The sequence below is a fragment of the Mobula birostris genome, chromosome 27 (genome assembly GCF_030028105.1).
Source record: "Mobula birostris isolate sMobBir1 chromosome 27, sMobBir1.hap1, whole genome shotgun sequence".
Taxonomy (NCBI): Eukaryota; Metazoa; Chordata; class Chondrichthyes; order Myliobatiformes; family Myliobatidae; genus Mobula; species Mobula birostris.
In genome coordinates, this window is record NC_092396.1 from 12,508,542 (window position 1) to 13,377,209 (window position 868,668).

Below are 868,668 nucleotides of genomic sequence, written 5' to 3' on the forward strand. Positions count from 1 at the left end.
CCACGGCGCTCCACCCTCAACATTCCCAACACCCTTTGCTCCCACTAGGTTTACAAACTTGTCCTCTGCTCCACATTGACAAATACAGTACCGTGCAAAAGTCCTTCGGTACTCTAGATATATATACAGTTGAAGTCAGAAGTTTACGTACACCTCAGCCAAATACATTTAAACTCAGTTTTTCACAATCCCTGACATTTAATCCTAGAAAACATTTCCTGTCTTAAGTCAGTTAGGATCACTACTTTATTTTAAGAATGTGAAATGTCAGAATAATAGTAGAGAGTATGATTTATTTCAGCTTTTATTTCTTTCATCACTTTCCTGGTGGGTCAGAGATTTACATATACTTTGTTAGTATTTGGTAGCATTGCCTTTAAATTGTTTAACTTGGGTCAAACGTTTTGGGTAGCCTTCCACAAACTTCCCACAGTAAGTTGCTGCAATTTTGTTCCATTCCTCCAGACAGAACTGGTGTAACTGAGTCAGGTTTGTAGGCCTCCTTGCTCGCACACACTTCTTCGGTTCTGCCCACAAATTTTCTATCGGATTGAGGTCAGGGCTTTGTGATGGCCAATCCAATACCTTGACTTTGTCGTCCTTAAGCAATTTTGCCACAACTTTGGAGGTATGCTTTGGGTCATTGTCCATTTGGAAGACCCATTTGCAACCGAGCTTTAACTTCCTGGCTGATGTCTTGAGATGTTGCTTCAATATATCCACATAATTTTCTTTCCTCATGATGCCATCTATTTTGTGAAGTGTACCAGTCCCTCCTGCAGCAAAGCACCCCCACAACATGATGCTGCCACTCTCCAGCTTCATGGTTGGGATGGTGATCTTCCGCTTGCAAGCCTCACCCTTTTTCCTCCAAACATAACGACGGTCATTACGGTCAAACAGTTAAATTTTTGTTTCATCAGACCAGAGGGCGTTTCTCCAGAAAGTAAGATCTTTGTCCCCATGCGCACTTGCAAACTGTAGTCTGGCTTTTTTATGGCGGTTTTGGAACAGTAGCTTCTTCCTTTGCTGAGCAGCCTTTCAGGTTATGTCGACTTAGGACTTGTTTTACTGTGGATATAGATACTTGTCTACCTGTTTCCTCCAGTATCTTCACAAGGTTCTGGGATTGATTTGCACTTTTCGCGCCAAAGTACGTTCATCTCTAGGAGACAGAATGCATATCCTTCTTGAGCGGTATGACGGCTGCGTGGTCCCATGGTGTTTATACTTGCGTACTATTGTTTGTACAGATGAACATGGTACCTTAAGGTGTTTGGAAATTGCTCCCAAAGATAAACCAGACTTGACATCATTTTCTGACCTCAATCCGATAGAAAATTTGAGGGCAGAACTGAAAAAGAGTGTTAATAAATTTACTTTGAACTTTCTGTCTGGTGGGAGTAGGGAGGAGAAAGAATATTGGGGTGGGTGGGGTACTTGATTTGCTGTCTGCTTTACTGAGGCAGTAAGAAGTATAGACAGAGTCCAGGGTGGGGATAATTTTATGATGTTCATATTTGTATACATCTCTATAAGATCCTCTTTCAGCCTCTTGTGCTCCAACAAAAAGAGCCCAGCCTCTACAATCTCTCCTCATTAGTCAAGCCCCACAGCTCCAGTAGTCACCCTGTTAATCTTTTAACACAGTCCAACGAGGTGTTGTGGGTAGCCCGCAAGTCTTCTGGCGGCAACATAGCATGCCCACAACTTACTGACACATACGTCATTGGAATGTGGGAGGAAATCCAAGCGGTCACGGGGAGAGTGTCCAAACTCCTTGCAGACAGCAATGGGAGTTAAATCTTAATCGTTAGTGCTGTAAAGCATTATGCTAACCACTGCACAACAATGCCATAACTTTTGCCATCTGTCAGAGCTACATTGAATGGAAGTGTAAGGGTGCTTAATGAACTGTGTAGTCTGAATTCGATACATTTTTTTTCTCCAAAACATCGGTGTTCAGTTTTCAGACTGGCTACCCTCAAAAAAGAATACTACTTACAGCCCAACCCTAAAACACTAACGAAACATCTAATAATTACATTTGCTATAGAGGGAGGGATGTTTCTCCTCTTGTGGGTAGTAGGAGAGATCCAACATGGCAAGACTAGAGAAGTGAGTTCACTGACTCGGAGCAGAGACGATGAGATAGCAGGTTATGGACATGTGAGCCTGGAGCCTGGGGAGTAAAAATGACCTCAGCCAATTGACCTGCATATGGAATTTGTGAAATTATTCCTCGGGTAAATAGCACTGTGAACATCCTGAGCAGGACAGGAAGTAGGCAGTTGAAATGGTTTGGCACGGACTAGATGGGCCAAGGGGCCTGTTTCTGTGCTGTACTTTTGACAGACAAATGGAGCCTGACAATATGTGAGGAGAGAAAGCCGATTCTGTTGTTAGTGGCAGAGTTAGAGATGAAATGTTTCGGCTAAGATGAAATCCCAATGCCTGAGAGAGAGACGGTGATGGAGAAGAAACAAGAATTTGGCTGCCTGACTTGCAGAGTTCATTTGGCACTTTTGTGTAGGTTGCCCAAGATTTCCAGCATCTACAGTATCTCTTGTGTTTAAGAGTTTTCAAGCTGCTTTACTAATGAAGAGAGAAACTGATGAGTGCAAGGAAGCAAAAAAATAACCCAGGAAGTGTTAGAGGAACAATGAAAGTTTAGATTATTCCACACAAGATGATACTGGTTCATCTCAAGAAAAATTTCAAGGATGGCACAGATATTCCTGGCTCTTAACATTTGCTGAGCGTTTCATAATTTGATAATAAAATGGCAGCTTCATTGGAACACAACCAGGTACAGAAGTGGACAACAGGTCCATGGTTACCATATCCATACCTATATAGTAAATTCTGAGACAATGGAGGTTATATGTAAATATACACTGTACTGTGTGGGAAGAGAAGCAGATGTAGCCACAAGTTATGGGTGAGAATGGTCAGGAATGGAAACAGTATGGTAAACTCAGAACCGGAATTGAGTCTTCACTCTGAAGCCAAGGTGCAGAGGAATTTGGTGACAAAGACAGGAACAAGAGATAAAGTAATCATGACTTTCACATTATTTACCACAGATATCTAATCAATACAGTTCAGAACAACAAGTCCATGAGAAGTGTATCAAGTAAAGTTATGATTCAGCGATTCTATACATAATTTAGTCAATAGGAGATAAAGCCCTCAGCAACCAGCGAATAGGCGCTTTACAACCAAGGGTGTCACAATTTCTACAGCCACAGGAGAGCAGTACTGTTAATTTGTTTAAGGCATAATTCAAGATATACAGTACTGTGTAAATGTCTAGGCATATATTCTGTATGTGCCTAAGACTTTTGCACAGTAATGTAGTAATTTTAGGTATTGCATAGTACTGCTACCACAAAAAAAATTTTGTGACAATACACACAAAATGCTGGAGGAACTCTGCAGGTCAGGCAGCATCTATGGAAATGGGTACACAGTCAACATTTCAGGCCAAGACCCTTCTTCAGGACTGAGAGGGAGGGGATGGGGGGAGATGACCGCATTAAGAGTTGGGGGAAGGGGAAGGAGGCTAGCTGGAAGATGATAGGTGAAGCTATGCGGGTGGGAAAGGTCAAGGGCTGGAGAAGAAAGAATCTGACAGGAGAGGAGAGTGGACAATAGGAGAAAGGGAAGGAGGAGGGGACCCGGGGGAAGTAATAGGCAAGTGAGAAAAACTAAAAGTTCAGAGTAGGGAATATAGGAAGTGGAAGGTAATTTTGTTCACTGGAAGGAGAAATCAATATTCACACCATCAGGTTGGAGGGTAACCAGATGGAATATAAGGTGCTGCTCTCCAACCCTGAAGGTGGCTGCATCTTGATACAAGTGGAGGCCATGGATCAACACGTTAGAAAGGGAATGGGAATCATGACATATCTGAGTGATGATAAAACTGATTCGGATATGGGTCTCTATTGTGGACTTGGAGTGGGAGGGGAATCATGGTTGGAAAAAGGGAGAGAGAGAGGGGAGGGAGTGGGAAGCACCAGGGAGACATTCTGTAATAATCAGTAAACCAATTGTTTGGAATCAAATTATCTTGCCTGGTGTCTCAGGGCTGGGTATGTCTGCACCCACGTAAACCCCTCCCCCTCACCCACTGGCACTTCTTCTCTGCCACCTGTCCCACAACACTCCCTCGATGCTCCGCCCTCACCATTACCAACCTCCTTTGCTCCTGCCAGATGTACAAGCTCAGTCTCTGCTCCACAGTGACAAATACGGTACTTTGTAAAAGTCTTTGGCACCCTAGCTGTACAGTATATATGTGCCTAACATTTTACACTACTAGATGCCCCAAAAGGAGGAGCGATGGAATAATTCATGGCTAGCGATAGAAGAAAAAATGAGAAAAAATTGGAGAAGCAGACTTGAGGAAATGGATAGAAGAAAGGAAAGTCAGGAATTGGGAATAATATCATCAATACTATTTAGCTCATAATATTCAACAGTTGTAAATACATTGTATAGTGTATCTGTTGTAGTTAATTAATTATCATAACTATATCTGTTGTAGATAATTATTATGTTCTCGTGTTCATTTTCAGCTACAGAGAGTTCACATCAAAAATGGATTTTCTGAGCAAATAATAAAAAATTTACAATTATGGAGACAATTACGTTACTGCAACAATTACAGACCAAGAGGACAAATTTAACGTGTGTGAGATCTTTATGAAGAGATAATTTACTGGAATCTCTATATACTAAGGTACTACACAGATGTTAAGTCTACTTTGTAATAGGAAGTTTTGTATAAAGAACATTGAGAGACTGAATTATTTTATAAATATGTATCTGTAAAATAATTAGTTAATTGCACAATTTCATTATTGTGAATGGTTACTGGGTTCGAAGGGATAAATTTCTTGAGAAAACAGTGAAGCGTATTGTGAGTACTTTTAAGAACTGACTACACAACATGACAATAACTTCAGTACTATGTTGTAATTGTCACTGCTGCCCAGTATTGAGAAAGGCTGTCATTGATACAGGATGTTCTGCTGTTAACTCTACTTTAGTCTAAATGATAGCACTGGCAGGAAAAAACAATGAAATTCACATGCAGAACAAAATCTGTTGAGGTTGATCAAAGTTTCTGAATAGAATCATACAACAGGGAGACATGAATTGTGCTGTATTCTTCTCATATTTCTAAATTAAGTTCAGAATCAGGTTTACTATCACAGGCAAATGTTGTGAAATTAATTGTAATGCAGCAGCAGTACATTGCAATACATAATAAAAGAACTGTGAATTACAGTAAGTATGTATATTTAAAAAAGTCAGATTAAATAAATAGTGCAAAAAGAGAAAAAAGTAGTGAGGGAGTGTTCATGTGTTTGAAGTCCATTCAGAAATCGGATAGCGGAGGGGAAGAAGCTGTTCCTGAGTTAGTGAATGTGCGCCTTCAGGCTCCTGTACCTCCTCCTTAATGGTAGCAATGAGAAGAGGGCATTTCCTGGGTGGTGGGTGTCCTTAATGATGGATACCACCTTTTTGGGGCATTGCTCCTTGAAGATGTCCTGGATACTGGGGAGGCTAGTGCCCATGATGGAGCTAACTGAGTTCACAACTTTCTGCAGCTTATTTCAATCCAGTGCAGTGGACCCCTTTAACCAGACTGTGATGTGACCAGTTAGAATGTTCTCCATGGTACATCTGTAGAAAATTGCAAGTTTCTTTGGTGACATACCAAATCTCCTCAAACTCCTAATGAAATATACCCGCTGCCGTGCCTTCTTTATAACTGCATCAACTGGGTCCAGGATAAATCCTCAGAGATGTTGACACCCAAGAACTTGGAACTGCTCAAACGTTCCATTATGATCCCTCAATGAGGACTGGTCTGTGCCCTTATCTTTCCTTCTCTGAAGTCTGCAGTCAATTCTTTAGTCTTGCTGACATAAAGTGCAAGACTATTGTTGCTACACCACTCAACCAGCTGATATATTTCATTCCTTTAAGCCTTCTCTTCACCATTTGAAATTCTGCCAACAATAGCTGTGTCATCAGCAAATTTATAGACCATTTCCATCAATACACTCCAGATTCTGCCACTCACCTACACACTAGGGACAATTTCCAGCAGCCACTTAACTTACTAACCTGTGAGACTTTGAGATGTAGTAGGAAACCAGAGCTCTTAGGAAATAAAAACAAGCATTTACATGGAGGATGTGCAAACCGTGCTCAGATAGAGCCAGGGGTCAGAATTAACCCAAGTTGCTGAAGAGGTGAGACAGGAGCCCCACCAGCTATGCCATGTTGCCGTATTTTAAATAATTTTAAACCAATGGAAGACAAAATATCTTTTGATATTGGAGAGTGGTGGAGACTTTTTCTCTTTCTTTACTTAATAAGCCACCAAGAATTCACTCCCACTCAGTATTGGAAAACTGTAATAAAGACATCAGAACTCACTTTAAGCAGAGTTACATAATTATAATAGAGGTTCTTCTGGAGATGTTGTTCCAGTTTGAATGTGCTTTGAATTATATTGCCTTTGTGTCGTGTTTGATATGTTCCCGAGTGTCATTGTTTTATGTTTGGCCACTGCCAGTTGTTTTGTTGTGTTATTGGATGCTGTATTGTTTCTAGTTTTACTGGTGACCCCAAAATTCTTTCTGGAATTTCCTCTTGTCTGTGTCTTTAAAAGTTGACCCTTTTTTTTGAGATTAGTTCAGGCATTCCATGTCAGAGGAATCATCATCACAACATCTACCATGTCAAGTCTTGTATAAAATTCATACGACTCTGTGAGATCACCTCTCGTTCTTCTAAACTCAAGTGAGAATGAGTCTGGTTTCATGCTGGCTCTCAGTGTCTTAATTTCTGCTTTGTGCTTTGGCAATGGCCATATAATGTTGGTGTATTGAGCCTTTGCTCTATCTATTATCATAAGATCTTGCAGCCTTTGAGGTCGTTTGGATCATCATTCAATGGTGGTCCTTGGAAACAGCTACCCAATTAGTTTTCTTTTCTCATCTGCAAACACAATCTCTTTATGTAGTACATATCCAAATTCTTTTTAGAAATCGAGGCATCTGCTTCCATTACCCTTTCAGGCAATGCATCCCAAGTTAGAGCACACCAAGTTGTGCTGGCTATGACTAATGATTCTGAAGAGAATCTCTGACGCTGTACTGCACTGAATCGGATGAATATGGACCCACTGTAAAATTGGGAAATTCTGGAATGCTTCTCACCTGCTTTGCGCCCGAATCCACTTGGTATCCAGTGGGACAATTTGACTTGCTGGGTTTTCCCAGTATTATGGAATTGCTTGTTTGGAAATTAGGAGGAAAGGGGTAAGTTGTTTACTTATTTTTACCTACTTATCATTTCAGCTTTCAAGGCAGACAAAACTCTGCCTGTTAGTTTTAACCCCAGTCAAATGCTGTTGGGATATTTTATGGACACTATGCTTGACCAAACACCTCCCAGGCATGGAGAACCAGCTTAATTATTCCTCCACATTCAGTACAGGTAAGTATCAGTGGATGTGTCCCTCAGACAATGAATATAGGTACTAGACAGAATCTAGCTCAATTCAATCCAGTTAATCTCTGGATAAAAAAAAATATACAAAAAATATTACATGGGAATCATTAACCAAAGCACATCAAAATATCCAAGAACAGGCAGTCCTTGCATTATAGACATTCAGCTAATGGAAATTTTTCCTTACGGAATTTTCAAATCACTACCCAAACATTTTAGATATGGAATAAAATTCACTCTCATGGAGTTTATTTGAAAAAAAAAACAGAATTTTTTGTTAAACCCGCATTTGTTGATTGCAGATGGAGTGGATTAGCTTTAAGGAAAATCTCAATACTAACTGTTTTCCTTGGAATTCTCTCCCCTGAGCAGGGTTCCCAACCTTTGCTATGCCATGTACCAATATTATTCAGCAAAGGGTCCCGGCGATCCCAGGTTGGGAACCCCTGCCCCAGAGGGTTGTGGAGGTTCAGACACAGAGTATATTCACAACAGAGATAGATAGATCTTCAGATATTAACTGATTTAGGGTACCCAGTATTAGAGCAGGAAAGTGGTGCTAAGGGACAAACATGATTTTATTGATTGTTTGAACAGACACAAGGAGCTCTTGTTTCTGTTTCCTTTCATCTTCTGACAGTAAACACAACGTATTGCTAAATAATCAATAGGATTGGTTGTACATCACATAGCAACATACAAATATAGCACATTGCAACAAAAATATTCTGTAATATTTTCTGGCACTCATTTAGCTAATTACACTCATTTTTATATTAGTACAGAATAAAGCTACTACAGTATAATTTCTTTCAATAAAAATCTTATCACTCTTTCATGCACTGGGTTGTGCTTCCTGTTATAAAGTTCGGTCTTGTGTCATGAGATAAAACAGCTGGAACTTTATAAAGTACACCTGCGGCAATTAAAATACGCTTTATGTGGTCAATTCTGTCTTTTATCTCTTTCAAGAAAAGTACTTTTATTTCTTGAATGCAACTTTCTTTCCAGACACAAAGCCTTCTGCCACGTCTAATTTATCAACGTATTTAACTCTTCTGCTCCAGCACTTTGTGCGTTATATTTAAAGGGCTCCTGGGCACAGTAACGTTGAATCCTGGAGCTGTCATCTCGGCTCCAGAGTTGAGTCCTTAAATAATTTACGAGTCAGAAGTTGAGGGTCTAGCCCTTCCTTCATTTCATTTTTTCTCTCATTGAAGACACGGTTCACAGAGAGATCAGTTTGCAGCAACAATGCCAAACCTGATACTATGCCGGATAAACACTGAAAACATTGTGCACAATAGGATTGACCATAAGATATAGGGGCACTATTAAGCCATTCTACAAATTGAGTCTGCTCCTCTGTTCTCTCACAGCTGATTTTTCTCAGCCCCATTCTCCTGCCTTCTCCCCCTTAATTCCTTTAGCAATCAAGAGACTGTCAATCTCTGCCTTGTGTACTCAAAGACTTAGCCTCCATGGCTTTCTGTGGCAACAGATTCTATAGATCTCTCCCACAGCATCTGAGATGTGCTGTCTTCTCATTATTGCTGTCAGGGATGAAGTACAGGAGCCTGAAGGTCCATACTGTTTTAGGAACAGCTTCTTCCCCCAGACTTCCATCAGATTTTTGAATAGTCCACAAAAACTACCTCATTCTTTTTTTCTGCTACTTATTTATTTTTGACATAGGTTTTTATGTTTATGTTGTGTTGGGCACGTGGCCAAGTGGTTAAGGCGTTCGCCTAGTTATGTCAAGGTCGCTCGTTCGAGCCTCAGCTGTGGCAACGTGTTTGTGCCCTTGAGCAAGGCACTTAATCACGCATTGCTCTAGTGTCTGTGTGAGGAGTGACGCCCCACACAGACTTCCAATCTGCGCCTTGTAAGGCATGAAAATGCCCGATGCAGGCCTCTCATGATCTGAGTCGACGTTCCCCCCTTATGTTTTTGCACTGTACTACTGTTGCAGAACAAGAAATTTCATGATTTCATGTCATATGTCAGTGATAATAATCCTGATCCTAATCTCCATCAGCTCCACGTGGATAGGAACATAAGTGCATTGAACTTGGATTAAATTTCTTAATTTGCTCAAAATAGACAAAATCCATTCAAGCAGTGCACAAAAACATGTTAAACAATAGAATCTCCAGGTATTCACTCAACCAAACCAAATAGAATAATATTGTTCCAATGATTTGCATTGGATCATAATTCACTAGCACAACAAATTTAGCATTGTGGTTAGCACAACGCTTTACAATACCAGCAACCAGGGTTCAATTCCCGCCACTGCCTGTAAGAAGTTTGTACATTCTCCCTATGACTGTGTGGGTTTGCTTCCATTTCCTCCCACAGTCCAAGGGTGTATTGGTTAATTGTCCCCGATTAGGCTAGGGTTAAATTAGTAATGGAGGATTGCTGGATGGCATGGCTCAAAGGGCAGGAAAAACCTATTCCATGCTGAATCTCAATCGATAGAATAGACAGATGGATGAATGTATGTTCAAGTCTTCCAAGTCCTTCCCATATTTCCTTGTAGCCTATTCAACTTCTAAATTAGTTATTATTTTCTCCAATTCTATTCTTTCATTTGTTTCTCACTTTATCTCTTGTGACCTTATCAGCAACATTTTCAACCTTAATTCCACCTTAAGTATCTCAGCTTTTTCATCTCTCTCCACCTTTTAGCCCAACATTAAAACCCCTTGTGATAATATCTTCTCCTTTAACTAATTGTCAGTTTTTGGCCAAAGTGAAGTGCCTTTCTGATATTTTGATGATGTCAAAGCTGATGTTTATCCACATAATTTGCTCTTGCCTGTTATAAGTCATAATAGGAGAATTACAAAAGATAGATTGTAGCAACTTGAGAAGTGAGAAGGCAATTGGAATCAAAGGACCTACTGATCTATTTACCATCAAGAAACATTTACCTCCAACGTTAACAAAAAAAATTTCCATTGCTTTCATGACAGTATCATAATCAGCACCTGAAATTATTTGAGGAAGGTCATTTAACCTATTGTAATATGCTCATTCTGAAAGTCATTGCCAACCCGTCTATGCAGCAGCTAAATGATTCTAAAGGCTGATTTATACTTGTGTGTCAAATGTACGCTGTAGGTACCGCGTACCCTACACCGTAGGGTGACGTGCACTTCCCCAAATATGTAACTCACACAGACCACAACAACTGTGATTGGTCCGCTTGGTAGCATCACATTTTCTCATACGCATTTTTGGTTGGTTTTCTCCGCCATGTCTGTACACTGATGCGAAATAAATGGTTGGAGACGATGAACCAAATCGTCAAATCTACTGCCGACATCCGAAAATATTTGAAATGCATTTCCTCGTCCATGTCTCTCACAAAGAAACTCAACACAGTGGCATAGAAACCCCACCGCCAACTAGCGTTTTGGTGGTGAATTGCAGAGCGACGCAGACACAACTACGCATGCTCACTATGGCGTAGGGCTACGCAAAAGTATAAATCAGGCCTACGGCGTAGCCCGTACACACAAGTATAAATCAACCTTAAACTTTTGCCTCTGATTTTCAATCTAGGAAACTATTTTAAACTTTGATAATTCTCAGTATGAAGGGAAACTTTCCATACAGTATGTATCTTAACTTTAACTAGTTGGTGCATAATCCATCAAATTTGGTACGATTGCTAAGAAGGCATGTGGTGCATAGCTTTCGTTAGTTGGGGTATTGAGCTCAAAAGGTCCAAGGTATTGTTGTAGTTCTATAAAACTCTGGTTAGACCATACTTGGGCCATTGTGTTCAGTTCTGGTCACCTCACTATAGGAAGGATGTGGAAGCTTAAAGAGGATGCAGATGAGATTTACCAGGATGCTGCCTAGATTAGAGAGCATGTTTTTTGATGATAGGTTGAGGATGCTCAGGCTTTTCTCTTTGGAGTGAAGGAGGATGAGAGGTGTATAAGATGATTATGATGCATAGGTAGATTAATCAACCAATGACTTTGCTCAGGGTGGAAATGTCTAATATAAGAGGGCGTATCTTTATGGTGATTGGAGGAAAGCAAGTGGTGGGAGGGTGAAGTCAGATGTAGGTCTATTACTCATACTGTGGTTGGTGCCTATAATGTGGTGCCAGGGGCGGTGGTAGGGGAGGTACAAATGGGACATTTAAAAGACTCTTAGGCATGTGGATGAAAGGAAAATTGAGGGCAATGTATGAGGAATGATCTTGGAGTAAGTTGTAAGGTCTCTCACATTGTGGGCCAAATGATCTGTACTACGCTGTAATGTTCAGTGCTCTGGAATCCCTTATGTACAATTTATATTTTCCATGCCAGTTTCCATCTTACATTTCTCATTCTGGGTTGGAAATTCCAAAATACTAGAAACACTCATCAAATCGGGCAATATGTGTAACAACTGTTACAGTTAATATTTCAGGTCAAAAATCTTTTCTTCTGCTGAGGCTGTTGTTGAAACATAGGACTGTCTTACACGATCTGCCTTTTAACTATGATTTTTGATATACCCTGCTTGACATATCCTCCAAGTTACCACTTCCAATTCCTACAATAGTTATTACTCCACATGTCCTGTTTATGTACTTTCACTAAAATAATGCATCTCAAATGTGATGAATAGGTCGCTTGATCGCTTCAATACCACACTACTTTAATCAATTAAAGCTTTTACAATACTTTTCTCAGGTTTTATTTTTATTACCCAATTTGCTCCTTATCCTCAAATAATATCCCCTGCTCCTTATCATCAATCAGGGGAAACATTTTCACTGTACAGTACTGTGCAGAAAGTCTTGGGAACATATATATAGTTAGGGTGTCTAAGACCTCTGAGTGTCCTGTATTCGTCAATGTGGAACGGACAGCGAGTTTGTAAATCTGGTAGGAACAAAGTATGTTGGGACAAGCGTGGAGTGCCGTAGGAGGGGTATGCAACAGGTGGCAGAGAGGGAGTGCCAGGGCAAGGCATGGTACAGGCGCAGACTCACTCAGCCCTAAGACACCAGCCAAGGTAAGACTTTTGCACAGTGCTGTATCAGGCCTGTCGAATCCTTTCAGAATTTTCTAATTTCTTATGATCTCCTCTTATTCTCCTTAATTCTAAAGAATACAGACCTGATCTGCTCAATCTGCCCTCAAATGCACCAGCCCTGGAACCAGACCAGGGAAAACTCACCAGCTTAGGAAATCTTCTACAGCAAGTTCAAACTGAATCATAAAGCAAATACCAACAGAGTTTAATGGAAAGGGACAAAGTTATACACATTACAGTATACCAGCTATAGTCTCACCTAGACCTAGTGCAACTGCAATTACTCTTTTATTCAAATGTTATCATAATAAAAGCTAATATATCATCAAGAACATCCAGAGACACGAGATTCTGCAGATGCTGGAAATCCTGAACAGCACACAAGCAAAGTGCTGGCCAGTGGTGAATTGGGATCCGCACCGGACTTCGAGGTGAGTAGTTCCCAGCTCGAGTCTGGCCAGTTTCTTGCACACTTTCCATCCATCTTGGGTTGAGTGCCAAGCTAGCAACTCAGCCTCATTAAAAAAAAAACAGACAAAAGTGCTAAAGAAACGGCAAGTTTGCCGCCCAATGCGCCACGAGGCGGTGGAAAGGAACTCAGCAGGTCAGGCAGCATCCACGGAGGGAAATAGGCAGACAAAGCCTCAGGACTGGAAAGGAAGGGACCAGAAGTCAGAACAAGAAATGTGGAAGGGGGGATGGGGAGGAATACAAGCTGCAGATGATAGGTGAGATTAGGTAAAGTCCCCAGGTAAAAGTTTTAGCCTGAGTTGTCAACTATTGATCTCCTTGCATGCTCCCAGACCTGCTGAGTTCCTCCAGCGTCTTGTGTGTGTTGATCAGGCACAGAGAGCTCCATTTGGTCATCAAGCTTACACAATCTCTTAATCTCAGTTTTTCTGCTTTGTATGCCAAGATACTTGCACATTTTTCTGCCTTGTAGTCCATCTGACATGTTCATGCGCACTGATTCTGCTTGCCAACATCTCCTTAAAGTGTCTTTACATTAACCTCAGTTCTTAAAATCCTAACTACTTTCGTATCAATAACAGACTTGGAAATAGGATGTCTGGTCTCAGTCAAATCATTGATAGATTTGGTGAATAGCTGGGGCCCAAGCACTGATCTCCATAGAGTCCAACTAGCCCATGAGTACAACATCACCTTCTTCCAAATATGGAAAGGAGACTTTGAGAAAGAAATCTACAGGGTTGTGGTGAAGGAAAAGTAAAAAAGACTAATTAGATAGCTCTTTCAAAAAGTCAGGAAAGACATATCATGTTGATTAGCTTCCTTCTATGTTTTCTTAATTCTACGATTCTAAAAGTTAATAAAGAAAGAAAATCCTGTCTAGAAATCTTGCTTTCCAATATCACCATTTTTGATAGCATTAATTTAGTTACAGTTTTATTAAGTTACTGAGTACAGTAAATTTTCGGGTATTCACCTAAGTTTGTAATCACCAACCACAGAAAACCTTATTCTTAAGTGCCAACACCAAGAACAATTTTAGAGTTGAAGACTGCACTAGGACTTGCAAAGAACCTGTAACCAGCTGTGGTCTGTGGATAATTTATTCAAAATGTGGCTATGGTTATATTTATTGGAGACTGTTCTGTAGCATGGTTAACAGAAATATTGAGAGTGAAGTACTGAATGTGGTAATGTGGTGAAGAAATGCTCCTGTACCCTTTCTACCATTGAATTATGATCAACTCCATGCAATCAAGAATATACATTTTGTTTGACATTTCATATAAGAACTATACATATTTGTATAAGATCTATACTAATTTGTATTCTTCATTGAGTTAGAACATTGATACATTGCTTGTTGTGATAACATTTAAAAACTTCTTTGATATTCTGGAATGTTCTGTGGCAGCCACCAGCGACACAGCAGGCAGAGATTGATACTTTTGCTTGTTCACCTCAGACACTCTTGAGCCAGTAAATCAGCATTTTATTGTATAAAAATTCCTTTTAAGAAGTTGTGGTCTTGACATTTTCACTTGTCAAAGGAACTCCAGTCCTCTGGGAGTTAATTACATTCTCAAAACACAACCCGAACATTAGCAAAATAAAAAATTCCACCTGGGTTGTCACTCTGTAAATCTCTGATGGTAATTGTTTGCAGCTAATCTTCAATGTGCTGTGGTAAGCATTTTCCCTCATTTATTATTTAAAAGCTGAAAAGCATTGCTTGTAACCATGAGGGTCACTTGAATTTATGTATATTCCTTTCTTAAGGAGCATTCCATTGGACACATCTAAATCTTGAATTCAACGATGAAAAATTACTTTTGTTGAAATAACATTGAAAACAACAGCGTAAATCTAGCAGAGGTCAGCGACCTTTGAACAAAAATTTGAATTATCATAGAATGACTGAGGGCATTAGTGTTCTTTAAGCAATCCCAGGATTTCATTATGCATCTCCTCTAGTTTTTAAGAATATCCCCCAGACAGATTTACCAAATAGTACATTTATTTACGCCCATTAAAAGTTATGGCTCAGAAGAGCCTTTTTCAATCTTTTGCGCTTGAGACAGCTCTTGGAAGATCAGCCAGGTTTAAGCTGACACTCCTTCTTTATCTCAGCTATCCAAAGGTATCAGGAATATTGCTAGAATCACTCTTCTACTACATTTCCAGATCTTCGGTACTCAAGGTATTTTTCTGTTTACCGACCAGATATTTTGCCCATGAATGACCTTCTTTGGTCTCCCAGTTCTGATGAAGAGTTTTCAAACTGAAACATTAAATCCATTTCTCTTCTCACTGACGTTCGGTATTCCAAGCATTTTCTGTTTGCTCTACATTTTCAACATCTGATTTTTTTTTTGATTTTTTGTAACCTCTAGTCATTGCCCCATTCATCATAGGGAATTGCTTTTGTGTATCAACGTTATCAAAATTTATCATCTTGAAAGTTTGTACAGGTTTTATGAGCATTCTGTATTCCAAAAAATCAGTACTATTATTTACCGACTTCCTCCTCTGATAATGAGACACTTGTTTAATGGTAAACCTCTCCAAAAGCCCTTGCATCTTCCTTGAAGAGTAGTGTCAAATAATATGTACAATGCTTCAGTTCAGATACAGTGCTCAGCAGAATTCTAAGACAGATGTAGATAGTCATGGTGCCTAAGATTTTTGCATAATACTGTAATAATTTTATCTATTGCACTGTACTGCTGTCACAAAAAGAAACAAATTTCATGACATGTATGAGTTCTGATATGGGTCTCATTCTAATATTGTGGACTGAGTGTGGGAAGAGAGCAGGGAGAGGGGAATCGTGGTTGGGAAAAAGGGAAGGGAGAGGGGAGGGAGTGGGAAGCACCAGAGAGATATTTTGTAATGATAGATAAACCAGTTGTTTGGAATCAAATGACCTTGCCTGGTGTCTCAGGAATGGGTGTGTCTGCAGACGTGCCACCTCCCACACCCCGCCCCTGGCACTCCTTCTCTGCCACCTGTCCCACACCCCTCCCGGGCATTCCACCTTTGCCATTCCCAACATCCTTTGCTCCCACTAAACTTACTCATTCTCTGCTCCACATTGACAAACGCAGTACTGTGCAAAATTCCTTAGGCACCCTAGCTATATATATGTGCCTAAGGCTTTTGCACAGTATTGTCGATGTACACAATGACAAACTCTCGCAGCAGATCAGGCCCCATTGTGGAAAGAGAAACAGATTTGATGTTTCAGATCAAAGGCCCTGGAACAGAGTTAGGAAAGTGAGGAATCTTATGCTTTAAGTTGCAGATGAGGTGGGACAGGGATGGATAAGGAATAGGGAAATCATCTGAGGCCAGTGCCGCTGAGATGATGTTTGGTAGGTTAGTGTGGGTAGTTAGAAAGACATCCCGATGAAGCTGTTGTGGCTGAGATCTGAAACCAAAAACAGAATGTTGTAAATGCTCAGCAGATCCATGCTGTGGAGAGAGAAAAATAAAATATTTAATATTAAAGCTAAATAACCTTACAGAAGAACTGGCTATTTTTAATAAAAACAGAAACAAAAAGACTTATCTGTAATTAAATTTCACATTACATCCCAAGAGCTGCAAGGTGCTCAGGGAAAAGATTAGGTGCTGATCCTCAGTCTTAACTTGGGCATCATTGGAATATTGCAGGAAGCCAAGGAGATAGGTCAGAGTGAGAGTGAGATGGAGAGCTAAAATAATAAGCAACTGGAAGCCTGCAAACTGAACAAGGGTGTTCTGCAAACAGGATTTTCAGTATGCATATACTTTCCCCAGAGTTCAGGGATCACCCTTTATATCATCATCATCATGGCTCCGTCTAAGTAGACAATGGATGTGCCCATTCCGGGGAGCAGACCTGGTTGATAAATATGGAGGTCCTGGGCTGCCCAGACATCAAGATCCCCCTCTCGGCCTCGCGGATGTGGTCCAAAGGAGCTGCCGGGAGGTGATCCAACTGCCTTAGGGGCTCCACTCCGGATTTGTATAGGGATTATTCCTTAGCCTTCTCTTCTGCCGAAGATGCCCACGAGGCAGTGGGATCCATAGCCCTGGATAGGGGCCCATACCGGGTACTGTCAGCCGGAGCCAGATGAGCCTGGGACTCGTAATATAGTTCCTGTCACACCCCCTTGGAAGTTCTCACATTTTATTGTTTTACAACATTGAATCACAGTGAATATTTTGGCTTTATTGACTCTGATCAATGGAAAAAGACTCTTCCATATCAAAGTGAAAATAGATCTCTACAAAGTGATCTAAATTAATTACAAATGTAAACACAAATGTAAGTATTCACTCCGTTTAATATGATACACCAAATCATCAGTGGTGGAGCCAATTTGTTTTAGAAGTCTATTTCTATGAGGAGGGAGGAAAAGATGGCAGCGCAACGCAGCGCGCGCGGCCGTTCCAAATGAATATCGATATGTGTAACCAAGGGTGCCGTGTACAATCTGGATTTGATGGGGACAGCCGTGAGAAGCGCAGAGGAACATCTGGAGAAATTTCTGAAATGCCTGCTTTGCTGCCGCTGCTACTGTGCGATCGAGAATCTCCGGAGACGAAGGCCCCAAATCCTCAGCTTTGCGTATCGCCTGTTGCCGTGGCTGGGATTGAAACGCTCGGCAGAGATGGTGCTCGGTGCTCGGTGTCGAATAGGTGGTCGGAGGCTTGGAGTTTTTTGGATGGACTCGGAGTCGTACTGTGGTTGGATGCTTCCAGGATGCTGCATCGGCAAGTTGGCGGCGCTGGAGGTTCACCGTCTGCATGAGATGATGGGACTTTCGAGAGGCTCTGAGACTTTTACTGTGCCATGGTCTGTTCTTAACAAATTACGATATTGCTTTGCACTGTTGTAACTATACGTTATAATTATGTGGTTTTTGTTAGCTTTTAAGTCGGTTGTCATGTGTTTTCGTGATATCATTCTGGAAAAACATTTTTATCATTTCTTAATGCATGCATTACTAAATGACAATAGAAAGGGACTGCGTGTCCTCATAATCATAATCATAAGTCATGTATTTAGTTAAATGGAGATCTGTTTTTGGAGACCTGTGTGCAGTCAAGGTGTTTCAATTGATTGTAGTAAAAATACACCTGTATCTGGAAGGTCTAACTTCTGGTGAGTCAGTATCCTGGCAAAAACTACACCATGAAGGCAAAAGAACACTCTAAACAATTTTGTGAAAAGGTTATTGAAATGCACATCAGGAGATGGATACAAGAAAATTTCGAAGTCACTGAATATCCTTTGGAGTAGAGATGTCAATCATCAAAAAGTGGGAAGAATATGGCGCAGCTGTAAGTCTGCCTAGAGCAGGCCATGCTCAAGAACTGAGTGACTTTGCAAGAAGGGGTCTAGTCTGGGAGGCCACCAAGAGACCAATGACAACTCTAGAAGAGTTACGAGCTTTGGTGGCTGAGATGGGAGAGACTGCGCACACAGTGACGGTTGCCTGGGTGCTTCACCAGTTGCAGCTTTATGGGAGAGAGGCAATGAGAAAGTCCCTGTTGAAAGAAACTTATATGAAATCTCGGCTAGAGTTTGCCAGAAAGCATATGGACGATTCTGGAGTTATCTGGCACAAGATTCTATGGTCTGATGAAACCAAAATCGATCTTTTTGGCCATCATACTGAACGCTATGTTTGGCATAACCCAAACACCACACATCATCAAAAACATACCATCCTTACCACGAAGCATGGTGGTGACTGCATCATGCTGTGGGGATGGTTCACTGCAGCAGGCCCTGGAAGGCTTGTGAAGGTAGGGTATAAAATCAATGCAACAAAATACAGGAAAATCCTGGAGGAAAACCTGATAGAGTCTGCAAGAGAACTGTGACTTGAGAGAAGATCTGTTTTCCAGCAAGACAATGACTCCAAGCATCAAGCCAAAGCCACACAGGAATGGCTTAAAAACAACAAAGATAATGTCTTGGAGTGGCCAAGTCAGTGTCCAGACCTCAATCCAATTGAGAATTTGTGGCTGGACTTGAAAGGGCCTGATCACTCACGATCCCCATGCAAACTGATAGAGCTTGAGCAGTTTTGTAAAGAAGAATGGGGAAAAATTGCAGTGTCCAGATGTGAAAAGCTGATAGAGACCTATCCACACAGACTCAAGGCTGTAATTGCTGCCAAAGGTGCATCTACTAAATACTGACTTGAAGGGGGTGAATACTTATGCAATCAATTATTTTGTGTTTTATATTTGTAATTAGTTTAGATCACTATGTAGAGATCTGTTTTCACTTTGACATGAAGGAATCTTTTTCTGTTGATCAGAGTCAAAAAAAGCCAAATTAAATCCACTGTGATTCAATGTTGTAAAACGAGAAAGAACTGAAAACTTCCAAGGGTGGGATTGGTGAATACTTTTTATAGGAACTGTATACACACACACTACATTGGGATAAGTGTAAGTGAATTGCTGCTTCATCTGTAAAACTCATTGCATTCTTGGACAGGAAGTGATGTCATGTAGGTGTATCTCCTATAGTTGCATGGAAATGTATTGCAAGAAGTACAGTGTTTGGTTGAGAGGGAACCATGCCTGACTGCAGAGTTTTTGCACTGAATTGAATTGTCCACATGTTTGTGTTAATATTTTGTTTTATGTGCGGTGTGTGACATATGTTTTGTAATTGCACTGTGGTCTTGTTTCATTTGGTTATATGTATGTCAGTTGACAATAAACTTGAACTTAAAAAGTGAACCAGTATGTTATTAAGGTACTGGTTCCTGTAGAGTGCTTAAGTGAAGAGGAGAAGAAAACGTGATGATGGTGGCATCCTGTTGATGATTGGAGAATTGCAAACAATGATCTACTGAATATGCATGCAAGTGGCATGGAACATGAAGTGAACTTTATCATTGACGAGAGGGAAAAGGGTAAGAGCAGAGGTACAAGAAACAGTGAAAAAAAATTATAAATGGTTCCCTCAGCTGCGAAGAACCCACTATTAAGGATAAAGGCAGACATCCCAAAAATAACAGTATGGAAAGTGTTATTATATTATCAGCTGCTTTTTTTTTGATTTTCTTTCTGCTTGTGGTCTTCAAAACTCTGCCAATTTATTTTATACTGCTTTACCACAGTAGTCTTCTCAAAGTACATCACATCATGGTTCTTCTTGTTGAAGTCCTTCAGCTGTACGTTTGATATTTCATTATCCTGTGCAGAAGTCTGAAATCATCTTCAACACTACCTTTCACATTATTGAGTTTGCTGTCATTGTACAAACTTTATAATCATGCTCACTATTTTCAGGTTTAGTTTAAACATAGAATTTTTAATGAGTGGCAGTCCCTAACACAACAATCAGTACATTACAATATACAAAAACATATTTTGTGATGCAGGCAATTGCCTTATTCATATTTCTATTTTTCATAGGAACCATGTGGTATTAATCTAATATTGATTATTAATGCAGCAGGGTAGCAACACAATCTTTTAATGCCAGTCCCTAAATATGCCTCTAAAATTGATTGGAAGTATTTAACTTGGCAATTGTTTGTGCAGTTGAATGGTTTGCTTGCTGTTCCAAAGTCTATTGGTAAATGAGTTTCATGTTTACAGACTAATTGTTTTAATGGTTATATAACTTGATTGCACCAGAAATTACCAGTAAATTTACAACCAGCAGTTTACAAACTGCTGCAATGGAATCAGACTTAATAATTTCTGGGATGGTACTCAGAAATCTGGCATTATGGTTTGGCAAACCTATACAATTTCTAAGTAATGAAGTGTTGAAGGCTATAAAATCAGAAAGGGCATCATACTTGAGAGTGTAATCCTGATCTCAATGCCCAAATGTACAAAACATTATGGTAGGAACTATTGTTTTGTGATTAGAATTGCGAAAATTCTAAATTCTTTTTCGTTCTTAGCTCAGGAATACTGAGGCCAATAGCTGACTTTCAACTAGACATTCATGAATTTAGTTCTGGTTATAGATGTTCCAGGGACCAGATCAGAATGGTGTTGAATTAAAATAGATTATTTAGCCCTTCAAAGGTTTTATTATGCAACACCTTATGAGTAATTCTAAAATAAATGCAATGTATCTTACTCAGAATAAAATACCCTGAGCTGTAATCACCGAAGTTGTGTAAGCAAATGCAGCAACTAATTAACATTAAGCAAGGGTGGTTGGATGTGTAATAATTTTTAATTATAGTTGGCTAAGGTCCATTGAAAATCTTGGCCTGTACAGATGGCCAGTTTTAGTGGCATTGTTAATCTTCAAAATATAAATGGTACACACTAAATGACAACTAATGTTGTTCTATTATTACAACACTGTACAAAAGGGATCAGGCTGCATTTTATTGGAACTTTGTTCATTAGGTGCTTCCGATGGGATTAAAGAAAGAACCAAATATTTCTTCTAACCTTATCCAGAGTACGAATAGATATTGAGATGAAAATGTAATCATTGGTGGGTGATAGTCTTACAAAACAGAATACAAAGGAAAAGGGGTCAGTTTTATTTCACTTTTATGTCTTGCATTTAGCCTTTGAGGGCATGGCGAGGGATGGCTGAAGTTTTCTGGTAGGAACTGGCATCAAAATTCAAGAGCTAATAATGTAATCCTCCAAGAGGTCCACAACCTTGTCATTCGGTTTAGAGGATTGCGTGCCTCAATAACTTGAAGAGCTGTGTTGGTTGGTGTCAGAGCTTTATGCTTTGGCTCTTGGTAGAGCCACCCACGTCAAACAGGGCAAAGAGTAGAGGCCAGACTAAGAGTGGTCCAACAGTCCTCCAGGTTCAGGGGTGCAGCTCAGGGCTAACAATCCTGACTGGTAAAACAAAATTGTTACGGAAACAGCAATGAAGAATCCTTCTATATCTGAGCATGACGATATTCCCGAGTCTCTATCTGGGACCTGCATGACTGACAGTAGTGAAAACTGAGAGGAAGCTGCTGACATGATGAAGGAAGCCCTGAACAACATACGGGAGATGGAGTGACATAACAAGCAGTAAATAAGTAAGTATTTATGTAACAAGTGAATTGTCACATGGTATTATAATAATAATGTATAAATAACATGTGACATGAGTTGGTTCCTGAACAACTGAAAATACTATATTGGAATGTAAATTCTACACAAAATAATGCAGAATGTAATGTGAGCCGATTTTAGCTTTTACTGGAAACATCCAATTTTAGCAGAAGAGGCATGTAATAAAAATTGTTATTCCTTATATTATTTTCTCCTATTAATCTTACATTCTATTGTTTTCAGCTTCAATATTATTCTCTACATCAGTTGACATCAAGTAGGAATTTTAGGCAAAGGTGTCATGCAGGTTGGTAGGTTAATTGGTTATTGTAAATTGTCCCATGATTAGGCGAGGATTAAATTGGGGAATTGCAGGGCAGTGTGGCTCAAAGAACTGGAAAGGCTTATTCTGTGCTGTAGATCAATAAATAAGTAAATAAATAGATTTTAAAAATAAATAAATGACAGGATGAGCTGCATAATGGCTTCAGCCTGCAAATGGGAATAATGCCACCAATGGCAATTTAGAGATTGTTTTACATTGTAATACTGATTCATAAAATTGCAAAGGACTGGGTTGTGCAGAATATGAAGAAAAATTTGAATGACAGAAGGGTAACTTTCACTCTTAACCTATGACCTCTCAAAATAGTTTCATACAACGTCAGTAGAAAAAGCATGCTTGCATTTACCTTATCTATATCCCTCATAATATTGTGTATCTCTGTCAAATCCCCCCCTCATCCCCTATGCTCCAACGAATAAAGTCCTAACCTATTTGATCTTTCCTTATACCTCAGCTCCTTAAGTCCCAGTTGCATCCTTGTAAAATTTCCCTGTATTCTTTCAACCTTATTGATAGCTTTCTTTTGGGTAGGTGACTAGAACTACACATAATACCCCACATTTGGCCTCACAAACATCTTATACAATATCGTGCAAAAGGCGTAGATACATATATATAGCTCGGGTGCCTAAGACTTTTGCACAATACTGTAGCACTTTTATGTGTTGCACTCTATCGCTGCCGCAAAATAAAAATAAATTTCAAACCATGCAAGTAATGATAAACCTGATTCTGATATGGGTCTCTATTGTGGGAAAGTGGCAGGGAGAGGGGAATCACGATTGGAAAAAGGGGAAGGAGCTGGAAGCACCAGAAAGACATTCTGTAATGATCAATAAACCATTTGTTTGGGATCAAATGACCCTGCCCGGTGTCCCAGGGCTGGATGTGTTTGCACTCATGCCACCCCTCTCCCACCCCTGGCACTCCTTCCCTGCCACCTGCCCACAGCCCCTCCCCCACATGGCACTCCACCCTCACCATTCCCAACATTCTTTGCTCCCACCACCAACTGGGTATTGTCAATTGTTTTCAAGTAACTGATGTTGAATTTTTCCATAAATATTTTCATATCTTGCTTCCCATCACACAAAAACTGATCCCATGTACATGTCCAACATAGAACAGTACAGCACAGGAACGGGCCCACAATGTTATCCTAAACTAATTAAACTAGTAGTTAGCTGCCCTACTGAACTAATCCTTTATGCCTATATCAGGTTAATACTTTTCCATCCCAGCATATTCATGAGTCATAGACATTAGTCTCCACTATCACCCCTGACCAAGCATTCCAGGCACGCACCACCCTCCGTTAAAAAAACTTGCTCACGCATCCCTTTTGAGTTTACCCGCTCCCTCCTTAAATGTATGTCTCTAGCGGTTGCATGTTATCAAAATGTGAAGTAGCCCTGAACACATGTTCACAGGTGTTAACATACAGTGGTCAGACGAGAAACACCTGATTGCTTTGTAACACATATTTGCCAATAGGAACGAGTCAATCGCAATATTCATGTTGAATGAGCTAAAACATTTTTAAAAACTCAGCACTGTCTGCAAACTTTCTGGTTTTGTGTTAGTTCTGTTACAACTGTACTTCACCACTGGCATGGTGAACAATAACTTTCACAAGAGTGTAAGGCAGCATCGACTTGTTAAGCTCAGAGATCAAAACATTGATCTCTGACGGAGAAAGGTGGCTCTGTGAAAATAGAATTTATATCTATTTCAATTCTAACCAGAGAATAGAACTGGAAGTTATCTGTTTAAGTAGCATTTGTAACAGCTGAGTTAGGGAAAGGTGGGAGAGATGATGCTACTCAGCAATCGGCTTACTGGGAAAATAACTTTAGAAACATAGAAAATAGGTGCAGGAGTAGGCCATTCGGCCCTTCGAGCCTGCACTGCCATTCAGTATGATCGTGGCTGAACTCAGAACCCTGTACCAGCCTTCCCCCCATACCCCCTGATCCCTTTAGCCACAAGGAACAAATCTAACTCCCATATCTAACTTTATTTACTTTAAACGTCAGAATCAGAATTAGAATCTGTATCAGACTTAATTTCACTGGCATATTGTGAAATTTGTTAACTTTGTGGCAGCAATGTAATACAATACATAATAATAGAAAAGAAAAAAATGTGAGTTACGGTGAGTATATATTAAATAATTAAATTAAACAAGTAGTGCAGAAATAGAAATTTAAAAAAGTAGGGAGGTAGTGTTCATGGATTCTTTGTCCATTTAGAAATCAGATGGCAGAGGGGAAGAAGCTGTTCCAGAGTCATTTACTGTGCGCCTTCAGGCTTCTGTACCTCCTTGCTGATGAGAACAGAGCAGGTTCTGGGTCATGGGGGTCTTTAATTATGAATGCCACCGTTTTGAGGCATCACTCCTTGAAGATGTCCTGGATACTATGGAAGCTAGTGCCCTTTATGGACCTGAGTAAGCTTACAACACTCTGCATCTTACTGTGAAGGCACAGCAAAATTCAGCATTCCATTAAATCATAGTTCGTGCATTTTATTTGCGATTGAGCTGTCATGTTGACGTCATTGCTTCAATCAATATATCAAGAAAGATAGGTCAGTGCTGCAAAAGCTCAAAGCCACCTATATCCATTCAACAAAAATGTTGTTCTCCTCCAAGGAGGCCACAACCATGTCATTGGGTTTGGAGGCTTGAATGCCTCAGAGGCCCGGAGAGCTATGTTGGCTGGGGTCAGGGCCTTGTGCTTTGGCTCTTGGTAGGGTCAACAATGCCAAACAGGTGAAAGGGTGGAGGCCAGACTAAGAATGGTCCACCAGTCCTCCAGGTTTGGGGGGTTCAGCTCAGAGCTAATGACCCTGATTGGTCAAAAAAAAAATTGTTATGGAAATGGAGAATCCTTCTATATCTGTGTGCGATGGTATGGACAAATAGAGATGGAGGACCTTCATTGCTGCTCTAAATTCCAGCAGCATAACAGGCAGTAAGTAAGTAAAATGTTGTTCCGTAGCTCAAAAGTTCTTGTGTTGAAACTTTCAAATAACTCTATTAGCATAAGTGATAAATTCTACAAGGTGACAATTCTAAAATCTTATAAGAACTTGCCATGCAAAAGATGTGACACTGTAATTTACCCTTGTGTTCCGTTCTTGTCCTTTTGCTTATCTTCTACCCTAACTTCTCCCTTCCCACCCTCCCCACCAATACCTTACTTCCGGTCAGAGGATGAAACCCGATTTTATTTCACAGTACATCCGTTTCCTGCTGAACCTCAGGGAACTGACACTGCTTTGCTTTTCAATTTATTTTAAATATAGGTGCAAGAAAAATAGGGTGAGCGTAAAGATGGATAGAATGCCATTAAGAAAACTCATACATTCCCGATGGTTGATTTAAGTGCTAAGGTTTCAGCGAGGGATTCAGCTCTGAATTAAGCCCTTTGCATTCATCTCAGATAATCAGAATGATGATGTATATCCTGCTAAAAGCATGAGAGCTGCTGACATAGTGAACAATAACCTTCACAGCGGGTACAAGAAGCTTTCCCATCCAGGTGCGTTCAGAGCTTCTAAACAGTACAAATCATAAGCGTCCCTGCTATTGTTGGCTGTTGGTGTTCTTTTCAGGGATCTGCACAGAGATCAGACCGAAACTTTTTTTCTGCCCGTCAGGAATGTTGAAAACATATGACATTTGAGGAGGTTAAAAAGTGATTTGTTGAAAAAAAACTCTTTACCTACCACAGTGAGTGGGAGCTGTGACAATGGAAGAATACAGGATCTTGGCCATTAACAGAGAAGAGATGACCCTCGGGAGGCTGGCAGAATGGTCTTCAGGGAGGGAATGAACAGCTGTCAGTCACCAAGTGATTAAAAAAAGGAGAGACAGAGACAGAGCCCTGTGTTCTGGTTACTGAAATCAGCAGCCTTGCAGATCCTGATGGGAATATTGCTATTCAATCCTCACTGCATCAGAAGCAATAGATTTAAAGGCTTGGCTGCACTGAGGCAAAAGTCCCAGACTGTAACATGGCACAGCCTGTGTGGTCTTTCTCAAAGTAAGGTGAAACATGGACTATAATTCTAAGAAAACCAAGTTAAAAGAAGCTTTTGGAAATGGGACCGTTGAATTGAAATGACTGACGATTGTTCTTCCATTAATTCAGAGTTAATACAGAACAAATTGTTAGATGTATCAATGGCCAATATTTCAGTTAAAGCACAATATTGAAATAGCACAAAAGCTGCTTTAAGTAATGTACTGCTCTACACTTCTGTTTAGGGATCTAAGTGTCATTAAAAAGTTAATTGTAGCTTACAAGACAGTGGAATAAATTCTACCTTCGTGCCGTGATGTAAAATAGGTAAGAGCAAATTTGTGAACTATTCAATATCTCTGACCACTTTTGCTTCCTTTGACTTCAGTAAAAATAAAGATCAAGAAAATGGGGTAAATTATAAAGTGTAAAATATCGGGCTTGAGGTGCACAATCCAACCTGCCTGTTCTCCTGTGATTTAATGGTACTTAATAACTCCTTTCCTGTGACCATCCCCATGAAGTGAAGCAGACCAGAAAGACATAGGAGGCTAGGTTCTTGAATATATTCAAAATTTTAAGGGGATCATAGGCTGTTGGCATTAGTGGGAAAGTGGACTTGCTGAAAGTTGAATCAGCTCTGATCTCATGACTTGTAAAGTAGCTTTAAGAGGCCAAATTGACTGTTCCTGATTCTAAATTTTATGGTCTGCTGTTTTCATCTCTTACATTCTAACTGAGTAAACATGCTTGGTAAGTGCTAGAAATAGTTTTAAAATTTTTAAGATTAAGTAAAAAGAAACTTACCTGCTGCTACCTTTCCAATCAAAGTTGGTGGTTGCACTCAAGTTAAAGCTGAAGATATTACTGTGCTATCCCTAGAGTTATTACAGAGTCTTTCAGCAGAGTAGGAGCACAGATGCACCAGTACTTTACCTTCAGCTTGTTTTTGATTTGCATGTTGCAAAGTCCAGGAGCAGAAGTCAAGAATAATCTGACCCACACACTGAGGTTAGTCAGAATCAATAACTAATGATCAATAAGCCATAATACTTTTTACTGTTTATTTTAATACCCATTTTATACAGCTACACAAAGTCATGATTCTCTCAATCAGCGCCTGGGTGTAGGAGAAGTTTTTAATCGGAGTCCAATAATATCTTCCCCATCTTGAGAGATCATGTGAAATAACAAGATCACAATGATGTAAAGAATCGGCAAGAATCAATTTTAAGTTTGTCTTTTGCTAACTTTGTCTCATCGTCATAGATAAAGATAAGAATTAATAGCAAAAGTCCAGAGAGCCATCAAGCTTACTTCCACGTGCAGTATCGTGTCTGATTGTGTGTTGCAAGCCCACTTTTCCCCCTAAACCCTACGCCAGAAGACTGGAGGGCAACTAATATTGCACCTTGATTTAAGAGGGGACTGCAAAGACAAGCCAGTGAGCTCTAGGCTGGTGAGCCTATAGTATGGGAAAACATAAGAAGTAGGAAAAGTACTGGAGGGGATTGTGAAAGACAGGATCCAACTACATTTGGAAAGGCAACAACTGATTAAGGATAGCCAGCATAGTTGAATGTATGGGAAAACTATCACATGAATTTGATTGAGTTTTTGGAAGAGGTGCCCATGAAAGTTATTAAGGGCCGAGCAGTGAATATTGTCTGCATTGGCTTTAGCAAGATCTTGGACGAAGTCCTGTACGGTAGGCTAGTCCAGGAGGTTAGAACACATAAGATCCAGAGTGAGCCATTTCGATACAAAATAGGCTTTGTGGTAAGAGTCAGAGGGTGGTAGTGTATGGTTATTTTTAAGATTGTAAGTCTGTGACTATCGATGTGCCACAGGGATCAGTGCTGGGATCACTATTGGTTCTTTATCTATATCAACAGTTGGGCTGAAAATGTAGTTGGCATGGTTGGTCAATCTGGTGTATAATGGACAGTAAAGAAGGTTATTTAAGATTGAAATGGGATCTAGGTCAATTGGGAAAGTGGATTAAGGAATGAGATGGAACTTAACATGGCCAAGTGTAAAATGGTACATTTTGTTAAGTTAAACCAGTGTAGGAATTACACAGTAAATGGAAGAGACCTGTAAGGGTGTAGTAGAGCAGTAAGACATGGGGGTACAAGTACATAACTCCCTGTAAGTGATGGCACAGGCAAAGAGGGAGATAAAGAAAACCTTTGGCACAGTTGCCGTCATTGGGCAGAATATCGAGTACAAGAGCCAGGATATCATGTTATAACTGTACGGCACAGTGTATTTTGTACATTTCTGGTCACCTAGCTACAGGAAGGATGTTATTAAGCTGGAAAAAGGACACAAAAGGTTCAAGAAGATGTTGCTGGCACTGGAGGGCTTGAGTCCTAAGGAGAGACTGGATAGCCTGGGACATATTTCACTTGAGCAGATTTGACCTTCTGGAAGTATATAAAATCATGAAAGGCATAGAGTGGGTGAATGATCACAGTCTTTTTTTTCTCAGGGTGGTTGAATCTAAAATTCAATGGCATGGATGTTGCATGAGAGGAAAAAAATTGAACGGGGACATGAAGGACAACCTTTTCACACTGAGCGTAGTATGTGGACCAAACAGACAAAGGGAATAACAGGTGTGGGTACAAATATAAAAACAAGCATCACTAATCACTGCTGCCCGATATAAAGTAAGTTTTCAATCAGTTGTAAATACTTAATCAATTATTATGAGGTTATTATGTAAACATTGTATTTGCATTATGTCATTACTCTTCAGTGCTTTACAACATAAAATTGATTCACACTTAAATAAATTGTGCTTATGACCAATATTAGGTTGAATTGTGGATATCTCAACATGAGCAAATAACAAACTGCTGAAGGAACTCAGCTGGACGAGCAGCACCTTTGGAGGCAAAGGAGTAGCTGATATTTTGGATTGACGTTTGCTTTCACAGATGAGTTCCTGCAATAGTTTGTATTTTTTATCCCCCAGATCCCAGCACTTGCATTCTTCGGTGTCCCTATGTCCTATCATGACTTGCCTTCGCAGGAGTCACCTAGTATTGTGTCTAGGAACACAGAAGGTGATGCTCTCGGTGATCCTTTTAAAACATTGCAGGGAACTTGGGGCCATTGGCCCATATTGCCTTTTCTTGAGCATTCCAAAATGAACGGGTTTTAATCCTGCAACATTGAAAATTCAGCCATAAGAAAGTCAGGCAGAGCAATACAGGCAACCCTCACATTATGATGGTATACAGTGCTAGAATCTAGTCAATATTATGATATTCTGTGGTGTGAACTCCCTTGTCCTCTTAAATCCCACGTCATAAGCAGAGATGCATTCTCACAGGATCAGTGATGACAAAGTTATCCACTGCCATTATTTTAATAACTGAGGCCAACCTTAGACCCAGGAGGTGGACAAGGCTCCTGAAAACGGAACAACAAACTTTGTCAGATTGCATTTTTAGTTGCTCAGTACTGTGGGGAAAACAAGATTTGTAAATGAAGTCAATTGGATTAGTAGTCACAGCCGAGTCCCTCCTTTGCCATTCCAAAGTCTTCTCCATTCCAAAGATATGCAAACTTTCAGGAGTACAGGGACCATGGGTTACATGCACTTAAAAGAGAGTGGCAGGGCAGGTTGGGAAAGCAGTTTAAAAGATATACACAATTCTAGGATTCACAGGACCAAAATATAAAAGGAGGGACTTTGTGCTGAATCTTTTTCAATTCCGGTGCTCAGTTCTGACTACCACGTTATTGGAAGGGTGTAAAGGTGTTAGGGTCAAGAAAAAAATTATAAGGATGATTTGTTGGGGTTTTGATTCCTACTTTTATGAGTTCTGTATTGTCTCTAATGTGTATGGTTGTCCATCACTAGGTTAGTTTTAGGAAGTCCTTGGGCAATCTATAGGCCAGTCACAGGGAATGTACAAACGTATTAATGGGCTGAGTGAGTAAATTCTTATCCAATAGTTCCTTTTGTTTACTTTCTTGATTTTCAAAGACAAAAAAACACATGCTTGACAGTCAAACATAAATTAAACCATCCTCTAAATTGTACCTGGATCTCCTAAAAAAAAATAAAGCATTGATTGGAATACACTTCACATGCAAAGCAATATGTGGTCCATACGGAAGATTAAAAATCCTAGCTATCAAGAGATAATGTTATTTAAATATATAATCTATAATAGCGGAGGAAATGATTACTGTAGCTTTGAAATGTGGTTGAGTTAAGAAAATTGTCATTTTTCTTCATACCACTGACAAATTAACAGTTTTTTTTCTAACTACAAAGGTCATCCTGTCTCTCTTGCAACACAATCAAATAATGTTGTCACCAGGAACAGGCATTTCTGACCCATTGGTAGGCAGAGAGAAATGAGAATTTCTGCGATGTCCAGGTAGAAAATCACCTGCCATGTCCAACAGATAAGATGGAAGGAGCTTTGCTTTTACCTACTGACAATATTATTTTAAAACATACGATTTGTTTTCCTTGTCTGAGTGCTTTATTTCTCCCTGGTACAGTAAGAAGTGAAGAGTATAAAGATAATGTTACCCAGCAGTGAATGATAGAGATCTTAGCATCCCAAAAATGTTTCCCATTCTAGCTACTGTGCAATTCCTGTAAATATATATTTCTTGATAAAAATTCATTGATTAAGTTCTTTAAAGTCAATTCTATCATACTATAATGTATGATTGTGATAGATTTTTTTTTGGTTCCTCCCATTAGAGATATTAGTGCAAAGAAAAAACGACCTTAACACAGAAATATAGAATGATACTCCAAAGATTATCCTGGTTTAGCTTGTGGAAGCAGTTGACTCTAAGCCATAAAAATTAAAACCCAATTCAGGGGCATAACCTAAGGTGACAGGCCAGAGTAATAGAGATGTTGAACTGCATTGAATTCATTTTTGTGCTTTTATGGTTCTCTGTTAAACAATTGTTTGGTCTGTCCATTTTTAGCATACTTACTTAAATAACAAAGAGCTCCAGGTGATCTTTTTCCTTGCAAAGGACTATTGAAAATTGAATAACTAAATCAGTCATGATCTAGTGTGAAGAGCAGTTATATGATTGTATACATCAACAACAAAATAATTTCTGTCATTCTTGATAAATGAGTATTTTAGAGATATGTTAAGTCACTTATAAATTGCAAGACTTTTTGCCTCCTGTATCAAAAACTTAAAATCATATATCTGAAGTTTATGGCAGCCTACTAATAAAGTAACTTTATTCGTAATCCTCTCCATTATATTCTCCTTGAGTAACTTGCTCATAGGTTTCATTCACAGAAAATCTATGGAAATAATTTCTTTATAATTTGACCTTTAAACTACACCTAAGTCAATGGAAGCAGAACTCAATGGCCTGCTGAAACCAGAATCGACTGTCATACTGCTAATCTCTTATCCCTTTGCTGTCCATGGAAAAACTGACTGTTTAATTCAAATTAGAAGGACATTGCAAATCCAGACATTACTTTTCAGATGTTTTCAAACCTTATCTTGTTTTTTTGACACTAACAACTTAGATCACATTCAACATTAACAGCAAATAATGGAGCTTCAGAGAAACATTATCAAACAAAATTTCACACTGAAATACATAAGCCTAGAAATTCAGTCTCATAACAGGCACCTCAACACACAAATGCTGAAATTCTCCTTTTGTTGCCGCCATGATGCTGTAATGCCCCAAAGATCTTGACCCCAGAGGCCCCGATTATCCACAAATCACTGTAGGTTTTGTGTGCATTGCTCCAGATTTCAGGCATCTGCAACCTTTCTTGTGATCTCAGTTATCCAACCCTCCAGCCATGTACCCCATTCTTGAAATCTCTGATTACCTGAGACACTAAATATCTGATGGCCCTAGTTACCTGGTCTTGCAATGAGGCTCGCAATTCCATATCCCATGCGTGCTCAAATTGTTCCTCCCATCTTGCCTCAATTTTATGAACAGTTCCCACCAAGTTTACCCCTGTATCCTTTGATAAACTTCATTATTAACAATTCCACCAATTTTTGTACCATCTGCAAATTTACTAATCAGCACGTCTAGATTTCCATGTTAATGTTATCCCTGACTTCCCACATCATCCAAGGGGAAACACACCACTGCCTTAGTCCTACTGCACACCTCAGTTCCCTACCATTCGCCGTACAAGTCTTACCCTGGTTTGTCCTTCCAAGGTACAAAACCCATAATTGTCTGCATTAAATTCTATCTGCCAGTTTTCAGCCCATTTTCCCGGCTAGTCCAGATCATTTTGCAAACTTTAATAGCCTTCCGCACTTTCCACTACACTCCAAACTTAGTGTCATCCATAAATTTGCTGAGTCAGTGAGCCACATTATCATCCAGATCATTGATATAGATGACAAACAACAATGGACCCATCACTGATCACAGCAGCACACCATTTCCCTAACATGGTCATAAGAAGCCATGGCAGATGCATCGCTTACAGCTGTAGTCATCGGGGACACTGGACACCTTCCTGACTTCCCACATCATTGAAGAGGAACACACCACTTCCCACTGTTCTACCTGTAAATAATAAAGAAAGAATGAAAAAGAGTATCCTTTGTACTGACCAGTACGAAGACAAAACTCATCGATTGTGTTGGTGCTGCTTCCTGCACCTATGAGGAATTCATTAATTTTATCATCTTCTGCAACTTCTACATTGCTTTCATTCTCACATGGATCAATCTAAACACTTCTCTCCCTTTCCTGGATCTCTCTATCTTTGGAGACGAACTATCTACTGACATTTACTGTAAATCTATTGACTCCCATAGCTACCTAGATTATACTGTATTTCTTCCTGCCCTGTTTCTTCGAAGAATGCTGTTCCTTTCTCCAGGTTTTTCCATCTCAGGTGCATCTGTAGGCCATATCTCGGGTAATGATAAGTTTGAGTACAGAGAGGAAATTAAGAACCTGGTGGCATGTTGCGAACACAATAACCTATCCCTCAACATCAGCAAGGCGAAGAAATTGGCTGTTGACTTCAGAAGGAGTGGCGGACCGCACGACCCCATTTACATCGGTGCTGCACAAGTGGAACACGTCAAAAGCTTTAAGTTTCTCGGGGTCAATATCACAAATAACCTGACTTGGTCCAACCAAGCAGTATCCACTGCCAAGAAGGCCCACCAGTGCCTTTACTTCCTGAAAAAACTAAAGAAATTTGGCCTGTCCCCTAAAACCCTCACTAATTTTTATAGATGCACCGTAGAAAGCATTCTTCTAGGGCGCATCACAACCTGGTATGGAAGTTGTCCTGTCCAAGACCGGAAGAAGCTGCAGAAGTTCGTGAACACGGCGCAGCTCATCACACAAACGAATCTTCCATCCTTGGACTCACTTTACACCGCACGCTGTCGGTGCAGTGCTGCCAGGATAATCAAGGACACGACCCACCCAGCCAACACACTTTTCGTCCCTCTTCCCTCCGGGAGAAGGCTCAGGAGCTTGAAGACTTGTACAGCCAGATTTGGGAACAGCTTCTTTTCAACTGTGATAAGACTGCTGAACGGATCCTGACCCGGATCTGGGCCGTACCCTCCATATATCCGGACCTGCCTCTCGCTTTTTTTGCACTACCTTCCTTTCCCTTTTCTATTTTCTATTTATGACTTATAATTTAAATTTTTAATATGTACTATCGATTTGTACTCCAGGGAACGCGAAGTGCAGAATCAAATATCGCTGTGATGATCGTACGCTCTAGTATCAATTGTTGGTGACAATAAAGCTTAAAGTATAAGTATCTGTTCGTAAAGTGATGTTTTCCATTCCAGAACATCTGAAATGTCCTCTTTTTTCAGGAAAATTGACTTCCCTTCTGCTGTGGTTGTTGGAGTCCCCTCTCACACCTCCTTCATTTTCTGGACTTTTGTTTTTACTACCAACATTCCCGTTCAACCACTCCCTCCCACCTACAACCTTCACCCCCCAAACAGAAGAAATGGAATTCTCCCAGTCCTCATCCCTTCATCCTATTACCTTCTGCATCTTGCGTATCATTTTATTTGCTGTTTATTATTTAAGATTGTACGTCCAAAATAACTTCATCCTGGAAAAAGTAGACCTGCCCCTTTGTCAAGATATTCCTTTTACCTTATCAATTTCAAGTTTAATTGTCATTCAACCATACATCAATATCCATAAATACACCCATACTCTGGGGCCAAGGTGCAAAACACCGTACCAACAGTCCCACACAGCACAATGCACACCTATCACATATAGCAGGCACATATAAGATATCAGTAAAATACAGTAACACAAAAAAACCTCTTAGTTTATTATTGGAAATTTAAGTGAGAGATGAAGTCCCAAAGTGCAAGATACCAACATTAGAAGGAGTAGAAGACAGGATAAGAAAATCAAATATAGTAATTGGATGGTATCTGGAATCATATGGTGCTTTAAAAATAAGATGTTTCTGCAGAACAAGTTAGAATAGGAAATAACATCATGAGATTTTATTTCAATATGGTGAAAGAGTTAAGGAAGGGAACATTAAATGTAGAATAGTCCATTATGTGTCAAAGGATAACTCACTGAGCTTAATAGAGACTCAACAGAAACCTTGTGACAGAGAGGGTAAGTAGCATGAATACCTTTCCCAGATGTACATAGGCATGAGATGAGAGCTCTAATAATTATGGGCTGCATAAATGTAATATTTTCTAACTTACTTTCCCTTACTCTAGCATAGTATTTATTATACTGTATTTATTCAACATTTTGAAACATCTCACTTCAAGCATTATATTCAAAGATTTCCAAAGTTTATTTTTATGAAAGTCTGTCTTTTTATGCTGGCTTGTACCAATCTATGAATTCGCCTTAGTCATCTTATTTTTTTGAAATCTTTATATTGTTAAACAAACAGGCCCTCTTTAAACAACTGAAATTAAGCGAAAAAATAATTGTGTGCACTGGGTAGCATATTTCAATTTAAGTTACAATATATTGTGTAACTTAACATCCTTGACAATGTCACAGGTTGATTTATTTATTGAGCTACAGTGCAGAATAACCCCTTCTGGCCCTTTGAGCCGTACTGCCCAGCAATACCCTAAATTAACCCTAGCCTAATCACGGGACAATTTACAAAGACCGATTAACCTACCAACTGGTACGTCTTTGATGTGTGTGAGGAAACCAGAGCACCTGGAGGAAACACTCATGGCTACAGGGAGAATGTACAAACTCCTTACAGGCAGTGCCAGGTATTGAACCTAGACCACTGATACTGTAAAGCACTGTGCTAACTAGTACACTACCATGCCGCCCCTTGATACATGACTGGGAAAGGTATGCAATGGTGGATTGGGAGGGGTGGTGAGTGAAGGGTGGTCAGTAGATGTGTGGGGAGTGTGAAGAACCTGAGAAAGAGTAGAAAGAGTGGAGGTCGATGTTGCATGAAAGCGACTTTGGTGAAGATTCGTTACATCTGCTTATCAGCACCTTTTAACAATAGTTTACCCACTCTGGGAGTGTTGAAATGGGATTCACTGATTTGTTCAGCAAGATGGGGAATCATACAATTTTAAGACTGCAAGTTTGTTCACTTTTGTCGTGATCAACTTTGGTCTCACATGCTTGGCACATTGATGCTAAATGTTCCACGTAAACTCATACTACTTAAACGTTCAGGAAAAATTGTGACATTATTTACAACCAGTAAAGGAGGAAAACCTGGACTGAATTAGAATCCCTCTCTTCCAGAAGAAAACAGTACAATTATAAATAACTTGCTTTACATTTCTAATGGAAGTGGCATTTTTGGTGTGCATATTTATAATCTGTCATCTAATAATTACTGCTAGATTAAGGACACAATATGAAGTGAAACAGTATCTAGGAACAAGGTGAGTGTTTGAAGAATCCAGAATGAATCTGTCTAGAATGAAATGCAATCTACTTCGGTGGATTTCTCCACTGAGCACTAAGCTAATTTATTTAAATATACCTATCTATATGGGGCTCAGGAGTCCAATATCTATGTATTTCAATATATGTCTGAATAAGACCTAGTTTAGATGTGTTTCCCATGGGTTTTATTTTAATGGGACTCTGTACTGTTTCTGGTTGGATTAATTTCTGAATGGACTTTATTCAATAATATTTAAATTTATCCAGTGCAGAGTCTGTTCAAATTCAGGTGACCCACTAAGGCATATGTTGTTTCAAGACATTGAGAACAGATGCACTGCTTCTAACTGAGTGTTATAACTCCAAGGAACATTCAGAGAAAAAAAATCTAAAATCCCAGAAGAATAACCAAGGATTCTAGTATTTAAACTCAGAATTTTGTTTGCTTCCTTTACAAAAGTTATTAGCTTTTCACTTAAAACATCTCTGAGAACATCAGCCTCCCACCCCCATGACAACACCAGTTACTGAAACACTGAAACATAAACAATATTGGATACTCCCTACTTTCAGAGGGATCTTGTCCAATGAGCTAAATAACTAACTCTGGCAACAATTAGCATTAGCAGAAGAGTTCAAATTTCTATCACTCTTTAGATCAGGAGTTTCCAACTGTTTTTTACTCCATAGACCCTCTACCATTCAGCGAGGGGTTAATGGATCTCAGGTTGGGATCCCCCGCTTTAGATGTAGTGATGTCCCTTTACTTCTCTGCTTAGAGATCTGCTACAGTTTTCTAGCCTATCGCTGTGCTCCAAAACTCTTTCATTAATGCAAACAATTTCTTTTCATCTACCTACCTTAATATCATAAAAAACCTAACTTTTTACCTCCCAGGTAATTTTAGTCTCTGTAGTTTCTCCTTGCAATTTAACACTTTAATAAAGAATCTTATAAAAAGGTTTTAAATTATTTTTACTTTCAAAAATAATGCATGTTCACTGTTAAGGCATAATTGGGAAAGGCTTGGCTTTTTGGGAAAAGGATCTAGCAGAAGAAATGGATGGTTTCTGTCTAAGTAACCAATGTATCCATGAGTGAAATTCATTTATTGCTAGAGTATCAGTTTTTGGGACAGCAGGGCAATTGTCTCTCTTGTGTTTGTTCTTATCGCTTGAGATTATTAGCATCATTGCTGCCACTAATCTGGTCTTTGTCTTCATTCCCTTGGTCCAACCCCACTTGCCTTTACGACTCAGACTATATTAGAGCAACAGACACAAAATGCTGGGGGAGTTCAGCAGGCCAAGCAGCATCTATGTAAAAGAGTAAACAGTCGACGTTTCGGGCCAGGACCTTTCATCGGGACTGGAAAGGAAGATGAGCAGCCAGAGCAAGAAGGTGGGTGGAGAGGAGGGAGAAGTACAATGTGATAGGTGTTAGGTGAAACCTCACCTCCCCCCACCCCATACTTTCTTTCTCTGACTTCTCATCCTTTTTTTGCCGTCGATGCCGCCTGGCCTGCTGAGTTCCTCCAGCATTTTGTGTGTGTTGCTTGGATTTTCAGTATCTGCAGATTTTCTCATCTTTGGGGTTATATTGGAGTTTTAAATAACATATCAGTTTATTTACACGTTTGTAAAAGATGTTGTTATTTAGGGGGCCATCTTGGGAGAATAGGATCAGTTATGCTAAGATTAATGGCTCTACTTTTTTAATATTTGCCATTATTTACTTGAGTAATTTCTAGCACTCATGTAGTTAGTCATTGGAGGACAGATGAAGCATGTCAGAGACCTTAATGTAAAGGTTACCTGGATATAGATGCTTTGACCCAGAGCCTCTTGAAGATGAGTTGGGGGTTAGTGACTTCCATCACAGTTGTGAGAATGTGGGGGATAAGAAAGAGAGATTTAACCCAGGCAACCTGTTCATATTCTATGCCTTCACAGTATGGTCCAGGTCAATTTTGACCCGCCCCAAGAATCCCCTCATAACAAGTGTCTATACTAAATTTTGAACCACAGATCTATTTAGAATGTATAAATAGCCTATCTGACATTAATAAATGGGTGATTAATCCGTAATTAATGTTTCAGAGATCTAAAATCCATTTCAATAGATATGAGTCAAGTTTGACCCGTAACAGCCCCAATGTACATTAATCCTTAATTAATGTTTCAGGGATCTAAAATCCATTTCAATAGATACGAGTCAAATTTGACCCAGAATTTTGGATTATATTAAAGAAATGACTATGAAGTTGAGAGGGTTAGTTTTATGTTGGGACAGGAAGAACATCAGGTGAGGTTGAAGTGGTTAAGCAGATAGATAAAGCATCACAATATATGGTGACCTATTATTATCCAATGATATGCTGTCTTTCATTATTTATAACCCTTTCTGCACCCCCAATATATGTTTCGCACAGGCTTTTATCTAACACAGAAGAAAAGATTCTATGATTTGTCCTTTCCTTCTCAACATAAGTTAGAGAGGGTGCAGAAACAACTGTTCCTGGACTGGAAGGCTTGAGCTGTAATGAGATAATGGTTTGCCTGGCACTGTTTTCCCTGGAGGTAAATTACCAGGGGCATATATAAGACAGATAGCCACAGCCTTTTTCCCAGGATATGGGGAGCCTAATACCCAACGTTTAAGGTGAGAAGGGAAGAACTTAAAGAGAAGGCTAAAACTTCTACGGCAAAGCAGCAGTGGAACATTCAATAAATGACCTAAAATTTATCTTGGGCAAAGATGCATACAGGAAAATTATTAATTTGCTTGATTTTCTTTCTAGTCATAAAGTAATTTTCACAGAATCTTTCAGAATGTTAGCATACCCCTTTTTACATTTTACAATCAACAAAGTTCTTTTCAAATATCTGCACTGCTATACAGATTATAGAAGCCAATTTTCAGACAGCGAGATCTCAGAAAGGCCAGATACTATCTTTGATGAAAGATAATTACATGAATAGGTTACCCTGTTTCTCTTCAAAGATCTCCCAGTTTACCAAGATGCCTCCTAGCTGCCTGACCTGTTGAGTATTTCCAGCACATTCTAATTTTATTTTAGCATATTCACTTTAGCCAGCCACTTCTGTAGAAAAACTTGCAAAGAGCAATCATGGTCATACAGATGATCATCCACATCATATGACACGGCACTCAATAATGGTGATGACTCATGCTGAATGATGAACATATAGTCAAAGGTAAACACACACAATCTGCTGGAAAAACTCAACAAATCAGACAGCATCTATGAAAGGGAAGGAACAATTGACTTTGAAGCAGTGCATCCCTGTAGCTTGAAAAAGAATTTTGCAGCATTCTCAGTTCATTGTGTCAGAAATGATATATTATTTTGGATTCAATTCAAAATATCCGTGGATGAGAAAGTTTTTAAATGACATAGTTGGGAGAACAGAGTCTCAGTCCGAAACTCTGACCAAGAGTTTATTCCCTTCATAGATGCTACCTGATTTGCTGAGCTTCTGCAACATCTTGTATGTGTTGAGCAAAATTTCCAGCAAATCAGAGCATAAGAAATAGGAGCAGGCATTGACCATCTGACCTGTTGAGCCTACTCCACCACTCAATAAGATCATGGCTGATCAGGACATGGATTCATCTCCACCTACTTGCCTTTCCCCATAGCCCTTAATTCCCCTACTATGCAAAAATCTATCCAACCTTGTCTTAAATATATCTACTGAGGTAGCCTCCACTGCTTCACTGGGCAGAGAATTCTACAAATTCTCCACTCCTTGTGAAAGTAGTACCTCCTCATCTCCGTCCTAAATGTACTCCCCCAAATCTTGAGGCTATAACCCCTAGTTATGCAACTGCAGAATCTCTTGTGTTCCTTCAAAGGGAAGATCACATATACTCTTTGGGTAGAGATTTGGAATCTGTTTTTGCCATCTTATTGGCAGGAAGAAATGTCAGTACTCAAAGGTTCACACTTTGAACTGTGTAATATACACAATGTAGCTATAAATTCACCTTGCATTCTATGCTCACATTTTGAAATGAGGTTTGGATTTACAAAATTCTGATTCAGATTTAAGCATGTTACTGCTAAGTTAGGCCATCATAGGGTGATGAATTTTTGTAATTTATTATCACAGGCAGATGTGGCTGGGTCGTTGGGTGCATTTAAGGCAGAGCTTGATTGGTTCTTGATTGGGCACAGCATCACAGGTTACGGGGAGAAGGCTGGGGAGTGGTGTTGAGGAGGGGAAAAAAAGGATCAGCCATGATTGAATGGCAGAGCAGACTTGTAGGCCAAATGGCCAAGTTCTGCTGCTATGTTTTATGGTCTTACGATCATAACTTATTCAGTACAAATCTGGATTTTAATATAAAACCATTTTCAACCTTGATAATCAAAGCCTGTTTTTTGAACATAGCTCCCTCTTCAACTGCCAAAAATAAAATCCAGGCCTACAGTATCCAGCAGATTTTCAGTTGAATTATCTTCTACCTTGTCCAGAGTCAAAAATAATCTATGCAAAAGTAGGTGCCGATGAGTTAGAAAGATCAAGGGAAAACGATCTACACTCAGTGAGTACTTTATTAGGTGTTTCCTGTAACTAATAAAGAGGCCACTAGTGTATGTTTGTGGCTTTCTGTTGCTGTAGCCCATCCACTTCAATGTTTGACACGTAATAATTTCAGCGATGATCTTCTGCGCACCAGTGTTGAAAAGTGTGGTTATCTGAGTTACTGTCACCTTCCTGTCAATTTGAACCAGTCTATCCATTCTCTTCTAACCTCTCTCATTAACGAGGCATTTTCACCCACAGAACTGCCACTCACTGGACATCTTTATTTAGTTTTTCAAGCCATTCTCTGTAAACTCTAAAGACTGTTGTGGGTGAAAATCCCAGGAGGTCAGGAATTTCTGAAATACTCAAACCACCCCATCTGGCACCAAACATTATCCCACGGTCTAAGTCACTTAGATCACATTTCCTCCACATTCTGACGGTTGGTCTGAACAACAACTAAACCTCATGACCATGTCTGCATGTTCTTTACAGTGAGTCACTGCCATATGATTGGCTGATTAGATATTTGCATTAATGAACAGGTGTACAGGTGTGCCTAATAAAGTGGCTACCGAGTATAGATAATGAGAGCAAAGGATATTTAAAAATGGAAATTGTGAATACTTTATGATTTTGCTGGGTAAAGGATCAAATTGAAGGTTGTAGGTCTACAGAGGGAATTGTCACTCCTACAACGACTTGAAGCAGCGCATTCCTGTAGCTTTGTAAGGGATTTTGCCGTATTCTCATTTCATTGTGACAGACATGATTTATTACATTGGATTTAATTGAAAAATGCCATAGATGAGAAAGCTTTGAATTGGGATAGTTTGGAGAACAGAGTAATCTTGGCTGTGTCTCAAATCAAAGCGGGAAAAAGGCCCAGGGGACCAAGCTATTCCCACTGAACTGCAAAATAAATGCTCTAACATTTAGGTAAATAGGAAGACGTTTACACAGGGTTTTTTTATAGTCTTCCCCCCTCTCCTTTGTTTTCTAATGGTTACAGAATATGTCACTGACAGGACATCGGCTTTGGGGAGTGTTTGGTGTAGCATGTACAATATACAGAAGTTCTCTCCGAAGTCTTAAACTGAATTTAGTATGCAAGTTGTATGACCTTTCTGATATGGTGGTCCTTTGAACATCAAATAATAAGAAAAATTTACATTTGATTGCTAGGGATGGCCATGGACTTCTCTTACTACCAAGGTTACTTGGTCGCACTTTGATCTTTTCAATTATTTTTGAATGTCTGTTTTTCGATACAAAAATTAAGAATTGGCAAGTTTAAGGAATAAGAGATTTTACATTTTGAGTAGTCTTATTAGTATTTGTTCTGAAAACCAATGATCCATTCTCAGGAAGTTCTTTGGATCAAGGATAATTGATTCCACAATAGTTTAACGAGTTGATTGAAGTGACAAATGAAACTTATAACTGTAATGTCTAAAATTGCACTGCTATTCACCTGACTTGTCAGACAACAACTTGATAAATAGATACAAAATCATATCTTTCAGTCAGTCCAGACATACCTGTCACAAACCATGGGTATATCCTGTCCCACAATTATGACAACCGAGCAGAGCCTGTGACCTACTGGTGGACAGTTGGGTAGCTGTAGTCTTGGAAATTTTCAACATTGACTCTAGAGCCAAGTTCAAAAAGTTCAAATTAAATTTATTATCAAATTACAAAAATGTCACCATATACAAACATGAGATTCATTTTAATATGGGCATACTCAATAAATCCATAATTGAATAATAACAATAATAGAATCAATGCAAGACTGCACCAACTTGGGTGCAAAAGACAACAGACTGTGCAAATACATACTTTGCCTGCAGAATGTTGCCGTGGTTCACCAGAGCTGCTTTGGATGGCATCAAGTTAAACATAGACAAGAAAATTTCCTGCTGATTATAGTACTCACGCACATTGCAAAACTCTGGAAAGAAGTACCGAAAGTAGGAAGGTGCAAGAGGTTAAGGAGTCATTGGGTCATGATGGCGGGTGCTGTTGAACTTCATTATCAACCGGTTCACTACCAAGACTTTCTTTGCTACACCATCCTAGCTGAGTCTCAAAAACTGGGTAAGCAACAACTACTGAATGAACTAGAATTAAACCAGATGAGGGATTCAGCCGCATCTTTATCAATCTTTCTATTACAGATGTACTTCATTTTATTTATTTATTTATCTTGTGATATAGCATGGAGTAGGCCCTTCCGGCCCTTTGGGTTGTCACAGCAACCCAAACAAATCCTAATCACGAAATAATTTACAATTACTGTAGGAGGAAACTGGAGGACATGAAGAACACCCACACATTCAGACACATAATACAGACAAGTGTGAGGTATTGCACTTTGGAAGGACAAACCAAGGTAGAGCATACGGGGTAAATGGTAAGGCACCGAGGAGTGCAGTAGAACAGAGGGATCTGGGAATACAGATACAAAATTCCCTAAAAGTGGCGTCACAGGTAGATAGGTTTGTAAAGAGATCTCTTGGTACATTGGCCTTTATTAATCAAAGTATTGAGTATAAGAGCTGGAATGTTATGATGAGGTTGCATAAGGCATTGGTGAGGCCGAATCTGGAGTATTGTGTTCAGTTTTGGTCACCAAATTACAGCAAGGATATTAATGAGGTTGAAAAAGTGCAGAGAAGGTTTACAAGGATGTTGCCGGGACTTGAGAAACTCAGTTACAGGGAAAGGTTGAATAGGTTAGGACTTTATTCCCTGGAGCGTAGAAGAATGAGGGGAGATTTGATAGAGGTATATAAAATTATGATGGGTATAGATAGGATGAATGCAAGCAGGCTTTTTCCACTGAGGCAAGGGGAGAAAAAAACTAGAGGACTGGGTTAAGGATGAGGGGGGAAAAGTTTAAAGAGAACATTGGGGGGGGCTTCTTTGCACAGAGAGTGGTGGGAGTATGGAATGAGCTGCCAGACGAGGTGGTAAATGCGGGTTCTTTTTTAACATTTAAGAATAAATTGGACAGATACATGGGTAGGAGGTGTATGGAGGGATATGGTCCGTGTGCAGGTCAGTGAAACCAGGCAGAAAATAGTTCGGCACAGCCAAGAAGGGCCAAAAGGCCTGTTTCTGTGCTGTAGTTTTTCTATGGTTTCTACATTCCGCGGGGAGCACATACAGAGACTCCTTACAGAATAGCGCCAGAATTGAACTCCGGGCTCTGGAGCGGCCCAAACTGTAATAGCATCGTGCTAACCACTACACTACTGACGCGCCCAAACAGCTACTTGTGCCAAGAACCGAGATTGAACCATGGACCTGTAGATCTGCAGTCCAACAATCTCCCAGCTGGGCTATTTCAGCTATCTTTTATGAACTATTTTATCGTATTGGCAACTATATATTCACTGTGGAGCCAAAAGTGTTGCCTTGGCACAGGGACACCCTCAATCAACTTATGTAACATGGTCATCATGCTAAGCAGGACAAACTAAGTAGGAAGTTAGCAGCTCAAAATTAGGAATCCATGAGATCCTATTGATCAGAACTGGTAGTTGAACTTGACTTCAACAATATTCTACAATGATCTCCCCTCCCCATGTGATAAAAAGAAACAATCTAAGTTCAAAGTACATTTTATTATCAAAGTACTTACAGTATATGCCACCATACACGACCCTAAGATTCATTTTCTTGTCGACATACTGAACAAATCTATAGACTAATAACTATAATAGAGTCAATGAAACATCTCCCAACTAGGGTGTTCAACTAGAGTGCAGAAGACAACAAACTGTGTAAATGCAAAAAGAAGAAACAATAAATAAGCAATAAATATTGAGAGCATGAGATGAAGAGTCCTTGAAAGTGAGTCCATAGGTTGTTGGAACATTTCAATAATGAGACGTGAAGTTGAGTGAAGTTGTCCCCTTTAATTCAAGAGCCTAATGGTAGTAGCTGTTCCTGAACCTGGTGATGTGAGTCTTGAGGCTCTTGTACTTTCTTCCTGAAGGCAGCGCTGAGAAGAGAGCATGTCTTGGGTGGTGGGTGTCCTGATGATGGATGCTGCTTTCCCGTGACAGCCTTTCATGTAGATGTACTCAATAGTGGAGAGCGATTTATCTGTGATAGACTGGGCCATATCCATTACTTTTTCTAGGATTTTTGTTTCAAGTGTGTTTGGAAAGAATGGGTGGTGCAAAATCTATAGGATTGATCAATATCCAACCTGTTGTGCTAAAGACTTGTACATTTGAGCTAACCATGACTCTTGTCATGGTTTTCCAATGCATGTACAACACTAGCATCTAAAACAATTATTGGAATTAGAACGGCTTATTTTTCCAAGAGCATCAATGTTGTTTCCAAGACTATTTTGCACTTTATCACATGCCTTTGTATAGTCCACAATGCAACTTTAACAACATTCACCTGATCGACTTTCTGTGCTATATTATAAAGAATTCAATTGTTAGTAACACATAATTTACTGTCAACAAATCACTGGAGTGTTACTTTATTAGTCCAAGTGTTTATAAGTTTGATGTCCAAAATATAGCACTCTCAGAACTCAGACTATGCAGGACTTTGAATTTTTCTGAATCTAATGTATGGTTCGGCTCTTTGCATTAGGTCAAATTGATTTGGAGAGCAACAACTAGATTAGTAATTCACCATAAACCAAGTATAGGCAAGTACTGGAATATCCAGAAATGTCTGGTTTTAATAAAGTTCCATCTTTTTGACAACCAGAATTTGTATATCAGATCTATAGCAATTCAGTACTGGATTTAACTAGTTACCTGCTTTCTTACTAACAGGGTAACTTATTAGCTTCGCATTGCTTGGTTTTATTTTATATTGTTTCATGAAGACATAACATTTGCAAATCTCTATCCCTCTGGGACCTCTCATTTAGCATCAAGTAAGATTGGAAATTTATTGCCAGGATTTCACCAACCTGTTCAATTTCCTCAGCAATCTAGGATATATCCAATTTGGATCTGGTGACTGATCTTTTTGTTTTGTACCACCGTCCCTTCTAATCCCCTTTATAAATTGAGCGAGACAAATTCTTTACAAGCGTGATAACAAAGAAACAAGAATTTCTTTTTAACAGTATGGAGGTTTATATGGCAGAATAATTACTGATTCTAGCTTCACTGAAATAAAAAGAAATATGTTTCTACATATCAAGCAAAATCTAATTCTTCACAGTATAATTTCACACAATATACAAAGAAATAAGTGAACAAAAATGCAGGAAAATTAATTCTTAGCATTATGTCATCATCACTTTACATATTAAGTCAGTAAGATATAGGAGCAGAATCAGACCAGTTGGGCCCTCAATGCTGACTTATTTTCCCTCTCAACCCCATTCCCCTGCTTTCTCCCCATAACTTTTCACAGTGAACGAATTTCACAGATTCACCACCCTCTGGCAAAGAAATTCCTCCTCATCACTGTTCTAAATGGATGTCCCTCTGTTCTGAACTGATGATCTCAGGTCCTAGACTATACTATAACATGATCTACTGTATATAGACTGTACTATAGGAAACATTTTTTCCACAAGCCTTTCAACATTCAACATTCAATAGCTTTCAATGACAACCACCGCCCCCCCCCCCACTATTCTTCTAAATTCCATCAAACATTCCTCATATGATAACTCTTTCATTCCAGGAATCATTCTGTGAACCTCTGTTGAACCCTCTCCAATGTCATCACATCCTTTCTTAGATAAGGGGCCCAAAACTGCTCTCAATATTCCAAATGAGGCCTCACCAGTGCCTGATAAATACTCAGCATTACATCCTTGTTTTTATATTCTAGTTCTCTCAAATTAAATGCTAACATTGCATTTGCCTTCCTCACCAGCGACTCAGCTTGAAAGTTAACCTTGAGGAAATCCTGCAGGACTCCCAAGTCCCTTTGCACTTCTGATGTTTGAATTTTCTCCCAGCTTAAAAAATAGTCTACCCTTTTATTGCATGACGAAACAGTTCCCACTGTTTTGAAATATAACACCTTCAGTCCCGTATTTGTCAGCCGTTTTGATTTTGAACCCCTTTTACACTGCAACTCATCCCTCTGACTACAATTTTGCCTTATCATCTGCCTGTCCTTCTTGATAGTCTCACTATAAATTGCATCTGCTCACAGACCAATTGCCCCATTACTCAGATCCCCACCCCCTGTCAAATTAGTTTAAACCCTCTCCAGCAGCCTTTGCAAACATGCCCACAAGGCTATTGGTGCCCTCAGCCTCAGGGGGTAATCCATCCCTTTTGCACAGGCCATACCTTACCCACAAGAGATCCCAATGGTCCGCAAATATGAAGTCCTGCTGCTGCATCAGATCCTCAGCTATGCATTCATCTGCTAGATCATTCTACCCTTACCCTCAGTGGCACGTGGCCTCCTCCCTTTTCCTACCTATGTCATTGGTGCCAATACGTACTAAGACTTCCGGCTGCTCACCCTCCCCCTTTAGAATGCCATAGGCCCAATCCGAGACATCCCTGACCTTGGCATCTGGGAGGCAACATGCCATCTGGCTGTCTCTCTCATGTCTACAGAATATCATGTCTACTTCTCTAACTGTGGAATCCTCTATCACCACTGCAGTCCTCTTCTTCCTTCTTCTCTTCTGAGCCTCGGAGCCGGAGACTCAGTCGATTCAGCTCCACCCCTGGTAGGTCGTCCCCCTCAATAGTATCCAAAGCAGTATACGTATTATTGAGGGGACAGCCACAGACATACTTAGCATTGACTGCCCATTTCCTTTCGCGGTGACTACATCCCCATAGGCTCCTATCTATCACCTCCTTGTTTTCCTGTATGAGCCGAAAGTCATCGTATGTGGTTGGTCCAGTTCAGTTTCTGCTAAATGGTGACCCCAGAATATTAATGGAAGGAAAACACAGCAATGGCATTATTACTGAATATAAAGAGTAGGTGATTAGGCTTACCAGACTATGTCCGATTTTTTTTCTGTCTTTTAAGTGCAATGATGGACTACTTCACTTTAAGAGCTATTTCATCTGCTAAAGAATTGCAAAATGAATTCAGCATTGTGTAATCATCAGCACAAACAATCCTCCTTCTAGGAGGAAGGTCATTGGTGAAGTAGATGAAGATGGTTGGGCCTTGGATGCTACTTCCAGCGAACCGCTGTCTGACATGATTGACCAATAATGACCACAAGCAAATTTCTTTGAGTGCAGAATGATTCCAACCATTGGAATGTATTCTCTTTGATGCCCATTGATTTTATCAGACCAGCTTGGTGGCATACTTGGTAAAAGCTGCCTTGATATCAAGGACAGTCACTCATCTCAACTCTGGAATTTAGCTGTGTGTGGCCTCTGTTGATGACTTGAGCTGAATGATTCTGTCAAAACCCAACTGTGTACTGATGAGTAGGTTACAGCAGAGTAAGTGTCTTCTTGGTGATTCTCACAAAAGAATTGCATTTTTAAAATAGAGACATCCTGTATGGATTCAATAAATATATCCTTACTTATATAGTACTGTATAAAAGTCTTAGGCACAGATAAAACAAAATCTGTAAAGTGAAAATGCTTTCAGAAATTGAGAAGTTCATAAATATCAAAAGAACTATAAAGTGTAGTAAACAGTAAAAAATTAGGTCAAATCAATACTTTGTGTGACCACCATTTGCCTTTAAAACGGCATGAGTTCTCTTAGGTACATTGTTGTGCAATTTTATAAGAAAATCAGTTGGTGGGTTGTTTCAAACATCTTGGAGGACTTGCCACAGTTGCTGTCTCTTCAGCTAACCCCAGACAGCCTCATTGATGTTGAGATCAGGGCTCTGTGGAGGCCATACCATCTGAAACCATATTTTAAAAATCTGGTTGCCTAAGACTTTTGCACAGTACTGTATTTTGGGTCTCCGGCTGAGGTTCAATGCAGGAGTCAGTAGCATTGAGCCCTCTTAGTTATTTTGTAGAACCAAAACTGGAGAAACTTCTGTAAAAAGTTCAAAAGTACTTTTAAAAAGTTGTCAAGAATTATGTTCAAAGTGACTTTTATGGAAATGCTTGCTGTATCCAAAGATGCATATTTTTAAAAAGTTGCCAAGAAATGTTAGATTTCCTTCTCTCTCTAATAAATAAAGATAATCCAAAAACCCTAATCTGTTCTTACATTCACTTGTCAGCTATCATCTAATAACATGGGGCCAATATGGCATTTATATTTCAGTGATTTTCACAAATTGTAATAATTTTATCAACTTGCATTGATTTCCTCAACACTAAAACTGACACCAAATAAACACATGCTACCTTGACTTGAAAGTCAAAATATCTGGTTTAATCTTTAAAATTGCAAATGAAATAAAATGCAGATTTGTTTGACAGTCTGTTGACTTCTGGATTGTTAAATTTAATAAAGAAAATCTGCAAGTGCCCGGGAATGCACCTTTTGCACAATCCAGTAGAGGTCTTCATTTAGAATACATGCAGAGAAAACACTCCTCTACTAAACCTTTGAAGTTATTTCAAGCACTTAAAACTCATATGCTGCATTCCTCAACAGGTCATCATCTGTAACTGGAAGAATTGTATCAGGTTTTACTTTCACCCATTCCCTACCACCTAAATTGCTATTCTCCTTCAATAAAACTACTGTAGATTCTGATCATCATCCCTTGGTAGATGAGTTATGCCAGAAACTGGAGGATTAACGCTATGCCTGCTCAAGTATAGGAGAGATGAAATAGGGCTCTGTAGACCAGTTAACATGATGCACTGAACCCATTAGCAAGTCAGGATGTAATCTTAGCTGACAAATCATACTTAATAAATTTAATGGAGGCTTTTAAAATGAAATATCTGAGTAAATTGTTGAAGAAAGTGAAATGGATTATGCATATAGCAAATTAAAAGGGCAACTGATAAAGTATCTCATGTACTCAATTTAAAAATCAAGGCCTTATAATTGTGAGGTGATGCATTTTGGAAGGACAAACCAGAAGGCTGAGTACAGGGTTAATGGTCGGTTACTTAAGAGTGTGGATGAACAGAGGGACCTTGGGGTTCAAATCCATACATCCCTCAAGATCGCTGCACAGGTTGATAGGATAGTTAAGAAGGCCTATGGGATGCTAGGCTTCATTAATAGGGGGATTGAGTTCAAGAGTAGAGAGGTCATGTTACAACTCTCTGGTGAGACCACACTTAGAGTACTGTGTTCAGTTTTGGTCACCTCATTATAAGAAGGATGTGGAAGCTATGGAGAGGGTGCAGAGGAGATTTACCAGGATGTTGCCTGGATTGGAAAACAAGTCTTATGAGGCAAGGTTAGCAGAGCTGGGACTTTTCTCTTTGGAGCATAGAAGGATGAGAGGGGACTTGATAGAGGTCTACAAGATTATGAGAGGCATAAATAGGGTGGATAGCCAGTACCTGTTTCCCAGGGCACGAATAGCAAACACCAGAGGGCATATGTACAAAGTTAAGGGAGGGAAGTTTAGGGGAACACATCAGGGGTAAATTTTTTACACAGAGGGTTGTGGGTGCCTGTAATGACTTGCCAGGGATGGTGGTGGAGGCTAAAACATTAGGGGCATTTAAGAGCCTCTTGGTCAGGCACATGGATGAAAGAAAAATAGAGGATTACTGGGTAGTGTGGATTTAGTACGTTTTCTTTAAGGAATACATGGGTCGGCACAACATCGAGGGCCAAAGGAGCTGTGCTGTGCTGTAGTATTCTAGTGTCTAGTGTCTTCTAGTGTCTAAATATTATGGAAGCAAATTAGTATAGGTAGTTGACTAGGGAACAGAAAACAATAGGTTAATCATTAGAGTTTTGCTTGAGATGAAAAGCTGTTGTGTTTGACTAACTTCATTGTTAAACCAATTCCTGTCCATATTTTTCTCCTATCAAGATTTTACCATTTTTATGTACTTTCCACCAATATTCTTCCTTGAATGTATTCATGTTTGCAATAATGGATCTTTTTAAATAACATTTGTGTTTTATTTCATAATGTGTTATCTGTAAAATAACATGATTATGACAAGCTACTGCATGCATACAAAATGTTCACACACAATCCTCGTTCTACAGGTCAGTTAATCTCTAAGACCGAAGAATCCCACAAAGACTGCTAAAATCGCTAATGGTGTCACTATGAAATTATGAAAACTAGTTTCAAACTTTTTTCAACAGAGCAATGACAGCATAAATCTTTTACTCCAATGTTTCCTTACTAATCCTATTCAAAACTTTTTGCAAAATTTACTGCCTGTTACATTGGCTGCCATTTAGGTTAGCAATGAAGGTTTTCTATTGATGCAGAAAGTTCATGTAAAAATAGGTAATATCAGTTTAATAAGAACATTTAATCAACAATTAAATCAAATATATCATGGCAAAGTGGATCCAAGTTATCCTTTATTGAGCTGAGGAGAGTTTGTTTTTAATCTATGTCAATTCGGTTAACTTCCACTAAAGCCAAGTGTTTTGCCCTCTGACCTGGAGTTTTCTACCACCTCTCTACTATTTATTATTATTATTATTATTATTATTATTATTATTATTTTATTGTTGCCAAACAATTGATACTAAACAGTACAATCATCACAGCGATATTTCACTCTGCACTTCGTGCTCCCTGGCGTACAAATCGATAGTAAATATAATAAAAATTTAAATTATAAATCATAAATAGAAAATAGAAAAGGGAAAGTAAGGTAGTGCAAAAAAATCAAGAGGCAGGTCTGGATATTTGGAGGGTATGGCCCAGATCTGCATCAGGATCTGTTAAGAAAAATTTAAGCAAACTTGACACACATAACCTATACTCTGCACTCTGTGGCCACTTTAAAAGGTACCTGCTGTACCTAATCAAGTGGCCACTGAGTGTATGTTTGTGATCTTCTGCTGCTGTAGCCCATTACTTGAAGGCTTAAAGTGATGGTCTTCTGCACACCACTGTTGTAATGTGTGGTTATTTGAGTTACGGTCACCTTCCTGTCAGCTCCTCTGGCCCTTCTCATTTGACCTCTCTCATACAAGGTGTTTTTGCCCAAAGAACTGTATATACTTTTTGTTTTGTTTTTTGTACTACTTTGTAAACTCCAGAGACTGTAGTATATCTGAATATCCCGGGAGATCAGCAGTTTCTGATATACTCAAACCACCCCATCTGGTACCACCACTCATTTCATGGTCAAAATCATTTAGATCACATTTCTTCCACATGCTGATGTTTCGTCTGAACAACTGAACCTTCTATGTATATGCATAGAGTTGCTGCCACATGATTAGCTGGTTAGATAGTTGCATTAATGAGCAGGTATAGGGGTGTACCCAATAAAATGACCACTGAGTGTATCTTGAACGGTATCACATAACATACTGGTCTCAATTTACAATTGAAAAGTCCCAATTGCTCTTTTCAATGGATTCACTGGAACCCCAGTTGAATTTATCCTGTCTTGGTTTTAGACTGTAAAATATCTTTTTGGCATTAGTGTTGTTCTGATACACATTTTGGGAATTAATTCACCTCTGTCTTCAGTAATTCCCACTGCTGGAGATGACATAATTCTCCAATATCACATTTTTTTAATATTACACATTTAAAATTAACTCATGTTAACATACCTACATACATATGAATTAGAAGCAGAAGCCTATTTGTTTCTTTAAACCTGCTCTGCCAATTAAAAAGATTATATCTGATGTGATTGAAACCTTACAACCACATACAGAGCTACACAGATGTTTGACAAGCAAACGGACAAAAGATTTGATTAACCAAGATTCTGCTTCCACTGCTTTTTAAGGGAGGGAATACCAAAGCTCTCCAAGAGAAAACAAATATCCTATTTCTATTCTGAATGGCAACCCCTTATTTCTAAACAATGATCCCTAATTCTAGACTCCTCTGGAGAAGAAAACGTCCTCTCAATATTCACCTTCATAGTTAAAAGTTCAAAGTAACTTCATCATCAACATATATACCTCCACATTCAACCTTTCCTTGTGGGAATACTCAATGAATCTAATAATAGATCCACAACAGAATCAATGAAAGACTGCACCAACTAGATGTACAACTTGTGTCATCGTCATGGCTATCCCTGGAGGTTGAGGATGATGGTCTTTGTTCTGAAGAAGTGGCCCACAGAGCGAAGCCGCCTGTGCGTGTATTTGTTTAATGTGTACTTGATGTTGCACTCCAAGAAGCTCACGATACTTCACAAATCAACCAACTGATTCTGATGGCATGGAAACCATGACTATTAGAAATGATGGATTTGTTGCAGCCTTCATCCACCTTCACAGCTGTTGAGTTCGATGTAACCTTGTCCGCCTGTTCCACCGTTGAGGTCTTGCTTGGACTGTTCTTTGTCAGGGACCTCACCCTCAACCTTACGGCCATGGGTGATCCTACCAGGAGCACAGCTCCAGACGGCATTGCTCTTGGAATCACAGGACCACACAGACTTCTCCACCACGGCAAGGTGACAATCTACGGAGAAGCACTAGTGTGCAAAAGACAATAAACTGTACAAATATAAAATGAAAGAAAAAGTAAGATAGAAAGAAAGAAGGAAGAAAAAGAAGCAATAAATATCGAGAACATGAGATGAAGAATCCTTGAAAGTGAGTCCATAGCTTGTGGGAACATTTCAGTGATGGGGCAAATGAAATTAAGTGAAGCTATCCCTTTTGGTTCAAGGGCCTGATGGTGAAGGAGTAATTGTTCCTGAATCTGGTAGTGTGAGAACTGAGGCTCCTGTACCTTCTACCTGACAGCAGTAGTGAGAAGAGAGAAATGGCCTGGCTGGTTTGGGTCCGTGATGATGGACGCTGCTTTCTTGCAACAATAATCCATGTGGATGTGCTCAACAATGGAGAGGGCTTAGCCCATGATAGACTGGGCTGTATCCATGTAGATTGGGAGACCGCTTCGCTGAGCACCTACGCTCTGTCCGCCAGAAAAAGCAGGATCTCCCAGTGGCCACCCATTTTAATTCCACTTCCCATTCCTATTCTGGCATGTCAGTACATGGCCTCTTCTACTATTGTGATAAGGCCAGATTCAGGTTGGAAGAGCGACACCTTATATTCCATCTGGATAGCGTCCAACCTGATGTCACGAACCTCAATTTCTTGAACTTCCAGTAATGCCCCTCTCCTCTCCTTCACCATTCTCCATTCCCATTTCCCTCTCTCGCTTTACCTCCTTACCGGCCCATCACCACCCTCTACCCGTTTCTTTCTTCCATTGCTTTCCGTCCTCTCCTATCAGATTCTCCCTTCTCCAGCCCTGTACCTCTTTCACCAATCAACTTCCCAGCTCTTTACTTCACCCTCCCCCTTCCGGTTTCACCTATCACCTTGTGTTTTTCCCTCCCTTCCTCCCCCACGTCCTTACACTGACTCCCCATCTTTTTTCCTTCAGTCCTGATGAAGGGTTTCGGCCCAAAATGTCTACTGCACTCTTTTCCATAGATGCTGCCTGGCCTGCTGAGCTCCCCCAGCATTTTGTGTCTGTTGCTTGGATTTCCAGCATCGGCAGATTTTCTCTTGTTTATGATTGGTTCACTACTTTTTGTAGGATTTTCTGTTCAATGGCACTCACGTTTTCATACCAGGCGGTGATGCAGCCCATCAATATACCCCCCCCCCGCCACACATCTATAGAAATGTTTCAGTTTTAGATGTTCTGCCAAATTTTCACAAAATCCAAAAGAACCCTGTGAAGGTTCTCAGTACCTGATGTCTCAGTCAAAACATTTTTCACTTTTCCAAACTCCAGAGATATAAGCCAATTTTACCCAATCTTTCTTTGTAGAACAACCTTCCCATTCCAGGTGTTAATCTAGTAGACCCCCTTTAAACTATTCCAACACATCAACATCCTTTCTTAAATATGGAGACCAATATGTAACTCAATTCTCCAAATATGGTCTTGTTATATAATTGAAGCATAGCCTACCAACTTTCATACTCAATTAACCTATTTCACATTCTACTTGGGTAGCCTACAACTCAATAGTATGGACAATGAATCCATTTCATATAACTCATAACCCCTGTGTTCTTTTCCTATGTGTACCGGCCCACCTGGAATCTCAGTCTCCCTTTATTCACTTTTTTTCACACCTACCTCCCATCACTATTACCTAGGTTTCCCATTTTCCCTCACCTGTTTCCCTCGGCTCACCTATACATACCTATCCTTCTAGGTTTCTGCTCCCTTGGCCTACCTTCCCTATCCCCCACGAACCTGACACCCCCCCATTCCATCAGCCCATCATCCCATGCTTAATCTGGTTCTATTTATCACTATCCATCCTCAGCCTTCATCTGTTTAGTTATTTTCCTCTTTTTTTCCCACATAGTATGCATCAGCATCTGTTTCAAAACTTCCTACTCTCTCTTTGAGCTCTATCTATCCATCATGCTCTACCTCATCTGGTTCCAACTAACAGCCCATGTCTCACCATTCCCTCTCACCTCTTTATATTGGTTATCTTCTCTCTGCACTCTCAAACTTGATGCAAAGTCTTTTATTGGAACATCAACCATACATTTGCCTCCACATTGTTTGAATTTCTGAGTGCCTTTTATCCTGGCAATAAATGATAATACTGTTGCATTTCCTAATTAATTGCTGTACCTATATTAATCTTTCCAACTCTTGTGCTAGGACACCAAGATCCTTCTGCTTCTCAGAGCTCTGTAACCTTTCACCATTTAAATTTGCTGCCTCTTTTTAATTTTACATGCTGAAATAGGCAGTATTTTTTCACATTAAATTCCTATCTCTTTAACAATGTCTAGCCTCCTTTTGTCCTCTTCACAACCTATTGTGTCATCAGGAAATTTAACAATCATACCGTTGCTGAGTTCATCCAAGTTATTTACATAAATAATAAAATAAAACTGAAGCCCCTGTGGTACAGCATTCATTACATCTTGCCAACCAGAAAAAAAATATTTATTCCTACTCTCTGTTTTCTGTTAGCCAGTCACTCTTCATTGGATACTAATATGTTACATACTAAACCATGCACTTTTAATTTCTGCAATAATCTTTGACGAGATGTCTTATCAAATGTTTTCTGGAAATTTAAGCATTATACATCAACCAGTTTGCTTATACCCACAGCATGTTCTGCTTCTTTAACCACTTAACATAGTTAAATATGATTATCCTTCCACAAAACCATGTCAACTTTGTCTTATTAACTTGAATTTTTCTGAGTGCCCTGTAATAATGCCTTCAAAAGTTGTTAACATTTTCTCTGACAGATGTAACGTTAATTGGCCTGCAGTTTCCTGCTTTCTCTCTCCTCTTTTGAATATTTGTTATTTTCAAACCCAATGGAAATTTCCTTGATGACTTTTGGAAAATTAAAATCAATGTATCAACCATTTAACTAGCTTCTTTTAAATCCTTGGGATGAATTCCACCAGAAAATGGAAAACGCTCAGAGAAAAATTAATGCGTGTACTTTGCAAACTTCTTGTGTTATATTGTGAACACACACATTTTCTCTCAATGATTGATTGGCGTGATATTACTGATTGTAAATCAATTTGATATCCCCTGTTTTTGGGTCTCTACAATTGTGAAATACTTTCCTAATAATCCTTGAATGTACACATTGGAAAAGTAAGAATATAATTTCAATGCCTTAATAACCACACAACATAAACAGCTGCAAGATTATCATCTAAACCACTAAATTGGGATGTAGCATTCCGATCCTTCTTGTAACGCAACCCTCATTGCCCACTAGTGAACTGCATACACAACTGCATCTTTGTAACTTAATCGCATAATTACAAACTTGTAAATTGATTACCAAATTATATTCCTGTAAAATATTCACTGACACACTTGTTAAATGATATACTTGTAAAACACTTGTGAAGTTATCACCTCAAGTAGTGAAGTAACTACTTGCACACTTTGTCACAATTTAGTTCATTCACTTTTACCACAATTCCTTTATGTGATCGTCAAAGATCAATGGGACATAAGTGAAAACATTTTATTTTGCACGTTAGTGGAATAGTCTCAGCCTTCTATGCGCGTGAGCAATGACAGGAACACTTAGATAAACCATCTGTGCTTTCTCAAACCTTGGGTTCATTATTGCAGAACCGCTTCTCAGCCTAACAAATTGTTTCTCGCAGCAGGCAGCCTGCTTTTTATTTTACATATGTTTCCCATTTTCAAACACTTCGCTGGAACTCTTATATTGTATTGTAACATATACCAAAGGAAAAAAATAATTCTTTAATCAGGAAGTTGCGCAAAGGGGTGGTGAAGAGTCTGTCTTTATTAAGGTTTAAGCAAGATTGCAAAACATTGGCATAGCTACAAGAAAATCTCACAACTGCAAAAACTTGTTTCCTTTGAAGCTGTGATGAAATGCAAAAATTGATGTTCAGTCAAATTGAAGGGTAGAGTAAATCAGCTGGTCACATGGGTCATTACACTGATGAAGGATATAAATCTTCCCCAATAAATGACACAGCATGTTTCCTTGAGTAAACAAACAAGAAAAATGTAAGATATTATATATATGTATGTTTTTTGTTTGTTTGTTTTTAAAGCTCTCTTATTTACAGATATTTTTGGCTAACAACATCGACATTCCAACATTAATATCTATTGAGAAGACGGTAAGCTACATACCTTCTTGAACTACTCAAGTCTGTCAGAGGAATATACTGAATGAATAGTGTGGTGTAACACACACAAAATGCTGGAGGAACTCAGCAGGCCAGGCAGCATCTATGGAAAAGAGTAAGTAGTTGACGTTCCGGGCCAAGACCCTTCATCAGAACTGATTAAGTTCTAATGAAGGGTCTCAGGCCAAAATATCGTGTTGAGTTCCTCCAGCATTTTGTGTGTGACATTCGGATTTCCAGCATCTGCAGATTTTCTCTTGTTCGTGAATGGTGCTGAGTAGCAAGTTTCAGAAGTTAGACCCAATGATGTTGAATGAGTCCTGATACATTTCCAAATAAGGTTGGTGTTCAGGGTGTGATGGTGCCATATGTCGGCTATCTTATTTCTTCAAAATGATGGAGGTGTAGGTTTGTTGGGGCGGGGGTGTTGCTGTCAGAGTAATCCAGGTGATTAATCACTGCCTGGGATGGGGGCACTGAATACAAAGGATGGTAGATGCAATGCCAGTGAAGTGGGTTCTTTGTCCTGGTTAGTGTAAAGCTGAGAGTCATAGAACTATTCAGCATAGAAGCCACCTCTTCAGCCCAACTTGGTCATGCAAAACAAACTGTCTACTTGATCAAGTCCCATTTGCCTCCATTTGGTCCATATCCTTCTAACCTTTCCTACCCACGTAACTATCCAAGTAAGTGCCTTTTAAACATTGTCATCATACCTGCCTCCATCACTTCCTCTTGCAGTTTGTACTGTGTGGCAAACTTTTCCCTCTCACTTTAAACCTAAGTCCTCTCCCCTGCCTTGGGGAAAAGTAGAGACTCTCCACTCAATCGAACCCTCTCCTTGTATTGTAAACTTCTGTAATATCACCCGACATCATCCTCTGCTCCAGGGAAAATAGTCCTAGCCTATCCTGTCACTCATTATAACTCAAGCTCTCCAGTCCCAGCAAAATCTTTGTGAAACTTTACTGTATTCTCTATAACTTAATCACATCCTTCCTATAATTTGGTGATCAGAACTATACAATTCTCCAAGTAACTTGCTGTCCAGCCTGAAATCTCCAGGTTTTAAGAGGAGCACAGGACAATGATGTGGAGAACTACAAAGTATATAGAAAGCAAGAGACAAAGACCTGAAATGCTTAAATAAAGCTTCAGGCCATTGTTGCTACTGGATGAAAATGATAACTTAATAGCTTGCAGAGTAAATCTGCTCCCATTTGCTGAGAATGGAGCTCAGTAGAAGATTGCAACCTGTTGAGATTAAATTGCATCAGGAAGACAGATGAAGATTTTCCTGAGCTTTTCTCACTATTACCTCTCCTTTAGTTAGATGTCTCGATCAGCCTGGTGCTAAAATTAAAATGGTAGATAAATGTTGATGAATAGCATTTCTATGACAGAAATCTACCTACTATGCTGCACAGTCCAAGAACATCCAGGAATTAACGCTCAGAGCTGAAAGGTAGATGAATTTTTCCTCAGGAATGCTACTGACCTTCCAGAGATAAATTCCAGGAGAGTTGAATGCTTCCCAGGTTTACTGGTACTGGTTTATTATTGTCACATGCACCAAGATAGAGTGAAAAACTGGTCTTGCATGCTGTTCATACAGATCAAATCAGTACAAGGTGCATTGGAGGAGAACAAGGTAGAACGATAACAGTGCAGAATAAAGTGTAAAAACTACAGAGACCTTGCCGTTCAGGTAAACAATAAAACACGAAATCATAATTACGTGCAGTACTGTACCAACATCGTAGGGACATATATATATATATATAGCTTGGCTTTTGCACAGTACTGTATTGTCAACGTGGAGTGGAGAGCGAGTTTGTAAATCTGGTGGGAGCAAAAGATGTTGGGTATGGTGAGGGTGGAGCATTGCGAGAGGGGTGAGGGACAAGTGGCAGAAAAGGAATGCCAGTGGCAGGGTTGGGGAGGGGGGAGGGTGATGGCATGGGTGCAGACATACCCAGCCCTGAGACACCAGGCAAGGTCATTTAATTCCGAACAATTCGTTTATTGATCATTAAAGAATGTCTTTATGGTGCTTTCTGCTCCCTTCCCCTTTTCCCAACCATGATTCCCCTCTCATGCTCAGCCCACAACAGAGACCCATATCAGAATCAAGCTTATCATCACTCACATATGTTATGAAATTTTTTTTTGGAGCAGTACACTGCAATGCCTAAAATTACTACAGCACTGTGCAAAAGGCGTAGACACATATTGTGCCTAAGGCTTCTGCACAGTACTGTGGGTGTGGGGTCAAGGTATCTTATGCACTAGGGACCATTAAAAGTGAGGCGCAAGCTGTCCTTGAGCCTGGTGGTGAGTGCCTTCCAGCTTTGCTATCTTCTGCCCAAAGGAAGAGGTAAAAAGAGAAAATGTCCTGGTGCCTGAGGTCTTTGATTATGCTGGTTGTTCTACTGATGCAGCAAAAAAAAATCGACAGAGTCCATGGAGGGGAAGCTGGTTTCAGTGACGTGCTGAACTGAGCCCACAACTCTGCAGTTTCTTGCGGTCACATGTTGAGCTGGTGCCATACCAAGCCATTATACATCCAGAAGAATTCTCTCTATGATGCACTGATACAAATCGGTAAGAACTGACAGGAACATGCCAAATTTTTGTCGCCTGAGGAAGTGGAAGCATTGTTGAGACTTCTTAGGCCGGACGTCGAAAGGTTTGGAATGGGACAGTGATGTTATTTAGCAGAGTTAGCCTTTGCTATGAACAATACAGACATTATTCTGTACTAATAATAAAGAACAGAATAATAATATACACAATAATAATGTACCAATGTGCAATAATAAAGTGCAAAATAATAATGCAGAGACTATTGCACTGTGATGCTTGTTGTCCTGTCGCACAGAGATAAACTGTTGTATTTGGTAGGAAAGATTTTCTGTAATGATCCTTGTGACAGTAGAGCTGAATGAATCTTTTGGAAAAGGTGCTCCACTGCTTATTCTGTAGGACATAGAGAGGATGTGCCAGATTGACCATAATAGATAACAGTTTGTTTAGTGACCTCCTCTCCATCACTAACTCAAAAGAGTCTGGGTTGTAGCCAAGGATGGATCCAGCTTTTTTGGAAAGTTTATTTAGTCTTTTTGCATCACCGGCACCGACGCTGCTTCCCAACATAAAGCCATAAAGAAGACAGGACTTGCTACAACAGACTGGTAAAAGATCTCTAACATCCTGCTGTACACATTGAAGGATCTCAGCTCTCTTAGAAAATAGAGTCTGCTCATCTCCTTCTTGCAAATAGCCTTGTTGTTGGTTTTCCAGTCAAATTTGTTGTTGAGGTGAACACCCAAGTATTTGTACTCCTCCACCACCACAACCTCTTCTCCAAATGTATACAGGACTCGTCACATGCCATCCCAGAATGTACACAGGACTCATCACAGTCCTCTTCCTCCTAAAATCAATCACCATCTCCCTGGTTTTGGCCACATTCAGGAGCAGGTGATGCCTCCCGCAACACTTCACAAACTTGTCCACCAATCCTCTGTACTCTGACTACTGTCCATCTCTGATATACCCAACTACTGTAGAACTCTTCTGAGAACTCCTGCAAGTGGCAAGACTCAGAGTTGTACCGAGAGTCAGAGGTGTACAGTGTGACAAGAAATGGAGACAGGACAATCCCCTGTGGCCCTCCTGTGTCACTCACCACCACCTCAGACAGAGAACTACCCAGCCGTACAAACTGGGGTCTATCTGTCAGGTAGTCAGTAATCCAAGAGATAATGGATTTGTCTACACTCGTCCTTTCCGGCTTCTCGATCAGAAGAATTGTCTGGATTGTATTGAAGACACTGGAGAAATCAAAAACTGTGATTCTCACAATGCCACCAACATCATCCAGGTGAGAGTGAGCTCACCGCAACAGGTAGATGATGGCATCACCCACTCCCACGTGAGGTTGGTAGGCGAACAGTGGAGGGTCCAATGAAGATCTCACCTGCGGTCCAGGGTAAGTCAGGACCAGTCTCTCCAGCACCTTCATCACATAAGGTATGAGGGCAATTGGTCTGTAGTTATTAAGTTCAGGTGGAATTGTCTCCTTGGGTACAGGAACCGAGCAGGAAGTCTTCCATAGCACCAGTATCTTTTCCTGACTCAGGCTCAGATTGTAAGGGTGCTGCAAATTACCAGACAGCTGGCTCACACAGGCCTTCAGTACCCTGCGCCTTGATGTAGTCTCCCCAGCTGTCTCTTAACCTGACCTGCAGTCAAGCTGTCTCCTAACCTGACCGGTAGGGAAGGGTGGTCATCCCAATGGAGGCAGGATACTCCAAGGTTAGGGAGTTTGAAACACAAGCACTCACCAGACGGGAAGGAGGGGTGAGGAGAGAGAAGGCTTCGAGGACAAGGAGGGTGTGTGGTTTGCACAAGTGGCAGAGGGGACATCAGGAGGTCCCGTGCTGAACCTGTTGAAAAACAAGTTCAATTCTTTGGCCCTTCCCAGGCAGCTCTCGACCTTCCTTTCCTTAACTTAGAAGCCAATGATCTGCTCCGTGCCCATCTAGACATCCCTTATGCTATTCTGCTGGAGCTTGTACACCAGCTCCCTCTTGCAGGATTCTTTGCACTCCCTCGGTGTTATCCTCTGTTCACTCTGTACCTGCCTCAATACTTCTCTATCTCCAGACCCAAAGGCATTCTTCTTCATATTCAGAAGTTCTTTCAGGTTACTGGTGATCCAGGGCTTGTTGTTGGAGAAGAGGCGTACAGTCCTGGATGGCAAAATAACGTTCTCACAGAATATGATATGGTCTGTGATACAATCAGTCATTTTGTTAATGTCCTCCCTGTGTGGCTCACATAAGACATCCCGTCCTTCCTCTCAAAGAATTCCTGCAGTGCCTCATTAACATCTTGAGTCCACCTCCTGACAATCCCTGTTGACAGAGGCTGTCGCCGGACAAGAGGCACGGGCCTGGGTGTCAGCAGGACCAAGTTGTGATCAGATTTGCCAAGTGAGGGAAGGAGGATGGCACTATATGCATCCTTTACATTTACATACAGAAGGTCCAGATTTCTATTGTCCCGTGTAGGGCAGCTGACATATTGACAGAAAGTTGGTATTATTGCCTCGAGAGGAACATGGTTAAAATCCCTAGTAACAGCCACAAAGCATTGGGATATTGATAAAATTTGCTGGTGAACGCAACAGGCCAGGCAGCATCTCTAAGAAGAGGTACAGTCCACATTTTCGTCCCGAAACATCAACTGTACCTCTTCCTAGAGTTGCTGCTTGGCCTGCTGCATTCACCAGCAATTTTTATGTGTGTTGCTTGAAATTCCAGCATCTGCAGATTTCCTCGTGATTTGGATATTGAGTTTGTATTCTAGCGACATTCGAACGAATAGCATCGCACGATGCTACTGACATCATAGAAGTACATTAGTTATGAAGCACTTTGGCAACATCTGAAAGAGGCAGGAACAGGACAATACAAGTAGGATACAATGTAGGGCAATACCTGGCGTTGAACCACTGAGCATCAAAGGGAGACGACTGAATTTTCCGGCTGGTTAACTGGCCCTAACGAGGTTCAATGGAAGAAACGGTTGCATTGCCCCCAGCCGTGCCCTGCCAAGCTCTCGTGCTCATTCTCCTTTCAGAGCTGGAGCCTTTCCCGCTTGCTTCTTAGTCGTCTGAAAACTCTGCTGACGCCCCCTCGACTGCTCCTGCTCTGCCATCATAGGTAGGTCTTTGGGTAAAAGTCCGAGCATGGCAACAGAAAAATGGATAGCAAGCACCCAACTGTGTCTCCGCAATGCAAGGAACAAAATTGAGGGCTGAAGAGGAAACACGTGAAAGCGACAAAACTTTGAATGAAGCAGACTTAGACCACAAGACATAAGAGCAGAATGAGGTAATTTTGCCCATCGAGTCTCTTTTCCACCATTCCATCATGGCTGATCCCAGATCCCACTCAACTCCATACAACCTGCCTTCTCGCCATATCCTTTGATGCCCTGACTGATCAGGAAACTATCAGCTTCCGCCTTAGATATACCCACAGACTTGGCCTCTACTGCAGTCTGTGGCAGAGCATTCCACAGATTCACTACTCTCTGGCTAAAAAAAAAAAATCCTCCTTACCCCTGTTCTGGATAGGCCCACCATAGGAAACATCCCATCCTCCAGTGAGTACAGGCCCAAAGCTGCCAAATGCTTCTCATATGTTAACCACTTCATTCCTGGAATCATCTTTGTGAACCTCCTCTGGACTCTCTCCAATGACAACACATCCTTACACACCCTTTCTGAGATATGGGGACCAAAACTGTTGACAATATTCCAAGTACAGCCTGACTAGTGTCTTATAAAGCCTTAGTATTATCTCCTTGCTTTTATATTCTATTCTCCTTGAAGTAAATACCAACATTGCATTTTCCGACTTGAAGTTAGAATCAGGTTGAATTTCTATGGGAAATAAACCTCTAAGGCAGCTAATCATAAACACAAGAAAGTCTACAGATGCTGGAAGTCCAAAGCAACACACACACACACAGGTAGATTCTTGTAACATATGAAAGAGAAAAGTTTCTGGTTAATGGCATGGATTCTTAAAAACATTGATGTATAGTGGGTCCAGGTCATAGCTCCCTGAAAGGTACCCATGCATGTAGAAAGGGTAGCAAAGAAGGTGTACAGCTTGCTTGTCTTCATTGGTCAGGGCACTGACTACGAGATTAATGAAGTCATATTGCAGCCGTGTAAACTGTCTGCTAGGCTGCATTTGGAGTATTATGTGCAATTCTGGTCACTGCATTACAGGAAGAATGTGGATGCTTTAGAAGGGGTGCAAAAGAAATTTATATGGTTGGATTAGAAGGTCTTGATATTATTTGATATTATTTCAACAGTTTTGAATATAGACTTACAACGTCACCCAATTACTGCTATTTTTGGGTTACCAATGATAGAATCAAATCATTTAACCTCTTCAGCTCGTCGGATGATTGCATTTCTTATTTTAATGGCTAGAAGATCCATTTTGCTGAATTGGAAAGAGATTAATCCTCCTACCATATTTCATATGGTTTTCACAAACTATGTTGTGTTTAAATTTGGAAGAAATTAGAAGTGTTGTTTATGACCCTTCCATTAAATTCGAAAAGACTTGGAGGCCATTTATTCAGCATTTTCATATGATGCAATTTGACCATTTCCAAACTTATTTTACTTCTCTGTAGTGTTGGTTGAGAGGAACAGAGTCATCGACACTAAGGTTTTCTTTTCTCCCATTTTTTACGATGTTAAAACAGCCCAGGTCTTTTTTTATAGTTTAGTTGATTAATTCTGTTTAGATTATTTTTTTTGGTGGGGGGGTTATTATTTTTTCTTCCTTTTTCATGATTTTTGTTTAGATAGTTTTCTTTGTTTTATATTATTCATTGGTATCCTATATGATTGGGAGTTTTATCATTTAAGTATTATTTGGCTTTATAATCACTCATGTTAAGTATAACAATGTATTCCCAATAACTACCATGTCATGTTTATATCTTTATGAAACTAATAAAAAGATTGAAAAAGAAAGAAAGGATTAGACGGTATCAACTATAAGAAAAGATTGGGCAAACCTGAATTGTTTCTTCTGGGCCATTGGATGCTAAAGGGAGATCTGATCGAAGTTTATAAAATTATGGTGGGAATAGATAGGGTAGCCAGTCAGAATGTTTGCCAAGAGTAAAAATATCAAGTAATAGGGGGCATGTATATAAGGTGAGAGAGGCACGGTTTAAAGGACATGAGCAGGGCAAATTTTTACACAAAGAATGATGACTGTCTGGAAAAGGCTGCTAGGGATCATATTGGATCATATTCAGTGGTGGCATCATGGGTAAAGAGGCCTGCTTCTATGATATACGGTTAAATGTTCCATGCAGAAGTACAATTATCATCATTATCTGCCGCATTGTATCATGTAGGTGATCATGGTCAACGACTTTGAATGACCTTGTCAATTTTTTTCTACAGATGTGGTTTGCCATTGCCTTCTTCCGGGCAGTGGCTTTACAAAATGGGTAACCCCAGCCATTATCAACACTCTTCAGAGCTTGTCTTTCTGGCATCACTGGTTGCGTAACCAGAACTTGTAGTATGCACCAGCTGCTCATAGGACCATCCATCACTGCTCCCATGGCCTTGCATAACCCTGATTGGAGGGCTAGCAGAAGTATGGCATAGTGAAACACAATTTTTGAATAAAAAGTTAGTGAATGAAGTATTATAGTGTCATCCTCCTCTTTTCTAAAATAATTGAAACTTGACACACTTGTTTCAAATACTAATCCAATGGTTCAAGCTGAGAGATCAAGGAGAAACATTAAAAATATATATATATATACACTAAGTTATTTTGTTTTATCTGCTCCTGTTTAAATAACTTTTCATGTATGTGGCCCATATTAAGATATTGGATCAGGCAAATATTAAATTAGATACCTTTACTTCAGTCAGAGATTGTTAGTTATACTTGCATTCAAAACATCAGCATTTTTCATTGCTAGTAATTTTGTTCAGTTTCAGAAATATGTACACATTCTGGCTTTATATAATAAGAAAAGAAAAATTAATTGGAACAGAGGAGCAGGAGTAGGCCAAATTGACTTCTCAAGCCTGTAACACATTTTAATTAGATCATGACTGAACTAAATCTAAACATTCACCTGTATGTGTTTGCTTTGTAAAAGTTAAAGGCAGAATACTGCAAAAAATTACACACAGAGATAACCCATTGTAGCTATGAATGGAAATCAATGACATGCAAATTAATTACTGGAAAGAAAGGAAATGACTTACTGTGTCTGAATCTCTTTGAATCTACCTGTCTATACTGTTGACATTCCAGAATTTGTTTACTGCATTTATTGTTCCTAAAATGAACTTTATTTTCTCCCATTTTGGATTATGATATTTAAATTTTAATTAATGATTTCCTATTGTCTGAAAACATAATTCTGATGCACTAATAATTTTTGAGGACAAAAATAATTTGTGCCATATGAGAAGATCTGAGAATATTAAATTCTCATCCTAAATGATGCAGAATCATTCCTGCAACATGTATTAAAATATCTGTGTTGAGTCAGTACTTTATGAAATTTGTGAAACTTTATCAAATGAGTCAGCTCAATTGATTTTATTCTTCAGTGAAGATTTCCTTGGCCTTCTACACATTTATAGAACTAGAATAATATAATGTTCAGTATGGTAATGATGCTAATTACACATACATTGGCACCTAATTTTTTTGGGCATTATGTACACAGGATTTCATTCAGATTTTTTTCAGAATCAGAATCAAGTTTAATTTCTCCAACATATGTCATGAAATTTGTTGCCTTTGCTGCAGCGGTACAATACAATATGTAATAATAAAAAATATGAATTACAGTCAGAATTACAGTTAAATAAGTGGTGCGAAAATAGAAGTAAATAATGTAGTGAGGTAGCATTCATAGTTTCAATGTCCATTCTGAAATCCGATGGCATTGGGGAAGAAGCTATTTATGAATCGTTGAGTGTGTGCCTTCGGGCTTCTGTACCTCCTTCCTGATGGTAGCAATGAGAACAATGAGAGCAACTTCAGTGATGGGATCCTCAATGACGAGATATTGCTCCTTGAAGATGCCCTGGTTACCTCAGTAGCTAGTGCCCATGATGGACCTGACTAAGTTTACAACTCTGCAGTTTATTTCAATCCTGTGTGGTGGCACCACCCCCCCCCCCATACCATACCAGCTATTTATTGATTCATGTTCAGAAATTTGGAATTTCTTAACATTCTCCAATTGTCAGGAGTTTATAGAATTAAAAAAAATCTTATTGTTGAATGTACTGCATGTCAAGCTAATGTTCTTTTGTTCATTTTATATTATTTCTGTGTGGTTGTAGTTCTAGCTTGGTATGACTGTGAATTGTTTTCTTTCCATATAATGAAACAGAAACGGAGTGTGGGAAGTAAGATTTGTAATGTACCACTTGCCATTAGACCTGTTGCATTAGTTAGGCTGGGAGTGGATTGTCTCATTGTTTGTTAGCTGACGTAAGAAGTTGAGTTTAATGCCAATGGCACAGATTTACACTTGTACATTTCACTTTACCAGGATAACGATTGATCGAGGTGTAAACTGGTTCTGCTAGTTTTACACAGAGCTAAGCACCCTTACTCAAATGACTATCATTTGAGCATCAAGTTAGCTTCTAACAGCAGTATGATATTTATTGATGCTATAAAATATAACAATTTTATAAGGTCTTGCAAAGTGAGCAAGTTGAAACACACACCGGATGTTTCTTTATTTAAAAAGAATCCTGGGATTAACTGAAAGATGTACTGTTTGCTTTACAAGGACACAAAATAGGAACAGAAGTAGACAGATGACTTACCCCCAAAGCCGGCTCCATTATCACTGAAGTACGACATGGAATTTATTGTTTTGTGACACCCAGGAATCTATGAATTACTAAATTAAATAAATGATGCAAAAAAGGGAAGTATTGTTCTGAAATCTGACGGCAGAGGGGAAGAAGCTGGTCTTAAATTACTGAGTGGGGTCTTCAGGCTCCTTTACATTCTCCTTGATGGTAGTAATGGAAAGTAGGCATCAGCAGTTAGTGTGGTTCCTGAATGATTGATGCTGCCTTCTTGGAACACCACCCCTTGATGACGGGGAGAGTAGTGCCTATGATGGAGCTGGCTGTGTCTATAACCAGTCAAAATGCTTTCCACTTCTCTATCTATAGAAGTTTGCAGCAGCCTTTGATGAAATACCAAATCTCCTCGAATTCCTAATGAAGTAGAGTTGCTGCCTTGCCTTCTTCTAGACTGCACCATTGTGTTTGGAGCCCGGATAGATCCCCTGAGATGTTGACAACAAGGAACTTGAAACTGCTTACCCTTTTCACTGCTGGCCTCTCAATAAGGACTGACGTGTGTTTTCCTGACTTCCCCATCCTGAAGTTCACAATCAATCCCTTGGTCTTGCTGGTGCTGAGTGCAAGGTTATTGCTATGACACCAATCAGTCTCACTTCTTCATTGCAGTCTGACATTTTACCAACAGCAATGGTGTCATTGATAATTTTACAGATATGGTGTTTAGGTTTAAATTTCTATGTACCTCAGTTTTAAATGATAAGACCCTTATTTTAAAAACTATGTCCCCTTATTTGAGACCAAAGGGATGTGAGCGGTAAGTTTTTTACTCAGAGAGTGGTGGATGCCTGAAATGTGCTGCCTGGTATAGTGGTAGAGGAAAATACATTAGAGGCTTTGATAGGAAGTTGGAGGGAGATGGACATTGTGTTGGTAGGAGGGATTAGTTTTGGGGGTTTTTTCACTTACTTTTGAGTTGGTTCAGCACAGCACTGTGGACCAAAGGACCTGCTGCTATGCTTTTATGTTCTATGTATATCCTGTGTTCATTCGAGTTGTGAAAACACCTCAAAATCTACACTGTCTTGACTCCTTGGGACCTTAAGTGTTTCAGTAAGATCACCTTGAAGAACATACATCTAACCTATGTAGCTTCACTTGTGAAGATCATCCTTTCATCCCCAAGATTATCTTGATCAACTTTCCTTCCTTGGAGAGTCTCCAATGATGCCATAACTGTCCTTGAGTTAGAGGGTCGAAACTGTGTAGTACTCCAGATACGGCCTCAGTAACATATAATTGCAACAAGGCATTCTTAATTCTAGACTCACATTCGTTTTGCATTAAAAACCAATATGCCATTTTTTTTCTTTTTTAACAGCTTGCTGCACCTGCATGCTAACAGCAGCAGATTCTGGAAATCTAAGAAAAAATAAAAATCTTGGGAACACTCAGCAGGTCAGGCAGCTGTGGAAAGATAACCAGTTAATATTTCAGGCATGGTTTTTTTATTTTCATTAAACGTCGTTGATGATGAAACTTGTAGTGAAGATAGATCTATTATGGAAGCCATCTGATGTTGAGTTGAAAATTGACATACAAGGGACTGCATATATTGGGATCTGGAAAAAAGAAAAACACACTCAGAACTAAGCTAAGAAGCTAAAAAAAGAGTTTTAAAAAATCAGATTAAGAGCTCAGCAGGTCAGACAGCATCTGTGGAGGCAAGGGGATAGTTGAAGTTTTACGTTGAGACCTTGCTGAAGAACTGAGATTGTAAAGGTAGCCAGTATAAAGAGGTGAGGGGATGGTGGTGCGACAAGAACTAGCAAGTGATAGGTGGATCCAAATGAGGACAGATTGATGGGCAGATGGAGTCAGGTGTGGGAAGGGAAGGTGGGAGAAAGCAACAGAGGCAGGGAGCCGATAAATGAAGTCAACAAGGGGTCGCAAGTAGTGAAAATTGATCAGGTTCTACTGTATGAGTGCACTCATTGCAAGGTGTTAGTTTCTTATGCCAGAGTACATTTCTTGCCCTCTGAGAGGTTAAGGTATTGAGCGCTGAACCACAAACAGACTGGCCATTTATACTCAGACATTTTCTCCCAAGAACCCAGGTGGCTTTGCATTTTTTTTAATCATGGGGTGCACATGTTATCACTGATATCTGCTGGGGTCATTTATTGTGTCTGATTCTCCCGATACAGCCTTCTGTACATTGATAAGACTCATCACAAATCGGGGGTCAGCTTCATAGAGCACTCTTGCTCCATCTGCCAAAAGCAGAACTTCCTGACGGCCAAACATTTTAATTGTGATTCCCATTCCTGTTCCAACTAGTCAGTAAATGGCCTCCTCTGGTGCCAAGATTAGGCCACTCTCAGGGTGGAGGAATAACACCTTATATTCCATTTGGGTAGCCTTCAACCTCATGGCACGAATATTGATTTCTCCTTCTGCTAAAAAAAAATTCCCTCCCCCTCCCCCCTTCTTCTATTCCCCAATCTAGCCTTTTACCTCTTCTCACTTGCCTATCACCTCTCCCTGGGTCCCCTCCTCCTTCCCTTTCTCCCATGGTCCACTCTCCTTTCCTATCAGATTCCTTCCTCTCCAGCTCTTTCTCTTTCCTACTCACCTGGTTTCACCTATCACCTTCTAACTATCTTCCTGCCCCTCCCCTGTCTTTTTATTCTTCCCCCTTCTTTTCCAGTCATGAAGAAGGGTCTCGGCCTGAAAACGTTGACTTTTTATTCATTTCCATAGATGCTGCCTGGCTTGCTGAGTTCCTCCAGAATTTTGAGTGTGTTGCTTTGGATTTCAGGAACTGCAGAATTTCTCGTGTTTATGATTACTAGTATACGTTTGTACATTGTGAAATCCGTTGTTTTGCAGCTGATACCCCAGGTTGTTGGGCGCTGAACAGAAAATATTAAATCTTCACTGGTCTCAGGTGAGGAACTAAATTACAGGAGGATATCAAATGTGGTACATTTATTCAAGAAATGCAGCAGTCTTAAGACAGATAATTACAGGCTTGAGAGTCTGATACCAGAGTAGAGAAGTTACTGGGAAAAGAGCATAATTCATCTACACTTGGAAAAGCATGCATTAATTGAAAACTTTTTTTTGAAGAGGGAAAAAGTATGTTGATGTGGTTTGCATGGGTTTCAGCAAAGAGGGCTGGTCTAAAAAGTCAGAGTAGGTGGCAAATTATCAAAATGGACCCAAAACTAAGGCAGAGGATGATGTGGAGGGTTGTTTTGCAACTGGAAGCCATTGACCAGTGTACCAAAGTTTGGTGCTGGGACTCTTGCATGTTGTTATACTCATTAATAAATTGGGATGTGAATATAGGAGCTATGATTGGTATGTTTGCAGATGACACAAAAGTTGGTGATGCTGTTAGTAGTGAGGTGGATACAGGACAAACCTTTTCAGTTGGTAAGATGAACAGAGCAATGGCAAGTGGAATTCAATCCTGAAAAGCATGAGATTATGTATTTTGGAAGGATTAATAAGGGGCCTTTAGAGTATTAAGGATCAGATGGATCTCTATGTTCAAGCCCAAGGATCCCTGAAATTGACAGCAGATAAATAGGTGATTAAGTAGGCTTATGAGAGATTTGCCTTCATTATCTAGAACATAGTCGAGAAGTGCAAGGTTCTTATAGTAGCATTGGTTTGGCTACAGCTGAAATATTGCGCGCAGGTGCAGGTCACAGTAGGAAGGACATGGTTGTAGTAGGGAGAATGCCGAGGAGACTGGCCAAAATCTTGTTTGGGATGAAGGGTCTTGCTTGTGAGGAGATCAGGGAATCCTTGGAGCAGAGGAGGCTGAGGGAGTCTTGACTGAGATGTATACCATTATGAGGGAGATAGGGAGGACACATGGCATAGTTGTATAAGACCAGGGGGCAAATGTGTAAGGTAAAATGGTTTACAGAGGACCTGAGGAATTTTTTTTTTATCTATAGGGTGGGCTGTCTGCCAGGATAAGATGACAACATCCAAGTCAGATGTATTTGGGATTTTTCCTTGGTCTGTGTATTGATTTAACTATTTTCAGGCAGCAAGTACAACCCAAGTTTTCCAGGGCAGGAGCAGAAAATAGTAATTGGGGATTTTACCTCCGTAGTATTACCCAAGGATTCCTATTGAAGAACCACCATATAGGAATGTCAGATTTTAGCAATGATAATCTCCATGTTTGAATCAAAATGAGAATCAGATTTATAATCACTGACATATGGTGTGAAATTTGTTGTTCTGCGGCAACAGTAGGATGTAAAGACATACAAATCTATAAATTAAATAGTGCAGAAAAGGGATAATGAAGTAGTGTTCATGGACCACTCAGAAATCTGATAGCAGAAGGAAAACAACTGTTCCTAAATCATTGAGTGTAGCTCTTAGGGTTCCTGTATAAATGAGAAGAAGGGATGCCCCAGATGCTAAAGTCCTTAATGATAGATGCTGCCTTCTTGAGGCACTGCTTCTTGGAGGTGTTCTTGAAGATGTCCTCAGTGGTGAGGACAATTGTATCCATAGTGGACCTGACTGAGTCTATAACGTCTGCAGCTACTTGTGATCCTGTGCATTAGACGATCCATACCAGACAATGATGCAACCAATCAGGATGCTGTCCACTGTACATCTATAGAAGCTTGCAATGGTCCATGGTGACATACAAAATCTCCTGAAATTTCTAACAAAGCAGAGCCACGGGCTTGCCTTCTTCAAGATTGCATCAACGTGTTAGATGCAGGGTAGATCCTCTGTGAATCTATACCTCAGGAACTTGAAGCTGCTCACAACTTCTACTGTTGACCCCTCAATGAGGACGGGTGAGTTTTCTACTGACCTGGGCTTCCTGAAGTCCACAATCAGTCCCTTGGTCTTGCAGACACTGAGTTGTGAGGTTGTTGTTGCCATTCACAAATGGTAAACAGGTACTTTATAATGAGCTGTATCTACTTGTAGAACTGTAACTCTGTAAGGAACAGAGCATTCCTGATTGGGAAGTAATTGGGAAGGAATTACAGATTCTTTCTATAAGAGAAGGTCTGGGTTCAAGATCCAAGTTTCAAGATTATTTATCATGTGTATATCAAAACATACAGTGAAATCATCATTTGCGTAACCAGCCATCACGTCCAAGGATGCACTGGGGGCAGCCCGCAAGAGTCACCATGCGTTGTGGTGCCAACATAGCATGTCCACAATGCTCTGCAAATCAGCACAAAGCAGAAGAAAACAACAACAGCAGAACAAGCCTCAGTCCTCCTTCCTATCCACATATGCAACCCCCTAACCCCAATAACAGACCAGCTACGGCCTCCAGCAAACTCCGCCTCAGGTTTGCAGACGTAGGACTTTGGGGTCCGATCAATGGGCCTTGATTTCTGGACTTTCAATATGACCCTCAGGCCATGATCCTTGGCATCGATTCCAAGGACCTGCTAATCACCAAAGGCTAGACCTCAAACTCAAGTCTCACCAATTCACAAACTCAGGGGGGTCATTGGACCTTGTTCCTTCAGCCCATATGGAATTCCAATTCTGAAACCTGCTGACAACTCACTAACCCAGGGGAGGAGGATACCAGCCCTTATCCACTCTGGCCTGCTGACTCGGAGGCCCTCATCCAGCCAGACATCCTTGCCTGGTTGTCTGATGTCTCAAGTCTGTTGAACAGAGACTTAGACTCCGGTTTGAACTCTAATTCTCTCACATTCCCATCTCTAAACTCTAACCTGACCCTTAACTCCTCTCTCTGTCCCAAAAACCATCTCCATGGACCTGAATAAACAACTCAATCTGAGTCGTGATTCGATTGTGATCACAGCTCGGTGCCATCTTGGAAAGGAAATACCACCTTTCCGTACATAATGTTGATTCACTTTTGAAGGAATAAAATTCAAAGCAGAGAAATTATGTTTAAAAGACATGGGAGACTGCAGATTCTGGAATCTGGAGCGAAACAAAAATTGCTGGAGGAACTCAGCAGGTCAGGCAGCATCTATGGAGAGAAATAAACAGTAATCACTTCAAACTGAGACCCTTCATCTGGAATTATTTATGATTAACACATAGAATCCTGGAAAGGCCATATATAGATTAAATTATAACTATGATTATGTTAATATAGGTGTAATGTGTGGGTTGAATATGACACTGATTTAAAAACAGAACTTTTGTTTGGGTAAATTTCCAGGTTGCAGGCTTCCCTGATTTGTCTATTAGGGATTGTGCATGATTGTCATTAGTTTGAATTGGTACTTAATTGATATACTGTAGTTGATCCTGCACTATTAATTAATGGTGGTTACCAAACATTTTCTGTCACATTCTGAGTTGTTTTGTTCTTGTTTAATTTATTCACTCACCAAATTGATATTTGGTTTGAATACTTGGAGGGCAGGTATGCGTATAGGTAATGGAGTATTGGTAGATCATTACTATCACACTGGGATTTAATATTTGCTTCTCCTTAGTGACCAACTCATTGTTATTCTTGAAATCCACTCCAAACAGAATCACGTAGCAAGGATTGAAACTGAGTAAACAAGCCCTGCTGAATTTACCTTTGGGAATAATAGTCCATACTCCTGGTAATATAAAAATGACATGTGTTCGTCCGTTATTGACGTCGATGAAGACCTTGACACCATTATGATGGTGTGGAGACTGGCGTGTGATTTGGATTTAAGTGAGGGAGAGTTGCGCAACGTCAGCCTCACTCTCTCTTCCCAGTTTCCATCTGGATCCAGTGGCAAGAGAGAGTTGAGACAGCTGGAGATGGGACTAGGTGCAGTGGATGACCAGGACGTCTTCTGTGTCTTGTCCTGCTCTACACGTTCCACGATGCTTGCAGAGACTGCCTTCTTGACCATTGGACTTTCCATTGGTCTCGTCCGCTCAATCCGCCAGAGTCTGTCTTCACATGCTGAGATAGACAACTCCCTATCTCACCGAGGGTTTGAGGCCCATTGGCTACTCCCACCTGGTTTAGCCGGTTTGTTGAAGCCATTGCCCGGGGTGTGGCCGCTGTCGCATGCAAACAGCTATGAGGAGCCACAGATGGCAGCTGAGTGCCAGGTGGGGACCAAAGGTGGACTAACCGCCTTGAAAACAACGTGACATGTTCCCCCACCAGAGGCGCTACCCCTCCCTGACACCCCATACACCCTAAAATGACATACCGACATACTGAAAGGCCTAGATAGAGTGGATGTAGAGAGGATGTTTCCTATAGCGGGGGAGTCTAAAACCAGAAGGCACAACCTCAGAATAGAGCGACATCTATTTAGAACAGAGACAAGGAGGAATTTCTTTAGCCTGAAGGTGGAAAATCTGTGGAATTCATTGCCACAGATGACTGTGGAGGCCAGGTCATTGAGTGTATTTAAGGGGGAGGTTGATAGACCCTTGGTAAGTCTGGACCTGAAAGGTTACAGGATGAAGGCAGGAGACTGCGTCTGAGAGGGAAATGGACCAGCAATGATCAAATGGTGGAGAAAGCTCGATGGGCCCAATGGCCCAATTCTGCTCCAGTGTCTTCTGGTCTTACAGACATTCTGACCAAAAGACAATATGATTAGTGGAAAATTAAACCATGGTTGAATATGCCCAATGAGGTTTCTAGGAACTGCTAATACAGAGCGATGATCAATCAACAGTTCCAAATATAACAACTTAATGTTATTAACATGATTTGCTAAATGTTTTGGTATAAAATTAAGATTTATATTTTGTCAAAAGAGGAAGTAAAAGTAAATAAATAATAAATTGTCAGAATACTGTCACCAGTAGTCAATTCTTCTATAGAATGTGTGTGGAGGTTGATAATGAATTTAATTATTGCTGCTTGAACTGCAAAAATAATCTACTTTCGTTTTAGCAATCACAATGTTTCTGCAACTCCGTTTCCAAAACCCATTCGGAAAAGATGACCTAGAGCTTCACGTTCCTTTGTTACCACTTGTCTATTTCTTACATGTAGTTAATACGTATCTTTTTTTTTTGCTCTTGTTTCTCCGTGCTTATTCTATCAGTTGGCATTAACTTCTAGTTAGTATGTCTCCATTGTCATTCTTTAAAACCTGGTTTCTCTTCTCTCATTTTATCTCCTGGTGGTTAATCTTTTCTGTGCTGCGTACAACTCAATAGCTATGGCTATGAATTGTTGATTTGCGTCGCTTTTGCATCGGTCCTTGTCATCTTATGTAACAATGTGTTCACAAGACGGACTTGTTTTAGGACTCTTAGAGGCAGGACCCCTTATTGCCTCACAGAAGGGGAGAGTACACTTCTTGTGACCTCATCAAAAGAGAACTCTCAGAACTCACTCCAAGCTCCCCCGTATCCTAAACAGGCTCTCAAACTCAGCATGCATAACCCCGCTGTGATCATAGACAACGGTTCGGGTATCTGTAAAGCGGGGATAGCCGGGGACAATGCTCCAAGGTCAGTCATTACATCAATTGTGGGACGACCCAAAGCCAAGGCGACCATGCTCGGGGCCGGGCACAAGGAATACTACATAGGAGAAGAAGCTCAGGCCAAGAGAGGAGTTTTGAATTTGAAATACCCAATAAAACATGGCATAGTGACTTGCTGGGATGATATGGAGAAGGTCTGGCGACATGTTTACGATTGCGAGCTCCGTTTAAAGTCACACGAGAGACCAGCCTTATTAACTGAAGCCCCTCTGAATCCTTTACACAACCGAGAAACCATGACCGAGATTATGTTTGAAAGTTTCAAGGTGCCCGCCATGTACATAGCTGTCCAGGCAGTTCTAGCTCTGTACGCTTCCGGGCGAACGACCGGTCTGGTTGTGGACAGTGGAGATGGCGTGACTCACACAGTGCCCATTTACGAAGGTTACTGTCTCCCCCACGCTGTCTACAGGTTCGACTTGGCTGGCAGAGATATTACCCAATATTTCGTCAGGATCCTGATGGAAGTTGGACATTCCTTCATCTCCTCTGCTGAGAGGGAGATCGTGAAAGACATCAAGGAGAAGCTGTGCTACGTGGCTATTGACCCACAACTGGAAATGCGGAGGAGGCGTGAAGATGTCCAGAAGGAATACAAGTTGCCCGACGGAAACGTGATACAGATCCAAAGCCAGCGTTTCAGAGCGCCTGAGATACTCTTCTCTCCTGCTTGCGTGGGTTTCGAATGTCCAGGTGTGCACAGGCTGGTGTTCAAGAGTATCTCAAAATGTGACATCGACCTGCGGAAGTACCTGCATTCAAACGTGCTGCTGTCGGGGGGATCCACGCTCTTCCCAGGCCTGGATGAAAGGCTGCTGAAGGAGCTGCAGTTCCTCGCTCCTGCGGGAATACCGGTGAAAGTCATCGCCCCTCCAGAGAGGAAATACTCCGTCTGGATTGGGGCTTCGATCCTAACATGCTTGACTTCATTTCAGGAAATGTGGATTACGGCTACCGAGTACCTGGAGATGGGACCGTGTGTTGTTCACAGAAAATGCTTCTAGGAAACTCTTATCGCTAAAAATAGCAAATACTTTAATCGGTCCTATTATTGTTGCATGAATAATAAACACCTGGAATTACTATATCTGTGAGTAGCTTTGTAGTATTTTATATTCTAATGTTTGTAAAAAGACAAATACATGGCTTTAAAATAGAGACTTGGTAGAGTTTCAGAGAAGTACAGCACAGAAACAGGCCCTTCGGCCCATCTAGTCCATGCCAAAACCATTTAAACTGCCTACTCCCATTGACCTGCCTCATGTTCCCTTTAAACTTTTCACCTTTCACCCCTAACCCATGACCTCTGGCTGTAGTCCCACCCAACCTCAGTGGATAAACCTGCTTGCATTTACCCTTTCGATATCCCTCATAATCTTGTATACCTCTATCAAGTACTTTGATATCTTGTGTTCATTATTGGATCGGGCCTGCTTTCTAATACATGCATCATCTGAAAACTATGCTTAAATTTGACACATGTGCAAGTTAATGGAAGTTCAATTGGTAATGTGATTAATATAGAAATATGAACTCTATTTCCATGGAGGTCATACAAAATGGCTAAGGAGCACAGATTCAATTGTCAGAGACCGAATTTAGCACTGTTGGCTTTACACAAGTAGCTAACATGTATATTAGATTGTGAAGTCAAGTACCTTAGGTCAGAAAGCAGGATCGGAGTTCATAGAATTGACTAAACAATCACATTTATATAATGTCTTTCCACAACTTCAGTGTCTGAATTTTAAAGAACAGATTTATATGGCCCCAATATTAGACCAATTTGGAAAATGTGGATCATGTCTAGTGCAAATGCTAACCTTGCCTGCTGTAGACTGGAAAGATGTCAGTTGGCAAATATTACTTATAAATACAAGATTCAATTCCCACCAGAAACCAGGTAATGCTACTTTGTAGTTGGGCAAAAATAAGAACAGCAGGAGCTAACCTGTTTAAAAGGCCATGAGATATTTGAATCGGGGATGGATCATGTCAGAAACAAAAAAAAAGCTTACAGCGTTATACTTCTCTGACACTACCCACTGTAATCCACAGGTTTTCCTTAGTAAGGAATCACCAGTACTTATGCATACGTTTGAGGCTGCAATACAATTCAAGAGGGTGACGTAATTGGAGCAAAGACTTGAAGACTGTGGTTAAGTGTCATTCCCAGTTACAATTTAAAAGTGTAGATGACAAGATTTAAGCAGGGAAAGAGTTGATAGTTGCGGAAGACTGCTCGCAGTTATTTATCTCATTGAACATTAAATGCATTTCTAAAGAAGGAATAAAATTTCTCTTACCATATTGCTACTTGTTCATTAAAACATGGCAAGGCAGTTTAGAGCCAATGACATATTTTTGAAATGTAATGCAGAGCCACTATTTCAGGCAATCAACCTTTAGTGGTATTGGCTGAGGGACAAATTTTTTTAAATACTTTTCTAACGGCACATGGCAATTTTGCATGAACCTGAGTGCAGAAGGGCTCTTGGTTAAGGACATTTAAAGAACATTACATTGAACAAGACCTGACAATACTAGAAATGCTCTGCGGGCCAGTCAGCATTTGTGATGAGAGTATCATAATTAATGTTTTAGTCAATAACTTTTCTAGCATTTTCTGTTTTTATTTCAGATTTATATTTGGAGTAGTGCAGTAAAGTTCAGCCTAGTTTAGAATACGACAAAAAAGTGGGAAGGGAAGTTCTCTCTGAAGAGGGTTAGTCTAAAATGTATAACGTGTATAACATGTTATGCATGTATAACATTTTGGATGTGTCTGTGTAATGTGTGGACAATAACTTTCACCAATTATTTGTGAAAATGCTTGAAAATTTGAGTAATATCTTCTCAACCAATATACTGTGTCCTTCTTAATGATGAGCACCAAGTCAGCTTGTGCGTTTTTATGCAACATTCTGTTTTGCTTTCTTTATATTTATTTCATAATGAGTAAGTCCAGAAAGAATTGGTGTGTGAGGAATAAATTTTATCGTATCCCTAATCACAGATAGCTAAAAGTGTTTGATCGCCTGAGGTGATAGATTAAGCACAGAAATAATTCCTTTGGTCCACCAAATCCATACTGACCAGCAAGAACCAATTTACACAAATCCTACATTAATCTCATTTTATTCTCTCCACATTCAAATCAAGCCCCCTTAGGTTCTACCATTCACCTACACACAAGAATCGATATGAAGTAGTCAATACACCTACTTACTTTCTGTCCATTATGCCGCTGGCATTTAGAGCAGCAATGAAGGTCCTCCATCTCTACCTGCATAGAAGGATTCTTCATTACTGTTTCTATGACAATAGTTTTTTTGACATGTCAGGGTTGTTAGCCCTGAGCTGAACCCCTGAACCTGGAGGACTGGTAGACCACTCTTAGTCTGGCCTCTGTCCTTTGACCTGTTTGGCACAAGGATCTGACTCCAGCCAACACAGCTCTCCATGTCATTAAAGCACGCAAGCCTCCAAACCCTACAACAAGGTTGTGGTCCTCTTGGAAGGATTAACCTACCAACATACAGTACGTTTATACAGGATGTGGGAGGAAACTGGAGCACCCAAAGGAAGGAGAATGGGTAGACTACAAACAGACAAGACCAGAGGTTGGGTTAGACCCATATAACCAGAGATGTGAGGCAGCTGCTCTGCCAACTCTGCCACTTTGCCATGCTTAAAGCAGGATTTAGATCATTCAAATAAAAATAAAATCTGAAATGAGTTTTGGCTGCTGCATGCAAGGTCTCAGTGGGCAGCCATCTAAGAGAGAGTCAATTTCAAATGCGATTTTGATTCCATTGCACAGCACACGAGTTAACTTTGTTTCCTAAAATCTGAGTAGCCATTATACTTTGACTGTGTGTTAACAATTTTCAGGTCAAATTTTGCAAAGATGTAGAGAATGTGACTATTCTTTGTAATTTAAACTGAAGGGAATAGAGCTCTGAACAGAGTCGTGCAATTTATCCAATGTCATCAGATCACGATAGAGGACTAATAAATTTCAAAGCAAGTAATATTCAGCAGAATAAGTTTCGTCGTTGGTTTAAAAAGTGTTGCAGTAGATATCATCAGTGCCTGCAGAACTGGCCCTGCTCCCAAATCCATCTGATAAGCATGGACATTTCTGCCATCTCCTCTCATCTTCAGGCCTTCGAGGGCACTCTTCACATTAAGCTTTTATTTTCGATCCAGAGGCATTAATAGGCATATGTAAAAAAACTTTTTTTTAAGATTTCTATTGGGATCGATGCCTAATGAAACTGTTAAAACACTCCGCAGCATTTTGTACAGTCATTATTAACATTAAGTTAAAATTTGCTGCAGAGATGGTGGACTAGTTACTTTTTCCATTTCAGCAAGATTAATTTTTTTAATGCAAGGAAAAGTAATGAGTTACGTTCTAAAATGCAACTTACTGCACTTTTACATAGTCAATTTTATACTTGTAAGTAAATAAGTTTTAAAAATAGAGCCAATAAATTAAATATTGAGTACAATTTACAGCCAAATTAAGCCTAAAGACAGTGTACCCCAAATTCATAACTTTTCTTGCAATCCTTTTATTATATCTTTAGGTCAGATAGTTGCTAATGAATATGATGCCAATTTAAATTAAAATAATTTGTTTTTCTCTCAATAGTTTACATTTTTAATATGCACTTCTGGCAGGAATGGAAGTAATGCTGGAACTAAAGTCAAAAGTCTTTCTGGAATAATAGGATATTACTTCTTCCAAGAAGTAAAATTTACTGCCTTGATAAACAGCAATATCTCTTAGACCTGAGTGCAACAGTGCTCAGGTTCTTGATTACGCCATGTTTTCAGTGCATTTAGACTGTTCGATACAGTATTTGTTTATACAAAGCCAAATGAAAATTCGTTTTGACAACTTATTTTTAACGTCAAGTCTACCAATTACTATTGCTGTAATATCTAATGACCTAACAATGATTCAGTGTGTTTAGTTGATTTTAAAGTAATGATTTCTTACAGTTTATTCTAGCTCATTTCCCATCTCCCTCATCTGAAGTCTGACTTAGAGGAATACAGACTGCCAATTATCCTTTACATTCTAACTGAATTGATCTGCTTAGTGTTGGCAGTCCAATTTTGCAGAGGGGTTATAACACAGCTATAGTGCCACTCATTAATTTTTGCAACCAATTCAGTGCTTGCTTTAGGTAGCTAAAAATTCACTCAAGACATTATGATACTGCCATTTTTCCTGAAGTACATATAAGCCATATAACTTTGAAATTAGACCTATCTGTGCCCTATTGTTACATAGTCTACATTTAGAAACAGGCTATTTCATCCACTAGCATTTACCATAAATCCACCGACTCTCATAGCTACCCAGCTTATACCTCTTCCAACCCTTTCTCCAGTAAGAATGTCATTGCTTCTCCCAATTTCTCCTACTCCATCACCTCTGATCTCGAGATAAAGTCTGACACTCCTAGACATGTGAAATGTCCTCCCGCTTCAGCAAGGGTTGCTGCCCTTCTATGGTGATTGATAGAACTCTCCCTCATATTTCCTCTGTTTCTCAGACTTCTCTCATACCATTTCCCACCAAACAGAACCGAGATATAGTTCCCCTCATCCTTACTGCTCACCCAACCAGCCTCCAGGACCAGCACACGATCTTTCCTTCAGCTACAACAAAACTCCAGAACTGGCCACAACGTCTCCCACCCCTTTCTGCTTTATGGAGGGACCACTCCCTCTGGGACTTCCTAGTTCACTCATGCTTCTTCATTCACCCTTTCCTGACCATTGGTTCTTCATCTACAAACATTTGAGATGAACCACTTGTTCTTACATTACTTTGCAGGGGATCAGACGGTGCTTCCACATTAGACAGAGATTCATGTGCATCTCCTATAACCTGATCTACTGCATTTAGTGCTCTTGATGTGGCCTCCTCTACGTCAATGAAAGCTAGTGCAGATTAGATGACCAATTCACAAAACACTTGTGCTGTCCATAATGGCATTCCCAAGCTCCCAGTTGCATGTTATTTCATTTCCCCTTCCCCTTGCCAATCCAGCCTAGCCACCTTCAGGCTTTTCCACCGTCAGGATGAGGCCCAATGTAAACTAAAGAAACAACACCTCATTTTCTGTCTGGGCAGTTTACAATCCAAATAATACGAGCATTGACTTTACTTTCAATTTAATATAACTCTTACCTTCAGTTTCCTCCTGTCAGTGTATCACTTGTGTTGAACCGGCAACCCCTTCCAGTCCCTCACCACCTATTTTTACCCTCCTACTCCTCCTGGTTCCATCCACACATTTTACCCACTGGCTCAACCCCCACTCCCAACAAACTCCCTCGTCTGGATTCGACTCTGATTCCATCTGCCTTCTGCCTTTCTCTGCTCCTCCAGCAGTTCCAATTGTCACCTTCCTTGCTTATGAGATTCCAGTACATGTCGCCTTTGCACCCCTGTTTATCACCTTCCGACGACTTGTCTCCACCCTTACCTTCAGGGAACGTAGGAAGGAACAACAAGCAGAATGCAGGAAAAATTCAGTGGGCTGGGCAGCGACTGGGATGGAAATGGACCGTTGACGGTGTGAGATGACACCCTTCATCAGAAGGAGATGCTTATACTAGTTTTCATGGATTAATTTGCAGAGGAAGGTACACAGATTGAGGTTTTATTGTATCCTTTTCAAAGATCAAAGTAAATTTATTATTGAAGTACATGTACGGTATATACAACCCTGAGATTTATTTTCTTGCGAGCATTCACAGTAAATACATTAAACACAATAGAAGCAATGAAACAGCACACCCAACAGGGCGGACCATCAGCCAATGTGCAAAAGACAACAAACTGCGGAAATACAAAAAGAAAGACAAAAGAAATAATAATAATAAATAAATAAGTAATAAATATCAAGAATGTGTAATGAAGAGTCCTTGAGAGTGAATCTATAGATTGAGGGAACAGTTCAGTGATAGGGTGAGTGAATTTAAGTTAAGTTATCCCTTCTGAGCCAGATGGTTGAGGGGTAATAACTTTTTCCTGAACCTGGTGCTGGGTGCAAAGGCTCCTGTACCACCTTCCTGGTGGTAGCAGTGAAAAGAGAGCCTGGCCTGGATGGTGGGTGTCTTTGAGAATGAGTGCTGCTTTCCTGCAACAGCAATCTATGCAGCTCTGCTCAATGGTGCAGAGGGTTTTACCCATGTGAACTGGGCCGTATCCAATACTTTTTGTAGGTTTTTCCATTAGGGGGCATTGGTGATTCCATACCAGGCCATGATGCAACCAGGAATATACTCTCCACCACACATCTATAGAAGTTTGTCAAAGTTGTAGATGACATGCCAAATCTTCACAAACTCCTAAGAAAATAAAGGTGGTGCAGTAACAAACAAGAGTAACACACACAAAATGCTGGAGGAACTCAGCAGGCCAGGCAGCATCTAGGAAAAGAGTACAGTCAATGCTTCGGGCTGAAACCCTTTGGCAGTGGTTTTTTTTTCATAATGGCACTTACATGCTGGACCCAAGCCAGTTTGTCTGAAACTATAAACCGAGGATTTTAAAGGTGCTGGCCCTTTCCACCTCTGATCCCCTGGTGAGGAATAGCTCACAGGCTTCCTGTTTCGTCCTCCTGAAGTCAATAATCAGCTCCTTGTTCTTGCTGTCATTGACTGAGAGGTTGCTGTTTTGTGGCACCACTCAGCCAGATTTTCAATCTCTTGCCGACATGCTGATTTGGTCAATGACAGTGGTGTCATCAGCAAACTTAAATATGACATTGGAACTCTGCTTGGCCTCACAGTCATAAGTATAAAGTGAGCAGAGCAGGTGCTGAGCACAGAGCCTCGTGGTGCAGCTTGATGGTGCAGATTCTAAAGGAGATGTTATTGCTAATCCGAATTCACGAGGGTCTGCAAGTGAGGAAATCGAAGATCCAATTGCACAAGGAGATGTTGAGGTCTAGGTCTTGAAGCTTATTGATTTAGTTTCGAGGGGATGATAGTATTGAATGCCAAGCTATAGTCAATAAAGGGCATGCTAATGAATGTATCTTTGCTGCCCAGACGTTCTATGATTGAGTGAAGAGCCTATGGAATGGCATCTGCTGTTGTGATGATAGGCAAATTGAAGCAAATCCAAGTTGCTTCTCAGGCAGGAGATGATCTGTTTCATCACCAGCTCTCAAAACACTTTATCGTGGGGGATGTAAGTACTACTGGACTATCGTCACTGAGGCAGGTTACCACGCATCATAGTGGCAGAGAGCCAACTCGAGCTAATAATTTGTGAAAGATACTAATGGAGCGGTGCAAGCACTTTCCTGCTTAATTAGCAATTACTTACAGATTCAATACATGCACGAGTAAGCTTGTAATCACACCACCTCTTGTCTGCAAATGTGCGAACAAGCATGGAAGTCACAAAGCTGCTGGTTGCTCTTTACCAGTGATTTCCTAACTGCACCATGGCATTGAATTTCTAGAGTCTGTCGCAATTCCCCAGCACTTAAAATGGAAATCCGCTAACACAACCTATTTTGAAATTACTTGAGGTTACTTGAGTATTTTAATTATGCTAAAATGTAATTTTTGCCAGCCGGTGGTGTAGTGGCATCAGCACCGGGTTTGAACCTGGCCAGCTCCTTGCATGCTTTTCCACCCATGCTGGATGAGCATCAAGTTAGCAACTGGGTCTTATAAAAAAACAGACAAAACGCTAAAGACACGGCCACAAGGCGTAGAGAGGAATAACAACCACAACAAAATATAATTTTATTAAAAAACATTAATTTCTGTGTATTATAAGCAAATGTTTATTTTTTTTTTAAATTGCAAATATGTGGTGTATTTGTGATAGTTTTCTATATGACATTCAGAGATGTTATAATTTTGTAGTGGGGTATGCCAGTGGCATGGTTTAACTGACGACTAATGTTTTATTTTCAGCTGTTTATGGATACGGCTTGATCCAAAGTACCCCACTGATGCCTAATTTGTAATGTTCAGCACTTTCTTAAGCTTTTGCTGCTAAAGATGTTGATGCCTTTGACTTGCAAGCTCAAACTATCACATACAAATTAGCTAAGTGTATTCTTTGAACAGAAATCAATGACAAATACGGATGACTCAGAAATGACCTGTCAGTCTAGGCCAAAACCTTCAAGGAAAGCCTGACCAATGCTTGAACCAGTATCAATGTACATTCTATCTATCCTATATCGGTAGAAAAAGGAATCCCTGCTGGATTGTTATGAATTCACTGACTGGGAGGTGCTCAAAGCAGGAAGCAGCCTAGCGGAGGCAACTGACATGGTCACTGACTATATACTTTTCTGCGAAAACATGATCATGCCCAAAAAACCTGTCAAAGTATTTTTCAATAGCAAACCTTAGATCACAAAGAATCTGAAAAACATATCTAACTCAAAGAAAATAGCCTTAACTCTGGCAACAGGACTGAGGCTAAACAAATAAAACAAGCCAAAAGGGTCCATAAAGAGAAGGTGGAAAAGCTCTTCCAAGAATGCAAAGCTGGAGGTGCCTGGAAAGGTGTCAAAACAATGACCGGCTTCCGTAATCACCAGCCTCCATCCTACCTAAGTTGGGAGGAATGTGTACAGTTTGCAGAAGGACTGAACAGCTTTTACTGCAGGTTTGATGAGTACAACTTCACACTGGAGATGGAGAATCTCACCACCACTCTTCTATCAGATGCATTAAGCAGCACCAATATAGAGTTTCATCTGAGAGAGGTGGAGAGGGTACTCAGGAGAACAAACCCCAGTAAAGCACCAGGTCCTGACAACATTAGTGGATGGTTACTGAAACTCTGCTGTGGACAACTGTCAGAGGTTTTCTGTCATCTCTTCTACTGCTCTCTGCCTGATCATATGGAAAACTGCCATCATATGCCCAATTCCCAAGAACAGCAATCCCACCAACAATAATGGCCACCGTCCTGTAGCTCTACCATTGCTGGTAATGAAGCCCTCTGAAAGGCTCCTCCTACCACAGCTAGGGGTGATAGGAAGTGAGCTCACTGATGATGCAATACTAACGTCACTGCACCATACCTGCACACTCCTAGAGAGACCTGGATCAATTGTTAGGATATTGTTTGTGAACTTCTCCAGTGCATTTAACACCACGCAGCCTCATCTCATGGGACATAAACTCCAGAAAAGGAATGTAAACCCCGACCTCATACTCCTCACCTTCTCCTTCCTCACAGATGGACATCAAAAAGTGAAATATAATGGTTATATGAGCACCAATAGCCAAGTATCAACCGCAGCACTACACGGTTTGGTTATCTCACCAGTCTTGTTCACACTGTAGAAGCTCACACCCAGACAGGCAGTACACCAACTACTCTGATGACACAGTCATTACTGACGCTACTAACTCTGATGACTGCATCATTGAGGAAATCAATACGTTTGCTGGATAGTGCACAAACAGCTATATGGACCTGAACCCCAGTAAAACTAAAGAAATGAAATGGTGGTGGACTTTAGAAAACAACAGCACACTGCCCCAACCCTGGAAATAAATGGCCGGTCAATAGAGTATGCCGGAGAGTAGAAGTATCTCGGCACAACGAAAGGTAACAAAATTACCTTGAAGGCCAGTGGTGGGTTGATACTCTCCATGTGCCAACAACCGCTATTTTTCCTTAGGAAGATGCAGAAACTTCAAGTCCAGCCATCAATTCTCCAAACATTTTATAAATGCTTCATTGTATCAATATTAACCTACAACACCAAGGCATGGTTCAGAGCAATGAGTACTATCAACCTCAGCCCACTCCACAGAATTGTCAGAATAAGTAGTAAAATTATTGGCCAGGAACTATTTATAAATACATTGCTCCTTGAAGATCTGACTTATGGAAATTAGATTTTAGGCAAATTCTGCTGTGCATATTAAAGTATTTTTTTAAAGATTGTAATCATAATAATAAAAAGTCTAGTGGTGTTCATTAATGAATGGATACAATATATAATCTAATAGTTCAATTATGGGCAGTATTACAGTGATCATTCAATGAAATTGAGGAATATATTAAATGTATGTAGAGTGATACAATATGGATTACTAATAAATTTCTGACATTTCTGACCTGTGGAGGGATCAACTTATGGACAGTTCTCAGAAACTAAACCTTGACGTAACCTGGGGACTGGCTATACAACTCATAACACCTGTACAGGCAGGTGTTATGGACAGATATACACCTATATAAGTCCGATATTACAGAAACAAAAATCTAGACATGCTTTCAGTACTTCATTCATGTGGACAGTCTTCATGAATACTTTTTGATTATTAAAATCAGCAACCTAATCAGTTATGAGTTAAATCACAGCCAAGAGCAAAGAATCAAGCCTAAGATTTTCCTGTGTTCTGTGACTTATTGCACAGGAGCACAATGTGCATTGTTTAAACAACTGTTTTTTTACATATATCAGTACAAGCAAAAGAGGTCTGCATAGAAAAAGGATGCAAGAAAAAAGTACAACCATAGTCTTAGAATATACAAAATGGGAAGGGAAAATACAAGAGACTACGGATACTGGAATCCGGTGCAATGAGCAATCTTCTGGAAGCACCCAGAAGGTCAGACAGCATCTGTGTGTAGGGAAAGGAAATGTCAATGTTTCAGGTTCTGATGCAATATTCCGACACAAGCCATTGAGAATTCCTTCCCCCACCGCAAATGCTGCACAACCTCTGGGTTCCTCCTGCAGGTTACTTGTTGAAAAGACTTGCAAAGACTTGCAAAGTTGACCTGCTACTGAACAAAAACAGTTCAATCTCTGTCAGTAAGTGAAGTGATAATCATGGACCAATTGCAAGTGATTGGAGAAGATAATGTAGATTCTTAGCCGATGGTGCAGATTCAGATTAGTTTAATGTCATCTATACAACAGGGTGCCATGAAATTCTTTGCTCACACGAACATCACAGAATAAAAATATACATGATGATAATAAATATACATGAATTCAAATTGATGGAATGGTGCAGTATAGTGATAAAAGTTGAAGTAGTGCAAAAAGGAATGCTTGTGTGACCAGAATGGAAGAGATAGAATTAAGAGGTCAAAAACATGACAGCACCACTGTGAGTAACATGTGACAATGGAGAATGGTACAGACACTTGATAGCAGTGCAGAAGAAGCTGCTTTCGGGTCTAGTATCTAGTCTTTCAAGCTCGTGTATCTTCTCCCAGAAGTTCGAAGAGAGGAAAAGGAATTTCCAAGGTGGAAGATTTACTGATGTAACACACTCTGAAGATGGACTGAATGGAAGAAAGAAAGTGATGAACTTTTGATGAACTGGTATACCACTCTCTACAGGTTCTGTCAATCTTGAAGAGCAGTGGCCATACCAGGCTAAGATGAAACTTGTCTGGATACTTACAAAAGTACATTTGCAGAAGTTTGAGAGAACCTTCCTGGACAAGCTGAGTTTTCTTAGATACAGTGCTATAAAAAGTATTCACCCCCTTGGAAGTTTCCATGTTTTATTATTCTACAACATTGAATCACAGTGAATTTAATTTGGCTTTTTTGAGACCAATCAACAGAAAAAGACTCTTTCTTGTCAAAGTGAAAACAGATCTCCACAATGTGGTCTAAATGACATAAAACACAAATTAATTGATTGCATAAGTATTCACACCCCTTTAATACGACACACCAAGCCATCACTGGTGCAGCCAATTGTTTTTCGAAGTCACATAATTAGTTAAATGGAGATCAGCATGTGCAGTCAAAGTGTTTCAATTGCTTGTGGTAAAATTTACCTGTATCTGGAATGTCCAAATGCTGGTGAATAAGTATTCTGGCAATGAAGACAAAAGAGCACTCCAAGCAGCTCCACAAAAGGTTATTGAAAATCACAAGTCAGGAGATAGCCACAAGAAAATTTCCAAGTCACTGATTATCCCTTGGAGTGCAATTACGTCAATCATCAAGAAATGGAAAGAATATGGCACAGCTGTAAATCTGCTGAGAGCAGGTTGTCAACAAAAACTGAATGACTGTGTAAGAAGGGAATTCATGAGGGCTACCAAGACACCTATGACAACTCTGGAGAAGTTACAAACTTCCGTGGCTGAGGTGGGAGAGAATACACATACAACAACTGTTCCCTGAGTGCTTCACCAGTCGCAGCTTTATGGGAGAGTGGCAAAGTGAAAGCGACCATTGAAAGAAAACTCATATGAAAATCTCGGCTGGAATTTGCCAGAAGGCATGCGAGAGACTCTGAAGTCAGCTGGAATAAGGTTCTATGGTCTAATGAAACCAAAATTGAGCTTTTTGGCCATCAGACTAAACGCCATGCACACTATCAAAAACACAGCATCCCTACTGTGAAGCATGGTGGTGCTGCATCATGCTGTGGGGATGCTTCACTGCAGCAGCCCTGAAAGGCTTGTGCAGGTAGAGGGTAAAAGGAGTGCAACAAAATACAGGGAAATCCTGTCGGAAAACCTGATGCAGTCTGGAAGAGAACTGTGACTTGAGAGATGGTCTGTTTTCCTGCAAGACAGTGACCCCAAGCATAAAGCCAAAGCTACTTAGGAATAGCTTGAAAACAACAGTTAATGTAATGTCCTGGAGTGGCCAAGTCAGAGTCCAGACAGCAATCTAATTGAGAATTTGTGGCTGAACTTCAAAAGGCCTGTTCACTCACGATCCCCATGCAAACTGACAGAACCTGAGCAGTTTTGTAAAGAAGATTGGGGAAAACTCAAGGCTGTAATTGCTGCCAAAGGTGCATCCAGTAATACCGACTTGAAGGGTGTGAATACTTAGGCAATCAATTATTTTGTATTTTATATTTGTAATTAATTTAGATCACGTTATAGAGATCTATTTTCACATTATATGAAAGAGTCTTTTTCTGTTGATGAATGTCAAAAAAAGCCAAATTAAATCCATTGCGATTCAATGTGGTAAAACAATAAAACATGAAAACTTCTGGAGGTGGGGCGGTGGCAAATACTTTTTATAAGCACTGTATCAAAAGTAATACATAGACCGATATGCTTCCTTGAGAGATTGCTGGTAATACGGATGCCTCAGTAATTGGGGAATGAACGGTAAGCAACTGAAATAATAATCACTGCCTATGACTAGAGAAATGGGCACAACCAATTAATTAAGGAAGGGAACAGTGCCACTGTCAAAGGGGATGCTTAGATTGATAAACAGAATGTATTATTGGTATTGGTTTATTATTGTCATATGTACCAAGACACAGAGAAAAGCTTGTCTTACATACTGTTCATACAGATCAAATCTTTAGACAGTGCATTGAGGGGAGAAGAGAGATTGCCCAGGCTGAGTGAGGTCTTTGATTATGCTGGCTGCTTTACTGAGGCAGTGAGAAGTATAAGCAAAGTCCACAAATGGAAGGCTGGTTCTTGTGATGTGTTGAATTGTGTCCGCAACTCACAGAGTAGTTGCCATATCAAGCCAAGCAAGAATGCATTCAGGCAGAATGCTTTCTATGGTGCATTTGGTAAGAATCCATGAGGACATGCCAAATTAATTTAGCTGCATGAGCAAGTAAAGGGATTGGTGAGCTTTCTTGGTGGTGAGATCAGCGTGATTGGACTTATTGGTGATATTCATATGTAGGAGCCTAAAGCTCTCAACATTAACACCATTGATGTAGACAGGAGTATATTCAGTGCCCCCATTTCTGAACTCAGTGATAAGCTCACTTGTTGACATTGAGGGGAAGGTCATTGTCATGACACCATACCACTAAGCTCCCTATCCCCTTCTTCTACTCTGACTCGATATTATTTGAGATGCAGCCCACTACAGTGGGATCATCTTCAGACTTGTAGATGAAGTTAGAACAGAATCTTACCATGCAGTCATGAGCGAACAGGGTGTAGTGGGCTGAGAATGCAACCTTGTGGTGCCCCACTGTCTAGAATAATTGTGACGGACTTATTGCCGCCTATTCTTACTGGCTGCAGTCAATTGAACAGGAAGTCAGGGATCCATTTTGCAGCATCTGGAGTGTGGTGCTGGGTTTGCTTCAGATAATAGACAGTATGGTTGTCAATAAGCAATAGTCTGACATAAGTGCCTTTACTGTCCAGATGATCCAGAGAAGAATGTAGGGCCAGGGGGATGGCAGCCACTGTAGACCTGTTTTGATGTTAGACGGATTGCTGTGGGTTGAGATTGTCTGGAAAGCAGGAGATGATGTATGCCATGATCAGCATCTCAAAGCACTTCATGATTGTTGATGTTAGAGCTACTGGGTGGTAGTAATATTGTCTTATTGTTCTAGGATATCAGAATGGTAGTGGTCTTCTTGAAGCAGGATGAACTACAGCCTGAAACAGGTGAAAAGGATGGAAGAAAAACATGTACCACACAAAAGTAAGGTTTAGGGGAATCGAGGCATATTCTACTCCTTTGCCCATGACCATTGCAGGATATGAGCTTACCTTGAAAATTAGAATTGCGCATCTCATTCATGTTTAATTGTATGATGTCAGGCACCATTAGCATAGGATTTACTTAAAGAAACAGCATAATGTGTAAAGGGTATGAGGAAACTAAAGAGAGGCTATAAACTCGTTAAAAAAATATAGATTACATACAACTGTGAAGGCAATTAAGGATAACTATGGCGGATCTAGCGAGGAGCCAGGAAATGAACACCGGAGGGCTTCACACCCCAGTGGGTTAGACAGTCAAGTTCACAGTATCAAGCTATGTACACTCTGCAAAGGGCAAATAAAACTTTCCAGTCTTTCAGAGTGCAAATGACAGCCACAAACATAATTTTGTACATTTTTCATTTCACTGATTCAGCTTATGATTGTTTTAGCACTAAGAACATTTCCTCTACAGCTCTTGTGTATGAGAATTGACTGTATAATTTACTCTAGATTTATTAAACCCAACAGGATCATTCGCACTTCTGAAAACAAATCTGTCCAAAATAGAATATTGTTAAAAATAACTAAGACTAAACCCCAACCTATTAATTATTTGTTGGGGCATTGAGATATCATGTATAAATCTGAAATAATAAACTATTCCTTTTCTCTTGATCACATTTTTCAGAGGAAATAAAATCACAGTGTAAAAATGTAATGTATTATTTGATAGCTCACAAGTACACTGCTAATGGCGAATTATGCTGTGTTGAATATCAAAATCCTGCATTATACGGAATAGGTATAACACAACCAACCTTAATTACGACAGGTGCACCCAGAGAACCGACATTGGTTCTCTAGTTTTACATTGACTAGATAAAACGCACCCGGAGTAGAAATAAGAGATTGTAACTTGTGTTGGTGTATTGTCTTTTTAAAATCTAACCATACCAAAATAAAATCTAGTTTCACCTTTCAGGGTACATTAGTACGATTTCTAATGTAGTTCAAAATGAGATGCAAAACTTTTTTATGTTGGATTTTGAATTTTTAACTTAACCCCTCGCTTCTCCATTATAGTGTTTGAACCTTTATACCTTGACACTGGAGTTTAACGTAAATCTGATTTGATCTATTATTGAAGATGGAATCGGGTCGCTTTTTTCACAAATCTTTATGATATTTAAGTAATTTTGTTTCAAATATACTTTACAATCTCCAGGCATGTATATTCTACAAAACTTTGTTGTGCAAATGTTTTTAGTAAAGTGAAGTCTACTCGGAAAAGTTTAATCCTGTTTGCTGTTAGACTCGATCTGTTTTGGCAGAAGGAGAACCGTTAATCCTATTTACACTCCACGTTCCGCCACATACAGTATACGTACGCGTGTCTCACGTGCCTACTGCAGAAAAGATTTTTTTAAAAGTTGAATCCACGTTTGTAAACGAGTGTCAGTATTCACAGGCTATCAAATTCATGTTAGTCATGGGTCGATTTGTGTCGTTTCAACCCCTATTCAATTTCTCTCTTTTTTGCATAGTTCATTTCATTCAGAATCCGAGTGTTAAGGTGTAAATCTCTGAAAATTGATCAAAACAACTTGGAACTAAAGGAAATAATGCTGAAGGAATTCAGCAGTAAACCGGTAATGTTTTTAACTAGCAAAATATTAACCAGTAATGTGGTTCATGTCTGCTGGTCAATCCTACCCAAAAAAAAACAGAAAGGACGAAAGGTTTCGACGACCTGATCATTTGGGCAGAGAAAGAAAATCAAAGTAGATTTAGTATGGAGTAAAATAAAGGAATATAGTGCATATGGGATAATCTCGGAGTTTAACGTATCGGAAGGATCTTGGAATGAATGACCATGAATCATTAAAGAAAGCAGATGAAGTTAATAAGTTGAATTATGAAACGTATTGTTTATTTTCCTTTAATATAGAGTACAAGACCTGGGGAATTATTCTGGAGCACTAATTACACCATGTCTTGGTTACAGCATATGTGCCTGGTCACTGCAGTACAGGAAAATTTGAGATTGTACTGGAGTAATTTCAGAAGAGGTTTACAATACTTCCAAGACTAGAAAAACAAATCAGTTATAAAGGAAAATTGGATAAACTAGATTTTTTCCCTTGGAAAACAGGATGGTGAGGGAAGAATATGAAAACGTACAAAATAATGAAGGCCATATAGAAGTAAAGATTATGTGAAATGAGTAAAAACCTTCTCATCCAGAAGACGGTAGGAGTTGGAAAGAGGCAGAAATTCTGAATAGGACTTGGCTATATACTTGAATCGTGACCTGTAGGGCTAAGGACCAAAGGTTGGAATGGATAGAATTTTTTTTTAGCCAATGTAGACGGGATGGACTGTATGGCCTTTTGTGCCATCGGGTTTCTGTGAATCAGTGATTTCCTGCTACATTGATAGAAAATTAAACTCTATTTAAACGTGTATCTCAGAGCAAGAGTTGAGAGTTAAAGGGCAAACGTTTAGTGGTAACATGAGGGGGAACTTCTTTACTCAGAGAGTGGTAGCTGTGTGGAACGAGCTTCCAGCAGAAGTGACTCAGGCAGTTTCGATGTTGTCGTTTCAAGTTAAATTGGACAGATAAATGGACAGGAAGGGAATGGAGGGTTATGGGCTGAGTGCAGATCGATGGGACTAGGTGAGAGTAAGAGTTCGGCACGGACTAGAAGGGCCGAGATGGTATGTTTCCGTGCTGTAATTGTTATATGATTACATAATATAATTTGAAATAATGAAATATAATTGCACTTTATGGTCTAATTCTGTATTTGTTTTGAAATTGTCACCTTTGACTTTCTGTCTATTTCGTAAGTTCTATTCTTGGAATGTAAGTTCCACCCTCCATATTGCCCCTTTTCACAATTTCCTATTTTCCCAGTATTCCCTCTCTTTGCTCTCCCTCTTTTCATCTCAGATTGTAAATAATTTTAAAAGTTACCTCCTAGATGTCTAAATCACCATAATAACTTTTGAAACAAGGCGTCTCGAATTGAAATTAATTTGTTTTTATTTGACTTTGTATCGAACGATTAATCTTTAAATGTAGGGTTGCTTGGACAAGTATTGCACCAGCGATCTGATATGAATCTATTGCTACCAGTCATTTTTGACTTATTCTTTATTTTGTTCCCATTGATATGGCCAAACTGTATTTCAGACACATCACATTTATGGTTCATGTGAATCTTTGCCTCGCCAAACTTTAATTGTTACGTGAGAGATAAATCTGCTTAATGTAGAAAATAAAACAGAGGTTATTTTTACTTGTTACTGCCCAAAAACAAGCTGCAGAGAGTTGCAAGACTAGTCAGCTCTGTGCTGGGCACAAGCCTCCGTAAAATCCAGGTTATCTTCAAGGAGCGATGCCTCAGAAAGGCGGCATCATTCAGTAAAGACCTCCACCAGCCAGGACATGCTCTTTTCTCATTGCTACCATTAGGACGGAGATACAGAAGGCTGAAGCTCAGTGATTCAAGAACAGCTTCTTCCACTCTGCCATCAGATTTCTGAATAGACTTTGAAACCATGAAAACAACCTCGTTACTTTTTATTTACTATTTTTGCACTAATTTAACTATTATATATATACTTACTGTAATTTACGTTTTTTTCTTTTTTATCTCTATTAACACGTACTTCATTGTAATGCTGCCGCAAAATTAACAAATTTCACGACATACCCCGGTGATATTAAACCGGATTCTGATTCTGAAAATTGCATGCTGGTAGGAGAGTACCTTAACAACATATCCGCTGGATGTAAAAGAATGTCAGTGCCTATTGTTTGTTCAAAGTATCTCTATGAGTCTATGAATATCGCTTTGTGGAAGCATTTGAGTATAATGGTTGATCGGTAGGGAGGGTTTGCTTTGCTCAGTCGTTTGGCAGGCACGTTTTATCGTAGATTCATTCAGGTCCTTGTGCCCAAGTTTTCGCGTGTCAAATTAAATCTAGAACAGGAACCCCAACCTTTCTTATGCCATGGTTCTATTAAGCAAAGGTCCGTGGGTCCCAGGTTGGGAACCTCTGATCTAGAGTATCCTGTGTAACCATTAACTTTAAAGAAGCTACTAACTTTCTCAGTCGGTTTATACTTTCACGCGGCAAAACCGTTAAAAAAAAAGCACAGAAGTGTTAAAATATTTGGACAGATGAAGTTATATTCATACTACAAAAAAAAATATAATTAACAGGTCACAATCAACTACCTGGCATTTTCCACTCTTAGTCCCACAGAAATCATCCACATCTACCCTAAAATATAAGTGGGTCAAGTAGGGTTGGATTGTTCTACGGTTGATAGCTGTTGTACTAGACCTCGAAGCAGTAGAGTATGTACAATATTAAGTATGTACTATGTAATTATGTACAATATTTGTAAAATGATAGCTCCCTATAAGCCATTATTTTTTTCTATAGTGCTTTCTATTGTATTTCTGCAGTTTATGAATTTGCTAATTAAAAAGGCAATTTTACTAAGCTGCGAATGGGATATAATAAAACAGTTACCGCATCTGGCCTGAGAGCAAAGACAGATGTGACCAGCGGTCGATTTTAGCTAGCTGCAATCACCAACCAACAACTCCCCCCCACACACACCCAACCACCCCTAACCACCACCAGCACCACCACTCTCCGAGTACGAAACCAAGAAAGTTCGAAAACTTTGCATAAACATCTGAAAACGCCAGCAAATGTCGACAATGAGTTCGAATCAAACAATAATGTGGTGCGGTGGCTAACACGATCAGGACTCACTGCATCTAATGAGGAAGTGTAGTTTCTACACAAAAACGGCAGTCATAAATTATTAAAACGTCTAAGCGTTTCCAATTAACACTTAGCATGTTGTACATATCGATATGGTTGAGGTGGACATGAGATTCAATAACGCAGTGATAGTTTTACTATCCTAGACAGTTGAAAACGTAAACAAAAATAAATACGAGGATTCATGTTTACTGCAGAAAATTCGTTCATATAATTTACATAAATTCTGCTCGAGGTATCCTCCAGAATGATATGAAATTAGCTAGTTCATGATGAGTATTTTGTTAAACGAATTACAGTAGTTATTCTTATTATGTATAATTTTAAACAGGCTCCATTTAGAATTTTCAGGAGAAGCAGGCAACAATTTTCCACAGTTTATCTCAATGATCGTGACGTCTTTAGTAACTTTAATGGGTTTGAATTTTAATTAATTCTCCGTAGTTGGCCAGCGTAAAATGACAAAAAATAGTTTTTTTAAAGCAATGGTTAAGAAATATTAAACCACTAAATTGCCAGTTGTTTTCCCTTTTCCTCGTTAAATCAAATGACGCATACTGATATATACTGTATGCAAATTGTATGAACCTGCCCGTGCACTTGAGATCGTTGTACTGAAAACTGAGCCTCTGCGGGCGTGTGCAATTTTGCAATATATATTATGTCCATACCTACGTGCTTAATCATTTGCATGCATTTTACGCTTTTCATTGTATAATGTGATACATACGGAAATCTTTAAGTGTTTGCCCTAAGCCTGGTTGTGTGTTTTTGGTTTATGCCCGTATGAATGCAATGTATGTGCACCATTATAGACATCTGCCGCACAAAAGAAACCTCAAATTTAAATTAAATAGCATAGGTTTCTCAAAGTGTGAAATTATATCAAGCCAAGAACCCTCTAGGTTCTAGAAATGAGTAATCGTTTGTCTCGGCGATAAACATAACATTAATAACACACAATGTATTGGTTAAGTCAGATATTATATTAATATCTCTTAACCCTTTGAAAGCCGCCAAAATCGATCTGACTTTTAAAAAAAATAAAAAAGGAAGTTATACATGAGCATGAATCTCTACATGTGTGCCTACCGCCTTCTATGATTTTTAGGTAATATGCATAGCCCCGTTTTAAATCATATACGTGTTTAATTATTAAAAATAATTGACAGTAGAACTGTGGAACAGCTAACCATCGTCCATTCAGAGCCCTCTCTACATCCCAATTTTCTAATTATTCAGAATTTATAACCAATGTTGTATCAGCTAAAAACACACAATAACTTGAGAGCGTTTAGCTCCTCGAATGCGGGAGAGTTGTATTACTAGCATTGTATAAGCCAATAAAAATTTGAGGAGAGGATGTTATGTTTAGCCATGTGCATAGAATAAACCAATTGTTTATGGTTTTTAAGATGCTTAATTTCCTCGGTAATGCCCACCGACTCTAAACTGTGAATTTAAAATACGGCTTACATTACCACCAGTTCGGGTGTCTTTGGTTCTCTGATAAGCCTACTCTTTCATAACTTCAGTAAAAATAAATAATTCTGTACTTGTTTAGAAAGGAAAGGAACTTAGTTTTGGCAGAGATTGTCTGATTCTTTGAAAGCTGTACACCCAAGATCCCCATCAACTAGAACGTTGATTATATCTTCAGCCAAAGAGTTATGCATCACCGTGTATATATCAGGTTAACGTTGTCTCTTGGTACTTCTCAGATGATGGCTTTACTTCGCACATATTGGCACCGGCAGAAAACCACTATGAAATATACTAAGCATTCAATTATGATTAAATTAAAAAAGCTGGCTTTCATGGATATTTTAAAATAACAGCTGAAAAAATGTATATCCAAAGCTTCTCTCGCAGATAATATTCAGTTGTGTTCCAATAAAATAGTCCTGAGGGAGTTTTTGAGCCAGTTCATTGAGGATTTATCGGACGAAATTCAGCTTTCATTCAAACAACTGTTAATCCAACACTTCTTCGAGTATTGACAATTTATTTAAATCACTTAACTTAATTTATCAAATCTAATAAAATAATAATAAGTCAACATTGAAGGTAGTAAAAGATAATACGAATAATTATGTTAAAACATTATCAGACTGCCATTTATCTAACAGGATGCAGAATGGAAACACCGTGGAGCTTGCAAAGTTTCACAATGGGCTTTACACATTGCACTCATCGCCCTTAATATGGCATTGGACTCCGATCTCGGCCACCTTTTTCGGAAAGTATACTGATTGATGTCACCTTGGTTATTGAGTGATATTCCGCAGTCGTCTTTTTTTTTCTCTCTTTAAAACTTCTCTTTTTGTACTGTGTAAAATTGCCCTGCTTTCCAATGTGATATGATTGAATTATGTTGCAGTGAAGATCTGAATGAGGAGAGCAAACTGCCGATCTCATTCATCATATCACGAAAATGGATTAACAATTTAAGAACTAGAGGGAGCTGGAGATATCGTTCTGCATACAATCACCACCCCCCCCCCCCCACCCCGTATCATTCTTTTGACTCAGAGCAACTGCCAAAAAAAATAGATCGGAAGTAGCAGTGACAATCCTGTTGTGTCCGCAAAGGTTATTTTTACGTGTTATGCATTGTCTCAGGTAAAAAGGAATAAACTCCAAAAGAGTCTCTGACGTGCCTATAATAAACAATTAATTAGAAAGACGGTGCAGAACTTTACACAAGGCCAATATTGTAAAATTCTGTAAATATTTGAATTCATAAAATGTTGTTTAAAAATCTTAGTCATAATTGCACAGTGGAAGAATGGAGCGAATAGCTGGATGCGCGGTTGAACGTCGCCGAATCTTATTTAAATAAGAGGCCATAATGACTTTTTCGATCCCCATAAACTTGAGGTTCTAACTTTTAAAAAACCAGACCAATCTCCAATATCGTCCCCATCCTATGGCTTAAAAAAAAATGAATTTGATTTGATTTATTCAGTTCCCGTAAAGCAAAAGCATTGACCCGACCAGATCCTGACATTAACTTGCTACACCTACCTTGAGTCCCCTAAGGAAAGGGCTAAGAATTATTGTTATAGAGCATGTTGCGATTACAAGGCAATCCATCAGAAGACATTTTCCTCTTTAACCGAAACATTACAGACTCGTAATCTCAACAGTTTCCATTTGGACATTTGTTTAGAGAATATATGAATGCGAATCTGTTGGAATATTTAAAAGTAAAGCATTAGCTGTGATATCACATCAGTATTTTTGCAAAATATTGATAATACAATATTGTAATCTTGTCTTATAAATACCATTTCTGTACTTCTCAAAGCAACTATTTTTCTCCCTTTGAACTAGGCGCCACTTTGCATTTTAATTCTGGAATAAATTCGGCTCCTAAAACACCAGGAATGTTTTAAATAACACATTACATCACCATGGGCATATTAGAGTAAGTTAGATATTTGTCATTTCGCTTACAGTTTAGAGAAAAAGGAACACAGAGATGACCTAGCGTCCAGTATTCCTGTCTAAAGGACTCTATTCGCTCTGATATTGTTCTTTCATGAAAAGATTTATGCTTTAGCTCTGTGATATTCTCTATCTCCCCTGCCCGAGGTAACAACATTTTAAATGGGTAAAAAAGGGTGTTTATATATATTTATAAAAAGAATCACATGACTCTCTCATCTAGCCTCCCTTGAAAGATTAAGACTGTGATACGTGTCCCTACGGGTCGTTTGATTGATTACATCATCCTAAGGTCACTTCTACTTCTGGTAATTTTCTCTTTGCCCCGGGGCTCTGCATTCACGCATTTTTATTGCACACTTTGGAGACATGCAGCTTCGTTGTTTTAGTCGTATGGATTAATGACTTGAGGGCAATGAAGTGAAACAGAAATTGCAATGGCGAGCTGCCTATACAGTCAGGTCTTAAAGTGGCAGTAACCACCAACTTTCCTCCCTCTAGATCTAGACTATTTGTAACGAAGCAAATAGCCGTTTTCATACTAATCACTAACGTTTCGAAAACGTCCTTACGATTCTTTGTCCACTATCGACATTGAAGCATTAATGCCACCTTAAATATAATCAGTCTTTCAAAGATGTAACTAGAACCAAAAAGGCGCGCACAGCAACAGAACATTGAGTTTCAAAAACTAAAGCTTCTTAATGTACACAGCAACACGCCCAAATGGTGATGTATCATATTCATTTAAACAGACATCATTTAAAATTAGTTTACACAACATATCGCGAGATCTTATAACATGCCATGTGTATTTATATAGTTGGTTCATTTCTACGCTTCAGTGTTCCTGATCTCAGAACGTCAAGTGAAGGAAAACAAGAATACATCGTTAATGGTTTGGATATTTACCCAAAATAATACAATTACTAAGTCCCTAAATGTGTAATATCCTTGATCAGCCAGGACTGTGTCTAAGAAGATGCTGAGCCTGCACAAGATTCCAAAAAATAGGCATGCTTACATATGTTAGCACTGTAACGATAAAAAAAAACAAAGGATTGATAAATCCCCGAGGCATGTATAATATTCACTATATACACAGAATAAAAATGCTCGTAGATATGCACAATAACATCTACGACTTTATATGCAATGGCCTCATTATTGTAACGCTTGTACCATGGCCCCAGCAGCCAAAAAGAAAATCGCTGCAGGAGATGTGGCCGGATTAATATAAGTTGCTTGTAAACACCCACCAAAGGGGGCACTCTGTCTGGCAAATTTAAGATTTGAAGCTGACACAAAGATGATCGCGTCCATGTATGAACTCAACGTCCAATGCCTTTCCCTCAAAATATAACTGAAGAACGTCTACTCCAAATATAAAAGTTAATAAAGTTTTATTTCAGTAAAAAAACAACTAAAGATTACGGTTATTTATACATTCTAAAGTTCAGGCGATTCCAACAGGACTCATCTGTTCCAATGATACTGAGTATAGGTTCCAGGAACCCGTGATAACATTACGGTATACATTTACTGTATTGGAATCTGAGTAATACAGTAGTGGAAATCGCGATATTAAAATATCTCGTAACCATTGCCTGTTTGATTCTTGTGCACTTCAGTAAGTTACTGAGGAAGTATCAAAATATTTGACCTCTTAAGTTGACAGGAAGAAACGTATTTCAACTGAACGCAAAATAAATTTTCAGGGACGTTTTCTCTAAATTGAAATGACAGGAGGCCAGAGGAATTGTCAATATAGATGTTCAGAAAGCATACCAGGAGCTCCAAGCTCATAATTTCTGCTGAGCAGATTTGAATTTCCCAGAGTTTCAGACATGAAGGCTTTCTAATAGCAAATCCACCAAAACAGAGAGAGAGAAAAAAACATCTCGCTGGTTTGGCGGATAGGCATTTGCGCCTGCTTTACATGACTGCCTTCCCCCGAGTGCCTCTGCCATCTTTAAACATTTCTGATATTTGTCACATGTCTAACTTGCGCGTGTCCGGACTTTCTTCTTTCAGATCTCCTTCTCTCGACGCCATATTTAAAAAGAACCGATGCAGGATCGTCAAAATAATAGAATCGAGCAGACTAATCCCTGATTTGAATTCTGGTACGGTCCAAGGTAAACTGATGTTGGCAGCCACGATAAGGTTGATAAAAGTACTGGATGCCGAAGCACATTTCATTGAAAAAAAACTAGAGAAGTTTGTTGAAACACAAGACATCCCTTCAAGGCAGAAACTCAAACTCTTGGTAGGATCCTCTGCGTTTATGCACCGGGTTCTTGGATACAGTATAATTAATTTCTCTGGCAGTTTTACTTACACCCCTCTTTATTAGTTGAGAGTTGCAGGTGTAGCCCCGCACCGCAGTAACAGACGTGCATAATCTCAGATGGTGGAGTGAAAAACAATTGGATCCTTTAAGAGATTACTGGAAAAGGGGAGGTAGTGGTGATGAAACTGAGAAATTAGTGCATTGAATTACTGACAACATCAAGTTTTCCCTCAAAAATGTATGCTATGCTGTGAACCAATACATTTAGTATATTCTTTTTGCTTGGAGACATTTCTTTTTTAGTTATACCTTACGTCTAAGAAATAGAAGCAGATATAGGCTCCTCTGTTCAGTAAACTTGTACATGATCTTTGACCTCTACGCTACGTTCATATACTAACCCCATATTCTTTCGTTCCCTTAACATCCAAAATCTCTCTGTCTTCAATATGTCCAACGACTAATCCATGTCCTTCTTGAAAAGAGAATTCCGACCGTTTGCTAATCTCTGAGTGAAGAATATTTTCTCTTCTCAGTTCTGAATGGGTGACCACTTATCTTGAGACCGTGATCCGTGCTTCCACACCAGCCAGAGGAAACAGCTTGTTTTCTACTCTGTTAAGTACCGTAAGAATCTTGTACTTTTCAATGAGATCACCTTTCATTCTTCTGAGTCCTACAGAGTTTAGGCCCAATCTGTTTAATCTCTCATCCTAAAATAATTCATCTATTCCACCCCACCTCTGTCCCGCGTGCCAGGAATCTGTCTGGGGAACTTTCATGAAACTCCCTCCATCGCAAGTATATCCTTTCCTCGTTGGGGAGGGGGCACATTGTAGCAGATTTGCGGCCCTCTGTAACTTCAGTATGGCAGCATTACTCTTAAACTCAAATTCTTCTTCGGTAAAGGCCAACATATCATTTACTATGATTGTTATATCTAAAAATGAGTCCGTCTATTTTTATTATTTTACATTGAATTGAAATAGTGAACTAAATGCGTGTAAGCCATTTGATCATTATCAATAACTACATTGTTTAATTACTGCAGGAAATAACTAAACAGCTTCACTATTCTGCGAATAATTGCCCTTGCTGGTGATAGATAGTATTTGTTTGGTTTTCTGCTTATCTCGATGCTTTTAGTTTCGTTAAGTTTCACTGGAAGTTTCAAGACCAAGTGAGTAAGTATTTTAGGGGTGATTTTTCGCCCGAGTGAGAGCAGTAAGAAAATATCTCGGAAAGTTCTTTTTACGTTTGCAGAAATCCCAAAATGAAGTTTAGAAAACATAATTTGGGAAGAATTTGGTCCCGTTGTTGAGCTGTCATCTAATAAGTTATTCTTTAATAGTTTCATCGGGATCCCTTCGATGCGCACGATGCACCTAGTAGTGGGTTACTTTCTCGAGCGCAAACAACGAACTCCATGAATTGATGAAGTGAGTGTTAAGCATAGTGCCGTTGCATTCTACCTTGGATTTAGTAAATGGCAGTGAGCCAACATTACTGGGGCAGGCTCGCGTAAAGATATTTATGAAATAATTGGATAGTTTAAAAAGTACAACTGTAGATGGAACAAGTTAAAACTTTCTTTATATTTCAGCGAGGTTTTAAACCCTGACATCCTCATTCTTGAGTTGGGTTCTATATTGGTCTTTTGGATCATTCAGGATTAAGGGTAAATGGGGAAAACAGCCACTTCTCACACATGGGCGATTAGTGAATCTAAATAACAAACTTATTCATCAATATGTAATGTATTTTTAAAAGTCATTTAGTATTTTTTTGTAATTCATCACTAATGTTTATGGGAAATATATTAGGAGTTTCGCATGGGTCACCAGCACAAGCAAGTAACATGAATGCCGATTTACTCCCTCCTTTTCAAAAGTAATAACTGTTACTATGAACTGCAGTGCAAGAAAAAACTTAAACCGGGGCGTAGTATACGATAGCATAGTGGTTGAGATTTTGCTCTGCTATCTGGAGACCTAGACTGTTGATCTATAAAAACGAGATCAATGCTTAAATGCTGTAACATAAGACAGCTGATATCAAAAATGATACCCAAGAAACTGCCGAATTGTTGTTTTTTAAGAAAAACTTTTAATTCACGAATATCCTCGACCAAAAATTCTGTGAATTTTAGTCTAGTTAGCAGGCGATGCAACTCGTGAGGTACTGAAGCGAGTGACTACTCTCGCTTGAATAAGGTTCAGTTCAAATGAATGGATAACAATTTGTAGATAAACGGGAGTTGAGCTATATGAGTTTTGCGGAGTTTTACTCCCTATATCTTCTATGGAGATTACATAGTAATAATGACGTTCTCATACATGCGAGCCTTGTTCTCTTAAAGTACATGCCGATTGGGTTCTCTTTCCTCATGCCCCTTTGCCATGTTCTTCTAGTTTACGGCTTGATTTAGCTCAAAATCTATGCGCGTCGACCCCCTGGAGTTTTGCAGGCGGAGTCCAGTCTGTCCTGGTTTTCTCTAGCCCCCAGCTGTATATCCTGATTGGGATTAGCGGTCAAACTTCTCAATTACCACAACCACAAAGGTCTTGAACCCAATTAATGGCTAATAATTACAGTCCAAACTCTCCTACAATCCTTCCCTACATCATTAGTCGGAGTTCCGGAAATAAGAAAGATCCACCATGGTCAAGCTCTTAAATGGCTTGGTCCGTCCATAATCGTCATTAAGAAAGAAGAAAAAACTGGACACTTTTATTCATAGAGGTTCGATGTAGACATCACCAATGTGCTATTTGGGCCACTTTTAAACTCGGTGAGTCACGTGGATAGCTGAAATTCACGAGTGTAGTCTGAAAAATTACCTATCGATTTAATTATTACAGAAGAAAAACACCTAATGGCTCTATACGAAAAGGTGAACAGCCACTATTACATATGTTGGACTGATATCCTGAAAAAAGCTACTCACTGAAGACCAGAAAAATTCAGAATCAAAGTAAATCTTAGGTGCTTAAAGGCCCTTCTCAATGGATAGAAAATATTGGATGTGTCGTACGTTTGAGAAAAAATGCCGGTTTGACAGCCACCAGTTAATGAGGAAACGTGCTTAGCCTACTAACAAGAAAATATTAGCTATTGTCTTAAGCGACGGCTTTTACCTGTAATTGTCTACATCCTCGAAAGGCCGATGGTCCCTAAGCATGCAGTAAATAGATTCTGTGAATTTCACACATATAGTGTTACTGGTTTGAGAGAAGAGTGGAGCAGACTGGGAATATTTTTAATTGAAGTTAAAATATTGGGGCTTATCGTCGCAGTCTTATTTTCTGATATGACCATATTTAGGGTAGTTCGAATATTATTAGCCATAACCTGGAGCCTCTCGAGCTCTGATTACCAACAATCCCTGCTAGCCGTTTGCTTGGCTTTGATTTACCAATCCAATTTAAAACATCGACCATTTCCATCCTTCCATGGGTATATAAACACTCTGCGTGTCTGATTTCGGTATCATTCTTAACCAGACAGCCACTGACTACTGTTCTGTCCATCCGTAAGACCTGACACAATCCTGCCATTCTAATTTTATTAAAACTTCCCTGCTCTGATTAGCTCACCATTATTGGTTACACGTGAGCTTGTATATATTGACCATATCCCCCTTAGCAACATACAGAAGTACTGGCTTTACAGATTATCCAAATATCCCACTTCTACAAACGTTCTCATAATTAATTCTTATACAGAAATTCATAATTGATTATCTAGAAAACGACGTCGACTGACTACCTCACTTTCATTAACCATTTAGCAACCTTGCGTCTATTGACCATCCTTTCATTAATAATTATCTAGAAATCCTGCGTCTATTAATTATCTCACCGTTACTATTCGAGAACTTCAGTTATATGGATCAACTTTATAAACGGCAAACCAGAAACTCATCATGAATGGATATCTAAAAACAACTGCATTTTCTGACAAAAATCTTCATTTCTGGCCATTCATAAACTGCCGTTACTGCCGAATTTATCAATATTTAACCATTCAGGAACTACGCATTTATTGAGCATATGACCATTATTGGGCAAGTGCAAAAACATATCTACCGACCATCTCAGTATTAATTCAACTCCTCAATCACAACCATCGATGAAGGTACATATACTGGGCACGTTGCGGGTCGTTTATATACACTTTCAATTATTTTGCCTGCATATCTTAAATATATTGATATCATATTCATTTCCCTACCGCACTTATTTTTCCATTAAATATGACATCATCCTAACTATGAGAACTTCGCACTCTACAAGTTGAAAACTGGGAATGGTCTTCATCAAAAATAGTCCACCTGCTCACTCTAGCCACATTGGTAAATGATCTGCATAGACGCTGATTTGCAAGTGTAACATCTTGTATTGTCTCCGTGTATTTTGGATTAACAATATCAGCAGGTAGAAGAAATCACTCTGTAACATCCGAAGTGAAATGCATATAAATCATAAGGGGTAATAGTGAAAATTACCCTACAAGGAAGTGAGATAAAGTCTGCATAGTATTATTGAAATACTATGGTCCTTCGAAATGGAAATACGAGAAAAAGTTGTAAAGAAATATTGAAAGAACAAATGAGCAGGCAACAGTATTTCCATCATTAATATTCACTAAATGGCGAGGAATAAAGATCCTGCAGGAACCGGAAGGACCATGATACACTAAATGATAAGACAGCAAGCGTGGACATACACAGAATGAACACATACAAATTAATTTACAAAGGGTATTAGAATATTAGCCTTTATCTCAAGGGGCTGAAATCCAAAAGGCTGGATAACTTGGAATTGTACAATACAATTTAGCTAGAATAATTCCAGGCTTAAATGGTAAATTATGAGTATATGTGCATCGACAATACTTGTATTCCCTTGAGTATTGAAAATTACATGATCTAGTTGACGCATTTAACGTGATTAAGGGATTTGATAGGGAACTTAATTCCTCTGGTGGGAAGTACAGGCCATTCAATAAAGTGAGAAAGCACTTCTTGGTGTCTGGGCTAACTGAAATTTGGAATTCTCCCAATTAAAGAACAAGTAAAGTTTAGTTCAATTGAAAAACAAAAAAAAAAAACGTTTTATTTTTCTGTTAGGTAAGGAACCGGGAACATAGGAGCACTTTTGATGTGGAAGTGCAGACCAACAAACAGTGGGTGGGGATTTTGGGGAGGGCGTGGTGGTGAATGGGCTACTGTGCCCAAGTCTATTCTCTTATAAATTTATTAAATTAATATGGACGTCACCGACCATTTAATGACATTAATTGTTCGTCCCTAATTATCCCTGAATTGAGAAGGGAATTAAGAGTCAATTACACATCAAATATCAGAAAATACTGAAAATAATATTCAGCTGATCAAGTAGCATCTGTGGAGGGAGGAACGGAGTTACCATTTCAGCTCGTTGATTCTTCATAAAAATGTGATTATAAAACATTTGACAGATGTTAAAACGATTTAATTTGGGAGCGGAGGGTGGAGGTGGGAGTGGGTGTTTGGGGAGGGGGCGGGGGTGCACTCATTGACCACTACTTGTATCAGGCCTCTGATGTAACGTTAGGTTTCTGTCTGACCTCTGCTCTAACCCTCGGGAGACCTACATAGTATTACACGTGAAACCCGGCTGAAGATTAATATATTTTCAAAAAAATCCCCAGGATATTAGAACAGCATGTATTTAAGTTTAATTTTGCTGAACATGATGGCTTTCCTTTAAAGTTGGAGAGAGTAAAAGCAATTAATGGATAACATATAAATATGATGAAATGAACCGAATTTCATTGTCGAACTGTTAAAGCACTTTGTTCGACGATCATTGAGTACAAACGCTCTCATCCTCCTCGGCTCCCATGGATCAGTCAGTAATCCTAATATATAGGCTACTTAACTCTCTGATTCTGGAAAATGTATCTGTTTAAAAGGAGCATAAACAATATTCCCGTAAGATTTCAATTGGCAGTCCTTCATCGCAATTTAATTACTAATTAACACAGGGATTGCACGTTAGATTTCTAAATGTCACACTCGTTTTTCCAATTAGTAATCCTAACCCGATTATCAAATGTAACTAACCCTTGTTACAAAAGCATAATCTCAACCAGTGTTCTCTCATGTGTAATAATTTTTATTTTCGAATTGGGCTGTAAAAATTTATTTCCAAATGAAGGGCTGTATTATTTGAACGCGAAGCGCAGTTTGGTCTTAGATTCTGTTCTGACCATTTCGTGCTGTAGAGGACAATGCTCTTGGTGATCGATTCCCAACTGGGTTTTCATTCTGTGCGGATAAAGCAGAATGTGACAGATTGTAGGGAGGCGGTGAGATGGGGGGTAAATATAGGGTGGGAGTGGGAGTGGGCGATGGTGTGTGCAAGAAGGTGGTGGTTTTTCAGAACACTAATCATGCTGCAAATTCACCTGCACTGAGTTTTTAATATATAAAAAAGGAAACTGTTCCCCTTTTTATAACGTTTAACTAACCACACGCATGTCTGTGTATTCACAAACGCATGATAAATATTTACATAATATTACCAGTGGCGTCTGCAGGTAGAGTGTCATATTGCATTCTGATAGTTTTGCATAATTAAAACATAACTAGCTTAAAACAGGCTGTGTGGCTATATTAAACAGGAGACGACAACCAAGATGTTCAGTTAGGCGAGGGAGCAATGCACTATAAATATTTTATCTATTGATTATATACTGTCATATTTGTCTTTAAACTGAATGACTACATCCACACGTAGATTTTGTAACATATTTTCTTTGGGATTTTCGTGCACTAGAGTCCATTGCTTTTTACTTTTGTATGAAATTTATACGGGATATGTCGTTAAATTATATCCACCCGTATACACGTCAAGTATATTTTTGCGAAATGCAACGTTAATATTTCGCCTAAGTTCCTCACATATTATCTTTATCCAAAGTATTAATAACGAGTATTGAATGAAACAGAAGAAAAAGCGCGAGTTACACTGAGATCATAGTCTTCAAAAAAATCTTCGACTTGAATTATTCTCTTAAATCAATAATGTGATACATTATTGGTTAGTTTCTTACTGTTTATTTGTTCTCCATCTCGATTTCTTTTAAAATCTTGCTTATGTGAAGACATACTAAGTCCTAACTGCATTAATGCACGGCGTGACTTCCTTTAAAGTTATCTCACATACTGACATTGGAAATTGACATTTATTGTACTAAAAATAAACTAACAGGTGTTACCTGTTATATTGAGAATGAATCTATAGGTGTGTTCGTTCCTTTGCTTAACTCTGCAGCAGTGTAAAAGCTAGTTCGATTATATGTTACAGGCCTGAACACCGAGTCGCGGCGTCTCTTTTATCTTCTGGAGAGCGGTGTTTTGCTGTATACTTTTGAATATAAACTGCAATTCCGTCCTTAAGTCTAAAAGAGTGCGCTCAATCCAAGCGTTATACCCAGCTATGCAAATTCCTACGTAACATGTGCAGTATTACAGAATGTGTTTATCGGAAAGGGGAGGGGGCGCAGAGAATCAGATATTTCGAAATATTCTCGCAACTTTGGAAAGATTTTAAAATAAAACTGATTAACCTTTATCCTGCAGAAACGTGTTTTATAAGATTAATTCATCAATAACGCAGGCATTCCAGAATAAAAACTCGTAATTGTAAATATATGGGTTGTCCGAAAATGGTGTTCATTTAAAATTATCGATTGAAATTGTGTTTATCATTTTATCTATTAAAATCTGGTCGTTTCCCTCTCTCAGGATTTTCAGTCGAACACCATGCAGTATAATAAAGCGGAGGATTTCTATAACACTGTTTAGAATTGCATATTTGTAGCCTTCTAAACAAATGATCAGTATACAGTGAGGGTACATTTCATCAAGAGAAGTACGGATATTTTTATAAAGCATTTGAAATGCCTCCAGGACAGCTTTAAGAGCTCTGTCCTCGAACCATTAATTCACACGCGCATCTACAGCCCAACCTCGGCATTGTGCGTGCGTGCAATGTTATACCATATATATTTACCATTAATCAATAAATAAAGTATTTGCCGAAGTGCATCGGTTTCAACTAGCTAACGATTTTTGGAAACTAAATCTGAAATTAACTGGATTTTATTTGCACTAATTGCGTGTGATATTGAAGAGGTGTACACTGATAATGCAGCGACCATCCAAATAACCTGTACTGGTTGTGAGCATGAAACGTGGCGCCTGGAATGTGTCTCCCCCCTGAAGTTCAAAGAGAGTCTGACATGGATGGAACCATGATATTAAATAACTTAGTCCCTTTACATAAAAGCGCAATAATTATAAAATCGTAATTAAGTAAACTTAGTTTTTATTGCGTTTTTCAAGATCCAAATGATTTTTGATCATTTAACTATCTCAATTAAACTAAACATAACTGTGCTAACTACATTTCGAAATAACTCCTTGCGCCGCATATTTCATGTATTTTCCATTGATAGACGATGAATTAAAACAGGTCCTTCCTATCTAACCGGTAGTACTTTTTAAAGGCGTTAAAATTCGCCACCACAGTAAAATATCCTAATGAATTAGTTAAGAAGCTCACCGTACATAACATACGGGTAGGAATGTGAAGCACTTACTGTGTTCAAACATAGCTTCTCTCTCTCTCTCTCTCTCTCTCTCTCTCTCTCTCTCTCTCTCTCTCTCTCTCTTTCTCTCCCCCCATCTCTCTCTCACTTTCATTCTCACTCATTCTCTGTCTCTCTCCTCCCCCTCTCTCTCCTCCTCTCTCTCTCCATCTCTCTGTCTCTGTCTGCCTGTCTGTCTCTGTCTCCAGTTATAAGATCTATTCTTAGGAAAGAAGAATTAACAGGAATAACGGATTATTTTATTCCTTCATTAAAATAACTCATAACGTTAGGGAAGGAAGGGTTACTTGGGCTTCAGAATAAGAACAGAGAGAATATATGTCCGTTTAAATGCCCGGTTCTCAGCGCCAATTAGCTCCAATGACTGTGCAGTACCAAAACCGTGTTTATTATTCCATTGCTCTAGCACCTGGTGTTAAATCACTGTTGTTTTCCTGGACTATTCATTCGGCTGAAGCTATCGATAGCTTTAATTAATACTGTCATAACTGATGAGGGTTATTAGGGCGCGATATTGAATGAGGATAGCATGCCAATCTGCTTCCCTGCCACTATCAGTTGTGCTAAAAGTATGCACTATAAATCTGCCGACTGCTGTCAATTAGTTTAACACATTTTAACACAAGTTACGTGCACTGAAATAAATTACGTTTAGTTTAAATAAATAAATTTCCGCGACAAATCTTCTATTCATGAATTTTAAAATACTTATTTTTTTGAAAAGTTTTCTTTAAAGACAAACTCCTTTTTACCGTGCAAGCACTTCCCATGGCTTAGAAGCGCGATTCGAACAAGTGGGAGAGGAATAAAGTGTGAAGTGGCGTTAGGGCGCAGAGATAATTGGTCTGATGGAGTTGAGGACAGATCGCGGCCAAATGATGAATATATTCAAACTTTTCCCTGCGTGATGGTGTCAGATTGAAGGCTCTGTGCGCATGTGCGAAGGTGTCCAAACTGACAATGCCAGGGAGATAGCGTGTGCGATTCTCTGAAATCACGACCAACGCCGACAGACAACATGAGATCCAAGGCAAGGGCGAGAAAACTGGCCAAAAGTAGGTCCCTATTTTCTTCTCCTATCTCTCCGCACTTTGTTTTAGATCCTCTGTTTAAGCTTCCAAAAAGACCTTCCAAAAACAAGAACTGCTCCAGACGGTCGCTGTACACACATGGTCTTTGTGAAGAAGCGATCAGGAATGTATTTTCTCCTCCAGATGATGTCGGTGCGGCGGGGACGATTAGAATGATGTGTACCATGGGCTTGCAAAAAGGCTCGGGCGCAAGAACTTAAGAGTTGAACGCTCTGGCCACAAGAGCGACGCGGAGCTCTGTTTTCTGCACAAGTTTTCATACCTTGTTTATTTCTCTCATTCAAGAGAAACTTCCATCCCCCTGCGTCTCGACCCGAGAGGTTGAGAAGTTGGAGAGGAATAGCAAAAAAATAAAATTGAAGTTATTCTAGTTGACGAAAAGATATACAACTTTTAAAAAAACATATATCGAGTCATTGCAAAGTACGAACAGTTTTCCGGAATCTTAAATAGTGGGCGCTAGAGCACCGTTGAAGAGCTGGAAGTTGGTGGCCAACTGCTTGTCTCTGGTTGAAAGGGGGCAAAATATCTTAGGGGAGTCGGTTTAATAGACTGAGCTCTATTAGAAATCGAGCCTTACCCGGGTTTCTGAAAAATCAGGAGAGTAATGTTTTAGGGTTGCTTCGGGGAATTGTAAATTTAATGCGACAGCGAATCGCGCAAGATTTGTAGGGAACCATTTGGAATAACACAACTGACAACTTTAAACTTCAATTTAAACATGCCAGATCGTGAGACGGGGTTTTGAGGGAAGACACTCTCGGATCTTGGAAGGAGTTTAACAAAGTCTTATATGTCTTCAAGATATTTTAATTTATACTTTAGTTCGCATTGTGTCAAATGTTACAGTGGACATTAATATTTAACCATATAGCCCAAAGAAAAACATCAGTGTATGTTTTAAATGAAAATATATTCACATGTCTGGAGTATAGACGGTTCTCTGAAGCCGAACGCAAGTTAGATCTGTGCGAGCTTCCGTTATTTGATTACTTTCTTTAAATGAGTTAGGATATTCCTTATTCGTATTTCTGAAAGATTTACAATGAACCCACATTTTCTGTTTCCGTCTCTTACATGACCATGTTGGTCAGCGTGAGTGTGTATCGGCGCTGCTTCTAATTTCAATTTAAGAGTCTCTGCTCATCGGCTTACTTTCTGAAATTGTGGAGAATGCTGATCAGCTTAACTGCATAGAACCTTACTAAAAATAAGAGATGCAAGATATTTAAGTTTTAAGTTTGAAACATCGGCAATGTTAACAGTAACCTCCTTGTGCAGAAAAAGTTTGTAGCCGAATGTATCAGTGAATATCTAGGGATAGTAATATTTCTATTTTGATATGTTAATGCTATTTTTATTCTTGGTTTTTGATAAATCTACGCCACAATTAATTAATATGACGAGTAATTTGCAAAAATGATGGAGGCAATTCAAGTTTATGCTAGATGGACAGATTGCCATTTACTCTCTGTTATTCTCTGGAGAGGTTTCGTGTCCAATGGTCTGGTTTCAAAGCTCTAATGAGGAAAATATATTTACTGAGGCACTTTTAAAATAGCCTAATAACACAAGTGATTGTTTTTCTCAAAAACTATTTACATTAGAATATATGTGTACATGTATAGATACAAATATTATATAAGGGTTTTAAAATATTTAATGGTCGCTGTTAATTGCATTAATTAACATTGGGTAATGGACTTGACTATTTAACTACATTTTCAAGAAGTTGATTATAATTGTGGATCACGGTTTATTTGTATTGAAATAGCCTTTGTTGCTGGTAAGTAGGGAAATTGTTTGATGAATGGCCATGTCCCAGTATTTTTCTAAGTTGTTTTGTTTGTAAATAAGTTGTGTGTTTAGTCTGCGTGATTTGGTCCCCTCTGAGCTCGAATGACTGATTATTACCATTAAATATGATGTGTATTAAATGCCGCTTTCAAGCACGAAGAAAAATTTATTTAAATGAGTCGAGAGGTTTGATTACATTCATATGGGCTCGCAACAAGAAATGAATTGATAGTTATTTTGTTTTCCAAAGATAGTAGTTGTACATATCGGATGAGAGATGAGGAAAGGAACACTCCAGTCCGACCGAAGCGTTAAACTGGGACTTGGTGGCGTGTTTTTCGGTGGAAGAATGCGGTACAACACACGTGTAAAACATTACTTGCTCCCCAGATTAGACTTGGAAGTGATAAAATGTGCCTCCGCGCTACTAACTTCAACTGTTGTCCAATATGGTTTTCATGAGAGGGTTGCATTAGTGAGAGCAGGAGTGGTGCGTGGTGTGGCGGGAGGTGGGGGGGGGGGGAGGAAAACGTTGAACATAGCTGAAAATAAATAAATAAAATTACCAGACACTGCTGCAATAGCACTCAGCATGTGTAATTGTGTGTGGCCACACAGAAAGGCCGTATGTGTGCGTTGCATACATATTTATGAGTCCACATATAGAATTTTATAAAATATCTATGTGTAGACATGTATCTGAAATTGTTTCACCTTTGTTTATTTCTAACGAGTTTTAATATTCACGGTCACAAAAGATTAAGCTGCATTTTTAATGAAAGAATGCTTGAACAAGAAATAAGAAATTAACATGGAACCGAATGATATTGGTTGAAAGACAAGGGAAATTGTGGTATGCAATCGATAGTCGCCTATCATTTGAGAGATTCATTGATGTTTTATTTAAGCAGATATTTTAATACATAGCTGAACGAACAGCTGTAAACATTTCCATTCTGTAGCTCTGAGTTGAGGCACCTCAAGGAGAGATTAGTTATTTTTCATGCTTTAGTACCACGTATTTAAAGTACACGCACTCGAAACTTAGCGCACCTGGGAGATTTACAGGAGGATCTTTACAGTTTTAATGTGATTTTAAACATCGGCGTGTTTATTTAAAGTCACGCTAGCCTAATTCCAGCTATCGGCTTGAACATAAAGAACATGTTTGAGAGAGAGAGAGAGAAAAAAACCTCTTTGGATTCTTTTGTGGTTTCTGGATGATTTAAACCGAGATCACCTTTAGTTTAACAAATATATGAAGGTATTTGCCTAGCTTTATTTCTAAGAGTGAGGTGAAATAAATCAACAATATGGGACTTGCATTGCAGTATGTCACTGTTTTATAACAAATTATATCGTAAATCCCGAAAAATTGTGACTGTACTACAGCAAACAGGCTCTGGTAAATTTATATCGACGGTTCTTGCGTAGTTTTAAATACCAGATCAGCGTGCTAATTGCTTGAGTTTTATGATTAGATGTTTAGAAGGTAATAGATTGTTTGTTAAGACCAAGTAATTGAAACAGTAAACAAAAGTCGTGAAAGATGTTTAACTGCTGCACGGGGGAAAGTGGCTACGGTAATGGATTTCCAATAAAGCAATTACTGCACCCGGGGGCTGAGAGACTAGAATCAATGCGGACAGGATAAAATTCATATACAAGAGAGGAGGACCAGTGATTAGAATGCTCTTAACTTGAAATTGAGTTATTTGTCACAATAAGAGAATCTGACAAAATAGAAAAGGAGTGGAATATAGTTCTATGTAATTAAAGTAGATTGGAATAGAGCGCCGGATCAATGTGAAAATTGACCGTTTCAATATAAGTTATCGAAAAATTTGTATAGGTATTTTCAACTCTGTGATGTCACTATCCTAATAATTAAAAATGTTTTTTCTGTATATTTGCATACTTTAAGGGGATCTCAACACCTTCTGTAAGATAATACAACATTTTGACACATTTGCATTGTACATTTTTGGAAACTGAATGTTTAAGAATTGAATTTTCTCGGTAAATTCAAGCCCTATTTATATAATAGTTGTAATTTTAAAACATTACAAGTTAATGCTTAATTTTACAGAGGTACATTTTCAAAATTTAAAAAAAAGCTTTGTAAGCATGCTTTTGAGAATAGCAAAGGGGAAACACTTAAAGGGGTCTGGTTTGTGTAGGACGCTATCGGCAAAAAAAAACCGTTTGTTGTGTTCTAACTGTATTTTGACTCCTCCCTTGAAACCCCCTGTCCCCTCCCCCGTTTGATTTCCTTACAACAATCTGACTCAGCAATCAGACAATTTTCAGAATTACAAGCTGGGAAATATGCTGCTATGGCAATCGGGTCAGAGTGCAGGGGAAATAGGTTGAATTCAGAACACTTTCTCTCTCTCTCTCTCTCTCTCTCTCTCTCTCTCTCTCTCTCTCTCTCTCTCTCTCTCTCTTCCCTGACACACTCGCACTCACTCACACCATTTGTTTGCTCGCAACTTCCCCTTCATCTCGAACAGCTCCCGCTCGGTTTCCTTTAGTTTCCCCCCATTCTATTTCCCACTTCTCTCTCTCCCGCCCCCTAACCAGCTCTATTTTTCACGTGCGATCGACTTCCTCTTCCTCCTTTTATTCTTGGATTTCAGATTCCGATCAGATTTCAGATTTGTCACAAATACATCGAAACATACGGTGAAACGTGTCGCTTGCGTCAACATCCACTACAGTCCGAGGATGTGCTGGGGGTAGCCCAGTTAAGTGTCGTCATGCTTCCTGTGCTAATAAGCCCACCACAACTTACTAACCCTAACCCGTATGTCTTTGGAATGTGGGAATGTGGGAGGAAACGGGAGCACGCGGAGGAAACCCACGCGGTCACGGATAGAACGCACACGCTCCTGAAGGTACACTGTGTACATTCCGAAATGACGCTGTGCACAGACAGCAGTGGGAGCGGTAGCTAGTGTTGTAAAGCGTTACGCTAACCACTACACTACCGTGCCGCACATTCTCTTTCTCTGGAAAAATACCCCATTATTGACAGTATTTATCTTCATTCTCTAATACAAATAAATGATTCGCCGCCCGCGGTGCACACCTCAGCAGCAACTTCACAATGTCCATCCCTCGGTTTTATGTTGACTCTGGCAACATTTCATGTCTGACGTCGGGCCGTAATCTCTGTCAGTCACTTACGAATATGGCGCGATGAGCGCGAAATTTCAAGACCATGACTATTTCAGTTTGCTCTATTTTTTCTTCTTCGAGAAGGTTGCGAATGACGAAGATGCCATCAAGTGCAACCAGTATAATTTTGGTGCGATTTGTGTCACAGCCAAACCCAAGAAGTGCCATGTATTGGCATCCAAATAGAAGTCATCACTAGTCTATGCACGTACACTACCACGCTCACATATGCACGCTGTCACATGTCCCGCATAAACACACGTTTGCACGTTATTCACAGGGCCACACACGGGCACTCAGTCGCTGACATATCATACATGAACTGTCACATAACAATGTCTACGTACATGAAAGTTCTTTTATTCACTCTCACCATTCTTATTCACAATCGGAAAAATGTTATGGACTACACTCGCGCTTATATGCTAACACACTTTGAAATATCTTTAATTTAGTCTTTTTTGAGTTCTCAAAATCCATTGTGGTTCGATTTCTCGTGTGAACTTGGGAGCTACTTGCTGTTCTTATTCATACACCTAATACGTCTTCAACGTAAGTGTTGTTTGCACCGGCTCAACCTCGTAAAATACAACTTTGGTTCTTATTTTACGAAATAATCTTTGCATCCTAGGCGTTGGCCATGTGCATGAATATTTTGTGCATATTTTTAAGTGCTGGAAATGATCCTAACACTGATTGTATACATTTATAGCACGAATCTGGATAGAAAATAAAATGCTGGGGTTTGAGAAATACAAATTAAAATGTACACATTTTCAAGTTGTAGTTTCAGCGCTGCAGGTACGGCACCGTTTGATTTCGTCGCAGTGAAGTATCAGGAGCCTCCCTAGCGGAGTTGGAAAAATTTTCGACCACTTGTTAGATATCTTCTTAAAATATCAAATAAAGCTAAACCTCGTTAACTTTGTTGTATAAGCTGACCACCTCCACTTCTCCTCCATAGTTAATATTCATTTTATTATTTTCAATTCATAAATTGTTACTTACATTGTTTTTAACATGAACTCGTACATTTATCAATCCGATAAAACTCTACCGCAGGAAAGTTTGGTTTCTGTTGCACCTAATGGAAGCATAGAGTAATGCGGAATATTTAAGCAAACGTGCAATTCTGCTTAATTCATTGGCTGGTATGGAGAATGTGTTCTTCAGCCTGAAGGCACACACACACAGCGATTCAGGAATAGCTTCTTTCCCTCTGCCATCAGATTTCTGAACGGACATTAAACCTTACCTCACTACTTTTTTCTCTCTCTTTTTGCACTACTTATTTAATTTAACTTTTTAAATCTATATACACTTATTACCGTAATTTAGCTTTTTTTTATTATCATGTACTGCTGCCACATAACAATAAATTTTACGACATATGCCCGGTGATATTAAACCTGATTCTGATTATAGCTTTCGGTACACATGTTGGGAGTTTGTCAAGCGGAGCACTGAAGAGAATAAGCGTGTTTGTATGTACTGCAGATAACGGAGATAAACAAACTAGAAACTAATGTTTACGCCCCTTTCTTTAAAATAAAAATCCGCATTTAATATGTTGTGATTTTCCCTCCCAACCAACTGAACTCCAGATTTTTCACTCCTCAATGTGTTCCAGTGAATTTCGGTGGTGTAAAAACCAGCGCACTGGCCTCGATGTAGTTTGCGACAATCCCGTGAATGATATGGAAGTAACTTTTTAAACCTTTATATGGACAGATTATGTTTTTTACTCTAACTGTAGTTGACGTTTCACTGTGGAACACCAAGACAAATATAGTATTTGTGTTCTTGCTGTACGTAGGTATGTACACATCTCAGTACTTGTTTCAAAACTTCCAATGCAGAAACATATTTAAGTCCCACGTACATTACATCATCGAAGCCCTTTTACACTGAGCTTTTCATATCTTTCTTTTTCTCCACTAAACACCGGGGTTGTTGTCATTTACCTAGCCTTTGGTGTTTTTGCCCCGGTTCTTTTACCTTTGAGGTCAAGTGTGTAGCGATCAATTCATGATGCAACTGGGAGCTGGAAACTAAACAAGTTATTGGCTATAACGTCTTTTCTGTTAACATATCCGCTCAAAAATCACATTCATGTTACATTCTTATAATACTGATTGACTGCAGTATTTTGATTATTATCTCGATGTAAGGTAAAGCACAAACGCGCGCATTTTTTTTCGTTTGTGTGATTAGTGAAGATGCATCCTTATTCCTTTATTTTCTTTCTGGATTATTTGGTTCTTCTCATCACTAAAACCTCTGGGGCGCGCATTTCATGTTGTCTTGTGTGGTTTATTTGATTAAATAATTGAGCATTATTTCATTGCGACGAGCAACTGGGACTGTTCTCTCTCATCCTCTTCTGTTACTTGCTCGTCTTATTTGAGCTCAAAACATAATCGCAGAAATGGTCCGAAACCATTTGCGAAAAGTGTTTCTTCCACTAAATAATAGAAATCGAATTGATAGTTTAATTAATCTATGTTAATGTGTTCAAATATATAGAATTTAGTTATTCAGAGAGCGTTGTGTTTGTGTTTTTTTAAATCTAAGGGCTTGCACGCTCGTGTTCTTCTGTTTGTCTATTGTTCATTATTCCTGCAATGTCCCAATGTCAAGTGCGCCGGGTCATAAATTACCACCTTCTGCGAGAAGTTAATGCGCAGGCGTAAAAACTCCTGAAAGCAGGCTTGTTAAACCTATTTAACAAAAAAAGCTGTGCTGTTACTGCAACAGAACTGAGACAGAGGGTTGGTATTTGGGATACAAAACTTAACAACACATAACATTTCAAATATAAGAGAAAACTAAACTACTGCAGTTTCATGCGATAAAAGGAATAAACAAAAATAAGTATGATAAACCATATTGTAAACTTGGGAAAGCTATCACGTGAGTTGTCCGGTACTGTAAACTTACTTGTACTTGAACATCCTGCGGGTACTTGCTGTGCTAATTTACAATCTATCAGTTTCAGGCAGCATTTGTCAATTAAGTTGATTCTCCTGAGGAAATCTCCGTAGTGGGAGCTCGATAGTCAGCATTTAAAAATACTGTATTTTTAATAAAAATACTTTAGCTTAAATAGGGAAGGATTTCATCATCACAGTCTCTAAAATTTCCCAAGTAACTGTTCTTATTCTTTATACAGTTCCTAAAAAACAGACATTCTATAGTCGCACAGTATTAACAGGCATGCCAACATATTACATTACATATTGCTATAAAAGACTGTTGCAGATGACCAGCTAAGATCTTTAAAAGTAGGCAAGACACCTCTGGGATGCAGGCCCATCCAATCAATGGTTCAATTTAATATCAGATAAATGTCTACACCTCTTTTTTGAGTATTGTTGGATCCTAATGTAATTTGTATAATTCCCAGTTAGATGTTGGAATTGCAGATGTGCTGGTGATAGGAGACTGAAAGTTAGATATTTGCTTTGCTATGTTTAAATACTGCGCAGTGATTACCCAGGATCAATTGAAGCCTGGGAGACTGGTTAGAGGTATTTCTGGGTTAGTTATAGGGATTAACATTATTTATTTGTTATAATCCAATATATGTATTACAAATGCATGTCAAATTTTTATGAGGATGTGAGTTAGCAAGTTTGGGTATTCTTGTACACACATTTCAAATGTTCCTAAATGAATGAAGTATGACATAAAGAGCAGCAGCCCTAAACTGGCCCACCTGCTGGTTTTTGTCTGGTTTATGGAAAGGAATGAACTTGATGGTAATCTATAATGACGGCCTTCTATAGCAAAATTTATTGTAAAATGTTGTTGTGCTGCATTAATAAAGTGGGCACTACAGTGGACTGGTAGCATTTCTTGTTGGTATGCATGGCTGCCCTACCATATGGACTGCTTGAAACAAACTTTTACTAAAACAGCGCAAATTGGTATTGACTCTGGTTGTAAATCTTGGCTCAGTCAACAGCATCCATAATCTGTAAATGAATATGTTACAAAAATGTATGAATTAGTTAAAAATTTGGAACATATACATTTCTTTATTTTCAAGGTAACTTTTACATGCATACTACAAAGTTTTCTTATAAAGTTAGTTTATCTTGTTTGTATTACAAAATTAGATTTAAAGGTAACCGCCTAAGAGCCTAAAGATTTATTTTAAATCTATGATCAAAAATGAAATGCTTCACTTGGCATATTCTTCAAGTTCAAGTTTATTGTCACCTGACAGTACATATTCACAACGGAATGAAACAATATTCTTCTTGACCAGGATGCACCCACACAACATATATCACACAGAGCACATAAACCAAAATATTTTTATAAATAAGTTAATAAACTATAATTAGAAATGCATGTAGTGTGCTGCACAAATAAACAGTACAGTAAACAGCTCGCAGCCCTAATGACAAGACCTTAGCAGTGGCAGGGTATTTATTAGTCCTACAGCCTGAGGAAAGAAGCTGTTACCCAGACTGGCAGTTTTAGTCTTGATGATTCTGTACCTCCTTCCTGATGTTAGCAGGTCAGGGACTGTGGGATGGGTGATTAGGATCCTCAACAGTGCTTTGGGCCCTTCATCTGCAATGCTCCCAGTAAATATCACAATTAAGGAGGAGGGAGATCCAGATGATCCCCTTGGTGGTTTTCACTGTCCTCGTTAGGGACAAGTGGTCTGATGTCTTGCAGTTTCCAGACCACACAATGATGCAGCTATGCAGGACGCTTTCAATGGTGCTCCACAGAAAGTTGTTAGAATGGGTCTGGGGAGCCTTGCATGCTTCAATCTCCCCAGAAAGTGTAGATGCTGCTCTGTCTTCCTGACCAGTGAGGTGTTGTGGGTGCAGGATAGATAGTCTGTTATGTGAGCTTTGAGATCTTCACTTGTCCAAGGCAGAGCCATTGACGTGCGATGGAGAGCGGCCGACCTCTGCATTCCTGATGTCCAAAATCATCTCTTTTGTCTTATCCACATTGGGACTCAAGTCGTTGTTCTCACACCATTTGACAAACCTCCCTACCTCCACTCTGTACGCTAACTCATCATTGTTGCCTATGAGGCCAGCTACTGTAGTATCATTAGTGAACTAGATGTTGTGGTTTGACCTGAATCTGGCAGTGCAGTTGTGAGTCAGCAGTTAGGATTGTAGGCACATAGAATCTTGAGATCTTCAACTATCAAGAAGGATTTCATAGAGTTTCTTAATATTGTTATTATTATTCTGTTTCATGGTATGTTTTGGAACATTTCATTGTGGGTCTGGGCGAAAGACCAACACTAGTGCAGGAGACAGTTAAGTTAGGAAAAGAAAAATAACAAAAAAAAAGTAGTAAATGGTGTCAGATAATGGATTTTTAAAACTGGTGGAATGTAACCAGGAATTCTGTCGACAACATCAATTTTAAAAGTTGGGCAAAAGGTAACTATTGTTGAAATTATTTGTCCAAACCAAATGTTCGCCTAGCCAAGTGCAAGTCTGTTTCCAGGAGATGCTCTACTGGTAATGGAAACAAGAAATGTAATTCAGAATTGACAGAGAAGACTTACGGGAAAATTCAAGGGAACTTGGAGAGAGAGAAAAAATCTAAAACAGTATCCTGCAGCTCTTGAAGTATTTCAAGCAGAGTTAGCAACACTCATATTTGATAAGTGAGCTTGTAACATCTATAAGTCGAGAAAGCTCTTGGCTCATTTGTCTCTTTTAAAGAAGCTTCGAAAGTTTAAACTTAACATGCAATTTTCTTTTGCGTGTTAAAGGGTATCACAATCCAACTCTTTGCTTCATGTGATTTCTCATAGCATTTTAAAACATTCTCATTCTTTCACTGTGTCACATTTTAAAAATTAATGCTGCCAGAGGTGTGTGGAGGCTCTTCCATGTCTCTTCTCTGATCATCAGGGAGGAAAACCAGTTTCAATTTGAAGAACGCTCAGGGAATAGAGTCAAATAACCAGACTAATTTTACCCATACATATACATTTATATCAAGATAATTCACAATACTATCACTACGTAAAAAATTTATTTCTCTTGGATACGCTATTGGTCTTTATATGAAAAAAACATTACTTTCCACTTACACCATCAAGAAAAATAATTACCTGCCACATTATATATTGAAACAATTCAGCTGTTGGTGTATTCTTCCCAAAAATGTATTAACTGAGGCTGTGTACAGGGACAGTTTTAAAAAGATTTGGGATTGCATTGCTTTGTGGGCAATTCCATAATAGTATGAATTTCTATAATTAAGACTGTAATCAGCTGCTTTGTTTCAGCTCCTTCAATTTTAAAAAAATGACATGAGTGTTCATTTGCCAGGAAAAATTGAATGATGTTAAATAATGCCAGCAACTTAGCAGAAAGGTGAGAAAATCTTGTTAATGAAATAGTGTTTCATTGCTGCTGGTTAGCTGCACAGATTGCACAGGGCAACAGTCAGTGCATCTTCACCAAACCAATACAAGCCCTTCTGATCTGAACAGGGATATTCTATATTATATATGCATTTCAGGAAGGCTGTATATTATTATCCACCAATGTATAGTGAGTTTGTAGTCACTTTTCAACGGAGACATCCAATTTGGTTCTTAATGTTGATCTTGCCATTCACTAGAGGATCTTGAATGACATTTAACCAGAAAAAGTGTATTGTAAGATATTCCTCAATAAACGGTCCAATGGTCAATTTTGCAAATTAGGTATATCTAGGCAAAAATACCCAGATTTAATTCCTTATCTATATTTCTCATCTTCATGAGTTATCAGTAAGTATGGAGCAGGGAATTTTCTAAACTCTTGCCTTTATTTGTATCTGTTACCCGTTCCAGGAAGCGTCCATGCAAAGATGTTACTGACAACAGGATTAGCTCCACTTAAGTTTATGGGGGGCACTATATTGATGAAGCACCTTGAATGAAGTTGCATCCATTGTATGAATATTGCCAGGAAGAATTAACTCATTTAGGGGGAAAGAATAGAAGTATAGTATAATTAAGTGTACAGAAGAGGAGATATTCCGAGCGATAAGCAGCTCTATTTCAATATGAATGTTTTTTTTTATTCAAGGAAGGTTATTGAAGGAATAGCTGAACCACAACGACTAAGAAAATCCCAGGTTCAATTTGTAGTTCGTCGAGCTGATCTCTTGAATCAGCAAGGCTTAACAGCATGAACATTGGCTATGGTGTCCCATCTAAATAGAGTGGATCCCTCTAGAGCAGGCGTATAAAAATTCCCATGAAGTTTTCTTGAGGAAAATGTCTGAAAGTAATTAATTTGCTGAATTTCCAAGACAAATTATATTATTGCATGTCTTCTAATGCCATGTTTTTAACTAAATACCAGATAATTGTTTTGGTGCAGGTGCAGCCTGGATGTATGTCTGTAAACATTAATTCCTTTAACATATTCTTAATCATGAGCATTTTGAAGTTCAAAGTTCCAGGTAAATTTATTATCAAAATACATATGTGTCACGATACACAACCTTGAGGTTTGTTTTCTTGTGGGCAAACTCAGTAAATCCAATAACCATAGTAGAAATAATGAAAGACTGCACCCAACAGGTAGGAAGACCAGCATGCTAAAGAAAACAAACTGCAAATACAAAAAAGAAAAAAAATAATAAATAAATAAACAATAAATATTGAGAATAAGAGATGAAGAGTCCTTGAAAGTGAGTCCATAGGCTTTGGGAACAGTTCTGCGATGGGACAAGTGAAGTTGAGTTATGTTATCACCTATGATTTAAGGTCCTGATGGTTGAGGGGTAGTAACTGTTCCTGAACCTGGTGGTGTGAGTCCTGAGGCTTCTGTAGCTTCTTCCAGATGGCAGCAGTGAGAAGAGAGCATGGCCTGGATGGTGTAGGTCCCTGCTGCTGGACACTCTTTTTCTGCCACAGAGCTCCATGTAGATGTGCTCAGTGGTGGAGAGGGATTTGCCTGTGATGTACTGGGCCATATCCACTACTTTTTGTAGGAGTTTTCATTCAAGGACATTGATGTTTCCATACCAGGCAGTGATGCAGCCTGTCAATATACTCTCCACCACACATTTATACAAGTTTGACAAAGTTTTAGATGTCTTGGTGAACCTTTGCAAACTTCTGAGGAAGTAGAGGTGCTGCCTTGCTTTCTTCATTATTGCGCTTACATGCTGGCCCTAGGACAGATCCTTTGAAATTATAACACCAAAGAATTTAAAGTTGCTGACCCTCTCCATTTCTGATCTCCTGAAGATAATTAGCTTATGGACCTCTGGTTTCCTCCTCCTGAAGTCAATAATCAGCTCCTTGTTCTTGCTGATATTCAGTAACACGTTGTTGTGGCACCAGTCAGCCAGATTCTCAATTTCCCTCATATTTGCTGACTCATCACTGCCTTGATTCGACCAACGACAGTGGTGTCATCAGCAAACTTGACATTGGAGATGTGCTTAGCCACACAGTCATAAGTGTAAAGTGAGTAAGGCAGGGTGCTAAGCACACAACTTTGTGGTGCTCCTGTGCTTTTGGAGATTGTGGAGGAGATGTTGTCAATCTGAACTAACTGAGGTCTGCAAGTAAGGAAATCAAGGATCCAATTGCACAAGGAAGTATTGAGGCCAAGGACTTAAAGCTAGTTGATTCATTTAGAGGTGATGATAGCATTGAATACTGAGCTGTATTTGATAAAGAACATCTTGATGTATGCATCTTTTCTGTGTAGAAGTCTAACTTCTGTACAATAATTGCCAGAAATTCTAGATGCATCAGTTTTCATGCTTAAATTGAGCATAAAAATAAAATGTGCCTGTTTTACCGTTTAAACTAAATTCTGCGGAGCGTCTCCCCAATGGAAAATTGAACAAGATGCATTCTGTTATAATTTACTTCAATATTTTTTTATTTCTGTTGAACATGCCTCATGAGATATCATCATCAGGTTGCGTAGCTTGTTTTAAGTACTTAATTGGATCAATACATTGCAACTTCAACCTTTCATAATTTACTCACAACAAAACAAGGAAGTAATTTCCTGAAAATGAATTCTACATAATTTAAACGGACATGACTGGAATACTGTACTGCATTGCACTCTATAAGTTGTCTGCACTACTTTCTCTGTGAATATTATTTTATTGAAAATGGCTGACACTCATAGCACTGGACAGAATTCCAGGCACTTGTCCAACCCTTCTTCCCTTCCCACCCATCCATCCAACCAACCACTATAGCCATTCAGGCCGTTTGATGGCATAGGGCCTCATGTGCCATTAATTTCAGAGCTCCCTCATAGAACGCCAGGTAGTCCAATTCCCCTCACTGGATTTCCTCCTTCCCCACATTAACTTATCACCCTCTTACTGTTTCTCAACTCTTCCCCAACTGTTTCCTCTCCTTTCCATTTCAGTCTCAGGCTGCCATAGAGAGATCGCTTGAACAGTGCCACCAATTTTGCACTGGAACGCCATTGCTACTGCAGGCCTACTGTGGCTGGAATGTGCTGGTCAGGTTTGTAACATCCCTTGAAGGGTATAAGTTATGATAACTGTTTTTAAAGGATGTCCCAGTTTTCCAAATTTTAGTTGTGATTCTTTATTTGCTGTCCATGACGAATGACAACTGTGTGGTTTTACTGGGCCTTCTGAAATGGCATAGAATTGGTGATCATTCAGAGGACAATTTGGAAAGGACACTAAAAGTTGACCTTGCTAGTATTGTCCATGTGCGTGAACAAATAAAGAAAAAAAATCATATGTTCTAACTTCATCCCCACTGCTTTAATTTATGAACCAGCATCGTCCATCACAGTCATTTCCCATTGGTTCTGCCACATTCTCCTGGCATTGGTTTAGGAGCCAGCTTCCTCTGTCCCACTCACTTCCCATTGGTTCTGCCACATTCTCCTGGCATTGGTTTAGGAGCCAGCTTCCTCTGTCCCAGTCACTTCCCATTGGTTCTGCCACATTCTCCTGGCATTGGTTTATGAAACAGCTTCCTCTGTTACAACCACCTCCCATTGGTTATGCCACGTTGTCGTGGCATTGGTTTAGGAACCAGCTTCCTCTGTCACAGCCACTTCCTCTTACTTCTGCCACAGTTTTGTTGCATTAACTTTACCTCCCTCAGTTATTGTCACTTCAGTTTATTTTGTACTACCACCAATGCACCATTCTGCTGTTTTGGATTTGTTTTTGTATTTGTATTCATTGAGGCCATATTGCATCTATTCTGCTTGCTCTGCCAAGACCTTGTGAACAAGGGATTTAATTGCAATTGGGTATATATGACGACAATCTTGCCCTGTTTACTTCTGTAATTGATAAATTCTAAAACCCAGTAGATCAGCAAGTGATTTATCTTTGTCTTAACATTGTTTTATGATCCTTAAGTTTGTCAACATTTCTCAAACTTTACTTTAGGTTTCCATATAATTAATTAATTTTCGGACTCTGGATATATCTGCCAATCCCTAAAAACTCCTAAGAATATAGAAATGCGGCAATTTTGTGAACTGCTGCTGTCCTTCTGATGAAGGTATTTGCACACCACTCTTCGATAGGGAGTTCTAGGATCTAAATCTAAGTTCTAAGATTTAAGTGAAGGAACAATCATATATTTAGACCATAAGATATAGCAGGAAATTAAGCCATTTGGTCCATCAAGTCTGCTCCACCATTTTATCATGAAGAATATATATATGAAGAAAGCCCTTAACTCCGAGTGGAGTCATCGGGACGCCGTCATGATGGCGTTTTTTTAGCCAGGCTTTCTTATTTTTACGAGGCCGAGTTGCTAGCTTGACGCTCAACCCAGCACAGATGGGAAGCGTGCAAGGAAGCCGGCTGGATTCGAACTTGGGAGCCTTCGCTCCAAAGTCCGGCGCTGGTGCCACTACGCCACCAGCCGGCACCATCTTATCATGGCTGATCCATTTTCCCTCAAAGCCCCAGTCTCCTGCCTTCTCCCCATATCCCTTCATGCCCTGACCAATCAATAATCTATCAAACTCGGCATTTAAATGTATTTGGCTTCCACAGCCGCCTGTGGCAACAACTTCCACAGATTCTCCACTCTCTGGTTAAAGATTCACTAGCTGTGATGATGTACAACTTGCAGGTGGGTGTGTTCCCGTACATCTGCTCTCCTTGAACCCTTGGGGGTGGAAGTTGCAGGTTTGACAGGTTTCATCGGGGTAGCCTAGTTAAGTAATTGCAGTGTATTTTGTAATGATGCACACCACAGTCACTCTGTATTGCTGGTGGAGGAAGTGAATGGGTGATGGATGGTCCTGAAAGGTATTGAACGTCAAGCGTGTTGTTGGACTATATTCCAGAGTACTTCTGTCTTGTATCTTGGAAAAGGTGGAAAGGCTTTGGAGTGTCAAATGAGTTATTTGCCAACCTACTTCTGTAACCGTGTTATTAAAGTGTTTGGTTTGGTTGGAGTTTTGATCAATAGTAAGCTCCTACTCCATCCTCATCCCAACAAGGTGTTAATAATAAAGCACTTTACCCTGGTGATGCTACTAAATATCACGAGTAAGTAATGTTTTTAAGGATGTCTTCGCAAGGTAATCAAAGAAATAGCTGCACACACTCAGGCCTGAGGTTTATTCTAGACAATGTCATGGGAAGAAATTACAGAGCAAAAGATTCAAGGATGTGCTGAAGGCCTCTGCGAATACGTGCAACCTCCTCACTGACTGGGGAACTCCTGAACCATGACCATTCAAAATGGAGAAGGAAGATTCCAGATGCTATTGAGGAATTTGTGCCCATGCATCACAAAGAGGTCATGCATAACTAACGAAAGATTGCAACTCCAAAATTATCCACCCACCCCTCCTGTCAGTAGCTAGCTGTGAAAGAGTCTGCTGTTCTCACTTGGGCGACTGCATGTACCCTAGACCCCATAAAACTGGAGGAGGGACAAGTTATCCTTGATCCCAAGGCACTTTCTGAGCAGAAGATTCTTTCTCAGTGTCATTGTAGTAGTTATTATAAACAAAAATAGATTCTTCGGCCATTTAGAAGGACACTTGATTCAAGAGCATTTGTGGATTTGGAATGGGAGTTTCTTTGCTGATCCCTTTTCTCGTACACCTTTCCTGCCTGCAATGTTTTTCATTTTGGATGTTTTTTTTGTTCATTATGATGATTTGTTTGGTATTAAGTAAATTTTCATTTAACCCAATAATATATTTTTGAAATATATGACCAACCTCTGGCACTAAAGACTATTTCAGTTATTGTCTTAGTATATACTTGCTTACTTCCCATTTTGCTGGTGACATTTACAACAGCGATGAAATCCTCCATCTCTGGCGGTGCTCAGGGCTTCCTTCATCATGTCAGTAGCTTCCTCTCAGTTTTCACTACTGTCAGTCACGCAAGTCCCAGGTGGAGACTCAGGAATACCGTCACACACAGACGTAGAAGGATTCTTCATTGCTATTTCCTAACAATTTTGTTTTACTCGTCAGGGTTGATAGCCCTGAGCTGAACTCTCAAAGCTGGAGGGCAGGTGTACCACTCTTAGTTTGGCCTCTAACCTTTGACCTGTTTGGCATGGGTGACCCGACCAAGAACCAAGGTATAAAGACCCAACTCCAGCCAGCATAGCACTCCAGGTCATTGAGGAATGCAAGCCTCCAACAACAAGGTTGTAGTCCTCTTGGAGAACATTAGTACATGGCTGGTAGTTTTGCTTACAGTATGTACAGGTACACTATAGTGTTATATGTATTAGAATGCAGAATGAAGAGTTTTGCATTAGCCATTGATCTAAATATTCATTTATTTTCACAAAGTCAAACCATTGAAATTTCATTACCTTTCTTCTTTATCCTCTATTCATTCCAATGGTGCATTTGATTCAACCATTAGGCTCTGGAACCAAAGGAGTTCAGTTCACTTGCCCTATCATTGAAATGTTTTCACAACCAATGGGCTTAATTTCAAGGACTCTTCATATCCTGTTCTTGTTATTTATTGCTTATTTTTATTATTATTATTTTTTCTGTGCATTTATTTGCACAGTTTGTTGTTTTCTACACTTTGGTTGGATGCCTATGTGGGTGCAGTCTTCCATTGATTCTGTTATGGTTATTATTCTGCAGATTCATTAAGTATGCCCACAAGAAAATGAATCTCCGCGTTGTATATGGTGACATATATGTACTTTGATAATAAATTTACTTTGAACTTTTAATTTTGTGCAGTATATGTTAAAATATATTTAGATTAATTTTCTAAATGTTTTAAAGTGAGGCTAGTGATGATTCTTTATGATGTTAATATTTGGGTGAATCTTCCGGTATTTTCAATGAAGAATTAAAGTAAGAAATAATGCCCATCAATATTACTCTACAAACTTTTCCCATAGTGTGATCGTAAGCGAAGCTAGAAAATTATTTATCAGTGGTACATTTTTGTGTGCTTGCAAGGTTAATTTCAAAGTTGAGTTTAAATTGTGCCACGTGGTACCACCAAGTACTCTCAGAATCCACAAAATTGTACCAGATTGAGACATGGGCTTTATGCATATTGCGTCTGCAAGAATGCTGCCAATCATTTTATAAAGCTCATCTGGAATTATAGAGTTTCATTCCTAGCTGTACTTGTAACACATTTTTCTCTTTAGAATCAACTTTTCTCGTGGAATCAACTTTTCTCAGTGCTCCATTGACAGCAACAGTCCTATTTAAAGTGTCAACAAGCATTATTCACTTTTTGATACAGTGGGCTACTGTAGGCTACTATTGAAGGCTGATGGGTTCATAGGAGTGGAGTGCAAGCTGGTACAATGATTTTTGGTGAAAAGCAATGTTATTTCTCTACATATGACCTGGGGTTATCATGGGTACGTCAGTGTTGATACGACTAATGTTCTGCATGAGCAGGGGCTACAGGAACAGGTATCAGAGAAAGAGTAGACGTGCCCAGGATTAAGAAGAATGAATGGGAGAAGGACTTACAACAGCATTCTCAGCAGTATATAGGAAACAATTCTCTTCTTTCTACTCAAGGAAATAGAATTTCAGACTTTATTTTAGCAGTGCCCATTAATTACATCTGAATATGAAGATAGCCTTTTGCAATTCATGTTCTAGGACAGTCAGATACCTCTGCATTTCAGAACTCACCAATCCCTTAATATTTATTGAAATTTTCCTGCCAAAGTGGAGCATTTCACATGTTCCAACATTATACCTAATTTGCCTGGTCTTTGCCCTCTGACATGTATATCCCTTGGAGATAGCATTTAGATTTGTGAAAAAAGCGGGCTTCTCAAAATTCAGGGAGTGACAATTTGTACTTGTTTAGCACTTCCGATTTCATTTGCACTCAGATCTCTTCATGGATTGCAAGGGCAATCATCTTTGAATGTCTAATTAACCTGTGATGATGAGAAGAAACTTCATGGCATTTATTTCAACTCTGGATTACTTGGAACACTGGCTCTTGGGGGTGGGGGAGGTTATCTGTTTCTCTTTTTACTGTCTACTCCTGTTTTAGCTTGCTCATGCTTGCCAGAGAGTACTGTACAGGTACTTAGGATGAGATTCAGACATTTGGATTTCTGGATGGCTACCTTCTATTCTCTGCAGAGGTGGTTGGATAGTCTATGTCAGCTGCATTTTCAATAATCTATTCATACTAAGGGATCGGCCTAGGTATGTAACTCTGCAGGTTAGTCTGTTGTGCTCTGGTAACTCTGATAAATTGAGGGTAAATAGAGGGCTGTGCATGTCTACTAGTGAGAGTGTTACTCCTTAAGCTAAAATTTTATTTGAAATCCTGTGCAGCTACAGGGTGGAGGAGAATGCACAGGATTAGTTGCCTCTAAATCTTTGGTCAACTATTTTCATATGCTTGATAGAGTACATAAAATAATTTGCAATAAGAATGGAAAATGCTAAGATCCACATTCAACATCATCATTCAAAGGAAAAATGGAACATCAGATTATTACTTAAATGGTAAAGGATTGCAGCATGCTGCTGTGCAGAAGGAGTGATTGTCCATGAATCGCAAAAGGTTGGTTTGCAGATGCAGCAGGCTATCAAGAAGGCAAATGGGATGTTGGCCTTCATTGCTAGAAAGATTGAATTTAAGAGCAGGGAGGTTTTGCTGCAACTGTATAGGGTACTAGTGAGGCCTCATCTGGAGTACTGCATGCTGCTTTGGTCTCCTTACTTCAGGAAGGATATACTGGCCTTGGAGGTGGTGCAGAGGAGGTTCACAAGATTGATTCCAGAGATGAGAGGGTTAGACTATGAGGAGAGATTGAGTCACCTGGGACTGTACTCACTGGAATTCAGAAGAATGAGAGGAGAGCTTATAGAAACATCTAAAATTATGAAAGGGATAGAAAGACAGAGGCAGGAAAGCTGTTTCAACTGGAAAGGGAGACTAGAACTCGGGAACATAGCCTCAAGATTCGGGGGAGTAAACCTTAGGACGGAGATGAAGAAGAACTGCTTTTCCCAAAGAATGGTGAATCTGTAGAATACTCTGCCCAATGAAGCAATGGCCTCAGTAAATATATTTAAGACAAGGTTGGGCAGATTTTTGCATAATAAAGCAATTGAGGGTTGTGGGGAAAAGGCAGGTAGGAGGAGATGTGTCCATGGTCAGATCAGCCATGGTCTTATTAAATGGCAGAGCAGGCCCAACAGGCCAGATAGCCTACTCCTGCTCCTATTTCTTACGTTCTTATGTTCATTAAGTACCATGTTGTATAGATGTGGACGATCATGGTTTTTTCCATTACTATGATTGTTCTTGGCAAATTTGTCTACAGAAGTGATTTACCATTGCCTTCTTCTGGGCAGTGTCTTTATAAGATGGGCGACCTCAACCATTACCAATTCTCTTCAGAGATTGCCTACCTGGCGCTAATGGTCGCATAGCCAGGACTTGTGATGTCCACCAGCTGCTCATATGAACACCCACCACCTGTTCCCAGGGCTTCAAGTGATCCTGATCAGGGGTGCTAAGTAGATGCTACACCTTGCACAAGGGTGACCTGCAGGCTAGCAGAGGGAATGAGTGCATCACACCTCCTTTGCTAGAGATGTAGAGTATCTCCATCCCACCACCTTTATTTTATATTAAATATATTTAATGATTGTAATTGCAGTCAGTTTTGTAGTTTATATATAAAGCTGTCTAACTGAAACATTCATCTTCATTTATAAAAGTTGACAATTCCCTATGGTCATTCCATAGATTGTGTTTGACCTCACTGGCATAGACTGCAGGGATTTGTCCCTAATGTAATTATGCTCCACAGGCCTATTCCATGTGCATAGAAACATTTTTATTTTGTGCATTTTTCCTTTTCAGACCTGCATAAACTTCAGGAAATTGGTCTCATACTATTCAGAAGCTACTGGTCACAGTGCCTCAGTTAGGGAAGCTGTTGACTCACAGCATCAGAGACATGGGTCCAAATCCAACCATGGACACTGTCTGTACTGCATGTTCTCCCTGTGACAGGATGGGTTTCCTCCTACATCCTATGGACATACAGGTTGGCAGGGTGAATTGACCACTATAAATTGCCCCTAGTGGGCATGTGGCCAAGTGGTTAAGGCATTGGACTAGTGACCTGAAGGTCATGAGTTCAAGCCCCAGCTGAGGCAACGTGTTGTGTCCTTGAGCAAGGCACTTAATCACACATTGCTCTGCGACAACACTGGTGCCAAGCTGTATGGGTCCTAATGCCCTTCCCTTGGACAACATTGGTGTCATGGAGAGGGGAGACCTGCAGCATGGGCAACTGCTACAACCTTGCCCAGGCCTGCGCCCTGGAGAGTGAAGACTTTCCAGGCGCAGATCCATGGTCTCGCAAGACTAACGGATGCTTTTTAAAAAATTGCCCCTAGTATGTAGGTGAGCTGTAGAATAGGGGGTGGAGTGTTGAGTTAAAGAGATTGTGGGGAAATGCTTAGTGTAAAATGAATGGTTGATAGTCAATCTGGATCTGAAGGGCTGAGGAGCCTGTTTATGTGCTTTATTACTGATGCTATGACTCCATTCCAAAATATACTTTTCCGTAGTGTAATGAATCACGAACTCAGGAAATTTCCAGTTTTATCTACAAATCCATTCTCTCCCTGCTAATCTCAGTTGAGGCAGCTAATAGAGTTCTACTAGCACCTGGCTACTGAAAATTAAGTGTGAGAGATGAAGATAATTTGAGTTAATTGAACTGGTGCTGCAGGTTGTTTGTTGCCCATGAACCAACACCTTACTATGAATTAACATCCTAAGGAGTGGAAAACTAAGTTGTGGGATGAAATTTGAAATTTTCTGTTTTGCAGACAAGAATGAAGATTAACTTTTGTGGATATGATAAAATTATGTTTCCTAAGTTGAGAATATAAAGCCCTTTTCAATTGTCTGAAATCAATATTACAAATTTTTGTCTGCAAAGCATCAAGAAACTAGCTTCTGGTTTCTTCTGTACGCACAACTTCTGCTGAGTGATAATAACTAACTGTAGTTTTGACTGTTATAAATGTCAAAAAGAATTTATGGCCAGAATGTAGGACATAGAACAAAGCACAGTGTAGAAAAGGAACAGGTCCTTCGGCCCATGGTGGCTGTGCCGAACCTGATGCCAAATTAAACTAATCCCTTCCACCTGCACATGATCCATATCCTTCTGTCCCCTGTATGTTCATGTGCCTGTCTAAAATCCTTTTAAACACCACCATTATGTCCATTTCCACTACCTCTCTTAGCAGTGCATTCCAGGCAACTAATACTCCCTGTGTAAAAAAAAACTTGCTATACTGTATGTATATATATTATAAGACTTTTGCACAGCATTGTAATAATTTTATGTATTGCACTGTATTGCTGCCACAAAAAAATCATGACATATGTGAGTGATGATGAACCGAATTCTGATCTGGGTCTCTGTTGTGGACTGAGAGTGGGAAGGGGGCAGGGAGAGGGGAATCATGGTTGGGAAAAGGGGAAGGGAGAGGGGAGGAAGCAGGAAGCACCAGAGAGACATTCTGTAATGATCAATAAGCCAATTGTTTGGAATCAAATGACCTTGCCTGGTGTCTCAGGGCTGGGTGTCTGTACCCATGCCACCCTTTACCCCTGGCACTCCTTCTCTGCCACCTGTCCCACACCCCTCACATGGTGCTCCACCATCGCCACCCCCAACATCCGTTTCTCCTACCAGATTTACAGACTCGCTCTCTGCATTGACAAACACAGTACTGTGCAAAAACCTTAGGCACCCTTGCTGTATACATGAGGCAAAGACTTTTGCACAGTACACTAAGTTGCAGTTTAAAGTAATTAATGATACTGGTAGTCTGTGGTTAAATGAATTTTTGTGTGTGCTTCTATCACTGTCTGCCTGCTATTGTTGCAAAGTGCAATATTAGATGACTAGTGAGCTTTACTTGTGGAGATTAATGTTGTGTTGGGACGATATCTGTTGAGTAGTTGGAATGTTCAGAATGAGGAAAACTCTTGGTGGTGATTTTCTGTCCATTCTGTCCATTCACAGAAGTGTTACATTTTACTTCAACACTCCTAAGTAGACAAGCAATAATTATGTCTATTTCCATTATATCAATAGGCATCCGTTAGTCTCATGAGACCATGGATTTGCGCCTTGGAAAGTTTCCAGGGCGCAGGCCTGGGCAAGGTTGTATGGAAGACCAGCAGTTGCCCATGCTGCAAGTGTCCCCACTCCACACCACCGATGTTGTCCAAGGGAAGGGCACTAGGACCCATACAGCTTGGCACCGGTGTCGTCGCGCAGCAATGTGTGGTTAAGTGCCTTGCTCAAGGACACACACGCTGCCTCAGCCAAGGCTCAAACTAGCGACCTTCAAATCACTAGATGAACACCTTAACCACTCGGCCACACGCCAACACTCCATTATATTAAGCATAATAGTTTTTTTTTAACTGATGCATAAAATGAAAAATAGGCAATTCATTTGGAAGAGCTGTTGGTTTTTCTACAACCATGTTGTGACTTTAAGCCCCACTCTGAACTTGCAAGAGGAGATGCTGTGGACCACTGTTAGCTGAGAGGTTGATATGCACTCTAAGGGACATATTATAGAGTAGTTCAGCTCCATGCAATTGGTCACATTGACATGGCTTACCACTGCAGACATTGTCAGTTATTAATCCTAAGACCATTGATCACTATTGGACTGCTGTCACAGGCCTTACTTTGCAGACTGTGATTGACATATTGAAACACAACCATCTAATTCTGGAACAGGGTTGATCAGATAATTTAGGAGGGTTAATGTTATTGACGTTGTGTAGGCAGAAGAGATTAGTTTAGTTTAAAAAAGCAAACACGAGGAAATCTGCAGATGCTGGAAATTCAAGCAATACACACAAAATGCTGGTGGAACGCAGCAGGCCAGGCAGCATCTACAGGAAGAGGTACAGTCATCGTTTCGGGCCGAGACCCTTCGTCAGGACTAACTGAAAGAAGAGATAGTAAGAGATTTGAAAGATTAGTTTAGTTGCCATTTGATTACTAACTTATTTGGTTTGGCACAACTTTTTGGGATGAAGGGCCTGTTCCTGTGCTGTTTTATGTTTGTTACTCTTGTGATTCTTCTCTCTTGTCACCAAAAAACAGCATTCCATTTTTCTTCTTAAGTACTAGCAGTACCCACATATGAATGTTCAGATTTTTGAACAAGGATGCCTAATTTTCTCCTACTACCAAGACTTAACGGTGTATTTAAATAATACTCTGCATTTCTAATCTTCCTTCACACACACTTCCATATATTACACCTGTCTGCCATCTGTTTGCCCTCTCAGTAGACTCATCAGTCTCATTTCCTTTGTCTTTCTCACAAGTTACTTTCCCAATTAATTTTGTATCATTGGCAAACTTAGGTATATTACACTTAGTTAATTCATCAACAGCATATAGATTAAAAAATGGCTATCTATCCTTGTTACCAGATTGAAAGTGATTCAGATTCCTTGCCCTCACCATCTGCCCATCACCCTCACATTCCTCTGACTGGTTTCCCTCTCTGCCTTCCTTCCTTTATTTCATGCTCCAACTTACTTTCCTCCTCAGATTCCATCTCAACCCTTTGTTTCTTGCAGCTATCACCTCCTAGCTTCTGACATTACTCCCAGCACTTCCCTCCCCCACAAATCTGCCTACCACTACTTACTTGGATTCACCTTTCCCTGCCAACTCTTTCTCCACCCATTTCTTCCAGCTTTTTGTACTATCTCCCCTCTTTCTTCCAGTCCAGATGAAGCGTCTTGAGCCAAAATGTTGACCTACCCACTTTCCTCCATAGGTGCTGCCTGACCCATTGAGTTTTTCCAGTGTGGTTCGGTTTTCCTACCCATTGTCTTTTTACTAATTCTCTCTTTGTAGTAATATATTACCTCATGCAAAAACCACTTATGTGATGCCTTATCAACTACCTTTAGTTCTTTGGATTTTGCCTGTTACATCCTTAAAGAGGATCAACTTATCAATTTTGCTGGTTGCATCCTTAAAGGACAATATTCTCATGTCATAAAATTATGTTGACTCTATCCAATCATGTCATGCTTTTCTAAAATGCTCATTTATCACTTCATTAAAAATAAATTCCATCATTTTTTACAGGAACTTATGTTAGAGTAACTGGTTTGTAGTCACTTGTTTTCACTCCCGCTTTCAATTGAGCTGTAATGTTACATTATCAGACTTCTATTCTACTGGGACCTTTCTAGAATCAAGGAAGTTGTTGAAGGTGACAAACAATATATCCACTTTCTCCAAGAGTGTCAAGAAGCAAACTCTGAAATTCAGGGAATTTATTGTCCTTCAAAACTAATAGTTTGCTGTGTACCTCTTCTCAAATGATAATTGTTTCAAGTTCTCACTTTCTTTTGACCATTGGACACCTATCATTTTTGATGTGTTTTTTTTAATCTTCTGTTATAAAGATAAGTTCACTTTTTTGGTTCAATGTCTATAATTTCCTTATTTCTCTTATTAACTTCCCAGTCAGAACTTTTAAGGGACCAATAATTACTTTTGCTTTTCTCTTCCCCTTTACGCACTTGTGTAAAATCCGTTCTGATATTTCTCTCTAGCTTAGGCTTACCTTCTGTTTTCAAACATTTTCAATTAATCCAGACCCTACCTCATCTAAGCAGCATGGCTACCTGCTGAATTAAACTGCCTTTCTAATTCTTTCCATCCCTGATGAACCATAATGTCTGCTCTTCCAACTACAGCCTGCTAATCTTGAATCAAAATTCTTCTGGATGCAGAATTTAACTTCAGGTAAGATTTCTATAGATTTCACTGGTCTTTCACTTGTTCCAGTTATAACCAATCACCTGCTTCTCCCTCCTTATGAAAGCCTGATTTATATTTTTAATGAATCCAAGTTTCTATTAACCAGATACCTAGTTAGTTTTTAACTAATTACTTGACTTATAACAGTTATTTTTTTTTGCTTTTTATCTAACTTGGATTTTTATAAACTTCAAGTAGAACAACCTACCTTATAGAAGGCACTAGACTGATTTTAATTCTTTCTGATACAAACCCACAAATAATGCAGACATAAAATGCACTTCCTTCTCATTCTGCGCTGAAATCCAATCATCAGCAAATACTCTACTTCTACATGTTGTGTTCTGTTGCAGCTGCCCTTTTGTGACCACTTAGCTTCAGCAAACTTTAGCAAAGTACTTTGTGTGATAATTATAAGTGAGGTAATTTTGCATTGAAAATTACACATAGTGCTTTCTAAAATCCATCCTGTTTTGTCTGCTTCTTACATGCAGATCATAGAAGAGCCTTCTTGGATAAAATAACTGAACTTCTTCATTTTTAAAAATAAAACGCCATGGCTTAATATTTCCTTGCAGTGCAATACTCAGCCGTGAAAGGCTGTCGTCAGTATTGAATCTTCGCTGCTAATTGTAAGGGATGACTGTTCAGGGTCAGCCCTGTAGCACCACCTGGGCCCACTCTGTTAGCAGTCTTTGATAACGGATCACTCTCACCCTTCCTGAAGTCTTTCTTGGCTGGCGGTAGTTTTAAATTGCTTCCACCACTGCCACACTATCTTGATTCAAACAAACCAGAGGCTAAAGTGGGTATTACCAGTCCATTACCGACAGCCTGAGCCCTGAACACTCTGTGGGGAATTCCCTGTATCAGACAAAGTATTACATTGTGAGAGAAGGATTCCAGTGAAGGAATGCAGCCTCACTCCGTCTCTGATCCCCCACAATACTTGATTGTATACAATGTTAGTCTCTTCAGCTGTCAGAATGATAACACTTTTTCATATTTGAGGAACTTACTGAAATGTGATTCCTAGAAACTGTACCATTCCCTTCATATTTGCAGGCGCAATAATGCTAACTCTAAATATTAAATAATTAGTATCGGATTTAATATCACTGGCATAGGACATGAAATTAGTTGGTTTGCAGCAGCAGTGCATAGCATAAAATAATAAAAAAACTATAAGTTACAAGAAGGATATATAAAAAGGAAAATTAAATTAGATAAGTAGTGCAAAAAGAAACGAGAAAAGAAATACTGAGGTTGTGTTCATGGGTTCATTGTCCATTCTGAGTTCTGATGGCAGAAGGGAAGAAGCTGTTTCTGAAACATTGAGCGCATGCCTTCAGACTCCTGTAATCTCCTTAATGATAGCAATGATAAGAGGGTATGTGCTGGCTGATGGGGTTCCTGAATGATGGATGACACCTTTTTGAGGGGTTTTTGAAACGTCGACTGTACCTCTTCCTAGAGATGCTGCCTGGCCTGCTGCGTTCACCAGCAACTTTGATGTGTGTTACCTTTTTGAGGCGTCGCCTTTTGAAGGTGTCCTTAATGCTGGGGAGGCTGGTGCCCACGGTGGAGCTAACTGTGTTCACAATTTTCTGGAGCCTTTTCCGATTCTGTGCGGTGGCCGCTCCACACCAGACAGTGATGCAACCAGTTAGAACGTTCTCCATGGTACATCTGTAGAATTTTGACAATGTGGCTTTGGTAACATACCAATTCTCCTCAAACTCATAATGAAACATAGCCTCTGTTGTGCGTTCTTTGTAATTGTTTCAATCTGTTGGGCCCAGGATAGATCCTCAGAGATGTTGACATCCAGGAACTTGAAACAGCTCACCCTTTCGACTTCTGATCCCTCAATGAGGACAGGTGTGTTTTCCTTTGACTTCCCCTTCCTGAAGTCCACAATCAGCTCCTTGGTCGTACTGATGTTAGGTACAAGCTTGTTGCTGCAACACCACTCAACCAGCTCCACTATCTTGCTCCTGTATGCCTCCAAATCAGCATCTGAAATTTCTGCCACCAATAGTTGTGTCATCGGCAAATTCAGAGATGACATTTGAGCTGTGCCTAGCCACACAATCGTGGGTGTAGCGGGAGTAGAACTGTGGTATAAGCATGCATCTTTGAAGTATGCCAGTGTTGATTATCAGTGAGGAAGAGATGACGTTTTCAATCTGCACAGACTGTGTTCTCCTGGTGAGGAAGTCAAGGATCCAGAGCAGATGGAGATACAGACATCCAGGTTTTGGAGCTTATTGATTAGAACTGAGGATATAATGGTGTCGAGCGCTGAGTTGTAATCAATAAACAGCAGCCTGATGTAGGTATTGCTATCAGTCAGGTGATCCAAGTCCGAGTGGAGAGCCAGCAAGATTGCATCTGCTGTAGCCCTTTTGTGGTGATAGGCAAATTGCAGTGGGCCCAGGTCCTTGCTTGTAAAATGCTACTAAATGTTAAAATAACATTTACAATAAATTAAAGCCACAATAGTAAATCTCATACGAGCTTTCAATTGGTACATTTTTTCCGCCATACACTTACATGGGGTTCAGACGACCTGTCTTTGATAAATCTTACTGGCTTATCTATAAGCTCTTTGATTGATACTTCCACTCTCCAATCACTCTTCACTGCAATATCATGAAATCTTCCTGGAGGATCTCATTGGCCTCTGCTTCAAAATGGCTCACAATCCTGTCTGTGTTTCTTGTCCTTAAGTTAACCCATAGCCATTATTCTTTCTAAGGAAAAGAGTCAACTTTGGGTCTGTTAATTCGAGTAGCGTTCAAATATAAGATTCATGTGATTGAAACATTGCCAGTTGGGAAATGCAATGTGCTGGGCTTAATTTCCTATTTCATACAGAAATCCCAGTGAGCAGTTTGACATAGTGAGCTACAGATTTGTTCACACATTTTTGAAAAAAAAATCTTTTGCTGCTGAAAATCTGCCTAATCCAAGCAGAAGAATTCTGTATTCATTTCTGGGTGTCTGATCAATTGATAAATTTCTTTTCTCATTTTTGGCAGTCGTTTTGTTCACCTGTACAGGTTTTCCTGAAAAAGCTGTAGTTCAAGACACAAAATTCACCTATGGTGAAATTTTCAACCTCAAAGTTGTGAAAAGTAACAGCGCTTACTTATTCAGTGAGCAATTATCCTGAGCTAATATCTTTTATTGAAACTATTCTATTTAAGAATAAATCCCAAACAGCATTCTTTGTTCTCACTAAGATCTATGACCCCATACAGCCTCAAATGCATTTTTGACGACTTTTCACATGGAGGTCAGATCATGGTCACCGTTAGCTTCTTGGATTCAGGATCATTTCAGATTGCTGTTGATCTCTGCCACATCTCATTATTTGGCTGCAGTAGGGAGGTCATATAAACTTTATACTTAAGGGCAGGACATTTTCACATCTTTTCCTTTAGTCCCCCAGGGCAGACAGTTATGTGCTCTGGAGATTTTGCCTTTATTTTAGCATGCACAGAATGCTTTCAGGTCCTTACAGAGAACTCATTGGAACTTTTTTGCTAAGAATGTATCTTGCACCAACATTAGCCCTCTTGCAACCACTGTTGTTTACCAACCTCTCTAGTCCCTCTGACTTCTTGAAAAGCTCTCTGCAATCCATATCTCAGCCTTGTCGAACTCATTCACTCATAAGCAACAACCTTTTGTAACTGGAGGAATGTTACTTATTTGTGGTTGTTTTTTTAAGACTTGCATGGTTATGCACTGACAACTGCGAGAACTTGGAAAAAGGTAACATAGTGCTGAATCGGACGACATCAGTGTCATCTTGGCATTATGTAGAGAAAATCAACAGCACTGTTCTGTGAGCAACACACACAAAATGCTGCTAGAACTCCACAAGTCAGCCAGCATCTATAGAAGGGAATAAAGTGTCGATATTTTGGGCTGAGACCTTTCGTCAGGACTGTTCTGTGAACCTCACATTTGAAACTGTCACCCCATAGCTGTGGTTCCCAACTTTTTTTAAATGCCATGAAGCCTAACCATTAACCAAAGGGTCCGTGGACCACAGATTGGGAACCCCTGTTCTATAATGTGATATTCACAAATAACATTAGGATAACTTGTAGCACTATAAATTCCACAGCAAGGTAAAAAAAAAACAGCTGGAGCAATATTTAGGCCTATACACTTAATTTTATTTTCTTTCTGTATTTGAAATTGAACTCAAGAACAGAGGTCTTTGTTCTTCTCTCCATTAGAGATTTATTTTATTCTTTTTCCTTTCTCCTTTTTTGTCCACTTCACTTTATTACTTTCTCTCTTAATTTTTCCTCTGGTGGGTTATTCATTGAAGTTATTAATTCAAGTTCAGTTAAGAAGATTGAGAAAGAAATGCAGTTTTCCACAGGGGTGCAGTATGAGGCTGGAACAGAGATATATTACAGACTATCTCACACAGAAGTATTTGTTCTCACCTATGCCATGTCTGGCATATGAATGTTTGAGCCAGTGTTATTCTGGGAAAAAAACCTTGTTTAGCCTGACTTGGAAGTATGTAAAGGGATAGTGCAAAGGAGTTTTATTTTGCAACCAACCCTCTGTTAATCATTCAAGTGAACCCATGATGCCATTTTGTCAAATACACCCAGCAAATAAAACACTATTTATTGTTTGAACAGAAAATGACAGGAATCAAACCGTACCTTTTAACTTTTACCTTTTTCTCTTTTAAATATACAAGATACTTTGTTGAGAACTTTTGGAGATACAGTATCTTTGATAACCCCGGTCTTCCCCATTATCTAATCTTTTTATCCATCTCTCAAACATAGAATCATATACCTATAACTGTGTGGCTAAGCATAGTTCCAATGCCATCTGTAGCTGGCAGAATCATGGCTGGGGATGTGCATGTGTGGGCACGTAGCCAAGTGGTTAAGTCATTGGACTAGCGACTTGAAGGTCGTGAGTTCGAGCCCCAGCCGAGGCAACATGTGTTGTGTCCTTGAGCAAGGCACTTAATCACACATTGCTCTGCGATGACACTGGAGCCAAGCTGTATCGGCCCTTGCCCTTCCCTTGGACAACATCGGTGTCGTGGAGAGGGGAGTCTTGCAGCATGGGCAACTGCCGTTCTTCCGTACAACCTTGCCCAGGCCTGTGCCCCGGAGAGTGAAGACTTTCCAGGCGCAGATCCATGGTCTCGCGAGACTAACGGATGCCTTTACTTTACTTCTCCACAGCCATCATGTCCTTGTCCCGAACAGAAAAATCCTTAACACTACCATGGAGTATATTTTTCTCTCTGTCAACTTCCACTGATGTTGTTTTGTTTATTTTCTCATATAAGTTATGTATAATTTATGTTCGTTGACATTAAGTTAATTTGTATTTGTCATCTTTGTAATGTACTTTGCTGTTCTAATTTTCTAAAACGTCTAATTTTCATGGCATTTATACCTGGTGTGTGTATGCCAATGATAAAAGAATTGAACTTGAACTTGAAATAATTGTTATGAAATATGTCCATTTCATTGAGGATGTGTTAAATACATTTCAAGTATCCAGAAATGGGAAAAAGTTACACAATTTTGAGCATGAAATAGCATTAAAAACATTACCCTATTAATCATAGTACTGTAGTAGTTATGTAGGAGTCCCATTTATATTTCACCACTACAGTTATGAAACTAAATTCAATAACCTTAAATTTAATAAATTTAAATTCAATAAATGTATAATACATAGGCTTTTAGTTGGAAGAAAGAACTTCTTCATTCATGTTTTCCAAGTGTTGGAACTTGCCAGTCCTCTATGGTCTGATGATCATGTGACTCTTGTCTCAAACTGCTAGCCAAATGATTGGCAGTAAATGTTATTCTTGCTGGTGTCACCAACAAAGGTAATCCCCTGGCTAACTTCTGAGTATAAGAAGCATACACCATTATTGACAGCTGTTCCAAAGAAGGTGCCTAATTCTTCCAGCATGCCTTTTAAGCATATAATACGTTGACATTTTAGTGGAGTTGGATCAAAAATAGTTTTTGCTGCATCTTTTTAATAATTAATAATAATAGGCATCTGTTAGTCTCATGAGACCATGAATTTGCTCCTTGGAAAGTTTCCAGGGAGCAGGCCTGGGCAAGGTTGTATAAAAGACCAGCTGTTGCCCATACTGCAAGTCTCCCCTCTCCACGCTACCAATGTAGTCCAAGGGAAGGGCATTAGGACCCATACAGCTTGGCACCAGTGTCATCGCAGAGCAATGTGTGGTTAAGTGCCTTGCTCAAGGTCACACACGCCGCCTCAGCCAAGGCTTGAACTAGCGACCTTCAGATCACTAGGCAAATGCCGTAAACACTTGGCCATGTGCAAACAATCTTTTTAATTAGATTGATAATCTACAGGAGAGATCTGCTCAGTCCCTCAGCTCAAGAACCTTGATCAGGTGGAGCATTTTTAAAAATCTTTGCATGGTATCAGGAAAGGCCCCTGTTCCATCCGCCCCACTCACCGAGATCATTAACACCCCCCACTCCCCGAGAGCATTAACACCCACCCACTCCCCGACAGTGTTAACACCCCCCACTCCTCGAGAACATTAACACCCCCCCACTCCCCGAGAGCATTAACACCCCACACTCCCCAAGAACATTAACACCCCCCTCCACTCCCCGAGACTGTTAACACCCCGCACTCCCCGAGAGCATTAACACCCCCCTCCACTCCCCGAGACTGTTAACACCCCGCACTCCCCGAGAGCATTAACGTTCAGAGCAGAAGGACGTGAAGGACCAGAAGGCTGAAGGGAGAGGGTGGAGTGAAATGCTGATAATGATGACGATCCATCAGTATGTCAGGAAACCTTGTACCCCACAGCATCATTTCATGAGGAATGAACACATTTGGTTATAGAGACGTGTCACATGACAGAATCAGGCTGCAGTTTGGCTAGAGGCATACAAGAACTGGTGGAGATAGCTTACTGGGCTGAAAGGTACCGGTGAGGTTTTCTTAAATCTGTGCTTCCCCAGAGGATTCAGAGGAGGGCCAGAAGTAGGATACTTCCATGAGAAGGCTAATGTGGGTACACAGTTCGATGGTGAACACAGTTCGAATGCGTGAGAAGACAAGAAACATGGATAAGTTCATTTCTGAGATTTCAGAGGAGGCTGTGTGGGGCAAGGAAGCATCAATCTCAACTCTGGAGGTCATAGTCACATCTTTGCAACAACATCAGCACCCAACTAACTACGACAGGTCGCAGCTGCGATAGAGGCATAGGAAGAGATCGCAGTAAGCTTGTCTGCCTTATGCACCATTTCATTTTGATCCAGCTAGAATTCCGGTCAAAGGAACAGTGACTTCACAACTGAAAATAAATGGAAGAGAGATCTCAAGAAGTTATGAGCAGAGTATTATTTATATCAAACACTGGTATGTAATTCATGAAGGGAATGTGCCTTTCAGTGGATGTGGGAATGATTATTCCATGAGCAGAATTGTAATTCTCCAGAAGCAAAGAGGATACAGCACGTTAACACTTAGATGTTCTGCACAGAGAGTTGTAAGCCATCGACAAACAGCCTTTCTGCATAAGCAGTACAATGCCATTCATGATCAGATAAGAATGGAGATATGGTTTGGAGGAACTTGCATCTCTTCTGCAGGAGCAGAGACATGCATTCTCAAGATTCACATACACTTCTGTTAAGGCAGGGCTCTTCAGAGCTGGTTCAGAAAGCTGACTTTAAAGAGACTCATGAAGACAGCTAAACCGGACTCCGGTTATGTAAAGTCTGGCAATAGGTTTAGCTCCAGATCTGTCTGAGTACTAAAGGCATTGCACCATTTTCTACCCAATTTCCAGAGGGTTTGCCCTGATGTGCAGGTTCAGGGCATTCCTTTTAACTCCACCTCCCACCTGTAATACCCCCCCCCCACCCCCGGGGGCAGAAATTCATTTCCCATTATGGCCTCCAGGGCTGCATGCTCACCCATACTTCCTAGACATCTACTCTAGAGAGCTCCTTCAATTTAGTCTGGGCAGTAATCTGAGGTCAGCTCGTCAGGGGCAAAAGCCTCTCTTATGATATTAAGGACAACAATGCAAACTCAAAGGGATAGGTGCTAGTACTTGAGCAGTCAGGCTGTAGCCACAGAAGGGACAGTGCGGTGGAACAAGATCACGATATTTTGCTGAAAGGTATTATGATTTTCAATGGATTTACAATTTGTCCTGGTAATGTTACAAAATATTCTCAAAACTCCAGTGTTGATGAAATATGCACAATTTGGGCAGGTCATGATTAGATTAGATTCAACTTTATTGTCATTGTGCCGAGTACAGATACAAAGCCAATGAAATGCAGTTAGCACCTAACCAGAATAGTGTTATTTACAAGATAACTGCGAATGAAAAGTAAGTGCTAGAGCACACAAATATAGAAGTACTGAGACAGTACAATATGGGTGCAATACTGCTTGGCGCTGTGATGTGAGGTTCAGCAGGGTCACAGCCTCAGGGAAGAAGCTCTTCCTGTGCTTGCTGGTGCGGGAGCGGAGGCTCCTGTAGCATCAACCGGATGGGAGGAGAATAAAAAGTCCATGGTTAGGGTGAGGTGCATCCTTGATAATGCTTTTCGCCCTGCCCAGGCAGCGTTTATGGTAGATGTTCTCAATGGTGGGCAATTGGGTGCTGATAATCCACTGGGCAGTTTTCACCACACGCTGGAGTGCTTTGCGGTCCGATACGGGACAATTGCCATACCACACTGAGATGCAGTTAGTAAGTATGCTCTCAATGGTACAGCGGTAAAACTCAGTCAGTATCCTGGGACAGAGGTAAGCTTTCTTGATGCTCCGCAGGAAATAAAGGCGCTATTGCGCCTTTTTGATCAGGATGGAGGAGTTCAGGGACCAGGTGAGAGCCTCGGAAATATGGACACCAAGGAATTTGAAGCTTGATACATGCTCCACTACAGCTCCGTTGATGTAGATGGGGACGTGAGTGTGGCTCCTAGCATGCCTGAAGTCCACAATGATCTCCTTGGTCTTCTGGGTTTTAAGGGCCAGGTTGTTGTCGGCACACCATGCGACCAGGTGCTGGACCTCGCCCCTGTAGGCTGTCTTGTCATCTCCTCTGATCAGGCCAACCACCGTGGTGTCATCTGCGACTTGATTATGGAGTTAGAACCATGTACAGGAATCGCAGTCATAGGTGAAAGGGCAGTCTAGAAGAGGGCTCAGCATACAGCCTTGAGGCCTGCCGGTGCTTTGGGTGAGAGTGGAGGTGGAAAGGTTGTCTAACTTAACTGATTGGGGTCTGTTAGTCAGAAAGCCCAAGGTCCAATTGCAGAGGGATGAGCTGATACCAAGCTGGCCAAGTTTGGCGATCAGCAATTATGCAGAGAAGTCGACATTTCGGTCCGAGACCCTTCCTCAGGAACATCGGTTTTCTCCTATTTGTGATACACTAAATTAGTGCTATGCTTTCCCCACTCACTTACCCCATCATGTTCTCATTATTTATTGCTATTTACTTATATTTGCATTTGCACTGTTTGTTGTTTTCTGCACTCTGATCTTTCATTGATCCTGTTATAGTTACTATTCTATAGAACTGCTGAGATTGTCGAAAAGAAAATGAATCTCAGGGTTGTATGTGTCACATATGCGTACTTTGATAACAAAACTTACTTTGAACTTTTAACATTGAACTTTAAATTCCCTTTTGTGACATTGCCTACTTTGAATAGTCAGTGCAATAGCTTGAAACAGATTTCATTTCGAACTTAATGATGAATTCCGTGCAACAGCATAAAGCAGATTTCAGTTGGAACTTTATGAGGAATTCCACGCTATTGGATAATTGCGGCTCCATTGGCTTAAACTGTTTGGCCCTCAATATATTTCCTTACCCACTTTGTGTAATTAAATCATATATTACGTACATTGTGTCAGTTGCTGTGGCTGCAATGTTAACTAGGCAGCATCAGTCTTGAAGCAGAAGTCCAAAGGGTTCAGGAAGTTGACTAACATTTTGATCTGCAGAGCAGAACTGATCTAAGGATAAAATCTTTAAGATAATTTTTGTACTAGAATAAGGGTAGCAAGTTCCACGTGAAACAATAGTGGGCAAAACTTGATGGTTTGGTTTAGATATTCAGTAAGTCAAGGTGCCTTCCTTGGGACTCTACTACATGAACCAATGCTTTCAAAGGCAAATGCACAACTTTTTCCATAAATTAATGTACTTAAATTTGAATGACTATGGAATAAAAGAGTGAAAGCAGCTACAAAGTTTGACAGAGTACTAGAGAAGGCATATGACATGCTTGTCTTTATTTGTCAAGGGATTAAGTTCAAAAGTTGGGAGCAACCTTAAAAAAACTCTCTAGTTAGGCCCCAATCAGTTATGGTCAGCTCATTATAGGTAGGATGTCAAGGCTTTGGAAAGGTGATGAATAAGGTTTATCAAGATGCCTGGATTATAGGATATGTACAAGAAGGAGGGGCTAGATAAACTTGGGTTGTTTTCCCTGGAATAGTGGAGGTTGAGGGGAGAAATTTACAAGGGGTATAGATGGGATACAACCTGTATCTTTTTCCCAGGGTTGAAATGCCTAATACCAGAGGCATGCATTTAAGATGAGAGGGAGTCATTTCAAAGATGAGCATAGAAAGGTTTTTAGCTCGAGTGGTGGGTACTTGGAATGCACTGTCTGGGTGGTGTGGAGGCAAATAGAGGCATTCAAGGGGCCTTTAAATAGGCTCATAAATGTGCAGGAAAGGAAAGAATGAAGACATTGTATAGGCAGAGGGATTAGTTTAGTTGGCCATTTGACTACTAATGTAATTAGTTTGGCATAACATCGTGGGCCGAAGGGTCTGTTTCTGTGCTTTATTGTTCTGTGTTTTAAGATGGAGTGTACTAGTGGAAGGGTGTTATTCTGGCTGAAGGCCTATGAGCAATTATGTTCCGTAAGAACTGGTGCTGGGACCTCTTTTGCTTGTGATATGATGGATGAAAATATAGAAGGGTGGCTTAGTAAGTTTGCAGATAGCACAAAGATTGGTGGAGCTGTGGACAGTGTAGGGGGCTGTCAAAGGATACAGCTGAGTATAGATCAGTTACAGACATGTACAGAGAACTGGAAGATGGAACACAATCTGAACAAGTGTCTGGTGTGCACTTTGCAAGGCCTAATACAAGGCAAAAGTTTTAATTTAATGGCAGAACTCTTTACAGCATTAATATACAGAGGGTTGAAGTCTATAACTAGTGACTAGTTGGACTTTTATAATTAGTTCAATGTTGGCACGTCATAATGGCAATGAAGGCAGGGGAACAATGTTGTGGGCTGTAGGAGCTGTCCTATGCTGTACTCCTTACACCCAGAATAAAGGTATTCTGCCAGCGCAGAATGCGTGCTAACTTGCACAATTACAGTGATTGAGAGGTGACATTTCCCTTTTAGTAACATAATAATAATTCAAAAATTATTCAAAATCATTCTTTATTTTTGATTTTCGCTCCAACAAGGTTTCTCTTAAGTGCACAGGATTGAGGATAAAGTTCAATAAAGCAGACCTTTCTCTTAACAAAGAACTTGGAGGTGAAAAGTCTGCATAACTTGGGTTAATTTTGCTAAAGTAACTACAAATACTTATCTTCTATTAGTAGTGTGATCACTCGAGTTGAGTATGATATTCTCCTCAGGGATTTTTCCCGTAATGGAGAATGCTTGTACGTGACTTTGTTTAACATGGGGAGGATGATGTATGGCAGCCACCATATGGATTGGCAGATCAAGGTCAGAGTCCAAAGACGTGGCACCCAAGGTGACTGGGGACCTTTCACTGTTGCAGCCTTCCCCTGCCTTCATTGCTATTATGACGTGTCATCATCTTCCACCAGCTCATTGTGGTCTTGGTTGGATCTCTCTGGATCATTCCCCTTGAACTTACCATCATGGGAACCCCACCAAAAGGCAAGCTCCAGGCAGCATCACTGTCAGTATCTCAGGGACTCACAAGCCTCTCCACCACAACAAAGTGACAATCCATGGAGTATTATCTGGCAGCTATTTTCAACTTTGCAGGCAGCCTATAGTCAGTCTCATTTTCTCTTCTCCTTTTTCACTTATACTTCCCAATGCCTTGACTCATCATCACCCACTATCCACCAACCTCCCTCCTCATTATTTTCTGTGGGTTTCCTTCCTTAACCTGGTGGATAGGATAAAAATAGGCAAACTAGAAGCCTAAGTAGGCTATTTGGCCCTTTCAAAGTGATCATGGCTAATTATCCACTTCTTTATTCTGTATTCGTCTTCTCCCATGATCTCTTCAGCATTAAGAAGTATATTGACCTCATTCTTCATTATATTTAATGCCTTGGTGCAGTCCCTTCTATAGCAAAGAAATCCATAGGTTCTAGATCAAGATTGTTTAATGTCATTTCCAGTACAGATGTATAAATGAGAATTAAATAATTGATATTCCAGATCCAATACAACACAAAAAACACAATAAGATAAAGTACACAATAACAAAAAAATGCAATAAATATATTGTAAATACTTAAATAACTTACATATAGAGGTTTATTTTAAGTCCATAAAATAACGTTAGAGACAGGAGTGTCTGTACATAAGGTGACTTTGACAGGAAGTGATAAAGTAATGGTAGTTAGGGGTGTGGAGGGGTAGGTTGATGAGTGGAGTTGTGGATCGGACTTACCGCTGGGGGAATGTATCTGTTTTGAGTCTGGTATCCCTGGCATGGATACTATATTGCATCCTCCCGATGGGAGTGGAACGAACAGTCCATGAGCAGGGTAGGTGGGATCCTTCATGACGTTACAAGCCCTTTTCTGGCACATTTCTGTATGTATGGCACCTCATACAAGATGAGAATGGTGTCAAATGGACATACCCCATACCCTGGTTCTGGACTCTCCAGCCATCGAGGATATCCTCTCTCCATCTAGTCTGTCTGGCCCTCTTAGAACTTTATAGGTTTCTACATGGTCCCTTCTCATTCTTATAACTCTAAACCTCCTAATCAATCCAATGGCTCTTCATACGGAAGTTTTACCATGCCAGGAATCTGTCTTTTCAACTTCTGTTGCTCTTCCTCCATCCCAAGAAAGACTTTTCTCAGAGAAGGAATCCTAAATGCCAGGTGAAGTCTCTTCAAGGCCTTAAATAGCTGCAATAAGACATGCCAGCCCCTGCACTCAAGTTCTCTTTCAATGATGGCTGATATACTATTTGCCTTCCTAATTGTCTGGTGTACCTGAACTCTTGCTTTCAGTAACTGGTGGTATGAAGACACCCATGTCTAACTGCACTTTACTTTATTCCTATCTATCCTCATCTATATAATGTCCTTCTGACTTTAGATCCTCACACATAGCTGTATTAAATGGCATTCACCATGAATTTGCAATCTCACCCAACCTGCCTAAATCACATTCTGTCCTCTACATCCTCAAAACTCACATTGAGGAGGTAACTAAGAAAATGGATGAAGGCTGAGCAGTAGAAATGGCCTCAGTAGAGCTTTTTCACGTGGCAGGCTGGTCCAGAAGATCAAGGCACAAGGGATCCGAGGAGTACAACAATTTGAAGGAAATGGAATCCAAAATTGGCTTGTTGATGAGAGGCAGAGGATGGGAGTGGATGAGTGTTTCTCTGATTTGAAATTTAACAAGTGATGTGCCATGGGGATTAGTGTTAAAACATTTGTTGTTTATAATATGTGTAAATCACTTGAATGAGAATGTAAATGATTTGATTAGCAAATTTGCAGATGACGTGAGAATTATTGGCATTGTAGATTGTGAAGAAAGTTGTCCAAGGATGCTGGGCTATGTAAACCAGCTGTAAAATTTGGTGGGGAGGTGGCATATGGGATTTAAGTCACGCAGATGTGAACTATTGCACTTCAGGAAGTTTAATGCTGATAGGACATGCAGCGTAAATTGTAGGGACCATTAGAACATTGAAGTACAGAATGACCTTGGGGTGAAAGTCCATAATTCCCTGAAAGTCCTGACACGGGAGAATACAGCTGTGAAGGAAGTAATTGGTATGGTTGCATTTATATTCGGAGGCAAGAGTTGGGGATTCACTTTGCAGCCGTGCGAAGCATTTGTGTGACTGCACTCGAAGTATCGTGTATAGTTCACTACAATACAGGAAGCATCTGTTGACAATAGAGGGAGTTCAGAAGAGATTCACAAGGATGCTGCCTGGTGGGCTGTACTTATTTGGAGAGGCTGGATATGGATAGACTGCATTTTCTTTCACTGGAATGTATAAGGTTGAGGGGTGACCATATGGAGGTATATGGAACTGAGGGGCACAGGAAGGATTAGTTGTCAGAGAACTTTTCCTAGGGCAAGGAAGTCTAAAATTAGAGGGTACCAGTTTAAGGTGATTGGGAGAAATTTAAAGAGGATTTGAGAGGCAATATTTCATACAGACGGTGTTGCTACCAAAGAAGGTGGTAGAGGGAGAAAAAAATTGCCTTGTTTAAGAGGCCTTTGGATAGGTACTTAGATAGGGACACGTAAGTAGATATGGGCCTACTGTGGGAAATTGGGATTATTTCAGATAGACATCATGATCAATGTGGGCTGAAAAGAGCTGGTTCTGTGCTGTTTGACTCTTTGCTTCTATCACATCCATCATAATACATAAAATGCTGTTTGCTTTTACACACTAAATTATGATACATCCATACCTCTGACTTTCACACAGAGGTATTTAAATTCTTGAAAAATAAATGCACTGATACGCTGACTCAAAGGATAATCTTAGATTTGATTTAATCCAGAATTGGTACTTTTCATATAATTTCATTGGTAACTCTGACTGAGATACTATAATTGCCTTATGTTTCTGGTTTGGGAATTGGAATAATGCTGTTGATGGGTACTTTTACCCCTGTTTATCTAATCTGTGGTTTACATTTGTCACATTGATATGGACAGGAAGAAGGATAGACCAAAAGTAAAGAGGGAAGGTCAAAGAGCAGTTGAAAATATATATATATTTATGGAAGGCTTTGCTGGGCTTTGAAAAAGTAATGAAGGTAAAATAGCTTGGGAAGAGTTCCCAGCATCATCTCGCAGAATGGAGAATAAGTTAATAATTCTGACTCATTGCAACAGAAGTTCAAGGAGATCAGGAGGGAGAATGGAGTTTGAAAATCTTGTAAATGGTTTGCAAGAATTTAGGGAACAAGTGATTACTGAGTATTGGGGTTCTAGGTCTTGCAGACCTTATGTTGGAGGAGGATAATAGCTGTGAAATCTTGGATTGATTGTATTTGAAGAAGGCAGAACTGTTATCAGTATCCCTAAAATAATGTTGTTCTTCAGCATTATCTTTACACCATAACCAAGCTAGTTATAGGTTAGTTTGAAAATATTTGGTCTCAACTTATTTAATTTGTAATTTATCCTTAAAACTAAATAATTTTGATATTTGCCGGTGTAAACAAAAAACAGATTAACATTTCCCTTCCTGATCTGCTTCCTCATTTCCCAATTTCATTACTGGAAACTATTTTTAAGCCATTGGAATAGAATTTTCAACTGAGGCACTATCTATAAATTGCCAGTAAATATCTGTTCCTGCCAGTAAATATCTGTTCCTTTGGAAGTTTGTCTAAAAACTTGAAACATTTCAGTGTGACAAATGTGGTGAAACCAGAAATGTAGCACCTATGACAACACAAGACATGGGGTGGATGTAGCATGAGGTAGTTTCCAAGTACTCTATTGGTTATATGTTGAGCCACAACAATTGCTCGATCCATCTTAAACTAAATTCCCATCAAAGCCTTCAATACAGATTTAGGAATAATGGAGTATTTAGCATGGGTAATTGGGAAGCACATAAAGAATGACTTAGCCAGCCTATGGCAAAGCCAATGTGGTTGCTATGCAATAATTTTAGGCCTCTTTTAACAAGTGATTTATCAGTATTGTCTGCACACATTCCTTTTGAAAGAACAAATAAGAATGATAGGATATTTAATTTCCATCTAAAATATTTACTGAAATGTTTCTGCTGGCCTTTTTCTATAAATATTGATTACCAGCTTCCTCTAGCTTGGCAGTTGACTGTGGTTAATCTGTGAGGAACTCTGTTGACAGAAGTGGTTTAAGTGAAATAACCTGGAACCAATGCCTTGGTTCATGGGCACAGTTGATGCCTGTTCTCTAAATCAAATCTACAGTCAGATTGGTCCTGTTATAAACCATTTTGCTTGGTTCTAGTCTCTGCATATCTCTCAGAATTATTGATGGGGAAGTTCACTTCCATCTAACTGGCAAGAAAGCACTGAGATTTGAGGACCTGCTGTGAGGCCATAGGTAGTTGAAGAGGATCCTGCTAATAAATTTTCCTGTGACTAAAACCTTAATGAAGACCATTGCCAAACTTCCTTGCCTTACTCTGGTGTTAAACTAATTTATTAGACTAATGTGAAACTGGACTCTCACACTCCAGAACCAATGTCACCCCAACCTCAGCAATCCAGCCACAGATGGCACATATTGGGAGGCAATACACCAAGCCATCGTCAATACATTCAAGAATGCCAAGGTTTGGAAACCTTGAATGTTGATAGATGCCACGAATTTAGTCAATGAAATGAAAGCATACCTGAGGTTTAAGAAGCTAAAATCAGACAGGGCACTTAAGGAATTTCAAGGAAGCAGGAAATAACTTAAACAGGGCATCTGAGGAGCTGGAAAGGGCTATGAAATTCCCTTGGCAAATAGAAAGCATTGGTTATGAGGACAAACGGATTATTTTTTCTAGGGTATCAGAGGCTGAGTGGTGACCCAATAGAAGAGTTGTATATAAAATTATGAGTGGCAAACGAAGGGTAGACGGTCTGAGTCTTTTTCTGCAGCGTGGAACTTCTAAAGTGCATCCCATTAAGATGGGGGGGAGGGAGAAGAATTCAAAAGAGATTTACAAGACAGGCTTTCTTTACACAGAGAGTGGTAGGTGCCTGGAATGTGATGCCAGGGGAGGTGGCAGTAGCAGAAAAGACAGTAACATTAAATGGCATGTGGATAGGCACATGAACTGGCAGAGGATGGAGGCATATAGACCATGTACAGGCAGATGGGACAAGTTTAAATTGGCCTCATGGTCAGCACATATGTCATGGCCAAAGGGCCTGTTGCTGTGTGATGCTGTTTTGTGTTCAAACCCTTAATTTTGTAAAGAATTCCTGATTCCAATAGTTATATTTATAAAGAATTCACAAAGTAGGACAGTTTAATCTGAGAACATGCGGGATAAAGTGGAAGCAGGTTTCTTGCTCCTCACTTGCTGTTAGTTAGTCTGATTAATCCAGTCTAGTCAGATACGAATCTGTGTGCAGCGCTGTTTTGGTTATATGGTTGTTAAATGATTGTGCAAGATTGCACTGGGTTTTGATGTTTGCCCTCCTTTGGTAAATTAGTAAATTGTTCCATTATTGTCACGTGTACTGAGCTACAGCGAGAAACCTATCTTACATACGGATCAAATTGTGACAATATGAGAGACAACATCTCCTTCTTTACTTTGCTCGTCACCACAATAGGGGGCCCCAGTCAAAATCTGCACTTAAGTAACGTTTTACTTGTATTTCTTTTCATTTAGATTGGTATGGTTTATTCTACTATTTGTGGGAACTTAGTCACCTCACATAAATGTACGTAAGTGTAATCTAGAACTTTCAATCATCCATCACCCTAATTCTCCGTCCCACTCTCATTCTGATCCCTGTTGTTGGTCTGTAATACCGTTAAATGAAATACCACTTCATCTTCGGGAACAGCACCTCATCATCTGACAGGGTGTATCACGTCCTTCCAGCATCCACATTGAGTTCAATAATTTCAAACTTTTACAGAATATTTCACCCTGCCAGCATTCACAATGCTTTCTTCCTGTAATTTCGGATAATGACTCTACTTCTCCCATTTATACCTCCCAATGAAGAACATTTTGCTCCCATTGGCACTCTCTTTCATTGTGTCTTTTATTTAGCCTGTCCTGCCTTTCATCCATTCACTAATTTTGCCATACTATTCTTATTTCCTCTCCACCTGTTACATCCAACCTCAGTAACAGCAGCATTATGTCCAACAGGCAGGGTGTACCAAAGACTCTTTTGGTCATGAGCCTCTGTCAATTTCAATAGCCCCCAAGTCACTGTGTTCTCCTGAATTGGGCTTACACAAGACAATGCACTGCATCACATGTTGTGTTAGTGTAGAGTGCGTGAAGAAGATGAGGTAAATTTACAGCCATGGCTGGGTGTTGGGAATTACTGTGAAGAGAGACTGACGGATGGGGGGGCAGGGGGGGGTTGGAGGCAGGGGTTCTTGTGGAATTAACAGGGAGTATTTGGAGGGAGAGCTAGCAAAAAGCTATTACTTGCGGAAGGTGATGTAAGAAAATGGGTGACATCTTTCATCACCTAATGTGAGAGGGTGTAGGAGATGGTGGATGGCGGATTGACTATGGATTGGCCAATAGAGAGTTTGGGTGAGTTGTTGGATAGATGGTTTGTTAGTTGAGAGGAATGTTGAGTCCAGTGTGGGAGGTGCATGAGGATTAGTATTGTGGGAACTGGGGGAATGGTAAGCGGATACTACTTTATGAAATTAAAAAAAAATGTTTTTAATGACAGAAATTTCTGTCTTTACCCTGCTCTCAAAATAAATCTAGTGCTTTGATTGAAAACCTCAACTGGCAACTCCAGTGTTTTGCCAATGGGAACTCCCGGGATATTGACAGTGGGGGATTAAATAATGGAAGTGCCATTGAATGTCATCTTGTGGGGTTGGTGGTGGTGGCGCACGGCGCTGGTGAAACAAAGAAGAGCTGTGTTGACAGGTTGATTAGTGTGAGGTTAGAATATTGATTATCGGGATGTGGAGTTGGATGAGGCAAGCTGAAGAGTGATGGGATCACTGTTAAGTTCTATCTAAACTAGGTCCTGAGCTCTGTGGATTGGAACCTGCTCACTCATGTTTATGTGATGCTGAGTTATTCTTCAAATTACTGTGAAGGCCTCTTTCTTCATGAGGAGGACAACAGATGGTGTCAAATATACCAAAAGTAGTATTGCAGATGTCACTGGGCATGTTCAGTTTTGCTATAGCTGTAGGTTTCAGTACAAAAGCTTTCGTATAATAAATTGTTGGTGATCATTAATTAGTCATGGTGAAGTCTTGGCTACTTGATTTTGAAGTGCAGAGATTATGATGTATAGCACTGGGCCTTGAATTTCCTTTGTCTTCACTAAAATAGAGTGCTGGTCCTGCCGTCATGCATCATGGTAGGTAGAAAGTGGTGGTGAAATTTTCTATTGTGTATGCCCACAAGAAAACAAATTTTACTGCTGTGAGCTTGCGTCTGTTTTATCTACCACACGAGTTCAGCCACGACATATTGCTTGTTGTCTACATTCCACCTTCCTGACGCAGTCCTGGAGCTACGAGTGATGTCGTACACACTACCATCGTGAGACTCCAGACTCACCACCCCAAGGCGTTCACTGCAGTATCGGGAGACTTCAACCACGTTTCTCTCTCGACAACCCCAACAACCCTACCCACCTTCAATCAGTTTGTCAAGTGTCGGACAAGAGAAAATAAAACATTGGATCTGTTATATGTAAATGTTAAAGGTAGATACTGCTCCACAGCTCTCCCCACTCCTGGGAGATCAAATCATAACCTGGCTCACCTTATGCCTTGGTATAAGCCACAGCTAGCAACCACCGGCGACTTTAGATACCACACTGATTCATGCCATATGCAGAAATTCTCTGATGACTCAGAAATAGTTGGGTGTATAAAGGAAGGATGGGAGGATGAATACAGGGCCTGGTGGAGGACTTTGTCAAATGGTGAATCATCTGCAGTTCAACATCAGTAGTACAAAGGAGATGGTGATGGACTTTAGGAAGACTAAGCCTGCGTTGCTCCCTGTTACTATTGCTGGTGAGGATGTGGATACGGTGGGGACCTACAAGTACCTGGGTGTGCACCTGGATGGCAGACTTGAGTGGAGCACCAACACAGAGGCTGTGTACAAGAAGGGCCAGAGTCACCTTTACTTCCTGAGGAAACTGAGGTCCTTTGGAGTATGTAGGCTTCTCCTTCACATGTTCTACCAATCTGTTGTCACCAGTATAATCTTCTATGCAGTGTTGTGCTGGGGTAATGGCATCAACAGGGGTGATACCAACAGGCTCAATAAACTGATTCGAAAGGCTGGCTCTGTTATAGGAGTCACACTGGACACACTGGAGGCTGTGTTTTTTTTTTAAAAAGGACCTTACAGAAAATCCTGGCAATTCTGGACAATGTTTCTCACTCTCTGCATGCCACCTTGGCTGAACAGAGGAGCACTTTCAGTAATAGACTAAGACAACTGTGCTGCTCCAAAGAGCGCTGTATGAGGTCATTCTTACCCTCGGCCATTGGGCTCTATAATGAGTCAACCTATAGCTGGGGAAGTGATGATCCCCTCCTGCTAGACTGTTTGAGGTAACTTATTCTTTATTCTTTCTTAACTTCTCTTCTAATATTTGTATATCTGTGCACTTGTAATGCTACTGTGATACTGTAATTTCCTTTGGGATCAATAAAGTATCTATCTACCTGTTTCAGGGTTGTATGTGGCGACATATGTATACTTTGATGAAAATTTACTTGAACTTCAACTTAAAAGAGAAGTAATATTAGTTAATGCTAACTTATTTCACACAGTTCTAGTTTCAAGAAAGATAAATTATTTTTCACGGTGCATTGCATTGGAAGATATTTAATTAAAAAGTTTCTAGCTGAACATAATCATGTACTTATTGCCTGAATTATACTGCAACCACATTTGGACAGGTTGTCCATATGAATAATGTGATATGTGCAGTGACATTAAACACAATATTTTGATACCAGTTGTACAAAATATTCTTGCATGTCTGGCTCATGAACAGCACTTGTACTAAATCAGTTATTTACAAAATATACAGTAGGATATCTCCTTCTGACAACTGATAGGGGAGAAGCCTTGCCTTGCTTGTGGAGCCCAGTGCATAGATTCTTACTTCTAGTTTTTGATGACCTTAGTACCTTTCCATCTCAGACAGTGTCTGGATCACATCCTACGCCTCTACCTTCCCACCAGCTGATCACAATCCGGTTCCCTCTATAAGGTCAATAGCAACCTTCCCTCTAAAACCCAACACAATCCTTGTGGTCACAATGTCCTCCTGAAGCTCCAACTTCTCCTTCTCCTTCACCTGGCCTTCCGCACAGTCTGTGACCTATCTGAATGTATCTGCTAGCTGAGGACATGGTTTATGTATAATACGCCATATATAGTTCATAATATCTTGGGTTTTATGCAGCAGGGAACATTGCAGAGGGCACTTGAACGCAAAACATGTATTGGCTTTCCCACGATTGTCTTGGTTAATGTGTCTTTTAATGTGCAGAACAATTTCAAGGTCCTTGTATTTATATAACCTCAGAGCTTTCCAAAATAGTTTGGTATCATTAAGCAAGATTGACATTCAGTTGGAAAACATAACTAATTTGTGCAAAATAACCTTTGCATAACATAATAAGTAATAACTATTCAATTTTTAGTGATATTGAATGCTTACACAGAGCTTATTGGAATGCCAGTCCAAATTATACACAAGTTCCAGAGTGGGACTTGAAAAATACTCTCTTCTGAAAGCATTGAACCATACTTGATAGGATTTTCCCGGAGGTGACTGATGAGGAGAGGGTTTGCTCCACTCCCTCCGCCTTCTTACTCTGTCTTCTCGTCTTTTTTTTCCGGTCCTGATGACTGACCTCAAATGTCGACTTTTCCATAAATGCTGCCTGGCCTGCTGAATTCCTCCAGCATTTTGTGTGTGTTGATGAAGACAGAGCTGTGCATGCTGTCTACATGGATTTTATTAAGGCGCTTGGCGAGGTATCTCATGGGAGGCTCATCCAGAAAATTAACATTTATGGGATACATGGTAAATCATTTGGATGCTGAATTGGCTTGCCCATTGAAATCAGTGGATAGTGATTGATGAGACTTATTCTGGCTGGAGGTCTTTAACTCACGGTGTTCCACAAGGACCTGTACTGGGACTTCTGCAATTCCTGGATGAATATGTAGATGGGTGGGTTAGCAAGTATGCAGACGATATGAAGTTTTGTGGTGGTAAAATATAGAAGACTGGCAATGAATACCACAGAATATAGATCAGTTATGGCAGTGGACAGAGAAATGATAGATGGAGTCCAACCTGGCTAACTATGAAATATTGCGTTTTGGGAGATCTTTGTAAAGCAACAGCATCCCGTTAACAGTAAGACCTTTAATGTGTTAATGTGCAGAATGATCTTGGCATCCAAATCCATTGGTCCTGAAGGTTGATAGGGTGGAAAAGAAAGAAAGCTTGTGTAATACAGAGAGGTTGGACAAACTTGGGCTGTTTTCTCTGGAACAACAGAGACAGCGAGAAATATGAATTTGGTTTATAAAGTTTCAGAGGCATATTTGGAGTTTTTTTCCCAGTTTTGAAGTGACTAATAGCAGATGGCATGCATTTGAGGTGAGAAGGGGAAGTTGAAAGGAGATGGGCAGGGCAAATTTTTTTACACATATAGTGGTGGGTGCCTGGAATGTGCTGTGTGGGATGGTGGTAGAGACATATAGGATAGGGGCATTCAATATACTCTTTAATAGGCACAGGAAATGAAAAGATATGAACATTGTGTAGGCAGAGGGATTAGTAATTTAATTAGTTTGGCACAACATTGTGAGCTGAAGGGCCTTTTCCTGTGTTGTACTATTCTATGTTCTACTGAATGAGAGAGTGTCAGGAGGCAGAAGAGAGTGTTGTTGCTATTACTAAGAAGAGGGTGCTTGGCTCAGGTAGTCATTACTACATTGAAGATATCAAGGATATCTTGACAGACAAAGTAGGAACCATCTGTTTTTGCGTTCAATGCAAGACAGAGCAATTGGTTGCTGAGCAGCATTCTTAAAATGTAGGTATTCATAGATAAGTTCTTCATAACTTGCCATAAGAGCCCACTGTAAAAGAGTACACCATTCATAAGCTTGCGATGGGTATTGTGACTCTCGGAAAGACTTTGTACCCCCTATATATCTAGGCTACAGACCCTTTATGTTCTGTGTGTCTGATACACAATTAGAATTCTTGCATTAAGATGGACAGTGAATGTAAAAATCAGCAAGAGGAGCTATTAGGACCAATGTGGGGTTTGCAGCAAACATTACGTTGGCCAAGCTGGGAAAAAGCTATCCACAAGGATCCATGAACACCAACTGGCCGTGAAGCAGCACGACCAACTCTCTCCAGTCTCTACCCATGAAGATCGAGAGGGACACAAATTTAGATGGGCATCAGTGAAAGTCATGGTGCAAGCAAGCATGCGGCATGCAAGGGAATTCCTAAAAGCATGGCTTTCCATGAATAAACAAACACGTAGGCCTCGATTCCATTAGCCAAAATTCCAGACCACAATGCATGACAACCAATCCGCGACCAGGTTTCCTCCCCACATCACAATTGAGTTTCCAAAATAGCAACCAATTAGCTGATTGATAAGTATATAAAGGCCAAGCATTCAGAGGATACCCCACAATCAACAGGGCACTGACAATGTTTACTCATCTGGTGATGAAACGTTTGCAAGATCAGAGAACAACTCAACCCAACCACTTTGCACCCCTTCCTGTCATGTTAGTGTTCACTTATTCCTTGACACCACTTCACAGGAGCTGAAAGTATGCTTGTTGTCGTGTGTTGTGATCCTCTAAAACCTACTTCCAGAGCTGAAGGCTGTGAGGCAAAATTCATGTAATTCAACTCCAAATTCCTTCTGGTCCCCTCAAAAAAAAAGCGTTACATAATGGATCCTGTGTGTACTTCGCTGGAACCGGTGCTAACAAATTATGTTGTTTTTAAATGTTTTGGAATTTAACATGAGAGTTAGCTAATGCCATTTTCATATGAGAAAAACAAGGAATATATATCTAGGCCACAGTCCCTTTAATTTATGTGCATGTGATACATAACGAGAATTCTTGCATTAGGATGGGCAGTAAATGTAAGAACCAGAAACAGAGGCTGGATTTGCTGTAGTGCTCTTTTTCTTAAGAAGCCTAAAAGTCTGTTGATTTTTTTTCCAAAATAAAATTGGATTAAGTAATATTTATTTATATTATTCCATCATATTTCAGCTAATGAGGACATAAAGATGACCAGGTATACCATTTCATTTCCATCTCTTGTCTGATTTTGGATATAAAGTGAAACTATAAACAATATTTGAAAATTGCTGGATATTCCAATGAAATATTCGATATAGTAGATATTCCAAAGCTCCGGAATTGTGGGCTGGCAACTTTTGGACCCTGATGTTTACTCCAGCATGGTGCTACTCATTATCATCTGTTGGAAATCTGGCTTCCAAAAACTCAGCCTTGGAGTTGGCTCAATGCAGGCAGCTGGCTGCACTCACAGCTCTGACAGCTGATGAAGCACTGCCCTTATTCCCCTGTCTGTGAATTCTTTTAATATTCACACATGTTCAGCAACAAACGGGACCTGTTAACTATTAAAAATATAATTTAAGAACAGTAATGTACTGCTTTTGTACATAAAGGTAAACACACATATTGAGAACATTACAAAATAATCCAAAGTGAAGAGTAAAAGAAAGCTGTTTACTTTTCCTTTGGCACCTTGTGTCTTCCATTCACTCTGCTTGCAGAATTCTAACTTGGGAGCACAAAATCCTTCCAAGCATTGTGTTACTTTGTTGTTCATTTTGAGATTACTGCTCCAGCATTGGGGCATCTCGTAGCTGAGCTGCCAGAACAGCAGATGAATCCATTGTTTTAGTCCATCCCAGTGCCATGTTACTGCATCAATATCCCGGAAACTGTTAAGCCCAGGCCTTAATTCCAGTACAGAATTTTGTCAATTTGTTCAGTCAGATAATTATAGTCTACCACTTCCTTCTTTGACCACAGACATTTTGATCCCATTGTCAGAGAAGTCATTCAGAATTCTGAATCGGGTTTAATATCACTAGCATATGTCATGAAATCATGACATACCTGACAGTAGAAAAAAAAGAAAACTGTGAAATGCATTAAATATGTATTAAATAGCTTAATTAAGTAAGTAGTGATGCAGCCAGTTAGAATGCTCTCCACAATACATCTGTAGAAATTTGCAAATGCTGTTGGTGGCATAACAAATCTCCTCAAACTCCTAATGAAATATAGCTGCTACCATGCCTTCTTTATATGCTGGGCCCAGGTTATGTTCTCTTGAACTTGAAATTATGTCCTTCAATTCTCTTTGAGATTCCGGCAAAAATTCCTGCATAATTTTAGAGGTTTCTGACTTTGCAGGTCAACTTGATTAGATCAGTTATATAAGTTAGTTCTGATATCCTGTTTGTTATTTTTATTGAGGTAATTGACTAAGGAAGTAAATGTGCAGCAGCATTATTTAGAAAGTATGTACTAATTTTAGATCCAAGTTTGGTCATTTTAATTAATCAAAAGGACTAATGTGTATGGAGGAAAAGGAAATATATGTTAGTGAGTAGCCATAACTTGTCGAACTCACTGTACGGGGTAATCATCCAACCACTTGATGCATGATCTTATCTAACAGTATCAGTGATCATTTATAGCCAACCATGTCAGATATCGGGAAGTTTTCGGCAAACAGTATGAAAGGAGATTTTTTGAAACAATGCATAATAAGTAGGAAATCTGCTGTTTGTTGTTTATCAGTATATTTGCAGCAGGCAAGATTTCACTTTCCAGTGCCCATTTCCAACTGACGCACTGGCAACAGGAGTCATCCTCAAGAGCAAAAGTAATGATGTGTTCCGCATAATTTCTAATACCTCCATGGCAATTTTGTACATCTCCTTCTTACAGTCTTTCGAGACCTGAAAACTCCCAGATTATTTACTTTATATTCTTCTAATAATCTGAGGACTTTAAAAATCTAAACTTGATTTTATCTAATTTATGATATCTTGATTTATCTCATTTTCCCTCCCATTTTTATTGAATCTTGATGGAATCTTAGCTGGACTCTAAGACTCAACTGAATAAAGTATTACCACAGCATAAAAACACCTTAAGCAATAATTGCACCCTAACCTCTCCCAAAATGTACATAATTTTGTAATATTGATCAATGTTCAAATGTACTACAACAATTTTTGTAAAAGTGCCCCATAGAATTTAATTTTCTTTCATTGCACAAGTTCCATTATAATGCCATATGTAATTACTTTTACATTGGAATGACCACAATTAAGAGATTTGTGGAGGAATTCTCTGAGGCGTAATGGTTAGCAGAGTACTTTACAGTACAGTTGATCCAGGTTCAATTCCTGCCGCTGCCTATAAGGAGTTTGCATGTTCGCCTCGTGATCACATGGGTTTCCTCCGGGTGCTCTGCTTTCCTCCCATAGTCCAAAGACATAGCAGTTGGTGGGCTAATTGGTCTTTGTAAATTGTCCTTTGATTAGGCTAGGTTTAAATCGAGGGGATTACTGGGTAGTGGGGCTCAAAGGGCCTATTCCACACTGTATCTCATTAAAATAGAAACTATAATTAGTAACTCAGTGAACCATCAAAGAACTTAAACCATCATTCCTGTCACACTTCCTTCTCTCAACCTGTTTCTCCTCCTAAACTGGAGAAAAAATATGTTAACAAAAACAAACATCTGGTCATATTATGCTGTTAAGTAGATGAGCATTGACACTCAAAGCAATTCTTAACTGTCAGTGTTTTACAGCTAATTAATCAGGTTCACATATAAGGGCAGGGCTGATGTAGGTTAAAATGTCAACCACTATGTAGACTCCATTCTTTGCTGTTTGAGAAAATATGAACCGTATCTTAATGGCAGAGTTAAACCCCATCAGCGAATTTAGATTGACAATGATTGATGAGATGCTCCAAAAGGAAAATGCCTGTTGTATAAAATCCGTTTTTCAATCTAGGTGTAAGTCTGGACTAATTAAGTTGCTAGTATGGATCGAAACCAGCTGGGTAACGCTGTTTTCTCCTTCCTGTTAAGACAAGTTACCTTACCTTCTGATAGAGCCTGACTATACAGTAGAAAGTCCATTTGTTAATCTCCTGGGTTGTGACTGTGAAAGCTATAGGTACTTCTGCATTGCTGAAGATATACCTTCACTGCCATGGAGCTCTCACTCAGTTGTAGCAAATGTCTGTCTCTGTCGATTTTGCATAAAATGGATTTGTTCTGCGTTTAGGGGTTCATATCTTAATTTTAGGCCCAGTGAGTTTCACCGCTGAACAACCCACTGATTTAATCCCATGTCAATCTGCACTCCTTTGACAATCCTTCAGAATTCCTTCATAATCCTTATCCAGTTTTCTCTGCGGTTTGCCTTAAATGTTCACTTACTCTTGAAGATGTGGTTCTTAACAGCAAATGCTCAATTTTATCCTTCTCCACTGTGTACTTTTCAGCAAGAATCATCGATAAGGTAAAGAATAGTGGGAACATGAAAGAATTTCCTTATAATCATCACCTCCTATAATCCATCGACATTGAGAGTGATTGTGGCACACTAGTTAGTTGCTAGATTGTATATGGTACTTTTTTACAATACTATGCAAAAGTCTTGGGCACATGTATATAAATAGCTTGCTTAAGACTTTTGCACACTACTGTAGTAATTTTATGAATTGCACTGTACTGCTATTGCAAAAAAAAAAGCAGATTTCATGACAAAAGTGAGTGACGATAAAGCTAATTCTGATATGGGTCTCTTCTGTGGATTGAGAGTAGGAAGGGGGCAGGGAGAGGGGAATCTTGGTTGGATAAAGGGGATGGAGCAGAAAGCACCAGAGAGACATTCTGTAATGCTCAATAAACCAATTGTTCGGAATCAAATAGCCTTGCCTGTTGTCTCAGGGCTGGGTGCACCTGCACCTGTGCCACCCCCCACCTCTGGCACTCCTTCTCTGCCACCTGTCCCACACCCCTCCCATTGGCATTCCATCCTCACCATTCCCAACGTACCTTGCTCCGGCCAGATTTTAAAACTCACTCTCTGCTCCACATTGGCAAATACAGTAGTGTGCAAATGCCTTAGGCAGACTAGCTATAGGTATGTGCCTAAGACTTTTGCACAGTACTGCATCTTAGCACCTTGGTCGTGTGCATTCCACAGAACTTTTGATAGTAGCTGCACTGCTATGGGACAGCCACTTCCTTTTTAGGGATAAGACATACAAGAGACAAATATTTCACCTTGTATTTGTTTGTGTCTTCCCCGCAATCTGATGACTTCTATCATTGGATAATGAAAGTGATTAAATGAATTTGCAGCCTTGATGTATGTATGATACAAAGTACTGGAGGAAATCATGAAATTGTTAATATTTAAAATAAAGAGAGAAAAGGAGAATCTTAAAAATAGAGGAACTCTCTAAAGGTGACAGTGGTTAAGCTGCTTCTTGTGAATGTTCCTCTTATAAAAACAATCTCCTGCCCCATAAAAGACAGAGACCACATTGATCATGGAACTTCTGCTCCTTTGCAACATTTGTTCCTCTTTTTGTCCTGAGCTGATTCATTCTCTTTATTCTCTGTTTTGAACTGAAGAGCTGAGCATGTCAGGGGTGATTGGAAAATAAATCAGAACCCTCCCGAAGAGAGATTGAGACTGTCCTAGAAGTGGTGGTCTGTGTGATTTTGTGAACAGGTAAGATGTTGTCACCATTATCGATTATGGAAGTATCTGAGACTGGAATTTCCCGATATTCCAGCTTCGAAAAGATCGGGTAGGAATAATAGACCATATATTTGTAGAATTCCAAAATTTGAAATATTTACAAGAAGATTCTGTTGGGATACTTCAAGCACTTTTGTGATGTTTTGAGTGTTATAGATTGAAATTAAACTCAAATATCTTCTGAGGGTTCAATGTTAATTCAGGAAATCGAAAGGAAAGTGAAGTTACAAATATTTAGATCGATGCTTGATTAATTGAAGTATTGTTTGATACGCAGCGTGCAATCATACTGTACAGTTGTCATTGAGTTTAGGAAGGGCTCGCATCTAATACTTCTTAGTAGAAAATGCACCAAGACATTGTGGAGAACACAACTATGTTGACAGCATTGTTGACAAAGGTTAGGTAATTAACTGATGTTTACTGTATGTAGAAAGCTACTACTTCAAGTGAAAATGTATAATAGCATTAGTGTGCAATCCTCATAGGGAAGGCAGGTAAATTGGAAGAAGAAAATCATGTGGAGATTATTTCTGAATTTGCAAATGATTTATAGCAGGCCAGATGGGAAGCTCCATATTGTGTCACATTTGTCCATTACATTCTCAAATTAATATTTTATGACCATCAAATTTTAATGATATGTGTTAGTTTTGTTCATGCTTTTGAGTAATGTGTATGTGATATACTGGAATTTGGAAACTCTTTATAGTAACCGTGCATGGGTCTGTTTGTGATGTTAACACAAGATTTCAGTTAAATGTATCACTGAAATTCTATGAATTTACTAAATTCCACAAGAAGCTATTCAGACACTGTACTCTTTTCTCATGTATAATTTAATCCCAGAGTAAAACCATCCCTGTCACCTATTTTATTCTGACCAAGGAAGTGGGAAGCTAGACTGCGGAACCAACCCCCACCTATCCCAATAACCCCACCACTACTGCCGTATAAACTTCATAGCAATACGTCTGTCCCTTTGTGTTGATTGTTTGGCATAGTCCATATCAGCTTCATGGAGATGCTCCTATTGACCTTAATTCTGACTGCTGGGAAGAAAAGCGTACACCGTCTAGTGATCCAGCTTATAGGAACCAATGCTTGCCAGCAGTACAAATTCGTTCATTGGTGCTTTCTGAATGGAATTGCCATATTTAACAATTCTGCTCTATGCACTGATACACATTTGTTTTCATTTTAATATCACCTTTTTAGTGGCTATTGGGCTCTAAGAGGAAGATATACTGTAATTTTGAATTTACTGAACACTGCTATGCTTGGAGGTGACCTGACAGAGACTGTATGTCCATGTTCAGCATTGACATTCACTCAAGTGGTGAGAGGAAACAAAATAACTAAATTAAGTTATGCTAAACGAGTTTCTAATTTCCAATGTTGAGACACCGTAGATGCAGGAAATGTGGGGGAAATATAGAACAAGATGAAAATATTTAGCAAGTCAGGAGGCGTCTTTGAAGACTGTAACAAGCTGATGATCAGTTCCTTTTTCCAGGTCATCTCTGGTTTTTTTTGGTCCAATGAATTATTTTGTTAAAAATCTCCTTACTACTCAAAAGACCTCCTCCCCCACCTCCCCGCCCCAAACATTTTCCTGGCTAATGTACACTCACTGGAAAATGTAATTGGAGACCTCAGAGTAAGGCCTATGTACCAGAGGGACATCAGGGACTGTTGTGTACTCTGTTTCACAGAGACATGAATTACACCCAGCACTCCAGAAGCAATGCTTCAGCCTGAGGTCTTCACCGTCCACTGACCAGACAATGGCATCAGGTAAAAGGAGAGGCAATGGCATTTGCTTCATGATTAACCCAACTTGATGCACACACATGGCAGTTCTGCTGCCCTGACTTGGAACATCTGGCTGTCAAGTGTCCTCCAATCTATCTGCTCTCAAGGGCATTCTCTCCGCCATCACCCTAGCAGAAGTGCGTCTCCCTCCACTGGCAAACAAGTCAAGCTGCACAATAAGAGCCAAGAACTGTGATCAGCAGTTGTGAGACCGTGGTTTTGATGCCTTCCATTCATCACGGGGGACTTCAACCAGGCTAGCTTGAAGAAGTCTCTGACAAGCTACCACCAACATGTCAGAGCCAGTGGAGTGAACACGTTCAGTCAATGTTCCAACTATACCAAGAACACTTACCAAGCCATCCTGCACCCTCACTTTTGCAAGTCTGATCACCTCGCTGCACTTCTTCCCCTGATGTTGAAAACTGAGGACCACAGCATGAGTGATCCAGGGAGGCGAAGGAGCATTTACAGGCCTCCTTTCTATCAATGAACTGGACCACATTCAAGGATCCACCTTCAGATTTGTATGAATTTACCACGGCCGTCGCCGACTTCATCAGGACCTGCCTGGATGAGTTGTGCCTTTGAGATCACACCAGAACCCCTGGATGACCCAGGAGATTTGCATACTGCTGAGGACTGGATCTGTTGCATTCAAGAACGGTGACCCAGAACTCTACAAGAAATCCAGGTATGAACTTGGATGCATAGATTTGGATTAAGCTTGCCCACTAACCTCAGAGGCCGGTAGTAGATGGAACATATTCTACTTGGAAGTCAGTGACTAGTGATGTTCCACAGGGATCTGTTCTGAGACTTCTACTCTGTGATTTTTATAAATTATTTGGATGAGGAAATGGAAGAATGTGTTACTAAGTTCAAGATGACACAATGGTTGAAGGTGTTTTGGATAGTGGAGAAGTTTGCTGTAGGTTATAATAGGATATAGACGGAAGGCAGAGTTGGGTGGAGAAGTGCTAGATAGAGCTCAATCCAGAAAAGTGCAAAGTGATAGACTTTTGAAGATCGAACTTGAAGGCAGAGTATAACGTTAATGACGGGATTCTTAGCACTGTGGAAGAACAAGGGGATCTTGAGGTTGGAGTCCGTAGATCCCTCAAAATTGTCACCCAAGTTGATAAAGCACTTTAGAAGGCATATGGCATACTGGTCTTCATTAGTTAGAGATTGTGGTCAAGAGCTCTGTTGTAATGTTGCAGCTCTATAAAACTTTGGATAGACCACACTTAGAGCATTGTGTTCACTTCGGAAACCTCAATATAGGAAGATGTGGAAGTTTTAGGAAAATGCAGAGGAGTTTTACTAGGATACTGCCTGGATTGAAGAACATGTCTTATGAGGAAATATTGAGTGAGAAAGGGGTTTTCTTTTTGGAGTGAATGAGGGTGAAAGGCAACTTGATAGAGGTGTATCGATTATGAGAGGCATAGACAGAGTGGACAGCCAACACCTTTTTTCCCCAGGGTGGCCATGGGCAATGCTAGAAGGACATCCTTTTAAGATGAATGGAAGAAAGTTTAGGGGAGATTTCACAGGTAGGTTGTTTACACAGTGACCAATGGGTGCCTGTGGTGGTGGTAAAGGCTGATACAAAAGCAACATTTAGAAGACTCTTTTAGGTTGCCACAATATCATCAGCTGAAGGCGTACTTCTTTGTACTTCTCTGCGTTCTAACATCTCCTCCTTGCTGACAATTAACATAGGCACACCTGAAGATGCTTGCTTAGCCTACTTTTCTATTCTCTCTACAGTCATCTTTAAATTTGTCAATGACACCACTGTTGTTGGCAGAATCCAGATGGCGACGAAGATGCACATAGGAGGGAGATAGATTGGATGGTTGACTGGTGTCATCGCAATAACCTCACACTCAATGTCAGCAAGACCAAGGAAATGATTGTGGACTTCAGGAAAGGGAAGTCAGGAGATCAACACCAGTCCTCATTGAGGGGTTGGTGGTGGAAACGATGAGCAGCTGAAAGTTTTCTCCATTAACATCTCAGAGGATCTAACTTGAGCCCAATACGTTGTTGCAGCCATGAAAAAGACATGCCAGCAGCTTGAATTCATTAGGAACTTGAGATTTGGAAAGTCACCAAAGTCTCTTGAAAGTTTTTACAGATATACGGTGGAGAGCATTCTGAAAGTTTGCATCACTACTTGGTACGGAGACTCCGGCTGGCTAGTGGCGCAGTGAGATCAGCGCCAGACTCCGGAGCGAATGTTCCCGAGTTCGAATCCAGGTCGGGCCACTCCCAAGCATGCCTTCCATCCGTGCCGGGTGGAAGTGTGGAGCTAACCGCCCAGCCTCGTAAAAAATACAAGGGTTGAGTCAGGAACGTTCATAATGTGACCTGGTTAATCTTGAACAACAGAATTCTGCAGATGCTGGAAATTCAAGCAACACACATCAAAGTTGCTGGTGAATGCAGCAGGCCAGGCAGCATCTGTAGGAAGCGGTGCAGTCGACGTTTCAGGCCGAGACCGTTAGTCCTGACGAAGGATCTCGGCCTGAAACGTCGACTGCACCTCTTCCTACAGATGCTGCCTGGCCTGCTGCGTTCACCAGCAACTTTGATGTGTGTTGGTTAATCTTGACACCACGTGCCAGACAAGAATGACTGAATGTCTAATATGACACGCTTAAAAAAAAACAGAGACTCTAATGTGCAGGATCAAATGAATTGGCAGAGGGCTGTAGACTCAGCCATTTCCATCATGGACGCAAACCTCCCCACCATCAAGAACATCTTCTAGAGGTGATGCCTCAAAGAGCCCAGCATCCATCATAAAGGACCTCACCATCCAAGAGATGTCCTCTTCTTATTACTACCTTCAGGTAGGAGGTACAGACGCCCGACGACGCACACTTAATGTTTTAGGAACAGTTTCTTTCCTTCCAACATCTGATTTCTGAATGGTCCATGAATCCACGAACACAACTACCTTTGTCATTCCTCCCTCGTTCTATTTATTTATTAAATAAGTCAGAGTAATTTTTATGTTCTCAAGTGTACTTCTGCTCCCAAACAACAAAATTCATAACATATCAGTGATAATATATCTGACTCTGATTTAATTGACTGGAAAGTATATAGCTTGTATGTTTGTTATGTTAAATATTGTTGCATTGAAATGCTAGGTACTAATAAGGCAAAGAAAACTTTCCTCCACTCATAGAAACATAGAAACATAGAAAATAGGTGCAGGAGTAGGCCATTCGGCCCTTCGAGCCTGCACCGCCATTTATTATGATCATGGCTGATCATCCAACTCAGAACCCCGCCCCAGCCTTCCCTCCATACCCCCGACCCCCGTAGCCACAAGGGCCATATCTAACTCCCTCTTAAATATAGCCAATGAACTGGCCTCAACTGTTTCCTGTGGCAGAGAATTCCACAGATTCACCACTCTCTGTGTGAAGAAGTTTTTCCTAATCTCGGTCCTAAAGGCTTCCCCTCTATCCTCAAACCGTGACCCCTCGTTCTGGACTTCCCCAACATCGGGAACAATCTTCCTGCATCTAGCCTGTCCAATCCCTTTAGGATCTTATACATTTCAATCAGATCCCCCCTCAATCTTCTAAATTCCAACGAGTACAAGCCCAGTTCATCCAGTCTTTCTTCATATGAAAGTCCTGCCATCCCAGGAATCAATCTGGTGAACCTTCTTTGTACTCCCTCTATGGCAAGGATGTCTTTCCTCAGATTAGGGGACCAAAACTGCACACAATACTCCAGGTGTGGTCTCACCAAGGCCTTGTACAACTGCAGTAGTACCTCCCTGCTCCTGTACTCGAATCCTCTCGCTATAAATGCCAGCATACCATTCACCTTTTTCACCGCCTGCTGTACCTGCATGCCCACTTTCAACGACTGGTGCATAATGACACCCAGGTCTCGTTGCACCTCCCCTTTTCCTAATCGGCCACCATTCAGGTAATAATCTGTTTTCCTATTTTTGCCACCAAAGTGGATAACTTCACATTTATCCACATTAAATTGCATCTGCCATGAATTTGCCCACTCACCCAACCTATCCAAGTCACCCTGCATCCTCTTAGCATCCTCCTCACAGCTAACACTGCCACCCAGCTTCGTGTCATCCGCAAACTTGGAGATGCTGCATTTAATTCCCTCATCCAAGTCATTAATATATATTGTAAACAACTGGGGTCCCAGCACTGAGCCTTGCGGTACCCCACTAGTCACCGCCTGCCATTCTGAAAAGGTTCCGTTTATTCCCACCCTTTGCTTCCTGTCTGCTAACCAACTCTCCACCCACACCAATACTTTACCCCAATACCGTGTGCTTTAAGTTTGCACACTAATCTCCTGTGTGGGACCTTGTCAAAAGCCTTCTGAAAATCCAAATATACCACATCCACTGGTTCTCCCCTATCCACTCTACTAGTTATATCCTCAAAAAATTCTATGAGATTCGTCAGACATGATTTTCCTTTCACAAATCCATGCTGACTTTGTCCGATGATTTCACTGCTTTCCAAATGTGCTGTTATCACATCCTTGATAACTGACTCCAGCAGTTTCCCCACCACCGACGTTAGGCTAACCGGTCTATAATTCCCCGGTTTCTCTCTCCCTCCTTTTTTAAAAAGTGGAGTTACATTAGCCACCCTCCAATCCTCAGGAACTAGTCCAGAATCTAACGAGTTTTGAAAAATTATCACTAATGCATCCACTATTTCTTGGGCTACTTCCTTAAGCACCCTGGGATGCAGACCATCTGGCCCTGGGGATTTATATGCCTTCAATCCCTTCAATTTACCTAACACCACTTCCCTACTAACATGTATTTCGCTCAGTTCCTCCATCTCACTGGACCCTCTGTCCCCTACTATTTCTGGAAGATTATTTATGTCCTCCTTAGTGAAGACAGAACCAAAGTAATTATTCAATTGGTCTGCCATGTCCTTGCTCCCCATAATCAATTCACCTGTTTCTGTCTGCAGGGGACCTACATTTGTCTTTACCAGTCTTTTCCTTTTTACATATCTATAAAAGCTTTTACAGTCCATTTTTATGTTCCCTGCCAGTTTTCTCTCATAATCTTTTTTCCCCTTCCTAATTAAGCCCTTTGTCCTCCTCTGCTGAACTCTGAATTTCTCCCAGTCCTCAGGTGAGCCACTTTCTCTGGCTAATTTGTATGCTTCTTCTTTGGAATTGATACTATCCCTAATTTCTCTTGTCAGCCATGGGTGCACTACCTTCCTTGATTTATTCTTTTGCCAAACTGGGATGAACAATTGTTGTAGTTCATCCATGCAACCTTTAAATGCTTGCCATTGCATATCCACCGTCAATCCTTTAAGTGTCATTTGCCAGTCTATCTTAGCTAATTCACGTCTCATACCTTCAAAGTTACCCCTCTTTAAGTTCAGAACCTTTGTTTCTGAATTAACTATGTCACTCTCCATCTTAATGAAGAATTCCACCATATTATGGTCACTCTTACCCAAGGGGCCTCTCACGACAAGATTGCTAATTAACCCTTCCTCATTGCTCAAAACCCAGTCCAGAATAGCCTGCTCTCTAGTTGGTTTCTCGACATGTTGGTTCAAAAAACCATCCCGCATACATTCCAAGAAATCCTCTTCCTCAGCACCTTTACCAATTTGTTTCACCCAATCTACATGTAGATTGAAGTCACCCATTATAACTGCTGTTCCCTTATTGCACACATTTCTAATTTCCTGTTTAATACCATCTCCGACCTCACTACTACTGTTAGGTGGCCTGTACACAACTCCCACCAGCGTCTTCTGCCCCTTAGTGTTACGCAGCTCTACCCATATCGATTCCAGATCTTCCCGGCTTATGTCCTTCCTTTCTATTGCGTTAATCTCTTCTTTAACCAGCAACGCCACCCCACCTCCCCTTCCTTCATGTCTATCCCTCCTGAATATTGAATATCCCTGAACGTTGAGCTCCCATCCCTGGTCACCCTGGAGCCATGTCTCTGTGATCCCAACTATATCATAATCATTAATAACAATCTGCACTTTCAATTCATCCACCTTATTATGAATGCTCCTTGCATTGACACACAAAGCCTTCAGGTGCTCTTTTACAACTCTCTTAGCCCTTATACAATTATGCTGAAAAGTGCCCCTTTTTAATGCTTGCCCTGGATTTGTCGGCCTGCCACTTTCACTTTTCTCCATAGTACTTTTAGTTTCTACCCTCACTTTACACCCCTCTTTTTCTCTGCACTGGTTCCCATCCCCCTGTAGTGAACTAACCTCCTCACGCCTAGCCTCTTTCATCTTAAAAGGATGTCTTCTGCTGTTGCCTGTTGCTGCCCTGGGAAATAGGTGTTGGCTGTCCAATCTGTCTTTGCCTTTTGAAAAAAAAAGAGAAATTGTTCAAAACATGGTGGTGTGTTTTACATCCAGAAAGAAATGCTAGAACAAACTGAATGGTTCTCAGCAGGACAATGCATAGTTGTCAATCGGAGGTGAATGTGATATACGAACTCTGCAAAAATCTTGGGCACATATATTTAGCTAGGGTGCCTAAGATTATTGCAGAGTACTGTATTTGTCAACATGGAGCAAGTTTGTAAATCTGGCAGGATCAAAGGATGTTGAGAATGGTGAGGGTGGAGCATTGGGGGAGGGATGAGGGACAAGTGGCAGAGATGGACTACCAGGGGTGGGATTGGCACGGGTGCAGACACACCCAGCCATGAGACATCAGGGAAGATAATTTGATTCTAGACAATTGGTTTATTGATCATTATGGAATGTCTCTCTGGTGCTTCCCATTCCCTCCCCTCTCCTTTCCCCAACCATAATCCCCCTCTCCCTGTCCCCTTCCCACTCTCAGTCCACAATAGGGACCCATATCAGAATTAGGTTTCTCAGCAATGTTCCCTCAAAGGTGTGGGCATGTGTGTGCACACACACATCTTTAGCTACAGCGCACAAAGGAATTTAAACTGCGCACAAAAGGTTCTCTACCTCGTTAGCACGTTAAGTATATTTCACAACTGTACAAATCACACTTCCTTTTCCAGTTTCTGACATGGACAGTGCTGACAACGTGGAGCTTGCGATGATTTGTCTGCAGGTTTTAGAACTTGTTTATTTATATTGTTTTTATCGAAGAAATTATTCAGTGTGCACATGTTGTTGTTGCTGGGCAAAATATTGCATGGCACAAGATTTTTACGTACACTGGTTGTTACAAATTAGAGGGAACATTGCTTATCATCACTCACGTATGTCATGAAATTTGTTTTATTTTCACCGCTGCAGTACAGTGCAATACATAAAATTCCTACAGTACTGTGCAAAGGTCTTAGGCACCCTAGCTATATATACGTGCCAAAGACTTAGGCACAGTGCGGTAACTTGATTAATTCTACAGCTTCCGCATTATTCAGGAAATTAAGTATGCCTTCCACTAGCATTCCTAGCTCAGTGTTCTCCTTGACTTGATTTGCTATTACAATATACAATATATAATATATATAATTATAACCTCTGAGAAAGGAACTCCTATTGTAAGCTGAAAACAATGAGCAGGGTCTCACTGTGGGATAAAACACAAACCCTCATTTATGCATGATATTGAAAGTGACAGCAATAAATGAAATGATGATTGTCTGCACTGAATAATCTGACACGACAGAGAAATGTGCATTTTTGTGTGGAGGTCGTAGTTCTTTCACCGTTCATCAGGAAACCTTGGGGCCAACTATTCAAGTAACTGGATCAAGGATTATATAGGCATCCATTAGTCTCGTGAGACCATGGATTTGCGCCTTGGAAAGTTTCCAGTGCGCAGACCTGGGCAAGGTTATACGGAAGACCAGCAGTTGCCCATGCTGCAAGTCTCCCCTCTCCACGCCACCGATGTTGTCCAAGGGAGGAGCATTAGGACCCATACAGCTTGGTACCGGTGCCGTCACAGAGCAATGTGTGGTTAAGTGCCTTGCTCGAAGACACAGACGTTGCCTCAGCCAAGGCTCGAACTAACGACCTTCAAATCACTAGATGAATGCCTTAACCACTTGGCCACGCGCCAACACATCAAGGATTAATTCGTATGTTTATAGGTGACCCTATAAAAAGCAGCATGTGTGGGAATGTATGCCATTTGGACTCTCCCAGCTGTTCATTGGTGAACTGTGGAGAGGTCAATTACCAGAAATTGGAGAGGGTTTCTTGCTTTGCATGGGATGTGTACTTTTGCTGGATGTTAACATCCTGCTCTAAAAGAGCCCTTCTTGCCAATTTGGACAGTGTCTCCTCCCATTCAGCTGGGAGGTGGACTGATGTTGGGCAGGAACCTCCCAATGGCAGTCTTCTTCATTGTCCTGTTTGACTTGCTGGTTTTCTGTGTCTGCTTCACGGCCCTCAGACTCTGGATCTTCTTGCTGTTCTCCCTGGGGCACCAGGTTGCATCTTCTATAACCGTGCATGCAGAACATTATTTTGTTTCCTCACCTACAGGGCACATACTTACAGATAAACCTGGACTTACCATCAAGAGACCATTGGTTTCTCCACTATTATCCTCATCCTTGCAGAACACCCTCTCTTCTCAGCTGCTATGAGTAGGGACTAAACAAGTGTGAGCAATCACTGAATTAAATCATAGCCCATATTCTTCAGGATTTAACTCTCTCAGCAACCCTGTCTGGTCGTGTGAGAAATCCCTTCTGAGTAAAAGAATCAAATGAGCTGCAGGAGATCGTGATATCCATCATAAATTTCTAAGCATCATGTGTGACCAACTGGATATTTAATGAGAGAAAACTGCAATAGTTTGTCTGGTGGAATGTTGCTTATCTCGGTCTTTACAGTTTAAGAAACCTAAGCAAGCAAAGACCTTGCTCACAGGTCTGGTTCAAGTACAACACAGTGTCTTTGAGAGTCTGTGTGTAAGGAGTGTTCACTGATTTGTGTTTCCTTGCATCAAGATCCCAAACTGTCCTGTGTTGCACCTTTTTTGGAAATTGTTTATAATGTACTGACAGCGGTGATATCAGTGATGTATCCATTTAAAAAAAGCTCAGCAGTTAAATACTACTAAATTACTCTCTGGTCATTTTGGTTCACTTTAGGAAACTTTTGGAGTGTTTAAGCAATGTACAGTTAGTTCGGAAGCTGTAGTGCCAAGTGACCTCTATCAGTAGAGCATCCCTTTGAAACCCAAATGACGGAAACAACCTGGTTGTTTAATCACGCAAACACGAGGAAATCTGCAGATGCTGAAATTTCAGGCAACACACATAAAAATTGCTGGTGAACGCAGCAGGCCAGGCAGCATCTTTAGGAAGGGGTACGGTTGACATTTTGGGCCTAGACCCTTTGTCAGGATGAAGGGTCTCGGCCCGAAACGTCAACTGTACCTCTTCCTATAGATGCTGCCTGGCCTGCTGCATTCACCAACAATTATTAAGTGTGCTGGTCGCTTAATCAATGCGGTTTGTGGAATGGATTCTGTAGTTCACAGTACGATGTGTTTCTGGTTACTCCTTTCCATTTGTTACTATTTTGGGCCTACAGATAATGAACACTGAGGTGAACTGAAAATGCTTGGACTCTTTCAATTTTGTGTTCTGTATTCTGTGTTTTTTGCTTTTTTTTTATGCTGCTGTTTGTGTGATTTTTTTTTCTGCACAGTGGGTGGGTTTTATGATTTTCTTTCAACGGGTTCCATGGTTTTTCTTTGCTCCACAGCTGTGCGTGGGGAAAACAAATCTCAGGGTTGTACACTGCATACATACTTTGATAATAAATGTACTTTGAATCTTTGAACAAGAGCATTCCGTATTTTCTCTAGTTCTTCCTGGGCGATTCATTGCCGTCATTGTATGAGCAACTTTTGGTAATGTGTGCAGAAACTTGCATTACATGATGATTGACTCAGAATACTCCTGGACTATGTTTAAAATGCACCTTGCAATCCAGTTTCTAGGCTATTGTTAGGAAATGAGAACGCTAATACAATTTGTACTGATCTATTATTGATTACCTTTTATATCATAATTACCAATTTTGGTGAGGGTCAAATTAAAATAGTTTTAGTATTTAGCAGTAAGAAATATGAAAGTCCTTTCCACTATTAATACTGACTAATTAATTAATTGTACAGAGTAATATCAGCAAACATAGTATATTGTGATGTCCTACAAATGAGTAAACTGACTATTCAGTTTATCGGCTTTTTGGGCATGTTGGCTAGGAAGAAATATATCCAAAGCAGCAGAGAATACCTCTTTTGTGGCCACTTGCCCCAGAACATTATGTTTAAATCCTTGTAATCATCTTTTTTACCTGTCATATTTCTGAAATGACCTTTTATCAAAGTCAGTAAAGACATTCTTTATGATGATGTCAAACGGAACTCATCTATGCCCCGTCTGCAGTCTTTGACAGCTTTGACTGCAAAATTAATCTACAGTGTTCCTCCACCAACAATTGGCTGGCTGAGATTATCCTTGCCTTATTCCAATTTTATTTAAAAGTCACCAATACGAAACATTAACTGCTTTTGTCTGGAGAGATGACATCTAACAATGTGTTTGTACCATTTTTATTTTAATTCCAATCTCACCAACCCAGCTGAAGCTGGAGAATCACCCATGATATCTTTTTATCACTGCCCCTACTGTTACTTCTGATGTCCCTCTCACACTTCTCACCATTGGGGATCTGCTGATAAAGATAGTTGCCCACTGGTCATTGGTGCACACCACTGTGAAATGTCTGCAGCTTCATTCTATTGAGAGTTGCCCCAACATGAACCTTGCAGATTTAATTTCATACATCAGAAAACCCATAACTTTGTTTTAACTGTTAATCTGGCCAATTTCACAAGTTTTCATTGGTGCTGCTGTGAAAGGCAACAAAGGTGTAGTGTACCAAAAAAAGAAAAAGCTAATTTTTCGGCGACTGTCTACCGTCTTCGTCACAAACTTATGGTTTGAATTTCAGTTACATTTTGATTTTTATCTGGAGTGAGAAACAATCATTTCTGAGTTGTTCTTGCTCATTCCAAAAATTTTGGACTTCAGAAAACTTTGTAGTTCAGGCCTTGTGATTTGTGATATTACTTCTTATGTAACGCTCTTCAAACAAGGAGATGAAACTTGCATCATGTTATCCCAAAAGCAGATTTGGTTGCCTGCTAGTTAAGTCAGCATGCTTCTTTCATCTTTCTGGATTGCCCTGTCCTTGCACTACATTGTCCTCACAAATGTCAGGGTCCCTCTCACTGGTGAATACCGAAGCAAAATATTTTTAAGGACTGCCCACCTCCTCCAAATCCAGGCAGGTGTTCTTCTATCCCTGATCAGTCCTACCCTCACTCTAGTCATCTTCCTGTTCTTCACATATGTGTAGAATGCCTCAGGGGTTTTCCTAAATCCTATTCACCAGAGCCTTTTCATGCCCACTTCCAGCTCTCTTAAGGCCATTCTTAAAATCCTTTCTGGCAACTTGTAACTTTCTAGAGCCCTAACTGATTCAAGTCTTAAGTAAGCTTGTTTTTTTTTCCTTTTGACTAGATGTTTCACATCTCTTGTCAACCATGGTTTCTTCATCCACCCAACCTTTCCCTGTGCCAATGGGACAAAACTTTACAGAACCCCATGCAATGCTCTCTAAACCACCTCCACATTTTTGTTATGCATTTCCTTAAGTGCATCCCTTCCCAATTTAAATTCCCAAATTCCAGCCTAATAGCATCATTATTAAATACTTTTTCAAGGTGTCTTCCCCATCCCTCTCAGGTAGTTGTGGTCACTGTCGCCAAAAGGGTTCTGATCTAGAGATACTGTTTTGCCCACAGACTATTAACACATTTCTCCTCAACATATTATTCAGGCAACCACAGGCCTTTTTCATAATGCCCCCTCAAACTATGGGAGCATTATTTCCTCCCAGTCGCCATACTGACCTAATACAGGGCAAAGCCATACTGACCAGATACAGTATGTCACCATCCTAAACAAGACTAAGAAATAAATGTGGGCTTTACACTTGAGACTGTATATTGCCCTCTTCAGCCTCATGTTCCAGTGATCATTAGGAATACCTTTCTGTATTAGCTCAGCACAGATAAAATTATTCAGCATTGCTTTGAATCTTTCCTGACTTGTGCACACCAGAATAGTGCATTCTGGGAGGACAAGATATAAAGCAAACTGGTCTTGATTGATTTATGGGTCAAGGTCCACTGAACAACATAAATCATTAATTAGAATTGTATAAGGCTTGGGTATGGACATAAATTAGTTCCTGCTAACAGATACTGAGATCAAAGGGTGCGCTCTTCTCAGCCTGGTTTAGAAAAATTAAGCAGCTTCTCAGGGAGCAAGATATTCTGTAGTCATTTTGTCTTCGGTCTTACTTGTTCATCTCTGAAAAAAAAGGTAGGAAGAGGAAGATGAGGATCAGGGTCGGGGAGAAATAGAAAGCAATTGCTGAAACACTTGGCCGTAAGGCAGGAACCCAGTCACCTGCAATATACTCTGATCTTTGGCAATGATAAATTACGCATTGTTTCATTTGACAACCAAGTCAGCCAGGGCAAAATTTTAATAACTTTTGTACTGTCTGTCACACAGATTTGAAAAGGCCAAAATTTTGGAAATAAAACCTTTTTATTTTTAACCTCCCTTCCAGTTTTTGAAACATTTATTAACTGCCATGTTCCCGAAATGTCCTTTGCAAGAGAGTCTTTCTCTTGATGCCTGCTGATGCACAGTCATGTATGAGGTTAATAGGTTATTGACTGCTGGGGCTTTGAGACCAAGTGTTCATTGCAGGTTTAAGAATCTCTAGTTATCTGAAGTTTTAAGATGATGTGATACATGGCAAGTAGCCTAAAATCTTCTGCTCATTGTCAGTCCTCTCTACCATATTAATATTTAACATTTTTTTTCAGACCCAAAAGCCGTGGTAAAAGCATCATCACTTTTCCAAGTAGCTTCCCTAAGTCTTTCCTTTAAAATAAGATTTTCATCTATTCTGTAGTGCTGGACAATTTATCATAGTCATAGTCATGGTCATGGTCATACTTTATTGATCCTGGGGGAAACTGGTTTTCGTCACAGTTGCATCATAAATAATAAATAGTAATAAAACCATAAATAGTTAAATAGTAATATGTAAATTATGCCAGGAAATAAGTCCAGGACCAGCCTATTGGCTCAGGGTGTCTGACCCTCCAAGGGAGGAGTTGTAAAGTTTGATGGCCACAGGCAGGAATGACTTCCTATGACGCTCTGTGTTGCATCTCAGTGGAATGAGCCTCTGGCTAAATGTACTCCTGTGCCCAACCAGTACATTATGTAGTGGATGGGAGTCATTGTCCAAGATGGCATGCAACTTAGACAGCATCCTCTTTTCAGACACCAACGTCAGAGAGTCCAGTTCCATCCCCACAACATCACTGGCCTTACGAATGAGTTTGTTGATTCTGTTGGTGTCGGCTACCCTCAGCCTGCTGCCCCAGCACACAACAGCAAACATGATAGCACTGGCCACCACAGACTCGTAGAACATCCTCAGCCTCGTATGGCAGATGTTGAAGGACCTTAGTCTCCTCAGGAAATAGAGACGGCTCTATTTCCTGATCATACCTCATTATCAGACATTGAAAACGGCAGACTTAATCCAGGAGTAATCCAGGTTCTGTTTGCAAACTGTGGTTGCTTGGGTACAATTTACTGGAGGCTACACATTTTCATGGGCTTGTGATCATTGTGGAAGTGTGATGAATTGAGAGACTAGAAGTTTAGATGGTGAGTGGATATATTTCATCCCCCTGGTTAGACAAGCTCACCAGAGTTGGCAGCATCATGTGGTACAGGTGGGAAGGAGACTTCAACTTTGATTCCATTCCTTATGATGTCTCATGGTATCAGATAGAACATGGTCAAGTTCCTTCTGATTACCATCTACCATCTTCCCGCAACTGATGAATCAGTGCTCTTGCGTGTGGTTCAGCACTTGGGGGGAGATTGTGACGGTGATTCTGACTATCATGTGACATACATGTCTTTAGATTCTATAGAACAGTACGTCCCAAGAACAGCCTGTTTGGCCCACAATGTTGTGGCTCTGAACCAATTAAAATTAGTAATAAAATTAATCTCTTCTGCCTACACAATGTCCATATCCCTCCACTTTTCTCACATTCATGTGCCTATCTAAATGTCTCTTAGAAGTCTCCAATGTGCCTACTTCCACCTCAGGCAGCACATTGTAGGCACCCGCCACTCTCTCTGTTTAAAAAAAAACTTGCCTCTTTAATGTCCTTCATAATTATCCCCTCTCACCTTAAAGGCATGCCCTCTGGTATTAAACATTTCAACCCTAGGAAAAAGATACTCCCTGCCTACCCTATCTATGACACTCATTATCGTATAACCTCTATCAGATCTCCCCTCAGCCTCTGTGGCTCCAGAGAAAACAATACGTTTCTCCAATGTCTCATTATAGCACATGCCCTCTAATCCAGGCAGCACCCTGGTGAATCTCTTCTGCACTCTCTCCAAAGCTTTGACCTCCTTCCTATAATGGGCAACCAGAACTGTGTACAATACTGTAAATGCAGCCTAACTGGCATTCTATAAAGCTGCAACATCACTTTCTGGCTTTTGAACTCAATGCCTGGACTAAAGCAGGCATGTCATATGCCTTCTTATCCAGCCTATCAACCTGAAGAACCACATTCAGGGAACTATGAACTTGGACGTTGAGATCCCTCTGTTCATCAACATTGTTAAGGGTCTTGGCTCTTTACTTTTGACCTACCAAGTTGCAACACTTCACATTCGGCCGGGTTAAACATCATCTGCCATTTCTCACCCATATCTGCTGTACTCTTTCCCAGTCATCTAAGCTGTCCACAATACCACCAATCCTTGCGTCATCTTCAAACTCACTAAGCCACCCATCTACAATTTCATCCAGGTTATTTATATACATCACAAACAATAGAGGTGCCAGTACAGATCTTTGCCACTAATCACAGACCTCCAGCTGGAATGAGTCCCTTCAATCACCATGCTCTGTCTTCTGTGGGCAAGCCTGTTCTGAATCCGAATGGCCAATTCACCACTGATCCCATGACTCTTAATCTTCTGGATGAGATTCCTATGCAGGACCTTGTTAAGTGCCTTACTAAAGTCAATGCAGACTACACCTACAGCTCTACCTTCATCAATCACCCTCGTTAGCTTTTCCAAAAACTCAAATCAGGTTAGTAAGACACAACTTGCCCCGCACAAAGCCATGCTGGCTCTCTCTAATTAGGGCACGGTTTTCCAAATGCTCATAAATCCTCTCCCTAAGAATTCTCTCCAGTAACTTTCCTACCACTGATGTGAGACTCACTAGTCTATAAATTCCAGGATTATCCCAGGTCCCCTTTTTGAACAATGGGAGAGCATTAGTTACTCGCCAGTCCTCCAGGACCTCAGCTGTGGCAAGAGAGGACACAAAGATATTGGTCAAGTCCCCAGCAGTCTCTTCACTTGTCTCTCAATAACTTGGGGTATATCCCATCAGGCCCTAGGGACATATTAACCTTGATGCTCTCTGAGACCCAATACTACTTCCTCATTTACTTCCAAATGCCCTAGCACATTAATACTCAGCACTGATCTCCCTTTGCTCCATCTCCTTCTCCTCGGTAAATACTGATGTACTCACCCACAACCTTCACATCCAAGTAAATATTCCTCCCTTTATCCCAAAGTTATCCTTTCACAGCTGATGTATGTATGTATAGAATGCCTTCGATACTTTTTAATTCTACTTGCCAAAGACTTTTCATGGGCCCTCCTGCTTTTTCTAATTCCCTTCTTGAGTTAGCTCCTGGCTTCCTTATAACCTTCATTCATCAGGACTGATGAAGGGTCTCAGCCTGAAAAGTCGACTGTCTACTCTTTTCCATAGATGCTGCCTAGCCTGCTGAGATCTTCCAGCATTTTGTGCGTGTGTTGCTTTGAATTTCTAGCATGTTCAGATTTTCTGTTTATTCTTCTCCAAGTTGCACTTCTTCATGATTTGGAAATTATGCTGTCATTGGTTCATTAGAATTAAGGAACACATTTTAATGTGATTCCACAATCCTGCCTTCACTTGTTGCAAATGCTGCTCCTGGTGGCCGTGTGAGGCTGATAATTAGGCCAGATAGGAAACTACATTGGTCGCCTCTTTATGATTCAGCAACCAAAGATAAATTTGACTATCTTGCAGTATTGTCATTCAGTATGAATATTTGTGTAACTCCTAGCAATTTTCCCTCTCATGTCTTTAACCTATACCCTATTCTCCCTTTCTGCATTTAAACTGTTGAAATGAATCACCTCCTATTCCAACATATTGTTTCTTATCGGTTCTCAGTGTGATAATGGGATTCGTGGAAATAAATTGTATATTGCCTTGTTATATGACCTTTCGCCATCTGTAATTTTAACTTGGGAGTTTAACCTGTTTAGCATGGTAAAATAATGAGTACACTCCTTGATCATCCTCTAGATGATCTGTGTGAGCTATACCATCAGTTGTTTTTCCCTTCCTTCTGGAATCAACTAGCTCTTGAAATACAAGTTGGATATCACTTAGCAACACACACAAAACTCAGGTCAGGCAGCATCTGTGGAAATGAATGAACAGTCGACAATTTGGGCTGAGACCCTTCTTCAAGACTGGAAAGGAAAGTGGAAGACACCAGAATAAAAAGCTGGGGGTGGGGGGAGATAGGGGGAAGAGGATGGCTTGAAGGTGATAGATAAAGCCAGGCGGGTAGGAAAGGTAAAGGGCTGGAGAGAAACGAATCTGATAGGAGAGGAGAGTGGATCAGAGGAGAAATGGAAGGAGGAGGGGATCCCGGGGGAGGTGATAGGCAGGTGAGAAGAAGTAGAAGAAACATAGAAAATAGGTGCAGGAGTAGGCCATTCGGCCCTTCGAGCCTGGACCGCCATTCAGTATGATCATGGCTGATCATCCAACTCAGAACCCTGTACTGAAGAAGTAAGGGGCCAGAGTGGTAAATAGAAGAAGGGAGGGGGAGGGATTTTTTTTAAACTGGAAGGAGAAATCATTTGGCCATTATTTCTCTATTTACCTTATCATTTATTTTTAAATCTTATAGTTCTTTTCGTCTATACAATTCTAAATTTAACTTGATGGAAGCTCATTCACATTGTTTTGGTGAATTAGAGGTCATTGTTTAAAAGCTAGTCTTCCATATCCATCCTGTTTTCTTTACAGGTTATCCTTGATTATAGTTCTGAATCCAATCATGCATGCAACACAATTTAATTTTCAGATTCTCCATCTGTTCTTATTTCCAGCTCTGTGGTAACGGTAATGCAAACTGTACAAGAGACTCAAAAGTTGAAGGGCTGATACGTTATTAAGAACACAAGAAATATAAACAGGAATAGTCCTGAAGAAGGGTCTTGGCCCAAAACATTGACTGCTTATTCATTTCCATCGATGCTGCCTAAACTGTTTTTCCAGCATTTTGTGTGTGTTAATTTGGATTTCCAGCATCTGCAGAATTTTGCATGTTTAGGAATGGTACATGTACCTCCTCACTATGATTTTATTTTTATTTTTGCACTACTTATTTAATTTAACTATTTAAATACATACCTACTGTAATTTATGATATTATTTCTATTATTATGTATTGCATTGTACTGCCACAAAAACAACAAATTTCACAACATATGCTGGTGACATTAAACCTGATTCTGATGCAGCCACTGAGGTCTGTTATACACTCAATAAGTTCTTGTACCTCAAGTCTACATTCTCACTGATCACTCTCTAATTCAGCAGACAAAAATCTACCTATTTCAACCTAAGTGTGCTTAAGAAATAAGTATCCACATCAATCTACAATCTTCCAAAGCAAATAGTTTCTCTTCGTCTTGATTCTAAGTGGGCAACCGTATATTTTGTGACCAAGCCTCTATTTCTAGATTCTCTAGCTTAAAGGAATAGCCTCTCAGCATCTCCATCAGTCTCTTCAAAATCTTGTGTATCTAAATGAGATCACACTTCAATCTTCTGAACCAGTCCAGTCAATGTAGTCAATTTTTCTTATTCTCTACTCAAATAACACCCTGATATCTCAGAAATCAACCGAGTGGCTCTACATTGAGTCCAAAACTATTATATCTTTCTATGGGTGTGGTGAGCAAAATCACATGAAACAGCAGTCCAACTATGATCTCACCGAATTCCTATAAAATTTAAGACTTTAACCCTCGTATAATAAAAGTCACCTGATTGTGATGTCTGTTTATTTATTTATTTATTGGCATGTGCCTGCGTGCATGCAAGTCTGTGCGTGTGCGTCTGCGTGTGCGTATCTGTGCGTGTGCATCTGTTTGTCCGTGATGATGGATTTTTCATGGCTTTTTCCAAGGCGCAGAGCGAGAGAGAGCACTACTCCCCACACAGACATTTTCGCAGCATTTTCCTTTTGTTTTACGAGGTCGAGTTGCAGTCTCGACCCTCAACCCGGCACGGATGGAAAGCGTGCTCAGGGGCGGACCCAACTAGTTTCGAACCTGGGAACCTCTGCTCCCGGGTCCGGCGTCAATGTCGTTGCACCACCAGCCGGCCCTATTTTCTTTATTTCATGATCAATTACACAATGATGTCACTCCACACCAATTTTTCCATCATTAGAAGTTATTCAAACTTTCTACTCATCAGATCAAAATAAATAGCCTCAATTTTTTTTTAAAAACACATTTCAATCCACCTGCCACCATTTTATGTACTTACCTAACTTGTTGATATCACTAATGGCCTATACCACACTAACAGAATCTTCCAAACTTGCACCCACCACAAAGTAGAAAAAGTCATCATGTAAATGAGAATTGTTTTAGTTCTGAGCCATGCCATTTTTAAATAAGTTTTTAAGTAATCTGCTTTTTGGTAATTCAAAGTTGGATTAAACTTCCTCCTTCCTATTCTGTCTCCTCTCTGACTGGAGTAATAAAACTACGACAATATCAACCAAGAATCGAGTGTAGGGCCGACTTACTTATTGCTCATTACACCACTAGCATTGTACAATCTTCTCAGTATCTTGCTCCGTAACCTATCTTCACCCCAGAGCACTGATGCTTTTCCTGAGAAGTTGTTAACCCTAAACCGAACCCTCGAACCTGGAGGAGCAGTGGATGGACCACTTTAGTCTAACCTCTACCCTTTGACCTGTTTGGCATGGGTGACCCTACCAAGAGCCAAAGCATGAAGTCCTGATTCCAGCCGACATATTTTCTCTCTGGGCCATTGACGCATGCAAGCCTCCAAATCCAATGACAAGGTTGTGGTCCCCTTTGAGGTGAGAATAGGGTAGTCTTGATTAAGTCCAAATAATGGTTTGCATTCTATCCTCACACTGGGGGGAACCGGTTAGTTTTTCAAAACCAGTTTTGGCAGCAAAGATTATTTAAAGCAAATATATTCAGAACCAGTTATCAGATATCACTAACTGTATATAGTTTTCTTCTCAAAATGCATTGTTTAAGACATTAAAAATTGTTTACCTTTACAACATGGTAGCACAATAGTTAGCACAATGCTTTGCAGTACCAACGGCCTGGGTTCAATTCCCACCACTGCCTTGGAGGCAGTAGTGAGGTTTATATGTTCTCCCCATGACTACATGGGTTTCCTCCCACAGTCCATAGATGTACCGGCTGGTAGGCTAATTGGCCTTTCTGAATTGTCCCATATTTAGGCTAGGATTAAATCAGGGGATAGCTGAACATTGTGGCTTGAGGGGCCGATTCCTTGCTGTATCTCTAAAAAATATAAATAAAAATTCTATGTACTTGCAAAGGATATTGTGTACATTGAAGGCTAATGGTGGAAAAAAGTACTTGAACTTGCATAGAACAATGTGTGTGTGGGGTCCTTCCTGGTGTACCTGCAGGCTGCTGCTTTCTGAAATACATTTGATACAAAAACCATTAAGGAAACAAGGAGTCACTCTATAATAGCAGCAATGTCAGGCCATAGCTTAGGGCAAAGGCTATTGAAGGGCAACAGAAATCGCGTCTCTCTTATTCCGGCTAAGGCTATGCTGGAGTGTCCCTGAAATTTTCTGGCTGACTGGTCAGCTTGCCCACAGGCTTCCACTGAAAGGCTGTGAGTGACAGTTTAATTTCTGGAGGACCTGGTGTCAGGGCTCAGGTGATAACAATTGGAAAAAGCACAGGAGAGCTGATTAGGCACTGGATCAATGATGCTGAGGGACCAGGTGAAATCACTTCACCCTGTAAAGACTCTGGAGTCCAGTTAAATACAGGAGGTATCTTGTTATAAACATCTTGGGCTTGATCTGAATGCAATTTTACTTCTCTCAATGATTTATCTTTCATCCCTCCACCTCCAAACCTACAGACCAATGACCCGTCCCATTTATTACTGAAGCTTTGTGCCTGTTTGACATTTGTGTTATTTGCAAATGACAGCTGAGAGGTGTTTTTCTTCCATGTAGGCAGAGATCAAAGAGGGTAGATGTAGGAATGTAGGACCAGGCATAGTCGGAATTAGGTTTAATATCACTGGCATATGTCATGACATGTATTATTTTGTGGCAGCAGTACAGTGAAATACATAGTAATAAAACTATAAATTACAATAAGAAGTTCAAAAGTTAAATTAAATAAGTAGTTCAAAAAGAGAGGGAAAAATACTTCCGCCTGGGTCCTTTCCCTCTTCCCTTTCTCCTAAGGTCTACTCTCCATAAGATATAGGAGCAGAATTAACCATTTGGCCCATTGAGTCTGCTCTGCCATTTCATCATGGCTGATCTAATTTTCCAGTCATCCCCAGTCTCCTGCCTTCTCTCTGTATTCCTTCATGCCCTGACTAATCAAGTATCTGTCAACCTCTGCCTTAAATGTACATAAAGACCTGGCCTCCACAGCTGCCTGTGGCAAAGAATTTCACAGATTCACCATTCTCTGGCTAAAGAAATTCCTGCTCATCTCCATTCCAGAAGGACACCCCTCTATTCTGAGGCTGTGTCCTTGGGTCTTAGACTCTGCCACTATAGGACGCATCCTCTTCACATCCACTCTATCAAGGCCTTTCACCATTTGATAGGTTTCAATGAGGTTACCTCTCATGCTTCTGAATTCCAGTGAATACTGGCCCAGAGTCATCAACCATTCTTCATATGACAAGCCATTCAATCCTGGAATCATTTTATGTGAATGTCCTTTGAATCTTCTCTAGTTTCAGCACATCCTTTCTAAGATAAGGGACCCAAAACTTCTCACAATACTCTGTAAACCCTCACCGGCACTTGATAAAGTCGCAACATTACATTCTTGCTTTCATACTCTAGTCCGCTTGAAATGAATGCTAACATTGCATTTGCTTTCTTCACCATAGACTCAATCTGCGAATTAACCTTTAGGGAATTGTGCACAAAGACTCCCAAGTCCCTTTGCACCTTTTGTTTTTGTATTCCTCTCCATTTAGAAAGTTGTCAACCCTTAATACCATAAACTAATCAAAGCGTCCTGGTCTAGGTTAAAACTAACTTGGGCTGCACGTCACAGGCTGATCCTTTAGCCTGTGGGAGGAAACCAGAGGATCCAGAGAAAACCCGCACATTCCATGTGGAAGATATATAGACTCCTTATGGATGACGTTGCAATTGAACTCCAAATTCTGATGCCCCAAGCTGTAATAGTGTCACGCTAACTGCTATGTTACCATGGTGACCACGTATGGTCTTGCAGCAGCAACAGAGTGCAAAGGCAAAAAATTACTAAAGATTACAACATAAATTGATAGTGCAAAAAAGAGTAATTTGGGGGTTTCATCATTTAGAATTTAGAGAGGATAGATCTGTCGGAAATTCACCAGGATGAGAATGGAGAGAGATCGAGATAGGGTGGACCTGATGGCACCAGTGAAGCACGGCGATATTCTGTGGGCTGCGAACAATATTTCCTTCTGTTACAGTTATTATTCTATAGATTAATTGAGTATGCCCAAGAGAAAATAAATCTCAGTGTTGATATGGTGATATATGTGCACATTAATAATAAATTTACTTTGAACTTTGTTTTACCTGAAATAAAAGAGACTGAAGAACATATATAAGGTTTGCAAGATGATAAAATGCATAGATTGGGTAGGTAGCCAAAATCCTTTCCCCCATGGCAGGGTTATCAAAAACAAGAGGGTGTAGGCCTGAGGTTAGAGAGAGGAATTTTAGAAGAGATCTGAGGGGTAGTAATGTTTTACACAGAATTGTTGAGGTGGAAAGCACTAGGATAGGACGTTGGTAAAATCAGATCTTATTATTAGTTTAAGAGACACAAGATAGACAGGTAAATAGGCAAGGCATGGAAGGACGTAATTTAGGCAAATGGGATTAAACTAGTTTGCAATAAAGGCCAAGATGGGCACGAAGGGCCTAAAAACCTCTTACAGCACTGTGGAACTCTGGGATTTATTTATTTGTTGTGATGCAGTGCGGAATAGGCCATTACGGCCCTTCAAGCCACACCGCCCAGAAATCTCTCAATTTAACCCTAGACTAATGATGGGACAAATTACAACGACCAATTAACCTACCAACTGATACGTCTTTGGACTGTGGGAGGAAACCGAAGCACCCGGAGGAAACCCATGCGATCACAGGGAGAAAGTACAAACTTCTTACAGACAGTGGTGAGAATTGAACCTGCGTTGTCTGTACTGTAAAACACTGTGCTATCCATTACGCTACCACACTACCCCATTTATAAAGCAGGGAAATACACGTCATAAAAATAGTCATTGGTGATGCCATTTAGTTTTTGAAATGTGAAAATTCTCGAAGGGTGATGAAGAATTCCAGAGTCTTTAGGATGTCTATTTGCAATGAGTAATAATTTCACTTAATGACACAGGTTTGGAAAACAGTTCATATTGGGCAGAGACTTCAGAAGCAGCAAGGTGTGTACTAATACCAGTTTCATTCCCCATCAACACACATCTTTCACAGAACATGCTAACCATCAACTTTTCAGGCTAGCCTCATCTTTACAATCTATTTGACAGTTTGTCACACTTTCATAAGAATTATTCTGCTGTTTTATCGCTGGAGATAGGTATTCGTTTGGATGTGCTTAAAGTCTAAAGTGGAAAATGTCAGAACCAATCAGATCAATTAGAATCGAAATCAGTTGGAAGTTCTTAAAGATTTACAACAGAGGATTCCGGCTAATTTGGACACATCGGGACCAGTAAATTTTGACTCAATTAAATGGCTGCCCCAATCAGACAAAATTTCATGGAAACAGTTAAAAAGGGGGAAAAAAGATAAACTATTGTTTAACTGAGTAATAAATTATGGATTTAAATGAAATACAGAACAAATTAGAACACTATCAATACTTCTACAGTACTGTAAAACAATGTATTATTTCCTCACAGTTTTTGACCGAGTAATTCATTTGACTGACTGTAAATGAACAAAATCAGAGCAGGCACCTAATGCAGATAATGGACTGCCATCATACAATGCTTTAGATGATTGCAGCTTCCAAATCTTCATTATCATTGTAACATTCAGGATAATTGTTGATACCTTCTTAATTCCTAACTTGTTGAAGTAGTGAAATCATTTCATTTCCCCTTGCGGCTGTTTCGAGCGTCTCCAAGCCTGAATGCTTCAATCTGTGGTAAGTGAAACGGTTCTGAATTTGTCCTATTGCTTATTTCTTGCCAACAATTAGTGACAAAAATCACTGCTTTTCGAACACAAGCACATGAAACTGACACTATGCAAACACTGATCGCTCTAAGCACGGAAAGTGTCTATTGGCCATGCAAGTGCACACGACTGATTGTAATTAGAAGCTGTTCGGCAACAGTCTCCTGCCCCAATTAAGTGGCATAGTGTCCCAAATAAACGAATGGAATCCTGGCTATTTTCGCAATTTACTTTTTGTTCTTTGAGTTGTCCCAAGCAAACTGCTGGAAAAACCGATGGGCCAATTAACTGGAATCCACAGTATTTGTTTCCAATTAAGCTGTATGCAAAAAAATGCAGTTGCAATGTAGTTTTTTTTTCCTTAATGTAATTATTTAGGTTATAGTTTTTTAGAAAGATTAATTTTATTAAGCCGCTGAAACCTATTTCTAAAATAGTATATTTTCCAGCATGCTTGCACTACCTAATTATTTTTAAAGCAGCTGTACATGTTGCAAGAGCATCTTGTGAAGTGTATAGATTTCTGTACAGAGTACATGCTGTTGAGGAGAGAAGATGTTGACCCTCTATAAAACGCTGGTTGGATGGCAGCTCACCTATTCTGTCCAGCTCTGGAAAAGTATGGACATTCCTCAAAGCATTCACTTGAGTAATTCAAGAGGTTAGAAATGACTCATACAACAATCAGTTTAGGAAGCTAGTTTTATTTTTCTCCATGGGAGCACAAAGATTTGGAAGAGGTTGGTAAGACATATGCAAAATCATAATGGCATTAAATAGATAAACAGAGCAAAGCTGTTCCAACAAGCAAATAAGAATGACATGATGGCCAAATAGATTAGATTAGATTAGATCGTGAGGACACTCAGTCCTCGTTTATTGTCATTTAGAAGTGCATGCATTAAAAATGATACAATGTTCCTCCAGTATGATATCACAGAAATACAGGACCGACCAAGACTAAAATTGACAAAAACCACATAATCATAACATATAGTTACCTATTTTACAAATAGGTAAAAGATACAGAATTTACAGGGAGTGATGGTGATTTAAAACTTATGAAACAGAAACAAAATTAGTAATTTCAGATGAATTTGAGCAGACGCTTAAAAGAAAAGTAAATACAGGATAATGGAAAAAGTGGGAGTTTGGGATGGGAGGTACAAGTATGTAATTTGTTACTCAATAAGAGGCTTGCATGGATTCAGTGGGCTGAATGGCAACTTGCTTTGCCTAAATGAGACTATGATTCCACATATTTGGGATGAACATAAACATGGGTTGTACATGATCAAATCAAATTATAAGATTCCATATTGAGGATTTTACTGTTGTGCACGTTGTGATCTTTGCTTCTTTTGGAATGTGTCAATGTTATATTACCCGCTTAATGTGTAGGAGATCATTATTTTCGGTTTGTTTATGTACACAAAGTTGAGGCTCCTTTGCTTCATTGCACTAACCAAGAAAACAGCCTACCTTATAGAGAAATAATGACGGTGGAATTAATTATTAATAAGAATGTACTGGTCATTCCTAGTTTTAAGGCAGTCAGGAGAGCCTATGAGTGGGAAGGGAGAGGGAAGGCAGTGGAAGCACCAGAGAGACGTTCTGTAATGATCAATAAACTAAATGTTTGAAATCAAGTTACCTTGCCTGGCGTCTCAGGGCTGGGTGTGTCTGCACCCACATCACTGGGTGCTCCTGACACTCCTTCTCTGCCACGTGTCCCACACCACTCCCATGGCACTCCATCCTCACCATTCCCAACACCCCTTGCTCCCACAGATTTACAAACTCGCTCTCCACTCCACGTTGACAAATACAGTACGGTACAAAAGTCTTAAGCACCCTAGCTACATATATATGTGCCTAAGACTTTGACACTGTAATATCTTCTGGGGAATTAGGTAAATATAAATAGATTAGTTATAATTCCTGCTATTCAGAGATAGCAATCCTTTTGATGGATATGGTTGTGATAAATTTTTAAAGTCTAAAAATTAATTGGTATGGTATGCCTAAATAAAAGCAGATTTCGGCTATAGGAACAATTAATGAAACAAATTCACAAAGCTCCTTGATTCTTCTGTATTTAAAGATAAATCATAACTCAGAATATCTAGAAATCTGTTGATTAACAGATTTTTGCAAGTTAACTGTGATTTTGATCTAAACTCTTTATTGTCACTGGCATATTATGATCCATAAACACCTAATAAATCATTTGCCAGTGAGGTCAACCGAGTTGAAGAGGAATGTGGTTATTCGGATCTCCCTTTTTTTTAGATTTGAAAAGCATTGCACAAGGTTACTTACTTCCCATTACGCCACGGGTGTTTAGGGCAGCAATGAAGCTCCTCGATCTCCAGTGGTGTTCAGGGCTTCCTTTGTTGCACCAGCAGCTCCCTCTCGGCCTTCAGTACTGTCAGTCATGCAAGTCTCGGGTGGAGACTCAGGACTACTGTTGTACTCAGATGTAGGATTTTTCTTTGCTGTTTCTGAAACAATATTGTTTTACCATCCAGGGTTGTTAGCGCTGAGCTAAACCCTCGAACCTGGAGGACCAGTGGACCACTCTTAGTCTGGCCTCTCCCCTTTGACCTGTTTGTCATGGGTGACCCTACCGAGAGCCAAAGGATAAAGCCCTGACTGCAGCCAACGTAGCTTTCCGGGTCGTTGAGGCACGCAAGCCTCCAAACCGCAACAAGTTTATGGTCCTCTCAGAGGACTGCACAAGGTTAGGAAATACTAATTCTCTTTCAAATCTGTGCTGAGATTTTTGATCTATCACAATGGATGTGCTTTTTTTTAACACTTTATAGTCAAAATTGGGACTTACTTTCATTGACCTGACTTACTGCCTTGTCCCTATTCCAGCAACCCTTGCCCACCTGCACTTTTTCTTGGTTCAGAGGGCAGAGCAACCTGGCCCTTCGCAGTCCAAAGGTGTCCAGTAGGGCAGAGTAAGTTTGAATGGCAAGTAGGCCTCATGGAATCCTCTCTTCAGCAAATCACTGTTCCGCCAGTGGACACAACAGTGAGTCCAGTGGGAGAGTAGTCGCTCGTGCTGGCATCCGACCCTAAGCATGTCTCACAACTTCCATCCAGACTTGCCAGCTGTCAATAAACACGAATGGACTCATTAATATTGATTGACCACAGATGTGTAGCTGTTTGGATCAGATTAACTGTATTCCTTTAAATGCCTGTTGGCACTATAGTTCATGCTTTAATTATGAAGAACAGTCAATTCAGTGAAACCAAAGGGTATATGGTGTGAGAGAAATTCACCAATGGCATGAGTCAACATCTTGAGGAAGAGAAAGAAGAAAATCCAAGAGGGAACAAAAGGATGGCAACTCTATGAAAGCCACAGTGGAGTGGGCTTCAGTTTTCATTTGGTTTATAACATTAGATGAATAACAGGATTCATTGTGAAAAGGGGAATTATTATGTTTGGTTGGCTGAAGGTATTGCATCCAATAGTACTTCTATACATACTCATTCATGTTCTTAAACAGAGGTGAAACATGAGATATATTAATAGCAAGCACCTGTACTCCTTGAAGATGCCAAGACAAAAGACTGAATTTCAAGCTTTTTTTTTTGTTTCGCATGGAACTCTATAATTGAAGGAATTAGGCACAGTATTACATAATAATAATTAGTACACATATTTGTAGTAGAAGGAAATCTGATTAGTTTTCTGATTCCCTAACTAACATTTGCCCTAATTTAACTTATGTTTCAAAATTCCAAAGGCAAAACGAGCTGGTGTTTGCTTGTTAGAATTTGTCAGAATATGTCCTCCCGAGCACTGAAAATCATCACTGTGAATTATGTCCACTGCAGTGCAAACTGGACTTACTGTTGCTGCTGAGGTGGTGACTAAGATTATACAGGTTGGTTCAGGATTCAATGCTTGAAGGAAAGTAGCTGTTCTTGAACATGGCAAAGAGGGATTTCAGCCTTCTCTATCTCCTGCCCAATGGGTCGAGGACAAGAGCTGGACGGTGGGGATCTTTGGTAATAGATGTTGCCTTCTTGAAGCAGAAACTCATGTAGATACTTCCAACGGTAGGGAAGGGATGTGTATGTGATTTATTATGCTGAGTCCATTACTCTCTGCAACAGTCCCATGCATCTATATTGCTGTAGCAGACTATGATGCAGGATACTTTCTGTAGAAGATTGTTAGAGTTACAGGGGTAACATGCAAACACCACTCAAATGACATGGGAGGTCAGGACTGAGCGCACATTGCTGTTGCTATGAGGCAACAGCTGTACTAGTCAGGACACTTTGTTGCCCTAGCTTTAAACTGATTTATTGCATGAAGCAACTTGACAACTTGATGGCATACTTCTCTTATCATTAATGCTCACATTTCATGCTGACTCAGAGGAGATTGACCTCTCCTGGACTCTGCTTTGAAAGGAAACTTTGATATTAAACTGTTTATGACATTACAATATAATAAATAGATTGGTGTCTATTACTTTTAAGGTTTTACCATTATTAGATCTGGTCCGCAGCTTGTCAACACTCCATCAAAATTATCTAGTACAGGAACTCGGCACCAATTTCATATAAAACAAAACAGTATGATCTGCCAGGAAATATGTATCATCTTTTTAATTATCAGTGACAGCATGCATAATAAACTATTTCATAAAATGAGTTTGCCTTCTACTACTGCACTCCTCTATGCAGCAGTAAGAGCTGAGAGTGCATTGATACAATGTAGGGTGTATTTTTTGACTGCGGGACACTGTTCATTCTTGATATATAAATTATATTGCACAGAAATATTTTGAATGCTTCTGTTGAATTTCTAAAGGAAATAGAATTGGATACTTTGCCAGTCTTTACAGGATTTCCAGATATTGAAACATAGCCCACATTATGCATTATAGAAAGGCTATATAAATTGAAGTCAATATTACACTCAGTGGCCACTTTATTAGATACACCTGTACACCTGCTTGTTATGCAAATATCTAATCAGCCAATCATGTGGCAGAAACTCAATGCATAAAAGCACGAAGAAGTGGTCAAGATATTCAGTTGTTGTTCAGACCAAACATCAGATTGGAGAAGAAATGTGATCTAAGTGACTTTGACCTTGGAATAGTTGTTGGTGCCAGATGGGTTGGTTTGAGTATCTTAGAAACTGCTGATCTTCTAGGATTTTCATGCACAACAACCTCTAGAGTTTACAAAAATGGTGCAAAAAAAATCCAGTGAGTGGCAGTTCCATGGGTGAAAAATGCCTTGTTAATGAGAGAGGTCAGAGCAGAATGGCCAGACTGGTTGAAGCTGACAGTAACTCAGACAACCATGCATTATAACAGTGGTGTGTGGAAGAGTATCTCTGAAAGCACATCATGTTGAACCTTGAAGTGGATGGGCTACAGCAAACGTGCACTAAGTGGTCATTTTATTGTCCACTGTGCATATAAACTGTTATCAGATTACTAATAGGCATGCTATACTGGTTTTGATTTCACTTATGCAGATGAGGCCTGCATTGTTTGTGACCTCTTCATGCTGAAATAAGTCTTAGTCAGACAATTGAGATATGCCCTGTCCTGACCTTATTGTTTTCACTTTTTGATGAAATAACGTCATTCAGGTGTTGCCTGTAGTCTTTTCCATATGAGTAAAAAGGTGTTCTAAAATGCACGGAAATATTCACAGTAAATTATCAGTCTACTATGCAGTTATTCAATGATTCAGTAAATTACTGATCTGCAATTCTTTTCATCTCAGCAGATTTTCTCCATGAAATTCATTGGGATTCATTCAATAATTGCTTATTTATAAAATCCTTTCACTTGTCCATCAGCACTTGCAATTTTTCAGGAATGTCATGTCACATCATGTCAATGACATGTGAATACAGTGCTTGTCACTTGGCGATCTTATAATCAATACAGTAGTGACATATTTAAATAACACTTTTAACATGGAGAGACATATGTGGGCTGGTGATTGGTTTGATGTGAAGTTTTGAAGTTTTAAAGCAGGGGTCCGTAGTCCATGGAATAAGAAAGGTTGGGAACCCCTGTTTTGAAGCTAATCTTAGAGCCATTGAAAATGGAAACTAGGAACAGGAGCCAACCAATTAGGCATTTGATCCTGCTCTGCCATTCAATATGATCATAGCTGAGTTTCTGTCTCAATACCATATTCCTATGCTCCCCCCATGCTCCTTTATGTGGTTTGTGTCTAAAAATACACCTGTTTCTTAAATTTATTCCACAGGTTGGTTCCCATCATCTTCTGTTCTGCCACATGTTCTGAATGGATAATTTTGTCTTTATCTCAGTCCTAAATCATTCATTCATTTTGCCCGTTATGCCACTGGCTTTTAGGGCAGCAACGAATTTCCTCCTTTCTCTGTTCATACCGTCACACACAGATATACAGTAGAAGGATTCTTCATTGTTGTTTCCATAACAATATTTTTGACCAATCAGGATTGTTAGCCTTGAGATAAATCCCTGAACCTGAAGGACCAGTAAATCACTCTCAGTCTGTTCTGTACCCTTTGACTTGTTTGGTATAAGTGACCCTACCAAGAGCCAAAGCACAAGGCCCTAACCCTAGCCAACAGAGCACTCCAGGTTATTGAGGCACAGAAGCCTCCAAACCCTACGACAAGGTTGTGGTCCTCTTGGAGGTGAGTCCTAAATGTCCTATCTAATATCCTGAGATTGTAACCCCTTGATATAGACTCTCCGACAAGGAGGAGAGATGGACAAGATATCATTTATTTGGGATAGCATGATATTTCATACATGATTTTCATCCCCATGCTTGCATTATAATTTGCCAGATGGCTTTGTTATTTCTCTCCTCATTATTGTTTGGTATAATTCAGTGTGAATTCTATGCTGTCTCATATCTCTCTAAATTGGATGGCCTCTAAATTTGAACCTTCACCATGGAGATTGATGTACTATTGGACTGAAAAATAATTGCATTTAGAAACAATCTAATATTCACTTGGAATTCGTAAATTTCCTTTGGAATAAAATCTGAAGTCTACAATTCTTGGTGCAGCTGAGACAAGACGCATCAACATTACCACTTGCCTGTCGGATAGCAGCTGTCTCTAAGATGAAGACCCAGCACTTTGGTAAATGAAATTCAGTGAAACATTTCAGGGTGTATCTTGCAAGAATATGAAAGCTGACTCATGAAGTCAATGGAGATTCAACTGAAGAAGATTTCAGAGTAGTAAAGCATTTGATATAGATGAGATGGTAATAATGAGGTTCAAGGATGATTGGAGTCACACATTTAGAACTATCAGCAACTATTTTCTAGAGACACTTGTCTGCTCCCTCCAATTAAGGAATTTAGCATTACTGGCCTTGCATAGGTATGTGCTTAAGTCTTTGTATGAGTTTCCTGAAGAATCAATCAAGATGCATTACGCCTGCAAATGGGATGTCTATGCACAAAGCAGTGGGTGGATCAGTGGTGCACAGTCTTGACAGGTAGTTCCCCATATACCAGGGGTTCCCAATCTGGGTGCACAGATCCCCTGGTTAATGGTAAGGCTCCATGGCATTGCAAAGGGTAGGAACCCCTGCCTTATTCTATTAGTAATATGATTACAATGGGATATTTTCCCTCTCTTTTTATTCTTCTTCCTTATCTTTTGGCATCATTCAAACTGCTGTATATTACCTAGCCAAAAAGCACATTCTTCATCTGTAATCCAGCACACCAAAATACAATAAAAGCAGAAAATGCCGGAATAATTTTGCAAAGTTTTTCCAGGATTATCTAATTTTTATTTCATATTTGTAGCATCTGCAAATCATTTTATTTTTATTCAGAGGAAGAAGCAAGCAGTTATCATTAGGAAAAGTGGGGTCCATTGCCACAAGCCAGATTCAGGCCTTGATTATTGCTCACACACAAAAAATGCTGGTGAACGCAGCAGGCCAGGCAGCATCTATAGGAAGAGGTACAGTCGATGTTTTGGACCGAGACCCTTCATCATGACTAAATGAAGGAAGAGATAGTAAGAGATTTGAAAGTGGGAGGGGGAGGGGGAGATCCGAAATGATAGGAGAAGACTGGAAGCAGAAGATAGTCTTCTATCATTTTGGATTTCCTCCTCCCTCTCCTACTTGCAAATCTCTTACTATCTCTTCTTTCAGTTAGTCCTGACGAAGGGTCCCGGCCTGAAACATTGACTGTATCTCTTCCTATAGATGTTGCCTGGCCTTCTGTGTTCACCAGCAATTTTTGTGCGTGTTGCTTGAATTTCCAGCATCTGCAGATTTCCTCGTGTTTGCGTTGATTATTGCTCAATGTGCATACCTTAGCATAGGAGCAACCTCCTATCACAGAAATCATTCTGGCAAACCCTCTTAATATTTCCTGTTTCAGGAGGGGAAAACAGACCTGAACACAATAACCCAGGTCTGATCTCACCACGTTCTGCATACTTTCAGTAAGACATCTCGACTCTATCCAGGCTGTTCAAGTAGACACACAACGCCATCAGTTTAAGAAAATGTAGTAAATTGTCCAGAAATCACCTGCTAACAAAAAAAAAGTTCCTGTCCAGGCTTGCTAAATGATTAACCTAATTTAAATCTACAAAGCGATAGTGGATGTTGTTATCAGCCATGGTGGAGCAGGCACAATGGGCATATTGGCCTTATTCTGTTCCTATGTCATATGGTCTTATGATAACACCTGCCATCTTCCAGTTAATGAAACCTTCCTTGAAAATGTGAAATTGTGAAGATGGCAGCCAATGTTCTGATCAATGGGCCAAATGGCCTAATTCTGCTCTTATATCTTAAGGTTTATATCTCATGCTACCTGCTTCAAAACCTTGGGATAAATATTTTTTGATTCTGGGGAGTTCTTGGTTTTCCCTCACATTAATTTCTCCAATACTCTATTTCAACTCTTGCTAACATTTCTCAGTATTCCATTCACTCTCTTGTTCTCCACTATTTCCTTGGTGGCTTTTGGTGATTTCTTCCTTGAAGACCAAGAAAAAAAAAACCATTAAATTTCTCGTTTTTTTCTTTACTCCCAGTACAAGTTCTCCTGTCTTGACTGAAAGGGGCACACACTAAGTTTTAATCATCTTCTTCCCTTTTACACATCTATTGATGTTTTTGCTGTTGGTGTCTCTTATTAATGTAAAAATTGTGGTAGTTTAATAGGGGGGAGGTAACATAACCAATGTATTGAAAAAGAAGAACTATAAGGCTAATTTGACAGCTAAGATATTTAACCTACCATTTTCGTGACACGTACAAACTTCAGGGTGCTGCATGTCTCCTGGAGAACTTGTGTGCATGAAGTGCCTTCGCTGATCCTGCTCAAATTCAGAACTCCTAAGCTCGTGGAACAATTCGAATGACTGCTAGTGGTTTCCTGGACAGTACAACCCAAGAGTTATTTGCTCCATGGTAAAACAGAATTCAGATTATACAATAGTGACTTTTCAAAAAGTGTGAGTTGCAGGAACCTTTGGGGTGTGTGCCACTCTCACACTAGCACTCCCAAACAGTACAATGGGAAATAGCAAATGGTAGAGAATGGCTGTCAAGAGGTATTTTCATTGTCAGCGGGATATAGAGTATATGAATTGTATATGGCTTGCTGAGACCTTTCTGCTGAGATGGAAGTTGTTAAGATTGGATTCAGAGTATTTGTGGAGGGAGGATAGTGAAACAGAAGATGTAATATGCGTCAGTAGAAATGATGAAGAGAGGGTGGAAGTCAAAGTCCTATTTCTAAATACTCCGGAACTTGTAGGAAATTCATAACGGTAATCTGTGAATTATATACTTCCAGTGCTTCATATCAGCGAGAGTGGAAATTGGAAAATAAATCAGACTAACGTATGGGTAGGAGTTAGGGTCTAGGAATATTCACTAGCTTGTCTGAGGAGTGTTTAAATTAAATGAGCAGAGGGATGGACACCAGCATAAGACAGTAGATAAAAGGAGTAAATGTACGAAAAGGATTAAGTTCTTAGTGTCTAATAAAAGCTTCTGGAATGTCAGATCATAGCAAAGTAGGAAGTAGTAAATTTTGGATGAGAGATAAGCATGAAGAAGGACTAGAGTGTATCTATAATTGCATAAAATTATGAACAAGGTTGGTGAGTTGCAAGCATAAATACATAAACGGGAATATGATTTCAAACTTGGAAATATGGTTAACAGCGAGAATAGTAATAGATTGTGAACAAGTGGCTGATGAAATTTGTGAAATTATATCTTCTGGCAGATAGATGGAGGATTGTGAATATAGATATCTAAATGAAAATAAATTTCAGGGCTGTGGGAACTTGGACTCACTAAATTTCACTACAAAGAGTAGGCTTAGCCTTAGTGTGCCAAATGACCTCAACTGTGCAGTATTGATTCCATGATTCCATGAAATCCTGGAAGTATAAGAATGTAAGAAATAGAGAGACCGCTTCATAGAGCATAGAACATAAAATAGTACAGCACAGTACCGGCCCTTCGGCCCACAATGTTGTGCCAACCCTCAAACCCTGCCTCCCATATAACTCCCCACCTTAAATTCCTCCATATACCTGTCTAGTAGTCTCTTAAACTTCACTAGTGTATCTGCCTCCACCACTGACTCAGGCAGTGCATTCCAAGCACCAACCACTCTCTGAGAAAAAACCTTCCTTTAATATCCCCCTTGAACTTCCCACCCCTTACCTTAAAGCCATGTCCTCTTGTATTGAGCAGTGGTGCCCTGGGGAAGAGGCGCTGGCTATCCACTCTATCTATTCCTCTTAATATCTTGTACACCTCTATCATGTCTCCTCTCTATCATGTCTCCTCTCATCCTCCTTCTCTCCAAAGAGTAAAGCCCTATTAAACTATTCATTGAGCATCTCTGCTCCATTCTCCAAAAATGGAATTTCCTGGTGACCAAACATCTTAATTCTGATTTCCATTCCCTTTCCGACATGTCGGTCCATGGCCTCCTCTTGTGCCACAATGAGGCCACCCCATGGTGGAGGAGCAACACCTTATACTCCATCTGAGTGGCCAACAACCTGATGGCATGAATACTGATTTCTCCTTCCATTTAAAAAAAAACTCCCTCCTCTTCCCTCTTCTTTTCCCCATTCTGGCCTCTTACCACTTCTCACCCACCTAACACCTCTCCTTGGGTCCCCTCCTCTTTCCCTTTCTCCTAAGGTCCACTCTCCTCTCCCTTTACCTTTACCGTTCCTACCCACCTGGATTCACCTATCACCTTTAGCTCATTCTGCTTCCCCTAATCCGCCCCCCCCCCTTTTTATTCTGGTGTCTTCCCCCTTCTTCTCCAGTCCTGAGGAAGGATCTCAGACTAAAACCTTGACTGTTCATTCATTTCCAGAGATACTGGTGACCTGCTGAGTTCCGCCAACATTTTGTGTTCTGCAAGGAATAGTTCCAGAATCAGTCCATTCAACCACTTTGCGCCTCCTTCACCACTCAAAAGATCTGTACATACTGATTTTAGCTCTGTGCCAGGTCTTTGCTCTAACCCTTTATCCTTTGATTCCTTAATATCCAATAATCAACTTTGCTTTGAATATACTCAGCAGCTTATAACCCTTATGGGTAGAGAATTCCAAAGATTCACAACTCTCTGGATGAAGAAATAAATCTCATGTCCATCCTGAACAGTTGGCATCAATTTTTAGACTGTCAGCCTTGGTTCTAGAGCCCAAGCCAGGGAAAATTTAAATCTGTGTTAACCTTCTCATGCCGTCAAATAATTTGCATGTTTCAATAAGATCTCCTCTCATTCTTCTAACTGCAAGAGGACAGCAAAGTCTGCTTAATCTGTCCTTGGACCAATCTGTTGAACGTTCGCTGCACTTCCTTCATCACAGATATAGGTAGGAAGGCCAAAGCTTTACATAAATGTCCCAATGTGGTCTCACCAGAATTGACAGGAAAATCGTAAATGGTTACAGCACCAAGGAAGCCATTCTGATCATGGTTTCCATACTGACTATTTACCAGAGCAACTCACTAGTTCCACCTCCTGGCCCTTTCTCCACTCTATTGCAAAATTTTCCTCACCATATATTTATCCAATTCCTCTCAAAGGCCACAGAGAAATCTATGTCAACCGCATCTACAAGCAGTGCATTCCTGATTACAACCACATATTGTATGATTAAAAAAGACCTTCCTCATATTGCTATTAATTATTTTCCTCTTCTTTCTATACCAGTTCCAATAAGAACAGCCTCCCATATCCAATCTGTCCAGACATCTCATCATTTTATAGACTTCTGGCAGATTCCAAATTCTAATCAGTTCCTGAGCCTTCTGTCCTTGAAAATAAAAATCCCTGTAGCAGCTATCTAATCTTATAACTATCATCCCTCAGCCAGGCAACTAATTCTGTAAGTCAATCCTGGACATTTCTTATGCCTTCATATCCTTCCTTTTATAAGGTGACAAGAATTAAACACATCGTTTTGGTTGAAGCTTAATAAAGATTACCATTTATTCCTAGTTGTATATTCTATGGCTTTATTGATAAGGCCTTGAACTAAGGATGCCTTATTAACTGTTTTCTCAACCTGTCCTGCCATCCTCAATAACTTGTACACTGTTGTCTGACTTTTATTCTATTTTGTATCTTCTTATGTTTCCAACAAAATGCATCATGTCACCATTCCCTGCTTTGAACTTCACCTGCCATGTACCCACTTCATATTTCTTACATCCTTACTTCTCAGATTCCCACATTGGTAGCCTTTGTGTCTCAGATCATCACCTTCCAGATGCCACCCCCAACTTCAACTTCCCCTCCCCTATCTGGCTCCATTACTCTTTTCTCCTTGTCTATTTCCTCCTATCACCCATCTGCTTCTGTTTTTCAGTTCCACTCCTTTCTTCCCCCAGCCCCATTTGCCAACATTCTTCACGCCTCCTGGTCTACCTATCACCTTCTCACCATTGTTTTGCCCCTTCTTTTTTATATATATACTGACTATCTTCCCCTCCCTCTCAGTCTTGTTACAGGGTATCAATCTGAAATAGCCATATTTCCTTTCCCCACATATATTCTGCTCGACCGTCGGAGAGGGTTCTATGATTCTTGTCAGCTAAAGGCAGAGGAGGCTGCGGATACCAGCATCTGCAGTCTCTTAAATTGTCACCTGCAGTGTTTCTGCTCTTACCACTAACCTGCTCATATCCTGCTTCAATTTATCACTGTTTTCTTCAAAGGTCAAAAGACTACCAAGCAAGTGTCATCAACAAACCTAGAAATTGGGTCTTGGGCTCTGACTCCAGATCATTAATTGCCATTAATTAAAACAAGGGTCCTAAAACTTGTTACTGTAAGAATTCCCCATAAGCAAGTGCTCCTTGAAGATGTATTTAATGATTAATTAATGGTGAATACTCACAAGTTGTTCAGTTGATGACAGACAAGAAGCTCAGCATCCAAGGTAAAACAGTTCACACAGTAATTCTCACTCTATCCAAGACCTTGAAGATCTGTGCCCTCCATCACAATTACCACAATGATTCTAATATCTACCAGCTATTCAATATTGAACTCATCTAGGCTTATATCAGTAGTTCCCAAGCTGCAACCTTTACCATCTATTAGGTGTGCTTCCCTTCATAAATTCCATCAGCAGCAAGTTCCCCTCCATGGCAAACATCACTTTGATTTCTAAGTACATCACTGAACTTCAATGTGTCTGTCTCAAGGTTCTTTTTTTTTGCGACCAAGATGTAATATTTTTCATTTTTCCTACATGGAGTGCATTCCTTCAGCATGGATCACCATCACAGTATTAAGTGTAATTCAGAGTAGACAACATACTTCGGCTTTGTGAGAATCAAGAAGTTAGGTGCCCGAAGAATTAACCAGTAAAGATAATTCATTGTAAAATTGTCACTATTGCCAATATTCACACTGGTAAAGTTTAGGAACACGTAACAGTGGAGGTGTAATTTGCTTGCAGAAACAATAACCTTAATTCTAATCAATTATGGAACAAAGCTTTAAAGCATGTTTCTCATTGCATTAAAGAATTGTGAATATCAGGGTAAAATGAAAAATGTTTATGGAATCTATTCGATTTTATTAGGTTTAGAATTAGCTGTGTTAATAAGCCATTTAGCTAGAGAAATATACAATATACTGTATCTATAAGGATTATCATCTTCACACTGTAAGGAATCAATTTTGTGCCTTCAACAGACAGAATATCAGACAGATGACAATTTTGTCTGCAAACTTTGGATATTGTTTTTTTTTTGTAATATTATTTCCTGTCTAAATTTGTTTCTCTTCCATGCCTCCTTTTCCAAAAATAAAGAACTGCAGTTGCCATTTCCAAATTGGCATTACTTTCTCTTGATTATCAATGCACTTGGCCTAGACTTTTCCCTGCTGATCCTGTTAGTGCTCAAACACATTAAATGAGAGATAGTGGCCAGCATCCAGTCCAGCCATGCTAATCACTCTCCATCGTGGGAAAGCCACAAGATGGGGCCTAAAAAACAGGTCATTGTCTCTGTAAGATTAAAGCAGAAAAAGCGGTATTGTGTAGCAGAGGGATAAATCTTCCTGCTGTCACTCAACGTCTGAATTAAACTCTCCTTCATTTCTAAGGGGCTTATCTGTACTGAATAGGTTGTTGCACCACAAGTGTAAGGGAATGTATTTAGTGAGCTTCCACTCAGCCACCTTCTCACAGGGCACACAGAAGACGAAAAATCCAAGGCGAGAAACAAAAATGAAAACCTTCGGATTGTGAAAGAGGATGTTCATGCTGCTAGATTGTTATCATGTGAAGAGGCAAATGGTCTTGGCTTCATTGCCAATGTTCAGCATTGTCTGCCCCTAATTCCTCTACTTCCTCCTCCGTGCTGAGCACTGCTGTGTGACTGGTGACTGGTGTTTTCCAGGCGCTATCTGCTATTGAGGGAAGAAGAAAAGCAGAGTTGTGTCTGCGGGGGTGGGGGGGGTGGTGGAAAAAGGGGGTTGCTTGCCCCGTTGAGCTGCAGTGTTGTAAAAAGAAACTCTTACACCACTAGCAGAAAACTCAACTATCCCCGTTTATTGTGCCTGTAGGGTTACAATTTAACTTCAACCCTTTCAATTGCCTACTTTTGTTTGTTTCTCTAATTATTGGTTGTATTTACAAATGTACTCTCTTGCCCTCCCATTGACATCTTACAAGTTGCAGAACAGGTTAGTTCCACAATTGGATTTGCTGAGACACAAGGATGCCTAGTTTCTGGTGTCATGGTGACGCTTGGGTAGAATAAAGGTTAAGGAGTTCATTAGACTCACTGTCGTAGACAGCAATTAAAAGATTCATTGATAAGTCTCAGACTCAATTTTTCAGAATTTATTTATTTGAACAAATTTGAAGATTGCATCTATCTACCATGGCAAAAATGAGGGGAGAGAGAATGACAGATTAGGTTGCCTCTCAGTGAGCCAACAGATCAAGTTCATTCTTGCAATCTATTGCAAATAGATAGTCTTAAACAGGACTTACACGAAGAGGGGTATTCTTTATGTATAAAATATAGCATAGAAAAGGCCTTTCTGCCCAAAAAAATCCTTGCTGTCTGTGTCCCCAAGGGCAAATTTTCACAGGTTGTAATAAATGGGGTAAGCAACCAAGCCAGTGAAAACTCAACTTAGATGCCTGACAATCTAAACAGAACAATAAACCTTTTTTCTGAAATATATTGAAAGGCATTGTTCAAGAATATCCTAGGAAAGGTAATCTACCTTTCCTATAGTTAAGTATACTCTAATTAAATATGGTTCAAAAATAGTTATATATCACAAGTTATATTAATATGTCAATCATGTGAAAGTTAATCTCTCTAATATTAATTTCTTATGTAGATAGCAAAGACATCCTAATCTCTGATTGGATGTCACACTTTCGTTATGTGGAAGATAAATAACATGCCTTTGGCCTGAGTAACTTTTTATCTCTATATTGTAATGCTTGTGACCTCCAATATAAGAAATATCTTTCATTTGGCTAACTTCTCTGACACGTCACCCCTGAAGATTCCTGCTCCCACCAGCTCCTTCTAATAAATGTACTGCAGTAAGTTCCTTGTACATCTCAAAATAACTAGAAATATCTTTAGGGTTTCAGAATTATAAATTAAACTGGGCTCCCAGGCAAGCCACTATCAAATCGAGAATAGGCCAATATGCTTACTTACTATCTTTGTTCGTCCATCACAAACCCTTTTGATTTGAGAGCATTTATTTCTACCAACTGATATCCCACACTGCAGAATAGATAGGGAAAGCCAGGACCTGGAGCATCCTGGAACCTATATAATGAGTATTACTTCTATTGTAATTCTATTACTCATTGGTGGGAATGCACTGTACTGTTAGATGTTAGATTTTAGATGGAGTTTTCCCCTCAATTCCCTTCAATAATTTTAATGTATATTGAGCTGAAATAACCCAGCTGAGTTTATTTCAATCTTGCTGACTGTGGGTATAACTCTCCCAAGTAAAAGTATGTCCCTCAAGGGAGAAGTTCAAGGTCATTTATCTTTCCCATCAAAGAGAGGCAACATTGCTAAACTAGAAAGTCAATAAATTATACTTACAGTGGTCATTGGTAAATTTAATTGTTAATGGTTAAGGCAAAGAGATGGTGAAGTATGGAAATATTCATGACAAGTTAATTCTTGACAACAATGTGCTATGCTTGGTCTTCATCTTCCCCAATAAATAAATGCTGTTTTGAGAATAACAGACTTCATTAACAATCAGTCTTTTATTCTGGCATCCATTAGTCTTGCGAGACCATGGATCTGCACTTGGAAAGTCTTCACTCTCCAGGGCGCAGGCCTGGGCAAGGTTATATGGAAGACCAGCAGTTGCCCACGCTGCCAGTCTCCCCTCTCCATGACACCAATGTTGTCCAAGAGAAGGGCATTAGGACCCATACAGCTTGGCACCAGTGTCATCTCAGGGCAATGTGTGATTAAGTGCCCTGCTCAAGGACACAACACATTCCCTCGGCTGGGGCTCGAACTCATGACCTTCAGGTAGCTAGTCCAATGCCTTAACTATCTGACCACATGCCCACCAGTCTTCTATATCAGTTTGGTAACTTCAACAAGCATAGTAACTTTGTTACATTATCCTTCTTTAGATTGCCTTTATTTTATCCATGCTGAGGAATAAATTTTGGACCATCTCTCAGTGGATCTGGCTGCCTCCCCTCATTTTCATACGCTTTTAAAACCTGAACTTGTTCAGCTAATAAATGACTTTCTGGCTTCTGAGTTTTAGTAACATCCCACCCTGCATGGGCTTTGAACTTTCCTCAAGCTGCCTCCTGGTACCTGCACATGAATAGAGATCTTTATTTTCTTTTTTAAAAAATGTATTAAGATACAGTGTGGAATAGGCCCTTCCGGGACCTTGGGCATGGTGCCCAGCAATCCCCCGGTGTAATCAAGCCTAATCACGAGACGATTTACAATGACCAATTGACCTACCAATTGGTACATTTTTGGAGGAAACTCAAGCACAGGGAGAATGTGGTTACTGGGAGAACATAAAAATTCTTCAAAGGCAGCGGCAAGAATTGAACCTTGTTTGCCTGTACTGTAAAGCGTTGGGCTAACCTCTATGCTATTATATATTTCTTTTCAAAGTTCAAAGTAAATTTATTATCAAAGTACATATATGTCACCATATACAACCCTGAGATCTGTTTTCTTGCAGGCATTCACAGTAAATCCAAGCAACATAATAGAATCATTGAAAGAGCACATCCAATAGGGTGGACAAATGACTAGGGTGCAAAAGACAACGAACTGAGCAAATACAAAAAAAAAATAAATAAGTAATAAATATCAAGAACATGAGATGAAGGGTCCTTGAAAGTTAATCCATAGGTTGTGGGAACAGTTCAGTGATGGGTTGAATGAATTATCCCCTTTGGTTCAAGGGCCTGGTGGTTGAGGGGTAGTAATTGTTCCTGGACCTGGCTGTGTGGGTTCTGAGGCTCCTGTACCTTCTTGCTCATGGCAGCTGTGAGAAGAGAGTATAGCCTGAGATGCAACACAGAGCGTCATAGGAAGTCATTCCTGCCTGTGGCCATCAAACTTTACAACTCCTCCCTTGGAGGGTCAGACACCCTGAGCCAATAGGCTGGTCCTGGACTTATTTCCTGGCATAATTTACATATTACTATTTAATTATTTATGGTTTTATTACTATTTAATTATTTATGGTTTTATTACTATTTAATTATTTATGGTGCAACTGTAATGAAAACCAATTTCTCTCGGGATCAATAAAGTATGACTATGACTATGACTGTGACTATGAGTCTGTGCCAAGTAGATAAGGATAGAGTTTTGACGAGTTCTGATGGCCCCTTTCATCATATAATTTACCATAAGATCATATGGCACTGTCTCTTAGGAGATTTTACGTTCTTCCTGTGACCGCATGGCTTTCCTCTGGGTGCCTGATTTATTCCCACAATCCAAAGATGTACCAGTTGAAAGGCTAATTGGTCATTGAAAACTGTCCTGTGATTAGACTAGGGTTAAATTGAGGGTTGCTGAGTGACACATCTCAAAGAGCTGGAAGGGGCTATTCCGCACTGTATCTCAATAAATAAGTAAATGCATTGCATTTGATCCAAGCTTGATTGTTTCCCATGTTAAACTGAAGTTCTGCTTGAATTGCACTCATTTTTCAAAAAAAAAACAGGAAGTTCTTCTATATCCTGATCAATGTTGTTTCTTTGCCACTTAAGAGACCTGGTTATGAGACACTTACTGTGACTGGCTGCCACCTACGCCTAAGCAAAACAAATGGCTATATTTTTTAAAAAATAGTCAAACCTTTTGAAATGTGTTTCAATATCCGTAAAAATAAAAGTCTTTTTTTTCAGGATCCATAAAACCAGCTGAACAAGGTGCCAGAGCATGACTTCTCAGTGGAAATCTACAGCATCATGAGAAAACAGAGAGACAAAACTGAGCCTTTATTTTAAAGACATTGAGTTATGTCGAAGCAGCCCGTTCAACATCGTACAAAGAAACATTCAAACTAGCTCACTTCCGATTATAATCCGGTCACAGGTCTCAGCTTAGTCATGCACTCTGCTAGAGCCTTTACAAAGGATTGTCCCAAGTGAAGCTTGTTGTTATTTAGCAGGTTCTTAATCATCTGCTGTGTAAATTAGCAGTGGTAGGTTCTCCCTCCCTGTGCCTGATACAATCATTAAACAGAGTATCTTTCTCTTTTTACAGGATTACACTAATTAGTTTAGGGGAAGTAGAGAAACGAGTCAAGATCTTAAATAGGAGGTGTGTTCAGAGACTTATCTATCAAAGTTCAAAGTACTGTATATATATGTCACCATATACAATTTTGAGATTCTATTTTCCAGTGGGCAACTCATCAAATCTATCGAATAGTAGCTATAATAGAATCAAAGAAAGACCACCCAACTAGGGCGTTCAACCAGAATGCAGAAGACGACAAACTCTGCAAATGCAAACTGAAGAAACAATAATTATAAATAAACAATAAATATTAAGAACATGAGATGAGAATCCTTGAAGGTGAGTCCATTGGTTGTGGGAACATTCCAATGATGGGGCAAGTGAAGTTGAGTGAAGTTATCCCCTTTGGTTCAAGAGCTTGATGGCTGAAGGGTAGTAACTGTTCCTGAACCTGTTGGTGCAAGTCCTGAGAGTCTTGTACCTTCTTTCTGATGGCAGCAAAGAGAGCATGTTCTGGGGGGGTCCCTGATGATGGATGCGGCTTTCCTGCGACATTGTTTCATGCAGATGTGCTCAATGGTGGGGAGGGCTCATGATGGACTGGGCCATATCCACTAATTTCTGTAAGATTTTCTGTTCCAGAGTATTGGCGTTTCTATACCAAGCTGTGATGCAGCCAGTCAATATACTCTCCACTACAGATCTATAAAAGTTTGTCAGAGTTTTAAGTGTCATACTGAATCTCTGAAATCCCTTAAAGAAGTCATATAATTCCTCCTAAGTAAGTAATATTAGTTAAATTAACATCCATAATGGAAAGCAAATATGAAAACAAAGCACAACATATTAGGTTATTCAATTCGGCATAAGGAAAGTCTCACCAGATATTTCATCCTATGATATGATCATAGAGATACATAGAATTCTTTAGGGTAGAAGAAACATTAAGATTGGAATATTTCTTCAGTCAATACAATTCAGGAAAGCAGTTATGGGGCAATGGGATTAGATATACATGAATCCCGCTAAGGTTATGTTTAGGATGAACTGAATAGCCCTTCTCTGGCCTGTAAATATTTGTTTGCTTCGGTGCATCTTGTCAGAAGGCCACCTGCTCTTTTTTTCCAAATGCATTCCTGGATATCAGAAGGCATGAGACCAAGTAAAATGAATAGACTTTGTTTGTGTTACATTTCTACATTGATCTGAGGCATATTGAATTTATAAATAAACCAGTTTTGACTAGCAAAGTCAAATGTGCCATGTCAAACTAAGGCCCTTGAAACACTTCTGAAGAAAGTGGTGGCGCCTCTCGTAGATCATGAGTGATGTGGAGAGTAGCTTTGGAGCCCGAGAGTTTCTCAATAGCAAATCATGTATGAAAATGAGAAATGAAAATGTTTCTACTCGAGGAACTCATTGGGCCAGGCAGCATCTATAGAAAATGCGCATTCAACATTTCGGGCCAAGACCCTTCAGAAGTCTGATATTTCAAGAAAATTTAATTTTTATTTCATATTTACAGATCTGTATTACTTTGTCATCTTTTGTCTAAGGGCTGTGGAGTTTAGTTCATAATCCAAGCCAAAACCTGGGAGCAGTTTGAGTGCAAATTGTTGGGCGCTTCTTGCAATTGATTTACTGTTGACCTGTTGTAGAATCAATGTTTCCTGTGGCCTGTGTGCACTTGAGAAAATGGCTGTTTTTGGGTGTGCATCATCTTCGGGATGGAAGATTTTACCATTCAGGTCAATATAGGAATAAAAATTCCCTTGGGATCTTGCAGAGGAAACCAAAGAGTTTTTGTCATAACTGAGCCAACATTGCTTGAGCTGCTAAGATCAAAAATTATTTTTCATCTTCTCATTGGCAGCTGGATGAGGCCACTCCTTACTGGCTACTATATTTACTTGTGTTAACACCTTAAAACTAAAGTTTAAAGATAAGTTCACATAAAGAGCTCTGCTGGCATAGTCATGGGTCATTTACTCCCTCCTGTTCTGAACCATTCTATGATTCTATGACACGAGAACAATGGAACAGTATAAAAACCTACTGTTGAACTTTAGCTCATCTCTATTTAACTATTTGAATGTCATAGTGACAAGTTTGGTTTTTGCCTTCGTGAAAGGTATCAAGAGTTGCTGTCATAACATACTAATCCAAGCTGAAGCCAGAATTCCCTCATTTCAAAGCCACTGAACCATTTAACTTAGTTTATATGCTAGCATCTGTAAACCTAAAGGCTCACATGTGATATGACATTGAAACAAGATGGAAATGTGCCCAAAACCAAAATACCGCTGATGCTGGAAACGCAAACCAAAACAGAAAGTGCTCAACAGATCAAACAGCATTAATGGAGAGAGAATCAGTTAAGATTTCAGATCTTACTTCACAGCGAACATCTGTTTCTCTTTTCACAGATCCCACCTGGCTTGCCGAGTAGTTCCAATACTTATTTATTTACTTATTGAGATACTGCACAGAACAGGCCCTTCTGACCCTTCGAGACACACCACCCAGCAATCTTCTGATTCCACAATTTAGTCTTAGCCTAATCACAGAACAATTTACAATAACCAATCAACCTACCAACCAGTAAACCTTTGGACTGTGAGAGGAAACTGGAGCACTCGGAGGAAACCCGTGCGGTAATGGGGAGACCATACAAGCTCCTTACACACAGCAGAAGGAATTGAACCCAGGTCGCCTACCCTGTAAAGAATTGTGCAGACTACTATGCTACCATTCCGCCTTTTATAATGGAAATAAATGCAGTTGCCAACTAATTATAATGTAAGAATTATTTTTCTATTTGAGTAAGACTACTACCCAAGGCTAACTTTGTTCATTCAAAGATTATTTTTGTTAGATGAAGAACAATCCCTGCACTTCAAAAGACCAGAATATGAAGGGTTAATTCACGCATTTCAAATAGTGACTTCTAATTCAGTTCAATGCAACCTATGGGCTTCCTTCAATCCTTTCCTTATGATACTGATTAAGGCAAAAGGGGTGAATAGATTGAGCAATCATTCCTATGGCAACCTGCGAGACACATTCCTTTTGGAGACATGCTTACTCAAGCTAATTACATTCTTAACTTGTCCAAGAAACAGCATCCTAATTAGATGCTTTACCAACTTCATTACATTAGCTCCACTAGGTAGATAATTATGAATTTGTAATTAATTCAGAAAACTCCACATATTAGAGTGGTGGAGAGGAGCTGGGAATAAGGGTGTTAACCATTAAGCAGCATTTAATCTCATAATCATTTGTTTTACCCTAAATTTTGGTTAATTTTAGAACAAAAAGTTATTGTTTGAAGCCACCCAGCATTTTTTCTAGTAGAACTTATTAAACTAGCAGTTTTTTCCCCTCTTGACTTTTTTCTCTGTCTTTTTCTCCCCCACTGCTGTGTTCTGCAGTGAGCTTCTTGATATCTAACCAGATCAGGTGTGAATGCCTGTAAGCATTGCTCCTTTGAAGTAGACAGTCAGCAAATGCCTTTCAATGTCATTTCAATGCCACTGGATGAGTTATATGATTTCTTTAGAAGAAAGTGCTTTGATACCTGATTTTTTTTGCCATATTACAATCTCCAGTTCATCCTTGAATACATTACTGCAGTTAATAATAGACCTCCAGTTAGATCGTTTGTTATGCTCCCTGTCTTATGACATGGGCGATCATAGTCTTTCCACGACCATGATTTTTCGTGGCAAATCATTCTACAGAAATGGTTTCCCGTTGCCTTCCTCTGGGCAGTGTCAATACTCTTTAGAGATTGTCTGCCTGGCATCAGTGGTTGCATAACCACTGGCTGCTCATATGACTATCTACCACCCGCTCCCTTGGCTTCACATGACCTTAATTGGGGGGCTAAGCAGATGCTACACCTTCCCCAAAGGTGACCTACAGTCTAGCAGAGGAAAGGAGCACCTTACACCTCCTTTGGTAGAGACGTATCTCCACCCTGCCACCCGAGACCTGAAGCACCTTCAAGTTATTTATAAATAAACCTGATTGCATTGCTAGGCTATTTATTAATGGAAGTATTGCATCTCAAACTTAATGGGGTTTTCATAATATCCACACATACCCATCAGTGATCACTTGAGAACAGAAGAGGCTTTTTCTTTCATTTTTAACTTATGCCACCAATGACATCAAAGCCCGTTGTAAATATCTGCCAATTGAGATCAGCAGAGTCAACACAGACCAATGCTGAAATATTCTGATTTGTGTAGTTGGGTACTGCTGATCCATTGTACTAAGGAGGTAAATTACATGAAGGAAAGAATATGCACACACAGTTTGTCATTGGATTCTTTCGGGCATCCTGCACACACTGTTAATAAGTTTACTTCAAGTATAGTCATTGCTGGATAGGTAAATGTGGTAGTTAATTTGTATGGAGTGAGGTCATGCAACAATACAACAAATGAAATGTTTATTATTTGGTTTTATCTACTTAGACACTTTGGACAATTCCCTACTATGAAACAGTCAAGAATGTCTCATAGGCAAATGGAGTCTTGGTTTAATATCCTATATGTCAAATGGCACCATTGACAAAACAGCATTCCTCAAACTGTTTTGAGCTATCAGCTGAAGTTATATGCTTGATTTTTGACCTATAGTTATTACCACTGGAGGGTGTCAATAAGAGAACAGAAGAAAAGATATTTTCCCACCAGACTGTCAGCAAATTTGTACATTTCAGGTTTATAGAATGATATTAATATTAACTTGATGACGCCAGCTGCTCCTCAATGAATACTATTTATTTATTTATTTGTTTATTATTTATTGAGATACAGTGTGGAAAAGGCCCTTGCAGCCCTTTGAGCTGCATCACCAATCAAACCCCTGATTTAATCACAAGACAATTTACAATGACCAATTAACCTATCAACTGGAGAATCTTTGGACTGTGGGAGGAAACCAGGGCACTCAGAGGAAAGCCACGCGGTCACGGGGAGAACAGGCAAACTTCCTTCAGGCAGTGGCGGGAATTGAACCCGTGTCACCTCTACTGTAAAGTGTTGTGCTAACCGCTGTGCTACCATCCCACCTGTTGACAGTTGACATTGGATGCAAGATTAGTGTTTCAGAGATGAGATTAACATCAGTGATGGAATGAGTACTACATTCAGTAATCTTGAGTTCTTCCAGTTAATGTCAAATACCAATGATGCATGTGCATTATAACCATTCTCTTTTCAATTATTGTACAATACTGGCTTAATAATTTTGACATGTCTTCACACATTAAAGAGATATAACAAAGAATACTCACTTCTATTTAAAATAAATCTTTGAAGACTATGTTTTCTTCCAGACACATTAACTGAGTATTAGGTATATTAGAATCAGCAAATCATTCCTGCACAACTTTGTTTTCTGGCTTTTCTCCCCCATTAGAAGAACAAGATGGGATATTAAGAGGAAAAACTTGGAGGGGATGTTGAGATGATTAGAAAAGGGTAGCTCATTCAGGATTTGGGTCAGGAGGAGGAGAAGATTTAAGGTGGGGATGAAGGGGGAAATTGGGAGTCAAAGAGGAGGTCTAAGAAGTGCTGGGCAAAATGATCAGTTAAAGATTGGCTGAACTTTTGAGAGGCCGCTGAGGACACGGGAAAGGATCAGAAATCAGTTGCAGAGCCTTATGGAGATATTCAGTCAGGTGTGAAGAGGAAGCAAGAAATACATTGAGGAACACATGCAAAATGCTGGAGGAACTCAGCAGGCCAGGCAGCATCTATGGAAAAGAGTACAGTCGACGTTTCGGGCCAAGACTCTTCTCCTGTCCTGCTGAAGAGTTTGGCACGAAACGTCGACGGTACTCTTTTCCATAGATGCTGCCCGGCCTGCTGAGTTCCTCCAACATCTTGTGTTTGTGTTGCTTGAATTTCCAGAATCTGCACATTTTCTCTTGTTTGTGATTGAACTTACATTGAGGAAGTTCAATGTACCCTTTGAGATTCTTCACTTCTGAACTTCCTGACAGCAGCTCCGATAGAAATGGGCTGCTATGCAGGAGAAAATTTTGATACTTCTGCATTGGATGTCCATGCCCTGCATCAATTTTTTATGCACAATAAATATGAATAACACATTATATATTAATTGACATTGCATAGCTTGCCCAGCAACCTCCTTGCATTTGAGTTTTATAATCATGGAGCACTGCATTACAATTTGCAGATATAGTTAAGTGTGCAAAAAGTACAAGTCCATTTAGCAATTAGATTTTAGGTAACATTCTTAGTAATGCATTAAATATTGTTCCCTTCCTTTTCATGAATTGTCCATGCCTTCCTTTTCATGAATTGTCCATGAACCCATTCCTTTCCCTTTGGTCTATTTATTTTTAAAATTTATAGTAATTTTTTGTCTTTGCACTGTACTGCCACAAAACAACAAGTTCCAAATTGTATAATGACAATAAATCAGAATCTGATTCTTCAGTGGAGTTCCTAGAACATTCGAAAAAAGTATAATATAGGGGAGTATTGTTTCATAAGAAGGTAATAATGGAAACTATGATAGTGAATCTTGGTTTAATTATCTCAGCTTTGAGTTCTGAACTTGGTTCTAACCAGCACTTTATTCTATATTGAAATGCGATACCTTTATTCACCATTATAAGGAGAAAATTAAGAACATTGAGAAGAGAATTCAACAACTGCTCTAAACTGGTTAGATGGAACTGGAATTAACAGCATCTGTTTAGTCTCCCAGCACAGGTGTAGATGAAAATAATCATGAGGAACTTCCTACTCTCACACAAAGAAGTGATTGGCATATTCGTAAATCTAACAAAGAATAAAGGCCTCCAATCTTTACAGCTTCGAAAATGCTGAGCAAATGAATAGCCTGCATTCAAAACTTAACTCTATTCCTAGATCATTGTAAATCTAAAAATTTGCATTTCTGCCTCTGGATTGTTTAAAAGATGGACACGAAAATTTATTATTTCTTTATTCCTCCATTTTTTTAATGAAAAACTGGATTTTTCATAATTATTTAAATTATATTAGGTCTGATTTAGTAATTTGGGGCAGCATGATAGTATTTAATTCCCGCTACTGCCTGTAAGGATTTTGTACGTTCTCCCTGTGACCACATGGGTTTCCTCCAGGTGCTCTGGTTTCCTCCCACAGTCCAAAGATGTTCCTGTATATACGTTAATTGGTCATTAATTGCCCTGTGATTAGGTTTGGATTAAATCGGGTGATGTTGGACAGCATGGCTCAAAACACCAGAAGGGCCTATTCCACACTGTATCACAATAATTAAAAAATAAAAAAGTATTTGTCAGCAAAGCTCAGATTTTGTCATTAATATTGTAAATGCATGCTTCAACTAAAATGATACTTAAGTCTCTACCAGAGAAGCTTTAGAGTAGCTGGGTGTAACATTATATAATTTTATTCCCCCTCCTCTGACAAACAAATGGTCCTACTGGCATTGGCAGAGTTAAATCACCGTAGTTCGAGAGCAGATGCAGCTTGAAACTTTCCAGGCAGCGTTGATCCCTTCAGGTATTCCCACTATTGTCTGACGATATAACAGCCGCCTGTCAGCCCACTGTCAGGGGCCTAATCTTTTTTCTATGTGCTGTGAATGGTCCCAGTGCCATGTCAGGGCAACACGCCGACTGCCTATTCTTGCTCCCAACAGAATGCAATCATTCGACAACCTGATGATAATTCACTCACTGACCAGCTTTTACAAAAGGTGCTCGCTCAATGCTGTTAGCACAGCAAGATAAATCATGTACTTCAAATTAACTTCTATTGAAGAAAATAAAAGCAGTGGTCAGGCAAGGAATTAGAAGAAAGATGACTAGGGTTGATAAATGTCAATGCATATAATTTGGCTGTGATTAAGATCTTATCTTAGTAGGAACTAAATGGAAAGGATTTAATAAAATTCCAGCAAGTGGACCCTGCATATCGCAATGTCTAAAGTTGTTTTTTGTTTAGCAGGGAAAAAAAGAACAGAACAGCAAGAGCCAGGAAGGAACAAACTGGTATTCAGGGTGCCTGGCGAAGGGATTAGTGACCCCAGGTGAAACCAGCGCTCCCTTTTTCTTCCTTTTCAGTCAAGAAGATTGTTCACAAATAACATCAATGTTGGGGAGAAAGAGAGTCAGGAAAATGTGAGAACTACAGACAAAGACGGAGTGAAATTGATCAGCTGAGAAAGCTGACATATTCCCCCAAGGGCAAAATATACTTTTGGTTGTTGTGTGCCAGGACTGGGTGAGTGGATGAGTCAGCTCCCATTCCTGCTGATTAGATGTGGTTAAGAACAGGCTCTACTTCAGTTGTGATGCATTCAAAGTACAAAGAGTTAACTGGATGAAATATTGGAATTTTCATTGATTGAGTGCAACTGCACATCAGCCATAATCCGTATCTTCAGAAATTGAATGATAAAAAGATAGTGTCTGCTTGGGTAGAAAATAGCTGGTAGAATTAGCAATAAATTTATCAATGGGAATAGGAGTAAACAGGAAGAGAGAGCAGAAGATGTAACAACTTACATTTCCACAAATCTCCATATATCAGGTACTTAGTGGTCAGGTGGCCTTGATATTCTCATATCCTAGGAAACATTTATGATCTAGCTTTCATACACAGAAGTGCTTCGTTAGCATATGGTTAAAGCTTTACTAAAAAAGTAGAAGAAGAGATTGCCCTTCTTCCACTGGAAGAAAAACTCTCTCTTTACAGTGCATTTGGATCCAGCAAAGAGAGAGAGCTGGCAGTTCTGAAGAAGCTGATGAGCCCAATGTAGGAGTGGTGGTGCCTATCTTTTAATATGGAAGAACATGATAATGTTGGTTTGCTTATTCTTCAAATGGATTTAGAGGTTTTATGGAGATAGCTTTAGTAGCAGACTCTAGTGCTTTGGGAGCTTTTTGTAGGTTGTCCAACTTTCCAAAACATACGACACCAAGGGCTCTTATCCCTACCAATTAGAGCTTATTTTCAGCTTTGTGGTCTTGATTTTCAAGTATCTTAACAGTGTTCAGAAATAAACATTAAGTTTCATGGAAAGTCTGCTGATTTATGTGCAACATTAATACTGAATGAAAAGTATCAGCCGTATTTACAGTACTTCAAACTAACAATCAGTCTTACTTATATTTGCTGTGCTAGTAATTATAATAGCACTGCTTGCTTTCTGAAGTCTTTTAGTCTTAAAGGCATATTTATCACCTTTTAAGCAGGAGGTATATTATAAAAATTAAAGGAAATCCCACAAATATGGAGGCTAATATACCTGACTGCCAATTTGTTCACATTGTAGCTTTATTTAAGATTCCTGAACTGGAATGTTTCATCAAATGGAACTAAATACCGCAATACTGAAGGCACTAAGCATGTGCACTTGGAAGAACTAGTATTTTGGAGCAGATTTTTGCTTTTCTGATATCTTGTTTTGGCTAAGCTTGTTAAACCGAGAAACAGGGCATTGCAGTTGTTCTTACAATGATCTATATCTTTGTGTTAAATTCATGGCTTATGTAATTGTACCTACTGCTGACTCTCTGCCCCTCTCTCTCGCTCACACACATACACACAAATAAACTCAAACGTACGTGAAAGTGAGTGCGTTTGTGCCATGTGGGACCTGTGCAGGTGCCTACTAGTGTGTGAGCAGAAATATTCAGGGAATAGAGTTTAATCTCCAATTACCTTGGATCTCCTTCTGCTCGATCAAGGGTTTACTCCGTCAAGCCCATGTAGCAACTAATGTGCAATGGCTACCCACGTTAAAAGAAATCATCCAAAGCCAATTTCCGCTCCACAATGCAAAGATGAAGGCCTCAAATGTCAGCACCCTGATGGACAGCCCTGACAGCAACAAACATAAATGTTACTGTGTTATCATATCATGGGAACTAACGTACTTTGAGTGAGACACGACAAGTAAGAGGTGACCTGTGTGAAGTACAATGCAGTAGGTACACCTTCTGGAAAGACAAAGCAGAAGAGGAACACTTTCTTCACCCGTTGGATTTGGCATGAAGAATGAATGTATGATTACCACCCCCTCATTCTAGGTATCACCAGAATCATGGAACAGTTAACTTGCTTTACTCCATTGCAGAATTAAGATGATACAAGCATCTTATAACACTACAACCCTCAAGCTTTGCATGTGGCCAAGGAGGATTCCTACTTTGAACAAAAACCTGTTCTGCATCCCAGAAGGTGAGGGAGACTAACTGATCCTTCTGACCTCCTTCAAAGTGATAGTGGGAAAACAAAAATCTGACAAAGATTAAAACAACAGGAATTCTGCAGATGCTGGAAATTCAAGCAACACACATAAAAGTTGCTGGTGAACGCAGCAGGCCAGGCAGCATCTCTAGGAAGAGGTGCAGTCGACGTTTCAGGCCGAGACCCTTTGTCACGAAGGGTCTCGGCCTGAAACGTCGACTGCACCTCTTCCTAGAGATGCTGCATGGCCTGCTGCGTTCACCAGCAACTTTTATGTGTGTTATCTGACAAAGATTGATCAGCAAAGCGAGAAAATGTCAGGCTAACTCCAGTAAAGTTGTTCTGACTTGGAGCACGGTCTTGTCATAGCCAACAGCCGTACCATCAGAGAAAGAAACACAAAACTCTTCTGGCAACATCTGCAGACATTTAGCGGCTAATAATAATGCAAGAATGTCTGTATCACTGATCCATAAGAGGGACTAATGACTGTTGGACTGATCACTACCTAATCTACTCTGTTATCTTCCTCTCCTTGTTTACTAAGAGAATTCATCCCTCTGGTTCAGAAGACCTTAGACTAAGATTGCTGATTATGATTGGATTTTTTCTTGAAGATATGATCATGGATTTCTGAATATGTGACCCTAGACCAGGGGTTCCCAATCTTTTTTATGCCATGGACCCCTACCCTTAACCGAGGGTTCTATGGACCCCTGGTTGGGAACCCTGCCACAGAGTGTTAACACCATCAATTTTTTTAATTGAACTGTTGTAAGCTACATTCTTGGTGAATTATGATGACCCAGGAAAAAAAACCAGCACGGATTCGCTGACATTCAAGATGGGCGTTACCTCAGGAAATTTGGATTTGGTGGTGTGTGGCAGGAACTGAGGCTGTGAAAAGCCTATAAGTAAAAGTCATTTTCCTTTTTACAAATGAAGCAATGATAATTACTTTAACTTCTAGTGTGTAATTACAATATGAACCTAATTAAATATTTGGATTCTTCATTTTTCTCAGCAGAGCAATTTACAGAAATGACAAAAATTTCTATCAGTTTATTATTATTTCCTCATTAATTCAACATATAGCTGTTAATGTATAGGAGCAAAAAGTTTGAAGGAAACCTAAAAATCCTGTTATGAAACTAAAATGAGGGAAAACACAACAGAATAGTAAAAGATGAGGTTCAGCCAAAGTCATAAACATGTTGGGCCCAAGTGGGAAAGAGAAAGTGGGAAGAGTGCCCTGATAAAAGATCTTGGCCCAAGATGTCAACTGTTTATTTCCCTCCATCGATGCTATATGACCTACTAAGTTCCTCCACCATTTTGTTTGTGTTGCCCTGGGAAAGAGAAAGGATGTTGTGGAATTTTCACTATGAATCAAACAGCTTTAAAGGCAAGGGTGTATTCTCAGATTCTATTTTCTTGATACACTGGGCAACAAATTTTTTTTGGAAGTGTTGCTTCCTCAGAAATTGTTTTTGTTTATGATAGACTACTTGAAGCCGAACACAAATATAATTTCAGACTATTTGTATCACGTAGGAATTTGGAGAAACAAGAAATTAACTTTTATTGAATATAATATGTTTCATAGTGCTGATGCTTTGCAATGGTTCAACTAAAGTAAAAATGTTTTGTTGATGATTTTCATTTGTACTCAGTGTCTGAGACTTCTCACTTAAGTGTCCAACAATAATCAGCCAACGTTGATGGACTCCATTTGCCCTGATACTGTTTCTCCATGACCGCAATGTCCTCAGAAACCTTTTGCCATGCTTGACAGTGACAGCGCCAAGATTTGCAGGGAACAAGTTTAAATAAGAATTCAGAAAATGAATTTTCAGTGACATTTGCCCTTCATGGTTTTGTATGCTTGAAGTATGTTGTCAACCAGCTGCATATAGTTTGGTGCTCTGTAGTTGCCAAGAAATTTTCAACATCCTTGAATGTATTCCACATGATTTTCTCCAGTCCCAATAGAAATGTCATTGATGACCTGTCGATTTGTGGACCAACAAAAATGCCTTCCTTATTCGTGGCATCAGTTAACTGACTTGAATTATGAATTGAAATGACAAACATACACAATTTTTTAAATGGTGCATGATAGGAAAATTTCATGGTGATTTTCATGATCAGCAGCCCAAAATCCGTAAGATACACCCAAAAGCATCCAGGAAGCAAAATCTTTGTTGTCCAGTGATATTGGTTGGTAAATTCTGGACTGATTTTGCTTCCATCCTTTACCTGTCCTATTCTTTCATCTTCAAATTTTCACCCCAGCCTCAGCTTATCTTATATTTGACTTGTTTTCATTTATATAGCATCTTTCCCTTATCCCTCAAGATGCCTTGTCTTTGTTGATGTCTGCACAGTCAAGTACTATGCACCCTACTAGGTTTTAGTCAAGTACCTATTGTTCATATCTGAAGTCTGTAAAATTGTAACGGACTATTTCACATGGGTGATACTTCAATCAAACTCATTGTTTTCCTTGTCTAACATTTCAATTTAAGGAAAGATTTCTAGTTTATTTTCCCTTTCCCCTGCAAATCTCAGCTGTGCTGAGGTTAACTGCATAGCTCTGTTAGTCATTCTTGAAGCTATATGCCAATTCACCAGTAGCCAAGGAAAGACTAGGGGACCTTCAGTCATTCACTGAATGGTGTTACTCAGCAATCAGTCCTTTATCTGAAGTTGGCATAATGTATTTATGTTAGCTTGTTAAATCACTTCAATTGCTGAGGCTTATTTGTACAAGTATTAATAGCTTTTCTGAATCCCAATACAGCTCCCTCGTGACAACATGTGGAGTCTTCAGTGAGTAAATATTCTTCAGTTGCTCCTTTCATTGAGCCTTAGTTTAAATGTGGAACCACAAGCAAATTTTTACATTGTCAAAAATGACATAGACAAAAGCCCCAGGGGAAAATTGAATACATTATTTCATATGTTTAAATCTGGGATTAAGGGAATTATTACTTGATTAATACATGCGCATTACTTGCCTAGCCCCCCTTCCCTGTGGCTGTTGGCTGAGTAACCAATGAAATAGCTCAACAGAATTTAATTTAATTAGACTTCAAACAAGGAGACTTAATTCAATGGTCAGGTGTTAGATTGTTTTACCGAGTAGTTTCTGTATTTGATAAATCACAACCTAAATATTACTGCTTGATTCATTCCCTAAGGTAAAGGACTCAACTTAGTTGTTCTCAAGAACTCCATGAACATTAGCAACATGCTAATCATGAAGTTCCAGACAAAGATCCCTTTGTTCATTTCCCTTGCATTCTCTTCTCCTCATGTCACAGAGTCATAGAAGAATACAGCATAGAAAGAGGCCCTTCAGCCTATCTAGTTCATGCCAAACCATTTTAATTGCTTACTCCTATCAACCTGCTCCAGAACTATAGCCTTCCATGCATCTAGCATTCATGTACCTATCCAAACTTCTCTTAAACGTTGAAATTGAGCTTGCATGCACCACTTGCACTGACAGCTCGTTCCACACTCTCACCGCCCTCTTGGTGAAGTTTCCTCTCATGTTCCCCTTAAACTTTTCACCTTTCACCCTTATCCCATGGTCACTGGTTTTAGTCCCACCCAACTTCAATGGAAAAAGCCTGCTTGCATTTACCCTATCTATACCCCTCATAATTTTGTATACCTCTATCAAATCTCTTCTCAATCTCCTACGTTCCAAGGAATAAAATCTGAACCTATTCAATCTTCCTTATAACTCAGGTCCTCCAGACCCGGCAACCTCCCTGAGTCTGTGAATTAATTTTCTTTCCCATTTTTGAATAAGTAGTGGCTGTAGAAGAGTATGACATTTTAATACTTGTCCAAAGGACACTAGGTAATCAATTGAGATTCTCTAGGAAGAATTCAAATTGAACTTCTTTTTGAGCAAAATAAATGCATATGAAGCTAGGTGTACTGAATAGAGTGCTTGGATTTTATAACAGAACAGTTCAGTGACATGTTATCTCGATTTCTGCATGGCATATTGAGAGCATTCTTGGTGCTGATTCCTTCAGGAGATGAAAGGAAATTTAGACACGGAAATGAATGCAAATTTAAATATTTGAAGTTATTCCTTAGGCTGTACTGCAAAATACTTTCTGCACCTTTTCTATGGCCTTAAGATCCTTCCTACATCATGGTGACCATGATTGAAAGTAATTTTCATATTTTATGGAGATTCATCACTGTTTCCTTTTGTCTTCGCTCAATGTGTGGCAAACTCTTGGGATTCTTTACCCTATGCAACTATGGAAACTCAATTATTATTCATTCAGGATAATAGTTGCTAGATTTCTGTATGTTAAGGGAATCAAGAAATTCTTGGTGATAATTCTGGTGAGTGTTATTGAGGTAGATTAATCTTGATGAATGGTGGAGCAAGCTTGAAGGACCAAGTGATTTACTCCTCCTGTTTCTTATGTTAAATCTACTGTGGGTAAGCCAAGGAGACAGCCTCACAAGTTAAAACAATTTAGGAAAAATATCGTGAAGTTAATCATTTTAAAATATGTGAAGAGAAAATTCTGTTGAAACCAGTCTACCTTTTAGAATATAGGCATAGTTGTGGGCATTTTAATAATGTTATAGGTACCCTCTAATGATATCAATTAAAGTTCAAAGTAAATTTATTATCAATGTGTATATATGTCTGTCTTGTTGGCCAGTGGTGTAGTGGCATCCACATCGGACTTTGAGATGAGTGCTCATGGGTTCGAATCAGGCGGGCTCCTTGCATGCTTTCCATTGTGCTGGGTTAGGCATCGAGCTAGTAGCTCGGTCTCATGAAAAAGCATACAAAAATGCTAAAGAAACAGCAAAGTTGCCACCTGATGTGCCACAAGGAGCAGAAAGGAACAACAATACTAGCCTGAAATTCATTTACTCGGGAGCATACTCAACAATTCTATAGAATAATAACCATAACATAATCAATGACGGACCGCCCAACTTGGGCATTCAACCAGAGTGCAGGAGATGGCAAAGTGTGCAAGTGGAATAAGAAAGAAATAATAATAAATAAATAAACAATAAATATTGAGAACATGAGATGAAGAGTCCTTGAAAGTGAGTCCATTGGTTGATGGGGCAAGTGAAGTTGGGTGAAGTTATCCCCTTTGGCTCAAGAGCCTGATGGCTGAGGGGTAATAACTGTTCCTGATCTGGGTGTTATGAGTCCTGAGGCATTTGTACCTTCTTAGTGATGGCAGCAGTGAGAAGAGAGTATGTCCCAGGTGCTGAGGTCCCTGATGATGGAGGCTGCTTTCCTGCAACAGCATTTCATGTAGGTGAATTAGGGATATTTAGTAAGTCTTTCAGTAAAGCTGAAAATCTCAAATTTGTTTGGTATCTAATTTAGAAGACATAGTTTAAGAGACCATAGGATGGATAAGTTAAAATAGATATTTTTATTTACTAAATCCATGTGCTTGATATTTGTTCATTCTTAGTCAATCTGCTCAATACTACATAGATCCTCTTCCTTTGTACTGAGTACAGTTGAGTTACTATGCACAGCAACTTTTAACGTCCAAATCTTTCTGATCCTGATCTGCAAATCCTGCAATTCCAAATCTTGATCTGCAACTGAACAGTTACCACTGATTGCGTGTGTGTGCAGTGAACAAATTGGACTTCGCTTTGTTTTATTTCTCTCTTCCTCCAGCCTTCTGCTCACTTTTTGATAAGCGTTTATAAACAGGACGTAACTCACTCATTAAGCTGACAGTCTGAGAGAAAGACAATGCAAACTCCTGGTTGGTTGCAGATGGCTCAGTTTTCAATGTCTGTTTAAAATCTTGAAATTAAATAATTAGAGTATTCCCTATAGAGGAATTGCTGTGGGCAGGGATTAATCTGTCAATATTTATTAAAGAATACTTTACTAGCAGCACTGCCTCTGATTATGCTAAGCACAGAACATAAATTGTCTTCAACACTTCATAGACAGTATCTTCCTTGCATAACTTCCAGTGCCATTCTTGGAATAAAATGTTGATGAGCTGGAGAAAAAGAACTTGAGAGTTGTCTTTGCCCAGAATACTTTTTTAGATTATGAGAACACTCAGTCCTTGTTTATTGTCATTTAGAAATGCATGCATGCATTAAGAAATGATACAATGTTCCTCCAGAGTGATATCACAGAAAAACAGGACAAACCAAAGACTTAACACTGACAAAACCATATAATTATAACATATAGTTACAGTGGTGCAAAGCAATACCATAATTTGATAAAGAACAGATCATGGGCATGGTAAAAAAGAAGTCTCAAAGTCCCGAGTCGATCGACTCCCGAATCCCCTATAGCAGGCGGCAAAAGGGAGAAACTCCCTGCCATAAACCTCCAGGCATCAACAACTGCTGATGCATTGGAAGCAGCCGACCACAGCCGACACTGAGTCCGTCCATCCGAAAACTTCGAGCCTTCGACCAGCCCCTCCGATACAGCCTCCCGCACTGGTGCTGTACGTTCAGGTAGCCTCTTTTATAGAGGCATTTAGAGTTCTATTGCTTATATCTTCATTGAATGCACTATTTCATTTGAAAATGGAGTTGAGTCCTTCAGCATCTGCCAATGTATTTTGTTTCACCAAAGAAATAGCTTGTTAAAGCTTAAGCAAGCTTGTTTCATTTTTATATTCAGCAGATTTTGCTTTAAATGAATCCTCTCCAGTTTTCCAATAAGAACTGATTTGTATATTCTAGAAATATATAAACAATACAGAGGTCCAAGCTAGTCTGTTTGGATACCCCTTTCTTTGTTCTTTTGATACTACAAAGAATATTAAGGGGTGTTCTTCTCAGATTTTGCAGCTGATGATGGAATTGTAAATTTTGTTCTGATAATTGAGCATTGCCCTCATAAGTTGTGCTTTCAGAACTAATTTGCCTTTGTTCGGATTTGACCATATATTCATATACAATCATACTTGCTCAGTTAGGATAGGTGGCAACACCTCCACTGCTATTATTCTCAACATTGTTGCCCCACAGGGCTGTGCTCTCAGCACCCCACACTCCTCCCTGTACACTCGTGACTTCATTGCCAGATTCTGCTCTAAGTCCATCTACAATAGAAGTCCACAGACCCCTTAATGGTATTGGTCTATGGCATCTACAAGTCTGCAGATGGCACCACTGCAATGGAATGTATCTCAAATAACGATGAATTAGCGTACAGGAAAGAGATAGAGAGCCTAGTGACAGGGTGTCATGACTACAATCTTTCCCTCAATGACAGCAAAACGAAAGAGCTGATCGCTGACTTCATGGGGAGGGGGCAGGGTGGGATGATGTGCTGTACATGCTCCTGCTGACATTAATGGTGCTGAGTTCAAGAGGGTTGAGAGCTTCAAGATCTTTGGTGTAGACATCCAATAGCGTATCCTAGTCTAACCACATCGACACCATGGCCAAGGAAACTCACCAGCACGTGCATGCCTTCAGGAGCTAAGTAAATTCGGCATTTCCTCTCTGACCCTCACCAATCTTTGCTGATGAACTGTAGAAAGCATTCTATCTGGATGCTTCAAGACTTGGTATGCCAACTGTTCCGCCTGTGACCTCGAACAATTGCAGCAGCTGAGAACGTCACGGAAATCAGCTTCCCCTCCATGGACTCCGTCCGTACACTTCACTCCCTTGATCAAAGACCCTACACATAGAAGACATTTTCCTTCCTTCCTCCTCCAATCAGGCAGAAGGTACAAAAGTCTGAAAGCGTGTACCACCAGGCTCAAGGACAGCTTCTATTCTGCTGTTATAAGACTATTGAATGTTCCGCTCATACAATGAGAGTGGACTCTTGACCTCATAATCTACCTCATTATGACCTTGCACCTTATTATGGACCTGCACTGCACTTTCTCTGTAACACTTTGTTCTGCACTTTTCCATTGTTTCACATTGTACTAGAACCATAGAACATTACAGTACAAAAACAGGCCTTTTGGCCCTTCTTGGCTGTGCCGAACCATTTTCCTACTACCTCAGTACACTGTTGTACTAAACTGCGTGTATAAACAAGACAGTTTTTCCGGTCAGATATACTGCGCCCAGCACTCCCGATGTGGCCTCCTATATATTGGGGTGATATACTGCGTCTGGTGCTCCTGATGTGGCCTTCTATATATTGGCGAGACCCGACGCAGACTGGGAGATTGTTTCGCTGAACACCTATGCTCTGTCCGCCAGAGAAAGCAGGATCTCCCAGTGGCCACACATTTTAATTCCACGTCCCATTCCCATTCTGATATGTCTATCCATGGCCTCCTCTACTGTAAAGATAAAGCCACACTCAGGTTGGAGGAACAACACCTTATATTCCATCTGGGTAGCCTCCAACCTGATGGCATGAACATTGACTTCTCTAACTTCCGCTAATGCCCACCTCCCCCTTGTACCCCATCCGTTATTTATTTATATACACACATTCATTCTCTCTCTCTCCTTTTTCTCCCTCTGGCCCTCTCACTATACCCCTTGCCCATCCTCTGGGTTTCACCCCCCCTCCCCTTTTTCTTTCTCCCTGGGCCTCCTGTCCCATGATCCTCTCATATCCCTTTTGCCAATCAACTGCCCAGCTCTTAGCTCCATCCGTCCCCCTCCTGTCTTCTCCTATCATTTTTGATCTCCCCCTCACCCTCTCACTTTCAAATCTCTTACTAGCTCTTCTTTCAGTTAGTGCTGACGAAGGGTCTCGGCCTGAAAGGTCGACTGTACCTCTTTCTAGAGATGCTGCCTGACCTGCTGCATTCACCAGCAACTTTGATGTGTGTTGCTTGAATTTCCAGCATCTGCAGAATTCCTCGTGTTTGCATTTTCCTGGTCAGAGAAGTTTTTCACTGTAGCTCAGTACATGTGACAAAAATAAACTATTTACCTATATTCTAAGCCATTGAAAATTTGATGATTTTGCTAAAATTAGATTAGATTAGCTTAGATTATGAGGACACGCAGTCCTCTTTTATTGTCATTTAGTAATGCATGCATTAAGAAATGATACCATGTTCCTCCAGTGTGATATCACAGAAACACAAGACAGACCAAGACTGAAAAACTGACAAAAACCACATAATTATAACATATAGTTACAACAGTGCAAAGCAATACCATAATTTGATAGAAGAGCAGACCATGGGCACAGTAAAAAAAAGTCTCAAAGTCTCTCGAAAGCCCCAACATCTCATGCAGACAGTAGAAGGAAGAAAACTCTCCCTGCCATGAGCTTCCAGCGCCGCAAACTTGCCGATGCAGCATCCTGGAAGCACCCCACCACAGTCCAACTCTCAGTCCGTCCGAAAACTTCGAGCCTCTGACCAGCCCTCCGACACCGAGCATCGAGCACCATCTCTGCTGAGTGCTTTGACCCCAGCTCCGGCCGCCAGCAGCAGGCAAAGCCGAGGATTTGGGGCCTTCCCTCCGGAGGTCCTCAATTGCACAATAGCAGCGGCAGCGAACCGGGCATTTCAGAAGTTTCTCTAGATGTTCCTCCATGCTTCTCACGTCCATCTCCATCAAACCAGGATTGTGCACTATTTGACAAATACGATATCATTTCAGCGGAGAGGCCGCGCGCGCTGCCAGCTTCTCCTCCCTGAAGCCTTTAATGGCCAATTTGATGAGATGACAATATACCTCCTTTAACCAACAGCACCTTTCATCTCACTGACTTGCTTCTGGCAATTTCCTTTCTTCAAAAAGGCTCTCATTCTTACGTGACAACAGTGCCCATATTTTAAAATCAACTTTTTAACATTTATTTATTTATTGAAATGCAGCATGGAGTCCACCCCTCCAGCACTTTAAGTTGTGCAACCTGGCAATCCCCCAGTTTAATCCTAACCTAATCACAGGATAATTTATAAAGACAAATTGAGCAGTAGTCACCTGCACTGTAAACCATCGTGCTAACCTTTACGCTGCCCTACCACCCTAGATAACTTTGATGGAGGGTAAGTAGCTTCTTCAGTGCTGATGCTTCCAAAGGCAAAAAAAAAGGGAACAACTTTCACTTGTAATTAGCTCCACTGAACCATATTTATTGGTTCATTGGTCACTAACAACATCATTCCTTGAGCCACCTTCTGGTTTTAATGGTACCTTTATAATATATACTACATTGCTTCCCCTTTAAGATGGAAATAATCTCCTACAAACCACTATTTACACATATTAATTTATGTAAAAGCTTAAATATTTACATGTATACATACAGCATCAACTTAGCCAATTTATAGTAGAGCCAGTTCACTATCTTGTTAACCTCTGAGATCCCCTCAACCCCAAAGCAGCATTTGTCAAGCTTGACGTGTCCACTCTGAGCATCCTCATTTCTGGTGAATCGCCTTCTCCTGTCGGCTGTGTTTAAAGTCCTTTGTGGCTTCTGATCCACATCATTTCTAGCAATAGCAACAACTTAATGCCAATTCTGAAGCCTTTTTTTGGATAGTTCTCTATCCAGCCTTGTCAGATAGATGTTGCATTAGGATGTGTTAAGAGCGTAGTTCCATTTCAGCCAGATATTGTGATTATGTAAGCAGCTGAGTATCTCCCACTAGATCTTTCGGTGTTCCTGTTTGCTATGAGTGGCAATGAAGATTTAGGATTTAAGAACATGAAAGGCAGAAGCAGAACTAGCCTATTTGGCAAGCTCTGTCACTGAGTAAGATCATGGCTCAAATTTTGTCCTTGGGACATCTTTCTTTATAAACCATACAGTACTGTGCAAAATTCTTAGACAGCCTAGATTTTTTATACGGTTTCAGATGGTATGGCCTCCACGGAGTTCTGATTTCAACATTACTGAGATTGTTTAGAATTATCTGGAGCAACAGAAGCAAACGAGACAACCAAAGTCTGCTGTCCACACCAAGCATTGATTTAATTTCATTTGTTACAGTTTGTTCTTCTTTATAGTAGTTTTTTTGATATATAGAAAATTTTCATTTCATTATTTGTGAAAGCTTCTTCACTTTATGGAATTTTTTAATATGTGCCTAAGACTTTTGCAGGGTTTTCTTGTTATTTCCTTGTTATTATCTCCTTTTGATCTCAGTTTTGAATGTACTCAGCAACTGCAGTGCTTTTGGGTAGACAGTAATGAAGTTTTACTGCCCTTTTAAGTGAAGAAATGTCTTCTCAGTCTTTAATGGTCAAACTGTTATTTCAAAAAAAATGATCCCTGGTTCTTATCACTAAACTAGGGAACTAAAAGCACTGTAACCATCCTGGGAAGTCCGATGAGAATACTTTACAAAAATCTTTTCTCGTTCTTTTCATTGCAGACTGAAAATTTTCAGTGATGATTTAATCCTAAATAGTAGTTTGGTGAATATATACAATGTCTTGATTGAATTTATTGTCAAGTAACTACCTATATTCATTAGCATTGGCATGAGACCACTCCAGATAATTTATAAAGAATCTGCCAATTCTGCAAGTAAATCTTGTGAGCTGAGCAAGAAACGCTGTTGGTAGTCAAAGTTCTGTTAAGTAAGTTTATTGTTGCCACAGTTGTGGAGTTTTTCTGTCTGGCAGACTGCTGGCAATAGAATTTACCATTCACTGTGTTCAGCCACAGCCAACAGACTATGATGTGATCTGCTGAACAACAGAATACGGGGGTGTACATTATCAGTGAAGAGATAATACTACTGTTCTAAAATGACTTCTGCAGGCCCTCTGGTACCAACCAAGCCTACGGATTGTGGCATAGTTGAAGAACAATTCTCAAAGCCAGTCCTTCTGCAACTGTACCAACTGTCTGATTGATTGATTGATTCAGATCGCAATGGAAAATAAACACCTGCAGGTTTGTCTCCGTGTCCTGGTTTCAGACTGTGCAAGAAAGTTCCCTGAGAACCTATAGAACTCCCGAGAGCTTTCTGCAGCTTTCCAATGAAGTTACATTGAACAGAAGAACAGCAATTGTCATCCTTCAAATCTCTAGTACTTGTACTATGGTCAGTGAGGATACAAAGATCCTCATCAATGTCTCAGTTATCTCATCTTTCACTTCCCAAAGTAACCTGGGCTATATCCCGTCCAGCCCCAGGGCTTTATCTATCCTAATGATTTTCAAAAGCTCCAACATTGCATCTTTCTTAACCTGACATGCTTCAGCGCAATAGCCTGCTCGACGCTAACCACATTCATCAAGATCCCTCTCACTGGTTTCTACCTGCATTGCAGTGGATGTTGAAACCTTCTCAGGTTGTGCAAATGTTGTATTCACCAGTGTTGAAATCGATCTGTTCTACATGTCATTATGGAAAGAATGTGCAGCAGTCTCCACGCAAAGCTTTATGAAAAGTAGGAGTTGGATATCACCATCCTTGTTGATATTTCATGCAAACTTTTAGGTAGGTACAAAGTCCAAATATCAAGTTATGTCGATCATCCCATGTCAAATTCCTTGCCTGAGTCCTCTGGAACAGAACTAGGTAAGAGCCAGACCTCTAGTGAACTGGAATCTGGGTTTCCCTTAATCCTTTCTCTGGCTCTTCAAGTTCTATGACTCAATGTTTTAAGATCCTTCATCTAAGCATTCTTGCCACTTTGCAAAATGACATTACTTATAATGCTGATCGTGATTCAGATTGAGCAAAAGTACAGCTTTACTCTTTTAGAGTTCAGCAGCCACAAAGTGACTTACAACAAAATGTTGCAAGAAAATTCCAAAGGTTCCTCTTTCACCATCTTTCATAAGATAGAAATTATTAATTACACAAACATATCTGAAGAATTGGATGAACAAAGCAAGCAAACTGACTGTCCATAGGGTGCCCTTTCCTACACTACTTCTTAACCTACTGCTCATCAATTTTTAAAATAGTATGTTCCACAGTTGGTTGGTTGTATGCCAGTGTGCTTTCTCATTAACAATAACGTCCACCCTTCATTTAAATGACTCCATCCACCAATATTATCCCATGTTCATCTTCCTCCACCTGACTAAAAATTAGTTTGAGTCTTTACTGTGCCTCAGCTTACAAGTTAGAGCGCGGAGTCCATTTTCTTAGAGTTCCCTGGATCAATTGCAAAGCACTTGGAGAGATGCATTAGTGTGTAATGAAGTTATGTTTCTCCACTTAAACTATAATTTTGAGGGTTTCAAACTGTTTTCATTTTTTGTCAGATTTCAAAATCTAGATTATTAGCAGCAACCTGTCAGTTCGCTTTCCAGGTGAAATCACTAATTTTAAAAGAAACCAAACACCATGAATAATGGACAGGGCACCTTAACTCGCTAATGGTGGGAGACCATGTGATCCAGCATCAGCCTTCAATCTTCCACAACAGGCTATTAAGTAGAATCTTACTACGAAAGTACATAATCAGGGGACATTTCGAATTGTCATAAGCTGGGTTGCAGTACAGTCCAAGATTGTCAAGCAATAACGACCATGGCTTAGTTATGGGATAGTTCACAGCTGTTTTGTGTATGGCCAACAAAAGCTTCAAGTGCATTTGAATTTATTTATTGATTCTAGTGATGTGGTTGTCCCTTAAAAGATGAATGTATTTCCTATTGTTTGGTTGCTTTTTGGAAGGGGCGGTGGTGAAGCAGCAGCACTACCATTTAATGATATTTCTGGCTCTCTCAGTCAGTTGCCTGAAGCTGATGATGTCTTACAATCACTCCGTTTCTGTGGGTTCCAGGGTGGCTGATGAGGCCAATGTGAGAACTGCAAACTCTGCCAAACCTGCGGCATAAAGTACTCCTTGCACTATTTTGTTGGGCTTCCATATGTCTCATTGAAAATTTCAAAGGATCGTGGGCACATTTTCCTTAGTTTTGGTTGATTTGGTTGTTTAATTCCTGTAAGTTGGAATGTTACAATGTCTGTGTGTGTGTGTTTTTTTAACTTATACTTACCTTCTATAAACTTCCTTCATCTCATCTTAATCCCTTTGGTATCTGACCTATCCACCCTTGGAAAAAAACTCTACCCTATCTATGTCTCTCATATTTTATACTTCATACTTAATTTAGTTTCCTGGTTCAAAATACAAAAACAGCAAAATTACCTTATTGCATTCCTGGATACAGTCTTTATCTAGGGTCATCAACTGCAGTCCCTAATTTAATGTTTTACCTTTTTGTCTACTATCTATGTATAGGTGTTTGTGTTCACTTGCACAAATCAATAATTACCCTAATGTTTTTTTTCTGGCTGGCAAATGCTTTGATGTTTGACATTAATAGGCTAAAGCAATCACCCAAATATATTTAAGCAACTAAAAGTGATGACATTGGAGATCAATAATTTTATGCAGCAAAGAGGATGATATATTCTCATTTGCTGCAGATTTTAAGCAAGGCTGCTTGCTATGTAATCAGGCACAGAGTCTGAAGTCTGATCAGGCTAATACATAGAAGAGAATGGGTAGTTTACTTGTTTAAAGTTTCCTTACTGGAGTACTTTGTATTTTGTGGGTTGGTTTATTAAATTTTTAGAAAAAGATAAGACAGATTGGTAAGGTTACTTTTGTCTGAAGTTGCCAGGTTCGTATAAATGACTATCACATGACACTGTGAGTGAAATAATTTAAGACTGGAAGAAAGGAGGATGAAAGTATGATAAATAATCTATTTAGATTTCCATCAATGTGGACCCAGGGAACCCTGATCTTGTAATTTAAAGCAGAGTAAAGTAAGAATCCATCCATTTGTACCCAAGATGCCCTCCACTCCCAAAAGCTCAAAAAAGTCTGGACCTAAATCTCTGATTTAGCTGCCTAAGTTCAAAATGTTTAATACCATTCTGAACCTTTGCATCTTTAACTTGTACTTGTCATTAAAGACTTCCCCCTTTCATCAGTTGATTATTTATTATGGCTCTGTGACAGATCTTGTCTGATAATGTTCTTCTACAGCGCCTTTAAGATTTGATTTCATTGAGATGCTCTATTAACGAAAATATTGTTGCAGAGTAGAAAGTTTAATGTTGATCAGTTCTTAAACATCCAAAGAAACTTTCTCGTGTTTGTCTTTAGCTAGAGGGAAAATAATAATGAAATCAAAGTAAATCATTTTGAGAAATCAACTGTTGCCTCAGAACTACTCGTTATCTTCAAATATGCTGATGGATAAAAGCCTTTTCAAGTACGCAAGTATTTGGAAATACAACAGTTAAAACTGAAGTGAAAGCTCCGATTATTATTTCCTCCACCTTTACTTTCCAGTTTCTACTCAAATAAATTCCTTGAAGAGGTAGAAAAACATTCAGTAAACGTACAAACGAAATGTGCCCAATCTAGAGACCTCTCTGCTCCAAACTGCCTTGCCCATTAAACATGTGAATTAGAGCCTCAGAGAGGTGAAAGAAACAAGTGATTTACAAAGGTCAGGCTGTGAAAAATGAAAACTGTTTCTAATGTAGAAAAACAGATGTGGAATTCTACTTGAAGAAAGAAGGAAGACCATTATATGAAGGCAGAACTGAGAGTATACTCAGTTTGGATGATGTAAAGTCGCTGAGGTATGTTGCTTAGTAGCAGACATTATTGGCTCCAGTGCACTGTCTAATAACTTACAGAGCACACAACATAAAGTCATCTCAAGTATCTCAGATATAAAGGATTATTATGCACTAGAAGAAGGAGAAAAAAAAATAAAACTTTCTGACTGATAGCACCACAAAAAAATCCTTTCACCACTCATCCACATAAGGAACACATAAAATTTACTGTCAAATCATATTCAGGAACTGTTAATATTGTACAGATTTTGTTGGTGAGGGACAATTTAAATTTCTTTTTACTTTAAGCAGGTAGGCTTTGTGAATATAGCCACTATTTATTACTCTCGAAAATCTCCCAAAATTTGGCATCTGTACTATTTGTGTTGAGTGTATGTTCTCTCTATTTTAGAATGTTTACTTGCTATTTTCATGTTTTGCACTTTGGCCCCAGAGGAAAACTGTCTCGTTCAGCTGAATCTATGTATGGTTTAAATGACAATTAAACTTGATTTGATTTGAGTGAAATACAGTTTACACAAATTTGGACTTTGGATGCTGAGAGACCAAGATTTTCGTTGAAGGAAGTGTTAGAATCAACAATCAGGAGCAGGATTAGTACTCACATGAAAAAGTGTGGATTGGTTATAGAGAGCCTTCATGGATTTCATAAATGTGAAGCATACCTAAACTATTTGATGACGATTTTTGACGAAATAACAGAGGATCAATGAGGGGAATGCATCTAATGGGTTAAATATAAAGTTCCAAAAGCCATTTGATATGGTTCTGTATGTTAAAACAGAACACAGAACAGTACAGGCCCATCAGCCCATGATGTTGTGCCAGCCTTTTAACCTACTCTAGGATCAATCTAACCCTTTCCTCCTACATAACCCCCCATTTTTCAATCATCCATGTGCCAAGCTACGAGTTTCTTAAATGTCCGCAATGTATCTGCCTCTACCACCTCCCCTTGCAATGTGAGGAACTTGTCAAAACAATTACCGGGCGTGGATTTTAATCCAAACAAATGTGAGGGAATGCATTTCATGTGGTCAGGTACAAGAGTAAAGCATACAGGACCCTAAGATCCCTGTGTACAGAGGGATCTTGGGGTGCCATTCTATGGCTCCCTGAAAGAGGCAATCTAATTGGCTCGGGTGGCATAGAAGTCTTGTCTTCATCCATTGGGAAGTGAGTATAAAAACTAGCAAGTCATGTTGCAATTGTTTGATAATGCTGTTAGGTCATATTTGGAGTATTGTGCTCAGTTCTGGTTGCCACATGGATATGGAGGTTTTGGAATGGAAAGAAAGAAGAGATTCGCCAGGATGTCAGCTGGACTAGAGTATATTAGCTATAAGAAAAGGTTGGATAAACTCGGAGTGTTTTCTCTGGAGTGTCAGAGGCTAAGCATGACATTATAGAAGTATATAAAATAATGAGGCACTGATAGCATTGATAGTCAGAGGTCTTTTTCCCCAAGGTGGAAATATCAAATACTAGAGAGAATAAGTTAAAGGTAAGAAGGGACCAGTTTAAAGGAGATGTTCAAGTCAAGGTTTTTACAGAAAGTGGTAAGTACTTAGTCCAGAGTGTTCTTAAGTTAGGAGGACGAGCAGCCAAAGGTCATGGTCCATATCTGTACCAATGAAGGGTGACGAGGTCCCGCAAAGTGAGTTCAGGGAGTTAGGTGCTAAGTTAAAGGACAGGACCTCCAGGCTTGTAATCTCAGGATTGCTATCCAGGTCATGTGCTAATGAGGCCAGAAATAAGAAGATAGTACAGTTTAACACATGACTAAGAAGGTGGTGCAGGAAAGAGGTTTTCAGATTTTTGGTGCATTGGGCTCCCTTCCAGGACAGGTGAGACCTGTATAGACAGGATAGTTAGTACTTGAACTAGAAGGGGACTAATATCCTTGCGTGAAGATTTGCAAGTGTTGTTCCAGGAGGTTAAAACTGGAGTGGCAGGGGGATGGGACCCAAAATGCCAGGGCAGATAGTGGAGTGGGAAAGACGTGGTTAAGCCAACATACAGTCAAAAGATTGAACATGGTGGGTCTAATATTCTGAGTTCTGTATATTTCAATGCAAGCATTTTAAGAAAGGTGGAAGAGCTTAGTGCATGGTTCAGCACATAGAATTATGAAATTGTAGATGTTACAAAGACTTAGTTGTGGGAGCGGCAGGGCTGGCAGCTCAATGCTCCAGGGTTCCATTGTTTTAGACATGATAGAACAGGAGGGATTAAAGGGGGAAGGGTGATATTATCAAATCAGGAAAAATGTCACGGCAGTGCTCAAATAAGACAGATTGAAGAGCTTGTCTACTGAGGTGATATGGGTGGAGCTGAGGAATAAGAAAGGGATGACAATGTTGATGTGATTGTGTTAAAGACAACTCAATAGTCAGCAGGATTTAGAAGAGAAAATTTGTAGGGAGGTCATAGACATTTTCAAGAAACAAAGTTGTAACAGCGTTTTTAACTTTCCACATATTGACTGGGACCCCTGTAATGTAAAAAGACTGGATGGGATAGAGTTCGTCAAATGTATTCAGAAAAGTTTCCTTAATCAGTATATAGAGACTTAACTAGACGGAATGCGATACTGGATCTTCTGTTAGGGAATGAAATAGGGCAGATTACAGAAATGTGTGTAGGGAACACTTTGGATCTCATGATCATAATTCCATTAGTTTCAGGATAATTATGGAGAAGGATATTCTGGTTCTCAGATTGACATCCTAAATTGAAGCAAGGCCAATCTTGATGGTATAAGAAAGGATCAGGCAAGTGTGGGTTGAGATAGGTTGTTTTTGGGTAAAGGCATCCTTTGTAAGTGGGATGCCTTCAAAAGTGAAATTTTGAGAGTAGAGTTGTATGTTCCTGTCAGAATAAAATGAATACAAGATGTGACTAAACACATTGATGAAAGTAGAGTAGTAGATGTAGTGTATATGGATTTCAGTAAGGCATTTGATAAGGTACCCCATGCAAGGCTTATTAACAAAGTAAGGAGGTATGGGATCCAAAGAGACCTTGCTTTGTGGATCCAGAATTGGCCTGCCCACGGAGGGCAAGGAGTGGTCGTGGATGGGTTAAGTTCTGCGTTGGGGTCAGGGACCAGCGGTGTGCCTCTGGGATCCGTTCTGGGACCCCTTCTCTTAGTGATTTTTGTAGATGACCTGGATGAGGAGGTGGAGGGATGGGTTGGTGAGTTTGATGACGACACAAAGGTTGGGGATGTTGTGGATGGTGTGGGGGATGGTCAGGGGTTGCAGCGGGGCATCGATGAGATGTGGGGCTGGGCAAGGGAGAGGCAGATGGAGTTCAACCCAGATGGGTGTGGGGTGGTTCATTTTGGTGGGTCGAATATGATGACAGAATATAGTAATAATGGTAAGACTCTTGGAGGTGTGGGGGATCAGAGGAATCTTGGGGTCCGAGTCCATGGGACACTCAGGGCTGCTGTGCGGGTTGACTTTGTGGTTGAGAGGGCATACAGTGCATTGGCCTTCATCAACCATGGGATTGAGTTTAGGAGCCACTAGGTAATGTTGCAGCTGTATAGGACCCTGTTCAGGCCCCACTTGGAGTGCTGTGCTCAGTTCTGGTCGCCGTGCTGCGGGAGGGATGTGGGGACTGTGGGGTGGAGATTTACAAGGACATTGCCTGGGTTGGGGAGTGTGCCTTACGAGAATAGGTTGAGTGAACTTGGCCTTTTCTCCTTGGAGCGACAGAGGATGAGGGGTGTCTAAGATGGTGAGAACCACTGATTGTATGGCTAGTCAGGCACCTTTTCCCGGGGCTGAGATGGCTATCGCGGGAGGGCATGGTTTTGAGGTGCTTGAAGGTGGGTGCAGAGGAGATGTTGGGGGTGGGTTTTTGGCGCAGAGAATAGTGAGTGCATAGAGTGGGCTGCTGGCGATGGAGGTGGAGGCGGATACGATAGGGACTTTTAAGAGACTCCTGGAGTACCTGGAGCTTAGAAAAACAGAGTATCCCTGGGTAATTTCTAAATTAAGTACATGTTCAGCACAGCATTGTGGACTGAAGGGCCTGTATTGAGCTGTAGTGTTTCTGTGTACTTGGAACACCATGCTAAGGGAAGGCGGTAGAGACAAATATGATCGCAAATTTTCGGACCCATGGATGAATAGGAATAGAGGGAAACTGTTTCTGTGCAAAGCAGATGGGACTAGTTTGATTGGTCTCATAGTCAGAGCAAACTTGGTGGGAAGCAGTGCCTTACCTTATACTATATCTTTCTGTGTTCTATGGGATGAAAAGGCCTTGTTGCATGGATAAAATATTGGTTAAGTAACAGGAAACAGGAAAGCGTTTCAGGCTGGAGAGAAATACAATGATACAGGAGCAGGGCAGTTACTTTTTCTAAGTATAATAATTTGGACTTGGGTGTATACTACAAAATTTTCAAAACTCGAGTCACAGCAAACTGTGAGGATGATACATAGACAGGATGGTAAAATGGTCAGATGATAAGAAATGTGAAATATTACAATGTGGGAGGAAGAATAAAAAGAAGCAATACAAACTAGTGAGCAGAATTTCAAGAGGAGGGAGACAGAGGAATCTAGTGATATATGTGTGTTGTTCATTGAAAATGGTGGGGTAGTTGAAAAGATGAAAGAAAACATACAGGACGTGGGCTTTATAAATGGGAGCGTACAAGACCACTGAAGGTATACTGAATCTGAATGAAACTTTGCTTTTAGGTAGAACTGGAGTATTGCGTACAATTCTGTTTGTCACTCTTGAGGAAAGATGCAAAGGTTTACTAAGTTGATACCAGGAATGGGGAATTTTAGTTGTGTGGGTAGGGTTGAAAAACTGAGATTATTCTCCTTGGAAATGCTGTTATGAAGGGATCTACTAGAGATTTCAAATTATGAGTGTTGTAGATAGGGTAGACAGGAATTGTTTACTCTGGCAAATGGGTGAAAAGCCATGGGTGAACATTGAAAGAATCAAAACTGTTTTTTAACACAGTAAACGCTTAGAGTCTGAAATGCAGTGTCAGGCGTAACTCTGGAAGCAAATTTGTTTCTAGTTTGCAAAAGGAAGCTAGATAAGCATCTGAAAGGAAAATGTTTTTAGAGTTCAGAAGTAAAGGTGGGAGAGTGGACCCTGCTGGATTGCCCTTACATACAACCATTACATTCTTTATTTTAGTTTAGAGATATAGCACAAACAGGCCCTTCTGCTCCACTGAGCCACGCCACCCAGCAACCTACCGATTCACCCGTAGCCTAACCACAGGACAATTTACCATAACCAATTAACCTACTAACCGCTACATCTTTGGACTGTGGGAGAAAACTGGAGTGCTCAGAGGAAATCTAAATGCTCATCAGAGGAATATGCAAACTTTCTTACAGGGGATGTTGGAATTGAACTATGAACTCTGATGCCCCGAGCTGTAACAGTGTCCCGTTACTCGCTACACTACTGTGGCACCCTCTGATGGACTGAATGGCCTCTCTCTGTGCTGCCATCTTTCTGCGATTCTATAATAATACTTCGCAAGTCATTTTCTTTAACTGATCAAATGTCTTTCTGAGCATGAGAGAAAGCTTGAGACAGCTGGTTAAACTCTGCTGCAATCTGCATTTTCAAAATAATCGTGCATCATATGAGTCAGGTTCAAGTTATGCTCCTATTATCCTTCAGGGGAATATTACAAGTGACGCCCTCCTCAAATCTCCAAAATTTAAATTTTCTAATTGGAAAACAAGGGGGCATGCGAGGAGAGAAGCCAATTTATAAACCTTGAACTAACTCAGTCTTTCCTCTCAGCAACATCCACCTATTCACTGCTCAAATAGTGTATAAAATTGGAATTGTACCACTGGCCTTTAGAACCAGTAGGTTTATCACTGAGAGATGATTACCACAGGGAGATGAGCTATTGTGCATGATCAATGAGGTGGCAGAGATTTTCCAGCCACCGTCTACAGCTATAAATATAATTTGAGTGATCATAACAGGACAGGTCTACTTGCTTTGATCAACCAAAACATTTTTGTTAATTTTGATTGGTAATCATATCTTTAACTATGGAAAACGTCACAGCTGGTTTCACAAAATTCCCTTTCCTGCTGCAGTTACCTGATTAGGAATCTGCTTTGAGATCTGTAATACTCCTTGCAGTTTGTGAGCTGGTAGTATAGAAAAAAGCCATGAATAAAAGTTTATACAGCACATTCCAATTCCTGACATTACAACAGAAATTACACAACAACTTAGCTACATAATATAACAACAACATTCATGGGTACTTCACAGGAATGAAATCATATAAAAATTCTGACATAGAGCCATGTAAAGATACATTAGAATTGATTACTAAAAGCTTGTTCAAAGAGGTAAGATTTGTCGTAATACAGTGGATTCTGGTTAATTAGGACACATTGAAACCAATACATTTTGGCCCATTTAAGCGGCTGCCCCAATTAGCCAAAGTTTCATGGAAATAATTAAAAAGGTATAAAAAAGACGAACTAACATTTAACCGAGTAACAAATTATGTATTTAAATGAAATACAGAACAAACAAAAATTAGAACTCTACCAATAATAGCACAGTACTATAGAGCTACGTATTAGTTCCTAATAGTTATTGACATAGGAATTCGTCTAGAGTACACTGCCTGTTCCTTTGATTGACTGTGTTAACAGCACAGATACCTGGTGCAGATAATCGACTGCTTTCATACAATGCTTTCGACAATTGCATCTTCCAGATCTTCATTTTCATTGCAACATTCAAGATGATTGTCAATACCTTCAAATTCTTCATAGTGCCTAACTTGTTGAAGTAGTGAAATCATTTAATTTTCACTCCTGGCCGTTTATGGCATCTTCAAACCTGTTAGTTAGGAGACAGTTGATGAACAGTTTCTATCTCAATTAAGTGGCATAGTGTCCCAAATAAATGAAGGGAATCCTAGCTGTCTTCTCAATTCATTTTTGTTCTTTAAGAGTTGTACCAAGTAAGTGCCTGCCTTGCTTAACATTTCTTCGGCTGTCCATCGATTTCGACGTTGACTGAGGCCTGGGCAAGGTTGTATGGAAGACCAGCAGTTGCCCATGCTGCAAGTCTCCCCTCTCCACACCACCCATGCTGTCCAAGGGAAGAGCACTAGGACCCATACAGCTTGGCACCAGTATCATCGCAGAGCAATGTGTGGTTAAGTGCCTTGCTCAAGGATACAACACGTTGCCTCAGCTGGGGCTCGAACTAGCGACCTTCAGATCACTGGACCGACACCTTAACCATTTGGCCACGCACCAACACTGGGCCTGCTTAACAATGGCCCAGTGAGCTGGAATCCATTGTATATTAAAAATCAGACACGGAATTGTAAAGGCATAGAGGTTTAGTAAGATAAGTACAGAAAATAGAACTCGACAGTTAAAGGTATATATTCAATGTGTTCGGATTGAATAAGTCAAGATACCAAAAGGATTGTATGGTTGAATAAGTTTAGGGGATTGGATAGATCATCAAAACACATTAAAATGCTATAAAATAGTAAAAAAAAAGTCTCAACTTATTTATTATCTGAATTCTCCAGGCAGGAAGCCTCTATTCAAATGGATGGCGAGATGGGGGGAACGCATTCCCACATAAGGTCTTACTGGCATAAGATAGGGGAGGTGGATTCTTTAGCACAGTGGTGGGGAATACCAGCAAGAGAATGCCTGCTGTTATTACTACCTCAGCATCTGTGACTTAATTTTTCCAAATCTTTTTCTTAAATCTTTTTCCAAGATTTAAGGAGAACTTACTTGTGGGGAAGACGTGGCTGAACACCAATGCTTCCCTTTAGAATAGACAACCGGCTCAGTTTGACCTAATTTCTTAATGTCGAAGCCTGTTCCATTTCTTGGGGCTAACGTTCTTTTATCGGCCATTAGCACAAAAACATCTTCATCTTCTTCAGAAGATGAATGATTGCACAGATGTCCACAAGCCCCAGTCACCCAAATTCCACAAAAGCCAAGTTGACTCCAAGGTTTCTTTAAGTCTTTTGTATTGATGTTTAACTCTTCACTCTGAACAAAATATTATTACTCTATTATTTGACGGTTAGTTACAGAGGAGGAATACTACAATGAAGCAAAAAGATTAGTGCACTCAAAAAATTAAATCTGACGATTCTCGCCTTTGGGTTGATGTGACTGGAAAGAATGAGCAATGATGTCTTCTTAGTCATTGTCTATCATTCAGCAGCATGCTTCCAAAACTGGCAAGCCGTATTCTAACAAGCTAATCTGTCCACTGGACAGAAATACATTCAGCAAATCTCACACAGTATACGTCTGATAGCATTTATTTTTTAGAAGAAAAAGGCACAGAACAAAAGATTTGGAAGTGCAATCAACAGAGCTGAATGTTTCTTTGTGTGATAAACATTATTCGTCTGGTAATCTACGTGCATAAGTGAATTTTTTTTTTTCAAATGTGCGTCCAAATCTCACCATGGTGTTTGGAGAATAGGAATTCAAATTATTTTTTAATCTGAGTTTAGGAATTTCTTGGTACAACTTGTGCAATTCGGGAGTTTTTAAACTAATTTGGCAAGTGGATGTGACACAGTGTACAGTTGAGGGCTACATTTAATCAAATATAGAAGAAAATCTAGGTCACTCCCGTAGACAGAGCAAACCAAAGCATAAGATTCTAAAACTCTATAACTCCTGACTTAAAGGGAGCTATATAATTGCAAATTGACATAACACAGAAAAGAGCAGTTTTGCAAACATTTTTGACTATCTTAGCGCCATTTTGAAAATTGACATCAAAATGTTGTTTGCCTCAGCACCATTTTGTCCAATGTCAACTTTCCTCAAAGTGAAAGCATTCCTTGACTTAATACTCAAGTTATTCTAGGGAATACCTGGCAAACTCCCATCTGGAATTCATGGCTGTACTTTGATAGTGACCTTAGCCCATATGTACATAGAACATGACTCTACAGATATTGGTTTTCAATAGATCCAAACTTCATACCTCAATTCCGTTGTTTATAATAAATATCTACTTTGTCAATCCAAATATATTAACAATGACTGAAAATTACACCTAGGGCTCCTGTAAATTGTCATTTCTCCATAACAGTACTTTGAGGCCTATCTTTATTGTATGCAAGTACACGTTTCATTTTGAATCTTTACTGCTGTGACAAGGTAAACCTTTATCCCAATATTTTGAATTGACTTGAGAACAGATTCCAGGAATAAATACGCATTATGGATGAATAAACTCTCCTTGGGGTTCCAGCGGGGTACAAGTATCAATTTCAACTGACGTTTCTATAACAAGATCTGCCATCTTCATCAGGGATGATGCCTGGGCATGTATAGTCTGGTGGTATTTATACCCCCATTGTCCATCCCCGCTGATTGGTTAGTCCTCATCCAATCACGGTTCAGTGTCCCAGCTTGCTAATAATCGAATTCCAGTTCTTACTTAGAGCAAGACCTTCATCTTTTGTTAAAATTCTTTTCCTCTAGTTTTATTTCAATGGCTTCCTTCACCAGATGGTTCTAAGTGCCATTGGCACGGCACAGTAGTCTTGTGCTGTCAAAGTCAATCCCATGGCCATTGTGAATGCAATGTTCTGCTACTGTCAATTTCTCCAGGTTACCCAAATGGATACACCTCCTGTGCTCCTTCATGCTCCACCATGTGTCCCATATGGCTGATATATGCTGCTCCACATTCACAGAGAATCCTGTGAACCAGCCAACCTCAGTTCCAGGTCACCTTTGACCCGCATAAACTGTGATTGAGCTTCTTTGTGGGTTTTGGATTATATTAATTGCATTTGGCCATAAGATTGACTTCAACAGCATAAAACTACTGTGCCATGCCAATGGCTTTTGGGACTGATTGGTGAAGGAAGCCATTGAAATAAGAGGAAAAGAATTTTACCAAAGATGAAGGTCTCACTCTAAGTAAGAATTGGAATGTGTTTGTAAACAAGGTGGGACAGCAGACGTTGATTGGATGAGGTCTAACCAATCAGGAGGGACAGATGACAGGGGTATAAACGCCACCAGACTAGACATGCCCAGGCATCATTCCTGTTGAAGGTGGCAGAGTTTGTCATTGAAACTTTGGATATAATCGATATATGTACCTGGCTGGAAGCCTGAGAAGAGTTTATTTGTCATATACGCCGGGAAAGTGCTAGATCCTTTATCAGGTATTATGGATCATCCAATTTATCTGCAATCTATCAATCAATCTACAAGAATCTTAAAATTTGAGTTAGGTTTAAAATTGATATACAATAGCCGAACACACCTAATCAGTCCCGGCACAAAGTGGCTAGCTACTTAATAGTTTTTCTGAAGGCATGGATTAAATGCTTTATCACTGCTGTCATCTCTCACGCTAAATGTACTCTTTAAACGTCCAGCATTGATTGGACTAAATTGGGAAAAAAAAGAGACTGATTTGTTTGTTAATAGTGCACAGACTGGGAAGCAGCACTTGGGTACGCTGGGACAAGCAGCATCTGCTGTTTGCCCAGTGTATCACTGTTTGTCTCACACCACCAGACCTATTGATGTCAAGTGTGCTGTTCAACATAATGAAATTGTGTTTGAAACCCACGAGCAATTAACAGGGAGTAATTAGCCCTGAATTATAATTTAAGTGGTTGATCTTTGCTTAAACCCTTGTAAAAGCTGCTGCCATTATCTGACTATGCATTGATTGCGAAGGTTAACACTGTCCTAAGGTAATTTTCCCCTCACAGTAAACTTTGAATATACAATTATTTTAATATTCAGCGGCTGTCATTAAGCATGGTGAAGTTTCATCATCAGTAAGGCTATAACGATGCCACTAATGAGCTTTCTGTAAATTTTGCCCTGCAGCATGAAGACTGGGGCTCCTTGTGCTTTCAAATGTCTCAATAGAAGTGCAGCACTTTAAAAAGCTAGCTTCCTACAGGGTCATGTCTTGCCTTTCTGAAATCTTTAAAGGGGTATACATAATCTTGTGACACTACATGCCAAGGTTTTTGTGTTATTTTGATCAATTTAATTGTCTCAGATGCTAAAAAATGAGCTCAGACACTCCAATGTGCTTTCTGTGCTAGGAAATAAATTGACAAATAAGATTGAGGTACTTGAAAGAATATTCAATTAAAATAGCAACTGTTGATCTTGTTGCATTGATCATGAAGTTGATAAGTTCACTCAACTTCACTTTGTCCCATCATTGTGATGTTCCCACAACCAACAGACTCACTTTCAAGGACACTTCATCTCATTTTCTCTCTATTGTTTGCTTATTTATTTATTTATTAATTATTATTATTATTATCATTATTATGTCTTTCTTTTTGTATTCACTCCGTTTGCTGTCTTTACACTCTGGCTGAATACCCAAGTTGGTGCAGTTTCTCATTGACTCTGTTATGGTAATTATTCTATGGATTTATTATTTATTTATTTATCAGGAAATAGGCCCTTCCAGCCCTCAAGCCACGCCACACAGCAGTCCGACGATTTAACCCTGGCCTAATCACTGGACAATTTACAATGACCAATTAACCTACAAACCAATATGTCTTTGGACTGTGGGAGGAAACCAGAGCACCTGGAGCAAACCCACATGGTCACATAGAGAATGTACAAACTTACAGGCAGCATCAGGAATTGCCTGCAAGAAAATGAGTCTCAGTGTTGCACATATGTGTACTTTGATAATAAATTTACTTTGAACTTTGAACCTTTGAATTTTTTTAAAATCTGAAATGAAGCAAGATGGTAAATGTTCAATACTGCAGCCTTCTGGGCTCAGAATTTTTGAATTCTACAGCTTCATGTAACTTGAACTTTCTAGCTTTATCAGTCATCCATCTGATATATTGGCACAGCCTGTCTGTATTTTCTTTTCTTTTGCTTTCCCTTCCTTTAGAAATGAGGCCTGACCTGCTGGGCGTGTCTTCCTGCTTTTCATTTCATGACTTTTGTCTATAGTTTCACTCTGTAACTGTTTTCAATTCTCTCACCAGATAACCTTGTTTACAGCTTATCCCATGTCATCATGGTTTTACCCCATCATGGATGAACACCGTACTCCCTGCAGCTTAACAAGCTCCCTTTCTCTCTTTCCCAGTTCTGGCAAACATTCTTCAACCTGAATCACTAAGTCAGCCTGACCTACAGTGTACTTCCAGCATTTTCTGCTTTATTTTATATTTCCAGCATCTGCAGTTTCATTTGCAGCACACATAAAATGCTGGAGGAAATCAGCAGGTCAGGCAGCATCTATGGAAACGTATAAACAGTCGATGTTTTGGGTTGAGACCCTTCGTCAGGACTTTTTCTTTTCCAGGACAGTTTCTTTTTATGCAACACACGTAAAAGTTGCTGGTGAACGCAGCAGGCCAGGCAGCATCTAAAGGAAGAGGTACAGTCGATGTTTCAGGCCGAAACCCTTCGTCAGGACTAATTGAAAGAAGAGATAGTAAGAGATTTGAAAGTGGGAGGGGGAGGGGGAGATCTAAAATGATAGGAGAAGACAGGAGGGGGAGGGATGGAGCCAAGAGCTGGAAAGTTGATTAGCAAAAGGGATATGAGAGGATCATGGGATGGGAGGCCTAGGGAGAAAGAAAAGGGGAGGGAAGCCCAGAGGATGGGCAAGGAGTATAGTGAGAGGGACAGAGGGAGAAAAAAAGAGAGAAAAAAAATGTAATAATAATAAATAAATAACAGATGGGGTACGAAGGGGAGGTGGGGCATTAACGGAAGTTAGAGAAGTCAATGTTCATGCCATCAGGTTGGAGGCTACCCAGATGGAATATAAGGTGTTGTTCCTCCAACCTGAGTGTCGCTTCATCTTGACAATAGAGGAGGCCGTGGATAGACATGTCAGATTTCTTTTTATTTTAATTTTTATTATGGCTATCATTTTGCTTTTTTTTCTTCTGAGAGTAACATCTAGTTGAACTTGAGTTCCATGCATTTCAATCACTGCACTTCAGAAAATGATTGTTGATCATATTCAAACCCCTAAAAATCCATCAACTTTGTAAGGATGGCTATAAACTGGTAACAGTAGAAGACTTTGATTTCACTTTTTGTTGAAGTCAACTAGTCAGGAATATGATAGTGTTCATTTTAGCCACATTGTGAGTCAACTGAAGTGCAGTGAATTTTAGTCGCCTTATTTAAAGAAGGATATACTTACATGGGTGCAGCAAAGGTTCACTCATTTGATTCTTGAGATGAAGCAGTCACCCAAGAGAGAAAAGGAAATCAGCAACATATGTTTAAAAGAATTGAAAATTGATTACATTGAAAACCTGTAGATTCTGAAGGCATATATAAGGAATCCTGAGAGAAAATTTTCCCTGGTGAACAAGTCTAGAACCAACGGCATTATCTCAGGCTAAGGGGGTCAATAGTTTATCATAGGAATGTTACAGTTGAGAAGGACGACATATGACTTGTTGACTATCTGCTAGCTTCTGGTGCTGCCATTTTATCAATTCTGTCATGACCGCCACCCCCCCATCCTCGTGACCCCAAAAATTATTTTCTCTCAAAACCTATCCTGAGACATTTCACAGGTCCTTGATCAAACACAAATGTTCTTCATAAACTCTTTGTATTATGTGTTCTCCCTGCTCAATGAACCATTTACCAATGGGGACAGCTTCTCCCCATCTGATGCATCACAATAATCATGAAGGTATTCTACACATAGATGTAGAAAAAGAGAATGACTGGAGTATGAGTATGAGCACTCAGAACAAAGGTGTAAAGATGTGTCTGGAGTAGGGGGAGGCCCTTAATGAATACTTTGCTTCAGTGTTCACCAGCAGTCAGCTTGCTTGCTCTGTTCATCCAATTCCTCCGACATGTTTGAGTAATTAATAACTTCTATTTTAAGAAGGATGGTGGAAGAGAAACCACTGGAACTGTTGTGCAACAGTTTGTTGTAAGGTTGGTTTGTGGCTGCTGAACTCCAAAAGAGTAAAGCTGCCCTTTCGCTCAATCTGAATTGCAATCACCGGCTCAAATAATGGCATTCTGCAAAGTGCCAAAGAGTGCTTAGATAAAGAATCTGAAAATGTTGAATCTCTGGCATGAGGAGCCAGCAGTCAGAGGCAGCATTAAGGATAACCCAGATCTTGGCTCACTGAAGGGCTGGCTCCCACCCAGATTCTGTTCTAGATGACTCAAGTGAGGAATTTGTCATGGGAATAGACAGACACAACTTGATATTTGGGCTTTGGGCCGACCTAAAAATTTGCATGAAAGATCAATGGGGATGGTGTCATCCAACTCTTACTTTTCATGAAGCTTTGTATGAAATGTAGAATAGGTCCATGTTAACACTGGTGAACATAACATTTGCACAACCTGATAAGGTTTCAACTTCCACCGCAATGTAGACAGAACCCAGTGAGAGGGAATTTGATGAATGCAAAGTCAGCATAGAACAGACTACTGTGCTGAGCATGTCAAAGTTAAGAAAGATGCAGCTTTGGAGTTTTTGAAAAAAACATTAGCATAGAAACATAGAAACATAGAAAATAGGTGCAGGAGTAGGCCATTCGGCCTTTCGAGCCTGCACCGCCATTCAGTATGATCATGGCTGATCATCCAACTCAGAACCCTGTACCAGCTTTCCCCCCATACCCCCTGATCCCTTTAGCCACAAGGGCCATATCTAACTCCCTCTTAAATATAGCCAATGAACTGGCCTCACCTGTTTCCTGAGGCAGAGAATTCCACAGATTCACCACTCTCTGTGTGAAGAAGTTTTTCCTAATCTCGGTCCTAAAAGGCTTCCCCTTTATCCTCAAACTGTGACCCCTCGTTCTGGACTTCCCCAACATTGGGAACAATCTTCCTGCATTTAGCCTGTCCAATCCCTTTAGGATTTTATATGTTTCAATAAGATCCCCCCTCAATCTTCTAAATTCCAACGAGTATAAGCCTAGACGATCCAGTCTTTCATCATATGAAAGTCCTGCCATCCCAGGAATCAATCTGGTGAACCTTCTTTGTACTCCCTCTATGACAAGGATGTCTTTCCTCAGATTAGGGGACCAAAACTGCACACAATACTCCAGGTGTGATCTCACCAAGGTCTTGTACAACTGCAGTAGTACCTCCCTGCTCCTGTACTCGAATCCTCTTGCTATGAATGCCAGCATACTATTCGCCTTTTACACCGCCTGCTGTACCTGCATGCCCATTTTCAATGACTGGTGTATAATGACACCCAGGTTTCGTTGCACCTCCCCTTTTCCTAATTGGCCACGATTCAGGTAATAATCTGTTTTCCTGTTTTTGCCACCAAAGTGGATAACCTCACATTTATCCACATTAAATTGCATCTGCCATGAATTTGCCCACTCACCTAACCTATCCAAGTCACCCTGCATCTTCTTAGCATCCTCCTCACAGTTAACACTGCCGCCCAGCTTCGTGTCATCCGCAAACTTGGAGATGCTGCATTTAATTCCCTCATCTAAGTTATTAATATATATTGTAAACAACTGGGGTCCCAGCACTGGGCCTTGTGGTACCCCACTAGTCACTGCCTGCCATTCTGAAAAGGTCCCGTTTATTCCCACTCTTTGCTTCCTGTCTGCCAACCAATTCTCTATCCACATCAATACCTTACCCCCAATACCATGTGCTTTAAGTTTGCACACTAATCTCCTGTGTGCGACCTTGTCAAAAGCCTTTTGAAAATCCAAATATACCACATCCACTGGTTCTCCCCTATCCACTCTACTAGTTACATCCTCAAAAAATTCTATGAGATTCATCAGACATGATTTTCCTTTCACAAATCCATGCTGACTTTGTCCGATGATTTCACCGCTTTCCAAATGTGCTGTTATCACATCTTTGATAACTGACTCGAGCATTTTCCCCACCACCGATGTCAGGCTTACCAGTCTGTAATTCCCCGGTTTCTCTCTCCCTCCTTTTTTAAAAAGTGAGGTTACTTTAGCCACCCTCCAATCCTCAGGAACCAGTCCAGAATCTAAAGAGTTTTGAAAAATTATCACTAATGCATCCACTATTTCTTGGGCTACTTCCTTAAGCACTCTGGGATGCAGACCATCTGGCCCTGGGGATTTATCTGCCTTTAATCCCTTCAATTTACCTAACACCACTTCCCTACTAACATGTATTTCCCTCAGTTCCTCCATCTCACTGGACCCTCTGTCCCCTACTATTTCCAGAAGATTATTTATGTCCTCCTTAGTGAAGACAGAACCAAAGTAGTTATTCAATTGGTCTGCCATGTCCCCTACTATTTCCGGAAGATTATTTATGTCCTCCTTAGTGAAGACAGAACCAAAGTAGTTATTCAATTGATCTGCCATGTCCTTGTTCCCCATAATCAATTTACCTGTTTTTGTCTGTAGGAGACCTACATTTGTCTTAACCAATCTTTTACTTTTCACATATCTATAAAAGCTTTTACAGTCAGTTTTTATGTTCCCTGCCAGTTTTCTCTCATAATCTTTTTTCCCCTTCCTAATTAAGCCCTTTGTCCTCCTCTGCTGGACTCTGAATTTCTCCCAGTCCTGATGAGCCACTTTTTCTGGCTAATTTGTATGCTTCTTCTTTGGAATTGATACTATCCCTAATTTCCCTTGTCAGCCGCGGGTGCACTACCTTCCTTGAAGATAAGATAAGCATAGATAAGAGCCTGGGGCAGGTTGGGACATAGCCCAGGTTACCATGAGAAGTGAGGGATGAGATACTGGGGCATTGGTGAGAATCTTTGTGTCCTCACTGGCCATAGTACAAGTACCAGAGAATTGGAAGATGACAATTACTCTTCTTTTGTTCAAGAAAGGTAATAGTGACAATCCTGGGAATTATTAGAGTCTTATATCAAACTAGTGGAGAGGATTCTTAGATGCAAGGTTCACAAGCATTGTCTTATTAGGGATAGTCAGCATTGCTTTGTGAGCAGTATATTGTGCCTCACAAACCTGTTTGACTTTATGAGAAAGCGATAAAACAAATTGATGAAGATAGGAAGGTGGATGTGGACTTTGATAAGGCATTTGACAAGGTTCTCAAGATTCACAATATTTTATGAGAGAAATTCTTTCTTATCTTAGAGGATACTGCTAGTATTCTGATAGAAGCGACATGGAGGACTCATCCAGAAAGCGGTGAGACATGAGATCCATGGAAACTTGGCTGTGTGGATTCAGAAATGATAGCCCATAGAAGGCAAAGGGTGGTAGTAAATGGAGTGTCATCTGCCTTGAGGTTGGTGGCTATTGGAGTTCTGCTGGGAGCTGTTCTGTCACCCCTACTCCTTCTGATGTTTATAAATGACTGGGATAAGGAACTGAAAGAGTGGGTTAGTAGGTTTGCAGACAACACCCAGGTTGGTGTGTTGTGAATAATGTAGAAGGTTATCATCGGTTACGACGAGAGTGCACAACTCTGTAGTAATTTTATGTATTGCACTGCACTGCTGCCACAAAATAAAATTTCAAGACATATGACCCTGACTCTACACATATATATAAAAGACTTTTGCACATTACTGTAGAACTTCATTTGTGATCAGTAACAGATCAGAAACATAGAAACATAGAAATCTACAGCACATTACAAGCCCTTCAGCTCATAGTGTTGTGCTAACCATGTAATCCACTCTAGAAGCTGCCTAGAATTTCCCTACCGCATAGCCCTCCACTTTTCAAAACTCCATGTACCTTCCTAAGAGTCTTTTAAATGACCCTTAGATTATACAAGTTCATCATCCTTTACAGGCTTTCGTATTTTGCACCTGTTTGTAGAAACTTAGGCTCCCAAATGCTTTGCTGACTACTCTCATATAATACCCGTCATTTTTTAAAGATTCATGTACACATGCATATATACACAAATAAAATAGAAAAACAGGAAATAAAAGTAGCAGTCGACCACTTGACCCTTTGAATCCACTCTGCCATTCAATCTGTTCCTGGCTGATTCGCACTGTGTTCCAACATTTTGCCCATGCCCCTTGATCCCCCTAACCCTAGGAAAAATAACTAACAGTTTCTAGAATATTATATTTGAATGTTTATTTTTTTCTGATTTCTGTGGTGGTAGTGAATTACACGGATTAAGTAGTGTATGAAAAAAGAAACTTCTCATCTTCACATTAAGTGCCTTAGCACTTGCAGTCTGTTGTTCTCCAAGCTTTGTGTCCTTTGTAAATTTGGAGATTTTACCATGTGTAAGTGACCATTACAAATATGGGAAAGTAATGGTCTCTGCCCTTGACTGCCATCCTCAAAACTGAAAAACAAGCAGATCCTCTTTTATCCTTGTTATTTACAATTTAACTGAAGGTAATGAGATAATCTTCATATTGTTCATGAATTGCATTTCCCTCTCATCTCACAATGTCTTCTGTTGTATAAGATACTAATTGTTTATTTTCTTCAAGTTATTACCCATATTTCTATTAGCACTTTTAATTCCATGAACTTCATTTTGCTAACTTACTTTTAGCATAGGGTTCCACATAACCTTTTCAAAATTATTACTCACAATGCTCGCTGCATTTTCTTCATCAATTTTTTATAATATCTCTTCAAAGAATATAAATAGCTTGGTAAAACGTGATTTCTCTTTAGTAAAACATGTTGGCTGTTCTTTATCAACACAAGCTTGATTGCCTGATAATATTTTCCCTAATGAATTTTCATTAAGAACTTTGCCACAACCAAGGTTAAACTGACTTGACTGTATTTTCTTGGCATATCCTTTGTAAACCTTTTTTTAAACAGAAACCTTACATTTGCCTCTTGCCAGTCATCTGACATCTGCTCTATATCGAGGAAGGGTTGGAAGATTAGAACCTTCATTCCTAACTCTCTCATCATATTTGGACTGGATAATTTGTTTACTTTGAGCACAACCAGTCCTTCTAATATTTCACCCTTCCAGAACTTTCGATAAATATATTGCTATCGCTTCCATCAGAGATATTAGTGGTGCTGCTGGAGCTGACAGTCCCATGGGAAGATAAATTGGGAGAGGCCTTTGAAAGGAAGCTCTCCAAGTACACAGGACTGGTCAGCAACTGTCAGCAGGCTGGATGGAGAGCGAGGTGTCTCCCAGTGGAGGTTGGTTGTCGGGGATTCGTAGCCCGTTCTTTAGTTAGAGCCTTCAGCATTTTGGGCATCGAGGGAGAGAGGAAGAGGAGAGCCATCCGCAGTACCACCGATGCGGCAGAGAGGGCCTCAAGATGGCTGTGGCTCAAAAGAGGGGAGCCATGGAGTCATAAGTAGCTAGCCATCTGGACACAAGCTGGGGTCTGATCAGCCCCGGCTGGGTCACCTGGAGGAGGTTGTATGATGTTGAAAGACCTGAAACACCCGATGATTCCAGGAACATCACTGAAAATGTGTCCAGAAGCATCAATAGATGTATGTACACAGTAGTATCCTTTAAGATGAGGAAGAATTTCTCTCATAAAATATTTAGAATCTTGAGAATTTCCACTCCAAAGGGTTGTGAATGTTTAGTCATTCAAAACCAGGAGAATTTTTAGACAATAGTGAAAGGAAATAGAGAAAAAATTGGAACCAAGGCTAAACATAAAATTAACCATGATCTTAATGAACATCAGAGAAGACTCGAAGAGTGAATGGCTTTTTTCCCCCTTGTGTTTCATCTTGTCTCTTTTTGGTTGGGGGTGTTGTGTCTTTTTCTGACTCTGTTTGCCCAGTTGCAGAGTCTTAACTTTTTTGCACTCTGAAATTTAAAAAAGGCACAGAGGGGAAAGTGGCAGCTGAACAGGTGACATTTAATGCATCTTAAATGTCAAAAAGAAGGTTGTGAAATTAAGAGTGAGTGGAATGTGTGAAAGATGATATGGTTCTGCCATTTTCAGCATTAATGTTAATCGCTGACTTTCTACTGGGTCTCTGGCATTATGACAGCCCAGCCCATGATTTCTACCAGTAATTCAAGCTATCTGCACAGCAGAGGCTAACCATCCATCTGATACTCCAGGCTGAGATTGACAGTCATGATAAAAATTCTACAATCTCTTTTTTTTTTGCGATATGGTCAATTAAATGTTAATATTTTTATTTATATAAAGTCAAATAAATGTTAAATTAAAAGTCAATTCTCAATATAACGTCAATTAAAAGGCAGCTCAGCTGTCTTTACCCAGATCATACTATCGTGGCCTTTGAATTTCAGAGGCCAAGAAATATTACCTGCCTTGGACATTGCAATAAGACCATTAAAGGCTGAAGAAGACGCAGTGCCATTGTGTCTGACATTTAGTCAGATCTCAAATGAAGAGAAAGGAAGAAGTTAAAATCAATGCTTAACAATTTATGGGCTCAAAATGTTTGCCAGGATGGAATAGCTTGAAATGGGTATTAGGTGTGTAAATGGGTATGAATGTGTAAATCATAAGGTTGTGATTGTAATAGTGTTATTATTGGTGGACGAGGTTTATTGTTTTTAACATTGGGCTAAGTTCTCACTGGTATTGAAATAGGGCAAAACTTTGTGCATTTATTGACACAAGAGGTACTGCAGATGCTGGAAATCTTGAGCAATGCCCACAATGTGCTGAAGGAGCTCAGCAGGTCAGTCAGCATCTGTGGATGGAGATAAACAGTCCTGATGAAGGGTCTTGGCTCAAAACATCGACTGTTTATTCCCACCCATAGATGCTGCCTGATCTGCTGAGCTCCTCCAGCATATAGTGTGTACTGTTCTTGCATTTATTGCCCTGGGTACTTCTCTCACCATTATTTCATTGGTGGCTCCTTGGACCTCTGAGCTTGCAAGATATCTTGCTGGATGCTCAACACCTCAACCAGGACGTCCTGGTCAGCATGGGCGATATGGGGTAACCACCTCTGGTGTTTATGTTCCCAAACATCTTACCATTACCTCACAATGAGTGCATTCATGCACTGGATGGATTCAATGTACAAATTCCCTTAGAGATTCAGTCACGATTTGAATGATTGTAGTCTGCTGTTGAATTGTGCACAGGAATCCTAAAATTAAGTGCTAAGTATATAATAATAGGGAAAACATTGCACTTGGCACCTCTCAAGCAGTCAGCTTTTTGCCTGATGTGTGAACATTAAATCATATTTATACTACAAGGAGAACAGACCCAAGTCCCTTGCATTGTGCCATTTTAGCCCAGATCTGAATTAAAGAAACACAAATCAAAGTTGCTGGTGAACGTAGCAGGCCAGGCAGCATCTCTAGGAAGAGGTACAGTCGACATTCGAGGTACCTGAATTAAAGAGTTTGTACGATCTCCCCATGGTCATGTGGGTTTCCTCCAGGTGCTCCGGTTTCCTCCCACAGTCCAAAGACGTACCTACCAGTGGGTAGGTTAACTGCTCATTGTAAATTGTCTCCTGACGAGGCAAGGGTTGAATTTGGATTTGCTGAGTGGTGTGGCTCGAATGGCCCATTCTGCATTGTATCTTAATAAATAAATAACTTCTTTTGTGAGTGGTGTGTAACTCACCAATGTAATTTCAAGGAGTAATCTTTGTTGCAGTAAAATACAAGGTTTGGTGTTCAGACATCATGTTAACACAGGTTACTTGAACTGACCTAATGTGTGCAAGAATTGCATTTGTAAACTAGAAAACCCATTTACAGTTAAGGGTCGAATGATAGGGACATGGTGTTCTTATCGTCAGGATCTAGTGACAAGGAGCCTTATTTACCTTAGTGATTCCATGGGGGGGGTGTGGTTAATGGTCACAGGACACAAAGACTTCATTTTCACTCAACGGTATCATTCAAGCACCTGTTGTAATGATAAGGAAGCCAGTGATAATGAGCTGTTGCGAGTGTAATACAGAAGTTTCCTGGGTAGATCTGCCAGGCTGTATGAGCTACCTAGGCTTTGATTGAATGCACTATGGTCTGCAACATTACATGTAAAATCAAATTCACAAGCTGTTTGGAAGTTCAGTTTCTGTTCAGCTATTCTGCTCCTTTTCCCTACAGCCCCAATTCTTATCACAAAACATCACCACTTTTTCGAAACCAGGGTCTAGAAATTGCATTACCAGAGCTGAATGGTGCTGAAGCAGGTTATCTGAATGCTGCTTGTGAAAATTGCAAAATTTACATGAGAGTTATCCGGTTCCCCTGTGCTGAACTCAAACTGACTTAGTGATTTGATTACTCCATTGATCAAGTGCAAGTTCTTGCAACTGCTGATATTTAACCTCACTGGTGCAAACTGTGTTGCCTTCGCTTAGAGACACCACAATACAAATAACACTCTAACACCTACAAAGGTCTATGACTACTGAATGAATGCATGGCGCAGAGATGGGAGGAGAATGGGAAATTGATAACTAGCAGATCAAAGATATGGCAGAAGACAAGCTCCTTGTCCCTGATGCCCAAGAACACCCTCCAGGACTACAAAGTTCAAAGTTCAAAGAGTAGGGACTCCTGCCAAGATACCGCCTGGGAAATGCTGAAGGGTCTCGGCCCAAAACGTTGACTCTACTCTTTTCCATAGATACTGCCTGGCCTGCTGAGTTTCTCCACCATTTTGTGTGTGCTGCTTGGATTTCCAGCATCTGCAGATTTCTCTTGGTTGTCAATAATGCCTGTGTTTTGGAGAAGACTGCAATGCAGTTGATTATTTATGCCTGCGTCCGTGGGCAGCAAGTTAAATGGATGAAGTCTTTTCTCCGAGAGTATAGGTCTCCTAGGTGGCCTTCCTAGTGACACAGCAGGCTGCAAAATGTGAGATGTGGCAGAGGTCAGCAGTTTCATAGCCTAAAGCTATGAAGATTAAAAGTCACCGTGACCTTGACCTCTATAGGCAAAGCATTCCAGACATGAACATGAGGTTGGCCTCACAGGGTCACAAATCTCAGCATTGGTCCCATAACTAGTAAAGTTTCAATGTAAACAGGGTTAGCAAAACTATAGGTTAAGAAACTCATTAGAATCTTACTGGAAGTGACTTTCGTTTTTTGTACTATTGTTGACATAATTTTAGAGAGTTTAACATTTGTAAGGTAGTGATATAGCCAATGGGACCCCCACCAAGAAGTAAAAAGTCCAGGTTTCGACAGGGATAAATTAATGTGTTCCAAGTTAAACCAATTTTCAACTTCACATTACTAATTCTCTTTGGAGTTGTGTAAAGTCCAAGTAGTGGACGAAAGACTCTTTCTGGAGCCTGTTTCTGATTTCACTCATGGCATTGTCCACAGCTAACGAATAAGAATCAGCTGTATATTTTACCATGGGAAACACCACAATGACATTCTCATTAGCATCTGCTGTAAAAATTTCTAACTTAGTCCTCTGATTGTTCTTTTCCGCACCTCGGGGGAGGTTGACACGCACCTGAGTCTGATTAAACATCGTACACTGTCTTTTGCCTCTCTTTTGGCCAGATGCGCAGTCCTTCTTAGGTGGAGAGATGCTGCCCCACCCACTCATGCTTAATGGCTCAGAGACATTATGTCCTGCTTAAACCTTGAAAAGATTCATTATTCACTTCTTAATTCAGACATAAAGTTCTGAAAGGGTGTGGGGAGTTTTCTTGAATATTTTCATAATTCCTGCTTAGAGTAAAGGTCCATCCCTTTTTTTTCCTTCTGCATATAAATCCCTTACTTCCAGCTTCTTTCGGTTAAGATTTACTCTTTTTGATTTGTTAACATATTATAGCCTAGGTAGTAGGCAATATATCTTTTTTATAAATACAGCTCTGTGGAGATAAAAGTTCTGATTAACTTTTCTATGTATTGTAAGGTTGGCTTGGAGCTGGGTAATGGGAGGGTGGGGTGGTAACTAACGATATATGATTCTACCATGGGTGCTTTTTCTTTTGCTGTTATGAACTGTACATTCGATGCCTTTGTTTTGCACTGTACAAACTTCCTTCTTAACTGACCTTTTTTTCTTCATTGTAGAAACTAATTTAAAAATAAATAAATAAATAAATTTCTAACTGGAATCTTTGGGTAGAAGTTGGAAATAGAAACCCGTTACTGTTATTGTAGCCTTTTTCTACATGATGTTCAATTTTTACTTATCCTGTCAAACCAACTGTGTCATCACTTAACCTTTGCGCAAACACATTGCAAATCTGGGATCTCGCTATTCTTGACTCAGGTTTAGACCGAGGGAAGAAATAGGTCTAGTGCATGGGTTCCCAACCTCTTTTATGCCATGGACCCCTACCATTAACTGAGGGGTCCATGGTCCTCAGATTAGGAACCTTGGTCTAGGACCATCTGTAACGCTGATATTAATTCTTCTAAATTTAAGAATAGAATAGATTCATAATAATTTAAAAGGACACATTGTTATTTCCTTGGTTTGCAACACTTTATTGCACATAGACAGTGGGACATATTATGGGCATGGATACAAATAAAGATATTTCTTGATTATGCCTTGAAAGTGCTCGACAAGGTGGTGTTGTATGAGCTGCTTGGGGAAGTGATGGAACAATCAAAGCTCGTAAGATCAGAGGATCTTTTTATACTCGTAGATGTAATTGGGCATATTCTGAACGCCGCAACAGTGGAGAACACATAGGTTGTGAAGGCAGTAGAATATGCCAGTGCATTGAAGGCAGTAAAATTCTTGCACTCAAAAGAAATGTCAGAAAGAGCTAAAGGCATGGAGAGCAGTTGTTGCGAGCTAGTTCAGTAACTGTGTCAGGTATCTATTTATGTCTAGTAAGCAGTGCATACAGACCTATAGGGCCAGGTCTCAGAAATTATTATCATCCAGACAACCCATCTGATTATTGGTGCATCATACTGATGGTAACCATTAGATCATGGGGAAGGTCACTGAGTTTGCCTGTGGATAATTTTGATTTCACAGATTCATTATGAGAAGTGTTGCTCTGTTGGAAAGTCCCTTGTGATGGGCACAGCTATTGCCTGCCTCCTCCACTGAACTCAGAGTTGAGACTGTGAATGCTGAGCAGTAATGAACTGTTGTCCCTTTCTTCCTACTGTTCCTCTTCTGCCAGCTACGGTCCAGGATCTGTCTCATGACCCTTGGGCTATAATTCTTCTTGCTGCTCTTCCCCTAGTACTGATTGTAAGAATATGCGATTCTGTATTATAATAAAGTTTCCAGACCTGGTTAGTGCATACTGCAAAGAACAATTGAAATGATGCAGTCAATAAAATCTCATTTTTAGAAAATCAGTGTTTTCCCACACTGATTCTTGTACTTGTGTGGCTATCATTGAATCTGACTGTATGGTTGGAAAGCGCAATGATGCGACAAGTTAACAAAGTTGGAAGTAACACACATCAAAGTTGCTGGTGAACATAGGAGGCTAGGCAGCATCTCTAGGAAGAGGTACAGTCGACGTTTCAGGCGGAGACCCTTCGTCAGGACTAACTGAAGGAAGAGTTAGTAAGAAGTAGCCTTTTATCCCTATGGATCTATCCATTTGGGGATTGCTGGCTGCTGAAAATGCTTGAAAGTGCAGCCTTCCTCAGAATTAGATCATCAAAGAATAGAATAGAACTTTATTGTCATTGCTCAAGACAATGAGATTGTGATACTAGTGCAAAACAGATATTTACAATGAGTCTGTGCAAAACAGATATTTACAATGCACGCAGTACGGATTAAGTAAAAAAATCTGCATACATTGACGTTACATAACATACACATCACCTTGTGTATGTTCAGTGTCGGCACAGTTCCACCATCCGACGCTAAGACCCTCATCGCTTGTTCCTTATTGGTGTTTATTTTTCTGCATTTATTCCTTATTTCCTTATTTTCCTTAGTTGTTCTTCATTCCTTACTTCCTCAGAAATGTGTTATGAACCAAGTAGAACTTCTTCTTAGAGTCCAAATCTACCTGCACATTAAGGAAATGCAAAATTTTCCAGGTTAATACAAAGGTCAAGATTTTAACAGGGAGCCCACATTGGCATATGAATGCGGTCAATCGCTGTTGACAGTCATTGGAGTCCAAAAATACCGGTAAATCCCAGTGCCACCCATTCTTAACTGAAATCTAAGTAGATACAAACATTAACACAATAGATTCTGTAGATGCTAATAATTTTAAGAAATGCATACAAAGTGCTGGAGAAACCCTGCAAGGCAGGCAGCATATATGGAGGGAAATAAAATTATCTGTGTTTACAGTATTGGAATGAACTTTCTGCTGTAGGAATAAATTGCTATTCGGCTGAGGTCTGACACAAGCACTTGCAAAGATCTCCTAACAAGAAAGTTGAGTGTCAAAATGACCTTGAACTTCATAAAGAAACAATGAGCATGGCTGGTGGCCTTTTCATACAATGTCACATACTTCATTGTTGAAAGTACTGGAAAACCCAAGCGTTCAAATACATTATCCATCAGAGAGATCCGAGTGAAATCAGAGGGTTTGGAAGACTCTGTGGGAGTAGATACATCAGAGAGGGAGCATGTTTCTGCCTCCTCCTTTGGGTCCCCATATCAAGCTCAGCAGCCAGTCAGAGGCACCGTCAAGCTTTCTTTAATGGAGTGCTGCCAGCCATATCATCATGTCAGCCGTATAATACACCCAAAGTTACCTTTAGCACATTCCGTGGTCATTAGAAGGTGTTCCGAGGAGACTGCAATGATTTCTAAATCTGTCTGGCCCAGCCTTTCAATGTCAGCAGAATATCCCTTTCTACAGCATCTGTAGCAAAAAAATATTGAAATGTGCTTTTAGTTCCATTATGATTGATCTGCAAAGGTCATAGGTTACACCGTGTATTGGCAAGGGAGAAAATGGACATTGTGCAAATAGCAATAAGGTGTATGGCTGATTTCAGAAGAACCTTTCTAACCTTAATGCATGCTGTCTGATATTAAACGTTTCAACCCAGAGAAAAAAGATACTCTCTGCCTATTCTATGCCTCTGACAACCTCTATCAGATCTCCCCTCATTGAATTTGTCTTCCTCACCGCTGACTCAGTCTGCAAGTTACCCTTTTCTGAACCCTGCATGAGGACTCCCAAGTTCCTTTGCACCTCGGATTTTTGAATTTGAAGGAAATAATGCTGCTTTTGGCCTACTTTATCATGTACCACCAAGTACCCCAGAACCTCATCCTTAATAATAGATTTAAACATCTTTCCAACCTCTGAGGTCAAACTATCTGTTCTATAATTTTCTTCCTTCTGCCTCCCTTTCTTCTTGAAGAGTGGAGTGACACTTGCAATTTTCCAGTCCTCCAGAACCATGCCAGAACCTAGTGATTCTTTGTGAAAGGTCATTGTTAGTGCCTCCACGATCTTTTCAGCCACGTGTTTTAGAACCCTGAGGTGTAGTCCATCAGATCCAGGTGACTTATCTACCTTCAGACCTTTCACCTTCCCGGTACCCTCTCCCTAGTAGTAGCAACTGCACTCACTTCTGTCCTCTGACGCTATGACCTTCTGGCATACTGTTCTTGTCTTCTACAGTGAATACTGATGCAAAGTACTAATTTAGTTTGTCTTTAATTTCCTTGTCCCCAAATACAATCTCTTCAGCATCATTTTCCAATGAAACAATATCTACTCTTGCCTCTCTTTTACTCTTTATATATCTGAAAATACTTTTGGTATCCTCTTTGATATTATTAGCTTCATATTTCATCTTTTCCCTCCTTATGGCTTTTTAGTTGCCTTCTGTTGGCTCTTAAAAGCTTTCCAAACCTTTAACATCCCACTAATTTATGCTATATTATATGACCTCTCTTTTGCTTTAATGCTGTCTTTGACTTCCTTTGTCAGCCACAGTTACCTCATTCTCCCTTTAGAATACTTCTTCACCTTTAGGATGTATCTATCCTGCACCTTCCGATTTGCCCCAGAAATTTCAGCCATTAAATGGTGGAGCAGGCTCAATGAGCCAAATGGCCGATTTCTGCTCTTATGTCTTAATGTCATATGGTTTTAAATCAATACAGATGTATAAAATAAAAAGCATGGGAGTGCCACTGTGGTTCAGATATTGGCACTGTTGTGTTTCCTGAACATGCTCTGCTTCATTCTAAATATGCAATTAATGAAACTAGATTAACATAAAGTAACAATGGATATCAATTCTGGGAATGGAAGTGCATGCTCAGGTCAACAATAATAACAGTATAACACAAATTTTATAAGGCTATTGACAGGAAGGTATATTCATTGTAATTTACCAAACTGTTCTGAAAAAGGGTCTTGGCCCAAAACATCAACTGTTTATTTGTTTCCACTGATGCTGCCTGACCTGCTGAGTCCCTCAAGCATTTTGTGTGTGCTTTTGGAAATAGTGTGATGCTTCATATCATGGGATTGTCTGGCACTGCTAAGCTCAAAAATTCTGAGCAGATCTCTCTAGTTGTTTGTTGATGTTTGATTCAGCAAAATTTTCCCAAACTAATTTCACTCAACTTTTTGACAAATGGATATCAAGAGAGGATGGTTGAAAGTGAACTGATAATATAGTTAGATTTCCAAAATGCCTTTGGTAAAATTTCACATGAGAGGCTACTATTGAATCAAACCCAATGGGAACTCAAAGATGACTAGTTTAAGATAATTACTGAAGGAAGATGAGGGGGGCAAACATTTTATTTACAAATGGCTAACAGACACTCAACAGGAGTTAGCTGAGAATCATAATTTCAGCTCTGTAGCAATGGGATCAAATCCAAGGAGCTGCTTGAATATATTCCACAATGAGATGCATTAACTAGGTCAAATGATTTGTTTATATGAGCTCACAATAGAAAATAGCATTTTCTTTGCTTATAAAGGTGATACAAAAGATTTATGATGGAATATTGAGGTAAATTTCATAAGTTGTCATATTTACACCTTTATTACTTTGTGTTAATCTTCATCAAGTCCATAAGTACTCTGGGGTGTCAAGGATAGAAATGGTGGGGCAAATCAATCTGGTACAAGTAGCAGCAAGAATTTGAGCTGTCTGAAGCTGAGTTTCTCCTTTTTTATAGTTCTTCATTTGATTGTCTGACTGCTAGCTTTCCAGGCTTTTCCCAAAGCCAATAACTTTTTTCCATGGACCAGGAATATAAATTTGACTACTTATTGCTTATCATGATTGTTCTCAGCAAATTTTCTGCAGAAGTGGTTTGCCTTTGCCTTCTTCTGGGCAGTGTCTTTACAAGATGGGTGACCCCAGCCATTATCAATACTCTTCAGAGGTTGTCTGCCTGGCATCAGTGGTTGCACAACCGGGATTTGGTACATGCACCAGCTGCTCATGTGACCATCCACCACCTGCTTCCACCGCTTCACATGACCCAGTTCATGGGGGAGGGGGTCTAAGCGAATGCTAAACCTTGCCCAAGAATGACCTGCAGGCTAGCGGAGGGAAGAAGCAGCTTACACCACCTTTGCTGGAGATGTATCTCCATCCTGCCACCCCACCTTAATCATCATTGGGTCCCACTCCTGGAACTCTTCATTCAGCAGTACTGTGGACGTAACTTCACTGAAGAACTGCAGCAACTAAAGTACACAGGTCCCGACCGCCTTCTCAGGAGCAATAAGGAATAGGCAATAAAGGATATCCTAGCAACACCCAGATCCAAGGAAACTAATTCATGAAAGAACACTTGCCTGGATGAGTGCGGTTCTAACAATACTCAGTAACTCCAACATTATCCAGGACAAAATACCCACTTGATTAATACTACTCTGTCAATTTAAACAATGATTTCCTCCACCATTGGCATGCTGTGGCTGGGGTAATTACCATTTATAAAATGCACAGCAGGATCTTGAAATTTATTTCCTCCGCAAGTCCCATTCCACTGATGGCAGGCTTCCCAAAGTCGCACAACATCCTAGTTTGGAAGCATATCATCTTTGTAACTTCCAAATCAACAGCATCATGGGAATACTTTTCACATCAGGCTATTTGACACAGCCAACAGTCCACATTATTGCATTTTCCCATATCGCTTCAAATGTTTGGTGTGTTGTAACTTTGCAAACTACTGTTTACACGACACTTGGAATATTGCATGCACTATAGGAAGGATGTGGTTGCACTAGAGAGTGCAGAAAAAATCTGCCAGGATGTCACCTGAATTGGAGGATTTCAATTATGGGAGAGAATGGATGGACTTGGTTTGCTTTCTCTGAAATAAAGGCAACTAAGGAGTGACCTTATAGAGGTATATAAAATTATAGGAGGCATGGATATGGTAGAAAATCAGAACCTTTTTCCCATGGTTCAGGTATTAAAACTAAGTTTAAAGTGGGAGGATAGTGTTTTAAAGGGGATTTGAGAAGAAGTTGATATCTCAGAGAATGTGGTGGTGTCAGATACAACCAAGTTTAAGCAGCATTTTGACAGGTAGTTAAAAAAGAATTGCATTGAAGAATATGGACATAGGGTAAATGGCATTGTGTAAGATACACTAAAAGGTTTGCATGGATGTATTAGAATGAAGGGTCTGTTTCTGTGCTGTGCAACTCTATATGAACATATAATTTGAAAATAAACGTACTTTTAACTTTGAAGACCCTTCTATCCTGTATGTGTTGGAAAGGTCACCTCTATCTCTCTTTCACTCTACCAGATACAATTCTAACTTATCTCACTTTTCTCACTATACATCCTACTCAGGTATCAGTCTTTCCCTGAACTTCAAAAATCTTTCCTCAAATAAAGAGGGCAGTATTGTTCAGTTTTCCAGATGTGATCTCACCAATGTAATTGAAACATAACTCCCCTGCTGGGTTTCTTATTTTGTGGATGTCTATGAAGAGTAAGAATTTCAGGTTGTGTACTCTATGTATTCTCTGATATTAAATTGAACCATTTAAAACATTTTCTTAATTATCTGTTGTATCTGCATGCTTGTAGTGATGATCTGCACAACCTCTTGCACTATCCAACTTATGCAGGGAAATTTAATGTTTTTTAGACTTTAACCATTAACTCTGGAATTGAATTCTGTAGTTTCACATGGGGCATCTTCCAACCTCTAAAATAAATCTTTGTATTTAATTTTGTGTACTTGGACCTGAGTTCTCAACTCAAGATGTATTTTGTTGTCTTATGTCTTATCACCTTAAAAATTCCTGGACCTATATTTAGCAGGATTTGGATAAAATATAGTCAGCTCCCTCAAATTTTTCTTCACTAAATTTCTAATATAAATCCTTGGCTAATTTGATGGTTAAATTGCTGTAAACCTGGACTAAATGAATCCTTTCTCTTCTCTGGCCCATCCCTGTGCTTTATGGATACACAGTGTGCTAAACATTGGGGAAATTGAGCAGAAATCTACTTAAAAAAAAACTCACCAGTAGTGCTCCTGTTCATGGGAAAGCAGTACTGCATTGCTGTAAAAACAAGTTACATTTTCTAATCCCTGTGTTAATGCTCAATATTACTTGTTTTAGGACTGATGGTTTAGTCATGTTTTCAGTATCCTTCACGTATCGATCACATGCCTCGTCTCAATTTATTGTCGGCAAGCTTTGTTAAGTAACAAAAGGCAGATTGTTTGCCTGCCTTTATCTTGAAGAGGCTTAGAAGCATTTTTCTCATTTTTGAGCAGCTAAAATCTTGCAAAATTGTCTAATCTCTTTATTTAAAACTTGCTTTAGAAGCTTTATGTATTGGTGCTTATTGCTTTACAGGATTCCAGCTGGGCTTTTATTTTTCAGTTAGATAACCTGCTAACTTGAAAAAACATGCAAAAATTGTCAAGACACAGTGATAGCTTGAATATCCAATATGTACCAAGTTACCTGCACTGTTTGTCAAAGATGACAAGGAACTCATCATGGTCTGAAGTAATCTTGCTTTAAGGGGTGACGCGGGGTGAAAGTATGTCCAACAGGGCTTTCTGGATTCTTTGGTTGATTAAGAAAGTTAGGTCTTGTCATTGCTAAGTTCTTACCTTTGAAGACAAACTGTCTGGAAGGCTTCAGTAGCTACTGTGGAATGGATTTTCTCCATCATCGTGTTGCTTATTGTCTTCCTCATTGCCTTCTGTTGAATACATCAACAGTTATCTCTTCCATTTGGCTGTATTTAGTTATGTTGTTGATTCCAAATGAAATAAAATACACATAGAACCACAAGCCTAAGAGCAGAATTATGCCATTCAGCCCATCAAGTCTGCTCTGCCATTTCATCTTGGCTGATCCATTTCCCTCTCAGCCCCATTCTCCAACCTTCTGCCCTGACTAATCAAGAGCCTATCAACCTTCGCCTTAAATACATCCAATGAATTTCTTCCAGAAATCCCAGCCATCGCTGCTCTGCCTCCATCCCTCCTAGTGTATACCCTTCCAATCAACTTTGGCCAGCTCCTCTCTCATGCCTCTGGAATTCCTTTTACTGTGCTATAATACTGATACATCTAACTTCAGATGACATGATTAAGATAAGTAGTGGCAGTTAGTGAATTGGACTATTGACTATTAATGTCCACAGTCAATGAATTGTGACTTGGTTTCATTCATGTCAGCATAATTTTAAACTGTTTAACCGAATGGACTTGTTTGGTTTTCAGCGAATGTTAATGTGTGGATAACCTCAAAAGAACTACAGAGAATCTACCTTTCTGGCGATCTATGTTGTAGAACACTACTAGCACAGAAACAGGCCCTTAGCCCTTCTAGTCCATTCTGAATGATTATTCTGCCTCATTACATTGCCCTACACCCAGACCATAGCCCTCCACCCTCTTCCCATCCCCGTTGTACCTATGCAAACGTCTCTTAATTGTATTCATTTACTTCCAAGATCTTGATGTTATTACAAGGCCAGTATTTGTTAACTATCCAGAATTACTCTGAATGATCAGTTTGCTAGGCCATTTCCACGTGAACAAAATTGGTGGATGTGGCTTCATATACAAGTCAGTATGGATAAGGATGAAAGATTCAACTAGTGACAGTGATTAGCAAATGCCACAATGACTCACTTTTCATGTCAGATGAACACAAAATGAAGTCAATCTTCATGCAACTTTTTTTTAGAGCACCGTCAGCAGAAGGTGGGTACAAAACACCACTTTTTTTCGGGCATTCATGTCCCACTGAAGTTTACATAGTGCCGTTTGACAGTACAATGTAAAGGGCCATGCAGACGAAGAGCTGAAAACTCCGCAAACCCTTCACCTGTAAGGCTGACTACTCAGTCTGAAAACAGTCACTTCTGTGAGCTCACAACCGTTTCAACGCTTGGAATGTAGCGTGGCCATTAGGTCATGTGACCGCAAGGAAACGATGAACAATAGTCATGATTGGTTCAATTGTCACACAGAAAATAGTTAACAAGTAGCTTAATTCAAACGATACAACAGAGGCCCTTTCTCTGTGACAAGCAAAAGACAAGACTGTATTGACTATGAGCCATGAGGAAGGGTGGAGGGAAGGAGAAGTGATGACATTCTGAAGGACAACACAGCCACATTTCATTGCCAGAGTTTTCAGGGAGCCAGGCAATAAGGGGTATGGATCTACCATAATTCACAGAAACAACCCTACAGGATCTACCTCTAGATCAAGGGTTCCCAACCTGGGGTCCACAAAACCCTTGCTTAATGATATTGGTCTATGGCTTAAAAAAGGTTGGGAGCCCCTGCTTTACATCGAAACCAACAGTGAAATCTTGCATACGAGAAGTTCCTGCTGCTGGCTTATGGAGCCCACCTTAAAGATGTATCCTTTCAGGGATTACAAGATTGAATCTTGTTCAATTAGAGTCAGCGAGCTTAGCAATATTGAAATAAGCAAAGCTGTTTGATGCAGGGTTAGTCAATTATCAGCATACAAGGAGTCTGATAACACAGCAATGCCCAAGGTGGAAGAGAAAGCTTCAAGCAAGCTATTGGAGATTGCTTCTGTAAAAAAGATCGTTAGCTGCAATTTCACCTTACTCATCTTTAGGCATTGGACTAGCGACCTGAAGGTCGTGAGTTCGAGCCCCAGCCAAGGCAACATGTGTTGTGTCCTTGAGCAAGGCATTTAATCACACATTGCTCTGCGACGACACCGGTGCCAAGCTGAATGGGTCCTAGTGCCCTTCCCTTGGACAACATTGGTGTCGTGGAGAAAGGAGACTTGCAGCATGGGCAACTGCTGGTCTTCCATACAACCTTGCCCAGGCCTGCGCCCTGGAGAGTGAAGACTTCCCAGGCGCAGATGCATGGTCTGGCAAGACTAACGGAATATTTGCAAAACATTTAACTGATCATCACCACATTACTGATCCTGCAACAATCTAAAGTTCAAAGTAAATTTATTATCAAAGTACTGTACATATATTTCATCATATACAACCCTGAGGTTCAATTTCTAATGGACATACTAAATACATCCATAATAGAAAATTAACCATAATAGAATCAATCTGACCTATAAATTGGATTTCATACAGCTTGTTTTTCAGCTGATATGACTTTACTTAAGGTGATCATAGTAAAAAACATCTTGGTGAAAAATTGTACCGTTGTGAAATTAGACTAGACACCTCCATGCCCAAACCATATTAGAATTCTTTATCTGTTCCAAGTTTGACAGGTTTTCACCCAATGACATCATTCACATAATGTCCACTTTCCTCTGCACCATCATAAATTGGGACATAAAGCTCAAAGTTTGTCACTTGTGGGATGGTCTCTGCAGATCTAGAGAAACTCTGTAGTTTATTGGCATGACTGAATTATGATTATGGTCACGGATGGTGACTCAGGAATGGGTTGGGGTCATTGGGACAGAAAGGCCTGACATGTTTATTGGCAAAGAGCCTACCCCTAGAAACTATCAGAGAGTCTGCATTCTGCCTAGACCTTGCTGATCAGCAGTGGATTCACAGTCGAGGTACCAAAGACTTCTGTGTGTATATGGCTGTGTCTATCTCTCCCTGCCTCTCTCTCACTCTCTGTCTCTGTCTGTCTCTGTCTCTGTCTGTCTGTGTGCATTTGTGTGTCTCTCTCTCACTCACTCTTGCTCTCTCTCTCTTTCTCTCTCTCTGCCTCTGTGCTGTGTGTGTGTCTCTTTGTCTCTCTATTGCTCTCTCTTTCTCAGTCTCTACTTCTGTCTCTCTGTCTGTGGCTCCTTTTCCCCAGCAACTGCTGATGGTTTGATATTGAAGCAATTAACTGAATTAGGCTGAGTGAAGTCCAATTCAAGATGCTTTAAATTATGCTATGTTGGCATTGTGCAATGTGAGGAAAAAAAATGTTTTGAATTCCACCTTGCCTATAAGAGTGCGTAGAACCAGTTTTATTCACTTACACAGGACATCAATTTTACGTCACCCTCTAGTCATAGTCATAGTCATAGTCATACTTTATTGATCCCGGGGGAAATTGGTTTTCGTTACAGTTGCACCATAAATAATAAATAGTAATAAAACCATAAATAGTTAAATAGTAATATGTAAATTATGCCAGGAAATAAGTCCAGGACCAGCCTATTGGCTCAGGGTGTCTGACCCTCCAAGGGAGGGGTTGTAAAATTTGATGGCCACAGGCAGGAATGACCTCCTATGACGCTTTGTGTTGCATCTCGGTGGAATGAGTCTCTGGCTGAATGTACTCCTGTGCCTGCCCAGTACAGTATGTGTACTTGTACTAGCCAGCACAAGATTCATACTAATATGGTTAAAAGGAGCTTAAAATATAACAGAACACCGATCGAGTTAAAATTCTCTCCGAGTGTACAGCTGATAATCAGTGCAGTTACAAAAGCGTCTTGAATTGGATCACATCTCAGTGTATAGGTCTGAAATCAATATGTTTAAAGGATCTTGAATAGTCTGCAGTCAAAGGCTGGTAGGGTACATACTGAAAAAATGGATGGTGCCATCTCTCTAAGTTAAAAGGGCTGTGAGTTAGAACCAGTCCAATGGCTGGTACATCTCTGGTACCAGTAGAGTCAATTGTTAATATCATGCAGTATTATGAGTCACCGTGATACCACTTTGCTATTTTCATTCTGTGAGAATATCAGATTTAAATCAGTTTTATAAATGATATCACACTTACAAAAATAAACATTTTAAGAAAATGGCTCTTGGAAGTATTTCAAAAATGTTACCCAGGACCTTGGAGGGTGATGTGGGTTGAGAACTAAGCCAGCAATAGAAGATGAGAAGGAATGTTTTTGAACTAAGGTCAGAGCTACGTCTATGTTTCTTTTTTTCTGTTCTGTTTTTGGTCATTCTGCTGGCATAGAAATGTATTTTACTGGTCCCAGGTCTTCAGATGGTGGTTGGATTCCGAAATGCTGTAGACGCTGCACCAACCACACTTTGAATTTGGGGGAATAAGCTCATCTTGGACCTTTGAAGTCAACCAAGTGGTTGAACAAAAATATAAAGTTCCTAACATAGCATGAATTGTTACCAAATCCAGAAGTGTTGAAAATGTGCAGCAAATTGATAAGCAAATAGATGAGAAGAAATTCAGGTCTGCCTAAAATAGTAATGAAGTGTCAGACAAGTGGAAGGAGAACAATAACAACAGCTGTGGAGGTTAAGAGTTTAGTGACAGTTATTGTATTTCTGGAGATGTTCCATGTTATAAAAAGATCCCATCAGATGAGGGCTGGATAAGTTACTAAACAGGCACATGAACCTGTCCTCTCATTCAAAAAATTTGAGAAGTCTGCTGCATATTTCTAACATATGCAGTTTCTGTTTGAGTTCCCTCTGCTGGTCATTAGCCAGTCATCTGCTGTGGATGTCTGTGTACAAAATCATAGATCGGGTATGGCACTGAATGAGGTCTTTTGGTTCATTTGTATCTGTGCTACTCATGAAAGAGCTACTCAAATAATACTTAACGTCATTTGATAAGTAATCCTCCTAGCAGAACTCGTCCAGTGTACAGATGAATACTTTTCTGCACGCAAATACGGTTCTGTTTGTCTGCTTGTAAGTGAATCCCTTTACCTGCCCAATACTGCTATCAGTTCAACACTCCTGCAATGAACAGATCGGCACTGCACATGTGCCTTGCACCTCCATCTTCCTGTTGTAATTGTCCTGCTGTGTGGGCCAGAGTATATTTTGCTGCATGTACTCAAACTGGAATTTTCAAGTTTGCACTGGGCACTGATATCTTTGAATAAAATCTCTAAGCTGGTTGGGTTGAGTTGTTCTCCAATACATGCAAACGTGGTGTGCGCTCCAAGTGCTTGGACTTTATATACTATCCAATTAGCTGAATGAGAAGTTTAAAAAGGCCAAGCATTTGGAGGATATACCACAATCAACAGCACACTGACAATGTCTCCTTGCGTGGTGATGAAACGCTTGCTAGTAAGTTGCCACAATTGGAGAACAGCGCAACCCAGCCATCAACCACCTGAGCTACACATCTTCCAAATTATTTCCAATCTCTAAACTTCCTAAAACATAAATGAAGAAAAACAAACAAAGACATAGCCTCTAAAATCTCAGCTTTACAGTTCCAGTCTGTACTCCCAGTATCATTTTAGTACCACTCACCGCATGTGAAACTGGTCTGAAGTTAAAGTGGCAAAAGTGGCAATATCACAAATGACCTGACTTGGTCCAATCAAGCAGAGTCCACTGCGAAGAAGGCCCACCAGCACCTTTGCTTCCTGAGAAAACTAAAGAAATTTGGCCTGTCCCCTAAAACCCTCACTAATTTTTATGGATACACTGTAGAAAGCATTCTTCTAGGGTGCATCACAACCTGGTATGGAAGTTGTCCTGTCCAAGACCGGAAGAAGCTGCAGAAGATCGTGAACACGGCGCAGCACATCACACAAACCAATCTTCCATCCGTGGACTCACTTTACACCACACACTGTCGGAGCAGTGCTGCCAGGATAATCAAGGACACGACCCGCCCAGCCAACACACTTTTCCTCCCTCTTCCCTCCAGGAGAAGGCTCAGGAGCTTGACGACTCGTACGGTCAGACTTGGGAACAGCTCCTTTCCAACTGTGATAAGACTGCCGAATGGATCCTGACCCGGATCTGGGCCGTACCCTCCAAATATCCGGTTTTTTTTTGCACTACCTTACTTTCCATTTTTCTATTTTCTATTTATGATTTATAATTTAAATTTTTAATATTTACTATCGATTTGTAATCCAGGGAGCGAGAAGCGCAGAATCAAATATCGCCGTGATGATTGTACGTTCTAGTATCAATTGTTTGGCAACAATAAAGTATAAAGTATAAGAAATTTTTGGGACTTGACAAACTTCTTTATCTCTCACAAAAAGGTGAGTTGCTTGGCCTTTCTTTCCTCTCCATGCTTCTCCTGCCACTTTCAGAACTCTGTATATCTCAGACTAGCTTTGGAATGAAATGCTAACTGCTGTTCTTTCACTTTTGGCTCAAAGGCAATGAAACCATCATTGAAGTTTGCTGATGAATTGAGCTCCATTTACAAATGGAATTTTATTTTTGGAGGAATTCTTGCTGAAGCCAAATTGGAACAGGCATGTAGAACAAATATAAAGTTAGGTTTATTAAATTTCCCTCCTCTTTTCATAGCTGGTTGTTTCAGGATACTAGTAAAATGCAGCTCATAATAGGTCAATGCACCATCCCCTGACGATGAGTTGGAACTTTTACTTCAGTTTTAATGCTAATTATTCCCTGTTAACAGTACACAACTGTCTTTCCCATCCCAGGCATTGAGGTCATTACTTCTCTCTGTGCCAAAGAGCATATCATTGGCACCAGTCTCAGCAACATCCCATTTCAGATTTAACAAGTGCTTAAGACTGTCATGGGATACCAACTTAAAAAAATACTCACTTGTCAAACACCCTCCATATCTTTCTTAATATGATTATCAAGTAAAACTCAAATATAAGTAAATTGTGAGCACATTCTCATCTCTCTCCACTCTCCACCCCCTCCTTCAATCATCAACACCCACCAACTCTAATCAAAGTTTCTTTGTGACTTTTTGAATTTGGACCCTTTGACCTTTCCAAGTACATCAGCCAGACACTAGACATGTGAGAACTGTCATATGGAAAAGATTATGTAAACTCGTATCGTCCTATCAGAAGAATGTAGAGTTGCCGGATCCTCAGCAAAGCTGCATCATGTGTAAGAGATAAATGGGAGTGGGGTGCTGGAGGGGTTCCTGTCTGCTGCAATGTGACAATACTAACAGAGAGAGAGAGAGAGAGAGACAGATTCCTTTCTCATCTCCCTAAAGATTGCAGCAACTTGACCCAGGGAGCAACCTTGAATTCAACTCATCCTAAGTCACTTTTCAATTATCTTTATCCTATTAACACTTCCATTCTTTTATTTCGCAATCCCTGTAGCAGACAGAGAAAGCTTGTATGTGATCCATTTTTCCTAAGAACAAAATAATAAGAACACAGAAATCAAGGGTCACTCATCAAATTGGTCACTAATTCAATTAAACTGATTTCAAAGTCCTGATGATCTTGATGGATTCTGATTTTCTTAAAATGTTAATATATTACATTCTTAATTTCCATTCCACGATTACGCCAGTTCTGTTGTGCTTGAGAATAGCTTTTAAATAAATTAAAATTCTCAGGTTATTTGAAGGAAACTTTTACTGATTCTTGTTAATTCTTGTTGAAACATATTCTTGCTGAACTCAGAGCAAAGCATTCTGAGGCTTAGCATATGATTTATGTTAAATTTCCCAAATCCAATAAGGGTACCATAGTTGACCTTTACATCCTTAATCCAGAGAGGAGGGGGAATTGAAGATGATCAGAAATTGCTCATATCTGCATGTGCTTTTTAAATGGGAAATCAGGCTGTGTGAAGGTCGTCTCAGAATAAAAATGGTCTACTGAAAAGTATCAGAGATAAAAAGGGCCATTTGGACAATGATCTGAAACATTAATTCTGCTTCTCTCTCAGCAATTACTGCCTTGATTCGCGTTTCCAAGACATTTTGCTTTTATTTCTGATTTTGAAAATCTGCAGGATGCATTTGTTGGTGTCCATTAACCTTAATTGATTATAGAGATTCCAACCCTTTTTGTATTAAACGGGAGATCTCACTGCATTCGATGCATTAACACCAGGAATTTATTATTATCTATGAAAAGGAATAAAGAGTCGATGTTGTGTGCTGAGATCTTCATCAGTACTGACCTGATGAAGGGTCTTGGCCCAAAACAATGACAATTTCTTCATTTTCATAGATGCTGCCTGACCTGCCGAGCTCCTCCAGCATTTTGTGTGTGTTGCTCTGGATTTCCAGCATCTGCAGAATCTTTTGTATCTATTATTATCTTCTCTATAATTCAGAATACTGTCCACTTTTATCTATTTTCAAATTTAGAAATTGTGGCTTGCATCGAACTCAAGACTATTAATATAGGTTGAAGAAAAGCAATATCATCTATACCAATCCCCCTGAAATAACACTTTTACCATTATTGATGTTCCAGCCGTTTACCTTACTCACCCAATTTTGTATCCATGTTCTCGAGCTCCTTTGTATATCACCCACTTCACTTTTCCTGAGCAGCCTGTTTTGGAATGTTTTCTAGATGTCCACATTTACTACATCAACTCTAACTAATAGTCATCTAAAAGCTCTATCAAATTGGTTGAACATGATTTTCCCTTAACAAGGTTATGCTAGCTTGCCTGAATTAATCCGTTTTAAAATGGATCGTAATCTTGTCCCTGAGCAATGCTTTCTCATCAGGTTACATTAACAGGCCTGTAGTTCCTTACTGCCCAGTAGCTGCAGGTTGTTCAGATTAACCACTTTCATTTAAAAAATATTTGCATATGTATCTCAACCTTTGGAGTCCCCAAACTTTTAAGTGTTTTTTAAAAATTAAATTGCTACAGATTCGTAGGTAAACATGATAACCAAAACATGAATAGAGAGTTGCCATGGAAAGGAGATTATTGCATGACCGTGTAATTTGTATTTGATGTTTAATTCTGGGAAGAACTCTGGGGGAAAAAAAACTGAGGTTCTCATTAACTTGCCACCTTAATTCCCTATCATATTCCCACTTGGAATGATCATTCTTTGGACTCCTGTACAGCTACAGTGAGGCTCGAAGCAAGCTTGAGGAACATATCTTCCACATCTTCAGTCGGAGCACATTGCAGCTCTCTGGACTCGATATTGACTCTGCACTTAAGTTAACTTGTTTCCTCTGTCAGTATCTGTTGCCCGTTTGTGATTTTGGTTCAGATCGTTTCCTCCTTTGGAAGTATGACCTAACAGGCATGGCTTCCTGCTCTGCATTTCACGGCTCCTGCATTCTTTTGTCAATGTTCTCACTCTCTAAATGCTCCAATTGACTAAATAGTGAAACAGTTTAATCCCGATGATCATCCTGGTTTTACCCCATCATACATATGCCCCCTCCCCAAATCTTCCCTTCTGCATCATAAGCTTCTTTTCTCTTTCCCAGTTCTGATCCCCTACTCTTAATGCTATGTATAGATGTATTTATCTGTCTGTCTATCTATTGCAATACAGCTTAGAAAAGGCCCTTCTGGCCCTTCAAACCACGCTGTCCAGCAATCCCTCATTTAACCCTAGTCTAGTCATGGGACAATGTATAATGAGTAATTAACCTACTAACCGGTACATCTTTGGAACATAGGGCGAAACCAGAGCACCCGGAGGAAACCCACGTGGTCACGGGGAGGACGCACAAACTGCTTACACACAGAGGCAGGAATTGAACCTATGTCACTAGCACTGTAGAGCATTGTGCTAACCACTACACTACCGCCCCACCATGGTATAGGCCCATGGCATAAAAAATGCTGGGAACCCCTGTGATAAAGGGTCTTCAACTTGAAAAGTTGACTCAGTTTCTCCGCTCACATATGTGGCCTGACCTGCTGACAGGCATTCTCTGTTTTTAATTTCTTTACATGCCATTTCACAATGCTAAAATCAAGTTAAGATTAACTGCCATTGGCAATTTATATAAAAGACCTTACATTTATGTAACATCTCAGAACTTAATGCTGATAAATTTCTTCTTCAAGTGATTAACGATAGATTTGGCATTACTTTCTTGCAAGGCTTCACTGGAGCCTGATTTGCAGTGGAAATCCTAGATGATTTTTCCCTTGCTTAGGCCTTTGGTACTGAAGGCCTCACAGAGTCGAGACTCAGATTCAGAAATCCAAACTTCCTGGTTCAATTTCCCTGAAAGACGATAGCAGTGTGTCCTTAAAGGTCAGCTACATTGTCATTTCATGGTGCACAATGACCCTTTTAAATTATGGCCCCATTACTGTAAACTTCAGTGGCATCTGAGGCCCTACTGAATGTCTGCTGCCTTGTTTTTCTTCATGCAATGTGGAGGACAAGAAGGTGGATTCTTTGTCAAGGATTCTGTATCAACATCTGGGAGTCCAGGGTCAGAAGACAAGTACTTGAAGTTCCAGTTGTAATTGGGGAGTGGGGGTGGGGGTATGGAGTTTTGAGAAAGATGGATGGGTTATTATTTAAGCTGACTGCAGAGCTGTACTTTGATAGGAACTTGCGTGAAGGCTAGGGATTCTGTTGGGGAGATCTTGTGGTCAGGAAGTCGACAAACAGGGTTTGAAAGACTTTGGGGAATCGGTGATTGGAGACTTAGTGGAATTGGGGGCTGCGTGATAGGGGTTTAATCAGTACCATGGGAATAGTAAGACTTAGTGGGGTTCTAATCTAGCATGTTATTAATGAACCTAGTTGTCCCAAGAGTACCCAACAATGGAAACTCGTTGGGCTGAAACAACTGATTTACCTGACAATCAGTAAAAGTTGTTGAACAGGGAGATAAGTTTCTTGATGTGTGTCTGATACAGGAAATTGCATCAAAGTGCAGCCATGATTCACTCCATGAAGTGGTGGTTGAGTATCCAGAGTGTTCAAAACAATTTGGAAGTGTTGTTCGGGATAATATTGAATGCCAAGAGAATGTAACTAGAGTCTCTCATCACATAGCACATTTCAGGTATAATTGTTACTTGGCAATTAACAGCCTAAAAAAATGTTCGAATTTTCTTGTTACTGTCTTCAGCTATGAATGGCTGCAAGAACAGAACATTTAGCAACGCATACACTTCTATTCACAAACAACAATCCCTCCTTTGGTCTTATGATAATGAAGGAGGACATTGATGAAGCAACAGAAGATGATAAAGCCAATGAAGCTGCCAAAGTGATATCCTGGGTCTAAACCACTTGCCCTTTCTAAGTTGTATCGGCTTAAAGGTCAAACTAGTCCTTCCTTAAAAACTAAACGTTATCCAGGACTCCAGGGCTATACTGTACTTGCTCCTCAAATTATTCCATGGGATCAATTGCATCTAATGAAGCACAGAAACATTGTAGATAAAACCTTTTGAAGTTGAGTTTAAAACCTCATGCAAGGCCAGTGAAGTGTGTTGGTCTGTTCTGGAAGTGTCAGCTGAGATCGCATGTTCAAGTTCAAGGAACCTTCTGATGTGCTACCACCTGAGGCAGGCTGACAAAGTCATTATTAGGTTAACTGTCTATCACTAACAAAATGGATAGACTGCTGTCCTTGACTCAATCAGACTGCTGACTGAGTTAATCTGAAGGTGGAATTTATGTAGAAATGAAAGATCTTTATTCTCATATTGATACTTTTTATTTATTGATTGATTTATTGAGATATTGTATGGAAGAGGTCCTTCTGACCTTCCAGGCCACTCCACCCAGCAATCTCCGATTTTAACAATTTACAAAGGCAAATTAATCTACCAACTAGTACGTCCTTGGTCTGTGGGAAGGAACTGGAGCATCCACATGGTCACTGGGAGAAAATGTAAACTCCTTACAGGCAGCAGAGGGAATGTTTAATGCAGTGAGGCAACATCTAGTACCTGTACTAGTGACAGGCTAGAATTTCTTTTGGATTTGGTTAAATGGCAAAAAATACCACTTGGATTCTGTTCCATTATGAGAAAGATCAACTTTGCGAGAATTAGCCTCAAAGTCACCAGGTTTAGGTAGCTTTTAACATCCGGTGAATCAACTAGTATAACACCATTTTCCTTGGATCATCACCATCCAGTCAGCTATTAACAATATCTATTTGTCATCATTGATATTTGCAGAAAATACAATCTAAAATATCGCTAGTTCTGTCCCCTTGAACTAGAATATTCAGCGGAATGTATTCAATAAATATCAATGGGTTATTGTGGTGACGCAGATATTAGAAGAAAGTCAAGTCAACTGAAGTTTATTGTCATTTAACTATATACATGTATATCATCAAACGAGACAACGTTTCTCTGAACCAGGGTGGAAAGCATAATGGTACACCTAACACACATACAACACATAACAACATGGGAAAGTAAGAATTAAATTTACAAATGAATTACGAATGAATTATGCATAGATAAGCAAAGTTAAGAGCATAAATTAAATTTTGTCGGGTACAGTAGAAATTAGTTGGTGATGCTTCGAATGCGATGCAGCAGGGAGTTCAGAAGCCTAATGGCCTGAGGGAAGAAGCTGTTTCTCATTCTGATCATTCTTGTCTTTATGCATCGGAGTCTTCTGCCTGATGGTAGAAAGTGAAAGAGGATGCTGGACGGGTGGGGTCCTTGAAAATACTAAGGGCCCTGCGTATTCAACGCTCCTGATAAATGTCCCTGATGGATAGTTGGGAGACTCTTATGATCCTGTCGGCCATTCTCACAGTCCTTTGTAGGGACCTCTGGTCTGATACTGTGCTGCTCCCATACCAGATATGGATGCAACTTGTTAGGATGCTCTCAATGGGGTTACTATAAAATCCAGTTAAGACAGGGAGGGCGTGGGGGAGCCTTGCTTGCCTCAAGGTATCCGTGGAACAGATTGCTAGAGGATAGAAGAATGAGAGATCCCTCAGACAAAATAATCTTAACAGTAATCAGAATATTTCCCACTTCAAACATATCTATTTTAAGTTATTGTGTAATTGTAACAGAACACTCAAAACCAGTAGGGTAGAAAACAGAATAAATCAGTTTGAGTCAGAGGACATAAAGTGTTATAATGTGGAAACAGGCCCTTCAGACCATCATGTATATCCCAACCATCATGCCTATCTTTACTAATCTCACATGCCAGAATTAATTATATATCCCTCGAGGCCCTACTTATTTTTGTACCTATCATAATGCTTTTTAACTGTTGTTAGTGTTCCTGCCTCCACTACTCATCTATCAGCTGTTTCCAGATGCCAACTACTCTTTGTATTAAACAAATCTACTCCCAAAATTTCATTCAAACCTCCTCCCTCTCACCTTCTACCCATGGCATGTAGTTTAGGTTTTTAAAAGTTCTGCAAGAGAAGAGCTGAGGGAATTCAGGACTCAGTAGTGAACAGCCTTTTCAACAGACTAAGTTTGTCTTATGAAGTCATAGTCTGAACGTACGCATTCTTCTTTAAATATTACTTTATAAATGGAAAGGTGGTGGGGGAGGGGGTGCATGATGTGATGCTTTAGGAGTCTAGTTTCTTGGTAATCTTGTGAGCGACTGGTTAAGTTTGAAGTTCCATTGTTACAAAGAAAACACACCAGTTAATCTATTGATTTCTGCCCGCTCCAGTCAATCTTCAAAAGCTGAGATGAGCACTTTAAATTGCAGTGATCCAACTATTGATTAGAACTGAATTTCAGCTGGTTTTTGTGCTAAAACACGGTTATGTTTAACAACGCAAAAATGGGACACACAAAAAAAATGCAAAATTGATCAAAAGGATGGTTGAAACAGCGTGCGCTGAAATGGGACTAATGCAATTCCCGAAGGAACTACACTACATTTCACACATCCCCCTCAGGCTTTCTTGCACAACAATCAGAGGAGGCCATCATCCACACTACCAGACAACAGCAATATGTACTGCGTCTGTCATGGAGGTGACAAGCTACAGGAAAGAGGGAGGTCGCTTCCACATTCACTCCAAGTGGCAAGCAAGTTGTGTTCAATGAGTTGTATGCCAGGAGGAAGATCCCGTGCACCAAGTGCAGGAAAGGCAATTCAGTCCCGGGCCATTCTTTCACATTGTCTCCAGGTGCAGGCCATCTTCATGGTGTATCCTTCCTGTCCCAGGGACTAGAACTTCAGAGCTTCGGCTGACGTTTCTGCAGCTCTGGGTTTTTATGGGATAGGATTGCTAGCCTCAGGCCTTATCCTTTTACAGCTGGGTTACTGTCATGGCAGGGTTAAGTATGGATGTATATGTTGGTGGTAATGACTAGGTTATTAGAAAAAAGATCTATTGAACTGAATTAAGTTCTATGATTTTGTACATTTTTTGACGGTGACAAACAACACTTCCTCCCTGTTAAGCTGGGAGATGAGACTGAGAGTGTCATGCATGGCCATTCCTCTGATAGTCAGTTGTCTCCTGGCTTTCCTGATCTATCTGCTCTTCGGGTATTTCATCATTGCCCAATGGCTGCATATTTCCAAGTTGGCCTATCTCTTGTGCTGTCTGCTGCCTTCAGTGTGCAATATTGTGCAAGATGTAACATCCAGTGATGCAGTCTTCTCATCTGCAAGGTATGCTCCATAGCACATGTGCCCAGAGCAAATATTAAAAATTTAAATTGTTTAAGCATAGTGTTTTAATTAAAATTAGAATCAAATTATCCGGCAACACTTAAAACACTTTTACAAAGTTAAGCACATTAAATCAAGCACACATAATTAAGAGAAGGTAGGGTCATAGATTTATACTGCATGGAGACTGGCCTTTCGGGCCAACTTGACCATGCTAACCAAATTGATTACCTCAATGAGAGCCATTTGGCTAATGTTCCTCTAAACCTTCCCTGACCATGTACTTGTCTAAATCTTTTATTTTAACATTGTAAAATAAATTCACTTGCCTCTACCACAGCCTCTAGCAGCTTGTTCCACATCCCCAGCAGTATGAGAATCAGGTTTAATATCACTGGCATATGTTGTGAAATTTTAAAAATGAGAAATTCTGCAGATGCTGGAAATCCTAAGCAACACACACAAAGTGCTGGAGGAACTCAGCAGGTCAGGTAGTATCTATGGAAATGAATAAACACATGCCGTTTCAGGCCGAGACCCTTCTTCAGGATGTGTAATTTGTCACTTTGCAGCAGCTGTACACTGTAATACATTATAAAAATTATAAATTACAATAAGTACAATAAGACATGGTGGAGGATTACAAATACCTGGGGATACAAATTGACAATAAACTGGACTGGTCAAAGAACACTGAGGCTGTCTACAAGAAGGGTCAGAGCCGTCTCTATTTCCTGAGGAGACTGAGGTCCTTTAACATCTGCCGGACGATGCTGAGAATGTTCTACGAGTCTGTGGTGGTCAGTGCTGTCATGTTTGCTGTTGTGTGCTGGGGCAGCAGACACCAACAGAATCAACAAACTCATTCGTTAAGGCCAGTGATATTGTGGGGATGGAACTGGACTCTCTCACGGTGGTGTCTGAAAAGAGGGTGCTGTCCAAGTTGCATGCCATCTTGGACAATGTCTCCCATCCACTACATAATGTACTGGTTGGGCACAGGAGTACATTCAGCCAGAGACTCATTCCACCGAGATGCAGCACAGAGCGTCATAGGAAGTCATTCCTGCCTGTAGCCATCAAACTTTACAACTCCTTCCTTGGAGGGTCAGACACCCTGAGCCAATAGGCTGGTCCTGGACTTATTTCCTGGCATAATTTACATATTACTATTTAACTATTTATGGTTTTATTACTATTTATTATTTATGGTGCAACTGTAACGAAAACCAATTTCCCCCGGGATCAATAATGACTATGACTATGTATATATAAAGAAAATTAAATTAACTAAGTAGTGCAAAAAGAGAGGGGAAATAGTGAGTTAGTGTTCATGCGTTCATTGTTCATTTAGAAATCTGATTGCAAAGGGGAAGAAGCTGTTCCTGAAATGTTGAGTGTGTGTCTTCAGGCTTCTGTACCTCCTCCTTGCTGGTAGTAATGAGAAGAGGGCATGTTCTGGGAGATGAGGGTCCTTAATGATGGATACTGCCTTTTTGAAGGAGTCCCAATACATGGAAGTGGGACAAACACATTAGGCTCATCACTAGGAAAGCCCAGCAGAGATTGTTCTTCCCACGCCAGCTTAGGAAACTTAACACCTCAAGACATATCCTGACAAATTTTTACTCAGCTATTACCTTTTGGTTTCCCGCCACCTCCTCCCTCTCCAAGTCCAGGTTGCAGCCACTGGTCCACTCTGTGGAGAAGATCATTGGCCGTCAGCTACCAACGTGAAAGGAGTTGTTCATCACCAGAGTGAGGAAAAGAGCTGAAGAGATTACTGCTGGCCTCACCACCCTGGCAGTCACCTATTCACTAAATTGGCATCAGGGAGATACTACAAGTCCATCACCACCAGGACTGCATGTCATCCCTGAAGCTTCTTTCCTGCTCCAGCTCTCAACAAACTCACTCAGGCGTTAATGTACAACGTCCATTGAATGGTCTTTCTTTCTATTTTTCTATTCTTGTTCTGTTAATAATTATTGAGTCTGTTCATATATTCACATTAATTTAAGTTTGATTATTGACTTTCGTGCATGTGGCTGTTCTGCTAATTGTTGATTGCCCAAGGCTGTTTCCACTTTTGTCTTGTAAAGTGTTGATTGCTATTGTGTTGCCTGTTACGGTATCGTACTGTGTTTTACACTTGGCACCGAACCACCATCAATTCTGGTATGTCACACATACAGGCAATAAGGTGATTCCGATTCTGACTCTGATCCTGGTGAAGCTAGTGCCCATGATGGAGTTGGCTGAGGTTACACTTTTCTGCAGCTTTTTCTGAAACTGTGCAGTGCCCTCCCCCCACCACCATACCAAACACCACTGCAGCCAGTTAGAATTCTTTCCAGTTCCATTGTTGTGAAACTTTTATACACCCTTTCGAGTTTAATGACATCCTTACTCAATCTCCACAACCACTTTTACACATGGTACCCCAAATGTGATCTCACCAACATCTTGTACTGATAATTTACCTTCTCACATCTCATCTTTACAGCTAATATTTGTTATTGAAGTGAGTGGGTTTGGCACTGGATTTGAAAGTAGATTCCACAATGCAAGGACCAGTGAACCTCAGTAAGCTCAGTTCCTCCCTTGGACACGGTCTGAAATCCAGAACTGGAGCATCAGCAGGAAATTGTCAACGGGAAATACAAATCCCCAAAATGTCCAGATTACTAATTGTTGTATGTTTTTACATATTTTTCTTTTCTCTCTTCTCTAGTTTATTGTGAATTTTCACCTTCCATTTCTTATACGTTATCATTATGTATGATCCTGCCCTTCAGTCACTTTACTGACACTTAGTACTAAATGTTGGAATTGGATTAAAGCTCAATCTCATTCTCATTCAAGATTGACATGTGTAAAATGTTAATTTGTGATTGTTGGAATTCCACCTCTTTCCAACACACTAAATGCTAAGGTCAATTAGACTGCCCAGTTGATACCATAAGATATAGCAGCAGAATTAAGTCAATTGGCCCATCAAGATGAGTCCACCATTTCATTGTGGCTGATCCATTTCACCCTCAGCCTGATCTCCTGCCTTCTCCTAAATACACCCGATCGCTTGTTCTCCACAGTGACTTGCAGCAACAAATTTCACAGATTCACCACTCCCTGGCTGAAGAAATTCCTCCTCACCTCCATTCTAAATGGACGTCCCTCTGTTCTGTGTCCTCTGGTCTTAGACTACCCCACCATAGGAAACATCCTCTCCACATTCACTCTATTGATAACAGGCAATAAAGAACAGCCCATGTGTAAATATGGGTACTTGTTTTTTTTAACTATGGGTTAACTGAGATAATGGCAATGTATTCTATTTATCTTTTACATTTTCATTCAGAGCTATTTTATTCCATTACCTCCCTTCCCCTCTTTATCTCTTTCTGACACAGGTCTTTAATACTCCTCTCTGTCTTTCATCCTGCCCTTTATAATCTCTCAATCTTTACTGTTTTGCTGCATCTTCTATATCACTCACTCTCTCGCTGTCCAAGACTCTACACCTGCCTCTCACATTCTCTCCTTATACACAGTGGCCAAATCAGTGTGCTGGACAGACTTTGCAGCAGTGCCTTTTTGCTAATAGGTTCCCCAAGTATGACTGCTGTAAGAAAGTGCTTGGTAAATCTTTTTTTGAGACTTTTGCCAAATGACCCAGAATGGCTGTTATTCCCTTTCATGCAAAAAATCAATTAGCATTTACGTTACACTGATTAAAAAAACAGTATCACTTAGCTGAATTTCTGACATGGATTTCGTTCATTTTTCTATGCTTCTCTATCTGTCCGTCTCTCTCTCTCTCTTTCTCTGCCTTGCTCTCTCTTTCTGTCATAAATAAATTATAAATTGTTTATATAATAAAACAATATTATCTAGTTGAATTTCTGACATGGCTTTCATTCATTTTCCATGCTTCTCTCTCTCTCTCTCTCTCTTTCTCGCTCTCTCTCTCTCCCCTTACTCTCTAGCTCTCTTTCCCTTTCTCTCTCTATCTCTCACTGTCTCTTTCTCTGTCTTTCTCTCTCTCTCACTCACTCTCATTCTCTTTCTCTCTCTTTCTTTCTGTCTCTCTCATATAGCATGTACTCTTCTAATATGGTATCAGCTGGCCATGGTAGTTTGCATAACTCATGCCCTCTTCTAACGAGCATCATCACCGCTGCCTTCTGCTGCCCAATCCTTTAAGTATTTAGACTGATGAGCCCAATTCCGCATAGAGCTCTATGGCTGCAGTGATTAATGCAGGGATGGAACAATGTTAGCACGAGAGCTGCACCTGGCTGTCAGTGCAACATCAGCCACAGCTCGATCAGCCAATAATTGATGATGCTTGCATGTAATTTGCAAGTCAAATATGAGAAAGGCAAACCAGCGTATGGATTGGACTGCATTTTACTTACTTATTAAGTATCTCACGCTTTATAAAAACAAATGACAGTCACATCAAAGATATCATTTCTGAGACTTGATAAATATTTTATCAGGCATAATGGAAATTGTCAAATCAATCTAATTGTACAATATGTTATCAAAATATGAGACTCACAGTCTTTGGCTTAGACCTGTCATCTCTGGTATGCCTGGAATCTGCACTATGTGAAAAAGTGAGAAATGGAGCTGGGAAAAAAATTTTGTGAATTCTTAAAGGTAGCTTAATTCAGTCATTTTCTTTTAGATTTTCAGTCCTATCTTTCAACCTTGTTCTGCTGAAATGAAGATAGATCTGTTGCTAATATAAATGCATATATTGCAGACTTTTTTTTTGTCCCTGACTTCCTCTCTGCCTCAGGGTTTTCAAAGTATCTCCACCAGTTGCAGACAGTGAGGTAATAGATGTCACAACTCTGGTTGATAACCTAATTAGGAAAAAGTACAATATATCTTATGTATTTCCTTTTAGTTATCTCATTTGTCTGGTTCTAGCCAACAGTGACTCTCTCCAGAACACTAACGTAGTTATCTAGCTAGGAGTTGTCCACTTGCACACCCCTTCAGTATTTGTGACTCATTCAGATCCTAGCTGAAGATTACCACAAATTATGTAAAACATATAACTGCAAAAGAAATCGGTCACCTGCAGCAAAGTTTGCACATTATGCAATAGCTCAAGCACTTTAAATTATTTGTTAGAGTTAAATTGTAACATTCCTAGGAGTGAGGAATGAGATACGGCAATTTTTTTTCATGGTCTCCATGTGATGAGATGGCATACAGGAGTGAGATAGATCAGCTGGTTGAGTGATATCACAGCAACAACCTTGCACTCAGTGTCAGTAAGACCCAAGAATTGATTGCGGACTTCTGAAAGGGAAAGGTGAGGGAACACACAACAGTCCTCATCAAGGAATCAGAAGTAGAAAGAGTGAGCAATTTCAAGTTCCTGGGTGTTAACTTCTCTGAGGATCTATCCTGGTCCCAACCTGTCGACATAGTTACAAAGAAGGCCCGACAGTGGCTATATTTCATTCGGAGTTTGAGGAGATTTGGTATGTCACCAAAGACACTTACAAATTTCTACATATGTAGCATGGAGAGCATTCTAACTGACTGCGTCACCATCTGGTATGGGTGGGGTGGGTGGGGTTGGCCACTGCACAGGATTGAAATAAACTGCAGAAAGATGTAAACTCAGTCAGCTCCATCATGGGCACTAGCCTCCCCAGCATCCCAGATATCTTCAAGGAATGATGTCTCAAAAAGACAGCATCCATCATTAAGGATCCCCATAACCCAGGACATACCCTCTTCTCATTGCTACCATCAGGGAGGAGGTACAGGAGCCTGAAGACACACATGCAACAATTCAGGAACAGCTTCTTTCCTTTGCCGTCAGACTCCTGAATGGACATTGAACCCATGAAAACTACTTACTACTTTTTTGCGCAATTTGTTTTAATTTAACTTTTTAATATACATACTTTTACTGTAATTCGCAGTTTTTATTATTATGAATGACAATGTACTGCTGCTGCCTAACAACAAATTTCACAACACATGCCTTATGCCTGAATATTAACTATTAAAGAAATTGACAAGAACACCATGTAAATTTAACAAAAATGTTCATCTAGTTATAGTGTGAACAGATCCAGGTTACTGACATGAAATAATGTATATGGCCTTGTGTAGCATGGTTAGAAACTGCGGGCATCACAGAGTCATGGTTGAAAGGAGATCACGGCTGGAAGTTCAGTATCCACGATTACTCATTGTATTGAAAGGACAGGTATTTGGGTTAAGTGGGTGGGGTGGCTTTATAAGTCAAGAAATTATACCAAATGTTTAGAAAGAAATGACATAAGATCAGAAGATGTAAAATCCTTGTGGATAAAATTATGAAACTGCAAGCGTAAAAAGACCCCGATGGGAGTTATATACAGGCTTCCAAACAGTAACCAAGATGTGGGTTACAAATTACACAGGGAGGTAGAAAAGGCCTATGAAAAGGGCAATACTATGTCAGTCATTGGGGGATTTCAATTTGCAGGAAGATTGGGAAAATCAGGCTTGTGATGGATCCCAAGAGAGGGGATGTGTAGAATAGAGCAGTTTGTGGTTGAGCCCACTAAGTAAGGGCAGTTCCAGACTGGGTGTTGTGTAATGAGCCAGATTTGAATTGGGAGTTTAAGGTAAATGAACCAGTAGGAGGCAGTGATCATAATATGTTAGAATTCACCCTGCAATTTGAGAAGAGAGAAACTAAAATCAAATGTATCCATATTACAGAGGAATAAAGGGAGCTGCAGAGGCCAAAGTTGATTGGAAAGGGACACTAGCAGGGATGTTGGTAAAGTAGCATTGGCTGGAGCTTCTGGAAGTAATTCAAAAGATGCAGGATCAGTTTATCCCAACAAAGAAGAAACATTCTAAAGGGAGGATGAGGCAATTATGGCTGACAAGGGAAGTCCTGAACAGCATAAAAACAAAAAAGAGGACATAGAATAAAGCAAAAAATAGTGGGAGGCTAGAGAACTGGGAAGTTTTTAAAAATCAACAGAAGACAACAATAAAAACTAATGAGAGAAAAGATGAAATACAAAATAAGTTAGGCGATGAAATGAAAGAGAATACCAAATGCTTTTTCAGATATATAGAGAGTAAGAGAAGCAAGAGTGGACATCAAACCACTGGAAAATGATGTGGGGGTGATAGTAATGGAGATCAAAGTGGCGGACGAACTCAATAAGCATTTTGCATCAGTCTTCACTACAGAAGATACAAGTAGTATGCCAGACATTCGAGAGAGTCAGGGAGCACGAAGTGAGTGTAGTCGTTACTACTAAGAAGAAAGTGTTTGGGAAGCTAAAAGATGTGAAGGTAGATAAGTGACCTAGACTAGGTGGTTTACATCCTAAGGGTTCTGAAGGAAGTATCTGAAGAGATTGTGGAGGCATTAGAAATGGTCTTTCAAGAACCACTCGATTCTTAAACAGAAGTCTGGAAAATTACAAATGTCGCTCCACTCCTTAAGAAGGCAGAGAGGAAAAAGACAAGAAATTATAATCCAGTTAGCCTGACTTCCGTGATTAGAAAGATGTTGAGAGGCCATTATTAAGGATGAGACTTCAGGGTACTTGAAGGCACGCGATAAAATAGACTGAAGTCAGAAGGGTTTCCTTAAGGGGAAATCTTGTCTGACAACTCTATTAGAATTTTTTGAGGAAATAGCAGGCAGGATAGACAAGGGAGAATCAGTGGCTATTGTTTACTTGGATATTCAGAAGCCTTTGACAGTGTGCTGTACATGAAGCTGCAAAACAAGACAAGAGGCCATGGTATTACAGGAAAGATAATAGCATGGACAGAAGATTGTCTGACTGGCAGGAGGCAAGGAGTGGGAATAAAAGGGGCCTTTTCTGTTTGGCTTCCAGTGAATAGTGAATTTCTGCGGGAGTTGGCATTGGGTCCAATACTTTTTATAATATATGTTAATGATCTGGATGATTTAATGATCATTGATGGCACTGTGGCCAAGTTTGCTGATGATACAAAGACAGTTGGAGTAGCAGACAAAGTTGAGAAAGCTGGGGGACTGCAGAGTGATTTGGACAGAATAGGAAAATGGGCAAAGAAGTGGCAGATGGAATATAGTGTAGTGAAGTGTATGTTCTTGCACTTTTTTGTTACTCGCAAATCATGAGATAAGAACAACTGGACTTGCAGTTCCGCTGTCAGGATAAGGGAGTTAGATTGGAACCTGAGGACAGCAGGCAGCCAGTCAACCCTTTAACACTGCTCTTTATCCAATTAGATTATGATTGATCAATAACTTAGCTTAATTTACTCAACTTTGCTCCATTTCCCTTGATACATTTAACTAAAAAAAAATCATTCAAATTCAGCTTTGCAATCCCCAGCATCCATAACCATTTGGAGAATTCATTCCTTCAACCTCAGTTTATGTAGGAAAAATTGCTTAATGGTTTCCTTCTTGAATTGCCAAGATTGAATATTTAAGATGCTTGATTCATGCTTATACTGTCAGAGGAAATTGTTTTGTTTTAAATCTACTATATTGAATCGCTCATATTTTAAACACTGGGAACGGGCTCAAGAAGTTTGTCTTCCTGAATTGGTCAGAAATGTTAAAAATGTTCCCATCAGTATGTTTTCAGTATTGTGAGCATGGAACGGTGGTCTACCCATTTATTCTTTGTGCAACATCTCTCAGACATGGTTCCCAGATTATTTATAGAGCCTGTTGTTCCCACCAAACTCAAGAGCTGAAACAGAGCATTCAAGAGGCCCCAGTAAGTATAGGATGCGGTGATGAAACAAGCAAAGAACAATTAAATATGAAAGGGAGCAGAGTCCATCGCAGTTCTTGGATCAGCTAAATGTTTACATTTTTTCCCTGATTTTTCTTTCCTTCTCCTAATATATGTCATGCTCATGAACTTATTGGCAAACTTTGAGATGTGTGATTACCAAGTGATTAATGTTTTACAATGCAATAAATCATTTTCTTGGTTTGAATAGTGCAAGATAAGTTACATACAGGGTTTACTAATGTATTGGGCAACATCCTTGTGTATGTGTGTGATGTAAGCAGGAAAACTCATTATTTATGTCTATCTTCATCCTCATCTATATCTATATGCAGGCATGGTAATCTACAATCTGGGTTTGTAGGGATATCCTCAATTTGGCATGTGTACATGTAGTCCAGGCCTGTGTGACTGGGTTAACTTGAATCCGGTGCATGTACGTATAAAAATGTTTTTGTTTGTTGTGCTGCAATGGTGCAGATCATGTGATTACAAATAATAAATGAGTTTGTGTCCTGCCTCAATTTAACAATTAGCTAAAGCCGCACTCACAAAATGCTGAAGGAATTCACCAGGCCGGGTAGCATCTATGGAAAGTATCAATAGTTGACCTTCAGGCGGAGCCCCTTCATCAGGACTGGAAAGAAAGAGGAGATGTCAGAGTTAGAAGGTGGGGGAGTTCAAGGTGGTAGGTGATAGGTGAAACTGGGAGAGGGGGGAGGGGTGATGTAAAGAGCTGGGAAAATGATTGGTGAAAGAGATAAAGGGCTGGAAAAGGGAATATCTGATAGGAGAGGGCAGAAGACCATGGAAGAAAGGGAATGGGGAGGAGCACCAGAGGAAGGTGAGGGCAGGTAAGGAAGGTAAGGTGAGAAAGGGAAACAGGATTCTCTCGTGTTTTGGGGTTAACAGTAGGCTAAATTGATTAAGGCTGGAAAATGGGCCTAGATTACCTGTGCACAGGCCAAATTGAGTGTTGCTCAATTACCAAAATCTTGTTTGACCTAGGGCAGATCTCAGACGATATTTACAGTGTGCTGTGTCTTTGTTAATATGATTTCACCAACATCACACTCATAATTACAATCAAAGGAGTTGAAAATTTTGTGAGCAGTGTGCATAAGTTGACTTTTGCTTGCAATTCATCAAAGGAGATCTGCTTTGTGATTGCAATGGGTCGGAATATTTATTGCACAGGAATTTGCTTAATGCTAATCATAGGCTAGAGTACTGACTCCAATTTTTCAATATAGCACCGAATTACTTTGTAGAAACTTGTTAAATGGAGTAATGACTGTACATGAAGACCTCCAGGATAGAATGCCAAGTGGCATTGCAGGAAGATAGCTCATGAACTGAAAATAAGAAGTTGAGATCCAAAGACTTGGATGGAGTGTTACAAAAGATTTAATATTTATCATGGTCTTCAAGATCAACTAAAAATATATATACATCCTATTTTTCACCATTATGTTGCAACTCTCCCGTAACATACAGTCCCATCTTCTATCTTCCTTTATTTACTCCCTCAATCAGGAATGTAATGTCTCTCATACCTGCACTATTACCAGCTTTGTATCTATACATCACCATGGCAGGCACATTATTCATACAATACACACAAAATGCTGGAGGAACTAAACAGGTCAGGCAACATCTAGGAAATTAATAAACAGTTGACATTTCAGGCCAGCCCTTCTTCAGGACTGAGGACTTCTCATCTGCCCATCACTTCAACCTGGGTCCCCTCTTTCTCCTATGGTCCACACTCCTCTCCTATCAGATTCTGTCTCCTCCAGCCCTTGACCTTTCCCACCCACCTGGCTTCACCTATCACCTTCCAGTTAGCTTCCTCCTTTCTCCCACCTTTTTATTCTGGTTTCTTTTCCCTTCCTTCATACAGGTTTGCTCAGAAATTCAACTGTTCAATTTGTTTTTTTTTTATTGAAAATTGTTTTTCTTGGAATAAAATGCAATAGTGTCCAATATTGCATTTCATTTTGGATCACTGAAGAAAGTCAGCTGTGTAATTGGGATTGTGACACACCCTTGTGCAACTTCAGTGATAGACACTAGTGGTATGATGTCATTCACCATGGAGCCCTTCTTCAGGAGCATTACAGTCAAAATTAGGACAAGATGTAGAGCAACCAGTGTTTGGTGCTTTTGATATTAAAAAAAAGGCCTCCACAATCTAGAATTGTTTAATACACCATTAAGCTATGTCTCATCTTTGTCATTGATCCTTCAGGTCCTTGGCACATGAAGTAGCACTGAATCATCCACCAATTACTCTGATCTGGATCCTGAGGCCACTGATCTCACTCTCCAGGTTCCAGCTCCCAACTGCTCTTGCTCTCATCCTCCTGTTCCCAAGATCTTGTCTCTGATCCTTTGCCCAAATCTCATTCTGACCAAAACCCCGAAAACACTAATCTTGACTCTTTGATGTCACTCCCAACCCTCCAGTCTTACTCCTGATCCACACACACCCCTGCTGCTGTCTGATCTTCTGCAATCCAGGTCCCTGAATCTTCCTCCAACGTTCCCAGTCACTTACTCCCTTCAGGTGCCATGCAGAAAATTTAGGTCAAAGAAAATATGCAACACACTGTCAGTTAAGGCCAAGATCTAATGCTTGAAATTTGCAATGCCAGGCTTGCAAGTGCATTCCATTGCTGCAATGTTTAGATGATTGAAAAACCTTCACATGAGCATCCTAATCCTCTTTCACAGATTCTACATTGTCTCTTGTTTAATAATCTGTTCTCATTTACAAGCTTTAGATGGTTTTAGCAATTACATTAACTTGCATTCCCCTTGCCATTGCCCCCCACCCCGCAACCCACACTAAATATAACCTAATCATTAGCCTTTCTTGATAAACAGCAGCTAAGAAATTTTAGATGGTCAGAAGATACTTGCTCAGCAACAAGAGACTGATGAGTGTGGCATTTGAACTGACAGCTACCAGTTCAAAGCAGGCCAGGAGGAAAAGGTTAGCGAGAAGGAAAAGTTAGTCCGGATGCTTACTCCACAAAAGGAAATTTGCAGACAAGTTGTGCTCCCTCGGGTTATGATTTGACAACTTTTAGGTAAACACTGAAGGGCATTCATTAAGAAATACTAGGTAAATAGAAGCCCCACCTTAAGAACACGTGGAATATCAAAGATCATGGAGATTTCAAACTCCAGCCTTGCAAATATTTTTCTACAGTGCTTAAACCTATCTTTATAAATACACAAATTGTAGTCAGCTCCATTTAGAATAACAGTACCTCATTATTCCTATAATCCAATAGCAAGAACATTAAATATTCCCAATGAAAGTGACTCTTATTTTCTGTGTTTCTTCCCTCTGTCCTCCATAACTACCTCTGTCATATTGTTTTTCTTCTCTTTCCCATAGCCCCCGCCCCACCTCAAGACCCCATTGCCCATTTGCATTTCCCTCTTCCTTCCTGATTCAAATCACCTATTATCCACAAATTCCATCCACTGTGTCCCCTTATCCATCTGGTTCCGTCTGTTGTGCAGAGCAGTTGCCATAGCAAGCTGTGATGCAAAGTTCGAAGTAAATTTATTATCAAGGTACATATATGTCATCATATACAACGTTGAGATTCATTTTCTAGTGGCAATCTCAATAAATCCATACTAAAATAATAACCGTAATAGAATCAATGAAAGACCGCACCAACTTGGGCACTCAGCCAATAAGCAAAATGCAACAAGCTGTGCAAGTATAAAAGAAAGAAATAATAATAAACAAATAAGCAATAAATATCAAGAAGTTTAGATGAAAGTGTGTCCATAGGTTGTGAGAACAGTTCAAGGATGAGGCAAGTGAAGTTCAGTGAAGTTATCCCCACTGGTTCAAGAGCTTGATGGTTGAGAGGTAATAACTATTCCTGAACCTGGTAATGTGAGTCCTGAGGCTCCTGTACCTTTGTCTTGATGGCAGTAGTGAGAACAGAGTATGACTTGGGTGATGGGGGTCACTGATGATGGATACTGCTTTTCTGCGACATTGCTTCATGTAGATGTGCTCAATGGTGGGGTTGGCTTTAACTGAGATGCATCCAAGTGAAAAACTTTCTAAGGTGCATCTATAAAAATTTGTAAAGGTAATTCTCATAAATTTCTGAAGAAGTAGAAACCCTGGTATGCTTTCTTGGCCATAGTGTCTACGTGGTCAGAACATGACAAGCTATTGCTAAAAACTTGAACCTCATGCCCACCTCCACCTCAACACTATTGATACAGACAGTGACATGTATTCCACTCCACCTCCTAAACTCTATGACTAATTCTCCCATAGAGCATGGTGACACTTTGCAAGCTACTGTCAGCAGATCTGTTTATTAAATCTATTATAGTTGTTCTTTTCTTTTAAATCTAAATTCTACGACTTCGGAATTGACCAAAGGCAGCCTTGGCACATTGAATGCCATGTAGAATTTGAACAATAGCATTTGCCTTTCCTGAAGACAATTCCCAAGATGTGGGAAGTGGGCCATGTTTACTAGGGTATCACTGTGAGATGTTTTTGTTTTAGAGCGATGATAGCAGTTTGATCCACCAAATGGAGCTGCTACCAGAGAGGCAACAAAAGAGTATCCTGTTAGTAGTTCTCAGTGACCGTTATTGATTATTACAGCATCCACATGTTCAGTTGCAGCACTCCCTCTTAGCTGGAAGAGTGTGACTATTAATGAGATATGTCTAACAGTAAAGATGGAGCCTGTGAGGCTAAATGCCATTAGCTATGAGTACTTGCAATAGACTGATTCACAACAATATTATTTAGAAGTACCAAAACAAATTTGTTGTGTTAGTGTTGGCATGGCATTTGCCTATCAGTACTTTATCACATGCATTTGTTTAAAATTACGGGCAGAATACAAGGATGTTCTTTAGAACTGAGATGAGGGGTAACTTCTTTGGACAGAGGGTGGTGAATCTGTGGCTTTCATTGTTACAGACAGCTGTGGAGGCCAAGTCATTGGGTATAATTAAAGCAGAGGTTGATATTTCTCAATTGGCAAGGACATCAAAGGTTACCGAGTGAAGGTAGGAGAATGGGTTTGCGAGGGATAATAAATCAGATATGATGGAATGGTGGAGAAGATTCAATGGGCTGAATGGCCTAATTCTGCTCCTATGTCTTATGGTCTTAAACAAGATTCATACTAACATACTTTGCATTAAACCTCCAATGATACCTTGAGGAGTATATGATGAAAGTACTTTATTGTCACCAAACAATTGATACTAGAACGTACAATCATCACAGCGATATTTGATTCTGTGCTTCCTGCTCCCTGGATTACAAATCGATAGTAAATATTAAAAATTTAAATTATAAGTTATAAATTATTATGGTCCAATTTCTAAGCATATCACCTGATTCTCAGATCCTAGACATAACGCTCCTGATGTCCTCTCTTTGCACTGAATAGTGCTTTCAATTGAAAAAAAATCTGACATAAATAGAATGGCAATCTCACTAGACTAATAATATGGAGAATGTGAAATAACAACCCATTGACAATATGAATTTAATATGGTGATCCTGAGCTGTTAAATTGTTTTCACAGCTTATTTGGATCTGCAGGATTGTCCTTACCTGGTCTGGTTTCTCACTAATATGTTTAAATTACCTCCCAAAGTGACCTGAACAGTACTCAAATATTTTGAACTGCTTTATCATAATTAAGGAAGAAGTACCAGCACTGTTTTCTTAGGGTAACCAGCATGATTAATAAATTACAACATTGCCATAATTACATAAAGCGTTTTGTCAGAAACTTCTGTTTACAATTAGTTCAGAAATCAAGGATCAGCCAGAAGCTTGGACTATCATACCCCTATAACAGGGGTTCTCAATCCTTTTTATGCCATGCACCAATACTGTTAAACAAGGGGCTTGTGGAAGCCAGGCTGGGAACCTCTGCAACATCACCCTCTTCAGAGGAGAGCAAACAATTCAGTGGAAGAGGTGAGGAAGAGAAAGAATTGTAAATGTTTTAAATATTAAAATATTTAAATATCAAATGTATACAACTGCCAATTCTTACTTTTTAAAAAAATGGAAAAACAGCAGTCACAAGGAAGTTAAATCTCTCCTTTTGGACAGAAAAAGACGTTAGTGTTCCTGTTTAGGATGCAGGGAAGTTCCTCTTTGTCATCAGCTAAGGGCAGTGTCATGTCAGACTATTGATTATGCTTTAGCACCAATTACCTAACCCTTCTCCTGGATTTATAACTATTGGGATTTTTAATGTTTCAAATACTATCATCTTGCTTCATGTCATTTTTCATCAGCTGGTGACCCCTTTGCAGTTAGGGAGAATGTGGTTCGGAGAATGTGATGTAACATTCCCCAAAACCAGAAGAGCACAGCTGGGCCCTGACTCTTTACTCATGAAGTTAATCTGCTTCTATTAGCTGTTTATTATTGTAAAATGGACCTTTATCGTTCCAAACTTGTCACTGTGTCTCAGAATTAATTACCCTTCAATTGTTAGTATGCAATTGCACCATTCAATCAGAACCAGTGGTGACATCCTCGGTATCTATATTTGTATCTTAATAGATGCCTTCAAGCTAATTTTTTCACTGGATTTATCTCTCACTTTGCTTCTCTTATGCATGTGTGTTATTTTTCTTTATCATACGTGGGCAATAACATATGCACCCAACCTGTAAATGAGCTTAACAGAGAACATAAACCTAAGGAGATCTGCAGATGCTGCAAATCTAAAGGCTGATTTAGACTTGTGCGTCAACTCGACGCCGTAGGTACGGCATCACCGCGAACTCTACGCAGGGCCTACGCGGAACCCTACGGCGTAGCCTGACGCGCACCTTACCCAAAATGTAACTACGCGTCGCAGCAACGTAGACCGCAACAACTGTGATTGGTCCGCTTGGTAGCATCGCATTTGCTCCTACGCTGCAATAACTTCCCATTGGCCGACTGTAGGGCAGGGAAGGAACTCTGGCTGCAATGCTTTCCATAAAGCTTTGCAGACCTCCGAAATTATGGAGAACACATTTCGCAATTACGAAAAAAGGCGCTCGCTTTAAATTTGTTTACCCCGAGAAAGACTACCATGACCATGAAGCCTTGCACAGGCAGGTGTGTGCACATGCACGACGTGCGCGAATTGCAGAGCAACGCAGACACAACAACGCACAAGTATAAATGCTTACAATGCGTGTAGGTCACTTGTGTAGGTTACGGCGTCGAGTTGACACACAAGTATAAATCAGCCTTAAAGCAACACACGCAAAATGCTGGAGGAACTCAGCAGGTCAGGCAGCATCTATGGAAATGAATAAACAGTCGACATTTCAGGTCAAGACCCTTCTTCAGGACTGGAAAGGAAGAGGCCAGAAATTAAGACGCCAGAATAAAAAGGTGGGGGGCGGTGGGGAAGAAGGATAGCTAGAAGGTGATAAATGAAGAGAAAGAGAATGATACAGGTAACTAAAGAGTGTTAAAGGGGATGGGTAAAAAGAGTTTCATCAGGATGAAGGATCTTGGCCCAAAACGTTGACTGTTTATTCTTTTCCATAAGTGCTGCCTGAGCTGCTGAGTTCCTCCAGCATTTTGTGTGTGTTACTTTGGATTTTCAGCATTTGCATATTTTCACATGTTAGTGTTACTATCACGCTTGTCAGTTTAGATCAGCTGGCTAAACCCTTCCCTTTAAAGCGGGTTTTAACCTGGAATTAACATACGATGCTGAATTAGTAGTGTCGACTTGATAAGCAACCCTGTGACCTATTTACCTATTTGGACAGATCTTAAATATCTCGTAACACTGAAGAAGTGCAGTGGCATCCTGATCAATGCTTTCCTCTCAGGCAATAACAAACAGTCTAATCAATTACTTCACCATTTTGAACATTGTATTACTGGTGCAAAACACAGAACAATATTGACTGCACTTCAGCCATCCACTGTAAAATATCCCCATTGTAATAATTTCAATAAATGTTCATTGCAATTATATTTTTCATGATTGGTCATTGCCATCAGTTATCACAATTCATCATCATCATTATATGCCATATTGGATGATATGGGCGATCATGGTCTTTGGCCATGATTGTTCTTGGCAATTTTTTCTGCAAAAGTGGTTTGCCATTGCCACGCTCTGGGCAGTGTCTTTACAAAACAAGTGACCCCCCCCCCCCCCCAGCCATTATCAATACTCTTCAGAGATTGTCTGCCTGGCGTCAGTGGTCACATAACCAGGACTTGTGATTGCACCAGATGCTCGTGTGATCATCCACTACCTGTCCTGACGAAGGGTCTCGGCCCGAAATATCAACTCTACTCTTTTCCGCAGATGCTGCCTGGCCTGCTGGCTGAGTTCCTCCAGCATTCTCTGTGTGTTGCAATAGCACTGTTAACTGCTCGAAAACCAACACGTCAGAAGACCTTCATACCTCCAGCTACTTTGCCTCTCACTACTATGGGCTTCATTCCCTTAGTTGGGAGTTCTGTCATTCAGATCTCTACTCCATTGTTTGTTGTATCTTTTCAATGGAATTGTTCAAATCAAACCTTGCAGAGAGAAAAAAAATACTGAAATCCCCCCGAAGGGAGATTTTCTCTTGTTTGCAGCCAGTTCATCCAGGTCTGGCATTTTCATCATCATAATATCAATACCAAGATGGCATAATGAATTTGTTTAAATTAATAATGTGAAGTGGAGATTTACACAGTGAAGGAAAAACACTTTCAGATTTCATTCTTGCATTTACCACTTCACACCAATTCAGGTGAGAAAAGGGAAAACAGCCATGTAAGAGTTTATATAGTCATCAGCCGTTATACTGAGCTAACGAAGAGTGGATACAGATGAGCACTGTCAGTCATATTTCATCTACTATTATGGGATGGAAACAGGGTCCGTGTGGTGACTTTGGTCCAGTGGAGGGGGAGGAGCTGCTGGAGCTGTAACCCTTTATTTCTCAAATCTGAGCAAACCAATCCGATTTACAGCATAGCACTGCTGGTAACTACCAACTATTATCAGCCATTATGACCCTAGAGCTAGAATATATAGAAAGTAGGTCATGCTGGAGTTGTAGACAACCACAGGGTACCAGGAGGTCAACTTCATGAAATCGCATTAACACATTAAAAGGTACAGAAGATACTTCCAGGGAAGGAAGATTTCTGTTTCCTGGACACATATGGGTTTGGTTGGGTTTGGCTTCTCAGGAGCATAGGACACTAAGAGCTCTTAAAGATAGTGGAGTCAAGGGATATGGGGAGAAGGCAGGAAAAGGGTACTGGTTGTGGATGATCAGCCATGATCACAGTGAATGGCGGTGCTGGTTTGAAGGGCTGAATGGCCTACTCCTGCGCCTATTGTCTATTGTCTATTGTCTATTGAGAATTGATTAAGGGTATCCAAAACCACTGTCAGACCTATCAAGGGTGAACTATTTTGCTGAGTGGGAGAGGTCAATAATTAAAAGGATTTGATTTAAATAATTGGTAGAGAAATTGATGCAATTTTGTTTAGCTGGAGTTTGATTGGGGGTTCAGAATTCAATAAACATGAGGAAGCCTGCAAATGCTGGACATCCAAAACAACACACTCAAAATGCTGGAGGAACTCAGCAGGTCAGGCAGCACCTTTTGAAATGAATAAACAGTCAGCATTTCAGGCCGAGACGTTTCTTCAGGACTGGAAAGGAAAGGGGAAGATGCCAGAATAAAAAGGTTGGGGGGCGGGAGGAAGGAGGCTAGCTAAAGGTGATAGGTGAAGGACAGTGGGTGGGAAAGGTAAAGGTCTGAAGAAGTAGGAATCTGATGGGACAGGAGAGTGGGCCATAAAAGAAAGGGAAGGAGGGGGGGAGCCAGGGGGAAGTGATAGATAGATGAGAAGAAGTAAAAAGCCAAGAGTGGGGAATAGAAGAAGAGGGGAGGATAATTGGAGGCTATATATAAGGTGTTGCTCCTCCATCCGGAGAGTGGCCTTACTTTGGCATGAGAGGAGGCCATGGACTGAAATGTCGGAACGGGAATGGGAATCAGAATGCTTTGCCTGAAGTAGCACCCATCACATCCTAAAACTTAGTGTCATAACCCACAGGACTACGTGCCGAGAGCAAGTTGATTAAACCTGTTTTCTGGTTTGGAGACCACATATTAGAATGAAAACCTTCATTTTGCATCGTAAGTTCTTTTGAAGACCCTGACCTGGAGTTACATGCTGACTTTGGTTCTTTGCGGGGATGGGACCCACTCTCGGGGTTTCACAGCTGGCCGTTATGCGACATGCCAAGAGCTTAGCTCACCTTTGGAGGGCCGAGATTTCGTGGGTCTGGAGAAGGGTGGATCGAAGGTCAGTGTCCTGGCAGATTGGTGTATTGTGGGAGTTGGAAGATCTATGGCTCTGTGCCCAGAGACCTGAGATCTTTGGGCACAGAGCTTGGAAAAAGCGACGCAATGGACTTTAAACATCATAAGCCAGCGAATTGTTTCTTATGTCTCGCCTCTCGCTGTGAAATGGAGACATCTCTTTCTCCCTTCTTAGGGAGAGAGAGAGAGCCTGTGGTATGTTGAGTACCGGATGAACAAGTAGTCTTCGGGGTACTGCAAGTCTGTGCCTTCAGTGTTGCTTTGCTGCATGTTTGAGTGCTCAGTGGTGGGTGCCGATGCTTTTTTTTACTGGTCGGGGGACGGGGGATCGTTGCTTTGCTGCTGCTTATGTGAGGGAGGGAGGGGAGCTGGGGGGGACTTTGGGGTTCTAACATTTAACTGTCATTCATTCTTTCAGGGCACACCTCTGTTTTCATGGTTAGTTGTGAAGAAAAAGCATTTCAGGATGTTTATTGTATGCATTTCTTTGACATTAAATGTACCTTTGAAACCTTTGAAAGTCTGTATCATTCTATGCTGGCAATACCTGCCTGCTTAAGTGCTGAACAACTTAATTGTCAAGAAGCCAACAAGTCACCTTTGCAGAACACAAAATACTCTGCAGATGCTGGGGTCAAAGCAACACTCACAACACGCTGGAGGAACTCAGCAGGTCAGGCAGCATCCGTGGAAACGATCAGTCAACGTTTCGGGCCGTAACCCTCCGTCAAGACACCTTTCCACTTGTTGAAGCTCATGTAAGCTCCTAGCCTTTCAAGAGAAGTTGAATTTATTAGGTTTCAAATTGTGACTTCACCAATGGTAATTACACCGATTTTGTAAACACTAGTGATTGGAAAAACAGGCAGAAAATATTGTCAGGATAAAAGTCTCAGTTTTGCTATTAAGAGGACAGAATTTCCAAGTTAGGGAGGATTTTGTCTCCCAAGGCACTTTATAGCCAATGAAGTATTCTTGAAAATGGAGCCATAAACCTCCATAGATGCTACCTCACCTAATGTGTTCCTCCAGCATTTTGTGTGTTGAACTAAGTATTTATGAAAATTTGTTACTGATGCAAAGTTGAAAATGTAGAAATTCGTTACTGCACTGTAATGTCCTGCAACTAATAGTTTCACAATGATCAGATTACCTGTTTTAGATACGTTAACTACAGGGTGAATATTGATTCAGATATCAAGAACCATTGGTTTTCTTCAAATAGCGTCAAAGAATTTTTTGCATCTACCTCAAAGAACAAGTTTAACAGTTTATCCAACAGGCTGCAGGTACATCAGTTACACAGTCCCTAGATCTTGTGTTTAAATATGGAAGGGGTGAAAACCATGACCATCTCCATCATAGTTTTAGAATTCGAGTTAATCTGAGGAAAAAATATATTTATTTATTTTTGTTTTATTTATTGAGATAGAGTGCGGAACAGGCCTTTACAGCCCTTCAAAGCACGCCGTACAGCTGATTTAATCCCAGCCTAATCATGGGACAATTTACAATGACCAATTAACCTACCAACCGGTACGTCTTTGGACTGTGGGAGGAAACCGGTGCAGTCATGGGGAGAACATACAAACCTCTTACAGGCAGCAGCGGGATTAGACCTAGGTCGCCTGAACTGTAAAGCGTTGTGCTAACCGCTAAGTTATCGCGCCACCCCAAAGCATTGGCACACCAGCACCAAGCCAATGAATAGAGTATAAAGAATAAAATCTTTTTTAACCACAGCTGCTGCTGGACCTGGTGGGTATTTCCAACATTTCCTGTTTCTTACTTCAAAATATTCTGCTTTAAACTATGTGTTAATATAACTCCTGCACTCATTCTGTCTACCTCCTCAAGATGACTTTAACACAGATATAGTAGTCCAACTATCTCACTACTTTCCTGTGAATAATGTTCTGGTATTTTTAATATTCATCCGTTTCCTGGCTTGACCTTCTAGATTAGCCCCCATCTCCCAGCAATGCTGTGAATCTAATTTTTATTTTCTCTCTCACTATTTAATTGCCGCATTTCCTGACTAATCCTACACAATTAGACCAGTATTACCCCATCGTGTTTTGGAACACGAAGATATCAAGAACTTTTCCTTTCTTAGAAAGGGCTGTGCCAAACAAGTTGTTATTTTCCAAACCTGCTGTTATTAAAGGTGCTATCTACTTCTAAATACCCAAAATGTTAAAAGGAAAGTCTCACTCATCTTTAGCTCCTTAATATTAAAGATCCAGACTTGCACTTCAATATTAAATTTCTAGCCAGACTTCCATTTTTAAATAGTATAGATTCTTTGTTGTAGATCTTAAATGCTTAAAAAGATTGCCTGATATAGATCAGGAAGATCTCAAATCACAGGTTCAATTTATTAACCATGCTGTTAATTGAATTGACTTGGCCTCTGAACCCCTAAATTAAGGAGCAGAAGTCTTAGAAATGCCCTAGGAAGACTTTAGACTTGCAGAGGTTCCCAACCTGGTGTCTATAAACCCTTTGGTTAATGGTAAGGCTCCATGGCATAAAGAGCATTGAGGAACCCCTGTTTTAGAAGTTTCACTTGGAAAGTGGCCCATTTAAATGTAGGTTTAAAGAAAATTCTGCTGATCTTCTATGCCTTCGTAGAGAAATGTTTACAATCTTAGTTGTTGTGTAACACCTTGTGAATGAGCAAGTACCAGGGAAGAAGGTGGCAAATACAAAACCATTTCTCAGCAGTCTCAGGAAAGGAAAGAATTCGAGATGGGTAATAAAATCCATTTCATAGCGTCTTACACAGGTTTGCTTTACTAATTGTCAGTTGCAGTTGGACTGGTATTTGGGAGCACTTTGAAAAGTTTTTTTTTGTTTCATAAACTGTTGGTTATGTTTAATTTGTAATTTCTTCATATGGAATGTTTCTAACTTGAACACCAGGGGTAGAAAAACAGAGCATAACAAACTTTCAATACTGTGTACTCTCAACAAACCAATAATTGGATTTGGTGTGGCTGCAGAGTGATTCAACTGGGCGGGTGTTTAGAGACTTGCCTTTCCATCCTAAGGAGGGGTAGGTATGAGAATCGATAGCAAAGATTAGCTGGAAAATCAAAGCATTGATAAGCAATTGTTGCCTTAAGGAGGCCTTTTAAATATCCTCACCTTGCATATAATTAGAGGGTTATGTCAATAAAGAGTTGCAAATTAAGACAAAGCATTTTGTCATTAATACCCATTGGTAGTCAATGAAACGTATAAACGTGATGCATTTGAGAAACCTTCAGCTAGGAATGGAGGCCATTGTTCCAGAATGCAGTTTCAAAGCTTGAATCGTGATACCTTTCCTCTCGCACTCCTCCTTATCCAATTTTCCCTGCTAGCTCTGGGTTCATTTTCGGTGACTTTCTAATTTTCTTTATATTTCTGCCTGACCAGCAAATGCTCATTTCTCAGTGGCACGGTTCAGGCTTCTCCCTGTCCCCCAAGCCTGGTCAGGTCACAGAAACGTTAAGGCTTTTGTCAAGGTGATTAATAGCACTTTATATCATCTCTAATTCACTCACTAATGACTGAGAGTCACTAGTCTCAGAGTAATCGGGTGATATATGTGCCGAGCCTATACCTTATGGCAGAGGTGAAAATCATTTAGACAAGTCAAATATTGTTGCAGGGACAAATGGCTTTCTCTGTTAATAAAAATTAATGAATTTTTTCAGTGGTTTCCTAAATGAAGCTATAGACTGTGAGCATGGGAGACTGCAGACCTGATCTCTCAGCCACTAGGGAAAGTAAAACCTATGTATTCAGCGGTTAGTGAGACAGTCATGTTTGCTCTAGCGCAGCTCTTTATTACTCACCTGCATGGTTCCTTTGTTTCTCTAAATATCTTTTAAATGTGCTATTAGGTTCATTTTGTTCAGGCCTCTCGGCGTTACTCTATCAAAATGTTATAGTCAGGCTGCTCACAACAGCGTCAAGAAATACAGCTTGTTTTCATCTCTCCAAGCGGTCATTAAATATTTGTATGAAAATATCAGTGTAATTTCCAAATTTCTGTTTTCATTATAGAGTCAATGCTCATGTTAAAACACTACATCATCTATTCATATCAAGTTAGACAGTAGCTTACACTTTAATGTGGTGATGGGCAACATCTCAAAATGAGATAAATACTAATTTTATTTCTGGATGTTGGGTGAGGAAGATCTGGTGATTTAGGCTTTGGGGATCCTTCCTGAATGGTGCCATGTGAACTTGAGAACTACCTGACAGTACCACATCTTATTCATGTGAGTTATTTATTTATTGAGATACAGCACAGCGTAGGCCCTCCTGGCCTTTCGAGCCACGCTGCCCGGCAGCCCCCAACTTAATCCTAGCCTAATTACAATGACCAACTAACCTATCAACCGGAAACACAAAATACTCTGCAGATGCTGGGGTCAAAGCAACACTCACAACATGCTGGAGGAACTCAGCAGGTCGGGCAGCATCCGTGGAAACGATCAGTCGACGTTTTGGGCCGGAACCCTTCGTCAGGACTGAAGAGGGAAGGGGCAGAGGCCCTATAAAGAAGGTGAGGGGAGGGTGGGAAGGAGAGGCTGGTAGGTTTGAGGTGAAAAACCAGTAAGGGGAAAGATAAAGGGGTGGGGGAAGGGAGGCAGGGAGGTGATAGGCAGGAAAGGTGAAGAAAGAATAGGGGAAAGCACAATGGGTAGTAGAAAGAGGCGGAACCATGAGGGAGGTGATAGGCAGCTGGGGGAAGGATCAGAGTGAAATAGGGATAGGGGAAGGGAGGGGGAGGGAATTACCGGAAGTTGGAGAATTCTGTGTTCATACCAAGGGGCTGGAGACTACCCAGACGGTATATGAGGTGTTGCTCCTCCAACCTGGGTTTAGCCTCATCGTGGCAGTAGAGGAGGCCATGTATGGACATATCCAAATGGGAATGTGAAGCAAGAGTTGAAGTGGGTGGCAACCGGGAGATCCTGTCTGTTGTGGTGGACAGAGCAGAGGTGCTCGACGAAGCGGTCCCCCAATCTGCATCGGGTTTCACCGACATAGAGGAGGCCGCACCGGGAGCACCGGATGCAATAGATGACCCCAACAGACTCACAAGCGAAGTGTTGCCTCACCTGGAAGGACTGTTTGGGGCCCTGAATGGTGGCAAGAGAGGAGGTGTAGGGACAGGAGTAGCACTTACGCTTACAACCTATCAACCGGTACGTCTTTGGACTGTGGGAGGAAACCGGAGCACCCAGAGGAAACCCACACAGTCACGGAGAGAACATACGAACTCCTTATCAGCAGCGGCCCGAATTGAACCCAGGTACTGTAAAGCATTGTGCAAACCACTATGCTACTGCGCCACCTAAATCACAGCAAGACTGGTGTGATTAACTTTCTTAACAGCTGTACGTCCATATCCAAAAATAGTCATGAAACCATTGAAATATCCGTAAAACCTGTGTTGTATTAACAGCTGATATGAAGCTGCTTACTTTTGTTGAATGCATTGTCATCGCAATGAAAAAAGATGCATTGACCAAAATCAGCAAAGTGATCGGCATCTGACTATGTTATTTAGATTCGGAAGTATTGTGTACAAAATGAAGTTGATGACAAAGTGACATCAAATTATCTCACCAACTTGTTTTTACATTTCTTTGGGGGAAAACATTAAGGAAAACTGAAGAGAAAAGCCAGCTTATGTACTGGGACAGCAGAATGAAGGCCACTACAAAGTGTTTAAATAGGGAAGAATTTGTTAGGTGTATCCAGGAAGGATTCCTGACACAGTATGTGGACAGGCCAACCAGAGGAAAGGCCATACTGGATCTAGTACTATAAACAGCAGAGCTAGATTGAACTGAACTGAGCTGAACTGAATATGCCTGAATTGTTCGATGATTTGTGGCTTGATGTTTATATTTTGTGTTTTTCTCTTTTTTTTGCTGTTTGCCCAATTTGTAATTTTTTTGTGCATTTTGGGTTTGTTGTTTTGCTTGGAACAGTTTCCACGGTTTTTTCTTTCTCTATTTCATGGCTGTCTGTGGGAAGACGAATCTCAGGTTGTATACTGCTTACATATTTTGATAATAAATGTACATTGAATTTCAGTCTTTGACGTAATGAAACCAGTCAGGTGACAGATCTCTTGATAAGGGAACATATCAGAGATATGACCACACGTCCCTGATATTTAGCATAGCTATGGACAAGGATAGGCACAGGCAACAGAGGGAGTATTTAATTGAGTGAGGGCTAATTATGATGGTGTTGGCAGGAACCTGGGATCATCAGTTGGGAACAGAGAAATACACAAAGGAAATGTGGGGGTTGTTGAACTTTAGGAACTACTTGCATGAGGTTCTGAATAGGTTTGTCCCACTGAGACAGGGAAAGGATGGTAGGGTGATTGTCAAGAGAGGTGCAACATATAATCAGGAGGAGGAAAGAAGCATAATTAAGGTTTAAGAAACAAAAATTGAACATGGCTCTTGAGAAATTTGGGGAAGCCAAGAAGGAGCTCAAGAAGGGACTTAGGAGAGCTAGAAGGGGACATAAGAAGATCTTGGTGAATAGGATTTAGGAAAACCCCAAGGCATTTGACAGGTACATGAGGAACAGGAGGATGACCACAGTGACTGTAGTACTGTTCAAGGACAAAGCGGGGTAACATGTACCTGGAGGCAGAGGAAGTAAGGTAGTTCCTTTGTGAGTACTTAGCTTCAGTGTTCACCAGGGAGAGGGACTTTGACAAATGTGAGGTCAGCATAGAACTGGCTAATGTACTGGAGCATGTCATGATTAAGAAAGAGGCTGTGCTGGTGCTTTTGAAAAACATTAAGATCGATAAGTCCCCAGAGTCAGCTGGGATATATGCCAGGTTACTACAGGAAGTGAGGGAAGAGATTGTTTGGGCATTAACAATGATCTTCGGGTCCTCACTGGCCACAGGAATGGTACCAGAGGATTGGAAGATGACTAATGTTATTCTGCTGTACAAAAAAGGTAATAGGGTTAATCCTGGGAATTATAAACCAGTACGTCTTACATCAATGGTGGACAAACTAATGAAGTGGATTCTTAGGGATATGATTTATGAGCATTTAATTTTATTAGGGATAGTCAGCATGGATTTGAGCCTGATTCAGTTTCTTGAAGAAGCGCCAAAACAAACTGATGAAGATAGAGTGGTGGATATGATGTATATGTATTTTAGTAAGGCATTTGACAAGTTTCCCCATGGTAGGCTCATCCAGAAAGTGAAGGATCATATAATCTATGGAAACTTGGCTGCATGAATTCAGAATTAGCTTACCCACAGAAGGCAGAGGGTGGTAGTAGATGGAGTGTATTCTGCCTGGAGGTCGGTGACTCGTGGTGTTCCAGAAGGACCTGTTCTTTGTGAATTTTATAAATGACTTGGATGAGAAAATAGAAAGGTGGGTGAGTAAGTTTGCAGATGACACAAAGGTTGGTTGATATAGACAGTGTGGAAGATTGTTGTAGGTTACCACAGGACATGATAGGATGAAGATCTGGGCAGGCAGAGTTCAATGTGGAGAAGCTGGGGAAGGGGAGAGAGAAACACAAGGTGATAGGTGAAACCAGGGGGAGGAGGGATGAAGTAAAGAGCTGGGAAGTTGATTGATGAAAGAGGTACAGGGCTGGAGAATGGGGAATCTGATAGTAGGGGACAGAAGGCCATGGAAGAAAGAAAAGGGGGGAGCAGGAGCACTGGAGGGAGGAGATGCCGGGCAAGGACATAAGGTGAGAAAGGGAAAAAGGGGTGGGGAATGGTGAGGCGGGGGGCATTACCGGAAGTTCAAAAATCGATGTTCATGCCATCAGTTTGGAGACTACCTAGACAAAATATAAGGTGTTGTTCCTCTGACCTGAGTGTGGCCTCACTGCCTGAATAGAGCAAGAGCTTTTCTCTTTTGAGCAGCGGAGGATGAGAGGTGTAGAAGATTATGAGCGGCATAGACAGAGTGAAGAGCCAACGCCTCTTTCCCAGGATAGCAATGGCCATTGCCAGAAGAAATAAGTTTGAGAGGAGTGGAGGAAAATTTAGGGGAGATGTAAGAGGTAGATTACTTACACAGAGTGTTAAGTGCCTGAAATGCACTGCCTGCAGAGGCCAATACTTTAGGGACATTAAAGAGATTCTTAGATAGACACGTAGACGTCAAAAAACTGGAGGTTTATAGGCTGGAGTTGTAGGAGGGAAGGTTTAGATTGAGCATGGTAGAGTAGCTTTATGTAGGTCAGCACAGTATTTTGGGCCAAAGACCCATACTATGCGATACTGTTCTATGTTCTATGTTAAAACTGAGTGTACTGACAAGTTGATGACACTGTGCCAGACTCATAATATCATTGGCACTTTATAGGTTTTGTGCACGGATTATTTATCGTATCCCTGAAATTATTAATGAGCGCAATCTATGGAATACTAAATTGTGGGGAAATGGGGTGTATGAAGGGGGTGGGCATGTGCCACATTCCTCTTTTCTATCACAATGTATTCACATACATCTCTTAATAAGGAGTTTATGTTTCACAATACATTTCAAATGAAATAATGTTTTCTCTATCTTAGATCAACGCAAGATGCTCCTAGCCAGTGAAACAGTTCCAAAATGCTGTCACTGATAAATACATAGGAATGCAGCAGAAAAATTGTGTACATTTTCATAATATTAATGAGAAAAGGTCAGACAATTTATTTATAGTGTCATTGTTTGTGGACTAAATTTTGGTCAGTTTATTGGAAAAAAAAATCCCTTACTCTTTAAAATAATCATGTGGGTATTTAAATCTACAGAAAATTGAAGACATGACTTCAGGTTAGCATCTTATCCGAATGTTTGATATCAACATTCCATGGAACGAACAATCCAGAAAGTAAAGATTTACTGCCTGGTGTGGGACTTGAACCAAAGATCTTCTGACGAAGTTGCAAGCATGCTCCAGAAAAGCCACAGCTGACGCATAGCCAATTTTGAACTTATTAGGCATCTTCTACTGACAAACATATCAGTCCATGTAGACGTAAGGAGACAGCTCACAACTCAGCAGCTGCAGTCTCCCTATTCTACCGACTGAGGTTCAATCATGACCTCTGATGCAGTCAGGGTAGAGCTTGCACATTCTTCTCTGTGACTGTGCAAGTGTCTTCTTGTGTCCCAAAATACATACAGGTGATAGAGTGTTTAACTATTGCAAATGTGGGAAAAGAACTAAGGGGGAGTTGATGGGAATGTGGGAGAATAAAATGGGTTAGAGGTGGATTATCAGGTTATGATAGGCAGCACAGACTTGGTAGGCCAAAGAGACTACTTCTGCACTGTATCTCTCCAATTTGTAAATTCCGTATGTCATTCCAGAACTTCATTACTCTGTAACAATAAGATAAGCCTTATAATTTACCTGGCTGCAGTTTATAAGTGAAAGGACAATAGCATCCAGAGCTCTCAAGCTACCCCAGTTCTCAGGATGTTTCCTTCCTAAAGTCTGGGTGCACTTTAATGCTTTTTTTCAGTATGAATATGTGACTTTCTCTTCTTAAAACCCAACTCCTGTCCTAATATCCCAGTCCTGCTGGACAATCTTGGCTCGAGACATTGACTGTACTCTTTTCCTTAGACGTTGCCTGGCCTGCTGAGTTTCTCCTGTATTTGTGTTGCTAATATTAATTGTGTGTTCTGATGAATTTTAATGGTTCTCCATATTTAAGTCAGTGTGTCAAATGGAAAAGAAAAGATTTAAAATGTTCTACTACCCTGGCAGCTATCATTCATAGAAGTTAGCAATCCTGTTGACTTCCTCTCATCCCACAAGTCCAATAGAATTGACAGCACATCTGACAGTGGTTTAGACCTTGTGCCCAGAGGATTGCAACAACCTTATTTTGACAGGATTTGCAGATTTTTATGAAAAGGTGCAACTTTGCAGAAAATCTGCGTTGCAAGACAAATTTGTAATTGTACAACCCCAACAGTCAAATGTCGCACGTGCAATCTTTTTGAAAGATAAAGTTAATACGAAATCTAAATACTATATTCTACAAAATTGATTTATGTTTTTAAAAAATATTTATTAATTTTTATTCTTCTCTAATAGTTATACTCTGTTGGTATTTTCAAATTTCTACTTTCTGCACTTGATTTTATTCTCCTCTTGGATGTGTGATATTTTACCAATAGCCTAATGCCTGGATCCTAACTGTATACTATTGGTTGGGAATAAAAAGCAAGGATGTTTGCCGTTTATTTATCCTTGGACTTATTGCAGGGTCTGTCAGAGGTTAAGGATTTAAATTGCACTTCCTAAATCTGATCACTGGTACAGCAAGAAGGGAGTGCTCTTTGTCACTTTTCTTTTTGTGTGGATAAAGTGGTACTTGAGGGCAGCAGCCAGAGGTAGATGGACAAAAACCAATGGCTCCATTGAAACAAGAGAGTTTCCCTCAAATCTTAAGCTAGAAAAACTAACAGAGATAATCTTGTCTTTATCATGTTGTTGAAATCAGAGCTTGCTGTATAAAATGGAATCACTATGGAATCACAGGTTGATGATGGCGGCGCGACGCAGCGCGCAGCAGCCACTCTGGTGAATGATACCTGTCATCTGTCAAGTAGTGTGCCGTGCACAATCCTGATTTGATGGAGACAGATGTGAGAGCATGGAAGAACATCTTGAGAAACTTCTGAAATGTCTTCTTCGCTGCCGCTGCTACTGTGTGATTCAGAATCTCTGGAGGAGAAGGCCCCGAGTCCTTGGCTTTGCTTGTTGCTCAGCGGCTGGGGTTGGGTCAAAGCGTTGGGCAGAGGATGGTGCTCGGGAGGCTGTATTGGAGGGGCTGGTCGGAGGCTCGAAGTTTTCAGACGGACTCAGAGTCGGCTGTAGTCGGGTGCTTCCAATGCATCGGCAGTTGTCAGCGCCTGGAGGTTTATGGCAGGGAGAGTTTCTCCCTTTCGCCGCCTGCTATCGGGACTATCGGGAGTCGATCGGAAATTTGTGACTTTTTTTTCTACTGTGCCCATGGTCTGCTCTTTATCAAATTATGGTATTGCTTTGCACTGCTGTAACTATATGTTATAATGATGTGGTCTTGTCAGTGTTAGTCTTTGATTTGTCCTTTTTTTGTGATATCACTCTGGAGGAACATTGTATCCTTTCTTAATGCATGTATTTCTAACTGACAATAAACGAGGACTGAGAGTCCTCATAATCTAAAAAAAATTGTTTGCAATTATATATTACCATAATAACAATTCAAAAATGCTCTGACTGTAAAGATCTCTGGAACATCCTAGTCGAGGCTGTATCATCACAAGTCTTTCCTTTCTTTTCTTTATTCACTCTTCATTTCGTAGCTCCGGAAACACAAGACCAATTGTAACATTTCTATTTCCATCCTGACTGGGATCAGCCTACTCATAGAAGACAAGGGAATTGAACCAGGGACCTTCAAGAATTGAATGGCTACGTCCCACATGGCCAGTGTGTTTACCAACCGAGACTGCGAGCAGCAGACAGTAATTGCTGTTTGCAGTGAGAGTCAGATATGATTGTGGGAACAGCAGGGGTTGAGTTGCAGAGGAAGCAAAAATACCTTTCATAGCCCAAGGGGCAATGGCAGATATGTATTAACCACTGAATAAAGGAGAACAGGAGAAGTAAATCACATTTCTTTGAAACAAAGAGATTTTTTGAGAAAACAAGCCCTGATAAAAATTACAGTTGCACACTAGGTCATTTCACCAGTTTAGCCTGGAGCGACATTAAAAGCAGGAGGAGATGGGAAGGCACCAGCCTGTAAAACAAACATTGGAGCCCCTATACTTGGTTGCATAGCACCCTAAGGAGGGGGTTTTAATATAGATCAGGATGACTAGTCAGTAAACTGGAATATAGAAATTTATGACCATATAAAGTCCTAGCCTGTATTTGAATGTACTGGTTTGAAAGCTTTTCAAACCAGAGTTATTTACCTCAAGTAAATGAAAAAGTATCTTTGAGGCTATCGATCGATCATTTTAAGTCACAATACTTTGAGCACAGAGAATGTCTTGAGAATATTGTGTAGTTTTCTGCATTTATTCACTTATTAACCAATTCTTTCTTGTTATATAAAGTAAATACGTTTTCTGCAATCAGTATTTCTGGAAGATATGCCCAGAAATCTGTCAATATTTGGAAAAGGTCCTGGAAGTGCACTTGTATTACAACAAGGTATCAGGAATATGCTCTGGAATGGCTTTCCCCCAACAAAACCCCAGGATGTGCCAATGTTTGAGGAGGTTCTGTGGGGTGCTTTAGCATTTTCATAGGGTTCACATGAATGTGTGCGCATTTAAGAAGGTGTCTGTGAATGTGTCAGTGAAAGCACTTTGGAAATATCAATATTCAAAAGGGTCTACGTTGTTTAAAGTGTGGTTGCTGGAAATCTGAACTAACAACAGAAAATCGGTAGCGTAACAGTTAGTGTAACACTATTACAGCACCAGCGACCCAAATTCTATTCCAGCACTGTCTGTAAGGAGTTGGTATGCTCTGCCCATGACTGCGTGGGATTCCACATTCCAAAGACTTACAGGATAGTCAGTCAATTGGTCATATCAGTGTAATTGGGCAGTGGGCCTGTTACAATGCTGACATCATCATTATGTGCCATGTCACATGACATGGATGATCATGGTCTTGGCCATGGTTGTCCTCGGCAAATTTTTTCTACAGATGTGGTTGTTCATTGCCTTCTTCTGGGCAGTGTCTACAGTACCATGCTGTACATCGAAATAAAATAAATTTTTAGAATAGTGAAACATTTCAGCAAGTTAGGCAGTATCAATGGAAAGAGATACAGTTAACATTTCAGGTATGAAGCATTTTATCAGTAGTGAGTAAAAGAGAGAACAGGTTACTCTTGGTAGCAATGTGGGGATGGTGGTGGTTCATTTATGGACAAAATTGAAATAACGTGGCTGTTAAGGGGCATTTAAGTTCTTTTCTCAGGGTAATGTGTTGCTAATGTAGAAATTCTGTGTAATGTTGTATAGTCAGGTCCACTACAATTTGTCCAACAGGACAGAGTGTACAAATTTTTAAAAAGAAAGAGATTAATGTAAAGGACCATCGTAAACATTAGAGAAACCAGACTGAGATTGGGTGGTTGCTTTGCAGTCCACTCAGCTGGCAGGAGGGATGCTGAGCTCCTTCATGTCTGCTATTTAATGCTCATCTCATTCTTACTCTGACGTCTGTCTGTGCAAAGCACACAGAATGCTGGAGGAACTCAGCAGACCCTTGCTCTTGGCCTGAGCTGTCGACTATCTATTCACATCTGCACATGCTGCCTGAACTGCAGAGTTCCTCCGGCATTTTGTGTGTGTTGCTTTGGATTTGCAGCATCTACAGAATTTCTCGTGTTTATCTCTGCCAGTGCCCTTCTGCGCTTTTACAATTAAGCCCAATGCGAACTTGAGTTAAAACGTCTCATTTTCCATCTGGATGCATTGTACCTTCCAAAAGTTAACAACAAATTCCGCATTTGTAAGATAACTCATCCATTTTTCTGTTTGTATCAAATCTGGCTATTTTTGCCTGCCACCCCATTCCCTCCTTTTCTTTCCTTTGTATATGTTGGCTTTCTGGGTATATCCTGGTAGATCTGACTACATAAGATTACCAAGACGAAACAACATCAACAACACATTCCGCAGACAGAGGAGCTTAAATGACCCTTAAGGGCTACCTTATTTCACCCAGTCAGAGAAATACCACACCCACCTTCTCTGCTATCTATTCTAATTGGGTGACTGATTTGCTGAACACTTTCACTCCACCCTCAACAAGTGGAAGTTCCCGGTGGCCAACTACTTTAATTCCTATCCCCATTCCCATTCCGACATCTTTTGCCACAATGAGGCCACTGTCAGGGTGGAAGAGCAACACCTTATAATCTGCCCGGATGGCCTCCTCCAACCCAGTGGCATGAATATCGATTTCTCCTTCCGGTATTTCCTCCCACCCTATTTCCCTCTTCTTCTATTCCTCACTCTGGCCTCTTACCTCTTTTCCTCACCAGCCCATCGCCTCCCCTCAGTGCCCCTCCTCTTTCCCTTTTATCACATGGTCCACTCTTCTTTCCTGTCAGATTCTTTCTTCTCCAATATTTTGCTATTTCCACCTATCACCTCCCAGCTTCTTACTTCATCCCCTCCTTCCCCTCCCACCTTGCTTCACCTATCACCTTCCAGCTTGTTCTCCTTCCCCTACCACCACCTTTCTATTCTGGCATCTTCCCCCTTTCCTTGCCAATCCTAAAGAAGGGTCTCGGCCCGAAACGTTGACTGTTGATTCACTTCCATAGGGGCTACCTGACCTGCCGAGTCCCTCCAGCACTTTGTCTGTTTCGCTCATGTTTTCTCTCAGTTGATTTGGTTTGATAGATGAATATACTAATTGTGGAAGAAGAAATCAGTACACAACCCCTGGCCTTAATAGTCTCTCATACAAGCAGCAATTTTAAATGAGGCAACAATGAGAGGAAAATGCAGTTTAAATAGTGGCTTCTATATTAAAAACAAAATGGCCTATATTTTAGCATATAAAATTAGTATGAGGTAAATGAAAATAATATTGGGTTTCTGATGCATGAATCTAATAGCTGCTTTAAATATTTTATTACATAGAAATTAATCGCAGATAATATCACTAAATGGAATTTGTAATGAACCTCAGAAAAGATATTCAGAACAAGCCAATCTACCATTACCTGTCAGCTGAGGCTGTTGTCAGTTAAAGGTGATTTCCTTGGAATCGGTTTATTATTGTCACATGTACCAAGATACTGCAAAAAACAGAAAGAAATGGTTACTATCAAATTGTGTCCCACCAAAGCAGTGGCTTCAGGAGAGAGGGGCAACAGGGGAAAGAGGGTAGATGAGTGTACTGTGTACAATTTTTGCATCTTAATATTGAAAAGCATCAATAAACTGTTCAAGGCTGAAAGATGAATAATGAAAGTCATCTCAGGGGATTTAGAACTGAATTAATTTTTGTTGAGGGGGGACATGATCAAAGTTTTCAGTGAAGTGGTCGTAAGGCATGGGATTTGAAATTATGTTAGAAACATATTCTTGCCCTTTGGGTTTTCCTCAAGTTTCATGTACTTCATAGTTAATCAAAAATTCTGGTAGAAAATGCAACTGCAGTTTATTTTTAACTTCAAACCATGTAACATCGAGAAAGAACCTCCTGAGTAAATCATTTCATTATTTGTTTTTACGCACTACCCTGTCAGTTCAGAAAATAATTGCTATTTTGATACATTGTGATACTGTAAAAGCCTTTGTGGAGCAACATTCAACATTCAACATGGAAATAAGCTGGAGATCCCGCCCCCAGCCCACCACCCATCTGCTCGCTGACTATTCTAACCGTAAGATTCTGTGCACGGACATTAGGTGGTAGATAAGAAAAACATTGGCTCAAATATTTAAAGAAAATTATTGAAAGCAAATGCAATGTTCGCATTTATTTCAAGAGGACTAGAATATAAAAGCAAGGATGTAATGTTGAGGCTTTATAAAGTACTGGTGAGGCCTCACTTGGAGTATTGTGAGCAGTTTTGGGCCCCTTATCTGACACTGGAGAGTGTTCAAAGGACAGTCACAAAAATGATTCCAGAATTGAAAGGCTTATCATATGAAGATTATTTGATGGATCTGGGCCTGCACTCGCTGAAGTTCAGAAGAATGAGGGGTGATCTCATTGAAACCTATCAAATGTTGAAAGGCCTTGATAGAGTGGATGTAGAGAGGATGTTTCCTATGGTGGGGGAGTCCTAGACTAGACGGCAGAGCCTCAGAATAGAGGGGTGTCCTTTTAGTATGGAAATGAGGAGGAACTTCTTTAGCCAGAGAGTGGTGAATCTGTGGAATTTGTTGTCACAGGCCTCTGTGGAGGCCAAGTCATTGGGTATGTTTAAGACAGAGGTTGATAGGTTCTTGATTATTCAGGACATGAATGGATACGGGGAGAATGAAAGAGATTGGGGCTGAGAGGAAAATGGATCAGCCACGATGAAATGGCAGAGAAGACTCAATGGGCCAAATGGCCAAATTCTGTTCCTATATTTTATGATCTTAGGGTCTAAAATTCAGCTATTGATTTACCTTATCTTACATCTATGAGAACCATAAATGATTAGTAGTCTGTGCTTTAAGGGCTGGGATTAAAAAGAAAAATCCAGGAAGAAAATCAAAATGTATTTGTTCTCTCTCAACTATTCCTTGTTGTTCCCTCAGTGAGAAATGCTTCATTTTCTAAAAATAACTAAAAACAAAAACAGGATAGAACAATAATGCAAAAGTACTACACACATCTCAGAGGCCGAATAAATATTTTGCTTCCTCCTCAGTTTCCTGCTTGTGATCACAATTCACACATAAAAATCATGGAAAAGTCTATTGTTCTGCTACCAGGGAAATAGGGTCGACATTTTCCTTTATAATGTTCTAACACCCTTGTCCCTCGTCCCTTCTCCCTTACCTCTCCAGACAGCTGTGGATTCTGGAGAAAATTCACCCTTGGGTATTGTTTGCAGCTCAATTTAGCAAATGTAAGTTAATATTGATTATTATTAATATTTATCATGTTTGTGAAAATGTCTTTTCCCATAGCTATTAATCTGAGGTTTTAATAAACGTCAGTGACCTGCATGGGTCCAGAGGGAGTTATACCGAGTAGAATGACAATGAGAAGCAATAACAGCTACAACTGAATGCTGCAGCCTGGATTTACACAATATGTTAGAATATTTATTAACCAGAGAACAGTACATTTTATGTTATACTGTACCACAATTCATACTAAAGTAAAGCATAACATTTAAGTAGAACCTTTAAAGTAGAAAAATGCCCCATTGTACATCGCAGACACATAATCAGAATAACATGGACACTAAACTAAAGTAGGAGGTGTTAAGAGTGAATGTTGAGGACCATCTTAAAGAGAGGGAGTTTGAGGAGCAGACCTATTTAAGAAGTAAATTTAAAAGATCTAGTTCTATGACTGTTGAAGGCTTAGCTACTGATAATGTGGTGAGAATCATGATAGACCAGAGTAATGGGTGGTGGTGGAGATGATGTAGATACTTATAAGGAGTCTGTTGGTACATAGGATTATGTCAGAGGATACAAAGGCAGGATGTTCAAGATGGCTGTAGATTTGTTTTCTGGTCCATGATCAACATAAATTAGCAAGGGGGAATGATCAGCAGAACCAATCAGCCGAATGTCACGGAGGATTTAATTTTGATACAGCTAAATTTTATGGAAGTTAATTAAGAAGTGGTAGGAAAAGGTGGGTCAAGAGGCCATCAAAGAAACACAGCATGGAAACAAGCCCTCATTTCCATCAACAACCACCAATTAACTTACCACCCAGATATTGTAGGGAGGAAACCAGAGTACCCAGAGGAAACCCTCATTGTCACAGGCATAATATGTGAACTCCACATACAGTACCAGAGGTCTGAAGTGCTGGGGCTGTGAGTCAGCTGCACTACTAACTCTGCCAGTATGCTACAGCAGCAGATGGACTGAAGCACAAGGTGGAAGCTGGTATTTAAGTTGGCAAAAGACACACTTTAAAATGGAAAATAAATTGGAAGAATAGCTTAGCTCACTGTTAAAGACACTGGATGCAGAGGACGGATGGCTAAAATTCTAATAACAAAATTGATAAAATGATTGGAGACCTGTATCATAGGGATTGATGCTGATCCCTTGGTGTTTGTCAGATATATTAATGATTTATATGAGAGGGAAGGTGGCATAATTAGTAATTTGCAGATGATACCAATATTGACAGTGTAGTTTACAGTGCAGAAGGTAGTGTAATGTTAATTGATCCAATCAGCAGGTAAAGTAGACGAAAGTTAAAGGTAGTATCAAAGTACTTATATGTTACCAAATACTAACCTGAGATTTATTTTCTTGTGGGTATTCCCAGTAAATACAAAGAGACAAAATAGAATCAATGATAATCCACACACAACGAGACAGACAACCAATGTGCAAACACCTACAAACTGTGCAAATACAAACAGAACGAATAAATAAAGAAATAAATAAGCAATAAATATCATGAATATGAGATGAAGAGTTCTTGAAAGTTATGGCAACAGTTCAGTGTTGGGGTGGGAGCAATGGATATTGGGAATGACAAGGGTAGAGCACCGTCAGAGGGGTGTGGGGCTGATGGCACAGAAAGAGTGCCGGGGCAGGGAGGTGGCACGGGTGCCGACACGCCCATCCCTGAGACACCAGGCAAGGCCATTTGATCGCAAAAATTGGTTTATAGATCATTACAGAATGTCTCTCTGGTGCTTCCTCCTCCTGCCCTCTCCCTTCCTCTTTTCCCAACCATGGTTCCCCTCTCCCTGCCCCTTCCGACTCCCAACTGACAGCAGAGACCCATATCAGAATCAGGTTTATCACCACTCACATAGGTCATGAAATTTGCTATTTTTTTTGCCACAGCAGTACAGTGCAGTACATAAAATTACTACAATAACATGCAAAAGTCTTAGGCACCCTAGCTATATATGTGCCTAAAACTTTTGCACAGTACTGCATGATGAAGTGTGCTTCTTCAACAGGGTTGAATAATCAATAATCTAGCAGCGTTCTCTATCCCTCCATTATTCTCAGTATTCCTGACATTACCTGTAGTTAGATCAATTAATATGTGCATACGGACAGAGGTTACAATTTGGGGACAATGATGTAAAGAGTAACACTCACAACACGCTAGAGGAACTCAGCAGGTCGGGCAGCATCCGTGGAAAAGATCGGTTGACATTTCGGGCCGGGACCCTTCGTCAGGACTGTAGGGGGAAGAGGCAGAGGCCCTATAAAGAAGGTGGGGGGAGGGTAGGAAGGAGAAGGCTGGTAGGTTCCAGGTGAAAAACCAGTAAGGGGAAAGATAAAGGGGTAGGGGAAGGGAGGCAGGGAGGTAATAGGCAGGAAAGGTGAAGAAAGAATAGGGGAAAACACAATGGGTAGTAGAAGGAGGTGGAACCAAGAGGGAGGTGGTAGGCAGCTGGGGGAGGGGGCAGAGTGACATAGGGATAGGGGAAGGGAGGAGGAGGGAATTACCGGAAGTTGGAGAATTCTATGTTCATACCAAGGGGCTGGAGACTACCTAGACGGTATATGAGGTGTTGCTCCTCCAACCTGAGTTTAGCCTCATCATGGCAGTAGAGGAGGCCATGTATGGACATATCTGAATGGGGGTGGGAAGCAGAATTGAAGTGGGTGGCTACTGGGAGATCCTGTCTGTTTTGGCGGAAGAGCAGATCTCGCATGAGGTAAAAAGAGAAAACAGTTTTTGTGTAAAGCAAGACTTTATTGTCAGTTGACAGCTCTGGTGATCACATATGAGTATGAGGACCCCAGCAGTGCCTGCAGAGCGAGAGCCCGGTAGAATGATGACTAAGAGTATACTAACTAAATGAAGACTAAGAGTATACTAACTACACTTTGCAGGTGAAAGGCAACAACATGCATTGAGAGGCTCCTGAAAGACTAGTAGCCTGGGTGAAGATTGGCACCAATCTTGAAAAGAAGAGCAGGGCAAATATACTGCAGCCAACAGAGTAAATTCAGATGTGTGTACACTGGGATATGGAAACCCCACACAATTTCAGCAGCATTGGGGTTGCTTTAGGTGGGTCGATGCGGTTAGTTTAAGGAAGCTGAGGTTGTGGCAAGCGAACTAAACAGGCACTGTGAAGATGGGAAATTTTGAATCTAGTGTAACAGTATTAGGTTGGTAGGAATGGCATCGGAAGAACAAAGTACCTTCTTAGTAACAACCTAGCTACATTGGAAGCATTGGTGTGTGAGCCTTTCAGTTCATACATACTGTAGAACGCACAGAAATTTTATTTTAGGACAAATAACATTTTGAAATCAATGCTGTTGATGAGATGAGAATTTGCATGTGTAAAACAATCCCGTTAGGAGTACAAGAAAACTGGTCATCTAATTTGAATGTGTTCTGAACATATGTAGTGCATTAGCAACTCTTTTAATGCCACAACAAACAAAAGATGTTCTATTTCACAAATCGGAAATCAGCCAACACTGTCAGTGAACGGATCGCCTCAGCAGGGCCAGCTTTATTCTCGCATCTTTGACATTTCTTTGGACCATGCTCTGTGCAAGCAAGTTTGCCTAAGGTTTAATCAATAAGCAAATTAAATTGAAATTACTAATCTAACATAATCTTACACTTGATTTCCTATATGACGTCTATGGAGGGGAGGCAGTATTAAGGGATGCTAAATAATTTCCTACAACACAAGGTACAAAACTGATCCAGTTTAAACACAGAGATGTCAAAGCAGAATTTGAAGCACATGAGTGAGATTGGGGAAAATTGTGATCATAGATCTAGCTGAAGCTATCCATGTTTATCAATTCAAAGCAGTGAAATCTTCTAACGGAGAAAAGAGTTTATATTCTCCACATGCAAATGTGAAGCAAAGGTAGTTAATCAAACAACTCAAGAACGGAAGTAATTGCAGCCAAATGCCACTGAGAGGAAGTCTACACAGTATTGAAGTCAGTGAAAACAATGGGGAAATTAGTTTATATATACGGTGTTCATGACACTAGCAGCCATGATAGAAAGCAAAAAGACATACAGTAGGTTTGGTTAAATGGTTATTAAATTGACATGAGCACCATTATGGAAGTAAGTTCATCAATAATGGGAAAATCCTGTTAACCCAAATCAAGTCTACAGTAAAATTCAGGCTTTAATTGGAGACTTTAAGTAAGATGGAATAACTATTCATGAACAGCAGATGAAACTACCACTGATAGTGACGGATTTACAATCAGTTTTGGTTGGCTCAGTAAACTGAAGCTTGACTGGAAAACGGTGTTCTGTGTTGGCACTTCAAAGTAAGACTTTGTATAATATGCAAATATGTGTTTGGATTTCAATTCGTAATTTTCATATCTGTACCAATCCAGGTCCAAAACCAGTCTACTATATGTCTGAAATGCATTGAAAAACTAGGTAGAGGAAGCCAAAGTTTGTACCACACTAGATCTGTTAGTTGAATATGGACATAGAGAGTCCATAAGTCTAAATATTAGAAAAATAATACACAACTATCTTTATTTTTGTACAAAATAATCTTAAGTTTAAATGTCAAAGGTCTTTCAAGTTACAATGAAGAAATCATTACAAATGCAATTAAATGATAGTCTAGGAGTCAAAAGGAAGAAAGTCTTTGAATGCTCAGTGAAAAGGCAGCTACACAGCCACAATGTAAAGCTCAAAAGAAACATATATGCCTTTGGCCAAAATATTTTGTTTGGCTAATGGTACTGACAGTACTTCATCAGTTAGAACAGAAAGACAAAAAAATAAAACTGGGAAAAAGAACAAATGACTGATTTTGTCAGAATATGGGAATTGAGTCTTTGTTAATTCTCTGTAGATGATGAGGTATATGCTCAATTACAGTGTTGAAATTATGATGTGGGAAACGTGATAATCAAAGTTTAAGAGAAACCATCGTTTTGCATTAGTGAAAAGTGAGAACAATACTTACATTTAAAAAGAGCTGATAGAAATTCACTTTCAACTATATAAAAAAAATCATGTTCTGCTGGGCAGACTCTTTACCTTGGTCTCAAGCAAGGAGGCTTTCTTGGTCCATAGGTGACAAAATCAACATTGTCTGCATTGGGTGTACAAAGAAAGGTAATTTCCTTCTTTGAATATAGTTATATGAACCAGTACAAAAGTTCAAAACAAAATGTAATTGTAGCTGCATCATCAAGGTTCCCAAATTAGAATTAAGATTTAGGGAATGAAAACATGATCTCATAGTGAAAATGGTAGATGATGATATTCCAGTTACAGCATTGGAGATATTATTCTAAAATGAATCTATAAAACATTTTTGATGGATGGACTGACTCAAATGAATATCATGATAAAATACATTATTATACTATAATCAAATATATTACTCATTTATCCGTGTCTTGGCTTACAAGAACGGATCTTTGATTTAGGCCACACTTTGATCATTTCTGTCTGAGAAATTTTAAAATTGTTTTTATTTCATTTCATTATTTCATTGAAGAAGCAAGTATCATGAGCAATATGGCATCAATGAGCAAATACTGAACTACTAAACCATGAAATGTTTGTCAGTAAGGCTATGTGAGAGGAAAGAGTGAGATTGCTGAGTTATGAATACACACAAGACTCAGAACACAATTCAATTGAGTTCAGACAACTTTTGAGGGGATGCTGCAAGGGAAGAAGTTGAGATTGAAATGAAATTATGGCTCAAAGTATGTAAAAAACAAGCAATTTGAACAGTATGATAGAATCTATGTCTCAACAAATATGACATTCAGAACTGGGATGTTGGAGTGAGGGTTGAAGTATGCAAACTAAAGCGATATCTCGTGAAAATCTGTCATAATCAAAGGAGTACATATGAATCATCTTATCCCTGAAAAAGGTATACAAGAGAGTACTAAAGAATTACAGTATGTAATTATGAGTGTATTCTGGAAGCTGATCCACTGGAAATGATCCAAGGTTGAAAGAAAAATGGAGGGCGAGGTCAGAGGGGAGGGTTAGATTAATCTTGGAGTAGGTTATAGTTTGGCACAACATTGTGGGTTGAGCGGCGTGTATTGTTCTATGAAACTGGAAGAAAGGATGTAAGATTCTACCAAGTGAAGAATTGATCTTTTCTCAAATCAGGAACTCGATATGTTGCTAAAAACAGAAGATCAAAGTCGTTCGGAAAACCTGAGTATAGTTAAATCACTGGATAATTTGAATATGCAAATCAATCTTTCTTTTCAATAAAGGGAAAGCAGTGTGAAGTATGCACAAAATTATGATATATACTTGCATGCACAGTGGACTTAGAGACTTAAAAAAAAACATAATTCACACGTTCTGTCTCTACATGATTCTCAATACTTCCAGCACGACCCACATTTGGAACAAATAATATGAGCTCACACACATACATTGCAGTGCACTAAAATGAGAATTAATCTGGAAAACACAAGACATAATTGGCAGGAACGTTCAAGGACATCTTCAATCTCCCAGTGCTGCAGTCAGATGTTCCCACCTGCTTCAAAAGAGCAATAATCATACCAGTACCCAAGGAGAACAGGGTGTGCTGCCTCAGTGACTATTGCACTCATATCTACTGTGGTGAATTGCTTTGGAGGTTGGTCATGACCAGAAACAATGCTTGCCTAGGCAAGGACCTGAATCCACTGCAATTTGTCTGTCACCACTATAGGTCTACAGTGGATGCAATCTCAGTAGCTCACCACTCGGCCTTGGATTACCTGGACAATAGCAATACTGATGTCAGGCTTCTGTTCATTGATTATAGCTCAGTGTTCAATGGTTTCATACCCCCAGTACTAATCAAAAAGCTCCAAAACTTGAGTCTCAGTACCTCCCTCTGCAAACGGCTCTTCGACTTTCTCATTGGGAGACCACAGTCAGTGCAAATCAGAAATAACATCTCAACCTTGCTGACAGTCAACACCAGTGCCTGGCCCACTGCTCTACTCTCTCCTCACCCAAGACTATGTAGCTAGGCACAGCTCAAACAGAATCTATAAATATGTCGATGACACAACTATTGCTGGTGGAATTTCAGATGGTGACGAGGAGGCGTACAGGAGTGAGGTAAATCAGCTGGTTGAGTGGTGTAGCAACAACAACCTCGCACTCAACATCAGCAAGACCAAGGAATCGGTTGTGGACTTCAGAAAGTGGAAGTCGAGGGAACACACACCAGTCCTCATCGAGGGATCAGAAGTGGAAAGGGTGAAGAGTTTTGTGGGTGTCAATATCTCTGAGGAGCTATACTGGACCCAACATATTGATGCAGTTACAAAGAAGGTACAACAATGGCTATATTTTATTAATAGTTTGAGGAGATTTGGTATGTCACCAAAGATTCCAACAAATTTCTACAGAAGTAACATGGAGAGCATTCTAACTGGTAGCAGCACCATCTCATATTGAGGGAACACTGCGCAGGATTGGAAAAAGTTGCTGAAAGTTACAAACTCAGCCAGCTCCATTATGGGCATTGGCCTCCCCAGCATCGAGGACATCTTCAGACGGTGCCATCCATCATTAAGGACCCCCATCACCCAGGACACACCCTCCTCTCATTGCTACCATCAAGGAGGAGGTACAGAAGCATGAAGACACACACTCAGCATATTAAGAATAACTTCTTCCCTCTGCCATCAGGTCCATGATGGACAATGAACCCATGAACACTAACTACCTCACTATTTTCCCCCCCTCTCTTTATGCACAACTTATTTATTTTAATTTATACCGTATGTATGTATACATCCTCTGATTCTGAAGTATGGAGGGTTGTGAGTTCGCAGGAACAGTGTCGATGGTAGGATATTAGGAAATTATTTTGAGATATAATGAAGTCCTAACTAAGCAGTATCAAGTAAAATATCAGCTGAGAAGTGGGGTGGTCAGGACCATAGTCTAATTTACGAACAGGAGGTTGGTCTCTTGAGCAAAATATGGATGGACACAGCAAGTGAGAAACTAGGGTAAGACCACTATATAAATTATATTACAGTATATTTTACATCACCATCTTATTTTAGATCATTATACATTATGGTCGTTATGGTGTAGTTAAAAATATGTATTTATTCTGTTAAACAATATTGGAATAAAAGCAATGTATATGTCAATATTCTGCATCCCATATTTCCACTCTAAGCTGCGGAGAAGGCTAGAACTGCCTGATAGCAAAACCTGTGTCTACACAGGATATTAGAAATTCCCTTTGATGATTCTAAAATTGCTGAGCTGTTGAAGATAGGATTATCTTGATGTAGAACAATATTACACACACTTCAGGTTTCACGGTGTCAGCGAGAAATACAGCTCCTAATTCTCCAATGGGATTTTCATCCGCACAAGAAACTTATCCCTGGCATAAAACTCTTCCCAAATGATATCAACAATAGCACAATGCCCAGAGTTTGTATTCAGTGTGGTTTTCACCCTGACTTCTCTGAAGCCTCAGATAAAGGCAAGGTCTGAAAATCACTGTCAACTTTCCAACCTCAGGATCATTCAAGACTTCTGGCATTCATACATAAAACATCACAGTTTTCTGCTCAGTGTTATATTAATGATGTCACTCAAGTTCCAAATACCAACAGAGAAGTCTTGAAACTCTTTTCTCTTAGCTAGCAAGGGCATTGGAAGTGTGGATCTGCCTGCATTACAGGCTCTTGCAAAGTATAACAAGAGAGCTATGGATGGTGGTGAACCCAAAATGCAGAGTAAGGTCTACAGCAAACTCAGACTCAAAATAAATAAGACAACAGAAACAAAAATCAAAAGGCAAAATCACAAACCATAGTACAAGAATGGAACTCTTACAATTAAGCACTGAGTGCTCAGCACGAGGCCTTTAAGTACAGAGTTTCCATGAAGGAATATGGCAGGCAATAATTGGCAGTCTAAGTTTTAAATGGAGGGTGGCAGCTAAAGATACTCCAGGGAATTGAAGTGCTGAAACTTGGATGCCTGCCACTGTTCAGTCAGAACCGTGACAGAAAAGTACAGACATCCATAGAAGACAACATGTAATGGTCCTCCTTACAGGAACTTTCCGACAATTTAGATTAGATTTAGATTATGTGGACACGCAGTCCTCTTTTATTGTCATTTAGTAATGCATGCATTAAGAAATGATACAAAGTTTCTCCAGAATGATATCACAGAAACACAGGACAGACCAAGACTAAAACTGACAAAAACTACATAATTATAACACATAGTTACAACAGTTCAAAGCAATACTGTAGTTTGATAAAGAACAGACCATGGGCACAGTAAAAAGTCTCAAAGTCTCTCGGAAGTCCCATCATCTCACGCAGACGGTGAACCTCCAGCGCCGCAAACTTGCCGATGCAGCATCCTGGAAGCATCCCACCACAGTCCGACTCCGAGTCTGTCCGAGCACCGAGCACCATCTCTGCCAAGCGATTCGACCCCGGCCCCGGCAACAGGCAATAGGCAAAGCCGAGGATTTGGGGCCTTCCCTCCGGAGATTCTCAATCGCACAGTAGCAGTGGCAGAGAAGCAGGCATTTCAGAAGTTTCTCCAGGTGTTCCTCTGTGCTTCTCACGGCTGTCTCCATCAAATCAGGATTGTGCACGGCCCTTAGTTAACACATATGATATCATTCGGAACAGCCGCGCATGCTGCGTCGCGCCGCAATCTTCTCCTCCCTCCTTGCACAAAGAAATCTTCTGCATATACTGTTCTTTGCCACCCTATTTCGATCTTCTTTGCAGCTTATTCCCTACTTTCTCCATCTTTGCAGCAAACATGCTTGAAGCAGCAACCTCTGAATAGTGAGAGAGCTGCTTGTAATGTGTATACATCCTTTTAAGGGGCAGCTATAGAGGTCTCAGCTGCAAGACTAGGCAGCAGTAGCTATAAAATCTTGCAATAGATCAATAGAGGAACATGTGTTGAAACTGATACAATACGGCAAAATGAAGGGAAACTTAGGTTTTCTTACTTCAAAACATTAAACTTTTTCAAAAAAAGACATGGGTGTCCAAAATGTAACTCCAACTTTGTGTTTACTTTAAGTAAAGCGTGCATGTACCACATGGTAGCGTGATGACAGATGAAAGTCATGTATTTATACATATAACCCATAATGAATTACTTAAATAAACAAGAATGCTGAATCAAACAATTATGTATACACAAGATTATTCAGATATTACTGAAATATTAAATATACAAGAGGAACCATCACAGCATTCTTATGGAAACCTAACAGTCTTTATGGAAGTTTAAAAAAAACAGCATTAGGGTGATATACAGGTGCATATAGGGTGCAGTATGCCCATCCGTACTTTAAACATTAAAATACTTATACATTACTGCTAGTTCATTACATCTTTCCAGAGAAACCTAAAATTAAGTGAAAAAGAAGAAATGTTTTTATTATATGCAGTTAAGTGATTTTTATACTAAGCTCAGGGTGCATTTGCTGTTCACATCATCTTTATCTATGACCTTTAATAGGTCTGCTCTAAGTTTTCCAAGCCTGCAGCCACATTTTTCTATGCATGGAGTTTGGTATTATTCCCTTTCGCCTCAGGTGCCCCATGAGAAATGAAGGTAAAGATGGTTTCTGCAACATCTTTGTGAAAGGCATAGAGTAGGTGTTTGGCCTGATTTGGGATACCAGAAATCTTTTTTTCAATCCCCTTTGAGGCCAAGAAGGAGTTTCTTCAAGCACTGGCAGTCAGAAATAACTCTCAATATGCGCACTGATATTTAGTCCCCAAACTCAAACTGGATTGAAGATCTACCACTCAAAGTGGTGGTGCGGTATAAAAAGTGTATTGCATATAACAGCCCATACAGACTCCATTTACTCCCTAGACTAATCCCACATATTTTTTTCTTGATATGTTTTAAAGTGTTTACTTTAGTCTGTGGTATGCGCTTACTGCTGATCCTACACCGCAAATTAATTCCCATTCAATGCTCCCCCAGGTCCGATTCCGATTTCAAATAGGCTTCTTATCCAATTCTGACCCTGGAAGCATATGCTGTGAAATAAAACCATTCAGTTGCTCCCACAAGTAATATCATTTTCACAGCTGACATACTTAAACACTCGCCTAATTTTTTTTTAATTCCTAAATGAATAGAAGTGCAGCAAAAGTCTCACAAAAATCATCTGTTACATGCATTTGTGTTTTAAATTATTCTAAATTATTTTAATGCTGTTTATCTGGAGTTAAATGACACTTATTAACTAAGTCTATTCTCTTCTATTTTGTACTGAGCAGATCACTCTGCATTTGGCATTCTAAAGGATCTATATTAACTCTTTGACATTTGTATAATTGATAAGTTATACCTGTGTGCCTTGGTCCATTGGTAATAGTCTCATCTCTTAAACAGGAAGTTGTGAAGATACATTCCAAAGAATTAAACATATCATTTGGATTAATGAAAGTGCTGTCTTTTAGGTTTTTAGAGTCGTAGAAAAGTACAGCACAGAAACAGGCCCTTTGGCCCATTAGACAGTCGCTAGTCATTTTAACTGCCTGCTTCCATCGACCTGAACCAGAACCATAGCCCTCCATACCCCAACCATCCATGTACCTATCCAAAACCCCTCTGAAATGCTGAAGTCGAGGAAGTCGAGATTGCAAGTACCACTTGTGCTGACAGCTCGTTCCACACTCTCACGGTTCTCCGAATGAAGAAGTTTCCTCTTATGTTCCCCTTAGATTTTTTGCCATTCACCCTTAACCGATGACATCTAGTTGTAGTCCCGCCCAACCTCAGCAGAAAAAGTCTGCTTGCATTTACCCTATCTATACCCCTCATAATTTCGTATACCTCTGTCAAATCTCCTCTCAGTCTTCTATGTTCCAAGTGCGGAATGAGCTGACAGCACAAGTGGTGGTTGCAATTTTGATGTCAATAATTAAGAGAAGTTTAGATAGGTACATGGATGGGAGTGATACAGAGGGCTACTGTCCAGCTGCAGGTTGATGGGACTAGGCAATTTAAATGGTTCAGCATGGACTAGATTGTCGAAGGGCCTGGTTCTGTGCTCTAGTTTTCTGTGACTGTGAATCTAAATATATTATTTGTACAATTGAAGAACTTCATTTAATTACCACCTTTCTCAGTTTCAAGGTGTTGCTAAGTGCTTGAGAGCCGAGTAAGAGCTTTTGAAATCAGATTGTTTATAATGTCAGCCAAATTGCATGCAGCAAATTACCACAAAAAGCAACATTGTTATGCCTGAATGACTTAGTTTTATGGTTGAAAGATAACATATTCTTCTTCAATTAGTACTTTTTTGTATTATATTCACCTAAGGGAACAGATGTATCTTGGTTTTAATGTTGCATCCAATAAAACACACTTGCAACATGCTTTACAACACACTGTGTATTCCAATGGGAGTGTCAGCCTTGATCTTGGAAATAACTATCAATGGTAGCATAACTTATGCCATTCAGGCAAAGCTGAACATGAGCTCTTTCTCAACACACACAAAATGCTGGAGGAACTCAGGAGGTCAGGCAGAATCTATGGAAATTAATAAACAGTTGATGTTTCGGGCCAAAACATCAACTGCTTATTCATTTCCATGGATTGTGCCTGAGCTTCTGTGTTCCTCCAGCATTTTGTGTATTTTTTTTTGGATTTTCAGTATCTGCAGACTTTTTCATGTTTATTTATTCGTCCTGTACACCCAGTTTGCCCAAATAGAATTTACTATATAGGGGTGGCGCAGTAGCATAGTGGTTAGCATCTATGTACTGAAACCTCTCTTCAGTATTGAGAAGACAGGGGAAGATGCCTCGGCCTGAAACGTTGACTGGACTTTTCTCCATAAATGCTGCCTGGCCTGCTGAGTTCCTCCACTATTTTGTGTGTGTTGCTTGTCCTGAGTTTATCATTCATGTTTATTTAATATGAGAAGAATAAATATCTCTTTGAGTTTTTTTTGTGGCGGTCTCCTTTTCTAGAGAATGGAGGCACTCTTTTCAAGGATGGAAACTGGACCTTTTTTGAAGGATGCTTTACTTAATGTGGGTGGCAGGGTGGAGATACATCTCCACCAAAGGAGATGTAAGGCGCTCCATCCCTCTGCCAACCTGCAGGTCATCCTTGGGCAAGGTGTAGCACCTGCTTAGCACCCCAGTCAGAGTCACATGAAGCCACAGGAGCAGGAGGTGGATGGTCGTATGAGCAGCTGGTGCATATCACAAGTCCTGGTTATTCACCCACTGATGCCAGGCAGACAATCTGACGAGTATTGATAATGTCTGGGGTCACCTGTCTTGTAAAGACACTGTCCAGAAGAATGCAATGGCAAACCACTTCTGTAGAAACATTTGCCAAGAACAATCATGGTTATGAGAACATGATTGCCTATGTCATATGACACAGCACATAATGATGATGATGATGCTAAACTTAATGATTAACTTACATAGTAGGATTCCTTCAATGCATCTTTAGTCTCAAAGGTTTTTTTTGAGCCTCTTTTGTCTTAAAGAGACATTAGTACATTTGAGTTTACTACAGTGGAAACTGCTTCACAAAAGGTGGAAGTACAGGAGAAATGAAAATACTTTCAAAGGAAATTAGTAAATCTTGCTTTGATTTTTAAAGTAATACACACAAAATGCTGGGGAACTCAGCAGGCCAGGCAGCATCTATGGAAAAGAGTAAACAGTGGATGTTTCAGGCCAAGGTTACGTTGATTTCCAGCATCTGCAGATTTTACCTTGTTTGTGTTTTGATTTTTGAATCATTTTTGTGAAACAAGAGTTTGAAAAAGATAAACTGATCGATAATCCTTTGAAAGCTACTGAAACGTATGTGGAAGTGCTTGACAAATAGATGAACAACTAAAAGTCATTTCTGATAAAAACATCAAGAGAATCTTCTAATGTTTCTCATGTACCATATTGAGAAGGGCCTTAATTCACTGTTGAATTACTTAAACATTCACATTCTTCACTATACACTCTGGAACAACAGAAAAGAAAACAGCATCCTAAACACAATATTTAGATTCACATATTTTTCCTTTATTTATTTTCCCCATTGAAAGCACCGTGGGTGCTGACACTGTATCTTTTGCCCCAAATCTAGAAAACAGATTTTTTGGTGAGAGATTGAAACACCAAGTTCAGGTCTGAACTGACTCCCATTTCATTTCCAGACGAATGTACTCTCTGATTTCAGTCACATGATGCTGAGTGCAAAGCCAGATCAATTGTTAGTTTTGGCCTTCACAACCTGTTATGGTGTACTGTATGCCTATTTGCATACTAGTTATACTACATCTCCTCTTCAAACTTCACATCTCTCTGTATGGAAAGGCTTCCCCAGCTCTCACTTCCATTTTCATTTTATGACTTTTCATTCTAAATCCTCTGCTACTGGGCACAGTCTGCTTTTATCAACCCTTTTTCCCCCGATTATTTTAAACACATCTTAGAAATAGATTGCTCTAATGAAAAATTCTAACAATTATTTTATGATTTTTCCTCATATTTGTATTTCAGGGATTTAAACTGTTGGTGATGTGTGCAGCATACTCATAACAGACTTTTTTTCTACTTTGTAGGACAGGATCAGACTGGGTAAAGTAGTTATTTGACAGTCAAGGAAAGTGTCACTCAAGCCATTATCAGAAAATTATGCACTGTGGTCACAAACAGTAAATGTTAGCAGTACCAAACCAACCACAGTTTTATAATGGGAATAAATGTAGATGTTACCAAATAGTTGAGAAGAGAAACCAATCCTTCAGTCCTGTCTTCCTTGCTTCTATTCTATTTTTTCAAAAATGCATCCTGTACTTTGACACCAGCGGGATTATTCCACTCCGTGTTGACCTGAAATTCGACCATGAAGATCTGAGAAAGTGATCCAGACAGATCAGCATTCTCTCATATTCCAAGGGTCAATGTAGTGTAAAGGACATTTGTTTGCTCAATTAAAGGTGATTTGTTTGCTAATTCAGGTTTGTCATCCTGAGGTACGAATACCAAAATCCCCGGAAAAGAAAACAGATTTGCCTCATTGATTAGGTCTCCAGAGAACAAAGTACAAATTATTTCCATCCCTTTCTCCTTTACCTTTGATTAATATTGTGCTTGCTCTCCCTCTGGCACTAAATCAACAACTTCCACTTCTACAGAGCTTTCAATGTCCCAAGGCATAGGACAAGAGCATAAGCAGACAAAAATTGGTAGAGAGTAAGAAATGGAGACACTAAAGATAATGTCTGTGAGAGTAATTACGTAGCTGGAGTGCCTAGATAACTGAATGTACTCCCAGCAAGAATAGGGCAATGCTTGTGGGGGAGCAGAGCATTTGTGGATTGGTGTAGAGCTGAATAACTTTAAAATAATAGCGATGTCTACAGCATGAAGATACTTGACAATCTTGGAGATGCATGACAATCAGGCTTATTAAATCGCAGTATTGATGGTAGACCACTCTTAGTCTGGCATCTACCCTTTGACCTATTTGGCCTGGGTGACCCTTCCAAGAGCTAAAGCATAAAGCCCTGACTCCAGTTAACATAGCTCTCTGGATCATTGAGGCACGCAAGCAAGCGTTCAAATCACAACATGGATGTGGTCCTCTTGAAGGAGCCTATTGTAAAGTGAACTGGAAAATCTTCATGACCGCAGTGTCTCAGTAACTAGGATAGAATCTGCTGTGGAGCTGGTTCTGTAGATATACATGGTGATATAAGATTGTATTGTTTCAGAATCTCATAAATATTCTGGATTCTGGATCCTGGACTTCCTGTTAGATCGCCAGCAGGTGGTAAGAGTGGGTTCCCTCACCTCTGCCCCTCTGATGCTCAACACAAGTGCCCCTCAGGGCTGTGTACTAAGTCCCCTCCTTTACTCTCGGTATACCCATGATTCTGTCGCCACCCACAGTTCCAAGCTGCTAATTAAACTTGCTGACGACACTGCACTGATTGGCCTAATTTCAAATAATAATGAGGCATCCTACAGAGAAGTCACCACCCTGACACAGTGGAATCAAGAGAACAACCTCTCCCTCAATGTCACAACCACAAAGGAGCTGGTTGTGGACTACAGGAGGAATAGAGGGAGGCTAACCCCTATTGACATCAATGGATCAGTGGTTGAAAGGGTGCACAGCTGTAAGTTCCTTGGTATAAGCATCACTGAGGAACTCACGTGGTCTGTACAAACCATCTGTGTGTGTTGAAAAAGGCACAACAGCGCCTCTTTTACCTCAGACAGTTGAAGAAGTTTGGTGTGGACCCTCAAATCCTAAGAACTTTCTACAGGGGCACAATTGAGAGCATCCTGACTGGCTGCATCACTGCCTGGTATGGGAACTGTACCTCCCTCAATCGCAGGACTCTGCAGAAAATGGTGCAGACAGTCCAGCGCATCTGTAGATGTGAACTTCCCACTATTCAGGACATTTACAAAGACAGGTGTGTAAAAAGGGCCGGAAGGATCATTGGGGACCTGAGTCACACCAACCACAAACTGTTCCAGCTCCTATCAACCAGGAAACGGTACCCCAGCATAAAAGCCAGGACCAGCAGACTCCAGGACAGCTTCTTCCACCAGGCCAACAGACTGATTAACTCATGCTGACACAGCGGCATTTCTATGTTATATTAACTATCCTGGTGTACATACTATTTATTAAAAATTACTATAAATTGCACATTGCACATTTAGACAGAGATGTAACGTAAAGATTTTTACTCATATATACGAAGAATGTAAGTAATAAAGTCAATTCAATTCAACTACTCTAGCTGTCTAGCCTCTGATGCAACAGTTATAAGGGGGCCCATCAAATGATCAGTACATGGGTCAGATCCTCAAAGAAGTTTGTTTCAGGATTAATGCATTTGGAGAATGAGGGGCTTTGATATATGATTATAATGAGTTTATAAATAATAAAATAATTAATAATGCTCTTTTAGAGAAGGGAAATCAGCATAATGAACTGAACTTGTATATCATAAAAGAATCAGATAATAACAATCCATAAATTGAATCACTCCGGAGTCTTAATGTTAATATGGATTACGAGTAGCTCTCAGTTGTATTCAGGACCTATTAACCTTTGTGTTCATGCTTAGATACGTTGTTCATTGATCTTTCTAGTGTAGAAGCTCATTCCCCATTAGACCTATGTTGGCAAGTGTGCTAGAAGTGTGTATTTGCTGTTCATTTTTACCTACATATACTACTGGATGTTGCAAGGTTGCTCCAGTATCATAGATGGATGTCTGGATTAACTTTAATTACTTCCTTCTCACGTCTTTTTACTATCTTAATTTTATTTTCATCTCTTGAATTTCATCTCTTTCCTCTTATAAACACGAGAAATTCTACAGATGCTGGAAATCCAAAGCAACACACACAAAATGCCAAAGGAACTTAGCAAGTCAGGCAGCACCAATGGAAATGAATAAACAGTCGATGTTTTAGGCCGAGAACCTTCTTCAGGACTAAAAAGGAAGGGGGAAGATGACCTTCCTTTCCAGTTTATTCATAGGTGCTGCCATATCTGGTGAGTTTTTCCTCTCATTGCTGGTTCTACAACCTACCTACCTATTGCCCATTGTGCAGCTGGCGTTTAAGGCAGAAATGAAAGTCCACTACTCAGGTGGTGTTCAGCACTTCCTACATCATGTCAGTAGCTCGGTTTTCACTACTGTTGGCCGTGCAAGTTCCTGGGTGCAGACTCAGAATGCTGCCACTCACAGGTGTTGAAGGATTATTCATTGTTTTGTTTTACCAGTCAGGGTTGTTATCCCTGAGCTGAACCCCAACCAGTGAACCATTCTTAGTCTTGCCTCTGCCTTTGACCTGTTTGGCATGGGTGAATCTACCAAAAGCCAAAGCATAAAGCCCTGGCTCCAGCCAACATACCTCCCTGGTTTATTGAGGCATACAAGCCCCCAATCCCTACAGCAAGGTTGTGGTCCTCTTGGAGGTGATTCTACAACACTGGATCCATTCTCAGTTAGCCAAATACAGTGTCTAATATATCCTATCAACCTTTGTGTCCTCACCACAATGAAGTCCAGACCCATTACATTTCAGTCCACCCTCATATCCTCTTCTAATTAAGGGTCTTCATGAGGATAGCTAACCAAGCATGTGCCTTCAGACTTATCAAGTATACCTCTTTTGGTCTACTGGTTGACAAACTTCTACAGATGAGCAGTGGAAAGTGTAGTAAATGGCTGCATTATGGCCTGGTATGGGAACACCAATGTCTCTGAGTGGGAAATCCTACAAAAGATAGTGGATTCAGCCCTGTACATCACAGGTAAAGCCCTCCTAAATGTAGAGCACATCGAAGTGAAATGTTGCCATAGAAAAGCAGCATCCATCATCAAAGATCCTCACCACCCAGGCCATGCTCTTTTCTCGCTGCTGCCATCTGGTAGAAGGAACAGGTACCTCAGGACTTACACCATCAGGTTTAAGAGTAGTAACTACCACTCAACCATCAGGCTCTTGAACAAAAGAGGATAACTGCACTCATTCTACTTCTGGTGTTCCCACGACCGATGGTCTCACTTTAAGGACTCTTCAACTTGTTATTCCATGCTCTTGTTCTTTATTGCTATTTATTTATATTTACATTTGCACAGTTTGTTGTTCATTGATCCTGTTTACAGTTACTATTCTATAGGTTTGCTGAGTATGCCTGCAGGAAAAAAATCTCAGGGTTGTATGTGGTGACATGTATGTACTCTGATAATAAATTTTACTTTGAACCTTGGTTTGTCATTCACCTATCCGATTTACTTTTACTCTCAAATACCGCTTAACTCACTGAAATATTCCTCATTCAGGTCTCTATGATCTGTCAATCTTGAGCAGGGGTCCCCAAGCTTTTTTGCACCGCGGACCAGTTTAATATTGACAATATCCTTGTGGACTGGCCGACCAGTTGGTGGGGGGGTGGTTTTAATCACGACCGGAATGTAGGTGATAAGTCAACTAAGTCACTTATAAGTGGCTAATACACTCAATTTTGCTTCTGAAAGGGTTTATCTAACGAATTTAATATTAAACACACAGCGCATACTTTCCCCGTATGAACATATAAAATCATTGCAACACACCAATATCACTGAATCAGTGGGAGCCCTGGGCTTGTTTCCCTGCAACAAGACGGTCCCATCGAGGGGTGATGGGAGACAGCGACACTCGAAGAGGGTTCCTTGTGTCCAGTCTATTCCGCAATTTAGTTTTCATTGCATTCATTGCAGAAAAGCCCGCTTCGCAGAGATACGATGTCGGAAATGGAAGCAACGTTTTCAGTGCTTTCATGGCTATCTGAGGATATTCAGCCTTGACTTTGATCCAGAATGCCGGCAGAGATGTTATGTCAAACATACTTTTCAGCCCACCGTCATTTGCAGACTCGAGGAGTTGATCTTCTTCCCGCGCTGACATGGATGACGCGTGGGTAATGACCTCGTTTGCGTAATGACCTCGCATGCGTTCAAGTTCCAACAGTGGGCGTAACAGGGAATGAGGAAAGGTGCAGCTGACTGGTATCGTTTCATATCGCCAAATCATATTGTTTCCTCACGGCCAAGTAGCACATGTTTTGCGGCCCGGTGGTTGGGGACCACTGATCTTGAGGGATGCACTTTGCTTCCCAACTCTTGCTTCACTGATTCTGCTCTCCTGTTGTCCTGCCATTCCAGTCTATATCTTCTCTGGGCCTCTGACTCACTGACTCCCCTTTCTTGTCTATTCTTTTTCCAGCTCAGGGATTTGCTCTGATTAAGAGTATGTGAAGTGCCAAAGAGAGTTTTTCAGTGTTTAATGGCAGCACGATTTGGTGTGAGCATTCCCACCCTACAGTAATTTAAAATGTGGTTTTAATTTGGTGCAAATGTGTTTCTCCATTAACTGGAGAATTGTTCTTTGACTCATCTCTCTCCACAAGAAAGGTCTGAATTGAGCTTTGTTTGTCGTATTCAAGAACATGTACTCTCATCCTCAGAGAGCTGAGCAGATTCCAGAAAATCATTTGTTAAAAGTGAAAGTCAAAACTCAGTGGAATATTTGGAATTATATCATGTTATGATTCAGAAAAATAGTGACATTTGAGGATCATTATCAATGGTTTCATCCAGAAAGACATTTGGAATTTTAAAAAAAACTGTAGGTGGGGCAGGACAGAGAAGGCACAGACTTTACTCGGAAAAGCAAGAAGGACTTCTTTGCAAGATTTGGAGGAAAGGCAGGTATGGAATATATTAGTTTGAATGAGTAAGAAATGGAATGCAGAATCTGGAGAGTAGACACGAAGCAGCTCTTTCAGCAGGACAATGAACTCATGATGATCATTTCCACAGTATTTTTCACTGTCTTTTTACACAACTTAATTATATGTATATAATTGTAACTTATAGTTTTTATTATGATGTATTGGGGCAGCACTATAGTGTAGTAATTAGCATAATGCTTTCCAATACAAGCGACCTGGGTTCAATTCCCGCCGCTCCCTGTAAGGATTTTATACGTTCTCCCCATGACTGTGTGGGTTTCCTCTGGGAGCTTCAGTTTCCTCCCACAGTCCAATGACATACTAGTTGGTAGGCTAATTGGTTATTATTGATTGTCTCATGATTAGGCTAGCATTAAAACAATCTGGGGATTGCTGGGTGGCGTGGCTCAAAGGACCAGAAGGGCCTACTCCAAGTTGTATCTCAATGAATGTACTGCTGCCACAAAACGACATATTTCATGACATATTCCGGTGATCTTAAAGCTGATTCTGATTTAGCTGAGGATTAAGAAGGAGAATGTGGAAGAAGTCAGGATAGGAGAGGTCTGGATGAAGTTCCAGTGATTTGGATCCAGAGATATAAAGCACGTGAGGCAAAGAGATAAATAAGGCTTTATTAGACTGATAAGATGCAGAATGGTTCCAAAAAGATTATTATTAAAAATAAGTCATAGAAACAGGCCCTTCAGCCCAACCCCTCAGTACCAATTGTGTTGCCTAGTGAACTACTCCCATCTGCTGTGTTTGTTATTGAGGGAGAGTGCAGAGCACACCAGAATGCCAGGATGCAGGATACCCAACTGAATTTTATTGGTAACCCTGCTTGTACAGTATGTGAACTCTTCCCATGTGGGAATATCTAACTGAGCGGCATAGGAGGAACACTATTAACTACCACAACATCATCTGCCCACCTTTGGCCCATAGCCCACTGAACCACTCCATCCATGTACTTATTTTAGACGCCTTTTAACTGTAACGTGCCCACCTCAGCCGCTCCTTCTGGCAGTTCATTTCAAATATGCGCTACTACTTTGCATGAAGAAATTGCTCCTGATCTCACCCCGATCTTAAAATTATGCCCTTTTGTTTTTAGCACATCCTCCCTGCGGGAAAAATTACGTGCTTTCGCTTTCACCCTGTCCGTGCCACTCATGATCTTGTATACCTCTATCACATCACCCCTCAGTCTCCTACATTCTGGGGAATAAAGTGCATTGGAGAGGTTGCATAGGAGTATGGAATAAAATCAGATGGGGTTCGGGGCATTGTGGCTTGTAGAGGATTAACGGAGATCTCTAGAAAGATTTGCACCAAAGAACAAGATATCAAGAGATGATCAGCATTGAAGAGGAATTCCGGTAAGATAGAAAAAAATCCATTTTTTTAGCAGTTCTGAAACTTGTGTTATAAAAGGATAAAAATACAAATGATGCCTTTGGGATGAAAATAGTACCAGTCTGCATAATGGGAGCTCGGACAGGAAAAGGTAATCAAAACAGGGGGAAAACCACATTTCATCATGGACAAAAATGGCTTGTGCAAAGGGATCTCGATTAAAAGGCCAATTGAATGAATCCACTGCAGTCAGCAGACTTGGCACATTACAGAAACAGACTGATGAAACAGTGATTGCAGCCACAGATAATTGCTGCCTATTAGTGGATGATTGCAGTTTGTGTTTAGATTGAGGGCATACAAATTACATGACACTGGCTGACTCTGTGAGCTCCTTTTCCAGTGGTCTATTCTTTCCTAAAAGAAATGTTTCTGTGGCTTAACTTCAAATTAGCTTTCTTCAAATTTGCAGTGATACACCAGGCCGATCAGAGATCTCTAAATGTCTAAAAACTGAAACACCTTCTTTGCAGAGCTTGCAAAGGCACGCGTCAATTTTTGGCATATCTTGCACTCATCCCTTCTTCATTAATGGTACTAGAATGTTTGACAATGGGCCTTTAAATCTTTGCAACGTCCTGTATTTAACTCAAAAGGTGAGTGCATTATCTAGCATGCACTACAGATGTCCTAGAGGACCAATTCATCCACTCCCTGGTTTTCCTCAATGGTTTCAGCAGAGATGATCTGAAGAGTTCTTTCAATTGATCCAATGCCTTGGAACAGCAAATAAAAAGAAACCTGATTTCCAATTTCCTTTAGAGATTACAAAATCTAATCATTATTATGGAAGACTTGGGAAGCAGAAGATTAAAGAGGGTTGTTACAAGGCGAAAAGCATGACACTAAAGGGCTCACCAAGGCAAAGAAGTAATACATCATTTATCAGACCTGGCAAGATCATGAGACAGTGATGAGAGGGAGACTGGGCCAGAAACTTATAAACAGAAACAAGGTGTCAAGTTTCAGGAATGTTTATGGAAGAGAGTCGAGCAGAGTGAGAACAAGAATAGACTTCATTTTTAGTGACTTCCACAATCAATCCACTAGCTAGAGTTCTGTAAATAAAATCATTCAGATCGTCTATGGCTGTGGTGAATATCTTAGATGAATTCAAGCTGTTTATAGTAAATATAGTAGGTCAAGTATTATTTGCCCCGTACAATCCAATTCTCAAAAATCCTCAACGTGCCAGTTTTCCCACAGATCCCTATGTTTTGTGAAAGCTGAACCAAGTTAGAATTGATGGTATATTTTTAAATTTATTTTTTTTAAGATACTGCGCAAATAGGCCTTCTGGCCCTTTGAGCCACGCCACCTATCAATCCCCCAATTTAATCCTAACCTAATCACAGAACAATTTACAATAACATTTTTCTCATTGTTACCATCAGGCCGGAGGTACAGAAGCTTGAAGGCACACACTAAGTGATTCAGAAACAGCTTCTCCCCCTCTGCCATCTGATTCCTAAATGGACATCGAACCTATGAACAAAACCTCACTTTTAAAATATATATTATTTCTGTTTTTGCACAATTTTTAATCTACTCAATATACAGATACTGCAATTTATTTATTTTTCTTCTTCTATATTATATATTACATTGAACTGCTGCTGCTAAGTTAACAAATTTCACGACACATGCCAGTGATAATAAACCTGCTTCAGATTCTGACCTACCAACCCGCGCAGTCACAGGGAGAACGTACAACCTCCTTACAGTCAGTGACGGGAATTGAACCCCAGTTGCTAGTACTGTAAAGCATTCTGCTAACCACTACGGTACTGTACCACACTATAATAATGTGAAAATTCTAGTCTCATGGAATATTATACAGATCATATGGTAAAATGTACCAAGATGCTTCACAACCATGTTAAAAAATACTTGGAAACATTTCTAAAATCTTGGTCAAGGAGAGGTTGTTGGAATTATAGAGAAAAAGAAGTTTGGGAGGGAATATCAAATCATAGGCCTTGTAAAAGAAAGGCGTTGTCACATATAGTACAAAGGGAAAGAAGGATGAAGAAGAAAACAGTTTAGGGAAAATGCAGAGATCTTGGGGTCTGGGGCTCTTGGCAGTTGCAGAACCTGGAGGAAAGAGAACAGAAAGGATCTAAACTATCGTAGTTTTGTTGTAAAACTTGTATTGTAGCAAGTTGCTTCATTTTATTCTTTTGTTTCTTAACCTTCTGAATAGGTGACAGTGAAGTGGTTGATAATATGTATGAGACGGATCCAGAGCCACCGGCTGGAGAGAGTGGAGGAGACGAAACAGAAGACAGCATCATGTCCCCGATTCCCGTGGGTCCACCATCTCCACTTCCCACCAGCAATGAATTCACCCCTAAAGAAGGATCCCCATATGAAGCCCCTGTCTACATTCCTGAAGATATTCCAATCCCGCCTGACTTTGAGCTAAGGGAGTCTTCAATTCCTGGAGCTGGATTAGGGATATGGGCCAAGAAGAAGCACGAAGTGGGAGAGAAATTTGGTCCTTATGCTGGAGTTCAGAGGGTAACACTGAAGGATCCAAACTTTGGATGGGAGGTGAGTCACAAAATAATGCATTTATTATTGCTTCTGCTTAATTGGACTTTGCAGTATTATTCAGATTTATGATTATTTTACTCTGGCAATTTGCCACAAGCAGCATCATAGCCATTTTCTCACAGTGTTTAATATGTATAAAGTGAAGTTTATACCTCTGAAGGGGTATAGTCCTCAATTTTCTTTGTTTTATGACTCATGGAGACAAAATTTGGGCCAGAGATGCACAACAGGGAAAAAAAGGAAACAGGGAACGTATTGAGTATAAAGTGAGATTCCCTTGTTTCATTTAATAGATTCTCTTGGTAATATGGAAGATGGAAAAGCTTAGAATAAGCATTCACTTGAGCATAATCTTTTGCATCTTTCAAGCCAGAAGATGCATCATACATCTGTTCTGGTGCACTGGCCAAATAAGGCAGACAAAGGAGTCGAGGAAATGTATTTTATAAAGAGACCCATTCATCCGTCATAAAATATTCTTGGTGAATAGGTCTTCAGTGGACAAACATGATAGCATCCTTCTGTAAATTACGTGTCCTAGAATTTTTCACATGGTAACTTTTAAAACGTCTTAGATGTTTGAAGTTAATTGTAATATACCGTATAAGCAATTTTTCAAAAGTATTTCATGGTTTTCTGAATTTGTATTGCTGCAACTCTGAGAACTCAGACCACACTTGGGTCAATACTATGCTTTCGCTTTGATGTACTGATTGGCAATTGCGACTGGTTTGGAGTAAGGTCTGTCAATTAGGTTCCATTGCAGAGATGTTAACATGACTGGATATTAGTTCCATTTATACTGAATCCTGGACATTGTTCATTATAGTTCGAGAAACCACTGCTTTGTTACAAGTTTCATGCCTTGCTTTGAACAATCTTAATTTTGCTGGTGACGTACCACTCTGAAATGTAACGGAAATATTGCCTTAAGGAGAACCCAATGTATGTTTTGTTGATGATATTTTGCTATTCCCAGGAATTATCCAATGATTAAGAGAAACCTGGAGGAAATAAATAGTTAATTTGTGGAAGACATACCTAAGTGTAAACTTGGAAATCCCTTTGGCATTGCTCCTAGTGAGTTAAATGAACTTTTACTTTGTAACAAGGGGGCTTTCAGCAATGTGTGATATTGACAGTGTTACAGGTTATAAGCATGACATATGCTGACTGTATGCAAGATTCATCATACATTATGCACATATAATATATCCATGAACTTAGTCAACCACATAGAACAGACAAGGAATACCAGAATGGTGAAGCAGTTGTTTGATTTTAACGTGGTCCTTGATCTTATGTGGCACAACCTGCTTCATGACCTCAGTTCACTATTGATCTCATTGAACAGAAGGCATTTTCTAGATATACTCCTTGCTCAACCTGAAGGACAAAATTCTAAGATACTCACAAAAGTAGTCCTCTAATTTTGCAGAAGAGAACTGCAAGATATTTACCCAGTTCGAACTTAATTAGGATTTTGTGTCAACATCAGTATTCGGATCCAATCTATGGTTTTTAGCAGTTTCCTTGTTTCTGTCCATGATCTAGTCATAATGTCCGATACTTGTCAATATGATAGCATACTTACCCGTTTCAGAGAACAGCGATCGAAAAAGATTTTATAAAGTAATTGTGTACCCGTACTCTGTTACACAATGTTAAAATTGTTTTCAAATCAACAAGAAGAATGACAATTGCCAGACTATTCAATAGCAGTGATATAGCATGGCTGAAGATCGCGCACCATTGTCCTGTTCAGAGTTTGATCACATCTGATGGAAGATGAAAGCTGCCTGATTACTTGTGGGATGCTGCATTAATCCTCCTGTGCCAAAAGTGCATTTGTGACCCAATTACAATTGCAAACCAAATGCCAAATATCAGAAGGGATCAAGCTAAACTTGTGTAATAGCTGCCATTTTGATCAAGGAAGTGCAGAGCAAAACTATTTCTTGACGCTCTTCATACGGGACTACCCTAATGTCAGGGCTACCTCCGCAATCACCATTTTATTAGGAGAAAACTAATGTGCGTTTCACGTTTATATGAATGTTGCTGTGTGTCAGTCTTCGTTATTTGTTAGTCTATGTCCACTTCACTCTGGCCTTTCCATTCCTTTCTATAACCCACTCAGAGTTACTATTTTTTTGTTAACGATCATGGACATAAATTTCTTGACATCTGTTCTCTGAAGTTCACTTTATTCCTGACTGTTCCTTGGATGTGTAATATCTTTGATCTAGTGCGCTGCTGGAGAGACGTGACTGAGCCCCCCTTACAGTAGATCTTATGACCTGTGAGGGCAGGGTCCTCCAGGATTCTAATACCAACAGCACACTTTGAATGTAAAATTGCCATGGCACTAGGTCTAGAACCATAGAGGGGGATGGAAGCTCACGGCCTCCGGGAACAGGAAGCTCCAAGGATTAATTTAGACCCATTCTACCAAGACAGACAATTTAATCTATTGGATGAATAGCTCCAGGCCTTATCCATTCTCTGTCTATTTTTCACAGACATAAGTGTGTTATATCAGAAATTGTCTATTTAAAAGCCATTAAGTGGGTCTTATAAGCAACATAACATTACAATCATATTACTCAAGTGCCTAAATGAGACTGTCATTTGCTCTGTAAGTTCAAGTGAAGCTGCAGAATGTTGTCACCTCTGTAGTTAATAGATTGGATGTACGTTCATTTAAATTAAAAATTCTGACATCCATTCTCTTGTACATCTTAAAAGGGTTTTCAACAACAAATGGCTTTGTTTTACAATTCAAAATAAAGATCTATTTTGCACTAAGAGGTGTTACTTCCATTGGAAAAAGGGACTGAATTTCAGAAATCAAAATCAGGCTTAATATCACTGGCATAGGTTGTGAAATTTGTTGTTATACAGCAGCAGTACATTAGTTAAAAATAATAATAGTTTAAAAAACTGTAAATTACAGAAAGATGTGTATATATGTTTTAAAAGTTAAATTTTATAATTGAGGTAGTGTTCATGGGTTCAATGTCCACTCAGAAATCAGACGGCAGAGGGGAAAAAGCTGTTCTTGAATTATTGAGTGTGACCGTTCAGCCTCCCTTACCTCCTCCCTGATGGTAGCAATGAGAAGAGGGTGTGGTCCTGGTGATTGGGGGGGGGGGGGCCTTAATGATGGATGTTGCCTGTTTGAGGCATCGTTCTTTGAAGATGTCTTAGATGCTGGGGAGGTGAGTGCCCATAATGTTGCTGACTAAGTTTACAACTCTCTGCAGCTTATTTCGATCCTGTGCAGTGGCCCTCCCCGCCTCCATACCAGACAGTGATGCAGCCAGCTAGAATGTTCTCCACAGTACATCTGTAGAAATTTGCAAGTGTCTTTGGTGACATACCAGCGCAGAGTTTCTTCCTTTTCTCAGATGGCGGCATTGCTGGTGAGGCCCAATCTTTTTTGCCCATTCTTTTTTTTATCAAAGTCAGCAGCAGCCTCTGGAAAATCCATGTTCATCTCATCCAACTGAAAAAAAACTTTAAAGTTCTTATTATTGGATCAGGACAGTTTAATTCTGAAAAGGCATAACAATGGTTTAAAAAGTAAATGTTGTAGAATAGGGAATGGAAAGTGAACAGAAAAAGACATAAGAAATTTCACTGTGGAGCTTAATTGTTTCAACAAGTGCAAAATATATAATTGAACATCTTATGACATCAGGGTGTCAACTTAAATCAGGATTTACTGCATGTCAAGAAGTCTATTTAGGATCCTATATGCTTGTGCATATGGGCCTTCCCAGGCTCGGGAGGCCTGCTTTGCCACACCTGAAATATTATCATCTTACCAGATTCCCAATCTGTTTCATTTAGATGTTTTTGTTAAAAACATATCACCCAAATGGGTGCTGTCACTTGCACCCCCCCCCCCACACAACCCCAAGTGCAGTTGAATCCCAGTCCCCCATAACCCAACCCAAGAACAACTCTGGGCCCTCTCCTTCAAGAAGCCAATTGTAACTCCTTTTCGGACTGATCATCAGTGTCTTGGTATCCTTCTGATTGATGTTTTTAACCTATCCCAATCTTGCTCCCACCTCCTCCACACCTCTTCCTTCCCAACACAACCTTACACCCTCCACCTTTCCATGACAAACAATCTGGCCCACAACAGACCTGCTTCCCTCCATTTAGCACAGCAGGAGAAGGAAAGTCATTTTAACGTGTGTGCCTCAAGCCCACTGAGCAGAATTGGTCACCATAGAAAGCACATACTTGTAATTGTCCAATGATTGATCTCTTCTGGTTGCAGAAACACCTTCAAATGGCATCTAAACAAATTTCTCCTCAGGCTGTGGAAAGATTTCAAATTAATTAATTCAAAGTCTGTTGAAATATGTGTTGCCAAAATGAAAAGTGACTGAGGCAGAAACTATTGCATCTCTTCAGGGTTGTTTGTAAAAAATTATCAAATCGATGAAGAAGTTGAGTTATGGAATAGAGCTGACCAATGAAATTGGATTTGGATTGCTCTATCCAAGAGGCATTACCAATATGATTAATGCTTTCTTTATGCAAATATCAATTTTCCTGTGGCATCATTGCTGAATATCAGGATTACCATTGCTTTTTCTAGTTCTAACTGTGTAGTTGCCAAGGGTAGCTGGTGGGATCACTGCATAAGTTCTGGAATCTACCTTGTCTTAAGATAGATCTTTGACACTCTTCTAATTATCATTAATAACTTATATCTCCACAACAAAAGTTTTCAGGGACACTATTTTGGTGACTGATTTTCATTTTGGAACATTTTGGATAAAAATTTAGGTCTGAAGCTACAACTGTGCTGTTCTTGGATGGAGTGAATTGACCTGTTCTCACCAGAGCAAGACGAGGACAGAAATAATAGCTCCTTCTCATCCCTTCTTTCTCTTCCTCGGGTGTCTAACAGGACAAGACCAGGCCTCTAATGTAAAATAAGTTTTTTTTCTGCAACAGCTCCATTAGAAATGTCACAGTCTGTCAGGAAACTGATCCATTGTGATATAGGAAATGCATAAAAATTTATTTGCCTATCACTTTAAGTAATGATAAAGAATGATCAGCAGGTTACTATTTCAAGATGAGAACTAGAATCCTACAGAAGTTTCTGGTTTTTCCTTTCTGTAGATAGACGAGGCTTCAATCATGGTTGAATACTAAACCATAATGGTAATAGAAAGTAAAGACTAACCAAAGACCTATCCAAAACATATAAAACTCAAAAAGAGCTTTAAATCACGAACACAAGAAAAATCTGCAGATTCTGGAAATCCAAAGCAACACGCACAAAATGCTAGAAGAACTCAGCAGGCCAGGCAGCTAACTCTTTTCCATAGATGCTGCCTGATCTGCTGAGTTCCTCCAGCACTTTGTGTGTGTTGCCTCAAAAGGAGCTTGACAGGGTAAATGTAGAGATGGTGCTTCCATTGAAAGGGTACCTACATTCAGGGGTCTTGGCCTCGATATAAAAACGATAGCTATTCAGAAATTTGACCCAAAGATTTGTAATCGTTTCAAATCATTTAATTCTCCATCTAAGTAAGTTGTAGAAGGTCATTCATTGAGGGTATCAAGGCAGAGTTTGGGGTCAGTAGAAAAAAAGAGCAATGAGATAAAAATCAACCTTAATCTTTCTGAATGCAGATGAGGTAGAAGGAGTGGAATAGATTATTCTTGCTTATATTCCTTAAGTTCTTAAAGCAGAAAGGAATATAGTGCAGATGCTAGAAATCTGTAAAACCACAACTAAGTTCCAATGAAGGGATGAAAGGGTAAGAGAATTCGGAATTTTTACTTCACACAAGTGTGATCACTGCAGGAATAGAGACGATTTACATGAATGCTTTTGGCTCAAGGTCTTAGAACACAGAACAACACAGTGCAGTACAGGACCTTCAACCAACCTTCTGTCCTTGGATTCACTTTACACCGCATGCTGTCGGAGCAGTGCTACCAGGATAATCAAGGACACGACCCACCCAGCCAACACACTTTTCATCCCTCTTCCCTCCGGGAGAAGGCTCAGGAGCTTGAAGACTCGTACGGCCAGATTTGGGAACAGCTTCTTTCCAACTGTGATAAGACTGCTGAACGGATCCTGACCCGGATCTGGGCCGTACCCTCCAAATATCCAGACCTGCCTCTTGATTTTTTTGTACAACCTTACTTTCCATTTTTCTATTTTCTATTTTTGATTTATAATTTAATTTTTTAATATTTACTAATTTTTACTATTTTAAATATTTTTAATATTTAATATTTGTAATCCAGGGAGCAGAAAGCGCAGAATCAAATATCGCTGTGATGATTGTACGTTCTAGTATCAATTGTTTGGCAACATTAAAGTATAAAGTACCTAATCATTGTCTTTGCTGGCTGGAAGACTGAAGGTTGGCCAAGATCTCCTGCCTCTATGGAAATATAATATCTGGAATTATTTAGGTTAGTTGGATGGGCTGATGTTTTTACGCTTCAATGCACCAACTTGTGTAACTTAATCTATTTTATTTTTTGATATGAATAATAAGCCAGTGACTGCCTATATTCTACGAACAGCAAGTGTTCCCTCCTACATCCCCTTGAAGGTACTTCTGAACCAATATCATCGTCAGATCTACAACCAATCTCAAGAATTGATAGTAGAATGGAACTTGGTGCACTAACCTTTGTCCCAGTCTGAATTATTTATTTACTTATTGAGATACAGTGTGGAATATACCCTTCCAGCCCTTCAAGCTAGGCTGTCCAGCAATACCCCAATTTAATCCTAGCTTAACTACGGGACAATTTACATTGACCAATTAACTTACCAACCAGTAGGTCTTTGGACTGTGGAAGGAATCCGGAACACCCAGAGGAAACCCACGTGGTCACATGGAGAACGTACAAATGCCTTTCAGGCAGTGGCGGGAATTGAACTTGGGTCGACTAAACTGTAAAGTGTTGTGCTAACCATTGCATTACCGTGCCGCCCATCTTCTCCTAAACAATCCCTGCTCTTCGAGAAATCCAGAACGTGTGCAAGCTGAAATTTTGCTGTGGGGCGCAGTCAAAACAAATTTATTTGATTAAATGCACAACTTGAACTTGCTCCATTGCCCAGTGTAGAAATGACCAAAAAGCAAACAGAATTTGATTCATGAGCTACATTTGAAGTCTGCTGTTATAGCAGTAGAAATACCACAAGAAATGCCCTTAGTGCAGTGTGGTTGAGGAGAGAGGATATAAAGTCAGTCAGGGTATCTGTTCTTGCTTCCTTTTCTCTGATCATTAAAAAACATATCATTTATGGAATACATGTGATGCTGACAAAAACATTACTAATTGGCCATTGCCAGCTATCCTAGATGGCCGTAGCCCTTTTTGTTTGTAACACAAATTGATGAAATTAAACAGTTTGCTAGCCACTTCAGGAGACGGAGAAGGAACAACCTCTTTGATAAAGGATGTTTTTATTCTTTCCAGGATGTGGGCATCACTGTCAGAGGCAACATTTAATGCCCCTTTCCAGTTCCTCGAATAGGTGAGCCACATTCTTAAACTACCGCAACCCTGATGTGAAGTTAGAATAGATAAAATAGAACTTTGTCATTGCTCAAGACTACGAGAATCCAGTGCTACTTCAGTCCGTGCAAACCAGATATGTGCAATGCATGCAGTATGGCTTAATTAAACAAAACAATTCCCACTTTTATATGCAACTAGTGACTTTGATAGTCCTTGACACTCAAAGGCCATTGGCAAGCCACGATGTAGCATTATTCAGCTGCACAACAGCCCTCGAGAAGAAGCTGTTTTTCAGACTTACTGTCTTGGCTGAGATGTTTCTGTATCTCCTACCAATACTCTAATAGTGAGCAATAATTCCACAGACTGTGTGGTATATTAGCCCGTTTCACTTACATATTATTGAGGTTTCTTTTTTTAAAGGTCATTAATAAATCAATTGAATTTTAAAAACAATCCAGCAACCTCCGTCCTGACGAAGGGTTTCGGCCTGAAACGTCAACTGTACCTCTTCCTAGAGATGCTGCCTGGCCTGCTGCGTTCACCAGCAACTTTGATGTGTGTTGCTTGAATTTTCAGCATCTGCAGAATTCCTGTTGTCAGCAACCTTATGGATGTTTTTAGCGTAATAGGATTATGGAGGCATACAGCACAGAAACTGGCCCAATGGCCCAACACATCCATACTGACCAGGGTATTTTCCTGTGACAGTTCCATTTGTCTGCATTTACCATATATTCTTCTGAACATTTCCTAATTATATATCTGCCCAATGGCTTTTAAGCATTTAATTGTACCTGCCTCTACTGTTCCGTAAATTTCCTATCCTTCTTGTGGAAAAACTCTCCTCACAGATCCCCTTTAATTTTTCCTTTCATTTCACTTATACTTGTGCTTTTTTAGCCTCCCCTACCCTGGGAAAGAAACTATGACTATCTACCATATCTGTGGCCCTCGTGATTTTATAAATGTCCATCACGTCACTCACCAGCCATCCTTCCTTTATATCAGCCAGTCTCCACTTTAGGGCAAACTAATCAGTTCACATTTTCTCAAATTAAATTCCATCTGCCCTTTCTTGGCCCACTTATTTCAGTTGATTTAGAACCAATCATATTCTTGGACAACCTTCCTCACTGTCTGCCACATCACCAATTTTGGTGAGATCTCCTGTCGCTCCACCTAGAGATACGTATACTGATCCTTAAGAGGGCCTGTTCTTTCCCTAGTTATCCCTTTCTTCTTCTTCTACCCTTAGCTCCCAGTGAAACATAGGCTATTCATGATCTCTGTCGTCCAAAGTCGATGACGTGGTTAGAGTTCATTAGTGTTTCTGTAGTCCAGTGTATCCACTGTACAGGGATTGACCTCTACAGCTTCACCAGAGACCTGTTGGTCAGCCTTACCTGTTTCCACCTCTCACGTAGGGTTGGATTTTGAAAGGCAGTTATCCCTTTACTTTTAATATATTTACAGTATCTGCTAGGATTCTCCTTTACCTTTTCTATCCAGGATATCTCAGGTCCCCTTTTTGCCCTCTTAAGTTCCTTCTTACTTCTTTACTGGTGTTTTATTTTCTTTCCCACATGTCACCTGCCAAAGTCTGACTCAAATTCACATTTTCTGAGATGCTATCACATTGGGAATTATACTGAGGTACTGAGAGTTTAAGAGTGCTGTCAACAATTTTGATCAAAATATTGGGCTATAAAAATGCAGAGAATGTAATGAAATATAGAAAAAAATGCAGGTATAAATGTAGAGAAAATAAATTGAAAAATGTGGGGATTTAGGGAGCGAGCTCTGGAGAGAAAATTGGTTTGGAATGACAAAAATGGAAGAGCGTTGAAGACAGGAGAGAGAAAATGGATGCCAGGTTCATTTGCCAGGTTTCTTTCAGAGACCATTTTCCAAATGTAACTCTAGAAGGGTAAATATACACGAAGCAGCACTGAAATATGAGCTAGTGCCTTCTCATGAAAGGAAAGACAAAGTTGCAGAAAAGAAAAGTGCAAACAAAATCTTTTGGATGCACAGCCTCAGCGAGACTTCTTTCTGGTTTATATATTCTATCAGACACCATTGTTCACTGACAGCACTTTGAGAGGCAAGCTGATAAAAGTCTGGCTCTATCTTCAGACTTTCAGGACACCTCTGTGACATATAACATAATAAAAGATAATCTGCAAATTTAAATTGAAGGACACCTTGGAGTGAGGGAGCAAGGTCCAGATTCTCTATTGAAAAGGATCCTAATATTGATTTTCCTTTGCCTTTGATAGCTTTGTGTTGAAAGAGTTGGGCAGGATTAAACAGCCACACCTCAAAGCAAAATAACTATTCTGCTGGTTCCCATGACTAATCAATTGACCTTCACCGCCTTGCTAACACCAAGGTTTAACTCTAACCTGTTCTCAGTATATCTGGGGACCCTGTTATCGGATGATACCTGATTCAGAGGTTATCACAAGAAGATACAGGTGCTGTCTCATCGACAGGCAAGGCCAACAGAGAGACAGATACCTTTCCCAAAAGTAAGATATAAAAAGCAGCTCAAAGTGGGATTTATGTTAATGTAAAACCAATTTAAACCAGCGGATTTAACAAACACAGAGAGTTCCTCAGTTTGATTTATTAGTAAGCCCACAGCTCATTATGATACAGAGCCAAATAAACCAGAAAGACATCAGATTTGATTCCTAGTTTCTGTTTAGTTTGCTGATCTCAGTTGAGAGGGTCCAGGGATAGCACAACAATTTTTAAGTTTCTCTAAACAAGTGATTCCCCACCTAAGGTTCACGGACCCCTTGTTTAATGGCAATAGTCCATGGCATAAAATGGTTGGGTAGCCCCCCACACTAAACAAAAGAGAATAGAAAATAACTCAGACCAGGTTTTTGTTCCTGATTGCTGACCAATGCCCTCTGTTGCATAGTTCATCTTTGCAAACATCAGCCAATGGAAAGACAAGGTTTAGTCTTGACATTGGCTCTGCCTAGTGATCAGTCAATGTAATGCAGATCAAGGCAGCCATTTTTGTAGGTTGTTGGTCTGCAGAAGATAGTAAAGCAAAGACTAATCCTTTCTTCACTATAACTCTCACTTCAAAGTCACTGGATGAAGAAAGGAAGCCACAAGCCCATATGATATATCAGTTCGCTAAACCAGGGATAAATGCTGAAATCTGTTGTAAAAGGTTTAATTAAAAAGCAAACCAGAAGTATAAATTTTGGAAATCTGAAGTAAAAACAGGCAATGATGAAAATATTCAAAAGGGCAGACTGTATTTGAAATTGTGAGAAACTTTTCCACTTTTGATGAAAAGTCATTGAACTAAAATGTTAACTTTGTTTCTCCCTCAGTAGACGCTGACTTACCTGATAAATATTTTCAGTATTGAGTTGTTCTCCAAGCTTGGTAATTTACTTGCAAATGTTTTGTCACCATGTTGGGAGACATCATTAGTGCGCTGTCTTTACAATCATAGCGCACTGATGATATCTCCTCGTACAGCGACAAAACGTTTGCAAGTAAATTTCCAAGATCGGAGAAGAACTCATTGTAACCATCAACCACATGAGCTATATGACTTCTGAATTATTTCCAGTATTATCTGTTTTTTGTATGGAAACTTTTATGTTTCCTTATTTGAGATCTGAAAACAAAAGAAGGAAAATAATTTGGACAACTGGATTGAAAGACATCAGTAGATTTATGCATTGCATGTTCACACAGTCAATGATAACTGATCATGATAATGGTTAAGAAATTTGATGACGAACTCCCTGCTCTTCTTTGAATAGATCCACAGGATCTCGAACAATGTAGACCCTAGATTAATCATAGTTTCATTGGGAAGATAGCAAATCCGATGCTGAAATTAATGCCCATTTCAATTAAGCAAATGTTCATTTGTTCATTTTATGCTATGTCGTACGGTAAGGGTGATCACAGTCTTGACCATAATTGTTCTTGGCAAATTTTTCTACAGTAGTCATTTGCCATTATCTTCTTCTGGGCAGTGTTTTTACAAAACCGGTGACCCCAGCCATTACCAATACCCTTCGGAGATTGTCTGCCTGGTGTCAGTAGTCACGTAACCAGGACTTGTGATACGCACCAGCTGCTCATACGACCATCCACCACCTGCTTCCATGGTTTCACGTGACCCTGATCGGGGAGGCTAAGCAAGTGCTACACCTTGCCCAAGGGTGACCTGCAGGCAAGCGGAGGGAAAGAGCACCTTACACCTCCTTTGGTAGAGGCATATCTCAACTCCGCCACCCTAAAGTAAATGTAGTCCCACGTAAATATTTTATAAAATATGTTAAGAGAAGCATGTAGACCCTATCAGTTACTTCCCTTTCAATCATCCTGATTGTGTAGTGAGTTGCAATTTAAACCCAGCTTCTCTAAACCTTTATTTAAGAGTTTGCCAAGTTTCATCTGCACTGGTAATTTGTTTCAGTTGCTGCCTAGAAACCCACATTCAAAGACATGGATAAACACACAGGTGGCATATTTAATGTACTTGGATGTGTCTGACCATTCCTATTGATTCTTTGTGGGGTGTTTCCTCAGATCCTAGACACTGGAAAACCAATTATATGACTGGATAGTGAGTGTCATTAAATTGCACAGTAAGGGAAGAAAATGGAATGGTGTTTACCCTCCCTTGTGTCTACTTTCTTGTACGTATAGGTGATTACAAACAGGAAAGAAAAATGTGCATTGCTCTTCCTGTATCCAGGCTGAGAACAATTTGGAACAATCTAACTGACTGAGAATTAATTATCTTTAATTTTCTCAACTTATACCGGTGATATTAAACCTGATTCTGAATCTGATCACTCCCTTATACCGTCAGTTGCTAAGGCTCTAAGTAGTGAAATTTCTTCCTTCAACTTTTCCATCTTTCTTTCTTGCTTGACATCACTCCTTAAAAGAAACTCTTTGATCAAACATTTAGTTACTTTGGCGAATATTTCCTTACATGATGGTGTCAGTTTTGGGTTGGTATTATCATAAGAACTGCTTTAATTGTTTTTACTGCTTGGAAGGTGCCGTATAAATGAAGAACGTGTGGCTGAACTCGACTAAGCTGGGCAAGAAACTTTATCTGTGAGGCTCAGTCCTCTAACCCATCTGGGGTTTGAAGGGGGTGGAGGGGTATGACCTTGGAGGTGATTGGAGCTGGTTCTGGATTGATCATTTCCCTCATTGCATTATAAGCTGAATGGACAATGAGCCAAGCAAATCACTGAGATGTTAAACTTAATGAACATACATACTTCTCAATCATTGGACAAACTGGAGTTCACTGATTCTTTTTATCTACATTTAGCCATTTCTGATTATTTTTACCAACCTACATTGATTGAAAGACTAATAATGTTGACTTCTCAGTTACCAGTGAGTTAACAGCAGATGAGCTTTGACTGTGGCCATCAGTTTATTGAATTTCTCTCTTTGCATATCAAGCAGCCAGGGATAAGACCTCACTGAGGTGAGAAGAGCAAGAAGATTGACTGCTATGACGTCCTTAAAGTTTACAAAATTATCACAGCAAACTTTTACAGCAGAAACAGAACAACACTGGTGTAATTTCCCTCTTCCTGCTTGCTCTACAACCAATACCTAGAATGTCAGATACATGATAACATTATTTTTTCAATATTACGTCTAAAAATTTCAGATCAAATTTATGTTAATATCGATATACTGATTGGCAATTGTGACTGGTTTGAAAATCTGAGCAATACACACAAAATGCTGGAGGAACTCAGCAGGCCAGACAACATCTAGGAAAAGAGTACAGTCGACGTTTCAAACCGAAACGCTGTGTTTCAGCCCAAAACTTTGGCTGTACTCTTTTCCTAGATGCTGCCTGGCCTGCTGAGTTCCTCCAGCATTTTGTGTGTGTTGCTAGGAGTTTCAGAGCGTAGATTTTCTTCCTTAAAGTGAACTTGTGTTATTTTTAACAAAAATCCAGTGGTTTCCTGGTCACTATTCTTGATACCAAAGGCAAATTTAAAGTCTGTTGTGATCACTTAAGTTGCCCATGGATGAAATGCAGTAAAAGTTGTGATGAGCCAACGTTAGCTAAACTGCACCTTGATTCTCCAGTAATAGAGTTAAAGCTAGTATTTTAAAAAGTACTTAATGACACATCATACATGCTTATTATGATTCTGTGATTTTTATGGTATATTTACATAGGTGTGAATGACCAAAATTTCAATCTCATGATGATCCCATATTTCCATATACTGTATATTTCCTGTAGGTGCACTTGGCCCTGAAGTAGAGTAGCATTCTGGTTCTCAGTACTTAGAACTAACTGCCTCCACATGCAACATTTATTCTGTCACACCCTCTTTCTGGATTGCTATGCACGCTCACTCTTTTCAATCTCAATTTTATTGTTACTTATTGAAATATATTTATTTATGTGGAAAAGAAGTGACGCTTGAGTAGGGAAATGATTCCCAGATGTGCTCAGGAGCCATTAATAATACAGGTGATATAATTGCCTGCTAGCCTAGTTGATTATTAATAGAATTTTCAAATAATAATTGCTGAATTATTCCTGAAAATTTTACCTGAGGTTAAATCTTTTGTCAGAATGCCCGGGTCTCTATGCCAGCTATTTTTATTGTCTATGTACGTATTAACTATTTGTGGTAGTGCATTTTAAGACGGATTTTATATCTCCAAAACTTAGTAGCTGTTTAGTATTTTTCCATGTAGCAATGGCATGTGACTCAGGAACAGGGAGGATCATAACATTTAAAAACAAAAGGGCGTTAGAACCAAGTATCCCTGTGTCACAGTGTAAACCCAATGCTAGATATGCAGGAATTTATATTTGACTGCTTTGTGAGGTACATTTTAAAAGTGCACATAGTACACACATATCATAGATCAGACAACTTGATATGATTGGAGTTGTTGGACATTAAGTCCTTTGCACACCTTCTGATTTAGATAGCATTGGCATGTTAATTCTCTGCATTTTTCGCTTGCTTTGTGGTCACTAAGGGTGTCCATTGTATTATCAGAAGTGTGGTTAGCTTTTTAGAAACCTTCATTGCCTTCAATGTACTTTAACTAGTTTCCATTTAATACTTCAGAAACTTGTTTGATAGTATTATTTTAAACTCTTCCATTTTGTGCCTAGTGAATCCTTGGGGTGGAAAGGAGGGCTGAACAGTGTTGGGGCTGGAGCAGATGTCAATTCGCTTCTCAGGAGAAGGCTGATCAGTGAGTTGGTGCTAAAGACACATGAAGAATTGCAGATGCTTGAAATCTGGAACAATGCACAAAATGCTGGAGGAACTCAGTCTGTCAGGCAGCCTCTGTGGTTAAATCACGGGCACGGAACTGTTAAGGTACGGACACAGTAGAATGAAAGTAAGGCTTGAAAAGAAGAAAAGCATCATGAAATAGACTTTGCTTGAACCACTGAGTTCCTTCAGCATTTTGTGTGTTGGGAGTTCAAAGGGTTTGGTTGATTTGTGCATTGATCCCAGAATATCTACAAAGCTATGATGCCACTCTTAGAGTTCAGTTACTTTCTGTGACAAACTTTCAGCCTGCAACCTTATGGGTGAAAATTAGAGTCATTGAGTCTTTGAAAACTATAGCATGGACCGTCTAGTCCATGCCAAACTCCTTAAACTGCCTAACCCCATCGACCTGCCCCCGCACCAGAGCCCTCCATACCCCTCCCTTCTTTGTACCTATCCGAACTTCTCTTAAATGTTGAAATTGAAATTGCATCCTCCACTTGCATTGGCACTTACACCACCCTCAGAGTGAAGAAGTTTCCATCATGTTACCCTTGAGTATTTCATCTTTCACCCTAATTAGACGGGGCAAAGAGTGCTTTGTTAAGGTTTTTGTTCTTATCATGTCATTGTTTCGGGCATTGTAGAGTGGTCAACAATCCTGGTCTTCCAAGAGGCACTAGTCAAACGTTATGAATTATTGTCACAGAGGTTCTCACAATATGGATTTATACCCATATATAAGCAATAAGATTATATACCATACATAAGCCATAAGATTATATAGGAGCAGAATTGGGCCAATTGGTCCATTGTGTCTGCTCCGCTATTTCAATATGGCTGATCCATTTTCCCTCTCAGTCCCGATCTCCTGGCTTCTTCACATATCCATTCATGTCCTGACTAATCAAGAATCTATTAATCTCTGCCTTAAATATACCTGATGATCTGGCCTTACCCTCTTGCCAGAAGAAAGGTAAAACCCCAGGAATAAATTCGGAACAAAAAGAAGTCGAAGAAGATCATAAGAAATATGATGGTGAGAGAAAGAATGAGAACGTCTGCCTTCTGCTAAAATAAACATTCCAGCAGGGAAGATTACATAGCTTCAAGCACCAATGTGATAGGGCAGAATGGCTACATCCTTGAAGGAAAAGAGTACAGCCAGCATCCATTCCCTCACGGACAGTGGAGCCTTTCAGTGTCCCTCTCATCATGGGGTGTGATGAAAGTTACAAGCTGAGTATGTTAGAAAGTGTGAAAATGAAGAAAGAGCTCCTTGACCTTCATCTTTACCCCTTTCCTTTAATCCCAGCATTGGATAGATAGAAGCATCCGTTTTGTGGAGCTGCAGGGCCAGGTAGATCTTTGCAGGCTGCTGATTCAGGAAGTCTGACTCTTGACCAAGGTTCGAAGTACATTTATTATCAAAGTATGCATGCAGTATACAACCCTGAGATTTGCCTTACTGCGGACTAGCCATGAAACAAAGAAACGTCACGGAACCCTTTCAAAGAAAATATCAAACATCTAATGTGCAGAAAAGAAAGAACAAATCAAGCAAACAGCAAAAAACGAGCGAGAAACAGAATATCAAACATCAATCCACAGATGCATTGAAACAGTCCAGGAATGCATAAACTGTCTGAAGGCCATCGCCTTTCCAGCACATTCAGAAAAGATATCCTGTCCAGTTCTTCAATAAATGTAAATAATACTTTTAGGGTAAAGGCTAGCCGTTGGTACATCTAGGATCACAATCTCAATCCAATTGTCCTAATACATTAGTCATCTAAGCAATGCATGGCTTAGGTCATTAAAAGGATGCCACAGTGCCACTAGTACTGATAACATTACCCAATCGACCATCAGAAATGCTAGATAGGAAAGCTTCTTTGACGTTAGTTTGATATGTCTCAGCAATGCACATTGAACAGAACTTCACCAGAATCAGGTATATTAGATCTGACAGTATTCCGGGTTCTCAGTTTTGGATTAGTTTGTACTGGGTAAATTAGAACTTCTTTACTGGGGAATGTGGATTACATGCATTGATAGTGTTACTGTACTCAGGTAGGGATTGACAAATCCTTTGCTCGAGCATACATCTGCAAGATACTAATAGCTGTGTGTAAAACAAACTTGCTGAATTGCTCTCTTCCCTAGTACATTCCCGGGATAGCAATAAATACCCGTAAGACATTGGCAATTTCAGGAGTCAGGAGGGAACAAATTCTATACAGTTGTGGCATTGTCAAAGATAAGGCAAAGGAAATCAATGAAAAGTGGCTATCATTACTCACATTATATTATATTAAGAAAGCCGTGCTTCATTCCGGTATCTTTTTGTTAGTAAATCTGACAGGAGAAATAACAGCCACTGGTAAGGCCATAATTCTCTGCAGCGAGGGCTGGGTCTTTCAGAGCTTTCCAGTGCGAGATTCAGATTAAGAAAAAAAATGACATGCCTTATTTATTGTGATGCCTTTGAATTTATGTTGAGTCGTGCAGCACATTATTCCCCTGCCTGCTGATACAGAAAGCACCACTCATAGACCCCTTATAAATCATCAAGGGTTTTGCCTTTTTTGCCCCAAGGGTCAAAACAACAATGATTGTGGTCTTTCACTGAGTAAATAATAGCATTTATCATGCTTCAGTTTATCCTGCTAATTAAGCAATAACAGCACAGGGAAACCGCACGGGAAAGGGAAAGAAATCTACAGAAGTGAAAGAAACTGCCACTCTGTAAAACTAAATTATGTCTTTCGTCTTTACCAATATTTTGCCACTGGGCTCCCAATTATGTGAAGGATGCCAAGAGAGAGAAAAGGAAAGACTTGTAGTTACATTAGGGTTTTTTTTTAAACCAGCCTCTGAGTTTCCTAAAGTGTTTTATGACTACGAATTACTGTTGAAGTGAAGTCATTGCTGTAATGAGCTGAAGCACCAATGCCATTTATTGGTTCAACAGCCCCACTAACTACATTATGATAATGACTGTATAATGTTTGCATTTAGAGATGAGCCCTGCATTTGTAATGTGCCTGAAATTGCATGTTGAAGTGGTAAAGCTTGGGACCCCCACCAACCAGGACATGTTCTTTTCTTGCTGCTCCCATTAGGAAGAAGGTACAGGAACCTCAGGACTCACATCACCAAGTTCAGAAACAGTTACTACCCCTCAACCATCAGGCTCTAGAACTAAAGGGGAGAACGTCACTCAGCTTCACTCACCCCATCACTGAAATGCTCCCACAACCCATGGACTCAATTTCAAGGACTCTTTATCTCATATTCTTGATACTTATTGCTTATTTATGTATTATTATTATTATTTCTTCTTTTGCATTTGCATAGTTTGTTGTCTTCTGCACTCTGTTTGAATGCCCAAGTTGTGCAGTCTTTCATCAATTCTGTTGTAGTTATTATTCTATAGATTTATTGAGTATGCCCACAAGAAAATGAATCTCAGGGCTGTGTAAGGTGACATATATATACTTTGATGATAAATTTACTTTGAACTTTGAGACGTTTTGCAGTCTGGGGAATTCTTTTTAATTCTAAAATTAAATTTTATTAACAAAAGATATATAAAGAATGCAAACAGTACATGACTTTCTTTTCGTTCATAGTGTTGTTAAGACAATAGATTTGCAGTGCCATCAAATTGATGCATTATTTCTACAAGCCACTGGTGCCACTCCTAGTGCCCCTTTGAACAAGTGTTTGAGGGACTGATACACAGGAGCCAGTTGCTCGGTATCTGGTGGCAACAGGACTTTAGTTTGCATTTCTTTCCCACAAAGCTTACGTGTTGGCTGAACCAAACTTCACAGCGTCTTCAGCACATACTTCTGCAGCTTGGAATGTGTCAGGCAGTAGCATCCACCCATGGACATCTCATTGTACTGGGAGACCATGTTTTGGGCAGACCACATGTAGGCTTTCACCAGCTGATGATCTTCCCACCAAACGATATTTGTCTCAGTATGGGAATAGAAATTGGATCATGCAGTCCACTGTCATGTTCAGAATGTATCTTCACAAGGACTCTTATCTCCTTTTCCAGATCTGATTTGTAAATTAGACCAAAAGACCTTAAGACATAGGTTTAATTCTGCTCCTTTCGGCCCATGAAGTCTGCACCACTATTTGATCATGTCTGATTCATTTCCATCTCAATCCTATTCTTCTGACCTTTCCCCCCTAATCTTGTATGCCCTGACTTATCAAGAATCTGTCAACCTTTTCTGTAAATATACTCAATGACCTATCTTCTACAGCCATCAGTGGCAATGAATTTCAGATAATTAATTGTCTCATCCTCATCACTGCCTCTAGAGGGCAGTATTGAGAGTGTGACCCCCATTGATGGGCTGGGTCCCTCTCACTATTAACCAAGTAAGGACCTGGTGCTTGTCGGTGAATTCTGACGATGAGGCATCTGTCAAATGGTCTGTTCACGGAAGCTATCCCACAGGATCTATTATGCTCTAAAACCACAGGGCCTGCAGGATGTTTCATGCTAAAAACTGTCTGGTGGACACATGGTCTAAGTTGTTTCTAGGAAGGTCATGTAGTGCCAGCTAGAAGCATTGTGTGTTTTCAGCAGATCCAGAACCAACCAGTACCACAGTACCAAGTACAACGTGACTGATAATCCATCACTTCCAGCAGTTTTACTTGTTTCAAGGGAATGGAAGGAGCTTAGTAGCTCCTCCAGGGTCAGTGGCAGGTCTAAGCTCTCCACTTGTTGTTGTGTAAGACCTCCAGGAGTGGGGTCAGGAGGTTCTAGGAGGCTGTGCTTTCTGTGGCTTTTCTGTCATACACATCAGCATATAAGCTTTTGCAAAACCTCAATATGACTGCCTGCCAAGATGATACTGAACCACAGTCTTCCTTCAGGCTGCGGTGGGTGGAAGTATGAGTGATCACAGAGGGAAATACTTAAATAGAACCCATCCAGGCAGAAGGTCAGTCCTTCTTTTTGTAACGTCAAGGCAGGCCTCAAAGGTCTAGTGAAAGCCTGCCAGAATATGCTGTTAATTAGAATTATTTTGCACAAATAATGCCAAGACAAGCATTGGATGTTATTACTATGCATACTCAACAATCTCTGCATATGTATGGCATACGCATGGAAGATATGAACAAAAATTTGGAAGAGCAGCATTGTGCATGAACTGCTGATTATGTTAACAATTGGGTTTTTGTTAAAGTGTTGTCACATGGCACATGGAAATATTGTGCAGTCCAGAAAGATTTCTGGACCCCACGAAACTGATGTGTTCCACATCTTTGAATATGTTAAGGTTTAATTAACTGGAAACTAAATTATGTAACATTGCTTATAACACTGCTCAGGGCCTGTATTCACTGGAGTTAGAAGAATAAGGAAGGCGGGGGTGGGGGGGGGATGTCTTTGAAACCTACCAAATATTGAAAAGCCAAGACAATGTGGATGTGGAAAGGATGATTTCTATAGTGGTAGAGTCTAGGACCAAAGGGCACAGCCTCAGAATAAAAGGACATCCCTTTAGAAGAGAGATGAGGAAGGATTATTTTTAGTCAGAGGATGCTGAGTAAGTGGAATTCATTGCCAGAAATGACTATGGTGGCCAAGACATTGGATATTTTTAGAGTGGAGTTTGATAGGTTCCTGATTGGTCAGGGAATCAAAGGTGAAGGTAGCAAAATGGGGTTGAGAAGGGAAATAAATTAGCCATGATAGAATGTCAAAGCAGACTCGGTGAGCTGAGTGGCCTAATTATGCTCCAAAGTCTTGCATCTTATTTCAGCACTATAGAAATGAAAATTGACTTCACTATGGAGATACAAAACTGACATTTCCAGGTTGTATTGTGTTCCCCTGAAAGTGTGACCAGGTATTGTCCCACCATTTCCCTGTTGTACTGCTGCAGCAATTTTCACGTGCATTGTGCATTAGTTAATGCCATTCCCTCTTTTTGGAGCATTGCTACTGAAATTAGATCAACTTATCCAGGGAGCACAGCTGGACCCTCTTAGGTATTCACAGTGCATCACAGGACAGGAATCCTGCAAAGTTAGATAGGCCCTTAATAAAACCCAACAGTACTGAAAACACACAGCAGGTTACAATTAACATTTCAAGTCTAAGGTTCTTCATGAGAACTAACTGATAAAAACTGTTTTTCTTTCTGTAGAATCTGCCTGACTTGTAGAATGTTTTTAGCATTTTCTGTTTGTGTTTCAGATTTCCAGTATTTGCTTCTTTTTTAAGTTCCTATAATACCTTCCATCCTTCACACTGGACCTCTACCACATGTCTTTCCCTTGAAGGCCCTAGTTTCCCAAGTCCCAGAATAAAGCCCCCTAGTCATTATTGATCCAAAGAACTATAACTTGATTCCAATTCCAATTAGCCCAGTGACAATCCCTTCCTGTGATGGAATTCCCCTTTCCCTGGCCATTTTCCCTATCATCAATAATATCAATCACAGGCTCCTCTCCTCACTTCAGTTCCAGGCCACAAATTGTATCTCCAGTAATGAAGTTTGATGGAACAGGCCCATGGTTATTATTACAGTGGATTTCACTTAATATGAATATTAATAAGTGAACACAAAGTCTTGTGCCAGTAGTTTTGTCAGTGACATCTTGATCTGTCTGGTTACTGCAGAATGCTCAAACAGAACAATAAGCATTTAGGGGTGGTGTGCCCATTTTGAAGTCAAAATTAGGAAGGTACAAATGCCTTGTAAGAAATAGTGGCCTGCAAGCTGGGTGGGCTTCAGCATCACCCTCAACTGGGCAGTTCAAGTATCACTCCCAGATCATGTGTTACCCACTAAGATATATCCAGATAATTAGATTCTTCTCTTTGAAGATAAAGGAGAGGAAAGGCATGTCGCATCTGGAGTTTCTCTGGTTAGCGGACGATTTCCCTCCACGCCTCTCTGATGTAGTGGGGAACCGCGTACGAGGCAAGTTACAGCAGTGGTTTGCCATTGCCTTCTGCCGGGTGAGTTTCCAAAGAGATCACCAGCTCGTAACCCAGCACGGATGGAAAGCATGCAGGGGAGCCGGCTGGATCTGAACTCGGGACCTTTCGTAAGTTCACAATATTTTGCATGTTTGCCCAGACTCGATTACATTATAACAATTTTTTTTAAATTATGCAGACTTTTTTCTTTAGCTTATTTGAAGTCTTTGCTAAAATCAGATGGAAATAAATATATTCATAGGCTTTTAATTTTCTCCGAAGGGATTTTTTTGAGCCAGTGGTAGGTTCAATTGGAATTATTGACTTTGAGTTAATGACATGTAAGCCATTAATATAAAGTATTATAGGTTAACTCAGCACTGCCCCTAAATCCTTTAAGAAAATAATGAGCATTGCTCCATTTGTGTGTTTCTTTCTTCCCAGTATCCATTGTTGTTCCTGGATATGCAAAAATATGGATATCCATGAGTTTTCAACATCTAACTCATCATATGACATTGAATTGACAAAACACTTTACATGTCAAGTACAGATAGCATTTTAAGCCAGAAATCTACAAGAAAAATTTCATACAACTGAGAAGGAAACAGGTGAAATTAAGCCAGTGAATACATCTAAAATGTAGACAATACAGTCTGCACAATGGGGAGTGGGGGTCGGGGTTGGAGGCTGAGGTTAAACTGGGAGTGGTAATAATATGATGGTACTTGAAAGAAATTTGAGAGAATAGTCAAAGGCACTGTGCCAAGGTGTAAGAGACAGGCATTCTACGTGGGCAATCAATGCCAAAAGTTTCAAAAAGACCCAATTAGAAGATAGGCCTGCATGAGGTAAAAATTCCAGGAAAGTGAGTAAAATTGGAAAGGCAAGGAACCTCACCTTGCTCTGAGTTTTTATTTCAGCTGCTGCATTAAAGAAAGCTCTCTGACTTATCTTACCCCTTCACCCGGATACCAGAGAAAACCAAAGGTTCATTATTCCCATCAGAGAAGAGGGAAAACTGTTGACGGGTATGGGAATAACTGTCTTTCCTAAACTGGAACAGCCTTATTTGAAAGGGAAATGGAAACATCTCGTACATTTCTTTATACTGTTTTTAAAGATATGCATGAACTGATTTGTTTTCAACAAGTTTGGCTGATTTCATCAGAGCAATTTGAACAAAGACTGATTATAGGAATGAGGAACAATCTGTTTAACCCAGAGGCTGGGTTTTCTACTAAATTGCATAAAATGAGGCGTAAATTTCTCAGACATAATCATGTTTTTGTTTTAAGTCAGCAGGAAAGAAAAATGAGAGTGAGAATGACTTTTCCAAGGCCAAAGCATAATTGCAAGGGTGAATCTTAACACTTTAAGTGCCATATTTAGAAGAGAACACAAATGATTTTTTAACCACAAACAAACATCTGCAGATGCTGGAAATCCGAGCAACACACACAAAATGCTGGAGGAACTCAGCAGACCAGGCAGCATCTCGGAAAAGAGTACACTCGACGTTTCGGGCCAAAACCCTTGGAAACCCTAGATGCTGCCTGGCCTGCAGAGTTCCTCCAGTACTTTGTGTGTGTTGCACAAATTATTTTTAATTGTCCCTTCTTCTCCTTTTGTCTGTGCGAGTGGATTCATGGCGGGACACATTTGCACAGGTGCTTCATTCTTGTTTTACCTTATCGAATTGGCCTTTAATCAAGGGAGAGTTAGACACTGAAGCCTTAAAACCTTGTTTGTTTTGATCAATATTAAGTTAAACCAATCCGTATAAGTAAATGAGACGAGAAAACCTACAGATGCTGGAAATCTAAGCAATACACACAAAATGCTGGAGGAACTCAACAGGCCAGGCAGACTCTATTGAAAAGAGTAAACAGTCAACGTTTCGTGCTGAGACCCTTCATCAGGACTCAATGAGGGGTCTTGGCCCGAAACGCTGACTGTTTACTCTTTTCCATAGATACTGCCTGGCCTGCTGAGTTCCTCCAGCATTTTGAAAGTGTAAGTAACTGCCCTTGTTAAAATCACAACAGTTAGAAAATGTTGGGGAAAACTGAGGTCAGATGTTCAGATAAGAGTAACGTTGCAGTCAAGTGGCATTCTTACCTGTTCTGAGGGGTCTCGACCTGAGATGTTGACTATTTTACTTCCATGGATGCTGCCTGACCTGCTGAATCTGTTCAATATTGTCTTACCTGATGTTCACCTTACATGAGTGCTTATTAAATAGTGATGAGAAGCAGGATCTTTCTCTCCTTTCCCCCTCTCCCCTTTCCCTGCCATCTGTCTGCTTAGTCTCTAAGGTCAAGGGTCAATCATCATCGCAACCCTGACAGAGAATGAGTAATACATCGAAGACCAAAGCTTTATTACAAAACAATGCCTTCAGAAGAGCAGGGAAGTGTTTAAAAACTAAAATAGGATGATTAACTTGCTGAAGTAATTTGTAATAAAATGGCATCTTGAGATTGGAGGAGCTCATTGTGGAGTTTCTATAACGTGGTCACTTTTGTTGCTTTTTTATTTTTCTTTCTGTATGAATTGTTTTAACAGAGATTTTGAACTAGTTCCTGGAAATAATATGATATTTATAGTTGGCTCAAAGACAGCCTCAGTCTCTTTCCTCTTTACCTTTTCAGACCAATTTCCTGTCACTTTGACTTTTGACTTTGACGGACCTGTTCAATCAGGATTGAATGCCAATGCATCAGGTACGTTAAGATGTGCCCACATCGCTGAGTGTGCAGTCAAAGCGTAAATAGCTGAGAACTATAGAGCCAAAAAGAGCACTACGATCTTCTCAGTATCTTGCTCCGTAACCTATCTTCAGTCCAGAGCACTGATGCTTTCCCTGAGAAGTTGTACATCCACAGCTAAAACAGTGGCACCTGAGTAGCTGAACTGTACGGGGACAGAGATGAAGAATCAAGGGAGCAATACTTATGATTCTATGATTAGGAGACAGCCAGGTATTCCTGTGGCTGCTGATTTGTTTCTAGGACAGCGTGCTGCCTCTCAGCAGAACTTTGATAATGTGGCCATGGGAAGATCTAGAGGAGGAGAATGGACAGGGAGAAATGTCCATCCATGCTTCTATGTTTTTTAATAACCACAGAAGGATGGACATTTCAGTCTGTCAAGTTTATACCGGCTCAGAAACCAATCCCATTCCTCAGTAGTTAGCATTTAATCTATTTCCCTCACATTTTCATCATCTCCCCCAAATTCTACCACTCACCTACACACCAGGGGCAATTTACTATGTCCAGTTAACCCATCTGTCTTTCAAATGTGGAAGGAAATAACATAGGTAGAAAAATCATGTGCTCCTTACTGTAGATGCTAAAAGATTAGGAAAATGATTAAGAAGCAGTACTGTAAAAAAAACTTATAATCTTCAGATTATTCCTTGTGCCACACACCAGTGACTGAAGAGAAATGAGAGACAGAATCTGTCTGTTAATGAACAAAGCTCCAGTTGTACTACTGGGACTACTCTGGAGATTGCCCACGACTAGGAAGGATATTGAAGAGCAGATTTGCAGGGAGATTCCAGATTTATGCAATGGCCATTGAGTAGTAACAGTGGGGATTTCAATTATCCAAAACTAGATTGGGATAATGATAACATTAGGAACGAAGACAGGGAGAGTTCTGAAGTATGATCAGCAGAATTGTTGGAGGATGGTGCCAGAGCAAAGTTTAACGGATGTGGTTTGCAGATTGTGGACTCTAATTCCTGTTTATGATGTGTCCTAGTGTCTGGTTGCTTCATTTTTTGTTGCTATTTTTTGGGTGATTTTTGAATCGAGCAGCTTGCAGAGCTGAACTGAAATATGCTTTTTGATTTTGTGTTTTATATTCTGTGTTTTGACTTGTATTTTTTTGTTGCTATTTGTGTGACTTGCTTTTTTTCTGTCCATGGAGGAGTGGGGTGATAATTTTTTTTTCGAACGGGTTCTGTCGTTCTTCTTTGTTTTGTGACTGTCTGTGGGGAAGACAAGTCTCTGGTTGTATACTGCATAAACACTTTCATAATAAGTGTACTTTGAATCTTTTGAATCTTGAGGTTTCTAGCCCATTGAGGAAGGTGGACTTGCTGGAATTGAATCTGGGAAATGATCAAGGCTATGTAAAGCAAGGATCAATGATGGAACAACAAGATATTAGTGATGATAACATGAAAAGATTTAGTATAGTTATGGAAAAAAGCATAGAGCATTCCTATTGTCATTGAATATAGCCTGGTTTCCAAGAGATGAGATCTGATCTGGACAGGTAGGCAAAAAAAAAGCAAATGGACAATGGGAAGCATTTAAAGGGGTTGTGTTTCAGATACAGTCTACGTATTTTAATAACAGGGAGAATGGTGGGGAAAATTAAAGTCACAGTTCACTGAATGGCCAAATACGGCTGGGAGAAAAAGGCCTATGACTATGCCAGATTGTTAATATGTGGAATCGCAGCTGATTACTGAGGAGTTAGAGGGAAAAAATATTATTTATTTATTTAGGGATGCAGCACAGAATGGGCCCTGCCCGTGGAATATGTGGGTTTTCCCCCAGCTCCTCCAGCTCCCTCCCACCGTCCAAAGATGTATAGGATAGGTCATTGTAAATTGTCCCATGATTAGGTTAGGGTTAATTGGGTTTGCGGGGTTGATGTGGTTTAAAGGGCTGGAAGAGCCTGTTCCACACTGTATTGGTAAATAAATAAATAAAAGTGAACAACATGCCCAGTCTGACCTGGCAGGCATGACTTCCAGCTCTTCATTTTGCAACCCCTACATTCTTTCGCAAAAGATTATATTGCTGGAAGAACTCATAAATCAAGCAGCATCTACAGAAGCACAAAGGAAGTGTCAAAGTATAGAGCTGAGGCTCTGCATCTGCAGTCCCTTGTGTCTCCTGCGTTCTTCTGTCTATGTTCTCTCCCTCTCTCTTCCCTCTCCCCCAACCCCTTCATCACACTTCCCCTTCCCCCCTCTCTACAACTACTGCTCTTCATGCATTGGCCAGGTAACCTTGTTAGCTGTTCCGCCTTCTCCACACTCCCTTCAGGGAAACATCTTTCATTTTTGTCACTTTCCCAGTTCTGATGAAGGGTCTTCCACCTGTAACATTAGGTTTCTCTCACCACAGATGCAGCCTGACCCACTGACTATTTCTCACATTTTCTGCTTTGGTTTTAGATTTCCACCAACTGCAGTTTATTTTTATTTCCATGGGTGCCGTCTATGAGTTCTTGAGCTTTGTGGAAGCCTGCAATAACAGCACGCTCCTGTTCCTGGTCTTCCTGTTCCTATGGGCTGAGGGAGAGATTGATGAAGTGGATGCATGCCATTCTGTGCCTTCTCCTGGGTGACTGTGGTGCCTCGAGTGGGTGCACAGCCATGAACTCAGTGAAGGGTCCAACCTGCTGTATGCCAGCTTTGGTTGCAGAAATACGTGTGGAGATGATACAGATGAAGGCTAGGTCACAGAGAGGGGCGGTGCGTATTGGCACTGTGCACTCTCAGGTGTGGAGGAGAGGCAGACTCTGTCACAGTGAGCACTGGCAATGACTCCACTCGGGAGCAGAGGAAAGGCAGACAGCCCAAGAAGGGATGGAAACAGAAGATTTGACATAGGAACACCAACAGAGCATCAGAGGCATGATCAAGTGACACCGCAGGACAGATCATACTCCACAAACACACAAGGACTCCGAATCAATGCTAAACAAGAGTCCCCTTTAAGTAACCATAGAATGCAGGAAACCCATGCCAGTCACAATTAACTTGACAAGGTTAAACAGAAAGCAGGGTTTAACATAATTAGTACATACATGATTAATCAAGATGCCCAATGCTCTATGGCAAGATGCAGAGGCCAACAGAGCTGATGACAATGTAGACCAATGTGTGATTTCAGAGATAAGCAGCAGCAGGGCTATGAATACAGCTTCAGTGCATTTGGGCCTTTAAAAATGCTGTTTCTGAGCAATCAGTGTCAGCAAAAGCTGGTTGTTCTGTAAGAAAACAACAATTGTCATCCAGACCAGTCTGACTGAAAATTTTGCTTATGATGGATTTTTGGCCCTGCATTTTTTTTTTTTGACGTCATTTGAGATGTTTCACTCCAGGGGGAAAAAATAGAGCAAAGATGAAAATTTCTTCTTAGGACGAAGAAACGCTTCTGGACGTGGGCACTAAGACACGCGGACGTGGACGTAATTTGGGTAATGAGTAGTTGAGGTTGTTGATGGCTGGGTTGAGTTGTTTGCTGATCTTGGCATTTTACTTCCAAAAACATTTAGTTGTCAGATCACTGGTGATGTCTCCTTGAATGGTCATGAAACGTTTACAATTTAAATTGTCAAGATCGGAGAACAACTCAACCCAATGGCACCCAGAAATGTTTTCAAAGTTGCTTTTCTCCTTGTAAATGCTACTTTACATGATAATACAATGCCTCTTTACTTTGGATTTTGTAGCCCTTGATCATTTGACTATACATTTCAGCAATGCAGACCCAACACTAAATTTTACAAGAGACCCACAAGAGATTCTGCAGATACTCATCCTTTCCCCCTGTATTTTTTTCTAGCTTCTGCCCTCTTCCTTTTCAGTTCTGATTTAGGGTTATAGCACAAAATGTTTTCTTTTTTATTTATCTCTGCCTTCATAACCTGGTCATCACCTCCCTCTGATTTCCCACCTCCCCTTTATTCCATCATCTACTATCTTATTAGATTCCTTCTTCTTTGGCCCCTTGCCTCTTCCATCTATTACCTCCTAGCTTCTCACGTCATTCCCTCTTATCCACCTTCCTCCAGTCACCTATCTTCCTGGCACACACACAAAATGCTAGAGGAGTTCAGCAAGGCAGGTAGCATCGATAGAAATGAATGAACGGTCAGCATTTTGGGGCGAGATTCCTCTTCAGGACTGGAAAGGTGGGAGGGGCAGGGACTATCTTCCCTTTCTCTCATGGAGTCACCAAGTGCTTGCCAGCTTGTGCTCCTCCCCTTCCCGTTTCTTTTCAATCTGGTTTCTGTCCCCTTCCTTTCTGGTTCCTGATGAAGGGTCTCGGCCTTAAACTATTTTTTTATTTGTCAGCTTTTCATTTGCCTCCATAGTTACTGCCTGCCTGACCTGTTGCATTCTTCAGGTGTTTTTGTGTTTAACAATTCTTGTTACAGCTTTCTTGGGACTTCCTTTATTTCAGATTTCAACATCTACAATAATTCCTGTCTTATCGTTTGGTAATGATTTTGATTTTTCCTACAGACTTTTAAAAAAACATTTGATCTAATACCACCTTTTTGCCTTGTAGTTTCATTGTCTTTTATGTTTATTCTTTCTCGCCGTCTATCCTAGCGCCAACCCTCCAATTTGTTCTTTCTTCCCCCTACTTCTTTCTCAGCATTTTGAAACTTGTTAACTGATAGGTGTTGCAATTCTGATGAAAGTCACTGATCAAACATTAACTCCCCACAATCTTTGGTATGGGGTGGTGGGGCAGGGGGCTACTGCACAGGATCAAAATAAGCTGCAGAAAGCCGTAAATTCAGTCAGCTCCATCATGGCCACTGGCCTCTGTAGCATCCTACACATCGTGAAGGAGGAATGCCTCAAAAAGGTGGCATGAATCATTAAGGGCTCCTGTCACCCAGGACATGCTCCCTCCTCATTGCTACCATCAGGGAAGAGGTACAGGAGCCTTAAGGTATATATATATATTATATGGCCTACTGGTTAAGGCATAGGACTAACTACCTGAAGGTCATGAGTTCAAGCCCCAGCCAAGGGAACGTGTTGTGTCCTTGAGCAAGGCACTTAATCACACGTTGCTCTGCGACGACACCGGTGCCAAGCTGTATGGGTCCTAATGCCCTTCCCTTGGACAACATTGGTGTCGTGGAGAGGGGAGACTTGCTGCATGGGCAACTGCTGGTCTTCCATATAACCTTGCCCAGGCCTGCGCCCTGGAGAGTGAAGACTTTCCAGGTGCAGATCCATGGTCTCTCAAGACTAACGGATGCCTTTAATTTATATACAAACGTTTGTGTATATATATATATACACACTGTATAAATACTTACTGTTATTTACAACTTTTATCATTATGTATTGCAATGTTCTGTTGCTGCATAACAGCAAATTTCACAATATATGCCCCTGATATTGAACCTGATTCTGATTTTCTCTCCACAGATACTGCACAACCTGCTGAGTATTTCCAGTATTTTCTGTATTTATAAATAGAGTGATTTCACCTCTTTAATTTCATTCAGAAATCCAAATATGATGTCTCATGTGCTATAAACCCTGCAAAATTTGTATCTTTTACATTACGGCATAGATGAAATTTGTGAAAGTATTTTTCAAACTGAGTTTACGGAATGACCTGTACCATGCACATCTCTGGCAATAACTGTGAGATTGCTGAACATCAAAAATTATTGTTCCCCATGTCTCTGTTAGGTTTTAAACATGTGCAGATTTACTGGTCCAGAGGTATCAGACGTTCACTCCTTACCCTGCATGTACAAGACCAGAAAATAAAGGGATATCCCATCCAAAGACTTCATCGTCTACCCATGGATCAAAAAGGCCCATATGTAAAATTTCACATAAATGTACGCAGTATATGAATTATGAGCAGAATTCTGCTCCTCAAGCCCTAGATCAAGGATAATCTCCGGCTGTAACCTCAAACCTGCATTCCCATGGTAACTTGCTCGGACACATTAATTTCTTCCATAATGGCTCAACATATCTAATTATCTTCTATTCCAATGTGATCTTTCACAAGATCCAAGAACTTGCCTCTTCGTACTAGTCTAAAGCTTGAGTTTGGTATTACCTATTTGTCCCCAAGCAGACTGACTTTTGAGTGAAATACAAACAGAGTAGCTCCCCTAATGCCTTGATTGATTTCAATTTAGATAATGAATTGGCATAAACACACTTTACAAAGTGGTCAAAATGTAGGATAATTTTAAATATTATATTCTCCGTTTCTTTGTTGCCAAGAGGTACAAACAGCAAATACATGATCACAATGATGCAAGTCCCCACTGTCACCTGTAAACGTCACTCCCACCTACCCCCCCTCCATTTTCCAGCATTCTCGATTATTGGTTGAGGCCTCCATCGGTCAGTGTCAGCCGTGGATGCTGCGTCCTAGCTGTCTAGATACACAAGCCTGGGCAGTACAACTTGGAGGGCAAGCTGTTGCCCATGTAGCAAGCTCCCCCTCTCCACGCAGCTGATGAACCCATCGGAATGTCAAAGCATCAGAAACAGAATCGGGTTTAATAACACCGGAATATATTGTGAAATCTGTTGTCTTTGCAGCAGCAGTAGAATACAATACATGATAATAGAAAAGAAATGAATTACAGTCAATATATGTATATATAAGTTAAATAAGTAGTGCAAAAATAGATATAAAAGTAGTGAGATAGTGTTCATGTCCATTCAGAAACTGGATGGCAGAGGGGCTGTTTCTCGATCATTGAGTGTGTGCCTTCGGTCTTCTGTACCTCCTTCCTAGCAATGAGAACAAGACATGACCTGGGTGGTAGGGATTCTTACTGATGGACACCGCCTTTTTGAGGCATCACCCCTGGAAGGTGTCCTTGATACAACAGAGGTTAGCGCCCATAATGGAGCTGAATAAGTTGGCAACTCTCGGCAGCTTATTTCGATCCTGCGCAGTGGACCCCCACCTCCGCCTTCCTTTACTAGACAGTGAGACAGCCTGGCACCAACAGCATTGTAGGGTTTGCCGGTCAAACATTGAACTTAACACTGGAGCTCCAGCTCCGGATTTTTCCCTCAGGGTTTACTGCTGAAGCCTTCCCCATGAGTGGGTAGCCACCAGGCTGTGGAAGTTTGAGATCAGAGTTTCCCTTCTCCTAGGTGAGCTACCAACCATAGCTGATGAGCCCCATCTGCCTAAAGCAACTGGTTTTAAGACACCGGCAACCCATTTTTGCCCCTTCTTATGTCAGTAGGAATGGTTCTGTTGTTCTCCATTATTACTCAGCAGACAACTTGCTGCTTCCTGTTTTCATATAATTGTGGTTTTCATATAATTGGTTAATTTAATTAGGTTCTATTAGGTTTAGCTGTTTTCTGTAGGTGATAACCAGATCTAAAACCATAAGGACTTAGATGTGAGCCATAACTGTATTAAAATAAATTAAATTCAACACCTTCCAAATAGAGGAAGTCTGTTGTTGCACAGCCAGTGCTTAGTGAAGAAGTATTGCTTTCATCAAAACCTACCAAAGCTTCATCGAAATGAAAAACAACACAAAAGAAACTTTGGGAACTGTAAAAATGGAGCAGTTATTTGAAGAACTGGAACCATTAAAGGGGACACGGTAGCATAGTAGTTAGCCGAACGCTTTACAGTACAGGAGACCTGGGTTCAATTCCTGCCACTGCCTGTAAGCTCTTCCTGTGACCGCGTGAGTTTCTTCTAGGTGCTGCACTTTCCTCCCGTAGTCCAAGTACATACCATTGGGAGTTTAATTGGTCATTGTAAATTGTCCTGTGATTAGGCTAGGATTAAATTGGGGGATTGCTGGGCAGCATGGCTCGAAAGGCCGGGAGGGCTGGTTTTGCACTGTATCTCAATAAAAAAAACTTAAAAAGACAGTGTCTTTACAAAGGGAAGAAAAGTGAATTAACCTGATACTTAAGACTTTCTGTTTATCAATGGTTATCCCTCTTTCCTGAAAAACAATTCCAATGCTGTGTTATTCCCCGTTCCACGTTCACTATTTGGCGCCTAAAACTCAGCGAGAAGACAAGAAGTCATTATTTTACCCTCACCCCACATCACTCCTCCACAATTGTTCAGGAGGACCTGTCAGCATTTCTTCTGACATCCGTGACACAGGTATAACCAAATAAAATATAAAACACCAAAATATTGCGGATGTTGTAATATTAGTCAGCTCCTTCATGGATACCAGCCTCCTTAGTATCTAGGAAGTCTTCAAGGAATGATGTCTCAAAAAGGTAGCATCCATCATTAAGGAAACCCATCACCCAGGAAATTCCCTTTTCTCGTTGCTACTATCAGGAAGGAAGTACAGAAGCCTGAAGGCACACACTCAGCAATTCACGCGCAGCTTCGTCCCCTCTGCCATCCGATTTCTGAATTGACATTGAACCCATGAACACTACCTCACCACTTTTTAAATTCCTATTTTTTGCACTACTTAATTTTATATACTGTAATTCAGTTTTTTCTCTCTATTATCATGTATTGCATTCTGCTGCTGCCATAAAGTAAACTAATTTCACAACATATGCTGGTGATATTAATTCTGGTTCTGGTAAACCAAATAAACGATAAACTATAGGAAATTGGGTGGACTGTATATTTGAAATAATCAAGTCAATTGCAGAATAAAATAACGAAATCTCCACCTCCCTGTGTTATCTTCGCATTGGTTTTTTTCCTTCATGTTTGGTTAATAAAAAAAGAAATAACAAAATGAATGTCTTCCTTCCATGAACTCCATCAGTTAGGATCTGAGTAAAATCTATTATGCCTTATCTCTGCTGTAATTTAGTGAGCGAGGATCGGATTTCAACTGTTTAGATTCGCGGCTTTGTGTACCACAGCTGCAGTTGAGATAAATCCTCATCAGGAACAAAGTTTGAGTGACCTTTACAACTAGTCTTCGCTTGTTCACTCCAAACTAATTTATCTGCCTTCGTTTTGGCCCCGATTCCCAGAGAGGTCATGAAAGAACATTATTAAGAGTCTGAATGAAGGGAGGATTAAGAAGCTTGGCTAGTCTCTCTCACCGCAGACACCTAGTTATTTGGCTTTCACGAGAATATGAGGCAGAGAGATAATCTATACTATCCAGGAGTGCATCCGACAGACATAAGCAATGTCTGACTTTTTTACTTTTTTTTTGGGAAAATAAACTGGAAGCCTTTCTTTCTGTTCATATCCTGAACTGAAGCAGTTTTTGTTAAACTTCATGAGCCTTGTAAACCTCAAGTCACTAAAGGAAACTTGGGAAGCAAAGAGGAAAGGAGAGAGATAGCCTTCCAGTGCAGTTAATATTTGGTTCAATAGAATCTCTAGTTGTTGGATTAGATCTCTCTGCAAATAATTATCTTTTGTTTTAAATTCCATTTAGTTATATCTCTCTACAACAACCTCATTTTCCCTCGTCTTTCATGGCTGACTGAGGAGCCTCCTTTTTCTAGTTTATGTTAGCATCAGCAGTAAACACACAAAGGCACCTTAGACAGGTGACCATGTTTTACAACGTGCTTAACAGTAAATCTTGAGACATCATGGACACACCTAGCCCTGTCCACATCTAACTGTATCCTCAGATGGAGTGCAATCTGAGCAGAAAATCTAGTCAAAGCTACAATTGTAGCCCTCCAAAATACTGTTGTGGTACTGTTTACCTCAGCAAAGTTGAAGTCTCTGGCAACTGTGAATAATACACAAGAGAATTTAACTTAACTCATTGTCTGATTGATTGAGGATGCTCTTGATTTTGTTTTCACACAGTATGTTATTCTCTAAATCCAAAGGATTTTTGTGTCAGATGATAATTAAGTAAAACTTTTCCTCTAGGCCAGGGGTTCCCCACATTTTTTATGCCATGGACCCTTGTCATTAACCGAGGGGTCCGTGAAACCCAGGTTGGGAACTCCTTCCCTAGAATTTGAAACATGGTCTTCATGTGGAACTGTCATTTGGAATTGAGCAATTATACCTTGGAATAGACTATCCCAGCTGTTCATCTCGTACGTCCTCAATTTAACTGTTGTTTTTCTGGAAAAGTACCTTTGAAGGGCACTCATTGCCATTCTTTTGAAAGTTGCTTCATTAATCAGAAGCTTCCACATTCATTATTCTGGTGGTAGTGTGACCAACAAGAAAGCTAATCATTTGCCTGTCATGCAGAATTCATTGATATGCAGTTGAACTTAATTATAAGAGCAATCTGCAGAACGTTCACCTCGACCCCAACAAAATTGCATTTAAAGATCATATGAACTGATAATGTGATTCACAGCGAGACTATGTGAACAAACAGTAATATTCCAGATTCATAGGATGTCTGTAATCTGCAGGTTGGCTTCATGCAACCTTTTCCGCTCGCTTGTGTCATCAATTTTATTAGTTTGATGAATAGATTGAAACCTGACTGAGAACAAGAAACGTTCAAAACATAATGGTAAGGCTCTCTGGATTTCATCATGCTCAAAGTGGTTTTCCAAATAGAGTCCATATGAGGCACTGATAGTGTAGTAGATTCGAATCTTCCTATGCCAGTAATGCCATCGTCTGGAGCATATCATCATATCTTCTCCTCTATGCAAATTTGATAGAGTCATTTTTGAAATAACCGCTTTCTCGGAAGAAGCTCAGCTCTGGTTTATAAAGCTCAAATTCAATTTATAAATGTTCATTCAGCCATCTGCAAGAAATATTTTTCTTGTTTTCAAAGCAATATTTGACCCTTACCAAAATTGTCAGTGACCTCAGGCTCAGCACTGATGCAAACAGAGTTTTGGTTCTATTTCTTCTAGATCCAAGCGCTGTCTTTTACACAATTGACCACACAGATGGCCTTGGAGAACTGGGTTGGCCTCTCTGGTAATGCCCTTAAGTGGTTTCATTCATATATCTAAGAGAGAAAATGTTTTGTCTGTCTTGGACAATTTTTGTTCAATTTTCAAAGAGATATGATGTATCTTTTGGTGTTACTCGGATAAGCTCTCTTACTCCTCTCCTTTTACATGCTCCCCTTAAAGACATCATAAGACAGCATAAACCTGATTTCCACAGTTACGCAGATGACCCACAGTTGTATATCTCAGCTGAGCCTGATGATGATAACTCCCTCTCTTCTCCGACTTCTAGTATGGCTGCAATAAACAAATGGATGAGCAATAATTTCCTAGAACTAAATGAAGATAAAATCAAAATATTTTATAAAATCAATATATTTTCTAAAGCAAAAAAAGGTAAACTTCTTTATAAACTTCTCTCCTTGTAAAATCAGAAGTAACAATCCTGAGTGTTATCCTTGAATCAGTTTTGAATTTTAAATCCCACATCAGGAAAGTGGCCAGTGCAGCATTTCTTCACTTAAGAAATATTGCAGAGATACATCTGTTTCTGATGCTGAGAAACTAATTCACACCTTTATATCAAATAGACTAGATTACTGCAATACACTTTTAACTGGCCTTCAAAAGCAACCTATTGACAAAATTCAACTCATTCAGAATCCCACTGCTATACATTTAACCAAAACAGGATGAAGGAGCATATCACTCCCATTCTAGCTGCCCTGCACTGGCTTCCTGTATCTTTTAGAAGTGATTTTAAATTTCTCTTACTTGTTTTTAAAGCTGTCATGGTCTGGGATTGGAGTACATCAAAGAATAGCTTTTGTTTTGTAATCCTACTTGAGCTCTCAGGTCTTCTTCTGCCGACCTCTTACATTTGAACAGTCTACCTCAAAAGATGATTGGCAGGTCAGCTTTTTTGGACAGCACCCCCAAACTGTGGAATTCACTACCTATAACTGTAAGGGATGCAGACTCAGTTGACACTTTTAAAAGCCAACTCAGAGCCTAATTTTTTAACCTTGCTTTTAACTACCATCATTTTGTCTTTAATTTTCATGTTTGCATTTTATCCAATTGTAAAGCACTTTGAACTACATCATCTGGATGAAAAGGACTCTATATTATTATTATTATTATTATTTGTCTTAGACAATTATGTGTGCTTTGTGCTCAGCACCTTCCCTTGGTTTCATTTTAACATACCCTGATCAATGGATATAGTCTATATACTGTATCAGCAACCTTCAGCTAAATCATGGTCAGCAGCAGATAGAAACAAGGAAGACACGTACTTATACAATGCTTTTCACACCTTTTTCAGGTTTTGTGAATTATGAAGTCCTAATGTGTAGCTACTGTTGTAACATAAAAGTGCAGCAGCAAATTTGTGCAATGTACCTTCCATAAACAGCAAAACAATAATGATAAAATTGTCTGCTTTTTACTAATTTAATTGAAGAATTATTATTGCCCAGGGTCCTGAGGAGAACTACTGAAAAGAAGTCCATGGAGTATTTTGGAATGTCTCCACTGCAATCTTTGATTTGCCTCAGAGTTAATTAGTGCCGATGAGATCTACAAGAGAAGTTTGGGGCACTCTTGCTTACAAGTATGAAAGGAAGGAAAATTGGCAGGAAACAGTTCACTAATCTAATTTTTTGCTCCCCTCTATAGTCAAAATGACGTATTTTAATGAGAGAAATAAATTAATAATATCCATTAGTCCTCTACAATCACAATCTACATTAGAGATTCCCAGCCGTTTTTATGCCATGGACCAATTCCACTGACCAAGGGGTGTGTGGATCCCAGTTTGGGAACCCCTGATGTAAATGTCTTGCAATGAAAAGTGTTTCTATGCAGATACCAGTGAGAACAGGGTGCTTCCTCACAATCCATGCCCTGCCAACATTGGCTCTCTTAAACTGAATGCTGAATTTTAATGACTTCCACAAAGCAAAGGAGGAGAAAACATCTATAAGCACAGAAATTTTACTGTACAAAGCCAATATAACTGGGATTCTACAGAAAAAAAAATAATATTTTAACATGTGTTGACCTATTTTGCAAAGATTTCTTGAAGTTTATAGCAAACTCTGTTTGGTGCAAGATTTTTGTATACCTTGCACTGTTTTTCTGTTATCCAAGTCACCCAAGAAATTATTCTTAAAATTTAATTCTGGAAGAATTTTGCATTATAATATTCTTTAATAGTGAGTCCCATAGTTCAGTCCCAATAGAACCAGTGTTTAGTAATGTTCAAGGGTCAAGCTAAAAGTCAGAAACAAACTAGCAGTCAAAAGCAGACTTCTTCACAATTGTCTGCCAAACAAACTGAACCAAATAAGGACCCTATGTGTTGCAGCAGGTTTCTCATTAAAATAAAATGACCATAAGACCATAAGACGTAGGAACAGAAATAGGCCATTCAGTCCATTGAGTCTGTTCCACCATTCTATCGTGGCTGATTTATTATCCCTCTCAACCCCATTCGCCTGCCTTCTCCCCATAATATTTGACACCCTGATTAATTAAGAACCTATCAACCTCCACCATAAATATACCCAATGACTTGGTTTGACCTGCACAGCCATCTGTGGTAATGAATTCCACAGGTTCACCATCCTCTGGTTAAAGAAATTTTTCCTCATCTCTGTTCTAAATGGATGTCCCTCAATTCTGAGGCTGTGCCATCTAGTCCTAGATTCCACCATCACAGGATACGTCCTCTCCAGACCCTCCAGTTCTTTCAATATTCGATAGGTTGCAATTAGATTTCCCCTCATTCTTCTAAACTCCAGCGAGTACAGGCCCAGAGCTATCAAACGCTCCCCATATATTAACCCTTTCATTCCTGGAATCATTCTCGTGAACCTCCTCCAATGCCAGCACATCTCTTCTGCAATAAACACAAAATAATCTGCAGATGCTGGGGTCAAAGCAACACTCACAACACGCTGGAGGAACTCAGCAGGCCGGGCAGCATCCGTGGAAAAGATCGGTCGACGTTTCGGGCCGGAACCCTTCGTCAGGTACAGTGCGGCCCGAAACGTCAACCGATCTTTTCCACGGATGCTGCCCGGCCTGCTGAGTTCCTCCAGCATGTTGTGAGTCTTCTTCAATAAAAACTGCTCACATTACTTCAAGTGTGGTCTGACCAATGCCTTATAAAGCCTCAGCATTACATTCTTGCTTTTTTTATGTTCTAGCCCTCTCTAAATGAAAGCTAACATTGCGTTTGCCTTCCTTACCACCAATTCAATCTGCAAGCTAACCTTTAGAGAATCTTGCATAAGGACTCCCAATTCCCTCTCCACTTCTGATTTTTGAATTTTCTCCCCATTTAGAAAATAGTCCATGCCTGCACTTTGGCAGAAGGAATAAAAGCATGGATTATATTCCATCTGCCACTTCATTGCCATTCCCCCAATCTGTTAGAAGTCTTTCTGCAAACACATTTTCTTCTGCACTACCTGACCCTTTACCAGTCTTTGCATTGTCCACAAACTTAGCCATAAGTCCATCAACTGCTTCATCCAAATCATTAACATACAACGTGCAAAGAAGTGGTCCCAACACCTACCCAACTAGCCCCTGGCAGCCAACAAGAAAGGCCCCCTTTATTCCCACCTTTTGCCTCCTGCCAGTCAGTTAATCCATGCTAGTACCTTTCCTGTAATACCATGGACTCTTATCTTGTTAACCAGCCTCATGTTCTGTACCTAGTCAAAGGCCTTCTTAAAACCCAAATAAACAACACCCACTGACAATCCTTTGTCTATCCTGCCTGTAATTTCCTCAAAGAATTGTAACAGATTTGTCAGGCAAGATTTCCCATTTAGAAAACCTTGCTGACTTTGGCCTATTTTATTATGTGGCTCCAAGCATCCTGAAACCTCCCCTAATAATAGATTCCAACATCTTTCCAACCACTGAGGTCAGGCTAACTGGCCTTTAATTTCCTTTCTTCTGCTTCCCTCCCTTCTTAAAGAGTGGAGTGGCAGTTGGAATTCTCCTGTCCTCAGGAACTATTATAGAATCTAATGATTCTTGAAAGATCGTTACTGATGCCTCCACAATCTCATCAGCCACCTCTTTCAGAACCTTGGGATGTAGTCTGATGTTGTAGTGTGTGAAGGAAGAGAAGTGGGTGCAGTTACTATTACAAGAGAGCAGGTGCTCTAAAAGCTGAAAGGCCTATAGGTACATAAATCACCCAGACTAGATGAGCTGCACCCTAGGGCTCTGAAAGAGGTAACGTTAGAGATTGTGGTGGCATTAGAAATGATCTTTCTAAAATTATTGGACTCTGCCATGGTGTCAGAGGACTGGAAAATTGGAAATGTCACTCTACTCTTTATGAAAGGAGGAAGACACCAGAAAGGAAATTATAGACCAGTTAGCATGACTTCAGTGGTTGGGAAGATGTTAGAGTCAATTGTTAAGGATGAGGTGATGGAGTACTTGGTGACACAGAACAAGATAGTACAAAGTCAGCATGGTTTCCTTCAGGGAAAATCCTGCCTGACGAATTTGCTGGAATTCTTTGATGAGATTAGAAGTAGGATAGATAAAGGGGATGTAGTGGATGTCATATATTTGGACTTTCAGAAGCCCTTTGACAAGGTGCCACACATGAGGCTGCTTACCAAGTTAAGAGCCCAAGGTATTACAGGAAAGTTACTAACATGGTTAGAGCATTAGCTGATTGGCAGGAGGCAGTGAATGGGAATAAAGGGATACTTTTCTGGTTGGCTCCCAATGACTAGTGGTGTTCTGCAGGGGTCGATCTTGGGACCACTTCTTTTTATGCTATATACAAATGATTTAGATGATGGAGTAGATGGCTTTGTTGCCAAGTTCGCAGATGATACTAAGATTGGTGGAGGGGCAGGTAGTGTTGAGGAAACAGGTAGAATGCAGAAGGACTTAGACAGATTAGGAGAATGGGCAAGGAAGTGGCAAATGAAATACAATGTTGGAAAATGCATGGTCATGCACTTTGGTAGTAGAAATAAATGTGTGGACTATTTTCTAAATGGGGAGAAAATCCAAAAATCTAAGATGCAAAGGGACTTGGGAGTCCTTGTGAAGAATACGCTAAAGGTTAACTTGCAGGTAGAGTCAGTGGTGTGGAAGTCAAATGCCACATTAGCATTCATTTCAAGAGGTCTAGAACACAAGAGTAGGAATGTGATGCTGAGGCTTTATAAGGCACTGGTGAAGCCTCACCTTGAGTATTGTGAACAATTTTGGGCTCCTCATCTTAGAGGCATTGGAGATGGTCCAGAAGAGGTTCAAAAGGATGATTCCAAGAATGAAAGGGTTATCATATGAGGAACGTTTGATGGCTTTGGGTCTGTACTCGCTGGAATTCAGAAGGATGAGGGGGGATCTCATTCAACCCTTTCGAATGTTGAAAGTTCTATACAGAGTAGATGTGGAAAGGGTGTTTCCCATGGTGGGAGAATCTAGGACAAGAGGGCACAGCCTCAGGATAGAGGGGCCCCCTTTCAAAATAGAGATGCAGAGAAATTTCTTTAGCCAAAGGGTGGTGAATTTGTGAAATTTGTTGCCACGTGCTGCTGTGGAGGCCAGGTCGTTGGGTGCACTTAACACAGAAATTGACAGGTTCTTGATTGGACATGGCATCAAAGTTTACAGGGAGAAGGCCAGGAACTGGGGTAGAAGAGGAGATAGAAAGAAAAGGATCAGCCATGATTGAATGCTGGAGTGGCCTCGATGGGCCAGATGGCCTAATTCTGCTCCTATGTCTTATTGTCTTATAGTCCATCTGGTCCAGTGATTTCAGACTTTTCAGCTTCTCAAGTACCTTTTCCTTAGTAATAGCAACAGCACACACTTCTGCCCCTGACACTTCTGGCATTCTGCTAGTGTCTTCCATATTGAAGACTGAGGCAAAATTCTTATTAAGTTCATCCACTATTTTTTTGGATGGAAGATTTCCAATGGATGGAAATGCCAGAAGAAATCCTGAGATGTTCATGAGTTGAAAAATACCTAAAGAATTTAAGGCAGACATCAGATAAAAGCATTAGCACCAAATGCCCTTTTTAAGATAAGGAAGTGACTTCTGAATTCAGACGTGGAAGGGCTAATGGCTTCCGGAGGTCCAAGTGTTCCTAGAGGGCACTTATGTATATATTTACAGTAACCTCTCTGGCAACCTTCTGCCACAAATGCCCTTTATACAAATAAGCTCTCTGCTGCTCACACTTTTCTTCAAAAGTCTACAGTCCCCCCCCCCCACCCTAGGGAGGACACTGTGACTCCTTCCCATCATTCTGGAATGCAGCCTACCCTTGCCAACTTTCCCTAGTAGCTCAGACACTGCTGATTTTACATGGTATGACCATTAAAGAGCTACTTCCTGAGGTCAGAGCTGAGAGATGCTATTAATTAAGGGAATTTGACTCTTGAAACTGTAATATTGCACAAGGGAGCCTATTAATGCTGTGCTGGAACAAACAGTACAGAATTTAACTATTTTAGTTCAAGATTTAAGGAGGTTGCTGATGTTTTAATGCTGAAAGCTGGGGCAGATATATTACAAGGCTCGTGGTTTTGGTGTGCATTTGATGTTCATTGAGGCTTTCAGTGATTATTAGTATTATTTAAACTCACTAGTTGGCATTTCTGCACCACAGCGTTTAATTCTTGCTGAATGGGAATTGGTATCATTACTGTAAAAGGATATGGACTGCTGTGTGGAACAGGGTGGCAAGGACAACATGAGGGAGTTGATAGGAATCAGCTGCATTCAAAAGATGTGTAATACAACCCTTCAAAAATGTTGTAATGATAATGTGAGTTGACTTGATGCAGACAGGCTTCAGGGCAGAAATAATCACTCATTTCGATGGAGCCTGTTTGTAAGATGACCACCCATCAGCAGAGGCTTCTACTTATAGAATACCTTCACACATTTAATCAGCGTTTTACAGGACAACACAGTTACAGAGGAGAAAAGGGGCAAAGTTAACAAAAGTAATCTGAAGATGTACTGGACTGCCTTGGATGCAGTAGAATGACACTTATTTTAGTTATTGTATTAAAATGTCTGGCGTGGGCACGTGGCCAAGTGGTTAAGGCATTCGACTAGCGGCCTGAAGGTCATGAGTTTGAGCCCCAGCCGAGGCAGCATGTTGTGTCCTTGAGCAAGGCACTTAACCACACTGTGCTCTGCGACGACACTGGTGCCAAGCTGTATCGGCCCTTGCCCTTCCCTTGGACAACATCGGTGTCGTGGAGAGGGGAGACTTGCAGCATGGGCAACTGCCAGTCTTCCATACAACCTTGCCCAGGCCTGCGCCCTGGAGAGTGAAGACTTTCCAGGCGCAGATCCATGGTCTCGCAAGACTAACAGATGCCTTTTTAAAGTGTCTCTGGTGGATGAGGGGTGGAGAGAGCAAGTAGCTTCAGATTCCTGGGTGTTAACATCTTGGATGACTTGGTCCTGGCCCCAGTACATAGATGCAATAATGAAGAAGGCACATCAGTACTCGTCCTTTTTAAAAGCTTTAAAAGATTTGGCATGTCATCAGGTACCCTAATAAACTTCTGCAGATGCAGGGTGAAACGTATATCCTTGACTGACTTCATCAGGGTCTCTAGGGTAACTGATGCACAGGAATGCAAGAAACTTCAGAGATCAGTGGACACAGCGCACACCATCATGGGGACATCCCTCCCCATCTTTGACAGCATCTCCAGGAGGTGCCGTCTCATGGAAGTGGATCTATCAAGTATCTCTACCATCCATGTCATTGCCTCTTCTCACTGGTACAATCAGGCAGGAGATGAAGAGCCCCAAGGTCCCACACCGCACCATCAAGTTTAGGAACAGTTGCTTTCCTACAAACATAATCTTCTTGAACCAAACTGCACAACCCAAACTCTACCTCAGTAATGGAACAATGTCGACCACCTTTTGCACTACCATGGACTTGTTTCTGACTGAGTCTTTTATTTGCCCCAAAAATGGCTAGTTTTTGCATAGGCTCTTTCCCTGCCTTTCTTGTCCTTTATAATTTTGAGTAATTTATATCCTGTGTATCACCTGTATGTATATATTGTGTGATGCTGCTGCAAGGAAATTTTTCATTGTACCTGTTCCCACCCTATTTGTGCATAAGGCAATAGATTTCATCTTACTTGCACTTAGAAACAAATATTCAAAAATGCTTGGTCCTCCTCTCCCGGGTCCAAGCATAGGGGTTAGAAATACTGTAAGTCCAATGAAGCCCTTGGCAGAAGGGAGTCCGAGGATTGGTGATTTACTTGGCGGAAGTGGAACTATGTTAGTCTTCATGTGCAGACCTTATTCATGCCTGGACCAATAACATTAAGCAAGGGGTCTGTGGACACTAGGTTGGGTACATGTGATTGTAAGAGACTTTGGTGGTTAAAGATTGAGTCAGTAACTGTGAAGAAGAGAGGAGAAAAGGACTTTGACCAATATATAACATCATAGAACTTTAATTTGGAATGGAAATGTTCCATTATCTTTTTCTACGTTTCTAGACACATTCATCATGGCACCTACTGATTCACAATATATGATACCCCTGATTATAACTCGCCTATATTCGAAGCATGTGCACACTTATGTGAAGTTTTGATGCCAGATTGAGATTAAGTACCACATGCTGTTTACTTCTTTGACCAGTACTGTATAATCTAATCTAATCTAATTGCAAAGAAATGGGTCATGGTTCAAATCACCAGATATCACAAGTAATTGGTCCATATTAGGCAGAGCATTAACTAAGGTAGATTTAGCCATTTGGTAATACTGAGGAAGTGGTTGATTATTGAATACACTGACACACTCCTCTTTAGGTAGTCAGATTTGAATGCATTCCCATCCTTCAACATTAGGGGACGCTTTGTTGAGGTCAGTGAGAATCTGTGCTGAAGATATTAATGACGGGTTTAGCTATTGAATGAAACTTCTGCTCAGTAGGTATAAAATGTGGGGTAATACCAAATAAAATAGTTTGTTCCTCTTGATATAACAGAACACTAGAGCCTGTAGTACTACTTACTTTTGTATTTTTTCAATATTGATATACTTTTAGTATGTATTTGATTAGTACATAGAATCATTGACTCCTCACCCAGCAATGGTTACTTCTGCACTCTATCTCCAAGTACCTACTTTGAACTCTGAACTCTCCCTATCTCACTTTTAAAAGCCTCACATATGCCAGATGTTCCTTTCTTTGTTAACGGCCTTTCCCAATCAACTTCTGCAAGTTCTAATGCCATCAAAATCAGCCTTGCCCCAATTGAGGACTTTAACTTGAATAGTCCTATCTTACTCCATAACTAATTGAATTATAGCCCCTGGTTCAAACGTGCTCCCCGAATGGCATATCAACCACTGGCTCAGCCTCATTCCCCAAAAGCAGTTCAAGTATTGTCCCTCCTTTAAGCTATACATTGCTTGAGGAAACATTCCTGGAAATACTTAACAAATTCTGCCCCACCTAATCCCTTAGCACCATGGCAGCCCCAATCAATATTAAGGAAGTCAAAATCACCTGCTACTAAGCCCTATTATTCCTCTAGACAGCTGTGAGCTCTCTACATACTTGCTCTTTTAATTCCCACTGACTATTGGGGGAAAGGAGCCCTTCTTATCTCTAGAATCTCACTAGATATTTCCCCAGAAATATCTTAAGTAGACCGATCAGCAGTCAGTATTCCTATAGTATAACAATGACGGTATTTCAACAATATTGTGTGTGAAACGTTTTGTAATGTCCCAAAGTTGCAAAAGGCAACATCGGTATTTTTGCATCTAGTTCCATATGCTGTGTGGGCCTAGAAATTCAATTGCATACCTTTATTTCCAGGACTAGGTAATTAAAAGTGCACTTTCTCCAATGAAACTCAGCAATGACCGTTACCAATTTACTTATACCAATCTGAAAATTGATCAGGCACATTTCAGTGACCATAGCACATGTGTGTCTGATGCGACTTCTCCATGAATTATACTTATGGCTACTGTATGTGCTTATGATACAATTTTCATGTCGGACATAATCATGGGATCACCCATAAATGGGCACACCAGAGACAACTCTATTTTCATTGTATATTGCCAGAAAGTGGCACAATTAAACTAATTCCAATTTTTTTTCAGTCCATCAGGCCACAGCTCCATGTTAAATCACCCAAAATGAACCTTGAATTGGATTGTCAATGACCCCTACATATTTCCTCTCTTGAATCCTTGCTCCCAACCTATATCACCTTAATCCCGATCCCCAAATGCTCCTTCTCCTGCCCTGAACCTGACCCTGTATTTCTGAATGTTAGTGAGAAGAGGATTTGTAAGCCTGCTGAAATTTTGCATCAGACATGGGGAGTAACCAATTCTGCAAGCTCCCAGTTTCACACCCCTATCTGTGGACTTTAAACCAGTTTGACCTGCGAGTACTGGGGGAGATGAGGAAAGTGGGAATTTGTTTTAAACCTTGAAAACCAAGGAAGCTTGACAAAATGGATGGGAAGTTGGGGCGATACCAGAACAGCAGCATGTTCATTATTAGTTGATGAAGTGGAGAAGAAAGAGCACTCAGCTTTGTGAATGTTCTCAGGACAATGGGATAAAGAAATGGGAGCTGGAAGCACCAGCTAAATTATTGGTGAATTAGCTGAAGTCAGAAGCCCCTGAATGGTCTGAAGTAGGAATGGAAATGCTAGGCTTGTGCACAATTCAGACTGAATTAGGTAATCTATTCAGAGCAAATGAAAAGATTGTGAGTTCTCTTTCTTTAGGTAATTTGGGAGGAATTTCTTTTTTTTTTCGTTTGTTATTCTGAAGGGCTGGAGCTTTTCATATAGCTACCTGAGGCCCACGGGGCAGCAGAGTACAATGAAAAGGAAATGCTCAATAAAGCCACTGCAATGTACTGATAAACTGGTAATAAGTGAAGACTTTAGACTGAGCTTTGAGGACTTTGGCATGTGTGAAGGAAACAGGATGAGGGAGGGATGGAGAAGAGAATTATTCCTTTCTGACCTCAAGAATTAGCTGAGCCTGGCTTTAGAAAAATCAGTCTGTATAAAGGCAGGGTACACTGCCTGGTTTCCCCAGACCGTATAAAAGCTACAAAAAAGACAACACAAAATCAACATGAATAATAATTAATCTATTAATTTTGTTACTTCTCTGTCTTCCTTTTCTGAGGGGGGCTGTTTTAAAGAAAGGAAGAAATAATTTGCAATTTTCATGGCTCTAGAAAACAAAATATTATATTCCAGTAATCAACAAACTTATCTCTGAACTTGTAGTTTTTGACTGCTTGTGGAGTTGAATTTTTCTGTAGGGAATTGGAATAAGCTAACCAGGACTGAGAAGGCTGAGATCCAAAGACAAGGAAAGAGAGGAAATCAGAATGTCCTAAAATGCTTCACAAATTTTAGAATTACAATTCTTGATCACGCTTTCAAGGAAGTGTATTTTCTGTTGCAATTTAAGAACTGTGTAGTACTCGGTTTTCACATGTTAAGATGCCACAAATAGCAACGTGATGTGTTTAAAAAAAAAAGTTTCAATGAGGGGTACACCTGCCCTCCAGGGCTTTTAGCATTTCTAGAAGTTAAAAGCTTATCTGATGAATTTGGCTGCCAGCAACAGCAGAGAAAATTCCCAAACATGAAAAATTATGGCTTTTTTCATTTTAATAAAAATCATAAAATGATACTGCATACATAGAGGTTAAACAGAATTCTTGTATTTTGATTGGATTGTCTAATTAATTGCATTATCATCCTCTTTCCCATAGCACTACAATTTTTTTCCTTCTGTATTTATCCATTTCTCCTTTGAATTTCACTAATGTCTATTCCTTTCAGCTCCTTTCGCTGTCAAAGAAATGTTGGTTATTGTTATCTCTGTTACTCCTGTCAATCCTCTTATAATTTTCTTTACTGATCAATTTGTTTCCAGAAACTGTTTGTCCAATTCATCTGTTGTCACTATTTATGATTTTAATCACCTTTGTCAAACGCTCTTTTAACATTTTCTCCCCTAACAAAACAACACCAGCTTCTCTTGTAACTCTATATGATCAATATCCCTGATTAATTTAAATAAATCTCATTTACATTATTTCAATCACTTTCTAAAGTGTGGTATCCAGAACTGAACAATATTCAACTGTTGTTTAAACAGTGTTTTATATATAAAAAAAGACTTGTGTAATCTCTCCATTCTCTCTAAGTTATCAAGCTGCTTAATCAGTATATAATACAGAAAGAGCAAAACAATTTTAAACCAAATTTTGTAAAGTCGAATCTCTTATCTTCATCCTGTCAGAAATGATCTTCCTTAGCTAATTCCTCCATCTTTCTCCATTCCAAACATCTGAAACTGAACTAGGATATTAATAAAGTAAGATTCACACCTCATAGCCATATAATGTGCCAGGCACATAACCTCTTCCTCGATGTCAATGTGACAAAAAGAGATGTTTATCGACTTCAAGAGAACTTGCACCACTCACACCTTTCGTTACATCAGCAGCATAACAGTGGAAACTGTGAGCAGTTTCAAACTCCTGGAAGTGCACACTTCGCACGACCTCACATGATCCCAAAACACATTATGAACAATCAGGAAAGCTCACCAAAGCCTCTTCATTCGGAGGAACTTTGCTCAAAAGAGCTGGACTATGCATATCTATACTCGCATCATTCTGCAGATGCACAGGAGAGAGTATCCTAACACAGAAACAGCACTGCAGCAGACAGGAAAGCTCTACTACAGATAGTCAGAACTATCCAACCCATCACCGGCACCAGCCTACCCAACCATCAAGGGCAAATACACAGAAAGGTGTCAGAAAAGGGCCAGTAACATCATGAAGGGTCCCATCCATGCTGCTCATGGACTGTTTGTCTCACTCGCATTAGGGAGGAAGCTATGTAGCATCCCATCCACACCAGGACCAGACTTGGAAGCAGTTACTTTCCCCAAGCAGTTAAGCTGATCATTAACTAACTCACTCTCCACACCCTCAACTACCACAACGTATCATTTTCTGTCGGTCACCTTATGTGCATTCGCTCCTGTGCCTGGCTTCATTTTATGAATATACAATTCAAGATTACCTAACATTCAAGATTGTTTAATGTTATTTCCAGTAAACAAGTGTAGGGGAGAATGAAACAATTGTTACTCTGGATCTGATGCTGCACAAAAAAAAACACAATATGATAGAGAGCACAATAGTAATAAAACACACCAAATATAAATATTATTGTGCTACTCCCTCAGCCAATCAGAACCAAGGCAAGTGAACAGGGGCTTATATAAACACAAGCACTCCTAGAGAGAAACATCAACAACTGTGCACTGACGATTTCACTTTGACTGGTGATGAAACTTCTACAAGCTAATTGCCAACCTTGGCGAACACTGCAACATCAAATGCCAATTCTATCACAAGAGCATCGATGCAATTTACGGTAGCCGTCACTAAGGGAATTTCTTCCTAATTTCTTCTTGAAGGAACACTGTCACAGAAGTTTACTGTTGAACAAAGTTTTTCTTATTGAATGTTAAAGACTATGCAACATGATGTGCATTAATTTTTTTTTGATTTAATGGCACTCCTTTGCACCAGCTAGGTTTTCAACTGGTTGTAAGATGACCATGCTGCAGCAAACCCATGAGGCAAATTGATTCTTTGTGCTTTCAACACCCCTTCCTCCACAATTTCGAACAATACCCCTCTCCCACCCTCCAACCACCACCACCACACACACATAAACTCCTAAACTGGGATGTTTAACCTAAGACAGCCACCTTAATACAAAAAAAGGTCAAATTAGAATCTAGAACATCATAAGATAATGAGAAGGCTGATTACTTTTAATTCCAGTTTTCCTCTACAGTTCATCAACCACCCTTTCTTTGTTTTTGGATCTCAGCCTCCCCAGTCCTTGTTGGCTTATTTCAATTCCCTACAGGAAAATTCAACCCTACAAGGGGTCAAAAACTACAAGTTCAGAGATAGATACGTTTGCTGATTACTGCAATATAATATTTTCTTGTTTACTGGAGAATAATCATCATGCAATTTGACCTAAGCCTCTCAAAGCTGCAGTATGGAAACAATTATTTGCCTTAAACTGCGATACAGAAGAGATTTGGTTTGTTTAAATTTTGCAAGATATCGACTTGCCAGTGGCAAAACAATCCTTGTCGAAATGCAAGAGTTTTATTAAGAGAACATTAGTTTTTTTTTTCTGTCCAATTTTAATAGAACTGAAATTTTAGATTTTTCTGATAAAACTGGGATAAACTAAAATCATGGATTTATAGCATTATGCTTTTAACGATGAACCTTTACAATTTAAATTGCTTGGACGGAGTGAGAAGGAACACTAATGATTTTACCAGTCAATACACAAAAAATGCTGAAGGAACTCAGCAAGTCAGGCAGAATCTATGGAGGGAAATAAACAGTCGATGTTGCAAGCCAAGAACTTTCATCAGCACCTGTGTTTAAGATATACCCCATCAATCTCTTCATTTTTAGTTACAAAAGGGGTTCATTGCCAGAGATCACACCAGCTCCTATTTCCTATTCTAAGAATCTATGCTTGCAAAACTAAAAGAATTGAACTCTAATACCAATATTAATGGGAATGGTAGCATTGTGGTGAAATTACTGAGCAAGTAATCCAGTGACCTTATAAATAATGCAGAGAGAAGTATTTGAATCCCATCAAGGCGACTGGAAAAACTAAATTCAGTTGACTAAGTAAATCTAGTTTCAGTACCGTGAAACAGCCAGGTCATCACACACACACACAAAATATATTTGGATCAGTAACATGCTTTAGGGAAGAAAATTGGCATATTTACTTGGTCTGTTGACCTAAATGTGACTTCAGATTTGCTGAGCAAAATAGCCAAACAAACCACTTAGTTATATCAAATCATTATATCAAAATACGGAATGAATTAAACTAACATCCGGAATCAACCAAGACACCAGGTTTAACAAAGCCACACACATTCTAGTCAAATATGCAAAGTCCTTCTGATGAATATTTAGAACATTTGTCTAAGTTCTAACATAGAGCACTGAAGCCTAATTGTACTAAAAAAAATCTTTCAAAGTACAAGAGTATGGCAAAAGTTATCTCCCAGATACAAATATCAGTGATCCTCCTACCAAAGGATCAAATTTCTGCAGTCTTGCCATGTCCAGTCACAAATGGTGGTGAACAATTTAAGAAGCTGACTTGCAGAAGATTGCCTTTCTCAATGGTGGTGAATCTTAGAATATGAGTGCCAAAGAGAAAACAGAACTATTTGCAGACAGTTACCATCAGAAGTGTGAAGTGGTTGATATCTGTCAGCCTCCTCCTGCCACCATCACAAATTCACTCTCTGGGACATCACAAATGTCCTGCACTTAAATCTAAACTGCTCAAAAGAGCTATAATTCATTCATTCATTCATTCATTCATTCATTATGTGCTGTGTCATTTGATGTAGACAATCATCGTCCCATGACCATGATTGCACTTGGCAAATTCTTCTACAGAAGTAGTTTGCCATTGCCTTCTTCTGGGCAGTGCCTTTACAAGACGGATGACCCCAACCATTATTAATACTCTTCAGAGGTTGTCAGTGGTCACATTACCAGGATTGTGATATGCACCAGCTTCTTATACAACCATCCACCACCTGCTTCCCTGACTTCATGTGACCCCGATCAGGAGTTAAGCAGGTACCACACCTTACCCAAGGGTGACCTGCAGGCTAGCGGAGTGAAGGAACTCATTACACCTCCTTTAGTAGAGACGTATATCCGTCACCCTCACAGCTATAATTATGTGGAAAATTTCATAAATAACCGCACGGCAGAGAAAGCAGGACAAATCTTATCCATCCAGATAAGCATACAGCCTGTAGCGGGTTCTTTACTCAACCTTATCATAGATGACCTCTCCGGATTTTATCAACCACTTCTGGCTCTTCTCTCCAAATCATTCCATTGATCAGGTCATAAACATGAGCTGAATACCAGAGGATATGTGAGAGTGTCTATCCTTAATGTCAAGGCAGATTTAACAAAGTGTTACGTTGAGGAATCTTGATAAAATCAAAATCAATGAGAAAACAGGGAAAACTCCCAATGGATAGAGTTTTCCATGCACTTAGCACTGAAGAACATAGTGAAGACATTGGTGATCAATCATCTCAATATTGCGTCAAGGCAGTACCCTTTCCCCGGTTATCCCCACCTGCTTCGTAATAACTTCCTCTCGAAAATAAGCTGAGAAAGAGGCTTCACAAACACAAAATAAAAAACCTGCAGATGCCGGAAATCCAAAGCAATGCACACAAAATGCTAGAGGAACTCAGCAGCCCTGCTGAAGGGTCTCGGCCCAAAACATCGACTGTTTACTCTTTTCCATAGATGCTGCCTGGACCTGCTCAGTTCCTCCAGCAATTTGTCTGTGCTGCTGAGAAGGGGACTTCTTTGCCAAGAACAGTACAAAGTTTGGTTCCACTCACAGCTCCTCAGTGATGAAACAGTCCGTGCCACTGATGAAATTTCTGCCTGGCTCTGTACAGACCTGAAGACACTGAAAAACATCTCTGTACTTACCTCTATGAATGCAATCCTGGAGACATTAAACAATGCAGTACTTTATACAACACGAAGAGCCGGATACTCTGCCAAATCCATGAATCACCCTGAGCAATCATTGCAGTCCAACACTGAGGTAATGCCTGCTGTGTGTACCACTTGCCAACTGCATTAACAGAAGCTCAGGGAAGTTTCATCCCAAGTGGTTCGCTGGGTATTTTAATACCTGATTCAATCAGACAACGTCCTCAGTTAGACATATTAGTTGGTTTCTTTCCCAATCTCACTCATCTCAGATCAACCTAAATAAGCAGGGTCAGATATTGTTTCAGCAGTGTCATGGGTTAGGAAGCTGAAACCATCACAAAATGCTAACCTCACAGTGGCATCCACCACTCAGGATTGTTAACAAATAAAGAGACACCGAAATCCTGCCTTCTGTATGGTTCTCATGTAGACATCTCTGAGATGGGACAGCTTGGTAGTTTAGTGGTTAGCATATCGCTTTATAGTACCAGCGACCAAGGTTGACTTCCTGCTGCTGTCTGTAAGGAGTTCGGTATGTTCTTTCCATGACCTTGTGGGCTTCCTCTGGGTGCTCTAGTTTCCTCCCACATTCAATTGGCAGCTTAATTGGTGTTGTAAATTGTCCCATGATGAGGCTAGTGATAAATTGGGGGACTGCTGGGTGGTGTGGCTCAAAGCTTCGAAAGGTCCTGTTCTGCACTGTATCTCAATAAATAAATAAATGAAAGGCAGGACAGAGCAATTCAATGTGTCAAACATATCTATACTTCCAATCAATATCCAAACCATTCAATTATTATCTAATCACCCTGGGTCTTTGCTGGATTCTGGTCTTTCACACACCTTTGATTTAGTCCTTTCCTAGCTGTAGCCAAGCTGATGGATTGATAATCTTTTGGAGTGCAAGAGCGACATTGAAAAGAAATCACATGCAGCTATAAAACTACAACTCACTTTGGTGCTGCATTCTTCATCATAAATGGCAGCAATCTGAGCAAAGGAGGAAACTGTTGAAATAGCATGAATGGTATTATCCAGAAGCAGGATTCATTGACTCTCATAGATTCATAGATCCATTGAAAGATGCAAATAAGGTTTTGAGAGATGAAAATAAGGTTGAAAGAGTACGGAGAAAATTTACAAGGATGTTGCTGGGACTGGAGGACCAGAGTTATAAGGGAAGATTGAATAGGTTAGGACTTTGTTCTTGGAATGTGGGAGATTGAGGGGAGATTTGATAGAGGTATACAAAATTATGACGGGGCATTGATAGCATAAATGCAAGCAGGCTTTTTTTCATTAAGGGTGGGTGGGACTGCAACTAGAGGTCACGGGTTAAGGTGATAGGTGAAAAACTTAAGGGGAACATGAGAGGAAACTAATTCACTCAAAGGGTCGTGAGTGTGTGGGGTGAGCTGCTAGTGAACTCAATTTCAACTTTTAAAAGAAGTTTGGATAGGTACATGGATGGTAGGGGTATGGAGTGCTATGGTCCCGGTGCAGTTCAATAAGACTAAGGAGTTCAAATGGTTTGGAATGCCAGATGGGCTGAAGGGCCTGTTTCTGTGCTGTACTTTTCTATGACTCACTCAAGGGGAATCTATTAGGGAATACCTTTACAGTCACAAAACCCTCAGTAACAATGGAATCCAGGGCCATAATGACAGCAATGAGAGTTGACTGGACAGCAAACAATGCCTTCTAAAGTGGAAAGAGTGGATTCTTGGCAAACAGACAATATCTTTAAGCATTTTCAGCTGCTTCCTGATCAGCTTCAACAACAGACTCCTTTGTCTGAATCCTTCAGATCAGAATTAAAGGTAATTGGTACACAGTTACTTTTCCCTGTCCCGGCCGTGTGAAATTCACCTTGTGCCAATCCCACTGCAAGGTGTGCAGTGCCACGATATAATTTGGAGGATATAGGTGATAGTTTCAGTGAAGACATGCTATCTTCCTCGGAATTGTGAAGTACATCATTTGAGGCCTGGTCAGGCATAGAAAAGAAAAGTGAAACAATTGTTTAGGGAAGGGGATATCTTGAACCATTTGGCAATTATTAGGCAGAAGATTCTGATGAGGGAAGTTGGAATATGAGATTGGAAACAGGATTTCACTATTCCCCTCAATGATTTCCAATCCATCAGTGACTGTTGAGTGTGGATTGCCTCCAACCAAATCAGTCTTTGCTAGAAAAAAGGGGGATTCTCCAATTTTCTCTAAGTCACTTGGATCACATTTCTTCCCCATTCTGATGTTTGGTGTGAACAACAAGAGAACCTTTTGACCGTGTCTTTATGTATTGAGTTGCTGTCACATAATTAGCTGATTAGACATTTGCATAAGTGTGAAGGTGTGCAGGTGTACTAATAAAGTGGCCATTGAGTGTGTGAAGTGAGGGTGTTGTGGTGCACATATAAATGTGGACATGGATATAGAAGCTCCTTCAACTGAGCTGGAACACACAAAGTTATTAAACTTATTCTGGTCATTTTACCATTGAGTGAATGACATTAATCAGTCCTGGGTAGCTTATGCTAATGATGAAGATTCAAAAAAAATACTTATGCTTAACAATTGGACATTTTTAATGAGCTCATAAAAAAGTGTCATTGGTACTTCCCAATTGCGCATGTGGAAATCATTCACCAGTGGGACCAGGACAAATAGGTAAGCATCTCACCCATTCCAGCATTTTAATATATATTTTAAGAGGGAGGTGAAAAGTGATTTTGTGCTAAGCTACATTTAAAACTCAACCAGAGCACTAGTTGTGCCGAGGAGTCTGTTTTTGCGCTGTAAGCTTCTATGACTAAGGCATTTAGCTTTAAGCTCTAAATTAGTTTATTTTCCCTTTGACGCTGAAATATGGAGTGACAATACTTTATACTTTTATGCTTTTTGTCACCAAACAATTAATACTAGAATGTACAATTATCACAGCGATATTTGATTCTGTGCTTCTCTCTCCCTGGAGTACAAATCGATAGTAAATATTAAAAATTTAAATTATAAATCATAAATAGAAAATGGGAAGTAAGGTAGTGCAAAAAAACTGAGAGGCAGGTCCAGATATTTGGAGGGTACGGCCCAGATCCGGGTCAGGATCCTTTCAGCAGTCTTATCACAGTTGGAAAGAAGCTGTTCCCAGGTCTGGCCGTACAAGATGGGATGAATATATAACCTTCGTGATTCAAGAACCAAGATCCAATATTAATACCACACTAGTGCTGAAAAGAACCAGAAAGAAAATGTCACAAATTTAGAAGCAGTGGTGATACTGAGAATAAGAAACAGTGTAGGGAGGACAGAAGATAGACAGACATTCATTCTGGGGCCTGCTGGTAGAATAAAAAGGCAGATAATATAGTTCAGAATTTCTTGACATTGACTTTTCTGTATGGATAGGTACTTCCACAACACAAAAACATTGTCAATAATGTGAAGAGTTAGAAGAGAAGTAAAGGTGAAGCAAAAGATTGTAGTTAAAATGAAGCCAAGCTTTCATTTGAAAAGGCTGTAGACATATAGGAAGAAGGGAAGACAAAGGAATTATATCAATTGAGATCATTCCCTGTGAACCAAGAGGAAAGGTTAAAGTTTTTATACTCATCTTGTTAGAGCATAGACTGTTGGGCAGGGGATACAATACAACACTATATTTAAAATGATGAAGGAAGCTGATAAAAATTCTGATTAATTTCATAGTAAGAACAGGAGTGGAACGAGAGGAAACAATTAAGATTTGGAAAAAAGTTTCTTGAGGAGTTTTGGAAAATTGAAGTAAACGGCCAGCTGATGGAGGAACAATGGATTCATTTTGTAAAAAGAACTGGACCAGTTAACTTTACTGGATGAACTGGAAGACTGGAAGCCAAATGTTTGATAGAGTAACGCAAATGATGGAGAATGTGCAAAATAGGTGAAAAGAGTAAAGGTTATGGAAAGTTGAGTTGGGACTTGGGGTTTGGAGGGAGTTGAAAGATTGAATGTATTTTTTGTTTCATGAAAGACAGCCTCAATGTCTCCGGAGTTGGAAATCAGGGTTATAATTTTAAAAATATTCTATTATAAATTAGAGAAGACAAGATACAAATTTTAGGTATTAGTGGTTATGTATAATAAAGCTGGGATACATTGCCCTCCCTGAAGACTTCTTAAACAATGTCTGCTATGTTTAATTAAATGACCTGTAAATACAGCTATAAGAACTGGCTGCCATGCTTGATACCAACTTATGGAAAAAATACAACCTTTCATTGCATGAAAACCAAGGGTAAGTTTCAAGACCATGACAAGGATCTATGTGATAAACTGTAAGTGGATCATCTTGACCCACCTCTTAAAAAAACAGTGATGGAGTGCTGTATTGTCTGATGTTCTATACTGCAAAATGATATTCAACTATGGTCATGTCTGCCTACTCCCAGGGACTATTTGAAGAACAGCAAGGAATTTTTTAGATATTTTTATGATATTCTTCCCTTAACAAACGACACCCAAAACATTAATTATTGCTCTCAATGTTTCTTTTTTGAGGGACCTTGCGAAGCACAACATGGCTGCCTTTTTACCTACTAAGCAACAGACCGGCATTGAGTAAGAAGTCCTTGAGAGATCCAAGAAAGTATGTAGAATTGCAGGTTTTCTTTAATTGAAATTACTCTGTCTCTTCCATTGTTTTAATGTAGGTTATAGATCGTGGGAGCTTACCTATGTATGAGTACAGATAGTAAAAGCACTCAATGTTCAAAGTTCAAAGTAAATTTATTTTAGAAGTACATATACGTCACCATTTACAGCCCTGAGATTAATTTTCTTGTGGGCATAGTCAATAAATCTATAGAATACTAAACCTAACAGAATCAATAGAAGACCACCCAACTTGGAACACGACAAACTGTGCAAGAACAACAAGAAATAAATAATAATAACAAATAAGCAATAAATATTGAGAATATGAGATGTATCTACTAGGCAGATACGTTCTAATATAAGGTTCTGATGCTAAGTTTATCATCATCTGAATTTGAAAACTTATTTTATTTATGGAGGGAGTGTCACCAAAAAAGTATCGTCAGCAGTACACACTATAATGTGCTAAATGCCTGGAAGAGACGTTGATAACGCTGCAATAATTTCTCAACAATAATTCCTTGATTTATGAATGCTTAATTTATTTTTTTTGCCATAACAACATTGATTCTTTGGCGTACCCATCTTTTATTTACAAAGGCATTTGTCAGCAAAACATCCAGCCTTTTAATTTATGGAATTGCTCTTCATAAATTGTGTTGCAGGAATTGTCGGCAAATTACTGAACACTTAGAGTAAAACCCTACTCCAGACAATTCAGCATAGAATCTGACTGGCAGTCTATCTCAATACTGAGTCAATTGTTAAATGTTGGGCGGCTTTACAATTGCTTTTTGACATCAAAGTTGAGCAAACCTCCTCAGCTGAAGAAAGAGATTTTCTTTCTTATTTTGACAACCTCAACTAATGTCATTTATCATCATCATCATTATGTGTCGTGTTGTATGACATCATCTTTGTGTCGTGTTGTATGGCGTCGGCAAGTATGGTTCCATATATAACCATATAAAAATTACAGCACGGAAACAGGCCTTCTCGGCCCTTCTAGTCCATGCCGAACTCTTACACTCACCTAGTCCCACCGACCTGCATGAGCGGTTTGCTATTGCCACCTTCTAGGCAGTGTTTTTACAAGACTGGTGATTCCAGCCGTTATAAATACTCTTCAGAGATTGTCTGTCCGGCATCCGTGGTTGCTTAACCCATTCTGGTAATGTACACCAGCTGCTCATACAACCATCCACCACCTGCTTCCCTGGCCTCACGTGACCCTGATTGTGGGAGCTGAGCAGGTTTTACACCTTGCCCAAGTATGTACTGCAGACCAGCAGAGGGAAGGAGTTGCCTAACACCCCACCACCCTAATTATTAAAATAGCTTATTAATGCATTAATGCAACACTATTTGTTACGACCAGGATGTTCATGGATTGGTTGTTTCAATTCTTTATGTAGTTTGTAGCAAACGCTTAACAAGAATAAGGGCTACTAGATTCTATGATGGTATACCCAAAAGAAATTGTTATATTTGAGAAATGTAAAAAATAGTGTTGGTTCTCCCACTGCATTGATTTGCCAGCCAGTGCCACACATCCTGTGCCTTGTTCAGGTTAACCTCATATTCCCCAACATACAGCGCAAGGTATTTTTCTGTGTGTGCAGATGACCTCAACACCTCTGGAGGTGTCATAACCATCAGAGGAGAAGAAAAATATATATACTGAGAAGAAAATAATTGGCATTGTAATCTTTTACTTTTCCTTCATTGAAAGCTACATGTGAAAACATCTCCGTTCTATCACACCTCAGTAGCCTTGTTAAATTGTGACCCTAGGTGGAGAAGCCAGGATCTTCAATTCAACTATGATTGGTATTAAAGTAACATTGTATACAAAGCCCCAATGTATGACCATCTAATATTAGTGTTTAGCATTGGACTAATTTCAGGGAAGTTGAATCCTAAGACCAAGGACCTATATAATGAGAAAAGTTTGATCAGATTGGCTGTACACACAAGAATTTAGAATGTGTGGTGATCTGTTGAAATATAAGATTCTGATTGAAGCTGAAAGCTTAGATGTTGTCAAGATATTTTCTTCATGAGGAAGTCTAAATTGGGAGCCCAGTTTCTGGTTTAGAGGATACCCACTTAAGATAGGAATCTCTTCTCTCAGAAGGTTAATGACCTCTGGAATGATTTGCTTTAGTGAGCTGCAGAACTTGAATCATTTAATGTGAGTTGGACAGTAGGGGGTGTGAGGTGATGGGGAAGGAGAGAAAGGCTGAATTAAGATCAGATCAGCCATGATCTTATTGAAATGGTGGAGTAGGCTCAAAGGGACATATAATTATTCCAGCTGCTATCTCTATCAAGAGTCCTAATATTCTACTTCCTTGCCCCACTCCAGGAGAAACTAAAGCCAACTGTTACTCCAGGCTGATACGAGCTAACTCAGCACAGACCAGGGCCTTTGGTTGGCTTTTGGAAGTTTGTACAGGAAATGAGATAAAAAATATTAACTGAAAACCCAAATAAAAGGACTTCCATTGTGTAGCAAAGTAGGCTATAATAATGACAACCTACCATATGGATGTTTAACCTAAGCCTCCCAGGCTTGTGAATCCAGCTCTTAAAGGTGAAGGGCCACAGCCTAATTTGCTCACTTTTGTTTATTTTCACAGTTATTATTTGACTGGTAAGTTAGAACATTTTTTTTTAATGTGAGTGCCCCAAATCCTGCTTTATGAATAACTAGGGGTTGAAGATCTTTGGAAATTTGGATTTAGGTGAGTCATCAAATTCCAATGCACTTGTGATGATAAGGGCTGGAAAGTCTACCTCCAATCACTTTGATATGTGTTCGCACTAAACCTCAATCATGGCATTTGTGGATATAACTGACAGGAAAAGCTCCTCCCTCGAGCAGCAGGAGGGCTCATTCAGAGTGGGTGTCTTTCCTGTGAGCATGGCAGTGAAGTAAAATGAAGAATAATAAGTATAAATTAACTAGTGGCAAACATATGATGCTGGTGCGGTAGTAACGGGGAAACAAAGAAATGGCTGATGAACTTAATGAGTACTTTGCATGTGTCTTCGCTGTGGAAGACACTAACAGTGTGCCAGAGGTCCATGAGTGTCAGGGAGCAGGAGTGAGTGCCATTGCTGTTACAAAGGAAAAAGTACCAGGCAAACTCAAAAGTCTTAAGGTGGATAAGCCATCTAGATCAGATGGACTATATCCCAGAGACCTGAGAGAGGTTGCTGAAGAGATATTGGATGCATTGGTCATGATCTTTAAAAAATCACTTGATTCTGGTATGGTTCTGGAGGACTGGAAGATTGCAGACATCACTCCACTCCTTATGAAGAGAGGAAAGCAAAGGAAAGGAAATTATAGGCCAGTTAGCCTAACCTCAGTGGATGGGAAAGTGTTGAAGTTTATTTTTAAGGATGAGGTTTCAGGGCACTTGGAGACTATTGATAAAGTAAGTCAAAGTCAGCATAGTTTCTGTGAAGGGAAATCTTGCCTGACAAATTTGTTAGAGTTCTTTGAGGAAGTAACAAGTAGGGAGGACAAAGGAGAGGCAGTGGATGTCACTTACTTGGATTTTCAGAAGTCATTTGATAAGGGTGCCACATAGGATTTTATCTTGTTTATCTTAACAAGATAAAATCCTATGGCGTTACAGGAAAATTGCTGGCATGGATACAGAAATGGCTCACAGGCAGGAGCCAGCAATTGGGAATAAAAAGTGCCTTTTCTGGTTGGCTGCCAGTGACTAGTGGCATTCCTCAGGGATCATTATTGGGACTGCTACTTTTCACATTGTTTGTCAAAGATTTGGATAATGGAATTGATGGCTTTGTGGCAAAGTTTGTGGATGTTACAAGGATTGCTGAAGGGGTAGGTAGTGCTGATGAAGCAGTGCGATTGCAGCAGGACTTAAACAAATTGAAAGAATGGACAAAAAAGTTGCAGATGGAATACAGTGTGGAGAAATGTATGATAATGCATTTTGGTAAAAGGAACAACAGTGTGGACGATTATCTCAGTGGGGAGAAATTCAAACATCAGAGGTGCAGAGGGACTTAGGAGTCCTCGTGCAAGACTCCCAGAAGGTTAATTTACAGGTTGAGTCTGTGGTAATGTCGGCATTTATTTCAAGGGGAATAGAATATAAAAGCAAGGGGATAATGCTGAGCCTTTCTAAGACACAGGTTAGGCTGCACCTGGAGTATTGTCAACAGTTTTGAGCCCTGTATCTCAGAAAGGATGTGTTGTCATTGGAGAGAGTCCAGAGGAGGTTAACAAGGATGATTTCAGGAATGAAGGATTTAACATGGGAGGCGTATTTGGTAGCTTTGGGCCTGTATTCACTGAAATTCAGAAGAATGAGGGGGTATCTCATTAAAACCCACCACATGTTGAAAGGACTAGATAGGGTGGATGTGGGGAGGATATTTCCTATGGTGTGGGTATCCAAAACTAGAGGGCACAGCCTCAAAATTGAGGGGAAACCTTTTTAAAACAGAAGTAAGGAGAATTTTTTTTTCAGCCAGAGAGTAGTGAATCTGTGGACTGCTCTGCCACAGACTGAGGTGGAAGCCAAGTCATGGGTATATTTAAGGTGGAAGTTGATCGTTTCCTGATTGGTCAGGGCATCAAAGAATATGGCAAGAAGGCAAGTGCATAGGGTTGATTGGAATCCAGGATCGACCATGATGGAATGGTGGATCAGACTTGATGGGCTGAATGGCCTAATTCTGCTGCTATATCTTATGGTCTTATATCATCAGTCCACTAATAGAAGAGTTTGGAATGTCCTGAGAACCACAGAAAGATACCTTATGGAATGATTGCAGTTAAACACACTTCTCCATTTTCCCCTTCCACTTTTCCTAATTTGCCTATTATTTCATATCTTCCTATTTCTCTTTTTCCTCTACATAGTACTCCCTCAAATCCATTGCTACATCTGAACTCCAAAGCACCTTGTGCTATGAATGGCATTTTAAACTAACAATTATACATCATGATTTTTTAATGCTTTCTTGAAGCTTCGGAGGAAGTTTGTGTTCCATGACTTGGAAATGTAACTGCGTTTCTTATTTTACCTCATGTCTACTCTAAATAACTGCTTATTGTCTCTTACTTGTATGAAAACAAACTTTTTCAAGAGAATTGCAAGATAGAACATGAAACATAGAACAGTTCGGCACTGTAACAGACTCTTTGGCCCATAGTATCTGCACCAAACATAACGCCAAATTAAAATAACTCACTTCTGCTTGTTCACGTGAAAAACAAAATACAGGTATAACAATGTCAAACTCTCTATATGTTGTGCAGAAGGGGACGATTGTTACAACCTTTAAAATGCTCTATCCAAATATTTCTTTCTCACAGGGAAGGGCTTAAAAAAAAAACAAGTGCACAGTGGGCCGGTGCATATTCTCTGTATGAGTCCATTGCTATAGAAAGACCTTATGTGCCAATTAAGTGAATGGGGAGGTCATGTGTTACATTTTTCGGGGGGCGGGGGTGTGGAGAGTAGGTGGGCAGAGGCCTGAAGTAAATTGAATGGCCAGTCAGTCAGTCAGCTGAAGGGGCATTGGGCTTTGAAAGTTAGTTCGGGTCATTAGTGAGGAGATTGTTTGTGCTCAGCTTTGGTTTGCAGTTAGATAATGGCGGGTCAGGGTCAAGATCCTGTAAGGGTAAGGAATCAATGTCACTGTCAGGCTGTGGTACGGAGACGTGGAGATTCAAAAGAGACCCGCAAAGAGGGTTAAGAGCACAACTTGAAGGGGATCTCCTGTAAGAGTGTCCAATCGCCAAACTCTATGGCATAAACATGAATGACCTGCGGCATTTACGGTCAGCACATGTGAAGCAGACTACGGTTTATGTGATGCATGCTGCAGGAAATCGCTTGCATTCCAAATGCCTCTGTGCACAAGCATGCCACCTGCAAAGAGAGCCAGGAATAAGTCCATGTTAATGTCCAAAGGCACACTAAGTACAATAGCAAACATTTCTCTAAATAAGTTTTATAGAGCAGTGCACTTAATATGGCACCATAACGTAGTAGAATTTCTTGGCTCAAAGCTTTTACAATTTATTTTCATTTCCTTTTACACGTTTCTCTTTCACACTTCATGCTATTATCTTTTCTTTTCTCCCCTTTTATGAGCTGTCTTTCACATCTTTTTATCAATCTTTTCTCCGTTACTTAGCTTCATTCTTCCTCCTATCCTCCCCCCTTGCATTGAATTTTTATTTAGTGAGATACAGTAAAGAGCAGAATAGGCCCTTCCAGCCCTTCGAGCTGCATCACCCAACAATCCCACTCTAATCACACGACAACTTACAGTGGCCAAATACCCTGCTAACCGGTAAGCCTTTGGACTGTGGGAGGAAACCAGACCACCCAGAAAAAGCTCACGTGGTCATGGGGAGAATGTGCAAACTCCTTACAGGCAGTGGTGGGAATTGAACCTGGGTTGCTGGTACAGCAACACACATAAAAGTTGCTGGTGAACGCAGCATCTCTAGGAAGAGGTACAGTTGAGGTTTCAGGCCGAGACCCCTCGTCAGGACTAACTGAAAGAAGAGCTAGTAAGAGATTTGAAAGTGGAAGGGGTGGGGGGAGATCTGAAATGATAGGAGAAGACAGGAGGGGGAGGGATGGAGCCAGGAGCTGGACAGGTGATTGGCAAAAGGGGATACGAGAGGATCATGGGATGGGAGGCCTAGGGAGAAAGAAAGGGGGAGTGGGGGAAGCCCAGAGGATGGGCAAGAAGTATAGTGAGAGGGACAGAGGGACAAAAAGGAGAGGGAGGAAAAAAAGAATATATAAATAAATAACAGATGGCGTATGAGGGGGAGGTGGGGCATTAACGGAAGTTAGAGAAGTCAATGTTCATGTCATCAGGTTGGAGGCTACCCAGACAGACTATAAGGTGTTATTCCTCCAACCTCAGACTCGCTGGTACTGGGTTTAATTTAATTTTATTTCAATTCCAATTTTATTCTCTGTCAAGGTGTTCCTCTATCACTCGTATCATTACCCACCTGTTTACTTTATCTCTTCACATCCCTTTTATTTTCTGTGCATTCCCTTTGTGTTTCAATTCTTCTGTCCTTCCTTTCTCTTACCTTTTTCTCTATCCCACCTTCAGCCCCTACCTCAAATTCCACTCTCAAACTGCTCTGTCTTCCTTGTGGATCCATCACAATCTTGCTCTTCTACACTAACCCCCCCCCCTTTTTTAATCCTTGTAGCCTTTGAACTAATACAGATTCTCTTCTCTTTCATCTTCTGTTTTGTTTTGCCTCACTGCATTTTGCTCTCCCCTCTCTGTTTCTCACATGCTGTACAAATACTGGACTTGCTATGGGTCTCTATCATCCCCTAACTCCTCTCTTTCAGTTTCTCTCCCTTCGGTGCCCTCAGGTCCTTTAATTTTCCTGCGCTCTCACAAATTCTGTCCATGTCCTTACAGTCATTAATCAACGTCACTGTGCACAGTTTTATAACAAGAGCTGTATTCTTCACAGCCTCCTCAGCCTTCATATATCTCATTGTTCACTGCAAATTCAGATTGGAAGAAAATGGCTCTGCAACACATGAAAGAGATGAGACAAGAATTAAAGAGATCAGAAAGAGGCATTTTTCCCAATGCTTGAATAATACAGAGATGATGATTTAAATTATTCATGCAGCCTGAAAACAGTCATTCAAAACTGATGTGTATGATATCCTTTGTCTATTTACATTCTCTTGTTTGTGATTAACCTTAAATGAAACTTGGGTTGGCATTTCCTAAACAAAGCGTATTACAGAGAAGAAATTTCCATGGGAAAGAAGGGTTTATCATGTTCGGAAAAGCCACATAGTGAAAAGACAAAGTTGAAACATTTATTTTTGTTGATGAGGCAGTTTTTTAAAATGGCAGCTTTTTTTCTCATTTAAAACAAATTTGAGACATTTATTTGGCTTTCTGCTTTAACGCTTTAATGACCCGCCTTCCCTTATGTTTACTGGGAAGCTCCTATCAGGTGAAAGGGCTGTGGAAAAGCTACTGGCATTGATATTAACTTGCAAACTTAGTTGTTATCAGGAGGAAAGTGCGATGGAATTGTCGCCCAAAGGTTGTCTTGACTGTGGAACTGCCAGCTAAAATTTTGCCATTGTGCCACTTATTCTGTCTGGAAAAGCTGGTTTTGGATGAGTTTTTTCTCATCACATCTACTCTGTACCATCTCTTATGGAATAAACAACTCATAGTGAAATTGCAGTGTAACCAAATTTTAAAAAAAAGCTTTTAAGTATTATAAGAGCTGAAGGGGAGGTAGGGATAGTATAGTTCCCCTTGTGGATCTATGTGTAGAAGTACAGGAGATATGTAATAACTTAAATGAATACTTCTCCACCAAGTTTACCATAGCAAAGAACATGCAATCTATTGATTTCAGGAGCGGGAACAGTCATATCCTAGAGCATATCAACATTATAAAGAAGGAGATGTTGGAGATCTTGAAACACGTGAAAGTTGGTAAATCCACAGGGAATGAACAGCTATATCCTAAGACATGGGTTCCCAACCTTCTTTTATCCCATGGACCAACACCATTAAGTAACTGTGTCTATGGACCACAGGTTGGAAACCCCTGTCCTCTGATGTGGGAATTGTAGGGTATCACAGAGGTTTTTGTACCTTCATCAATCACAGGTCAGAGACAGGAAGACTGGAGGATAGCTAATGTTTGTGTCTTTCTTTAAGGTGGAGGTAGGAACATTATCAACATCTGAGAAACTTCTTGATACATCCCTGAATGAGCAGGTGTGGATATAAGAATCAATGCAGTCAAGAGCAGTCAGTGCCCTGTATCTACACTGTTTCTGTGAGTCACTAACTCTAAGTATTGAAGCTCACTTACCCCCAGCATAAGCGACAGATTATCATCAGGACCAATTTGTGAGCAAAAGCCCTTCTTTTGGCCACACTTCCTGTTTGACTAATTACTTCTGGAACTTCAAGACTGATTTTCTCACCAAAATCTTGCTCCATAAAAAGTGGATATCAATAACAAAAACGTATATTCAGATAATGCTCTAAACAAAATAAAATATCATGAACAGCTTCAGAGGAACATGATCAAGTAATATTTGACACCAAGGTACATACTTAACTATCAGAAAGCAATAAATAAACAATAATGGAAATAAAAATATGGAGAATGTTAAATTATGCAGAGGAGCTTTGAGACCTTTGGTTCTAATGATAGGTCATCGACTTGAAACATTAATTATGTTTCTCTTTCCACACTTTCTGTCTTAATGACTAGTTTGCAAATAGGATAGGAACCAGACAGCAGTTCCAGAAGGATGAGGCAAAATAATAAACAATAAGAAAGGTAGTTTAGCAAGCAAGACTGAAAAATGGAGGAATGAGTTTAGAATTTTAAAAACGCAAACAACAGGAATTCTGCAGATGCTGGAAATTCAAGCAACACACATCAAAGTTGCTGGTGAACGCAGCAGGCCAGGCAGCATCTCTAGGAAGAGGTACAGTCGATGTTTCAGGCTGAGACCCTTCATCAGGACTAACTGAAGGAAGAGTTAGTAAGAGATTTGAAAGTGGGAGGGGGAGGGGTGATCTGAAATGATAGGAGAAGACAGGAGGGGGAGGGATGGAGCCAAGAGCTGGACAGGTGATAGGCAAAGGGGATATGAGAGGATCATGGGACAGGAGGCCCAGGGAGAAAGACAAGGGGGGGGGGGGAGAACCCAGAGGATGGGCAAGGGATATAGTCAGAGGGACAGAGGGAGAAAAAGGAGAGAGAGAATTAGAAGGTTGGGGAAATAAAGGAGGGTCTCTGCCCAAAACATTGGCTATTTATTCATCTCCATAGATGCTGCCTGGTCTGTCGAGTTCCTCCAGCATTTTGTTTGCGTTGCTTTGGATTTCCAGCTTCTGCAGACTTTCTCATGTAGAGTAAATAAAAGATGGAAGAAAAGCAACAAATTTGGCAAAGCACAATTTTACAGTGAGTCTTAGAAATAAGGAGGTGAAACAAGTATACACCTTGTAATTCAGGCATCTCCCGCACCCCCCCACCCGCCTTCCCTTTCAGTCCAGAAGAAGAGTCATGACCCGAAACATCCACTGTTTACTCTTTTCCATAGATGCTGCCTGACCTGCTGAGTTCCTCCAGCATTCTGTGTGGGTTGTTTTACATACTAACACTGTAGGGATACGGCATTGCGGCCCTTACTGGAAAATTACGTAAAGTTGGGCAGAATGGCAATTTAGGTTACAGGTTTATCATATGATTTAGAAAGACACGTTTAAAAAAAAAAAAAAAAAAATCTAGTAACACTGATTAAAGAAACAATTTCAGCCAGGAGGGTACAGCAAGCCAGAAAGATCAACAAGTGAGTCCATGAGTTGAATTGAGGAAGAGAAAAGCGTTTGTCAAATTGTCTGAGTGTACTGCAGGCTCCAGCACATTCAAGGGCTTGTAGAAGAGCTCTAGCAGACAAGTCTCTGAGAAGTGCAATAAAAAGGCAGTAAACATTAACAGTGACAGCAGCAGAATAAACAATATACAAGTGCAATGTTCTTCAAATGCATTAAACTGAACTTTTTTTAAATCTGTGCATACCAAGCTGAACAAAATTGGATGGTACTGGACTTAGTGTCAGCAATGAGCCTGGACAAGTAGCGCCACTGGAAGTGTTTTAGGGGTAGCAACCATAATTCAGTTAGATGTTACATATTTACGAAAAAGGACAAAATCAGTCCAGGAATGAAAATTACAGTACTGTGCAAAAGTCTTAGACATATAAGTATAGCTTAGGTGCCTAAAACTTGTGCACAGTACTGTATATTGGTTAAAATAAAAAGGTGGTTGGGAAACAGAAATAAGAGGACTTAGCTTTGTATTAGCTCAGTAGTATTAAGTGTTATTTGGTAACTGGAAAGACATAATATACAGAACTGTGCGAAAGTCTTAGGCACCCTAGCCTAAGACTCTTGCACAGTATAGTACATTTAGTCATAAGGTAAGTTTTTCTTATTGTGTGAGCACGTGGCCAAGTGGTTAAGGCATTTGACTAGCCACCTGAAGGTCATGATTTCGAGCCCCAGCCGAGGCAGCGCGTTGTGTCCTTGAGCAAGGCACTTAACCACACAGTGCTCTGTGACGATACTGGTGCCAAGCTGTATTGACCCTTGCCCTTCCCTTGTACAACACTGGTGTTGTGGAGAGGGGAGACTTGCAGCATGGGCAGCTGCCGGTCTTCCATACAAACTTGCCCAGGCCTGCGCCCTGGAGAGTGAAGACTTTCCATCGCAGATCCATGGTCTTGCAAGACTAACGGATGCCTTATAAAGTTTTATCAAGCTGAGATTTTATTTTGCTAAACATTTCAGCATAAATAAGAGAAGAATGAAGACAATCTGCATGTGTTTGTTAAAAGAAGTTTGTATCTGCTCAATAGAAGTGGCTAATGTGGGGTGGAGATATGTCTCTACCACTCCTTCCCTCTGCTAGTTACTCTTGAGTAAGGTATAGCACCTATTCAACACCCCCCCCCCCCAATCAGGGTCATGTGAAGCTATAGGAACAGATCATGATGGTACATAACATAAGTCCTGGTTGCCAGGCAGACAATCTCTGAAGAGTATTGATAATGGCTGGAGTTATCCATCTCATAAATACACTGCCCAGAAGAAGGCAATAGCAAGCCACTGCTGTAGAAAACTTTGCCAAGAACAATCATGGTCATGATCGCCCACGTCTATACGACACAGTACATAATGATGATGATGATGAATGTGGATTTTAGCAAGGTGTAGCAAATGCCACAGTGCTGAATGAACATGAAAAACAAACAAGGAAAACATGGTGCCAGACACACTAAGCTAAGTCCTATACATTTTATTTTTGGATCCTCAATTTTTATTAACACTCTCACGTCGCCCATGCAACTGGAGATGGAAGATAATCTGGAGAAAGATGCAAGTTGAAAGTTAGAGCAAGGGAAACCTTTAGAAATTTGTCCCAAGCAACAGCACAGCAGAGCAACAGTGTTATCAAGCAGCACTTATTCACTAATAACATTTTGGTTTCAGCAGGACCTTATCCCAGCCTGCACCCAAACAGTTCTAGAGATAAGCTGAGAGTGGTTGCCCTTGACATCAATTTGACATTTGACCGATTATTTTTTTTATCGAGGGAACCTGAAAAAATTGAAGTTAATGAGCATCAAAGGGAAAGCATTACAATAGTTGGAATCATAGTAACTTTCCATCCTTATGGAAATTGTTTTTGTTGTTGGTTATTCATTCTGGTCATGAAGGTCATGTATATGCTTCGTCAATATTTTTTTCTTCATGAGGTCAGAAGTGGGAATGTCCACTGATGATTGCACAACGCTCAATTCCATTCATAGTTCTAGACCACACTGCATGCAACAAGACCTAAACAACATTTGGGTATAGGCAATAAAGTTTTAAATGAGATACAGCTTCTGAACGATGGAGAGTGAAGACTATTGAAGTACTCAGGTTTAATTCACAGGGATGCTAAATTGTCTGTGTGAATGTAATCAAAGGGGAGAAGTTTCTTCACCCAGGCCCTGCTCTTTTCTCACTGCTGCCATCAGATAGAAAGTACAAAAGCCTCAGGACTCGCACCACCAGGTTCAGGAACAGGCTCTTGAGTAAAAGGGGATAGCTCCACTCATTAGCCCATACATTGAGATGTTCCCACAATCAATCATCTCACGTTAGGGACTCTTCATCTTTTCATCTCATGTTCTTATTATTTATTGTTATTATTCATAATTTACCTTTACAGTTTTCTGCACTCTGGATGAACTTTCATTGATTTTGTTATAGTTAATATTCTACAGATTTACTGAGTATCGCTGCAGGAAAATTAATCTCAGGGTTGTATTTGGTGACATATATGCACTTTGATAATAAATTTACTTTGAACTTGAGAAGTTCTTTTGTCTCGTCCAATGTGCCATTTATTAAGATGGAGCATTTGGCTAAGCAGTCCTAGAAGAGCTTCAATTTTATTGTTTTTGGCTTACTTTTACAAAGTTCATTTTGAACGCACTTTATTTGGCTTCAGCGCTACTCAACCACAATGAGGATAAGTCAGCCAGGACACAAGATCCAGTTGTCCACACTGGAACATGAGTACATACAGATGTTGGATGAAAAGAAAGTTAGATGAGATTGTGAAGACCTCATATTCAAGCATCTTCCTGATGTCCATTCTTGTGCCAGGTTCAAAGGTTCATTTAGTGTCACTAACCCCCACCCCAAGCCTTCACACAAACATTCTGATACCCGTGACTCATTGCCTAGTGTCAATCAGCACCTTTAGAAGTTGAGGGATAAAACCAAGGAAAGATGAGTGTCCCCTTTTATAAGCAAAAGAATGACTGGATGTTTGCATTTTATTAAATTCAGCAACAGTCACAAATAAATAAATCTGGACATGGCTACAAAAACGAATGAATACTCACTTGTGTATTGATTCTGCCCTGAAGCAAAATACATTGTGTGGTGGACTGGATAATGGTCTGTTCAGCCAAGTCAATGATGTATCATTTATTCATTCATCAGCCCTGAAAACAACTACATAAATTGTTAAAAAGGGCTCATGAGCATAATATATGCATATTGCTATATCTCTGCAGTTTCTTTTGTTACCATTTTCTTTAGCTATTTTCAATAGATCAAGGTGAGTATCTCTTCATGCCAAAAAAGCTATTTCCTTTTAGTATTTGAATCAAACATTAGTCGGTTAGGTATTCGGCAGGAAAATACAGAGTAAAGGTCACAGAGTTGTGAAATTAGTCAGCTCCATCACGGGCTCTCGCCTCTGTAGTATCCAGGACATCTTCAAAGAGCGATGTCTCAAAAAGGCAGCGTCCATCATTAGGGACCCCTATCACCCAGGATATGCTCTCTTCTCACTGCTACCATCAGGAAGGAGGTACAGAAGCCTGAAGGCACACACTCAGCGATTCAGGAACAGCTTCTGCCCCTCCGACATCAGGAACAGCTTCTGCCCCTCCGACATCTGATTTCTAAATGGACATTGGCCTACCTCACTACTTTTAATTTCAATTTTCTTGTACTACTTAATTATTATACATATATATTACTGTAATTAACTGTTTTCTCCATTATTATGTATTGCAATGTACGGTTGCCAAAAAGACAACAAATTTCACAACATGTGCTGGAGATATTAAACCTGTTTCTGATTCTAATGTAAGCTTATGCATCAGACACTTCCAGTGCAGGAATTACACAGGGTAGAGATAGGGTCCATGACCCCTCTGTTAATGGTAAGGCTCATTGGCATAAAAAAAAGGTTGGGAACCCATGATATAAAGTTTTCTGAACATCACCCAAAAAATAGTCAAGAGAATGTACTGTACATATGGGTATTCAGAATAAATCTTCCTGTATGCTGTCCCATCAACTATTCCAAGTGGTGTCCTATATAGGTTAAATGCAATATAAAATCCCATCAGCATTTATACTGAGGCTGTTACCTGGGAGCAACTTAAAGTATGATGCAACTGGGATAACAAACATATATTAAAGTCGCCGTTTCATGAATGTGTTATCTAAAATTGGGGTGCCGTGGTGGCATAGTGGTTAGCACAACGCTTTACAGTACCAGTGACCTGGGTTCCTTTCCTGCCGTTGTCTGTAAGAAGTTTATACATTCTCCTCATGACCGCGTGGGTTTCCTCCGGGTGCTCTGGTTCCCTCCCACAGTCAAAAGACCTACTGGTTGGTAGGTTAGTTGGTCGTTGTAAATTGCCCCGTGATTAGGCTGGTGTTAAATCTGGGGTTGCAGGGCAGTGCGGCTCAAAGGGCCAGAAGGGCAAATTCCATACTGTATCTCAATCAATCAATAAATAGGTGAAGGAGAGAGAAAGACTGGGTTGTGAGGATATGGAACCAAAGCCAACTTTCTGATCACTGAGCAGTAACAGTACGCTGCTATCGTAACAAGAACAGAAAATGTTAGAAATATCAAAGAAGTGTCTGCAGAAAGGGAAACCAAGTTAACATTTCAGATAATGAGAACAATATGAGTAATGTTGATGTACTACACCTGTACCAGAGAGAGCTTCCAATATTAGTGCACAACAGTGGGGGCAGAAAAACAAGGTCCAGAATGTCACAGTGTACAAGAGTAAAAATGAAACGCTGCAGTTTTTTTTTATCTTTGCTGATTTTTTTTTTATTTCTACTGACTCCAGAGAGTAGATGTGGTGGACACATGCCATATTGATAGTATTTGAAACTGTAGAATGTTACACTAATTTCAAAATGGCTGTGTGTGTGTGAGTAATGCCAGGATGTCACTCTCGTATTGCAGTGAAACACTATCTGTCACACTTTGAAGTGGCGGAGTCTGTATGGTCAATATGTTTTATGAATACTTATGTGATAGGCTGGCCGGTGACATAGTGTCATTGGCGCCAAACTTTGAGACAAGTGGTCCTGCATTCGAATCGGGCCGGCTCCTTGCACACTCCCTATCTGCGCCGGGCTGAGTGTCAAGCAGGCAACTCAGCCTTGTAAAAAGACAGACAAAATGCTAAAGAAAAGGCAAAAGCTACAGCCCGATGCATCACAAGGCACAGAGAGGAATAACAATACATGTGATAGAATGTGCAGCAACAGAATGTCACACTTACAGTGTCAATGCTGTGTACTTGTAGCAGAGCGGAGGTCTATACAAAGTAGGTGCACCTCTTACTTCGTCTCAAATACATTTTCTTGCATTTCAATGGATGGCCTTTTGAAACTCGTGAATGGATAGAATTGAGCTTGAATTATGACAGTGAACAGTTGAATAGTTAGTATTTAAACTAATTTGGATCAAAACATGATCAATTTCCAGAAATTATTGCTGAAATCTTCATCGGTTACAGTATAAAAACAATAATGCAAAATTCCATCCCCACCCACAACAAAAATAGTGACATTGTGGAGCCATACACAGCAAAAGGGAGAGAGTTCAGTGCATGGGGTCAAGTTTATGGGAAGGCATGTGTGCTGGACACTCAAAGTACTCTAGCAATAATGTACAATGTCAGAGAGGGTAAAAGTCTAAAGAATTCAGCAATAAAAAATGAAGTGGTTAACTAAATGTAGTACAAAATGAGTAGTAAAGGAGGTCCCTGATGCATACATTTCAATACAAAATGAAATTGAATTACGATTTAGTCAATTCATTTTGGTTCAGCTGCATTTTTTGTTTGTCTTTCTCTAACTCTCTCTAATTCTCTCTCTTACTCTCTAACTCTCTCCCTCTCACTCTCTCTTGCTAACTCTCTTGCTCTCACCCCCTCCCTCTCCCTCATTTTCTACCACCCTCTCCCCCTCCCTCTCCCCCTCCGGAAGTTTTATTTTACATATTCCTTCCCTCCATCGTCCGTCCCCAACTAACCTTATAACCTCCCCCAGCTTTCCTTAGCACTCTGTTCTGCTTCCCATACTCTAATTTTCTTTTGTCCTCTATCCCTCACTTGCTATTGTGGGCATAAAATCAATATCAATAGTAGTTTTCTTCTCCTGATAAAAACATTTCAGAGGTTTTGAATTTCCACACCAGATAGCCAAATGAATTTGTTAAGCCTCAAAATCTTGAACCATCCCCCGTCAGCTCCTGCACCCCTGTTCACATCCCCTCCCCTTCCCACATACGCACACAAAAACAATCCTCTGCCATTACTGGAGCTGGGAAGATGGCCAAATGCCACCAAGGACATTGGGTAATAAATCATCCACTCCCAGCATCTGTAGGCTTAAACTTCCCCTGCCGAGGATGATTCTCTTTTCTGTCTTACCCTCACAAAACGTCTATTGTCGAGAATGGGGTGAAGAAGATTCCTTGTCACACAAAAGCCCTTCTGAAGCCCAGTTGTAGGCTGCAAATGAAAGAGTCTGTTTCTCCACAGGGAGGCCGGCCTCTCTCCTCCAGTTAATACACTCCACTCTTACCGGGGTCACCACCATCCTCTATTCATTCTGCACTTACTTTATTTTTCGATTCCCATATGAGACATTATAAAAGGGCCTCCTGGTTGAAATCGCCCTTTGCCGCAGCTTCAGGCTGAGTGCAGAGACAGGAGCCCACAGTGACCCCTTTGAAAGTTGCATCTTGCAACTGCCAAGTACATTCACACCAAGTCTGCTTGAACAATAGTGGAGTCCACTCCATTTTAAACTCCATCAGTCTTACAAGATACCACCTTATTCGTAATGATTCTTTTCCACTTTGCTGATAACCTCTCGGTGCTGTTGCTATGGTTTTTTCTGCCGCGTGTGCAGCAGATTTGGAGAGAGATTTACAGCCGAGCCTATAAGCAATAAATGGAATTATTTATAAAAAAAATTCCTCAGAAATGCTGTGCAAACTCAATAAAAATGAACTTCTGTCATTAAACAGCTGAATAATTGAAAGTCGGAGCCCTGCAAGGGAATTGTAGCATTGTGACAGGGTTAACCCTGTAGCTTCAGGAATTTCAAAAAGGCTGCACTTGATTCGCGTTTTAAAAGCAGGCAGTAGCTTGCTGCAACTGTGAGTGCAGAAGATTTAAATTTAACATGTACTTAACCACTTTGCTATTTTTACAAAAAGCAGCATTTTTATTTTCCTCAGTTTGGCAGGAGTGCTGCAGAATGGGTTAAGCTGTAGCTGAGCGCAGACATATCTCAAGAGAAATACTCATCGTTTTTTTTTGGCAGCACACTAGTTGCTATTTTCTTAATATTTTGACACCAGCATGTGGTCTCCCAGACACTGCTGATGGGTTGGAATGTGAGCCCAAGGGGACTGTCATTATGGCGGTGTTTTGTGGTGAAGGGGTGGCACAGGCGGGGGGGGGTGGTGCTGGGGGGGAGGAGATGCAGTGATTGGGGTAGGGAGAAGGGGGAGGGGAGGTGGGATGGGAAAGAGCAAGGATTGGGTAAACAGTCAGCAAAACATCTCAATCTGTACAATGTCAAGGAGTGAAAGAGAAATGTTTTGCATGGTGATACAGAGAAAGACTACTCTCGAGAGGGTCACATAGCCGAGGCCGGCACCAGATTGACTACCACGACGGTGAATTACTAACACAAGACACACATTGTCTGCAGTGCCAGGCACAGCACACTCTGGGGAATGCAGAGATTACCCAGACTGCCCAGGCACACAGAGGGGATGAATAAGGGCCTCTGGTTCTGTCTCTCTGTCTCTCTGTCTCTCTCTCATATTCCCATCAGGACCATGTAAACTGATAAACAGATTCCACTTGTGAAAGCCAAACACAGTGGGTACATGACATCCTTTGGTCCACTCACAAGTGTTTTAAAATAATTTCATTCCTCTTTGAATTAAACAGAGCTAAAACGAAAGCTATTTCCTCAGCATCCTAATATAGCTCTTATCTTGTCACAGCTGGCTAGTCTAGTAAGAATCCTTTCATTTTAACAGTGATAATCCCACGTCAGACAGTATATATTTTGATTTATTAAATTCAGTCACGGGTAAAGGATGCCACTTGCATGACCAGCCCAAATTGAAAAGTAGCATAAACTGCCTACTCGAACTGTAAATGTTTGTGCAATGAAACTGTTCCTTGGTGCTGCTATAAAATTCCAATATGACTTGGGGGAGAACTTGCAATGATCTTGTACACCTGGTGCCCTCAAACCTACTAGTCAACGAAAGACATGGGTCTTTGAAGTGATGAGTAGAAGCTCTGATTTTCTGTAAAGCAAATTGTACATGGTACAATCCAACACACAGGAGCCATCATGCACTGATGATGGAAGAGGCTGTTTTTTCATATATGCTTTTGAACTTTTAGTATGTGTTGTAGTATTCAGGCAACTCATGATTTTGAGATCAAGCTATCAACCTCCGACAATCTAACAATCATTGCAATCTCTATCTCTTTTGATGAATAATCTTCATTCTGAAACAGAATCTGAAGAAAATTCTTTCTTCTCCTGCCCTTGATTTTTCCTACCCACTTATCACCTTCCAGCTAGCCTCTTTACTCTCCCCCCACCTTTTTATTCTGGCATCTTCTCCCTTTCTTCTCAGTTCCTGAAGAACAGTCTTGGCCCAAAACATCGACAGTTTATTCTTTCCCATAGATGCTACCTGACCTGCTGAGCTCCCCCAGTGTTCTGTCTGTGTTAATCTGAAAATTTTGTCTTGTTTCTCTTTCCACAAATACTGCCTGTGTGCTGAAAGTATCCTGTTCTGTGATTTCTGATTTTATTTCAGACATCCAGCATCTGTGTTTTCGTTTTATTGTAGTGGAATTCCTATTCCTGCTGGTTTCAGGTTATTGGTCTCACATTCAACTCACTTCAGGAATTCTTCTCTTTGGAATAATTTTGAAATTTGGAAATAATTCTCATGCTGAATGTCCTGCTGGTGAGCAATTATTGCTGGTCAAGTGACATTTGATAGTATCGTGTCACATTGCATTCAGTGTTACTGACTGAACGTAGACTGATGGGGAGATCAGTAGATATAGAACATAGGACAGCCCAGCAATACCTGGGCAATTTTGGGCAGACGGCAGCAGGAATGCAGATGTACTGAAACAGCCTGGTTTCTGATAAGGCTAGCTCTGAGCACTATTGGGAATGTTCTGTAGACCCCTACAGTAGCAACAGAAGCACAGAGGAGCAGGTTGGCAGACAGATTTTGGAAAGGTGCAAAAATGGAAGTTGTTGTCATGGGTTACTTCAACTAGCCAAATACTGATTGGCACCTCCTCAGTGCAAAAGGTTTATGCAGGATTCCTGACATCATGTACGCACCATCCAGGTGGAGGAGAAGCCATACTGGATCTAGTAGCAAGAAGTGAACCTGGTCAGGTGACAGAACTCTGTGGGTGAAGATTTTGGAGACAGTGAGCACAACTCCCTGTCCAAGGTTATGGTAAAGATCAGGGATAGGACAAGATAGTGTGGGAGGTATTTAATTGGGCAGGGTGAATTATGAAGCAATTAGGCAAGAACTTCAGAAGATAAATTGGGAACAGAGGTACTCAGGAAAATGAACAATGGGAATATGGATGTTGTTTAGGGAGCATTTGGGGTTCTAGATAGTCCCTTTGAAGCAGGGAAAGTATGGTAGGGTGAAAGAACAATAGTTGGAGAGATGTCAACCATCTAGTCAAGTGAAGAAAGAAATTTACTTAAGGTTCAGGAAGCAAGGATCAGACAGGGCATTTGAAGATTACAAGGTAGACAGGAAATAGCTGAAGAAGGGACTTGAGAGAGCTAGAAGGAGACACAAGGAGGCCTTGGTGAGTAGGGGTAAGGAAAACCCTAAGGTATTCTACATACATTTACATGAAGAACAGGTGAATGACTAGAGTGAAGGTAGGATCAATCAGGGATAAAAGAGGAAATGTGCCTGAAAGGAGATATGGGAAGTTCTTAATGAATATCTTGCTTCAGTATTCACCAGTGAGAGGGACCTTGATGTTTGTGAGGTCAGCATAGGACAGACCATTATGTTGGAATATGTCAAGGTTAAAAAAAGAGGATGTGTTGGAACTTTTGGAAAAATATTAGGATAGAGAAGTCCCCTGGGATAGACAGGATGTATCCCAGATTGCTACGGGAAGAGCTGGAAAAGATTGATTGCCAATGATCTTTGCGTGCTCACCAGTCACAGAAATCAGAGGGTGGCAAATGTTATTCTTTTGTTCGAGATGGTAATAAAGAAGGTACTGGGAACTATAGACCATTAAGGTTTACATTAGTGGTGGGCAAACTATTGGAGAGGAATCTTAGACAGGATTTACGAGCATTTGGAGAAGCATAGTCTGATTAGGGATGGTCGGCATAGTTTTGTGAGGGGCAGGTTGTGCCTCAAGAACCTAATGGACTTCATTGAGGAAATGACAAAACAAATTTATTAATGTTGAACAGGGGATGTATTGTATATGGATTTTAGTAAGATGTTTAACATGGTTTTCCTGTGGTAGGCTCATCAAGAAAGACATGAGTCATGGGATCCATGAAAACTTGGCTGTATGACTTGCCCACAGAAAGCAGAGGGTAGTAGTAGATGGAATGTATTCTATCTTGAGATCAGTTATTGGTGGTGGTCTGTGGGGATCTGTTCTGGGACCCTCATTTCTTGTTATTTTTATAAATGACTTGGAGGAGGAAGTGGAAGGGTGGGTTAGTAAATTTGCAGATGATACAAAGTTTGGCGATGTTGTGGATAATGTAGAAGGTTGCCATAGTTTACAAAGTGACGTAGACAGGATGCAGAGTGGGGCAGAGAAGTAGAGGCTCAATGATTTTCATGGGAGTTTAATTTCAAAGGAGATTGTCATCATGCTGGAGGAAAAGGAAATTGTTGCATTGGGTTGAGCTTCACAAGAACTGGGCTGAGACCCATTTTCTGGTGAATCAAGTCACTAGGATGATAGATTGGGTCTCTAGCTATGTAGTGGCATTTAGATGGGTGGTAAGGCAGTTTCCAGAGGGGGAATGATCAGAAACTTGATGAGAAAGGGCAAGGCAGCAGTGCAGGACATGGAACTGGGTAACAGAGTTTGACAGGAAAGAAAAAAGCATACAAACTTAATAATAAATCTGCAAGGGCTATAACAACACACATAAGTGCTGGAGAAACTCAGCAGGTCAGTAGGCCTCTATGGAGATGACATTTCGGGCCAAGACCCATGACCAAGAGTTATATGAGTGCTCTCAGTCCAAAACACTGACTGTTTATTCCTCTTCATATATGCTGCCTGACCTGCTGAGTTCTTGCAGCCTTTTGTGTGTGTTAAACATCTCAGAATCGTGTTCTAGATCCAAACCTCCCATAGCATAAAAAAAGTCTTTCCTCTTGTTACTTGTGATCATATTGTGCGTCATCTTCATTTTAAGTCCTCTGGTTCTTGAATAAACTGCTACTGAGAAAAGTTTTATCTTCATTCCACTCTATCTAGAGCCATCATCTCTTTAAAGATCAAATTTTCTGCCAAACTTCTCTCCTCCATGGAGAGCAGCTCTAGTTTCTCCAGACGATCTATGCAACTGAAGTTCATCACTTCTAGAATAATTATAATAAATTTCTTCTCTGCTCTTTTAAAGTTTTGCATCTTTTTAAAAGCAATTGCAATACACTTGTGTGGCTGAATCTGCGTATTGTAAATCTTCATTCTGAGTTTCTTTTACAATGTATGATTTTCTGAAATGGTCACAATACTCTTGTGTGGCTGAATCTGCGTGTTATAAAACTGCACCCTGTGTTTCTTTCCTCTATTTACAAGATGTAGTACTTCATTAGGAAGAAAGAGAATAGGAAATATGAATGAGAGGATAAACTTCAGAATCAGAATCATGTTTAATATCATCGGCATATGTCGTGAAATTTGTTAACTTAGTGGTACTAGTACAATGCAAAACATGATAAATATAGGAAAAAAACTGAATTACAGTAAGTATAGATCTATATTAAATAGTTAAATAAGTAGTGCAAAACAAAAACAGAAATTAAGGAATAGTGAGGTACCGTTCATGGGTTCAATGTCCATTCAGAAATCGGATGGCAGAGGGAAAGAAGCTGTTCCTGAATCATTGAGTGTGTGTCTTCTTCCTGTATAACTGTTTCAGTCTCCAGCAATTAGCAAATAAGCAGAACTCCAGGGATGAAATAACAGATCGCAAAAAGCAATATGTAATCTATCTCTCATAACAAGAGGAAAGTGATTGATATATAACATTATTAAAAGATACTGATCTCTATTGATGTGAAAACCTAATATCCAAGCATAGTAACAGTGCAGTGTGGGTTCCCCTGCCTTTAAAACTGTCTGACATTTCTATCAATAGATTTTAATGATTTGTTTGTCAGCTATGAACTGCTTATGGCTAATCAATATCATTGATCCCATCAGTCACAATGTTTAGACGTTTATTGCCCCATGAAGTTTTGCCTTGTGACAATAAAATGATGATGAATGATGAATCAAGTATGGGTTGGGATTAGCAGCTATCATATCTTTATATGCTACTATCAATCTCCATACCCACCACAACCCCTCGTTACATTCAAATGGTAGGTTGCTTTTAAATAAAAAAAATTATCTACTTTGAGGTGATCCAAACCCCACCCCAAATGCACACATTTCCAAGTTTAGTACACCCAATATAATCAGGCTACCAGCAGTTCTCCAATATCTCATTTCATCCATTACCTGGGTGAATATCAGTAGATCCCCTAATTCTGGGTCAACACAGTCAAGCTCCCATCAATCCATGCATTTTTTTCTTCAATAAAATCAAAGCCTAGCTGGTTTCATCCCTTTCTGTTCAGTCACACCAGCAATTCCTTTGGTTGAAGTCTACCAATCCAGTACAAATAGTAGCCTAAGGCCTAATGGCTTATGTGGAGTCTTTTCTTACTAAGTAAATGCTATAATAAAATTTTAGATTGCACTTGTTTTGGCCACAACCAGTGCATTGTGTCCAATTCAGGGCATCAGACTTCAGGAAAGATGGAACGGCCATAAATAGTGGAGAAGAAATCCACAAGAATAAGTCTGGAGAGTAGAATTTGCTTCAGAACTGGATCAATATACTGGCTTTATTTGTTACCGATTGCATCTGTTCATTTATTCTCCCAGAATGTGACTCAACAAAGTCAGAGTGAAGCTAGGACTAAGGCAAGACTGAGGGGTTAGTAATTGGCCTTCACACTCCTGAGAAAAGGTGTAAAATAAGTCATAACCACCCCCCCCCCCACCATTTTACTAGATAACTCTTCCTGTAGCTGATGTGGATTTTACTTTGGCAGGGCTTTCTTTCCCAGCAAGCACTCTGTTCTAATGATCTAAAGGTCATTGTGTTACAGAGCTGTACATATGAAAAGGTCCAGATCATATTGGATGTTATCTTTGACTTGGTATTAATTTCTGAGCCAAAGTTTCAGCTTCTATTGCTGATGGAAAGGTGGAGGTGTCATGTTTCGGTAAAATGCCAAACCAAGGCCTTGTTGCCCTCTTACAGCGACGGAGAAGTCTAATGCAAACGTTATCAGATTTATCTCACAACAAACAACATCACCATGCATTAATTAGATATTGTGTATGATGTTGTTGTATTTATTATGCTCAGATTAACTGCCATATTTTTACAAAGCAGCAGGTCATTCTGTAAAATTATTCAAGTTAGCTATGGCTATGAAAAGTGCTATATGATCTTTGCCATTTTACAAAAAAAAACATTTTCTGGTAAATTAGTTTATACCAGGCAGAATGTCTACAACTGTAGATAAATAAATATGTTGTGTAACCCATTATTCTGTGATAAGAACGCCAGCAAGCATCTATGTATGCATGAAGCTTTGTTTTTCCTAAACACACGAAATTCTGTAGATGCTTCAAATCTACAGTAACACACACTCAATGTTGGAGGAACTCAGCACGTCATACAACATCTACTGAATGCAGAGGAATTGTTTCAGGATGAGACTCTTCTCTATGAAGGTTATGGAAAGGAAGTACCAAGGTGCCTTCTGTGAGGCAAATAATGGATCCAATATTTTATCCTCCATTTCAAGTTTTATTCTTTAAGTTACTGTACAGGTTTTTGACAACCCAGGATCAACGAGTCCTTATTAGACCATAAGATATAAGAACAGAATTAGGCCATTTGGCCCATCAAGACTGCTCCACCATTTTATCATGGCTGACCCATTTCCCTCTCAGCCCCAATCTCTTGCCTTCTCCCTGGCTAATCAAGAATGTATCAACCTCTGCCTTAAATATACCCAATGACTTAGCCTCCACTGCTGCCTGAGGCAATGAATTCCACAGATTCATCACTTTCTGACTAAAGAAATTCTTCTTCATCTCCATTCTACCAGGACCCCCCCCCCCCTTATTCTGAGGCTATGTCCTCTGGTCTTAGACTTCACCACCATCAGAAACATCCTCTCCACATCCACTATATCAAGGCCTTTCAATGTTCAATAGGTTTCATTGAAGTCACCCCTCACTTCACTGAGGCCTCTCCAGTACTTTATAAAGCCTCAACATCGCATCCTTGCTTTTATAGCCTCAACATTACGTCCTTGCTTTAACTAGGCAGCCAAGTGATCAGAAACAGCTCATTTTCCCCAAATTACAGATAAGAAAAATCACCCAAGTAAGTGTTGCACTCAGTTGCCATCCAATGAACCCTTTGGGAAAGGAGACAGAAGAAAGTCCTCATGACTGCCCAAGTTATCTTCTCCCTTTTTTTTTGGTAGTAACCCTTCTGTAAAGTGCTACTGTATGATCAACTGAGAGCAGAATTGTTACGGATGGTGATTCTCTCCATACATAGATCAGGCTATGCAAAGGGAACTTCAGCTGAGAATAGTACTTGGCCTAGCTCTTAAGGAATAGCTATGAAGTTGTCTGAGAGTGAGAGAAGAAAGAAAATGAGGTAAACAGTTTTAAACCCAGAAACTTCTGGGCAGTTAAAGCCAAAATAAAATAAATATAAATTAAATCTGATAACATTAAAACTAAATATAAGACAATTATGAATAGCTGCTATACAAGAATTTTCTAATTCTATGAAAAAATGAATACAAACATTTTTACATTAATAAAACAAGCTAATATGAATAATTTTGGAATCCTTGATTTATAGCTCATTATACCCCTCTAAATAAGAGCCTATGGCTAATAAGGTAAAGGTTTAGTGTGAGCGTTTCAGATTAATCAGGTCAGTCATCTATGTTTTGGATAGGGTCTCCAAGCTCACCAGTGCCCTAGGCATGTTTTTTTCCGGACTCCCTCGTTCAGAACAAATGTTCTTTCTGTTCAAACTGCAAGCACCTCGTTGAGTAGGATTTCCTCTGAAATGTTTGTTTACATCGAGGAAATCTTGCCTTCCTGAAGGGTAGCTACCTAATGAGAGGCTTTCAGAACCTTCATACAGTGCCTGTATTTCAGAGGGATAGGAAGTAGTGACTTTTTAAATGAATCTGCAACGTTCATAGCTCCTTGTGCTTCCATATCTTTGCCAATATACCTTCTCAAATGCTAGCCTTCTTTAAATCAAGGTTCTCAATGTGAAATTTCCATTCAATGGAAAGAAACTTATTTTCTGTACCATCTGACACTACCAGCATCAATTTGGCTCAATAAGTAACACTCTTCCCTTTGAGACTGAAGTCTGAAAGTTCAAGTAGTGCTCTAAACACTTGAATAGCAATCTAGGCTACTGATCCATTGCAATTTTTCAGGAATTCCTGCACTATTGAAGATCGTACAAATGAAGCCATGTATATTTTTTCAGGTATTCAGTCTCTTGAAAAGCAGCAGTTGTCTAACTGTCCTCTGTAATATATCGTCAACCTAAAAATTCATTAGTGCTTCTTGTGAGATTGTGTTATATACACATTAATCATGCTTCACAGAAGTGAATTGAATTCTTTATCTACAATATGATTTTGGACTAGAATATAAAATTGAAGCTGAAACTCTGAGGATTTATAATGCATTGGTCAGACTGCACTTGGAAACTGTGAGCAGTTTTGGGCCACTCATCCGGTTATTGGAGAGGGTCAAGAAGAGGTTCACAAGAATGATTCTGGGAACGAAAGGGTTAATGTATGAGGAGCATTTGATTGCTCTGGGCCTGCTGATTGGACTTTAGAAGAATGGTTTTGGGGGGGTGGTAGAAGCTCATTGAAGCCTGTCGAATATTGAAAGGCCTAGATCTAAGGTTCCCAATGCTTTTTATGTCATGGAATAATACCATTAAGCAAGGGGAACACAGGTTGGGAATAAGATAGAGTGGATGCTTTCGATAGTGAAGGAGTCTAGGACCAGACAGCACAGCTTCAGAACTGATAGACAACCACTTAGAATAGAGGTAAGGAGGAATTTCTTTAGCCAGACGGTGAATCTGTGGAATTCATTGGCACAGACAGTTATGAAAGCCACGTCATTCGGTATAGTTAAAGCAGAGGTTAATAGGTTCTTGATTAGTTAGGGCATCAAAAGTTACTTGGAGAAGGCAGGAGAATGAGATTGAAAGTGATAATAAATCAGCCATGATGGAATGGTGGAGCAGACTCAACAGGCTTTACAGCCTAATTCTTCTCCTATGTCTTATGGTCTTGTGTCACAAAGATTCAAAATGTTCCGTATTTCTCCAGACTTTAGAATAGCAAAACTAGATTTGTATATCTGTTAAATAACCCTGTCGTAGTAGTACTCAAATCAAGAGGAGTGCTGTTTAAGGTAGAGAAGCAAAGGGACATGAGTCAGGGGAACTCAAAGGAAAATTGTGAGGTCTAACATTTCAAGTTCATTTGCCAAACAGTGATGAACTTCATCTGAAATCAGGGTGGTCCAAGATCCCTGTCATTGGAGGGGAGAAGAAAAATGATTTAGTCACCATCTAGCTATAACAGGTCTACATGCTTAACAGATAAATACAAAGGGGATTGTTGAATGTGACTCTTCTAAATGACTGCCTACAATTATTGTATTGTAACAGTAAAGGCATCTGTTAGTCTTGCAAGACCATGGATCTGCACCTGGAAAGTCTTCACTCTCCACGACACCAATGTTGTCCAAGGGAAGGGCATTAGGACCCATACAGCTTGGCACCAGTGTCGTCACAGAGCAATGTGTGATTAAGTGCCTTGCTCAAGGACACAACACATGTTGCCTCGGCTGGGTCTCGAACTCACAACCTTCAGGTTGCTAGTCCATTGCTTTAACCACTTGGCCACGTGCCCACATGTACTTTACCATACTGTAATAAGTTATGCTTAAAACAGAGTCTGGGTGCATTTGCATTAGAGAAAAGCAGGAGAAAAAAACTAGGTTTGAATAAATGGTGTGACAGGTCTTTTAGTGCAAAATGTTATGGAAAATGGAGCTAGTATTCCAAATAGATATGTATTTTTCATTAAAAATTAAAAGGAAAAACTAGATTTGTAGGGCAAGACTTTCATTTCCATTTCACTGTTTTTCCAAATGCAGCAAAAGTTAAATTATGTGTATTTTGATATCAAATTTGAAAGAATCTCTGTGCAAATTGAAGATAGGAAGTGCTCTAGAATTCAGCTACAACATTTCCTGATATATCAACAGTGGGAGTTTGGAGCTGTTCTTGAGCTTATTTTGACTAATGCAGAAGGTTTCTGCCAGCATTGGAGAAATCATATCTTTGGAAATGACAAGGCCAATGTCAGGGAAGTGACAGAATGAGAAAAATGGCCCAATTAGGCAATGAAAGGAAAGTGACAGTCAGGTGCATTTGCTGACACTGCTTCAAGGCCATGGGAGCTCTCTCCTGTTGAGAAAACAGCAAACAAGCCACAGGAATTTACCCAGCACTCCCAATTAACAGGCCAGCACTATCTCTAGATCACCAAAACAAATTCCATTAATTTTTTTCAATTTATTTGTTTAAGTTTAACCTTCAACATCATTTTTCCGAAGGTGAGCGCAACTTGTGAGTGCTGATTAAAGCGATTGGTGGCCTGACACCATTGCTTGGGTCCTGGCAGGTTTCTTTATGGTAGATCAGCTGCTTTGTGACATTAACTGCTGAATACCTGCTGCACAAATTGGGAAAATCCCAGGTTCCATCCTTGACCTTTGCTACGTGGCTTGACTTCAGCCAACACAGTAAGAGGCACTGCTATAGTTACCCACACAAACTTTGAGTTAAGTAACCAGGATTCTCACCTCTCTGATCACTTGTAAGATGTATTCATTTGCAATGCCCTCCCAGGCTGTGAGGCAGCGCTCACAGGAAACCAAGAAAGTTCTGCAAAGGTCAAAATAAAGATCAAAAATAAAGGCAGGAATTTATTTTATAGCCATTTGAGGAACCTTGTTATTCAGATACTGCTGTGTTTCACTCCAATGCGGAAAAACATGAATAAGGAATATGTTCATTTCCATGAAAGGTTCAGTAACAACATAAGATATTCCTTCTTCCATTTTATAAGACCCAGCCCCCTGCCCCTCTCCAGTGCTCAATATACTCACTACTAGGTTCACATATCAAAAATGGCCCTCACGTATAAATGACTCAAGGAGATATCATTGTGGATGGTTGGACAGAGAAGAGAACAAACTAGATGCTGGAAATACACTCATAAAATGCTGGAGGTACTCAGCAGGCCAGGTAGCATCTATAGAAAAGGGCGAACAGTCGATGTTTTGGGCTGAGATCCTTCTTCAGCACTACTGTGAAGTCTCTTCAAGGGATGCCTACCCTGAAGAAGTTTAAATCTTCCCTTCAGTCCTGATGAAGGGTCTTTCTCTGAAAAATCGACTATTTACTCTTTTCCATGGCTGCTGCCCGAGTCCAGCATTTTGTGTGTGTTGCTTTGGATTTCCAGCATCTGTAGATTTGGTCGTGTTTATGGTAGATACTGGAGATGCCCAAAAATTCAATCTCCATCAGAAAGGGACAAATAATTTTATGTTTTGGGTTAGTTTCTGCCTTTATTTCAAATTTACACTTTTTTTCAGAACAGCTCCAGTCCACATTCTCTCATTTCTCCCCCTTCACCACAGGAACCCTCTCCCCCCAAATACTTCAAGTGACACTCTATCACAGAAAAGCACTCTAATCACTTACTATCATTACTTCTCTCCAATAAATAATTTATCAATAAACAGCCTATGAGAATACTCCATCTGTACCGTTCTGTCAATAGCAAGTTCACTGTTAACAATAAAAGAACAAGGGAGCCGAATGATATATGCAAGTACACTAAATAAAATCTGTCCTTTGCTGTAACTTTATAGCAGAGATAGAGCAGAATGTCAATTTCTAGTTATAGTTAATATAGTAAGTACAGAGCCAGGGGTCAAACAGCAGGTAGGGCCTTTCCAGACGGTAACCTTGGGTCATTCACAGCTCTCTAAGCTATGACTATCGATGGAGATAAATGTTTTTTTTTTTTTTTTTTGCAAAGAAGAATTTAAATTTATGTGACAGAAACATATTTTAGATTTTTAATCTCTGCATTACAAAATCAGCACAACAAAAACTGAAAGGATTCAGCAGATTCTGTCAAAATCTTGAAAGGAGAAAACGTTAATTTCAGGGGCAAAACTCTTTTTCAAAGGTGCCAAAAATATTTCACTTCTAATATTTAGCTTTGTTTAAGTGATTGTTCTTGAATGTTAACCCATCTTTCTCCTTTGCAAACTGATCTGCTGCACATTGCAAGCATTTTCTGATTTGTCTATCAAAATTTCCAGCACTTGGAACAGGGGTTCTAAACCTTTATTACATCATGGACCAATAACATTAAGCAAGCAGTCCGTCAACCCCAGGTTGGGAACCCCTGATTAGAATTTGCCGTTACCTTCCAACATAACTCCCTCACATTATAATGATAAAAATAAGAACAAGTGTTAAGCTAGTCTTTTCTGTTTCTAAACACTTTATACTATTTAATGAAGTATGTGTTTGTTCTCTCCTTTATTTTCATGCTCCAGCTCCCTCTCTTGTTTCACATTTGTTGAGCTCTCCCAGTTACACAATTACCAGCCTCTCTTGGTGTGCTGGTTTCCTGTATATTTTTCTCACATTCATAAGTCAATGTATTTTAATCCGCTGATAAGCACTTACTTTAATAGCAAGTGGAGCTGTATAAAGAGTGACGGGTGGAGATTACACCACCTATCACCAACCTTCAAATGTTTGAAGAGCAATGGCGACATTTATTATCAGTTAAATGTCTATATTTGAATTGGCATAAGTTGTAAGTCCTCAGCTTATTAAAGCAATTACTCAAATATGGATCATTGTCTCTTATCAAAAATATTTCAATCTTCTGAGGCCTACAACAGTAATCATAGTGTGTTTATTATGTAGACTAGCAGCAGACTTTCAGCTCTGTTGGTGATGGACTGCCACCTTAAGTTCTGTGTGTTTTCCAAGAGCTGAAAGATGCCGTAAACCTTCAATTCTCTTTCAGTTTTTCCTCTTCTGCATCTGCAACTATATTTAAGATGAATTTTATTGGTGTAAAGTCCTCTGACAAATTTTGAGACCAGCCTTCTTTCCTTTCTCATTAATTTATTTATTGAGATACAGCATGGAACAAGCACTTCTGGTCCTTTGAGCCGTGCCACCCGGCATTCCCCTGATTTACTCCAAAAGTATTTACTGGGCTATTTACAATGACCAATTAACCTACCAACTAGTGTGTCTTTGGACTGTGGGAGGAAACCAGAGCACCCAGAGGAAACCCACACAGTCATGGGGAGAACGCACAAACTCCTTACAGACAGCAGTGGGAATTGAACCCGGATCACCTGAAATATAAAGTGCTCTGCTAACCACTACACGACCAGGCATTTTCTTTCCCTTTTTCTTTTGAAATTTGCAGTTCCATGCATGATGAAAGCATCTCGTACCCGATCCCATAGGATAATCTCAGCAGAGTAAAAGAAACTCTACTTGGAATAGGCAGACTATTTCACAGGAGCGACCATCCCATTTGAGATCTACGTACAGGTACATTCCCGCAGGTCAGGAGTAGAAGGTCAAGCCTTTTCATTCTTATGCCACACCTAAAGTCATAGAGCCAAACACCACAGAAGCAAACTATAAAGCAAACATTTGACAAATTGCATTTTACTTCTTTCAAATTCATGTCAACCCCTTCGGATTAAACTGACTATAGTGAATACTTAGTTTATCAATCTACAAGTCTTCTAGATGTGGGAGGGTGCAAGAGCACTGGGCAGAAACCCACACAGTTACAGGGAAGCTGTTGAAACTCTACAGTGACTGCACTGGAGTCAGGATTAAACCCACATCACTGGACCCATGAGGCAGCATTTCCAATAGTTGTGCCACCTAGTTAGTAAATTTCCCAATGGCACAAACCCTTACTAACCAGACAATCAATGGTACAATTCATGGTTTTTAATAAATGAAGTACTGCTCTAGAAAAAAATCCCATGCACTAGAAGAGGTGTATTAAATCCACACTGTCTGGTGGCAGAGGTAGCTAATACATGTCCTCCACGTCCTTTCCACATGAGACCCTGTTTGCATATCTTCACACCACAAAACAGACACAAAGGCTGTTCTTCCTTTTGCTATGACTTGAGTTAAACTGCAGGAGTTCCCAACCTTTTTTATGCCGTGGGTCAATACCATCATGCAAGGGGTCCATAGACTCTGTGGTTAAGGAGGCATACAGTGCATTGGCCTTCATCAATCGCGGGATTGAGTTTAGGAACCGACAGGTAATGTTGCAGCTATATAGGACCCTGGTCAGACCCCACTTGGAGTACTGTGCTCAGTTCAGGTTGCCTCACTACAGGGAGGATGTGGAAACCATAGAAAGAGTGCAGAGGATATTTACAAGGATGTTGCCTGGATTGGGGAGCATGCCTTATGAGAATAGGTTGAGTAAACTCGGCCTTTTCTCCTTGGAGCGACAAAGGATGAGAGGTGACCTGATAGAGGTGTATAAGATGATGAGAGGTATTGATCATGTGGATAGTCAGAGGCTTTTTCCCAGAGCTGAAATGGCTAGCACGAGAGGGCACAGTTTTAAGGTGCTTCGAAGTAGGTACAGAGGAGATGTCGGGTAGGTTTTTCACTCAGAGTGGTGAGTGCGTGGAATGGGCTGCCAGTGACTGTGGTGGAGGCAGATATGATAGGGTCTTTTAAGAGATTCCTGGGTAGATACATGGAGCTTAGTAAAATAGAGCGCTATGTGTAACCCGAAGTAATTTCTAAGGTAAGGACATGTTCGGCACAGCTTTGTGGGCTGAAGGGCCTGTATTGTGCTGTAGGTTTTCTATGTTTCTATGACTCCAGGTTGGGAATCTCTGGGTTAGACAGGAAGAGAGAATGTCAGAGATTCAGTCAGGAGTCAGAGTGGGAGTTGGAACCTTGAGAATTGAGTTAGATATCAGGATTAGGTTGGGAAGGTGAGGATTGCAATCAGCTGTCAAGTGAAGGTCAGAGACACGATCGATGTCAGGGCTGGATGGAAGAATGTAATAAGAGCCAAATAGATTGGAGTTGATGGAGGTTGTATTGAAACACAAAATACATACTTTAGAGCGAACCTTCGCTTATATAGATCTAATGACTAATTTCTATAATCTTGTACCTTAGACAAGTTCTCTTTAAGTTTCCCTGAAGCAAGCTTCAAGTACATTGTGATGGCCTGCCTCTGACAACCAACTCACACACTTTATGGGCCATACACCCACAAGTGACAACCAACACGTGAATTGAATACCTTGGGTCACCACCACGTATTTCCGGACAATTCCTTACGTTTTTTGTGTCGTGCACGTAAAGAACCCAGAAATAATTTATTGACCTTCATAATCTGTAGGTTAAATACCCAAAAGTATTTAGTGATCTGGACTTCATATTCAGATTACTGATGTTTTCTAACACATAATTTGCAAACTCCTTATGCCATTGAAACCAGAGTGTGCTCACTGAGTTAATCATGGTTACCATGATGGTTGAGCCACTTTGTGCCAGTGGATTGGGGAAGGAGGGGACAACCGCTCTTTCTTGTCCTCCAAAGTGCTTCTGAGGGTAGTTAGACCTCAGCTGTGATTGAACAACTGGCTAGCATTCAGTAACTTAGCTGAGATGCTGGAACACTAACCTTGGCAGGTCCAGAAGTAATCAGAGAAGGTAAAACTGAAGGGGGGGGGGGGAAGAAAATCTTGTGGGAGCAAAATAAATTCACATTGAATGGAAAGCACTCACTCATCAACATATGGTGGTTTCTAAGGATAATGACACCTGTAGCATACTAACGAAGCAGAAAACAAAAGGACACCAGGTGAAGACTACGTGACAGTTAACAGTTTTCGTCCATTTCCTGGTGACCAGAGAATGAAGCAGATAAATACAGATCTACACACAACTACATAGACAGTAGCACTGAATGTTTCAGAGTGCCTCTTTGTCTCATTCAGTAGAGAGAGAGCTCTCCTTTATCATGTTGCTATGTACGTCAGACCCAAAGTAAAATTTATTATGCCCAGGATGAAGAGAAGAATACAGTTGAACACTATACATAAAGGCTCCTGTCATTATTCTATGTTGACTGCCAGCTTTTCATAGTAACTGCCAGTTTTCCTCTTTATTGATAGTGAATCTGCCCTGGTATACATGTGGCTCGCAAGAACTACATTGCCAAAATCCATCCTCAGTCTGAGTCAATTGTTGAAACCTATTTGATACTCCACAGTACTTCTGCGGAAAGACAACATGAGTTAGTTTTGCTCTTTAAGCTCAGACATAAACGAAGAATAAATCATACTCGTACGTGGGGACATTTTATTCAATTTCTACTGTAAAGCCCAACATCACAACTTCAGCACTAAGCTATGCTGTCTATAGGAAGTATGATTAATGGAGCAAAACTGTAACTTCAAAACAGAATTTTGTTTCAATACTTTCATTCTATGTAAACATACAGTTGTGAATTAGTGCAGAAGTTTAATGGAAAATACAAGTAAAATAAATATTTTCTGAATATATTATTTGCTTAACTTACATCCTTATTAGATTTTATCAAATCATTAACCTAGGTTTGCACTATTTCATTCAAGTAAACTCATGAATTGGATGGGACTAAAACAACTGGTTGCCACCAATTGATGTAGTGGCATCAGTATCTGGGTTCAAATCCAGCCAGCTCCTTGCATGCTTTCAATCCATGCAAGGTTGGCTGTCGAGCTAGCAACTTAGCCTCACAAAAAAAAAACCAGACCAGAAACGCTGACGAAGTGGTAAGGTTGCCACCCGATGCGCGGCAAGGTGCGGAGAGGAACAACAAACAAACAAGCGGTGGGGCTAATTTGAAGAATAGGCAATCCACATTGAGCAATGCAAATGAATTGAATTTTAATTGTTGGTTAAAATTCAGCAGTTTCTATTGTTCATTAAATCAGCAGATCACACTCCCATATCTCAGTAGCCTGAAGAATTTGGTTTAATTTGACTAACTTTGACTTTAACAGATAACTACCACCTGTACCACCTGAAATCTGTGGTTAGGTGACTTCCTGTGATATGAAAAACAGAGCTTTCTTTTGATGACACTTAGAATATAAGAATCTGCACATTAGGAAGTTCTAGGTAATCTTGACCAGCAGTTTTCAACAGACAAAGACAGAGTTTACTAAATCCTTCCAGCTTTGTGAGTTAGATCATAGGATTTGAAATAATATATAGTTTCACTGTGATCTTCCTTTCACAAAGCTTTTGTGTGTCACTTGCATTGCCAGGAAAAGCTCTAATTGACTGGGAGGTTTTCTTAATTAATTGTTGCTGTCTGGAAGAGCTGACACATCATATGTGTCTGGACTTTCAGCTGACTTTCTGTTTTTTTTACAATTTCTGTCATTTAATTTATTCTTGCAAATTTAGGATGCATTTCTTTCATTGCAGGGGATGCAAGTTCCTTCCTTACTTCCTGGAAAGAACATGTCTCATCCACCATGAAAGAAAAATGTCAGTCAAAGTATGTTTATTATCTAAGTATATAAATGAAAATAAATAAAGGCATCCGTTAGTCTTGCGAGACCATGGATCTGCGCCTGGAAAGTCTTCACTCTCCTGGGCACAGGCCTGGGCAAGGTTGTATGGAAGATCAGCAGTTGCCCATGCTGCAAGTCTTCCCTCTCCATGACACCAATGTTGTCCAAGGGAAGGGCATTAGGACCCATACAGCTTGGCACCAGTGTCGTCGCAGTATATATACTATATACAACATTGACATTCCTCTCCTTACAGGCAACCACAAAACAAAGAAACCCAATAGAACACATTTCTTAAAAAAAGAATATTTAGTAATGAAGTTTTATGTGAATAATGTCACTGTTCATTCTTCCAAACTCCAATGAGTATAAACCTAACCTGCTTGAATGTTGAGACTAAAGTCAGTAAGTATAGCCATGGCTAAAAGAAATAAATAGATTTTTGGACTATCAGGGAATCTAGGCAGTGGGGATCAAGGAAACAAGTAGTGCAGAGATGCATCCTAGGATGCGCTGGGTCACATCTTCAGTGACGTAACCTGTGGTCATTGGGTCTTTCGGGTTCTTCAGCATCAGACTCTTTCGCCCAGGTGACCTAGCCAGTGTTGATCAGGCCTTGGCTTGTATCCCAGCAGCATGGGTCCATGGGTCACACCTCTTAATCTATAGCTATCTGGAGATTTTCTCTGCAGCCTCTGTGATGGTCCTGATAGCTCCTTACTTTGCAGCCTCCATAATGCCAAGGAGGGAGTCAGTTCTGCACAGCGAGCAGCCAGCAAAGCCTCTACTCCCCACGTCTATAGGTTCACATTGTGTCCTCCACCCCTGTCGCTGGCACTGCTCTACCAGCTCCTGGTATTTGGTTTTCTTAAGTTCAAGTGTCTCCTCAGTCCAGTTTTCCTAAGGAACAGTCAGTTCTATGATAACCACCTGCTTTGAGGTTTCTGACAGAATAGCCATGTCAAGCCTCAGGGATGAAGATGCGATGAAGTTAGGGAATATTAATTGCTTGCCCAGATTGACTTTCAGTTGCCGTGGCAAGGCCTGCTGGCAGCTGAGATCAAAATCAGAACAACCATGATTTTATTAAATGTTGGAGCCAGCCGATGGAGTCTACTCATTCCATTTTGGTGTTGTTGTTCTTTCAGAGAATACAAAATATCACTGACAAAGTTGAAGTCGTTTATCCATCCTAACTTGCACCTCAGAAGGTGCTACTTGGTCCTCTACTAACTAATTCAATACAGTTAGACATTCAAGGAAATGATAAACAGAGTCAGCCCTGTTGGCATTCAAATCCAAAGCATATGGACCATTTTCAGGTTTCAATCAACCTGCACAAACAAGTGCTTGCCCATCTATTTGCTCATCAACCCACCCTCTCATTTAGATCCTTGATGCTGGCATTTGATCAGGATAATAGGAAAATGTATGAAATGAAAGAAAATAATTCTATTGTCAGAGATATGAAAGCAAAGATATATGCCTGATTTTCTATGTACTTCTATGTCCAAACTCTTTTACATCTATTTCTGGAGGTCTGACAAAGGTCAAGATAAAGACTAAAGTAATGAATAGTTTGTTTTATCTGTTTAGTTTGTCTTCTAAGAAAAGGAGTCAACATTAATCACCCCACTGTTTAAATAGTGTCATCTCGGCTCAAGTGAATAATGCAGTTTAACGTGAGATCTGAAACTGAAAACACAGGTGTAATTTGCTCTACAGACCTTACAAAGAACCGCAAACATAGGAAAGAAAGTTAACAATTAATAAAGAAATATATATTCTCGAACCCATGCAATTAGTAATGCTTTGTTCCTATCCCATCCAATTAATAAGGCACTCTACTCTCTAATCACATATCTAATCACGTAGGTAACATGAAATTAACCTCCTGCTTACATCACTAATAAAACAATGCCCTTTCTAAACTGCCCAGTTGATGTCACACAAGTCCCATCTACATTAATAATTACTCAACTCCATTTCATACTTTTAATACAAGACTGTACACTGATAATTACTTGTACAACCTAGAGTGGAACTGTGCCATACAATAACAACCTACTGATCTGTAGCTGAGCTGTGATGAATTATCTTTTGCAGAAATATTGCCGCAATGATCTTAAGTGAAGAAGAATAATCATTGGCTAGTGTCTTCTCTTCCTGACACCTGTTGGAAAGTGTGGATAGGGACATCACGTGAGGAAAAGATTGAATTTGGTTAGCGTGTCCGCTGTGGTTGAGTAGACCGATGACAATTATAGGTGAACTATGGTCACTCAGCCAAGGAGTGATCTCCATACTTCTGTGTCACCATAACTTAGCTGCTGTGAGAAGAGAGAAGGAATAGGAAATGGTGGAATAGGTTCAGCATGGAAATAGAAAGGGATGAATCCCCAGTTCGTTCACTTCATCCATTGCATGACTGACAATCAGCAAACAACAGAGCCAATGTCTGATTCATATACCAGAATTTATGGTGAATATTCTCTTCATCAGGATAAACCTGCAAATTCAATCTCCACGAACCTCACATCAGGAACTTGGCCCAAAAAAGAAGGTTTTTTATGTCCCGCTGATCTTGAAGATGAGATTCTATTTGTTTTCTAGATATAAAAATCCTCACTCTAGGGGAACTCATTCATAAAAACTGCCCAAAATGCTTTATCAGAATAAACATGTAACTGTAGTACATTGTAAGCTATTGCAACACTCACTATAGACCATCAACAAAAAGATGTGATATTGTCCTGTTAATAAGAAAATATATTTCCACTGAAGAAGGGACAGTATTTTAGTTCTTTTGAAGTAAGTTGAAACCAACTTGTGTCTTTTTTCCCATGCCCCGTCAGTGACCGCTAGATGCCCCAATCCCAGAATAAACCAGTAAAACGAGAAATGAACTTTTTACCTTCCCTGTTGCCATTTGTCACTTGCGGTGACACTAACCTCAGCAGTGGCTCAGCAGGCATCTTTTGTCTTGCGTTTAAGATGGGATGCTGGATGGCATCTCCACATTATCATCAGTCACACCAATATTACCTCACATTGTTACAACAAAGTTTTCAAAGTGGAGCGAGATTGCAGAGGAACTTCCTTTATTGAACTTGATTCAAGGGGGAGAAAAAGTAGCATCTTCACAATTATCCAAAATAGAGAGTAATTGAATTTGTTTGATTTTGTTTACCTTGCAAACAACTCCATATTTAATAGCCTTTGTCTTTCACCATCCAACTCACAGTCTGTCCTACAGGGATGAATATCTCATTGGGATAGGTTTTATAGGTGCTGAGGGAGAGTGAATATTAACTGTCCTGATTGAAAAGCACTTTTCTGAAGAAGGTCTGTGGATTCTTGCCTTCCATGATTCTTGACAAGGACACTTAGATTCCCTTCAATCTAAGAGTTTGAACATCTTTTATCATTTGGCTTTCATGCTTCATGTACTCTTTTCAACCCAAAGTACAGTTTCACAGGTGGCATGACTTACAACTGGGCATTGCATCCCTGAATCAGTACCACCTCAGTTCTTTGAGGCCTTCATGATTATGCATTTGAAACCATTCCAAAAGCCTCAGCCGTGCTAGGTCTCAAGCTGATGAGAAATAAATTGGTCCGGCTTGGTAGTGTAGGGAGGTGGCACGGTAACATAGAAGCTAGTACAACATTATCACAGTACCAGCAACCCCATTTCAATTCCCACTGCTGTCTGTAAGGAGTTTGTACGTTCTCCCCATGACCACATGGGTTTCCTCCGGGTGCTCCTCCTCCCACATTCCAAACGTGTACAGGTTAGTAGGTTAATTGGTCACATTGTTGTAATTGGATGATGCGAGCTCTCTGGACCAGAAGGGTGTGTTACTGAACTGTATCTCTAAGAATTGTGGGTATAGCTCCAAGAAGCATAAGAAAAGTTTATGCAATGCAACATTTACAGATTATTTTGAACATGGATCACAAAAGTAGCTGGCACTTACAATCATACCTGGGATTGTATATTACGATGGCATTGATTTGCAGAATGCATGAAGTTGCTTTTTCTTGCTTGGAGCAAAGCTCTGGGAATCCTGATAGATTCTGGCACCAGGTTCTTTGCTGATCTTTCACTTCATAGTCCATGGAAACTAAGATAAGTTGCAGCTGGCTTACTTAGAGCTTGGCTAAGTTTGCCAGCTCGGCAAAGAGTAGTTTTCAAATGTGATGGCTGTCTGGTTTGCACTGTTCAACCAGAGAATGAAACTATTCTGGCAAAGGATCTAGTGTGTTGTACAAAAGTATCAAATACCGTGGCATAACAGGCCATGTGCCTAGTATTTCCTGAAAGCCACGGACAAGAGCCAAACTTTCCTGATGTCAGAGTATGCACAAAAAAGTAGGTGACAAGATTCAGAGAATAAGCTACCCAAAACCATATTTTCATTCAGAGCTCTCTATTTCTTTCACATAATTTTGTTCAAGAGTTTTGAGAAAAATTAACAGAGCACCTCTCTAAAGTAGTATTAAATAAAGACTGCACAACAACTCTTATGTCCTGATGAAGAGTTAGGAGCAAGAGGAGGCCCAGGCAGAAGGAAAAGTGGGAGGGGGGGAAACCCAGAGGATGGGCAAGGTGTATAGTTAGAGAGACCGCCCCCTCCCTGGGCCTCCTGTCCCATGGTCCCCTCATATCCCTTTTGCCAATCACCCGTCTAGCTCTTGGCTCCATCCCTCCCCCTCCTGTCTTCTATCATTTTAGATCTCCCCCTCCCCCTCCCACTTTCAAATCTCTTACCAGCTCTTCCTTCAGTTAGTCCTGACGAAGGGTCTCGGCCTGAAACGTCGACTGTACCTCTTCCTAGAGATGCTGCCTGGCCTGCTGTGTTCACCAGCAACTTTGATGTATGTTGCTTGAATTTCCAGCATCTGCAGAATTCCTCGTGTTTGCCATTGCCGCCTTCTGGGCAGTGTCTTTACAAGACGGGTGATCCCAACCCTTATCAGTACTCTGTCAGAGATTGTCTGCCTGGCGTCAATGGTCATATAACCAGGGCTTGTGATCTGCACCAGCTGCTCATGTGACCATTCACCACCTGCTCCCATGGCTTCACATGACCCCGATCAGGAGGCCTAAGCAGGTGCTACACCTTGCCCAAGGGTGTCTTGCAGGCTAGCAGAGGGAAGGAGTGCCTTCCACCTCCTTTGGTAGCGACATCTCTCCACTCCGCCGCCCAATTTGTTTATACCAATTGTTAACAGGGAATAAGTGAATAAACTGAGCAGGATTACATCTGAGGAATGTCCTGCAAGCAGTAAGGTTGACATAGAGTATTTTGGAGGGTAATGGGAATTCTGCCGGAACAGTGCTGCCACTGATAATTCACTGCATGCTGTAGACGGCCCATGTTGAAATGGCTGGATTCTTGGAGTTTGTCCACTAAATGCTCACAGACAACCCAGTGTTCTAGAGTTGTTAAAAAGCAAACACCTTTCAGTGACCTTTGCATAACCTTAGGTTCCTAATAACTACATGAGTGTCAATGAATCTTTTTCATAAGGATCTGGCAATTAATTCTCCCAGTTCTGCTGCTTAACTTTGAGAATTTTGGTCTGCAGTATAAGTATGGTATTCATTTAATCATTACATAAACTTGAAGAAATGGAACAAAACAGTCATTAAGAAATTTGCATTATCTTTGGGCTGATTCCAATGCTATGTTCTTATGCAGTGCTTATAAGCCACTTCAAATTCATGACGTTATCCAACCTTTCGATTAGAATTCCCAGTTATCCATTAGAAATATCCAAACTCCACAGTTCAATTCCGACATGTATTTCAGCTCTGGAAGCCACTTTTGATGTTATGTAACTGAATTTTTGAAATGCAGTGTGAGAAAGCCAACAGTCCATGAAAGTGACTATATTACTAACTCAAACATTGTCAGTCTACCCCTTCTCAATTTTCTGAGTTCCTTGCATCTGAAAAATAGATATAGAGAGTCTAATCCAGGGGTTTCCATTTATACATTGGCCCTTACCACTAACCATTGCACCCCATGTTGCAACCCCTGGTCTAATCGGTAAAATGAGAATCTGGACTATGCTCTGGTGGTTGAATGCCAGTAACACTGGCACTGGGATGGCACGGTAGTGTAGTGGTTAGCAGTACCAGTGACCTGGGCCAATTCCCACTGCTCTCTGTAAGGAGTTTGCATATTTTCCCTGTGACCACGTGGGTTTCCTCCGGGTGCTCTGGTTTTCTCCCAAAGAGGGACCGGCTGGCAGGTTAATTGGCCGTTGTAAATCGTCCCATGATTAGGCCAGGGTTAAATCGGGGTTTGCTGGGCAGTGCGGCTCGAACAGCCAGAAGAGTGTACTCTGCACTCTATCTAAACAACTACAAAACACAATACTTTTTGAAATATAACAAAATAGGGAGACAGTTAATTCCACTCCCTTTGTTCTTTCTCGACATTAACAAAGTGTAGTTCCATAAGACACAGGAGCAGAATTAGGCCATTCGGCCCATCAAGTCTGCTCCACCATTCCGTCATGGCTGATTTATTATCTCTATCCCATTCTCCTGCCTTCTTGCTGTAACCTTTAATAACCTTATTAATCAAGAAACCATAAACCTTCACTTTAAATATACCCAATGACTGGGCCTCCACAGCCGTCTTTGACAATGAATTCCACAAATTCACTATCCTCTGGCTAAAGAAAATCCTCCTCCAGTTTTCTTTCCTCTTAGTGACCCTGATTTATCCTGGAAATGAATTACACAGAAATGAAAGATGGACATCAATATTCTGCTTAGCCTCACATCCTTGCAGCATTGATGATAACTTTGTTGATGATCACTGTTAGCTATTTTACAACGCTAATTTTTTTTTTAAAGTTTTTAAAAAAGCATTAGTAATGCAGAACAGGGACACACAAACTGTAGAGAGGCCAAGATTGATCATCATTCTATGCTGAGTTAGCTGATCTTTGCTTGTGTATTGATAAGACCACTTTAATTAGCCCCAATGATTAGTAGAATTGTACATTGGTAGTGAATGCTAAGTCACTGCCATTAACTACAGTACCAGATACCATGTGTTCGCTCTTGTACAGGAACTGACGCTGACTGGCAAATGGATCCCATCTGGATTCCCAGAGTCATGCCCAAGCAATAATTTAAAAAAAAACATCTCTCTGCATTCAGTAACTCAAGGCCACCATTATATACAATCCAAGATATGATTTCAGTGCCAGTTACTTTTGTGATCCATGTTCAGGATAATCTGTAAGTGCTGCATTGTATGAGCTTTTCTTATGCTTCTTGGAGCTATACCCACCAATCTATTTCTCAAATAGCCCAACACTTTGCTGGGCCAAAGTCTTTGGAATGTCTTGAACTGTGTAGCCATAAAGCCTTGAATATCTGACCATATTAAGGAAGGATATGCTGCTGTTGGGGAGGGTCCTTAGACATTTCATGAGAATGATCGAAGTGGTGGAAGCCTCAACATTTAAGGAGTGTTTGATAGCTCTGGGCCTGTACTCTATGGAGGGGAAAATCTCACTGAAAACCGGTGAATATTGAAAAGCCTGGATAGAGTGGATGAGGGAAAGATGCTTCCTATCATGGGAGAGTCTAGGACCAGAAGGCACAGATAAAAGAACATTGCTTTGAAACAGAAATGAGGAGGATTTTTTTTTTTAGCCAGAGTGTGGGGAATCTGTGACATTCATTGGGTGTAAAGCACAAGTCTTTCGATGTATTTAAAGCAGAAGCTCTTAATTATAAGGCTGTCAAAGGGTACAGGAAGAGCAGGAGAATGGGCTGAGAGGGCTTAATTAATCAACCATGATCAAATAGTGATGCAGTCTCAAGCCTTATTGCCTAAATCTGTTCCAATGTCATATGGTCTAATTGAGATGGTACCAACCTAGAGTTACAAACTCCAGTCGTAAGTCATGTCATCAGTGAAACTGTAGCTTGGATTGCAAAAAGTGCATGAAGCATGTTATCCAAATGGTGAGAGATAATCAAACTCTGAGATGCAGTCGAATCTAGGTGCCCTAGTAGTTGAATCATGAAAAGCTAGTGGGCAGGTTGAGCAAGTAATTATAATATTCAACCAATGCTGATGATGCATTGTGTTGGGAATTCAGTACAAAAGTAAAGAGATTGTGCTGCTGTTACGAAGAATATTGGTGAGCCTACATCTGGACTACCTTCATCAGAGGTTACTAATCTTTCTTATGCCATGGACGGCTACAATTAACCAAGGAGTCCATAGACCCCAGGTTGGGAAAACCTGATCTACACTATTAGTCTCCTTATTTAAGGATGAATGTTCTTGTGATGAAAGAAATCCATAGAAGGTTTATGAGACTAGAAACTGTAATGAAAACATAACATGCTGAAATAATCAGCAGATCGGGCAGCATTTATGGAAAGAAAAACTGTTAACATTTTAGATTGAGAACCTTTCATCAGTATTTGGCATTAAATCATAACATTGTTTCTTTTTCCATAAATTCTAACTGATCTAAGTGTTTCTCAAATTTTCTGTTCCTATTTTAGATTTCCACCTGAAATAAGGAGATCAGTAGTGTAGATCAGATTTTCCCAACCTGGGGTCTATAGACCCTCAGTTAATTGTAGTCGTCTATGGCATAAAAAAGATTGGGAGCCTCTGATGAAGGTGCCCCAGATGTGGGCTCACCAATATTTTTAAAATTATTTTCTGGTACTTGAAGTGGGTGAATGAATGTTGGAAAGTTGTTTTGTTTCTGCTAGAATTTATAAGAGTTGGGAAAGGGTATGATGGAGCCATATAAGATGTCAAGATGATGGGGTGGATGCAAAGAGGATGTTTCAATATTCAAAACAAGGGGTCACCTGTTTAAGACAGCTGAGGGAAGATATTTCCTCTCACATGGGTGAGTTTTTGGTATCCCATTTCTGAAATGGCAGAGTTAGCAGAGTCTTTGATTATTTTTAAAGTAGAGCTTGATAAACAAGACTGTGAACATTTACAGCCGGCATAGTAGAAGTCTAATTATCTGCCATTCAGAAATCCTGATAGTTTGGCAAATATCTCGCTCATTAATACGAGCCAGGAGTCCCAGGGTGCAAGCAGAGTGTGTAGCTGGCGCCAAGGTCCAGATTTTGGAACAGTTCTGCAGCTGGAGCTAAGCTCAGGATCAGGAATACCAGGGGCCAGGCATGTTGGCAGGTTTGTGGTTGAAACCAGGAGTGCTTGAATTTTTCCTACTCTCTTCAAACTCCCTGAGTTCACTGGAAATTTTGTTATACTACTGTGTGTCATGTAAATAAAGTGAAGTAAACTGTTCTTGACTATAAAAAGGGGGCAACATTTAATGCAGTCTGGACTAGCAAACTTTTTATGGCATTATCAAAGTTCCAAAGAATTCAGCTTATTGGAGTGTTACTGTTGGTAGGGATGTGAAGTTGACCGTACAATAAGATCAATCTTGAATTTATTAAATGGATTAGACTTGAGGAACCAAGTGGCTTACTCTGTCTTTTGATTCATATGTTTGTAAGTTTAATGAATCCTCCAGAAGAAACAATAAGATTCACCATTTGGTCCAGTGTCACCATGCCTAATGATTGACTGGTAGAGCCAATAGCAATAGGGTTTACCGAGCCAGTAAAAGAATAGAACATACCAGATGTGCAATATAACCTTACTGATAATACTCAAGTATATGGATAAGAAATATAAGTAATATTTACCCCTTTTATGATGATATTACCAAAATGGCATCAATGGATGAAATTTGGGTGGAAATACCCCTCCTCTCATGTTAAAGGTGGCCAATGTCAAGAAAATATAAAAGATGGGACACCAAAGGGTATCTAGCAAAACTAAACACAGGAGCAAGCGGCATGATTTACAGGAGATGAGTAGGGGAGCAAAAGTTGGCCTGAAGGGAGTGGGAAAGGTGAAGTGTTCAAGTTTGGTTCATATTGTGTGTTGATCATTATTTGTGTTCAAGTTCAATTTTATTGTCATCTGACAGAACATATAGTCATAGTCATACTTTATTAATTCTGGGGGAAATATACAACCAAACAAAATAACGTTCCTCCAGACCATGGTCCACTGACAAAACATGTATCTCAAATAGCACATGAAACTAGATCCAGCAAGCTGACATTTCATAACTGATTAAAGAATAGATTTGAAAAATATCAAAAAATTAAATAATCTCAGATGGTGGCATATAATTCTTTTAATAATTAAACTTGCATCTTTCATTCGATTGAATTGAAGAAGCAAATATAAGTCCAGTTTAAGGCTAGTTGAACAATTTCATGTACTTGAGGATCGAGGATGAATCATTGTTATGACTGATATCTGAGGGAGCAAGATTTAGACAGCACCACTGTGAATCTGTGATTAAAAAGCTTTGCAAAATTTACCTGAACATCCTGGCATATGAGCAGTGAACAAGCACCCAATAGATGTGCAATATTTATTTCAGCTTGCTCCAGCTACCTTTTTGCGCTAATGCCTAAAAAATGTACCTATATGCAACCATATTAAATGCATAATTGTGCATTAAAATATTCTGTGTGCACTGTTTTGAACTGCTCATATCCAGTTCCAATTAAAGTCCTGCCCATTCAGAAACTGGACCAAGTATTTCATCTTGTGATTTCTCCTAATAATGATGTAATTTTCTTGTTACGTTTGCACATGATTTCTCAACATCATATGTCACAGTTTTATGATTTTTTTTTTGGTGGCTTCCAATTTTCCATTAATGCTGCATGCGTTCAGTATTTTGCACATCGAATATGGAGAATCTAATTTCTAGGTATATGCCTACCCAGTTCTTGATCAGAACTGTGTTCTTTAAAAGTTGAATTAAAAAAAAATGTATGTACAGATTTAGGTCATCTTGCATATTCTCTGCACTTTGCGGTTGTTGAGATGAAATTCCACAATAACAGAATTCAAGTACATGTTAAAGTTTATTGAAGGTACGTATATCCATATATGCCGTACATATATAAATGAAACAATGTTCTTCTGGACCACAGTGCACCCACAAAACATGTACCACACACAGCACATAAAATACAATATTACCACAAATACATTGATAAAATATTTAATGAAAATAAAATAAGAATAATAAATGAGAAACTGATCTGATTACAGCCTCCATTTGCAGAAATGCATTGTAATTTTATTTAGTAATATTACTGATATTATGTGTTTCCTATATTTAAATGCTCTCCATTTGTTCAATTTCTTAAGTAAAAATTTATATTTTTTTAATGATTTTCATGACCTCTCTACCGAGCACTTTACAACTGACAAACCTTTTAAACTGAAGTCACTGTTGAAATTGGCGGTCAATTTATGCACAGCTATGTAAGGATCGTTGTAAAACTGACCAGAATGACGTGTGGTTTGGGATTAACATTGAACTGGAAAAGTGGAAGACTCTCTTGTTTTTCCACATCATGGTTTAAACCTTTTACCTCTGTCTAAGAGGAACAAATTTCACCTTAGTTTACTCTCCCATCCTTAAATATGTTGGCTTCTCACTGAATTGGAAAACCTGTTTAGTTTCCACAGTAAATGCCATTGCTCTTTTCAACCATGAGAAGATTACCAATTAGATTGATTATGTTTTCTTGCATGATGTACCTTGTAGATGACAGTTGACCAGACTAGAGGACAACCCCGGCAGATTTTTTTTTTCCCTTCCTGATTCCCAAGCCTGAGAGACTTGGCCCAATAACATGTTTGCCCTCCTTTGCCACCCTGGTTGTGAAATGAATAACACTATTGGTTACAGATCTTCCTAATTAGTTTTGATTATTTACATTCATGTAGGAGCAGACCGTTGAACTACATGTAACAGAAATGGAAAATGTCAGATCAATTTGATAAATCAGGGCATATTTTGTTAGGGATAGCATTCCTCTTTGAGTGTCATCAGCCCCTTTGTTGTCCTCATCAGTCAATCAATCTCGTTACTTGATCACTGCAACTAATCTGGATGTCAGAAGGGAACGCCAGAGCCAGTTGTGCATCAACCTTTATTTTGACTGACTCTTGCATTAATTTTAACTTTTAATAAGCACTAGATCCTTTTTCAAATCATTATTACTTTCAGGAAAGAGATCAAGTCATTTATTAATATATTTATTGAGATACAATGCAGAATAGGCCATTCCGGCCTTTAAACCACGCTGTCTAGCAATCCCCCGATTTAATCTGAGCCTAATCATGAGGCTACTTACAATAACCAATTAATCTACCAACTGGTATGTGTTTGGACTGTGGGAAGAAACTGAGGTACCTGGAGGAAACCCAAGAGGTCACGGGGAGAGCATACAAACTCTGTACAGGCAGCAGTGGGAATTGAACCCTGGTCACCTGTACTGTAAAGCGTCATGCTAACCACTACTCTACTGTGAAGAAACGAAAATAAAACAAAAATCTGTTCAAGTAGAATTCTTTGCCAATCAGACTCTCCCTTCCTGAATAGTACAAAAATTGTAAGGAGCACCAACACCTTTTACGGGGCATTTGTGGATGCTCATATTTTCCCTTCGCTCTTCCTTTGAGGCGTACAAGTTTATTGGTAACTTTCCTGATTAATTTACCATGTGCTGATGCCATCGTTGAAATACATGGAATGTGATTTGGCTTGAAACCTCGATTTGGCTTGAAACCTCAATTTGGCTTGGAGATTTGGCTTGGAGACCTCATAGAAACATTTTGAATGTTGAAGGGCATGGACAGAGTGGATGTGGCAAAGTTGTTTCCCATGATGGGGAAGTCTAGTACGAGAGGGCATGACTTAAGGATTGAAGGGTGTCCATTCAGAACAGAAATGCAAAGAATTTTTTTTAGCCAGAGGGTAGTGAATCTATGGAATTTGTTGCCACGGGCAGCAGTGGAGGCCAACTCTTTGGGTGTATTTAAGGCAGAGATTGATAGGTATCTGAGTAGCCAGGGCAGCAAAGGTGATGGTGAGAAGGTGGGGGAGTGGGACTAAAGAGGAGAATGGATCAGCTCATGATAAAATGGCGGAGCAGACTCGATGGGCTGAATGGCCGACTTCTGCTCCTTTGTCTTATGGTCTTATGGAAATGTACCATACTTTGAGTTTTCTTGACTTAATCTTCTGTCAGTTTTTTTTCTGCATTTCCAAAATTTATCAAGGTGAGAGGTACTTATGCATCACTTTCCATATGAAGTACTTCTGGATGGAGTGAAATGGTGAGTTAAAGTAAATCCCTTCACACTATGTGTTATAAGTTTTAAATATTCTTGTTCCTGGATTAGGTAGAATGGATGCAAGTCAAAATGAACTGTCCTGTCCACTGGCCATTCAAACATATTGAAAGTAACTCGTTACCACAGTTTTTCAAGGAGCTCCTGAGTTTGTGATAAACTGAAGTATTTCTCCCTTCCCAAAAGCAAGTAAGTCCTGTGTATTGAGCCCAATTAAAGTGGCATGGCAGCGTAGCCGTTAGCACAATTGCATTACGGCACCAGAGATTGGAGTTTGATTCCTGCTGCCTGTAAGGAGTTTGTATGGTCGCCCCATTATTGTGAGGGTTTCCCCCGGGTGCTCTGGTTTCCTCTCACTTTCAAAGACTTACGGTTAGAGTTAGTAAGTTGGCAGTGGAACTGTGTCGGCACTTGTGGGCTTCTCCCATCACAGTCCTCACTGGTTTGATTTGATGCAAAAGGAGACATTGATTGCACTGTAGGTTTGATGTACTGTACATGTAACAAGTAAATCTAATCTAATCTATTCTAAATCATAGTCATCAGCAACCTGACCACAAAAAAAACATCAAATCTTTGATGTTTCTAATCAGTGTGATTTAGAAAGAACATAGAATAGTACAGCAACAGTACAGGCCCTTCGGCCCACATTGTTGTGCTGACCCTCAAACCCTGCCTCCCATATAACTCCCCCACCTTAAATTCCTCCATATATCTGTCTAGTAGTCTCTTAAATTTCACTAGTGTATCTGCCTCCACCACTGACTCAGGCAGTGCATTCCACGCACCAACCATTCTCTGAGTAAAAAATCTTCCTCTAATTATCCCCTTGAACTTCCCACCCCTTACTTTAAAGCCATGTCCCCTTGTATTGAGCAGTGGTGCCCTGGGGAAGAGGCACTGGCTATCCACCCTATCTATTCCTCTTAATATCTTGTATACCTCTATCATGATTTAGATAACCTTTCTACGACTTTTGACTAAAGGAGCTAGTAGGGTAAAGGGAATAGAGTAGGGTGGAAGGTAATGGAAGAAGTGTGTGCAATGTAATACGTCTGTATTCATAATGGTCAGAGTGATCCTGTGTACTTAGCATGTCAGTGCCAAGTCTATGCAGCAGTCTGGCCTCCTGTTACCATTCACCTCCTTACCAAAGAACCAAGATCAAAGTCCAAAGACTTTCTCCCCTTGAAAGCAATCGTGCACAAGCAGCTTCTTCTATCCAGTGGAAACAAGCCGTCCTCTGTCCCAAGCGACTACCTTAGAAAAAGAAGTTGCAGTATTTTAATGAAAAGAATTCAAATGCTGGAAATCTAAAATATAAGCAGAAAATGCTCAAAATACTCAGCAGGTTAGCCAGCGTCTGTGAAGAGAGAAGCAATGTTTCTCTGTTTCTCTCTTCACAGAAGTTTCTTGACTTGTTGAATATTTGCAATACAGTATTGTTTAATTCAGTATCATGGTGTGACACTTACACACAGGCATTGTGGATTATTTAATAACCGTATTTACTATGTCAGTGATCACCACTGCAGACCCATTTTCCTGTTTCCTCTTTTGACCTGTCACGTGGATTGACTGATCCACAGCTTCTAATTGGGCACGGCAGAGAACCTGTTAGGCTAATAATGATCTGGGTCTTTATTAGGCTAAAGAGGGCCGGGATTCAATAATCCTTGGGCCACATTTACCTGTGTGCAAATCAGGTGTCTCACTGCTACTCCTGACCTGAAATACACTGACCTTGAAGTTCGATCTTACAAGCCACAGAGCCCAGATCCAGAAAGAATTGCCCGGGAGGAAGGTTTCTGCCATTTATTATAGAATGACAGAGAAATTTCATTCCTCAGATGCTGTAAATCTTTAGGAGGCACGGAGATCATTTTCTCTCCATTTGTAATCTGTGTTTTAGAAAGAATAAAAGTTCAAGTGACACCACTAAAGCTCAAATATACAAAGTAGGTAAACTATGTGGAATTTCTCAGGGTGCTACAGCTTTCTAACATAGACTAAAGACATGGTGTTAACAGATGACCACTGCAAATCTGATCAGTGGAGGCTTAATGCTGCAGTACACTGCTCCACCATGATCAGCAAGGGTTTCGTCGTCTGACACCAGTAGGCAGCGGTGAGATCTCCTGTGCTGTAATTCTGAGGGACAGCAGTATTATGCTTCATGAAGCTAGTTTCATTCTCTAAGATAACAAGACAACAATCCTTGTAGTCTGTTTGTCTACATGAAACACTGTCACAGGAAAGCAGGATCCCTATCACCCAGGACATGCTCCCTTCCTCACTGATGCCATCAGGAAGAAGGCACAGGAGCCTCAGGACTCACGCCACCAGGATCAAGAACAGTTACTAGCCATCAACCATCAGGCTCTTGAACCAAAGGAATAACTTCATTCAACTTCACTTGCCCCATCATTGAAATGTTCCCATAACCAATGGATTCACTTTCAAGGACGCTTCATCTCATGTTTTTGAAATTTATTGCTTATTACCTGTATTTATTTATTTTTGTATTTGCACAGTTCATTGTCTTCTGTACACTGGTTGAATGCCCTGGTTGGGCGGTCTTTCATTGATTCTTTTATGGTTAGAATGCCCACAAGAAAATGAATCTCAGGGTTGTATATGGTAATATATATGTACTTTGAGAATAAATTTACTTTGAATTTTGAATGTTGAATCCTGGATTGCTAGAATGTTGTTACTGCCTCAAAGAGCTTTTGCGTTCACAAGTATTGAAAATGATCTCACCCATTGAAATAGATGTGTCCAGACTCTACACATCGTCTCATGCAGGGTGGGTTCAGGGCTCTTCAATGCTTCCTACTTTTGCGTACACGCTTTTTGGCAGTCCTGCCAATCTGCTATATTCTGTTGTGTTTATATATCAGTTTTATCTTCGGGCTGCGCCATCAATGTCCTTTTGTAAGTCCTTTCATGCAGAACTTGTGCATAACTTCACTCTCCGTCCTGCCTCCAAGTTAATGTGGTAACATGTGAATTTTATTCATTTAGTTAGTTGAGATACAGCGCGGAATAGGCCTTTCTGGCCTTTCAAGCTGCATCATCCACTAACCACAACCCCACCCCTGCTACTTAACCCTAGCCTAATCATGGGACAATTCACAATGACCAATTAACCTACTAACCAGTACATCTTTGGACTGTGGGAGGAGACCAGAGCACCTAGGGGAAAACCCACACATTCCACAGGGAGGATGTGCAAACTCCTTACAGTAGACACCGGGATTGAACTCTGGACTCTGAAGCCCCGAGCTGTTAATAGTGTCATGCTAACCGTGATGCTTACATGTGAATATCAATCTGAGCGATGGGATGTTGTCATCTTCGCTCCCCTGCTGCTTAGCTTGGCAGGTGTTATGTGTTTGTAACTTCAAAACATTAAACTAATTCAAAGGAAGACACGGGTCTGAAAATGCGGATCTAACTTTGAGTTTACTCTAAGCATGGTAGCGTGATAACATATAGTGTGTGTGTGTATATGTGTGTGTGTGTGTGTGTGTGTATATATATATATATATATACATACACACACACGATTACTTAACTATTATTGAAATATCAAGTACACAACAGCTGGATTGAACTTTCTTGCTATCAAAGGGAGAAGGAGGAGAGTTATCCTGAGTAACAGGTGGATGGAACAGGATCATGGAGGGAAAATGAAAGACGGATACTTGTACCTTCTCTTGTTTAAAATCAAAAGAGTTTATTGAATGGAGAATCTAAGGGTCTCTGTCCTCTCTAATAATAGCTGGACTTTTCTGTGCCTGGTGGGGGCCAAGCAGAGGAGTAATTGTTAATACAAGAGTTGTTAAGTGACACCAGTCTCCAATGTTTTGTTATTATTGGCAGCCATAGTGAGAAAGTATCAGTAACTGTCTTGCAATGTGTCTAATTGATATGCCTTTAGTCGCTGGATCATTGGCAACTAAACAGTGTAGACGGAACGGCCTGGAATTCTGTTAAGTGTGCATGGAAGCACATATAAATTCTTGGTAGGTGAGAATGGAGGTGAGGTGTAATTTACAGTTTTGAGGCACTTTTCAGTGCAAGATGGTACCTGGAGAGATATTCACTCATGTCAGATCATTGAATTTCTAACAGCACTGGTTGTATGACCTTGAGAATGCATTCCTGCCTGTGATCTTGACAGCAGTCTTCTACTGTTAGTTCCTAACTTTTTTTATGCTATTAACTGGGGGGGGGGGCACAGACCCCCAGATTGGGAAACCCTGCTTTAAAGTGTGCTAAGTTGGGTGGGGGGAGGGTGTTGCACTTCAGGAAGGGCTTCCCTTTTGCCCTCCACTTCAGATCGCAAACAATGCCCTTTGTTTAAAGATCAGTTACCTGTTCCAGTAAACTGTAAATGACTTCCACCACCAGTTCCAGCCACAAAGCACTTCCCCTTTAAGAGCGTCGGGCAGACTTTAATGAACACCAGCAAGTTTCAACTAGTGCTAGCCATTCATGAGGCAAAAGGCAGGTGACGTAATCAGTCTCTTGTGTTTTTTCTCCTGGTGAATTTTGCCAGACTCTTGTAAATGATGGGAATCTAGCAAACTCTCAAGTAAATCAAGGATTTCTTTGTTCCATGCTCTTTGGCTCTAATTAAGTTTTCCCGCATAAGCTTTCCTGTGACTGAGAATTCAATAAGTGATCAAATAGTTTATAAAAATAACATAACTCTGCTGTTGACTTATCTGGGCACAATTATTTTGCTCTGAATATGACTGTGCCTCAACATAATATTTTCTGCTATAACCCTAAGACAATAGAGCAAAGGGAAATGGCAGTTCTTTTAGTATACAGAAACAGGACAACATTGTAAGACACCATTCTGTTCACTGGAACTGCTCTGATGTCAATGCTCCACTTGAGCGTCTGTCTTTCTTTATCTGTCTCATCATGCATCCATATAATTCATTTCTACTGATATGTTTGGAGTAAGAACTTCTGGGTGGCACGGTAGTGTAGTGGTTAGCATAACTCTTTACAGTACCAGTGACCCGGGTTCAATTCCTGCCACTGCCTGTAAGGAGTTTGTTTTCAGGTTTCCTCCGAGTGCTCCGGTTTCCTCCCACAGCCCAAAGACGTACCGGTTGGTAGGTTAACTGGTCATTGTAAATTATCCTGTAATTAGGCTACAGTTAAACGGGGGTTGCTGGGCAGTGTGGCTCAAAAGGCCGGAAGGATTTATGCCATGCTTCATCTCAATAAAGAAATAAATTAAATACAAGGATGTTTAACAGACCAGACAGCATCTGTGGAGGAAATTAATGTTTAAGGTCGATGACTTTTTCACCAAAAGTTAGAAAACTGGTTGCAGAGAAGGAGGATAGGTCAAGTGAACAAAGCTATGCCAATTATAGAGTGGAGAAAAATACTAAGTGTCATTAATGTAGTTCACTATGGAAGAAAGAACTGCACTCATCTGTGATGCCCGGTACATGACTTGTGTTTGTTGTATACGATCAAACAGAAAATCTCAGCCACTGTCAGTCACTTCAGCAGAGAAAGTAATTAGGTACAACAGCCCTACAGCTCTTACTGGTATAATTCCAATGGATGTTTGGCATACAATCCCTTCTCAAAGAAGAAATGTCTCTTTGGAATGCCCCATGATTGAAGTTCCTTTCTAGGTAATTTTGTGACATGGTTCGCATAGTCTTAATTTACATTGCATAACCAGCTTTACAATTTCATTCTAGTCAAGCTGTAGCCAAACAAGTTTTTTTTTATGATTTACAGAAAGCCATTGCTTTTGTAATTGTTTTTTAATCGATATTGTAGACTTGGGGATTTGCTACAAGTATGCACGCACTGCCCCAGTTGGAGCTCAACATGAAGAGTCTGAACGAATTACTTCTTCCAAGCTTTGTGGCAGTAGACCTCTGGGACTGTGAAGGCAGAACAATTTCCATTTAGTTTCTGATTACTCAAAGGAGATAACCCTGTTTTTTAAATTACCATCTCCTCCATTATTGGCTTACCTTTCCAAACTTTTTCTATAGTAATTACTATTATCATTGATGTATTTTTAGTTTTCTCAGCTCAAGCTGTTAAAACCTGAGGTACAACCATAGCCAAGCACAGTCATTTCTCTATTGCTGGGAACTTTTGGTCTTTTCTAGTGGTGTTTAGTATTGTGGATTTCTGGAGATTTACATAAATATTGCTATGTAGGCCTAATTGTTTAATGCTATTATGTAGTGAATTTCAGAAGATACCAGTTGTAAATGTTCCATAGACTTTCAATTTCCTCTTTTAATTCAGCATATTTCTGGTGATTTTCACTTATTGATCTCTAAGTTATGTGTCATTGGAATGGCTACATCTATTAAGTAAGTTGTTCTTGCTTGTTTATCCAGTATTATTACATCTGGATGATTATTATGGATTGTCCTATCTGTAATAATGGACCAGGCTCGTATTTATAGTAAGGTATGGTAGCTTCTTTTATGAGTTTGTATTTTAAAGCAAGGTTTTGGTGAATGACTTTGCGACTTGATTGTGCGTGTGTAAGAAATCAGATTAAGTTAAACTGCTGCAGGATCCCAGTATGTGCTGGATTGTTTCTGGTTTCTCTTGGCAATTTCTGGATTTATTGTCTTAAATTTGTTGGTCTTTTATCATGTATTTTCGATAATTTTTTTTTTGTGTTGACCGCCTGGTCCTATATTATCACAAGGAACCCCTCTGTTTCTAGGAAGAGGTCTCCAACTCTGAGCCAGGTGTTTGATTCTTCCTTGTCAACATCTAGTCTGTTCAGATTGTGGGGATGTCTTGTTATTATTATTATTATGGTTATTATTCTATTATGGATTTCTTGAGTATGCCCGCAAGAAAATGAATCATAGGGTATGTATATGTACACTCAGATAATAAATTCAGTTTGAACTTTGAACTCTACTGTGTCACTTTCGAGAAGAGGTGAAGAGACTTGCAATTATAAAAAAGATAAAAACAAGGTAATTTTAGATCAGAGGTTCCCAACTTGGGTTCCACAGATCCCTTGCTTAGTGTTATAGGTCCATGACATAAAAAAGGTTGGGAACCCCTGCTTTAAAGATGCTTAATGCAGCATTTGAGTACTGACCAAAGTTGGAAGATCAACACGAAAGTCCAAGTGGATTTCAGGGACAGTAGGTTTCGCTTGGTGACTTTGATCAGAGAACCTTCAGAATTGCGGAGTAGTCATACTCATTTAAGTATTATACTTTTTATTATGATTCAGACCTCCGAAGTGCATGATTATAGCTGTTCTGGAAGCATGGACAATATGTGAAAACTGCTTACTGGTTTAAGGACCATTGCTGCTTGCTGCCAGTACAGCTGACAGGCACAACCAAAGGTAAACTTGTAACATTCTCCCAGCAGCAGGGAAGACGTTCTGGCACCAGAACCATAGCGACTCTTTTATATTGTCCCCAGTACATCCTCAGACTACGTATACCACTGACACAAAAAAAACAACGTATTTCACCATATGTTTTGTTGTACATGTGACAAATAAAGGTCACCTCCCCTTTTAACATGATGCCACTGGTCTTGGTGAAACTGGGTCAGTAGAAGTGCCAGTGGAGGGGGGCCTCTGTATGAGGAGTCAATAGAACAAATGTACATAGGATTATTGTGTTCCACATTATAAAAGCTCCTTTCCTTTCTGACTGATTGCTTGACAATGTTTTTGTGCAGAGAGAATCCTGATGTTACATTACTTTTTGTGGACTATCCCAACAATCCAGTGATGGAGACTCTGTAGATTGTTACATGGATCCAGATATCTTATATTCCCAGTTGAATCCCTGCATGTATCCAAGTAAATGTCCTTACAATTTACGTTCTCAGTATTATTTTTATTTGCATAGTTTGTCTTATTTTGCCATTGGTGTTTGTCAGTCTTTGTCTGTTTATACATATAGTTTTTCATAAAAGTCTATTGTACTTGTCTTTGCCTCTGTAAATGGCTGTAAGTAAATGAAGCTCAAGTTTGTGTATGTGTGTGTGTGTGTATATGTGTGTGTGTATATGTGTGTGTGTGTGCGCGCGTGTGTATACACATACACACACCCACACCCACACTTTGCACACTTTGATAATAAATTTCCTTTCAACTTTGAACTTCTGCTGCAGTGGCGCAGTTTGAGAAGAACACTGTCTGATGGTGATCCTGAGACAGGTGAACCAATTTGTCCTCTGGTCCCAGTTCCAACATCTTTAGGCTTGATTGTGACTTACTGTAACCAGGACTGAAAGAGGAAATGTCATAAGTGAGCTTGGTAGTTCTTGGGGGCGGGGGGTGGGGGTGGCAGAATTGTTAACTTGATCTGCTTCTTCCCTTGGCAAGTCAGCAAGGTTCAGCTAACTGTGCTCCCTAATGCCAGTCAAATTGCTTTTGGTACACACTAGACAAAATTACTTGTGAAAAATGGTGAACTGAATGAGTTATGTACGGAAAATATTTGTGCAAATGAAACCAGAACCAGTTCAATTCTTAGTGGGCTATAATCATATTAAAAAAAAAATACATGAATGATATTAAGAATGAGAAATAAGTAACCAAGAATTTTAGTTTAGTGAAGTTAAATTATTTTTCATCAGCCCCAATACTACAAACTTACTATTGCTTAGTATCTTTTCCTTGGTCAAAAACTCAACCAAAGTGATAAAGCATTATAGGAAAATCACTTCCTCAAATTTATGATTTGTTTTGCACAGATATATACTGTGTACATATACACACACAAGTGGAAAGTGGAATGGAATATTCCAGACCATCAAAAGTGACTTACTAATTTATTGACTTAAAAGTTAATGTTTCAGGATTGATCAATAGAGAACCCTTTTGACAACAGGCATAGTTATCAGAATATTTTAACTATACTGCTCCCTGCTTTGCCAATTTTTCCATCATTCATGTGTTTGGAGATTGCTGTTGGTGATGTGCGGACGTGATAGTGGTTTGGGAGTCTTCACTGGGGTGAGGTGGGGAGTTGCCTTCAGGATAACTCAACATAGGGCTTGTGTTTAATGAACAAAGACTCAAAAGTATTGAAATGGGAGAAATAAATAAAGCAATAGAGATGTAGGAAGCAAAGGAGTTCTCAGCTGTAAATGGCCCCTTTGCAATTCACAGAGCCCCAGGCACAGCTGACCTTGGCAGCGTGGGCCAAGAAGTTGTACAAAGGTGATACATTAGTTTGAAGATTTTGATTCTGCTAACCAAAAAAAACTTTTTTTTTGGAAAACAATTATATTTTACTTTTCTCCTTACGTATACAAAAATGAATCACTGGCTTGGAATTCAGTCACACACTCTAAAAACATGGCGCAATGCATTTGCAAATCAGTAACTCTCAACATAGCAAATTTCTCGAGGTGTTCTTACTGCCTGTTACGCCACTGGCACGTGGGGCAGCAATGAAGGTCCTCCATCTCTGGCGGTGTTCAGGGCTTCCTTCGTTATGTTAGCAGCTTCCTGTCTTAATGCTTAGCAACCTTTTAAGAAATTTTTCTCCTCAGTTTCTGATTGGATATTTGTTTAATCTTAACACAATTTTCCGGTACTAAAACCCTGATATAATGTTAGCAGTACTGCAATATGCAAAATTCATCAGCAGTGAGACTTCCAACTTCAAAAGCAACAATTCTTATTTACTCACAGAACCATCAGCTTTTATCTACCCCATTTCCCCCTAAGCTGTGCTAAATGCACAAACGCACTTAAAAGCTGCCTTTGTCCTCATTGAGATCTTTGACCTCCTGCAATGTCAAATACAACCTCATGTGTGCCTTAACAGCTTTGTCTTTAAAGGTCTGGGTCACGGTCACTCTCAGATTCCTTGCTTTGGGATCTGAGCAGGCTACTACGACTAATCTGTGGCACCTCTCACAGTTTACTGAACACTGCACCATTAGGGAGGTCACCATATTCAAGCAAAAGAGAATTCTGGTTTTCTTTCAGCCTCAGAGTAGGCCAGCAAAGGCACAGCAATTTTCGGCATCACAAATTTCCTTCCCCAACATTGGAGGTGTTTAGACTGTACTCATGTCTTAATAGCAACTTGCATGACAGCCTCATGCCGGTAGTATCTGGCTGTAGGGCCTGCTCACTTTGCACAAAGGACATATTCCTGCAACATTGTTCTTCACCAGCCTTTCCTATCTACTCAAAGTTCAAAGTAAATGGTATTATCAAAGTACATATATGTCACCATAAGCAGCCCTGAGATTAATTTTGTTGTGGGCATAATCAATAAATCTATAGAATAATAACCATAACAGAATCAATGAAAGACTTCCCAACTAGAGTGTTCAGTCAGAGTGCAGAAAACAACAAACTGTGCAAATACAAACAGAAGAAATAATATTAATAAATAAATAAGCAATAAATATTAAGAACATGAGATGAAGAGTCCTGTGAAATGGAGACACCTCTTTTTCCCTTAGTAGGGAGGGAGAGAGAGAGCCTGTGGTATGTCAGATTACCAGGTGAATGAGTAGTCTTTAGGGTTCTGCAAGTCTGTGTCTTTATTGATGCTTTGAGTGCTCGGTGGAGGGTGCCAATGCTTTTTTTGCTAGTGGGGGAGGGGGGGATCGTTGCTTTGTTGCTGCTTATGCATAGAAGGGGGAAGCTGGGGGGGGGGGTGATTTTGGGGTTCTAACATTTAACTGTCATTCATTCTTTGGGACACTCCTCTGTTTTCGTGCAAAGAAAAAATATTTCATAATGTATATTTCATACATTTCTCTGACATTAAATGTGCCTTTGAAACCTTGATAGTCAGTCCATTGGTTGTGGGAACATTTTAATGATGTGGCAGATGAAGTTGAGTGAAGTTGTCCCCTTTGGTTCTAGAGCCTGACAGTTGAGGGGTGGTAATTGTTCCTGATCCTGGTAGTGTGAGTCCTGAGGCTCCTGGATGGCAGCATCAAGAAGGGAGCATGTCCTGGCCAGTGGAGTTTCCTGATGATGGATGGTTCTTTCCTGTGGCAGCGTTTTGTGTAGATGAGCTCAATGGTGAGGGGGTACTTTACCTGTAATGCACTGGGCCATATCCATTACTTTTTGTAGGATTTTCCATTTAAGGGCATTGGTGTTTCCATACCTAGCCGCTATGCCTGTTATTTGCCCTTCAACCCAACTTCCACCATTTCTTCACTCAATGGCACACTTCACACAATTTAAAGAGTGTCTCTTGTAGGTTGTTGCCTGGTACGACAGGACCTGAGGTGTTACATTATAACAACTGTAGAGTCCTTCAGTAAATCAGTAAAGAATCCCTCAGTAAATCAGTTTCATTCCTGCATTGTACAACAATACACTTAAGTCAACTTTATGCTTTAGTTCAACTCTCACAAGTAGCTTTAGGATGATGTACAAGGTTGTTGCACTACCGAAAGTTAAGTCTTAACTAATTTATAGACTGAAATGTATGAATAAATTGATGACCTGTCTATTTTAATCGTCTAACTGGTCATTTACAGGGATTTCACAATGTGCACAAAAGCATTATCTCTTGCTATGAACTTAGCCATTCCCCATGCTTCAGCCTCCATCCCCGTCCTCTAAGTCACTCCTTATTTCTCTAAAAAGCTGGATCTGTGTCCAGAGATGGGTCTATGATAATCACACTTCTCTGACACCTTCCACGAGGTCATATTGCATGGACATTTGCAAAGCTTTGCATCACACAAAGTTAATCACCCATGAGTTTCTTCAAAGTCAAGCTGTGAACTGAACTTAACTCCCACTAGTTAGTAGTATTTACATGCCTGGAGAATGGAAGTGGGATAACCTGTTTGTATCTTTCATTCTTGGTTGAACTGTCACCATTGTTGAGATCAGCTAACTGAACAGAATATATAAATCAGCTCGCCACTGTCACCTTCCACGTTCACCGTGCCATTGGGTACCCTGCTGCAAAGGCCAAGAGAATGGCAGTCAGCTAGAATCAGGAATGGAGAAAACAGGAAGGGAGGAGAGGATTATAATGTATTATCAGCAGTTAATAGCCGAGAGTGCAAAACGTATTTTCCTCGATACCTTTTGACCCAAAAAATTTTTTGGATGGTTTCTTTATTTATTTTGTGTCATTAATGAAGTGTGATATAGATCTAGGTTTGATGGCTGGCAAAGTTGGTGTAGTTCTGAAAAACCAGATCATCTGATTGATTTTTGTATAATTAAGTTCCAAATAGAGCGATCTCCTCATCTCAGGCAGAAATATAGACAGTTAGTCTTTTCCTAGTGCGAAGAGGCACTCTCTTCCCTCCCTGCCTCCTCTTTACTTTCACCAGCAGGGAAGTGATAAAAAGAGAGCAGGAGTCTATTATTTTAATGAATGCACACATCACAGGGAGGGTTGGCAACTGAGCACAATAACACAGGACAAGGCTGGGTCAGTTGAGGTTTCCCTGGATACTGAGAATCTGCAAAGAATCCCCATCCAAATATCTCAGTGAATGTAGTCAAATGAAAATGTAGATTCTGAGGGGGGGGGATGGGTGAATTGTGAGGCAAGTTGGCGAAGGAAAATGTAGATTTTGTTTACCTTCTTCAGTGTGAAAGCACGGGAAATTGAAAATGAGGAACAAATCCAAATCTCTAAAATTATATAAAACAGACAAATCAATATAGCAGATCTCTCCCAAATCAATATTCTCCCACTTTACTTACTTATTTATATCCTTTTCAACAGAACCTTCTATTCCTTAAAAGCACATTTACCTGGTATCCCCGCCAATGTACTGTGTACTTTAGTTACTTCATGTAGCAGAGATATTTATATTCAACCTATGTGTATGTGTGTGTGTGTGTGTGTGTGTGTGTATGTGTGTATATATATATAATGTGGATTTCGGTTAATTGGAGCAGCCGCTTATCTGGAACAACTCTTAAAGAACAAAAACTAATCAAAAATAGAGCCAGGATTCTCTTCGTTTATTCGGGACCCTATGCTGCTTAATTGGGACAGGAGACCGTCGCCAAAGAGTTTCTGATTAGCATCAGTCATGTGCCCTTGTGTGACTGCTAGACGCTGCACCATGCTTATAGTGAACAGTTTTAAATAGATACAGTTGCATGTGTTTCTGTTCAAAAAGCAGTGATTTTTGTCACTGATAGTTAGTGAGAAATAAGCAGTAAGACAATGCAGAACTGTTTATCTCACTGCGATTTCAAGCACTCAGGCTTGGTGAAGCCAAAAACGGCCGCGAGTGAAAATGAAACAATTTCACCACTTCAGTGAGTTGAGAACGATGAAGAATTTTAAGGTATTTAACAATCATTTTGAATGTTACAATGAAAATGAAGATTTGGAGGATGTAATCTTCGAAAGCATTATCTGAAGACAGGCCATTATCTGCACTAAGTGTCTGTGCTGATTTTGTTCATTTACAGTAATTCAAAAGAACAGGCAGCATACACTGGATACATTCCTCAGTCGATAACTATTAGGAGTTAATACACAGTTTTGTAGTACTGTAGTAGTATAGGTAGTGAATTTAAACACAAACAACAGGAATTCTGCAGATGCTGGAAATTCAAGCAACACACATCAAAGTTGCTGGTGAATGCAGCAGGCCAGGCAGCATCTCTAGGAAGAGGTACAGTCGACGTTTCAGGCCGAGACCCTTCGTCAGGGACTGATGAAGGGTCTCGGCCTGAAACTGACGAAGGGTCTCGGCCTGAAACGTCGACTGTACCTCTTCCTAGAGATGCTGCCTGGCCTGCTGCGTTCACCAGCAACTTTGATGTGTGTTGTTAGTATAGGTAGTGACCTGATTTGTTCCGCATTTTAGTTAAATACATAATTTTTTACTCAGTTAAATGATAGTTTGTCTTATTTTTTTTATACCTTTTTAACTATTTCCATGAAACTTAAGCTAATTGGGCAGCCACTTAATTGAGCCAAAATGTACTGGTCCCAATGTGGCCCAATTAAATGGAATCCATTGTATTTAGAAAGTAGAACATAAGAGTACAATACAGGCCATGCGCCCCCCCCCCCCCAATGTTGTGCTGAACTTTTCACCCCCTCCAAGATCAATCTAACACTTCCCTCTCACGCAGCCCCTCATTTTTTTAATCCACGTGCCTATTTAAGAGCCTCATAAATGTTCGTAAAGTGTCTGCCGCTAATGGTGAGTTCCATGCACTTACCACTCCTCGTGTTTAAAAAAAAACAAACCCACCTCTGACATCCCCCCCCCCCCCCCATACTCTCCTCCTATAACCTTAAAATTGTGCCTTGACGTATCAGCTATTTCCGCCCTGGGAAAAATTGCTGGCTGTCTACTCTATCCATGTCTGTTATAATCATATACACCTCTATCGTCACCTCTCATCCCCCTTCACTCCAAAGAGAAAAGCCCTAACTCACTCAATTTTTCCTCATGAGAGTCTGACCAATGCCTTCTAAAGCCTCAGTTTTACATCCTTGCTTCTGTGTTCCTGTCCTCTCGAATGCGAACATTGTATTTGTCTTCCTCGGTGTCAACTCAACCTGCAAGTTAACCCTTTGGGGAATCCTGCGCAAGAACTTCCAAGTGCCTTTACAGTTCTGATTTTTGAATTTTCTCCAAATTTGGAAAATGGACCATGCCTTTATTCCTTCTACCAAAGTGCATGACCATACATTCATTACACTATATTCCATCTGCCACTTCTTTTTCCATTCTCTCTGTCTGCCTAGGTTAGAGGTTCCCAGTTTGGGGTGTAAGGACCCCTTAGTTAATTGTAGGGTCCATGGCATAAAAAAGGTCTGGAACCCCTGGTCTCCAGTCCTTCTGCAGACTTCTTGCTTCATCAACATAACCGACCCCTTCACCTATCTTTGTATCATCTGCAAACTTGGCCACAAAGCCATGAATTCCATCATCCAAATCTTTGTCATATAATGTGAAAAGAAGCAGACCCAATACCAACCACTGCAGAACACCACTAATCACCAGCAGCCAACCAGAATAGTCCCTCTTTATTCCCACTCTTCGCCTCTTGCCAGTCAGCCAATCCATACTAGTAGCTTTACTGTAATACCATGGTCTCTTATTTTGTTAAGCAGCCTCATATGCGGCACCGTGTCAAAGGCCTTTTGAAAATCCAAGAACGATTAAGGAAACTGATAAATCTAGCTCAGTGGAAAGCAACGTCCTCTTTCAAAAAGAGCCTGCTCTGTGTATTTTGTATACTTGAAAGAAAAATCTGCAAGAATTGTGTTTCTTTCTATCATTTTACTGAAGTTTAGTTATCTGGAAATACCAGGAACTGAAGTAGGCCTTTCAAATCCACAGGCCTGTTCCAACATTCAGTTGGACCATAGCCGATGTATATTTCAACATCATTTACTTTCCCTCATCCCAAAATCCCTTACGAACAAATCTCAGGTTTCCATGCTCTAACTTTTAGGGAAAGAACAGCAAAGTTCTGCCAAACAGCATGAAAAATTATTTCCTGATCTCCTTCCTTCCTTTCAAGATCATACTTTTTTTTCCCCCATTCACAAGCAAAGAATATAGTTTTCCCCTGTTGTTCTGACTCAGTCGCACAACAATTAGAGTTGTTACATCACAAATCCAGCAACCTAGTTTCAGTTCTAATCTTGTAGAATTTACAAATTCTCTTAATATTTCTACAGTAAAAAATTCTTCAAAGCATATAGTACTGTGCAAAAGTCTTAGGCACATATATATAGCTCGGGTGCCTAAGACTTTAGCACAGTACTGTATTTGTCACTGCGCTGTGGAGAGCAAATTTTTAAATCTGGCGGGAGCAAAGGGTGCTGGGAATGGCAAGGGTGGAGCTCGGGGGAGGAGTGTGGGACAGGCGGTAGCGAAGGAGTGCCGGGGTGGGGGATGGTGCGGGTGCAGACACACCCAGCCCTGAGACACCAAGCAAGTTCATTCGATTCCGAACAATTGATTTATTGATCAATTACAGAATGTCTCTCTGATGCTCCCTGCTCCTTCACCCTTTCCCAACCATGATTCCTCTCTCCCTGTCCCCTTTTCACTCTCTGATATAGAAACCCATATCAGAATCAGGTTTATTATCACTCACATATGTTCTGATTTTTTTTTGTGGCAGTAGTACAGTTCAATGCATAAAATTACAGTACTGTGCAAAATTCTTGGGCACCCTGAAACTTTTACACAGTACTGTATACAGGAAGTACAAAACAGTGTGTCGCCTTTACATTCAGTGTCATCCATATACAATCATAGTATTGTCAATTCTATACCTGTGCACTTGTAGTGTCATCAAGTTAAATACAGTCTAAAAGGTTTGTGGCTCTGTTACACAGGATCCAATCCTACAGTTCCAGTGATGGCAGTACCTTAGATTGCAGTCCATCCCGACAAAGTTTTTCTATTAACTGCACCAAGTTTCAGTGCATTGCTGTGGCCGTACTCCATCTACAGCATGGAATGCAACAGGTGGCAGTAATCACTTTCTGATATTTTATTCTACTGGAAGGTCATCAAGTTTTGACAAACCAAAGTGTGTCTTGCAAAGCAACACACATAAAATACTGGAGGAACTCAGCAGGTCAGGCAGCGACTGTGGAAATGAATAAACAGTCGATGTCTCAGGTTGAGACCCTTCTTCAGGACTGGAAAGGAAGGGGGAAGATGCCCTAATAAGAAAGTAGAGGGAGGGGAAGGAGGATAGCTGGAAGGTGATCGGTGAAGCCAGGTGAGTAAGAAAGGTAAAGGGGCTGGAGAGGAAGGAACCTGGTAGGAGAAGAGTGTGGACAATGGAAGAAGGGAAGGACAACAGGACCCTGGGGGGGGGGGGAGCGGAGGTGATAGGTGAAAAGAAATAAGAAACAAGGGTTGGAAATAGAAGAAAAGGGGGAGAGGGATGGAACTTTTTTTTCTGGAAGGAGAAATCGATATTCATGCTATCAGCTTGGAAGCTACCCAGACAGAATATAAGGTGTTGCTCCTCCACCCTGAAGTTGGCCTCATGTTGCAAAAGAGGAGCCCAAGAACCGATATGTTGGAACGGGAATGGGAATCAGAATTAAAATGTTCAGTCACCAGGAAGTTCCACTTTTGGTGGATGGAGCAGAGGTTCTGAATGAAGCAGACCCCAAGTGTAGAGGAGGCTGCAGTGGGAGCACCGCACACAATAGACAACCCCAGCAAATTCGCAAGTGAAGTGTTGCCTCACCAGGAAGGATTGTATAGGGCCCTGAATGGAGGCGAGGGAGGAGGTGACCACTTTGGCCTCTTGCAGGGTTAAGTGCCGAGAGGCAGATTAGTGGGGAGGGATGAATGGTCAAGAGAATCAAAGATTCTATCCCTGCAGAAAGCGGAAGGGCTGGGGAAGTAAAGATACATTTGACAGTAGGATCCCTTTGGTGATGGTGGAAGTTGGGGAGAATGAGATGTTGAGTGCAGAGGCACAATGGTTGGTAAGTAAGGACAAGAAGAATTCTATCACTGTTTAGGCTGAGGGAAGATGCAATGAGCACAGATATTCAGGAAATGGAGAAGATGCAGGTGAGAGCAGTATCAATGGTGGAGGAAGGGAAACCCTGTTCTTTGAAAGAGGGGGCCCTGAAAGGACGGTTTCATCCTGGGAACAGATGCAGTGGAGACAAAGGAACTGAGTGAAGGGACTAACATTTTTACAGGTGCCAGTGTGGGACGATAACCATGCGAATCGGTTGGTTTATGAAAGATGTTGGTCGACAGCTTCTCTCCAGAGATGGAGACAGAGATTAGGAAAGGGAAGGAAGGTGTCAGAAATGGACCAAGTGAATTTAAGGGCAGGATGGAAGTTGGAGGCAAAGTCGATGAAATTGACAAGCTCAACATGGGTGCATGAAGCATCTCCAATGTAGTTAATGTAGCGGAGGAAGAGTTGGGGAGCACTACCAGGGAAGTTTTGGAATATGGACTGTTCAATGTAGTCAATGAAAAGGCAGGCACAGCTGGGGCCCATGTGGGTGCCCATGACCTTGAGTCTGGAGACAGTGGGAGGAGCCGAAGGAAAAATTGTTGAGGGTGAGGATCAATTCTGCCAGACGGATGAAGGTGGCAGTGCAGGCGAGCGGGTTGGTTCCTTTATTGAGAAAGCAATGGAAAGCTTAAGGACTTCTTGATGGGAGGTGGAAGAGAATCGGGATTGGGCATCTATGGTGAAAATGAAGTCAGAGCCAGATAATTGAAAGTTAGTGAGGAGGTTGAGAGCATGAGAAATGTCACGGACGTAGATGAGAAGGGATTGAACCAAGGGGGAGAGAATGGAGTCAAGGTATGTAGACATGAGTTGAGTGGGGCAGGGGCAGGCAGAGACAATGGGCCTACCTGGACAGTCAGGTTTAAAATCTCTCACTGCACTTGATGGTTGTCTTAGTATGTGTATATGGGATCAGCCTATAAATCTGGGAGTCCTCCGTTAGGCAGCTGCTTGGAATGAACCTTGCTAAGGTTCATTCCATGGATTAATTAGCATTTGTGGCTAGTTTCAAAGGCCAGAGATAACCACAGTTAGAGCAAGACCCCGCTCTTTGGCAACTGGCCCAACCAATTATTCATCAAGTCTGACTACCTGAGGTGCTGGGGATCACATCTGGAGAAGCTAGGCAGCAAGAAGCAAGAATTGTCTGGAATGGGAAGGTAAGATCCAACAAAAAAATTGAAATGTGGGCACAACACTTCCTCTCAATGGCAGGCAAAAATCTGGTCATTGGATATAAGGTGTTCTCGTGTTGCTGTGACCCATTTTTGACCCATCTTCTGTTTCATCTTGATATCCAAAAAGAAAAATGTTGGATAGATTGTGGTGCATGTGTATTCAGAGAACGAGGTAATAAATAGACCTATTATTGTCCTCATCCTAATGGTCTCCTTTGTATATAGCTGCATCAAGCTGTCCATAGAATGGAAGGAGGCAAATATCAAGTGTAACTCTATCCTAAAGTTCTACCGGCTCTAGTGAGGGAAAGGATGGGCCTGGCCTTGTTGCCACAATGTTCTATTCAGTTGGACTTTGCCATACTATCTGTCTTTTATAGAAATACTCCATCAGAAACTCAACTATGTCCATCAGACAATGGTCAGTACCTAGAGGAGAAGGGTGTAATGGATCCTGTGGGAAAAATTCCTCATTGACAGAACACACCAGCAAGTACTGGCTATGGGAGGGGCCCTCCCATCAGTTCCTTTTTGCATGGTCAGCGTCACACATGCTGCCCTCTGAACGACTGCAATGAGGCTGAGGTGGTTGCCCACCTCTTCATAGACTGTACATTTGCAAAGAAGATCTGGGTTTTCTCTAGGTGCCCTAGCTTCCACTCACATAAAAAGCATATGGGTTAGTCATTAAAATGGCTACCATAGAATGTAAGTGAGGGGTTGAATCTGGTGCTGGTGAGAGGGGAGTTGAAGGGGATAGGTGAGAAGATGTTTTCAAAAAATTAGCGTTAGTTTAGAATTGGTATAAATGGGAGGTTGATGGTCAATGCACATTTAGTGGTTGTAGAGCTTTCTTCGTTGCACTGTCTGTGATTCTATCCAATTCTTTTACTGTTTTTCAAACAGCTTGATCAGAACATCCTTAAATCTTCTCTATTCAAGGAAATTTAAAATCAGATTTGTTTGTATGTGGCACAGAAAAAGATTTCAAATTACTTCCAAAATTCCACTCTCCCCACCCCCAAAGACAACATAAAAGCTAAAGTTGAAGTGGAATCTCGAAGCTTTTGCTTTAATAATCATCTTGCCTAAGAAATCTTGATTACACTGAACTGAATGTTGTTGTGCCAGAGAAAGGTTAGATCTTTCAGTCGTGAAGGATGGCTTGAGTTTCTGAGAAACAGATGGTTTTTATCATATTTTTAAAATAATCTTTTGAGAGAATGAGTCTGAGACAGAGAGAAAGCAAATTACATGTAGAGTAAAAATAAATAATTAGCATTTGTCTTCATTTGAGGTTGGCACCAGAATAATGAGCCAATATTCTCATACAGTATGCCAGCAACATAGAACATGGTATCTGAAATGCCCCCTGTAGTTCAAGAGACCTGTTGGTATTTCTGATATATAAAAAAACACTGAACACTGACACTTTACAGTGTTTGGTGCCAAATGTACAAAAACGCAAAAGGTCCAGGAATTTCATGAAATTAAAATCATTTTGATGTATCTGGAACTCCCAACAGCACCATAGGATTACCTTTATCAGAAGGATTACAGCAGCTCAGCACTGCTTTTTTTATGTAGTGTCAAAGATGAGAAGTAAATGCTAGCCTTTCCAGCCTTGTACCCGGATAAATTAATAATTTAAAACTAAACTCAGATATTCAACGTGCTGAAAACAAGTCACATACAAAATATATCATGAAGGAAAATAGTTCTTCAAAAGGAAACAGTAAATCTTCAAGTTGCCAATAAGTTTGGATCATTCAATAACTTGAAGCAAGTGGAAGATTTATATAACCATATATTTAGTTCATCCAAATGCTGAAACTAGAAATCCTGTATTTCCTTAGATCCTGTCAAGCGCAATATTCAATTTATTGTTTTCATTTGGACAACCTGATGGTACTTCAGTAAGTAGGAGGAAGAAATCTCTTTCAAAATAAAAAAGCAGGTAATCACCTGCTATTACTCTGTTCTAGAATTACCGATCCACTGATTTGCTTTTTGAAAATATGGCTGTCTTTTATTTTACAAAATAAAATGTAGGAAATACCAAAGATTGGCCATTTTCTTTATCAAAAATGGGGATTCTCAGAATTCTGGGTTACTCTGCAGTTAAAAATGTATTTGTATGATCAAACACTACAAAACTGAAAACATCTAGACAATTCTCAGAGATCAAATTCTGCTGAATGAAGACGAACAATTGCGACGTCTTAGCAGTTCAAAGTTCAAAGTAAATTTACTTATTATTTATTATGAGCAAAAGTTAAATTTCTGCATACAACTGTAGGGAAAGTAGGGAAAGATTTCGCCAATAGAGTGACTCCACTATATTGTAAGCTGGGCGGATTGCGATTATAACTTTATTGGGCCTCAATGATATCATATTGAAAAACAAGCTTGTGAAGTGAGAGTTGAAATAGCCCATTTTTGTGGGAACTCTGCACAGGTTAAGGGGTTAAACAGAAATGCTGAGTGACTTTGAAATATTTTAGCTTGTGGGTGCAAAATACATGTTGTTTTAAGATTCAAAGTGTCACTTGAAAACATACTGCAGGGTCTGGGTGTATTGCAGGATCCTGCAGACTGAAAATGCCAGAATGCCCAGGAGATCAGCATTTTCAGAGTGCCAGCCAGGCCCTGTCAGCAACAAACCGTCCTGTCTAGGCTTCCAATTCAGCTGTAACAAGGTCATGTGAAAAATGGTCCCCGTCTGGAGAAAGCCCTTGACCCCCTGACCTTTGTGACCTTTTGATGACCCGAGGCTCATTCAGGAAGACAAAACATTGTAAAAATCAAGCAGGATAGTCTTGTGGCTTGTAACTGGGAGGCCTACAATTTCTCAACTGTCACAGCTACAGGACAACCAGACTTCATAAGTAAGTTGTTCACCAGAACAGTCTCTCATTGCTAAAACCTCGACGGGAGCAATAGCTGATAGAGCTGGGAGTGCATGAGTTTTAAATGTCTGAACAATTGTAAGAAGCAAGAGAGATGCAAATACTTTTTTTAAGTGTATGAATGTGTGCATATATACACATGTGTAAGAATGTGTGTCCATAGAACAGACCTAAATACAAAAATGCATCCCTATGCATACTAAATAATTTGGTCTCATCCAAATCAAAATGAAATAAGAATGAATTATCACTACCCTGAGTGAGTTCTGATATTATAGGCTGATACCATTATGCTGCAGCAAAAAGTTGGGTTTACGCTGACATGACTTTCCAGATGACATTAGAACAGGAGATGTTTGTTATTCTAAATCCTGACATGTACTGATGATCAGGAATTTGAGTAGACTAGTATTCAGACTGTCTAAATCTCATGAAATCTCACAGAGCTGTGGTCCCTCTGTGACTTATAAAACCTATAACTGTGCCAGCTTCTTAATAAGACCATAAGATACAGGAGCAGAATTAGGCCACTTGGCCTATCGAGTCTGCTCTGCTATCTCATCAAGGCTGATCCATTTTCTCTCTCCTAGCCCCCCCGCCCCCCAGTCAGGGTCACATGAAGCCATGGGAGCCGCTGGTGGATGGTCATATGAGCAGCTGGTGCATATCACAAGTCCTAGCTATGCGACCACTGACACCAGGCAGACAATCTCTGGAGAGTATTGATAATGACTGGCGTCACCTGTCTTGTAAAGATACTCCCCAAAAGAAGGCAATGGCAAACCATTTTCGTAGAAAAATTTGCCAAGAACGATCATGGTCAACACCATGATCACCCACGTCATACGACATGGCACAAATTGATGATAATGATGAGTTAAATGGAAGCATAACTCAGAGGTGGTACAAGGCTTATTCTGTCACTTGTATTTCTGTCTAGTAATGTTGGGTAGATGAATGTATTTAATTGGAGAATCCTCTGGAAGATAGTGTGACCCAAACAGAAAGAGGAAACCCCACTGCTGAAACTGAAATGGAAAGTTATAACTGAATCCATTACTCAGTTTCCTATTTACTATGTGCATCTACAGTTCAGGCTGGGTTTTAAATTTATCCAAAATTGAAGGGTAGCTTTCTTTCACAAGAAAGTAGGACTCTTCCACAATTATTCCTGTCTGTCTTTTGTCACCTGATACATGACGTAGTTCGGTAGTTAGTAGCTGCATTTAAGATAATATTCTACCATCAAATCACTATTTATCAATCTATCAACGAGATAATCGTTGATATTAAGCCAGTCGACCTGTCATCGCCAGTGCAATACTCATTCAGAGGGCAGGTGGGATGACAAGATGAGCGAGCTCAAGTTGCACAAATCATATGGACAGAGCTCATCTCGCATAGGTATATCAACTGTTCTTCAGATGTGACCTAGTTACTGTGTGGACTCTGAATTAGATTTAGTCCTTTGACTTAATTATGGGGCAGAATTTGGTGATAACACTGCCAATTCCGAAAGAAATTTGAAGAGAGAGTAAAGTTTGTGTTTGGGCTGTCTCAAAAATGTTCTGCAGAATCAGATTTAACATCACTGGCATATGTCATGAAATTTGTTGTCACGCAACAGTGGTACATTGCAATACATAATAATAAAAGCTGCAAATTACTGAGGGAAAAAAAGGGTAGTGAGGTAGTGGTCTTGGGTTCAATGTCCATTCAGAAACCCAACTGCAGAGGGGAAGAAGCTGTTCCTGAATCATTAAGTGTGTCTTCAGGCTCCTGTACCTCTTCCCTGAGTGTAGCAATGATAATCCTTAAACATGTAAGAATTCTAGATAAATCTCCATTATGAATCAGAATCAAATTCAGGTTTAATATCACCGTCATATGTCATGAAATTTGTTAACTTTGCAGTAGCAGTACAATGTAACACACGATAATAGAGAAAAAAATAAATTTCAGTAAGTATATATACTGTATTAAATAGTTAAATAAGTAGTGCAAAGAAATTTTAAAAGTAGTGAGGTAGTGTTCATGGATTCAATGTCCATTCAGAAATCAGATGGCAGAGGGAAAGAAGCTGTTACTAAATTTTTGAGTGTGGGCCTTTGGGCTTCTGTACCTCCTTCCTGATGGTAGCAATGAGAAGAGGGCATAACCTAGGTGATGAGGGTCCTGGGTGATGGACACTGCCTATTTTTCTCCTTGAGGATGTCCTACAGAGGCTGGTGCCCATGGTGGAGCTGGGACATTTGCAGCGCTCTGCAGCTTAATTCAGTCCTGTGCAGTAACCCCCAACCCCATAGCAGACCGTGATGCAGCCGGCTAGAATACTCTCCACAGTAGATCTGTAGAAATTTGCAAGTGTTCAGGTGACATATCAAACCTCCTCAAAGTCCTACTGAAATAAGCCACTATCGTGCCGCCTTTGTAGCTACATTGTTAAGTTGGATCCAGGTTAGGTCCTCAGAGAAATTCACAACCATGAACTTGAAGATGCTTACTCTTTCCACTTCTGATCTCTCTACGAGGACTGGTGTGTGTTCCTTCGTACTTTTTTGTACATTTTTGTACATTTTTGGTGGTCCTATATTTTTTTGAAGCAAAAGTCAAACTGCTGGAAGAACTTTGTGGCGAGCAGTATCTGTGTTGGGAAAGGAATTGTGGAGGATTCGGTTCAAAACCCCTCAGCAGATTCCAGCATCTGCTGTCTCTTCTGTCTTTGTGTTAATTGAGTTTTCTTTGAATTATTTGTTATAAAATTATTGAAGATTAGAAAAGGGATGTTTTAGTGACATTCATGAATCAGATAACAATTAGAATGATGAATTTTCAGTTGGTGTAATGAGATGGTGCACAATGAAGTGATATTTGTTGGGCAACCCTTCATGGAAAGATACCAAAACATACAGGGATGAGTATTTTATCTCAAATACTTAAGAAAAGTGCATTCTTGACAATTTTTTTCCACTTGCATGCTAGAAATATGAACAGAAGTTACTTGTGTTTATACATCTCTCCCTTTTAAACTAATTGAGGTACTAACACCACAGATGCTAGGGTGGAAAGGGAAGAGATGAAAGGATGGGTCCCATGACAACAGCCACTGCATGGGAAAATTTCACAGAAGGGAAGTGGTTGGGTGAGAGAAGAGCAGAGCAGTGAGTCACAAAGGGAGCAGTCTCCACTGAAGTCTGAAAAGGGAGAGAAGAGGAGGATGTGGTTGGCGGTAGAATCTTGTAGAAGGTGGCAGATTCCTTTGAATGTGCAGGCTTGAATGTGGAAGATGCGGACCTTGAATGAGGAAGAATTTCTTGAGCCCGAGGATGGTGAATCTCTGGAATTCATTGACACAGATGCCTGTGGCAGCTAAGTGATAGGGTATATTTAAAGTGGAGGTCAATAGGATCCTGATTAGTAAAGGTGTCAAAGGATACAGGGAGAATGCAGGAGAGTGGAGTTAAGAGGGATAAAAAAAAAATCAGCCATGATGGAATGGGGAAGGAGACTAAATGGGCCGAATGGCCTAATTTCCTCCTCTGTCGTGTGGTTTTATAAGATCAGGGAACTGTATCCTTCCTCTATATAGGAAGAGAAGGACAAGAACACAAGTGCAGAAAATAACTGAGATGTGGTCAAATGCTCTGTCAGCTTTGGTCGAAAGGAAACTTTGATTAAGCAAAGAAGGAAAATATCTCAGAGGCACTTGATTGGAAAGGCCAGTCAGTGGAAGAGATATGATTGAGACAGAGGGATTGGAAAAAAATGGAATGAAGATTCATAGGAAGAGTAGTCTAGGTATTGTAGCTCTTGGAATGATTTTGTTTGTGATGGATGTTAGTTGTCAACCCTGAGACAGAGACACCGAGATCTAGGAAGGAAAGGGAAGAAGAGTCAGTAGTGGATCATAGGAAGGGGAGAGTAGAGTAGAAATTGTCTACAAAATAATTAAATTTAAGTTTTGTATGACCGTAGGAAGCATCACAATGTAGTCTGTATTTGCAGAAAAAGGGAGGCAACTGATGACCCAAGTAAGAATTACACTAGAACTGTTCCAAGTATCTCACGAAGAGACATGCATTACTTTCCTTATTTCCGTTTAACAAAGAAGGAGGCAACTCGGCACAAGAATTCTATACTAGCTCACAAACCAATTCTACTCCAGCACTAATTTTCCCTTTCTGTCTCACACTCCTATCAACTGTTTCAAAACTGTCCACAGAACTTCTGAGAACTACACCTTTGATCTTGAGAGACTCTCTTGAGTGGAAGAAGTAGTTCAATGTGAAAATAAATTCTGTCAGGTGTTTTGGTGGAGGGGAACTAGTTAGGTTGCTGTTTCAGGAGCAAGCAGAGAGCGCTCAACATATCCTGGTGTGAGAAGCAGATGTAGAGGGACTGTATACCCATGGTAGAGATGAGCAGATTTGGAGTGGAAACTGTGGAAGTGGAGAAGGGCATCAAGAGATCTCAGAGAAGTGAGGGGGAAGGGACTGGACCGATGAAGAAGAGACAAAGTAGGAAGAAATTTATTTTGTTAGGCAAGAGCAAGCTGAAAGAATGAGTCATTCCTGACAGACAGGCTTATGGTCCTCACACAGATGGGCAGGTGAAGGATGTGTAGAGCTGCCAGATCATAAAGGCTGGGGCACAGCAGAAGGAGGATTATCTGGGGAAATAAGGTCTGTGGCTAAGGTTTGATAGACAATAGTCTGATATTCATGATTTAGAGCAGGAGTTCCCAATCTTTTTTTATGCCATGCATCCCAAATTGGGGGTCCCTGATCTAGTGGAAGCATTTGCCATTTGGCTTATGTTAAATAAAGGTAAATTCTCCAAAGCATAACAGCACCACCCTTGTCAGTAGGACTAAAGACAATACTGGAGTTGGTCCTTAACTATGGATGGAAAAATTAAGATTGTCAATGTCACATCAAGGCTTGGAAAGAGTAGGGGGCAGAAGGAGAGGCTCGGATAGACTGGGAAATGTGTCTATCTGAGCCTCTCCCTCTGCCCCCTACTCTTTCCAAGCCTTGATGTGACACTGACCATCTTAATTTTCCATCCATAGTTAAGGACCAGCTCCAGTATATTGAGTGAAGATATCTGTGCCAAGACGTAGCATGGAGCCAGAGGAGGAGATAAACTGCATAATGGGCTTGGAATTCATCAAGATAGAAATGTAGTGGGATGATGTTGAGGTGTCTGATGTGCAGATCATTCTGGATCACAGAGGGAAATATCAGAAGGAATGGTGAAAAACAGCAGAGGATGCAATTGGGGGCAAGGTGGAGTCAGAAGGAAGTAAAAAGGGAGAAATCTCCAGAGAGATACTAGAATTTAAAGCTGCTGGTGTTTGTGATTTTTGACATCTGCAAGGAGGGAAGTGTCTTCTGTTGCAGCATCAAATGTGACAAAGGATATAATGAATGTCTTTGAGATTGAGCCATGCTGTATTAGCACAAGAACAGACAGTATGTTTGCGGGTGCAAGGCATTAGCGAAGGTTACAGTGCCTCTAGAAATATTGGATAGTTTGTAAATGTCTGTGGTCCTGGGTGGATCAGAATTATCAGAATTGTGAAGGGTGCAGTTTCATTTGGGAGCCACAGATATTTTCTCAGGGGTAGGATGTGGCTGTGGAAGCAAGTTTTCATTAACACCTCATCAAAGACAAAAAGAGAGAAACAAACGAATGTGGCAGACCAAGACAAAAGAGACAAGCAGGTATCCTTTCCTGCTTAGCAGTGGTACTGAATTCTTCAGTAAATGAGCTTTTTAAGAAAACTGTAGGTACAGGTATTTCTGAAATGAAAAAAAAAGAAAATTTCAGAAACAATCAAAGTTAGCAGCATTAGTGGAAAGAAAATCAGAACTAGAATTTCAAATCAGAACTGAGAGAAAGGGGAAAGAAGTTTCTTTCAGGACTAGTGAAGGGTCGTGAGCTAAAATATCGACTGTTTATTCCTCTGCCTGACCGGCTCAATTTCGCCAGCATTGTGTGTGCGTATGTTGCAGCATTTACGTGGAACGGTCCATGTTCCAAGCCTTCCCTGGAAATGCTCCCCAAGTCTTCCTGCACTACATTGATGTCTGCATTGTGCTCCTTCATGCACCAATGCTGAGCTTGTCAATTTCATCAACTTTGCCTCCAACTTCCACCCTGCCTTTCAATTCACTTGGTCTATTTCAGACGCTACACTCCCCCCTCTGGATCTCTTTGGCTCCATCTCCGGAGACAAACTGCCTATCAACATTTTATATAAACCTATTGGTTCCCACAGTTATTTCAACTATACCTGTTCCCAGCCTGTCTCCTGTAAAAATACTAATCCCTTTCCTCAGTTCCTTTGTCTCTGCACATCTGTTCCCAGGATGTGGCTTTCCTTTCCAGGATATCAGAGATGTCCTACTTCAAAGAATGGGACTTCCCTTCTTCCACTGTTGATGCTGCCCTTACCTGCATCTCCTCCATTTCCCAGACATCTGCACTCACCTAATCTTCCTGCTGCCATAACAGAGATAGAGTTTCTCTTGTTCTCACTGACTACTGCATGAGCTTCCACATCCAACACATCATTCTCCACAGCTTCTGCCATCTTCAGTGGGACCCTACCACCAAACACATCTTTACCTTCCCCCTCACTCTCTGCTTTCCGCAAGGATCGTTCCCTCCATGATCCCATTCATCCGTCCCCATTAATCTCCCTCCTGCACAAATCCTGTAAGCAAGAAAAATGCTGCATCTACCTGCTCGTTCACCTCCTCCCTCACCTCCATTCAGGGCCCCAATTAGTCCTTCAAAGTGTGGCAACACTGCACCTGCAATTTTTTTGGACGTCTATTGCATCTGATGCTCCCAATGCAGCCTCCTCTACATTGGTGAGACCTGGCATAAATTGGGGGAATGCTCTGACGAGCATATCCATTCTATCTGCCAAAAGCGGTATTTCTAAGTGGCTAATCATTTTACTTCCTAGCACCATTTCCTATTCCAACATGTCGTTTCATGGTCTCCTCTTTTGTCACAATGAGGCCACTTGCATGGTGGAGGAACATCACGTCATATTTCTACAAGGTTTCCTCCAACCTGCTAGCATGAACATTGATTTCTCCTTCTGGTAATTTTTTCCCCTCCCTCTTCCCTCTCATTCTATTCCCCACTCTATCCTCTTCTCCTCCTCTGCCTATCACCTTGTGCCTCCTTGTGCCTCTCCTTCTCCTTTTCTCCCACTCTTCTCTCCTATCAGGTTCCTTCTTCTCCAGCTCATTACCTTTTCCACCCACATGGCTTCACCTTTCACATTCTGGCTTCCTTCCTCTCCCCCACCCCCCCATCTTTTTATTCTGGTGTCTCTCGCTTCCTTTTCAGTCCTGAAGAAGGGTTTCGGCCTGAAACTTCATTTGTTCATTCATTTCCATAAATGCTGCCTGACCTGCTGAGTTCCTCCAGCATTTTGTATGTTGCTTAACTTTTCCACTTGACTGGCACTCATGCGGAAATATTGCCTTGATCTTCACTAGAAGGACTACTGCAGTTCAAGAGAGCAGCAGGCAACTGCCTTTTCAAGGCCAATATGTGATATACAATCAATGCTGGTCTCACCGTTGATACCCAAGTTACAAAAACTATTAGAATAAAAATCTGCTCAGTTTTCTATGTGAATGTAGTTCCAAGTTGTCTGCTATATGACTAGATAGAGTAAAATTCTTTAACCTTTTTTGAGGCTCTCCCTCTCCCTCTCCCTCTCCCTCTCCCTCTCCCTCTCCCTCTCCCTCTCCCTCTCCCTCTCCCTCTCCCGGGGGGACTCGGACAAGCAATGCGGCAGATTGTAACATTGAAACAGAAATGTTGCAGGAGCAATATCTCTCTTTCTTGTTAGTGAGAGAGAGCCTGTCTGATATGTCAAAGTGTTGGGAGGGACAGTAGTTTTTGATGGACTCCAGATCATGGTCTCTGAGGGCTTCGCCATTGCTTGCATGGTGGGAGGTGAGGGGTATTGGTACTTTTGCATGAGAAGGGGAGGGTAGCTTTGGGGTTTGAATGCTTTCTGTCATTCATTTTTTGGGGGTTTGCCTCTGTGTTTTGTGGATGTCTGGGAAGAGCAAAGATTTCAGGTTGTATACTGTATACATTCCTCTGATATTAAATTGAACCATTGACAACAATCATATACATCATGACAGCTGATAACTTCCTGGTGTCTAAAACTGAACAGTTAATGAACAGAGTTATGTGTGAGGGCTTTTTGACAGTCTATCACAGTGGTAGTGGTTATTTGAAGCACAATAGATTTTTCCCCTCATGGAGCTGAATTCCTGAGCATGACTGATGGCTTAATCTTCATCAATAAGACTTCTTCATCAGGACCTCAGTGGTGGTGCCAGAACAACCCAGTTTGAGAGATGCAAGAAGTGACTGATCTAATGAATTGTTAGACATTGCCTTCACTCATAATCCTTTATATAACATCAGAAAAACAATGGGTTTTTGGAACACCCATTTATACCATGCCAATCAGGCTTAGTCAAGCTTCTACCATTAATTAAAATGTTTCAAACCTGCTCTCTATGAATGTTCTCAATAGTTATGATGAAAAGCAATAACAGTTGTACATCTGCTTGTTGGTTTCTACCAAACCTCACTTTCTCTCATCCAATCCTAAAGTATCATCTTTTTAACTGCAGTAAAAGTACATCTTTGCATTCAGTTCACTCCTCATGATTATTTTCCCGTTGGTTCTTCGGACTTTTCCATTCAAAATGAGATGGATAACATTCCAAGCTCTAACTGAAACTGAACCAATGTTGTCCCTTTGTAGCTTCTACCTGGAGTCAATGGAGAGCAGCCAGGGATAGAAGCCTTGACTGATATTTTCATTCTCTGTAACAGCATGTCATTGCATCAAAGAGACACAGCTCAGGAACAAGCCCTTCAGCTGTCAGGTCTGCATGGTCTGTCAAGCATCCTTTTTTCTTAAACCTGCTCCAACTCATCTCATACTCTCCACATTCCCATGATATTTCCCAGCTGCTGTCCAGATTCTACCACGCTGGGCCATTTTACAGTGCTCAATTAACCCAATAACACCCACACATTTTTGGGATGTGCGAGCACCCGGAGGAAATCCACATTCACAAGGAGAACAAACTCTGCCCCAGGGGTTGTGTTTGGAGCCAGGTCCCAGGAACCGAGAGTTTGCAGCTCCATTCACTGCAATCCTGTGAAGCCGTAATACACTAGTTCCAGGACTTTAGCAACAAAAACCCTGAGAGTAACTCGTCAAGTCTGCTCTTCCATTTGATTTATTTCAACAATATTTGTAAGATGAGCATTTATTGCCCATTTGTAATTGCCCTTGATAGCTTTTATTTCTTTCACACTTTTGTGAATATCAAGAATTCTGAGGATGGAATGGCTTGCAACTTAAATGTGATAATATTTCCACATCTCTGCTCAAAATACAAATTTAAATCACTTTTTTGTATTTCAATGGATTTTGAAGTTCCCACAACACCATTTAAAGTGTTATGGGATCTTTACTTCTGGTGTTAATGTCCAACCAATTTCACGCTTGCTCAACTAATACCACCTAATTCAGATTAATTATCATTACTGCGTGTAAGATCTTGTTGTGCTACAGTAATTTTCTTAAATACCAATTAGCTATATTTAAGATTTAATCCATTAGCTGTGATAACTTAAGACATTCTGAGAATATGAAAGGAGCTAAATAAATGCAAATGATTTCTTTCCCTGTTTCTCCCTTCATAGATGCTGCCAGACCTGAAAAATATTTCCAGCATTTTCTGTTTTTTATTTCATATTTCCAGTCACTAGAGTATTTGAATTTCTTTGTAATTGTTCTGATCAGCCACTGCAGCACTATTTCTTCACTGAATGGACCTGCCTTATACAGATAAAGTCAAAGGGGATTTTGAATTAAATTGAAAATTCCTAGGCTGTTTCAATGACTGTGTTTTATGTTCAGAGTGTGTTTTCACTCATTTTGCTGTTTGTGCAATTTGTTCATTTTTATTGCGCGTTGGGTGTTTGATGTTCTTATTCACTGGGTTCCATGGTGTTCCCTTGTTTCATGGCTGTGTGTGGGAAGAAGAATCTCAAGGTTATATACTGCATATATTCTTTGTTAATAAATGTATTTTGAACTTTGAATTGGATTCACACTTATTCTTGAAACATTTTTAAACAAATTAGACACCAGTAGTTGTTTCTCTATAAGCCTTGTTTAGAACCTCCACAACTTCTAAGTAGTAACTTGTCCTTTCCATAGCCTGTGGGAAGATGAATTTCAGGGTTGTACACTGCATACATACTTTGAGAATAAATATACTTTGAATCTTTAATCCCAATGCTGTACAGTTACTATTTCATTTTTTTTACTATTGCACTCACACAAAGAATCTGTAAAAAGGAAGAATATTTGTATCCAGAGAAAAAACTATTAGCTCTTTCCTCAGTTCTCCTCTGTATTCCTTAATTCAGCAACAAATTACTTCCTCTGCTTGCTGTCTCATTCGTTTATGAGGGCAGCATTGCTGAGAATATCAGAGTAATTAAGATAATTAAATAGGAAAGCTAATTGGATAAACAGGCCCTTGGCTTCTCCTCTTAAATTAACAGATTACGTGGAGAGACAACCACCAGGACACAGATAATTAACATGTACTTATTGAAAAAGCTGTGAATCAAGGGAATTATCCAGCTGTAAAACAATGATTTGAGCTGACAAGATCCTAAAGATGTAAGAGAGTGCTCTTAATGAAAGGTTTTATATCCATTGGTCCTAATGAGCTGAGAGTTATCGAGAAACATGATAGGATAGGTTGGCTTGCCTTAATTTTATTCTTAAGTAGTCCTAAAACTTTCAGAAAATCAATTTGCAGAAGTTTGTATTGATTTACATTCTCAGCAACTAACTTAATCCAGAATAACAAAATACACAGTTCTTCAATTCAATCACAACAAGCAGATAGAAGGCTTGTATCTCAATTTTAATATCATTCTGATTTAGAATGCTTATAATTCTTTTCCATTTATGTATTGTAGAATCACTTAAAAAGGAGAAATAATGTCTATTGATCCCAAATGTCGCAAAACTGCACTACATGGAAACAAGGTTTTCAACCCAACTCATTCATACTGACCAAAATGCCTATATTCCATATCTCTCTATTCCTTTCCTATCCATGTACCCATCCAAATGATTTTTAAATACTATATCTGTAACTGCCTTAACCACCTCTTATGCAGCTTGTTTCATATACCCATCACCCTCTGTGTGAAAAACTTGCCCCTCAGATCTCATTTAAGTATTCCCCCTCACTTTAATCTTATATCCTTAAATTTTAAATTACGATATGCTCGGAATAAAACTGTGAATATTTATCCTGTCTATGGTCCCTCAATCTTACAGACCTCTAAAACAGGGGTCCCCAATCGTTTTTTTAATGCCATAGAGCCTTACCATTAACCGAGGGGTTTGTGGACCCCAGGTTGGGAACCCCTGCTCTAAACCCCTGGATCTTGTAAATCCAATCAAAGCCTTCCATTCTGAGCAACATCTGCACTATTTCCATGGCTAATGCATCCTTTTTTAGTGTGGTGACTCAAACTGCATACTATATTCCAAGGGCAGCCTAAGTAATATCAATTATAGCTACATCATCATCTCCCAACTCTTTTAACCAATACCCCTGTCTATGAAGGCAAGCAAGCTTCATTTCATACTAACCTAACCATCTGCATTGTGATTTTTACAGAACTGTAAATTTACACTCCAACGTCCCTCTGTACATCAACACTTCTAAAGTCCCTACTGCTGACTTTATATGCCCTCTTCGTATTAGGTGGTTCCCACACTTCTGTATTCTGTTTATATTGAATATCAGATGAAAAAATATCTTTGTTAGGCATGTGAGAGTTTTGTACACACATTATCATCAGTACACCACTTTGGCATCCACTCCAAAACCTATGAGAATGTAAAAACTGTCTTCTATGCTCGAGTTAGCAGTATTTTCCCTGCATCCATTTTCTGATTTTTATATTTCCTATACATGCACTTCCCTCTGTATATGTTGTCCTGTGCATGCATCATCCTCTATTTGTGATAAGCTGGATGAAATGAAGAGAAGATTCAAAAATCTGAGCTACCAAGGGACTTGGGAACCCTCGTGAAGGATTCTGTAAAGGTTAATTTTCAGGTTGAGATGGTAGTAAGGAAGGGAAATGCAACGTTAGCATTCATTTCGAGAGGACTAGAATATAAAAGTGAAGATGTAATGCTGAGGCTTTATAAGGCAAAGGTGAGGCCTTACTTCGAGTATTGTGAGCAGTTTTGGGACCCTTATCAAAGAAAGGACGTGCTGACATTGGAGACGGTTAACAAAAATGATTCCAGGATTGAAAGGCTTATTTTATGACGAGCGTTTGTTGGCTCTGGGCCTGTAGTCACCGGAATTCAGAAGAATGAGAGGGAATTTCATTGAAACATTGAATGTTGAAAGGCCTCGATAGAATGGATGTGGAGAGGATGATTTGCTATGTTGGGGAAATCTAAAACTAAAGGACACAGCCTCAGAATAGAAGGATGTCCATTTCGAACTGAGATGAGGTGAAATTTCTTTAGCCAGAGAGTGGTGAATCTGTGGAATTCGTTGCCAGGGGCATCCATGGAGGCTAAGAAATTGGGTATATTTAATGCAGAGGTTGATAGAATCTTGATTAGTCAGGGCATAAGGGGCTAAGGGAAGAAAGCAGAATGTTGAGGCTGAGAGGGAAATGGATCAGTCATAATGAAATGAAGATGCAGAGTCAATGGGCCAAATGACCTATTCCACTCCAATGTCTTATGATCTTACTTCCATGACCTGGACACAACTAGGATCTCTATACAGACACACAGAAACCACATTGGAGGGAAAAGTTTTTGCAAAAGCAGCAGAATACTAATCTCTTAATCCACGATTTATTTAAATTTCAGTAATAAACAGTGGAATGTTTTCCGTTTCAATCTTCATTCGGACCAATTATTTGGAAATCTTAATTTCAACAACATTGGAAATAATCTGCAAAATCGTGCCCAACTACAGTTGTTGTAGAGATACATAGAACACTTGCTGTGGAATAAAATTTATTGCTGGTACGTTAAAGAAAAATATTTGTATTTCTGTCACACCTTTCCTAACTTTAAGAACTCCTAAAGCTTTTTGTAGCCAATAAACTCCTTTGGCACTATAATATAGCAGCCACTTTGCACTTTGGTGTCAGCAGAGATAATGTACTCAAATCCCAGAGGGACTAGAATTTATAAATCAAAGACTTCAGACATGGTAAGGGAAGGGAACAGACACCAGTCCTTATCGAGAGTTGGCAGAGGAAAGAATGAGCATGTCAAGTTCTTGGATGTCAGTATCTCTGAGGAGCTTTCCTGGGCCCAACATATCGATGCAGTTACAAAGGAGGCATGCCAGCAGCCTTTAGGAGTTTGAGCAGATTTGGTATGTCATCAAAGACACTCGCAAAATGTACCGTGGAGAGCATTCAAGTAATCTGTATCACCATCTGGTATGGGGGAGTGGGGGTGGGCCGCTGCACAGGATCACAGTAAACTCCGGAAAGTTGTGAACTTAGTCAGCTCCATCATGGGCACTAGCCTGCCCAGCATCCAGGACATCTTCAAGGAGCGATGCCCCAAAAAGGCAGCATCCATCATTAAGTACCCCCATCACCCAGGACATGTCCTCTTCTCCCTGCAGCCACCAGGAAGGAGGTACAGAAGTCTGAAGGCACACACTCAGTGATTCAGGAACAGCTTCTTCCCCTCCCCTACCATCCGATTTCTGAATGGACATTGAACCCATGAACACTATCTCACTTTTTTGTTTTTGACACTACTTATTTAACTCTTTAAATATATATACTGTATTTGATAGATTTATTATGTATTGCAATGTACTGCTGCTGCATAACAACACATTTCACGACATATGCTGGTGATTGATTCATTTATTGATTTATTGAGTTACAGCACAAAATAAGCTCTTCCAGTACTTCGAGCCACGCCACCCAGCAGTCCCCCAATTAAATCCTAGCCTAATCATGGGACACTTTCCATTGAGCAATTAACCCACCAACCAGTACGTCTTTGGACTGTGGGAGGCAACCAGAGCACCCGGAGGAAACCCACACGGTCACAGAGAGAACCACAAACTCCTTACAGGCAGTGGTGGGATTTGAACCGAGGTTGCCTGTACTGTAACGGTGATACTAAACCTGATTCTGATTGTGAAGATCTCATTCTGCAAGGAGTAAATGGCCTTTGGTAATTGATGACTTAGGAAGGACTTCCTAACTTAAATAGATTTAAAATTAGTGATGATCTGTGAAACTAACAAATGTTGTACAATCTGACCTGGTTCACACACATCCTTTGGGGAAAGAAATCTGTTGTCTTTACTCACTGTGGTCTATTTGTGACTTCAGATTCATGAAGTAATCTGGTCAACTACCTTTTGAAATAATCTACAATGTTTGTCGCTTCAAGGTCAAACACAGACACAATTAATTCAATCTTTTACGAGTGAAGTCCATACCCTGCAAATGAATAAAAACTGTGATCTTAAGGTCTAAACAAATAGATTGGCAATTTTAATCTTCTGAAACATAATAATTAATTCATCAAGCTGCAATATTTCAAAACCCAGTGAGCACATTACTTATGTTCTAAAATGATATTGTCAGTGCCTCAATGGGGCTTCCTTACTGTGGAGTTATTATCAGCTGCTAATCAAACAAGAGCTTGAGCTATTCTTTCATGCCGAGTTTCTTTATTACAAATATGTTACTTTATGAATTCTGGTTTGAGCAGAGCTAGAGGAACGTGCAGAGTTTGGGAAGGTGAATAGCACCTCCTCGGTGATTAGCTGCTTTCTAATGGAGGCTCCTGCTGCTTGGTTTAAGCCCCTTTTATTGCCAATTCATTTAAGGTGCTATTTCTGAGATGCCTTTATACAAAGACTCTGCCATGAAGTCATGTTTTAACAAGTAATTCTACCCAGTTTCCTTCATTAAATCTAGATAAAATTTATATTAAAATTTAGCCTGCCGTGAAAGGCCTTTAGTTGTTTTGTCTTAATCTATATGGGGAAAAATCTCATTTTGTTCAGCTAAAAGCAATCATCATCTTTTATAACAATACTTGGCCACTAAATATGACCCTTAAAGGAGCCACACTCCTGCTCATTGCCCGTATTCCAGATGGTGGTTTTTATTTGTAAATGATGGTTGTGTTCCTTGTTTCCTCTGCTTGGAGCTTCCAGCAATAATTCTTAAAATTGTATTATTTTATTATAGTTATCTAATTTAATTAGTTTAAGTTAAGTGCTGCCAGGAAGATTCTTATTTTCTGAGCATCTCCTTGCTATTGTTACGAGTTGAGTTTAGATCTATTCAATTCTTGGAATTGGAAAAGGGAATCTGGAATGAAAGGTTTATCTGGCTTCCAATCAAGTTCACAAGTAGCATTATATCAGAAACACAAGAGTTTCTGCAGATGCTGGAAAGCTTGAGCAACACACACACAAAGTGCTGGAGGAACTCAGAAAGTCAGACAACATCGATGAAGGGCAATAAACTGCTGATGTTTCAAGTGACAATACTTTCCAGTTCTCTCATTGCCACCATCAGGGAGGAGGTACAGGAGCCAGAAGGCATACACTCAACAATTCAGGAATTGCTTCTTCACCGATTTCTCAATGGACACTGCCTCCCTACTTTTTCTCTCTTTTTGCACTAATTATTTAATTTAACTTTTAAAATATCTATGTATTTCTCACTGTAATTTATGGTTTTAATATGTATTGCATTGTACTGCTGCTCCATAATAAATTTCACAACATCTGCCAGTGATTAAACCTGATTCTGATTCTACTTGCTCTTTTAAAATGCACTAACAGCCCACTCTTGTACTAACACTCAAAATTAGAAAACCTAATATAACTACTTCAGGAGAACTGAGATATCCAATGAATATTCGTAACTGTTTGCATATACCAATTTTACCAGATCTTGAAGTTTCAATTTAGGGTTTACTGACTGATGAGGCTGATTCTGAAGAATCAGAAAACAGTTGCTGCAGCCTCACATTTCAGAAGGGGCAAAGACACAGGTTCAGACCCTTAGTTTTACAGAACTGTCTCTTGGCAGAACAGTGGCTGATCCAGGCAACCCTATAAAGCAACCAGAGTATCATTTAACGATCAGAAGTTTGTGTTAGAATGCAGATTGTTGTTTAAAAAGGGGTTACAAAAATGTCACACTTTCACAAGTTCTCAATGACAGTAAGGAGCTTCTAAGCACCCATCAATAAACCTGTAGCCCAAGGCGACAGAAAGGTTTATCTCCTGTACACCTCGCTAGGAGTTAGGAATACTGGAATGATATCTCATTACTTTGTTTAAACAATGCACTCCCTCACTAACTCTGTTGCCAAACACAGCCCATCAGTCCAGAAGCAACGAGGTGAGGGGGTCCACTCTGTGAGCTACTACAGCCTGCACAGACACATGCTTGGCAAACTCCCTCGAATTACCACCACTTCGATACAATTAGTGATAACTGATAGAGGCTGTTTCCCTGAGGCATAGAGAGATAATGAGGTGCAAAAACAAACCAATTACTGGATGATAGGGCTGTGGCATTGTCACTATAGTTGAGCCCCTGGGCAATTAAAGATACAGCAGCTGTATATTGTGTCTTAAAGCATTTTTTGCTGCAGAGCCTGAGTTTTGAGCAAGCCAGTTAACTGTGTCTCTCTCCCACAATTTGTTGTGAACAGTGCAGGTGGCCTTCCTGTAAACAAATCGCCCCATGGGTCCCTCCATTCTCTCTCTGTTAGTCTGCATGTGATTAGGTCATTCCAGAATGAATCAGCAAGCATACTTTTACACAACCAGAAATCAATATCATAGAAATTTACAATGCAGCAGTATGGTATTTGGTCTGTTCTGTCTCTTTGAAAGGGCTTTGCAATTTGTCATCTTCACATCTTCCCCATTGTCTTCCAAAGGGTTTTATTTTCTCCAAGCTGTCACAGGAGGAGATTGCCATTCCCACAGGAGAGTGGGGGAAAAAAAAATCAAAGATCCCTTGAAAAAGAACAACATTCCCACAGACACTTGGGAAACTCAGGCCCATGACTGCTCGAAGTTGAGGGATATTTGGACTAGTATTGATAACTTTGACATTCGTCAGGAGTACACAGAATCTCCTGCCCTACCTGTGGATGTGTAGGTTGTGGTTTCCATAGCAATCAAATCCAAAACTGCAGATTTGGAGCATGTCATCCTCAATTCAAAGTCAAGTTTATTGTCAAATGCATGGGTATATGTGTGCACAGGTGCAATAAAAAAGCTTATATGCAGTAGCATTAGAGCCGCAAAGTATTATATAAGGATCAATCAACACCATTTAACTGGTCACCTAGGCTACCAGTTAAACATATGGCAAGTTTCTCTCACAAGTTATTGAGGAAACAATAATACTAAGCCCAGCTCTGTAATGTTCTGTGTTGCCGTTTGTTTGCCAAACACTCTCTCCTTTTGAAGGTGCTGATAACACAAGAAACTTCTTCCCAACTCTTAACTTAAGATGGTCATTCTTTTGTAAGTTGACACTTCGAGCAAATTCAAGCTACCTGGTGGTGGATGACTTCCCAGTTAAGCATCAGTCTGCATTTGTAAATGTAACAAAAATAAGTTACATTTGCTGATGGAAGAAGAATAAATATTCTTCTAACATTTGCCTGCTTCAATTGGAGGTGATTTCCCAGCTAGAAAAGTATTAAAGACTCAATTAATCTGCTAGAAGATTGAAACAAAATCTCTGATTCTGAACTCTTACGTTTCTCCTCAGGCTTTACTCCAACGTTTATTCAGCAATTTTCACAATTTAGGAGGCTCTAAGCTGTACATGGATATTCAGTCAGTTTTGCAGGTAGAAAGTTAAGGTCCCACAGAAACAGGAGGTGATAAATGATCACTCAGTTGAGCTTTATTATTAGAATATAGAGCAGGACCAGATCCACAATGTCTGTACCAACCATGGTGCCAATCCAAACTTATCTCATCAGCCTACACCATTCCCTTCCTCTTCACGTACCAGTCTAAATCCCTCTATATCTGTGTCCACCACTTGGCTGGTACCATCCACTCAGTGTGAAAAACTTACATCATAGATCATCCTTAAAATCTTTCCTCTTATCTTTAAAATTCCCATCACGAGAAAGACTCTGAGTATCTATCCTATCTGTACTCCTCAAAGCTTTTATGTGTCCGTCAGGCTCCTCCTCAACCTGGGACACTCCAAAGAAAACAATCTAACCAACCTCCCCTTATAGCTAATACCCTATAATGCAGGTAACATCCTGGTTAAGGTCCTAATGAAGGGTCTTAGCTCAAAACATCGAGGGCTTATTCATCTCCATAGATACTGCCTGACCTGCTGAGGTCTTCCAACATTGTGTGTTGTTTCCAAATAAAGTTCTCCCATGACCTCTCCAAAACCCCCACATCCTTCTGTGATGACCAGAACTGCACAAAAATCTCCAGATGTAGCCTTATCAATGTATTGTTGAGGGATATTTCATTTTCAATCAAATAGGAGACATTATTATATCTCTCTGTAGATCCCTTAGTTATATTAATGCTCATCACTTATATAGTCCCTCCATTTACCTCTGAATTTTTTCATTAGTCTTTCCACCTTTAAAATCTTTTTCTTCAATCTGACTTTTATTGAATTTGCAAATCCCTCTTCCAGACTCTTTGACATAATCCTCAATTTGTTCCATTTTTCCACTGCTGAATAGAGCTAGATCGTCTTTTGCAAGGGATTTTTTTTTTTCTTATACAGGTATATTTTCAATGAACAAATAATTTACCCTTGGCCATTCAACCTTTCCTCCTCGACATATTGTCCTTTAGTATCTATTAACAGCTCGGTAGCGTAGTAGCAGCTTTACTGTACCAGCAACCTGGGTTCAATTCCTGCCACTGCCTGTAAGGAGTTTGTACGCTCTCCCCATGACCGCGTGGGTTTCCTCCAGGGGCTTCAGTTTCCTTCCACAAGCTAAAGATGCACCAGTTGATAGGTAATTGGTCATTGTAAATTGTCCCATGATTAGGCTAGGATTAAATTGGGGGATTGGGGAAAGGGCTGGAAGGGCCTATTCCATACTGTATCTCAATAAATAATATTTTAAAAAATGTTCTAATTTGCAGCAACTTTTACTTATCCATCATCCCCACACTTACAGTACTTCATTGGTTCCCTCAGTGAGTTAAGTTTCAATTTCTTTATTGGTGTTTACCTCTGTAACTTCATACCTCTTTGTCACTAGCCACGTCCACAGCTGTAATGCCCATCAGAAACAAAGCAACACACATTTAAAATGCTGGAGGAACTCAGCAGGCCAGGCAGCATCTATGGAAAAGACTAAACAGTCAACGTTTCGGGCCGAGACCCTTCCTGAAACATCGACTGTTCATTCATTTCCACAGATGCTGCCTGGCTTTCTGAGTTCCTCCAGCATTTTAACTGTGTGTTATAATGCCTATCAGTCCCATTCTTCTAACTCTCATGCATTTCACCCCTTATTTCACCACTCATCTTCAGCTTCCCAGACACCATGCTCCTCAGTTCCTCTCTAAACCTCTCATCCTCTCCTCTTTAATGTAAGTTTGGTAATAGGAAGTCCCTTCATATAACCTGCTTCTATGAGCAAGCCTTGAGAGGTCTTAAAGTTATGAAATGCAAATTCTTTCTTTACAGTTGAAATTTTCTTGAGGTTCAATATAATTTATAGCATCTATTTACTAAATCATATCTTTATCAACTTCACACTGTCAGCACTGTCACCACAAGATTACCATTTATGAGGACAAGCAATGCACAAAACAGCTGCTTTGTTTGCCTACAAAGCAATATTTGAATTTCAAAAGTAATTCATTGTCCATAAACCGCATCCAAAGGACGTAAAAGTCACTGTGTGAAGTGTCAGTCTTGGCTCAATGTTAGCATTGTCAGCTCAGATCGTTGTGCACTTAAGTCCCACCCAGAGTCATGAGCACACCATCTCGGCTGAGACTTCAATATAGTACTGAGGCACTGTTCAAACTATCAGAACTGCCATCTTTCTGGAGATTCATTAAACCAAAGATCGCTCTCTATTTAAAGAAGAGTATGAGACTTATTTCTGTGTCCTGGCCCAATATTTATTGCTGAAACAATACCAACAAGGCAGAGTATCACAGCACTTATCTCAGTTGGAGTTGAAACTTTGCCCTGTGCTAATAACTTGCACACTTGCACACAAAGTAGCTGTAACTGCAATACAAAAGTAATTCATTGGTAGTGAATTACTTTTGGATGTTCATAGGATATGATTACACTAATTTAAATGTCAGTTTGTTCTGTCTTGCATGAAAATGAGCTATTTTGTTCTCCAACATGAGAAAGTACGTAGATGTTGGAAATCCAAAGCAGCACACATAAAATGCTGGAGGATCTTAGCAGGCCAGGCAGAATCTATGGAAATGAACGAACAGTTAATGTTTCAGGCTGAGACCCTTCATCAGGACCTGGTGAAGGGTCTCGGCCCAAAACGTCAAGGAAATTGAAATTGAAGTATTTGCCTTTCAATTTAAGTTAAAGTTTATGATGTAACCATTATCACAAACATAATTTTATCTTTAACTCTTGTGACAAACTCTTTGATTATTCTAGTGCAATTGTATTATCGCCATTTTTTTGGTTTGTACTATTGGTTTTTGTATTTGGTACTTGATCAGTTAAATTGATTACTGCGTCAGCACCAGTATTAGCTATCAGATGGTGTGGGAAAGCCTGAGATCCCTGAAGACAGCAACGCTATGACAGGCTGAGAAACTAGTCATTTATCAAATGGCTCCCTTGTGAATACTATGTTTGTAACTCCCATTCAAGCTGAGTTGGGCCCTGTGATTGCACTGTCTGTAAGAACGTTAGAACGTCATTACAAACTTCATGAGACACAAGGAGGAATGAGATTTAAAACACACCTGAGAGGGTCAAGTTCAAAGTTCAAAGTACATTTATTATCAAAGTTTGGATACATTATACAACTGTGAGATTTGTCTCCTTACAGGCAGCCACAAAGCAAGAAACCTAAAAGAACCTGTTAAAAAAAAAGACCAAAAACGCCCTATGTGCAGAGAGAGAGAATGAGAATGAAAACAAATTGTGCAAACAATAAAAGTAAGCAAAGAGCACTTAGAACGAAAGTGACACAAAGCCCGGAGCAGCGGGAGCAGGCCCATGGCCTGTCTCAGTGTAGCGAAGAGCAGGGTAAAATAGTTTCTGTCAACAAATGATTATTTCAACTTTTTTGAGTTATGTTTTTGACTTGAATTTCCAAGGATTTCTCTTAGACTTTGGAAAATGGATGAATTAAAAAAATCATTAGTAACCAAAGAAAAATATTTTCACACTTAGTTAATAAAATGTTATGTAAATGTCTTCAATGTTTACTCTGCATACATAAAGTTGGATTTTTATCTGCTGTTACTTGTTTTGGACCTGTTTTCCTGCTGGGATAAGGTGCAGCTTGGAGCAGTACTCTCGGAAGAAGCTGGTGTGGAACTAAGTCATCATTGCAATTCACTTGACTAAACAGTCCGTGTCTGGGCTCTTCACTCAGAATAATCCAAAGTAGTTCGACTCACTTGTACAAGATTCTCCTCTACAATATTTTAATGCCAATTTAAAAATATTGACAAGAGAGTTTAGCATGAGGAAATTAAGTATTCACATGTAATCAGTATGATTTTAATGTCTAGCTTACTGTATCTAGTTCTGTGATGGTCATATCTGATCACTTTCTCAATTGTTTTTTTTGCCTCTTCCCTGATTGGATGAACAATAACCAATCAGTATTTCGTTTCATGTGGTTAGGATATCCGGCAAAGAGGAAAGTGTTTCCCCAATTTCCTGTCATAACTTCACTTGTTTTTGCTTTTTCTTAGTGGTAGTTAAAGTCAGGAGATTGGGAAAAGATCAGAGTAATGACAGAGAGCAGTGAAATGGGAATGCAGCATTTAGCAGAGTGCAAAAGTCAGAAGTTTAGTGAATGAGAGGATGCAGCGGTTGTGGAAATTCTGTGCTGTTTTGTGAGCTAGGATGTTTTATTTAGTGCATGTAATAATAAACGGTAGATACAAAGAGTAAATAATAGTTTTAATACTTTTAAGAGATAAACTAATTAGTTCAAAACAAAAATGATATCAAGCAAATGGGAATTTGAACTACCCAAGTTCAACAATAACTATTTGATTAGTGTGGAAGAATTGATGATGTGCTGTAGTTACTATATCTGAGAGTTACAGGAAGCAGTGGGAATTGAACCCGGGTCACCTGTACTGTAAAACGCTGTGCTAATCACTACGCTACCGTGTTACGTTCCCCAAGGGCAGTCAGTTAGTGAGTGAACAAACAACACTAGGCTATAAAGTGATTGCTATGTTACGCAACATTGAACAATATGATTCATTGAATGAACAGTCCAAGAATGAGCAAATAAAAATCAATCCATTTAAAAGGATTTCCAAGTATCTAAAACTACCTCAACACTTCCCTCAGCTTCGAACTGATTTGGAAGGCTATCTAAATTTCACACAGCATAACAGAAGTCTATCGATATCAAGGTTCTACTGCACTGCCTTTGCTTCCTGTGGATTTATCAGAGTGCAGGAAAACTCAGTGGTTTAGAATTATACAAAGGAGCTGGTGACTTTGCATAACAGGTCCACCAGCATCCGACACCGGATTAGCTTCAACTGCATGTTAGCACCTTTCGTTGGTGTTGGTTCAAGATTTCTTTGAGAGGGCTGACCCATTCAGGATAGCCCCACAGCGCCTCTATGTGAGTGGCTGGTGCAGCTGCTGAGTTTAAACTGCTGATGTTAATCCATACAGGTCACTACCAATCTGATTTAAAGTCCATTAGCTGTTTCCCACTGCTGCACAAATAACACAGTAGAACATAAATTGCAGTTTCCTAAAAAAAAAATAAAATGTTTTGTGGAAAATCTTGCGACATCTTTCATTCAAGCATCACAAGTAATCAAAGTTCAGAGTGTATTTATTATCAAAGTATGTATACTGTACACAACCTTGAGATTCGTTTCCTTACAGGCAGCCACAAAACAAGGAAACCCAACAGAACCGATTAACAAAAAGGACTATCGTACACCCAATGTACAGAAAAGAAATAAATCATGCAAACAATAAAAATAAAGAAATAATGTTCAGAACTGGAATTCATGAATGTTCTATTTATTTCCTTATTGGGATACAGCACAGAATAGGCCCTTCCAGCCCTTTGAGCTGCGTCGCCTAGCAACCCCCCGATTTAACCCTACTCTAATCATGGGGCAATTTACACTGACAATTAACCTACTAACCAGCGCATCTTTGTAATGTGGGAGGAAACCGGATCATCCGGAGGAAACCCACGCAGTGTCACAGGGAGAACGTGCAAACTCATTACAGGCGGTGGCAGGAATTGAACCCAGTGTTAACCGTCATGCAGCAGTCCACACCACAAGGCCAGTCACAGCCAGTTCAATAGCCCGTTAGTTGTAAACCACAGCCTCAATTCAGTACAGAGACAAGTAAACCTCACGCAGTGGCGAGTTGAGGCGCCCCAATGGAAAAAAGATGCAAATGAATTCCATGGAGCTAATAAATATTCATGATATTAATTGCTCCATTGTTGAAAATTTGAACTTTCATTTATATAGCAGCACTCACAAGCTCTTGATGGCCGAAAACATATGGTTTAATATACTTAATAAACCACTAATGCTTGCAGCAGTCGCTGAATTAACATACCCTCCTAGGTTACAAGAGGTTGGCCAGCAGTGCTGCTGAAACCTATAATGAAAGTAAATGGGAATGCTTTTAGTTGTGCCAACTGGATGAATTATTGAATTCACTGATATTCAATTGTGGCAATTTTTTTAGTATCTTTCAATAAATGTTTTTATTGATTCTTTAATCAACATTTACTTGTGAGCCAGTGATTTGAAAGATTGTTATTCATTTATGTGACTTCTGTAATATTGGCAAGGCCAGCAGTTACTGCTTATTCCTAATTGCTCTTGAGAGAATGGTGTTGTGTGACTTCCTTAACTGTTTATTGTCAATGTGAACCTATGGATTAAAATTTTAAAAGGAAATGAGAGTGTAGTCTAGGCCAAATTTCAAAGTCTAGCATAAATTTATAGCATAGTGGTTAGCACAGTGCTTCATGTTGTATTTCAATAAATAAATAAAATTAAACATTCTCACAGTTTTTCAGATAGTCAGTGTCTCTGTACCTTAAATATGTGAGGAAGTGTGTGGTGTAAGCATATGAAAGCAGACAAAGAACAACACACACAAAATGCTGAAAGAACTCAGCAGATCAAACAGCATCTAGGGAAATGAATAAACAGTCGACATTTCAGGGTCTCAGCCCAAATCGTTGACTTTTTATTCATTTCTATAGATGCTGCCTGAGCTGCTGAGTTCTTTCAGCATTTTGTGTCTGTTGCTTTGGATTTCCAGCATCTGCAGACTTTCTCGTGTTCATAAAGATCAACAGAGTTTAAGTCACTGGAAGACTATAGGTGTTGTGTGAAGGCAAGGGATCGGTTATATGAAGCAATAACAGGAAAACTAGAATTTTATATCATGCCTTTGGTTGGTTCATAAATATTCTCTCACTAACTAATTCAACTTGCTATCTCAGGCTAATATGACTTTCTTCTCTCCCCCCTCAAAAAAAAACATGTAATTACTCACAAAGGCCAGGAGATGATCAGAAGAGCATGCAACAGTGCTTGAATGTGTCACTCATAAAAACAACACTTTCAGAAAGAAGGGAATAGACAAAGCAAGAAAAATCTTCACACTCCATCCTGTGTAGTAAAGTTGAGGCCGAAGTAGAATGTTAATTAAGTTTCATCGCATGACCTCTCCTAATAGTTATACCCAGTTGTTTTTCCTTCATCTCCAGTAGTCACAAGACCATCACTCTAAAAAGTCCAATGAACAAGGCAACAGATTATATCCCAATGTCTCTTCCCTGCGTTTCTCACAGCCATTTCCAGAAGAATATTCATGATCTTGATTCTTACTGCTTATTTATTAATTATTATTATTTCTCTCTTTTTGTATTTGCACAGTTTGTTTTCTTTTGCACACTGGTTGAACGGCCAAGTTCGTGCGTTCTTCCATTGATTCTATTATAGTTACTATTCTATTATGGATTTATTGACTATTCCCGTAAGAAGATAAATAGATACTTTATTGATCCCAAAGGAAATTACAGTGTCACAGTAGCATTACAAGTGCACAGATATACAAACATACAAATATTAGAAGAGAAGTAAGAAAAAATAAAAATAAGTTACCTCAAACAGTCGAACAGGAAGGGGCCATCACTTCCCTGGCTATAGGTTGACTTATTATAAAGCCCAACGGCCAAGGTTAAGAATGACCTCATATAGCACACCTTGGAGCCCCAGAGTTGTCTTAGTCAACCTGAGGGTTGTATATGGTGAGATATGTGTACCTTGACAATAAATTTACTTTGAACTTTGAATACTGTTAATTCCTGGAAACCCCAGGAGAATTCTTTCAGATGACAAGTTTGATCTTAATATTTCTGTCTGATGTAAATTTACTTTTCTTTGAGCTCTGTGACAAGTAGTGGCGAGAGAAGGCGAAATGACCAAGAAATGTTGGTGGCATTCTTTTGGAAGAGTGATTGTGTGTAGGGGAGAATAATTACAGCATCAACTCACTCAAGACCCATGAACAGAAACTATGACAATGCACTCCCATTGTTTTTATGTGTTGTGGTAATATAAATATGTGTTCCCTGTATCGGCATTGAAGTGTGAAGAAGCAGTCCCTCTACCTATCATGTGTGCTTCATTTGGTTTACCAGGGCTGGTTTCTTTGGCCACCAGGGTGAGATGCTGGTTTTGATGCTGTCGGATCATCTCTGAATCTTAGCAATTGATAAAGATCAGTGGCACATAAAATCCGCACCTTGCAGCAGGCAATCATGTTTCATAACAAGATATGAGGCCACTCAGCCCATCGAGTAAATGCTGGCATGCCGAAAAATTCCACCAATCCCTTACATCAGGGGTTCCCAACCTTTTTTATTCCATAGACCCCTACTATTAACCAAGGGGTCTGCAGACCCCAGGTTGGGAAACCCTATCTTACATCAATGTATTTCCCAATAACATACTCTCACACATGCCACTGAACTCCTATCACCTGAGTTTCCTGTCTTCTGTTTACATTAGGGGTAATTTATAGTTGCCAATTGATCAGCCAACCGGTATATCATTGGGTTGTAGGAGGAAACTGAAGCACTGAGGGAAATTCACATAGTCACAGAGGTCAGGATTGGGCTTGGCTCACTAATACTGTGGGACAGTAACTCCACCTGCATATACTTGTATTGTAGCCCATTCAAATGTGCTTCACATGTATCATTCATGGAATGAAGGGATTATTTTACGAGGAAAGGTTGAGCAGATTCAGCTGAAGTTTAGAAAATGTGAGGTAGTTTTATTGAAACATTTCAGATCCTGGGGAAGTTTGACAGGACAGGTATTGAGAGGATTTTAATCTCTTGAGGTAAACTGGAACTAGGAAGTACAGTTCAAGAATAAGGAAGCTATGAATTCAGGTGAAGATGTGGAAAAATTTCTTCTCTCAGAAGATTATCGTTCATTGGAATGTTCTGCACCAGAGATCTATAGTGTAGTGGTTAGTGCTAAGCTTTCCGGAACAAGCGACCCAGGTTCAATTCCCATTTGTACGTTCTCCCCGTGACTGCATGGGTTTCCTCCAGGTGCTTCAGTTTCCTTCCACAAGCTAAAGGGATGCACCAGTTGGTAGGATAATTGGTCATTGTAAATTTACCGTGATTAGGCTAGGATTAAACCAGGGGATTGCTGGGGGGGGGGGGGGGGGGAGGGGAGTATGCGCGAAGGGCCTATTCTGCACTGTATCACAGTAAATAAATAAATAAATATTCAATGCTGAGATGGCCAGATTATGGGTCTATAGAAAAGTCTAAAATGAAGGGGAACAGACTGGACAGTAAAGCTGGGCCCAAGGTCAGATCAGTCATGATTTTACTGAATGGTGAAACAGAGTGGAGGATTACTCTTGTTCCAATTTCCTACGTCCTCATGATGGTGAAGAAAGCTCCCTGGTCAAATTTTATGGAAAACTTTCTGCCTGAAGGGTTAGGTGAAGCCTTGGTTTAATAGCTTACATGAAAGAACAACAGTGCATTGTAGCTTAAATCTCAAATTCAGATTTTGAGCTGCTGTATGAACTATAATTTGAATTGACAAACTTTTGACACAGAAGCAAAGCCTTGTTTGGCAACTTGAAGAGAAAATAGAGAGGGAAAGTGGCTTGTAGTATTTGTGGAAATGTGAGCCATCCTCCTAGCATTCCTTTTTTTGGCAAGTATTGGATTTGCTCAGAGACTTGTTTTATCTCAAGCAAGCTCTTTTCAAGCAAAGGAGCCCTTTCCTTTGATCTAAGTATTCTTTTATTCAATGCTTTGCACTCCTGAGATTAGAACTGATGGAACATGCGTATGGAGCTCTGCGAAAGTTCATTCTGCAGTCCTGAGCAGTGACCTGAGACCTGCAGTTGTCTTTCTCCTTGTATCGTAAAAGGTTTGCGTTACCTCTTCTTATCCAGCAAGGACAGGAAGTCGGGCTTCTAAGGTTTTCATGTAATGGTTCCAAGTTGTGGGTGAACTTGCAGCAAGTACAGTATATCCCACAAGTGCCATTTTGCACTGATAAAATACTATAGATGGACTCCTTCTGTCATTGTACAATAATTACAAAAAACAGTGCAAATTAAAGGGCAAGTTGAAGGGTAATTAAAATATTAATCAATTCAAAATTAGAATACAGCATATTTGTAACAGTTATCAGACTGAATCCAATTAACACCAACAACTCATATTTAAATAACAACTTTTAAATAACTTATTTAACTTTTAAATAACAACAATACTCAAGAAAATTATAAAGCAACAAACAGCAAACACCACCAGAAGTAAGTTATCGAACGGGTGTGGCTATAGGTAGGAGTAGGTAATTCAACACTTTGACCCTGTTCAACATTTTTTTTAAATGTTGGCTGTTTTTTAACCCAATTCTATTGATACAGATGTTGGTCAAAGGCAACACAAAGAGAGACTGCCCGTGACCAGAGTATCTATGGCTGCTCTCCAAGGATCTTCCCTTCTCCCCATGTGCCTATCCTTCACATGGTTTGCATGGCTTTTAGTCTAAAATGCCTGCTCCTCTTTCAAAATAATCATGGATTATTCTTCTTTCAAGTTAGATGTGCCAGCCAAGAAAGCTGCTTTCACTCATTTTTGGTGCATTAAATGAACTTAGCTTGAGCATCCATTTTGTACATCTGCACGAATTTGGACACACACTCGCCTGACAGCATTTATTATGCTGCTTTGCACCCTCTTCTCCATGTTAGAATGCCATTTCTAATAGAGCAGTGTACAGAACCTGCAACTTCTGTGTCGTTCCCACACTGTTCTCTGAGATGCGAGTTACATGTTGAAGCTTTATAAGGCATGAGTGAGGGCTCCTATGGAGTATTGTGAGCAGTTTTGGGCACCTTATCTAAGAAAGGATGTGCTGACATTGAAGAGGGTTCTATAGAGGTTCACAAAGATGATTCTGGGATTGAAAGGCTTATGGTATGAGGAGCGTTTGATGGCTCTGGGCCTGTATTCACTGGAATTCAGAAGAATGGGGGGGGGATCCCATTGAAACCTATCAAATGTTGAAAGTCCTCAAAAGAGTGGATGTGGAGAGGACATTTCCTGTCATTGGGGGAGTCTAAGACCATAGGACACATCCTCAGAGTACAGGGACATCCTTTTTGAATGGAGATGAGGAGGAATTTCTTTAGCCAGAGAGTGGCGAATCTGTGGAATTCATTGCCACAAATGGCTGTGGAGGCCAAGTCATTGGGTATATTTAAGGCAAAGGTTGCTAGATTCTTGATTAGTCAGGGTATGAAGGGATACAGGGAGAGGGTAGGAGATTGGGGCTGAGAGAGAAATGGATCAGCCATGACGAAATGGCAGAGCAGATTCCATAGTTCAAATGGTTTAATTTTGATCCTATATCTTATGGTCTTGTTGCCTTAACATAAGCACTCTTTAGCAGCCTAAGTACAGTTGCAAAAGTTTGATAGGAAACTAAGTGAAAGTTGACCGGGGAAGAAGGCACCTTATGTCCTGAGTATCTAGCCACATCCAGTTCCCAAAAGCTAATTCACCTTGGCAATTGCCAGTATTACTTGATCCCCATTTCACTGTGAACATGATCTCATAATTCTCAAGAGACTGCAGAATGTGAATATTGGGTGATTATATTAATAAGGCACCATAAGCAGCAGTGTAGAGAGCTGAAAAAATTCTGCAGCCAATAGTGTTGCACGTGGTAATTCCTGTCTGCTTGATGATCCTTTGCTGGATTTGATCTTAGTTGGGTAAAGTGTGGGTCCCCTACAGAGAGGTGAAAATTTATAATTCTGGCTAAGGAAATGGCAGAGGAATCAAATTATTATTTTGCATCCGATTTCACAGAAAGCACACTAAACTTGATGGTGATATTACAGAATGAAGGGCCTAGCATGAATGTGATACAGAAAGAAATAGTTATTAGTTAGAAATTAGAACTAGAGTAGATGGTGAGTTTGAGAGCTGTTAAACCCAAAAGATCCAGTAATTTATAAACCAGAATTTTGAGTAAGATGGCTTTAAAAATACTGGATGCTCAGTTAATCAGCTTTGAAGGTGTTATAGATTCTGGAGGATATGAAATGTGACATCTGATTCGATGATTTGACTGAGACCTTCCAGATTTGTTGATGTTCTTTAATTACATAGGAATGTCAAAATTGGAGGAGTATGCAAAGAAGCTTAAAGGGGATATGGACGGACAGAGTGAATGGACGAGAACATAACTGATGGAATGTAATGTAGGAAAATGTGAGGTCATCCACTTTGGTGCACGCAACAGAAAAAAAAAATGAGTATTTGTTAAATGGTGAGAGACAGGCCAGTGCCAATGTTCAAAGAAACTTTGTAATTTCTGTGCACAAGTTTCTGAATGCCAAGATACAGAGCAAATGGTATGCTAGATGTAATTGTGAACGAATTTGAGTGAGAACGTTGCACTGTAATTGTATAGGGGCTGGGTGAGATCATGTCTGGGAGCATCAAATACAGTTCAAGTCTCCTTACTTGGGAAAGAATATACCTGCCACTGAGGGCGTACAGTGAAAATTCTTTTGGCTGGTTATGGTAATGGTAGTCTTTTATAAGGAGTTACTAACTAGACCAAGATAATGTTGCCTTCCCTGGTTGAGGACCCTTTACCAAGTGGCACAGTTTCAAAATAAGGGATAAGCTATTTAGGGTGTAGATAGGATGAAATGTCAATGCTCAGAGGATGGTAGAGCACTAGAGGGCTGTGCAGGATCAATCATCTGGTGTTCGTCCATCGTCGACATCGATGCGGACCTCGACATCATTATGATGGTGTCGAGACTAGTGGAGATTTGGATTTAAGTGAGGGAGAGTTGTGCAGCGTCAGCCTCACTTTCTCTTCCCAATTCCCATCTGGATCCAGTGGCAAGATAGAGTCGAGACGGCCAGAGATGGGACTAGGTGCAATGGATGACCAGGACGTCTTCTGTGTCTTGTCCTGCTCTACATGTTCCACGACGCTTGCAGAGACTGCCTTCTTGACTATCGGACCTTCCATTGGTCTCGTCCACTCAATCTGCTGGAGTCTGTCTTCACATGCTGGGATAGACAACTCCCTATCTCACCAAGGGTTTGAGTCCCGTCGGCTACCCTCGCCTGGTTTAGCCGGCTTGTCAAAGCCGTTGCCTGGGGTGTGGCCGCTGTCGCATGCAAACAGCTACGGGGAGCCACAGGTGAGAGCTGAGTGCCAGGTGGGGACCAAAGGTGGACTAACCACCTTAAAAAGGACTTGACATGTTCCCCCACCAGAGGCGCTACCCCTCCCTGACACCCCATACACCCCAATCAAGGTTCAATCATAGTGCTCAATCAAAACTCAGAATGAAGGATCTCTGGACAATAAGCTAATCAAAGGATATGAAGGTAGAGGGGTAATGATGCAAAATGGAGAGAAGATTGGCCAATGTTTTTAATGAATAGCTGAGCAGGCTCAAAGTGAGCAGATAGTCCACTTCTGTTTCCTGTTTCTTATGTTATTGTGAGTAAGAGTGAACTGCTTTTTAAGACTAGGAGGGTCTTGAAAATCATGTTGGAGATCAATGTGGGATATTGCAGTATTTCTGACGTCATTTGGGGTGGTTTTATGCTGGGTAAATATTTCTAGTTTTAACAAAAATCCATTGTGAAAATGAGGGATTAAATTTCCCCCAAGACGCTTTAAGGTCCAGAAATGGGTGCAGTATTGCTGTACTTCAGAATAAGTTTAGTTTCAACTGCATAATACTACATTTTTCCTCAAATATGTGTGAAGGAATTTCTAGTCTCTGTTTATAACTAAAGTTTCTCACTGGAATTGCATCATTTCTTTATCCCTGGTGTTGACTAGCTTTCCAAGCTAAAGAGCCCCAAAGCATCCACAGCTTTCAGATAGACAGTGGCACAACTTGGTGTTATCCTCAAAACCAGCTATTTCTCCCAAGAACTGTTCAATAATATACTACCTCAACTCAGAGATTGCTGAAACCCTATCCATGCCTTTATTACCACTGGAATTCACTATTCAACTGTTCACCTGGCTCTCCTCCCTTCCTAAACTCTCCATAAAGTTAAGCTTCCTTAAGATTTGTTACTTTTAACTTGTTTTGAATCCTGTTTGTCTGCCAGCATTGTATTTATTGTCTTAGTTTATTAGTCTTCCAACAACACTTACATTTTCAATTTCTTAGGTTCAGATCCCTCTATGACAGGGGTTCACAACCTCTTTTATCCCATGGACCCCTACCATTAACCGAGGGGAACCCCTGCTCTATGGTCTTGGTGGTCAGTATCTCCACAATCTTCTCAGTTTCCACTCATAACTCTTCAGTCTTTTAACACAGGCCTCTATGCACTGTATTTTTGATTGGGTTGAGTTGATCTCTGATCTTGGCAATTTACTTGAAAACCTTTCATCTCCATGCAAGGAAACATCGCCAGTACGCTGTTAATTATTATTATTATTATTATTATTATTATTATTCCAAATTATTTCCACCTCTTTTTTTGTTACTCTTTTAATAGTAGCTATCAGCATATGGTCTAAGACTTTAGAATTCCCTTCTTAAACCATTACATCTTTCATCCTCTTTCCATTAAACCTACTTGTTCAATCAAGTAACACACACAAAATGTTGGAGGAATTCAGCAGGCCAGGCAGCATCAATGGAAAAGAGTAAACAGTGAACATTTCAGCCCAAAACCTTTCCATCAGGACTGGAACATAAGAAGTCAGAGTAAGAAGGTAGGCGGAAGAGAGGAAGAAGTACAAGGTGGCAACTGATGGGTGAAACCGGAAGAGGGGAAGGGGTGAAATAAAGAGCTGGGAGGTTGAGTGGTGAAAGAGATAAAGGGCTGGAGAAGGGGGAATCTGATAGGAGAAGACATAAGACCATGGAAGAAAGGGAAAGGAGGGGGGGAGCACCAGAGGGAGGTGGTGAACAGGTAAGGAGAGAAAATGAAAGAGGGAAACAGGAATGGAGAATGGTAAAGAAGGCGGGCAGAGCACAATTACTAGAAGTTAAAAAAAAATCAATGTTCATGTCATCAGGTTGCAGGCTACCCAGACGGAATATAAGGTGTTGCTCCTCTGAGTTCCTCCAGCATTTTGTGTGTGTTCCTTTGAATTTCCAGCATCTGCAGATTTTCTCATGTTTATTCAGTCAAGTTTTTGATCACATGGTATAACTTCTCCTCATGTGGCTCAGGGTCAAGTTTTGCCTACTTAATACTACTTTGATCTATTTTGCTATGTTAAATTGCCCCATTAACTTGTTAAAAGTACGATTTTAAATTGTCTTAAGAAGGAATAACTTTCAATTTGTTAGAGACCAGTTCTTAGCTTAGTACAAATAGGTAGCAAATTTCATAAAATAAAACTTTACATTGATTTTAATGTATACAATATGTAGGTGCGCTGACAATAGTGGATTTGTAAGTACCTATAGACAGTCATCTTCAAAATCTCTGCCCAAGATAGTTAAACATTGTTATGTAGTTATTTTGCAGTTTTTACCAGAAATTCTAGATGTTAATTTAACTTTTGCATTTCAATTACATCATCTGCTTGGTCTCTAGTTGGCTGTAATTGCTTCTCAATTCCTTTAACCTCCAGAGCCTCTCCTACAAAGTCTGTAATCTCAGCTCGGATAAAGAGCCTTGTTATGACGCTCAGCCCTGAACAGTGAGACAGACAGTCCGGTCAGTGTTTCCACAGAGAGATCCCTGAGGTTGCAAAATCACACTATAGGATTGTTCGGGTTGCGTTGTACACTGTCACTGGCAGTTCATTTCAATCTTCAAACAGCTTGTTTATTTTCCGTAATTTAATAGATCATTCAGGGTTGCCTAGTTGGTGGGCTTGTGGTTGCCATTCCAGCTGCTGTAGGCCTGTACTTCTCCCTTGGCCTCTGAATGGTTTCAACAGGGTGATAGATACAGAGATCTTTAAAATTTTTATCTTTCATTTGCACACATACATTACACATGGTCAGGCACAAAGAACAATTGTTTTTATTTTTATTAGGGTCTAAAAAACAAACTTTACCCATTCCAATGCTGTGCGTGGACTCCAGGTGGAAAATATTGCAGGGTGTTCACTCACAGGCCAACTACCATAATCAGCTGCTATGTTAGATTATCTCGGAGCAAACCTGAGAAGTGAACTAGTTAGCTGAATCAATCTCTAATGTGAACAGCAATACTTATTTATTGAGATACAGCGCAGAATAGGCCCTTCCAGCCCTTTAAGCCATGCTGCCCACCTACCTCTGATTTAACCCTAGCCTAATCTCAGGGCAATTTAAAATGGCTAGTTACCCTACTAACCGGTATGTCTTCGAACTATAGTGGAAATCCATGTGGTCATGGGAGAACGTACAAACTCCTTACAGGCAATGGCGGGAATTGAACCTGGTTTGTTGGTGCTGTAAAGCATCGTAATAACCACTAAGCTACCGTGCCGGAGCTGATCCATGTTCACCTCCCAATGTTCAGAGCATTTTTTGACTTCTACATCGATGCAGTGGAATGCAGATGTCAGAAGTGCGCTAGCGGTCAGATGCCAGTGCGTGAGACCTCACAGCTGGTCACTGGGTCTGCCAGTGAATTTAACAGTGGCTTCAGATTGTACTTAGCTGAAGGCCAGCTGCACTTTGCACCTGACCCTAGAACTTTCACAAGCCACGGCCCAGTGGATATGTAGCAGCCACATCCATTTCAACAATCACTGGAAATGGAAGCTCAGGTTAAAACCTTTACTTCACATTTACAGTACTGTGCACTCCAAACCCACTGCCAACATCGAGAGTGCCAACTTACCACAGGGATTGAAACATCAAGTCCTAGTAGCTCTACAACTGCGCAGTCTTAGGCACATAAATATATAGCCAGAATGCCTATGCCTAAGACTTTTGCACAGTACTGCAGCAATTTTATGTTTTGCACAGTACTGTAGTAATTTTGTATTGCACTGTACTGCTGCAGCAAAAAAAAAACAAATTTCATTACATATTGTACGTGAGTGATGATAAAACTCATTCTGTTATGGGTCTCTATTGTGGACTGAGAGTGGGAAGGTGGCAGGGAGAGGAGAATCACTGTGGGGAAAGGGGAAGGGAGAGGGGAGGGCGCAGGAAGCACCAGAGAGACATTCTGTATTGATCAATAAACCAATTATTTGGAATCACATGACCCTGTTTGGTGTCTCAGGGCTGGGTGCGTCTGCACCTGCAACCATCACCCCACCACCAGCCCCCCCTCCCCCGCTCCTACCACTCCTTCTCTGCCACCTGTCCCACACCCCTCCCATGACACTCCATCTTCCTCAGTACCAACATTCTTTGCTCCACCAGCTTTACAACCTCACTTGCCACTCCATGTGGAGAAATACCGTACTGTGCAAAAGTCTTAGGCTCCCTAACTACATATACATGCCCAAGATTTTTGCACATACTGTATATACTTACTTTACAGTTCAATGCATTTTCAGATTTATTTGGACTATTTTTAATACATTCAAATAGATTTAAATGAATTCCAATTTGAAAACAATGAAGATTTTACCATGTCCTTCAAGAAAGGACTAAGAGTGGAGGTCTCCAAAACAATAGAACCCACAGGTGTTGAAGGATTAGTGTAGGAGCCAAGTGTGGGTGGTAAATCGTATCAAGGACAATGCAGCCATCTGTAATTAACTTTTGTCATGTCAGGGTATAAGGAATACTCTTGATGCACTGTTAGTTATAATATATCCAGCACCAAATTTTTTCACAGAAAAAAAGAAAAAGACCAGATAACCTCTAATAATAATGATCAAGGGATGAATGATGGTCAGTATACAAGGAATAAAATTCCTGTCCTCCTTCAAAATAACTCTCGGGAATCTTGCATTCAGCTGGAAGCTGTGACAGAACTTTGGTTTATGTGTCTCATCTAAAAGGTGATAGAGCAATATTCTTCTCTCTGATCTGAAGAATCAATCTAGATTTTTGTGGTCCAGTCTCTGAATTAGTGACGGATTAAATTTATGGAAAATCTTATGCCAAAGACAATATCAAGGTTATGAATAGTCAGGCTCAGTTTCTTGGGATGGGAATGTTGACTAGGAACTAAATTTGTGGTGATGACCAAAGACAATAGTTTCAGTTGCACCCATAAATCTTTGTAAGAAGTTTCTGCTGAATTTTTTTTCAATATCAGACAAGTCTGACAAATCTGAAAGTGCTATGTTCAAAGTCCTGAGTCTCATCAGTATCTGTGTAGAACTGTATTCGCGTTTTTGAATTTTATCACAGAGGTTGTATCGAATTGAGAAAAATAACTACCAAAGGGCAGATTAGTTGATGTCTCATTCTCAAAGTTCAAAGTAAATGTTATTATCAAAGTGCATATATGTCACCATATATAACCCTGAGATTCATTTTGTTGTAGATTGTGGGCTGGCTGCAACCTCAATGGTCAGATTATCATCAGAGAAGAGAGTATTTATGTAGAATTATTTCTTTGGTGTGGAACAGTCAACTGCGGCTGCCTACCCTTTTGTCAGCCTGTGTTACATAGCCACATTTAATAGAGCACTTTGAAAACCCCTGGTATTCCTAATAGGCTCCATTCCTTAAGGCACTGACTTGCTGAAGCAACATACAATAGACCTTTGTTACCTAGGCTAATTGGCCTCCGTCCACTTATGCTCCTCTGAAATGAGTGACATCAGCCTATTCAGTTAAGGAAGGCAGTAGAGCTAAAGCCGATCCTAATCTGACAATCACAAATGAGCACCTGTCCTCTGGGGACCGTAGAATCTATTGAGGAGCAAGAAGCCCTTACCTACCTTCAAGCAGCCCAATTGCTAGATTGACCAAATTGGCAAGGATCAAACCTGAAGCTCACTATGTACTGTTAGGCTGGTTTTTGCAATGAGAAACCCCTGAAGAAAATCTTCTCTGGTATTACTTATGCCAATAACTGGAATCATTGATGTTTTGAGGAGATAAATTCAAATAACTAAGAAAAGGATGAGAAACCTGTGGTAGTTAAGTGAGTAGATTTAGCAGAGGTATTTACAAAGGATACATCTCTATGTAGGAGGTGTGTGTGGGGCTCCTTCCCTCCTCTAGCCTGCAGGCCACCCCTGGGCGAGGTGTAGCCCCTGCTTAGCCCCCCGATCGGGATCACGTGAAGCCATGGGAGCAAGTGGTGGATGGTCGTATGAGCAGCCGGTGCACATCATAAGTCCTGGTTATGCGAACACTGACTCCAGACAGATTATCTCCGATAATGCCTGGGGTCACCCCTCTTGTAAAGACACTGCCCAGCAGGTGACATTGGCAAACCACTTCTGTAGAGGAATTCGGCAAGAACAATCACGGAAAGAACATGATCACCAACGTCATACAACATAGCACATAATGAACAAATGATATACATTTATTTATAGCCTTTCATGATATTGTGACATTCCAAAACCCTTCATGTGCAATTAGTTGGCTTTTAACTGCAATCGCTGTTGTAATACAAGCAAGTGTGTTCACAGTGAAGTCACATAAACAGATAAAGCAACCACTGAACGTATTTAAAAAGGATGTACATAATTTTCTGACAGTTCAGGGCACTGAAGACCTTGGGAAACTGCCTCAAAAGAGGAGTTGAGGCCTTGCAGAGATCAGTCATAATCAATCACATTGAAAGGTGGGGAGGGGCCGGATGGTCTACTTCCGCACACTTATTTCTTGCGTTCTTGTAAAAATGTTTCTCAGTAACTTGATTGTGGAGTAAGTTTTGGTCAGGAGATCGGGAGCAGCACATTTGCCTTTATAGCTTTTCGACTCCTCTAGGTCTTGAGGTGGATGAGGCTTCAGTTAAAGCTGGGGTTCCCAACTTGGGGTCCAGGGACCCCTTGGTTAATGGTAGGGATCCATGGCAAACAAAAGGTTGGGCGCCCTCTGAGGTAACGTATCACTTGTGTTACTGCAGTGCTGTAATCAATTCTCTGCAAAGCAGTCTTAAATCCAGACACAATGGGCCAAATTTCTATGTACTGTACTGTAATATATTGTGACCATTATGACTCAAAAACTATCACTAAGCCATAGTTGAGACTTTCTAAAGTTTTTTTTAAGTTTGGCACATTTTAACCAGAGCATTACTCACATCTTGTAAGTTTATTGGAGAAGGGCGAGTCACTTTTTGAGATTTTGGACAGCTAATGGTTGCTATGGAAGTGTAACCCTGCACAGGCCTTCACAGGAGCTAGGGAGAACTCTTTTTAAGCTCCACAGTAAACAAATTCCGAGGAAGACTTTTGCTTTTGGAGGCAAATGGCTGGAAACACCAATAGAAATTAAGCCCTCTGTGACATAGGAAATGAGAAAAGTACTTGCAGACACAGCCTAAGGTGTGCCACAGACTGCAATAGGGGCCTGGGTCACCATCACAAACACATGTGAAGAGCACGGTCATGGTATATAATATTGTGCAAGAGGTCATGACATGCACTAATTGCTGGTTGTCCCAGGACACGTACCATAAATTACAACATTCTTGTGTTGCTTTTCCACCTCTGGCCAAACCTAGGTTGTTTCATGTGTGTTATCTGCATTTTGAAACTTTAAATTAAGCCAGAGGCTGAACTTGAGTTTGGTCAATAGCATAATGTGCCGTATCAGACCAGCTGCCTGCTGAAATCAATGGAAATGAATACTGAGATGAATATAAAATGGGCCATAGATCCCATGTCACCTTATTTAAATGTTAACCAAAACTAAAGGTTGCAATAGAAGTTAACCTCATTTCCCTTCACAGGGTTTCTAGCCACATGATAAAACAATGGGACCGATATTGTATTGGTTTTCTTATTTTGTAAATGATTTTAAAGGGGAAGAATTAGAGGGTACTTCTAATTCTGACTTAAGAAAGGTAGAACCACATTTAGGTTTGTAAAGTATTCCTTTTTTTGCATTACTCCAATCTAGAAGACACAAGTATCTTTTAATTTGGCAGGAGCTGGGAGGTCTGAGGTAACTTAGAAAGCTATCATAAGAGGCAATGCAGGAAAGCCTTCCTCCTCAATAATACATTGGATAAGAAGCAGAAATTCTATACAACATTCTTTGACTTCTATAATCCCTCTGCTAGCCTGCAGGCCACCCTTGGGAAAGGTGTCACACCTGCTTCACTCCCTGATCAGGATCGTAAAGCCATGGGAGCTATTGGTGGATGGTCAGACGAGCAGCTGGTGCATTTCACAAGTCCTAGTTATGCGATCACTGACGCCAGGCAGACAATCTCTGAAGAGTGTTGATGGTGGCTGGGGTCACCCATCTTGTAAAGGCACTGCCCAGAAGAAGGCAATGGCAAACCGCTTCTGTAGAAATATTTTCCAAGAACAATCATGGTCATGGAAAGACCATGATTGCCCATGTCACACGTCATGACACATAATGAACAAACAAATCCCCAGTGCTGTGGTTTGCTATCAGGCCCATGTTTTGCTTTGCTTGCGATCACATCTGTGCCAACGTCTCCTTCCCCCAAATGAACACAAGTGAAGCTTCTTTTATTCATGCTAAGACTGAGTTAATATTTATGTAGTTCTATATTATACACTTCACACTTGCCCTGAAGTGCTTCGTGCACAATGAATTTCTTCAAAGTACGGTCACCACAGTTAGGTCAGCAAACATGGCTGCCAAATCCACCACAAGGTCTTCTAGATAGCAATGAGAAAAATGACATGCTATTCTGTGTTATTGGTTAAGGAAGATAGATTGGTCAAGACCCTGAGAAAACTGCCTGCTGTCGGTGGGATCTAAACCAGCATCTAAAAAAGACAGATGTGACCTTGACTGAAAGTCTCACCTAAACAACAGAAACAAGGCATAAGTATTCAGTGCTGCAGAAAGTATTTTTATTTGGTCTAAGCTTGCCATGACATGCAATTAATCTTAAGTACACTGCATATTGCTATCTAAGAAGCCAGAAGGTTGAGTTTTTGTTTCTCTGTGGAAAAACAAGATATCACATCACTTACACTTTGAGGAAATGTTGCTGATGGCTTAGAATTGATGAGAAGATGGGATGGTACAAGACGTCTGTTAAAGGGCACTCATCTAATCAGCAACAAAATCAGAAGCAATTCACGTTGGTGTCCTACCCCAGAGCAAAAGGGGCAGTATCTCTGATTCAAGGCGCCCTCTATTGTTCACATGGCAGAATAACTCCACCTTGATAGCATCCTCTTTTAAGGAGAAATGATGGCTTAAATTTCTCAGGTCATTTCATTGTGTTTTTCAACAGACAAAAGAGCTTACCCTGCACTCACTTTTGTCTTAGCATATAAATATTGATTAAAATGAATTGAATCATCTTCATTTAAGATACATTTTGAAAATAAAGAAGATATAATAAAACAATTTGGCCCATGATTTCTTGTAGCTTTTTGCAATTGGGTGTTGCAATTTCTCCAGAACTAGAATGCAATACTAACCATTTCTGGAATATTTTATCCACCCAAACATTTCTTATATTGGTTCACCCTTGCACACTTTATGCAATTTCTACAATTTTAGCAGCACTCTGATGCAATGCCCATTTCCAAGCAACCTAGGGGACAAAGATTAAGTTGTCCCAAAGGCCACTATCCTATTCAAATTCAGCTTCAGTCCCCAATGACATATTTTTAAAAGCAAAGTGTGCAATGCCGTTCAGTTGAAAACTACTGGGCACAAGAAAAATTGTAACAGGGATGCATGATCATAACTGTTTAGCAACACTGGAATTTCAAGGCCAATGATCCTTTGTTACTGAATTATCTATCATTTGATGGAAATGGTCCATCCACTTACTTACCATCTGTTACACCACTGGCATTTAGGGCAGCAATGAAAGTCCTCCATCTCCGTCTGTCCTTGGCCATCTTCTCTATTGTACCCCAGGTGTGGTTCAGGGGCTTCTGTACGGCGCCAAGTTGTCTTTGGTCTCCTGCATTTCCTCCCCCCTTCAGGGGTCCAATGATCTTCTGAAGTAGAAGATAGAGTCCACCTAATGCCTCTCTGCTTATCTGTCATCATTTGCCTCATAACCCAATCAACGGTCTTAACCAATTTTACCTTAATTGGACTTCCAATGTTCACGAATGAAGTACTTTGTCATATAATTCTGGGCAGCCCAAATGCTAGATTTTAGGAAGAAAATTTAATTGTAAATGTTATGGATGTGGATTCCAAGAATTATACTAAATAGGTCATTGTGGAGCTTTAATGTCTTAATTTCCAAAGTCTTTTTTAAGTCCTTGTAATGGCTGCAAAAATCACTTGTTTCTAATTTGGCCAAGTTTCAAAATGTAGACACAAAATTTCAAAGTTCAAAATAATTTTTTATATATCGAAGTGCATATCTGTCACCATATAGAACCCTGAGATTCATTTTCTTGCAGGCCTACTCAATCAATCTATAGAATAATAAGCAGATTAGAACAAACGAAAGACCACATCAACTTGGGCATTCAACTTGTGTGCAAAAGACAAGAAAATGTGCAAATACAAAAAGAAAGAAATAATAATAATAAATAAGTAAGCAATAAGTATCAAGAACAGGAGGTGAAGAGTCCTTGAAAGTGAGTCCGTAGGTTGTGGGAACATTTCATTGATGGGGCTAAGGATGTTGAGTGAAGTTGTCCTCTTTGGTTCAAGTACCTGAGAGTTGAGGGGCAGTGACTATTCCTGAACCGGTTAGTGTGATTCCTGAGGCTCCTGTACCTTGTTCCTTCGGGCAGCAGCATGAAGGGAGCGTGTCCTGAGTGGTCGGAGTCTGACTGACTGACTGCAGATTCTAAAATCTGGGAAAAAAGCAATTTGCTGGAGGAACTCAATGGGTATGATTAAGAGGACACGCAGTCCCCTTTTATTGTCATTTAGTAATGCATGCATTAAGAAATGATAAAATGTTTTTCCAGAATGATATCATGAAAACACATGACAAACTGACTTAAAGAACTAACAAAAACCACGTAATTATAACATATGGTTACAACATGCAAAGCAATATCATAATTTGATAAGAACAAACCATGGCACAGTAAAATAGATAGATAGGTAGATATACTTTATTAATCCCGAGGGAAATTTGGTTTTGTTACAGCTGCACCAACCAAGAATAGAGCGTAAATATAGCAATACAAAAACCACAACAATCACACACCAAAATGCAAACTATGCCAGATGGAAAGTAAGTCCAGGACCAGTCTATTGGCTCAGGGTGTCTGACCCTCCACGGGAGGAGCTGCACATTCGATAGCCACAGGCAGGAACGAACTCCCGTGCCGCCAAGTGTTGTATCATGGTGGCATGTGGCCGAAGTCCAACAGTAAAAAGTTCAATATCCAGTCTGCAAACACGTTCCTCGATCGTAATATGCCCCAGATTGCACCATCCGTTGTTAACCAGAACAGTAAGCACCCAACTCCTTTACGCTTACCGCTCTCAGTGCACTTCCGGTCAGCTGGAACAGTATTACCCACCGAACTCCTCTTCTCCAAAAGTCTCTGTTGTCTCGACCTGGTCCTCTTTCCTCAGCTTTGTGATCCCCCTCAAGTCTCAAAGTCTCAAAGTCTCTCGAACATCCCATCATCTCACACAGGTGGTAATCCTCCAGCGCCGCCAACTTGCCGGTGCAGCATTCTGAAAGCATCCAACCACAGTCCGACTCCGAGTCTGTCTGAAAAAATCCGAGCCACCGACCCACCTCTTCGGCACCGAGCACTATCTCTGCCGAGCGCTTCAACCCCGGCCTCGGCAACAAGTGATACGCAAAGCCAAGGATTTGGGGCCTTCGTCTCCGGAGATTCTCGATCGCACAGTAGCAGCGGCAGCGAAGGAGGCATTTCAGAAGTTACTCCAAATGTTCCTCTGCGCTTCTCACGGCTGTCTCCATCAAATCCGGCTTGTGCACAGCCCCTAGTTACACATAATCGATATTCATTCGGAACGGCCGCGCGTGCTGCGTCGTGCCGCCATCTTCTCCTCCCTCAGCGTTAATGGGGGGAAAGCAATTGCTGATGATTTGGGTCAAAATCTTGCATATGTTTCAAGATAGTTTTGCCCAAGCTCCAGTAAGTAGTGAAGGATGAGGAAGGCAAATTTTAGAGGAAGTGATAATTGTAGCTGCCTGTCTCGTCCCATTCAAATCACAATCTGGTCAATGTTGAGACTTCTCCAACTTCTGTTATTGGATAGAATGTTGAAACCAATCATCTTTAGAAGAAGAAATCAATTTTAATTGTTAAGTAAGAACTAAGGTTTGACTTCTTCTGGTTGTTTTAGATCAACGTGAATTGTAGTTTACTGGATGTTTCTTTGGGACTATGAAGTGACCTGCTTAGGGCCTAATACCAAAGCAGAAGTAGTTTGATGTTCTGAAAGCTTGTTTTTGCCATAACTCCCAATTGGCTGCTTGGGAGATGAGGATAAAGTAACCAAGTCAAAGTCATCATCCCCAATTCCATCACACAATGAAATCTGGAAAATACATATGTGATTAACAGGCAAATGTCAGCTGTGGTGTCTTCTATGGAAAAACAATTTGTAAATCCTAACTACACAGACTCACATAAATGGTTGCTGAAAAACTTGGGAACAAGATAAAATCGTTCAGCCTTTCCAGTCAAATTTCAAAGTAAGTTTAGTATCAAAGTACAAATACGTCACCATATACAATCCTGAGATCCATTTTCTTGTGGGCATACTCAAAAAATTTATAATAGAATCAATACAAGACCATACCAACCTGGGCATTCAACCAGTGTGCAAAAGACAGCAAACTGTGCAAATACAAAAAGAAAATAAGTAATAATAACAAATAAATAAGAATAATTATTGATAACATGAGATGGAGAGTCCTTGAAAGTGATTCCATAGGTTTTGAGAACAAGTCAATGATGGGACAGGTGAATTTATCCCTTACGGTTCAAGAGCCTTATGCTTGAGGAGTAACAACTGTTCTGAACCAATTAGATATTTGCTGGTCTGTACTTCTATACTCTCAATTAATAATAAAAAGTAGCAAGTTCCAATTGTACAAGCATTCAAATGGAAAGCAATTTAGTTGAAATAGTATTAGATGCCCTTGATTCTGCACATCACTAGGATCAAACCTCTTCAAGAGGTTTGATGTGAAAAACCAAAAGAGGAAAGCTGAACCATTTTGTTGGGTTCTCTTTGCGGCTTGCCCACATGGCAGACTGCTGTGATGTGTATGCGGCTGTTTCACAATGACGTTGTTTGGGAAAATTTCAGATTCTTTAATTCACTTATTGGGAAAATGAATCCCCATAACTACAGTTATAAATTTTACTTTTTTTTGTATATACATTTAAAAATAGTGTATGCATAGTCAGTGAATTGTTCCTTTATATTCCCACATGGGCTGCTACCTCTTTCACCGACCTAATATTTTCCAGCTGATAATTATACCTGATGCTATCTGTTTTCTAACGACAGCATCATGTCAGGCCTTAAGCATTAGACTTGTTACTATAGCCTAAGCAGACGAGGTTTCCCTTACAACACTGGTTTGGCAGTTGTAGTCTGACTCATGCTCTCAGGAGGTGGGTGGGTGGAGCAGTGATTTCTCCAAGTTGGCAAACACTATACGGTCAGCATTCATTAACTCTTCCATTTCACCTGGATGTTTCTTTTCATGGTGCTGAGACACCACACAATAAGCAAAGGAACTGCCTTCTGTGCCAAGTAAATTGTCAGCAAGACCATTGATTTATAGTGCCTATACAGGCAAAAATTTTCAACTTCAATATAAGAGAATTGGATTAGGGAGGGAGTGAAAGGGTTGGGATTTGCTAGCTTTTGGGATTGCAGACTGTGATTTCATTAACTAGTCAATGAAGAAAAGAATGAATCAACTGTTGCAAGGCTTTGTGATGTTCTGCTCATTCTGGGTGATTCCAGATTTCAGTGAACATCCTCAATTACAACTGCATATTTTTTTTATGTTATACACATCTTTTTATATGTCATCACAACTGGTGCAGATACCCACTTTACTATCAGCTGAAATTAACAGGAATGGCCTTTCTCCTCAATGAAGTCAAGACTGGAACGCGGTAGCAGCAACTGTTTTTTTGGTCTCTCCTTTTGCTGTGAAATGGGTGACCTCTCTCTGTCCTTTCTTAGTGTGTGTGTGTGTGTGTGTGTGAGAGAGAGAGAGAGAGAGACACAGAGACTGTGGCCGTCATGGTCCAGTCCGTGAAGTCCGCATTCCGGTTCATGGTCCGGTCCACCGTTCCTTATTCCAGGTTTTCTGGTTTTCCCTTGTCCCGTTGTGTGCCTTAATTGAGGCACATGATTTTCATTTTTGAGCTGGTTACATAAACAGCTCCTTGGTTCAGCTTCAATGGCTGGACTGTTCCCTCCCCTGCTCCTTCCTTCTGAAGCCTCGCCTGCTACCTTCACCTGTGTCCTCGCCTGTAACACCGTCTGGTTCAACCGCCAGGGCAAGATCGGGGTGTTGCTGTGTCTATATAAGGAACTGTCTTTTGTTGTTTGGAACTGTCTCTTTGTGTCCTCGCCTTCGCTAGGTAGGTCTGGTCATTTGCCGCTACCTTGGGTTGGAACTGTCTCTGTGTCCATGCCTTCGCTAGGTAGGTCCAGCCATTTGTCGCTACCTAGTGTTGGGAACCATCTCTGTGTCCATGCCTTCGGTAGGTAGGTCTGGACATTTGCCGCTACCTTGTGTTGGGAACTGTCTCGTCGTGTTCAGCATTCTGTGTATGAGTCCCAGCCCTACGTCCTGTTCCAAAGGAGGGGTCCCAGCTCTGTGTTCCATGTTCCTGTCTCCCTCAACCAAGGTTCTGCGTTCCTGTCCTCTCAAGACCAAGGCTCTGCATTCCTGTCTCCCTCAACCAAGTCAAGGCTTTGTGTTCTTGTCCTGTCCATATACCTCACCCAGCCCAGGAGTACCTTGCCCAGCCCAGTTCTGGGGTTCCCTCATCCTGTGCTGGGGTTCCCTCGTCCTGTCCAGGAGTCTCACATCTAGTCCTGTTGCCACTCCTCATCCTGTAGCCATGTCTTATCCTCGCCTAGATCCGGGGTCCGAGCCTGAGTCAAGACCCAGGTTCCAGGTCCCTGTCCAGTCTCTGGCTCCGAGTCCTTGTCCAGGTTCCAAGTTCCTAGTTCCTCATCCAGGTCCTGCTTTCCTAGTCTAGTCCTAGCCCAGGCCCTGTATCCTAGTCTTATCCAGGGCCTGTGTCTTGTCCAGCGTTGTTTCTTCCTCACTTCCCTTGCTTTCTTGTCACACCTAGTCCTGTTCCTAGTACTTCAGTGTCTGTGTCTTGCATTTGGGTCCACTCATCAGCGCCCCCGTTATGACAGTGGCATGTTGAACTGTTGAGTAAACAATAGTTTGTGTTGACTGCAGATCATGGTCCCTCTTTGGGGGCTTTGCTGTTGCTTGGGGGGTGGTGGGTGCTGACACATTTTGCTAAAATGGGTGGGGGAGGGAGGAGTTTGATGCTTTGCTGCTGCTTATGTAAGGGAGGGGGAGAGGAGTTTTGGAGTTCTAACATTTTTCTGCCGTTTATTCTTTTGGGTTTCTTCTGTTTTTCGTGGATGTCTGTGAAGAGTAAGAATTACAGGTTGTATATTGTATACATTCTCTGATAATAAGTGGAACTATTTGAGCCATTTGAATCATTTGAAAAGTTCAGAAAGAATAGCTCACATTTACACTGTACCTGGTTTGTCTCAGAACATTGTACATATTGGATTACAGGTCATCCCCTCTTTATGATCACCCAGCTAACATACAGACTGTACATATGATTAGGGATTAGAAAAACTGATGGGTTAGATTTGACAGCTGATACAGGGCTACCATCATCTTCTGCAGTGTGGGAACTCAACTCATGGTCACATTTCCAACTTGCAAGATCTGTTTATACAGTTCACAGAAGTAGAACCCTGTCATTACCTGAAAAGAGACCAGGTTTAGTACATGGGCAACCATGGTGATCAGTTTGCACACTTTGAGGATGTTGGAAGAGGCCAAGGTGTTGTCTTTTCAGACACACTGATATTTTATGTTCTGCATGAACAAGCAGATGGGGCTAGTGCACAAAGTTTCATCTGAAAGTCTGCATATATCAGTGCAGCAGCCTCTTAGCATTTGGGCTAAAGTGTCCTGGAAAATGGGGCTTGAACCCATAACTTTGTAATTCAGATGTGCCATTAGGCCATAGTAGAGTTGTACAGCACAGAAACAAGATCAATGATTCTTGTCCATGCTGACCATGAAGCCAACCTACTCTAATCCCACTTGCCCATATCCTTTTACTCCTTTTCCATCCAAGAACCTGTCTGAGTACCTTTAAAACATTGCAGTGAAAACTGCCTCTAACACTTCCACATGTCTGCCACCTTCAGATTTCCTATAAGTTTCTCCCCTCTAACCATAAACCTATGCCCTCTGGATCTAGACTCCTCACCTTAGGAAAAAGACTAACCATATACCCTTCCTATGCTTCTCATAATCTTTCAAGGCCATCCCTCACTCCCTGATATTCCAGTGAGGATAAACTTAGCCTATCCAATCTCTCCCTCCAAACAACATCCTGATGAATATCTTCTGCAGTTTTTCTAATGCTACCTCAGCGTTCCTGTAGTGCAGAGGCCAGAACTGTACACATTAGTCCATCTTCTCCCTCCTCTCGCTGAGCCAGTTTGCCATCAATGCTTTGACCCCATGTGCCCTATTTTTCAACCTCGTAACTATTAGATTTGTCACCAGATTGGGATTTCATTTATTTCCTTTGCAAGGTATGGGAATTGGACTACTGGGGACCACCTAGATATTCAACTATTCATCTTGTATATAGCAAATCAAAGAGACAGTATATATAATGCCAAAATCATGGACCTGTTTTTATAAAGCTCTTGAACATCGTGTGTTTAAAGTTATCCTAATCATACCTATTATCAGACTCCTCCATATTGCTCATTTCTTATATAATTTCATCGATTTGTTAGTATTTGGGATTTTGTGTAAATATTCAGAACAGATTCAGGAATAGTTCAAAGTAAATTTGCATATACGCACTATAATCAAACCTGAGATTCATTTTTCTGCAAGCATACTCAGTAAGTCTATAGAATAGTAACTATAACAGGATCAATGAAAGATCAACCAGAGTGCAGAAGACAACAGACTGTGCAAATGCAAATATACATAAATAGCAATAAATAATGAGAACATGAGATAACAAATAAGGAGTCCTTAAATTGAGATCACTAGTTCTGGGAACATCTCAATGGATGGGCAATTGAGTGTAGATATTCACTTTGTTCAAGAGCCTGATGGCTGAGGGGTAGTAACTGCTCTTGAACCTGGTGGTGCGAGTCCTGAGGCTCTTGTGCCTTCTACCTGATGGCAGTAGCGAGAAAAGAGCATGACCTGGGTGGCGATGACCTCTGATAATGGAAGCTGCCTTCCAACGACAGCATTTCATACAGATGCACTCAGTGGTTGGGAAGGCTTTATCTGTGATGTACTGGGCCCAATCCACTAGGATAGCTTCTTCCTCTCTGGCGTCAGATTTCTGAATGGACATTGAATATGACCTCACTACTTTTGTTTTTCTCTTTTTTTGCACTACTTATTTAACTTTTTAAATATATATACTTCTTACTATAAATTACCCTTTTTATTATTATGTATTGCCGTGTACTGCTGCTGCAAAACAACAAATTTCACGACATTTGCCAGTGATATTAAACCTGATTCTGATTGTTAAGTACTGGAAGTTAATTTCTTCAAGACAGACTAACAAGAATTGTATAAGTATTCATTATGGTGTTGTTGCTAGACTCTTCACACCAGAAGCCCTTGTGTATTTAAAAAATTGAAGTATGGTATATAAATGCTCAAGGAGAAAACATGCGTTTAGGGAGAGAGTGAGTATAATAGTAAGATATATTTTGGATTGTCCCCTCAATGAAGCAAGACCGAGATAATGGCATTGCATTTATGTGTACTTCTATAAGGAAGTTACATTTATAGAGCATCTTCATGACTTCAAGACATCCCAAGGCACTCTATAACCAATTAAGTACTTTTCAAATGTCTCCCCTGTTGCAATATTGGAAATGTGAAAGTCAATATGTACACAGCAATCTCAAACAAACAATAATAGATAATCATTTCTCTGTCAGATTGGATTGTGTTTAATTATGTTATTCAATGTAACATCATGGCTTCATTAGTGCCCTCCCATAGGCAGTCATGGTTTTAATCCAATATCACATCCAACAAGAAAATGCTGCACTCCCTCATGACTACATGAGAGTGTTAGCCTAGGTTTGAAAATCTCTAGAATTATATCAACCCACAACCTACTGATCTGAGGTTAAAGCCGCAGCTGTTGGTTAAAATTCTGTGGTTCTGATATTCTTTTTGTGATAGTTAACCATTTGCAGAGGCTGTACACTTCCTCTCCTGAAACGTGACTTCGCGCTGTCAAGACTTCTGGGCATGCTTTCCTGTCAGAATATTTCATTCCAAGTTGCTATGTCAGCCATCATTAATTTATGGCAGATTTCAGACACTAGCTACTGTTGAAATAAATTCACCTGAATACTATTCCCAACCTGAATTTAAACAAAAACATTCACTCATAGAAAGAATGGAAAATACAAGTTTTTCATATTTTTGATTTTTGCCTATCTGATTTACTGTAAATTTGCTGTTCACTAATGGGTAACTCATACCTTAGAAAATATAATGCACAACGCAATTTTAATGTCTGCCACATAATGTCTGAATTCAGGTCAGGCACATTGCAGCTTGCAAACCCCATGACTTTCCTACCGCAGCCTCTGTACAGCTGCTGTACTGCTGGACCCCCGAAGGCCACCGACCATTCCCATCCCTTCCGACCACATCCTCTCAATTGGATACAGCCCATTACAAGTTCCTTACACACTGACACCCTCCGTCAATTCTCATCAACCTCCCCTCACCCATGGCACTCCAGTCATTTCACAAATAGCTCCCTAAATATTCTTGGCCCATTAGTGCCATATGGACCTTTCACCAAGCTTTTAACTCTGGTCTCTCCACCATTGTAGCAAAAAAAACCTTTGAGCATGTAAGGCCCTGATGCTACAGACAATACTTGGGCCTCATGGAAAATAGCATTTTGTGTTTTGCAGCAGTGGACATGGCACATACCACCTATTTAACATGCTTTTCAAAGCAGCCAGTCCTAGGCTGTGTATGTTCAGAATCAGAATCAGAATGCCATGGGTTAGGGGAGGTTGGTGAGGGAGGATGTCAAAGTGTGAGGAGCATGTATCCAGTTGGGTGTTTGTTGTCAGATGGCATATGCCGTGAAACTTGTTGTCTTTGTGGCAACAGTACAATGCAATCATAATAGAAAAAAAGTGAATTACAGTAAGTATATATATACTTTTTTTTATAGGTATCCGTTTGTCTTGTGAGCCCATGAATTTGCGCCTTGGAAGGTTTCCAGGGCGCAGGCCTGGGCAGGGTTGTATGGAAGACCGGCAGTTGCCCATGCTGCAAGTCTCCTCTCTCCACGCCACCGATGTTATCCAAGGGAAGGGCATTAGGACCCATATAGCTTGGCACCAGTGTCGTAGCAGAGCAATGTGTGGTTAAATGCCTTGCTCAAGGACACACACGCTGCCTCAGCCAATGCTCGAACTAGCGACCTTCAGATCACTAGACCGATGCCTTAACCACTTGACCACGCGCCAACACATGTATATACTTACTGTTATTATATATATAATAGTTAAATTAAATAAGTAGCGCAAAATTTTTTTAAAAAGTAGTGAGGTAGCGTTCATGTGTTTAAGTTCCATTCAGAAATCGGATGGCAGAGGGGAAGAAGCTGTTCCTGAATCATTGAGTGTGTGCCTTCTGGTTCCTGATGGTAGCAGTGACAAGGCATGACTTGGGTGATGGAGGTTTAATGATCATTGAACTGTTCAAAAGGTGATTATGGAGCTAAGGCTAATCTAACAGTTAATTGATATTTTCGTAAGTACAGTTTCCATCAAGAATCTGAAGTGGGAACCCTAAAGATTCAAGTTCATAACATCATCCCATACCAGATCTGGAATACCAATTGCTAGCTCTTCTGAAATTAGTGAAAAGGATCATACTTAACATATATTGTCCTAAAATGAACATATATTACTATTACTTCAAAGTTTCAAAGTATATTTATTATCAAAGAATGTATAAATTATACAACCTTAAGATTTGTTTGCTTACAGGTAGCCACAAAGCAAGAAACTAGAAATAACCCAATTTAAAAAAAATACTTGTTGTTCACGAGAAAGGGGATTAAAAACACAAATCACGCAAAAAATTAAAGTGAGTCACAACATTCTGAACCAAATTGAGTCCTCCGATCTGAACCCCGAAGCAGCCCAGAGTAGGCCCAAAGCCTCATTATCAGTTCATCATATTAACAGGCATGGAGCACAGCAGCTGGGGCAGACTTCATAGCCTCAGTGCCATGGAGAGAGGAGTGACCATCGCAGAGAGCAAGCGAAATCGGCTCTCACCTCCAATCCCAAGACCCTGTCTTTCCAGCCTATCGGGGCCGCCTGGGAGTATGCTGAGAAGGTTCACTAGGTCAGACAATATCTGCAGCAAAGGAAATATGAAGGAGAATGATTTGAAATGTCAGCTGTTTCTCTTTCCTTAATTTCCACCTGACCTCTTAAATATTTCCGGCATTTTCTGTTTCGGTTTCAGATTTTCAGCAATTTCCATTATTTTAATTTTGGAGCACTCGAGATTTAATTTCTTCACACTGATTGCAGCAGATCAGAAAGGTGGTTCAAGGGTGCAAAGAGATGGCCACAAAGCTGCTGAGATTGCCAGTGACTCTGTCCTGGGGATATTTCACACACACACAAAAAGCTTTCCAGCTCTGTGTGGCTTCAGCAGTGGGTGGTGACTGTGCATCTGATCCATTGGAGACAATCTGCGATATGTCTGTAATAGTGCCAGAGCAACAAAGGACAACACCGAAGACCCCATGATTCTTGTCTCTTCTAGAAGACATACTTAGTTTTCATAAAGACGGCAGACAGCACTTTGACTGTTTGTAATAAACATTGTTTTATATCAATAAGTCATTATTATAACTAACTGAAGATTGTTTACAGGCACAAGTCATTGTGGAGTCAATCTGCCGCCACCGTGTTTATAGTCATTAAACACACTGCCTTTTGGCCACCAAGGCCTTGACATCCTCTCTGTTGACTGTTGTTCAGTGTTCTCACTGGAAGTCATAAAAACAGATGAGACAGTGGCCTTAAAGGGTATGGCATCCATATGAATAAAGTAGAGGCTGCCAGGATGTGAAGAAAGCGGAGAGGATATTTTCCAGCTTTAAAATAACATCGATCTGAAAATTGAGAATGTGCTTGATAGAGAAAAAAAATCCATTTGTTTGTACTTGTTTTGCTGTATGTCATAAAGGCTGCCACAATGCTCAAAGCTTACATATTCCCAATTGTCATATCTTTTTTTTCATATAATTAATTTGTCAAATACTAGTAAATCCCCTGTGGTGTTTGCTTACAGATAATTTAGGATTAGATGGCCATCTATATAGTGAAAATAAAAATTATATTCCTTAATTGTGTTGTGCAGAAAAGCTGGGCAAATGTAACACTTAATTACAAAATAATTTAAAATAGTGATGTTTGTGATTATATCACATTGAATTATCTCATTTATTTCTCATAAACTCATTATGGCATAAACCTATCAAACCAGACAAATGCAGCAGCATTTTCGACACAGAAATAAAATGTATGGCAAGTTAATCTACTTTTAACTTTTGGTGATATACATCCTACCACCAAACATATCTTTACCATCCCCTGCTCTCTTCAGGGATTGCTCCCTCCATGGTTTCCTTGTCCATTCATCTCTCCCCACCAATCTCCTCCTGCAAGCAAGAGAACTACTACACCTGCCCATTCACCTCCTCTCTCACCTCCATTCAGGGCTCCAGATAGTCCCTGTGGGTGAGGCGACTCTTCACCTGTGGATCTGTTGGGGTCGTCTATTGCATCAGGTGCTCCCGAGGCAGCTACCGCTACATTGGTGAGACCCGACATAAATTGGGCGACTCTTTTGATGAGCACCTCCGCTCCATCCACCGAAAGCAGAATTTCTCAGTGGCCAACTACTTTAATGCCTATCCCCATTCCCATTCTGACATGTCAATCCATGGCCTCCTCTTTTGCCACAATGAGGCCACTCTCTGGGTGGAAGAGCAACACCTCTTATTCCGTCTAGGTAGCCTCCAACCTAGTGGCATGAACATCGATTTCTCCTTCTGGTAATTTTTTTCCTTGCCCCTTCCCTCTTCTTCTAATTCCTACTCTGGCCTTTTACCTCCTCTCCTCACCTGCCAATCACCTCCCGCTGTGTCCCTTCTTCTTCGCTTTCTCTCATAGTCCACACTCCTTTCCTGTCAGATTCCTTCTCCTCCAGCCCTTTACCTTTCCCACCCACCTGGCTTCACTCATCGCCTTCTGGCTAGTCCTTCTTCTCCTCCTCCCACCTTTCTTATTCTGGCATCTTCCGAGTCCTGAAGAAGGGTCTTGGCCCGAAACATTGGCCGTTCATTCATTTCCATAGATGCTGCCTGACCTGCTGAGTTCCTCCAGCATTTTGTATGTGTTGCTCCGGATTTCCAGCATCTGCAGAATCTCGTGTTCATAATCTATATTTTTGTGCTTGGCTAAGAGATTAATATTAGATTAGATTAGATTATGAGAACACTCAGTCCTCTTTTATCGTCAAGAAATGATACAATGTTTCTCTGGAGTGATATCACAGAAAACAAGACAAACCAAAGACTAACACTGACAGAACCACATAATTATAACATATAATTACAGCAGTGCGAAGCAATACCATAATTTGATGAAGAACAAACCATGGGCACGGTAAATAAAGTCTCAAAAGTCCCCGAGTCGATCGACTCCCATCCCGAATAGCAGGTGGCAAAAGGGAGAAACTCCCTGCCATAAACCTCCAGGCACCGTCAACTTGCCGATGCCATGGAAGCAGCCGACCACAGCCGACACTGAGTCCATCCATCCGAAAACTTCGGGCCTCTGACCGGCCGCTCCGGTACAGCCTTCCAAGCGCCTTTGACCTCGCCCTGGCCGCTGAAACACGCAAAGCCGAGGATTTTGGGGACTTCTGCTCCGGAGATTCCGGTTACCACACAGTAACAGCGGCAGCGAAACGGGCATTTCAGAAGTTTTCCAGATGTTCCTCCATACTCTCACGTCCGTCTCCATCAAATCAGAGTTGTGCACAGTACCCTACTTGACAGATAACAAACATCACCACCGAACTGGCCGTGCGTGCTGCCGTCGTGCTGCCATCTTCTCCTCCTCCTTATTTTGGGCAAATTTGGCAGAATTCACTGATATTTAGTAGTGCCACAGTGAAACAGTACCTTGAATACCATGGCAGAGCAGGCCATTTTCACCTTTTCATTGGAATTTTCCTGAGTTAAGAAGAGGAAATTCAGTCTGTTTTCCTGTTTTCCTGTGATTCTGTTTGAAAAATGCATAATCCCCAACTTTAAGTATGGCAATAAAGAAGATATCACTCAAACACACTCCATCATGACTGGCACCATATTTCAATGATCTCCACTGGCCTTTCCCATTGTACCGAATTCAGGAGTTAACATGCTCTTCATACTTCATGCAGAAGAGTTATTCAAGATTGGAACATGGCATCCATTAGCTCCCATTTCACCTAATCCCAAAGATTCAATGGCTTTCTCAGCTAAGCACGTTGGAAAATGATCCGTTATCTGATGATGCCAAAGATTTACTAATCCTACTTACAGTGCCAATAAGGCTGACAACACTATCCTGTGGCAAAACAAATGGCTCTCTTTCCAGAATGGCAGCTCGTTTTAGTTAGGTCTGTATACCTATTAATTACTTATGTTATGCTGCTGGAGTTTAGGGCAACAATGAAGGTCCTCCATCTCTGTCTGTCCTCGGCAACTCAGATGTAGAAGGATTCTTCAATTTTGTTTTACCAGTCAGGGTTGTTAGCCCTGAATTGAACGCCCAAACCTGGAGGACCAGTGGACCACTCTTAGCCTGGCCTCTACCCTTTGACCTGTTTGGCATGGGTGACCCTACCAAGAGCCAAAGCAGAAAGCCCTAACTCCAAAGCAACACACACAAAATGATGGACGAACTCAGCAGGCCAGGCAGCATCTATGAAAAGAGTGAACAGTCGACATTTCAGAGCCAAGATCCTTTATCAGGACTGGAAAGGAAGGAGGAAGGTCAGACTAAGAAGCTGGGGGAAGGGGAGGAAGTAGTTACAAGGTGGCAGGTGATAAGTGAAACAGGGAGAGGGAAAGAGGATGACGTAAAGAGCTGGGAAGATGATTGGTGAAAGAGATAAAGGGCTGGAGAAGAGGGAAATCTGATAGGAGAGGACAGAATACCATGGAAGAAAGGGAAGGGGGAGAAGCACTGGAGGGAGGTGATGGGTCAGCTGAGTTCCTCCAGTATTTTGTGCGTGTTCCTTCGAATTTCCAACATCTGCAAATTTTTTTCATATCTGAAGCCCTAAGTTCAGCCAACATAGCTTTCTGCATCATTGAGACACTCAAGCCCCCAAACCCTATGGCAAGGTTGTGGACCTCTTGGAGGTGTGTACCAACTGAACCTGCATTTTCAAGTTTTACAGATTTGTGGGTAAAAAAGAGCAACAGAGCCCAGTCCACTCCCACTCTGATGCCAAACATGGAGAGTGGAATAGGTATCAATCCTGCCATCTTGTCAAATGTGAAACCGCCAAGGTGCAATCTGTGTCAGTACTCCTGTCAGCAGTGCTGCTGTGATTAGCCACATGTTACGGGAACCACACATCGGCGACAATTAGCAATTAAATTTCTTTTGAAAAAAAATGTGATAATTTCGTTAAACAACTGCACCGAGTGAAACTGGCAGCTCATGTTCTGCAACGTTGCCATGGAAATTTATGTCCCTAGTCAGCAATGTGACAGCTCATTTTGTAATCAGTGCCTTCAAGGAAATTAGTTAGTGGATGACAGGGTTGGCAAGTCAGGCATTCCTGAAGAAAGGTATACATAGGTCCCAGATTTTTCTGAGTCTAGAGCTGCTGAGATTAATGATAGTATGATTGTTGTAAACGGTAGCATTTTCACTAGGTGGTGCTTATGATTCCGCATATTTTATTAAAATACCTGTTGCACATGTCGGATATGGAGGCGAGGGTCAGGCTGATTTTGTTCGCCCTCCCACAAATGTTTACTCCTTTCTCCGTTGCACTGAGGCTGTGAATTGATCCAGTTGCCGTGCATTTCTGCTCCACTAGTGCGGTGAATTTAATACCAAGGCTTGGGCCTACTGCGGAAGCTCCAGGAGCAGATCTGGGCCTCAGTCTAGTTTGAGATAGTATGAGCATGTTTCTATTGTTTGCATGATGTGTGTGTTTTTATTTCCTCTCCCTTTCTCTGTGCAGTGTTTTTTTTTAATTGGGTTATTTAGGTTTCTTGCTTTGTGGCTGCCTGTAAGCAGACAAATTTCAAGGTGCATAATTTATACTTTCTTTGATAATAAATATGCTTCGCTTTGTTGCTTGGTTTACATTTCACCCTGAAATGAGTGTGGCCATCGCACAAAACTAGAGTGACATTTGTTTCCTGGATTTGATCATGTGTGCTATCAAAGCTTAGGAAAGGGAATCTTGTTTTTACTTTGGTTCATCATTTGCTAGATGGTTCCTTTGTGAGCCTGATTGGAAGAAGAAGGGATGGTGGTAAGGGGAAGAAAAGTGCTTATGTGGAAGGGAGGCATTTTCAGAAAGCTCTGGTACAGTATGCTTAGTTATATCATTCATCCAAAGAAATAGTGCAGGGAGCTGTTGGTATCAGGACAAATTCTCATCAAGGATAACCAGCCAACACATTGTAAAATGTTTTCCCTTCAAAGAGACTGCATCGCTCCATCTTTTTTTTCATCTGGTTGCCATTTTTAGAGTCATAGAAAACTACAGCAGAGAAACAGGCCCTTCGGCCCATCTAGCCCATGCTGAACCATTTAAACTGCCTAGTTCCATTTTCCTTTTTCTATTTTGCTGCAGACTGATCCAGTGAATGTAGTCAATATAATGGTGAAGAGGCAGGTGAGTCATAGCCATACTCACACCAGTTTGGGTGTTAAATTATGCCTTCTCTTCCTGGAATTCACCTCAAACCATTCCAAATATGCACTGGTTGTAGTACGGCTGGAGCCTGCTCTTCACTGAGTAATACTGGGCTGATACAAGGACAGACAGAGTTACGGTGATCTTTTTTTCCTTCAAGCCCATATTAAATAGCCGGTTGGTGGCGTAGTGGCATCAGCGCCGGACTTTGGAGCGAAGGCTCCTGAGTTCGAATCCAGATGGCTCCCTTGCATGCTTTCCATCTGTGCTGGGTTGAGTGTCAGGCTAGCAATTGGGCCTCGTAAAAATAAGAAAGCCTGCTAAAAAAAAGTGCCGTCATGACGGCGTCCCAATGACTCCACTCGGAGTTAAGGGCTTTCTTCTTCTTTTTCTTCCCATATTAAATATTCTATATTTTGAAACAGATGCTTGTGGACACAAGTGCTATATCAGGGGCTCAAGGTCAAATGGTCTAAGTATTCAAATGAATGAAAATTGATTGTTTTCTTGAGATTGTGTTATTTCTTGTAAAAAAAATTGTGTATAATTTATGTTCAACCTCAGTTTTACTTGTGAACATTGCTTATATGATACCACGTGCCTGTGATGCTGCTACAATTAAATTTTTCCTTACATATGACAATAAGCTTGACTTCGAACTCTACGTTGACATAATCACTACAGAGAGAAGGAGGCTGAGGTGATGCATGAAGATTTTCTTTGTCCATTCAAGAGGGTATAAAAATGCCCTTGATGCTTCTTAAAAAAGGACAACATGGTCAATATTTTCCCTTAATCAATACCCTGACATATATTTTAGTGTTGTTTATGGAAATTAGCTATGAGCAATTTGGTGACAGCAGTTATAATTCAGATGTATTTCTCAATTAGTAAAGTATAATTTAGTGCATTTGTTACCTTTTTATCTCATAAGATGCAAACTTTTTAAACTTCCAATCCTTACAACTCAGCAACCTACATAGTCTCACTCATTTTTGAAATATTAGTAATAGCTGGACAGGAAATAATGCTTGAGGTTTAATTTGCAGTTAGACAGTGAATAGCTATGTTTTGTCGTTGTATCCAAATGCAGGAGTTCATTATTTCTTGATAAAGTTCAAAGTAAACGTTATTATCAAGGTATACGTATGTCACCATATACTACCCTGAGATTCATTTTTTTCTGGACATACTCAGCAAATCTATAGATTAGTAATGATAATAGGATCAATAAAAGATCAACCAGAGTGCAGAAGACAACAAACTGTGAAAATACAATATACATAAATCGCAATAAATAATGAAAACTTCAGATAACAAGATAAGAGTCCTTGAAGGTGAGATCAATGGTTGTAGGAACATGTCAATGATGAAGCAAGTGATGTTGAGTGCAGTTATCCCCTGTTATTCAAGAGTCTAATGGTTGGAGGGGTAGCATTTGTCCGAGAATTTGGTGGTGCGAGCCCTGAGGCTCTACTACCTTCTGCCACATGGCAGCAGCGAGAAAAGAGCATGACCTGGGTGGTGGGGAACTCTGATGATGGATGCTGCTCTCGTATGACAGCGGTTCATGTAGATGTGCTCAATGGTTGGGGAGGCTTTAACCCTGATGTACTGGGCCAAATCCACTACTTTTTGTAGGATTTTCCATTCAAAGGCATTGGTGTTTCCATACCAGGCTGTGATGCAGCCAGTCAATACACTCTCCACTATACACCAATAGAAGTTTGTCAACGTTTTAGAAGTCATGCCGAATCTTCACAAAATGCTAATGAAGTATATAAAATGGGACTGGCAATCATCGGTGACTTTCTGGGGACTGCAGAAAATTGTTCCAAAATTCCTCCTAAATATACTTCTTCTGATAAGAGAACGATGCTGGCCCAACAACATAGCCTTGTCCTCCTTACTTCCACAAACAAGAACAGAAGAAAACCGGTAGCTACAGAAAAAGGAAGAGGTCTTCCAAAAATTTGAGTGGCATGCAAATCAGATATTCCTTACAGCAGTATCCCTTCACTGTCTGTATTAACTAATATACAGTTGACCTCATTTAAGAGAAAAACTGGTGTTTTAACACATCAGTGGACCCACATTACCTTCCCCCCCAACCCCCCACCTCGGCACACCTTCTCTGCAACCTATCCCGCATTTTTCCAGCAACACTCCATCCTCACCATTCCCAACATCCTTTGGTTCCACCAGATTTACAAACTCATTCTCCGTTCCACATTGACAAATACAGTACTGTGCAAAAGTGTGTGTGTGTGTGTCTAAGATTTTTGCTCAGTGCTGTATACAAAACAACTTGGATGAAAATATGGATGGCACATAAATATCCAATGAATAGAGAAATATGGACCATGTTCAGGCAGGAGGGAGCAGGTAACATTGGTTTAATTAGATTGACACAGTATTATGGCCAAAAGGGCCTATTGTAGAGATGCACTATTCTGCATTCTACTATCCAATAGTCTGGAAAATTAGTAACTCCAGCACCTTCAATGTCCCTATGATGCCAGATTATCAATGTATAAACCTTAGAAATCATAGGTTGTATTATAAACATGTTAACACCCCAGACACCACACACAAAACAATCTCAAAATACCAATTGCTTTTGACTGCAAACTGAGATTTATAAGCACGCTGCCATCTATAAAGTTCCCCTACCAAACTGATAATTACATTCTAATTGACCTCTTGTTTATAAAGTGGGATCTAAAGCTAGATTTATAGAGTGTACGTTGGTAGTCCGACCATGTCACACCCCAACATCACACATTGTTGCTGATGGAACACAATTTAAGAGAAATCCGATGTGTTTTATCCTGCAGCCTAAAATTTGCAAGCAATTTGCTGACCTCTAATTGACCAAAGGAATTTAGAAGCAGCCACAATTACCTGAATTACCACAGGGAGAACTTGATCAGTTTCCTTAAAGGGACAGGCCGGTTAGCCCCAAAATCAAAATTAGATTGTAAATTTCCTCGAGGAAATACCAATGAAGCTCGGGTTGTGTTATCACAATGATGTTTATCACACTGTTGCAATCTCAGTCCTACCATTTTTACCTCAAGTATGAAATTTGTAGGTTTAAATTTTATTCCAGAGAGAGGGGGTGGAAGAACTTAAGGCTTGGTTCCAAGCAGATAACTCTTCCCTAATGTCAACAAGACAAAGGAGATGGCTACTGACTTCAGGAGAACTCACACGCCCTCTTTACATCAGCGGCACAGCAGTGAAAACTGTGAGCAGTGAAAACTCCAGGGGGTGCATGTCTTGTGCAACCTTTCATGGTCCCAGAACACATTCTATATAATCGGGAAAGCTCACCAATGTCTCCACTTTCTAAGAAGGCTGAAGAGAGTTGGATTGTGCACATCTATACTCAGACCGTTCTACAGGGGCATAGTAGAGAACATCCTAACATGCTGCACGGTACAGAAACTGCACTATGGTGGGCAGAAAGGTGTTACACTGCTGCCCAATACTTCACTGGCACAAGCCTACCCACCATCAAGGACATACATACAGAAAGGTGCTGGGAAAAGGCCAGTAGTATCATGAAGGATCCTACCCACCCTGCTCATGAACAGTTTGTCCCACTCCCATCAGCGAAGAGGCTACAAAGCATGTACACCACCAGATCACAAGACTCAAAAACAGTAACTTTCCTCAAGCAGTAAGATTGATCAACACCTCCATCCACTAACCAATCCCTCCACACCCCCAAAACACTACGGCATTATCATTTCCTGTCAGTCACCTTATGGACAGATACTTCTGTGCTTAGCATCAATTTATGGACAGGCAATCAATCTGTATATGTAAGATATCTTATTTATTTACAGTACTGTGAAAAGTCTTAGGCACATATATACTGTATAGCTAGGGTACCTAAGACTTGTGCACAGTACTGTAGTAATTTTATGTATTGCACTGTACTGCGGCCGCAAAAAAAATCATAACATATGTGAGTGGTGATAAACTTGATTCTGATATGGGTTCTCTATTGTGGACTGAGAGTGGGAAGGGGGCAGGGGGAGGGGAATCATGGTTGGGAAAAGGGGACGGAGTAGGAAGCAGCAGAGAGTTATCAATAAAGTTCAAAGTAATTTTATTATCAAAGTATATACATGTCACCAAATACTGTACAGCCCTGAGATTCATTTTCTTGTGGGCATACTCTTTCTCTGCCAGCTGTCTCACACCCCTCCCACAGCGCTCTACCCTCACCATTCTCAACATCTATTGCTCCCACCAGATTTACAAACTCGTTCTCCGCTCCATGCGGACAAATACAGTATAGTGCAGATGTCTTAGGCAGCCTAGCCTAATACATGTGCCTAAGAATTCTGAACAGTACTGTATATTTATTGTTTTTTTATTATTATGTTTTTTTTTTATCTTACTTTGGGTTTTTTTGTGCTGCATTGGATCCGGAGTACCAATTATTTTATTCTCTTTTCCACTTCTGTTCTGGAAATGACATTCAACAATCTTGAATCTTGACTGCATAACCCAGGCTGGTACATCAGTGCAGTACTACAACAGAATTAAGCATTCAGCTTCAGATCCCATAGTTACTTCAATGGTTCTTGTGAATATTAATCATCTCCTATATTTAAAGATAAGGAAGCTCTTCCCTAGTCATACTATCCATTACTATCTCTATCAAAAACATATTACATACTATATTTCTCACTGCTGTTTGTGGGTTGTATGTGCAGTGTATCTGATACATTTGTTTTCTTACTCAGCACTCTTTAAAATATTTTAAAGAGCTTTTTCCCCCTTCTTTCCCAGTCCCAATGAAGGGTCTCAGCCTGAAACGTCAACAATTCATCCTCATATAGATGCTGCCAGACCCACTGAGTTCCTCCAGAATTTTGTGCTGGTTGGTCTGGATTTCCAGGATCTACAGAAACACGTATTTAAAATATTCTCATGCTTGCATAACATTTGTAATATTTCTGAAAGAGATGTGTTAAGATCCTCTTCATATGATTAAATTAGGGACATTTTTCCTGTAGTATTCCAGTGAGATATTGTCCTAGTGGAACTATCTCATTCTGAAGTAGTTTGAAACGTTCTGTCTGCGACATAGAAGTGCTACTGATTGTATCAAACTGCCTCAAAGGACCATTAATAATTCTTTCTGTTGTTAGCTGTAATGCAACACATTTATTCCTTTGTAGAATACCTATCATCAATGATATTATCAAATAGCATAACACTTCATGATCCAGATTAACGTCAATTAACAGCACTAAATTGAACTGAACTGAACTAATCTGGACATTCTTAGGCTGTTTCAATGACTCTGTGGCTTAATGTTTTATATTCTGTGTTTTTTGCTCGTTTTTTTCCCATTTGTGCAATTTGTTCTCTTTTTTTCACATTGGGTATTTGATGTTTTCTTTGAACGGGTTCTATGGTCTTTCTTTGGTTTGTGGCTGTCTGTGTGAAGACAAACCTCAGGGTTGTACAATGCATACATACTTTGATAATAAATCTACTTTGAATTTTTGAATAGTTAATTTGGACCAATAAAATTTGATACTGAGTTTGGTTTCTGAAATAGGATGTGAGAATTCTTGCTGATCTTCAGCGAAGTGCATTTAAAATATATCAAGATTATATTAGTAATTAGTATTACATTAAGGCACTTAATAAGGAAATATCTTTTGTAGCCAACGACAGAAACAATATTGAACCAAGTTGCTAAAGAGTGCTTAGAAAGTTTGAAACTTTGTTTCAGTTCTTTGAATGTTCTTAGATAAGTTAATGTATGGGTAATATTATCATTCACTACCAGTGAGGCCACTTCTGTATTTTACTTCACTCACTATCCTGTGTTATGATGCCAAATATTATTTATATTGTTAAAACAAAGTCATATTTTATTATGAGAGATGTTAGATTAGAAAGTTGTCCTAATGATTACTAATTGCTGACGTACTGGTCCCAGTGAGCCTATCATTTCCTATATAAACAGCAAGAATGATCCCCCACTGTATGTCTCACTTGCAGCGGATCAATTTAAGGGGATAATCCAATAAAATAAATCTCTCTGTAAAACATCAGCAATGTGAATGCACTTTTTCCAATGACCCCCTTCACTACCACCCTCACCAAACTTCCAAATAACATCTACAAGTGAAGATATATAATATTAGAAGGGTAATTACTAGACCCTATGCAAAGCAAAGGAGTCACCATTCTGTAAACATGTAACAGGACCCCTGTTAGCACACCAGATTCACAGTTACTGATCCATTTCTGTCTCAGAGGAAGTCTTCCTGAACTATGCTGAGATAGTAATTGAAGCAGGCTAATACAGGCACAGAAGAGGGAAAAAATATATGGTTAGGGAAATGAAAAACATGTGGTCAGAAAGAGTGGCTGCATCTCAAGATTTGATAATGCTGACACTAGAGGAGAAGAAAGTTTACTGTTGAATAAAAGAGTGTCCTAAAAATTAAGAAAATATTACAATATAATTGATTTCCACTAATTTAAAAAAATATTTTGTTGATGAAATGTTGCAGGCAAGTTAAACTTCTACAAGACATGACTTTAAAACAGTTAAAAGTGGCATAATTTTGAGCAATGATATTTTCAGAATTTAAAAATTACTGCCAGCCACATCTTAGAGTTGACTATAGCGCTAAATTTTCTAAGACTGACATTCTTATGAGACTACACATGCTGGGCGGAGAAGTAGCAATTTAATAATTCTCGTATCCTGCTTACAGACTGTGATTTCTTCCTAGCAAAGGTGGATGGAATAGTGGAATGACATTTAAACTAAATGTGGTGTGTGTGTGTGTGTGAAATGCCTTGCCAGCCATACCCCTGTATGTAGATCAATAACGTATCTTTTCAAAGTTATCTTTTATCATGTTTGCACCCTTGAAGCTAAAATAAATTAATTTTTAAATGTACAGTTTTACCCCACTAAGAATCTGCAGCAGAAGCTTGAAATGCACAATAGTTCTTTCAGAAACTGAAACATTACTCTATCTTTTCCTATTGGTCACAGAGGAAGCATGCAATATGTCTAAAGATTTCTATTTTTATCTTCAGTAATTCTGTTTTCAAAAGACTTTTGAACATAGAGTTTGTACAGAAAGTTTCCAGTGGGTCAAAGCTATATGGTCAGTAACAAGTATTTGCTATCTAATAGTTTAAAAAAGGAGGAACGTGGATTTATAACACAGGAGATTCTGTGGATGTTGGAAATCTGGAGTAACATACACAAAATGCTGAAGGGACTCGGCTGGTCCTGATGAAGGGCCTCAGCCTGAAACAACAATTGCTTATTTCCCTCCAGAGAGGCTGCCTGACCTATTGAGTCCTTCCAGCATTTTGGGTGTGTTGCTCATAGATTCCTACCTTCTTTTATCAGTTCAGACTGCTCCCAAGTGCATTACTACTGATGGATTACTTTTGAAGAATAGCTCTGTTGTAATATTGGGATGCTAGCAAGCATTTTGTGCAAAGCGATGACTGAAATTTGCTTTGAGGCTTGTACATGGATGACTATAGATGCAGCTCTGGAGAAGTTCCACAGGTCACTTGTTGTAACTTCACAGAAAATTGGTAGAAATTATGTAAACTATTGTTAATTCAAAGTTAGTGGTCAGGAGCTGAAATACCCCATGGCAGTCGCTTTTGAGACCAGTCTTAAAATGATCTTGCTTGAGGGGAGAATGTTGGACAAGAGAACACCCCAGTGGTTCCTTAACTTATGTGATGGGATTTTTCACAACTAGCTGAGAGGACAGACATTATCATAATGTCTCATCTGAAAGATGTCACCTCCCCATTTGTAACATTACTTCAGCTCAATAATGGATAGATAGTTTGCTTCATATACTTAAATCTTAAAATTGGACCTTATGAGTGGTGTTCCCACATGAAAGCATGCACACATCTTTTGCTACTAATGCACAAAGAAACTTAAACTGCGTACAAAAAGTTGTCACCCTCTACCTCGTTGGCATATTAAGTATATTTCACGATTGTACACAATCACATTTCCTTTTCCGGTTTCTGATGTGGACGGTGTTGACAACGTGGAGTTGCAATGATTTGTCTGCAGATGTTAGAACTGTTTTATTTACACTTTTTATTAAAGAAATTATTGATTCACTATGTTGAATTCCAAAGAAGTAAAGGGCGTGAAGCGCTAAAGAGCTGCTGGTCCATTTAAAGCGGAATGGCTTAATGAAACAGTAGAAACTGCTACACCGAAAGCTCATGAGGTCAGGAATGTGCAGCTATGAGAAATATTTATGTACAATACAGAAACTGGTGTTACCTACGCACACGTTGATGTCACTGGACAAAAAAATTGCACAGTACAAGATTTTTGCGCCCACTGGTCATTACAAATTAGAGGGAACATTGCTTAAAAGTACACAACCTTGGTTAAAATTGGGTGCTTATTCAAACTTTTATGATTTTTAAGAATATAAAAATAATTTTCACTGTGATCATTATGGCTCAGTCAGCAATATCTTAATATTTAAACATTCTTAATATTTATTGCTTATTGATTTATTATTATTATTTCTTTCTTTTTGTATTTGAATAGTTTGTAGTCTTTTGCACACTGGTGATGTGATGAAACAGTAAAAACTGTTACACCGAAAATACCAAGATGGTGCGGTTTTTCACTGATTCCATTATGGTTATTATTCTATTGAGTATGCCTGCAAAAAATAATCTTAGGGTTGTATATAGTGACATACATGTACATGTGAAATAAATTTACTTTGAAATTTGAATCTTATCTGAAGTTTAAATGATTAGATGTTGGAGCAAAAAATTACTTGCGTAGCAACAATACAATGCTTTGCCCTCACTGAATGACTATGCCCTTTACTTGAATTCTACATCATTAGAAGTAATCTAAACTTAATCAATTAGCACATTCTTGAGTGCTGTGTCACCATGCATAATACTTACATACACAGATATTGTCATAAATTGGAATTCATTTTCTGTTGGAACAACCTATGAAGTAAGGCTAAGGTAAATATTCAGATAGTAGGCCATTTTAGAGCTATGTAAATATTTTTTTAACAATTACTTTGAATTAACTGGCTTTTGGGTGGGTTCTGTTTCACACTCCAGTTAGTTCAGTTAAACTCAAGTGAGATCTGGGATTCCTTTCCAAAGCTGTATTGAACAGGAACTAGTGAAAACATAAGGTGTCCCTATAGATTGTTAGATAAAGGAATTGAGGGCCACAACCACTTTCAGTTTTATTGTCTTAAGGAGCAACAAGTTAAAATAGAAAACGACAGTAGGAATGCAAAGATTATTTGGGGCGGCATGGTAGCACAACGCTTTACCGGGTTCAATTCCTATCACTGTCCGTAAGGAGGTTGTATGTTTTCCCCATGACAGTGAGGGTTTCCTCCTCCAGGTGCTCCAGTTTCCTCCCACAGTCCAAAGACATACTGGTTGGTAGTTTAAGAGGTAATTGTAAGTTACCCCATGATTAGGCTGGGGTTAAACCTGGGATTGCTGGATGGCGTGACTCGAAGGCCGGAAGGGTCTTTTCTGCACTGTATCTCATTAAATAAATAGATAAAAAAATAAATATTTTATCGACTTGCTATTTATTAATCTGACATATAGATATGTAGGGCAACCATTCCTGCATTTTTCAGTGAGTAACTGGGAATGGTCAAACAAAAATAATGCAGAGGTTTGGAGTAGCTTAGAATAAGGTGAACAGAAGGGAAGTTCACAATTAATAGGCCTTCAGTGATCTATAGTATCTAAGAGAAACTGCTACCAGTCAGGAAGATGGTAATACTCCTGAACTGCTGGTGTCTGGCCAAGTGGACAAAGAAGCTCGCAGAAAAATTCAAAAAAAATTTAGAAGCTCAGAAAAAGAAAAATTAATAATAAAAACTTGGTGCAATTCCATTTGTAGAACTAACTGACTCTGAATTTCCCAAAACCCATTTTTGTTTATATAAGAAAACTTTAACTTCTTGTCTGATCCCAAACAATAGTTTCATCCAACAACTTAGAAGGAAGTTTATATCTAACTCATCTTGCATCATACCTGTAAGTATTTATAGAAGGTGCTTTATTATGGGTCTAATTTGTGTTGTACCTGATTTATGAATGTTTGATTGGAAAGCCTAAATTGAGCTTTCTACTCATGCTTCATTTATGATGAGAGTGATGATGCCAGAATTCTATTTTATAAAGATACAACAATACAAATACTTCGCACATTAATGAGTAGAAAATTCATTAATTCCTTTTGCTTCCTGATCAATCAAAAGCTCTCTTTTCCAAATATTATTACACAGGTTTCTGAAATTAATCAGAAAAGTACAGAAATCTACAGGAAAGATATGATCCTGTTAAATTTGAAACTATCGTTTAATTGTGATGAATGGATCAATTCTAATACTGTATTTTTGAAACTCTGAATATCTTCTTCTGAAATGTAATTATAAATTTTATGAAAAACATCATGAGATGCCAAAAGGACATAGATAAAGTAACTGTAATCTTTCTTTAATCCTGAAGGAGGGTCTTGGCCCAAAATGTTAACTGTTTATTCCTGTCCATAGACACTGCCTGACCTGTTGAGTTCCTATAGCATTTTGTGTGTTGCTTTGGATTTTCAGCTTCTGCAGACTTTCTTGTGTTTTTAATATTATGGGTCTTTTTAAAAATCAAACTGAGTACAGATGCTCAACTTCCCTTTAAAATCCCAGCTATTTGGAATGGATTGGATACAAATCACTAAATAGCCGATAGTAAATAATGTTATTGAACTTGAGGACAGAGATTTCTGAAATCCAGCTTATTTTCTAAGGTAATGTATAACATGTTTAAAATGTTTTGATACACTCCCCGCCCCTCATTGTGTTCAGTTCGCAATGTGGAGTCAAGGTTCATAGTGTGCACACTGTTAACCATCAAGGTTAAAAATGTGACAGAGAAAATCAGATAAATAGATATGTGGATGGTAAGTGTAAGGAGGGCTATGGTCCCAGTGCAGGTAGATGGGAGTAGGCAGTTTAAATGCTTCGGCATGGATTAGATGGGCTGAAGGGCCTTTTTCTGCGCTGTACTTTTCTACGACTGACTCTAAGTGAAGAAGCAATAATCAATTGCCTTCAAACTTTTGCTTTATTGTCTGTGAAAGAGTGAGAAAAAGAATGTGTTTCATGGACATCAAATTCTATTTAACGACGCTTTTTAACTGCATCTGTTATCTTGGTTTCTTGACACAAAATGGGCCTTGGGCTTTGATGATTCATAAACATAAATGTCATGCAACTGTACTTTTTCAAGATGCCAATCTGGATCTTTCCATGGCTGGAGTACTTACTGACTGATTTTTCATAGTTCCCTAAATACAGTATATGGAATTTGGCTGGTATTGTCTTTTTCCCCAATGACATTTAGTGGAAAGGGATTCCAGTCAGACTTTACATCACATTTAAACTCCTTACAAATTATATGTTGTTCTCCAATATTGTTAATGGAAAAACATAGGATAAAAAATGTGCAACAATTATAAACATTCAGAGCATTTTGTTTCATGTCCTAATGCAAGGTTAATTTTCATCAAACTGTTCAGATCAACTGGTTGATAGGACAAGATAGTCTTCAAGGTTTCCTCGCTTTATCATTCCTCTCTGTTCATTGCTGTGGTTCAATTGCATGTGCGGCAACAGCCATCCAATATCTCATCTAAATGGATATTGCTCAGCTCGTGAAGGTCAGCAATTTAGCAGGTCATAGAATGGAGAAATCAAGCAATAGTAGCATTGCTGCCAAGGTTGATAACATCTTCATCTGCATCAACACACACATCTTCCAGCATGAACTTCTGATTATGCATCAGATGTAGGATTTCCAGTTAATTTGTTTTGAACGCAATTTGAGTCTTATCATACTGCCTCCCAACCCTCCACCCCACCAACATCTTAACAAAAGAAAGTGATGCTAGTTTTCCAGAAGCATGTACCAAGTGTTAAGCTACACTGAAATCTAACTGCTTTTGAATTAAGAAAAATCTTACATGAAGGTGAAGGTATTTATACTCTTCGAGAGGCATCAACAAGCATCAGCCCTCTCTTAACACAGTGCAGAACAGTGAATATAACTAAAAGATCCCTGTTTTAAAAATTCACTTCAAGTTCCATCCTACAGGGAGGACATCGGTAAACAATGCAGTCTATGCCTGCTAAAATCAAGATGTGTCTCAACCCTGCCAATTCTTTTTGACCTTTTATTCAGATCACTGCATACTTCACTATAATTACATTCCAAACTGACAGAATTCTGGACACTGTATCACTGCCGCAGGTAATTTCAGTCTCTCCAATAGAGAGATATGTACGTCCATAAGGATGTGCATCTATCTATATATGTATGTGTGTATCTCTGTGTTACACACTGGGGGGAGAGAGTTGATGCTTCAGGGAGCTAGTGTTCTTCTGTCATTCATTCTTTGGGTTTTGTTTTTTCTCTGTTTTTCGTGGATGTCTGTGAAGAGTAAGAATTTCAGTCTGTATACTGTATACATTCTCTGATATTAAATTGAACCATTGAACGTAAATTTTGACATAGAAGATTGTTCAGTCCATAGAGACTCTACAGGCCCTTAAATTCCATTCTTGCACTTCAGGTTCAAGATCAACTTAAAGTTTAATTATCATTCAACCGCACATGTATATAGCCAAACGAAACAATGTTTCTCTGGGGCCAAGGTGTGTAATTCCTTGGACACAATACTCTAGGTGCAGTTGTCTACTGTGGTTGATGAATCCCTTAATTACTTTTTCCCCATTTCCCATACTTCTGCTCTGCTTCTCCTCACCCCACCCCCAACCCCCAGATGGAACAGATTTCCCTTGGTCCTCGCCTTTCTATGACACCCAGCACATCATACTTCATCATTTCAGCCAGTTACAACGGGAGCTCACAACCAGTCATATCTTATCCTCCCCACCCCTTTCTGCTTTCCACAGTGACCACTCTTTCCCTGATTCCCTAGTTTGTTCATACCTTACTCACCCACCCCTCCCTGTCCCCCGACACTTCACTGTGTGTCCAAAGGATGTGCAACACTGGTCTCTACACTTCTTACCTCACCACCATCCAATGTCTTGGATGTGTTAGAAAGGTGAGGACCAAGGGAACTCTGTTCTGTCTGGGGGTTTGGGTGGGGTGTGGGGAAGGAGAGTGAGAGCAGAAGTCTAGGAAATGAGGAAAATGTGATTAATGGACTCATCAACCACAGTAGACGATTACACCTGGAGTATTATGTACAAGGAATTACACACCTTGGCCCTGGAGACATGTGTGATTGAATGAGAATTAAATTTGGTTGATCTTGAACCTGAACCTCACAAAGCCAGGCATCACTGCAGCTGATGTGGAAGTCCATTATTTGCAGGTCACAGCCTCAGTTCAGTGCAGAGGTGAGTAAACTTCGCAGACCAGCGAGCTGACCTGGCCCGTCCCTCAGTTGAATCAGTCTGGAGTTATTGCAAGATGTTCAGTAGTCCAGAAGAGTTGGACATCTGTGGTGGCTTGTTTGATCCTTCATGACCTGGCCCTCATGGTCATGTTGCCAGCAGCTTGCAAAGAAGGGGGAGAGAGATGATGGAAAAGGAGGAAAAGATAGAAGAGCAGGACAAGATCAAGATAATAATCAGAAACTCATTCTGTCAGGACAGTCCTGTTGCTTAATTCAGCTGTATTATCAATAAAGATTCTTCTAAAACAAAGGTTCCCAATTTGGGGTCCATGGACCTCTCGGTTAATGGTAGGGGTCCATGGCATTAAAAGGGTTGGGAACCCCCGGGTTTAGAAACTTTTATTATTGTTGTTTAATCCTCCTCGTGACCACCCCCACCATCCTCATTCTCTACCCACAAATATCATCGCACCGTTGGACAACATCCATCACAAACATCAGCTCATTCCTGGCATCCCCTCCACTAAAAACATACAGCAGGCATGGACTGAACGAGCCCACTCCTCCCTCCCCATCCACCAAACCATGGTGCCAGAGATCTAGTTTATAAATATCCACAAACTCCACAAGTTTCAATCCTCTCCCTCTTTCTCTCCATTTTTTTTTCCTATCTTAATAAATCAAAGGAAGTATTGATTTCATAGAAGCAGCTGAAGGAAGTGGGGATTTAAGAAATAGCTGTGGATTCAGAAGCCATTTAATTATAATTCTAGTGTAGTAGAAAATCTCTGTCACGCTTCCTATCACATACCACTAAATATCATTGACTACTCTTACTCACATTCACAAAGAAAATATGGCTTCATGCATCAGGATGGATTTCAAAGGCAAGTGTCAAGAAAATCAATACTGAGTCATTGAACTTTTACTGCAATGTGATGGCCTATTGTAATTTTATTATGGATGGGCTAGATTTTACGAATCCATGTTTCACGTAATGGGTGTGCATTGTGGTTATCAGGAGCATGGAGGTCATGATGATTTACCATCCAGTAAGTAAATGTGTAAAAAGTCATGTAGGGCCAGCTGACTCTTCTTTTGAATTGCTGGTGCTTCTATCTTGAGTGGTAATCCACAAATACGCAAAATGTGGGCACAACGCTACTTTGACATCAGTCCTGAAGGAATCTTTTCACACAACATCTGTTATTCTTGCATGCTGCAGAATTGACACACCAACATTTTTCAGCAGCTTAAAGTAAACAGCAGCTAACAAATCTAAAAAGACCATGAAATTGGCCTTGTGGGTGCTAATTTTCTCCGTGCTTCATGTTCTATTTGCTTATCATTGTGAATTAAATTGCTAGTGTAATTCACTATTAAATTGCTGGTGTAATTCACTGCTGAATTGTTAGTGTAATTCACTATTAAGTTGTTAGTGTGAGCTGCGAAGTATCCAAGACATCTTCAAGGAGCAGTGCCTCAGCCAACAGACTTCTCTCATCAAGGACCCCCAGCACCCGGGACATGCCCTCTTCTCATTTTTACCATCAGGAAGAGAGTACAGAAGCCTGAAGGCACACACTCAACAATTTAGTAACAGCTTCTTCCCCTCCACCATCTGATTTTGAAATGGACATTGAACCCATGAACACTACATCACTACTTTTTCAAAAAATTTATTTTGTTGCACTACTTAATTTAACTATTCAATATATACTTTGGGCAGATAGGGCTCATCAGCTGTGGTTGGCAGCTCATCTAGGAGAAAGAAAACTCTGATCTCAAACCTCCGCTGCCTTGCTGCTACACCCACTCATGAGGAAGACTTCGGGAGTAAACCCTGAGGGAAAAATCCAGAGCTGGAGTCCCTAAGGCAGTCCTACATTGAGTTCAATGTTGACTGGAACTCCTGCGACACTTCTGGTAACAAACTGTATTGGTCTCTGTTGTTCCTTTGGGTTCATAAGATTCATGAAGAGGGGGAGCTTGCTACATGGGCAACAGCTTGCTCTCCATATGGTACTGCCCAGCCTTGCATGTCTAGACAGCTGGGATGCAATGACCGATGGATGGTCAGCTCTGACCAATGGATGCCTCAGCAGCAGCACATGCTTACTGTAATTCTTTTTTTCCTATATTTAACATGTGTTGCATCGTAAAGCTGCCTTATTAATGAATTTCATGACATATGCCATTGATATTAAACCTGATTCTGATTAGTGCTTATTTTTTATATGCACTCATAGGAATGGAGCTAATCTTCATAACTAAAAGGAAACTGTTCAGTACATGGTGATTACACTCTAATATCAAGGACACCTAGTTCTCAGTCGTCAATCTGCAGATGGTGCTTGTATTTGTGCACTATCAGAGGCTAATCTCTAAGATCTAGGTACTCTACCAACCTAACCGCAATGCACTATACTGCCCTCCAACAACAAAGGTTAAATCACTTCCTACAATTTGGATGCATAAGTTGGAGTATTGTGTGCAATTTTGATTGCCTTCCTACAGGGAAGGTGTGCGTAAGCTTGAAAGAGTACAGAGAAAATTTACAAGGATGTTGCTAGAGGACCTGAGTTATAAGGAAAGATTGAATAAGTTAGGACTTCATTCCTTGGAGTGTAGAGGATTGAGGAAGATTTGATAGAGGTATGCAAAATTGTTGAAGAAAGTGCAAAAATGGGTCTATCTGTCAATTGCAAAAAGACAGAATGTATGGTGATATCCAAAAAGAAGGAGAGTCGTATCTGCAGGTTGAGAATAAATGGGGAAGACATAAAACAAGTACAGAACTTTTGCTACTTAGGAAGCTGGGTGACATCAGATGGCAGGTGTGACATAGACATCAAAAGAAGAATAGAGATGGCAAAAGACACCTTTACAAGAATGAAGAGTATACTGGCCAATACTAAACTAGGAATGACAACCCACCTCAGAGTACTGAAATGTTACATTTATCCAGTTATGTTATGTGGCTCAGAATGTTGGACAATATCTAGTAACATGAGGAAACGAATTGAAGCAGCAGAGATGTGGTTTTTGAGGAGGATGGAAAGAATATCATGGACAAAATGAATATCTAACGAGGATGTCATGAACAGAGCAAACACAAAATGAGAAATAATGTATGAGATCATGAAAAGGCAACGTAACTTCAGTGAACATGTGATTAGGAAAGAGGAGTTAGAATGCACAGTAATTATGGGAAAGATTGAAGAGAAGAAAGCAAGAGGAAGACAAAGACAAATGATGATGGAGACAGCAGCCAGAGAACTGGAAATGAATACCAATGAATTGATCCACTTGACCCGAAACAAGAGTATGTGGGCCATGGCAGTCAAATCTCAAACTGGGCATGGCACCTGATGATGATGATGATGATGATGATGATGCAAAATTATGAAGGAACAGATGAGATAAATGCAAGCAGGCTTTTTCCACTGAGGTTGGGTGGGACTACAACTAGAGGTCATGGGTTGAAGTGAAGTTTGGATAGGTATATGGATGGTACGGGTATGGAAGGCTATGATCCCGGTGCAGGTCAATGATTTGGGAGTATGCAGGTTAAGTGATTTGGTACAAACTAGACAGGCCAAAGAGCCTGTTTCTGTGCTATACTTTTCTATGACCCTATGACTCTACAACTCCAGAGCAACCTGCCAGCGAAGGCAGACATTGGTGATGAAATTCACTGTTAGCTTCAGTGTGACAGAATCAGAATCAGATTTAATCTCACCGGCATATGTCATGAAATTTGGTGTTTTGTGGCAACACTACATTGCAATACATAATAATAAAAACACAACAGTCTTCCTTCAATGGAGGGAATAGTATCTGAAGACCAAGAACTCAGACTTGGCCAAAAACCTTATGCCCTTCCATATAACAATAATTCCTGCCCCCTTATATTCTTCTGAGACCTGGACCTTCCTATAGTAAGCATTCTCAAAACACTAGAAAATTATCCCTAGTGCTGTTTCCACAAAATCCTCCAAATTTAATGCATCTTCTCAGAGAACATTCCAGGTATTGAAGCCCTGGTAACACACAGCTACATTGGACAGACTAGGTAGTTTGTATACCCAACAATAGTTTTCTGAAATAGACACTCTTCTCCAAGCTCCATCATATAAAGAGATCCCCAGGCTAACTGAGAAAATGATTCAAGGATGTGCTCAAGGCTTCCTTGAAGAAGTGCATCATTCTCACAGACTTCTGGCAATCTATAATATCTACGGACCCCTTGGTTAATGGTCAGGGTCCATCACATAAAAAAAGTTTGGGAACCCCTGCTCTAGCCCACAACTGCACAAAATGGAGGTTCAGGATGGCTTCAAGAACTTCAAGGTCTTGCATCATAAGCATACAGAAGCTCTGGTGCCTGCCAAAGTGAATGCATCACCTCACAAGCAGCATGCCATCCTTCCCATCAGCCACCCTCTGTCCCATCAGCACGAGAGACTATGGTTCCCTTATTGCTTTCAGAATCCATAAAACTAGAATGGAAGCGAGTCACCTTGAATCTGAAAGGACCACTCATGAAAAAGAATCTTTCCATAGTTTGCTGATTCCATTGTTGATGACATTAAACATTGAGCAACTTCCATTTGACACCAGCCTGACCATATTGACATCTATGATCCATCTACCACCAAGTACTATGTACTCACAGTAACCTGGCATTTAGCAACAAAAGGAACCTCTCTTTCTGCACTATTTAACAAGTAAATCCCCCAATAACCTGGAGGCATGTTGGCAATGTAAAGATTTACTCAACTGAGGGAACTACATTGAAGGTAATTTCATTCTTTGAGGTCATGATTTAGATTGAAGGCTGTCACAATCATAATAATGAAATCGCAGCACAAATTTTATCAAATAGGCACTAATTAATCACTCATCAGCATGCAATTTTGGTACTATCCAATTTCCTCTTCAACAATTAATTGAACTCCATACGTCACAAGAAATCCATATACACTACGAAGATGCTTATCATCTTTCATGCAAACGTATTTCAACTGACACAAATAAGGTCACTGTCTAACAGATGATGTAATTTGTGTTATGCAGATGCAACAACACTGGAACCTCATCTGTGGGTGTTTCATTGGTGATAACCCTCCGCTAACTACATTCATCATCATCATCATCATTATATACCATGTTGTATAGGTGTGGACGATCATGGTCTTTCCATGACCATGATTCTATTTGGCAAACTTTTCTGCAAAAGTGTTTTGCCGTTGCCACCTTCTGGGCGGTGTCTTTACAAGATGGGTGACTCCAGCCATTATCAATACTCTTCAAATTGTCCGCCTGGCGTCAGTGGTCACGTAACCAGGACTTGTGATATGCACCAGCTGCTCATACGACCATCCATCACCTGTTCCCGTGGCTTCACGTGACCCTGATCGGTGGGAGAAGACTAAGCAGGTGCAAAACCATGCTCAAGGGAGGCTTGCAGGATAGCGGAGGGAAGGAGCACCTTACACCTCCTTTGGTAGAGACACCCTGCCACCCCACCTACTATATTATGCAATAAATTTGATTTATCAGAAGAGTTATGAATCTCAGACAGAGGGAAGACCAGACTGATAAAATCCACTCTGTAAGCTCTTTCATCATGCAGATAGTATCCCTGAGTTCTGATGCAAGGTTGTTGACATGAAATGTTGACCTGGTTTCTCTCCTCATAGGTGCAACCTAACCTACTGAGATTTCCAGCGTTTCTGTTTTTGTTTGTAATACTTCGGGCGTTGAAGTCCTGCCTCATAATCCGTGGTTCCCTATCTCAGCCATACTGAGAACCTCAACAAAGCACTTCATCCAAAAATGCTGTCTCATGAAAGTTATAACTTGCTAAATTAAGGATTAAAATGAATTCTCATTCAGAAAGTCAGGATGCATGACATTTAGGGAAACTTGGCTGTGTGGATTTAAAATTGTCTTGTCCATAGATGGCAGAGAATACTTGTAGATGGCAAGTATTCTAGTTCGCCGAATACTTTTTTTTCCCAGGGTGGAAATAGCTAATGCAAAGGGCATAATTTTAAGGTGATCGGAGGAAAATATAAGGGGGATGTCAAAGTTAAACTTTTCATTCAGAGAGTGGTGGGTGTTTGGAACATGCTGCCAGAGGTGATGGTAGAGGCATATACATTGGGGACACTTAAAAGACTCCTAGCTAGGTACATGGATGGTAGAAAAAAGTTGGGTAATGTGGAAGGGAAGGGTTAAATTGATCTAGAGTAGGTACAATACAGTATCGTGAGCCGAAGGACTGTACTGTTCTATGTTCTATGTACGTTTATATTATTCAGTACTCATTTGTGTGTTCAGATAGTTTATGTCAAATCTCTATACGCAAACCAGCTTGGAGCCAGTGCGGGATTTCCTAAATAAATTTGAGATCATATTTCATTTAATCTTTGTTGAGGCTAATCCAAGATGCTGACTGAACATGAGAAGACTCTTAGAGAAGCTTGCTGTGTTGATCTTTCAGAAGATCTGGGGCTGTGCAAATCTCATGTTCCAGGGACCAGCGTAATATTTGAGATCTTCAGTGTGCAGAGCTACATTTTAAAAGCAATGCATTTGAAAAGAAAATCAAGATCAGTCAAATTATTTTCTCTGGATGAATGGTTCCAAGAAATGTGACCGGATAGTAACCCACAAAGAAGGAGACAGATGGGAGAAGAAAGAAAAAGATTGAATTACAAGCAGAATTATCTACTTCAGCAATTTAGCTTAACATTGATAAAGTTTATTTATGAGTGCTAGCCTTATAGATGCTCAAGCCTGTCAGGTATTTACAAGAAATGTGGCACATACTGTAATATGTGCAAATCCACCTTCCTCTTTGCATTTCATCATTAGGTTTCCTTCTCAGATGGGGGAAAGGCCCAGTGCAAATAATTTAAAGCTCTACATTAAATTATTATTAGTTCTCAAAATTGCCCTTTCAAAATTCGATTCCACATTGCTATTTTATTTCAATTATGGAATAGAAAATCGGTGTTTTTGTTTGCAGTGAGACCCAACGACAATCATTTTCAAGTACTTCTGCGTTGCCTGCACTTCAAAACATGAGTCAACTTTGCATATCTGAGCTTTGCCAAGAAACCTGGAAACACTGAAGTAATCATTGTTGGACACACCTGAGACAAGTTGTCTTTTCCAGTGCTGCACTTGAATGGGATTCTTATTCACTCAGTCCTTTCCCCAGCTTTTATCCTTTGCTCTCAGTTTCTGACCCAAAAACTACTGCACAACCGCCCACCACTGTCCAATCCCCATCCCAATGCCCCAGTAACGCAATTCTCTGAGGCCCAGGGCTACATCCCAATTCCTAATTCCTTGATTCCATGATCACTTGAGGCCCTGATGCTGATGTTCCAATTTCCCAGCCTTCTGAACTGCCAACTCTGCCATCTGCTGAGGCATTTGAATGAGGCCTCGTCATCTAACCCACCTCCCAGGCTACAGTACTTCTCTCAAGACACACCACTGTGACAGTGCTTCCCCCCTATTCCAAACACTTCTGCAATTGCACAGACTTTGGTGCCTTCCTCTCCACTGTACCCAGCACAACACAGGCATAATTGGGTCCCCGTGACCCTTCCGTGAAACCATTTTCAAGACTGTTCATGGACCACGGGCGAAACTGAAGTTTGCAATTGGTGGCTAAAATTATCATTCACACCGGTATCAACTTTCATCCAATGCACCTGTTTTAGAATTGCAAGGCTTGCATTTATATTATTTACCAAAATGGTCAATGCCATGGCCATCAGGTTTCTACACCTGTCAAATCTGGGAGCTTTTTTTTTGCCAATGAAAATATGAAGTCTACAGGTAAACAGGACAAACATTTCATAAAAGATTAAATGAGTACTGAAGAATTCTGTAGTTGTAAAGCCAACAATAGTGAAAGCACAACTTTTGATATCAGGCCTCAACCAGATTTTACATCCGAAACATCTTTCTTGTTTCATTTGGTTGATCTTAATCACTTTATTGTTTGGCTGCCTCGTTTCCCAATTTATAGCCATCCTTTGACCAATCAAAATCTTTGTCTAGTGCCTATCATGTAGTGACCTTCCCTCAGATACTGCAGGTTGTTGAATCCTGTCACCACCAAGGCACTGTAACTGTTGCCTTTAGAAATCCTTGGAGGTCCATTGGGATTCCAGGCAGGTGCACCGAGTTTTATTGATATCCGGCTTTTTATCCAACTGTAAACTCAGGACACACCAGTAATAGGATGGATCAGATTGCCAGAGGCAAAGTACAACAGAGCCCATCAGATGCAGTGAACTCTGATGGTTTTGTGAGTACAAATAATTCCATTATTTTCACGGCTGATGATTTTAAGGTGTGTGGCCCATTGAAACATTGGCCGCAGGAGAACAGGTTTCCTCAGATGAACTTGAGAATACAATTTTGCAGAGAATGAAGTTTTCTAGAATTTAACATGTTTAACATGAAGTGTCAGAAGCAGGAAAGGGGAATGAAAAAAAATAATGGTTTGAAGCAACAGTTTATTCCTCACTTATTTAAGGAATGTTATCTTTATTTTCTTACTTTGGCATCACTTTCGCTCAGCAAGTTTCTCATTTCTCTCTTCAACACAAATTCCTCTTCTGTGCCCAGTTCCTACCACATCTGCCTTCTGGTTATCATATTTCCTTTATTTCTCTTCCTTCTCCAATTTCCTAACTCTTTTTATTTTCCTTCTCCCTCTTTCTTGTCTAAACTTTCTTCTTTCACATGTATGGATGAGCCTTTTGCTTATTTTTCACTTTTATAACGTTAACCCTTCCTATTTTAATGTGCTCTCAAACCGCAATCGTCTTGGCCCTAAAACTTTAGTGGATACTATACAGCAATATTCTAAGAAACACACAAAATTAATAGGTGCTCATAGCTATCAATATAATGAGAAAATCTTTCCCTGTGTGTTGGTAACATTCAGGTTTTGTTCTATGCAACATACACAGGGAATTTTTCCTTTCAAACAATACCCCCACCCCATCCCCACTTCATTATAAATTCAATGAACAAAAAATTAATTCTCACAACAGAAATGGTTCTGGGTTGGTCAAGGAGCTGGGGCTAAAGATCATAGCTGAGATGCAAAGTGAAAAGGATAGAGGGATGCCGAAAAAGTCGAAGAAAACTTGTTACATCAGTAAGTTGCCATCTAAGAAAGAGGTCGTCTTTGTAGTCAGTTGGCAGGCAGCCTAGCATTTCCTGCTTTTTTGCTGTTGTTTCCCCATAATCATAGCTCAGCTTCCCAACTTGTGTTTAAAACACAATTGTGTTACTGCTTTCAGTCCGTCCCTCTCTAGAGGTTTGCCTCTGTTATTCAACTGTATTTAATACAGGGAGACTTCTTGTTTAAAAAGCTAACAGCTGTTGGAATCATCACCACAAGCATTTTGTTTCTGATTTATACCTCGCTTATCGCTCGCTTTGGTATTTTCTGCTTTAATATTTGGGTGGCCATTTGGCCGGTGGTCAGAAAAATCTTTTCTGAAAATGCAGCCAGCTACTGCAAAAGGCATGAGATTTCCTTCAAGTCATTACATTTGTTAGCTCATACGTCTTGTTGAGGCATTGATTCATGCAGGGTTTATTTTAATGCATTCTGTGATTAAATTAATATATTATTGCATGCAGATACAGCAAGTAATTAGGCAGACAAATGGAATGTTTGGTGCAATCGCAGTGGAGTTTTAGTCTCCTAATTTCTTTTTGAGATAGTTCAGGGAAAGTGCAGTAGCTCGATTCTTCATTGGAGAGTTCCTTTATGCAGAAACGTTGAACAAGTTGGGCCCTAATTTACGGGAGTTTAGGAAAAAGAGAGATAATCCTATTGATATAATTAAGATTCTATCTAGTGAAACTGCAGTGGAGGAAGGTTACAAAATAAACTTGATCAGGTATCTGATGAATATCCACTTCAATATAATTGACCAACTTTAATTTAAATGTACTAAGTATATTTTGTCATACGCTGTTGAACTGCTGTGTTGTGTTTGCGTATTTGATATTACAGTTATATTTGAGTAATCTTGAAATATATTGTTTGATTAGCAATCTTTGTTGTTTAATTAATTAACTATGGGTTGCACAGTATGGGTTAATATGTGAATTGCATATGTCATCACACTACCATGCCATACATATGTGCATCGCTTAAAGAAACCACAAAGTTAGATTCACATTTCGGACTCCTGTGTCTTCCTTTGAATTAGTTTAATGTTTTGAAGTTACATTGCTGCCTGTTTTCCTCCATGTTATAACAATGAATGGATGAAGCATTTGTAAGACATTTCATTTTTAAAGGATGGTGATTGTGATTTTTGGTGTGTATTGCGTTAAGCGATCACAGGTTGATAATTCTTGGACTGCTACAATCTCACTCAGCAAGTTGGAATGAGAGGGTGGAATTACGTTGGCTGTAGTTCCTGCTCCAGATTGCAAAATTCTAGTTGCTGCTCAAAACTACTTGTGTTGCCATTATGTGATGGACAGGACTGTCTTGATAGACCAGGTTCTTGAAGTATTAAGCAAAGTGACCTTGAATAGGAAAGTAGCTTCAAGTTGTTCATGTTGTAGTTCTAGGGATTGGAGGCTGGAATATCAGATAGTTTTATCAGTTGAAGGGCAACCAATTACTCTTAAAGAATCTGTAGATTCTACCTGACCAGCTGAGTTTCTCCAGCATTTTGTGTGTGTTACCCTTCAAGAATCACCATTGAAAATAAAGTCTTTGAAGATTTCACAAGAGGTCACACAAATACAAGGGTCTAATTTCAGCGAGGGGGCTGGGTGGAAGAAATATTTGTATTTTAAAATATGGATTCCAATGTGATTGTGATTGTCAACATATCCTGAGTATTTAGAATAGTATTTGGACCAATTCCAATAAAAAAAATTATGGTCATATGATTTCAATAAAAGCAAACTGCAGGATAGGGTAGTGGTGTGTTCAGTAGAGTTGCTTTCTCACATCTCTGGTAACTTGGGTTCAGTCCTGACTTCTGAGGCCGTCTGTTGGGAATTTGTATGTTCTCCTTGTGGGAAACATCAAGATTTTGCCTGGACCTACTGATTTCAAGTCAGGTTTATTGCCATTTAACTATATACATGTATACCATCAAACAAGAGAACATTTCATCGGATCAGGGTGTACAGGTAACACACTTGTAACACGCAATAACTTGGGAAAGTAAGAACTAAATCTACTAATGAATAAGATAAACAAAGTAAAGTGCATAAATGAAATATTGTAGGTTACAGTACAAATTATCCGGCGACACTGCGAATGCGATGCGGCAGAAATTCAGAAGCCTATTGGGCCGAGGGAAGAAGTTGTTTCCCATCCTGATCATTCTTGCCTTTATGTGTCGGAGTCTCTGGCCTGGTGGTAGAATGTCAAATAGAATACTGAATGCATGGGTGGGATCATTGATAATGCTAAAGGCACTGCGTACACAGCACTCCTGATAGAAGTCCCAGATGGAAAGTAGGGAGACTCCAGCATTTATGGAAATAAATGGTTCAGACCAAGACCCTTCTTCAGGACAGAGAAGGAAGGGGAAGATGCCAGAATAAGAAGGTGGGGGGTTGGGGGAGAGAAGGAGCCTAGCTGTAAGGTGATAGGTGAAACCAGATGGGAGGGAAAGGTCAAGGGATGGAGGAGAAGGAATCTAACAGGAGAGGAGAGTAGACCATAGGAGAAATGGAAAGGGGAGGAGACCAAGGGGGAAGTTGTAGGCAGATGAGAAGAGGTAAAAGATTAGAGTGGTGATAGGATCGGTGGGGGGGGTGGGATATTTGTTTACTGGAAGGAGAAATAGATACTTATGCCATCAGGTTGGAGGCTACCCTGATGGAATACAAGGTGTTGCTCCTCCTCACTGAGGACGGCCTCATCTTGGCACAGGATCCAGCCAATCCAGCAGGATATAACATTTTGTCTTCAATCTGGGAATTCAGAATAAAATTATTTAAAACCCATTGGTACTAAAGCTTCACATAATGCATTGTGAGAAAGAGGAACCATTGTCTCAGAGGCCAGGGATAAAGTATCAATTACTTTGCCATCTATTTTTATTGATAAATTGCATATAAGGATATTGCACCTATTTTCAGCAGAAGTCCTGCCCATCAAGAATTAGAATTGAGCACTTCCAAGCAAGAGCACAGGCTACACAGGCTTTATGTGCTCAACTTATTTCATGCATACGATTTTGTCATCAATGTGTACGGCATAATCATTATTATTTAACAATAGGTCACAATCTTTGTGATTAACGTATAATAAAATATGGAGTACCACACACTGAAAGCAATGAGCTATGCATTATAGGTTATGGCTTTATGTCCAAAAAGTGTTTTGAAAATTGTCGTCAAAAGCAAAGGTGTTAGCAGGTCTCTATAATAATTGAAGTTTTATAAACCCACTAAAAATAATGTACAGACTCCTCCATCTGTGACCTGATACTGCTGATTAAAACTGAGCTCATCCAGATCATTAGACCTGCTTCACCACCTCATGCCTTAAACAGTGAAGAAATGCATATTCAAACCCAGCAAGCTCCAACTGGACGACACTGTAGCAAAATGGTTAGCACAGTGCTTTACAGTACCGGCAACCCCGGTTCAGTTCCCGCCGCTGTCCTGTAAGGAGTTTGTATGTTCTCCCCGTGACCACGTGGGTTTCCTCCGGGTGCTCCGGTTTCCTCCCACAATCCAAAGGCGTACCAGTTAGATTAGATTATGAGAACACTCAGTCCTCTTTTATTGTCATTTAGAAATGCATACATGCATTAAGAAACGATACAATGTTCCTCCAGAGTGATATCACAGAAAAACAGGACAAACCAAAGACTAACACGGACAGAACCACATAATTATAACATATAGTTACAACAGTGCAAAACAATACCATAATTTGATAAAGAACAGACCATGGGCACGGTAAAAAAAGTTCCAAGTCCCGATCGACTCCTGAGTCCCTGATAGCAGGCGGCAAAAGGGAGAAATTCCCTGCCATAAACCCCTAAGGCACCAACAACTGCCGATGCCTTGGAAGCAGCCGACCACAGCCGACACTGAGTCCGTCCATCCGAAAACTTCGAGCCTCCAACCAGCCTCTCTGATACAGCCTCCCAAGCGCCATCCTCTGCCGAGCGCCTTCGACCTCGCCCTGGCTGCCGAAAAAATCAAAGCCGAGGATTCTGGGCCTTCTGCTCCGGAGATTCCAGTTACCACACAGTAGCAGCGGCAGCGAAGTAGGCATTTCAGAAGTTTCTCCAGATGTTCCTCCGTACTCTCACGTCTGTCTCCATCAAATCAGAATTGTGCCCGGTCCCCTACTTGGTAGGTTAATTGGACGTTGTAAACTGCCCTGTGATTAGGCTAGGGTTAAATTGGAGGTTTCTGGGCGGAGTGGCTCAAAGGGCCGGAAGGGCCTATTCTTCACTGTATTTCAATAAATAAATAAACTGTATCAGCATTTGGACAGGAATAATAAGTGGCAAGTTACCTAAAACAGCCCTATTGCCTGGCAGCACATTGTGGGGGGGGGCAGTGTTGGTGGAGGTTTACTTTTCCTTTTACAGTTCAACATTTCCCATTCTCCTAACAGGAATATCCTGCGATTGCTATCTACTTTACCTTACTTTTTTATTATTGTGGTGAGAGGAACACAATGAAGATTGCATATCTTTGTGTATTACTTTTCAAGGAAATTTCACTATTTAAAAAGCTTGTCAATTTTGGTAACGGTTACCTACAATTTCAAAGATGCTAAACTGTGTCCTTACACAAATTTAAACTTCTTCAGAAGGCAGCGCGACGCAGCGCGCGCAGCCGTTCCAAATGATATCATATGTGTTAACTAGGGACCGTGCACAATCCTGATTTGATGGAGACAGCCGTGAGAAGCACGGAGGAACACCTGGAGAAACTTCTGAAATGCCCGCTTCGCTGCCGCTGCTACTGTGCGATCGAGAATCTCCAGAGGGGAAGGCCCCAAATCCTCGGCTTTGCCTATTGCCTGTTGCTGGGGCCGGGGTCGAAGCGCTCGGCAGAGGTGGTGCTCGGTGCTCGGTGTCGGAGAGCTGGTCGGAGGCTCGGAGTTTTCGGACGGACTCGGAGTCGAACTCTGGTCGGATGCTTCCAGGATGCTGCATCGGCAAGTTTGCGGCGCTGGAGGTTTACCGTCTGCGTGAGATGATGGGACTTTCGAGAGACTTTGAGACTTTTTACCGTGCCCATGGTCAGTTCTTCATCAAATTACGGTATTGCTTTGCACTGTTGTAACTATATGTTATAATTATGTGTTTTTTGTCAGTTTTTTCAGTCGGTTTGTCATGTGTTTCTGTGATATCATTCTGGAGAAACATTGTATCATTTCTTAATGCATGCATTACTAAATGACAATAAAAGAATGCGTGTCCTCATAATCTAATATAAAAAAAATTGAAAAGTTGCAGGCTGAGTGACACTCAACAACAGCCTCCATCTGCCTCTGTGTTCAGTGCAGTGACACCTTTTACCTTGTTCATGGAGTGCAGCGCAAAGATAATGTCCAATCCTCAATAAGTAAAAAGAATTCACTGCACGTGCCCAATAAACTACTCAGAATATGTGCTATAGTCCAACCTACAGTATGTCTAGAGCTTGTAATGAATGCATTTTCCATCTGGAGGACAATATCTTTGGAATCTCTCTGCTCATCACAAAAGAGATGCCTCAACCTGACGAAGCACCTTTGACATGAAATTTTAATTCTGTTTCTCCTGCCGCAAACTGACTTTACTTGTTTTTACTTTGCATGTCTTAGCCTGTGATATCTAAAAAGACGAAGGGAGCTGTCACCTGTGAATTTTAGTATATATTCAAAATCACACAACAATCCGATTTGGAAATACATTCTCCTTTTCCTATCTATCTGTTCATATATAGTCCTGCAACTGTCTCCATGACAGGAGTTAAATTTTATCATTATAGGCATTGGAGCAGTTCAGGGGAGTGTCCTCACCATGCTGAATGGAAATGTTTATAATGAAAAGCAAATGGTAACCTCCCAATGATATCAAATACATACGGATAATAATGAATAAACAAAAGTTTAAATTCCCACAGTGAGTATTTCCCATGTTCTTACTGCTTATCAGCCATGAGGAAAAACTGGTTTGTGAATCTCTGTTCAAGGAAATGGCAAACAATCCACCACTTTTCCTGGTCTATCTGCAGTCTATTCATACCTAGTAGATCCTACCTGGCAATCACGCACTTAACCAAGCCCAAAGTACTATTATCTGGGCTGATGCAATCCCTACTCTGAAGAAGTTTAAATTTTCTCTTTGACAGGTGTTCAGTGAAACCCTCTCTCACTGCTCCCCCTCTGTCATCTCTGCTGCCTTCCCACTCCTCAACCATGTGCTCCCCCAGACTCACCTATCACCTTCTTGCTGTCCTCTTTCCCCTCTCCTCAATTTTTTATTCTTTCGTCTTCCCCCCTCTTTTTCTGTCCTGACGAAAGGTCTCGGCCCAAGACGGCAACTGTTTGTCCATTCAGGTGGATGCTGCCTGACCTACCGAGTTCTTCCAGCATGTTATGTATGTTGCTTTGAATTTCCAGCATCTGCAGAATCTTGCATGTTTAAGATGGATGTGAGTGTCACATTCAGTGAAATAATGTTATCTTTAACTCTTACTGCCCTAGTGCTGGAGAATTGGTAATTGGTAGATTTTATATATTTCAAAATGAGAAATGCACAAAGATATGACCACGGTGAGAAGAATGACAGGACTTGTTTTAGTCATACTACTGAAGAGATAGCAGGATGGCAATTGACTGGAAATGAAAAGAGGATTACATATGAGTATCCCAACAATACAATGATCTCTAGTTTATCGCTGACTGCTGGCCCTGTGGCAGAATATATTCTCTTCATGTGGTTGCCTTTCTGGAACTTCCTATAAACATCGTTGCAGCTGAAAACCAGCTACATGAAACAATCCTTAAAGAAGTGGCAGCTTTAAGCCGATAATTATTGTTCAATATTAGATGCATTCCAGCAATCTACAAGAGGAAGGGAAGAGAGATATCATTGTAGACTCCATGGTTATATTGTTTTGTATTTGAACAAAGTCAGAGCTGTAAATACAGCATTTTTTAAAATTGAAGGCAGAAACTCACAACAAAACAGCACTGTATCATGGATCATCCGACATGATACAAACCATTTCTTAAAGATACCATACACAAACATGTACACCATGCTGGTTCCCTTTAAAAGAGAAGTACTGTAAACCCATAAAATAAATCGCTATTCCCTTTTCTCAGTTCCATCCACTCCAAACTGTTCCGAGATGAAGCTTCCTTTTAGGACATCAGAGATGTCTTTCTTCTTCAAAGAATGGGGTTTCCGTTCTTCCACCATCAATGCTACCCTCACCTTCATCTCCTCCATTTCCCAGACGTCCATGCTCACTCCATCTTCCCGTCACCTTAAAAGGGATAGAGTTCCTCTTTCCCTCACCTACCACCCCATGAGCTTACACAACCGACTCGTCATTCTCCACAACAGTTGCCATCTTCAAAGGGATCCTACCACCAAACACATCCTTACCTCCCCTCCTAACACTCTCCACTTTCCGAAGGGATCGCTCCCTCCATGATTCCCTCGTCCATTCGTCCCTCCCCAATAATCTTCCCCCTGGCATGTATCTGTGCAAGTGACAGAAAAGCTACATCCGTTCATTCACCTCCTCCCTCACCTCCATTCTCAGCCCCAAACAGTCCTAGGCGAGGCAACACTTCACCTGTGAATCTGTTGGTGTCATCTAATGTATCTGGTGCTCCCAATGCTCTCTATATTGGTGAAACCCAATGTAAATTGGGAGACCATTTGTTGGGCATCTTCACTCCAACGTCAAAAAGCAGGATTTCCCAGTGGCCAACTATTTTAATGCCTATCCCTATCCCTGTTCTGATATGTCAGTCCATGGCCTCCACTTTTGCCACAAGGAGGCCTCTCTCACAGTGAAAGAGCAACACCTCATATTACGTCTAGATAGCCTCCAACCTAATGGTATGTACATCGATCGCTCCTTCTGATAAATTTTTTTTCCTCCTGCTTCCCTCTTCTTGTAGTCCCACTTTGGCCTCTTACCTCTTCTCCTTAGCTGCTCATCACCTTCCCCAGTTGCCCTTCCTCCTCCCCTTTCTCCCATGTTCCACTCTCCTCTCCTATCAGATTCCTTCTTCTCCAGCCTTTTCCACCTATCACCTCCCAGTTTCTTACTTCATCCCTCCTTCCCCCAACTACTTGGCTTCAACTATCACCTTCTAGCTTGTCCTCCTTCACCTCCCTCCGCCTTTTTACTTTGGAATCTTCCTCTTTCCTTTCCAGAACTCATGAAGGGTCTCAGCCTGAAACGTCTACTTATTAATTTCCATAGATGCTGCCTGACTTGCTGAGTTCTCCTAGCATTTTGTGTGTGTTGCTCTACAAAACAAATTACTTCCATGCATGAAATAATTAATGTTTAACTTTCTATTAATACACAGTTGTACATTCAACTGGTTATGTCTGTTGGTCAGCTCAGCAGCTCAGTCTGTTGGTCATTTTGTTGATTGAAATCTTTCCCCTAAACTGCATTTGACATTTCTAAAGTTTTCACCTGTCAGTTATAATTTCCTCATGGAAGCCTCAGACCCATCTATTCTGTTCTGTAATTGTTGACCCAACACACTTGTCATAAATTTGCATGCATTATATTATGCATTCTGGATTATCATCTACTTGGTGTTATCTTTGTGGATTGAACTGTCTATATAAAACTTAACAAATTGCTTAAAAACTCTTTTCTATAAGGACATTTCACTTCAAACCAGCAGTATATCTAAACTATCTGAAAGTGACAAATTCAGCCATGTCATCAGATATGGGGTCAGCAACCCAAGGTTACTTTGTGAACTGGAGAGACTTAGCAGTATAATTGCTTTTGGGACATTTCTGGACCGAACATAGAGAAATAGATGAGTATGGAGATTATCTATCAATGATATATTTTCCAAGCTTGGATCAGCTAAAGGTGCATGTAGGAGGCTATGTTGTAGTTCTACAGGGGCAATAATTTACAGAGGTACAAATTGTGTCTTCTTCACAAACATCTGGCCATGCCATCCCTGGGGTGGTTTTGGTAGAGAAACCAATAAGCCACATGGACCCTAATGGTGAGAAACCTGCAGGTCATATGGTTGCAAAAGGGAGCAGGAGCTCCTGGCAATGTCAGGGGAATCACTAAACCTCAGTATTTATTTCATCCAAACAGTTCAAATCATGGGACATGTTTGCATAGGCAGGCAGAATATTACAAGTTTGGGGAGATAGTATCTGTGTATGATTTACAGCACAAAAAATCCAAGAAACTCAGAGGATTGTCTTGAATATGATATGGGGAATAGAGTCCAAAGCAGGGATTTCTGAGGTTTAAAACAAATCCACATTAAACATCAGAATCTGAATAAGGATGTGTCACAATACCTGTAAAGTCACAGTCTAGATGCCTATGTCATGCACCCTAAAGATGAACCATTTTTTATATCATAGATGCTACCTTTTAGTAAAGGCAGTCAAAAATTTTTGAAATCCATCATCACCTTCGATCCAATAGCACGTCCTTTGCTTTGTCTGAAGAAAAGGGACTTTGAAGATCAAGTCTTCTAACCTGGCACAAAACTCATGGTCTACCAGTGATTACCACCTTCCTATAAACCTCTGAGACATGGACAATGTATAGCAAGCACTATATTGCACCAGTAGGAAACCACTAACACTCTCTCTCAAATCCTACAAAATCACTGTTAGACCAATCAATCCAATGCCAACTTTCTCTCAGGCTAACCTTCACTGAGATCTGGTTATACTCAAGTTGATACCATTGAGCAGCTCATAGCTGTATGCTCAACACCAGATTCCCAAATTGGACATTCTTTCCAGGAAGTGATTATCAAATAGATAAAAAGGTTTATGCATGTACTCGTTATCTCCCTGAAAACTTGCAACGTTCCAACTAACTCCAGGAGATCTCTGGCCCATAATCACAAAGAGTGGAAAAAGAGGATTCAAGACGGCATGAAAAACCTAGGTTTCATGTGTAAGGAGCCTAATGTAAACAACAGAAGGAGTGTATCATCTATCAAACTATGTCAAACTCTTCCTGCCCCACTTTCAGTATAGTTTGTGAATCCCTCGTTAGACTTATTAGATACATCAAGACCCACAGGGAGGAAATAGAAGCAAATCATCTTCTATTGAAGAAAAAATATCTGTCTTTATAAGTAATAATGGTACTCCTTAAAGGAATCAATCAGTTAAAAATGGAATAAGCAAGAAGAATGGTCAGGATTATTGACATTATGAGACATGTAGTCCTCTTTTATTGTCATTTAGTAATGCATGCATTAAGAAATGATACATTATTTCCTCCAGTATGATATCACAAAACACAGGACAAACCAAGACTGAAAAAACTGACAAAACCACATAATTATAACATATAGTTACAAACAGTGTAACAATACCATAACTTGATGAAGTCCGTGAGCACAGTAAAGTTCAAAGTTTCTCAAATGTCCCACATCTCACGCAGATGGGACAAGGAAGAAAAAGCTCTCCCTGCCATGCTGACCACAATCTGACTCTGAGTCATCCAAAAACTTCGAGCTCTGATCAGCTGTCCAACACCGAGGACTGAGCGCCATCTCTGTCCGAACGATTCGACCTCCTTCTCAGTCGTCAAAAGCAGGCAAGGCTGGGGATTTTGAGGCCTACCCGCTGAAAGATTCCCAACCACATAGTGAAGCACCTTCAATTACTCCAAAAGACTGAGGTTTGGTAAAAATACTGAAAGGCTTTTATTCGCTGTACAATATGACCTCCACAGTGAGTGTCTGCCCCCGGACTGAGGGGTAGGGGCAAGACGAACACCTTTATACAGGATTCTGTGGGAGGAGCCACAGGGGCAGTCAGCAGAGGGGTGTGTCCAGACAGGTAACCAAGTTACAACATACATACATGGTTTACCACACATAGTAACGACAGTAGCGAATGGGCGTTTCAGAAATCTCTCCAGATGTTCCTCTGTGCTTTCACATCCATTCTCCATCAAATCATTAGGACTGAAGTTCAGTGAAGGAGCTAGATCAGTTTTAGGAGAAAATAGATGGAATATTACTTGGGTATCTCCTCAGCATGCTGTCACTAAGAGGAAGGGAATTAGTTTTGAACCATTCTAGTGAAGGTCAAGTCTCTACAAAGCAAACAGAGTCAGAGTCTGCAGAGCAATGCTTTAAGTGGAAGCAGTGAGGAGACCAAGCAGAGGAGCCAGAGGATAAGAGAGCCAACCAGAGTCTAGAGGAGGAGTGTTTCATCCATTAAATCTCTAGTTTTCTATAAAGAAATCCAAAGACGTAAGTATGTTTCTTGGGTGTTAATGAGTATAAAATCGACAGTGAGTAAAGCAAAACGCAGGAAGATCCTGAGGGATTGGTCTCTGTAGAACAGAAAGTAGCCAGAGTGAGGTTGAGATAGAGAATCAAAGAAATGCCAGGAGAACTTGATCCTTCAACATCACCAACATCCAGACTGGATATGTGGAAGGAGCCAGATACACCGGCACAATTGAGAAACTGTCAGACAATACAAAAAGAAATTAATGATATTTTTATTGTGTGTGTGTATATATGTCAAATAGCTCTACAGTCCAGAAACAGGCCTTTGAGACATTTGCACTAATCCCATTTGACAAATTAAGACCATATCCTTGTCTTTTTAAAATGTTTGTCTAAGTATATAGGTTCTTCTATATAGCACCAGCAATCATTCCATGGTCAAAGCCACTTAGATCGCATTTCTTCCGCATTCTGGTGTTAGGTCTGAACAACAACTGAATCTCTTGACCATGTCTGAATGCTTTTATGCATTGAGATGCCGCCAATGATTAGCTGATTAGATGTTTGCATTAATGAGCAGGTGTACCTCATGAAGTGGCCGTGCTGAGTGTATATTTGCATGTAGATACAACATATAATTAGGCAGGCAAATGGAATGCTTGGCACATCACAGTGGGGTTTTAATCTCCAGTTTTGTTTTTGAGATAGTTCAGGGAAAGTACAGTAGCTCAATTCTTCATTGGAGGGTTCCTTCATGCAGAAACGTTGAACAGGCTGAGCCCTAACTTACAGGAGTTTGGGAAAACAAGAGATGATCCTATTGATATAATTAAGATTCTATCAAGTGAAACTGCAGTGGAGGAAGGTTACAGAATAAACTTGGTCAGGTACCTGATAAATTTCCACTTGCATATAATTGACCAACTTCGTTCATTTGAATGTACTAAATATATCCTTGTCAAACACTGCTGAACAGCTATGTATTGTGTTGTGTATTTAATATTTCAGTGATATTTGAGTAATCTTGCAAATATCTTGTTTGATTAATCACTGTTGTTTATATAATTCACTATAGGTTGTATGTATAAATACATGAATTCCATGCGTCATCATGCTACCATATCATACGTACGCGCATCACTTAAAGTAAACACAAAGTTAGACTCACATTTCGGACTCCCGTGTCTTCCTTTGAATTAGTTTAATGTCTTGAAATTACATCGCTGCTTGCTTTCTCTTACATTATAACAATGAATGGATGAAGCATTTGAAAGCCATGCTATTTTTAAAGGATGGTGATTGTGATTTTTGGTGTGTATTGCGTTAAGTGATTGCAGATTGATAATTCTTGGACTGCTACAATCTGACTCAGCAAGTTGGAACGACACAGAGGAATTAAGTTGGCTGTAGTTCCTGCTCCAGATTGCAAAATTCTAGTTGCTGCTGAAAACTACTTCTGTGTTGGCCATCATGGCTGAGTAGGTATTTGCATTAATGAGCAGGTGTACCTAATAAAGTGGCCTTGCTGAGTGTAAGTTCAAAATTATGGGTTCTTGAATCTAATTATTCTGACACAAACTTTTGCACTCTTCTTCATTTGTTTTTCAAGGGAAGTAGCATATTTTTAATAACAGTTTGTGTCTCACATAAATAAGCTGTAAGTGCACCATTATCTTAGGGATGTTAGTTTGCTATCACTTGCAAATATGTGGTTAACTATGAAAAGATTGTTTATACGAAGCTTTAGTTCATTTGAGAGTTGGCTACCACAATAAACGGACATATATTCTTGATGTTCCTGTTCTCTGCGATCCACAATATAACAGATGAGACTAAATTCACGATGAACCCCTGATAAGACAATAAGATATAGAAGCAGAATTAGGCTATGTGGCCCATCAAGTTTGTTCCACCCTCACCACCATTCGGGGAGCTAAGACAACCCTTCAAGTGTAGGAAAAAATTCACATGTACCTCCTCTAAAATCGTCAAAGGCCATGCTCTTTTCTCACTGCTGCCATCAGGTAGAAGATACAGATGCCTCAGGACTCACACCACCAGGTTAAAGAACAGTTACTGCCTCTCAGCCATCAGGCTCCTGAACAAAAGAGAATAGCTACATTCATTCTATTTCTGGTGTTCCCACAACTGATGGTCTCACTTTAAGGACTCTTTATCTTGGTATTTCATGCTCATTATTGATTGCTATATATATATTTGCATAGTTTGTTGCCCATTGATCCTATTTACAGTTACTGTTCTATAGATTTGCTAAGTATGCCAGAAGAAAAAGAATCTCAGGGTTGTATGTGGTGACATGCATGCACTCTGATAATAAATTTTATTTTGAACTTCGAATTACAATTGACACCCCTAATGTGGCTTTATCAGTGAGATCAAGCACAGATCAGATGACAAAACCCGATGGGAGATACCTAAAGTTATTGAGAAAGGTTAGAGATGAGATTGCTTCATGCCTGCCCTAGCCACAGACAAGGTCCTGGCGAATCAGCAAGTAGCTAATGTCGTTCATTACTCATGAAGGGAAACAAGGGTAATCCTGGAAACTATAGACCAGGACCTTGATATCCAAGTTCATTGCTCCCTGAAAGTGGATATGCAAGTTGATAAGATGGTAAAGAGGGGAAATTACATCCTTGCCTTTATTAGTTGAGGAGTTAAGTTCAAGATTCGGGAAGTTATGTTGCAGCTTTGTAAAACTCTTCTTAGACCGCATCTAGAGTGTTGCATTAATTTCTAGTTGTCCCATTACAGGAAGGCTGTCAAGGCATGTGAAGTCATAGAAACCAAATTTGGAAATGTGTTGAATGTGTATCTCCTGTTGTATAAAGCACTTAGTGCTACAGCCAGGTTGGATTTTGAGACAGAACTGCTAGAAAAATCTAAAGCGACGGCATCTGGTTAAACTAGCAGTGCTTTCCCATGCAGTAATGCTTTTCTTTTTGGACTAAAATATTTATAGCTGCTCTACTCTAATTGCCTTGAGGTGCCTTTGATGATCACTGAAGCTACTCCTCAATTCTGCTGATCAGATGGCAGAACGTAGGTTCAAAATCGGAATTTTATTGTTGCTAAGTAAGGAAAATTCTGATTGTTACACATTTTTCTTCAATAAAGTCTGGAAGAATTAATATTTCAAAAAGCAATGACACTAGCTCTGAACCAGGGTAAATCAAAACCAGAAATAAGCCAAGCAATCCCACCATTCATTTGCAGATGATTTCAAATGGACTTGTTCATTTTATTTTTGTAGCCAAACGTTTTTGCCTAAGTGGTGATAAATGATCCAAGACAGAGAGATAAACCACTGTGAGGTGAGATTACCAAGGCCACATACTAGAATTCCCAGCTGAATGGTTCATACACTGCAGCCTCTGTTAGCGTTTATTTTTTCTGCTCTTTCTTGGTTTTTGTCACTCAGTAAGTAAGATGATAACTAGTTGTTTTTGATTCCTTCTCTCAGTGTACAGGTATCTCCCTGTCTCTTTTTCATGATGGGCAGCTTGTTTCTGGTGCCAAAGTTCTGATGTGCTGCTAAAGTATTGGGCAATCAAAGAAGGGCTTGATGTGTTTGGACAAGAAGAGAGGGACATCTGTCCCCCATTACAGTAATCACAATCTGCTGCACTGCCCACAAAGAGAGGAGAAAATAATCATTCTCCAGCATTTCACATCAACAATAGGACAATCTGATACATTTCCCTTCATTCATCCTGCATGTGCCGTACACAATCCAGACCCTCAACTCTCCACTTGCCCCACCTCCCAAGAACCAGGATCATTATAATCCCGAAAGGATCAGATAAAGCTAACTGATTTGGTCTTACTTGGTCTCCAGCAAGACAGGAAACTTTCTTTCTAATTTTGAAGAAAGAGGAAATGCCTCTTTCCCTAGCTTCAGCAGGATTAATCAGTGTAGAAATGCACCACATAGATTAGGGAGGCAACCCTGCCCATTGAATTAGCCAGAAACTGATAAGGTTGTTGCTGGTTCTCGTTTCCCTAAAAACATGGAGCAGTAAATATAACCACAATGCGAGATGGAAGACAAATGTAAGTCAAGTGAGGTCAGCATACCAAATGCCTTTAGCAACCAGTGAATTGAATTGAGTTGAATTGACTTTATTACTTACATCCTTTATATACATGAGGAGTAAAAATCTTTACGTTACGTCTCTGTCTAAATGTGCAATGTGCAATTTATAGTAATTTATGATAAATAGTACCTACAATAGGACTGTCAATATAACATAGAAATACAGTTGTGTCAGCACGAATTAATCAGTCTGATGGCCTGGTGGAAGAAGCTGTCCTGGAGCCTGTTGGTCCTGGCTTTTATGTTGTGGTACCATTTCCTGGATGGTAGCAGCTGGAACAGTTTGTGGTTGGGGTGAGTCGGGTCCCCAAAGATGAGTTTATGCAACTACTTGGTAGAGTGAATGTTCACTCTTCTGATGTGGGCCATTAGAAATTGAATTTAGTGGAGTAATGGGATTTTGACTAAATTGCTAATGTAGTCCAGTGTCATAACTACTATAACACCCTTCATAGAAGAATGATGGAAGTCTCAAAATATTTAGGAATGAAAGTAACTCCAGCCCCTGGAACTGAAATATCCTTCTGTTCAGAGGATGTCTTGACAGTTTCAGACTTGCTGACAGACGTAGTGTGGGGAAGGGAGGAGAAGGATATCAAGGAAACTTGGCAGAGCCAAAGGCCCTCCCAGCCAGAGCTGAAAAATGACAGCAATATACGTATCTAAGAATAAAAAGGTTAAAGGGAAAATATATTTTTAAAACACTCCCAGAACGTGTTCAGGGACTGAAAAGTTAACAGTGCATTATATTTGATTTTACAATTCATGAACTGTCTGCCATAACTGTTATTTTTCCCCCCCAAACAAAGATATGTTGTATGACTGGAATGTTTCAAAATGTGAAGTCAGTCAATCTTCTAAATGGCCAGTACAGGAAAGTGTCTTGTTTCCCTTTGGCTACTTGCAGGAATTTTAATAAGTTTTTATTTAAAATGTCAGGATTTTGAAGAGCTACTAACTGATAAGTGTCCTTCCAAATGCTTCAAACCACTAAGAATGGACAATGCAAGGTTCTTCAGGCCAATGCCTCCAAACCATTTAGATTTGGAGAGTTTGTTGCATGACTTTGCCTCTGATTTGGATCATTCTTGCTGTTGTATATGTCCCTTATTTCATTTCCTAGCAACTGAAAGGTTCATTTGGTTTGGCACCAGTGAGCATTTTTGAGAGTGCTCTCTATATTAACCTAACCCTCCTCTATGTTCTGTTCTGTTGTTGGCATTGCCACCAGCAAGTTGAGGAAAATGCTAACAACATTACCTTTTGGCTAATATTTTTCTAAGTTTGAGCCAGCTTGGCCAAGGAACAACTGAAGGAAGGCACGTTTTCTTTTACATGCAAAACCATTTTGACTCCTAATACTTTCAAAACCCTCCAAGATAACCACCGTATAATATGCAAGTTTCTTTGTGAAGTTTTATTCCATTGAGAGTGATAAAATGTGGTTCAATCTAATACTGTCCTGCCATGACCTGAAAGGGTGAAATAATGTCATTGTATTTGTATACGTACAGATGTATATTTGTATTTGGGTATTGTATATTTTGGGGCGGCATGGTAGTGTAGTGATTAGCAGAATGCTTTGCAGTACAGACAACCTGGGTTCAATTTCTGCCACTGTCTGTAAGTAGTTTGTACATCTCCCCTTTACCACATGGGGTTCCTCCAGATGCTCCGGTTTCCTCCCACAGTCCAAAAACATACCACTTAGTGAGTTAATTGATCATTATAAGTTGTCCCATGATTAAGCAAGGATTTTAATTTGTAGGTGTTGGTGCGTAGCCAAGTGGTTAAGGCATTTGTCTAGTGATTTGAAGGTCGCTAGTTCGAACCTTGCTGAGGCAGCGTGTGTGTCCTTGAGCAAGGCACTTAACCACACATTGCTCTGTTACGACACCGGTGCCAAGCTGTATGGGTCCTAATGCCCTTCCCTTAGACAACATCGGTGGCGTGGAGAGCGGAGACTTTTAAATCTGCATTATATTGTCATTGGCTTCAGGTAAGGCAGTGGAGCACTCAGATGCAGCAGCTGTTACGGCCAACCAAAGGTGTTACTGTCTTTCTTAAACATTTTTTTACGATCACAAGATCTTGCTGGACATCAGGAACTTCATGTGCTGCCGGTCTGCCCCATCAGCAAGTTGCTCATTGGCGGAGAAACTGAAGGAGCTGGACTTGGTGCAGATTCGTCTGCTGCCTGCGTTCGAGAGGTGTTGGTGCACAAAGGTAGTGTGCAGTCTAACAGCGAGCGATTGCCTTGTCTGCTTTTATAGTCATAGTGATAGTCATACTTTATTGATCGCGGTGGAAATTGGTTTTCATTACAGTTGCACCATAAATAATAAATAGTAATAGAACCATAAATAGTTAAATAGTAATATGTAAATTATGCCAGTAAATTATGAAATAAGTCCAGGACCAGCCTGTCGGCTCAGGGTGTCTGACCCTCCAAGGGAGGAGTTGTAAAGTTTGATGGCCACAGGCAGGAATGACTTCCTATGGCGCTCTGTGCTGCATCTCAGAGGAATGAGTCCCTGGCTGAATGTACTCCTGTGCCCATCCAGTACATTATGTAGTGGATGGGAGACGTTGACCAAGATGGCATGCAACTTAGACAGCATCCTCTTTTCAGACACCACTGTGAGAGAGTCCAGTTCCATCCCCACAACATCACTGGCCTTACGAATGAGTTTGTTGATTCTGTTGGTGTCTGCTACCCTCAACCTGCTGCCCCAGCACACAACAGCAAACATGATAGCACTGGCCACCACAGACTCGCAGAAAATCCTCAGTAACGTCCAGCAGATGTTAAAGGACCTCAGTCTCCTCAGGAAATAGAGACGGCTCTGACCCTTCTTGTAGACAGCCTCAGTGTTCTTAGACCAGTCCAGTTTATTGTCAATTCGTATCCCCAGGTATTTGTAATCCTCCACCATGTCCACCCTGACCTCCTGGATGGAAACAGGGGTCACCGGTACTTTAGCTCTCCTCAGGTCTACCACCAGCTCCTTAGTCTTTTTCACATTAAGCTGCAGATAATTCTGCTCACACCATGTGACAAAGTTTCCTACCGTAGCCCTGTACTCAACCTCATCTCCCTTGCTGATGCATCCAACTATGGCAGAGTCGTCTGAAAACTTCTGAAGATGACAAGACTCTGTGCAGTAGTTGAAGTCCGAGGTGTAAATGGTAAAGAGAAAGGGAGACAAGACAGTTCCCTGTGGAGCCCCAGTGCTGCTGATCACTCTGTCGGACACACAGTGTTGCAAGCACAGGTACTGTGGTCTGCCAGTCAGGTAATCAAGAATCCATGATACCAGGGAAGCATCCACTTGCATTGCTGTCAGCTTCTCCCCCAGCAGAGCAGGGTGGATGGTGTTGAACGCACTGGAGAAGTCAAAAAACATGACCCTCACAGTGCTCGCTGGCTTGTCCAGGTGGGCGTAGACACGGTTCAGCAGGTAGATGATGGCATCCTCAACTCCTAGTCGGGGCTTTCTTGTGATCACAAGACCCTGTTGGACATCGTTATAGTGGAAAGCTGCAAGTCCAATTCACTGATTTGCTAGATAATGGTGGGGCGGACGGCGGGGGAGCTGTGTGTCCTCGGTTACGGTGAGGACTAGGCCTCAGGCTCTGGTGTCACCTGTTTGTGGCGGTTCAGGGAGGAAATGTCAGAGTCAGTGCACTCCATCAGAATGCCAGAGGCAGTGTGGCATGGCGTACATGTTGGAGTTGGTGCTGCCTCCCACTGTTTGCTTGGCTGTATTGTGTTCAACCCCAGACTGCTGCAACATTCTTGAGGACCTAGACTATATATTTTTTGTGTGACTGTATTTTACTTCTGTCTTATATGTGCTATGTGTACCTTGCGCTGTGAATGACTGTCGGTACTGTGTTTTGCACCTTGGCCCCAGATAACATTGCTTTATTTGGCTGTATTCATGGGTATTCATGCATGGTTGAATGAGAATTAAACTTGAACTTGAAGTTGATTGTCCACAAATGGAACAGCTTCTCACTATCTGCATCACCCAAATCTGTCATAATCTTAAACACTTTTTGAGTGCATTTGTAAAACTCCAGCTAAATGCCATCTCTGTTACTCCCCCACTCAACCTTTCTGGGTTAGCAAGTTAAATGAGATATAGCAGCTACCAGGATCAATTATTGGAGAGAAATTCAGGAGTCTAAAAACTTTACACAATGAGCTATGAGTCTTAGCCATGTGTTGTTAATCTCTATTTCTAGTGTTTCTTTTACCTATAAAGGCTTGCATTTGATTCTGACTGCCCCTGGTGTGATTAGCCTATGAAAACAGTTTTCACCACGAGACTGAATCTGGCAAGAATTTGTTGACTTTGTTGTTTCTTGCTAACAGTGTGAGCTCAAAGGGGGCTAGTTCTTTCAACAAAATATTGTTGGTTTCTCTGTGGGACATGGTATACTAATTTGTCCTAAAAATAGTAAGCAAAAGAAGATAGGATTGATAGCCGAAGCATATAGGACAAGGAATTTGAGAAAAGCAAAATAAAAATGAAACTAACTTGAAGAGAAAGCCCTTTCATGGCCATGCATTGCAATTATTGGTGCTAACTTACATCAATCATCTCTAATAATAATGTAGTGTGAAGGTCACTCACACAGGGGTTGCTTTCTGAATATGCCAATATGTTGGGTAAAGGATGAAGAATGTGCCAATACAAGATCTGCATGAAGGGTCTCAGCCCGAAATGTTGGCTGTTTATTCATTTCCATAGGTGCTGCCTGGCCTGCTGAGTTCCTCCAGCATTTTGGGTGTGTTGCTCTGGATTTCCAGCAACTGCAGATTTTCTTGTGTTTATGACACATCTTCTCAGGTTCATTTCTCTACCATTTGTCACCCAGCTACCACTCATGGGCATGTAGGCTCTAATTCTCTTTATCATCCTTTAGATTCTGCATTCCCATTCCCTTTCCAACTCAGTGTTACTTGCCAGGTATGTAGATCCCAATATTTTCTCTGATACCTTTTCTATATACCCACATTTCCATATGGCTTATTACAGTTTTGTGTTGCTTATGTAAGATTTCAACATGGATGTTTGATGTGCAAACTATAGGTTGAACACTTTACTTCTAACGTGCCTTTTGTCGGCCACCCCTGTGGAGCCATAGCGTCCTGAGGTATTTGTGAGTGGATCCTGCGGAGATGATTGGATGAGATGTTGGTATAAGTGGATAGGTATCACACATCATCTCACAGCTCAGAACTGATTCGCTTCTCATGGCTGTGGCTCTTCTACAGTTACTGCAATTGACACACTGTGAGCTGCTCAGCAGGAGAACAAGCAGAGCAGGCATCAGAAAGAACAGTGCAAAGTGAATCAAAGTCTAAAATGGTACCAAAACAATGCTGAAAATGTACAGCAGATCTGTCAGCAATCTTAAAGCAAAAAGTTGGGCCGACAATCAGATTGTTAGTATGTTCACGACTGCCTCAAGGAGAGAGTAGACTCTGCTCTGCAAGACACAAAATGCATCATAATGTAAAGGAACTAGTGTGATCCCAGAGACCCCATTCATCATCGTTGATGTTGAATCATTCCCCTCATGTACCAAATGGTGAAAATCATCACTGGCAATCTTGTAATCACTGGTATCTTGGAATCCATCCTCACCCAATACCAGCAAAACAGTTGCCTTGTTACTACATACCAAAACCTTTAGCCTCCAAGATAATTTATTAAATTAAAATGTTTCTGAGAGACATGATAATCCTGTATATATATTTTTTCTTCCAATATTTCAGGTGGTATTTTTCATCCATTCTGATGAAAGATTACCTCTCGAATCTCTTTTAGAAGTGCTATCACGAGCTGGACAATGAAACTTGAATAGCCCTGGTAACCTTTTGTTTCATTTCTCCAAATACTTCAGTTTTTAAAGATTAGAAAGTAGGTTTTGGCAAAGAATTTTCTTACGCAATTGTGTCTTAACCTGATATCCATACTCCCACACTCTGAAGCAAGCCACAGTCATCAGCAGGAATTCAGACACGGTTTATGGGGCTAGTTGTAAGGAATCTGATGACAAAAGCAACTGAATCATGTTAGATCCTTTACAGTTTTTTCTGGTCTAAAAGCTCAGATTTTGAATTAGCAAACTCATTGAAGGCTCCAAGAAACTTTTGAGACATCTGCCCATGACATCAGATGAAATAGGCCAGGTATTGAGTATTTTCAGAATGAGGGCTCGAGCATGGAAACCAAGCATTTGATTGTTGAGTATGAGGGAAAATCAGTATGGTGAGGGAATTTTAGTTCCGGATGGGATTGCAGGTTGGAGACAATAGTCAAAGGCACCTCCTGAGTACTGTGACCTATTGCTCTGCTCAATTGTTCATCTTGTGCCATGTTGTATGACGTAAGTGATCATGGTCTTTCCAGGACCATGATTGTTCTTGGCAATTTTTTCTACAGAATTGGTTTGCCATTGCCTTCTTCTGGGCAGTGTCTTTACAAGGCAGGTGACCCCAGACATTATCAATACTCTTCAGAGATTGTCTGCCTGGCGTCAGTGGTCATATAACGACCTTGATCGGTGGGGTGGGGGGGCGGGGGGGGGGTCTAAGCAGGTGCTATACTTTATCCAAGGCGACCTGCAGCCTAGCAGAGGAAAGGAGCGCCTTATACTTCCTTTGGTAGAGACCCCACTTTGGTCTGCATGTGGTCCTAAAAGGAACTTTGTGTTCTATCCACTCTTGATCTTGAAATAGCATCAGAGCCCAAGGATTGACTGATGACAGTTAGCGTACCAGCTACATTTTGAAAAGTTTTAACCCATTATTCCAATGAAAATAACAGTGACCTATACTTGAATTTCCAAGCAATAGTTTCATTCCAAATCTGAAAGAGTTACTAAATTTAGCCGCACATGGGGACTCAGAAATGTGTGCAAATGAACTGAAGCACCTTTATGAGTTTCTCCTACAATAAGCTCAGAACCACAACACTACTGAGGTTGTCAGTTCCTTCTATGGTCTGGCTTGGGAACTGTACCTCCCTTAATCGCAGGACTCTGCAGAGAGTGGTGCGGACAGCCCAGTGCATCTGTAGTTGTGAACTTCCCATGATTCAGGACGTTTACAAGGACAGGTGTGTAAAAAGGGCCCATAGGATCACTGGGGACCCAAACCATCCCAGCCACAATCTATTCCAGCTGCTACCATCCAGGAAACGGTACCGCAGCATAAAAGCCAGGACCAACAGGCTCTGGGACAGTTTCTTCCACCAGGCCATCAGACTGATGAACTCACACTGATTTGAGTGTACTCTATATTACATTGACTGTTCTATTTATTATAAATTATTACAAATTACGATGATTGCACATTGCACATTTAGATGGAGACGTGACGTAAAGATTTTTACTCCTCATGTTTGTGAAGGATGTAAGTAATAAAGTCAATTCAATTCAATTCATATCACCGGCACTCCTTACAGGAACAAGTAGCGACAAAATCCAAAGAAAAATAACCCAACAACTATAAACAGTTAGTCACAAATTCTACTGTTAATTGTCTAAATTGTTCGTGATAGTAAACTGTACATGGTCTCACATGATAGACTGATTATATGAGGATTTTTTTCCCAGATCTTTTCCCTTCAATCTCTGCTTTTGAAATTGTTGGCATACTTCTGTGAACAGATCACCGATGGGAATTGAATCCAGCATGCTTCCATTTTCTATATTTCATAAGTGACTCTACCCAGGAGGCATTTTAGTAGGGTAGGGATTCCAGTAACAATTATATGCCATCCAAATTAGAGAGGAATTACTTTGGAGACACTGTCACTTTTGTGTCACAAGATTATGGACCTTAAGTTCCAGTGAGGAGCACAATCATCAGGCTAACACTCCAATGACTGCTGAGTACTTCCAAGAGTGTTAGATATGATGTTAAATGGAATCCCTGTATGTCCTCTTAGATATAAAAGGCAGTTATTGAAGAAGGGCAAGAAAGCTGATGGTCTTGCTACTATTTATCAAGTAATTATTATCGCAAAACAAATTGTCCAACCTTTTTCAGAATCAGATTTATTATTACTGATGTAACTGACAGTGAAATTTGCAGCAGCACCCTCACTATGTACATTCTGGCAGCAATATTTCCTACTTCATAATTTACAAAAAATCACAGAAGTTCTGAATTAGCTTATGATGCATTATAACACATCCTGAGCCCATAAGATTCCCTTTCTATGCACACCTTTCCCTCTTTCTGTACGTTGGTATTTTACATTATTATGTTACATTCTTTGAAATAAAATGGAACATTTGTATAACTTGTTTGATACCAGTATCCTCTTTAGGTAGCAAAAGTGCACAGAACCACTCAGATTTGATTATTTCAATGGTCTGTCCCTTAAAAGTCTAAACCTATATTTTCTTTGCTAATAATTACTTCTAAGCAATTTCACTATAAAATTAAACTGGATGAGATGCTGAAGACAGCAGCAGTTATTTGATTATCAGAGAGGTTTTCAATTAATTAATAATTATTTTAGCTGTAACCTTCTCCGGAGAATTGCTTGGAGCTTCATTGTTGCAAATGTGATTCTTGTCTTTTCTCTGTGTGTGTGTGTGTGTGTGTGTGTGTGTGTGTGTGTGTGTGTGTGGAAGGGGGGCAGGAGGAGGGTCAGAGACAGAGAGAGGAGGTGAGAGGGAGAAAATATGGGAGGAAGAGTGGGTCTGCTTAATGATTTAGCAACCAGGTTGAATAACATTAACCCCATTTATGTCGTCATTTAGAGTTAGGTGATTTAGGAGTTTAATTAAAATGACAGATAAAGACATTTCATAAGGAATCTAACAAATTACTTGGAAGTTATAGTTTAAGAACAACCTATTTGGTTCACCTATCTATATTGATATTTATGATCCACGAGCCATTTATTCATTCAGTGTCAAATCACCCCATCAACATTTTTTCTTATCTCCCTAATGTAGTTATCGAGTTTCCTTTTAAATGCCAATCATATCAATCATTCCACACAGTCGTGAGTTAACATTCTCAACAATCCCTCAGTAAAGAATTCTGCTGACTTTCTCCTTTTGAATGCTGATACAGTTACATACCTCTCCACATTAGCAGCCTTTTCAATCATGGATGGGCATAGCCATATCCAATCGTCTGAGGAGCACCGCACCCCAAATGATCTCTTTCACATGAACTTTCTCTTTGTAAACTAACAAGGATAAAGTGCCCTGGATGATCTTTCCAGCTGTTAGACCAAGGTATTGGTTATAACAGCTATCTGATGTTACACCTCAGTAATGACCAAATTCCTGATTCAGCAGGCAATGTAAATTGTTCTCCCACACCCACCTCTCCCACTCCAATTCGATATAGGCTTAATCACTCAATCATAAGATGTTCCCTATATAATTTGCTCACTGTTACTGTAATACATTTTATCTATCTGTTATTGGATTAAACCATTTCAACAGATTAAAAATGTGGTAAATACAAAAGCAAGTGAACGCTACAAGGTATTTCATTGCTCTAATTAAAATCTCAGTTTCCAACTCTCACCACTGAAACACCAATGTGACCATAAACATGTCACATGGTGTTTTATTTCTGACATGGAATTAACTGATATGGAATTATCTGTTGTTATGTTTGGTAACTTCAAACATTAAACTAATTCAAAAGAAGACATGAGAGTTTGAAATGTGGGTGTAACCTTGTCTTTAAGCAAGGAGAACAGACATTACATGATAATGTAATGACATATGCCATACATGTATTTGCACATATAACCTGTAACTAATTATATAAAGAACAAGAATACTTAATCAATTTATATATATATATGTAGGTTGATTAAGCATCAGCCTACATAATTGATGTACAACAATCATGTTTCAACTGGATTATAAAGCAGAGTGCCAATTTACAGGAAAAGCAATAGTTATTTTTCACTGCAGTAAGAAGTAGTCTCTTCACCAGCTGTGATCTCATATGCTTCAAGACAAAAAAGAATGTGATGGGGTAAAAAGATCCTGTTGGTATTGAATCCTCCTGATTTGCTGACCGCAGAGACTATGCCACACTAAACGTAGGGGGTAGAATTCAGCCTTCTCCAATGACCATCATTACACTGTCAAATTCAGCAACGAGCCAATGAGAAGATCCCCAAAGTATGGGACAGTGAAATCTCAGCAAATAAATTTCTATCACTGTCTGGATATTGCAACTAATGCAACAAATAATGTGAAATTTTAAGCGATGTTCAAGGAGCTTCTATTTTTAAAATAGGTTCTTGAGAAAGAAGCTACGCACAAATGCAGCACTGGCAATGCTATCTATCGACAAGCAAAGTAATTTATGTATTATTTATTATTATTATTATTAATGTATTATTATCTATTATTTATTTCTTACTAACAAAACACAGAGTGAAAAAGAAATACAAATCAAACAGAATTCTGGTAACAAAAGCACTGGTCCAGAACCCATTTTGCCTTTAACACTGACAGGATAGAAGGCAAAGTTCAACCACCTGTACCTCAAAAAAAATAAAAGAAGCAAGTTACATCACATACATACATTCAGAAGCTTATTCCAATAAGCAATGATCTAAAATGAAATATTGCAGATGCCGGATATCTGAAGTAGAAACACCTGTGGAATGAGAAACAGCTTAGATTTCAGATTGATCTCTCATCATAAATTTCATGAATGCACAAAACCTATTGGTTTGTAATTAGTTCTGCAGTTGGTAGTGAGAAGTATGCACTTAAGGATTATCCTAGAATTATTATTAAAATATAGAATCTATTATTGCAGGCAGCCTCCTCCCATGACAGTATATCAGAAAAACGCCAATGCTTTGCAAGTTTAAATGATCAGTTAAGGGGCCTCCAGAAGCAAACTCCTCATTGTACCTTCTCTCCTTCATGTTACCCCCATACACTGAAATTATTATTAAATGATTTGTTATTATTCATCTATCTATCTGGATCTGGCTATCAGAATCAAGACCAGCATTTATTTTTAATTCTTAGTTGCTCATAAGAAAGGAAATATTGAGTTGTTTTCTTGAACTATTATAGTCCTTCTGGTGAAGATGGTATTGAAGATAACTAAAATATTGTGATGATGAAGAAAATAGAAGCATATGTCAAGGTCAAAAAAGTGGGTAACTTGGATGAGAACCTGTAGATTGTGTTTCCATACACCTTCTTCTCTTATCCTTCTTGAAGATAGAGGTTGCACATTTGGAAGGAGCTGTTGTACTAGCACCATGGGATGAATAATAGGACATCTGTCAAGTAGGATGATTTATTCTGGATGGTGTCAATCTTCCCGAGTGGTATTGGAATTTTATTCATCCATGCACATAGGGAGTATATCAGGTTTCATTTCACTTGGGTCTTGTAGATGCTCTGAGGTATCTTGAGGTGAATTATGATACCCTGCTTCTGACTTTCTCTTGCAGACACAGTACTCATGTTTCTGGTCTGAGTAAGTTTCAGGTCAGTGGTGATGCACCTCCAGATATTGATGTGATACCACTGAAATATTCTCTTTTTTGCTGGAGATGATAATTATTTGGCACTTTCCTGATGTAAATGTTATTTGTCACCTATTTCTTATTGCTTTGTCACCTTATGCTCAAATATCACCCCTGATCTTTTTGTATGCAAGTGTGGACTGCATCATGTACTGAGGAGTTGTGAATCGTGTAATCATCAGCAAATATTACTCATCTACTTCATGTTGGAACCAAGGTCATTGATAAAAGAGATGAATGTTTTTGGGCCTAGGATAGTGCCGTGAGGAACTCCTGCAATGACATCATGACGCTGGGATGATTAACTTCCAACAACCACAACTATCTTCCTTCAAACCAATTATCACACAGTCTATTGGAGTGCTTTTGATCAGATGTCTATTAACTTCAGTTTTAACGAGGCTTCTTCAGTCAGGTGCTGCCAAAGATGAACGTAGATCTGCATAGCACGTGAACAGGCTCTTTGGCCTGCGATGTTATGCTGAACTGATTAACCTAAAGATGCCACATTAACCGAATGAAATGGTTGGTCACTCTCATCTCACATCTAGAATGCAGCCCGTTTTAGACCGAGGCTTTGCTGGGGATCGGGAGTTGCAGCCCAACTGGTGAGCAGGTTATTGAAGAGTAGGCCCCACTGGATAGCACTGTCAAGCTCATTTTCCTCCACTTTGCTGACAAGCCTTCATCCGAAATGAGCTGCATTCCAGAAGTAAGATGGGAGTATCCAACTATCTCATTAATCTAATTAGGGTTCACTGGCAATTTGTAGGAGTCAGTCTAATAATTTTCTAATACTATCAGGTGCTGTCCCAGAGCCTTTGCTTGCAACCTTATATCAAATTGACTGAAGACTTGGCTTTATTCTTGGAATAGAATCAGATGTATTTAACAGTGTCTTATATGATGGGAAGTTTGTTGTTTTGTAACAGCAGTATAATGCAAAGGCATAAACTTACTACAAAGTATTAAATACCTAAATAGTTCAATAAAAGGAATAATGAAGGCATGCTATGTGTTCATGGGCTGTTCAGAAACTTTTGTACAGATCTCAAGAGGAGGCTGGGACTGATCAGCATCTTAGTACATCTGGCTGGTTGTGAATATTTCCATCTTGTCTCAGGCTTGTTCCTGTCAACATTGTTTAATTCCCCACCATCTTTCATGATTAAAGGTCCCTGATGATCACGGAGTAGGCTGGCCCGTTAGCTATGAGGAATGATTCTGCATGGATGACTCTGCCAGACTCCTGCTTGCATAATCCATAGAATAGCGGCTCCAATTTTGACACCAGTCCTCGGATGTTTGTAAGAACTTCACAGATTAGAGAGGGATGGTGAGGAATTTCCCATATCCAAGTTCAGTGTCAAATAGTCTAGCTGTTTTAATTCTTCACTGTTTCAATTAGCTGAAGTGGTGCAATTCAACTACTTAACATAAAACTTTTGCTCAGCTGTTACCAGCCTTCTGTGTTCTGATCTGATGTCCATTGTCAATGACTGGGAGTTATGATACAGGACATAATTTAGTGAGTTCTTACTTCCTATTCTTGCCCCACTTGACAGTAATTTTATCTTCTATTTTGTTGTTGTAAGATGCAAGTATTCCTGCTTATAGGCTCTCTCCAGACTCCCATTCTAAAAGGTGGGGGTGAGTGATAGGCTTCAGCTTTGTAGATTGGCTCCAGTATTATAAATTGTGAGTTAATTGACACCAAAATAATTAACAATGCACTGTTTGTTATTTTATAACGGAAGGAACCTTCTGCCACATTACTTAACTGCCAATGTATAACACGATGAAGGAGACTTGAGTAAGTGGTGTAGCTCAGAAATTGGACCTATTACATTCTCTAATGAAAACCAGACCAAGCCTGCAACAATAATTCCACTGTTACCCTCTGTTGCTTAGTATTTGGGATGTGTCTTAGTTTTACAGGATATATTACTTAAAAAAAGAAGTGAAAATGCATCAGGAGAGCAAAGAGGAAATGGTACAATCAAGAACATAAACATTTGTGGATTCAGATATGTTAAGGGGAGCAGGGTGGATGGAATGTAAATCAAAAGGCACAAAAATGTACACTTGGCTTCAGGTCCACTCTTTTTTGCCTGGAATAATCCAGAGATCCAGCTTTTAATTCTTTTAATAGTTATTCCCATCACCACTTTCTTCTTTCCATCACTACATTTGTTCCTTAACTGATAGAAAATCAGTCACCCTTCGAGCCACACTGCACAGCAAAACACCCGATTTAACCCTAGCCTAATCACGGGACAATTTACAATGGCTAATTAACCCACCAGCTGGTATGTCTTTAGACTGTGGTGGGAGGAAACAGGAGCACCTGGAGGAAATCTACGTGGTCATAGGAACAACGTACAAACTCCTTACAGGCAGCACAGGGAATTGAACCTGGATCCTCAGTATTACAGAGCGTTGTGCTAACCACTACGCTACCGTGCACCCCCCCCCCCCCCGCAGTATGATTACTGTATCAGAAAATTCCCTCCAGTATCTCAAGCTTGTGACATGTAGACCCAGACTGTGAATGTTACTGGACTTCAGATTGTAGGGGGACCCACAATCTACGCGTCTAGAGCCATTTTTTTTATTCTGCAGCATCAATAACATTCATTGCCAAGTCATCATTTGTGAAGCAGGACAGTGTGTGCTATGAAGCTACTTAGCCATGGAAGCACTGTCAAATCTGCTCCTATCCTCATCGGATATTCAAATCCATGCACATTCTGGCAGTAATATTGCTTGGTGATCCACACAGCCATAAAACACTGGAGTAAAATTAGACCATTTGGCCCATTGAGTCTGTTCTGACATTTCATCATGGCTGATCCATTTCCCTCTCAAATCCATTCTCCTGCCTTTGCCCTGTAACGTTTCATGATCCAAAGCAGGTACCTTGACACTGCTGTTGCTCAGAGGTACTGAGAACACTCATTGCATCGGTTGAGATCAACGTGAATAGAAGGTTGAACCGAGGACCTGTCTTTACTGTTTGTTCCAGTGCATACTTCACAGTTTTTCTACTGAAATGTGCAAACTACTCATGTTATTACCAGAGCTTGATAGCTTGTGCCCGGTGAATCTTAACGTTTGATAAAATATATGAAGATATGGTAACTCAGGCAAATTAGAAATCTGAATTATTTCAATTTTGCATCATGTGCAGATTGAAGGATTTGGTGGAATATGCAAGTATTAAAATTATACATCCTATGCGAGGCATTGATTGTGTGGCTAGCCAGAGGCTTTTTCCCAGGGCTGAAATGGCTAACACGAGGGGGCATAGTTTTAAGGTGCTTGGAAGCAGGTACAAGGGGGATGTAGGACAAGGTAAGTTTTTCACACAGAGAGTGGTGGGTGTGTGGAATGCACTGCCAGCGACAGTGGCAGAAGCGGATACAATAGGGTCTTTTAAGAATCTCTTAGATAGGTACATGGAGTTTAGAAAAATAAAGAGCAATTTAGCAGGGAAATTCGAAGCAGTTCCTAGAGCAGGTTACATGGTCGGCACAACATTGTGGGCCAAAGGGCCTGTAATGTGCTGAAGATTTTCTATGTTTCTATGTTTCTAACTGAAACACATCTGAGCCCAATATTGTGTTTGCAATTAAGTAATGAAAATGCACATTTTCAGACAATACTATCAACTTACGCCTAGTAACCCTGCTTTACATGCTCCAGGAAATGTGACTATTTAACTTTTTAACTTGGGGCTTTATTTAGTTTCCCTTCTTACCTACCCATCCCCTGCACCCTGCCACCCCTAACTGGGCAACCTCCACAGATGATTGTCAAAACAACCAACTGTACTCTTACCCAGGGCAATAACTGTTAATGAGACAAGACCAGCTTTTCTTCTGAAAATCCACCCCCCCCCGCCAAATCTAAGTTACTATCGATCCTCGTGTAACATAATAACACAGGCAGAAGTAAGGTAAACAGGCCCGAAAGCATCCTCTATTCATGAACACTCACAAAATGCCGAAGGAACTGAGTGCACCAGGCAGCATCTGTGGAGAAGAGTAAACAGTCCACATCTTGGGCTGAAACTCTTCTTTAGAACTGCTCCTCCTCTATTCACAAACCATTGGTTCCGACATAATTGATTCAGTGATAACCCAAGTATTTGGTTCAGTTGTGAACACCACACTTTTGGAATGATGTGTGGGCAGAAGTGATTTACTAAAATTATTCCATGATTGAGGGAGGCAAAAGGTGCGCAAGAAGCTGGAGTTTTGAGTAAGAAAATTACGGCATTAGGAACTCAGCAGGTCAGGCAGCAGTTGAGGAGGGAAATGGAGTCAAGACCCTTCACCTAGACCTAAAACATCAACTGCCCATTTTCCTCCACAGATGTGCCTGGCCTGATGAGCTCTTCCAGCAGTTTTTTTATGCTGTTCCTGGATTGAGGGAATTGGGTTTTGTAAATGGATCGCATGAGCAATGACTGTTCTCCTTGCAAGTATGGTATTCGAAATTAACTTGAGTATTTACAAAGCAGAAAGAGAAAAAAATGTTCCTTTTGTTGGATGCCAGGAGATATGAATAGAACATTATGGGCAGAAGAAATATGAATGACATCAAGAGAAACATTATCATGCAGAAATTGATTAGGATCTGGAATGCACTATCTATGATAGTAATGGAGGTCTATTCAATTGCAATGTTCAAATGGAGATGGTAAGTGTTTGAAAGGGAAGAACTTACAAGTAGTGGGACTGAGTAGATTGTGCTTACGCAGAGCCAGCACAGATTTGATAGCAGAATGGCTTATGCTGTAACCATTCTGCAAGGCTGTAAATCAAACTACATATCAAACTCAGACTCCACTACAAATAATTCCCTTCTATATTGAACTTGCCTTGAATGCACTTAACACTTATCATACTTAAAAACTGAAGCAGGTACCTTGACAGAGGTACGAAGAGAAATTGTTGTATTGCTCGAGATTGGCTGTAACAGCACAAATGAAAGAATGAACCAGGGCCTGTCTTTACTGTTTGGCCAGCTTGCCTTTGAGTAGTCAACAAGATTGGCTCATGCTGTTTGCTGGCCTTACATGGAAGTTTTGTTCAGGAATGCATTGAATGGCATTGTTCTTCTTGAACACCTCCCTCTCTAACCCCTACCAAAAATGTCAACCTGGGTGGCCCTTGCAACCTGAACAGCAAGCGTGGTTAATTTTTGCAAACACAGGCAATTCTGCAGATGCTGGAAATCCAAAGCAAAACATGCAAAATGCTGGAAGAACTCAGCAGGCCAGGCAGCATCTATGGACACGAGTAAACAGTCAACATTTCAGGTTGAGACCCTTCATCAGACCCGAAACGTCCACTGTTTACTCTTTTCCATGGATGCTGCCTGGCATGCTGATTTCCTCCAGCAGTTCGTGTGTCACAGTTAATTTTTGGCTTAAATTGGAATGTGAAATGTGCAAGTGATATGTCCTGCGAAACAATTTCCATTTATTTACTTCAAATGATGAAAAACTAGAAAAATCTGGTGTTCAGTGGAATCTGGGAGTGCTGGTACACTACGTGCAGTGAGTAAATAGTAAATTACAAGGACAATGAAGATATTGGCCTTTAATCAAAGCAACATGGAAACTATTCAGAGCTTTGCTAAGATCACATTTAAGAATAAATGAGCAGTATAGATTCATACCAAAGGAAGAATGCACGAGGCTTGAAGGGATGCAACATAGATTTAGATTTGTGGAAATGGGTCCAGACTTACCAGTTTTCAGAAGAAAGATAAATGGGTTTACGATTTCAAGAGGGCGATAGGCTATAAAGTTCAGAACTAGAAAATACAATCTCATATTTTCTTTCCCCATTTTAGACTGAGATGCATAGAATGTTGTTACTCAGAAGCATAACCTCTTTCAAATTCAGGTCGCTAATCTATACCATTATGTTCCAATAAGATTGACAGAGGTCATTTCTTATCATTGTAAGAAATTCTTCAGGGTACAGACCTTAGGTCTGAAATTAATAATGTGTGGAAATATGGCCAGATGAATGGAATAGTGGGGGGTCTAGTCAGAAACTGGGTTCCCCCAAACTCCAATCTTACTGAACAGAAACTACTTGGAACAAGCACTGAATGGATCAAAGCCCAGCTGGAGCCCAGCATTCCAGCAAACCCTCACTTCATGCATTACACACCCAGAATACCCGCAACACGAGGGTGGTTTTGAATTAGTGGGTAAGGTCAGATTGTTCCTGGAGCAGGTTTGAACTGCAGCACATTATTACCCTCATAAAGAAATACCTCCGGCTTGTTATGAGCAGTTTAAACTGCATGTGCGTCAGAGCATAATTATGGTTTTATGAATCATTACAAAGTAAATTCAAAGTGATTTAGGAAGCCTGTAGTACATCAGTAGATGAATGCGGCATGCTGCAGTGTGCAGTAGAGCTACACAGGATGTTTTAAGTAATAATGCATAATCTGTAGGCTTTCAAACTAGGATTTCCTTACAGGTCCCGAGGAGCTGCCAAGGTCATCATATTTCCTTATATGCTAGCACAATATTCCTGTCATTAGACATCGATTTCCTTTGTGTAATTGACCCATTATGGGTAGCCAGGATAATGGGGGGAGGGGTTATCCTTTAGTCTTATCAATTTTTTTTAGTAGTCTCTTTCCTTCCACCTCTCCCCAATGCTTTTCCACTCAGAACTGTTTGAAGGCTATTGCTCTAGAGCACGAGTTCCCAACCTTTTTTATGCCATGGACCAATATCATTAAGCAAGGGGTTTCTAGACCCCAGGTTGGGAACCCCTGCTCTCGAATGGTGTAGATCTTAATTGATCACAATTGTTTCTTCCATCTCTTACAACCTGGAGAACTACTTCCTTTGCACTTTGGATAAGTTGCTGACTAGACACATTATGCAGTGGAGCACCAAGCAATGCAGACTGAGTTTAACGTCTGAATCGCAATTAGATTATGAAGACACGTAGTCCTCTTTTATTGTCATTTAGTAACGCATGCATTAAGAAATTATACAATATTTCCTCCAGTGTGATATCACAAAACACAGGACAGACCAAGACTGAAAAAACTGACAAAACCACATAATTATAACATATAGTTACAACGGTGCAACAATACCATAACTTGATAAGGAAGTCCATGAGCACAGTAAAAGTTCATAGTCTCTCAAATGTCCCACATCTCACGCAGACGGGAGAAGGAAGAAAAACTCTCCCTGCCATGCCGACCACAGTCTGACTCTGAGTCATCTGAAAACTTCGAGGTCTGATCAGCTTCCGACACCGAGTACTGAGCGCTATCTCTGTCCGAACGATTCGACCTCAACCTCAGTTGCCAACAGCAGGCAAAGCCGGGGATTTTGAGGCCTACCCTCCGAAAGATTCCCGACCACACAGTAACAACAGCAGCGAACGAGCGTTCCAGAAATTTCTCCAGATATTCCTCTGTGCTTTCACGTCCATTCTCCATCAAATCAGAATTGTCCAATTTTGAAGGAAGTGAGGATCAGAGGATTGTATACAACTGGATCTGGTAACACAGTCTGGTCTTCCTACTTTTGAGAGCAAGTGATTTCCACTGGAAGCCCTTTGAGGTGTAATTTCCACGGTGATTTTGATACCATCTAAAACACTTTTGAAAGTTGGCTCAGCTTGTTAGTAGCATCATAATTCTTTGGCTGGTCAGTCACAACCAATGGAAGCTCCATCCCAGGACATGTCCTCTTCTCATTGCTACCAACATGAAGGAGGTTCAGAAACCTAAAGGCACACACTTAGCGATTCAGGAACAGTTTCTTCCCTTCTGCCATCCGATTTCTAAATGGACATTGAATCCATTTTAAATTTTAAATTTTAAAAAATTCTGTTTTTGCACTACATATCATAATTTAACTATTTAATATATAAATAGTTACTGTATTTCAGTTTTTTTCCATATCTATCATGTATTGCATTGTACTGCTGCCGCAAAGTTAACAAATTTCACGATCTATGCTAGTGATATTTTTCCTGATTCTGATGCTGACCTGTTTCTTCAAAAGGACAGAAAACATCCCATGACACTGCCTTTGAATAATTGACCCATTAATAGCAGTTCTCTTGATGCTGTGATCCATCTAAATAAATTTATTAATGATTTTGTTCATCAAATAGCTCTTCATAAGACATGGTTGTGGATAAATTAACAGTGATACTTGTAAATGAAGTAATTTTAATTACCCCTTGTAAATTGCCATGCTCCCTGCCTAGGTTCAATGATGAACAGTCATTTGTACAAAGTACTAGAGGGTTGTTCATACGCACTGAGTCAACTGTTCCTCAATAGTGACTGAGCATTTTTAAAAGGGAAGGATAAAAACCTGATAGTGATGGCGGGGAGATGCAGCATGGGAAAGAGATATGAATTTGTACTTCTGCTTTTGTGATGAAAAGACCTTTTTCTGCTCTCATAAGTGCTGACTACTTTGAGGAAGAGATACAGATTTGCTAGCAAAGTGTCCTTTATCGTTAAAAAGCTGTTGGGGTAACATAATATGTTAATTCTTCTACCATAAAGAGGGATTAATGTGTTGTTTCACTTTTTGCAGTGAATGTATTATAAAAATATAATCACATATTGCCACAATTATTTGTCTATTTGATCAAAGAGTTTAAAGAATGGTTACTAATCTGTTTCTTATTACTTTTATGATTTTCATTGTAGTAGGATTTAATAGACATTGATCTGACCTTTATATTGTTCTCAGTAAGCCTATAAGCAATTTAACTGCGAGAAGCATTGCCACAGAATCTGACCTCATTTTTGTCTGACTATTTGATGTGCACAAATGTCCTATCTGAGTCAAATACAGAGATCAGCAGCAGGAATTTTGTCTAGTTGTTCTCCATCATGACATGGGAACAATAAAGCTGATTGCAACTTTATAAAGTTTTGGTTAGGTCACATCTGGAGTATTACATACAGTTCTGGTCACCCCCACTATGGGAAGGATGTTGGGGCTTTGGGGAGGGTGCAGAAAAAGTTTACCAGGATGCCGCCTGGTTTAGAGGGCATGTGCTATCATGAGATGCTGGATAAACTTGGGTTCTTTTCTCTGGATCGCCAGAGGCTGAGAGGAGATCTGATAGAGGTTTGGAAGATTATGAGAGGCATAGGTAGAGTGGAAAGAGAGTATCAGTTTGAAATGTCTAATACCAGAGGGCATGTATGGAAGGTGAGAGAGGGTAGGTTGAAGCAGGATGTGAGGGGTTAAATCTTTTACTCAGAGAGTCATGGAGGCCTGGAATGTGCTGCCTGGTGTAGTGGTAGAGGCAGATACATTAGAGACTTCTAAGGGATGTTTGGGTAGGTACATAGATGCAAGGAAAATGGAGGGATATGTCTGTGATTTAGGTAGGAAATACTAGTGTTTCAGGGTTTTTAATTTGCTTTTTAGCTGGTTCGGCACAACACTGTGGGCCAAGTAGCCTGTTCCTGTGTTGTACTGTTCTATATCCATATAACAACTTTACTACTGCCACAGTTTGAACTGGATGACCTTGTTAGCAATAAAACATAGCATTTTCCCACTGAATTTTGGGACACAAATAATACACATTACTTTATCAGGTTAATGATTCACCATGCTTCTCAGGCTACATTTACAGACTCTTTATGGACTTCCGCAATAAGGTCCATGTTGAGTTTCTGAAATGAATTCTGATAAGGTTTGACCTTAAAGCCTTTCAGTTTCACTGCTGAGAAAATTGTTTGTGTCAGGTAGCTTTATTCAGTAAATATTGAATCTTCAACATAGTCTTTACATTTTATCCCTTTTACTAGCTGAAAGCAACAGCCAGTGAAGTGAAGAATATTGGTGATGCAAAAGCGGTAGGACTGATAAAGTGCAGAAAGGTAAAAGGATTGTACATTTGGAGAATGATAGAAAAAAAGTTTGAAGTTTTTGAGCAACTTAGACATGAAGTTTGGTTTAAACACTAAGGCTGTTACGATCCAAGAGAATAGAATAGAACTCTATTGTCATTGTTCAAGACATCGAGATTACAATGCATGTGGAATGGCTTAATTTAAAAAAATATTTCCATATTAAGATGCAACAAGTGATTTTGATTGTCCATAACTCTCAAAGGCCATTGGCAAGCATTATTCAGCTGCACAACAGCCCTCGGGAAGAACTGAGTAATGAGGATTTTGATCAGGTTGCACACTAAGCAGCAGAATTTTGGGGATCTTCACAAAACAGCACGAATACAGGAGAAATTACCAACTATTGTCCTTCACATGGGAAGTTAAATTAGTATTCATCTGTTCAACAGAATGCTGATGTTCAAAGATTGAGAATTCACAGTGCCCTGATAAACATTCTTCTCTCTACTTAAAAATAGAGTAACATATACAGTACACACAATGTACTGATGAAGGGTCTTGGCCCGAAACCTCAACTGTTTATTCCCATCCATAGATGCTGACTGACCTGCTGAGCTGCTCCAGCACGTTTTGTGGATTGCTCCAGATTTCTAGCATCTGCAGTACCTGTTGTGTCCAAGAGTAATTTCACTTGGCAGAATGATGTACTTGACTGTTACCATGGAGACTGTACTCCATCATAATAAGTTGAGGGAGGTATTTAAGTAATCCAGTAGTGCGAAATGCGCAGCGCAGAAGTTTTACCATTTGGCTCATTTGGTCATTGCTAGACCTATCCAAAACTTTGCTCCTTTTTCACTAGCACTTCACATTCCTCTGCCTCGGATGTTAATCCGTAGACTGTGCAGGCAACTTTGCCCTTTGACAATCTTGAATCCTTCACTTCAAAATCAGTGGAACAAAAATGGAGCAGATTCTGCAGTGACAGCATTCCTTCTTTTATCTTACGGTTATATACAGAATAGAAGCAGGGGTGAAGCAATTCAGCCAACAAGGACACAGCCCATCCAGATGACTGAGGATGACTCCTTCAGGCTGATAAATGACAGAGGAAGTACAAGAGTTCTGTTTCAGCCCAAGGGACAGGCTTCCTATCAATCACAGACTGGAGTAACACAGTAGCTGACCTAATTCACTCCAGGCCACTAGGGCCCCCCGCCGCATTCTCCTCCCCACCAAGCAAAACCTTTCTTATCTTGTTTCCCCTTGTAACAGCACATGACTGACTGCAGCACAGGAGAGGGAAAATAAGAACAAACTGAAGAAGTTAGTGGCGGGAATAATGAAGAGATTATAAAACAAACAGGTTCTCCTCTGAAGAATGAGCACAGTTCAGTGATATCTCAAGGGATGGAGTCAGAATTCTGCATTCCTTTGACCCAACCTAATACAGAACAAAACCTGGCTTTTACTTCAACCGGAACTGGAATTCTGGCCTCCGCTAAATGAGTTGAGACCACACAAGCAAAGTCTGCTTGCATTTCTTCTCCAGTATGAAATTGTAAGCAGGGGCTAAAGATATATGTGCAGTAAGAAAAAGGGCACCCTCATTCCTGGCGCAGCCTTATAACTTCACCATGTGAGCTAAAAGGGAGTTTGATGCAGATCTGAATTTCAAACTAGCTTTGAAATCTCCGGTATTTCATCACCAAGCTAATGCTGCGTTAGACATTTAACCTCACACTCAGCGTTCTTGAAAAGTTATGGAGACAGATCACAACCATCCAAAGTCATCCTAGCAAGGATTTTGTTAAGAAAGCCACTTTCCAACTCACAGCCACAATGTAGAGAGTTAAAAATATCTGTCAAAAAGTCGGTATTTGTACGTTTGTACAAATTCTGCACATGTATGCTATGACACACATTTTTCCTTGTAGTACATTAGACATGACTGCATGAAAATCTAGCTCAGCTAGTAAAGGGTGGTAGTGATAGGGAATATATAGAGGTGTAATATATTAATAAGAGATGAAAAGAAATGTAAGAACTCCATTTCCAGGTGTACAGCAAGGTTATGAAGTACTTTTTTCTCTCTTGTGTGTGTTGTGTATTTAATATTTCAGTATTATTTGAGTATTCTTGTAAGTATATTGTTTGATTAAGCATTCTTTGTTGTTCATATAATTCATTATGGTTATATGTAAAAATGCGTGGATTGCAAAGGTCATGATGTGACCACGTGAAGTAAAAAGAACGAAGTTAGACTCACATTTCCTGTGCCTTCCTTTGAATTAATTTAATATTTTAAAGTTACAAAATATAGCAGTGTGCCCAAAGCTGTACAGCTCTGTGTTGTAAGGTGATAACAGATAGGGAGGTATTATAAAAAATTGGATGAAAAAGCCTGTCTCATCCTTAAGCAAGCTCATGCCTGCAAAGAATTTCATAGTGAAAGCTTAACGGCCTCTCTTCCTTGTTAAAGGTTTGGCTCGGTTAGGAGCATTCATAACTCTGAAGGCCTTGAATTAAAATCCTATTTTATAGTGGATTGGTGTGAATGGGAGAGGGAAGTGGTTGTTGTAAGTCAGTATGTATTATTTTGGATAAATTTGAGACACTTGGAGCTTCAGAATATATATTGGTGCATAACTGAAGTCCAAAAACAATTACTATACGTACTTGCTCCACATTCCATCACTACATCACATGAACACATGAGCTATTTGTACAAACGCTTGTACATTGGGCTCTGTTTAAATTGGCAACACAGTCAACATTGATACAATGGGCTGAAGGGCCTGATGCTGTGCTCTATTATTCTATTTTCCATGATTTATTTTCATTTAAATTCGAATTTGTTTAAGATTCAAGATTGTTTAATGTCATTAGCAGAAGTGTAAAGAAAAACAAAATAATTGTTACTCCAAATGACTGTACCTCTTCCTAGAGATGCTGCCTGGCCTGCTGCATTCACCAGCAACTTTGAGTTGTGTTAATTGTTACTCCAGATCCATTACAGCACAAAAAAACACATAAGATAAATAATAATAATAAAAATAACAGAATAATTATAAATACAAAGATATATCACATCATATTCTGTCTTTGAAAGAGTGCATTATATATGCATAGCAATTACAGATCATAAATACGAGAAATTCTACAGATGCTGGAAATCCAAAGCAATACACACAAAATGCTGAAGGAACTCATTAGGCCAGGCAGCATCTGTGGAATTGAATAAACCGTTGACATTTCAGGTGAGAGACCTTTGGCCTGAAATGTTGACTGTCGATTCAATTACAGGTTCTGTCTGACTTCCTCAGACACTCAGGCCTGTTTGGTCACGTTTGGGTCTCCAACCCCATAGAGACTCAACTCACTGTTGACCAGTGTCTCCTCTTCATTGATAGATTCTCTATCCCCTTCTAGTACCAATTGCCATCACATATTTTAGCAGTATGTTCTAACATATCTATGTCTACAGCTGATGTGCACACCTCTGACTTTCTTCCAATTGGTCCAGGATATTGTTTGGTATTGCAGACTTCTACTGACTCACTAACTAATGTAGGTAGAACATGCCTATCCTAGTACTTTAACTTTTCCTTGTTGGTAGAACCGCCTGTTTGCAATAATTATTTGTGATGTGAATCATATGTTGCTTTCATTTTACCTGCAGTTGGGGCTGCAGCAAACACAAGTGCATTTCAGTTCTGCAATGCATCAAGAGCTCTGCTGGACTGAACCCTGTGGTGGATTGTGGCATTGTACAATGCATGAATAGGAAATTAGCTAAGTGATGATTAATAGCTCAGCCCAAGCAACACTGGAAAGCTTGTCTCTTCAAAAGTTTCCTTGAAGGTGTGTACAAACTTGTCGGCTGAACTGTTAAAGAGAGGACGCTATAAAAGAATTCATGTACATGTGATACACTTCCTCTGCGCACAACATTCAAACAAGTATGATCTGAGTACATTTTATTTTACTGAGATACGACGCGGAATCAGCCCTTCCGGCCCTTCAAGCCTCACCATGCAGAAGTCCCCCAATTTAACCCTAACCTAATCATGGGACAATTACAATGACCAATTAATTGACCAACCAGGACACCTTTGGACTGTGGGAGGAAACCAGAGTACCTGGAGGAAACTCACAGAGACACAGGGGTACAAACTTCTTACAGGCAGCAACGGGAATTGAACACGGACCGCCTGTTCTGTAAAGCATTGTGCTAACCACGATGCTAGTCTGTCACCCCACCTGCGCATGTGCTGCTATTTTGTCTAAAGATTGACACTGCTGCAGTCAAGGCTTCTTTGCATTTTGTTCAATTTCTGTGTGTTTTATCCAGAACTCGGCATTCATTCCTGATGCAGGGTCTCAGCCCGAAACGTCAATTGTTCACTCTTTTCCATACATGCTGCCTGGCCTGCTGAGTTCCTCCAGCATTTTGTGTGTGTGTTGTCAGCATTTAGCTTCAACAAAGAACATTTCTGATGGGTTTCAGAAAGACATGATTGAGGCCCAGGAAGAGAAATGAGTCAGAGTTTGGTCCAAGGCGTTGGTTTGAAGAAAGCTCTTCAAAGAAGAGGGGAACATGAAGAGGGCTGTGGGGCTCCAGGAGAGGGTTCCTGAGAAAGGGACAAAGATGGTTTGAAATGTATTCACCACTGGTGGGATGAACAGAAGAGAAAGCAAAAAAGGATAAAGTCAGAAAAACTAATTTTTGGGAGAGATTTAGGTCAAAGGGTGTTCTGAAGTAGTGAAAAGTAAAACTTAAGACAGTGTTTAAAAACAATAAATAATTTAATTAGTAATTATAAATATGTATTAAATGTTTACTTATATAGCTGTCTTTCTATTTTGAGTTACAGTCTAAGATTGTTAAAGGTTCAGATTAGCTCTGGTATAATTTTGTTAATAGACTTTATCTCACTGTAAAATTCCAGTTGCATATCAAAAGCTGCAAATTTACACTGTGTAGTAAATTTGCTTAGACCATCGCAACAGCAGAACTTCACAGTGACGTAAATGGCCACTTTGGATGATGCAACCGTTTCTACCGCAAAACCTGATTTTCTGTCTTGAGAAGAAACTCAAACATTTTCTTTAACATTCATCCAGCTAAAACTCCCTAGTTAATTTCTCTATGAACATAAAGCTAAGGGGAAATGTGATCAAATTGACAGCACCATCTGTATCAAGGAAGTAAGTTCATGGACAGTCACCCATTAAGTCCCAGCCTTCAGTCCAGTTCAGTGTAAAATCTGTCCCAGATACAAGTTTCGATTTCCCCCAAAGAGGAATGGAAAAAGTAAATAATAACTTAATCAAATGTAAAACCCCATCATTGATTCCATATTCACTGATATGCATATTGCTGATGTGCAACATGGCTGCTTTTGGGATCTTGATAGACAGTGAACCCTGCACCTTAGTGCTGTTTTTCTTGTACCAGTTTCAAATCTCTGTAGAAGCCAAAACCAAAACATGCATGATAGATAGATATACTTTATTAATCCCGAGGGAAATTAGGTGAGGGTTTCATAGATTTGAGTTCAAATTTATGTATATATAAGGCATCCGTTAGTCTTTTGAGGCCATGGATCTGCGCCTGGAAAGTCTTCACTTGCCTGGGCAAGGTTGTATGGAAGACCAGCAGTTGCCCATGCTGCAAGTCTCCCCTCTCCATGACACCAATGTTGTCCAAGGGAAGGGCATTAGGACCCATACAGCTTGGCACCAGTGTCGTCTCAGAGCAATGTGTGATTAAGTGCCTTGCTCAAGGACACAACACGTTGCCTCGGCTGGGGCTTGAACTCACGACCTTCAGGTAGCTAGTCCAATGCCTTAACCACTTGGCCACGTGCCCACCAATTTATGTAACTCATCAGGAAAACATTGTAACTATCTGGTTCCTTCCCAAGTTTGATACACAGTACAAAAAAAAAGAGAAATGTATTTAATTATTTGTTTTGCATTAAACTTCATAGTGCAAGTCTTCCCAAATCTTACAGGAATTGCTTTCAGCTTTTGTTAGGGAATCCCTATAAAATTACAACAGTAGGTGTACTGAAAAAGATCACCGGAGATGTGAAGTTTAATTGTGACAGATTTGAAAAGTTGTGATGTACTTCAAAAACAAAGAAGGTTAAGAGGGAATTAGGTAGAGGTGCCCAAAATTTCAATAAAATAAATTGGCAAAATTAGTTTGCAGTGTTTATTGCCTTAATTAACATCTTTATTGGGACAAATATCTCAGGCAAATGAGTCATGAAAGATGTCTCTTTCCTTTCATGCATTGGGACAGGGACAGTTGCTGACAAAAATTTAATGGGAGCAGAATACACAATGCTATTAAAAGGAAAACATTTTATTCCTTGAAAATGATAATGGTAAAGACTATAGCAAGTTGATAGATGAATAAGAGCTCTTCCAAAGACTTATCACAAATGCATTTTACCGAATAATTGGCAGAATAATTAGCAATTAGCATTTACTGTATAGCAGATTCTGAATTCCTCAAGTACAGTTAGATTCTCTAATTTCTCCACTAGGACCATCGCAGACTTAAAAATGTATTTTTGTCTCTGGACACCAGTCATAAGAAAAGCAATGATTCCTGAAGAAAGTTGACCCCAGCCAGACCTCTACAACCACCAACCACCATTAAAAGTAAGACTGAAGCAAGCCGTCAAGATTTTCCATTTCTGATTCGGAACCACTGGTGTCCAATGAAAAGAAATGTGCATATGTAAACGTTTGCATTGGTTCTGATTCCCTTCACAGTTGATTAGCCGGCTAATATTGTCCAATTTCATATGTGAAGCATTGCCACCTGAAATCCCAGAGGACATCAGAGCCTTAAATCTAATATGGTGGTAAATCTGTGGAATTTGTTGCCACAAGGCAGCTGTGGAGGCCAAGTCTTTATGTATATTTAAGGCAGAGGTTGACAGATTCTTGATTGGTTAGGACATGAAGGGATACGGGCAAATGGATCAGCCATGATGAAATGGTGAAGCACACATGATGGGCCAAATGGCCTGATTCTGCTCCTATATAGTCTTATTGTCAATTAGGCCACTAACTGGGAGTGAAGGCAAATTGACAAGCTCTTCTAAAGAGCATGATAAAATAATCAGTAGAGAAGCGAATATACTACTTCCACAACCAGCCCAGTTCACAAACCAAGGGGGAAATTTCATGTTGTTTCAAGATTCAATAAAACAGAGGTTTGTGTGTGGCACTATACAATGGTTTTGTATAGTAACTTGTATTAAACCTAGATTAAACTTGTGCTGTAGTTTTATGATAGAGGCAGGAATTTGCAGATTTATTTCTTTGTGCTGAATTAGCTGATCACACTCAGAACAGCTGAAGGGTGGAACTAAGGACACCACCCATTATGGCCGTTGGAGCCCTTCCCCCAAACTGAAGGGGGAGGAACTTTGAGCTGACTTCTGTAATTACAGTGTGCTCTCAAACTGATCGAAAGGAAATTATACCCTCAGCTCTATTACTTCTTTCTCTCGATTTCCACCGTAACGCTTTGTGGCTAAGTCATGTTGCATCTGATCTTTGCTTTCACTTTTCTTTACAATAATCATCAACCACATCTCTAATCTACAGATACTTTCCCAGCATGAGGGCTCATCTGACCTTCACCCCACCTCTATGCTTCATAGTCAAATTGACACTGACTGGTAAGGAGTTAACCCCTTTCTGTTCACAATGGAGAGAGAGAAAGTCCCACTTCCCTGGATCGATTTGCAAACCTTTAAGATTTATCTCATTCCCACTATTTCAAGAGTCATCAAGGGACTTCCTTTGGCATTTTACCATTTATTTTTTCCATTGTCCTTTATTCCACTTAGTGTAAAGCAGCACCGTGCTTTGTCTATGAGTCAATGTTTAATTACTGTGCATCCTTATAAATCTTATACGTCTGGAGAGGTCTCACGTTCAACTTATGGTTCAAACTGAGTTAATTGCTGTCAGTCAGGGTGGCAGTACAATTACTTTAATTGCCCCTGAGCTAATTAGAGGCAATAAAAATAAATCAGGTCAGGATTCCCACTTCTCAATGTTGTTAAATTACCGTTAGAGTGAGCCTGCTTAGGTATATTACAGTTGTTAGGTAAATTACGGTTAGAGTAAGCATGCTTAGGTACCACAAAATGTTTGAAGCATAGTTAGATGTAATTCATTTCTCAAAGTAGAATAGCCTGCTTAGATAGAGCCATCTGTCCAACAAAACCACAGAGAGATGGCAGAGGAAGATTGTGTGTGTGTGTGTGTGTGTGTGTGTGTGTGTGTGTGTGTGTGTGTGTGTGTGTGGGGGGGGGAAAGGGGAGATTAGCAGGGCTGAAATTTGAGGAACATTGCTGTCAGGGACATGAGAAAATCTGCAGGTGCTGGAAATCCAAAGCAACACACACGAAGTGCTGGAGGAGCTCAGCAGGCCAGGCAGCATCAATGGAACAGAGTAAACAGTCGATGTTTACTGCCAAGACCCTTCATCAGGACTGATGAAGGGGCTCAGCCCGAAACTCGACTGTTTGCTCCTTCCCATTGCTGTCAGGAGTGCAAGGTTCTCAGAGTGCCTCCCTGCCAGATGTGTGTGACGGATTTGGGCAGGTTTGTTCATTTCATGCATTTTCTTCATAAAGCAAATCAGAATCCTTGCACAACTGTGAGATAAGATATTACTTGAAAACTAATGATGCCGATCAGAGCATTATAACCTAGCATGCTGAGTTGGGATTCCTGCGACATGCTTTTCAGGAGCATTCTGGAATAAATTCGGATAATTAATAATGTCAGCTCACTCCACCCCGCTGCTACCCTCCTCTCAATGTAATAAAGACATGTTGGTTTGTCATTGTATATAACAATATCATCAACTTCCTTGTTTCCTATTACTCTCCCACTGGTCTCTTCAGACACATAGCTTGGAGAGTTGTCTCCTTGTGTCAGCCATCCAGACTGACCTTTGACTCCCTCCAGCTCCCAAGCTCCTGGTGGCTGTTGATTTAATTAGTTATCTCTGGGTGAAAAAAAGGAAAGTCTCCATCAGATTGGAGCCTGTGTACAGACTGATTGGCAATTCCACCAGTGTGAGGTAGTCATCAGCTGAAAGGTCGGTGACACGTTTAACCCATGAGGAGACAGACCAAGCTGTTTTATTAACAGGAATTTAATTGTTGCAGTTATGGTCACACCAAATTTATGTCCCAGGTTAGCTCTTGGACTGTGAAAACAACTAAATTGAAACCTTAAAGGAACTGAGCGGAAACATAAAGATACAGATAAAAAGGGTCATAAAGCAGTGAATGACATGCACGCTAAATCCTGCTCAATTAACAAGCTTCTCCTCACTGGAGCAATCCACTGCTGCATTATCTTTCACAGGATTTTTTAAAAACTGATGTCTAGAGTAGGTTTATGGGCCAATGAAGTAAAGCCAGGACATTCCTCATAAGAGAAGAAGTCAGTAGTAGCCTTTGTCTGTTTCTTAGGGACTTTTTCCTTCAGAAGCTGTAATCAACAGTACAGGGAAAGACCAAAAAGTTAACATAAATGAACCATCCTTAACTTCCAAAACATAGTCCTATGACTCCCCAGTTATTATTTACTTATTGCAATACAGCGTGGAACAGCCCCTCTGGTCCTTCAAGCTCTGCCGTCCAGCAATCCCCCAATTTAACCCCGGCTTAATCACGGAACAATTAACCCAACAACCAGTATATCTTTGGACTGTGGGAGGAAACCGGAGCACCCAGGGGAAACACACATGGTCACAGGGGAGAACGTACAAACTCCTTACAGGCAGCAGTGGGAATTGAACCCAGGTCGCTGGTACTGTAAAGCGTTGTGCTAAACGCTATGCTACCATGTATGTATTTGCAATATGTCCCTCAAGGTTTGTTCTCCTTGAGTTTTTCATGTTCAGAAAGGGCTCAGATCTATGACCAGCTGTCCATTCGTAACTAAATCCTAATGCAGAAAGTTCATGTCTCTCAGCTTCGGCAAACTAAGATACAGTACTGTGCAAAAGTCCAAGGCGTGTATATACATACATATATAAATCTGGTGGGAGCAAAGGATATTGGAAATAGCAAGGATGCAGTGCAGCGGGAGAGGTGTGGGACAGGTGGCGGAGGTGCAGACACACCCAGCCCTGAGACACCAGACAGGGTCATTTGATTTCAAACAATTGGTTTATTGACCATTACAGAATGTCCCCCTGGTGCTCCCCCTTTTCCCAACCATGATTCCCGTCTCTCTGCCCCCTTCCCACTCTCAGTCCACAATAGACCCATATCAGAATCAGGTTTATCATCACTCGCATATGTTATGAATTTTTTTGTGGCAGCAGTACAATGCAATACATAAAATTACCACAGTACTGTGCAGAAGTCTTAGGCTCTCTAGCTAAATATATGTACCTAAGACTTTTGCATTGTATTGTACAAGTTAATTAATAGATATGTTATTTACATTATGACAGTGATGAAGTTATCATACTTAGCAGCTAATATCCACACAGTTTACTTTTCCAAAAGGAGCATTAGATTGCAAACATGATCAAAGTCTACTGAAATGAGCTGCCACAGTTCGGGGTACTGAGCACCCCACATTTCATGCTATCAGAGTAGGAAATGCAGACAAATTTTATATTCTATGTTTTCTTAGCACTGTTTCACTATGCAGGCCAAAGTTTGTGCCCGCACCATTTGCTTCAAGAAGGGAGGGGGGTGTTGGTGAAGACAAAGTAGTTGAAGTCTCCTGTCCTTGCATATGGAGTTAGACGCCTTGAGAGTCAGAATCAGAATCAGGTCTAGTATCACCGGCGTGTGTCGTGAAATTTGTTGTGATGCAACAGCAGTACGTTGCATACATAATAATAGAGACTGTGAAGTACGGTAAGTGTATATATTAAATAGTTAAATAAGTACTGCATAAAAAGTAGTGAGGTGGTGTTCTTGGGTTCAATGTCCATTCAGGGATCTGATGGCAGAGGGGAAGAAGCTATTCCTGAATCGTTGAGTGTGGGCAGCAGCGACCTTAAAGCAAACTGTGAGGTTTGGAGGCGACCGCTGGACTGATCCAGCAGCTAGAAAGTTGAGTGTGAGGGTAAGGATGAGTTGATGCCTAAGAGACACCCTTCCCGTGTTCTTATCATCCATGAAGAGGAGTGCTCGATCTGTATCTGGTTGCATCAAAATGCTGGAAGTCAGACTTCCTTGTGCAAGTAGTGTGCAGAGCAGATGGAGTGTCTGTGCAGCAGCCTGACTATAATGCGAGTTTGGAGTGATTGGCTCTTTCAATAACATTCATGTCTGAGTCTTCAGCATTTGGAGCAGCTGGTTCACCTGCCAGTAAACTGCACTTCTTGTCATTCAAGCCATTGTGGCTGAAAATCTCACTTTTTGGTATTGCACAACTCCTGGTGTAAGGGAAAGAGTGTCAGAGACCAAGAAAACCATGCACAGAAAGAGTGTACAATATGCACAAGGTTCCTTGGTGTTGCATTAAAGCATTTTTTTTTCAACTTTACAATGCTTTGTACTTCGGCACTGGTTTTGAAGCATTTGTAAGCTAAGAATTTTTAACGAGTGTACTAAAAATGCAGATCAAAGCCATTTAATTTTGCGTCCTTTTAAAAGGGCTGTTTACACCCCAGATTGCTGCTCCTTTCTCTTGATTCCTCGGTGACTTACAAATTGCCCTGAATTTTTGTGGACACAACTTGTTATAGTCCTGTACATAACAGCACGACAGCGTTGTGGTTAGCGTAACGCCGTTACAGTGCCAACAACCCAGGTTCTGTTCTGCTGCTGTATGTAAGGAATTTGTACATTGTCTCCATCACCGTGTGGGTTTTCCCCGTGTGCTCTGATTTCTTTCTACATTCCAAAGACATTCGAGTTAGTAGGTTAATTCTGTCCTGACGAAGGGCCTTGCCCCAAAACATCGGCTATCTATTCATTTCCATAGAAGCCGACTGACCTGCTGAGTTCCTCCAGCATTTTGTGTGTGTTGCTGTAGGCTAATTGGTCACATGTGCGGAGCAGGCTCATTGGGCCAGAAGGGCCTGTTACCATGCTGTATCTTCAAAAATAAAACTAGATGTAATAACCAGGAGCATTTAAATAACAACATGAGTAACCCTGGTGCACAGGCCTTACACAAGTACTGGGACAAGATCCTAATCTCTCGTTTGCAATGAGAAGATACCACATACTAAATGGAGCCACTTTTGATGGTCAGTGCAAAGCTGGGCCAGTTCACTCCTGACTTTAAATTCTGTGTGGGAAAATTAATTGGTCTTCCTGTAACTGGCTAACCTATGATTGCTCGAACTAAGTCAGTGATTTCTGCAGAATAAAGGGCATGTGTTAGATAAGAGAAGGGATGCATTCAACTTCCGTGATTGAGTAACTTTCCATGATTGAGGAGCCTACTGTTATTCAGTGTCTTGTTTCAAATAAAAAGACCTAAACCGGAATCAGAGTCAGGATTAATATCGCCGGCGTGTGTTGTGAAATTCGTGAAGAAGGATCTCAGCCCAAAACGTTGACTATTTATTCATGTCCATAGATGCTGCCTGATCTGTTGTGTGCCTCCAACATTTTGTGTGTGTTGCTTTGGATTTCCAGCATCTGCAGACCTTCTTGTGTTCATTACTCATACTTGGTACAGTCCTAGAGGCTGATGAGACAATACTTTCATGCAATATATGGACACAAGTCATAATACTAGAAAAAACATTCCATTATTTTTTTTACTAAATATTAATACTCCCCATAATGTTTATCACAGTAAATAGTGTCATGCCTATAAAACATACAATGTCTCTGAGGTAATTCTCCATTTCTTTAAGGCAAAAAAAAGTCCAGTTGTTAAATTTGAAGTTAGCTAGTTAGAATTTGAAGTTAGAAAATAACTAACTTTATGTGATTTTATTTTGGGTGCTTTTTCTTTATTGTCATCAACTGTACATCAAACACATTAGTTTTCAACTGTATAAATCTCCTTTTTGTTGGTGGGTTTTTTTTTGTTCCAATGTAGAAATTCATTAAAAAATTAACTTAAAAAAAATTTGATGTTAAGCTTGAGTGAGAGTTCATTTTCGGCTTTGAGTTTGGAATATGCTTGCTAGTTATTGGTCATGATTTTTGGTGTGACTATGGAGTCTTACTCAGGAGCTCAAAAATATTTGTACTTCCTGTGGGCAATTTTAATATCCTTGGTTCAAACATCCTGTTGTGAAAACATAGTTGTTACCAATATCATATGTGTCTGTGTGCGTATGCAATAATGCATGCATATATACCTGGCTATATATGGGAGGGTGTACGTATATATATACCTTTGTGAATGAAGCTACGTAGAGTATATGTGCATATGCTGTCCAGGCTGTTGTGTCCTATAGGCTATCTGAGTAAAGCACCATGGTCCATGTGCCATACTGAACTCAAGTGACAGAAGGATGGATGCCAAACAAAGAAATAATCTGTTGATGTATTCACGTTACATCATTGCCTTTCCTTGAAGAGCCCATAAATCTAGTGCTCCTTGTAAAAATAGAAGTTAAGAAACAATCAGTCACTCTTTGCAGGCTCCAGGATCCCTCCATCCCTGAGAAAATAAAGCAGCCATTCACCTCCACCCAAGCACTTGTCTCCTATTAGATTGGATACTTGGGGGGAGCCAGTGAGACAGCCAAGCCACCAGAGTTGTTATAACACATTTTATATTTACCAGAACCTCAGATATCACTCTGCACATATATTGGCCCATTTAGGTTTAAATCAGTGTCTGCCCACAGGCAGGTTTGAAGCACATTTTCAAAAGACTAACAAAGCCCACTTCATAGACGGTTTTTCCCTAGAGGGAGATCTTTCCTTCCCCTTATGGGCTACATTTGAAAGATGAATAAAAGGAACAGAATTGCTGATTGCGGTTATACTTTATGTTATATCTCTGGTTCCTCTGACATTGGGAAAGAAATTCATAAGAAAGTACAAAGCAGAAACAGGAAAAGGCCATTTGGCCCCTTCATGGCTGCTGTGCCCCTCTTTTGATCTTTTATTTCAGCACCACTTTCCCACTCTGACTTTATATTCCATGATTCCATTGGGGGCAGCACCGTAGCGTAGTGGTTAGCAGAGAGCTTTACAGTACCAGCGACTCAGGTTCAATCCCTGCTGCTGCCTGTAAGGAATTTGTACGTTCGCCCCATGACAGTGTGGGTTTCCTCTGGATGCTCTGGTTTCCTCCCACAGTCGAAAGACGTACCAGTTGGTGGGTTAACTGGTCATTGTAAATTGTCCCATGTTCAGTCGAAGGATTGCTGGACAACGTGGCTCGAAGGGCTAGAAGGACCTATTAACTGTATTTCAATAAATAAATTTACCCTTAATATACAAACATTTATTACCATTATAAAAATATTCAGTGACTGAACTTCTATAAACCTGAGGTAAGAATTCTCATCTTATTCTTGAACACTGAACAGTGGAAACCTTATTTTCAGACTGTCATCCCCTCCCTGTTAAAGACCCCATATCGGGGAAAATGTTACAACATTACCTTTGGACCTACCCTGCGAAACTCTCCAGAAATTCTGTATGTTTCAGCAAGATCACTTCTCATTTGGACAAAGCCAGGAGAGTATTGTCCAGACTGTTCAATCTTCTTTTGATGGGACTAACTCTCCATTCCAGGAATCAGTATGGTTAATTTTCATTCAATCTGTTTTTAAGTAATACTCTACCTTAGTTAAAGAGAAGATTCCATGTGTGGTCTTACCAGTGGCTTATATACAGTGCAGTAAAATGTCTTTATCCAAATCCTCTTGTGCTAAGCATGTAGTTTGCCCTTTTAATCATTTGCTGTATGTGAACTTAACTTTCAGCAATACATGTACCACAATATCACAGTTCTCTTTTTTTCCTATCAGAGTGGGTGACCTCATTTTATTCCACATTATGTTTCCTTAGCTGCATTTTCAGCCACTCCTATATCTATATCTACATCTAAATCCCCTGCATCCTGTCCGTATCCTCCTCACAATTCACAGAGACACTTAGCTATGTATGATCAGCAGCCTGGATATATCATACTTGATCGCCTCACCCACGTCATTAACACAGATTGCAAAGAGCTGGGGCCCCAGCAGATGAACATTGCTGAGCCCTGAATTAAAAATGAATCTTGTTTGATGTCAGTAGGCCCATTTCTTGCTACCTGTCTATTTTCATCGGTTAATTAACACTCAGTCCATGCTTGTATTATACTGCTAAGCCAGGCACCTCAATTGTGTTTACTAACCCTTTGTGTGGCTCCTAATTTTGAAAATTCAAGAACATCACAGTCACTGATATCTCTTTTTTATTCTACTAGTTATTACCTCAAAAAGCTCTGAGCTACTTGTCAAACTGGTTCCCCTTTCTTAAATCCAAACTGATTTTGCCAAATCCTATTATTATTTTCATGCTGATGAGGGGTCTCAGCCTGAAACTTCCATTGTTCATTCCCGTCCATAGATGTTGCCCAACCTGCTGAGCTCCTCCAGCACATTATGTGTAAAGCTCTAGATTTCCATCATCTGTCTATTATTTTCTAACTGTCTTGTAACCAATTCCTTAAAAATAAATTTTAGCGTTTTCCTATGACTGATATTCTGACTTGCTGATAGTCTCCTGTTATTTTTATTTCTTTTCCTCCTTTCCCAAACAGTGGAATTATATTTGCTTGCTTCCAATCTGTTGGGAACTGTGCTACAATCTGTGGAATTTTGGAATGCAACACTCCCTCATCTTTTATTTCCATACTTCAAAACCTTGGACAGCCAGGTCCTGTAGATTTTTGTGACTTCAGATCCATTAATCACTCTATTAGTATTTTTTTTTACTAAGGTGAATTTCTTCCAACTCCTCATTCACACTAAAGATAGTAAAATCCTAAATGAGCCTTCATTTGTCATTTTGTGGGATTGCAGCTGCTCTCTGCCTGTCTTGGACAATATGAAGGGTGCAGCCAACAATATGACAAAGACAAAGTAGATCTCATACAGTGATATATTGTCTGATGTACCATTACAGATTCAGGAAAAGCATAGTAGAATTTTTACTTCCTTTATTTACCCTGCTGGAGGCATTTTAGCATGAATTTGATGCAGAGTAACTCTAAGCAACAGCCTGCTTTCAAGCATCAGTCTAATAGAGCACTCTAGATGTGCCATTGTGACATTTTCGTTCTCTTAAAATCTTTGAAGTCCCCAATTTAATGGCTGATAATACAGCAATGATGGTGATCAGCGTTATGTGTTTTTGGTCTCGAGCCCAAGCCAAATAGTGCAAAGGAAACAATTACAGTGTCATCTCGAAATTTGTTCACCTATAACCTTTCACAGTAGGACTCAAGGATTCCCAGCCTGGGGTCCATAGACTCCTCGGTTAATGGCAAGGGTCCATGGCATAAAAAAAGGTTGGGAATACCTGCGTGAATATCTATGGATTATGATTGTGAAATTGAATTAGGTGGATATGCTTACTGGCAGTGAAGCTGGAGATGTAGTAGATCAGTAGAGCTACTAGGACTTGATGTTTCAATCCCTATGGTAAGTCGGCACTCTCAATGTTGGCAGTGAGCTTAGAGTGGTGACAAGGAGGGAGGGTAGGTACGTCAGAAAATAACTTAACTCTTAATGTCTGTAAAATGCATGGCTTTGACTTGCATCCTAATTGGTCCATCAATGACTAATCAAACTGTAATTTAAGTCACAAGTAATTATGACAATGCATCACAACTCTGGAACTTTTGAGCATCTGAGCTGGAAACAGCAAGGCAATGACATAGTGTTTGACAAACTTCTATGGGTGGTTAATGGAAAGTATATTGACTTGCTGCATCACAGCCTCATATGGAAACACCAATGGCCTTGAATGGAAAATCCTACAAAAAGTAGTGGATATGGCGCACTCCATCACTGATAAAGCTGTCCCAACCATTGAGTACATCTATGTAAAAGCAAGACGCAGGAAAGTGCATCCATTGTCAGGGACCCCTCACTCCTTCCTGTTGCCATCAGGAAAAAGGTACAGAAGCCTCAGGACTCTCACCACCAGGTTCAGGAACAGTTATTACCCATCAACTATGGGGTTCTTGAATCAAAGGGGATAACTTCATTCAACTTCACTTGCCCCATTATTGAAAAGTTCCCACAACCAATGGACTCAATTTAAGGACTCTCCATCTTATGTTCTCCATACCTATTGCTTACTTATTCATTATTATTATTATTACTATCATTATTATTATTATTTCTTCTTATTGTACTTGCACAGTTTGTTGTCTTCTGTACTCTGGATGAGCAGTTGGGTGGTCTTTCATTGATTCTGTTATAGTTATTATTTTCTTGATTTATTAAGTATTCCCACGAGAAAATGAATCTCACAGTTGTATATGGTGACATATGTGTACTTTGACAATAACATTTACTTTGAACTTCAGAGTTTAAAATCCCCCCCCACCCCCCAGTTCTAATGCCACACTCTGTCACTCTGTTACTGGTGTGCTCTATTACTGCAACACAGTCCTTTGGACAATTATTCACTGATTACTGTGCAGCTGGCTGAGCCATACAAGTTGATTAGTGATAAGAAAAGTGTCCCATGAAGAATGGCTCAATTTAAGTTCATAAGGCCATCGTACACAGTTGTCTATTATTACTGATGACAACATGACAGTTTGCATTTCAACACAGATTTAAGATATAGAAGCAACAACATTTAGACTGAAGAGTCCTGGCAAGTCTGTGAAAATCTTACAGTTCCTCTTAGTTTTCTTCCACTTTCCCGTTTAATTTATTTTAGCCAGTTTCTGTAGGAATGGGAGGCTGAGTATTGCAAGGCCATTCTGGAGTGCAACATGCCAAAATCCATTTTATTACCTGTTGTAATTTTGACACCATTTGAATTCCTCATGTGAAAAGACTGTCAGTATTTGTCAGTCTGTTTGACAGTAATCACCACACTAGCATTACTGGAGTTATACTACTTCTTTCAGCACTTTGAGATAGAGTTGACAGTGCTGTACTCTGTTTTGTCTCAGTAAGGGGGTGCTTAGCAGCAGGCAAGGCCACACTGACTGTCCAGCACACAAAGTGTCCTCTGTCTTTGTGAGAAAATAACAGCTAATAAGAATCGCCCTTCCTTCAGCACCTAGTCACCCAACTAAAAAGAAAGAAGATTCTCTCTGGAAGCCTTCACCTGTAAACAGACATATAGATTGAGCAGGATGGGGTGACAAGGATAACATGTAGGAAGTCAAAACTCAGTGATTATTTAAGTCTTAGGAAAAATAAATCATAAAGTTATTGCAATGTAATATGTTTTTAATAATGTGATGGGATATAACTAACTCTCTCACACCTCCCAGACTGATTTGGTTTCTAACTGTCCATCTGAAGCTACATCTGAGAGAACAGAACAGGCTATGAGCAGCATGAAATGATAACCAACTCTGAAGATTAAACTAGAATTATTGAATCATAGGCAGCTTTTCCTAATGAAATCAAAGTTCATAACCTGGAATTTGAGCTTCAAGCACTGTGACACATCAGGGAGGGGGAGAGTTATCTGGATTCTCTGCTTCAGCAGGTAGGCACACCCATTAGACAAGCTGCCTCAAATTCGGCCTGTGGTCAGGAACAAGAGGGTGCGACTGCGAGTGAAGCAGGTAGTGGGATCCAAGGGACAATGCTGGAGGAGCTTCAGCCCTTGAGCTTGTCCAACAGGTCTGAGATTCCTGCTCCCTGTGTGGATGAGAGTGGGAGCTGTAGGAAGAGTGAGCAACCTCACTGGAATTCGGAAGAATAAGAGGAGACCTTAAAGAAACATATAAAATAATATGATAGATGTGATAGAGGCAGGAAAGTTGCTTCCACTGGTAGGTGAGACTAGAACTAGGGGACATAGCCTCAAGATTCGGGGGAGTAAATTTAGGACGGAGATGAGGAGGAACTGCTTTTCCCAAAGAGTAGTGTAACTCTCGGGTCCCGTCGCCTGCGTAAGTCTAGGGAAGACTTTGAGTTGAGAGTTAAAGGCCAAAAGTTTAGGGGTAACATGAGGGGGAACTTCTTTGCTCAGAGAGTGGTGGCTGTGTGGAACAAGCTTCCAGCAGAAGTGGTTGAGGCAGGTTCGATGTTGTCATTTAAATTTAAACTGCACAGCTATATGGACAGGAAAGGAATGGAGGGTTGTGGGCTGAGCGCAGGTCCGTGGGACTAGGTGAGAGTAGGAGTTCGGCACGGACTAGAAGGACCGAGATGGCCTGTTTCCGTGCTGTAATTGTTATATGGTTATATGGAAGACAACCTCTGGCCCCACCAAACTTATGAGATTGAGGTGCAAAACCTCCTGTTTGGGTGGATGCTGAGTGATGTAACCTTGTTACAATTCAGTACCACGAAATAAAAGATGGTACACCATATGTAATTAAACAATTTAGCTTTATAATTCTTAATTTGACTAAAGGGTTAGCAAAGTAAAAGGAAAAGAAAAGGGCCCATTTTAATGAAACATTCTAATGTGCACAAGATGGAGCTCACGGTTTCCCTTCTGCTGGTACTCCGTCGATTTCCCTGGGCATTGTTGACTCCCAGCCCCACTCCAAGGCCACTCCTTTCTGGTGTCTACGACCTCTCCATTCTGGCACCTTCTCTCTTCATCTTCCGCCAAACAAAAGACCCAGGTCACCTCGGTCTCAGGCACACAGCAAGAAAAAAACACTCCCTTCATTGGAGGTGCACATTCCAAAGCCTCTGTTATCTCTAGCCACAACCCAAACACTGCTGCTACAGAAAAATCATTACATTGGCAGTGCTTGTACAGAAAGACCATTACATTTGCAGTGAATTCTTTCCCAGGGTGTTACAGTAATGAATCTGTGGAATTTTCCGCCCAGTGAAGCAGTGGTGGCTACCTCAGTAAATATATTTAAGACAAGGTTGGATACATTTTTGCATAGTCGGGGAGTTAAGGGTATGGGGAAAAGGCAAGTAGGTGGAGATGAGTCCATGGTCAGATCAGCCCTGATCTTGTTGAATGGCAGGGCAGGCTCAGTGGGCCAGATGGCCTACTCCTGCTCCTATTTCTTATGTTCTTATGTTCTTAAATCTCTGATCCAGGACTATTTACAACAATGTTCACACCACTCCAAAATTACCTTCATGAATTCCATTTTGACAACAAATCTGAAGTGTTTAAGAAGTTGATAATGCTGCAGTCTTTCCTTTGCACATAGCAGAAGCATTTGCACATCTTCATCAAGTTTCCTTCACTGAGAGTTGGGTTCTAAGAAAAAGCTATGCATGATACTGAGGCCTCCGTTGGTCAGGGTCAACCATGGATGTTGTGTCCTGGCTGTCTAGATATGCAAGCCAGGGCAGTGCAATATGGAGAGCAAGCTGTTGCCCATGCAGCAAGCTCTCCTTTCTCAATGCATCTGATGAACCCAAAGTAACAGCAGAGGCCAATACAGTTTGGCACCAGCAGTGTTACAGGAGTTGCCAGACAGGGTTGAACTCAACATAGTACTACCTTAGAGACTTCAGCTCTGGACTTTTTCCTTGGGGTTTACTCCTGAAGCCTTCCCCATCTGTGGGTATAGCCGCAACGCAGTGGAGGGTTGGGATCAGAGTTCTATTTCTCCTAGATGAGCTGCCAAACTCTGCTGATGAATGCCATCTGCCCGAACCACCAGTAGCCCACTTTGCCCCTTCTCCTATTGGTAGAAACAGTTCCACTGGGGCTTAGTAGCCAAGCCACATGTGAAGGCCAGAAGCTGGACTTAGTTGTCAGAGGCTATTTAAGATGCACACCATTGGGAGCATTTAATATGTAGTTTCCACCCCCGGCTATAAAAATCTTAAGGAATGATAAAGTGCTGATTTAACAGTTCAAAATTGGTTTACAGCCTTTTCCGAATCCATTTTCTTCAGGCTATATCATCAAGTTTGTGAGCATTTCCAAGTGGCATCTTGCCAATCACAAAATTTAACTGGATACATCCTGTCATCAGTCACCCTTTCAAACATGACCTAATTTCTGTATTGCGGCTCAAGAAATGAATTCATTCCCTGTTCAGCTCTCCCTTCTGAAGACTGAAGGAGAACTTCAATCCTGTTGCCCTGGGGATGCCTGATACTGGACATCACCAGGACCAGGTGAGCTTACTTGCAGAGCATTGAATTGGGCAGCTTACACGATAAGCCAAATGTTTGCCTATAATCTTTTTCTTCATTTTGCAAGTACCACACCACTCACTTGAATCTAGCCTACAAACCAACCCCCTAACCCCCTAACCAATTAACTCTTTAATTCCTGTCTGTTTTTATGTGGTGCCAGTTGCAATCACCATCCAGCCTCTTTTCAGAATCAGGTTTATTATCACTGTCCTGTTTGCCATGAACTTTGTTGTCTTGTGGCAGCGGTACAATGCCAAAATAGAAAATTACTATAAAGGACCAAACAAAGAACAATAAATAAATTATAAATGCAAAAATAAGTAACGATGAGTTTGTATTGATGGGTTCATGGACCATTCAGAAATTTGATGGCAGAGGAGAAGAAGGTGTTCCTAAGTCATTGTGTGGGTCTTCAGGTTCCTCTATTTCTCCTTAATGGCAGCAATGAGAAGTGGGCATGTCCCAGATGGTGAGCCTCTTGAAGAGGTCTTCAATAGTCGAGAGATAGTTGTGCCCATGAAGGAGCTGTCTGAGTCCACAACCCTCTGCAGCCCCTTGTGATCCTGTCCATTGGAAGCTCCATGCCAGCTGTGATACAATCAGTCAAAATGTCCTCCATTGAACACCTATAGGGATTTGACATACCAAATCTCCTCAAACTCCTGGTGAAGTAGAGCCTCTGGAATGCCTTCTTCATGATTGCATCAATGTGTTTGGGCCAGGACAGATTCTTTGAAGTGTTGATACCCAAGAAATTAAAGCTGCTCATTCCTTCTACCACTGACCCCCTCAATGAGGACTGATGATGTTCTCTTGACTTCCCCATCCTGAAGTCCATAATCAATTCTTTGGCCTTGATGACATTGAATGTAAGGTTGTTGTTATTACACCACTCAAATAGCTTTTCTATTTCATTCCTGTATGCCTTCTGGGGGCGGGGGGTCCCATCTGAGGTTTTACCAACAACTGTGGTATCATCTACAAATTTATAAATGGCATAAGAACTGTACTTAGCCACACAATCATGAATGTAGAGAGTAGAGTAATGGGCTAAACACTTTGTAATATACTTCCCATTATGAAGTGGCAGAGTTCCCATCACATCACTTCATAAGTCTTCTGCTCCCTTCCTTTCCCAACATTGAATATGATGCTGGTCCTTCCTGATCCCTCCATGTCCAAGAACATAGTTGGCCCTTAACTCCCAGATCCCCCAAATAGAAATGTCAGTTCTTCCTTTCGCAAATCCTCCCACCGTTTTCAGCCAGTTCTGGCTTCAGGAAGAGCGGAACCGGCCTTTAATGCTTTTTCCTGCATGAACTACAGTTCCTAGGAATGTTAGACCTCAGCTGATCTCATCTGGGACAGAGATCATTTTGCTACAATTGGCCTCCATTCTTCTGGGTCATGTGGAGATGAAACCAAGCCAAAGATCCCTTCCTAATTATTACCTAGCTCATCTCTGCTGGAAAATCAGAATCAGGTTTAATATTTCTGGCATACGTGGTGAAATTTGTTGTTATGCAGCAGCGGTACATTGATATACATAAAAACTGTAAATTACAGTAAGATATGTGTGTGTGTGTATATATATATATATGTGTGTGTAATTTTATTAAATTAAGTAAAGCAAAAAGAGAAAAATAGTGGTGTAGTGTTCATGGGTTCAATGTCCATTCAGAAATCTGATGGCAGAGGGGACGAAGCTGTTCCTGAATCATTGAGTGTGTGCCTTCAAGCTCCTTTACCTCCTCCCTGATGGTCGTAATGAGAAGAGGGCATGTCCTGTGGGTGATTCAGGTCCTCAATGATGGATGCCGCCTTTTTGAGGAATCGCTTCTTAAAGATGTCCTAGATGCTGGGGAGGCGAGTGCCCATGATAGAGATGACTGAGTTTACAGCTTTCAGTAGCCGATTTTGATCCTATATAGTGCCCACCTCCAGCTCCCCTCCCACAAACAGATGGTATGCAGCCAGTTAGAATGTTCTTCACAGTATATCTGTAGAAATTTGTGAGTGTCTTTGTTGGCATACCAAATCTCTTTAAAATCCTAATGAAATATAGCCACTGTCATGCCTTCTTTATAACCGCATCAATAAGTCGGGCCTAGGATAGATCCTTAGAGATGTCAGCACCTAGGAGCTTAAAACTGATCACCTTTTCCACTTCTGATCCCTCGATGAGGATTCGTGTGTGTTCCCTCATCTTACCCTTTCTGAAGTCCACATTCAATTCTTTGGTCTTACTGACAGTGAGTGTAAGGTTGTTGCTGTGACACCACTCAACTAGCTGATTTATCTCGCACCTGTACGCCTTCTCATCACCAATAATAATAATATATGTATATTTAATATATGTATATGCATTATGCTTACAGATTGTTTATGTCTATTTACTATTTAAATGAAACCAACATTTTTATCAGTCTAAAATTGCCATTTCTGTTCATTTATGAAGCTGCTAAACAGCTCTTGTTTTTTTATACATACATTTTAAAATATCTTCCTTGAAGTAATTGTCTGAATATGTTAACATTCCTCAGTAATGTTACAGTATCCCTTCTATTTTTATTTCAAACATCAATAGTTATTTTAGGAGGAGAAAGATCTTTTGCATTCTAATAAAGTCAGTCTGATATTCCTCATGTGCAATAAATTATGTTTGAGACACATGAAACATAATTTGAAGGCATTTCTTTGCTGTTTACTTTAAAGGAAAATTAAGGTAACTTGCAAAGGGCATTGCCAAAGAATATAATAGCAGTTTTGTATGCTAAACTGCAAATCATTTAAAATCTGTCATCATTTGTAAAATCCTGGAATGTATGACCATCTAAAATTCTTAATTCACTGACTCTAATTCTATCATAGCAATGAGTGTTACAAGTAAGGAAACTCTCACAAGTGACACGAAAAGCATAATAATTTGAAAGTACATAGGAGGTCAGGTGGAGGCTTTGGAGAGAGGACAAAATTAATAGTTCATGCTTTTTCAGTGGAAATGCAAAATATTTACAACATTAAATACCAACAAAGGCAGAGGAAAAATGAGTGGAGTGTAATGCTTTTGCATTAGTTCTCGTAATGTTTTACTCACTTTTTTATCTCCCAACCAACATTGCTGAAACACATTACCTGTACTTTAATCATGTTGTAGATCATGGAGTTTATGGCACACATAATGTTTGTCATATTGCCACACATTATAACAATAACAATTGACAATAATGTGCTGGAGGACATCCTGAGATTTTGAAAGGCATCACATGGGGCAGCTGGGTACTGTAGTGGTTAGCGCAATGCTTTACAGTACCAGCGACCCAGGCTCAATTCAGGAGTTTCTACGTTGGCATGGGTTTTCTCCGGATGTTTCGGTGTTAATTGGGCATTGTAAGTTGTCCCATGATTAGGATAGGATTAAATCAGGGGATTGCTGGGCAGCATGGCTCGAAGGACCTGAATGGCCTGTTCTGCACTGTATCTCAATAGGTATGTATCATTTGTTTACCTTTGAAAAAAATCAGTAAATTTCTAATGGAAAAAATTCTATTAAGAAGCAATAAACAATATCTTAATGTATGTAAGTTTCCCACACCTCCAATTCTAAGATTCCATGCTACCTCCTCCATTCTTCAAATGAAGGGTGGATCGTTCTGTCAAATCAGTCCTGCTATCTTGAGAACTTTCTTTTGCCCTTCATCACTTTTTCCATCTCCTTAAAATCTGTGTTGTCAGACTAGACCCAATTTTCTAATTTCTTTCTCCTTTCTGCACCGCACCATCTGTGTATTTTCTGTGTTAAAGGCTACGTAAATGGAAGCAGTGTTACTTTATGCTAGTGAAAATAACTAAAATGTTCCGAATTTGGAAAGTGCAGGAAATGTACTGCTCCGTGAAGAGAAACCCAAGTGTTCACTGTTATTCTTTGCTGGGGCTGAGCATTCAGAAATGGTGCAGGATACTCACCAAGATCATAAAAGTCAAATGCTGAAAGATTGTTTCACTCTTTCAACTGAACACTGAGACAGGAACAAGTTAATGAAGCTAAAGTAATCCAATAAAAAAAGATTAAAGGGGAAGCAGGAAAAACGAAACTGAAATAGTAGTTTCACTGTGGAACTATGTTATGCCATTGCCAAAACTAAATCTAAATATATTTTAAAAATAAATTGCTTAAAAAGTACAAATATTACATTTTGTGGGAGCAATGGAGGGGTACGTGGTCAACCAGCATATAGAATGCATGGCTGGTTCTTGTCATGTGAATATGCTTTAAGATGGATTGATTGGATACAATATATCAGTACAAAAGCGCCTACATTCCTCTTTTTTGGAAATATACCAAAATAAATGTTAATGCAATAGTACCCAGTGTAAAGATTGGACATTATCTTAACTTTTTTTTCAAAAATTAGTCACTTTCGTTTAAGAGGGTATCTGCAGACACACTGAAGGGCTGAGAAGGCAGTTCAACTATAGGTGCTTTAGAATTGTCTGGATGCTCTGAAAATCTTTCTGCAGACGTAATGCAATTGGAGGTATTTTTGTGCTTAATTCAGACATTGTGCAGCATCTGTTATGGGGGAATAGAAGCAGACAGGTGGATAAAAAATGATTTTTTTTTCTTTAAACTGCAGGGCTTGCACTTTTTGTTTACCCCTTCCTGCAATCCTCTCTCACGACTCCCATCACTTGATGTCTATCAGAGAGGTGATGAAGGAGGAATCCCATAGACAAGAGAAGTTTGAATTATAAGCCTGGGGAGTTGGGTGGGGGGAAGCTGTAGTTGGCAATGGGATTTCAAATTATACTGACCACCCAGTTTCCTTTGGACCCAGCTAGAAAAAGGGCTTTGTCACAGTTGGAATGGAGCAGGGTGAGAAGGAAAGGAATATGCTGAGTAGGAAGAAGATCACTATCACCTTTATAGGAAGCTGGAAATTAAATGCAAGACAAATTCCATCGACTTGAGGTCAGAGGCCAGCTAGATAAAGCTTTTTTTGGAAAGCGAAGTTTGACTTTCATCTAGCAGGAAGTAAATCTAAACAGAAGTGTATAGTGAGAGGCTCTACCGTGAAATCCCAGCCCCCACCGTCTGATAGCACAGTGTCACAAAATTTATCACAGCAAGGACATTCTGACATGTAGAGCAAAAACACAAATATGAAAAGTTACTTTGCAAGTCCAAATAATATTTAAAAAATTTATCTGTACATAAATACATACATCTGTACACATCCGTGCATAAATGGAAAAATTTAAGTTTTGGGCCTCTTTTAAAGTTGGAGTGGACAAGAAGAACACGCTTCTAGTAATAGTGTAACTATTTGGATATTACTCATGGTTTTGGCATGTCTCAGCAATTAAATACAGCCATAGAGTCATTATCCAAAATACAAGTTGTCCCCTAGAGTCAGAATGTTCAGGATTTCTGCCAAGTTTATACTGCAAAAGCGTAAGTCTAGGACTATTACAAATGCCAGTGCATTTTCTGGTACCTGTTACAATGCTAATATGACCCCAGTACCCATTACAATATTAACACGCTCCAGGGACCTGCTACAGACTTAGAATTATAGAGATGTACAGGCCCTTCGGATCAATGTATCCATACATCAGTCGTCCCATTTGCCAGCATGAAGTCCATATTCTTTTAAGCCTGGCTGCAAAGTTCTTCTGTAAATTTCTCTCAAGCATCTGATTGACCAACTCCTCCGGCAGAATGTTCCAGATATTTATTTATTTATTTATTGAACTGGAGCATGGAATAGACCCTTCCGGCCCTTTGAGCTGCATTGCCCAGCCATACCCTGATCTAACCCTAGCCTAATTACGGGACAATTTACAATTAACCTACTAACCTACCAATCTACCACCCAGTACGTCTTTGGACTGTGGGAGAAAACCCACAAGGTCACAGTGAGAGCATATACACCCCTTGCAGGCAATGACAGGAATTGAACCTGGGTCACTGGTACTGTAAAGCCTTGTGCTAACCACTACACTACTGTGCCGTCCTATCAACTACACTGTGTCAAAATCCTTCTCCTCAAATCCTTTTGGAAATATTTCCTGTCTCCTTAAACTTATGGCCTCCTGTTTTGATACCTCTGCCATGTAAAAAAAGTTTCTGGCTATCTCGCCCACCTCGACCATTTATCATTATCAGGTCACCCTTCAGTCCCCTTTGCTCCAGGAAAAACAAACCCAGCCTCTCCAATCCCTCCCCGTAAATTTGTCTTCCGATATCCTGGGTGAATGTCCTCTGCAACAATATACGTCCTGTAGTGAGACATGCGGAGTGTGTTTTCAGCAGTATTTTGTAAAGATGTAACATAATGTTCTGACTTTCATCTCAAGGCAGACATGCCACATACTATCTTCACCATTACACTGTATGTACTTGTGCTGCCACTTTTGGGAAATTATGGATTTGGAACCTCGAGGTCCCTCTGTTCTTCAACATGCCTTAGCATTCTACCATTTATCATATACATTGTACCTCTATTTGACTTCCCAAAATGTGTCATCACATAGTCATTGCAATTAAATTCCAGCAGCCAGCACTCTCCCCAGCTTGCAATCTGATTCATATCCTGCCACAGCCTTAGTCAACTTTCCTTGTTATCCACAATATCACCAACTTTCATTTCAAAATTACTAATCATGGCTTCTGCATTCGCACCGAGGCCATTAATATCATAGACAGCAAAGATCCCAGCACCAACCCTGCAGTGCACCACTGGTCACAGACATTCAGACAGGAAATTTTTTCACCACAACAGCCAGCTCCTATCGCCAAGCCAATTCACCAGCTCACCTTGGATCCCAGGTGTCTCAATCTTCTGGATCAGACTACCGTCTGGGAACTTGTCAAATCCCTCAGGGGCTGGCTGCAGTTCCAATACACTCACCTGATCTTCAGCAATTTTGAGTGAAGTCCCAGGACCTTTACGTACAGTCAAACATTTGCTATAACACACCCAGGAGCCCATAACATTTTTGACATTTCCAAGGACCCTCTATAAATATTGACACAATCCCAGAGATTTTTACAGATTGTAATTGAATTCCACAGACTTCTGATAAATGAGGATGCTTTTTTAAAGATGTCTTTTCAAAATTGATGCAGTCCTTTGGAGCATGGTACCAAACAAAAAAAATAAGAAATAAATATCGAGTCCTTGAAAGTGAGTCCATGGGTTGTGGGTACAGTTCAGTGATGGGGCAAGTGAAGGTGTGTGAAGTTATCTGTTGTGGTTCAAGAGCCTGATGGTTGAGAGGTAATAATTGTTCCTGAACCTGGTGGTGTACGTCTTGAGGCTACTGTATCATGGCGCTTTCATACCAGGCCATGATACAGCCAGTTAATATACTCTCCACCACACATTGAAAGAAGTTTGACAAAGTTTTAGATGACGTGCCAAATCTTTGCAAACTTCTAAGGAAGTAGAGACTCTGCCGTGCTTTCTTCATAGTTGCACATACATGCTGGATCTAGGCCAGGTCCTCTGAAATGATAACATAGAGGAATTTTAAAGTGGCTGACGCTCTTCACCTCTGATTCCCCAATGAGGACTGGCTCATGGACCTCCGGTTTCCTCATCGTGAAGTCAATATTCTGCTCCTCGGTCTTCCTAACTTTGAGTGAGAGGTTGTTATCGTGGCACCACTCAGCCAAATTTTTGATCACTTTGTAATATGCTAATTTGTTGCAATCTTTGATTTGGGTGAGTGGTATCATCAGTAAATTGAAAAAATGTCATTGGACCTGTACTTAGCCTCACAGTCATTGGTATAAAGCGAGCAGAGCGGGGGGGGGGGGCGGGGGGGAAGCACACAGACCTGTTCCAATGGAGATCGTAGAGGAGATGTTGTTGTCTATCTCAACTGACTGGAGTATACAAATGAGGAAATTGAGGATCCAGTTGCCCAAGGATGCATTGAGCCCAAGGTCTTGAAACTTATTGATTAGTTTTGAGGGGATGATGGTCTTGAACAATAAGCTTTAGTCAATGAAGAGCACCTTGATGTCTGCATATTCTCTGTCCAGACGTTCCAGTCTTGAGTGAAGAGCCAATTAAATGGCATCTGCTGTTGCTCTTTTGTGACTTTAAGAAAATTGGTTTGGATTCAAGTTGCTTTTCAGGCAGGAGTTAATATATTTTATCACCAACCTTTCAAATGCTCAGTGACACCATTAATAAAGACAGAAAGAACTTTTTTTTCAGACTTAGGGCTTATGATAAACAAAATAGCTATCCCAGAACAAGCAATATATACTGACAATGCATTAGGATTTGCCTGAATTGATGAACTCCATGTGCATCTATCTTCAAGTAGCGCAGCCAAGCCACTGATTTGCTCGATCAGCAGACTAAGTGCGAATGTTAATCTAACAAAACTCATATTCAGAGAAAATGCACACCATTTTTCAAGAATAGGCCTCGCCAACAACAGTAAGCATGAAATTCTCCTCATGAGCTTCTCTCCTTGTGTTTCTCATTTTGATAATTCTGATGACCAAGCTATTTACAGTATATGAAACTAGAAAGGATAAAAGGAGTTTTACTTTCACCAGATATAAAATATAAAATTCCTTCCAAGAAAACATAGTGGCCATTAGTTCCAAGTTGAGAATCTGCTTTAACATAGCTGAACTTCAGACTGTGCCATGTTTGTAGATGGCCGACCTTGGCAGCAATAACCAATCACTGAGGTCATGAAAAGCTCACATAATAAAAGAAAAACGTCTTTCTCCCACACAGGCAGGATCTGGTTTTCCATAAATTATTCCATTGACCTGTATTATATGTTATCTAAAGATGGTGTCAAACAGCTGATTAAAATAATTGTGTAGTCTGCAGTGGCAATTCTAACAGCATGGCATCAACTTTGGACGGACAGAGATGAGAAAATGTGTGCAGAAGGAAACCAAAGGGCCTCCCCGAAACCAAATTCTATTTCATAAAGCAACCAGATAGTTTTGAACACGTTACCTTTCAGCTCTTTGTGTTAATTTCAGTTGGAATCTAGTTTTCCAGTACTTTTAGCCAGACAACCATTCTTCATTCTGAACTTGGGCTTTGCTGATCAGTGGGAAAGTTATTTCAAGTATGTCTTCAACTATCAAATACACTCTCAAAGAAAAACTATTGAATTGTGTTCAGAAGTGAGAATGGCAGCATGCTATTTCTTTCCGGGAACAAGGCTCAAAGAAATCATATATCGAAGATTTCTTAATTCTTGCTCAAGCCAATGATAAAAAAAACTCTTCTGATCTATTTGGCTCAGTACATTTATTTACTGGGCCAGTAGAGCTTGGACATCCATTTCTTATGATTTATTTTTTAAAGCTGGATCTCATTTCCTAACTGTGATTAGAGAATTGAAGATGCAGTTTGTTAATGACGAGTCATTATACATTCCTAACCTTCCTTGACTTAAAGAAAGACATTTTAATATCCAATCTTTCAGTTCACCAGACATCATCTTCACTCATTAACCTCTCCAAAAAATGCCTAAAAGGCATTTAAGCAATTTCTCAAGCTCTGAAATTGCAGCTGCTTTTTAATGCAGACCTTTTAAGCCCTCTGTTTTATTTAAGTTGCAATTAACAATTTTATCAGATATTATCCTTTAAAATAATAAGACAGTGGCCATTAGATGTAAGTCTTGAAAGCAGGGCATCGATCTGAGTTTAAATCATTACATATAAAAGTATATTTTTCTTCAATTACTCAACAGGTGACTGGGAGTTAGATGTGGCAAATATAGCTTCAAAATCATGCCGATGTAAATGAAATATAGAACTTGGCTCTCCATCACAGTTGGTTGTACATTGGTTTCCTTATGTGTGACCTGTCCAGAGGACATGGCTTGGTAAATAAATTCTCCCATACGTTCTCCCAGTTAAGCAGGCTCATTACTGGCCAGCCAAGCAGCAGAGGGTTTTGATTTTTCTGGCAGAAAGAAATCATAACAAATATATCACCTATTCTAAACACCACCCAGCTGGATCATTAGGACAAAGAACCTAAGAAACAGAAAACAGAATATGGTGAACACACCATAGAACCTGCTGCAAAGTTGAGCTAGATTGTGATTTGTCCACTTTTCTGGCCAACGTAATTAATCTTTGGTTTGTTTAGTGTTTAAAATTCTTTAGATTTGACTTTGAATATACTGAATGACTGAATGTCTACAGTTCTCTGATACAAAAAATTAGAAATATTTGCCATCCATGATGTAAGTAAATTTCTCTTTACCTCTGTCCTCAATGGCCAGCCAATTACCCTAAGACGCATTTAGAAACCTGTTTGCAAGGTGATCTTCTATTCTTCACTATACCAGTGAGTGCAGGCCAATATTCTTCTATTTCTCCACTGGACAATTTTCTTTCCCGGCAATCAAGTTAATGAGCCTTCGTAAAGTCAAGTCCAAGGCAATTGTAGCTATTGGGCCCAAGACTGCCAATTGTTCTTCAAATATGATTTCAGCAAAACCCTAAATAATCTCCGTAGACATTTCTATTTAATTGTTTTGTATGACCATTTACCTTCCTACTGCATGTGTTCTTACTGCATCGTGACAGTAGTGTGTCATGATTTTTCTAAATGTTTTTTAGTTCTTGTCATTTAAAAAAATATTGCTTTTCGCTCATATTTTCTGACTTTATTTTACTTGCTGCTTTCTTTTCAATTCAAGTAACCTGATGGTATGAATATCAATTTCACCTTCCGGTAAACAAATTCCCCTCCCCCTTCCCCACTCTGACCCTTCACCATCTCACCTGCCTATTACTTCCCACTGGGCTCCCTCTTTCTTCTCTTTCTTCCATGGCCCACTCTCCTCTCTTATCAGATTCCTTCTTCTCCAGTCCTTGAACTTTCTCACCAACCTGGTTCCACCTATCACCTTCCAGCTAGCCTCCTTCCCCTCCCCCGCCCCTTTCTTCTGCTATCTTCCCACCTTCCTTCTCAGTCCTGAAGAAGGGTCTCGATCCGAAACGTCAACCGTCTATTCACTTCCATGGACGCCGCCTGACCTGCTGAGTTCCTCCTGCATTTTGTGTGTTGTTGCTTTGGATTTCCAGCATTTGCACACTTCCTTGTGTTTTTAATTCAAGTAAATTCAATTTAAGAGTCTTTATCAGACTCTTTGCATCTTCCTCATAGTTGACACTCTGCATAGCTTTGTACTAAACCACAAGTTAGATAGGTTACACTTTATCTTTCATCCAAGTAATTAATATAAACATTCCTAGTCCTGAATCCTAATTGATTTTGCACCTTCTGCAACCACATAAATAACAATCCAATTTATAACATCTATATCATCATACCCTGGTTACGATCAGCTGACTCAGTACTATGCAACAGATTTGCCTCCTTATACCTCATATCATAACAGCAGGTCCATTACGCAGTGTACCATCAGGAGAGGCTGCAGAGAAGAAGCAGACACAAGAATTGTCAAAAATATTCTATGTGAACAGCTGACAAACTGCAAAGCCTAAAGCAGTGTTCTTTGTGTTGCAAAATGCTAATTTCTGTGTGAAGATGAGTTGCAGGGCAAACAGGCAATCTGTGAATGTCATTCTGCAGGTGTTGAGGTTAACACCGTCCATCTCAAATGGGAGACCTGTGAGGTTTTCTAGTACTCATCTAAATACAAATTACATCACTGGTGTCCTGAAAAACACTCTGATATTAGGCTTGTTCACATTCGCATAACTATCTAACATCTTCATACTAGCTATTTGGTAAAATACAAGAAGGTGTGAAGTAAGCAATTTTCAAGTCATAATTTCATTATAGATAAACCAAATATATTTTGATGCACTTCTAAGTCTTTCACAGGTGCCTTCGAGCTTTGAAATTAAATAATGAAGTGTAACAAAATATTTTGAAAATCTTCATACATAGAAATTGAATCGATCTCATTTTGGAAAAGTCTTTGTGAACAAATCTAGCATTTGTTTGGATCACCTAATCCACCAAAACTACAAAATTAGTTTGACGAGTGAAATTGTCTTGTAAACATTCAGCTACACATTTCCCATCGGAAGGTGCAGATTGCCACATCCAATGTGCAAGGAAGATCGTCAGACTTTAAAACTACCCTTTCCAAGGCAATCATTCACTAACTGTATAAAAAGCAAGCTGGATGGTAATAGAAACATGGGAGAGAAGAAACAATGAGATTGTCAGTGTGTTTAGCCACGCTGCACATAATCCACTGCTCAATGGAACCCCAATCATGAGTGATCTGACACCATTGTGAGGTACGGGATGATCGTTAAGGTTTAAGCCATGCTGTGCCATACCATGCATAAATTTAAGAGGCTACGAGCATTGCTAGAGCAAGAAAAAAATTTGTATTTTTTCAATTGGATTGTCAGCCCATCAGAAGTCAGAATGGAAACGCTTGAGATCTCATTGAGATTCCAGAGTGTTGTGAATTTTGTTGTCATATGACATTTGTTCACTATTGTGAGAGGTCTTATTTCATTGGGAAGGAGAGTCAAGGATATAGAGCTGCCAACATGATGTTATTGTATGTCTATCTGCTGCTGCAAGTGATCAGACATTCTAGCATGGGCCCCACAACGAGTGCATTGCCCAATTTTGCAAAGATCATCTTAATTCAGAAATGAATGCTAATGCAAATTGATTTAGGACTGCAACTGAAGAAACAAGCCTTACATAATCCAATTTCTAGTCCTGATGTTTTTCAGAAAAGGGGTTTAAAGTAGTTTGAACCTTTCAGCTAGTGGTCAATATTGTATTCTTATCTGTCTGGGTACTTTGAAGGGACCATTATACTATTGAAGTTGCTATCTTGCAATGAAAAAAAACTTCTGTTGTCTCTTGTAGGTGTAAAAGATCCCATGGTGTTCTTTGATTTTGTTCCCATGCATTGAAGCAAACTTTGCATGAAATTGACCATATATTTGCTTACATTGTATCAGAGAATCAGCAAATGCATTCGGAATTGCTAAATATAAAACGATTTAGGATATTCTGCAAATGTGAAAGCTACTAAATAAATGTAATAATTTTCTTTTACCTGATAAAGTAGTGCAAATGCATCTCGGCCACAAGATTGAGTCAAGCATTGAGTCAGGAAATGGAAAAAAAACTAGCCAGGTTTCTTGTTACCATTGAATTAACAGTCTATGTCCTCAAGGACCAGATAGCTGTGGCAATCGCCTGCTTGTCTCATGTTTGTTGAATGACCTCTGTTTGGAAACTGCTGCTGTCTGCACTTCTAGGGGAAAGGATGCAATGGAGAAAAAGCTTAAAAATTAATTCTATCTCAACTTCATTCCTCCCCAACCAGAATTTTCCTGAATAACAATCAGATGTCTAGTTGGACTCATCCGCAGGGTTTTTGGTGGTAGCAAATGTGATAATTAGACACGTCAGGATCGATAACTTAATGGCTCAACACAGAGGAATTTCTGCATCGCAGGTTCTCAACTGTGGTGGTTGTTCATCATGTTTACCAATGAGAGGAAACATGTGTAGGAAAGTTTTTAAAGTGGAGAAGCCGTGACACAGGAGCCTTTCCACTCTTTCAATCTCAGAAGTCTGGGTGCAGTGGTACAGACAGGTGTCACAATCTGGAGTATTTCTTGGTTGCAGTGGATGGCCATGACATCATCTGTGGCTTGTCATGCCCTTTGCTCTCCACAGAGCATCGCAGTACCGCCTCGCTGGCCGTTGGATCTGACTTTAGATCTCATCCACCCATTCGCCGGAGCTGACTTCACAAGCCAGGTCAAGCATGCCCCAGTCTCAGCAGGGTATGAAGTCACTGGCTACCCTCACCTAGTTTAGCCCGCCTGTCAAAGCGGTGGACTGAGATGTGGCCACTGCTGCATCCAGACAGCCACTTGGAGCCACAGGTGAGGGCTGAGTGTCCGCTGGGGACAAAAGGTGAGTGAGCTGTCCCAGAATGGACACGTCAAGCCCCTTCACCAGAGGCGCTACCCCTCCCTGAACACCCCATACACCTCAAGTTCTCTATTACAATATACATTATTCCTGCCTGGATTATAACTTCTTTAACACCCTGATCAATTCCCTATCCATAATTATACTAACACCTACGCTCTGTCCGCCAGAGAAAGCAGGATTTCCCAGTGGCCACACATTTTAATTCCACATCCCATTCCCATTCTGACATGTCTATCCACGGCCTCCTCTACTGTAAAGATGAAGCCACGCTCAGGTTGGAGGAACAACACCTTATATTCCGTCTGGGTAGCCTCCAACCTGATGGCATGAACATCAACTTCTCTAACTTCCGCTAATGCCCCACCTCCCCCTTGTACCCCATCCGTTATTTATTTTTATACACACATTCTTTCTCTCACTCTCCTTTTTCACCCTCTGTCCCTCTGACTATACCCCTTGCCCAACCTCTGGGTTCCCCCCCCGCCTCGCTGTCTTTCTCCCCGGACTTCCTGTCCCATGATCCTCTCATATCCCCTTTGCCAATCACCTGTCCAGCTCTTGGCTCCATCCCTCCTCCTCCTGTCTTCTCCTATCATTTTGTATCTCCCCCTCCCCCTCCCACTTTCAAATCTCTTACTAACTCTTCCTTCAGTTAGTCCTGACGAAGGGTCTCGGCCTAAAACGTTGACTGTACCTCTTCCTAGAGGTGCTGCCTGGCCTGCTGCATTCACCAGCAACTTTGATGTGTGTAACACATTTATATCTGCATTTGCAAACAAGCCAGATTTACAAACAAATACTAATAGGTCAAGCATGATGAAATACAGTCTTTAACAAAGAAGAATCAATTTTAATATAAAATGTTGGAAATAATAGATACATTAGCAGTGGATAATGCCCTGCTAAAGAGTAAACTAACTCCCTTCTGAGGAGATGATCAATGCACTTCAAAGCATTTTTTAAACTTTCATTTCATATTTTCAACATTTTTAACCATTGAAAAGCAAATACAATAGATGAATCTTGGTTCTATTTTACTTATGCCTGTCTGGTCCATGTGCGGGGAAGTGTAACTGATCAATGACACTGTGTCTGGATGGAGTACCTATGCTGTGCAGCATCTTGATGAAATTTGTTGGTGGGAAGGGGGACTGCAGGGGGAGGGTGGTGGTGGGCGTGCAGAGAGAAACAAAAATGTGTTGTCTGTTTACCGGCCTGCTTTCAACAATGCATAGTGAGTGCCACACACAGTGCTCCAGACAAACTATTCTGTCAGGCAGCAAAGTTGTCTCGGGTTGATGGGTATCAGTTCTCCCTGCCATAAATAAGCACAATTCAAACAGTATTCAACAGAGAGGTGAGGAGGCACCAAGGGCAAGAGGCTGTGTCCTTGCTCTTTCTCTCGAAGGAATGTGTATCACTTACAGGGAAGTGACAGAAAGGCATTGATTATACTTACCTAGCCTGTTGTTCAAATCCTAACATCCAGCACCATTACTGTTGATACAGCATGCCTTTCATTAATGCCCAGCACCAGTTATTAACTCCAAAAGCACCGACAAACATGTCCTATTCCCCTCCCTCTCTCTCTACACCCCCAACCTTTATTTTGGTATGAGATGGCTTAGAATTGATGCCCCCTCAAAAAGATCACAAAATTGGAAAATCTTACTTTTTAAGAAATGTTCACTGTGTTTGCAGCTTTAAAAGAGACCTGCACAAGTCCAACAGAAACTGCTCAAGAGTTAGCAAATAACAGGAATTCTGCAGATGCTGGAAATTCAAGCAACACACATCAAAGTTGCTGGTGAACGCAGCAGGCCAGGCAGCATCTCTAGGAAGAGGTACAGTCGACGTTTCAGGCCGAGACCCTTTGTTGTAGTCCTGACGAAGGGTCTCGGCCTGAATTGTTGACTGTACCTCTTGCTAGAGATGCTGCCTGGCCTGCTGCGTTCACCAGCAACTTTGAAGAGTTAGCAAATGTTGTGACTCAAAATCATGGCATGCTAGCCATCATCATCATGATGTGCTATGTCGTCATGACTTGGGAGATCGTGGTCTCATAACCACGATTGTTCTTGGCAAATTTTTTACGTTATTTGCTATTGCCTTCATCTGGGCAGTGATGTTTGCTAGGCATCAGTGGTCACATAACCAGGCCTTGTGATATGCACCATCTGCTCATACAACCATCCACCACCTGCTCCCATGGCTTCACGTGACCCTGATCGGGGGATAAGCAGGTACTACGACTTAGCCAATGGTGACCTGCAGGCTAGCAGAGGGAAGGAGCGCCTCACACCTCCTTTGGTAGTAATCTCCACCCTGCCACACAAGCTATTAGGAGTCTTAAGAAAACATTGCCCATGACAGCCAGAGTACACCAGCACCAAAAGCTGCTAGTAAGATGAGGAAAAATGCAGGGAGTAGTAGACCTGTCAGTGTAACATTTGAGACCCTTTACTTCATGTTTCTTAGCCGACTTTCACTGGAATATGGAATCTAAAAAAAATAACATCCTAAAGAGCATTTATTGATACTGTTTCCATCAGTTGGGCAGAGATGAGGGTAACATTCATTGATCCATTCAAAAATGACCATGGAAGCATGTCTGCTGGTTGAATCTCCTGATGGATGGGACCACCACTGGATATGATGTTGAAACATGTGCAGACTGATGGCTTTTGTCCAGGATTTGAGCATCAAACAAAATCTAATTTCTCGGCTACTATATGCTCTTCATCTGAGTCCAATCCTCTTCTCATTGCTTTGACTGAAGGCCTTTTCACTGTGAGCCAGAGAACCAGAATCAGGTTTAATATCACCAGCATATGTCGTGAAATTTGTTAACTTTGTGGCAGCAGTACAAAACAATAATAGAGAAAGAAACTGAATTACAGTAAATGTATATATATATATATATGTGTGTGTGTGTGTGTGTATATATATATATATCCATAAAATAATTAACTTAAATAAGTAATGAAAAAATAGAAATAAAACAAAACCAGTGAAGTAGTTTTCATGGGTTCAATGTCCATTCAGAAATCAGATGGCAGAGGAGAAGAAACCATTCCTGCATCATTGAGTGTGTGTCTTCAGGCTTCTGTACCTCCTTCCTGATGGTAGCAATGAGAACAAGACATGACCTGGGTGTTGGGGGTCATAATCATGGACACCACCTTTTCTGAAGCATCGCTCCTTGAAGATGCCCTGGATACTATGAAGGCTACTGCTCATGATGGAGCTGACTTAAGTTTACAACTCTCTGCAGCTTACCTCAATCCTGTACAGTACCCCAACCTCCATACCAGGTGGTGATGCAGCTAGTTAGAATGCTCTCCATGGTATATCTGTCGGAGAGTGAACATTATCTCAAGCCTTCCTCTTGCAGCTTGGAGCTCTGTAGGAGCTTGGGGTACTGATCGCCACTTGAAGTGAATTGATTTTGCACAACCCCCAATGTGAATTTTTAGATAGTCCTTTGCCTCCTATATCATCAAAGGAGGCAATATAACATTTATTAATCCATTGTGAAACATTATGATTGCAATGTGTCATCTGTAGAACAGCTGAATTATGAAGAATCAGCAGGATGACTGAGAATGTTTGTGGTACTTTGTTACTCTGGGATCAATAAAAGATTTACAGTATGTATGAGATACTGCAAATGGAATGAGTTGTGGACAGTTTCCACTATAAATAGAGAAATATCAAGTAGATCTTTTTCTGTAAGTCAAGAATTATCTCATTCTGTGTTTTCCATTTCCCTCTCTTACACGCTTCACAAACAATAAGTAACTAGTTCTAGAGCCTAATGGTTGAGGGATAATAACTGTTCCTGAACCTGGTGGTGTGAGTAAATGTATAAGTTCTAAGTAAATGTATTATCAAAGTACATATATGTCACTATATACAGCCCTGAAATTCATTTTCTTATGAGTGTATTCAATGAATCCATTATAGAATAATTACCAGGATAAAATCAATGAAAGACAACACCAACTTGCAGCTTGGACATTCAACCAGTCTGCAAAAGACAACAAATTGTAAGTACAAAAAGTAAGAAATGATAATAATAAATAAGTAAACAATAAGTATCAAGAACATGAGATGAAGAGTCAATAGGTTGTGGGAACATTTCAATGATGGGGCAAATGAAGTTGAGTGAAGTTATCCCCACTGGTTCTAAGGTCTGATGGTTGAGGGCTAGTAACTGTTCCCGAACATGACAGTGTGAGTCTTGAGGCCCCTGTACCTTCCTCCTGATGGCAGCAGCGAGAAGAGAGCATGACCTAGCTGGTGAGGGGCCCTGATGATGATTGCTGCTTCAGTGGACAACTTTTCATATCGATGTGCTCAATGGTGAGGAGGGCTTTACCTGTGATGGACCACTACTTTTTGTAAATTAACACACACATACAAATGGCTAAATAAAACAACAACTTCGGCAACCAACACAAAAAGGAAGGAGTCCTCCGCCACCTATCTAGTTGGCTTTCTCCCAAGCCCGGTGAAACATATCCATTTCTTTGCTTTTCTTTCATTTATTGAACCTAAATGTAAAATGGCTAATGTACTTATTGAAACTGTATTCAGCATGAGTTCTGTACGGCTTTTTCTGAGTAAGTCTTTACTAGGATATTCCATTCGCCTGCTATTTAATATTTTCAAGGTGCAACATTGAGGCCAATTTCCTCATAAGGAAACAGCTTAACGATTAGATTTTTCTTTGCTGTTTAAATATATGGCCAAGAGTCTGGCATCAAGTAATACCACCACTTGAGGAGACAGGCAAGCATAAAGCAACCAATAAGAAACCACTGCATAATTACAATGAAGTTCAACTGAAGTCCAAAAATAGTACCTGATCTCAAATTATATATAATACATTCTCTGAACTCAACATTGAGTTCATAAACATCTGTTAGAAAGCAATGGTATTTATTGGTGTGCGTGCTACATTTATTGAACCAGTGAATGGTGGACTTGATTTATTGAAACCAGATCCAGTATTGATATTGGATTTTTTAAACCATACCTATTGCATTTCTTGAACCTGTATGTATTGGACCCGTGCCTCTGTGAACACTGTAATTATTGAACTTGTATCCAAAGTGGGCATTGCATTTATTTTACCTATATCTTCTGTGGGTTTATTTGAGGGTGACAGGGTAGCACACTCAGTAGCAAAGCAGCCTCACGACTCTGATGACCCAGCGTTTTTCCTGGTCCCTGATGTGGTCTGTGGAGGTTTCTCCCTGTGGGTGCATGGGCTTGGGCACTTCGGTTTCTTCCCTCCTCCCAAATGCCAGCTGGTCTGTAGTTTAACTGGACTCTGAAGCCTACCTCCAGTGCTGACGAAATGTAAAGTTTGCAAGAGTTTATGGAAGTAGATTAATGAGAAAATGAGAAATGAATGGAATCGCACTGTGTGGCAGGATAGACTCGATAGGCTGAAATAGCCTTTCTTTATTTCAAAGGAAATATAGAAGACATTGAACCTGTGACTCCACCTTTGTTAATTCAACCGGTGCTTAGTGAGGATAATGCAATTCTTGAAAGTCCGTTCTGCACAGGTTCTGCATTTCTTGAATGTCTAGTACAATTATTGAACTTATTGTAGTTACTGTGTTCTATGTTTTTTGAACTGCTATCAATTGTGGATAGTACATTTCCTAAGACTGTGCCTGCTGTAGAATCGACATTTATTGAACCTGTATTTTTATGCCAAGGACCAATACCATTAAGCAAGGGGTCTGTGGATGCTAGGTTGGAAACCCTTGGACCTAGTATGTAGACAAGAGGAATTCTGCAGATGCTGGAAATTCAAGCAACACACATCAAAGTTGCTGGTGAATGCAGCAGGCCAGGCAGCATCTCTAGGAAGAGGTACAGTCGACGTTTCAGGCCGAGACCCTTCGTCAGGACTGCGTTCACCAGCGACTTTGATGTGTATTGCTTGGACCTAGTATGTAGACTGTATTTATTTAGTCTGAGCATAGTCTGGAAACAACAATTATTGAGCCTTTACCTTGAATTTATTTAAATTATACCTAATTGAATTTGTTCATTACTTACTTACTTCCCATTATGCCTGCCGGCTTTTCGGGCCGCATTGGAGGTCCTCCATCTGTGTCTCTCCCTGGCCATCTTCTCTCTTGTGCCCCACGTGTGGGTCAGGGTCCTCATTTCTGCCTCTACAGTACGGCACCAAGTTGTCAGCCATGCAAGTCTCGGGTGGGAGACTCAGGAATGCTGTCGCTCACGGATATAGAAGGATTCTTCATTGCTGTTTCTGTAACAAATTTGTTTGACCTGTTAGGGTTGTTAGCCCTGAGCTGAACCCCTGAACCTGGAGGACCGGTGGACCTGTACACCATGTTTTTCCTGGCATGAACGTTGCATTTATTGAATCTGGTATAGTTACTAAACTTGCTAAAACAGCGCATGAATTGATACAGAAACCTGAAGACACACACTCAACGACGCAGGAACAGCTTCTTCCCCTCTGCCATCCGATTTCTGAATGAGCATTGAACCCATGAACACTACCTCACTGCTTTTTTTAATTTATATTTTTGCATTACTTATTTAACTATTTAATATATCTATACTTACTGTAATTTTGGTGTTTTTTTTCTATTATTATGTATTTCAGTGTACTGCTGCCACAAAGACAAATATATTCCACGTCATAAGCCGTTGACATTAAACCTGATTTTGATTCTGATGTAGATATTGCAGAAAGTGAACCTGATCTGTGGTGCTGTTGATGAATTTATTGAAAATGAAACCTGTGTGTGGAATGCATTTGCTCAATCCTTTCCTAGAGTCATCAACACATTAATGACCCTGTAGCCAACGTGGACACTGCACTCATTGATCCTGAGACCACATTCAGTGTGCAATCCCATTGAGTCCATACCCATTGTACGTTTTGCATTTAATAAGATGCTCCTGTCGTAGTTATAATTGAATATAGGCAGCATGGTAGCGTAGTGGTTAACACAAAACTTTACAGTACAGGCAATCCAGGTTCCAATTCCCTTGTAAATTCTCCCCGTGACCGCATGGGTTTCCTCCAGGTGCTCCGGTTTCCTCCCACAGTCCAAAGGCATGCCATTTGGTAGGCTTATTGGTCATTGTAAATTGTCCCGCTATTAGGCTAGGGTTAAATTGGGGTATTGCTGGGCAGAGTGGTTCGATGGGCCAGAAGGGCCTACTGCACGCTGTATCTCAACAAATAAATAAATAAAAATGAACCCTTTGTGAGTTTTGCATTTAAAAAGATGTTCCTATCACAGTTACTGAATTTAGTTACCAGTAATATAGTATATACTGCATTGTATGAAACTGTTCCCCAAGTAGGTACGGCATTTATTGAACCGTTTCCAGATTTGGAATTTGCATTAATTGAACCTAAATATGTCATGGGTATTGTATTTATTGATCCATTAGTTGCAATATTTAAAGCTCTACTCCCAGGGCGAGTACAGCACTTAATGAAACTGAAGTGAGTTTGGGTAATGTATTTATTGAATCTCTGGCCTGTGTGTTTTTAATTTATTGAATTGGTTCCTGGTGTTTGCTCTGTACTAATGATCCTACACACGTTATAGTAATTATTGGAAGCTGTGCCTTTATAAATACTGGATTCACTGAGCCTTGTGGGTTCTGAATTAATTGAACACGACTCTGATCCAGGACCTACATTTGTGCAATATTTTACCTCATGGTGAACACTGTGTTTATTGATCCTGTACCCTTATCATTATGTGGTGCAAGTGCTGCATTTATTGAACTGGTATCCATTCTAAATACTGTATTATTGGATCCGTGGTCATTGTGGATATTCCCTTTAATAAATCTGCTTTCACTGTCGGTACCTGCTTCATTGGGCCTACACTGGTTGTGACTACAGCATTTTTTTGAAACCGGACATACCATCAGCTCAGTCTGCTGCAGAATTCCACTTATTTAGATGATACCTACTAGGTGTACATCCTACATTTGTTATGCTTGAACTGATGGTGGATGCTGAACTTATTTGAACTTCTGCTTAATGGTATTGTACACCTGAAGCTTATCTTCCAGAATAAGAATTTGAATCAGGTTTGATACCACTGGCATACTGTATGTTGTGAATTTTGTTGTTTTGCAGCAGCAGTACCATGCATTACATTAAAAAAATAAATTCCAGTAAGAAGTATATATAAAAATTTAATTTAAAAGACATTTAGATGGGTACGTGGATAGCAAAGGTTTAGAGAGATATGGGCTAAATGCAGGCAAGTTCGACTAACTCATGTAGGCAATATGGTCAACATGGATGAGTCAGGCCAAAGGGCGAGTATCCATGCTGTAACTCTATGACCCTACATTTCGAATAATCATTCTGATGTTGAACTTGTGATTATGAAGACACGTAGTCCTCTTTTATTGTCATTTAGTAATGCATGCATTAAGAAATGATACATTATTTCCTCCGGTGTGATATCACAAAACACAGGACAAACCAAGACTGAAAAAACTGACAAAACCACATAACTGAAAAACTCTCCCTGCCATTCCGACCACAATCCGACTCTGAGTCATCCGAAAACCTCGAGCTCCGATCAGCTCTCCGACACCAAGTATTGAGCGCCATCTCTGTCCGAACGATTCGACCTCCTTCTCAGTCGCCAAAAGCAGGCAAGGCCGGGGATTTTGAGACCTACCCTCCGAAAGATTCCCGACCACACAGTAACGACAGCAGCGGAAGGGCGTTTCAGAAATTTCTCCAGATGTTCCTCTGTGCTTTCATGTCTATCCTCCATCAAATCAGAATTGTCCACGGCCCCTATTTAACAGATACAATATCATTTTTCACCGGAGGGCTGCACACGCGCAGGCGCGCCGCCATCTTCTCCTCCCGCCTCCCGAACTTATGCCCAGCATATACTCACCAACCTGAATCACCTTGTGTACTTATTTTTTCATGTTTTGTTATTCTTTGTCCCACTCCCATCAGGGATTAGATTAGATTATGAGGACACACAGTCCTCTTTTATTGTCATTTACTAATGCACACATTAAGAAATGATACAATGTTCCTCCAGAATGATATCACAGAAACACAAGACAAACTAAGACTGAAAAACTGACAAAAACCACATAATTATAACATATAGTTACAACAGTGCAAAGCAATACCGTAATTTGATAAAGAACAGACCATGGGCACGGTAAAAAAAAGTCTCAAAGTCTCTCGAAAGTCCCATCATCTCACGCAGACGGTAGAAGGAAGAGAAACTCTCTTCCTGCCATGAACCTCCAGCACCACAAACTTGCCGATGCAGCACCCTGGAAGCACCCGACCACAGCCGACTCTTGAGTCCGTCCGAAAACTTCGAGCCTCCGACCAGCCCCCGACACTGAGCACCGAGCACCGAGCACCATCTCTGCCAAGTGCTTCGACCCCGGCCCCAGCGACAGGCAACAGGCAAAGCCGAGGATTTGGGGCCTTCCCCTCCGGAGATTCTCGATCGCACAGTAGCAACAGCAGCGAAGCGGGCATTTCAGAAATTTCTCCAGATATTCCTCCGTGCTTCTTCACGTCTGTCTCCATCAAATCAGGATTGTGCACGGTACCTACTTAACAAATACGATATCATTTCGGAGCGGCCGCGCACGTTGCGTCACGTCGCCATCTTCTCCTCCCCACCAATCTACGCCATGACTACCGAACTCAAAAACAGTTACTTTCCCCAAGTAGTAAGGCTGATCAACACCTCCACCCACTAACCCACCTCCACCAAATCCCCAACCACCTCTATTTTATCATCTCCTGTCAGTCAGCTTATGTACAGGCAGAACTGTACCTAGCATCTCTTTATAGACTCACAATCAATCTATCTTCTGTATTTGTATTTAATGTGTTTTTTTTATTATTGTGTTCTTTATCTTATTCAGTTTTTTTTTAGTGCTGCACTTGATCCAGAGTAACAATTATTTAATTTCCACTTGCATACTTGAACTTTGTAAAGCAGGCCAAGCCAGCCACACCTGTATCTATTGCCCACCTATAAATGCCCTGGAAAGGGTGATGAGCCACATTCTTGACCCAATGCAATCCTCTGATGAAGAATCAGGACAAAGTCCCAGAACTTAGAGCCCGTGGCTGTGCAGGGCCAACGACATATTCCCAGGTCAGGATGGTGTGTAACATGCAAGCGGAGGTATCCCCACCCTTCTCTTACTCTTCTTGCTGGTAAAGGATGCACGTTTCCAAGATGCTTTTGGAATAACCTGGGCAAGTAATTGAAGTTAGAGAGTATGAATCACGTATTTATTATTGAACCTGTATACCTGTGCTCATTGAATTTGTACTCAGTGTGGTTACATTGTTAATTCAACCTATTTTGTAACGTGTTTATGAAACCCGTACCTGAAGTGTTCACTGAATTGGTACATAAGGGGAATATCACGTTTATTGAATTCAAACGCAGTGGCTGCGCAGCATTTTGACAAACTCGTATCTGGAGTGGGTACCATCTTTAATGTCCGTCCTCTAGTGGCAGAACTGAAATATTTGAACCTGTCACTAGCTTAGGGTTTATACTTGTTGAATCTGCACCCAGTTAGATTTCTGAGTTTACTGAATTTATATGCAGCTAAGATCACTATATTTTTGAACCTGTGCTTTCATTAGATAGTGCATTTATTTGATCAATGCCCCATTGTGATTTATTGAATTTGTAACTGGTATGAATTATGTTTATCGAATGAGGATATTTAATTGAAATCTATCAAATATTGAAAGACCTAGATAGAGTGGATGTGGAGAAGACGTCTCCCATTGTGGGGGAGTCTAGGATCAAAGGGCACAGCCTCAGAATACAAGGACGTCCCTTTAGAACAGAGATGATGAGGAGGAATTTATTTAGCCAGAGGGTACTGAATCTGTGGAATTCATTGCCAGAGAAGGCTTTGGAGGCCAAGTCAAATGAATTGAATTGACTTTATTTCTGACATCCTTCACATACATGGAGTAAAAATCTTTATATTACATCTCTATCGAAATGTGCCATGCAATCATAGTAATTTATTATAATTTATAATAAATAGGACAGTCGATGTAATATATAGTACACTCAAATCAGCGTGAGTTCATCAGTCTGATGGCCTGGTGGAAGAAGCTGTCCCGGAGTCTGTTGGTCCTGGATTCTATACTGCGGTACCGCTTCCTGGATGATAGCAGCTGGAATAGATTGTGGCTGGAATGACTTGGGTCCCTAATGATCCTACTGGCTCCTTTTACACACCTGTCCTTGTAAATGTCCTGAATCATGGGAAGTTCACAACTACAGATGCACTAGGCTGTCCGCACCACTCTCTGCAGAGTCCTGCGATTAAGGGAGGTACAGTTCCCATACCAGGCAGTGATGCAGCCAGTCAGGATGCTCTCAATTGTGCCGCTGTAGAAAGTTCTTAGGATTTGGGGTGAAAGAGGCACTGCTGTGCCTTTTTCACCACACAGCTGGTGTGTACAGACCACGTGAGGTCCTCGGAGATGTGGATGCTGAGGAACTTGAAGCTGTTTACCCTCTCAACCCCAGATCCATTGATGTCAATAAGGGGCTAGCCCATCTCCATTCCTCCTGTAATCCACAACCAGCTCCTTTGTTTTTGGGATATTGAGGGAGAGGTTGCTTTCTTGACACCACTGTTTCAGAGAGGTGACTTCTTCCCTGTAGGCCGCCTCATTATTGTTTGAGTTAAGGCCAATCAATGTAGTGTCATTGGCAAATTTTTATTAGCAGATTTAAAGTGGAGCTTGATAGGTTCGCGATTAGTAAGGACGTCAAAGGTAACAGGGAGAGGACAGGAGAATGGGGTTGAGAGGGACAATAAATCAGCCATGTTGGAATAGCAGAGAAGACCTGATGGGCCAAATGGCTTAATTCCATTCTCATGTCTTACATTCTTTTGGTGTTATTGAGCCTGTACCCAGTATGTTTTGAGCATTTAATGAACCTGTGTTTGGTGTGGGTATAATTCAATGTAGGCACTGCATTTATTCAAGCTGCAACTATTATAGAAAATAACTTTAATATAATTAACTATATTTGGTACAAATACTCATTATACTTAACTGTTCTTGGTGTTTTTATTCCATTATTTGAATATGTACTTGGTGATTATACTAAATTTATTTGATGTATCTCCTTTGGATATCAAATCTCTACTCTCTACTGCAATTAGGGAACCACTATATAATCATAGACAGCAAAGAAACAGGCCTTTTGGCCATTGAATTCACATCAGCCATCAAACACTAATTTCCACTATTCCTACACTTAACCAATTTTATTCTCCTGTGAGCCTTCAGCTCCCTCCGGGTTCCATTCTTACCCCAGTGGGGTAATTTCCAGTGGCCATTTTTGCTTACCAGTTTGAACCAAGTTTGAGTTGCGAGTGGAAGCCCGATCACATGAAGGAAACCCACAGCATCACAGGGAGAGCAGAGTAATATCTACAGAGTCAGCACCGGAGGTCGAGGTCAGACCAGACCAATATTGCTGGAGCTCTGAAGGAACTGTTGTACCAACCACATCTATGGAGGCAAATAAACAATCGATGATGAGACTCTTCATCAGGACAACTTCTATTTCCCACTATAGATACTGTACGACTTGCTGAGTTCCTCCAGCATTTTGTATGAGTTGCTCAAGATTTCCAGCATCCACTTTCAGTTCCACCAGCGGTATCACTGTATACACAGTACCCTAAGGGAACTGATTTGTTTTATTGGGATACAGCACGGAATAGGCCTTTCCGGCCCCTTGAGCTCCACTGCCCGGCAACCCCCAATTTAACCCTCGCCTCGCCACGGGACAATTTACAATGACCAATTATCCTACCTAATTAAACTGAAACTTAATCAATCAGCCTTGGAACCCGTACTCAGAAAAGGAAATGCACATATTACAATATGAAATACTAGGGATACGACATTTATTGAACCTGAGCCTACTTACATGTGAAGATCATGACCGTTACTCATCACAAGAGAACTTGCATTTCATTATGGTCAACTGAATACAATAATCCTTTTACAAAATGAGCAACTAAAGGAGCTCAACTCAAAGGAACAGAACCGTTGAGTTACACAAAAGAATATGTGTGTAGACTTGCACTGGGTTTGTACTTAGAGATCAGCACTTAGAGTTTCAGTGGTGGGTGGATTATTGAAAAAAAATGGGAAATGTTTTTCAAATTCTACATCCACTAAGCGAGCATGAATTTGAAAATTGCATATCGCATGCCTTTGTTTATCCTGTTGAGACTAGTTAATAAGGAGAAAGATTTTCTTCCACAAAATGAAGTTGTGTTTTCTGATACTTTTAACTTTTTAATCTTGACAAATCCATAAAAATGACTGTAGTTAGCAGACAGAGGTCATCACTTTGGGAGAGATGGAGGTGAGCTTTTTTAACAGATTCCGAAATAAGATACTGGTGCTTCAGTTGCAAACATTTTTTGGCTTAGTCGGATGTTATTAGCTTTGCATTTTGAAATTATTAAATTTACGATCCAAGGCTTATTCAATGTTACGTTTTATAACTTTAACACATTAAACTAATTCAAAGCAAGACATATGGATCCAGAAATACAGGCGTAATTTCATCTTTAAGTGAGGCACACACGTATCACGTGGTGGCATAATGTCATATTCAATTAATGTATTTTTACATATAATTTGTAATTAATTATTTAAACAAACTCTAATGCTTAATCAAAAACAATATGTACATGATTACTGGAACATTACGTAGATATTAAATGCATCATTCATATAAAATTTTTGCTGCTGAATTCAGAACACTAGGGCTTAAATGGTCCAACCCACACTTTTACTGGAAAAGTACATTCCTAACAGTAGCTGGGACTAGTCTAAATGCCTGATAGATTTATGTTCCTTGCATACGATATCAGTTTAGACAAAGGGCTCAGTTTTACTGACATACCCACACATTGAGTTGTATAGTTTCATTCCATTGATGCCAATATGGTGTGACTGCCAAGACAGCCATGCCTTGGAGGATGAATGGAAGCTCATTCCTGTAGTAAACAGCAATAAGATCAGATACATAGAGGGGAGCTCTTGTAGTCATGAGTTTGGGAGAGGATCAAGGGGTTAAGCTCACTAAAATCAAATGCAAGTTGAAAATCTGATGCAAATTCTCATAATTACAAGTTAAGTGAAAATGAGTTGGATTCTGATGACTGAAGATACCCAGAGTTTTGCTGTAAGTGATGGCATATTTTGCCAACACCTTGAACAACATCTGCTGCCTCTTTGACAAGTTACATCAACAGCTGCGAAAATGTGAAGTCTTCAAATACAATGCTCTGGGATTATCCCAGCAATATCACTGATGTAAATACTGACATTTGTAATCATGGCTCATACTTGCTTCAGGCAGTTGATAGATATAGATTGTCTTTAACAATGGAACTTCCTGTCTTTAAAATATACTTCTGTTTTCTTCATTGTCACTGCATCTAAACTCAGGAATTCCATCCTCAAAAACAGTGTGGGACCTCCTTCAGCAAGATTTAGTGACATAGACTTTAATTGAGGAACACACAGGCTGTTTATCCAAATGTTCTTAAGTTGATCCCATTTGTGAGATGGAAAGTATACAATGCAATACCATATCTCCACAATATGGTGGAGATTGCATCAAGAGCACAAAAAAAAACAATTACTAAAAGTAAAAACAGAGGAAAAACTCATTCTAGCGCTCTTGGGAAAAAATTCATTTATTTATTGAGATACAGCGCAGAATTGGCCCTACTAGCTCTTCGATCTGCGCCACCCAGCAACCCCTGATTTAATCCCAGTTTAACCACAGGACAATTTACAATGACCAGTCAACCTGCCCACCTGTACAGTGGAAACCCACATAGTCATGAGGAGAATGTTCAAACTCCTTACAGGCTGCAGCGGGAATTGAACCCGGGTCCCCTGTACCGTACAGTGTCGTCCTAACCACTACGCTACCGTGCCACACAGTATGTATGTTGTATGTTGGACTTTTGAATTTAATAATATTATAGGACCTTGCTCTTGTATTGGGGTGTCCATACAGTGTGATCCGGAGGCAGTGACACGGACAGTTCTACGCAGCCAGTGAAAAGTCAGGGATAGCTGGGGCCCTTGTAGGTGCCCCTCAGCTTAGGGCAAGTAGGAGGAGCCAAAGGAGAAATTGTTGAGGGTGAGGTCCTGTTCTGTCAGGTACAGGAGGGAGGTTCTGGAGGGGGAACTGGTTGGGTCTTTTATTGAGAAAGAAATGAAGAGCTATGAAGCTTTATGATGGGTGATAGAATTGTATAGGGACTGAACATGCATGGTGAAAATGAGGTGGTCAGTACCGGGGAAATTGAAAGCCCGTGAGGAGATTGAGAGCATGAGAAGTGTCGCCGGTGTAGGTGGGAAGGGACTGAACCAATGGGGATAGAATGGAGTTGAGATATGTAGACACGAGTTCAGTGGGGCAGGAGCAGGCAGAGACAATGGGCCTACACGCACAGTCAGGTTTGTGGAACTTGGCTTAGAAGTAGAAACAAGCAGTGCAGGGTAAGGGTGTTTGGTGGCAGCGGATGGCAGTTTTTCAGAGTTGATGAGGTTTGTGATGGTACCAAAGACAATTTTCTGATGATCCAGAGTGGGGTCCTTTTCAAGGGGTAAGTCAGGGGAGATGTCTGACAATTGCTGCCTGGCCTCAGCAAGGTAGAGGTCAGTCTGCCACACTACAATAGCACCCCCCTTGTCTGTGGGTTTGATGGTACAGTTGGGATTGGCGTAGAGAGAGTGTATTCAGAGAGGGTAAGGTTGGAGGAGGAGAGAGGAGTGCTGAAGTTGAGTCAGTTGATGTCTCAGCAGCAATTAGAGTTGAAAAATCCAGAGCAGGCAGAGAACCAGGGCTAAGTGTCCAAGAAGAGAAGGGTTGGAGATGGGAGAAGGTGTCAGGGTGAAGTGGAAAATTCTTGCCAAAGAAGTGGGCTTAGAGACGGAGGCAACGGAAGTAGAGCTCGGTGTTGTAGCAGGCATGGAAGTCATTGAGGTGTGGGCAAAGCAGGACAAAGGTAAGGCCTTTGCTGAGGATAGAACATACCACCTCGGAGAGGGGAAGGTCGGATGGAATGGTGAAGGCACGTCAGGGATTAGAGCTGGGATCAGAGGGGCTGGAGAATTGGTGGCATCAGAGGAGAGCTGGGGATTGAAGTGTTCAGGGAAGGTAGGGTGGGAGGAAGATGGAGGTTGAGAACCCATGTGGTAATGGGGGAGTCTGAGAAACCCGGGGTTGGAGAATGGTGGTGGGGGAAGGGGAGCTCAGGGTCCCAGGGGTAGTGAGGAAGGTTTATCCTCAATAATTATCCTATTATTGACTTTACATTACTCCATCTCATACTTTCAATTATACAATTATTACAGCCTCAATAACGAGTAATTCAATGATTACTTAATTGAAAATTATTGATTGGAAACATGGGTTGACTTGGTTTGACTGACTTGTAAAATAAGAACGAAAACCTTAGGAAGGTGAATAATAGATTTCATGAGGCCTTTATTTCTGCTGTTAGTTATTGCTGGCACATAACATTTGGGATCTAATGATAAAGAAACAATTTGCCAACTCTCTGCTTTCTGAATTCACTAGTCCTAGCGCTTTCCAAAAGTATAGGAGCGGGGTAGGTGGGGGTGCTAGTGAGGAATGATGAATTTGCTTGAGAAGCTTCTGCATAGAGTAGGCGATGTTGGAATTCTACCAGAGACCAGGTACAAAATAATTGCCCACTGATGACAAGATTAGCTTCTATAACTTGGTACATTGCAAGATCTGCACAGAGTTTGTCAAGACGTCCTTAAAGTACTTGTTTTTCTTCTCCAGATGTTTACCTTTCCACCAACCTGGCTTCACCTATCACCTTCTACCTTGGCCTCCTTCCCCTCCCCCCACCTTTTTATTCTCAGCCCGAAACATCGCTTGTTTATTCATTTTCAAAGATGCTGCCTGACCTGCTGAGTTCCTCCAGCATTTTGTGTCTGTTACACTTGTTTTTCATTCTTCATGCATGCAAGACATTACAGCAGGGCTGCAGGCAACATGAAACCAGATAGAAAGCAACCTAAAGCTTCCAAAACTGAGAGGTGTTAATTATTCTGTGTCTGACACCCATATTTCTTTCACTTTAAATTCCCTGGTCAATTACTTGCACCTTTCAGTACTCAGATGAATGAGCAACAGATAATTGATCCATTTCAACTCCACTTCAATCAAATGAATTACATTAACCAATGAATGATGAAACAGGAAGAAATATTTCTGGGAGTTGTCCATCTGACATGTATGAGCTCTCAAGAATGTGTACTTCCTTTTTAGAGTTTAAGTAAGGTCTATTTCCATAAAACCATAAGATATACGAGCAGACATGAGGAAATCTGCAGATGCTGGAAATTCAAGCAACACACACAAAATGCTGGTGGCACGCAGCAGGCCAGGCAGCATTTACAGGAAGAAGTACAGTCGACGGCTAGTGGCGTAGTGGCATCAGCACCGGACTTCAGAGCGAAGGCTCCTGAGCTCGAACCCAGCCGGCTGCCCGGGCACGCTTTCCATCCGTGCTGGGTTGAGCGTCGAGCTAGCAACTCGACCTCGTAAGAAAGAAATTGCCTGCTACAGAAACATCAACAGCAAGGAGTTGATGCAGGATGAAGTGTCTCGGCCCGAAACGTCGACTGTACTTCTTCCTATAGATGCTGCCCGGCCTGCTGCGTTCCACCAGCATTTTGTGTGTGTTGCAGATATACGAGCAGAATTAGGCCATTTGGCCCATTGAGTCTGCTCCACCATTTCATCATGGCTGATCCATTTTCCCTCTCAGCCCCAATCTCCTGGCTTCTCGCTATATCCCTTCCCTCCAAGACTAAGCAAGAATCTATCAACCTCTGCCTAAAATATACATAAAGACTTGGTCTCCACAGCCGCCTGTGGCAACAAATTCCACAGATTCACCACTCTCTGGCTAAAGAATTTCCACCTCATCTCCATTCTAAAAAGAAGCCCCTCTATTCTGAGACTGTGTCCTCTGGTCCTAGACTCCCCCACCATATGAAACATCCTCTCCCCATCCACTCAATCAAGGCCCTTCAACATTTAATAGGTTTTAACGAAGTCACCCCTCATTCTTCTGAATTCCAGTGCATACTGGTCCAGGGCCTTCAGATGCTCTTCATATGACAGGCCTTTCAATCCCAGAATTATTTTTTGAGAACCTCCTTTGAAGCCTCTCCAATGTCAGCACATCCTTTCTTAAATTAGGGGCCCAAAACAGCTCACAATATTCCAAGTGAGGCTTCACGAGTGCCTCATAAACCCTCAGCATCACATCCTTGCATTTATATTCTAGTCCTCTTGAAATCAGACACTACTTTAAAAAAGTTATAAAATTGTAGTGGACAAGAATAAGTAATATTATGTCACCATATGAGGACTGTCACTCTACAAGTCTGCATAATGACTTGTGGGTCATGTGAACTTTTGGCAGAGTCACCAGTCCCACATTTTGCCTGAGAACCAATACTATATGAGAATGTAAATGATAAACTACTTTATACTTTTATACTTTATACTTTATTGTCGCCAAACAATTGGTCCCAGAACGTACAATCATCACAGCGATATTTGATTCTGCACTTCCCACTCCCTGGATTACAAATATTAAATATTAAAAATAGTTAAAATTAGTAAATATTAAAAATTTAAATTAGAAATCATAAATAGAAAATAGAAAAATGGGAAGTAAGGTAGTGCAAAAAAAAAGCCGAGAGGCAGGTCCGGATATTTGGAGGGTACGGCCCAGATCCGGGTCAGGATCCGTTCAGCAGTCTTATCACAGTTGGAAAGAAGCTGTTCCCAAATCTGGCCATACGGGTCTTCAAGCTCCTGAGCCTTCTCCTGGAGGGAAGAGGGACGAAAAGTGTCTTGGCTGGGTGGGTGGTGTCCTTGATTATCCTGGCAGCACTGCTCCGACAGCATGCGGTGTAAAGTGAGTCCGTAGACGGAAGATTGGTTTATGTGATGTGCTGCGCCGTGTTCACGATCTTCTGCAGCTTCTTTCGGTCTTGGACAGGACAACTTCCATACGAGGTTGTGATGCGCTCTAGAAGAATGCTTTCTTCGGTGCATCTATAAAAATTAGTGAGGGTTTTAGGGGACAGGCCAAATTTCTAGGAGAGGGGGTGGTGGGAAAGGTGTTCATGGAGGTTAGTCAAGCAAATATACGTGGCGCATGGAGGTGAGTTTCATGTCACTTTCCTGATATATGTGAAGCAGAAACACGCTAAAGCATCTCCTTGAAACAAGTTCCACAAACATAACACTAACTCTTCAACACCAATCAATCAGACTTCATTGCTGAACTGGATTTGTTCATCTTAAACTGTCTCTGAGGGAGGCGAATAAATAAAGAGTTTTGTAAACATGGACATGTGGCCTAAATTTTGTTTTAATTATACTGCAGGCCTCCACTACAACTTGTTGTTACACAGCCATTGTCGAGTGATTGATAGGGCAGCACCCAAACATTTCATTTTCAATCCCTGCAGGCTGTCAGGGAAGTTATCATTAAATCTCCAGTTAAAGTTCCCACAAGTCAACACATTTTGTTTAGTAAGTTATTAAACTCTGATCTCTATCACAGTTGTAAATTCTGAATATCTTGTACTGATTATCTGGCCACAGCTCCCTTCTTCACTACGGAAGGAACACTGAACAAAGTCATAATCAACAGGCAAGATCTTACAAAGTTTTGTTCTTCTGATACAACTTTGTGGATAAGTTACTCAAAAAATAATCAACTTCAGAAAAAGTGGAGCCAAGAGTTATGAGAGAGACCCAAAATGAATACTTCTCATTGGAGAAAGAAAGGGGAGAAAAAAAGGTGGCTGGAGGACTAAGGGAGGGGTATAGTAATATTCTGGAAAATGTCTGGATCGGGAAGGAAATTTCGAAATACATTAGGGTGAATAAAGCCCTAGAGCCTGGCAGGATCCATCTTAGTATTCTCATGGAAGCAGGAGAGGCAATCAACAAGTCCCCTTTTGCATCTTTGTCAGTCATGGGTGAGGCACCAGAAGACTGCAGAATGACTAATATCCCCTTGTTCAGAAAGAGCGGTAGAGGTGAGCCTGAAAACTACAGGCCAGTGAACCGTAAATCAGTTGCAAGGATGTTGTTGGGGACAATCCTGAGAGGCAGGATTTGTGTTCATTGGAAAGGCAGGGACTGACCAGATTGAGTCAACATGGTCTCGTGCACAGGGTATCATATCTCACAACTGCGTTTTTTGGGGAAATAAGTAGGAAGATTAATGAGGACAGAGCAGTAGGCTTTTGACAAGATGTGGCATGAAACCTTGGGTAGCAGGGTGGAGATATGTCTGTGCCAAGAAATGTGTAGGGTGCTCCTTCCCTCCGCAAGGATGCAGCTCATCTCAATCAGGGTCACGTGAAGCCATGGAAGCTGATGGTGGATGGTCACCCAGCCTGTAAGGACACTGCCCAGGAGAAGGCAAAGGCAATCCACCTCCGTAGAAAATTTGCCAAGAACAATCAAGGTTATGGAAAGACCATGATCACAAATGTCATGCAACACAGCACATAACAAACGAGCAAACAACATGAAAGGTGGTCCAGAAGGTTGTGATACAAGGGATTGGAGGTACGTTGGCAAACTGGACCAAGATTTGGTTGGATGATAAGAGGAAGAAGGTAGTAATGGATGGGTGTTTCTGTGACAGGAAATCTGTAACCAGTGGTGTATCTCTGTAATTGGTGCTGGGACCTTTTTTGTTTGTAATATAAATAAATGATTTAAATGAATACTTAAGAGACATGATTAGTAAGCTTGCAGATAAAATGAGAACTATTAGAATCTTAGATAGTGAAGAAAGTTGCCTAAGGATACAATGGGCATATTGTAGATAGGATAGATAGTCAAAACTTTTTTTCCTAAAGCCCAGGAGTCTAGAACTAGAAAGAACCAGCATAAGGTGAGAGGGGAAACATTTAAAATAGATCAGAGGGGTACACTTTTCACACAGGGGTTGGTGAATATCAGGAACAAGCTGCCCAAGGAGGTAGTGGGGCAGATACATTTACAATGTTTGAAAGGCCTTTGGACAGCCCCTTGGATAGGAAATGGGTAATGTGCCTGATGCTAGCAGGTGAGATTAGTGTAGAATGTAGATAATGCGTTCAGGTGAGATGGACTGCAAGGCCCGGTTTATGTGAGTACGTTTCTATGAATCTAGTAGAAGTTTTCAGAAGACTATTCAGTTTTGGTTCACTGTTTTGTTCTTGCATGGGAGAACTCCAACCTATATTGTGACTGCTGGGCCAGGTACTCATGACGAAGCCATGTTCAGGCAAATCACGTCACAGGATGAACATCCACAGGGTTGCAGAAAGAATTTCCTTTACTACATTTTTCATGCTCCAAGGAGCTGGCAACAAAAAACATTGGCCTTGCCAGCAGCACCCGCATTATAAAAAAATTACCTTTGATATTCACGGCGACTTGGTTACCGCTGATCTCCCTGTTTTAGGTTTGCAGAGTTTCACAAGCATTTTACTAGGTCAATAGAATGTTTAAGTCTGTTTTTGAACACATTTCAAAAGTGAAACCCAAGTTTCAATTCGTGATGCTGTTAGAAGTGATTTTATTGTTGAGTGGTAGCAGAGAAAAGTGGCAAATGTACAGCGCATGCCTAACAATAAAATTGTTTTTGGATATTATAATTCTTAGAATGTTAATGATGAAAAGTACTGTTTCTGACAGTGTCCTGTACCAAATTATTTTCTTAATCCTCTTGCAGCTTTATTCTACACTGTTCTTTTTCTTTTTGCACCTTTTCATCTTCCCTCCTTTTAGTTTGACTTTTCTTTTCCGGACTATTTTTCTCACTTTTTGTCTTTTCCTTCTTGATTTCGGCTCAGCCCCTTTCAGTGTGCACACAACTCTCCTGCTGTTTTTAATAGGCCTGGAGTTTTACCTTTTGATGAGAACCAAACAGCGCAGCTTGCTTATGAATACTTTCAGTGTAATCACTTAATGCCATATATTAATCATTACTGTCACAAACAGGCCACTTAAAATATTGGGGCCTGTATAAGGTTCAAAGGCATTAATCATATAAGAATTTTTTAAAGGATCGCAAAATATACATCATAGAAAAACCACCAAAGCCTGCACATAGTTCAAGAAATTCTCTGAAGCTTTGTCTTAGTGTACAGGATACCACATCTTCCACTAGATGTAAATTAATTGTTAAGAAGTGAAAAATAATGTGTGCAGGAAGGCTGGCTTAACTTCAAGCCTATGTATGTTACGAGTGTGTTTAAGCACTGGGCCACATTGGAAAGGTCGGGTACGGACCCAATCGAGGCGGTAGGGCCCAGGCCCGAAAGAGTGGAAGCAGCAGGAGCTGGGTCCAAGAGCAAGGAACAACCTGAGATTTGGCAGATTTAAGTGCCAGGTCAATTTGCAAAGGTCAGGGTGTTGTGGCTGAGGTGAGAGACGGGCCGGTATTCAGCTTGCTGCTCCCCAAGGTTTACTCGTCTCCACGCTGAACTGAGGCTGCGGCCTGCAACTAATGGGCTCCTTGATCGTCTGCATCTGGCTTCATGGCTGTGGGCTCATTTTCAGGAACTTCAGCTGGAATGTTATTTGCTTACTTTAATCGTTCTTGGGTGTTTGACGGTCTTTTTTTTTAATGGGTTCTGTTGGGTTTCTTTGCTTTGTGGCTGCCTGTAAGGAGACAAATCTCAAAGTTGTGTACAGTATATATGCTTTGATAATAAATGTACTTTGAAATTTGAAAGCATATAGAGACAGAACATAAACAGGCATGCACATGACAAAAATATGAGGGAACTGTAGTTAGTTGAAATCCTTCATATAAAGGATTAAATAGATGACTGTCTGTGATATTGACTGATGAAAGAAGACAGATGCTGATTTGAAAGCCAATACTCATTGACTCTATTTATTTCATGTCAATCTTGTCAAACGCTGTGCCTTGATATGACTGCAATCAATGGGTAAAGTGTTTCCATTGTATATACTGAGAGACAGGAAAAGGTCGTAACGTCTAAGAAGCCAGTTGCATTCATGTAACATCCTTTGCACTATTTTACTATTCTAAATGCCTCATAGCCTTCACTGATTTATTAAAGAGAACAAGGAATCCAATGTGATGCGTGATACAAGTCAGCAAAAATTAGATAACTGAATTATTAATCTATTCTGGTACTGTTGATTTAGGAAGAATGTTAACTTGGATAGATTTACTCAAAGAAAAGAAAAGGCCTAATACTGAAAAATGCAATTGGCCTAACTACGAGTAAACAAGAGCTAATCTGTATGTTCTCTTAACTCTGAGCATTCTTTCAAGTTTTTACTCAAGACATTAGGACCCTGTCGTACTGTTTGGTGTTACTTGCACAACAGATATTGTTGGTTTCTTTATTAGTCAGGGCATGGAGGGATACAGGTAGAAGGCACGAGATTGGGGCGGAGAAGAAAAATGGATCGGCAATGATGAAATGGCAGAGCAGACTCGATGGGCCAAATGGCCCAATTCTGCTCCCATGTCTTATGGTCTTATGGTTAATTCCAGTGCTTACAGCACAAAATTGCCTTTTACCAAATAAACAGGAGTCACTGGGACTTTTCCTCATCATATCAAAAGAAACAATGTACTCTTGAAGGAGAGAGAGAGAGAGAGAGTCTTTGATACAAAGTGCTGGGTTATGGACCAGTTTTGATGGACTCTAGATCAAGGTCTCTTTGGGGTTTTGCTATTGCTTGCATGGTGGGGGGGGGGGGCCTGTGTGGAAGGGAGGGGGTGGTTGGTGCTTCTGCTAGTGCAAGTGGAGGGAAGGGGAGGGGAAAGTTCGATGCTTCTACTGCTGCTTGTGCATGGAAGGGGGAGGGGGATTTGGAATGCTGATGTTACTGTCATTCGTTCTTTTTTGTTCTGTGGTTGTCTGCAAAGAGTAACAATTTCAGGTTGTATACTGTATACATTCTCTGATTGTTAGGTCCTTCCTGACTTAGGTTGTCATCTTATTCCTAATTACTAGATCTGACTGTCTACCTGTAAGTTCATAGCTGTTGTTGATAACTTATTATCGTGTTGGTTTTGTCATCAGATCGGCCATTTTATATCGTTTGTGTGCTTCACTTAGTCCCCAGTAGCTAGAAGCACTTTGTTAGAAGCAGAAGGAATTTTAGTCAATATTTGAACCTACCTTTCATGAGAATGGTGAAAAGTACTGTCTTTTTACCCAGCTCCTTGCATACTGTAATGTGTTGGTGAATAATAAATCACCTTCCAACTACAACTAATGTGGAACTATAGTGTACCTATCTGCCCAGCTTAGGAAAACGGAAAAATTCTTGAGCAAGGTCAGAACACTGATATTAAACTGAACAATTTGAACCACTTGATTTGAACCGTTTGAAGCAGAGGTCAACTCACTTACCACCTGATATAGAAGTAGCATGGAGAATCAGCCAATGTCCAACTCATGACCTAGTCGTTCCAGAGGAAGAATGATTGTGTGGAGGCATCTTTGGTACCTCACATATTAATCAGACTCAATTATGAAGAATGGAAAATGACAGGGTAGCGGGGCAGAGAATGCATCTATAACCGCATCAAAGCAACCATCAGGAGTGGGCAACTGCATGGAGATACGCAAGAGTTTGGTGAAGCTGCAGTAGACAGAAGAAGGGTGTGGGGGGAGTGAGTGGTTATAGCTGAAGGCATATCAAACATCTTAAAGTTCAGGCCTCTTGTTACACAGAGCATTTGTGGCCTATGTTTATTACATGCAGACTACGAACAGAAATCCCTTTCCCAGGGCCAATTTAATGCACATGTAATCTCTGCGAGTTGCTTTACTAGCTGGTAACCTGACACTGAAACGTGCCAGCAAGGCAAGCTTTCTCAGGAAATGATGATGTTTTATATTATCCTAGCAGCTGGTCATCTCGAAATAGCTTTGCGCCGACACAAAAAAAAACCTTCCATTTTAGAAGCCTTTTTTGCCACAGCAGCTGTTGTTATGAATTTTTTTAAATTTTAAAATACACTTATCTTTTCACCAACAGCTAACCAAATCTGACGTTGAGATACTTGGAATGATTTTAACTCTCAATACAATAAAAATGAACAATATTGAATTGGGAGGCAAACAAATTGAGAATCTTTGAAATAACAATCACTGGACGTTAAAGAAACATGTAATGAATCAGAATCAGGCTTAATATTTATTTGAATGTTGAAAGGCATGGACAGAGTGGATGTGGCAAAGTTGTTTCCCATGATGGGGGAGTCTAGTACGAGAGGGCATGACTTAAGGATTGAAGGGCGCCCATTCAGAACAGAAATGCGAAGAAATTTTTTTAGTCAGAGGGTGGTAAATCTATGGAATTTGTTGCCATGGGCAGCAGTGGAGGCCAAGTCATTGGGTGTATTTAAGGCAGAGATTGATAGGTATCTGAGTAGCCAGGGCATCAAAGGTTATGGTGAGAAGGTGGGGGAATGGGACTAAATGGGAGAATGGATCAGCTCATGATGAAATGGCGGAGCAGACTCGATGGGCCAAATGGCTGACTTCTGCTCCTTTGTCTTATGGTCTTATGGTCTCATGGTCTTATTTATTTATTGTGATACAGACCAGAATTGACCTTTCCGGTCTTCCACCCAGTAATCCCCCTATTCAATCCTAGCCTAATCACAGGACAATTTACGATGACCAATTGACCTACCAATTGGTACGTCTTTGGACTGTGGGAGGAAAATAGTGCACCTGGTGGAAACCCACGTGGTCACAGGGAGAACATACAAACTCCTTGCAGGCAGCGGCAGGAATTGAACCCGGGTCGCTGGTACTGTAAAGCGTTGTGCTAACCACTATGCTATGTGGCATGTGTCATGAAATTATTTGCTTTGTGGCAGCAATACACAAGTGCAATACATAATAATAAAACTATAAATTACAATCAGTATATACAGTATAAAAAAGAGAAAATTAAATTAAATTAATAGTGCAAAAAGGGTGGGGGGGGGATATATTGAGGTAGCGTTCATGGGTTCATTGTCCATTCAGAAACCTGATGGCAGTGGACTTCCTGAAACACTGAGTGTGTGTCTTCAGGCTCTTCTACCTCCTCTTTGATGGCAGCAATAAGAGGAGGGTATGTCCTGGGTGATCGGGGTCCAGGTAGCATGACCTGGGTGATTGGGGTCCTTAATGATGGATGCCACCTTTTTAAAGGCATTGCCTTTTGAAGGTTGCATCCATACCCATAGGATAGGAAAATGAAGTGAACTGATGGCGGAAGGGAATAGATAGAGTTCTTTCCCACTTAGCATTATATATCGAGGAAAAACTCAAAAATCAAGATACAGGGTAAATATTGGAACATGTCAAGCAAGAGTTTTTCACCCAAAGGAAGGTAAGATTTCTTGAGTAGTTTGTTGAAGAAGGACATACAAGAAGAATTTATAAATAAGTTCAAGAAGCTGGAATTGAATCATTCTCTGCAGAAACGAAACTATGTATCCTCAGAAAAGAAGGTGATTAATCCATGCTTTCATTGGAAAATGAGAGGCAGAATATTGTAAGAAAGGATTCGGCACAGTGCAGATGGTTACCAGTATAAATACTGTCCTTGATAGAATCTTGTTGTTAACACTAAGTATGTCAGAAAAGCCTCAGTTTCTTGTGGTTATCAGCTGGTCTGAATGCATATACTGGGTTATGATTTCCAGCTATGTTAAATGCACCATGAATGCATCCTCTCAACACTCTTACAAATGCAATTACTGGTAACTGTGTTAGAAATTGACCACTAAAGACATCAAACTTTTCACTTTGTTGCTGTAAACATGTTTTACTTAACGAGTGAATCACAGTCATGATGGATTTTCATGTATAGAGCATTAGAAGCTAGGGGATAGCATAATTAATAGCTAACATGAGACAACATTTAAAGTCTTTGTGAACTAACTAGTTGCTATGAGTATATTTTCAAACAGGTTGGATATATACTTAAAAAATACACCACCATATTTTTAAAAAATGTTAATTGACTTTTATTTGTTTTCACCATCATTGACTATGGTGCTGTCAGACAGAATCTTTGGGTTTTTAAACAACCCTTGATTTCTGCCAAATATCCATACTGACTGCACATTACTGCTTCTTCAAAGTTCAGAGTATGTGTGTTATACAACCTTGAGATTCGTCTCCTTACAGGCAGCTACAAAAGAAGAAACCCAAAACAACCCATTAAAGGAAGACTAGCAAACACCCAATGCGCAGAGAAAGAAAAGAAAAACACACACACAAGTCTGGCAAACGATAAAAAGCGAGCAGCAGCATTCAGAACGAAAGTGAGTCCATAGAACCAGGAGGCCCGGTGCAGCCGGAGCAGGCCCGCAGCCTCAGTGCCGCATACCTCGCGGAACAGCGAGCAGAACCAGCCTGACCCTCCTGTCCTGACACCCCACCTTTTCAATCCTTCTGGCCTGGCATTTGAAAGCTATACTGATTTTGTTATAAATAAATGCATTTGTTTTGAAATTTTAGTGAATTATCTATTGCAGGACTACAATTTTATTTCATGCTTAATAGTAAAAATAATGTAAAACCTGAATGGATAAAGTTACAACATAGATGCCAGAACTCCTAGCAAACTGGAACAGCATTAGCCAAGACCACCTTGCAGAATTTACACTGCATTTTAGTTCATTTCACTGCCAAAGGTCTGAGTAGAAAGCCCCAAACACTGGTTGAGGTTGAGCACCGGAAGTGCGGATCAATGCAAGAAACCCGATTTAATGGAATTGATGCATCAGTCATATTGACTTTTGAGGTTGCACCAAGAATTTTTCTGAACTCACAATTTCAATATTCAAAATATTTAGCCATCACTTGTATGAAGATAAGTTATGCACGACATACTTGTATTGTCATCAGCTTCCAAGGGAATCAACATAGTCAACTAGTGCTCTGCTAAACTTCTTTCAGTAATACCCGTACCCACAGCGTTCCTCAAACCAGAGGGGGTTTTTTTAAAGAGATTTCTGTGGGATAGTTAAGAGATGTTTGTAATAAAGATTTAAAAGAACTTTGTAAGGTTCTTAAAAAGGGGAAGAGTAGAAACAGTTAGTCAGATTGTGTAGTGCTGATTGTTGAAGGCTGCACCACAAGAGGAAATAGCTGGAAGCATGCACAGAATCCAATAAATATGCTGCCAATGCCACCCAATACGTGGGAATCTAATCCTGTACTATTTCTAGCAGTCTAATACAACATGATACATGGATTTACAGTGCTGCACAAAGATGGCCTCCTCTGCTACCACAATGAGGCCACACTCGGGTAGAAGGAGCAGCTCCTCACGTTCTGTCTGGGTAGTCTTCAAACTGATTTCAGGAACATTAATTTCTCTGACTTCCAGTAATTTCTCCCCATCCACTTTCTCTCTTTTCCCATTCCCCATTCCCCATTCTGGTTCCCCTCTTATCCCTTCTCTTCTCCTCATCTCCTCCTCCTCCTTCCCTTTCTTCCATGGTCCACTGTCCTCTCCTATCAGATTCCTTCTTCTTCAGCCCTTTCCACCTATCACCTCCCAGTTTCTTACTTCATCATTCCTCTCCCTCATAAACTCACCTTCCCGCTCATCTGGCCTCACCTATCACCTGCCAGCTTGTTCTTCTTCTCGTCCCCACCCCCACCCCCCCACCTTCTCCTTCTGGCTTCTGCCTTCCTCCTTTCCAATCCTCATGAAGGGACTCGGCCTGAAATGTTAACTGTCTATTCCACTCCATAGATGCTGCCTGACTTGCTGAGTTCCTCCAGCATTTTTTGTGTGTGTTGCACAAAGTAAAGGAGCTGAGTTCTATTCTTACCTGTACAGTCATAGCTGGAGAATCAGTGTCACTGCCATGTTACATTTGTTCTCTCCTAATAATCTGTGCTAAGCTCTCTCCTTCCACCAGAAACCGAAAACCAAAGCCATGGATCATTTGCCAGATATATGCTAAAGGCATCCAGCTTTATCTCACTATCACCTCACCTGATTCCTCCATCTCCAAGTATCTCAATTCTGGTGTACAGTGCTACCTAATAACCGTGTTTTAACAGTGCACTGTAACTGGGATTTCAATACATATATATTCTAATATTGAACTATTTCTGGAATTCAGAAACAGGTTCAGGAACAGTTACTACCATCAGGCTCTTGAAACAAAGGGGGTAATCTCACTCAACTTCACTTGCGCCATCATTGAAATGTTCTCACAACCAATGGACTCACTTTCAAGGACCCTTCACCTCATGTTCTCGATATTTATTGTTTATTTATTTATTATTATTTCTTTCTTTTTGTATTTGCACAGCTTGTTGCCTTTTGCACACTGATTGAATGCCAAGCTGCTGTGTGCAGTCACTCATTGATTCTATTATGGGTGTTACTTTATTTATTGTGTATGTCGCAAGAAAATGAATCTCAGGGTTGTATGAGGTGACAGATATGTACCTTGATAATAAATTTTCTTTGGACTTTAATAGTTACAATACAAAGCAACATTATATCTGGGAGGCTCAAGTTGGTACACATGAGGGAGCTGAATATACAGTAAATGAAACTCAGTGCTGCATGATATCTTTAAATCTAATGCTCTGCCACTTCTGTGAATCGAATGCCTCACTGCATCTAGGAGACCAATGCAGCACAAAATCTACAAGTCCAATGGCGCACTATAAATAAAAGGTAATGTTGCATTGTATCTGCGGGTCCAATGCTTTACTATAATCTGGGGATCCAATGGTGCACGATAAATTGGATTCTATTACAAAAGCAAAATAATGCAAAACCGAAACCAAATTAGAAAATGCTGAAAATGCTCAGTTTATCAGAAGTATTTGTAGAGATAGATGTTTCATATTGACGTCTTTTCATCAGCAGGTTAATCAAAACTACATTTTTTAACTCTGTTTCTCTTTCCACTCTTGCTGCTGCCGATTCCGCTGTTTTCAGTTTTTTTCCCCCTGCTTTTCTTGGAATTCTACTGTATAATCTGGAAGCACATTTTTCACCTTTAGTAAAAAGAAACCCAGAGGAGCATGAATAGGTAGTCAATATACTAATGTAAAACCCTCGTTTTTCTTCCCTGCATCAAAATACTTTTGTATAAAGTGTTCAAAAGTTTTAGCTTCTGTACAATTGCATGAATTTTATCCATGGTTATTTGTGTATTATTTTATAAATTTAGCATAAGATTATAAGTTTATAAAGTATCTTCTATTGTGCTACTTTTTTGCTCCATAATGTTTCACTTGAGAATAGCCCAAACCTTGGTTAATGCTTGAACCCTGACAGGAACATCTGCATAAAATCATCATTGTTGTTACTTTGAGTTCAGATTTCACCTTCAACTGTCATCATTGCTGAGCATTTTATTTTCATTCCTCTTTGTGACTTGCTCATCTCGGTTAACAATCTGTGGGAACTCTTACCCCACTGGTCCTTCAAAAGGGATCTGGATCCTTGCCAAATCCATAAGGTTCAAAATGAATTTACAGAAAATACCAACATTTCCCCCACATTTAGCAAATCACGAGGGGCATGGATAGGTTGAATGCACAGTCTTTTTCCTAGCGAAGAGATTGAGAAAAGATTTTAAAGGGACCTGAGGAGCAATCTCTATTGCTAGGGTATGTATAGAGCCATCAGAGAGTGGTCAAGGCAGGTATAAAAATGACAATTAAAAAACATTGGGATAAGTATATGGATAGGAATGGTTTAGATTAGGGGTTCCCAACCTTTTTTATGCCATTGATTAATGCCATTAAGCAAAGGGTCCACGGACCCCAGGATATGAACCCCTGCATCAGAGGGATATTGGTATAGTATATTGGACTAGCTTAGATGGGCACCTTTGTCAGCATGGATGAGTTAAGGTGAAGGGCCTTTTCCTGTGTTGTACTACTCTTTGACAGGCAAGTATCTTTCAAAGCTGGCCGGTCCTACATCCATATCAAATCTTCAGACACCCAAATAAATATTATTGCATGTTACTGGTCCTTCAATGCTGAACGTTAAGTCGGGGCATGTGAAAAGTGTGTTGAGAGCTGAGTGGAACCACAATACTTAATGCATATTGGAATTAATTTTAGGGTAATTAATTGGTATCAAATTTAAACTTGATGAAAACTGTAGATAAGAGATGGAGTGACACTCTAACCACATCGACACACAAATGTTTAATCCGTTTAAATTATAATGTTTTGTCCAATAGATTAAAAGTAACAACACAATCCTATTAAGTTAAGAGAGAATAGAATTTGGCATAAATATCCATGCACAATATCTAAGATATATATATTCATCAGCATCATTCATGGTCTAACAACCATGATTGTCCTTGGCAAATTTTTCCACAGAAATGGTTTGCCATTGCCTTCTTCTGGGCAGCGTCTTTACAAGCTAAGTGACCCCAGCCATTATCAATACTCCTCAGAGATTGTCTGCCTGGTGTCAGTGGTCGCATAACCAGGACCTGTGATATGCACCGGCTGCTCGTACGACCATCCACCACCTGCTCCCATGGCTTCACGTGACCCTGATTGGAGAGCTAAACAGTTGCTACACCTCGCCCAAGGGTGACCTGCAGGCTAGTGGAGGGAAGGAGTGCCTTACATTTCCTTTGGTAGAGACATATCTCCTCCCCACCACCTATGATATACAGTATATTAAGAATTTAATTTCAAATACTATTATCCAGTTTAAGGCTTTTGACTGGACTTAGTAGGATATGATGTAATCATTGTCCATTCAGATGTATCTTTTCATTGCAACTAAATGCCAGCTATGTGTTTTTGCCCAGCATTAATCAAGTGTAATAATGGATGAAAGGAACTCTTTAGAAATGGAATGTGTGAAAGTACAATCCCCAAGTACTTGGATGTGGTTCCTGTTAAAGTTTTGGAGATATAAAGGGAAGATACCAGTAGTTGATTTTTGATCAGTCATTTCTAAATTGCTGGTGTATTCTAACAGGTTGCAAAGCACCTTTTAGGATTATAAAGCTTCCTTACAATCTGTAAAACAGTTTGTAATGTTGATATAGTTGCAAGGTTAAAAAGTGACAGCCAATTTGTGTACAATGAGGTCCCACAAAAATAGGAAGGTATAATGAACAGATTACCTGTTCTGCTGAAGTTATTGAACATTGAATATTTCCAAACCCAACCACAAAAGAAGAAGTAGCATTTACTTGCTCCTGGAATTTTTTGATCTTGCAGACACTAATGCTTCTTTGGGCAGAGGTCTAAATGTGTGTTTTGGAAACCTGAAGGCTCGCAGGTCAGAACCTCTACAGCGGGTGACCAAATCCTCCACCACCCCTCCCCCACTCTCCACCAGCAGCCAAGCGTACGCTCTGCTCGATGGCAGTTGCTTTAAACTGCATTATTATTTGGTGGGCCCCACTGAGACTCCAATTAAACTTCAAAAAAAAAGAACAGTGAACTTTAAATCTGCAAGAATTATCTGAGTAGCCCTGGTCCTGGCTAACAGCAGCAAGAATCCAATAATGATAAAAGACACTCGAGTCCAGATGCTGCAATTTTTATACCTTTGTGCTTGATAATGAAGTGATTTTCCTACTCTTAAAAGTCTGCAGATTAGAATGCACCTGTTTTGATGCAGAGAATATGAGTGTATCTCTCCACTAACTGCTCCTAAATACATAGCATAAACTTCTGCTATAAACTTTAGCTCCAGAGCACTCATTAATGGGGATGCAGACCACAAGATGACTGCAATCACAGCTTCAGTAACTACCAGTAATAAATCAGAAGTAATTGTTTCATTATTTGTGGAGCAGGGCAGTACAGAACTTCCTGTACATTAGAACTGCATGTCACTACATTAGCTCCTTGTTCTCTTTTCTGGAGCTCCACCTACTGTGTATTTTTCTCACTATATAAATTATTTTCACAAATCCTTCAAGTTGTCATTTGAGAAAATAAGTAGTAGCCATGTGCCTGGTCCAAATGCAGCAGCACCAGTTTTCTTTAGTATTTTTTTTAACCTGAGACTAAATATTGTAAACTAAACAACACCCAGAAAGCACAAGCTCCAAACTACCTCTGGGTGAGACTGTGATTAAACCTTTTCTAAATCCCATCTTGTTACTGACTGACTCAGTCAATACGGGCACAGACCTCTCTACTATGCTGGAGACAACGTGCTTTTAGATCGGAGTTAGTCCCATCGGTAAAATTGGTGGAATAGGGAGGAATTTATGTGCGTATTAATTGAAACAGCAGACCTTCCAAGACATTGTAGTTATTGAGTCAACAGTTATTGTAATTTTTAGTAAGTGTGACATTTACAGAAACTGCAAACTATGTGCAAAAATGTTGATACATTATTGATCCAATTCTGAAACCTGCATTTCTAATTTAGTCACCAGTTTTAAGCAGAGGCATAAGAAGTATTGCCATCAGCTTCGGTTTGGAAGCATCAAGCAGGGCCTATGTTCTTTTCCAAATACTGTTAAGATCATAATCTAACACAAGCATCATTAGTAAGTGTCATTGCCCGTACGTGAGGCTGTATTGAATGTTGTCAGAAGTCAAAGATGTAGTGTATTTAATTTTTCAGTAATATTTGAGTAATCTTGTATATATATTGGTTGATTAAGCATTCTTGTTCAATTACAGGTTATGTGTAAAATATTATTACATTAATTGCATACTCTATCACTGCACCACATGATCACATGATGCGTGAGCGCCTCATTTAAAGGAAAGATGAAGTTAAACCTTCATTCCCAGACTTCCGTGTTTTTTTTTTATTAGTTTATTGTTTTGAAGTTACAAAGCTTACCAACATCTCTCACTGAGGAATCCTTTGACGAAGCATGACCAGCCAGACAAACATTGCCCTTCAGATAAGACCACTGGACATTATAAATTCTGAGTAGATACAAGTATTATTGGGCATTGAGCTTTTTAAGGGGTTCCTCTTATCCAAATTTTTATACGTGCCTGGTGATGGTACCTCAATACCAGTATTCCATTCCTCTGCCGTCCAGGGAGAGAAAGTCAAATGTAGGCATAGGTACATTAAAAGTAAATTTTGATTGCAAAAAACGCTGTTGAAAATAAGGTACAATTTTGAGCAGTGCGAATATGATTAGTGAGGCAGCGGACTGACTGACATGCATAAGGCTGATGGAAGAGTGCACTTTGACTGATCCATTAAAAAGTGGAAAGAGAAATAGTGAAAACTGGATGTTCTGTGTGTGCATGACTAATGGAATTTAACAGAGAAAACTGCAAAATCATGCGTTTTGTGAAGTTTAATGGGGCCAAGTATGCATGTTAGGAAATTGGCCTCAGCATGGCAGATATTTCCTTAGCATCATTCACACAGAAATAGCATCAGACAACAGGCAATGACCATTTCATTGTTACCAACTGCAACTGAATGTTAAAGCCACACAAAGAAACATAGGAGAAGCAGATGAGAAAGAAAACATGGCTTAAATTTTCCCTCCTGTTTCATTTGTATATTGATCTTTGCAATCAACAGCCTCAACATATTTCCACCAGCATAACTAGAAGTCAAAGTTGAGTTTATTGACAAATACGCAAGCACAGAAGCAATAAAGTAATTACTTACAGCAGAATCACAGGCACAGAACACCAGAGGTACAAAATTCACAAGAAACGCGTAAATTAAACATAAATTAGACAGTTATACAAGAAATGACACGATTAGAACAATAAAACGGTTCATTGTAATGCAGAGTGGTCAAAATGTTGCTATACTGAGGTGGGAATTGGGTTATGCAAGTACAACTGGTTCAAGAACCAAATGGTTAAATGGAAGTGGTTGTTCTTGAACTAAATGGTTTTGTGAAACAGATGCAACTTGGAAATATGGACAGAAGAGGAGCTGAAGCTAGCGTTGATCAGTTCTGATCATGTTGAATGGTGGGGCAGTCTTGATGGCCCAGGAGGCCAATGCCTGTTCCCACTTTCTTGTCTCTTTGTACCGCTCTTCTTTCTCATTTTCTTTGACAACTTAATATATGGTTGCCATGGATACACAGCTAATGGTACACAGATAATTTAACGCCTGAACTCCTAACAATTTTTAGGTGTGTCTTTTATCCACTTCCCCTTTTTTTATTTGGTTGACGTTGCTGTATTTGGCCACATCACACCTATGATAATAAACTTCGATTTTTCGGCAGATGAATGTGATTGAAAGTCATGCAGGAAGTCAAAACACGGGAATTTGCATCATGTAATTGTTTATATCATAGGAATGAATTCCACTCCAAAATTGTGTTTCTTGTGCTAACAAAAGTCCCAATGCACTGCCAGGAATCAATTTCCCCACTGGGTATCAAGAGGACGGGGAACGTTTGCAAATTTGGTCTACACCATTTTAAACTTATATTGAACCACACAGTACCCTAAGTGCCTCAGCATAATGAGGTCAAATTTTCTGTCCTATTTCTTACTGATATACAAATTAAATAGTGAAGTTCAAAGCAATTTAAAAAACATTGGTGGAATTGGTTCAGTAATTTGAATTTTTCTTAAGTAAAAGATGAAGGAACCAAGAAGTACAAAATTCGAATATTGGTGGGAAATTGACTGGCTTTGAGTTAAATTGTATGTCTGAACATAAATATAAGATTATATTATCAATTTTATAATATTTTATAATAGAAAGGAGGTTCAATAATACCACTGATTTGAATCATGCTTTCGCCAAAGATCTGCTTAATATAATAATCACAGAGCAATGTGTGGACACCTCCTACATGAATGGCCAAAATTCTCAGTGAATATACTTCCCCACAAATTTTTTTCTGATTACAATCTGAAAAATTTGCATCCAGCTCTCTATGAAAAGCAGGAATACAACTTCTGTGACATCATTTGCATCTCAGTCTGTGGTTCTCTTACCTCTAAATCATAAGGTTGTGAATACAAATTACAGATCTGAGATAAGCCGAAAAATTGACTGTGATGCTCCGGTGTCATAAGAGAGGAATGTATTTTTCTTGGAAAAGGTGTTGAATTCCTACAAGTGAAGTTAGAGTCACAGAGTCCTACAGCACAGATAAAGGCTCCTTGGCTACCAACACTCCATTTAAGTTTGTCCAATTTGCCTGCATTTGGCTCCAATCACTCTAAGCTTTTCCTATCCATGGTTTCAAATGTTATTATTGTTCCTGCCTCAGTCGCTCCTTCTGGCAGTTCTTTCCATTTCCACCCCCTGTATGAAATTTTTGCCCAGATTCCTGTTAAATATTTCCCCTTTCACATTAAATTCGTACCCTCTAGTTCTTGATTCTCCAACTCTGGTGAAAAGACTGTTTGTATTTAATCCATCTACCCCTCGTGATTTTATACACTCTATAGTATCACCCCTTGAACTCCAAACTTGCCCAAACTTTTCTTGTAACCCATCCCTTTGGTCCTGACAAAATCTGTGTCAATTTCTTCTGCACTATATCCAGCTTAATAGCAAGGTGAATTCTATAATAATTAAACAATCTGGGTGCCTTACAGCAGGGTGTCCAAAACTAAACACAGTTCTCCATGTGTAGTTCCGCCAACCTCTTGGACAACTGCAATATAACATCCCGATCTCTATATTTATAGTGTCTTGATTGATGTAGGCCAGTGTGCTGAAAGCCTTCTTCGCTACCCTTTCAGGCTATGATGTCAAAAAAACTACAATACACCATTTCAAAGAAAAGCTAGGCATTATTCTGATTATACTAACTAATATACAGTATAATCTTGATTCAACTTTATTGAAATTATTGCTCCATTGTAATGGTATCTTGTTATGTGCTATGTTTCCTACATTATAACAAAGGCAACAGAAGTAATTTAATTGTAAATCGTTTTGGAATTTACTGAAGTGGACCTGAAATGAACTATTCTGACTTGGAGAACTACTCCTGTACAGTAATATGTTTATTGCTAGAACAGTTAAAAGGAAAAGTACTCCACCATGGATATACTATAAAGTCGCTGTTCCAGCAAGGGAGATAGCAATTCTCTCATGCCACAATGAATATATTTCTAAGAAATTAGAGAGTTAAATTATTTTTGGAAGGCCCTGAGATTTTGTTGCTTTGCCAGACCTCCTGAAATATTTTCAAAGTTAATAATAGCTGTTTTTTTTAAATGGCTGGCGTACTAATGGGGCCCACTAGTATTAAGTGTTTCACCACATATCATGCAGCTTGCTAAAGAATGTTTCGGGTTTGTACATTAATGAGCACTTCCTTTGAGTCAGCTCTCTGTAGCAGCAACAAATTTAAATGCCTGTGAACAGCTAAATAGCTGCTCTCTGCCTCACCGATTATAATATACCGAACTCTGACACAGGACCAGATGGATTTTTATATGAACCAGACATGGCTGTGGCTTAATTGTCCAAACTCATGCCACAAATGAGTGGGATTATTTTAAAACTTACTTCCAAGCCATTGGCCTGATAGCAGGTTCTGCCCGTGTTAAATTTGGCATTTTCAAGTCCTGGTATATGTTCGGCTGGCTTGATGCCACCTACTTAACAATGGGACTGGTAAAACATAAGAATTATTTCACATGCCAAATTATTCTTGTTGCTTCAGCTTGCACCCTCTGGAGTGCACACAAATCATTTGTATAAAGAAATTAACACAAATTTAAACTTTGCACAAAACCTCCACTAGAGTTACATTGTATAGAATAATCACAAAGAATTACGGTGAAACATTCAGCAAAGTGGGATTGGTGGCAGTTTATGCACTAAACACTGCTTACCTTACATCACTATCAATGTTTATTAAATGCTTCTTCAGCAATTAACTAGCTTCTCTTGAAGTGTTTTCATGCTATTCACCTCAGCCATTCCAAGTGGTAGCAAGTTCATAATTCTTACCACTTTCTGAATAAAGTTTCTCTCAAATTTATTATTGATATATTTATGGCTCCCAGCTTTAGGCTTGGCACTACAACTGAAAACATGCATTGACCATAAGACCATAGATATAGGAGAAGAATTAGGCCATCTGCCCCATCGAGTCTACTCCACCATTTCATCAGCCCCAATTTCCCTCTCAGCCCCAATCTCATGCCTTCATCCCCTGACTAATCAAGAACCTATCAACCTCTGCCTTAACTATACACAGTGACTTGGCCTCCACAACCACCTCTCTCACGGTGGTGTCTGGAAAGAGGATGCTGTCTAAGTTGCATGCCATCTTGGACAATGTCTCCCATCCACTACATAATGTACTGGTTGGGCACAGGAGTACATTCAGCCAGAGACTCATTCCTCAGAGATGCAGCACAGAGAGTCATAGGAAGTCATTCCTGCCTGTGGCCATCAAACTTTACAACTCCTCCCTTGGAGGGTCAGACACCCTGAGCCGATAGGCTGGTCCTGGACTTATTTCATAATTTACTGGCATAATTTACATATTACTATTTAACTATTTATGGTTCTATTACTATTTATTATTTATGGTGCAACTGTAATGAAAACCAATTTCCCCCGGGTCAATAAAGTATGACTATGACTATGACTATGGTAGCGAATTCCACAAATTCACCACTCTCTGCTAAAGAAAGTCCTCCTCGCCTCTGTTCTAAGTGTACATCCCTCTACTCTGAGCCTGTATAGAGGGACATCCATTTGCTTCTCAGCTGAGTTTCATGAATTAGCCAAAACAATTTCACGGAATATGCTTTAGATCAGGGGTTCCCAACCTGAGTTCTCTGAACCACTTGCTTAATGGTATTGGTCCATGGCATGATAAAGGGAACCCCTTGCTTTAGAGCAAAGAATCTATTTCTCTGCCACAAAAAGTTGATGGCAGAAGTGTTAGAGATATAAAAAAAAGAAAAGATGAGAGACAAAATAAATATTACTAAGATACTTGATAAAATTATATCTATTTTCTCATTAAGGGATAAAAAGTTCACACAGATCGACAAGGCTGCTTTAGTATCTCTTTAGGTTTTATCATATTTCTGCATTTGGTCCCTGAATAAAAGGCAGCTTTCATTACTAAAGCTAATAAAAGGATCTTCAAAGATATCAAAGAACCAGAGCAGAACAAATAACTGCACACCTCCCAGGAGGCATGAGAGCAAAGATAAGGTCTATTAGTTGGTGGCACCGCCTGTTCTCTGATCCCACTGAACACGAAGCTAAGTAATTCCCAAACCCACATGCTCCCATGGCAACGATTCTTTCCATTATTGATGTATTTATCCTACAAGCAATAACAGTATCCAGGACATTCTTAAAATATGAATGTAAACTCTTAATAATTCAATAATTGTAAAGATTGCAGTGATTGTGCTGATAACCTTTAGATGAATAATAAGTGCTTGTGTGCGTTGCAGTCAGTACTTTTTATTGAAGTCTGATCACGGAATTTAAGAAACAAGGTAGCCATTTGTCCCATGTAATGAGCAGATAATCCGCCCCAGTTTCATCGGTAGCCAGGCAAGCACCAGCCTAAAAGTGAAGATCCACTGAAATAAGGTCAGGGGATACCTTATATTTACCTGCATGTGCAGATGAACCTCGGTTTAAAGTCTCATCGGAAAATAGGCACCTCCAACACTGCAGGAATCTCTCAGTAGTTCACGGTCAGTCTGTGCTCAAGTAACTGGAGTGAGTGTAAGCACCACCTTCTTACAGAGGGATGGAAATGCTATCTGTGAGTCAAAGCTAATATGTTAGCACTTGAGGAATCTGATATAAAAACTAGAAAGGAGTTTAGAAAAACGTGGATACAATTGGAACAATTTGCCATCACTGAAGTCACAACTCTAGTCATGTCTTTATAGTATTTATTTTTATTTTATGGAAATACAGCATGGAATGGGCCCTTCTGGCCCTTTAAGCCGTGCCCCAATTTAACACAAAATAATCTGCAGATGCTGGGATCAAAGCAACACTCACAACACGCTGGAGGAACTCAGCAGGTCAGGCAGCATCCGTGGAAACAATGAGTCGATGTTTCGGGCCGGAACACTTTGTCAGGACTGAAGAGGGAAGGGGCAGAGGCCCTATAAAGGAGGTGGGGGGAGGGTGGGAAGGAGAAGGCTGATAGGTCCAGTTGAAAAACCAGTAATTTGAAAGACAAAGGGGTGGGGGAGGGGAAGCAGGGAGGTGATAGGCAGGAAAGGTGAAAAAGGAATAGGGGAAAACACATTGGGTAGTAGAAGGAGGCGGAACCATGAGGGAGGTGATAGGCAGCTGGGGGAGGGGGCAGGGTGACATAGGGATAGAGGAAGGGAGGGGGAGGGAATTACCGGAAGTTGGAGAATTCTATGTTCATACCAAGGGGCTGGAGACTACCTAGACGGTATATGAGGTGTTGCTCCTCCAACCTGAGTTTAGCCTCATCATGGCAGTAGGGGAGGCCATGTATGGACATAGCTGAATGCTCCTCCAACCTAAGTTTAGCCTCATCATGGCAGTAGATTTAACACTAATTTAACACTAGCCTAAACACTGGACAATTTACAATGACCAATTAATCTACTAACTGGTACACCTTTGGACTGTGGGAAAAACTCATGCAGTCTCGGGGAAAACGTACAGACTCCTTACATGCAGTGGCGGGAACTGAACTCGCGTTGCCTGTGCTGTAAAGCCTCGTGTTAACCACTATGCTACCATGCCACTCTTTTTATGCACCGGTTCCAGGAAAGAAAATCAGGGACACCAGGAGACTGCAAAGCAGAAGACAAAGATTATGCAGTAAAACAGAGATAAATTCACTTAAAATGTTGCACTAATTCAATGGCAGTTAATTTCTGAAACAAGTTCAAGCAAGTTCAAGATGGCAATGAGTTGGCTGAAATAGATTGATTTTAATACGGCATAAATGTGGTTTCTCAGTGACTGGGTAATGGATCAGACTCCAGACCAATAGAGCTACTCACATTGCAAAGGGAGAAAAATGAGGAAGGGAGGGCACAGAGCAGGCTCTGAAAATCACTTCATATAGCAAAACCTCCTCTGGAGAAAGATAGGATCAGTAAAGATTTAAGGATCTCCTTCTGAGCCGACACTGTGCTAGTAGGATCTGGTGATGTTAATAAAGTGTGATGGATGGCATAACTTTTCTTTTGCGGTAATCTTTTCAACAGACAAAAGCTGTCTACTGGAATTTGAGGAAAGCAAGTATTTATGTGACACTATTTGAAAGAGGCACTTGCTTTAGTTTGCAAGAATTCATCTATCAAATGAGGTATTCTCACTGTCGAAACAGAATCTTTTGGAGATTACAATTAAATATTGAGGGTCGAAAGCAGTTTATCTAAGAAGAATGGAAAAATCTATTTATCTATATGCCCCTGCTTTTGTCAGTCTCTATTTCATCTCTGTATTACATCAATTTGTCTGCGTGTTTACCCTCCTCTTATTTATCCATGTCATTCTGCACCATCCATCACTATATATTTGTGAGCACGTATATCACTGCACCGATCTACATCTGTTCTATCTCCAGTCTACACATTCTGTTAGTCTTAGTAAAGCATTTGTCTTCATTGAATGTGACTTCTATTACCATATAGCCATGATAACATGAACAACAGAATGCCATCAGTAACACAATACATTGCTGTTAACTTTAAAACTTATCGGTCCATCTGATGATTATGTGTGCTTCCCCCAAGCACCCGTCGGATTGATTTGGCATCTGTCTGCCATTGCGGGTTTCCACATTCCATAGATATCCTAATCTGGCACATCACCGCTGATGAATTACATTGTAAACCTTATTGAAAGCAATTGCCTCCCTGGACTTAATAAACAACAATAGAAATGCGACTTTTCCTTCCTAATCACACGTTTAATGAACTCATTTTTTTACTTAACAGGGGAAGTGGGCTCTGGGGCATTAATTTCTGGTTCCCCTGTGAGTTTGAATCAGTTGCTGTAAGTGTGAGAAAGACCAATAATCAAGGAGGGAGATGAGAAAATCTGCAGATGCTGGAAATCCAAGTGACACACACGAAATGCTGGAGGAACTCAGCAGGCCAGGCAGAGAGAATGTGCGCAAGCTTAGCCTGATGTCACATAGAGTAGATTTGGATCAGGATTGAGGTGAGTTCTTGGGACTCTTATTTCCTAGCATTCTCAACTATGTAGTGCAGAACAAAGAGCACTCCCAATGGAAATAATATCAGACTGCTTTAATATCATCTCTGCCATTTTCATTGTGATAATTGATTCTGGATAGCAAGCAGCATTGGACTACTGAAAAAAAAACAATTCTCAACATCAGTTCAGCCATTACCGAAATATTTACCAAATTGATGGGTTGGATGGCCTAGAACAAGAAGTTCAGTTGACTTAGTAATTTTGACTGTTGTCAATCTGTATGGAAGATCTCTAAATTTAAGCAAGCTGCATCAGAATCAGATTCAATATCACTGGCATATGTCGCAAAATTTGTTAACTTTACAGCAGCAGTACAACAAAATAGATGATGATTAAATATAGAAGAAAAAACTGAGTTACATTAAGTATATGATGTAAGCATTCTGCAAGTTGCTCGGGATTGGAAAATGGACGTGGACTTGGAAAAAAAGCTTGTATTTCCCCCAGACATTGCAGCTACAACACTCCGGCCAGACATGGTCCTGTGGTCCACAACAGCCAAGCTGGCATATGTTGTGGAATTGACAGTACCATGGGAAGATGGTGTTGAAGAAGATTATGAGAGGAAAAAGACCAAGTACTCTGAACTGGCAACTGAAGCTGCCCAGAATGGCTGGAAGACCAAGATTTTCCCTGTGGAAGTGGGGTGCAGGGGATTCGTTGCTACATCTACAACTAGTCTATTGAAGAAGATGGGGGTGAGGGGTCATTCCCTCCAACAAGCAATGAAGTCCTTGTCAAATGCAGCAGAAGAAAACAGCAATTGGATTTGGATTACAAGGAAAGACAACAACTGGGCTGCAAGACGAAGACAGGAGGGTATGGAACTGGAGGGGGGGGTGTATCTGGGACACCAAGTCCTCTGTTGAGCCCTCTGGAGACGTCGTGGGCTTATCAACAAAACGTCAAAGAAGGAGGGTGCACACCTGATGACCCCGATGACGTACCTACCCTCCCTCCTTGTCACCACTCCAAACCCACTGCCAACATCGAGAGTGCCAATTTACCATAGGGATTGAAACATCAAGTCCTAGTAGCTCTACTAATAGTACTATATATATGTCTATTAAATAAATAAGTTAAAATAAGTTGTGCAAAATAACAGAAATTAAAAAGTACTGAGGTAGTGTTTGTGGGTTCAATGTGCATTTAGAAATTAGATAGCAGAGGGGAAGGAGCTGTTCCTGAATCACTGAGTGTGCACCTTCAAGCTTCTGTACCTCCTTCCTGATGGTAACAGTGTGAAAAGGGCATGTCCTGGGTGATAGGGATCGTTAATGATGGACGCCGCCTTCGCAAGGCACCGCTCCTTGAAGATGTCTTGAATACTACAAAGGCTGATACCCACGACAGAGCTGACTAATTTTACAAGTTTCTGCAACTTATTTCAATCTAGTGTATTTGCCCCCCCCCTCCACCTGACCCCATACCACAGTGATTCAGCCAGTCAGAATGCTCTCCAGAGTACATTTGTTGAAGTTTTTTGAGTGGTTCAGTTGACAGACCAAATCTCTTCAAACTCCTAATGAAATATAGACGTTGTCTTGCCTTTTTTATAGCTGCATCAATATGTTGTGTACAGGTTAGATCCTCAGAGATATTGACACCAGGAACATGAAATTGCTCACTCTCTCCACTTCTGATCCCTCTGAGGATTGGTTTGTGTTCCTTGCCCTATTCTTCCCGAAGCCCACAATCAGCTCTTTGGTCTTGCTGACCAAAGTGCAAGGTAGTTGCTGCGACATCACTTAACTAACTGATATATCTCGCTCCTGTACTCTCTTTCGTCACCATTTGAAATTCTTCCAATAATGGTTGTACCAAGTTTATATATGCTGTTTGAGCCACACAGCATGGCCAAGACCTAGCCACACAGTCATGGGTGTAGAGAGATTAAGAACAGTAGGATAAGCACACACCCCTGTGGAACGCTGGTGTTAATTGTCAGCGAGGTGGAGATGTTATTTTCAGTTTGTGGTTTTCTGGTTAGGAAGTTGAGGATCCAGTTGCAGAGGGAGGTACAGAGGCCTAGGTTCTGTAGCTTTTCGATCAGGACTGTAGGAACGATGGTGTTAAGTGTTGAGCTAAAGTCAATAAACAGCATCCTAACATAGGTACTTGCATTGTCCAGGTGATCCAATGCTGTGTGGTGAGTCATTGAGATCACGTCTGCGGTAGACCTACTGTGGTGAAAGGCAAATTACAGTGGGTCCAGGTCCTTCATGTGACGGCTGTTGATTCTGGCCAAGACCAACCTCAAAGCATTTCATCAACATAGGTGTGAGCACTACTAGACGATCGTCGTTGAGGCGGTTCGCACTGCTCTTCACCTCTTTCTCAGAAACATTTCCAAGTATTTCTTGAACCAATTTGGAGACAATGCCTGCTGCCTGTGGGGAAAATTTGACACCTAATCCTTGATGGCAAAATGTAGTAATACTCCAAATTTTACAGCAGAAACTTCTCACCAGTTTGTTCTCTTTCTTTCTTTCTTTTTCTTTCTTTCTTTCTTTATTGATTGATTGAGATACAGTGCAGAATAGGCCATTCCAGCCCTTCCAGCCATTCTGCCCTGTAATTCCCCCAATTTAATCCTAGCCTAATCACAGGACAATTTACAACAAATGATTAACCTACCAACCATCTTTGGGCTGTACGAGGAAACCGGAGCATCTGGAGGAAACACACACAGTCATGGGGGGAACCTATAAACTCCATATAGGCAGCGACAGGAATTGAACCCAGGTCGCTGGTACTGTAAAGCATTGTGCTGAAGATAGAACTCTCTTGAGCATGCCAGTCTATGAAATTGCTGGGAGACCTTATGCCTGGACAGAAACATAATTTGATGAGTGACCTTCATGATGTTTCATTCAGTCTCAGAAACAGAAAATGCTTGAAATATTCAACAGGATATGCGAAGAGAGAAACGGTGTTAATGCCACAAATTGATAATCTTTCATCAGGACCGAGAAAAGTGAGAAAACAGACGTGTTTTTGAGTTGCAGAGAAGGAGGAGAGGTGGAGAGAACAATGAGTTAGTTGTTAATGAGTTACCAATGAGCCAAAGTTAAATTAGAGGCTAAAAGTGACTGAATAACTCAGTTCACATGAGGAATTCTGCAGATGCTGGAAATTCAAGCACACACATCAAAGTTGCTGGTGAACGCAGCAGGCCAGGCAGCATCTCCAGGAAGAGGTACAGTCGACTGTACCTCTTCCTGGAGATGCTGCCTGGCCTGCTGCGTTCACCAGCAACTTTGATGTGAATAGCTCAGTTCCATTCAGTTCAATCAAAGCCCTATCTGTGCTTACTTTTCAAATATGCGGTCTTGGCTTTGTGCTGGGCCTTAGTTAGTTGCCCTTCCTCCTTAATCCCATACATTGGGAAATTGATGCCACTATTTAACCAAACAGAAAGCACTCTCCATACTAACTCATCCCCCAAATGACCCATCTCTTCCCACTTTCTCACCACCGCTCCCCAACCCAGCTCTGGGACTGGCAAGCAATGGACTTGGGTGCATTATGTACCTTTCATCTTTTTTTTAACCTCTTTGTCATCCACCCTAAACCTAATCCTGACACTAAAGTGTTGAAAGTAATCATCATTTGTTAGAGATTTATGTTTATGAGATAGGGCCTCGCTCTAAAACCCATTGTTGCATAAGAAAAGAGGTGTCACTTTTCAAATTTATCCGAGGTCCCTTATGCCTTCTTAGGTCTATGGAAATAAGTACATGGCATAGGGAGTTATTCACTATTCTACAGTTCACGGCATTATTTCTGCTTTAACAAATTTACCAAATGTACATTACCTGTTTGTTGTAATTTTGCTTTTTACAAAGTTTTACTCTGCTTAAATGTTCCCTGCAATATACCTCAAAATTACTTTAGTGGCCATAAAGAAGATATAAATATATGTATACAACACACTTCTTTTTGTTTTTCTTGAATGTTGATACAGTCTTTATCTCAAACACTAACCCCAGATTTCTCACTTTGTTTAAATTCTTTCATGAAGAAATTTCTCCTGCTACCTTTATAAATCAGCTTTTTAATCAATTTGGTTCGTGGGTGTGGTAGGTGCAAATTGCAAACTGACGGTTGCACCACAAGACTGACTTCAACAACGGGTTTATCGAGAGGTACTTATCTCTTATTCTCTTCTCAAAATCCCCTACCAAGCACATTAATAAGAGATTTGCATGACAAATGGAGAAATAATTAGTTTACGATCAACCTCCGTGGCTAATACAGAAGATGTGTTAGTTGTCAGAAAAATGTGCAGTTTGCAAGAATCATTGGATCTTGGCTGTGGCAGAGAGGAGGAGGTGAAGAACAAGCTTATTGCTTTCTTCCTGCTCCATTATTAATGGTGATACTTCACAGTAATCTGTCAGACCAAAATTTTATTATATTTTGTTGCTCAAATTTCCAAGGTTCTTAGCAGTGTGTATTTTGAATGGCATAAATAACACGCACCAGTTCATTTCCATTAAGAAAGCTGGGTTGCACCCCAAACTCTCAAAAATTCTTGATTCCATCCAAAGTACTGTACAGAAAATTAAAGTGGAGTCAGACTATGTTAAACATTGTTCATTCTCACTTCGCCATTTCTTTATTTGGTCTTCTGAAATTATTAATGCGTTGATGTCTACAGTTTAATGCATCTGCATCTGAGCGTACTTGCATCTATTTTTCTGCGCCCAGTAACTCCTTGTTTTCAAAGGCTCATGTAATAATTACTCTCCACTTGTGCTGTGTTCTGCAGGTAATTTTTCCAAAGTGAGTGCAGGATAGAATCATGTTGAAGCTTATAGATTTCATAGACGAACAGATGCAGGGTATAAATGCAAATGAAAATTAGTTTTTTTGCAGCAGCTGTGAATGGAAATATGGTTTCGTTTCAGCATAACTGGATCTAAGTCAGTCCACAGCTACGATCAGATTTCTCAGCAGTGGAAGAGGGTACGATCAAACCCTTTCTAGACCTGCGCGGTTTAGCTACTCACTTTGGTTGTGCTGTGGCACAGCCAGTGGAGCCGCTGCCTCAAAGCACCAGAGACGTGGGTTCAATCTGGACCTTTGGAGCTTTCACCCTGTGACTGCACAGGTTTCCCTGACAACCCCAAAGCAAGCAGGTTGGTAGGTTAATCAGCCACTGAAAATTAAGCTTTGTCTGGAGGTGACGTGGTTGAACCGGAGAGTGTCGATGGGTGGGGAGGGGGTTCTGATAAAAATGGCCAGAACAGAATGGCATTTGTGAAAATGGGTGTTAAATGGTTAGCATAGACTCAATGAGCAAAAGGTCTTTATTGCATGTTTGTGTCTCTAGGACACCACCTATTGTGATGCTGGCAGAACCCCTGAATCATGCTTATGAATGTTCTAATAGGTTACAAAAGGGAACAGGGCAGGAACAAAACCAAGGTGGACCAAGGAAGTTCAAACTGGGGAGAAAGTAGACAAACATCACCTAAAATAATTGTTAAAGGATCTATATTTAAAATAATTAGAAGACAAATCAACTTTCATAATTTACTCAGAGATCATAACTCACATGCTGTGATCTGAGTGCAATGAGAAAATTAATGGAATAACTTCTGAAAAGTAATTGGATATATACTTTATCATATTTCAGGATCAGAATCAGAATCAGGTTTAATATCACTGGCATATGTCATGAATTTTGCTGTCTTTGTAGCAGCAGTACAATGCAATACATAATAACAGAAAAAAATCCATGAATTATAGTAAACATAGTTAAATTAAGTAGTGCAAAAATAGAAATAAAAATGTAGTGAGATAGTGTTCATGAGTTCAGTGTCCAATCGGAAATCTGATGGCAGAGGGGAAGAAGCCGTTCCTGAATCATTGAGTGAGTGCCTTCAGGCTTCTGTACCTTCTCCCTGATGTTACCAATGAGAAGAAGGCATGACCTTACAGCATTGAAGATCAATTCAGCCCATTGAGCCTATGGCCGCTCACAAGAGTGATTCCATTCTCACTCACTTCCCCCTGTGACACATTCTCCCCACATTCCCCAAATATTCAACCACTCACCTACGCAAAAGGAGTGATCTACAGTCCTGGACTACCTGTAAAATCGCTTGACTTTGGGATACGTTCACTCATTCCATGTCGTATGACGTAGGCGATCATGGTCTTACAATGACCATGATTGTTCTTGCCAAATTTTCTCTTCAAGACCTCGAAAAAGTTTTGCCATTGCCTTCTTCAGGGCAGTGTCTTTACAAGGAGGATGATCCCATCCATTATTAATTATATGCAGACATGGGTTTTCCAAAACACCCAGAGTCACAGGGAGAACGTATAAACTTCATTCAGAACCAAGGGTCAGGATTGAACCAAGGTGTCTGGAGCCCTGCTAGGTGTCCCATTGCACTCACTAAACAAGTTAAATGAAGGACAGAAAAATGTAACTAATAACTAATTTGATAGTCTTCCAAAGTAATGAATTATATCTTTATTTAGTTTTCTATGATATTGTGCACATAGTCCTTAATTGCTTCAAAATGATATGCAAGCCTTTAACAACAGGGAATTACTGAGCATGCTAAAACAAATGCAAAAGTCCCTCAATTGCAGATGTTGTTATTTAAGACATTGTGCTACTGGAAACAGCTTGTGCTGTGTTAGAGGTTACACACCAACCCTCCCAAGAAAATACATGCTGCTGGTGAAATGCCAAAAGACTTTAATAAAATGCAGAAAGGATTCTGTTACTCGAGGCCAACATTAAAAGAGGGAGTGTGTGTGTGTGTGTAAATGTACATGTGTGTGTATTGTAAATGGCAAACAGACCAGTGCAAGCTGTGTGGGAGTGTAAGGAGAACCCTGTCAGCCTGAAGAAATTAAACAACTAATGAACTTCACCTTGACAGAGTGTTGATAGAGGCAGAGGCAGAGTACACAGCTGTATGAGCTTGGGGACCACTGGTCTGAAGCTGGTCCCTGCTGTCTCCCTCTTTCGTTCAGTGTTGCTGTCTGACATAGAATTATTGAATAAAATCTAGCTCCTGGAAATCCTTGACCTGTGACCTCTGGAGTAATCAGACAGAATATAAAATAAATCAGCATATGTAGAATATAAAAGCAAGGATGCAATACTGAGACTTTATAAGGCACTGGTAAGGCCTCACTTGGAGTATTGTGAGCAGTTTTGGGCCTTTTATCTAAAGGATGTATTGACATTGGAGAGGGGTCAGAGGAGTATCACAAGAATGATTCCACGAATGAAAAGGTTACCATATGAGGGTCGATTGATGGCTCTAAGCCTGTACTCCCTGGTATTCAGAAGTATGAAGGGCGATCTCATTGAATGTTGAAAGGCCTCAACAGAGTGGATATAGAGGGGCTGTTTCCTATGGTGGGGGAGTCTAGGACCAGAGGGCACAGTCTCAGAATATAGGAATGTCCATTTAGAACGGAGATGAGGAGGAATTTCTTTTGCCAGAGAGTAGTGAATCTGTGGAATTCGTTGCCACAGGTGGCTGTGGAGACCAAGTCATTGGGTAGATCTAAGGCAGAAGATAATAGATTCTTAATTAGTCAGGCATGAAGGGATACAGGAAGAACGCAGGAGATTGGGGTTAAGTGGGAAATGGATCGGCCAAGATGAAATGACGGAGCACAGTCGATGGGCCAAATGGCCTAATTCTGCCCTTTTATCTTATAATATTGTGCTTTTGACTTCTTAGTCGATTATTTTTCTTGCTGGGCTATAACAAACAGATTGCTTTCTGGAACATTGGCACTTCTGATAGCTGGCATTGTCTTTCTGGAGTTCAGGCAGAATCTCTCGTGAATATGACAGAACTGTTTAAGGCTCTGTGAGGAAGCTGTAAATGGTATCAGTCCCTAGAAGTCAATCAATTTTTGCAGGGAATCCCCAGGAATGTGTCTGTGTACGCAAGTCGAACTGGAATCACACGAGACTCTACCGGAAACCTCATAGGAAATGTGTCAGTGTTTGTCGGATTCCACCTGGATGCGTATGGAATATTCCTGGAGGTCTCGGTGAGTGGTCCGTGATTGCAAGGGTTCTCGGTGTCAAAAATAAAGTTTTATTTTCTGTCAGTGAGCTCTGGGAGTTTGAAAACATTTCTGGGGGTTTCCTGGGGAGTTTTGATGTTTGTTCAGGTCCCTGTAGAAACATTTGAGAATATAATATTATCCAATTAAAATATCTCACATAATCAACTATTTGTTTACAGATATTCCAGTGACATGTCATTTATCTTGCCAAGTTTATTTTTATTTTTAAAGCTGTAGTATTTTCCATAAGCCATTTGGTTAAGAAATAAATAGCACAATGAAGTAAATAATAATTGAGTATATTCATGAACAAGAATCATTCTTGTATTATTGTGCTTTCAGACATTACCCGTGTCACTTCCCACATAAATTGACTATTGCAGCTATGTGACAGTAACTATGATACTTCAAGTTATTTTGTTTAACAATGAAACACTTTGAGATTTCCTGAGTTAGTTAAGTAATACCAGTTGTCAACGTTTCTTTCAGCTGTTTTGAGGTCAGGCCTTGTATTAGCTTGCCCACATTACAGGATTACAGCGTGTAAGGCCTTGTACCTAGCACAGCCTTGCCCTTCAGAGGCAGGATTTACTTGGGAGCAATTCGATGCAAATGCATCCAAGCTGCGAAGTACCTGTGAAGCAAGGAGATCAGTGATTAGTGCAGGCACCAGGCCTCTGCTTGCAATTTCTGGCTGAATATCTTACTCGGGAGATTATTCTTTGTGGGAGAACAGGAACAAAAATGTCAGTAAGCGTCACAGCCGCGGATGGTGGATGTGTATTTATATTGGGGAGGCTATTTGATCTCACATTTGTTTTCCACACAAGCATCCATTCACTACACACTTCCTTATAGGCCTCATCTTCTTCTTCTTCCAGGGCCCTTAGCTCCTATTGGAGCATAGGCCATCAATGACCTCCCATCTCCATCGTCCAAAGTTGATGGTATGGTTGGAGTTAACCAATGTTTCTGTAATCCATTGTATCCACTGTACGGGGGATTGGTCTATACAGCTTCACCAGAGCCCTGTTGGCCAGCCTTACCCATTTCCAGCTCCCACGATGGGGATGTATGGTTGCACTTTGAGACCCTACAGGCCTCAGAGTGCACATCTTTCCCCACCTAAGCAGGTTGTAGCAGAACAAACTGAATTTAGTATGTGTAAAGAAAGTTGACTTGGTTGGAATAATATGGGAAGTCTGGAGAAAGTGTGAGAATTGACAAGAAAAATGACCAGTGGAACTTGCAGCGTTAGAACAAGCCAATCAGCAGCTCCTGGTTCAGTCTTGGATTTGATTTGATCAGTCATCAGTAATCCACCGTAGAAATGGCAAAAGGGGAATGCTACATCCTTTGACGTGGTCCTATTTCAGGGATTGATTGAGCCTGAGACAACTTCATGAGATCCTTAAACTTCCAAGGCTGTACAAATGAAACACCAGGCATGCCAGCGCATCAGTTTGTGCACAGCAGGCATTCCAGCAAACTGATGGAAGTGCATGGAATCCAAAGTTTCTCAGATGCCCGACTGAGAATTTCCAGTTTTCAGTTCTGATCTTCAGACAAGCCCACAAACTCCTGTTAAATTGGACAAGAGCTTGTTGCCAGCTGGCTACATGCAAGCGTTGTCTGGGGTTTTCCTGTTGCCACCTCCAAAAGCGAATCATTGCTGGGTAATTATAGGTTGTACCTTATTCAATTACACACTGATTCTGACTCTTTCCAGCAACCAGCAGCACCCAGTAACACAATTATGATTCAGCTCAACTTTCCATCACCACAAACCTCTTGAAGAAACGCTCTTCAGGAGATTTCAGTCCTCTTCTGGGAAATACGGCACAGGCCAGTTCCAAACATTATGCATTCAACAGCCTTCATCAAGTGTAGGTAAATTAATCTAGGAAAGCTTATCATTTCCAAGCTTCTTATATGTCTCCTCATGACACATAAGTAGCTTATACAGGGAGGCATGATTTAGCATTGTGGTTTGCACAATGCTTTACAGTATGTGGGTTCAATTCCCGCCACTGCCTGTAAGGAGTTCGTACGTTCTCCCTGTGGCCACGTGTGTTTCCTCTGCGTGCTCCAGCTTCCTCCCACAGTTCAATGATGTACCAATCTGTAGGTTAATTGGTCATTGTAAATTGTCCCGTGATTAGGCTTGGATTAAATCGGGGGATTGCTGGGTGGTGCAGCTCAAAGGGCCGGAGGGCCTATTCCACACTGTAACTCAATGAATAAATAAAAGGCCACGACCCATGCAGCCAACACACTTTTTGTCCCTCTTCCCTCCGGGAGAAGGCTCAGGAGCTTGAAGACTCGTACGGCCAGTTTTGGGAACAGCTTCTTTCCAACTGTGATAAGACTGCTGAATGGATCCTGACCTGGATCTGGGCCGTACCCTCCAAATATCCGGACCGGCCTCTCGTTTTTCCCTTTTCTATTTTCTATTTATGATTTATAATTTAAAATTTTAATATGTACTATCGATTTGTACTCCAGGGAGCACGAAGAGCAGAATCAAATATCGCTGTGATGATTGTATCAATCGTTTGGCGACAATAAAGTATGAAGTATAATATGGAAACATCAATGTTCAGGAACAGAAAAGGCTGCTGAAAATGATGGATACAGGCAGTGTACTACAGGCCCTCCCTTCCACTGAGCACATCTACTTGGAGCGCTGCCACAAGGAAGTAGCATCCATCGTCAAAGACCCCTACCATTCAGGTCGTACCCTCTTCTCACTACTACTATTCGGCAGAAGGTATAGAAGCCATAGGTCCCACACCACCAGGTTCAGAATAGTTACTACCCTACAACTATCAGGCTCCTGAAACAGCGTGGATAACTTCACTCACCTCAGCTCTGAACTGATTCTACAATCAACAGACATACTTTCAAGGACTCTTTGCTATTCATGTTCTCAGTATTATTTTCATTTGCACAGTTTGCCTTTTGTGCACATTGATGGTTGTCACTTTTTGTCTGATCGTGCATGGTTTTATTTTAATTGTTCTTTTTTCTTCTTGTAAATGCCTGCAAGAAGATAAATTTCAGGAACTTTCTGGTAACTCCCAGATAAGGAAAGGAGTATTCAAAGATCAGGATTGCAAACCGAGCACTAAGCCCATAGTTTATCCAGCCACAGGGAAGCCTATACTCCTCTGTGCTCTGTCCCTGTGGGGCATCATGGTAATGAGGTGGTTAGCACAACACTTTGCAGTGACCTGGGTACAATTCTTAACGCTGTTTGTAAGGAGTTTATACGTTCCCCTGTCACCATGTGTGTTTCCTCTGGGTACTCTGGTTTCCTCCCACTGTCCAAAGACGTACCGATTGGTAGGTTGATTGATCATTGTAAATCATCCTGCGATTTGGCCAGGAATAAATTGTGGGCGGGGGGGGGGCTGCTTTGTTGGTCAACATGGCTTAGAGGGCTGGGAGGGACTATTCCGCACTGTATCAATCAATCAATATAAAATGAAGTATCCCTGATGTAATCTAGTTAGATGTAAAAGATATGATAGTTTTTAATTCAATTCAGTGATTCATTCTGTCACACATTTTGAAAGGGAAGTTCGTCCAACTCAGATTGTCTACACAGCTTCAAAATTCAGTGTTAAAATTTTGCAATTTCACGGTGTTGTTTACACAGTCTGTGATCATGCACTGACTTTACACATAATGCATAATCGATGCAATTAAATTTCTGTGCCAGATATAGATAAGTGTTCAATAAATTAAAGGTCAGTATCTGGAAAAAGTAAATATGTTTCTGTAATCCTGATGATTGGATGTTGTCTAATGCTGTTGTTTGTGTTAGTAAAACTGAGAATACAGAACGATACAGCACAATAGAGCCCTCCGGCCCACAATGTTGTGCCGACATTTTAACCTGCTCAAAGAGCAATCTAAGCTTTCCCTTCCACATGGTCTTCCAATTACCTTTCATCCATGTGCCTTTCTAAGAGTCTCTTCAATGTCACCAATGTATCTCCCACATCATGAAGACCCTAGAGAGGCTGGTCCTGGCTCCCACCTGACCCTTGGTCAGATCAGCCCTCGATCCCCTGCAGTTAGCCTATCAGGATCACATTAGAGTCGACGATGCTGTCATCTACCTGCTGAACTGAGCCCACTCCCATTTGGATAAGCAGGGCAGCACTGAGAGGACCATGATTTTTGATTTCTTGAGAGCCTTCAATACCATACAGCCCTCATTGCTGGAGGGAAAGCTCCGTTCAGTGCAGGCTGACACTTCTATTTTACCCTGGATAATGGACTACCTGGCTGGCAGACCACAGTTTGTGCAGCTTCAGAGCTGTGTGTCAGACGTAGCCATAAGCAGCACTGGGGACTGTATTGGTTCCCTTCCTGTTTACTCTGTATACCTCAGACTTTAGGTACAACACTGAATCATGGCATCTGCAGAAATTCTCTGATGACTCAGCAGTAGTTAACATAGAAACATAGAAACATAGAAAATAGGTGCAGGAGTAGGCCATTCGGCCCTTCGAGCCTGCACCGCCATTCAGTATGATCATGGCTGATCATCCAACACAGAACCCTGTACCAGCCTTCCCTCCATACCCCCTGATCCCTTCAGCCACAAGGGCCATATCTAACTCCCTCTTAATATAGCCAATGAACTGGCCTCAACTGTTTCCTGTGGCAGAGAATTCCACAGATTCACCACTCTCTGTGTGAAGAAGTTTTTCCTCATCTCGGTCCTAAAAGGCTTCCCCTTTATCCTCAAACTGTGACCCCTCGTTCTGGACTTCCCCAACATCGGGAACAATCTTCCTGCATCTAGCCTGTCTAATCCCTTTAGGATTTTATATGTTTCAATCAGATCCCCCCTCAATCTTCTAAATTCCAACGAGTATAAGCCTAGTTCATCTAGTCTTTCATCACATGAAAGTCCTGCCATCCCAGGAATCAATCTGGTGAACCTTCTTTGTACTCCCTCTATGGCAAGAATGACTTTCCTCAGATTAGGGGACCAAAACTGCACACAATATGCCAGGTGTGGTCTCACCAAGGCCTTGTACAACTGCAGTAGTACCTCCCTGCTCCTGTACTCGAATCCTCTTGCTATAAATGCCAGCATACTATTCGCCTTTTTCACCACCTGCTGTACCTGCATGCCCACTTTCAATGACTGGTGTATAATGACACCCAGGTCTCGTTGCACCTCCCCTTTTCCTAATCGGCCACCATTCAGATAATAATCTGTTTTCCTATTTTTGCCACCAAAGTGGATAACTTCACATTTATCCACATTAAATTGCATCTGCCATGAATTTGCCCACTCACCTAACCTATCCAAGTCACCCTGCATCCTCTTAGCATCCTCCTCACAGCTAACACTGCCGCCCAGCTTCGTGTCATCCACAAGGTGTATAAAGGGAGGTTGGGAGGATGAATACAGAGGCCCGGTGGAGGACTTTGTCAAATAGTGCAAGCTGAACATCTGCAGCTCAACATCAGTAAGACAAAGGAGATGGTGCTGGACCTTAGGTAAGCCTGCACTGCTCCCTGTTACTATTGATGGTGAGGACGTGGATGTACCGTGGACCTACAGGAACCTGGGGGTGCACCTGGATGACAGGCTTGAGTGGAGCACCAACATAGAAGCTGTGTACAAGAAGGGCCAGAATCACCTCTACTTCCTGAAGAGACTGAGGTCCTTTGGAGTATGCAGGCCTCTCCTTCACATGTTCTACCAGACTGATGTCACCAGTACAATCTTCTATGCGGTGGTGTGCTGTGGCAATGGCATCAACATGGGTGACGCCAACAGGCTCAATGAACTGATTAGAAAGAATGGCTCTGTTAGAGGAGTCAGACTGGACATACTGGAGGCTGTGGTAGAACAAAGGACCCTATGGAAAATCCTGGCAACTTTGGAAAATGTTTCTCACCCTCTGCATGCCACCTTGGCTGAACAGAGGAACACTTTTAGTAATAGACTAAGACAACTGCACTGCTCCAAAGAGCGCTCTATGAGGTCATTTTTACCCTCAGCCATTAGGTTCTATAATGAGTCAACTTTTAGCTGTGGAAGCAATGAACCCCTCCTGTTGGACTGTTTGAGGTAACTTATTTCCTTACTTTTCTTCTAATATTTGTATATTTGTATATCTGTGCAATTGTAATGCTACTGTGACACCGTAATTTCCTTTGGGATCAATAAAGTATCTATCTACCTATCTGCTACTACCCCTGGCAGCGCTTTCCATGTACCCACCACTTTTGATGTTAAAAAAAACTTCCTCTGATACCGCCCCCCCATGCTTTCCTCCAATCACCTTAAAATTATGCCCCTTCATACCATCCATTTCCACTCTGGGGAGAAAGTCTCTGGCTGTCAACTGCATCTATACCTCTTACTATCTTGTAAGCGTCTGTCAAGTCACCTCTCACCCTCCACTCCAAAGGGGAAAAGTCCTAGTTTGCTCAACCTATCCCCACTGATCAGATATGACCAATCATTTTTTAATAATTAGATTAGAAGTTGAGTCGAGGATAAAGTACTCATCATCATTGTTATCTACTGTGTCATATGCCGTGGGTGATCATGGTCTCCATGACCATGATTTGGCTGACTGGTGGCGTACTGGCATCAGTGCCGGACTTCGTAGTGAAGGATCCCGAGTTCGAATCCAGCCGGCTCCCTTGCACGCTTTCCATCCGTGCTGGGTTGAGCGTCGAGCTAGCAACTCGGCCTCGTAAAAATAAGAAAGCCTGCTCAAAAAAAAACGCTGTCATGACGGCGTCCTGATGACTCCACTCGGAGTTAAGGGCTTTCTTCTTCTTTTTCATGACCATGATTGTTCTTGGCAAATGTTCCCACAGAAGTGGTTCACCATTGCCTTCTTCTGGGCAACAACTTTACAAGACGGGTGACCCCAGCCATTATCAATTCTCTTCAGAGATTGTCAGTGGTCACATAACCAGTATTTGTACAATCCACCACCTGCTCCCATGGCTTCATGTGACTCTGATCGGGCGCTAAGTGGGTACTACACCTTGCTCAAGGGTGACCTGCAGGCGAGCAGAGAGGAGTGCCTTACACCTCCTTTTGTAAAGACCTACCTCCACATCACCACCCTGATAGGCTACCATCACATTGATTAAATTAACGATAAAAAAAGCATAAATCCTATGCTATCTTTATTGATTTTGCACATCAGATGAAGGGGGAAGAATACAACTGGAGAAGAATTTCCCAAGCAGCAATTTCCTCAATAAGCAAAGACCTCCACTTCTACAATTCCCACTGAGGAAACAATTCGTACAGCCTCTAATGTAGCACATTGACATATTTTAAAATTTAATGCAAGGCTTCCCAATCTACTTGATGACCAACATCATTAAGCAAGGGGTCAGTGAACCCTAGGTTGGGTACCTCTGCTCGAAAGCTTTTATGACATGACTGTTTTCACTTGCCTGAGGGAGAGGAGGGCAGGATCGTTCCCCTAAAGTTCAGTGGGTTTATACAGTGAGTCGCTGGCTGTATATCCCAACTTGCTGAATCTCCATTTGAAACTAACCTTGTTCCATTTGGCTTGGTCATTCTAGTTGAGGGGTTGGTTCCCATTTAGTGTTCCAGCTCAGGATTGCTGTCTGAAAGGCCTTACTGAAAGTGCTCTCGCGTAAATGTCAGAGGAGGCCATGATTGGACTTGGCTTGGGATATTGGCTTGCTCTCAATGGCCATATTCTGACAATGACCACAGGGATGAAGTTTTCATGGAATTTTCCTCCAGCAACAGGAGAGAGTTGTGAGGTCAGAAGAAGGCAGGACAGGAAAATCGGTGCGTACGGCATGGTGGGTGACTCTGTTAACAGAAAACTAGCAAGAAATGGTGAAGCATAGATTTCCAATGCTCAAATCACATGGTTTGAAAGTTGAAGCAGTATTTTCATTTGGAGGGTTATTGGTACGTGGAATGTTTTGCCCAAATTATTAAGACACAAAGGAAATCTAAGTATTTGCTAATTAAGTATTGAAATGAAGTCTATGAAAAGATGTTAAAAATCAGCATAAATTCATAAGGAATAGGCCTTTCAGTCCTTTGAGTCTGTTCTGTCTTTCATCAACATTGTACCTGATCTACTCACTGCCGTTTTCCTATTTTCTCCATATCCTTGTTTCCCTTCTAATCCAGAAATCTATTAGAGAATGAATGAACTCAATCACTGTGCCTCCACGCCTCAGTAGGGTAGAGAACTCCAAAGATTCATTGCTATTTGCATGAAGTAATTGTCTTTTCACCTCTGTCGTATCCATTTTGAGGCTGTATAATTCCCTGGTTCAGGACTCCGCAGCTAGGGTAAACATTCTTCTAGCAGCCAGCCTGTTAAGTCCTGTAGCTGTTTTTTAGGCTTTAGTGTACTTTTTCTCACCCTTCCAAACGCTAGAGAATTGAGGCCTAGACTATCTTCATTCTGCAAACCCACCATCTGGAGAATCACAAAACGCTGGAGAAACAGGCCAGTCGGCATCTATGGAAAAGAGTAAACTATCAATGTTTTGGGCCAAGACCCTTCATCAGGTCTGGTGAAAGGTCTCGTCCTGGAACATGGACTGATCACTCTTTTCCATAGATGCTGGCTGGCCTGCTGAGTTCCTCCAGCGTTTTGTGTGTGTTGCTTTGGATTTCCAGCATCTGCCAATTTTCTCATGTTTGTGATCTGGAGAATCAGCCCAATAAGTCTTAAATTTTAATGCCCTCCAATTTATCTAAAAATATTTAGTGAACAAATGTGAGTGGAAACTGTCAAAGTGGCAAGTGTTTGTGCAACTTCAGAATGGACTAACTGCAAACAGCTTTGCATGTGAGGCAACTTGTTTATCGTGAGCAAAGATACAGATCCCAAAGGGTGACAACACAGCTACAATGTTCTATTTATAGAGGGTATGATGTACCATACTTGAAGTGATTATGTGGTTAAACTCTGTGGGTGAAAAGGTCAATCGCTATGTTATCTGCTCGAGTACTGTCAAATGCAAACCACAATCCTTACCACACAGCACAACAAATTTCAACTTTATTTTAGCCAACACAAAACCAATTTTGTTTGCCAAGAGATGTGGAAATTCACTTTATATGCGCCCTTATGCAATGTCCCTCCAAAGTTTCCCTGCTACTTTACAGTAGCTGAACAAAATGCGTGCTGTATTGCAGATGTAGTACCGGCCAGAGAGAAGCAGGTATCTATGTTTTGATTGACAGCATAGAGAACAATCAAATAATAAATTATAAAATATCTGTTCTTCAACACCTGCTTATGTTCCTTATGAGAAATATGGCTGCATATCAAAGATTCCAAAAAAAATGCAGTCATAACGTCATAAGATTAAAGCTAGATCATCCAGAGGTGAAATCAGAGAGTACATTCTCACAAAGGATGATGAAAGTATAAGAGGTTCTCTCCCAATTGAAATTTTCGAGACTGACATGGAACATAAGCAGGCGTTGAAGAAGAAATAGGCCACGATTTAACTGAAAACTGTGTTGGCAGCAAAATCTACCTTGACATTTCAGTGCAGTGTTGACGAGCACTATATTATTAAACTCACTGCTCAGATGATTTTAATGATCGCGCGGGTGTTAGCCGATGAACAGCAGGGTCTTCTTCTGCATCCTAATGCTGCCAGGTCTGATTAATTGATCATTCATCGCACTGCAGTTTATGTGACCTTGCTGTACACAAATTGACTGCTGTGTTAGTTAACATAACAAGGACTACACTTCAAATTAACAAGCTGTCACATATTTTGAGACGTAATCCAAAAAACCTGCTTTCCCGCACAAAACATTTAGATCACAAGTACTAACCAAGTGTGACTCTTATTGATTAGTGTGACTGGTTTTGGAATCCATTGAACCAAACACTTCCTGTTCTATTATCTCTGTAACAAAGTGTTATGAGTTTCAAAACAAATTATTTCTTAAGTTCTACCCCTGAAGATGTTAGCACTTTACTTATTGCCTTCCTGTATCTCACCCATACTGCTATGCTTCGTAACCTCAAGACATTAAACTAACACGAAGGAAGACAAGGAGCCAAGAGATGTGAACCGAGAGAAGATCTGCAGATGCTGGTAATCCGAGCAACACACACAAAATGCAGGGGGAGCTCAGCAGGCCAGGCGGCATGCAGGAAAAGAGCACAGGCGACCTTTCGGACCGATGCTGCCGGGCCTGCTGAGTTCCTCCAGCATTTTGTGTGTGTTGCCAAGAGATGAGAGTCTAACTTCATCTTTTACCCCAAGTGTGGCATGCACACATCATGTGGTTGCATCATGAGGTATGCACTCCATGTATTGATACATATAACCTGTAATTAATTATTTAAATGAACAAGAATGCTTAATCAAACAAAATTGTATATCTATACACACACACATGATTACTGAAATATTAAATACACAACACATATGACTATCATTTATTATGAACTTTCAGAGGCAGTTTAATAAACCCAAGGTAAACAAGCTAAGAGGCAGTATTGTCCAAACTAAGTTGACATAGTTGTATCAGAGCTCATGGGTAGCAATCAAGTGTAGTAATCATTGCTCAATGATTACAGTGGACGTCCTTTTCCTTATTGTTGAACTGGTTGAAAAGAGCGAACTCAGAAAAGTCAAGAAATCAAATCCAAAACACAAAGAACAAAAGAAATAGGTTTGAGCAGCAAGGATATGTTTCATTGCCCAAGAGTCTGATTGTCTAATCAAAATCACACCTATTCCTACAGATTAATTCTCAGTGCACACCCATCCCCAAATTAAGAACACCCAATTAATGAACACTACCTCCATATGAACAAGCTCCCATAATATTATTTAATTCAAAAATCTGATGTATGGACATACATTTGTTCCTATGAATAGCAGAATTAGTTTATCGTTTCTCTCTACTTTTAATATTTGTTCGTTCTTACTGTATCAGTCTTGTGTGTTTTTTGATACCATACATTACAATACTGGAGTGGGATTACTATATTCAGTGATTATTGTGCATTTTTCAACTTATCGATAAAATTGACTTTTAACATCTGTATACTTTACAGTACCAGTGACCTGGGTTCATTTGCTGTCGCTGTCTGTAAGAAGTTTGTACGTTCTCCCTATAACCGCATAGGTTTCCTCCGGGTGCTCAGGTTTCCTCCCACAGTCCAAAGAATTGAATTGACTTGATTTCTTGCATCCTTCACATACATGAGGAGTAAAAATATTTACGTTACATCTCCGTCTGAATGTGCAATGTGCAAATAATTGTAATTTGTAATAATAGTATGTACAGTAAGACATACAACAGAACAGTCAATATAGTTTAGAAATAGCTTGTGTCAGCGTGAATTTATCAGTCTGATGGCCTGGTGGAAGAAGCTGTTCTGGAGCCTGTGGGTCCTGGCCTTAATGCTGTGGTACCACTTCCTGGATGATAGCAGCTGGAACAGTTTGTAGTTGGGGTGACTCAGGTCCCCAATGATCCTTCGGGCCCTTTTTACGCACCTGTCACTGTAAATGTCCTGAATAGTGGGAGTTCACATCTACAGATGTGCTGGGATGTCCACACCACTCTCTGCAGAGCCCTGCGATTGAGGGAAGTACAGTTTCCATACCAGGCAGTGATGCAGCCGGTCAGGATGCTCTCAATTGTGCCCCTGTAGAAAGTCCTTAGGATTTGGGGACACATGCCGAACTTCTTCAACCATCTGAGGTGAAAGAGGTGCTGTTGTGCTTTTTTTCACCACACAGCTGTTATGTACAGATCAAGTGAGGTCCTCGGTGATGTGTATAGCGAGGAACTTGAAGCTGTTCACCCTCTCAACCTCAGATCCAATAGGGGTGAGCCTGTTTCCGTTCCCCCTGTAGTCCACAACCAGCTCCTTTGTTTTTGCAAATTGAGAGAGAGGTTGTTTTCTTGACACCACTGTATCAGTGTGATAACTTCTTCTCTGTAGGCTGCCTCATTATTATTTGAAATAAGGCCAATCAACGTAGTAACATCTGCTAAGTTAATTAGCAGATTGGAGCTGTGGGTGGTGACAGCGTCATGGGTGTACAGAGAGTAAAGGAGAGGGCTTAGGACACAGCCCTGGGGGGCTCTCGTGTCGAGGGGCTCCCATGTTGAGACCATATTATATAGGGAGCAGAATTAGGCCATTTGGCCCAATGAGTCTGCTCTCCCATTTCATCATGGCTGATCAAATTTTCCTCTCAGCTCCAATCTCCTTCCTTCTCCCTGGATCCCTTCATGCCCTGACCAATCAAGATGTACCGGTTGATAGGGTAATTGGTCATTGTAAATAGTCCTGTGATTAGGCTAGGATTGAATTGGGAGTTGCTGGGCAACACAGCTTGAAGGGCCTGTTCCACGCTGTATCTCAGAAAATAAATAGAACTGAATCCACTCATTACCGAAGAATGGGCTGTAGTACTAAAACAGACCAAGTGGCAAGCCCGGAAATTTGAGAATGCCCCGGTAACTGTGTTAAATGGTTGTGAGTCCATGATTAATTAGTGATTAATGGATACAGGGCAGAAAGCAAACAGTTGATGGAGCGGTGAAGGAATGAGAGAGTCAGAAACTGGATGGAGATTGGTGGCGAGAGCAGGGGTTTGGTTAAAAAAATGCTAAATTGGAAATTAGCTTAGTAAACTCCTAGGCCAGCTGAGTGATCTATCTTCCATGGGAAATATCACCTCAAGCAGCCCTGAAGTGAATTAGTGTGGGGCTGCAAGAGGAGGAGAGAGGGGGTCCGGCCGTTCAAGGGTGATTCATAGCTTGAATGCCCATTTCAGGTTTTAGGGATGACATGAAACCACCCAGAAATGAGTGTGTTGCCATGGTGAATTCATTTGCAACCATAAGGCATTGAAATCCATAGAGCCGTGTGATCTGTGTCCTTTGTCAGTGGGGCGCTGGCAAACTTCAGTGACATCATCTTCAACAGAACGCCATGAAGGCTGCTGGTAGAAACAAGGGTTTTGACAGAATTGCAGGTGAAAGTGATGGAAGAAAACACCACTCAGCTTTACTAGTACACATGTGCTTCTCTGTATTAAAAAGTTGATCCCTTAACCCAAAGGTTCCCAACACTCTGACCCCTTGGTTAATTATAAGGTCCATGGCATAAAGAAGGTTGGGAACCCTTGCCTTAACCCCACTAAGCACTTCCTGCCTGCATACCCACTGATCAAACTGAAGCAAAAAAGCATGAGATTATGTGTGTGAAACCACCCATATTGGAACATAACACATCAAGACAGCATAAACAGTGTGAATTTTCAAAGTGAGTGCTAAGTTGCAATGCTTAGTAAACTGATCTTAAACTTAAAATGTGCTATCTGAGGAAGAGAGATTGTGTCACCTGTCAGCAAGATGAGAATTTCCAATGCACATCTTCGAAATGCCTACTTATTGTATTTTAGAATGACTGTAAGATACTAACTCAAAACTGCAGCATTCATCAAGGTGCTCAGCAGCTGACATCCCCTTTAAACTGTCCAAAATAACAACAGCAGGCAGGAAAGTGTTCCTTTTTGCACTTAAGATTGCCAATTGTGTTCTTGCTTTTGTGCGTTGTAAGGTTTGGAAGGAAATCCTGTTCCATCGCTTTTAGTCAAGGTTATAAACTAATGCTTTTCTTCACACCTTATTTGGCATGGGAATTGTCTTGCAGCTGCTCAATTAATTTCAGCGAATGGCCGAGAGGGAGATTTTCCTATTGTCACAGCCCCTATCATTTGACCAAGTATTTGTTGGTGTCTTCCTGTGTCAGAGTGCTTCAGTTTAATTTTGCAGTAAGTACAGATTACAAAAGAAGGTGCCCTTCTGGTGCCACTGGAGCTGATGTTCTCCGTTGCGATTAGAATGTGTGAGGTTATAATCAAGCTAGCTGGAGACCTTGACCTTTTAGTAAATAATTATAGCACAGGCCTCCTACAGCCCAGCAATGCTGTGTGCTTTTTCATCTATTTCATCCAAAAAATAATTAGTCTGTTAATTAATTCACTTGGATGGCTGTAAACTATTTTCGATTGATAGGATTAGCCACAATAATGGATAGCTGGCAATGGTTTACAAAATATTACAGTATATACAGAGTGTTATTTTGATGAGCATTGCTCATATACAAATCAGTTCCAAACCTATAAAGGTGTAGCTCACCTGAGTGGTTTATCCATGGCCTCCAATCTTTTCCTTCGTCGTCATACAGTACACAGTCAGCATAAGTGGCCTAAGATATTGCTGGCAACATACCAGGAGTGATTGATACGTTCGCGGCCTAAAGTGAAAGGACTCAATTTTAGAAAACCTAACACATTTATTTTTCAACATATTCCCCTCCTACATTTACACACTTAGTCCAGCGGTCGTGGAGCATACGGGTCTTGGACCTCCAGAAAGTGTCCACAGCAGGGGTGATTGATAAGTTTGTGGCCTACAGTAGAACGAGATGAGTTATACAGCTCTCGTTATATGCACATGCAGGTCAACTCTTTGAGTGATTATGCAGAAAGTTTGAAGTCAATAACTCATCTCCTTCTACCTTAGGCCATGAACTTATCAATCACCCCTGATAAGTTATTAAATCTGCTCAGAAATAACGATGAGTCAGAGTTACACCAAGGTTTAAAACAGTTACATGGTTCTGGTGTATTTATTCAAATAAATGTAATCTTTTGTGGTTTACAAAATGATCTGAACCCCTCTGTGGTATTATAGTGTAATAACACAAGCACACCCTTCTCATTGACCTTGACTAGCTCAAAAGAACCAAATTTCTGATTTGTCATACTCTGTTGCAACGTGAGTTCTGCTTCCTCGGCAGTCACTTGGATCAAGGATGTCGTGCTTCTATTCAGGTCTTGTCGGTTCTAAGACAGTTGATGAAGCTGGTGCGTCTCTCCCATGGATGGGACACGTGGGATCTGACAGGATGGGCGACTGATGTATTTGTAGAGTGGCTAGTTCCTTCCATTGCTTGTGCAGGGTATCTTTGTGTTCCAAGTTTGTGAAGTCAAATGTTCCTTCTCTACTTTAAGAGGCTTCGTGCAGAGGATTCTAAGAGTCACTGGCAATGCAGGAAGTTTTTTCCATGTAAGTTTTGAGCACATTCTCTTCCCCTGTCTTCTGATAATCTTTTCTCTTGGGCAGCATGGTGGTGCAGTAGTTAGCGCAACACTTTATAGCGCTAGCTGTAAGATTGGGGTTCGATTCCTGCCACTGCCTGTAGATTGCATATTCTGCCCATGGCTGTGTGGGTTCCCTCCGAGTGCTTCACTTTCCTCCTGTACAGGTTAGGGTTAGTGAGTGGTAAGGATACTATGATGGCACTGGAAGCAGGGCAACCTGTGAGCTGCTCAGCCCAACCCTCGCTGATTTGACTTGACGCAAATGGTGCGTTTTACTATATGTTTCGATATTCGGGGGGAGGGGGGGACATCGACTCAGACCATGAGAGGCCTGCGTCGGGCATCTTCATGCCTTACAAGGCGCAGATTGGAAGTCTGTGTGGGGCGCCACTCCTCGCACAAACTAGAGCAATGTGTGATTACGTGCCTTTCTCAAGGACGCAAACACGCTGCCACAGCTGAGGCTCAAACTAGTGACCTTCAAATCACTAGACGAATGCCTTAACCACTTGGCCACATGCCCAACACCAGGACGTTCCCTCCCTCCCTTTGATATTCAAGTGGCAAATAAAGCTAATCGTTAATCTTTAATGGCAGTTCAGAATAGAGCCTGTGCTTGGGGAATCTGTTGATGGGCATGTGAGTGACTTAGCCAGCCCAATATAACTGACTGACAGATTCTAACCAGGATATCAGTGCTGGGATGTTGGCCTGGGAGAACACACTAACAAAGTTTCACTTACTCTTCCAGTGAATATGATAGATTTTACAGATGCAGTGCTGAGCAGTTAGCGTAACACTATCCCAGCATCAGCAATCGAGGTTCAATTACTACACTGTCTGTAAGGAGTTTGTACGTTCTCCCTGTGACTTAATGGGTTTCCTCCCACATTCTATAGATGTATGGATTGATAAGTTAATGGGTTAATAAGTTAATAAGCACATTGGACGGCACAGACTCAGGCTGGAAGCGTTTTACCCTTCTGAATCTCTCTCCATATGATAAACTTTCCAAAGCCCAATGCCTTAAAGTACCTGACATGGGTAGTCCAGGTCTTGGAAGCAGAAAGGAAGGCAGGAATTCGCCTGAGCAATTAGCTCAAAAATAAAATCGAATCAGTTACATTAAGCTTTAACACAGCTATACAATTCTGATGCATTTATTTAAATAACTAAATCTTCTGTGGTTTCTGAACTCCTGTGTGGTGTTACTATCTAATAACACTAACACACCCCACTCAATGAGTTTGACTAGATACGAAGAAACAAATTTCTGTTTTGTTAGAGCATTGCTACCTGTAGATTATGACTCTTGAGTCAGGTATGTGATTGTGATTGGAGCAAAGTTTAATTGACATGGGTTGTAAATTTGGACTGTTGAGTTTATGATGTTCCCCAGCCCTGGTCACTCCTTTTTGTTACTACTTTTGGAAAATTTTTGAATCGGGGTGGCCTGCTCATAATGAACACTGAGCTGAACTGTAATGAAATATTCCTTTTGATCTTATGTTTTATATTCTGTGTTTTTTGCTAGTTTTTTTTGTTGCCGTTTGCGCAATTTTTTTTTTGCACATGGCGAGTGTTTGATGGTTTGACATTTTTCTTTGAACGGGTTGGTTCCAAAGTTCCTCTTTGTTTTGTGGCTGTCTGTGAGTAAGAGGAATTTCAGGACTGTACACTGCATTCATACTTTGATAATAAATGTACTTTGAAACTTTTCTTAATTTCTTATATTCTTTATTTGTTAATCAACTAAGGGTGCATTTCTCTATCAAATTTGCCTTCATTTTTACTTAATTGTTTCCAATGTGAGTCCTCTTGATTTGAGGAGGCAGATTTTGAAATATCCTACTTAGTATGAGCTGCTGAAACATTCTGAGCCAGATATTCATTTCCCCGTTTCTAGAAAGTCAGCATTATGTTTTCAACAAGGGGTCTAATCCAGAGTTTTTTGTTCCCCCAATATGAAACTTTCCCAAATGATTATAACAGCAGTACCTCGTGCAACCTTTGAGGCAATTCCCTGGACTGATCTGTTTACTCATAGAACAGCCAGGTTTTGCTAAACCTATTTCCTAGAAATGGTTAATTAAAGAGCCAACACTCAAACTCCAACCTGTCTTTTGTGTGATAGCTGACCTCTCAGAACCTCAATTACCACCACACACTGTTTTACCCATGGAGGTTCGGATCTCATAGCCCTAGTATCATTTTAAGTTGCCACAGCTATTTCAGCTACATCTACAGTACACTTCACTGTTCACTGCTACTTTATGGGAAACATCCAAATACTTTACTCTAGCAGACACCTCTTCTGATTTTCTTTTCATTCATAGGCAGATCGATGGGAGTAGGCAGTTTAAACAGTTCAGCATGGACCAGATGGGCTGAAGGGCCTGTTTCTGTACTGAACTTTTCTGTGACTCTATGACTGTCTTTACAGGCTTCCCCCACTTGTTGCCATTTAGAGATGGCACTCTGGTCCTTGCAAATTGTTGCCAGTTATGCCTGGTTTTAACCCTGTGTAATTCGCTGTAGAGAAATATTTGTAATCCCCATGCACAAAGAACATGCTGTCTGTAGACATAGTTCTCCATGAGCAATGCACACAAAATGCTGAAGGAACTCATCAGGTCAAACAGCATCTATGGAAATAAATAAACAGTTGACATTTCAGGCGAAGACTCTTCATCAAGATCTCGGTCACCTTTGCAGCATCTCTTAGATCAATAGAATGACTTCTTTCATCATAACGACATGGATGCTGTAATCCCAAGCAACTGATCTGGAAGAGATCAAATCTTAACGTAGACTGTTGCCAAGCATGTCTACCTCTTCATTGTAATATTGCAAAACACCTTCAATAAGCTTCCCGCTGCATGGAGCTAGACTGCTTGACTAATGTATCACTTCCGTGAAGCTAGAAGAGCATTGAATGTGATGAGCTGTGTCCAGTTTAGAGTTGTAGCTGTGTTACATACTGACAGCTGTGCAAACTAGTGAAAAAGTAATCGGGAACACTGTATTAAAACCAACAATCATGGTTTCAGTGCCGTGTTATAAAAAGGAAATTCAGCAATGCTGCTCTGTGAACCTCACAATAAAATTCTCAGTTATGCAACTTTCACCAACAACATTTGCATGCCTATATGGTTGTTTTAATGCCAAACAAAAAATGGCTTGGAACAATTGGTTGGCCTTGCATATTTACTATGCCTTCACAACCCTGAGACATCCCAAAGTGTTTTGCAGTCAGTTTAATACATTTTGAAGTGTAATCACTTGCATGCAATGTGGGAAATGCAACAGCTACTTTTAACAAAGTAAGACCTCATAAACAGCAATGACGTAACACCCAATTGAACTGTTTTATTGATGTTAGTTGAGAGAAAAATATTCCCCAAACCATATGCCATGAGAAGGGGCTTCAATATAACTCTCATTGGAAAGATGGTACACTGATAATTCAACACTCAACTTTCAGTCAAGACTGGTTTATTTAGAGAGGCAGCACGGTAACAGGTCTTTCCAGCCCGACGAGCCTACACTGCCCAATTACACCAATTAACTTACTTAGTCTTTGGAATGCTGGAGGAAAGCAGAGCACCCTAAGGAAACAATCAGTCAACTATGGCTTTATTACGGTATCTTCAACTCATAAAACACATCTAAATATGGGCCTACTGTATCTTATTGACTGATGAACGGTAGAAAGAAAGGTGTGAAAGTAAGCTGTGAGGAGGATGCAAATAGTCTGCAAAGATACAGGACTGTGCAGAAGTCTCAGGCACATATATATAGCTAAGGACCTCGAGACCTTTTACAGTACTCTAATAATTTTATGTAATGTACTGTACCGCCGCTGCAAAAGAAATACAAGTTTATGACATATGTGAGGGATGATAAACCTGATTCTGATATGGGTCTCTATTGTGGACTGAGAGTGGCAAGAGGGCAGAGAGAGGGGAATCATGGCTGGGAAAAAGGGAAGGGAGAGGGAGGGGAGAGGGAAGCACCAGAGAGATACTCTGTAATGATTCCAGTTGTTTGGAATCAAATGACCTTGCCTGGTGTCTCAGGGCTGGGTGTGTCTTCCCCTGTGCCATCCTCCCCCACCCACTGGTACTCCTTCTCTTCTACCTATCCCAAATTCCTCCCATGGTGGTCCACCCTTGCCATTCCCAACATCATTTGCTCCCACCAGATTTACAAACTGGCTTTCCACTCCACGTTGACAAATTACAATACTGAGCAAAAGTCTTAGGGCACCCTAGCTATATATATATATATATATATATATATATATATAGAACATAGAAATCTTCAGCGTGTTACAGGCCCTTCGGCCCACAATGTTGTGCTGACCATGTAACCTATTCTAGAAACTGCCTAGAATTTCCCTACCGCATAGCCCTCTATTCTCTAAGCTCCATGTACCTACAGTATCTAAGTGTCTCTTAAAAGACCCTATTGCATTCCACACACCTACCACTCTCTGTGTGAAAAACCTACCCCTGACATCCCCTTGGCACCTACTTTCAAACACCTTAAAACTATACCCCCTCCTATTAGCCATTTCAGCCCTGGGAAAAAGCCTCTGGCTATCCACACGACCAATGCCCCTCATCATCTTATACACCTCTGTCAGGTCGCCTCTCATCCTCCGTCACTTCAAGGAGAAAAGGCCAAGTTCACTCAACCTATTCTCATAAGGTATGCCCTCCAATCCAGGCAGCATCCTTGTAAATCTCCTCTGCACATCCTTCCTGTACTGAGGTGACCAGAACTGAACACAGTACTCCAAGTGAGGTCTAGTTAAGGTCTAGCTGTAACATAACATATATGTGCTTGAGACTTTTTGCACAGACTGTATATAGTTAGGATTAAGTGATTAGGTAGCAAATTAGCATTTGAAGTACAATCTGCTTTGGTAGATTGAGTAGAAAAATAGAATATTGAGAAAGGATTCGGAAAGCTGCTATAAAGAGTATACTGGGTGTTAGCAGGCAGGTGCAATAATAATATCAACAAATTATTTATAGGGCACTTTTAATAAAAGAAATGTTGTTCAAAGTGCTTTACAATGGGATAAAGTGCAAACATGAAAATAAAAGACAAAATGATGTTAAGTTGAAAGCAAGGTTAAATAAATAGGTTTTGAGCTGGTGTTTAAAAGTGTCAATTGAGTCTGCATTCCCAACAGTTTTAGGATTGAATTCCACAGTTTAGGAGCATAGTTCAAAAAAGCTGACCTGCCAAATATCTTTTGACGGAGATTGTTTAAATTTAAGAGGCCAGTTGGAAGAAGACCCGAGAGCTTGAGGAGAATTATAAAATGAAAATGATTCTGTGATGTACTCTGGTCCCAGCCCACTGAGAGCTTTAAAAACAAGAAAGAAAACTTTAAGAGCATTTCTAAAAGATACAGGTGGCCAATGCAGAGTAGTCAGGATGGAAGTGTTATGCACCCCCATGCAGATTTTGTTTAAAAGTCTTGCAGCGTCATTCTGAATGAGTTGGAGTTTGACAACAGATTGCGATGGAAGGCCAGTAAAAAGCACATTGCAGTAATCTGATCTATTTGAATAAAAGCGTGAAATAGATTTTCAGCATCAGGGACACACGTACACCCGCAATACTTCTCAAGTGAAGAAGTGCTGCTCTGGTTACTTTCTGTATGTGGGATTTAAAATTCAAATCAACAAGCTAGGCTTGTTGCTTCTAAATTTACAAGGGAACCAAGTTCCCAAGTTTATCAAGAAGTTTATCCCTTTTGGCTTTGGGACCAACCAAAAGTGTTTCAGTTTTTTCTTCATTTAGTTTAGGAAATTATTGCTCGTCCATTTGTTTATTTCAGCCTTACCAGAAGTCAGAGATAATAGGGTGATATCATCATCTGGCTCAACCGAGATATACAACTGTATTATTGTAGATATGCTCTCTAATGATGTGTCCTCGACAATAGCTTCCTGAACAACACCAAAAGTACATCACATCATTTGGAAAAATGACAGAAAAAAATTCTCTAACATATACGAGCGAATCCAATTAAGGATGCTATCAGAGAGGACAACCCAGTTCTCAAAGCAATCTAGGACAATGTTGTGGCCAATTGTGTCAAAGGCAGCACTTAAATCCAGGAGATTTAGAACTTAAACTCTTTCAGGATCAGTAGTGAGTCTAAGGTCACTGATAATTTTGTTGAAAGCCGTCTCCATGCTGTGATTTGTTCTAGAGCCTTACTGAAACATTTCTAGAATGTTGTAATAAGTAATTAGGTGTGCTCTTTTAGAGATGAGGAGTTTATTCTCTTAGGTAATTATTAATCTAGCATTCTCTCTGTTAGAGGAGCATGGGGATTGAATCACTGAATATAGTCCAGGCTAAGAAATGACAAGATCTTTGATCTGTTGAGATGTTAAGATTTGTGAGAAATAGTCAGGAAAGTTAGACCAAGTTACAATAGCCTGAACTTATTCATCGGTGGAGCAACCCTAAGGGGCCACAGGCCCCATTCCTGCTCAGATTTCTTTCTATCCTTGGGTCCTCATAGTTGTCCATGACTCACTTTGACCTGCTTGGCCTCCACACCACCCCACCCCACCAGCCTTCTTAGCCATGATTGTTTTCAGCTGGCACTTTACTCATTAACTCACTGCCACATTGTCAGACAGGCTAAGTAATTACTCAGATAGAGCTGAATTTATGAACATGTCAGGTCACACTGTCTGCCAGGTCTGAAACTCACATGCTCACAGGTGGTTTCCGGATGGTCCTTGTTGCTGGAATGATCCCTCTGTTTCTTTTCCTTGTTCAAGCTATAAATCGTACATTGGCTGGATAAATGGCAGCCTCAATCAGCTGGAGGCTCATTAAAGATAAATTAGTCTTCAATGCTTGGTAGCTGTAGCATGCTAAAGGTTGACAATCTCACCCTACGCTCTCCTACAGCGCACCTCCCCCACTTTTTCATCAGTAGGCACCGGACCCTGGGAACTTAGCCTTGTCGGAGCCTTCAGGTTGTAAACCTTGCCTTACAAAGGGAAGGATTCATTTTGGAGACTGATCTGTGCCATAAATCAGACACATAAACTGCTTAGCATAACATCCCCTGCCTCAATAATAAACACAATCAAGAATGATTAGAAAAGTGCTACAGTTTGCCAGAGAAAAGATGTAATTCACTGCTCAAACTATAGAAGGTCCAAGGTGTATGACAATTTTGTGGTTATGTTGCTGGATTCATTATCCAGGGGTCTGAACTATCGATCTAGTGACATGAACTTGAGTTCTACCATGACAATTTAAATTCCAGTAATAAATAAATCTGCAATAAAAAAAGTTATCACTAATGGTGACCATGAAATGACTAGATTATTGTAACATCCCATTCAGTTCATTAATGGCTTTCAGGGAGAAATTTCCAAATGTAATCTGCTGGCTTTCATTTTCCTGACATTAGCAGTTGGTAAAATTATTTCTTCCCCAGAACTTCATCTCATATTCTCAATATTTATTGCTTATTTATTCATTATTTCTTTCACTTGGTATTTGTACAGTTTGTTTTCTTTTGCACACTGGTTGAACGCACAAATTGGTGCAGTCTTTTCTTTGATTCTATTGTGTTTTTTGTATTTACTGTGATCGCCTGCCAGAAAATATACCTCAAGGTTGTATATGGTGACTTATATGTACTTTGATAATAAATTGACATTGACCTTTGAACATACTGGTGCAATTCCACACTGCTATTGTAGAGAGCATCCTCACATCGTCCATTACTGTCTGGTTTGGTGCAGCATTCTCTCACAATGTACAAAAAGGGCAGCAAACTGTCAGGTCAGTTGGCTGCAGTCTACCATCACTGCAGACTTGTATGTGTCCAGAATAAAGAAGTGGGCAGGAAATGTCATTGCCTACCCTGCAACCTCCTTAATCAAAAGCTCCCATCAAAAAACGGCGGGAGGAGAGAGAGAGCAGAGTGCCGCGCATGTGCAGCCCTCCGGTGAAAAATGATATCATATCCGTTAAATAGGGGCCGTGGACAATTCTGATTTGATGGATACAGACGTGAAAGCACAGAGGAACATCTGGAGAAATTTCTGAAACGCCAGTTCGCTGCTGTTGTTACTGCGTGGTCGGGAATCTTCCAGAGGGAAGGCCTCAAAATCCCCGGCTTTGCCTGCTGTTGGCGACCGAGATTGAGGTTGAATTGTTCGGACAGAGATGACACTCAGTACTCGGTGTCGGAGAGCTGATCGGAGGCTCAGTTTTCGGATGACTCAGAGTCGGACTGTGGTCGGGCATGGCAAGGAGAGTTTTTCGTCCTTCTCCCGTCTGCGTGAGATGTGGGACATTTGAGAGACTTTGAACTTTTTACTGTGCTCATGGGCTTCTTCGTCAAGTTATGGTGTTGTTGCACTGTTGTAACTATATGTTATAATTATGTGGTTTTGTTAGTTTCTTCAGTCTTGGTCTGTCCTGTGTTTTGTGATATAACACCGGGGGAAATATTGTATCATTTCTTAATGCATGCATTACTAAATGACAATAAAAGAGGACTGCGTGTCTTCATAATCTAAATAAATAAAAGTGCTATGGGGCTATTAAAATAAAAATCGTTTCATGGCTGCCTGTAAGGAGATGAATCTCAAGGTTGAATACAGTATGCATACTTTGATATAAACATACTTTGATTTAGATATCAAAATCACCAACATACTGTATGTCACAGTACAGTTTAATACATAAGTATATTATAATAAGTTACAATAAGAAATGTAAATAAATAAGTTGTGTGAAAAGAGACCAAAATAATGAGGTAGTAATCATGGACTATTCAGAAATCTGATGGTGGAGGGGAAAAAGCTGTTCCTAAAATGTTGAGTGTGTGTAATTTATCTTTAGGTTCCCGTACCTCCTCTCTGATGATAGTAGTGAGAAGAGGGCACGTGCTGGTGTAAACCTATATTTAGGCATGGATCTTTCACAAGTAATCCTCTGAAGTAACACACACAAAATGTTGGAGGAACTCAGCAGGCCAGGCAGTATCAATGGAAAAGAGTAAACAGAAGGCGGTTCGGGCTGAGACCCTTCATCAGGAAGGCGAAGAAAAGATGAGAAGTCAGAGTAAGACGGCGGGGGAGGGGGAGGGGAGGAATAAGTGCAAGGTGGTAGGTGATAGGCGAAACCTGGAGAGCGAGTGGGGTGAAGTAAAAGAGGTGGGAAGTTGATTGATGAAAGAGGTAAAGGGCTGGACGAGGGGTTATCTGACAGGAGAGGGTGGAAGGCCATGGAAGAAAGGGAAGGGAGAGGAGCACCTGAGGGAGCTGATGGGCAGATAAGGTGAGAAAGGGAGATAGGAATGGGGGAACGGTGAAGTTCAAGAGGGTGATGGCATGAAGTTGGAGAGATCGATGTTCATGCCACCACCCTCTTGAACTTCTGATAATTGCCCACTCCCCTCCTTCACCATTCCCCATTCCCATTTCCCTCTCTTAATTTATCTCCTTACCTGCCTCTGGTGCTCCTCCTCCTTCCCTTTCTTTCATAGTCTTTTATCCTCTCTTATTAGATGCCCCTTCCTCCAGCCCTTTATCTCTTTCACCAATCAACTTCCCAGCTCCTTACTTCACCCTTCCCCCCTCTTCTGGTTTCTCCTATCACCTACCACCTTGTACTTCTTCCTCCCCTGCCCACCCCCCACCTTCTTACTCTGACTTTTTATCTTTCTTTTCCAGTACTAATGAAGGGTCTCAGTCAGAAATGTCAGCTACTCTTTTCCACAGATGTTGCCTGGCCTGCTGAGTTCCTCCAGCATTGTGTGTCTGTGGCTTGGATTACTAGCATCTGCAGATTTTCTTGTGTTTGTGATCCTCCGAAGTAACCAAGATTAAACTTGAAGATGTTACAACAAGTGTGTTTTAGTGACAAGGTAACCAGGGTATTTATATTAGTTCAATACCCTCAGGCATCACATGTCATTTGTTGAGATTGATGAAATCATTCAATTATTTTGTTACAGACTTAGAAAACTTGTGATCAACACATAGCCCCTGTAAAAGCATACTCTGTTTTGTGAATTCTCAGATCTGTTGAATAGCAACATTGAAAATTCTGGATGATTTATCAAGACTTTGAGTGTAATTGTTGGAGAAACTTCATGTCGGATAAAATGATGATATTGTTTTAAATTGAAAGTCTTAGCTTTTCAACATACCGCACAATGCAAGGAGACAGAAGAATATTCTGGTTGTATACTTTCATTGTAGGAATACCAAGAGAAACGTCTGCAAGTGTGTTCCAGATTAGAATTGAGTTTGTCAGTTAAATAACCTCTAGTACTTGATTACAATCTTTAACTTAATCCTTTGTATTCAGAATTTTACCTCCAGAATGAAAACAGAATTAGACAATGGACTGCAGTCCATTTAGTGCATGCCGTCTGCATTTCCTCGCAATCAAATTTAATCAACACTTGATAAACTGACTGTGGTAATTTCATCATCATTAGTTCTCCAGTCTGGAATGCATCACAACTCAACAACATTCAGTGTCCTAGCTGTCAGCATTAGGACAGAGGCAGTTGGCAATTAGAGAGCCTAAATAGGAAGTGCATCAGTGTCAGAAAGAAAAGTCTTTAAAATCGAGAATTGATAGAAGACTGGAAGGTAATCAAATATATTTCAGAGTGTTTATGTTCATATTAAATTAACAATTATGGGCCAGAAGTGAGTGTTTTTGCTATTACTAAGGGTAAGTTACTTGGGAAGCTAAAAGGCCTGAAGGTAGATAAATTACTGAGGTCAGATGGACTGCACCCCAGGGTTTTGAAAAAGGTAGCTGAAGAGATTGTGGAGGCATTAGTAACGATCCTTCAAGAATCACTAGATTCTGCAATGGTTCTGGAGGACTGGGACATTGGAAATGTCACTCCAGTCCTTAAGAAGGGAGAGAGGCAGAAGAAAGGAAATTATAGGCCAGTAAGCCTGACTTGTGGTAGGGAAGATATTGGACTCCATTATTAAAGATGAGGTTTCAGGGTACTTTGACGCGCACGATAAAGTAGGCCAAAATCAGCATGATTCCTTTAAGGGAAAATCTTGCCTGACAGATCTGTCGGAATTCTTTTAGGAAATAACAGGCTAGATAGATAAAGGAGAGTTTAGGGGAAGTTGATTACTTGGATTTTCAGAAGGACTTTGAAAAGGTGCCGCACATGAGGCTGCTTAATAAGATAAGGGACCATGGTAATACAGGAAAGGTACTAGCATAGAAAGAAGAGTGTATGGTTGGCAGGAGGCAAAACGTGAGAATAAAGGGGACTTTTCTGGTTGGCTGCCGGTGACTAGTGGTGTTCCACAAGGGTCTGTTAGGCTATGTGGGAATGCTTCTTTTCACGTTATATGTTTTATGGCCAAGTTTACAAACAATACGAAGATAAGTGCAAGTAGTGTTGAGGAAACAGGGAGTCTGCAGAAGGACTGAGATTAGGAAAATGGGCAAGGAAGTGGTAGATGGAAATACAGTGTAGGAAGGTGTATGGTAATGTACTTTGGTGGAAGGAATAAAGGGGAAGACTATGTTATAACAGGGAGAAAATTCAAAAATCAGAGGTTGAAATGGACTTGGGAGCCCTTGTGCAGAAGTCCCTAAAGGTTAACTTGCTTGTTGAGTTAGTGGTAAGGAAGGCAACCCCAATGTAAGCATTAATTTCAAGAAGATTAGAATATAAGAGCAAGGATGTAGTGCTGAGGTTTTTATAAGGCATTGGTCAGACAGCACATGGAGTATTGTAAGCAGTTTTGGGCCGCTTATCTGAGATAAGATGTGCTGGCATGGAAGAGGGTGCAGAGGAGGTTCAGGAGAATGATTCCAGGAATGAAAGATTTATGGTATGAGGAGTGTTTGATGGCTCTGGGCCTTTACTCACTGGAGCTCAGAAGAATGAGGTACAAATCTCAATGAAACCTATTGAATACTGAATATCGAATATAGAGTGGATCTTAGAAACCTACAGCACATTACAGGCCCTTCGGCCCACAATGTTGTGCCGACCATGTAACCTACTCTAGAAACTGCCTAGAATTTCCCTAGTGCTTTGCCCTCTATTTTGCTAAGATCCATGTACCTATCTAAAAGTCTCTTAAAAGACCCTATTGCATCCACTTCCACCACCGCTGCTGGCAGTGCATTCCATGCACCCACCACTGTCTGTGTAGAAACTCACCCCTGACATCCCCTCGATATCTATTTCCAAGCACCTTAAAACTATGCCTCCTCGTGTTAGCCATTAGGGGAGGATGTTTTCATTAATGGGGAGTCTAGGACCTGAGGGCACAGCCGCAGTCTAGAGGGACATCCATTTAGAACAGACATGAGGAGGAATTTCATTAGCCAGTGAGTAATGAATCAATGGAATTCATTGCCTGAGACAGCTGCGGAGGCCATGTCAGTGAGTGCATTTAATGCAGAGGCTGATATGTTCTTGATTAGTCAGGACGTCAAAGATTACAGCAAGAAGGCAGGAGAATGGGGTTGAGAGGGATAATAAGTCAGCCATGATGGAATGGCAGAGCAGTCTCAATGGGCCAAAGGGCCTAATTATGCTCCTATATCTTATGGTGTTAGTTAAGTTCACCCAAGCTTTCTGATTGCATCTTGTTGTATTATCTTATCCACACAATTGGGATCTATCCAATCACAAAATGAGGAACGAAAATCTGATTTTTAATCTTCTCCTTGATGCCAATGGGGCCTCACCGTTGATGAGCATACAGAACTTTTTAACGCAGCTAGTGTCGCCAGCACAGCTTTCAGATTTCCAATTTCCTGTCTAAACCAATTCTATGTCCATGTGTGCAGCCGTAACCTAAGTCTAACGCTTTCCCCGTTTATCACAAAAGAACAGCCAAAGACCTTCAGTTCCTTTGTTTTTGGACCACTAATCCACATTTGGCCTAACATTCTATAGAGAGACCAAGTCTTACCATGGAAACAGATTTAAATTCAATTAATGATGTGATCTGGAACAGAAAAAAAAAGTAAACCATAAAACTATGGGATTATCTCAAAAGAAAACCCTTGGTTTACTGATGTTCTTCAGGAAAATAATTAACTGATCTAACCTAGGTGCGTCTTCAGACCCAGAACATAATAGACTCCTAACTTCCCTCTGAAACACCTTTCAGTCAAATCAGAATTTCTATGTTGTGACAAATAAGAGATGAATACTGAACAGGAAACTCAGCATCAACTGAAGCACCAGAATTAGACACACCAGACTCACTCCAAGCCCATTCAACTTTAAAAATCCCTTCTCACAAACACCTAATGCTCGTGATAAAACACGAGAAAGCCTACGGATGCTGGAAATCCAAATCAACACACACACACAATGCTGGAGGAACTCTGCAGATCAGGCAGCATCTATGGAAATGAACAGAGAGTCAACGTTTCGAGCCAAGACACTTCATCAGGACTGAGAAGGAAGGGAAAAGATGCCAGAATATAAAGGTGGGGAGAGGGAAGGAGGATAGCTGGAAGGTGATCGGGAAGCCAGGTGGGTGGGAAAGGTATAAGGCTGGAGAAGGAGGAAACCAATAGGAGAGGAAAGTGGACTACAGGAGAAAGGGAAGGAGAAGATGAGCCAGGGGAAGTGATAGGCAGGTGAGAAAAGGCTTGTGTCTAATCTGGGGAGATATCTCTTCACCTACTGTGTTTCTCCAGCATGTTGTTTGTTGCTCCAGATTCGAGCATTTGCAGTCTTCTGTCTGCATTTGGGAGAGTTGTACCACAGATTGCTCAAGCAGCAACCTGAAGTAAGTGTATTTGCAGAATCACTCCTTAAAGACAAAAATCCTAAATTCCATTTTAATACTTGGATCTGTCTGGTCCTAACAGTAGGAGAGATCTCATAGAGACAGTGCTACATTGTTATAGAGATTTTCAGAATCGGGTTTATTGCCACTAACTGCAGTTGTGAAACTTGTTGTTTAGTGACAGCAGTATAGTGTAAGTAAAATAAACTACTAAAAGTGATAACTAAAAAAAAGTGTGAAAGAGTGTTAGCTTTTGGTTTCCTAAGTCCATGGTGAGGACTCCATGAACTCTCGTGGCTGCTGGTCAAACTTAAGGAAGGAAACTCCTTGCTGATTACCTCAAGTGCATCCTGCCCCAGCCAGTGAATTGCTTTTTTTCCCCTCTTCATTCAACATCACTTGGAAGAGCCAGCAAGATTAGCAAAGGCATAGAATGTAACCCAAGTGAGGGGGCATAAGAAGCAGAAGGAGCAATAGGCCATTCAGCATCATGGGACTGACCATCATGGGAGTAATAATGGTTCAATAGGCCACCACTAAATCAGCTGAAGTTTTGAAGGGCAGAGCCACCAGAGTGGGACTGCACACATACAGAGTAGAAAGTGGGCGACTGTGACTTGTTGTGGATTATTAGCGGCAGAGGAATCTCCTGATCTTACATATTTCTAACCTGACCACTCGCATCAAACCAAGGGTCTATCAGACTCAACAAGACACGCAAGAGGATCTGCAGGGAATACCACCAAGCAGGAATTAAAATGAGGTGCAAACCTGGCACGTCTGCAAACAGGACAGCTGGCAAGCCAACCAGAAAACCAGCATATCATAGACAGAGCCAAATGATTCAACAAGCAACAGGCAAAACCAATTACAAATGATGGTCAGGTAAACAGGGAAGGGAGGTTCCTTTCACATACATTGATAATGGCAGAAACTACATGAGCCCCAAAGACAGGAAGAAGGGAAAAGTACATCATAAGTTGGAACATACAAAGGAAAATTATAGTGCTCACTGGAGACTATTCATCTCTGCCCAACCATCTCTTCAGTGTTCTTCAAAGGTGTTCACAGATACACCATGAATGACCTTCCTACATTGGATGATCTAAAGTAGAGATGCGTTGGCGTGTGGCCAAGTGGTTAAGGCATCGATCCAGTGATCTGAAGGTCGCTAGTTCGAGCCTCAGCTGAGGCAGCATGTTGTATTCTTGAGCAAGGCACTTAACCACATATTACTCTGCGACGACACCGGTGCCAAGCTGTATGGGTCCTAGTGCCCTTCACTTGGACAGCATCGGTGGAGTGGAGAGGGGAGACTTGCAGCACGGGCAACTGTCGGTCTTCCATACAACCTTGCCCAGGCCTCAGTCAACATCGAAATCGATGGACAGCCGAAGAAGAAGAGAAAAAAGTAGAGATGTACATAAAAGACTGCACACTTGCAATTTCATTTGCAGCACTTGAAAACAATGAAACAGTCAGTGTATGTTTGCTTGCGGCAAAATTCAGATAACATTCCAATATAGGCTGACAAAACCCTGTTGCATTGACGCAACACAAGTGCTAGACACTGGCCACCCCCAACGAGAAAGAATCTAACTACCTACCCTTTCCACTCAATGGAATAACCATCTCCAGGTGCCCCACTCCTAATGACCAGTAACAATCCAAGCTTTGCCATCTTTTCGCAGCTACCACTCAGCAGCAGGCAGAGAAACTTGAAGTCACACACACACACACGAGGTTCAGGAACAGCTACCTCCCTTCAACCACTCAGTTTTTGAAGCAACCAACAAAACCCCAATCACTACAGTGACAACATTGCATTAAAATGGATGCTGTTTTTTTTTGTTCTAAATGTTTTATCGTAAACATTGAACACAAATTATGTTTTCCTTCTGAGTTCTCCTTATATGATGCTATGTGGCTGTGATGCTGCTGCAAGTAACTTTTTTGCTGCCCCCGTGTACTTGATCATTTGACTTAACTGGACCAAATAAATTCTGTCATTCCTAGTGCAGGTGTATCAGAGATGAACAACTCATCTCCTTATTCCTCAATCTTTTAATCATCAAGGCACAGGTCAGGAATATGATGGAACACTCTCTGTTTAGCTGGACAAATACACATTTGGCAGCATTCAAGAAGTTTGATACCATCCCGGTCAAAGCAGTCTACTTAATTCCTATCTGACAGCCCACTAAACATTCACTTTCTGTACAGTGGGCACTATCTACAAAATACAATGCATTTGCTCATCCAGGTTACTCTTCTAGCACACCTCAAACCCACCCACAAAGAAGATCAAGGGCAGCAGACGCATGAGAACACCACCACCTGCAGGCTTCCCTTCAAACCACACTCCATCCTGACTTAGAAACATCTTGCTATTTCTTCATTGTTGCTGGGACTAGTTTCTGGAACATGCGTTCAAAGGAATTGTGAGAGTGTCTCTACCAGAATGACTGCAGCAATTGAAGAAGTTGGCTATGATCATCTTCTCACAAGCATTTGAAGAGGAACAATAAATACTGAGCTTACCAGTGATCCCTTCATCCCATAACTGTACAAAAGAAGAAAAATTATAAAGCAAAGGTGAAGATAGTAATCATCTCATCACATTTAGATGTGCAAAAACCACAAGTATACACGGTTAATAAGATCAAGCCTTGTAATCAATCCCATATGGCTGTTATCCTGCACAGACTTCTGAAGCATCAACTAAATCAACAGACAGATTAGGTAACAATTGCCAGCCCTTCATTAAGGATATTATTGCATGTATTGGAGCACCTGTATTCACTCTCTTCAGTGGAATAAGTCCATAATTAATGGAATGTAACAGATGGATTTACTGTTTATTTTTTTTAAAGTGATTTTTAAAGCTGCAACCTCATTTTGAGGCTTTATTTTGTGGACTGTGCTGTTGTCTGGTTTCCTTTAACTATATGCTTTACTTGTAGAATTTGTTCAGTCATCTTGTGTTTCCTGAAGGGAAATTTCTGCCCTTGGAGAAAATACTCCCACCACAAATGGAATCAGAATCAGAATCAAGTTTAATATCACTGGCATATGTCGTGAAATTTTCTGACATTGTGGTAGCAGTACAATGCGGTACATAATAGGAAAGATACCTGAATTACAGTAAGTTTATATATTTATTAAATAGTTAAATTAAGTAAGTAGTGCAAAAAGAGAAATAAAAAAGTAGTGAAGTAGTGTTCATGTGTTCAATATCCATTCAGAAAATGGATGGCAGAGGGGAAGATGTTCCCAAATTGTTGAGTGTGTGCCTTCACATTTCTGCACCTCCTTCCTGATGGTAGCAATGAGGACAAGGCATGTCCTGGGAGTCAATTAGCCTCCAGAAATCAGAGCAATTATGCAGACAGGGACAAAGCCCGTCAACATTTTAAGTGCCAAAATTTTAAAGTTGAAGGAGGAGGTACAGCGCCTTTGACGGCCTAGAACTCCTTTAGGACAGCGTAGAAGAAACATTTTAAGTTATAATGCCCAATTCCATGGCGGATTTTTTAAACTTTCAGACTGAAATCAACTGAACTTAACCAAATATGAGCCTTCTATGTTTCAATAATGTTCTAAGTGAAGTATAATTTTTCTAGTGGGTTATTAAAAAATCTTAGGATCCAGACAGTGGAAGTCACATCCATCAGTATTGGAGTGAATGTACTCATAAATGGCCATCAAATTGTAAATGGAAGAGCGCATTCTTTTCAGAGATTTACAGGAAAATAAATTGAATTTCTCCAAATACAAATTGCAGCAAGATTGTATAATCGTTTAGAATTAATTGAGCATTGATTTTTCAGAGGGATCTGCGTCATCTCCTCAAATGTTTAATTTTGAGTGTATTTTCCTGCTTCCTAATGCTTCTGAAGTGTTGCCTTTCAAGTCTAAGATAATTTTACCTAGAAGACTTATCTCAAGCATGAAAATAAAGCAACTAATGCGCCTTATAAATCCCAGGCTTAGCATGTTAATTTGTGAATTTAGTTTTTACAACACAGATCTATAAAGGTTCATATAGAACTTTCCTTTTCAAGATAGAGGAATACTATTTGCTGACGCTGTTAACCTCCAATTGTAGCAAACAAATAAAGGTGCTTTTTCTACTCAAGTGTTGACAGCCTGACATATGGAGTATAAATGTCATATAAAAAAAACCTCACAGTTAACATCAATATTAGGTTATATGTCATCTTGCAAGAAGCTAAACCTTAACATTGCCACATCATGTGCACGTAGCCCCTAAGCTCTGTAGACTTAAATAAGTTTACTGGTTCCTGTAAAATAAACTTCATCTCAGGTGCACAACATCTTTGCAAATTTTGTCTTTTTAGTGACTTTATATGGAGACTTGTAAACATGATGATGGACATCTGTCAATTCCAGATACCGCAAGACCAAAAACAAAAGGTCTTGCAGCCAAATTTCAATAAAAATCCCATATTTATTCTAATTACCTTTTCCTATATACTATTTTGAGTTGTTTATTTATTCTTTTGTCCCATATTTTCTCCTTTTGTTTTTCTCTCTCTCACTCACTCTCTCTCTCTTCTGTCTGACGTTGCTCCTCCTGCATTTATCGTGCTTCCTTCTGCTTCTCAAACATTTCCTTCTGTCTTTCCTTTGCATTGTCCTACTCCCAATGTCCTGTCTCTGTGAACATCATGTCTCCACACATTTGTTGTTGGAAAATGAGGTGGACAGCTTGCATCAATCAGTTCAGAAAGCATTTTCATTTTAGACTTCTTCACCAAATTTTCAGCAACAAAATACCAGGAAATACCCAAATCAAATCACTTGATTTAATCTTGCAATGTCCTACTTAACATACAAGGATTAGCCAATTAAATCAGTATCTTGAAAGTGTGGTGATTTGGTTTGGTTGGGAGAAGTTGATGAGGGGAAAGAGGTTTTGCAAATCATTCGTAGGTGAAAGGCACCAAATTCATCCTAGAAATTGCAAATCAATATTTCAATCCAGCTTTAATTATAAAATTTGAAGCACCTCTATGCATTGATTTTCAATTCAAAATCTACATTTACTTCCAAGAGCCATAATCACAATAGATAATAAATATAGATCATAGAACAGTACAACACAGTGCAGGCCTTTTGGCCCACAATATCGTGCTGACTTTTTAACCTACTGTAAAATCAATCTAATACTTCCTATTCACATAGCCTTCCATTTCTCTTGCATCTAAGAGATTCTTAAATGTCCCTAATGTATCTGCCTCGCTGGCAGGGTATTCCACGTATGCACCACTCTCTGTGTAAAAAAAACTTTTCTCTGACATCCCCCCTATGCTTTCTTCCAATCACCTTAAAACTATGCATCTTTTATTCGTCATTTACATCCTGGAAAAAGACTCTGTTTATCCACTCGAATATGTAGCAAAACTTTTATTTTCTGCTTGATATTTGCCTAGCCCTTTGTACGGAAATTTGCTCTTGTCCATAAATTTGTACTGCCACTTTGCATAATTACCTGTTAATTTACTTTGCTGAGAAGAAGACACAAGAAGCACGTAGGGTTATGTTCTTCAGCCAAGATATTCTAGTGCAGAGTGGTCAACTGGTTGCTCATATGATCAGAGCATCCTGTGTTTCATATAACCTCTTTTAGGGCAGTCTTGAGAGCATTTGTGGAGTGATTAAGTGATTACAATCCCCTCTTGATGGTTTATTGATGGCTTCCCTATGAAATAGTATGGCATATAGTAAACAGTATTCAGTGTGGGATATGCACAGGAAAGAGGGAAAAGCTTGCATATTTTAACTGCCAAGAGATACCCTGCTTCTGCACCATCATTTACATTTATCCTTGTTAGGGATGCCCATGGGAAAATAAGTCTCAGGGTTGTATGTGGTGAAATATTAGTATTATGATAACACAATTTACTTTGAACTTTGAATCAAGTCGGAATGGGCTTCTTACAACATGCAAATGGGAAATCATTGCTGCAATCTTTGAGATGCTCACTGACTCCACATTGCTGGAGAGAATTTTACTATGGTCTTCAATTTATTTGATGGACTACTCAGTAAAAATGTGAAGAGACTAAACTTAAGACATAGCAGCAAAATTAGGCCTTTTGGCCCACCAAGTCTGCTCCACCAATCATTCAACATCTATAAATATACATAAATTATTCCATTTTAGTCGCATTTCGCAGATACAGCAAAGCTGTAGAAATATTTTAAAAATTCTTTCGTTGTCAAGCATTCTAACAACAAACCAGTTCTTTGCATTTGACAAAAAGCTCATTAATTTTAATCAAACTATTTACTGACTAGTGTTGGAAGCAAGCAGCTTGTACTGTTACGTACCCCGTAACTGGGTTGCCAAACCAGCAGAAATGGATCACTCAGTTGGAGTCTGGATTACTAGAACTAAGAAAGTTTTATTAAAGAAACAAGCAACACAGTACTCTAATCAAGAGGATAATAAATGCAACAGTTCAGCAATGATAAACACACATGTGCACAGAACTAGGATAACAGGATCAATCAAGCTCTATCGTTGTCTAGGGGTAAATGACCAGTTTCAAAGTGACACAAAGTTCAGTTCAATTTAGTTCAGTTCAGTTCGCAGTAATCGCTGCCATGGGAGATGGACAGTGTGGGGGAAGGAGAGAGAGAGCAAAAACGAATGAATATTCAAGGCTTCCACACAGACCTTCGCAGTCAGCTTTCGGGCGAGTCCTTTGTGATGTCATCTGAGGTCACCGACCGTGACCCCTCCATTTCCAGATACGATCGTTTCTCTGCGGTGAACCCAGCACCCGGGCAAGGGTGGACACACACCAGGTTCCTGCCGACCGTGCCTTTCCACCCTGTGCGTCTATGGCCCGGTACTTCCCACCGACTTGTGAGAGATGCACCGCTTCCAGGGTCTTGTTACCTCGGGTGTCGTGTGTGTCTTGCCTTAGTGAACCTGTCCCTTTTTATCCCCCTGCTGGGGTATCGCCTGTCCATCACTTCAAACAGTTCAGGGTTCAAAGGGGGAGCCGATCTTGACAGCTCTCCTTCCTTCATTAACATCTCCAAATGTTGCTCCATTGTTTTCCTTATCTCTCTCTCTCCTGAAGACAGGTGGCAGACCAACTGCTGATTCCACCGGTGTCAGCCCAGGCCAGCTACATCTCAATCTATGTGTATTCTTGTCACAGTATGAACATAATCAGGAGCGTATGGTCACTGATGAAATTAATTAGTATTGTATTCTGACTGATAGAAAAGGACAAAATTCTATATTATTTTTGTTACCATTGAATCACCATCTGATCTTTTACTTATCACTTTTTTTTGTTTTTGTCTTCCACCTCAGCCCAGCCCAGACTTTCTTAAAACCTGTGACATTTCAAACTTCACCCAGTTCAGATGAAAGGTAGCAACTTGAAATACTAATTGGCTCTTCATTTCTGCTTAACTTGCCAAGTTTTATGTTTTATACTCTTTCTAACGTATATTAGTATCACATGGCCATTTCTGAAGATAATAAAGAATGTATGGTCTCCGATGAAGGTTTTAATGGTGAGTAAACGATTGATAAGAATTTGCTGTAGAAATCAGTATCTTATGGTGACTGTGAAGGAGATCACCAATACATGATCACCAGTAATGGAGATTATCATTGAGTGGTCACTCCTTGCAAAGGCTAATATTGAATGCTTATTGGTGCAATCAGTATTATATGGTCATCGTGGAAAAGATTATCTCAGTGTATTCACTGTCAACGAAGTCAGAATTGTATCCTCATTGTTCATGATCAGCTGATCAGCACTTCATGGTCAGTGGAGGGACTAAGTTGGATGGTCACCATTAAGCGTGGTCAACCTTGAATGGTCAGTGTTAAAAACCCCCATGCTACTGTTACGAGAAGGATCACTGATGAAATCACTGTTATAATTTACTTTTGTGTTAAGTATTGTATGTGTATATCAGCCATACATAGTTATTGCTGAGAAGATCATTATAATTGTCATAATTAATAAATACTAGCATTACACAGTCAATTTGGGATCAAAGTTGTATGCTCAATGCCAAAGGGATCATTGAGAGGTCATTGTTAAGATCATTATTGCATTAATATCAGTATTATATACAGTAATGTATGCAAGAGGGCCATGTAAGTCACAGTTGAGAGATTAGCATTGCAAGGTTACTGTTGAGATTAGCAACTACGTTGTGATCTGTTTTTTTATGATCACTTTAAACGATCAATATTAATTGACCATTCTTAAGGAGATTGCATTGAATGGTGACTGAAAGAGATTATCATTATACATTCACAATGAACATTGTATCATCACTCATGAAGAAGAGCAATATACTATGGTCAGTATCTGAGTATATTTTTGGTAACTTTTCGCTTTATCCAACTTCACAGGAGTTTAATTGAATGATTAATCCCAACAGTATATTCAACAAACAGCCAACATTAGCATTATGATGTAAACTACTGCATTTGCTCTGGATCATTCTGCTTTCTAGCAGGACCTCCACAGTTTTCCTGGACAAAATCTGGATATGGATCAGAACCGGAATCTGTATATCTTAGCTCAACATTCATGAGTAGACATGTATCTGTCACAGTTGTTTCAAAATATTCTTTAGGTTATTTGTCTCCAGAACAGAATGGAATTGCCATCATATTCTTCTCTGCACTGTTCCTGGAATCTGTATCCCTTCAATAGAACAAAAATTGAGTGGAAGTAGTATTTCTCATTAAAAGCTGAGCATGTTGCACACAGATTGCAAGAATGCAAATTTTAACCACAATTACATAAAAGCTGAGAAACTGAGCTTTATTTCTCAATGGAAAGGAATCAACCAAAGACCATGTGATTCACAGATAGTTGAAGGTCTTGTGTTACAACTTTAAGCAGTCGAAGAGTTGGTATTAGACCAGAAGTGCCAATCGGCTGAAGATGGAATAAGGTATAGGGCAACACTACTAAGTGAAGTGGAACACACTATCCTTAGTAACACATGATGAACAAGTACCTGGTAAGGGTTTTACGTGTTTTATCTCTGATTTAATCCTCTGGTTATTTCCTATTTCTCCATAACTATTTTAATTAACAAAGCTATTTATTGATAGCCAGTTTTTGCATCTTTCCCACCCTCACACAGAGGTTCCCAACTTGGTGTCCACAAACCCACTGGTTAATGGTAAGGGTCCATGGCATAAAAAAGGATGGGAACCTCTGCTCTAGGAGATCCACAAGTTATTGACCTTTGTATTATTGCAGATGACAGATTGAATTTAAAATCATGTGTGCACATTTTAAAATTGTCCACAAATGTGCCACACTGAAAAAAAAGTCTAAGGTTATTTATTCAGCACCGGACAGTATAACGGTGTATAATGTATAACTGTGAGCTCAATTCACCAGGAGTTAGCATTGCGCCGAATGAAATGTTTATCTGAATTGTAAATTGAGGGAATGGATCCTGCAAAGGACTTGAATACCATTCGGTTATGAATCAGAGATTAATTACCAGATGAGAGAAGGAGCAAAAGGAAAATAGAGAGAATTGAGAAATTCTGGTTAAATGTGCCGAGGCTGCAGATTTGCAGTTTCATAAGAAAATAGACTAATTCATGGAATTCTATCATTTTAAATCTCATTTTGCAGAATTCTGTTGATCATATTTACATTACAAATATTGCTTCATTATATCAAAAAAAATCTCAAGATGATTGATTTCTTTGACTTACATTTGGAGTACCAGTCCTGTTGTTACATAGCCAAAGCCAATGTATATTTACTTTCATTTTTAATTTGCCGTAGTACGGGGATTTATCTTCTTAAATCTTATCAGTATCTCAGTCATGACAACTTCCAACCCTATTCCTAAAAAGTGTATATTTTTTCAAAGCAGCGGAATAATCTCATTATTCCAAAATGTAAAAGGATTAACATTCTATCCATTGTCCTTCTGCAAAGAAATTGCATTTAGTACTTGTCTTTAAAAGCTGGTATTTGCATCAACTATAAAAGTTTATAGTCAGTTTTAAAGCTGACTGATAATGCAACAACGTGTATCAACCAAACCGTTTTCTTTCTTACCTACTCTGAATGAAGCATAAAGTGCTTAAACATCGCATTAAGAACTCCGAGCTTTGCCAATAACTGTTTAATGTTAAACATTTTTAAAAATTTCTATTTTCAGGGTGTCACAAGTATTCTAGTAGGTCTTCATTCTAGTTAGATTAGGCTACTGATGATGTCTCAGTGAACAGCTTTGACAGAACTTACTAACTTCTTCCAAAAAAAGCACTAAAATATAAGACCATAAGATACAGAAGCAGAATTAGACCATTTGGCCTATCAAGCCCACCCTGCCATTTCATCATGGCTGATCCAATTTTCCTCTTAGCTCCAGTCTCCTTCCTTCTCCCCATATTCCTTCATGCCCTGACCAATCAAGAATCTATCAACCTCTGTCTTAAATATACATAAAGACTTGGCCTCCACAGTTGCCTGGGGGAAAGAATTCCACAGATGCATCACGCTCTGGCTAAAGAAATTCCTCCTCCTCATTGTTCTAAAAGGACGCCCCCCTATTTATATTTCATAAAGACATTTCTATCTGGAATATTTATGCCATGTTTCGAACAATTTTTATTTAACTGGGATTACTGAAGGAGTTTGATGGAAAATAGAGAGAAACTCCACTAAAACTGTGGGTTGATTATCAGAAGAACAGATTTAAAAGCAATCAGTGAAAGCATCAGCGAGGAGATGTGCAGAGTAGTCGCCCAAGTTGGTGTGTGGTCTTTCGTTGATTCTGCCTTGGTTATTATTCTACGGAGTTATTGAGTATGCCCACAAGAAAATGAATCTCAGGATTATATATGGTTACATATATGTACAGTGATTATATACTTACTTTGAACTTAGAATTTTGAAGTGAGTTGTTATGATCTGGAGCAAACTGCCTTGAAGGATAGTTAAAGCAATGTTAACTTCAAACCCAGAATTTAAATAAATATTTACAAAGGAAAATATTGCTGAATACGGGGAAAGAATAAGAAATTGAGATTAATTTTCACTGTATGGAACATTAAGTTAAAGTGAGTATTCTTTTGAAGGAAAAGGAGAGGTAAAATATCTGTAAATTTTGCCAGGATCTCTCGTGAATCTATTAAAGGACGCTATCTTATGAATTGTAAGAAAGCAGATTCTATTCAGGGACACAGTCCTCCCCTCGTCAGTGCAAATGTCACAGGCTGTTCAGGTAGCTGAAGCTGTACTAGAGCTGTGTTCTGTCCACACTCTTGAATGGATCAGAGAACGACCTTGCCAAGCTGACGTCGTTCCACACCAGGAGCCTCCGGAAGATCCTCTTGCATCCTCTGGCCAAGAAACACCTCCAGCCACACCTTGCTCCTTCAGTGTCACCAAGAGGACATGGCCACAATCATCATGAGGAAATGGGCACATGATGAGAAGTGAGGCCAACTCCATCATCAAGACAGCATTTCATTGGACCCCTGAAGGGTGGAAGAATTACGGGAGACCAACGACAACTTAGTACTGCATGATATAGGCAGAAATGAGGACCCTGAATCACACCTGGGGTACAATAGAGAAGATTGCAAAGGACAGACAGAGATGGAGGACCTTCATTGCTGTCCATAACGCCAGTGGGATAACAGGCATTTCATGACGATGATGATGATGATGGATGTTCAGGTAACTGATTACTTATTTCTGTCTGAAAAGTCACAGGTGTGTAGTTTATCACAACTCTATATTTAGAGAGGGGCAGCGTCAGAGATGCCACCTTCTACATGAGGCATTGAACCACAGCCTGATGTATCACTTATCTAAAAGGCGCTGAGCACTAGATAAAGAGCACAGAAATTCTTCAGGAATCCACACCAGTATCTGTCTCTGAGTGCATACACCTACGAACAAATTGTGTGAACTTTAATCTGTTAAAGTTTGTCGGATCTTGTGACAAATTTGATGATGACGTTACAGAAATGATTTAAAAAGTAATTTCTCAGTTAAAAAATGATTGGGATACCCTTAGGTTGTAAATAAAAACAGATTATTCTGAGCAACACACACAAAATGCTGGAGGCACTCAGTAGGTCAGGCAGCATCTATGAAAATGAATAACCATTCAAGTTTAGGAATGAAACCCTTCTTCAGGACTGAGAAGGAAGGGGGAGGACACCAGAATAATAACGGTGGGAGAAGGGGAAGGAGGTTAGCTGGAAGGTGATAGGTGGAGCCCAGGTTGGGGGGGTGGTGGAGAAAGTCAAGAGCTGGAGAAGAAGGAATCTAATAGGAGGAGTGTAGACCATAGGAGAAAGAGAAGGAGGAGGGGACACAGGGGGAAGTGATAGGCAAGTGAGAAGAGGTAAAAGGTCAGAGCGAGGAATAGAGGAAGGGAGGAGGTGAATTTTTTTACTAGAAGGAGAAATCGATATAAATGCCATCATTCTTCCTAGATCTTCCTCATTGCACTGTTTCTGATCCCATATTTGACTGAAATAACTGGATTGTCTCTTTTTGATGGGAAATTTGCATTCTTTATAACAGAAATCTTTAACTTAGGCAACGCTGAGGCACTTAGACTTTTTAAACCACGAGAAAGTGCATCAACGGAGTTCTGAAACGTCAATGCAGATTTTTTAGTTCACCTGGATTTTCCCGCAAAAATGAAACCGCACGAGGCATGCAAAATGTCAATGAAGAGAACTACCTGATGAGGTATCTTCACAACGGCTCAGAAGACTGATTTTAAAGAAACAACTAGTATTAGCATCTTTTATATCTGTGACAATGGAGGGGAGGCTGGTTTCTGTGATGTGCTGAGCGGTCTCTATCATTCGACGCACTTTCTTGCAGTCACTGGCAGAGCAGTTGCATCCAGAAAGGATATCTTTGATGGTGCTTCAATAAAACTTGGTAAAAGCTAACGGAGACATGCTAAATTTCTTTAGCCTCCTGAGGTGCTGGGGAGCTTTCTTGGCTGTGGTATCTACATGGCTAGACCAGGACAACCTTTTGGTGATGATGTATTGCACCTTGTTTGGCATCACTTCAAATTCAATGTGGTGCATGGCAAAGGTACACAGAAGGCACCAGGTTTTAGATCAAATTCATTCATGTAAAAAACTAGCGTTATGCAAAAAAATCTCGAGCCTGGATCTTCCTTCGTGGTGCGCTGAAGTAGGAGCCTAAAATTACGCTGAGGAACTGAAGTGAGAATTTCCCATTCAGAGGCAAGAGGGCCAGCCATTGAGTCAACGATGACCCTAAACTGTAAGAGAACTGGGAGCAGGCCAGCTGTTTACTTTCCTGACCAAATGTGTTACGTCACTCTACCAGAGGGGTGGAATGGCAAAGAAAGGGAAACGCTTCAGAAATAAAGAGAGAAACGTTTTAGCTTTGAAGTTATGTGAGCTGTAGTTATGTGGGGCAAGAGCTAATTGTTAACATGAATAAGCTGACAATGGACTACTTCAGCATTTTAAAATGCAAACTATGTTCAGTTTAGAAATTGTACTGTCGCTAATAGCATTTATTTATTTAGAAAATTCCCATCTAATAAATCACCAATCCAAAGAGTTCCCAGAAAAAATCAGATCATAATATTGACTCCTTAACATAAATTATATCATTGGTTCCCTATCAATTAGAACACTTCTAAACTCAACGTCAGCTTGATGTTCTTTGGAGGTGAGTGGAACAGTCCACTTTTCTTTCTTCCAGCTCACTTCAGATGTCCGCCAACCAGCAAGTTGTGAGGCAACTATTTCTTGGAAACAATTTGTAGGTAGGTTGTTTTTTTTAAAAAGAGCGCTCCACTATAAATCATTCTGATTTTATTTGCTAAGTGAGGAGCTGGAAATTTTTGAACTCCCCAGTGCAGGGAGTCAATGTTTAGAGTCGATGACTAATCACTTTGCGCACAGTTGGGAATTCCAGACCTTAAACTAGATTATAGCAATAATTTGCCAGATTGGTTTCAGATGAAGAAATCCACAGTTATTGATGAAGGAAGTATTATTTTTCTTTTCTTGTTGGTCACTCTAAAACAGACCCACTCACTCCATGACCATTGCTGTTTTAGCATGACTGGTCTGGAAACATGTTGGATACTTAGGAGGAGACTGACCCTTAGATCGTATCTTTGTCTCGTGGTCCTTCTTCCTTCTCCCTTTCAAAGTTTCAGTCCTTTGGCAGGTTGCCTTTGAACAGCTTGGCTGACAAACTCAGCGGCCAAATTATAACATCCAGCAAGCCCAGGAGGTGCTTAAACTGGGCGGTATTCAGATACAGAATTAGAATCGTGTTGGATTGAAAACAGACCACTATTAGAGAAAAGCAATTTTTTAAAATGGTTTAAGTGTGATAAGAACAAAAGGAGCATTCTTGTATTTTAGTGATTCATTAAAAGTACCGAAATGAGTATTTTTAAAAATTATTTTTCATTATTAATGGTAAATATAGCAGACTAGCACCGCATTTCCCTATGGTATGGAGAATGAAGTGGCTGAAGAAATTGTTTTGGTGAAAACAGAAATTGTCAGAACTTTGCAGATGGGCTAGGTAAAAGCAAGGAATGTGCATTAGTAGTTTATATTTAATAAGTCTACTTACAGCCTTCTGAAACCCTGAGGGTTATGAAATGTTGGCTTCAAGGTGCACATATGTAAGCAGATGGAAACCTTTATGGAAAAAAATTCCTTTACTAATTAAGGTATTCATATTCCAAAGGAGAGAAGGAGTTCTGTTCACAATAGATTCTGCTATATAGTGTTTCATCACTTGAAGCTGAACGTGAAAATTTAACCCGATAGACTGACTGTGCCAAGCTATCTGCTTAGAGCATATAAAAGCGTTTTGTAAAGTGGTCCTAACCTTACTTAGAATTAGCTATGAACATTTAGGCAAGGAAGCAGAAAGTTTTAGTCTTTGGTTTGGTCCATACTTTAGCTACAAGTTGAATAAGAGTGCTGTATCATATATTTTATCAGATTGTTCAGAATTTCCTGAAACATTCAAAAGTTGTATGGAGCTTGCAGGATAGATGTGGAGATGCTTCTGTTGGAAGTGACGTTGTCATAGATGGCCGTGAAAGCCAAGTCATTGAGTATATTTAAAGCAGAGATTGATAGGTTCTTGATTAGTAAAGGTGCCAAATGTAACAAGGGGAAGGCAGGAGAATGGGGTTCGGAGGAATAATAAATCAGTCATGCATAAACGGGCAAAGCAAACTCGATGGACCAAATGACCTAATTCTGCTCCTATGTCTTATGGTTTTATGTAGCAACATTCGCCTCTAAATCTTATGCTTTAAGAAAACCTACTTAGACAGCTAGCACCCAAGGAACCCCACAGGAGGTGAGAAAAAAAATATAGCAAGTGAAAGCATTGTGCTTTAGAATAGCAAAAACACTTGTTATTGAGCTAAAGCTTGTGGCAATGGTGTGAAAACTTGAAAAAAAATCTTTTAATTAGGTAGGGTAAGTTTTTCTATTCAATCGTGTCTGCTGTGGACTTGCAGATTAGGCCTTGCTTGGAGACTAGAACTCTTGACTGAACCCCAGAATGTAAAGATGTCACAAATTACAATGGGAGAATGGAAATGGAACTAGATCCAATAAAAACAGGCTTACGTTTAATGACCTTTAATGCTGTAATTTAAGTTATCTTTTAATGAATTATCTTCCATGGAAACTCCCTGTTCTTATTTGTTGTATCAAAGGGAGAAAACTTCTTAATAATATGCAGCAGTACACACAAAATGCTGGAAGAACTCAGCAGGTCAGGCAGCATTTATGGAAATAAATAAACAGTTGATGTTTCGGGTCATGACCCTTCTTCTGATATTATTGATACAAATTTTTTAAAAGTTTGAGTTTACAGATTACAGAGTTACAACAAAAATGAAATATATCGAAGAAACATAGCAGATCCATCGTTTTGTGTAGATGATGAAGATGCCTTAATAAATTGTGTGGCAACTCTGCATCTCACTTGCTTCTTTGGGAACTACACCCAAAAGATTAATATGTACAGTCCTGAGGGACCCTTAGTAATTTTCTAGCATTTTAATGCTTTTTTTTATTGTGATTACAGTTCCTCCATACAGAATGAAGAAGCAGCTGGTTTATTGACTGCAATATTTAGATGGTACAAATGTTCTGTTCTGCTATTTTTCAGATTGTTGATGAGCTGGGGAATATAAAATTCTGCATTGACGCAAACCAGGCTGGAAGCGGGAACTGGCTGAAGTACATCCGTTCAGCACACTCCTACAACCAGCAAAATTTAGTAGCGTGTCAGATTAATGACCAGGTGAGTTGCCTTCATGGAACTGATTCCAGAATCCTGTTGTGAAGCAATGCCTTTTGATCGAACTTCATGTACAAAGCTAGGTGCAATTGTCTGGAAAGAATTTCACAATAAAAATACAGCACAGCAACAGACATACTAAAGGAAAGATTGAATGTTGCAACACCGCAAAGAGCTGGAAGTCAGCAGTGTTAAAATGCGGAAACATGCTTGGTTAATGTATGTTTTTTGTATGATATGTTGTACGTTAGTCAACCTGAGAGAGAAACTCTGCTGCAAAATAGGGCTAACTGGAACATCTTACGTAAATAGCTTTTAAATTCATTTGTAAACCTATACTTGGGTTTGAAAGTCATGAGGCAGCTGGTGCAAAGAGGTACTTATTTAAAAGCAGAATATTCACTCTTTCTTTTGCAATGTCAACATGGGAATAAACAACAAACATTCCATAGATTATAAGAAAGAATTGCCTATGCAATCATAAATCTAATTAAACATATTTCTTAATAGAGCACCATTTCCATTTACCAAAGGATTGTCAACTTATGAGATGCTTCTTTTTTAATGCGCACGTCTTGGCAATTTTATAAAAATGTTGCATCTTAGGTCCCTGGACCTGCTGCATTTTGCTTATTGCCACAATAGGTCTTCAGTGGATGCAATCTCACTTAAGGCTGATTTACACTTGTGCGTCAACTCGACACCGTACCTACGACGTCACCGCGAACCCTACGCCATAGCCTGACGCACACCTCTCCCAAAATGTAACTATGCGTCGCAGCAACGCAGGCCGCAACAACTGTGATTGGTCCAGCTGGGAGCATCGCATCTCCTCCTACGCTGCAATAGCTTCCCATTGGGTGACTGAAGGGCAGGGAAAGAACTCTGGCTGCAATGCTTTCCATAAAGCTTTACAGACCTCCGAGATTATGGAGGACACATTTCTCTTTTACGAAAAAAGACGCTAGCTTTAAACTTATTTACCCCGAGAAAGACTACCATGACCATGAAGCCTTGCATGGGCAGGTGTGTGCACATGCGCGACGTGCCGGAATTGCCGAGTGACGCAGACACACCAACACACAAGTATAAATGCTCACAACGCGCGTAGGCCACTTGCGTAGGTTACGGCGTTGAGTTGACGCACAAGTATAAATCAGGCTTTACTCTGCACTTAGCCTTGGATCACCTGGACAATGGCAATACTTACCACAAGTTGGTGTTTATTGATTATGGCTCAACGTTCAATGCAATCATATCCTCAGTTCTAATCTATGAGTTCCAAAACCTGGTTCTCTGTACCTCCCTCTGCAGCTGGATGCTTGACTTACTCACTAGAAGTCTACAGTCAGTGCAGATCGGAAGTAACATCTCTTCACTGGCGACACTGGCGCACCTCAAGCATGCATGATTAGCCCACCTCTCTACTCCCTCTACACCTGTGACTGTGTGGCTAGGCACAGTTCAAAAGCCATCTATAGATTTGCCAATTGTTGGCATCTCATAAACTGGCAATCCTTTGGTAAATGGAAATTATGTTGTATGAAGAAATACGTTTAGTTAAGTTTATGATTGTTGGCAGAGTTTAATGGTGCTGAGGCGGAGTATGGAAGTGAGATAGATCAGCTGGTTGAGTGGTGGCTCAACAAATACCTTGTACTCAATGTCAGTAAGACCAAGGAATTGATTTTGGACTTCTGGCAGGGTAAATCAAGGAAACACACACCAGTCCTCATAGAGGGATTAGCAGTGGAAAGGGTGAGCATTTTCAAGTTCCTGGGTGTCAATGTCTCTGAAGACCTATCCTGGGTCCAACATATTGATGCAATTACAAAGAAGGCATGACAGCAGCTGTATTTCATTAGGAGTTTTTGGAGACATCGTGTGCCGCCGAAGACTCTCACAAATTTCTGCAGTTGTACCACGGAAAACATTCTAACTGGTTGCATCACCATCTGATATGGGGGGGCCACTGCACGGAATTGGAAAAGCTGCAGAAAGTTGTAAACTCAATCAGCTTCATCGTGGGCACAAGTCTCCCCAGCATCGAGGACAACTTCAAAATGTCATACCTCAAAAAGGTGGCAGCCATCATTAAGGACCTTCATCGTCCAGGACATGCCCTCTTCCCATTGCTACCATCAAGGAGGAGGTACAGGAGCCCAAAGAGACACACTCAGTGTTTCAGCAACAGCTTCTTCCCCTCCACCATCAGATATTAGATTAGATTAGATTAGATTATGTGGACACGCAGTCCTCTTTTATTGGCATTTAGTAATGCATGCATTAAGAAATGATACAATATTCCTCTGGTGTGATAACACAGAAACACAGGACAGACCAAGACTGAAAAACTAACAAAACCCACATAATTATAACATATAGTTACAACAGTGCAACAATACCATAACTTGATGTAGAACAGGCCATGGACACAGTAAAAAAGTTCAAAGTCTCTCGAAGGTCCCACATCTCACGCAGACGGGAGAAGGAAGAAAACTCTCCCTGCCATGCACGACCACAATCCGACTCCGAGTCGTCTGAAAACTTTGAGCTCCGATCAGCCCTCCGACATCGAGTACCGAGCACCAATTCTGCCAAATGCTTCGAGCCCAGCCTCGGTCGCCAGCAGCAGGCAAAACCAGGGATTTTGGGGCCTTCCCTCCGGAGATTCTCGATCGCACTGTAGCAGCGGCAGCGAACCGGGCATTTCAGAAATTTCTCCAGATGTTCCTCTGTGCCTTCTCACGTCTGTCTCCATCAAATCAGAATTGTGCACGGCACTCTACTTACAAATACGATATCATTTCACCGGAGAGCTGCGTGCGCTGTTTTGCGCCGCCATCTTCTCCTCCCGCCCAGATATCTGGATGAACAATGAATCCATGAGCACTACTTCTCTTTTTTTTTTTTGCTCTATTCTTGCACTATTTACTTAATTTATTCATATATACACACATCCTATTGTAATTATAGTTTTTTAATTATGTATTGCAATATACTGCTGCCACAAAACGATAAATTTCACGACATTTGCCGGCGATATTAAATCTGATTCTGAAATGTGCAATCCCTAGACAGAGTTTTGGGACTGCACCATCAACCTTGTCCTCTACTATCAATGTAGTTTCAGTGAGATCTTCTTGATGGGAAATATAGAAGAAGAATCTTCAAACAGATGTCCAATGACAACTTGCAGGTTCTAGATGCTGGCTTACAGTGCACAATATCATTACGGCTCAAGGCGTCAGAGTTCAGAGTTCAATTTTAGCATCATCTGTTCTCCCCATGACTGTGTGGGGTTCCTCTGGGTGTGCTGCTTTCCTCTCACAATCCAAGGGCGTACTGATTGCTAAGTTAATTGGTCATTGCAACAATTTCCTGTGGTTAGGCTAGAGTTATTTAGGTGGGCTCCGAGACAGTGCAGCTCTTGGGCCTGAAAGGCCGGTTTTGCACTTTATCTCTAAACAAAAATTCTGCTGTCAGCCACATTGTGGTTCGGTGAAATTGAGTTGACAGAATTTTCAGGGGTTGAAACACCAGTTTCGGTACTGGTCTCTCATTGGAGGGTAAATTATGCATCACAACTGCATTGCAAAAATTTATTAGGAACTATAGATTTAAACTTCAGAATTGGCTTTCCAGTCTCTTGACTATGTAATATCGCGGAAGATAAAGTGGTCTGGACAGTATTTGGGAACAATTTTAATCTCACCGCCCTGTTGAGAAACCAAAGAGTTTAAGAGAGTAATGACTCTAAATCCCACCTGAGTTTACTCCTCCTCAAAGTCAACAGTTATTATGCAGTGTAAAAGTGGCATTCCACCAGCACTGTGAGTTTCCAAAGTTCAAAGTAAATTTATTATCAAAGTACACGAATGTCACCGCATGCAACCCTGACATTGATTTTATTGCAAGAGTTCACAGTAAATACAAGAAACACAACAGGATCAATGAAAACCGCACCCACCAGAACAGATAAACAATCAATGTGAAAAAGACAACTAACTGTGTAAAAACAAAAAGAAAGAAAAGAAATAATAAAAAATCTTAAATAAATAAAAAAGCCAATCAATATTGAGAGCGTGAGATGAAGAGTCCTTGAAAGTGAGTCCACTGGCTCATAGGTCCAAAGGAACATGGGGAACAGTTCAGTGATGGGGTGAGTGAAGTTAGCACCTCTGGTTCAAGAGCCTGATGGTTGAGGGGTAACAACTGTTCCTCAACTTAGTGGTGTGGGTCCTAAGGTTCCTGTACCTTCTCCCTAATGGCAGCACCAAGAAGAGAGCATGATCTGAGTGGTGGGGGGTCCTTGATGATGGTTGCTGCTTTCCTGCGACAGCACTCCGTATGAATGTGCTCAGTGGTGGGAGGAGCTTTCCCTGTGATGGACTGGGCTGTATCCACTACTTTTTGTAGGCTTTTCCATTCAAGGGCATTGGTGTTAAAAGGCCATTATGCAACCAACTAATATACTGCCCACCATACATCTATAGAAGTTTGTCCAAATTTTTAATGAATTGCCAAATCTTTGCAAACTTCTAAGAAGGTAAAGGCACTGTTGTGCTTTCTTTGTTATGGCACTTAAGTGCTGGACCGAGGACAGATCCTCTGAAATGATAACACCAAGGAATTTAAAGTTTCTGACTCTCTCCACTTCTGATCCCAGATGAGGACTGGCTTATAGACACCTAGTTTCCTCCACCTGAAGCGGTTGTTGTTGTGGCACCATTCGGTCAGATTTTCAATCTCCCTCTTATATGCTGATTCATCACCACTTTTGATTTGACCACCGACAGTGGTGTCATCAGCAAACTTAAATATGGTTTTGGAGCTGTACTTAGCCTCACAGTCGTTAGTATAAAATAACTAGAGCAGGGGGCTAAGCACCCAGCCTTGTGGTGCACCTGTGCTGATGGAGATTGTGAAGGAGATATTGTTGCCAATTCAAACGGACTGGGGTCTGCAAGTGAAGAAATCAAGGATCCAGTTGCACAAGGGGGTATTGAGGCCTAGGTCTTGGAACTTATTGATTAGTTTTGAGGGGGTGATAATATTGAATGCTGAGCTGTCGTCAATGGAGAGCATCCTGATGTATGCATCTTCATTATCCAGATGTTTCAAGGTTGAGCGAAGAGCCAAAAAAATGGCATCTGCTGTCGACCTGTTGTAACGGTAGGCAAATTGCAGTGCATCCAAGTCACTTCTCAGGCAGAAGTCAGTAAGTTTCATCACCAGCTCCTCAAAACACTTCATCACAGTGGATGTAAGCCAAGATGATAGTCATTGAGGCAGGTTACCTTGTTCTTTTTATGCACTGGTATAATTGAAGTCTGCTTGAAGCAGGTGGGTACCTCAGATTGCAAAAGCAAGAGGCTAAATCTATTGGTGAACAGTTGATCTGCACAGGTCTTTAGTACCTGACCGGGTACTCCACCTGGCTGGATGCTCTCTGTGGGATTGGCTTCTTGAAGGATGCTCTCACATCAGCCTCAAAGACTGAAATCACCCTGATAATCAGGGACCGTGGGAGTTCGTGAAGGTGCCTCATACGTTGATGGTCAAAGCAAGAGTAAAAGGCATTGAGCCCATCTGGGAATCCAGCCAACAAATTCTGTTAAAAAAATATCCCTTGTTTTCAGCTGGGATTTGTAGATCTCATAGAATGCATAATGGGATCATTGGAGTTATATTTTTATTTACCTACCATCAGTGTTCTGCCATTTCTGTGTTAATATCAGGACACATGGAGTACTTTGTAAACCATGGCTGCAGATTGGTAGCATCACTGCCCTACTAATAAAAGAACTGGTGTAAAACTAAATGTAAGCGCTAGAGATCTTGCAGATGCTGGAAATCTAGAGGAACTCACCTGAAGTGTTGGAGGAACTCAGCAGGAGTGGCGGCACCAATGGAAAGGCATGAATAGTCAACCTTTTGTGTTGAGACCATCAGGTTGCTGGGTTCCTGCTGAGTTTCTCCACTATTTTGCGTGTGCAAAACTAAATGTGTCCTATGATCCATTAGGGCAAACAATTCCACCTACACCTCTATTTAACCAGTGAATAACTGGTTGAGTCCAATAGACCATAAGTCATAGGAGCAGAATTAGGCCATTTGGCCCATTGAGTCTGCTCTGCCATTCAATCATGGTTGATCCTTTTTTCCACCTTCTGTAAGACCATAGGCCACATGAGCAGAATTGGGATATAAATAGCTTCAGGTCAATAAGACCATAAGATATAAGAGCAGATTAACGCCACTTGGCGCATCAACTCTGCTATGCCATTTCATCATGGTTGATCCATTTCCCTGCCAGCCCCAGTCTCCTGCTTTCTCCCCATACCCCTTCATGCACTGACTAATTAAGAACCTATCAACCTCCATCTTAAACACACCAATGACTTAGACTTCACAACCACCTATGGCAACGAATTCCATAGATTCAGCAATCTCTAGCTAAAAAAATTCCTCCTGATCTCCATTGTCAGTGGACACGCCCCCTGGCTGTAGATTCAGTGGTTGCTATTTTGGCTAGGCAGCTGGGGGCATTTTTAGCCATTACCAAGTACATGAATTTGATATCAGAGGACAAGGGAAAATCCGTGGATGGAAATTCAGATGAATGGCAAGGGCAGCAAATGCCAGAAATATAGGAGCAGAGCAACAGATGTCCTGAAATACAACTTCCGCTGAATCTTTTGTTTTGCATCGGGTCGAATTGTAATGCTTGCATAAATGTTGCAGAATCCTGGCTTGTGATTTCGAAAATGGCCATGGTACTTCGCATCACTCTACAATACAATGCTCCTTTCATTCACACAAGAGATTCTGGAGATGCTGGAAATCCAGAGTAACACACACAAATTGCTGGAGGAACTCAGCAGATCAGGCAGCATCTACAGAAGAGGAATAAAGAGCCAATGTTTTGGGCCAGGACCCTTCCTCAGTCAGGGCCTCCGCTCTTTATTCCTCTCCATGGATGCTGCCTGACCTGCCGAGTTCCTCCAGCATTTTGTGTGCGTGGCTTTGGATTTCCAGCATCTGTAGTGTTTCTTATGTTTATGTTTTGTGTGTGTGCTGCTCCTTTCATTTAAATTTGATATAGAATAAACAGTAATTTGGCATTGAAAAGTAGAAACCTTTGGAAACACCCAGTAGATCAAGCAGCACCACAGAGGAGAAAGTTAATGCTACAGGTCAAAGATCTTAAGACACACTTAAGTTTTGCACTTAATACTTGATGTTCTCCAGACACAGCTTACTTATGACGTGTCCACCTTGATCTAGCTCTGTTCTCTGGGCGTTTCCCCTGCCCACTCACCTCCTGCTACTGCTCTCAATGATAACCTTGCCTTGCTGCCCTCCCACATTTACCCCAGCTCTAGAGTTCCTTCCTAAACCCACCTATTTCCATTACCTTTTTAATGAGACTCTTTAAAGCCCAAGTGCTATGCACAGCCATCCCCAGGTCTTTTCTCAGCTGGGCTATTGTGTTCCTAATGCCTCTGCTAATCGTTCTTTTAAGGGAGCAAAACGTGGCTGTAAAACAGTGCTTCTGTGACCAAGCTCATTTGCGGGATTTCTAAATCACTACCCATAGGATATTACACTGGGACTTCGCAAACGTGCGCTGCTTTGAATAGAACCTGCGATTTGAAAATTATGAAAATCCACATGAAAGCATCCCCAAGGATTCCAAACCTATTAAAACTTCGTCACAGGGAATTGTATTATATGTGTAAGATTTAAGGGGGAGAGGGAACCTGATTTCACGCTGGAGTGTGCAGCCAAAAACAAAACTCGTCAACAAGGCAAACCCAGTAAAGCAACTTAAAGCGGTACAGTGCTCGCGTCCCAGAAACTTATTCGGGTAAGGCTCTTGGTTGGAGTCGGTTCAGCCACGCCTGTAAGCAAGCGGGTACCTTCTTTCTCACCATGGATTTCAGTGCACGGGCGATTGATGGCGGTGTCTTGCGGAATAATAGGTGTTTCCCGGCAGTCTGTGATGAAGGTGAATTTCTAGTGAGATATGTCTGGGGGAGTGGGAACTGGGGTGGAATGAAAGGAACTTAATTCCGTCAGTAACCACCAGCTGTAAACTTGTTATGGGGAGTTTCTTATAAAAACTCGTATGAAAGTCAGCCACTCATTAACTTAGCAAAGTTTTAAACGGTTTAAGTTTAGAATGGGCGAACAGCTGTAATCAAAAGACGGACAGGGATATTGAACTTCCGCGTGTTAAGAACTTTCAGGATAACACCATCAATCGTAACTAATAGCTTCAAAGGGTTAATTTGATATCAGATAGTGGTTATTGTCTCCATCGTTTTGACATCATCTGAATCCCTGAGTCTCAGTAATTCCGTGGCCGAACACACGACAGCAAATATGCTGCCCCGTAATAAACCCCGGACAACAAACGCACTTGCAAACGTACGTTAATCGTCACTTTATATCCCTCGGCCAGACGACAAGGAGTCGATGTAATCCGGTGACAATGATGAATGTAACATCTGCTGGAAAACTGCGGAGGATCTGGGTGCTCTTCAGAAGTGAGGGGTTCTCGAAGGCCAGCCAGCTGGAAGCTATGAATGGGTCTGTGTGCGAGGTAGCTGTCAGCTCCGAATGATTGATAACTGAGAACTATAAAGATCAGAGCCTTCAAATTCACACTGCACATCCAGAGGGCCTGAGACCACGACATCATACTTTAATATTCAGTCAAACAGACTTTTAAAGTGCTTATTCAACGAGGGGAAATCTTGGTCTTGAATTACCAACATTTGCTTAAATGGCATTACAGCTAAAATGATTCCCTAGCCAAAAAAAAAAGCGTCTGGACTTTCTGGTCTAGTTTGTATTGTGAGTCACTCGCAATTTGCATTTTATTCAAGTGATTTTAAACCAAAACGTTTTGAAACACATCTTCTTGATGACCCATGCAAAGTTTCCAACATCTCAAAACGTTTGATATTCTCATATTTGCATTAGATAACTCTGAGGTGACTGTAGTCTCTTTGCAGTGTTAGTACTATATGAATGCAAGTTGCTCTTGTGAATCACATCCGCTTCAATAGTAATTCAGTTACTGGTTTTGCTGAGCCTATCAATAAGAGGTTGAGCAGAAGGCATGATCAGAACAATCCTATGTACTAAAACTATCTGGAATGGATAAGCATTCCTTAAGTAGGAATAAATGGTCAAGCAGGATGCATGGACCATAGAACCATTTACCAATGTCCCTTCAGATAATCTGCCGGATCATTGGAATCTGTAGTTGTTGATTTATTAATGTGTGTTTTCAGCTGTGATAACACTGCTTTCCCATTGGGGGCTGCATTTCAGTGGATGGAAACAGGAGTTCCATACACTATTAGTGTATGGGGAATTCCCTGTGGATATTAATGTTTCCAAAAGAACTCCCAGTTTGCACCAGTATTTGCTAGAAATCTAGAAAGGAGAGTGTGCAGGTTTCCAGGGGATCCCCCATGAGAAAGATTTAAAAATTATTTTCATCTAGACTCTAGAGCAATGATGGCTTTTAATTTGCAAAGGTTTGCATCTGTTTTCTCTTTGAAGTGCCGTGGAGCATTCATGATGGTTTAAGGCAGCAACTCACCACAAAGAACAGAATGGAAATTGCAGTCTCTGAGAGTATTTTTATGAACTGAGTATATAATGCGTAGAGTTTTCATACACTATTGTACCAAGCACTGCTGTTATTTGAGAGTTTCTGCCAACAATGATGGAAATTCTGTTTACAGCTCCATCTCTGTTCAAAGTTCAAAGTAAATTTTATCATCAGAGTATGTATATGTCACCACATACCACCCTGAGATTCTTTTTACTGCAGGCATACTTTGCAATCTATAGAATAGTAATTATAACAGGATCAGTGAAAGATCACGTAGAGCATGGAAGACAACAAACTGTGCAAGTATCAATATAAATAAATGACAATAAATAACAAGAACATGAATTGACAAGATAAAGAGTTCTTAAAATGTGATCGTTAGTTGTGGAAACATCTCGATAGATTAGTGTAGAACCTTTTGTTCAAGAACCTGATAGCTAAGGGGTAGTAACCGTTCTTGAACCTGGTGATGTGAGTCCTGAGGCCCTTGTACCTTCTACCTGATGGTAGCAGCGAGAAAAGAGCATGGGCCTGGCTTGTGAGGATCTTTGATGATGGATTCTGCTTTCCAGCATTTCATGTAGGTGTGCTCAATGGTTGGGGGGGAGCTTTACCCGTGATGTACTGATTTTTTGGGTTTATTTGCTTATGGAAGCAGATTTATAAAGAAAACTACATCAGTGTTTGAGGGAATAGCAGAACAGCGTTTGCGCGTGAGGGGAACAGAGAGCATTCTTAGAATGGACCAGTGTGAAGGGAAGGTAGTGGAAGTGCCAGATACATCAGTGACTTCAATAAATGTGTTTGGGCTCAGCTATTTCTCCTGCAGTGGAAAATATAAGGTTGTTCCTTAGGCTGACCAACATGGTTGAAATTCCAGGAGAGAAGACAGAACAAAGAAGCGTGGTGGAGTGAGAAAAGAAAGATGATGTACTTTTCCTGGCAGTAGGTTGGTGAGACTCTTCAGTACAGGAACTACAGATGAGCTACCTTATCAGGCTACACTGAAAGCCTGAAGGTATTGTGGAATTTGATTTTGTTGGAGATTTTTGAGGGCTGCAAGTTTGGCATATGCTGCCAGGGTCTAGAGAAAGTGGTTGGCATATATTTGGCCATGCTAAAAACACTAGCAAATGGGATCAATCTCCAGATGACATTGGCCATTCCATAATCACTGAGTGTGCAGCCTGGTTAATGACAAAATCGTGGAAAAACTATTAAAGGTGTAGATACTACATTTTATGGAGCCTGAAGGTTGGCAGCCGGGTGAAATGTTGCTGAAGAGAATGAGGGAGATTTGGATGGAATTCTAGAGTGTGTGCATTAAGCAAGCATAAAAGATGATATAGGTAATGGCATCTTCTTTATTGATAGAACTGGGTTGTGTGGAGTGAAAAAACAACTCTGGTGGGACATTTGTCAGTGATAATAATTTGAAAGGGATAAGTGCAACTGGAATGAAGAGCTGTCACGGGGTGGGGGTGGGGGTGGGGGCATACAACACAGACAGGAATTCTACAGACACGCAGGGCAACTACAAGACTTAATGGTGTATTTCCTGCATTGGAAACAGACACGCAGCACTATATCGATCACAAGACCATAGTTACAGCAAATAATCATCTATTCAAGCAAAAAATTGTTCCACAGTTTCACCCTGTTGAGGCATTGCACTTCTCAGGAAATGGTTAATGTAAGATCGAGAGTGAGAGAATGCAGGGAAATCTGCCAGTGGTTGTGGTCTTTTGCTTGAGATTACTTCAACAAATGAGAAAGTACTGGGTAGTGAACATTGCATTGACTCAGCACCTGAAGGCCTCAAGAAGCTTTAATTGCAGTAAGACGATCTCTTCGTCAGTTCTTGCAGTTGTATTGTTGACCGTAATACTCAGATTTACAATTGCTTGTGATTTAATCCCATTTAATATTGGGTGGTGCTGGTACTTTACCCCATAAAGTAGATTGGAGGAGAAGCTGATTAGACAAGGGTGTCAATATAAGTCCCCTTGCAGCTTGCCTCATAAAATCCTACAAATACGTTGCAAAGACGAACAAGCCAACATCGTTCTCCTCTCCCAGGTAAAGATCCTGTATGGAAGACCCAGTTATACCTGTGCTGGGCAAGCAACATTATACAGATGCCTGATACAAACCCTCATTGTCTGAGCTCTGCCATGGGAAGAGATTACCAGGGATTCAAGAGGAAAAGATTCAAGGATGTTCTCAAAGCCTCCGTGAAGAAACACAATTTCCCCACTGGCTCCTAAAAATCTCTAGGCCATTCTAAATGGAAAATAAATGATATTGAGAAGTTTGAAGCCTCTGCAGAAGGTCAGGAGGAACAAACCGCTCTAAATCTATCCGCCCATCCACCCTTCAGCTGTTGTCTGCGGAAGAATCTGCAGTTCCCACATTGACCTCATGAGTCACATCAGAACCCATAAATTGGAGAGGAAGTCAGTTATCCTCAATCTTGAGGAAATAACTAGGTTAAAAAAAAAGCAGAGTATGCTTAATGCAGAACCATTAATAGTGAGCCAACTTTGCAAAGTTTAATTGTGAATTTGTATGCTGTCAGTACTTTAGCCAGCTTGAATTCTGTCATGCCTTCACCTAGTTAAATGTGGACTCCAGAAGTTAGAACCACCTGACAATTAAAACACAAAAGAGATTGTTTACCTGAACCAAACTACCATATGGAGTTCAGTAAGCCCGATGGATTTTTCATTTGGTGACACTCAAAATGCTGCAAAGGGTTCTGAAGTTTCTATGTAATCAGGATGATATGCTTATCACCATAAACAGGGGAACATTTGAGAAGCTCAAAAGAACGATGTCTGAGGGAGATGGAATAAGTGTACGCTTAGGCAATCAGATCACTGACTTGAAGTGTGGAATCAGCAAGATTAAGCAGAGGAGGTAGTGTCTGCAAGGCAATCAACATGACTGAGCTTAAGTCCCCTCTCAGAATGCTTCAGTACTTCTCAAAGTCTCTACCAAGCTTGACCAACTCATCGAGTCATAGGATATTGCACAGGGGGCAGCTCTGGCTTTGTTCTAAAGCATGTGTGCTTCCTGGACCCTCACCTCCGTTGAGAACGGTAGCGTAGTGGTTAGCAAAACGCTTTACATTAACAGCAACCTTGTTCAATTCCAGGTGCTTCCTGGACCTCCACCTTCATTGAGAATGGTAGCGTAGTGGTTAGCAAAACACTTTACATTAACGGGAACTAGGTTCAATTCCCACCGCTGACTGTAAGGACTTTTTATACATTCTCCCTGTGACCACATGGTGCTCCGGTTTCCTCCCACAGTTCAAAGATGTAATGGTTAGTAGGTTAATAGGTCATTGTAAATTGTCCAATGCTAGGGTTGTATTGGGGGGGTCACTGGGCAAAGCAGTTCAAAGGGCCGAAAGGGCCGGAAGGGCCTATTCCATGCTGTATCTCAATAAATAAATACATAAATCTACAGCCAGATCAAGAAGAGGCTCTAACTATCATTTTGGGGGTTACTATATTTCAGATGTTTTTTGATCAGCAGCATTTCCACTCCTGTCATGAAGCATAATCTATTGATTACAGCTTTTGGATTAGAGACAATTATTCTTCTGATGAAGGTTGCATGACTAAAACAATGGATTAGAGACAATCATTCTTCTGATGAAGGTGACATGACCAGAACAATGGATTAGAGACAATCATTTTGGATTAGAGACAATCATTCTCATGATGAAGGTTGCATGAGCAGAACAATGGGCCATCCTTCTATCACACTGGGTACTTCATGACAAACCAGAATTCTCAAAAAGATGTGCTGAAATGTTTGCCTCAGAACTATGCAAACACTAACATAAAAGAGGACAATCTTCAGTTGCAAGTGATTGATATTTTTGGTAGCAGTTAAAGAGATTGTCAGAACTACCTGTTTAAATATTCCTTTGAGGCAGGTCTATGGATAGTCCTTGTTTAAGTTAAATAAAGAATTCATTCATTCAATATGTGCCATGTCATATGCCGTGGACCTCGACTGTGATTGTTCTTGGCAAATTTTTCTCCAGAAGTGCCTTCTTCTGGACAGTGTCTTTACAAGACGGGTGACCCCAGCCATTACCAATCCTCTTCAGAGAATGCCCGCCTGGTGTCAGTGGTCGCATAACCAGAATTTGTGATATGCACCAGCTGCTCATACGACCGTCCACCACCTGCTCCGAGAAACGTGACCCTGATCAGGGGTGGGGGGCGGGGAGTGGACGTTGCTGCACCTTGCCCAAGGTGACCTGCAGGATAGTGGAGGGCAGGAGTGCCTTATACCCCCTTTGGTAGAGACATATCTCCACCCTGCCATCCAAAATAAAGAATAAGAATGGTAATCAGAAAAAAGACTCACAGGTTCCTGACTCCACTCTAGCCAAACACCAACTATTGATATTTCAAGCACAAAGCATCAAATGCAATCCATCTCATGTTTGATAAATAGGATTCACGGGGTACCTCAGAAGAGAACTGTGGGAGAAGGTACAGTGTTTATCTGCAGTCCCAGTAATACATGGCTGACCTTTCAAGTACACAGACCTATAGATCAAAAATTATCATGAGGTGTGGGGATCAATTAATACATGAACATGATACCCAAAAAGACAATGCAGGAGAATGGGGTTGAGAGGGGAAGTATGATTGAATGGTGGAGCATACTTGATGGGCCAGATTCTGCTTCAATGTTTGATGGTCTTAAAAGATGGTGATCAAGTACATAGATGTGAGCTAACAGGATGTTTGCTATGATGTGGCCATCACACGTGTCAGGAGGTACAGGAAACCATGACTAAGTTATGAAACCATGCTATGAGAAACATCCTACAAAGGGAGTTCATCTACAGAGGAGCATGTGCCTGGGATAGATACTTATTTTGAGGAGATCTCAGAGGTTAGGAATTCAAGCACTTCAATTGGATCTGTAACTGTGTATGGATATGTAAATTTTCAACCTATTGTACAATATGCACAGAAGCAGCCTTCCTGGTCCATTATATCCACACTAACCACTATGCAAATATCTGCTTCAACCCAGCTTTCATCTCATATCACTATTAACGTCCCCTCCCTCCTGAATGTCTTCCCACCCACCCCCCCACCCCCAATTCCCCATCTCTCACTCATGGGTGTATGAATTAACCAACTAACCAACGTGTATTTGGAAGCAGGAGGGAAACCAGTGCACCTGCTGGAAATCCAGGAAGTCAATAGGAGAACTTGCAACGTCGACCCAGACAGCACTGGAGGTCATGAATGAGCCTCAGTCTCTGGAGCTGCAAAGTAGCAGCACCGAACATTGCACCCCACCCCTGCTCCCAGTCTGCATCTATTTACCTAGATATGCATTCCTGCCACTACCTGTAAGGAGTTTGTACGATCTCCCCATGACCGCGTGGGTTTCCTCTGGGTGCTCCAGTTTCCTCCCACAGTCCAAAGACATACTGGTTGGTAGGTTAATTGGTCATTGTAAATTGTCCCTGTGATTTAACTAGGACTAAATCGGGGGATTTGCAGGGTGGAGAGACTTGAAGACCCAGAAGGCCCTGTCCACACTGTATCTCAATAAGTAAATAAGTAAGTAAATAAATAAATGTGCAGATAAATTGATGGCTGCTACAAGAATGAAAAGAACGTTTCCTTGTTATTGAGGTAAACTATAGCCATCACAGCATGGAAAATTCCCTTGTTCTGCTTTAAAATACCACCATAGGATCTTTTGCGCCCTGCTGAAAGAGCAGTTAGGGCACGGTTTAACTTTGCATCTAATGGACAACATCCCTGAGGTTCTGTGCTGGGGTGTCAGCCCAAACCTATGGGCTCAAGGCAGGAGTGGGAGTTATATTCGAGAGTAATGCCAGTTAGCAGAGTGGAGTCGATGTGGCTAAAGTTTCTGCTACCTGTAATAGGAAATGTAGGAATGCAAAACCAACCCAAGGTAGAAAGGCAAAGAGCATAATCAGGTTGCAGATTTAAAATGGATGGATCTATAAATATCTAGTTAAGGGAAAAGGTTTTGAATTTAGTGTACTGTGTCTTGAGTATCACTAAATATGATGAGGATAGATGAAAACTTCAGAAAATGGAAGGTGGATTTTTTTTCTTGGTATAAAATGGAAAGGCACCTGTTTTAGTGATCTTAGAGGGATGTGAGGTGAGAACTTGGCAATTGCGAACATGGTTAAGGTTGAACTGAAAAGACCAAGGTAAGACACACAAGATGCTGAAGGAACTCAGCAGGTCAGGCAGCATCCATGGAAATGAACAGTCAACGTTTCGGGCTGAGGCCCTTCCTCAAGACTGGAAAGGAAGGGGGGAAATGTCAGAATAAAAAGGTGTGGGGAGAGGAAGGGGGACCAGCTAGAAGGTGATAGGTGAGGCCAGGTTGGTAGAAAAGGTAAAGGGCTGGAGGGGAAAGAATCTTGTAAAGTGACCATAGGGGAAAGGGGAAAGGGAAGAAGGACGTGCATCGGGGGAGATGATAGGCAGGTGAGCCAAGGTAAGAGGTCAAGGTGGAGAATAAAGGGGAGGAGGAGGGAAACATTTTGTGATCAGGAGGAGAAATTGATGTTCATGTCATCAGATTGGAAGCTACCCCAACAAAATATAAGGTGCTGCACCCCCACCCTGAGGGTGGCCTCATTGTAGCACAAGAGGAGGCGATGGACTGACATGTCAGAATGGGACTGGGAATCAGAATTAAAACGTTTGGCCATTGGGAATTTCTGTTTTAGGCAGATGGAGCGGAGGTGCTCAACGAAGTGGTGCACCAATTTATGATGGGCCTCACCCATGTAGAGGAAGCCGCACTGGGAGCACTAGATACAATAGCCGACCCCAGCTGTCTCGCAGGTGAAGTGTTGCCTCACCTGGAAGGACTGTTTGGGGCCCTGAATGGAGGTGAGGGAAGGAGGCGTATGAGCAGGTGTAGCACTTGGCTTCTTCAGGGATAAGTGCTAGGAGGGTTGAATGGACAAGAGAATCGTGGAGGGAGTGAAAAGCGGAGGCGGTGGGGGGGGGGGAGGTGAAGATACGTTTAGTGGTAGGATCCCTTTAGAGACAGCAGAAGCTGCAGAGAACAATGCAGAGGTTCATGGGGTGGGAGGTAAGCACAAAAAGAACTCTATCACTGTTAAGGCAGCAAGAAGATGGCGTGACCATGGATGACCAGGAAATGGAGGAGATGCAGGTGAGGGCAGCATCAATGGCGGAGGAAGTGAAACTCTGTCCTTTGAAGGAGGAGGGCATCTCTGATATCCTGGAAAGAAAAACCTCATCCTGGGACCAGATACGGAAAAGGCAAAGGAACTGAGAAAAAGGAAAAGCATTATTACGGAAACAGGGAGGGAAGAGGTATAGTCTAGATAACTGTGGGAATTGGGAGGTTTTATAAAAGATGCCACTTGTCAATTTTTCTCCAGAGGTGGAGCCAGAGGAATCGAGCAAGGGGAGTGAGATGTCTTTAAAAGACCAAGCTGGAAGTCAGAACAGATGAATAGGAGGGACAAATGCTTCTCTGTGCAAAAGCACAAACCATCACTCTTACAATACGCTCCTTAGCATGCATGGTCTCAAAGTCCCAGAACATGATCTCATGTGTAACATGACTTAAAGTGGCATCTGTTTCTCATAAGCTTCTATATAACAAAGTACAGTCAGCCCTCCGTATCCGCGGGGGTTTGGTTCTGGGATTCCCCCCCCCCCCCCCGCGGATGCTCAAGTCCCGTATATAAAATGGCATAGTATTTGCATATAACCTACGCACTCCCTCCCGTATACTTTAGGTCATCTCTAGGTTACTTATAATACCTAATACAATGTAAATGCTATGTAAATAGTTGTTATACTGTATTGTTTAGGGAATAATGACAAAAAAGTCTGTGCATGTTCAGTACAGACACAACCATCGCAGCTCTTCTGGGAACGCTGATGCCTCGGCATCAGCCAGTGCCGATTCTCCCGTGATCTTTAAGTTCTTGAGGCTGTAGCGCTTTACACAGCTAGCTGGCCATCCCTTACCAGCCTTAAACTCCTTCCTCTCGCTCACAACACAAGTAGCGAACGAACGAGATGTGAGGCAAACAATGCTCAAACAACGAGCAATACTTTTAATCATCTCTAGATTACAGTACTTATAATACCTAATACAATGGAAATGCTATGTAAATAATTGTCACACTGTACTGTTTATAGAATAAGGACGCTTTGGAGGAGGCTCAATAATGCCAATGTCAGGATCTGTGCTCAAACAACGTGCTGGAGAGAGAACTTCTGGGTTTTTTTTCAATCCCGATCTGCGGTTGGTTGAATTCGCGGATCCGGAGGACCGACTGTAAATGCATGCAATGTCTCATCTGCTACTGATCAAAGAGTAAAAATATACCAAATTTGATGCATTCACACCGAGCATGTAAAATTGTATCTTAAGAACCACTGTACATCACTATAAAATATCAGTGAATACCCTTATAACAAGGAAAATACAGAATGTGTGTGAGAGACATTCCAGTCAAGCAAGAGTATTTAAAAATCCGCAGTTTAAAAATCTGCCACAAAATGCAACTTTTTATAAAAATAATACTTTTACTTTGGGGAATGTTAAATTTTACCACAATTAGTTTTAATATTTACTTTGTGCAGAATCCATGCATATAATTGCACAATCCTGAGAATCCCTAGAAAATACTGACATACCCCACGTAGGGAGCCTGTCCAAATATTACTGCACACGTGCCGGTCCTTTGCAAAAGGTGATGTACTCCTCGAGACGCCGCGGAAATATTGGCATTCTTCCAGGAATCCTTTGCAAATCTTAACACATCTCCAGGGCCCTCTGATCAGAAAACAATATGAGCTACTTAATGTAGAAACAGCGCACCAACAAAACTAATGTGTTGGAAGTCAATAATCACACACAAAAAAAAAGCCAGAACACCATATTCTGAGAATGAGTTCACTGCAGGCAAAATCCCAAAGCTCAGAAAGAGAGAACTGTGATTATCTTGAGAATCGACTGAAATTTCTAATTTTAAAATTTAACCATAACAACAATTTCAACAACTTACTCAAAGGGACTTCAGGCTACCATTGGCACTTTGTTTTGAAGTATACATGCGCAATGTAATGTATAGTTCATAATTTTACTAACAAAAACTCTTGAGTAATTCCACTTCCTCACTTTTAACCTGCCTTAAGCTTCTGCCGGGGAAAAAAATCTTGTCACATCCTTCTAATACTGCTATTTCCCACATAAGCTGTGTTTTCCTTCTTATTGTGGACAGGCAAGGCCAATTAGTAGACAGTTATTCCAACTCTTCTCCTCTGGCTTATTGCCAGCAAGAACTGGAAAGAGTCCATCTAGAGATGATTTCAATAGAGACTCTACTAGTTGGCAGAGAGAGAAGAGCAACCTCAATCATTGTAATGAGCTGAATCCAAACGCAGATATAAAACCATAGTTTTGCTTCTCAACCCAATCTTGTCGGAGAAATATATTCAAATAAATGTCTGGGTAAAATAATCTTTCATCATTCTAAGTATTCTGTGCTTTGGGGAATTTCTTGAGAATATCCATCTTGTGCAATGAGAGGCACTGGTGTCAGTAATGTTCAACTGTTCCACAATACATGCTGTGGCACTTTCCTGGCAATTCTCCTAGCCGATTCACTATTACACAAATCCTCAGGTTTGTCAATGGTTGAGACTGTTCAAATGGCTGGCATCCGATGAAGTTTCTGGGATTTGTTATGTGTAGTGTGTTTTCTAGTTCTTCAGTGTTCCCTCTTGACTTCCTGAATCCCATCCCCCCCACTTCGCAACCAAGAACACAATTGGGGCTGATTGATCGGAACCCATGCCACCTAGAAGGTGTGAGAACGTGGTCCCTTGACCGCTTTCATTTTCTTTCTCTTACTTTACTACTTTCTGGGTTTCCTTACATTCTGCAGTGGGCGAGTTTTAACTGCCCCCATGTTTTATTTATTTGTTGAGGTACAGCACAGAATAGGCCCTTCTGGCCTTTCGAGCTACGCTGCCCAGCAATCCCCTGATTTAATCCTAGCCCAATCACAGGAGGATTTACAATGACCAATTAACCTTCCAACCAGTACATCTTTGGAGGAAACTGGAACACTTGGAGGAAACCCAGGCGGTCACGGAGAACATACAAATTCCTACAGGCAGGGGCGGGCATTGAACCTGGGTCGCTGGTAACGTAAAGCTTTGTGCTAACCGCTACACTACTGTGCTGCCCTATTATGAAATGTGAACAATCCATTGCCAAATAGTGCTGGACTCCTGTGTTCCCCCCCCATTCAAATTCCAAACAACAGGATCAGTTCTCTATAATAAACAGTGCATTCATTACATAATGCAGTTTGAATTTGCATACATTCACAGGATTTACTTGTTTGTAAACCAACAAATGCAAACAAAATGTAGAAATTCTTAAACTGCCTTGGTTTCTGGGAGACTACTTTGAAAATCTATTTCCTAGTGACTTTTGAAAAAATCTCTCTCTCTCTCTTTCACATCACTCCATAATAAAAAAAAAGAAACCAAAATATCTTTCCACAAACTAAATTTTATTTTAATTTTAATTAGAGATGCAGCACGGTAAGAGGCCCTTCTGGCCCAATAAGCCTGTGTCACTCTATTACACCCACGTGACCAATTAACCTACTAATGCACCTTTGAAATATGGGAGGAAACCAGAGCACCCAGAGGAAACTGACACGGTCACAGGGAGAACACACAAACTCCTTAAACACAGCGGCAGGAATTGAACCCAGGTCGCTTGGCGCTGTAACGGCGTTACGCTAACCGCTAGGCTACTGTGCCACCCATGATCCCTTTCTTCAAGCATATCCATAAATTGAGTCTAAAAACAGAAAATGTTGAAAATACACAGTAGGCCAGATAGAAAATCAGAGGTGATTTTTCTAATTCAGGAGTAACAGTTAATGTTTCACGACAACATCACTTTGTCGGACACGTTAATTCTGCTTTTTTTCTCACAGAGTCTTTTTCATTTGTTTATTTATTGAGATGCAGTGTGGAATAGGCCCTTCTGACCCTTTGGGCTGCACCACCCAGCAATCCCCTGATTTAACCGGAGCCTAATCAGGGGACAATTTACAATGAGAAATTAACCGGTACGTCTTTGGAAATGGACACCCGAAGGAAACCCATGCAGTCACGGGGAGAACGTACAAACGTATTTACAGTCACCGGCAGGAATTGAACCTGGGCTGCTGGTACTGTGAAGCGTTGTGCTAACCACTACACTACCGTGCTGCCCTGCCTGACACGTTGAGTTTTCCAGCATTTTCTGTTTTTTTTAATTTCGGAATTCTTGAATATGTAAGAAAACTGGGATATGATTCCACTACCTCGGTGTGGCAGAGTCCTAATCTCACCCACAGCTTTGTCCGCAGCAGCGACCCAAATTCTGAAAAACAAAGAAACCCATTTCTATAGCGTCTTATCAGATTCTCTGATCCAAAGCTGCTTTCTTGTCATTAAATTAAGCTTTGAAGAGCGGTTAGCAGTTGTAATGTGCAGAAAAATGAAGTGGTCATTTTAAATGAAGTAAAGTCTCCCACAGTAATTTCACTATGTGGTCACCACCTTCCTCTTGGTCTGGGCTTGGAGAGCAACAGTCTTCCAGCCACTGTACCATGGACTAAATACAAGCATAATATTTTAGAGAGAGCAAAAATCAAACAACAAAATTGCAAAATCAACCAAGTTAGGTCCTAATTGCAACTTAGCGCTTACTTTCTCTAACTTCACTGACAGCAAGCTTTGCATTAAAAAAAACTGTTTCATTTCCGTGATTAAGTCTTCTTTTGCAGTGCTAGGGGTTCTTAGTACATTGAAGCAATCCCTCAGTAACGTACAATATGATCACAATGTGAGGATTAAATACAAAAAAAAACAGCATTAATGTCCAACACTGTAGCTCATTGTTTCCCAATGAATTGGTTTTGAAGATTTCCTCATGACTTAGTTACCACTGGTTTGTTCCATGAAAGATCACATGAATAGTTTGAATCCGTACCTCCAAGTGATTTCTTTGTGAAGAACCTAATCGTTTTAAATCCACTACTTACTTATTAAGGCTGCTTGACATTGAAGCTGTGAATGTATTTATTTTCAACATTTAGTGTGCATGTAATTCAGAAAGTGGGAGTCTCCACACTCTGAATCAGAAAGCAAAGAATGAATAAGCTACTTCCTTTCTCATTGACAAATAACCTAGTCATAATCTCAACCCTTACTGCACTATTATCAAGGTTTCCCCAACCACAAGACATGGAAGCAGTGACATTTGCATGAACTTCATTAATTTGTAGCTTGCTAATCACTCCTCTAGGTGTGTGGTGGAGATGCTGCACCAGAGCCTGGAATAGTCATAGTCATAGTCATAGTCATACTTTATTGATCCCAGGGGGAAACTGGTTTTTGTTAGAGTTGCACCATAAATAATAAGTGGTAATAAAACCATAAAGAATTAAATAGTAATATGTAAATTATTTGTGCAGGAAGTAAGTCCAGGACCAGCCTATTGGCTCAGGGTGTCTGACCCTCCAAGGGAGGAGTTGTAAAGTTTGATGGCCACAGGCAGGAATGACTTCCTATGATGCTCTGTGCTGCATCTCAGTGGAATGAGTCTCTGGCTGAATGTACTCCTGTGCCCAACCAGTACACTATGTAGTGGATGGGAGACATTGTCCAAGATGGCATGCAACTTGGACAGCATCCTCTTTTCAGACACCACCATCAGAGAGTCCAGTTCCAACCCCACAACATCACTGGCCTTATGAATGAGTTGGTTGATTCTGTTGGTGTCTGCTACCCTCAACCTGCTGCCCCAGCACACAACAGCAAACATGATAGCACTGGCCACCACAGACTCGTAGAACATCCTCAGCATCATCCGGCAGATGTTAAAGGACCTCAGTCTCCTCAGGAAACAGAGATGGATCTGACCCTTCTTGTAGACAACCTCAGTGTTCTTTGACCAGTCCAGTTTATTGTCAATTCGTATCCCCAGGTATTTGTAATCCTCCACCATGTCCACACTGACCCCCTGGATGGAAACAGGGGTCACCGGTACCTTAGCTCTCCTCAGGTCTACCACCAGCTCCTTAGTCTTTATCACATTAAGCTGCAGATAATTCTGCTGACACCATGTGACAAAGTTTCCTACTGTAGCCCCGTACTCAGCCTCATCTCCCTTGCTGATGCATCCAACTATGGCAGAGTCATCCGAAAACTTCTGAAGATGACAAGACTCTGTGCAGTAGTTGAAGTCCGAGGTGTAAATAGTGAAAAGAAAGGGAGACAAGGCACTCCCCTGTGGAGCCCCAGTGCTGCTGATCACTCTGTCGGACACACTGTTGCAAGCACACGTACTGTGGTCTGCTAGTCAGGTAATCAAGAATCCATGACACCAGGAAAGCATCCACCTGCATCGCTGTCAGCTTCTCCCCCAGCAGAGCAGGGCGGATGGTGTTGAACGCACTGGAGAAGTCAAAAAACATGACCCTCACAGTGCTCGCTGGCTTGTCCAGGTGGGCATAGACACAGTTCAGCAGGTAGATGATGGCATCCTCAACTCCTAGTCGGGGCTGGTAGGCGAACTGGAGAGGATCTAAGTGTGGCCTGACCATAGGCCGGAGCAGCTCCAGAACAAGTCTCTCCAGGGTCTTCGTGATGTCGGAGGTCAATGCCACCAGTCTGTAGTCATTGAGGCCGCTGTGGCGAGGCGTCTTCGGCACAGGGACGAGGCAGGACGTCTTCCACAGCACAGGAACCCTCCGGAGACTCAGGCTCAGGTTGAAGACATGGCGAAGTACTCCACATAGCTGAGGGGCACAGGCTTTGAGCACCCTGGTACTGACACCATCCGGTCCTGCAGCCTTGCTCGGGTTGAGACGTTTCAGCTGTCCTCTCACCTGTTCAGCTGTGAAGCCCACCGTGGTGGTTTCGTGTGGGGAAGGGGTATAGTCATGAGAGCAGGGTGGGGGACTGTCAGGAGGGGTAGGAGGGGAGAGTGGAATATGTGTTGGTTGGGGGCTAGACAATAAGTAGACAACCAGTGGTACTGATGTTACTTTGTGTGCATTTTGTTAGTTTTGAGTGGTTGTAGATGGGCCATTTGATCAATGGGGTATTGCTGTCTGCAGGGACAGGACACAGCCTCAGAATAGAGGGACATCCATTTAGAAATGAGATGAGGAGGGATTTCTTTTGCCAGAGATTGGTGAATCTGTGGAATTCATTGCCACAGGCAGCAGTGGAGGCTAAGTCATTGGGTATATTTAAGGCAGAGGTTGATAGATTCTTGATTAGACAGGGCATGAAGGAATATGGAGAGAAGGCAGGAGATTGGGGTTGAGAGGGAAAATGGATCAGCCATGATGAAATGGTGGTGCAGACTCAATGGGCCAAGTGGCCTAATTCTATTTTATCTTATGGTCCTATAGTAGTAAAGTAGATCAACAGCTCCACCCACAAACCCAACCCACTGCACACTCCACACTCCCACCACCACTACTTTGTCATTTCCTGTCAGTCACCTTGCGTCCAGACACTCCTGTGTCTAGTGTCAATCTAGGTATTAAAGCTATCATATGTATTCGCTATATTTATGGTGTTTTTCTTTATTATTGTGTTCTTTATCTTACTGTGAGTTTTTTGTGCTGCATAGTATCCAGAGTAATAATTATTTCACTTTCCTTTACCCCTGTGTACTGGAAATGATATTGAACAATCTCGAATTAACCAAGCACAGAACAGTTCTTCTTGGAAGAGAACGGGGTATATGAATAAATTTGTGAGTTTTATGCACCTTTCCCTGATCACAGGGTGCCCTTATGTCAGTTGTAGCATCATAACCTCCACATCAACTGAAATAACCCAAAACTTCCCTGATCTCTAAAACTCAGCAACATTCACAAGAGCAAACTTTCTCAAAAAATGATCAGGCCATTATGATTTGTGTTCCTAAGACTTACTACTGCTAAGATAAATTTACATTTCCCTTGTATGGCTTTGATACCTTTTTAGAAATCTAATTTTATATACAAGTTTATGTCCTGGAAAATTAAAACACTAATCATGTCATCTTGCAAAAGTGACAGACGTTTGAGTAATATTGTCGATTGGACAAGGTTTAACTTTGCATCTTGAGTGCAGGTTTCATTGTTCATTTTGCTGAGCGAACCTTCCCTCTGCTAGCCTGCAGGTGACCCTTGGGCAAGGAGCAGCACCTGCTTAGCCCCCCTGATTTGGGTCACATGAAGTCATGGGAGCAGGCGGTGAATGGTCACATGAGTAGCTGGTGCATTCGGGCTAGGACACTACTGATGCCAGGCAGACAATCTCTGAAGAGCATTGATAATGGCTGGGGTCACCCGTCTTGTAAAGACACAACCCAGAAGAAGCCTTCTGTAGAAAAATTGACCAACAGCAATCACGGTCAACACAATGACTGCCCATGTCATATGATACGGCACATAATGATGATGAAGATGATGAAGGACGGGCAATATATTTCCAGATCAGGATATTGTGACACTGTGTGGTGGTGCTGCTACATGCCCTTTATCCTTCTTGGCCATAGACTTGTTGGTTTGACTGAAGATGATAGAATAGCCTAAGGTAAGTAGCTGCAGTACACTTTGTAGATGGTACACGATGCAGCTACATTGCAAGGGGGGGGGGGAGAAGAGAATTTGAGGCAGTAGGTGGCATGCCAAACAAGCGGACTACTTAATGACATTAAGCCTCTTGTAGCAAAATGCATCCAGGCAAGTGAAGAGGATTCCATCACACACTTGAATCTTGTCTTGTAGATGGTGAATAAACTTGGGTGTCTGGAGATTTGATAGTCTCTACATGATACCCATAGTATGGGAAAGAAAATCACCAAGTGATCAGCAATAATTTAAAGAAAACCTTTTTTCCTAAATCAAATTCAGTTCTTAGATAATTACAGATATTTTAGAATAACATTGATCTAGGAATTGGATGCACTTGTACACAGATTTTTTTAATCCACAGATCATGCATAAGAAAAAACAATTTGTGCTTGTTAGAACCAGCTACCTTTTGTGTCACATTGATTAGTGACCATTGAGAAATCGCCCTGGGCATCTCCAGGTATGATTCTCTACAGCAAGGCTGACATTTACCCAGTGTTGTTCACGCAGTAATGACATCTGAACTTGGGCAGCGCACGCTTCCTCCACTGCCAGCAAAATTTGCAGCTCATTTGGGAAACCTACAATTTTGATTGTTAACTTCTGACAAAAAAATAAGAGCACATTACACAGGTTTCAGAACTAAGATGGCAATTAGAGGAACGACAGTCCTCACCTTCCTTGTCAGCGCTTAGCATTCTGATTAAAATTTCACTTGAACCTTTAAGGAATTGGACGTGGGGAAGCCACAGCTTAGTGGAGCCGTGGGTCTCTTGTGGCTCAGAAAATGATTGGGCTGCTGTTAGGTGTGGAAATGCTGCTTGGGGAGAGGGTTACTTCATAATGGATTGGGTTATGATCTTCCTCCTCAGAATTTTCCCTTGTCTCTATGCCAGCCTTTTCTGCCACTGAGTGCGGACTCACTTTGCGCCAGTCAGTGCAGCAGTACTGTGATGGATGCTAGCTCAGCAGTGTAGGCCCCATATGGATCATGCATAGTAATGTTAATACTTTTTTCTGCCCAATTTTGCAAATTTGCTGGAGAAATCAGAGTGGGCATTAGTGCTTTAAGCAGCATATATTTTGGACACCAAAAGTGCATGCAATCCAGTATCAAGGAAGGCATATTCCAAAATGGAGACAGATCACTTCTAAACATTCTGAGAGCAAAGGGTTAATTTTTGTGTCTGTGGTTTTTGAGCTTTGTGGCTGAGGTCCTAAGATGGCACATAAAAGGTTGTTATCACTTCCTTGTCAAAGCAAATCAATCAATCATCCGAGGAATTGGTATTGATTGAAGAAGTTTTTAAAAAATCAGAAAATGCTGGAAATGATCAACAGGTCATGCAGCATCTATAGAGGAAAAATTAGAATTAGCAAAATGTTGATTCTGTTCTTTCTCCACAGGTGGTCCCTGACCTGCCCTGTAGTTGATCTTGAGCACTTTCTGGTTTATTTCATTTGAGGAGCTTTCTTTTGATTTCAGAAACCTGGTCGTGGTCCATGGAAGTCTCTTAAACCCTCATATGGTGATGGAGATTACCCTTTCACTTAGTTGAACTTGGTTTGTAGGTCTATCTGGAAATCTTCTACAATGTTGAATGCTTTGTTCATCTTTGTTTGGTCCAGTTTACTCAATCATCTTAACATTGTAATCAGAGATTTTGGAGTTTAAGCTCCATTCCACAACAACATTAAGTGAAGTGTTTCATCATTTGGTGGCATCCATTAGTCTCGCGAGACCATGGATCTGCACCTGGAAAGTCTTGCCTCAGTTGTCATGGTGAGGCGACGTTGGAGTGTCCTCTCCAGGGCGCAGGCCTGGGTAAGGTTGTATGGAAGACCGGCAGTTGCCCATGCAGCAAGTCTCCCCTCTCCTCGACATCGATGTTGTCCAAGAGAAGGGCAAGGGCCGATACAGCTTGGCACCAGTGGCGTCGCAGAGGTTGCCAGAACGAGGTTGAAGGCAACGTCGGACTGCCTTAGGGACTCCAGCTCCGGATTTGTCCTCAGGGTTTACTCCTGAAGCCTTTCCCATGAGTGGGTATGGCCGCAAGGCAGCATAGGTTTGAAATCAGGGTTTTCCCTCTCTTAGATGGACTGCCTTCCCAGGCTGACGAGCTCCATCTACCCGAAGCACTGATTTTAAGGCACCAGGACCCGCCTTCGCCCCTTCTCCTGTCAGTAGAAACAGTTCCGCCGGGCTTAGAGGCTACGCCACACAAGAAGGCCAGGAGTTGGACTTGGTTGTCAGCAGCTATTTGAGGCACATGCCGTGAGGAGCCCTTTTAGGTGGTGGGAGCTTGTCCCCACTACCACTCCTCGGCTTGATAACCTTGGAACCAGCATCATTTGAAGCGCAACTAAACTTAAGTCTTTGTCTTTGTATGGAAAATGATTACAATGAAATATTAATATATCTAAATGAATCCCAGTATTTTATAGAGGATTGCACTATTGCTTTTTTTCTGACATTCATACAGGATGTCACAGAATTGTAGTGGTTAGCACAACGCTTTATAGTTAATATAACCCTGGTTCAATTCAGGCCGCCGCCCGTAAGGAGTTTCACAAACAAGAGAAAACCTGCAGATGCTGGAAATCCAAGCAACAGACACAAAATGCTGGAGGAACTCAGCAGATCAGGCAGCATCTATGAGATCCAAGGGTACTGTACTTTTTCCCATAGATGTTGCCTGGCCTGCTGAGTTCCTCCAGCATTTTGTGTGTGTTGCTGTAAAGAGTTTGTACGTTTTCCCTGTGACCACATGGGTTTCCTCCTGGTGCTCTGATTCCCTCCCACAGTACAAAGACATAGAAGTTGGGAGGTTAATTGGTCATTGTAAATTGTCCTGTCATTAGGCTAGGATTAAATAGGGGGATTGCTGGGTGTCGTGGCTCGAAGGGCCAGAGGACGAATTCCACACTGTATTTCAATAAGTAAATAATTAATACTATCCCATAAATAACATCAATTTCAGAAATATTTTTCACATTATTGCCACCCATACTCACCCATCAGAAGACAACATTGAACATTGCTCATTTTTACAGGACATAATTCAGTTTATGCCATCTAAAGGAGCCAATAAGTTCTATGTAGACTACGTGGCCACTTTATTAGGTACACCTGTGCACCAGCTCATTAATGCAAACATCTAATCAGCCAAGCATATGGCAGCAACTCAATGCATAAAAGCATGTGGACATGGTCAAGAGGTTCAGTTGTTGTTCAGACACAACATCAGGATGAGGAAGAAATGTGATCTAAGTGACTTTGACCATGGAATGATCGTTGGTGCCAGGCAGTGTATCAGAAACTGCCGATCTCCTGAGATTTTCAAAAACAACAATCTCTAGAGTTTACAGAGAATGGTATTAAAAAAAACAAACAAAAAAGATCCAGTGAGCAGCAATTCTGTGGTGAGAATGCCTTGTTAATGAGTGAGGTCAGAGGAGACTGTTCAGGCTGGTTCAAGCTAACAGGGAGGCAACAGTTACTCAAATAACCACGTGTTACAACAGTGGTGTGCAGAAGAGCATCTTTGAACACACAACACATCAAATCTCGAAGTGGACAGGCTACAGCAGCAGAAGACCACAAGCATACATTAAGTGGCCACGTTATTAGGTGCAGGAGGTACCTCGTAAAGTGGCCACTAAGTGTATTAGCAGAGAGGGGAAATGAGAAAACTTTTCTAAACCCAGAATCAAAACAATTTTTTGGATAGCCTGTTTCTGCATGTCTGATCAAGTGAGTGGGGTCAAGAAGTCATACAGTCATGTCGGTTTGAAATAGGCCTTTCTGCCCATCTAGAACACATCAACCATGAAGCACCCATATATACTAATCTTATACAAATCCCATTTTATTCTTCCCAAATTCCCATTGGTTCTCCCTACACTGACATGAGAAGATTGAACAGTGGGCAATTGACCTGCCAAAGCTGGTGTCTTTGTGATAAGGAAGGAAATCAGAGCTTGCAGAGAAAACCATTGAGTCACAGGGAGAATATGCAAACTCCAACAGTACCCAAGCAGCAGTTCTGCTTTCTGTGCAACTGTGCCCTATAATCCAAAACTCACTTTACCCCACCATCCTCTCCAATCGCAATCAAATTTAAGAGTAAGTACAACAGTAAGGATCCACAAGTAGCACACAAGGCGAATGGGAAGTTAACCTACTATTGATTTTATCGGTTCAAACAAGGTTATTGGCTCGGCAAGTCTCTTGTTTTTCAATCTACAACTGGATTGGACAGATGGAGGCCTCATTTTAACCTCTCTAGCTTGATGTTCATCACTTAACTAGTATTGTATGGCATGTCAATCTTGATAAAGGCACCAAACTCTTTGAGTGGGGTTTGAATCCATTGCTGTGAACTCAGTTGTGAGGATGCTACCAGCTGACCCGAATGACTGTTACAGATTGCAAATAAATGTTTTACATTTATCTTTCTAAAGCTCACCACTTTAAACATATGTTCAAGTCTATATGCCGGTATTAGGTTTAAACTAGATCATATGCTTACTGGGCAGCTGCTGCTGATTAGAAACTAATCACCCAGACTGAAACAGGATTGCCGAGAGTCTCCACCGCTCGGAGATAATGATCACACTCCACGTGCCATGGAAAGGCTCAGGGAAATTCAGAGCAATTAACACAATTAGGATCACTTCTCTTTCTTGAGAAATAGAGGAAAATCTTACAACAATATTTCAATTGCTCTTCTGGCCTCAGCCTTAAATCAAAACATTTTTTTTTCTTTCTAAATCTTTTTGGCTGGTTTGGCTTTCTGAATTTGTGGTTGTAATCGTCAAGACCAACACAGAACGGACACCCTGTAGAGAGAGTTAAGTGCACCAAGTTCCTGGGAGTTCACATCACGATGACCTCACCTGGTCCCTTAATGTCACCTCCCTGAATAAGAAGGCACAGCAGCGTCTCCACTTACTAAGGAGATCGAGGAAACGATGCTCACCGCCCAACCCCACCTTACCTGTATTTTATAGGAGCACCATTGAGAAAGTCCTGACAAGTTGCATGTCCATATCTCCATCTGATAAGGGAGGAGCCGAGTATCTGACCGGAAGTTCCTGCAAAGGACTATGAGAGCAGCTGAGAAGATCATAGGGGTCTCCCTACCATCCATCAGGGACATTTATCAGGAGTGCTGCCTACGCAGGGCCCTTACTATTATTAAGGATCCCACCCATCCATCCAGCATCCTCTTTGACTTTCTACCATCAGGCAGGAGACTCCGATGCAGAAAAACAAGAACGGTCAGGATGGGAAACAGTTTCTTCCCTCAGGCCATCAGGCTTCTGAACTCCCTGCCGGATCACGTTCAAAGTGCCACTGATTAATCTGTTCTGTACCTTACAATATTTAATTTGTGCACTTTAGTTTGTTTACTTATGTGTATTCATCTGTAGATTTCATCCTTACTTTCGTAAGTTATTACGTTTTATGTGTGTTATGTATACTGCAGCGCTTTACACCCTTCTTCGGAGAAATGTTGTCTCGTTTGACAGTATACATGTATTTAATTAAATGACAATAAACTTGACTTAAATTACAAGTACAAATGAAGATTGTTCTATTGATTCTGTGGTTTTTACATAAATGAGTCATCCCTTTAGCCTTTTTGTGTTTGCTGATTGAAACTGAGAACTTGTGTTCTGACTGCTGCTTTCCTTGATATATGTATAATTGGAAATTCAAAACTGCCAGTTATTTCAACCAAGAGTTACCGACATAGCTGCATACAACTTGAGGGTGTGAACACAGTCAAATTCTTGAGGCTTTTTGCCACAGTTTTGCTGAGGCAGGAATGCCACTGCACCAGTACAGTGTTGTTATCCCCAACAGCACAGGGAAGAAAAGTCACGCTGGCTACTCAGCGTGTATTGTCGTTCAATCAGCTCCTGACTGAGCTTTGGTAAAACCACACTTGGAGTACTGTGAAGAGCTTTAGTGACATTGAGACAGATGGATTTCTAAATACCAAAATTGTGGAATATATAACGATAGGAATAGAAAGTCGTGAGGTACAATAACAGTAAGACTTCTCTGCACTGAAAGGTAAATACTATTCAACATTTGAATTTCTTACTGACAGCATATTAATGTCTAATGTTTCTTGGAGTAGCATTTCAAGATTTGGCCGCACTCCAATATTTCCTAGCTTCTTAGCATTTAAACACATTCCTTTATTCTTCTTACCAAAGTGAGTACCTTTACATTTGTCTTTTTTTTTGTAATGTATATCAACAATTTATAGCTAAATAGTTGGGGGAGTGGGGAGGAGATGAGAGGGGGCAGGAAGTTTGCAGATTGGCCATGCAGCTAACAGTAAAGAGCAAAGCTTTGGACTTCAGGAAGAGAGAGTCTGTTTGGACAGGCAAAAGGAATTTTATTCAGCAAAGTGTGAGGTATGCATTTGGGTGATTTCAATAAGGCAAGGAAATAATACACCAAATTAGACGTCATGAGGAGTGTGCAGAAACAGGTATCATGCAGTGTATGTATATAGATCCTTGAAGACAGCAGGAAAGAGTGATGAAGTGGCTTAAAATGTGTATGGGATTTCCCTTATTAGCAAGACATTGAGCAGGGAGGCACTGCCTGGACTCTACACAGCCCTAGTTAAGGCAATAACTAGAGTATTTCACACAGCCTGGTCACTACTTTGCAGGGATGATGTGACTACTCTGGGAAGGATGCAGAGGGGCTTTACATGGATGTTGTCTGTGCTGGAAAAATGTAGGTTCATGAGAAGACTGTATAAGCCAGGGTTGTTTTTCTTGGAACAGAGAGAGCTGACTGGAGGCTTACATTAAGTATAAAAATTATGAGCAGCCTTGACAGAATAAATAGGAAGGACTCACTACCCCAGCAGAGGTCAAAAACAAGTGACTATACAGTACTGTGCAAAAACTTAGCCACATATGTGTAATTAGGGTGCCTAAGACTTTTGCACAGTACCGTAGTAATTTTATGTATTGCACTGTACTGGTGCTGCAACAACAAAATTTCATGACATGCGAGTGATGATAAACTAGATTCTGATATGGGACTGAGAGTCAGAAGTGGGCAGGGAGAGGGGAATCATGGTTGGGAAGATACATGTCTTGCATACTGCTTATACAAATCAAACCATCACATGGTGCATTGAGTTAGAATGAAGTAGAATAATATCAACACAGAATAAAGTACAAAAACTAGAGCAGCACGGTGGTGTAGAAGTTTGCGTCACGCTAGTACCAGGCTCAATTCCACTGCTGTCAGTAAGGAGTTTGTACCTTCTCCCCATGACCATGTTGGTTTCCTCTGGGTGCTCTGGTTTCCTCCCACATTCCAAAAGCACACAGGTTGGTAACTTAATCGGCCACATGGGTGTAAATGAATGGTGCGGCTCGTGCCTGTTGCTGTGTTGTATCTCCAAATGAATTAAAAATGCTGTCTGCTTTACTGAGGCAGTGGGGAGTATAGACAGAGTCCACAGAGGGGAGGCTGGATCCTGCGTCCACAACTCACGGCACTTTTTTGCAGTGCCATACTGAGTAGTTGCTGTACCAAGTCGGTATGCACCCAGACAGAATGCTTTCTATGGCTCACTGATAAAAAGGGGTAATAGTTGAGGGAACATTCTGAACTTCTTTAACCTCCTGAGGAAGTAGAGGCACTGTTGAGCTCTCTTGACTGTGACATCAATCTGATTGGACTGTTTGTGTAAGTGCATTTCTCCCTTCAATTATTTCAAAAATCCTCCTCTTTTTTTTTAAACACTGTTTTGTCAGTGTTGTGCACCCAAATATACAGTCTGGAAAAAAAAATACACAATTTATTACTGTCTCCTGTATCTCAAAACTTCTCTTCTGTTGTTCAGTCCCGATTTGGAAAAAAAATTCCAGGCATGTTATGAAGAAGAACTGATCTAAGTGAGCTGAGTGGTCTGCACGTCGGTGCCTGCGTGCACCCCTGGATATAAGATGAATGCAATAGTGAGAGAATGCTGGATTGTCAAGCATGCAACTTTCAAAAGGAGCTCCTGATGTTCTAAATGCCCTGGTATTTTTCAGGGAACAGTTTCAACCCACTCCCTACCTCAATTAAAGTGTGTATGAACAGAAGAACTAGTCACTGTATTTACATAAGAGATTCTGCTGATGTGGAAACCCAGAGTACCACTCACAAATTGCTGGAGGAACTCAGCACGTCAGGCAGCATCTATGGAATTGAATGAACAGTCGCGGTTTTGGGCCGAGCCCCTTCTTTAGGACTGGAAAGGGATGAGAAAGAAACCAGAATAAAAAGGTGGAGAGGAAGGAGGATGGCTAGAAGGTGACAGGTGAAGCCAGGTGAGTGGGAAGGGTAAAGAGTTGGAGAAGAAGGAATCTGATAGGAGAAGAAAGTAGACCATGGAAGAAAGGAGGGGCAAAAGGGGGAGGTGATAGGCAGGTGAGAAGAGGTAAAAGGTCAGAGTGCAGAGCAGAAGAAGAGGGAAGGGGGAGGGAAAAAATTGCCAGAAGGGGATATCACTGTTCATGCCATCAGGTTGGAGGCTACCTAGATAAATATGAGGTGCTGCCCTTCCACCCTGAGTGTGGCCTCATCGTGGCACAAGAGGAGGCCACAAATCGACATGTCGGAACAAGAATTTGAATTGGAATTAAAATGTTTGGCTACTGAAAAGTTCTGCTTCTGGTGGATATAGTGGAGGTGTCTGACAAAGCAGCCCCCCCGCCCCAATTTAGATTCAACCTCACCCACGTACAGGAGGCAGCATCGGGAGCACTGGATACAATAGATGACCCCCAACAGGTTCACAGGTGAAGCGTTGCCTCTCTTGGAAGGAATTTTTGGGGCCCTGAATGGAGGTGAGAGAGGAGGTGAAAGGGCAGGTGTAGCATTTCTGTCACTTACAGGGATATGTGGAAGGACGGAGATCAGTGGGGAGGGCCGAATAGAGGAATCATGGAGGGAGAAATCCATGAAGAAAGAAGAGGCTGGAAAGTTATTGCATGGATAGAGGATTGGCTGACAGGCAGGAGGCAGCGAGTGGGAATAAAGGGGGCCTTTTCTGGTTGGCTGCCGGTGACTAGTGGTGTTCCTCAGGGGTCAGTATTGGGACCACTACTTTTCACTATGTTTGTCAATGATTTGGATAATGGAATTGATGGCTTTGTGGCAATGTTTGTGGACGACATGAAGATAGGTGGAGGGGTAGATAGTGCTGAGAAAGCAATGCAATTGCAGCTAAACATAGACAAACTGGAAGAATAGGCAAAAATGTGGCAGATGGAATATAGTGTTCGGAAATGTACGATAATGCATTTTGGTAAAAGGAACAATAGTGTGGACTATTATCTAAATGGGGAGAAGGTTCAAACATCAGAGGTGCAGAGAGTCCTCATGCAAGACTCCCAGAAGGTTAATTTACAGGTTGAGTCAGTGGTAAAGGCAAATGCAATATTGGCATTTATTTCAAGGGGAATAGAATATAAAAGCAAGGAGAGGCTTTATAAGATACTAGTCAGGCCGCACTTGGAGTATTGCCAACAGTTTTGGGCCCCATATCTTAGAAGGGATGTATTGTCATTGAAGAGAGTCCAGAGGAGGTTCATGTGAATGATTCAGGGAATAAAGGGGTTAACATATGAGGCATATTTGGCAGCTTTGGGCCTATACTCATTGGAGTTTAGAAGAATGCAGGGGGATCTCATTGAAACCTACCAGATGTTGAACAGAATAGATAGGGTGGATGTGGAGATAATGTTTCCTATGGTGGGGGTATCCAGAACTAGAGGGCACAGACTCAAAATTGAGGGGTGACATTATAGAACAGAGGTAAGGAGGAATTTTTTTAGCCACAGAGTAGTGAATCTGTGGAATGGTCTGCCACAGACTGCAGTGGAAGCCAATTCCGTGAGTATATTTAAGGCAGAGGTTGATTGTTTCCCGATCGGTTGGGACATGGGGTTGAGTTGGATCCAGGATCAGCCGTGATGGAATGATGGAGCAGACTCAATGGGCTGAATGGCCTAATTCTGCCCCTATGTCTAATGGCCTTATGATCTTATGATGGGGAGAAAGTAAAGATTTGTTTGTTGGCAGGATTCCATTGAAGATGGCGAAAGCTGCAGAGAATGATGTGTTGGATGCAGATGCTCATAGGATGGGAGGTTAGGACAAGAAGAATTCAATCTCTGTTAAGTTGGTGGGAATAATGCAGATGTCTGGGAAGTGGAGGAGATGCGGGTGAGGGTAGCATCAATGGTGGAGGAAGGGAAACATTGTTCTTTGAAGAAGGAGGACAACTTTGAGGTGCTGGAAAGGAAAGCCTCATCTTGGGAACAGATGTGGCAGACACAAACGAACTGAGAAAAAGGAATAGCATTCTTACAGGCGATAGGGTGGGAAGAGGTATAGTCAAGATAACAGTGGGAATTGGTAGGTTTATAAAAGATGTCGATTAACAGTTTGTCTCCAGAGGTGGAGATAGAGTGATCGAGAAAGGGGAGGGAGGAGTCAAAATTGTCCAAGTGAATTTAAGAGCAGGGTGGAAGTTGGAGGTAAAGTAGATGAAATTGATGAGCTCAGCATGGCTGCACAAAGCAGCATCAATGCAGTCATCACTGTGGTGCAGGAAGGGTTGAGGAGTCTTACCAGGGAAGCCTTGGAACATGGACTGTTCTACATAGCCAGTGAAAAGGCTGGCATAGCTGGCACCCATGCAGGCGTCCATGGGTACCTCTTGAGTCTGGAAAAAGTGGGAGGAGCTGAAAGAGAAATTGTTGATGGTGAGGACCAGTTCCGACAGATTGATGAGGGTGGTTAGCGGGGGAAAGCTGGTTGGATCTTTTGTTGAGAAAGAGCAGAGAGCCCTAAGGCCTTCTAGACTGGTGATAGAAGTGTATGGGTCGTGAAATGAGGTGGCCAGGGAACTGGAAGTGGTTGAGAAGATTGAAAGCATGTGAAGTGTTGTAGATGTAGGTGGGAAGGGGAAGAACCAAGGGGGATAGAATTGAGTCAAGGTATGTAGATACAAGTTCCTTCGACCAGAAGCAGGCCTACCCGAACAGGCAGGTTTGTGAGGCTTGGGGAGGAGGAAGAAACGAGCAGTGCTGGGTAAAAGGACAATGAATTTGCTTAACTAATTATTTATTTTGTTTATTACTTATGGGAACATGCTCAGCCAAATTTGTCTGCCAGGCATCTCTACAACAGAGTAGTGACTGCAGTTCAAAAGTAACTTGTGAAATTCAAAGTGCTTCAGAATGTCTGTGTGGAAGGTAATGTATGAATCCACAAGCTCTTCCTTCAGAAATTATGAACTGTCACATAAAAGACAAGATCGTTTTTGTTGGTCTGCGCCTTTCTCTTCTCTCTGTGTTTACTTAACATCCCTGCACTGGGTGGTGTGACTCCATTGTAAACAGCTATTTAGCAATGAAGTCCTGTGGGTGAGATCAGGAAGGGCATGATTAATAATAATGTAAGCAAAACCACACTTAAACAAAACCAAAGCGGCTCCATTCACATGTGGCAAGCTGGGTATAAAGAGAAAAAATAAATAAAACAGCTGAGTAAACGTTTGGGAGAATACCGATAAATTGGTGCTGACACTAGGTACGTTTGAACTGCAAGTGACCAGATACCACTTGTTTAATCACCGAAGTGGATAAGGAACTTTTGATTCCAGTGATGCTGATCCCATGAGTGGAAAGGTGGGGCTTTGGTGGTACCTGGGGAATAAGTCCCACAAGGAAAAGGGGTTGGTGGGGATTGGGGTGGGTGTGGGGGTTGTGGAGGGAAACAGGACCAATGGTTTTCTGTGGAAATGGATTGACCCTAGAAGGAGTAGACCATACTGGATGGCAGGGTGGGAATATGTGGACTAGGAGATCATTGCTATTATGACAAGTGGGCAGCAACGGGTTCACACCTGAATCATTACCTGTGTGAGGATAGTAAGACTGGCTACATTAATGCTACTCCGGAAAGCTTATCTCCATTCTAATTTGAAATTATACCACTGTTCCCTCACTAATGCTATAGTACAATAAAGTTCAAAGTAAATTTATTATCAAAGTACATACAAGTCACCATTTTCTCATTTTCTTGCAGGCATACTCAATAAATCCATAGAATAATAGCCATAACAGAAGCAATGAAAGACCACACCCACTTGAGTGATCAACCAGTGTGCAAAACTGTGCAAATACAGAAAGAAAGAAATAATAATGATTAATAAATAAGCAATAAATATCAAGAACATGAGGTGAAGAGTCTTTGAAAGTGAGTCTGTAAGTGGTGGGAAAATTTCGATGATGGGGGCAAGTGAAGTTGAGTGAGGTTATCCCCATTGGTTCAAGAGCCTGATGGTTGAGGGGTAGTAACTGTTCCTGAACCTGGTGGTGTGAGCTTGAGGCTCCTGATGGCAGCACAGAGAGACTGCCTTCACCAGGCACACAACACAAGTTCAAGAAGAGAACTTCACCACCATCTTTATTAAAGCAGTGACAGTGACATTGACACCAAAGCTTGCTGCCCTTAATGGGTACAATGAATCACTAACAAAGGCTGATATTATACTTGAGAAACACACAAAATGCTGGATGAACTCAGCAGGTCAGTCAGCATGTATGGAGGGGGAATAAATAATCCCTATTTTGGGCCAGGACTCTTTATGAGAACTGGAGAGGAAGGGGGAAAAGCCAGTGAAAGAAGGTGGGGGGGGGGAGAGAAAGAGTGCTAGTTGGCAGGTAATCGGTGAAAGCAAGTGAGGGAGGAGGTGGGAGTTCTTTTTATTTTGGAGATACAGTGTGGTAACGGACCACTAGCCCAACAGCCCCTGCTGCCCAATTATAGCCATGTGACCAACTCGCCGATTAATCTGCAAAGTTTGGAGTGTGGGATGAAACCGGCGGACCCGGAGGAAACCCACACAGCAACAGAGGTAGCCTACAAAATCCTCACAGGCAGCAGCGGGAATTGAACCCCAGGCCGCTGGCGCTGGCATGCGTCGTGCTGACCGCTACACTACCGTGCTGTCCCGATGAAGAGAAATGAAGTAAGAATCTGGGAGGTGAAGGGCTGAAGAGAAGGAATCTGATAGAAGAGGACAGAGGACCATGGAGGAAAGGGAAAGAGGAGGGTTACCAGAGGGAGGTGATGGGCAAGTGAGGAGAAGAGAAGGGGTGAGAGGGGCACCAGAATGGGGAATGGAAAAGGAAGAAAGAGGGAGGTGGAGGAGAATACATTTGCAATCTTTGAAGCTGTGCATAGATAACTAGAGTTAATTTGTAAGATACAACATCAGAAAATATTTGAAATTGGGAGTTCAATGGAAGTGTTAAAAAACTGAAGATGTGGGAAATCTAAAAAGGAAACAAAAATACTGGAAAATAACAGTTCAGACAACATGTGCAGAGGGAGAATTGGAGTTAAGTGGAAGTTTAGTTGATCACCGACTGGGGACAGTGAGAAAATAAGTATGTTTTAAGTTGTTGAGAGGAGAGAACACAGATGTACAATACTGTGTAAAAGTCTTAGGCATATATATGTAGTTAGACTTTTGCACGGTACTGTATTTGTCAATGTGGCGGGAGTGAAGGATGTTGGGAATGGTGAGGGTGGAGCACTGCGGGAGGGGTGCGGGACAGCTGGCAGATAAGGAGTGCCAGGGCGGATGCAGACACACCCAGCCCTGAGACACCAGGCAAATTCGCTGGATTCCAAACCGTTGTCACATCAAAACAACGATCTGTTGGTCTCCCTCTCGCTGTGGAAAGGGTGACGCCGCTCTGTCCCTTGTTAGTGAGAGAGCGAGCCCTGTGGCACGTCGAATTTCCGGGTGGGCAATAGTTTTTGTTGGACAGCAGATCGTCGTCTCCCTTTGGGGGCTCTGCTGTTGTCTGCTTGGCAGGTGGTGGGTGTTGATGCTTCCTGCTCGAATAAGTAGGGGAGGGGGAGGGAGGATGCTTTGCTGCTGTTTCTGCATGGGAGGGGATGGGGTGGACTTTGGGGTTCTGACATCTATCTATCATTTTCCTTTGGGGTTTTCTTCTGTTTCATGGATGTCTGCGAAGAGCATGAATTTCAGATTATGTACTATATACATTTAAATGGAACCATTGAAACATTGAATTGGTTTACTGATCATTATGGAATCTTGGTCTTGTGCCTCCCACTCCCTCTCCTCTCCTTTCCCCTTTTCCCAACCATGATTTCCCTTGCCCTGCCCCCTTCCCAATCTCAGTCCACAATAGAGACCCAAATCAGAATCAGATTTATCATCATGCACATACAGTATGTCATGAAATTTGTTTTTTGTGTGGCAGCAGTACAGTGCAATGCATAAAATTACTACAGCACTGTGCAAAAGTCTTAGGCTCCCTAGCGATATATATGTGTCCAAGACTTTTGCACAGTACTGCATTTCACTCCAACCATAACAACACCTAATATAGAGCTTGGCCTCCCATCTAAGCCTGCCTATAGGTATTAGATTCAGGTCAGATATCAAGTAGGTCATGTCGTTAGGCTCAGGCTAGATCAGGTCACGCCTACTCCTTGTAAGTAATTATCGTGCACCAGTCAGGGTTGAGTGCACTAGAATTCCTAGGCCAATTTAAATAGTGAATTTGTTGTTGGTGGTGACTTAAATGTGGATCACATGTTAGGATTCTAGTTTCAGAGCCAGAATGTTCCACATTTCTATCCTACTGGAAAGACCTTGTCGAAACCTCCAGGGCAGTACTGAGGAAGTGCAGTGTTGACACATACTCTACCACTTGGTTGCTCCCTCTGCTCTGTGAGATACCCCAGTTCGCAACTTCAGAGGGGATCAAGAGAGTTATCCCTGTTTATCTGGAGAACATTTCTAACACCAGTGTTCTGGTCATTATTACATTGCTGTCACAATTAATAAAATTCATGTAACATGCAGGAAAAAGTCATAAGTATTTTCTCAGGTGCCCCTTTCTTTAAGATGTCGTTCATCACCAGAGATCTCCACCACCCAGGACATGCTCTCTTCTCGCTGCTGCCATCAGGTAGAAGGTACAAGAGTCCCAGGACTCTCACCACCAGTTTCAAAAAGCTTCTACCCTCAACTATCATAAAAGGGGATAACCTCACACAACTTCACTTGCTCCATCATTGACATGATCTCACAGCCAATGATCTCACTTTAAGGCCTCTTCATCTCATCATCTCATATTCTCATCATTTAGTTATATTTGCATTTGCACAGTTTGTTGTCTTCTGCACTCTGATCTTTCACTGATCCTGTTATAGTTACCCTATTCTATCGATTTGCAGAGTATGCCCACAGGAAAATGAATCTCAGGGTTGTACATGGAGACATATAATAAAGTGTACTTTCAACTTTGAGCTTTGAATTGTCTCTCCATTTGAATTTGAAAAAGAAATGCTCCCTCGCTGCCCCAAACAACCTGTCCACTCACTCTCTCCAAAACCACAAGTACCCAGCAGACATGGTTGATTTAAAATTGCTGCCACCATTCAAATGTAATCTGTGTTCTACTCAATTTATTTCTGTTGTGAATGACACTGTTCTCTAACTGCTCATGTACACAAAATAATGTCTCTCAGCTTAGCCTGCAGAAACAGATGATTGTCAAGATTTGAAGATTGATTCATAGTGACAAGTATTTGTAAATATGGCCCCAGTACAAGGTTAATTCAATTTCTGTTTTTAAAAAAGGCTTGGCAATGCACAACAGACCAGTCAGCATCTGTTTAAGAATATGGTGCACTTGTATACCCTTTGTCAGACTTTCCGTAGCCCACATCTTTGTCAGGCTTTTAATATTGAAACTGTCCATATAAACATTTCATTTGGATGTTCTCTTAAGTAAATATTTTCATATTAATGAAGCTATTGAATGTCTTTTGTTCTACAAGGACATTTTAAAAGTTTCAGCTATTAAATATCCTTGTAGAGCAAGGGGCTAGAACATTTTAAAGTTGGCAAAAATGTATTTATTCATTGGATATGAATAATGAATCATATTAGAGCAAGGGGCTAGAACATTTTAAAGTTGGCAAAAATGTATTTATTCATTGGATATGGGCATTACCAAAAGCCCCCATTTTTAGAATTTTTGAAGCATTTTTTTGGAGATGCTGTGTGGAATAGGCCCTCCTGGTCCTTCAAGCCGTGCCACCCAGCGATCCCCAATAACCCATTTTTAAGCCTAAGCTAATCACGGGGCATTTTACAACGACCAAATAACCTACTAACTGGTACGGTTAACCTGTAGAAAACGTACACATTCCGTAGGGTGGATGTACAGACTCCTTATAGAGGATGCCGGGATTGAACTCTGAACTCTGTCGCCGCCCCTCCCCCTGACCCACACACCCCGCCGAGCTGTAATAGCTTTGCAATAAATGCTAGGCTTCCCTTTGCTCCTGAACTGAGGAGCATCAACACTGAGGGGTCTGTGGTCATTTGTAGGCCAGATTGCTAAAGGGTGGTAGGTGAATTGGATGTGTTTTTATGATAATCTAGCTGTTTACTGCGTGTGATTCCAGTTTTCATGATTTTTTGGAACTTAAGCTCTTGGCATTTAATCTCACACCTGCAGTTCAGTGGTCCAGAACTGTGGCTGGTAGTCCAGTAACTTAACCATTATATTGTCAAACCTTGACCTGTTCCAACAACCCCTCTCACCCCAACCTCAGCCTGTGCACTAAATCTTATTTACTGATGGTAACCAACTTGAAAAAGACAGCTTAATTATTCTTGTGTCAACACTTTGTGTGTGTTCTAGTAAGGAGTTCTGGCCAAAAAGTTGATTTGTCCTTCTCTTTCCATCTGGGGAAACTTATATTTGATGAAGGAAATGTATTTACAACCTTTCACTCTTATTTCTGGTTTCCACTGTTTGTGTGATGATTCTTGCCAGTACCTCGCTCAAGCTCTGACTCGTTAATGGCTGCTGCTGCCTGACTTTTAAGTGGCTTAGTTTCGGATAGCTGATGCACCCATTTTCCTGAAGGAATGAGAGAGTGATGGCTGACCTCAGGGTGAAAACAGGAAGAAGGGAGGGAAATGAGAAAGGGGGCAAGAGAGAAAGTGAGACTTGTGGCTTTGTGGGCAAACATAAAGTTGTTGATCGCCTCCTCTGCTGGTGCTGGGTGGATACTGTGCCTTCGCAGATCAGTGAGGGTGATTACCTTGGTATCTGATGAGCTGGCAAGAGGCAATGTTTCAGTGCTCTCTCTCATCTTCGAGGCACTTTCTCCGCACCAGGGATTTTATTTATTTATTCATTCGTTCATTTATTTATTGAGATACAGCACAGAAGAGGCCCTTCTACCCTTTGAGCCACGCCATTCAGCAACCCCCTGATCTAATCCTAGCCTGATCACGGGGCAATTTACAGTGACCAATTAACCGACCAATTGGGATGAATTTGGACTGTGGGAAGAAACCCAGAACACCCAGAGGAAAGCCTCACGGTATTGCCAGTGGCAGGAATTGAACCCGGATCGCCTGTACTGTAAAGCATTGTGCTAGCCACTACGCCACCGTGGATTGAGGGCCAGAGGTCTACTCTCCCTCGTGGTAACAGGACACCCTCGCCCTCACATGTAAAGGAATCCACCTGGTAAATGGCACCAAATATTTGCGATAGACTCAAATCCACAGTGGAGACTGCACTGAGAGCATTCCTGCCCCATCTTCTGCAATGCACAGTATCTTCTTTCGGCTCAAGTATGGAACCACTATGCACCTTTATATCGTCAGTTCAAAACGGGAGGCTTTGCGTGCATCAGTGAGATTATAGTTTCAATACATGACAATTTGACCCATGTTGTTCATGTGATCAGACCGGTAAGATGTTTAAAAACAAGAATTTCAGCTATGTTCAGATCCATTACATCACTGATTGTTCCTACTGTTTACTTTATTTGCTTGTACATTACAAGCCACTCAAGGAATAATTTACTAAAATCATTTATTATTAGGGTTTTGTTTTGATTGTGGAATTGGTTATAGATTTAAACCGAATTTAATAGACAGAATGGTCCATGATTTTGGGTTTAAAATCTTGTTTTATTTTGTGACAAGCCTGACTTGTAAAAAGCCCAAGAATTTTACCGTGCCAGGACTGAAGTGCCCATTTTAGCTTGCAGCTCTTATGAATGGTCATGGTGTCGAAATCTCTTGTAATAGAGACGCAATGTGAGGAAGGTTCAGAGGTCGAGCCCGGCTGATGTGATTAGTGGGAGTGACAGAATGCGCTTTCAAACCACTCAGCAGATCTCCGAGAGAGGGAAGAGACAGATAAAATTTCACCGGCGCAGGGAGAGAAAGGGATGAAGAGCTGGTCAAGAGGGCAGAAGGCTCTGCCTCTGTTGCCGAACATAGGGCTAAATACAGCTCTGTGCTTACTGGAGTTGTCTGTGCCCTACAGTAGTTTCAAAGTTATCTATCTGGAGACTATTCAAACAAGTCCAGCACTTGAGGCCCACAGTAGCAGAGTTCCACAACTTTAAGTACAAACACAGGTCAGCAATTTCTGATTTTATTCTGAATACTATTTGAGGAAGAATCTTCATTACCTGTGTGTCATTTTTTAAAAATAATCCTTGTGTTTTAATTTCATTTACTTTTACAAATTACAAACTTCATTACAAAAACTAAGAGAGAAAGGGATTTATCTTTGATATGGCAGTTCAGTATATAAGAAGTTACTGGTTTTAGGAGCACCTTAACTTTTTAGTGAAAGTTTTTTTTTGCTTTGTTCCTTTTATTTTTGATGGCTGCTTTGTCCTGAATGTCCCACAATAATAAAACACAATTAGTTCTCTTTTCGTTCCACCTTGGGTCTTTAGACATTCATTAGCAAAACAACAGTGTACTGTGATTTTAGACTTTCTGTTAGTGGTAAGAAATGGAAGGAACTGATGAATGTAACTTCTCCACGTACATCCTAAAATGGGACATCTCTGAGAAAAGAAAGGGTAGGTTGTGGACACTCCTATCTCAATGAGGCCCTTATTTCAGGATAGTTTTGTGGTGTACTTGTAGATTTCAGGCTGGACCTTTAGTAAAGGCAGAGACCACAGGAGAGAGAGGGAGAGAGCGCAAGAGCAAGATTCATTTGTGGGTGTAACCTGAAGAAAGTGGGAATCTGGTGGCTGAGGAAACATCACACGAGGTCATTCTCCAATTCCATAATGTCACTGAAAATTTGGAAGGCATGAGAGAAGCAACTAAATTGGGGTCTAGTTTCAAACTGTGGAAATGCAGGTGAACTATCAAACAGGAGAGCCAAAGATGTTCATCCTGTCATCGTAATACTGGAGAATCCCTGTCTTTACACTGTAACACAGAACAAGAAAACCCAACTATCTCTTTTAGAACAGGTCAGTGTCCCTTTGCAGTGTCCTAACACTATCAGGCCAATGATTTGTGAGGTTTTTTGTGAGGACACAAGACACTTTTACAAGTTTTATTTTGCTTTGTTGTAAATCTGACAAATTCATTGTTTCATATGTATCACTGCGACAGAATTTTTGGCATTCTAAAATACAGAGTATCTGCTGAGGGAAATAATTTGTTGCTATAAGTTTGCACTGTGAAAAGCTAGTTTTGAACCACTCTTTGTTTTCCCTTTTCTTGAGAGTCTTTGAAATTAACTGAAGAACTGAGCGACACAAAGGGCAATGCCTACATTGCTAGACAAGGGAGCCTCCTGGTGGCCATAATAAATCATTACAACCAAAGCATAAACACTTCAAATCCATTCTGGGTTTGAAAGTAGGGTTCTGGTTACACATGTGTATGGGAAACTGAATTAACCAGTTCCAAAGTCTTTGATCCTTCACTTATATCATGGAATTTAGGAAGGACAAAAGCAGCCTGAACTTGTTGCCCAACAAAGTTAAATAAGTGGCGTGGAAGTCACTGACCAGCTGAGAGTTTCTGCCCTGAGCAGAACAGGAACGGGTCACTGATCCATTTCCCTTTTGGGTGATTACAATGACTCAATTTCTTTCATTGTCATTGTATATCATGTCTGTGAAAAACTGATCAGAACTGAGGTGAGAACTGAGTTAATGGTCCAGTTCCATAATCACAGATCTATTGTGTATCAAATCTTCCTTACCTCTCACTAAATTTTTTGTTGTCTTGCCAACAGGATGCCTAGAGGCAAAGAAGCAATGCTGCAGTATGGGCTAGTGGCACTGACTGTGTGACTGAGGAATTAATCCATTGGTCCCCGTTTCAGCAATCCTTTCATGCTGGGGTGGGAATTCCAAAGTGTGTGCCCAGCACTGATTTCTCTCCTGGTGTTGTTTCTATGCCACAATCCTGATATCAACTGGGGAGGGCATCTGCTCTTGCCTTTGAAGATTAATCAGGAGTTTAGGTTCCTGCTGGTCCCCCACAAGGCCTTCATGTGACTCCTTTCCACAGCGATATAAGGACCCAGAGCCGACAAAATCAGGGGTATAAAAGCAGCTGTACCCAGAACCAATGGAAAAATAGAATAAAGATTTTGTTCTTGCATTTTACGTCGGATAATGAACACTGAGCTGAAATGAATATGGACTCTTTATTTTTGTGTTTTATATTTTGTGCTTTCACTCGATCTTTCTTGTCGTTTGCGTGATTTGTTTTTTTTTGCATGGTGGGGATGGTTGGTGTTTTTTCTTTTAATGGGTTCCATGGTTTTCTTTCTTGGTTTTCTTTGTTTCATGGCTGTCTGTGGGAAGACGAATCTCAGGGTTGTATACTGTATACCTACTTTGATAATAAGTGTCCTTTGAATCCCAATATGCTAAACTCTACATCATGGGGGCATAATAGCAGGAACACCTTACACTGATAAAGGTGCTTAACTGTCTTTACTAGCTACCTCTTTTTACATTATTATGCAGATTCCCTTTGATCAACTCACTGCCCTTCCCACTTTCTCTGCTACTTAGATATTCTTTCCTTTGTTCTTTCTTTCTCTCTCTTTCTTTCTTTCTATCTCTGTTTCTCCCTTTCTATCTTTCGCCCACTCTTTCAATCTCTCTATCTTACTCTACTTCTATCTCTTTCTATCCCTCTATCTTTCTTTCCATCTCAGAATCAGAATCAGGTTTAATATCACCGGCATAGGTTGGTTTTCACCTAATGGGTTTTGGCTGGAAACAGTAACTTTTTCTCTTTCTACAGATGCTGCCTGACTTGTTGAGCTTTTCTTTAATTCTCTTTTTTATTGAAGATATATTCCTTTAACATGCAAACCTTGAATCATTGGTTTGCATCTTACCTGTTCTGCCTTCTCCATGCCCCCAGGGTTATTTCCAAGTCGGATTCTGTTCCTCTTTTGTGATCCAAGAGATGTTTGTTGACAATCTGAACTCTGTTGGGATTGCGAGAGACTTGGCTCCCTCGGATGCTGAATCTTTGGCAGTAGCTCTTCTCTGTAATGCCAACTGCAGCTGCAACTTGTATGTCGTGCTCATTTCTGATTGTTTTCAATGTCTGCGTGTTTGTATAAGTGTGCTTAAAGATTGCATTTGGTGGATGTGTGTCTCAGTGGCCATTGTCTGTGGAGATGAAAATGGAAATAGTCTTCAGCAAGAGCGTAAATTAAGAAAAAAGAACCAACAATTCCTTTAATTTCCAGTATCCCCAATTTTCCTAATTAATCTGGAGGACAAAATTTAGGCTGGCCTGGTTTACACTCCTGCCTGAATTTAGCTTTGCAGTATTTGTGGGTGGAAGGGTTGTGGGCACAGGTCTGTCGTTTCGTGTTGTGTGCATTGTTCAATGTTCTTGTGTTGTTCAGACTATACTAAAGCACTTTCTATTTATTTCCCCCAACAAATGCTCAACACAAATCCCAAGGGCAAAAATAAGCTCTGTTAACACTTAGCAGCTGATGTAATTGTTTTGACTTGAGTTACTTTTTCTTTTCTTTTCCTGACCACTTTTTGCCTCTAGACTATAACCTTCAAACTGTGGTTCTGACCTTATGGCAATGCAGAGGGGGGTCTGCAGGGTCGCAGGGTGTTTGGTTGGGGGGCTGGGGGTCAACAAATTTCGTTTCGACTCCTATCAAATTTCGGTATCTGTTGGATTCTTTTTGCACTATTGTGTTGCAATAGACTTCGAAAAAAGCATTTCTGTGATGGTAATAATTTTCATTCAAGAAATTATTTTGAGGATTGGGTTTGGTACTTCAGAAGCATGTCTGCACTTGCAATGAAACCTCCACAGTGGAACATTTTGAAGCGCATTCAGACCAAGACTTTAAACTTGTAGATGGATCGATACATGATAACTGTCTACTTACCCGTCACCAGAGATTGAGTGCTCAGAATATTTTTCTTTTTTTGATTGGTCTATCAATTAGAAATTTATTCCTCGGTGGCTTTGAAATGTGGCATTATAAAGCATTTTTGTGCCTTCTTCTGGGCAACTGTGCTGCATTTAGCCAAAGTGCAAGAAGCAGTTAATAATTGAACAGAGGCTTTAGTATCTGTGTTTGTCATGTTAGTCCTTTTGGGGGTCTGTGTTATTGACTTACTTACTGCCCATTACGCCACTGGTGTTTAGGGCAGTAATGAAGGTCCTAAATCTCCACCTGTACAGAAGGATTCTTCATTGCTGTTTCCGTAACAATTATTTTTTTGACATGTCAGGGTTGTTAGCCCTGAGCTGAACCCCCGAACCTGGAGGGCCGGTGAACCACACTTAGTCTGTCCTCTACCCTTTGACCTGTTTGGCATGGGTGAACCTGCCAAGAGCTAAAGCACAAGGCTCTGACTCCAGCTGACATAGCTCTCCGGGTCATTGAGGCATGCAAACCTCCAAACCCTACGGTAAGGTTGTGGTCCTCTTGGAGGTCTGTGTTAGTACGGCCATTTTGGATTTTTTTAGTATGGTGATTGTGACAAAGGACTCTTTGACTTAACTTAGAGATTAGCTTTACCTGTCACGTGTACATCAACACATACAATGAAATGTGCCACTTGTGTCAAATTAAATCAGTGAGGATTGTGCTGGGCAGCCTGCGAGTGGTGCCACGCTTCTGCCACCAACATAACATCCCCACAACTCAATAACTCTAACGTCTTTGGAGTGTGTGAGGAAACTGGAGCACCTGGAGGAAACCCACTGGAGAAAGTAAAAGCTCTTTACAGACCGCGGTGGGAATCGAGTCCTGCTTGGTGATCGCTGGGATGTTTGCTCTAACCGCTACGCTAACTGGCCCATAAATTAAATATCTTAGTCGCCAGTGGTGGATGGAGAACCCCCTTGTTACAAAATGACAACTGGAAGTCAGGCATCTAGCTGAGAGCTGATTAACATTTTCTGGACAACAACTCAATACTTGCTCTTAAATGTTTGGAATAAACATTGTCCCAAACAATCTTACGTAAGCCATGGAGAATAGTTTTTATTTTGGACCGCAGTCTTCCTTCAATCTTTCTGCATGTGAAGATTTCAGTAGAAATATAAGACTCTGCCACATTGGGTTCAAACTCAACGGTGAACAACTGACTCGGAATGATATTCAGAGCTAAGGTTCACTTTCCAGCCTTGGAAGCAGAAGTTGCAGTTTTGGGTCCTAGCAGGGGTAGATTAGTGAAGTTATTCACCACTAATCACCTCTTTATTCAGTTACGAGCTAAATCACTATTTACTCTATATACTGTGCATTTTGACAGATTCTTCATAAATTCAGCATCTTAGATTAACTTGATTTTTAATCTTGTTTCTAGATTTACTATAAAGTAATTAAAGAGATTAAATCGGGTGATGAACTTCTTGTTTTTATGAAGGACGGCGTCTATCCTGATGGGACAATGCCACCAAACCTAGATGGTAAGACTGATTCAAAGTGTCAAATGGGTCTTATTCAGTATGAATTAGATTAGATTAGATTATGAGGACACTCAGTCCTCGATTATTGTCATTTAGTAATGCATCCATTAAGAAATGATACAATGTTCCTCCAGTATGATATCACAGAAACACAAGACAGACCAAGACTAAACTGACAAAAACCACATAATTATAACATATAGTTACAACAGTGCAAAGCAATACCGTAATTTGATAAAGAGCAGACCATGGGCATGGTAAAAAAAATTCTTAAAGTCCCGATAGCCCCATCATCTCACGCAGACTCTCCAAGTGATATCAAATCTCCATGTCCAGCTTTGAACTAAAGCCCACCCTGTGGTTTCTGAGTCCCAGAGCCCCAAATTGATGGTCTGACCATCCTCTGAGAACTTGCAGAGATGTCTTCCTTTCCCTCAGAGGCTTCTGCCATCCATTTCCCCATTTCCTGACCTGCCTTGGTGCATTGCCGGCAAATCCAGTACGTACCTGGTGAAGCTGAAAGCTCAACGGTGGTCACCTCACTGTGAGGGATTTCACTCCGGTTTATTTTTAGCTTCTTTTTTGCTCCTTTCAATTTTCTCCTCTCCCACGTCCTGATTTTAATCTAATGATGTAAATTCAGCACAGTCCAAGTCTGAAGGCAGGCCCGCAGCACCACAAGATTTTCCAAGCCTCATTCAGCCAGGGAAGTAATTTTTGTACTGAGGCTTTCTATTATGGCATAAGGGCATGCGGTGCTTCATTTCCTTACCGTTTAGGGTCTCATTTCCTGAACGCCTTATTGATTGTCCAGCTGAGCCAGATTTTACTTTGAGGAGTTCACCCCCCCCAACTCCCTCCCGTATTTGAGGGTAGATGCATTTCATTTGTATTGCTGCATACGGATAAGATTAGCTTTATTTGTCACATGTACAGTACATCAACACATACAGTGAACTGTGTTGCTCGTGTCGTTCAAATCAGCAAGGTTTGTGCCGAAGGCAGCCCGCAAGTGTCGCCACGTTTCGGGTGCCAACATAGCATGCCCACGGCTCATTAACTCTAACCTGCACTGTACATAATGAAGGAGGCAAAGTACAGCACCCAAGGGAAACCCATGCAGTGGGAGGGAGAACATAGAAGCTCTTTATAGACGCTGGCAGGAATCGAACCCGAGAATCCCTTCGGTCTATGCTGATCCTGTTGACGTCAGATGAGGGAGGCAAGGGGAGGAGTTGGGGGGTTGGGTCAGAGAGAACGTCAACGTCAGTTCAATGTGGGCACCCTGAACGCTGGTCATTATGAGGAGTGGTCTTGATCTTGACCCTAGCTGTAGCGCCTATCGCACACCATCAGGGCTCACACCATGCCATTGACCATTGACACGGTCAGCAGTCAGCTCAGGAAGGGAGAACATCAGGACTTCGAAAAAAAAAAGCTTCAGTAAAAGATCTGACAGTAGAAAGAGTAGAGAAATAGAGCCTGTGAACAGGCAGCAAGTGAAGTTTGAATAACCCGCTCAGTGTCCTGTCTCTGGAGGAGACGGCTTCATAGATTAGTGTACAAAGAACACATAACTCTGCTCTCTTTGGCTCCTTTTTTTTAAAATCCCATTAGGGTCTGATTTATTTTTTTTACTCACATTCCTCTTTTGTCCCAAGTGCTGTTAAGAAGAGTGGTGGATACTCTGGCAAAGACTTAGAGGGTATAGTGGGGGAGGGACGAAGGCTGCAGTAAAAGGGGATAAGACTACTGTTGAATCATGAAGTGTGAGGGCAGAGCTGGGGCAGACTTGACCCCTTCACACCAGTTGTTATTCTGGAAAATTTACAGCATCCAGGGAATTGTTTGACTTGGCACAGGGATCAGGATGCTTCCTCGTAAGCTCAGTAATAGCTGCTCCCTTTATTTAATGTGTTTGAACTTGGGCTGCAATAATTTATGATTGTACAGTACGGACCCACGTTGTAATCGGCCTGAATAGTTTTCTGCATGGTTTTAACTGGCTCCCAGCTAAACACTTTGACTCACTTTATTTAATCTTTTTTTTCTCCCGCCTGCTTGATCCCTACGGCCGGTGGCCCTCGCAGAGGAGCAGAGGTACCGCTGCGGAGACTGTGACGAGCTGTTCCGCTCGAAGGTGGCACTGCGGCGGCACCAGGCGTACGCTTGCAACAACGTCAATGCTATCTTCACCACCATCAACGAAGACTACAAGCAGGGTCAGCTGGATGACGGGCAGCTCCACGAGTGCAAGGACTGTGACCGTATATTCCCCAATGAATACAGGTATGCTCAAGCCCAACCTCAGCCCGGGATGGAAACAGGGCTGGAGAAGGTAGTTAACCCCTTCCCCGCCGGTGCCATTAATGCTGTCATTTGTTGCACTATGCACAGAGCAGCTGTAACTACGCCGAGGACAAAAGTTCCTTCAGCTGCTCTAACAGGTGGATACTTAGGGCGGGGACTTTTCTCTTATGTAAGATTGGCGGTATTCAGGATTTTTTGAGCCAATCTGTCTCCATTTTCTTTTTTTATTTGCCTGAATAATATTATTGGGTTTGTATTTGAAAATTTGGGGTGTTTTTCTTCAACAGCAGGCCCGTAAAGAAGAAAGATAACCTTGCTACCAGTAAGGAGAGAATTTACAAAAAAAATATGCTTAACATTACAACTGGGCGGCACGGTAGCATAGTAGTTAGCGTAATGCCACTACGGGTTCAGTTCCGCCACTGTCTGTAAGGAGTTCTCCCCTTAACCGGCTGGGTTTCCTCCTGCATTCCTAAGTCGTGCGGGTTAGTAGGTTAATTAGTCACATGGGTGCAATTGAGGGGCGCGGACTCATTAGGCCGGAAGGGCCTGGCAGTGTGGTGTATCGGTACATGAAAAGAGTCACTGTATTGGTAATATAGTTCTGTGCGTTCTTAAACCCATCCATGTTGAAACGCCATACCACCTCCCTAACGAGGAACTCAAATGTTCCCTGAATAATCCCAGGCTTCTTACTTCCAATGCTTCTATTTCTGGCAGAGACTTCACTTAGAATTTGAACTTGTGTACCTTTGACACACCCCTGTGCTTTAACTTCAATTACTTATAGATATCATTTTACTGCCTGATTGGTCAATTACTTGTAAGAAATAATGGATTAGGAAGGTGTGTGACATTTTAATTTATTATAGGCTAATCAGCTCTCAGTATGTCTGTCTATTCAAAGGTTTTGTACCCTATTGCACACAGTGCTAATTTAGCACTGATGTTAACATTCAGTTCCAAATTCAACAGGGTCGAAAGGAATTTTTATAGTTAAAAACGCCAAGGTTCAGAATGTTTGAGGTGAACAAAGTCCTTATCACTCGGTACAATTTGAATGCAAACTACTCATTCATTAGTTGAGTTAAGTTCTATTAAACATGCATTAATTATGGTTTATCCATGCCGTTGGGATTAATTTGAAAAGGCTCAGTCCCTCCCTGCTGAAACTTCCAGTAATTTACCAAGATGAAGTTTGTTTGCCATTCTCTTTCAAGTGGATTTGGGGGGGAGGGGTAGTGGGAGGGAAGTCATTTGTAAATGGGTAGTGTTTATAGAAGCTACAATGCACTTACAGTCATTTCCTGAAAGTCTGTTCAGCTATAATAGTTAATAATGAGAATATATTATTGAAGTGAATGATACTGTCGTTTGTAAATGCACCCTGCAACTCACTTGCAAATGGATTGTTCTCAGACTGGAATTCCCAGTCTGTTAGCTGCTGATTGTAGTGCCGGCTCGGTAAAATCCCTCCTTATTTGGTAAATATTTGACTCTAATCTTGCTACTTTTTTTTGCTGTAGACTTGCTGAATTTTTTCCCCCTAATGTTGATCTCTGGTTTGATACATCTTTTTGGTTCCTCTATTTTTCTCCTCATATGTTAATCCCTCCCCCACTACCACTGAACGATTGAATGATATTCACTTCTACTGTGTTCAACCACACATAATCCCTTGATACCTTCACTGGTTAAGGGTTGTCTCATTAGGCTGGTCCGGCCCCACAACAAGCACACACTTTGCAGCTGGTGCTGGAGAATTTGTAGCTCACGGCATCTTCACAACTACTTATCAAACAAGAGTGACACATCTGTGTTTGAACCTGGGCATCCTCTGGTTCTCTGACCCACAAAGAGTGATGCAGCTACCAGATGGGTTAGCGGGGACTTGAAGTGCGCTTCGTTTTTTTTTAAGATAAATAAAATGTGCTATCTCACATTGAGACGCACCATAAGGTTAACGGATCCCTCTCTCATTTCTCTCCCCATCTGCGCAGCCTAGAGCAACACATGATAATTCACAGCGAGGAGCGTGAATATAAGTGTGATCAATGTCCAAAGGCCTTCAATTGGAAGTCCAATCTGATTCGCCATCAAATGTCACATGACAGCGGAAAACGCTTTGAATGTGAAAATTGTGATAAGGTAAGGTTGAAGGTAAGAAGATCCAAAACTTTTTATTGTCTCATTGCTTATATTGTTAAGAGCCTTTACACAGAGGACTTGAGTGGCATAATGGAACTGGATGTTCTGCTTAATGGAGCTCAAATTAACGGAGATATGTATTAACTTGTATTCAGGTTGTTATGACTCACTTACTTGCTGCTCGTTATGCCATTGGTGTTTAGGGCAACTTTGAACGTTCTCCACCTCTGGCAGTGTTCAGAGCTTCCTTCATCAGTAGCCTGCTCTCGGTTTTCACTACTGTCAGTCATGCAAGTCCCAGATAGAGACTCAGGAACGCCATCGCACTCAGATGCAGAAGGATTCTTCCTTGCTGTTTCTGTAACAACTTTTTTGACCAGTCAGAGTTGTTAGCTCTGAGCTGAACCCCCGAACCTGGAGGAACGGTGGACCACTCTTAGTCTGACCTCTACCCTTTGACCTGCTTGACATGGGTGACCCGACCAAGAGCCAAAGGATAAAGCCCTGACTCCAACCGACATAGCTCTCCAGGTCATTGAGGCATGCAAGCCTCCAAACCCAACTACAAAGTTGTGGTCCTCTTGAAGGAGATTGTTATGAGCGTCACCTTTTATTATTTTTCCTGTATAAAGTTTTGAAATCCAAACCGACAAGTGTATTCAATAGTAATAATCTGGCAAAAGTTATGTTTTATATTCACTTTGACCCTGTGATCAATCAGACTTCAATTGTACTGCATAGTTCAGATTATGGGCCCTGTAGTTTGGATAGTTTTGGGAAAATATGTTTTTAAGTTCTGTCGTTTGATCTATTGAAAATGCAATGGCAAATGCTGTACTCTACCAATGAAATGTACTGGAACATTACAGCCAATGCCTTTTACTGATGACAGTGTTTTTAGAAGTTGTGCCCATATCTGAATTAACTACAGCATTAGGGTACTTGTTTGTGGCAGTACTTATCAGTTGCTGAGTTAAGTTATTATGGCAATGACTTAAAAATTACACTTAGTTTGGAACTCACTTAAATCAGTGATATCAAAACTGATTTCCAGACAACATCTACCACAATTTGGAGATATTTAAATAATTCTGAAACAAACGTCCAAAAATACCTAGTACATCAGGTAGGCTTCAGGATGCATGATCTGGGTAGCTGCCAAGGTGAATGTGAATAGAAGGCATTCAGGCGCAAACAAAAAACTGAAAGCCACCTCTGGAATTTTAAAAAAAACAAAGCAGTCTCATTCTGCTGTTTGAGTTTCTGGTGTCTCAAACAGAAGTGCAATTTTATCAGATGGTATGACGAGCAAGGTTTTAGATAGTGGTGTTTTTCTGTTTAATAATGGGGTGGGAGTTCTTTGTTACCTTAGGTGCGTCCGCATACAGTGACTTGTTCAGGAATCATTTGACTTTGTATTACTCGATAATCTGCTCCAATGCAACAGCGCTTCATGTCACTCATGAGGAAAAGGAACTGGAGATTTATTGTACCACCCAAAACTCGGGACATCCTAAGGCACTGTGCCACAAATCAGAAACTTTGAAATGTAAGAATGCAAAAGTAGCAATATAATTATCATTCCAGTCATTGGAGTTTCAGTAATGGTAGAGCTTCTATGCAATTTTAAGGAAGGGACAATTGTTAGGTAGCATTTTTAAACCCGGGTCTACAACTGTTTCTTGAGCCACACATACACAAAATGGTGGAAGAACTCAGCAAATCAGGCAGCATCTGTGGAGAAGAATTAACAGCCAATGTTTCGAGCCAAGACCCTTCATCAGGGATGGAAAGGAAGAATAAGAAAGTGGAGGGAGGGGAAGGAGTACAAGTTGGCAGATAATAAGTGAGATCAGGTGAGGGACAAACTAGTGCACATCACAAGTCTTGGTTAGGCGACCACTGACACCAGGTAGACAATCTCTGAAGAGTATTGATAAAGACTGGGCTCATCCATGTTGTAAAGACACTGCCCAGAAGAAGGCAATGGCAAGCAACTTCTGTTGAAAAATTCATCTATGTCATACGGCACAGCAAGTGATGATGATGGTGAGGTGAGGGAAAAGGTGAGTGTGTGGGGGAAGGAGGTAATAAAGTCAGAAACTGGAAGGTGAAAGGTGGAAGAGGTAAAGGGTTAAAGAAGAAGAAAACAACAATAGACCATGGAAGAAAGGGAAGAAGGAAGGACACCAGAGGGAGGTGATGAGCAGATGAGGGGAAGAGAAGGGATGAGAGGCTAACCAGATTGGGGGAATGGAGGAGTGATTACTGCAAGTTGGAAACATGCCGTCAGATTTGAGGCTACCCAGAAAGAATAAACAGTAAGGTGCTGCTCCACCAACCTGAGTGTGGTTTCATTAAGGCAGTAGAGGAGGCCATGGACAGACATATCTGAATGGGAATGGGAAGTTGAATTGAAATGTATGGTTACTAGGAGATCCTGCCTTTTATAGTGGACAGAGCGAAGGTGCTCAACAAAACAATCCCCCAACTTGTGTCAGGTCTCCCTGATGTAGAGAAGGCTGCACAGAGAGCACCAGATACAGCAGATGACCCTGACAGACTCGCAGGTGAAGTTTTTCAGCTTCTAGTTTCAGTCCAATCTTTCCCCTCACCTGGTCTCACCTAATAAACGTCAGCTTGTACTCCTTCCCCTCCAACAACCATCTTATTCTGGCTATTGCTGCCTTCCTTACCACGCTAATGAAGGGTCTAGGATCGAAACATCAACTTTTCATTCCTCTGTAGATGCCATCTGACATCCTGAGTTTATCCCGTATTTTTAGTCTGGTTGTTGAAGATTTCCAACATTGGCAGAACCGCTTGGGTTTACAACTATTTCTCAACCCCAGTTTCTGTTTTCCCTAAAGGTTTTTTTGTTGGGGCATTGTTATACTATGCAAATACTTTCCCACGTTAATGGCCATTCTGGATGCAGAATGCTTTCTGTTTTGTGCACACACACACACACACACACACACACATATTATTTGTCTGTCCATAAATTAAGTGGTAACTTAGAGCTTGCATTGTGCTCTGTTCATATGATTTGCCACCAGTTCTTGAAGATTTGGGTCAACCTTCCTTTCGTAACATTTTGTACTGTAAATTGCCATGTCCACGGTCACAGCAGTTGGCCACCAAGTGACTGCATGAAGGAAGTTTAATAAGTCTCCCTTCCAACTCATCTTTACTTCAATTAATCAAAAACAACATGTCAGGCAACTTTCACTGGATTCTTGTGGCATTTTGCAGTTATGTTTATTTGTAGCCATGTTATTCTGAGCTGTCACTCATTCTAAAGAGTGCAATTTATGAACTTTGCTTTGTCCCATTCTTATATGCAGCCAGACAACCACCTTTGTTTTGTTTGTCACTCATGAACTCTTGGCTCCAGGATGTTGTGAGGATCTATTGTACATCCTGTCCATCTCTTATTTACGCGTTGACCATCAGTGGGACCATCCAGAAGCACATCAGCTTCCACATGATAGTCTAAAGGGGCGTAAAGTTTGGCACGCACGTGATGGGAGCAAGGGTCCATTTCTGTGCAGCACGACTTTATCATTAACACTTTTTGACCCCTTTGTTGTCAGATTTATCGCACTTCTTGTCTGACGCTCAATGTCAGAGACACTCAAATTTCCTTTCAATAAATATTGGGGAAGACTGAAGCCATTGCCTTTGTTCCCTGCCGCAGACTACATTCGCTGATAATCATCAACCCTGGCAAATACCTGAGTACGAGGCAGTGTTCACGACCTTGATATTATGCTGACTCTAAGGTGACCTTCTGGCAACATGTTTGCATCACCACCAAAGTTGACCATTTCCACTTCTCAGAACATTGCTAGCTGTTACTCCGCCTCATTTAATCTGCTGCAGATTTTTTTCCATGTCCTTATTTCCTCTAGACTTGATTATTCCAATGCGCGCCAGGCCAGCCTGCAATCTCCCACCCAATCTAAACTAGTATTCTTCCAAAGTTCTGCTGACGGTATCAAAATTCAAACTGTTTCATTAACATAGTGCTTGCTAAGTTACATTGACGGCAGGTCAGATAACCTCTCAGCTTTATAATTCTTATCCTTGTTTTCAATTTCTTCTGTGGCCCTGTGCCTCACATGCTAAATAACCTCTTCCAGTTCTACAAAGTTTTGAGATTTCTGGCTTCTTCCCATTCTGGCCTCTTGTACATCTCCGGTTTTAATCAGTCTTCCACTGGCAGCCATGATTTCAGCTGTCTTGGCATTAGATTTTGGAATTTCCTTCCCAAATCCCTCTACTTCTCTACCTTTCTTTTCTCTTCTAAGACATTTTTTCTTTGAAACAGTTGGTCCTAAATGATTGGCCCTCTTCAGTGATATTGAAAGTGGTTTGTGCCTTGGAATAGTTTGCTCTATGTAATGGATTATATTATTACAAGTTGTTATTGTGGCGAGAATCATTATAAGTCTTGTGCAGTTTTTAAGGTGTTACACAATGGGAATCTAGGGACTTCTGATATCCCTGGAGTTATTATCTGAGGTTCAGAATGTGCTTGCAATGCCTCTCATTAATTAAGAGTGATTCTCGCTAATCACAGGGATAATGAAGCATCGGTAATATATCAATAAAGCTTCAATATTTGTCATCCCTCTGCACATTGACTGGTAATTATAGATCCCCTGATGCTCAGGGAATTTCCACTGACAGGTGATCTATTTAGGTTATCCATTGGAGTTCCCAAAATCTGCAGCAATGAGCTGTCTTGCAGTATGTTTTAAAAGGAACAGGACCATTCTGGAAAAATTGCTGTCACCCTGACTCCTGCTGATCCAGCAGACAAAGATCTATATGACAGAGCCACCCAAGTATTAAATCATACCGGGCAGTAAATGAGTGGAAATCTACTACCTTTTCTCCTGGACTGAGGTCCCAAAGTAAAATACTCAATTTGACTTAAAATAACTTTCACAAAACAACCTATCAACTCTGGCAAAACTTTGCAGATTTTATCCCAATGCTGATAAAACGTGGAATCTTACAGCATCCCCGTGTCCTTGTCGGCTTGATAAAGTGGCACCAGTTTGTCTCACTTTCCTACTCCTTCCCAAAGTGCCACATATTTTTGCCCTTGATTCATTTAAGCCTCCGTTGTGATAATGATAGCTGTCTAAAAGAGATTTCCAAAGCAGATGATCGAACCCTCCACGTGCGCAAGTTTCCAATGACTTCCTCTGTTTTTTGCTTTCTCTCCTTCCTGTCCATCAGGTCTTCACCGATCCAAGCAACCTCCAGCGGCACATCAGGTCTCAGCATGTGGGAGCCCGGGCGCACGCGTGCCCTGATTGTGGAAAAACCTTTGCCACGTCATCTGGACTAAAACAGCACAAGCACATACACAGCAGTGTTAAGCCTTTCACCTGTGAGTTATCGAACTGTCTTAACTTACTATGTAATGGGAGGTGTCCTGTGTTTTCCAAAATCTAATCATTTTCCTCAGTTGAGTTGAAGTGCATAGTGCAGTCCAACAGTTTTTCTCTTTTCAGAGGACACTCTTCCCTTATTGACATAGCTGTCAGCACCAGGTTTTCATGATCTCCATTATTTCAGAAGCCTTGCCAACTTTCTCCTTCATTACCCCTTAAAATTCTTTCAGATTTTTGCTTTGGTAAATTTTGCAAACTACCTATAATGTATCTGTCTCCTGATAGTTATCTCCCCAACAATTCCACGCTTCCTGCACCCCCCCCCCCCCCACACAAGCCCCAAGCCTCTTCCTCCAGGCAACTTTTTTCCCCCCAAAAGTTTTACCTCATATTGGGGGCCCACAAAGATGATGGTCTTCACTCAGGCGACCTTCAATCACTTCACACATCTTTGCACTCACCAGTTCATGAATTATTGTCCAGGACAGGAAAAAAGCCAAAGGCTTGGTTATTTGGTCAAATTGGCATTAAGGCCAATTCAAAAATTTCTGAATATAGCTTTAACTTTCTTTTACATATAATCACGTTAACCACTCAGAAAAGTTCTTCTTTGAAACGTGTGGTTGAATCACATTCTTGAAATCAATGTGGTCCATCACACTCTGATCTAGTGCCAGCCAACCATTACACATAACTCATTATTTACAGAGAGTTGACCTTACACGCTCTTTTTATTTTGCTCAGATTTCTGCTCTAGCCATTACAAATTGGAAATTAAATGGATTTTCTGATAACTGGTCTGTCTGCCATCTAAAAGCCATTAGTTCTCGGTGATAAGATTGTTTGAAAAAGTTTCCATAGGATTTTGCCATGTACTTCAACAGTGGCAAGTTGTTACTCATCATGTTGTTGAAAATTTGATGACTAATTCCAGTAGTCAAAGTGATAATTTACAGTGAGAAACTGCTACATCAGGGACAGCCTGAACACATAGTGAAAAATTTTGCAAGCTTGAGCATTTGTATTTGTGTTGGTTGCATCCTCCTGGGAGAGTGACCTTCGGGATGTGAAGTGCTCTGCACAATTGAACTAAATATGTAGAAGCTGTCATTTTTCATTTCAACCACACAGAGCCTGATGTTATTGGCATGAGCATACTTCCTCCCAAGTCAAGAAGGTAAAAAAAAAAGCAAATGTCAACTACTTCTGCAGCAACGAGAATTTAACGCTGTCAAATGGAGCTCTTCCTTTGACTTAATGTTTGATTTCACCCTCTCAAATTTAAATTTCACCACTGCCAACTGAAGGTCCTACGTTTTCTTTCTCCAAGGGTGGTGGAGGGGGTGGGGGGAGGAATAGTAAAATCTACTAGATTTTCCATTATGTTCATGGCCAAGAAGTTACTGGACTTACATACGTGGGTGGAGTCTTCACACTTCTGGCTGCTACTGGGAAGTAGTTCAGTCAATTGTGTTGGTCTGTAAACCATCAAACTCTTCCATGGGGACGTGAATTTAAAATACTTGGCTGAAGTTTGGATTCCAATTCCTAGGGAATCTTTCTTCCTTCTCAGTCACTGAGAACCCATCCTGAACAATTCATCGTCTCCCACGCAGCTGGTAACATAGAACTCAACCAGCCAAGCTTTTGTTCATTTGAGGGATAAGTAAGAGACTGGAAAACCTGCTGAGCCGCTTTAAGAGCTAAGGGACCTGAAATGATGATAATCATTTTGATGAAAATGACCATAAATAATCATATGACCATCGATAATCATAATGATGAAAATGACCATAAATATTCATTTTAGATAAATAATCTTCTCCTCCTTTCAGTTAAGATCACAATTCATGTACTTCATTGACTATAAATCAAGAAGGTATCCTAGATGAAAAGAGGAGAAGATTTATTTTCTAAAATTCTCTAACCTAGAGAATTGGAGAGACTGAATCACTGGACATGATTAAGGCAGAGATATATTTTGATCTATGAGGGAAACTAGATTTATGAAAAACAGGTTAGTTGCTGAAGTTGAGATCAGATATTTAATAGGAGAATAGACTTAAGGGAACTATTCTGTTCTTGATCGTATTTCTTATATTCTTATTTTCTTGTAAGAATATGGAAACAAAAGCAGCAGCAGGCTATTTTACCTGTTACGCCTGCTCTACTGTACAATAAAATCATTGCTGATTTTTGACCTCATTACTTCTTTCCTATACTAACCCACGTACATTGATTACCTTACTAGCAGAAACCTAACCATCTCTGTCTTATATATGGTTAGTAACTGAGCCTCCACAACCATGCTGGGTAACTAATTGCAAAGGTTCACCACCACTGGGTGGAGGAAATTCTTCTCATCTCCGTTCTGAACAGCAGACCCCCTAGTTTAAAGTAGCTCTTGACACCATTATATCTGAATTTATCCTGCCAAACCTTCAAGCCTTCTAACAATTTGGCGACATCAATGAGGCCTCCTCTCATTCTTCTGAACTCTGGAGAGTGTGGGCCCAGTCTGCTTAATTTCTCCTCCTGGGATAATTTTCTCATTCTTGGAACCAATCTGGTGAATCTCTACTGCATTCCATTTAATGCAAGTGTATACTTCTTTGGATAGGAAATGGGACATATAAATAATGCTTCAGGTGCAGTCTCGATTTCTCAAGTCCTCTTGTACTCAAATCCTCTCACAGTTAATTCCAGCATACCATTTGCCTTGCTAATTTGATTGCTGTTCCTGCATGTTAATATTAAATTACATGCACACCCAACTCCCTGTGAACACCAACATTTATCATGCCATTTAAAAAATACTCTTGTAATTCTTTTCTTCTACAAAAGTGGATGAGCTCACATCTCTATTGCCAACACACTTTCTATCATCAGCAAATCTGGGTTTATTCCATTTGCTTCACTCATACAAATCACTGATATATTTGAGATCATTCATCTCATATTCCACTTGGGTGTCCTCCAAACTGAAGGCATGAACGTTGATTTCTCTATCATCTGGTAATTTCTCCCCTCTACTCCATCTCTCTTTTTCCACTCCCCACTCTGGCTCCCTTCTCACCCCTTCTCTTCTCCTCAGCTGCCCATCACCTCTCTCTGGTACCTCTCCTCCTTCCTGTTCTTCCCTAGTCCTCTGTTCTCTCCTATCCAATTCCTTCTTCTCCAACTGGTTACCTCTTCCATCTATTGCCTCCCAGCTTCTTACTTCATCACCCTCCCCACCCACACACCAGCCCCCTCACCGGGTTTCACCTATCACCTGCCAACTTGTACTCTTTCCCCGCCCCACCTACTCACTTTGGCTTCTGCACCCTTCCTTTCCAGTCCTGATGAATCGTCCCGGCCTGATACATCGACTATTTATTCCCCTCTGTGGATGCTGCGTTGTCTTTAATGATTGATATAGACTATGAAGTTCAGGGATCCACTGGTCGCATCCTCCCAACCTGAAATTGACTTGTTTATTCCTAACCTCTGTTTTCTTTTCATTCAACTCTGGGATTTTTTTTTGAGAGACATAAACCTATGTAAACACAGATACCCACAAATTATGTAAATTCACACATAAACTGTTTTTCAATACCAGGATTTTCAAACTTTTATGTGTGGGAGACCTGACAAATATTGACATACTTACAAATCACACTTCCAATAATAATCTGTCGTGTTTCTGTAAAAGCTTTCAGGCTTCCTTTCCATTCATTGGGGTACTGCCAGTGATGCCTCCTGATCTGATTTTAAACTGAAGTGTCACCTACTCAAAGAAAATATTGCTCAAATTACAGAAAGTATACTTATTTATCATTATTCCCAGGCATTGAAATCTCTGCTAAGAGTGAGAGATCACATCTCAAAGGCTCTTTTTGCAGGTACCTCAGTCTGAAATGTGCACAACCACATTTCGCTTCTATTTTATTGTTGCCATTTTGGATCAATAAATTCAAATAGTTCGAAACATAAATTTCACAGATTTTTTTTTCCCCTTTTGGAATAGCCTTCCCATTTAGTTGTCTGACTGGCCTGCACTACTGCTCAGTTCTGGGGGTGTAGTCTTTGATGGTTATTATGCTATAGATTTATTGAGTATGCCCACAAGACAATGAATCTCTGGGTTGTATATGGTGACATATATGTATTTTGATAATAAATTTACTTTGAACTGAAGTGATGAAACATTTGATCACACATTCCTAAGCTGGAATACCCAAATACCATTTGTTTTGGCCCAGTAGTGTTCCTTCATTGCCATTCCCATACCCAACCCAACCTCATCGTGCAGCATAAGTATAGAGCTGACTGTAAGTTTAGTATGTGATTCTGTGCAAACTATTTATGAATAGCTGAAACCTATAAATCATCACCCAACTTCCATACTAGTAGGAAATTTAACTGAATTCTAGAAAGTCTTAATTATGTTTTTTTAAAACTTGTTTTCTCTGTGAAATGTATTCATAAGTGTTTTAATATGGTTAGTTATATTATTAACTAGATTGGGTTGATATTAATTGAAACAAGTCACCAATTAAGGCCTGAAGCTTTGATAAATAACTATGAGAATGAGACTCAGTAGGACTGATAAGCTGAGAGGTCACTGCTGGCTTTACTGTGTTTACCCAAGCCAAGTGAGTAATACCTGAAATTACCTTTTGAAGGACTAATTGTGGGCCTCAGCAGTGCCATTGAATTGTGCTGCTGGGCGTATTTGTTGTCAGTAGTGACCGGGAGGAGCATGTGTGAGCTCAAAAAGTACAACATCCATCCACCCTGAATGGCCAAAAGGAAATCTCTCAAGCAACAAATAGCATTTTCCACCAGACAAAGACCATATCTGTCAAAATAAAGATATTTCTGACTTTGTTGTTATATTCCTGTGACTACCTATGAACTGATGACTCTAATTTGAAAGCACTAATTGGATGACTCTTAATGGATGAAGCAGCTGGAAACTGCATCACAGGTCAAGGGATTTCCATAAATTCAGAACAGAGCAAAGAGCATAGTTCTTATTTCAGGTTTTCCCTTTTAAGCCTTTAGTTCGTAATGATAAATATTACAAGGAAAACTGACTTCCCATAGTACCTCAAATGGGCAGTCAAGTATCGGCTGCCGTATTTTCTGTTTGATTGAAGTCTTAGCACACAGAACTACTTTTACTCCCATTGGCTAGAAGGGACCGTGAGGCTGAGTACTAGTGGAGGATTATCTCAAAGTTCATCCATTGAGGTATATCTTTCTAAATGAATTATATCAATCTCATAACATTTGCTTATAACTCTGATCTGTGCAGCTGAACTTCCAGTTCTCACATTTTTGTGCATCTTTTCCCATTATAAATTAGTAAGTTCACATTTATAAGGGATTTTGTAATGTATTTTCTTGAAAGTCAGTGTGGTTTTCCACAACAATTGGTAAGCTGAGAGGTTACTCAACCATCCTGACTTCACTGTTTTGGGAGTTTCAGCAAGCAGATTACCATTATTCTTCAGTCCCACAAGTAGCTCAAATCCTGCCTGAAATGATTTGTATCTGTTATTTCTCCCCTAATAACTAAAATTTGTACAGTAGACAAGATGAAAAAAAACCCTTTGCTTTAATTTAAAGGCTTCACTTCTCGCAAATCCTTGAGCTCAAAGTTGATTTTTCTATATAAAGCTATAATCTTTCAGCTATCATTGATTTGTGCAATCACAGCACATGCACTGTATCTAATTTAACTTGAGTTCATCAATACTGTTCATTAGCTGTAATGGGCATATTTTTGTTTAACTAGTAGATAACCCTACAGAGTTTTTCAAAAGTATTTGAATGAAAATTGGTTGTGCAAATTGTCCAGATTATGCAATCAAAGTAATCAGTTTACACAAAGAATGTGTGCATGTCCATTTATACTGGGGAGAAAAGTTGACACCAAATAACAACCAAATGTTAGATGTATAATAGCACATCAAAACACACAACTATGGAAATCTATGAAGTAATATTTCATAGATTCACTTTCCTTCTCTGCACATTGTTCTAAAACTTAGTGCTGCTTTTATGGACAGCAACGTAACAGTCAATGATGCTCAAATCAAACAAGTCAATCTCAACAAAGCATGCAAAGTTTAACAAGATTTATTGAAAGGGAAATCATGTTTGACATGTCTGTGGATTTTTTGTCAATGTAAAATGATTATATAAAGGAGAACCAGTAGATGTAGCATATCTAGATTTTCAAAAGGCATTTTAAAAAGTACCACTTGAAAGGGTGTCACATTAAAATGTAAGACCTCTTGAGCTAATTGAATAAGTAAGTGCTATAGGACAGAAAACAAAGAGTACAGAAAAAATTAGAATGCATTTTTCAGGTTGGATATGATATTCCAGAGGGTTGTCCATCTGAAATAAAATCAGAAGTGAATCCTGTGTAATGTACAATCCATTTTAATGGCTCAGATCAAGTGTTCCCAACCTGGGTCCATGGATCCCTTGGTTAATGGTAGGGTTCCATGGCATTAAAAAAGATTGGGAACACCAATCAGAATGCAATATCTCCAAGTTATTGATGATGTGAATCTAGGCTAGAAATTGAGCCTGCAAAGGAAAATTGTCAAGTTAAACTAGTATCATGGAAATGGGAGATAATTCACTTTGATAGGACAGAATTGAAACTCAGAATATTTTTAAATGGTAAAGAAATAGTAGACATTGATTAATTAAGGAGTTTTGGTGTGCTGGTTTATGAAAAGCAGAACATTATTATGCAGAAATAATTGCTAGGAAAACAAGTGGAATGTTAAGCTTTACTGAAATGAAGGTTAAAAAAAGGAAGCTGACAAGACAACAGAAGTAATGCCATGTGGAAATTCTTTCTCCATGCTACATGAGGAACACTGGGGAGTGGCCATGTTTTTTACTCCTGCTTCTAGTTATGTTCCTTGACTTATGATAACAGCATCCAATTTACCATGGCAAATCAACAATGGCCATCTTTGAGCCATTTTATTACATAAAATACAGATTGTAATAGACGTTATTACAATTGGATTAGACTTTGGGAATATTCTCTACTAATGAAAAATGGAGTAAATAGATTAGAAAAACTTCTTACACATTAATAATCACTTAGATTCAAAGAAATTGTTAGAATTTCCATAGCCAGTCCCATCTATTTTCCATCCATTAAGGACACTGCACACTGGAAAGGCAAGTTTACACAATTGTTCCTTTACATCACTGCTGGACAGGGAAATGGAAAATAAAATTCATTCTGGAGAAGTGTAAGGTAATCTATTTGTAGAGACAAGAAACATGACATGGAGTGCATTGTAAATGGGGGAATTTTGATAGATTCATTGAGTATAACTTATGGCATACTTTTCACCCAATTGATCTACCCTGCTGTTTTAAGAGATCCCATTGATCTTGGAGAATATGTAAAAAAAAAAAATCCCTGACAATAAATAGATAAATTTGGAAAGTATCATAAGTAATACTTTCCTTAACATAGAACATAAAACAAGAGATTTAATGCTTGAACTACACAATACGTTAGGCTTAAGAGTTCATGTTTCATTCCAGTCACCAAGTTATAGGAAATATGTGATTGCACTGCAATGGGGAGAGTCCTAAGGAGATTCCTGAGGATATTGCCTAGAATTGAGAATTTTAGTTCTACAGAAGGATTGGGCTAAGAAAAGGCAAGACTGAAGAGAATTGGTTTAAGCATAATACTATAAGGAGTCCAGGCAAAACAAAACTTAATTCACCTAGTTCAATAATAGGGCATGCTTATAATAAGGATTTGGAGGAGAAATATTTCCATCTAGAGTGCAATGCATGCTTGCAATTCATTCTCAGGAAAGTTTTCATTGCATTTAAAAATTACTTACATATCACTAAATATGCTGTAATTGACAAGGTTGTGGACCATTATATGGATCAGGGAAAGGATAGGCCAACTAACATTTTTATGTGCTATGATTTTCTATGATTCCATTCATTAGTCAAAAAGGTTGCTGCTCTTAAATTTTTGTTGTTTAACTTTAGCAGTGGAATGTTGGATAGATTTAGAGGATTCCTTTTATATCTCAGAAATATTATTCGAGCTTGTAAGTACACCAATCATTCAGCTACAGAGATTGTGCACCTTTATCTTTGGAAAGGAGGGTAAAAGATGGAAAAGAAGAAAGGAAAATCCCAATTGAAAGCAGTCCCATCATGCAGGGAAGCATCCTGTAGTCAACTAATTGGGTGGCCAATGACAGTTGTAATCCCATTGAAGAGGGAGTGAGGTGGATGTGGGATGGGATGATAGATATATCCCATTGTACAGCTGCAAGTCTTTTACTGTGACAGTGCTTAGTATAAGTTAGTATGAGAGGATTTAGAATTGGTTTGATTATATTGTAATTTTATTTATCTGTATAATATTGACAGATAGGAGGCAGGGACAAGCATGGACACAGAGTGATGGTAAGAAATCTTTTTTTGTATAGCTGTTGAAGTGCAGGAGTACATTGTCACCCATAACCAGTGTTATCACTAAGTACTTCATCTCATTTTTTAAAGCCTGGTCATTTCTTTATTTAGGTTTTCTCATAAATGAAGGTAGTTATTGTCCATTGCCCTCAGAGAACAAGTAATAATTCTGATTTGAAGATGTGAGACTGCCCTGCTCTTCCTTGTACATTTTTGTGTGCCTAGTTTAGAAGAATTTCATTAAGTAATAATTTTGACATTAGTTAATTTGCTTCTGTTGTATTCTTTTGTGCACTATTTTACGTTCTGAGGTCAGGAAAAGACAAAGGGAGCAGTGAAAGACAGCATTATCCTTCCTCTAGGCACTATTGTAGTCGGTGAAACCGTACGGACAAATAGGGACTCAACAACCAATGTATTAAACATTCACAGGAAAATTAGTCCTTTAGAATTCATTTGTAATTAATAACTAAAATAAATCTAGAAAGTAACGTAACAATATGTTAGGAAGAACTCTAATAGATAATTTTTTCCCTTGTACTCTGTCTTTTTCTGGGACTACCTTTGTGAATACAGCCGAGCCTCCAGCAGGCCAAGTCTTTTTCCCCCTCGTTTTCATTGGGATGCTCCAAATGAATTTTAATGTATTAACAAACCACTCCCCTGATTTTCCTACACATTAAAGGTCTCCTTTGCGCTTTGTGGGAAGCAGCCCAAAATGCACAAGATTTCACTTTTTTTCCCCCAATCGTTATTCACATTTCTATATGAGCAAAAATGCATTATTTAAATACAAACTTAAAACCTGCAGTTGTGGCTTATGATCAGTTGGAGAGATCCGTAGTGGCAAGTGACCTTTCAGCTTATCTTCAATTATGATGTGTGCTTCCTTGGAGGAATTCAACGGCATTTATCACAATTATTTGGGTGTGTGTCCTGACCAAATTCCTACCGAGGCATGTGGCTTGAGTAGGTGACAATTATTACCTCAGTCTCTTGTTCTCATGTGCCCTTGTTATTAGAATTGTGAATGAAAACAATTATGCTACATATCTCCTTTTTATTTAATTACAGGTGAGGTCTGTCACAAATCGTACACTCAGTTCTCCAACCTCTGTCGACACAAAAGAATGCATGCCGATTGTCGGACACAGATAAAGTGCAAAGACTGTGGACAGATGTTCAGCACAACCTCCTCATTGAACAAGCACCGTAGGTTTTGTGAGGGCAAGAACCATTATAATCCCAGTTCAATGTTTCCTCAAGGTCTGCCTCTCACTCCCAGTGCCATGCTGGACAAATCAAAGCCTACATCCTCTCTTAACCATACACCCCTGGGGTTTAATGAATATTTTCCCTCACGCCAACACCCAGCAGGATTGCCCTTCTCACCAACAGCCACCTTTCCAGCTCTAGCGCCAGGCTTTCCGGGCCTTTTCCCCCATTCGTTGTATCCCAGAGCTCCTGTATTACCAAGCAATGCGTTGTTGAAAGGCTGCTTAAATCATGACATTGATGGAAGTGTCCAGAGCCCCATGGGAACTCCCTCAGTATCACAAGCATCTTCCCTGGTGTCAACATTCAATGACAAAGATACCCCTTTAGAAGGAAAAAACAACGTTCGATCTGAAAACTGTTTCACCGAGAAAAACAAAGTAAAAAACACTGACTTATCGGAAGGCAGTGACTTTGAAGACATCAACACAACAAGTGGGACTGACCTAGAAACGACCACAGGTACTGGGTCTGATTTGGACAGTGATGTGGAGAGTGATGGAGATAAAAAGAAGGAAAAAGCTAATTTGTCAGCCAAAGGAACTGATAAAATCACTTCAGTCTCCGTGAACTCGAACAACGAATTTGATGAACGGACACAGTATCTTCCATCCCAACATTCCTTTTTCCCTCCTCCAGATGACCAGAGCCTTCCGACTAGTGCTACTAATGATTCCATTAAAGCTATTGCTTCCATTGCAGAAAAGTACTTTGGCACTGGTTTTATGGGAATGCAAGAGAAGAAAATGGGATCGCTTCCGTACCACTCTATGTTTCCATTCCAGCTCTTCCCAAACTTCCCACATTCCATGTACCCTTTCACGGACCGAAACCTCAACCCCAATCTATTGGTAAAAAATGAGCCAAAGTCACCCAGGGAGCACCAGAAAAGTGGGAGTGCAAGCTCAGAGTCGCCCTTTGACCTCACTACGAAACGGAAAGAAGTGAAGCCTCTCTCTTCTTCCAAGCTCATGGTGTCTACGCTTTCCGGAGAGGAGCAGCCACTAGACCTGAGCATAAGTAGTCGCAGCCGGGTCAGTCAAAATGGCCCGGGAGAGCCCAGGAAGAACCACGTTTTTGGTGAACGCAAAATGGTGATCACTGACGAGCTACCCAAGGTGCAGCACCAGCAGGCTTTTCATTATGCAAAGCCATCACCCTTTTTCATGGATCCTATCTACAGGTATTCGTAGATCCTATAGTACACATTATGCCCTATTTCAAAGGATACTACCATGGTTTCCGCTTGAGTTGTTTCATTAAGACAAAAAATATTTCATGAAGTGTTTGTAGATTTTTTTTCTTCAGTTGTATATTACTTTTGAGACATGACACAACCTCTGGTTTTCTCCCTTCGTTTCCTTAATCTGGGAAAAATTCCATGGCTGCCCACAGCCCATTTTCCCCTCACAAATTTGCTCCACCCCTCTCCTTCCCATATCCTCGCTTAGATGTGAGGAGGAGTGGGCAGGAAAGCAGGCAAGCAGTTAGGAATATATTGGATGCCATCTTACTCACAGTTAGATAGGTTGTCACAGAACTTAACAACCACTTCTCTGTGATAATGCTGGAGAGTCCACTAATTCAGCGGTTCCCAACTTTGTTTATGCCACTGACCAATAAGCAAGGGGTTCATGGACCCCACATTGGGAAATCTTGCTCAAAGATAATGCCGATGATGCTTGCTTGTTTTCCAATTTGAAAACTGGAGAAAAATGTCAAAACTAATGAGCCCTGTAATGATTTTGAATATCATGTGCCTCAGATACTCCATTATGCAACTTGGGCACATTTACCTGAACCATGCATACTCACTGTATATGAACCACAGACTGGTACTGTGCAAGCGCCAATGCACCCAAATTTACACTGGGAATATTTTGCCTGCATTCTACTCTCACAATCTAGTTGAATTAACTTCAGATTACAACTAATGGCAACTTTCCTCTTATGGATTAAATAACCGTTATCTTTGCATGTGTGTGTGTGTGTGTGTGTGTGTGTGTGTGTGTGTGTGTGTGTGTGTGTGTGTGTGGGTGTGTGTGGGTGTGTGTGTGAACTCAGTTCAAGTTTAATTTTCATTCAACTATATGTGAACATAGCCAACTGAAACAGCGTTACTCCGGGACCCAAAGTGCACCACGCAGTGCCAACAGTTACACACAGCATAAGGCACATCTAGCACATATATATCAGTAAAATACACATTCAACCAGTGACTACACATAGAAATATTTAGTCCAAGACACTGATCCCATGAATGTTGCAGAAACCTGCAGTCAACCACAATACAGCTTGTCTTCTGCTGAGCGAACACTGGGGGCAGCACCCACTCCAGCCTAGATAGTGAGCTATACCACCTCCGGTGGAGCGCATCAACTCTGATACCTCTCTCCTCAGCGGCGGGAAACAGGCAACACCACAGCCTGAGGCCTAGTCATCGCTACAACCGAGGCCACACCGCTCCCCCGCCATCCGCCCCTGCCATCCACCAATAAATTAGTGAATCAGATTTGCAGCGTTCCACATTAACATTGTGCTGTGTGTGTGTTTGGGGAATGAGTTCATGCCTACCCATCTACACCAGTGTGTGTGAGGTCCTCCACCAACCTGTCGACATTTACTGCTCAGACCACTTGTGTAATATGCATTCAGATTCCCAGTATCCCCTCCCTTCAATCAGGCTGAAAAAAAGTAAGGGTTACGTGATTTTACAGTCAATTTAAGCGACACAATAAGAAAATGGGCTCACAGAGGCATTAGCACAGAATTCTGTGTCTTGCTCACACTCAATAAATTTGCCTCTAATGAGGTAGGTCAGAGGCTGATAAAAGAGATTGAGTAACAAATCATTGATTGACATCATCCTTGGCCTTGCAAAATGATGACCAAATTATAATAAAACTGATTTTAAAAAAGCATTTCAAATTGCATGGCATTCAATATATCCCAATAAATGTGCAGAACAATGAGGAGCTTTGGAAATATTTTGATAATTTCATAATACTTTCCTCCATTGAAGTGGATTGATCTCTAAATGCTCTATTTCAATCCCAGGTTGATGCTGGAAATAATCTTTGGAAATAATTCAGAAAATGTGTAGCTGGGATGGTCAATAGTTAGGTTGAGTTGCTCTCTGGTTTTGGCAATTAACTTGCAAATGTTCATCACTGTACGAGGAGACATCATCAGTCCGCTATTAATTGTGGGGTGTCCTCAGAATGCTTGATTGATAAGTATATGAAGATTGACGTCCCTATATTAGAAGAAGAAGAAGAATAGCCCCTAACTCGGCAGTGTAGTTATCAGGGCACCGTCTTTTGATGATCTTTCCATAGCAAGCTATTCTTGTTTTTACGAGGCCGAGTTGCCAGCTCGACACTCAACCCGACTTGGATTTGAACTCGGGAACCTTCGCTCCGGAGTCTGGCGCTGATATTATTGTGCCACCAAGCGGGACAATGCCCCTACATTACAACCGAGTTTCTGTGATGACGGCCAATCGGCTGATTGATAAGTACTGTATATAAAAGCCAAGCCTTTGGAGGACAGCACAAATTAACAGCGCACTGTTGATATCTCTTCATTGGTGGCAAAATGTTTTCAAGTAATTTTTCAAGGGTCAGGGAACAACTCAGCCCAAAGAAATCATTCACTGTTGCCAATCATTATTGCTATCCAGTGACCTGTAATACAACATGTTTTTCAAAAGGACTGAACTTAACTGTGATGCCTTCTAGAGTTGAATAGTCCAACCTTATGCTTTCTGCTGAGTGTTAAGTATATAGAATGGGTAAGCTGATGGAGGGGTAATGAGCTTGTACCATAACCTTCAGAAAAGGAATGAAGATGGAGAGGAAGCATTAATACCATTTATCTTTTCTCCAAGAGCTTTGCAAGTCTATAAAGAATTTTATCATTACACAGAAACTTCCTTCCATGCTTTCTTTTCTAATCTTACTGTGCAAGAAGTACGTAGGGTAGGTTTATAGTGGTAGAATAATTGAGATTCCAAGATCCACAGATGGCTGATAAAATTAGATTCAATAGATCAGATAATTTGTGTGCTAATTACATGCGAGTGATAGCCACACAAGTTGTTAGTTTCTCAAAACTCAGCCAGGTTCTTAGCAAATTGGCATACATGTGATTCTAGTTCCATTATAGTTATTTTCAGAGAAGAAAAATGTGCAGCCAATGTAATCTTATCTATGTAACTCATTTTGCAAGAACAGATTTGTCCAAGAAGGGTAAGCTTCCTGTTTAAAATGTGAGATGGTCTGTTCATGTGGCAACTGTGAGTGCCATGCGAATGAGAAAGTGTGGTCCCAGTAATTCAGCTACCCATCAGGTGAAAGCTGTGGAAAAAGGGGGAACTGCAATCCTTTCCTACCTTACACCAGAAGAAACCACAGCCAGGATTTCATCCCAACCTTTGCTTTTCTCTTTCAGCTGGAACCACCTGCATTACACAGCGTAAGTGTGCATCTTTCCTTCACATTGTTCCCGAGTGGCCCTGGGAGAGGTAGGATTTTGTGTGCGAAATGCTGAGCGCCGATTTAACTCTCTACTTCTCGGTCCAGCAGGGTGGAGAAAAGGAAAATGATGGACCCCCTGAACTCATTGAAGGAAAAATATCTGCGCCCAAACCCACTTCTGTTCCACCCTCAGGTACACTGAGTTACCATCTGAATGTTTCTTAAGAAATTTAGTTGAAACATTAGTCTTCTTTGACGTGTTAATGTTATCTGGAGCGGATCAGTGTAACAACAGTAATTGGAGAGTCTCTTTATTGAAAAAGTATTTTTTTACTTATGCTAAATAAGAAACAGGTATACTTTTAAAGGCTAGTGAATGTTGTTTCATGTTTCATTATACTTTCTACTGCCTTAAGCATTAAATTTTATATTCATCATTATTGTTTTCCATAATTGTAAAACCAGGCATTCCCCCAAATCTGAAACCCCAGACCTCTTAAAGGATGTTGTACTTTTATGTTCCATGCACAATAGTACAACTGATTCCTGCAGCTTATGAATTTGCCTGATCTCAGCCTTCAGGGGAATGTTGGCTTTCTACAAACTACCTCAGCGCTCATGAGAAAGAGAGAGGGAAGATATCCAGGTCTTGCTTACAATGATGTCCTGACTGGAAAGTATACAGTATGTTATGGGGTCGGTGCTCCACTCTGATGGACCAACAGCCTGCAGTACTGAACTCTGAGACTGTTGTTTATCTATGGGGACTTTCAAGAGCTAATAAGTCTATTGCTATAACTCAAGTACCTTATTCTGACAGGTGCTGCTTTTTTCTTAACCTGAGGAAATTATCCTCTTTCAGTGAGATCTCCTGATTTCAGCTGTCACTTTAAATTGTATTTTTTTAATGTTAACGCGCAGCACATATACTTAAAATTTCTTATTCTTTTCCCAGCTCCAATAAATAACCCAGAGGAGCTTTTTGTAAAGAAGGAGCAAGAGACCAGGTTTCACAGCTAAACTTAGTCCGTTCATTGTTCTGCCTCCCGGTCTGTCGTTTTAATAACTTCCCTTGATTTTAGTGGAGGGTCCTGCTGACAGAAGGCCCTGTCTGGCAGGAACATCCTGTGTTTGTGTGGCTTAGAATGGAGTGCACACAGGGAGTGATCAGATACGGACGCAGGCAAGGGAGGCAGGGCTCACAGCAATTGTGAGAAAGGAGAAGTCCGGGAAAGAGGTAAACAGCTGTGGGCTGCCTCCATTGTAATCCGAGTCTGACAGAAGTGAAACAGATGTGGAAAATCACCAAGAGCAGTTTTCTCTCCCTCTCCACTTTCTCATATTTGTTATCTCTGCTGGCCCTGGAATGGCAGCTTGGCGTAGTTCTCTGAGCAATAGGTTACGTGGTCTGGCATCCAAACTGCATGAGTGAAGCACCCAAGCATGTGGTTGGTGGTAAACCATATTTATTCTAACATTTTTCTAATTTTAGAACTCCTTGTTTTTTTCAAAACCCTTCACACCATTACTTCTCCCTATCTCTCCGTCCACATTCTGCGCTATAAATCTCCAATCTCTGTTTGTATCTAATTCTTGTCACAACTGTATTCCTGATTTTCTCTTTGATCCTTTAGCTGCCAAGAGTTTGGGCTCTGGAATTCCACAGGCACCCTTCTCCTGCTCCAATGGTTCTAACTCTGTCACCTCCATTAGATGCTTCTTTAAATTGCCTCTTTAATTATCTATCCTAATATTAAGTTTCAGATGGTCAAATTTTACCTTTTTACTGTACTGAAGATGGTATATAAATGCAATATGCTGGTGCTGCATTTTCTAGTGGGCGAACCCACCACGTTAATACTGAGCCACATAGACTAGCAAGATATCAGATTTAATTTCTGTTGGTCCTGAGTCAATGACAACAATATATTAATATGGCAGCCTTAAAGCTGTAAAATAATCCAAGGAGCTTCACAGAGAGGTATGAAATAATATTTGATGCACAATCACATATGGAGCTGTTAGGGCAGGTGACCAAATGCTTGGTCTATGAGGTGAGTATGTTTGAGTTAGAGAGTCAGAAGTATAGGGTGAGATTTCCAGAACTTGAGGCCTTGGCAGCTAAAACACTGCTTCCAATAGTGCCCTGAGTAAATTAGTACTTGATCAGGAGCACGCATGCTTTGGAAGACTTTAGATTAGGAACAAATAAACAGGGATGAAGCTGTTGAGGGATATGGAACAAAAATGATGGTGACTTTAAAACCAAGGAGTAGCTTGCCCTCAACCGATATCTGGAACATTCCTGAATCAGAGGGGAGAAACTCTTCCAGGTTCCTGCTCCTGATCTTATCTGGGTAACAGGGACAAAAGAAAGACTTTGGTGTTTGGCCAGTGTGATGTCACAAGGCCAGTGTAACTCCAAAGTGTAAAACTACTTGAAAGAAAACCATGAGAGCCCAGGGATAAAATCATATATGTAGTTTCTTTTCTTTGGTGAGGCACACACTTATGACATGGTGGTGTAATAATGTATGCCATTCACATACTCTTACATATAACTCATAATGAATTATGTAAACAATAAATAATGCTTAAACAAACATATTTACAATATTACTTAAATATTCCTAAAGTATTAAAACCAAAACATCCTTCCTATTTAGCTATAAACTCCAACTCAATATAGAATGTATTTTATATATATATAAAATTCAAAGTACATTTATTATCAAAGTATGTATGTAGTATACAACTCAGTGATTCCTCTTCCTCATAGACGGCCAAAAAACAAAGCCATGGAACCTGTTCAAAGAAAAATATCGACCCCACCCCTACAAAAAACAAATCATGCAAATGATAACAAAAAAGAACATGTGAAAACATACATACACACAGACACAGACACACACACATATATATGTGTGTATATATATATATATATATATAATACGTGTGTGTATACTGTGTATGTGTATATACATATATAGATATAGATATTCTGTATAAACATTCGCAGCATAGTAGATTTTAAATTGTCCCATTCAGGCTTAAAGATTTAATCACTATGGAAGATTTCTTACTCATGTGGGATAACGTCTTGCCTGGCAAGGTGGGTTGGGGGGGGGGGGGGTGGTCACTCTGCTTGGCAGGTAAGACCAGTGGCTGTGAAACAGTCTCAGGTTCTGGGGCCTCCTCCATGCTGGTTGTAGGAGTTTACTCTGGGACTGCAGGAAGTGGTTCTGACAGCTGTAGACACCTTTTTTCTGGACATCTTGGCATGGTGCATGGGAAACTGCTCGATCTGCTGATCTATCACATGCCACCAGACGGGGCTTCAGGCTAATGCTTTCATCTTGACCATCTCTGGATGACTGGCATGTAGCTCTTCCAGCGCCTTAGTTCTCAGCTTGGATGGAACAACTCTCTATCCCCACATAAGGCAGCCCCTGTCAAGGGCAAGCTCATCCTGGTGCTGGTTAAAATGGCTGAACTGGAATTTCTACTGCACATTCCAGCCGTTGTGGGTTGCCAAGTAGATCCGAGACAGTGTGGAGTCTTTTCTCTTTCCCCATGGATCACCTTTGCTCCAAAGGGGATCCACTCAATTGGCATTAGGGAGAATACGCCAAGAGGAGTGTCCTGTTTTGTAAACTTTTTCAGATATTTCCTTTTCCAAGGGTAAACAGGACAATCCACTGGCAGTTCCATGATTAGTTGAATTTGATCTTGTAATTGTGTCTTCCAATAAACTGAGCCCATCTCTGCATTTGTGCTACTGCTGTTAATGCAACACCCTTCTGTGGATTGAAAATAGACACTAGTGGTTGATGATCAGTAATGAGGGTAAACTCTCTCCCACACAAGTACCAGTTGAAATGTTTTACATCCTAAGCCAGATTCAAGACCTCTCTGTCAATCTGTGCATAATCTTCCTCTGCAACTGTAAGTGAATGTGATGCAAATGTTATGGGGTGTTCTCTCATATTCCATCACTCATAACATGCGACATGAGTGCACCTATACCATAAAGTGAGCCATCACAGGCAAGCTTCACTGGACAATGTGGATCATAATGTGTGAGGACAGTGTCTGATGTCACCATTTACTTTGCTTTTTGGAAAGCTACCTCACACTGCTATGTCTCTTGTCCTTTCTTCCATATCTGTAGTAATGAGTTCAAAGGGGTGGAGCAGAGTGGCCAGGTTTGTCAGGAACCTGTTACAGTAATAGACAAATTCTAAAAATGACCACAACTGTTACACATCCTTCGGTCTTGGGGCATCCACCACTGCTTGAACTTTCTCAGCACACTTGTGTAATCCTTGTGCACCAATGATGTGACCACAGTAAGTGATGAGTGATTCAAAGAATTCACACTTTCTGCATTGTGCACTAAGCTGATAATCTTCTAACGTTTTTATCTCTGTCTTAAGACTTTGGACATGTTCCTTGTATCCTCATTGGTAACAATGATGTCATCCAAGTAACTCTAAGTGCCTGGGCAGCCTTACAGCACCTGGTCCATAGCTTTCTGCCAGAGTGCAGGTGCAGATGCTCAAACAAGAATAAGCCTATTATGGTGATAAAGTCCTTTGTGAGTATTTATGATGAGAAACACTTTGGACTCATCTTCCATCTCTATCTGCAGGTAGGCCTCAGCTAAGTCCACTTCACTTAAGTTTTTTCCCTCCAGAAAAGTTTGCAAAGATATCCTCTGTCCTGGGTATTGATCTACTTTCAGTACTGGATCGATGGTGACCTTAAAATCACCACAGATCCTGGCAAAACTATCCTTCTTGGCTACTGGAAACACTCAGCCTTGGAAAGAAATCCTTCAGCATGGTATAAGGAACTGATGGGCTTTGTAAAACTTGCATGTGCCATTTTCATTTAACACTGTGTTACCCTTGATACGTTTGAGTTTTCCATTGCCATCCTTGAACACTGCTGTGGTATCATCCAACATCATTCTTAGTTTGTGTTCAGTTGACCCTGTTGCAGGGGTTGTGGCGTGAAAATGGTGAATGGATCGCTAATCAAATTGTAGTTGTCTCAGCCAATCACAGCCCCACAATGCTGATCCTTCTGTTTTTACCACATACAAGCCCAATGTGGCTTGTTGGTTGTTGTGTTTCGCTGTAATGAATGTCATTCCCTCAGGAATGATCCTTCCTCCAGGATAAGTTCTTAGCTGGATTTCTGCAGACTTCAGTTCAGTATCTTTGAAATCCCATTCAAACTCATTTTGCGGAAGGACTGAAACAGCCAAGCCAGTGTCCAATTCTGTTTTAATTGTTTTGCCATTCTTTTCTGGTGCAAGCCTTATTGCTTGTGTATTGTTAATTTTTACAATGTAAATCTTAGGGTTACTTAGTCCTTTGTCATTCTCAACATTATCAGATTTTTCATCAACAGCATGCAGATTAGTGCTTTTTTGAAACTGCGACTTGATCTTCTATGTTTTTCTCATACTTGTGCGGTCCATTTATTTTTGGCTGCCTGACATGCTCTTGGTATGTGTCCTTCTTTGTTGCATTTTCTGTAAGCTTTGCCTTTAAACCTGCATTGGCTTGGTGTATGTGAGCCCCTGCCACAATGATAATACAATATGTTTAGCCAGGCAGTTTTCTGTTTAGAGGTTGTGATTTTGCTCAAACTCACTTTCATTCCTGACTACAACTCAATTGTCTGCTGTTTCCATTGATACAGCAATTTCAATTGCTCTTTTAAATGTGAGTTCTGCTTCAGTTAGGAGCCATTTTGAATGCTTTCTTGTAAGATTCCACACACTAAACAATCCCTTAGTGCAACATTAAATCCATCACTGAACTGACAATGCTCAGACAATACCTTCATTTCAGCCACATAAGCTGAAATAGACTCCCTTCCCTTTTGATTCCACTTATGAAACCTAAAGCATTCTGCAATCAACAATGGTTTTGGTTCTAAATGTTTCTGCATTAGTTCCATGATATCAGTAAAGCTCATTTCAGCTGGTTTGGTTAGAGCAGTCAAACTTATAAACTGTGTCTTTCCACCCAATGCACTCAGCAAAACTGACACTCCCCTGTCATTGGCTATTTCATTTGCTTCAAATTATTTCTCAGTTTGGTTAGTACACAATATCTAGTTATCTCTTGTGTAATCGAATGCGTCTATCTTTCTGATGTAGCCAGCCATTTCTGTTTTTCTTTGTGACTATCATCACCCAGTACTCACTGTTTATGAATCTGAATATCGTCCATTTTCAGCCTTTTTTTAAACTCGATTGTCTCTCTCCTTTTCTGAAAAAGCCATGAGCTGCTTGGTTTTTTACTCAAATGATTCTCTTCACTTGCAAAGAAAGCAGCTGCACTTTTTTAAAACTCTACTGCATCGCTGTGCTTCAACAGGTAGATAGTCATCTTGGATTCTTTTTAAAACTTACTTGTCACCACTGCTATGTTCTGTAACCACAAAACATAAAACCAATTGAAAGAAAAACATGTGTGCCTAGGGATAAACTTGTGTACTTAAAGTACTGTGCTAAAGTCTTAAGCACATATAATGCCACTAGGATAGCTTTGGATTTTGCACCAATACTGTAGTTATTTTATGGATTGCACTGATATGTGAGTGATGATAAACCTGATTCAGTTATGGGTCTCTATTGTGGACTGAGAGAGGGAAGAGGGCAGGAAGAGGGGAAACATGGTTGGGAAAAGAGGGAGAAAGAGGGAAGGGAGTGGAGTTGGGAGAAATTCTGTAATAATCAATAAACTAATTGTCTGTAATCAAGTTACCTTGCGTGGTGTCTCAGGGCTGGATGTGTCTGCACCTGTGCCACCCCCCACCCCCAGAAATCCATCTCAGCCACTTGTCCCAAACCCCTCCTGCAGCGCTTCAGCCTCAACATTCCGGACATCCTTTGCTCCTGCCATATATACAAACTCGCTCCCCCCTCCACATTAACAAATACAGGGCTGTACAAAAGTCTGAGGCATGTTAGCTATATATATGTGCCTAAGACATTTGCACAGTACTGTAGTTTTTTTTTAGTAAGCCATGCACTTATAACACGGTGGTATAATGATGTATGCCATTCGCATACTTTCACATATAATCCTTCATGAATCAGCTGTAATACTTCTATCTTGTTTGTGGTCAGGTAATGAATTGTCGTGTATTCCATTTTCTGTTCTGTTCCTGATCACTGTTATTACATACTATAAACATTTCTGTCTTCATTTGTACATTAAATATCCACGTCGAACTTGACCGATGCAAATATGGTAAAGAACTTCCATACACTAGGTGGAAAATCAGAGCTAGGTTCCTTTTGCATCTGAACTTCAGTAGATATTTATTTGATCCTCCTTGTAGGTTCTGTTAGCCTTTCCAAGTTTGATTAGAGTTGAATAGGTGTGTGATTCAGGTTCAAGCAATAAAGCGGAAACCATGTGCCACATTCAGTGGAGGGAAGCAGCATCACGATAGGTGGTTGGGGGAGCAATATTTGCCAGTACGGAGAGCTGGGACATTGAAGTGATTGGGAGCTCGGTGATGGTCTGCATTGTGCTGGCCAATTGGACACCGTCAAGTCAGGTAAAACATTATCTATCCACACCAGTGCAGAGTGTTTAGCCATTAAATAATCAAGGGTTGTTGCTGCTGTCTGTAGCATGAGCACCAGATGGTGCTTGCAAACTCCTGAATCAGGTTGACACGTGAATTCGTTTTCCTGGCTCCATTAATTAAATGTGCTTTGAAGGTTATTACATTGTCTAGTGTCACTCTAAGTTGAACATGTGGTCATGTCTCTCCTGGATGTCAGTAAAATGAGCCTTCAGAGTGTTTTTACTGTCTTGTTGGTGAAGTGGGAAACAGCAACTATTGCTTTCTAGGGATTTGGCTTGAGCCTACATTTCCATAAGTATTCCTCTGTAAAATGTGCCCTGATGCTATGTTAGAAATTCATCTGGTATTAAGGAGACTTTACAATTCTGCGTGTAATGTAGGGAAGAAGCTTAAGGTAGCCTCTCCACTATCAGAAGATGAAGTTATAAGGAACTTTTTCATAACTTTTTTCACTGAAGAGAAAGTTAATGTTTTCATTCAGAAAGGACTGAGTTAGAGTGAAAACAATTTAGTTTTAATTCCTTTTGCCCTATTTAACCCCTTCCAGTTCTGAGAAAGTATCTTCGACCTGAAGCATTAAATGCTTTCTCTTTGCACAGATGCTATATGACCTGCTGAGTGTTTCCGGCATTTTCTGATTTTATTTTAAATTTCCAGCATCTGCAATTTTTAAAATATTCATTGTTTTCTTTCCTTTTTTTTTTTTGCCTTACTACTAACTTCAGAATGCAGCAGATTCTGGAATAATTAACATCTGGTATATAAGTGGAGCCAGAATCTCAACGAGCCTCCAAGTGGAAGAGTTCTGGAGTTGCAAGAGAGATAAGCAATTCTACCTAGCGTACAGAAATTAATGTTTGATCATAAAGAAATTTGATGGCATTGTCCAGCACACCAAGCCCTTGTCATTGATTAAGTGTAGACACAATACTGGCAGCACTGGAGCTACCTCCAATTTTGAACCAATTTTCACCTCATCTACTGTAACTCTCATATATGAAACAGAGGTGAACTTCTGTGTTACCACTCTCCATATTACATTCAGGGAACCCCAGCATGTAGCCATTCTTCGCAGAGGGACCTAGAGTATCAGACTGTTTCATCATACCTTGCAATGCCTATCATCACAGCCAAGTTCAACACTTACTTCTTCACTAAGCAAGTGTCTTTGCCATTGTGGACCAGAGAGATCAGAGCATCAGAGGCACAAACCAAAAGAGTCACTTGACATCTGGTAAAGGAGAAGAAGCAATTAGAGGAAACTTCTTGAGTAAAAAGGTGAAAGAAGATGGTATGTTTTGGAACAGGAAGCAATTCTCACAGGAGAATTGGTTAAGTACCTGAAAAGAAGGAGGAAACCGATCCCTCGGAAGAAAGCCGCACAGATAAGCTTTGGATTGATTTACAGCACAGATATAATGGGTTAGATGTTTCCTTGTGTGTTTCAAATATCCTGCGGAGCACTGGCTTACATTCCCTTCTATAATTCAGAAGAAATGAAAGCAAATTGTAGAACCTTCAAGTTCAAGTTTATTGCGAGTCAGCCATATACATGCATACACCTAAATGAAACATTGTTCCTCTGGGGCCAAGGTGCAAAACACAGTACATAAAGTCACACACAGCACACATAGTTATGATACACCACAATGCAATAGCAAAATAATATTAATGCAAGTCCTTGAGTGGCATGGCCTGTAGATTGATGGTGCATGAAATATTGTTCCGGAGCCACGTTTCCGTAAGAATAAGCACACAGCAGTTCCTCATCTCGCTCTGGACAGTTGCAGATGTAGGTAATCCAGACAACAGGAATTCTGCAGATGCCGGAAATTCAAGCAACACACATCAAAGTTGCTGGTGAACGCAGCAGGCCAGGCAGCATCTCTAGGAAGAGGTGCAGTCAACGTTTCAAGCCGAGACCCAGTCCTGACGAAGGGTCTCGACTTGAAACGTCGACTGCACCACTTCCTAGAGGTGCTGCCTGGCCTGCTGCGTTCACCAGCAACTTTGATGTGTGTTGTAGGTAATCCAGTTTGTTTTACAGGGAGCGAACACTGGAGAGCAGTATTGATGGGAGAGCTGGCCACAGGGGTTAGCCTTATAACCTAGTACTGATTACAGTGTGCTTGTCGGGCTTCTGTTTTCTCTCACGTTGCTTCCAGTGCCTCCTTCCCTGGGTGGCTGTAATTGGCAATGCTGCCAATTATGTCCATGCTGTAACTCAAGGCTATGCAGCTTCTCTGGTGTCAATCTTGCTAATGAACTGGACTTAGAGTAGTTTGTATTATTAATGTTCAACAGAGTCTTGCAAACATAAGAAAATATGTAAGGTAAACATTTGCACCCTCTAAGATTGACTAACTGAGAATGGTTAAATCAGCAAAGAATGATAACTGCACCTGACTAATCATTGGTGATCGGTTTTCCCACTTTATGTGGAGTGTTTGAAACTTGCAATTAGAATGAAGCAAGGGCTTGTTGTTGTTACATTTCCCAGATTCTGGCCGTAGCCCCTTCTTAAAGTAGACACAAAAATTATCGTGTTTGTTATTTTTTGAGCAGCAAAGTGTATTTAGTCTTTTTTTTTCTGTGCTTCAAGTATTTTGCTGGAAAAAAAATAATGAAACAAAGGAAATCTCAAAGAAGACTCTATGTTTCCACAAATGCCACTTCATCACGCTGCATGTTGATCGAATAAGAACTTTTAAACAATTTTGTGGCATTGTATTCCCTGGAGCCCATTTAATAGCTGTACAGCAAGCAAAAGGTCTGAGGAAGGTTACTCATATTTGTACTGTAGAAAATATAATAGTTGATATATGGCTTCCTACAGTTTTCCTGCTGTTTGGAGATGATGTCATGTGCAGATCTATAAGGGAAGTGCTTAGCTTCTCGGCTATTGTGTATTCTAAGCAGGCTATTCAATTCAAAAGGCAGTACACTTAGAGCTTGACCCACACTCTCACAATTCAGTTCTCAAAAGGGGGCAATGTTTAATTTCCCTGCTCCTTGATGTTTGTTTCCCCACCACTTCCCTTCCAATTTTATCATTAATAGTGACCCAAGCATGTTTTCTTGCACAAACTACTTAGTAGACACAGCTGTTGAAGGAGATCACTTTAGCTTGAACATCACTCTTGGTTTATAGCTTACTCCTTTTTCTATGAAATTACTCTACTGCATCGCTTTCCTATTTTCTTGAAAGTAGGACATTTTTGCTGAGAGGTTGGTTGCTCAAAATCGGTCCTCAAGGTGCGGAACTGAGCTCGCAGTGGTGTAGTCCCTCACTGTTCCAGTGACTTGGCTTTCAGAGCTGTCCACAGTATATGTGCAGTTTGCAAGTTCTCTCTGTGACTGCCCAGAGGCTCTAGTTTCACCCACATCTCAAAGACAGGCTGACTGGTAGGTTAAACAAATGCAAAATTTCCTCAAGTGTAGTTGAACGAGAACTGATTGCAGGGTGGTAAGTGAGCGAATAGGGGTTTCTCTAAAGTTCAAAGTTTATTACAAAACCATGTACATATCACCATATGCTACCCTGATATTCATATTTGTGGGCACATTCACAGTTAAAAGAGAAATACAATAGAATTAATGACATACAAAGGCAGACAAACAATCCTTGTGCAAAAGAAGACAAATTGTGCAAATCATAGACTCAGTGGTTGAATGTCTTCCTCCTTTGTCATAAGGAAATATTAGACCATAGTATTGCCACAGAATTAGATTCATTCGTATCATACTAATAACAGGGATTGATTATAATTTCTGCTTCCATCCATTAGATTACATGTAATCTTCCATTTGGCCCATTTTCCTACAATATCCAATATTTTTCACATTGGGCTTTACATAAACATCTTTATCTGGGCTGTGGGTATATATCTTTGTGCTAAATTTCTATATCTTCATTTGGATAAAGGTTTGCATCATTACTTGGGTTAAGATTCTACACCACTAATTGGTTAATAATTCTACATGTTCAAGGCTTAAGACTCCACACCCTCATCTGGGTTACCGTTCTGCATCTTCACCCTGGTTAGAGTTTTACACCTTCATTCAAACTGTGGTTCTACATCCTCAAGAGGACTCATCTGGATCTTTACTCAGACTATAATTCTACACCTTTAGTTTGAGCTATAACTCAATATTCTTAGTTAGTCTAAGTTCCATCTCTTTGATTTGGCTTTGGTACTGTGTCTTTATTTGGGTTAACATTCTCAGCTTTAATTGTACTCTATACCTTTACCTGGGTTGAGGCACTATGGCTTTATGAGGGCTATAGTTCTACATTCTCAAAAACTAGTTCTACAATGGTCAAGGTTCATCTTGGGCTCAATGATTTTATCTTTATTTAGACTAATGTTTTATTGTTTCCACTTAGGCCAAGGTTCCACAGTTTTACTTGAGCTTAACTTCTACCTTATAATTCTACATCCTGTTCCCCCCCCCCACCTCACTCGGCCCTCGCACACCTGACCCATGCATCTTAGAGGAGAACAAAGAGGACCAGGAACTTTGGCCAGTCTCCGCATAAAGATTATTTCACATCCTGCCGATACTCCAGCTAATACCGTGATCTTTCCTTCTACATTCACTACTTAAAGTAAATCTGTGAATCTTTGTAGAACTTACAATCTTGTATGCCTTCATTACTTATAAAAGATCTTCTATCACGGTAGGAATTCAAATGCTCCATGTTTCCTTGTGACTCAGACACTTAAGAATGAAAATCAGTATTATGAATATTCTCTGCACTTCTTCCAGAAGCTGAAGATCTCAACTGAGTGGACATAAAGTCCACGATATATTCTGACTGCGACCTTGTAAGTTGGAACAGGTGCAAGGGAGGGACTCAGGGAGGATCCACCTCCAAACCCTTCCTAATATTCTCCAGTTGATCTTAACATCCTTATCTTAGTGCTAATTCTATTTATTTTAAAAACCAGTCCTTGCAGTAAAATGCAACATTCTCTGTCCGGCTTGTAAAAACTATTCTCAGCTGTTATCTTAATTTCCACTTGCTTTACTTTGGATGAAAGTCAAGAAGTGACTGTTCATTGCAGCCCTGTTTGATGATGGATTTGTCTGTGCCAGCCTAAGACTGTCAACAAACGAAGTGTGTAATCTGAGTGAAACAGTTTCTTAAAGAGGGGCAGTGTGTTCCTTTAAGTGCCAGTCATCAGAGCCTCGAAGATATTTGTTTCATACTCTTGCCACTCATTTAATCACCTTGTGTAGGAAGAAATCAGGCTACTTTCCAGTGGGGAAGGGGTAATTTACATCAACTCAACTGGGATGGGAAGGGTGAAAACCTCACGGAAACCCAACAAATGTTGAAAGGCCTCAATAGAGTGGATATGGAAAGGATGTTTCCTATGGTGTGGGAGTCTAAGACCTGAGGACACAGCCTCTAAATCTTTTAGAACAGAGATGAGGAGGGATTCCTTTAGCTAGAGAGTGGTGAATCTGTGGAATTCATTGACATGGCAGCTGTGGAGAACAAGTCACTGTTTAAGGCAGAGGTTGATAGATTCTTGATTAGTCAGGGCATGAAAAGATACGGGGAGAAGGCAGGAGATTGGGGCTGAGAGAGAAATGGATCAGCCATGATGAAATGGCAGAGCAGACTCAATGGGCCAAATGACCTAATTCTGCTCCTATATCTTATGGACTTATGGTCTTAAAATCAGAAAGAGATCATACTCCTGAATCTATAAGTTAATTTGGCCTTGGTGGCAGCCTCACCTAAATATGAAGATAATGTACTTAAGATCTATCGTAAAACCCACGGTCTGTTTCAGATAACAGCAGAGAAATTGACCTGTTAACATTTACCGCCCACCCAGTCCCAGCAACAATTAATTGCTCATTCATCTCACAAGATGCTGCACTTCAAAACAGAACCTGATTCACAGGATCAGAAATTATTATCAGTGGGCGCTTTATTGGGTACCTCCTGAAATGGCAGAGCAGACTCAATGGGCCTGAGTACTCAAAGTGGTCACTGAGATTGATAGATTCTTCATTAGTTAGGGCATGCAGGTTTGTGGTCTTCTACTGTTATAGCCCATCCACTTCAAGATTCGACATGTTGTGCATTCAAGGATGCTCTTCTACACATCACTGTTTCAACACATGTTTATTTGAGTTACTATCACCATCCTGTCAGCTTTAACTAGTTTGGTCATTGTCCTCTGACATCTCTCATTAACAAGGCATCTTTGCCCACAAAAGTGCCACTCACTAGATGTCTTTTTTTGTTTTTCTCACCATTCTCTGTAAACTCTAAAGACATTTGTGTGTGAAAATCCCAGGAGATCAGCTTGTGAGATACTCAAACCACCCCATCTGGTACTCTCAATTATTTCGCAGTCAAAATCACTTGGATCACATTTCTTCCCCCATTCGGAAGTTTGGTCTGAACAACAATTGAACCTCTTGACCATGTCTCCATGCTGCCTAATGGTTTCCTGATTAGATACTTGCATTAGTGAGCAGGTGTACAGATGTACCTAATAAAGTATGCACTGTGTGTATAATGTATTGATCAAATGGGTGTTTTTTCATTTTCTTTTTAAAGATATCCAGAATGGACTGGATTGGGCAATTTCCATGAAGTTGCCTTGGATCCATTAGTTATGACACAGCTAATAAAATCTGCCAACATTAGATTTCAAGTTAATTAAAATACTATAAATTGCTTTTTTATGGGTAAGGGTTTGTATCTTCTGTCTTCCTTTCAAAAAAATAAGAGTTTCCCCATTTCTCTCTTCAATTATCTGGCTCTGATTTGAAGGCCGTGTCTCCTTGCATTCCTTCAATTAGTCTCTGGTATCAGTCAACTTGCTTATAAGAAATTTTTTTTTTAGAAAACTTAAAACACTATTCGGCTCCTCATGTATATCATAGTCGATAGAGTGTTCGCTAGCCTCTTCCCCACTGCCAGCAGCAGGCTTGTGGTCATCCTATTCAAGTGCACATCCAAGTACTGTTTCATTATGCCGAGGGTTTCTCCCTCAACCTCCTTTACAGGTAGTAAGTTCCAAGCCCCCATCACCCTCAGAGTTCAAGAATCAACCTCATCTCTCCTTTAGTTCTTCTACCAATTATATCAAACTTTCCCACCACCCAACCTCTTGGTAATTTACCACCTCAACAGCCCTCGGCTCCAGTTGGGCAAATAGCCCCCAGCCCTCTTTCGTCTCTCACAAAAACCAGGACCCAGCCCTAGTCCAGAACACCAAATCTTGCATCATGTATTATGGAACGCACAGGGGGAAGTGTGCAACAGTTAGTCAGTTGCTTCAGAGGCACAACTGAATTCTGAACCTGCCCCAAAACCAAAGTGGTTCTTGGCATGTAGCACAGAGGCTGCAACCCCTTTTAACTGCATGGAAAACAAAATTCTTTGTGTTTTCTGGGCCTTGAAGGAATGTGACTTCAAGTAGTGGTCAGGACCAGCAAGACTAATGAACAGTATTAAGGATATAGCTCTGGGTTAGTTCTTCAGGCAGTTCAAGCAAATGCGTTTAAAGTGCAGACTGCTATCTATTTTTACATTGCAAACAATATGAGAAAGACTGGAAATTGGGGTTAAAAATATTGAAGTTCTTTCACTGTGAACATGTCTACGTGGCTTATTTTGATTCCCATGTTCATATAAGTGGAAGTGGTAAAACAGCATCTTATCAAATTAATCAAGCATCTTGAAGTACTTTGCAAAATAATTACTTCTAGAAATGCAGTAAACACTGGTATTCTGGACTTGTAGAAAATTTACATTGCCAAGGAAGCCATTCAGCCCTTCGTGTATGTGCCAGACAGAAAAGAAATACTTAATCCCAGTTTCAGCATGAAGTTGTAGCCCTCCAGTTTACACCTTTTCAATGACATGTTTAAGCATCAATTAAAAGTGGTGAGATTCCTGCTTCCAGCACCTTTCCATACCGTGAGTTCTAGACTCTGACTATGCTATAAATGTCCTTCAGTTATACCTTTAATGCAACTGCTTGTTCATTGTACTAATTGCATTTAATCATATTCCATTAAGTAGGACCAGAGGCATTTTAATTCTTCTTCTAACTTTTTGCCTCCCTTTAATATTTTTTCCTTCTACCTTCCAAAACCACTTCAGAATATTTTCTCAGTTTGCCACGCCTTGTCAGACTTGTTCAAGTACTCCGGCAACACGAGCAAACTTAGCCACAAGGATGTTGGTCCCAGCCCTACAGGAGTGCTTTGCGTCTGTACGGTGTGAGTACAGCCTTCCCACATATTCACTGGCACTGTCCTTTTATGTTAACAGCGACTGGTACACGGCAGGGAGAGTAATTTAGAGGGTACTAACTTTGAAGTTCTACTTCTTAATGTTTTTCCTAACTCCTTAAAACAAAGCCGCAGGAACACAATACTTTTTTTTAACCTGTCAGTGGAATCAAAATGAGCCACTGCCTCTAGCTGTTTGCCCTACCCTCCAGAATGTTTCGCAACTTGTCCAGTGACATCCTGGCACTAGCAGAGCAACATGCCGTTCTGGAAGTTCCTGTGGCCCAGTGATTTCTCGCCTGCTTAGCTTTTTAATGTAGGCATCAAAACAAGACGTGCAGTGATACTGAATCCTTCACCTCCTCAGTTGTCTCAAGAATGTCAATTAATTAAATTTCTTTTTCAAGTATGATTACTGTCATTATGTAAGCAATGCAGCAGCCAATTTGCCACAGTGAGTTCTACAGATATAAATAAATAACTGTGTGGGATAAAAGTTGGCCCGGGTACCAGGAGAATTTTGTTACTTTGAATAGTGCTGTGGGAATGTTTACATCCACTTGAATAGGCATATGGTTTAAAGTCTTTGCTGAAAGACGGCACCTCGGAAACAGCATTAGAGTGTCGTGCCAAATTATGTGCTCGACGCCTGAAGTAGGGTTTAAACCCATAGCCTTCTGACTGAGAGCTGAGAGTGCTCCTGAGCCAAGGCCGACATGCATGTCATGTGAGCAGGTTAAAAATTAATCCATTACTGCAGTCATTTCTAGTCACATATTTTCAACTTTCTTAGTCATTCCTTATTTTCTGAACCCTTTTTTGTGAGTTTTGTTTATTCCTTCCTTTATCTTCATTTTTGTTTGCAAACACTCCTTAAACAACTAAACCAGTATTTATTTTCTGCATGATGTTTCGTGAATAAAGACTTTTTAACCAGGAGATTCCCATGACTCTTAATCGCAATCTGACATGTATGTATTCAATAGATTGTATAAATATACATAGGTATTTTCTTTGTACTGTTCTGTATATCAGATAGGATAGAGCTGGCTAAATGCTTTACGTCTCTGGTTTAAAGAATGGGAAGTCAATTCTTGTTTCACAACATTGATCAGTGGGTATTTAGGGATAATTGAACAATCTCCTGACACTCACTACCTAAGGACACTTGGGTTTAAGCTGTGGGGGCTGTGAAGCTCTGTATGCACAGCAGACAGAACACTAAGAGCTGAGAGATTTTGACTCTGATCCAATGAGTCAACCTGATTCTAGGGAGAGATCCATACTGAAGATTTACGACCGAATCAAGGCGGCCTTATTTAATTCTGATGTTTAATCAGTGTAGGCCGCCATCTGATTCTAGGTAGGCATGAAGCAAGGGGGGGGCGAAGACAATCTTCCATGCTTCAGTTGATGCTGCTGAGAGTGGCAATCCAGTGCGAAATTAAACCTGGTTTATGAGGTGGGCTGCTGGCACAAGGGGTCACCTAGAAGAATATAACGCGGACATCGGGTTATTATCATATATGGGTCCGGGGGGAAATTGATTTTCGTTACAGTTGCACCATAAATAATTAAATAGTAATAAAACCATAAAGAGTTAAATGGTAATATGTAAATTATGCCGGGAAATAAGTCCAGGACCAGCCTATTGGCTCAGGGTGTCTGACCCTCCAAGGGAGGAGTTGTAAAGTTTGATGGCTACAGGCAGGAATGACCTCCTATGATGCTCTGTGTTGCGTCTCGGTGGAATGAGTCTCTGGCTGAATGTACTCCTGTGCCCAACCAGTACATTATGTAGTGGACGGGAGACATTGTCCAAGATGGCAGGCAACTTAGACAGCATCCTCTTTTCAGACACCACCATCAACAGTATCAATTGTCTAGATCTAAATATCAATCTCCTTCAGGAAGTGAACCTAGAATAAGAAGTTACTATCTTCAAATTAGAACTAAAGTATTTGGGAACAAAACTTTCACACAGTCTGTATTTGAGATGTGCATAATTTTGACCGAAATGCCCTATTAGGGAAGCTCAACCAGAAATGTTAACACTGTACTTGATAGACCTTTGTTCCCAAAGGGTATTGAACAATATGAAGAGAAGTGGGTAAATGGGACCAATCTGCACGTCATCCTTGAATGCAGTAGATCAAGTGGTTTGAGGAAATGAATGGCCTTTTCCTCTTTATGTTGGTATACCTGTTAAGGATAGCCCTAAATTGTTCTTTCCTTTGCCCTCCTTGGAAGCCTGGAAATTATGTCATGATCTTTTACAGATGGCTGCTATGGAAACTATGACAGAGAAGCTGGAGAGTTTTGGTACATTGAAAATGGACACCATGGGTGCTCTACAGCCTTCTCCCCACCATGGCTTCAACTTCCGATCGCCCCCATCCACGCTGTCTGATGCTATTCTCCGCAAAGGAAAGGAGCGTTACACATGCAGGTTAGAGGCATCCAGATACCAGAACTTCAACTTGTAGATGGCTGCCCCAGTAGAAATGGCAGAGTTCCTAGCCACACCCTGCAGCAATCATCCGCGACATCAGGTTTTGTACAGGATCACTCAGCGTGGATGCAAGCCATTTTGAACAGCAAGTCCACAATCAGGATTAAGAATCTAATAACACATCCTATTTTATGCTGCCCATATTCCCATCCATTTCCCCCTCTTGCCTGCACATGGGGGCAATTTTATAATGACCAATTAACATCCCAATCTGCACATTGCATCGAATTATGAAGACAGTGCATCTGGCTCACCTATTCCACGCTGATGTGCATATTGCACATGTGTGTCCACCCATACTATACCATTGCATCCTGTCAACATAGCATTTCTCCTTCATGCCCTTGGCCAACTTGCCCCTAAATGAACCTGTCGTTCCCCTCAACAAATCCACATGTTTGTGAGTTGCACTGCAACTTCCTTAGGATAGGATTTGAGAGGAATTGGAAAACCATGGCCTAATTAAGGGCAGTTAGCATGGCTTTGTCGGGGCAAGATGTGTTTTATGAACTTGATTGATTTTTTCAAGCAGATGATGAAGGTGATTGCTGAAGGTAGAGCTGTTCACGTTGTTTATAGGGATTTTAGTAAACTGTTTGATGAAGTCCCTCATGGGAGGTATATCCAGAAGATTAAGAAGCAGGGCATCCAGACTGAATTAACTGTTTGGATTCAAAATCTGTTTACCCATTGAAGACAGAGCTTAAGGTTGATAGGATGTATTCCAGCTGGAGGCCTGTGACTAGTGGTCACAAAGATCGTTTCGGGTCTCTGTTGTTTGTGATATATTAAAACTGACCTAAACGGTGAGATTAATAATTTTGCAGGTTATTACCTCAGATGCCTATCAAACTCCGAGTATGATTAGATTCTCCTGAAAAGGTGGCTCATGTTGTAGCTCATTGACATGACGTACAGCATAGGGCCAAGTTCTCTTGTTCGCCAAGAGCACTCAGCTCCAATTCCTCAACATTTCAACGATTCCATTGCCATCATTGTACATAGAACACTACAACACAGTACAGACCCTTCAGCCCACAATGTGCCAACCTTTTAACCTTCTTGAGGATCAATCTAACCCTTCCCTCCTACATAGCCCTCCATTTTTCTGTCATCTATGTCCCTATCTAAGAGTTTCTTAGATCATGTAGTCAAATTGCTTGGCTGAGGTCCACTCTTGGATGAGCCACATTTCCCTTTTACTAGGCAACGAAAAGGTTAGAGCCTTTGACAGTCACCACAAACTGTGGACAGTGAAAGCCTCTTGAAACTGAAGTTACTAAAATCTCACTAAAATGAAACTCGTAGTCAGTCTTCTGCCAGGTTAAAGAAATGTAATTGTCCCCATTCACCCTGTCTCCAGTCATGAATATTAACCACCTTAAGGCAATTACTTGGTTCATAGCATCACAGGTGTATCCGTGTATCCCTCAGTGGAAGTAAATCAACCACAGGTGTATTTGTGTCTCATAAATTACAATGGACATTTCTAGGAATGCTTGTCCAGTTTTAATTGTAATTTCCCTCTCCAGGTACTGTGGGAAGATCTTTCCAAGGTCAGCAAATCTTACTCGGCACCTCAGAACGCACACAGGGGAGCAGCCTTATAGGTAGGTATCAAAAACTCCTTTGCCTTCGAACAGGGGTTCCCAACCTTCTTATGCCATGGACCCTTCCTACTAACCAACAAACCCCAGGTTGGGAGCCCCTGCCTAAGAACAATTGAGCACAGCCTCCTATAAAGCAGTACCATCTGAACCTCTTCCTAATTCTTAGCTTGAAAAGATACAGACTATGTCCTCAATCCAACCCACTGCTCATATTTGATCTGTGTGGATCCTGTGAGTATGCAAATAATTAAAATCAAAACATAATTATTAAATGTTTATTAATTAAACCAAAACAAAAATTTCACACTGACTTAAAGTCTCTTCCCCTAGGCAGCTAATCCGATCAACCATTCTAGTTAGTCCCCCAACCCCCTTTATCTGTTAACTCAGTCACTGCACTGTAAACACTTTAAAATAAATATTATAATGCTCTTTAAGTTATAAATAAATGCTGGTATTTATGTATTTATACATATTTTATTCTATAAATGCATTTTAACCTTTAACTTAATTTTATATAGTTCTTTATTTTTGATAATCATTGAATGTTATTGTCTTTGTTGCATGTGTCTGAGTCAGTGGTGGAGGCAGATACACTAGTGAAGTTTAAGAGACTACCAGACAGGTATATGGAGGAATTTAAGGTGGGGGGTTATATGGGAGACAGGGTTTGAGGGTCGGCACAACAATGTAGGCCGAAGGGCCTGTACTGTGCTGTACTATTCTATGTTCTACGTCGCCCCAACACAGCACAGCAGCTTCCTAATACATGTATATGGCGAATAAAGTTGAGTTAACTTGAAATGCATGAATCTACTGTTAAGTAATTTTAGAATAAAATGAAAGAAAATGAATAGCCAAAAAAAATCATTTAAACTACATTTTGGTGAATCAGTAACTCAATTTAAGCTAATGGAGTCACCCTTGTACACCAGCCGTTCTTGGTGTAGAACTGAAGGGTTTTGACGAAAATGCTTCCACTCCCTCAGCTAGGTATGGTGTAAATTTTGTGTTATTCCAGTGGCAGAACAGGAAAGTTGAAGCTCCCAACGCATTTGCAAGTTCCGCTTTGCAGCGTAAAAATCCAGAAGGGAGAAATGTGCCAAACGTCAGAGAGTTCCCTACAAAACTACTGTCCACCGTAGCTCAATCTGGCCCAATGCAGCAAATTCAGAAATTACTGTCAGCTCATGGGGAGAAGTACACTTCAAGATACTGTATCTGTCTCCTAGGAAGATCTCTGTTACAAAGTAAAGGAAGTTAGGCATTTCATCTTGATCTTTGCTGAACTTCAGCAAGAAATTTGCAAACAATTAAAATTACCCTCAGGAGTTGTAGGCAACCACATTTACCCAGATTTACCTTGTTAGACTATTTCTTTGTAGATTAGCACAAGGACAAGGTTTTTAAATGGAGAGGCTTGGGTTTAGCTTAATTTGAAGTTAACAAATCACAGCCTCAAGTAAAGCCATGAAGAATTAACTTAAAGCGTGTAAGTGGGCATTCTGTAATGGTTGCGTAAATAAATTCATTACTTAGAATGAAAATGAGCCATTCTGCTCATCTTTGTCCAGTGGTGAGTTTGGTAATTAAACTTTTGATATTGCTATAAACTTCAGGATTAGAGAAAGATAGAATCTGTGCTGCTGTCCAATAGATCTGATTTGGAAACGATCTGTATGCTGTTACTGGTAATGATGGGAAAGGACTAAGAAGTTTGAAAGTCGGCTCAAGAAATTATACAACTGTAAGATTAACAATAAGCAAGGAAGTGTTCTTTTCGATGTATAAGTTAAATATTTGAAGTCATTAAATTGATTTTACATTCTGTAAACGTTCTGCTGGGATTCGAAACCCTTAAGATGCTTCAGTATCCATCAGGACAGAAATTGTATTTAAAAGTACTTTGGCTTGTCAGTAAAGCAGCTTTTAGACTGTAGTCTATAATTATAAACGTAACACTGTAGTTATTTTTTTCAACATTAATGTCATTGCAAACAGCAAGGTGAAAGTCATCAGATAATCTATTTAGAAAGGTTAGATTATGGGTAAACATTGGGCAGGACACTAGGAGATCTTCCTGTTGTATATGAATAGTCTCCTCCTTAAATTATCATGTAATAATCCAGATCTGATTAGTGAGTTTAAGGTAAAGGAACCCTTAGGAGACAGTGATCATAATATGATAGAATTCACCCTGCAGTTTGAGAAGGAGACATTAAAATTGGATATATCAGCATTACAGTGGAGTAAAGTGAACTACAGAGACATGAGAGAGAAACTAGCCAAAGTTATTTGGAAGGGGACACTAGCAGGAATGACAGAAGCACAGCAATGGCCGGTGTTTCTAGGAAAAATTCAAAAGGTGCAGGAAAGATGCATCCCAAAGGTGAAGAAGTATTCTAAAGGGAGGATGAGGCAACTGTAGCTGACAAGGGAAGTCAAAGACAATAGGAAACCAAAAGAGAGGGCATATAATATAGCAAAAATTAGTAGGAAGGTAGAGAATTGGGAAGCTTTTATAAACCAACAGAAGAAAACTAAAAAGCCATAAAGAGATAAAAGATGGGATATGAAGGTAAGCCAACCATTATTATAACAGAGGATATAAAAAGTTTTTTCAAGTACTTGGAGGCACATGATAAAATAGGGCAAAGTCACCATAGTTTCCTTGAGGGGAAATCTTGCCTGACAAATCTGTTGGATTTTTTTTTTGAAGAAATAACAGGAAGGATAGACAAAGGAGAGTCGGTAGATATTGGTTTTTGGGATTTACAGAAGGCCTTGGACAAGGTGCCACACATGAGGCTGCTTAACAAGACAAGAGCCAAAGGTATTTCAGGAAAGATGCTAGTATGGATAGAAGATTGGCCGACCAGAAGGAGGCAAAGAGTGGGAGTAAAGGGGCCTAGTCTGGTTGGCTGTTGGTGATTAGATGTGTGCTGTAGGGGGTGGGTGTTGGGACTGATTCTTTTCACTTTCCACACCAATGATTAGGATGAAGGAATTCATGGCTTTGTGGCCAAGTTTGCAGATGATACAAAGGTAGGTGGAAGGGTAGGTAGTGTTGAGGAAACAGTGAGTCTGCAGTAGAATTGAGGCAGGATGGGGAATGGGCAAAGGAGTGTCAGATGGAATATAGGGTAGGAAAGTGCATGGTCATGCACATTGGCAGAAGAAATAAAGGCATGAACTATTTTCTAAATAGAGAAAATTCAAAAATCAGAGGTGCAAAAGGATTTGGGAGTTCTTGTGTAGGACACCCTGAAGATTAATTTACAGGTTGAGTTGGTGGTAAGGAAGGCAAATGCAATGTTAGCATTCATTTCAAGAGGACTAGAATACAAAAGCAAGGAGGTAATGCTGAGGCTTTATAAAACATTGATCAGGCTGCACCTTAAGTAATGTGAACAGTATTGGGCCCTTTATCTAAGAAAAGATGTGCTGGCATTGGAGAGGGTTCAGAGGAGTTTCACAAGAATGTTCCCAGGTATGAAAGGGTTAACATGAGGAGCGTTTGATGGCTCTGGGCCTGAACTTGTTGGAGTTTAGCAGAATTGGGGGGGGGGGGTGGTTCTCATTTAAACCTTTCAAATGTTGAAAGGCCTAGATAGAGTGGACGTGGAGAGGATGTTTCCTACAATGAGGGAGTCTAGGACCAGAGGACACAGCCTCAGAGTAGAGGGACATCTATTTAGAACAGAGATGAGGAAAAATGTCTTTAGCCAGAGGGTGGTGAATCTGTGGAATTCATTGCCACAGACAGCTGTGCAGAACAAGTCATTGGATATAATTAAAGCAGAGGTAGATAGCTTCTTGATTAATCAGGGTGTCAATGGTTACAGGGAAAATTCAGGAGAATGGAGTTGAGAAGGATACTAAATCAGCCATGATGGAATGCCAGAGGAGACTTGGTGGACCGAGAGACCAAATTCTGGTGTATCTTATGATCTTAGGCAGCCCTTCAGGATTGAGGATGACGCAATATCCACTCTGTAGGTTTTTGGGGTTCTAAGATGTCTAATAAGCCCAATGTATGACACAGGTGGGTCAGGTAGTTGGTAGTTTGTGATTTGGTGCACTACTTCCGATGCTTATTTGGGGCCTCTACATGCTTCCAGCACATGGTTTTCAATACTACCCCAAATGTACCTTCATCTCTTTTAGTGGTCAAGGGCAAGTGATTCCCAGGAGTCAAAAGGGATGTTGCTTTTATTCAAGGAGGCTTTAAGCACATTCTGGATCAAAGTGAAAGCAGGCCTGGGGCCTACAGTGTCCATGCAGGCCATCAAGAACTTACCTATACTAATCCAATTTCCAGCATCGTCCTTGGCCTTCTATCCCTTGACATTTCCAGTGTTCATTCAACTACTTCTTAAATGTTATGAAAGTACCTGCCCCCATCACTTATTAACACCCTCAAAATATTTATCAAACGAGCCAGACAGGATAGCTCCTCAATAAACCCATGTTAACGTTCCCTGATCAATCTCTGCCACTTCAAGTGCAGTTTGATCCTGTCCCTCAGAATGTTTTTTTTTTCCCCCAATGGGTTCCATATTATTGATGGTAGACTCACTAGCCTGTAATTAACTTGGTCATCCCTGCTACCGTTTTTCAATAAAGTAACACATTTGTTCTTCAATCATTAGGCACCACTTCTGCAAGCAGCGTAGACGTGAGAAATGTTCATTTAGACCAGGGGTTCCCAAACTTTAATATGCCATAGACCAATATCATTAACCAAGGGGTTCATGAACCTCAGGTTGGGAACCCCTGATTTAGACCTTGACGACATTTTCAGGCATGGATTACCCCTTGGTTTCTAATAGCCCTACCAGTTCTCTGTCTATCTTCTTACATTAATATACTTATTAAATGCATTGGCATTTTCCTTAATTTTCTCTGCCTGTGCTATCTTTGTCTCCTCTTCCACTTCCTAACATACAGAAAATGCTGGAGGAATTCAGAAAGTGAGGCAGCATCTGTGAACATGAACAAACAGTTGATGTTTTGGGCTGAGACCCTTCTTTAGGTCTGGAGAAGAAGGGGTCTACACCAGAGTAAAAGGATGAGGGTGGGGAAGGAGAACAAGCTAGAAGATGATAGGTGAAGCCAGCTGGGTGAGAAAGGTAAAGGGCTGGAGAAGAAGGAATTTGATTGGAAAGGAGAGTGGACCATTGGAGAAAGGGAAGAAGGAGGGGCACCAAGGGGAAGTAATAGGCAGGTGAGGAGAGGTGAGAGCCAGAGTGGGGAATGGTTCTTCCAACCGGAGAGTGGCTTCATCTTGGCAGAAAAGGAGGCCATGGACCGACATTAGGGAACAGGAATGGGAATTGGAATTAAAGTGCTTGGCCACCGGGAAATTCCACTTTCGGTAGGTGGAGCGGAGGTGCTCGATGAAGTGGTTCGCCCATTTTAAGAAGGTTTCACCAAGATAGAGAAGGCTGCATCGGGAGTACTGGACACAATAGGTAACCCAATAGATTTGCAGGTGTAATGTCGCCTCACCTGGAAGCACTGTTTGGGGTCCTGAATGGAGGTGAGTGGGCAGGTGGAGCAGTTCTCTCACTTGCAGGGATATGTGCCAGGAGGGAGATTAGTGAGGAGGGATGAATGGATAAGGGAATCATGGAGGGAGTGATCCCTGCAGAAAGAGCAGAGTGGTGGGGGGAGGAATAAATATGTGTTTGCTGGTAGGTCCCTTTCTTTTAATACTTCCCTGACTTCCTTTTTTTATATTGCAGTAGCTACATTTTTATCCGACTCTACAGTAATTTGCACAAGTCTTAGCCACGTATATTTAGCTAGGGTGCCTAAGACTTCTGCACAGTACTACCTTTGTCAACATGGAGCAGAGAGCCGGTTTGTAAATCTGGCAGGAGCAAAGGATGCTCTGAATAATGAGGGTGGAGTGCTGCGGGAGGGGTGTGGGACAGGTGGCGGAGAAGTGCCGGGGCAGGGGATAGCAGTGGTGCAGACACACCCAGCCCTGAGACACCAGGCAAGGTAATTCTATTCCAAACAGTTGGTTTATTGATCATTGCACAATGTCTCTCTGGTGCTTCCCACTCCCTTCCTCTCCCTTCTCCTTTTTCCAACTATGATTCCCCTCTCCCTGCCCCCTTCCCACTCTCAGTCCACAATAGAGACCCATATCAGAATCAGGTTTATCATCACTCACGTGTCATGAATTTTTTTTTGCTGTAGCACTACAGTGCAATACATAGAATTATGACAGCACTGTGTAAAAGTCTTAGACACCCGAGCTATATATATATGTGTGCTTTAAGACTTTTGCACATTACCGTACATACTAATTGGTATCCAGGATTCCCTGGGCTTGTTGCTCCTTGTTGTCTTACTTTTCATCCAAATAAGAAAGTGTTGGCCTTGATCTATTTCACTTCTGAATGACTCCAAGCGGTTGTCTGTCAATGTAGCTGTGAGTAGCAGCTCACAGTTCACTTTTTCCTATTCTTGAATCATCACATAGAATCTTTTCTTCTGCCTGCACAGTAATCTCATCCCATAACATAGCTCGGAATACAGTGTCTTGCATTAGGCATTCAAGCTGTACAAAAGAATGATTTAAATCCCTCTAAGATGGCAGAGCAGGAACAGTATAACATTTCAACTCAAAGGCCGTGCTTCTGGAAGACTACCAGTCATCTGGAATTCCACAACTGCAAACTGAACTATCAGTCCAGACTGTGGCTGCTGTTGCAAGAATGAGGTCAGAAATAAACCTAATTGTAAGGACAAGGATCTAGCATAATTACTATAGCGCCAGCAATCAAGTTTCGATTCCCGGTGCTGTCTGTAAGGAGTTTGTACGTTCTCCTTGTGACCGCGCATGTTTCCTCCAGCTTCTCCAGTTTCCCCCCACTCTCCAAAGACGTATGGGTTAGAGTTAGTAAGTTGTGAGCATGCTATATTGGCACTGGAAGTGTGGCAACACCTGTAGGTTTCCCCTCAGCACCTATTCAGAATGTCGTTGATGCAAATGATGCATTTCGTTGTATGTTTTGACGATTAAATGTGCATTTGGAAAATAAAGCTAGAGTGGAGCAGACTCGATGGGCCGAATAGTCTAATTCTGCTCCTCTGCCTTATTGTCTTATAGTCTTAATGCACTAGTTGCAACTAGCTGCATCAAATTACACTACAGCCGAATACAACAGCTCATGGAGAGTCTAGGGCCAGAGGGCACAGCCTCAGAATACAAGGGCATCCCTTTAGAACAAAGATGAGGAGGAATTTCTTAAGCCACAGGGTGGTGAATCTGTGGAATTCATTGCCACAGACAGCTGTGGAGGTCAAGTCTTTGAGTGTATTTAAAGAGGAGGTTGATAGGTTCTTGATTACTCAAGCTGTCAAAGGTTATGGGGAAAAGGCTGGGAATGGGGTTGAGAGGGAAAATAAATCAGCCATGATGGAATGGAGAAGCAGACTCAATGGGATGAATGGCTCAGGTGTCCTGTGGTCCTCGGTCTTATCTTTGTCTTTAAACATAAAAGCACAGTTTGTTATTTTTGTTATTTCCATAAATGATGCATATATAAGAAATATACAGTAGCTATTTAATTTCTTGTAATGTTAGTTTGATAATTAGTGCCAAGAACTCTGACATCTTTAACATAACTTCAGGTCAAACAGTGAAAGGAAAATTGTTAGAAAAGCAAAGAAAAAATCCCTGCCTTGTGGGTCTGAATAAGATATAAAGATCTAATTGCATTATCCCTTACTTCTTTCCAACCAGATGCTCCTGTTTATTTCCCAGGTTGCAGGGAATGTGCGATATATTGACCCAGTGGGGTCATACAGATCAGACAGAATTCACACTTGCACTTCATTTAAAATTTTGCAAAGAACTCTTGTTTATTTGCTTGTAAAAAAAAATCTGAACTCAGAAGTAATTTAAATTAGCCTTTGCCAAATGGAAACCTCTTCAATAAAATGGAGGGCCTTACCACTCTGATGTCATGGAGCCCTTTCCATTTCCACTTCTACGAGACAAACTAATCTGATAACGGCAACTAAAAAGAAAACTGTTCGGAATTGTCACACGCAAAATGCTGGAGGGACTCAGCACATCAGGCAGCATCTAGGGAGGAAAATAAACAGTCAATGTTTCATGCCGAGACCCTTCACTAGGACCTCACTAATCCCTTCAGGATTCCTCCAGTACTTTGTGTGTTTTGTTCGAGATCTTGACCATCAGCAAAATCTCATGTGCTTATGATTAGAGTTACACTGCCATTTGGATCATTTTTTCATACTTTAGCCATAGCTTACTAAGATCTTACTGAACTGATTAATGAGGGAAATTACCATTTTGGGTGCCTTGGAGTTGATAGTTGAAGTATAACAAATGTGAGAGTCTACCCACAAAGAACTCACATCCTTTCTTCCAGAATCTATTCTGTCTCCTGAGAGGGACAGCAGTTAAAATTGCTTTCAGAACAAGAAATGAACTTGGCAATGTAGATTGTCCTTATTTGCTGGCTGGCCAGACTGCATCAATTAAGATCATTGAATGAGTAACTTAAACATCATCAGACAGGGAAATGCCTGTAATCTAACAGCCCACTCATCTACTACCCATTCTTCACCTTGCCTTTCTTCTTACTCCCACCTCTTGGGTGGCAAAAGGATCTACTGAACAATGAATAGTTGCTCTTCTGATGTGCGGTGTTCGCCAAGCCTGGCAATTAGCTTGCAGACGTTTCGTCACCAGTCCAGGTGACATCCTCAGTGCGCATTTGTTGACGTTTCTCTCTGGGGGTGTTCACGTTTATAAAGACCCCCCCCCCCACACACACACACACACACACACACACCCATGTTTGCTTGCCTCGGTCCTGATTGGCTGCCCCTTCAGTTGACCTTTTGCTCACGTTTGTTTGGCTCTTAGGGGTTCGTAGGTGGCGTCTATTTCTATATGTTTGTTTAAGGAGTTATCAGAAGAGCTTCTAAGAATTCTCGTGCCTGCTTCATGCTTGCCAGAACCTCCGTAGTGTCCTTCCTAGTCTTCATGTCCCAAAATCAGTGACAGTGGATCATACTTTTCTTTCCCTCCTTCTCAACAACTCCCACAACCTTAACTCTGTCATTCAGGAAGAATGCTCGAGGAGAGAGCAGTGGGCCTTTCTTCTGTTCCCAGTCTACTGGATCAATCCTAAGAAACTGCAACTGACAGGTTAAGGAATTTTAAAAGTGCAAAGAAAGGAAGATTGATGCTGTTTAAATCTTTGCTGATTGTAGACGTCACTTTCTCATTCCCTGTTTGCCGCCTCTATTACAGATTGAAAATCCCCTAAGGATGATGTTTCAGCTTTGTCAGCTTTTTTTTCTCATTCTCTCTCCCTTTCTTTCTGTATGATTAGGTCATTTAGAAACAATTTGCCCTAACAAATGACTGGGATCATTTTCCCCTGCAACTTTTCAAGTTGACTTCGAGGTAAATATGCAGCACATTGGATAGTGAGCCGAGGCTTTGTTTTAAAACCCTTCATGGTTCATGGTGCAGAGCACTTCACTCGCACAGTGATTATCAGATTGCGCAAGGAGATTGTCTGATGAACAGTGACCGCTCGAAGACCCCAGTTTTAGAGCAAATGATCCGGGCACTGCGCTGATGACCAGCCGGCCCAGATGAAGTAACTCCTGGTCCCTGGTGCATTAAACAAAACACTCAGGCTTTCTCGCCATTTGACAATTGCCTCTGACCCATGCTGCACCAGGGTCCTAAATTAGCAGCAGGCATTTTTTAGGCAGAACATAAAAGGATTCATCTGATTAAAACTTTTGATGCCCAGTAATTTTCCCAGCACAATTAGCAGTGCAAGTGGAAATCTGCTGTTTGTACAGCAAAGTAAAATTGGGTATATCAATTCTATCAATAAACCCCTGGGAACAGCTCGCAGACTGTGCTGTGTGTTCTGTTCAGCATGTGTTAACTCTTTGGAGTACCGAGCTTCCCACCCACCACCCCCCCCCAACCACCACCACCTCCAGCCGAAGATCTGCTTTACACCTCAATGCTGTTCACTGAGATTGAGATAAATAAAGGAGATGATATTTCCTCAGGAGCTCCTAACTGGGCATCTGTGAGCACATGCAGCAAGGCGTCAGCAGGCCATTCACAGCCAGTCCTAACCCTGTTACCCACATGATCCGAACTGTCAGATGGGATGAAACAAAACGTTTTTAGCTTACTTGAACTACTGCAAAGCGTCGGCACCGCTGTGCAATTAAACACATTATATTCAATAAAAGTCCGTTTCTTGTTTCTCCAAATTCCATCGTGATACAAGTAGTCTGAAATTATACTTGTGCTCAAATTCAAGCATTCTACCATAACCAGAAAAAAACATTCTGAGGAAGCAATACTTGTGAAAAAATTTGCTGTCCTTTGTTTAACTGAAAGTTAATGATAACATGGCACAATGACCTATACCATCTAGTACAAATGATATGACAATTGATTTTTGTTGTTGCTCATCCTTTCTCTACACATGCCCATTTTCTTCAACTTGGGTTATTGGACAATTCTACTTTTAACTCTTTAAGAGATTGCAAACTGCCATTAATTATTAGACTTTGAGTCTACAGTACTGTGCAAAAGTCTTAGGCACATAAATATAGCTAGTGTGCCTCAGATTTTTGCACAGTACTGTAGTAATTTAATGTATTTCACTGTACGCAAAAGAAAAATCAAATTTCATGACGTGAGTGATGATAAACCTGATTCTGATATGGGTATCTATTGTGGACTGACAGTGGGAAGGGGGCAGGGAGAGGGGAATCGTGGTTGGGAAAAGGGAAGGGAGCAGGAAGCACCAGGGAGACATTCTGTAATGGTCAATAGACCAATTGTTTGGAATCAGATGACCTTGCCGGGTGTCTCAGGGCTGGGTGTGTCTGCACTCAAGCCACCTCCCCCCGCCCCACCCTGGCACTCCTTCTCTGCCACAAATCCCACACCCTTCCCACGGCTCTCCACACTCATTATCAAAGAATCAAAGGTTATGGGGATAAGGCAGGAACTGGATACTGATTGTGGATGATCAGCCATGATCACAGTGAATGGCGGTGCTGGCTCGAAAGGCCGAATGGCCTACTCCTGCACCTATTGTCTATTGTCTATTGTTATTCCCAATGCCCCGTGTTCCCGCCACATCGGCAAAATTCATTCTCTGCTCCAAATGGACAAATTCCGTACTGTGCACAAGTCTTAGGCCCCCTAGCTATACATATGTGCCTAAGGCTTTTGCACAATACTGCATATGCTGGTTAATATTCGTCCCTCAATCAACACCATAACAAAAAGTGATTAGCTTCTCATTCACCTGTTGGCTGTTTCTTTGAAATTTTGCCTAATTAATTACATAGTATTTCTAGCAGAGAAACAGTCTGTGTAGACCAACTGTGTATAAGCTTCACTTGCCTCCACTTCTGATTGTTGACTTCACCCTATTAGTGTCAAGTCCCGTCTTGTGATCCATTTCCCTCCATTTTCAGTAACTATGCAACGGGGTAGTCATTCAACTTTCAAACAGTTGTCTGGATACAGAGAAAACTTTACCAACTTTACAATTCAGTTGAATACTTTATGGAAATCAATGTTATGTTATATTTATTCCCATTAAATTTAGACTTCCCATGTGAAAACATCATACCTACATTTCTATATTCGCTGCATTCTGTACTGAAGAAGGGTCTCAGCCCAAAACATCGACTATTTATTCATTTCCATGCATGTTGCCTGACCTGCTGAGTTCCTCCAACATTTTGTGTGTATTGCTTTGGATTTCCCGCATTTGCAGAATTTCTTGTGTTTATTGTCTACATTTAATTCTCTTGAACCTCTTCATTGTTTTAGAGATCTCTGTTAGGCTGCTCCCTTAGCATCCTCCTTCATAGAGGATTTAAACTAATCTTTTCAAGAATAATGAAATACCTATGATTTTTCCGAGGCTTATTGGTTCCAATATTTTAATTAAACTGACAAGAGCATAAAAGTTTGAAGAGGTCTGATTAGAATACACATTTGGTCATTGCATTTATGTTGCTCATTTATCCTTCCAGGTGTAAGTACTGTGATAGGTCATTCAGCATCTCCTCTAACCTGCAAAGGCACGTTCGCAACATCCACAACAAAGAAAAGCCATTCAAATGTCACTTGTGCAACCGCTGTTTTGGGCAGCAGACCAACCTTGATCGCCACCTCAAGAAACACGAGAACGAGAGCATTCCAGGTATGACGTAGCTCTCTTCTACTGTATGCCGGACTCCGGGTCTGTGCTGGAAGGAGAGCTCCTGGATACAGCCGCACAGCTGTTATGCTGCTAGACTGATATTCCACAGACTTTGGTGTAAGCCACTTCCAGCCAGTTTGCAAAATCAAATTCATTTTTAAAATATCCTGAAATGAAAGTGTGATAACACCAAATGTGACCATGACGCTGTCACGTTGTTGACAAAGTCCAGTCACCCTTTGTATTATTTCTCTCAATTTTGTCCGGGGACTAATTTTTCTTCACTATCTCTTTCCCCTCTTTTCCTCAACTCCTATGAGACATTTTAATACAAGTTCTTCTTCTTCTTGGACCCTTGGCTCCCAGTAGAGCAAAGGCCATCGATGACCTCTGAAATCGATGGATAGTTGGAGTTCATCAACACTTCTGCAATCCATTGCATCCAGGGGGTTGGCCTATACAGCTTCAACCCATTTCCAGGGTTGGACTTTGAGAGCTGCAAGCTATTATTATTTCCCTTAATAACTTGCTGATCACTTATTTATTTACTGGTTACAATTGACCTACCAACCAGTATGTCTTTGGACTGTGGGAGGAAACTGGAGCAAACCCACGTGGTCATGGGGAGAATGTTACAGGCAGTGGTGGGAATTGAACACGGGTCCCCTATACTGTAAAGCGTTGTGCTAACCACTACTCTACCGGACCGCCCCATTGTGCTCAGGAAGGTTTTGCTCATTTAATTACTGCGGTGAAAATTGCTTTTGTAAATCAGATTACATTCCATTTTTTTTTCAGCATTATTGAACTGTTCCCAGTGAAATGGTCTTCCCAGGCAGGACAACCCACAGAGGAGTACAAAATCTTTCCAAGTCTTTATGCTTCTAGTTCATTAAACATGCAGTACACAAAAGCAGCGGGCAAAATTTAAAAAGAAAAAAACATTTGCTCCCTCCAACCATGGGGTTCCTAGCCTTTTTTACATCATGGACCCCCTTAACCAAGAGATCTGTGAACCCAGGTTGGGAAGTGAAACTTTACCCTTCAATCTCCACCCGTCACCCCTGATCTAACCTGCCCCATACCACTGTCCATTCTTAAGCATAAGATTGAGAGTTTCTTTAGTCTCCTAAGTCATGTGCTATTTTTAAAAAAAGTCCGAAAAACAGGTCAATTAGGAAAAAAATTACTGGAAAATCTCCAATTTCTCTCTCTATAGCCAAGTGAAACGAGTTCTTGAGATTACCAATCATGACTTGTATTGTTTGGCATCTATCTGTTGTATGACTTAATCTCATCATTACTTTTGATGATAAACAGTGAAGCAAGACTCACCACTAATTCTTTGTATCCAACTTTTGTATACTGTACTTGCCACGTGTCCGAAGCTGATACGAATTGTGAAAATGCAGAGCACTTAATGAAACAATCTGCTTGGGAGGCTATCTTCTAAATAACGGATGAGAGGTTCAGATTTGCTCATTGTTATTTGTTCTTCCTGTGGCCAGGTATCCTCACCCCCTTCTCTTCTGTTGCAGTGAGCCAACATTCTGGGGTCTCTTCCAATCACCTGGGCACCACTGCATCTTCCCCCAACTCCGAGTTAGACAATACAGCACTTTTGGAAGAGAAGGAGGAATCGTACTTCTCAGAAATCCGGAACTTCATTGGGAACAATGACCTCAGCCAAGCATCCAGTTCAGCAGACAAAAGGTAACTGTAATAAACACAGATATTGAAATATGAGAAAGTAAAACAGGAGGCAGTTCTCCACATTCACATCGAAGTCCCAGTGAATCTCTTCACTGTAAAGACTAACATCTTGTTTTTTTTTATTCTTCACCAATTACCACTCTCTTCCTAGACCCCCTCTAATCCCCAGCCTAAAATTACAACTTAATACAGAAGATAAACATGAAAAAAATACTTCCATTGTGTTTTGGAACTTCAAAATATTAAACTAATTCACAGAAAGACATGAAAAGTCTAAAATACAGGTGTAACATTGAGCTTTTACTTTAAGCGAAGAGCAAATGTATCAAGTGGTAGTATGATGACATATGCAATTCATGTACTTTTACATATAACCCGTAATTAATTATTTAAATGAACAAAAATGCTTATTCAAACAATATTTATAATATTGGTCTGGGTTATCTCCAACCTGATGGCATGAACGCCCATTTCTCAAACTTCTGGTATTGCCCCCTCCTCTCCCTCACCATTCCCCTTTTTTGTTTTCCTCTCTCACTTTATCTCCTTTCCCGCCCATCATCTCCCTCTGGTGCTCCTCCCCCTTGCTTTCCTCCATGGTCTTCTGTCCTCTCCTGTCAGATTCCGCCTTCTCCACAGCCCTTTATCTCTTTCTCCAATGAACTTCCAGTGCTTTACTTCACCCCCGCCCCCTCGCCCAGTTTCGCCTATCACCTGCCACCTTGTACTTCTTTTTGCCCTCCCCCGCCCTTCCTTCTCCGACTTCTCCCCTTCCTTTCCGGTCCTGATGAAGGGTCTCGGCCCAAAACATCAACTGTTTACTCTTTTCTGTAGATGCTGCCTGGCCTGCAGAGTTCCTCCAGCATTTTGTGTGTGTTACCTCCTCTTGCTCTTCTGAGGTCATCGCATTCCGGTTTAATACCATCATTAGTGCCGACTACATTTCGCGGCTCTCATTAATAATCCCACGTCAAGGAGCAGGGGAAGAACAGTCCTGTTCAAAATGCATGCTCACACTTTCCAAACGGTAGTTAAAATCATAAAAAAAGTTAACATGATAATATCTCATCAAATATTTACTTTCAATCACAATTACATTTGCAAAACTTCAGTAGCAGTACTCACTTTGAATTGGAGGGGAAATAGTTTACCTGGTGTAATGAAGTGGAGCTGTATATTAACTGCCCATCCCTGTTAAGGGTGCAAAGTCTAACTGCTGTGGATAAAAAGAACCTCGGTCAGTTACGGCCTTATTCTTGTCGGTGAGAGAGGATTACGGGTTGGCATGGACTCCTAAACTGTTGGCAGACAGGTTGTCTTCTCATTTTTACCCACGAGGGTCTGCAAAATTTACAGCTTTACAGATAGAGGCTGCCAGAATAAAACCCCTTATACACTTGCAGATCTTTAAACTGTATTGAATCCAAACAGCCTTATCCCTGAAGTATGCTTTGTCTGTTCTTTTCTATACGACCTCTATATATTTTTTTTCTGATGCTTCACTGATGCTGTGACTCTAAACTGGAGCATGAATGGCATCTACCTTTATACTTGCTTGTCAATTCATTTGTAAAGTAATCCCTAACCTCTCTTCAAAACGTAAGCACTGACATTTGACAGTGAACTACCCTCATGTACATATTCTTCAATAAATAAACAGCCTTTTATTGGAAACAGGTCCTGATACCTAACACGAATTGACAGTATACATCAGTGTGCACTGCCACCTATTAAACTGACTCATGAAGAAGCAATGCAGACAGAGAAAGGGAGAGTATCAGGAGCCTGACTGTGCATTAGAGTTATTTATTTTGCTTTCTGTCAGGATTTTTGCTGAATTCCAATCCTGCCAGACCTTCATAACAACAACAAATTACTTCATCACTGAATCAATTACTGTCACTTCCCATAATCTTATCCACAGTACAGCTCACAGATGAACACCTTCCATTGGCTTCTTTTCCTATGCAATATGTTACGAAGCTATTATTTTCCCGCCTTTTACGTTCCCTAAAACAGATGTAGACACAGAGGGAGTTATATAAAACGGAGAGAAAAAAAATTGGATTTACAGTATTACTCACAATCTCTGGACATTCCAAACATTTTTCGAGGCAACTTTAAATTTCAACAGCTGTTTAAGGAGCAGATCATCTATATCAAGATTCAAAAAAGCTAATATGATGACAATGGAATCTCTTGCAATAATGTTAGATAAAAATGTATCATGAATCTTTGCTTGGCTCTAATTTAAATATGTTTTGGAACATTTGACATTGATATGAGAGGGCATGCGTTTTTTTTCACATCCGCACGAGAGGGCAGGCGGTTTTATGACACCCACACGAGAGGGCACATGGTTTTTCACACCCACACGAGAGGGCACATGGTTTTTTACACCCACACGAGAGGGCATGTGGTTTTTTACACCCACACGAGAGGGCAGGTGGTTTTTTACACCCACACGAGAGGACATGCGGTCTTCTGACACCCACACGAGAGGGCACATAGTTTTTCACACCAACACGAGAGGGCACACGGTTTTTTACACCCACACGAGAGGGCACACTGTTTTTTACACCCACACGAGAGGGCGTGTGATTTTTGACACCCACAGGAGAGGGCATGTGGTTTTTTGACACCCACACGAGAGGGCACACAGTTTTTTGACATCCGCATAAGTGGTCAGACAGTTTAGCACCTCATTCAGAGCACCTCCAACACAATAATGAGCTCAGATCTGCAGACAGCCATTTGAACCCTATAGTCTTCTTACTCGGAGAGTGTTAATGCCCTGCTTGTAAACAGTGTGCCTCAGGAATCGCAAAATTCTATCTTATCTATCTTAATCACTTTCTTCTGTGTAAGGAAAACTGCTGTCTTTGTCAAAATGATCTCCCCAACACACTCCACCACCACCATTACCCATTACCACATCTACTCTTTGTTAGAGCTGACAACTACACAACTGAAGTGATTTTATCTGGCTCTATGGAGTGGAATCTGATGACGACCCTGTTGCTCCGCCAAGTAATACATAACTGATGTGAGAATACTCCCATATCCATGGAATTTTCGTTTGTTGACTACAGAGCTGAGAGCTTTAGGAAGTTTGCAATCAATCCACTGTATGGAGCCCAACAAAAATTTTGCCAGCCATTGAAATTAATTCTTGCATGCAATTTCACCCTGACTCCATTTCCATATTCACACACAGTTTTGTCCTCTTTTTGTCTTCCTCCTCTCCTCCGGGAAGCATCAAGGAAGAGTGTTGGCATTGTGCCACTTTGTGAGAGGCATCATATCTGAACCTAATCGTCCCTTGCCTGTGGCATACAGGAGTTGAATGTACATTGACAGCCCTCTTCTGTGGCTCTGGTTATCTTACTGATTATCATTTACCAGATTATGAGATTTTCTAAAATGGGCCCCTCATCTTACAAACAATTTGCTAGCATTGGAGAGGGTCCAGAAGAGGTTCACAAGGATGATTCCAGGAATGAAAGAGTTATCATACGAGGAACGTTTGATGGCTCTGGGTCTGTACTCGCTGGAATTCAGAAGGATGAGGGGGGATCTCATTGAACCCTTTCAAATGTTGAAAGGCCTAGACAGAGTAGATATGGAAAGGATGTTTCCCATGGTGGGAGGGTCTAGGACAAAAGGGCACAGCCTCAGGATAGAGGGGCGCCCTTTCAAAACAGAGATGTGGTGAAATTTCTTTAGCCAAAGGGTGATGAATTTGTGAATTTGTTGCCACAGGCAGCTGTGGAAGCTGGGTCATTGGGTGTATTTAAGGCAGAGATTAATAGATTCTTAATTGGACATGGCATCAAAGGTTAGAGGGAGAAGGCCAGGAAATGGGGTTAAGGAGGAGATAGAAAAAAAGGATTAGCCATGATTGAATGGTGGAGCAGACTCGATGGGCCAGATGGCCTAATTCTGCTCCTATGTCTTATGGTCTTATGATCATTCTTGCAAAAACACCTTACAGAAATTCTCATGGGGAGTTGGATCACAAACGAGAAAATCTGCAGCTTCTGGAAATCAAAGAAATACACACAAACTGCTGAAGGAACTCAGCAGGCCAGGCAGCATCTATAGGAAGAATGAACAGTTTTTCCAGTCCTGATGTAGGGTCTCACCCAGAAACGTTGACTGCTTACTCTTCTCGTAGGGAGGATTGGGTGAAATATCAGAAAGTCTTCAGTACCTGGGGAAAAAGTATGCTGGAGGGAAGAAATGAGAGTGTAAAAAATTGTTCTAAAATAAAAATAAATTTTTGTTTTCAAAACCACTGAACAGAAATGTTGCAGTTTCAGCAGTGGGTGTTAGCCTGAATTCAGCTTCATATTCCCACCTCGACTGACCTCTAGTGTCCGGAACAAGGTACTACAACATCATTGAGTTGTCTCATACATTTGTAACACGCAAGTAGACCACTTAGGAACACCATCTCATTTTACAGTTTTAAGTACTGTAAGAGAATTCTAAATTTAATTTTTTTTAGTTAACATTAATTATTGTTATATTAGTAACTAAGGCTTAGATTTAATTTATTAGCACTTGTGACTCAGAGCTACAATATTGTGCAAAATTCTTTGGCACATACAGTATATACATATAGCAAAGGCGCCTAATCCTTTTGCACAGTACTGTATTTGTCAACCGCGGAGCAGAGGGTGAGTTTGTAAATCTGGCAGGAGCAAAAGATGTTGGGAATGGCAAGGGGAGGGGTGTGGGTCAGGTGGCAGAGAAGGAGTGCCAGGGAAGGGGGGTGGTACAGGTGCAGACACACCCAGCTCTGAGACACCAGGCAAGGTCTTTTGATGCCAAAGAATGGGTTTATTGATCATTACAGAATGTCTCTCTGGTGCTTTCTGCTCCGTCCCCTCTCCTTTCCCCTTTACCCAACCACTATTCCCCTCTCTATACCCCTCTTCCCACTCTCTGTCCACAGTAGAGACCCATATCAGAATCAAGTTTATCATCACTCACATCTGTCATGTTTTTTTTCTCTTTTTTTTTGCTGCAGCAGTACAGGGCAATACATAAAATTACTACACTACTGTGCAAAAGTCTTCATCACCCTAGCTGTGGATATGTTATTGTTATATTGGTAACCAAGGCTTAGATTTAATTTATTGGCACTTATGATTCAGAGCTATGATACTGTGCAAAAGTCTAAGGCTTTATATGTAGCTAGGGTGCCTGGATTTTTGCACAGTACTGTACGTGTGCTGGAAGCGCCTACTGGGAGACTTGTATCGAATTGCCTCTTCAGCCAACATGATTGCACACTTTACTGGTTGTTGCGATGTGATATTGTAACATAAATGTGGTACTTACTGAGGTCTTCATGTCCGTCCATTTCACTCTTTATGTAAAATCAAAGTATTTTCACTCCGCTTTGATTTGATGGATTTGCTGTCATTTTTATATCAGCTGGCAATGTGTAAAAGGATCTAATGCTTTCCCGGCATAAGTGACAAATAAACTCCTCTCGGGCTTCCAGCCGGGTATACGTATCGATTATAACTGGCATTTCGATGACAAACTCTACCATCTTCTTCAGGGCTGGCAATGTATTCAATTAGCACAATCTCACCAAAATGCAAACTGTTCTGACAGAGAGTGTGAACGTACCAATGATGCAAATATTGGTGGGTTAGCAAGTTCTAAAGAGGATACAAACACACCTGTCCAGTGACGTGCACGGTGAAGAATGATGTGAGAAAATGTGAAGTTAAACACTTTACAAGGAAGCATCGAGAAGCAGATTATTACTTAAATAGAGGGAGACTATCAAATATTGACATGGAAAGTGAAACACAAAAGAACAACATGAAATTACAGCAAATAATTAATAAAATGAATGAAAAGTTGGCCTTCAATGTAATTGGCATGGAATATAAAAGTATAGAAGTATAAACAATAGAGAAAATCTGCAGATGCTGGAAGAATTGTCACTACACCTTGAGTCCCGCATGCAGTTTTGGTCTCCATATTTAAGGAACAAAGCATATAATTTACAAAGAAAGTTTGCGAGATTGAGCGAAGAGAGGTTAAGCGGGTTAGTCCTACACTTGTACAGATATAGAAGAATGAGCGGTGATCTATTTACCTAAATCTAAACTGAGTTAATATGACTGGAATTCATCACAAATCGCATCTTTTTTTTAAAATCTCAGCTCAAAATATTGTATAAAGGGTTCAAGCTTTTTATATGAAAGTAATACAGTCGATGCTGAGCGGGGATACCTGCAACTTGCAAACATTGTTTCATAAGAGGAGTTGCCACTTGAGATGGAGATGAGAAATTCCCTTTTTTTTAAGACTTCGAAAATTTAGAGGGCTGTGAATCATTTGAAATCTCTACCTCAGGGAGATGAGGAGGTGGAATCATTTTACACACTGTATATATTCAGTACTGAGCAAACGTCTTAAGTACATGTATATAGTTAGAGTGCCCAAGACTTGTACTGTACTGTATCTGTCAATGTGGAGTGGACAGCAAGTCTGTAAATCTGGCAGGAGCAAAGGATGTTGCCGATGCCAAGGGTGGAGTGCCAGAGGAGGGGTGTGGGACAAGTGGCAGAGAGGGAGTTCCAGGGATGTAGGGTGGTGCAGGTGAAGACACCCAGCCCTGAGATACCAGGGGAGGTCATTTGATTCCAAACAATTAGGGTATTGCTCATTACAGAATGTCTCTCCGGTGCTTCCTGCTCCCTCCATTCTCCCTTCCCTTTTTCCCAACTGCGATTCCCCTCTCCTTTCCCTTTTCCCACTCTCAGTCCAAAATAGAGACCCATATCAGAATCACGTATGTCATGAAATTTGTTTTTTTTTTGCAGCAGCTCAGTGCAATACATAAAATTACAAAAGTACTGTGCAAAAGTCTTAGCTACCCTAGATTATATATATGTGCCTAAGACTTTTGCACAGTACTGTATAAGGCAAAGCCTGACAAACTACGAGGAGTCGGGGAGTGTGATCATTTGCAAAACTGGAAGTACTTTAGGTTAACCTGGGAACTTTACTGCCATTTAAGGTGGATGTTGCAGATTCCATGTGGCTATTTGAAAAAGAATTTCTCAAAATCCTGCCCAGTATTCCTCCCTTAACTTTTAATTATTACCAAGAATATGATAGGATACAACTAAAATATGTTTACTTTTTTGTACAGATCTAAACTGAAGTTAATCTGAAAGGAATTTTTTTTACAAATTTCAACCTTTTTTAATCTCAACCCAAAATGTTGAGTATAAAGGGGCTCTAATTTTGTTAACCCAAGTCCCTGAGAAGATATTAATGTTCATGCATAAACATGAGAAAGTCTGCAGGTGCTGGAAATCCAGAGCAATGCACACAAAGTGCTAGAGGATCTCAGCAGGTCAGGTAGTATCCCCCTTCTCTCTCAGTCCTGGAGAGGTGTCTTGGCCCGAAACGTCGACTGCTTATTCATTTCCCTGGATGCTGCCTGACCTGCTGAGTTCCTCCAGCATTTTGTGTGTGCTCATACATAGACTGAATTCCAGGTTTTGGACCTGTAAGGACACGGCAATATTCAGAAAGACACATCATCATCGCTCAACAGTTGCGGAATCCCAAGGCAAACAGGTCTATCAACTCTCAAGTAAGCCATCTTCTTTTGAAATGGAGTTTCCATTAATTGTAATCATTGAAAACTTGGCCGCGTCCCTCCGGGGTACTCTCCCCTGACAAAGCTCAAACTGGGAATGATAGTCTATGCGTGAGAAAGAGAGCAACACCATCTTCCATGTGTGTGATTAGCAACATTTCACTTTTTATTTAATAGCCCACTGATATGCAGTTCCACACTAAATGATCAGTTACTTCATTTTAGCACTAAGCTCTGATTAATATGGTGCAACATTACAGTACAGAGCCAATGTTGCTGAACTACCAAACCAAAGGCCTAGACCAATTACTTTAGTTCTAAAACTCTGGAAGTAAAAAGTTAGTATCAGTAAAAGTGACATTAAATCTGTCAAATTGTCATAAAAAGCCATTTATTTATATCTTTTAGGGAAGAAAGCTACTTCTCTACCTCCCTGCACTATTTGTGACTGCAGTCCTCTTAATAGCCCTGGAAATGGCCTAACAAGCCACATAGTTGTATAAAATTGGTATGGATGATAAATGTTAGTCTTAATTTAAGCAGTAATTTCAGAATACCATCAGACCGTTTTGATTCAAGCTGTGGTACATGACTAGAATATCTAAGTTTTTTTTAAAGTTTGCTTTGTAAATGATCGATTTGTAGAACTTGTGAAGTTTACTGCTAAGTTATCCAGCTGAGGACGGTTATTTTAAAAGTTAAGAACGCTTTCTGTTTGGAGGCAGCTGAATCAGGAGCACACTAATTACCTAGATTTCGCCCCCCCCCCCCCCGCTTCCCCCTTTGTCCCCAGACGACAGAGCAAATGACCCTTTTCCTGCTACAAGACAAGGTAGCCTGCTGGACCAGACGCTGGTCCCCTGACACCCAAGCCGCTAACTCAACAGATGAAAGAACAGAGCTTCTTAAAAAAGGAAAATGAAGGGGAATGTTGTTCTATTTGAAATCAGGTCCGACCAACTTTATCCACTGTTTGCTTTTCTTAGGGGCTGAAGCAAGACAGCTTTCTGTCAGCACTGTGATTAAATGCCACTCTCGCTCTGCCTCCAAGCCTTTAACAATCTTCCAGGAGGCCAAAAATGAAGAAAATATGAGAAGAACTTCAGATGATGTTTCACTTTGTCAATTGCTATACAAGGGATAGGCTGGGAGAGTCAGGATATTCTTTCGTAGAATAACGGGAAGTCATAATGCTCTTTTCCTCGGTGATGTAGGGAAATTCTAATTGGGGCCTAGTGTCTACAAAAAAGAATGCCTCGAAGGCTTGGTGTGGTTGGCCCAGCAGAGAGCAGTGACCTAACACATATATCTCTACAGAAAAAAAAATGATTAAAAGACTTAACACAAACACTTGTAGATACGTGCAGACTAATGGACAGAGCCCTGAAATCGAGTAACAACCTGGGTCGAGGTTTATATATACTTTAATTAAAAGCTTACTTGGCTCGGGAATTATTTAATCTGGATTGAAATTGAATCGAGTGGTTTGTGCCATAAACTGCACTCCTGTCTACGGAGAAAGTTTTGATGTTATTTTTCTCCCTCGACCTGTCTTGGGATCAGATTTATTTGTACAACAAAAAAACCTGAATACGTTGCACGTGTGTTTTAAATGAAGGTCTGTTCTCCAACTGCACATCAGCTTCGGTGCTCTCCTTGGGTAGGAGACAGAGATTTCTCCTCCTCCAGTACTTTCCTGCACTGCCCAGCAATATTTGTGCTGAGGAATACTATTGGGCAGTGATGAATGAAGAAGTGTATGTTTACCTGGGATGTTAGAAAGCCAGTGTTTGTGGTGGCAGGAGGGTAGGGCCAGATGCTGCTGTGGATTCAGATAGACTAAGATCTAGATAAATGCACACCTTTGTTTTAATCGCATATCCCTGAGCAAAGATGCATAATCTGGATCTTGCATGGCATGAGCTGAATTTTGCTTTAACCGCAGTTTGCAAATTGGTTTATTTATCATGGGTTTTTAGGTCACGCTTCTTCGATGCCCCTCACCTAATTTGCAGTGGAACACACTTCTATTTAGTGGAGCGTGCCTTTTTGTAAAGGGTGTGATTTGCCACACCAGACAGTCTCCGACCAATGTAGTAGCTGCAGTCATTTATCAGGAGCCCTTAGTATATTAAGGATTCCACCCATCCATCTAGCATCCTCTTTGACTTTCTACCATCAGGCAGGAGACTCCGATGCATAAAACCAAGGATGGTCAGGACAGGAAACAGTTTCTTCCCTCAGGCCATTAGGCTTCTGAACTCCCTTCCGCATCACATTCAAAGTATCCAGCAGGTTAATCTGTACTGTACCTGACAATATTTAATTTATGCACTTTAGTTTGTTTATTTATGTGTGATCCATCTATAGATTTCATCCTTGTTTTCATAAGTTATTATGTTTTCTGTATACCACAGTGCTTTACACCCTGGTTTGGAAAAGCGTCTCGTTTGAATGTATCCATGGATATTAGATTATTAGATTAGATTAGATTATGAGGACAAGCAGTCCTCTTTTATTGTCATTTAGTAATGCATGCATTAAGAAATGACACAATTTGTTCCTCCAGAATAATATCACAGAAACACAAGACTAAAAAAACTGACAAAAACCACATAATTATAACATATAGTTACAACAGTGCAAAGCAATACCGTAATTCGATGAAGAACAGACCATGGGCATGTAAAAAAAAAGTCTCAAAGTCTCTCGGAAGTCCCATCATCTCACGCAGATGGTTGAAGGGAGAAACTCTCCCTTCCATGAGCTTCCAGCGCCGCAAACTTGCCGACGCAGCATCCTGGAAGCACCGACCACAGTCCGACTCTGAGTCCGTCCGAAAACTTCGAGCCTCCGACCAGCCCTCCGACACCGAGCACCATCTCTGCCGAGCGACTTCGACCCCGGCTCCAGCAACAGGCAATAGGCAAAGCCAAGGATTTGGGGCCTTCCCCTCCAGAGATTCTCAATTGCACAGTAGCAGCGGCAGCGAAGCGGGCATTTCAGAAGTTTCTCCAGATGTTCCTCCGTGCTTCTTCACATCTGTCTCCATCAAATCAGGATTGTGCACAGCATCCTACTTCACAAATACGATATCATTTGGAGCAGCTGCACGCGCTGCTTCACGCCGCCATCTTCTCATCCTCATTGGATATAGTTAAATTACAATAAACTTGACTTGACTTCACTTGAGACAATGACAATTGGGTGTTCAGCAGGTTTTACATGCACTCATCTCTATGGTCAGGTTAATTTGTGTGTGGTCAACAGTACCCTGGAGGATCAGCAAAGGTGAAGTATCCAAAATGAGGCTTGATCAAGAAGACCCCACTAAGGGACTTCAATGCTGAATTAATAACAGCTGGTATGAGAGATGCAACAGTCAAGTGCTGTGTTTGCAATGGGTTACTTTCATAATCCACTTATAATTAGTAACAAGATTCCCACTTCTTCTGCCAGGATCCAGAATTTGAGTATCATATAGGAGAGGGAAAAAAAACAAAGCAAAGTTTGCATGCTCCAAGTCTGCTTCCTCAAACATCGCAACACAACTAGCTTTTTGTGGCTCAGATCCACAGGAGTTGGCACAATTTCTACTCTCAATACTTCCAAGCTAAAATTACAAATAAATTGTTAAACTAGAGCTTTGATAACTGGCTAGACAGGATCAGGCTGACAAGCTGTTGTTGCTATGAAGTTTTGGCCATTTTGAGAGAAGCCTAGAAAGTATTAGTAAAAAAAAAAGCATGTCAAAGAACACTTCTGAAGATGAATAACGGTTGAAGAAGTGCCCAACAACCTGGTATGTTGGCTGCTTTTCAGACACATGCACAACTGATTAAAACAAGCATTAGGCCTTTTCTACATGTTAATAGTGGACCAAAACCCATTTTTGAGCTCCCTAGATTATTGTGCTGCATTTGTGAAGATGGATATGGCCAAACCACTAGCCACTACCAAAAGGTTAAGTACATTGTTTTTAAAATCTTGGCATGGATGGAGGAGAGACACAGGTGACAGCCATCTTCCTGTGGACCTGTCCCTCGTCTCTTTCATGTCTGAGGCCTGAAGTTTGTTCATGTAGTGAGGGAAGTTGTCTGCTGAGGTCCAAGTTCTAGGTTACTTAGATGAGAATTAATACGTCATGTTACCAGGATTGGGTGAATCAGCACCTTTGAGCTCTGAAATTAAGCACTGATAAATTTTTTGCACCTTAGGTGTTGGACTTTATGATGTTTCGGTGTAAGCTTTACATTGTCAATTACAACTTCCCATGGCCCATCACTTTTATCTCTGCACTGTGGCAGTCAACTCAAGATGGGAAGCTTGTCTACAGTGATGGTCGTAAAGTGTGGAGATAGAGAATGAAGCCCTTGTTGACCACCCAGCGCCCATTTACATCACCCCATTTTATTCTCCCCACTCTGCCATCAGTTCCCATAGATTCTAAGCCCTATACACACACACATAGGGCCATTTACAATGGACAATTAACCCCCCCACCCCCAAACAGCACAACTATGGGATATGGGAAGAAACTGCAGAACCCGGAGGAAACTACAAAGTCAAAGGGAGAAATTATGCTTAGGATGGTAGTGACTATTGGTAGCTCAGGTTGAGGCGTTTGATAGTGACAAAAACAATGTGGTGTACAGGATCGCCTATGGAGACTGCGACAAGTACTACCTCGGCCAGACAGGATGTAAGCTCACGACTCGTTTACAGGAATACAAACTGGCGGTACGGAGACATGATCCACTGCCGATGATCTCGGTAATTAAAGACAGAGAAGGACACCATGTTAACTGAGACACTGTGGAGGTTCTGGGGCAGGCAAGCATGAGGCAGGCTCAAGCATTTTTAGCGCAGTTCTCTTCTGATAACTCCATAAACGAACATATCGAAATACACACCATCTACGATCCCCTAAGAGCCAAGGAAACGCGAGCCATTCAACAGCAGAGTTCAAAGGTCAACTGAAGGGGTAGCCAATCAGGACCAAGGCAAGTGAACAGGGGCCTATATAAAAGCAAGCACTCCCAGAGAGAAACACCAACAACTGCGCACTGAGGATGTCACCTCAACTGGCGCTGAAACATCTGAGAGCTAATTGGCAAGCTCGGCGAACATCAAACAGAATTAGAGCTATCACAACACAGACAGCCACGGAGGTAAGGATCACACCCAAGCCACCGTAACTGTGAGGAAGCAGCTCGACTAGCTGTACCCTTGGGCTGCAAGGGGAAGATAAGGTTGTACTTGGCCAACTTTTCATATTTTGTCGTGTGATTGTGCAAAGGATAACTCAAAACATGGCCCCAGATGCTACACTAACTCTTGGGTGTTGACTACTGAAGAAAGAACACCAGCAAAGTTGGAAGAGTTCTGCCTATATCAGATTATATAATCGTTAGCCAACCTTCAGGGTCCTCTCTGAGAAAGCTTCTGCTATTGCTGGTCAAAGCATTTTAACTAGGTAAAGGGGTGCCAACTGTGAATAAAGGCCTACTCATAAATCTCTGAATTCTGCAGGGATTTGGGGGAGTAGTGGGAAAGAGCAATGAGTCAAAATTTTAGAGTGGCTTTTGCCAGTTGATACAATCCAAATAAAGAAACTCCTGCCTTGTCTAACCACTCATCTGGAGTACATATTAAGCTGCTGTCACTTCTGACTAAAATATGCTTTTTCAGTCTTAATTAGTCTCGCATCTGGGATGCAACCCTGCTCCTTAAACTGGTCACAATAGTGTAAAACAAAATCACTCAAGTGAAAGATGTGTTAGTCCTCCAAGCACAAACTACTTGTGGTTGGAGGGAATTTTATGTTTGTTCAGCAGGGTTAGAGAGGGATTCAGCCACATCCGAATGAAGTAGGCGAGTGAAAAGCTGACCCATGTAAAAAGCTTAAAACAGCATCAAACGCCGCTTTCTGTGAGCTGTTTTTTTGCTGTAATCTGATGGTGGTTTGGTCATTTAACCCAACTGCCTGTTCACTGCTCCTTCAATCTAATCCAATAATAGTTTAGTCACTAGTTTATCCAGTTTGTTCAATGCTTTACCCTCTCTAACCCAAAAATAAAGTCAAAGTAAATTTTATTGTCAAAGTGCACGTATGTCATTAGTTAATCCTCAACAGGTTATTTCAAACATCAATTCAATTAATTCAATTCTACACTTTCCCCACTTCACTTTTACTTGTCATTACCCATCATCTTTTACTTGTTTGTTTATATTTATTTTCAAAAGCCCTGAAGTAAATTGTATTAACAAAGCACATTTACGTCACCATATACAACCCTGAGATTCATTTTCCCGGGGGCATACTCAGAAAACCTCTAGATTAATAACTATAACAGGATCAGTGAAAGACCAGCTAGAGTGCAGAAGACAACAAACTGTGCAAATGCAAATATAAATGAAAGGCAATAAATGTCAAGAACATGAGATAAAGTGTCCTTGAAGTGAGATCATTGGTTGTGGGAATATCTTAATGATGGGCCAAGTGGGTGTAGAGATCTCCTTTTATCCAAGAGCCTGATGGTTGAGGGGGTAGTAACTGTTCTTGAATCTGAAGTACTTGTGCCTTCTACTTGATGGCAGTAGTGAGAAGACATCATGGCCTGGGTGGTGGAGGTCCCTGATTGTGGCTGCTGTTTTGTTACGATAGCATTTCATGTAGATGTGCTCAATGGTTGGGAGGCTGGGAGTTTAATCTTCCTTTTTACCCCTCGCTCCCTCCTTTTAATTCAGTCACCAGTACATTTAACGTTTTGTTGCTTTCCATGTCTCTTATAACAACAAGCTCACCAAAGACTGTTGGCTTTTATTTTTGTCTCAAAATAAGTATAAGACTGGAAAATTCAGTTTTTATTGCCCTTACTGGATGTGAGAAGACAATAGTGGGCCTTCTCTGTTATCATTGCTATGGTGAAGGCACTCCCACAATGCTGTTGTGTTGGGAGTGTCAGGATTTTGACGCAGTGCCAATGAAGAAAGAGCAGCATATGTCCATCTGATATCACTTGTAAGGGAAACTGAAAATGACTATGTTCCAATGCACCTTGATCTTTATCCCTAATATTGTAGGTTCGAAAGATGTTATCTAAGTAGCCATTCTGATTTAGACCATGTGCAGTTGAATAAAAGATTGAATAGGTTCGGACTTTATTCCTCAGAACATAGAAGACTGAGTGGAGATTCGACAGTGGTACGCAAAATTATGAGGGTATGGATAGGGCAAATGCAAGTTGGCTCTTTCCACTACAACCAGAGGTCGTGGGCTAAGGGCGAAAGGTGAGAAGTTTAAGGGGAACATGAGAGGAAACGTCTTCACTCAGAGGGTCATGAGAGTGTGGAACGAGCAGCCGGCACAAGTGATAAATGCGAGCTCAATATCAATGCTTTTAAGCAAAGTTTGGATAGGTACATGGCAGGGGACGGAAGGTCTATGGTCCTGGTGCAGGTCAATGGGAGTCGGCAGTTTAAAAGGTTTCTGTGCTATACTTCACTATGATTCCATAACTATATATTCCGAACCTTATCATCACTGGAGCATTGTTGAAGTGCACCTCCACAGTAGTTTAAGAAACCAGCTCACCACCCGCTTATCAAGGATAATTAGGGATAGTCCAATGTTCCAAACTAAAAGACACTACACTGTATCCGCCTGATGGTATATTTCACAGCTATAGAGCATGAAGTGTGAGGAGTGAATATTTAACTATTTACTTAACATATTGCCTCTATATAACTTTCAGCACACACTCAGCGATTCAGGAACAGCTTCTTCCCCTCTGCCATCCAATTTATAAATGGACGTTGAACCCATAAACACTACCTCACTACTTTTTTCACTTCTGGGTTTTTTTCGCATGACTTATTTTAACTTAACTATTTAATAGACATATATATACTTAATGCAACTCAGTTTTTTTCTCTGTATTTATTTATTATATATTTAATTGTACTGCTGCCGTAAAGTTAATAAATTTAATGGCATATGCTGGTGATATTAAATCTGATTCTAATCAGCAGCTGCTGATCAATGGACGGTTTATTCTTGACCATGATCAAGTTGTCTGCAGCAGTATATATATCCCACGCAGGCCAATCTTTTCTATGCCATGGACCCCTACCATTAACTGAGGGGTCTGTAGACCCCAGGTTGGGAACCCCTGTTCTAGACTTTCTAATAGAAATATATATTCTGTGTTGCTTTGGATTTTTTTTTTTTTGCGATTTCTTTTCACACTCACTTTTGTAACTTTTCATATTCTTTTTTAAGATTGATGCTTATTTCGAATGTTGAAAGGCATGGACAGAATGGATGTGGCAAAGTTGTTTCCAATGATGGGGGGGGGCGGTCTAGTACGAGAGGGCATGACTTAAGGATTGAAGGGCGCCCATTCAGAACAGAGATGCGACAAAATTTTTTTAGCCAGAGGGTGGTGAATGATGAATCTGTGGAATTTGTTGCCACGGGCGGCAGTGGAGGCCGAGTCATTGGGTGTATTTAAGGCAGAGATTGATAGGTATCCAAGTAGCCAGGGTTTCAAAGGTTATGGTGAGAAGGCGGGGGAGTGGGACTAAATGGGAGAATGGATCAGCTCATGATAAAATGGCGGAGCAGACTCGATGGGCCAAATGGCCAACTTCTGCTCCTTTGTCTTATGGTCTTATTGTCTTATTTCATATCTCCCTAGATCAGGGGATTCCATCTTTTTATACCATGATTCCCTACCATTAATAAAGGGGTCCTTGGACTCCAGGTTGGGAAGCCCTGATCTGGATGGAACAACATGGAATCTGTTGAAAATTTATGATGATGCTTTTGTAAATGCATGTGAGAAATTGGTGAACATGTATGTAAGAAATGGTGAAACTAATGACAAGGATGAACACTTAAAAAGAATCCAAGTAAACATTGCACATGATCGGATTATAAATTTCCAAAGTTTCTTCATTCTGGAACCAAGCCTTTAGATGAGAAAATTGAGCATGTCCCTTGCTACTTTAATCAAGGCAAGAGAGGGAAACCGGGAAATTAGAGACCTTTTATCAGAGAACCATTAGAATCTATAGTTAAGGACAGAGCGAGTGAGCAGTTACAAACATTTAGCTGTTTAGAGAAAATTATTTTGTAAAGGGCAGGTCATGTCTAACATATCTATCTGATTTTTAAGTCTATAGTTATAATGTCTATAGATATTATTCGTATAGACTTTAAAAGGCATTTGATAATCTATGATATAAACTGAAGCTTGGGTTCATGAAAACAAATTATTGATTTGGTTGGAAAATTTCCTAAGGTGCAGTAAAGCAAGGATACTTAATGGAGTATCTACAAGATATGCCAGTGGTGTCCTGTAAGGATTTTTATTGGCAGTAAACTATTTATAAATGAATTACACAATGGGAAGAAAAGACATTTTACTTATGATAGAAACTCAACTAGCATTTGACATTGGATGTAAAATCCAGAAAAAAATCATTGTTATCAAGAGACAATGGGTTAAGTAAATAGTTAAAATTGAGATGAAGGCCTTTCAATGAAGATATATGTGTGATTTTTCAATTTGAACCTAAAAGGATAAAATAAACAACAGCGCTCTGACAAGCTCTCCTCGCATGGTGATGAAACATTTGCAAGAAAATTGCCAAGATCAGCGAATGACTGAACCCAGCCATTAAACATAATATATTATATATGGTGAAAAGCTAGAATTTGTAAAACTTGGAAAGAATATTCACAGATCATTAAAATGTCATCAATGTGGGAAAATAATCAAAAAGCTAATAAATGGGCTGGGAGACAAGTGCATAGGCCTTATGATACAGCTGTACCTCATTAGACCACACATAGAGTTCTGGTTGCCTCCCAGGAGAAAAGGTACATTGGTCTTGGGAGGAGTGCGCGGAATGAGTACGAGAATGATATGACGTATCGCATGAGGAGTGATTGATGGCTCTGGGCCTTTACTCACCAGAATTTAGAAGAATGCAAAGGGATCTCACTGAAACCAATCAAATGTTGAAGGCCAAGATGGACTGAATGTGGAAAGGATGCTTCCTATGGCGGGGGAGCGTAGGACCAGAGGGCACATCTTCAGGATAGAGGAATGTCCATTTAGAATGGAGATGAGGAGGAATTTATTTAGCCAGAGAGTGGTGAATCTGTGCAATTTGTTGACACAGGCAGCTGTGGAGGCCAGGTCTTTGGGTGTATTTATAGTGGAGGTTGATAGGTTCTTGATTAGTCAGGATATGAAAGGTTATGGAGAGAGGCAGTAGAATGGGGTTGAGAGGGAACTGGATCAGCCATGCTGAAATGGTGGAGCAAACTCAATGGCTATATGGCCTACTTCTGCTCCTAGGTCTTATGGTCCTATGATGACTCCATGGGGAAAAAAATATAGAGGGGTTATATAATCTGGGGTTGATTTCCCTGGAAGATTGAAGAATAAGGAATGGTTTGATCAAATCTCCAAGATATTAAAGGGAATTGCTAGATTAGATAGAAAGAAATAGTTTCACTGGCCGAGGAGCAAATTCACACACAAAAAGGAGTAACAGTTTAGGGCCTAGAAATTCAGTTTTGCAGTGCATTTATAGATACCATGATGTATGTATGTTAACTTATAATAAATATTAGTAAGGGTTATCAGAGATTTATGGCAAGATCCATAAGGAATATTCTTTGTTTCCTGGATGCTCTGAATCTAAAGTCTTAATACAAAGGCACCAGAGTTCAGTAGCAGGCCATTCAGGCAGAAGGGAAAGCCAGAACCATAGTATACTATGCCAGGAGTCGCATTTGCTATGAAGTATTGTAATAGTGGTTCCTTGTAAAAAGCTTTCATTGACCCACAGATTGCTGTGTCTTTTCAGGCACCAGCATTCTGGGACTGGACTATCCTCCACAAATTTGTGCCAAGTTAATTTTAATCACAAAGCTGTCAGATTTTTGCTAAGTAACAGGGTTATAATCTAAAATTGGATATCCGGAATGAAGTCACTGATTGTCCATAACCTAATCGAACAGAGGTTGAGGCTTGAGAGTGCATATAAATTATTACTGTTTCTTTGTTAATTATGCCAGTTGGGTGAGGCATGAGAGAGAGTGTTGCTGCCATACAATGTGGTGCAGGACACTGAGGTTTGAAGGAGCAGAAAGGGAGAAATGGGAAGAAGCTAGCCCATGGTACTTCATGTTAAAGGCTTCAAAGTTCAAAGTAAATTTATCATGAAAGCACATATATGTTAGCATATACTATACTGAGATTCATTTTCATGCAGGCATTGACAGGGGGAGAAAAGAAATACCATAGACTTTTATAAAAACCATACATAAACAAAGGCTGAAATGTGCAAAAGAAGACAAACTGTGTAAATAAAAATAATATTGAGAATATGAGGTGTAAAAGATCCCTTGAAAGTGAATATGTGTGACATAGAATCAGAGAAGTGGTGAGTGAAGTTATCCGCGCTGGCTCAGGGGCCCGATGGTTGTAGGGTAATAACTGGTCCGGAACCCGGTGGTGTGGGACCGAAGGCTCCTCTACTTCATTCCTGATAGTAGTAGTGATGGTTCTTTTTGTTTATTTTTAGTGAATTTTGTGTTTAATGGAAAGAAGGAAGTTTGTACCAGGGAAATAAATGTTTTCCTGTTTCAAAGAGCTGGTATAAGTGTCGCGTAGTCCCTTTCCAAGAGCAGCAGCGTAGTCAAGAGGAGGAAGCTGCTTACGACGCCCTTACACTCCTTGCTGCGACGGTAGATTCATTTTCCACTCAGGTGGCCTCTGTGAGTGACACTGACATGAGTGCCGACCATTGCCCTGCACAAAGCAAAACATTGCAGATGTTTGAAAAATACATTAAAAGGGAACAATATTTGGAATCATTCTGAAGGTCAGACAGCTTCTACAGAAAGACAAACAATACTGACATACAACTTAGTTTGTTTTTACAGTCTACAGCACTGTGCAAAAATCTTAGGCACATACAGTATATATGGCTAGGGTGCAGACACACCCTATTTGTCGACGTGGAGCAGAGAACAAGTTTGTAAATCTGGCGGGAGCAAAGGATGTTGGGAATGATGAGGGTGTCGCACGACGGAAGGGGTGTGGGATGGGTGGCGGGAGGTGGAGTGCCAGGGGCAGGGGGTGGCACAGGTGCAGACACACCCAGGCCTGAGACACCAGGCAAGGCCATTTGATTCCAAACAATTGCTTTATTGTTCATTATAACATGTCTCTCTGATGCTTCCCGCTCCCTCCCCTCTTCCTTCCCCTTTTCCCAACCATGATTCCCCTCTCTCTACACCTTTCCACTCTCAGTCCACAGTAGGGACCCATATCAGAATCAGGTTTATCATCACTCAAATACGTCACGAATTTTTTTTTACGGCAGTGGTACTGTGCAGTACATAAAATTACTACAGTACTGTGCAAAAGTCTTAGATGCCCTAGCTATATGTGTATATGTGCCTAAGACTTTTGCACTGTACTGTACAAGATAACTTTTTGTCAGAAGTGAAAAACGATGGCTAAACAGCAGAGGTACAAAAAGGGGGGACAAGTGGAAGAGGCTGGTGATCAGCTTGAAGGAGTGATTAGGTCATGAGGGGCTTTGTAATGCAAATTTTAAAAGGTGTTGTCAAGTAGAAAGACAAACTTGAGATAGTGTAACTGGTACAAATAGCATCATTTCCAGCGGCTGCAGGGTGAGTTGTGTGTGGTTTGCTAAGGTAGTTAACTGCGAACAAGATGAAACTATTTCAACCACCAGGGGGAGACAATCTTCATCATTGAGATTCCGTCTTCGATTCAAAAGCAGAAATTTCAGAAAGTTTAAAAGATCGCTGTGTTAACCTTTTAAATATCCCAATTCTTTTCTGAACCCAAATAAAGCAGATTTTGTTCACTTCTCCAGCTTTTACCATAAGTCATGATGCTGTTAGATACTGAGATTAAAGTAAATTCTGGAATTAGGATGAATCCATCAGGTAATTTAACAAACATCCAATCTTTTTATGATCTATTGTTGTCTCCTTGCTTCAGGCATGAGGTGCAAGGTGGTCACCAGCAGGCCGTTCATGCACTGACCAATCAGAAAACAGAAGAGGCAGATGACGAGGATGAAGAGGAGGAGCTTGAGGAGGAAGACGAAGAGGAGGATGAGAGCATGACGGAAAAATCCCAGGATGACCCAGTTTCACCGAAGATTGATCCCAGAGCTTCGTTCAGGGAAAGTGAAGAAGAGCGCCCTGCCCCACTCACCTTGGGGTACGAGCAGACTCACAGGTTTGTATAATCCATAAATGTCTTCACACATTCCTCTTCATGTTCTCATGCCAAAAGCATGCTGCCCATCCCCAAGAATGGTTGGTTTAACGAATATGGATTGAGAAGATCCAGAGGATGATGGAGTCATTTTAGAATGTTATGGTTCTGTTTTCTCAAGAATCATACTTGAATTAAGTTAGGCAGTTTCAGACACTTCACTTTGTAACCTTACTGAAATGGTACAGATTGCTGTTACTCCATTCATGTCACTGTTAGCCCATTCACACAACTATTTGAAGCAACATATCATCTGATGCAGGGGTTCCCAATCTTTTTTATACCATGGACCAATACCATTAAGTAGGGGATCTGTGGAGCTCAGATTGGGAACCCCTGATAGTAGAGGAGGCATTTAAATTGCTGTCATATCCCTCTATGAGCACTGAACTTTATTTATAGTATGCTAACTTCCATAAGCACATAACAGGGCAACACCAGTAATAAACATAACAAGGCTTCGGAGAACTTGTGACTAGGTCAAATCCAGGGATCAAATCCATTTATGGATCATACAAATATAGAATTTAAATCTAGTCAAAACTAAATCCTCAGTTTTATTGATCTGGGCTCCTCAGAATCTTTGGTGAATAACATGGGGTCAGGGGGTGATAGTTCCTCTGCATCGGCTTGTGCTTTTGCTGATAAGAGTTCCAGGTGCTGGGTCAGGATGACTAAAGTGTGACCCTCCTTAATCTTGCTTCCCTCAGTGTGTCCATACACACCAGAAACTTGTACACAATACATGCAACTGGATACTTATTCCCACACACCCAAACACAGAAACATGTATAATTAGCACTCGCTTGCTCTCTCCCAGTCTCCCCGTTCCCCCCTCCCTCCCCCTCCACCCATTTCCCCTCTCTCTTCCCCCTCCCCTTCCCCTTCTCTCTCTCTCTCTCCCTCACACACACACACACACACACACACACACACACACTCACTCACTCACTCACTCTCACACAGACACCCACCCACATAGACACAGTCAGACGCATACACTCAGCGAGGGGTGTCATCCTACAAATACACTGAGGGATTCTGTATTTCAGAAGTTATTTCATTCTATGCACAACAAAAGGCTGACATGTATTAACTAAATTCGAATCTGCAGATTGTTTGTATACTCTGTGGATTCTATTTGATACTATCAAGCCCACAGATTTAAATTGGCCTGTCACAACTCTGTCTTTAAGATTAAGTACTAGGAAAGGCACCAGGGGGATTTTGTACTCTGGGGTGATGGGAGACTCACACAATCACAATTGCCTCGGCAATTTGTGGCCAATTGTGCTTTGAATTCTGAAATATTTCATTTAGGTAATTGTCTGTGCTGAATCAAATTAAGTCAAACAGGACTTCGTGCTGTATCTGACGTACAAAACATTATTTTTGTTATATTGCCATTTTCCATCTGAATTGCATAGTCACTCTTCAGTGTGTGAGCTGTCACTTATTAGATTAATATTTTAGGAGTTGGCAGGGGAAGGTGAATGTATGCCCTCTCTCATTGTCGAGCACAAGATCTCTATGCATTCAAATACCCATTTATAGATACACAATCAAATCGCAATCACCCCCATTATGTAAAAAGCCAAGGAGTCTAGTCACATTCATTCAATAAAGAGCCAATTAACTCGCAGTCGCTCATAGTAAAAGTGCACAGCACAGATAGTCCAATCAAGCAGAAACCCAATGGGTTCTATCATTCTCTCTGCGGAAGGCCCAATCTGCACAGCTACTTCATACAAATACTTGTCAAATAATGGTTGAGACAGAGTCCTATGACTTAACACTAAAACTCCCAAGTCCTTCTACTGGATGTTTTTTTTCAACAGTTTTAACCACTTGATTGTAGTGGAGTGTAATATTTTGTAACTTGGCATCCGTTGTTAAAAGCATTGGGGAAGTCACATGAGGACTGCAGTTAGTAGAAGCAAATATACTCACGGGATAGGTTCAGAATATTCTATAATCCTTAAGGAGTTTAAAATGAACCAACCCTCAATAAAGGGCCTCCTTCTCACGTCTTCTTCATCTGCGTGTCTCATCTTGTCCCCACCATTGCATCCCATTGTGCTTGGCTAACACTATTCACCCAGCCCTCCCCTCATTGCTCTGTTGTGGACCTGGTTTGTGTTGTGCAGCCCTCGCATGTGCATGCAAAGACTGAGCCGTCAGGACAGACTGATCGGCTGACTTATGTAAGGTCGGATGCGCTAACATTAGGTCACCCTTCCCCCCCCGCCCCCCCACCCCCCCACCCCGATCGTTGGCACAGGTGTATTGCTGAGGATGAAGCCGGGCTGTTGGCCTTGGACCAGATAGCGAATTTCACAAAGGGGTTGGACCTGCGTAAAGCAGCAGAGGAGCAGTACAAGGTGAAAGAGGCCGCAGTGTTTAATCCCACCTTAGACTCCGAAGCAATAAAAGAGACACTGTACAGGCAGGCTAAAACCCAGGTATGGTACTCTTCACCAGACGCACACGTATGTTAACGAACACTGTTCAATATGTTTGTTTCACAACCTTCAGTCGTGACATTAAACGGGCACTCATATAGTGAAAACTGTTTTTTCACTAATGGAACAAATGAATCAGGTTAATTGCATGCTATGACATACTTTGTGACAGCAGTGCGATGGAGACCTTGGCAAGGTGATATACTCCACACTGTGAATGATCCTGTGACACGGCAGTGTGAAAAAAGCAAAATGACGTATGCCATGATAGAACAGGACAACAGACACTGTGACAGAGCAGTATAATATACTCCATAACGAAGAAGTCCATATACACAACAAAGTAGTCCAGGTACTCTGTAAAGAACCAGTGCAAAATATAAACACAAGAGATTCTGCAGATGCTGGAAATCTTGAGCAACACACAGACACAATACTGGAGGAACTCAGCAGATCAGACAGCATCTGTGCAGAGGAATGAACAGTCGACATTTCAGGCCAAGACCCTTCATCAGTGCAGTGTGCGATGTGATGTATCAATGAGCCTTAACCTGATGCAGCAGTGCTTCAAACATCACGAGACAACCATACAATCTATACTGCCACCGAGAATTCAGACGTGCAGTGACAGAGCAGAGTGACAGGCAGGGTGTCACAGAAGTACGATGTTCACCAATGGAGTTGGATGACAGGAGGGTGAAGTATACACTCGCAGAACATGACACAGATGCAGAATGTGACAGAGCACTGTGACAGGTGACTGTGATTTACATAAGAGGAAGACGGTAGGAGAAATAACTGTGACAAGGCAGCCAGTTCTACACTGAGGTGGAGCAGTATATTGTATAGAGTCACAGAGTAGTAAACGTGTGGCCGAGGAGGTACACTTGGCTGATTAATTCATGGGAGCTATTTATTCCTGATAGTCCAATTATCAATTATCCTAATTGACCTCGGCCAAGAAGGCAGTTGAAGAGTCAACCATATTTATTTATTTATTGGGTAATTGGGTCAGGCTTGGTAAATGGTAGATTTCTTCCTTTAAAAGACATCAGTGAACTAGTTAAGAGTTTATAACAATTCTGTATTTCCTTTAAATGCTCCTGAATTAATTACAAGTTTAAGTTCCCCTCCCCCCACTACCATGACGGGATTGCAATCTGTTGATCAGTGGTCTTCGATGTCTGATGGCTAGTTCATTAACTTCGTCACTGCGTAGAGCAGATTTATGTGATGGAATACTTCAGAATGCACTAGGACAATACAATATTTTACCCACTGTCACCACAGTGTGAGCTGTACAGTGATGGAGAAGTCGGCCATAGACTGTGACATAACCGCACGGCTTTCACTCTGACGGATAAACATGATATATGCTGTGTTGGAGGAGTAAAATGTATTTGGTGTCGGAGGAGTAGGACTTAGACTGTCACAAAGAACTATGACTTATAGATGCATAAAGGAGTAAATATACTCTGTGCCAAAGGAACATGTATATCGTATTAAAGAGAATTGTGCTTTATGCTATGACAAAGTTCTAAGACACTCACTATTACTGAGGACAATGTAGACTGTGAACCAAGAACACTGTGTAGCTCAAGGAAAGAAAGCAATCAGAGAAGAAGTGGGTGGCCACCAGACGGGGTGAAGGAGGCAGGTGGACAGTAAGGAAAACTTCAGAGTTCATTCCTGTGTGCTGGAAAATGGTGGGGTTCAATGTTCTAAAACATGCTGTCATTAAAAATGAGAGATTAGGTGTGAAAGTCAGCTTAAAAATGAATCAGTCCTCAGGGGCTGATGAGATGAGAAGCAAGGGAGGAGATTGCTGGAACCTTGACCAAGATTATTTAGATTTTCGATGCTCACAAGTGAGGTTACAGGTGTCTAGAGCACAACAAACGTTTTACTTTTATTTAAGACAGACAGCAGACAGAAGCCAGAAATGACAGATCTGTGAATTTGACATCAGTGGAATGGAAGTTATTGTAACAGGACAGGGTTGTATCTGAGGGACAGGGTTAACCCACACTTGGAAAGGCGGGGGTTAATTGAAAGGAGAACCTGTCGGACCAACTTGATTGAATTCTTGGAAGAAGTAAGGTATTGATGAGGATTGATGGCCTTTGATAAAGTTCCAGTATGAGAGACTAGTGAAAAGGATTGGAACCCAAGGGATCCATGATAAATTGGCAAGAGTGAATACAAAATTGGCTTACCAGAGGGTGATATTGAAGGGTTGTAATCAGAGAGACAGGTTCGGTGACCCTTACTGTTTATTCTATACGTTACTGACTTGGATGTGAGCGTGGGAGCTATGATCAGCAAGTATGCAGATGACGCGAAGATTAGCGATGTTGATGCTTTCTGACTACAAGAAGTTATTCATTAGTTGCTAAAATGAGCAAAGAAATGACAGGTGGAATTTAAATCTGATAAATGTGAAGTGATGCTCTTTGAGAGGGCAGAATGAAGAGTATAGACTGAGGAATAGAGGAACTTTAATGTACAAGTCCAGAAATCTTTACAGGCCCACGTAGATTAGCTGGTTAAAATGGTTTACAAGATACTTGCCTTTAACTGCAACACAGAACATAACAGCTTCTGGCACAAGTATCTTTAAATTTTGCCTAAGCCACAGCTTAAGTACTAAGTACAGTGTTCATTGCCAGCCTTCGGTAAAATGTCCTGATGAAGGGTCTCGGCCTGAAACGTTGACTGTTTATTCATTTCCATAGATGCTGCCTGACCTGCTGAGATCCTCCAGCGTTTTGTGTGTGTTGCTTTGGAAAAATGTGTTATACCGTTGAAGGTTTAGAGGAGGTTCACTGAGATGTTGGCTGGGACAAAGTGTTTCAGTTTATGAGGGGGCACTGGATTATCTGGAGCAAAATATAAGCTGCTGGAAGAGCTCAGTGGGTGGGGTAGCATTCATGAACGGAAGGGAATGGTCGACGTTTCAAGCTGAGATCTTGCGTTAGGGCTAAGGATATAGAGGGAAGATAGACAAAATATGGAAGTGCGAGGAATAGGTGAGACAAAGGCTGTTAAGCATTAAATAGCAGTAGAAACAAGAGAGGGAGAACACAGAGAGAGACTTGCGTCTCTGTTGAAGAGAGGGTAAGCACCTCTTCAAAGTGGGCTTGTCTGGAAGAGAATTCATAGTGGAGTAGCAGAACTGAGTTTGTTTTTCTTGGAATGAAATGAACAAAGGGGACCCTGATAGAGATACACAAAGTCATGAGAGGGTAGACATTAGGGAATGTTTCCAGGAGCGAGTAGTGTCTAAAACCAGGAGGTACAGTTTGAGATACAAGGATGAAGTTTAGAGGGACTCTGAGGAAGAACATTTCACCCTGAGGGTGGTTGTAACCTGGAACACACTGTTTCAGTGGGTGCTGGAGGCAGTTACTTTTACAACATTTAAGAAACATACAGCTAAGCATTTGAAGCACCAAGGCATAGAGGGCTACAAGTAGAAATGAGATTGGTACAAATAGGTCAGCATGATCCTGATTGGCTCTTTGTCCCCATGGAAACATGAAACAGTTGTACAAAATTCACTGAAACTGTCCTTTGACTGATCCAGAGCACTTGCCACAGACTGTAATATCTGCTTAAACGATTTTGCTTTTATATTTTGCATGTCAGTTGTAAAATTTTGCTGGCTAAATTGGCGGACAGTAACAGTGTACAATGTACTTCAGGTGGCCTGCTTAATTTGAACATGCATACAAACATAGATTAAATCACTAAACCTACAACCGGGGTCATAAAGTCATAGAAAAGTACAGCTCAGAAACAGGCCATTTGGCCCATCTAGTCTGTTCCGAACCATTTAAACTGCCTAGTCCCATCAACCTGCACCCGGATCATAGCCCTCAATCCAAGTACCTATCCAAACTTTTCTTAGATGATGAAATCATGTAAGGATGTAAAATTATACTTTAGAAAAGGGTGTAAAATTATATTAAGACAAGGTTTTTGGACTTAATATTTTAATGTGTTAAAACATTGTAACTTGAAAAGAAAAGTTTATTTCCTTCTGCTGTAGTGATTGTTAGGGGCACTCAAAATACAAACCTCCTCAGCAATTATCCAAATACATTGGATAAAACTCTGCCTACACACAGCCAACACCTGACATTCCGTGGCACTTGAACATACTCAGAATTAGGCCGAGATATTTTTGGATATACAGGAAAATAAGGTCATGCTCAAAATGTCCCTGCTATTTACTAACAGCTTCACTAATACCGCTCCTGATCTTTCTACTTGTATATAATTCTGCATATTTTCCAAGTTTTATGTTATGAAACCATCTTGCCCCTAGTGGGTTTTTGCTGCTGGGTATAGAAAGCCATTGGCAAAATCTCATTTGCCCCACTTTCATTCATGGCCCATCCAGCCATACAAAGAACCCAAACATTGAGAACAAAAAGGAAATAACATTTATCTCCTTTCCCACTGCCGTAAGAACACCTTATTTCTGATAGTGGTTACAGATTTATAACTTTCGGTTGAATAGTTTAATATTTGCATGGTCTTGTGAGGTATTAACTATTCACTTTGAGATTGTTCAATGTTCCAACCTTGATTTACTGATCTCAAATATCATGGTAGGGCAATTGGTTGATTTTGACTGGAGGTGTTGAGCTGGGAACAGAATTGGCTGACGACCCTGTTCTGGGAGTTTCACTGAATCAAATAGTTACCTGGACAAGGCAGTGAAAGTCAGCATGGCACATTGAGTTCTTTCTCAACTGGAGCTGGCTGAGAGAACCAAAGGTAAAAGACAAGACCGGTGGGTAAAACAGCAGAAATGGTGAAATTATCAAACTTGGCACAATAGTTCCGTTCCTGCACTTGGGCCCTGGTGTATCCTGTCTCTTTGGTACTTAATGAAGTGAGACAAGTGCCAGTAGCTACAGGGCTGCAGGGGTGTAATGGATGCCAACACCAACCCACAGGCACACCTTTTCTCTGCAGTTCCTTCCACTGAATTTACGGTGAATGACTGGATTAATCCCGTCTGAATTCAAATGGAACGTACCACAGTACAGATGAAGGCTCTGCAGCCCATCATGCCAGTTCTGTTCCTGAGCTGCAAAATTAAATGTTACTTGAATAATTTTAATGCATTAGATAAATGAATGTTATTTTCAGAGTGTGTAATGATGTGATACTTTCTCTTCTTCTCCCCCCTTCACCCAACATTGCAGACTTATGCCATGATGCTCTCATTCTCTGAGAATACTTCTCTCCATCCATCATCCCAGAACTCTCTGGATGCTTGGCTGAGTATAGCAGGAGCTACGCCAGAGCCGGGGACCTTTCACCCAATCAACCATGTTTGAGAGTGTGAGAGAGAGAGAGAGAGAGAGGGAGAGAGAGATAGAGGGAGAGAGAGAGACAGCAAGGCAAGACTTGGCCCTGATGTATTTGGGAAGGGCAGTGATGGGTGGCAGCTATAGTGGCTCAGGAGCTGTGGGATGTTGGTATCAGGGCAAAGCTACTAAAAACTGTTACCACCCCCATCCCCTCCTCAGCCCTGTCTGTCAAGCTAAGGAGGCCTTACAAAACTTCCTCTCTTTCGGTCACAACTGAATTATGTTGCTGACCTTAAATTCCATGAGATATTTATTCCTGTTACATAATATTTTTGCACAGATATACCATTGGGGCTTCAGCTTAAAAAATATTAACAATGGTTAAATACAAAGGGGCCAGTTAAGCTTCAGGAAGACAGACATATGTCTCAGAAGAAAGTAAGCCTGCTTGTTCTTCCTTGCTCTTACATCATCCTGTACTATTATAATTTTAAGTTATTTGAGAAATAAGCAGGGCAGGCAAATCGCAATAATTAACCTGTATATATTAGCCTGCATTCTCTCACTCTCCCTCCCCTACTGCATCCAAAATATCTCTCTCCTAGGCATTATATCTTTTCTATAAGAAACAGTATTGTGTCTTGTACTCTTAGCTGTCATGAGAGTGATTTAAAAATGTTAATATAATTACCTAGAGAAGGACCAAAAGTTATGTAATGATGTTGTACAATAACTGTCAAATAGGGAGAGTTGCTGGTGCCAAATAACATAGGTTTGTCCTTCTAGTTGCCAATTCCCAGACAATCAAATTTTGTTTTTATTGTTTATTTTATTTAGTTGTAGGCTTTATTGAATTTCTTCCTGTCCATTAGTGTTTATGTCCTCACTATTTATTCCTTTAGACGATTTCCTCGCAGACGCCCCCACTTCAAACAGAATAATGTAGTCCAAAAAAAAAAATGTGAATTCTTTTACATTAACGTTTTTTTTTTTGCGTGGCATGCATTGTGGAAGTGCCAAACCTTTGAGGGGATGAGGGCGGTGAGGGGTTTGATTTTTTTTTTTTAACTCAGTATTTTTATTTAAGAGTGGATCCTGTTGTTAGATTTGATTTTTTTTTACAAAAAAAATGATTGAAAAGAACAAGTGGAAAATAGGCCGCAGCGGTTGCCGTTTCCGTGGTAAATAATTATAGAGAAAAATTAAAAGAATAAAGAAACCTTTGCTTTGTGAAAGCTCCTGTAAATACTTATGTAAAGGCCAGCAATTTCTTTTGTCCCCTAGAGTGACTCAATTTGGTGCTGAGTGACTTTGCTATTTCTTTTCAGAGACTGTGGAGTCAAGGAGAACATGCATAGATTACATGCAGTTACTACTTTGCACAGTTGTCACGTGCCCCTTGTTTTTTTTTTAGCAATGAAGCGAGCCAGCAGAGTAATTCCTTTTTTTTGAAGAAAAGCTTAGAGGGAAAAAGTATATATTTTTTCCTCTTTTGACCAACTGATAATTAGACAAATTCCAGCACTTTGTGAGCATAACACTCCCAATCAGTTAATTTAATTATTGCTATGTTTCACTTTCTTTTGTTGGTGTTATGCACACCTGCCTTTCCTTTAAGCAAAAAAAAAACAAGGACAATCCTGCTTTCTGATTGATTCCCAAAGATCTGGAAGATGTATACCTGGAAGAGCTGGGCATACCTGTGTGCAGCAGCACAGGGGACGGAACCTGTGCAAGAAGTGATTATTGCCTCGCGTTCTAGAGTCCCAGTTGGAAATAACTCGTATTTTCAAGAGGTTGTATTTGAAGAGCATAACTTCTGATTAGTTTTATCATGAATCTCTTTATCATGCTTTCTTTTTGGAAAACGCATGAATTCTGTCTCTCTATAGAAATGTGAGAATCTTACACCTATCACTTCAACCTATCACCATTCCCTCAAAACAGTCCAAGCAACAGTATTAATTGTGGCTAATTAAATATACTCAATTTTACTTCCCTTGGCAAGCCTAAGAAATGAACATCAATAGAACAGTAATGCAGCTGACTCTCTCCCAACTTGTATATTTCATATTCATACCTGCAAATTTTGCAGTATGATGCAAGACTTTTAGTCAATACCTTAACATGGCTCTAGAACACAAGGGCCAGTTTAGTATCACTCTACCCAACTCTAAGATCCACTAAGCTTATGGAAGGGGGCCTTTACAATTAAAAATTAAAAGCAAAACTGTCTCTGATTAAATGATATTATATTCCAGAATGGTTCTGTGACTCATGGTCCTACACGACCTCATAGTGGAGTTTAATGCTGATTCAAATTTGACAAGTTTTCTCAGGTCCTGTCTATTAATTACTATCTATTCCATCGTCAGGTTCTACTAATCATTTTTTATCCATTCAAAATTGTTAACCTCTTTCTCATTGCAACCACGATTCCTTATTTGAGTTTTTATTTTTCCGAATCAATCCCCAATCTCAATTTTCATCACAAATCTTCACCGTGCTTTCTCTTCCCAGTCTCCATTCCTCATCCCAACCTCCATTCTCCCTTTTCATCTTCATCCCTCCATTTACCACATTAAAAAGAATTTGGTTATCAGACAGAAGCCCACGTTTCCAAAAATATTTTTCACAAAGCAAGCAATATATTCAGAATCATGGCATCAAAAGATATCGGAATAGATAAAGGAAAGGGACACAAATGAAGCAAATGAGTTTAAATGTAGACAATGGAGGCAAATGTAGGCAATATATTAAAAATGGAGTTTAAATGTAGGCAATTGGGAGGTTTTCCACTTTGAACATAAAGAAGAGAAATGAGTACTTTCTAAACACTGATCAGGTTGAAGCTGAGGACAGTCAAAGGAACTTACAGCCCATGGAAGAGTACAGTACAGGAACAGGCCATTCGGCACAACGTGTTGTGCTGGAATCGGCTAAAAAGCAAATCAAAAACACCCCAACACGAATCCTTCCAACCTACACCATGTCCAAATCCCTCCATCCTCCTTAAATCTATGTGCCTATCCATACATCTCTTAAAAGCCTCGAATATATTTGCCTCTACCATCATAGCAGGCAGTAGATTTCCAGGCATCTGCCACTCTCTGAGTAAAAAACTTGCCCCTCACATCCCCCTTAAACCTACCTCCCCGTCACCTTCAATGCATGCCCTCTCGTATTAGACATTTCAATCCATGGAAACAGATACCCTCTGTCTACCCATGTATACTTTTCTATATAGTGTCATGTAAAGGTGGAAAGAAACGATAAAAAAGGCTAATTTTATACATTTTAGATTCTTGTGATAGAGGTTGTACCACACTTAAAGAAGACACTGGCAAGACCACGCTGGCCTACTGTGAGTGTCATTCCTTGGAAAGGATATATCAGCAAGGAGGAAGTGCAGTGTAGTTTCACTAGAACTATACCTGGACTCAAAAGGATAAATTACTAGCAGAGATTCCACAAACTGGGATGAGCTTTCCTGCAATTTGCAAGGTGAAAAGTGATTTGTTCACAATACTGAGAAGAATCAAGTGAATAGAAGGAAAACATCTGCATGTTGGAGAGACTAAGCGAAGAAGGAATAGGCTAAAAATGAGAACCAGATGTTTCAAAGCTGAGGAAGCACTTTTACATGCTACAAGTGGTAAAAAAATTGGAGTTTTCTTCCTCAAATCGCAATGTATGCTTTGTAAGTTGCTGACTCCAAATTGAAAATAGATATGCTTCTATTAGCCAGAGTTACTTAGACTTGTAGGGAGAAGGCTGGTGCTGTATATGGTTTGGATGACACATCAGCCATGATCTCAGTAAATGGTGGAACAGATATGAGGGACAAAATACCCTTTTCCTGTTCCTGATTTCTTTCCCACGCTGGTCTTGTTCAATCTTAGAGCCTATTTCCTGAATGGAGCTATAGAAACATAGAAAATAGGTGCAGGAATAGGCCATTCGGCCCTTCGAGCCTGCACCGCCATTTATTATGATCATGGCTGATCATCCAACTCAGAACCCTGCACCAGCCTTCCCTCCATACCCCCTGATCCCCGTAGCCACAAGGGCCATATCTAACTCCCTCTTAAATATAGCCAATGAACTGGCCTCAACTGTTTCCTGTGGCAGAGAATTCCACAGATTCACCACTCTCTGTGTGAAGAAGTTTTTCCTAATCTCAGTCCTAAAAGGCTTCCCCCTTATCCTCAAACTGTGACCCCTCATTCTGGACTTCCCCAACATTGGGAACAATTCCCCTGCATCTAGCCTGTCCAATCCCTTTAGGATTTTATACGTTTCAATCAGATCCCCCCTCAATCTTCTAAATTCCAACGAGTATAAGCCTAGTTCATCTAGTCTTTCATCACATGAAAGTCCTGCCATCCCAGGAATCAATCTGGTGAACCTTCTTTGTACTCCCTCTATGGCAAGGATGTCTTTCCTCAGATTAGGGGACCAAAACTGCACACAATACTCCAGGTGTGGTCTCACCAAGGCCTTGTACAACTGCAGTAGTACCTCCCTGCTCCTGTACTCGAATCCTCTTGCTATAAATGCCAGCATACCATTCGCCTTTTTCACCGCCTGCTGTACCTGCATGCCCACTTTCAATGACTGGTGTATAATGACACCCAGGTCTCGTTGCACCTCCTCTTTTCCTAATCGGCCACCATTCAGATAATAATCTGTTTTCCTATTTTTGCCACCAAAGTGGATAACTTCACATTTATCCGCATTAAATTGCATCTGCCATGAATTTGCCCACTCACCCAACCTATCCAAGTCACCCTGCATCCTCTTAGCATCCTCCTCACAGCTAACACTGCCGCCCAGCTTCGTGTCATCCACAAACTTGGAGATGCTGCATTTAATTCCCTCATCCAAGTCATTAATATATATTGTAAACAACTGGGTTCCCAGCACTGAGCCTTGCGGTACCCCACTAGTCACTGCCTGCCATTCTGAAAAGGTCCCGTTTATTTCCACTCTTTGCTTCCTGTCTGCTAACCAATTCTCTATCCACATCAATACCTTACCCCCAATACCATGTGCTTTAAGTTTGCACACTAATCTCCTGTGTGGGACCTTGTCAAAAGTCTTTTGAAAATCCAAATATACCACATCCGCTGGTTCTTCCCTATCCACTCTACTAGTTACATCCTCAAAAAATTCTGTGAGATTCATCAGACATGATTTTCCTTTCTCAAATCCATGCTGACTTTGTCCAATGATTTCACCGCTTTCCAAATGTGCTGTTATCACATCTTTGATAACTGACTCCAGCAGTTTCCCCACCACCGACGTTAGGCTAACCGGTCTATAATTCCCTGGTTTCTCTCTCCCTCCTTTATATTTAGCAGACTTTTGAATCTACCTGATCTGATCAAATACCCTGTTCCAGAAAAACTTACTCACTAGAATCATTGGGAAATATTTTAAATCACCATTTTAGAATCTGTTTTCCTTAATGTTCAAGTTCCTGATCATTGAAAATGGGAGCTGCAGGTTAGCGAATCGGAATTTTCATTTAATTGCTCCATCTGTCCTATTTATTGGAAGACAAATAGCACTTAGAAAGTGAGGGCACAAGAGAAAAGAAGTGTGCAGGTCTGACATTCCACTGTCTCTTCCCTCATAATCAATCATTCCTGATTCTTTCCTCAGAGTGGGAAGAGGGGGCAATGGGAGGACATACCTTCAGGGTTCTGAGATGTTCCCCCCCATTGTGGAAATCAGTAAATATATTTCAGATGGGAGAATTAGGCGATCTGAATATTCTTCTGTCAAAAATTTATGCTTTACAATGATATTAAGGTCTCAATAGACAGTCCCAGAATTGCCATCTCTACCTCTCCTCATATACGGAAGAACGTCCTACTCTTTCTCTTGAAAGAGGGTGGCTAATGAAAGTTAGCCTCAAAGAAGAAAGACCAAAATTCCATAAAACAATATGCATTGGATCTAAAAGACTTGTGCTTGGTGTAGAAGGATACCTCCCGATATAAACCAACATGAAAGGGTCCAGTCATTCAGAGTTCCTGTTATATGTTGTTTTACCATGGGTTCATCTGATCTTTGGTGAAAGTGGGAAACAGGGTTTTATTAATCAATAGCACAGTTCACTCTGTTCTCAGTTTCCACTCTCATTGCCAAAATCCAGTTTTACTCCCATCATTGTTTTGCACTTGCTTATGGGGTGGGGAATGTCTTGCATATTCTAAGATCGTCCTACATGAGATCCCTTCTGGTTTCTTCTTCATTACTATTCATTACGTCCCTTCATGAATGCCAGAGGTAGCTTCTCTCCATGCAAGGTCCATTGCTGGTGGATAGCCTGTAGAAAGAACCTCTGATTAATTTTGCCATCGGTGATTTAAGTTCTTAATAATAAGCAGCTTGTTTTTTGTTCGTCTCATAAGATTTCACACCGATGTGATCTCATGTCAGAATCTTGCTCTTCTTGATTTTCAACATGTCACTTAAATGTTTCTTTTAAAAGGATACACTTGTAAATCCCAAGAAGTACTGTTGACTCAGGTGCACTAGGGGGAGCTGTGAAGACTTCCCATGAAAATTTCACTGCTTTTGTTGAGTCAGGTTAATATCAACTGCAGCAAGATACACGTGAACTCCTTGCACTGAAGGTGAGGGAGGGGTTGGTGGGTAAGGGTACAATAGGTATCCCATTGCCCTGGAGTTCATTGAATTCCTTTATTCATGCATCAAGTGACCCTTTGTCATTCTCTAGGGGGAAAAGTTGTTCCGAGCACCAGGTCTAAAAGAATAATTTGTACGTTCTTAAAGAACGGATCTAAGGTTTCACTACACCTGATGCATTAAGGAAGCCTACCTTTGCATGAAGGATTGCTGGAAAAACAGAGAGTGAGATAAGCCCAGTGATGTAATCCACACATATGTCTGAATTCTTTCTCTAATTTCCATTGTAGTGTTGGTAGCTGGAGTACCGAGAGGAAGGGGGAATTGTTGACCTTCAATGAATTTTTGATTTTACTGCCCGTCAGGCCGCTTGGTGTTTAGGACAGCAATGAAGGTCCTCCATCTCTGCCTGTCCATACCGTCGCACACAGATATAGAAGGACTGGTGGACCACTCTTAGTCTGGCCTCTAACCTTTGACTTGTTTGGCATGGGTGACCCTACCAAGAGCTAAAGCATAAAGATCCGACATAGCTCTCTGGGTCATTGAAGCATGCAAGCCTCCAAAACCTACAACAAGGTTGTGGTTCTCTTGGAGGTTTAATGGATTAACATAAGACAAATACTATAGTTCTGTGGCGGGGTCAAAATTGGAAATTGGAGCATGAGAAGTAGATACAAACTGTGTTGTTGATCAGTAGGGTCACATTATACACAGTTGTACTATTGATTTGCACTTGTCACTCGAGCCCTGGTAGGCTCAACATGAGGAAACGGCTAAATTCTGCCCTCCCTCCCCAAATAAACCTCAATTTCTATTTATGTCCTAGGTTTGCCCATACGCTTCCCAATAATTCACTTGTGCATTTTATTTTCTTGGTTTTGACATGTTTTAAACTGTGTGGTGTTTAAAAAAAGGTAGTCATTGTAAATGGTTAGAATTCATTAACCAGAAATGTTTCAAGATTACAATGATGGTGCTTGTTTCCTTTCTGTTTGGATTGTATATTGCTGAAAAATGTTTAAAAAAAATCTTCAACAAAAAAAAATCTGAAAAATATGGCTGTGCATGGCTTGTGTTTAGCTGTTGGTGTGTTTCTTGTGATGAAAATACTGTAGGGATGCACTTACTTGTATATGTGGTTAGGCATTGTCCAAAGTTAGGAGTCTTTAATTGCCCTAACATGAAGGGGCGCTTTGTTAATAAGCTGAATAGTTTAACACGAAAAACATACACACACATACAGACACACACACACACACACACGCACACGCACACGCACACGCACACACACGCACACACACATACATATACAGAGAAATCTTTGCTTGTGGGAGAGTCGAAAGAGTTTAGCAAATTGAAAATAAGTGATTCACAGGAAAAAAAATCCATTCATTTTGATGCTTGTGATACAGTTAGTAATGAAAATAAAATCCAATCTGATTCCTATGTTAATGATGTAGAGTAGGAATGTATACCAAATGTAATCTTTCGAAATGCTACAATGAATTTATACACAAGATTGATATGCAATAAACCTGTGTGCTTTTTATATTAAAGGGCTCCAGTGTGTTTTTTTTTGTTGGATTTGAGATTTCTGTAGAACTTAAGGCGATTATGAAAGATATTCCACCCACATGATGCTAATAGCAGCGATTTCAATGCCCATTTTCATGCCTTGCATTAAGAACTCCTGTATCTCCTGTGGAAGATCTGGTTTATACAGTTAAAAGGAACAGGGAGAAATATGGCCTAAATTAAGTCAGCCATTATCTTTCTAAATGGCAGAATGATCCAATCTTGTTCCTATTTGTTATGTCTTTAGGCTCTCTGACCAGTAGTACAAAACAATACAAAATAGCAAGGTCTGACTGTATAATATTCGTTCTGCTCTGAAAACATTGGGAGATACAATTTCTTACAATTCCCATGGGACTAATATGAAACTTACTGTCTGTTACACTGCTGGCGTTAAGGGCAGCAATGAAGGTCCTTCATCCCTGGGGGTGTTCAGGGCTTCCTTCATCATGTGAGTAGCTTCCTCTTGGTTTTCACTGCTGTCAGTCATGCAAGTCCCAGGTGGAGACCCAGGAATACCGTCGTACCCAGATGTAGAAAGATTCTTCTTTGCTATTTCGGTAACAGTTTTGTTTCACCAGTCAGAGTTGTTGGCCCTAAGCTGAAACACTGAACCTAGAGGACTGGTGGACCACTCTTAGTCTGGTCTCTTCCCTTTGACCTGTTTGGTATGGGTGACCCTACCAAGAGCCAAAGCTGAAAGCCCTGACTCCAGCCAACATACATGAAGCTCTCCGGCTCATTGACGCATGTAAGCCTCCAAACCATGCGAAGGTTCTGGTCCTCTTCGAGGATAATGTGAAAAAAAAAGTAATGAATCAAGCATTCTCCTTTCTAGTTGGGATACAGAGACCCAAATCTTACCCATCAAGATGCATGCATGAAGAATTTAATTATCACAGTTGGGCCAAATCCTGATCTCACCCAACAACTCTTGAAGGAATCCTTGTAGACATAGAATCATCTAAATCCTCCCTTACTGTAACTTCCTCAGCATGCTCCCTTCTCACCCTGCCATCAGGAAGAAGGTACAGGAGCCTCAGGACCTGTACCACCAGGTTCTGAAACACTTACTACCCCTCAACCATCAGGCTCTTGAACCAAAGGGGGTAATTTCACTTGCCCCATTATTAAATCGTTCTCATATCAATGGACTAATTTTCACGGACTCTTCATCTCATGTTCTCAATATTTATTGCTTATCTATTTATTTTTGTACTTGCACAGTTTGTTGACTTCTGCACTTTGGTTGAATGCCCAAGTTGCTGTGGTCCTTCATTGATTCTGTTATGGTTATTATTCCACAGATTTGTTGAGTATGCCCACAAGAAAATGAATCTCAGGGTTGCATATGGTGACGTGTATGTACTTTGATGATAATTTACTTTGAACTTTGAACTCTAAAGATCTAGTTTTGTTCCCCTCCAACATCCATCTATTTGCACGTGCACTGACAACACTCACCTTCACCTCACTGCAACGCCTCTCAATTCGTACATGATTGTAAGCCTGCAAATTGGACAATGTAGAATGCTGAGTCAGTCAAAATTTTCCCCTAAATATTGGGAAGACCAAAACCTCTGTCTTTGATGACATCGCAAAGCCCCCTTTCCCAGCCACTCACTTCACCTTTCACTGTTTACACTGTTCACAATATTTTGTTGTACCCCACGATATGCTTCTCACCAAATATCTGGTCCAATGACAAAGCTGCCCGTGGCTTCTTTCACAGCATGGGCCGACGTGTTGTATCAGTACCAGCCTCCTCCATGCCTTTATCTTTCTGCTCCCCTGTCAGCCTGACATCTCCTCTTCATAAATTTGAGCTCACCCAGAGCTCTTGGTAGCAGCATCTTAATTTACAACTCCATGTCAGGTATCTTCTCTGGGTTCAATGATCTAATTTAGTCTTCAGTCTGGCAGCTCCTCGATTTTAAATGCTCATCTTTGTTTAAAAAAATATCTGTGACTGTCCAACTTTCTTAACTCTGTAGCACACCCCCACCACAAAGATAATAATGCTCTCCAGTGTTAATCACTGCAGTAGTCTTTGCCATGACCGTATTCTCCTTGAACTTGTCTACCCCCTCTCCTTGACTCATAATAAGCAGCTGCGTAACAGACGACTCTCTGATCTACGGGCTGTTCCCGGGGACGCACACGGAGACCAACATCCGGTGCTGCTGGCAGATCATCAACTCGGTGAAAGACGCTCTTTGGTCAGCCCGAAACTTGATGATCTACCAGCACATGGAGATGTCCGTGGGAGAATGCTGCCGACTGGCACATTCCCGGCTGCAGGAGTACATGCTGAGGGACGCACTGAAACTCGGTGCAGCCACCGCAAGGGCCCGGTGGGGAAGGACCACAGTATAGGTTTCTCCACCCGTGGGAGTGGGAGGGGTCGGTGGGCGGGGAGTATACCCCTCAACAATGATATGGTAAGCTGATCTACTGGAGTGCCACGTGGGTGGCTATAAATACGGATATGTACTGACTATAATGGAAACGTATGTAAAGGATGAAAAGTTATTGAATGGTTTATTGTATATATTTATTTTTGAATAAAGTATATTTTGAAATTAAAAAAAAATAATAATATGACATTATCTGGCTGAGTGTTACCATTTGATCTTAAGAATCTCCTGCCCTTGAGACAATGAGATAATGAACAGACAATCTGTTTCAGTGATAATGTTGATGAAAAGCATCTGGGTGGGAGATCACGGGAATCTTCTCTTCTGTGGTTCTTGTAGTATCTGATAGTACTTTGAGCTAATACCTTATCTGAAGGTTGTTATCTATGGCAGTGTTTGTGGAACATCTTATGAACCCATATATTTCAAACTCAACCATTTTGCCAAGAATGAGCACAGTTCTCTTTCAGACCTTGGGACATTCACACTAAGATAAGGTAAACCAGAGAATGGGGTTCATGTCAAGGAATAGTTAGCCTGAATAACTCTGCTCCCGATTGGATAACGCAGCAAAATGGTAGCATAATGGATAGCACAACGCTTTACAGTACCAGCGATCCAGGTTCAATTCCCACCGCTGCCTGAATCTCCCCATGACCATGTGGATTTCCCCCCACAGTCCAAAGATGTACCAGTTGGTAGATTAATTGGTCACTGTAAATTGTCCTGTAATTAGGCTAAGGTTTAGAAACATAGAAAACCTACAGCACAATACAGGCCCTTCGGCCCACAAAGCTGTGCCGAACATGTCCTTACCTTAGAACTACCTAGGCTTACCCATAGCCCTCTATTTTTCTAAGCTCCATGTATCCATCCAGGAGTCTCTTAAAAGACCCTAGCGTTTCCGCCTCCACCACCACCGCCGCTGGCAGTTAATTCCACACACTGACAACTCGCTGCGTAAAAAACTTACCCCTGACATCTCCTCTGTGCCTACTTCCAAGCACCTTAAAACTATGCCCTCTTGTGCTAGCCATTTCAGCCTTGGGAAAAAGCCTCTGACTATCCACACGATCAATGCCTCTCATTATCTTGTACTCTTTTATCGCTCCAAGGAGAAAAAGCTGAGTTCACTCAACCTGTTTTCATAAGGAATGCTCCCCAATCCAGGCAACATCCTTGTAAATCTCCTCTGCACCCTTTCTATGGTTTCCACGTCCTTCCTGTAGTGAGGCGACCCGAACTGAGCACAGTACTCCAAGTGGGGTCTGACCAGGTTCCTATATAGCTGCAACATTACCTCTCGGCTCTTAAACTCAATCCCACGATTGATGAAGGCCAGTGCTCCGTATGCCTTCTTAACCACGGAGTCAACCTGCGTAGCAGCTTTGAGTGTCCTATGAACTTGGACCCTAAGGTCCCTCTGATCCTCCATACTGCCAAGTGTCTTGCCATTAATGCTATACTCTGCCATCATATTTGACCTACCAAAATGAACTACCTCACATTTACCTGGGTTGAACTCCATCTGCCACTTCTCAGCCCAGTTTTGCATCCTATCAATGTCCCACTGTAACCTCTGACAGCCCTCCACACTATCCACAACACCCCCAACCTTTGTGTCATCAGCAAATTTACTAACCCATCCCTCCACTTCCTCATCCAGGTCATTTATAAAAATTACGAAGAGTAGGGGTCCCAGAACAGATCCCTGAGGCACACCACTGGTCACCGACCTCCATGCAGAATATGACCCGTCTACAACCATTCTTTGCCTTCTGTGGGCAAGCCAGTTCTGGATCCACAAAGCAATGTCCCCTTGGATCCCATGCCTCCTTACTTTCTCAATAAGCCTTGCATGGGGTACCTTATCAAGTGCCTTGCTAAAATCCGTATACACTACATCTACAGCTCTAACCTCATCAATGTGTTTAGACACATCCTCAAAAAATTCAATCAGTCTCGTAACGCACGACCTGCCTTTGACAAAGCTATGCTGACTATTCCTAATCATATTATGCCTCTCCAAGTGTTCATAAATCCTGTCTCTCAGGATCTTCTCCATCAACTTGCCAACCACTGAAGTGAGACTCACTGGTCTATAATTTCCTGGGCTATCCTTAGTCCCCTTCTTGAA

General features: G+C 40.5%; 2 protein-coding genes and 2 long non-coding RNA genes across 8 annotated transcripts; 2 read left to right on the plus strand and 2 right to left on the minus strand.

Moving 5' to 3' along the window:
• Positions 1-27,595: 27,595 nt before the first annotated feature.
• Positions 27,596-109,997, minus strand: LOC140188810 (uncharacterized). Of its 2 annotated transcripts, XR_011883398.1 has the most exons (4): positions 109,829-109,997; positions 42,491-42,603; positions 32,967-33,048; positions 27,596-29,658 (listed from the first exon to the last, which is right to left on the minus strand). It is a non-coding gene; the product is annotated as an uncharacterized lncRNA (long non-coding RNA). The 2 variants fall into 2 exon arrangements; XR_011883399.1 differs by lacking the exon at positions 42,491-42,603.
• LOC140188773 (actin, macronuclear-like) lies at positions 71,309-77,572 on the plus strand. Of its 3 annotated transcripts, none has more exons than XM_072245397.1 (2): positions 71,309-71,318; positions 76,467-77,572. In XM_072245397.1, exon 2 carries the CDS (start codon positions 76,580-76,582, stop codon positions 77,570-77,572), a length of 993 nt encoding a protein of 330 aa, XP_072101498.1. In that variant the 5' UTR covers positions 71,309-71,318; positions 76,467-76,579. The 3 variants fall into 3 exon arrangements, with proteins under 3 accessions (XP_072101498.1, XP_072101497.1, XP_072101496.1); XM_072245396.1 differs by lacking the exon at positions 71,309-71,318 and having other exon boundaries at positions 76,457-77,058; positions 77,245-77,572; XM_072245395.1 differs by lacking the exon at positions 71,309-71,318 and having other exon boundaries at positions 76,457-77,572.
• On the minus strand, positions 99,530-100,363 carry LOC140188809 (uncharacterized). The gene is made up of 3 exons (XR_011883397.1): positions 100,279-100,363; positions 100,110-100,194; positions 99,530-100,010 (listed from the first exon to the last, which is right to left on the minus strand). It is a non-coding gene; the product is annotated as an uncharacterized lncRNA (long non-coding RNA).
• Positions 109,998-112,075: 2,078 nt separating the features above from the next.
• Positions 112,076-864,074, plus strand: prdm16 (PR domain containing 16). Of its 2 annotated transcripts, none has more exons than XM_072245465.1 (17): positions 112,076-112,278; positions 344,487-344,836; positions 719,630-719,764; positions 768,914-769,016; positions 771,107-771,305; positions 773,327-773,474; positions 778,728-778,881; positions 787,319-787,354; positions 788,435-789,818; positions 793,088-793,111; positions 793,222-793,306; positions 811,284-811,453; positions 813,049-813,126; positions 825,220-825,389; positions 826,928-827,102; positions 847,806-848,048; positions 850,369-850,585. In XM_072245465.1, exons 1-17 carry the CDS (start codon positions 112,242-112,244, stop codon positions 850,583-850,585), a joined length of 3,708 nt encoding a protein of 1,235 aa, XP_072101566.1. In that variant the 5' UTR covers positions 112,076-112,241. The 2 variants fall into 2 exon arrangements, with proteins under 2 accessions (XP_072101566.1, XP_072101567.1); XM_072245466.1 differs by lacking the exon at positions 850,369-850,585 and adding an exon at positions 855,769-864,074 and having other exon boundaries at positions 112,077-112,278; positions 773,327-773,486; positions 793,219-793,306.
• The last annotated feature ends 4,594 nt before the right edge of the window (positions 864,075-868,668 follow it).

Coding starts and splice junctions, on each gene's coding strand:
- LOC140188773 (XM_072245395.1), top strand. CDS start 76,457: ATGCATAACCCCGCTGTGATCATAGACAACGGTTCGGGTATCTGTAAA.
- prdm16 (XM_072245465.1), top strand. CDS start 112,242: ATGAGATCCAAGGCAAGGGCGAGAAAACTGGCCAAAA. Junction 778,882..787,318: donor CAGTGTTAAGCCTTTCACCT/GTGAGTTATCGA, acceptor TAATATTGACAG/ATAGGAGGCAGGGACAAGCA. Junction 787,355..788,434: donor AGCATGGACACAGAGTGATG/GTAAGAAATCTT, acceptor ATTTAATTACAG/GTGAGGTCTGTCACAAATCG.